Raw genomic sequence first — 1,153,433 nt, forward strand, 5'->3', positions numbered from 1 at the left:
TAATCGATCATCATCGAACTTAAACGGATGTCTTACGACGTCCGCCCCGAGCAGATGCAACGAACAAAAGATAAGAAAATACGATTAAAAAAGAAAAAAGCGGTCTTGGGCGCTGCAGTCACGGACTGTGCGGCTGGTCCCGGCGGAGGTTCGAGTCTTCTCTCGGGCATGGGTGAGTGTGTTTGTCCTTAGGATAATTTAGGTTAAGTAGTGTATAAGCTTAGGGACTGATGACCTTAGCAGTTAAGTTCCATAAGATTTCACACACATTTGAATATTTTTTTCTCTGTCAGTCAAGAAACGAGGTTGGCCTGTACGCGTTTGTGCTGTATGTGTCCATTCACATTTCCATTTCACCATCGCATCCGAAACAGTGGACCTAGGGATTTTTAGGAGTGTGAAAATCTTGCATACAGACGTATGACACAAGTGACACCCAATCACCTGACCACGTTCGAAATCCGTGAGCTCCGCCGAGCGCCCCACTCTGCTCTCTCACGATGTAGAATGACTACTGAGGTCACTGATATCGAGTACCTGGCAGTAGGTGGCAGCACAATACACCTAATATGAAAAACGTATGTTTTGAAGGGTGTCCGGATACTTTTGATCACATAGTGTAGAAATCTTGGCCACCAAATTCGACTCTTCTAAAGTCGGTGTAACACATTCGGGATAGTGTCGCGCGCCTTCTCCGCACCCACAAACTACCGGTCCATTATTTACGAAAATTTGCATATCCCGTGGGTCCAAAAGTGGAGCGACAGTATATTAAGCAATTAGTCACAAAGTTTTGACTCAATAATGTACTATCCGGCAAAGAGAACTGAATACCTTGCCAGGGCGATTGCACTGTCATATTTACGGCCGAGGCGTAAGGAAGCAAAGTAGTGTAGAAGCTAATGACCAATAAGTTGTTTGATATCGAATGTAGCCATCCGAAGTGGCCGTGCGGTTAAAGGCTCTGCAGTCTGGAACCGCAAGACCGCTACGGTCGCAGGTTCGAATCCTGCCTCGGGCATGGATGTTTGTGATGTCCTTAGGTTAGTTAGGTTTAACTAGTTCTAAGTTCTAGGGGACTAATGACCTCAGCAGTTGAATCCCATAGTGCTCAGAGCCATTTGATATCGAATGTGCCACGGCCACAAATTCATTTAGAGACAATTTCATTTCCCATCCTGGCTATTATACAATAATTGTCATTTTTATCTCGATCAGCCGAATTCGGCTGTTTGCCGTTTTCAAGTGCTTTCTTCTATCCTCGTAATTTTACATATTAACCCTTTTTGGGTGTATGCAAATGAGCATCTGTCATTGTAATGTGTAAGCGCTATCACAGTAACAACGAGGGAGAACAACTTTCCATTCTTGTCAAAGCTTTAAAATAACATTAGTGCCGTTGTGGCATACTTGCGTAAACATAAAAACTGGTAGGCCTAATGCGTCATTCATAAAATTGTTCTACCCGCCTTTATTCGACCTTTCGGTCTACAGGTTAGAACGTCTTTTCGTTTCCTTCGTTCTTGTATTTTGTTGAGATGTGAGAGCCATACTTCCTAATTTTCTTTAATTTTATCTTCTTTTTCAGAAATTTTTCCTTCCCTCCACCAGCGGCCATATTCTAATTCATCGACAATCTCGTGCATCCTTTCATGTATCTGTGGACTGTATTTGCCACGTCTCTATGTAACTATGTCGGCTGTTGTACGATGTGCTTCTCAAGCGTTATCGAGAAATCGAGTTTCAGAGTGTTACGAGTGTGGTGAATACGATACGAGGGCGCCAGCCGCCTGTGGTGGACCTCCATTCCAGGGGATGTTACCGTCGAGATTAGCTATTAATGGCACCAAATGCCCTATCAGAACCTCAGTGTACTGACATCATGTTATCGTCTGAGGCAAGTGCCACAAGTTACAGTCTTTAATATACTGAACCTAAAATTAGATATCTTTAAGTAGTTGCCAAGCCATGGAATAATTGTCGTAATCTTACTAACGTAAAAAATTCGTAAGCACCACGATTACGAGAAATCATCACACTCTCAGATGTTATTCAGGGAGATTCCGTGATGATGTTACAAACTTTCAAAGCACACGTTGAAAGGTAAATGTGTCAATTTGAGATAATGGACTCGGGTCTGGAAACAAGTGGAAATTGTTGCGATACCTCTGACAGGGAACCTGTTCGACTACGAGCTCTTTGCTTTCCCTAGTTTGGAAGGAGGTAGTATGCACCAAAACGAGGAAAAAAATCCCGTTTACATGAGCTCAACAGTGCACACGCTGAACAGATATAGACACTTACTCATCTTTACTACTGTGGAACACGTCTCGTCTACTGGACAAGGGCTCATAGCTCTTGAGGTATGCATTTTAGAGTCCATGTTTACCGAAAGTTTTTTTCTTGTTTCTGTCCAAACCACCTCCCACTAAATATGAAAGCGAAGAGACTGCAGTAGAGGCGGTACACTATCCGAGGTATTAGAACGATTTTCGCTTATAACTTTCAACGCCGTCGTTTCCGGACCAGGTACTTTACCTCATATCGATATCCTCCTTCATGATCCCTGAATGGTTGTAATATCGTCACGGAATCACTCTGTACAAAAATAAGGAAGACGCAACTTAGCTACGGCGTAAATATTTCACACATTCAATATAAATAACTGGTTCCACCTAAACTTCTTAAGTCATTCACATCTAACAGAACAACCACTTCAGTAGTTTTAGCTACAAATTAGAAACACAGAAATACCATGTGTTAAGATCTTCATATATTTTACATCTTTATATACAATGATTGCTCCATTATATTATCTATTTACGTCCATTTGAATTCTTTCCAATGCCGATCAGTATCACAGAAGTCTAAGTGAGGCGCAATGATGTTGCCCCAATATAGTACAAGCATGAACATAAATTTTTAGCATTATCAGTTTATAACATCAGTTTTCGACCAGTCTGTACAATGAATCCTAGATGCTTGCTGTATTGTCTCAGGGCTGTCTGCTGCCCTCGGTTAATGGCGGGCTCCTCAAAGCAGCGGTCCTTTCATTGGCAGCAGCAATTCAGAAATATTTTCAAACCCAATAATGTAATTAAAACACTTCAAATCAGCTTCGTCAGTGTACTAGCACCCATTACTGGCTGGCATAATTAAACCCGGGTGGTTGCTATAAGCGAACCGTCCCACTTCGAGCAGCCTCATTACCGCAGTCAGCTGAGGCGGCAAACTAGAAGTCTCCACATACTGAGTTCGATTGAAGTCATTTTCCTTACTATTAGTTCTGATCTTCCACAGAAGATCCTGTTGCCTGTCACGTCAGCGAATCACAGCTCTTCAGAAAGGAACAGTAATAGTAGTACACTACTGACCATTAAAATCGCTACACCAAGAAGAAATGCAGATGATAAACGGGTATTCATTGGAAAAATATATTATACTCGAACTGAAATGTGATTACTTTTACACGCAGTTTGGGTGCATAGATCCTGAGAAATCAGTACCCAGAACAACGACCTCTGGCCGTAATAACGGCCTTGATACGCCTGGGCATTGAGACAAACAGAGCTTGGATGGCGTGTACAGGTACAGCTGCCCATGCAGCTTCAACACGATACCACAGTTTATCGAGAGTAGTGACTGGCGTATTGTGACGAGCCAGTTTCTCGGCCACCACTGACCAGACGTTTCCAATTGGTGAGAGATATGGAGAATGTGCTGGCCAGGGCAGCAGCCGAACATTTTCTGTATCCAGCAAGGCCTGTACAGGCCCTGCAACATGCGGCCGTGCATTATCCTGCTGATTTCCAGCCGCATCAGATGGGTAAAATTCCACAGTACGACCACGTCACTTACGAAGAAGTGGAGTACGAGGTCCAAAAAGAGAATCTGATAGGCACATTCGAAAACGGCGCCACCACAACCAAAGTGACCATATCACCTTCACTAATTTGAAGACGGTTAAATCGGATCACTGCGTACAGATTTCATTTCTTTTACTGTATATTATAAGATGTGACAAGAAAGCAACCGGCATACGGCGAGTAATCCACTAGCTGACCAACAATTAACTAAATTGTTGGAACTCGTTGCGAAAAGAATTAAACTCAACACCACACCTACACTTATTATTGAAAATACAGTCGTATGCAATATCAGGCAGAGTTAGTGGACTGAGCCGGCCGAAGTGGCCGTGCGGTTAAAGGCGCTGCAGTCTGGAACCGCAAGACCGCTACGGTCGCAGGTTCGAATCCTGCCTCGGGCATGGATGTTTGTGATGTCCTTAGGTTAGTTAGGTTTAACTAGTTCTAAGTTCTAGGGGACTAATGACCTCAGCAGTTGAGTCCCATAGTGCTCAGAGCCATTTTTAGCCAGTTAGTGGACTGAAGATTTCTTAGTAGGCAGGACGCACCCTCTTAGATGGAGGGTCACCGACAGATGCAGAAGTAGCTACGGGTGTCCTCGAGTGATGTGGTTTGGGACCTTTGCTGTTCACGTTTGTATATTAATAACCCTGTAGACAATATTAATTCTTCCTGGCAGATTAAAACTGTGTGCCGGACCGAGACTCGAACTCGGGACCTTTGCCTTTCGCGAGCAAGTGCTCTACCAACTGAGCTACCCAAGCACGACTCACGTCCTGTCCTCACAGCTTTACTTCTGCCAATTCCTCGTCTCCTACCTTCCAAACTTTACAGAAGCTCTCGTGCTAACCTTGCAGAACTAGCACTCATGAAAGAAAGGATATTGTGTAGACATGGCTTAGCCACAGCCTGGGGGATGTTTCCAGAATGGGATTTTCACTTTGCAGCGGAGTGTGCGCTGATATGAAACTTCCTCGCAGATTAAAACTGTATGCCGGACCGAGACTCAAACTCGGGACCTTTGCCTTTCGCGGTCAAGTGTTGGTAGAGCACTTGCCCGCCAAAGGCAAAGGTCCCGAGTTCGAGTCTCGGTCCGGCACACAGTTTTAATCTGCCAGGAAGTTTCATATCAGCGCACACTCCGCTGCAGAGTGTATATCTCATTCTGAATATTAATTCTAACCTCATACTTTTCACAGATGACGTAGTTACGAATAACGGAGTACTGTCTGAAAAAAATTGCATAAATATTGAATCAGATTGATAGGATTTAAACGTGGTACAAAGATTGGAAATTTGCTTTTAATGTTCAGAAATTTTAAATTTTGTACATCAGAATACGAAAACAACGTAGTATATTATGACTACTATACCAGTGAGTCATGGTCGACATCGGCCAATTCTTACAAATATCTGGGTTCAACAATTTTAAGGGTTATAGAATGGAACGATCACTTAGGCTGAGTCGTGAATAAAACCGGATGCAGACGTGGGTTCTTTGGTAGAATACTTCAGAAATTTAGTCAGTCTACAAAAGAAAAAATTGGTTCAAATGGCTCTGAGCAGTATGGGACTTAACATCTATGGTCATCAGTCCCCTAGAACTTAGAACTACTTAAACCTAACTAACCTAAGGACAGCACACAACACCCAGTCATCACGAGGCAGAGAAAATCCCTGACCCCGCCGGGAATCGAACCCGGGAACCTGGGCGTGGGAAGCGTGAACGCTACCGCACGACCATGAGCTGCGGACTACGTTTTCTCACTAATATGATACTATATTTGTGAAAGACGGAGTTATATTACTAGTTTACAGTTCTGACATGGCTGTTACTCAGCAACTAGTTTTAAGACGGGATTAAACCGTCATCCAGTTGCACATAAACGACATACGTTCAACCGTTTGGCTGTTTAAACATGTGTTGGTTGATAGTTTACATTTTTAATTTCAGTTGTATACATGGGACTCAGTCTTTTGAATACTGTTACATTTTTAAGTGTTTAACGCATGTTCAACCCCCCCCCCCCCCCTTTCGCCTCCTCCCCACCCATCAGTCTTTGTGCAGCGACTGTTTTGTTTCCGTAGCCTCTGACGCCATCTGCGTCCGCACTGCAGAGCGGTCACTACTGTCTTGACTGCCGCCACTCAGTTACATTGCCGCTCGTGACCATAGTAAGTCTCTTCTCGTTTATCGAGTTTATACATTGAAATTGTCTGGATGCGATACGAGTCGACAGTTTTGTTCGTTCCACACGGTCTAGATCCGGGTTTGATTTGTGTGGGTTCCAAGCCACCCCGTTCACTTTAACTTTTCAACCTTTTCAGTTTTCTCACAGGAAACAGTGCTATCGTGTGTTATGTGTGTAAACCAAATGAACCTGATTTGTAAGGGGAAAAACCGTTTCTTACCTACGAGTCGAATACGACACGGCCTTGTGAAATGTGTCCTGACATTCCACCTTGTGGCAAGAAGGTTAAACATGGGTTACCGGTATTATTGCGCTTGTTTTTATAACTGGATGTGAATGAGGTTTAGTTGTTCTAGCGCAGATAACATTCCGATATCAGTTGTTAAATAGAATCTCTGTGAGTATTGTATTGTATTGTATTGTACTTAACTGGGGACCTAGAAACGACGGAGAGGCTTCCTCACTGCCGTAGCCCTCAGTGGTTCACAACCCCACAACAGGCTACAGCAGTCCACTCACCCTCACCGAACCCAGACCCCCCGGGAAGGTCTCACGTCTCACACCAGACGAATGTAACAAAACGGTTTGCGTGGTGAGCAGTTATGGTGTAAGAGTACGTGGAGAAAGTGTGTGCCCAGTAATCGCCGACAAAGTGTAACTGAGGCGGAATAAGAGGAACCAGCCCGCATTCGCCGAGGCAGACGGAAAACCGCCTTAAAAACCATCCACAGACTGGCCGGCACACCGGGCCGCAACACTATAATATTTTTCAGTAACCCTTTATTCTTAAATCACTGTTAAGAATTCTTTGTAATATTTTTTCTTTATAATTTTTGTACAAATAATCTAAGGGTCCGTCTTCAGTTAACGCCAAACCGGTCGTTACTTTCGATGAAAGTATTTCACAGTCAGTACGGATCGTTTCATTCGAAATGTGAAAACTGTTCCGTGTATGAATGCAGAAAATTCGTCACGAGGGACCACAGACATCTGACGAAGCGATGCTGGTTACCAGGAAGGAGCAGGACAGAATGCACACAGGGACAGCTATGTTATGCTCATCTACTCGTCCAGTGACCAAGGCTTTCCAGCAAGAACGTCATGTATGCCAGTCAGCAGGAGCCGTTCTCCCTCACAAGTCTGTTCCTAACTTCAAGCGAACTCGTAGTGAATATTTTTGTTGAACAGCGATTACCTTACGGGTACATAAGCAGCAGTAGTAAACGACTCTTTCCTCAATTTCTGGGAAAATACGCTTTGGCAGACACCATCTACGGTGATCAAAAATGCTCAGTTTTCTGTTATCTCTCGATCCCGTCAATGCTGAGTCGACGGCGCGTCATAAACTTTAGGAGTGGTTATCCCGAACGGGGGCCTAGACGAGAGATTCCAAGAATGAAAGGGACAAAGTGACATAGAAAAAAAATCTGCATTTGTACAAAGGAGAATTTTACTACTTCTCAACGTATACTCCACCTGTATTAATACAATTGTCGCAACGATGAGTTACCTTTTTGTATCTTATGCAAAGAAGTTTTCTTGTCTTGTTGTTTGAACTGCTTTCCCACAAATTCTTTGACCTCCTCATTGTTGCTGAACATTTTTCCGTGTAATGTCTTCTGGATTTAACCAAACAAATGAAAATCCGAGGGAGCCAAATCTGGACTGTAGGTAAGATGAGGTAATATCTCCCAACACCTTTTTCAAAGGTTTCATGGCCATCCGGGTGGAGTGAGGACGAGCACTGTCGTACAGTAGTATCGCGCCTTCATTTTTTTTTTTTTTGGATCAGTGAAGTTTTTCCGTCATTGTTGGCTTTTTTTTTATATCAGCATATCTGAGTAGTAGTAACTATTCTACGCTGATCTCCCAAATAATCAGAGAAGATGACAGCTGGGGCATCCCAAAAGATGGTCAAAACGCCGTTTCCCTCTGATGCTCGCGTTCTGAACTTTTTTTCGGGCAGTTGAACAGATCTGCTTCTATTCCATGATCTGTCTTTTGGACTCTGCTTCAAAATGGGGAACCCAAGCTTCATCACACGATTCAATCTTGTTTAGAAAATGGTGACTTACCTTTTCATAGTGTTTTTTAGTCTGTACACACTTTGAGTATTGTTTTCTTATGTTGTTGTGTTAACTCTTGCAAGACTGACCTGGCACTTGTTTCGCCGTGCTTTAGCTTTCTATTGATACTGTTATGAACTGCTCCAGTATTTACTGGAACTAGTTTCCTGTAAGTTCGAATCTAACACGTCGATCTTCAGAATAATGCCGTAAACGTGGGTGTCAAGTGAAGTATTTGATACACTACTGGCCATTAAAATAGGTACACCAAGAAGAAATGCAGATGATGATCGAGTATTCATTCGACAAATATATTATACTAGAACTGAAATGTGATTACATTTTCACGCAATTTGGGTGCATAGAGCCTGAGAAATCAGTACACAGAACAACCACCTCTGGTCGTAATAATGGCCTTGATACGCCTGGGCATTGCGTCAAACTGAGCTTGGATGGCGTGTAAAGGTACAGCTACTCCATGCAAATTGAACACGATACCACAGTTCATCAAGAGTAGTGATTGACGTATTGTGACGAGTCAGTTGCTCGGCCTCCATTGACCAGACGTTTTCAATTGGTGAGAGATATGGAGAATGTGCTGGCCAGGGCAGCAGTCGAACATTTTCTGTATCCAGAAAGGCCCGTACAGGACCTGCAACACGCGGTCGTGCATTATCCTGCTGAAATGTAGGTTTTCGCATAGATCGAATGAAGGGTAGAGCCAAGGTTCGTAAAACATCTGAAATGTAACGTCCACTGTTCAAAGTGCCGTCAATGCGAACAAGATGTGACCGAGACGTGTAACCAATGGCACCCCATACCATCACACCGGGTGATACACCAGTATGGCGATGACGAATACACGCTTCCAATGTGCGTTCACCGCGACGTCGCCAAACACGGATGCGACCATCATAATGCTGTAAACAGAACCTGGATTCATCCGAAAAAATGACGTTTTGCCATTCGTGCCCCCAGGTTCGTCGTTGAGTACACCATCGCAGGCACTCCTGTTTGTGATGCAGCGTCAAGGGTAACCCCAACCATGGTCTCCGAGCTGATAGTCCATGCTGCTGCAAACGTCGTCGAACTGTTCGTACATATCGTTGTTGTCTTGCAAACGTCCCCATCTGTTGACTCAGGGATCGCGACGTGGCTGCACAATCCGTTACAGCTATGCGGATAAGACGTCTGTCATCTCGACTGCTAGTGATACGAGACCGTTGGGATCCAGCATGGCGTTCCGTATTACCCTCCTGAACACACCGATTCCATATCCTGGTAACAGTCATTGGATCTCGACCAACGGGAGCAGCAACGTCGCGATACGATAAACCGCAATCACGATAGGCTACAATCCGACCTTTATCAAAGTCGGAAACGTGATGTTACGTATTTCTCCTCCTTACACGAGGCATCACGACAACGTTTCACCAGGCAACGCCGGTCAACTGCTGTTTGTGTATGAGAAATCGGTTTGAAACTTTCCTCATGTCAGCACGTTGTACGTGTCGCCACCGGCGCCAACCTTGTGTGAATGCTCTGAAAAGCTAATCATTTGCATATCACAGCATCTTCTTCCTGTCGGTTAAATTCCGCGTCTGTAGCACGTCATCTTCGTGGTGTAGCAATTTTAATGGTCAGTAGTGTATTTCAAACGGCCGGGCAGGACATTGCTCGTTAGTCACTCAGGTTCGACATTTTATGAATTGTTCCCCTCACTTACAATAAAAATTGTTTCGGTTCATATAGCTTTCACCATACTGTAAAATCATTAGAAAAAGATTTTAGGTGATTTTTCACCTGCGGAAAAAATATCGGAATACTGAACTTTGAAAGGTGGAAACTGCAAAACTTAAAGTGAATACGCCATCGTTAAATGCAGCATTGAAGTCATAAGCAAAACAGTTTTTATATGTCAGCTCTTCTCAGGTGGTCCAAGTGATACCAACCTAAAATATTGAAAGTACAAAACTACTACTAAACTACTACTACAAACAGTTTCATCAACTCGCCTCTGTAGCTATTGAACGTCCCTCGTGTCTTAGAGTCTTTACTTTTAGTTTGTACTCTGTCGTTCAACAAAATTTGAACCGAAATGTGTCTAAATGTGTGTGAAATCTTATGGGACTTAACTGCGAAGGTCATCAGTCCCTAAGCTTACACACTACTTAACCTAAATTATCCTAAGGACAAACACACACACCTATGCCCGAGGGAGAACTCGAACCTCCGCCGGGACCAGCCGCACAGTCCATGACTGCAGCGCCCTAGACCGCTCGGCTAATCCTGCGCGGCGAACCGAATTGGATGACCGCGTCTGAAGCCTGGCCCTTGTAAATGCCCTCTGCCATGCACTTCCTATTGGTATACAGAATATTGATATAGATGCAGAGGCAGACGAAACACTACGCCGTACCCTTTCCATTTGCAACCTCTCCGCCTGTTGCTAGCGCGAGCAGCCAGCGTTGCCTCTAGACGCCTGCCTTGCTGCTAATTTGACGGTGAGCCCTCCGGTTAATTACTGTGCACCACGGCGCATCGGATCGCAGCCGCGCCAGCAGGGGTCGTGTCTGAGTGGCACTGAGGGGAAGCTGACTGATGCACACCCCTGTTAATTCGTTTAATATACAGGATGTTTCTCCCGGCTTCACAAGACTACGCACTGATCAGCCCAGAACATTATTAACACCTACGTTATAGCCGGTATGTCCGCTTTTAGCCCTGATACAAGCGGCGGCTGTTCTTGGCATGGAAGCAATGAGGCCTTTGTAGGTCCCATCTGCACACACAAGCCACCTAATTCCCGTAAATTCTAAGGGGGGGGGGGAGGTGGGTGAGATCTGACGCCACTTTCAAAAACATCCTAGATGTGTCAGATCGGGTTAAGATGTAGTGAGTTGAGGGACCAGCACATCAATTGAAACTCGTCTCTGTGTTCCTCAAACCACTCCATAACACTCCTAGCCTTGTGACATGGCGCATTATCTCGTTGAAAAATACCACTGCCGTCGGGAAGCATGATCGTCATGAAGGGGTGTACGCGGTCTGCAACCAGTGTAGGATACGCCTTGGCCGTCATGATACCTCGCACGAGCTCCACTCGATCCGTGAATGCCGACGTGAATTTTTTCCATAGCATAATGCTGGTCAGGGTGGCCGAGCGGTTCTAGGCGCTACAGTCTGGAACCGCGCGACCGCTACGATCGCAGGTTCGAATCCTGCCTCGGGGATGGATGTGTGTGATGTCCTTAGGTTAGTTAGGTTTAAGTAGTTCTAAGTTCTAGGGGACTGATGACCTCAGAAGTTAAGTCCCATAGTGCTCAGAGCCATTTGAACCATAGCATAATGGAGCCGCCGCCAGCTTGTCTCCATACCGCAGAATACGTGTCAAGGAGCTGATCTCCTGGAAGACGACCGATCCGCGTCCTCCTCCCATCGACGTGTAGAAGAAGATTTCGGGATTCATCTGACGATGCAAAGCTATGACACTGCGCCAACGTCCAGTGCTGATGGTCGCGTGCCTATTTGAGTCGTGGTTGCCGATGTCGTCATTGTACATTAGTACATGCATGGATCGTCGGCTGCCGAAGTCCTGTGCTTTGTGTGTCCAGACACTTTTGTACTCTGCCCAGCATTAAAGTCTGATGTTAGTTCCGCCACAATTCGCCTGTCCTGTTTTAACAGTCAGTCCAGCCTTCGACATCCGACATCTGTAATCAGGGGTGATCCCCCAATCCAACGACATCTGGACGTGTTTTCACCTTGGTTTCGCCACGTGTAGAAGACACCGTAGTACTCCTCGAGCACCCAACAAGTCATGGAGTTACAGAAATGCTCCTGAAGAGTCTCCGGGACATCACAATATGCCCTCGGTCAAACTGAGTGCACGTCTTCCCCATTCTATGGACGGACACCACTCTCACTTATACTACAATCACTGTGCGCGTTTCTGTCTAGCAGTCATCCCTCACCACGTGACGATGCTATCGCCTGGATGGGTTTACATCGGTAGTAAGTTGTTGGTTATAATGTCCTGGTTGATCACTGTATCTTCTACATCAACGTCATTACTATCAGCATTGCGTCATAAGATTGTAATATCGATTAAGTAAGTTACCAGTAATTAAATTAGTACCAAGTTTACGAGGGTCGGTCAACAAATAATGATTCAAATGGTTCAAATGGCTCTGAGCACTATGGCACTTAACTTCTAAGGTCATCAGTCCCCTAGAACTTAGAACTAATTACGAGGTGCGGCTAGAAAAAAACCGGACTGATGCTGGAAAAAACATTTATTTACAATTATTTACAATTATTTACAATTTCATGTTATCTCCTTCAATGTACTCTCCTCCTCGGTCTCTACACCGCTCCATACGAATTTTCCACTGTTCATAGCAATGCTGCAGATCATTTTCGGTAAGTCCATACATTACTTCCGTCGCTTTTTCTTTTACTGCTTCAACAGTCTCAAATCTAGTTCCTTTCAAAGCTGACTTGACTTTAGGGAAAAGAAAAAAGTCACAGGGGGCCAAATCAGGTGAGTAGGGTGGATGATCTAAGATGGGAATGTTGTGTTTTGCCAAAAACGTCTTCACTGACAACGCACTGTGAGCTGGGGCATTGTCTTGGTGAAGGATCCATGACTTTTTTCTCCACAAATCGTTCCGTTTTCTCCGTACTCGCTCACGTAGGGTAGCCAGGACGCTAATGTAGTAATGCTGATTCACTGTTTTTCCCTCTGGTACCCAATCAATGTGCACAATCCCTTTGATGTCAAAAAAAAAAAACAATCATCATTGCCTTGAATTTCGATTTTGACATTCGTGCTTTTTTTGTCGTGGAGAACCAGGAGTGTTCCAATGCATCGATTGGCGTTTAGTTTCGGGATCGTAAGTAAAAAACCACGATTCATCGCAAGTAATAACATTTTGTAAGAAGGTGGGATCACTTTCAATGTTTTCCAGGATGTCAGAACAAATCATTCTTCGGCGTTCCTTCTGTTCAATTGTGAGACACTTTGGAACCATTTTTGAACACACTTTGTTCATGTTGAAACTTTCATGAAGAATCTGCCTAACACTTTCCTTGTCAACTCCTGTTAACTCAGACACTGCTCTGATTGTTAAACGGCGATCTTGTCGAACAAGTTTACCGATTTTTTCAATGTTTGCATCAGTTTTTGCTGACAATGGTCTGCCAGTGCGCGTGTCATCACTGGTGTCTTCGCGGCCATCTTTAAATCGTTTAAACCACTCAAAAACTTGTGTTCGCGATAAACAATCGTCGCCGTACACTTGTTGTAACATTACAAACGTTTCACTTGCAGATTTTCCTAGTTTGAAACAAAATTTGATGTTAACACGCTGTTCTTTCTGTACACTCAACATTTTCCGACGCACAGACAAAACGTCAACTACTTAAAACAGACGCCACGGGCAGACTGAGTGCAGGAGGCAGATGAAACTCGAGCAGTAGGCGGAGCGAGAGTCACGTGACAGGCCACGCGACTTTCAGCCTTATTGCATTCGTTTTATTGTTTCACCAGTTCTAGCCACACCTCGTAAACCTAACTAACCTAAGGACGTCACACACATCCATGCCCGAGGCAGGATTCGAACCTGCGACCGTAGCGGTCGCGCGGTTCCAGACTGTAGCGCCTAGAACCGCTCGGCCACTCTGGCCGGCAATAAATAATGCAAAACTTTTTTTAAAACCATTTGGTTTCATTCGGGATTCCAGTCTACCATATTATTGCCCACTCTTCTGACTACAAAATCCTATTTTTCAACATAATCTTCGTTCACGGCGACGGCCTTACCCCCACCTTAATCAGAGGGCCTGTATTCCCACATGGTATTACTCTATGGGCTGACGTCGTAGCCAAAGTTTTGCTGCATCGATAACCTCCCCATCATCTACGTACTGGTTCCCGTGCACTACATCCTTCATTGGGCCACGCAGGTGGAAGTCAAAACTTGCGGGATCCGGGCTGTCGAGTGGAGAGGGAAGAACATTCCAAAGAAGTTTTGTGAGCTCCTGTCGTGTGCGCAGACTTATGTGTGACCTTGCATCTTCATGGAGAAGAGACCGAGAAAATATTGGATACAGGCTCCCAGGCAGATTCCATTTTCCTTGACTTCCGGAAGGCCTTCGATACAGTTCCGCACTGTCGCCTGATAAAGCCAGAGCCTACGGAATATCAGATCAGCTGTGTGGCTGGATTGAAGAGTTTTTAGCAAACAGAACGCAGCATGTTGTTCTCAATGGAGAGAAGTCTACAGATGTTTAAGTAAACTCTGTCGTGCCACAGGGGAGTGTTATGGGACCATTGCTTTTCACAATATATATAAATGACCTAGTAGATAGTGTCGGAAGTTCCATGCGGCTTTTCGCGGGTGATGCTGTAGTATACAGAGAAGTTACAGCATTAGAAAATTGCAGCGAAATGCAGGAAGATCTGCAGCGGATAGGCACTTGGTGCAGGGAGTGGCAACTGACCCTTAACAAAGACAAATGTAATGCATTGCGAATACATAGAAAGAAGGATCCTTTATTGTATGCTTATATGACAGCTGAACAAACACTGGTAGCAGTTACTTCTGTAAAATATCTGGGAGTATGCGTACGGAACGATTTGAAGTGGAATGATCATATAAAATTAATTGTTGGTGAGGCGGGTGCCAGGTTGAGATTCATTGCGAGAGTCCTTAGAAAATGTACTCCATCAACAAAGGGATTGGCTTACAAAACATTTGTTCGACCTATACTTGAGTATTGCTCAACAGTGTGGGATCCGTTCTAGGTCGGGTTGAGAGAGGAGATAGAGAAGATCCAAATAAGAGCGGCACGTTTCGTCACAGGGTTATTTGGTAAGCGTGATAGCGTCACGGAGATGTTTAGCAAACTCAAGCTGCAGACTCTGCAAGAGAAGTGCTCTGCATCGCGGTGTAGTTTGCTGTCCAGGTTTCGAGAGGGTGCGTTTCTGGATGAATATATTGCTTCCCCCTACTTATACCTCCCGAGGAGATCACGAATGTAAAATTAGAGAGATTCGAGCGCGCACGGAGGCTTTCCGGCAGTTGTTCTTCCCGCGAACCTTACGCGACTGGAACAGGAAAAGGAGGTAATGACAGTGGCACGTAAAGTGCCCTCCGCCACACACCATTAGGTGGCTTGCGGTGTATAAATGTAGATGTAGATGTAGAAGAAGTTTGTTTGCATTTTTGTGACGACAAACAGTCTGAAGCCGTTTCTTCAGTATCCTGTGGGTAGCACAATACACTTTAGACATGATCATAGCGCACTGAGGGAGGACATCAAACAAAATAACCCCTTCAGAGTTCCAGCAGATCGTCGCGACGACTTTACCGGCCAAAAGTGCGGCTCTGAACTCTTTCTTCCGAAGACAGGTGGTGTTGCACTACTCCATGAATTACCGTTTCGTATCCAGTGTGAAGTGAGGAAGCCTTGTTTCATCCCATGTGGCCATGTTCAAGAAAAAATTATCAGGAACAGCATCTTCACGCGCCAAAAATTCCTCACACATTGTCCTTCGTTACTCTTTATGGTCTTCCGTTATGCGCCGAGGAACCCAGTGTGCACACACCGCCGGCCGGAGTGGCCGCGTGGTTTTAGGCGCTACAGTCTGGAACCACGCGACCACGACGGTTGCAGGTTCGAATCCTGCCTCGGGCATGGATGTGTGTGATGTCCTTAGGTTAGTTAGGTTTAAGTAGTTCTAAGTTCTCAGGTACTGATGACCTCAGAAGTTAAGTCCCATAGTGCTCAGAGCCATTTGAACCATTTTTTGTGCACACACCTTTGAGCACCCCAAATGGTGAAGGAGTGTGCCAAGACAACCACCGTCCAGTTGTGCAGCGAGGTGTTTGACTGTGATACTTCGATCACCTCGAATGGACGTGTCCACACGTTCCAACATTGCCCCTGTGTGCTGCCGGCCGGCAAGCGGGAGATCGCACAAGTTTTGCGACCATGTTGCACCGTTGTTGTTTAAAGTACTGGAGGTAGATACGTAGAGGAAGAGACGAAATAACTGCGACGATAGGGTAGGGTAGGTATGCTCCCATCCTTCATCACTACCTTCCCCACCATCCTAGGAAAATAAACAAGTCCTTTTTTCGTGACACTGTGTCCAAAGAATACAGGATGTGCAGCCGATTAGCGGTTTACGCTGTAACATGTAGCCTACATACATCAACCTCTGTACTTAAGAGATCCACATCAACTTTGACGTCAAAAAGATTTCATACTCGACACCCGTGTCGTTCAGTATGGACGGACTAAAATGCCAGTGACGGTGTGCTGCCTGCCAGAATACCATCCTGGCAATCAAATATTTTACATGTAGCTCATGTTGTACGGCAAGATATCATTTAACAAACAGCTAACAAGCAGCAGACCACCGAGCATAAAAGATTATGTCAGTGTACAGGCCGTGACAGTGAATTTGTTGAAAAATAGAGTGCCTCCCACAAAGCAGCTCGGGCTGCGAACAGAGCAGGCGTTAGCGGAGCTTGGCAAGCCTCTCTAAAGCAGAGCGCCGCCGCCGTAAAAGTTAACGAATTCCTGCGGCTGGCGGTATGCGTGAGCTGCGTCGTATCGCCAGCCTCTGTGCGTCATACTTGGCCCCGCGGCAGTTCTGCCAACAAAAGAGGAGATAAGCAGCAGGGCTCGCGACTGCTGACGTCATTAGGCATGCATTCGAAGCCCGCGAGATATACGGTACCTGCGGCTTGCTTCACCGCACGTGATCCTGCAGATGTTGCGAATGCCAGTGTTCCTCTCCAACGGGGGACGGCGTGGGGAGACTCACTGTTTCGGACTAGTTTAATAATTCCGAAAAGCTCATTTAAATACTAGCAAACTCTCGATAGTAAACGACAAAGTTAAGAACTTTAGTGAGTACATTTTCATTGACATACAGATATCGCGGAGGCCTGGGTGGAGCCGAGCGTTCGCAACGTATGGCGGACAAGACAACTATAGTCCGAGTAAAATTGCGTGATAGTTGGCACTTCACGCTCTGGAGCACCTTTTCAAATGGTTCAAATGGCTCTGAGCACTATGGGAGGTCATCAGTCCCCTAGAACTTAGAACTACTTAAACCTAACTAACCTAAGGGCATCACACACATCCATGCCCGAGTCAGGATTCGGACCTGCGACCGTAGCGGTCGCCCGCTTCCAGACTGAAGCACCTAGAACCTCTCGGCCACAACGGACGGCTTGGAGCACCTTTCCTACTGTCAGAGCGCTCATCGTCACGCCCGAACCATTCACTGTGGCCAAACTGCCACATTGATTGGTCAGTTCACTCCCAATTACTTGCTGGCTATCTTTCTTGTTGTGATTCATGGTTATGGCACTTTTATTTCGTATTTCATCACACATGGTAACCACACACACACACACACACACACACACACACACACACACACACACACAAAATGATGCTAATGAAATGCGCACGTTTCATACACACCACTAAAAAAAACACTACTGGATGTTTCTGCACGAGACGCGATTCAGCGCCACATATGCATTTATCATAATCACAGAAATCGGCTTACATTAGGTATGTTTCTCACGACATCGTATAAAGCTGATTTCTTTTATTTCTAATACTTTGCCGCGTCTTTTCCATAATTGTATTGACAGTTTTTTTAATTCCTGTCATTCTTTTTTTCGTTTGGAAGCTGCCTGTCTCGCCTATAATCTGCAACCAAGTGCCAACCAGGATGCTCATCGGTTGGTAATGTGGCAGCTACTATAGCCAGTTTGCTTCCCTGTCTCGCCTATAATCTGCAACCAAGTGCCAACCAGGCTGCTCATCGGTTGGTAATGCGGCAGCTACTATAGCCAGTTTGCTTCCCTGTCTCGCCTATAATCTGCAACCAAATGCCAACCAGGCTGCTCATCGGTTGGTAATGCGGCAGCTACTATAGCCAGTTTGCTTCCCTGTCTCGCCTATAATCTGCAACCAAGTGCCAACCAGGCTGCTCATCGGTTGGTAATGCGGCAGCTACTATAGCCAGTTTGCTTCCCTGTCTCGCCTATAATCTGCAACCAAATGCCAACCAGGCTGCTCATCGGTTGGTAATGCGGCAGCTACTATAGCCAGTTTGCTTCCCTGTCTCGCCTATAATCTGCAACCAAGTGCCAACCAGGCTGCTCATCGGTTGGTAATGCGGCAGCTACTATAGCCAGTTTGCTTCCCTGTCTCGCCTATAATCTGCAACCAAGTGCCAACCAGGCTGCTCATCGGTTGGTAATGTGGCAGCTACTATAGCCACTTTGCTTCCCTGTCTCGCCTATAATCTGCAACCAAGTGCCAACCAGGCTGCTCATCGGTTGGTAATGCAGCAGCTACTATAGCCAGTTTGCTTCCCTGTCTCGCCTATAATCTGCAACCAAGTGCCAACCAGGCTGCTCATCGGTTGGTAATGTGGCAGCTACTATAGCCAGTTTGCTTCCCTGTCTCGCCTATAATCTGCAACCAAGTGCCAACCAGGCTGCTCATCGGTTGGTAATGCGGCAGCTACTATAGCCACTTTGCTTCCCTGTCTCGCCTATAATCTGCAACCAAGTGCCAACCAAGATGCTCATCGGTTGGTATTGCGGCAGCTACTATAGCCAGTTTGCCTCAGTTACTTTCTAGGGGTTACCTTTAATCGCCGTGAACAAAGTGGTCGTGATTAATAGTTCTGGTGCAGGTTGTTGTCCGCCGTTTTCTTGGATACATTGCACATCATGACGTTGTGCTTATGTAAGAACATTAGTTTAAACTCAGGGGTACAAAACGCGTCGTCCGCCGCATTTCAAGCACTGGTCACTTAAAAATCAGCTCTCGACAAAGCATCTCGCATTTGTGACATCCACTTCCAGCACTGCTCTGCCATACACATAAACAGCATTTGTGAAGCGACCCGCCCTGTTTGTGTGTCATCTACATTGAAGAGTGAAAAGAACTAGTACACCTGCCTAATATCGTGTAGAGCCCCAACGAGCACGCAAAAGTGCCGCAACAAACAACGTGGCGTGGACTAGACTAACGTTTGAATTAGTGCTGGATGGAATTGACACAATGGATCCCCTCAGGGCTATCCATAGATGCGTAAGAGTACGAGGGGGTGGATATCTCTTCTGAACAGCACGTTGCAAGGTACCTCAGATATGTTCAATAATGTTCATGTGTGGAGAGTTTGGTGGCCAGCGGAAGTGTTTAAACTCGGGAGAGTGTTCCTGGAGCCACTCTGTAGCAATTCTTGACGTGTGGGGTGTCGCATTGTCCTTCTAGAATTGCCCAAGTCCGTCGAAATGCACGATGGACATGAATGGATGCAGGTGGTCAGACCAGATGCTTACGTACATGTCACCTGTCAGAGTCGTATCTAGACGTACCAGGGGTCCCATATCACTCCAACTGCACACGCCCCACACCATTACAGAACCCGCCACAAGCTTGAGAATTCCCCTGCTGTCACTCAGGGTCCATAGATTCATGAGGTTGTCTCCGTACCTGTACACGTACATCCGCTCTATACAATTTGAAACGAGACTCGTCCGACTAGGTAACAGGTTTCCAGTCATCAAGAGTCCAATGTCTGTGTTGACAGGCCCAGGCAAGGCGTAAAGCTTTGTGTCGTGCAGTTATCAAGGAAACACGAGTGGGCCTTCGGCTTCGAAAGCCCATATCGATGATGTTTCATTTAATGGTTCTCACGCTGACACATGTTGATGGCCCAGCATTGAAATCTGCAGCAATTTGCAAAAGGATTGCTCTTCTGTCACGTTGAACGATTCTCTTCAGTCGTCGTTGGTCCCGGTCTTGCAGGATCTTTTTCCGGTCGTAGCGAGGTCGTAGATTTGATATTTTACCAGATTCCTGATGTTCGCGGTACACTCGTGAAATGGTTATACGGCAAAGTCCCCACTTATCGCTACCTCGGGTATACTGTGTCCTATCGCTCGTGCGCTGACTATAACACCATGTTCAAACTCACTTAAATCTTGATAACCTGCCATTATAGCAGTAGTAACCGATCTAACAACTGTGTCCGAAACATTTTTTCTTATATAGGCGTTGTCGACCGCAGCGCCGTATTCTGCCTGTTTACATACATCTGTATTTGAATAAGCATGCTTGTACCAGTTTCTTTGGCGCTTCAGTGTATAGCCAAACTGCCAATTAATGATAATTTCAGATGTTAGTAAAAATTCCGAAGAAAATGAGACATCTTTATTTTTAGTCTAGAATTTGATGGAACACATTGATAAACTGCAAGCGCTTAGTGCGGGCTTTGTCATTGCGAGTGGAGCAGTGGAAAGGGGGCGATGATGCTCACAGTAGAGCAACGGGTGTTTGTTGTGGAAAGTTACGTGACAACAGAGTTGAGGAAATGGCGTGGTCAGTTGTTTGCTGAGAGGTTTAATGGTGTCAGAGTGCCAGCAAAAAGTTCTATGCAACGCTTTGTCAGAGAGGATCTGATTTCAGCAAATCAAGAAACATTTCGGAACATGTCCGAACACCAGGGCCCAAAAGTGCATAGAGCTGAATCGTGTTCACTTTCAACATCTGCTACAGTAAGGTTGGTACTGTATTTCCTCGACTGTCTTTCTTTGTAACCTGGGACTCGGTTCTGCTGGTAGCTTTATTTGCCTCATCCCGTAGTTATCAACATCGATTGAAAAGTAATTAAAAGTTTGAAGGTGTTCTAAACATAGGAGCCCGATTCTTTAGAGCACCGTTGGTTGGTGGTCACCGCTCTTCTTCTAACAAGCAAAACCGTCGTGTTGCATGTACTGTCGGCAGTAACGAAACTGAATGCTAAGCTAACTATTGAGTATTTACCGTGACAATGAACGTCTGAGAAGCACAGCTGCATCGAATATTCTGAGGTGAGTGAAAGATCTGAACCGGAGACTCTGCAGACCCCGTGAGTACCAAGGCCGCGACTTAACACACTTGTGCCACAGGTTTCAGAGTTGCAAGGTCCTCCTAAACGGACAAGGGATGCTTTCCTGAACAGATGTACCTACCAATGAAACTGACTATACTTCAAATGCACGTAAGTTAAGAATTTCTAAGAGTACATCACTCTCCGCGCAGACAGGATAAACGATGCCGCCGATGCTGTATTTATACCAGACCGCCTTACGTTCCCCAGATTGGAGGTAATATAAAGATACTAGTGAAAGCAGCCTCAAATAACTTCCAGAGTTGTAAATGCAAAAGATTATAATCATATTGTCGCAGAAGAAGCTGAGTAGCACAGTCGCCATAGTATAGTGATTATGATACTAGACTGTTGCATGGAGGGTCCTGAGTTCAAAACTCACCTGTACTGTAAAATTTTCATTTCTATATTCGGTGCGAGTACATTCTAGAAGTATCCACAAATTACAAGAATCATTGTACTGGAATGTTCTGAAGGTGTATATAAACCATATGTGTTCCGGCCAGAGGCAATTCGTTCCGCGCTCTTGTATGTGTTCGTCATTCATCTACGTACACCTTCCTCTACGTGACAAAATGAAAACTGAGTGGAAACATTAAAACTGCATAAATGGCAGATGAGAGTAACGTCCTGCGAAAGAGTTATCAAAGATTTCTCTGTAAATTACGCAGAACTGATACACGATCCAGTAACATTAATGTGATCACCACCTATGTTTGACGTCAATGTGCAGTAATCACGCATAGATGGCAAGTGGCAGCACTAGCAGTGGAGGGTATATAAAGCTTATCGGGAGGACGTGTAAAACAGTGGAGTCGTTACCGTAATGCGGAAAACGAGCGATTTATCTGACGTCCAGAAGGGCAACAACATTGGTTTTCGGGCCAAGGGTGGAAACATATCCGAAAAGCTATGTTTGTAAACTGTTCACATGCCGCCGTGGTTAAAGCATACTGTGCATGGAAAAATGGCGCTATCCAAAACCCTTAGCCGGGCAACTGTGGTGCACCATGGGCCATAGATGACAGGAGTAAACAACGGCTACAGAAATGTGTACGGGCGATTAGACGTGTAGCTGTACAGCAATGTGCTACCAACAGTGTCTCCTCAACGAACGTTCCTGCTTATGGGCGTCCGAATCAGGCGATTGGTTAATGCACCTATGCTGTCTGCAGTTCATCGACGATGTAGGATGGAATTAGCACCTGAGCATTGAAACTGGACGTCCACTGAGTGACGAAAGGTGGCCTTTTCAGGTGAATTACGTATTATGCTCCATCGGACAGATGGCCGTTGTCGTGTATGAAACAACCGAAACCAAACACCTTGCAACAATAACTGGAAGGGTCGAGATTGGAGCTGGGTGCATTACGATGTGGTGAACGTTTTCGTGGCAATCCATCAGTAATATCTTCGTTCTTAAATGCACAGTGGATCAACACAACTATGCATTTCTGCTTGGGGACAATGTCTACCCCTACAAGCAATTTCTTTTTCCTCTGCAAGATAGCATCTACCAGGAGGACAATGCAATGTGTCACGCAGCTCGCAGTGTACGTACGTGGTCCAAAGAGCAACCGGGTGAATTTATCGTACACCCTCGGCCACTCTCTGGAATTAAGCCCAATCGATAATCTGTGGGACCACTTCTATCGGGCTGTTCACGCAGTGGATTCTCAGTCGAGAGACCTTGCACAGATGACCATGGCACTTGAGTCGGCACGGTTCCACATGTCTGTCGGTATCTCCCAGAACGCCATTCACTCTCTGCTTGCACGTATCGCAGCGGCCTGCGCTCCAAATGGTGGTTTGTATTGTATTGTATTGTATTGTATGTTGACCGGGGGCCTAGAAACGACGGAGAGGCTCCGTCCCCGCCGAAGCCGCAGTGGTCCACAACCCCACGACGACCACCGCAGTCCACTTCAACCCTCCGTCGCCCCACACCGAACCATTCTTTCAAGGTTTTTGTGCGGTTCGGCCCCCGGTGGACCCTACAAGGAACGTCTCACACCAGACGAGTGTAACCCCTATGTTTGCGTGGTAGAGTAATGGTTGTGTACGCGTACGTGGAGAACTTGTTTGCGCAGCAATCGCCGACATAGTTCAGCTGAGGCAGAATAAGGGCAACCAGCCCGCATTCGCCTAGGCAGATGGAAAACCGTCTAGAAACCATCCACAAACTGGCCGGCTCACCGAACCTCGATACAAGTCCGCCAGGCAGATTCGTGCCGGGGACCAGGCGCTCCTTCCCAGTCTGGAAAGCCGTGTGTTAGACCCCACGGCTAACTGGGCGGGCAAAAGGTGGCTACTCAGGCTTTCGACAAGTGATCACATTAATTTGATTGGACAGTGTAGGTTGCACCGAACCCAAGACGAAATTACACCGCTCGACAAAAATGTGAAGCGTCCAGAAGGAGAGGAGGAAATAAAATGAAACCTCATAGACTGAGAGGATATGTGATGTTTGACAGTTACTACACAATCGAGTCAAATTCACAAAAGACTTTACAGTATGAACCAGCTTACCAGTTGTGATGTTGCATCCCTTCTGGCCTCGATATACGCACTGATTCGGTTCGGAAGTGTGCCATGAAGCCGTTGACTCCTCTTCTGAGGCAATCTGGTCCAAATTGTTATAATTCCTCTTTCGTATCTTGAATACTGTTACTGGAATGGATTTGACATCCTAGCAGTCCTACTTACGTGCTGACATGAACTGCAATCACTGCGATTCATCACTGAACACAGTGCGAAGCCACTGATCAGCAATCCATGATTCCGTGTCATAGCACCTCTCAAAACGAAGTGCTTTGTGTTGTGGTGTTAACGGCCTCCTACGGTTGTGGTCCGCAGCTCGTGATCGTGCGGTAGCGTTCTCGCTCCCCGCGCCCGGGTTCCCGAGTTCGATTCCCGGCGGGGTCAGGGATTTTCTCTGCCTCGTGATGACTGGGTGTTGCGTGATGTCCTTAGGTTAGTTAGGTTTAAGTAGTTCTAAGTTCTAGGGGACTGATGACCATAGATGTTAAGTCCCATAGTGCTCAGAGCCATTTGAACCATTTTTGAACGGTTGTGACTTCAGTTCCCTAGTAGGGCTGCTCATAGTCTCCAACCATTGGACCACTGGCACTGAATGGCACAGAATGTTGCATGTAGTCGATTACTTGTTGTCATATGGCAGGCGTAGAGGTGTAGGGATTACGATCAGCCCATGGAGGTAGTCAGATGCGGTCGACCGCAGCCTTGATGACGAAATGCTCGACCTCAAATTCACATGCATTCCAACATCGGGACACTGTCACACCAAATGTCCCACAAATCTGAATAATGCGCGATTCGACCAGTCGGACAGGTGGAGATCCGCAATGCCGCCCCTTTCATACATTGTCAGATGCTGATGAGGCCGTCCCATACTTCTACGTTGATTCTCCATCTTCAGAGTTGTCACTCAATGTCTGACGCCCTTATATACCCTACTAGATGTACGGTAGTAACAACACTACCATGGACAACAAACTGTTCTGGTGACCATTATACGTGTCAGAGAACTACAGCTCTCATCGTATGTATACCAGCCAATGTCTTTAGGGTGCTTCACTTTTTTTATCAGACTGTGCATACTAGACTTTTTGGCAACTAACAGACTCGATCCCTGTGAGGGAATTCATACAGAGAATGCGACGAGCGATCACAGTGAAGCTGTAACAACAACGGGTGTTCAGGCACAAGCCGGGATGGCTCCTTTGAAAGGGCACGGCCGACTCCTTTCGCCATCCATCCCTCATCCGATTGGACCATGACCTGGCTGTTTGGACCCCTCCCACAAATCAATCAACCAAACACACAAATCAACCAACCAACCAAGCAAGCAAGCAACAACGGGTGCTAAGCTATCAAAAGTTTGAACAGTAAGGAGAAAAGTTACATAAAAATTTACATCTTCCTCATAAAAGAGGTGAATCATGTGATTCAGGCAGAGAACTTATAGAGTAGCTGTGTCTCAAGTTCAGATTGTTAGTTGATCGAGCTTTAGAACTGTAAGTAACCTGACAGAAACATAAGATCAGGAGGATTCTTAAGAAAAAGTGTCCACTAAGAGTACAAAATAATACACATTGTACCACCATACTCGCCTCCTTATGAATAAAAGTTCCTTCCATATTTCAGATTCTTTTTCCATCTGATAAATTAAGTTTCTTGGACTTTCTCAATCCAAGTGTGCAGAGCACTTTAAGCTTCAGCATGCAATGGATTTGCTTTTGATATTTTTAATGCCAGAACATGTATTTCTAGGGCATGATGTCTATCTTCTCTGAATTCGTTGATTAAAACGGTGTGTGCACGTTACAATCTCTTAAAATATCACTGACATTTTGCAGCTTGATGCACTTTAGAGGAGGAGGATAGTGGTTATTATAGTGTGGAATAGATGCTTCAGCCTCCTTCGTATCACTGACACAATAACATACTGTTCGCTTTATTACCCACATAAAAAAGTGTATTACTTAATTAACCTTCTTATGTTAAATACCATTAAAAAGCTGGGGAGTCCCTGGCGCTTACCCTCGTAACGCCGGAGTCTGTTTAGGTTACACGAACATCCTCAGACAATGTGGGGCACGTGTAACGCCGGAAATACATATCCTCATATTTCCATCTATTGCACTGCAAATTTTTTTCCTTGTTTTGTTACCTGAAGATATAACATTTCTGTGTCTTTGTGTATTGTAATTGTTTTACTATTTGTATATATTTATGCATTTATGTCGATTTATAATTGGTTTGTTTTGAGAATATTATTTGTATTTATACGCTGGGTCTGGCCTAGGGAAAACTATGCTATCGAACGAATACATCGATAGGTCGTGTGGAGAACAAAAGTGTTTAGGATCTTTGGTAGTGTTAACTCTGCCGCGTGGAGCGCGGGCAGAGCAGAGAGAGTCTGGCTGGGGTGGTGCAGTGGAGCAGGTGTGTTGTGTGAAGCTCCCGCGAGTTGCCGCGCTTTCGGGATTTGGCAGCATGTAATTGCGCTCGACTTGCGATGATAGTTTCTGACATGGTGTCACGGACGGGAAGCATTAGCTGGCGCATATCAAGAGCCCGTTTCGTCTGGTGACCGTGTCGAGAAGAAGGCGCGCCAACATCCAGTTTCTGCAACAGCGACGGCCGACAGTGAGTGACTGTCGCCACCTCCTCGATCGACGGCTTCAAACCTTCAATCAGCCAACAAGGAAGACTGGAAGCACGTAAAGTTTTGGAACTGTATGGCAGACCTCAGCTTTTCAAACTTTTAAAATTGTTGCATCACAAAATTACAGCAACTTAGCATGAACCTTTGTTGCTCATTGTCCCAATTGCATTGCCAAGCAGGGTCCCTTCCTTTTCCGAAATGAGCCCGAGTGTCGTTGAAATTCAACCGCCAGCATCACTAGATTTCACTGCTTTAATTTCAAAGTTCAGTTAAGGTATTCATAGCTGGCTACAATATTTAGATTACACAAGCACAAATTAAGAGTGCGAGTTTTGTTACCGTATTTTAGCTTACCTGTGACTGCAGCTCAGCTTGGTACGTACTAAATTTTACTATTGTTAATTGTTCAGAATCATTTAATTCAAGTTCAAAGTTAAATCTCTTATTTCTAAATTGCGTAGATTCAAGTAGCTTTTGAAATGATTGTTGAGGTATTCCATGACTAAACGTATTTTACTGAATTTCGATGTGCTTCAGAAAGAAAGCTCACTATTAATTTCAGTCACTAAATTAACTTTCAATTTTCCGGTTTTATCAATTCTTTTTCTAAATTGAGTCAGAGTGCAGTTTCAGTTTTCACACTACACGTGTCAACCTTCAGTTGCCACGCTTCTAGTGCTAATTATATGTGTAATAACCTTTCTTTTTCAGTTACTATATTAATTGTCCATAGGACTGGCGACCGTAATTTCCCCCAAATCTCAAATATCTAATTACCGCTAGTTAATTGTTAATGTAACGACCGCACATTTACTTTCTTTATTAACTTTACCCTTTTTCAAAATTAATTTCCACCAGTTTTATTTGCATTTTTCCTTTCATTTAGATGTAACCCTTTCCTCCCTCTTTACCGACAGATTAACTTCGGTGACGATTGCTTTTCCCAAATTTCCATTAGGTACACGCGGTTTAATTTTTCACTGTCATTAAGGTCGATAAGTGAGGGGGAGGTTACACCCTATTGAGCTGTCAATGGAAACACATACTTACCAATGACGTTATAAATCACTTCCTGCAAGGCCAACCTGCAAACAGAAAGGGAAAGAAAATTGGATTTCGAGGCACCGTCAACATCAATGTGGGCAGGGTGATATTCAAAAGAAGTGTTGCGGCATGTTATGGAAGCGATTTTCGGAAAATTCGGTAAAATGACATCTGCATAATCTGAGAAGAACGTCATGCCTGTTCCTCCGAAGACGGCGATGCTACACTCCACTACCACACTCACACACACGTCACCGCAAATTTAAAATGACAACAAGAACACTACACAAACAGTCCATTTCAAATACTCCGCGCCTCCATGATGTCACATTCGAAAAAAACACAGCCAAATATTTGTAAGAACCAATATTATCAATATGATCACTAGTAGTTCCACTCTCAACAATCTGAGTTGTACTCTTGCAATCCTCCCTAATCTCTCCCTTGAAACACGTACCACATTCGAGAAATGTTAGTGAGGTTTCTGGCTATTCGCACCCTCGTAAATCACGACATATTTGGAGTAAAAATCACAATTTACACAAGATGCTAAGACAGAGAACCACAAATATGTATAGTAACGTACCACTTGCGTCCTTCGTATGGTAAACTCATGACGTCACACAGATAAAAGCCGATGAGTGGCATTGGACCGTGCTCTTGATCCCAGATCAAGCAAAATATTCGATTCTACTTTTGTGTTTTTTTGTATTTTTCTGTTCAGTTTATTCTGGAGGAATTCGTGCGTATTGAAACTTCCTGGCAGATTAAAACTGTGTGCCCGACCGAGACTCGAACTCGGGACCTTTGCCTTTCGCTGGCAAGTGCTCTACCAACTGAGCTACCGAAGCACGACTCACGCCCGGTACTCACAGCTTTACTTCTGCCAGTAAGCTGTGAGTACCGGGCGTGAGTCGTGCTTCGGTAGCTCAGTTGGTAGAGCACTTGCCAGCGAAAGGCAAAGGTCCCGAGTTCGAGTCTCGGTCGGGCACACAGTTTTAATCTGCCAGGAAGTTTCATATCAGCGCACACTCCGCTGCAGAGTGAAAATCTCATTTTCGTGCGTATTGTTTTTCGATTGTGTGATTATCTTGGAAGGATGCCTATAATCATATTTTTAGTTTGTCTGCCCCCCCCCCCCCCAAAAAAAAAACTCCTAATTCCCTTTGTTGTCCCAATAACTACATTTCAGAAGGTAACGCAAATATTTGGCTTGTTTTTATGTGTGCTTGTGGGCGTAATTATCTATTTTGTTGTTGCCATCATGAAAGATGCAAGCTGCCTATAATTAAATGTTCTCTGTCGTTGTGTTAGTAACTAGTGTAAACTACGCTGTTTATTCCATAATGACGTCATGGATCAAAGAAGACGCATTGAATCGAATTTTGCGCTGATCTCAGTAAATCTATCAACGAGGCAGTCCTGTGCAGCTCATTTAGCAAGACCACTGACCGTGAAAGGAAAAGGCCTCAGGTTCGAACGCAGTGCGATACACAGAATGTCATGTCCTTACTTGTTGTGTAAAAAGAATTTGGCAATAGGGCTTCTTATACCGAATTATCAATTTTTCCGCTCATTTCGTTTTCTCCATTGGCATTATACCGCCGCGGTTCCATTGTAAACAAATACAATCTCGGAAGAGATTACAGAAACTCCGGGAACAATTCTCTCTAATTTGCTATGAATTTCAAAACAAAGCTTTTTTTCGCGCCTGAATGAGCTGCTTCTTGCAGCCGGTGCCACAATTCAGCCGAGTTAATTATCAGGCGTTGGGGACAAAAGGCGCAGAGCGACCCTGTAGCTTTTCTCTAAAAGAAGGTGCCCTACTACTGGGACCGCTCCAGAGGCGGCAGCCAGCAAGAATAATAGAGTTTCAGCCATTGTCAATAAAAAGTCTTTGTGGCTGTAGGCACTTCCCCGGGCTATACATAAGAATTTCATTGAGGCATAGTGGGAACCATCTCTTTCTGTACGAGGTCTTTTCAAAAATTCCGGAACTTTATCCACAAAATTTTGCTACGTTTACCTTTCACTTATCGTGCATTGTCTCGTTCGACATACTGTCCTCCACAATTGATACATCGCTTACAACGCCGTTTCAACTTCCGGAAGTAGTCTTGGTACGCCTCTTGTTGGATAACGCCAAGCGCCGTCTGCGAATTTTCTTTTATCTCGTCTGTCGTTGCAAGTCTTCGTCCAGTCGAGGAGGTTGCCAATATTTTTTTATTTCAGAAGTCCGCAGGGGCCATGTCTGGAGAATTCTGTGGTTGAGGCAGCAGAGTGATTTCGTTTTTCTTTTTGTGCAATAGTCGTGCACCAACAGGGACGAATGTGCAGGTGCGCTGTCGTGGTGCAAAAGCCATGAACTGTCTATCATCATTTCAGGCAGTTTCCTTCTCACATTGGCCGGCCGAAGTGGCCGAGCGCTTCTAGGAGCTAGAGTCTGGAATCGCGCGACCGCTACGGTCGCAGGTTCGAATCCTGCCTCGGGCATGGATGTGTGTGATGTCCTTAGGTTAGTTAGATTTAAGTAGTTCTAAGTTCTAGGGGGCTGATGACCTCAGATGTTAAGTCCCATAGTGCTCAGAGCCATTTGAACCTTCTCACATTTTCCCGCAGGCGTCACAATACATCCCGATATTACCATTGGCTAACAGTTTGGCCCTGTGGCACGAATTCATCATGAACTAATCCTTCAAAGTCAAAGAAAGCTGTCAGCATGGCTTTGACATTTGACGTGACCTGACGAGATCTTATTTGGTCTTGGAGAATCTTCCCCGACCCATTGTGTAGACTGAACCTCTGTCTCAACATCATAGCGTAGGTCACGTCTCATCACCAGTTAGTTTCTCGTAAAGAACATCTCGTTCTCATCTGCGCGATTCAAAATCTCTTCATAGATTAGGAGGCGAAGTCTTTTTGGTCTTTCATGAGCCGTGGGAAGAACTTGGCGGCAACACGGTGTATTCCGAGATGCTTTATCAGAATTTCGTGACATGACCGAACTGAAATGGGTCATTCTTTTGCAATCTCTACGACAGTCAGTATTTGATCGGCACACACAACTTAGTTGATGTTCCTGACTAGAGCGTCCTGAACGAGAGTCATCTTTAAGTGCTGGTCGCGGTGGCCGAGCGGTTCTAGGCGCTTCAGTCAGGAACCGTGCGACTGCTACGGTCGCAGGTTCGAATCCTGCCTCGGGCATGGATGTGTGTGATGCCCTTAGGTTAGTTAGGTCTAAGTAGTTCCAAGTTCTAGGGGACTGATGACCTTAGATGTTAAGTCCCATAGTGCCATAGTGCTCAGTGCCATTAGAACCAATTTTTTTCAACTTCCGTCCGGCCATTTTTAAACAGTGTGAATCATTCGTAAAACCGAGTACGGCTTAAGCACTCATCACCTTAGGCTTCCTGCGTTACTTAATGTGTCTCTGTAACTGTTTTCTTTAGTTTCACGCAAAAAGTAATGCAGACGCGTTGCTCCTCTGACTCTGCCATCTCGACATTCGCAAACTGCGCGACAGAAATTTCCACACAATACAGCAATGAACAATAACAAACAGACATAAAACAGTGAAACTTTCGGAAGTTACACACTAAGCACAGGCGTGTACAGAGATGTCAACTGCATTCCGCTGCAACACACCATTGGCGCGAAATTACGAATGTTCTGCAATTATTTGAACAGATCTCGTACAGTGACGGTATTGTACGACGAAGTGAAAAGCCATACATGAAACACAACTTTTCTTTGTGCAATGTTTATCGTGTCCAGCATCAACTATGCTTGTTGCAGCCAAAACTAAGCACGCAGCACACGCAATTAGAAAACACCCAAAATACGAATGATATAAATGTAAAATTATACTTATTTTCTAAAGAACTTAAAAAAATTTAATTTGTCGCACGTTTAAATTTTAATATATCTCTTTGACCGGAAATTACTTCGTCAACTTCTGAAAATAGTCTTTCTGCCGGAACTGAAGACCCTGTGAGGCATAAATATTTCGCATTTATCTGATACAGACTGGAACTAAAGTGAGATATGTCCCTCCTGACTGTAAATCGGATATCTCCTAAAAGTCCAGCGCGTGGCATTCGTAAATATACTGACAGTTCTGGAGAGTTGTCTTCCGTGTCAAGAGTTATTCTGTTTTTATTAGCCTCCACATGTCACATAATAAGAACGAGACGAGCTTACGAAAATACACGATCGCCAACATTCACTTCTCTAAGTACTTCAAATTAAAAAACTGTAGGTACTGTTGTAATGTTGTAAATATTGCAATACTAAAAAGAAAGTAGTCTTGAGTGTTCTCTGTTATGAATCTGATGGTGATGGTGATGAGCCGGCCGCGGTGGTCTAGCGGTTCTGGCACTGCATTCCGGAACCGCGGGACTGCTACGGTCGCAGGTTCGAATCCTGCCTCGGGCATGGATGTGTGTGATGTCCTTAGGTTAGTTAGGTTTAAGTAGTTCTAAGTTATAGGGGACTTATGACCTAAGATGTTGAGTCCCATAGTGCTCAGAGCCATTTGAACCATTTGATGGTGATGATGATGATAGTAATAATATCCGATTATATCGATGTTACCGATATATCTGCTTGGTAAGTATCGATTAGTGACCACGATAAATCAATATTGGCTGTTCGACAGCCCGACCCTAATCTTGACCGCTGTGTGTGTCCCTCTGTTCCTAACAATCCCAGTTATTTTCTATTTGATTAAAATCGGGTGATTCAGCAGTTGATTCGAGGTATGATAGTGCTCCCGATGTTCGTCGAACGAGGAATACAATCTTGGAAGAAGAAAGTGTCCACAGTATACACACCATGGAGAAGTGCAACACTCGGTTCAAATAAATATCCTATTTCATGTTCGTGGTTAACTAAATGACGGGGTCCAAGTAATGGAACGAAAACACCAACGAAACATCGCAGAACTTCACCTCCGGTCTTGCACAAGCTGGGGATTAGACCCGTCGTTGGCTCGTTGGTGCACTTTACGTCTTCCATCGTTTAACTAGAGGTAGAATCGCGAGTCGCTGGGCTACACTACACGCCACCCGCCAGCTACTGTCCAGCTTCTTTGTTGTTTGGTCCTTTGTAGATGCACAGCCCTTGTGCCGCTGTGAGCAATCACCTTTTGTGAGGTACCCCACTCCAGATGTCCATTACACACAGTTGAGATGGACCTTCATTAATTGACAATAGTCATCCCTGTCAATTTCGAAAACGATTGTCGTTGATAAGGTGTTGCACTCACCTCCTTTCCCTATCAGAAGGTATATTTTTACGATCAGTGTTCTTATTTTATTCAAGGTGTTGCTGTGGGCCTCTCCATATACGATAACTCGTTGCTGCCATTCTGTGACGTCTCCACGTCGACCATTTTGTTGAGCAGGTTCCATACAGTGTCACTGTATTGACCTACATTATCCATGTTGGGTCAAATGGCCACGTCTAAAAAGATCATCACCGCACAGTTCTCCAAACTGACACGTTTCCTGAGGGGTTGATTAATATTTTGTGTGGTGAGATTATATAACTGTGTATGGCACGTAAAGACCTTCGATCTTAAAATTGCCGTTGTTCTTTGTTTTACTGATTGCAATGTAGTATACTATGCGTCACTATAAACGTGGGTTGGATTAGTGGTTGTTCTGTTGCCATCATGATAAATATAGTCATACACATACCTAGCCCAGCTACAATAGACTGGACTAGGAACGAGAGAACCTGGGATCTCTACGCTGTGACGTTCTTGACCAGTTCCGCCACATTCTACCAAATGCTCCAGTTGCAGGTGTAGCCACCTGCACATTCACGCCGGCCGGAGTGGCCGAGCGGTTAAAGGCGCTACAGTCTGGAACCGCACGACCGCTACGGTCGCAGGTTCGAATCCTGCCTCGGGCATGGATGTGTGTGATGTCCTTAGGTTAGTTAGGTTTAAGTAGTTCTAAGTTCTAGGGGACTTATGACCACAGCAGTTGAGTCCCATAGTGCTCCGAGCCATTTGAACCATTTGCACATTCACGATAACACTTATCTTTTCCTTCACTGCACCAACAGCCGCGCGGAGTAGCCACGCGGTCTAGGGCGCCTTGTCACGGTCCGTGCGACTCTTCCCGACGGAGATTCGACTCCTTCCTCGGGAATGGGTCTATGTGTTGCCCATACCGTAAGCTAGTTTAAGTTAGATTAAGAAGTGTGTAGGCTTTGGGACCGATGACCTCAACAGTTTGGTCCCATAAGACCTTACCACAGATTTACAAAACTGCATCAGTACCTCTCCGCCCAGACTTCACAATCTGTGCCAAGGCAGGCCAGATGGTTTCCTACAGAATCATACTGCTAGGGCTGGACAGTTGTTGACGCAGAATGGTGCAAAGACAAAGACAACAAATAGGTCACCTGGATTACCCGATGCAGAGGCCTTGGTCGACTACGCGATCACAAGCAGCATCCTGTCATAATAAGCCAAGCCAAGTGACTACAAGTACCAGTCGCTCGAGCGTAGCAGTATTTTGTCTCTGACTGTTGTCTACACCGAGACCTGCTCCAAGCTAGCCAACGGTCCCATTTTGGGTTTAGCTGAATCACTCACTAGCTGACAGTCCATCGTTCGCTGCTAGACTATCGCTTCCCCAGCTTGAACAGCAGCCATCAAGAGGAGTTTGGGGGGGGGGGAGTGCAGTGCGAACTTTGGTGGCGACTTCAACCTACTTCTGGGCGTCTTCAAGGGCCCATGCCTGTTGTCGGCAGCCTGCCGCTGTTGTGCTGAGCCAACCTTATGCCATCTTCGCGTTGTCGCCTGGTGAAAGCCTAGCAACCAGCCTGGTGCATTTATCGCTGGTTAACTGCCAACAAATCATCCGTTTCAGATACTGTACGAGCATGTAGATTGATAATAATGGTGTTAGTGGAGCACTTCTAATCCCATGACTGTCAAGGTGATGTTAGTATTCATCCGACGTCATATACCTTCCTGGGATTACCAAAATGCCGGCCGAAGTGGCCGTGCGGTTAAAGGCGCTGCAGTCTGGAACCGCAAGCCCGCTACGGTCGCAGGTTCGAATCCTGCCTCGGGCATGGATGTGTGTGATGTCCTTAGGTTAGTTAGATTTAAGTAGTTCTAAGTTCTAGGGGGCTGATGACCTCAGATGTTAAGTCCCATAGTGCTCAGAGCCATTTGAACCTTCTCACATTTTCCCGCAGGCGTCACAATACATCCCGATATTACCATTGGCTAACAGTTTGGCCCTGTGGCACGAATTCATCATGAACTAATCCTTCAAAGTCAAAGAAAGCTGTCAGCATGGCTTTGACATTTGACGTGACCTGACGAGATCTTATTTGGTCTTGGAGAATCTTCCCCGACCCATTGTGTAGACTGAACCTCTGTCTCAACATCATAGCGTAGGTCACGTCTCATCACCAGTTAGTTTCTCGTAAAGAACATCTCGTTCTCATCTGCGCGATTCAAAATCTCTTCATAGATTAGGAGGCGAAGTCTTTTTGGTCTTTCATGAGCCGTGGGAAGAACTTGGCGGCAACACGGTGTATTCCGAGATGCTTTATCAGAATTTCGTGACATGACCGAACTGAAATGGGTCATTCTTTTGCAATCTCTACGACAGTCAGTATTTGATCGGCACACACAACTTAGTTGATGTTCCTGACTAGAGCGTCCTGAACGAGAGTCATCTTTAAGTGCTGGTCGCGGTGGCCGAGCGGTTCTAGGCGCTTCAGTCAGGAACCGTGCGACTGCTACGGTCGCAGGTTCGAATCCTGCCTCGGGCATGGATGTGTGTGATGCCCTTAGGTTAGTTAGGTCTAAGTAGTTCCAAGTTCTAGGGGACTGATGACCTTAGATGTTAAGTCCCATAGTGCCATAGTGCTCAGTGCCATTAGAACCAATTTTTTTCAACTTCCGTCCGGCCATTTTTAAACAGTGTGAATCATTCGTAAAACCGAGTACGGCTTAAGCACTCATCACCTTAGGCTTCCTGCGTTACTTAATGTGTCTCTGTAACTGTTTTCTTTAGTTTCACGCAAAAAGTAATGCAGACGCGTTGCTCCTCTGACTCTGCCATCTCGACATTCGCAAACTGCGCGACAGAAATTTCCACACAATACAGCAATGAACAATAACAAACAGACATAAAACAGTGAAACTTTCGGAAGTTACACACTAAGCACAGGCGTGTACAGAGATGTCAACTGCATTCCGCTGCAACACACCATTGGCGCGAAATTACGAATGTTCTGCAATTATTTGAACAGATCTCGTACAGTGACGGTATTGTACGACGAAGTGAAAAGCCATACATGAAACACAACTTTTCTTTGTGCAATGTTTATCGTGTCCAGCATCAACTATGCTTGTTGCAGCCAAAACTAAGCACGCAGCACACGCAATTAGAAAACACCCAAAATACGAATGATATAAATGTAAAATTATACTTATTTTCTAAAGAACTTAAAAAAAATTTAATTTGTCGCACGTTTAAATTTTAATATATCTCTTTGACCGGAAATTACTTCGTCAACTTCTGAAAATAGTCTTTCTGCCGGAACTGAAGACCCTGTGAGGCATAAATATTTCGCATTTATCTGATACAGACTGGAACTAAAGTGAGATATGTCCCTCCTGACTGTAAATCGGATATCTCCTAAAAGTCCAGCGCGTGGCATTCGTAAATATACTGACAGTTCTGGAGAGTTGTCTTCCGTGTCAAGAGTTATTCTGTTTTTATTAGCCTCCACATGTCACATAATAAGAACGAGACGAGCTTACGAAAATACACGATCGCCAACATTCACTTCTCTAAGTACTTCAAATTAAAAAACTGTAGGTACTGTTGTAATGTTGTAAATATTGCAATACTAAAAAGAAAGTAGTCTTGAGTGTTCTCTGTTATGAATCTGATGGTGATGGTGATGAGCCGGCCGCGGTGGTCTAGCGGTTCTGGCACTGCATTCCGGAACCGCGGGACTGCTACGGTCGCAGGTTCGAATCCTGCCTCGGGCATGGATGTGTGTGATGTCCTTAGGTTAGTTAGGTTTAAGTAGTTCTAAGTTATAGGGGACTTATGACCTAAGATGTTGAGTCCCATAGTGCTCAGAGCCATTTGAACCATTTGATGGTGATGATGATGATAGTAATAATATCCGATTATATCGATGTTACCGATATATCTGCTTGGTAAGTATCGATTAGTGACCACGATAAATCAATATTGGCTGTTCGACAGCCCGACCCTAATCTTGACCGCTGTGTGTGTCCCTCTGTTCCTAACAATCCCAGTTATTTTCTATTTGATTAAAATCGGGTGATTCAGCAGTTGATTCGAGGTATGATAGTGCTCCCGATGTTCGTCGAACGAGGAATACAATCTTGGAAGAAGAAAGTGTCCACAGTATACACACCATGGAGAAGTGCAACACTCGGTTCAAATAAATATCCTATTTCATGTTCGTGGTTAACTAAATGACGGGGTCCAAGTAATGGAACGAAAACACCAACGAAACATCGCAGAACTTCACCTCCGGTCTTGCACAAGCTGGGGATTAGACCCGTCGTTGGCTCGTTGGTGCACTTTACGTCTTCCATCGTTTAACTAGAGGTAGAATCGCGAGTCGCTGGGCTACACTACACGCCACCCGCCAGCTACTGTCCAGCTTCTTTGTTGTTTGGTCCTTTGTAGATGCACAGCCCTTGTGCCGCTGTGAGCAATCACCTTTTGTGAGGTACCCCACTCCAGATGTCCATTACACACAGTTGAGATGGACCTTCATTAATTGACAATAGTCATCCCTGTCAATTTCGAAAACGATTGTCGTTGATAAGGTGTTGCACTCACCTCCTTTCCCTATCAGAAGGTATATTTTTACGATCAGTGTTCTTATTTTATTCAAGGTGTTGCTGTGGGCCTCTCCATATACGATAACTCGTTGCTGCCATTCTGTGACGTCTCCACGTCGACCATTTTGTTGAGCAGGTTCCATACAGTGTCACTGTATTGACCTACATTATCCATGTTGGGTCAAATGGCCACGTCTAAAAAGATCATCACCGCACAGTTCTCCAAACTGACACGTTTCCTGAGGGGTTGATTAATATTTTGTGTGGTGAGATTATATAACTGTGTATGGCACGTAAAGACCTTCGATCTTAAAATTGCCGTTGTTCTTTGTTTTACTGATTGCAATGTAGTATACTATGCGTCACTATAAACGTGGGTTGGATTAGTGGTTGTTCTGTTGCCATCATGATAAATATAGTCATACACATACCTAGCCCAGCTACAATAGACTGGACTAGGAACGAGAGAACCTGGGATCTCTACGCTGTGACGTTCTTGACCAGTTCCGCCACATTCTACCAAATGCTCCAGTTGCAGGTGTAGCCACCTGCACATTCACGCCGGCCGGAGTGGCCGAGCGGTTAAAGGCGCTACAGTCTGGAACCGCACGACCGCTACGGTCGCAGGTTCGAATCCTGCCTCGGGCATGGATGTGTGTGATGTCCTTAGGTTAGTTAGGTTTAAGTAGTTCTAAGTTCTAGGGGACTTATGACCACAGCAGTTGAGTCCCATAGTGCTCCGAGCCATTTGAACCATTTGCACATTCACGATAACACTTATCTTTTCCTTCACTGCACCAACAGCCGCGCGGAGTAGCCACGCGGTCTAGGGCGCCTTGTCACGGTCCGTGCGACTCTTCCCGACGGAGATTCGACTCCTTCCTCGGGAATGGGTCTATGTGTTGCCCATACCGTAAGCTAGTTTAAGTTAGATTAAGAAGTGTGTAGGCTTTGGGACCGATGACCTCAACAGTTTGGTCCCATAAGACCTTACCACAGATTTACAAAACTGCATCAGTACCTCTCCGCCCAGACTTCACAATCTGTGCCAAGGCAGGCCAGATGGTTTCCTACAGAATCATACTGCTAGGGCTGGACAGTTGTTGACGCAGAATGGTGCAAAGACAAAGACAACAAATAGGTCACCTGGATTACCCGATGCAGAGGCCTTGGTCGACTACGCGATCACAAGCAGCATCCTGTCATAATAAGCCAAGCCAAGTGACTACAAGTACCAGTCGCTCGAGCGTAGCAGTATTTTGTCTCTGACTGTTGTCTACACCGAGACCTGCTCCAAGCTAGCCAACGGTCCCATTTTGGGTTTAGCTGAATCACTCACTAGCTGACAGTCCATCGTTCGCTGCTAGACTATCGCTTCCCCAGCTTGAACAGCAGCCATCAAGAGGAGTTTGGGGGGGGGGGGGGGGGGGGGGAGTGCAGTGCGAACTTTGGTGGCGACTTCAACCTACTTCTGGGCGTCTTCAAGGGCCCATGCCTGTTGTCGGCAGCCTGCCGCTGTTGTGCTGAGCCAACCTTATGCCATCTTCGCGTTGTCGCCTGGTGAAAGCCTAGCAACCAGCCTGGTGCATTTATCGCTGGTTAACTGCCAACAAATCATCCGTTTCAGATACTGTACGAGCATGTAGATTGATAATAATGGTGTTAGTGGAGCACTTCTAATCCCATGACTGTCAAGGTGATGTTAGTATTCATCCGACGTCATATACCTTCCTGGGATTACCAAAATGCCGGCCGAAGTGGCCGTGCGGTTAAAGGCGCTGCAGTCTGGAACCGCAAGCCCGCTACGGTCGCAGGTTCGAATCCTGCCTCGGGAATGGATGTTTGTGATGTCCTTAGGTTAGTTAGGTTTAACTAGTTCTAAGTTCTAGGGTACTAATGACCTCAGCAGTTGAGTCCCATAGTGCTCAGAGCCATTTGAACCATTTTTTGATTACCAAAATGCATGTCATTGTGCCCACAACTCTAGTAGTATTACATATCAGTTGTCTTATCGAGGCTTGAATGCTATTAGCTTCATTGTTTGTAGAATTCTTCTGTTATAGAATGCCGTGTCACTAACGTAAATACTGCAGGTTTCATAAACGTTTATCGCAAGTCGACACAATTGACATCTTGCCATCCTAGAATTACGAAAAGCACCTAGGGATGGCGACAGTTCACACATTTCTGGCCTTACAAAGAGTTCGGCAACAACTGCTCCTTCCGTGAAAGGTTAGGTATTCACTTTCCTCTGGCCGCTTGCATTAGTCACCAAAAAGATACGTTTTGTGGAAAATTGTCCGTTCTGTCTCAAACGATTCTATTTAAAGGTGACATTGCCCGCTCAAACAATTACGACTCAAAAGTCATTTTGATTTACATTATTTTACTAATATATGACCAGATTCAAAGATGTATGAACAGACCACATTGTTCAATGCTGTCGCTCGTATACTATCAGTTGCATTGGTTTGAAATCACGATTTATGTTCATTTGATTTAAATGGGTTCACAAAAAGTGTGATTTTTATCAGGCCCAACGAATAGTGGCGGTTCTTTTCAGCCAATACTGGATGAGTCGGTAACGGGACATAGGAGGTTTCCGATGGGAGGAAATTGTCGCTTCCAGTATATCTCAAAACTAAGGATAGCTTCCCAATAACCTCGCTCGGAACTGCGGGACTGGAACTATTCTTTTTCTGGGAAATCTTCCTTGTTGTCCAAATTCAGTATGTGTGAAATGCTTACGTACGTTGTGAATGAGCGTATGTGTCACTGCAGGTGTCGCGTGAGCTGAGATTAAACTCCTGATTTCCACTACCTGCCGCAGATACATAATTGTCTGGAGGATTGAATCCACCGTGAGAATGCTCTTTCTACACCAACATACATTCTCCGCAAGGTAAAGTGCGGTTTGTAGCAGAGGTACCCACTAGTCATTTCCTTTCCTGTTCCACTCGCACATAGAGCGAGGGAAAAGGAACACTTTACACGACTTCGTACGAGCCCTAATTTCTCGTATCTTATTTTCGTTATCTTATTCGAAATGTATGTTGGCGGCAGTCTACTCGTTCTTCAGTCTGGCATCAAATGTCGGTTTTATAAATTTTCTCGACAGTGTCCCTCGAAAAGAACGTCGCCTTCCCTCCAGGGATTCCCATTTGAGTTACTGAAGCATCTTCCTAACACTTACGTGTTCTTCGGACCTATCGTTAACAAATCTAGCAGCCCTCCTCTGAATTGTTTCGATGTCTTCCTTCAATCAGACCTGGTACGGATCCCAAACACTCCTACAGTATTCAAGAATAGGTCCTACTATCATCCTATATGTGGCCGCTTTTACAGGTGAACCAGACTTCGCAAAAATCTTCGAATACAGCGAAGTCGACCATTAGCCTTCCCTACCACAATTCTCACATGCTCGTTCCATTTTAAATCGCTTTGCAAATTTACAACCAGATATAAAAGACGTAATTCTGTCTAGCAGGACACTACTAATGCTGCATATGAACATTACTGGATTGTTTTCCCTTCTAAAAAAATGGCTCTGAGCACTATGGGACTTAACAGCTGTGGTCATCAGTCCCCTATAACTTAGAACTACTTAAACCTAACTAACCTAAGGACATCACACACATCCATGCCCGAGGCAGGATTCGAACCTGCGACCGTAGCAGTCGCACGGTTCCGGACTGCGTGCCTAGAACCGCGAGACCACCGCGGCCGGCGTTTTCCCTTCTATCTGCATTTTTTTTCCTACATTTAGAGCTAGCTGCCATTCAACACACCAACTAGAAGTTATGTCTAAGTCATCCTGTATCCTCCTGCAGTCACTGAACAACGACGACTTCCCATACACCATAGCATCATCAGCAAACAGACGTAAATGGCTGCTCACCCTGTCCGCCCGATCGTTTATGATTACAGAACATAACAGCGGCTCTACAACACTTGCCTTAAGCATTCGTGGCTATACCCCCGTCTCTAACGAACACTCTCCATCGAGGACAACGTACTGGGCTCTGTTATTTAAGGTGTCTTCGAGCCACTCGCATATCTGAGAACCTATATAAAATGTGGTCGTACCTTAGTTAACAATCTTCAGTGCGGCACCGTGTCAAATGCTCTTCAGATATCTACAAATATGGAATCTGCCTGTTGCCATTCATCCACAGTTCGAGTATATCGTCTGAGAACAGAGCAAGGCGAGTTTCGCGCGAGCGATGCTTTCTAAAATCGTGATGATTTCTGGATAGAAGTCATTCGGTCTCAAGGAAATTTGCTATACTCGAACTCAGGATGTGTTCAAGAATTCTGAAGCAAACCGATCTTAAGGATATTGGTCTCTAATTTTACAGGTCCGTTCTTTTAACCTTATTACATCGTTAAACCATTGAACTGGTTTTCAGGTTTAGCGAGTTGCGGTAGTGCTTTAAGTCTCTGGATCCCCAACCTGCCGTCCAGATTTAAGTTTCTCATGCTTTCCCTAAGTCACTCGAAGCAAAGGCTGGAATGTTTCCTTAGAAATGGACACGCCAGATTTCGTTTTCTACCCTTCTCCAGTTTTTTCTGTGTCTTCAATGCCCCCACTGTTGGTAGGACGTAGGCCCTCATCTTCTCTCCTTGCCTTATTCCTCCAGCAGACGTGTACAATCCGAACAAGTCATCCCATTTATTTCTCTGTATTGAGTATTCTTCGACATTGGCCCCATATTTAGCAATTATGTGGCCCAGCGGTAAATCTTAAGCCATTGGGAAAAGTGCGGGTACCTGCGGCATACAAGAAGTGTAACATAATGGGTCTGCAAAATTGCAGATCAGTATCCTTAAAAATCGATTTGCTACAGAAATCTTGAGTATAATCCGAGATCTAATATAATAAGGTTCAAAGAGAGGGAATAGCTTCTCTCACAAATCAACATATATTTAGGAAGTAAAGCCCTTGCGAAACTGAGCTTGTCATTTCCTCGCACCATATCCTGCGAATCATGGATAAAGGGCAACATACGGATTCCCCATATATAGTCTTCCAGAAAGCTTTTAACATAGTGACACACTTCATAAACTTTGTGAAGAATCAAGCATTCGGGATAGGTCGTCATATTCGTGAGTGGCTCTAAGACCATCGAAGCAATGGGACACTGCCCGTTGTTATGAATGACGAATATTCATCAGAGGCAAAAGCGCCGTCACGAGTGCCACAAGAAGGTGTGATACCTCTGTATATATAAATTACTGGACGGATAGTATGAGATGCAATCAGCGATTTTTTGCTAATGACGTTCTAGTCTTCGAGAAAATGTCGTCGTTGTGTGACTGTAGGAAAACGACAGAACTTGTATTTGATGTGGTGAATAGTAGCCGCCTCTATATATGGAAAAATCTAAGATAATTAGATGAAAAGGAGAAACAGCCCTGCGTTGTTCGAATACAGTATTGGTGGTGTGCAGACTGACACTGTCACGTCAGTTAAATGTCTAGGAGCAACGTTGCAAAGCTACAGGTAATGGAACGAGCACATAAGGATGGGTACAGGGGAGGTGAATGGTTGGCTTCGGTTTATTGGAATGTTTCTAGGAAAGTATAGCTTATTTATGAAGAAGAATGCGTACTAAATAGTTGTGCGGCCCATTCTTGAGTAAAGCTCGAGTGTTTAGGATCCCACCTGGTTGGATATAAGGACCAATTCAAGGCAATTTATTGCCGTACTGCTAGATTTGTTACCGGTGAGACTGATCAACATGAGGGTGTCACGTTAATACTCCCTGAACTCATGCCATTTAGGGAAGAAGACGTTCTCCTCACGAAACGCTATTGAGTAAGTTAACAGAACAGGCATTTGCGACAGGCTGAAAAACGACCTTAGCGCCACCACCATACGACGTATAGCTATAAAATAACAGGACTATTGGCGTAGAACACTGTACTTCAAAAACATATATATTTAGTTATTGTCACCCTCAATACACACTCCTCCTATAACCAATAAACGATCCAAGCGAATTTTTCATTGGTGGAAATACTGCCGGAAGACTTACTCTGTGAGCTCCCGAATGATGACATGTGCAGTTTTTTCTTTTACTACTTCGACGTACTGGAATATTGTTCCTTTTAATGCAGATTTGCCCTTGGGGATTATATAAAAGTTACATAGTGTTAAATCAGACGAATAATGTGGGTGTTCTAAGACTGGGGCAGCCGGCCGGGGTGGCCGTGCTGTTCTAGGCGCTACAGTCTGGAACCGCGCGACCTCTACGGTCGCAGGTTCGAATCCTGCCTTGGGCATGGACGTGTGTGATTTCTTTAGCTTAGTTAGGTTTAAGTAGTTCTAAGTTCTGGGGGACTGATGACCTTAGAAGTTAAGTCCCATAGTGCTCAGAGCCATTTGAACCATTTGAAGACTGGGACGCTGTACTTCGCAAGGAAAAAAGATAAAAAGTCAACTCTTAACAGACAATGTGGTGTGAGACGGTGCGTTGTCTTGATGTAGAACCCATGACTTGTTCTTTCACATTTAGGGTCTTTTTTAAAATATTTTCGCGTAGAGCCTCAAGGTAATAATGTGGATTAATAGTTCGACCTTCCGGAACCCAGTGAAGATACACTGTTCCAGGAACATAAAAAAAAAAAAGCGATCGACATCGTTTTGAATCTTGATTTGCTCAATCGAACTGTTCTCGTTCTCGGTGAAGATAGGCCCTTCCAGGGCGTGGACTGGACCTTAGTGTCTGGATCGTAAGCGAAAATCTAAATTTGTCATGTGTTATGACCCTTTCCAAGTAATTAGGATCATTTTCAGTGGTATTCAAAGTGTCAGTGCAAACATCTTCACGAGCTCGTTTTAGTTCGATCGTGAGAATTTTCGGCTCCCACTTATATTGTTATGTAAACTTTGCCATGCGCATTCTTTGTCTGTTCCTACAGTTTCAGCAATATATCGAATACTCAACCAGCAGTCAGACCGTATCACATTACCTACTTTATATCGATGCTTTTAACCGTTTTTATGTTGAAGGGCGTCTCGGTCGTGAGTCATCTTCAAAGTCTCCTTGGCCATCTTGAAAACGCTTGAATCACTCAAAAACTTGCGTAAATAATGAACAGTCTTCCTCAAACACTTCTTATAGTAAAAGATAAATCTCGGTAGCGGATTTTCCAAGTTTCATGTTAAACTTCACGACAAATCGTTGCTCTATTGTTACACATAAGTTTCCCGCTAAAAGCAGAACAACAGCTCTTACACAAACGAAGGCTACGGTCACACTGATTCGTCTACAGATACCAGAGATGCCGCATTCGACTGATAAGACTACACATTTTACAGCTATTGGTTGTTCATCTTGGGCGCATGCGTACTTACTCTGTGACAGCACCAGTTACGTTACTTTATACTCACACCTCGTAAATCTCGCCCAAAAAGATTGCAAAGACAAGATAAAAAAAATTCGGCTCGTGAGGAAACATATAGACAGTCGTTTTGCCCTAGCTCCATTTACTATCTGAACAGGGAAGATTAAGACTAGCAGTGGAAAAAGGTACCCTCACGCACACTCCATATGATGGCTCGCGGATTATATATGCAGGTGTGATAGTGGCTGGAATGCGCCGTTGTGTTCCGCAAGTTGACCCCGGAACAAAGGCGCGGCTTGCACAGTGCTTCAGAAAGGCGCCGCCCACGCCGTCGCGTGCCCCGCTGGGCGGAGATTTTTGTAAACAGCTCGCCTGGTCAGCGGAGCCACTCCCTACAGATGGGCGGGCATCGAGCCTCCGGCCGTTGAACTCTAGGGCGGCTCGCAGCTCTGTTTTCCCAGCAGACACGAAGGTAACGCAGCGCTTCACTGCATCAGCATTTCACAAGAGTTAATCGCACACATGAACCATGGACCTTGCCGTTGGTGGGGAGGCTTGCATGCCTCAGCGATACAGATAGCCGTACCGTAGGTGCAAGCACAACGGAGGGGTATCTGTTGAGAGGCCAGACAAACGTGTGTTCCTGAAGAGGGGCAGCAGCCTTTTCAGTAGTTGCAGGGGCAACAGTCTGGATGATTGACTGATCTGGCCTCGTAACACTAACCAAAACGGCCTTGCTCTGCTGGTACTGCGAACGGCTGAAAGCAAGGGGAAACTACATCTGTAATTTTTGCCGAGGGCATGCAGCTTTACTGTGTGGTTAAATGATGATGACGTCCTCTTGGGTAAAATATTCCGGAGGTAAAATGGTCCCCCATTCGGATCTCCGGACGGGGACTACTCAGGAGGACGTCGTTATCAGGAGAAAGAAAACTACGGGTCGGAGCGTGGAATGTCAGGTCACTTAATCGGACAGGTAGGTTAGAAAATGTAGAAAGATAAACAAAAGAAAAATTCGGAGTAGGAATTAAAATTCATGGAGAATAAATAAAAACTTTGAGGTTTTTCCGATGACATTGTAATTCTGTCAGACAGCAAAGGGCTTGGAAGAGCAGCTGAACGGAATGGACAGTGTCTTGAAAGGAGGATATAAGATGAACATCAACAAAAGCAAAAAGACTATAATGGAATGTAGTCGAATTAAATCGGGTGATGCTGAGGGAATTAGACTAGGAAATGAGACACTTAAAGTAGTAAAGGAGTTTTGCTATTTGGGGAGAAAAATAACTGATGATGGTCGAAGGAGAGAGGATATAAAATGGGACCTATTGGTGGACAAAGTGCCCAAGGATGTGTCCATACTTGTGTTGGACCAATGTGCCTTCCAGAGTGACGAGATCCCCCAAGAAATTCCATGAAACCGTTACACAGACCCTAACGGTCGCTTCTCCAGTCTGGACCCTTCCGACGATTGTTGTAGGCGTGCAGTCCTAAAGCATCGACTTCTCAGCGACCAGGGCAGCGACGCGAAACCGCATCGAGAAGGCGCCGACCCGCGCGCCAATAGAAAGAGCGGGCAGCGCCACATCTGCATCTACATGGATACTCTGAAAATCACATTTAAGTGCCTGGCAGAGGGTTCATCGAACAGCCTTCACAATTCACTATTATTCCAATCTCGTATAGCGCGCGGAAAGAAAGAACACCTATATCTTTCGGTAGGAGCTCTGATTTCCCTTATTTTATCGTGGTGATCGTTCCTCCCTATGTAGGTCGGCGTCAACAAAATATTGTCGCATTCGGAGGAGAAATTCGGTGATTCGAATTTCGTGAGAAGATTCTGTTTCAACGAAAAACGCCTTTTACTTAATGATTTTCAGCCCAAATCCTGTATCAATTCCGTGACACTCTCTCCCGTATTTCGCGATAATACAAAACGTGCTGCCTTTCTTTGAACTTTTTCGATTTTATTTTAAATTCTGTGTTGAAGTTCTCGGGGATAAAATACAGGAAACGAAAGTCATGTACAACTTGTATAGTAACCAGAGAACTGTTGTGTGAGTTGAATTCTACGAAGGCACGACTTATGTTAAGACAGGAGTGCGACATGTCTGTATTATCTCTCATTTGTTATTCGGTTATACATACATTTACCAATAAAGGAAAGCAAGAGAGGGAGTTAAGATTTAACGAGGATAAGTACAACTTCCAGGTTTGCTGTTAACATGAAAATTGTGACAGCACGGAAAAGACTTGGGAGATCTGTTAAAAGAAATTGATCGTGACTTGCAAAAAGGTAACAAGATCAACATAAATGAAAGTAAAATAAGGGTAGTGGAATGTAGTCGAATGCCATCATGTGCTAATGAAAGAATTAGATTTGGGACGGAGACACAGAAAACAATAGACGAATTTCGGTACTGGATCAGAAAAATAAGTCATTCTGACGCAACTACAGAGAATTAAAAAAATGAACTGCCAATAGCAACAAAAGCTTCTCTGGAAAGAGATGTTAACATTGAATCTAAATTTAACTGTTGGTAAGTCTTGTCCGAAAGTATTCTTCTAGAGTGTCGCACTATTTAAAAGTTAAACGTGGACTGATAAGCAATGCCAACGAGAACACAGTAGAAGCTTTTGAAAAGTGGTTCTACAGAACAATGCTGATGACTGGATGTGTGTGCAAGATAACTAACGAGTAGTTACTTTTCGAATCGTGTAGAAAAGAGCTGTGTGGCACAACTAGATTTAAAGAAGATATCAACTGGTAGGACATTTCATGAGGTGTTAAGAAATAAAGGCTGATTTTCGTCATTTCAGACCTTCCGTCCAATCCATCATGTACCTTCGCTTATTTTCATAACCACTGAAATCTTTTTATGTTTTACCTGTTATATTTTGAAAGTTCATTTCTTTGATTTTCGTGTTTCTGATGAAAATGTTAATTATCCTACGTAATCGGATTTGTTTCTTTCGTCACTAACCTGCAGACAACTATATATTTAACATTACCCAAATAACGAAACTTCAATGCTAAAATTATTCTTGCGAATAAATAACTGTTTTTTCTTTGAAAATACTTTTATTTCGATTATTACTGTCGTTATAAATGTTAACTCAGACTTCTGTAATGTTATCCTACAAGCTCTTTGCACCGATGAGGTGCGCTACCTTTGTTTACTGTAGTATAACTTCGGTGTGTGTCCGAGAGATGGGAGGGGGGAGGGGAGATCGGCCACACGAAACTAAGTCTGTGACTTGCTTCCATGTTAAACGATGTGAAATTCCACTCGTTAGCTGACTACTTTCAAATACGCTTATGTGAAGAATGTTAATATTTGTAATGCATCAGTATGAGAAGAAGTATAAAACCAATCAGACTTGAAAAAAGTTTTTAATTTGAAAGTGATCATCTTTAACCAGTGTCCTTTATTATGTAAATGAAGAGCATCTTATAAAATTGTTGAGGCTTTCGTGGCCACTTGTTGACAAACTGCCTATTGGCTTCTGTCTCGGGTTCTTCGGCCGACGTTCATCTAATGATTTTTCTGACGTTTCGCCAGCACGAGTGGCTGGCATTGTCAAAGCTTCACCCTCCATTGCCGGTTCACCACCGGCAATGGAGGGTGAAGCTTTGACAATGCCAGCCACTCGTGCTGGCGAAACGTCAGAAAAATCATTAGATGAACGTCGGCCGAAGAACCCGAGACAGAAGCCAATAGGCAGTTTGTCGAAGAGCATCTTGTTATTAACAGAAGTAAGTACAAAAATATTCAACGATAATCTATCATTAACAATTTAATGTTTTCTTATGTAAACGTGGTAAGACGAAGGTCTCTGAAGAAATCGCCGGTCGCTGTGGCCGAGCGGTTCTAGGTGCTTCAGTCTGGAACCGCGCGACCGCTACGGTCGCAGGCTCGAATCCTGCCTCGGACATGGATGTGTGTGATGTCCTTAGATTAGTTATGTTAAAGTAGTTCTAAGTTAGAGGGGACTGATGACCTCAGATGTTAAGTCCCATAGTGCTCAGAGCCATTTGAACCAGCCATTTAAGTAGTTCTAAGGTCTAGGGGACTGATGGTCTCAGATGTTAAATCCCATAGTGCTCAGAGCCATTTCAACCATTTCTTCTGAAGAAATCAAATGCCGAATTTTATTCGATGATGAGCAGAACTAACAAAATCTAAGGCGAAAAATCATGAAGACATGAAGAGTAGATTTATTGACTGCTAATTGCTGCCAGAGTCAGCTTAGGCACAGCCTAACGACAATTCCATTTTCATACCTAAACATTATATTCGAATAAGCTGATGCTGGCGGAAATGTCAAGAAACTCAGTTATCTATATTTTAATATCTGCATCATTACTGAACTGAGGGAACGGGTTTGTTGGACTCTCCTTTGTGCCACAGCACATACAATAGATGACATAGACATGTCAAGCTATCAAACCATGGTTTAGCCAAATGGTACAACATCCATGTCTGTATTTCCCTGTGAGCGTAAGGAGTGAGGCAGAGAGTGCTTGGTGCACTGGAATTCTTCCTTAGGATTATCTTTAAGTTTTCTCTCGTGTTTATTACGCGAGATATAAACAGGCAGAAATAACCCATATCTGGACTAATATTGGCGCATGGACACTCAGAAACATGACAGAAACTTACTCTGTTTTGCAAAGCTCCTTTCTTGTACTGTCTCCCACTGAACTTTGTTGGGCATCTTTGATGCACTTTTTCTGTGTCTAAACACGCCCGTAACGATTCGACGGTCTCTTTTTAATCTTGCGTTTCTGTTCAACTTGGTAAGGGGAGTGAGTTTCTGAATGTGGAACCTCTGGAAGATAACAGACCCGAATCGTTTGAGGTGATGTGTTACAGAAGGAGTCTGGCAGTTTAGTGAACTGATTAAAAATGTGTAGCTGATCAGCAGAATGGCTGAGGTAAGAAATATACTATCTAATCAAAAGTATCCGAAGTTGAGAATTAGGCATTAGATGACACGAGAGATAGACTCGCCAACATAAAAGGAGGCAGGAAGTATTGTGTTGTCAGTAGAGAAACAGTAACAGCAGACTGAATCTGTCAGAAAAGGTCAGTGGTTTAGAACGTTGGCCAGTCATTGGAAAGCACCTGAACTGCCCCAATCGTCTGTAGATGTGATTGTGAAGTCGAATCCCGAAGGAACAAACACAGCTCATCCAAGACTATATGGTGACCGTCGAGTTCTGCAGAGGGTGGCTGCAAGAAATCGCATTTAACCAGCGGAAGGAATCACTTGTGGCTTGTAAAGTGCTACCAGCAGTCAACGAGTCCACCTAGAACAATGGCAGTGCGTAAGGATTTAAAAAGAATGCGGTGTCATGGGTCGTGCTGCTCCTCATAAGCCACACATTTCTTTGGTCACAACTAAGCCACGTTTGAAGTGCTGTAAGGAGTGTGTGAACAGCGGTCACATGGAGTGATCCGTCACGCTATGGACTGTGGTAGTCCGATGGAAGGGTCTGGGTTGTATGCGGAACGTTGCCTGACACCACGTGTAGTACCAGCAGTGAGGTATGAAGAAGATGACGTAACATGGTACTTTTTTCCGCGGTTTGGGTGCCGTCGCCTTTTTGGGATTTTACACCATTGTGGCTGTGTACAACTTCAACTACAGGAACGGTTCAGAGACGACGATTCTTTGTTTCATCATGACAATGCATCCTGTCACGAAGCGGCATCTGTGAGGCAATCCTGAAGTGGACTCACCTGGCCACAGTCCCGACTTGAATTCAATGGAACACCTTTGGGTTATTCAGTTATGGTACAAACGTCGAAAATTCAGATTCAGAAAGCAGCTACAGTCGCTTACTAGTGGAAAGGTACCACCAAATGCAATACCTGTACGATTATACAGAGATTATGAGAAGAAATTGTTTCCCTTCTATCAGTAGGTTATCGTAGATAGCTGGAACAACCCAGGGTATCTAGCGACTGGAAAACAGGACAGGTCGTTCCCGTTTTCAAGAAGGGCAGCAGGACGGACACATACAGTTACGGATTTGTACCGCTGACGTCATTCTGTTGTAGAATTATGGAACTTGGTTTTATGCTAAGCAGTTATGACGTTTTTGGAGAACGAATACCTCACCTGTAAAATTCAACATTGATTCCGCAAACAGAAATTCTGGGAACTTCTGCTCGCTCTGCTCTTCCATTAGATCCATAGTGCCATAGATAACGACGCTCAGGTTGGTGCCGTGTAACTTGACTTCAGGAAGGTATTTGGCACCTTCTCGCTGCTGTTTCGTGAAAAAATTATGAGCTTACCGAGTATCGGACCAGATATGCGACTGGATACAAGACTTCCTTGTAGACAGAACTCAACACTTCGCTCTCGTTGTTGTTGTTGTTGTTGTTGTTGTCTTCAGTCCAAAGACTGGTTTGATGCAGCTCTCCATGCTACTGTATCCTGTACAACCCTCTTCATCTCCGAGTATCTACTGCAGCCTACATCCTTCTGAAGCTCCGTAGTATATTCATCTCTTGGTCTCTGTCTACGATGTTTCCCCTACACTTCTCTTGGTGTCTCAGAATGTGTTCCACCAACCGATCCCTTCTGCTAGGCAGGTTGTGCCATAATTTTCTTTTCTCATCTATTCTATTCAGCACCTCCTCATTAGCTACGTGATCTATCCGCCTACTCTTAACGGAACAAAATTTTCAGATGTAAATGCAGTTTCCGGAGTACCGCAATGAAATGTGTAGGACCATTATTGTCTACAATGCATGTAAATACTCTGGTAGGAAATGTTGGAAGCATTTTAAGATGGTTCGCAGACGGCGCGGTTGTCTAGAAGAAAGTAGTAACTCCAGAAGAGAGTATCGATTTGCAAAATGACCTGCAAAGGATAGATGAATGGTGCAGGCTCTGGCAGTTGACCCTGAACGTAAATAAATGTAACATATTGCGCATACATAGGAAAAGAAAGACGCTGCTGTACCGCTACGCTATTGATGGAAAAACTGCTTGGAACAGTATCTACCGTAAAATATCTAGGAGTAACTGTCCAGAGCGATCTTAAGACCACATAAAACAAACAGCAAGAAAATCATATGCCTGAAACTCATAGGAGGAATCGTAAGGAACTGTGAGTCATCCTTGAAGAAAGTGGATGCAAGGCGCTTGTTTGAGCGGATCTTGAGTATTTTTCATCTACCTGGGATCCTTACCATGTATGACCGATAGAAAAGATCCAACGAAGAACGGCGCGCTTCTGATTGGATCTATAAGTCGGCGCGAGAGTATTATACAGGTGCTCAACCGACATTTAGTGGAATACGCTACAGGAGAGGCACTGTGCGTAACGTAGAGGTTTACTATTGAAATTTCGAGAGAGCACTTCCCGGAAAAAGTGGGACACTTCCTCCCACACACATCTAGCGAAATGACCACGACGAGAAAATTCAAGAACTTAGAGCTAATGCAGACGCTTGCCGACAATCATTTTTCCCACGCATCATTCGCGAGTGGACAGGGATGGAGAAATCAGTCAGTGGTACCAGAAGAACCCTCTCCACACATCGTTAGGTGTCTTGCGGAGTATGATGAATATGTAGATGTGTACTAAGTTTGTGTGACAATGTTGCAGATCATTTACACATGCTGTAATTTTTACACTCTCCCACACTTATACACACATCATATACAGTAACCAGATAGGTTTATTAGTACTTTCTTATTTATACTTTTGCGTATCTACTGCCGGCCGTTGTAGCTGAGCAGTTCTAGGCACTTCAGTCTGGAACCTCGCTGCTGCTACGGTCGCAGGTTCGAATCCTGCTTCGGGCATGGATGTGTCTGATGACCTTGGGTTAGTTAGGTTTGCGTAGTTCTAAGTCTAGGGGACTGATGACCTCAGATGTTAAGACCCATAGTGCTTAGAGCTATTTGAACGTATCTACTGATACTTCTGGGAAGTGTCTATAATTTATTTTTAGTCCATTTCCCATGATCTGCCTTTTGTATCATAACTGATCATTTCATTTCTTTGTTTCAGGTGAGTTCCAGAGTCCATTCTTCGTATTTTATAAGGTAAGATTAGATCTTACTGTTTAGAGTAGTGAACCTCATCTAAAAGGCACTAAGCAAAACTATTCACAATTGTTTTGATTGCATCAGATGCACTTTACAACAGTTTCCAGTGCCGACTCTTGTGAGTCACCATTCCTTGATTCCAAGTGATATGATTACCTGACGATTTACAAGGGTCGTTTATTAAGTAATGCCCCACATCTTTTTTAAGAAGCCGTTCATTTACGTAGACTAACGTCCTTGTTGGTTCTTCACATTTGATGTTTGTTCTGTGCGCTGGTGAAGTTTCTAACCGTTCTGGAAGATGTCAGAGCTGTAATACAGCGTCAAAATGGCGTCTACATACGACTCACGTTACAAGCAGTGTGCTGTTATTGAATTCTTGTGTGGATAAAAAGAAACCGCGGTGAACACCCGTAAACGTTTGTGTGCACTGTATGGCGATGCTGCAGTTGATAGGAGTACAGCTGGGCGACGGGTAAAGAAAGTTCCAGCCTCAGGAAATGCAGAAACAGAGCTCCATGATCAGCCGCGCTCGGGACGTCCTGTAACAGCCACTGCTCCAGACATGCTGAATCGTGCAGATGCCATTATTCGTTCCGACGGGCGCATCACAATTCGACATTTGGCTCTACAGTTGTCGGTCAGCAATGGAAGTGCGTCTGCAATGATAGTGAGTCTCGGATATACAAAGAGGTGCTCACGGTGGGTTCCACTAATGCATCTGAATTGTTAAAGCATTTTGAGACCGATGGAGCCTTTCTGTCACGGATCGCTAAGCGGGACGAAAGCTGGGTGCACCCTTTGCGCCGGAAAGAAAAAAGGCGTCCATGTAGTCGCACCATTCTCATTCACCACAAAAGAAGGAATTCAAGAGAACCCCCTGTGCCGGAAGAGTCATGGTGATACTCCTCTGGGACTGTGACGGCGTCATTCTCATTGATGTGATGCCAAGAGGAGCAGCCATCAATTCAGAGGCATTCGTGAAGACTGTGAATAAACTCAAGAACCGTTTCCGAAGTGCTCGATCGGACAAGAATCCATCAGAAATCTTGGTACCACAAGATAATGTACGCCCACTCACAAATCTGAGAACCCGGGTACACATCGCCAAATTGGGTTGGACATCGTTGCCTCATCCACACTACAATCCAGACCTGGCACCCTCGGACTTCCATCTCTTTCGGCCGCTTAATGATTCTCCATTGGGAACACACTTTGAAGATGAGGGGAGTGTCAGCCATGCTTTGAAAACATGGCTACGCGTAATGGGTAAGAGCTTTTACCAACTGGGAATACATGCTCTTCCACAACGTTGGCGTACGGCCATAGAACGCGATGGAGACTACGTAGAAGAATAGGACATGGACAAGACATGTTGATATATATTGTCATCAAATTCTGACTCTTAACAATTAGTATGTTCTGAGATTTAAAAAAAGTGGGGCATTACTAATAAAACTACCCTAGTGCTTTGGTAACGGCACTAGTTATGCTGATGACGTATGGGAGTGGAAACTGGTATGACGTTCGTCCAGTGTGAGGAAGACAGTTGTGAATAAAAAAAAAGTATTTTTCAAAATAGATTGCATGCTTCAGTATTGGAAAATCGAACAGTAGAAGATTAATGCGAACGAGGGCAATTCACTTCCACAGGATGTCGTAAGACTTTAGCGTCAGAATTATACAGCCAACATCCGGATCCGAAAACTGCAGTAGAAATTAGTATTTCAGATGGTCCGAGGACTTGAATAAACAATAAAATGTGGGGCACCCTTGCTTATCTATGTGTTACTAAACTGTTAAAACGGTCACCTCGTCTCCTGGCCTCAATTGCAGGTTGCCTGTATTGACTTCCAAGTGCAACAATAAGACTAATCTGCATGGTATCAGATGACTGAAAACTAATATGTGATACTATTTCAAATTTTTATCCTGATTCGAAACCTGTTTCAGTTTTTTTCCCTATAATGTACAATTTTGACGCAGTTCGATTTGAAAGACACGAGTCCATTGCTGTGCCAGTAGGTTATGCTTTTTGTTAGAAGGAAAAGTCTCATACAGCCCTGTATACTTCCAGGTGGTTACACCTGTTGATGGTAGTAGTTATTGTGTGACCTTGAAAGCGTTGTTTATCTCACAAGCTTGTATTACCGGTGATTTATTGTGATTATTCTGTACTTGTAAGACACTATTAATTAAATAGTTTGTAATTACCACAATGTCGACACACAATTTTGTGAACAACCCATATGATTTTTGTTACATTTGTGGAAATTGTACAGTGCCTAAGGAGAGAATAGTTATAACAGACTTTGTGAAAAAAAGGTTCCCGTGATTATTTTCAAATGAAACTTGGTGTCAAGGACAAGGGCCGGTGCCAGATAAAGTTTTCGCTATTGTTTTGAGAGGTTATGACTGTGAACAAAAGGTAAGAAAACATGCATGCCATTTGGGATTCCAGTGCTCAAAATGGTTCAAATGGCTCTGAGCACTATGCGACTTAACTTCTGCGGTCATGAGTCGCCTAGAACTTAGAACTAATTAAACCTAACTAACCTAAGGACATCACACACATCCATGCCCGAGGCAGGATTCGAACCTGCGACCGTAGCGGCCGCGCGGTTCCAGACTGTAGCGCCTTTAACCGCTTGGCCACCACGGCCGGCTCCAGTGCTCAGAAGGGAGCCTAAAAATCACCTTAATGACTGTTACTTCTATTTAGCTAATGTTCACAGTTGCAATTCGAAAAATAAGAAACAAATTATGTATCCTAGCATTGATTCAGCCATTAGGCCAGTTGCACATGGAGAACATCTGTTTGTTGTACTTCCTTCAGCTGTTTTAGAGAACTTGGCAGAAGATAATGATGCAGATGAAGCCGATGCAATAATTTAAGACGGTAATGATTTCTACCAGTCTGAAATCGACTTTACTCTGTTTGCTGTTCTCTCAGGATGAACTTAATGATGTACGAGATTTGAATTTGCCTAAGGAATCTGCGGAACTACCAGCTCTCTGTTGAAAAGTAAGTATCCTTTGAAACCAGGAGCACATTACTCGTGGTACAGACACAGAGAAAAAGATGGAACTAATTGCTTTTTTCGGACAGAACGAGTTCTTGGTTTACTGCAATAACATAAACGAGTTAACGCTCTTCTATGTCGATAAACATGATCCAACTCAGTAGACACTACTTATTCACTCATCTAGGAGCAGCCTGAAAGGCGTGTTACTGCATAATGGGAACGTGTGCAGCTGCGTTCCTGTGGCCTGTTCAGTTCAAACGACAGAGATGTATGAGAACACGAAGATACTCGTAACAAGTACACAGCAAGCGGGACACAAATTGCTTATCTGCAGTGACTTCAGAGTTATCGTAATACTATTAGGAGAACAAGCCGGGCTCATAAAAACTCCTTGTTATCTATGAGAATGGGACAGTTGGACAAGGCAATGGCATTGGAGGGTGAGGGTTTGGTAGAACAGAGAAATTTTTTATCCTGAAACTGAAAATATCATGCACTAACCGCTCGTACAGGAAAACAACTTGTTTCCATCACTGCAAGTGAAATTGGGATTGATGAAGCAATTTGTAAAAGCTGTACCACAGGATGGACCATGCTTTAGTTATCTTCCCAAGAAATTTCCCTTTCTCACATGATGCAAACTGAAAGCTGTAAATTTTGTTGGTCCTCAAATAAAGAAACTGATGAAGGATGAAGATTTTGATAATACAATGAAAAAGGGAGGAAAAAACGCACGGATCTTTCTCTGATCAGCTACTGAGAACTTTCTGGTGAATAATAGAGATCCTAATTAGAAGACCATTTTGGAAAAATGTAGCAGGTTTTCAAGAAGTTGCTTTGTAACATAAGTGTGAAAGTCCACTTTGTACTCTCACTTATCGACTACTTTCCGGAGAATTTGGGACATTATAGTGAAGAGCGGGGTGAAAGTTTTCACCAAAATATTAAGGAGATGGAGAGGAGGTACCAGGTGAATTGGAATGCGATTATGATGGCCGAATACTGTTGGGTTTTGAAGAGGGACGGTCATCATATACAAGGATCTACAAGGAAGTCAAAGAAGATGAAGTTTAAAAGTTAATGGAGCCCTGTTGAGTTCATGTTTTCATACAAGATAGTAACGAAATAAATTAGGGGCACTCTGTAGAGTATTTTTAAAAGTATTTTGGTTTTTAAATGTATTTTAATTAAAATATTATACCTTGTTTTGAGTAAAAACCTGACACGATAGACAAAAACAGAAGTCATTTCTACAATTAGCATAAAAATTTATTCGAGAACACCTGCTTTCAACAAATCATCCGACAGATTTAAATTCGGGGTAGTATGATTTGGTTTTCATGATTACGTACAACTACTGACCGAATCTGAAAATTCGTGTAAAAGGAAAGGGTACTAGAGCGGCGAACAGTACTCAGGATGATCCACAAGGATTATCCAAGAGACTTAGTTTGTTTTGAATTGGAGGGTTTTCGTAAGATTCTTCCAGTAAATCTCAGTTCGGTATGTCTGCTCCACGTGACTAGATTAACGGAAGGTTTTAATCACGACATCGAAAAATATCAGCTGCGACCAACTTGGCGTTGTTGCTTGTTCTTCTCTACACATTCGCCGTTGAATACGACACATTTTTCAGAATGACAGGAGACTCGGCGGAGCCCACGGTTGTAGAAGTCTGCATTTAATTTAGGCTGTTCAGGAAATCTCCTCAACATCGTTCCGGGTGTGCCTACTAGGTAGTGGATTCTTCATCTGAAAAAAAAGGAAGGTGCCATTTGTCAGGAGAATACAGGGGTTTGGGCGTCATCTTGCCCTGTAATGTCTGGATTTTCGTCTTTTTTCGGCGATGATGATTCAACTTGATTCCACTGCTTTACTGCTCCTGTACCTCTGGTAATAGTGGTTCGGAGAACTCTTCACTGGCGATAGGCGACTAAGGAAGTCATTTGTATTGGCCCGACAAAGGTGCAACATTTTTGCTGGCTGCTTCTCTGCGGCGGGCTTTTTGAACTGATGCGAGCATTCCCGGAAGCCAGCGTATGGAAGCATTTGTCATGTTCAAAACCCCGTGCAAGATGTGGAAAACTGAGCCGCAACTGATATCCACTTTTTGGTGAAATAATCTGAGCGAGACGAAAACAAGATTTCTTACAAGTTACTCAATGACTTTAGTGCCATTAATATAATCATGACAATTAAGAACAATATACTTAGTGATTTTAGGGAAAAATTTGTCCAAATTTTCATAGCCAGACGAAGAGTGGGAAATGGGTTATCAGATTGACAAACTTGAGGTCTAGTTCTGAAAAAACTGCTCAAAAGTAATCAGAGTGATCAGGAAAAACTTAATTATTGACTCGGGGGAAATTTTGCCCATTGGAAGTTTATATGAATATTGATAGCAAAACTAAAGTTTGGAAATGTACAAATGTTGCATCGAGTCGACCAGTGTGAGATCTCTCATAGCAAATTAGGTTTTTCCAGTATACTATGAATAAACTGAAGTATACCACCTGATTTACCCACGACTGAGTCTACGTAGTCATTCATATCCTTACAAAGTTTTACACTTCGGTATTGTTATGGGTCAACCGATTCCAACTGTGACTCACTGATATTGTAGTCACAGGAAACTACGCTTTTTCGTTTTGTGAAGTAGACAACTTTCCACTTATGAACGTTTGAAGCAAATGGCCAGTCCCCGCACCAGTATGAAATCTTATCAACATGCAATGGTCAGCAACTTGTGTCCCATTCCGTGTCCAGAGAAGTTGTTGGCGAAGTTTTCAGAGGGGTCAGTATTTTCCCACATCGATTTGTGTGACATTTAACTGCAGCTGCAGCTGGCCGCCACCTCTCATCGTTTTTCAGTGGTCAATACCACCTTCGGGAATTAAGAGTTTAATCGCTTGCCTTTTGGAATTTCATCTTCCCCAGGAATTCATCAATGATATTTGGGGTATTAGGAGCATTTGATTAAGGTCGACTACATCGATGACGTCTGGCTCATGAGCTCCATGCGAAAGGATCGTTTATGAAATCTGCAGGTGGTCTAGACACGTGCGTAGCAAATAGTGCCTTAGCTCTAGAGACGAGCACGTCAAAGCCATCGTCAGCCTTCCGGCGCCCAATGATCTGAAGTAGCTCCAGTCCTTTTGGGCAAGATCTCTTATTCTGAAAGATTTGTTCCTCAGGCAGCGCATTTCGCAAGAAGGGTGTCAAAAGCATGTAGTCTGCAGCCTGTCAGTGGGCTTTCCAGTCCTCAGTGTTTATGCTCTGCTCCCTCTCTGTTTCTTTTATCCTTGTTAATCCCTTAACCCTGGCCGCTCACGCTCCCGAGTATGGCATCAGTACAGTCCTGTCACATCATAACCCAGATGGCACCGAACAGCCCATCGCCTACACATCGATGACTCTTTCAGCGTTGCACTGAAACTATTCGTAGGTAGAAAAGGACGCGCTAGCTATCATTTTTAATACTAAAAGTTCAAGGATTTTTTGTATGGAGCCAAGTTCCTCCTCACCACCGACCATAAACCCCTAATGTCATTGTTTGGCCCTCGTTCCAAGCTACCGGAGAGGACAGCCACCTGATTGCGAAGGTTGGCACTCTTCCTCAGAAATCCTTGCTATTGCTTTCGTTACCAGCCCACTGTCCAGCATACTAATGCGTATTTGCCTGCGACACTCTGTCCAGTGTCAGATCGATGGAATATGGAATGCTCTTGTTTTGCCACTGTATGATACCTCCCAGCAAACACCTGCCTTGTCTGGCTTATAGAAATCACAGTAAATCTGGATCTGGATGGTCTTAACGAATATGAATCCAGTGTTAATAAATAAACCTTCTCACCGTCTTCAACGAGTCAACGCGTGCGTAAAGGTAAATATCAGATGCTTTTCTTTGATAATGTAGGAGCATGTACGTCTCTCTTTTTTTTTTCATTTTCTCGGCTCCTGCTATCTCAACAACCTCCATATTTTCGTATACTAGGTATTTCCAGTAAAAGCAATCATCAGCCACAAGAATAATACTATCGTCTATGAATCGATGAGGTTGTCTTTCTGGCTGTGACAGCTCTTTTGTTGCTTTCCAACAATAATAAAAAAAGAGCTGATGATTTGTTGCAGACAACGAGCGAGGTGGTGCAGTGGTTAAAACACCTTGCTTGCACGCGAGAACATGTCAGTTGAAATCCCCATCCGGCTTTAGATTTTCCATGGTTTTCTTAAATCGCTGAGGGCATATTCCGATTCTGTCTTCATCCATCACCAAACCAGAGCTTTTTCTCTGTCTCTAACGATTTCTTTTTCGACGGGACATTAAACTGTAGTTGTCCTTGTTGTAGATGACCAAGTTCGACAAACTTATAAAAAATCCTGCCACTTCGTACGGTGATAACAGATGGTTTTCATTTCAAAAGAAACTTCAGTAGCATTGAGTACAGCTTAATTCTTGTTCCTCGTATATTTTGCGCAATAAATGATGGGACATATAAAAGCAGCAAGACATACAGTTAGTCGATGGATTTATTGTAGCTGTTTGTTAGGCGTAATGTCCTCAGAACAACAATGAGCGCTATTGCACCATTACTGTCAGTAATGGCATCTCGTTCCATTCTCAGTACAATCCGACACGATGTCAGATACCACCAACTCTTCTGTCACTTCTCTCGCTAATATTGCAGATATTGTCTCCGCTGTGGAGGCATTAGACAACAAAGAGTACTAAATTTTAGAAAGCATTCTGGAGCACAGCGACCCGTATAAAATACTAAAAACCAGATAAAAAACAGTCTTGATCACATTTTCAGATTTTTTTTATTTGTGTGCGACTGGTTTCGGCCTCATTCCTCACACCATCTTCAGGCTTTTGACCGCCGCACTAGAGTAATAATACATATTCAGTATAGAGGGATGGCTGGACAACGTCTAAAATATAAGCTACAATAATTAAAAAGCACTACTTTACACGCATCATGGCTGCTGGTGCCGGCAGACGGAGCGAGATCCTTAGAAGTAAGGATGTCACTGCTGGGTAAGGCAGCTTTTAGTCCAAATTATATACAGTAATCTCCGCCCATCGCCGCCTTAGCGTTCCGTTCTCTGCTATGATATCTATGGTGAGTCTCTCTGCAGCAAAACTATGGATACTTGCAAGCCATTGCTATAGCAACCAAATACAGCTGTCTCTACTGCAGCGAGTACATACAAATGCCTGTATGGGGGCGGTCTGCACACAGTAGTGACTATAGCAAGCCTGCCCTTATACTTTTTTTACTTAAATGAATTATGATAGGATTAGACACGTAAAATTTTGTATATGTAATTTATGTATTTATTGTTGTATCTATTTTTTGACAAGCCAGATTAGCCGAGAGCGCTAACGCGGTGCTTCCTGGACTCGGTTAGGCACGGCGGATTAACGGCGACGGCCGGTGTACCGGCCAGCCTGGATGTGGTTTTTGGGTGGTTTTCCACATCCCCCTAGGTGAATACCGGGCTAGTCCCAACGTCCCGTCTCAGTTACACGGCTCGCCGACATCTGCACACTTTCGCACTATTCCAAGGATTACACTAATCGCAGACAGTTGGGGTACACTAATTCCTCCCAGGGCGTATGGGGTGGCGGCAGGAAGGGCATCCGGCCACCCCTTCCACTAATATTGCCACATCTGATTAACCATGCCGACTCTGCGTATCCGCAGGAACAAGGAACAAGCAAAAGAAGAAAGAAAAGATTGTTGTATCTATTTTTTACTTATAAATTCGACTAAACCAATCAATGTAGTATATCTCATGCGTCATTGGTGATCAATAATGTAATGCTGTTGGCGATGAGCGGAGGTTACAGTATTAATCTCGTCCAAAGCTACCTGATTCAGCAGTGACAGCCTTACTTCGAAGGGCTCTGAGCACTATGGGACTTAACTTCTAAGGTCATCAGTCCCCTAGAGCTTAGAACTACTTAAACCTAACTAACCTGAGGATATCACACACATCCATGTCCGAGGCAGCATTCGAACCTGCGACCGTAGCGGTCGCGCGGTTCCAGACTGTAGCGCCTAGAACCGCTCGGCCACCCAGGGTCGGCTTACTTCTAAGGATCTCGCTCCGTCTGCCGCCACCAGCAGTTATAACGGTTATAACAGCGTGCTTTTTAATTATCGTAGCTTATATCTTAGACGTTGTTGAGCATTCCCTCTGCACTGAATATGTACAGGGTGTTTCAAAAATGACCGGTATATTTGAAACGGCAATAAAAACTAAACGAGCAGCGATAGAAATACACTGTTTGTTGCAATATGCTTGGGACAACAGTACATTTTCAGGCAGACAAACTTTCGAAATTACAGTAGTTACAATTTTCAACAACAGATGGCGCTGCAAGTGATGTGAAAGATATAGAAGACAACGCAGTCTGTGGGTGCGCCATTCTGTACGTCGTCTTTCTGCTGTAAGCGTGTGCTGTTCACAACGTGCAAGTGTGCTGTAGACAACATGGTTTATTCCTTAGAACAGAGGATTTTTCTGGTTTTGGAATTCCACCGCCTAGAACACAGTGTTGTTGCAACAAGACGAAGTTTTCAACGGAGGTTTAATGTAACCAAAGGACCGAAAAGCGATACAATAAAGGATCTGTTTGAAAAATTTCAACGGACTGGGAACGTGACGGATGAACGTGCTGGAAAGGTAGGGCGACCGCGTACGGCAACCACAGAGGGCAACGCGCAGCTAGTGCAGCAGGTGATCCAACAGCGGCCTCGGGTTTCCGTTCGCCGTGTTGCAGCTGCGGTCCAAATGACGCCAACGTCCACGTATCGTCTCATGCGCCAGAGTTTACACCTCTATCCATACAAAATTCAAACGCGGCAACCCCTCAGCGCCACTACCATTGCTGCACGAGAGACATTCGCTAACGATATAGTGCACAGGATTGATGATGGCGATATGCATGTGGGCAGCATTTGGTTTACTGACGAAGCTTATTTTTACCTGGACGGCTTCGTCAATAAACAGAACTGGCGCATATGGGGAACCGAAAAGCCCCTAGTTGCAGTCCCATCGTCCCTGCATCTTCAAAAAGTACTGGTCTGGGCCGCCATTTCTTCCAAAGGAATCATTGGCCCATTTTTCAGATCAGAAATGATTACTGCATCACGCTATCTGGACATTCTTCGTGAATTTGTGGCGGTACAAACTGCCTTAGACGACACTGCGAACACCTCGTGGTTTATGCAAGATGGTGCCCGGCCACATCGCACGGCCGACGTCTTTAATTTCCTGAATGAATATTTCGATGATCGTGTGATTGCTTTGGGCTATCCGAAACATACAGGAGGCGGCGTGGATTGGCCTCCCTATTCGCCAGACATGAACCCCTGTGACTTCTTTCTGTGGGGACACTTGAAAGACCAGGTGTACCGCCAGAATCCAGAAACAATTGAACAGCTGAAGCAGTACATCTCATCTGCATGTGAAGCCATTCCGCCAGACACGTTGTCAAAGGTTTCGGGTAATTTCATTCAGAGACTACGCCATATTATTGCTACGCATGGTGGATATGTGGAAAATATCGTACTATAGAGTTTCCCAGACCGCAGCGCCATCTGTTGTTGAAAATTGTAACTACTGTAATTTCGAAAGTTTGTCTGCCTGAAAATGTACTGTTGTCCCAAGCATATTGCAACAAACGGTGTATTTCTATCGCTGCTCGTTTAGTTTTTATTGCCGTTTCAAATATACCGGTCATTTTTGAAACACCCTGTATTATTGCTGTATTGCAGCGCTCGAAACCATGAAAATAGTCTGAGGGAAGGAGGCGAAACCGGTTGCTAAGAAACAAAACACCTGAAAACGCGATCGAAACTGATTTTTATTTGACTCTTAGCAAATAGTGCGCTTCAGGAAGGTCTACCTACCAGGTTAATCCATACGCATTCTATTAGGAGCGCTCAATAAGTAATGCAACACATTTTCTGAGCCAATTTCGGTTGAAAAAACGCGGAAATTGTTATGGCACGTAGTGCAATGTTCCCGCTTCAGCTTCTATAGAAGTTACAATAGGTGGCGGTGCTATACATAGCCTTCAAAATGGTGTGTTTAACGGAGATGCGTTCCAAGCAGAGAGCTGTCTTTGAGTTTCTTTTGACGAAAAACCAGAGCGTCGCAAATATTCATAGGCGCTTGCAAAATGTGTACGGAGACCTGGCAGTGAATACATGCTCAGTGAGTCGCTGGGTGAGGCGTCTCTCATCATCGCAACAGGGCCTCGCAAACCTGTCCGAACTCTTCCATATCTCCTTCTCAACCACGAGACTGATTTCAACCAAACTTGGTACACATAACGCTTACTGCAAGGTAGCAATCGCTGTGGGCGTAAGAACCATTTACCTACCATAGCTCAAGAGGTATGACCTCATAGACACTGAGGTGTGTAATGCCACTTACTCGGACGAGAAATGAAAATCAAAAATTAGCTCCAAAATTCCCAAAGATTTCCCCAAACAAGTTCCAAATGCCATGAAAAATGAACAAGCAAAAAAATTTCCAGTTAACACTATTATTTGGATATTAACCAGTAATTGAATCAGGAATCTAATACATAGTAATTTACTAACATACGAAAGAAACTTAGGATTCCAGTAAAATCAAACGCAAAATTCAAAATCAAAGTAAATCGCAAAATCATTATAATTAAAATTCGCAAAGTAGAACTAACGTTCCCAAAGAATACTCCGTGTAAGTACTCTTTGAGATTCGTGAGTAATGGGAAGCATAATTCAATCCATCGTTACTTCGTTACGAGAGTTAGCCGAAGCAGGTCCTACTTTTCAATGCTCGTATATGTAGGCGCAATTAGATTTTTTTTTTTTTTATAATTGATTATTGCGATCTACTATGACGCAGTGAAACGATACTTTCACTTCAAATATTACGTAATTTAGAATTCAGATAGAGGAGTTGCATATATTAGACAGAAGTGACTTTTAATAAGATAACCTGAAGATAACACTATTTAGGAAGTGATCACAGAGAGACAATTTCATTCGTAATAACTAATGGACTATGGAACTTGGCGATAGCTACGAAGCATATACACTCCTGGAAATTGAAATAAGAACACCGTGAATTCATTGTCCCAGGAAGGGGAAACTTTATTGACACATTCCTGGGGTCAGATACATCACATGATCACACTGACAGAACCACAGGCACATAGACACAGCCAACAGAGCATGCACAATGTCGGCACTAGTACAGCGTATATCCACCTTTCGCAGCAATGCAGGCTGCTATTCTCCCATGGAGACGATCGTAGAGATGCTGGATGTAGTCCTGTGGAACGGCTTGCCATGCCATTTCCACCTGGCGCCTCAGTTGGACCAGCGTTCGTGCTGGACGTGCAGACCGCGTGAGACGACGCTTCATCCAGTCCCAAACATGCTCAATGGGGGACAGATCCGGAGATCTTGCTGGCCAGGGTAGTTGACTTGCACCTTCTAGAGCACGTTGGGTGGCACGGGATACATGCGGACGTGCATTGTCCTGTTGGAACAGCAAGTTCCCTTGCCGGTCTAGGAATGGTAGAACGATGGGTTCGATGACGGTTTGGATGTACCGTGCACTATTCAGTGTCCCCTCGACGATCACCAGTGGTGTACGGCCAGTGTAGGAGATCGCTCCCCACACCATGATGCCGGGTGTTGGCCCTGTGTGCCTCGGTCGTATGCAGTCCTGATTGTGGCGCTCTCCTGCACGGCGCCAAACACGCATACGACCATCATTGGCACCAAGGCAGAAGCGACTCTCATCGCTGAAGACGACACGTCTCCATTCGTCCCTCCATTCACGCCTGTCGCGACACCACTGGAGGCGGGCTGCACGATGTTGGGGCGTGAGCGGAAGACGGCCTAACGGTGTGCGGGACCGTAGTCCAGCTTCATGGAGACGGTTGCGAATGGTCCTCGCCGATACCCCAGGAGCAACAGTGTCCCTAATTTGCTGGGAAGTGGCGGTGCGGTCCCCTACGGCACTGCGTAGGATCCTACGGTCTTGGCGTGCATCCGTGCGTCGCTGCGGTCCGGTCCCAGGTCGACGGGCACGTGCACCTTCCGCCGACCACTGGCGACAACATCGATGTACTGTGGAGACCTCACGCCCCACGTGTTGAGCAATTCGGCGGTACGTCCACCCGGCCTCCCGCATGCCCACTATACGCCCTCGCTCAAAGTCCGTCAACTGCACATACGGTTCACGTCCACGCTGTCGCGGCATGCTACCAGTGTTAAAGACTGCGATGGAGCTCCGTATGCCACGGCAAACTGGCTGACACTGACGGCGGCGGTGCACAAATGCTGCGCAGCTAGCGCCATTCGACGGCCAACACCGCGGTTCCTGGTGTGTCCGCTGTGCCGTGCGTGTGATCATTGCTTGTACAGCCCTCTCGCAGTGTCCGGAGCAAGTATGGTGGGTCTGACACACCGGTGTCAATGTGTTCTTTTTTCCATTTCCAGGAGTGTAATTTATAATTCCTCCCAACACCTGGGAAAGCTTCAACCTCACGGTTCTGTTAGGAAGTGACTAATATTGTGTAATAAACCAGAATTTCGTGTCAATTCACGCATTTGTCATTCAAGTTTTAGAATATTATTTATAGAGGTAACGTGCTGCGATATTATTCGACTGAAGCGCTTGGCGCTTGTACAGAAACTCCTCGACGTTTGGAATTAATAACACTGTAACGACTGAATGTAGATACGAGATTACAACCAGTCTATAGGGAATTTGGTGTCGCTGGAACTAATTTGAACTTATGATTAATATTTAAATAGCAACTGATAAACCATAGATTATAAACGATTTAATTACGACATTTGGTGAAGTAAACACCTCACACAAGTCGCGAGTTCAGTTCATCAATGTTCTGTTTGTAACGTCGATACCGATACATAAGAAATAACAATCTCATTGCTCTAACGCTGGGTGTTAGCCAAGACCGAAGATCCGAAGGACGTTACAGGTGCTTGAAAAACTGCCGCATTATGGACGACGCTCAAATTTATAACTTCTTTTCTAATAATTCTATTCGCAACATATTTCGCAGACAGTGTCCACGTACATCCGTAAATGTACCTACACAAGTATATCATTGTACAACACAGAATTCAAGAGATAATAGTTATGAACACTGAGTTGCGTGAAAAAATTTCGCTTTTTTCGTAAGTTCATTACTACTAAGGCACTCCTACAGCCGACTTCAGGAAATCCTTGACACCTGGCAGTGCTTTTGACACCTTTGAAATGTGAAGCGTAAACGGCTTTAGAAAAAACCAATAACCATTATAGAGCTACGAAAAGGCGTTGCCATAGAGATGTTTACATAATCGTATTGTAGAGACGTGAAGAAGACGCGTCCAACGTACTTGAGCTGTCCAGTATCATCTGACAGCGAGTCTTCAGCACCAGTATGTATAATACTTTTATTATTACAATAATAATTTTCTAATAGAAAATCAGCTAAATGAATGCCGGGCAAGTCAGCTGGCTTTTAATCAATTGGGATGGTGCACTGTACGAAGTGGATGAATACTGCTATATACGAAGCAAGACTGTAGCACTGAAGAAGTTTCTAAATCTTGACAATTGAGTACTGCCAAGCGGTAACGAATGAAAAGGAATGGGGAACATTTGCAACGTGCTGCTACAGGTTAATGATGAAATCTGAGTGGGCAAATATAATAAGATTTAATTGTCATTAGAGAAATTATATGAGAGGAAGAGTTTGTTATTATTATTATTATTATTATTACTAGACGAAGGGAAATTTTGAAGGGGTAGCCATGCTTATCTTGAAATCAGAGGGGAAATTTAGGAGAAAAAGTACAGACAGTTATAGGTATTTGCACGTGAAGAAACATTTAATGCAGCATGACTTTAGTGATGCGGTGATTGTCACAGGATATAAAAAAATTCAGGGTGATTTCTACAGACATATTGCAGTATAAAGACAAAAATCAAAGAACGCTCGAAGGTCACAGCGAACTAATGGAAAAATTTACATACTCACTGAATGAGAAAATTTCATTACGAGACTCGTAGTCAAGAAATTTAAATGTGCTCTGGTTCGCACGTCTCCGTTCGCTGTCCCCGGTTTCATTAAGAACCTGACAGTGATCAACTGCTCTTCGGATTCTCGCGTCAACGCCGTACTTTTTCTGTTACGTAAGTTTTCATAATCAGAGCAGCTTCCCGAAAACAGACTGCTTCGGATTGTACCGGCCGGTCTATTGAATTTCTGATTCTCTGGCTAAAGAGACATGTAGGGTACGGCCCACAACTTACCGTTTTCTCGTCATATTTCAGTAACTAACTGAAGAAATAGTCAGCTCATGTGTTTACCACATTCTCGTTATGAGAACTGGTATGTTCGCATCACCGTGAAAACTACAGTGACGAACCGAAAAATTATGATCACTGCCCACCACGAGACTGAACGTCATGAGAAAATAAGAAACTTCCTGGAAGATTAAAACTGTGTGCCGGACCGAGACTCGAATTCAGGACCTTTGCCTTTCGCGGGCAGAAAGTAAGGACATACAGGGTGACTTACATAAAACGTAACGCCTATTTTATTTCGTTCCAGATATCGATACGATGTTTTCGGTAAATGACTGTACGCTAACGAGCATGGAATTTGGTAGGCGATGAAGTGTCTTAACGCTTTTATCGATCGAGATATTGAAGCAAGTATGAATTTTGTAAGTAGAATGGTATACTTTATTTAACGTCATCTGTATGCGTTTGGAAGGGCGAGCACAGTGATACAAAGCATTTTAATGTTGAGGTTGAAACTCTTCGCAAAAGAGTCTGAGAATTTTTTTAAAATTGAATGGCAGGTCGGCCGGAATCAGCTATTGGATTGTAAACACGCTCATGGCAAGCTAAGCCATTGTGTCAAAGCTTTCGACTGTTAACTTGTCTGCACTGCAGATCTAAACTGTGTCGTTTATCGGCTTCAACGTTCCTTGCTAATGATGCTGTTGTGTACGGGAAGGTGTCGTCGTTGAGTGACTGTAGGAGAATACAAGATGACTTGGACAGGATTTGTGACTGGCAGCTAACTCTAAATATAGATAAATGTAAATTAATGCAGATGAATAGGAAAAAGAATCCCGTAATGTTTGAATACTCCATTAGTAGTGTAACGCTTGACACAGTCACGTCGATTAAATATTTGGGCGTAAAATTGCAGAGCGATATGAAGTGGGACAAGCACGTAATGGCAGTTGTGGGGAAGGCGTATAGTCGTCTTGGGTTCATTGGTAGAATTTTGGGAAGATGTGGTTCATCTATAAAGGAGACCGCTTATAAAACACTAATACGACCTATTCTTGAATACTGCTCGAGCAGTTGGGATCCCCATAAGGTCGGATTGAGGGAGGACATAGAAGCAATTCAGAGGCGGGCTGCTAGATTTGTTACTGGTAGGTTTGATCGTCACGCGACTGTTACTGAAATGCTTCAGGAACTCGGGTGGGAGTCTCTGGAGGAAAGGAGGCGTTCTTTTCGTGAATCGCTACTGAGGAAATTTAGAGACTAGGCATACTAGTTTTATACAACGAATGGTAGCAGGAGACGCATTGCCAAGGATGTCGAATCAGCCACAGGAGTGTCATTCGCATCTTGTATCGACATAAATTCCGCCATTATTCATCTGCCACTACATCGAACACTCGGAGGACGTAAATTCAAAAGTCGTGTAGAATTCTGTTGGTCTACGTCGCTTAGGGGACGATACTAACTTTTGCCAACGAGTGCTCTTCAGCAGCGAAAGAATGTTTACGAACCACGGTATTGTAAATTTATGGAACATTACCACGCGCAGTTCAGCTAAAAAAGTACACTGGCTTAGTCAGGTATAACAACAACGATTGTGAAGCGTAAATAAATGGTGCGGCGTCATGGGAAATTTCATTTTAGGACCTCGCTTTGTCCCAGGGATGCCACTGGACATCGTAATCATAGTTCCTTACGAGATGATGATGATGATATTTGGTGTGTGGGGCGCCCAATTGCGCGTTCATCAGCGCTCGTACAAAGTGCCAATTTTTACAAAGTCCATTTTCTTTTCACAGTCCAGTCTAGTCACTCTCACAAATGATGATTAAATGATGAGGACAACCCAAACACCCAGTCCCCGGCAGAGAAAATCCCCAACCCGGCCGGGAATGGAACCCGGGACCCCGTGATACAAATGGTTCAAATGGCTCTGAGCACTATGGGACTTAACTTCTGTGGTCATCAGTCCCCTAGAACTTAGAACTACTTAAACCTAACTAACTTAAGGACATCACACACATCCATGCCCGAGGCAGGATTCGAACCTGCGATCGTAGCGGTCACGCGGTTCCAAACTGAAGCGCTTCGAACCGCACGGCCACACCGGCCGGTCCCCGTGATACAGAAGCAGCAACGCTAGCTCCTAGACCACGAGCTGCGGACATAGTTCCTTCCGAACATCCTATTGCTTTTTCTGCAAGATGCACCACTGGATAAATGACAGCGTATGTGGTTCCAAACGACGGCTATCCAGATCACTCTTGCCGTGTTGTAACGCAAATACTGGATGAAAAGTTTCCTGACCGATGGATGGGACAGAATGCTGCAGTATAATGGCTGGCCAGATCTCTTGATTTGACTTCTCTTGATTTCTTACTATGGGAAGCACCGGAAGATGCAGTTTACCATGAAGACCCATCTACGCCAGATGACATATGATGCCCAATCACGCAACCTTATACCATCCAACGTACTTTCGTCTATTAATCTCTCTCTCGAACGGTGGTTGCAAGTCTGCCTTGTAGTTGTAGTTTGACTACATACTACGTTTCGTTAAAAATTGTATTTTGTGGGCGACATGTCGTCAGTCATTCTAATTAAACTGTTTATTTTAAATTCATTCCGACTAGTTACAATTTCCAGTAGTATTTATAGACAAATCTGTCCGGAAACAATTGATGTACTTTAAGAACTATGCAGACCCCTCCAGGCAGGGACAGGTCAGGTATTATTTTTTTCCGAATCTAAGAAATCTGTATAGAAATTTCTTTTTTCTCTTGAATAGGACTGTTTATCATTATGAATTATGAATGACCGACGTTTCTGCTTCGGCTTCGACAAGTAACCAGCAACGGGGAGGGTTTAAATGGAAGACTGCCTAACGAAACTGTAGTTGGTTCCACAAAAACCTGGAAACGTGTACACATTTTAAAAGTTTTCCTAAGCGCCGTATGATTCGTCAGAAGCCGTACTTCCATATAAAAAAATCGTAGCTGACCCCGTATCTATGTCGTACAGGAAATGATGTTTTATCGCAGTAGATTAGGCCTGTATTGCTGCATATAACGATGGAACCTCACATAAGAGCGCTACTTGGCGGTGTTTAAAACATAATATCTGACTCTTGCCTCATTGCTTTCCAATTTTAACACATTTTTCTGATTCTTTTCCGAAGATTTTCAACCTCAGCCTTACCAATAATTATGTTACTGTACTCGTTCTTTCAAGCGTTTTCGTACGCCGTTAGAACAGTGCATCACTCTAAGAATTCATACTTGCTTCAGTATCTAGATCGATAAAATAATTACGACAGTTTATCGCGTGCAAAGTACATACCCCTTAGCGTACGGCCATTTGCCGGAAACCTCTTTTAGATACCTGGAACTACTCACGAAATTGTTTAGTACGTAAGTTTATAGCGTTTTTGTTTTGCGTGTTGGTATTCCGGTTGCTGTGAGTTTACATGTTGTCATTTTGTTATTTGGTGATAGTGAGTGGAGCTGTGGACATAAGAAAATGGAGTGTAAAGTGGAGGAATTGAACATTTTGGATATATTCCTCTGAGTTTAACAGGGGCACCCCACTGGACGAAGCACTGGAAAAAAAATGGCTTTCTTCTTTTAAGGAGGATCGTTGGGACATTAGAGACTCACCACATTCAGAAAGACCTTCAGGGTTTGATAAAGAGCGTTTAAAAGCATTAATCCACAATGCGTCAGTGTGCTCGAAAGCTGACAAATCGAAAGAACTGCGATCATTCCACTAGCATACAACATTTTCATTCACTGCTGAAAGTATACGGATACCGTGTGCTCTAAGCCAAAATAGAAAAGAACAGCGGGTGACTTTATGTGCATCTCTACTTGCTCGCTATCAACTGGCTAGTGAACAACACCGACTATTCCTATCCCGTATCGTCATTGGTGATGAGGAATGATGTTTTTGTGAAAACATAAGGAGAAATAAAGAATGGTTGAGATCAACAAAGCAGCAGCTTCCCGTACAAATATCTGCGAGCATCTGGTGGAACAACGACGGTGTGGTGTACTGTGGTGTACTACAAATTGCTTCCCCTATGTCTAACCATCACTGCTGACATTTATTGTCAACAACTTAGACGTCTTGCAGGCACAATCCAAGAACGACGACACGGAAGACTACGTGAAGTGATGCTGTTGACCCATTAATGCCGCAAGCATTCTGGTAGACTGACAAAAAGCATTATATAAGAGTTCGGTTGGGAAGTGATTCCGCAGCCACCATATTCACCTGATCTTGCACCCTCAGATTTTCACCTTTTCCGCTATCTATTTAACAACCTTCACGGAACTTCCTTTCTGGAAGAAAATGCATTATGAACATGACTCGATGAGTTGTTTGCGTCAATACTGCGTGTTTTTTCTGCAGTCGCGGAATCGAAAAGCTACCCTAGCGTTGGCAGACTGTTGTAAATACTGACGGAGAAAATATTACTGACGACTAAAGTCTCTCTTATGTGTATCACTGTGTTTATTATACATGTGGAAAAACGCTACAAACTTGTGCATCAATCCAGTAAAAGGAGTGTATCGTCTTACGTGACTCGCCCTGTGTATATGCGGAGCGGAGACAAATTAGTAACCGTCCGAACGATGATACGGGCCGCAAAAAGGGAAATTCACTGACATAATCTACTTTGAGGAAGGGCAGATTGTTACGGTCCTACGGCTGGGAACGAGTGTCTTGAAAATGGCGAAGACGGTCGGCTGTTAGCGAGGTACTGTCACTGGCAACTGTGGAAAATGGTTGAAGTACTGTGACGTTGACCTAGTAGATAGTGTCGGAAATTCCATGCGGCTTTTCGTGGATTGTGCTGTAGTATACAGAGAAGTTGCAGCATTAGAAAATTGCAGCAAAATGCAGGAAGATCTGCAGCGGATAGGCACTTGTTGCAGGGAGTCGCAACTAACCCTTAAAATAGACAAATGTAATGTATTGCGAATACATAGAAAGAAGGATACTTTATTTTATGATTATATGATAGCAGAACAAACACTGGTAGCAGTTACTTCTGTAAAATATGTGGGAGTGTGCGTGAGGAACGATTTTAAGTGGAATGATCATATAAAATTAATTGTTGGTAAGGCGGGTGCCAGGTTGAGATTCATTGGGAGAGTCTTTAGAAAATGTAGTCCATCAACAAAGGAGGTGGCTTACAAACCACTCGTTCGAGTATTGCTCAGCAGTGTAGGATCCGTACCAGGTCGGGTTGACAGAGGAGGTAGAGAAGATCCAAAGAAGAGCGGCGCGTTTCGTAACAGGGTTATTTGGTAAGAGTGATGGCGTTACGGAGATGTTTAGCAAACTCAAGTGGCAGACTCTGCAAGAGAGGGGTGCGTTTCTGGTTCAAATGGTTCAAATGGCTCTGAGCACTATGCGACTTAACATCGGAGGTCATCAGTCCCCTAGAACTTAGAACTACTTAAACCTAACTAACCTAAGGACATCACACACATCCATGCCCGAGGCAGGATTCGAACCTGCGACCGTAGCGGTCGCGCGGTTCCAGACTGTAGCGCCTAGAACCGCTCGGCCACCCTGGCCGGCGGTGCGTTTCTGGATGAGGTATCGAATATATTGCTTCCCCCTACTTATACCTACCGAGGAGATCACGAATGTAAAATTAGAGAGATTCGAGCGCGCACGGAGGCTTTCCGGCAGTCGTTCTTCCCGTTCTTACGCGACTGGAACAGGAAAGGGAGGTAATGCCAGTGGCACGTAAAGTGCCCTCCGCCACACACCATTGGGTGGCTTGCGGAGTATAAATGTAGATGTCCGACGTACGCGCCTCGTCACGGACATGGACGCAGACTTGCCTGACTTGAGAAGCTGGATAGGCAGGAATCATCGGCTGGATAGGCAGGGATCATCGGTAGATCTGACTACAGACTACAGTGCTTGTGCAGGCACACGTGTTTCGATACACACCGTTCAGCGCACATCGTTGAACATACGACACCTATGTTCTCCCAAGTTGATCTAACGACTTCGATTGCAGTAGACGCGGTATCATCGATTTTGGATCGTGGATCAGTGTAAATGTGGTGTCGTACAGTATCGATACCAAACCAGGCAGAACGCATCCGCAGGATGGCAGTAAACAGTGTGTTGGCCACGTCAATCCGTGGCTGGGTCGAGTACAAAGCTTGTGCTTTGCGCGCATGCAGTGCCACTACCGAGCCGGTATAACCAGATGTCGCAACGAGGCTAGCCCAGTCTTCTTGCGGATTCAGCTGTGTTTTTAGCAGTTTCCCTGTATTGTGAGAGCGTAAGACGACTAATCTCTGATTATGAACACTCTTAAACTTTATGTATCGAGCTAAGTAGCTAATTAAACTCCAATGACTCTCAGATTATGTGGTCTGTCTAAGCACTCACCTATTTACCGACACCCGTCTCTGCGGGATACAAGAGGAAATGTGTCACCTGGCTGTATGAATCATACTCCGCACCAAGGACGCAAGCCGGTGAGGGCAGTATTATGCTATGGAGGTACTCACCTGGGCTTCAGTAGGATCTGTTGTAGTAAGCGAAGGCACCATGGCTGTTGTAGCGTACGTGAACATTATTTGGACCACCTGCGTCGCATCATACTCGTTTATTTCTCTGATGGTGATGGTATCTTCCATGAGGATAATTGTCTGCGTCTCAAGACCAGAAACTGGTTACAGTGGTTTGAGGAGCAAGATAGTTAACACACGTATCTGTCTTCGCTACCAAATTCCCCTGATCTGGACACGCTGGAATGCATCTGGAATGATATCGGGCACCAGCTGCGCTCCCACAGACAAACGGCCCGTAATGTACGAGAATTTCGTGTCCTGTGCATAGACATCTGGTGCCCCACACCTTCGGAAAACTGCCCAGCACTTGTCGAATCGATGCCAGATAGAATCGCTGCTGTTTTGTGTACCAAACGTTGACCAACACACGATGAAGCAGGTGGCCGTAATGTTTTCGCTCATTAGTGCATATCAAAAATCGCTCTGAGCACTGTGGGACTTAACATCTGAGGTCATCAGTCTCCTAGAACTTAGAACTACTTAAACCTAACTAACCTAAGGACATCATACGCATCCATGCCCGAGGCAGGATGCGAACCTGCGACCGTAGCGGTCGCGCGGTTCCAGACTGAAGGGCCTAGAACCGCTCGGCCACATAGCCTGGCAGTGCATATCATGAGAAATTAATTCGTTTCTAGCAGGAGTTCTTTCTAGTTAAAACACTGAGTGAGGTGATGCTTTTGTTCAGATACTGGCCCCGTATTTGAGAGGACTTCGCTTCATGTCCCTGTGCGGACAAAATAATGGTTCTAATGGCTCTGAGCACTATGGGACTTAACATCTGAGGTCATCACTCCCCTAACTAACCTAAGGACATCACACACATCCATGCCCGAGGCAGGATTCGAACCTGCGACCGTAGCGGTCAGGCGGCTCCAGACTGTAGCGCCTAGAACCGCTCGGCCACTCCCGGCGGCCCTGTACGGAGATCCTAAATTAGATTTTCGTGATTTTCCTAAGTTTCTGAGAGCAAATTCAAGTGTAGTCTTTCTCAAATACCGTGACCGAATTCTTTGCCCATCCTCCACAGATCCGGTCATGTTGTCAGTTTCTCTGCCGTCGCCGGCTGTTACTCACTGACCCTCAATTATTTTAGCTCTCTCTACATTTCTTTTAAACGGGGGTGTAAAGTGTGTGGTCACGTCAGTGGGCACCTGACGTTAGTACTATGCTGTAAAATTCGTTTCAGATGCGTCGTTCTTTGTTTATCACCTCTTCCATCTCAGTACTAAAGTACTTTTCAGTACATTATCGTCTCTTCGTGCACTTACTTTGGCACTGAAAGCTTCAAAGTACACCGTCAGACAGAACGGTCTGGTTCAATGTCTGTCAGTCAGGTAGACAATCAAGAACAGAAAACAGAGCAAGAACAAAACTTGCAGTTCTAATAGTCACAGAGAACAAGAGGTAAATTGAAAAACACAAAGGAAATAAGAGAGTAAGTGAAGGAGTAAATGAAGGTGGTTTGGAATGCCGAGGAGATGATGTGTAAGAAGTCTAAAATGGAGGCAGAACGGAGAAAAATATAATAGAATGTTTGAACACTGTGGGTTCACTTCTTTTTTTTTCCAAAGCATCCTCACTGGTCTGTTACATATCTTTGTTGAAAGTATGTAAGTTTATCGATTCTGGGATTTCAGAAGACTGCAGCGCATAAACTACAAGAACTTCAGAAAAATGACACATGTCAGTGGATAGAGTATTTCTCAACGTTTCGATCCGTAACTCTCGCCGTGGTGTTGTTTTTGAGCATGCCAGTAGGGAGGAAGGCCATGTCAGAACATGTAGACAAAACATCCACTCTGTAATGTTGCATCGAATCAGTTCGCTCCTGCAGACAGGCAACCAAATGATCAGACTTGCAAAGTGTGCTGCGGCCGTTGCTCCTTTCCCGGTAGCTCAAGTGGCAACTTCGTTGAATTGCATTCTCGTACTGAAGTTTGCCACGTTACAAACGATGTCTATATTGAGGACCTGTTAAGAGAGTTAGAAACATGACAAAATGAGCTATACAAACTGATATAGGTCTATTTTCTGTACTTCTCGTAGTTCTCATGCAGTCATCTTCCGAAACTCCAGAAGTACTTACGAATTACACTGTAAAATAAATGTGTTTCCAGACAGGTAAGAAGAAACTTTTTGTAGCATATGTTTTGTTACGTTAAAGTGTTGTTTGATTTTACATACGATTTTTTGGGATGTTCTCATATATGAGTTTATCTGGAATTCTGTCTCGTCGTTCGGCGTACAACAAGATGAACGATATTCGGCGCTTTCGAGCGCGTTTCACGTAAACACTTCACTTCAAAGTGTGTACAACGTCCGTTTCCCACTGTCACTGTGTGATTTTTTCAGTCGTCGTTTGTTTGTATTGTGATGTCAATATGAAATTTGTTATTCGTTTGTTTGTTTTGTAGGTATGTGGCTATTGGGTGTTGTGCGGGATGCTCTCCGCAAAGCGCGAAAAATGAATGAAGAGGAATGTTTTCTCTTTCGGTTTACAGTTTAGTAATAATACCGATTTGACACTGCAGTAGCGTTCATGACACTGTGCACAGGCGGTGTAGCTGCTCACTAAAGGCAGAGGTCACGCTGCAGCACACAGTTTCAGCATCTGCCGCGCGTTCTTTCAGCATATACTAACAAAGTTAAGAAGGTCATCTCATTCTTCTAGATGATTGTTGGGGCAATCGTACGTTCTAGCCAGCGTTGTAATATAAATAGTGCTTTTTTCAAGGCAACTGCAGCTGAAGTAACCTATGTTTTAGAAATAAACCGCTTTCAGCTCCTCCTTCCTGTACCATGGGTTTAATGGTTTACTGATGAATGTGCACCTCGCGATGTTATCTGATATCACGAAACTGGTCGCGCTCCTGTGAATAATATTTCATATACAGCTGAAAGCGATTATTTATGAAACATGAACTTGTATTTTAATATATTTTATTATTCGACTTTTAAATGACGGCATTCTTTTCTATGTGGAACTGTCTTTTACTCTACTTTACAAATATTACACCTGAGAATTCAGCTTTTCCCAGTTGTGAAAACAGTTTTTGGCGTATGACATGATCATTTACCTAAGAACAAGTATTCTATTGACATTTAAAAGCGTCTAAGGCGAGAAATTCTTCTCATTACTATGTTTAATTGCCCATCTGCTACAATTAGTACTCTACCACTTACCGATAATCAGTAAGTGAAAACATGTTAACCAGAAGTATTATCAAAAACCAGTTACAAGTTAAGAACATCTTGAAACAGAGCGTATTAGAAACTAATGTTCAAGACAGGTAAAATTGTTAAGACATTTGGAAGTATCATATGTGCCATGGTAAAAGACCTCCAACTGTTTCAAGGTACAGTATGGTCCATGATCGACGGAGTAAGGCTTAACCGCACACATGTTACACAAATAGTTCTAAGGAACATAGTATTTTACTCACAATAAAATTGTATACCTGGAGAAGTAATAATATACTCAAAACAGCTATATTATACAGCAATTAAATGTGTAGACCGTGAAATATTTACAAATGTTGCTCAAAACAAAACCCCGTGTCTAACAACATCAAAAGCTGTAGAAAACGGCGGAAATTGTTTATGGCAGTGTCTAGTGCGCACTCCTTCTTGTTATTCTAATCTCAATCACTTGTGCTGTAATCTTTAAACATGAACAACGACCCTATCAGGTCGGATTGAGGGAGGACATAAAAGCAATTCAGAGGCGGGCTGCTAGATTTGTTACTGGTAGGTTTGATCATCACGCGAGTGTTACGGAAATGCTTCAGAAACTCGGGTGGGAGTCTCTAGAGGAAAGGAGGCGTTCTTTTCGTGAATCGCTACTGAGGAAATTTAGAGAACCAGCATTTGAGGCTGACTGCAGTACAGTTATACCGCCACCAACTTACATTTCGCGGAAAGACCACAAAGATAAGATAAGAAAGATTAGGGCTCGTACAGAGGCATATAGGCAGTCATTTTTCCCTCGTTCTGTTTGGGAGTGGAACAGGGAGAGAAGATGCTAGTTGTGGTACGAGGTACCCTCCACCACGTACCGTATGGTGGATTGCGGAGTATGTATGTAGATGTAGATGTTGAACAACATACATGTATTATTCTTATTTATTTTTTACACCTAGTCAAATTAAGAAAATGGTTCAAATGGCTCTGAGCACTATGAGACTTAACATCTGTGGCCATCAGCCCCCAGAACTTAGAACTACTTAAATCTAACTAACCTAAGGACATCACACACATCCTTACCCGAGGCAGGATTCGAACCTACGACCGTAGCGGTCGCGCGGTTCCAGACTGAAGCGCCTAGAATCGCTCGGAAGCAGCGGCCGACCGAGTCACATTAAAATTGGAAAGCGTTAGAGATATAAAACGCAGTTGTAGCTGCGTGGCATAATGCTAAGTTCCCGTTGAGATATTATGGAGCTCCTGTGACAGACGACAAGGCGTTGTCATATTTCTTTACAGAAAGTATTTGCAATTTATATAGAAGTCCGGACAATAAACGGACATTGCATCAATCAGATGAGACGTATACATCAATACCCCAGGCGAGATACCTACGGCAGGAAAATACAAATGAATAGATTCTCAAGGAGCATAATTTCCGTTTCCAGACCCTGTCGTTGGCCACGCATTCAGTAAAAGCGATATTATTCAAATGCGGAAACTTGCGCCCGGCGTTAATGGCACAAGTGGTGATAAATTATCCGAGCACTCTTTCATGGCCAGGAATATGGCTCACTGAGAACATAGCGCATCATAAATCGTCTTTTACATGCCACTGCACTGAGCATTGCGAAGGGAACTTCGTACTATTTTAGCGTTTTTTGTCCCCCACCACACGCATTTTCAGCGAGGTCAGAATTACTCTATATGCCATTCTACTTCCTTGACCTCTCGCCTCAGGTTAGTCCGAGCCCTTGGAGCGATATACGTCGGTGGCAGCATAATGGTAAAGTATTACAGAAATGCTTTCGCAATTCCAAAATCAGGCACGCTTGTTCCTTTGTGTGTAGCGGTATGATACTCGCGATTCTGTGATGAGTGGGAGTTGTGTGATGTCCTTAGGTTAGTTAGGTTTAAGTAGTTCTAAGTTCTAGGGGACTGATGATCTCAACAGTTAAGTCCCATATTGCTCAGAGCCATTTGAACCATACTCGCGATTCTGTGGAAGAATATCCATAGCTTGTGTGTCGTAAGTGTAAAACGGAAACCTGTTTTTCATATTTCAGCTTTTAATTTGAATGACTTTACTCAGCACTTTTCAATCCACCTTCTGTAAGGGAGTATTGCCAGCAAAAATATCTGGAATACATTGTTAGACACTTACAATTCGTTGCAATTAACACAACAAGAAAAGCAATAATGAGAATTTATGTTGAAGCAATAGGCAAGTACGGTATCGCGCTGCAGAAGGCATCTACGTCGGCTGCACACGGCTCGTCATGGTCTCTTCCATCGCTTCCGCTCTCCGTCAGGTGGCGCTACGCACACACGCCACCAGATGACGCTAAAAATCACATAACCTCACCGAGTGTGACCCTCATCGGCTGGTACATCTTTTCAGTCAGACACATTTACGGCTTCGCCGCAAGATCGATTGGCTCTACAGACATGTCAACATTAGTAAGGATCACTGCAGTGAGAACCCCACATCATTGTTGCACGACGCTGTTGAACGTTACGAATATTCAGAGGCTTACCCACTGTGGAGGCCCGTTAATGTGACCACTTGTCAAAAGCCTTAGTAACTACACTACAGGCCATTAAAATTGCTACACCACGAAGATGACGTGCAACAGACGAGAAATTTAACCGAGAGGAAGAAGATGCTGTGGTATGCAAATGATTAGCTTTCCAGAGCATTCACACAAGGTTGGCGCCGGTGGCGACACCTACAACGTGCTGACACGAGGAAAGTTTCCAACCGATCTCGCAAACACAAACAGCAGTTGACCGGTGTTGCTTGGTGAAACGTTGCCTCGTGTAAGGAGGAGAAATGCGTACCATCACGCTTCTGACTTTGATGAAGGTCGGATTGTAGCCTATCGCGATTGCGGTTTATCGTATCGCGATATTGCTGCTCGCGTTAGTCGAGGTCCAATGACTGATAGCAGAATATGGAATCGGTGGGTTCAGGAGGGTAACACGGAACGCCGGGCTGGATCCCAACGGCCTTGTATTACTAGCAGTCGAGATGACAGGCATCTTATCCGCATGGCTGTAACGGATCGTGCAGCCACGTCTCGATCCCTTAGTCAACAGATGGCGACGTTTGCAAGACAACAGTTTGCGCGAACAGTTCGACGACGTTTGCAGCAGCATGGACTATCAGCTCGGAGACCATGGCTGCGGTTACCCTTGACTCTGCATCACAGACAGGAGCGCCTGCGATGGTGTACTCAACGACGAAACTGGGTGCACGTGTGGCAAAACGTCATTTTTTCAGATGAAACCAGGTTCTGTTTACAGCATCATGATGGTCGCATCCGTGTTTGGTGACATCGCGGTGAACGCTCCTTGGAAGCGTGTATTCGTCATCGCCATACTGGCGTAGCACCCGATGTGATGGTATGGGGTGCTGTTGGTTACACGTCTCGATCACCTGTTGTTCACATTGACGGCACTTTGAACAATGGACGTTACGTTTCAGATGTGTTACGACCAGTGGCTCTACCCTTCATTCGATCCCTACGAAACCCTACAATTCAGCAGGATAATGCACGACCGCATGTTGCAGGTCCTGTACGGGCCTTTCTGTATACAGAAAATGTTCGACTGCTGCCCTCGCCAGCACATTCTTCAGATCTCTCACCAATTGAAAACGTCTGGTCAATGGTAACCGAGCAATTGGCTCGTCACAATACGCCAGTCACTACTCTTGATGAACTGTGGTATCGTGTTGAAGCTGCATGGTCAGCTGTACCTGTACACGCCATCCAAGCTCTGACTCTATGCCCGAGCGTATCAAGGCCGTTATTATGGCCAGAGGTAGTTGTTCTGGGTATTGATTTCTCAGAATCTATGCACCCAAATTGCGTGAAAATGTAATCACATGGCCGGCCGGAGTGGCCGAGCTGTTCTAGTCGCTTCAGTCTGGAACCGCGCGACCGCTACGGTCGCAGGGTCGAATCCTGCCTCGGGCATGGATGTGTGTGATGTCCTTAGTTAGTTAGGTTTAAGTAGTTCTCAGTTCTAGGGGACTGATGACCTCAGATGTCCCATAGTGCTCAGAGCCATTATTTTGTAATCACATGTCAGTTCTAGTATAATATATTTGTCCAGTGAATACCCATTTATCATCTGCATTTCTTTTTGGAGTAGCAATTTTAATGGCCAGTAGTGTATCTTCTGCAGCACGAACTGCAGCGAGATTTGCAGGAAGATAGATAGTGAGGTTGTGGAAGGTACCAACAGGAGTGAGCAACTATGCCGACTCCATTTCCTTGATCAGCCGCTCTAGTTTTCTTGTTTGACCGAACAGCCCCCCGGTCGTAGTGGTCAAACCGATTCCCTACTGGGTTTTAGAGTTTTTTCTGGTCCGTTTGGTGGCAGTACAGTAAACTCATCCTGGTGCTCTTCGAACCACACATTTACGCAGCAAGCTGTGTGACACGCTGCATCGTGCTGAGAAAAAACAAACTTTACACATAGGTGGACAGCGCCCGCCCGGCTAGCCACGCAGTGTAACGCGCTGCTTCCCGAGCGGGAAGGCGTGCCGGTCCCCAGCACGAATCCGCCCGGCGTGTTACTGTCGAGGTCCGGTGTGCCGGCCAGGCTGCGGATAGTTTTAAGGCGGTTTTCCATCTGTCTCGGCGAATGCGGACTGGTTTCCCTTGTTCTGTCTCAGTTATACTGTGTCGGCGATTGCTGCGCACACACTGTTTCCACGTATGCGTACACCATAATTACTCTACCAGTCAAAATTTGGGGCTACACTCATCTTGTATGAGACGTTCCCGAGGGCGGAGGGGGTCCACTGTGGGCTGAACTGCACAATAACCCTGGGTTCGCTGTGGGGCGGCGGTGGGGTGAGTGGACTGCTGTAGCCTGTTGTGGCGTTGGGAATTGAGGGCTACGGAGGAGACACAGCCTCCACAGCCTCTCCGTCGTTTCTAGGTCCCCATTTCAATACACTATACACAATGGGTGGACATGTTCTCCGAAGGTAGATGCATATTTATGTTGATACATCGTACTTTCTAGAATGACCAAATCATCCAGGGAGAACATGCGTCCTTGACTTTTCGGCGACTGTCGCAGCCTGTTTTGTTGTCAGACTTTTCACGCCATAGACGTCTATGGGGCATAAAACGTGATTCATCTGAAAAGGCCAACTGTGTCCACTCAGTGGACGTCCAGTTGCGGTACTGACGCTTAAATTCCAGTCTTCTTCACCAATAAACAGCAGTCAGCATGGATGCATGAACTGGGAGCCTGCTGTGGAGGTCCACACGCAGCGATGTCCGCTCAACGGTCGTTAAGGAGACACTGTTGTTAGCCCCTTGGTTCATCTGGTTGCTCAACAGTTGCACGTCTATTCGCCCATACACATCCCCACAGCCATTGTTCACTCCTGTCATCTAGGGTCCTTGTTGCCTCACAGTTGGATAGCGCCATTTTCCCATGCACCGTATACTTCAACCACGGCGGCTCGCTGACAGTTTGCAGACTCAAGCGTTTCGGAATAGCTTCCACCATTATCCCGAAGGCGAATGATTATGCCCTTTTGGTTATCACATAAAACGCTCCGTTTCCGCGATACAATAACGAATGCACCTTTTTTCCCGCGTCCCACTCCCCTCCCCGTCCCCGGACGTGCTATATATACCTTCCACTGCTAGTACTGCCAGCTGCCATCTGTGAGTGGGTCACGTTGACGTCTAACACAGGCGGTGGTCACATTAATGTGAAACAACTGTGTATAAGTGTATCAGCATTCAAGACAATATGATTCATTCAAGAACATTACTATCTCTGTACATAACGTATCATCATGGAAGAACTACAGCATTCAAAGTTATTTATAACTCAGTTACTAAGTGCACATCTCGTAAATAAGATTACAGGTAATCTGATAGTATTAACTGGCCAGCAGTACAAAAGGTATCTGCATAAGCATGATCAAAAAAGTTGCAGATAGCGTATTACATGTCTCAAAAGACACATTTAATTTTTCTCCCGTGTACAAACCATATTCCGACCTTTGGAAAAGAAGCAAATTACGACCATATTGTATTGTATTGAACTGGGGACCTAAAACGACGGAGAGGCTTCGTCCCCGCGGTTACCCTCAGTGGTTCACAACCCCACAACAGGCTACAGCAGTCCACTCACCCTCACCCCACCGCCGCCCCACACCGAACCCAGGGTTATTGTGCGGTTCGGCCCCCATTCCCCCCCCCCCGAACCCAGGGTTATTGTGTGGTTCGGCCCCCATTCCCCCCCCCCCCCCCCCCCTCCTCCCTGGGAACGTCTCACACCAGACGAGTGTAACCCCAAATGTTTGCGTGGTAGAGTAATTATGGTGTACGCGTACGTGGAGACAGTGGTTGCGCAGCAGTTGCCGATATACTGTAACTGAGGCGGAGTAAGGGGAACCGGCCTGCATTCACCGAGGCAGATTGAAAACCGCCTTAAAAACCATCCATAGGCTGGCCCGCACTCCGGACCTCGACACTAATTTGCCGGGGGTTAGACCGCGCGGCTAACCGGGCGGGCTACGACTAGATAACTGAATACTTACGCAGGTTCAATTTTCACTGCCTGACAAGAAAAATGAAGCACTCAGAAGGGGAGAAGGAACGAAATCAGTTTTCAGTGGTTAGGAAGTTTGTGACGTTATCGCAATTATTACAAAATTGAGTTAAATTTACAAATAACGTGGCAGTATGATCTCGCTTTGGACCACCCCTGGCGATGGTGTAAGCCTGATTTGGTTAGGAAGGGTATCATAAAGCCCTTTCATCCTATCCTTAGGCATGCTGGCCCACAGCTTGTGTAACTTGTCTTTGATGCCCTGGATACTTGCACTGGAATGGACTTGACGTCTGAGCAGGTCACACTCATTTTCTATCTGGGACGGGTCTAATGATATTCGTGGCCACATAGACATATCACACAGACACATTATATCGGTGGACGAGCGTATTCCTGTCGAAAAATGACACCACAATGTTGGTTCAAATGTCTCTGAGCACTATGCGACGTAACTGCTGAGGTCATCAGTCCCCTAGAACTTAGAACTACTTAAACCTAGCTAACCTAAGGACATCACAAACATCCATGCCCGAGGCAGGATTCGAACCTGCGACCGTAGCGGTCGCGCGGCCCCAGACTGTAGCGCCTAGAACCGCTCGGCCACTCCGGCCGGCACACCACAATGTTGTCCTAACGTACCGTCGTGCCGTTGGAGTCCCGGAAATTATCACTAGCCGTCATCCCAAGTCATACCGATGTCTTCCCACACCACGACAACAAGAGAAACACCGCTGTGCCTTTCCATAACAATGGAAGATTACGTCCCATCCCCACGTCGGCGTCATAACGGCCGTCGACAGGCAGCCAGGGTTCAATAAGTAAGGGAACGCTTTCTTTTCTCGGACGGTTTCGGTTGAAAAAATACAGAGTTTGTTGTCGTACATCGTGGAATATTCTCGCTTCAGCCTCTATTGTCTCATTAAGTTCTGATAGACGGTGGCGTCTTATGTAGCCTTCAAAATGGCGTCTGTAACAGAGGTCCGTCCCAAGCAGAGACTGGTCATTGGGTTTCTTTTGGCGGAGAATTCGTACGGTACGTGTTGCATTAAGAGTTCCTAAATTTATCTGGAACTCTGACCAATCTTTCTAGAGAACGCCTTGTGCCAGTTTTTCCCCCATTTTTCGGTAAACCATTCGTGTCACTGTTTGGGAATCACGACTTATATAACTGGTGGTTCAGTACTATTCGCACGTCACGTACCTCCTTTTGAATCGGAATTATTACATTCTTCTTTAACTCAGAGATTATTTCACTCGTCTCATACTTCTTACACCACAGGTGGATTACTTTTGTCTTGTCTTTCTCTCCTAAGAACCTCAATAAATCTGGGCCAATGTTATCTACCCCAGGAACTACGTTACTAGACTACTAGACATTAAAATTGCCACACCAAGAAGAAATGCAGATGATAAACGGGTATTCATTGGACAAATATATTATACTAGAACTGACATGTGATTACATTTTCACGCAATCTGGGTGCATAGATCCTGAGAAATCAGTACCCAGAACAACCACCTCTGGTCGTAATAACGGGCTTGATACGCCTGGGCATTGAGTCAAACAGAGCTTGGATGGCGTGTACAGGTACAGCTGCCCATGCAGCTTAAACACGATACCACAGTCATCAAGAGTAGTGACTGGCGTATTCTGACGAGCCAGTTACGCGGTCACCATTGACCAGACGATTTTAGTTGGTGAGAGATCTGAAGAATGTTCTGGCCAGGGCAGCAATCGAACATTTTCTGTATCCAGAAAGGCCCGTACAGGACCTGCAACATGCGGTCGTGCATTATCCTGCTGAAATTCAGGGTTTCGCAGGAATCGAACGAAGGATAGAGCCACGGGTCGTAACACATCGTAAATGTGTCGTCCACTGTTCAAAGTGCCGTCAATGCGAACAAGAGGTGACCGAGACGTGGAACAAATGGTACCCCATATCATCACACCGGGTGATACGCCAGTATGGCGATGACGAATACACGCTTCCAATGTGTTCAAAATGGTTCAAATGGCTCTGAGCACTATGGGACTCAACTGCTGTGGTCATAAGTCCCCTAGAACTTAGAACTACTTAAACCTAACTAACCTAAGGACAGCACACAACACCCAGCCATCACGAGGCAGAGAAAATCCCTGACCCCGCCGGGAATCGAACCCGGGAACCCGGGCGTGGGAAGCGAGAACGCTACCGCACGACCACGAGATGCGGACGCTTCCAATGTGTGTTCACTGCGATGTCGACAAATACGAATGCGTCCATGATGATGCTGTAAACAGAACCTGGATTCATCCGAAAAAATGTTTTGCCATTCGTGCACCTAGGTTCGTCGTTGAATACACCATCGCAGGCGATCCTGCCTGTGATGCAGCGTCGAGGGTAACCGCGGCCACGGTCTCCGAGCTGATAGTCCATGCTGCTGCGAACGTCGTCAGACTGTTCTTGCAGATGGTTGTTGTCTTGCAAACTTCCCCATCTCTTGACTCAGGGATCGAGACATGGCTGCACGATCCGTTACAGTCAGCCGGGTAAGATGCCTGTCATCTCGACTGCTAGTGATACGAGACTGTTGGGATCCAGCACGGCGTCCCGTATTACCCTCCTGAACCCACCGATTCCATATTCTGCTAACAGTCATTGGATCTCGACCAACGCGAGCAGCAATGTCGTGATACGATAAACCGCAATCGCGATAGGCTACAATCCGACCTTAATCAAACTCGGAAACGTGATGGTACGCATTCCTCCTCCTTACACGAGGCATCACAACAACGTTTCACCAGGCAACGCCGGTCAACTGCTTTCTGTGTGTGAGAAATCGGTTGGAAACTTTCCTCATGTCAGCACGTTGTAGGTGTCGCCACCGGCGCCAACCCTGTGTGAATGCTCTGAAAAGCTAATCATTTGCATATCACAGCATCTTCTTCCTGCCGGTTAAATTTCGCGTCTGTAGCGCGTCATCTTCGTGGTGTAGTAATATTAATGGCCAGTAGTGTACTTAAGTCGTTCAGTGCTCTGTCAAATCTTCTCCCAGCAACATATCACCAAATGGTTCAAATGGCTCTGAGCACTATGGGACTCAACTGCTGAGGTCATTAGTCCCCTAGAACTTAGAACTAGTTCAACCTAACTAACCTAAGGACATCACAAACATCCATGCCCGAGGCAGGATTCGAACCTGCGACCGTAGCGGTCTTGCGGTTCCAGACTGCAGCGCCTTTAACCGCACGGCCACTTCGGCCGGCTAACGTATCACCAGTGTCATCGCATCTCAACTATGAATATTTATTTATGTTTGCACAATTCTTTGGAGACTATAACTGGGCCGGCCGAAGTGGCCGTGCGGTTAAAGGCGCTGCAGTCTGGAACCGCAAGCCCGCTACGGTCGCAGGTTCGAATCCTGCCTCGGGCATGGATGTTTGTGATGTCCTTAGGTTAGTTAGGTTTAACTAGTTCTAAGTTCTAGGGGACTAATAACCTCAGCAGTTGAGTCCCATAGTGCTCAGAGCCATTTGAACCATTTTTAGACTATAACTGGGGATATCATACTCAAGGACAAGGGAGAGTGAGATAAAAGAATGGCGTAGTCTCGTGCCGGTGTAACGACTGCAAGAGTAAGATATAAGATGAACTATATGACGATCTACAAGCTGAGAGGCAGAAGCGAGGTCATTGTTCCCATAGTCTCTTCCGGCGAGCAACGCTTCCCACGCGTAGCGCTCGTCAGATATGGCTCTGGGAGTGGCTCTGAATTCCTGGCTACAGCCGACCGCAAAGGGCAGAAGTGGGAGGGACCGGCAGCGGACATTGCTATTCGGCATGCACGCCCTCCAATCCCAGCTCTGGGAGTGCGCGCTTTTAAAAGAGGTGATTGGCACAACAGCATACCTTGTCAAGTATATTCAAGCTTTAGTGACGCAGAGGTGGGCAGCTTACGTTGATATACTGGGTGGTCCATTGATAGTGACTGGGCCAAATATCTCGCGAAATAAGCTTCAAACGAAAAAACTATAAAGAACGAAACTCGTCTAGCTTGAAGGGGGAAACCGGATGGCGCTATGGTTGGCCCACTACATGGCGCTGCCATAGGTCAAAGCGATATCAACTGCGTCTTTTTAAATAGGAACACCCATTTTTATTACATATTCGTGTAGTACGTAAAGAAATATGAATGTTTTAATTGGACCACTTTTTTCGCTTTGTGATAGATGGCGCTGTAATAGTCACAACCGTAGATGTACGTGGTACCACGTAATACTCGGCAAGTGCGGTCCGTGTTTGCTTCGTGATACATTACCCGTGTTAAAATGGACCGTTTATCAATTGCAGAAAAGGTCGATATCCTATTGATGTATAGCTATTGTGATCAAAATTCCCAATGGGCGTGTGCTATGTATGCTGCTCGGTATCCTGGACGATATCATCCAAGTGTCCGGACTGTTCGCCGGAGAGTTACGTTATTTAAGGAAACAGGAAGTGTCCAGCCACATGTGAAACGTCAACGGCGACCTGCAACAAATGATGATGCCGAAGTAGGTGTTTTAGCTGCTGTCGCGGCTAATCCGCACATCAGTAGCAGAAAAACTGCGCGAGAATCGGGAATCTCAAAAACGTCGGTGTTGAGAATGCTACATCAACATCGATTGCACCCGTAGCATATTTCTATGCACCAGGAACTGCATTTCGACGACTTTCGAGGTCGTGTATAGTTCTGCCACCGGGGACAAAAGAAATTACGGGGCGATGACATATTTTTTGCACGAGTTCTATTTAGCGACGAAGCGTCATTCACCAACAGCGGTAACGTAAAGTGGCGTAATATGCACTATTGGGCAATGGAAAATACACGATGGCTGCGACAAGTGGAACATCAGCGACCTTGGCGGGTTAATGTATGATACGGCATTATGGGAGGAAGGATAATTGGCCCCCGTTTTATCGATGGCAATCTAAATGGTGCAATGTATGTTGATTTCCTACGTAATGTTCTACCGATGTTACTACAAATTGTTTGACTGCATGACAGAATGGCGATGTACTTCCAACATGATGGATGTCCGGCACATAGCTCGCTTGCGGTTGAAGCAGTATTGAACAGCATATTTCATGACAGGTGGATTGGTCGTCGGAGCACCATAACATGGCCGCACGTTCACCGGATCTGACGTCCCTAGATTTCTTTCCGTGGGGAAAGTTGAAGGGTATTTGCTATCGCGATCCACCGACAACGCCTGATAACATGCGTCAGCGCATTGTCAATGCATGTGCGAACATAACGGAAGGGGAACTACTCGCTATTGAGCGGAATGTCGTTACACGTATTGCCAAATGCATTGAGATTGACGGACAATATTTTGAGCACTTATTGCAATAATGTTGTATTTACAGGTAATCATGCGTTCTCATAAATGAAAAGTTCACAAAGGTACATGTATCACGTTGGAACAACCGAAAGAAAATGTTCAAACGTACTTACGTTCTGTATTTTAATTGAAAAAATCTACCTGTTACCAACTGTTCGTCTAAAATTGTGAGCCATATGTTTGTGAATATTACAGCGCCATCTATCACAAAGAGAAAAAAGTGGTCCAACTAAAACATTCATATTTCTCTACATACTACACGAATATGTAACAAAAAATGGGGGTTGCTATTTAAAAAAAGGTAGTTGATATCCGTTTAACCTATGGCAGCGCCATCTAACGGGCCAACCATAGCGCCACCTGGTTTCCCCCTTCAAGCAAGACAAGTTTCGCTCTTTGTAGATTTTGCGTTTGACGCTTATCTCGTGAGGTATTTCGCCCGGTCACGACCAATGGATCACCTGTATACAGGAAATAACCTTGATCATTCTGTGTCCCCACAGTTAGATAGTGTAGTCTTCATAAAAACCAGCACAGCACATTTCGGGTTCGTTTTTTACGTCACAACCGGTTTCATTCAAAATGGACGTCTTCAGGGGATTTCCAAGCGAACGAGATACAAACTGGATTAAAAATAACTAAAACCTACACAGACATTGCCTGACAGAAAAAGTGAAGCACTCAGAATTATAGGAGTAAACGGAATAGAACTTGAATAGTTGAGAGAGTACGTGATATTATTTCAGTGATTACAAAACCGAGTCAGATTTACATAGAACTTAGCGACATGGGGCCATTTATCAGTATGACGTTGCGTCCACTCTGACATGGATCTACGCACTGATTCAGTCGGGAAGGGTGTCTTAAAGCAAGCTGGCTCGTTGTAACTGGTACCTAATATCCTGGATACTAGCAGAGACAGCTGGTATCGGTAACGATCCCTCTCATGCTATATCGAGGGCAGTTCTGGAGATCATGCTGGACCGGGAGTGCCGGCCGCGGAGGCCGATATATAGTGAGTCACCTAACGTTACCGCTGGATATATTTCGTAAATCACATCAAATACTGACGAACTGATTCCACAGACCGAACGTGAGGAGAGGGACTAGTGTAATTGGTTAATACAAACCATAAAAAAATGCACGGAAGTGAGTTTTTTAACACAAACCTAGGTTTATATATATATATATATATATATATATATATATATATATATATATATATATATATATATATATATAGGGTGAGTCACCTAACGTTACCGCTGGATATATTTCAACTACTGACGAACTGATTCCACAGACCGAACGTGAGGAGAGGGACTAGTGTAATTGGTTAATACAAACCATAAAAAAATGCACGGAAGTGTGTTTTTTAACACAAACCTAGGTTTTTTTAAATGGAACCCCGTTAGTTTTGCTAGCACATCTGAACATATAAACAAATACGTAATCAGTACCGTTTGTTGCATTGTACAATGTTAATTACATCCGGAGATATTGTAACCTAAAGTTGACGCTTGAGTACCATTCCTCCGCTGTTCGATCGTGTGTATCGGAGAGCACCGAATTACGTAGGGATCCAAAGGGAGCGGTGATGGGCCTTAGGTACAGAAGAGACTGGAACAGCACATTACGTCCACATGCTAACACCTTTTTATTTGTCTTTTTCCCTGACGCACATGTACATTACCATGAGGGGTGAGGTACACGTACACACGTGGTTTCCGTTTTCAATTACGGAGTGGAATAGAGTGTGCCCCGACATGTCAGGCCAATAGATGTTCAATGTGGTAGGCATCATTTGCTTCACACAATTGCAATCTCTGGCGTAATGAATGTCGTACACGCCGCAGTACATCTGGTGTAATGTCGCCGAAGGCTGCCACAATACGTTGTTCCATATCCTCTGGGGTTGTAGGCACATCACGGTACACATTCTCCTTTAACGTACCCCACAGAAAGAAGTTCAGAGGTGTAAGGTCAGGAGAACGGGCTGGCCAATTTATGCGTCCTCCACGTCCTATGAAACGCCCATCGAACATCCTGTCAAGGGTCAGCCTAGTGTTAATTGCGGAATGTGCAGGTGCACCATCATGCTGATACCACATACGTCGACGCGTTTCCAGCGGGACATTTTCGAGCAACGTTGGCAGATCATTCTGTAGAAACGCGATGTATGTTGCAGTGCTCTCCGATACACACGATCGAACAGCGGAGGAGTGGTACTCAAGCGTCAACTTTAGGTTACAATATCTCCGGATGTAATTAACATTTTACAATGCAACAAACGGCACTGATTACGTATTTGTTTATATGTTCAGATGTGCTAACAAAACTAACATGGTTACATATTAAAAAAAAGGTTTGTGTTAAAAACATACTTCCGTGCATTTTTGTACGGTTTGTATTAAACAATTACACTAGCCCCTCTCCTCACGTTCGGTCTGTGGAATCGGTTCGTCAGTATTTGATGTGGTTTACGAAATATATCCAGCGGTAACGTTAGGTGACTCACCATGTGTATATATACACTCCTGGAAATGGAAAAAAGAACACATTGACACCGGTGTGTCAGACCCACCATACTTGCTCCGGACACTGCGAGAGGGCTGTACAAGCAATGATCACACGCACGGCACAGCGGACACACCAGGAACCGCGATGTTGGCCGTCGAATGGCGCTAGCTGCGCAGCATTTGTGCACCGCCGCCGTCAGTGTCAGCCAGTTTGCCGTGGCATACGGAGCTCCATCGCAGTCTTTAACACTGGTAGCATGCCGCGACAGCGTGGACGTGAACCGTATGCGCAGTTGACGGACTTTGAGCGAGGGCGTATAGTGGGCATGCGGGAGGCCGGGTGGACGTACCGCCGAATTGCTCAACACGTGGGGCGTGAGGTATCCACAGTACATCGATGTTGTCGCCAGTGGTCGGCGGAAGGTGCACGTGCCCGTCGACCTGGGGCCGGACCGCAGCGACGCACGGATGCACGCCAAGACCGTAGGATCCTACGCAGTGCCGTAGGGGACCGCACCGCCACTTGCCAGCAAATTAGGGACACTGTTGCTCCTGGGGTATCGGCGAGGACCATTCGCAACCGTCTCCATGAAGCTGGGCTACGGTCCCGCACACCGTTAGGCCGTCTTCCGCTCACGCCCCAACATCGTGCAGCCCGCCTCCAGTGGTGTCGCGACAGGCGTGAATGGAGGGACGAATGGAGACGTGTCGTCTTCAGCGATGAGAGTCGCTTCTGCCTTGGTGCCAATGATGGTCGTATGCGTATTTGGCGCCGTGCAGGTGAGCGCCACAATCAGGACTGCATACGACCGAGGCACACAGGGCCAACACCCGGCATCGTGGTGTGGGGAGCGATCTCCTACACTGGCCGTACACCACTGGTGATCGTCGAGGGGACACTGAATAGTGCACGGTACATCCAAACCGTCATCGAACCCATCGTTCTACCATTCCTAGACCGGCAACGGAACTTGCTGTTCCAACAGGACAATGCACGTCCGCATGTATCCCGTGCCACCCAACGTGCTCTAGAAGGTGTAAGTCAACTACCCTGGCCAGCAAGATCTCCGGATCTGTCCCCCATTGAGCATGTTTGGGACTGGATGAAGCGTCGTCTCACGCGGTCTGCACGTCCAGCACGAACGCTGGTCCAACTGAGGCGCCAGGTGGAAATGGCATGGCAAGCCGTTCCACAGGACTACATCTAGCATCTCTACGATCGTCTCCATGGGAGAATAGCAGCCTGCATTGCTGCGAAAGGTGGATATACACTGTACTAGTGCCGACATTGTGCATGCTCTGTTGCCTGTGTCTATGTGCCTGTGGTTCTGTCAGTGTGATCATGTGATGTATCTGACCCCAGGAATGTGTCAATAAAGTTTCCCCTTCCTGGGACAATGAATTCACGGTGTTCTTATTTCAATTTCCAGGAGTGTATATATATATATATATATATATATATATATATATATATATGCCTGGGAGTTGCTGTGGTGGATGAGAATTGTTCTCTTGGAAAATGCCGGCATGATACAGTCGCTTTGTACAACATTATCCTAGATTATCCTTGACAAACCGCGGCTCGCGAGCCATGCCACTCCAGCAAGTGCGACACCCTCGACCAGTGCCGTCATGGCCCCGCCACAGCCACGAACAGGACCATTATAGGTTGTCGTGTATCCGAGACCTACCTGTTCTGACGACAGAAATTCCTTATTTTTCTGTAACTCTTATAGAAACATTAATGAACCACTTAAATACACACATCAAAAAAGGTTTTGCATCACCCCGGTTCCCAGAACTCCAGGAGACAGACGCTGACTCTGGATATTGTATCACAGGCACAGTCCCTTTGACAGTTGAGAGAAGTCACTAAACCCGACCAAAGATGTAAACAACCATGCATGAGCAGCGCATATTACAGGGAGGGGATCCGATAGCCGACCAGTTTCAGTCATTCCACCAGGAAGGAGGTACACGGCTTGTGTTGTCTGTTTGTCAACTAAGCCTAGACTGTCAATACCGCGGTTCGACCGCGTCCGCATTGTTACTTTGTGCCAGGAAGGGCTCTCAAAAAGCTGGTTCAAATGCCTCTGAGCACATGGGACTTAACATCTCAGGTCATCAGTCCCCTAGAACGTAGAACTACTTAAACCTAGCTAACCTAAGGACATCACACACATCCATGCCCGAGGCAGGATTCGAACATGCAACCTTAGTGGTCGCGCGGTTCCGGACTGAAGGGCCTATGACCGCTCAAAAATTTAACATTTCTGTACACTAAAAGCAAATTTCCAATCTTCGCCCCACCTTTAAATCCTATCAGAATCTGATTCAATATTTATGCAAATTTTTCAGACAATACTTCGGACTGAAGGGCCTAGAACCGCTTCGCCACAACGGTCGGCGAAGGGCTCTGAGCAAAGGAAATGTCCAGGCGTCTCGGAGTGAACCAAAGCGATGATGTTCGGAGATGGAGGAGATACAGAGAGACAGGAACTGTCGATAACATGCCTCCCTCAGGCCGACCAAGGGCTACTACTGCAATGAATAACCGCTACCTCGGAGAAACCTGACAGCAACACCACCATCTTGAATAATGCTTTTCGTGCAGCCACAGGACGTCTTGTAACGACTCAAGCTGTGCGCAGTAGGCTGCATGATGCGCAACTTCACTCCAGACTTTCATGGCGAGGTCCATCTTTGCAAACCACGATAATACGTGACGCGGTATAGATGGGCCCAACAACATGCCGAATGGACCGCTCAGGATTGGCATCACGTTCTCTTCACCGATGAGTGTCGCATATGCCTTCACCCATAAAATCGTCGGAGACGTGATTGGAGGCAACCCGGCCAGGCTGAACGCCTTAGATACACTGTCCAACGAGTGCAGCAAGGTGTAGGTTCCTTGCTGTTTTGGGGTGGCATTATATGCGGCCGACGTACGCCGCTGGTGGTCACGCAATGCGCCGTAACGGCTGTACGATACCTGAGTGCCATCCTCCGACCGATCGTACAACCGTATCGGCAGCATATTGGCGAGGCATTCATCTTCACGGTGACAATGTATGACATTTCGAGCCCGCATCGTGCACATATTGTGAATGACTTCCTTCAGCATAACGACATCGGTCGGCTAGAATGGCCAGCATGTTTTCCAGACATGAACCCTATCGAAGATGACTGGGACAGATTGAAGAGGGCTGTTTATAGAGGACGTGACCCACGAACCAATATGAGAGATCTACGATGAATCGCCGTTGAGAAGTGGGACAGTCGGGACCAACAGTGCGTTGATGAACTTGTGGATAGTACGCCACGACGAATACAGGCATGCATCATTGCAAGAGGACGTGCTACTGGGTATTAGATGTACTGGTGTGTACAGCAATCTGGAGCACCACCTCTGAAGGTCTTGGTTTGGCGCAAATGGCTCTGAGCATTATGGGACTTAACTTCTGAGGTCATCAGTCCCCTAGAACGTAGAACTACTTAAACCTAACTAACCTAAGGACATCACACACATCCATGCCCGAGGCATGATTCGAACCTGCGACCGTAGCGGTCGCGCGGTTCCGGACTGTAGCGCCTAGAGCCGCTCGGCCACCCTGGCCGGCAGAGATTTAGGAACCAGGTTTTAAATTGTAAGACATTTCCAGGGAAAGATGTGGACTCTGACCACAATCTATTGGTTATGAACTGTAGATTAAAACTGAAGAAACTGCAAAAAGGTGGGAATTTGAGGAGATGGGACCTGGATAAACTGAAAGAACCAGAGGTTTTATAGAGCTTCAGGGAGAGCATAAGAGAACAATTGACAGTAATGAGGGAAAGAAATACAGTAGAAGAAGAATGGGAAACTTTGAGGGATGAAATAGTGAAGGCAGCAGAGGATCTAATAGAAACCCTTGGATAATAGAATAAATATTGAATTTAATTGATGAAAGGAGAAAATATAAAAATGCAGTAAATGAAGTAGGCAAAAAGGAATACAAACGTCTCAAAAATGAGATCGACAGCAAGTGCAAAATGGCTAAGCAGGGATGGCTAGAGGACAAATGTAAGGATGTAGAGGCTTATCTCACTAGGGGAAAGATAGATACTGCTTACAGGAAAATTAAAGAGCCCTTTGGAGAAAGGAGAACCACTTGCATGAATATCAAGAGCTCTGATGGAATCCCAGTTCTAAGCAAAGAAAGGAAAGCAGAAAGGTGGAAGGAGTATATAGAGGGTCTATACAAGGGCGATGTACTTGAGGACAATATTATGGAAATGGAAGAGGATGTAGATGAAGATGAAATGGGAGATACGATACTGCGTGAAGAGTTTGACAGAGCACTGAAAGACCTGAGTCGAAACAAGGCCCCAGGAGTAGACAACATTCCATTAGAACTACTGACAGCCTTGGGAGAGCCAGTCCTGACAAAACTCTACCATCTGGTGAGCAAGAGGTATGAGACAGGTGAAATACCCTCAGACTTCAAGAAGAATATAATAATTCCAATCCCAAAGAAAGCAGGTATTGACAGATGTAAAAATTACAGCACTATCAGTTTAATAAATCACAGCTGCAAAATACTAACCCGAATTCTTTACAGACGAATGGAAAAACTGATAGAAGCCGACCTCGCGGAGGATCAGTTTGGATTCCGTAGAAATATTGGAACACGTGAGGCAGTACTGACCCTACGTCTTATCTTAGAAGAAAGATTAAGGAAAGGCAAACCTACGTTTCTAGCATTTGTAGACTTAGAGAAAGCTTTTGACAATGTTGATTGGAATACGCTCTTTCAAATTCTGAAGAAGGCAGGGGTAAAATACAGGGAGCTATTTACAATTTGTACAGAAAGCAGATGGCAGTTATAAGAGTCGAGGGGTATGAAAGGGAAGCAGTGGTTGTGAAGGGAGTGAGACAGGGTTGTAGCCTATCCACGATGTTATTCAATCTGTATATTGAGCAAGCAATAAAGGAAACAAAAGAAAAGTTCGGAGTAGGTATTAAAATCCGTGGAGAAGAAATAAAAACTTTGAGGTTCGCCGATGACATTGTAATTCTGTCAGAGACAGCAAAGGACTTGGAAGAGCAGCTGAACGGAATGGACATTGTCTTGAAAGGAGGGTACAAGATGAACATCAACAAAAGCAAAACGAGGCTAATGGAACGTAGTCGAATTAAGTCGGGTGATGCTGAGGGAATTAGATTAGGAAATGAGACACTAAAGTAGTAAAGGAGTTTTGCTATTTGGGGAGCAAAATAACTGACGATGGTGGAAGTAGGGACGATATTTTTATATCCTAGCAATGGCAAGGAAAGCGTTTCTGAAGAAGAGAAATTTGTCGAGTATAGGTCTAAGTGTCAGGAAGTCGTTTCTGAAAGTATTTGTATGGAGTGTAGCCATGTATGGAAGTGAAACGTGGACGATAAATAGTTTAGACAAGAAGAGAATAGAAGCTTTCGAAATGTGGTGCTACAGAAGAATGCTGAAGATTAGATGGGTAGATCACATAACTAATCAGGAGGTATTGAATAGAATTGGGCAGAAGAGGAGCTTGTGGCACAACTTGACTAGAAGAAGGGATCGGTTGGTAGGACATGTTCTGAGACATCGAGGGATCACCAATTTAGTATTGGAGGGCAGCGTGGAGGGTAAAAATCGTAGAGGGAGACCAAGAGATGAATACACTAAGCAGATTCAGAAGGATGTAGGTTGCAGTAGGTACTGGGAGATGAAGAAGCTTCCACAGGATAGAGTAGCATGGAGAGCTGCAACAAACCAGTCTCAGGACTGAAGACCACAACAACAACAACAACAACAACAACAGGTGGAGACAATTACCCAAGAAAAGTTTTATAAATGCAGATGTTAGCCAAGCCAGCAAGTTGGTCTGTTGTATTTGACCACGAACGGCATCTGTGCAACGTCCTTAATACACTGCTGGCCACCGTAAATGCAACACCCTGAAGGAAGCATCCGAATCAAGTGAAATTTACACCATGGGTTTGCAGCGATGATTTATGCAACTGATTAGAATTTCAGCGCAGACGCACATCACGCGCGCCTGTGGCGCCACCTCATAGCGCCATTTAAGGCTTGGCGATTTCGACGAGTGTACGTTCGGCACGTGTGTTTACCTTGTGGTTGTTTTACAAGACGATCAGTTATGCCTCGTAGACAACGGCGAACATCGTTTGATCAAGTATCCGAGTTCGACAGAGGAAGGATAGTGGCTTACCGAGATTGTGGATTATCATACAGAGAAATCTCTAGTCGTGTTGGACGAAACCAAACAACTGTAATGCGGATATGTGACCGTTAGATGCAGGAGGGTACGACGGACCGACGTGGTCGATCGCATTCACCTCGGTGCACCACTGCACGTGCTGATAGGCAAATTGTGCGCATGGCAGTGACGGATCGCTCAATGACATCCCGAACCATAGCACAGCACATTTCGTCTGTAACGCATCATCCAGTGTCTGCGCGTACCATTCGACGCCGTTTACAGCAGAGTGGTCTGTCCGCAAGATGTCCATTGCTTCGTCTACCATTGACGCAGAACCACAGACGTCTCCGTCGCCAATGGTGTGATGACAGGCGGATGTGGACGGCAGAATGGAATGACGTTGTCTTTACTAACGAGGCACGCTTCTGTCTGCAGCACCACGATGGTGGATTCGAGTGTGGAGACACAGTGGAGAGAGGATGCTGGACAGCTGCATTATGCACCGCCACACTGGTCTTGCGCCGGGTATTATGGTATGGGGCGGTATTGGATATTACTCTCGCACGCCTCTAGTACGCATTGCCGGTACTTTAAATAGTCGGCGCTACATATCCGAGGTGCTGGAGCCAGTTGTCCTTCCTTACCTTCAGGGCTCGGCCACAGCCATATTACAACAGGATAATGCGCGACCACACGTGGCACGCATTGTCCAAAGGTTCTTCGTCAATAACCAGATTGAAGTGCTTCCCTGGCCGTCTCGCTCTCGGGATCTTTCGCCGATAGAAAACATGTGGTCCATGGTTGCTCAACGAGTGACCCAGATTACATCCCCAGCTGCCACACCAGATGATCTTTGGCAACGTGTGGAAGCTGCTTGGGCTACTGTACCCCAGGAACACATCCAACGTCTTTTTGACTCAATGCCGAGACGTGTGGCAGCGGTGATCTCCAACAATGGCGGCTACTCTGGCTACTGATTCTGGCAGGAACCACATGTCACAGACGTCTGTAAACGTAATCATTTGATACTTGGTCAACATGTTATCTACAAAATAAATTTTGTTGTGCTATCTCTTGTCTTTCTTGGTGTTGCATTTACGGTGGCCAGCAGTGTACGTTGCAAATCTTAGTCGTGGCCAGGACAGTATTCGTTGCCGCTGTGAGCGCATCACGTACGTCGGTGCTCAGCGCATTCGAACGTGGGCGTATTGTTGGTGCTCGTATGGCGTGTGTGAAGTCGTAAGCACAGCACGTATCATCAGGAAGCACAACACGTATCGACAGGTTGGTCACCTACTTCAGAGTGGGCGTATAGCTGAGCAAGTGCCGCACCAAGAAGTCGCAGCGATGGTCCGCCGGAGAATTGCTACCGGCGCCACATTAGTGCGGACAGTTGCAAGTCAGTTCGACTACCGAGAAGACCGCCTTCTACTTATGTACTTCGCGCTACATTATCTGCTTCTGGCGAATCCACACCAGCCCGACTATAGTGAACATTCTAGTAGGACAAGATCTGTTTACTACCTGGCCTTAACTTCTAGAATATTAGTTCAAAAATGGTTCAAATGGCTCTGAGCACTATGGGACTTGACTTCTGAGGTCATCAGTCCCCTAGAACTTCGAACTACTTAAACCTAACTAACCTAAGGACATCACACACATCCATGCCAGAGGCAGGATTCGAACCTGCGACCGCGCGGTTCCAGACTGAAGCGCCTAGAACCGCTCGTCTACACCGCCCGGCAGAATATTAGTGTTCTTGTCACTAATCATTATCTGTGTTTCAGTGTTCTCCTCGTTTTTCTTTGGTAGTGTTTTCCTCAACCCACTATAAATAAAAAAAAAAATCAAATGGCTCTGAGTACTATGGGACTTAACAGCTATGGTCATCAGTCCCCTAGAACTTAGAACTACTTAAACCTAACTAACCTAAGGACATCACACAACACCCAGCCATCACGAGGCAGAGAAAATCCCTGACCCCGCCGGGAATCGAACCCGGGAACCCGGGCGTGGGAAGCGAGAACGCTACCGCACGACCACGAGATGCGGGCCCACTATAAATAGTTGCGGTTGTATCAGGAGTACGATACCACAGTGGGCGCTTCCGTAACCAATGTAGCTGAAGTGTTTGGTATTTCAAAAAGCACCGTATCCAAAAACGTTACTGGCTAAGTCACAATGAGGGCAAAATTGTGTTATGAATGCTCGTGACATCCGTTCATTGAACAGGATTGTGACAAAAAAAAAGAAGCTGACAGCTCAAGAGTGAATTCAGAACTGAATGTCGCACTCACGAGTCATTTCAGCACCAAAACAACAGGAAGGGAGCTCCATAAGAAGTGAACTGCAGCTGATCTGGAACTTTAAAACCACTTATCAAAGATGCAAATGCGCGTAACGGGAACACGTGGTTTCGAAGCAACAAAACTTGGACTACGGAGCAATGGAAGAAAGTCATTTGGTCAGATGAGTCTTGTTTCACACTGTTTCCAACTTCTTGCCGAATTCACGTCCCAAGAGTCAAACATTGCGTGTTGCTGACTTAAGCAGTTATATTGTGGTCTAGAGGCAGCGTTCTTGATTACTAATCAAAACGTTTTCCGCCTCAGTTCCTAATCCTGCCACCGCTTAAATTTGGAATAAAAATCATCAGTAATGGCAGCCGAACACTTCCGGCTTAGGAAGTCATCCTCATTCTGCCAAAGGCTTCTTCATAAAGCGTGGAGGAGCGGGCAAAGTTTCAGAGCACTCCCTTGCCCTTGTGGTGGGAAACTGCTCCTAAAAGGCGGAAAAATCAGCAGTGATCAACAGCATGGGGCTGCAGAAGGCAATGGAAACCACTTCATTAAAGATACATAGCATGTATCCACAGAAAATGTGGGCTGCAGTTGGAAAGGTATCATGATGATCTCTGCTTTGGTTAAAGATTCCGGACTAGTCCCTCATTAGGAAACGCAGGAGAGGCTGCCAAGGGGGAGGAGGACTTGATAAAAAGCATGAATAACCAACGAAAGGATAACGCTCTCCGAGTCGGAGCGTGGAATGTGAGAAAATTGAACGTTGTAGGGAAGCTAGAAAATCTGTAAATGGAAATAATTAGGCTCAATCTTGATATAGTGAGCGTCAGTGAACTATAATGGAAAGAAGACAAATATTTCTGGTCAGACGAGTACAGGGTAAAGTCAACAGCGGTAGAAAATGGTATAACGGGAGTAAGATTTATTATGAATAGGGAGATAGGACAGACAGTGGATTGCTGTGAGCATTTGAGTAACAAGTTAGTTCTCATCTGTATCGACAGCAAACCAACAGCAACAGCAATACTTCACTTTATATGTCGACCTCACAAGCAGAAGATGGAGAGATAGAGGAAGTAAATGAGCATATTGAACGGGTAATTCAGTATGTAAAGGGAAATAAAAATATAATAGTCATGGGGGACTGAAATATGAATGCAGGGGAAAGTCTAGAAGTAAGGGTTACGGGAGAATATGGGCTTGCTAGCAGGAAAGAGAGAGGAAAAAGACGAAGTGAGTTCTGCAATACATTTTAGATGGCAATACCGAAGATTCTGTTCAAGAATCAAAAGAGGAGGAGATATAATTGGAAAATGCCGAGAGATACAGGAAGACTTCACTGAGATTACGCCATAGTCATCTAGGGACTCCGAAATCAGGTATTGGATTGTTAGGCGCACCCAGGGGCAGATAGAGATTCAGACCACAATTTGTTAATGATGAAGAGTAGGCTGAAATTCAAGCGATTAAGCAGAAAGAATCAATGCGCAAAGAAGTGGCATACGGAAGTGCTAAGGAAGGAAGAGATATCCATGAAGTTCTCTGAGGCTATAGATGCTACAATAATGAACAGCTCAACAGGTAATACAGTTGAGGAGGAATTGACATCTCCAAAAAGGACAGTCACATAAGTTGGACTCAAAAATGTAGGTACTAGGAGGATAGCTACGGAGAAACAATATATAACTGAAAAATGCTTCAGCTGATCGGCGAAAGAAGGAAGTAAAAAAAATGTTCAGGGAAACTCAGTAATATAGAAATACAAATCGCTTACGAATAAAATAGATAGGACGTGCGGGAAATTTAAAAAGAAATCATCGTCGGAAGGACTGACTAAGCATATAAAAAAGTCATAACTTTCGGTGAAATTAAAAGCAAGAGCGGTAACATTAAGAGTGAAATGGGAATTTCACTGTTAAATGCAGAGGAGAGAGCGGATAGGTGGGAAGAATAAATTGAAGGCCTCTATGACAGGGCGGACTTAACAGATGACGTGACAGAAGAAGAAACAGGACCCGTCAGGGAAGAGATATGGTATCCAGTATTAGAATCTGAATTTAGAAGAGCTTTGGACGACTTAAAACCGAGTAAGTCACAAGAGATTGATAACATTCGACCGGAATCTCTAAAATGATTGGGGCAAGTAGCAACAAAACGTATGACACTGGCAATATACCATCATATTTTCGGTAAAACATCATCCATACAATTGTCAAGGCTGCAATAGCCGACATGTGCGAGAATTATCACACAATCAGCTTAGCATCTGAAACACCGAAGTTGATGACAATATTAATGATTATATACTACAGTAAGATCCTTTATTAGATATACTTGCGATCTCCTGTCGCTATGTATGTGTTGCTATTCTGTTTATTAGTTGGTGCCCTCGTTCATGTAAAGTTTTTTTTTATCTAAAACTGGCTATGTTATTGATACCTTCTGCTACTGTCTTATGTTAGTGCTTTGTTATTTGGGCATATGTATCCGTGTCTCTCTTTGCAAGGCTGATTAGTTCCAGTGAACCAACATTTCCAGTATATATTATGATATTAGGGCTGAGTGCTGTTCCCTTGCTTGTTCCTTCTCGTATAAGCTCTCTGAATTACTGTACTGTTTAAACAAATTTGATTTACATTTTCCCAAGATTTTACTGCCACACAACCCCTAGCCACTTTCCTCTTTCACCGTATCCGGAACCGCGGGACTGCTACGGTCGCAGGTTCGAATCCTGCCTCGGGCATGGGTGTGTGTGCTGTCCTTAGGTTAGTTAGGTTTAAGTAGTTCTAAGTTCTAGGGGACTTATGACCTAAGATGTTGAGTCCCATAGTGCTCAGAGCCATTTGAACCATTTTTTTCTTCCACCGTATCCTGTGCCACAGTTTCATACTGAAGACAAACATGGTTCGTAAACATATATTCACAATCACGGGATCAGCTCGTTCCCCAGCATATATTTACTGGAACGGACTTCCATGTCTTATCGTACATTTTAACCCGTCTCTATTTTCGTTATTAATAACGTTACACGCTGCATAGTATCCTAGAGCGAAGTAAATCGGATGACCCCTTCGCACACGACTCGTTCCCATTGATATTTAACTACAGTGTCCACTTGCAACAGTATCTATCATGATCCAAGTTAATTTTGTCGCTGTTCACATTGCTACAACTTTCAAAGCTGGTGCGAAAATGTATTGTATGCTTGCGTCATCCATTAAAGATACTTCCGCAGTGACGTACCGAACGTCATGTTTTGTAGATAATAATGGCCGCAATAATTTAAACATCAACAGCAAATATATGCCGTTGGTAGCACGGGAAACTGTGTCCGTTGTGTTAATGGCCCAATATCCGTTCCATGGCTACTAAACAAACTCTAATTAGTCGTCCGCAAACGATACTACATGGAAACGGTGTACAAAATAATTACTGGCTCCATTGTACGAAGAGAAAATAAAACCTTCGTTACAAAAGAATCTTTCCACTGGTAGTTAAAAAGGGTCACTGGCCTCCCATTACAGCCAGTCGAACACTAACAGCCAATCGCGATTGCACTGAATTCTACGTTGACGGCAAAAATTATTGCTAGCTGAACAATAAATATACTGGTAAACAGGCAAGTGTGAATGACATCCATTCGACGAGAAAGACATCGTAATTAGTTTTACGCAACTAAACAAATAGAAATAGTTTTGAAAATAATATTTGATATAGTCAGTCAGTAACACAGCTTTTGGCAAAAATATTCTGTATGTAAACTGAAGGAGGTTCACTGCTATCAGCTGCAACAGGACATTAAGCGGAATTAGTGGCGACGAGCGAAAATGTAAACCGGACAGGGATTCCAACCCGGGACCTCCTGCTTACTAGGTAGGCGCGGTAACCACTACGCCATCGACCCACACTCCAATCGAACACCACCTATCTGCAGTCTCTGTCCATTACAATCCTGTTCGCTTCTCAGTGATTCCCACAAGAGGTCGGACGTATTTGTGCATTCGCACTGAAGAAAGTGGATCCATTGCCCGGCCAGGGTTATCAATTATTGATAATTGATAAGCCTGGCTGGACAATGGATCCACTTTCTTCGTGCGAATGCACAAATACTTCCGACCTCCTGCGGGAATCTCTGATTAGCGAACAGGAGTGTAATGGACAGAGACTGCGGATAGGTAGCATTCGGTGGGAGTGTGGATGGACAGTGAGGCGTACCGAGGCAGTCCATGCAGTGGCGATAATGTTGTCTCCCGGATGGCGTAGTGGTTACCGCACCTGCCTAGTAAGCAGGAGGTCCCGGGTTCGAATCCTGGTCCGGTACACATTTTCGTTCGTCGCCGCTAATTCCGCTTAATGTTCCGTTCCAGTTGATACGCCTTCAATTTACGTATAGTGTTTCACAGCTGCGGGATCTGCGTGGAGTCTGTTCTTTTGAAGGAACAGACACCATGCATTCAAATAAAAAAATATTCAGGTTCAGGTATTAAGGAAAGCAAGGAGAAACAACAATTAAGACGCAAAGATAAAAGAAAATTGTCAGAAATGAAAGGGGCACGTTCATAAAAATACGATGTACCGCAAGAAATGATGTGTTTTTCGGGTTCATCTATAGTTTCAATATGCAAACAGAGAATTCCACATACATTTGCAAAAGTACGCAAATGGGTCATGAATGTAAAGCCAGCCACAAATTATGTTCCTACTCCTACCATAACGTATAACGCTGTATTGCCACAAAGTATTTCATTTTCAACATTTTTTTCGCCAGATACACTTAGCTACAAAAGTTATTACCAGTTATTTCCAACAAATGGCTCTGAGCGCTATGGGACTTAACATCTATCGTCATCAGTCCCCTAGAACTTAGAACTACTTAAACCTAACTAACCTAAGGACATCACACACACAGAGAGAGAGAGAGAGAGAGAGAGAGAGAGAGACTGACGCAGGCTTTCGAGTTGGGCGTCACAGAAGTTGTTCCTTGATGAATCGACCAGAGGCGCTGTGCTGTGGTCCTGTTGTTTATAGATTAATCTCGCCGTCGAAGTGCCCCGAGCTGGAGGCCACGAGTCACGGAGGGAAACAGGCAGGCTCTCAAGTTGTGCGTCACCCTGGCGAGGGCGCCTGCAAGTTTGTGCAACTCGTGTAATTGGCGCTCGCCGTTCGACACCCTAGCAACGGCGTCTGGTGTACAGGCGCTTCGATAATGGGCAAGCAGCTGTTGTAAGCCTCGACAGGTGCTGGACACATTACCATAGTGGTGCCAGGTACAGCTACGTGATTCAAAAACGGTCTGCAAGGACAGTATTAATACGTAAGGTTTTAATTATCCCTCAATAAAATGAAGATACCTAATTAAACTTCCGTTTATTTGTAGGAACTTGTCTGTGGTCCTGTTGAACTTAGAAATCACGGGGCCAAACTACGGTACCAAGCCATTAGGGGAACAAACACAAAATGAGCACGAGCATGTTCGCAGATCGTGGTGTAGTGGTTAACGTTGCTGCCCCTGGATTACGGGGTGCCGGGTTCAGTTCCCGGCCGGGTCGGTGATTTACTCGGTCAGGAGACTGGACAGGGAAAAAATTGGGAATTTGTACGGGTGCTGATAAACACGCCATTGTGCGCTACTCCCAGACAATAATAACAATAATAATAATAATGTAATAATAATAAAATAAACACAGCCGTTACTGCAATTAAAGGGGAACGGCATGCAAAACTGTATGATGAGTCGTTGGAAGTGTACGGCAACAATGCACCATCATATGACACAACAATCAGATGGCGAAGACGCTTCCTCTGCGTTAGGACTAAAAAAACTAAACTCCGTCCAAACGAGCCCTCAAGCTCCAAGGTAACCGACCGACCGCCGTGTCATCCTTAGACCACAGACGTCACTGGATGTGGATATGGAGGGGCATGTGGTCACAGTCCTCTCTCGCGGCCGTTGTCAGTTTTCGTGACCGGAGGCGCTACGTTCCAGTCAAGTAGCTCCTCAATTGGCCTAACAAGGGCTGAGTGCACCGCGCTTCTCCACAGTGCTCGGCAGAACGGACGGTCACCTATACAAGTGCTAGCCAAGCCCGAAAGTGCTTTACTTCGGTGATCTGACGGCAATCGGTGTGACCACTGGAGCACGGCCGTTGGCTTCCAATGTCCTCAAAGGAGGATCCCGGAGAAAAATGTATAGTAATTGAAGGTGTTATCCATAATAATATTATAATGCGAAAGGAACTATGTCTGTCACGGTGAAATAACGGATGGAGATAGCTTGACCCCTGAAGAACAATATAGGCTACTATAGAAACTGTGTAACATAAGGTACATGTTGATTTGAAGAATATTACGCGAAATAGGGAAACATGTTCACTCTTTGAAAAAGCTATTTACACATTGACTTTTGATCTTTATCACATTTGTGAAAACGCGTTTTTGGGTTGATATGTGTAAAGTGATACAATTCAAAACATTAAATACAGTGCTTGTAAAATTCCATGCATTTAATCCATACTTCCACACTATTTGTTGCCTACTGAAACTAATGTTATTGCTCATACAGTAGCTTACTTACTCACAATCACTCGTCAGAACAAAACTACTCACATGCGAGCGCAGCTGTGGGCAACAGCTAATACAGAATGTTTATAAATAATGCTTTTCCATGCACAGTACATACATGGGGTGTTTATAGAAAACCATCCGAGAAACTGTCACGTTTTCTCTTGGAGAAGCCAGTAGATTACTTAACTTTCGTTCTACCCACGTCTGCTCTGTGTGAAATGTCAGTTGATCGCAGCTCAGTATGAGAAACCCTGATAGAAATAACTTAACAGAAATCCTCCTAATGATCTGGGCTGACTGCAAGTAGATGTCGCGTGCAGTATATAAGCATAAGAACATTATTCTCTTATCAGCTGCATCGAACAAAAAAATGGTTCAAATGGCTCTGAGCACTATGGGACTTAACATCTGAGGTCATCAGTCCCTTAGAACTTAGAACTACTTAAACCTAACTAACCTAAGGACACCACACACATCCATGCCTGAGGCAGGATTCAAACCTGCGAGTGCAGCGGTCGCGCAGTTCCAGACTGAAGCGCCTAGAACCGCTCGGCCACACCGGCCGGTTGCATTAATCTTTTTTTTGGGGGGTGGGGGAAGGGGGCAGGAGGAGGTGTAATCTCAGAAAGTGGGAAAAGGTGATGCAGAACGAATTACACTTCACTGAAAATTTACAATGGGGGACAATAACCCATGTTAAATACACAAGGTAATTCCGAATGCAATTGAAATTACAGTACCTCACTTATAGTGATTGCATGTGGAACGACAAGTTACCAGGAAGAAGCCAGAAAATGAACTTCAGAAAGGGGGTAAAAAAATAGTTACATAGGAGGGAAGATAATCCTGTATAAACTACACTCCTGGAAATTGAAATAAGAACACCGTGAATTCATTGTCTCAGTAAGGGGAAACTTTATTGACACATTCCTGGGGTCAGATACATCACATGATCACACTGACAGAACCACAGGCACATAGACACAGGCAACAGAGCATGCACAATGTCGGCACTAGTACAGTGTATATCCACCTTTCGCAGCAATGCAGGCTGCTATTCTCCCATGGAGACGATCGTAGAGATGCTGGATGTAGTCCTGTGGAACGGCTTGCCATGCCATTTCCACCTGGCGCCTCAGTTGGACCAGCGTTCGTGCTGGATGTGCAGACCGCGTGAGACGACGCTTCATCCAGTCCCAAACATGCTCAATGGGGGACAGATCCGGAGATCTTGCTGGCCAGGGTAGTTGACTTACACCTTCTAGAGCACGTTGGGTGGCACGGGATACATGTGGACGTGCATTGTCCTGTTGGAACAGCAAGTTCCCTTGCCGGTATAGGAATGGTAGAACGATGGGTTCGATGACGGTTTGTGTGTACCGTGCACTATTCAGTGTCCCCTCGACGATCACCAGTGGTGTACGGCCAGTGTAGGAGATCGCTCCCCACACCATGATGCCGGGTGTTGGCCCTGTGCGCCTCGGTCGCATGCAGTCCTGATTGTGGCGCTCACCTGCACGGCGCCAAACACGCATACGACCATCATTGGCACCAAGGCAGAAGCGACTCTCATCGCTGAAGACGACACGTCTCCATTCGTCCCTCCATTCACGCCTGTCGCGACACCACTGGAGGCGGGCTGCACGATGTTGGGGCGTGAGCGGAAGACGGCCAAACGGTGTGCGGGACCGTAGCCCAGCTTCATGGAGACGGTTGCGAATGGTCCTCGCCGATACCCCAGGAGCAACAGTGTCCCTAATTTGCTGGCAAGTGGCGGTGCGGTCCCCTACGGCACTGCGTAGGATCCTACGGTCCTGGCGTGCATTCGTGCGTCGCTGCGATCCGGTCCCAGGTCGACGGGCACGTGCACCCTCCGCCGACCACTGGCGACAACATCGATGTGCTGTGGAGACCTCACGCCCCACGTGTTGAGCAATTCGGCGGTTCGTCCACCCGGCCTCCCGCGTGCCCACTATACGCCCTCGCTCAAAGTCCGTCAACTGCACATATGGTTCACGTCCACGCTGTCGCGGCATGCTACCAGTGTTAAAGACTGCGATGGAGCTCCGTATGCCACGGCAAACTGGCTGACACTGACGGCGGTGGTGCACAAATGCTGCGCAGCTAGCGCCATTCGACGGCCAACACCGCGGGTCCTGGTGTGTCCGCTGTGCCGTGCGTGTGATCATTGCTTGTACAGCCCTCTCGCAGTGTCCGGAGCAAGTATGGTGGGTCTGACACACCGGTGTCAATGTGTTCTTTTTTCCATTTCCAGGAGTGTATTTGTCTGATCCGCACAGTTCAATAGATGAAGGAAACATTGGATTCAGCCACTACTTGGGTAAACGGAGAAACCGCAGAACCACAGTCGGAGCTTTCCCTCTAAAGGTGGTAAACTCCGTATTTGTCAGCCTGGTTATTTCTTGAAATATTACCAAAAATAGCGTTTGTTCTGCATTGCATTAAATGTTCTGCATAATGGAATAGCCTACATTTGTAATCTCATAATTTCATTGGCAGAAACATATCTCAGAGTACAAGAACAAACTTCCTGTTGCATGAACTGATTTGAAATACAATGTTGTTCCAACGTCAGTTATTGGTGAAGGCAATAAACTTGTATGAAAAATTGCAAACTGAGTATTACTCTTCACATGAGGCTCATCGCACTAAGGAGCTCAAAACTGGTGAAAACGGAGAAAAGTTTTCAAATGAAAACGTAATTTCCGAAAATATAAAGCGAAACGCCATTATCAAGCAAGTCACTAAATTTAATTTATCAAAAGAGAGGCCATTGTTGAGGGCACATGGTCGCTTCCTGTATGAACAAAGCCATGTTGGCTGTGCAAGCATTCCTCACGAAAATGAACTAAAGCAGTTCAGTAGAATGAGACAAAAGCACTCCCGACGGTTCCGAGAATGGAATGAATTAATTTTCTCGTGTTTAATCAAAATCTAGCCAGGCTAATCGAAATGAAGTCGTGTGACATTTTGTCCCGAAGGAACATCAAGTCTTATGAAGGCGGTGTCTGGAACCCGATGCCATTTGAAAATGGCCAAAAGAGGCAGTAGGCTCCGGCTTTTTTATGATTGTAGGGCGCTAATAATCTCAAAACGGCCATTGCGGGAAAGTGGAGAGCGTTATGATTCGAGGAGAAACCAACTTACTAGACTCTTCTGTGGAAGGACGTCGGTATCGAATGCATCGCACAAAATAAGAACAAACAAGGAAACCTCTGCTTCCCTCACCTGTAGATTCAAACACACGTGCTCACAGATTCTACCTGTACAGACATAATCTGTGGAAATGGAGAGGGTAAGTGAGAGGAATCTGGATGAAGCATAAAAATAATCATTAATACGAGGCATATTTACTTGACAAGGTAGGACACAGATAAGTTATCTGTCGCATTTACACAAGACTGCTAATTAACATTAACCAATCAGAAATGAAAGCTGCTTTATACCGCTACATCTCAGAACACACAAAACTGAAATGGAAAAATAAGCCTGAACAACTGTGAGCCTAAAAGTTCGTTAACCTATAAATGCCATAGACATTTTTCCAATAAATCGGCCCCCATGGAAAGCATTAAATTTGCTACACCGACAAGAGCAATTTCTCGACATTTGCTACACCTTTAATTGAGGAGAATTCTAATGGTAATCGTCTAGTGAATAAATAAAACTTATGAATATGAGGCTGAGAACGGCCTCCCTCTACCAAAGGTGGCGTACGTGAGAAACAAGTTTCTAACAAGGTCGTCGGTAGCTTCACTCTCACGTTATTAGGAAGTGAGTTGTTGTAAACTTGGAAGTGCCTGTACCCACGTGCTGCCTGGAGCACTGCAAGAGGAGAAGCGGCTTATTGCCTCTCGAGCGAAATTTCATTCTTGCTTCAGGTTGCGGTATCACGTTAAGCTGAGATGTAGGCAATACGTAACGCATTCCTTATGGCATTAGGTGTGCTACGCTATTGTCTATAAGCAAAATTTCTCCATCTCGAATTTGGTAACTCCGAAAAAATATTACCCACATCAGACAAAAAATGGTTCAAATGGCTCTGAGCACTATCTGACTTAACTTCTGAGGTCATCAGTCTCCTAGAACATAGAACTACTTAAACCTAACTAACCTAAGGACATCACACACATCAATGCCCGAGGCAGGATTCGAACCTGCGACCGTAGCGGTCGCCCGGTTCCAGACTGTAGCGCCCAGGACCGCTCGGCCACTCCGGCCGGACCACATCAGACACCAAGGGTCTGGGAAACAACGTGGCAAAACAATTCCCCAGTTTCCTGCGCACATTTACAGCCATATACAGTGCACTGGAAAACTTGAGGACGAGATACACTACTAGCCATTAAAATTGCTACACCACGAAGATCACGTGCTGTAGACGCGAAATTTAATCGACAGAAAGAAGATGCTGTGATATGCAAATGATGAGCTTTTCAGAGCATTCACACAAGGTTGGCGCCGGTGGCGACACCTACAACGAGCTGACATGAGGAAAGTTTCCAACCAATTTCTCATACACAAAGAGCAGTTGACAGGCGTTGCCTGGTGAAACGTTGTTGTGATGCCTCGTGTAAGGAGGAGAAATGCGTACCATCACGTTTCCGACTTTGATGAAGGTCGGATTGTAGCCTATCGCGATTGCGGCTTATCGTATCGCGACATTGCTGCTCGCGTTGGTCGAGATCCAATGACTGTTAGCAGAATATGGAATCGGTGGGTTCAGGAGGGTAATACGGAACGACGTGCTGGATCCCAGCGGCCTCGTATCACTAGCTTCTTCATCACGCACCATCTCTGGAAGATGCGTGCAGCGCCTGGCGTCGTTGACTGGGCACTCCTGCGCGGTCCTCTTGCCCACGGCGATGGACATCAGACAACTGAGCGGATCGCGTCACAACACCGAAATGGCGGGAACCACGGAAGCAGACCGTGGAGGTAAACAAGTCTACACCAGCGCTATAAATATGAAATCGCCATATGTTTTTAGATCGTATAAAAATGATAATTTTACTGTGTTTTTTCAGTATGTGCATATTTAATGTAACAAATGTACCAGACGCCACCTGTCGGTAATAGAGTTATAATTCATATAAATTACGTGCATTCTGCCAACCAATTTTATGTGACGCAGCATGTGAAAGTTGCTGGATTTGGACAAGTTATTCCTGTAACCGATATATCAGGTTCATTCTGGTACATTTGGTGTTGATTAGATAGGATGAAAAAGATTTGCATTCGTGAAATAGTAAATTAGTACCATTATCGATACAGAACTGAAAATGATCCTAGATGAACCGAAACCGGTCATATAAAAAAAAAGAAAATTGCAATCAAGACGGATTATAAGTAACATGGTAATTATTGTCTTTGAATAATAATGTCATTTCTGTTCGTCTGATTGCTTATTTATTGCAGTTACTTTCCGCACTATACCGTAGCAGTTCTTTCCAAGTTTCATCGAGCCGTGGCAGTAATACATCATGTGACAGTTACCTTCTTCGTTAAATTTTGGTGGTGCTCCTCAACTCCGAAGTAGTAGTACCCCTGCCTCAAAATTAAGATCTATTTATACTCCTCTGGCACGCATTTTTTTCACCAAAACCTGGTGGCACTTTGTCACTTAACGAGAGTCTTGCCCTGATGTGGTGACATCGATCCGCCCGCTTGTACCATTACCGCTGTGCGGTGCCAGTCCCCCCCCCCCCCCCCCCCCGAGCGTGGCTACCCCGTCTCGCAATCCTTCTGTGTACATGTTATTCTGACCCACATATCCCCACACTGCGGCAAACAGCCCGCTACTTCTATTGGAATACGCAAAAGGAAGATTTCTTAACACTTCTTTTTAATTTCACTACAGCTGAGTAGCAGCACTACTTTAAGTTTTGTACACTAGTATATTTATTCCTAGGTATAGTGCTTTTTTTTGAGTAATCAATCTTTTGACTGTTTTAATTCGCCATGCCACGAACTCCTGTGCCAACCTTTTCATCTCACAGGCACTTTCAACCTACGTCTTCAGTTATTTGCTGTATGTACCCCTATACAGTTTTTACTGTATGGACATTATTACCGAATGCCTTAACACGTGTCCTGTCGTCCTGCTTGTCAGTTTCCTTGCTGATTCTGTGAATAATCTCCTCCTTCTCTACCTTATCGATCCATCTAATTTTCAACGTTCTTCTGCAGCACTACATCTCTATTGCTTCTATTCTCTTCCGTTCCTGTGTTCCGACAGTCCACTTTTCACTGCCATACAATGCTGTGCTTCAAACGTACGTTCTCAGAAATTTCTTCCTGAAATTAAGGGCTGTATTTGGTACTGCTAAACTTCTTTTGGTCAGGAATGCCCTTTTTACCAGTCCTGGTCTGCTTTTTATGTCCTCTTTGCTCCATTCGTCATGGCTTATTTTGCTGCTGCGTAGCAGCATTCCTTAACTTTTTCTACTTCGTGATACCAATTCCGATGTTAAGTTTCTCGGTATTCTCATTTCTGCTACCCTCCGTCTTTTTCCGGTTTAGTCTCAACCCATATTCTGTAGCTATTACTCTGTTCATTCCATTCAACAGATACTGTAACTCGTCTTCACTTTCACTGAGGATAGCAATGCCACCAGTGAACATTAGCATTTATATTCTTTCCCTTGAATTTTAATTTCATTCTTCAACCTTTCTTCTATATCCCTCATTGCTTCTTCCATGTGTAGATGTAACAGTAGGGGGTGAACGACGACATCATGCCTGCCTTACACCGTTTTTAATACAAGTACTTCATTCTTTGTCTCCCACTCTTATTGTACCCGTTTCTCCCTATAGCTTCCAGTGTATATCGGAGTGTATGTCGTACCATATTAGCGATTTTCTTTCCTATTCCATTAAGGTACTGAGCAACGGAAGAATATCTCTCTGACTCTGTACGTGCCCTAATCTCACATACCTAATTCTCATCTTTCCTCTGCAAGATAAGCGATGGTGATAGCGTAATGGTCGCACAGAGTTCTTCGAACACAAATTTTCTAAATTCACACAACAGAGTTTCATGGGAACTATATCGTCTTTCTCCCAAGGATTCCATTGTAAGTTACCAGCACTTTCGTGTTGACTATAGCGACCTTTCATGGTTCTAGCAGTATCTTTCCGAATTTATTGAATGTCTGTTGTCATGTTCACTTGTAAAGAACTCCAAATACTGTGATTTTCATTGCATTTTTCCAGAATCCTTTAAAAAAATCTTTCGTTCGAATTCCCTAAAACTAATTTTAAGTGTTCGTTCATTTTCATATCACTACTATCGTCTCTGGAAGAGACTTCCTGTTGTTAACACCATAGTCAGCTAAAAATCTCTGATGCTACCTAAGCAGCCGTTTATGAATACTGAAAACATTACAAGTTCTATTACGCTTCCTTGGGGCACACGAGATGGTAGTTTCTGTGGTAAATTCTTCGTCCTGTACAGCATACTGCATGCTAGTAGTCAAATACCAGAAGTAATCAGAAAATAACGTAAGAAAGCCGATATTGCTGGAGTTTCGTGAGTAATACAGAAATTAGAATTAGTCCTACCCCCATGAACCATGGACCTTGCCGTTGGTGGGGAGGCTTGCGTGCCTCAGCGATACAGATGGCCGTACCGTAGGTGCAACCACAACGGAGGGGTATCTGTTGAGAGGCCAGACAGACGTGTGGTTCCTGAAGAGGGGCAGCAGCCTTTTCAGTAGTTTCAGGGGCAACAGTCTGGATGATTGACTGATCTAGCCTTGTAACACTAACCAAAACGGCCTTGCTGTGCTGGTACTGCGAACGGCTGAAAGCAAGGGGAAACTACAGCCGTAAATTTTCCCGAGGACATGACGCTTTACTGTATGATTAAATGATGATGGCGTCGTCTTGGGTAAAATATTCCGGAGGTAAAATAGTCCCCCATTCGGATCTCCGCGCGGGGACTACTCAAGGGGACGTCGTTATCAAGAGAAAGAAAACTGGCGTTCTACGGATCGGAGCGTGGAATGTCATATCCCTTAATCGGGCAGGTAGGTTAGAAAATTTAAAAAGGGAAATAGGTAGGTTAAAATTAGATATAGTGGGAATTAGTGAAGTTCGGTGGCAGGAGGAACAAGACTTTTGGTCAGGTGAATACAGGGTTATAAATAAAAAATCAAATAGGGGTAATGCAGGAGTAGATTTAATGATGAATAAAAAAATAGGAGTGCATGTAAGCTACTACAAACAGCATAGTGAACGTATTATTGTGGCCAAGGTAAACACGAAGCCCACGCCTACTACAGTAGTACAAGTTTATATGCCAACTATCTCTGCTGATGATGAAGACGTTGATGAAAGGTATGATGAGAGAAAAGAAATCATTCAGGTAGTGAAGGGAGACGAAAATTTAATAGTCATGGGTGTCTGGAATTCGAGAGTAGGAAAAGGGAGAGAAGGAAACATAGTGGGTGAATATGGATTGGGGGAGAGAAATGAAAGAGGAAGCCGTCTGGTAGAATTTTGCACAGAGCATAACTTAATCATAGCTAACACTTGGTTCAAGAATCATAAAAGAAGGTTGTATACATGGAAGAATTCTGGAGATACTAAAAGGTATCAGATAGATTATATAATGGTAAGACAGAGATTTAGGAACCAGGTTTTAAATTGTAAGACATTTCCAGGGGCAGATGTGGACTCTGACCGCAATCTATTGGTTATGAACTGTAGGTTTGAAACTGAAGAAACTGCAAAAAGGTAGGAATTTAAGGAGATGGGACCTGGGTAAACAGACTAAACCAGAGGTTGTATAGAGTTTCAGGGAGAGGATAAGGGAACAATTGACAGGAATGGGGGAAAGAAATACAGTAGAAGAAGAATGGGTAGCTCTGAAGGATGAAGTAGTGAAGGCGGCAGAGGATCAAGTAGGTAAAAAGACAAGGACTAGTAGAAATCCTTGGGTAACAAAAGAAATATTGAATTTAATTGACGAAAGGAGAAAATATAAAAATGCATTAAATGAAGCAGGCAAAAAGGAGTACAAACGTCTCAAAAATGAGATTGACAGCAAGTGCAAAATGGCTAAGCAGGCATGGCTAGAGGACAAATGTAAGGATGTAGAGGCTTATCTCACTAGGAGTAAGATAGATACTGCCTACAGGAAAATTAAAGAGACCTTTGGAGAAAGGAGAGCCACTTGTATGAATATCAAAAGCTCAGATGGAAACCCAGTTCTAAGCAAAGAAGGGAAAGCAGTAAGGTGGAAGGAGTATATTGAGGGTCTATACAAGGGTGATGTACTTAAGGACAATATTATGGAAATTGAAGAGGATGTAGATGAAGATGAAATGGGAGACACGATACTGCGTGAAGAGTTTGACACAGCACTGAAAGACCTAAGTCAAAACAAGGCCCCGGGATTAGACAACATTCCACTGGAGCTACTGACGGCCTTGGGAGAGCCAGTCCGGACAAAACTCTACCGCCTGGTGAGCAAGAGGTATGAGACAGGTGAAATATCCTCAGACTTCAAGAAGAATATAATAATTCCAATCCCAAAGAAAGCAGGTGTTGTCAGACGCGGAAATTACCGAACTATCAGTTTAATAAGTCACAGCTGCAAAATACTAACGCGAATTCTTTACAGACGAATGGAAAAACTGGTAGAAGCCGACCTCGAGGAAGATCAGTTTGGATTCCGCAGAAATATTGGAACACGTGATGCAATACTGACCCTACGACCTATCTTAGAAAATAGATTAAGGAAAGGCAAACCTACGTTTCTAGCATTTGTAGACTTAGAGAAAGCTTTCGACAATGTTGACTGGAATACTCTCTTTCAAATTCTAAAGATGTGCAGGGGTAAAATACAGGGAGCGAAAGGCTATTTACAATTTGCACAGAAACCAAATGGCAGTTATAAGAGTCGAGGGGCATGAAAGGGAAGCAGTGGTTGGGAAGGGAGTGAGATAGGGTTGTAGCCTGTCCCCGATGTTATTCAATCTGTATATTGAGCAAGCAGTAAAGGAAACAAAAGAAAAGTTCGGAGTAGGTATTAAAATCCATGGAGAAGAAATCAAAATGTTGAGGTTCGCCGATGACATTGTAATTCTGTCAGAGACAGTAAAGGACTTAGAAGAGCAGTTGAACGGAATTGACAGTGTCTTGAAAGGAGGATATAAGATGAACATAAACAAAAGCAAAACGAGGATAATTGAATGTTGTCTAATTAAGTCGGGTGATGCTGAGGGAATTAGATTAGGAAATGAGACACTTGAAGTAGTAAAGGAGTTTTGCTATTTGGGGAGCAAGATAACTGATGATGGTCGAAGTAGAAAGGATATAAAATGTAGACTGGCAATGGCAAGGAAAGCGTTTCTGAAGAAGGGAAATTTGTTAACATCGAGTATAGATTTAAGTGTCAGGAAGTCGTTTCTGAAAGTATTTGTATGGAGTGTAGCCATGTATGGAAGTGAAACATGGACGATAAATAGTTTGGACAAGAAGAGAATAGAAGCTTTCGAAATGTGATGCTATAGAAGAATGCTCAAGATTAGATGGGTAGATTACGTAACTAATGAGGAGGTATTGAATAGAATTGGGGAGAAGAGGAGTTTGTGGCACAACTTGACAAGAAGAAGGGATCAGTTTGTAGGACATGTTCTGAGGCATCAAGGGATCACAAATTTAGCGTTGCAGGGCAGCGTGGAGGGTAAAAATCTCAGAGGGAGACCAAGAGATGAATACACTAAGCAGATTCAGAAGGATGTAGGATGCAGTAAGTACTGGGAGATGAAGGAGCTTGCACAGGGTAGAGTAGCATGCATCAAACCAGTCTCAGGACTGAAGACGACAATAACAACAACAGAAATTAGTATTCTGCGGTAATTCTAATACATGCAGTTGGCGACCGTGGAGACTTTCAGTCTACGGCGCCAGTTGTAGGTATACACAAAAGTGACTCCTTTGGAAAGCAGGTCTCCCGAAGAAATCCGCTCAGGTTTTTGATTTCTGTGGGCGAAATATGCAACTGCGGTTGAAATCCATCGGTAGCTGGTAGAGCTTTTCGGAGACACTGTAATGTCTCGTCAGTCTGTCGCAGAATGATTTCGAAAATTTGTGGTCGGTGAGAGAGAACGTCACCGACGACGATCGCAGTGGCCGACCAATCATGGCACGGCAGGATCTGAATGCCACTCACGTGGAGGAGCTGAATAAGGACAACAGGAAGACCACGCTATGACATATAACTGTGGAATTGGAAATGTCATTCGGAAGTGTTCGTCACATTGTTCACGGTATTGCGTAGTACCGGAATGTTTTTTTTTTTTTTTCCCCGATGAATTCCGCGAAATCTGACCGACCAACACGAGAAGCAGTGCATGGAGTCAAGTACGTAACTTTTGCAAAGGTTCTCCATGGAAGGAAACAGTTTTCATTTCCGCATTATGAAGAATGACTTAACATGATCCACCGCTATACCCTCAGCAGCAAGTGGAGTGGAAACAGTCCTCCTCTCCAAAGACAAAGAAGTTTAAGGTGACGCTATCTCCTGCGAAGGCGATTATCATAACATTTTGTGAGAGGGCAGATGTCACACTAGTGGAGTTTCTGGAAACAGGAAGACAGTGACCACTTGCCGATGTAGCGAGATAGCTGCGCGAAGCATGCGAAAAACATTACCAGGAGTTCTCGCTGAGGGCGTCATCTTCCTTAACGACAAGGCGCGACCTCATGCAGCAAGGATACCACCTCGCTGTTGAAGCACTTTTGTTGGGACATCATGAACTACCCCCTCTATAGCCCGGGTCTCGCTTCAAGCGACGATCACCTCTTTCCTCACTTGAAGGAGCACCTAGGAGACCGACGGTTATTCAGACAAGGAGATGAAACTCTTCGCGACAATGTGGATGAAAACGTAAGGACTGGATTTTTACCTTGAGGATATATTAAGGTTCATCCCACGAAGCAACAAGTGCCTAAACCGACACGGAGACTATATCGAAAAATAACTCAATGTACTCGTAAGAACTATCAGTTGGCTTTATTACCCGCATGAAATAAAAAGTACTCGTTTCACTGCAGGCTTTGTAACCTTAGTTTCTGATCTTCCCCTCGTATTCATAGAGCCAAACACGTATTTCTAAAAATGTGATCTTATCGTGACGCCACCACAATTTTTTGGGTGTTTCAACAAAAACTAGTAGTTCGACAGCATTGGAAGGCAGTCGGAAGGCGCTCACATGCCAACATCTCGACTGCAGCATCGACAGCTGTTTCGATAGCACAAGGCAGACCAGCCCTAGCACCACAACATTGCAATCGTATACTGGAGGTATAGAGTATTTTTGATATTTATAAGACTAATGACGACTTGTAGAACCAACCAAGTTAAAAAATCTGCGTAACACCAACTGTAAAGAATTTTCTTGAAAGGAAAACGCTAGACTGCACTGTATCTTTTCCCTTCGCTGAGAGCTAGGGGGTGGTGGCACCCTCTTGCCCCGGGGTATGGAGGCACATAGGAAAACAGGACTCTCACAGAGTGAGGACACTGATTTGTTGTACCACGTGCGGCTGGAAGGAGCGGGTCAGCACAAGTAGGCAGGGCACGAGTAAAGATAACCATAACTTTCAGCCCCGAGATCGGTAGTCCAGCAGCACCAGCAGAGACGGGAGGGCTATGTCAGTCGATCAGGCACCATGGGACAGCAGGCAGCTGCTTTTAAGTCCATGCTTGCACCGCCGCACCGTCTACTAGTGCGAAGTCCTCATTCTTGGACTTGGTATTAATCTGCTGGCGGGCTGCCACCTGGCCCACTTCCGGCAGCTGCCAGAGTCCTACCCTCTAGGGCAGGAGCAAGCGACCTCGGCGCTCCGCCGCTCACCCTTCCTTACTTGTGCAGGTGCCTAAACGCTAAAAGCCGGCAACTACTGGGGCGAGATGCACCATCGGAGACTGGCACCCCCTGCAGGAAACTAGGCACTCTTCAGCACCGCTGTCACTGTCCGCGGTCGGCCGTTTCCCAGTAACGAGGCCACCCATAAACTACTGTGCTCAGCATGGTGGGGTGATTACGTCACAGCGTGGTAGCCTCCAGCTCGCCGCAGCCACACGACTCCTCTTCGCGTGCCCGAGGGGGCGTGGTCGCCGCCTCCATCGTGACGCTACTAGTGTAGATACATGAGTGCCAATAACATGTTTTAACTTTTTGACGTTGTCTGGCAGAGCTGCCAAAGGCCATTCCCGCGACCTCCAACACCACTGCGACCCAGCCTGGTCCTAGATCTCCGGACAGCTTCAGTATGTTGGTTAGCAGTCAACGATGTAGCATAGAGTAGAACGCCGTTCGGAAATCTAGTACCTGTTATGAACGAAGAAGCAAGATGTATCTAACAAGTGGTTTTTAAAAAACTTCCTGGCAGATCAAAACTGTGTGCCGGACGGAGACTCGAACTCGGGACATTTGCCTTTCGTGGGCAGGTGCTCTACCAACTGAGCTACCCAAGCACGACTGATCTGCCAGGAAGTTTCATATCAGTGCACACTCCGCTGCAGAGTGAAAATCTCATTCTGGAAACATACCCAGGCTGTGGCTAAGCCATGTCTCCGCAATATCCTTTCTTTCAGAAATGCTAGTTCTGCAAGATTCGCAGGAGAGCTTCTGTAAAGTTTGGAAGGTAGGAGACGAGGTACTGGCGGAAGTAAAGCTGTGAGGACGGGGCGTGAGTCGTGCTTGGGTAGCTCAGTTGGTAGAGCACTTGCCCGCGAAAGGCAAAGTTCCCGAATTCGAGTCTCGGTCCGGCACACAGTTTTGATCTGCCAGGAAGTTTCATATCAGCGCACACTCCGCTGAATAGTGAAAATCTCATTCTGGGAGTGGTTTTTACTAAATCTGTAGTGATTGCAGTATTGACAGCATCTTCGTCGAACGCACGCAGCTTGCCATGCGGCTCTCGGAGCTAAGCGGAAGATTGTACATTTAAACCTCTCACTAGCACGACACCAGGCGAGGTCGCTCTTCCATCGCTCGCTGTCATCGATGGGAGGCGCCACAGATACACACCTCCAGAGGACACTAAATTCTCTTGAGTTCGCCGCCTGTGAATATCACTGGCCGGCACGTCTTTTTGAGCAACCACACTCAGAGCTTTGCCCACAAATTCAATGAACTTTCAGACTCATATCAATCTTAGTACTTGCACTTAGGTGACAGAAGTCGTGGGATAGCGATTTGTTCACACACAGATGGCTGTAGTATCATGTACACAAAGTATAAAAGGTCTAAGACTTAGCGAAGCTGTCTCCACCTTCCCTCCTTTCCTCCAGGGCTCCCTCTCTCTTCTTTCTCACCATCCTTTCTTCCTCCCCCTCCCCTCTCCCACTTTTCCCACTTCCAAACCCCCCACCCCAGGCCTCCACAACTAACCTTACCCTCTCCCCTCCGTCTCCCTTCTTTTCTCCCACTGGCTTCTTCCCCCCACCCCTTCTTCCGCCCTCCTCCCCCCCTGCCTGTCCCCTACACCCAGTACCAGCCCCCCCTCCATGTCATCACGTGTGCTCAGTGTTTCTTGTGCCAAAGATCGTCACCAGTGTTTAGTGCAACGGTTCTTCGTTTCTGTGCATCAGTGCTATCTTCGGTATCCTCCTTCGTTCGAGTGTAAAACTGACGTCGTTTATGAACCCAAAGACTTCCGACGAACGCCTTCATTTTTATTCTTGTGTGTGTGTCTTCTGTTTTCAACATTCATGTATTTGTGTTTCTATGTCTCCATGTTACCTATATTTATTTTCGGTTGGCCGAAGAGCAGCATCTGTACGTCGCTGCTGGCCTACCTTTGTATAAAGGGAAAATACACTAAAGAAAAAAAAAGCGGAGGTGTCATTTGTAGTCAGGTGATTTATGCGAAAATGTTTCGGACGTGATTATGGCCGCACGACGGGAGTGAACAGACTGTGAACGCGGAGTGGTAGTTTGCGCTGGACGCATGGGACATTTCATTTCGGAAATTGTCATGGAATTCAGTATTTTGAGATGCACAGTGTCAACAGCGTGCCAAGAATGCGACATTTCAAGCTTTGTCCCTCACCATGGACAATGGAATCGCCGACGGCCTTCGCTCGATAGCTGAGACAAGCGGCGTTTGTGCAGAGTTGTCAGCGCTAAAAGATAGGCAGCACTGTGTAACTATCCGTTAGGGCAGTCCAGCGAAATTTATCAATAGGCTACATCAGCAGTTGAACGACGCGAGTGCGTTTGCTAACAACATAACTACACCTGTGGTGCATGTCCTGGACTAGTGACTACATCGATTGGACCCTACCAGGCCACGCTTTCTCGTTCGAGTCTCGATTTCAGTTTCCTACGAGCTGATAGTGGGGTTCGAGGGTGGTGCATACCCCACGAAGCCATGGTCCTAAGTTGTCTACAAGGCACTGTGCAGCCTGGTGGTGGCTCCACGATGGTGTGGGCTGCGTTTGCATGCAATGGAGTGGGTCCTCTGGACCAGCTGACCGGATCGTTGACTGGAAATGGCTTCGTTCGTCTACTTGAAGACCATCTGCAGCCATTCGTGGACTTCATGTTCCCAAAAATTTCACCGGGTCAAAATTGTTCACGATTGGTTTGAAGAACATTCTGGACAATTTGAGTTAATGATTTGGTCACCCAGATCGCCTGACATAAATCCAGTTGTACATTTATGGGATATAAGCAAGAAGTCAGCTCGTGCTCAAACTGCTGCAACGGAAACACTTTCACAGTTACGGGCGGCTTTAGAGGAAGCATGGGTCTATATTTCTGCAGGTGAAGTCGACTGACTTGTTGAGTCCACGCCACGTAGAGCTGCTCCACTACACTAGGTGAAAGAAAGTCCGGCACAATGTTAGAAGGTAACACATGACTTTTGTCACCTCAGTGTAACATGCCGTTTGGGAAATAAAACCGGTCTCATTCTGCCTCAAACAGTATAGTCAACTTGTAAGAGGTCCATGATTAAGGAATTTATTGCTAGCGCACTCGAGCAGATGTAATTTCGATGGACTGCTCACGCGCAGCCTGCAATATGTAAGCTACAATAGAATCGCAGACCAGAGAGCAGTGTCGGCAGCAGCAGTAGTAGGAGTAGCAGCTCGCAGTCACGCAGTTGGACTGGTCGTGGAGAACGATGGCGGTGCCTGACCAATGTAGTATAAAGTAAAACCAAGAATTACTTTTCATAGCCGCGGGAATATGTAATTTGTAGCAACTGATTTTGTACTATTGTTATATCAAGTCCCATGTAAATGTTTTTTTTTAATCTTCTAATAATAATCGTTCTTATAAAATTACTTTTGACAATCATTCAACTGAATTTAAAGATTTTACTAATTTATCCTATCCATGGTCATCCTGATTATCGCAAAGAAAAATCAGTTGTTTCTTTTTATGCATAACAAATCTAGCGGTCAACATTGCACTGGGCTGTGCCAGAAAAATTTCTTAATGGAGCAGATAGGTACGTGATATCCGGCGACTTAACTGAGGTAAGAATTTTCAGTTTATTCAGAATGACTTTTCAGGGCCATGACGCAGCATTGCTGACGTCTAGATTTATCAGTTTAGATTCACAGTCAGTTAATTATTGAAAGGTTATAGATGAGTCACAATTTTTTGAGAGGTTAGTCACATTATTATTCCGAGGTTACGGGATTTAAACTGTTGGGAGGTTACAATCGCTTATTGCGGCATCTCGTCAAAGATGACACACAAGGTGTAGCAAACAATAATGATTTTCAATTAAGCTGCATGACAGCCCAAGATGAAGATGCAAGTAATTTTCACAAAAGGGCTATCAGGAAGATTTATATTTTGAAAAGTGTGTCAAAATAATAAAGTTACCAGTAGCTGTGAAAGTTACTCTTATTTCTCAAAATCATTTCAAAAATACATGCACATGTTAACGTGAGCTATAAGATGTGTCTCCGTTTCGGAAATTCTGCTTATTACCAGAAGTCTGTTTTCAGTGTGAGGCAGATGCTTTTTTAAAAACATTGTAAGTAATTTAAATGTGCAGAAATCACTGTGATTCCCGTAAAATATTTTAATCCATTTCAGTAAGTGAAAATTAAAACAATATTTTTACTCTGCTCTACAGACACTGTCAAAGATGCATTTAGTGTTACGGTAAGTAAAATTGAAGTTAATCTTTTTCCACCGCCTGGATCTCAAGGAAACTATTACCTTCAGTATGACCGGTTTCGATACTCTTTGCATATCATCATCAAATTGTGTAGATCACTTGTCATGTGCGGGTAAACTGATGACGAAAAACCTGTCATAAATAATAACGATCGCGGAACTTAATTTGTATTGTGTGCTGCAAAATTTGTTTGTTTTGTTACTGATTTCGATTCACCTTTCTTTTCAGTAGTATCGCCGGAACGTAATAGTACAGGGTGGTTGTTGTTGTTGTTGTTGTTGTTGTGGTCTTCAGTCCTGAGACTGGTTTGATGCAGCTCTCCATGCTACTCTATCCTGTGCAAGCTTCTTCATCTCCCAGTACCTCCTGCAACCTACATCCTTCTGAATCATGTAGGATAAACAATAGGCACTAAACGAGTAAAGACGTGAACACTTCAACGAAGTACTTTAAGAGCACGAACAAATAAAACATTAGAGAGTGACATGAGTTTCATCTGCCAACGAGAATGATTTTAGACGAGTTAGAAATGAAACAGACATCAAAATTAAAGAAAACAATATTGTCCTGTAATAGGAATATGATCAACGAATGCCGTGGTGAAGAAAGCGTAATCATTTCCATTTCCGTTGGACGCATAATATAAAATTTTACTGTTTTTCAAAATAAGATCCCGTCTAACAGAAATTTAAAATTACTTTGATCGAATAAACTCGATATTTCTTCTTCTATGGTGCTGTTTTAACAAAAACTTGGCTCAACCTCTCAAACTACAGTTTAGTCATGGGTGCACGGAGCGCAGCTTCTACTTTATGCATTCGGTGGAGCAAGAGGATCGGAACGGGATACTAACATGACTGACGTGTTGTTCATCTGTCTCCAAATGTCCAGCAGTAGAACGTAATGATGTTGCGAGAATATTTTGACAAGTATTAGGTAGTATAATACACGCATTTTAGCGAGACTATTAAACACAGCTCTGTGTTCCTAGAAATTCAATTATCAACTAGATATGTCATTAGCGTAATGACCAGCACCACAGTCGCTAACAAAGGCTCTCGCTATTTTATCACCTAATTTCGGAGTATGAACATGTTAACGAGCAGAGAATGTAGAGCAGCACCATGTTCGTAAACAATGCGGCTCCCTAATCTATCACATATTTGGGAGCATGAAGAATGTATCGTATAAATTTCGTGACACGTTGGTATGGTTCAGTTATTCTATAACTGTTTTCCACATTTATAAAGATTAGAAGTATTTATAACTGATAACGAACTATTACTTCAATTATTGAAATTTATTCCTGAAATTAAACTTAATTGCATCAGGTATAGACGTACTACCTAAAGCGACGTACGAAAATTTATACCAGAGTGAGACCCGAATCCGCATTTCCCCTTTATCACGAGCGGCCCCCTTACCACTTAGGCTGTTACTATCAAAAAGGTGCTCCAAGCAAGTCTTCACCGCTTCATGATCACAAGCAGTCAGAATTGCAGAGTATTAACGGAGGAGTTTTGACGGAACCACCACCCCAAGAAATTTTCATTACAAGCGGGAGTGAAAAGTAGAAATTAATGTAAACAACAACAAATTTGTATCTTTGCGTGAATAACCGTCTGATGATGAACATTATTAAAAGAGGCTGGTTGCTGTCTTTTTCTATGCAACAATCAACCTGTACTCAGCAACCATTCTTAGTGTCACATTCCGTAATCTAATTCCATCAGCACCGCCTATTTCACTCGACTATATTGCTTTAGGCAATTATGTGATTACATTACGTCACTTGCTTTACTTGTGTTGATATTCATTTTATAATCTCTTTTAAAGATAGTATCCATTCCATTCAACTTCTGTTCCAAGCTCATAGCCGTATCTAATAGAATTATAATGTTATCGGTAAACCGTTAAGCTTTTATTTCTTCTTTCTGAACTCTGATTCGCTTTCCAAATTTCTCCATGGTACCCGTTACTGCATGCACAATGTACAGAACGAAAGAAATCGTGGAAAGGCTATAATCCTGTCTCAATCCTTTCTTGACAACTTCTTCCCTTTCATGTCCTTCGACCCTTATAACTGCAATGTTTGTTCTGAAGAAGTTGTAGATAATTTTTCACTCCCTGTATTTTATCCCTGCTACATTCATAATTTTCAGAGAACGTGTTAGGGGCAACATTGTGAAAAAGTTCGTGCAAATCTACAAATGCTGTGAACATAAGTTTGCCTTTGCTTAACCTATCTTAAGTCATAGGTCAGCATGGGCTCCCATGTTCCTGCATTTCTTCAAAACCCAAACTGACCTTCCCCTAGTCTGACTTCTACTAGTTTTACCATAGTTAAAAATAATTCATGTCAGTATTTTGCAGCCACTGTTATTAAAATGATGGAGCTACAATATTCACACTTGGCAGAACTTGCCTGCTTTACAATAAGGTTTACTACGTTCTTATCGAAGTCCGGGGGTATTTCGACTGTCTGTATTCCATACAATTTAGAGTAGTTTTGTCATGGCTGACTCCTCTTAGAATTTCAGTAATTATGTGGGAACGAAATCTACTCCAAGGGCCTTGTTTCGACACTGGCCCTTCAGTGCACTGTCAAACTTTTCTTGCAGTATCTGCTATATTATCTTCATATTCTTTCTCTTTTCTTTCTATAACATTGCGTTCAAGTTTCTTTTCCTTGATATAGACTCTCTATGTATTCCTTCCACCTTTCAGCGTTCTCTTCTTTGCTACGAGCTTTTTACCAGTACGAGCTAAGAGCTAAGTCACCATCGGCTGCCAAAGACACCTTCGTTGTCCACCATTGTGGCTGTATCATATTTCCGATCTGTGTTTTCTGCTATACAGGACAGCCCTACACATAAACTGAAGCGGTTCACTACTCGGAAATCCGGCGTATTCACCGATTGAAAGGATCTGCTGGCCAGTTCTACTGTTCCTTCAGCATTCAGCTACTGGAATACATATTTTCGATGGAACATGGGCGCATAAAAAAGGCAAACTGGCAGCACTGTAATAACATGTACAACAGGTATCTTCGTTCAGTAAGCTGCAGCTGTGCTGCTCATTTAGTGTAGTGAGTAGAATTTTATGTCAGAACACTCGCTTCGAGAATTCTATTTCAAGTCTAGCTTTAATTTCATTTTCTTTTTTTATTTTCTAGACTGCTTGGTATGGTATCTGGCTTCATAATCGTTGTACAGTAACTAAAGTAGCTCTGATACAAAACAAGTGCAATTGTTTCATGCGATCACAAATGAGAATACATTCGATTTCTTGTTATTCCACTATTAAAGACACATTTTGTATTTTAATGTTTATTCTGATGACTTTGACACACACACACACACACACACACACACACACACACACACACACACACACACACCGATGACTTACACACACACACACACACACACACACACACACACACACACACACAAACACACACACACACCTCCCCTCCATTTCCAGTCAGCTGTCATAGTTGTTCCCCTCTTCTTCCATTCATACCCCTCCCAGCAAAGTAAAAAAGAATGTTAACTCCTCTCCTTCTACGTATGTGCCTACTTCTTCTATGCTAGGTAGTTCCCCTGTATCCACACAAATCACACGTTCGAATCCTGCCTCGGGCATGGTTGTGTGTGATGTCATTAGGTTTATGTATTTCTAAGTTCTAGGGGACTGATGACCTTAGAAGTTAAGTCCCATAGTGCTCAGAGCCATTTTTTTCACCATTAGGGCTACCACACCGCTTCACAGGTAATTACCATACTATGTCACTATTTTTGTTAGCATCATCGCTTAACGCCTAATTATGTCTTTCAGCTGTCATTCAACTGGCTGAGTTGATAAATTTTGTAGTTATTTCTGTCCTATGACAGGTGATTAATTTTCAAAAATGGTTCAAATGGCTCTGAGCACTATGGGACTTAACTACTGTGGTCATTAGTCCCCTAGACCTTAGAACTATTTAAACCTAACTAACCGAAGGACATCACACACAGCCATGCCCGAGGCAGTATTCGAACCTGCGACCGTAGCGGTCGCTCGGTTCCAGATTGTAGCGCCTAGAACCGCTCGCCCACACCGGCCGACGATTAATTTTAAGTGATAATTAATCTTCATAAATATGATGACATATCCTACCAATAAATGTAAAACGTTTAAAAATGGATATTTCTGTAATAGTCTCCCAGGAAAAGTATATTTTACAGCATTATTAGGCCTCTAAAATTGGAAAATAATAAAAAAAACAAACATAGACCAGGCATCGGATTCTCTAACTCGAGCATTCCAACGCAAAACTCTACTCACTGCACTAACTGGGGAACACGTGTAAACTACATATAATAACGACATTTGTTGTACATATGCTTACAGTGTTGCCAAATTGTCTTTCTTTGATGTTATCTTTCTACCAAAAGGATTCACATGATGAAATTTTATTACAGCTCTGTTTGCACCAAAGGATCGGTACACGTTTGTTCACCCCATCTTCCCTGCTCGATTTCCCCCGTCTCATGCGCCGCCATGCCACACACTGTCTGCTATCGCCACACAGCAGCGTTGCTCAGATGCCGTTACCTTATTTATTTAATCTGATCTACGAGTAATTAGGGTCATCAGACCCCCCCCCCCCTTTCATCGGACCATGGCCTCACACATACAACACATCTTTTGAAACATCCCCATAGAAAAGCTAATGAATTACTGTGCTGATAAACCTCTTACGTTATTTTATTTTCAATCAGCTGATCAGAACTGAGCGTACTCAGACATTTCTCTCTTTACTTATTCCGATCAACACTAAACTGACACACAATATTTTTAGCGCAACGCAGTCTGACTTTCAATAATCCCTACGTCCGGCCGAAGTGGCCGTGCGGTTAAAGGCGCTGCAGTCTGGAACCGCAAGACCGCTACGGTCGCAGGTTCGAATCCTGCCTCGGGCATGGATGTTTGTGATGTCCTTAGGTTAGTTAGGTTTAACTAGTTCTAAGTTCTAGGGGACTAATGACCTCAGCAGTTGAGTCCCATAGTGCTCAGAGCCATTTGAACCATTTTGAAATAATCCCTACAAAAGAATGGCCCTGACTAACAACTACCTATATCTTTCACAAATCACTTACCTCACAAAAATCTTCGTTACTCAAACTACTGCAATACAGCGAGCGCCAATACTGCCAGCTAAATAAAAGATTCGAACTACTGAAGGTACTAACTACGGATAGGCATAGTTAGCAAATGAAAGATTTTGATAGAGAACAAACAATGTATTTACCTTAATAATATTCAAAAGTCATCATATATATAAAGTTCATGATATACAGTATTACAAATTTACTCTTTCTAATGGACACACGTCCAGATCGGCCGCTCTTAAAATTCTGCCATCTCTCTCCCCACATCCACCACTACTGGCGGCTCATCTCCAACTGCGCAACGCTACGCGCTGTTCACAGCCAACTGCCCAACACTACAATAGTGAATATTCCAACAATGAAAACCAACCACAGACTGCACACAGCACAGTCAGTGTTTTTCATACAGAGCGCTACATGGCGTTACCAACATAAAAACCTAAACAGCCTACCTACACTTTGACGTCATAGTTACCTAAGAAATAACAGTTTTAACATGACAGAACAGTAACATTAAAATGATCTGAATGTCTATAGGGACACTGTGAGTAAATAATACCGACTGTGACCTAATTAAGTTAATACTGGCAGTACTCTTACTGCTGTTGCTGCTGCCACTAATAATAATATTAATAATAACAGTAGTAGTAATAATAATAGTGGCAGATATAAGAAGAATATTAGATGTACAAAGTAGATGTGATATAGCGAGTTCCAGGGGGAGGAAGTCTGAGGTAACTGCACCAGTTAAGCATACTGGGAAATGAGGAAGATCTGGATGGAAAGAAAGGTTTTGCAGGGGCGCAGAATTCGTACAGGGACAACGGTAATCATTTTTGTTGCTTTACTAGATACGTCATTAACTGTCTTCTGAAGCTGGAGTGCCGGCCGGAGTGGCCGAGCGGTTCTAGGCGCTACAGTCTGGAACCGTGCGACCGCTACAGCCGCAGGTTAGAATCCTGCCTCGGGCATGGATGTGTGTGATGTTCTTAGGTTAGGTTTAAGTAGTTCTAAGTTCTAGGGGACTGATGGCCTCAGGAGTTAAATCCCATACTGCTCAGAGCCATGTTTTTGAAGCTGGAGTTGTTTTTCAGTTCCCTAATATAATACCGCAGGTTATTCTAGAGTCGGATTCCTGCAACTGAAAAGTACTTCGAGAAAGTGGCTCAACGATGGAGTGGGACGGAAACGATTTGAAACGAGAAAAAAAAACAATTTTTTCCGTTGACACTAGACATTGTAGTAAAGTGGTGATGAGCAGAATTTGTCTGGGCTAAATCCAGCTACGTATTCCAAAAACTAAACTGCACACACACACACACACACACACACACACATCCTAAATGTTTCTCCAGATGCAAACTACAAAATTTTTCAACCAAATGTTCTTTAGCCGTCAGGGGGATATCAATTAGCATGATTGCCTTCGTTGTAGCTTTGATTTTACAAAGATATGAATAGTGGTATGACATTTGTAAATGGCACCCTGTATTTTTTATTCGGTAATTCATTTTCTCTCCTAAAGACCTATTCAAAAATGTATCACAGTGTACCTTTCACTGAAACACAACGTTATTAATTACATAACACAACATTGACTTTGAGCCGGGGGCGTCACAAACTCGTCCACTTGCTGGAGTTAACGGAAAACTAATGGAAACCTAGTTAAAGACGTAACACAAGTAGACTTCGAATCTGCTGTACCATTGCCCCGGAGTAGAACATTCAAAGGTGCTCAAAGTGGTGACCCTGGACACCGATACACCGGTGCACTCGTTGAATGAAAGAATTATGTACTGCTGCCAGTGTTGCCTGCTGAAGAGAATTACAAGCAAGCACGATATGTTCCTGCATGTCCTGTTGAGTTATTGGAATATCACGATAGACAGTGTCTTTAATGCATTCACAATGAAAAAAGTCCAGAGGATTTAAATCAGGAGACCTAGCAGGGCAAGTAACTGTTCCTCCTCGACCAATCCATCTGGCAGCATACATTTGGTTCAGAACACGACGTGCACGTGAGGTACTATGTGCTGGACAACCATCGTATTGATACCACATAAGCATTCTGGTTCCTAAATCTACATCTACATCTTCATTTATACTCCGCAAGCCACCCAACGGCACTTCACCCCGAAGGGGAGGAAGTATTCGTCTGAGGAAGTTGGGATACGCTGTGCTGTTTGATGAAATAAGGGCCAGTAATTGTAGTACCAAGCATCCTAAACCAGACGTTAACTCTCCATTGGCGCTGATGCTCCACCTGTCTAAGCCAACGTGGGTCGTCGCTGGACCAATAATGCATGTTCCTTGAATTTACCTGACATTTGTTTGAGAAGGAACATTCATCGGTAAACAGAACATTGGAGAAGAAGTTCGGGTTGGCGAGGATTTGTGCTGTGACAGAACAGTACACGATTCTGGAAATCATTCCCATGAAGTTCTTGGTACATGTGTACATGGTAAGGATGGAACTGGTGACGTGTAAGAATACGATGTACACTGGTTTTAGGAATGCCAGTCTCGTGTTCAAGCTGTCGCGTGCTCACATGTGGATTCATAGCAACGAAAGCGAGAACAGTAACTTCGGCAGCTTCGTCTGTGCGAGTGATACGACGGTTCCGTTGTCGTGGGTTGAAACTCCCCGTTTCCTGAAGCGTCGCAACAAGGCGAGAAAACATCCGTCGGGAAAGTGGGTTCTTGTCAGGATATCGCTCGCTGTACAGTTCCGCTGCCTGCGTAGCATTTAGTCTACCTTCAACAACAACAACAACAACAACAACAACAATAAAAGAAACGTTATGTCGATGCAGTTTGTACAAAGGACAGCCTTTACTGAATGCCTACTCTACACAACGGTATTTGAAAGGATTAAACTACTGTACTAAATGTACATGTACATAAGAAGACAGAATTGCAATTACTGTTCTGCTAACTTACATTCCCCATAGATGTTGACGGGGTGATGGGTGTGCATTCTATTTATGTTTATATTTGTTCTCTGTCATCGTCAGCGCCGACTGAGGTTCGAGTCCTCCCTCGGGCATGGGTGTGTGTTTGTCCTTAGGATAATTTAGGTTAAGTAGTGTGTAAGCTTAGGGACTGATGACCTTAGCAGGTAAGTCTCATAGGATTTCAGACACATTTGAACATTTTGTCATCGTCAGCACGTGGATGTGTTCCATTACCCCGAGTACCTGCACTAAGCTCTGGGAGCGTCAACGTCAGTGTCGTGTTATGTAATTAATAACGTTGTGCTTCAGTGAATGGTACACTGAGATACATTTTTGAATAGGCCTTTAGAAGAGGAAATGAATTACCGAATAAAAAATACAGGCTGCTATTTAAAAAAGTCAAACCGCTGTTCACATCTTCCTAAATAAACAAAGCTACAACGAAGGCAATCATGCTGATTGATGTCCCCCTGACAACTAAAGAACATTTCCTTGAAACATTTCAAATTTGCATTGACAAATAGTTATTTACGGTGGTCAGAATAAATCCGACACCCTGTATATATATATAAGCTATGGTGTGTCCCACATAAAACCAGTACGCCTCACGTACCGGTTAATCATCTCTAGTCGAATTACTTGTTAAGTGTATTGATAGCTGGCTACGCAGCATTTTACGGGAAAGCTGTGTGTTCATGCGTCAGTTGTCGTGAGATGCTCGTGTTGTTGAGTTGCTGCAGAAGTTGGTCAGTTTGCACTAGAATAACGATTTGATAGTATAGAATGTTAAATAAGAACAGGTTCCTTTAAGAAATGTAAAGAAACGTTTCAAGCGAAATATCCTGGTAAGAAACTCACCACGACTTGCACTGTTCAAGATCTGTACAAGAAATGAATAGATGTAGGATCCGATCAGAATGGAATAGGCGATCGACAGTGAGGACCTCTGAAACTATAGACAAAATTCGTATGGACATTAAGATGTCCCCGCAAGTCGGTAAGAAAATTATCGCAGCAGCTTGGTGTATCTCGTACATCGTATCATAGTGTACATGAAATTAAAATCCTATCGTGTGATTGTGGCGCAAGAGTTGAAATCTGAGGATCACGAAAAAAAGAGTTCATTATTGTAACTGGCTGTTAATATCAACTGCTTACTTTACTTCATGTCAGATGATGCCTGGTTTCACATTTCAGGTTATGTGAACTCCCAGAATTGCAGCTGCTGGTTGCAGGACAAGCTACATATTCTGCGTGAAGAACCTCTCCACTCAAAGAAAATTGGTGTTTGGTATATATTGTTCGGCATGCACGCAATTGGCCCTATATTCTTCAATTACACCTTGAATAGTGCCAGATATCTATATATTTTGACTCTTCCAATGCATAAATAACAAATTCCGAAAAACTGTATGCAGTATTCCAACAATATGAAGCAAGATCTCCCACATCCAACCAAAGTATTGCCCACATCACCATCACCAACGTGTTCCCTGAAGACAGACTTGTCACTAGAGGCTTCTTGCCCCTAAGTCCCCGGCTTAAAATCCTGTGCTTTTTGTTTATGGGGCACACTAAAAGCGAAGTGTATGCTGACAGTTCTCACACAATAGACGAAACTAAACGAAACAAAAACAAAAATGGTTCAAATGGCTCTGAGCACTATGGGACTTAACATCTGAGGTCATCAGTCGCCTAGAACTTAGAACTACCTAAACCTAACTAACCTAAGGACATCACACACATTCATGCCCGAGGCAGGATTCGAACCTGCGACCGTAGTGGTCGCGCGATTCCAGACTGAAGCGCCTAGAACCGCTCCGCCACACCGGCCAGCTAAACGAAACATTACTAGAGATATAAACAACATCACCCCTACAAAAGTACAGCGTGTTACTGGAAGCGGCACCACAGTATATCAGCGATGTCTGGATGCCCATACGTTTTTTAACGTTGCTATTATCTGCTCATTTTAAATCAGTTCGTTGTGACTTGAACCTCGGGCATAAGTCGTATCAGTTTTATGCGGGACGCCATATATATATGATGCATCCGTGATGATAATACAAAGTTTCATGGATGATGGAGAAGGGTAAATGTATCAATTTGAGGCACGGACCCCGGTCCGGAAATGACCGAGTCGAAAGTAATAAGGGAAAATCATTCGGATGTCTGTGACAGTAGACCTTTTCTAATGCAACCTATTTGATTTCCATATTTTGGGAGGAGGTGGTGTGGACCATAAAAAGAAGAAATTGTCTAGTAAAATTGTAGAAATGTGCACACCTTTAAGAGCTATGGGCAGTTGTTCATCATTGATAATGTGAAACATGTCTTCTACTGAACAAGTACTCATGACTACTAAGGTATGCATCTTAAACGATTTTAACTAGACAGTTTTTCTATGAATCCAGCGAGAGCAGTTTTCTGTAAGGATATAGATTTAAATGCTAATTTGAAATAGGAGCAAAGCTTTGGGGAGAGAACAGAGTATTTTATCGAGTTACTTTTAAGTGCTTTGGTGCTTATCGCACCCACAACTTGACAATTAGTGACCGGAAACGTCGGCATCCTCTGGTATCTCGATAGCTGATCACAGAGCGTACCAGATATTGCGTTTACATTAGCTCCAGTGTCGAGAGTCGCCTTTGTGACCTTGCCATGAACTTCAGCTAATATTTCAGGAATCGGAACTGTTAAATAGTGCGATTCGCATCTACTTATATCCGCAGTTAATTCCTCACGTAGGTTTTCTCCTCCATTAGAGGGAAAACTGTTGAAATTGCTTCCAGAGCCCCTCGCAGCTCCTTCTACCGTTACTCCGGGGTGCTATCCGGTCGGGATTAGTTTAGCTTTGTTGACGTGTTCGAAGTGTCATCGACGATCTCTGTAATTACTGGTGGATTATTACGCCAGTCATTACTTGAATGGCCGGCCGGTGTGGCCGTGCGGTTAAAGGCACGGTCGCAGGTTCGAATCCTGCCTCGGGCATGGATGTGTGTGATGTCCTTAGGTTAGTTAGGTTTAAGTAGTTCTAAGTTCTAGGGGACTGATGACCACAGATGTTAAGTCCCATAGTGTTCAGAGCCATTACTTGAATGATTTTGCTGGTTTTGTGGGTTAGACGGGTTGCTCTCATTCCATGATGCTTGAGTTTGATCATGGTTTCCGTTACCATTGTTAGAGAACGTTTTAAATTTTCTGTCGTTGCGGCGATTTCTATTACAACGTGATTGGAAACTGCAAGCGTTGGGGTTGAATCGCTGAATATGCTCCAGTTGTTGCAAGTTATTGCTCTGCGCTTGGCCACCAGCGATGTTATTATGTTTGTTGTGGCTGCCATGCTGCCCGTTATGACAATGGAAATTCCTATTACTGCCGTGGGACGTTGCACTGTTTGAATTTCGTGCACGGAGGTCTTCTTGTAATAAATCGACTTCGTCGACGAAAGATAAAAAGTCTTCGACGTTGTCGTTGAGTGCACACATCAGTTTTTCCCTCATCTCCACAGATAACTTCGCTTTGATGATTCTCAAAATCTCCTTCTGAGGCATAAAATCGTCGCAGTATTTGTACTTATTGAGATACTTCACAAAATACTTTCCCATTTCCATTTTTGACGGAGAAAGGCTCCGGGTTGTATACCTCATTCTTTAAGCGTTCTTGGATGTCTTTCGACCAATAACTGTTGAGGAATGCCTTTTCAAATTCTTCGTAAGTGTTACATGTTTCCATGACATCGGTCCACCACAAGCTTGCTTCTGCTTGTACGTACCCGGCCACGAATCTTATCTTTCGTGCATCCGACCATGCTCTCGGAAGTACACCACAGAATGCACGAATAAAGACAATTGGGTTTACTGTTTTCTTCTCCGGCATAAAGATCTGAAACTGCCTGTATTCGAGCAACTTCTCCTCCATCAGCATCTGAGGATATACGTTTGTTGACGGAGTATTCGCAAAATTTGAGTCCGTCACAGCATGTGCACTTTCAGCATATATTCTTGGACTACCCATAACTGTTTTTGTATTAGTCGTATTCGGTATTTCATCGTTCGAGAACACAACCTGGGTGTCAGAAGCACATACTTGAACGTTCCTCATACTCTGATTGCATTTATCAACCGACTTGGCTATGTCCTCTCTCCATTTTACGAAATCAGCGCCTATGTCCTAGCGAACAAGCTTAATTTCGTTTTCTAGTTCGGTTCGATCAGTCATTCGAATATTTTTGACGGCTCGTTGCAGGTTTTTCTGAACACATTGAGATACTGTTTCCTCTGTGACATTTACACAGCCAAATGAAACTTCATCGACCTTTTCGACTAAAGAATCTACCATTGTTTGCACTCATTCCTGTCTACAGTTTATGTCTTTCACAACACTCGGTATTTGCGAAATATCATCGGAGATTCTTTTCTGTACCTGAGCTAATTTCAAGTTTGCCATTTCGGTAGCCAGATCTACCTGATGTACAGTCAATCTGTGTACTCCACTTTTGAGGTTCTGGAAATCAGCATTGGTAGGCAATGAATCTACTTTCGCTATTAGGTCTCTCACATTGTCAGAAATGTTGGACTGCTCGGCAACTAAGCTATGCTGTTTATCTGATAATTTTTCTTGAGCTTGTACTAAGCTATCTTGCTTATCTGAAAGACTCGCTTGTTCTACAGCAACTGTGTTCACAATTACTGCTACTTTCTCCTGTTAAGTGATCAGTTTAGCCTGCTCATTGGCTAAAGCGTCTTGTTTGTTAACCATGCTATCCTGCTTAGTAGGTACCTATTGTATTGTCAAACTTAACTGCTAGATACTTTGGGTTATGCTAACCATAAAGTCTTGTAAATGTATTCCCACAGAACTAGCTAGGAGTGGTGGGAACTGCAGCTGACACTTCAGCTGATACTACTTCCTCTACTGGTTGGTGGTTACTCCATCAGATTTCATCTTAGACATACTACGTGTAACCACCATTTAAATATTCACAGTACAAGAACCTATCAGATCACACTTAACGCTACGAAATAGACAAGAGTACACATATAAGTAAAAACACATCCGTTACTAATGGTATAAGAAAAGTCTTCAGGAGGAATGAGTGTAACAGAGCCAGAATGTTTACAGTTGCTTGCCTGTATTCTGTAGAGCTGACTGCAGTTTTCATTAATGGGATCAGTCAGCATATAAACTGGCCTCTCTGCATACAGATGGCCACACAACTCGCCCAGTGGAATAAATACACAAAATGTTACAGTACAGATCACATAATTACAATACATAAATTGATATTATCGTTCTTGTTTTGTCAAAGAGGTCCTGATAAGTCTGTCACCAATTTATCTAATGACCCTCCCTTGGCCACTAAAAAAATTATGCAGTATTCCTGATAAGAGCAAAAAGAACAAACAGACAAGCAGCCTCGAAACTTTCCGCTGTAAAATTTATTATTACTACTGTTCCCTACTCTTACCAGGTCCTCTTTCCTTCCTCGTATAAAATGATTTAAATAAATCCGTCCTTTTCATCAAAATTAAAATATTCAGTAGACCTTAATTACTGTCTTCTTGGCTGAAAAAGAGTAAATTATTAATTTTGCAGTAATACGTGGCGTCTCCGTAGTGTAACAGAGCGCACCCAAGTTAAAGTTCTCCTTAGCAGCCAGCGCAAGGAACAGCTTCTCAAGGTATGCGTCGTAATGCAGCGCTGGAAAATTCTTCACGCTGTTATCGAAGAGCAAGTAAGACGGATACGATTCTGAACAAATATGATAGTCTCTGTGGGACAAATTCCACAAATTTTCGCTTTTCACAAATCAGAATCCGTTCATTCCAAAAGTTCGTGATATTAAACAGAGATCGCTCAGTATTACCTACCATTCAAAATCCTAAGTCTTCTGTTTGCTTGCACTTTGTATTGTAATTACTAGGAGAGGAAAGATGAGCATAATATTCACTTCACATATGAGAAAAAATTTACATTTCAAGATAACAATTATTCTTACATAAGACGTTCTTCTCAGTGCTGAAAAATTATCGTATATATCCATCTTCTTACAAGAGTGTGTACTGCCAAAAATTAATATTTTCTTATATATCGCAGCAAGCAGTAAAGGAAACAAAAGAAAAATTCAGAGTAGGAATTAAAATCCATGGAGAAGAAATAAAAACTTTGAGTTTCGCCGATGACATTGTTAATTCTGTCAGATACAGCAAAGGACCTGGAAGAACAGCTGAACGGAATGGACAGTGTCCTCAAAGGAGTATATAAGACGAATATCAACAAAAGTAAAACGCGGACAATGGAATGTAGTCGAATTACATCGAGTGATGTAGATGTAGATTAGCAAATGAGACGCTTAAAGTAGTAAAGGAGTTTTGCTATATAGAGAGCAAAATAACTGATGATGGTCGAAGTAGAGAGGATATAAAATGTAGACTAGCAATGACAAGGAAAGCGTTTCTGAAGAAGAGAAATTTGTTAACATCGAGTATACATTTAAGTGTCAGGAAGTCGTTTCTGAAAGTATTTGTATGGAGTGTAGCCATGTATGGAAGTGAAACATAGACGATAAATAGTTTAGACAAGAAGAGAATAGAAGCTTTCGAAATGTGGTGCTACAGATGAATGCTGAAGATTAGATCGGTCGATCACGTAACTAATGAGGAGGTACTGAACAGAATTGGGGAGAAGAGAAATTTGTGGCACAACTTGACTAGAAGAAGGGATCGGTTGGTAGGACATATCTGAGGCATCAAGGGATCACCAATTTAGTACTGGAGGGCAGCGTGGAGGGTAAAAATCGTAGAGGGAGACCAAGAGATGAATATACTAAGCAGATTCAGAAGGATGTAGGTTGCAGTAGGTACTGGGAGATGAAGAAGCTTGCACAGGATAGAGTAGCCTGGAGAACTGCATCAAACTAGACTCTGGACTGAAGACCACAACAACAACAACAACATATCTCGCAGCAATGGCGGCTGTCGTTTTCTTTTTAACAATAGAAGTACACGTCCCTTGAAAATACGTCCTTTCGTAGTCATGTCTACTCTCAGGGAAAAAATCATTAGTAAAGTCATGGAATACACAATTGTGTAAAAAATCACGGAACGCTAACAAGCTAACGATATTATTTACATCGCTGCAGCCAGCCGGGGTGGCCGAGCGGTTCTAGGCGCTACAGTCTGGAACCGCGCGACCGCTACGGTCGCAGGTTCGAATCCTGCCTCGGGCATGGATGTGTGTGATGTTTTTAGGTTAGTTAGGTTTAAGTAGTTCTAAGTTCTAGGAGACTCATGACCTTAGCAGTTAAGTCCCATAATGCTCAGAGCCATTTGAACCACAACGCTGCACTCTCGCAGGCGAAAGCGATAGGTCAGATTCTGAACTGATACTGTAAGTTGATGGAAATGAAGGAGGGAACAGAGAGGAACGCTTGAATGAGGAAAAAGAGGGACTGAATTTGGTATTTGAATTAGGATCAGAAGCGGAAAAACACCAAGTCGAACCACCGGGTGAAAACGAGACTGGGGTATTATCAGACCGCTGGCCGGAGTGGCCGTGCGGTTCTAGGCGCTACAGTCTGGAACCGCGCGACCGCTACGGTCGCAGGTTCGAATACTGCCTCGGGCATGGATGTGTGTGATGTCCTTAGGTTAGTTAGGTTTAATTAGTTCTAAGTTCGAGGCGACTGATTACCTCAGAAGTTAAGTCGCATAGTGCTCAGAGCCATTTGAACCATTATTATCGGACTGAATTTAGGACAATGGACCAGATATTTTTATTCAGGCAAGCGCTAGAGAAATTTTACGAATAAGAAAAGCAATTGCATGAGTTGTATGTTGATTTTAAAAAAGCCTACCACAGCCTAAGCAGATATAAGATCCTCCAAAATATGAAGGATTTTAGAATTCCGCTAAAATTAATGGGGTTAACCTAAATGGCAATGAAAGCAACAGGTTGCAAGGTCAGAATGGGGCAAGAGATGCCCGTGAAGTTCCACGTGGGGAGGGGGCTGTGGCAGAGGGATGTGACCTCTGCACTACTCTTTAACATAGCACTAGACCAGGTAATGCGGCAAATGGCAGTAAACCCTGGAGGAACAGCATCTAACTGGCAGGTCTAGGTAGCGCTGATGATATAGCATTAACTGCAAGGAATGTCAGAGCTTGAAGGGTAATTATGTTGTATTGTAAGAAGCAGTGCGCAAGCTAGGACTGGTGCAGCATATACGTAAAACAAAGTGTATGATGATGGGAGATCTTGGTGGTGATAGAGGAGCGACTTCAATAAAAATAAGTGGAAAAGAATACCAAACAGTGGAAAAGAAAGGATACCAAGTAGACCCCGACGTTATTTTTCGTTGCAGAATACATTCAACTCCAGAAATCTTAGTAGGAATGCAAAACTATAAATGTATTTGACTGTACCAAGACGAAAGGTATATTTGGATTTGAAGGCTGGGTAATGACCACAAAAGAAGGAGGCAGGTTATTGAGTTATGAAATGAAGATCGTGACAAAAATGTTTGGGGCCATGAAAAAGGAAGGAAGTTTGACAATAGGGACAGACGCAGAACTTCAGACACTTTTTGGACGCATGAACATCGTAGTGAAAATTAAAACAAAGAAAAATGAGATGAGAGGGACATATGCAGACACTGCCATAAACTTGAAGTGTTAAGAAAGCGTTTATAGGAAACTCATAAGTGAGAAGAAGTGGAAGATCCAGAAAAAGGGTGCTTGATGATATGGAGGATGATCTCAAACAAAAAGAAGTCAAGAGTTGGAGAGGGGAAGCGATTTACAAAGAAGAATGGAGGCAGTGACAATGAGGACTGTGGCGACGACTAGTATGTGAGTAATAATTTATCCAATAGTAAAATTAATATTACCACGAGAACATAAGTTCACTAGAAGAGGCTTCTACATGTTTTCACACCATATCACTTATGTCTCGAGAAGCTATTGTTTGGTGCGTAAGTTCGTAGCGTTTTTGTTTTGCAAGTTGGTATTCCGGTTTGTTATGGGTTTATTTACCGATTGTAAGATTTTATTTGAAGTTCACTGTTGCTATTTGAGTTTACATATTGTTCAAATGCTGTAAATGGCTCTGATTACTATGGGACTTAATATCTTAGGTCATCAGTCACCTAGAACCTAGAACTACTTAAACCTAACTAACCTAAGGACATCACACACATCCATGCCCGAAGCAGGATTCGAACCTGCGACCGTAGCAGTCACGCGGTTCCAGACTGAAGCGCCTAGAACCGCTGGGCCACAGCGGCCGGCTTACATATTGTCATTTTGTTATTTGGAGATAGTGAGTGTAGCTGTGAACGCTAGAAAATGGAAAGCCATGTGGAGAAATCTGAGCATTCCTGACATATTTGAGTTCAGTAGAGGTGCGACAACATCGGAGGCAGCCAGGAACATTTGCGGCCTTGTGTGAGGAAAATGCCATTGGACAGAGCATGGCAAGGAAGCAGTTTTCTCGTTTTAAATGGGATCGTTTTGGCATTAGTGTCCCTCCGAGTTTAGGAAGATCATCGAGGTTTAATAAATACTAATCTGCAATTATCCACGTCAGTGTACTCGAGATCTGGCCAATGTGATAAACTGTGATCATTCCGCCATCGTGCGGCATTTGCATGCAATGCGGAAAGTTCAAAAATCGGATGTGTGGGTACCGCTTGTTTTAAGTCAAAATCACATAAATCAACGGATGGGTATACGTGCATCTCTGCTTGCTGGTCATCAATTGGCACGTGAAGAACATAACAGAAAGAGGAGAAAGAAATGGTTGAGCACAAGCAAAGCAGCAACTATTCATAAAGAAGATGTGCTCGCATCCACCAAAGATAATGTTATGTATGTGATGGAAGAGCGACGGTGTGATACACCGCGATTTGATTCCCTGAGATCTAACCATCACTGCTGACAATTGTCAGTAGCAGTGAAGTCTTGCAGACGCAGTCAAAGAGCAACGATCGGGAAGACTGCGTGAAGTGATGCCACCCACCATTTATACCTGATCTTGCGCCCTGAGACTTTTACCTTTCCCAATCTTTATCGAACAAGCTCCAGGGAACTTCCTTTCCGGATAAAAGTACGCTCCGAACGTGGCACGACGCGTTCTTCGCCTGAGAGCCATGTGATTTCTACAGTAGCGGAATCGAAAAGTTACCCCAGCGCTGAGAGACTGTCGTAAACAGTGAAGGAGAATGCATTATTTATCACTAAAGTCACTTTTGTTCAAATGTTCAAATGTGTGTGAAAACTCATGGGATTTAACTGCTAAGGTCATCAGTCCCTAAGCTTACACACTACTTAACCTAAATTATCCTAAGGACAAACACACACAACCATGCCTGAGGGAGGAATCGAACTCCCGCCGGGACCAGCCGCACAGTCCATGACTGCAGCGCCTAAGACCGCTCGGCTAATCCCGCGCGGCAGAGTCACTTTTATGTGTATCTGCTGTGTTTATTAAACTTATCGAAAAATGCTACGAACTTATGCACCAGCCCAGTATATGCGTTATTACATTTGAGGCTTACAGAGGCTTTTAGGAAAGTACCGCCAAGAACGACCGCTAAAGCCTGGTGCGTATTTTAACAGGAGACTATAAAACCGAGAGCAAATTTCGTATGAAATTTTGACAAACGAGTCTTAGCTGGAGAAGGATACCCTTGGAAAGGAAAGTGGAGAGCAGGGGAAATGGAAAACGATTCGCGTTTTCCATCGTTTCGTGGCTGCAGACGCTCAAGTTCCGCAGTCGCCTGTTGCGTGTGGTGAGAGCTGCCGATGAGTCTTAAAAGTTGCGCAACTCTCCTCGTCTCTTTCCAAAGGCTCTCTCGGATCGCATGCACTCCGTTACGACTGCTGCAGCTCTGCTGTTTTCGCCAGAGGGCGGCAACTTTGTTAATGAGTTGATAAGACGGCCGCGGCGCGGCGCGGCGCCACCGGCGGCCTACGTTCCAAGTTTTCCCATTAGCTGCGCCGTAGTTGCTATCGACACATCTGCGGCCTGCTCGCACACCGGGTTGCGTCCTGTTCATGCTTGTTTGTGCTGTTCCATTTGCCCCAGAAGATTGTAATCGCTCGTTTTCCGTCCTTTTTCGGTCTGTAAACGATGCACCCACTTCAATTTATACATGTTCTTCTCTCGCAGCTATCACTGCTTCGACTTGTTTTCAAAATGCAATTGTTCGTCGTATATGCTGCTGGACGTTAAAAATGTACCACAATGTACTCGCCGGGTGCAAGTCTTACGATTTGACGTCACTTCGACGACTTGCGGGACAATGAGGATGAACTGATGATCATTAGGACAACAAACACCCAGTCCCTGAGCGGAGAAAATCTCCGACGCAGCCGGGAATCGAACCCGGGCCCTTAGTATTGACATTCTGTCGCGCTGACTATTTTTTTTCTTTTTTTTAAATTTCACTTTGTTCTGTTTGGTTCGGTGCATCTGCTAGGGACGGACTTCGTAAGACACCCGTTGAAGTTCGTAGTTGATCGATTAACACTGTTCTTTTTTTATTACAGAGGGCAGCTAACCCTCTGACCGAACACCCTGAGCTACCGAGGCGGCGTCCACTCAGCTACTGGGGGCGGACTCCGTTTATTAGAACAAATTGAGGACATGGCGTACAACACAAACTTTTGGGTGCCTGTAATCACACAAAGAATTATCTCTATGAAATACCAGCCGTAACTGTCCAGTTACATACGTTGATTTTATCCGTACAGCTGTAAGAATAAAATTGTAAAACGGTCGTGTCTTCCGGTTTGTCTCTTTGAACACGTTAATCTCCAAAACTACTAGACGAATTTTTATGGAGTTTCTGCAGGTAGCTTGAGCGTAGCTTGGGGCAACGTAAAGGCTACGTATCATCAAAATGGAATACGGAACAAAAGATACAGTAATTTACATTTTAACTAAAGTCGTGGTGTCTGCTTGAACATGGTAATCTCCAAAACTACTCTCGCGTGTAACTTTAGGGTAGCTTGGGTTGACATACAGGCTTCATTACAGTAAAATCTGATCATAAGAAAGAAAGATATTGACGTTATGAAACGATCAAGCTGCAAGAATTAACTCGGTTATACTTACTCATGTTGAGAGAGAAAACGTACAATACACATCTATTAACAGAGTTGGGGAGCAAGTTGACTCAACCAGGAATCCAGCAGAATTTTGAAACTCTTTTAATGCAGCTGAAATTCAATGACACAAAATTAATTTTAATTAAGGAAAGTGGCGCAGGCGAACTAGATCTTATACTCCGAATGCCGCTTATTCCTATTTGCCATTTCACTATAACCATGAACAACTTCTGGAAGCTTATTTTATATCCTATATATAAATAAATCACATGACCCGGCATTGCATGCTGCGGGAGTGGACCTTACTGTCAGTTGCTTTTCACACAGCCGGCTCTACATGGCTCTCTCCCGTGTTAGCGAAGAAAAGCTCTTCTTTCGTGTCCCCGAACACACTGCTTTAGATGTCGTATACATAGAATCTTTACAAGTCAAAAATAAATTCCACTCGTACGAAGTCTCATGCACAGTTACACTGAAGCGACAAAGAAATCGGTATAGTAATACGTATTCAAATACAGAGATATGTAAACAGGAAGAACACGGTGGCAACGACTCTTTAAGACAACAAGAGTCTGGAGCAGTTGTTAGATCGGTTACTGTTGCTACAATGCCAGGTTATCAAACTTTAAGTGAGTTTGAACGTGGTGTTATAGTCGGCGTACGTGTGATGGGACACACCATCTCAGAGGTAGCGATGAAGTGTGGCTTCTCCCGTACGGCCATTTCACGAGTGTACTGTGAATATCCGGAATCCGGTAAAACATTAAATCTCCGACATCGTTGCTGCCGGAGAAAGATCCTGCAAGAACGGGACCAACGACGACTGAAAAGAATCATTCAACATGACAGAAGAGCAACTCTTCCGAAAATTTCTGCAGAATTGAATGCTGAGCCATCATAAAGTGTCAGCGGGCGAACCATTCAGCGGAACATTATCGATATGGGCTTTCGGAGCCGAAGGCCCACTCGTATGCCCTTGACGACTGCGCGACACAGAGCTTTACCCCTCGTCTTGGCCCGTCAACACCGACATTGGACTGTTGATGACTGGAAACATGTTGCCTGGTCGGACTAGTCTCGTTTCAAATTGTATCGAGCGGATGGACGTGTACGGGTATGGAGACAACCTCGTGAATCCTTGAACCCTGCTTGTCAGCAGGGGACTGTTCAACCTGGCTGTGGGAATGGTGTTGGACGTGTGCAGTTGCAGTGATATGGGACCCCTGATACGTCTAGATACGACTGTGACAGGTGCTACGTAAGCATATTGTCTGGTCACCTGCATCCATTCATGTCTATTGTCCATTTGAACGGACGTGGTCAATTCCAGCAGGACAATGCGACACCCCACACGTCCAAAATTGCTATAGAGTGGCTCCAGCAATACTATTCTCAGTTTAAACACTTCCGCTGGCCACCAGATTCCCCAGACGTAACCATTATTGAGCGTTTCTGGTATGCCTTGCAACGGGCTGTTCAGAAGAGGCCTCCACCGGCTCACACTCTTAAGGATTTATGGACAGCCCTTCAGGATTCATGGTTTCAGTTCCCTCCAGCACTACTTCAGACATTAGTGGAGTCCATGCCACGTCATGTTGCGGCACTTCGGCGTGCTCGTGGAGGCCCTACTCGATATTTGGCAGGTGTACCAGCTTCTTGGCTCTTCCGTGTATAAGTAAATACCACGTAAAGCCGGGTTTCTCAGATAGATTCCAATATGAAACTAAGTAAATACACCTTAATTTTTGGCGTTGTTGAGAAAAGGGAGGAAAGAAGGAAAAAATTTGACATTGATAATTTTGAAAAAAAAAATTGTTTCTTTCTAAGAATGTCAGAGCCGCCACCCAGCACAGCATTCCGGGGATTGCAGTTTCCGGGTGGCTGATGGCAATACAGTGGAGTTGTGGAACAATGGTACACGAGGCACGGAATCTGGTGGAAAAGCGAAAGTGTTGTGTACTACAAATTGCTTCCCTGAGGTGCAACCATCACTACTAATATTTATTGTCAGCAACCCAGACGTCTATCAGACGTAATCTAAGAACAGCGACCAGGAAAACTGCGTGAAGTGATACTACTCTACGATAACGCCCGCCCGCATTCTGCTACTAACGAAAACACTGTACAGAAGTTGGGTTGGGAAGTCATTCGGCACCCACGTATTTCACATGATCTTGTGTCTTCAGATTTTCACCTTTTCTGCTCTCTATTGAACAACCTTCAAGGAACTTCCTTTCTGGGTTAAATGCGCTCAGAACACGGCTGAGTATTTCTTCGCCTCAAAACAACGTGATTTCTACAGTCGCGGTATCGAAAAATTACCCCAGCGTTGACAGACGGTTGTACATAGTGAAACGTCACCTTAGAAAAATTAATGAATTACTGTGCTGATAAACCTCTTACATTATTTGATTTTCAAACAGCTGAGCAGAATTGAACGTACTCAGACATTTCGCTCTTTCTCTATTCTGATCAACACTAAACTGACACAAAATATTTTTAGCGCAACGCAATCTGACTTTTAATAATCCCTACAAAAGAATGGCCCTCACTAACAATTACCTATATCTTTCGCAAATCACTTACCTCACAAAAATCTTCGTTACTCAAACTACTGCAATACAGCGAGCGCCAATACTGCCAGCTAAATAAAAAAATGGTTCAAATGGCTCTGAGCACTATGGGACTCAACATCTTAAGTCCCCTAGAACTTAGAACTACTTAAACCTAACTAACCTAAGGACATCACACACACACCCACGCCCGAGGCAGGATTCGAACCTGCGACCGTAGCAGTCCCGCGGTTCCGGACTGCAGCGCCAGAACCGCACGGCCACCGCGGCTAAATAAAAGATTCGAACTACTGAAGGCACTAACTACTGATAGGCATAGCTAGCAGATGAAAGATTTTGATAGACAACAAACAATGTATTTACCTTAATATTGTTCAAAAGTCATAATATCTATATCAGTCCATGATATCCAATACTACAAATTTACTGTCTCTGTCCAGATCATACGCTCTCAAAACTCCGCCATCTCTCTCCCCACATCCACCACTGCTGGCGGCTCACCTCCAACTGCGCAACGCTACGCGCTGTTAACAGCCAACTGCCCAACACTACAATAGCAAATTCCAACAATGCCACCCAGCCACAGACTGCACACAGCACAGCTAGTGATTTTCATACAGAGCGCTAGGTGGCGGTGGCGTTACCAATATAAGAACCTAAACAGCCTACTTACAATAGTAACGGAGAATATATCATTGATGATTAAAGTCTCTGTTATGTGAGTCTGCTGTGTAAATTAAACGTGTTGTGCATATTAAACTTGCTGTGCATATGAAACTTAGGGAAAAAATCGCTACGAACTCGTGCACCAACGTAATACCTCCCATAAAGCTGTACTTGGCAGAACAGTAACTAACTTTGAATTGCAAGCGTCTTTCCTGACGCTTAACACTCTGTGCGTTGATCACTTCTTTAAATTTTCTACTGATAATGCTCGTATGTATAGTTTCCCAAAGGAACCCCATCCACCGTTCCCATGAGCATTAATCTGCGACTTCGGCTATCGCTGTGGCTATGCTGTAGCGAAATATGACACATAAATTGCGAAGTGATGCAACGATAACAATAGTTTCTCAAAAAATGGTCGGTTTAATTGCGTAAAACGGCTCACCTTATTGTTCATAACTCCCTGTGCAGCTATGGTCCCAAAATACTTCCATGTCACTGCTTTAAATCCATTTATATAAATTGTACCTCGCTTTATGTACATAAAATACTGATTCGTAAATACTGACACTCCTATTACACATGTACATTCACACTCCGTAAACCACTGAGAAGTATATGGCAGAGGGTACTTCACACTGTATCACTTGTTAGGGCGTTTTCCTGATCCATTCTCATATGGAGCGCTTGCAGAATGGCTAATTATGAGATTATTGTGTGAGAACTGTAATTGGTGTAAACTTGTCTTCCCGGTCCCTACAGAAGCAATACGTAGAGATCTGTAGTAGTTATATGTTCCTAGACTCCTCACTTAATGCTGATCTTTGGTACTTCCAGACTTCCACGGGGTAGCTGGCGTGTATATTCAAGCATCTACCACTAAAGGTATTTCAGCATATCCTTGACACTCTCCCTTGGTCAGGCAAACCTGTGACCATTAGTACTGCCTCCTTTTGTATATGCTCAATATCTACCTTGTTGTGATTCTCACCCGAGATTTATTTCCTCTCCCGTTGTTTATCCCCGTCCATTTGAGCAACATTCTAGGCGGTGTCGCAGTAATGAGTATCTCTCTGGCGGGAGGTAGTCTATTGTTTTCGTTGTACCTTCCAGTGAGCCAAAATCGGCCACTTTTGTTAACTATGACTGATTCAACGTGATAGTTCCCTTTCAAATTGTTACAATATTTGTGTGAGTTGACTGATTCCGTTTATGACTCTCTGATATTGTAATCATAGACTATTATGTTTCTGCGTTTTGCGAATTGCGCAGTTTTATGTAAGGAATATGTGAAGAAAGTTACCCATCTTTTCGCCACATTTAAGTGTTATGAAAATCTGAGTTAATATTTCTGCAGCTCATTTCAGATAGTACTTATTTATAGATAAACGCGTCGTCTTCAAGAAAAAGAGGTTATTGTTAATATCGTCTGTCAGGTCATCAGCATACAGCACGAGCAATAAGGGCCCAAACACACTTCCCGAAACACGCCTGAACTTACTTCTGTACCTGTCGATGACTCTCCCTCCAAGATAACATGCTGCGTCTTCACTGCCAACAAATCTTTAATCCAGATACAAATTTCGTTTGATAAGCATATGACCGTACCTGCGCAAATAAACGATGGTGTGGTACTGACTCAAATGTTGTCAGTAATTAAGAAATACATCTGTCGGACTGCCTTCATCCATGGCTTTCAGAATGTCATGCGAGAGAAGTGAGAGTGAGGTTTCGCCTTATCGATGTTTTCGGAATCCATCCTTGTTGGCCCGAAAGAGTTCATTCTGTTCGAAATATCTCGTTATCTTTGCTTATATCAGTATAAATCACTACATACCAACTGTTTAACTGCGACTCCCTGTTTCATATTTGAGTTTGAAATGTTTATCTTAAATTTTTCTCGATTCAAAAAATCGAGAAATGCGTTCCAGCCGATGTCCCTTGACCACAATGGACGACAGAAACGTAATCTTAAATGGCCAACATGATACGTTATGAGTTTGGGATATGAAAATATTTTACTCTGTCGTATCAATTTACGCATTAGAGACACACATTCATACAACAATACAAGGTTCATACAAGTAGGCATTCAAATACCTATTCACGTTTCGGTACTAAATGTTAGCAGTATATCATATATTCTCACTGCATTTGTTGTACCATAAATAAAATACTTATACGAAAACATATATCTTATTAAACATTCAAAACTAAGATACATAAAATACATTAAAATTACTGATCAGTTAGCTGGAAAATTTGGCCTATTCCTTAATGTTATATTTAAAAAACAACGACTTCGCATATTAAAATGGCAGTTTTAAGTTCGCAAAAATAAATTAATTTCATTTCTTGTTCATTTAAGCCAATCAGATTACAGCCTTTACACATACTCTGGCTTCAGACCAGACTTTACATGCGCATACTTTTTGCATGACAATCGACTTATACAACGGTGACAATTGTGTTATAAATGACAAAATTGTGGTGGTATTGAAGTGACAGAAGTACTTGATACGGGATTTGCATGTATCCAAGGTTATGTGGTATAATAGTAGTAAAAAGGGACTACTCTAAGTAATACTAGAACGTTTCTCAGGCAGCGTTGATTATCGATCATTTCTCCCTATTTCTCCTTACGGCGGGACAGCCGTTTTCATCAAATGGTTCAAATGGCTCTGAGCACTATGGGACTCAACTGCTGTGGTTATAAGTCCCCTAGAACTTAGAACTACTTAAACCTAACTAACCTAAGGACAGCACACAACACCCAGCCATCACGAGGCAGAGAAAATCCCTGACCCCGCCGGGAATCGAACCCGGGAACCCGGGCGTGGGAAGCGAGAACGCTACCGCACGACCACGAGATGCGGGCCCGTTTTCATCGCTATTATCTTGTTTCATGCAGTTCCACACATGACGATGAAATCTCTTCAAAAGCTCTTGTTTGATGTTAACATCTATGCTTGATGTTAACAAATTTCTCTTCTTCAGACACACTTTTCCTGTCATTGCAACTCTACATTTTATATCTTCCCTACTTAGGCCATAATCAGTTTTTTTACTGTCCAAATAACTAAACTCATCTCTGCTTTTAGTGTCTCGTTTCCTAATCTAATTCCCTCAGCATTACCTGATTTAATTCAACAATGTGCCATTATACTTGTTTCGCTTTTACTGCTGTTCACCTTGTATACCCCTTTAAAGACCCTTTCGATTCTGTTCAAGTCTCTGACAGAATTACAATGCCATCGTCAAACCTCAAAGTTAATATTTATTCTCCATCGATTTTAATTGCTACTCCGAATATTTCTTTGGTTTCCTTTACTACTTGAGAATGTAGAAATTGAAAAACATCGGTGATGTGCTGCAAGGGTTCTCACACCCTTCTAAACCACCAGCTTCCCTTTCATGCCCCTCGACTTCTATAAGTGCGATTTGCTTTCTGTGCAAGTTGTACATAGTCTTTCGCTCCCTATGTTTTACCAATGCTACCTTCAGAATTTCAAACCGGGTATCCCAGTCAAAACTGTAAAAAGCTTTCTTTAAGGCTGCAAATATTATAAACGTCGACTTGGCTTTCGTTAACCTACATTCTAAAAAAATTCGTAGCGATTGTATTGCCTCATTTGTTTCTACAGTTCTCAGGAATCCAGACATATTCCCCAAAAATCGACTGCTACCAGGTTTCCCACTCTCTCGGAAGGAATTCGATAGTTATAAAGGTTATAAATTATTTGCTTACATGAAAAACTTGCCGCCTTAGCGAAAACAGCGCCTGCATATAAAGGTTGTATTACAGTCAATGGCGAAAACTAACGACGGTGAAAGTGTACGATAACCTCTCAGTTAACATGCGTCCGTAAACCTGTCGTTTGCGAGATAACAGAGAGTTTACAGGCTGCCACTGAGTTCAGTATCAAATATTAGTCGTTAGTACAAATGTATTAGTACAAATATGAACTATTCGATGAAGTTCCCATAGAACTGGACTCATTTTACCTATGGCCCCTCATTGACGCATGCTGTGCATGTATGATGGGGCGCCGACACATTCTCCTGCTGATGTCATCAAACGCACCTATGTGGTCCAAGAAGGCGAGGTCAAATGGGACATGCACGCTGGCCTCCAACATCATCTGATTTCAATCCTTTAGATTTTGCTGTCTTTTTTTCATATCACAACTGAAGTTTACAGCATTCCTGTCGATACTCCTGTAGTTATGGAGCGGCGAATTGCATACTCTTGTCAAGGGTTACGAGATAATTTGGAGTATTTATTGTGGATACTGATGACTCACTCCGGACACAAGTACAATATTGCATACAAATGCGATATCGACACGGAACACCTTCTTTGACAGACTTTTGTGTAGAGGTAACTGTAATGCTAATGTGCTGATTTAATATAGCTTTTCTTATTAAGACAGGCCATTGGTGTTTGCATTTCAGAATATATTTGTAATTAGTAGGGAAATACTGCATACTGACATCAGCGGCGGGTCTTAAGCTCACTATTGCAGTCCTCGGAAATACCTTGTTTGTGGCCCTATGTTAACTGGAACGTTTTTGGTTCTGTTGTCCTACTCTTTCACTCGTAGTAGCCTTCGTCCCTAATTGTGGTATACCCTGTTTTTACTCGTTGTGATTATATTTGAGGTGGCTTGTATTAGCTGGCATAACATGTTTAACAAAGGGCGAGAGCACATTAGGCGCAAAATACCTTAGAAAAAGATTGAATTAAATTTTCTATATTGTTTAACATTTCTTCATTGTGTGCACATGGCTCGATCGTCACATAACAACAATCGCGCAAGAAGAGAAACAGAAAAATCAACACAACAAATCGGCTTCGCAAGCGACACTTTTAACTTCCATATACTCGACGACTCCACGTTGCATGTCATGTCTCACCAACCCGCATCCGCGATCCAGGAATTTGAAATAAACTACCCATTCCATTCGGCCACAACTGTAAGTATGCCATGATATTGCTGATGCGACTCCACCTCCAAAACAATACGTCCGAGCAACCAACGAAATACATTGGTACATTCCAAGACAGAAAAACGACAAACCACGAAGAATTATCCGAATCGGGCGGAAATGGATAGATGTGATGTACATGTACAGATAGACAAATGATTACAATTTCAGAAAAATTGAATGTTTTATTCACGGGAAAGAGCTTCACAAACTGAACAAGTCAATAAATCGCTGGTCATCGGCTCTCAGTATGGAGTGTGCGTCATCACTGAAGACTATTCTATTCCAGTCATTGAAATTCTAATCCGAAGACGTGTCCGGAATCGCCCCGGACAGAGGTGTGATACCAACCTGACTTGCGCCCGCCATACGGCCCGATAACCGGGAGTGATGGTCATTTTATAGCATGAGCATTTTGGTTGTCACCCGCAGAACTCTTACAGCACACCGGTAGGTCGACGATATTCCACGTCCCATTTTGCTGCGCTTCATGGAAAGCCATCCTGGGCTTACATTCAGCAAGATAATATCCGCTCCCTCACGGCGTGGGTTTCTACTCCTTGTCTTCGTGCTTTCCGAATCATACCTTCGCCAGCAACGTCACCGGATCTCTCATCTACTGAGAAAGTTTGGCGCATTATCGTCATGGCCCTTCGACCGGTTAGGGATTTTGATGGTATTATGCGCCAGTTGGACAGAATTTGGGCCGGCCGCTGTGGCCGAGCGCTTCTAGGCGCTTCTGTCCGGAACCACGCGGCTGCTACGGTCGCAGGTTGGAAGCCTACCTCGGACGTGGATGTGTGTGATGACCTTAGGTTAGTTAAGTAGTTCTAAGTCTAGGGCACTGATGACCTCAGATGTTAAGTCCCATAGTGCTTAGAGACATTTGAACAGAATTTGGAACGATATCCCTCAGGAGGACATCCAGAAACTTTGTCGATGCTAGCCCGAATCACAGCTTGCATAAGGGCCACAGGTGGACTAGCGCGTTATTGACTTGCTCAATTTGTGAAGTTTTTTCTCTTGAATAAATGATACAATTTTTCTGAAATTGTAATCAGTTGTTTGTATGTATGTGTACATCACTTCTACCGATTATACGATGTTTAAATGGAGAATAAAGTTTGTTTTTAATGACAATGATCAGTGTTCACTTGCGATAATTAGTCTTTAAACACTGATATAGTCGTAAATCGAGTGAACGATGGCTAACACATTTGTATAACATCCAGTTTGCTACTTCTTGGTGGCAACTGTAGTTGAGTCCTGAGACACTCGATGAGACGCTGTCCTGAAGTGCTACCGTGGAATATTAACTGTGAACAGAACTGTGTGTCTGCTTATATTCATGCCTGGCAGACGGATTTCAAAGCAAAACAGGCCTGAAAAATATTTCAATCACCTTAAGACAGGCAACACAACTTACATCGTCTATAGGTGGTGAACTTGATGTGAGTTGAGTTGCCTACCTTAAGGTGCTTGAAATATTTTTCAGACCTCTTTTGCTTTGCCCATCCTGTATTTGTGTGACGCAGGCAGACGCCTAATATAGTCTTCTTGCGAGAATAAATTGAACTATGTTGCACCTTACTTGCCGTAAACGTGGGATAAATTTTACTTTATTTATTATTAAACACCTTTCAACCATCCACTTTCCAAACTTATTTTATTTGGCTACCAATTTCGGCAATTTACTACGTCATGTTCAGGCCCCTGACATACATGTAGGATGATTCCACCTAGGTTCTGATCAAAACAGGGGCCAGCAATACTTGTGCTAGTAGATTTCTGCTACTGTAGCGATACCTTCAATCATCTTTTTTTTTTTTTTTCATGTAGGCTGTCACCCGTGTGCTCCAGAGGACGCAGCACATAAACTCGTCAAAGTTCTAAAGGTGTTCTAGTTCTAATATTTGAAAATGAAGAAAAAAAATTTAAAAGTTCTAAGCTACCCAATTTTCTTTCTGGGAGCAGATACAGACATGCAGTTAGGTTTTACATACACGGTACCACCTTGTGTCTGATGACACACATAGGAGCACTTTTCGACGTGCAGAATTCTTGAAGTTGCGGCGAGAGTGAAGATTGATTTCAATACGATAAAAGGCGGTGTAATCTTTCGTTGTATCCATCTGGATGCAGTGACAATTGAAATTTTTCATGAGTAGAATGAGGCTAGTCGCGATGATGTCATGAACGTGAAGAATATGCGTTGTTAGGTACGGCAGTTCAAAGATGGCCGAAAGTCGTGTGACGATGAACTAAAACAATCTCGAGTCCTACCAGTGGGTCTGACAACGTTGCCACGCGAGTGGAGAGACTTGTTTCGTAGAATCGCCTCCGTCCTGTGGGATCTGGGCAGACTGTCCTGCATGATGATCTAAAAACACGGAAAGTGTCGTCGAAATGCCACGAATGCTGATTTATGACCTCCTGGCTGCTCATATGGCATTTTACCAGTCGTCTATTACTCCTGGTGATGGGATGAATCCGAGCGGTTGTAGGCGCTACAGTCTGGAACCGCGCGACCGCTACGGTCGCAGGTTCGAATCCTGCCTCGGGCATGGATGTGTGTGTTGTCCTTAGGTTAGTTAGGTTTAAGTAGTTCTAAGTTCTAGGGGACTGATAACCACAGCAGTTAAGTCTCATAGTGCTCAGAGCCATTTGAACCATCTTTTTTATGGGATGAATGGAACGTTCTATTCATCAACTGTGACAATAGATGAGACATGGATGCCGTTTTTGTATCCTGCAACAAAACACCATTCAGCTGAGTAGAAACGCAGTCTCATTGCTACAAGAACTGTTCTGGTTAAGAGCGAGTGGTGGAAAAAAGCTGATAGTGGCCTTGTTTTGATTCAGTGGTGGTGTAATCCTTACTCATCGTATACCAACGGGCATTACAGTGACAGCTACTAGCTACCAAGATGTTCTGAAGAACAAGGTGCTACCAACGTTGCAAGTAAACTTATTGTACGTAAAAGGCTGCTTGTATGCTCTTTCAGCAAGACATTTCACCAGCCAATCTAACGAACACGACTTAGGAGTCTCTTCATGGAAACAACTTTGCAGTTGTTTCTCAAGTTTCTTACTCACCTAATCGGGCTCTTTGCGATTTTTGGCGCTTTCCGACAATGAAAGGCATAGTTCGTTAACGTACGATCACCAGTCATGCTGCTATTGCGTCAGCGATTTTCCAGTGGTCAAATGGGACCCCTAAAGATGTGTTCACAGCGGCCATTGACTAATGGCAACTGTAACGTGCAAAATGTGTACGCCTGCTGGACGATTACACTGAGAAATAAATTTTGTATCTGACAGTTTTGTAAAAAAGAAAATCGGAGACCTAAAAAGCTCAACAACTGAACAGCTGAACAACTCATGTTGTAGACTTACCTGTGCTCTGATTGGTGGGACAAGTGGGACTAAAGTCTACACTTGTTACAGAATATAGCTGGTAGCTCATAAATTGCAAATGTAAGTTAAAAATATTAACAACAGAAAAGTGACTGAAAATGTACCTTTCTCAAAGTAAAAACTGGTAAACCTTGTGTAATTTTCGGTGGAGATAAGCTAGGCATTCACCAGAATGCCTCTACAGACACGATCCGTGACTAATGCCTCAGTAACATGATCGTTGTGCGGGTGATGTAAAAATTCTAAGGTAAAACCTTAACCGTCCGCAAAAGACACACCGTGACTCTTTCATTTATTTTCTGTATGTGTACCTACATAGAATCTTCCACCCCAACTACATTTGAATGCCATTTCGCATAAATCTTTCTTGTACTGAGTTTGATTCCTCAGATAAAATGAATTTATTACAAGGGTTTGTAGCCAAAAGATTTTCTTGTCAATTTCTGTTCTCAATGCTTCTCTCTGCGCATTTTCGCCTTCGGCATTATAAATGGTACCTGCTTGTTATACCTGGCAGTAATATTAGTAAGTACGATGCTTCATTAACCGGTCCACTTCCTAATGAGCAGAGAAAACGAAAATACTTGCCGTAAACGTGGGATAAAATTTACTTTATTTATTTTCGCCAATTAAAGCTTCTCTTTAGTCAGGCGCCATCTAATTAGCAGGAGAGCAAACGAGCTACCAGTGTTGCATTTCGTGATTTGCGGATTAGCTCGGGTCTCCGATCCCTTCAGAAAAAAATCGCTGTGTTTGTGACTTCTACAAATTCTTAGTTCTCCTTTGACTGTATTCATTTCTCTTTATGTACCGTTTTGTATATAAAATTGAACTTTTCTTAATTCATTGGTCGACCATTAATAAATTATGACAACATTGCGAGCAAAATAAATATGCTGCGCCGAAAACAATAGACAATATGAAGGTAAGTAAATCGATACTAGTAGTAAAACTAAAACGGTCGTGTCTGTTTCTTCGAAAACGCTTCTCGAAAAATACCAGACGAGTTTTCACTATGTTTTCGCAAGTAACTTGACCATATCTTGGGGCTCGTATAGTCTTTATTTCATCAAAATAGGATGATGGGGAAAAAAGATATCTTGATTTGAAGTTTTATGTAAAATCGTCATGTCTGTCTGAACATGCTAATCTGTAAACTTACCAGAAAAAATTTTCATGAGGGCTAACTTGAGCATAGCTTAGAGCACCGTATAGGATTTATTTCGCCAAAATCTGATAACGAAACGAAAGATGTCATAACTGAAAGTATTAACAACGCTAATATACTGCCAATTAAGATCTTGAAATTAGTGTTAGTTCGGAATAATTGTGTTGTGCAAAAAGTAACTCTATTAAATTATCACGACTAACCCGAAAAACAAATTTAGATGGAATATGTTGTGGAGATAGCTTGAACCTTGAGGAAGAATAGAGGCTACTTTTGAAAGTGTGTCGTACAAGATGCTTATTGATTTGAAGAATATCAAAAAGAGGATAATGGAATGTAGTCGAATTAAATTGGGCGATGCTGCGGGAATCAGATTAGGAAATGAGACGCTTAAAGTAGTAAATGAGTTTTGCTATTTGGGGAGCAAAATAGCTGATGATGGTCGAAGTAGAGAGGATATAAAATGTAGACTGGCAATGACAAGGAAAGCATTTCTGAAGAAGAGAAATTTGTTAACATCGAGTATAGATTTACGTGTCAGGAAGTCGTTTCTGAAAGTATTTGTATGGAGTGTAGCCATGTATTGAAGTGAAACGTGGACGATAAATAGTTTAGACAAGAAGAGAATAGAAGCTTTCGAAATGTGGTGCTGCAGAAGAATGCTGAAGATTAGATGGGTAGATCACACAACTAATGAGGAGGTATTGAATAGAATTGGAGAGAAGTTTGTGGCACAACTTGACTAGAAGAAGGGATCGCTTCGTAGGACATGTTCTGAGGCATCAAAGGAGCACCACTTTAGTATTGGAGGGCAGCGCGGAAGGTAAAAATCGCAGAGGGAGACCAAGAGATGAATCCACTAAACAGATTCAGAAGGATGTAGGTTGCAGTAGGTACTGGGAGATGAAGAACCTAGCACAGGATAGAGTAGCATGGAGAGCTGCATCAAACTAGTCTCTGGTCTGAAGACCACAGCAACAACAACGGTTACTGGCGAGATTATTTACTCTTTGATAAAGCTACTTATTCTTTGAGTAAACCTTATCATACTTCATGCGCAGTGACATTGCGCATGCACACACAGTGCGTTGGGACAGCTTGGGAGCGGGGAAAGGAGATCACATATCACTAGCTATGCTTACAAGAACAAGCAAGCACGTGAGAGCAGCCGATAGTACTGCACATACATTAGCTTACTTACTTAACATTAATCACCATAACACAACTACAGATAGGCGTGCGCAGTTGTGGGAAATAGCATAAAAATAAAATACTATTTACTGTGTACACTACCCAGGATAATTACCATGTAGAACTCACTAGTGTTAGTACTTTGACCTCTTTCAGGACATTCATGAGAGACAAAGGCAACACAGGAAAGCTCCCTGCTCTTGATATATATATATATATATATATATATATATATATATATATATATATATATATATATACATACACTGAAGTGCCAAAGGAACTGGTTCACCTGCCTAATATCGTGTAGGGCTCCCGCGAGCACGCAGAAGTGACGCAACACGACGTGGCATGCACTACACTAATGTCTGTAGTAGTGCTGGAGGGAACTGACACCATGAATGCTGCGGGGCTGTCCATAAATCCGTAAGAGTACAAGAGGGTGGAGATCTCTTTTGAACAGCACTTTGCAAGGCATCTCAGATATGCTCAATAATGTACATGTCTCGGGACTTTTGTGGCCAGTGAAACTGTTTAACCTCCAAAGAATGTTCCTGGAACCACACTGTAGCAATTCTGTATGTGGTGTGTGGTGTCGCATTGTCGTGCTGGAATTGCCCAAGTCCGTCGGAACGCTAATAAACATGAATGGATGCAGGTGATCAGACAGGATGGTTACGTACGTGTCGCCTGTCAATGTCGAATACAGACTTATCAGGAGTCTCATTATCACTCTAACTGCACACGCCCCACACCATTATAGAGCCTCCAACAGTTTGAACAGTCCCCTGATGACATGCAGGGTCCATGGATTCATGACGTTGGCTCCATATCCGTACACGTCCATCCGCTCGATACAATTTGAAACGAGACTCGTCTGAGCGCGCATCATGTTTCCAGTCATCAACAGTTGAGGGGGCCAGGCGAGGAGTCACGCTTTGTGTCGTGCAGTCATCAAGGGTACACGATGATGTTTCGTTGAATGGTTCGCACGCTTAAACTTGTTGATGGTCCAGCACTGAAATCTACAGCAACTTGCGGAAGTGTTGCACTTCTGTCACGTTGAACGATTCTCTTCAGTCGTCGTTGATCCCGTTCTTGCAGGGACTTTTTCCGGTAGCAGCGATGTCGTATATTTGATGTTTTACTGGATTCCTGATATTCACGGTACACTCGTGAAATGATCCGGTTCTAGGCGCTTCAGTCCGGAACCACGCGGCTGCTACGGTCGAAGATTCGAATCCTGCCTCGGGCGTGGATGTTTGTGATATCCTTAGGTTAGTTAGGTTTAAGTAGTTTTAACTCTAGGGGACTGTAACCTCAGATGTTAAGTCCCATAGTTCTTAAAGCCATTTGAACCATTTGAATGCGCATGCCTGTACCAGTTTCTTTGGCGCTTCAGCGTATAAACGATCTGTCGGAACTGTTTGCTGATGATCCTGTTACGCACGGCAAATCATCATCATTTACACGCTATAGGTGAATTCAGTATGACTTACACAAAAATCTGTTTGATGCGGTCAGTGGCATCTCGCTTTAAATGTGGATAAATGTAAGTTAGTGCACATAGGCATCCTTGTAATATGCATCTTCATGTTTCGGCGGCGAATTCACCGTCTCACCTTTAGACGAGCAGTTCATCACAAGACGACTAATAGAAAGTCGTAGCCGCGCGGGATTAGCCGAGCAGTCTGAGGCGCTGCAGTCATGGACTGTGCGGCTGATCCCGGCGGAGGTTCGAGTCCTCCCTCGGGCATGGGTGAGTGTGTTTGTCCTTAGGATAATTTAGGTTAAGTAGTGTGTAAGCTTAGGGACTGATGACCTTAGCAGTTAAGTCCCATAAGATTTCACAGACATTTGAACATTTTTGAGAGACTCGTATTTACAACCAAATAGTTACTTCAAAGGCATACAGCATTTCTGATGAGAGAACTATATAGGATGATGGTTTTCAACACCAAAGGAGTTTTGGAACAAATGGGTACTCTCCACAGCAGATATGCAAGCTTGCGGGGACTTGTGCTGCTGATGAATAGGTCGGCACAAAACTAGTTATTTCGGCTCATAGCCTAATCACGATGGCTTAATTGTTTTGTTGTCTTAATGACGTTACCAGTCATTCTCTTTAATTTCATATTATTCTGTGTGTCTTGTGTATCAAAGGCCATGAAATTGCCCCCCTGGTTTTCGTTTCTTAAATGCAGGCATTTTTATTAAACTTAAAATGAACCAAATATAATTATTAATTTGATTATTTGTTTCATTCTAAAAAAAATAATTTTGTTTACAAATTGGGTACACACAGTTCGTCAATATCTGGCGAAAAGTGTCAAATAGGTGTCTAATATGTGTAATCGGGAATATTTACTAATATTGTGCTAATATATATAATCGGGTATATTGAATAACATTGTGCTCTGACCTTCACGAGACTCTGCGAACACCCTAAAAGTGCATGCTAGGTCATTTGAACGAGAACACAAAGAAAACAGAAATGTTTTCGATGATTTGAAACTTTTATTTTGATGTGTGTGGCAAGTATTCCTAACGAAAAAATGTGCGGTGCATGCACCGGATTTTATTGCAGCATGTATCCCAATCTGTAAGTGAGAGACATCGCACCTTAGAAATTCACGACTTTAATAGCCAACCTTGGCAAACTAGAGTCAAAACACGCTCAGTAGAACTTACTGTTAATACAACTACCCAAATATTTGGAAATTTTTTACTATTGAACATAGATTAAGAATTACTCGTGACACTGAAAGGGTTCTGAAGGGATGTTTATAGACTTGCCTCAGTTCTTCCCCCACAGCTTATGGAAAATTTTACCGCTTTTATTATGGTCTGGCATGCACTGAGCAACTGAATTGCCAATATGAGTACAATATGTCGGTGTTTGCCGAAACAAGGAGGGGTGCGCCATCTATACGGCATGCGGGGCGTCTCTCGGATTTACCCTATAATTTTGCAACGTAGTCACCCTGCTTTTCAATGATCTTGGTGCACGTTTTCACAAGCATTCCGATACCCTCTGAAAGACGTTTTCCGCTGTGCAGAAAACCACATATGCACCATTCCTTCACCCGTTGATTGGAGCTTATTTGACGATCTCTTAAAGCATCTTTAAGTGAGCCAAACAGACTGTAATCCTAAGGGTAAGGTCGGGACTGTATGCAGAACGCACCGAAACGTCGACACACAGCGTCTGAAGCGTCTGAGGGGTCTTGGTGGCAATATGCGGACGTACACTGGCCTTGTGAAAGCTCAGCCTGTTACGAATCATTTCATATGTAGAACTAACAAGGGAACCTCCCCATCGCACCCCCCTCAGATTTAGTTATAAGTTAGCACAGTGGATAGGCCTTGAAAAACTGAACACAGATCAATCGAGAAAACAGGAAGAAGTTGTGTGGAACTATGAAAAAATATGCAAAAATATACAATCTGAGTAGTCTATCCACAAGATAGGCAACTTCAAGGACAATACTGCAGGAGCGCCGTGGTCCCGTGGTTAGCGTGAGCAGCTGCGGAACGAGAGGTCCTAGGTTCAAATCTTGCTTCGAGCGAAAGTTTTACTTTATTTATTTTCACAAAGTTATCATCTGTACGTTCGTTCATTGACGTCTCTGTTCACTGTAATAAGTTTAGTGTCTGTGTTTTGCGACCGCACCGCAAAACCGTGCGATTAGTAGACGAAAGGACGTGCCTCTCCAATGGGAACCGAAAACATTTGATCGCAAGGTCATAGGTCAACCGATTCCTCCACAGGAAAACACGTCTGATATATTCTATACGACACTGGTGACAGAATGTGCGTCACGTGACAGGAATATGTTGTCGACCCACCTAACTTGTACACTTGGCGAATGGGTAAAAAGATTCTTCTACCTTGCCCGATTTAGGTTTTCTTGTGGATGTGATAATCACTCCCAAAAAAGTGATGAAAACATAAGAGTTTGTCACATAAACTGCAACAAATGAATGCAACAGTTTCACAGTCGCACAGTTTTCCTTGTGCTCTGTCAAAACATATGTTTTTAACGTTTTCAAAATTTCCGTGTGTAGACCGTCAAATCCTGCATATGTCCAAGCAAATCTGAACATATCCTGGAATTTTGGAGAGCGAAGTTGATTATATAAAAAGTTAAACTTTTCACTGGAGCGAAGTCTTGAACCAAGGACCTCTCATTCTGCAGCCGCTCACGGTAACCACAGGACCATGGCACTCCGTAGCTTACATACTCCTAGATGTTGCCTATGTTGGACATGAACTACTCAGTTTGTATATTTTGGTTATTTTTTTCATAGTTCCACACAACTTCTTCCTATTTTCTCGATTGATCTGTGTTCAGTTTTTCAAGGCCTATCCACCGTGCCAACTTATAACTAAATGTGAGGGGGGTGCGATAGAGAGGTTCCCTTGTAAGATTCATCTGCATTTGATATGCCACACCACCAACAGTCGTTCGTCTGTTACTCGGAATCAAGGCACAGACTTATTCTGTACTGGCATCAGTTGTATCTGCACCTGGACGCTCCGCTCTTTCCTCAGCCGTCACGCTTGCTCGAGCACTTTTGAACTACTCAAGCCACTGTTAAACACTTCGCTGTGACAAGTCGTTGTCACCGTATCGTGCTGAAAGCTTTCTATGAACTGCCACTCCTGGTAAAACAAAAAAGAAAAGGTCACGGAACGCTGTTTTCTTATGATGCAAACAGAGACAGATGCGGCCATCTTTACTTCCCAACAGTGCAAAGTGAACTGATGTAGTGATGATGCAACCTATCACAGGGAACGACAACTGTGCCACCTAGTGGCTGGTGATCGCACAAAGCCGTAGAGCCAAACTAAACACATTTAGAGCAGGTACTTATTGACTTTCCATAGTGTATAAGAATATTTGAACAGCAAGTGATCAGTTATTATGGCAGCCTGTTGAGCAGTGGCATAAATCTCCTAAGTTTACGTTATGATCGCAGACCTCGTGCACGACTTCATGTCGCACCTTAAGCTTATACGTAAGGCACTGCGGATAAAGCTTAAGGTCGCCTTAAGGAATGGAGGGGAGACATTTTTGACAGTGACTTTCCTGCCTGATGTGGGAAATCTATTGTCAAAACTTGGTCGTACCCTCAACAGGCTTAAAATGATCTTTCGCCCTCCACCGAAGATAGCAGCACTTCTGAGTTCCGTAAAGAATGATTTGATGCTTCCCGAGGGTCGGGCTGCAAGATACCCTGCAAGTGTAGCCTTTAATGCATCGAGCGGACGACTCGCAGAGAGTCCATGACTAATGCATGGAACATCGAAGGTATACCCAGCTCTTCACAGCACAATAAATCGGCTGTAGCATAGCAATGCCGCGATACCACCACCCAATGCTTTATGATCGTGCCGAAATTCTAGCGTCGACTTCATCATTCTAGGACTCAGTGGTGAAGGAAGCAGTGGAAACTGGTTTCGCGTAGAATTCCCTTTAAAAGGTTTAGCGTGGACCCAGTGCTTTCTTTGATCAACTCGCAAAGATGTCGTAAAGGCGCAAACGCATCGATATCCCAACGTGCATCAACGATCTGACTGAAGATTCAATTCATGTAATGTTCTGACAGGGAAAGTAATCTAGCTGTCTTAATAGTCATATTCAGTTCCTTGGCAGTTATAAATTTCTCTGTTCTGGGAACTCAAAACTGTACGACACTGATAATGTATTCATACAATAAGAAGAAGTTAAGTATGAGAATACCCTATGGTCAGTGACATATCATGATGCACAGTGAGCCAAATTACATAACTTAAATACATGTGCATTCCAGAAACACTCAACGAAAACCATCAGGGTTACCAATCACAAAAGAAAGGAAGGTTTTAAGGAAAAGTTAAAAGATGTTGACTGGGGCGAAGTTTACAATGAGCAAGTTCTAAATCCAACATACTTCGTAATAAGTTTGTAACCATTTTTGAAAGCAGTTTTACAAGGAAATGACGATATGCAACTTTAGGAAGTCTTCAAAGAAACCTTGAATCACTACAGGTATTAAAGTATGGTAAGAACGAAAACGCGAAATCTTCAAAATAGCCATAGCAAGCAAGGATGCCAGAGTACTTTCATAGTATAGACACTACTGTTACATTTTAAGAAATGACGTGAAAAATCATAAGTATTCATATATTGTCAAAAATCATACAATAAATTAAATTGATGTGGAATATTGTTAAAAGAGAGAATGGAAAGAAACCTTCGGAGATGGTACCGTTTCTATTAAATTAATTACTTAGTTACTTCCATATTACATAGGTCATTTGCATGATTTAATAGAACGGAAATGTTGTGCAGGACAGTCCATCTGTAGCAGATACTTTTAGATTTTTTAATGTAGGCGAGAAAATGGGTTTAAAACGTTCAAAAGTGAAAGCAAACAGTATGAGCAAAAATCAATACGAATAATATATAGTGAAATGAGAATTTGTCATACATTGTGATGTGACGTAAAAAGAATCATTATGATTTTCAAAAGTAAAACTTCCTATGTACTTTTTGAGATCTCCAATAAGACATTAAAAAGTTATGGCTCTATAATTTATTACTTCTTTACACACATAATCAGTATACAGTATTTTCCGAGAGGGATTAAATACGCCATTGTTAAGATGCCCTACAAAAAGTTAAGTTCAGAGATTTCAATAACTACCAGCGAGGCTCAATTCTCGCATAAATTTTTGGGAACTTATTAACCATATATGTGAATTATTTACTAACCATCATCACTGGATTATTGAAGAGGCAGGTCAGACACATTTTAACATTTCAGCATGGTCTTGAGAATGGCTACCAAGCCGAAATCATGACTGTAAAACAAATGTATAATTAATAGTCAAATGGCGTAAGTTTCTTTCAAAAAACCCCCAGTCAGGAAAAACAATTTATTTGTGGCTTTATTCTTAGTTAACTTGCATCGTATCAGTATGCTTTCTGTGCAGATAAATCACAAAGATAAATCAAAATGTAGACAGGAAATAATTCTCAAGATATATGTCGTCTGATCGAGTCAGTAAGCTCTAATGACGAAGCAAGGCCTAAGCAATATATGCTGCAGAAGTGACCTTTTACAGAATGGAACCCTAAAGCAGAAGTTGACCTTAACTCTGAAACAGAAGTGAGCCTCATAAAATGGCGGCTACATCTGTTATATTTTCTAATAGTTCAGCTAGTAGAACGAAACTGGCTGCGGGGAATCTTGATTTACGCGCAGAAACGTCTCTGGAATGTAACTTGACCAACATTCTAAGGTACGGAAAACGCGTGAAAATCGATCAGTATGAGAGTGTTAAGGAAATGCTCCGTGAGATCATACGAAACGCTGCTGCGGAAGTTTAGAGAGCTAACTTTTGCCGGCCGCGGTGGCCGAGCGGTTCTAGGCGCTTCAGTCCGGAACCGCGCGACCCTTACGGTCGCAGGTTCGAATCCTGCCTCGGGCATGGATGTGTGTGATGTCCTTAGGTTTAAGTAGTTCTAAGTCTAGGGGACTGATGACCTCAGATGTTAAGTCCCATAGTGCTCAGAGCCATTTGAACCATTTGAGCCATTTGAAGCTAACTTTTGCAGCAGAACCGAAATCGATTCCGCTGCCTGCTATCTTCATCTCGCGTTAGAAGAACCACGACAAAGTAAGGGAGACTGGCATTAGTACAATTAATTTTCCATGACCCCATTAGCTAGTGGAAGAAGAAAGAGGCACCCTCGACCGATCCCTGCATAGTACCGTATCTTACAGACTATGTACACTCCTGGAAATGGAAAAAAGAACACATTGACACCGGTGTGTCAGACCCACCATACTTGCTCCGGACACTGCGAGAGGGCTGTACAAGCAATGATCACACGCACGGCACAGCGGACACACCAGGAACCGCGGTGTTGGCCGTCGAATGGCGCTAGCTGCGCAGCATTTGTGCACCGCCGCCGTCAGTGTCAGCCAGTTTGCCGTGGCATACGGAGCTCCATCGCAGTCTTTAACACTGGTAGCATGCCGCGACAGCGTGGACGTGAACCGTATGTGCAGTTGACAGACTTTGAGCGAGGGCATATAGTGGGCATGCGGGAGGCCGGGTGGACGTACCGCCGAATTGCTCAACACGTGGGGCGTGAGGTCTCCACAGTACATCGATGTTGTCGTCAGTGGTCGGCGGAAGGTGCACGTGCCCGTCGACCTGGGACCGGACCGCAGCGACGCACGGATGCACGCCAAGACCGTAGGATCCTACGCAGTGCCGTAGGGGACCGCACCGCCACTTCCCAGCAAATTAGGGACACTGTTGCTCCTGGGGTATCGGCGAGGACCATTCGCAACCGTCTCCATGAAGCTGGGCTACGGTCCCGCACACCGTTAGGCCGTCTTCCGCTCACGCCCCAACATCGTGCGGCCCGCCTCCAGTGGTGTCGCGACAGGCGTGAATGGAGGGACGAATGGAGACGTGTCGTCTTCAGCGATGAGAGTCGCTTCTGCCTTGGTGCCAATGATGGTCGTATGCGTGTTTGGCGCCGTGCAGGTGAGCGCCACAATCAGGATTGCATACGACCGAGGCACACAGGGCCAACACCCGGCATCATGGTGTGGGGAGCGATCTCCTACACTGGCCGTACACCACTGGTGATCGTCGAGGGGACACTGAATAGTGCACGGTACATCCAAACCGTCATCGAACCCATCGTTCTACCATTCCTAGACCGGCAAGGGAACTTGCTGTTCCAACAGGACAATGCACGTCCGCATGTATCCCGTGCCACCCAACGTGCTCTAGAAGGTGTAAGTCAACTACCCTGGCCAGCAAGATCTCCGGATCTGTCCCCCATTGAGCATGTTTGGGACTGGATGAAGCGTCGTCTCACGCGGTCTGCACGTCCAGCACGAACGCTGGTCCAACTGAGGCGCCAGGTGGAAATGGCATGGCAAGCCGTTCCACAGGACTACATCCAGCATCTCTACGATCTTCTCCATGGGAGAATAGCAGCCTGCATTGCTGCGAAAGGTGGATATACACTGTACTAGTGCCGACATTGTGCATGCTCTGTTGCCTGTGTCTATGTGCCTGTGGTTCTGTCAGTGTGATCATGTGATGTATCTGACCCCAGGAATGTGTCAATAAAGTTTCCCCTTCCTGGGACAATGAATTCACGGTGTTCTTATTTCAATTTCCAGGAGTGTATGTAGATGGGGACGCAGAAGGAGTCCAGATGAAACAGCGTAAGTGCGCCAGTAAATTTGGATCAATTATCTGGGCTACGTGGTTTCTTTCCAGTTTGCATTGCAGTCCTAGATTCCAGGCGCGATTAAACAGCGTGAGGGTCCTTGCGCCGGAGGGAACAAGCGAGCCGGAAGTTAGTAGCAGCACGTGGCCGCGCGGCTCGCCCGTTCTGGCTGTAACGCGCCTTCGTCTCTGAGCCGGAGAGTGCTAATAAGCTGTACCGGAACCGCCACGAGCGCGCTTCACCCCAATTACCCGCAACGTACTAGCGTACCGTACTGCAGCTACGCGTGGCGCGCAAATGAGAAAAGATAGGATCACAGCCGGCACGGCCGGCGCCCCTATCTGAAATTAACTTGTGCTGCGCTTTTAATTACCATCTAGTATTGGCATCGCCGGGCTGCTAATGACACTCAAGCTGACTCGTATCGCTTTGCATGTGTCCGAGTCGTTAGGAGGAGGAAAAACTTTTCTGATTAACGTAGCCCTGCGCTTCGCAAGACGGGTCTGAAACCACATAAACAGTTCATATTTTCCGTTTTAGCTCTCACGGTGGAGCCTAATAAATTTCGAATATTTCTGCTTCGATTGGTTGAGACATGTTCCACATAAACCAAATAGGACTAACCAGAGATATTCAACGTAAAAAAGGATAGCACGAATGGTCACAGGTTAGTTTGGCCCATGGGAAAGCGTCGCTGACGTGTTGAGGAGCTTGAAGTGTCAGACGCAAACTATGTCGTTAGAATCAGATTTACCCGAGAAATCTAGGAATCTCCTGCAACCCCCTGCTTGTAGCTCTCCTAGGGATCGTGAAAAAAATATTACAGTAGATACTCTATATGATCAAAAGCATCCGGATATAATGCAGAAACGACCACTAGATGTCACGAGAAGTGGACCCGTATATAAAAGTAGGCACAGAGTATTGTGTTGCTCACCTGGATCCCCATCTCCTTACCATCCAACACAAAGCTCACAACAGACTCCGCCTCCTGAAACTCCTGTCTGGCTGGACATGGGGAATGCATCCATCCACGATCCTTCACACCCACAAATCCTTGATCCGCCCCATCATCTGTTGTGCTAGCGTTCCTTGGCATTCCGCCCCTCCCAGGTTCTATAAATCCCTCCAAATCCTCGAACGCCATGCACTCCGCGTCGCCTTCTGCATCCACCTTCCGTCCCCGATTCGCATCCTCTATGAACTCATCCCCTTCTGCTCTTCCTTGAATAGATATGCACACTACATATTGTCCGCCGACTTGATCCCCCTCACCCCCTGGTGTCTCCCTTCCTCTCCTCCTCCAGCCCGTTGCCGCGCCTTTACCATTGTGTCCCACCCTCTCTCCATCTCCACACCCTCCGCCTCCTCTCCCATCGCGACTTCCACCATCCACCCCTCCCGGATGATGAGCTTCGCCCTGACATCTACCCTTCCTACCAACTCTAACCCCACCTTCCTCCTGCCTCCTCCTCCAGGCTCCCTCTCCCCCTCCCTTCTCCTGAGTGGCTATCCCTTCCTACTCTCCCTCCCTCTCCTGTGCTCCCCTTCAGTGTCTCTGCACTCCTTCCTGCCTTGTCTTCCCACTTAGTCTCCTGCCCCACCTGTCTCCTGCCTCTTGGTGCACCCGCTGACGCCCCTACTCTTTTCATCCCGTCCCCTCCCCTGCTGCACCTTGCACTCCCCTCCTTTTCCATCCTCTCCCTCGGCAGGTCCCATCTAGCAGTTTTATTCTTCGTCGTGTGTGCTCCAAGTGGGTTTAAAGTGTGTTGTTCTGGAGTGTTTTCAATATTGTGGCCAACTTTTAACCTTTGTGTGTGACTTCAGTGTCTTTTTTGAGTTCTACGAATTGCCAACTGTGTTTTTAAACTTTATGTCGACTTTTTTAATTGTCCTCCAATGAAAGTCTCCATGTCAGTGTATTTTTACCTCCATTATCTCCCCTTTCTCTGTTTTATGTCCCCCTTTTTTATCGCCTTATTTGTAACATTTTATTCTTGTATTAGTTGTCATGTCACTCGGCTGAAGAGCGGCGGATTGTGCTGCTGACAGCCCTCCCCTGCCCATATGAAATCACAATGAAGAAACAAAATGTGTTGCCAGTAGAGGAGCAATAACAACAGAATGGGCCGCTTAGGAGAGCTCAATGACTTCAAATGTTGACTAGGCATTGGATGTCACCTGAGTAACACATCCATCTGGGACATTCCGGCGCTTTTAAAGCTGCCAGAGTTGACTCATGCTGATGTGACTGTGAAGTGGAAACGCAGAAGAACATCAGCTAAATTAAGACCAAGCACACCTTATTTACTGACGGACGGGGGCTGTCCAGCGTTATGGAGGTAAACTGCCTGTTGAGTTCTGTCATGGGTTCGTCGGCCGATGTTTATTTTCTGACGTTTTGCCAGCACGAATGGCTGGCACTGTCAAAGTTCACCTGCCATTGCTGGTGGTGGGCTCGAGTCGAGCAAGCGGCAGCAGACTATATGTACAGGGTGACAATTATTGAACTATGTGAAATAAAATCGTCATTTGCGGTAGGACGTTCAAACTGCACGGTTGGCAGTGGGGCATGATGACAATTAGAATGCGTATGCACGGTTTGATTTAGCGACAAAGCTAAGTTTCATTTGGATGGGTTCGTCAATAAGCAAAATTGGCGCATTTGGGGGGCATTTCGCAGTCGAGAAGTCTATTCACCCTCACCGAGTGACTATGTGGTGTGCAGTGTCCAGTCGTGGAATAATTGGTGCGCTATTCCTCGATGGCACGGTGACTACCGAACGGTACGTGAAGATTTTGGAAAATGATTTCATCGCCAGTATCCAAACTGACCCTGATTTCGACAAGATGTGGTACAGGCAAGACGAATCTCGACCCCATTGCAGCAGGAGAGTGTTTGATGTCCTGGAGGAGCACTTTGGGGACCGCATTCTGGCTCTGGGGTACACAGACGCCACTGGCATGGGCCTCGATTGGCCTCCATATTCTCCAGTCTGCACACATGTGACTCCTTTTTTTTGGGGGGGGGGGAGCTTTGTTAAAGACAAGATGTACAGAAATAACCCCAGAACCATCGCTGAGCTGAAAACAGCCATTCAGGAGGTCATCGACAGACTTAATGCTCCGACACTTCAGCGGATCATACAGAATTTCACTATTCGCCTGCTCCACATCATCGCCAATGATGGCAGGCGTATCGAACATGTCATAACCTAAATCCGAATATCTTTAGTGACGTGCATTTTCAACTTCTCGCGGCGTAATGAATAATCCATTAAATTTCGGGCATGCAGCCGCGCAAATAAAATTTCTTCTACTAAAATTTCGGCCGCGTATCGTCCGGCCATCTTCAGAGCGAGTTCCAAGACTGACGACAAGGTGCCAAGCGCGGCCTTATATGCTCCACCGCGGCGGTACTGCGCATGCGGGTCACAGATGCTGCGCCGCCTGTGGCGAAGGCGTACGGACATTCGATGTGGTTATCGATGTTTGATCGGCGGCGGTGACACGGTGACGACTTCTCTGCAATTTAATTACTCCAAGAGCCGGATTCCATGCTTTGTCCAAATTAAAACCATTATCTCTGTTTATTAAATTGTTGGCTAATCGAATTTCTATGGCTTCCTTGAATACAGATTCCCAAAAAGAAGAGGTGGATGTTAAAATCTTCACATCACTGTAATTCATGGAATGACCCGTATCAATACAATGTTCGGCCACAGCTGACTTGTCTGGTTGTAATAAGCGTGTGTATCTTCGGTACTCCACACACCTCTCATGAACGGTGCGTGTTGTTTGACCTATGTATGACTGCTCACAATTTCCGCAAGGAATCTGGTACACACCCAATTCCTTGCGGAAATTGTGAGCAGTCATACATAGGTCAAACAACACGCACCGTTCATGAGAGGTGTGTGGAGTACCGAAGATACACACGCTTATTACAACCAGACAAGTCAGCTGTGGCCGAACATTGTATTGATACGGGTCATTCCATGAATTACAGTGATGTGAAGATTTTAACATCCACCTCTTCTTTTTGGGAATCTGTATTCAAGGAAGCCATAGAAATTCGATTAGCCAACAATTTAATAAACAGAGATAATGGTTTTAATTTGGACAAAGCATGGAATCCGGCTCTTGGAGTAATTAAATTGCAGAGAAGTCGTCACCGTGTCACCGCCGCCGATCAAACATCGATAAGCACATCGAATGTCCGTACGCCTTCGCCACAGGCGGCGCAGCATCTGTGACCCGCATGCGCAGTACCGCCGCGGTGGAGCATATAAAGCCGCGCTTGGCACCTTGTCGTCAGTCTTGGAACTCGCTCTGAAGATGGCCGGACGATACGCGGCCGAAATATCAGTAGAAGAAATTTTATTTGCGCGGCTGCATGCCCGAAATTTAATGGATTATCTTTAGTGACGTTTACGTGTTGAATAAAGTGTGTGCACGCCTTAGTTTGTAACTAATTTACGTTTTTTTCATAGAGTTTAATAATTGTCTTCCTGTACCTGGCTCGTAAGGTACATACAACCCGCGGCCGCGATATCGATTCTAGTCCACCACCAGCAACGGAGGGTGAAGCTTTGACAATGCCAGCCATTCGTGTTGGCGAAACGTCAGAGACATCATCAAACAAATGTCGGCCGACGAACCCGAGATAGAAGCCAACAGGCAGTTCGTCGACAACTGGCCACGAAAACATTAACAAATGTGCATTTCGGGGTAAGAAATCTCATGAAATCAGCAGAAGTAATCACTCGTTTCCTTACTGCTACCGGAACTCCAGCTAGATTACAATGGCCGAGCACCTCCTCGTAAGCCACACGTTCCTGCAGTCGTACTGAGCGACACTTGAAGCGCTGTAAATACCGACACCATCTGGCAATGCATCAGTGGAAACAAAATTTTGGAGTGGTGAATCACTTTATACCCTATGGCAGTCCGATGGAAGGTTTTGGGTTTGGAGAATACCTCAAGAACGTTACCTGCCATCCTGTTTAGTGCCAACTGTACAATAAAGAGGAGGCACTGTTATAGCACATGTTTTCATGGTTAGTCCCTCTGCTGTGCTTAAGAAAATGCTAATGCGGAAGGACATGAATACACTTTACAGGATTGTGTACTGCGTACAATAGAGTAATATTTCGGAGACGATGTCTGTTTCTATCAGCTTGAAGTGCACCCTGGCGCTATGTAAGGGGCAATGCACTGTGAACAGTAACATCCATGAAATGGAATGGCCTGCCCATAGCCCAAACACGAACCCAATGGAATAGCTTTGGGCTGAGTTAGCACGTCGACGTCGAAACAGATCCCAGCGACGAACATCACTATTTCTCTGGTTTCGACTCTTTACGAAGAATGGCCTGGCATTCCTCCAAAGACATACACACACCTCGTTAAAAGCGTCACCAACAGATTTCAAGCCGTCATAAAGACGAAAGGTGGACACGCCACGTATTAATTTCTTATAATGTGTAGCCGCATACTATTGATCATACAGCCTCCGGCGAGCACAGAGATGTACGTCAATGAAACGGGAAGAAACCATAATAACTAGTGCGACGGGAAATTATTTTCTACCATGAACTTCATAGCGGTTTGGTGAGTCAGGTGTACATGCAGATGTGAGCAGACAGCTAATGGAGCGTTCCTGTCTGTCACAAAAAAAGATGAATACTGCGTGACCTTTGCGTATACATCTGGTGCCACATATCTCCGAAAACCTGCCATGGACTTGTGTAATTCATGACACGCAGAATCACCGCTGTATTGAGTTTATAAAGGTGGACCAACACCTATGTGGTGTTTTGCACCATCAGAGTAAAGTTCATACAATACAACGGCTTTATCACTGCAACATGTGCCTCGAGTTTTATAAACGTCATAGCTGAGTACATAGCATTGACCTTGTAGGTGTTTATTTCAATTCCTTTGGATCATCTCCTCCTTGCCCCTCTCTCTGTCCACATCCTGTGCCCCCTCTGCCCAAACTCTTCTCCCCCTCTCTCTGTCCAACTCCCCACCTCTCTATCCATCTCTTCCTGCTCCTCTCTCTTCTCATCTACTGCTCCCCCCTCTCTCTGGCCATCTCCTCCCCCTCTCGGCCCATCTATTCCTCTTTCCTTGCTATGTCCATTTCTTCTTCCCTCCCTCACTCGGCCCATCTCCTCCTCTTCGCTTTCTCCTTCCATCTCCTGAACTCCTCTCTCTGTGTCGTTTATTGATATAATTTTATGCACATTCTTTGGTACTTGCGAATACTGTCTGCAAAATGTGTCTCGAATACGGCTGGTAGTAGGGAAGTAAATTTAATCTTTATGCATGTCTGCTGCGGAAGTGAACAGCGAAAGTGGTAGTTATTGATAAAATCCTTTCCTTTCATCATTTTATGGGCGTATCAGCCATAAAAATTCATAAAGGTCAGAAATTATAGGCGAACTTTTGTTGCAAGTCTCTGAGTCCTCTCATCCTCAAATACTGAACGAATATGCTCACGTCGTGGCCTACACTTCTGTTTCACCCACAGTTCAACCCTTTGGCAATTTTGACGAAATAAAGTCTATTCAGTGCCCAAAGCTATACTCAAGTTACCTGTAGTAATTTTGGAGTTAGGCGCGTTCAACAAGTCAGAGACATAAAATTTTAAATCACGATATCTTTCTCTTCATGAACCGATTTCGATTAATCAAACCCGAACGATGCCCCAGACTATGCTTAAGTTACCTGTGAAAACCTAACGAAAATTCGTCTAGTGTTTTCGGCAATTAGCGTTTTCAAAGATAGACAGGCAAGACCGTTTTACAAATTTTTATTAGCATAGATAAGTCTAACCATCACCATAAGAGTGGGAGAGTAATCTGCCCATGACAATCACCTTATTCTCCTTGTCCAAGCATACAAAGATATGGCACTGAACTATCTTATATAAAGAGTGAGTGAAAAATACCTGATTAGTGGTCAAAATGTTTTTCCTGCATTTTTCCTGAGTCTGTTAATCCCTACGACGTCATGGTCCCTATAAAAACGACACCATCTGTTTCTTCCCATTTCTAGACGGATCAGAAGGTCGGATGTGGCATGGATATCGGCCGAGATCTTTGCAAGCATTTGCTTTCGTGATTTAGTGAAACTACGAGAAACTTAAGGCAGGAAGGAAACGCTTTTACTTAGAATTTATGTCCAGTTTCTAACTGCTGCCCCACCTCACTGAATTTTCGGTTTCAAGCTTGCACTTTTCCTTAGGTATTTGCATGTTCCATGGATGATAACTAAATATATATGCTGACGTATCTTAAGCGATCAATGACTTTTACTTAACTATGTTAAATATCTCTCTCTCTCTTTCTGTGTGTGTGTGTGTGTGTGTGTGTGTGTGTGTGTGTGTGTGTGTGTGGTTTTATTTCATTTTTTATAATATTTTACTTTTATTTTATTATTATATTTTATTTTATTGTAGTTTATTACACATTCAGGTCTATGGGATGCAATGATATATCACATGAAGAACATGTGGTTTTAGGATGTAATTGTCGACATCAGTGGGTAGGCAGTGAATGATTTTTATGATTCAGTGCCTCATTGCTTTCAATGACACTCTATGCCTCATTGAAAGGTAATGTACGTAATTTTCTTTTCTTCTTTTGTATATACGGACGTTACTGTTGTTTTCAGTCTGTTTGTAATATCTCTTTATATTCTACTGCACAATTCAAAAATGGTTCAAATGGCTCTGAGCACTATGGGACTCAACTGCTGAGGTCGTTAGTCCCCTAGAACTTAGAACTAGTTAAACCTAACTAACCTAAGGACATCACAAACATCCATGCCCGAGGCAGGATTCGAACCTGCGACCGTAGCGGTCTTGCGGTTCCAGACTGCAGCGCCTTTAACCGCACGGCCACTTCGGCCGGCCTACTGCACAATTCTATGAATGAATTACGTTTCCTACTTGACCATCTATATACTCGCAGAATCGATGCGCAAAGTAGTACAGTACTCTTACTATTCCATGAGCGCATAATTACTCTTTGTAATATTCTCTTTGGTGTGTTGAGAGGACTTCTAGGATCTTCTCAGTGCCGAATAGCCACATTAAACAATTGTAATTTTGCTATCGAGATTACTGGAAGAAAGAGATTGAAAATATATTGTATGCTGCTCAAGAAAATATATACTGAGCATTTACATCATAGGTGTGTAAGGAATTTCATTACATATGTATTCTTTAATTGGAAATTTGCACGCAGGTGTCGTTTCGTTAGTAATCAGAAGGGAACATCCGATGAATTGGATACGAACCTGCAATTATTAGAGCCAAGAGCTCCATTATTACATCGGATAATTAAACTCTATCAAAGCAAACTACCCGCTTGATCTGAGGTTTCCCGACTGACTACGCAACGCAAGAAAACCAAGACATTTTATTTACACAGGATTGCAGATCGCTTCGAGACTGCGGACAAGGAGAGTCATTGTCCGATTATGGTTAAACAAGTAAAACTTAATTATAACTGTCTTGAGCGACTGTGATGACTGTGATATGGCTGCTTACGAATGAGATCATTAATAAAAATACTAATAACTAACTTTCCTCCTCACCAGCAACCAGTATAAACACAATATTAATTAAAATTATATGTGATTAATTGCTGACCACAAACTTCGTAAGGGAGTAGACGTACTGCCGAGGTGTTTCCAGTGACATGACGATATCTTCGACGATATGTGATATCTTATTCTTGTTAGTGGCATAGACACAGAAGGACAGTGAGAGGGAAAGAGAGAGAGGGAGAAGGAGAGAGAGAGAGAGAGAGAGAGAGAAAGGAAGAAAATGTTCGCGTCTGATAGAGGAAGGTGGCCAGCTGTGCGGAATAGGAGAGGCCATCGTACGGTACGGTTGACCCGAAGGATGTGGACACATTGATCGATCACCGAAGTGGTGCCAGCGTTCATGACCTCTGGGCAAACTCTCGTAGCCCAGTGACCATCCGTCTAACAGTATGACGTGCTGTTCACATGAGGGGAACCATATCATACCGATTAACATGACGCCCACATTCTACATCAAAACAAGGAAAACACAGGCAGCAGTTTTTTGTAAGAAAATATAAAAAGAGAAACAAAAATAAATAAATAAACTGTAAAGGTTTCCATTACGACAGGATCCACGATATGAAAAAAGCTACATTTAGAGCTTGTCGTGTATTCATTATGTGCGACTGTGCAGTGCCAAAGATGCTCTTCGCAAACATTGCTTCACTCTACAGGTGATTGGCTTGGATTGAAGAGTTCCTAGATAACAGAACGCAGCATGTCATTCTCAATGGAGAGAAGCCTTCCGAAGTAAGAGTGATTTCAGGTGTGCCGCAGGGGAGTGTCGTAGGACCGTTGTTATTCACAATATACATAAATGACCTTGTGGATGACATCGGAAGTTTACTCAGGCTTTTTGCGGATGATGCTGTGGTAACAATGGAAAATTGTACTGAAATGCAGGAGGATCTGCAGCGAATTGACGCATGGTGCAGAGAATGGCAATTGAATCTCAATGTAGACAAGTGTAATGTGCTGCGAATACATAGAAAGAAAGACCCCTCATCATTTAGCTACAATATATCAGGTCAGCAACTGGAAGCAGTTAATTCCATATATTATCTGGGAGTACGCAATAGGAGTGATTTAAAATGGAATGATCATATAAAGTTGATCGTCGGTAAAGCAGATGCCATACTGAGATTCATTGGAAGAATCCTAAGGAAATGCATTCCGAAAACAAAGGAAGTAGGTTACAGTACGCTTGTTCCCCCACTGCTTGAATACTGGTCAGCAGTGTGGGATCCGTGCCAGATAGGGTTGATAGAAGAGATAGAGAAGATCCAACGGAGAGCAGCGTGTTTCGTTAATCGCGAAAGCATTACGGAGATGATAGATAAACTCCAGTGGAAGACTCTGCAGGAGAGACGCTCAGTAGCTCGGTACGGGCTTTTGTTGAAGTTTCGAGAACATACCTGCACCGAAGAGTCAAGCAGTATATTGCTCCCTCCTACGTATATCTCGCGAAGGAGAATAAAATCAGAGAGATTAGAGCCTACACAGAGGTATACCGACAATCCTTCTTTCCACGAACAATACGAGACTGGAATAGAAGGGAGAACCGATAGAGGTACTCAAGGTACCCTCCGCCACACACAGTCAGGTGGCTTGCGGAGTATGGATGTAGATGTAGATGTATGAACATAGAACAAAATTATTATTCACAGCGTGATAACCCTCAGATCATTTATACTAAGGCCTTCTATTAATTTCTTGCAAAAGGGCACTGGATCATGCTGGGATCGAGATGTGATTCACTGTTATTTTAAAATATCTCAATTTGTTGTTGCTAAAACTATGGCAGTTTAGTGATTAGCCTACTACTTTCTCATAGCGGTAGTTGAAACTGTAGTGTGAAAAAAAAGATTGAAATTTCACGTAAATCTTTTCGTTGGATGATTTCTTACGGTTTTAGTAATTGTTTTACTCAACAAATATATCTCTAATGGCTGCGTTCAGCTTTTGACAGTCACCTTCAGAGAATATATTCCTGGTGTACTGGTGGTTCCAACACAATAATAAAAATTTATTTGTTTCTGTCTGTAGTAGCATTTTTTTATTTTGCTGTATAAGTTAAAACCATTTTTTTTATCTTCAGAAAAGACTGGTTTGTAGAATTTCGTGATGGTTGTGTTCCCGTCAGCGATGGATTGTGAAGGTAGGCCAAAAGCGGTTGTTATTCCGAAAAACATGGCTATCGTTCGTGAGATGATTGAAGAGGCACGACATGTGAGACTCAGGTTGTTTTAGCATATCGAAGACCGCGATACGTTCGATTTTGTGTGTATCAGACTGTTAAAAAATCTGTTCGTGGTACATTCCGCACAATTCGACCGAAGCTCAAAAATAGGCTCTGGCCAAAAATGCAAAATCTATCTACAACTGCGTACCAAAAGATTAATTGTATTCATACGAGCCGGAACTAAACTGTATGGGTGTTCCAAGGTGAACAGAAGCCAACAAAAGTAGTTGTTTAAAAGAAAATAACGACTTGTTTCTCTGATTACAGTGAACACGTCTCGACTATTGCTTTAGAGGATCGTAGAATAATTGTTGAACACACTTTATTTATATAGTCCACCTAAATCGTACATTATTATATAATTGACAGTGCAATCGGTTTAGGCTAATGCCATCATCAGAGCTTTTAAATGGTTCAAATCGCTCTGAGCACTATGGGACTTAACATCTGAGGTCATCAGTCCCCTAGAACTTAGAACTACTTAAACCTAACTAACCTAAGGACACCACACATCCATGCCCGAGGCAGGATTCGAACCTGTGGCCGCAGCGGTCGCGCGGTTCCGGACTGAAGCGCCTAGAACAGCGGCCGGCTTGACCTTTTAAAATAAGGTGGAAAAACAGTACCGTAATAATAGGTTCAACTGGATGAAGGCCAAGTCCACAAGAAAAATCTAAGTGAAGCTGATATGGACAACATGGTTGATAGCCTTGAAGTAATGTTGTGAATGTAGTATCTGAATGCTACTATTAATTCAGACCAGACGTCTTCGATAGCAGAAAACTGTTTCCCTGCAATGGTTTCTTAGTTGTGGCCGGGATGCACGATTGCAAACAAACACATTTTTGGTATGGGGGCGCTGTAACAAAGACATGGCGACACAACAAGAAGCAACAAAGGACATTTATTAAGAGTACGCTGCGAAATATTACTTAACTTTGGTACAGTTTAATGTGGTGTGCTCAACGTCATAAACCCTATGCAACGAAGTGTAAATAATTTCTTCACTCTTTTTGCAGTCTGTGATACTGCCACTATAATCGACAGTAGAGATTACAGACACTATTGATACTCCAATTACTACGTGAAAAGCGACTGCTAGATCAGAAAGTACCTTCCGGTTACTGTACAGAGTACTGGCTGCAGCCACTGAACGATACTATCTGCTGAGTGTCTGTGACGCATCGTATTTTGAGTACGTCACCAGTACGAGGCAACCCAGCAAGGAATAACCAAAATCATTAATGGACACACTCAAATTATTTCTTCCCCACCACTCCACCCCTAAAACAGATACATAAAAAAACGCAACGAAGATGGCACACCGAACACAGGACGCCTCCCGCGCAAGACACCGCAATCAACCCCCCCCCCCCCCCCCCACTTCTACCCAAAAATTAAAATGAAAGACGAAAGCACCTCCCCCCAAAGTAACCAAAACGTTCCTAATCTGCTTACCATAGCAACTGGATGAAAAGAAACACGAAATAAAAAGGGAAAGCCGGCCGCGGTGGTCTCGCGGTTCTAGGCGCGCAGTCCGGAACCGTGCGACTGCTGCGGTCGCAGGTTCGAATCCTGCCTCGGGCGTGGATGTGTGTGATGTCCTTAGGTTAGCTAGGTTTAAGTAGTTCTAAGTTCTAGGGGACTAATGACCACAGCAGTTGAGTCCCATAGTACTCAGAGCCATTTGAACCATTTTTAAAAAGGGAAAAAACAAGCAAAAGCACGAAGCCTACGCATACCTAACAAAGAAGCCGTGACTTGTACATTTCACCGCCCATTCTCATAAACGTTTGTAAAGCACTGTATCATTTAGGAATGCATTTAGTTCTACAGTATTCATCCAAATGGCGCTGCAGAACTGAAACCCTTCTCTTTACTCTCCGAACAACATATTTGTATTCGTATACTCCCCGTCTTGTAAACGTTAAACTGAGTGCTACGATTTACAACCAAATGATCATAAGCCCTGTGACCCAACCCCTTGTACGAAGCAAACCCATCGGAAATTACACATGAGTCTTCATGTACCTATTTCTGTCCACCCTAAATATGACATCAGATTTCCCCCCTGTCCCGCGCCCCAAAAAATCTACTCCATAAACCAAAATCCTGACAGTTTCATGTCCCCTTTGATCCTTTCCCTTACCAAAATTTTATTCGTTAGCTTCTATTATAAGGCCAGGGCACCACAATGCCTACACAAACTACCCCAGTGGAACGAAAACCAGTCTACCAGAGTAACACACTCAACCCCTGTTTCATTCATAGGACATTTAACTGAATATTCATCACAAAAGTAAGAGGTTAGCATCATTATCACTTCTAGATGCTGCCTCGGTTTCTTTTAACAGAGCCGGCCGGTGTGGCCGAGCGGTTCTAGGCGCATCAGTCTGGAACCGCGCAACCGCTACGGTCGCAGGTTCGAATCCTGCCTCGGGCATGGATGTGTGTGATGTCCTTAGGTTAGTTAGGTTTAAGTAGTTCTAAGTTCTAGGGGACTGATGACCTCAGATGTTAAGTCCCATAGCGCTCAGAGCCAATTTAACCATATGGACCTCCATACGTTATTTTTTCTGCGTCTCCCATGCATCCATTGGATGTTATTGAGTTAGGAACCTTTGTTAAAACGATGTAACAGCCACAACTATGACACCTGAAAATTTTTACGAATGTTTGTAAAAACTTTGTATTAGATTTGTAACGAACTATTTCATCCCGCAACATATTCGCAGTAAGCGCAACTGACTCATCCGGAGTAGAAAAGATAATCAGTATTAAAGTAGCATATTCTGAAAACGGAAATACTTTCACCAACGTAATATGCCGAAAACAAATCAATATATTAAAACAAATGAGAATACGTTGAATTTTTAGTATATGCGCGTCACGAAGACATCCAGAGACTACCCTTGACATCCACTACTACAATCTGCGACATAAACAAAACTGCATCACACATTACGTCATTGGACGGAGCCGACGGGTGCAATCATAGACCATAACTGACCCGTAAATTCTGCGTAACTACCAGCATCGCTACTTACCGTGACTGCCGCGCACCAGCCAGAGAGTGAGTCCCTACCAGCCCCGCCGTCTCACAGATGCTATCACTGCCCAAAGAAGTTTCGTAAGCCACGACATCAATCGAAGAGCCGGCCTGTGGGTCGCAGTGGGTACAGTCGTTGACTAGCAACGGTCAAGTAATATAACAGTACCGTCCAAATGAATCAATGAAACAAAAGAAAAACTTAACAAAAAAATCCGTCTACTATCTTTTCAATGGCGTTTTTCATTTATTTCACATCATCAGCCAACCTTAATAAGTCAGCACTACAAAAATCATAGTTCATTATCGATCTATACAAACAAAAATTTCACTGTTCGTTTGTTCAAATCGTATGTCTCCAAAAATTCTTCACTGGTTGCTTTGAAATTTTGACCCAACGTTGCATGCGAATAAGAGCGTGTTTTGTATGACTACTAGAGCCTCATTTATGTCATAATAAAAATGATAATTGTTGGCTGAAACCTCATGTTCATTTGTTCAGATTCTTAAATCTCGGAATGCTCTTCGCCGATTCCTTTGAAATTTTAACACAACATTGCATTCGAATACGAGCGTGTTTAAGTACCGACTGAAGCACGATATGGCATATGTTAAGTACACATCAAAAAAAGGTTTGCGTCACCTCGCTTCCGAGAGTTCCGGAACCTGTATGGAAAATTGGAATAGAGATCAACATTAACATCATTTCAGCCCTTTTTATTGCCCATGATAACCACACATTGAATGTTGTACCACCACACAGCGAGACCTTCAGAGGTGGTGGTCCACATTGCTGTACACAGCGGTACCCCTAATACCCAGTAGCACGTCCTCTTGCATGCATGCCTATATCCGTCGTGGCATACCATCCACAAGTTCATCAAGGCACCGTTGGTCCAGATTGTCCCGCTACTCAACGGCGATTCGGCGTGGTTGGCGGGTCACATTGTCCATAAACAGCTCTTTACAACATATCCCAGGCATGTTCGATACGGTTCATGCCTGGAGAACATGCTGTCCACTCTAGTCGAGCGATGTCGTTATCCTGAAGGAAGTCATTCACAAGATGTGCACGATGGGGGCGCGAATTGTCATCCATGAAGACGAATGTCTCGCCAATATGCTGCCGATATGGTTGCACTATCGGTCGGAGGATGGCATTCACGTATCGTACAGCCGTTACGGCTCTTCCATGACCACCACCAGTGGCGTACGTCGGTCCCACGTAATGCCACCCCAAAACAGCTGGGAACCTCAACCTTGCTGCACTCGCTGGACAGTATGTCTAAGGCATTCAGTCTGACGGGGATGCCTCCAAACACGTCTCCGACGATTGTCTGGTTGAAGGCATACATGACACTCATCGGTGAAGAGAATGTGATGACAATCCTGAGCGGTCCATTCAGCATGTTGTTGGGCCCATCTGTACTGCGCTGCATAATTTCGTGGTTTCAAAGATGGACCTCGCCATGGACCTCGGAAGTGAAGTTGCGCATCATGCAGCCTATTTGGCACAGTTTGAGTCGTAACACTACGTCCTGTGGCTGTACGAAATGCATTATTCAACATGGTGGTCTTACTATCAGGGTTCCTCCGAGCCATAATCCGTAGGTAGCGGTCATCCACTGCAGTAGTAGACCTTGGAAGGCCTGAGCGAATCATGTCATCGACAGTTCCTGTCTTTATGTATCTCCTCCATGTCCGAACAACATTGCTTTGGTTCACTCAGAGACACCTGGACATTTCCCTTTTTGAGAGAGCCCGCAGCTCGTGGTCGTGCGGTAGCGTTCTCGCTTCCCAGGCCCGGGTTCCCGGGTTCGATTCCCGGCGGGGTCAGGGATTTTCTCTGCCTCGTGATGGCTGGGTGTTGTGTGATGTCCTTAGGTTAGTTAGGTTTATGTAGTTCTAAGTTCTAGGGGACTGATGACCATAGATGTTAAGTCCCATAGTGCTCAGAACCATTTTGAACCTTTTTGAGAGCCATCCCTGGCATAAAGTAACAATGCGGACGCGATCCAACCACGTTATTGTCCGTCTAGGTACGGTTAAAACTACAGACAGCGCGAGCCGTGTACCTCCTTCCTGGTGGAATGACTGGAACTGATCGGCTGTCGGATCCCCTCCGTCTAAGAGACGCTGCTCATGCGTGGTTGTTTAGATCTTTGGTGACATCTCTGAACAGTCAAAGTGACTGTGTCTGTGATACAATATCCACAGTCAACGTCTATCTTGAGGAGTTCTGGGAACCGGGATAATGCAAAACTTTTTGGATGTGTGTATATACCATATGGCACTCCCATAGGTATATAAAACATGCACATAATCGAATGAAACGTTGTGTCAAAATTCAAAAAAATCGATGAAGGTCTTTCGGACGTTTAAGATTCTGAACCAATTAACGTGAGGTTTTTGCAAACAACGTATTCCATATGTCGTTCCCGTAGTTACATAAAAACAAATGCTTATTCGAACACACATTGTGTCAGAATTTCGAAACAATCGTTGCAGAACTTTCAGAGATTTTAAATTTTGAACAAACGACCATTTATGCCCATAAAAATAAGAATGTAAATATTCGTTTGCTCAAATTCTAAGGGCTCCCAAAGGTCTTCATCGATTTCTTCGAAATTTCGACAGAAAGTTGCACGTTAACGCTTCTGTTTTTATACGTCTATTTTAAATTTAGGCTGTTTCTGATGCAGCAGCTAGTCCTTGTTTCACGCGAGGCATGTGGATTTGTCAGTCTTGGTCAAGCGGGTGCTTTTCTCACACATCATAAAGCCCAGGAAATCCAATCAGAAATGAGTCGGTGCAGGCTGCAGTACTTGCATTATGCGATAGCTGTCCATAGTCGTCGGTAAATATGGCATGAGAACAAAATTACTTAGTCCATCCGATATTAAGCGAGAGAAATCCGCAAACGTAAACTTTGTGCTCCTACTCAGCAAACTGAAAACAAATCTAGACAAGTTTTTCGAGTACTTCAGAATGTCAAATGGCTCTGACCACTATGGGACTTAACATCTGTGGTCATCAGTCCCCTAGAACTTAGAACTACTTAAACCTAACTAACCTAAGGACATCACACACATCCATGCCCGAGGCAGGATTCGAACCTGCGAACGTAGCGGTCACGCGGTTCCAGACTGAAGCGCCTAGAACCGCACGACCACACCGGCTGGCTACAGAATGTCTGTTAACTTATTTTATATCCTTTTGAACATGGTCAGAGGCAACATTTCTAAAACAAACATATTCATGAGTGAATGTATTACTGCAGGAGAAAAACTCTCTATAGCTTTAAGGAGATTTGGACACGTAAAAAAAAAAAAAAAAAAAAAAAAATCACTCCCATATTCTGAGAACAATTATTCTTGATCTACATTGTGGTCAGGAACAGTCTGAAGAGCGTTTAAGGGTGATACAAGGTAGCTCGAGTTGAGAAATAATTGTTTCAGAAAGACATTTGATACGTCGCGCTGTTTTCGAGTTAATTATAAGGTGTACTGCTTTGCGCCGTTTTTCCCCAACATTAAACAAATTGGTTACACATGTATCATTCAAAGTATTTCCCATCGCTGGCCACTACTTTTCTCCCATCTTTCGGGCAGTGTACGAATCCGGCGTCGAAAAAATTGTTCATCTTTTGAAGCGATCCACGAATCGATCCCATTTGTGACTTCTTCGTGAGATTGGAAGTGTTGGTCAGCCAGGCCATGCGCCATTGATCCAAACAGGTGATAGACATAGGGAGCACTGTCTGGAGAATACGGCGGGTGGGGTTGGCCTTCCCATTTTACCGTTTCCAAGTACGTTTTGACCTCTTTTGCAACGTGGGGTCGAGCGTTGCCGTTCTACAAAATCACTTTATCGTGCCTCTCGCTGTATTGCAGCCGTTTGTCTTTCAATGCTCTGCTCAAACGCATTAATTGCGTTCGATAACGAGCACCTGCGATTGTTTCAGTTGGTTTTAACACCTCATAGTATACAACGCCGAGCTGGTCCCACAAAACGCAGAGCATGATCTTGGAGCCGTGAATATTCGGTTTGGCCGTTGACGTGGAAGCATGGCCGTGATATCCCCATGATTTTTTGGGTTTAGGATTATCCTAATGAACCCATCTTTATTCACCGGTCACAATGCGATGTAGGTATCCCTTCCGTTTTTACCTCTGACTCAACTGTTGACAAACACACAAACGCCATTCAACGTCACTTGGTTTCAGCTCATACGGGACCAAGTTCCTTCTTTCTGAATATGCCCATAGCCTTGAGACATTTTGAAATGGCTTGCTGTGTCAGTCCCACTAATCGTGCCAATTCTCCTTGAGTTTGACGCGAGTCTTCACTCAGCAGTGTCTCCAATTCTGCATCTTCGAAAACATTGTCTCTTCCACCACTATGCCGGTCTAGGGCGTTAAAATCGCCGTTCTTGAAGCGTTGAAACCACTCACGACGCGTTCTTTCACTAATAGCGTCCTTACCACACGTACTTGAGATCATTCAATGAGACTCAGCCGCTGTTTTCTTCATACTGAAACAAAACAGTAACACCTGCCGCAAATGACGAGAATTAAGGTCGTAAACCGACATTTTCAATCAAGAACAACTTTATGATGCAGACACAAATCGACTTATGTGTGAATGAGGTTATGTTGTCCGAGGTCTGCGATCTGTTCCTTTCGACCGCTACTTATCGTTGTCGCCATCTATCGGCAAACGGCGGAAGCAAAGTTGTACACCTTGTAGTACTGAACTTAGTCAGGCCGACACGATCGCTAATTCAAGTGGCCCGCCAGATACAGTTAGTAGCAGTTGTTCTCATGGCGTAGATGATAGTGCACGAGACTGCTCAGCCTTTGGGTCGGGTCTGCTGCATACTACCGTCCCATGTCTAACTTCGCTCTCTTGTTCAGTTTTAGGAAATTAAACGAAGCACACTCTTGGCGACAGCGTCTCTGATAGGCCGCTTGAATCTGGGCGCGGTATGGCCTGATTGGCCAACTTCAATGCTAATTAACTCGAAAACAGCGCAACGTATCGGATTTCTTTCATGACAGTTGCAGTTTCTCACAAGGGAACCTCCCCATCGCACCCCCCTCAGATTTAGTTATAAGTTGGCACAGTGGATAGGCCTTGAAAAACTGAACACAGATCAATCGAGAAAACAGGAAGACGTTGTGTGGAACTATGAAAAAATAAGAAAAATATACAAACTGAGTAGTCCATGGGTAACATAGGCAACATTAAGAGTGACGTGAGCACGGGAGCGTCGTGGTCCCGTGGTTAGCGTGAGCAGCTGCGGAACGAGAGGTCCTTGGTTCAAGTTTTCCTTCGAGTGAATATTTTAATTTTTTATTATCAGACAATTATCAAAGTTCAGGCACTCACACATAATCAACTTCGCTCTCCGAAATTCTAGGACATGTTCAGATTTGCTTGGACATATGCAGGAGTTGACGGTCTACACACGCAAAAATTTGAAAACGTTAAAAACATATGTTTTGACAGAGCACAGACAAACCTGTGCGACTGTGAAACTGTTGCATTCATTTGTTGCAGTTTATGTGACACACTCTTATGTTTTCATCACTTTTTTGAAAATGATTATCACATCCACAAGAAAACCTAAATTGGGCAAGGTAGAAGAATCTGTTTACCCATTCGCCAAGTGTACAAGTTACGTGGGTCGACAACATATTCCTGTCACGTGACGCACATGCTGTCACCAGTGTCGTATAGAATATATCAGACGTGTTTTCCTGTGGAGGAATCGGTTGACCTATGACCTTGCGATCAAATATTTTCGGTTCCCATTGGAGAGGCACGTCCTTTTGTCTACTAATCGCACGGTTTTGCGGTGCGGTCGCAACACACAGACGCTAAACTTATTACAGTGAACAGAGACATCAATGAACGAAAGGACAGATCATAACTTTGCAAAAATAAAGTAAGTAAAATTTTCACTCGAGGGAAGACTTGAACTAAGGACCTCTCATTCCGCAGCTGCTCACGCTAACCACGAGACCACGGCGCTCCTGTGCCCATGTCATCCTTGATGTTGCCTATATTGCCCATGGACTATTCAGATTGTATATTTTGCTTATTTTTTCATAGTTCCACACAACGTCTTCCTGTTTTCTCGATTGATCTGTGTTCAGTTTTTCAAGGCCTATCCACTGTGCCAAATTATAACTAAATCTGAGGGGGGTGCGATGGGGAGGTTCCCTTGTCAGCACAACCGAGCCTACAACACCATTCCAAGATTTACAGACTGTTTCTGAGCACCCTGTATAACTCCTATGACGTTGCAGTTTCATGACAACATTGTACAGCGTTAGATAAAACATTGTTTACCTATGTCATTTTAATTATCACAACAGTTTGTATGCGAGATGAATTTTGAGTGGACATTTAGTTTCCGGTACCCGTGTCCCCTTGTCCGGGGCATTGTGAGTGTAGTGTAACTCGACCTATGGTAGGCTTCTCTCAACATCCATAGAAATATGCTGTGCCACATCTTGTAGTTTGGTGTATAACTGAGGAAGCAAGAACAATTTATTTTATCTAATCATTACATCGTTCAAGAATTACCTTCAACACTGATAGGTAGTAGACCCGCACTACAAGATGTGAGGAATAACATGTTTCTATTGGGTGTTGAGGGAAGCCTGTCACAGTCTGAATTACACTGAAGAGCCAAAGAAAGTGGTACACCTGCCGAATATCGTGTAGGGCCACCGCGAGCACGCAGAAGTGCCGCAACACGATGTGGAATGGACTCGACTAATGTCTGAAGTAGTGCTGGAGGGAACTGACACCATGAATCCTGCATCGCTATCCATCAATCCTTAGGACTACGATGGAGTGCAGATCTCTTGTGAACAGCACGTTGCAAAGCATCCCAGATATGCTCAATAATGTTAATGTCTGGGGAGTATGGTAGCCAAAGGAAGTATTTACACTCAGACGACTATCCTGGACTCACTCTATAGCAATTTTGGGTGAGGTGGCGCATTGTCCTGCTTCAATTGCACAAATCCGTCGGAATGCAGAATGGACATGAATGGATGCAGGTGATCAGACAGGATGCTTACGTACGTGGCACCTGTCAGAGACCTATCTAGACGTATCAGCGGTCCCATATTATCCAACCGCACACGCCTCACACCATTACAAAACCTCCACCACCTTGAACAGTCCCCTGCTGACATCAAGGATACACGAGTGGGCCTTCGGTTCCGAAAGCCCATGTCGGCGATGTTTTGTTGAGTGGTTCACACGCTGACACTTGTTGATGACCCAGCACTGAAACCTTCAGCAATTTGCAGAAGGGTTGCACTTCTGTCACGTTGATCGATTCTCACCAGTCTTTGTTGGTCCCATACTTGCACGATGTTTTTCCGGCCGCAGCGATGTCGGAAATTTTATGTTTTTACCTGGTTCCTGATATTCGCTGTACGCTCCTGAAATGGTCGTACTGGATAATCCCCACTTCATCGCTACCTCGAAGATGCCGTGTCCTATCGCTCGTGCGCGGCCTATTACACCACGTTCAAATTCACTTAAATCTTGATAACCTACCATTGTAGCAGTAGTAACCGATATCACAACTACTCCAGACACTTGTCTTATATAGGCGTTGCCGAGCACAGCGCGGTATTCTGCCTGTTGACATATCTCTGTATTTGAATACACATGCCTGTACCAGTTCCTTTGGCGTTTCAGTGTATATTGCACTCATGATGCCCCAGATAAGGGAACGAAAATGAAACACGCATTCAAAATATATGTCGTAGACAAACTGTTGTGATAATTAAACTGTTGTGCATAAATATTATTTATTATACTTCATTACCTAATATTATGGAGTGTTGACACGAAACCACAACTTCATTAGGATCATCAATCAAAAGTAACATGTTCCCGAAGTAAGTGCGCTTCAAGACGGTTATCCCTAAATGCCGTTACTCCTGGAATCCCGCCAAGCACTGCTAGTTTCTCAATTTACAGACAGATCATAAAAATGCAGTGCGTTTTCCCACACTTATTTCCACCGACAGTTAGCATGCAGCATGAAAAATAACGCACAACGAATGTATCCCAATGCGTTCGTGCAGTGTGAACGCAGCAGTAGAGCACACAGAGTGTGAAATCGATTCGTGCGGTAGGGATGAGAGAAACCGACCGGTTAAAACCGATACGGGTATTTTAGTTCTGAATGACCGATATTTTTCGGTATCAGTTTGGTCTCGTTTATAGATGTTTTTTAATTTTTCTAATAACCGAGTAAAAAAACTAATTTTTTAATATCTTTTTTTTAAAAGGAGTACTTTTCATTCATAAAATTTGCATTGGATTGAGATATATCGTTATTACTGAAAATGGGAAAAGTAATAAGTGTTATTTTAATAACAATACCGACATAGCATGCAAAAAAAATTAAGAAAATAGCTCATCTGCTGCCTATGTCTACGTAATATTCTTCTATTCGTTCTATTCGTTGTAGTTCATGAAAACGGTCAAATTAACACGAAAAATAGCGTTCTTTAAACTCAGTTTTCATCCTTTAGAACTGATTGTTCGTATTACCCAAATGGTGTTACGATACCCGATTACGAAGCTCTTTTTTAGAATAGCTTCAAAAAATTGGAATCGATGTGAAAATACTAGTGATTTTTTGTAGTATTCAGGTACTTATCACTGTTCGAGAAAAGCAGCGAACAATGGATGGATTAATTTTCTTTTCTTTTCCCATTTAATTCAATGCGTTCATTCTATGTATCTTGAAACTGAGTGAGTCGAAATTTTTAATCTTTGTTCGATTTCTACATTTATAACCGGAAATAATAGGAGTAAAGAACCAAAAATCGGTTATTTCAGAAGCCGGTTATTCTGAGCGGTCTTAACAGTCAGGCTAAACTAGCAGGGGAAAAACCGTTTAACCGAAAACCGATACTTTCAGCCATAACCGCCATCGCTATCGTGCGGCCAGCTCCCACCCGACAAACAGTAGTCAATATTTTTGGCATGAATTCCGCCACAAACGCGTATGAAAACAAAGATCGTGTCGGCCGTAGCCTAGACGCAATAGCAGCCAGAGAGGGCCGCAATGGCGCATGCGCGGCAAGGCGAGTTCGGCACGTCATAGCAGCCCCGGGCCGCTGCGGGACCCAATGACGTCCATGCGCCACCTGACGTCAGCTCCCTACAGCCCTTGCGGCAGATCCAGTTTTGATGCAGCTCATCGTTAAGAAACGCTCTTACAAGGGGAGGCCGCCAATTGTGAAATTCAGATTCGATTCATACTGCGCATAATAAAAGCTCATGGCCAGAGGTGTAATGTGGCAAAGCACCAAGATGCACTTCTCAGCCGTTGTCGAGAAAATCGACAGTTAAAAGAAACCGTTGCGGTGAAATACTCTCTACGATCAGTAATTTCCTACAGCGTCGTGGCGCAGCGGTAAGCGCTCGGGTTCGTAATGCGAAGGTCGCCGGATCGAATCTCGCGCCATGCAACGTTTTTTTTAGTATTTGTTTATTGTAATTCAAATATATATATATATATATATATATATATATATATATATATATATATATATATATATATACTACTCGCTCGTTACACTTGAAGGACAGATGTTGAATGGACCGAAACGAGCCGCCGCATAACAGCGTAATTGCCTGCTAACTTCTAAAGAAGGTAGATGCGGTCCCTAGCGCAACTTATAACATCGTCGAAAATCAGTGCGGACGTGAGAGCTTTGGTACACCCTGTTAAACAAACGGAAAAATGGAGGCGGTACAATTGGAGAGCGATCCGCCTTCACCAACATGCATAAGCAATTCATTTATTACAAAAAACTAATAATAAAAAAATGTTGCATGGCGCGAGATTCGATCCGGCGACCTTCGCATTACGAACCCGAGCGCTTACCGCTGCGCCACGACGCTGTAGATAATTACTGATCGTAGAGAGTATTTCACCGCAACGGTTTCTTTTAACTGTCGATTTTCTCGACAACGGCTGAGAAGTGTATCTTGGTACTTTGCCACATTACACCTCTGGCCATGAGCTTTTATTATGCGCAGTATGAATCGAATCTGAATTTCACAATTGGCGGCCTCCCCTTGTTAGAGGTGAATGCCGATGCGGTGGTGCTCCGTGCCAGATGTGTAACACATCTTCGTACGGGATTCCTGTAACAGTCTTTTCGACAAAAAAGTAAAGGGTCGAAATTCTTTTCTCGCTAAACGGTGTAAAGCACAGGAAGCTTGGGTGAGCCTCATGCTCGGTTATGATATGTGAGCACTGCGTGCCCCATATTATTAAGTTGTGGTGGCTCACTTTTCCACTAAAGGGGTAACCTTCTTTCAACGCCTGAAACGTAGTTGACCTTCGTGATTATTTTTTTATGTAAAATAAAAAGTAATACCACATCTGATGATATAGTTTCATACCATACACTTTTGCCTTTAAGAAATCAGTTTTGTATCCATATCGGAAGCTCCCTGTAACTGCGGCACCACATGAAAGGATTCCTTGCAGCTGGAACATTGGTTATCAGCGGGAATTCTCTAAGCCCTTCAATTGTATAAGTAAAAAAATAATTGCTCATAAGTCATTTTCAATATATCTTCTGTCAGCACACATAGTATAACTGAAAAATATTGACTCGTAACAAAACAGTAACGTCTTGAAACACACGTCGTTTGCTTCGCCCAAATGATCGAGACAAAAGCGTGCATCGAAAATAAACTTTTGGAAGTAACGCAAAAATGGCTACGTCCACTGACAGAGAAGTCTATTCAGAGTGCCCTCAGGAAAGCCCAATCAAAATCGTATGTGCCGTTCTCAAGCAATGTTTCATGCCAACTTAAAAATAACGGTTTCGAGAAAAACGTGTTTAAAATTTTGCATTATTTTTTTGTAATTAACTCCTTCCTTATAGATCCAAAAGAAGGTCTTCCTCCATCTTCTTCGTGGCCATGATGGACCTGCATGCTTCTTTGGCAGCAAGTGTCATCCTCTGCTCTGCTCGCTGGATACGCTTTCCGTCCACTGTGCAGAAGTTGTAGCAGGCTGTTCCGGTCTCAAGTTCGAACATGTTCCTAATTTCCATAATTCCTGTCGTTGTAAGTACATGTCGAATATTTTTTCCCGCAGTGAATGGTTTCTGTAGGCACTTTATCAGAAACGAAATTCGACAACGAAACTAGCGAACTTTGGATGAACACTGCAATAAAGTAGACATCCCAGAGAACATTTTAAGCCATAAAAATTCCATTTATTGAAATTTTCAAAGAAGGCTATCCCCTTAAACGGAACGTTGGCTCATCGCTTGAAACTAAATGCGAATAGAAATCGTTGATTCGCTTATCCACAACCTGAATGGATTCACAAAACTCTTCATGACGTTGTTTCTCACCATCATGAGGGCCTCGTACCAACTGAAGACTGTATGGTTTGAAACACAAACGTCCCCAAAAAACACGCCATATAGATACATAAGGAATGGCTAACTCTCAGCTTGAGTTACAGGTCGAATTCTCTGGATTATGTAAAAAATTGTGCTGAAAATGCCCAACGGCTTGAAGGATCATACGTGTATGACCTACGTATTTCCCGTTACTTAAGGAACCAGTATCATTGACTTGCTGGTGCCATCGTCCAATGCTTTGACGTGTTGGGGGTACAGTGCCGTATTCTTCGACGAAAACCATTTCGCAAAATTGTAACCGAATTGCACTGTTGGAATATTGAATCGAAAAGGCCTTTTGTTGCTGTTTATCGTCATCTCCACTCGACGAACATTGCGTAATTAACGATCGATCGATCGACTGATCGACCCATCGAGCTGCACTAACCTGACCTCTAGTGGCATCCACATGAACCTGCAACTTCCTATTGGCGCCAAGATAAATTTCTAGTTTCGATACAGAAGTTAAAGTTACTTTTTTGTGTTCGGAAAAGTATTTTAAAGTTTTTCAGCCCAATATCGGGCAAGTCTACTGCATCATCCTTGTCAAGGCATAGTCACCAAGTATGTATCTCGTGGGCCAGTCGGGGGAGTGCACAAAAACTTCCAACCCCTAGACTTCACCACAGTCGCATTTGATGTTTCCTTCATCTTTGAAGCCTGATTCCATTAGATTTGTTATGAATGTGTGAATTAAAAATCCTCAGTTAAGATCGCAAAAATATCCTCGTTCATATGTGTAAGGGATGATCACAAATTTTCCGTTTGAGGACGCTGCTACAGAGTAACTGCAGCCCAGCACGTCTCCGATGCGAGTATATAGCCACCGTTACGCAGGCAAAGAGCGTGGCCCTCGGATGAAACTATAGGCATGCGTATTCAAATGCAGAGATATAAAAACAAGCAGAATACGGCGCTGCGGTCGGCACCGCCTACACAAGACAAGAAGTGTCTGGAGTAGTAGGAAGATCGGTTACTGCTGCTACAATGGCGTCTTATCAAGATGTAAGTCAGTTTGAACGTGGTGCTATAGTCCGCGCACGAGCGATAGGACCCAGCATCTCCGAGATAGCGATGCAGTGGGGATTTTCCTGTACGGCCATTTCACGAGTACACCGTGAATATCAGGAATCCGGTAAAACATCAGATCTCTGACATCGGTGAAGCTGGAAAAAGGTCCTGCAAGAATGGGATCAACGACGACTGAAGAGAATCGTTCAACGTGACGGAAGTGCTACCCTTCCGCAGATTGCCGCAGATTTCAATGCTGGGCCATCAACAAGTGTCAGCGTGCGAATCATTCAACGAAACATCATCGATATCGGCTTTCGGAGCCGAAGGCCCACTTGTGTATCCTTGATAACTCCACGAAACAGAACTTTACACCTCGCCTGGATCCGTCAACACCGACATTGATGAATGGAAACATGTTACCTGGTCGGACGAGTCTCGTTTCAAATTGCACCGAGCGGATGGGCGTGTACGGGTATGGGAACAATCTCATGAATCCATGGACTCTGCATGTCAGCAGGCGACTGTTCAAGCTGGAGGAGGCTCTATAATGGTGTGGGGCGTGTGTAGTTGGAGTGATGCGGGAGCCATGATACATCTAGATACGATTCTGACAGGTGACACGTACGCAAGCGTACTGTCTGATCACCTGCATCTATTCATGCCCATTTTGCATCCCGATGGACTTGGGCAACTCCAGTAGGACAATGCGACACCCCACACGTCCAGAATTACTACAGAGTGACTGCAGGAACACTCTTCTGAGTTTAAACACTTCCGCTGGCCACCAAACTCCGCAGACATGAACAATACTGAGCATACCTGGCATGCCTTGCAACGCGCTGTTCGGATGAGATCTCCCCCCCCCCCCCCCCCTTGTACTGTTACGGATTTATAGACAGCCCTGCGAGGGTCATGGTGTCAGTTTCCTCCAGCACTACTTCAGACGTTAGTCAAGTCCATGGCTCGTCATCTTGCCCTCGGGAGCCTTACATGGTATTAGGCAGGTGTACTAGTTTCTTTGGCTCTCCAGTGTGTAACAGGCGAGAAACTACAATTTTACTAAAACTGTAGTTAAAAAATTTCGAATATTACCTGTTCCTTAAGTAATACAAAACCAGGAAATACTGAATGAGAAGGAAAGTAGGGTAAAGTCAAAACTGAAGCACTACAATGTCTTTGGATACAGAAATGTATGAACAGGAATAAGGATAAAAAACGATGTGTCCATACTATCGAATCTTAAGCCGAAGTAATACTACAACCCGAGAGTTTCGTGCCAAAACCAGCCAGTAATATATATGGCTGTGATTAAAACCAGTAAATAAATGGACAAAACTAAATTGCCGCAATTGAACCATTAGATGTTACATTAAAGCACGTTACAAAAATCGAAATTCATTAGTATTCATACTACTTTATGCTTAAGTAATTGCTGTAGAATTTAGCGTCACCTGATAACACACACGATACATGCGAACATTCAACTTGCCTAATGAACAATAAGCAATATTTCTGTTTATTTTGTAATACATGCCCCTGAAGTCAATCACATTCGAAGACCAAGATCCAGATTATGTAATAGGGTGTAACGGGTATAAGTGCAGATATTTCTTTCGTTGACTGAGGCCGGTGTACTGAACAACATTATATCAGTTTTTATGTCAACTGCACACTTATAATTATAGCTATTATAAGTCGTATGTTTTAAGTTGGGTAGAACTACCAAGTACATGTGGCAAGGGCAAGCCATTCACGCTGATTTTTCCCCTGGGCACAAGTCAGATGCTGAAGTGTGGAGGCGTGGACGCAAAACAGTTAGTCCATACTGACAGATGTAGTCCACTTAGTGGTGTAGTCACTACCGTGCAGAAAAAATGGTTGAAATGGCTCTGAACACTATGGGACTTAACTTCTGAGGTCATCAGTCCCCTAGAACTTAGAACTACTTAAACCTAAATAACCTAGGAACATCACACACACCCATGCCCGAGGCAGGATTCGAACCTGCTACCTCAGCGGTCGCGCGGTTCCAGACTGTAGCGCCTAAAACCGCTCGGCCACTCCGGCAGGCCCTACCGTGCAGAAAACATCAGCTCACAAAGTTTGTGTCTGTGGGAAAATTATTCGACGCAGAGAAAAAAAATAAAGAGAACGAAATTACTTGCACTTACACCAATTATGTCCTATACATGATACAATTGTAGCTAAGGTCTAGGTGTACATAAAAAGTGATTAACCAAGCCGGCCGGGGTGGCCGAGCGGTTCTACGCGCTACAGTCTGGAACCGCGCGACCACTACGGTCGCAGGTTCGAATGCTGCCTCGGGCGTGGATGTATGTGATGTCCTTAGATTAGTTAGGTTTAAGTAGTTCTAAGTTCTAGGAGTCTGACGACAGAAGTTAAGTCTCATAGTGCTCAGAGCCATTTGAACAATTTTTTTTTGATTAACCATCTATCTAACTTAAAGTATTAGTGCTTTATATAAGAAATTTACATAAAGTTTTAACCAGAGGTCAACGTGTCAAGTAAAAACAGCAATTATATGTGTATATTATTAAAAACCCAATAAATGATTAAACTGAATAAGTAAGTGGCACACTGGAACCATTACATGTTAACTGCAATTTTGTTTTGTCAGGCGCAACACCCTTCTGATGCGATTCCGTGTTCTCCAAAATATACTGCCCCTAGGCACCTTTTGTGAAGCAGCTCAATTCTTCAGAGGTTAAGGACTAAGCATTATCTTGCGAGATATAAGGCTGGCAGGCCAGCATGAAGGACGGTACACCGGATGGCGCTCGTTGGAAGTCTGTTCAAATTTTTCTGTATGCTCATGAGCAATCCTTCGGGATTCATGATCTGAAAATCTGCTGCTTTACATACGAGTAGCATCCCAAATTGTATGTGTTTCACGCATCCTGTTGTCAGCCTGCATGTACCATTTACGCTTGTGTAGACATTTTGGTATGAGTGGATCTGGAATATGCATATTACGCCCTAGAAATTCGAAGCGCTTATGCAGCTGTTTTTAGAACAGTTGCTCTAACTTCCTGTTTACTATTCGCTGCTTCCTTCATGATGTTGTTCCTGGCGGCAAACTTTCCTCATATCTTCTCGTAATGATATTTGTATGTCAGTGATGTCACACCCAGATATGTTGGTTTGTCTCCATGTTCCAGGTTGCTACAAATCCATGTGTCGTTCAATTTTCGGTTGCGTATTTTGCTCGAAGGTGGAAAGTATTAAATTGTGTCTTCCAAAGGTTTGGTTTCAGGGAGTTCTCTCGATAACATCCAGACATTATGTGTAATGGCTTTTCCAGTTTCCCTTCCACGTCCTCAGAGTTCTTTCCTCGTGTATTAATAGCCAGATCTTCGGTATACCAGATATGGGTAATATGGTCTGGAACTGGTTGATCATTTGTTTCTAGATTAAATGAAAGGGGGGAGGGGGGAGAGAACACAGCCCTGAGAGAGACCGTTCTTTTATCGTCACCATCGACTTATCCTCACCTCCAGCCTTACACAAAGTTGTCTGTTTTGTGAGCTGATGCAGCGCGGGATTAGCCGAGCGGTCAGAGGCGCTGCAGTCATGGGCTGTGCGGCTGGTCCCGGCGGAGGATCGAGTCCTCCCTCGGGCATGGGTGTGTGTGTTTGTCCTTAGGTTAATTTAGGTTAAGTAGTGTGTAAGCTTAGGGACTGATGACCTTAGCAGTTAAGTCCCATAAGGTTTCACACACGTTTTTGAGCTGATGGCCCTTAAATGTATTATAGAGCTTCTTCGTGCGCATTCTATGGTTGTATGTGTCATATTCAGAACAGAGCCTACCAGAAGTACTCAGAATTACATATTCTTTCTTTTCCCGAGTCTTCCTCTACGACTTCTGTAAGAGACAGGTACACGATTTTCCTTTTGTGGAATGAGCTTTTGGTCTGTGATTTATAGCATTCGTCCGTACAGCTTACACATGTGGCATAGCAACATTATTGGATGGTATTTCTTCGGATAGCTCGCATCTATCCCAGTTTTCAATAGCGCTAAAATCTTTAATTTGCTCCAGCCTGTGAGATCTTGCGTATTTGTAAGGAATTGTAAAATCCACTGTTTGGCACTAAGGCAGTGGAGTTTGATCTGTTCTACATATGTATAGTTGACTAGAGCTGGTTTCCCATTTATTGTGGAATTCAATCCCTGATTAAGTTCTTTTACGCTAGGTAGCGTTTGAATCACCTCCCATTCTTGGCTCTGTCATGTAACAATGTTTTTTTTCCAGATTTTTTTTCACATTTTTTTTTTCATTTAGTAGGAGCTGTAGTCAATTGTATTGGGCAGCTGTGTTGTGCACTATTGAACGGCGTGGTCTGACTGTTCTGTCGCGTAACAGTTATTTTCACTAATTTCCAGGCTAGTTCGCTGCTATGGATCACATCCACTCTTTCCAGGGTTTCGACTCATGTGCTTTGTCTTGACACACTGATCATATCCATTAGTTTTTCTCCTCGTAGGAGTACCTTCGAAACAGGCCTGTTAGTAAAATGATTCGCATTTTCTCACGATATTGTTCGATTCATTGGAGAGGCCTGGGATAAAATGCTCTCAACGGTGTCGTCGTATGTTTCTCCTAGACGTCTCCAGAAGAGTCTACATCTACATTGACATCTATACAGATATTCCTCAAGCTGCCGTACGGTACGTGCTGGAGAACACCCTGTACCACTACTAGTCATTTCATTTGCTGTTCCACTCGCAAATAGAGCAAGGGAAAAACGACTTTCTATATGCCTCTGTATGAGCCCTAATTTCTCGAAACTTACCTTCATGGTCCTTACGCGCAATGTACGTTGGCAGCAGTAGACTCGTTCCCCAGTCAGGCTCAAATTCCGGTTCTCTAAATCTTCTCAATAGTGTTCTCGAAAAGTATGTCGTTTCCGCTCCAGGGATTTCCATTTGAGTTCCCAAAGCATCTCCGTAACACTTATACGTTTTTCGAACCTACCGGTAGCAAATCCAGCAGCCCGCCTCTGAATTGCTTCGATGTCTTCTTTCAAACCGACCTGGTGTGGATCCCAATCACTGGTGCAGTACTCAAGAACAGGTCGCAACAGCGTTCGATATGCGGTCACCCTTACAGGTCAACCACTCTTTCCTAAAATTCTCCCAATAAACTGAAGTCGACCGTTCACCTTCCCTACCACAACTCACACATGTTCGTTCCATTCCATATCGCTTTGCAACGTTACGCCCAGATATTTAAACGACTTAACTGTGTCAAGCAGGACATTTGTAATACTGTAACCGAACATTGCTGGTTGGTTCTTCCTACTCATTCGTATTAACTTACATTTTGCCTCATTTAGAGCTACCTGCCATTCGTAACACCAACTAGAAGTTTTGTCTAAATCGTCTTGTACCTTTCTACAGTCGCTAAACTACGACACCTTGCCGTACACCACAGCATCATCAGCAAACAACCGCAGATTGCTGTCCACCCTGTAAGCCAAACCAGTTATGTATACAGAGAACAACAGCGGTCCTATCACACTTCCCCGGGACACTCCTCGTCTCTGATGAACACTCGCCGTCGAGGACGACATACTGGGTTGTATTGCTTAAGTAGTCTTTCAGTCATTCACATATCTGTGGATTTATTCGATATGCTCGAACCTTCGTTAACATTCTGCAGTGGGACAACGTGTCAAATGCTTTCTGGAAATCTAGGAAAATGGATAATAAAGAACCAGAAATACGAGGGTGATTCAAAAACTGAGACAACGAAGTGCTTATTCAGGATATCAGAAAGTTACTCAAAGCTAGTAAGGCAATAATGAAATTTACTATTTCATCCATAGTTCGCAGTATGTCACGTGAGAAAAACGCTAGCTGAGTTTCGCACGAGCGATGCTTTTTGAAACCATGCTGATTCGTGGTCGTAAGTTTCTCAGCCTCAGTCTCTACGAAGGTCTGGAAATTTTCCCGGACAAGGCGGAGAATTCTTATTCCTGCATCCAGTTTCTCGGAGTACTCTATCCATTAAGATTTTTTATGTTGAACTTTCCCCGGAATTGTATTTTTGTTGTTCTTAGTGCAACATATATTTGGATTCCAATAGACCAGTTTTGTGATTTAGGAAGAAATTCATAGCCGACCGCGGTGGTCTAGCGGTTCTAGGCGCTCAGTCCGGAACCGCGCGACTGCTACGGTCGCAGGTTCGTATCCTGCCTCGGGCATGGATGTGTGTGATGTCCTTAGGTTAGTTAGTTTTAAGTATTTCTAAGTTCTAGGGGACTGATGACCAGAGATGTTAAGTCCCATAGTGCTCAGAGCCATTTGAACCATTTTTGAAGAGATTCATATACGGTACTGAAGCAACGATATTCCACGTTTCCGCTTACAAAACAATTATCGACTTAGGCTCACGCTTCCAGACGTTGCTGTTGAACGCACATGGTAGCTTGGGGTCTAGAAGGAAGGATAAATTATTCACCTCCTCCCACTGCTCTCGCATATGCCAATTCTCATGTGTGTCTCTGTAGCCCCATGATGTACTGTTGCGGTTAAAGTCTCCTAAAAAGGTTTTTTCAGGTTTTTGACCTTTGGTGACAAATTCAGCCGGAGATTCTCTTTCTGAGGCTTGTTCACTGATATTGTAGTCATGGCGACACACTGAACAGGCATTTGTTCTGTATACGTAGTTGTTGGTAGTTCTCTTAGTGGCTGACTCAGATTTTGTGAGGATGGCGACGCCATATTCAAAGAATGGAATTTTTATAGCTAATTTCATTCCCTCTGTTTGTGAATCTACTGCCCTCTCTTTTCTGTGTGTTTCTTGGATACAGGGTATGTCCTTTTTACGTGTGCGGTAGAATTTGTTACTTATTTTTAGTGATTCCCGCTTGGTTTAGGCTTCCAATCGTCAGAGCTGGCTCCGTGAAGTGCCCTTCATTTTTGCTTTCCTGATGTTGGAAAGTTTGGTCGTTACCTTTTATTGCAAAATTTCCAGGGGACATCGGCATTATCTGGTTGATGTTTGTTAATCTATATCTGAAACACAGCACACATGATGGCTCCTCCCCTGTCACCACAAGTTTCTATCTTCTTTCATGTGGATACTACAGTCCTCGTGAATTCACATGAATCATTTTGACACTCTCTGTACTTTGACGATTTGAAGAAAATGAGTTGTAACATGGAAATGAAACGTCTGCAGAGCCATGTCGACAAGAAATATTTTGTACTTCTTCGTGTGTGGAATTTGTCCTGGAATTTTGGCTGTGTCGTTCGTTTCACCTTGTATTGAAAAGAAAGCATTAATAAACAGATTCCGTTTTTTTTTTCCTACTGTTACTACTACACACCTCCTGTTTATTCTTCTGTTGTATCTCTTGTAAAATAAACGAAGAAGCCTAATGTTTCTGCAGTTTTTGCTGCCTCCCAAAACTTAGACCCAAAAGAAATACTGCCTTTGTTGTTCCTGTCCACTTTGTTATCTTCACAGCAGCAATTAATCACATCTTGGTCACGTAGTAGGAGCCACGTCTGAGTGACAGCTTAATATACGGCGCGGCGTTTCGTGGAGACAGTGTGTGCGGCAGTTTCTTTCATGCTGCGATGCGTCAACCTGTTGACGGATGGTGTGCACGCTATTGTGTACTAGCTACTGGCTGCCTCAAGCGAAAAAATATCCTAACAAACGACCCTGGTCTTCAAAAATATTAACAGAGGAGAAAAATAACGCTCGCTAGTAAAATATGATGCCGTCTTTTAATGTCGGAATACTTGCACTTACGTATTAAAACACTTCATCATACATTTATGTCGTGTTCTATGTCAATAAATGAAGATGCAGTAAGGTCAAGGTTCCCAAACTCGTAGGTCATGCTTTTCAGTACAAACTTTTTCGCCGAAGAAAGACAGAAATATTAAGAACCAGAAATATGAGGGTTGTTCAGAAAGTGAGATAAAAAAAAAAATTTGTTCAGGAAATCAAAAAGCTACGCAGTGTTACTAAGGCACTAATTAAATTTACTATTTTTGGAGTCACCAAGATTGTCTAAGCGTTTTGTTTCTGAAGTAAACAAATCAGTATAAAACGGCATAGTCCGCAGCTCGTGGTCGTGCGGTAGCGTTCTCGCTTCCCGCGCCCGGGTTCCCGGATTCGATTCCCGGCGGGGTCAGGGATTTTCTCTTCCTCGTGATGACTGGGATGATGTGTGATGTCCTTAGGTTAGTTAGGTTTAAGTAGTTCTAAGTTCTAGGGGACTGATGACCATAGATGTTAAGTCCCATAGTGCTCAGAGCCATTTGAACCATTTTTTTTAGAAACCGGCATAAAAGAGTCAGTGCCCATGTCTGGAAGCCACCTACCAAGTTTCTGAACGTAAGCATCTGTTCCTAATTGGCACCAGCCAGCTGCTTCTTTAACGTGCCGATATGAAAATTACTTCCTGCGAAATCTAGTCTGTACGTAGGTGTTCAGATACATCAGAAACTCCAGACCAAATCATTTCGCAGTCGAGGGTGTACACGATCTGGCTTTGTCATACGATAAAGACACGTTTCGAAAGCAATCCCGGTGGTTTCCTCCGAAGTGTCTTCTCCAACCGATCCAGCGCGGCACGAAAACAGATAGCATTCACGGCTCTCCATGGACGAAGTAATCAACCAACAGCGTATCCTGCGAGTCCGATGGCACTTTGGTCATAACTACACTGCTTGAAAATTGCTAAGAAACAGACACATCGTTGGACAGGGATAATCACAGCCAATGGTGGACGACAAAAAAATAGTACATACGTAAAAGAGGTGGAGTGGTATTTAATGAAAATTGGTACAGATTTCACCAGATTGGAAAGTACAATAACGGATGAAAATAACGTTCGTGTTTGACACAGGTCAGACTGGCAACATAAAGGTCAATATGGGACTCTCAGTAAGGAATATGCCCTCCTCTGGCACTAGTGCACATTGTGCACTTGATATTCATGCTGGCTACAATACTGTTGAGAAGTCTTTGTGAGATATTGTCACACTCTTCTCTCAAGGCAGTTTTCAGTTCTGGCACTGTTCTGGCAGGGATATGCTCGTTGAGAAACGCATCTGGTAAGAGCACCCCTGGCACGCTCTATAGGGTTTAGGTTCGGGGAGTACGCATGCCATTCCATCGGTTCAGTATTTTTAGTTTCAGTGTGTCCGACACGCCAGCGGTTCTGTGTTGGTGCGCATTGTCATCCAGAAACGGAAAATCGGGACCTGTTGCACCCCTAAACAGACGAAGCAGATCCAGAATCATCACCCTGCAATACTCCTGTGCTCTGCAGTAACTCACGCGAAGATGTGCATCTGCGTTCGGCCATTGCACATAACGCCTCGAAGACCATAACGCCTAGGCCATACCGGTGACGCTGATGAACATTCTGTGGTGTATGACGTGTTCCTATCTTCCTCCACACTAACTGGTGGACAGAATCACTTGCTGCAACGAACAGAGAGCCGTCAGAGAACATCACTACGGAGCACTCTTGCTAACACCAACCAGCGTGCTCCGTATACCAACGAGCTCTTCATTGACGTTAGTATGGTTGAAGTGGGGTGCATTTAACGAGCTTCCGAGCAAACAAACCAGCCTGACTTAATCGCCACGAGATGGTTCTGGCGTAGATACGTGCATAGCTAGCGGCTTCAATGTCCGCAGCGATCTGTCTAGAAGTGAGATGTCTGCTCCTTTTTGGCATTACGGCCACCGACATGCTTTCTCATACAATTTCCACCTTCAGTGATATTTTTTAATCGCAAGACGACATTTTTGGACTCGCCCATTACTGTGATCACAGTAGTGACACAATGACCAACTTCGATCAGTCCAAGTACTCGTCCATGGTAGTAAGCACTCAAATGTTTCAGACATGTTGCCGCAGCACCGGTAACGTCGAACCAATTGGTTCAACAAAAACCTTCGTCATATGCCATACTGTATAAACTGTCGAATGCAAACATGGCGTTTGTGCGCAGGCTTCGCTTCAGTCAACAGATCCCACTCTCTGGTCGGGTGTTCCGCAGCTATTGCCAGTTGTTCCGTGGCAACTGGCAGTTGTTCCTTCGCAAGTGTGAGTTGTTCCTTAGTAATTGTCAAGCAGTGCTTCTTCGAGAATACTGTTGTTTTAACTTCTTACGAAGGGTATGGTCGGCGAGAAGGGTCGATATCCAGTGGAAAACGTCTTTCCGTTACTACAGTATCTTACACAATACTACTCTCAGTGGAAAACGTCTTTCCGTTACTACAGTATCTTACACAATACTGCTCCCACTTGCCAACGGGCCCGCAGCTCGTGGTCGTGCGGTAGCGTTCTCGCTTCCCACGCCCGGGTTCCCGGATTCGATTCCCGGCGGGGTCGGGGATTTTCTCTGCCTTGTGGTGGTTGGGTGTTGTGTGATGTCCTTAGGTTAGTTAGGTTTAAGTAGTTCTAAGTTCTAGGGGACTGATGACCATAGATGTTAAGTCCCATAGTGCTCAGAGCCATTTGAACCATTTTTTTGAACTTGCCAACGGATATTTTGACAACATGTACAATCTGTGACGATCGGTTTGAGTCAACCCTTCTACAAGACAGAGGGCTCCGTCTCGGAAGGACGTACTTGGCCGCCCTAGCCTTTTTTTCATTTCACTAATCTGCTCTGCTTTTACAAAATTCCTGGTGCCGAACTACTACCAAAACCGCACCTATTTTAGTGAATTTACTCCTATTTCGTAAAATTCCAGCAACGGCCTTGCCGCCGTGGATACACCGGTTCCCGTCAGATCACCAAAGTTAAGCGAAGTCGGGCGTGGCCGGCACTTGGATGGGTGACCATCCGGGCCGCCTTGCGCTGTTGCTATTTTTCAGGGTGCACTCAGCCTCGTGATGCCAATTGAGGAGCTACTCGACCGAACAGTAGTGGCTGCGGTCACAGAAAACCATCATAACGACCGGGAGAGCGGTACGCTGACCACACGCTCCTCCTATCCGCATCTTCAGCTGAGGATGACACGGCCGTCGGATGATCCCGATGGGCCACTTGCGGCCTGGAGTGCTCGTAAACTTCCGCTATATGGCAACGAATTGCATCTGGGATTGGTTTCTTTAAAGATAAAGGCCGTATCACATAGCGCACATCAATCAGTCAATATGTATACGTGAATGCCACCGTTTTGAAACTGTACTTCGAAGCGCAACAGAACAGCTGCCTTCCTCTACCGATGGCGCTTGAAAGCTTTGATCATCTCTTCTGCACAGATGTGTAATTCAGTTCGTACGGTATGCATACACAGATGAACATTATTGCCACTATATCTTCTGGTAAACCTTCCGGGACGTAAGGTCGTGGTCCATGAAACTCTTCAGCGCCTAACGTTTCGTCCAGAGCTGCGCTGGACATCTTCAGAGGGGTGTATCTCCTCCGGTGAGCCTTGCCGACTGACGGGTCTGACGTCTGAGAGCGACTTATATATCGTAGAAAGTGGGCGTGGTCAGAGTTACACGTGATATGCAGAGATAATCTTTGTCAGAGATAAAACTTAACTACCTATCGTAATCTCGTCACGGATAAAACTGTCTAGCAATTCTGTAGTGCTACTGTCCAAATATCACTAAGTTTCATGGTCTCTTCTTTCCGATTAAAATTATCCCTATGTTTATATATTTCAATTGCTTCTCTACAAAGCCGTGGGTAATAGTTCGTCGTCGTAGATAAAATTTTTGTTTCGGAAAGACCACGACCTTACATCCCGGAAGGTTTACCAGAAGATATGTCATCCGGTCGTGAAAGCCTTCATACTATGATTATTGCCACTACCCACCACGAGACTGCTGGCGTCGCTATCACGTGGCATCGCAAGGAAAACTTTGAGCTGTTAGCACGCTATTGTCGTGAGCTTGTGTGCAAAGTGGTTCATGGACGGTGAAACGAAGCCTCATCAGAAAGCGCAGAGGTCGGAGATTTGCCAGCTCTGTGATGCACGATAGGCAGAGGTCTGTGGCAGATCTGTCATCAAAGTGCGATACTGATGCAAACACAAATGTTTCGGAGCACACCTCTCAGCGTACATTGTTAAACATGACGATCCGCAGAAGATGACGGTACGTGTTTCCACATTGACGCAACGACATTATCAGTTACGACTCCAGTGGGCTCTGGATCATCGAGACTGGACTACGCATCAAGAGAAACGTGTCGTCCTGTCGGGTGAATGAAGTTTCTTGCTGCACAAGGTCAGTGGGCGTGTCCGGATATGCCTTTATCTAGGCTAATGGTGTCTCGCAACATGGAATATACCACCTATGTAGGCCTCTGGAGGCGTTATTACGCAATGCGAGACATGCAACTGGGCTTCCATGGGCCTGCGTTGTCAACCGAAGGCACCATGGCAGCTCTGGCCTACATGAACATTATTTCAGAACTCCTGCATCCCCCCATGCTTTATGTCTCCTCTGACGGTGATAACTCCCTCCAGAATAACTGTCCTTGTCGCAAGGCCAGAATCATGCTACAGTGGCTTGAGGAGTATGATAGAGCAATCATGTTGATGTCTTGGCAACGATATTTGACAGGTCTGAAATTGATGGAACCCATCTGCGACACTACTGTGTTTCAGCTCAGCAGCCACACTTCAACAGGAATTATGTGACATATGGTGCAATACACTGCTGGAAACTCAGCAAGGAATGCTGAGTCCATGCTGTATTGCGTTTCAAAAGTGGATTGAAACATCATCAAGGAGAGAGTCTTTTGTGTATCTGTTGCTGTTGTACCATCATCTTTCGAATCGGGCCCTTCAGCTGGTGTGTTCAGTGGTCGGGGAACCATAGAGGAGGCAGGTTGTGTGTATATTGCTGGCAGCTCGTTGTGCTATCAGACCATTTCATACCTGCCGTTACATATTACCTGTTGTTGCAATACCAGCCTCATATTCTTCAGAAGCAGCAGCCTCAAACATATTAGTGCACCTCATGTTCTGAAGATGAACTATGAGTAGATGCGCAACATGTGTGGTACATTGTGCTTTGTAGTTGGTTGTACCTCATGCTCTGCCATATCTCGACAGTCCCAGCTACAAACAGAATCAGCTGCAGCAGCGTATGTGCTTGACATTCTAGTCTTGAAAAGTGAGAGTGACTTTTTGTGCATACGTGCATGCATGCACTACTTGTCGGATCTGGATCTGTAAGGAGTGTTTCCTTATATCTACTGTTTCAGAAACAGAGGGTGCCTCAACATACTTAGTTTAAACCAACTTGACACTTGAGTGATTCGAGAGGTAGGACTGGACCTTGGCCAATCGGAGTTGCTTTTGGGCTTCATGTACTCGCTGAGTTGCCTGCCCTGCAGGCTCAAGCAACAGAGCCTTGCCAGATGACGGAGGCTTAAACAGAGGATGGCGAGGCAGACCAGGATAAAGGTCTTTTGTGCGATCGCACGAGCATGTACATGTGTACGAGTCAGCAACTCCGCTCCCCTCGCCTCCCTCCCTCCTACACACACACACACACACACACACACACACACACACAAGTTATGGTATTTTGATCGAAGTGTACTCGTGGTAGGAGATGCGCATATAGGCCTGACTGTGAGCTGCAAGGAGGGAGGGGTTCATGGAAACGACTCTTGGCATTTGTTTCTACTGGAACTGCTCACCACACTTGTTGTACCACATCGAGGGCGAAGTACACACACTTCACTCCCAGTCACTCAAAATGTTACATTTACTCTCACCTGATGCTCCACAATATCCACGGTTTCGGCACCAATCGCAGACCTAGATACAGAAACTGGTTCTGCAGAGGCGGCCGTTTCTCTAGACACAGACTGGGTTCGTAGCTCTTCCGGCTAACACTTTTTGTAACACCGCACTCTCATCGTAGATGGACATTTGAACACTGCTGTAGGTAGTTTCTGGTGTACCATGCAGCCCAAGTGGCCAAAAATATAATTTGCCATCTACCCTCGTTCCCCATCTTTTTTTCATTTTTTACCGCTTTTGCCCTCTGCCCTGTATTATTTGCTGAATGTATTCCAATTTCTGCATTATCTTACAGATTTTACCCACCACATTTCTCTGTAGGACCTTCGAGGTTAATCCCTGATGTCCTAACACATGTGTATCATCTCATTCATGCAGGTTCGAATCCTGCCTCGGGCATATATGTGTGTGATATCCTTAGGTTAGTTAGGTTTAAGTAGTTATAAGTCTAGGGGACTGATGACCTCAGATGTTAAGTCCCATAGTGCTCAGAGCCATTTGAACCATTTTTTAACCTTCTTCTTGTCACTGGGTTCCGCATGTCTCTTTCTTTGCCGATTTTGCGGAGAGCATTCTCATTCTTTATTAGTTCATCTGATTTTCAACATTATTCTGTAGCACCGCATCTCAAACGCTTACGTTCTGTTCTGTTCCGGGTTTCCCATTGTCCATGATCCACTATCATGCAACACGGTGCTCCAGATGTACATTCTCAGAAATTTTTTCCGTCAGGTTAAGGAATACGTCTGACACAATCAGACTTCTCGTTGCCTATGTTGGTCTGCTTCTTATGTACTCCTTACTTCGCCTGTCATGTGTTAATCTGCTTCCAAGATAATAGAATCCCTTAACTTCATCTACCTCGTGAGCACGAATTTTTATGTTAAGTTTCTCGCTATTCTAATTTCTGCTATTTTTCATTACTTTTTGCGTTTTTTCCGGTTTACTCTAAATCGTTATTCTGTACTTGTTGGACTGTGCATTTCATTCAACAGATCCTGTAATTGTTCTGCTCTTTCAATGAGAATAGGACTGTCTTGCACATTTAGATCTGCGTGAATAGTCTGTAATTGACACTTAAGTGGTTGGCAGAGGGTTCATCGAACCACTTCGACAGATTTCTCTACCGTTCTACTCTTTAACAGCGCGCTGGAAGGACCAATACTTAAATCTTTCTTTGCGAGCTCTGATTTCTCTTATTTTATTACAGTGATCATATCTGCGTGTCAACAAAATATTTTCGCTTTCGGAGGAGAACTTTGGAGATGGAAATTTCAAGAATAGATGTCGTCCCAACAAAGAACGACTTGCTTCTATGATTTCCTGCCCAAATCGCGTATCATATCCATGACACTCCCTCCCCTGTTTCCCAACGACAAAAAACAAGCTGCCTTTGCTAGAACTATTTTGATGTTCTCCGTGAATATTGTCTTGTAAGGATCTCATACGGTACAATAATTCTGTAGCAGAGGACGGGCAAGCGTAATGTAGCCAGTCTCTTAAGTAGACCTGTTGCAGCTTTTAAGAGTTCCGTCAGTAAAACGCAGTCTTTGGTTTGCCTTGCTCCAATTTAAACTGTTCGCAATTGTAGTTGCTAGGTATTTAGTTGAACTGACAGCGTTCAGGTTTGTGTCATTCATCAGGTAACCGAAATTTTAAGGATTAGTTTTAGTAGTGATATGGATGACCTCACACTTTGCGTTATTCAGGATCAATTGCCATTGTTCGCACTATACTAAACCATTTCGCAAATAGTTTTGATTTTCTGATGATTTTACTAAAGGGTATATGACAGCACCGTATGCAAATAATCTAAGCTGGACGCTCAGATAGTCTCAAAAATCTTTCATGTAGATTAGAAACTGTAAAGGCCCCGTAACGGTTGTTCTGGGTAGGGCAGCTAATTTTGTCATTAATATCCTTTCACAGTCAATTTTAAACGCACCCTTGAACCTTTCTTTTATTTGCGTCGTTGCTTGTTCGATGTATAGATTGAACAGTGGGGGCGACATACTGCGTTACTGCCTTACACCCTTTTTAGTTCGAGCACTTCATTCTTGGTCTTGGTTCTTGTACAGATTGTATATTACTCGTCTTACGCTGTAGCTTCTCAGAATATCTAACATCTTGCACAATTTTACATTGGCAAATGTTTTTTTCTAGGTCAACAAATGCTTAAGCATAGTTCGATTTTCCTTCAGTCTTGCTCACATTATCAAGAGCGAGGTCAAACCGCCTCTGTGGTGCCTTTACCTTCCCTAAAGCGAAACTGATCGTCATCCAACAGATCCTGAGTTTTCTTTTTCATTCTTCTGTACAATATGCTAGTCAGCAGTTTGTACGCACGAGGTATTAAGCTTACTGTGCGATAATTGTCGCACATGCAAATGTAAAAGTGTGCAAGATGTTAGATAGGTGCAACAGGTCTACCAAAGAGACTGCTTACACTACGCTTGTCCGCCCTATTCTGGAGTACTGCTGCGCGGTGTGGGATCCGCATCAAGTGGGACTGACGGATGACATCGAAAAAGTACAAAGAAAGGCAGCTCGTTTTGTATTATCGCGAAATAGGGGAGATAGTGTCACGGACATGATAATTGAATTGGTGTGGCAATCATTAAAACAAAGGCGTTTTTCGTTGCGACGGGACCTTCTCATGAAATTTCAATCACCAGTTTTCTCCTCTGATTGCCAAAACAATCTATTGGCACCCACCTACATAGGGAGAAATGATCATCACGATAAAATAAGAGAAATCAGGGCTCGCACGGAAAAATTTAAGTGCTCGTTTTTCCCGCGTGCCGTTCGAGAGTGGAACGGTAGAGAGACAGCATGAAGGTGGTTCATTGTGTTGGGTTGGCAGAAGAGCCAACACCGTGTTACTAGAGGAGGACGAAATGCACGGGTTTTAGCTCACGCAGGCTGGCGTGAGGAGGGAAGAACTACACTGACGTGAGGTCTGGAACATGACAAGGAATTAGAATTCAGAAAGTGAACGTAAGTAGTGTGATACTTAACTTAAATCCATTAATTATGAACGTCGCTCTTGACGGTACATGATTCACAATATTAATATTAATAGTAACTGAATATGGCGCCTTGCTAGGTCGTAGCAAATGACGTAGTAGCTGAAGGCTATGCTAAACTATCGTCTCTGCAAATGAGAGCGTCTGTAGTCAATGAACCGTCGATAGCAAAGTCGGCTGTACAACTGGGGCGAGTGCTAACGAGTCTTTCTAGACCAGACCTGCCGTATGGCGGCGCTCGGTCTGCAATCACTGATAGTGGCGACACGCGGGTCCGACGTACACTAACGGACCGTGGCCGATTTAAAGGCTACCACCTAGCAAGTGTGGTGTCTGGCGGTGACACCACACATTGAACCCTCTGCCGGGCACTTTAATGTGAATAGCAGAGTAATCACGTAGATGTATACTTATCTTCCGTTCTACTTACAAGGGAACCTCCCCATCGCACCCCCTTCAGATTTAGTTATAACTTAGCATAGTGGATAGGCCTTGAGAAACGGAAGACAGATCAATCGAGAAAACAGGAAGAAGTTGTGTGAAACTATGAAAAAATAAGCAAAATATACAAATTGAGTAGTCCATGCGCAAGATAGGCAACATCAGAGACAGTGTGAGCTAGGGAACGCCGTAGTCCCGTGGTTAGCGTGAGCGGCTGCGGAACGAGAGGTCCTTGGTTCAAGCCCTCCCTCGAGTGAAAAGTTTACTCTTTTTATCTTCGCAAAGTTATGATCTGTTCGTTCGTTCATTGACGTCTCTATTCACTGTAATAAGTTCAGTGTCCGTGTTTTGCGACCGCACTGCAAAACCGTGCGATTAGTAAATGAAAGGACGTGCCTCTCCATGGGAACTGAAAACATTTGATCGCAAGGTCATAGGTCAACCGGTTCCTCCACAGGAAAACACGTCTGATATATTCTATACGACACTGGTGACGGCATGTGCGTCACATGACAGGAATATGTTGTTGACCCACCTAACTTGTACACTTGGCGAATGGGTAAAAAGATTCTTCTACCTTGCCCGATTTAGGTTTTCTTGTGGATGTGATAATCACTCCCAAAAACGTGATGAAAACATAACGGACGGACAGATAATAATTGTCTGAAACTAAAAAAATAAACTTTTCACTCGAGGGAAGACTTGAACCAAGGACCTCTTGTTCCGCAGCCGCTCACGCTAAGCACGGCACCACGGCGCTCCTTAGCTCACACTGTCCTTGATGTTGCCTATCTTCCGCATGGACTACCCAGTTTGTATATTTCGCTTATTTTCTTCATAGTTCCACACAACTTCTTCCTGTTTTCTCGATTGATCTGTGTTCCGTTTTTCAAGGCCTATCCACTGTGCCAACTTATAACTAAATCTGAGGGGGGGTGCGATGGGGAGGTTCCCTTGTTAGGGGATCCGAATGCTTAGCTGAGTCCTAACATGTTTGTCTACCAAGCAGCGCTCCCGGGTCCGATCCTTGGCCGGATTAGAGATTTTCTCCACTCTTGGACTGGGTCTTGTGTTGTCCTCGTCACCATTTCATCATAACCGACACGCAAGTCGCCCAATGTGGCGCCACCTGAAATAAGACTTGCAACTCGGCGGCTGAACTTCCCCACGTATTGCCTTCCAGCCACCAGTGCCACAAGATCATTTTTTTTTTTCTACAGAGTGAGCCGTATCTCCAGCTCTAGGTGTTCGTGAGAAAGCCCTGATTCCCCGTTGCCCGCTGGCTGGCTCTGCCGGAGCCCCCTCGCCGCTGACACTCGCCGCGCTGCCTGCTGTTGCAGCCACAGCCGCAGCCGCCGTTCCGCCAGCAGCAGCTCCCGCGGCCGATGCGCCTGCCATGAGCCGGGACGAGGGCGGGGTGCGCGCGCACCGCTCGCGGCTGCTGGCGCTGTCGGAGCTGCCGCCGGCGCCCTCGGCGTCGCCGTCGCTGCCGTCGTCGGCGTCGGCGCCCGGACCGACGCCGGTGCCCGCGCCGCGCGCCGCCTCTGCCGGCAAGTCGGGCCGCCGGGCCGCCACGGCGCCGCGCCCGCTGGTCCGCGACGACCCCAGCTTCACGCCCAACATCGAGCACCTCGTGTTCCCCGACCGCCGCAACAGCAATCCCAGCGTCCAGCACAAGGTGAGCTACCCCCCTCCCCCACTGGGCTACACTCGGGTCAGACAAGTCGTGAGTCGCAGGAGAGCTTCTGTAAAGTTTGGAAGGTAGGAGGCGAGGTACTGGCAGAAGTAAAGGTGTGAGGACGGGGCGTGAGTCGTGCTTGGGTAGCTCAGTTGGTAGAGCACCTGCCCGCGAACGGCAAAGGTCCCGAGTTCGAGTCTCGGTCCGGCACACAGTATTAATCTGCCAGGAAGTTTCATATCAGCGCACACTCCGCTGCAGAGTGAAAATCTCATTCTCGTTCTTAGCTTCATTGATTTTGAAACGTGTTTGTTATTTCAGGAAGTTTCAAGTCATGAGATACCATCTAATATCGTGACGGTCCTCCATGTGCCCGCCATAGTGCAACAACTCGACGTGGCGTGGTCTCAATAAGCCGTTGGAAGTCACCGGCAGAAATACTGACCCACGCTGCCGGTCCTGCCGGTGCAGGAATTTGTGCATGACATGACCTCTCGATATAGCCCCGTAAAAGTTCGATGGCATTCACGTTGGGCGATCTGAGTGGCCAAACCATTCGCTCGAATTTTCCAGAATGTTCTTCAAACCAACCGAGAACGTACACTACTGCCCATTAATATTGCTACACCAAAAATAAATGCAGATGATAAAAGGGTATTCATTGGACAAATATATTATACTAGAACTGACATGTGATTACAAAAAATGGTTCAAATGGCTCTGAGCACTATGGGACTCAACTGCTGTAGTCATAAGTCCCCTAGAACTTAGAACTACTTAAACCTAACTAACCTAAGGACATCACACACATCCATGCCCGAGGCAGGATTCGAACCTGCGACCGTAGCAGTCGCACGGTTCCCATGTGATTACATTTTCACGCAATTTAGCTGCATAGATCCTGAGAAAGCAGTACCCAGAACAATCACCTCTGGCCGTAATAACGGCCTTGATACGCCTGGGCATTGAGTCAAACAGACCTTGGATGGAGTGTACAGGTACAGCTGCCCACGCAGCTTCAACACGATACTACAGTTTATCAAGAGTAGTGACTGGCGTATTGTGATGAGCCAGTTGTTGGGTCACCATTGACCAGACGTTTTCAATTGGTGAGAGATCTGGAGAATGTGCTGGCTACGGCAGCAGTCGAACATTTTCTGTATCCAGAAAGGCCCGAACAGGACCTGCAACATGCGGTCTTGCATTATCCTGCTCAAATTTAGGGTGTCACACGGATCGAAAGAAGGGTAGAGCCACGGGTCGTAAAACATCTGAAATGTAACGTCCACTTTTCAAAGTGCCATCAATGCGAACAAGAGGTGACCGAGACGTGTAACCAATGGCACCCCATACCATCACGCCGGGTGATGTGGCAGTATGGTGATGACGTATACACGCTTGCAATGTGCGTTCACCGCGATGTCGCCAAACATGGACGCGACCATCATGATGCTGTAAACAGAACCTGGATTCATCCCAAAAAATGACGTTTTGCCATTCGAGCACTCAGGTTCGTCGCTGAATACACCATCGCAGGCGCTCCTGTCTGTGATGCAGCGTCAAGTGTAACCGCAGCCATGGTCTCCAAGCTGATAGCCCATGCTGCTGCAAACATCGTCGAACTGTTCGTACAGATGGTTGCTGTATTGCAAACATCCCCATCTGTTGACTCAGGGATCGAGACGTGGCTGCACGATCCGTTACAGCTATGCGGATAAGATGCCTGTCATCTCGACTGTTAGTGATACGAGGCCGTTGCGATCCAGCACGGCGTTCCGTATTACCCTCCTGAACCCACTGATTGCATATTCTGCTAACAATCATTGGATCTCGACCAACGCGAGCAGCAATGTCGCGATACGATAAACCACATTCGCGATAGGCTACAATCCGACCTTTATCAAAGTCGGAGACGTGATGGTACGCATTTCTCTTCCTTTACACGAGGCATCACAACAACGTTTCACCAGGCAACGCCGGTCAACTGCTGTTTGTGTATGAGAAATCGGTTGGAAACTTTCCTCATGTCAGCACGGTGTAGGTGTTGCCACCGGCGCCATCGTTCTGTCAACGCTCTGAAAAGCTAATCATTTGTGTGGTGTCACCGCCAGACACCACACTTGCTTGGTGGTAGCTTTAAATCGGCCGCGGTCCATTAGTACATGTCGGACCCGCGTGTCGCCACTGGCAGCGATCGCAGACCGAGCGCCACCACACGGCAGGTCTCGAGAGACTTACTAGCACTCGCCCCAGTTTGTATGGACGACATTGCTAGCGACTACACGTACGAAGCCTTTCTCTCAATTGCCGAGAGACAGTTAGAATAGCCTTCAGCTAAGTCCATGGCTACGACCTAGCAAGGGCATTAACCATATCTGGAGAGAGTCTCACTTGTATTATCAAGAGAAATGCACCACAAGGAATGAAAGTTAAGTATACGAGAAGCTCCGTTCTTTTCTTTATAGCTTTCATCACGTATCCTGTTTCAGACTTAACGCCAGTCGGCGTGTGTGTACGCGTGCCTTTCGGTTACCCGTCACTGTGGACTGGCTGCCTTGTCAGTCCACTACAATTTGCATATCACACTATCTTCTTCCTGTCGTCTGTAACACGTCATCTTCGTGGTGTAGCAATTTTAATGGCCAGTAATGTATGTGGCCCGGTGACATCCATGACAATGACATCTTTGTTAGCGAACTGGAAGCCCATGAATTGCTGCCAATGGTCTAAAAATAGCCTAACATAACCACTTTGAGCCAATGATGGGTTCAGTTGGACCAGAGGATCCAGTCCATTCCTTGAAAACGCCGCCCAATCCATTATGGAGCCACCAGCAGCTTGCACAGTGCCTTGCTGGTAAATTTGGTCCAAAGCTTCGTGGGGTCTGCGTCACACTCGAACCCTATCATCAACTCTCACTAACTGAAATCGGGGCTCATCTGACCAGATCACGATTACCGAAATGGAATGTCCGATGCGTCTAGTTCCATTTGCCATTCCGCGTTCAAAGTCTGCTAATTCCAGTCGTGGCCGGCCGCTGTGGCTGTGGTTCTAGGCGCTTAAGTCCGGAACCGCGCTGCTGCTACGGTCGCAGGTTCGAATCCTGCCTCGGGCATGGATGTGTGTGATGTCCATAGGTTAGATAGGTTCAAGTGGTTCTAAGTCTATGGGACTTATGACCTCTGATGTTGAGTCCCATAGAGCTTAGAGGCATTTGAACCATTTGAATTCCAGTCGTGTGGCTATAATCAGGCCGGAAACTCTTCACGTGACTCACCTGAGTGCAAATGACAGCTACGCCAATGCGCTGCCCCATTATACTTTGTGTACTTGACACTACTGCAGTCTCTAAGTGTGCATCTCGCTGTCCCATGACTTTTGTCACCTCACTGTACTACCCGCTACTCTTCGTAAAAACTGCAAATGTGGAAAAGATACACTTAACAAAAATAAACCTTACAGCACGAATTACATATACACCGTTGACCTTCAAAATTCTATCTACCTGTCTAATACCTTTATGTCCACAATCGGAGCGCAATACAGCAGCGATTCTGCTTACAAGGGAACCTCCCCATCGCACCCCCCTCAGATTTAGTAATAAGTTGGCACAGTGGATAGGCCTTGATAAACTGAACACAGATCAGTCGAGAAAACAGGAAGAAGTAGTGTGGAACTATGAAAAAATAAGCAAAATATACAATCTGAGTAGTCCATGGGCAATATAGGCAACATCAAGGATGACATGGGCACAGGAGCGCCGTGGTCTCGTGGTTAGCGTGAGCAGCTGCGGAATGAGAGGTCCTTAGTTCAAGTCTTCCCTCGAGTGAAAATTTTACTTTCTTTCGTTTTGCATAGTTATTATCTGTCCTTCCGTTCATTGACGTCTCTGTTCACTGTAATAAGTTTAGCGTCTGTGTTTTGCGGCCGCATCGCAAAACCGTGCGATTAGTAGACGAAAGGACGTGCCTCTCCAATGGGAACCGAAAACATTTGATCGCAAAGTCATAGGTCAACCGATTCCTCCACAGGAAAACACATCTGATATATTCTTTACGGCACTGGTAACGGCATGTGCGTCACATGACAGGAATATGTTGTCGACCCACCTAACTTGTACACTTGGCGAAAGGGCAAAAAGATTCTTCTACCTTGCCCGATTTAGGTTTTCTTGTGGATGAGATAATCACTCCCAAAAAAGTGATGAAAACATAAGTGTTTGTCACATAAACTGAAAATAAAAAATTAAACTTTTCACTCGATGGAAGATTTGAACCAAGGACCTTTCGTTCGGCAGCTGCTCACGTTACCACGCGACCACGGCGCTCCTGCATTCCCAGTGTCCATGATGTTGTCTATCTTCCCATGAACTACTCAGTTTGTATATTTTGCTTATTTTTTCACAGTTCCACACAACTTCTTCCTGTTTTCTCAATTGATCTGTGTTCAGTTTTTCAAGGCCTATCCACTGTGCCAACTTATAACTAAATCTGAGGGCGGTGCGATGGGGAGGTTCCCTTGTTAGCATGAATTCGACAAGTCGTTGGTAGCCTTCCGTAAGAAAGAAAGTAGTCAGAAGAGTTAACGGCATAGAAAGCAACGACTTAACTCATCTAAACTCTCTCATTTTTCAACGTAGTCTCCCTGTACACTATTCCACATGGTACAGCGATCGTACGAAGCCTTGATCTCATCTAGAAAATTACGAGGGGGTGCTGAACATTAATACCTCCTGATTTTTATGGAGAAAATCATATTTTTTTTTACTTTCTTAGCATTCTTCATCTTTAATCTATATTTTCAGCCCTCTTCTGCTAGAGGAATCCAAATTGTAGCGGTTAATATGGCGGTGCGTAATGTAACTATGTCCTCGCTTGAGAAAGAGAGTGCTGTAATCGAGTTTCGATTTCGAAGAGTTCGTCTGCTCATAGAGCGCCCTCTCCTTCAGAATGAGAGTGACAGACCACACACTAGTGGTGCGACATCTGCAACAACCCGACGCCTTGCATTCATTGTCATCGATCATCCTCCATACAGGTCCCAACTTTGGCGCATAATATTTTAGTTTGTTTCCAAAACACTTTCGAGGACTTCACTTTGATAGCTACGATGTGGTGCAAGCATTGGTGAGATTGTGGCTCCGCCAACAGAGGCAAACAGTCTACAATGATGGAGTCAGGAAACTGCTCTTTGTTAGAGAAATTTGTTCGTCGCCAGAGTGACAACGTTGAGAAATAAATATGTTAAGATGAACAATAAACATGGAGAATGGCAGGAATGTTTGTTTTACTTAAAAAGCTCTGATATTTTTAATATAAGAAATTTGGAGATATTAATTTTTAGCACTTTCTCGCAGATTACTACAGGTCTCCAAAACACCTATCAACTTCGGCTGTCACTTCCTCATTTGAAGAGTATCTTCAACCACTGACGAAAATTTTGAGCCGGCCAGAGTGGCCGAACGGTTCTAGGCGATACAGCCTGGAACCGCACGACCGCTACGGTCGCAGGTTCGAATCCTGCCTCGGGCATGGATGTGTGTGATGTCCTTAGGTTAGTCAGGTTTAAGTAGTTCTAAGTTCTAGGGGACTCATGACCACAGCAGTTAAGTCCCATAGTGCTCAGAGCCATTTGAATCTTTTTCTGTGGTTAGCGTACAATTTTCCCGTAATTGTTTGGGCAGTGGGATGATAACCTATCAGTAGAATTCCTTGCACATCCCAGAAAACTGACGTCTCGACCTTTCCAGCCGGTCGTGTTGCCTTCGCTTCCTTTGATGCTGGCGAATCAATATGTTTCCACTGCTTTGACTGTTGTTTTGTTCTGTAACGTAGTAGTGGATCCAAGTTTCACCTGTGGTGACGAACCGGGCCAAAAAATCTTATTGGTTGCTCTGAAAACAGGTCAAATGTTGTCGGAACATTTGACCTTTTTCGATTTTGATGCGTCTCTGATCCTGGGTAGAGAATGGCGATATCTAGCGGATAATTTCTTCTGTCCAATTCCACTCTTAAGAAGTGTTCAGATGACAACTCTTCAGCTTCAACAGTCTCTCGCACTTTTAGTCGGCGATCATCCACGACCTTTCTATGGACTTCTGTAATGATTTCTGAGGTAGTGGCACATCATTGTTGACCGCTATCCCGATCATCATCTAGACTGTCTCGACCAATTTCGTTTATTTGGCAACAGTTGAATGCGAAGGGACAGACTTGCATTTCACTTTTTCGTGTCCGGAAACCAAATCATAGTGTTTCAGACCAGTATTTGATCACATCCAGAGCTTCTTTCTTGTTAAGGCATATATCATCGAGGTTGCATCTGTAGGGACAGTTTAAAAAGTCCAGCAGGTTTTCCATGTCTTGCGCAGAACCACAGTCGCGCTTGGCGTCATTCAAGTTACCATGAACCCAGTCGATCACGTTTGTTTTCATCGAGGCCACCCTCTTCTCATGCGGATCACGATCTTCCATGTTTGCCAGTTCGTTGTGGAGCCGCCAGGCACTACCTATCTGGTGGAGAGCCAGGTGGTGACTCTTCCATGGCTGTTGTTAAAAACCTTGTACGGTACCTCAGTCACCAAAAATGGGATGTCGGTTAGCGATTGTTTGTCTTAGCCTCTCTGTGAATTCTTGTGGTGTTCGTCAGGAGTTGGGACTCACAAGACCAGCAGCTGTGTAAAGTTTAGTAAGGGCTTTGGTTTCATACATCCCGTCTTTATTCAACATGTTACATTAAGGCTTATGTCGTCTTTCTTCACTTGGGCTGATGTGGTCCATACGTGGCAGGAGTATTCGGCTGTAGAGAAGTATACTGCTTGTGTGCTGGTTCATAGTATTGTGGGTTTTGCTCCCCATTTGCTGTTTACGAGTTTCTGCAAACTATTATTTATGGAGGCCATTTTCTGACGGATCTTTCCACAGTGGTATCTATATGTCAGAGATCTACCCGTAGCCACACCCAGATAGTTTGGTTAACTTGCGCGTTCGAATGTGGTATTTTTCCAGGAAACAGAGGTTTCGCTTTGCTTCCCGAGATCAAAGATGGAAAGCGATTACTTGAGTCTTCAAAGGAGTCGGTTTAAGAGACTTATTTTGATAATTTTCTGACAAGTCTCTGAGTGCTCTTCCCAGCTTCTGCTGTACGTCCCAAATTGTCCTCCCCTGAGCTGTGGTTGCCAGGTCGTCTGTTTATAAGAAATACTTAGAAGAATTATATGTTGGATGGTCGTTAGCGCATAGATTTGAAAGGGAGGTGGGGCAGGAATGCTCCCCTGGGTCAGTCCCTTTCTTTGGTTTCTTCATAGGCTCTTAGACCTATCGAGAATGATGTAAAATTTTCTATTTTGCCACAGATGTTCAAGCTGTTAATCAAGTGGTAATCTTAGATTTCTGTTTACAGTTTTTGGGAAAAAATGGTTCAAATGGCTCTGAGCACTATGGGACTTTAACTTCTGAAGTCATCAGTCCCCTAGAACTTAGAACTACTTAAACCTAACTAACCTAAGGACATCACACACATCCATGCCCGAGGCAGGATTCGAACCAGCGACCGTAGCAGCAGCGCGGTTCCGGAATGAAGCGCCTAGAACCACTCGTCCACAGCGGCTGGCTACAGTTTTTGGAAGAGGAGCCTATGGTTGACTGTATGTATGCAGAGCTGAGGTCGACCAGTGCTTTCCCTGTAATCTTTTTATTTTCATACCCTTCTCCTATGCCGGCCTGAGTGGCCGAGTGGTTCTAGGCGCTACAGGCTGGAACCGCGCGACCGCTACGTTCGCAGGTTCGAATCCTGCCTCGGGTATGGATGTGTGTGATGTACTTAGGTTAGTTAGGTTTAAGTAGCTCTAAGTTCTAGGGGACTGATGACCTCAGAAGTTAAGTCCCATAGTGCTCAGAGCCATTTTTGAACCTTCTCCTATAGCTTCTGCCAAGTAGAAAATTTGCTTGATGCTTTATTTGCCAGATCAAAAACCAGCTTGTTGAAGGATGAGGTTCAGATCGATAGAGTCTCTTATACAATTTTTATAGGTCCCAAAGGATTTATATAAGTCGTTATTTCTTTGGAGAGTCTCCCAGTGTCTTCTGAAAATCGGCATGAATTTTCTTTGGTTTCATACCTTTCTTTACGAAGTACTTAAATCATCGCTAGACTCTCGATTTTTTTTCATCTTCACAAATCACTACATGGGAACAACAACAGACGTATGTCCGCAGGACGGATCCGTATCCAGAGCGCTGATGGGTCACGTATTCACTCATAAATGATTATCTGTTGTTAGCCGGGAATCCCGCTAGGCTACCACTGACACTTAGTTTCCAAATATCCTGTAAATGACGAACAGGGGGGGGGGGGGTTCTCGGCGCTGAACTGGTGCTGGATAGCTCCCAGATGTGTTTCATCACGTTCGGATAAGGTGAATTTGATGCGTGACATATAAAAGTTAGTATACTACCATGGTACTCAAACCTATGTTGCACGAATTTGGCCTTGTGACTCGGACATTTATCCAGCTGAAAGTTGTCATTGCCGTCGGGGAATACGTCAAGCATGCAAGAATCCAGTTGGTCTGCAATAATCATTACGTAGTCTACAGCTGTCATGGTGACGTTGATTATTAGCTCACTTCCCGTGGAATCCCATGTGAATGTCTACCATAACACAATACTCTCCCCATCGGATTACGTTCATGAAATGTAGCTCGTTTCTATCAGACGTTCGCTTTCATGACGGCATATCAGCACACAAACGTGGGTCTGGTGTAATAAGAAATATGATTCATATTCAGTCATCTCGGAAGATGTCGCCTGCAGTTGGCAAAGAAGCGTCAGGAAGAATTAATGAAGACGCCTACCGTGAAAGTCTACACGTTATGATAAGATTCATCCGATTAGGCGACACGTTTACATTCATCGACGGTCCTATCTCGGGGATCCCGTAAATGACTGTTGTCTGGCATTATCAGGATATGGAAACGACTATGTCAGTTTTTTTTTTAAAATTGTCTCATGTATGGGGATGTACCAAGTTATGCAGATGGGCCGCGCCTTATAGCCGCGTGGTCTCAGGCGCCTTGCCACGGTTCGCACGGCTCACCCCGTTGGAGGTTCGAATCCTCCCTCGGGCATGTGTGTGTGTGTGTGTGTGTGTGTGTGTGTGTGTGTGTGTTTTGTCCTTAGCGTAAGTTTGTTTAAGTTAGATTAAGTAGTGTGTAAGCCTAGGGAGCGATGACCTGAGCAGATCGGTCCCATAGGAACTTACCACCACCACCTATGCAGACGATGCGATCTAGCCTTACTGCATACGTTGTCGCTATCTATTTACTATGATTAATCTGAGAATGGTTGTATGGACAGTCGATACTAGCTATCAGACTTAATGCTGTGTATTGTTTGGATCGAGACGATTAAAATTGGTAAAGTTTTCTTAAGAATTACCATGTCGTTGGGTTAATATCGGCCCACGTAAGGGTTGTCTGCTACGGATATCCACATTCAACAATGTACGCTGAACTCCGTGCTCTGAATCACTTGTGCCTGAGCCAGTACTGTGCTTTGACGTGACATCTGCCACAGATGGACGCCTATAGTGTTTTACAGTGCGGGCAAGACTCCGGCATCCACGTTACCTCACGAGGTGTGGATGTCCATCGTCTTGTAGCCTACTACTTGGTCCATCGTCCTTCAACCTCTTCCCACAGGTGTTCACGACAGTTTCACAAGAACGCCTGACAAGCTTCTCCGTTTCCGATATGTTAGTTCCCAAGCCCCGGGCCATAGCAGCAAACCTGCTTATGTCAGTGGATTTCTCCAATTGCCGACCGGGTCGTATCGTCGCTAGAATGCTTCCCCATTCGTTTTTGCTCCCCATATATACTTTCCTTACCACTTCACGCACCCGCAGTTCCTGCCAGTCTGTATTCAATCTGGTTTACGCAATGGTATAAGGTTTTTTTTTTTTTAGTTTATATACAGGGTGTATCAGAAAGAATGGCGCGAACATACACGGCATGAAATCTAAAATGCGTGCCTTAAGAGCTATGAGATGTTCTTGATTTTCAATATTGTGAAACAAATCTCTTCTACTGCAAACTCTTTGCTTTCCATATTTTGGGAAGTGCTAATATGGACCAAAAAAAGAAAAAAAGTCCAGTTAACATGTGCTCTAAAATGCATAACTTAACGGCTCGGCTTCGAGCACCTGTTCACCATCGGTACTTCGGAACACAACTCCTCTAATGAACAAGTGCTCATAACTTTTAAGGTATGCGTTTTAGAGCACTTGTTTACTGGACATTTTTTTTGTTTTGGTCCATACTACCACTTCCAAAAATATGGAAAGCAAAGAGCTTGCAGTAGAAGAGATTTGTTTCATAATATTGAAAATCAAGAATATCTCACAGCTCTTAAGGTATGCGTTTTAGAGCCCATTTTTACTTGACATTTGTGCTTCTATTATCGGGTACTTTCTGCCGTGTAAGTTCCCGCCATCCTTTCTGATACACCCTGTATACAGAGTGGTCAGTTCCATCGCAAGTATCTGGAACAATAGACATTGAAAAACGACTATCACGGGTATGAATGTAAGGAAGGGGCTCATAAAAGTAAATACTATGAGACATTGTAAAACGTACGCAAATATTATTTTCATCACAAACTTACGGTTTCTTTTTTTATGGACACCCCATGATATTTCTGACGCAATCGATAGCATGAAAAATCACAAAAATAATGGCATTTGCGCATTGCAATACGACAGTTACATGCCGAGAAATTACAAAGGGAAGTTGACGCTTGAAATAAGCAAATTGCGCCGTTGTTGCCCATCCCGAGATGCAAGCGTGGACGCTACGTTGCTCGTACTCGCGACCTGATGACGTCCTACGATGTAACACACGGTGTATTTACTGCTGTTTACACTGTTATAAATGGTTCAAATGGTTCTGAGCACTATGGGACTTAACATCTGAGGTCATCAGTCCCATAGAACTTAGAACTACTTAAACCTAACTAACCTAAGGACATCACACACATCCATGCCCGAGGCAGGATTCGAACCTGCGACCCTAGCGGTCGCGCGGTTCCAGACTGTAGCGTCTAGAACCGCTCGGCCATAATGGTCGGCCAGTGTTATGAAGTGGACTCAGAATAAGACAGATGTCCAGTCTCACGACTACCTATAACTACAATTTACCTCTCTGTTACATTCTTGGTTAGCCATTAATTATGTTTATCCCGGTCGGCGATGTTCGGTTTTTCGTCACCATTAAGTCAATTCTAGTACAGTAGTAAAGATCAGTAAAGCGTTAACGATAAAACCGTTTTCCGTATTTTTTTATTTGAATGACTGGACATCTGTGTTGTTTCCAGTCCACTTAATAACAGTGTAAATAGCAGTAAGTACAGCGTCCGTTGCATCGTAGTACGTCAATCACATCGTGATTACGAGCAACGTGCATCTCACGCTTGCACCTAGGGATGTGCAATACAGGCACGTTTCGTTTATTTCAAGCGTCGAATTCGCTTTGCGGTTTCTTGGGATTAAATTGACGTATTGCAGTGTAATCAACACCATTCGTTTTTGTGAGTTCCCATGTTATTGATTGTGTGAGAAATAATACGAGTAAATAACAAAACATAAATTTGTGTTAAAATAATAATTGCTTAAGTTTTAGTATTTACTTTCAAGAGCATTTGCCTCATATTCTTACCCGTTAAAGTCGTTTTTCAATATTTGTTGTTGTTCCAGAGATATCTACGCTGAACGTTTATGTGGGACTCACACACACACACACACACACACACACACACACACACACACACAGAGAGAGAGAGAGAGAGAGAGAGAGAGAGAGAGAGAGAGAGAGAGAGAGAGAGAGAGAAGGCGACCATGTACTTGACATCACTATGCTGTGGTCCAGGCCTGTAAATTACGCAGAGACGGGGAATGCTTGGACACGATCCAGCGAAATTACCCCACACACAGTTTATACGCAGCTCCGTCCTTCGTGGATAATTGTGCGGCACATGTCGCTGACCTACCACATTCCGAACTTGTATGACGGGCGATACGTCAACCTGAACGTACAGACGCGGGAAGCAGTATCACCTGTTATAAAACGAAAACTCTCACAGCGGGAAACGACACAATTTAAAAAAAAAAAGTATTCTAGAAAATTCAATGTTTCGTCCCCATCTGCGGAGCACATTTTCAAGGAGGACCGTTGCTTCTTCCAGCGTGCGATCCACAGCCTGGCTCGCTACTGACTGCAGCAAAGTTCCGTTTACACGTGCTCCCACGCAGTGGCGTGACGCCACATGCTTTGAAATGTCGTACGCAGATGGGGACGATACTTTGGCTTTTATAAGAAATCCATTTGACCCCGGCATAATAGCCCGGAATATTTTATTAATTGTAGCACGACCTGTCTTATGAAGAAGACGTGACACATCCCTCATCACATCTATCTCAGCGCTGACCTACAGAAACAGCTAGTGTGGAGTGAGTCATAATGGTAGACAAATCGTGTCGTGTTTATGCCCGTAATGTGTTTTCAAAATTGATAATACTTAACAACTTCTACAGATGTTATACCCTCATACATAATTCTCAGACTTATTAAATTTCAGTTTATAACATTTAAAGCAAAAATGTTAAAACCTTGTCATCTCTGGTTAAACATACAATTCAAGACCTCGGCAGTAAACAGTGGTAAGAGAAAAGTTGATTGTTTTCGAATATTTCCCAGTAAAGTTTCAATAAAACCTCATAAATAATATATTTCAGGTACAAGCACTGCAATTTTCTTTATGCAGGTAAATTATTAATTTCAATTATATCTACAGCAGCGAATTGTTTTTAATATGGCAAATTCTGCCCAAAATTTTATTCTTCAAAATTCATCAGTGGTTACTAAACATTGTTTTCTTGCAGTGAGTGTGCGTAACACGGTCAGGCTTTCACTTACTATGGTTTACTTGCTGGGCGAATTAACGAAGCTTTACTACGAAATCTCTTAAAAATTACAAATTGTTTCAGTTTTTGATACTAAGACTGGTATTAACCATTTGTACAATTATGAAGTGTAACATCTTCGCTAATTAATCTATGATTCAGCACAATTTAAAAATAATTCATTGCCGCCTCACCACAGCACGTAAACAATGTTAAGGAGAATCCTTAATATTTGTGCTATCACATTGTCACGTAAAACGTAAACTGTGATAAGGGACACAGTTTTACATTGTTTACTTGCTTAAATAAATATTAGCATTCACCTGATTAGCAAAACTTTTGAAGCGCAGTTGTGATCAGGATTTTTATGTGAGTCGCACTTATTCACACCAGATTCGTGCAAATCCTCCCTCATTAATACTACTGGCACTTACGTATTAGTCTCTTACCCCTGTTTACTTATACACATTCTGATAAAGTTTCCACCAGCGAGAACATGAAATTTCGGACGCAGCTACGATTTCTTTGTTTATTGTAGAGGTACCAACTAATGTGAATCAAGATAATCACGTGCTATGTTCTATATGCAATAATTGTGTTTCTCATTGACTGTCTGTTACCGTTGTTTGCATATGATGTCTTCAATTACAAATGAGGTTGACTGCAATAACTCCCAGTAGTTATTATTGAAAACGTAGGCTTGTTGTACACCTTAAACGCACGTTTTCCGTACGATATGCTAACAGGAACATCGACGAAGTTGAGACCAAATTCTGCTTCATACTCAAGCGCAAATGTAACTTTGGAGAATATTTCGCTAAATTTATCCGTTACTTTATCCAAGTCTCGTTTAGTGTCTGCAGACGAAAGTATACTCTCATTTACTTCGCGGCAGTAGCATGGTATTTTCTCTTTTATGATTGCGTACTTAAAAAAAAACCTACTTGTAAGTCATTAAGAATTTAACCCCAACGCAAAATAAATTAGTGGATAAATGCAGTGCATGTCTGTGTTGAAAGTGCAAAAATGGCGTGTGGTGCTACCCATCAGAAGAAAATATCTGACTTGTCTAGATTTATGATCCCTAATTACACGTAAGAGTTTGGTGGGCAGTTCCAGTTTTATGAGAACTATGTAAATTTCACGGAGATGTAGCTTAACAAGAATGAGGCAGAGTTGCTAGAAAAATGACTTAAATTTAATGCCTATTTTTACCAAGAAAGACATAAAACAAGTAATTGCCGAAGAAAAAGTACCTTGTTGCTACAGTAGCTTTGAGAGCAAACGGAGCCATGCACCAAGCACCAGACGCTCCTACCATAAAGAGAAAAATCGATTGTCGTCGACTTCTGTTCGATTTGTTATAAAAACGAAGATTTAAGTTGATGAATGTAAAGTTTCTTATCGCTGGAGCGCACATAAAAGTACACAAGCTGGGCACGTCAGTGAGACTTATTAATAACAATGAGAAAGTTTTCAATGTAGAAGTAAGTTATTTGCTCGATAAGAAACTAGAAAATGTTCGCAAATTCAACAAGAATTTTAACGTTAAGTGCAGTATCCAAGACGCAAACAAGTATGAGAGCCATGTATGTTCAATAGGACACAATATTTGCCTGATGGGATATAACTAACGCATTTTTGAATGTACCAGTTAGTAATTTAGCATAGACTTCGGCTTTTCTTACCTGTATTACATTTCATCAGTGATGCTCCATTAACCACAAGGGGCGAGGTCTCTGAAATATGGAAAGAAGTCAAAGATTTACGTTTTAAAAAGTAAAATAAATTGAAATGACTGCACATTACCGTATTTCAGTGATGATTCTAATTACAAAATAACGTAGCACATTAAAGGTAAGAGCGTCTGCGAAGATAAGGTTCAGTGGACTAGAAGGAATCGCCCAACAGAAAGTTCTTTAATTCAGCCTTAAACTTCATCACAATGCCTACATCACATTTATTGTGCTCAGTTAGACTGTTAAACAGTTATCTCCCAACCTTACGACTTTCATGTTCAGTCCACATGTGTTCGGCTAGCCTCTGTTCACGCTAGTATACGCTGGGAGCACAGCTTATTGCAAATGATCTGCCTTCAACGTAATCTATTATGCTACATACTGCCTTCAGCAGGAAAAGTATTTTTTCTTTGCTTGTAATTTTTCAGCCAAACAAAGTACGTCTGAGATGCAGAGAATTACAAAAGACATATTGCAGTACTGAATAAATCGAGAGTTCACATTTTTGTGATTCATGTTTCTTGTCGTAAGGTATTAAGATGCTCTCTAGTTTGTATTTCACCTGTCTTTTCAACAACAAGAGACGCATCTATACTTATTGGTTACATTAGAATGGTTGAAAATCTGGGTTGTAATTTGGTTTTCTTTAATCCACCCGAAAGGCCGCTTTTCCATTAATAGTAGTCAGATTTCGTTGTTTATTCATCGGTCAAATATCGTAAAAAAGAAAAGGGAGAGATATTTTCAGGGCATTCATTCCGCACTCCTAATTGATTCGCGCTCAGGTTAAATTCTGCCAAGTGGTACCTATATCGTATGTGGTATCTGGTTCCTTCCTGTACTGATGTTTACCTCCTTAACGCCTTTGTAGAATTTTTTTGGTCCTTTTGTTATATTCATGCTTTTCAATATTTTTTTTCAGAAAAGAGAAATATTAGTAGTGACAAAAGATATGAATGATTATTTATATGTTGTGGAGTAGTTGTCAGTACCCACATTTTTGTAGAGGTCTCCTGTTGATGTTCTTGAATTAACATCACATATTTCTTAGTAATACGCTTTTGTATTCAGAAAATACTGTCACTGTATGCAGGTTTTTCCAAAAAATGATTCTATAACTAGCGTTACGTGCAGTGCGGCTCATACGATTTAAGGGTGGAATCGATTGATTGAATTCGGTTTAAAAGAAGAACATTTATACATTTCTTGACCACATCGACAAAAAATACTGATACATTTGAGTAAACTACTTGCCAAAATAACTGAATTCATAAATTATCACAGCAATGAATTGTTAATAAAACTCGAATCCAATAAAAGTTAAATAAACTTAGTAACATAATAAAACAACCAAAAACAAGTTGAAATAATCCATTTCCAGTCCATTCCGAGTTTAAAAATGAAATACCTAAAAGTTACTAGAACCAAAACCACTGAAATCACGATGAACTATTTACCTGAGACTGCAAATTAATTACAATTGAAACAAATTAAAAAATGTGATTAAGAAACATCATAAAGAACAAGTCGATGAAAGCAACGTCAACAAAATCTGAATTCTTATAGACTAGAATGATGCAGACAATTGGAGCTTCCCTTGTGTAGTCCATGGGCTTCAGACACTGCATCCTCCCATAACATGTATCTTGATATTTTAACGTTAGTCTACCTCAGCGAATACAATGACATACCACTGAGTAACCTGAAACAATTCAGTATTACAAAACAGACTATATGCTTTTCTTATTTTCTTAACAAACATATTCTACGTCTGTTGTCCACGTCCAGTCATATGGCAGCATTAATCGCTATGTAGATTAGAGATTAGATTAGATTAGTACTTGTTCCATAGATCATGAATACGACACTTCGTAATGATGTGGAACGTTTCAGGTTAATAAAAGGTGTCTATACAAGATATTACATTAGACAAAATATGACATGACACTCAATAAATTTTTTTTTTTTTTTGGAGGTTGGGATATTACCCACTTACTATGTCCAAAAATTCATCTAATAAGTAGGAGGAGTTGCCATTAAGAAATTCTTTTAATTTCCTTTTAAATGCTATATAGCTACCTTTCAGACTTTTGATGCTATTAGGTAAGTGACCAAAGACTTTTGTGGCAGCATAATTTACCCCCTTCTGAGCCAAAGTTAGATTTAACCTTGAGTAGTGAAGATCATTATTTATCTTAGTGTTGTAGCCATGTACACTGCTATTACTTTTGAATTCGTTCGTACTGTTAAAAACAAATTTCATAAGTGAATATATATATTGTGAGGCTACAGTGAAGATTTCTAGCTCTTTAAATACTTCTAGGCAACTGACTATCCGCGTAATCAAATGGTTCAAATGCTCTGAGGACTGTGGGACTTAACATCTGAGTTCATCAGTCCCCTAGAACTTAGAACTACTTAAACCTAACTAACGTAAGGACATCACACACATCCATGCCCGAGGCGGGATTCGAACCTGCGACCGTAGCGGTCGCGCGGTTCCAGACTGTAGCGCCTAGAGCCTCTCGGCCACCCCGGCCGGCTCCGCTTAATCATACATCAATAAAACGAAATCTGTATCTTATACAGCAAGACAATACACTTTGGGCAGCCATCTTAACGTGCTCAGTTCAAAGACTGACCATAGGCAAGCAGGCCCATTTCTCGGCTTGTGACCACCCTTCCACCTTAACCAACACCGAGACGTCCCGTTTTTTCTCCTAGCTGTCCATACGTCCAGCAAGATAAACACTGTTTACACAAGGGGGTGCCTCCTACACGCGAAGACATCGGGGAGAATAGCCAACCATAGTGCAGCGGCGGCGTGAGGTCACGGCCGAGGGTTGCGAGTAGGTATATAAGGGACGGTCGAAGTGAACAACGATTGCAGTCAGTACCTTATGAACAAATGCTATAGTCATTGGGCTGAACAGTGAAACATTTATTTGCAAACAGTGGCGTCTAGAAGACAAAGATATTTATTATACTATTTTAATTAGTGCGCTTTATCTCGGAGCGATACAATTTGTTGGTCCGATTCCTACGAAAGTAATAAGTCTTTCCTTATTGAGCGATGAATCGTTTCCTTTGAGACAGAACATTAATAACCAAGCTGTATGTCGCTTAATTTGTGAAAGTGATAGTGATGGCGACGAAGAACTATCTCAAATTCGTAGTAGGGAATCTGATGACCAATTTAATCGTCGTTGTGCTGACTGGGCCGCATGTATTGGCGAAAAAGTACCTGTATCTACAAGAGACTTGCAGTATGGTGGACAAACAATAGTATTAAAAGGTTTGGGATGTCCAAGCTGTTTATATGACACCGCTGTAATGAAATCTGTAGCAAATACCACTTATAAATTATTTACTAGAAACGAAGAATTTGAAAGACATTTTAATTGGAGTGCTATCGCTTTTAGAAGATATGATCATTTTATGCGAATTTGTTCATTAAAAGATTAAGATTTAATAACGTGGACACGATTTGATACAATGCGTAAATTACGATATAGAATTTAAATTGTGAATGTAAATTATAAATTAATATCACTGAATCAACCACACAATTACTGTCTACACAAGGAGGTGCCTCCTACACGCGAAGACATCGGGGAGAATAGCCAACCTGGAAACCTGGGTCAGATGGTGCCACACTTGGCACATTAGTTAGTGAATCGGTATGAATGCGACAGCATGCGTACCTAGTACGTCCCAAAACGCTGCGCATGCAGGATTCTTTCGTGGGCTAGGGACCGTTTGCATGCCTAGCGGTAGGGTCATCTTAATGACATTATCCTACAGTACAGGTTCAAAGTATGAATTTTGGGCTGGATGAGACTTATGGAAGCACCATTAGCTCATGTATGGTTCCCCGAAAAACCCAAAAAAGGGTTTTTACTATATTTTCGCCCTCACCAGCAGGTCAAAACCCAGCCGACGATTCCAAGATGCATATGCCCAGAAAATAGCTGAAATTTTTACGATATATTCCTAAAATTCCGATTTGGAACAGCCTTTAAAATTTTCTTGATTTCTTTACACGTTTCCAAATCACACAGGTTCAAAGTTACCCTGCTTCTACACGTAAAATCAGGTATGATGCGAAATCTAAATAATAAATAACCACATCAAATTGCTCAAATTTAACGGTATATTCTCTAGACATTTGTCTAGAAGATCGATCTGCCTGTCTTTAAAAATCGTTACCCGTTAAATTGATAAATAATCCAAAAACTTGTTTATTGGGTACTACACCCCTGCTACCGATTCGAGACATTTATGCATAGCACATGGCTTTAATTTTTACGATGTATTCCTAACGTCCCGATCTGGAACAACCTCGAAAATTTTCTTCGTATCTTTTTTGATTTTCGAGATACAGATGTTAAAGTTACCGTACTTGTGCACGTAAAACATGCACGTAAATACCGAGTTGTGGCGTAGACGTAAAGTGATGTAGCGTGGAGAAATATGCTACAAAGTCCGGTCTGAGGTGTAAAAGTAGTTTGTGTTATTTCAGTTTCACATAAGTAAACTATCTAGATTTTACTGACCAACACATTCCTTCTTATATGAGTTACATGCGCTGCTGCAGCAGGCAAAAGACGGCAACCAGCGGAAAAACGCTCTTATCGGAGCACAAAAAATGCTAATATATTCTTCTTTATTTAAACGAATCTGACTGAAAAGTGGGATACGAGCTGCCTAATTCTGCCTCCCTCAGCACCTTTAAAAAGTTTCACAAAAATTTTGGCAACTGAACATATTCCCTTCTTTTTATGGTGAAAGAGAACAAGAGAGTGGCAGTGGCAAAGAGACGGAAAAGTAACAAATTCTGGTAGATAATAGACGGTAGCTGTGTTACAGAAAGAGCGAAGGAGACAGTGGCAGCGTGAAAGAACGAGAGAGACACATAGACAGTGGAACATAGTTGACAGTGACAGAACATTGCTAGGAAAAGAGTGAAGAAGACAGTAACGGACAAGGGGGAGGTCTTTTATCGGCGTATTACAATTTGAGATACATCACACAAATGTGCCAGTACAATTTTTAATTCATGAGATAAATGTCTGATCTTCTAGGCTCAAAATTCATGTCAATAGCTCCTCATCAAAGAGTTGATTTTTAAGTGAGAGTCAAACGCTCTATGATTTAAGAAATTCATCGTACATTGTCGCACATAGTTCAACTTGCGTAAAAGGAAATTTACTTTTGATACTATCGCTTTTAAAACCACCATTCGGAATGTTTTCCCGCGACCCGTTAGAAATAGGTTAGTTTCTGCAGTTGCCAGAGAGTGCCAGATGACAGGCGTCACTGCGCTTTCGCAGCTACGATGTCGTAGGGAGCCCGTATGTTCGTACGTATAAAACATTAAAAGATCTTACATTAGGTCATAAAAGTAACAAGACATGAGAGGATACTCCAAGAGCATCGGTATTTCGTGACCCATACTAAAATGTGCTCATTTAAAAAGCATATACACGGTGGTCCATTGATCGTGACCGGGCCGAATATCTCACGAAATAAGCGTCTCTTTTGACGCTTATTTCGTGAGAAAACTACAAAGAACGAAACTTGTCTAGCTTGATGGGGGAAACCAGATGGCGCTATGGTTGGCCCGTTAGATGGCGCTGCCATAGGTCAAACGGATATCAACTGCGTTTTTTTTAGAAATAGGAACCCCATTTTTATTACATATTCGTATAGTATGTAAAGAAATATGAATGTTTTAGTTGAACCACTTTTTTCGCTTTGTGATAGATGGCGCTGTAATAGTCACAAACATATGGCACACAATTTTAGACGAATAGTTGGTAACAGGTAGGTTTTTTAAATTAAAATACAGAACGTAGGTACGTTTGAACGTTTTATTTCGGTTGTTCCAATGTGATACTTGCACCTTTGTGAACGTATCATTTCTGAGAACGCATGCCGTTACAGCTTGATTACCTGTAAATACCACATTAACGCAAAAAATGCTCAAAATGATGTCCGTCAACCTCAATGCATTTGGCAATACCTGTAACGACATTCCTCTCAACAGCGAGTAGTTCGCCTTCCGTAATATTCGCACACGCATTGACGATGCGCTGACGCATGTTGTCAGGCGTTGTCGGTGGATCACGATAGCAAATATCCTTCAACTTTCCCCACAGAAAGAAATCCGGGGACGTCAGATCCTCTCAACGTGCGGGCCATGGTATGGTGCTTTGAGGACAAATGCACCTGTCATGAAATGTGCTATGCAATACCACTTCAACCGCACGCGAGCTATGTGCCGGACATCGATCATGTTGGAGGTACATCGCCATTCTGTCATGCAGTGAAACATCTTGTAGTAACATCGGTATAACAATACGTAGGAAATCAGCATTCACTGCACCATTTAGATTTCCATCGATAAAATGGGGGCCAGTTATTCTTTCTCCCATAATGCCGCACCATACATTAACCCGCCAAGGTCTCTGATGCTCCCCTTGTAGCAGCCATCGTAGATTTTCCGTTGCCCAATAGTGCATATTATGCCGGTTTACGTTACCGCTGTTGACGAATGATGCTTCGTCGCTAAATAGAACACGTGCAAAAAATATGTCATCGTCCCGTAATTTCGCTTGTGACCAGTGGCAGAACTGTACACGACGTTCAAAGTCGTCGCCATGCAATTCCTGGTGCATAGAAATATGGTACGGGTGCAATCGACATTGATGTAGCATCATCAACACCGACGTTTTTGAGATTCCCGACTCTCACAAAGCGTAAAAGTGGTCCAACTGAAACATTCATATTTCTTTACGTACTACACGAATATGTAATAAAAAATGGGGGTTCCTATTTTAAAAAACGCGGTTGACATCCGTTTGACCTATGGCAGCGCCATTTGGCGGGCCAACCATAGCGCCATCTGGTTTCCCCCTTCAAGCTAGACAAGTTTCGTTCTTTGTTGTTTTTTCGTTTGACGCTTATTTCGTGTGATATTCGGCCCGGTCACTATCAATGGACCACCCTGTATAAAGTGCACATTCGTATGTCCAGATTCCCAGTGAAGTAGGCCACGACCTGATATTTAGCTTTTCAATGTGTTTTTCGGGATGTAAATTTTCTTGGAGTACTAGTACTATTTTATCTCATGTTTGGTTGTTTATTATGGCATAATTCCATACGTGCTAGAAGCTGGAAACGTGCACTTGAAATGCAGCGAATAGTGTGTGGAATTAAACACTTCGTTTCAAATATATTGTCTGCCTCAGCGGAAAAGATTATTAAAACAAAATTTCTTTAGCAAACCGACAAAAATAACTTCATTGTTCTGTAAGGCAATTAATGCTTTTCTGTCAGAAAGGTGGAAATAAAATAAAATCTGAAACTAATAACACATTTTAGCATCCCGTAATTATGTGAATGTTTTTTAATTCACTTGATAGCTCCCGGCCACAGAAAACTGTTTTGTTTTCATATGACGTGAGAGCTGTAAACGAAGAGGAAACAGCAAAATCACTAAACGTAAACAGGGGTCACGTGGAGACTACCCACTGCTCTGCGCTTCAGTCCCGGACCTACGATATTTCCGAACCGAGGCAATAGTAGGTACGCCCCCCCCCCCCCCACCCCCATCTACCGCTCCCTCGATCGTTTGAGATAGGACGCCAAAAATTTTAAAAATTGAATTTTCAGAAAATTGTTCATTTTGTAGCGCACGTCTTTCTGAAGAGTCTGATGCATGAAACATATGTGTTCGAGGAACTGTAAGACATGTTATTTGGTCTTAAGTGTGCCAAAGTGTAGTGCCACAACTCCTCACACAGCATTCTCCTGTCGCACGTAACTGTATTTCACTCTGTGGAATTGAAACGTGTACATTTTGTAATGGATGCCATCAGACTATATTTAGGTCAGTGGAAATTAAAATGTGTTGTGGTATAATGACGAGAGACAGAACGTATGACAACGACATCGAGAAAGTGAGAGATAGTGATAGTGAGGAGAGACAGCAGTAGTAGAAAGAAAGGAGTGTGATAACAATAAGAGAGAGCAAGAGGGAGACAGACCCGCCAGGTTAGCCGAGCGCGCTAACGGGCTGCTTCCTGGGCTCGGCTACTCGCGCCGGCCTAAGATCGAATCCGCCCGGCGGATTAACGACGAGGGCCGGTGTGCCGGCCCGCCTGGATGTGGTTGTTAGGCGGTTTTCCACATCCCCCTAAGTGAATGCCGGGCTGGTCCCCACGTCCCGCCTCAGTTACACGGCTCGCAGACATCTGAACACTTTCGCCCTATTCCATGGATTACACTAGTCGCAGACAGTTGGGGTACACTAATTCCTTGCCGGGGGGTACAGGGTGGCGGTAGGAAGGGCATCCGGCCACCCCTTCAGCTGCCACATCCGATTAACCATGCCGATCCTGCGTATCCGCTGGAAAAACGGCACAAGCAAAAGAAAAGAAAAAGAGCAAGAGGGAGTCAGTGAGAGTTACCAAAGATTTTAGCAGTAGGACAGAGCGATGGTGACTGTGACACAGTGACTGAGAGACACAAAGAGATAATGACTGAGTTGGGTTGAATGAGTGAGTAAGAAAGGGCTACAGGGGGTTGATGTGTATAAGCGACTCCAAGCGATAGGCTAGTGGGCGTGAGCAAGTTACAGTTAGGCGAGCTTGTGGAAGTGAGAGGTGAGTTTCTTGTTAAAAAGATCGCGAATATGTTCGCATGCCAAAATTTTTGGGAAAAATTTTAAAGGTGCTGAGGAAGATAGAATGAGGCAGCTGGTAACATACTTTTCAGTCCGAGTTGCGAGCTGCGGCTGCTCAAGCTCGGAGGGAGCAGTCCCGTCGCCAGTATTACTTGCAATGGCCAGTACCCCATTCAGCGTCTCAATAAACGTACTAGCAGTACTCTAACTAGCCTCAGAAACAGGACCAATTAGAGGTATACGATATGGTCAGGAAATAGGAAGAAGTGAAAATCGTTTAATGGAGCTTGCCACAGGGCACGCTAGCGGAATTGCTCTTGAAGAAGTCGAATTTGTCAAAAACTTGAAAGAAAAAGTAATACATTTTGCAAAAATTGCAGAAACAAAGAAGAAACCATGTGAAACTAAATATGTAGACGACTGTATTATGATCTACAGTGGAGTAAGTAAGGTTGTTACCATCCACATTCATAGAAAGTGGGGAGATAAAATACTGAACTGTGAATATATAAATGATCGCATTCTACCAGTAGGAATTAAAAGTCCAAGAGGAATCCTAAGAATAATTGCAACTTATGCCCCAGGCGAAGGAAAAATTGACGAGTCCAAGGTCTTTTACAAACAATTACAAGTGATCTAAAACAGATACAAGAAAAATCTGATTTTACATATGGGTGACCTCAATGACAGAATTGGAAATATGCCACTTCCAAAAATAGTAGGCACATTTGGAGAAAATATCTGTAATCAAAACTGACAAAACTCGGATATTCCGCTGCGTTTAATCATTTAAAAATTACTAAAGGTTTCTTTAGTGTTAAAGACATACACGAATTTATATGGACAGGAAGAGGATACCGATCTATTACAGATTATGTCATAATAAATTATGGATTTTCTGGGCTGGTTGGTGGGGTTCCTGCACTTAACTTAGGATCCACTTAGCCACTAATAAATACACGAAATCCTCCGTTGCCACATTTACCTTTATTGTAATTTTAATTAACGTGGAAGCCATAAAAACACCAAACAGTGGAGGCAAAATGTACGCATCGAAAGGCTACTTAAAAAAGGAATAAAATCGCTTAAATTTGTTTCCACAAGAGGAGAATACAACGTCCCAATTCGGACCTCGCTAACACATTTTACTGACATTAAATATAACAAGATAAATAATCATACATGTGACGAGAACAAATGAATAATACTACCAATCTTTACAGATGAGAATACGTCTATATCCACGAAGATTCGCGCTCTGGCAAGGGAGATACTTAACTTCAACATACAAGGTGATTACAGTAAGCCTTAAGCCTTAATTTCACTCGACAAACGTTGTATCGATATAAGCGAGACAAATGTACTGAAAGAGGATACCCGGATGTGCCGTAGTAAAAAGGGCCACTATCAAACCCGTCAGGACGCGATCCCTGTGAACATGTCAGTTTCAGCCACCTGCAACATACACAGAGTCATTTGTAGCTTCTTAAAACAATTAACATGAAAAGGCACAACGCCCAAGACACTAATAAAATATAAACGGCTACTTCACAGAACTAGCTCCTCTTTAGACAAAGCAAACATCAGAATATTAATAACACGTAAAATACTTCTAACCTATAACAAACTATGGTACCACGTAATAGAAAATCGTCTTGAGCTCATAGAATTCTCAGTTTGACTTGCCTGTTTATAGGACTAACTACTGTACAGTGTCAGCTTAAGCAAACCCGCGAACACAAAACTGTAAATATGACAGGAATAATGATTGAAGTCACTGACAATGCTAGGCTGCCATACAGAGCAGACAATAGTAATTTACAGCGGCACACAACCGACCTTACATCTCCAATTTAGTATAATCAGAATAAACAATTTTGTGTATAATAATTAGTTACAGTACCATGACAACCTCCGAATAACACTTATTACCCAAGGTAGGTGCTGGTATCGAAAGGCACCTTTAGTAATACAGATTTCGAGTGTATTCACTTGTTGGAAGGGTTTCAGCTTTACATCCCTTTCCACATAGCTCTTTGTTTACACATTTCTAGAACTTCTGCAACTAAAGGAGGGCATATAAATGCACATATAACTGACACAGATTTAAGCAGAATAAAACAGTACCTTAGTATGGCGCCAATGGCTTCATTTGCTTTACACGTGGGATATCTTCACCATTCAGTACTTCCGAAATACATTCAACAACGCGTGAGAGCAAGACGTCGCCGTGGTATCAGCTAATTACTTCACATAATTTCCTGCACAGACACAAGGCAGACGAAGCGTTTTCACATGCAACAGCGGTGAGCTACACACATTTCCTCCGTCACGCCATAGACACATCTCAATTTCAATGGCCAGTAACAAGAACCTATACATGCCCTCGCAGCAGAAAAGCCCCAAAACAGAACAGTGCACGACCGCGATACCAAACCCGAGGTCCCATCAAGTCACTCGCTGACCCTGCCCATAGCGTACAGGCATCGTACCACAAGCCTAACGGTAAACATTAACAAGCCACCTCCGACCCTGTGAATCTCCACTCCGCTGTCTCTTTTCTCTCTCCGTTAACCATCCGACCACCGGCCTGAATCGCGGAAGGCAAAGATGGTGACCCTATAATCAATGGCAGCGATGCCATTCTAAGTGCGAGAACACTGGCGCCAGCTGCGCCCCGGCTCACAGGTTAGAGAAACCAGAGTTTATCGAAGGGTTGATATTGGATCAGATCACTTCCTATTGGTGCCAATAATCGACATCTATGCAAAATGGAGAAAACCAAAGGAAGAACGGGTTCTTAAAGTTTACATTTTAAGAGATGGCGGCATAAGATATCTCCACCGAAAGGGCGTAACAAAAACAATACCAAATTTAGAAAAGGTAGAATATTTGGAACAAGAATGGAAAAACTTAAAAACAGGCGTATCAAACATAGCTAATGAGATTCTAGGGGAGGAAAGGAAGTGCTGGAAACGTAGAGAAGTCAGAATTTCGATGCCAGGGATGGAAACAGAAATAAAAATAAAAGCTTTCAGGACCTACTTACATAATCCCATTAGTGAAAAGTATAATGAATGTAAAGAGAAAAGAAATAATGGGGAATGCATAACTCGGAAAGCGCACATAGAATCGGGGGAACGCTTTATTAGCAATATAGAGCATGATTTACATGGAAGACAAACTATCGCTTATAAATTGTTGAAATCAATCACCAGACAGGAAAATGACTATACGTACGTGTTAATAATATAGGGAAGGATGATGGATATCTCATTGTAAAAATTGTGTTATGATGATACTTAAATTCAGACGTTACCTGAACTAAATGCCGCAAAAGACATGGACGATACTAATGTGAGAAAAGTGACGGAAGCTCTAAAAGCTACACAGAATAGGAAAGCCACTGGCTTAGATGGTATTAATATGAAACTGTGGGAATACGGAGGGTTATTCCTACATCTAAGACTTCTTCACATATTTGATCAATGTTGGAGAAATAAGAAGGTACCAAAAGACCGGCTGAGAACCAAAGTAATATCTATCTTTAAACAGGGCGATAAAAATAAGTGTGGTAACTATCGAGGAATGAGCCTCCTTGATTCAGCCTAAAAATTGCATTCCAAAATCCTGAAGGCAAGACTAAAAAATATCATGAGAAGGTAATATCTGAAGAACAGACAAGTATTAGAAAAGGACGATCAACTATTGGCAATGTTTTTCTACACCTACATAGATACTCCGCAAGCCGTCTTGAGATGCATGGCGGTGGGAACCCTGTACCGCTATTAGTCGTTTTCCTTCCTGTTCCACTCGCAAATAGAGTGAGGAAAAAACGACTGTCTATATGCCTCCGTATGAGCCCTAATTTCTCGTCTCTTTGTGGTCCTTACACTGTAAAAAGCTGTAGAAAAGAGACAAGGATTCAATAGGAAAACTCCTTCTTGCTTTTGTGGATTTTGAGAAAGCGTTCGGTATTATGAATAGAGAAAAGCTATGGCGTATCATGGCTGAACTAGGTTATCCATCTCACCTGGTAATTGTTAATGTTATTAAGAGTCTATACACAAACACAAAAATCGTTATAGCTATGGGAATATAACAACAAAGGCAATAAACACAAACAAAGGAGTAGGACAAGGATGCTGTATTTCTCCAACACTTTTCAGTGTCTATATATAAATGAAGTTATCAGCAAATGGAAAATTTGAACATAAATATAGTTATTTTAGATCGTGACATTAGACTAAATGTAATTTTATATGCAGATGACCTAACTCTGATTACAGTGAATGAAGGTGACCTTCAGACGGGAGTCTGTAAACTACAGCAGACAGCCTCATATTACAACCTAACGTTGTCGGCAGATAAAAATAAAGTAATGACATTCCAGGGCAGACGACCAGTAGGTTCTAAAGTAGTCTCAGTAATAAGATCTTAGAGCAAGCAATATATTTTAAATATCTAGGATGTGACAACACTTACAAATATAATCATGACGTGGACCAAAAAGAAAATAAGTTTTCGAAGACAGTAGCAGTACCAGCCATTAATTATTAACGTGAAGCATGGGCAACTATAAAACTCCAAGGAAGTAGAATACAGGCCCAAGCAATGATATTTCTGCAGTTTGTTTAGAAATGCAACGAGACAACACGGCCATATGGATGCACTTTTAATAACTTCACTGATGTCTTGACCACACTTTAATTTTTATCGATCTTACGCGTTTCCCAACGCTTTCGCTTTATTTTGTTTAAGCTGTCATTTTATAAACATTTGTAGTCACAGTATTACAAATAGCATGGCGACATGGCGATTTACAATGTTTGTTATTCAAAGAAAACGATTGTATGATCACACAACTACAAAGATTTTATGTACGATATCTTACGTGTACCAGCTTTAATCAATTCCCCTACAACACTCTAGTAATCTATATAATTTTAATTTTCATTAAATACATACGAACTTAAATGATGGTAGTAATTTATGTGCTGAAAGCTGTAAATAAAACAGAAGATTTGTTTGTTAAGAGACAGTCCCAGCACCAATCAGCGCGCTCCTCCAATGTGTTAGAAAAAAACTGTAACGCATTGTTATGTAAAGTAACATCTTTCGTAAAACATTGTAATTTTCATATTGACTGATGAAATTGTTTTATACGTTGTAACGATGAAAATTGTGATTATAAACAGAAAAAAATTGCAGCGTGTACCGCGTACCCAGGGCCGTGTGGTGGTCTAGTCCACCTGGCTTCCAAAAGTTTCACTTGGTAGCAGTTTGCACTTGTCTCGTGCAGGAGAATGTTGACGTGATGCAATGTATCTAACGTTTCTATACGACTGACACAGCAGTGGAAGGCTAGGAAACCACTTTATAGTCGTTGTAAGATGTCTCTTGTCAATGCTGAAATGTATCATATTTACATAGCGTCATACAGCAGTTTTATGTTGTATTTTGGTACCCTTTGAAAATGACGAAGTCAAAACGCGTAACATTGATCAAAAATAAAAGTGTGCTCAGACATAAGTAAAGCTATTAAAAATGATATTTCTAAGAAGGGCGGAAGCTGGTACAAGGGAACATCAAAAAATAAATGAAGATATAAGAAAATATTTAGGCATATATGTTGTTGTTGTTGTGGTCTTCAGTCCTGAGACTTGTTTGATGCAGCTCTCCATGCTACTCTATCCTGTGCAAGCTTCTTCACCTCCCAGTACTTACTGCAACCTACATCCTTCTGAATCTGCTTAGTGTATTCATCCCTTGGTCTCCCTCTACGATTTCTACCTTCCATGCTGCCCTCCAATGCTAAATTTGTGATCCCTTGATGGCTCAGAACATGTCCTACCAACCGGTCCCTTCTTCTTGTCAAGTTGTGCCACAAACTCCTCTTCTCCCCAATTCTGTTCAATACCTCCTCATTAGCTATGTGATCTACCTATTTAATCTTCAACATTCTTCTGTAGCACCACATTACGAAAGCTTCTATTCTCTTCTTGTCCAAACTATTTATCGTTTCACTTCCATACATGGCTATGCTCCATACAAATCCATTGAGAAAAGACTTCCTGACACTTAAATCAATACTCAATGTTAACAAATTTCTCTTCTTAAGAAACGCTTTCCTTGCCATTACCAGTCTACATTTTATATCCTCTCTACTTCTACCATCATCAGTTATTTTGCTCCCCAAAATAGCAAAACTCCTTTACTACTTTAAGTGTCTCATTTCCTAATCCAACTCCCTCAGCATCACCCGACTTAATTCGACTACATTCCATTATCCTCGGTTTACTTTTTTTTATGTTCATCTTATATCCTCCTTTCAAGACTGTGTCCATTCCGTTCAACTGCTCTTCCAAGCCTTTTGCTGTCTCTGACAGAATTACAATGTCATCGGCGAGCCGGCCGAAGTGGCCGTGCGGTTAAAGGCGCTGCAGTCTGGAACCGCAAGACCACTACGGTCGCAGGTTCGAATCCTGCCTCGGGCATGGATGTTTGTGATGTCCTTAGGTTAGTTAGGTTTAACTAGTTCTAAGTTCTAAGGGACTAATGACCTCAGAAGTTGAGTCCCATAGTGCTCAGAGCCATTTGTCATCGGCGAAACTCAAAGTTTTTATTTCTTCTCCATGGATTTTAATACCTACTCCGAATTTTTCTTTTGTTTCCTCTACTGCTAGCTCAATATACAGATTGAATAACATCGGGGAGAGGCTACAACCCTGTCTCATTCCCTTCCCAACCACTGCTTCCCTTTCATTCCCCACGACTCTTATAACTGCCATCTGGTTTCTGTACAAATTGTAAATAGCGTTTCGATCCCTGTATTTTACCCCTGCCACTTTTAGAATTTGAAAGAGAGTATTCCAGTCAACATTGTCAAAAGCTTTCTCTTAGTCTACAAATGCTAGAAACGTAGGTTTGCCTTTCCTTAATCTTTCTTCTAAGATACGTCGTAGGGTCAGTATTGCCTCACGTGTTCCAAGATTTCTACGGAATCCAAACTGATCTTCCCCGAGGTCGGCTTCTACCAGTTTCTCCATTCGTCTGTAAAGAATTCGCGTTAGTATTTTGCAGCTGTGACTCATTAAACTGATAGTTCGGTATTTTTCACATCTGTCAGCACCTGCTTTCTTTGGGATTGGAATTACTATATTCTTCTTGAAGTCTGAGTGTATTTCGCCTGTCTCATAGATCTTGCTCACCAGATAGTAGAGTTTTGTCATGGCTGGCTCTCCCAAGGCCGTCAGTAGTTCTAATGGAATGTTGTCTACTTCCGGGGCCTTGTTTCGACTCAGGTCTTTCAGTGCTCTGTCGAACTCTTCACGCAGTATCGTATCTCCCATTTCATCTTCATCTACATCCTCTTCCATTTCCATAATATTGTCCTCCAGTACATCGCCCTTGTATAGACCCTCTATATACTCCTTCCACCTTTCTGCTTTCCCTTCTTTGTTTAGAGCTGGGTTTCCATCTGAGCTCTTGATATTCATACAAGTGGTTCTCCTTTCTCCAAAGGTCTCTCTAATTTTCCTGTAGGCAGTATCTATCTTACCCCTAGTGAGACAAGCCTCTACATCCTTACATTTGTCCTCTAGCCATCCCTGCTTAGCCATTTTGCACTTCCTGTTGATCTCATTTTTGAGACGTTTGTATTCCTTTTTGCCTGTTTCATTTACTGCATTTTTATATTTTCTCCTTTCATCAATTAAATTCAATATTTCTTCTGTTACCCTAGGATTTCTACTACCCCTCGTATTTTTAGCTACTTGATCCTCCGCTGCCTTCACTACTTCATCCCTCAGAGCTACCCATTCTTCATCTACTGTATTTCTTTCCCCCATTCCTGTCAATTGTTCCCTTATGCTCTCCCTGAAACTCTCTACAATCTCTGGCTTAGTCAGTTTATCCAGGTCCCATCTCCTTAAATTCCCACCTTTTTGCAATTTCTTCAGTTTTAATCTACAGTTCATATAACCAATAGGTTGTTGTCAGAGTCCACATCTGCCCCTGGAAATCTCTTACAATTTAAGACCTGGTTCCTAAATCTCTGTCTTCCCATTATATAATCTATCTGAAACCTGTCAGTATCTCCAGGATTCTTCCATGTATACAACCTTCTTTTATGATTCTTGAACCAAGTGTTAGCTATGATTAAGTTATGCTCTGTGCAGAATTCTACCAGACGGCTTTCTCTTTCATTTTTTACCCCCAATACGTATTCACCTACTCTCCCTTTTCCTACACTCGAATTCCAATCACCCATGACTATTAAATTTTCGTCTCCCTTTACTATCTGAATAATTTCTTTTATGTCATTATACATTTCATCAATATCTACATCATCTGCAGAGCTAGTTGGCATATTAACTTGTACTACTGTGGTAGGCGTGGGCTTCGTGTCTATCTTGGCTACAATAATGCGTTCACTATGCTGTTTGTAGTAGCTTACCCGCACTCCTATTTTTTTATTCATTATTAAACCTACTCCTGCATTACCCCTATTTGATTTTGTATTTATAACCCTGTATTCACCTGACCGAAAGTCTTGTTCCTCCTGCCACCAAACTTCACTAATTCCCACTATATCTAACTATAACCTATCCATTTCCCTTTTTAAATTTTCTAACCTACCTGCCCGATTAAGGGATCTGACATTCCACGCTCTGATTCGTAGACGCTAGTTTTCTTTCTCCTGATAACGACGTCCCTCTGAGTAGTCTTCGTCCGGAGATCCGAATGGGGGACTATTTTACCTCCGCATTATTTCACCCAAGAGGGTGCCATCATCATTTAACCATACAGTAAAGCTGCATGCCCTCGGGAAAAATTACGGCTGTAGTTTCCCCTTGTTTTAAGCCGTTCGCAGTACCAGCACAGCAAGGCCGTTTTGGTTATTGTTACAAGGCCAGATCAGTCAATGATCCAGACTGTTGCCCCTGCAACTACTGAAAAGGCTGCTGCCCGTCTTCAGGTACCACACGTTTGTCTGGCCTCTCAACAGATACCCCTCCGTTGTGGTTGCACCTACGGTACGGCCATCTGTATGAATGAGGCACGCAAGCGTCCCCACCAACGGCAAGGTCCATGGTTCATGGGGGGGTAGGCATATATAACATAAACGAAAAAATAAAGGGAAATTGGATAAAACGGAAGGAACTTATAGACCACATGGGCAGTGAAAGATTCCTGTTAAAGGCTCTAAATTATAAATGAACAGGAAGAAGAAATGTAGGAGGACCATTGAAGAGAAGGGTACTGTAACAGGTAGTTTGCCTTTACATGTAGAGAAGAAGAAGGTGAAGAAGAAGTAGAAGTCTTTTTAATAAACAGGAGCATATTTACATTTTTTGCGATGCGATAGGTCCATTTTACAAAGCAAAAGAAACTAGCTAGCTCGTTTTTAAACACCCAATAGCAGTAATCATTCGTACTGAAGAATCTCTGAATCAAGTCGCTTCGCTGATGCTGAAACGTGTTTGTTATTTCAGTTAAGGATATTTTTTCTGTGGTCTCGTAAATTTGACAGTTTCAACTTGTTGTAGTGAGTGTTGGTGGTGCTGTGGTGTGTCGCAGGGCCACACGCTGCCGGGTACAGGCAGCGGAAGCCGCGGCAAGGCGGGCAGCAGCAGCAGCAAAGTTGGCCGGTCGCGGCTGGCCGAGGTGTTCGCGCTCAGCCGGCATGCGCACTCCTGCAGCGCCGCCAACCCGCCCGACAAGGGCAAGCCCGCCAAGGCCTCCAGCTCCAAGAAGGGCTCCGCCGCCTCCAACGTGAGTACTCTCTCTCTCTCTCTCTCTCTCTCCCCTTCTCCCTCTCCCCCTTCTCCCTCTCTTCCTCCCTCAAGTCTATCCCCTTTCTCTCTCCCTCCCTCCCTCTCTCCAGCCATTCATCCTTCCCACAATGCTCCCCTCTCACTCAACACTCACTCCACATCCATCCACCTCTCTCTCTCTCTCTCTCTCCTCCCACAGCTCTCTGTACCTCCCTCCTACCCGCCTTTTCAACCTCTCTACATCCTTGCCACCCTCTTTAGCTCCATCCTAACGTCTCCTCCTCCCATTCTAGGATCCTATGTCCCTCCCACCATATCTCCCTCCCTCCCTCCTCCCCACCCTCTTTACCTCCCTCCCACACCTCTTCCCTCCCACCACCTACTCCCCATCAATCTCTCTGTTTGTCTCCCTTCGTCTGACTCTCTGGACCTCCTTCCTACCCTCCCTCCCAACCTCTCTACCTCCCACTCACCGTCCTTAGCGCCCTCGCTACTCCCCTCTCTTTCTCGTATTGTGGGACATAGCCTTCCTCCCATCATCTCTCCCCCCCTCCTTCCCTCCCTCCCTCCATCTGTTCCTTCCTCCTTCCTACCCTCTCTCCCTCCTCCTGATCCTCTTCACCTTCCTCCTTCCCTCCTTTGCACACTATCTCTCACCCGTCCTCTCTCTCATCTTCCCTCTCTGGCTCACTCTCCCTCTCTCTAGCATTTATCCCATCGTATGTGATCTGATGATTTCATAATGCCTAAAGAATTGTATATCGCAAAGGAATTCAATAAGTAAAAAGAGGCATTTATGAAGAAATAAGACAGTTGTAAGAGGAGTTTTGCGCTTTCATGATTTTTAGGTTGGCGTCACTGGGATGAGCTGATAACTGTCTTCTTCTTCTTCTTCTTCTTACGTTACGGCCTCTGTAGGACCATGGGTAGCCCCTTCGTGGATTGCACTTTCCTCTTCTTCTCCCAGAACCTCTTCATTCTTTCTCTTCTTCTCTCCCGCTCTTCTTCCGAGATCTTCAGTTTCCATTTCTCCTGTCGGCTCCACTGGTGACCCTCTAATCTTTTCCTGTATTCATCTCTGTCATTGATCTCCGGCATATTGGTCGGTGTATATTAGTTCCTCCAATTTTCCTTTCCTTCGACTTTGATCCCCAATTCCAACCAGGCCTTCTGAAGTTCAACAACCCACCTGGTTCCTGTCTTTCCCCTTGTCCTCCATGTTGCTTCCCACTCTCTTCGTCATTCTGTCCATACTCATCCCAACTACATGTCCAGCAAACCTTGCCCTTTTGAGTTTGATTTCCCCAGATATTGTTCTCATGTTCCGGTACAATTCCTCCCTAGGTCTTCGCATCCACATCACTCCACCTCTTTTGGGACCTAATATTTTTCGCAGTATTTTTCTCTCTTCTTTCTCTAGTTGTTCTGCCCCATTTCTTCCTAGTGTCATCGTCTCAGTAGCATAACAGAGTCAAGGTTAACGAAACTCTTACCGAATAATTTGCCTCTGTGACCGTCCTGGAGTAACGGATTCACAGCCTACGATGTCGTGTAGCAGACATAATCTATTCAGGCTGACTTTCTCCTCAGGTCGCTTCACTAAGTTAACACCAAGGTCTGGAAAGCAGGAAACACACCGGGAGCAGAACGTCGCCCAGAAGAAATTTCTCACTCGGCCACAACATAGAGTAATACGGCAATGTACCACGCATGGTCCAACACCGGTCATAATGTCACTACTCACCCCTCACACCATTGATTCGGTGAGCTTGACCGAAGCGCTCAAGTCGACGTTGCGCTGGCTGCCCCATGGGAGCGGGAAAGCGAACACGTTCTCTCTCGCCAGTTAAGAAAAGATTCACTGATACGTAATGTCGATCCCGTGATTTCGTCCGGGAATACTTTGCTAAGAACTGTAACGAATTATGTACTTAACTGGTGCACAAGTCACTCGGTAGAGCATATGTCAATCACTTACTCATATAACCGATAGTTTCATAGGGTGGAGTCACCGCTATTAGGGGTTTATTAGAACACAAAATTCCTGTATGCTAACAAGTTGCCAATTTTGACACACTACTCTTTAGCCAATAAGAACCCTTGAAACTCATTATCCAGTCGATACATTTTCGCTAATCTCAGCAACAAACTAGAAGTTAACTACTCACCTAAGAAACGAATGATTAATTTATTCTATATTGTGGCACACACTGTTCCAATACACAAATGCAAAGCACAGCCATTTAAGGAAACGTTCGGTATTTGTTCGTTAAGGGTGTTGAGCACGTATTCAACCGAAGTTCTTACGTTTCATATTAACCGAAACACACACACACACACACACACACACACACACACACACACACACACACACACTTCCTCAACGTTCTGTCCCTCCTCCACCCCTCCCCCACCCCTCTCCCAAAGAGTACAGTCACAAGCAATTTTGTTTCATTGGCATCGAAAACTCATCACTCCATACATCAACGAAGATACCTATGGTAGGGCACAAATAAATTTGGTTCCCAAAATAAAATTTTCACTTTGCAGAGGGATGTGCGCTGCTATGAAACTTACTGACAGATTAAAATTGTGTGCCGGACCGACACTCCCCCCGTCGAAGGTTCGCGTCGTCCCTCGGGTAAGGATGTGTGTGTTGTCGTTAGCGTAAGTTAGTTAGATTAAGCAGTGTGTAAGCCTAGGGACAGATGACCTCAGCTGTTTGTTGCCATAGGAACTTAACACAAATTTTCATTTTCCGAACCGAAATTCGAAGTCTGGACTTCTGCCTTTTGCTGCAAGAGTATACCGACCGAGCTCCCTAAACACGACACACGATCCGTCCTCACAGCTTTACTTCCACCAGTTCCTTGTGCCCTACCTCCCATGCTTCACAGAGAATCTCCAGCGAAACTTACAAAACTACCAATCCTGGTAGGTCTCATATTGCGAAGACTTGGGTTAGCCACAGCCTGGGGTATGTTTCCAAAACGAGAATTCCACTCTGCAGCGGAGTCTGCGCTGATATGAAACCTCCTCGCAGATTAAAACAGTGTACTGGTTCGAGACTCGAACTCGGGACCTTTGCCTTTCGTGGGCAAGAACATATGGTTCAGATTCACGTTCTCAGAAGTCCCATCATTCTGGGTGTGATTCAAAGAGAGCACAGCTAGGCAAATAGTGAGGGGCCAACTACTTGCTTCACGTAGCCACAAGTTCCGTCATTGTATGTGGTAGGCGAAGGTTGAGTGGCCTGCTACTTGCTTCCCATTGACTTCCGCTTGATGTGGCCTGAGCTTGCGTCATTTTTTGTGTTAGGCAAGGAAGGAGTAGCGTACCAGATGCTTTTCACGAGGTTTAACTTCGTTTGCCAGAAGAGGAAGCATTCTTTGTACAAGGCGAAAGATAACTGTTACACTCGATATTTAGCACAGAGTTCCATTTTGCGGAGCCAGAAGTTCTGTCACTTTTGTGCCAGGCAAAAGTTGAGTGCCCCCCTACTCACTTTCCACAGGGTTACACAGTTCCTCACTCTTTGTGTAGACATAGGTTGAGTCGTCCTCTGTTCTATTTCCACGGGGTTACAATTAACGTGGCCAGATGTTTCTCCCTCTTTATGAGAGGCAATTTCTGTGTGGCCACTATTCATCTTCCACCTAGATCCACTTCGCCTGGCCAGAAGTTCCTTATTCTTAGTGCCTAGCAAGGGCTGTGTCTCCTACTACACAATTTTCTACAGGATTTCGATTCCTGTGGCCTGAAGTTCTGTTACTTTTTGTGCTAGGCAAACGGTGGGTGGTATACTACTAGCTTTCTACAGGGTTCCATTTCACATGGTGAGAAGTTCCATCATTCATGGTGCTAGGGAAATGGTGGGTGGTCAACTACATGCTTTCCACAGAGTTTTGCACCATGTAGCCAGATGTTATGTTACCCTTTATGCTAGGCAAAGGATGAGTCGCCCCTTCACACACGCAGACGCTTCGTCATTCTTTGTGCTACGCTAATCTGGGTGGTCTACTGCTCACTTTCCACAGGACTGTAATTAATGTGGAAAGATGTTCGGTCATTCTTTGCATAAGGCCAATGGTGTGAGAAACATGTCGGTACAAAACTCCTTTATCAAGATCGTATATTTTCTTTATTGATTATCGCTTTCGGTTCATTACCTTACCTAACATGAAAATCTTCCTTGGGTATGTAAATTGACGACGTTGGTCACTAATCAAATCTTGTTACAGTGCCCATTTTGCCATACATACCTACACATAGCTACAAACGATTGGTAGCAATGATTGTTGCATCGCCCATGAGTGGTTGTCAACAAGATATCATTTCTGACACAGGTATCAGGAACAAGGAAGTACCTATATGACAGCTGTCACCCAACTGACTGAGGTGTAGCGTCATGGCTACACGAAGACTGCCTGTCAGATAAAGCTACCATCTAAATAATTTAATGCAGACATGACTCTAATAAGACAAATGATGTCAATTTAAGGAAATTATACAAATCTAAGAAATTATGTCATATCAGTACATTTGTAGTAAATGAACACTGAGATTTACTTGTTCGTTAAACAACAAAACACGGGAAGTACTGAATGTCAGAGAACTGCAACTGGAGACATGAAATTATTTTAAATAGAAAAAATATAGCAACATTAGTAAAAACACAAATTCGTAATATTGAATATTAGTACGAAATAATATCGTCTGAGGTCTCGACGACAGTTACAACCAGTTCGATCAATGGCTATGATAACCGACCAGTATGTATGTGGCTAACCAAAAGAAGTACAACTCAGCCACTGTGTTATATAATTTCGGGAGACAAGAATTTTATCAAAGTGACCTTATATTTAGCTATTTGTTGCAGAATAGAGCGTGAACTGCTGACCTGTACAACATACGTCAAAAGACAGTAGCATTACAGTTTATTATGTAATATGTTCGTGAAGTCAGTAACACTCGAAGGCCGCAATCCAGAAGTCATAAAATACGTGTATAACACGTATCTAGACTGAGGTGTAAGTGTTTCATACATTCCATACTGTGCAAGATACTACTCGAGTTTATGCCTCATATAAAAGCAATGAATAGCTAAAAATTACATATTCTTATAACCTGAGGCCTCAATGCTACGTACAAATAACATTATACATGCCCCTTAATAAAACACCAATCCGTATATAGATACATAAACGGTACTAAAAACGTTAGATGCCAGTTACAAAGTAGTCTTACGTCAGTGTATTAGATACGAAATATATGCATCTGGCACGTAGCCCTAAGGTTACGATATTATTTCGTCCTAATTTCAGTATTACGAATTTATGTTTTTTAGTTGGTAATATTGTTATATTTTTTGTATTTAAAATACTGTTCTGTCTCCGGTTGTAATTCCCTGACATTCAGTACGTCCTCTCTTTTATTATTTAACGAACAAGTAATACTCAGTGTTCACTTACTACAAATACACTGGTATGATAGAATTTCTCACATTCACATAATGTAAATTCATAAAAAATGTCATTATATTGACAGCATTTGTCTTCTTGTTTTGTATAGCACGAAGTAGGGGATAGAGTGTGTGAAAATGAGAAGTCAAAAGGAACCTATCGTTGCGGCATGATTTTTACACAAAATTTCAATAAAAAACTTTTTCCTTCGAATTCCAAACTATTTTGTTGCCTAACATCGTAATAATATAAGAGATTTTGGAGCTCACTCCTGAAGCTCTGGGTTTTCGTTTTTCACCACACTGTTCGAGAATATAACACTCCAGAAACATTCTTAACGTGGCTCCATGGATCCTCTGGAAAACTTTAACTGGTAATCATGTAGATGTAGGACTCTGCTGCTTAGTTGAAAAACTGATGCTGTCGTAACGTTTCAGGACGCTACTGTATCAGCTTTATATGAATAAAAAAAAATTCTGTTCCTGTTTCATGAAATATTTGCAGACAACTTGCGTCACTGTTTTGATAGTTCTCACGGGCTGCACACCAGCTACGTCAACTCTGATCGGCCGCTTTTCTTCGTGGAAGTCCCTGGAGGCTCTGGGAAGGACACATTATCCTCTACTACCTCATCGACCGACTCAGACCATCCTTTTATTTCCTCCCGTCTCTCCGAAAGACTTTCTTTGATCCTTTTACGGCGAAGTAAGTCACTGCAGCTCGGATTTCGTATCCTGTGGTTTCCTCATTCGGTTTTCTGCAACGGGTTGCTCTTTGAATTGAAACCAGCGAGAGAGATTGTTGTCGGATAAGAAGCCCGTTACGAACGAAATGAAGAAGAAAAGAAGCAACAGAAACGCGATCATTTCTTTTGCCAGCGGAAATCCTTGGAACTGGATCGTCACGCGACTAGCTTTGCCCGTTTGCTCTCTTTTGCCGAGTTTTACACACTTGTCATGTTTTCCCGAAAGCTTCGACTGTATATGCTGATTCTTATTCCTTTCCGGTAGTTGGAACGTCATTGGAGAAGACCGTCAGAGATTTCCATAAATTTATTTATTTATTTACAGTTTTCCATACAAGACATTATCAACATTCAGATTAGATTCAGAATTGCATTTGAACTGATAGCCAACCAATGAATGACGATCGAATATAAGTCGTTCAATATGTCATTACATGTCCAGTTTAGCAGTACTCGTGATGGCCATTCATTGTAATTCGTAATTATCAGAGGTAACAATACACTAAATTTCTTTATATGACGTACGACATACACTTACCTTCCTTTTAATCATAATCATCATCATCTTCATGGTGGATCATTTAGTCCGTTCCTTTAAAATAGGAATTCCATTGCAATCTTGCCATCTCTTCCTCAGTCACTGTAGAACAAAATACGTCTTACTGGCCTTTTATCTCCCACACATAAGAATTGTTCGTATCACTTGCTGTTTTTGATTTACTTAAAAAAACCTTTAATTCGTAACAGATGTTTTTGTTTCTTGCTGCTTCTCGAAATGTTCGTCCAGTCGTCTTTCTCCGGAATTTACTATTCAAACTCTTGTTTTTTTTTCATTTTTTTAAAATCAAATGGAATAAAGACGCCTTATACATAAACGGCAACTTGATAAATTGTATTTGTACACCCACAAAGCTAAAACTGTAACACTGTCGCCTTCCTGCTTTTCGATTCTTCAGTGACATGTAACGGTCACAAACTTCACTACACTTGTCTCTCCTTCACTAACAGCCACAAACTTTCATACACTTCTCTCGCTCTCAAACTGCGGACTTATATCGCTAAACCTCTTTTGCCTCTTCCACTGTTCATAAATAGGCCTTTCTAAGCTTAAGTTTTGAAGAAAACCGTCGCCTAATGCTATATTTGCTAATAGCATCACGAAAAATTTCAGTGCATTAAGCAGTTTCTTAACTAAAAGGAAAATATTTAAATTTAAGCATAGCTTTTTAACTCTCTGCTTCACTCATTTCCCAAAATTCGGACGGAAACAAGGTTTTCTCGCAGATTTTTAAACACTCATTTTAATGTTGGATCGACATTATTGTCTAATTGAACAGTCCAGGCCAATTTTGATGTGTTTCTAATATACTGATTGGCACATTCATAACTTGTATGCCGAACTTTCATCCCACCTCATATAACTATAAATCGTTCACATTCACTTCTACAACTAAAACGTAATGCATCTTTATTGACGTATATAATACCTCATTCGATGAAGTTGCCATTTAGAATTTAATATTCGAAACTTAGTTTCTGTTGGATTAGATCTTTTACAACGTTTTACTTACACGAGTTCGTAAGATAATAGAATCAAATTTAATAATTGAGCAATGTAAATTAAAAGAACAGCTGTAACAACAACTGTAACAAACATGGAGCTGTTAGTTACCTTTCCATGTTACTGGAATTGTAGTATATAGCTTGAATTTTCACATCTTCATCCATACGCAAGCTCAGAAACACCACTGGCTCAGAACCACTGAACAGTATCTTTCCCTCTTTGATCAGTTATTATTTTAATTTATGCCGTTAGCTAAAATAGAGATTTTTTCGCTTTACAGTTCATAAACTAATTGATATGTATACTTTTAAGCAATCTGTAACTTTCTGGTATAAATGTCATACTATTATAAAACTTTTAAAATATGGCCAACGTTACTGCAGCTTTTAAAAAGTGCCAGGGGTTTACTTTCTGTACTTTATCACTGCAATGTCAGGAAGGGCAACAATCTCCTTACAGACAATGCATAACTGTAGCGAGACTTTCAGTACTGTAGCACCACCGTCTTGCACCAAATTTAAAATGTCCTTGGTCTATATGAATCGTAAAACATTTGTCAAGGAAATTTGTAGCACAGATCATTTCTAACAATTTTCCCTCTTCACTTTTGATTCATTCTCCGATACATATCTGGCCAATCTGTAATATTTCGGCTGTCTACAGTTTATTTTGTTTTTAAATAAAAAAAACTTGTTAGAAAAACCGAGCAAACTATTGAATTTTGAAGAGCGGACCAACAAAGTAATTTTACCATTTACACCGTTAAGTACAATGCACATATATTGTAAAATAAAGAATCACTCCCAATTCACACCTAAGATAGTGAGGACCATATTTTAAACTTACTGACTGCCATGACTTCTTCAGTGATTTGGAAACAGACGAAGATCTGGAGTAGTGACATCGCAGGAGGGTCAGATGCATTACAAATATCGTTCCTTCATATCAAAATATTACTTCATGACATAGTTTCCTAAGCTGCGTACTGCATTGAAAATTTTCCTGGTTCTACTAGCAGATGTAGCATTAGCCGACAGTTGTTTCCCAGACTTAAGCGTATAAAAGCCTACTAAATAACAGTTGAATAATCAAGAGTGTTTCACAGTGATATAAGTCTGCAGTCTGAGAGAGAGAGAGACAGAGAGAGAGAGAGAGAGAGAGAGAGAGAGAGAGAGAGAGAGACAGAGAGAGAGAGAGAGAGAGAGAGGTCTGAAAGTTTGGGACTGTTAGTGTAAGAGAGAGAAGTGTGAGAAAATTTGTGGCTGTTATATGTCATTAAAGAATCTATAAATAGGATAGGATCATTTGTCCACCTTCTTAGAACATTTGAGCTGGTTCGCACAAGCCGGATAATAACGTGTTTTTTCCTATTTACAGGGTGGTTCATTGATATTGACAGGGCCAAATATCTCAAGAAATAAGAGTCAAACGAGAAAAACTACAAAGGACGGAACCTGTCTAGCTTGAAGGGGAAAACCAGATGGCGCTATGGTTGGCCCGATAGATGGAGCTGCCATAGGTCAAACGTATATCAACTGCGTTTTTTTAAATAGGAACTCCCATTTCTATTACATATTCGAGTACGTAAAGAAATATGAATGTTTTAATTGGACCACCTTTTTCGCTTTGTGATAGATGACGCTGTAATATTCACAAACATAAGGCACACATTTTTAGACGAACAGTTGGTAACAGGTAGGTTTTTTAAATTAAAATACAGAACGTAGGTAGGTTTGAATATTTTATTTCTGTTGTTCCGATGTGATACATGTACCATTGTGAAATTATCATTTCTGAGAACTCATGCTGTTACAGCGTGATTACCTGCAAATACCACATTAATGCAATAAATGCTCAAAATGATGTCCGTCAGCCTCAATGCATTTGGCAATACGTGTAACGACATTCCTCTCAACAGCGAGTAGTTCGCCATCCGTAATGTTCGCACATGCACGCATGTTGTCAGGCATTGTCGGTGGATCACGATAGCAAATATCCTTCAACTTTCCCCACAGAAAGAAATCCGGGGACGTCAGATCCGCTGAACGTGCGGGCCATGGTATGGTGCTTCGTCGACCAATCCACCTGTCTTGAAATATGCTATTCAATACCGCTTCAAACGCAGACGAGCTATGTGCCGGACATCCATCAGGTTGCAAGTACTTCGCCATTGTGTCATGCAGTGAAACATCTAGTAGCAACATCGGTAGAACATTACGTAGGAAATCAGCATACATTGCACCATTTAGATTGTCATCGATAACATGTTGGCCAATTATCCTTCCTCCCATAATGCCGCACCATACATTAACCCGCCAAGGTCGTTGATGTTTCACTTGTCGCAGCCATCGTGGATTTTCCGTTGTCCAATAGCGCATATTATGCCGGTTTACGTTACCGCTGTTGGTGAATAACGCTCCGTCGCTAAATAGAACTCGTGCAAAAAATCTGTCATCGTCCCGTGATTTTTCTTGTGCCCAGTGGCAGAACTGTACACGACGTTAAAAGACGTCACCATGCAATTCCTGGTGCATAGAAATATGGTACAGGTGCAATCGATGTTGATGTAGCATTCTCAACAACGACGTTTTTGAGATTCCCGATTCTCGCGCAATTTGCCTGCTACTGATGTGCGGATTAGCCGCGACAGCAACTAAAACACCTACTCGGGCATCATCATTTGTTGCAGGTCGTGGATGACGTTTTACATGTGGCTGAACACTTCCTGTTTCCTTAAATAACGTAACAACCCGGCGAACGGTCCGGACACTTGGACACCTGGATATCAAGCAGCATACATAGCACAGGCCCGTTGGGCATTTTGATCATAATAGCCATCCATCAACACGATATCGACCTTTTCTGCAATTGGTAAAAGGTCCATTTTAATACGGGTAATGTATCACGAAGCAAATACCGTCCGCGCTGGCGGAATGTTACATGATACCACGTACTTATAAGTTTATGACTATTACATCGCCATCTCTCACAAAGTGAAAAAAGTGATCCAACTAAAACATTCAAATTTCTTTACGTACTACACTAATATGTAATAAAAAATAGGGTTTCCTTTTTAATAAAACGCAGTTGATATCCGTTTGACCTATGGCAGGGTCATCTAGCAGGCCAACCATAGCACCATCTGGTTTCCCCTTCAATCTAGACGAGTTTCGTTCTTTGTACACTACTGGCCATTAAAATTGCTACATCACGAAGGTGACGCACTGCAGACGCGAAATTTAACCGACAGCAAGAAGATATTCTGATATGCAAATGATTAGATTTTCAGAGCATTCACACAAGGTTGGCGCCGGTGGCGACACCTACAACGTGCTGACATGAGGAAAGTTTCAAACCGATTTCTCTTACACAAACAGCAGTTGACCGGCGTTGCCTGGTGAAACGTTGTTGTGATGCCTCGGGTAAGGAGGAGTAATGCGTACCATCACGTTTCCGACTTTGATAAAGGTCGGATTGTAGCCCATTGCGATTGCGGTTTATCGTATCGCGACATTGCTGCTCGCATTGGTCGAGATCCAATGACTGTTAGCAGAATATGGAATCGATGGGTTCAGGAGGGTAATACGGAACGCCGTGCTGGATCCCAAAGGCCACGTATCACTAGCAGTCGAGATGACAGGCATCGTATCCGCATGGCTGTAACTGATCGTGCAGCCACGTCTCGATCCCTGAATCAACAGATGGGCACGTTTGCAAGACAACAACAATCTGCACGAACATTTCGACGACGTTTGCAGCAGCATGGAGTATCAGCTCGGAGACCATGGCTGCGGTTACCCTTGACGCTGCATCACAGACAGGAGCGCCTGCGATGGTGTAGTAAACGACGAACCCGGGTGCACGAATTTCAAAACGTCATTTTTCGGATGAATCCAGGTTCTGTTTACAGCATCATGATGGCGCATCCGTGTTTGGCGACATCGCAGGGTGAACGCACATTGGAAGCGTGTATTCGTCTTCGCCATACTGGCGTTATCACCCGGTGTGATGGTATGGGGTGCCAGGGTGCCATTGGTTACACGTCTCGGTCACCTCTTGTTCGCATTGACTGCACTTTAAACAGTGGACGTTACATTTCAGATGTGTTACGACCCGTGGCTCTACCCTTCATTCGATCCCTTCGAAACCCTACATTTCAGCAGGATAATGCACGACCGCATGTTGCAGGTCATGTACGGGCCTTTCTGGATACAGATGATGTTCGACGCTGCCCTGGCCAGCACATTCTCCAGATCTCTCACCAATTGAAAATGTCTGGTCAATGGTGGTCGAGCAACTGGCTCGTCACAATACGCCAGTCACTACTGTTGATGAACTGTGGTATCGTGTTGAAGCTGCATGGGCAGCTGTACCTGTACACGCCATCCAAGCTCTGTTTGGCTCAATGCCCAGGCGTATCAAGGCCGTTATTACGGCCAGAGGTGGTTGTTCTGGGTAGTGATTTTTCAAGATCTATGCAACCAAATTGCGTGAAAACGTAATCACATGTCAGTTCTAGTGTAATATATTTTTCCAATGAATACCCGTTTATCTTCTGCATTTCTTCTTGGTGTAGCAATTTTAATGGCCAGTAGTGTAGTTTTTTCGTTTGATGCTTATTTCGTATACAACTCATAAAAACGTTTTTTTTTTTCACGAAAGCGAGTGTTCAGTTTTACCATAAGAATGCATTGTCACATGAAATGGTATCCACGCATTAAGTTCTAGTAGGAATGAATTTTACGTGCTACATTTAGCTCGTTTGTAAACCACCGTATCTCAGCAACGGCTGAAGATTGTTAGTTAAAAAGTTTCAGTTTGTCTTTATTATGTACTTTAGTGCAAAGTTTGAAACGATTCGTGTAAGTTTAAACTATAGAAGTTGCGCAGTTTAAAAACCTCCCAGAAAAACGTGGTTTTTGCAAGTATTTGCACATAGAATCCAAACGGTTTACATACAAATTCTGCCATTAGCTGAGCATTAATTTTCAGCCCAATTAACATCATTTGTAAAAAGAATTAATGGATTTGCACAATTTGTCTGAGCACCAATCCGGCGCACAGTTCAAACCTTGCGTAATATACTGTAACACAGCTACATTAAGGGAGGTATTCGAAGGGCCATACAAGTGGTCGCTGGTCTGGGTTAAACCAAAAGCTTTTCACCCCATGTTCCTAGCTCAAGTAGAAACCGAGCACCAACATCTACCTCCCACCCAAACCACCATTCTGCATGCGGCCTTCTCAAACGTATTTGTTGCAGCACTTCCACACTGTAACGATACATCATATTGTAAAATATTTCCAGCGTGTCGCCTGAAGAGGGGTTCTCATTTCACTATATTGCAAAAGAAATATTCCAAAAATAGGAAGCTGATATGTTTAAATTTGGGAGCGCTAACAAGTCCAGACAATGTAATGTGTATTAAAGAGGGTATAGGATAATAAAGACTGTGATGTGACTGTTTTGACAGTGTGCTGTTTTGCGCAAATTAAATGCCAGTTTACCAAGATAGCTACTCAAAAATAACTGACAGAACTATTAAAACTCGCAACATTTATTCAAGGTACAAAACTTCAATTCGTATGAGGAGTATCAAACTGAAATAGTCGTAGACATGTCCACTAATGCTCCCTTAGACACGAAGTCAAGCAAAGTAAGTTACACATCCCAGATTCTATATTTAGTCCGGGAGTGCTGCATCCAGTCAATAAACCTCTTAGACCACAGCAGACAACTTGAAGGCTTCGCCAAGGCACCTCGATGACCACAAGTTGGGAACTCGTTGACAAATTGTGGAGGATGGCTGGACTTCTAGACTTCACTGCTGACTGAATCAGACTGCTCTACCTGATTCACCTGCAATTGCGACTCGAACATCAACGGCAGTGTTGATTCCACTGAGAGCATAAGGCTAGGTGGCCTCCTAAATATTAGCATAGTTGAAGGATACTAGTTCCGCCCAGTTTCTCTGGCGTAAGGATGCAGTGTGGCGATGTTGGTGCCTTCTAAACAAATTGGTGACTTCCACAAGCATGACCATAAACATGTTGATATCAAAATGTTGGTATCTGATGATCAGGCAACCCTGAAGACATTGTCGACTGTTGGTGGGCATAAGCCATAGCATACAGAAGAACGAACGTTCGAATTTAGCATACTACGTACAACCATACTGGAGTGGAACATTAACTAGCAGAATGGGGGAGCGTTGCAGGGAGAATACTCTGTTTGTGGAAAGTGCTTCGAAGAAACGCCAGAAAACACAATACTTAGGGTGGCATTCCAGAATTGCAACCATTGCAGTAATTAGCTCACAATGTTAACAAGAGATTGTAGTTCGCGATCATTGTTGTTAAACAAGCTCATCAAAGAAGAAGTGAGGAAAAGGTAGGAGTTGTTGAAAACATAAATGAAAGAAAAAACATTATTGTTATTCGAGCCACAGTTTACAGGTGATCGCAAAAAGCATTTGATTTGCATTAATCCATGAAATTGGAAAGATAGAGCACTACCAGTAAGAAGTTGGCAACTATCATACTCCTAATAGCTGAAAATAATGAAGGAATTGAAAAATTGTTTAAGTGGAAGAAGATATTGTTAACAAAGTACGAATAGCAGAAAAGAAAATTATGGAAGTGATACAAGTAACTATTCGAATTAAAAATTACAACTGGCTGAGCTACTGTACAAGAAATGAAGTAGTTAAACAGGATGCGGGATAGTGAAAGATGTCAATAAGAATGAATTGTAGACAGTGGACTGTAAAAGCGAAGAGAGTGTTCAGCAACGAAAGAAATCTACTTTTGTCAAACTTTTGCTTAAGTTTTGCCTAGTAAGTTGGTAGTGGATTGAAAGCAAAACTAGAAATAGTAATTACATGGTGCTCCGTTCTAGACACAGTTATAAAATTTACATAGAGTGTAGTACTGGACATATTACACGAACAAAGATCTCTGTGGAAGAATCGTACCTAAATTATGAACACAGCATTGTGGCATGGATATGTTTCCTTATACTCTCGACAGATTAATGATAATGGGACAGATATGACGGCTAAAAACTCCAAGGGATGACAAAATATGTTTTATACCTGTTATTGCTGCTGTTATGGTCTCCAGTTTGAAGACTAAATTGACGCAGGTCTCCACGCTACTCTAAGCTATGCACGCCTCTTCATTTCTTCGTAACTGTTGCAACCTATATCCATTTGAACCAGCTTATTGTATTCAAGACTTGGTCTCCCTCTATAACAGGGCTGGAAGCGTGAGCTGCCCGTCAGAATGCCCGCGGGCACGGTGGGCTTTTGTATTGCCGTGCAGACAGGATGCGCGCGCAGCTCACATTCTCTTACTCGCGAACTTTACCGATGACTGCCGATAATACACGATCGACAGCTGACGCTCGAGTTTGTAGTCAGTCAGTTGTCTTTGCTTTGTCGTAATTATCACAGTACGATAATGCAGACAACACTTACGGCACAACATAACATGTGCATAGTATCTCCAGAGGTGTAACCTCAAAAACCAATATTGTGTTACTCAAAAAAAAAAAAAAAACAAAAAAAAATGGTTCAAATGGCTCTGAGCACTACGGGACTTAACATCTGTGGTCATCAGTCCCCTAGAACTTAGAACTACTTAAGGGGCTCCGGAACGCCCTATACTTGCAATGTTAAAATAACACTTATAAATTACTCCTTTCCTCACAAAGTATTTGAGGTAGGAAGTTGAACTTTTTACAGATTATTTATTGGAATATGGGCTACAACTTAACACAGGGATTTTACAAAATTTTAGTTCAGTTATTAAAGATGATTTTTTTTCAATTGTAATGAAAATTCACAACATTTTTTTGCAATTTTTTATTTATATATTCAAAAATATACAGTTTTTTGGAAAAAGGCTGTGTTAAATTATGCAGAAGGTACTGTGTAACATTTACTGAAAGTTTGAAACAAATATGTTTGGAAGATCCTTAGAAAACATGTAATTAGTTTGAGAAAATAAAAGTTTTGGGAATCGAGCGACAAAGATTGGATTAACTTTTTAGTGCATTCCAGGTCCATAGGATGGATTATCTTCATCCTCTGCAAACTCCTCCTCCAGCTTCCTCTTGTTCCTCCTCCTGTTTACTCTTGCTTGTGTTTCTAGACTGTCTGCAGCCCGAAGGCGTTCCTTGTCTAAAGCAAGCATCGCTCGTACCATGTTAGAACTTATCTTCATTCCCATATTTCTAAATACCTTGCACCTTACAATGTTGTCATCATTGAAAGTCTAACAGCATCATACACACCAAAGTGAAGTGTTGCTATTCCAACAAATACAGTCTTGGGGATTCTCGACCATATAACACTATTTACACTTTCATTGGGGTTTTGAGTTTTTCCGTGAATACACTTTTTCAACAGTTCAGGTGCTGCTAAGTCTCTGAAAATAGGTTTTATCACCTCCATTATTGCATGAGGCAGACTATGCTTATGAGTGTACACTTCACCAGTTAGCAATCCTTTCCTATATTTACACCAACTGTCTTCTTCTTTGGGACACAAGCTATGTTGGGGATTTTCATCGTCTTTATTGTTTACAGTAATATCACATACCTTTGGCTTTCCAACATTTCTCCTTTTCTTAAAAGCCTTCAGACGATTTCTAATAACTTTACTTTTACTCATTATTATATTCCAACAAAACAGAGACTCAAGAAACAGAATTAATTACGAATATTTTCGAGATAACGACAGAGTAAATAAACATGAAACAATCGACAATCACACCAGCGATATATATTGAACCATCACAGGTTAGCCACAACACATACTTTATCTCACATCACTAAAATGTACCTGATGAACACGGACGTTAATAATAACACCATTTGACAGCAGTTTAACAGCGCCACAGTGGGTCACGCCCATGTAGAACACATTTCAAAAAAAATTTAAAATAGTTGTAGTCTTCGGAATTGAATAAATTATATATCTATTAAAAGATTCAGAAAACGCAAAAAAGTAAAAATTGAACTTTTCATGATTTTGAGCCTTTCCGGAGCCCCTTAAACCTAACTAACCTAAGGACACCACACACATCCATGCCCGAGGCAGGATTCGAACCTGCGACCGTAGCAGTCGCGCGGTACCGGACTGAGCGCCTAGAACCGCTAGACCACCGCGGCCGGCGCTACTCAAAAGTGCAATCGAATGATAAACTAGTAATAGTTATCTTACAACAATTCGTGAAGGAAAGCAAATTATTTTTGCGCTATTGAGGAGATTTTATGCGTCATCACGTCACATAAGGCTATGCATGTCAGTTATTAGGTTGTAAAAAAGCCGCGTTGTTTTCCTCTGTTCGTCAGGGATTGATACTTTATTTCTGATTTCGTTTCCCTCTGCGTCTACCTCATACGTTATGTACCACTTTTTCTGCGTGTGAATATATCGTTACAGCTTTCAGGTGACACCAGCAGAAGACAGGAAAGCGGATGAAAGTCTGCTACTCCACAGAGGCACAACATAGCGACAAATACAGAAATAAAGAATAATTTCTTCAGTGCGAAGGGCCGTGATGAATACGGGAATGCCGAAGAGCAGTACACTGCATACACTGGCAGCAATTACAAGCAGTGCGAAGCGTCCTGTTTTTCGGTTCAGAAGAAAAAATGGAGGTGGGAGGGGGGGGGGGAGTACAGGAATCAACAAAAAGAGAATTAAATACCACTCCCGTCGACATAAGTTCCTGGTAACAAATACAACACAGACATAAAGTAATAAGCTGAGAACGCATCTTTGATTATTGAAACTAACTACGTCCGAACAGGCATCGGAAGACCCAGTGGTACTCACCGACCGCCATGTCATCCTCAGGCTTTATGCTTCATCGGATACAGAGGGGCAAGTGGTCAGCACGCCGCTCTCCCGGCTGTTGTCAGTTTTCGTGACCGGAGACGCTACTTCTCAATCAAGTAGCTGCTCAATTTGATGTTTTTTTTCAATTAAACATCTATCAAATTAATACATGTAACCTTACTGAGATGTATTAAATTCGGAGCTGGCCTATTACTGACGAAAAACAAAGAAACATCTATGTCCATTACTCTACTATTGTCGTTAAATGTATTTTACAAGCATCTATATATTTGGAGTGAGATGACTTATCATCAAACCCATTGCTCCATTGAGTAACAGTAGTCCGGATATTCGATTTTGTTCACTGTTGAAAAAACACTTTCACACAAATGTGTGACCCCGATGATACTGTAGACTCGAGCATTGCTCGAGGGAAATTTTTGTAAAACATTTCAGTATTTTCTGCAGTGCGAAACCTCTATGTGACCACACGACTGCACTGAAAGTCAGTGAGCTCCAAATAAATTTCAGACGACGCGTTTTCAACGTCCATTGTAAAAGGAGTTGCAGAAACACTAAAATAAAGTTCAAATCGATTTAAGTCACTAAATCTGCTACTAATGTTTTTTAACAAAGCATCCATTACCATATCCAATTCATCAAAATATTCACTCAGTTCTTCCTTTTCAATAATTATTTCATTTATAACCGATGGTAAAGTGAGCAGATATCCTTTCTGAAAAATGGTTCAAATGGCTCTAAGCACTATGGGACTTAACATCTGAGGTCATCAGTCCCCTAGACGTGGATCTACTAAAACCTAAGTAACCTAAGGACATCATACACAACCATGCCCGAGACAGGATTCGAACCTGCGACCGTAGCAGCAGCGCGGTTCCGAACTGAAGGGCCTAGAACCGCTCGGCCACAGCGGCCGGCTGACCTTTCTGAAAGTTGCTTTATCCACAGTAGTACTTTTCTTCTAAAACCCAATGCCAGCGTCAAAAACATCGGTAATTATTTTCTGTCTACCCTGTAAATTTGTATTTAAGTTGTATTTAAGAGCCGACCGGTGTGGCCGTGCGGTTCAAAGCGCTTCAGTCTGGAACCGCGTGACTGCTACGGTCGCAGGTTCGAATCCTGCCTCGGGCATGGATGTGTGTGATGTCTTTAGGTTAGTTAGGTTTAAGTAGTTCTAAGTTCTAGGCGACTGATGACCACAGATGTTAAGTCCCATAGTGTTCAGAGCCATTTGAACCATTTGTATTTAAGACATATATGTGCTTTTGAAAGTCAGTTAGAAACACAAGATTTAATGTACATTGCAGGTAATTGAACTCTTTCTGTCCACGAGTAATACTGTGTCTTTACGGAAGTTGAAAAAACGTTCTAAAACAACACCTCGACACAGCCAGCGTACTTCAAAAAAAATCCGACCCACCGCCAAAATCACACCTCAGTTATGGCATGCAGGATTTAAACTGCCGATTGTAAAAAATCATTCAACAGCCAAGATCGCATAAAATATTTCTTTACATAAGACAACCGGTTTCAACAGGCTATGCTGTCATCTTCAGGTCTTAACATCTTTTGTTGTAATACATGTTCATTTTATGCTGAATCTCACCCACAAAGTGTCAAGTAGATAGAAATCAGCAAAAAGTTGTTTCACACTGTTTAGAACAAGTTCTTCATATGTAAACAGATGTTCCATTGTGAACCGTGTTTGTATGATATCACAAAGACCTGTGAGCAATATGTATATGGACATGGCCTATTCCACAAGGTGATTTATGTTTTTAATTATTTTCGCGATGCCAAACCTTTTATAAATGCTGCTTCTTATCCACTTGAAATATTGTCGGTGAGGTTCAGCGTAAAATGAACGTGTTTTGCAACAAATGATTCTGAAACCTGTAGATCACAGGATAGTCTGTTGAAACCGGTTGTCTTAAATAAACAAATATTTTGTGGGATCTTGGTTGTTGAGTGTTTTATTCTTTTTGATACAGTTAAAATAGATCGCCCTTCAGTATTCTCAAAATGAGAAAATTCAATTAAATTGCCGAAGTCCCAAACCGTGCGATATCAGATCATTAACGGTTTTTACAGCAACGACCATGACGCCACTTAAGTTGGCACTTTTTGCCCGCAGATTAACGCTGCGTAGGACGAATTTTATCGCTGGTGTCCGCTGATGATTATTAACTTCTTTCACCTTTTCCTTATCTAGACAACGACACCAGACGTTTGACTAACAATTGCAGTTGCTCCAGTCAACGAAGACAAAGGTCGTATTTGTCAATAATATTTTCTAAGCCAGAAAATATGTCATCGGCCGTAGTGGTATTGTGCACTGGCACTAAATCGAGGAGTTCCTCCATCAAGTTCAACAAATACTGCAAACTGAGTAACGCCCGTGACATCCGTGCTTTCTTTCAAAGCCAAAGAGAAAATCTTCAGTGTTATCTTTCAGTTGCGTTTTCACATCGTTTGCTATTTCTTCGATACGTCTTAAAACTGTTCTTCGTGAAAGAGACACTCTTTCGAAAAGAGAAAGAACCGCTGGAGACGATTGTTGCGGCAGCAACAGAACACCTTTTAACAGATTATTTACCGCTGAAGGGACGCTCTATCCTGGCTCTATTAAGAGCTATGTGATAGCTCACTCTCAATGCATTGTCGTTGTGGATGACATAGTTCTGTTCCTGTAAATACGTTACAAGGAAGAAGTAAAATAAAGGGAAAACCAAATAATGCTTTATAGGTAGTGGTAAGATTTTCAAGAAATGACTTATCTCACTCCTCTCTTTTAGCTCGAGGAATTTGATCTTCCTTTTCTCAGTGTCCAAAATTATCGCGAATTTCTCATGTAGGAGCTGAAAATGCCTCTTTACACAGCATACAAAGCAGACACGGCCGGTTTGTGTTTTAATCAGAAATGTAACCTCCCCACTGTGGGCTGAAGCGTTAGTGATTCTACCGATTTTCGTTTCGAGCATCTTAACTCCTCCTCAGCCGTTTTCCTCTCACTAATTTCGTGATACCACGAACGCCAAAGTGACTTCGACACTTACAGTCCTAATGACACGAAGTAAAGAAGCCTTCTTGCCGTGACACGCCCGTATCGAAGGCAAACGCGCTATGTTGACAGAGAGGTGGACGGGTAACTGCTGGCTGACAGCGCCCGCGGCAAACAGTATGGGCACACATGGGCGCATTTGCTCACACTTGATCTACAATTTCCACTTGCCTACACACACACACACACACACACACACACACACACGCACGCACACACACACACACACACAAGATTAAGGATTCCACGATACCTTAGGTTGCGTCATATCAACCGATCGCTTCTTTTGGTCAAATGGTTCCATCGTTCTTCCCCCCCCCCCCCCAATTCAACAATTCAAGTTAGAATCTGCCTCAGCATATCAAAAAAGTCAAAACATCCTTCGGTGAAAATAAAAGTAAGGGTGGACACATTAAGAATTCAGTGGACATTCCACTGTTAAGTTCAGAGGAGAGAGCGGATAGCTGGAAAGAGTACATTATAGGCTTCTATGAGGGTACTGGGGGGAACTTGTGACGTGATAGAAGAAGAAACAGGAGTCGATATAGAAGAGATAGAGGATCCAATATTAGAAGAGCTGTGGAAGACTTAAGATCGAATAAGGCAGAGGCGATAGATAACATTCCATCAGAATTTCGAACACGTTGGGAGAAGAGGCAACAAAATGACTATTCACATAGATGTATAGATTGTATGAGTCTGGCGATACACCATCTGACTTTCGGAAAAACATCATCCACACAATTACGATTATTGCCAAGAGCTGTCAAGTGCGAGAATTATCGCTTAATAACTCATGCATCCAAGTTGCCGACAAGAATAATATTCAGAAGAATGGAAAAGAAAAGTGAGGATGCATTAGGTGACGATCAGTTTGGCTTTAGGAAAGGTAAAGGCGCCACGGAGGCAATTCTGGCGTAGCAGTTAATAATGGAAGCAAGATTAAAGAAAAGTTAAGACACGTTCATAGGATTTGTAGGTGTTGAAAAAGCGTTCTACAATATAAAATGGTGCAAGATGTTGGAAGTTCTGAGAAAAATAGGGGTAAGCTATAAGAAGAGACGGGTAATATACTAAATTTACAAGAGCCGGGAAGAAACAATAAGAGTGGAAGACCAAGAATGGAGTAATCGGATTAAAAAGGGTGTAAGACAGGGATCTAGTCTTTCGCCCTTACTGTTCAATCCCTACACCGAAGAAGCGACAAGGGAAATAAAAGAAAGTTTTAAGAACAGGATTCAAATTCAACATGAAAGGATTTCAGTGATAAGATTCGCTCATGACATTGCTATTCTCAGTGAAAGCAAAGAAGCATTGCAGGACGTGTTGAATGGAATGATCAGTCTAATAAGTACGGAATATGAATTGAGTGTAAAAACAATGAGAAGTAGCGGAAATTACAACAGCGAGAAATTTAATATCAGGGTTGGTGAGCATGAAGTAGATGAAGTTAAGGAATTCTGCTACCTGGGCAGAAAATAATCAATAACGGACGGAACAAGGACATCAAAAACAGACTACCACTAACAAATGGTTCAAATGGCTCTGAGCACTATGGGACTTAACTGCTGTGGTTATCAGTCCCCTAGAACTTAGAACTACTTAAACCCAGCTAACCTAAGGACAGCCCGCATCTCGTGGTCGTGCGGTAGCGTTCTCGCTTCCCACGCCCGGGTTCCCGGGTTCGATTCCCGGCGGGGTCAGGGATTTTCTCTGCCTCGTGATGGCTGGGTGTTGTGTGCTGTCCTTAGGTTAGTTAGGTTTAAGTAGTTCTGAGTTCTAGGGGACTTATGACCACAGCAGTTGAGTCCCATAGTGCTCAGAGCCATTTGAACCATTTTAACCTAAGGACATCACACACATCCATGCCCGAGGCAGGATTCGAACCTGCGACCGTAGCGGCCACGCGGTTCCAGACTGTAGCGCCTAGAAACGCACAGCCACTCCGGCCGGCTACCACTAACAGAAATGGTATTCCTGACCAAGAGAAGTATACTAGTATCAATGATAGGCCTTAATTTGAGGAAGAAATTTCTGAGAATGTACGTTTGGTCACAGCATTGTATGACAGTGAAACATGGACTGTGGGAAAGCCAGAAAAGAAGAGAATCGAAGCATTTGACATGTGGTGCTACAGAAGAATGTTGAAAATTAGATGGACTGATAAGATCAGGAATGAGGAGGTTATCTGGAGAATCGGCGAGGGAAAGAATATATGGAAAACAGTGACAAGAAGAAGTGACAGGAAGGTAGGACATCTGTTAAGGCATAAGGGAATAACTTCCTTGGTACTATAGGGAGCTGTACAGCGTAAAAACTGTAGAAGACAGAAATTGGAATAAATCCAGTAAATAACTGCAGACTATTTTGCAAGTGTTAGTCTGAGATGAAATGATTGGCACAGGAGACGGTCAGAAGATTGATGACACAGAAACAAGAAAATATCTCCTTAGTTTTACGAACATTAATCTAAAGTATTAAAGACAAGACACCACAAGACAAACGATTTAATAATCAGTCATATAAATTACACTTTATGGTCTAGAATGCAACTATTCCGTAGATATACTTTCGTCTCTTAACAGCTGAGCAGTATTGACTGTCGATGACCACCTTCAGATCCTTTCAAAATGCTTCACTGTGAAGAAAATCAGAAAAAAGTTAAAAATTGAGGAAGTGTTTTCGCAGGAAAATATCATCGCCAAAATTAAACTGAAGGGTAGTTATTGAGCTTTATCTATGAAGTATGATACGAGTAAAACTCCCTTGCATCACTCTGAGGTAGAATTTTTGAAATTCTATATCTATTCCAGTATATTGTACCATTCCGTGGCTGAAAGAAACAAACGAAAATTTAAGACTTTTGACATTTCCACTTTCGAAATAGGACAGTCGCTACGTACGCTACCTAATATGTTCCCAAGCGCTAGGTTTAAAACCACGATTCTTCCGGAGCTCATACCTCGGTTTCTATTGGTGATGGAAAGATAAGGTCAAGTATTTTAGGCAGCTCTTGGGCTAGGGATCATTTGTACATCTGCATCTACATGGATACTCTGCAAATCACATTTAAGTGCCTGACACAGGGTTCATCGAACCACCTTCACAATTCTCTATTATTCCAATCTCGTATAGCGCGCGGAAAGAATGAACACCTGTATCTTTCCGTACGAGCTCTGATTTCCCTTATTTTATCTTGGTGATCGTTCCTCTCTATGTGTGTCGATGTTAACAAAATATTTTCGCATTCGGAGGAGAAAGTTGGTGATTGGAATTTCGTGAGAAGACTCCGTCGCAACGAAAAACGCCTTTCTTTTAATGATGTCCAGCACAAATCCTGTATCGTTTGTGTGACACTCTCTCCCATATTTCGCCATAATAAAAAACGTGCTGCCTATCCTTGAACTTTTTCGATGTACTCCGTCAGTCCTATCTGGTAAGGATCCCACACCGCGCAGCACTATTCTAAAAGAGGACGGACAAGCGTAGTGTAGGCAGTCTCCTTAGTAGGTCTATTACATTTTCTAAGTGTCCTGCGAATAAAACGCAGTCTCTGGGTAGCCTTCCCCACAACATTTTCTATGTGTTCCTTCCAGTTTAAATTGTTCGTTATTGTAATATCTAGGTATTTAGTTAAATTTACGGCTTTCAGATTCGACTGATTTATCGTGTAACCGAAGTTTAACGAGCTCCTTTTAGCACTCATTTGGATGATCTCACACTTATCGTTATTTAGGGGCAACTGATACTATTCGCACCATTCAGATATCTTTTCTAAATCGTATTTCAGATTTTTTTTTTTTTTTGTCTTCTGATGACTTTATTAGTCGATAAACGACAGCGTCATCTGCAAACAACCGAAGACGGCTGCTCAGATTGTCTCCAAAATCGTTTATATAGATAAGGAACAGGAAATGGCCTATAACACTAACTTGGGGAACTCCAGAAATCACTTCTGTTTTACTCGACGACTTTCCGTCAGTTACTACGAACTGTGACCTCTCTGACAGGAAATCACAAATCCAGTCACATAACTGAGACGATATTCCATGAGCACGCAATTTCACTATGAGCCACTTGTGTGGTACAGTTCCAAAAGCCTTCTGGAAATCCAGAAACACGGAATCGATCTGAAATCCCTTGTCAATAGAAATCAACACTTCATGTCAATAAAGAGATAGTTGTGTTTCACAGAAACGATGTTTCCGAGGCCCATGTTGACCGTGTGTCAATAGACCGTTTTCTTCGAGTTAATTCATAATGTTCGAACACAATATATGTTCTAAAATCCCACTGCATATCGATGTTAACGATGTGGGCCTGTAATTTAGTGGATTACTCCTACTACCTTTCTTGAATATTAGTGTGACCTGAGCAACTTTCCAGTCTTTGGGTACGGATGTTTCGTCGAGCGAACGGTTGTATATGATTGTTAAGTATCATACTCTGAAAGGTACCTTATTGGTGTACAGTCTGGACCAGAAGACAACAAAAGGATCGTCTTAGTGTCATCCTATAGTACTTGGTAAAAAATGAATGTTACACACTTCCTTCTGCTTAGGGAAATGGACCGAATCGGTTCGTTCTTTTGCATTTGGTGTGGTTTACGGTGTTGTTAAGGGGCTCGAGGAGGCACCATTAGTTCACGGGTGGTTCCTTTGAAAGCCCCAAAAAAGTTTTTTTACCAGTTTTTCGAACCAAACTAAAGACAGCGGGCCGGAGTGGCCGTGCGGTTCTAGGCGCTAAAGTCTGGAAACGAGCGACCGCTACGGTCGCAGGTTCGAATCCTGCCTCGGGCATGGATGTGTGTGATGTCCTTAGGTTAGTTAGGTTTAATTAGTTCTAAGTTCTGACTGATGACCTCAGAAGTTAAGTCGCATAGTGCTGAGAGCCATTTGAGCCAAACAAAAGACACCACGCAGTTAAAATCCGGTATGAGGTGAAAACATAGTTTATAAAGTGGTGTAACACGGAGAACAATGCTTTAAAGTGTCCCCGTTATCATCAGATGGGTTCGGAAACCACGTGTTGTAGTACTGAAGCATACAGCACGTAAAATCCTGTCTGAGGTGTAAAATTAGTTTTGCTTTATTCCAATATCACGTAAGTAAACTATCAGTTTCACTGCGGAAAGGTTCTGTTGGCATCCACCTACATAGGGAGAAATAAACATCACGATAAAATAAGAGAGATCGGGGCTCGCTCAGAAAAATTTAAGTGCTGGTTTTTCCCGCGCGCCATTCGATAGTGCAACTGTAGAGAGATAGCTTGAAGGTAGTTCATTGAACCCTCTGCCAGGCACTTCATTGTGCATAGCAGAGTAATCACGTAGATGTATATCAAAATTTTACTGACCCATAAAGTTTTTTTTCATATTAGAAACGATACGGAGGTAACCAGTGGTAAAATGCTCCTATCTGAGCACAAAAGAAAGGCGAATATACTCCTATTTAAAACACTCTGAAAATGGGGGGTACCAGCTGCCTGCTCTGCCTTCCTAAGCACCTTTAAATTTTAGGTAGTGGACAATAGTACACAGTGGTTACGGTGTAGAGAGAGCGAAGGACACAATGACAGTGTGATAGAAAGAGACGGAGACAGTGGCAGCGGAACATAGTAGATTGTGACAGAACAGTGCTGGAAAAAGACTGAAGACGACAGTGCCGGTGGGAGGGAAATAAAGAGAAGGAGAAAGTGGATGAGTACCTGTGATAATGAGAGACAGAGTCTATGACGATGACAACGAGGAAGAGAGACATAGTGACTCTGGGAAGAGACAGGGGCATTGGGAAGGAATGAATGAGATCGTAGCAGTAACAGAGTGCAATAGGGCGACAACGACAGATACAGAAGACAGTATTAGAGCGAAGCACACTGTGGCTGTGAGACAGGAGACACTAAGAGACACGAAGAGATAATAACAATGAATCGGGCTGAATGAGTGAGTGAGAATGGGCAAGTGGATGGGTATGATGGACTTACGGCGATGGATTAGTGGGTGTGATCAAGTTACAGCCGCGCGTGACTAGCCGAGCGGTCTAAGGCGCTGCAGTCATGGATTGTGCGGCAGGTCCCGGCGGAGGTTCGAGTCCTCCCTCGGGCATGGGTGTGTGTGTGTGTTTGTCCTTAGGAGAATGTAGGTTAAATAGTGTGTAAGCTTAGGGGCTGATGACTTTAGCAGTTAAGTCCCATAAGATTTCACACACTTTTGAACCTTTTTTCTTTTCTTTTTTTTTATCAAGTTACATTTATGGGGCCCATGTGAGTGAAGCTGTTTGTTAAAAAGATCGCAAATATGTTCGCATGTCATTTTTAAAGGTGCTGAAGAAAATAGAAAGAGGCAGCTGCTACCCTACTTTTTAGTGAGAGTCTTTTAAACAGAATCATATTCAGCTTATATTGTACTCCGATAGGACCATTTTCCGCTAGTAGAACGTATTAACTAAAAGAGGAACTTGATTTTCAGGAAAAATTAAGGCAGTTGTGTCAGCTTTGCATGAATTACCGCCTAGTAAGGTGCAACGCAACGCTCTCCTGAGTATTACACGTTTTCGGGAAGCAAGTTGAGAGACCAGCGGTGATGAATGTTCCCTTAAGTATTTTGTAGCAACCAGACGACGCGGTCTCAGAGACGTTAATGCAGTAAATTAAGAGATAATTTCATTTTCTCTAGCATAAACAGTGCATAAATTTGCGTGCCTTGCTCGCGACATGACTGATATGATAATTAGGCTAGTAAATAATGGAGTGGAGATAATATCATGAGGGTCCGCTTCCATCAATTTCCTCTTTAGAGGCATTTTCTCGCCTCTGAGCTCCTCATTTTAACCGTCAGGAGAAATGCTCATCTTCTTACGAAGAAGAAAGCAAGCAATTTGATTCAATTTACGCTTCCGGCTTACTTGCTCTGACTTTTCAAGCATTTGCCAGCTTTTTTTATCCTATGGGAACTCTACTGCATTCGCTTTAATGAGACACAGGAGCAGAATAGTGAAACTGCTGAGCGGTATATACACTCCTGGAAATTGAAATAAGAACACCGTGAATTCATTGTCCCAGGAAGGGGAAACTTTATTGACACATTCCTGGGGTCAGATACATCACATGATCACACTGACAGAACCACAGGCACGTAGACACAGGCAACAGAGCATGCACAATGTCGGCACTAGTACAGTGTATATCCACCTTTCGCAGCAATGCAGGCTGCTATTCTCCCATGGAGACGATCGTAGAGATGCTGGATGTAGTCCTGTGGAACGGCTTGCTATGCCATTTCCACCTGGCGCCTCAGTTGGACCAGCGTTCGTGCTGGACGTGCAGACCGCGTGAGACGACGCTTCATCCAGTCCCAAACATGCTCAATGGGGGATAGATCCGGAGATCTTGCTGGCCAGGGTAGTCGACTTACACCTTCTAGAGCACGTTGGGTGGCACGGGATACATGCGGACGTGCATTGTCCTGTTGGAACAGCAAGTTCCCTTGCCGGTCTAGGAATGGTAGAACGATGGGTTCGATGACGGTTTGGATGTACCGTGCACTATTCAGTGTCCCCTCGACGATCACCAGTGGTGTGCGGCCAGTGTAGGAGATCGCTCCCCACACCATGATGCCGGGTGTTGGCCCTGTGTGCCTCGGTCGTATGCAGTCCTGATTGTGGCGCTCACCTGCACGGCGCCAAACACGCATACGACCATCATTGGCACCAAGGCAGAAGCGACTCTCATCGCTGAAGACGACACGTCTCCATTCGTCCCTCCATTCACGCCTGTCGCGACACCACTGGAGGCGGGCTGCACGATGTTGGGGCGTGAGCGGAAGACGGCCTAACGGTGTGCGGGACCGTAGCCCAGCTTCATGGAGACGGTTGCGAATGGTCCTCGCCGATACCCCAGGAGCAACAGTGTCCCTAATTTGCTGGGAAGTGGCGGTGCGGTCCCCTACGGCACTGCGTAGGATCCTACGGTCTTGGCGTGCATCCGTGCGTCGCTGCGGTCCGGTCCCAGGTCGACGGGCACGTGCACCTTCCGCCGACCACTGGCGACAACATCGATGTACTGTGGAGACCTCACGCCCCACGTGTTGAGCAATTCGGCGGTACGTCCACCCGGCCTCCCGCATGCCCACTATACGCCCTCGCTCAAAGTCAGTCAACTGCACATACGGTTCACGTCCACGCTGTCGCGGCATGCTACCAGTGTTAAAGACTGCGATGGAGCTCCGTATGCCACGGCAAACTGGCTGACACTGACGGCGGCGGTGCACAAATGCTGCGCAGCTAGCGCCATTCGACGGCCAACACCACGGTTCCTGGTGTGTCCGCTGTGCCGTGCGTGTGATCATTGCTTGTACAGCCCTCTCGCAGTGTCCGGAGCAAGTATGGTGGGTCTGACACACCGGTGTCAATGTGTTCTTTTTTCCATTTCCAGGAGTGTATAAGGCCGGTACTTCGAAACTCTCCACAACATATACATGCATGTATGAATACAAGGTGTTTCAGAAAATGTGTTTTTCTTTGAAACATACGAAATAAGTGAGAAAAATATTCATTTAGATAGTTCACATAAGAAATATTACCCTTTTAACGAAATTATCAACATAGTTAACTTGATTATTTTCCATAGAGTTACTGCAACGATTTGTAACTTTTTTAAACAGAACGTGATTTCTTTCCAGAATGAGACTTTCACTCTGCAGCGGAGTGTGCGCTGATATGAAACTTCCTGGCAGATGAAAACTGTGTGCCCGACCGAGACTCGAACTCGGGACCTTTGCCTTTCGCGGGCAAGTGCTCTACCATCTGTTTTTTTTTTTTTTTTTACTTATTTTGTTCGATTTTGATCGTTGCATCCGCTCGGGGCGGACGTCGTAAGACATCCGTTTAAGTTCGTTGTTGATCGATTAACTCAGTTTTTATTTTTTTTGGTGAGGTCCATGTTACTTTATTACCATCTGAGCTACCGAAGCACGACTCACACCCGGTACTCACAGCTGTACTTCTGCCAGAACTTCGTCTCCTACCTTCCAAACTTTACAGAAGCTCTCAGGAGTGCTAGTTCTGCAAGGTTCGCAGGAGAGCTTCTGTAAAGTTTGGAAGGTAGGAGACGAGGTACTGGCAGAAGTAAAGCTGTGAGTACCGGGCGTGAGTCGTGCTTCGGTAGCTCAGATGCTAGAGCACTTGCCCGTGAAAGGCAAAGGTCCCGAGTTCGAGTCTCGGTCGGGCACACAGTTTTAATCTGCCAGGAAGTTTCAGAACATGATTTCCTTCTATCATGTAGTCGATGTATTTAAACCACTTCTGTACAAATACACTGCACAGTACAATTAAAGATTCACTTCCTCAAACCCCCGTAATAATCTCCCATTGCGATGCAGAAGTTTGAACTTTGACCGGAAAGTGCCTAGAACATTTTTCGGTAAGCGCCTAAAAGCGTGGCGCCCTGTGATTTCATCCTCTGGCTTGGCGACGCTTCATACAGAAAAGTGTCCACACATGCTTACAAAAGGCCAGAACTCAGAAGTTCATTTGCGGTTTAAATTGGTTTAATGATGTCACATCGGCAGGAAATTTCACCACAGTGCCAACGTGGACGTTTCACAAGATGGAAAGGTCGTCACAAACCCCTCGTAGCTACATTGAACTCCTTCTTTAGACGCCTCTTTGATGGAAGTCAAAACCGTGACACCCAGGGTTTGAAATCACACGCTATTCTTTTGCCGGGCTGAGGAAAAAATTTCAGACACACCACCGCTCAGAATCCACATTAAAAGACCTCAGGTGGTGGCGTAAAGTGCGTCAATGAAACCACCTCTTTCCTCATGATGTTTGTGCCCACACATTTCACGGTCGAAAAGGATGAGCAAATTGTTCTAGACGATCTCTGATACTGCTCATATTCCCCGGAAGATGCAAATCCTCTCTAAGGACATCGACGGGCTGGAACCCCATTCAGCGTGATCGCACCCTTTGTGGTGTAGCGTTAGTGCAAGTTTTGCTCTGGTGTACAGTTTGGAACAGCTAGGGTCCGTTCAAGAACATTCGACGAAATTTGGATATGATCCGAACCAGTAAAGGCAGCGGCGCGGATTTTCTCTTCGACAAGCAAATAATGTGTAGCTCTTCTTTTCATGGGAAGTGAATGGAAACTTGGGAATAGAAAGTGAGAGATTAATTAAAACGAAGTAATTAACAGCCTTTTTTCCTGGAGTGCGAGAGGAGTACACAAATATTTATGTAGTGCTGGATAGGTTGGATTTACGAGTCTCCTTTCATTACGAAGAAGAGTACTGCGCTTTCCTGACCAAGAAGATCGTAGCCTGGTCACAAATTTCGGTTGACAAACCATATGAATCGTACTTACGTACCGCTTAGCTATTTCATGGAGTCGAAGAATTTTCTAGGATTCTTGGAAATATCGTTTGCTAACTTACGCCGTCGGAAGCTGTTACCCACGTTACGCATAGCTCTTGCTACTGACGCACAAATCTCCGCCAGCTGATTGTTGCCTTTTGGAATTCTGTGTCATATTCTCAACCATTGAAGCCTGGTTCTCATTCAAATGGGCAAGAAACAGGCAAAGTTTCGCAACATTTTTGAGGCCATACAAAGAAATACAAGGAATTCTTCATTTGTGTGGCGATAGAGTCCGCAGTTGGTTTGTTATTCATGAGGGTTCTCCTCCCAAAAAAATTCTCCATCGCTATTCCTTCTCTACTCTTACACAGTATATAAATACACAGAAACATGCTTAAAAACAATTACACACATACAGTAATCTAATTTAAAAAAGAAAATTTCTAGGTCAAAGTAGTGTAAAGGTTATGTTGGCAACACTACAAAACACAAACATAGACACATACTTGAAGTACGAAAACAGAGTACAGTGGTGTGCATAAAAGTGTGTTGTGAGAAATGCATATTGCTGCAGAGCATATAAAAAGTAGACGGAAATTATCAGTGTCTGACACACAAAAACAACGATGTGCCCGCAGACGGCTTTTCCCGATGTAAGCTAGAAATTGGCCGAAAAATCGTAGTAAGTACAAACCAACTTATTCTTAAAAAACTGTTTTTCGATCTAAAAAGCAAATCAAGAGGTAAATAAACTTAATTACAGACCCCTGATGATGCTTTACCACAATAAAGCGAAACGCCTCTGGTGTAAAAAGCACGATTGTTTGTAGCTGCAACGACGGATCTAAAATACCCTCTTGAAATACAAGGAATCTGTTTATAGACTATGGCTGATCATACTTTGAACTTAATTTCTGATTCTCAATAAACAAAATTGCGTCCGTAATTATGGTTTAATCTTAGGCCTGCGAGTTTGAAGTATGCAAGCTGCGTGCAGTGTAGCCCCTCAGGAATTATCTGAAATCAAAAATGGATAATGTTAGCCGGTACTATATTAAATTTATGGGAGTTTATAACTAGCCACAATGAAATAACCTTAAATTTAACTATATGTTACTAAATCGAAGCCCGCATCTCGTGGTCGTGCGGTAGCGTTCTCGCTTCCCACGCCCGGGTTCCCGGGTTCGATTCCCGGCGGGGTCAGGGATTTTCTCTGCCTCGTGATGGCTGGGTGTTGTGTGCTGTCCTTAGGTTAGTTAGGTTTAAGTAGTTCTAAGTTCTAGGGGACTTATGACCACAGCAGTTGAGTCCCATAGTGCTCAGAGCCATACTAAATCGAACTCTGAGTTCGTCTTTTGTTTTTGTTTTTTCACTCTTTATAGCTTTACAAAAAATAGTTAATATTAACAAATTTCACGTATTATAGGTATAAGATCCCAAGAAATGTTTACTTTTCTGGGGTCAAAAGTAAAAGTTTATTGGTTGATCCGTTTTTATTTTATGCTGCACGCTGTTTTGAAAAATCGTTTCTTCAGAAAAACCTGTTTAAAGTTTAGGGAAAACTTTTATACGTATTTTTACTTCTGTTTGCATAAAAACTACATGCACATGCCATTACATATTTTTGATGTCACTGAACACAAATCCGAAGATAGGTTTTCAAAATTCAAACTGGCTAATCCAAAAAAATTATGTTTTAACCAATTTCGACCAATATTTCACCAAAAAAAGTTTTGGTTACTTAGGCTTTCTCTGCAATACCAGCACTGCATATCAACTCTTCTTCTAACTCGGATTGTTTCTCGAGAGCAATTCCCTCGTTCTTCTTGGCGAGGAAAACCGATCTGCCTGAGCTGAATATGCTGCGTTCGGCAGCTGCACACGTCGTACGCGTTTTCTAGGCGAATGTGTCTGCATGCATACTGCAATATAACTTATGTTACGAATGTGCGTCACGGCAAGAGAAGTTTTCTGCCTGGGACGGGCATCTCCTGCTGATAGCGTTGCACGGCGGTCATGTCACTGTCTTGAACAATGGGCTGTAGAATCTTTTATAACGCACGGAATAAAAAACCTTTTCGCCGCAACATTCCAGACGCATATATTTTTCTAAAATACAATAAAAATAGAATTTTCGGCCATTTTGAATGACAATCTGGAATTAAGTGACAGTAGACCCCACGTACACCGCTGTACAGTTCTGACAGTGCAGAAAAGACTCAGGATACGGCGATTGCACAATCAGTCCGCGTGACGTGGACGGGAGGCGGCGCGCGGTCGGTTATGAACCTCCAGCGTCCGGTCTCACCTACGCTCCTGCGAGCCGCTACTCGTACGGGCAGGACAGCTGCCAAGCAGCGCGCTGGAGGTCTTTGCCCTATGATGGTCACTGCTACATTCCTCGAGAGATAACACACTAGTTTCTAGCAGTAACAATATACCATTTTAGCTATATTAGGTGATAATAATACATTGCAGCCCCACCGTGCCGAATATTAAACGATCTAAAATCTAATGAAAATCATTGGTGAACAACGTAACCAGTTAGAAAATTATTTTTCTGCCGTAATCAGTTTTGAGCTACCTTGACAATCTGCTGGTGGCTAACATTTCAGTTACATCGATGTTCTGGTCAGCAGCATGTCGTCGGTTCCTGCACTGCACAAGAATATCTGAATATCTAGAGCCACTTTATATATTGTTTCATTAATAAAAACACGATATTGTGACTGCATTTATTTAGATATAAGGTGAAATAGTTTCATACACTTACATGTCCTTCAGTGAATGGCGATTACTTCTGCAGTGGTCCTACTGGTTATCAACATCTACATCTATATTCATACTCCGTCAGCCACCTGACGGTGTGTGGCTTAGGGTACTCTGAGTACCTCTATCGGTTCTCTCTTCTATTCCAGTTTCGTATTTATCGTGGAAAGAAAGATTGTCAATATGTTTCTGTGTGGGCTCTAATCTCTATGATTTTATCCTCATGGTCTCTTTGCGAGATATACGTAGGAGGGAGCAATATACTGCTTGACTCCTGGGTGAAGGTATGTTCTCGAAACTTCAACAAAAGCACGTACCGAGCTACTGAGCGTCTCCCTTGCAGAGTCTTCCACTAGAGTTTATCTGTCATCTCCGTAACGCTTTCGCGATTACTAAATGATCCTGTAACGAAGCGCGCTGCTCTCCATTGGATCTTCTCTATCTCTTCTATCAACCCTACCTGGTACGGATCCCACACTGCTGAGCAGTATTCAAGCATTGGGCGAACAAGCGTACTGTAACCTACTTCCTTTGTTTTCGGATTGCATTTCCTTAGGGTTCTTCCAATGAATCTCATTCTGGCATCTGCTTTACCGACGATCAACTTTATATGACCACTCCATTTTAAATCACTCCTAATGCCTACTCCCAGATAATTTATGGAATTAACTTCTTCCGGTTGCTGACCTGCTATATTGTAGCTAAATGACAATGGATCTTTCTTTCTATGTATTCGTAGCACATGTCTACATTGAGATTCAATTGCCATTCCCTGCACCATTCGTCAATTCGTTGCAGATCCTCCTGCATTTCAGTACAATTTTCCATTATTACAACCTCTCGATACACCACAGCATCATCTGCAAAAAGCCTCAGTGAACTTCCGATGTTACCCACAAGGTCATTCATATGTATTGTGAATAGCAACGGTCCTACGACACTCTCCTGCCGCCCACCTGATTTCACTCTTACTTCGGAAGACTTCTCTCCAACGGCGATTTATACGCTGTTGCGTTGCAAACAGCACACATGTTGTAAATAAATTACTGTGACACTCTTCGTAATATTCTTTATGACAGTTAGAGCGTTACTCATGTACTTTACGCTCGATCGAACGATCTTTGCAAAGCTTGTCCATTAAGCAAAGAAATAAAAATACGGCTCATTTCCTATTGAGCAGAGGTATAAACTAAGCAAAGGAGATGTGTGGGATGTGCAGTATGGAACACGTTAATAACAAAAAAATGTTTGTACGCTTACAGTGAACTTGTTACCAAAGGAATATAGGATTTTTTCTTCTTTATTTTTTTATCAGTTCGTAGTGTAAATTGTTATTAAAAGAGTTCAGATCGGGTAGTATAAATTACACAAATATGCACACAACCACACACGCTTATACACACAGCTTGAATCACGTAAAACTTGCATCACAAATACTGCGTGCGGTTGTTACAGAATAGATTTGTAGTCGGGGGCCCGTACTGTTAGCCAATAAACTGATTTTAATAATGCCCCGAAAGTGTATTATTCTGCAAACATACACTTCTTTAGTTGGAACAATGCCTATTGACATCAATAACTAAAAGTAGGATAAATTAGATTGTCAGTGGTGTTTGTTGCATGATGCTAGTGCGAGTCGTTTACGAGATACCGTATTTTGTACATGCTATTCTACCCGCGTAGTTGATAGGTACAATTTTGTTATGTTGGCTTACAGTGCGCTCGTGTGTTTCTTGAACGCATTGCGATTTGTTAGTCAGTCAGTGTGTGACTGTCCAAGCAGTAGATCGGTAGTGGGCGACGGGATTTACCAATGCAGAAAAAGTCGACATGCCCAGGTTGTATGGAGAGTGTAGGTTCAAATGGCTCTGAGCACTATGGGACTTAACATCTGTGGTCATCAGTCCCCTAGAACTTAGAACTTAGAACTACTTAGACCTAACTAACCTAAGGACATCACACACTTCTATGCCCGAGGCAGGATTCGAACCTGCGACCGCAGCGGTCACGCGGTTCCAGACTGAAGCGCCTAGAACCGCACGGCCTCACCGGCCGGCTGAGAGTGTAGGAAGGACGCAATATATCCCAATAGACGTCAACTATCTCGGCAATTATTTATCAACGTCTTTAGCCAGTTACTTGAAAGTGATATTGTAGCACCTACAGGATGTAACAGAAGGAAACAAATGACGACAGAAGAGGAGGAAACTAATTTTCTTGCTGTCATTGCAGTTGTTCCGCGCGTTAGATTCCGCGCAATGGTACGTGGAAGTGGCATAAGTCACGCAAGTGTCCTATAAATTCTCCATCAACATAGGTTCTACACTTTCTAAGTATTATGACTATCTGTTGATTGGCTAACAATACGAGCTCCTGACTACCAATTCGTTCTGTGAAAACCGAACATTAGAGGCACTTTCCATTTCCGCCATATTTGTGGCGCAAATTTTAGGTGCTTCAGCCCGTATATATGTATATATACGGTGTTAGGGGTGTAAGCGCAGATATTTCTATTGATGGCTGAGGACATTGTACTGAACAACTTCAGTATTTACTTCATTTGTAGACCAATAATTATAGCTATGACGAGCAGTATGCTTTTAGGTTGGTTAGCACTTCCAAGCAGCATGGCACAAGCAAGTCATTAAAGTTTACATTCCCATAGGCAGCACGTCAGGTGTACATGGACGTAAAATGGATTGTCTATACCGACAGGTGTAACTTACTTCGTGACTCAGTTACGACCGTGCAGACATCATCAGGTAATACAGTATGTGATGTTTGCGGGAAGACTGTTAGATGCAGAGAAAAATCAACGAACATACTGAAGTGGGTGCATATAAAGGGATGAGCTATAAAATACATATCTGTACTTACATTCCTAAAAACCTTACACAAGTGCGGATTTCACAGAATGGATTGGTAACAGGGGCTCCTATTGTTAGCCAATCAATATATTGTAATGATACTTACAAAGTGTATTTTTTGAGCAAACTACATCTACATCTACATGATTATTTCTGCTATTCACAACAAAGTGCCTGGCAGAGGGTTCAACGAACCACCTTCAACTGTCTCTCTACCGTTCCACTCTCGAACAGCACGCGGGAAAAACGAGCACTTAAATATTTCTGTGCGAGCCCTCATCTCTCTTATTTTATCGTGATGATCATTTCTCCCTGCGTAGGTGGGTGCCAACATAATGTTTTCGCAATCGGAGGAGAAAACCGGTGACTGAAATTTCATGAGAAGATCCCGTCGCAACTAAAAACGCCTTTGTTTTAATGATAGCCACTCCAGTTCACGTATCATGTCTGTGACACTATCTCCCCTATTTCGCGATAATACAAAACGAGCTGCCCTTCTTTGTACTTTTCCAGTGCCATACGTCCCACCTGATGCGGATCCCACAACGTACAGCAATACTTCAGAATAGGGCGGACAAGCGTAGTGTAAGCAGTCTCTTTAGAAGACCTGTTGCACCTTTTAAGTGTTCTACCAATGCATCACAGTCTTTGTTTTGCTCTACCCACAGTATTATCTATGTGACCGTTCCAATTTAGGTTATATGTAATTGTAATCCCTAAGTATTTAGTTGAATTTGCAGCCTTCAGATTTGTGTGACTTATCGCGTAATCGGAATTTAGCTGATTTCTTTTAGTACTCATGTGAGTAACTCCACACCTCAGGGTCAACTTCCACTTTTCGCACCATACAAATATCTTAACTAAATCATTTCGCAAGTCGTTTTGATCACTAAAAGTAGGATAAATTAAAATGACAGCGGTGTTTGTGGCAGGATTATAGCGCACGCCGCTTACGAGAGATCGTATTTTGCAGAGTGCCAACAAAGACACTTATTTATGAATTCAACCTCCATAATTGTTAGGTATAAAGTTATGATTGCATACAGTGTGCTTGTGTGTTCCTTGAGTGCACTGCGACTTTGCTCCGTCCATATATATGTTGATGATCGTTACAGTTTATAAGTTCCTTGAGGGAAGTGGTGGAGAGAAGTTTTCTTCAAACATAAATTTTTACATGCTATATTGGAGCATGTTTTGGGAAGTGTTAAAAATTAAAAGTCTCTTATTAGGCTATTCTGAGTGTGTTGATGTTTGTGTCTGTTCTTTTTCTTCTATAGAAATTGTCAGGACGTTATTATTGTAGGTAATCTTCAATTTTAGCAAAGATATTCCTGTGCAGATTGCTCACTGTTGGGGGTCCATGTTGTGTTTACTTCACGTGAACAGCCCACGGAAATTATGTAGAAATTGTTTTTTGGCTAGCTCTTGTTGCTCATTTTAAATGTAGTGGGGTGAATTGCGAGTGCGAATACAATGACAGTTGTTGAATATTCTGCGTACGAATAATGCTGGGCATTAGTATATTCTCCAAGAGATAAAAGACGCTTGATTATCTGATAGCAACAATATCTCATTCTTAAGATGCGTTTACTCCTGTACGACGCCAGGCGCATTAGCCGTTGCACGAAAAGGCAAAGATGCGCATGCACCGGTGCAAAGTAGCGCATGCCTCTGACTTGGGCGCACAGGGGTGCAGGAGCCTCGCCGCAACAGACAGGGAGACACGTGGTTCAGCTTGCGTGTGGAGCAAGCACAGCCGCACGGCGACTAGCCGCAAAGCTCTGGTGTAAACACACCTTAAGCCTTACTTAGATGACGATTACTGGGAGCATCTCCTCCGCGCGACATGCAAAACGATCTAAAATCCAACAAAAACTGTAAGGGCACTGCTACACTCTACGAGAGATAAAGTCGCTAATGTAGTAACGGTAGCTCATTTCTAGTCTTTTTAAGGTAGAGAGACTGGTAAGAACTCATTTCTAACCCATATAAAATTATCGAAAGACTACGAAAAATAGATGTGGATTCTGTTTGATGAAGGCTGATTTTTCCTTCATTCCTGGAAAGATAAAAGTGTCTCGTCTAACAGTAATAATATTCTGTTTAAAGCCTTACTGAAATCGTAATTACTAATATCAACTATCGCGCAACCAGTAGAAAACGATCGCAAATCAAAATAAAGTATATGCACTTTTTTGGCATGAGAATTGATGACTGTTTCTACATTCCTTCAGTCTATAGAATCAAGAAAGATTATTCCTACTCGTTTCTCTATTACTTCAGAGCATCTAGTAGTAACAAGTGTTGATTACTGGTAACAGCAGCATATAAAACAATCGAAGATCTAATAAAAATGTATGCAGATTGTGCATATTCGTGTATGAAACTGTAACCTACCGACCCCCTTAATCTCTTGAGGATTTTAGCAATCCACTGATTTGTGAACTAAGTAACTCGTCCTCTGTCTGGGTAAGATCACTTTCCACGAAACGTATTTCATGTAGAAAGCCAAAAAACAGCAGAAAACATGCTCAAAGACCAATAAAGCATAACGGAAAAACCTACCTCCCACGCACCAAGCATCACATCTCGCTGATACCCTCTTATAATTCTCGCAATTGCTCAGTTAACCTAGCGTGCATATCAAGAGCAGCGCAGAGTAAGTTGTAGCAGCAACGTAGTGTGCTCTGAAGGAGAAGGCTGTGACGCTTAATGTATAGTAATCATACCAAAGAAGTTTTAATCGAGAAGTTCTTACTCAAGGTCTAGTGGAGACAAATAAAGCATAGGAGCTATGGAAGGCTTAACCAGAGGCTCAGACGATTCTGTGGAGATCTGGGGTGCAAATTTCTCGACCTCCGCTATCGGGTGGAGAAATGTAGGGTCCCCCTGAATAGGTCAGGCGTGCACTACACGCCGGAAGCGGCTACAAGGGTAGCGGAGTACGTGTGGAGTGCACATGGGGGTATTTTAGGTTAGAGAATTCGCTCCCTAGGCCCGACAAGACACCTCCTGAGACGCGGCAAGGTAGGAGTAGGCAAAATGCAACAGGGAATAACAATATTAATGTGCTAATAGTAAACTGCAGGAGCGTCTATAGAAAGGTCCCAGAACTGCTCTCATTAATAAACGGTCACAACGCCCATATGGTACTAGGGACAGAAAGTTGGCTGAAACCAGACGTAAACAGTAATGAAATCCTAAACTCAGATTGGAATGTATACCGCAGAGACAGACTGGACAGTGAAGGGGGAGGCGTGTTTGTAGCGATAAGAAGTGCAATAGTATCGAAGGAAATTGACGGAGATCCGAAATGTGAAATGATTTGGGTGAAGGTCACGTTTAAAGCAGGCTCAGACATGGTAATTGGATGTCTCTATAGGCCCCCGGGCTCAGCAGCTGTTGTGGCTAAGCATCTGAAGAATAATTTGGAAAATATTTCGAGTAGATTTCCCCACCATGTTATACTTCTGGGTGGAGATTTTAATTTGCCGGATATAGACTGGGAGACTCAAATGTCTATAATGGGTGGCAGGGACAAAGAATCCAGTGAATTTTTTTAAAGTGCTTTATCTGAAAACTACCTTGAGCAGTTAAACAGAGAACCGACTCGTGGCCATAAAATACACTCCTGGAAATTGAAATAAGAACACCGTGAATTCATTGTCCCAGGAAGGGGAAACTTTATTGACACATTCCTGGGGTCAGATACATCACATGATCACACTGACAGAACCACAGGCACATAGACACAGGCAACAGAGCATGCACAATGTCGGCACTAGTACAGTGTATATCCACCTTTCGCAGCAATGCAGGCTGCTGTTCTCCCATGGAGACGATCGTAGAGATGCTGGATGTAGTCCTGTGGAACGGCTTGCCATGCCATTTCCACCTGGCGCCTCAGTTGGACCAGCGTTCATGCTGGACGTGCAGACCGCGTGAGACGACGCTTCATCCAGTCCCAAACATGCTCAATGGGGGACAGATCCGGAGATCTTGCTGGCCAGGGTAGTTGACTTACACCTTCTAGAGCACGTTGGGTGGCACGGGATACATGCGGACGTGCATTGTCCTGTAGGAACAGCAAGTTCCCTTGCCGGTCTAGGAATGGTAGAACGATGGATTCGATGACGGTTTGGATGTACCGTGCACTATTCAGTGTCCCCTCGACGATCACCAGTGGTGTACGGCCAGTGTAGGAGATCGCTCCCCACACCATGATGCCGGGTGTTGGCCCTGTGTGCCTCGGTCGTATGCAGTCCTGATTGTGGCGCTCTCCTGCACGGCGCCAAACACGCATATGACCATCATTGGCACCAAGGCAGAAGCGACTCTCATCGCTGAAGACGACACGTCTCCATTCGTCCCTCCATTCACGCCTGTCGCGACACCACTGGAGGCGGGCTGCACGATGTTGGGGCGTGAGCGGAAGACGGCCTAACGGTGTGCGGGACCGTAGCCCAGCTTCATGGAGACGGTTGCGAATGGTCCTCGACGATACCCTAGGAGCAACAGTGTCCCTAATTTGCTGGGAAGTGGCGGTGCGGTCCCCTACGGCACTGCGTAGGATCCTACGGTCTTGGCGTGCATCCGTGCGTCGCTGCGGTCCGGTCCCAGGTCGACGGGCTCGTGCACCTTCCGCCGACCACTGGCGACGACATCGATGTACTGTGGAGACCTCACGCCCCACGTGTTGAGCAATTCGGCGGTAAGTCCACCCGGCCTCCCGCATGCCCACTATACGCCCTCGCTCAAAGTCCTTCAACTGCACATACGGTTCACGTCCACGCTGTCGCGGCATGCTACCAGTGTTAAAGACTGTGATGGAGCTCCGTATGCCACGGCAAACTGGCTGACACTGACGGCGGCGGTGCACAAATGCTGCGCAGCTAGCGCCATTCGACGGCCAACACCGCGGTTCCTGGTGTGTCCGCTGTGCCGTGCGTGTGATCATTGCTTGTACAGCACTCTCGCAGTGTCCGGAGCAAGTATGGTGGGTCTGACACACCGGTGTCAATGTGTTCTTTTTTCCATTTCCAGGAGTGTATTAGACCTTCTGGTGACAAACAGATCCGAACTATTTGAAATAGTTAACGCAGAACAGGGAATCAGCGATCATAATGCGGTTACTGCATCGATGATTTCAGCCGTAAATAGAAATATTAAAAAAAGGTAGGAAGTTTTTTCTGTTTAGGAAAAGGGACAAAAAGTAGATTTCAGAGTATCTGATGGCTCAACACAAAAGTTTTGTCTCAAGTACAGATAGTGTTGAGGATCAGTGGACAAAGTTCAAAACCATCGTACAATATGCGTTAGATGAGTATGTGCCAAGCAAGATCGTAAGAGATCGAAAAGAGCCACCGTGGTACAACAACCGAGTTAGAAAACTGCTGCGGAAACAAAGGGAACTTCACAGCAAACATAAACATAGCCAAAGCCTTGCAGCCAAACAAAAATTACGCGAAGCGAAATGTAGTGTGAGGAGGGCTATGCGAGAGGCGTTCAATGAATTCAAAGTAAAGTTCTATGTACTGACTTGGCAGAAAATCCTAAGAAATTTTGGTCTTATGTCAAAGCGGTAGGTGGATCAAAACAAAATGTCCAGACACTGTGGGACCAAAATGGTACTGAAACAGAGGATGACAGACTAAAGGCCGAAATACTAAATGTCTTTTTCCAAAGCTGTTTCACAGAGGAAGACTGCAAAGTAGTTCCTTCTCTAGATTGTCGCACAGATGACAAAATGGTAGATATCGAAATAGACGACAGAGGGATAGAGAAACAATTAAAATAGCTCCAAAGAGGAAAGGCCGCTGGACCTGATGGGATACCAGTTCGATTTTACACAGAGTAGCGTAGCGTTCCGAAGGATTGGAAAAGGGCACAGGTCATCCCCGTTTTCAAGAAGGGACGTCGAACAGATGTGCAAAAAAATGGTTCAAATGGCTCTGAGCACTATGGGACTCAACTGCTGTGGTCATAAGTCCCCTAGAACTTAGAACTACTTAAACCTAACTAACCTAAGGACATAACACACACATCCATGCCCGAGGCAGGATTCGAACCTGTAGTGGTCGTGCGGTTCCAGACTGTAGCGCCTTTAACCGCTCGGCCACTCCGGCCGGCCAGATGTGCAGAACTATAGACCTATATCTCTAACGTCGATCAGTTGTAGAATTTTGAAACACGTATTATGTTCGAGTATAATGACTTTTCTGGAGACTAGAAATCTACTCTGTAGGAATCAGTATGGGTTTCGAAAAAGACGGTCGTGTGAAACCCAGCTCGCGCTATTCGTCCACGAGACACAGAGGGCCATAGACACGCGTTCACAGGTAGATGCCGTGTTTCTTGACTTCCGCAAGGCGTTCGATACAGTTCCCAACAGTCGTTTAATGAACAAATTAAGAGCATATGGACTATCAGACCAATTGTGTGATTGGATTGAGGAGTTCCTAGATAACAGAACGCAGCATGTCATTCTCAATGGAGAGAAGTCTTCCGAAGTAAGAGTGATTTCAGGTGTGCCGCAGGGGAGTGTCATAGGACCGTTGCTATTCACAATATACATAAATGACCTGGTAGATGACATCGGAAGTTCACTGAGGCTTTTTGCAGATGATGCTGTGGTGTATCGAGAGGTTGTAACAATAGAAAATTGTACTGAAATGCAGGAGGATCTGAAGCGAATTGACGAATGGTGCAGGGAATGGCAATTGAATCTCAATGTAGACAAGTGTAATGTGCTGCGAATACATAGAAAGATAGATCCCTTATCATTTAGCAACAAAATAGCAGGTCAGCAACTGGAAGCAGTTAGTTCCATAAATTATCTGGGAGTACGCATTAGGAGTGATTTAAAATGGAATGATCATATAAAGTTGATCGTCGGTAAAGCAGATGCCAGACTGAGATTCATTGGAATAATCCTAAGGAAATGCAATCCGAAAACAAAGGAAGTAGGTTACAGTACGCTTGTTCGCCCACTGCTTGAATACTGCTCAGCAGTGTGGGATCCGTACCAGATAGGGTTGATAGAAGAGATAGAGAAGATCCAACGGAGAGCAGAGCGCTTCGTTACAGGATCATTTAGTAATCACGAAAGCGTTACGGAGATGATAAACTCCAGTGGAAGACTCTGCAGGAGAGACGCTCAGTAGCTCGGTACGGGCTTTTGTCGAAGTTTCGAGAACATACCTTCACCGTAGAGTCAAGCAGTATATTGCTTCCTCCTACGTATATCTCGCGAAGAGACCATGAGGATAAAATCAGAGAGATTAGAGCCCACACAGAAGCATACCGACAATCCTTCTTTCCACGAACAATACGAGACTGGAATAGAAGGGAGAACCGATAGAGGTACTCAAAGCACCCACCGCCACACACCGTCAGGTGGCTTGCGGAGTATGGATGTAGATGTAGATGTAGAAAGTAAATGCTAAACCACATTCATGTAGTCCTAATTAATGTAAACTAGTGCTTCCATGAAACATAGCATATTTTAAAATTGTTATCTCGTGTATTTCTTTCTTTTGTCACTGTAGGAGTCAAATACAATTATGTGAAACATGCTTGGTTAGAAATGATACTAGAGAGTCATGCATAACAAGTGTATTTATCACTGTTATCAACAAGATAAACACCATTAGCCGATAAAGACGTTAGAACTGCAGTATCCTCTTGAAGAGGATGGAGGAAGCACTTCGCACTTCACGTGAAATGACGTAGGAAATAATTCATAATTTACTGACTAATTCATATAGTATAACAGATGTTCACATATGGATGCTAAAATTATTAAAATATAAAACTGAATAAAGAGACCAATAGCCTGCTGTAACTGTGTTTCTTTAAGTCGAATAGAGACTCCTACAACAGGTTTGACAACTTACATATTGCATCTTCTGGTGTACATCTGTACAGAACATTTTATCAATTAATACTTTGATTATGGGGAAATGAAGTAATCTGAGACATTTTAAATTAAGTAGTGAATAGTATAGGAAGAAAATATTATGCATCAGATTAGGCAACTAGGTGTGGATAACATATACCCCACAAAGAAAGGGACTATATGTATTTAATAAATAAGACCTGTAATTTCATACCAAAAGATGGTTACTTCCAATGCTGTGTCTTATGGTATAAGGAGTTATTACAGAATGCCGCAAAATAACAATTGGCGTGGATACGAAAAGCTCTCAGTCTTCTTAAATTGGTACAACCCATCATAACTGATGAATGAGCAGTCTACAAAACGAAGGACTGGAATTAGGAATCAGAAACTGATCCTCGACTAACAATCAGTGTAACAGTAACTAAAATGAAAAATACATGGAGACAGTCGCCAGGTAACGTCGAATAACTGCCTAAACCCGGACTGATGTGTGTTAAAATCACCAAATGTCATCCATCACTTTATCGATTATGCTGCTCTGGACCTATGTCAAGCAAAAGATAATAAAATGTCGTGTGACTAGGGTCTCCCGTCGGGTAGACCGTTCGCCGGGTACAAGTCTTTCGTTTTGACGCCACTTCGGCGACTTGCGCGTCGATGGGGATGAAATGATGAGGATGGTGACAACACCAGTCCCTGAGCGAATAAAATCTCCGACCCAGCCGGGAATCGAACCCAGGCCCTTAGAATTGACATTCTGTCGTGCTGATCACTCAGCTTCCTGGGGCAGACAGCAGAAGACAATGTCCCTCGTTAATGATATCCAGGAAAATATTGGGTCCTGGACTGACTGAATCTTAAAAATTACAATTAATGATGAAAACTAATAAAATTAATTTATTGAAATGCACTGAAAAATTATTTCTGGCATTTCTTGGAGGCTATCAATGATGGAAAGGAAAAATCTTATGCTGAAAGTCAAACTTGTCGGAGACCGAACGCTTTTGTGCGTTTGTCACAACACAGTAGTAATCGTAGCAGCTGACAGAGCAAGCTACAATGTTTCAAGTGTGTAGCTGGAGCGTGTGGCGTGACTGCCATCCGGGTATTGAGGCAGTTAAGTTAATCGACCTAACGTGGGCAACACGGAAGATAAGAGAACCGCGTTGCTAGTATTACGTAAGAGTAGAACGTGGGCGATATTAATATACTGTTACGAAGGTGAAAAACTTTTAAGAATAGCTACTTATTTCCGTAACGTTAAAACATTGTACACATCAAATTGATCAGATTATCTTCGTGTGGACATGCAGTGGAAGTAAACTCTGATATTAACATAAAAAAATCTGTAGTAAGCTAACCATCTGGTTAGATTCTGAGAGTCAAAACTGCAGTAAAAACTGACCAATAAAGCTAGGTGTCTTAATTCCATTCTGTATGAATATGGTGTCCGAAACAACATCATTGGTGATCTTGCAGCTCTCGAAGAATGAAATTACAATGAAATTCAGTACAGATGTAGTAAATAAATGCCATGTGTCTAGGGCCTCCCGTCGGGTTGACCGGTTGCCTGTTGCAAGTCTTTTTAGTTGACGCCACTTCGGCGACTTGCGTGTCGATCGGGATGAGATGATGATGAATAGGACAACACCCAGTCCCTGAGCAGAGGAATTCTCCGACCCAGCCGGGAATTGAATCCGGGCCCGTTGGTTCGACATTCCGTCGGGCTGACCACTGAGATACCCAGGGCGGACAGTACAAATGTAGTGTGTGGACAATAAGTTGGATTGGTTCAAATGGCTTTGGGCACTATGCGACTTGACTTCTGAGGTCATCAGTCGCCTAGAACTTAGAACTAATTAAACCTAACTAACCTAAGGACATCACACACATTCATGCCCGAGGTAGGATTCGAACCTGCGACCGTAGCGGTCACTCGGTTCCAGACTGTAGCGCCTAGAACCGCACGGCCACTCCGGGCGGCAATAAGTTGGAAATGTGGGTCTTACGGGGAGCGTCACGGAGATATGTCCCTGCAGTCGCACTGTCCTCTGTGCCCTCCATGGCTCTCAGTCGTGTTGCGAAGCGGACGTGCGCGGCGCTCTGTGCGGCGCTCCGCAAGCGGGCCGTTGTTTATTGGCGCGGGCAGTGGTACTGCAGTGTAAACAGATCACCTCGAACGACGGTGGCGCTTTCTTATAGAAAGGCCACGATTAAATTAACGTTCCCTGCACAGCACGCAAGACCTAATGCATACGAAGTAGAGCGTCTCCTGCGTGAAGTAATGCACGTCGATCCACAGTAATTTCTCGGTATACATCTTCGATCGTCTCCAGCACTTTACCTGAAATTTGTCGCTGAAGCAGCGTGCGAACAGCTTATTCCCCGTTCCACCGATGTATATCGTTTCCAACACTCGGACGGCAACGTGGGTGTAGTGACTGTCGATCATGTAGAACTCGGCGTTCAGAACATCCGAATCTTCGAGCTGCCGTTTGAAGTTCCGGCCACGCTTGTCGTGAACGCGCTGTGGCCTTACGGAGAAGTACTAAGTCACGTGGAAGAAGAGTGGCACACGTTCGAGACGTATCCTGTGCTGAAAGGAGTGCTTCAGATGCGAATCGAACTGCGCGAACGCATCCCATAGTACGTGACCATTGCTGGCTGTCGAGCATTCGTCATTTATGACGGTCGACCGCGGACTTGTTCAGGATGCGGGCAGGAACGGCATGTACGCTCTCAATGCTTGCAGTGACGCCTCGTCCAGATACCACGCGCAGACTCGACACCTACATCGCAACCGACACCGCTGCCTATTACATACGCTGAGGCAGCGAGGAAGATGACGGACGCGGACGTCGTTCCGTTCCAGTTACAGACCCCCGCGGGCCCGGTTTCCTTCACCACGACGACGCAGCCTCCATCGGAACCGCCGCCGTGCGTGACAGCAGCGACCACGTCTGCACTCCAGCCGTGTGAGGAAGACCACCAGAGGATCGATTCGAGCTCTGACACGGACATGCGCGAGGTGCCTACAGTTTGTAGTGATCCACAGGACGGGGACACTCGTTCCCGCAAGCATAAGTCTCCCAAGCGACGAAAGAAGAGGACGTTGTCTGCAGCAATTGCTAGCAGGGTGTACATTAGGTCCAGTAACACTTTCAGTTATTTATTGCACAAGAACCAAACATCGTACAGATATTATACATATGTCATTCTGAAGAGAAACCCGGAAACTTTTTTTTCATGTATACCACCACAGCGTAGATTGATAATTTGCCGATAGTCAGCGCTAGTCCCAAACGTGACGAGTTCAGGTGCGGAGCGAGCTTTCTGTGTGTTGCAGTTCGTCAGAAACAGGTGTGCTACAGCTGTTCAACGGATGTTTAGGACCAACTACGGTAAGAAGCCACCAACAAGAAAGGCCATTTACGATTGGCACAACAAATTCATTACGACGGGTTGCTTCTACATCTACATTTATACTCCGCAAGCCACCCAACGGTGTGTGGCGGACGGAACTTTACGTGCCACTGTCTTCACCTCCCTTTTCTGTTCCAGTATCGTATGGTTCGCGGAAAGAACGACTGCCGGAAAGCCTCCGTGCGCCCTCGAATCTCTCTAATTTTATATTCATGATCTCCTCGGAAGGTATAAGTAGGGGGAAGCAATATATTCGATACCTCATCCAGAAACGCACCCTCTCGAAACCTGGACAGCAAGCTACACCGCGATGCAGAGCGCCTCTCTTGCAGAGTCTGCCACTTTAGTTTGCTAAACATCTCCGTAACGCTATCACGCGTACGAAATAACCCTGTGACGAAACGCGCCGCTCTTCTTTGCATCTTCTCTATCTCCTCTGTCAACCCGACCTGGTACGGATCCCACACTGATGAGCAGTACTCAAGTATAGGTCGAACGAGAGTTTTGTAAGCCACATCCTTTGTTGATGGACTACATTTTCTAAGGACTCTCCCAATAAGTGTCAACCTGGCAGCCGCCTTACCAACAATTAATTTTATATGATCATTCATGCGCCCCGAAAAGAGAAACAGACGCCCCAGTGTGAGTGAAATGAATGTGGAGCGCCTACGAGAGACATTCATAAGGAGTCCAAACAAATCCGTACGTCGTGCATCCCGTGAACTCGAAATGGCTCCAATGACACTGTGGAAAGTCCTGCGACATAAGCTGTCTATGAAACCATTCAAATTGGAGCTAGTGCTGAAGCTCTATGAAGACGACAAAGACAAGCGTTTTGAATTTTGTTCGCAGTTGCACTAATAGAATGAGGATGGGGATGGCATTGTCGATCGCTTAATTTTTAGCTACGAATCCACTTTTCACACTAATGGGAAAATGAGCAGGCATAGTTGTCGAATGTGGAGTACAAAGCATCCACCCGAATGCATTGAATTTGAGCGTGATTCCCCAAAGGCAAATGTTTTTTGTGCCTTTTCACGTAGAAAACTGTACGGGCCAATCCTCTTCGCCGAGAGCACTGTTACTGGATATTCTTTCTTGGACATGTTGCAGCAATGGCCGATGCCTCAAAAGCAGTCGGACTCTCCGTTCATCTTTCAGCAGGATGGGGCTCCACAACATTTTCATCGCGAAGTTCATGGGTACCTGAACACGGAGCTGTCGCATCGATGGATCGGCTGTGCTCCAGTAGGAGACAGCTGTTTCATGAATGGCCTCCTCGATCGCCAGATCTCACTCCGTGTGACTTTTTTCTCTGGGGACACATTAAAGATCTGGTGTATGTATCACCTCTACCACGTGATGTAGCAGAGCTCTGGAAGAGAATACGGGAAGCGACTGCCACAGTCGACGATGCCATGCCTGGACGGGGTATGGCAAGAATTCGATTCCCGTATTGACATCTGCCGGGTCACTCATGGTTCGCATATCGAATGTTTGTAAAAGAAACTTTCAGAGTTGGTTGGTTCTGAGCACTATGGGACTCAACTGCCAAGGTCATTAGTCCCCTAGAACTTAGAACTAGTTAAACCTAACCAACCTAAGGACATCACAAACATCCATGCCCGAGGCAGGATTCGAACCTGCGACCGTAGCGGTCTTGCGGTTCCAGACTGCAGCGCCTTTAACCGCACGGCCACTTCGGCCGGCAAACTTTCAGAGTTTCTCTTCAAAATGCAATATGTATGACATCTGTACAATGTTTAGTTATTGTGCAATAAATAATTGAAGGTGTTCCGAGACTTTATGAACACCCCGGGCGGGTGGCAGGGACGGTGGGACGAGCGACGTGGTGCTTACTGGCTTAAACGACTGCAGGATACGTCATCGTACTCTCAAATGACCAAGGTGTATCCGATAGGTACAGTCAATGTCAACGGCATTAGTTCCACGATCAAAACCCAGTTGTTAAATAACATGATTTGGGCGGCGGACGTTGATATCGTGTTCCTTCGAGATATACGGCCTGATCTGCGCGTGAATGTTCATGGATACGCGTCTTACGTCAACCCAACTTCAGGCGGTGGTGGTGACCATACCACTACGCGATGGCATCAAACCAACGGATATTCAGTATTTGCCATCAGCGAGACGCATTGCGCTCACCATCGGCGCAGTCCGCCTTGTGAATCTGTATGCCCTGTGGTACTATGAAGTGACGAGAGCGAACACCATTGCTCCTCTGAGGCGGCTCCATTGTTTTAAGGCGCTACAGAGCACTTCGTGGTGAGCGTGGACATAACAGCGTCTTACGCCCTGAGGATCAGGTCCTCCACCACGTCCCATGTTGAGCCCTTCGTGCTATGGTCAGGGATCTCACTTTGCATGATACATGGACACTAACACACGGTGACCGACAAGGATATACCCGCTTCACCAGTCACTCGGCCAGCAGGTTGGGCAGGGTTTACGTGTGTCGGTGCTGAGCTGTGGCCCACTGCATCCACCGACCATCAGGCCCTCATCTGCGCCGTGTCTCTGAGGACGACAACAGAGTAGAGCACCTTGGACTCTCAACGTCAACATTCTCCGGGAAGAGGCTTGCCGTGTAGCCGACACTGCTACCTGGCACAAATGTGAGCGACGGCGTCATACCTATGACTCCACAACACAATGGTGGACATACTGCGCCAAACCAGCTCTTCGCCACCCTCTCATGGCGTATGGACGAGACATGGCGTTTTGGCTGCGATCGACCTCTGAGTTTTACTACACGGTCTTGCGAGAACTAGCGTCGCAACAGCCTTCGCCAGAGCGCCAAATGGCCGTCCACCGGACACAGGCACGGCTTCTGCAGATCACGGCTGACAGATTGGACGGCATGCGGGTTCGAGTGAGACTGCAAGATTCCATCCCAGAGGAAAGTCAGGGAACGGAGACTTCGTAAGAGACGACTCATCATAACAGTTGTTTCTGCGAACGAGCAACGCCCAGAGACACACCAAGCCGTATCCCGTGCCCTCACAGATTATTACCGCACTCTCTAGTAGCACATCAACGGCGTGAAAACGACATTGAGGTCGTCCTGCACGACCTGCCACCTTCGGATAGGGAGCAAGGCGACACCAATTTCTTGGAGGCCGTCACGTGGGAAGAAATGCACATGGCTCTGTCGCGGTGCGCGAGAAACAAATCCCCTGGGCCTGATGGTCTTCCACTTGAATTTTATAGCACGTTTCCTAACTGATGGGGGACGTTTGGAGGCAGATGTGCTGCGAACTCCTGGATACGGACTATCGCGTCCCCCCACCCCACCCCCCCTCCAAATCTGAATTTTTGGAGGGTATGGTCGTCCCTGTACCAAAACCAAATGGGGGGTGTGCAGACCGCAAGACTTCCGGCCGTTGACGTTAGTGATTTCGGATTACAAACTATTCGCCCGCATTTTTTGTGCTCGCCTCCTTGCTATTGCCAAAGATGCCATTCATGCCGACCAAACATGACTGGAAGGTGGCAGTCATATACACTCGGCGTTAAGTTCGTATAGAGATGTGGTGGCGCTCATGTCGGAATGCCGCTTAGAAGGCGCCCTCGTGGCATTTGACCTAAACCACCCATTTGACCGAGTTGAGCAGCATTTCATGCAGGCTGTCTTAGAGAAGATGGGACTGTCCCCAATATCAGCAGGTGTGGTTCTCCATCTCATCCACGGAGCCCCTTCCACAGTCCTGGTCAATGGCTACCGCTCGCCACTGTTGTCTACTGAGCGCTCAGTGCGACAAGGATGTCCTCTGTCAGCCTTTCTCTTCGCCGTTTCCCTCGAGCCTGCACTTCATGGTCCACAACAGCGTTTTGAGGGCATTCGCCTCCGGAATGTGCATTTTAAATGTTGTGGCTACGGAGACGATGTATTTTTCTTGGCGAGGTCGGCAGAAGATATAAGTACGGCGATCGCGTGGCATCAGCGATACGGCGAGGTGGCCAGGAGCATTATCGTCTTGCGACAGTCGCACTACATACTACTGAATATGAGTACGCCAGTGCCCATTACCAAAGTCCCGGAGATGAAGTGTTTGGGAGTGACCTTCCGTGAGAACGTGCAGCGTACAGCAGCAGATACGTATCGCAGACTACTTAATGTGATCCGCACGCAAGTTCCTCTTCATAACGTTCGAGCACTTGACTTGATCATGCGGGTACATTTTGTCAAAGTCTACCCCGCTCAAAAACTTAATCATTACGCACACATTCTCCCACTGGCCACTATGTTCGCTGCCAAGTTCCAGGCGGCCTTAGGTCATTTCGTCAGCGAGAGTAGGGTGTTCAACAACCGTTACGAGTCGCTAATGTTGCCCACACAAGCAGGCGGCATTGGAATGATAAACGTACACAACAGGGCGCCCTCTCTCTTCCTGCGGACGATGCATCGCCTACGTTCTTCGGACAAGGACACCCTCCATGGTAACTGATTCAGGAGGCGGTGCCTCAATCCCTCCGGCTGCCCATTCCTGTTGAGCATATCACGCCAGCACTGTGTAAAATTCGCACCTATCTGGTCGACATGAGTTACGTGTTGGATGTCTTACCGACTACGCGGGATCCTAAAACCAAGGACTTCTACCGCTACTTTCAACGGACGCTGCCTGCTAATGTAGTTGAACGCCGCCGTCCGGCGGTTGGCTGGAGACGGGCGCTGTGGTATGTGATAGCGACTGAAAAAATTCCCTTCCCGGCAACGTTTACATATGATACATCATGCCGAGGATCCTCTCTGCCTCAGGGCGGCCGAGCGGTTCTAGGCGCTTCAGTCTGGAACTGCGCGACCGCTACGGTCACAGGTTCGAATCCTGCCTCGGGCATGGATGTGTGTGATGCCCTTAGGTTAGTTAGGTTTAAGTAGTTCTAAGTTCTAGGGGACTGATGACCTCAGATGTTAAGTCCCATAGTGCTCAGAGCCATTTGAACAGAATTTGGAACGATATCCCTCAGGTAAAGGTACGACTGAACCGACATGCACCTTTTCACTTGTGGTACGGCTACCGACTGCTGGCTCCTCACACGACGCATGTTGGCATTGTTGCTGCGACGGACGCCTCAGTCCGTAGAGCCCACCGAACAGATCCATCCCGACGTCAGTTACTTCCCTGCTACTCGTCACAATGGTATGGCATTGTCATACTTTTTTAGTGAGAGCGTTGCAGGGTTGTTTGATTTTTGGCATTGTTTAACGAGCAACTACACGGTTTTACAGCTAATTACTTGGGGTCGTTGTTTACGCGCCCTCCAGACTATTGGGATGTGTACCGGATGTGAGAAGAGACTGAGACGTCGCACATGATGGACTGGTGAGAAACATCAACGGTAATTACGGGTGTTTCACCCTCGCTGTACGAGAACACGACCTGGACATCCCGCCGTCTGACTGCTGTAGAGATCCCGAAAAGAAGATAAAATAACAACGACAGAAAAAAGAACTACAAATAAGAACATAGCAAACAAATGAAAAACAAATAAAATTTAACAAAAGTATTATACCCCTTCATTTACCCTTTTCCTTTTTTTTTGTAATAAAACGTTCAGAGGCGTATTTAATTTTTGTTCCTGGGCGGAGCCTAAAGTGATGGCAAACAACCGTCCTAGTTAGCTTTTAGGGTAAAAGTGGCGGTGACACTAGCTTTGTTTTTGTTTCTAGGTTCGATACATTTTTGTGGGTAGTAAAAAGACAAAAAGAAAAAAAATATTAAAAAGGTGGATAGACCGCCTGCCATGCAAGCAGGGGATCCCGGCTTCGAGTCCCGGTTGGGGCACACATTTTCAACTACCCCCGTTGATGTTTATCAACGCCTGTAAGCAGCTACAATGGTCTGGATTTCACTGTAATTTCATTCTAAATTCCGTTAGGCTGTTGTACTATCAGGGGACTGACTTTATTATAGACATGTCACTGCCGTCTTTATGTACACTACTACCCATTACAATTGATACACCAAGAAGAAATACAGATCATATACGGGTATTCATTGGACAAATATATTATACTAGAACTGACATGTGATTACATTTTCACACAATTTAGGTGCATAGATCCTGAGAAATCAGTACCCAGAACAACCAACTCTGGCCGTAATAACGGCCATGATACGACTGGGCATTGGATGGCGTGTACAGGTACAACTGCCCATGCAGCTTCAACACGATACCACAGTTCATCAAGAGTAGTGATTGGCGTATTGTGACGAACCAGTTGCTCGGCCACCATTGACCAGACGTTTTCAGTTGGTGAGAGATCTGGAGAATGTACTGGCCAGGGCAGCAGTCGAACATTTTCTGCATCCAGAAAGACCCGTACAGGACCTCCAACATGCGGTGGTACATTATCCTGGTGAAATGTAGGGTTTCGCAGGGATCCAATGAAGGGTACAGCCACGGGTCGTAAAACATCTGAAATGTAACGTCCACTTTTCAAAGTGCCATCAATGCGAACAAGAGGTGACGAGACGTGTAACCAATGGCACCCCATACCATCACGCCGGGTGATGTGGCAGTATGGTGATGACGTATACACGCTTGCAATGTGCGTTCACCGCGATGTCGCAAAACATGGACGCGACCATCATGATGCTGTAAACAGAACCTGGATTCATCCCAAAAAATGACGTTTTGCCATTCGAGCACCCAGGTTCGTCGCTGAATACACCATCGCAGGCGCTCCTGTCTGTGATGCAGCGTCAAGTGTAACCGCAGCCATGGTCTCCAAGCTGATAGCCAATGCTGCTGCAAACATCGTCGAACTGTTCGTACAGATGGTTGCTGTATTGCAAACATCCCCATCTGTTGACTCAGGGATCGAGACGTGGCTGCACGATCCGTTACAGCTATGCGGATAAGATGCCTGTCATCTCGACTGTTAGTGATACGAGGCCGTTGCGATCCAGCACGGCGTTCCGTATTACCCTCCTGAACCCACTGATTGCATATTCTGCTAACAATCATTGGATCTCGACCAACGCGAGCAGCAATGTCGCGGTACGATAAACCACATTCGCGATAGGCTACAATCCGACCTTTATCAAAGTCGGAGACGTGATGGTACGCATTTCTCTTCCTTTACACGAGGCATCACAACAACGTTTCACCAGGCAACGCCGGTCAACTGCTGTTTGTGTATGAGAAATCGGTTTGAAACTTTCCTGATGTCAGCACGCTGTAGGTGTCGCCACCGGCGCCAACCTTGTGTGAATGTTCTGAAAAGCTAATCGTTTTCATATCACAGCATCTTCTTCCTATCGGTTTAATTTCGCGTCTGTAGCACGTCATCTTCGTGGTGTAGCAATTTTAATGGCCAGTAGTGTAGTAACCGCTTGTTATTGTGGAGATCTGAAATAGAATGTTATCACGCGAGATGCTACTGCGGATTTCGAACTGCTCACATTGACATGTTTTGGTAAAGCGAATTTCGGAACCGCTTCCAGTTTGCCTCATGTATTTCTGAGAACAGTCTTTACAGGTAATTGAATAGACGCGTGTGTTCTTGTATGAGTTGCTGAATGTTCCCTGTATCTGTATTTGGTGCCTACATTCTGCGGGACACAAAACGAGGGATTTACGTTATTCTATTTTAAACGTGATTCAGGAAATCTGCCGAAACGTACAGAACGCTGACTGTATGGCGATTCCAGCTCCGCTCCTCCGGAAAACTGAGCCACAGCTCGGTTATCGCGACCGCAATGCCACTTCTTCTATATTGCAGATATTCATTTCTCCTCCCAAATCCTCGTTCCTTATTCTATTTGCTTTTACGATTACGCTCCTCGCCATCGCACTCTCACCACTGCCACAGATGACTTCAGTTGCACGGCCTGGAATTGGCCGCGAATTGCGTCGTCAGCCGTGGCCGCTCCTACCGAGGCAGTTAACGTCGCCACTGGTTTGCAGGGAGTGCGCCAGCCAACGGTATCGGAGAGTCGCCTCCAGCCCTGAGTCAGCTGCTCCCGGCGCCAGGCGCGCTATTACAGGGTATGACGCCACAGCAGAGCACATGCAGCTGCTACATTACGGGCCATCCTCAGAGGCAGCGATACCACTTCTCTGCGTGTTGGGCAGTAGCTGTCCAGTAATACGAGCATAGCAAAAATTTGACTTACATTATCATTCTCACCATTACTCATAACCAGGTTCTTCATCAAAATAAAGCGCGAAACATACACTACTGGCCATTAAAATTGCCACACCACGAAAATGACGTGCTACAGACAGGAAGAAGATGCTGCGATATGCAAATGATTAGCTTTTCAGGGCATTCACACAAGATTGGCGCCGGTCGAGACACCTACAACGTGCTGAGACGAGGAAAGTTTCCAACCGATTTCTCATACACAAACAGCAGTTGACCGGCGTTACCTGGTGAAACGTTGTTGTGATGCCTCCTGTAAGGAGGAGAAATGCGTACCATCACGTCTCCGTCTTTGATAAAGGTCGGATTGTAGCCTATCGCGATTGCGGTGTGTCGTATCGCGACAATGCTGCTCGCGTTGGTCGAGATCCAATGACTGTTAGCAGAATATGGAATCGGTGGGTTCAGGAGCGTAATACCGAACACCGTGCTGGTTCCTAACGGCCTCGTATCACTAGCAGTCGAGGTGACAGGCATCTTATCCACATGGCTGTAACGGATCGTGTAGCCACGTCTCGATTCCTGAGTCAACAGATGGGGATGTTTGCAAATCAACAACCATCTGCACGAACAGATCGACGACGTTTGCAGCAGCATGGACTATCAGCTCGGAGACCATCGCTGTGGTTACCATTGACGCTGCATCGCAGACAGGAGCGCCTGTGATTGTGTGCTCAACGACGAATCTGGGTGCACGAATGGCAAAACGTCATTTTTTCGGATGAATCCACGTTCTGTTTATAGCATCACGATGGTGGAATGTCAGAAGCTTGAACATGGTAGGGAAACTAGAAAATCTGAAAAGGGAAATGCAACGGCTCAATCTAGATATAGTAGGGGTCAGTGAAGTGAAGTGGAAGGAAGACAAGGATTTCTGGTCAGATGAGTATCGGGTAATATCAACAGCAGCAGAAAATGGTATAACAGGTGTAGGATTCGTTATGAATAGGAAGGTAGGGCAGAGGGTGTGTTACTGTGAACAGTTCAGTGACCGGGTTGTTCTAATCAGAATCGACAACAGACCAACACCAACAACGATAGTTCAGGCATACATGCCGACGTCGCAAGCTGAAGATGAACAGATAGAGAAAGTGCATGAGGATATTGAAAGGGCAATGCAGTATGTAAAGGGGGACGAAAATCTAGTAGTCATGGGCGACTGGAATGCAGTTGTAGGGGAAGGAGTAGAAGAAAAGGTTACAGGAGAATATGGGCTTGGGACAAGGAATGGAAGAGGAGAAAGACTAATTGAGTTCTGTAACAAGTTTCAGCTAGTAATAGCGAATACCCTGTTCAAGAATCACAAGAGGAGGAGGTATACTTGGAAAAGGCCGGGAGATACGGGAAGATTTCAATTAGATTACATCATGGTCCGAAATCAGATACTGGATTGTAAGGCGTACCCAGGAGCAGATATAGACTCGGATCACAGTAGTGATGAAGAGTAGGCTGAAGTTCAAGACATTAGTCAGGATGAATCATTACGCAAAGAAGTGGGATACGGAAGTACTAAGGAATGACGAGATACGTTTGAAGTTCTCTAACGCTATAGATACAGCAATAAGGAATAGCGCAGTAGGCAGTACAGTTGAAGAGGAATGGACATCTCTAAAAAGGGCCATCACAGAAGTTGGGAAGGAAAACATAGGTACAAAGAAGGTAGCTGCGAAGAAACCATGGGTAACAGAAGAAATACTTCAGTTGATTGATGAAAGGAGGAAGTACAAACATGTTCCGGGAAAATCAGGAATACAGAAATACAAGTCGCTGAGGAATGAAATAAATAGGAAGTGCAGGGAAGCTAAGACGAAATGGCTGCAGGAAAAATGTGAAGACATCGAAAAAGATATGATTTTCGGTGGTAACATTAAGAGTGGTAACATTAAGAGTGCAACCGTGGTAACATTAAGAGTGCAACGGGAATTCTACTGTTAAATGCAGAGGAGAGAGCAGATAGGTGGAAAGAATACATTGAAACCCTCTATGAGGGTGAAGATTTGTCTGATGTGATAGAAGAAGAAACAGGAGTCAATTTAGAAGAGATAGGGGATCCAGTATTAGAATCGGAATTTAAAAGAGCTTTGGAGGACTTACGGTCAAATAAGGCAGAAGGGATAGATAACATTCCATCAGAATTTCTAAAATCATTGGGGGAAGTGGCAACAAAACGACTATTCACGTTGGTGTGTAGAATATATGAGTCTGGCGATATACCATCTGACTTTCGGAAAAGCATCATTCACACAATTCCGAAGACGGCAAGAGCTGACAAGTGCGAGAATTATCACACAATCAGCTTAACAGCTCATGCATCGAAGCTGCTTACAAGAATAATATACAGAAGAATGGAAAAGAAAATTGAGAATGCGCTAGGTGATGATCAGTTTGGCTTTAGGAAAAGTAAAGGGACGAGAGAGGCAATTCTGACGTTACGGCTGATAATGGAAGCAAGGCTAAAGAAAAATGAAGACACTTTCATAGGATTTATCGACCTGGAAAAAGCGTTCGACAATATAAAATGGTGCAAGCTGTTCGAGATTCTGAAAAAAATAGGGGTAAGCTATAGGGAGAGACGGGTCGTATACAATATGTACAACAACCAAGAGGGAATAATAAGAGTGGACGATCAAGAACGAAGTGCTCGTATTAAGAAGGGTGTAAGACAAGGCTGTAGCCTTTCGCCCCTACTCTTCAATCTGTACATCGAGGAAGCAATGATAGAAATAAAAGAAAGGTTCATGAGTGGAATTAAAATACAAGGTGAAAGGATATCAATGATACGATTCGCTGATGACATTGCTATCCTGAGTGAAAGTGAAGGATAATTAAATGATCTGCTGAACAGAATGAACAGTCTAATGAGTACACAGTATCGTTGGAGAGTAAATCGGAGAAAGACGAAGGTAATGAGAATTAGTAGAAATGAGAACAGCGAGAAACTTAACATCAGGATTGATGGTCACGAAGTCAATGAAGTTAAGGAATTCTGCTACCTAGGCAGTAAAATAACCAATGACGGACAGAGCAAGGAGGACATCAAAAGCAGACTAGCTATGGCAATAAAGGCATTTCTGGCCAAGAGAAGTCTACTAATATCAAATACCGGCCTCAATTTGAGGAAGAAATTTCTGAGGATGTACGTCTGGAGTACAGCATTGTATGGTAGTGAAACATGGACTGTGGGAAAACCGGAACAGAAGAGAATCAAAGCATTTGAGATGTGGTGCTATAGACGAATGTTGAAAATTAGGTGGACTGATAAGGTAAGGAATGAGGAGGTTCTACACAGAATCGGAGAGGAAAGGAACATGTGGAAAACACTGATAAGGAGAAGGGACAGGATGATAGGACATCTGCTAAGACATGAGGGAATGACTTCCATGGTACTAGAGGGAGCTGTAGAGGGCAAAAACTGTAGAGGAAGACAGTGATTGGAATACGTCAAGCAAATAATTGAGGACGTAGGTTGCAAGTGCTACTCTGAGATGGTTAGCACAGGAAAGGAATTCGTGGCGGGCCGCATCAAACCAGTCAGTTGACTGATGAGCAGGAAAAAAAAAAAAGATGGTCGCATCCGTGTTTGGCGACATCGCGGTGAAGGCACATTGGAAGCGTGTATTCGTCATCACCATACTGGCGTATCACCCGGCGTGATGTTATGGGGTGTCATTGGATACACGTCTCGGTCACCTCTTGTTCGCATTGACGGCACTTTGAATAGTGGACGTTACATTTCAGATGTTTTACGACCCGTTGCTCTACCCTTCATTCTATTCCTCCAAACCCTACATTTCAGCAGGATAATGCACGACCGCATGTTGCCGCTCCTGTACGGGCCTTTCTGGATACAGAAAATGTTCGACAGCTGCCCTGGCCAGCACATTCTCCGGGTCTCTCACCAATTGAAAACGTCTGGTCAATGGTGGCCTAGCAACTGGCTCATCACAATACGCCAGTCACTACTCTTCATGAACTGTGGTATGGTGTTGAAGCTGCATGGGCAGCTGTACCTGTACACTCCATCCAAGCTCTATTTGACTCAATGCCCTAGCGTATCAAGGCCGTTATTACGGCCAGAGGTGCTGTTCTGGGTACTGATTTCTCAGGATGTATGCACCCAAATTGCGTGAAAGTGTAATCACATGTCAGTTCTGGTATAATATATTTGTCCAATGAATACCCGTTTATCATCTGCATTTCTTGTTGGTGTAGCAATTTTAATGGCCAATAAATTATACGCCGTTAACAGGTAACAAAGGCAGCTCAGATGATTTAGTAGGTTTATTTTGTTAACCAAGTTATTAATGAGTCTTTGATCAAAGGCGCCCAGGCTCTCAGAGTAAATCACGTGGAAGGCCCGGACCGGGTTTCGGATAAACATCATTTACCATTTGTAAAACTTTCATTACGAAAGACTGCAATGTGGAAATTTCCAGTTTCACGTTAAGCAAACTGATTACAAGGTGGAAATTTCCAGTTCCACATTAAGCCAACTTTCAACATATACGTAACGGCTTTTGCCGCTTAATAAATTTAAAATAGTGTGAATCCAAAAAAACTCTTAATCAATTTAAATAGATGCCCACAGGACACTTGAATAAAACGTGAACAAGAAATAACAGAATTAAGTCTAATTTTGAAAGCTCCTGGCAGATTAAAACCTGCAACCGCTACGGTTGAAGGTTCGAATCCTGCCCCGGGCATGGATGTGTGTGATGTCCTTAGGTTAGTTAGGTTTAATTAGTTTACGTTCTAGGTGACTGATTACCTCATAAGTCGCGTAGTGCTCACAGCCATTTGAACCATTTTGGAACGGGTCGTGATTTGTGCTTGGGTAGCTCAGGTGGAGCCGGCACGATAGCTCAGCGTGTTCCGTCAGAGGCTTAGCTACCCTCTGTACTAAAAAAACTGAGTGAACGGATAAACGAAGAACCCGATCGGGAGTCATCGTGCGTCTGCCTCGACCAAACCTAACGGATAATATAGAACAAAATGAGATAAAAAATGAGATAGTAGAGCCTTTGTTCTCGAAAGGCAAAGGTCACGAGTTCCAGTCTCGGTCCGGCACACAGTTTTAATCTGCCAGGTAGTTTCATGTCAGCGCACACTCCGTTGCAAAGTGAAAATCTCATTCTGTACGTCTAATTTTGCGTTTTACATATTTGGGAAAAGGAAAAAAATCAATCACTGCCAACAGCCGGTGTGATTATTCTGATTAAAACGACCAGTTGATGTTCTAGAATGTTATACCACAATTAAAATCTACAAACGGGATCCCAACTAATACAAAACCAAGAACTTGATGGATAATCAAGGTGATTACTTACAAATGCAACCCTATGAACATGCTGCCTCTACATCTAAAATCCCCTTTCATTTAGAACTTTAGCAGTATCAGACAAAAGACTTCAAGAAAAAATTCAGCAAATTAAGAAACTGCCAATCACGGCTCTTCAAAAATTTGAACATGACGAGGGCCAGATGATAAAATGTAAGGGTTTTTAACAAACTGGGCAACGGCCGTTCCAGCTCTGCAAAACATTATATCAACAGACAGAAACTCGTAAACTAACATTAATTAAAACAAGAGATAGAATTATGTCTATTTCAAAAAAGGGAAATAAAACAGAATATTACAATTATTGCGGCAGAAGTACGTAACGAAGTTATGTAACTTAATTCCTTGCGATGTGAGGTAATGCAGAAGGCGGCTCGCTCGGCGAAGACGATGCTGCCAGCCAATACACACAGGCAGCAGGTTCACAAGAGAACTATGGGGCCAAGAGATTCGGTGTCCGCAGTTCTTGGTCTAGCGGTTAGCGTTGCTGCCTCTAAATCACTGGATCCCGGCTTCGATTCCCTGCCGGGTCGGGGATTTTCTCCGCCCGGGAACTGAGTGTTCGTGTTTCATCATCATTCGGGAAAGTTGCGCGATTGAACGTCGCAAAGAGTAGGTATTTGTACGGGCGCTGATAACCACGCCGTTGAGCGTCCCATAAAGCAAATTCATCTCAACACGTTCGCTGTCCTCTGCGTGTTCCACAACAACAGTAAGACTGGAACAAACAAATGGATCCTCTAAGTTGCGGCACCACTAGTCCGTTTCACAAGCTCCCGTAATCAGGTGTTCAGTCAGGAAAGGGTTACCGAAGACGGAATCGATAAACATTTATACAATTTTAAATACTTTTAGACTGTCAGACTTACTACCGATCATACGCATAGTAGAACCGCTTCTGAGACCTTGCAGCCCCTTGATTCTGTTCAGCACCGGAAGGCTAGACACCAGAACAGGAAACAAAAACCAAGAATATCGCTTAACCAGCTCCAAGCTCACTGGACCGACTTGCAGAACTGTGATCTGGTAACCCAAAGGCCGAAGCACCTAATGAATCAGACTCTCCTACAAGCTGCTCCCCAAATGAAACACACAGGCACCAAGATCGATAAAGCTATGCACAATCGAGAATAGTGTCGGAGAACCGCCGTATCAAGGGGCCTCGTACCGAATACTACCGGCCAACGTGACCAGACCCGATCTCCACACAGTGCATATCTCCCACCCGAGCCCCACTTAATGCTGCAAACCCCACTGCCGCCGATACCACTGCTGCGGCCCCCAGTTGGAAAGCGCTCTCTGTGGCGAGGAATCGCGTGCTCTCTGGTGCGCACGGCGGGAGATTCGAAAGAAGCCAGGCGCCACCGCTAGTTTACAACTTATGTTATTGCAGATTTGTAACGCTACTAATTTCATTCATTTCGGACTATGGTCAGTGCAACTCTTGCATCGTGTTCAAGGTTAATTCAGTTCAATACTTTTTACAGTAAACCTACCCGTGATACTTTACACTTTTCCTCCAGTACCTATCATCGCAATTTGGTGGCCTTCTCGCGTTGACTAAACGAACTCACTGTAGACTTTGCTGCTTTGTGGCTGTTGGAAGGTAATCGAATGATAAAAGAAATAGCTGTGGTGTTCATTAGATTGTTTGCTCCTAATTTCCAGTCCGCATGAATAAAAGCCTGACTTGCTAATTCAATGTTGTGTCGACTGTGATGGCATTCGACCGCATCCCTTCTAGCAGGATTTTCAGGAAGCAAAATGAAGATAAATATAAGGTAACAGGGGAATACTACAGACTAGGAGTCAGACGGATCTGACAAAAACTTGAATACAGAAATCAAAAAAAGTCTTGCATCACCTCGGTTCCGAGAATCCTGGAACCTGTACAGAAAACTGGAATAGAGATCAATATAAATCTTATTTCCACCCTTTTTATTGCTCATGAAAACCACACATTGCATGTTGTACCATTATACAGCGAGACCTTCACAGGTCGTGGTCCAGATTTCTGTACACACCGGTACCTCTGATACCCAGTATCACGTCCTCTTGCACTGATTCATGCCTGTATTCGTCGTGGCACACTATCGGCAAGTTCATCAAGGCACTGTTGGTCCAGATTAGCCCAATCCTCAACCCCGATTCGGCGTAGATCCCTCTGAGTCGTTAGTGAGTCACGTCGTCCATAAACGTACCTTTTCAATCTACCCCACACATGTTCGATAGGGTTCATGTCTCTAGAACATGCTAGCCACTCTAGTCCAGCGACGTCGTTGTCTTGAAGGAATTCATTCACAAGATGTGCACGATGGGGCCGAAAATTGTCGTCCATGAAGACGAATACCTCGCCAATATGCTGGCGATATGGTTGCACTAACGGTCGGAGTATGGTATTCACGTATCGTATAGTCGCTACGGCGCCTTCCATGACCACCGGCGGCGTACATCGGCTGCACATAATGCCACCGCAAAACAGCAGGGAACCTCCACCAGCCCGCCGCTGTGGCCTAGCGCTTGTAGGCGCTTCAGTCTGGAACCGTTCTGCTGCTCTGGGCGCAGGTTCGATTCCTGCCTCGGGCATGGTTGTGTGTGATGTCCTTAGGTTAGTTAGGTTTAAGTAGTTCTAAGTCTAGGGGACTGATGACCTTAGATGTTCCATAGTGCATAGAGCCATTGGAACCATGTTTTTGAACCTCCACTTTGCCGCACTCGTTGGACAGCGTGTCTAAGGCGTTCAGCCTGACCGAGTTGCCTCCAAGCACGTCTCCGACGATTGTCTGGTTGAAGGCACATGCGACACTAATCGGTGAAGAGAACGTAATGCCAATCCTGAGCGGTCCATTCCGCATGTTGTTGGGCGCATCTGTACCGCGCTACATGGTGTCGTGGTCGCAATGGACGTCGGGAGTGAAGTTGCGCATCATGCAACCTATTTCGCTCAGTTCGAATCGTACAACGTCCTGTGGCTGCACGAAAAGCATTATTAAACATGGTAGCGTTGCTATCAGAGGTCCTCCGAACCATAATCCGTAGGTAGCATCCACTGCAGTAGCAGCTCTTGGGCGACCTGAGCGAGGCATATCACCGACAGTTCCTGTCCCTCTGTATCTCCTCCATGTCCGAACAACATCGTTTTGGTTCACTTCGAGACGCCTGGACACTTCCCTTGTTGAGAGCCCTTCCTGGCACAAAGTAACAATGAGGACGCGATCGAATCGAGGTATTGACCGTCTAGGTAAGGTTGAACTATAGACAACACGAGCCGTGTACCTTCTTCCTGGTGGAATGACTGGCACTGATCGGCTGTCGGACCCCCACCGTCTAATAGGCGCTGCTCGTGCATTGTTGTTTACAGCTTTGGACGGGTTTAGTGACATGTCTGAACAGTCAAAGAGACTGTGTCTATGATACAATATCCACAGTCAAGGTCTATCTTCAGGAGTTCTGGGAACTGGAGTGATGCAAAAGTTTTTTTTGATGTGTGTATATTATTCCATAAACATGACGGAACCACAAATAAGGACAATCGAGTGAGAGACGTCGGTAAGGACACAGGCCGACGAGGTTTCATACGCCACCACTGCTGGAAAAGTACTTATACCTATGGGCCAAAACATTGGGACCACCTGTTTAATAGCGCATTGTTCCACTTTCCAAAAACGGTTCAGTAGAGATCCTGCTTGGCATGTATTCTACAAGTCCTTCACAGCTTTGCAGAAGTATGTGGCACCAGTTGTCTACTTATAGCTCCCTAAATTCCAACAATTTACGGGAAACGGGTTTGTGGGCACGCAGCTTGTGCCCGAGATATGTTCTAGTGGGTACAGACCAGGATCATTTGCTTGCTAAGACATCAGTATGAGTTCACTATGATGTTCTTCAAACCACTACAGCACGATTGTCACCCTGTGTCGCGGAGAGGTATCCTAATGGAAGGTGTCATCGCCTCCGCGGCGAACAAACCATAGCACGAATTTCGAACTAACGGTCCTCAAGCCTTGGGCAGAAATTTCCCATCTTTCCAATTATTTTCAATAACAAAACAGAGGTCTGGATAATTTCTCTGCCCTCATGGGACGTCAGTTCTAAGATCTAGGCGAGCCCATGATGGTTTCTGGTTGCAGGGGAAAGTTAGCTTAAAGCCTTTTTTTGAGCATTTAATTTCAATGGGTTTTGAAATGCTAACCGTGAAGGGATGCAGGTGGTCCGCAATAATATTCACGTAGTTCGCCGCTGTCGTGGTGTCTTCGAATAGTACCATAGGTCCCGCAGAATCCCAACTCAATGTACACCATGGCATGATTCTGCTTTTATCGGTCTGCATTTGTGGCGTGGTGCACGTTTCAAGCAGCCATTCGCTTGGATGAAGGCGTGTAAGGATCCAACCATCGACCTGGTGTAACAAGAAATGTGATTCATTGATCCACGGTGAAAATTCAGTGATGCTGTCTCCCCTGAAATCATAACTGACCTTTTTGTAGGGTCAGCACAGTAGCACACAAGAGTCGTGTAATGTGAAGCTCCATGTTCAACGATGTCCTTTGAACGATATGCGAACACTTTGCCTGCACCAGCATGTACTCTGTCGTCAACTCTAACACAGATCGCTGTCTACCCTGAATTGAATTGTGGGAGATCCTAGAATCTCTGCGTTTTGTGATGAGATGTGGACGTCCAGTGCCATCCGGCCTACGCGTTATTCCACCTCCTTTTAACCACTTTCCGTAGGTGCCAGCATCGTCTTACTTCAGGTCCAGCAGCGCGAGTTGGATTAGAAGTCAGAACTGAATAGAAATTTAAAGTCAGTTGAGTCGATAGTGCCATTCTAAATTGTATCAGGTGATAAAGTAAAGTGTTCAGCGATACTAACAAACAGATAAGTAGTATTTCCGTGGACACGTGTTGTTCCCAAGTTAAGTATACTATCTTGTTCAAGTTTTAATAAAGTGTTTTAATATTTTGTGTGTGTTGTTCTGCTCGACTTCCTCCAGAAGTAAAGCTGGGTTTGCTAGAACCGACTACAATGCAGTCGCGAATGTCTCAAGTGTATTTTCGTCTGGCATTATAATTTGCAAGAGGGAAATGAATTATCGTCACAACTCCTTTCTTGAAAGAGTGAATGCGAAATGAGAAGAAAGAAGGAAATAAATAACAGCCAAACGATTTACGTTGACTGAAGTCCAGCAGATGCGGCACAAATTTATTTACCGCGGAAGCAAGGAAAGCTTCATCACGCACGACTATCAAGATGCTAGTGGAAACATCACTAAGAAATCACGACCGGAAATACGAAATGTATTACCGTTCAGAGTCAGAACTAACGTGAGCTGCACGGTTCATGGCGGCTACTACCAAGTACCAGAACACGTACCAAACTCGCCGGCCGCGGTGGTCTAGCGGTTCTATGCGCTCAGTCCGGAACCGCGCGACTGCTACGGCCGCAGGTTCGAATCCTGCCTCGGGCATGGATGTGTGTGATGTCCTTAGGTTAGTTAGGTTTAAGTACTTCTAAGTTCTAGGGGACTGATGACCACAGATGTTAAGTCCCATAGTGCTCAGAGCCATTTTTTGAACGTACCAAACTCGAAAATGGCAGCAGCTAGTGTTGATCACCAAGTCTTCCGTATGAAACCTAGTGAGCTCGTGAGCGCATATCCCGTCTCTTTTGTTGATTCATACGCCGAACACAGTAAGACTCAGGGAGTAGAAAGAAGACATCGTTGCCAACCTAACTTGGCTGGTCTTTGCGATATGTTCCGACCAGTCAAGACAAGCAGCTCCGGGGGTACTGGATTGGCGGAAATTTTGTACGGTTTGGTGTTCCTCCACGGCTAACAAACCACAGTATGAATTTCGAACTAATGGTCCGCAAACCTTGGCAGAAAATTTTCATCTTGCCTATTATTTGCAGTAATAAAACCGAGGCCTCAGGAGACGTCAGTTCTATGATCTAGTCGAGCCCATGATGGCTTCTGGTTGCAGGGGAAAGTTAGCTTTAAGCCCTTTTTTGAGCATTTAATTTCAATGGGTTTTGAAATACTAATCTTAGTAACCTGTGATCTTTGTAATTTGATTGTTACTTTCAAGGCTATTCCGAATATTTAGGGGTTATAGATAGAATTTTATGTTATCACTCTCTCTTTATCAAGAGGCTGATTAAGACTGCAGTCACTGCTTTAGCACACCTTATTGTAGGTCAGAGAAAATTTTCTGCTCCACGCCACTACCAAACAAACCATTTTTTGGGGACCACTATAACTGGTCTAGTAATCTTACCCAATAAGGGTCCCAGTCTGACGAGTGAACCTTTGGCCATAGCCAAAGATCCAATTTCACATGCACTGACGAGCAAAACATTATCTGCTCTGTCCACCGCCAGACTGAATGAAGCCTGGTGGCAATTTGGGCGTACGCCTCGCTAGGGAAAGTATATCAGAGGAGCATAGAAGAAGGGGAACCATTCTAGCGACGTTACGGACCGAAATGGAGAAATCCACTGACTTTGGCAAAGGACAGATTGTCACGGATCTGGCGCTTGGGAACGAGCATCTCGGAAGGGCGAAGATGATCGGCTGTTCGCGTGCTAGTCATAAGCACCTAAGAAAAGTGGTTAAAGATGATGAATACACGAGTAGGTGACAAGAAGCTGGACGTCCACAACCCATCGAAGAATGTGGAGGTCAGATGTTTTGCCTGTTCTATAAAGCAGGGGAGGTGGCAGTCTGTGGCAGACATGACGGGAGTACAACCCTGCAGTTGTGCTGCAAGTGTTTCTGAGCACACCGTTCAGCTCACATTGTTGAAAATGGGACTTCGCAGGGAGGGGAAACTCGTACATATCCCTTCGTTGACCCAATGACGACTGCTGTGGATAACAGGTCATCGAAATTGGACCGTGAATCAATGGAAACGTGTCGCCCGGTCGTATAAGTCACCAGATCGGTGCTCCAGATACGCCATCATATAGGTGATCGACTGCTCGAAACATACACAGCACACGAACGCATGCCGATTGGGGTGGGGAGTGTTATGGTAAGGGAACATGCACCTAGGATTCAGCGCAACCTGTGGTAGTAATTGAAGCCACAATGCCAGCTGTGGACCACGTCAACGTTACTGAGGACAATGTGCGTCACTGCATGCTTTATGTTGAAACGTCCCCTTTTTGAACAATTATACACGACTGAGCTTAAACTGACACACAATATTTTTTTTTAGCGCAACGCAATCTGACTTTAAATAATCTCTACAAGAGAATGGCCCTGACTAACATTGACCTGTACTTTTCACAAATCACTTACCTCACAAAAATCTTGGTTACTCCCACTACTGCAATACAGCAAGCGCCACTACTGCCAGCTAAATAAAAGATTCAAACTATGGAAGGCACTAACTACTGATAGGGATAGTTAGCAAATGGAAGATATTAATAGAGAACAAACAATGTATTTACCTTGATATCATCATATATAAATATAGCAGTTCATGACAAATTTCAAAACTCCGCCATCTCTCTCCCCACATCCACCACTGCTGGCGGCTCACCTCCAACTGCGCAACGCTACGCGCTGTTCACAGCCAGCTGCCTAACACTACAATGGCGAGTATTACAACAATGAAAAGCAGCCACAGACTGCACACGGCACAGCCAGTGATTTTCATACAGAGGTGGCGTTACCAAAAAAACCTAAACAGCCTACTTACATAGCCCCCATGCTCCCCACAAAAAAATTTTACAAATTGGTTTGGGCAGTGGCCAATACAGATTTGAAAAAATTTTTCATAATTACAATAACAAAGAAATCAAATGCACACACTTATTGATACAATGTTGGTCAAAAGCTAAAATTTTCTCACAGTCCATAAAGACAGTCCTGATCATTCATCACTTTGCAGTGTTTTTCTCAAAGTCTGAGCAGTAAAAGAAAATGCACATGGAAGTAGTGGATTTCCATGCAATCTTGAAGAAGTAGCGTTGTCCTCCCAACGGAAAGACAGTGCTGACTCTCGACATGCAGACAGGTCATGGGCCACAACAGAGCAAACCCACAGCGCAGTCAGTCGAAGTTTTGAAGAGTATTGGTGGGTAGGTCATCACAGAGCAGACCCACTGTAGTCCTGGCAGAGATTACGGTATTGGTGGGCCACCAGAGGTGCAGACCCACTGCAGTCCTTGTAGAAATAATGGTATTGATGGATCATCAGTAGACCCACTGTAGTCCTTGTAGAGATAATGGTACTGGTGGGTCATCAAAGATGCAGACCCACTGTAGTCCTTGTAGAGATGGCCAGCAGCCATCTGTTGTGACTGTGCAGGTGCACAATCACCATTGAAGAGTCTTGCGGATAATATAGCAAGTCCATAACCACCACTTGTGCACTCACAAAGTTTTTGAATTGTCCTGAGAACCAGCAATGCTGTTATCCAGTCCCTTGCTGAATTATTAACACACGTGCAAACACTAACAGTCCCTACTTCTCACATATTGTCCATATACTATGACCAACAGAAACGTGTGCAGTGAAATGTAACTTACAAGTTAATAATATGATGAACTGGTGATAATTACAATTTTATAACATGAGAATACAATTACAAAGGTACAAAATACATCATTAAAGAACATAACAATACAGATAAATTTGTAGTAGTACAGGCTTTACAAAAGAATAGAAATAAACAGATACATCAGTGTTACAGGAATTATGACATAAGTACATACATAAAAGATCAGAATAACTTTTGAAACATCAACTTTACACATGAGCATTAAAACAAAACAGAATAAATAATGTCTAAGCATATTTACAAGGTAAATAACATATTATTAATGCCAATTATATTTGAGGATAACAGTATTGCTCATCATAGTGAATGTAGCTTAGTATTAAAAGAAGAAAAAATTCTATGAAACTACACAGAGACAGGAAGAAAACAAATACATGAAACTACACAGAGACAGGAAGAAAACAAATACACAAGGGTATACAAACATATAGTGGGAAAACACAAGGAAAGGACAGGGTTTCTTTTACTGCAGTATTTGGCAAACAAAACTTTCTTTACTTCTCGGAGATCTCCCTACTTACAATGTCTTTCCTGCGAGCAATGACGTCTTCCACGAGGATAACTGTCAGCCCAAACTCGTGCCGTGCTACAGTGATTTGAGGAGCATAATAGTGAACTCCCGTTGATGTCTCGGTAATAATACACTACTGGCCATGAAAATTGCTACACCAAGAAGAAATGCAGATGATAAACGGGTATTCATTGGACAAATATATTATACTAGAACTGACATGTGATTACATTTTCACGCAGTTTGGGTGCATACATCCTGAGAAATCAGTACCCAGAACACCACCTCTGGCCGTAATAACGGCCGTGATACGCTAGGGCATTGAGTCAAACGGAGCTAGGATGGCGTGTACAGGTGCAGCTGCCCATGCAGCTTCAACACGATACCACAGTTCAACAAGAGTAGTGACTGGCGTATTGTGACGAGCCAGTTGCTCGGCCTCCATTGACCAGACGTTTTCAGTTGGTGAGAGATCTGGAGAATGTGCTGGCCAGGGCAGCAGTCGAACATTTTCTGTATCCAGAAAGGCCCGTACAGGACGTGCAACATGCGGTCGTGGATTAACCTGTTGAAATGTAGGGATTCACAGGGACCGAATGAAGGGTAGAGCCACAGGTCGTAACACATCTGAAATGTAACGTCCACTGTTCAAAGTGCCGTCAATGCGAACAAGAGGTGACCGAGACGTATAACCAATGGCACCCCATACCATCACGCCGGGTGATACGCCAGTATGGCGATGACGAATACACGCTTCCAATGTGCGTTCACCACGATGTCGCCAAACACAGAACGTGGGTTCATCCGAAAAAATGAAGTTTTGCCATTGGTGCACCCAGGTTCGTCATTGAGTCCACCATCGCATGCGCTCCTGTCTGTGATGCAGCGTCAAGAGTAACCGCAGCCATGGTCTCCGAGCTGATAGTCCATGCTGCTGCAAACTTCGTCCAACTGTTCGTGCAGATGGTTATTGTGTTGCAAACGTCCCCATCTGTTGACTCAGGGATCGAGACGTGGCTGCACGATCCGTTACAGCCATGGAGATAAGATGCCGTTGGGATCCAGCACGGCGTTCCGTATTACCCTCCTGAACCCACCGATTCCATATTCTGCTAACAGTCATTCGGTCTCGACCAACGCGAGCAGCAATGTCGCGATACGATAAACCGAAATCGCAATAGACTACAATCCGACCTTTATCAAAGTCGGAAACGTGAGGGTACGCATTTCTCCTCCTTACACGAGGCATCATAACAACGTTTCACCAGGCAACGCCGGTCAACTGCTGTTTGTGTATGAGAAATCGGTTTGAAACTTTCCTCATGTCAACAAGTTGTAGGTGTCGCCACCGGCGCCAACCTTGTGTGAATGCTCCGAAAAGCTAATCATTTGCATATCAGAACATCTTCTTCCTGTCGGTTAAATTTCGCGTCTGTAGCACGTCATCTTCATGGTGTAGCAATTTTAATGGCCAGTAGTGTAGTTGCGTGATGAACCTGATGGAACACATCTGAGATGCTATCAGGGGCAACTTGGTGTCTACTAACCACCGGCCCGTAGGCGATATCGTTTACAGACTGTTGTCCAACAACAGAAAACTTTTCAAAAGTAATCCTTGTCGTGTACTCCGAATCACATTCTGCATCAGCTCCAACGTGGTACACTGACTCTCAGCATTCAGACTCTCTCTATCGGTGAGGGCGTGAACCACCAGTTTACCTTGCGTGTCTCAAAAAGTTGTGGTCATTTCTTTCCTCGCAAATCCCATTGTTTCTTTTTCTCTTTATATGGTGAGGATGCGATGGGTGTCGCCATCACAATGATGCTTCCTTCGCCTCAAATGTCGCACGACCCACTTATGTTTCATACCATGTGACGATACGATGTATGATTCGAACACACTCCGCCTGATACCGCGTTAGGTGCTGCACAGAAAGGTCGTTCTCTTGGCTTTCCTCACGTCAGTGAGGTACTGTGGTACCAGGTGAGAACACGTCCTCCGGTAGTCCAGTATGTTATGCTCTGTCAGTGGAGAATTTGGTTGTTGTGTAATAGGTTTAACACGAATGCGAGGAACCGATTGAATCAACTCCTCCACACGGCTCACGTTGTCACCTGAGATGGACATTATTAATCTTCTGACCTTTTCTCGTCTGCCACAACTGTTCTTCATTTATAAAACACGTGGCACCAAAAACACCTCGTTTTGTGGCATTCCACCAGCTTCGTGAACTATCTGTGATGGGAGCTGTAGTATAGCTGTGGACGCTTTCGTTAAACGCAAAAATCTTATAGCACTTCGCATTTCAATCGCCGACTACGTATATGTCAAATTTTCCAACTTTAAACTATATTTCGAAGTGTAGCAGCACAGCTGACTTCATCTACCGGAGGCGTTTGAAAGCTTCGATCTACTTGGAGACAGAATTTAATTAGCACGCTGTCTTTACATACTTAAAGGCTCTTGTTCCTTCACTTGTTGAACAACCCTTGTAGTTTAGTGGCCAAATCATAAAAGGCCCTTTGTTGTTTCTACCCCTCGGAAAACTTTATTTTATCCATCAAGGGGTTATTATTCAGAAGGTGTGTCTCTCCTACGACATCAGTAGTTGTCTACGCTGAAGCCTAAGCAACGTTTTAATGTTACCTGACTGAATGCAATGTCTTAATAATACCTCACTCCTCTACATGTAAGTGAAATGCAAAGTGCATAATTTAAGTATCATATACGGCTGAGAAATCAAGAAATATTATACGCACAGTTTGAGACCCCCAGGAATAAGATGATCTAGCTGTTCATGGAAGAAAAAAATCTGGCAACTTGAGTTGTTATATTACTGTATGGCAGTGGAAGACCTCACCGTTCGACATGTAGCAGAGACAGATTGAGTAAGACAGTGCGTTAATTGCTGCGCTGCTGAGCGCTTTACAATGAAAGCAAGATTGAAGCAAACTCAGGACACATTCATTGGATATATCGACAGAGAAAACGCGCTCGACTGTGTAAAATCGTGCAAGATGTTCGAAATTCTGAGAAAAATAGGAGTAAGCTGTAGGAAAAGACGGGTAATATATACGAGGAACAAGAGGTAACAATAAGACCCGAAGACCATGAACGAAGTGACTGGAGTTAAAGTTTGTAACATTTTTTTTTTCACTAGCTGCTTATTTTTTTATGACCCACCATCTAATTTCTTATGTTGGGTCGTATGTTGCCACTTAGCCGCTGTGACTGGGTCCGGGGTCCGGAGTGACTGAAAGTAACACCACCCCGGCTCCCGTCGCCACTCACACCGTTACATCCATTTGATACCTTTTTTGTGCAGCATTGCAAAAACTTATAACTAATTCAAAAACAAGTGAGATATTAATAAACAAAACTAAATTAAATAATTAGAAAGAAGGAAGGAAGAGAACTGAATAGAGACGAGATAGGTATACTATTGCCCGTCACCTAGTTGTGGGCGGCGGCCCGGGTCTTGGAATGACCCTCAAGACGCTGGCCATCGCTCACCATGCCTTTAACATCTACCACCCTAAAAACTAACTTAACTAGAAGAGATAAGGGTACGTTAAAGCTAGGAACTAAGACCAAAACCTCCATGTCCAGTCTGCTAAACTTTTTACGATATACAATAGAGAGGTAACTGATTTTGTGCTTGGCTCAAAGTTGCTAGTGAAAGGGTACTTGTGATAAAAATAATAAAGGTAATGACGCTAACGGTTTTTGTTGAGCCTACAAGGCTCCTAGTAGAGTACATCAGGCGCAGGCACCTCCCGGTCCCGCCGACAACACGACCTGAACGGTGGTTTTCCCCGATCTACCACAGGTATCCTTCAGGTTGGGCTCAAAAGAGAGGGACCACAATTAAGATCCTTCAATCCAGGCCGTGCGCCGTCTCTTACCAGGAGGCGTAGGTCCCTTGAAGAGGTGCCTAACTTTAAGCTGTTATTTGACACGGAGGTACTGAGTTTCTAACACAGGGATGCAGCAATATCGCACATAAAAGAAAGGTTCAAGAGTGCACTTAAAATTCAGTGTGATTGGATATCAGTGATAAGATTCGCTGATGATATTGGTGTCCTCATTAAAAGTGAAGAAGGATTACAGAAACTGTTGAATGGCATGAACAGTCTAACGATTACATGGTACGGATTGAGAATAAACCAGAAAAAGACAATGAGAATTAGCAGAAGTGAGAAGCTTAACATCATAATTGGTGATCACTAAATAGATAAAGTTAAGGAATTCTGTTGCCTTGGGTGAAAAATAACCGATGATGGACGGGTCGGCCGCTGTGGCCGAGCGGTTCTAGGAGCTTCAGTCTGGAACCGCGCGACCGCTGCAGTCGCAGGTTCGAATCATGCCTCCTGCATGGATGGCTGTGTGATGTCCTTAGGTTAGTTAGGGTTAAGTACTTCTAACTTTTAGGGGACTGATGACCTCAGATGTTAAGTCCAATAGTGCTCAGAGCCATTTTTTTGATGATGAACGAAGCATAGTCGACATAAAAAGCAGACTAGCACAGGCAAAGGGCATTCCTGGCCACGAGATGTTTACCGGTATCAAACATAGGCTTAATTTGACAAAGAAATGTTGGAGAATGTGCGTTTCGAGCACAGCACTGTATAGCAATGAATCATGGACAGTGGACAATCCAGAACAGAGGAGAATCAAACCGTCTGAGATGTCGTGATAAAGAAGAATGCTGAAAATTAGGTGGACTGATAAGAAATGAGGAGGTTCTCTGCAGAATCGACGAAGAAAGGAACACATCGAAAACACTGGCAAGAACAGGGGACAGGATGATAATTCATCTGTAAAGACAAAGTGCTACAGGGAGCTGTAGAGGATGAAAACTGTGGGGGAACACAGAGATTTGAGTACATCCAATAAAAAATTGAGGAGGTAGGGTGAAAGTGCTGCTGTGAGATGAAGAGGTTAGTGCAGGAGAGGAATTCGTAGCAAGTTGCGTCAAATCAGTCAGAAGTATGTTTACTCGAAGAAATAAAGAGAAAAAAATGGTTTTCAAATGGCTCTGAGCACTATGGGACTTAACATCTGTGGTCATCAGTCCTCTAGAACTTAGAACTACTTAAACCTAACTAACCTAAGGACATCACACACATCCATGCCCGAGGCAGGATTCGAACCTGCGACCGTAGCAGTCCCGCGGTTCCGGACTGAGCGCCTAGAACCGCTAGACCACCGCGGCCGGCTAATAAAGAGAAGAAGAAGAAAAAGAAGAAGAAGACTGAACGCTACCGAAGTGTAGACGACCAAAACGTGGAACGAGAGTGAAACGCTCTCGCTGTTAGAGCTGTGTTGTTGACCGCGGAAAGTGAACTTGAAGAGCGTCAAGGTGTCCTCTGGGCCCGGTGTGGCTGGACAGGATCGCCCACTGGTAGGTGGAAATTTCGAGACCGGATCTCCAGATGGGTCCCGCTTAATGCGGTCCAGAGAACCCAGCCAAGAAAATCAACGGCCGCTGCTTTTGAAATGGAAACTGGTCCCCGATGACGCATCCTGTAGCAGTTAAGTGAACGGCGTGTTTCGAATCTAGCAAGTAGAAATGAAGAATAATATTTCACTACATTTATGCTTCGTATCCGATTTTGGACTAACTGATGGACTGGTATCGCCTGTGTAGTATATACGTGTTAAGTGTCTCAAGGGAAGAAAATCCACCAGATTCCTAAAGAGGGGCTGAGGAGAGAAATGGGAGGGATAAGAGGAATGCATATGTAAAATTTCTCCTGGGATATCGAATTAACTTACGGGACGTTCATACGACTTACGGATTTGCAGCCGGGTGGCGGCCGCCGATATTTGAACAGGTGCACGCTCCGCCATTTTCAGACCCCAAATTCTACGAGAGAGCGCTGTGCAATGAAATTTAAAACCTAGGTACGCAGACATACATCGAAAAGCAACACACGCATTGTAAACGCTAGTGCCACCACACAACCAAATATGACCGATGTCACAGGTTATCAGTAGTGAATATTAATTATCAACAGGTAAGATAGCATTTACTTTGTCCCTCTGTTGTTTGACCAGGGGAGAGTAGGATACCAAGCATAATTTAAGTACAAACCTCCATCTCTACTTATAGGGGCACTAGCTAATTTGACCTCAACAGCTTTCTTGATAACATTATCCCAGAAGCTCGAAGTGCATTGTCAGAATCTCCATGTTGCCATATCTCACAGGATGTCCGATGCCAGGAGAATGATTTTCTGCAATAGCAGATTTGCTCGGCTGCTGTAAGTGTGTGTGACACGAATGCTCAATACACCGGTCGTCCATTGTCCTGACGGTCTCAACAATATACGAAATGCCACAATTGCAAGGGATAGGGATACACACCACCTAGCACAGAGGTCATACTTTACAGACATTAAACAAGGCCCAAATCTTAGATGGTGATCGAGAAATGCATTTCACAGCACCCTCCCGCAGAATACGACCAGTCGCGTTGGAAATGCTACCTGCGAAACGCAAAAAGGCCGCAGTATTTTCTGTCACCTCTCTATTTTCATCACTGAAAAGAGTCACGGAAAGTCGACAGCGTAACGCGTGCCTGATGCGTCTTTAACGATAACGATTCTGGCGAAAGGTGGTTTTGAGATGGGCTAACTCAGTGGATATACTTTCAAGGTCTGAGATGACGTGGGCCCAAAGTATCAAGATACAAAGTACCCCGTCACGCTGAGCCGTATGCTGACAACTATCATCCTGAAGAGACAAATCAATGAGGGTTGGCTGCCTATAAACTGTACGTTCAGTTGTTCCATCAGTCTCCGTCCTGGCTAACACATGAAGGAAGGGATGGCAGCCATCCTCTTCCACCTCCGTTGCGAAATAAATATTTGGGTGGATTGAATTTAATAAGCTGTTTAAATTCTCACTTCCACGAGGACAAAAAAACAAAAATATATATGTAAAAAGCACGCAGGATTAATGCCGACAGCTTCAGGACGTGTTCCTTTAAATCTTCCATAACTAGATTGGCAGCAATAGGTGTCAAGAGCTCCCCGCCGCAACTTCATATATCTGTTCATACAACTAGTCTTTGAATAAAAAATAAGTGCAAGTTAAGGTATCTGCGACTATAGTAATAATAAAACTGTAAAACCGTCATGTCTGTCTGTTTAAACATACCAATCTCCAAAGCTACTAGACAAATTTTCATGGGGTTTTCACAGGTGACTTGAGTATAACTTGAGGGAACATATTTTCTTTATTTTATCAAAAGTGGACGACGAATAAGATATCGTGATTCAAAGTTTTATCTAAAGCCACCGTGTCCATCTGTAGTTTCTCCTATTTTTCTCAGAATTTTCGATCTCATTACACCAATTTTAATGGGATATTCACAGATAACGTAAGCATAGCTTGAGGCAACATATACGGCTTATTTCACGAAAACCTGATCACGGAAAAAGAAGAATCATGATATAAAGTTTTATGAATGCGAAAGTATGTTTGTGTCACCTTTTTTATCACTAAACGACTGAACCGATTGTAATGAAATCTAGTGTGGAGATTGCCTGATCGTCGAGGAAGGACATAACCTATTTTAGAAAGTGTATACTACAAGATATTTATAGATTTATTGAATATTACGCAAATTAGGGAAATTATTTTCTCTTTGAAAAAACTGTTTATCCTTTGACTTTGAACTTCATCATATTTGTGAAAATGCGTTTATTGATGAATACGTTCTACATAGTAAGATTCAACATTCTGAACAAAATAATTGTTCAATCCTCAAAGTGTCTAATCCATACTTCTATACTGTAAATGATACGTGTGAAGGTAAATCTGTTACCTTTTAGCGACTAAACAGCTAAACCAGTTTCGATCGAATTAGGTATGGAGATATCTTGCACCCTGAGGAAGAACATGGGCTACTTTAGAAAGCAGAAAAAGAAACGTCGACAGTTAAAAGTGTGAAGTATGGGTTGGAACACATTTTCTTACGTCAGTGAACATAACCATGTTAATAAATTATTAAGTTCGTTGCATAATGTACACACTGTGTAATGTATAGCCACTTCAGTAACACTATGCGTAGATGCGCGCACCTGCCTACGTCCGCCTGCATACACCGCTCAACCACAACGCCTTAAGTGAGGGGGACGCATCTGTGCATCATGCTATGCTTCCCCGAGCAAACAGACACGTGAAGGCACCTGACATTATTGCACATACAATAGCTTACTTACCTACCATCACTCATCATAACAAAACTAATTCTATGCGAGCATAGCCGCGGGAAAAAGCTAGTGTAACTCAACAGTAAAAGTAACCTCAGTTAACAGTAATGAATCACAAGAACGCGAGTGAAGAAAGGCACTACATCAAAACTTACTGAAATATCAGAAACATTCAAACACAACTCCCGTAACTGGCAAAATAAATCCGCCGAGTTTTTAATGTTACGTACCGGGTGATCAAAAAGTCAGTATAAATTTGAAAACTGAATAAATCACGGAATAATGTAGATAAAATGTTCAAAAGTGTGTGAAATCTTATGGGACTTAACTGCTAAGGTCATCAGTCCCTAAGCTTATACACTACTTAACCTAAATTGTCCTAAGGACAAACACACACACCCATGCCCGAGGGAGGACTCGAGCCTCCGCCGGCACTACCCGCACAGTCCATGACTGCAGCGCTTAGACCGCTCGAATAATGTAGACAGAGAGGTACAAATTGACAAACATGCTTCGAATGACATAGCGTTTTATTAGAACCAAAAAAATACCAACGTTCAAAAGATGTCCGGCCGATGGCGCTTCATCTGATCAGAATGGCAATAATTAGTATAACAAAGTAAGACAAAGCAAAGATGATGTTCTTTACAGGAAATTCTCAATATGTCCACCATCATTCCTCAACGATAGCTGTAGTCGAGGAATAATGTTGTGAACAGCACTGTAAAGCATGTCCGGAGTTATGGTGAGGTATTGGCGTCAAATTTTGTCTTTCAGCATCCCTAGAGATGTCGGTCGATCACGATACACTTGAGACTTCAGGTAACCCCAAAGCCAATAATCGCACGGACTGAGGTCTGGGGACCTGGGAGGCCAAGCATGACGAAAGTGGCGGCTGAGCACACGATCATCACCAAACGACGCGCGCAAGAGCTCTTTCACGCGTCTAGCAATATGTTGTTTTTTTTTTTTTGTTCTAATAAAACTCCATGTCATTCCAAGCATGAGTGCCAATTTTTATCTCTATATCTACATTATTCCGTGGTTTATTAAGTTTTCAAATTTATACTGACTTTTTGATCACCCGGTATATACCAACCTACTTGCGGTCTCGACAGAGTAGCAACATATTTTGCTAGTTGGCATGTCGAAGCAACAGTGTTCCTGACAATAGGTTGAAGACTTCCTTAAGCATCTTCCGAAGACCATATAATCTAGTGGGGACAGCACAATAAGAATTAAGACTCTTATAGGCTCATGCGACAAGGAAACTTACTTGAGGAAATTTTTGGTCTTCTTCTCAACCCTTTTTGTCGGAACAGCACTGAGCCTGCGATGTGCTGAATCAGACAGAAACACTGCGTCCATTGAACGTGATCCTGATTTTCCAGCACAACTGCAGCATCAGGATCTTGCAGAGTGAACACAAAGCAGCCCTCTGCTGCTGTCATGCATACGACATGCTTTTCTCCCAGCTTCATTGGCAGCATCAGGAGGTAGTTTAAAAACAGGCTGTTCGACAAACCGGTAAAAGTTTGGACGTCAGTTCAAAGTTTAAGTTTTCTACGAACCTAAAGCTGCGTCGTCCAAAATTCTATCCGGATGATTGAACACAGAACGTCGAAATGTAATATTAGACTCCGGACCACGGAAACGTTCGAACTTAGCTGAATTCCAGGCAGTTTAGAACGAAATTCCCAATCAGACTGCGACTTAGAAGCACCCTCCAGCCACTTCCAAGAAAATTTTCGCAGCCGTCATTAAATGAAACAACAATTCATTGGAAATACAATCCAGCTCTCGGCAGATACAACAGATCCTTCCACGAACAAGAGTTAAGCCAGCGCGTTGATCGATCCGATTAGCGGCAGGGGAATTAATATGATGTACAGCTGTGGCAGACGATGGAATGACATTATGATCTTGAATCCCCAACGGAAGTAAGAGTGCACATTGCATTCTCACTGTTTTACTGCGAAGTTCAACCAACGTTTACCTCTTTAATTCTGACTAACGAGGCTATTTATAATGTCTTCATAACTCAGTTATATTAAAATACCACTTTCGATACGGACGAAGTGAACAATCGTGTTTTAGGAAAGAAACTTACGTTTTAAACTTTTAATCTTGTCAAGAGAACTTATTTTGCATATGTTTTTGGCTAGGGTCCTACTTTAGCGAAACACAATTTTGTTTTTTAACCCAAACATGTTTCACTGCAGTTGCAGCATCTTCAGTGGGCTTTTATTTTATGAAATTTTACTACACGGTGTGGTTTTCCTGATGTATTATGTTTCTACAGTGACAGTTTTGTTTCACAGTTTTTCATCTGCAACCAGTTACACGTTTTCCAGCTGTAAAACAGTGAAACAATGACAGTGACAGCTCAATATATAGTGTTTGACTATGATGAAGATGTGGAAAAAGAAAACGTTTAAGTGGTTGCAGATGACAAACTGTGAAACAAAACTGTCACTGTAGAAACATAATACATCAGGAAAACCGCACCATGTGGTAAAAAAAACTTAAAATAAAAGCCCACTTAAGATGCTGCAACTGCAGCACTAAAACTTGTTTGGGCTAAAAAAATAAAATTGTGTTTTTCTACAGGCGGACCCTGTCCAAAAACATATGTATTGTTAAAGCAAACACGGGAAAAAAGACCTTCAACCCCAAGATGATTAGAACTTATTTTATCCTTCCAAGGATACACAAATACGTGTCAAGGATGAAGATATTCCAAGGTTATGGATGGCAAAATTTGCCGCTAGAAATTGATTCTCCTAATGGCTCGTTGAAGACGAAATTGGCGAGCAAGGATGGGACAAATTTTCATGTGTCGCGACATATTTATTTAGCTGCAGACTTACTACTCCTCAACGATTTTCACCAATATCTTTGCATGTCACTACATCCGTATTGATTACGACTTAATTTCAGTTAAATTAATTTAATACTTTTGTTTCTATTGTAATCTTACTACATATACGAATCTGCTAAGCGAAATTTGTTGTGGCATTTGTATTCGGATCACTTAAGTGTCCTTTTCGAAAGAGTTTCAAGAGAGAAACAACAGAGTTTCTGAAGACGTTTACGCTTAATTGATAGATTTATAATAAATTATGGTCCAACGCGCATGCAACTCAGTAGAACTCAAGACTGTTCAGAGCACATGTCTTTCAGTCCTCCACAAAAACCCAGAATCGGTAGATTTGAACAGCCGTCTGTTGAGTCGTGGAACATCTCATACACAGTAACAGGCATTGTTCTCGTATAGAATGAATGTTTTTACAGCCTGTCGACAATGGCAGCATGACGTTTGCAGGCTGAACAAATACGTGTCAAACGTACTGACTGGAAAAAAAGAGTTGTTAACGCCTGTATTACCCGTTCGACGAGCCCTCCAATGGGCACCGGTGTGTAACGGCCATCTACCTCTCATGGTCCACAATCAATTTTTAAAAAGGTGTTCAGGAGACAAGATGTGTTAGTAATTATAATTTCAGAACTCTCGCTTCTAAATCTTTATTACGTCCTCGCTGAAGCGTACTTCTTTATTTCATCCTGTTCATTTCAAATATTGTCCCATTTTACGAGTACATTAGAAACCTTCTCATCTAGTGAAATAGAAAAGTCACTCTGAAAAGAAAGAACGTTTGTTTCTCCAGACAGTTTTAATCAAGATAGTGCAAGCAAACTTGTTTTACAACATGTTTTGGAATCTTAGATATTTTTCTACATAGTAGCCTTTCAAATTTAAACATATGACATAGCGCGCCCCATAAAGCTTCCCTATGCCTTCTGTACACTCAGTTGCTGCCAAGTTGTTCACCCAGTCGCTAGTGTCACCTTTCAGTTCGTTCTCATTTCCATAGTGCTTTCTTCCCAAGAGAATTCTTCGATTTGGGGAAAAGGTGGTTATCATTCGGGGCGGATGTTCAAAAAATTCCCACGTACCCTGCCGAACTGAGTTCCTCAGTCACTATTGGAGATCGGTTTGGTAGTTCCCGGACGCTTCACCTTAATGCCAGGTTGTAGTTCCTCCTGCATTGCGCAGTATCGTTCCCCAGTAATGGAGACACCAGGTTCCTTGAAATGAACATCTAATGGGCCCAAATAATCAAAGTACAGAGTATCAGCTGCTCAGCAATGGCCGACTCTTGAACTTCTTTCGACGAGGGGATGACGTATAACACCACTGCATTGTCGACGCTTTCGACTCCGGTTCCCAGTGGTGGCAACAGCTTTCGTCGGCTGAAACTTTGCACTCGAAGGATAACAATACGTTAGTCTGTTTGGACGTATTTGGTAATAACATTGGCATAGTTCACGCTTCAGCGTTTACCGCAAGCACTTCGGAAAGACACCAACGCCACACTAATCTTTTGCTTATATGTCGATGCATACCCGCACTAGAATCACGCTTATTTATAAATTCTGTCAATAATTGTATAAAATATTGAAAGTCGAATTTTTGTTGACCTGGAATCCATTACAAGGGAAGACGGAAGACTTCAACTGGGTGACCGTTCCAGTCATTTAATAATACAGAGTATCACGTTTACCTTTATATGATAGGGCTGCCTGCCATTTTTTAAACAGAAAATCTAAAAGCGTAATGAAAAATATACGTAAAAAACAACAAACGCTCCCGGATTGCACATCAGCATAATCACCATCAGCTGCTATTGTGTAAAGACCTCTACTAGACCTTTCCATGCGTTACTGCCTTCATTCTTTCCTTCTCATTTACCTACCGTATTTCCATTCGGTTCAAAATGGTTCAAATGGCTCTGAGCACTATAGGACTTAACATCTGTGGTCATCAGTCCCCTAGAACGTAGAACTACTTAAACCTAACTAACTTAAGGACATCACACACATCCATGCCCGAGGCAGGATTCGAACCTGCGACCGTAGCAGTCCCTCGGTTCCGGACTGAGCGCCTAGAACCACTAGACCACCGCGGCCGGCTTTCCATTTGGTCATAGTAGGCGAAGGGAGGACGACAGTGGTGTTTGACGTCCCGTCGACAACGAGGTCATTAGAGATGGTAAACAAGCTCGGATTAGGGATAGATGGGGAAGGAAATCGGCCGTGTCTTTTCACGCAAACCATCCTGGCATTTGCCTGAAAGGATTTACGAAAGTTACGGAAAACCTAAATCAGGATGGCCGGACAGGTGTTTTTGAACCGTCGTCCTCCCGAATGCAAGTCCAGTGTGCTAACCACTGCACCACCTCGCTGGGTTAGGTCACAGTATCGATATTTGATATCTCTGGGAATCACCCTAAGCCTCCTTTCACCTTGTTACATATTACATCAACTCCTAGTTTACTTTCATTGCAGTCATATTCACGCCTTGCATTCAACTCTCTTCCCTGATTCATTTGTTTGTTTCCCAATCTCCCAACACGCACCTCTGCACAGCTCACTGAGTAGCTTCTAGTTTTCGACTTGTATTTACTTTAAATGTCCTCGTCCCACTGTCGTAGTGCATACTTGTAATACATACTGTCTGTTAATTTTTGTTTTTAGGCATATCGAAAGCTTACTTTTGAAGGCACGGTATTTAATTTACCAAAATTTCCAATTTTGTTATTCTGATTATATCTTTTCCTGTCCATCCAGCCATCCTCTTCAACTTGCTACACATCCGCTTTATGTAATTGCTGAATGAGCGACGATGTGGGCTGGTTGTAGAGGCCAGACATTTAACATGGGCGTGGACTTGTAAATGGCCATGTGGACTTCCGGCACTCGTCAATAATATTGTTTTTACCCACCTTATATCTCTTTCCCTCGCGGGAAATGTATCGCATTGCCATATGTACAGTGACAGTATTTACCTTCACTGTAATAAGGATAGCATGTTTCACCTTGGCTAAATGGTTCAAATGGCTCTGAGCACTATGGGACTCAACTGCTGAGGTCATTAGTCCCCTAGAACTTAGAACTAGTTAAACCTAACTAACCTAAGCACATCACAAACATCCATGCCCGAGGCAGGATTCGAACCTGCGACCGTAGCGGTCTTGCGGTTCCAGACTGCAGCGCCTTTAACCGCACGGCCACTTCGGCCGGCATGTTTCACCTTCTATAATTTCATGGGGGAATATGTCTCATGGTTGTAGGTCTGTTGATAGCACTCACCTTGACTGTAATGAGGATCGCGCCTTGCGTCTTCTATCGTTTTGTTTCTCACGAAGGATATACCGCATTTTCGTAAGTTCTTTGATAGCATTCACATTGTCTGAATGAGGATCAATCTTGCCTCTGCTGTATTTTCTCCCTCATGGGGAGTATATCGTATGGTCGTAGATCAATTGATAGCACTAGCCTTGACTGGATGGAGGACTGTGCCTTGGGTCTTCAGTAACTTCGTCCTTCATGGGGAATATAGGGTGAACATTAATAAAACCGACACACTGCAGGGACGTTTTCCTGACTGGAAGTGGTGGAAAAAAGTGCTATGAACATGTGTTCGGAAATGTATCATTGCCACGGTAGATGGTGCTGACGAACGATAGTTTCTTTGACCACGTGCCGTGGTTTCCTTGTATGTTGCAGGCTGTGAGATTGATGCAGTGTACTGTAAGCAGCAGAATGGACCGGTATTTATGTCGGGAACAGGCCGAGATACAAATGGTCGAGAGGCAGAACGCGGTCCTCCAAATTTGGAGCCGGCCGGTGTGGCCGAGCGGTTCTAGGCGCTTCAGTCTGGAACCGTGCAACCGTTACGGTCGCAGGATCGAATCCTGCCTAGTGCGTGGATGTGTGTGTTGTCCTTAGGTTAGTTAGGTTTGAGTAGTTCTAGGGGACTGATGACCTCAGATGTTAAGTCCCATAGTGGTCAGAGCCATTTCAACCAACTGAACCAAATTTGGTTTCCAGACAGTCCGCCGCTTCCCTGCACGTTAGTCTGTCTGAAAGGACCCATGATTTCACAAACGCCCATAAAGGGCTTGAAATGTTGTGTTATGTGGTTTTTGTCTGTGAGGGAACTTGTTTTGGTACAGCCGTGCTGCCTCTCGATCGTTTCCATATGGTTGGCAGTACACAAACGCCATCTCAGCTTGTTCCTGACATGAAAAACGTACCATTGTGCTGCTTATAGTAGGTTGTGTCAATCGCGCACATTACCTTATCTTGTGAGTTTTTCGTCATTATACTGGATTTAAAATCGAGCAAGATTCCTGTAAAGCTCATCACGCTTTTCTGGAGCCTGGCTGTTTTATAAACTATCGTTGTATGACATAATTTAGAAGTGTTGATATCTACCATACTTGAACCATTCTACAATCATTAACGTGCTGTTTTTCTATGGGCAGTGTTGGCACTTAGAATAGTTGTTAAGAAATTTATGCCGCTTTCAACTCATTTAAGGGATCATCCAGCTTTCCCGTCAGCCTAACCATCGTTCTGTATGTTTTGCGGTCCGCGGATGCGCATGCGCGCTCCACATGAACCTTCTTTCCATTTCCCTACATGGCGCTTCCGCACTTCCGTACTTCCGTCTTGACGCGCCACCTGTTAGTACACATCCAGTGCAAGCGCTTGCGATGTTAAGAGCGGTCCCTTGCCATCTGGTTCTGCAGTGCTCTTCTAAGCCTTAAAATAGTTTTATGATGCATTCTTTTATACTTTTTTGGTAAATGAGGGACCGGTGCTGATTAATTTTAAATATTCCCGTAGATGATCATATACAGCCGGTTTTTGACCATTTTCTCGACATTTGGGAACCCGTTAGCTCACCAGGTACCGGTGAGTAGAACTTTGTAGTATTTTACCTAGCAGCTAGTTTGTTGGTAGGAACTTCACATTTTAGCTTTTGTCCTTTCTAGGTATCACGGTAGCGTTCTGTGTTGTTTTGAGCTATTTTGTAATTGTCTTTCGCCACATAGCGAAAAACTACTGACTATGAGCGCTGGGTCACCCCTTCTCTTTGTTGATCAAGACATGACATGTTTTCGTATGTTTACCGTAAATCTTTTCCTCTTTTATGCCTTTTTCCTTTTCTTTTTTTTTCCTTACATGAGTTCTTGTCCATTACTTTTACAGACTGCACCTGATGCAGCTATAATGAGGTGAAACCGGTCGTGCTTATAAATAAAGTAGTTACACCAGAAATAGACCATTTGTCCTCTGGGAAAACCTGCATGTTCTTCGTATAGGCAAATTAAAAACTCAGCTGATCCCACGGTCCTAGCTGATGAACTAAACCGGTATTTCACATTACTTACAACGACAATTGAACCAAGAACCAGAGGCTCACTGATCACTCCATGGGGGTAAACGTCTGTAGCCACGAAAAATTCTATCTAAAGCGTGTTACTCGCAAACCGTCAAAAATTCAGCACGCATATCATATCAGCATCTACTGGACACGATGGCATCAAAGTCCAGCTGATAAAGCTTATTATTCACCCACTATTGCCCACTATAACAGACGTCTTCAATCACTCCTTAACCTGAAGTGTTTTACCCGAGACCTGGATCCTGGGACTAGTTAAGCTATTACTTAAAAAGCCTAACGGCGCCTCGAACTAGTTATGGATGCGTGTTTGTAACATCCGTCATATGCACAGCTATCCTAGTTACGTGTAGGCAAGCGCAGATATTACCATATACTCTGTCTTCTTTATTGTCATATCAATAAACACTATCCCTCGTATCAGTCCTCAACATTAACGCTCTTGTCGGACAAAACAGCGGGCACCCGTTCCCATGAGAGCAAGATCCTTTCTGTCCCACTCTATCGTTCAGCCAGCTACTCTTAGTTGTTCTCAGTAGCAGAAACCCTACTCTGGAACAACCTCCCACATGATGTTGTTGTTGTTGTTGTTGTTGTTGTTGTGGTCTTCAGTCCAAAGACTGGTTTAATGCAACTCTCCATGCTACTCTATCCTGTGGAAGCTTCTTCATCTCCCAGTACCTACTGCAACCTACATCCTTCTAAATCTGTTTAGTGTATTCATCTCTTGGTCTCCCTTTACGATATTTACCCTCCACGCTGCCCTCCAATACTAAACTGGTGATCCCTTGATGCCTCAGAATGTGCCCTACTAACCGATCCCTTCTTCTAGTCAAGTTGAGCCACAAATTTCTCTTCTCTCCAATTCTATTCAATAACTCCTCATTAGTTATGCGATCTACCCATCTAATCTTCAGCATTCCTCTGTAGCACCACATTTCAAAAGCTTCTGTTCTCTTCTTGTCTAAACTATTTATCGTCCACGTTTCACTTCCATACATGGCTACACTCCATGCAAATACTTTCAGAAACGATTTCCTGACACTTAAATCTATACTCGATGTTAACAAATTTCTCTTCTTCTGAAACGCTTTCCTTGCCATTGCCAGTCTACATTTTATATCCTCTCTACTTCGACCATCATCAGTTATTTTGCTCCCCAAATAGCAAAACTCCTTTACTACTTTAAGTATCTCAGTTCCTAATCTAATTCCCTCGGCATCACCCGAGGCAACTCGACTACATTCCATTATCCTCGTTTTGCTTTTGTTGATGTTCATCTTATATCCTCCTTTCAAGACACTGTCCATTCCGTTCAATTGCTCTTCCAAGTCCATTGCTGTCTCTGACAGAATTACAATGTCATCGGCGAACCTCAAAGTTTTTATTTCTTCTGCATGGATTTTAATACCTACTCTGAATTTTTCTTTTGTTTCCTTTACTGCTTGCTCAATATACAAATTGAATAACATCGGGGAGAGGCTACAACCCTGTCTCACTCCCTTCCCAACCACTGCTTCCCTTTCGTGCCCCTCGACTCTTATGATTGCCATCCTGTTTCTGTACAAATTGTAAATAGCCTTTCATGTTACAGAGTTAAATAACATCTCCTGCTTAGAAGACTGGTATAATAATTGCTAATGCAACAATAAGACTATGACTGTCAATGTGCGCTCTCTTCAGCATTGAACATCCTTCTTTCCTACCTGATCTTCGTCATTGGCCAGTGTTCTTAACCGATGTAGTCCCCTTAAATTTTTTTTCCCCATGACTCCCTGTACCAGAAAAAATCTATCATTATTGTTATGAATGTCACAATTACTGTCATTGTTATTTCTTTCCTTTCTCAGACGTTATGTCTGGTTAAAAATGGAAAGTGACGCGGTCCTTGATCAAGCGAGACTTGCTTTTAACTGTACGGTGTATGTTACATTGCATTTAGGAACTTTCGGGTAATTGAACATGTATCAATAATTAGAGATTTCTTTAGTTGTATATATACATTTGGATGTAGCTGTATTGCGTTGATGTACTGGTGGATACTGTGTGGTATGACTCCTGTAGCTGATAGTATAATTGGTATAATGTCAACTTTATCCTGATGCCACATGTCCTTGACTTCCTCAGCCAGTTGGATGTTTTTTTCAAATTTTTGTCCTGTTTTCTTTTGTATATTTGTTGTATTGGGTATGGATATTTCAATTAGTTGTGTTAATTTCTTCTTTTTATTGGTGAGTATGATGTCAGGTTTGTTATGTGGTGTTGTTCTATCTGTTGTAATGGTTCTGTTCCAGTATAATTTGTATTCATCATCCTCCAATACATTTTGTGGTGCGTACCTGTATGTGGGAACGTGTTGGTTTATTAGTTTATGTTGTATGGCAAGTTGTTGACGTATTATTTTTGCTACATTGTCATGTCTTCTGGTGTATCCTGTATTTTCTAGTATTGTACATCCGCTTGTGATGTGATCTACTGTTTCTATTTGTTGGTTGCAAAGTCTGCGTTTATCTGTTGTGGTATTGGGATCTTTAATAATATGCTTGCTGTAATATCTGGTGTTTATGTTTGATCCTGTATTGCAATCATGAATCCTTCCATCTCACTGTATATATTGCCATTACTTAGCCATGTGATGGATGCGTCTTGATCGATGTGTGGCTGTGTTAGATGATACGGGTGCTTGCCATGTAGTGTTTCCTTTTTCCAATTTACTTTCTTCGTATCTGTTGATGTTATGTGATCTAAAGGGTTGTAGATGTGGTTATGAAATTGCAGTGGTGTAGCCGATGTATTTATATGAGTGATTGCTTTGTGTATTTTGCTAGTTTCTGCTCGTTCTATAAAGAGTTTCTTAAATTGTCTACCTGTCCATAATGTAGGTTTTTTATTTCGATAAATCCCCTTCGTCCTTCCTTTCTGCTTAATGTGAATCTTTCTGTTGCTGAATGTATGTGATGTATTCTATATTTGTGGCATTGTGATCGTGTAAGTGTATTGAATGCTTCTAGGTCTGTGTTACTCCATTTCACTACTCCAGATGAGTAGGTCAATATTGGTATAGCATAAGTATTTATAGCTTTTGTCTTGTTTCTTGCTGTCAATTCTGTTTTCAGTATTTTTGTTAGTTATTGTCTATATTTTTCTTTTAGCTCTTCTTTAATATTTGTTTTATCTATTCCTATTTTTGGCCGTATCCTAGATATTTATAGGCATCTGTTTTTTCCATCGCTTCTGTGCAGTCGCTGTGGTTATCCAATATGTAATCTTCTTGTTTAGTGTGTTTTCCCTTGACTTTGCTATTTTTCTTAGATTTGTCTGTTCCAGAAGCCATATTTATATCATTGCTGAATATTTCTGTTATCTTTAGTAATTGGTTGAGTTGTTGATTTGTTGCTGCCAGTAGTTTTAGATCATCCATGTATAGCAAATGTGTGATTTTGTGTGGGTATGTTCCAGTAATATTGTATCCATAATTTGTATTATTTAGCATGTTGGATAGTGGGTTCAGAGCAAGGCAGAACCAGAAAGGACTTAATGAGTCTCCTTGGTATATTCCACGTTTAATCTGTATTGGCTGTGATGTTATATTATTTGAATTTGTTTGGATATTAAGTGTGGTTTTCCAATTTTTCATTACTATTTTTAGGAACTGTATCACTTTAGGATCTACTTTGTATATTTCCAATATTTGTAGTAACCATGAGTGGGGTACACTATCAAAAGCTTTTTGATAATCAATGTATGCGTAGTGTAGCGACCATTGTTTAGTTTTAGCTTGATATGTCACCTGTACATCTATTATCAATTGCTCTTTACATCCTCGTGCTCCTTTGCAGCAGCCTTTTTGTTCTTCATTTATAATTTTGTTCTGTGTTGTATGTGTCATTAATTTCTGTGTAATGACTGAAGTTATTATTTTGTATATTGTTGGTAGGCATGTTATGGGGCGATATTTTGCTGGGTTTGCTGTGTCTGCTTGATCTTTATGTTCCAGATAAGTTATTCCTTGTGTAAGTGTATCAGGGAATGTGTATGGGTCTGCAATGTAACTGTTAAATAATTTAGTTAGATGTGAATGTGTTAAGGTGAACTTCTTTAGCCAGAAATTTGCTATTTTATCTTTTCCAGGGGCTTTCCAATTGTGCGTAGAATTAATTGCTCAGTTGACTTCATGTTGAAAAATTATCACTTCAGGCATTTGTGATATCACTTGTATGTGTCTGTTTCTGCTTGAATCCACTGTGCACGTCTGTTATATTGTACTGGGTTTGACCATATGTTGATCCAGAAGTCTTCCATGTCCGTTATGTTTGGTGGATTGTCTATTTTAATGTGTGTGTTATCTATTGTCTGGTAAAATTTCTTTTGGTTCGTGTTGAACGTTTGGTTTTGTTTCCCTCTATTTTCACTTTTTTTATATCTTCTAAGTCGTTTGGCCAATGCTTGTAGTTTCTGCTTCTTTTCATCTAATTGCTCTATCGCTTCTTGTTGTGAGATTTTACATAACCTTTTTCGTTTCTTGTCTGATATTTCATCCCTTACAAATTGTGTTAGCTGTCCAAAGTCTTTTCTCAGTTTTTCTATTCTGATCTGTAGCCTGTGTTGACATGCTGGTTTTGTGGGTTTCTTCTCTGTGTTGGTTGGTTCTGATCTCTGCCTAGTGTGTGTATTTAGTGTAGTGAGTGCTCCTATATAAACCAGTAGTTGTAACTCTTCCATAGTTGTATTTTCATTTAATTTGTTGTGTAATATTGTGTTGATAGTTGTTACTTTTGGGTTATTCGGTGGTCTATGCAAGAATGGTCTAATGTCTGTATTTGTGTCTTTGTATTCTATATATGTCAGCTGAAATTTTTCTTCTATATCTAACATGTGTGTCACTTCGTGTTCTATTTGTGTTTGTTCTGGTGGCTGTCTTAAGATTTCGTTTTCCTCTGATTGTTTAATTGATGCGTGTTGTTCTTTGTTTGTTTGCTCTGGGATGTTTGAGTCCATTACTGTATTTTCTTCTTCTTCTGATTGCACATTATTTTGTTCCTGTATTTGTTGTACTTGTTGTTTGATGTTTTCTAATTCTGACTGGGGTATCCTGTTATTTTTTATTATTACACGGATCTGATCAGCTAGTCGTTGTTCTGTTAAAAATTTTAATTCTGGGTATCTGCTAATAAATGTTGTATATACTTGTGATCTGTATCCAGTTGTGTTGGTTCCTACGTTTGTTGCTTGGTAATAACAGAACATGAGGTGTCGGTTAACTTCATCTGACCATCTAATCCTCTGTCTTTGTTTTCCTTCTAGAGTGGTTGCAGGAAGCATATCCTGTCAAACACCTCTATTTGGATTTAAATCATTTTCCGTGTGGCTAGAAGTGTCGTTACCATTGTGGACGGGCATAGGGTTCAAGCGTCGTCCCAGACCATGACAGCGCCTGTCCGAGGCTTCATTAGTTCTGTCCTGAACCAACTAATCACACTAAAAGGGGGGTTAGCCCTATTAGTGGTTTGTTCTTTTCGTCGCCTTTTACGACTGGCAGAACATACCGGAGGCCTATTCTTTTCCCGGGCCTCCACAGGGTTTGTTATTATTATTATTATTATTATTATTGATATCACCACTATCAGTGACTGCAGCTGCAACAGTACAAGTGATGCCAGTATTAAATTTGTTAGTCCATAGTATAATTTAGTCACATCGCCACTGCAGGCGCTCAGATAATCTCAATACTAGTATTAATACCGAGCTTGTTCTTTCCTTTGGTAACTATTGATCTAACACATACTGTAAGTGTGAAATCCTGGTCTTATATGAGCGAAGCCTTATAGTCCTATCTAGATGAGATTAAAAAAATAAAATAAATAGAGTCACATCTCGAAAAATGAGTGATATTTGTTTTTCATATTTTGTAAATCAGCATTCACCTCGTCTACGCCTACTTCAATTTGGGCCAGTGTGATATTCCCTGAGTTCTGTGTGTCGGGTGGGTTTGTATGTTTACCTGCTTTCTATGTGTGTAGGCTAGTATCATATGTCCTACCTTTGTGTGTGTGTATGTGTATGTGCGCGCCCGTTTATACCCTGGTCGGGGCGAAGTACATTTCTTACCTTCTTTTTGTTTTAGGAAAGAACTAGTAGATTGTCTCTTCTGTCTGTCCTATCTTAGATTTCTTGCCGTACGCTGTTAATGCATCTCTTTATTTGCATCTACATCCACGTCCGCCCCAGCAGCTAAGTGGTCAGTGCGACAGAATGTCAATCCTAAGGCCCAGGTTCGATTCTGGGCTGGGTCGGAGATTTTCTGTGCTGGATCTCCGGATCGCCGGATCTTACTCCTCTTGACTTTTTCCTCCGGTATTACATCAAGGTGTTGGTGAATGGAACCCCCGTAGAAACCTGCTTGCTAGAGTCCAAGCTGCATGTCTCCTCATACAACAGACGCCAGGGATCTTCGGGTGAGTGCGACTGAACGTCATGTGGCGTTGCCATTCATGCATTAGGACTGTCGGTCATCACTTTGAACAATTACTGTCAACTATGTTATTGTTACGTACCGTACGCTGTGTACGTCCGTAACACAACAAATGTGCAATTCCGACCACTGGTCTCAAATCTCAATAAAATCGGTTATAAATCCACTATCACCTGTTTCAGTTTGACGCAAAAGGTTTGAAACACCCTATAAATGTAAATGATCTAGCGGACGGAGTGGGCAGCTATCTGTTGTTTGTTGACGATGCTGTGATGTACGAGAAGGTGTCGCCGTTGTGTGACTGTAGGAGGATACAAAATGACTTAGTTGAAGTTTCTAGTTGGTGTGATGTTTGGCAGCTAGCTCTGAATGTAGAAAAATGTCAGTTAGTGCGGATGAGTAGGAAAAACAAACCCGTAATGTTCGGATAAGAATTAGTAATGTCCTGCTTGAAACCGTCACGTCGTTTCAATATCTGGGCGTAACGTTGCAAAGCGGTATGGAATGCAACGAGCACGTGAGGATTGTGGTACGGAAGGCGGATGGTCGTCTTCGATTCATTGGGAGAATACTGGCGACGTGAGGGTCATCCTTGAAGGATTCGGTATATAGGACTCTATTGGGATCTATCCTTGAGTATTGCTCGGGTATTTGCGATTCGTACCAGGTCGACTTAAAGGAAAACGTCGCAGAATGCAGTGGCGTTCTGCTACATCTGTCACGAGTAGATTAGAACAACACGCAATGTTACGGAGATGCTGGGAGCATTCAAATGGGCCTCCCTGGAGATAAGTCGATGTTCTTTTCGAGGTACACTACCGAGGAAATTTAAAGAGCCGGCATTTGAAGCTGACTGCAGAACGACTGTACTGCTGCTAACATGCATTTCGCGTAAGAACCACGAAGATAAGTTACAACGAATTAGGGCCCATACGAAGGCATATAGACAATCTTTTCCCCTCTCTCTGTTTGCTAATGGAACAGGAAAGGAAATGACTAGTTGTGGTAAAGGGTGCCCTCTGCCACGAACCGTACGGTGGCTTGCGGATTATATCCGTTGATGCAGAAAAGTAAATGTCGTGTGACTAGGGCCTCCCGTCGGGCAGACGGTTCGCCGGGTGCAAGTCTTTCGATTTGACGCCACGTCGGCGACTTGCGAGTCGATGGGGATGAGATTATGACGATGATGATTAGGACAACACAACACCCAGTCCCTGAGCAGAGAAAATCTCCGACCCAGGCGGGAATCCATCCCGGGTACTTGGGATTGATATTCTATCGCGCTGACCACTCAGCTACCCGGGGTGGACACGGAAGTAGTTGCGCGTGCGCAAACAAACAGACCGTCGATCCCAATCTTTGACATACCAACATAAACACCATGGTATCCGGGGGCGTTTACAGTTGGTTCCCAACTCGAGTTATGCGATACGATATCTCAGCAACCCGTGTATATTGGACCTTTTTAGCTACTATTGGCCAGTACTTTCCATGTGTGACCATCACTTCTGAGAAACCCTGTAATAGTGGTCCTTTGACACTAGTCTGGGTCATTGTTGACGATACCCCTGTGGCTGTTTCCTTTTTCGACGTGTCTTAAGCGCCCAGTATCTCCTGTGCCCTGTCACTGTGCACGTCTCTCGATGACCGCTGGCGGAGCCCTGGCCGAGCGCCCGGTAGGTGGGCCTTTGTCGCGCTGCGAGTCTGCGGGCGGACGCCGCGTGGGCCGCGGCCGTGGAGGGGGCCCCGCCAGGTTGGCTGCGCTGCGCCCGCGTCCGCCTGCCCCGGCCAGTCCTCCGCTAGACCCGGCCGCGCCGCGAACTCAGCCGCAGCCTGCGAGCTCCACCCCGCGCGTGTGCCGAGAGCGAGACTGAGTGTGTGTTGTGGTCGGCGTGTTGCAGAGCAAGTGCGTGGTGCGCGGCGGAGGGGCCGAGGCGGCGCCGCGCCGCTGGAACAGCGAGGACCACCAGCACCAGCAGCGCCTCAGCCCGTCGTCGGAGGCGTCGGCGGCGTCGGCGTCCCGCCAGCGCTCGCCCAGCCAGCAGCAGCTGCGCGACGCCGCCATGGCCACCACCAGGTCAGCACCCGCCGCACCAACACTCACACTTGTGTTCTTTCAGCCGCTGTCCTTCTTTCCGGTTACGTTTTACAGTGAGGACACTTTCAGATGACTGTCGCTTAGTTATTTATCAAATTCTACACTACTGGCCATTAAAACTGCTACACCAAGAAGAAATCCACACGATAAACGGGTATTCATTGGACAAATATATTATACTAGAACTGATATGTTATTACATTTACTCGCAATTTAGGTGCATACATCCTGAGAAATCAGTACCCAGAACAACCACCTCTAGCCGTAATAACGGCCAAGATACGCCTGGGCATTGAGTCAAACAGAGCTTGGATGGCGTGTACAGGTACAGCTGCCCACGCAGCTGCAACACGATACCACAGTTCATCAAGAGTAGTGACTGGCGTATTGTGACGAGCCAGTTGCTCGGCCACCATTGACCAGACGTTTTCAATTGGTGAGAGATCTGGAGAATGTGCTGGCCAGGGCAGCAGTCGAACATTTTCTGTATCCAGAAAGCCCCGTACAGGACCTCCAACATGCGGTCGTACATTATCCTGCTGTTATGTAGGATTTCGCAGGGATCGAATGAAGGGTAGAGCCACGGGTAGTAACACATCTGAAATTTAACATCCACTGTTCAAAAAGCGAACAAAAGGTGACCGAGACGTTTAACCAATGGCACCCCGTATCATGACGCCGGATGACACGCCAGTATGGCGATGACGAATACACGCTTCCAATGTGCGTTCACCGCGATGTCGCCAAACACGGATGCGACCATCATGATGCTGTAAACAGAACCTGGATTCATCCGAAATAATGACATTTCGACATTCGTGCACCCAGGTTCGTCGTTGAGTACACCATCTCAGGCGCTCCTGTCTGTGATGCAGAGTCAAGGGTAACTGCAGCCATGGTCTCCGAGCTGATACTCCATGGTTCAGATGGCTCTGAGCACTATGGGACTTAACTGTTGAGATCATCAGTCCCCTAGAACTTAGAACTACTTAAACCTAACTAACCTAAGGACATCACACACATCCATGCCCGAGGTAGGATTCGAACCTGCGACCGTAGCGGTCCAGACTGTAGCGCCTAGAACCGCTCGGCCACTCCGGCCGGCTCATATTCCATGCTGCTGCAAACGTCGCCGAACTGTTCGTGCAGATGGTTGACGTCTTGCAAACGTCCCCATCTGTTGACTCAAAGATCGAGACGTGGCTCCACGATCCGTTACAGCCATACGGATGAGATACCTGTCATCTCGACTGCTCGTTCTATAAAGAGGCCGTTGGGATCCAGCACGGCGTTCCGTATTACCCTCTTGAACCCACCGATTCCATATTCTGCTAACAGTCATTGCATCTCGACCAATGCGTGCATCAGTGTCGCGATACGATAAAACGCTTTCGCCATAGGCTACAATCCGACCTTTATCAAAGTCGGAAACGAGATGGTACGCATTTCTCCTGCTTACACGAGGCATCACAACAACGTTTCATCATGCAAAGCCGGTCAACTGTTGTCTGTATATGAGAAATCGGTTGGAAACTTTCCTCACGTCAGCACGTTGCAGGTGTCGCCACCGGCGCCACCCTTGTGTGAATGCTCTGAAAAGCTAAAAATTTGCATATCACAGCATCATCTTCCTGTCGCTTAAATTCCGCGTCTGTAGCACGTCATCTTCTTGGTGTAGAAATTTTAATGGCCAGTAGTGTATAAATTGACAGAAGACATTAGACTCACTTGCACGCTGAAGGGAATCTTTCAGGCCCGCATCTCGTGGTCGTGCGGTAGCGTTCTCGCTTCCCACGCCCGGGTTCCCGGGTTCGATTCCCGGCGGGGTCAGGGATTTTCTCTGCCTCGTGATGGCTGGGTGTTGTGTGATGTCCTTAGGTTAGTTAGGTTTAAGTAGTTCTAAGTTCTAGGGGACTGATGACCATAGCTGTTAAGTCCCATAGTGCTCAGAGCCATTTGAACCATTTTTTTTGAATCTTTCAGAATAGACTGTTCTATGTCATTCTGCAGCAGAAAAAGAGCCGACGGACAAATGAAACAAAACGGCCTGCCTCAAGGAAGCGTGTAGGTAGCACTGTTACACATGTGTACCAACTATACACCGCGACGTCTATGTGGGCAAACACACCAGTCACCTGGTGGTCATCACAGCTCAAGGAAAGACATTTGAAGCCATAGAAGTAAAACTCTCGAAAGCCCTGGAGAGCCTCACGACACAGAGTGTTGAGAAACTCCCGTTACAAAATTCTAGGACTGGTATACTGGAGTGAGTACATAAAATTTTGGGTAGGAACCCATGTCCGGAAACGTACCGATTCCGTTCTACAACGGTCCCAATTCAGATGTGTAACGCGTCCAGATCTGCAGAGGGAGAGAGAAAAATCACGTAGTTGCTTGTCCTGGTATGCAATAGGGTAGACAGGATGACGTGTACGCCGGCCGCTGTGGCCGCGCGGTTCTAGACGATTCAGTCCGGAACCACGCTGCCGCTACAGTCGCAGGTTCGAATCCTGCCTTGGGCATGGATATGTGTGCTGTCGTTAGGTTAGTTAGGTTTATGTTGTTTTACGTCTAGGGGACTGATGACCTCAGATGTTAAGTCCCATAGTGCTTAGAGCCATTTGAAACATTTGATGACGTGTACTACGTCAGGCGGTCACCTGATGTCTCTTAAAGTCTGTCTTGCAGCGAGACTACTGTAGAGACAGAGAAAGATCTGCTGGAACGATTTCTGGCAATAGAAAAAGAAGAGACACCAGGTGGGACGGACAGTGTGTACCAGAAAGTGCTTGGTGGATACAATGTCTGAACAGTGGTGTTGGTCACCACATCGAGCCACCGTTGTAATGCATCAGGACTGTTCTGTACATACAATATGCAGGTTTCTTTTTTGTTTTGGAGTAATGTAAACACTTAATGTTTAAGTGTAAATACAAACAAATGTGCTTCGGTGATAAAAGGATGTTTCGTTATGTTTCCTTTCGAAATGTTACCTGTTGTACTGCATACGCCTAATTCGGTTCCTCAAACGGAAGTGGATGAGTTAAACCTCTGAACTGAAACCGTTGTAGAACGGAAACTGTACGATTCTGGATATGGGTTCCTATTTAAAATATTACGTACGCACACCCCTCTATATGTCCTAGAAGTTCGTAACGGCAATTTCCGAACACCCCTTATACACGTATTTGATACGTTAGGACCATTGGGTGGTGGGGAGTCAAAGGTGCTTGCGGTTTTACTGCACATAGTTCCAAGATATTATTTATTATTAAACTTTGTCTCACCATATTATACTTGGCGGAAAGAGCGATTTTACAAACATCAGTCACGACCCAACATGATACGCATTTGCATTTGGTCACATTGATGAATAGGTTAAACAAGTTTTTGATTTTGCCAATCACAAGAAACATTTACAGCTCAGTTCTCCATGCCTTTAAAAAGCTCTTAGAGACATATTTAAACATAAATAGGAAAACATATACCAAAACAATTTCCCAAATTGTCCTCTCTAGTGCAAGAAGCACTACAAAGCTTAAAGACGGCGAAACAGCCAGCAAAACAATCAACTGGTGGCCATAAAAATAAACTTTGAATGCTGATAGCTCTCCCATATACATGGTACCATATGTAAACACTTTCGGTGCTGTAAGTGTACAAAACATTTAAAAGAAAAAAATGGGGACTTCTTGCATAACTCAATGAACTCCAAATTTGCTTACACCGCTTAAAGACGCGAGCAATGAACAATAGGAAAGCCAAACAGAAAATTAAAATAGAGGACGACGAGGAAAAATCTTGTCATCGTCAACCAAGCTCCAATTGCACTAACATTTCACTAATAAGAGTCGTGAGGTGCATTTTCTCTGGCGTTTTGGCAGGTATTTGCAATTTCATTTTCTCGTTGTGTAACTGGAATCAGTCCGAACAATTACTGTTCTTCACGTCTTTCAATTGACGTCCAATTCCAATAGAAAGAGTCTTTTTTTGTGTTTTCAAGGGACCAAACTGCTGAGGTTATCGGTCCCTAGACTTACACACTACTTAAACTAACTTTTGCTAACAACAACAACACACACCCGTGCCCGACTCGAACCTCCTGCGGGAGGGGCCGCGCAATTCATGACATGGTGCCCCAAACCGCGAGGCTAAGCGTCGGTTTGTTTCCGATTACATACAAAATGATTTTTAAATCGGAAGTTTACTCGCACTTCGATGTAGCGCTCCCAAGTTAGTCTAGTGCGACATTCACTGTAAAGATATGTATTAACAAAGACAATAAACCACAAAGAAAAAAACAGCAATCCAGCAGCGACTTAGTGCGCTGCTAGTTTACTGATAATTCTTCGAGTTTTACTGTCCCTCTTAATGTACATAGATAGAAGAAACATCGCACTAGGCTAATCTGGGACCACTCTATCTAATGGGGACATAACATTCCGCTTTAAAAATCAAGTTGTTTGTAACGGGAAACAAACCGACGATTTTCTGCGACACTGGGCGTTACGTGAAAGACATGATGAACACTATTTGTTTGAGCTGAATGCAGTAACACATCGCAAAAACGAAACTACAACTATCTGCTAAAACACCAGAGAAAATTAGCCTGACGACTCTTAGGAGAGAGAACCTGCATAGTTTAAAGAGTCACAATTCACAGTCGACGATAATGCGATCCAATACTTGATATAAATATGAGCCAAAATACCCGATAAGGACAGCTTCGTAAAAGACGCGAGGGCAAGTTAAAAGATGTCGTTCGTACACCGACGAATCACAACGCCTCAAAACTGAAAACCACAGTTACTGTCTAGAACGACGTTTAAACACTGTTATCCCACGCTTTAGGTACACGCCACGCTGCTGTACCAGCACGCAGCACTAAATAAGAAAACAGACAAATTCCCTGATGCTACTCAAGCGGGTGTAAAAATGAATGTGCGTAACGGAAAATAATAAACTCTAAAATGATGATCTGGCCCTGTCTGACTACCCCCTGAAGCAGATCTTAGGATCCCTTAATGCCCATTTTTACATATAAATTATAATGTAGACATAAATGAATGATAAAGGCAACTAATACTACTAAATGATATATATTTATTATAGATTAAAATCAACCCTTGAAGTATAATTGTTTTATATTTCCTAACTAAAATTATTAATCAATTGCTCAACTCTAAATATGACTGTCCGATCTAATACCAATAACGCGAAATCACTGACATCATCTACGTAGCAAACACTAGAAGACACTACTTGCGAAGGTGATCTACGGTGGTGTGGAACCTTAGTGGAAATAAACTAACGTGATCACAGCTGTTTAGTTTTAGAGCCCTATTAAGCCGAAGCAATTTCCAATATCACCGTATGTACTGCGTCCGCTGCGTCGGAGTGATGGTTCTCGTATTCGTCTGCGACGATGGAAGAACTCCAGCCACAAATAAACTCTTTCAAACACTAGGACGGCAGAAGGCGGTCCTCTGACAAATATTCTTTAATACTGTCTTCTCCTCGCTGCGTTCTTCAGACGAGAAACGCGAACTCCCAGCCACAAGGACGGAGTTCAGCTAAAGTTTCAACGTAAGTATATGGAGAAGAAGTGCTCTCAATTACTGAACGCTGCGTACTCAACGACGACTTCCAACCCGGAGGTGAAGTCCAGAATCGTACATGTTCGCAACAGTACCGTGCCTAACTGTTCTAACTATAAATTCTCCTGATAGCAAAGACAGCAAGTCCGTCTGTACCAACAAAGCTGATACCGAGCGACCGTCACACACGGGCGGTCAAAAACGGAAGACCTCGTCTCTCCACCGCTGCCTTCCCAGCAAGGCTCCGATCCCCATCCTCGTAATTCCGAAAACGAATCGTATTCCCGAAACCACGGAATATTCTCCCTCTCTACAGATTCTTCCGAACGCCGACCAACCATATTTTAATCTTTAGTCGTCCAGCGCGGAAAGTTTGCGAGGAAAAACCTATATTCGTACAATGGTACGCTTCTGAGTAAAAATCCTTGGAAATAACCCAGCTTGCGTGGTTTCCGACGTGCCGCTTCTTCATTCCTCTCACCTGCGTCCAACATTTGCAGAGTTCCTGGTTATCCTTCCGGTCCTGCTACAATAGCGGCCGGCCTGTCACCCTATTGTGCTCCAGAGCTCAGGTGCCACAACGTCCGTCTAGCTACTTCTTGTGTTTTAGCAGGACCAACACCTGCGTGAGCCTTCCACTCAGAGCTTGAGTTCTGCCTGCCGTTTCATCTCCACTGGCGTTCCAACCTCTACTAGTATAGGCAATCATTCATTACACCGTTCTGTTAATAAAAACACTCCGTCATCTTGTATCTAATTGGCGTTAACAATTTTTTACAAGGAGTATGCGACAATGTCAGTCTTCTTTAAATATTCATATATACGATGTACAACCTATCAAATGATACCTTATTTTGGTTGTAGTTCAGGGCAAAATATGTGGATGAGTGCTTGTAAGGCGCGAATTTATAGCCACCTTACAAAATAACCTCTCCCAGAAGAGACGCTCCGTGAACCAGAACTAATTGACCATAACTTCACTCCGACGATCACTGGCGTGATCCACCTCCGTCTCAACCACAGATAACACTAGCCACATAGCAGTCGTGGTAAGCCCATCTCATATCGATTGCAGAGACTCTGGAACTGCTAATTATTTTACGCAGAACAATCTGAAACAAGATCCAAAAAGACCCCAGTCTGCAGCTTCAGACTCCACAATAAAGAGACAAGGAGAAAGCTTAACATCAGATTTGAAGACATACTCCTGTAGCAAGAACGCCATCCCAAGTATCTGAAACTCAGATAGGGCCGTTATCCTTTCTTGCAAACAACATTTAAGAGGGAAATGTTCGTGAACTGTCTACTGGGGAAACGAACGTGTACATTATGGACAGCGCAATCCAAGATAACAAAGACTACTGCTATGACTGTATGTCTTGCAGCGGGAGGGTATGCCGGTGTGGCAAGCATCTGCTCACTCAAAGCTGGTAGATTTTTCGCGCAGTGATTCAACAAGTACTGCTACGGGATGCTAGAGACAGACACATTTGACCGCTGTTTTCCCTCTTGCAGATAGAACTCAATGAGAAATTAGAACAGCGCTGTAGAAAGCCACTAGAACATGTTGTAGTTGTTGTGGTCTTCAGTCCTGAGACTGGTTTGATGCAGCTCTCCATGCTACTCTATCCTGTGCAAGCTTCTTCATCTCCCAGTACCTACTGCAACCTACATCCTTCTGAATCTGCTTAGTGTATTCATCTCTTGGTCTCCCTCTACGATTTTTACCCTCCACGCTGCCCTCCAATACTAAATTGGTGATCCCTTGATGCCTCAACACATGTCCTGCCAACCGATCCCTTCTTCACTAGAACATAGTGACATGGATTACCCAAGTCCAACGCCCTCCATACCACAAACTTCAGTTCGCATCTTCAACTTATTTTCCCCTTCGAATATTCAATTATTTGTTCCTGGACGACAGGCGTAGCTGTGAAGGGGTTACTATATTCTTGGTGCTCATTACTACGATCATTCCTTGTGGTGGTCAGGCGTAGTCGACTGGCGAGTATTCCTGCCTTCAAGTTTCCATGCAATCCAACATTAGTCCACTGTTACATCCAAATGCCCAACAAATCTCGATGTCTAACAGAGCGGATCAAACAGAGACCCGCAATGCTTCCCCGTTCAAACACACTTGTACACGGCATCGCCGTGTCATTCACAACGATCATTTAACATGTAACGCTGTTCATACCTCTACCCTACCAAGCCTGTTAACAACACTAAACAAGATCAACCCTAACACACTCCGGTGGGTGTTCTAGCTCTCACAGAGAACTACAGCTCTAACTGCTTACGTACCGTCCGATGGTATGTACGTGTGTTCATGTGTACTGAGTTACATTGACATTAGACCATGTCTTCAGCGTGTTTTTTTTTCTTTTGCCAGGCAGTTTATTTACAGAATCTTATTAAAAGTAATCTACATCAAATAGCAACTGCGTACATGAAATATTTATGGGTTAGTGAGAACTGCTTTTAAAAATGATACTCCAATAACTGCCACAAGAAATATACAACAAAAACTGTAAGAAGTTCACCGGCAGTAAATTTATGCAGCCATACGTGTATAATTTACCTGATAAAATGAAAAATTATTTTATCACTTCACTGTAATTTGACGTCTCTAAATCTGTAACGCTGTAACGATATTAAGCATGTGGATCCATATGATATCAAGAAATTCCTTGTCCAGTATCTAGCACGTATGCCATTGCAATATTACACATGATCGATATAAACGTAGAAACACACAAACTGGTGCATCAGGGATCGACGCATTCCTTCGCATTACAATGCCGATCCACGAGAGGTAAAGTACTGCATAAACCCGAGGTGTAAACATTTTTCTTTGTTTCCAGTACTATTTTTCACACTAAAAGTTCGAGTATGAATAAAGTAGGTCAGAATCGTGCTCAGATGTGTACAGGTGTATCAAGAAAGGTTTGAGAGGCTTCATTGTTAGACAGGTTTTTGTTTGCTTCATATTTCAGTCCCGGCACCACTCTAACGCATTCTAGCATTTTGCTTTAGTATCGTTCTGCGCTTTTTCATGTGTTACCAGTATGCAGCTTACGAAACATCAAGCGGTCCTTACGAGTAAAATAGTAGAGCGCGTTCGCCATGTTTTTATTGTAAACTGTTAAATCTCTTATGAAGATTTTTGCACCATATAGAGTTTTATTTCAATTCCTATTGAACACATCAACCCATGTTTATTGCCTGTATGGATTTTCTTTTTTACAGTCGTCATGTTCTTTGGACTCAGTAACACAAGAGACGCATATTAGACAAAGTCTCGATTAGAGAATTACATCATTAGTACATTTCCTAATCTCTCTCGTTTCGAACATTTCGTGGACTCTGGTTCTGGGAGCAGCCTTTGTAAACAATTCTGCGACATCAGAAGGGACTGCAAAAAGTTTGCAAAGGCCATTGTCTGTTTTCACGCTCTGAACCACCGTGAAGTTTGGTCTCAGCACACTAACGAACATAATTTCGAATTGAAACAGGGTTTTAAAAGAATTAACTTGTGCTTTTCTGTTTTAATTCATGTCTCTAGGTTGCAGCAATTTTGATAACTGAAGAATGGAATTCTATTTTGTCACGTGATGAACTCGAATTACTTGATTAATGTTGACAACATCTTTCCGATCAAAACTACTGATTACAATCCATTAATTCACTTAGGTTGAACAGCTATAGTTAATAAAACGTCACAGTGAAGGATGTAAGAGAACGCAAGACTAGGGTTTAACGTCTCGTCGATATCGGAGTCATTAGAGATGGAGCACAAGGCAGATTGTTTCGTTAGGAATGGAAAGGAAATCTTCAGTGACCTTTCAAAGGAACCGTACCGGCATTTCTCTGGGGTGTTTTAGGGAAATAGCAGAAAACCTAAATCTGGATGGACAGAAGCGGATTTGAACTGCCGTTCTCCCGAATGCGAGTCCGGCGTGCTAAACACTGCACCAGCGAAGAATAATATTTGCGCTTCTATATTCACGGCACTCGCTGGATGGTATAGCTGTAATGATTTCTATACCAGCCACATTTAACATAAATATTATTTCATAACAATGAAGCAGTGCATGGCTATCCACGTTTCACGACATTAGCATAGTTTTCATCTGTTGTTCACTCGAGATTAATTATACATTGAGGGGCACTAGCAATATACGAATAATGATGTTATGAATTTATTGGTACCTAAGGTTACACTTACAGCAGAGTACCATCGTTTTATCATTCACTGTATTACGTGAAGACTGGAGTTTTTCGATTACAGCGGATGACTTCAGTAATTTCTCAGTCCAAATTTGGATTTTGCCATGAAAGGTAATGAACAAATAGCTCCACTGACACAAGGGAACGGCCCATCTAAGAGAGCGACCAGTTTCTTGCCCCGCAGAATAACTGTTACACAAATAGGTACCGCATAACTTGGCAGTGTACCTCCTACCTTCGACCATGGCGGCCAAGGCCGCTACGATGCAAGGCCATTACAAAGGCGGCGCCGCAGGCGATTCAACGTATGCTGGATTCAGTGAGTAGACAAAGTGCCTCAGACATCCTCCGTATTTAACAAATCCATATGGAGATATTTGCTATTTAGTTCGGCGTAGTGATGCAGTTTATGTCTTTTTAGGCATAATAACCGAACACCTGCTGCAAACAAACTTCCTTCCCATTAATTACGGTTCTCACCAAGAATATCGAGACTCCTGCAACAACGTTAGTTATTTCCAGTTGAAAGATTCCGGATTTCTCGAGCATAGTATGACTTGGTCACTACTATTTCCAGCAGATATTGATTACATTTCGGATCGTTTGAGATTCGATCATATATGTTTTGCACATGGTATGGGTGTTTATGAGAATACGTTAAATTACGCAGATTGCAGTAATACCTAACGAGACACACGCAAAACATCAGTCTGACACATAGATTGATAACTAGCTCATAAAGCAGTTCTAGATTTGCATGGTACACGAAAAGTAAGGATGTGTTAAATTTCGATCTCACGATTAACGTACCACAACTATGAATGCGTACACTTATGTGACAAAAATCTCGGGGTAGCACGAAATATCGTGTCGGACCTCCTTCCGGCCAGCGTAGTGCAGCACCTTGACATTGTATAGACTGAAAAACTCAAAACTTCGCTGGAAGTCCCCTGCAGAAATATTAATCCATGCTACCTCTATGGCCGTCCATAGTTGCGAAACTGTTGCTTACAGGTTCAGGATTTTGTGCATGAACTGACCTTTCGATTGCGTCCCGTAAATGTTTGATGGTATTCATGTCAGACGATCTGACTGGCCAGATCATTCTCTCGAACTTTCCAGGATGTTCTGCTAACCACAGCGAACAACGGTGGCCCGGTGACATGACATCGTTGTTTGGGAACATGAAGTCCATGAATGGATGCAAATGGTCTCCAGATAGCTGAAAATAACCATTTACAGTCAATGATCGCTTAATTTGGACCATAGAACCCAGTTCATTCCATGTAAACTGAGCCGACACCATTACAGAGTCACCACCACCTCGCACAGGCACTTGTTGACAACTGGGCTCCGTGGCTTCGTGACGCCTGCGCAACACTCGAACCCTACCATCAAATCTTACCAACTGAAATCGGGACTCATCTGACCAAGCCACTGTTTTCCAGCCGTCTGGGTCGAACCGATATGGTCACGAATCCAAGGGAGAGGCGCTGCAGGTGATATCGTTGAGCCGTTTTGTGGCTCACGTTGATGCGGTTGCTAGGTTGGCAGCGCTTAGTTGGTGTAGTTAAGGTTCTCGACTTCTTTTTGTGCTCATTGGCGCCATTCCGTTTGGAAGCATTGTCTGTCCTCTAGTGGCAGCAGTAGCGGTCATCGATATCTAGTAACGGTGGTACGATCTCTGGGGCGACGTTGTGGTGTTTCCGGGAGGTGAGTCGGCAGTTCGGTTGGGGACGGACGAGCAGCCAGGTCCGCGCAGCACGTGAACATGCTGAGACCGCTGGCACCACACATGCACTGCCGGATGGAAGGGCTGTAGTCTCGAGGGGTAAAGCCTCGTTGTCAATCGGGCCCAGGAAGTTTAAGTAGTGAAACCTCCACCATTGTGAGATCTCGCCATTTGCTTGCGTGTTGCTGCTCGCAGTGCCCCCCCCCCCCCCCCCCCAAGCCGAAGAGCAGCGAGTGGAGAAAGCTTGTAAGGGTGTTGCATGGCAGGCTGTGCTGAGAAACAATTGTTAACAAAACAGTTCGATACACTGCGGAGTATCCGAGTAACTTAGCGCTCAAGTTTGCCAATCAAGCCATTGCACGTGCAAATTCAGGCACTAGCATGCGCTAAAATGCCATAATGCACAGGAACCTGTCCTTGTCGGTCCACCGAGCGAGGTGTAGCAGTGGTTAGCACACTGGACTCGCATTCGGGAGGACGACGGTTCAATCCCGCGTCCGGCCATCCTGATTTAGGTTTTCCGTGATTTCCCTAAATCGCTCCAGGCAAATGCCGAGGTGGTTCCTTTGAAAGGGCACGGCCGACTTCCTTCCCCGTCCTTCCCTAATCCGATGAGACCGATGACCTCGCTGTTTGGTCTCTTTCCCCTAATAATCCAATCCAATCCAATTCTTGTCGGTCTGTGAATTAACACTTGTTGATATGTTCATCACTAGTTAAAATGTATCTTTTTCGGATGTGATGAATTCACGCTAGGTCAGTAGAGGCTCCGTTTGTTGCGTTTGAGGAAACCAAACGAAGTACACGTGTGGCGACACTATCTCTGGCAGGCTGCTTCAATTTCCGCGCGTGGGGATGTGATTGGCTACTTCATGCTAAATAACTCATAAATGATCCAGTTTTTTTGTTAACAATTATTTCTCAGTACATTCTTTTCTGCAACACCCTTACAAGCTTTCCAGACTATTTATGACCATCCTGTGTAACCCAACACTCAGACAAGCCGAGTGAAAACAGTTCTGACGAGAAAGAGTAACCTAGTCTGACGTCAGCACTGTCTGCCATCCCAAGTGCTTAAATTTATACTATATATTTAAAAACTTCTAATTTTCATAATTGATTTTCTTGTTATAGCCAGAAAACATTTTAAATCGTCTCTACTTCCTCAATCGTCTGTTATTTTCCTGACCAAATGGCAAAACTCAGCCGTTACTTTTAGTATTTAATTTCGTAACCCGATTCCCTCATCATCGCCTGATTTAATTCGACTACACGTCATTACCCTTGTTTCACTTTTGTTGATGTTCATCTTGTGATCTATTTTCAAAACTCTTTTCATTACGTTCAACAGCTGTTTCTAGATCTTGGTTGTGCCTGAGAGAATCAGAATGTCATTGGCAAACCACAAAGTTTTTATTTCTTCTCCCCTGACTTTAATTCATTTTCCATATTTTCCTTTACTGATTGCTCAGATTGAATGACGACGACGACGGGTTACAATCCTGTCTCACTCCCTTCTCAAACTCTGCTTCCTTTTCATGTCCTTCGACTCGTACAACAGCAGTCTTGTTGCTGTACAAGCTGCAAATAACCTTTCGATCATTGCATTTTATTGCTACTACCTTCAGAATTTCAAAGACTGTAGTTCAATCCACGTTGTCACCAAAGTCTACGAGAGCTACAGACTTAAGTTTGTCTATCTTTAACATATCTTCGACGTCAGCCGTATGGTCATTGCTGCTTCAAGTGTTCCTACATTTCTCCGGAATCCAAACTGTTCTCCCCAGCGTTCGGCGTCCACGAGTTTTTCCATACTTTCATAAATAATTCGTGTCACTCTTTTGAAACCATGGCTTCTTAAACTGATGTTTCAGTGGTATTCACACTTGCCAGCAGCTGCCACCCTTGGAATTGGAGTTATTACAAAATGCAACATTTTTATCGGCGCTTGTCACTTCAGCTTTCACTTCCTAGCAATTCTCAAGCTTTCTAGAAATGACGAAATGTCACTCGTGGTGGATACTTTTTGTACATAATTTATTAGGGTTCCATGCCTCAGTCGGTAAAAACGGAACCTTTATAGGCCCACTTCGTTCTCCGTCTGTCTGTTCGACGGTTAAAAAGCCTTTTTCTCAAGAACGATTAGACACATCAAGTTGAAATTTATGTCATATACCGGTACTGAAGTCTGTGGTCCCTTGGTGGCATAAAAATTTCAAGCTTAAAAGTCAATGCGACCAAAAGACGCGGCCATTTAGGACACATATTTTGCTACTCGTAAACCCAGTTACCAAAGTTATGGGTACCTCACGTTGACCTAACATCATGAAATTTGGCAAGCACAAGTAAAGGGGAAAAATCCTAAAATTGTAATATGTAATTGTATGACATGAAAAAAAATATATATATATATTTCTCCTGTCATTTATTATCAAATTCAAATGGTTCAAATGACTCTGAGCACTATGGGACTCATCTTCTGAGGTCATTAGTCCCCTAAAACTTAGAACTAGTTAAACCTAACTAACCTAAGGACATCACACATATCCATGCCCGAGGCAGGGCTCGAACCTGCGACCGTAGCAGTCGCGCGGTTCCGAACTGAGCGCCTAGAACCGCTAGACCACCGCGGCCGGCTTTCTTATCGGACGTCAAAGCCGAAATTAAAGCCATCAGTGGGCTGACTGGGTCTCGAAGTTAGTCAAATATCAGGCAGAGATGTGATTTTGTTGCTCACGTGAGACTTTTCGGAAATTATCCATCAGATATCCAGGAGCGATTACTGCACGTAGATAACTGCCCTACTCACAACCGGCCAATTTTGATTTCCAAGGAATCACACTCGACTACAAGAACAATTCACAATATGTTAATTTACGAAACGTCTTCTATACATTCTAATTCACCAAAGCTTAAATCCTCAGCCTTACTTACCTTCATATCACGAATCGAACCCCTACTTTCTCTGGAATATATTGGGACTGCGAAGTTTTAATAACTGCGAGTATTAATAACGTTGCTTGTACAGTACACCAGGGCATAACAGAATGTGAATTTGTAGCCACGAATCGTTGCTACCCACTGTCGTGGGAACTCGGAAAAAATATTTACTGTAAAATCTTTTGAATCTCCATTTCAACTCCCGATAGGTGTCTTAAATGAAAGCAAAGTTATTGTTTACTCATATAAGGTAGTGCAACTATAAAAAACAGAGTACACATCTAACACATTTATTTTGGTCGTCAAGGATTCTTTGCACAAGATAACTTATTCTATCTTCCTCTGACCCCTTCTACATACGCAAACCTGATCAGTAACCTTCCACTACTTTATTCTACCTAAAAGTCTAATTTTATAGGTCACCCAAGATCGTACTATGGCTTTCGAACCAAAATCTCCTTAAACCATACCACTATCTCTCCTTGCCCCTCATAATCCTAACACAGCTCTCGTTAGTCCACACACGAGCCTTCTTAATCACAGGCCTCCTGCGCGACTTAATGCCGCGACTTAAATTAATAGATTACATTAAATGTGCGGAAATAATTCATATTTAGAACAGAATCAGAAATAAACGTAGACAGCAACACAGTATCCTATAAGCCATTAAAACTTACGAAAGACATTAATGGTTTGTGTTAATCTATGTGCCGGCCGCGGTAGCCGAGTGGTTCTAGGCACTTCAGTCCGGAACCGCGTGACAACTACGGTCGGAGGTTCGAATCCTGTTTTGGGCATGGATGTGTGTGATGTCCTTAGGTTAGTTAGGTTTAAGTAGTTCTAAGTTCTAGGGGACTGATGACCTCAGATGCTAAGTCCCATAGTGCTCAGAGCCATTTGAACCATTTGTTACTCTATCCTGCTCATCTACAACAATGGTTTCCTTCTCTTTGTCTAGTTTACAGCCACGGCATATAATGTGGCATCCCAGGGAAAGCAAGAATTGCTGAATTCCTTTCAGCATTACGCACCATGGTAGCTGAGTCTCTATGCACGATGTACTGCCCTGCCTTACCGCGCACTTTGTTGCGCGCACCAAAGATCGTGTAAATCGTCACTAACGGAATGTGGGCTCAGAAGACATTCAGGAGCATCAAGGATGCGAATAGCTAGCTGCATACAATAACAATGGAAAAAACCTAAAAGAGTCCTGTATGCAGCAGTGTATGTCAAATGAATGTTGTTGTTGTGATTCTTGAGTTTCTCCAGGCGTATTTGATAATCAAAATATCCACGGGTGTACTGCCGGTCTACAGTGTCCAACGGGCACAATATTTCGGCGATCATACATGTCGCCATCATCAGGTGAACTGACGGACTGAGCTCCTGTGAACGTGCCGGCACGGAGATCCGTACACTATGGCTGCTCAGGTGGAACTGGGTTCGGTCGCGGCGGCGGCGGATTTAAATACCCTCCGCCCGCGGCGCGCTCACTCCGCCGTCCGCGCCCCGCACCACGGTCGCGCGGTGGAACAGATTGCGACGGCGTCTGAGATGACGTCGGTGTGATGGCTCCGTCCGCCGTGGTCGTCACAACTATACATTTGCTCGATTTACTCTTGATTAACCCAATCGCTGGTTCCCAAGCCTTGCTAAGATTATGGCCACAGTCACGATTTATGAGGTCGTCATTGGTGCGAATTTCGATGGCCTCTCTAACAACGCTGTCCCAGTATCTCGACGTCTGTACCAGAATCCTCGTGCGTTCATACTCCATAGCGTGATTTTCCGACAAACAATGTTCAGCGACCGCCGACTTGCTCGGATACATCAGTCGAGTGTGCCTCTGGTGTTCACGGCATCGATCCTCGACGGTACGCATCGTCTGACCAATATACGACTTGCCACATTGACACGGAATCTGGTACACGCCGGCCTTCCTCAAACCGAGGTCATCTTTGGCGCTCCCCACCAGTGCACGAGTTTTATTCGGAGGATGACGATGACGATGATGATGGTAATTATGATTAAGATGATGATGAATAAGACAGTACTCGTGTTTATTTAACAGAAATATAAATATTAAAAAAATTATTCACATGGCTCTGAGCACTATGGGAGTTATCATTTGAGGTCATCAGTCCTCTAGAACTTAGAACTACTTAAACCTAACTAACCAACGAACATCACACACATCCATGCCCGAGGCAGGATTCGAACCTGCGAATGTAGCGGCCTCACGGTTCCAGACTGAGCGCCTAGAACCGCTCGGCCACATCAGCCGGCGTTAAATATTAAAACGCTATGTTAACTTCATGATGAAACCTTATGCTCAACTAAAGAAATTTCTTCAGTAACTTTTTATCACCGTCTTCTGAGTGTTTTATCAACATCTACATAGATATTCCACAAGCCACCGTACGGTGCATGGCGGAGGGTGCACCGTACCACTACTAGTCATTTCCTTTCCTGTTCCATTCGCAAACAGAGTGAGGAAAAATGACTATCTATATGCCTCCGTATGACCCTAATTTCTCGTATCTTATCTTCGTGGTCTTCCAGTCAATGTCATCCTAGCATTGCTTTTCCTACAGTTAATATTTTGTAATCATTTCACTTTAGGCCTCTCCGGAAGGTTACACCTTGCTACTTTACGGTTGTTGTTATTTTCAATTGTATATTCGAACAGTAATGAGCCTCTTCACCTATTACTGCACAATAAGCTACATTTATTTGCCAGTCGCTGCAGCAGTATTCCATTTTCTGCAGGTGTTACGCATTTCATCAGCGCGACATTCAAAAGAACATAATGAAACTCTGTTTGAAATGAACGTTAGCAAAACAACACTTCTTTTGATAAAAACTGACCAGTAAACCAAAGAAAGAATGAAGTTTAATGTTTGTTGTGTGATTGTATGCCATACCTTCGCTGCAGTTTCAGTGTCCCCTTTAGACCGTATTTGTTTTTACATGAATCAGCACATAGTTTCGACACTGGCCTTTACAAGGTGAACCAGACTGCCTGACGCCCCCGGGTCCACACTGCTCAGCCAAACCAGATCTTGTGCAGACCACGTTTCGTTCAGTCTGCAGGTGTCTTTACATTAGGCTGAACTAAATCGGCTACAGCTTCGCCTGTGGTGAGGAAAAAACGAATCGGTGCAAGGTTGAAATCTTTACAAGGATCAACCGTGTTATATTTCGACTGTGCTGTGATAAGTCTAAGTTCTGTGTATTTTCTTAAATCACCTGAGTTCTTTCTTCTCCTTTTTCTGTAACTGCCTTTTCGTTGATAGGAGAGTAACCTGTAAGAATTTGGTACCTCTACATTTTTCATAGCTTGCTTAGTTTTCTTCCCGCAAACGCCTATTATTATCTAAGGAGAATATTGATTGCTATTGTTATATTCGCGGAAAAGGTGTACTGTACTCCCTGATTTTCGTGTCCAGCATCATTGCGAATGTAATTAAGGTTGGTTATGTACGTTTGATTCTTGACTTCTTCAACTGTGATTTTTGCCAATTTTATGAATATTTAGATGTTCGTCGTCATCTGCATCTACGTAGATACTCCGAGAGCAACTGTGGGAGAGAGTACCCTCGACCACTGCTGACAATTTCCTTTCCTACTCCACTCGGAATCAGAGCGAGGGGAAAGCGACTGTCTGTATGCCTCTGTGTGAGCCCTAATTTTTCGTATACTGTCTTTGTGTCATTTGTAAAATGTGGGATGGTGGCAATAAAATCGTTTTCAGTCAGCTTCTAATGCCGGTTCCTTAAATTTTCTCAGTAGTGTTCCTCGAGAAGAACGTCACCCGCCCTACGAGGATTCCCGTTTGAATTGCCGAAACATTTTCGTAACACTTTCGTGTTTTTCGAACATACCGGTAACAAATACAGCAGTCCGTCTCTGAATTGCTTTGATAGCGTCCTTTAATCAGACTTGATACGGCCCAAAACACTGGAGCAGTATTCAAGAACAGGTCGCACGAGCTTTCTATATGTCGCCTTATTTACAGATGAATCGTACTTTCCCAAAATTTTCCCAATAAATCGAAATTGACTATTCGCCTTCCCTTTCACTATCCTCACATGCTTGTTCCATTTCATATCACTTTGCAATGTTACGCCCAAGTAATTTAACAACGTGACTGTGTCAAGCAGGACTTTTTTTTTCAGTTAACCACATGTGAAACCCACCGCCTTGACAACTAAGGTGGGTTTTTAGCGTACTGAATTCAGTATATATGCAGCAAGTCATGGTCTCTTAGCCGTTGCAGCCACTCAGAAATGTTTTGTTTGCGAGTGACTGCACCGTTTCCCGTCCCTAGCCACGAGGAGGCGGACCAGGTCTTTGCTATCACATGCTGCATGCGTGGTTTAGTGTTACTTTACAAAAGTATTACAATGTTAATAATCTTTTAACAAATGTATGAAAACAAGAAAAAAAGAGCATATTGAATTAAAATCGATATCACTTTAAAAATAAAAAATTACAAATTTTGAAGGAGAAGGAAGATATGTAACGATAGATGGATAGGAGTTCTGCAGAGAAGAGTAAAGACAAAATTACTTTACATATAAAGTGAGGATTGAAATATCGAGGTAGAAATCTATTTGTAGTGGTTATGGAAAAGAGAGAGAGATCTAGAGTTATGCACAGGAATATAGAAAGTAACGGGTCCCATTTTCCCATAAAAGGTACGATAGCTCGATGATGTGAGCGTATCGTACTCATGTGTTCATGCGATGTGCAGAAAAGTTTATATAGTACTATGTATGTGCCCTACAAATGTGCTGCGCTCTATTTTATATTACGTTTTTAGCATATTATTGACATACATATTTACTAAAGGATTTACATTGGTGATATCTGCTGATGGACACACATACTACAGTTTTCCAATAATTACATCTGTTCTTACTATTTGGCTCTGTATTGCATGCCACAGCAAGGTTCTATTTTCTTTCAAGATGATTAATCACATGTCCTACTTTTATACATTGTATACCTCCTAAAAACAATGCTGACATATTAATTTTATGTTACTTTCAGGGATACAGAACACATATTAATTAGATACTACAAGGAAATACTTATCTCAGTACACAACACAATACGCAAGTAATCATAAAATACCCAGAAAGTACGCAAGAACAGGCAACATCTGTGCCTTTTGTGAGTTTTAAGTGATGGTACTTCCATATTTGCACGCACTGTCATGGGTTTATACACGTATCGTCCTATTTGATGCATATCTTTTGTGAAATTGTGAGCCCAATTAATGGGATTAAGGTTTTAAACCAAAGCAACACATGCCACACAAGCGTGATCCGACAACTGTGCAGTACAATTGTACATAATGATTTTAAATTACAACGGAATTACATGTGATAGAACTACATTGAACTGTGTAGTGTACAAAAGGCAAGCTACAATATTACCAATACACAGTTATATATATTTTATGGATCTTTGCGTTAATTCGAATAAAACTGATTTAAAAGTGTGATAACAATCGTTTCAGAACACTCTTATTAGTACTTGTTACAGAAGCTTCAAATATGCTAAATGTTCAAGGAACTTCTGGTTTTCTTACATTTGCTTGCCGTTGTTGCTTAGAAGCTGAATTAAGTACAAACACACAATTACTAAAACAAACAGACAACTTCATCTGCTTCAAAAAGGAGGCTAGGCACAGCACAAGCACTACAATATTGTCATTGGTCTACATACACCCTTGTCTCATATAATATTGTTTTAACATTTAAAGTAAGATTTTAATAAATTACTTCGTTCTGGTATTAGCCAATGCGTGTCAAGCAGGACAGGACTAATGGTGTGTTCGAGCATTACCGGTTCTTTTTTCCTACTCATTCTCATTAACTTACGTTTTCCTATACTCAGAGCTAGCTGCCATTCATTACATCAACTAGAAACCATCTAAGTTACATTGTATCTTCTTACAGTCTCACAATGACGACACCATTCCGTACAGCACAACATCATCAGCAAACAACCGCAGATTGCTGCTCAGCCTATCCAATCCTATCTCACTTTCCTGAGGCAGTCCTGACGGTACCCTTGTCCCTGGTGAACACTTGTCGTCGAGGAGAACATACTGGGATCTGTTGCTTAAGAAGTCTTCGAACCACTCACATATCTGGGAACCTATTCCACATGCTCTTGCCTTCGTTAATAGTCTGCAGTGGGGTACCGTGTCAAAAAATTTCTCGAAATCTACAAATATGGAATCTACCTGTTGCCCTTCATCCGTAGTTCACACCGTATCATCTGAGCGAAGGGCAAGATGAGTTTCGCACGAGTGGTGCTTTCTAAAACCGTGCTGCGTCGTGAAAATAAGCTCCTCGGACTCAATAACATTTATTAAATTCGAACTGAGTGTAAGTTGAAGGTTCCTGCAGCAAAACCGATGTTAGGGATATTGGTTTGTAATTCTGCGGGTCTCTTATTTTGCTCTTCTTATATACAGGAGTCCCCTACGCTGTTTTTCTGTTGCTTGGGACTTTGCGCTGGGTGAGAGATTCTCGATAAAGGTGTAACGGGCCACTGCCGTAGAGTACTCTTCATAGAACCGAATTGGGACTCCATCCGAACCTAACGACCTACTTGTTTTCAACTCTTTCAGTTGTTTCTCTACGCTACGGATGCGTATTACTATGTCGTCCACCGGAGAGTCTGTTCAATTGTAATATGACGGTATCTTTGTATGATTCTCCTGCGTGAATGATTTCTTAAACGTGAAATTTAAAAATCGGCTTTCGTTTTGCTATCTTCAACTGCCACACCACACGGGTCAATGAGTGACTGGATGGAAACCTTAGACCTACTTAGAAATTTTACGTAGGACGAGAAGTTTCTCGGGTTCTCCGGCAGGCATTTGCTAAAGTATGAGTGCTTGCTCGTAGATCTTTCCAAGGACGGACAAATCTCTACTAACCTTTGCCTGTCCCGGTCGGGGCACACATTTGCCCGTCCAGTTAGCCGAGCGGTCTACGCACGGCTTTCCGAAACGGGAAGGAGCGCCTGGTCCCCGGCACGAATCCGCCCGGCGGACTTGTGTGGAGGTATGGTGAGCCGGCCGGTCTGTGGATGGTTTTTAGGCGGTTTTCGATCTATCTCGGCGAATGCGGGCTGGTTTACCCTTATTCCGCCTCAGCTACACTATGTCGGCGATTGCTGCGCAAACAAGTTCTCCACGTACGCGTACACCAGCATTACCCTACCACGCAAACATGGAGTTACACTCGTCTGGTGTGACACGTTCCCTGGGGGGGCGGGGGCGTCCACCGGGGGCCGAACCGCACAATAACCCTGGGTTCAGTGTGGGGCGGCGGAGGGGTGGACTACGGTCGTCGTCGTGGGGTTGTGGACCACTGCGGCTGTGGCGGGACGGTGCCTCTCCGTCGTTTCTAGGTCCCCAGTTAACATACAACATATAACCTTTGCCTGTCGTTATTTGCGCATTCTCATTCGAACCGAGAGTGTAGCGGGCTTTGCTTCCTCAACCTTTTCAGATTTTCGTCGTTTAACATGGTGGGTCTTTTCCGGCCTTAATCCACTTACTAGGAACATAGTTCTCCAGCTCACAATTTACAGTCCGTTTGAACTTTGCCCATAATTCTTCAGTGTCCTGTTACTGGAACTGAGTGATTCACTGTGTAAGTGAGATGCTAACAACTGCTTATCTGCTCTTTCTAGCAAAAAACATTGTCCTTGACTTCTTGACTGATTTACTAACTTTCGTAACCATTGTTGCTATAATGACATCATGATTACTAATCGCCACCCCTACACTGTCGGTAAGGACCGGCCTGTCTCTCGCTACCAGATCTAAGATATTTCCATTGCTTGTGGGCTGCCGAACCAACTACTCAATACAGTTTTCAGAAATAATATTCAAAAGTACTTTGCATGACTATCTGTCATTCCCCCCTCCCCCCTCCCAAGGATCCATAGATGTCCTACACTATACTCGGTAGATTAAAGTACGGAATTATCTAGGTATTTACGCTTTGCTGACTGTAGACTTTCCTTCAGTTCCTCTAGAACTGTGACAGCGGTATCGTGTGGCCGGTAAAAACATCCAAAAATTAACTTGGTTTCACCTACACCTGTTATAAGCGACCAGATAACTTCATTGTCACATTCAGCTTCGGCTTCAATGGATACAATATTTTTGTGAACTGCAATGAACATATCACCTCCTACGACGTGTATCTGTTTTTCCGATATATGTCCCATGTCTCGCTAAATATCTCACAACTTCTTTCTTCAGGTTTCAGCCAGCTCTCAATCCTAAAAATAATTTGAGCGCTAGACCTTTCCTGGAGGGCACTAAATTCGGGAACTTTGTTATGGATACTTCAAGAATTTACTGGTAAAATTTTGACAGTCCAAGTGTCTTTAATCTGAACGTGGTCTGACTCCCTTTCTGCATCAACTGGATTGGTTGGTTTGGGGAAGGAGACCAAACAGCGAGGTCATCGGTCGCATCGGATTAGGGAAGGACGGGGAAGGAAGGCGGCCGTGCCCTTTGAAAGGAACCATCCCGGCATTTGCCTGGAGCGATTTAGGGAAATCACGGAAAACCTAAATCAGGATGGCCGGACGCGGGATTGAACCGTCGTCCTCCCGAATGCGAGTCCAGTGTCTAACCACTGCGCCACCTCGCTCGGTGCTGCATCAACTGGAGATTGTTCATCAGAATACTTCAAACCACCGCCTACCCTAAAGAAAAACCATCTACACTGGACAAGTACTCTGATAAGTCAGTGGCTGCTTTGTGTAGTGTACCCCTGTCCTACTAAGGGGAGCCCTAGAAATCTGCAGCCAAGACTGTCACAGAGTCGACGAAGGCTTCGGTTAAGAGCCTCCACTCGACTCGAAACCAAAGGACCCCGATCAACTCTGAGAACAATGCTGCAAATTGCTATTTCTGCTTGCTCCCCATGTGCGAGGCTAGCAGCCTTTCCCACCTCCGCCAACCAAATGTATGTGTCAGTTCGTCAAAACAATTGAATTATAATTTATCCCACGTATCAGATTTGATTACACACGTTACTAGAAGCGGCACTGAAAAAAATTTAGTAATTTACATCATTAAAGGAGGCCGAGACAAAATTCGCTGTGTTTCTTTGATCTTCTATATAGTTCGTTATTTTTATGTTGTCTGTCATTAGTTAGTTTCTTCTGTATCATTACTATTTTTATTATCTTCAAAAATGGATCTGAGCACTATGGGACCTAACTTCTGAGGTCATCAGTCCCCTAGAACTTAGAACTACTTAAACCTAACTAACCTAAGGACATCACACACATCCATGCCCGAGGCAGGATTCGAATCTGCGACCGTAGCGGTCGCGTGGTTCCAGACTGTAGCGCCTAGAACCGCTCGGCCACTCCGGCCGGCTTTGTTATCTTATTGCAGATCTTGTCCATCTATGCAATTAAATAAAAGCTGTTGCTTTTGGTGCTAGACGAGTTTTGATTCCTTTTAATAACATGTTTGTTGTATGTATATTACAAATCTCAATAACCCGCCACGTTAGCCCAGAGCGCAAAAAAACAAGAGCGCTATTGCGCTGCTTCCTGGACTCGGGTAGGCGCACCGGCCTCGGATCAAATCCTCCTGGCGGATTAACGATGGCGGGCCGGTGTGCTGGACAACCTGGATGTGGTTTTTAGGCGGTTTTCCACATCCCATTAGGTGAATACCGGGCTGGTCCCCACATCCTACCTCAGTTACACGCCTCGCAGACAGTTTAAAATTTTCACACTATTTCATGGTTTACACTAGGCGTAGACAGCTGAGGTACACACTAATTCTGTCCCAGGGGGGTGGGGGGGGGGGGGGTATGAGGTGGCGATAGGAAGGGCATCCGGCTACCCCTTAAAATTAACCTTGCCAAATCCGACCTTATCCATGCCGACCCTCCACAAAATGTGGGACAAAGGCACTAGCAAAAGAAGAAAGACGTTACAAATTTCTACTATTATATGCAGATAAGCCGTTGTTTAACATAGTCATGAAAAGCCTCGAAAATTACTTGATCGATTTGCTTCAGGTTTTTGTACAATACTGTAATGAACATTCGGAAGAAGAGGATTTAGAAGGTGATGGAGAGATATAGGAGGAGGAAAGGGGAAGAAGTGATGAACAAAGAAATGAAGGAGGTGGAGATGGAAAAAGAGAGGGGGAGAAGGAGATTGGGACGTTTATAAAATTCCCAAACATACTTAGGAATTGCGAAGACTGCCAGTTCGCTAGTTTGTTGTAAAATGTTTTTAGATATAGTAATACATTATAGTTTTCCTTTCATAGCTCAAATTTCGTGATTCCTGACAGTGAAAGGAACAAGTAAGTTCCAGTCCCTTTCTGACATTCTCTGTGGCTACAGAAACATTACACACTTATTATAAAATCAACAGTCGAGATCGGAAATATGTTTGTTTATTTACTGCTTTCGCCTAACTTTAAACGCAGTGGTTAGACACTGGACTCGCATTCGGGAGGACGACGGTTCAATCCCGCGTCCGGCCATCCTGATTTAGGTTTTCCGTGATTTCCCTAAATCACTCCAGGCAAATGCCGGGATGGTTCCTCTGAAAGGACACGGCCGACTTCCTTCCCCGTCCTTCCCTAATCCGATGAGACCGATGACCACGCTGTCTGGTCTCCTTCCCCAAACCAACCAACCAACCTAACGTTAAAGGCATCCGCTGAATTTTTGGTCCCCTATGTCAGTTGCTAGCAGCTCCTCGGTTCTCTCATGATACGACGATCGTACACGTGGTATTACAAGAAAACCGAGGCGCTGCCAGCACCAGCCATAGGGGACCAAAAATTCAGCGGATGGCTTTAACGTAAGCCGAAACCGGTAAATAAACAAACATATATGCGAACTCGACTGTTGATTTTAATCTAAATGTAGCACCAGATCACTGAACTCCATAGACAATGTTGTCTAAATTTATGAGCCTCACATATCTTGAGAGGAGGAGTATCAGCTTTACAACAGTAATTTATTATGAGCTGCTTTTTACAACTATTTGAATTTAGCATAGCAAGTGGGAGGGCCATCGCATTACATTAAATAAAGAGTAAAGTTTTTGCAACATACATGAGGTACAATCATAACGGAAATTTACAAGAATACAGCCAATATAAAGTTTGAATTGTTACAGTTTGTTGCCAGTTTTATATAAACATAAAACACGTTTCATACAGTAAAGTGCGGAAACATGAGAAGAAGATATACTTACAGACAATATGTCAATCAAACCTAAATGCACATAAAACAATTCTCCCTTGTACCCTCCCCTCACCCGATGACGTTTCGAGCTTCGCTTTTCCGGCGGTGTGAATCTCCGTGGTTCTACTGCCTGCCTTTGTCTCGCGGTCGTAGTGACACACCCAGCACTCCTCCACGATGACTAAGTGACTAAGGAGATCATCTGCACTGGCTGTTTCCGCTGCCGCCTCTATTCGGAAGGCTTTTAGAATGGGTGTGAGTAGTCGTGGAACCCATTGGGCGGCGACCTATTTCATGTTAAAAAATGCCTTGAAAAATATTGAAATCTGACCCACGACTTATTTTAAATTTTTCCTCTGTCGCTTCGATTGTGATACGCCGGTCATCAAGCACCAAGGCTTCTTAATCCGATTCTACACTGAGGAGCTGCTTGTAATTTTCTTATTTGTTATTGTCTTAGTAGGAGAAAGCCCAGCAAAGTGGCCGTGGAGGGAAAAGTAGCCACTGGGGTCCCGCGGGCTATGAGGTGCCGGCATCGCGAGTTAAAGGATTTAACTTATTGTTTCTGGAGGGCTCAGTCGCCCCATGAACTCTAATCTTTTTGCTGTGCAGCTCATTTGAGTTAAAAAGGCGTTTTGGGGAATTTAGGCATCCTGATTTCAGGTAAGTGGTCTGTGTATTTATTACGGAGAGGGAGTGTGACTTACGTCTTTTTAATGAACATGTATTGAAAGTGCCTTATCCCGACACCATAATCGTACTGTAGCTATTGAAAGCTCGGACCTGCTATTAGGGTATACACAGCTTTTACGTAAAGTCGTAAATGCGGGCAAAATGGTCGTCTCACCGGTGGCTTCTGACTATTTTCTGCAGGAGGAAAATGTAAAAGCAGCAGCCGAAAAAGGGGCTCCGCGACGATAGTTACAGAAAGTCAAGGGTGACCTAGAAGCGGCTAATAAAGAAAGAGAAGAAAAGGAAAGCAAAAAGAAGCAGAAGTGGAAAGCAGACGACGAGAAAAAAGGCAGTAAAATGAAGAGCGCGAACAGTTGGAAAAACCCACCATAAAAGAATTATTTTTGACGACAACGATTAAGAGACAGAGTGAATCTACAGCGAAGAAAAATTTTCACATTCGAGGCCAGACGAGCAGTGAATGAAGTACCAATTGTGCTCTCCCTGGGCCCACGAACTCTGTACAGTAGCTGACTTTCGTTTGCGAAAAGTGTAAATAATTTAATTCGAATCATGTTTCACAATGAAATATATTTAGTTCTTTGTTAAAACAGTTTTTAATCTCTTATTTTTTAGTTTAAAACTAAGTGGCCACTTTTCTCGTTCATCTAGGAAAAAGTAGCCATTTTCCCACTTTGTGAAAACCCATTGTTTAAAGTACTTAATTTGATCCTAAAGTGATTAAACTATTCAATAATTGCAGATTATAATCACCCATTTCCATGCAGTTTAAAAAATAGGAATACCTTAGCCTGGCCACTTTGCCGGACTTTCTCCTCCACAGGAAGCGTATGCGACTGCTAACTACTGCCTCATATGTATTGTTATCGTACAGTTCTACCAACTCAGCATGGATTGTTGTAGCAGTGTTCTCCTCCAAACGCAGAGAACGAATTAGCCGCACCGCGTCCTCCGTCCTTAACCTGGCCGACTGACCTTGGAGCAGCTGCGATGTTGCACTTTATCAATGGGCTGCTGTATTCTTTCCCCCAGCGGCATGCTGCGGTACTACGGCGTGGAAATTTCAACGTTTATCAAGACTGCAGATGTGTACCTGCAAAGAAGCTCTAACGTAACACACTGTTTCATCCGCTGAGAACTGACTTTTTAAATAGTTATTAATAATTTCATTCGGCAGGTAATGTTGCTGGCTAAACAACTCAGAACGTATCACTAAATGCCAGAGACAAAATGGATATACCGTAGTTAGAATAAGGCTGACATAGATACTTATCTTCCATGCCAAGTAAGCATATTAAATATCCCTAACCGTACAAAAGAACCTAACAGAGTTTTGATCATTTTTCCATTTCTTCATCTCAAATACGACAAACAAAATCCACAATTTTCTATAACGTTAGTTTCCAGCTCGAATTTAGATTCCAGTCCTGTTTATCACCAATGCAGTTCAAACCGAACTGAAGCATTGTAAAACAATGCTGAGCTCATCGAACGCTACCAATCAGATGTTTCACCACATTTAAAAGTATGTGTCTTATTCATAATTTTTTTGTAAAACAGAAGCATTCATTGTTGTTAATAAATTCTAATACAGTGAAAGCTATTCATTTACAACGAATTATTAACGTTTTGTAGTGTTTTTGAGAAACTGAATCATATTCTTAAGGTTCGACAGCACAACTGTTTGCATACATTGAAAAATAAGAAACGAAATAAGTGTTTAACAAGTAAAAAATTCATTTTTTTCTTTTTTCTAATTTTGCATATAAATTCATTTCAGTGTTAGTATTAAAGGTTTTTAAAGGTACCTTACGTTATTTTTTTACATTTCCTTATGAATAACTTCTTAAATATTTTTTTATTATTCCTGAAAGTGTATTCACAAGTTGTTGAACCACTGAGTGTATTTTATTTATGTGAAACTATTAATGGGACGGAAAAGCTATAAACACCCCTGTCAATGTCAGCAATTTTGTGCAGTGGTAGGAGGAAGTCTCATGAACAACATACTACACTCCTGGAAATGGAAAAAAGAACACATTGACACCGGTGTGTCAGACCCACCATACTTGCTCCGGACACTGCGAGAGGGCTGTACAAGCAATGATCACACGCACGGCACAGCGGACACACCAGGAACCGCGGTGTTGGCCGTCGAATGGCGCTAGCTGCGCAGCATTTGTGCACCGCCGCCGTCAGTGTCAGCCAGTTTGCCGTGGCATACGGAGCTCCATCGCAGTCTTTAACACTGGTAGCATGCCGCGACAGCGTGGACGTGAACCGTATGTGCAGTTGAGGGACTTTGAGCGAGGGCGTATAGTGGGCATGCGCGAGGCCGGGTGGACGTACCGCCGAATTGCTCAACACGTGGGGCGTGAGGTCTCCACAGTACATCGATGTTGTCGCCAGTGGTCGGCGGAAGGTACACGTGCCCGTCGACCAGGGACCGGACCGCAGTGACGCACGGATGCACGCCAAGACCGTAGGATCCTACGCAGTGCCGTAGGGGACCGCACCGCCACTTCCCAGCAAATTAGGGACACTGTTGCTCCTGGGGTATCGGCGAGGACCATTCGCAACCGTCTCCATGAAGCTGGGCTACGGTCCCGCACACCGTTAGGCCGTCTTCCGCTCACGCCCCAACATCGTGCAGCCCGCCTCCAGTGGTGTCGCGACAGGCGTGAATGGAGGGACGAATGGAGACGTGTCGTCTTCAGCGATGAGAGTCGCTTCTGCCTTGGTGCCAATGATGGTCGTATGCGTGTTTGGCGCCGTGCAGGTGAGCGCCACAATCAGGACTGCATACGACCGAGGCACACAGGGCCAACACCCGGCATCATGGTGTGGGGAGCGATCTCCTACACTGGCCGTACACCACTGTTGATCGTGTGAGGGGACACTGAATAGTGCACGGTACATCCAAACCGTCATCGAACCCATCGTTCTACCATTCCTAGACCGGCAAGGGAACTTGCTGTTCCAACAGGACAATGCACGTCCGCATGTATCCCGTGCCACCCAACGTGCTCTAGCAGGTGTAAGTCAACTACCCTGGCCAGCAAGATCTCCGGATCTGTCCCCCATTGAGCATGTTTGGGACTGGATGAAGCGTCGTCTCACGCGGTCTGCACGTCCAGCACGAACGCTGGTCCAACTGAGGCGCCAGGTGGAAATGGCATGGCAAGCCGTTCCACGGGACTACATCCAGCATCTCTACGATCGTCTCCATGGGAGAATAGCAGCCTGCATTGCTGCGAAAGGTGGATATACACTGTACTAGTGCCGACATTGTGCATGCTCTGTTGCCTGTGTCTATGTGCCTGTGGTTCTGTCAGTGTGATCATGTGATGTATCTGACCCCAGGAATGTGTCAATAAAGTTTCCCCTTCCTGGGACAATGAATTCACGGTGTTCTTATTTCAATTTCCAGGAGTGTATAAATCGCCACCAGTGTAGTTTGAGTGAGGGGAGGGGGGTGGGTGTGTGGTGTGTAAAGGTTACTTTTTTCCTTGAATAACTCGAAAACCGGGGCTTCTATCAAAAATATTTCCCAGTACATAATTAAACTACATAAAATTATCTAAAACAAGGGCCCTATTCATTTTTCTCTACAATGAATAGTTTCCGGGTTACAGGATATGAAAAAAATGCAAATTATTAGAAATGTTTTAATGGTATAAAATTAATGTTTACGAGGTGGATTAAGGGCATACATTAAATGTGCGTAACACATCTCAGATCTTTAGAGCCGATTAAGGAATAAATTACGTTGCGAGGCTGTAACAGGGTGGAGAGGATGGTTTGGAGGGTAGAAGTACGAAGAGAGATACGTTCCCAGATATGCCGTCATGCAATTCCCTCCTACATACCTCTGCAAACTGAAGAGTGAGCACGCCAGCCACTCTTTCTACTGTACTACGTCACAAATAGCAACTATAGAGTGTTTCACCACGTTATTCCGACTCTCCGGAGTGCGCCTTATGAATCACTGAGGACACAGGGCGCGGCCATGCCTAGGGGGTGTTTATTTTCCATAGAGAGCATTGACACTAAATGGAAAATAGATATGAGTTACTAATAATACTAACGCAAGAAACGCACATAGACAGAATCTACCTTAATTTCTGCACACTGTTCCACACTGCTACAGGGGAAATTGATTCCTGCACGGCAGCTGTAGCATTCTTTCCGGAAAGGCAACTTCACTGAACAAGAGCGCTATACCTGCCCAGCATTTACTGAGCGGTTTTCTTATGGGAGTAGACAAGTTAACTTCACTGAGCTCTTGTTTATTTGCGCAGGTATTTCTAGTTCCTTTTTTTTAATGAGTATTTACTTGCTGTTGTTAAGTGCACTATTACGTCAGAAAGTTCTACAGACGCAGTTTCCGACTCTCTACCGCATAAAAGAGCGTCTCCAAAGTGTAAAATGCTGTCAAAATATTTTCGAAAATATTGGTTTCATTGTCTCCACTATCACTGGCCGGAATACTTTTCACAGCTCGAGGGGCATCAAGCATGAACTCTCCCAACATCTGAAGAGGTCCAGAGGCTTAAATTTTGTCTCTCTCTGCAACAGAATGAGGTCACCTAGATGTTACAGAATTTCAGGTATTTCAACCTGAGTCAAGCAATGAATTACAGCAGATTACCGCTCTGGACATGAACACAATCAGTTAAAAAAATGACTCTGAGCACTATGGGACTTAACTTCTGAGGTCATCAGTCCCCTAGAACTTAGGGTCATCAGTCCCCTAGAACTTAGAATTACTCAAACCTAACTAACCTAAGGACATCATACACGTCCATGCCCGAGGCAGGATTCGAACCTACGACACGACGCGCGGTTCCAGACTGTAGCGCCTAGAAACGCTCGGCCACCCCGGCCGGCGAACACGATCAGTCCCATTCCATAAAACATCTACACGCTCTTAAGGCTACAGTCTCTCTTCTTCGGCCAGCTATTTAATCGATTCCCTTCGCCGATATACGGAGCGTTTTATGTCGTCGTGTTGTTCTTTTATGGCACGCACATTGGTCGACACTTCCCCATAATAAATTGCGGGACGTGAAAGCTCTTCCTTGTGCTTGGACCTCTTCCTCCCGAACGCGTCGTCGGGAGGAGGTAATTTTAACTAGACTCCGTATAGGGCACTGTCTTTTTAGCCATCGACATCTTTTAAGCGGCGATCCTCCCCCACTCTGTCCCCACTGCTCTCAGCTGTGGACGGTAAGACACCTTTTAATAGAGTGCCCATATTTTACTCCGTTACGCGCCCGTCTACAGCTGTCGCCTGATATATCGTCAATTTTAGCAGATGACACGCGCTCGGCCGATCGCGTTCTCGAGTTTATTAGTGCCAGTGAAATGACGTCACTCATTTGAAGTTGTTTTTGGGGACAACCAACCCCTTTCTGTAGTGGATTTTTAAGCCTTCCTTTGCTTTTAGTTTCTCCAATTTTTTGAGTTTCGTTCCCATTGCTGCTGGTTTCCATTTTCGGTTTTTTACTGTTTCCTAAGTCACGGACCGGGCGCTAATGACCATAGCAGTTTTGCGCCCTAAAACCAAAACAAAAAAAACAAAAAAAATCGACACGCTCACCTTAGAAGATATTTGTGGGTGTGTGGTAATTGTCTCCACTCAGTGCAGCCATGCCACTCTAGATCTGCGAGCTATTCCTGAATGGAATAGATTTATGCAGTCTTCCAATAGTACAGTTAATTGCGAGACAAGTGCAGTAACTTTCTGGCAATTCATTAATTCACCATCAAGTGACTACAAGACAATTACATTACTTAAAATACGCTGTCAACAACAGACAGCTGCAAGGTGCCACAGTCACCAAGCCTGTCCCTTTCCCGCCAACAATACGAAGGTCGCTGACAACATCACGATGAATGTACTTTACATACAAACTCGCTTAATAACTGCAAATAAGTACTCATTTAATAAACTGAAAATAATTCCAGTATATAAACAGGACCTCAGCAAAGTTATTTGGTTTGCTCACATATCAGAACTGGACAGGAAATGCGGGGGAGAGTTCTTCTGTAAACTGATAATCGAGCAGCGCTCTCGGCGGCGGAAATTGTTTTTCCCGGAAGAAGGCTTCATATGCCGTACACAATTACTAGGAATTAATTTCACCTCAAGCAGTTTACGACAGTGTGCAGATATTCATGTAGATTCTGTGCACCTGCGTTTCTTGCGCAAGGGTTATTAGTAACTCACATCTGTATTTCATGTAATGGTAATGCACTTTGCGGAAAACAAAGACCCCTTGAGCATGTGTAATCTTTGTGTAGGCAGTCATTTATAAGGCGTGCTGCTGAGAGTCAGTATGGCTTTGTGAAACACACTATAGTTTCTTTTTGTGATGTAGTGCTGTAGTGAGAATGGTGAATCTCCTGCTCACTCTCCAGTCTGTAACCTGCGCAGGAGGGAAATGCACACCTACAATTCGGAGACATACCTCCCCTCGGGCTCCGCTCCTCCGCCCTATTAAACATCCAGAACACTATTTTTCACTTAATATGGTTCTGCTGCACTTAGATAAGTAAGTTACACACATTTAATATTTTTTCCTAACCGACTTCATTGTAAATTTGATACCATTAAAATACTATTTTTAATAATTTGCAATTTTTCCATCCCCTGCAATGCCACAGAAAAAATGAACAGTTTTTGTGCTAAATTTAGTGTAGTTTAAACATTGTCGCTAGATTCCACAGTTTTCGCCGAGCGGTTCTAGGCGCTACAGTCTGGAACCGCGTGACCGCTACGGCCACAGGTTCGAATCCTGCCTCGGGCATGGATGTATGTGATGTCCTTAGGTTAGTTCTAGGGGACTGCTGACCTCAGAAGTTAAGTCCCATAGTCCTCAGAGTCATTTGAACCATTTTTTTCGAACGATTCAAGGAAAACATAGAAAAAGTAACGTCTTAAAGGTACCGCCCCCCGTGCACATCCCATCGGTGAGTGTGTTTATTATGCTGTTCGCGATACTCCCTCTTAACACTGTACAAAAATATTCAACTATTCCAATTTTTCTCCTAATCTACCTTCGTTGACTGGACTAAAATAACTTATGTTAACTAGTGTATACGTGTGTCCATGTATTTCAAATCCGCCCCCACGAAAGGAGCAGACGTAGCCGTTCATGAAACTGCGACGTTAGTTACTGGATGTCTAAAACTAACTCCTGTTGATAAACTGTACACCATGGTAGCATCGCGCCTCTTGACACACACGGCGAAGTAGCTGAAAAAGCTGAATGAAAGGAATTGGAGACAAATGAGCTACACCCAGTTAATGGACACTCTCCACTAAGAACTAGGCTGAACCCATCTCGAAGCAGCGGCAAACTCTGCAGATTGCTTACCAGCTGGACAAACTTACACTCGACCATGTGTGGATCACTGACCAGATTACGCATGGGCTTTAGCAAATCTAAGCACCACCTAATAAAATGGCGATGCTTATAAAGCCCAGTACAGTGTGAATGTGAAGAAGTATGTCAGTGTTTATGTTGTCCTGATTCGTGCAATGAGGAGTTTTTCAAAGCAAAAGAAAGTGCTGCAGCGGTAATTAGTTCTGGGTAAAGACTGATTTCAATTTTGAATGTATGTATAAGTATAAATTTCTTTTCCCATCGCGCGAAATTGTAAATTTACAGACTCCTATTTCGGCGCTCGTTATTCAAGTAAATACATAGAACAAGATAGACCTGAAACACTAAGAAAACATTTGATTATAGCTGTACGTTGCAAAGTGAAAGACCTTCGTCAGTAAATTAATATAAGTACAAAAAAGAAATTCCTGGGAATGTACGTTTGGAGCACAGCATGGACTGTAGGAAAACCGTAACAGAAGAGCGTCAAAGAGTTTGGGGTGCGGTACTGCAGAAGGATGATGAAAAGGTACAGAATGAGAAGATCCTCCTCAGAGTCGACAAAAATAGGTACATATGGAAAACACTGACAAAGAGAAGAGACAGGATGATACGCCATGTGTTAAAACAGCAAGGAACAAATTCCATGGTAACAGAGGGAGCTGTAGAAGGTAAAAACGGCAGAAGAAGACAGAGATTAGAATGTACAGAGATTAGAATGTATTGGAAATTTGTGGTACGTTCCTATGGGACCAAACTGCTAAGGTCATCGGTCCCTAGGCTTACACACTACTTAATCTAACTTAAACTAACTTAGGCTAAGAACAATACACACCATGCCCTATGGAGGACTCGTACCTCCGACGCGGGTAGCCGCGCGAACCATGGCAATGGTACCTCGGGCGGCCTTAGAATATATCCAACAAATAATTTGAGAACTTAGGGTGCAAGTGGTACTCTCAGATGTCGTGGTTGGCACAGGAGAGTAATTCGTGGCGAGCCGCGTCATACAAGTCAGAAGGCTGATGACTCAGTATAAAAAAACACGGTGTCGGATTGTTTACTGATCAGATTCACCAAAAGTACTTGACATTGTCAAAAAAAGTTAAACAGTTTCAGTTTTTGAAGTGATAACTGCAACTCTCATGACTGCCCTCGTATTTGTTGGAATGCAACAGCTGCATCACACTAAAAATTATTGCCTTCGTTATGAACAATAGCTTTTGCCCTTCACAGTACAAATCTTGTCCATCGCTGTCCGCTCTTGCAGAATTCTTCCGCAAGGTTGTTTCTGAGGGCACAGTGCAGGCGTCCATTAGTTCACGCGTTATGCGTCTGAAGTACTAGGCACGCCCTCCCCGAGAGTTAGAACTAGCACCGCAGCCATACCGGCGGCAATTCTGCAGGTAGACGGGCGGGCGAGGGCGTGTAAGGCGCTGGCGGGCCGCCATGAGCTCACCAGCGAGGGCGGTGTCGTCGCCTCTCTGCGATGTCAGGTCATTCTGTGGCTCGGAGGCTGTAAACGCACGTGGCACCACAGCCTCCATGCCTGTCCTGCGGTCGTCGACGAATGGGCGCTTGGGCGGTGATGGCTCGCTAGTCTTATAAACAGAGCAGTTACATCACCCTTACTGCCACTTCCTCTGGAGATGGGACGGGGGAAGCTTCTCCCATCGTCGCACCTTGTCATAAGGAACTGCAGTGAGAGAAACAGCTGGTGTCAACAGCCTCTACAGTGCTATACTTTCCCCGGAACAGAGGTCTTGTGACATATCATTTCCTGATCGTGTCCTCACGAATATTGCGGGCGGAGACAGTTACTTGAGTTTAGGAGGTGTAGGCCTTTGTTTGGTCAGGAGATGATGTGCCGGTCGTCACAAACAGGGTAGTGGTGTGGGCTGTCTATGCTGATTTTAAGGCTGGTGTTTTCCAGCACCTATTGTAAATACAGTATGAAACCCCTTATGCCGTTATGTGATAGTCAAGATCTGTTGTATACTGGCTTTCTCAGTAACAGCTCCTTTATTCCCTTAGCACCTTTTCCTCTTCCTGTACTAGTACACAGTGCAGGTAAAAGTCACCCACTTGCTGGAGTTGGCAGTAAACACTGGAAAAATTTTGTCATCGTTCACACTGTAGAGTCAACGGCCTTGCCGCAGTGGTAACACCGGTACCCGTGAGATCACCGAAGTTAAGCGCTGTCTGGTTAGGCTAGCATTTGAATGGGTGACCATCCAGTCTGCCGAACGCTGTTGGCAAGCGGGGTGCACTCAGCCCTTGTGAGGCAAACTGAGTAGCGGCTCCGGTGTCAGCTACTGACGTACAGCCAGCAGAGTGGTGTGCTGACCACATGCCCCTTGAACGGAAAGATTTAGGCGTTCCTTTTTCCACGCGCCATTTGAGAGTGGAATGGTACAGAGGTAGATTGAAAATCGTTGGATGAACCCTCTGCCAGGCAATTAAGTGTGAATTGCAGAGTAACCATGTAGATGTAGATGTAGATGCATATCCGCATCCAGTGATGCCTATGGGCTGAGGATGACAGGCCTGCCGGTCGGTACCGTTGGGCCTTCATGGCCTGTTCGGGAGGAGTTTAGTTTAGTATTTAGTTGACGAGTCTTGTACCAGGGGAAGCAAGGAGAGGATGTTGTTTGGTGGCCAGTACCCTCTTTCTACAACACAATTGCATACATATATTAACAGGATTCTTTATTTACGAGAACAGAAAGCTACTTATCTTTAAGCTATTCCATGTGTTGCAGTGCAAGCTCTTCTGTAATAGCCCACATTATCCTCACTGCTGGTGAAGTACAAGTCTCCTATGCACACTACTCTGGTCGCTACATGCTGCCTCAGACTGAGACTCTGATTGCGACTGACTGCGACTGCAGCTGACTGGGCCCTTCGGTCCTCGGCGGCGATCTAACTACTGGCGGCTGAGAGAGCATTGGCGGCACGTTGCTTGCGAGTCTGTCCTTGGCCTCTCTCCTGAGAGGCGCTCTTGATTCAGCGCCTATTATCGATCTTCGTGCAACTTCTTTGCGGACAAGTGTGCTGGCGACAGATTACGCCAGCACAGGAAACACGAGGGACATTGGCGCAATACCCTTGTGAGATGAAGAGTTTGGCACAGGAGAACAATTCGTGGTGCGACGCATCAGATCACTGAGAAGACTGGCGACTCAAAAGAAATGGGTTTGTTTACCAATCAGGTTCTCCAATATACCTGACACTGTCAAATGCAGAAAGTTAAATACATGCACCAAAAAAAGTTTTCCATCACCCCAGTTCCCAGAACTCCAGAAGATAGACATTGACTGTGGACACAGTCCCTTCGACTGTTCAGAGATGTCACTAAACCCGCGCAAAGATGTAAACAACCATGCATGAGCAGCGCCTATTAGAAGAAGAGGGTCCAGCAGCTGATCAGTTCCAGCCATTCCACCACGAAGGAGGTACACGGCTTGCGTTGTCTGTAGTTCAACCATGCCTAGATGGTCAATACCGCGGTTCGATCACACCCGCATTCTTACTTTGTGCCAGGAAGGGCTCTCAGCAAGGGAAGTGTCCAGGTGTGTTGGAGTGAACCAAAGCGATGTTGTTTGGACATGGAAGAGATACAGAGACACAGGAACTGTCGATGACATGCCTTGTTCACGCCGACCAAGGGGTACTCTGTAGTAATGACCACTACCTACGGATTATGGTTCGGATGAACTCTGACAGCAACGCCACCATGTTGAATAATGCTTTTCGTGCAGCCACAGGACGTCGTGTTAAGACTCAAACTGTGCGCAACAGACTGCATGACGCGCAACTTCACTCCAGACGTCCATGGAGAGGTCCATATTTGCAACCAAAACACTATTCAGCGCAGTAAAGATGGGTCCAACAACATGCCGAATGGACGGCTCAGCATTGGCATCATGTTCTCTTCACCTATGAGTGTCGAATATGCCTTCGACCGGACAATCGTCGGAGACGTGTTTGTAGCCAACTCGGTCAGGCTGAACGCCTTAGACACACTGTCCAGCGAGTGCAGCAAGGTGGAGATTCCATGCTGTTATGGGATGACACTACGTGCGGCCTACGTACGACAATGATGGTCATGGAAGGCGCCGTAACGGCTGTACGATACGTGAATGCCATCCACCGACCGATAGTGCAACCATATAGGCAGGTTATTGGTGAGGTATTCGTCTTCATGGACGACAATTCGCGCTCCCATCGTGCACATCTAGTGAATGACTTCCTGCAGGATAACTACATCGCTCGACTTGAATGACCAGCACGTTCGCCAGACATGAACCCTATTGTACATGCCTGGGATAGACTGAAGCCGGCCAGTGTGGCCGAGCGGTTCTAGGCGCTTCAGTCTGGCATCGCGCGACCGCTACGGTCGCAGGTTCGAAGCCTCGGACATGCTCGGACATGGATGTGTATGATGTCCTTAGCTTAGTTAGGTTTATGTAGTTCTAAGTCTATGGGACTGATGATCTCAGATGTTAAGTCCCATAGTGCTGAGAGCCATTTGAACCATTTGATATACTGAAAAGGGCTGTTTATGGACGACTTGCCCTGCCAACCACTCTGGGGGATCTACGCCGAATTGCCGTTGAGGACTGGGACAAATGGCTCTGAGCACTATGGGACTTAACATCTATGGTCATCAGTCCCCTAGAACTTAGAACTAATTAAACCTAACTAACCTAAGGACAGCACACAACACCCAGCCATCACGAGGCAGAGAAAATCCCTGACCCCGCCGGGAATCGAACCCGGGAACCCGGGCGTGGGAAGCGAGAACGCTACCGCACGACCACGAGATGCGGGCAGGACTGGGACAATCTGGACCAACAGTGCCTTGATGAACTTGTGGATAGTATGCCACGACGAATACAGGCATTCATCAATGCAAGAGGACGTGCTACTGGGTATTAGAGGTACCGGTGTGTGCAGAAGTCTGGACCACCACCTCTGAAGATCTCGCTGTATGGTGGTACAACATGCAATGTGTGGTTTTCATGAGCAATAAAAAGGGTGGAAATGATGTTTGTGTTCCGTACAGGCTCCGAAACTCTCGGAAACGATGTGATGCAAAACTTTTTTGATGTGTGTAGTTAATTTTTTTGAGGTAGTACCGCCAACTTTATGTCTGCCTTCGTATTTAGTGGAATGTAACGCCTACATACTAACATACTAAAAGATGTCGCATTTATTATGAACAATAAACACTGTGCACCACAATACCAGTCTGCCCTAGCGCCGTCCGTGGGCTCCGTTTTCTCGCACGAGGTTGTAGCTGATGACACAGTGTAGCCCTCCATTAGTGCAGGCATTGTGGATCTTAAGTACTAGGTGCGCCCTTCCCTAGTGTTAGAGAGGGAACTCCAGCCGTAGTGGCGGCAGTTCTGCAGACGGACTGGAGGGCGAGGGCCTGTAAGCGTGGGAGCACCTCCGTGAACTCATCAGAGAGAAGCGTGTCGCCGCCTCTCCACGAGGTCGTTCTGCGACCCGGAGGCTGTAAACGCCCGTGGCGCCGCCATCTCGCTGCCCGCGCTGCGGTCGTCCGAGAAGAGGCGCTTGGGCGGTGATGGCCTGCAGGTCTTATAAACAGAGCAGTTACTCCGCACTTACGGCCGGTTCCTCTGGATACGGGACAGCGGAAGCTCTTCGCACTGTCGCACCTCGTCGTAAGCAACGGAAGTGAAAGACACAAAGAAGCACACGCCACTGCGAAGCTGTACCTTTCACAGGACAGATATCTCGTAACATATCGTTTTCTGGCCCTGACTGCCGTGGCTACTGTGTAGGCCAGTTTCGGTTCCCGCTACTCTAGAGAAATACGGGGCTTAGATGGACCGGTCTTCCCTTAATCCTTAAAAATGAGTTGTGATCTGGCCTATCTATATTGATATCTAGTCCAGTGTTTCCCAACACCTGTTGTAAATAAACAATCAAGACCTCGTGTGTGGTTACGTAATACGGGGTTTCGTTACGTACTGGCTTTCTTGCTAACAGCTCCATTACTGAAACTTCCTGGAAGATTAAAAGTGTGTGCCGGACCGATACTCGAAATCGGGACCTTTGCCTTTCGCGGGCAAGTGCTCTACCATCTGAGCGACCCAAGCACAACTCACGCCCCTTCCTCACAGCTTTGCTTCTGCCAGTACCTCATCTCCTACCTTCCAAACCTTACAGAAGCTCTCCTGGTATAGCACTTGACCGCGAAACTCAAAGGTCCGAGTTCGAGTCTCGGTCCGGCACACTGTTTTAATCTGCCACGAAGTTTCATATCAGCGCACACTCCGCCGCAGAGTGAAAATCTCATTCTGGAGACATCCCCCAGGCTGTGGCTAAGCCATGTCTTCGCAATATCCTTTCTTTCAGGAGTGCTAGTTCCGCAAGGTTCGCAGGAGAGCTTCTGTAAAATTTGGAAGGTAGAGACGAGGTACTGGCAGAAGTAAAGTTGCGAGGACGGGGCGTGAGTCGTGCTTGGGTAGCTCAGATGGTAGAGCACTTGCCCGCGAAAGGCAAAGGTCCCGAGTTCGAGTCTCGGTCCGGCACACAGTTTTAATCTGCCAGGAAGTTTCATATCAGCGCACACTCCGGTGCAGAGTGAAAATCACATTCTACCTCCATTACTGTCTTAGCACCCCTTTCTTTTCTTGTAATAGTACACAGTGCTAAGTACTGCTTAGTGGAGTTGGTCGTAAAAAATGAAACCATAAGGAAAAGTCACACCAATCCGTCAGTCAATTGTCTTCAGTTGAATCTATGCGTGAGTACAGCATTTTTTATTTAAGGAGAGCTTTTACAATACACACCGCATCGTTTAAGAGTACTACAGTAGTGGATTAAAGGTATCTGTATTGTAAATAAGAAATCATTATTTCAGTTACACTTCTGCTAACTGACATTCTCCGTAGATGTAGCCCTTTTTATCTGGTGTTCGTTGATCTACGTGGTACTCAGGGAAACCTTCAACTGAAGGCTGTTGAACGACTGTCAGATGCGTATTTCCCCTTTTCTGTTATGTTTTTAACAATGTAATGTTTACATATACCTGAGGAGAGCAGTTGGAATACTCAATGAATAACGTAGAGTGCTATTTAAAAAACTTACACTGTTGTCCACACCTTCATAATGAAAGACGATCTTACTGGGTGGTGTGCCTCAGTTAGCTAAGTAACAGATGCTTCATACATTTTTTTAATTTTGCTTCTGGAAAATAAAGGTTTTGGATTGGTCAAGATAAACAGGACAATTACCATCATCAGAACAATAGAAAAATTCCTTCACAGATACCTACTTATAATAATTACATTTACTAATTTTAAAAATTGCACTTGGATGCAGGATTTTTAATCAAAATCAAATAAAAGGCCTGAAGATAACGCTGCAGGAACATAATTAAAGAATAATTCCTGTAATATAAGTTCGCACAGTGTCTCCAATTTTCTAAGGATAGTATAACCATCTTGCCCATGTAACAATTTATGTAAGCCTGCATGCTAAATGTGAAAGCTAAATTGATTGCAGTTACTTTTTATAAAACCTATACTGTCACAATTAACAAATTTGCATCTCATTGAACGATATATTTTCTTATAAAATAAGAAAAGGTGCCCATTTCTTCAATGAAAATGTCAGGTCAACTTTAGTGGATGTTTGTCATTAGCCTGAGAAAAACAAACGTTGGCAGGTGAACTTTAAGTTGTATATGCTACTGCTTTTCATTGTCTTCCATTATGTGGATGGTGTGGTGATGCAGAGAGACATGTAGAACTGGATTTTGTGGTTCAGCAGTGGTTTCCAGGCGACAGGTGTGAATGTGCTTGCAACCTGTGATCTGTGTCTACCTGAAGTGACGTTGGTTTACTGTTGTTGCGTACATCCTCAGTCAAATGTTGCTGTGCCTCGCATCAGGTCTAGTAGGAAAGTTTTCGGCAGCAGGATTATCACTCTCTTTCTACTCTTTTGTGGTCTTCTGATAATTTTCTCTGCCCGTCTCATGTGCAACTTTTCTCCAATACAATTTTTTGTTATTAACTTTCGTTGCTATTTTCCTTAATGCTTTCATTTCCCACCCTAATTGTCATTCTCCAAAGATGATAAAAATGTTCAATTTGAAGAGATCTTTCCAGTGGTACTAATTCTTTCCTATATTTAAAAAAAAAGACTGCTTAATTGTTGAATTTTTATCCACGTTAACGAATTTATCTTTCATGTGAATACTTTTGAAGCCATTGCCAGACTGCCCTCCACATCATATGTGAGTTTCAAAGTGCTACCAGTCGTCCAGCTAGCACGAGGACTGTATGTAGGGAGCTAAAAAGAATGGGGTTGCAATGCTCAACTAGCTCCTCACAAAACATAATTTCGGCAATCAGTGCTAAGCGACACGTGAGGTGGCAAGAAGAGCGACGGCATTGGGCATTGTATGACTGTAAATGAGTGATGAGTGAATCACGTTGCACCTTTAGAAATCTGATAGAAGGGTTTGGAGAAAGTCATCTTCCACCACATGGAGGAAGTTGGTTTTGTTAGAGTATGGGGTGCTCTTTGTGGTGAGGGTGCGTTCTTGTTATTTTGCTGAAGACAATACGTAATTCAGAAGAGTATGAACACATTTTACAGCATTGTATACAACAGAGGAACAATTCGAATATGATGATTGTATCAACATGAAAATGCTCCTTGTCATAAATCATCATCTGTGAGATATTGGTTTGTGGGCAATAACATTCCTGAAATGAATTAACCTGCCCAGAGCTTCGAGCTGAACCCAGCGAAACACCTTTGAGATGAGTTAGAACGTCGACCTCGCTGCAGACCCTCACAGACATTCAGACGCCTCGTCGAAAGAGTCCCCAGCATAGTTCAAGTCGCCATATAGGCGAAGTGTGGACACACCAACTAGGCGCCCGGATACTTACGATCAGCTAGGGTATCTGCACTCCGAGGGATATTACCATACATGAATTGCCATCACCAGATAGTGTTGATCCTAGCAAAGAACCCCTTAGTGCCAGGTCGCAAATGGCCTATGATGTTTACGGCATTCGACGCCCCACGTATTGTCTACCATACAACCACAATATTGTTTTCTCATGGCAACAGAGCGAGGGACTGCAGGTACTCAATGGTGAGCACAGCATGAGGCTACAGAGGGTAGTTGAACTGCTTAGTCGATGAGTAACTCCCAAGAGTGCTACAGTAATAGTGGTGCTGACAAAAAGCAGAACAATGGCAATGATAAAAGAAGCAAATAATGCATTAAATGTACAACAGTAGCTGAAGATGACATTAGGTCAGAAATGAAAAAAAGGAACTTTGAAGAGTGAGAAGGAAGTGGAAGATCATATACTGGCGTTTCTGCAAGGTGAGTCAATGGAATGAATTGTGTCATATATGCTCGACTGTGCGGGCAATGTACATGACGAATACAGTGATGACGGTAAGTACTTAAGAAGTGAAAATGACATTGAAATATGTAAGGAACTATGTAGTTCATCGTCCTTGTCGAACAGGGAACCACAAATTCCATCTCAAGCGAAACACAGAAAAGGGCAATTGTTGTCGAAGAAGCAGGTACTAAACATAATGACGTAAGCGGAAGATCATACAAAGCATGTTTAAAAACAACTATGAACAGATTTCGAATAATTTCAAAAATTGTTCAAATGGCTCTGACCACTATGGGACTTAACTTCTGACGTCATCAGTTCCCTAGAACTTACAACTACTTAAACCTAACTAACCTAAGGACATCACACACGTCCGTGCCCGAGGCAGGATTCAAACCTGCGACCGTAGCGGTCGCGCGGTTCCAGACTGTAGCGCCTAGAATATCTCGGCCACCCCGGCCGGCTTCAAATAAGTCCTCCGCAAAATTACCATGTAGTGCATAAGAGAAACTACAGATATTCAATGGAAGACAAGGGGCACTTGTTACAAAAACTGGTGTTTCCGGGTTTCGAAGATGCTCGATACAATTTACAGGATGTGTATGATCGTCACTTATGTACTTAAAATTAAACGCGACATAGATTACAGTGATTTCAAGGGAAGCAGTAGATTGTTGCATAACTTCAAACAGTGCTACAGGATTGTAAGACGCAGATAACGAAATTTCGAGCAAAGCGTCAACTTGACCATGCACTGCAAACTACAGAATCGGCACGAAAATTTGTAGATGAGATAAACAAACTTATCCCCTCATTTAGTAAGGAATTTGTTTCCAACTCAGTCGAGATTTGAAGAGGAAATGCATATGAAAGGAACCCTGGAAATTAGAGGTACCAAGAGAGTTGTATCAAGATCAACTAATATCAATGCCTTAACGTATTGGTGTACAATTACGCCCACTGTTAATCTGGATGATAAATTGGGTGGAAAATTATTTATTGTGCCGCGAGAAGTTGCAGGTGTTCCTCACACTACGATTTTTTCTCGTGTGAGTGATCTTGCAAGGGCAGTAGGGGAATATTTCCGTCACAGCAAGTAAGAGCGGGGAAATGGGAGTAACAGAACTACAACTATGGTGTGAGCACTGCTTTTGGCCAATAGTTCGTCGAAACAACTTCTTTTGCTTCATTCCCGGTGTGGGAATGAAAGTGACGCTCCCTTAGAGCAATCCATCTCTCCTAAAAAGCGTGTGACTTTGCAGTTCATACCGTCTGGAACCACTGGAGAATTTGAACCTCTGGATGCTTGTTCGGCATGTCGACTAGAGATGGGGGATCCGCTACTGAACTGATTCATAGAGTTGAATCTCTCAAAGGAGTGAACAATCAGTGATTCAGAAAAAAAGAACGGTAGCCCCAAACGTTTCCCACAGCAGAGAGAGAGAGAGAGAGAGGGAGAGAGAGAGAGAGAGAGAGAGAGAGTCGGATCAGATCACTGCACGCCACACAACACAGCCAGCGCCGACCTCTGCCCTGCTTCTGCCTTGACTGCCTACATTGTGCACTGCCCCATTGGATTTTGTGTTTCACATATGCCGTGCCGTCTCTGTGCTTCCTCTGCCACGTGCAGTGTCTGGCGCACCTTAACTTACAAGGGAACCTCCCCATCGCACCCACCTCAGATTTAGTTATAAGTTGGCACAGTGGATAGGCCTTGAAAAACTGAACACAGATCAATCGAGAAAACAGGAAATGTTGCCTATCTTGCGCATGGACTATTTAGTTTGTATATTTTGCTTATTTTTTTCATAGTTCCACACAACTTCCTGTTTTGTCGATTGATCTGTGTTCAGTTTTTCAAGGCCTATCCACTGTGCCAACTTATAACTAAATCTGAGGGGGGTGCGATGGGGAGGTTCCCTTGTTAGCATCGCATTCCGTCGGCGATCGTTTCAGTCGCACGTCCTGCCCTCTGGGCAGTTGATGCGAGCAACAGGACAGAGAGCCTCCTAGCGGAGAACATAAGATCTATTTGCAACAACCTGCTCGCAAGAGAACGGACGATTTTTCTCGGAGCGGGTGACTGGTGGCCGTTCACCACTCCCCCCACCCTCGGAACTCGCCCGCTCAACGCTCACCCCACCGTTCTCGACTCTAGCCAGAGCGTTGAGCAAAGCAACTCAGGTGTCACTCTGGTCTCTGCGGTCTTAGCTCACGCAGCAATACAGCTCGCGGCTCGACCAGCTTGACTCAGCGCCTCTGCATCGGAGTTCGTCTATACTGGATATTGTTCTTCGTAGTAATACCTGTATGTATATTACATAATTATGTATACATCATTTGTTTTTATTTTATTATTATTTGTTTAAACTGATCAGATGAGGTTCCTGACGACTCCTCTTACTATAGGATTTTTTATTATGGACACTCGAATTTACGCTTTAATTACGAGCGAACCGAGAAACGTATCGCAAAATGTGATACACCAATATTTTCCTTGTTTTATTCTGCGTAAGGCTATATGCAGCACTTTGGTCTTACAGTCAAATTTATATATTTTTTTCTTATTGTAGTACGGATTTTGCGATTTTAGGCATCTTCGGAAGGAAACGTTCACTTTAAAAATATATGGCTTGCGATGTATTTGTATGAGGTTAATGAAATTTTAATACATTATAGCCAAATACATTGTTAATGAAAATCTCAAGTTACAACATTTTCCGATCACCCAAAAAACCACGATAGTGCAAAATAAATCAATAATCAAAAACTTTGTCATATCGTGGAAATTTCAATAAACAATACAAAATTCTTACTCATTATCTGTGTTACTTCAAAATAGGATCAAATAAGATCAAAATACAGGTATACTACTGGAATAAACCAAGTTTAAAGGGCAATGTGCCTTCCATTTATTTTCTATTGTGAGTGAGTAGTGAGTAATGAAAAAGAGCTAGTTCATTTCAGGTAGTGAACAGTTCTGATCCGATCTCTGAAAAGAACAGTTTTGCCCATCTCTAATGTCGACGGGTGTATTGCTGGTTCACAGTGTCCGACAGGAACAATATTTCGTCCGCGCGTCGGCATCGACGGTCGTGGAGACTCTAGCGTCGGCGTCTCTGATGGCGTTAATGTAAGTTCTTTGTCCGCCCTGGCCGCCAGATCGTTTTGCTTGCTGAAGTCTTCTTAATTAACCTCAGTGCTGGTTCCCAAGCCTTGCTAAGAATAAAGCCACAATCTCGGTTGATGAGATCGTCCCTGGTACGGATTCTATGGCCTCTCTAACGACGGTATCCCAGTACTTGAAAATCTGCGCCAAGATCCTGGTGTGTTCGTACTCCATCGCTTGATTCTCGGACAAGCAGTGCTCTGCGACCGCTGACTTTGGTTACATCAGTCGAGGGTACTCTGGTGTTCTCTGCAACGATCTTCAACGGTGCGAACTGTCCATGTTTTCCCGCATTGACATGGTATCTGGTATACGAGGGGGGACCCAAAAATAACCGGAATTTCTTTCTAAGTAGTATATACTTTGTTTTCAAATACAACCGTAATCTCCTTCAAAGTACTCGCCATTAGCATTAATACACTTGTCAAACGTTCATTCCAGTGTTTGAAGCACCTTTTAAATTCGTCCTCTTTGAGACCTGCTAGCACTTTCATGACACTGCGTTTTCGTCTTACACATCCGCAAAACGCTTCCCTCTCAAGTCTCTTTTCATCCTCGGGAATAGGGAGAAGCCCGAGGGTGCTAAATCCGGCGAATAAGGCGTGTGGGTCAAGGTAGTCGTCTTCGATGAGGCAAAAAACTGGCGAACGCTGAGAGCCGTGTACGCGGGAGCGTTGTCGTGATGCAAGAACCACACGCCAGAAGCCCACAAAGCCGGACGTTTTTGCGACAAACTTCTGTGAAGCCGTTTCATAACCTCCTAATAGACTATTTGGCTTACTGTCTGGTTTTCAGGGACAAATTCAGAGTGTACGATCCCTTTCATGTCAAAAAACCGATCGACATCGTTTTCACATTCGATGAGCCAGGTGACTTCCATTGTGATGACTATTGTTTACTTTCTGGATCGTACCCATAGCACCATGACTTATCACCTGTAATGATTTTGTTGAAAAAATGTGGATCATCTTTGAACGCATCCTTCATTTCGAGGCAGGCTTGAACGCGACGATCCCTTTGATCTCCGGTAAGAAGCTTCGCCACGAATTTTGCTGCCTCTCTCCGCATCCCCGAATCGATAGTCAAGATGCGCTGAATTGAGCTCCAGGACAACCCGGACAAGTTCTCGAGTTGGTCGATTGTCCTGCCTCGACCTTCACTGATAAGATCACGGATTTTGTCGCTGTTGTCTTCGCTTCGAGCAGTTGAAGGTCGACCGGAACGGAGCTGATCTTCAACCATCATTTCTCCCTTTTCAAACCGAGAAAACCATTCGTACATTTGCGTTTTACTAATAGCATAGTTTTTGTAGGCTGTCTGAATCATCGGAACAGTTTCTGCTGCGTTCTTGCCGAGCAAGGAACAAAACTTCACTGCCGCACGTTGGTCATAAGAACTAGCCATTTCCTCATGTCACGTCTGCACTGTACGCACACTCAAAGAACTGCCAAAGAAACCACACATCTCACTGTGGGGTGACGCCGCGTGGCAGAATGACTCAGCAGAGCTCCTACTACAACCCTCTGGCGGGGCAACCTGCTACTACAAGTACACGATGTGCAGCATTACGATTCCGGTTACTTTTATGCCCCCTCTCGTACGTCAGCCTCCTTCAAACCGAGATCACCTCCGACACTTCCCGATAATGCTCGTGTTTTATTGGACAGGCAAAAGACAGTTTTTACTCGGTGTTTCTTCCATAAGCGTCCGATTTTTCTCGATAGTGTGCCAGTGTACGGTATAAAGGCAGTGGCTGCCTCTTCTTCCGTGACTTCTTCTGCCTCCACAGGTTGTACTGTTGTGGCGGAGCCGAGAGCGCTCCTAATCTGCCACTCTGGGTACCCGCAATACGGCTCTGAGGTGGTCCAGCTCCTCGGTCAGACACTCTACGCCTGAAATGGTGGGTGTTCTGTGTATTAGTGTTTTAATACCCCATTCCTCTGCCTGTTGGACGACATGAACCGGCAGTACGCCCGTGGACTGTTCGATCAGCAAATACGCTTGGAGAAACTGAAGAATCAAGATAGTTATTTGTTTTTTCCTTGCCTATAAAGCACTCCGTCTTCAGGCCACGAGTGACCTACCAGGACCATCCGACCGCCGTGTCATCCTCAGGGGAGGATGCGGATAGGAGGGGCGTGGAGTCAGCACACCGCTCTCCCGGGCGTTATGATGGTATTCTTGACCGAAGCCGCTACTGTTCGGTCGTGTAGCTCCTCAATTGGCATCACGAGGCTGAGTGCACCCCGAAAAATGGTAACAGCGCATGGCGGCCTGGATGGTCACCCATCCAAGTGCCGACCACGCCCGACAGCGCTTAACTTCGGTGATCTCACGAGAACCGGTGTATCCACTGCGGCAAGGCCGTTGCCGTTTTTCCGTGCCTATAAAATGTGTTATTGCTCTTTCTGTAGCTACGCCTAAAAGGCTAGCCAGTTTCGACGATGTCCATACATACATACATCCCATAGAGGATTGATCTCTGCACTTCCCGGACAATCATTTTCTGTAGGCCCCTGATGCACATGGTGAGCAGTTAGCACCTAATATTTTTCCTGTCATAATTACTAACACAACACTTTAAAATGAGCCTTATTAAAGACTCAACTTGCAATGTCGCACTCAAGAGGCTCCTTTTAAGTAGTTGAAACCATAGACTTTCTTCAAGTTTTGTTCATCCAACTGGAAAGTTTCTTCCCCTTGTCCTCCTAGGTAATCAGAATTTCACAGACAGTGATCTCTTCTTTCTTATCGCCGAGAAATTTATGAGGCTGTAATGTAGCAATGTACTAAGAGTTGTCGTCTTGGATTGAAAGCATACGTTGCCATGGAGCCGGGAGGAATGCAGATTTGGTGCTGACGCTGGCTACTGGGCTGAGAGGGCGGTGTACGTGCTTAACGCTGCGTGCAATACGTTACACATACTCGCTATAAGCCTAAAGAAGCACTATTAAATATTAACCAATGTTTTTCATAATTAGAATGCCAAGTTCTATGGATAACTTGACCATACTGTTAAAATTTCAAATCAACAATTTCAGTACTTTCGGAGATATACGTTTTTACATAAAACACATAATAACCGTGCTGGCATTGTGTAACCGACTTAGGGAATGTAATGCATTCATCTATAGTATCAGTTGAAACTACAACCAAGAGGATAGGTTCTCGTGATCTAATTTTCTGAAATTTTCTTTAGTTTCATTATGACAGATTTCTGACGTAATTAAAAATACATTGGAAAATTATTAATTCAATGTGTTTTGGCTGTGTGAGTGTTTTCGTGAGACTGAGAGAGTAAACAGAGGACATACGTAAAGAGAGAATGTGATATTTTAATAAAACTAAATATACAGGGTGTTTCAAAAATGACCGGTATATTTGAAACGGCAATAAAATGGTTCAAATGGCTCTGAGCACTATGGGACTCAACTGCTGAGGTCATTAGTCCCCTAGAACTTAGAACTAGTTAAACCTAACTAACCTAAGGACATCACACACATCCATGCCCGAGGCAGGATTCGAACCTGCGACCGTAGCGGTCTCGTGGAAACGGCAATAAAAACTAAACGAGCAGCGATAGACATACACCGTTTGTTGCAATATGCTTGGGACAACAGTACATTTTCAGGCAGACAAACTTTCGAAATTACAGTAGTTACAATTTTCAACAACAGATAGCGCTGCGGTCTGGGAAACTCTATAGTACGATATTTTCCACATATCCACCATGCGTAGCAATAATATGGCGTAGTCTCTGAATGAAATTACCCGAAACCTTTGACAACGTGTCTGGCGGAATGGCTTCACATGCAGATGAGATGTACTGCTTCAGCTGTTCAATTGTTTCTGGATTCTGGCGGTACACCTGGTCTTTCAAGTGTCCCCACAGAAAGAAGTCACAGGGGTTCATGTCTGGCGAATAGGGAGGCCAATCCACGCCGCCTCCTGTATGTTTCGGATAGCCCAAAGCAATCACACGATCATCGAAATATTCATTCAGGAAATTAAAGACGTCGGCCGAGCGATGTGGCCGGGCACCATCTTGCATAAACCACGAGGTGTTCACAGTGTCGTCTAAGGCTGTTTGTACCGCCACAAATTCACGAAGAATGTCCAGATAGCGTGATGCAGTAATCGTTTCGGATCTGAAAAATGGGCCAATGATTCCTTTGGAAGAAATGGCGGCCCAGACCAGTACTTTTTGAGGATGCAGGGACGATGGGACCGCAACATGGGGCTTTTCGGTTCCCCATATGCGCCAGTTCTGTTTATTGACGAAGCCGTCCAGGTAAAAATAAGCTTCGTCAGTAAACCAAATGCTGCCCACATGCATATCGCCGTCATCAATCCTGTGCACTATATCGTTAGCGAATGTCTCTCGTGCAGCAATGGTAGCGGCGCTGAGGGGTTGCCGCGTTTGAATTTTGTATGGATAGAGGTGTAAACTCTGGCGCATGAGACGATACGTGGACGTTGGCGTCATTTGGACCGCAGCTGCAACACGGCGAACGGAAACCCGAGGCCGCTGTTGGATCACCTGCTGCACTAGCTGCGCATTGCCCTCTGTGGTTGCCGTACGCGGTCGCCCTACCTTTCCAGCACGTTCATCCGTCACGTTCCCAGTCTGTTGAAATTTTTCAAACAGATCCTTTATTGTATCGCTTTTCGGTCCTTTGGTTACATTAAACCTCCGTTGAAAACTTCGTCTTGTTGCAACAACACTGTGTTCTAGGCGGTGGAATTCCAACACCAGAAAAATCCTCTGTTCTAAGGAATAAACCATGTTGTCTACAGCACACTTGCACGTTGTGAACAGCACACGCTTACAGCAGAAAGACGACGTACAGAATGGCGCACCCACAGACTGCGTTGTCTTCTATATCTTTCACATCACTTGCAGCGCCATCTGTTGTTGAAAATTGTAACTACTGTAATTTCGAAAGTTTGTCCGCCTGAAAATGTACTGTTGTCCCAAGCATATTGCAACAAACGGTGTATTTCTATCGCTGCTCGTTTAGTTTTTATTGCCGTTTCAAATATACCGGTCATTTTTGAAACACCCTTCATGTACGTATGAGAAGGTTGTTGTGCAATAGGGGAATTTGTGAAAGTCCGAGTGAGCTTGATTTTGTAAAAGGCAGCCAGAACGGGCATGGAGCCACAAATTGATTAGTAATTTATTTTCCGGGAAGCAATCGTATCTTGTTTTCGTTACATTTTATTTATTTTCGGAATTACGAAATTTCTAGTCTAAGTTACTTGTGGTTATCCGATTGGCTGATATTAGAAATACTGCGAGTATAGAAGTGCTCGAGATAACCTGATTGGCTCTTTAACATACTAGCCAATAGGGAATCAGCATTTCCCACGCGTTTGAGTAGGGCTTTGTGCCTCAGAACTACGAATCGATAGAGTAGCTCGGGAGCCATGTTCTGGTAAACTATCTTAAACCGCGCTGACCAAATTTGTACCAAAATGAAGCAGTTCGCGCTTTTGATAGGTTCTCGTGTCGTTGACGAAAATCGGCTACAGTATTGAGTATTTTGTGAAAGTTTGAGCGATGTAAGTGGTTTATTTTTTGAAATATTCGCATGTGAACCGTTCACGTCGTTTATAAACTCAGCGTGGCGTGTTTCCTGCATATTACGAGACATTATGGCGAGCAGTTTTTCACAAGAAGCCTACTGAACGAATAAATGTGTTAACTCGCAAATTATCGTGTTTAGGAGGTACAAAATACGGGATCGGACTAAATATCTTCTGGCTGCTTTCGGAAGTGAGCTTTAACAGAGACAATCAGTAACATTGCGTAACTGATGTCGGGATATTAAATACAGACTTAATAGACATATTCTATGTTTTATAGACAATAAACCAACTTAAAAACTCCAAACATCATCAAGGAGACGCTCACGAATACATCCTCTAAAGTCAGATTCGTGGGTGAACTATCGGAACCTTTTGAGATCAGAACAGGCGTCCGACAAGATGGTCTCTTACCCGTGCTATTTAACTGTCAGCTCGAAAAAGTTGTGAGGAAATGGAATGCAAGAACGAGAGGGGGAATAAGACTTGGCACAAAAAAACAAAGGAATCACGATTAAGTATTCAGCATTTGCGGACGACATGGCGCTGCTCGCGGAAACGTGGGAGGAAGCTAAAGAACAAGTCACCGAGTTACAAGAGCAGGCAGGGAAGACAGGACTTTCTGATGAAAGAAAGAAGATTATGACGATTACACTATATACTCCTAAGAGAAATAAAGTAGGAGCTCAAAAAATAGAGGTGGTTAGGAGTTTCAAGTGCCAAGGGGAATGGATTGAATGGAACAACCTTGAATGGAAGGCAATGGAAAAGAGAAGGACCAAAATGGAACTACCTTTCCAGAAAACCAAAAACACATACAATAAGAAAGCCCTGTCTTTGAACACCAAAACAAGGCATTATAACACAGTAATTAAGCCGGAAGTACTCTATGCAGCAGAGACACTTGTCATGAGGAGATAGGGGCAAATGGGGAAATTGGAAAACAAGAAGAGGAAAATTTAGAGGAAGATCATGTGTCCCAAATTCGAAAATAACAATCAAGTTTTTTTATAGAAATTAAGCCCTCTATGCAAAGACCCGCCAGGTTAGCCGATAGCGCTAACGCGCTGCTTCCTGGACTCGGGTAGGCGCGCCGGCCCCGGATCGAATCCGCCCGGCGGTTTAACGGCGACGGCCGGTGTGCTGGCCACCCTGGATGTGGGTTTTAGGCGGTTTTCCATATCCCTCTAGGTGAATACCGGGCTGGTCCCCACGTCCCGCCTCAGTTACACGGCTCGCAGACATCTAAACACTTTCGCACTATTCCATGAATTACACTAGTCGCAGACAGTTGGGGTACACTAATTGCGTCCCAGGGGGTACGGGGTGGCGGCAGGAAGGCCATCAGGCCACCCCTTCCATCAACATTGCCACATCCGATTAACCATGCCGACCCTGCGTATCTGCGGGAAATAAGGCACAAGCAAAAAGAAAAAGAAAAAGCCCTCTATGCAAAGTCGGACAGACTCTTGCAAACAATGAGGAAAAAGAGGATTGATTTCTATGGCCTCATACTCAGAATTAATCCCGACAGACTAACAAAACAAATCTTTGACTTCTTAGTTGGTTTGAGGAAGTGGAAAGGTATATGAGAGAACTACAGATTACCGAAGTCATGTTAAAGAACGGTACAGCCAAGACCGTGACGAAAGACAAAACTAAGAGGTATCAAGTTAAGATCAGCACCAGGAAATCTTTTCATATATCAGTGGAGGAAAGAAAGAAGCATCAGATAGATTGAAGAACTATTGGGAGAAAAAGAGAGCACAAGCATCTAAGAAGTCATGGATCTGACGTACCCCAAAGATGGGTGATTGGAAGTGAAAAAACAACCAACTTAAAGGAATTTTTAGGCATTTCTTCAAGTTACGCAAGAATCCCGAAATTTCGATAGCTGAGTAACTTTCAGATACTGCCCGTGGCCATTGCGTGGTAGGTATTTAGTCGAATTTTCGTCAACGCTGCAGTATCTACCATCGCAGAGTGAAGAGCCAGACAACCTGAAACGCATGCGAGTATATGGACAGATTTTTTTTAAGGGGGATAGGACGTCAAACGGGTCGACTTGGAGCAGGAGAGGCACTACAGGACATTTTAATTTCCACTGTCTATACTTTTACAAGTAAATTCATAAAACTTTGTCAGCATGACCAGGAAGGATTCAGGATTCACACTCGTAGCAGTGGAAGTTCAAAAACATAACAAAATAATTTTTTTACATGTGAAATTTCATCATTTTTTCACGTACTTTTGTCTGCATTTTTGCTATAGATACACTTTTCTTCGTAAGTAAGAGAGACTGTTCGATGAATTTTGCACAGCATGCAAACCATACTTACAGGTGTCTGAAAGTCTGGAATCTATTTAATTTATGAAAAAATGAATGAGCTGTTACGTTTTAAACTTTATGTTTAGAAAAAAATCAAATTTTGTAGTTAATTATATAAATTTTTACCACAGTTTTTAATAGATTTGGAAAATTCTAGAGTTTCATACACCTGTAAGTATGGTTTGTATGCTGTGCAAAATTCATCAAAGAATCTATCTTACCTGTGAAGAAAAATGTACCTATAGCAACAAATGCAGCCAATAGTAAGCGAAAAAATGATGAAATTTCACATGTAAAAAAGCACTCCGGCTTCAGACCACGAGTGGCCTACCGGGACCATCCGACCGCCGTGTCATCCTCAGTGGAGGATGCGTATAGGAGGGGCGTGGAGTCAGCACACCGCTCTCCCGGTCGTTATGGTGGTATACTTGACCGAAGCCGCTACTGTTCGGTCGAGTGCACCCCGAAAAACGACAACAGCGCATGGCGGCCTGGATGGTCACCCATGCAAGTGCCGACCACGCCCGACAGCGCTTAATTTCGGTTATCTCACGGGAACCGGTGTATTCACTGCGCCAAGGCCGTTGCCCCCAAATTTCACATGTAAAGAAATTTATTTTGTTATGTTTTTGAACTTCCACTGCTACAAGTGTGAATCCCGAATCCTTCCTGGTCATGCTGACAAAGTTTTATGAATTTATTTGTAAAAGTGTAGACAGTAGAAAATAAAATGTTCTGTTGTGCCTCTCCTGCTCCAAGTCGGCCCGTTTGACGTCCTACCCCCATTAAGGGATAGTGGGAGCACAATCCACCCCACAGCAAGGTCGTCGAAGCTTACAAAAGGATCACTTTCGGCTGAAGCCGCTACATTCGGCTAACTGCGGAGGAAAGTGGCACTGGCGACCGGCACGCCTCGGAGACGCGGTGCATCGTGCGAGGCCGGCCGAGGTTCGTGGACCCTGGCGGAGGTCACTCAGCTGTCCGCTGTGGCGAAACGGCGGCCCACGCCACGGCCAAACTGGGAGCGAGCAGGCTGGCCTGCCCACGCCGGCCGTCAGGCGTCGGGCCGCTCCCAGCGCCTGCGCGACCCGACGCGACGCGACGCTCCGCTCCGCCGTTTCCCAACGCCCGACGTCTGACGCCACACGGCAGGGCGTCCTCTCGGCAGAGACGAGTGTCATACTCGCACCGCGCTGTCAGTGACACACGTCGCACCGAGCCGCGCGTCTTGTCAGCATCAAGCCTGCGCCTTCAACCACGTGGCGACTTTCTTTTGGGACAGAAAAGGTGCGATTTTTGTGGATTTCCTGAAAAGAGGTACTACAATAAACTCTCAAAGGTATTGCCAAACTCTGCACAACCTCAGAAGAGCAATACAAAACAAGCGCAGGGGAAAGTTGGGCTCAAAGATCTTGCTGATTCACGACAACGCCCGGGCCCACACGGCAAATGCCACTCGTGAAGTTCTCGAATCTTTTAAGTGGGAGTTGTTTCCTCATCCGCCGTATAGTGCGGACCTGGCACCGAGCGACTACCACTTATTCCCAGCAATGAAGAAGTGGTTGGCTATGCAGCGTTTTGATGACGACGCACAGCTTCAAGAAGAGGTAACCATGTGGTCGAAAGGCGCAGGCGGCCGAATTTTACGACGAAGGAATTTCCAAGCTCGTCCATCGCTACGACAAGTGCCTTAATTTAAATGGCAACTATGTAGAAAAGTAGTATTTAAGTGTGGCCCTCGTATTACTACAGGAGATGCTGTTGGCCAAAACTAGAAGAAAATTTCTTTAATGATACACTAAGTAATCAAAAGTAGCCGGTGTAGCGACACTTTTTTCTATCCCGATTTCCGTACCTTGAATGAAATTAGGAATGTTAATTTATCTATACATTGACTGGTATTGAGGGGTTTTGTTTTATTCCGGCTAGTTCTTAAATTAACCCAAATGAGTCAAAAAATGGCTCTGAGCACTATGGGACTTAACTGCTGAGGTCATTAGTCCCCTAGAACTTAGAACTAGTTAAACCTAACTAACCTAAGGACATCACAAACATCCATGCCCGAGGCAGGATTCGAACCTGCGACCGTAGCGGTCTTGCGGTTCCAGACTGCAGCGCCTTTAACCGCAGGGCCACTTCGGCCGCCCCCGATGAGTCACTACACGTCTTGTCTTCCCAGTTCTGAAGGAAAACACCGTAAGTAAATTAACACTAGTGTTTTCAATAGGTTCTCGTTCACTTGTTACAGTTACTAGTCTGCAGTTTATTCTTGGTGAAAATCACGTAACCTAATTATTTATGAACCTAAATCGAAGTAAAGTTCAAGACGAATAGTCACTTTCAAATTAACACGTTATTTTATTTAACAATAATTATTAATAAATCAGTACATTCACACGATCGCATTCAAAGGGGTTCTTTGAATAAGTATCTAATCTGGAATCCCGTCAATATCGGAGATACTACACAATGTTCTGTCACTTTCGATAAAAAGATTGTTCCCCTTTAATATCCATAAACTGTCACGAACTATGAGTACTAGTCCCGTGAAGTAAAGCGTTTCCACTATTACAATACGAAGTTCGAATCTGTCCAAAAATCGTTAATTTCGTAAAATATTTAAATCTTCACACGAAGTGACGTTAAAGTCAGAGAGATTATTGATCACCTCCCCGTTTCTCTAATATAACAAAAGTTCTAATTCTGATCCGAAATTAATGCTTCCCAAAAAACAATCTCGTCGCGATTTATTCTTGCGCCCTGGTTTAATAAAGCTCCTTTTGTTGCTTCCTAAAGCTGTAACGTCCTAATTGACTGCGAACAGACTAGAGGATAAAGACTGAAGTATCATAAATGCATTGTATGTCTATTTGCACTTTAGTTAACGCTATCTTTGGTGTTCAAGACCTACGTTCTGTGACTATAATATTGATTTTCTCATATATAAGAATAACTAATAATTTAACCATTTCTATCTCCCCCCCCCCCATGCTTCCAAAATTTATGATTAAAATTCTTTTCTATTTCTATTATTTTTCTACTATAGATTTCTATTTCGTAAATTACTACTTGTGGAGGGGCTTGGGACATTTCCTGAATTTATATTTCGAGGGCATGGGAGCTAATTTTGGGAGCTATTTTGGTTTATTAACACCAAGAGGCCTTGTAGGTGTTACACCGGCCGCCCCCCCCCCCCCCACACACACACACAAACACACAAAACGTACGTTTTTCGTATTAGGTGCATTGCGTTGCCACCTACTACCAGGTACTCCATATCAGCGACCTCAGTAGGCATTAGAGACCGTGAGAGAGCAGAACGGAGCTCTCCGCGGAACTCGCGGACTTCGAACGTGGTCAGGTTATTGGGTGTCGCTTGTGTCCTGACACAAGCTTCCGTAGGTCCACTGTTTCCGATGGGATAGTGAAGTGGAAACGTGAAGGGACACGTACAGCACAAAAGCGTACAGGCCGACCTCGTCTGTTGACTGACAGAGACCGCCGACAGTTGAAGACGGTCGTATTATGTAATAGGCAGACATCTATCCAGACCATCACACGGGAATTCTAAAGTGCATTAGGATCCACTGCAGGTACTATGACAGTTAGGGGAAAGGTGACAAAACTTGTCTAAAAACAGACACACAATACTACAGGAGGTCCTATTGGTCTAAAACCAGAAGAAAATTTTATAATGATACACTATGTGATCAAAAGTATCCGGACACCCCAAAAACATACGTTTTTCATATTAGGTGCATTGTGCTGCCACCTGCTGCCAGGTACTCCATATCAGCGACCTCAGTAGTCATTAGACATCGTGAGAGAGCAGAATGGGCCCTCCGCGGAACTCACGGACTTTGAACGTGGTAAGGTGGTTGGGTGTCACTTGTGCCACACGTCTGTACGCGAGATTTCCACACTCCTGAATATCCCTAGGTCCACTGTTCCCGATGTGATAGTGAAGTGGAAACGTGAAGGGACACGTACAGCACAAAAGCGTACAGGCCGACTTCGTCTGTTGACTGACAAAGACCGCCGACAGTTGAAGAGGGTCGTAATGTGTAATAGGCAGACATCTATCCAGACCATCACACAGGAATTCCAAACTGCATCAGCAACCACAGCAAGTACTATGAAAGTTAGGTGGGAGGTGAGAAAACTTGGATTTCATGGTCGAGCGGCTGCTCATAAGCCACACATCATGCCGGTAAATGCCAAACGACGCCTCTCTTTGTGTAAGGAGCGTAAACATTGGACGATTGAAAAGTGGAAAAACGTTGTGTGGAGTGACGAATCACGGTACACAATTTGGCGGTCCGACTGCAGGGTGTGGGTATGGCGAATGCCCGATGAGCGTCATCTTCCAGCACCTGTAGTGCCAACAGTAAAATCCGGAGGCGGTGGTGTTATGGTGTACTCGTGCTTTTCATGGACGGGACTTACACCCCTTCTTGTTTTGCATGGCACTGTCACAGCACAGGCCTATATTGACGTTTGAAGCACTTTCTTGCTTCCCACTGTTGAAGAGCAATTGGGGGATAGCTATTGCATCTTTCAACACGATCGAGCATCCGTTCATAATGCACGGCCTGTGGCGGAGTGGTTATACGACAATAACATCCCTGGAATGGACTGACCTGCACAGAGTTCTGACTTGAATCCTATAAAACACCTTTGGAATGTTTTGGAACGCTGACTTCGTCCCAGGCCTCATCGACCGACATCGATATCTCTCCTCAGTGCAGCACTCTGTGAAGAATGGGCTGCCACTCCCCAAGAAAACACCAGCACCTGATTGAACGCATGCCTGCGAGAGTGCAAGCTGTCAGCAAGGCTAAGGGTGGGCCAACACCGTATTGAATTCCAACAGTACCGATGAAGGGCGCCACGAACTTGAAAGTCATTTTCAGCCAGGTATCAAGATACTTTTGATCATACAGTGTATGACTGAATTTTCTGATGTTGAGAAATCAGGAGGAAGTAAGAATGTCCTAAACCCAAGATCGCATAAATAATTTATTTATTAATAACAACCGGTTCCTGTCATCTTCATGTCATTAGCAATTTCATATGAAACCGTGTTCATTTTGAGTTGGGACCTCACGCCAAACTGTCAATGTTAGCCGCCAAAATGTAACCACTAAATCTGAGGTTCCAACTCAAAAAGGACACTTTCTACACAAAATCTTTGAAGACCTGAAGATGACATCAGTAAGTTAAGATATTATTTACGCGATCTTTGCTTTAAAAAGTTTTTGCTATACAGATTTTGTAATTTCTTCAGTTTTAATCTGTAGTTCACAGCCAACAAATTTCAGTCTGAGCCCACCTATAACCCGAGAAAATTTTTCAGTATAAAATTTTATTTCGAAATCTTTGTCTTTCCGCTATATAATCTACCTTAAAAGTACTGGTATCCTCACTCTACCACGTATACAATTTTCTTTCACGATTCTTAAACCGAACGCTGGCAATGTTTACACTATGCTCTTGTGATAATTTCACCAGATGGGTTCACCTTTCATTTCTTTCCCGTAGTCCATATTTCCTTCTCTTAGTTTTTCCTACTATGAAATACCAATCACCCATTGCAATTAACTTTTCGAGTCACAATAAATTTTCGTCTCCCTCAACTATGTGCGTAATTTCTTTTATCTCATAACACATTCTTTTCACTGTATTCAAGAACTGCGGAGTTACCAGGCATGTTCAATCGTAGTGCTGTAGTGGGTGTTGACATTTTGTCTGTTTTGGCTACGATAATGCGTTCATTAGGCTGATCATGGTAGCTTACTCGTAATCCTATTTTCTTATTCTTTTTTAGAGATACTCCAGCCTTACTTTTATTTGATTTTTTATTTATAATCATGAACTGACCAGCAGCTCTGTCCTTCACTTTAGTAGTTTCCACTACACCTAAATTAACAGTCCATTTAGCTTCTTAAACCCTCTAGCCTACCCACACCTTGTGCTGTGGAGGGTGTTGACTTTCTGTCTATCTTGGCTAATGTGTTCGTAATGCTGATCTTAGTAGCTTACCCGCATTCCTCTTTTTTATATATTATTAGAAGAGATACTCCTGCATTATTTTTAGTTGATTTTGTATTTATAACCATGAACTGAACAGTAGTTCTGTCCTTCACTTCAATAATATCAACTACGTCTAAATTAAAATATCCATATACCTTCTTAAATTCTTTAACTTCTCTACACTACTAAGGGAAACAATAACGGACACTCTGTCGCCCAAAAACCCGCTATCACCATTAAGCCACGCAGTAGAACTCGCCCTCTGAGAAACTAACTTCTGAAATTTTCCCTTGCTTTGAGCCATTGGCAGGACCAGCTCAGCAATCTCTCAAGGAGGTCTTCAACGTACTCACTTATGCATTTAATAGTGGAATTCCCATTGCACTCTTATTGTTACAGCCCTTTCTTTTAAATTGGCCAAATGTTTCTTTGACTTTCCTGTATGCTAATTCACTAATCCGACACCTTTTTTTCGATTTGTTCACTTTTTTCATGCGACAATTTCGCCTTAGCTTCCCTGCACTTCCTGTTTTTCATTCCCAAGTGACTTGTATTTCAGCATTCCTGGATTTCTCTGAACATTTTTGCACTTCCTTCTTTCGTCGATCAAATGAAATATTTCTTTTGTTCTCCATGATTCCTTCGCAGGTACTTTCTTTGTACCTACGTTTTTCCTTCCAACTTCTATGATTGCCCTTTTTAGATATGTCCATTCCTGTTCTGTTGTTATACATACTGAACTAATCATTCGCGCGGTATCTAGAGCCTCAGAGAACTCCAAGCCAGGCTCTTCATTCCTTGGTAATTCCGTATCCCTCATTTTTGCGCACTGGTTGTTCCTGACTAACCTCTTAAATTTCAGTCTACTCTTCATTGTTACTAAATTGCGATTCGAGTCTACATCTGCTCCTGGGTACGCCTTACAATTCAGTATCTGATTACGGAATCTCTGTGAGACGATGATGTTCAAATGGTTCAAATAGCTCTGAGCACTATGGGACTTAACTGCTAAGGTCATCAGTCCCCTAGAACTTAGAACTACTTAAACCTAACTAACCTAAGGACATCACGCACATCCATGCCCGAGGCAGTATTCGAACCTGCGACCGTAGCGGTCGCGCGGGTTTAGACTGTAGCGCCTAGAACCACTCGGCCACTCCGGCCGGCCGACGATGATGTAATCTAACTGGAATCTTCCCTTATCTCCTGGCCTTTTCCACGTATAACTCCTCATCTCGTGATTGTTGAACAGAGTATTCGCTACTAATAGCTGAAGTTTATTGCAGAACTGCACTAGTCTTTCTCCTCTCTCACTTCTATACCAATCCCACATTTTCCCTTTCTTCGACTCCTTCCCCTACAACTGCATTCCAGTCCCCCATGACTATTAAGTTTTCATATCCCTTTACGAACTGAATTACCCGTTCAATATTCTTATACTTTCTCTATCTCTTCACCTTCAGCTAGCGAAGTTGGCATGAATGCCTATACTTTAGTTTTCGGTGTTGGTTTGCAGTCTATTCCGATGGGGACAACCCTATCACCAAACTGCTCACAGTAACTCATTCTCTGTCCTACCTTCCTATTCACAGTGAATCCTACTCCCGTTATACCATTTTCTACTCCTTTGTTATTTTCCCATACTCGTCTGACCAGAAATCCTTTTCTTATTTTTATTTACTTCATAACCCCCACTAAATCTAGATTCAGCTTTAGTATTTCCCTTTTCAGATTTTCCAGCTCCCCTACCACGTTCAAGCGTCTGACATCCCACGCTGCGATTGGTTTTCCAATGTTTTGCTCATGGTCACCGCCCCCTTGACAGTTCCCTCCGGAAGATGCGGAATTTTTTGCCAGAGGAGAGATAATCATGACATTTTAAATGTACAGAATGATAATGGTACATTCATAACGAATTCCCTTAATTACTACCAAAGTAGCGTGCACATGTGTCTGCCCAGTTGTAATGACACAGTTTTGATTGCTTTCATCATTATGATGAACTAATTTTTCAAAAATGGTTCTACGCACTATGAGGTCATCAGTCTCCTAGAACTTAGAACTACTTAAACCTAAATAACCTAAGGGCATCACACACATACATGCCAGAAGCAGGGTTCGAACATGCGACCGTAGCAGCAGCGCGGTTCGGTACTGAAGCGCCTAGAACCGCTCGGCCACGGTTTCGGCAACTGATTTTTCTCAAGGACTAAATTTAGGTTTTGGTAACAAAGACAGGACAAAAATGTTGCTCTTCTTTACAGGCGTTGAAGTCACCAGCGACACTACACTGGAGACTGTAAGCACAAATTTAGGAAATGAAACACGAAAGGTACAAAGAAATAGTTCATCAATAAATATGTGAGAAAATAGACAAGGAGAGAAATATCTATTCTTTGTAAAGTTTTGTCTTGATGTTCTTGTGTGTATTATTGTGTTAGAAGACTTCAGTCAGTTACTGTCTTGAATGGCTTTATGAACTGAGTGGCAACAGCTTAAAGTTTCTGATCACTAGACTCGGCGCCGATGCCCTGGATTAAATTCCAAACCTCTCTGCAATGTAATGAGGGCATGTGAAACTGTTGATTGCAATTTGTCCGTCGGATGGAAACACTAATCTCGTCGTGCGCCGTGCTGTTATTCGACTAATATCTACACTCCACAGATATGCTTACTACACGACTTCCAAAAAACATTAAGAAAAGGACTACTCTGCTTGGAGGAAGGAAACTATTTCTATGTAGGCAGCTGAAACTACCCCTCGGGGACCCTCCAACAATGCTCGCTAGATGGTTCAAATGGCTCTGAGCACTATGGGACTCAACTGCTGAGGTCATTAGTCCCCTAGAACTTAGAACTAGTTAAACTTAACTAACCTAAGGACATCACAAACAACCATGCCCGTGGCAGGATTCGAACCTGCGACCGTAGCGGTCTTGCGGTTCCAGACTGCAGCGCCTTTAACCGCACGGCCACAATGCTCGCTAGTCTTCTTTTCTTTCTACCAAAGCTCGACAGAAAATTTTATTTACTTGTGCACTTACCTGACTGAGGAATGGGAGTCGATATGGAAGACATGGGGGATCCAGAATTAGAGCCAGAATTTAACAGAGTTTTAAAAGGCTGGCGGTCAAATAAGGCAGACAGGATATACAACATCCATTCGGACTGTCTGAAACCATTGGGGGAAGTGGCAACGTGACGATAATTCAAGTTGGTGTATACGATCCATGACTCTGGAGTCAGACTTCCGGAAAAATATCATTGATACAGTTTCGAAGAGCAGGGGCAGGTAAGTGCAAGAACTATAGCACAATCAGCTTAACAGCTCGTTCACCAGAGTTGCTGAAAGAATAATATACAGAAGAATTAAACAGAAAATTCTCTCGACGAAAGATTACTAACTATGGATTGGAAAACTGTACAGGACACACCAATACTGAAGAAAGGAAATGGGAGTAATCCGCTCAATTACAAACAGGCGCCACTGACGTCGGTTTGCAGTAGGAGTTCGGAACATACTCTGGGTTGGAACATTATGAATTATCTTGAAAGAAACCATCTATTGGCATATAGTCAGCACGGATTCAGAAAATATCTTACAGTATAACAGGCTCCTTATTCACACGAAGTAATGGGTGCGATCGAAAGGGGACCTGAAACTGATTACATATTTGCAGGCCTCCAGGAGTCTTTTGAAGTCGTTCCCATCAAACGGCTTCTAATCAGACTGCGTGCCTATGGAATATTGTCTCAATTTTGCGACTGGTTTCGTGATTTCCTGTCGAAAGGTCACAGTTCGTAGTAACTGACAGAAAGTCATCAAGTAAAAGAGACGTGATATCTGCTGTTCTTAATCTACATATACGATTTAAAACACATTCTGAGCAGTCATCTTAGATTGTTCGCAGATGATGCTTTCTTTTACGGTGAAGTAAATTCATCAGGAGATCAAAACCAATTGGAAAATGATTTAGACAAAATATTTAAACGGTGCTAAGAATGGCAATTATCTTAAATAACAAAAAGTGTGAAGTTAACCACATAAGTATTAAAATTAATCCGTTAAATTTCGGTTACACAATAATCACACAAGTCTAACGGCTCTCAGTTCACGTAAATACCTAGGTATTACAATTACCAACAACTAAAATTGGAATGATAAAATAATAAATGTGTGGAAGGCGAACCAAAGACTGCATTTCGTTGGCATAACACTCATAAAATGCAGTAGGTGTGCAAATGAGATTGCACACAACACAGTTGTCCGATCTCTTTTAGAATATTGCTTCACGATATGGGATCCATACCAGGTAGTATTGGCGGAGGACATCGAAAAAATTCAAAGTAGGATAGCACGGTTTGTATTATTGAGAAGTAGGGGAGAAAGTGTCATGGGTGTGACACGCGAGCTATAACGGCAGTTGTTAAAAACAGAGGCATTTTTCGCTGCAGCGAGATTTTTTCACCAAATTTCAGTCTCTAACTTTCTCCTCCGAATGCGAAAATAGGTAGAAATGACCATCGTAATAAGAGAAGAGGTTTAAGTGTTCGTTTTTCCAGAGTGCTGTTCGGGAAATGAATGGTACAGAAATAATCTTAGGGTGATTCGATGAATTCCATGACGGGCGCTTAAGTGTAGTGTGTAGAGTAATCATCTACATGTAGATCTGTTACATGAGGATCAGTTTGGGTTTCTGGAAAGTAAGAGCACGAAAGAGGCAGTTCTGTTGTAGTGACTGATAATGGAAACAACACCTAAGGAATATCAAGGTATGTTCCTACCATTTGTCGACGTGGAAAAAGCGTTCGATAATGTAAATTCGTGTAAGAAGTTCGAAGTTCTGAGAAGAATAGGAGTAAGCTATAGGGAAAGACGGGGCTCTTATTAAAAACGGTTTAAAAAAGGGCTGCAGTCTCTCACCTCTGCTGTTAAATCTAGACGTCGAAGAAGCAGTGACAGAAATAAAAGAAAGGTTCAAGAGTGGGATTAAAATTCAGGGTGGAAGAATGGCAATGGTAAGGTTCGCTGGCGACGTTGGTATCCTTAGTGAGAATGAAGAATGATTAGAGGACATACAGAATCGAATGAACAGTCTAATGAGCACAGAATACGGACTGAGAGTGAACCGAAGAAAGATGAAAGGAATGGAGGGGATCCGGAAATGAGAATAGCGAAAAATTAATACCAAAATTGGGGATCACTATGTAAAGAAAATTGAGGAATTATGCTACATTGGAAGCAAAATTACACATGAGGGACGAAGCAAAAGTGACACAGAAAGCGGCTTAGCACAGGTAAGGAAGGCATTCCTGGTTAAGAAAAGTCTGCTAGTAACAAATATTTCTGAGCATATAAGTTTGGAGTATAGTATTTTATGGTAGTAAATTGAAGCGTTTGAGATGTGCTGAACAAGAGCGTTTAAAATCAGATGGACTGAAAAGGAATGAGGAAGTTGTCCCCAGATTCGGCGAAGAGAGAAACATCAACACTGATTTGAAGAAGGGACAAGATGATAGGATATCCGTTAAGCGATCAGGGAATAGCATGGCAAGGAGATGAACATGAGGAAAACATAAAGAAGTCAAGGAATGATGCTTGAGGGAGCTGTAGGAGACAAAAGTTATGGGGGGAGGCAGCGACTGGAAAACGTCCAATAAATAATTCAGAACTTAGGGTGGAAATGCTACAGTTTGATGAAGACGTTGGCACTAGAGTGGAATTGGAGGTGGGCCGCATGAAACCAGTCAGAAGACTAGTAATTTAAAAAAATGAATTGGGCTATACTTAATTACTGCTTTAGTTTACTGTCTGTGTGTGTGTGCGTGAGAGAGAGAAAGAGAGAGAGAGAGAGTCAAAAGCCTCTTCTTGATTGGTGAACAACATGTTGCAGTTTTTTTCACAATACCGATGCGGTCATCAGTGAAAAATCGAGTGTGTTCCAGCTAGCCTGGGAAATGCTGTTTCTCTGCGTTGCCGTGGATTAGCCCAACACCAGATTTGGCGCCAAGTCTGCATGATATCGTAGTGAATAAGTTGCTGTCATCCGTTAGAGAAACGTACAAAAGATCAGTCAACAATTAGGCACCATGGTAACAATACAGAAGCAGGTCAAAAATATTAGTAAATCACCGAACCTGAACTGTTAAACGTCAAGAGGAAAAATATGCAACTTCCTACCAGTGGTTTTGGCTGCGGAGAGTAGTGGCGTTTGTCTCTCGTATTACAGAAAAGGTTCTGTCCCTGCTGAGCCGTAGCTGCGAATAAGATTTCCGTGACTTTCCATTCTATTTGTCTGTGTCATAAATGACTAGCAAAGGACTTCATTGGAAAATATATATATATATATATATATATATATATATATATATATATATATATATATATTGGGTGATCAAAAAGTCAGTATAAATTTGAAAACTGAATAAGTCACGGAATAAATTAGATAGAGAGGTACAAATTGACACACATGCTTCGAATGACATGGGGTTTTATTAGAACCAAAAAAATACAAAAGTTCAAAAAATGTCCGACAGATGGCGCTTCATCTGATCAGAATAGCAATAATTAGCATAAAAAAAGGAAGAAAAATCAAAGATGATGTTCTTTACAGGAAATGCTCAATATGACCACCACCATTCCTCAAATGGTTCAAATGGTTCAAATGGCTCTGAGCACTATGGGACTCAACTGCTGAGGTCATTAGTCCCCTAGAACTTAGAACTAGTTAAACCTAACTAACCTAAGGACATCACAAACAACCATGCCCGAGGCAGGATTCGAACCTGCGACCGTAGCGGTCTTGCGGTTCCAGACTGCAGCGCCTTTAACCGCAAGGCCACTTCGGCCGGCCACCATTCCTCAACAAGATCTGTAATCGAGGAATAATGTTGTGAACAGCACTGTAAAGCATGTCCGGAGTTATGGTTAGGCACTGGCGTCGGATGTTGTCTTTCAGCATCCCTAGAGATGTCAGTCGGTCACGATACACTTGCGACTTTAGGTAACCCCAAAGCCAATAATCGCACTGACTGAGGTCTGGGAACCTGGGAGGCCAAGAATGACGAAAGTGGCGGCTGAGCATACGATCATCACCAAACGACGCGCGAAAGAGATCTCTCACGCGTCTATCAATATGGGGTGGAGCGCCATCCTGCATAAACATCGTACGTTCCAGCAGCTGTTTATCAGCCAGGCTGGGGATGCGATTCTGTAACATATCGGCGTACCTCTCACCCGTGACGGTAGCAGTTACAAACCCAGAATCACGCATTTCCTCGAAGAAAAAAGGCCCGATAATGCTATATGTGGTAAATCCAACCCATACCGTGACTTTCTCGTCGTTTCCACGACAGTTCTAGGATTTTCGGTAGCCCAAATTCTGCAGTTGTGGGCGTTGACAGACCCTCCGAGCGTGAAATGAGCTTCGTCGGTCCACATCACGTTACTCAACCAATCGTCATCTTCCGCCATCTTTTGAAACGCCCACACCGCAAATACCCTCATCTTTACTAAATCGACAGGTAACAGTTCATGATGCAGATGTATTTTGCACGGATAGCGTCGGAGGGTACGCCTAAGTGCCAACCAAACAGTAGTGTATGGGATGCCGGTGCGACGTGCTACTGCACGAGCGCTGACTTCCCGTGCATAGACGAACCCTCTACAGTCTCCATTTCTTTGTGAACAGTCTCAGCAGCTTTACGCCTTGTGCTCGGTCGGCCACGGGGTCTATCGTCTAAACAACCCGTGGCTTCCAACTTCGAAATCATTCTCGCCACAGCTGCATTTGTCAACGGAACTTTACCCGTTCGAATCCCCTTCCTATGGCGATAGGATCGTAACGCTGAACTAGCACATTCCCCATTCTGATAATACAGCTTCACTAAAAGCTCCTTTTCTGGTAACGTCAACATGCTGCACCTGCTGGCGCATCTGATTCTCTCACTCATTACAGCTCCTTTTATACACGATTGTCATGCGCAGTCACTGACATTTTGCTGTCCAGTGCCGTCTGTCGGACATTTTGTGAACTTTGTTTTGTCTTTGGTTCTAATAAAACCCCATGTCATTCCAAGGATGTGTGTCAATTCTTACCTCTCTATCTACATTATTCGGTGGTTTATTAAGTTTCCAAATTTATACTGACTTTTTGATCACCCGGTGTATTTAAATTAAGTTCATACAATACTTGCTCCTTTATTGGTCTGAAAATCACGTGAAGCTGTTGCAGAATAAGTTGTCGTGAGGAATAATTGTTAAGAAAAAATCCGACATGTTCGCGCCATTTCCAAGTTAATTAGTAGTGAAGTAAGCCAGTCAGCCCATTAGGCACCCAAATTCAAGCGGCTTGCCTGATACGATTAGTGTCAGCTGTTCTTGTAGCGCAGATGATAATGAACGAACCTACTCAGCCTCTGGCTCGGGTTTGACCCTTTCTACCCTGCCTTGTCTACTCCCTTCGTCGGGTTTAGGAAACCAAACAAAGAACACGTTTGGCGAGACTGTCTCTGGCGGGCTGATTCAATTTGCACACGCAACTTCCTGAATGGCTAAGTTACTTGGAAACGGGGCAACATATCGAATATCTTTCTGAATAATTATCTGTCAGCACTGCCTACCTTGCAACGTTCTTACAAGCTTTTCAGACTGTTTCTCACCCCTACGAACACGTCACAAGCTTTACGACCTGATGTGTTCTGCATGCCAGTACCTTCCCCTGTAAGTGGACTACACCTGTCACTATAGACCAACCGTTTTGCGTCCACTTGTCCACACTTCAGCACTGGCCAGGGGGAAGTTAGCATTAATGGCTTCATCTTGCAACATGTACTTACAGATACTAGTTGACCTAAAAATGGTTCAAATGGCTCTGATCACTATGAGACTTAACATCTGAGGTCATCTACAACTACTTAAACCTAACTAACCTAAGCACATCACACACATCCATGCCCGAGGCAGGATTTCAACCTGCAACCGCAGCAATCGCGCGGTTCCGGACTGAAGCGCCTAGAACCGCTCGGCCACAACGGCCGGCAGCTGACCTATAAACATACAACTCCTGGTAGCTATAATTTTTAGCCTACAAATGGAATAAATGCCGATGTAAAGTTCGGTACGCAGTCACCAATGTAAATATTTGCCGTTATACCCTTTACGTTCTGTAATACCAATGACCAGCCGACCAAACCGGACATCCGTTCCTTTATCCATACGTATGATACAACCATCACAGGTCAGAACAAAAATTTCCAACGTTTGGAAAAGAAAAAAATCCGACATGTTTGCGCCGTTTCCAAGTTAATTAGTTGTGAAGTAAGCCAATCAGCCAATTAGGCACGCAAATTCAAGCGGCTTGCCAGATACAATTAGTGTCAGCTGTTCTTGTAGTGCAGATGATAATGAACTAACGGCAGCGCTCGAGAAATTAGCTGTTCATTACAACAATAATCAAGTTTGTGCTTTTCGTTTGCGCAGGAGAGACAAGGAGAGAACTTGACGTACCATGTAGTGGGTATCCTCCCTCTGGATGAGCCAACCCGAAATATCTCGGAGTCACGTACGAACGCAACCTTACCTACTAGTAACGCCGTGTTAGCAGAAGAATCAAAGTAAGCGTTCGGAGGAATAGAGGACGGAAGCTGACAAACAGCAGATGGGGAGCACAACCCACAGTCTTCGGCACGTCTGCTTTGCCTTTGTGGTTTCCCGTCGCGGAGTGTGCAGCCCTAGTCTAGCGAAACTCGACTCATGCAAAAGTGGATGCAGCCCTGAACGAAACCGGACGTATCGCTATAGGATATATTCGCCCTATTCGTATGTATGGACCTATCAGCTTATGGGTGTAGCTCCCCCAGAAATAAGGAGTTGAACGGCTGCAGGGTTGAAAAAGAAAAGCATGAGACACGTCCTAGACACACTGTGTTTCAATATATTCTTCAGTCTCTGAGACTGAAATGGAGAACCCGGTTTCTACACTGAAAAAAAAAAAAAAATCAGTCCTTTTAACACCTAATAATCGCCGTAGAACTGTGGTGGAACTCGTCCCCAGTAGGTCCAACGAGCTCTTCCGGGTTCGAAGGAGGCATTGTCTGATGCTTTCGATCACTCTTACACGACTTAGAAAGTCCTGAATAACCTATTGAAGAGCGTATCCCAGTGGGAAGAAAATTTGAAGAAATTGGTACTGAACTTAGTACTGATCAAATTAGCACTGATGAGTGATTTGAATGTGGCGAACTACACGACCCACTCCACTACATAACCCGCAGAATGTTCGATGAACCGTGTACATCAGACGACTTGCTTACAGCAGATAACAGAACTATTCCAGCTGCTATTTTCTGGATTTATTTTGGGATTCGAATACCTAAAAACAGTAGTGGACGCCATTCTAATTATCACAAGAAGTGGTACAGTATTATGCAATACCTGTATGCTTTACTGAGCTGACTTAGTTATATTAACTAAGTTTTTTAATACTGTAAAAAGTAATTTTATTTAACAATTTTCATGATTCTTATCTTATGATGTCTTGGACAAGAAAAAATAACTAAATCATTGTATTTCAATTTTAATGGCCAAAAGCGTGTATGTTGAACACCACTACACTGTGGCACCCGCCCTGCTACCTCTACTTTTGACGATGCCTCTCCATTAACAATTATGTAATCATTTCTGTTCGCTACGAAACTGTCAGTTCAATCGCATACCTATTCATATATTCGGTATGTACACATTTTATTTACTAGACGAAGGTTCGAAACACCTTCTTCATCCTCATCATTCACTTGGCGTGATCTTGAGCTAGTTCTCGGTGGAAACCCTGTACCTTGAGTTCCACAAGGACGGTATATATACAACCTTGTCTCGGTTTCTGCTGAACACGACCTTCGTTAAACTGCCTTTATCGCCATCTGGTAAATGCCTTCGTACATTTCCTTAGTGTCTGGAATGTTGAGGAAGGTGATTCCTACCGTCCAGCCGTTAAATAATAGATATTATGTCCCACCTGTGTCACAGAGAGTGACATCTCAAGGCGACCATCTTTCGCTTAGATATGCATCCAATACGGTTTTCTAAATTTCATCAAGTAAAGATGACCCCTCTCCTATTACAGGCTGCTGTCTAAGACCCCAGTCTCTCCATGAAACACACCAAGTTCAGGGACGAGCGCTGCCATAGCAAGTAACTTACGTTCCCTCGAATAAATGTGATTACATCATCATCTACTACATCTAGATGATTGTAAATAAATGCGTGATACAATTATTGTAACTTTAGTTGAACCGCATCGGCTATCTACACAGATTTACGAAAGGGCCGCTCGTCTGTCTCTGTTCTCCTTCTCAACTAAGTTCCACACGCAAAAAAGGTAATGCCTGCCTCCACCATCTTACAGAGTCTTAGTGCAACGTTCATATTGAAGTGTTGGTCTTCGACATCCCTTAAGACAGAAATAAAATGTTGGGCTGCTTTGTCGCGATGTATACCATTCTCGACGAGAGAATTGTTTTCAACTGTCTGATGATGATAATTCATGCACAAAAGTATATTGTTTCAAAGTACGCGCTTTAACGCTGAGGGTGTATGTTTGACACAGGACTTTTAACAGACCAACAGACTTCAAAGACTCATCAAGATGGCGGAGAGGCTTCAATTGATGTCTGTACTTGATACAGATAACGCCATCTCGCCTTTATTCTGTTGTGGTCAGACGAAACTACTTTCGTATAGCCGTAACTGTGGGTTCTATGGTCGCTCTGGGAGAAGGCTCATCAGGCTAAAACACATTTAATATTATTTCACTTTATTACACAAATAAAAGATTTACTTGACCCTAACACGCTTCTTTGCTACGGAACTGCTTGATAACTTGCTACTGTTGTTGATTATGTAAGAATCAATTGATGCACTAATTAACGAACTGTTCTCTTGAGGCACAATGTTCAGCATTAACAACAGCGCAGGTTCATCTGAAACTTTAACTGCTCTTTCGTCCTACATTGTGATGTTGACTGCTGTAGCTCGAATTGGGGCCAAGCTATTGCATGCTGAACACTACATAGACCTCAGTGCCAGAGCGCTGTTCTTGCTGAGAGGGCTTGGTCTTCTGTGTGTCTCCCATTGGATGTTGCAAGATTCTAGCGAGCACTCGCTAATGTCTTTGGTATCATTTCATATTGCCACCTTTGCTGTGGCACCGCGATCTCTGGACGATACCGTCTATTCTAACCTCCTTGGTTTGAAGAGGCTCCACTGCCTCGCTGGGTGTGCACTATCTTTGGGTAACTGTGCATGGGATGTGTCGCTGAACTTAGGGACTTTGGACTGCTGGAATCCGAGTGCTTTTAGCAAAAATTTTAGTCTCAGTCGATGTTGTCGCTACAGGCAACCACACTGGGCTCGGCTTTTACGTTGTAGGAACACTCTGGTGCTAGTTTTCGGACGAATGATGCGGTTCCCTGGTTCCTGTTCCATGAATTTAGGTGTATTTTCTTGGCTTTATCCGTGCATTTCCAGCATACCACTTTCGTTTCTTGCTGATCGAATTTCTTTTGAGTCACGTCTAACCACAGTAACCTCTCGCACCGTTTATTTGTTTCAAATTGTAATGAAAATCAGTATTCCTTTTTGATCAGGTACAAACATGAACCCAGGAAATAGAGAAGCTAGTTTGTGATTAACACATTCGTGAAAACCGCAGACATTCAAATACTTTCTCTAGCAACTGAAAGTAGGAGAAACGCTTTCTTCTTCTTCTTCTTCTTCTTTCGGATAACCCATTTAGAGGGTACGTTGAAACAACTTTGGCTACTCTTCATTGTATTAGATTTCCTTAGTTTCCAAATTTCGTTCATCCTTTTAGATTGTTGTTCCCTTTCTTCTTGAGTCCACTTACGTCGTATTGTTTTCTTTCTCTCCTGAAATTCTGCCTTTTGAACTGCCTTTCTGAAATGCGTTCTGTTTTCTGTTGTGTCTATCATAATTCCAGCGTTTTCCATATTCTTTTCAGTCTCTATGAGCCATGCGGGCTTGGATTTGTAGCTATTGAGTAATGTGAATATCAGCTTGGTTAGTCTGTTGTTATCCATTCTGAATATATGTCCAAAAACTGTAGTCTTCTCTTCCTCATTACATCAGTTAGTTTTTCAGTTTTCATCCTGCATTCAGCATTATCGTTTCTTTTGGCTCCCAGTATTTTCCTTTCATTGCATTATTTTTTAGGTCTTGTTAAATAGTTATCACAGTGATGACTATCTGGAAAAATAGGATGTCAATTATATTCACCCACATGGTATCACCTATGCTCTAAATAAAATTTTTCAATAATACACTATCTTTTTACCACAATTCACATTCATCTTTTCATTGTATTAAAAAATTCTTTTGTTTGAAATTGCAGGCACGTCGCTTTATATGTTTGCTTCAGTAATGGGTTCATTCATGGTACCTTAGCCCTTTACGGATTTGTTTAGATGAGAAATGTACTTGCTTTAATTGACTAAGCACTCTTATGCTGTCTTTCGTGGCATTCATAGATATCAGACAGATTTCTCTACTTCGTAATTGTTTATTAGGATTTGAAATTTCTTGGTGGTGGTGGTTAGTGTTTAACGTCCCGTCGACAACGAGGTCATTAGAGACGGAGCGCTAGCTCGGGTTAGGGAAGGATTGGGAAGGAAATCGGCCGTGCCCTTTCAAAGGAACCATCCCGGCATTTGCCTGAAACGATTTAGGGAAATCACGGAAAACCTAAATCAGGATGGCCGGAGACGGGATTGAACCGTCGTCCTCCCGAATGCGAGTCCAGTGTGCTAACCACTGCGCCACCTCGCTCGGTGAAATTTCTTGCCGAGGGTGCTTAGTTCCAGTAGACGTCAAATACATTTGCCACGCACGATTTTAGTCTACAATATGACGTTCGTTGCACGTCTATTCAACAATGGAGCAGCACTCCTGATTAAATCTTACCACTCTCTTTCCTCTAGAATCTTTCCTGTTAAATTTCCTAGTATACTGCGTTATTAGGAAATCATGTTTGAAAATTGGCTAAAAAGAGGGCAAAAATTTAACATAATGGTTCAACACAGTGGTAGGCTTTCAGTGTGTTGCCCAAGAAATTAATTGACTGCATGTGATTAAATCAAACGGTGAACAACATCGATTTGCATCCACGGCACCAGAAAAACATTGAAATACTGCAGAAACGTGAAACTGGGTGGTCTCCGTTCACAGAGGGTTCCATTAAACAACAAACAGGATTTGATTAAAGAGTTCCTTTCTCCAGCGCACTCCCGCCAAGCGTGCTTATCGGCCCTTGTGTGTTTGATTGCTTTTTGCCTCTTTTTATTTTCTTTGCAATTCCCTTTAGATAATTTGTTTTTCACGCGGATGTGATTGGAACTTTCGTAGGAGTTTTTTTGTTATTGGCTCCTTTCCCGCGGCTGCTCTAAACTCATCTTATTGTCGCTCCCGGACACCGTATTGCTGTTCGCTTTGCATTTGTTTTACCATAAAACGTGGAATATGGAGCTGCTCTTCGCTCTATTCCATTTCTTCATTTTTCCTGATCCTTGTAGAAAGGAAGTAGTACCTAGATAACAGCATGGGGACGTCAAGGGTACACCTGTGTTCGTTGAAGCCGACAACTCGAGTAGTCGGGTCTCTGTCATTCCACGTATACAACTACATACATACTCCGCAACCTACCGTACGGTGCATGGCGGAGGATACGGTACGGGGTACCACAACTAGTCATTTCCTATCCTGTTCCACTCGCAAATAGAGCGAGGGAAAAGCGACAATCTATATGACTCTTCACGAACGATAATTTCTCTCATCTTATCTTTGTGGTCCTTATGCGAAATTTACGTTGGTGGCAGTACAATTTTTCTTCAGTCAGCTTCAGTTGCCTGTTCTGTAAATTTTCTCAATAGCAATCATCTTGTGGTGCAGTTCTTCCTGTTGTACCCGTGCTTGTTACGAAAATGGGATGAGAAATTCCGCTTTATGCAAGACACCTTTCTTTGTTTTGTTTCAGCCATACATGTTTCAGCACTCTTGTGCTATCGTCAGTGGGTTCAATTTTTATTTTTGACTGTAAAAATTGAACCCACTGACGATAGCACAAAAGTGCTGAAACTTGTATGGGTGAAACAATACAAAAAAAAGTGTTTTGCATAAGGCGAAACTTCTCATCCCATTTTCTCAACAGTGTTTCTCAAACAGGACATCTCCGTTCCTCCAGGGATTCCCATTTCAGTTCCTGAAGCATTACCATAATACTTGCGTGTTCCTCGAACTTACCAGTTTAATCGTTCAGCCCGCCTCTGAAGTGCTTCGATGTCTTTCTTCAATCTGATCTGGTGCGGATTCCAAACACTCGAACAGTACTGTAGCAAGGGTCGCACTACTGCCCTGTATGCGGTCTACACACGTTACTAATATTCCGCCAATAAACCGAAGTAGACCATTCACCTTCCCTACTGCGCCGTCCGCGGTGGTCTAGCGGTTCTAGCCGCGCAGTCCGGAACCGCGCGACTGCTACGGTCGCAAGTTCGAATCCTGCCTCGGGCATGGATGTGTGTGATGTCCTTAGGTTAGTTAGGTTTAAGTAGTTCTAAGTTCTAGGGACTGATGACCACAGATGTTAAGTCCCATAGGGCTCAGAACCATTTGAACCATTTTTTTCTTCCCTACTACGACTCTCGAATGCTCGTTCCGGATCTTATCGCTTTGCAACGTTACGCCTAGATATCTAATCAACGTGACTGTGCGAACCAGCTCACTACTAATGATTTATTCGAGCTTTAATGGATTTTTCCCTCCTTATCTGCATATTTTGTCTAACTCATTTTATATCCTACCGTCACTCAGCGTCGACAGTGTCTCCGTACACCACAGGACCATCAGCCAACGGGTGGAGAATGTTGTTCACCCTCTCCACCAGATCATTATTTTTTCTCGTCAGTCTTCTGCACTGGACTGATGTGGCCCGCCACGAATTCGTCTCCTCTTCACCTAAAAAAAAAAAAAAAATGGTTCAAATGGCTCTGACCACTATGGGACTTAACATCTATGGTCATCAGTCCCCTAGAACTTAGAACTACTTAAACCTAACTAACCTAAGGACATCACACAACACCCATCCATCACGAGGCAGAGAAAATCCCTAACTCCGCCGGGAATCGGAGCCGGGAACCCGGGCGTGGGAAGCGAGAACGCTACCGCACGACCACGAGCTGCGGACTCTTCATCTCAGAGTAGCACTTCCAGCCTACGTCCTCAGTTATCTTCTGCTTGTATTTCAGTATCTGTTTATAGTTTTTAGCCTCTACAGCTCGCTCTAGCACTATGAAGGTTATTCCCTGATGTCTTCATAGCTGTCCTATCATCCTTCTTCTTGTCAGTGTTTCCCACATATCCGTTTCCTCTCCGATTCTGCGCAGAACGTCCTTATTCCTTACCTTATCAGTCCATCCAATTTTCAACAGCACCACATCTCAAATGCTTCGATTCTCTTCTGTTACGAGTTTCCCACAGTCCATGTTTCACTACCATACAGTGATGTGCTCCACACACATATTCTCAGAAATTTATTCCTCAAATTAACATCTATACGAGGTGTGGCTAGAAAAAAACCGGACTAGTACTGGTGAAACAATAAAACGAATGCAATAAGGCTGAAAGTCGCGTGGCCTGTCACGTGACTCTCGCTCCGCCTACTGCTCGAGTTTCATCTGCCTCCTGCACTCAGTCTGCCCGTGGCGTCTGTTTTAAGTAGTTGACGTTTTGTCTGTGCGTCGGAAAATGTTGACTGTACAGAAAGAACAGCGTGTTAACATCAAATTTTGTTTCAAACTAGGAAAATCTGCAAGTGAAACGTTTGTAATGTTACAACAAGTGTACGGCGATGATTGTTTATCGCGAACACAAGTGTTTGAGTGGTTTAGACGATTTAAAGATGGCCGCGAAGACACCAGTGATGACACTCGCACTGGCAGACCATTGTCAGCAAAAACTGATACAAACATTGAAAAAATCGGTAAACTTGTTCGACACTTTCCTTGTCAACTCCTGTTAACTCAGACACTGCTCTGATTGTTAAACGGCGATCTTGTCGAACAAGTGTCACTCAAGACCTGCGGTTTGGACTGTCGCACACCGACTAGCAAGCCGCAGTACACTCCAGGAACACGCAAGCACACTCTAAGCGAACATAGCAACATATTAGCTAGCAACTACGCAGATTGAATGCCACAAAAAATTGTCAGCGTGCAAACTTCGCGCAGCACGATATCCTTGTACAGGACTCGCACTAGACTGGTGCAACAAACACCGCTGACATTCTAATTTACCTTAATTTTACTTTGTTAATGTCAGGCCGGCCGGTGTGGCCGTGCGGTTCTAGGCGCTACAGTCTGGAACCGCGCGACCGCTACGGTCGCAGGTTCGAATCCTGCCTCGGGCATGGATGTGTGTGATGTCCTTAGGTTAGTTAGGTTTAAATAGTTCTAAGTTCTAGGCGACTGATGACCTCAGAAGTTAAGTCCAATAGTGCTCAGAGGCATTTGAACCATACATGGCTACAGTCTTTACAAATACTTTCAGAAACGACTCCCTGACACTTAAATCTATACTCGATGTTAACAAATTTTCAGAAACGCTCTCCTTGCCATTGCCAGTCTACATTTTATATCCTCTCTACTTCGACCATCATCAGTTATTTTGCTCCCCAAATAGCAAAACTCCTTTACTACTATAAGTGTCTCATTTCCTAATTAATTCCCTCAGCATCACCCGATTTTATGGAAATGGAAGAGGATGTAGATGAAGATGAAATGGGAGATACGATACTGCGTGAAGAGTTTGACAGAGCACTGAGAGACCTGAGTCGAAACAAGGCCCCGGGAGTAGACAACATTCCATTAGAACTACTGACGGCCTTGGGAGAGCCAGTCCTGCCAAAACTCTACCATCTGGTGAGCAAGATGTATGAGACAGGTCGAAATACCCTCAGACTTCAAGAAGAATATAATAATTCCAATCCCAAAGAAAGCAGGTGTTGACAGATGTGAAAATTACCGAACTGTCAGTTTAATAAGGCACGGCTGCAAAAAACTAACGCGAATTCTTTACAGACGAACGGAAAAACTAGTAGAAGACGACCTCGGGGAAGATCAGTTTGGATTCCCTAGAAATATCGGAACACGTGAGGCAATACTGACCCTACGACTTATCTTAGAAGAAAGATTAAGGAAAGGCAAACCTACGTTTCTAGCATTTGTTGTCTTAGAGAAAGCTTTTGACAATGTTGACTGGAATACTCTCTTTCAAATTCTAAAGGTGGCAGGGGTAAAATACAGGGAGCGAAAGGCTATTTACAATTTGTACAGAACTCAGATGGCAGTTATAAGAGTCGAGGGGTATGAAAGGGAAGCAGTGTTGGGAAGGGAGTGAGACAGGGTTGTAGCCTCTCCCCGATGTTATTCAATCTGTATATTGAGCAAGCAGTAAAGGAAACAAAAGAAAAATTCGGAGTAGGTATTAAAATCCATGGAGAAGAAATAAAAACTTTGAGGTTCGCCGATGACATTGTAGATCTGTCAGAGACAGCAAAGGACTTGGAAGAGCAGTTGAATGGAATGGACAGTGTCTTGAGAGGAGGATATAAGATGAACATCAACAAAAGCAAAACGAGGATAATGGAATGTAGTCGAATTAAGTCGGGTGATGCTGAGGGAATTAGATTAGGAAATGAGACACTTAAAGTAGTAAAGGAGTTTTGTTATTTTGGGGAGCAAAATAACTGATGATGGTCGAAGTAGAGAGGATATAAAATGTAGACTGGCAATGGCAAGGAAAGCGTTTCTGAAGAAGAGAAATTTGTTAACATCGAGTATAGATTTAAGTGTCAGGTAGTCGTTTCTGAAAGTATTTGTATAGAGTGTAGCCATGTATGGAAGTGAAACATGGACGATAAATAGTTTGGACAAGAAGAGAATAGAAGCTTTCGAAATGTGGTGCTACAGAAGTATGCTGAAGATTAGATAGGTAGATCACATAACTAATCAGGAGGTATTGAGCAGAATTGGGGAGGAGTTTGTGACACAACTTGACAAGAAAAGTGGACCGGTTGGTAGGACATGTTCTGAGGCATCAAGGGATCAAAAATTTAGCATTGGAGGGCAGCGTGGAAGGTAAAAATAGTAGAGGGAGACCAAGAGATCAATACACTAAGCAGATTGAGAAGGATGTAGGTTGCAGTAGGTACTGGGAGATGAAGAAGCTTGCACATGATAGAGTATCATGGAGAGCTGCATCAAACCAGTCTCCGGACAGAAGACCACAACAACAACACAAAATATTGGTGAAAATTTGTGAAAATTTTTAAAAGTTTTATAGAAATTTTTAAATTTTTTTATAATTTTATGTTTCATTAAGAACGATTTGCACCAGGCGACCAATTTTGGTTCTCTCGACCAAACATGTCATACGATCATTTCATTTTTAATTTTTTTTTTCAGTTCCTTACAAGGGAACCTCCCCGTCGCACCCCCCTCAGATTTAGTTATAAATTGGCAGCGTGGATAGGCCTTGAAAAACTGGACACAGATCAATCGAGAAAACAGGAAGAAGTTGTGTGGAACTATGAAAAAAATTAACAAAATATACGAACTGAGTAGTCCACGTGTAACATATGCAACTTCAAGGGTACTTTGTAGTCAGGAACGCCGTGGTCCTGTGGTTAGCGTGGGCAGCTCTGGAGGGAGAAGTCCTTCGTTCAAGTCGTCCCTCGACTGAAAATTTTAATTTTTTGTTTTCAGACAATTATTATCTGTCCGTCTGAAGCGATCATTTTTTTGGGAGTGATAGTCACATCCACAAAAAAACCTAAATCTGGCAAGGTAGAAGAATCTTTTTATCCATTCGCCAAGTGTACAAATTAGGTGGGTCGACAACATATGCCGTCAACAGTATCGTATAGAATATATCAGACGTGTTTTCCTGTGGAGGAATCGGTTGACCTATGACCTTGCGATGAAATGTTTTCAGTTCCCATTGGAGAGGTACGTCCTTTCGTCTACTAATCGCACGGTTTCGCGGTGCGGTCGCAAAACACAGACACTAAACTTATTACAGTGAACAGAGACGTCAATGAACGAACGGACAGATGATAACTTTGCGAAAATAAAGAAAGTAAATTTTTCACTCGGGGTAGGACTTGAACCATGGACCTCTCATTCCGCAGCTGCTCACGCTAACCACAGGACCACGGCGCTCCTGACTGCTAATTATCCTTGAAGTTGCACATGTTGCACGTGAACTACTCAGTTCGTATATTTTCCTAATTTTTTTCGTTGTTCCACACAACTTCTTCCTGTTTTCTCGATTGATCTGTGTTCAGTTTTTCAAGGCCTATCCACTGTGCCAACTTATAGTTAAATCTGAGGGGGGTGCGATGGGGAGGTTCCCTTGTTAGTAATGCGAGCAATGTCGTAACTTTCATCGCCTCACCCGGCAGTTGTGTAGTTATTCAGGCGGTGAGCCTTGGATCTGAGCAGTGTGTTCATTTCAGACACACGTAGATTCGCAGCGACGTTCCGCCACGTCCATTCTGCCCGAGCGCCTCGCCCTACGGCCGTTGTAGACCGGTGGCGGCCCATTACCGCCGGCTGACCGGCTACCATTGTGTGCCGTGGCCCGCGGAACAAGGAGCGTCCGAGGGGCGTTAGACACAGCTGCCTGGCGCGCACGTCGCGGATAAACAAGAATTAGCCGCCAAATTGACACCTGCGCTACGCCGCAGACACCGGCGATTCTCGCTGCCTCTGCAGCCCTACGACCTTTAGAACTTCCGACCAAATAACATTTGTGTAACGGCGCTGTTGTGTGTGTTTCGACAGATTTTCGAACGTACGATTGCTGATAACTAGACTGCGGACTTTTGGGAAACAACCTTTTCCTGAGTTAGTAGTTGCTAATAACGTTGTACTTTCTTGACTAACTAAACTCGAAACCGTTAATTTTATAGCACTTGTAGTAGGAGTAATCTACTAAATTACACGTCCATATGATTAACGTCAATATGCAGCAGGATTTTGTAACATATATTGTGTTCGAACATTATGAATTACGAAACTTCCTGGCAGATTAAAACTGTGTGCCGGACCGAGACTCGAACTCGGGACCTTTGCCTTTCGCGGGCAAGTGCTCTACCAACTGAGCTATCCAAGCACGACTAGTCTCGTTCCGGCACACAATTTTTATCTGCCAGAAAGTTTCATATCAGCGCACACAACGCTGCAGAGTGAAAAATCTCATTCTGAATTATGAATTACCTCGAAGACAACTGTCTATTAACACACACTTAACACGGATTTAGAAAGCATCATTCTTGCGAAACACAACTAGCTCATTACTCGCAAGAGGTGTTAAACACTGTCGACAAGGGATTTCAAACTGATTTCTAGATTTCCGGATGGCTTTTGAAACTGTGCGGCTTGTAGTGAAATTGCGTGCTGATGGAATATCGCCTCAGTTATGTGACTGGATTGCTGACTTCCTGTCAGAGAGATCGCAGTTCGTAGTAATTAACGGATAGTCATCGACTAAAACAGAAGTGATTTCTGGAGTTCCCTTAGGTAGTGTTCAGGCCCTTCGCTGTTCCTTATCTACATAAATGATTTGGGAGACAATCTGAGCAGCCGTCTTAAGTTGTTTACAGATGACGCTGTCGTTTATAGACTAATAAAGTCATCAGACGATCAAAACAAATTGCAAAACTATTTAGAAAAAATATCTGTATGGTGCGAAAATTGGTGGTTATAGACATTAAATAACGAAGAGTGTTAGGTTATCCACATGGTTGCTGCAAGGAATCTGTTAAACTTCGGTTACACGATAAATCAGTCAAATCTAAAGGCCGTTAATTCAACTAAATAAAAAAATATTCAAATATGTGTGAAACCTTATGAAGCTTAACTGCTAAGGTCATCAGTCCCTAAGCTTACACACTACGTAACCTAAATTATACTAAGGACAAACACACACACACCCATGCCCGAGGGAGGACTCGAACCTCCGCCGGGACCATCAACTAAATACCTCTCTGACAGAAATTTCACAGAAGTTCTCTTGCCTACCGAGCGTGACTATGAATCCTGGAAGAAAGGAGTGCACATGGCTGTAAAATGTTCTATTATCCTTCCACATTTATAATTACTTAAGCGCAATAAGGAGGCCACACCCTAACCACGAACAATACAATGAAACCGTGAAATCATCATATCTGTACTTCGCTGTTGTCATTATACATAATGGCAAGTAACGTACTCCAGAGGTTCACCAAACCGAAACCCTTCCATCGGATTGCTACAGGGTATAGCGCTATTCATCACTCCAAATCAGTCTTTTTCAGTCATCCACTGTCCAGTGGCGCCCGTTTCTACACCACCTCAATCATCATTCACTGACTACTAGAAAGTGTGTCTTATGGCGAGCTGCTCCACCATTGTGCCCCATACTTTTAACTCCCTACGCACAGTCATTGTCCTAAATGGACAACTGGTAGCACTTTGTAACTCACAAGTGATTTCTTCCGCTGATGTCATACGGTTTTTTCACAGCCGGCCTCCGCAGTTCTGGTCAGTATCTGTCCGTCATCACGAGAGGTCTCCTCAGTTTTAGGTTAGCTGTGGTTGTTTCTTCGCGTTTCCAGTTCACGTTCACATCACCAACAGTCGACTTTGTCAGCTTTAGGGGATTAGAAATGTCCGTAGCGGATTTTTTTACTCGGGTAACCATCAAATGACTAGCCTACGTCCTATGTCATTGAGCTCTGCTGACTTCAGTCTGCTCTTACTGCTTGTCTATTGACAATACACCCCGTCTCCTTTTATTCTGGCAGGTCCGCCTCTCGTGACATATAGTTGTCAATTCAGCAATCCATAGGGTTGTACTGATGCTATTGAATAAATAGTGTATACAGATAGGTGAGGAATGAATGAGGCTCATTCTAGTGATTATATGGCCCGGAAAATTGGAAAGACATGAGTGACTGTGACAAATCACAAGTTGTTATTGCCTGCTGAAAGGAAGCAATTATCTTCCAAATGGCGAAGCTGGTTGTTTACTCCCGTGACAGTGCTGTGAACTTATATGGAAGATGGAAGATTCTCTGTATGTTGTAATACATCGAAGCGCCAAAGAAACTGGCATAGGCATCCATATTCAAATACAGAAATATGTAGAGAGGGAGAATACGGCACTGCGGTCGGCAACGCCTATACAGTGGGACAATGCGCCCCCCATCCTCCCCCCCCCCCCCCAACACACACACACACATCCAGAATTGCTCCAGGAAGAGTCTTCTGAGCTTAAACACTCTCGGTGGCCATCAGACTCCCCAGACATGAACATTATTGAGCACATCTGGGGTGCCTTACAACGTGCTGTTCAGAGGAGGTCTCCACCCCCTCGTACTCTTACGGGTTTATGGACAGCCCTGCGGGATTCATGGTGTCAGTTCCCTCCAGCACTACTTCAGACATTAGTCAAGTCCCTGCCACATCATACTGCGGCACTTCTGCATGGTCGCGGGGGCCCTAAGCGATATAAGGCAGGTGTAACAGTTTCTTTGCCTCTTCAGTGTAGATCATTAAAAGGACTTCGGCTGTTCAAGATGCAAACATTTTGGCTTGGAGTATGACCAAGACTACTGGACTGCTACAGAAGACACCCTATGCCACCTTGTTTCCAGACAAGCCTTTTCCTATTTCAACAAGAAGAAAGAAGCTTCTCTACTTTGACGAGTGTTTGTTCATATGGTCGACAGTTGGCAACAATAACTGTAAAATAAAGGCTATAGGTGACTGTATGTTGTACTATAGACAATAAATTTCAATACGAGATAAAAATTAAAACAACGTCTCTTTCACATATCATTTATGTATGCAACCAGTTTCGATGTTCCGTTACACCACCTTCAGGCCCCTTGACCGACGTAAATTCGGAGTAATCGAATCTCGTCTGTAGTCATAACAGAAACCAATATTAAATAACTGCAGTCCATAGAGCTCTTTATCAAGTAGTGGGATGGTGAACATGGGGACGGATAGTGTCGTTAAGCCAGAGAGCTACGGACGCTGGTCAATATTGGCTCCTGTTATGAGTGCACACGGGATTGAATTTCTCCCAAATTAAATTCGTCAGGAGCCTAAAGATTAATAAAACACCGAAACTGGTTGCGTAAATAAATTACGCGCAAAAGAGACGTCTGCAGGTGTTCCAATTTTCATTTCTATGGAAAGTCGTTTGAGGACAGAGAAGCACGACTTGGCCACAAAGTGTTGGACGTCAAAACAGAATGTAGAAATATTTGGATTCCCAGTTCCGTAAAGCAGGATATGAGGCGATTTGTAGCAAATCTGAAGACAAGAGTATAGTCATGTCAGAGATGCAAGTATTTCGGAGCACACTGCTCATCTTACGTCGTTGAACAAGCGCTCCTGCAGCAAATGACCGCTGCGAGTTTATTAGTTGACCAAACGACATCATCTACAGTCGCATTTGAGCAAGGTATCATTGACAATGCACCTTGAATCATTGGAAACGTGTCGTCTTCTCGAATGAACACGTTTCTTGTTACACGATGTCGATGGACGTAGGGACGTGTCCATATGAACCATTAAGTTGGACGGCTGCTTGAAATATGCATGCACGTGCCGGTGGTGTGTGAGGGCAGTATTTTGGTGCGGCAGACATTCACCTGGGTTTCCATGGGACGTTTGGTAGTACTTGAGATAACAGTGACAGCTGTGGACTATGTGAACATCATTGCATGTCGCCTGCATCCTTTCACGCTTCATGTCTTCGCCAATGACGATGACAACTTCCAGCAAGATAACTATCCAGATCACAGGGTGAGAATTGTGCTACAATAGTTTTAGGAACATGATAGTGAACTAATCTTAGCAGTATAGCTATGGGCCCTCGGATGCACCGAATCCAAAGTTTGTAATTGTCACATCGAAAAGACAAGCGTGCACATGACCTTGAACACATTATGTAATCATAACCTCTCCTTCATTCACAGCATAACATTATACCCACCATTAAAACGAAAGAGCCCCGGACATCTCAGTAATTTATAGGCCATTAAACTGAAACAACCAGTCAAAATCCAAGATGGTGGAACTAACTCTTTTGTAATTGTCGATAAGCCTCCGTGTGACCTAGAATAAGTCTAATATTTACCTTCATTGTCTTTTGTCGAGATATACCCCGGGGAGAGCAATAAATTGATTGGCTCAAGTGAAGAGAAACAAATAAATCTGAAATGTAGCTGTCTTCGTTGCAAACTTCAAAAATGTTTGAAATATTTCAGATGCAAAAGTCCAAAGAACAGGAAAAAACTAATTAAATAAAAATCATTTTTTAATGTATCACATTTTTAAATTGGATTAAAAAGTATAAAATAATTTCTCTTAGCCCCATACAGCTACCCAACCCTGTACAGATAGTCACGGCAATTTCTCATTGCGAATTTTTAATAGCTATGAAAATGCTTGTAAGATTTAAAACAAAAACGTGTGGTGCATGCAGTTCGCAACTGATGTCTGAATAGTTCAACTCCTTATTAACAGCTACTGAATATGCCTCATGTGTTTTGTTTCAAATTTTACAAGTATTCTCATAGTTATTAGAGATTCACAATCTCGTATTTTCAGAATTGTGTGCATGCGTTTAGGAGAATCTGTATGGGCCAAGAAAAGCTATTTTATACCCTTTAGTCAATTTAGAAAGATAGTGTATTAAAAAATGATTTTTATTTAAATAATTTTGACATTGTTTTGACGTAAATAAAATTTAACAGACATGTGCTGGAATTTACATTTCTTTATTGCTTGATATGTAATCCAGACACAATATTTGTCTGAACGAATGTGAGAAACCTCCAAGAACAAGACTTAAATTCTCGAATAGAACTTGCTCATAATAGTATAGGTTCAGATCAAGATAGTCTTCTTCTTCCCAGTTCAGTGTAACATTGTCCACTACACTGCAATAGTCTGCAACTGCTATGAGTTTAAGTCAGTGCAAAACCGCACCTGCGCCGAAAAAAATGGCATAATTCCCATTGAACACCGTGACAACCAAACAAATTTACGTTATACCTACTGTACATATTAATAACGTCAGCTGCAGCGTTATTCTTTGTGTATGTGAAGGCTAATCTCAGGGACTGCAGCAGGGAATTTCATACAGTTTTCACGAATACATAGACTAATTTACGAGAAAGGTCTAAGTGTACATTTCATAAACATTCGTAGAAAATGGCTAACTTACGATGAATTAAAGTTCCCCTCCGCGATTTTCTGGCTGTATGTGCAGTCTAATCTCAGGAAATATTGCACGGTTTTTGATACAGGTTTCATTAATAGATAGACTGATTTACGAGATATATTTGTGTACATATTTCTTACACATTTCGTGTTAAACTGGCTGAAATATGATGAATTAAAGTCTCCTGCCGCTCTTTTCTGTCTGTATGTGAACGATAATCTCGGGAACTGAGGATTTCAGTAACAGATAGATTCATTCTCGAGGAAGGTTTGTGAATATAATGCATTACCGCTGCGCCAGACAAGCCGTCCGGTCGTAGATACTTGCTTCTACCCGTGCGAAGCTGGAGCAGGTCATCAGTTATTGATAAACCGATACTATTTTAAAAGAGATTTTTTTTTTCAAAGTGGCCGGTACTCTTGTAACCGATACAATTAGAGCTGAGGAGAGTCCATATTGAAGCGAAACCGGTCATTTTAAAAGTAAAATTAGTGCAGTCAAGACGAACCATAAATCTGTTTCAACAACAGTGATTACAGGTTTTATCTCCAAGGACATAATTCAACTTTTGCGATACTATTGTCTCAGAGCCATCAGCCGAGTAATGCTACAATAGAATGAAAGGGAGATTTAGCGGGATGCTAAATCTAAGTGCACGCGAATTCTGTAATGAACAGTAACTCTGTGCGCGAGATTTCTGGGGAAGAGAGAGTCAAGCGCCCCCTTCTTGCCCCTGCACTCTTCTACCTCCTACACCGACCCCTACATTCTCCACCGAGTGGTTGAACACTGGTTGTTGCTGATGACGCCGTGGTGTGCGGTGAGGTGTCGAAAGTGAGTGACTGTACAAATATACAAGAAGACGCAGAGGAAACTTCCTGTTGGTGTCATGAATGGCAGCTAACCCTAAACGTGGAAAAATGGAAGTTAATGCGGATGAGTAGGAAGAACAAACCTGTAATGTTCGGATACCGTTTTACTAGTGTCCTGCTTGACACAGTCAAGTGGTTTAAATGTCTGGGCGTAACGTTGCAAAGCTATGTTAGGTGGAGCAAGCATGTGAAAACTGTGGTAGGGAAGGCAAACTGTCGATTTCTGTTTACTGGGAAAATTTTAGAAAAGAGTGGTTCACCTGTAAAGGACACCGCATAAAGGACGCTGGTGCGACCTATTCTTGAGTACTGCTCGAGTGTTGGGTATCCGTACCAGGTCGGATTCAAGGAAGACATCGAAGCAATTCAGAGTGGAGCTGCTAGATGTGTTACCGGTAGCTTCGAACAACACGCACGTGTTACGGAGATCCTCCGAAAACTCAAAACGGAATCTCTGGAGGGAAGGCGACATTATTTTCGAAAAACACTATTGAGGAAATGTAGAGAACCGACATTTGAATCTCAATCCCGAACGATTCTACGGTTGCCAACATATATCGCGCGTAAGGACCACGAAGATAAGATACGAAAGATTAGGGCTGATATGTAGGCGTACAGACAGTCGTTTCTCTCTCACTCTATTAGCTAGTGGTTCAAATGGTTCAAATGGCTCTGAGCAGTATGGACTGAGCATCTGAGGTCATCAGTCCCCTAGAACTTAGAACTACTTAAACCTAACTAACCTTAGGACATCACAACATCCATGCCCGAGGCAGGATTCGAACCTGCGACCGTAGCGGTCGCGCGGTTCCGGACTGAATATTAGCTAGCGGTACAGGATACCCTACGCCACGCACCGTGTGGTGGCTTGCCAAGTATCTATGTAGATGTAAATGTAGACGTAGCTGTAGACTTGCATCGGGTAAGACGATGATTCTAATCAGTTTTACGGCCATCCAGATTTATGTGTTTCGTCATTTTCCCCAAATCACACTGGGCAAATGCAGGGGCGGTTCCTTTGAAAAGGGCATGGTCAATTTCCTTCCTCATCCTTCCGTAATCCGAGCTTATGCTCCGTCTCTTTGCCCTGTCGACGGGACGTTAAGGTCTAATCTTCCTTCCTTCCAGAATCTCACCTCTGGGATGACTTTAGTGAGGAGTAATGGTTGGGAAACACTGAGGAGTATGGCTAGGAAACATAGGTCCACCACTTCCTTGGAAACTCTATGCACATATTGGTGCGACGACGATTCGCTTCTACGTGTCTCGCTCCACACCATGTATAGGTGCCCGAATTACTATACGGTCTCGTCACACTCATGTGACCACCTATTTTCGACGTCAGTGGCAATATCTGCTCACAGACGACAGGTGGCACCACTAGCAGGGTATATAAAGCGTGTCAGGGGGAAGCGGGAAACAGTGCAGTCCTTGTCATAATGAGGAAAACTGGAAATGTGTGGTAAGTTCCAAATGGGACTAAACTAGTGAGGTCATCGGTCGCTAGGCTTACACATTACTTAATCTAACTTAAACTAACTTACGCTGAGGACAACACACACACATCCATGTCCGAAGGAAGACTCGAACCTCCGACGCGGGACAGCCGCGCGAACCATGGGAAGTCGCCCAGACCGCGCGGCTCATGAGGAAACAGAGCGATTTATCTGACCTGCAAAAGGACATGAAAGCTGCCTTTCGGTGCAAGGTTGGAAGGATTTCCGAAGCTTCCGAAGTTTTCAAACTATTCGCGTGCTACCAACATTGAAGTATACCATGAGAAACAAAATGGAGCAATCCAAAACCGGCGGCCGGCCGAAGTGGCCGAGCGGTTCTAGGCGCTACAGTCGGGAACCGCGCTACCGCTACGGTCGCAGGTTCTAATCCTGCCTCGGGCATGGATGTGTGTGATGTCCTTCGGGTAGTTAGGTTTAAGTGGTTCTAAGTTCTAGGGGACTGATGACCTCAGAAGTTAAGTCCCATAGTGCTGAGAGCCATTTGAACCAAAACCGGCGTCGAGGCAACTATGATGCACCAGGGCCATAGATGAGACGAATAAACGACGGCTGTAGATATGTGTATCGGCTAATAGAAGTACAACTGTTGACCAGCTGACTGCTCAGACGAACAGAGGGGCTACCAAAAGTGTTTCCGCAACGACCGTTCAGCAAACATTGTTGCATATGGGCCTCTGCGGCAGGCGCCTGGTTCATGCACTGATGCTGACTGGTGCTGATGAGCGACGAAGGCTGGAATATGCATTCCAGTACCACAAGTGGATGTCCACTGAGTGGCGACAGGTGGCCTTTTCAGATGAACCACGTTTTATGCTCCATTGGACATGTGGCCGTTGGCGCCTATGACCCAACAACAATCCTCAATAGGATCCAGGCCAGAGGATGGAGTGTTAGTGTCTGGCTAACGTTTTCGTGACATTCCGTGGTGATCTTGTCATTCTAGAAGACACCGTGGAGTGACACAAGTATGCTTCTATCCTTGGGGACCATCTCCACCCGTATGTGCAGTTTGTTTTTCCTCGGCAAAGTGGCTTCTACCAGCAGGTCAGTGCAGCGTGTCACACATCTCGCAGGGTAGAGACGTGGTCTAAAGGCACGAGAATGAGTTTATCATATGCCCCTCGCGACCAAACTCGCCGGATTTAAAGTAAATCGAGAATCTATGGGATCACCTCAATCAGGGTGTTGGCGCCGTTTATTCTCAGCCGCGACACCGTGCAGCCGACCACGGCAATGGAGTCGGCATGGCTCGTCCAACTTTTCGTCGCCATCTGCGGTGGATATTTTCAAGGGGGATCGTAACTTTGTTGAATGCCCGATTCACACTCTGGCTCGCTATTGATTACAGCAAACCTCCTCTTCCGCGAGCTCCCGTGGAGTGGCCTGACGTCACACTTTTAGGATTCCGTGTAGTTGTGGGGAGCTGGACGTGAGTACTACAGAAAGAACTGTCAAAAAACGACTCGAAGAGCACACGAGTAATTGCGGAAGAGGGTGAGGCGTAGCGCCGTATACCGATCCTGCCTTGGAGGCAGTTAAGTGGGAGATGTGTCTCAGAGCTGGATAGGGACAGATGGTGACGCGAGACTGGACGCGCACGTAGTTTATGTATCAGCTGATAGAGGACAGTATTGGATAGGGGACTGTGATTTAGTTTCGATTGTGCCCACTAGAGTGCACTAAAGTAATATAATTTTTTTCATAAACTGTTCTAGTATTTTAATAAAGTGTTATTATGTCTTTTTGTGTAGGTAAAATGTTATAAATGTGTTTTAGCAGTATGAATGATGCGTGAGTGTGGTTTAAGGTTAATATGAAGATAATTGTTTAACGAGTTATGTAGTGGGATTTAGTGTGGGAACATTTCGAAGAAGTATGGATGTGGACAAAGTGGATTTTTGTAAAATAGATTTGTAAAGTAAGTTTATGGTAAAGGGAAAGTTAATTCAGGTATAAATAACAATAGTAAATAACTTTATGCATAAACAAAACTTCAGCATATTAGATAATTACGTCGGTAAAAAGTTCAGTCGTTAGGTTTACTATTTTGCGATTGGTTATTGATGAAAGGCGCGGACTGACGTGGGAGAATGTAGTTTCGCTATTGGCTGTTGAGTAAACTGACCAATGGTAAAGCAATATACTTCGAGCGCCTTTCTCTGCTGGTACAGAAGACTTGGAGTATTCTAGAGAGGAGTCAGAGCCTAGCCATGAAACAGTTCTGACGTGTGTAGTAGTAGTTCCGGTGGAAATGATAGGTTGCCGGATCTAGCGGTGTTTCATACATCAAAAGTATTGTAAAGTGACGGCATAATTATTCCGATGGGTGTCTAGAAATTTCGGAATTTTTAAGTGAATTTTGTGACGAGAAAAGACATAAATTCCGCGTGGCGTATTGAGCAGGTCGGTGGCTAAAAACTGCGACTGCATTAGGTACCGACAGACTTAATATTTGGCGAGCATTCTCAATCAAAAACAATCCGTATTTTTGTAGCTATTACGTTTTCTTGAAATGCAACACCATAAACTTCCTAACGTGAGTGAAATGGATTGTGAGTGACTGTGTTAAGACTATCACGTGCTTGGCAGTGATACTTGTTCACCTAAGTTTCAGAATACATTAATTAAGGACAAAATTTCCAACCTTTCATTTCGTGTGAAAACTTTCTCCCGAAACGTAGATTAGTGACTTTAATTGCAGCCTGGTTCACGTCGAAGTACAGTAGGTTTTCCTCCGCTTCCCTACTGATGATCTGCTGAGACAATGTTCACAGGTAGGTGCAGGTTCGTCGTAAAGGGACGGAAAGAACCGCGCCGCCGCAAGGGGAGACTGGCAGATCAGCTGTTGCAGAACAAGGTTTACACCCAGGAGACCCCCACATTCGTTTTGACAGGACTCAAGTTCTGGCAGCCATAAGCGGATACCACAAAAGGCTATGCAGAGAGGACATAGAGATTGTGAAACAGCCCAGGAACTTCAGCAGAAAGGCAGAAAGGAGGAGGGCGAGAAATGGAATGAAATTTCGATTCTGGTGCTGAAGAAGATGTGTACTAGTCTTCCACCATGGGATGATAGTAACAGCGGACAACGGCAGTTGACAACGGCCAATTGCGCTCGCATATTCAAAAGATGTGACGTCACGCCACTGCAATGGAGCTCGCGGAAGCGACTTTTTGCTGTTGTCAGTAGCGAGCCAGGGTGCGGATCGGACATTCAAGGAAGCTACTACCCCGTTGAAAATGTCCTCCGCAGATGGGGACGAAACGTCGGGTTTTAAAGGGAAATACCTTTGACAACGAGCCGTCCACGGCTCGTGTTCATGCCATTTACTGTTTATCATCTTTTATACGGTACTGCCGCCTCGTTTTCTTATTACATTTACTGACGTCACTACTTCGTCCCTTACTTTCCCATGAGTGGCAGCAGCAGCGCTTATCGGTAAGTGCACTGTCGTACCACCTCTGGAACGACCGATAGTATTTCCGGATCGTCGTGTGTCTGGAAGTGAGTTGGAGACGGACCAGCAATGCAGTAGGGGGAGCAGCGGTCGGTGACGAAGGAGCGTCGGGGACGAAGCGCCAGTGAAGATGCGGACAGCCGGTACTTGCTGACTGCTGGCGACACACATGCACTGTCCGACTGAAGGAGACTGGAGCGGGAACGACCTTTGGTTGGTCGTACGGTCGGTCGTCCCGTCAGCTAACGTCTATTTGGTCCTTTGACCGTTTTCGTCTGAGGCAGTCGGTTGGTTGGAGCAGTTCATCGAGGAGGTCCCCGTCGCGCAGAGTCGGGCCGGAGCCGCTGGCGGCCTGCATGCGCGGTTGGAGTTGTGAGGCGCTTCTTGCGAGGGTTACGAAGTTCGTCGCCCACCGATCTTGGACTCTGAAGTTGAGTGCTCACTTAACCTACCATCAAGCCTCAACTGCTATTCTCTTCGTTTGACCCTAGCTGTTGCTTTCTACGAGATTCCCGCGCGCAACAATGTGTGTGCATTGAAGTCGGCTAGAATTGCAACCGTTTTCTGGATGGGGTTTAACTTAATTTAATTCACTTCTTCATTAATGAAGTGCACCAGCGGTATCTTCTCCCTCGTGGCCGTTAACGTTCCGGTTGCCTGCCCTAGGTGTTGACGTAATCTTTGGCAGTGTATTTTCCTCATCATGTTGTTGCTGTCCAGCACGGCGTGTAGTTCGACAGCTGAGGTGTGTTGGTAGCTTTGGGCGTTTATTCTGACTTGGCTGAATTGGGCACCAGCATCCAGAACGTTGTGCCATTGACGTCTTGTTGTCGTTTTGCTCGTCGGGTGGAGCAGAGCTGGTTTTGTTGGTTGGTTTGTCGGCTGGCCTTTGGTTGGGTTGCCTTCCGATTATGAGGTTGTCGGTCTGGCTGCCTGTCTCACCTAAACGTGCTTTAGTGTTACTTCCTAGACCAACCATTGGAACCTTCTGAGTGCCGCTCCTAGTGTTTTACATAGTGATTTCCTTTTAGTCTTCTCTGAGTGGCCTTCAGCCGAGTTTTTTTTCCCTGGTCTGATGCGCCCGCCACGAATTCCTTTCCTGTGCTAACCTCTACATCTCAGAGTAGCACTTGCAACCTACGTCCTCAATTATTTGCTTGACGTATTCCAATCTCTGTCTTCCGCTACAGTTTTTGCCCTCTACAGCTCCCTCTAGTACCACGGAAGTCATTTCCTCATGTCTTAGCAGATGTCCTATCATCCTGTCCCTTCTCCTTATCAGTGTTTTCCACATATTCCTTTCCTCTCCGATTCTGCGTAGAACCTCCTCATTCCTTACCTTATCAGTCCACCTAATTTTCAACATTCGTCTATAGCACCACATCTCAAATGCTTCGATTCTCTTCTGTTCCGGTTTTCCCACAGTCCATGTTTCACTACCATACAATGCTGTACTCTAGACGTACATCCTCAGAAATTTCTTCCTCAAATTAAGGCCGGTATTTGGTATTAGTAGACTTCTCTTGGCCAGAAATGCCTTTTTTGCCATAGAGAGTCTGCTTTTGATGTCCTCCTTGCTCCGTCCGTCATTGGTTATTTTACTGCCTAGGTAGCAGAATTCCTTAACTTCATTGACTTCGTGACCATCAATCCTGATGTTAAGTTTCTCGCTGTTCTCATTTCTACTACTTCTCATTACCTTCGTCTCTCTCCGATTTACTCTCGAACCATACTGTGTACTCATTAGACTGTTCATTCCGTTCAGCAGATCATTTAATTCTTCTTCACTTTCACTCAGGATAGCAATGTCATCAGCGAATCGTATCATCGATATCCTTTCACCTTGTATTTTAATTCCACTCCTGAACCTTTCTTTTATTTCCATCATTGCTTCCTCGATGTACAGATTGAAGAGTGGGGGCGAAAGGCTACAGCCTTGTCTTACACCCTTCTTAATACGAGCACTTCGTTCTTGATCGTCCACTCTTATTATTCCCTCTTGGGTGTTGTACATATTGTATATGACCCGTCTCTCCCTATAGCTTACCCCTACTTTTTTCAGAATCTCGAACAGCTTGCACCATTTTATATTATCGAACGCTTTTTCCAGGTCGACAAATCCTATGAAAGTGTCTTGATTTTTCATTAGCCTTGCTTCCATTATTAGCCGTAACGTCAGAATTGCCTCTCTCGTCCCTTTACTTTTCCTAAAGCCAAACTGATCGTCACCTAGCGCATTCTCAATTTTCTTTTCCATTCTTCTGTATATTATTCTTGTAAGCAGCTTCGATGCATGAGCTGTTAAGCTGATTGTGCGATAATTCTCGCACTTGTCAGCTCTTGCCGTCTTCGGAATTGTGTGGATGATGCTTTTCTGAAAGTCAGATGGTATGTCGCCAGACTCATATATTCTACACACCAACGTGAATAGTCGTTTTGTTGCCACTTCCCCCAATGATCTTAGAAATTCTGATGGAATATTATCTATCCCTTCTGCCTTATTTGACCGTAAGTCCTCCAAAGCTCTTTTAAATTCCGATTCTAATACTAGATCCCCTATCTCTTCTAAATCGACTCCTGTTTCTTCTTCTATCACATCAGACAAATCTTCACCCTCATAGAGGCTTTCAATGTATTCTTTCCACCTATCTGCTCTCTCCTCTGCATTTAACAGTGGAATTCCCGTTGCACTCTTAATGTTACCACCGTTGCTTTTAATGTCACCAAAGGTTGTTTTGACTTTCCTGTATGCTGAGTCTGTCCTTCCGACAATCATATCTTTTTCGATGTCTTCACATTTTTCCTGCAGCCATTTCGTCTTAGCTTCCCTGCACTTCCTATTTATTTCTTTCCTCAGCGACTTGTATTTCTGTATTCCCAATTTTCCCGGAACATGTTTGTACTTCCTCCTTTCATCAATCAACTGAAGTATTTCTTGTGTTACCCATGCTTTCTTCGCAGCTACCTTCTTTGTACCTATGTTTTCCTTCCCAACTTCTGTGATGGCCCTTTTTAGAGATGTTGGTTGGTTGGTTGGTTGTTTTGGGGAAGGAGACCAGACATCGAGGTCATCGGTCTCATCGGATTAGGGAAGGATGGGGAAGGAAGTCGGCCGTGCCCTTTGAAAGGAACCATCCCGGCATTTGCCTGAAGCGATTTAGGGAAATCACGGAAAACCTAAATCAGGATGGCCGGACGCGGGATTGAACCGTCGTCCTCCCGAATGCGAGTCCAGTGTCGAACCACTGCGCCACCTCGCTCGGTTAGAGATGTCCATTCCTCTTCAACTGTACTGCCTACTACGCTATTCCTTATTGCTGTATCTATAGCGTTAGGGAACTTCAAACGTATCTCGTCATTCCTTAGTACTTCCGTATCCCACTTCTTTGCGTATTGATTCTTCCTGACTAATGTCTTGAACTTCAGCCTACTCTTCATCACTAATATATTGTGATCCGAGTCTATATCTGCTCCTGGGTACGCCTTACAATACAGTATCTGATTTCGTAATCTCTGTCTGACCATGATGTAATCTAATTGAAATCTTCCCGTATCTCCCGGCCTTTTCCAAGTATACCTCCTCCTCTTGTGATTCTTGAACAGGGTATTCGCTATTACTAGCTGAAACTTGTTACAGAACTCAATTAGTCTTTCTCCTCTTTCATTCCTTGTCCGAAGCCCACATTCTCCTGTAACATTTTCTTCTACTCCTTTCCCTACAACTGCATACCAGTCGCCCATGACTATTAGATTTTTGTTCCCCTCTACATACTGCATTACCCTTTCAATATCCTCATACAGTTTCTCTATCTGTTCATCTTTAGCTTGCGACGTCGGCATGTATACCTGAACTGTCGTTGTCGGTGTTGGTCTGCTGTCGATTCTGATTAGAACAACCCGGTCACTGAACTGTTCACAGTAACATACCCTCTGCCCTATCTCCCTATTCATAATGAATCCTACACCTGTTATACCATTTTCTGCCGGCCGAAGTGGCCGTGCGGTTAAAGGCGCTGCAGTCTGGAACCGCAAGACCGCTACGGTCGCAGGTTCGAATCCTGCCTCGGGCATGGATGTTTGTGATGTCCTTAGGTTAGTTAGGTTTAACTAGTTCTAAGTTCTAGGGGACTAATGACCTCAGCAGTTGAGTCCCATAGTGCTCAGAGCCATTTGAACCAACCATTTTCTGCTGCTGTTGATATTACCCGATACTCATCTGACCAGAAATCCTTGTCTTCTTTCCACTTCACTTCACTGACGCCTACTATATCTAGATTGAGCCTTTGTATTTCCCTTTTCAGGTTTTCTAGTTTCCCTACCACGATCAAGCTTCTGACATTCCACGCCCCGACTCGTAGAACGTTATCCTTTCGTTGATTATTCAAGGCAGAATGAGGCTGACTTCTTATGCCGGAAGTTTTCGGCCGCCAATGCTGATTATTTATCAAAATTTAGGCAGTGGTGGGGATCGAACCCGGGACCGAAGACGTTTTGATTATGAATCAAAGACGCTATCCCCTCGACCACGGGTAATCACCTTTAGCTTATTAAAATTGTAAGCTTTGTCTTCTTTAGGCCTTAAGCCGTGAAATTGTTTTCTCCATGGTGTGAGTTTTAAACTCTCTTAAACTGAAAATTCAAGATCTTGTTCTTGCCCTTAAGTCATGACATTGTTATTTTTTTGCGTATGAGGCCTTCAGCCGAGTTTGCATGAAATGTTTTAAGCTAAGGCCCTCTGCCTTTTCAAATTGAAAGCCCTTCTTCCTAGGCTTGAAGCCGTTAAATTGTTTGGTTGTTATGCGACCTTCAGCCGGGTTTCGCCCTATTTAGAATTAACATTGAAAATCTTTGTTTTGGCCTTAAGCCGTAAAAGTGTTGAAATTCTTCCAATCTATATCCATATGTGGCATACAGCAAACCAGTGCTTAACAGTATTGGTTAAAAACAGTCTTGGTTGCAATTTTAGTTATTTATTTTTCAACGACGCGTTTCGTCTTATTTAGGCGTCTTCAGGTTATCTTTTCTAGATGGACGCCTGAGACACCAAGGTCTGCATAACGCGTTCCCGTTCACAGGAGCGAGTAACAGAGTAAGATAGGGGCTCAGGTAGTATGCATAATGCACCACAGCGTCGTGTGCCTCTCGCGTCCATCTAGAAAAGATAACCTGAAGATGCCTAAATAAGGCAAAACGTGTCGTTGAAAAATAAAAAACTAAAATTGCAACCAAGACTGTTTTTAACCAATACCGTAGCACTGTCTTGCTTAATGTCTGTCCTTCAGCCAATCTTTATTGAAGTAAAAAAAATTTTTTTTCGAAAGAAGTGAAACTTCCAGAAGAACTCCTGTACCTCAATTCCTTGCTTAGGCCTTGGGCCCTGGATTTTCGTATGTTACTTTCAGCCGTTTTAAATCGAATCAAAGGAGCTCCTTCGTTAAAACCGTTGAGAGTTTTTAATTCTTGCTTATGTTATTGTGTGTTTTAACTAATAAAACTTATATGATGAGTGTAAATGACAGCAACTTATTTTGGCCCCTTCCCACAAATACCGGGTGATCAAAAAGTCAGTATGAAAACTTAATAAACCATGGAATAATGTAGATGGAGAGGTAAAAATTGACACACATGCTTGGAATGGCATGGGATTTTATTAGAACAAAAACAAAAAAAACAACAGCGCATGACAATCGTGTATAGAGGGAGCTGTAATGAGAGAGACAATCAGATGCGCCAGCAGTTGCAGCATGTTGACGTTACTTGAAAATGCGCTTTTAGTGAAGCTGTATTATCAGAATGGGGAATGTGCTAGTTCAGCGTTACAATCCTATCGCCATAGGAAGGGGATTCGAACGGGTTTCGAAGTTGGAAGCCACGGGTTGTTTAGACGATGTACCCCGTAGTGGCCGACCGAACACAAGGCGTATTGCTGCTGAGACAGTTCAGGAAGAAATGGAGACTGTAGCGGGTTCGTCTATGCACGTGGAAGTCAGCGCTCGTGCAGTCGCACGTCGCACCGGCATTCCATATACTACTGTTTGGTTGGCACTTAGGCGTAGCCTCTGATGCTATCCGTACAAAATGCATCGGCATCAAGAATTGTTACCTGGCGATTTAGTGAAGCGGAGGGCATTTGCGGTGTGGGCGTTTCAAAACATGGCGAAAGATGACGATTGGTTGAGTAACGTGTTGTGGACCGACGAAGCTCATTTCACGCTCCGAGGGTCTGTCAACGCCCACAACTGCAGAATTTGGGCTATCTAAAATCCTAGAACTGTCGTGGAAATTCCATTGCACCACGAGAAAGTCACGGTATGGGTTGGATTTACCACATCTACCGTTATCGGGCCTTTTTTCTTTGAGGAAATGCGTGATTCTGGTTTTGTAACTGCTACCGTGACGGGTGAGAGGTACGCCGATAAGTTACAGAATCGCATCATCCCCAGCCTGGCTGATAAACACCTGTCGGAACGTACGATGTTTATGCAGGATGGCGCTCCATCCCAGATTGCTAGACGCGTGAAAGATCTCTTGCGCGCGTCGGTTGGTGATGATCATGTGCTCAGCCGCCACTTTCGTCATGCTTGGCCTTCAAGGTCCGCAGACCTCAGACCGTGCGATTATTGGCTTTGGGGTTACCTGAAGTCGCAAGTGTATCGTGATCGACCGACATCTCTAGGGATGCTGAAAGACAACTTCCGACGCCAATGCCTCACCATAACTCCGGACATGCTTTACAGTGCTGTTCACGACATTATTTCTCGACTAGAGCTATTGTTGAGGAATGATGGTGGACATATTGAGCATTTACTGTAAAGAACATCATCTTTGCTTTGTCTTACTTTGTTATGCTAATTATTGCTATTCTGATCAGATGAAGCGCCATCTGTCGGACATTTTTTGAACTTCTGTATTTTTTTGGTTCTAATAAAACCTCACATTATTCCAAGCATGTGTGTCAATTTGTACCTCTCTATCTACATTATTCCGTGATTTATTCAGTTTTCAAATTTATACTGACTTTTTGATCACCAGGTTTAACCTCACCCGCTCTGTCCTGCTACTCCAGGGATTTCAGGTATAATAGCCGGTAATATTTTATTTTCCCTTCCCGGTTGTCTAGCGCTGCAAATGGTGGTTATTCAGGCTTTTGATAGGTGGTCACATTAACCTGACTGGACCGTTGTTAGCACTGATGCGCATGCGCAAGGTAGCAAACGCTTGGCCCAGCGAGCTCGACCGACACTGAGGAGTCTCCGGCGACGGCGTGTACCGGAGACCCAGAGAGCAGCAGAAGGCAGCGATGGACGCTTTTTTGGTGCGGATCGGCCGGCTGGCCTTGGCGCCTCGCCGGCAATCACGTGCAACCATACAAGGCCGCGCCACGACGCATGAGTGTACGTGCGTGAGGCGGCGGCGCTCGCAAGAACTGGGCACGGCCGGCCGGGACGGGACTCTGGTCGACTGGTCGCGTACTCAAGGGGAGGGAGTGGGCCGGGAACAACTCGTACACAATGCACAACACAGTTAAAGTAGCACTTTCTTGAAACCCCTACTTATCTGCCGTTGCCACGCGAAAGTTTTAATTTTTGCTCAAAGGTGCCTGCAGCCTTATCCCGTAAAGCTGCAAAAGCGTGACGCATTGTGACGTCGTCCTGGGGTTCATAGACGCTTCAAACAGCAAGGTATTGACACATGCTAATAAAACACCAGAGCTCAGTAGTTCATGTGAGTTGTAAAGTACGAGGGTCACTCCAAAAGACATGCACACTATTTTTGTAAAAAAACAGTTTTCATTCTGCATATGTGGAAGTTTTACAGTGTGTAGATACATCCTACCCGTTTGTTTCCAAACTTAGTTCAACCTGTTCCCGTGAGTGGCGCCGTCACAGCCTGTCTTCAAGATGGCTGCTACACTTGACGTTCGTCAGAAGCAACGTGCTGTCATAGAGTTCCTGTGCTGTGAAAACGAGACAGTGGGGAACATCCACAAGAGGTGGAAAAAGGTGTATGGAGATGCTGCTGTCGATCACAGTACAGTTAGTCCGTGGGCAAGCAGGTTACGTGATGAAAGCGGGCACGGCAATATTGAGGATTGTCCTCACAGCCGCAGGCCTCGTACTGCAAATGGCTCTGAGCACTATGGGACTCAACTGCTGTGGTCATAAGTCCCTCGTACTGCACACACTCCAGACAATGTGCAGAGAGTTAACGAATTGGTGACTGCTGACAGACGCATCACAGTGAACGAATTGTCACGCTACGTTGAGATAGGGGAAGGAAACGTTTGCAGAATACTGAAAGTTTTGGCGTTAAAAAAAAGGTTTGCGTCAGGAGGGTTCCCAGGATGTTGGCAGTGGTTCACAAAGAAAGAAGAAAAACGGTATACAGCGAACTTTTGGAACAGTACGAGAATGGTGGAGATGAATTTCTTGGAAGAATTGTGACAGGTGATGAATAATGGCTCCATCATTTTTCACCAGAGACGAAGAGGCGATCAATGGCGTGGCATCATGCAAATTCACCCAAGAAAAAAAATTCAAAATCACACCTTCCGACGGAAAAGTTATGGCTACCGTGTTTTTCGATTCCGAAGGACTCTTGCTTGTGGACATCATGCCAAGTGGAACCACCATAAATTCTGAAGCATATGTGACGACACTGAAGAAACTTCAAGCTCGACTGAGTCGTGTTCGACCACATCGGGAAAAGCAGAATGTTTTGCTGTTGCACAACGATGCACGGCCACATGTCAGTCCAAAAACCATGGAAGCGATCACAAAACTCGGATGGACAACACTGAAACACCCGCCTTACAGTCCTGACTTGGCTCCATGTGACTATCATCTCTTTGGGAAACTGATACTCTTCGTGGAACAAGGTTTGAAGATGATGACTCCCTTGTGCACGCTGCCAAACAGTGGCTCCAACAGGTTGGTCCAGAATTTTACCGTGCGGGTATACTGGCGCTGGTTCCAAGATGGCGTAAGGCAGTTGAGAGGGATGGAAATTATGTGGAGAAATGAAAATATTGTTCCCAAAGGATGTATCTGCACACTGTAAAACATTCAAACATGTTGAATAAAATATGGATCTAAAAAAAAGTTGTGTGAATTTCTTTTGGAGTGACTCTCGTGGATTAATGACGTCATGTTGGCACCAAATTACACTACAATTCCGCTCAGTGCCACAGTGGACATTTCACATGATGGGAAGGTCATTACGTCCCCTTCTCAACCACTTTTGAGCCCATCGTTTGATGTTTCTTCGATGCGGGTCAAAACCGTAAGCCTACCTTCAGAATCACATGGTTTTCTGATGGGTGGTGTAGAAAAACATTACAAACACATCGCCGCTCAGCGACGACACAAAATGGCCTCAAGACGGGCATTAAATTGTGTTAAATTACTTGTTCCCTAGCAGCATTCATTTTCACAGTATTCGCGCTCGAAAATGACAGTTTGTAGTGCGACGTTCAACAGGAGTACGTTCTTGGGAAATTTTGCCACTTCAAAGACCCTCTTCTAAGGATATCGCAGGGCTGCAACCCCACTGAACGTTATTTCACGGAGCCTTTCTAGGCGCTTCAGTCTGGAAGCGTGCGACTGCTACGGTCGCAGGTTCGAATCCTGCCTCGGGCATGGATGTGTGTGATGTCCTTAGGTTAGTTAGGTTTAAGTAGTACTAAGTTCTAGGGGACTGATGACCTCAGGTGTTAAGTCTCATAGTGCTCAGAGCCATTTGAACCGTTATTTCACCCTTTGGAATGTAGTGTGTCAACAAATTTTGCTTTGGTATACAGCGTGGAACCATTAGGGACCGTTCGCAACTATTCGACGAAATCGAACGTAATTACAATGCAATGAACACCCTTAGCTGCTTACAGGCGTTGACATACGTCAACGGGGACAGATGAAAATGTTTGCCCCGAGTGGGACTCGAAACCGGGATCTCCTGCTTACATGGCAGACGCTCTCTCCATCTGAGCCGCCGAGGACACAGAGGATAGCGCGACTGCAGGGATTTATCTCGAACGTGATCTGAAACAGAAAAGTTTCTTTCTGCTTTTCCGTCTCTCCTTTTTCTAACACTCCTGTGGCATATGCCAGAGGGGTGCGACATTGACACTCGTGTAAATGAAATGGCAAAGGATCAATCTACCCCCCCCCCCCCCCTCAGCCCTCTTTTGCCAACACCCTTGATGCCTCTCGCGAACCATTTTTAGGCACTTAGAAATGTCCCTGTACAGAGGCACTCCTTCACCACTCCCTATCCGCATATGGGACAAGCAGGCTGTCTAAAGGATTGCCTTTCTGGCCCGTGGCTAGTGATCGGCATGTGGATTTCTCTGTGCAGAGGGATTTTTAAGGTGCCCAGCAAAGGCGCGCAGGTGACAGCGATGGTGTTTCTGAACTGAGGGCTTATAGTGGGACTCTTTACCATTTTATTCGGGTGTGTTTCAATGTCACATCCCCCTATAGACATGCCACACATTTAAAAATGTCCCTGTGCAGAAGTTCTCATTCACCAGTTCATACATGCAAGTGGGCAAGCTACCCATTCCACTATAGCGCGTGCTGGCCAAATACGAAATCAGGGGAGTGTCGAAAGGGTTGCTGTTGTGTACATAGCTCCGCGTATTCAGCGCGTACACAACTTTCCCACTAGAGCGGGCCCCTCTAAGCACAACAGCGCAGGCGCAGCGCTCGTCCGTCTGCGCACTACGAGATGGCGCTGCCACAGAGACGGATCAAATTCTGCTTCCGCCGATCCGCGTATTAATATGTAACGCAGCCAATGAGATTCCTGCTAACGTAGAACCTTTTCTCCTCGCGGATCACACTCGCGCAGTGATACATGAACGCGCGAGGTATTATAACGAGTGTACAGACCTCCGATTAGTCAGTCTGCATTAGTCTGTACCAGTCTGTACGAGTTCTACATTTGTCTGTACCAATCTATAGTCAAGTTGCAGTCTGCGCCTAATAAGATTACGATATTCCTGTACATAGCCATGAAGATAAATGTATAGACACTTTTGTCAAGTATCAGAGATATATATGAGAATAAGATTAACGTACCAAGACCAAAGGAACTTCAGATTGTCAATTGTAAATAGCATCCAGAACCAAGTTAAGTAATTTTTATGCTTGTTATTATTTTAATAAATGTGTGTGAAAATTAATCAAGTTCTGTTTAAAGTTGGTCACCGTCAATCTGCTACTCTAAGCGTGCAAGTGGCATTTCTATCGTCTGACCTAACGGCAGAAGATAAACACGCCACGATAAGACCACGAGACATATTGCTGACACTCGCCTACTTCGTTAGAGCGACAAGTCAAATAATCAGACGGTGTGTGTACTGAAGGTCTTACAGTACGCACACCACAGTTGCCTATCTGGCTGGTAGATAATGATCGATAGTTTGACATCCCTGTATAGAAACATTTTTAAGGTGCCCAGCAAAGTGTGCATGTGGCACCGATGTTGTTTCGGGACTTAAACTCTTAGTGGGACCCATTGCCATTTTATTCACGTGTGTTTCAATTTCGTAGCCCTCCACCCCCGTACATACGCCACAGGAAGGCGCAAAGAAGGAGGGATCACGTTCAGATTTCGTCGAATGGGCTTGAACGGTCCCAAATTGTTCCACCCTTTATACCAGGGCTTAACAACTGGCCGGTTTTGAGCGCGAGTACTCGGGTCTGCTCAGGCACCTGCTCGCGAGCAGGTGCAAGGTCGCGGAGTAGGGTGGGAGGGGAGGGAGGGGAAATGCGCGCGCACGGTTGAATGTGATCTCGCGTTCTTAGCAGATTTAACTAGCCATCTGAATGCGTTGAACATTTTACTACAAGGTAAAGATCTGCTAATTACTCATTTCATAGATCGAATACGAGCTTTTAAAAAGAAATTGACACTTTCGGTGAGTCAGCTGGAAACAGGAAACCTAGCTCATTTTCCTAAATTATCATCCATGCAAGATGTTCACAAAGACTGTGAACGTTATTCACATAGTTTAGTTGATCAGCGCTTTCCAGATCTGACAGCACTAGACAGTGATTTTGATCTGTTCTCTCCATATTCAGCGAATATTTAAGAGATTCGTCGTGAGCTGCAGCAGGAAATTATTGACCTGCAGTGTGACAGAGAATACATAGACAAATATCAGAACAAGAAAAACATTTTGGAATTCTACAGACACTTCCCTCAGGACAGATTTCCTCGTTTGCACAAACTGGCGGCTACAATAATATCAATGTTCGGTTCCACGTATGTTTGTGAACAACTGTTCTCTGCAATGAAATGTAACAAGACGCGCCTGAGAAACGCATTTTCTGATCGAAATTTAAACTGCACGCTGCACCTAAAATGCACAAGAACAATTACTCCGAACATAGACGCAATTGTAAAGGGCAAAAAGTACAAGATAATCGAGAATCCCACACTTCAGTGACACCTTTTATTTTGTAACAGTTCACAAATTAATGCGAATGTAGAGGCATACACTAAGCTAATAAAATTATGTGGCATGTGTACATTCTCCTTTATTTGTTTCATTTGTCACAGTAATAATTCGTGAGTGATATCCCTGCAGGTGGCCGCGGATTTACATTGACTGGCGGCAGCTGTTGTGTGCCCCACGTGACTTTCCCCACTCGCACCTTGCTGCTCACAGCTTGCTCCGCGAGCACGTATGTTGTGAAGCCCTGCTTTATACCAAAGCAGAACTTGCTGTCGCGCTGCACTGCGAAGTGGTGAAATCAAGTTCAATAGGACTGCACCGCTGTGGTGTCCTTAGAAAAGGGTTGAGTCGCCCGTGTGCTTCAAGCAGTGCCGAAGTGTGTCAAGAACTTCGTTCTTTTATACATCGCACTGCAAACTGTCTTATTCGAGCGCGAAGTGTTTCAGAATCAACGCCCCAAAGGAAGGGGTGGTTTCATTGACGCCATTTATGTACTCCCTAAGGCCTTTTCTCATCGATACTGATTGGCAATGTGTTTGAAATGTTTTTCTCAGAAAGCCATAAGAAACCCTTGTGATTTCAACGCTAGGCGTCGCGATTTTGAGATCTATCGCAGAGCTGTAGAGGAAGGGATAAAATGTGGGTAAGAGGGGGTGTGACGACTTTCCCATTGTGGGGCATGTCGAAAGTGGAGGGGGCTTGGGCGGAATTGTTGTGAAACTTGCTGCCAATGTGACACCAAATGGTTCAAATGGCTCTGAGCACTATGGGACTTAACATCTATGGTCATCAGTCCCCTAGAACTTAGAACTACTTAAACCTAACTAACCTAAGGACATCATACAACACCCAGCCATCACGAGGCAGAGAAAATCCCTGACCCCGCCGGGAATCGAACCCGGGAACCCGGGCTTGGGAAGCGAGAACGCTACCGCACGACCACGAGCTGCGGGCTGTGACACCATTAACCCACCTTACAGCTCACATGAGCTTTTGACCTCTGGCCTCTTTTTTTCACATGTGTCGACACCTTGCAGTGCTAAGCGTCACCGAACCCGTAGTGATGTCGCAGGCCGCCATACTATTGCATAATTACAGAGGAAGCTTGGAGACATCTCTGAGCCAAATTTCGAAGTTCTTGTTGGGATGACAGACAATTACGGAATTACAAAGAAGTGATCCTTTTGTTCTCACTAAGCGCGGTGGCGCAGTGGTAAGCATACTGGACTCCCATTCCGGAGGACGACGATTCAGACTCGCGTCCGGCCATCGTGACTTAGGTTTTCCATGATTTCCCCAAATCGCTCTAAGCAAATGCCGGGATGGTTCTTTTGGAAGGGCAAGACCGATTCCTTCCCCATCCTTTCTTAAGTCGATGGGACCGATGAACTCGCTGTTTGGTACCGTCCACCAAACCAACCAACCATTAGCTCTGTTGCGCAGCGCAGTTTCTGGTTGTGACACCTTGTCTAATTGTTGCTTTCTTTGACGAAAACCAGAATTTTTCTCGAAATTTACAATCTTAACATATTATTATTGGCGAATTCTCCCTAGAAATGGAAGACGTTAAGCAAATAACTCAATAATTTTTTGTTCTTCCAATAGGCTTTCATTCTTTCCGAAAACGCCTGTTTACTCTCATCCGACCACTTTGATGTGTACTGTGTTTCTTTTGGTTGCTCTGATATAACTACCCATTTGTCTTCTCTCTGTCTGAAGGTGTCTTATGTTTGCGTTATTTAGGTCCTTTCGAATTTCATCTAGCCAAGGTGGGGAATTCTTAAGCGAGGTAACATAATCTGTTATACTCTTTGTCAATCGACTTTTTGGTAGTCGGCTGAGATAACGAAAGAATTTCATTGGACTTTTCCTAATGTCAGTTTCGATGTTTCAAAACTTTTTTTTTAATTGATTATAGCCTATAACCGTCTTGTGTATGTCTTCTCCTAGAATTTTTCTGATGATACTTCTCTCTTCTTTTTTGACAAGTTGTTGTTTTCTGTTAAGGGTTAGTGTTTCACTTGCGTAGAAGATTGCTGGTTTTATAACAATATTGTAAAGTCGAATATTTGGCACTTTTGACACTGATTTTCGTTCTAGAAGTTTGGAGGCGATGGTGCTGTGAAATTTTTTCAATACCTGTCGGTTCGATGAATTCTGAAAGGTATTTAAAGTATTGGACACTGTTAATTTTACCATATTTTGTTATCAAGCTTGCAATTTCTGTTTTTGAACAAAGAAATTCAGTTTACTCAAATGAAATTTGTAAACTTACGTTTTTTGCACATTCTTTGAGTATTTCCAGCTGTTTGACTGCAGTCTGCTCTTCCTCTGTTAGTAACGCCAGGTCGTCCGCAAATGCAAGATATGATATGTACAGGTTGTTTTTGACAACGCCTAGTCGGATTGGTTATGACTATTATCACACTATTGGCCATTAAAATTGCTACACCAAGAAGAAATGCAGATGATAAACGGGTATTCATTGGACAAATATATTATACTAGAACTGTCATGTGATTACATTTTCACGCAATTTGGGTGCATAGATCCTGAGAAATTAGTACCCAGAACACCCACCTCTGGCCGTAATAACGGCCGTGATACGCCTGGGCATTGAGTCAAACAGAGCTTGGATGGCGTGTACAGGTACAGCTGCCCATGCAGCTTCAACACCATACCACAGTTCATCAAGAGTACTGACTGGCGTATTGTGACGAGCCAGTTTCTCGGCCACCGTTGACCAGACGTTTTCAATTGGTGAAAGATCTGGAGAATGTGCTGGCCAGATCAGCAGTCGAACATTTTCTGTATCCAGAAAGGCCCGTACAGAACCTGCAACATACGGTCGTGCATTATCCTGCTGAAATGTAGGGTTTCGCAGGGATCGAATGAAGGGTAGAGCCACGGGTCGTAACACATCTGAAATGTAACATCCATAGTTGAAAGTGCCGTCAATGCGAACAAGAGCTGACTGAGACGTGTAACCAATGGCAACCCATACCAACACGCCGGGTGATAGGCCAGTATGGCGATGATGAATACACGTTTACAATGTGCATTCACCGCGGTGACGTCAAACACGGATGCGACCATCATGCTGCTGTAAACAGAACCTGGATTCATCCGAAAAATGATGTTTGCCATTCGTGCAACCAGGTTCGTCGTTGAGTACACCATCGCAGGCGCTACTGTCTGTGATGCAGCGTCAAGGGTAACCGCAGCCGTGGTCTCCGAGGTGGTAGTTCATGCTGCTGCAAACGTCGTCGAACTGTTCGTGCAGATGGTTGTTGTCTTGCAAACGTCCCCATCTGTTGACTTGGGATCGAGACGCGGCTGCACGATCCATTACAGCCATGCGGATAAGATGCCTATCATCTCTACTGCTAGTGATACGAGGCCGTTGGGATCCAGCACGGCGTTCCGTATTACCCTCCTGAACCCACCGATTCCATATTCTGCTACCAGTCATTGGATCTGGACCAACGTGAGCTGCAATGTCGCGATACTATAAACCGCAATCGCGGTGGGCTACAATCCGACCTTTATCAAAGTCGGAAACGTGATGGTACGCATTTCTCCTCCTCACACGACGCATCACAACAACGTTTCACCAGGCAACGCCGGTCAACTGCTGCTTGTGTATGAGAAATCGGTTGGAAACTTTCCTCATGTCAACACGTTGTAGGTGTCGCCACTGGCGCCAACCTTGTGTGAATGCTCTGAAAAGCTAATCATTTGCATATCGCAGCATCTTCTTCTTGTCGTTTAAATTTCGCGACTGTAGCACGTCATCTTCGTGGTGTAGCAAATTTAATGGCCAGTAGTGTAATTTAAATTGATCCACCATAGTTCAATTAAACACAACCGACGGTAACCGTGCAAATATATTGATTCATTCAGTATGTCGTGTAATACTTTACATTTCTCACTGAGGACATCAATGTCATCCGCGAATCTTATGACTGATATTCTCTCCCATTCTCTACCAATCACATGAATGTTATATAGTCTTACCGTTCTCTACAGACTAAGCTTAAGCTCACTTCATAACCTGATCGCGTCAAGACAATGCTTGGGCGCAAGGCAGCTCCGTGTATTGGCGTCTGATCCTCTATTGTCCACACACACAGCGAGCGCCACAGCCGGTCGAGTGTGTTTGAGGGCTCAGGTGGCCGGCTCGAACGTCGCTGTCCACGGCTACAGAATTCCACGTTATTGTTAGCTCCGCTATCGGATTCCGCAGCAGCGGCAGCGGCAGTGGGTCCGCGCGGAATAACTAATTACGCGACGAGCGGTCGGCCGCAGGCAGCGTCCGACGCCGTCCGCTATGCGACGCCCACGCGGCTCGAGGGCCGCCATCAAGTGCCGCAGTGCGGCCCCTGGACCAGCAGGCGCGGAGTGAACGCTGAATATGAATGCCGTGAAAATAGCGAGGATAATACTACTTATTTGCTGTCAGTTATTGAGCTCATCTAAAGAAAAGAAAGCCAAGAATAAAATCCTCTTGGTTTGCAGATAGCTAAAGACAAATAAAATTCTAGATATTTATACAGCTGTTATCATAGTGCTAATAATAATAATAATACTACTAATAATAATAATAATTCACTACTGGCCATTAAAATTGCTACACCACGAAGATGACGTTCTACAGACGCGAAATTTAACCGACAGGAAGAAGATGCTGCGATATGCAAATGATTAGCTTTTCAGAGCATTCACACAAGGTTACCGCCGGTGGCGACACCTACAACGTGCTGACATGGGGAAAGTTTCCAACCGATTTCTCATACACAAGCAGCAGTTGACCGGCGTTGCCTGGTGAAACGTTGTTGTGATGCGTCGTGTGAGGAGGAGAAATGCGTACCATCACGTTTCCGACTTTGATAAAGGTCGGATTGTAGCCCACCGCGATTGCGGTTTATAGTATCGCGACATTGCTGCTCACGTTGGTCCAGATCCAATGACTGGTAGCAGAATATGGAATCGGTGGGTCCAGGAGGGTAATACGGAACGCATGGCTGGATCCCAACGGCCTCGTACCACTAGCAGTCGAGATGATAGGCATCCTACCCGCATGGCTGTAACGGATCGTGCAGCCACGTCTCGATCCCTGAGTCAACAGATGGGGACGTTTGCAAGACAACAACCATCTGCACGAACAGTTCGACGACGTTTGCAGCAGCATGGACTATCAGCTCGGAGATCATGGCTGCGGTTACCCTTGACGCTGCATCACGGACAGGAGCGCCTGCCATGGTGTACTCAACGACGAACCTGGGTGTACGAATGGCAAAATGTCATTTTTTTCGGATGAATCCAGGTTCTGTTAACAACAGTATGATGGTCGCATCCGTGTTTGGCGACATCGCGCTGAACGCACAGTGGAAGCGTGTATTCGTCATCGCCATACTGGCGTATCACTGGGCGTGATGGTATGGGGTGCCATTGGTTACACGTCTCGGTTACCTCTTGTTCGCACTTGACGGCACTCTGAACAGTGGAAGTTACATTTCAGATATGTTACGACCCGTGGCTCTACCCTTCATTCGATCCCTGCGAAACCCTACATTTCAGCAGTATAATGCACGACCCCATGTTGTAGGTCCTGTAAGGGCCTTTCTGGATACAGAAAATGTTCGACTGCTGTCCTGGCCAGCACATTCTCCAGATCTTTCACCAATTGAAAACGTCTGGTCAATGGTGGCCGAGAAACTGGCTCGTCACAATACTCCAGTCAGTATTCTTGATGAACTATGGTATCGTGTTGAAGCTGCATGGGCAGCTATACCTGTACACGCCATCCAAGCTCAGACTCAATGCGCAGGCGTATCAAGGCCGTTATTACGGCCAGAGATGGTTGTTCTGGGTACTGATTTCTCAGGATCTATGCACCCAAATTGCGTGAAAATGTAATCACATGTCAGTTCTAGTATAATATATTTGTCCAATGAATACCCGTTTATCATCTTTTTTCTTCTTGGTGTATCAATTTTAATGGCCACTAGTGTACTCTCCTGTTCTCTCACGTTTTCGTCTTTTTCAACCTATACAACTTGTACTTACTCCTTCCACTACACTTTCCACTTTACTAGCCAAATCTCAGCCTCTTACCGTATGTTATTGCTCTTGGTACATGGGTTTTATATGTCAAAATCGGTTCGACTTTATCTAAGTATTTAATGGTTCTACACTGACCACGAAACTTAAATTGATCAAGGATGCAACGGATTACGCTTTATCTCGAACCAACACATTCAATGCTACTCATTCCCATAACTAAAGATTCATTGTTTTTGTTCCATTAATGCTTTAACCAGTATCTCTTATGATATCTTTCAGACTATTCCTTACAGAGGAGTTGAAAAAAACAGTCTCCATTGAATGCGAAGAAGGGGTCGTAATTTTGTTATATCGATTTGAAGTCATATTGTTTACAAGTATTTCTTTCTCTTTCTCGGGTCCTTTGTCCCCCCCCCCCCCCCAACGCGGGGTTGGCTGTGTAAGTACGGAATTGGCAGCGTTAATTGCAGAGGGTGGCCGGATTCCCTTCCTGACGCCACCCTGAACCCCCCAGGACAGAAGTAGTGTACCCCAGCTGTCTGCGTCTAGTGTAAATCATGAAATAATGCGAACTTTTTCAAATGTCTGTGAGTCGTGTAACTGAGGCGGAACTTGGGAACCTGCCCGGTATTCACCTGGCGAGACGTGGAAAACCGCCTAAAAATTACATCCAGGCTGGCCGGCATAGCAGCCCTCCTCGTTAATCCGCCGGGCGGATTCGATCCGGGGCCGGCGCGCCTACCCGAGTCCAGAAAACAGCGCATTAGCGCTCTCGGTTACCCTGGCGGATGTATTGTTTACAAGTATCTACCTTTATTATTCTCGAGACCATTTCAAAAACTGGGTTATACAACGTGATCCTAGATTCTTGGTGTGGCAAACACATCTAGCGTTATAGCTCCAAATAATGGAAACTGTTAAGATTTCCCTTTTGGCATCCTACGTTCGAAAGAATTTTCGTCACACTAAAGAATACGGGCATGTGTTACAGTATCGTGCAGTGTATCAACATGCTACGCGACGTTCACACATGCGCAGATTGGCCTCAATATGTGCTCACACTCTCGTTTTTAAGAATCCTCCATAAACACCACGTTTATCCCACAAAAACTGTGGTTAAAAAGCAACCTCATCACAGGTTCTCTCAACTGACCAAATTTCGCCCACAAATATTCACGAAATAGAGCGCAGAGCTGATGGTCAACACTCAGCCGCAACGGTCACAACCACCACGATTGCTTCCCCTTATACCACACCACGCACGGCAGTAAACCTAGTGACAAATAACGTTGGCAAGCAATGGTTAAATGGAGCGTGCTGAAAGTACCGATTCATACTGATTGCGGAAGCCGAATTGAGAGTAAACCGAAAAAAGAGGATTAGCTGAGATGGCTGAGGTGACGTGGGCGATTAACATAAAAATAATTACAATTAAACCGTTTTATAACACTTCCCTAACTACATTGACTTATCGACGGTGATATAACTCATTTCGATACCTTTTTCTAACCGTACCAGCAAGAGCTCCCCAACAGCGTCTACACCTCAGGCAAGCCAGTCTAATACGGCAGAAAACATGGCGGACTTCCAGAGACAGTCTCATTCTTCAGACTCCAGGGATGGCAACGTCTCTATAGACTGCGACCACCTGACACTTTCTAACTCTTGATTCTGTCGATTTTTTACGAAGCTCTCAGGCAATGTATTTCCTTAGCTTTGCCAACATATTTTATTTTGGTAAAACCACCACCTTCTGACTATCTTTGGTTAGACCCTCGCCTTTTTATATCCAACATATTCAAACTTCAAGCAATCATACACTCATGGTTACATATAGACATGAGATGGGTAGTGTGACGCATTAAAATAAAACACTGATGGATCCATTCTCATATCCAAAGAGCGTATTTCAAGAGTATCGAGTGGATAAAATTGTCCTTATACCACAGAACACCACGGCAATCAATCTACACTCATGTAATATTGGCAAGCAAGTGTTAATTGGAGCTTACTGTCAGTACCAAAATGAGGGTAAACCGAAAAAAGACGAAAGTGATGAGGGATAGATGAGATGAACGATAAACTTAACATCAAAATTGGGGACGATGAAGTGGACGAAGTTAAGGAATTCCGCTATCTCGCAAGCAAAATAAGACATGACGAAAAAAGCAATGAGGACATACTGTTAAGAAGCAGATTAGCACAGTCGATGAGGCTGTTCACGGAAAAGTCAGTTAGTATGAAACATCGGCCTTAATTTGAGGAAGAAATTTCTGAGAATGTACGTCCGGAGTGCGGCATCGTACAGTAGCGAATCGTGGACTGTGGAAAAACCGGAACAGTAGAGAATCGAACCGTTTGAGGTAGGTGCTATAGAAAGATGCTTGAAAGGCGTCAAGCCGTTTCGGCTGACCACTGCTCGATTATTCTAATATGTAGATTCGATTTTTTCGCGTAATATAAAGTTATAACAGCGATTGTGAGGGGTGATTTCATTGGCTTTTTATGCTGCTATAATTATTTCTTTTGGTGAACGTTCAAGATGTTGCGTGCTGCAGTTCGTTCTTTGGACAGGACAATCAGAGTGAAGACGCACGCGTAACGGACCGTTAGCATATATAGGACGAAGTGTTCCATTATTAGCAGATGGCCTACATAGATAGAGGCAGCTGAGGTCGTAATCAGTCTTCTGACAGGTTTGATGCTGCCGGCCACGAATTCCTCTCCTGTAACAACCTTTCCGTCTGAGATTAGTACCTTCAACCCACGTCGTCAATTATTTGATGGATGTATTCCATTCTTTTTCCATACACTTCTTACCCTCCACAGATCTCTCTATTATCATTGAAGTTATTCCCCAATATCTTAATAAATGTCCTGTCACCCTGTCCCTTCTTCTTGCCACATCTTCCATATATTCTTTTCCTCGCCAATTCTGCGAAGAACCGTCTCATTCCTTACCTTATCAGTCCTCTAAATTTTCCGCTGTAGCGCCACATCTCAGATGCTTCAGTTCTCTTCAGTTCCAGTTTTCCCAATATACACGACTTACTACCATACAATGCTGTGCTCCAGACGTACATTCTTAGAAATTTCTTCCTCAAATTAAGACCTATGTTTGATGCTAGTACGCTTCTCTTGGCCAGGAAGCCCTTTGTGCCAGCTAGTATGCTTTATGTGTCCTCTTTGCTACGTCCATCATAGCTTATTATGCTTTATCTACTTCGTGTTCCCCAACTCTGATGTTAAGTTGCTCGACATTCTCATTTCTACTACTTCTCATTACTTTCGTCTTTCTTCGACTTACTCTCAGTCCATATTCTGTAGTCACTAGACTGTTCATTCCATTCAACGGAACCCGTAAGTCTTCTTCACTTTCCTGAGGATATCAGTTTCATCAGGGAATCTTATCATTGATGATGATGGTGATGACGATGATGATGATGATGTTTGGTTTGTGGGGCGCTCAACTGCGCGGTCATCAGCGCCCGTACAAATTCCCCATTTTTAAACAGTCCATTTTCTTTTCACAATCCAATCTAGTCATTGTCACAAATGATGATGATGATGAAATGATGAGGGCAACACAAACACCCAGTCCCCGGGCAGAGAAAATTCCCAACCCGGCCGGGAATCGAACCCGAGACCCCGTGATCCAGAGGCAGCAACGATAGGCCCTAGAACACGAGTTGCGGACAAACTTATCATTGATACCCTTTTACGTGAAATTTTAATCCTCCTGATGAACCTTTCCTTTCCTTTATTTCCGTCATTGTTTCTTTGATGTATAGGTTGGACAGTAGGGGCGAAAGACTGCATCCCCGTCTTACATCCTATTCAATCGGAGCATATACAGGATGTTACAAAAAGGTACGGCCAAACTTTCAGGAAACATTCCTCACACACAAAGAAAGAAAATATGTTATGTGGACATGTGTCCGGAAACGCTTACTTTCCATGTTAGAGCTCATTTTATTACTTCTCTTCAGATCACATTAATCATGGAATGGAAACACACAGCAACAGAACGTACCAGCGTGACTTCAGACACTTTGTTACAGGAAATGTTCAAAATGTTCTCCGTTAGCGAGGATACATGCATCCACCCTTCGTCGCATGGAATCCCTGATGCGCTGATGCAGCCCTGGAGAATGGCGTATTGTATCACAGCCGTCCACAATACGAGCACTAAGAGTCTCTACATTTGGTACCGGGGTTGCGTAGACAAGAGCTTTCAAACGCTCCCATAAATGAAAGTCAAGAGGGTTGAGGTCAGGAGAGCGTGGAGGCCATGGAATTGGTCCGCCTCTACCAATCCATCGGTCACTGAATCTGTTGTTGAGAAGCGTACGAACACTTTGACTGAAATGTGCAGGAGCTGCATCATGCATGAACCACATGTTGTGTCGTACTTGTAAAGGCACATGTTCTAGCAGCACAGCTAGAGTATCCCGTATGAAATCATGATAACGTGCTCCATTGAGCGTAGGTGGAAGAACATGGGGCCCAACAATGCCTGCCCAAACGTTCACAGAAAATCTGTGTTGATAACGTGACTGTACAATTGTGTGCGGATTCTCGTCAGCCCACACATGTTGATTGTGAAAATTTACAATTTGATCACGTTGGAATGAAGCCTCATCCGTAAAGAAAACATTTGCACTGAAATGAGGATTGGCACATTGTTGGATGAACCATTCTCAGAAGTGTACCCGTGGAGGCCAATCAGCTGCTCATAGTGCCTGCACACGCTGTACGTGGTACGGAAACAACTGGTTCTCCCGTAGCTCTCTCCATACAGTGACGTGGTCAACGTTGCCTTGTACAGCAGGAACTTCTCTGACGCTGACATTAGGGTTATCGTCAACTGCACGAAGAATTGCCTCGTCCATTGCAGGTGTCCTCGTCGTTCTAGGTCTTCCCCAGTCGCGAGTCATTGGCTGGAATGTTCCGTGCTCCCTAAGACGCCGATCAATTCCTTCGAACGTCTTCCTGTCGGGACACCTTCGTTCTGGAAACCTGTCTCGATACAAACGTACCGCGCCACGGCTATTGCCCCGTGCTAATCCATACATCAAATGGGCATCTGCCAAATCCGCATTTGTAAACATTGCACTGACTGCAAAACCACGTTCGTGATGAACACTAACCTGTTGATGCTACGTACTGATGTGCTTGATGCTAGTACTGTAGAGCAATGAGTCGCATGTCAACACAGGCACCGAAGTCAACTTTACCTTCCTTCAATTGGGCCAACTGGCGGTGAATCGAGGAAGTACAGTACGTACCGACGAAACTAAAATGAGTTCTTACATGGAAATTAAGCGTTTCCGGACACATGTCCACATAACATCTTTTCTTTATTTGTGTGTGAGGAATGTTTCCTGAAAGATTGGCCGTACCTTTTTGTAACATCATATATATAGGGCTATTACAAATGATTGAAGCGATTTCATAAATTCACTGTAGCTCCATTCATTGACATATGGTCACGACACACTACAGATACGTAGAAAAACTCATAAAGTTTTGTTCGGCTGAAGCCGCACTTCAGGTTTCTCCCGCCAGAGTGCTCGAGAGCGCAGTGAGACAAAATGGCGACAGGAGCCGAGAAAGCGTATGTCGTGCTTGAAATGCACTCACATCAGTCAGTCATAAAAGTGCAACGACACTTCAGGACGAAGTTCAACAAAGATCCACCAATTGCTAACTCCATTCGGCGATGGTACGCGCAGTTTAAAGCTTCTGGATGCCTCTGTAAGGGGAAATCAACGGGTCGGCCTGCAGTGAGCGAAGAAACGGTTGAACGCGTGCGGGCAAGTTTCACGCGTAGCCCGCGGAAGTCGACGAATAAAGCAAGCAGGGAGCTAAACGTACCACAGCCGACGGTTTGGAAAATCTTACGGAAAAGGCTAAAGCAGAAGCCTTTCCGTTTACAATTGCTACAAGCCCTGACACCTGATGACAAAGTCAAACGCTTTGAATTTTCGGCGCGGTTGCAACAGCTCATGGAAGAGGATGCGTTCAGTGCGAAACTTGTTTTCAGTGATGAAGCAACATTTTTTCTTAATGGTGAAGTGAACAGACACAATGTGCGAATCTGGGCGGTAGAGAATCCTCACGCATTCGTGCATCAAATTCGCAATTCACCAAAAGTTAACGTGTTTTGTGCAATCTCACGGTTTAAAGTTTACGGCCCCTTTTTCTTCTGCGAAAAAAACGTTACAGGACACGTGTATCTGGACATCCTGGAAAATCGGCTCATGCCACAACTGGAGACCGACAGCGCCGACTTCATCTTTCAACAGGATGGTGCTCCACCCCACTTCCATCATGATGTTCGGCATTTCTTAAACAGGAGATTGGAAAACCGATGGATCGGTCGTGGTGGAGATCATGATCAGCAATTCATGTCATGGCATCCACGCTCTCCCGACTTAACCCCATGCGATTTCTTGCTGTGGGGTTATGTGAAAGATTCAGTGTTTAAACCTCCTCTATCAAGAAACGTGCCAGAACTGCGAGCTCGCATCAACGATGCTTTCGAACTCATTGATGGGGACATGCTGCGCCGAGTGTGGGAGGAACTTGATTATCGGCTTGATGTCTGCCGAATCACTAAAGGGGCACATATCGAACATTTGTGAATGCCTAACATAACTTTTTGAGTTTTTGTATGTGTGTGCAAAGCATTGTGAAAATATCTCAAATAATAAAGTTATTGTAGAGCTGTGAAATCGCTTCAATCATTTGTAATATATATATATATATATATATATATATATATATATATATATATATATATATATATATCCGTTTTTCTCTATACCTTACCCCCAGTTTTTCTTGGAATTTCGAACATGCGAACTTGTTGCATCATTTTACATTGTCGGATGCTTCTTCCAGGTCGAAAAAAACCAACGAACGTGTCTTCATTTTTCTCCATCCTTACTTCCATTGCCCGCAGCTCGTGGTCGTGTGGTAGCGTTCTCGCTTCCCACACCCGGGTTCTCGGGTTCGATTCCCGGCGGGGTCAGGGATTTTCTCCGCCTCGTGATGGCTGGGTGTTGTGTGATGTCCTTAGGTTAGTTAGGTTTAAGTAGTTCTAAGTTCTAGGGGACTGATGACCGTAGATATTAAGTCCCATAGTGCTCAGAGCCATTTGAACCATTTACTTCCATTACAAACCGCTACGTCAGAACATCCTTTCTGGTGACTTTATCTTTCTTAAAGCCAAAGTGGTCGTCATCTAACAGATCCTCAGTTTTGTTTTCCATTCTTCTCTATATTAGTCTTGTCAGCAACTTGAATATATGAGCTGTTAAACTGACTGTGCGATAATTCTCGCACCTATCGGCTCTTGCTATTTTTGGAGCTGTGTGAATGATGTTTTTCGAAAGTCTGATGGTATGTCGCCAGTCTCATACCTTTTACACACCAACATATATGTCAGTTTTCAACAAAATAAAGTAGACAGTACTTTTATGGCCACTTCCTCCAGTGATTTTAGGAATTCCGATGGGATGTTATCTGTCCCCTGTGACTTATTTAGTCTTAAGTCGTCCAAAGCTCTTCAAAATAGTGAATCTATTACTGGATCCCCTATCTCTTCTCTATCGAGTCCTGTTTCTTCTTCTGTCACCAGACAAGCCCTCCCCCTCACAAAGGCCTATAATGTACTCTTTCTACCTATCCGTTGTCTCCTCTGAATATAACATTGGCATTCCCGTTTCACTCTTAATGTTACTGCCCTTGCTCTTAGTCACCCTAAAATACACGGCAACAGTCTCTACAAAATTGTAGCTTGCCAGGTGTCCCAGCAGGCTGTCGTGTGGGGACAAAGTTACTTTTTTCTCTTAATTCTTTTCGTATGGATAGAGAAAGCCGTCTAGGTGTGGGAAAAAAAGACATATTGGTGACTAAAGTGCGTCGTAACTATGACGTAGTGTTTCAGTTGAGTTTTTCTCGAATACAGGGACGGAAAGGGACTTTTTTGGATTTGGCGTTTTAGCCAGCCTGCGGCAGGGCATTTTAAACAATAAAACAGTTACGCTATCGGTGAAGAAAATGTAACTTTTTAGGGGTCGATAGACAAGCTTTTCCAGGCGGTAAATGCAGGTAGTCTTCGTTCTAACTTCTAAAAATGGCGAACTCGGGTTTCTGATGCAGTATGAAACAGTAGAGGTTTTGGCTTCGTTCTCAGCCAGAATGACAGACTCTGAAAGCAGCTCTCCAGTGCAGTGGAGTTTGATGAATTCCAGTGATCGAGTTCACAGCAGAACACTTGCAGGTGCGCCTTTGGTGGCAGCTAGCCACACCAGCAGCAATCTGCTCATGGTACATCAACGAATATTCGAACAGTTTCCCGCAGCAACAGTGCCTTACGAAGAACGGAACTGAGGGACTCGACATCAGTTGCGGTTTAGGTTTCCCGTATTCGACAGTATATTTACAAATTAAAACTGTGTGCCGGGCCGAGACTCGAACTCGGGACCTTTGCCTTCGGCGGGAAAGTGCTCTACCAACTGAGCTACCGAAGCACGACTCACGACCCATCCTCACAGCATCAATTCTGCCAGTACCTTGTCTCCTATCTTCCAAACTTCACAGAAGCTGTTCTGCGAGCCTTGCAGAACTAGCACTCTTGGAAGAAAGGATATTGCGGAGACATGGCTTAGCCACAGCCTGGGGGATGTTTCCAGAATGAGAGTTTCACTCTGCAGCGGAGTGTGCGCTGACATAAAACTTAGTGGCAGATTAAAACTGTGTGCCGGACCGAGACTCGAACTCGGGACCTTTGCTCCGCAATATCCTTTCTTTCAAGAGTGCTAGTTCTGTAAGGTTCGCAGGAGATCTTCTGTAAAATTTGGAAGGTAGGAGACGAGATACTGGCAGAAGTAAAGCTGTGAGTCGTGCTTGGGTAGCTCAGATGGTAGAGCACTTGCTCACGAAATGCAAAGGTCCCGAGTTCGTGTCTCGGTCGGGCACACAGTTTTAATCTGCCAGGAAGTTTCATATCAGCGCACATTCCGCTGCAGAGTGAAAATCTCATTCTAATATATTTACAGTTGCCTGGTTTACTTCAGTTTCTCTTTCAATCCACACAGTCACTGTTACTACTGTGTAGGCAGGTTACTGCGAATTCATTAGGAAAAGGAAATGATTTTCAGCAAATACCCATTTCCCACTAAACAACTTTGTAAAACATTCCTTGATTTATGTCCATTACATCGAAATCATTGTTTTACTGTGCATCGGGTAATTTCATGCTGTTCTTTTATAGTTTCGTTCACTTAATCTTTTGTAATATATTCGGACTTTCCTCAAATCACACTTTAAATTTGTAGTTAGCAAATCTTTCGTCATGATCATTGTTTTTGATTGACATTTTGTGAAAGCTCCACTTCTAGGGCCGCAATCTTCTAAAGTGTTAGTGTAATCTTTTATGCACGGTTAATCCACAGCTAATGGATGGACCTGTCTCACAGTTGACTCTACCACAGAGTATTTTTCATAACACGGGGATTTCACATGTTGAACATCAGGTAGTCAGAAAGATAAGGAACAAGGGTAGAAAGACAATAACTGAGGAAGGCCTCCGCAGAATCTGCGATGTAGGAAACTGTGGAGAACATTGATAAGAAGAAGAGACAGGATGGTAGGTTATGTGTTAAAACATCAGGGACGAGCTCCCATGACTTTAGAGGGAAGTGTAGAGGGTAGTAACTGTATGGGAGAAGACAGGGACTGGAACAGATCCAATAAATAATTCAGGTTATGGGTTACAAGTGCTGCTCTAAGATAAACAGGTTAACACAGAAGAGGATTTCGTGTCAGCCCGCATCATACTAGCCAGAAGTCAGACGACAAAAAAATGAAAGATTGTCGTCATGGTCGTCTGAAACGTCGAGAAGGACAGCAGATAGGAGATTTGTAATGAAGTTAGCATCAAAAATATTCACCAAGTCACGAAACTATACTACTTTGGAAGCAAAATAACGTATGGTACACGAAACAATATAACACAAAAAAGGATTCTAAATCTTACCACAAATCTCTACGGGTACGAAACATAATCCTTCACTTGATGAACTGAGACTGTACGTCTGGAGCAGAGCATTCCGTGGACGTGAGTCATGGACTGTGGGAAAACTAAAATAGAAGAGAATCGGAGTGACTAAGCTTTGCAGCATTAAAAGGGTATAACTTCAAGGAATAACTTTTTTGAGCTGAAGGGAAACGTAGAGATCAAAAACTGTTATGGAAGGCAGAGACTGGAAAGTATGAACAAATAAATTTGGAGTTTGAGTGTCGGTGCAACTCTGAGATAAAGAGGTTGGCGTGAGAGCAGCATAAAACTGTACGGAAGAGGATAACGTAAAGGTCAAAAATGGTTCAAATGGCTCTGAGCACTATGGTACTTAACTTCTGAGGTCATCAGTCCCCTAGAACTTAGAACTACTTAAACCTAACTAACCTAAGGACATCATACACATCCATGCTCGAGGCAGGATTCGAACGTGCGACAGTAGCGACCACGCGGTTCCAGACTGTAGCGCCTAAAACCGCTCGGCCACCGCGACCGGCACGTTAAGGTCGGAGCTCCGTTGTGAATGATCACTACGCGATTGGGGATGGAGCTCGACAGCTGAAGCCTATGCAGAGCAGCATATTTCGCATAATTTTTAAGCTACAGCTAGTGAGACTGCGAACGATCATGTTAGTACGATAAATAATTTTTTTTAATGGAAAGCGCTCTCTGCCTGTGCTAGTCCACTTTTTATGTTCTTGCTTCGTCCGTCGTGGGTAATTTTGCTTCCAAGGAAGTAGAATTCCTTAACTTCGTCTACTCCGCGACAGCCTATTTTGATGTTATGTTTCTTCCTGTTCTCATTTGTGCTACTCCTCACTACTTTTGTCTCAACACAATATTTACTCGTTAGATTGTTCCTCCATTCATTACATCCCGTAAACCTTCTTCACTTTCACTGTGGACAGTAATTTCATGAGCAAATCTTATCATCATATGCTTTCATCCTGAAATTGAAAGAGACAGACGTCCCAAGCCAATAATTACTCACTAGAGTAGAGAAATGATTGCGTAAACAAAGAACTAGTCAGACAATGAGCTACCAGAAAGAAAGGTCGAAAACGAAGAAGAAGTGAAAAATATAGCGAAGTAGACAGTGCCGCTTAAAATAATTACACGTAAAATGAAGAATACCTGTCATGTGTAGATCATTAGTCAGTCCCCTGATAACATTTTCGTCAGTATTACCTAAAATTAAAATATTTGTTCTCGTTCTTTTAGATCCTTCCCAAGCATTGGGAAGTAATTCTGGCTATATTTTCCTGCCTCTATTCTGTTCGTAGTGCTACAACTCTCTCAAGAAACTTTTTAATGAAATTTATGCTTCTTCGTTTGCCGCTTCCAACATAAATGCAATGGCATGCCGGCCGCGGTGGTCTAGCGGTTCTAGGCGCTCAGTCCGGAGCCGCGCGACCGCTACGGTCGCAGGTTCGAATCCTGCCTCGGGCATGGATGTGTGTGATGTCCTTAGGTTAGTTAGGTTTAAGTAGTTCTAAGTTCTAGGGGACTAATGACCACAGATGTTAAGTCCCATAATGCTCAGAGCCATTTGAAACATTTTTGCAATGGAATTACAGGCAGTCATACGTGCATGGTCGTGAGGAAATTTCCTGGACGAACAGTGCACATGGACTGAAGTGCCCTGCTATGTATTCAACAGGTAACAACGACATCGTTCGAGGTATGTAGGTCAGCAGAGGACATTCAACTGAGGTGTCCACCCCTTCGAAACAAAGAGGTGGTGAATTCGCGCAGCGCTGAGGCCGAGGATATGTTTCTGTGCCGGTGTCAGGGTATTTTGCGCGGCTCTGCTGGCACATCTGCAATGTAAATATCGTCCAGTACATCTCGAAAAATGGAAACGAAATGAGCTGGAGACCCAACGTGCATAATGCACCTGCTTCCGTTTAGTAGCAGAGGTACATCCTACAGCATTACTGTCAATCTGTTCTGAATAAAATCCTGGTAGATAACACTTGCAATTATTGCTAGATGTATGGAACTACCAGAGAGTCGCCTAGAATTCTGAAGCACTCGCAGTAATATATATAGGCTGGATCCGGGCACAAATGTTGCGCAAGTACTTGTGCGCCTGGAAGCAGACTACACTGTGGAGACAAAAGTCGTGGGATACTTCATAACACCGTCTCGAACCTCGTTTTGCCAAGCGTAGTGCAGCAACTGGACGTGGCATGGACCCAACAAGACGTTACAAGTTGTTGGCACTGCCCTGCTGAAATACTGAGCCATATTACCTCTATAGCCGTCCATAATTGCAAAAGAGTTCCCGTGCAGTATTTTGAGCACGAACTGACCTCCCGACTACGTACTGAAATATTCGATGGGATTCATGCCGCGCGACCTGGGTGGCCAGATCATTCATTCGAATCGTGGAAAATATTCTCCAAACCAATCGTGAACAGATGTGGCCCGGTGACATGGCGCATCGTCATCCATAAAAATTCTATCGTTGTTTGGTGACATGAAGTCCATGAACGGCTACAAATGGTCTCCAAGTAACCGAAGATAATAATTTGCAGATATCGATTGGCTCAGTTGCATTAGAGGACGCAGTCCATTCCATGTAAACACACCCTACTCCTTCATAGAGTCACCAACAGTTTGCACAGTGCCTTCTTGACAACTTCGGTACATGATTTCGTAGGGATTTCTCCACACCCTAACCCAACCATCTGCTCCTACGAACTGAAATAGGGGCTCATTTGACCAGGCCACGGTTTTCCATTAGTCTAGGGTCCAACCGGTATGGTCACCTGCCAATGAGAGGCGCTGCGGGCGGTGTCGTGCTGTTAGCAAAGGCACTCGCATCGGTGGTATGCTGCCATAGCCCATTAAGGCCAGATTTCGCTTCACTGTTCTTACGTCTCACACTGACTTACACAGTCTTGCTTATCTGTTGGCACTAACAAGTCTACACAAGCGCCGCTGCTCTTGGTCGATAAGCGATGGCCGTCGGCACTGCTTTGCCCGTAGTGACAGATAATGCCTGAAATTTGGTATTCTCGGCAGGTTCTTGACACGGTGGATCACGAAATACTGAATTCCCTAACGATTTCCGAAACGGAGTATCCCATGTATCTAGCTCCAATTACCGCTCCACGTTTAAAGTCGTTTAGTTCCTGTCGTGCGGCCATAATCACGTTGGAAACCTTTTCATATGTATCACCTGACGACAAATGACAGCTCCGCCAATGCAGTGCCCTACACTGCCATCTGTGTATGTACATGTCGCTACCCCATGAGTTTTGTCACCCAGAACATAGACATATAGAGGAGCTGTGAAAGTGGGACCCATGGGGAAAAAGTTACAAGAGAGCAGACTAAGGTGGTACGGACACTTAAAGAGAAAAGGGGAAGAGTATATTGGAAACAGAGCTGAAGATATAAAGATTGAAGGAGCGAGAAGGAGAGGAAGACCGAAGATCAGGTGGAAGGATAAGATATCCGGGGAACTAAGGGAGAAAGGATGGAAGAAAGAAGAGGCAATGGATAGAGTACTATGGAGGAGAAGGATCCAGAAGTACAACGCCAACCCTACGTGACGTGGGACAAGGCGACGATTAAGAAGAAGAAGAAGAAGAAGAATATAGACATCTTCTACTCTCCTATGGATTTCTGGTTTGTTAACTTAATAAAATGTATTTTCATTAACGATTCGAAAAGGAAAATTTTCGGAAATATGTGTATTAGGACTAGAGTTACCAGATTAAATTGACAACATTACGGAATATTGCCTGGCGAAAGGATTTGCTGAGGCGAGAGCTGAAAGGAAACACAATAAAACACATGGTAAACATAATGAATTATATTTATTATTGTTAGTTACTGCTTTCAGCAATTTTTTGTTACGTTTAAAATTTTGGTAAAAGTCGTTGCATGCTGCAAACTTCAAATTACAAAGAACGCATAATTCTTCTTTTACGATATGCTCACTCAATTTGTTTCTAGCGCCAGACCGTAAGTAATTCATGTGACTGAAGACTCATTCTATATAGGCAGTAGCCGGCCGCTGGTGGCCGAGCGGTTCTGGCGCTACAGTCTGGAACCGCGCGACCGCTACGGTCGCAGGTTCGAATCCTGCCTCGGGCATGGATGTGTGTGTTGTCCTTAGGTTAGTTAGGTTTAAGTAGTTCTAAGTTATAGGGGACTTATGACCTCAGCAGTTGAGTCCCATAGTGCTCAGAGCCATTTGAACCATTTTTTATATAGGCAGTTCTGCGTGGAACCGGTATTATCATTTTGATAGTTTTCTATGTTAGGCGATTCTTCTCAGCTTAAAAACGTTTTCCATAAAAACGAGTTTGTGAGGATAGAAAGTTGACTTCGTAATTGATCCACAGTCTTTTTTTTTTTTTTTTAAGTATAAGGATCTCTTCGTATAAACTACCTTTATACCTTCTTCTTCCATACCCACCAATTTTTATGCTTGTACACGTTTTTAAGTTAGATACACGTACGAAACACTGCACACAGTCAAGTAAAAACGTAACTGAGTTCAACTCTGAAGTTCAACTGATCAACCAGTGTGCGGCGCAGGCTGGCGGGTGCGGATGGCAGCAACCGAATGTAGACAAAGTAATAGATCGATAACGATCAATAAACGTCACGGATGCATTACGTGTCAGCTCACAAGAGCATGCAAAATGTTTATTCAAAAATGTTAAATGGTTCTAATGGCTCTGAGCACTATGGGACTTAACATCTGAGGTCATCAGTCCCCTAGAACTTAGAACTACTTAAACCTAACTAACCTAAGGGCATCACACACATCCATGCCCGAGGCAGGATTCGAACCTGCGACCGTAGCGGTCGCGCTGTTCCAGACTGAAGCGCCTAGATCCGCTCGGCCACTCCGGCCGGCCAAAAATGTTAAAAATGTGTGTGAATTCCTAAGGGACCAAACTGCTGAGGTCATCGGTCCCTAGACGTACACACTACTTAAACTAACGTATATTAAGAACAGCACACACACACCCCTGCCCGAGGGAGGACTCGAACTTCCGGCGGGAGGGGCCGCGCAGTCCGTGACATGGCGCCTGAAACAGCACAGCCACTCCGCGCGGCAAAATGTTTATTGACTTGAATTTTTCCAGTTAATGGCTGAGTTAGAAATATGAATGAAATTCTAATAATACTGAAGCACTCACACTTTGGTACCAAACACCGAACACGGGGTTGAAATACCGAACATCTCGTAAAAAACTTAACATCTAGAAACCCAGATCAGAAGTGTTTTATCTTGTTCGAATCTGCATGATCCATCACCGAATTTCGTAAGTAACATCTCATACACCCAATGTAATATGAGCCGTAATCGACCCACTGCAATTCGTTGGGACACATGCGATGTTGACTTTTGCATACTGGTGGCCAACGCTTTAGCGTCCAAAGTGCATTCTACCTATTCAACTATGTACAACTCGTTATTTGTCAATAGTTGGGCGTTAATGGACTCGACTGTCGTCGGTAGAACTAGTTTATTTAACCAGGAACCACATTGTCCTTATCTCCAGTCAGTCACGATAAGAACAATAGTGATAACAGCTTCCGAATTCCATTAAAATTGTTTGGGCGGAAATGGAACGGTCACAGATTTGTGGGATACGTCTGGTGCCGCACATCGTGGAGAAGACAAACAGGGGGGAACGCTCCTTTCATACGGTCCACGACGCAGGAACACATTCACTGTAGCGTTTTAGATTCTCTTACAGTATACTTTTACCCATGACAGTTTTCATTTTTAATTAGAGGCACCGTAATTCCCTATTATATAAAAACAATAAAAAATTTATTCACATTTTAGGATCTGCGTAGCGTGTTTGAAATTGCATACATTCTGTTATGACCAGACGGAACTACAACCGTCCAACCATAACTGTGGGTTCTTCGACTGTTCTGGGAGATGGCTTATTGGATCTACAACGTATGAAATATTAGTACACTTTATTACATGTCTGATAAAAAGATTTATTTGACTTGATACAATTCTTTATCCCAAGAGGGCGTTAAATATAAACGACTGTCATTGGCTATTAAAGCATCCTTTGATGCATACAGTCACAAAATCTTCTCTTGAAGTACAATGTTCAACATTCACAAAATTACATGTCCATCTGAGACATAAATAACTTTTCATTCCGACTAGATGATGATGATGATGATGATGACTGCTTCAGTTGAGGTCACGAACTGGGGCAAAACTCATACCAGTTCGGCTCTATCTTAACCTCTGTGCGAGCGCGCTGATGTGCTGAGAGAGAGATAATGTGTCTTCTTCAAACTGTCCTATTTGTAGTTGTGGACTGCAGCGAGACATCGCTGATGTCTGTGGTATCGATGTGCTTTGTCGACTTTGGTGTGACGCCGCGATATTTGGGCGATACCACGCTTCCAGTGTCTGACAATGGGTATATGAAAATAATATTGCTTGTTCATGAATGATAGAGAGGTTTTGCTCCCTCAACTCATATTATCGTCAATACACAAGGGCATCGTAGAGGAAAATTTTAAATTTCGACTGAATTTGTTTGTCATTTTACCAATTTTCCTGTGCCTTAATTTCGTGCAAGATACTCTATTGCCTACGTGAGGCAGAATACAGACCTCCAATCCAATCTCTTGTAAGCCTTGGTTGACTTTATTTTTTTTTTTTTTTTTTTTGCTTATCCGCTCCGGTTTATCTGAAACTCATGTTATTTCGCTCTATCTTGGCCATTAGGTTCGCCAGTTCTCACCCCAACTACAATGGTTGGAGCATGATGGGCAGGGCCCTCCAGTCAGCTTGGGATTTTGACGATCTAACACACCAACTGGACAGCATTTGGCACGATAACCGTCAGGAGTACATCCAACAACACAGTTAATCATAAGGGCCATATGTGGACCAACGCGTTATTCACTCACTCAATTTGTGCAACTCTTTCTCTTGAATATATAGTGTTAGAATATAGTATCAGTGATGGCTTACAAACACTTATCGCACGAGGACGGGAAAGGAAATCAGATCAGTCATTTTCAAAGGAATCAACCAGGCATTTACCTCAATACATTTGGGGAAGTCGTGGAACGGGGTTAGAGGAAAATGCGTAATCAGTGTACTATCAGAAAATCGGTGATACATGTATGTCTGGACAGTTATCATCCTCAGCAGCAGATGTGTAAGAATTATAATTTGTATTTCTCCTGTATTAGGCGTACTACAGTTTAAGACAATGATATTTTATGTATTTATGCATTTAACCTTGTCATATCAAGGCCTTCAGCCCCTTTCTTACATCGGACATGGTTTTCACACGTAAAGTAAGTTACTTAAGAAACGGCGATAATTGTAATGAAATAGCATTACGAGTAATAGAACTGAAACAGATTTGATGAATATGAAGGCAATAGGAATAACATTACTGACTAAGAAATAACGTTAATGGTAGCAATACTGCTGCCACCACTAGGAGGAAACTGGGTTCGTAGCTGCGATGAACTCTTTAAATGATTTAGTACCGCCTGCAGCTGTCATTTTTCCTTTATTGGGTGTACGGTTCTAAGACCAAAATCGTACAATCTCAACTGCAACTAAAATGAATAACCTCAACCATCCTTCTCAGTTAAATTGTGCATATATGTATGTGTAGCATATCAGTATTTAATGATTGGATTGTATACTATGTACATAATCACGGATGTTGCTGAATCATCGGCTTCATTTTTTTCCAGGTAAAAACCGAAAAGCTGTTACAACTCAAAGGGATATTAGTGCTCCTCGGGCATACACATTCACATCATTGTAAGTTCCAACGTTTCCATAAGCACTTTTAACTACTAAAGTAGTGTGTAATTGAAAACCTTAAACTAGTGTTTGGTGGATGCCCTTCGTATTTCATTATATTCCATAGCTTACATCACATAACAATCGCAAACACTATCCTAAACTCCATCAAAGCTTAATGTGTTTTTTTTCCAAGACTTTTGCTTTTCAACAAGCTAGCATAAAACGGATACTGGTGAAACAATCGTTTCTAAAACGAATTTCTTCTGAAAGTATGAGTTCTGCTACTTTCTTACTCTAGTGCTATGATCTATCTCGTACAATTTGTAAGAAGTAAGAAGCAAACTTACAGACCCACAGTTGTGACAATATGTTTTTCCACTCTTCTGTTCTGGACAGTTTTCTGCTTCCAACGTGTATTACGAATGGATTACACTGTATCGTGTAAACTGTTCCTCCTGTATTAAATTAGTTCTACAATAACATAAAATCAAGTGGACATGTAGAGCATGATATGTGGGATAACCAACAGGCACCCTGTACGGGAAGAAACCCAAACAAATATTTACTTGATGGCTTCTCTCTGACGATTGTCATACGGATGTGAGTCGTGCATTTTAAATAAGAAAAAGGAAAGATATTTTCAAAGTATAAAAATTAATTATTTTAAGAGATACGAAAGCATGTAATGGGAAAAGTAGAATAAATAATTAATTCATATAGGTGGTGAGCAGAAATAGATGAGAACACAGGAATGTGGAATAAATATATGTAGAGAATGGCTCCATGGGCGCGGTCAATGAATTTAGTTACAATAAAGCCAAACGCGGAAAGAGATATTGACAGAGCAAGTGAAGACGGGCGACAAAACAGGCAATAAATGGTCTGAAGCTAGAACTGGAGTCTTTTTAATCAACGCTGAGTAAGGGGAGGGCTATGGAAATATCGAAATGCTTTCGTGGCCAGGAGCGTTTAGCTGCGTTCTGCCGGAAAATATCGTGTACAAGATCTGACGTCGCAATTTCAGGGTGTTAGCAAGCGGGTTCAATTAGTGGAGGTCGCTTTCGAAGTAGATCTAGTTGAAACGACGAGGTTCTACATATACTCCTCCTACAGTATAAAACATTTCTGCACGTCGTTTTGCGTGAAGCAGTGCACAAGAACAGATACCTTTGCCGCCAGTGGAACGCAAAAACATGTATGTAATTAGCGACTCGTCCGCCGTCGCTTAGTAGTAGCTTTGATGAAACTTGTTACACGGTAACTACACACCTCAAGATGGAGAAATAGTTGCGCGCTAAGGGCGCTTTTTTAGGGGCAGGTAAACACCATAAAAATTTGTCCTAGAGGTGAATAAACAATAATTTATATATTTCAAACTTGTAATACTTCAGTTTTATTATTGTAATACGTTTTCTAAAGTATTTTGTAAAAACGCACCTTAACAACAACATAATATTGCTCATTGTGGTTAACAAAATTTTTGTTATCAAAATACTAGCATTAAATGTGGTCACCGCAGCTAACCATCGCCCCATCACACTATACAATTTAGACAGCTGGTGTTTCAGCTTTGGTGTAACTTTCTTTTAATTTTCGTGGTATCTCTTGAAACAGTTCTTGCTGCTCTCGGGCAGAAAGGTACTTTGTACGCTGAACACATCCACACAATTCGGACCAGGGTTTTTCTTGAACTACAAACTGCACATCTTCTAGATCAATGAGTCAATAGACCGACGTTTACTGCATTCGTGGCGAATACTCTCGTCTACGTATGGTTTGTGTGCTTGATCTCGTATGGTAAATTACACTACTGCCCATTAAAATTGCTACACCACGAAGATGACGTGCTACAGACGCGAAATTTAAACGACAGGAAGAAGATGTTGTGATATGCAAATGATTAGCTTTTCAGAGAAATCACACAAGGTTGGCGCCGGTGGTGACACCTACAACGTGCTGACCTGAGGAAAGTTTCCAACCTATTTCTCATACACAAACAGCAGTTGACCGGCGTTGCATGGTGAAACGTTGTTGTGATGCCTCGTGGAAGGAGGAGAAATGCGTACCATCACATTTCCGACTTTGATAAAGGTCGGATTGTAGCCTATCGCGATTGTGGTTTATCGCGACACTGCTGCTCGCGTTGGTCGGGATCCAATGACTGTTAGGAGAATATGGAATCGGTGGGTTCAGGAGGGTAATACGGAATGCCGTGCCGGATGCCAACGGCCTCATATCACTAGCAGTCGATATGACAGGCATCTTATCCGCATGGCTGTGACGGATTGTACAGCCACGTTTCGATCCCTGAGTCAACAGATGGGGACGTTTGCAAGACAACAACCATCTGCACGAACAGTTCGACGACGTTTGCAGCAGCATGGACCATCAGCTCGGAGACCATGGCTGCGGTTACCCTTGACGCTGCACCACAGACAGGAGCGCCTGCGATGGTGTACTCAACGACGAACCTGGGTGCACGAATGGCAAAACTTCATTTTTTCGGATGAATCCAGGTTCTGTTTACAGCATCATGATGGTCGCATCCGCGTTTGGCGACATCGCGGTGAACGCACATTGGAAGCGTGTATTTGTCATCGCCATACTGGCGTATCAACCAGCGTGATGCTATGGGGTGCCATTGGTTACATGTCTCGGTCACTTCTTTTTCGCATTGACGGCACTTTGAACAGTGGACGTTACATTTCAGATGTGTTATGACCCGTGGCTCTACCCTTCGTTCGATCCTTGCGAAACCCTAAATTTCAGCAGGATAATGCACGACCGCATGTTGCAGGTCCTGTACGGGCCTTTCTGGATACAGAAAATGTTCGACTGCTACCCTGGCCAGCACATTCTCCAGATCTCTCACCAATTAAAAACGTGTGGTCAATGGAGGCCGAGCAACTGACTCGTCACAATACGCCAGTCACTACTCTTGATGAACAGTGGTATCATATTGAAGCTGCATGGGCAACTGTACCTGTACACGCCATCCAAGCTCTGTTTGATTCAATGCCCAAGCGTATCAAGGCCGTTATTATGGCCAGAGGTGGTTGTTCTGGGTACTGATTTCTCAGGATCTATGCACCCAAATTGCGTGAAAATGTAATCACATTCAGTTCTTGCATAATATATTTGTCCATTGGATACCCGTTTATCATCTGCATTTCTTCTTGGTGTAGCAATTTTAATGGCCAGTAGTGTATTTTTGCATACAGGAGATGAAGCAGCATCCACTGAAACTATTTTTGGAGCCAACAAACTCTTTTACACTTCTCGTCGAAAGTGAATGCGGGGTCCTAGTCACCACTTTCAACACTGTCAAGGCTGTTGTCACTAGAAGGAATTTCATTAAATAATGTTCGGTAACATTCTTCATCTGTTATTCTTTTTAGGTGAGACGTAGTGGATGGAGAAGAAGGCCGGTGATTAGCGCCACTTATCACACATAAATTCGAATATGAAATGCAGAAAATTCTATTAGAATAAAAATTAACATTACATGTCGATTTACGGACGGTCGACACATAAATATAAATAATTACTACCAAAATCAGCCGTCTAAAGAACAGAGAAAAGTGCACGAGACTTCCACGAACAATACCAAAAATACCTGAAATATCACCTCGTGTACTAAGCACGTGACAAAAGCCCTACACTGATTCTCGTACCGTCTAGTGAAACTTAAATCAACAGTTAGTTAGTTAGTTGAGATAACCGAGACAAATATGTGGTTAGCGACACTGATCACTGCCCTTTCAAAGCGTTTACACATGTGGTTGGTTAATATGATGCCCGGCCTTCAAAGAGCTTAAAGGGTGGCGGTGGATTAAGATCACATGTGAAGCGATTCGATTTGCATTCACTCTTACAGATTTGCATACATGGGAAGAGTGACAACCCATAAACCTCCATCTGAGCTGCGACGAATAACTATGCGAAAGGAATTCAAGGAGCTGTTAGAGGACGATCACTTTGGATGTAGGAAAGGAAAAGGAACCAGAGAGACAATTCTGCTGTTGCATTTGATAGAGAAGATAAGACTTAATTAAAATCAAAACAATCCAGTAGGGTTTTTCATACGGAATTTCTAGTTTGCTGGTTAAGTACGCGCGTGGAAACCGAGAATTCACGGGAACGTATCCTAGATGGACTACTGACTTTTTCATTCTGCTTTTAACCTAGCCTTCGCCTCTCTAGGATGTGAAGTGTCGCCAAGCGCGGCACATGTCTCAGATTCCACGTCAACTGCAGTTTCCCTTTCCCCGATTGGATAAGCCAGGTGACAGTCACTGGAAAGACTTACATTCGGCGAGTTAGCCACAAGAAATTGTTATTACAGGATTTTTCTCCTTAGGAAAAACGTTTGGCAGTTTAAAATGGTGCAAGATGACCAGGACTTTAGGAAAATTGATGTAAGCCACAGGGAAATATGGGTAACGTAAGATTTGTACAAGAACCAACAGGGAAAATAAGAATGGATCACCACGGACGTATTATTGTAGTGTTCAGTCTATTGGTAAAAGGCTTAATAACGGATGTAGGATAAAGGTTCAGGGATGAGATTTAAGATTAGGAGGAAAGGATGTCCGTGGTAAGATCCGCTTACTACATTACTTTGTTCAGCGAAACTGAAGAAGAACTGCAGGACCTGTTGAGTGGAACGAACAGTATAATGAACTCACTCCAGGGTTTGACAGTAAAGCAAAGAAATACGACAGTAATGCAGAGTAAATGGAAATGCCGTGTGGCTAGGGCCTCCTGTCGGGTAGACCAGTCGGCTGGTGCAAGTCTTTCGAGTTGACGCCACTTCGGCGACTTGCGCATCGATGGGGATGAAATGATGATTATTAGGCCAACACAACACCCAGTCCCTGAGCGGAGAAAATGTCCGACCCAGCCGGAAATCGAACTCGGGCCGTTAGGTATGACACTCCGTCGCGCTGACCACTCAGCTTCCAGGGGCGGACAATGCAAATTAGCAGAAATGAGGTTCCGATAACTTAATAGCAAAGATGAGGACCACGAAACAGAAGGCTTGACGGCATTCTGCTGCATTGGAAGCAAAATAAATGACAGAAGATGGAATTCCCGGCCAAAGACAGTCTACTAATATCAAACATCGGCTTTAATTTGACCAAGAAATTGCTGAAAATGAGTATTTGGAACACACCGTTGTATCGGTTTGAATGATGGTCTGTTTAAAACCCTGAACAGAGATTCGTAGCATTACAGATGTCGTGCTGAGGTTCAATGGTGAAAATTGGATGGACTGACTAAGTAAGAAATGAGGTGGTTTTCTGCAGAATCAATTGGTAGAGGGACATGTGGAAAACATTGACAATAAAAAGGAATTGCGTGATAGGACACGTGTTAAGACATCAAGCGATAACTCCCATGGTACCTGAGGGAGCTGTAGGGGCCAAAAACTGAAGAGGAAGACAGTTTTTGGAAAACATCCAAAAAATAATAGAGACCGTCGGATGCAAGCTCTACTCTGATTTGAGCAAGTTGGCAACGAGAGAATTTATGGTAGGCAGCGTGAAACCAATCGGCAGAGTCTATTGTTTTGCTGCTGCCCACTGTTGCTCGTCAGTATACAGTAAGGGAAGTTCACGGGTCGTGTCTGACGCTGGAGCAAACAGAATTCAGATGTTTTAAAAAGCTGTCCACAATCCCATTTTGATAAGTATTTCATTGCAGATAACGTCTGACGTAAATAGCGGATGTGTGGTGGCACTAGTTGTTTACGGTGTGTGTTTTCTTCCTGCGTACGGCGGCGTTTGGTTTTGTGGTTGGCGTAACCCCGCTCACTGAGGATTTGACACGCAGAGCCATCACTCGTTTCACTTGTGCTTCGAAAATGACGCGGTCTTCACCTTTCGACCGACGTCGAATTCATTACTTTGATGCATTATTCTAACTTGTCTGAATTTTGATAAGTTGTCGGAAGCTCATATTTCGCAATATTGTTGCAGTTTCTTACTGAAATTTGAATTTTTAATCATGTTCTAAGTCTAGCTGTGCGTAGTACGCCGCAGTGATAGGAAGGCAAAAGTAGAACAGGAAGCGCCGTTTCTTTGAAAATAGCAAACCCCCGATTCTTTAAAAACCGAAATCGCATGTATGAAACACCCTGTCTCAAGAACCAAGTGTAGTACGGTGATATAATGTTGCATCTACATTCAGCTGTTTCTTTAGATACCGTCTGCAGAATGCGTTGCGAATAACAAATTAAAATGTCTGATGCTGCTGTTCTACAGCATGAACAGCGAAAATGTAAGCGATAAACTTTCTTCCTTTCATCATTTTGAGGGGGATGCCAGCAAGATATAGTACCGTAAAGGTTTTAAATTACGTGTATAGTTTGTTGGGAGTGTCTAAATGCTCTCTTTCTCAAATACTGAACGTATATAGTCAGAGTAATAACGCACCATGCGTTACACCGCCCCAAGCCATAGACACAGTATCTTATTGTAATACATTGTAAGATAAAAAAGGCGCATAACGAAGGCTTTACCTGATTGGGATGGAAATAGAAAGACGTGACGTACATTTAGAAGCAAAGAAATGATGATGATTGGTTTGTAGAGTGCGCAACTGGGAGGTCATCAGCGCCCGTGCTAAGTCCCAATTTGTACACAGTCCAGTTCTTTACTCCATTCGAGCGACTCTCACGAATGATGATGATGATGATGATGATGAAATGATGAGGACAACGCAAACACCCACTCCCCGTGCAGAGAAAATCCCCAACCCGGCCGGAAATCAAACCCGGAACCCCGCGATCCAGAGGCAAAAACGCTAGTCACTAGACCAGTGACTACTATTACAGAAACATTGGAAAATTTAGCCAGGACAAAGAGCTTACGAAACGGAACACGTGAGCAACGCGGTGGTCCACCTCTGGTCCTTATGCAAGCAGTTATTCGGCTGGGGATTGATTGACAGTGTTGTTGTATGTTCGGCTCGGGAATATCGTGCCAAATTGTGACCAACTGGCACGTTGGAGGGCCGTATCCACAATGTTTCAGTTGGGGAGAGATCCAGCAACATTGCTGGCCAAGGTAGGGTTTGGCAAGCACGAAGACAAGCATGCTTACCTGAGTGATAACTTGTTGGTCTACCATGCAGCGGGCCCGGGTTCGATTGTTGTCATCATCACCGACACGCAGGTTGCCCATTGTGGCATCACCTGAAGTAAGACTTCCAACCCGGCCGCCGAACTTCCCCGGTAGGAGCCTCCCGGCCAATAGTGCCAAACGATCGTCCTTTCTTCACCTTGTGCAGTCTTGCTGAAATGTAAGCCGACGATGACTTGCTATGAAGGACAATAAAAGGGGACGTAGAATATCATCGAGGTACCACTGTGCTGCAAGGTTGCCGTGAATGACAACCAAACATGTACTGCTAAGGAAGGAAATGGCATTCCAGACCACCACTCCTTGCCATTGGGTCGTATGTTGGGCGACAGTCAGGCTCATATCCCACCGCTGTCCAGGACGTCTCCAGACACATTTTCCTGCTGTGTTATTGACTGGAGTAGAATTGTCTTCAGTGGTCCACTTCAAACTGAGCCTCAATGACTAGCGAAGACGAGTCTGGAGACGCCCCAGACAGCATTGGTATACAAACCTGACTCTCGCCTGTCAAAAGAAATGACATCCAGGACTATTTTCGGGGGTGCCATTTCTTTTCATAGCAAGATCCCTTTTGTCATCCACATTATCCTTACAGCACAGCGCTACGTAGACCATATTCTACGCCCCGTTTTGTTGCCCTTCATAGCAAGCCATCCTGGGCTCACATTTCAGCAAAATAATGCCCGCCCGCACACGGCGCGAGTTTCTACTGCTTATCTTCGTACTTGCCATACCCTACCTCTTCCAGAAAGGTCGCCGGATCTCTCTCTCCAATTGAGAACATTTGGAGCATTACGGGCAGAGCCCTCAAACCAGCTCTGGCTTTTGATGATCCAGCGCACCAATTGGACATAATTTGACACTACACCATTCAGGAAGACATCCAGTAACTGTATCAGTCAATTCGAAGCCGAATAACTCGTTGTACATGGGCCAGAAACGTCGTTCAACGACGGCACAAAGCGTCAAAGTTGTTGGCGTCGGCGCCTGTAAATGTACGTATATACAGGGTGTTCGGATATTCCCGTTACGAACTTCTAACACTTGTAGAAGGGAGTCAGCGGATAATATTTTGAACTGGGACCCTTGTCCGGAAACGTATCGTCCCCGTGCTTCAAGCATTTGAAAACATGTAGGTAACGTGACCACATTTACAAGTAATTGATTAGGCGTGACCCGATACAGCACTTGCTTTACAGTTCTGCTCATCAATAGCCAAATACATTCCTAGTGTACTCATTGGGTGGTTGTCTTCAATGTGATGCAGTACGGCCTCTTCCAAATAGGGTGTGCGGCGCCTCTTTGGAGCACAACAGTCACAGCTGCTGACGCTAGGGTACTCCTTCTCGAAGCCAATGCGTAATTGTGGCGCAAAGGGTACGCGATGAAGTCGGACGTTGTAGAGAACGATCTTGATAAAGGCGATGAGCAACTCTTCCATTACTGCGAGCTTCGATATTCATAGGGATCATGTCGGTGTATTCTTCAGACAGTGTTGCTTTAATACTCACAGACCCCTGACTGACCCTCGAACCAGTTCAGAATGACATCAGCCTATCGGGCTTAACAATCTCCCACCATGACTACCCTATTGCGTACTACATAGCAAACATGTTTTCAAACGGATGTAGCACGAAAACGGTACATTTCCGGACAAGACTTCCTATTCAAAATATTATATACTGCTCTACAAGTCCTAGAAGTTTGTAATAGAGACTCTGAATTGCCTGTATAAAGGGGTGATTTCTTGATGATGTTCCAAACTTTCTAGGATGATGTAGAAGGAGGTACCGAAAATAGACGAGTCCAAAGTTATAAGCGAATGCAGTGGACTACATGTACCGGTACTGTTATTGTTAAAAATGTAGAGTAGGTAACTTTCAGAGGTGGTAGTGTGGACCAAAACAAGGGAAAAATGTCCAGTAAACATAGGCTCTAAAATACATACATCAAGAGCTATGAGCACTGATTCGATAGAGATGATGTATTTCACCGTAGCAAAGATAAAAAAGTGCTCACAGTTCCTCAGGTATACTTTTTAGAGGCCATGTTTACTGCATATTTTTTTACTTGTTTTGGTCCATACTACCACCTCGGAAAGTTGCCTGCCTTCCCTACTATCTTACCAATAATAGTAGCAGTACATGTATTCCATTGTCCGATGCGTCCAGATGGGGTTCTTGCTTGCAACTTTCGACTCGTCCGTTTCTGAACTAGATACGATTACCTGAAATTAGTACATTTATCCGTCACTATCATCCTTGAAAGTTTGTATATAAATACATCTACAGGCGCCGGCGCCTATAACTTTGACGCTCTGTAGAGCCGTTGAATGACGTTCCCGGATATGAGATTCTGTGTAAAATTTGATCTGTTATATCCCCTCTACAACCTCTAGAAGTGTGTAACATGAATTGTGCAACACCTTGTATAACTTCAATACGTTGAAGTTTCATCATCAAAAATCGGCTACAGCCGAACAGACGTCTGTCGCTTGCATGGTATATGCGGCAACGGTGCGCCTGTTTCACAACGATACCGTCTAAACACGTCGCTCACGTTCCACAACGCAGTTCTTTCTTCCTACTGCTTTGCTACAGTTTAGTGGGATCTCAAAGATCAGCGGCCGCTTGCGCCTCAAGCTGAGAAGCGTGCCAGAGGTAGTCCTAGCGCAAAAGTTGTACACAGTGTGTATCATAATTCACAGCAAAAACAACCGATCCGGTTTCCGCACTCACCAGATTTACATTTACTTTTGAAGGTCTTACGAAGAGCCCGAGGAACGGCAAGTAATGTGTGAGGAAGGGAGAGAATGGGACGGCGGGGGGAGGGGGAGGAGGGGGCCACTAATATAGCTGTTGTGTGAAAATTTGGTTTGGAAAGGGGTACGAAATACGTCGCTTTTGTGAAGAAATGTCCTCGAACCGGTCCTAGGTGACAAATACGGCAAAGAATAGCGAAATAATTGATGTCAAGTTACAGATGATGGAGCTCTGAGACGGTTTCTCCATTTCGATATTTGCTACGGTCGCAGGTTCGAATCCTGCCTCGGGCATGGATGTGTGTGATGTCCTTAGGTTAGTTAGGTTTAAGTAGTTCTAAGTTCTAGGGGACTTATGACCACAGATGTTGAGTCCCATAGTGCTCAGAGCCATTTGAGCCATTTCGATATTTCGAAGTTTTTCTTTCTTTCAAAGTGTAATTAAGAAATGCTTATCGAAACACCGAAATAGCATTGATGATATTTATGAAGATGCAGGTGACTGCAGCACATTGTGAATGCAGTCTCAGCAGATTCAAGCCTATACAAAAACTGATGAAAGAGGGCACTGAAATATTTCAGTGCCGAGAAGTGAAAATTTATGCCGAACCGGGACTCTAACTCAGATTTCCGGCTTTACGCTAGCTGTCGTCTTAACGTTTCGAGTGCCCTCACACCCCTGGTCGCGATCCAGATTGTTCTCAGCATTATGATACCTGCAAAAGGTCGGACCTGGGGAGCATCCACACTGATGGCAGAGTTCGAATGTGGCGCAGGCCTCATGAAGTCATGAACCCAAGATGTCAACAAGGTACCATGCAAGCCAGTGGTGGCTCCGTAATGGGGTGAGCTGTGGTCACATGGAATGGACTGGTTCCTCTGGTGCAGCTGAATCGACCTTTGACTCGAAATGATTAGGTTACTTGGAGACTATTTACACTCATTCACGGGCTTAATGCCGGCCGCGGTGGTCTAGCGGTTCTAGGCGCTCAGTCAGGAACCGCGCGACTGCTACGGTCGCAGGTTCGAATCCTGCCTCGGGCATGGATGTGTGTGATGTCCTTAGGTTAGTTAGGTTTAAGTAGTTCTAAGTTCTAGGGGACTTATGACCACAGATGTTGAGTCCCATAGTGCTCAGAGCCATTTGAACCATTTTGAACGGGCTTCATGTTCCCAAACAATGATACGCCATGTCACTGGGCCACAACTGTTGGCGACTGGTTTGAAGAACATTCTGGGAAATTCGAGCGAATGATCTGGCACCGAGATTGCGTGACACGAACCTCATCGAACATTTATGCGACATAATCGAGAGGTCAGTTCGTGCACAGAATCCTGCACTGGCAACGCTTCCGTAATTTTTGACGGCTGTAGAGGCAGTACGGCTCATTATCTTCCAGAGGACTTGCAACGACCTGGTGAGTCCGTGTGCGTTGAGTTGCTGCACTACGCTGGGAAAAAGGAGGCCCAAAACGATATTACTAAAAATGAATCGTGGAGTGACAGGCCTTGTTTGCGCTTAGGCACCAACGTGGCTGCTTCTTGCAGTTTTCTGCTATCACCGTCCAGCAAATCAGTCCCTGCCACAAGATGTTGGGGACGGCCTTGGTCGTCCTCCGACTGCACGTCTCACGCTCCACGCACACGGAAGGTTAACGACCGAAGGCTGCAAGTGCGCGAGATGCCTTGCGTAATTAAATACGCGGTGGGCTGTGAGACGGAAATTACAAGAGCCCTGGGAAAGTGTCTTCCCGGGAGTTCGTTCCTCTTTCCACTTTCAGCCGGCTGCCGGATTAACAGCCATCCGGTGGGAATGCCGTGAAAATAGTCACTCATTTTCTCGCTGGATTTCTCTCGTAGTTGACGTCTAGTACGGGAGGCAGTAACAGCGGAGCAACGGAAGACATGGGCAATGGGGAGCTGCTAACCATCGTGTAGGCAATTGAACTGAAGCCTGCCTACGCAGCGCTGCCCCGACGTGTTCCTGCGTAACTGGCAGGACTGCCAAAAGCCGTACCCCCGCCCCTCCGTAAAACCACCTTTCTGGAATTTTTGCTATGCAGATTTATCACTTGTATAATTTTGTTAGCAGGTTTAACAGAAGTGAAGCATTATAGAAAAATGGACTTTGAAGAAGCATACTAATGAAATGTATTGCAAACAATAAATTACGAATGAATCATTGTAGTAAATAGATTACAAATTGTATAAAGTTGAAAGTAAACCAATATGCATATCTTATTCATTATAACTGCTATAGTAAAATGGTTATAGTAAAATGTATAATAAATAACAGAGTTTGTGTCTCAGAAATTTATTATACAGTATAAGGGGTGATTAAAATGTTCAAATGTGTGTGAAATCTTATGTGACTTAATGCTAAGGTCATCAGTCCCTAAGTTACACACTTCGTAACCTAAATTATCCTAAGGACAAACACACACACACACCCATGCCCGAGGGAGGACTCGAACCTCCCCCGGGACCAGCCGCACAGTCCATGACTGCAGCACCTCATACCGCTCGGGTAATCCCGCGCGGCGGTGATTAAAAAAATTCCGTTTGAGGGAATTGATGCAGCGTATATGCAAATTAGCGCGAGTCAGATATGGGTGTATAAACACCGACATGTAAGTAAGGGATGAATGTGCACTCGTTCCTTCCGACGTGCGTGCTGTAAATGAGGAACCTGAACTATTGCGAATATCCTACCAGATGCAACCAAACATGACCAACGTGCTGTTATTCTTTTCTTGGCTGCAGAAGGACAAAGAACGGTAGATATCCATCGGAGAATGGGGCAGCATGTCTGTGGAAAACCACCGTTTTAGAATAGTGCGACTATTTCCGCCCTGGTAGTAATTAGACACGAGGCGCTAGTCGATCTCGGAAGTCAGTCAGAAGTTACGCCAGCTCAAACGGGAAACACTCGAGCACCCACCCTATCGTTCTGAACTCTCCCCATGCCATTACCGTGCCTTTCCCTTAAAAAAGGCTTTGAAGGAATGACGGCACCTGTTGAACGAGGATGACCAGAAGACTTATGGGTGCTCTTCACGCAGCAGGACACGGTGTGTTACCAAACGGCTGTCTTCTACGTAGTAAGTCGGTGGGATGATTACCTCAATGCTCATGGAGATTATTTTTGATTGACATACCGATTCTGGACTGTAAGGCCTTCAAACAGAAACTTTCTGATCTTCTCTTATAATATTTCTTTGCATTTCGTGGCTTTAAACGAAGTAAACTCGTTGATTCGTCGTTGAAGTCAAATTTAGAATGAGTCTGTTTCTAAAAGACATGGATAGCTAAATTTGTCAATCTGCTTTCACCCATACGCGACTCAAATAGTTACTGTATCATTGTTATATGTGTGTTATCTGTTCATTCCGACTTACACGACTAGTAATACATACTTGACAACTAAAAGGGGACTAATTTGACTAAATCACTGTTTTCCAGTCGTCTAGGGTCCAACCGATATGGTCATGAGCCCAGGAAAGGCCTTGCAGGCATGTTGTGCCGTTAGCAAAGGCATCTGCGTTGGTCGTCTGCTCCCATAGCCCATTAATGCCAAATTTCGCCGCAGTGTCCTAACAGATACGTTCGCCGTACATTCCACATTGATTTCTGCGGTTATTTCTCACACTGTTGCTTGTGTGTTACCACTGACAACACTCCGCGGACGCCGCCTTTCTCAGTCGTTAAGTGAAAGTTGTCGGCCACTGCGTTTTCCATTGCTAGGAGTAATGCCTAAAATTTGGTATTCTCGGTACACTGAACATCTCGGAACATTGAATTCCCTAACGATTTCCGAAATGGAATGTCGCATGCGTCAAGCTGCAACTATCATTCCGCGTTCAAAGTCTGTTACTATCCGCGGTGCGGTCATAATCACGTCGGAAACCTTTTCACACGAATCACCCGCGTACAAATGACAGCTCTGCCAATGCACTGACCTTTTATGCCTTGTGTGTGCGATACTATCGCCATCTTTATGTGTGCTTATCGCCGTCCCATGACTTTTCACTTAGCGTACATGTGCATATCGCTATCCCATGACTTTTGTCACCTCGCTGTATTTGTTCGAAGATTAGGCCTTATTTTCTTTCGATTTTTTGCTATCACCATCTCTTCGTCGGCCTTCCCACGTTCCTCCTTCCAGTAGCATTGTATTCCATTCCTACTTTCTTTGGATTACTTTTTCAGCTATTCGCCCGTTCTTCGCTTATTTCATAGTTTGTCATTTCTTGTGCCACATACACTCCTGGCCATTAAAATTGCTACACAACGAAGATGACGTGCTACAGACGCGAAATTTAACCGACAGGAAGAAGATGCTGTGATATGCAAATGATTAGCTTTTCAGAGCATTCACACAAGGTAGGCGCCGGTGGCGACACCTACAACGTGCCGACATGATGAAAGTTTCCAACCGATTTCTCATACACAAACAGCAAGTGACCGGCGTTGCCTGGTGAAACGTTGTTGTGATGCCTCGTGTAAGGAGGAAAAATGCGTACCATCACGTTTCCTACTTTGATAAAGGTCGGATTGTACCCTATCGCGATTGCGGTTTATCGTATCGCGACATTGCTGCTCGCGTTGGTCGAGATCCAATGACTGTTAGGAGAATATGGAATCGGTGGGTTCAGGAGGGTAATACGGAACGCCGTGCTGGATCCCAACGGCCTCGTATCACTAGCAGTCAAGATGACAGGCATCTTATCCGCATGGCTGTAACGGATGGTGCAGCCACGTCTCGATCCCTGAGCCAACAGGTGGGGACTTTGCAAGACAACAACCATCTGCACGAACAGTTCCACGACGTTTGCTGCAGCATGGACCATCAGCTCGGAGACCATGGCTGCGGTTACCCTTGACGCTGCATCACAGACAGGAGCGCCTGCGATGGTGTACTCGACGGCGAACCTGGGTGCACGAATGGCAAAACGTCATTTTTTCGGATGAATCCAGGTTCTGTTTACAGCATCATGATGGTCGCATCCGTGTTTGGCGACATCGCGGTGAACGCACATTGTAAACGTGTATTCGTCATCGCCATACTGGCGTATTACCCGGCGTGATGGTATGGGGTTCCATCTTGTTCGCATTGACGGCACTTTGAACAGTGGACGTTACATTTCAGATGTGTTACGACCCGTGGCTCTACCCTTCATTCTATCCCTGCGAAACCCTACATTTCAGCAGGATAATGCACTACCGCATGTTGCAGGTCCTGTACGGTTCTTTCTGGATACAGAAAGTGTTCGACGGCTGCCCTGGCCACCACATTCTCCAGATCTCTCACCATCTGAAAACGTCTGGTAAATGGTGTCCGAGCAACTGGCTCGTCACAATACGCCAGTCACTACTCTTGATGAACTGTTGTATCGTGTTGAAGCTGCATGGGCAGCTGTACCTGTACACGCCACCCGAGCTCTGTTTGACTCAATGCCCAGGCATATCAAGGCCGTTACTACGGCCAGAGGTGGTTATTGTGCGTACTGATTCCTCAGGATCTATTCACCCAAATTGCGTGAAAATGTCATCACATGTCAGTTCTAGTATAACATATTTGTCGAATGAATTTCCGTTTATCATCTGCATATCTTCTTCGTGTAGCAATTTTAATTGCCGGTAGTGTATATGTGCCACCTTTCACAAAACTAAGGAAATTCATTTATGATCTTCCAAGATTTCGTTATTCCCAGTAGTGTATATGTGCCACCTTTCATAAAACTAAGAAAATTCATTTATGATCTTCCAAGATTTCGTTATTCTTTTGATATAAATGTCCATCTTCCTATTTCCTATTCCACACAGTAGTCTCGATAGCGCCAAGGCTTTATAAAATTTCATTCTGGTTCCTCGTCTCTTTTCACCCTTCAACGTTTTTCTTACTGTACCACATATATGTTCACAGTTATTAATTTTCTTGTTTATGTCTTCCGCAAGTCCATAAGGCGAAATCCTGGACTGGCAGAAGAAGAAGAATAAGAAGAAGAAGATTTATTTTTTCTTTAACAGTTTGATGTGTTAGTATAGGACAAATACATTATAGGGATATTTACATATCAATTGAATAATTCACAGCTACAAAATACTAACCCCAGTTATCTAAAGAAGAATGTAACGGTTTGTAGGAACCGACTAGGGGGATGTTCAGTTTGGGTTCCTAAGGGCTATAGACCCACGTCAGGCAGTACTAATCCTACGGCTGATGGTAGAACATAGACAGATCTACATTTACAGCATGTGCAAATATGGAACAGAAAACGTTTTGGCAGTGTTCAGTAGAATAGACCCTTTCAAACTCCGAAGTAATCAGGGATAAAATACATGGAGAGCACCTTTATCTGCAGGTTGTAGCTAATGTTCCCACACGTCCCGATTTTCGTGAAATCTCCAGATTTTTAGGGCTGCCATCGCCCATCTCGCGTGAACTCCAGATGTCCCGCTCTTTGAACATGGGTAATGTTTCGACATATAATGCGTATTCACTTCAAAAATTGTCAAGTGCATTAAAGTTCGGTAACTAGTTTCTGAATTCGTCCATGGCGGTACCCAAGAAAATCAAAATACTTTGCGCCAGAGATCCCTATAAGCTAATGACTAAAGCGGACCTCAGCGCATGGCGGAACTGTACATCTCGAAAACACTCAACTCCTTGTCCACTATTGTTGTATCATTATCGCCACGCCTCTTTCTTCTGAAAAATATTTGAATATCTTCCCCCCACCCCCCTGCCACCAGTCTCACCCCTTTCCCCAGAACACTTGTCGCTACTTCTCTTAGTGACCCCAATAAGTTCGACAAAACAAGATGGGAACTCCGTAAACGCGGAATTGCACGGAGAGCTGGAATTTCAAAACCTCTGATCAGTGATGCAAAAACCGATAACAGGAAAACGTTGTTCCGAAGACATGAAATCTGGACTGGAGCATGAGAAGAAAGTCATGTGGTCGGATGAGTCTTGTTTCACATTGTTTCCAACTTCTGTCTGAGTTTGTGTCCCAAGGGTGAAATACGGCAGCGGTCCGGTGATAATTTGGGCAACAATACCGTGGTTTTCCAGGGGCCCCATGGTTACTCATCAATGTCGGATTACCACTAATGATTATGTGACTATTTAGGCTGGTCAGGTACATCTAGTGGTGGACTGTTTCTTTCCGAATGGTGATACTGTGTTCAGACAGCCTGCATCGACCAGGAATTGTTTTCTTGAGCTCGAGGACGAGTTATTGCATCTCCCCTGACCACCACAGTCGCCAAATCTTGATAATTTAAGTCTTTGTGGTCTACTTTGGGGAAAAGGGTTCGTGATCGCTATCTCCAGCATGAACGTGGCACCATTTTGCACGAAGAATGATATAAGATTCCCTTGAAAACCATACAGGACCTCTATTTACGAGGGTTGGAACTTCAATAGTGGCAAATATTTATCTACAGTTCGTACAAAATAGATACGTGTTTCAAAGTTTTACTGACCTTCAAAGTAGTCACCATCATTGTATATAATCCTTTGCCAGTGATATGGAAGCACTGTACGTGCTTGAGCATTGTCCTGCAAAATGATGGTCAGGTCCCGCAGAAAGTGTCATCACTTCTGTCTCTATGCTGTTCATTGTTGGAACACAACCTACGACCAGCTTAGAGACAGAAGTGATGACGCTTTCTGCAGTACCTGACCATCATTTTGCAGGGCAATACTCAAGTACGTACAGTGCAAGCTGTTACTCATTAGTTTGACTGATGCGGCTGCTAAGTGCTATACCACCTACTGCACTCCCGTGACTTTACCCCTCGTGAGTCCAAGTCGATTTATAAACTGAAGGAAACACTTCACGGCATTCGCTTCAGAACTGCTACAAATTCGTCGAGCAATAGACCGCGCCGGTCGAACTGTCAACACAACTAGCACTGCTAAGAATGTCCTACGACTTCCACATCGCTGGCAACGGATTATACACAATGCTGACGACTACTTTGAAGGTTAGTAAAACTTTGAAACGCGTATCTATTTTGTACGAGTAGTAAATAAATAGTTGCCACTACTGAAGTTCCATTCGTCGTATATGAGGGTCGTTCAGTAAGCAGTGCCCCACACATTTTTTTTAAAAAGCCATTAATAAACATAGATAAACATCCATTTTGGTGCTTCACGTTTGATGTTTGTTCAAGGCGCCGGTGAAGTATCGAACCGTTCCGGCAGATGGCAGACCCGTAGCACAGTGTCAAAATGGCGTCTACATACGAGTCACGTTACAGGCATCGTGCTGTTTGAATTCTTGTGTGCAGAAAAAGAAACCGTGGTGAACATCCATAAACGTTTGCGTGCAGTGTATGGCGATGCTGCGGTTGATAGGAGTACAGTTTCACGATAGGTAAAGAAAGTTACAGCCTCAGGAAATGCAGAAACAGAGGTCCATGATCAGCCACGATCGGGACGTTGTGTCACATCCACTGCTCCAGACATGCTGAATCATGCGGATGCCATTATTCGTACCGACCGGCGCATTACAACTGGACGTTGGCTCTACACTTGTCGGTCAGCATTGGAAGTGCGTCTGCAGTGATCGAGACTCTCGGATATTCAAATAGGTGCTCACTATGGGTTCCACGAATGCTCACAGCTGACCACAAGATGCAAAGAAAGGCTATTTCATGTAAATTGTTGGAGCGTTTTTGGGACCGACGAAGAGGCCTCTCTGTCGCAGATCGTTACGGGCGACGAAAGCTGGGTGCATCACCAGCAGTCCACGGAGTGGTATCATCCTCATTCACCACAAAAGAAGAAATTCAAGACAACCCCCTCTGCCGGAGAAGTCATGGCGGCAGTCTTCTGGGATTGTGACGGGGTCATTATCGTGGATGTGATGCCAGAAGGGTCAACCGTCAATTCTGAGGCATACGTGAAGACTGGATAACTCAAGAACGGTTTCCGACGTTTTCGATCCGACAAAAATCCAGCAGAAATCTTGCTCCAACACGATAATGCGTGCCCACACACAAGTCTGAGAACCCGGGAACACATCGCCAAATTGGGTTGGACATCATTGCGTCACCCACACGACAGTCAAGACCTGGCACACTCGGACTTCCATCTCATCTGGTCGCTTAAAGATTCACTACGGGGAACACGCTTTGAAAATGAGAGTGTCATTCATGCAGTGAACACATGGCTACGCCTACAGGACAAGAGCTTCTACCGGCAGGGAATACATGCTCTTCCACAACGATGGCGTACGGCCACAGAACGTGGTGGAGACTACGTAGAAAAGTAGGACATAGATAAGACATGTTGATGTATATTGTCACCAAATTCTGACTCTTAACAATAAATATGTTCTGAGAAAAAAAATGTGGGGCATTACTTATTGAACGATCCTCGTACCTTCCGAGACGGCTGGAAGCTATTTCGAATGCGAGTAATTTTCCTGCACAAAACTGGGCATGATAATGATTTTGGTGTTGGGTATGACAATATTTTTGTCCACCCGCTGTACTTAAATCATAGCGCGAGTTCTCTCCAACCTTTAGGAGAGCTGCTTTCGCAGATATAATCTCGACTGCTCCAACAAGTCAGATAGCAGCCGTAGTTATTTTGGAGGAGTTATTCTCCCAAATATTAGCGCAGCCAGCATCACCTTCGTGTATAGGCATTATTAACCTATAACATCCTAGTGTAGCTTAGCTACCAGGTAGAAATTACAGTTTATCGTACACGCATAAAGTTGTAGTTACGTCTGCCATTATTGTACCAACTCTATTGTCTTTGACGCAATCACATTTACTGTGCAGCATACCAATGTATCAGGTGGTTTTAATTCAGTCACCGACTCATCTCCGAGACGTGTGTACGGTTATCAATCGAAATATCGTAAGAAGAGATACTGCTGTCCCAGGTGTTCGCCGGAAAAAATGTTGGAACAACTGGTTCAGCTGGTTGACTGGCGAAAGAGTGTAACAGAAAAAAACTTAAGTGCCAGCTACTTGAAGTACTTGAAGAAATACCGCCCCCCCCCCCACGCGAGTATCAGCTTAGAAAAATGCAAGAATCTTTCTTCAGGATTGAAATTGCGAATACTCTCCAGCCCCCTGAGGCCCCTTCCCGTAAAGATCATGCAGATAACTGCTCAAAAACGTTTTTAAAGTGATTCATTAATAGTGGCCTTTTGCCTGCTTTAAATCTTACTGCATGAATCGTATTAATTTTAAAAATCCGTTTTTCATTTTTTATTAAAATGGTCTGAGGACAAATAAAGTGGCTTCTGTCAGCCGGGAGCCACTCAGGAGGACGTCGTTGTCAGGAGACAGAAAACTAGCGTTATACGGATCGGAGCATGGATTGTCAGATCCCTTAATCGAGCAGGTAGGTTAAAAAATTTAAAAACGGAAATGGATTGACTAAAGATAGATATACTGGGAACTAGTGAAGTTCGGTTGCAGGAGTAACAAGACTTCTGGTAAGGTGAATACATGGTTATAAATACAAAAGCAAATTGGGGTAATGCAGGAGTAGGTTTAATAATGAATAAAACATTTGGAGGGCCGGTAAGCTACTACGAACAGCATAGTGAACGCAGTATTGTAGCAAAGACAGACACGAAGCCCACGCCTACCACAGTAGTACAAGTTTATATGCTAACTAGCTCCGCAGATGGCGAAGAACTGAAGAAATTTATGATGAGATAAAAGAAATTATTCAGACAGTGAAGGGAGAGGAAAATTTAATAGCCATTGGGGACTGGAATTCGATAGTAGTGAAAAGGGAGAAAAGGAAAAGTAGTAGATGAATATGTAATGGGGTAAGGAATGGAAGAGGAAGCCGCCTGGTACAATTTTGCACAGAGCATAACTTAATCATAGCTAACACTTGGTTTAAGAATGACGAAAGAAGGTTGTACACTCCTGGAAATGGAAAAAAGAACACATTGACACTGGTGTGTCAGACCCACCATACTTGCTCCGGACACTGCGAGAGGGCTGTACAAGCAATGATCACACGCACGGCACAGCGGACACACCAGGAACCGCGGTGTTGGCCGTCGAATGGCGCTAGCTGCGCAGCATTTGTGCACCGCCGCCGTCAGTGTCAGCCAGTTTGCCGTGGCATACGGAGCTCCATCGCAGTCTTTAACACTGGTAGCATGCCGCGACAGCGTGGACGTGAACCGTATGTGCAGTTGACGGACTTTGAGCGAGGGCGTATAGTGGGCATGCGGGAGGCCGGGTGGACGTACCGCCGAATTGCTCAACACGTGGGGCGTGAGGTCTCCACAGTACATCGATGTTGTCGCCAGTGGTCGGCGGAAGGTGCACGTGCCCGTCGACCTGGGACCGGACCGCAGCGACGCACGGATGCACGCCAAGACCGTAGGATCCTACGCAGTGCCGTAGGGGACCGCACCGCCACGTCCCAGCAAATTAGGGACACTGTTGCTCCTGGGGTATCGGCGAGGACCATTCGCAACCGTCTCCATGAAGCTGGGCTACGGTCCCGCACACCGTTAGGCCGTCTTCCGCTCACGCCCCAACATCGTGCAGCCCGCCTCCAGTGGTGTCGCGACAGGCGTGAATGGAGGGACGAATGGAGACGTGTCGTCTTCAGCGATGAGAGTCGCTTCTGCCTTGGTGCCAATGATGGTCGTATGCGTGTTTGGCGCCGTGCAGGTGAGCGCCACAATCAGGACTGCATACGACCGAGGCACACAGGGCCAACACCCGGCATCATGGTGTGGGGAGCGATCTCCTACACTGGCCGTACACCACTGCTGATCGTCGAGGGGACACTGAATAGTGCACGGTACATCCAAACCGTCATCGAACCCATCGTTCTACCATTCCTAGATCGGCAAGGGAACTTGCTGTTCCAACAGGACAATGCACGTCCGCATGTATCCCGTGCCACCCAACGTGCTCTACAAGGTGTAAGTCAACTACCCTGGCCAGCAAGATCTCCGGATCTGTCCCCCATTGAGCATGTTTGGGACTGGATGAAGCGTCGTCTTACGCGGTCTGCACGTCCGGCACGAACGCTGGTCCAACTGAGGCGCCAGGTGGAAATGGCATGGCAAGCCGTTCCACAGGACTACATCCAGCATCTCTACGATCGTCTCCATGGGAGAATAGCAGCCTGCATTGCTGCGAAAGGTGGATATACACTGTACTAGTGCCGACATTGTGCATGCTCTGTTGCCTGTGTCTATGTGCCTGTGGTTCTGTCAGTGTGATCATGTGATGTATCTGACCCCAGGAATGTGTCAATAAAGTTTCCCCTTCCTGGGACAATGAATTCACGGTGTTCTTATTTCAATTTCCAGGAGTGTATATATCTAAGAGGTCTGTAGACACTGGAACGTTTCAGATAGATTATATAATGGTAAGACAGAGACTTAGGAACCAGGTTTTAAATTGTGAGACATTTCCAGGGGCAGATGTGGACTCTGACCACAATCTATTGATTATGAACTGTAGATTAAAACTGACGAAACTGCAAAAAGATGGGAATTTTAGGAGATGGGGCGTGGATGAACTTAAAGAACCAGAGGTTGTAGAGAGTTTCAGAGAGAGCATTAGGGGAGGATTGACAAGAGTAGGGGAAAGAAATACAGTAGAAGAAGAATGGGTTGCTTGAGAGATGAAATAGTGAAGGCAGCAGAGGATCACATTGGTAAAAAGACGAGGGCTAGTAGAAATCCTTGGGTAACAGAAGTGATAATGAATTGATGAAAGGAGAAAATATAAAAATGCAGCAAATGAAGCAGGCAAAAAGGAATACAAACGTCTCAAAAATGATATGGACAGGAAGTGCAAAATCGCTAAGCAGAGATGGCTAGAGGACAAATGTAAGGATGTAGGGGCATATATCTCTAGGGGTAAGAAACATACTACCACAAGGAAATTAAAGAGACCTTTGGAGAAAAGAGAACCGCTTGTCTGAATATCAAGAGCTCAGATGCAAAACCATTTCTAAGCAAAGAAGGCAGAAAGGTGGAAGGAGTATATAGAGGGTCTATACGTGGGGAACGTACTTGACGGCAACATTATTGAGATGGAAGAGGACGTAGATAAAGATGGAATGGGAAATATGATACAGCGTGAAGAGTTTGGCTCTGAGCACTATGGAACTTAACATCTGAGGTCACCAGTCCCCTAGAACTTAGAACTAATTAAACCTAACTAACCTAAGGACATCACACACAGCCATGCCCGAGGCAGGATTCGAACCTGCGACCATAGCGGTCGCTCGGCTCCAGACTGTATCGCCTAGAACCGCACGTCCACTCCGGCCGGCGTGAAGAGTTTGACAGAGCACTGAAAGACCTATTCGACACTAGGCACCTGGAGTATACAACATTCCTTTAGAACTACTGATAGCTTTGCGAGAGACAGCCATGACAGATCTCTACCATCTGGTGAGCAATATGTAAGAGACAGCAGAAAAACCCTAAGACTTCAAGAAGAATATAAAAATTCCAACCCCAAAGAAAGCAGGTGCTGACAGGTGGTAAAATTACCAAATTATCAGTTTACTAAGTCACGACTGCAAAATACTTACAGGAATTCTTTATAGGCCTATGGAAAACTGGTAGAAGTCGAACTCGGGGAAGATCAGTTTGGATTCCTTAGAAATATTGGAACACGTGAGGCAATACTGATTCTACGACTACCATAGAAGGAAAGGCAAAACAACGCTTTCAGCATTTGTAAACTTAAGGAAAACTTTTGTCAGTGATTGGAATACTCTCGGTGTCTAGTGTCGATTAGGTCTTTCAGTGCTCTGTCAAACTCTTCACGCTGTATCATATCTCCCATTCCATCTTTATCTACGTCTTCTTCCATCTCCATAAAGTTGCCGTCAAGGTGTGAAGGTGACAGGGGGAAAATACAGGGAGCGAAATGCTAATTACAATATTTACAGAAAACAGATGGCTGTTACGAGAGTCGAGGGGCACGAAAGGGAAGCAGTGGTCGAAAAGGGACTGAGACAGGGTTGTAGTCTCCGATGTTAGTCAATCTGTACATTGGGAAAGCATAAAGGAAACAAAAGAAAAATTTGGAGTAGGAATTAAAACCCATGGAGAAGAAATAAAACGTTTGAGGTTTGTCGACGACATTGTAATTTTGTCAGAGACAGCAAAGGACCTGGAAGAGCAGTTGAACGGAATGCACAGTATCTTGAAAGGAGCATATAAGATAAACATCAAGAAAAGCAAGACGAGGATAATGGAACGTAGTTGAATTAAATCACGTGATGCTGAAGGAATTGGTTAGGAAATGAGACACTGAAATTAGTAAATGAGTTTTGCTATTTTGGGAGCAACATATCTGATGATGGTCGAAGCAGAGAGGATATAAAATGTAGACTGGCGATGATAGGGAAAGCGTTTCTGAAGAAGTGAAATTTGTTAACATCGTGTATAGATTTAAGTGTCAGGAGGACTTTTCTGAAAGTATCTATATGGTGTGTAGCCATGTATGGAAGTGGAACGTGGACGATAAATAGTTTAGACAAGAAGAGAGTAGAAGCTTGCGAAATGTGGTACTACAAAAGAACGTTGAAAATTAAATGGGTAGATCATATAACTAATGAGAAGGTACTGAATAGTCTTGGGGAGAAGAGGAATTTCTGGCATAACTTGACAAGAAGAAGGGACCGGTTGGTAGGACATGTTCTGAGGCATGACGGGATCACCAATTTAGTATTGGAGGGCAATTTGGAGGTTAAAAATCATAGAGGGAGACCAAGAGATGAATACACTAACAGATTCAGAAAGATGTAGATTGCAGTAGGTACATGGAGATAAAGAAGCTTGCACACGCTAGAGTAGCATTGAGAGCTGCATCAAACCAGTCTCTGGACTGAAGACCACAACAATAACAACAACAACAACAAAAACTGTCAGCCAACGAAAGAACACAGCGTCGCAGTAATAACCGAAACGAAAAAGCTATGTTAAAAATGTTGGCATTGTTCAGAGGACAGGAGCGTAACAAATTCGTGACTGGCACAGCGGCGAGATCACAGGGACGCTCCGTGTGTCCTTGGAGCACACAGTGCGTGACCTCGTTAAACTCGATTCGCTATGCAGCATTTCTGAAAGGGCCGTGGCACAATTATTTATCGAGAAGGTGATTGTTAGTGCCCATGAAAGCGTCGAATGCTGTTAATTGACGACACTGACAAATTACGCTCAAATAAATAAGAGTGGTCCTGATACTTTGTATAATGCTTTTGCTGAACCGACAGAGTAAAGCAATCGCTGTTTTAATGAAGCCGACAATTGTCAATTAATTAAAAACACGCCCACAAGAATCTGTAAATATTTGACTGAGCGAATAATCAAAAAATGTAATGAGTACAGTTTGATTCAGTTAACGAAGATTGCAGGTATGTTGAACAATGTGACAATAATGACTGAACGATTATCTACAGCTGTTGTTTGGATTTTTCTATCTTAACTGTAATGCAAGTTACGTTTGTGTTACACCAAAAGCATTTCGGTTATGTTGACAAAGCATCATCAACGGCAGTACTGCAAGAACGGTATAAATAACATGTTTCCACTTTCTGTTTCTTATAGATTAAAAACTGTTTTTGCTTGTGGATGTTGTGCAAAATTTATTAAGAGCATGTGTAACATCGTTTTTACGTCTTATGGTGTAGATACGTCTTCCCCCGCTTCTAGCACAACTTCTAGTCAAAAAACTTGGACGTCCTTAGTAGGATTCCACGTCCATCTTGTTTCATTTCAGTTGATTGTCAGTGGTCACAAATGTAACTGAGTGCAGTCGGAAAATATTTAGTTGGACGCGCAGTTTGGCTCCAGGTGAAAAGTAGCCACAGAAAATGTCATTTATTATGTTGTGTATGAGCCGCCAGGTACTGCAGTGCCAAGCGCGCACTGTGACATAACAAAGCAACGCCCTGGGGCGTATCTACTTTCACAGTTTTGTCTCTGATAAATGGAATCCCTAACATTTCACTTGACATGATACAGTGTAATAATATGGCTCTGAGCACTATGGGACTCAACTACTGAGGTCATTAGTCCCCTAGAACTCAGAACTAGTTAAGCCTAACTAACCTAAGGACATCACAAACATCCATGCCCGAGGCAGGATTCGAACCTGCGACCGTAGCGGTCTTGCGGTTCCAGACTGCAGCGCCTTTAACCGCACGGCCACTTTGGCCGGCCAGTGTAATAATAATTCCCATGAAATGAGAAAGGTTGCTAAAGACCGTTTTACAAAACCTAAATCAAATACGAAAGCCATATTTAGTTCTACTTGAAAGTGTCTCTTATATTTAAACTCGGTTTCGTAAGTGTCAAGTTGGTATCTGAGAAATTTGTAAAACTTATTTTTGATATCGAAATATGTAAATCTCAGTGCAGGGCAACAGAACTACAGGAAAATTTATTTTTGAACGGCAATATGTGGAGCTTACGCTACACGATGCGAAATCCTGACTAGCCGGTACATCGAACGATCCGTTTCCGAGAAAGTAGTCCGTTTCCAATTAAATTTACGTACGCTGCCTAACTGCTAAACAAAATACTCTGTTTAAAATGTTGGCCCTGAATACTCTTTAACTTCAGTCTTGCAATCAATCACTGTACCAGAAATGTTATTGTAATTACACAGCAAATGAAAATAAAAATTACAGTATCTGACTTTCTGATAAAACTACTTGAAAATTTACAAGTCAGCATTTTACTGAAATATTTTGCCAGTATTAAGCCTCTGAACTGACACTGATATTATTTTCACTGTGCCCTACAGTGGACATGAATTTTGATGGTATTTAAATTTATTGCCGCACCTATGCGCACGGAACGTTCGTCTGCTCTGCAACTTGTTGCTATTGGGAATAATGATGTTACTGTCAAAAATCAAGTTTTCTCTTGCTGTACTTGTGATGTACGATGCAAGACGATATTGCACCAATTTTCATAAATGCCTTTCAGTATACGACTCGCGATGGATAATGCGAGTGTACAAACACAGACATGAAAGTAAATCAAAATGGGGAACTACTCTTAACGACTGATAAATGAGAAGAAAGACACTAAGTGTAACCGTGCTTCGTTAAGCCCTAACAACATTTTCACAAAGGCCTCACAACTAGAAAAGTTAACGAAATGCTTCTTAATAACTCTCCCGTGTACAGTTGCCTTCCTTGACACTTGTTTCGACTATGAGACAAGACCGTATGCTTCATTATAAAATTTCTACCGCAAATGTTCTAACAATAAGAAGCTACACAGTTACAACTACAGAAAAACTGGATTACCTTAGAAGTTGGCTACATCATTCCTCCATTAATATTATGTTATTTGCTCAGTATCTTTTCTCTAAACAAATTACTACAAAATCGTTTTTAAATAATGCTGTTTCCACTATAGAGCAGGCCAATTTCCATCCTTTTTAAACTAAGTATGTCACCAGACTTTCCAGTATACTCTGCTACTAATACTCTATACTTACTCTGAAAAGGAAAAGATAACATCTCTGACCAACATCTCTGGTTTCAAACAAGTCTTACAAAGAATCTGATTATGTCGCTATTACAGAGGTTGAGTACATTTATCAAATTCGCAAGTTCATTCACATTTATGACCAAAACTTCCTGAAAATCGTCATGGCAAAAAGAACACCCCCGTTTCATACTCACAGGTGGAATTTCGAAATTACAGAAGCCAAATACTTTTGCTTGTCCGAAATTAGATGGTACCTAAGAAAAATAATGAAAAACATTTTCACATCAGTGATTTAGTAGTTGCAGGAACAACAATCTGGATGATTGACTGATCTGTCCTTGTAACATTAACCAAAACGCCCTTGCAGTGATGGTACTGCGAACGGCTGAAAGCACGGGGAAACTACAGCCGTAATTTTTCCCGAGGACATGCAGCTTTACTGTATGATTAAATGATGATGGCGTCCTCTTGGGTAAAATATTCCGGAGGTAAAATATTACCCCATTCGGATCTCCGGGCGGAGACTACTCAGCAGGATGTCGTTATCAGGAAAAACTGGCGTTCTACGGATCGGAGCGTGGAATGACAGTTCCCTAATCGGGCAGGTAGGTTAATTTAAAAAGGGAAATGGATGGGTTAAAGTTAGATATAGTGGGAATTAGCAAAGTTCGGTGGCAGGAGGAACAAGACTTTTGGTCAGGTGAATACAGGGTTATAAATACAAAATGAAATAGGGGTAAGGCAAAAGTAGATTTAATAATGATTAAAAAGATAGGAGCTCAGGTAAGCTACTACAAACAGCATAGTGAACGCATTATTGTAGCAAAGATAGACACGAAGCCCACGCCTACCACAGTAGTGCAAGTTTATATGCCAACTAGCTCTGCAGATGACGAAGAGATTGAAGAAATGTATAATGACATAAAAGAACTTATTCAGACAAAAATTTAATAGTCATGGGTGACTGGGTTACGATATTAGGAAAAGGAAGAGAAAAGAAAGTAGTAGGTGAATATGGAATGGGGGTAAGAAATGAAAGAGGAAGCCGCCTGGTACAATTTTGCACAGAGCATAACTTAATCATAGCTAATACTTGGTTCAATAATCATAAAGGAAGGAGTTCGAGTCTCGGTCTGGGTCAAAGTTTTAATCTGCCAGGAAGTTTCATATCACCGCACACTCCGCTGCAGAGCGAAAATCTCATTCTGGATAAAGGAAGGTTGTATATGTGGACGAGGTCTGTAGGCACTGGAACGTTTCAGATAGATTATATAATGGTAAGACAGAGATTTAGGAACCAGGTTTTAAATTGGAAGGTATTTACAGGGGTAGTTGTGGACTCTGGCCATAATCTATTGGTTATGAAGTGTAGATTAAAACTGAAGAAACTGCAAAAAGATGGCTTTAAAGAGATGTGACCTGGGTAAACTGAAAGAACAAGAGGTTCTGGAGAGTTTGATAGAGAGGATAAGAGAACGATTGACAAGAGCAGGGGAAGAAGTACATTAGAAGAAGAATGGGTAGCTTTGAGACATGAAATAGAGAAGGCAACAGAGGCTCAAGTAGGTAAAAAGACTAGGGCTAGTAGAAATCATTGGGTAAAAGAAGATATATTGAATTTAATTGATGAAAGGAGAAAACATAAAAATGCAATATATAAAGCAGGCAAAAAGGAATACCAACGTCTCAAAAATGAGATCGACAGGAAGTGCATAATGGGCAAGCAGGGATTGCTAGAAGACAAATTTAAGGATGTAGAGACATATATTACTGGGGGTAACATAGACACTGCCTACAAGAAAATTAAAAGAGACCTTAGGAGAAAGGAGAACCGCTTGTATGAATATCAAGACCTCAGATGGAAAACCAGTTCTAAACAAAGAAGGGAAGGCAGGAAGGTGGAAGAAGTATATAGAGGGTCAATACAAGGGCGATGTACTTGTGGGTAATTTTATAGAAATGGAAGAGGACGTAGATGAAGATGAAATGGGAGTTACGATACTCCGTGAAGAGTTTGAAAGAGCACTGAAAGACCGAAGTCGAAACAAGGCCCCGAGAGTAGACAACATTCCATTAGAACTACTAATAACCTTGGGAGAGCCAGCCCTGACAAAACTCTACCATCTGGTGAGCAAGATGTATGAGACAGGCGAAATACTCTCAAACTTCAAGAAGAATATAATAATTCCAATTCCAAAGAAAGCAGAGGTTAACAGATGTGAAAATTACCGAACCATCAGTTTAATAAGTCACGGCTGCAAAGTACTTACACCAATTCTTTACAGACCAATGGAAAAAGTGGTTGAAGACGACCTCGGGAAAGGCAAACCAACGCTTTCAGCATTTGTAGACTTAAAAAAAGCTTTTGACAATGTTGAATGGAATACTCTCTTTCACATTGTGAAGGTGGCAGTGGTCAAATACAGGGAACGAAAGGCTATTTACAATATTTACTGAAAACAAATGGCAGTTATAAAGAGTCGAGGGGGCGCGAAAGGGAAGCAGTGGTCGAGAAGGGAGTGAGACAGTGTTGTAGCCTATGTTATTCAATCTGAATATTGAGCAAGCAGTAAAGGAAACAAAAGAAAAATTTTGAGGAGGAAATAAAATCCATGGAGAAGAAATAAAAACTGTGAGGTTTGCCAATTTTGTTGTAATTTTGTCAGAGACAGCAAAGGACCTGGAAGAACAGTTGAACAGAATCGACAGTGAAGGAGGATATAAGATGAACATCAACAAAAGCAAGACGGGGATAGTGGAATGCCGGCCGTTGTGGCCGAGCGGTTCTGGGCGCTACAGTCTGGAACCGCGCGACTGCTACAGTCGCACGTTCGAATTGTGCCTCGGGCATGGATGTGTCTGATGTCCTTAGGTTAGTTAGGTTTAAGTAGTTGTAAGTTGTAGGGGACTGATGACCTCAGAAGTTAAGTCCCATAGTGCTCAGAGCCATTTGAACCATTTTGATAATGGAATGTAGTCGAATTCAATCAGGTGATGCTGAAGGAATTGGATTAAGAAATGAGACACTGAAAGTAGTAAATGAGTTTTGCTATTTGGGGAGCAAAATAACTGATGATGGTCGAAGCAGAGAGGATGTAAAATGTAGATTGGCAATGGCAAGGAAATCGTTTCTGCAGAAGAGAAATTTGCTAACATCGAGTGTAGATTTAAGTGTCAGGAAGTCTTTTCTGAATGTATTTGTATAGAGTGTAGCTATGTATGGAAGTGAAACATGAACGATAAATGGTTTAGACAAGTAGAGAACAGAAGCTTTAGAAATGAAGAAGAATGCTGAAAATTAGATGGGTAGATGAAGTAACTAATGAGGAGATACTGAATAGAATTGGTGAGAAGAGGAATTTGTGGCACAACTTGAGTAGAAGAAGGGATCGGTTTGTAGGACACGTTTTGAGGCATCAAGGGATCATCGATTTAGTATTGGAGGGTAGCGCGCAGGGTAAAAATCGTAGAGGTAGACGAAGGCAATGAATACTGTAAACAGATTCAGAGGGATGTAGGTTGCAGTACTTACTCGGAAATGAAGAAGCTTGCACAAGATACAGTAGCAGGGACAGCTGCATCAAACCAGTCTCTGGACTGAAGACCACAACAACAACGATATAGTGTGTGGGTATTGGTTTTGCGTCTGTGTGGTGTACGTTTCTTACGTGCCATTGTCTTTTTCATTGTTTGTGCATTGGTAGTAGTATATAGAACACATTGTTATCCTGTACTGTTGCCACCAGTTACGATATTAAATGCTATCCCAGACAATCACTTCTGGTTGTCGGACTGTATGCCGGGCGAGTCAGGTTGCTATCCCAGTGCTGGCCGGAGAGTCTCCTGACATGACATCGGCCTGGAATCTCATTGACTGGAGTAGAATTGGCTTTAGTGATGTGTCCCGCTTCGAACTGCGCCTCGATAACTGGACAGGACCCGGATAGCAGTGGAGTACCAGAGTGACTCTCGCCCACCATTTGGTCCGACAAGTAGGAGTTATGTTCTTCGGTGCCGTTTGGCATCCCCGGCACTTTTACGGTACAGCGGTACGTCGACGATATTCTACGCACCGTTTTGTTGCCCCACATGGCAAGATATCCTGGTCTTACATTTCTACGAGATAATGCCCGCCCACACATGGCGAGAGTTTCTACTTTTTGTCTTCGTTTTTGCCACGCCCTAGCTTGGCCGGCAATGTCGCGGGGTCTCTCCCCAGTTGAGAGCGTTTGGAGCTTTATGGGCAGGGTTCACCTGCCAAAGGTATTTTGACGATATAACGAACCGATTGGGCAGAGGAGGGCATCCAGTTCTGTCAGTCAAATCCAAGTCGAATAATTACTTAATAAGGGGCAGGGGTGGACCAACGCATTATTGACTTGTTCAATTTGTGAAGCTCTTTCTCTTGACTAAATCATCCAGTTTTTCTGATATTGCTATCATGTTTGCCTGCACATGTACTTCCCATCTACCGATTCCGTCCTATTCGAATAATTAATTCTTTTTTTCGAGTGTATATGTAGTTTCTCACTGTAAGCCTTGACTTACTGTGTTAAACCTCTAACACAAGATTACTGAGAAGTATTTGACAGAAACTAATTTTTTTTAAAAAATTTGATAAATAACTATATAATATGGCGAAAATCAAATTTTACTTCGCCTGAAAGCCGTTAGGTAGGATGTCTGCAGGTGGGATCGTGTGATGGGCGACTGTTTCATGATGTGACGTCCCCTCTCCCCTTTTGTTGTCGCTGTTGATGTTGAGCCGCTACTGCTGCATCTCGGTCGGTGGAATGGAGACCCGACGCGCAGTGATGGTTCTCCCCGTCGGATAACGTGGAACAGCACCTGAAAATCTCTAAAGAAAATTGTTCCTCGCGTAATGTATGAAAGTCCGTTTGCGAGTCCGCACAGTCTTCTCGGCGATGCGAACTGCTGATTTTAATTGTCTGTTATGGTTTTATGATTTGCTATGCCCGGTTGGTTAGTTATTGCAGTATTGAGTGAATCATTCATCACCGGCGTCGTTTCACACCACTGAAGAAAGGAAAAATTCATTTGCGGTTCAGTATCAGTAGTAGTTGTTACGTTGCTAGGCAGAATTGTTCACAACGGCACGACGCAAATCCAGAGATAATCTATAATGATATCTTGCTTTCGTGCGTCGTAATATTATTTCGTCAAAACACTCCTTTAATTGCTCAATGTTCATCAAGTCACTCTTTCAATTAAAATGTTCACAGTTAATTAATTTTGATCATTAGCTATCACACAGTTCAATTAATAATGGAGCCAACACGTGACGAGCAATTTTTATTGTTCCTTCTTAGCAGTTACTTTATAATCATCACACCACACGCACACCGATGGATCAGATCAATTACGATTCTTTTCAGTTCGGTGATCGTGAGAATTACAACTTTTACAATCGGCATATGTGTATTATCTTCGTGTGGTCGTATTAATGTTTCCTACTCAAGGCTAATCAGGTATTGCAGTCTTCGATACTATGCCTATTCTTCGTTGTAACTGTTCACTTTGATGAAGGTTGAGTCTAACAAGAATATCTCCAATAATTAGAGTTCATTAACTTGTCGTACACTATAAGAATATCACTCCAGTTCAAGTTCTCAAGTCAGAATAACTGAGTACAAAGTCTGTATCACGCAATAGTACTTTTTTTTATAGAAACAATCTCGTAGCGCTCCATTTGTTGTACTATAGCAAACGGTGCTCTCTCACGATTTGATATCAAGCAAGCTATCAAGCGACTAACATTTCCATGATCTAGCATTGTAGACTCACTGAATTTCCTTTTTACCGCGTTTACAACTCTCTTTCACAATAAATGTTATCTCTGACCGACATATTGCCTTGGACTTAACTTTCGTCTTATTGATGTGCAGTTATTACTGAGATGTTTGATAGCTAACTAAAAATAACCTTTCTTTCTTTCTACCTTTATATCATGACATACTCAGTAATTATTGAAATTGGTGTTCATCAAAACTTTAAGGTGTTATATTATTGTAAAGTTGTCGTACCTGTCAGGATAACACTGTTCCCTAGTTTAAATTATCATGACATTCTTATTTGAGTTTTCGGGTTTCTTGGGGTGTTACAATCTGTTTAGCAATACGGATACATGTAACACTCCGTTATCTTCCCCTTGCTACTACGGTCTTCACTCACAGTGAGACAGCACATTCTCTGTTGTTACCGTGGTATTAACTCACAGGCAGACACCAAGTAGCTGAGGCAGTGACAGGTTGAATGGGTGTGTTTGCGGGCCCTTGCCTACACGATGCCACCTGAGAGACCGACCGACGTACATGTAGATAGAGGGCGGGACGCTTGCCGTCTCGTTAGGGATCTGTCGCTGTTCGCGGAGCGTAGCGACCGGGGAGCTGTAATTGGTGCTACAGCAGACCGGTGGCCCTCAGGGCCCCCGCTACTGTATAGGACACACTAGAAGGGCGAACCCCGGCGCCGGCTGACAGCTGCTACCAGCGCAGCAGCTACTTTTCGCACAAAGGGCGGCCTTTGAACCCAGACGGTAGGCTTTACAAACACCTTGTCAACCACTGTCGCCAAATGTTCGTACATCACACACACGCATAGGGCTCCACACACACACACACACACACACACACACACACACGAAATCACTCACTCATTCACTCATTTAGACACAAACAAAATATTTGTTTGTTATTTCTATTAACCAGTAACCTCACTGCCGACCCTCTCCACACCTCATATTATTTAAAGAATCGAACTTCCATGTGCGAGGGTCATTCCAAAATAAATGCACACTATTTTTGTAAAAAATACAGTTTTCATTCTGCATGTGTGAAAGTTTTACAGTGTGTAGATACATCCTTCCTGCTTGTTTTCAAACTTAGTTCAACCTCAGTGGCTGCTACACTTGACGTTCGTCAGAAGCAACGTGCTGTCATAGAATTCCTGTGCTGTGAAAACGAGACAGTGGGAAACATCCACAAGAGGGTGAAAAAGGTGTATGGAGATGCTGCTGTCGAGCGCAGCACAGTTAGTCGGTGGGCAAGCAGGTTACGTCATGAAAGCGGGCACGCCAATATTTAGGATTGTCCTCGCAGCGGCAGGCCTCGTACTGCACACACTCCAGACAATGTGCAGAGAGTTAACGAATTGGTGACTGCCGACAGACGCATCACAGAGAACGAATTGTCACGCTACGTTGGGATAGGGGAAGGAAACGTTTGCAGAATACTGAAAGTGTTGGCGTTAAAAAAGGTTTGCGTCAGGTGGGTTCCCAGGATGTTGGCAGTGGTTCACAAAGAAACAAGAAAAACGGTATACAGCTAACTTTTGGAACAGTACGAGAATGGTGGAGATGAATTTCTTGGAAGAACTGTGACAGGTGATGAAACATGGCTCCATCATTTTTGACCAAAGTCGAAGAGGCAATCAATGGAGTGGCATCATGCAATTTCACCCAAGAAAAAAAAAATCAAAACCACATCTTCTGCTGGAAAAGTTATGGCTACAGTGTTTTTCAATTCCGAAGGACTCTTGCTTGTGGACATCATGCCAAGTGGAACCACCATAAATTCTGATGCATATGTGACGACACTGAAGAAACTTAAAGCTCGACTGAGTCGTGTTCGACCACATCGGCAAAAGCAGGATGTTTTGCTGTTGCACGACAATGCGCGGCCACATGTCAGTCAAACAACCATGGAAGCGATCACAAAACTCGGATGGACAACACTGAAACACCCTCCTTACAGTTCTGACCTGGCTCCATGTACCTATCATCTCTTTGGGAATCTGAAAGAGACACTTCGTGGAACAAGGTTTGAAGATGATGACTCCCTTGTGCACGCTGCCAAACAGTGGCTCCAACAGGTATGTCCAGAATTTTACCGTGCGGGTATACAGGCGCTGGTTCCAAGATGGTGTAAGGCAGTTCAGAGGGATGGAAATTATGTGGAGGAATGAAAATATAGTTCCTAAAGGATGTATCTACACACTGCAAAACTTTCAAACATGTAGAATAAAAGATGGATTTACAAAAAAGTGTGCATTTCTTTTGGAGTGACCCTCGTATAACACAGCTTCAGACGTCTGATTACTTTACAAATTACTTCATGTGTTTAGTATTTGAAGTTATACACGTAAAATCTTTGTAATTCGATTCATAGCTTTTACTTTTCAGCAATTTCACAGATATTTTTATCTCGTTTTACCGGTTTAGACAAATTAGTCATCTTCAGAAGCCTACAATATTAGGAATATTATAAGTCATTACACCTTGCCAATGCATTTACACTGACGGAAAATCGCAACACCAAGAAGGATCATCACGATGATGATGATTTTGGTTTGTGGGGGCGCTCAACGGCCTGATTCTCAGCGCCCGTACAAATTCCCAATCATTTCACTTTCCAGTTTCTCCATTTTCCTGAATGATGAAGAAGTGATAGGACAAAACTAACATCCAGTCCCGGGTCAGAGAAGAACCCCGACCAGGGAGTTGTGCGAAACAAACGGAGGATGATGTCTATTCAGATAGCAGCCCGGTCGTAAAAGACTGGCGCTATTAGAGCCACTATGAGGATGTAAGTCAGTTTTGCCTTAAATACACGCTGTAACGGTCGTAAGCGTTAGGTACCTTTGACGTTGCACGTGGTGAGCTGATGTTTGTGAAGAATGCCTTCAAAGCGACAAGGAAGCCATTATCAACACCTCATTGAGTTTCAACGACTACGAGAAGCTAGGTGTTCCTTCAACGACATTGCAGAAAGACTTGTCAGGAATATAGCTACTGCACATGATTGTCAGAAGCGTTGGTGAAGAGATTCTACGCACGGTCGTAAGAACACTGGGCTCCAGCCGACCACGTGGCATTACCGAGAGGAAAGGACTATCATGATAATTAATTGAAACCCTCAGTTGTCGACAGGTGTTGTTGATATACCTCGATGGGGACAGCTGAAAATGTGTGCCCCGACTGGGACTCGAACCCGGGACCTCCTGCTTACATGACAGATTCTCTATCCATCTGAGCCACCGAGGACACAGATAAATAGCGCGATTGCAGGGACTTATCCCTAGCACGCTTCCCGTAAGACTCACATTCCCAACTGTCCACAATTCTACATATGTAATGTACCTAATAGATATTTGCCCATCCACTCATTACTCGCACACACTTTGGCGATTCCTGTAAGAGTTCGGGCAACCTGTGCACATACGCTACCCAACCACTGACCTTCGTCTGTGTGAATGAACACCTGAAATATCTATTAGGTACATTACGTATGTAGAATTGTGGACAGTTGGGAATGTGAGTCTAACGGGAAGAGTGCGAGGCAGTCGCGCTATTCATCTGCGTCCTCGGTCGCTCAGATAGATAGAGAATCTGCCATGTAAGCAGGAGGTCCCGGGTTCGAGTGCCGGTCGGGGCACACACATTCAGCTGTCCCCATCGAGGTATATCAACAACAACTGTCGGCAGCTGAGGGTTTCAATTAACTATCATTTATTCTAGAGAAGCTGCACGGTCATCAGTGGTAACTGTTCTTTGAAAAACAGTTACTATCTTCATATACAGGGTGTTTCAAAAATGACCGGTATATTTGAAACGGCAATAAAAACTAAACGAGCAGCGATAGAAATACACCGTTTGTTGCAATATGCTTGGGACAACAGTACATTTTCAGGCGGACAAACTTTAGAAATTACAGTAGTTACAATTTTCAACAACAGAAAAAAATGGTTCAAATGGCTCTGAGCACTATGGGACTCAACTGCTGAGATCATTAGTCCCCTAGAACTTAGAACTAGTTAAACCTACCTAACCTAAGGACATCACAAACATCCATGCCCGAGGCAGGATTCGAACCCGCGACCGTAGCGGTCTTGCGGTTCCAGACTGCAGCGCCTTTAACCGCACGGCCACTTCGGCCGGCTTCAACAACAGATGGCGCTGCAAGTGATGTGAAAGATATAGAAGACAACGCAGTCTGTGGGTGCGCCATTCTGTACGTCGTCTTTCTGCTGTAAGCGTGTGCTGTTCACAACGTGCAAGTGTGCTGTAGACAACATGGTTTATTCCTTAGAACAGAGGATTTTCTGGTGTTGGAATTCCACCGCCTAGAGCACAGTGTTGTTGCAACAAAACGAAGTTTTCAACGGAGGTTTAATGTAACCAAAGGACCGAAAAGCGATACAATAAAGGATCTGTCTGAAAAATTTCAACGGACTGGGAACGTGACGGATGAACGTGCTGGAAAGGTAGGGCGACCGCGTACGGCAACCACAGAGGGCAACGCGCAGCTAGTGTAGCAGGTGATCCAACAGCGGTCTCGGGTTTCCGTTCGCCGTGTTGCAGCTGCTGTCCAAATGACGCCAACGTCCACGTGTCGTCTCATGCGCCAGAGTTTACACCTCTATCCATACAAAATTCAAACGCGGCAACCCCTCAGCGCCGCTACCATTGCTGCACGAGAGACATTCGCTAACGATATAGTGCACAGGATTGATGACGGCGATATGCATGTGGGCAGCATTTGGTTTACTGACGAAGCTTATTTTTACCTGGACGGCTTCGTCAATAAACAGAACTGGCGCATATGGGGAACCGAAAAGCCCCATGTTGCAGTCCCATCGTCCCTGCATCCTCAAAAAGTACTGGTCTGCGCCGCCATTTCCTCCAAAGGAATCATTGGCCCATTTTTCAGATCCGAAACGATTACTGCATCACGCTATCTGGACATTCTTCGTTAATTTGTGGCGGTACAAACTGCCTTAGACGACACTGCGAACACCTCGTGGTTTATGCAAGATGGTGCCCGGCCACATCGCACGGCCGACGTCTTTAATTTCCTGAATGAATATTTCGATGATCGTGTGATTGCTTTGGGCTATCCGAAACATACAGGAGGCGGCGTGGATTGGCCTCCCTATTCGCCAGACATGAACCCCTGTGACTTCTTTCTGTGGGGACACATGAAAGACCAGGTGTACCGCCAGAATCCAGAAACAATTGAACAGCTGAAGCAGTACATCTCATCTGCATGTGAAGCCATTCCGCCCGACACGTTGTCAAAGGTTCCGGGTAATTTCATTCAGAGACTACGCCATATTATTGCTACGCATGGTGGATATGTGGAAAATATCGTACTATAGAGTTTCCCAGACCGCAGCGCCATCTGTTGTTGAAAATTGTAACTACTGTAATTTCGAAAGTTTGTCTGCCTGAAAATGTACTATTGTCCCAAGCATATTGCAACAAACGGTGTGTTTCTATCGCTGCTCGTTTAGTTTTTATTGCCGTTTCAAATATACCGGTCATTTTTGAAACACCCTGTACATTACATATGTAGAATTGTGGACAGTTGGGAATGTGAGTCTAACGGGAAGAGTGCGAGGCAGTCGCGCTATTCATCTGCGTCCTCGGTGGCTCAGATGGATAGAGAATTTGCCATGTAAGCAGGAGGTCCCGAGTTCGAGTGCCGGTCGGGGCACACACATTCAGCTGTCCCCATCGAGGTATATCAACAACAACTGTCGGCAGCTGAGGGTTTCAATTAATTATCATTTATTATAGAGAAGCTGCACGGTCATCAGTGCTAACTGTTATTTCGAAAACAGTTACTATCTTCATATATAAGGACTATCATGTTCTGCGTATGGCTCTGGCGCATCGTGCTGCATCTACAACAGCAATTTGAGCAGCAATTGGCACCACAGTGGCACAACGAACTGCTACAAATTGGTCGCCTCAGGGAGAGCTTTGAGGCAGGTGCCCTGTAGCGTGATACCCGTGACCTCAGACCTCCGCTATCTGCGACTTCAGTGCTGTCAAGTCGGGGGGCAGCCGCGCGGGGTAGCCGTGCTGTCTGGGGTGTCTTGCCACGGTTCGCGGGGCTACCTCCGTCGGAGGTTCGAGTCCTCCCTCGGGCATGGGTGTAGTTTAAGTTAGATTAAGTTGTGTGTAAGCCTAGGAGCCGATGACAGCAGTCCCATAGGAACTTATCACAAATTTCGGAGGGCAGAATGGAGGCCTGTCGTGTTTTCTGATTAAAGCTGGTTCTGCCTCGTTGCCAGTGATGTTTGTGTGTTGGTTAGAAGGAGGCCAGATGAGATCCTGCAACCAACCTTGCATGGGGGCTTAATTATAAAAAAAAAAGAATGCAAATAAATTTTACTTTTTTGATTTAGTATGTGTCTGTCCGGTTACGAAGTCTCGTAAACGGCTGGCCCTGACTAGTATTATTACGCAATCTGACTGCATAGAACAACAACAAAGAATGAAATGAAAATTTTCGTTAACACAATTAATTAATTAAGTCCCCAGCAACTATAAAACCTACGAAACCAAAGCACAAGTATAATTGTTCTGTGTGTGGAAGTGTGATTCAACGTACGCATTTGGCACGGTTCTTCTTCAATAACACAAGAAATTTTAAATATCATTTATACTGAATTAATTAAAGAAAATAGAAATGCCATAATTACGCAAGAAAACCAGAATTACACTCTAATCCAAGAACACAAGCCAGATGCTTTGTTGACTGAACCTGTAATGACGCATTATTCAGGACATTGAAATAATGAGAAAAAAAGAATGAGAGTTTTGTTACCTTCATATATATTGATGAAAAGCACTCTAATCATTACAATATCTCCATTGGAACAACATCTGCTGTATAGCCCATCAAACAACTGCATAAAACATGGAACAAGCACTCCCTACTACAACATCTCGACAAGCACTCTCCACCACGACCTCTCGACAAGCACTCCCTCCGCTACTTCTCAATAATCACTGCCCACTACGACTTCTCAACAAGAACTCACTACTGCCACATCTCGACAAGAACTGCCAGTGGAGGCGGCGGAACAATACTCTCTAGCGCGATCTCTGGTGCTGTGGCTCAGTGTAGCCACCTTTCAACCTGTCTGCATGCTAGACACACTATGCACCTACACCTGGACTTGTGGTCTGGCATACCATTTCGTCTGATAGCAGGAACACTATCGTGATCATTATTCCACGCACTCCCACTAGAAATTTGTACGTCAACCTCTTGATTGGACCAGCTGTTCTCCCATTCAGAACGGCATTCCAGGGAGCGTTTTCCAACAGAATAATGCTCGCCCACATACCGCTGTTGTAACCCATCATACTCTGTAGGCTGTCTGCATGTTGGCTTGGCCTGTCCGATTACCTGATCTGTCTCCAGTCGAGTACACATGGGACATCAACGGAGGAGAATTTCACCGTCAACCACAAACAACAATAACTGTCCCTATATCGACCGACCAACTGCAACAGGCATGTATTTGCATTCCACTAACTGACATCCCGCACCTGTACAACACAGTGCATGCCCGTTTGCATTCTATATTCTGGCTGTTACATCCGTTACTAATGTTGTAGCATTTCTCATGTGCAATAGCTTATCTTGCGTTTGCGATATTGCAGTATATTACCTAGACAAATGTATTCCAGAAAATTCATTACTCTATAGTAATTATTTTCTGGTGTTATGATTTATTTTTGTCACAGTATGTAAGAAGCGTATTACAGACATTTACCGCCTGTTCGTTTAGTAGATGTGATTATCTTCTTCACAGAATTATAGCGCCATGATATGTCCCAAAATGTGCATTTTGTATGTGATTATTGCAACACAGATTGAGAGGTCGATAATTTACAATAAATGACTCACATTTATTTATATGTCAAGCTGTTGTTCCAGCAGCAAGAAACATATGTAAGGGAACGTAAAAATTGTAACTAAATACATAAGGAAATTAATATAATACATTTGAAAAAAAGGTGGCGCACATTTACAATATCTAAAACGAATGGGCCAATTTTCACATTTTATGAGAGGTGCTACACAATCACTGCAAGCTGGTCATTCAACAAATCTTTTGAATTTAGGTAGGAATTATTATTTGTTTCAAATTCTCAAAGAGTCTCATCATCTATGTGCTAAATTTCCATATTAATGTGTCGAGCCGGCCGGAGTGGCCGAGCGGTTCTAGGCCCTACAGTCTGGAGCCGAGCGACCGCTACGGTCGCAGGTTCGAATCCTGCCTCGGGCATGGATGTGTGTGATGTCCTTAGGTTAGTTAGGTTTAATTAGTACTAACTTCTAGGCGACTGATGACCTCAGAAGTTAAGTCGCATAGTACTCAGAGCCATTCGAACCATTTGAACCAATTTGTCGAATCTTGTAAAGAGAAATAAAAATACCCGTGCAACTGACGACTGAATTTTGTTCCGAAAAAAAATCTTTATAGCTGAAAACAGAAAAACCGAATTATTTTGGCTTCATTACTTTCTGGTCATTCACTCACAGGTCAATTAAAAAGTCAAAACCAAATATATGAAGGTAGAAAAGACTTGCTAATTTGTTTAAAGTTTGCTGGAAGGCGCTAAGTGTTTTTATCAAATAATCGATGATAATAGTTTGGGTAATTTGCTGTACATTTTAAGAAAAGCTAGTCTTTCATGTGTTTAAGTGTTAAGGACGCCATACCTTGTGTCATATAATGATATAATTTTGGAGGGACATTCAGTGGCGTATGTGGATACTATATGCAAAATATGCTGCGAATTGAGTTAATAGTAACGTCATGACTCATTCTCAAGTTTTGCTGCCTTGACAGCGAAAATGTATTAAACAACAATTTTCTTTCCTCTCATCATTTTGCGTGGGGTGTTAACGAGAAAGGGTTTCTCAAATGTTTGAAATTACGTGTTACGTTTGTTGTAAGTCGGTAAGTGCTCCTGTTCTCAAATACTGGCTGAATGTAGTACAGGTAATTTGCAGGACACGAGTTACGCTACCTCAAGACAATTATACAGGTTCTTACTTGAATACTTGACTTACTGTGTCAACCTGAATCTTCCCACAACCACATCACAAACTTTACGATCTGATGTTTTCTGCGTGGTTGAAACAGCACCACTACGTAGATTACGTCTATCAGTATCATTTTGCAAACATGTGTCCATACTTCAACATCTGACCTGCTGTTCAAAATGGTTCAAATGGCTCTGAGTACTATGGGACTTCACATCTGAGGTCATCAGTCCCCTAGAACTTAGAACTACTTAAACCTAACTAACCTAAGGACATCACACATATCCATGCCCGAGGCAGGATTGGAAAGTGCGACCGTAGCTGTCGCGCGGATTAAGACTGAAGCGTCTAGAACCGCTTGGCCACACAGGCCGGCCTGACCTGCAGTCCAAGGAAAAACAACCCTTAATGGCTTGCTCTTTCGATATGTTTTTGGAGGTATTAATCAACCTAAAAAACTCACTACTCTTAATAGTTGTAAGTATTAACTTCCAAATGAAGTAGATACTGATTAATGTTCTGCAGTATACCATCTTTAGTCATCAAAGAAATATCTGCTCTTTTACCCATTACACCACATGTATACACTGAAGCGCCAAAGACACTTGTATCGGCATGCGTATTCAAATACAGAGATATGTAAACAGACAGAATACGGGGCTTCGGTCGGCAGCACCTACATAAGTCAACAAGTGTCTGGCGCATTTGGTAGATCGGTTAGTGCAGCTACATTGGCAGGTTATTGAGAATTAAGTGAGGTTGAATGTCGTGTTATAGTCGACGCACGAGCGATGGGACACATCACCACCGAGGTAGCGATGAAATGGGGACTTTCCCGTACGACCATTTCACGAGTGTACCGTGAATATCAGGAATCCGGTAAAACTTCAAATATCTGATCGCTGCGCCCGGAAAAAGATCCTGCAAGAACGGAAGATCCTGCAACTGAAGAGAATCGTTCAACGTAACAGAAGTGCAACCCTTCCGCGAATTGCTGCAGATTATAATGCAGGGCCATCAACAAGCGTCAGCGTGCGAATCATTCAACGAAACATCATCGATACGGACTTTCGGAGCCGAAGGCCCACTTGTTTACCCTTGATGACTGCACCACAAAAAGCTTGTCGCCTCGCCTGCGCCAGTCAACACCGACATTGGACTGCTGATGACTGGAAACATGTTGCCTGGTCGAACGAGTCTCGTTTCAAATTGAATCGAGCGAATGGATGTGTACGGGTGTGGAGACAACCTCACGAATCCATGTTATAAGTGGACTATTCAAGCTGGTGGAGGCTCTAATAGTCTGGGGCTTGTGCACTCCGAGTGATATGGGACCCCTGATACGTCTAGACACCACTCTGACAGGTGATACGTGCGTAAGCAACCTGCATCCATTCATGTCCGTTGCAAATTCCGATTGACTTAAGCAATTCCAGCAGGACAATGCGACACCCTACATGTCGATAATTGCTACAGAGTAGCTCCAGGAACACTCTTCTGAGTTTAAACACTTCCGCTGGCCAACGAATTCCGCAGATATTATTGAGCATATCTGGTATGTCTTGCAACGTGCTGTTCAGAGGAGATTTCCACCCCCTCGTACTCTTGCGGATTTACGGACAGCCGTGCAGGATTCATGGTGTCAGTTCCCTCCAGCACTACTTCAGACATTATTCGAGTCCATGCCACGTCGTGTTGCGGCACTTCTACGTGCTTGTGGGGGCCCTACACTAGATTAGGCAGATGTACAAATTTCTTTGGCTTTTCAGTATATATAGCTTTTACTTACAATATCAGATTTTCAATTTCGTACAACAATAAATGACGTTAATAATAATAATAATAATAATAATTTTCTGTTAAAATTTTTAACAGAACAACGACTAGCTTATCAGATTTGTGTAATAATAAAAAATAACAGGATACCCCAGTCAGAATTGGAAAACATCAAACAACAAGTACAACAAATACTGGAACAAAATAATGTGCAATCAGAAGAAGACGAAAATACAGTAATGGACTCAAACATCCCAGAGCAAACAAACAAAGAACAACACGCATCAATTAAACAGTCAGAGGAAAACGAAATCTTAAGACAGCCACCAGAACAAGCACAAATAGAACACGAAGTGACACACACATTAGATATAGAAGAAAAATTTCAGCTGACATATATAGAATACAAAGACACAAATACAGACATTAGACCATTCTTGAATAGACGGCCAAATAACCCAAAAGTCGAAACAACAATAACAACTATCAACACAATCATACACAACAAAATAAATGAAAACACAACTATGGAAGAGTTACAACTACTGGTTTATATAGGAGCACTCACTACACTAAATATACACACTAGGCAGAGATCAGAAGAAACCCACAAAACCAGCATGGCAACACAGGCAACAGATCAGAATAGAAAAACTAAGAAAAGACATCGGACAGCTAACACAATTTATAAGAAATGAAATGTCAGAAAAAAAAGAAAAAGGTTAGGTAAAATCTCACAACAAGAAGCGATAGAGCAATTAGATGAAAAGAAGCAGAAATTACAAGCATTGGCCAAACGACTTAGAAGATACAAATAAAGTGAAAATAGAAGGAAACAAAACCAAACATTCAACACAAACCAAAAGAAATTTTATCAGACAATAGATAACACACACATTAAAATAGACAACAGACATGGAACACTTCTGGAGCAACATATGGTCAAACCCAGTACAACATAACAGGCATGCACGGTGGATACAAGCAGAAACAGACACATACAAGATGATACCACAAATGCCTGAAGTGATAATTTTGCAACATGAAGTCACCCAAGCAATTAATTCTACTCACAATTGGAAAGCTCCTGGAAAAGATAAAATAGCAAATTTCTGGCTAAAGAAGTTCACCTCAACACATTCACATCTAACTAAATTATTTAACAGTTACATTGCAGACCCATACACATTCCCTGATACACTTACACAAGGAATAACTTATCTGAAACCTAAAGATCAAGCAGACACAGCAAACCCAGCTAAATATCGCCCCATAACATGCCTACCAACAATATACAAAATATTAACTTCAGTCGTTACACAGAAATTAATGACACATACAACACAGAACAAAATTATAAATGAAGAACAAAGAGGCTGTTGCAAAGGAGCACAAGGATGTAAAGAGCAATTGATAATAGATGCAGAGGTGACATATCAAGCTAAAACCAAACAAAGGTCGCTACACTACGCATACATTGATTACCAAAAAGCTTTAGATAGTGTACCCCACTCATGGTTACTACAAATATTGAAAATATACAAAGTAGATCCTAAATTGATACAGTTCCTAAACATAGTAATGAAAAATTGGAAAACCACACTTAATATCCAAACAAATTCAAATAACATCACATCACAGCCAATACAGATTAAGCGTGGAATATACCAAGGAGACTCAATAAGTCCTTTCTGGTTCTGCCTTGCTCTGAACCCACTATCCAACATGTTAAATAATACAGATTATGGATACAATATTACTGGAACATACCCACACAAAATCACACATTTTCTATACATGGATGAGCTAAAACTACTGGCAGCAACAAATCAACAACTCAACCAATTACTAAAGATAACAGAAGTATTCAGCAATGATATAAATATGGCTTTTGGAACAGACAAATGTAAGAAAAATAGCGTAGTCAAGGGAAAACACACTAAACAAGAAGATTACATATTGGATGACCACAGCGACTGCATAGAAGCGATGGAAAAAACAGATGCCTATAAATATCTAGGATACAGACTAAAAATAGGAATAGATAATACAAATATTAAAGAATAACTAAAAGAAAAATATAGACAAAGACTAACAAAAATACTGAAAACAGAATTGACAGCAAGAAACAAGACAAAAGCTATAAATACTTATGCTATACCAATATTGACCTACTCATTTGGAGTAGTGAAATGGAGTAACACAGACCTAGAAGCACTCAGTACACTTACACGATCACAATGCCACAAATATAGAATACATCACATACATTCAGCAACAGAAAGATTCACATTAAGCAGAAAGGAAGGAGGAAGGGGATTTATCGACATAAAAAACCTACATTATGGACAGGTAGACAATTTAAGAAAATTCTTTGTAGAACGAGCAGAAACTAGCAAAATATACAAAGCAATCACCCATATAAATACATCGGCTACACCACTGCAATTTCATAACCACTTCTACAACCCTTTAGATCACATAACATCAACAGATACGAAGAAAGTAAATTGGAAAAAGAAAACACTACATGGCAAGCACCCGTATCATCTAACACAGCCACACATTGATCAAGACGCATCCAACGCATGGCTAAGAAAAGGCAATATATACAGTGAGACGGAAGGATTCATGATTGCAATACAGGATCAAACAATAAACACCAGATATTAAAGCAAGCATATTATTAAAGATCCCAATACCACAACAGATAAATGCAGACTTTGCAAACAACAAATAGAAACAGTAGATCACATCACAAGCGGATGTACAATACTAGCAAATACAGAATACCCCAGAAGACATGACAATGTAGCAAAAATAATACATCAACAGCTTGCCTTACAACATAAACTTATAAAACAACATGTTCCCACATACAAGTATGCAACACAAAATGTACTGGAGAATGATGAATACAAATTATACTGGAACAGAACCATTATAACAGATAAAACAACACCACATAACAAACCTGACATCATACTCACCAATAAAAAGAAGAAATTAACACAACTAATCGAAATATCCATACCCAATACAACAAATATACAAAAGAAAACAGGAGAAAAAATTGAAAAATACATCCAACTGGCTGAGGAAGTCAAGGACATGCGGCATCAGGATAAAGTTGACATTATACCAATTATACGATCAACTACAGGAGTCATACCACACAATATCCACCAGTACATCAATGCAATACAGCTACATCCAAACTTATATATACAACTACAGAAATCCGTAATTATTGATACATGTTCAATTACCCGAAAGTTCCTAAATGCAATATAACATATACCGTACAGTTAAAAGGAAGTCACGCTTGATCAAGGTCCGCGTCACTTTCCATTTTTGACCAGACATAACGTCTGAGAAAAGAAAGAAATAATAATAATAATGAAGAGCATTAAGTATGACAATAACACTGATTAGCTTGCACATTTGAAGCCATGTTAGTATCACCACAAACGAGCGCGTAATAGAGAAGGAGAAGAGTGAAATGATATTGGCAGTAGCTGTTAAGACGGAACAGACTTCTTATAGAGGACGGTGTAGAGAGGAGGGAGGAAAAATTGGTGGAAAGGTGACGCATTAGTTATCTTTCGAATTTTAAAGAGGCGCTTAATTTCTCTACACTTCGGGGAAGCTTGTTCCAAAGTCGGCTTCCTGGTAAAATGTGTTTTTGAGAAGACGATTGTGTTATATAGTGGCTGAGAGGATTTTACTTTGTTGAATACGAGTGTTTTTACTGTGCTGTTCAGATAGCAGTGGAAGAGTTTTCGATAAATAACAGGGATCGCAGTGATTGAGAAGACGACAGAGCAAACGCAGGGTACTGTTGTCCCTATGCTCATCGGCAAGTAGCCATGATAATTGCCCGTAGGCAGGGCTGATGTCGTCGAGGATCTATCCTCATACATATATCGCACTGAAATATTCAACGCCAGTCCCGGCCCATTTAAGTACTCATGCCAATATCCTTGGAGAACAAGATAGTCACAGTCAAGTACGGAGAGTATTAGTGATTCTACGACTTTTTAAGTTCGAGAGGAAATAATTTGTGTGTACATTTATGTGGTGAACGAAATGGCGGTGACACACCCCTACAGAATGCAGTTGTGTGTTCAGTCTCAATCTAGGTTTGAGAGTGGAAGAGTTTTTCTGTTCCAAGGGATAATAAGTCTTTTGTAAGCGACTGAAACTGGTTGCGTTTTCTGTCTTTTCATCCACTCTGACAGGGGAAGTTTGGTCATTATTCATAGGATGAATGATTTTGTGCAGCTTTGTTGGACTTGCACTTGGATGTAGGTGAAGGTTGTCAGTGTATAAGTGATATTTGAAATGGCAGAGTTCTTATAGTGAGAGAGAACAGCTATATCGTCGAGACAACGTGTACCAATCCTCAGCGACCACTCTCGTAAATCACGGTTGCTAACTTTTACGAGAAGGTCTGTGGAAGATGCGGCGGCTCAAGTTGCAACTTCCTCGCGTGGCAGAAGTTTCAAGCTATTATCCAAGGCTTAACACCAGACGGTTCATTCTCACGGGGAGCAGAGACGCCGCCTTTCTCAAGGCGTAAAATTTAATTACCTCACCGCGCTCTTGCTGATCTGCACTGTTGGCTTCCATTCGCCTCTTAATATTAACAAGAAATCACCACAGATATAGTGATACACATTTATTACGTCACAACCAATTTCGTTCCAAATGACTTCATCATGTTACCTGCAGCTAAGCAAAAGAAAAATTGGGATGAAAGCCATAGTAACTTACACCTATAAATGATATGCTACTCACAGTGCCTATAGAGTTCATAGGAAATCACAGAGTTGTGCAGTTCTTGTGACTTACCTTAATCAACTATAAAAAAAAATTTGGAAGATGACGACGCAGCTTTGAGTAAGCACATTTGTTCCTTTTTATTGCGCATAACTGTTTCGTTTTCACATTCGTTTGTACGCTGTTTTGCAAATTAATTGAACAATAGTGTGGTATATTTTACACTTGATATTATTTCTGTAATTAAGGTTATTGACTTTATTTGCAATAATTAGAGTTGTAAAATTTCCGCCCCCGGTAGCTGAGTGGTCAGCGTGACGGAATGTCAATCCAAAGGGCCCGGATTCGATTCCCGGCTGGGTCTGAGATTTTCTCCGCTCAGGGACTTCCATTTTTCCGTAAGCTACCGTAGATTACCATAAGTTTGCGTAGACTACAGTACTTCTTCTTGTAGCCTTGGGTAGTTAAGGTAGTACCCACGTTACGGGTGCTGCTTACCAACTCGGTATTACTACTCAAACTGAATCTTTAATTATTTTTTTTAGTAAACACTGATCTACATACTTTTCCCTGACAAAGACAACTCAAACTAAACCTATTCATTTATTACCCACTATGTACAAGACCAACGCAATCTGAGTGCTATGTATTGACAATATGACTTCCTATAATTAACACAAAAGAATAGCCCTGAATTGCAAGAAATCCTAACAATAATAAAAATCCAAAAACAATATGAAATTAAAGAAATATGAAACTACCTCCGACTCTGCTAATTGCCTAAACTCATATCAATCACGAATCCCGATATTGGAAACCCCATTGTTTTTCATAAGTCACTTACCTCACAGAAAATCTTAATAACTCGAACTACAGTAATTACAGGAAGTAGTAACAACGGCTAGCTAAATAAAAAGATTCTAACTACTACAGACTAACTACTAGGAACACATAGCAAAAGGAAAGATTTTGTTGAAGAGAAAACAATGTAATTAGAAAATTTCATCTTATTCATGTGACATCCAGTTCCAAAAATTATATAGTCGTCAATAACTCCACTACCAAACACCATCAACAACATCCAACATCATACATTTCATTGCATATTCTCATATAAACACGTCATTTCTTCTCACATTGCATTGCGTGTCCTACCAACACAGGGTCTCCACTGACAATACCATGTCCATACACTTCCCTATCCACTCGCTACTAGTCCGAAGAAGAGTGTTCCTGAGCCCGCATCTCGTGGTCGTGCGGTAGCGTTCTCGCTTCCCACGCCCGGGTTCCCGGGTTCGATTCCCGGCGGGGTCAGGGATTTTCTCTGCCTCGTGATGGCTGGGTGTTGTGTGCTGTCCTTAGGTTAGTTAGGTTTAAGTAGTTCTAAGTTCTAGGGGACTGATGACCATAGATGTTAAGTCCCATAGTGCTCAGAGCCATTTGAACCAAGAGTGTTCCTGGAGCCTCTGTGTAGCAATTCTAGACATGTGGTGTGTCGCATTGTCCTGCTAGAACTGCCTAAGTCCGACGGAATGCACAGGAAAGCACAATGGACATGATTGGATGCAGGTGATCAGACAGCATTTTTACGTATGTGTCACCTGTCAGAATCGTATCTAGATGTATCAGTGGTCCCATATAACTCCAACCACACACGTTCCCCACACCATTACAAAGCCTCCGCGAGCCAGAGCAGTCCCCTGCTGACATGTAGGGTCCACGCAGTCATGAAGTTGTCTCCGTACCAGTACACGTCCATCCGCTCGATACAATTTGAAACGAGACTCGTCCGACCAGGCAACACGTTTGCAGTCATCAACAGTCCAATGTCAGAGTTGACGGGCGTAGGCGAGGCGCAAAGCTTTGTGTCGTGCAGTCACCAAGGGTACACGAGCGGGCCTTCGGCTCCGAAATCCCACATCGATGTTTTTTGTTGAATGGTTCGCACGATGACACTTTTTGATGGCCGAGCATTTAAATCTGCAGCAGTTTGCGAAAGGGTAGCACTTCTGTCACGTTGAACGAATCTCTTCAGTCGTTGGTCCCGTTCTTGCGTGAACTTTTTCCGGCCGAAGTGATGTCGGAGAATTGAAGTTTTACCGGATTCCTGATATTGACGGTACACTCGTGTAATGGTCGTACGGGAAAATCCCCACTTCATCTCTACCTCGGAGATGCTGTACCACATCGTTCGTTTGCCAGCTGTAACACCACGTTCAGACTCACTTAAATCTTGATAAGCTGCCACTGTAGCAGCAGTAATCGATCTAACAACTGCGCCAGACTTATGTTGTCTTATATAGGTGTTTCAACCGCAGCGCCGTATTCTGCCTGTTTACATATCTCTGCACTTGAATACGCATGCCTATGTCAGTTTCTTTGGCGCTTTAGTATACTACCGTCGACAGGTAACTATACACCAAGATGCACACAACTCTCTACCAAACTACCCACATATATTTCTTAATAAATTCTTATACAAAACACAAACAGTTGGTTATTCACCTAGAACAAATAAAAAGAAGAATTCTCAGGAGAATTGTGTCAATAAGTGAGTCATGCTCGCGGGCCAGTTTAAACAAAGCACTTCAGTAATAATACAATTAATCACGCTCACAGAGTATACTAAACATGTGGAAGTGCTTTCGGCCACAGCGCACATACTCGCACTCCTGTGTGGCCATCAATAAACAACTTGCCACTCGACAGCCACAAATTTGCGCGCAGAATGAAAAGCACTCAGGTAGTGCTCAATTTGACTTGCAGAGGATCCTTCCTTCGCCTCCACTGGAATCGCTGTCCATCCGACCAGGAAAAGACACCATCCACTCTACTAGGCTGTTGTGTCCATGCAGTGGTGACACCCCGTACAGACTGTATTGACGACCGGTTGGCAGAACCACATCACGTCACATTCTCGAGACCCTCGCTCACGGCTCTGCCCAGAACCTTCTCACTTGTCTCCATGCGGCAACTGACCCCTACCGCTATATACCCAGCCCACCGTACGGACTCAGCGACTACTGCAGACAATACGGCCGGTGGCCAAGTGCCGCAGGCTTATCCACTACGACGACAGCGCAGGGCTCCGAAAGCTGTTCTGTTGCTGGCTCCCCTTTCTGCAGATGAGTAACGACTCCGCCGACCGTCCTTGCCACCAGCTCGGCTACGGTGGCAGTCCCCACAGTCACGTGCCCGCGCTGTTCGCTCTTCAGCGGCCCCAGCATGACACTCGGCCCAAAATGATTCTTCTGAGGCGGAGAATACACTTGTGCCTTTCGATACGGCTCAAAACACGTTTTATTTTCCTAGATGCTCTAATTGCCTCTTTACAGATTCCATCGTTACTAATAAGGTTACTCACAAGGGAACCTCCCCATCACACCCCCCTCAGATTTAGATATAAGTTGGCACACTGGATAGGCCTTGAAAAACTGAACACAGATCAATCGAGAAAACAGGAAGAAGTTGTGTGGAACTATGAAAAAATAAGCAAAATATGCAAACTGAGTAGTCCATGCGTAAGATAGGCAACTTCAAGGCTAACCTAATCTCAGGAACACCGTGGTCCCGTGGTTAGCGTGAGCAGCTGCGGAACAAGAGGTCCTCGGTTCAATTCTTACCTCCATTGAAAATTTTAATTTCGCAAAGTTATGATCTGTCCATTCGTTCATTAACGTCTCTGTTCACTGTAATAAGTTTATTGTCTGTGTTTTGCGACCGCACCGGTGAACCGTGCGATTACTAGACGAAAGGACGTGCCTCTCCAATGGGAACCGAAAACATTTTATCGCAAGGTCATAGGTCAACCGATTCCTCCACAGGAAAACGCGTCTGATATATTCTATACGACACTGGTGACGGCATGTGCGCCACAGGAATATGTTGTCGACCCACCTTGTACACTTGGCGAATGGGTAAAAAGATTCTTCTACCTTGTCCGATTTAAGTTTTCTTGTGGATGTGATAATCACTCCCAAAAAAGTGATGAAAACATAAGAGTTTGTCACATAAACTGAAAAAAAATTAAACTTTTCACTGGAGAGAAGACTTGAACCAAGGACCTCTCGCTCCGCAGCTGCTCACGCTAACCACGGGACCACGGCGCTCCTGAGCTTACATTAGCCTTGATGTTGCCTATCTGGCACATGGACTTCTCAGTTTGTATATTTTGCTTATTTTTTCGTAGTTCCACACAACTTCTTCCTGTTTTCTCGATTGATCTGTGTTCAGTATTTCAAGGCGTATCCACTGTGCCAACTTATAACTAAATCTGAGGGGGGTGCGATGGGGAGGTTCCCTTGTTAGTAGTCATATTACCTTACGAAACCACATTTTGATAAGGTGATCTTGTTACGCGTGTAATTCGTAATAACAATTACTGAGGAAAAAAGAAAGTCGCCTGCAGTCGACCTGTAAGGAGCACACAAGGACACCTCCTCGCCAACGATGATGCACAACTTTGAAGATGGCGTGAGCATTTTGTGGAGGTGCTAAATAGAGATGATAGTGGAGAGTCTCAACAAGCGAGAGAACCTGAAGATGAAGGTGATCTTGAAAGCAGGTTACCTTCCATTAGGAACGTGGTTGCACTCGACGACTGTGGTATGACTTTCAAATGATAAAGGACAGCAATCAGTCGTCCTTTTCTTGCAGGTTTTATTCGGCGAATCTAGATTTCGGCTAGCACCTAGCCATTAGCAGTGCACCATTTCATCATATCAATTCAGTACATCAGTCTCCTGTTGTTCGGTCTTCTGTCACAGTTCCTGCAAGACTACTTTCAAGCCTTGAAAGAACTGTGACAGAAGCCCGAACAACAGGCGACTGACGTACTAGAACATGCAATGATGCGACGAAATGGTGCATTGGTAATGGCTACGTACTAGCCGAAATCTAGGTTTGCCGAATAAAACCTGCAAGAAAAGGACGACTGATTGCTGTGCTCTATCACTTGAAAATTATCTTGAAATAGTAGAAAATACGATTAGTTCGGAGCCGCAAAGGATGAGATAAAGACAACAATCAAGCAGCTAAAGATGGAAAGATCTCAGGCGCAGATAACATTGCACCAGAACTCCTGATCACTGACCCAGGCAGCCACCTATCTTCTCCATCCTCCTCTGATAAAGATCTGTAACTTGGAGAACGTGCCACGGAAGTGGAGAGAGGGACTCCTCGTCAAACTTTCCAGAAAAAGAGACGTCATCAACTGCCATAACTGGAAAGGAATCACCTTGCTTATAATTCCAATCAAGGTGCTGGCTCGAATAATCGTTAGTAGAATCAAGGTGCAAGTTCAGTTGCATATAACCACACGAACAGCACCGTAGATCATTATCAGATCAGTACAGCTGACTTCAAAGATCGATTAACTCAGCTTTAATCCAAAAATTGTGCAAGGCTAAATCAGTCAGACGTTACAGTAAGACACATACCGTGATGTTCATACTTGCGATAGATCTGACGCTAGCACTTGCTCAAAAAAATACTTGCACCTCGATACCACGCAGTCACGCATTAACGACATATGTAACACGCTCCGTATCACTGTTCAGTTCCCGTCATTGGCCAGACTGACTACGGTAAAAAAAAGAAATAACATAAATACAAATTAGCTCCCCTTGATGCATGGCGCTGACGCTGTCGACAACTCTGCCATATACCTGTTGTCTTCGGCGATACACTAGTACAGCTTACAGCTGTCTTCCTCGTACTGGTGTCATCCTACCCAACCATCATATTATTGCACTTGGCCTCCCGTCACCGGTATCGGAAACATGCCATGAAATTCTGTTAAGTAAATTAAAATACTATGGCATCACTGGTAGTGCAGCAAAGTGGTTTCAGTCATATCTCACTAATAGGCAATAAAGGGTGTCATTACGTAATACTTCAGCAGTAGGCAATCAGTCATCATCTGACTGGGAAGAAATTACAAGTGGTGTTCCCCAAGGTTTCATACTAGGTCCACTACTTTTTTTGTGCATATTTAATGACCTGTCGTCTGTTACATTACCAGATGCCAAGTTTGTCTTATTTGCGGATGATGCAAACATTGCAATAAATAGTAAATCAAATATAAATTTAGAAAGGGCAGCTAATCGAATTTTTACTAACATTAATAGCCGGCCGGGGTGGCCGAGCGGTTCCTGGCGCTACCGTCTGGAACCGCGCGTCCGCTACGGTCGCAGGTTCGAATCCTGCATCGGGCATGGATGTGTGTGATGTCCTTATGTTAGTTAGGTTTAAGTAGTTCTAAGTTCTAGGGGACTGATGACCGCAGAAGTTAAGTCTCATAGTGCACAGAGCCATTTGAACTAACATTAATAAGTGGTTCATAGCCAATTCACTGCCATTAAACTTTGAAAAGACCCATTATATGCAGTTCAGAACTTCCAAGAGATTTCCTTCTAGTGTGTGTATAAATTATGATGACATGGAAATAAGAGAAGTTGAGAGTGTAAAATTCTTGGGATTACAACTTGATAATAACTTCAGTTGGGAGCGACATACTGACGAACTGCTAAAGCGCCTAAACAAGTCTGTGTTTGCAATGCGAATGATGTCAGACACAGGAGATATAAATATAAAAAAACTGTCATATTTTGCATATTTTCACTCCATTATGTCATATGGTATCATATCGTGGGGTAACTCCACAAATCGAGAAAAATGTTTTAGAGTACAGAAGCGTATAATAAGAGTAATGTGTAGTGTAAATCCAAGAACATCATGTCGAAACCTATTCAAAGAATTGGGCATACTAACCACAGCTTCTGAGTATATTTGTTCCTTAATGAAATTTGTTGTAAATAATACATCTCTTTTTCCATCTAACTGTTCGGTACACAGTATCAATACTAGGAATAAGAACAATATACATAAAGATTTAAAATCACTTACTCTTGCCCATATAGGAGTCCAGTATTCAGCAACGCTTATTTTCAATAAGTCACCAGCAACCATTAAGAGTTTAGTTTCAGACAAGACACAATTTAAACATAATTTAAAAGAATTTTTGGTGGTCAACTCCTTCTATCCCATCCATGAATTTCTCAATAAGTGCGGTAGACCATTTTAATGAAAATTTATTATACTTTAATATTTGACAATACTTCGTTGTAACAGCCAAGTAACTACCTACTGTGTGAATGATGGATGTATGGAAAGCAGATGTAAGTCTTCAGTCTGTAAATAGTGGGAGATTAATTTTAAATCTTGTACATAATTTGACTCTTCTTAACTGAGGATCTTTAAAATGAGTAATTTACTTTAATTTTTGACAATACTTCGTTGTAATAGCCAAGTAACTAGCTACTGTGTGAATGATGGATTTAATGTAAGCAGATGTAAGTATAAAACCTGTAAATATTAGAAGTTCAATTTTAATTCACGTACATAATTTTACTGTTTATTGACTGAGGATCATTAAAATTAATGTCCGCCCCCGGTAGCTGAATAGTCAGCGTGACAGGTTGTCAATCCTCTGGCCCAGGTTCGATTCCCGGCTGGGTCGGCGAATTTTCTTCGCCCAGAGACTGGGTGTTGTGCTGTTCTCATCATCATCCTATCATCCTCATCGACTGCAGATCGCCGAAGTGGCGTCAAATTGAAAGACCGGCACCGAGCGAACGGTCTGCCCGACGGGGGGCCCTAGCCATACGATTAATCAAATAAAATGAAAATCAAGCTTTTCTAATTTAATTTTTGTAATGTGTTTGTCTGTCATGTTCCACACCGAGGAGAATCCCCTCTTTTGTGGGTCTATGGAATGAATAATTAATCTAATCTAATCTAATAATAGTAAACAAAACGACGTCAATCTTTTTTGGCTGTCATATACATTGTGAAAGTGCGAATGGTTTCCCTCCAAAGTTGTCTAGTCGTTAAAACCACGGAGCACATTCTGATCGGCTTCAACAGCACAGGTAAGGACACGAACCGGCAACAACGCCCTCACCCCGAGGTGCAATAACATTGTGGTCGACTAGTATCCGTGGTTACTGTCCACCGAATTGTTGCCGGACACACGGCCATCGCCAGCTGATCATGCTCACTTCCCTGTCAATCTCGGCAACCGTCCGGCTCTGCTCCTTGGCGATAGGTGGCGTCAAGGCACCAGAAATAAACAAGCATCTTGATAGCGCGCTCTGGCGAAGGCGACTAATCAGGCTATTTTTAGGCAAAACTTAGTAATTTTGTAGTTTATAAACACATTAGGTAATTAAGGGAAAGGAGGGTATAAGATTATGAGGGTATAAGGTGAACATCAACAAAAGCAAAACGAGGATAATGGAATGTAGCCGAATTAAGTCGGGTGATGGTGAGGGAATTAGATTAGGAAATGAGACACTTAAAGTAGTAAAGGAGTTTTGCTATTTGGGGAGCAAAATTACTGATGATGGTCGAAGTAGGGAGGATATAAAATGTAGACTGGCAATGGCAAGGAAAGCGTTCCTGTAGAAGAGGAATTTGTTAACATCGAGTATTGATTTAAGTGTCAGGAAGTCGTTTCTCAAAGTATATATGGAGTGTAGCCATGTATGGAAGTGAAACATGGACGATAAATACTTTGGACAAGAAGAGAATATAAGCTTTTGAAATGTGGTGCTAGAGAAGAATGCTGAAGATTAGATGGGTAGATCACATAACTAATGAGGAGGTATTGAACAGAATTGGGGAGGAGTTTGTGGCACAACTTGACTAGAAGAAGGGATCGGTTGGTAGGACATGTACTGAGGCATCAAGGGATCACAAATTTAGTACTGGAGGGCAGCGTGGAGGGTAAACATCGTAGAGGGAGACCAAGAGATGAATACACTAAGCAGATTCAGAAGGATGTAGGTTGCAGTAGATACTGGGAGATGAAGAAGCTTGCACAGGATAGAGTGGCATGGAGAGCTGCATCAAACCAGTCTCAGGACTGAAGACCACAACAACAACAAAAAGTAATTAAGTAGTTGACTAAATTGCTGGAGAACTGGAAGCTATGTAAAAACTAAATAATAAACCGTACAGATGTTTGCAAGAAAGATTAAAACGGTGAACTAATTTCTGTGTTATACGCAACCAGCGTGCTCTCAAAAAGCGTTGAGAATTCACTAACTGTCTGTGTTGATTCTTCAGAGTACGCCATAAGAAACAAAACGTGCAGATAACATTCATTATTCCTTTTGAAAGGACTTCTGTGTTATTTGTGTAACGTGTTAATTTTAATCCTCAGTAAACAAAAGAAAAACAGAACTTTAGCCGGTAAACAGCTCTCTTAAAGTGTAGACTTCGTCTTAATTGGAAGGCCGATGACGGCCCCCATTTTACGGCGAAAGAGTGTCTTTCCTGTACAAGAAGTGCAAACTTTTAGCAAGCCGTGTCTTAGTTGTTGGAACCGAAACGGTAAACATACTGAATAAAGTTCGCTACTGGCAGCTGTTGTTTACTTGCTTCGGCCAAGCGCTCCCCCTGTAATGGAACGCACCGCAACTTAACACGATCATTGTTTCACGTCTTTAAAAGAGAAAAGCAGCTGAGAAATAAAACAGTCTGTCTTCATTAGGGGGAACTGCTGCGAAATAAAGAAAACACACACACACACACACACACAGAGAGAGAGAGAGAGAGAGAGAGAGAGAGAGACGGGCTATTCAGTATTGTGCAGTAAATTAAGGTGTACACAAGTACGCGTGACGGGCATAATCATCGGAGTACACTATAAATAAGCTTCCCAGTCTTTTGAATCACTGCAGAACGTAACGAAAGTGCTCACAGCTGCCGAAGCACTTTTTTTTCCAAGTAGTCATCTGACTGGTTTGTGTGGGCCGCCACCAACTGCACTCTCACTGTTGCACCATACAGACTCAGTTATTTCCGGGATATATTCCAGTCTGTCCTTCCCTCTACAGTTTCCACAAGTACCACGGAAGCTATTCTTTGTCGTCTAAACACGTGCTCTATCACCCTATCCCTTCTTCTCATAAACGTTTCCCATACGTTTCTCTCTTCATCGATTGTACAGAGAATCTCCTCATTTCTTATTCTATCAGTCCACCCAGTTTCCATACGCCACACTTCAAACGCTTCGATCTTATTTTTCTTTTCGTTTTTTCCCACAGTCAGAGATTAATTCCATGCATTGCCGCACTCCAAACGTACATTCTCACAAATTACTTCCTTAAATTGCGGCTGGCGTTGAACGCTGGTGGACTTCTGTTAGCCAGGAATGCCCTCTTTCCTGTGCACTATGATGCCAAATAAAAGTTTCCTGAAACGTAGGGAATGACGGGGTACAATATAACTTTGTAAATATCGATTACAGAACGGAGTATTACTTGAAAATCACCTGTCTCAAACGTGAATGGCAATGACCTCGTCGTCTACGGGACATTAAATCGGAGTCTTCCTTCTTTCCTAGTCCAACAGTCCAGGAAGCGCTTTCGAAAATCTCATAAAATGTACTGCCTACAGCCCACAGCCCTTCTCGTGACAGAACCAAAGCAAAATTCGCAGTAGCACACTGCTCTTAAGACTACGAGCAAATCAACGATTAGGTACGTAGGTAGCTTATTCGATTGTTGTTGGTTGTTCTGGTCTTCAGTCCTGAGACTGGTTTGATGCACTCTCCATGCTACTCTACCCTGTGCAAGCTTCTTCATCTTCCAGTACCTACTGCAGCCTACATACTTCTTAATCTGCTTAGTGTATTCATCTCTTGGTCTCCCTCTACGATTTTTACCCTCCACGCTGCCATCCAGTACTAAATTTGTGATCCCTTGATGCCTCAGAACAAAAAAAAAAAATGGTTCAAATGGCTCTGAGCACTATGGGACTTAACATCTGTGGTCATCAGTCCCCTAGAACTTAGAACTACTTAAACCTAACTAACCTAAGGACATCACACACATCCATGCCCGAGGCAGGATTCGAACATGCGACCGTAGCAGTCGCGCGGTTCCGGACTGAGCGCCTAGAACCGCTAGACCACCACGGCCGGCGTCCAAGCCTCAGAACATGTCCTACCAACGGATCCCTTCTTCTCGATAAGTAAGCCATATCTGTGTGTCCAATGATCCCATACGCCTTCATAGAGCAGTATTTTTTGACAAGGAATCGGCAAGTCCTGTAAGGGATCCCATCCAGAAAGGCCTTGCCAAGTCTGATACTTATACCAAAGGGCCTGAGCTGGTATTTGCTTTTCCCACTAGAAAATTTACTTGGTTATCCGAATTCACAGGGTCACACATTCAACAGTGGTGTTCAACAGTTTGTCAGCCTTCCGTGACTATTATGCCATGATCGCATGAATTTCTTATTGAAATCCAAAGTTCCGTCTTCAGAGGATATCTTCAAGAGGAGCTTGTACCTTCCATCACAGATTAAGTACCTGTCGTCTCGTCCAATCGAATCACAGGGTCCCACTTATATAGTACCCTAACTCTGTCCATAAAACAAAAACTTTCGCAAAATTCCTTCTCTGTTTCGTAAAATAAAACATTGTCCGTTTACTCCGTGTATTGAGTAATTGCGGTTCGCAATGATATGACCTTGTAATAAAAGGACGGGGTTTTCGTTTTTAATTTTTACTGGATATGACCTTTTCATCTGTGACTTCACAAGTGCACTGATAATTCAATTTCTGTGCCATTTACGTGCGACTCAGTACGCACTGTTAATGTACAAGGGATGGTTAATAAATAATGGAAAACATTTTCTGCTCCTACAATTTCGGTTAAAAAAAAGCGGAAGTTGTTGTGGAGTATTTCTGCTTCAGTCCCTATAGTTTCAAGTAGTTACGATAAGTGGTGGAACTATACATAGCCTTCCAAACATCTGTAACGGATGTGCGTTCCAAGCAGAGAGTCGTTACTGAGTTTCTTCTGATGCAAAATCCGCTTGCGGAATGTCTACGGAGAGCTGGCAGTGAACAAAAGCGCGGTGAGTCGTTGGGCGAGGCTTCTGTCATCATCACAACCAAGTAGCCCATGTCTGTCCGACCTCCAGCTTGCCGGCCGGCCGCAAACAGCTGAGAGTCCTGTATGCTGGAACGTGCGGACACTCTCATTCGAGGTGATCGACGGATCACATTCAAACACCTCACTGCTCAACTGGACGTCTCTGTTGGTAGCTCTGACACACTCGTCCATCAGTTGGGATATTCAAAAATTTGTGCCCACTGGCTTCCTCGACGCCTAACAGAAGAATATAGGGAGCGGAATTTCTTGCGCGTTACGAGGCTGATCGTGACAATTTTTGACGAACAGCATCACAAACGATGTAGTATGGATTCATCACTTTGAACCAGAAACAAAACGGCTGCCCATGGGGTGGCGCCGCACCATTTCTCCTAAATGTACATTTAGTATTCGTATGTTTGCTTCTGAAAGCCCTGTGTCATATATTGATATTCATGACATCCTCTAGAGATTATTTCAGTAATGATAAATGTAATGTGGTTGCTAAAAATGTAAATGTCGTGTGATTAGGAACTCTCGTCGTGTAGACCGTTCGCCGGGTGCAAGTCTTTCGATTTGACGCCACTTCGGTGACTTGCGCGTCGATGGGGATGAAAGGATGATGATTAGGGCAACACGACACCCAGTCCCTGAACGGAGAAAATCTCCGACCCAGCCGGGAATCGAACCCGGGCCCTTAGGATAGACATTCTGTCGCGCTGACCACTTATCCGTGAAGATGGTCCAAGACGAAAACCGGTTGATATCTGGGATTAAAATAAAAACGGCTGCTGGTCAAACATTCATATTATACAATGTTTATTATATTCGAACTGAGAATATTTTAAGGGATTCAGAAAGAAGCTAGGGATATTGATCTATGAATTTGCCGGTCCGTTCTTGTACCTTTCTTATAAACTGGAGTCACCTGCGGTTTTTTTTTTTTTTTTTTTTTTTTTTTTCGCTCACCAGTCGTTTGGGACCTGGCGCTTGGGGGAGGGATTCACGATGAATGCAAACTAGGTAAGGGCCAATGCCTCTTTGTAAAATAGAACTGGGATTCCATCGCAACCTGGTGATTTATTTGTTTTTAAATCTTGCAGTCGTTCCTCTATGCCAAGTATGGTTACTACTCTGTCGTCCATACGGGAGTCAGTCCGATGGTCAAATGACGTTATGTTTGTACGATTCTCCTGTGTGAACAATTTCTTGAACGTGAAATTTAAAACTTCACCTTTCGTTTTCCTATCTTCAGCTGTCACACCAAACTGATCAACAAGGGACTGAATGGAAGCCTCAGACCTGCTTAGTGATTTTAAGTGCGACCAGAATTTTCTCGGGTTCTCTGCCAGATCTTCTGCTAAGGTGTGACGGTGGTAGTAGTTGTACGCTTCGCTTATCGTTATTTATGCATTCCTTTCTTAACTAAGAGTTCAAAAGCCTCTGCTTCCTCAGCATCCATCGAATTTCGTTATTAAATGGAGGTGCGCCTTTATCCACTTAATAGGCACGAAACTCTCCAGACTACGATTTACAGTCTGTTTACACTTTCCACATAATTCCTCCACATCCATCTACTGGAACTAACTGATGCCAGTTCAGTGTCTAAGTGAGACGATAGTAATTGCTTATCTGCTCTTCCTAGCAGAAACACTCTCTTAACCTTCTTGACTAATTTATAAACTTCCATAATCGTAGTTACTATAGTGACAGCATGATCGCTAATCCTCGTTTCTATACTGACATTGTCGATAAAGTCCGGCCTATTTGTAGCTACAAGGTCTAAGATATTTCCATTGCGTGTGGGCTCCGGAGCTAGCTGTTCAAGACAATTTTGAGAAAACGTGTTCAAAGTATTTTGCATGACTGTCTGTCTGTACCCCCCGTAATGAATCCATAGACATCCCAGTTTATACTCGGCGTGTTAAAATCGCCTACAACAAGTACTGCAAGGTCTGGGTATTTATGCGCTATCATCCGCAGACTATCTTTGAATGACCCTAGAACTGTCGCAGCAGAATCGGATAGCCGGTAAAAACACCCAACAATTAATTTGGTTTCACCTACACCTGCTACGCAGGACTCAATAGAGACAACATTTTTATCAGCTGCAGTGAACACTTCCCCTCCTATGGCCTCTAATCTGTGTTTCCGATTTGCGTTTCACGACTCACTAACTATATCAGAGCTTTCCACTTCGGGTTTCAGCCAGCTCTCGGTCCCAAGAATAATTCGAGAGCGAGAAATTTCCTGGAGGGCAATAAATTCGGGAACTTTATTACGAATACTTCAACAGTTTACTCATAAAATTGTGACAGTCGAAGTGTCTTTATTCTGAATGCCGTTTGACTTCCTTTGCTGCATATCGACTGGCGAGTGTTCATCAGAGCGCCTCAGACTACAACCTAGCCTAAAAAACCCTCATGTGTACTCCAGAAGTATCTGCTACCCAGGTACCTGCTTCCTTTGTGCAGTGCACCCCTGACCTATGAAGGGGAGTTCTGCAAATCCCCACACGACAACACAGGACTAGAAATCTGCAGCCAAGAACGCAACGTAGTCGACGAAGCCTTTCGTTGAGACCCTACACTCGGCTACAAACCAAAGGACCCCGATCAACTCAGGGAATGACACTGCAAATTACGAGCTATGCTTGCACCCCGCGCTCGAGGCCAGCAGTCTTCGCCACCAACTCCTCCAGCCGTGCATACGAACTGAGCATCGCCTCAGGCGTCGTTGGTACCGACTGTACCCTGCATGCACGACAGCCATAGGCAACGCCGCCTCCACGTCTCGGATGAGGACCCCCGACACACATACCAGGTCCATATTGGCTTTCTTTCCAGCCCTCAACGCTAGCTACCTAAGAGGCTCCATAGCGCGCTCCCAGTAGCTTGTAAACCTCTCCCCCATTGTGCCTGCCCGGACCCTGCTGAAGCAGCGGCCATCTGTCCACTCATAGGGTGAACGTACGAGACAAGCGACCAGACTCCACATTGGCCCTCCGCCCCCAGCGACGAAAACGCGTTACTACCCGCTACTCACCCAGCTGTGAGGGCGGATTCACCGCGTCGGGTGCTCTAGGAGGTGCCTCGAAAGCAGTGACCATGGTCAAACCAAGTGACACCTGAGGTGTCGCATGCGACGTGCCAGATTCTCAGCCACCGCTACACTCGGAGGCAGCAGCGTGGAGGTGACTGATCGTAGTCAAAAGTGCATTAACTGTGGCCAGCTCCTCCTGCGTCCGCACACAGCAAGCATACATCCTAGCCATCCTAGTAAGAAGTGAGCTATAAAGCAGACAATCCTAGAGATGCTACCCTCATGGTGTGTCATCAATGGACGCTGATGCATTAATAAGCAACGTAGCTGGCTGTTCAGTGTTCAACTACTGCGCTACAGACAGAATGAATTCACACTTACAAAAACGCGAGATTAAATCTCTTAAGCAAAGAAACACATACGAAATTTAATAAATATACTACGAGGAAAAAACAGAAAAAGACACAAATTTCACTTGCCGCTCTGTAGACGTGTATCAGCCGAGAGCTGACGTCTTACTGCATTTGGTATTGTCGGTACGCTCTTGACACCGTGGATCGCGGAATACTGTCTCTTAAGCAGAGACACACATACGAAATTTAACAAATATACTACGAGGAAAAAACAGAAAAAGGCACACATTTCACTTTCCGCTCTGTAGACGTGTATCGGCCGAGAGCTGGCGTCTTACTCCATTTTGTATTGTCGGTACGCTCTTGACACTGTGGATCGCGGAATACTGAATTCCCTAACGATTTCCGAAATAGATGTCCCATGTGTCTTGCTTCAGTTACCATTTCGCATTCAAATCTTGTTAATTTCCGTCGCCGGCCGCTGTGGCCGAGCGGTTCTAGGCACTTCAGTCCGGAATCGGGCTGCTGCTACGGTGGCAGGTTCGAATCGTGACTCGGGCATGGATGTGTGTGATATCCTTAGGTTAGTTAGGTTTAAGTAGTTCTACGTCTAGGGAACTGATGACCTCAGATGTTAAGTCCCATAGTGCTTAGAGCCATTTTAATTCCCGTCGTGCGGCCATAATCACGTCGGTAATCTTTTCACTTGACTCACCTGGCCACAAATGACAGCTTCGCCAACGCACTGCCCTTTTATACCTCGCGATACTACCACCACCAGTACTCGTATACGTGCTTATCGCTGTGCCATGACTTTAGTTACCTCAATGTATATCGAAGTCAGTAATGCACATACTTCTGCAGTTTCATATAGTCGTAGGCAAAGATGTTTATACAATGATATTGTCCAATTTATGTATAATGTGTTGAGTATCATCCGGTGGAGTTGGAATTTGGTTAAAACCTTAAGAAACATTTATTATGAGAGTGTGCGTCATACTCCAGTGGCTTCGCCCGTTTTTGGGTCAGAGGCGAAGAAAAAATCTTGGTGATTAAAAATGACACGGTAATATCTTATTCCGAAAGGCACAGAAATGTAAAAGTCGTAGCAATGGAATTTCTGAACTACGAGGGGCGTTTGAAAAGTCCGTGCAAAAATAAAAACTACTTACGTGTTTGGAGTAAATCTCTTTTATTTTTCAACATAGTCTCCTTTTAGACTTATACACTTCGTCCAAAGCTGTTCTAATTTGTTGATCCCTTCTGAATAACAGGAATTGTCCAAGTCTGCAAAATAGCTATTCGTTGCTGCGATCACCTCCTTGTTTGAATAATATCTTTGTCCTGCCAGCCATTTCTTCAAATTGAGGAACAAACAGTAGTCCGAGGGAGCCAAGTCTGGAGAATAGGGCGGATGTGAAACGAGTTGGAATCATATTTCCATTAATTTTGCGACCACAAGTGCTGAGGTGTGTGCTGGTGCACTGCCGTGATGGAAAAGGACTTATTTGCGGTCCAATCACCGGCGTTTTTCTTGCAGCTCGGTTTTTAAACGGTCCAGTAACGATGAATAATATGTACCTGCAGTAGTTTTACCCTTTCCCAAATAGTCGATGAGGGTTATCCCTTGCGAATCCCAAAAGACAGTCGCCATAACCTTTCCGGCCGAAGGAATGGTCTTCGCCTTTTTTTGTGCATATTCTCCTTTGGTAACCCATTGTTTAGATTGTTCTTTGGTCTCAAGAGTATGGTAATGTATCCATGTTTCATCCACAATGACGAAACGACGCTTAAAGTCCTGCAGATTCTTCCTGAACAGCTGTAAACCATCCTTGCAACACTTCACACGATTCTGTTTTTGGTCAAGCGTGAGTAATTGCGGAACTCATCTTGCGGATAGCTTTCTCACGTCCAAATGTTTACGCAAAATATTATTTGCCCGTTCATTTGAGATGCTCACAGCACTAGCAATCTCACGCACCTTAACTCTTATGTCATCCATCACCATATCATGGATTTTATCAATGATTTCTACAATCGTAACATCCACAGGGCAGCAACACTTGCGCCAATATGGCATTTTGAAACCACGTATAAATGGTTCTCATCGAAGGTGCACAGTCACTGTAATGTATATAAAGCTTCTCTTTAGTCTCCTGAGGCGTTTTGCCTTTCATAAAGTAATGTTTAATCACCACACAAAATTGTTTTTGTCCATTTTTTGACAATCACTCGACTTCCTTGATTCACACGATTGCCAAACACAAATATGGCTTAAACTTGGTGTGCGTTCTTTACAAAGATGAGCCAACTAAACATGACCTCGATACGCGTCGGTGGTGCCATCTCTTGGACTTTTCATGTACTTTTCAAACGCTTCTCGTACCATTATGGTGTCCTTCGATTAACGTCTTGTGGAAAGCTGTGCAGTAGACCGATGTTATACGCTGCAAGCACCGTGTTTACAGTATGGTATCATTTTAGACAAGGTGACGGTATTTGAGGGCTGTATCATCCGTGGCCGGCGAAAATTGATATTGTTCTATGCTAGATGAGGTAGATGATTATTGGTATATTACGTGCTTTGTTCACTTGTGAAGTCGTAATAGGGTAAATAGCAGTTAGTACAACGAACTAGGAACCGGCATAGCTAATATACAATGTCCTGCCGTGTTCAGACATGTGCTTGGACATAATTCGTTAACATTATTATGCTTCTACGAGACACAAGTGCTAGTCAGAATCGAGCGTCACGACAAATAACAAAACACTATCAACTATAACAGTTTGCTCAGGCTGTGATGTACTGCTACGCTCCAGTAGGGTGATCACATTTGGTAACCACTGTGCGCAAGCGTCTACTGTAGTTTACACGTCTTTCTCCATTCTAAAGCTATTTATCCTGTTTTCGAGATAACCGTACTGAACGATATAACAGAAAAGTGAGGTTACAAAATTATTTTGTGCGTGGGTGTTTAAGATCTACCCTCCCATCATCACATGAACTGTGCAGCTTACGGCAAGATAGGAAGAATGAATCGATTGTTGGTGTTAATAACGGTCATCCTCCCTTACCTTCTCAGCATTACTGCAGATGACGTGTCACTGAGCACATTTGTTCTGTGCATGCAGTACACGTGAGGCGCCTAGTTGTTTCCACTGCACTCTGTGGAATACGAAGGTTCTGTTATAGTTCAGTAACCTGCTGTCTTCAAGTTGATGTCCCCAGCGCAGAAAACAGCACGCAGGTCGTAGGTTCTGTATCTTGAGGCTGAAACTGACTTTTAGCGAGGTTCTGTTCTGAAATAATGTATCACTTCTTCGGGATGCCACTCCCGTATTTTAATATAGCCGCACGAGAAGACTAAATGATCTTAATACAACACCTTCTGATACAGCAAAGTACATGATCAAACACAATGTTTACGAAAATGTATCTTTACACTATTTGTGGCACATGACTGTGCCTCGTGACTACCGGAGTCAATCTTTTAATACTGAATACTGGCAAACACATCCTGCCACAGACAACATGACTGTACATCTCGACTGCCTAATTCAGATTGACGAACAGCCCGAACACTTCGCGCTCCATACCAGAAAAGGCGTGACCCGAACGCTTCCGAAGTGCTTCGTCTGCAATTTCGTCAGTCTTTTGTTTTTGATTTAAATTGTTTTTAATAATCCTAAAATGACTGATTCATAGTCAGATGTTGGGAGATATTTATATTAAAAAGTGAAGTCATTCCAATGAATAGTTTAACTAATAATAATAACTATACTTTAACGTTTTGGCGCCCTTGCTCCGAACACAGCAGCCAATCACAGAGCAGTAGCATTATGCAGGCGGTCTTTCTCACGGGAATGGTACCGGATCTAACATCTGTCGCAGATATCCCACACCACATTTCGTCATCTATATACTTCTTGCATCTCCACTGCTCTGGGAACAGCTTCTTGGAGCCTAATATGATGGCTGACTAAGCCAGAAATATTACAAGCTGAGAGGAGAAGCAGAGGTCGAAACATTCTGTTCCGCGGCTATGCCGAAGACGTGGCTCGCTTTTGCCGGTACAGTCCCAGTTTTCACATAGACGCCATTGCGACCCAAGAAAATCGTCCGTGACACATAACTGTCCATTATATGTACTAGCAATTGCGAATATGGAGAAGTATCAGCTTAGAATGGAATGACGATAATAAAAATCTGTGTCGGACTGGACTAGAATCCGGATTTCTCGCATATCGCGAGCGATCACCTTACCATTAGACTATCCGTGCACGACCCACAGCCAGACTCCATATGTCGTTAATCATGCGTCTATAACTTTACTCGTACATCCCTTATTCACGTTCCCGTACAGGTGAGACGTTTTACTTGCAAGCCGCGAGTCAGGTGTCGGCGGATAAATACATGCATGCATGTCCAAAGGAACTTCGTGACACACTTCGGAATAACGCAGGCACTGCGATATCTTATTTATACGCCGCCACCGAGCAAGCGACTTTCACGTGAAATGACCCACCCGTACGGGAATAAGCATAATGTATGTGAGAGTACAGGATGTAGACGCATGATTGACGTCGTATGGAACTTGGGTCTGCCCGTAGGTCGCGCACAGATAGCCAAATGGTACGGCGATCGCTCGCGATAAGCAAGAAATTTGGGTTCGAGTCCCGGCGCGGCACAGAGTTTGACTGTCGTCTAGCTGATAGTTGTCCATATTCGCAATTGCGAAGACATCTAACGTAACGGCTGTAGCAGCAGCAATGCTTGTTCCTTTCGACAAGTATGTCCAAAGAAACTTTGCATCGTAGTTCAGAATAACACAGCCACTGCAATACTGCATAATTGTCAAGGTTCTTAAACCGAGACATAAAATGCCTGTAATAATATTTCTCCTTTAATTAAGTTTTTTTAACAAAAAAAATCTTTATTAATCAAAAGCAATATTATACAATCTAACCCACCACCTAAAAACATTAGTGGGTCGAAATTAGACACAATATTACATTAGCAGCATTTACTACATATTCTATATTCTACTGTTTTCTTAGCCACAGGAAGTTAGTTGTATCTATCTATATGATCTATGGGTATCTTTATAATTGTTAGTCAATAATGCCATCAACTCTAACCTACTCTACTACTAACAACTACATCCTGCAGCGTTACAGGTGTGCCAGTATATAATATAAATCTACTGTTTCATGGCCATGCCCACCGAGCTAATCCCATTGGACGTGCCCCTGGCACTGGGCTGGCCTTACCGCAATCGCTGCAGGTTTAAGAAAAGGAATTTCCTACGATCTACTTCTACAAAGAATAATAATAATAATAATTTTTTATCAGTCATAGTTGGTGTGCTGTAGTCTCTAGTCGGTGTGGTCGAACCCTCCCCCTGGTCCTGGATGCGTCGGATCCCGATCGTCATTGACGGTCGGCCAGTACACACCCTGGCGGTATGGGATGGTGCGTGATGTCAAGTTTTAGTTTTATATTTACTCGATCTCCCTTCTATATTCCCTTAGCACCTTGGCGGATACCTCGCTAGCCAGTTTGTCGATGATGGTGAAAGTGGTAGGGTCTCGAATAAGTTGAAAAGTATCTGTGTTAGGCAATGAATTCCGTAAATCAGCTGCAACGTCGTCGAAAAGCGGACACTCGTAGACTACATGATCCGGTGTGACGATTTCGGCACCACAGTCACAGGATGGTGTCGCTCTTTTCCCAAACCGGCATAGATATGCCGGGTACGGGCCATGCCCAGTGAGGAAGTGCAGCAGTCCCTTACTTGGCTGGAAATGTTTCAGCCTTAATCTTTCCTGAACGTTTGGTAATAATTGGTGAGTCCTTCTTCCTGTTTCATCCCCATCCCAGATTTCTTGCCAAAGTTCTATTCCCCTTCTTTTAATTGTTATTTTGTCCCCCACTCTGACCCCTTAATTTAATTAAGTATTTGTGGAAAACAAGCTTCCTAGACGTAGGACGTTATAGAAATATACGAGGGTCGTCCACAAAGTGAGTTCTGATTCTATTTCTATCCGTGGCTGCGCTACGATCGCAGTTCAGAGCATGCGCGGCAGTTACTACAACTCGAGGAGAAGACATGTATATCATTTTTAGATCGCTGGTGCCGACGTGTGCTTTGTAGTGCTTCTTTATAATGACAGCCGTAATTGGAAATGCCACCGCGTGTGAAATCAGATCTGTGATTCGTTTTCTAAATGCAAAGAAAGTTAAGCCAAAGGAAATTCATCGGAAAATCTGCGAGGTTTGCAGACAAAATGCTGTGAGTGATTCAATGGTTAGACGATGGGTCAGGCTGTTCAATGAAGGACGTGATCAAGTGGCCGGCCTCACACGGCGAATGTGGCCAAACAACTCTTACGGGAATTTCACTGGGATGCTTTTGATCATCCTCCGTGCAGCCCTGACCTCGCTGCTAGCGACTTTCGTCTCTTCTTACATCTAAAATCTGTCCTTGGTGGTCAACACTTAAACGGTGATGACGAACTGAAAGGACATGTTACCACATGGTTGAATACACAGGTGGCTACCTTCTATGAATAAAGCATACAAAAACTTGTGCCACACTATGACAAGTGCCTACAAAATTTCGGAAGCTACGTAGAAATGTAGTTTAACAGTTGTAGATTTTTGTACAATAAACATTTTTTCTGTATCTGTACACGTTTGTTTCATATAACCAAACGGAGCTTACTTTGTGGACATACCTCGTGTATTTTGACAGTACATATGCCTACCATGTTTGGTTTAATTAGTTGTATGCCTAAACAAAGAGATGTGTTGAAAAGAAAGTCAGGTATTACCTACCCTCACCTGTAACTTGCCAACCTTAACTTAATGGCCACCGGGACAAGTAAAACCAGATTCAAAGGATGTATAAAGGAGCATCACTTAAAGCATTTTTCCCAATGGAACTGCGATCCTAAGGAACTTAAATTTGTCAAGAATGTGAGCGATGCAGCGTTGTTAGCTGTGCTTCTGAAATATTGTCTGGCATGTATCCGTGCTTGCCCTAACAATCTAGAGTCAAACGAAATCTTAGATTTTGGTATGAAACGTATAACTTATATCTCATTACTGATTAGTAATATTACATAGTTTTTAGGTTTAACAAATTGTACCTAAGTACTTAGTAACTGAAAAAACACTGCAGAAAACATAATATGCTAGTACAGGAAAAATATACATCTTTTTTATTTCTGAAGAAAAGTACTTTATTTATGTGCAGTATACCTACATTTTCCTTTCCAATTCACAAAATGAAGATATATTCTTGCTATTGTTTTAGCAGCTGCTGCATCGCCATAAGCCTATTATCGATTTCAAAACATCACGATAACTGAAAAAGATGATGATGATGTTTGGTTTGTTGGGCGCGCAACTGCGCGGTTATCAGGGCCTGTACATATTCCCAACCTTTGCTCAGTCCAGTCTCACCACTTTCATGAATGATCATGAAATCATAAGGACAATACAAACACTCTATCATCTCGAGGCAAGTGGAAAATCCCTGACCCGGCAGGGAACCGAACCCGGGACCCCGTGCTCAGGATGCGAGAACGCGACCGCGAGACGACGGGCTGCGTACAACCGTAAAAGAAGGATAAGCGTAAGTTGGTTAATTTATTTTCATTTAAACGTTGTGACTGCCTACCCTTACTGTCTCACAGTCGTCATTTAACCTAACTGAGGGAAGTCGTAGCGCCATCTGTCTAAGAATCGTGTAAACACAGTTCAGCGTGTAATCGCGTTTTAACTGTTTTTGCATCTATTTTTCTGTCTTGGAGTTGGGAACTATCACTGCATTTGCGTAGACGAAAGTCGTAAACCACTTAAAAGCCACAACCAGGCTGGCCAAGCCAAGGATCCTTAATATCCTCCCGTTCCCCCTAAGATTTTTTCAGGGTTGGCCAACTGTCTGTCTGGTCAGGCAGCGTACTGTGCGTTACGTTTTGCGAGTAGTTAAGTGAAGAACCACAGGCCTGCATAACACAGACGTAAATTTTCCGTCGGTGTGGAGCAGCGTACAGGGTTTAGAACACTTACATTTGGGTAACAACAACAAATGACAGCATCTTTCAAACAGTCGAGCGAAGGCTGACTGGCTGTCGAAACGCGTGGCTTAAGTGTGAAGTTCGCACAGCCTTTCTCTCTGCCTGCCCGTTTTTTTGGTTCTTTCGATCCTTCCCGCCAGCTTTGCGCGCGGAGTGCCTCAAAATGGATATGGAAATGCACAACTGGGCCAGTGCGCTCCGTGTTTCCGGCACATTTCCTTTCAATCATCCTCATCTCGCATGCAAATCGGGCTGGCAGCCCGCCCGCGCTCAGCAAGAGCTGCCGCCAGAACGCTCTGCCGTCGAGTTTAACGGTCGCCGTTGCCGCTCAGGTCGCACTCTAGCATCGCTGCCGGCTCTATGAACCGTCGCATCAGGAACGATATTTCTCCAACAGTCGGGGACACAATAGCACTGTGCAGTTTGAGCTTACTTAAAAGTGGGTTGAAAGGAGCTTTTATGTTAGTCTGATTTTGCTTCGCAACTGTGTGATACGCTCTGCGCTACGACAATCCTTGTACACACTAGTATACAAAGTCTAGGGATATTTTTATCTAGACGGTGTCTATAGACAATAGAGTAATTCTATATATTGACAGTTGAGAGACATTTCTTGTTTATAGACATGATTTTACAACAAAATCTCAGTAGTTTTTGCTCCTGTTTGATATAGGAGGCATGGGATAGTTCTTAGCTTATGTTGCACAACGCTTCGTAGTGTGGACGTCTTGGGTGACTTAAAAAAAAGCACTCTGTCTTCAGGCTGAGTACTGCTACGGTCGCAGGTTCGAATCCTGCCTCGGGCATGGATGTGTGTGATGTCCTTAGGTTAGTTAGGTTTAAGTAGTTCTAAGTTCTAGGGGACTGATGACCATAGATGTTAAGTCCCATAGTGCTCAGAGCCATTTGAACCATTTTTTCAGGCTGAGTGCACCCCGAAAAATGGCTGGATGGTCACCCATCCAAGTGCCGGTCACACCCGACAGCGCTTAACTTCGGTGATCTCACGGGAACCGGTGTATCCACTTATTTTTTTTATTGATCCAATCACTCAGTTTTTTTTATTACATAGGGCAGCTAACCCTCTGACCGAACACGCTGAGCTACCGTGCCGACTCCACTGAGGCAAAGCCGTTGCCTCTTGGTTGACATGGCCTCTAATTATTCTCTTTGAGCCATAGCAAAAGCTTCATCGGTTTTTTATTATTTTTGTTTTTCTTGTTAAAAAAATAAATAATCAAGGTGTGGCCAACGGACAAAGTGCACCAACTGGTGAAGATTTTCACGTGGCACAATGTTTGTGGGAATACAAAAATCACAACAAGAAGTAGTTAGTTATCGAAGAACCGGCCAAAAAATACTGAAGTACCAGTGAGTGATAGAGTGATACTGAAAAAAAAAAAAAAAACATGGTTCTTCTGTTTTCAAAGCCGAAAGCAAGGCATATCCGAAAAGAGTTCACGTTTCCACCAATTTCTTCTCTTTCGATTTCATTCACTATCCATTATTGTTACTGCACAAGTTGTGAACCCAATAAGGTCACCATATTTAGCAAATATCAAGGAACATGGCATTCAAATGTGTAGACAAGACAAAGTATGTAGATTCACTATTCACAGTGTCCAGTTAATGGCTGTAGAGAGTCCCTCTGCAGTGTTTATAGACAGTCACTCAATTTAGTTTACAAGTGTGTACTTGCATGTTGTTATCACGAAATCTGCGTTTCGTCCCTGAGCAAACTGTGATACTCAGCTCACATGAACTCCACAGCTTTTATCTGAAACACCTGAACACCGCAGCCTACCCATAACTGCCCTCTTATTACCTGTACCCAACTAAGCCACTAACAATGAAGACGTTAAACCTACAGCACGCGTCTGCTCGAAACGGAAGTAACTCGATGCGGCAGACACCATATTTGCTTTGGAATATTTAGCTGTTTATAACTTGAAATAGGTCGCCTCAGGGTAATGGCGCATTTTCACAAACACGCCGCGTTTATCAGTGAATGTCAGTTCATGGCGCACCAACTGTACACATCAAAAAACGTTTTGCATCGCCCCGGTTCCCAGAACTCCTGAAGACAGAATGCTTCGGCAAGGCGGTACGTGCAGTATTCACTAAGAAATTGGGATTAGCACAGCGTCCGATTCCACACGTCCGCACTGATCCAGGATATCATATTCCGAATTAACAATATACTTTACACTAGTTACTAAAAGCCGGCCGAAGTGGCCGTGCGGTTAAAGGCGCTGCAGTCTGGAACCGCAAGACCGCTACGGTCGCAGGTTCGAATCCTGCCTCGGGCATGGATGTTTGTGATGTCCTTAGGTTAGTTAGGTTTAACTAGTTCTAAGTTCTAGGGGACTAATGACCTCAGCAGTTGAGTCCCATAGTGCTCAGAGCCATTTAGTTACTAAAACAACCACAGATAATATTTAATAACAGACGGCTTACATGGTTCAAGGAGGCGATCAGAAAGTAGACCATTACAACTGCAAACAAACATAAGAATCACCCGAAATATTTCATTCACCTCATGAAATGAGATTAACGGGACAATTACGGGAATTAGGGGACTTTGGGTGGCGACAAACAAAATATGGTACAATAAGACTAACTTCATTCCAAGAGGACCACGTAATCGAAAAATAGTGCATGCCGATTCCTCCAGATTAAAGTGAAAGAAAGTACAAGAAAGAAACAACTGGAATCGAATATTTCACATGCCCTGTAGCTCAAACGAAGACGGCGATACAGAGAACACCTGACACAACCATAAAAACCAGTAGGTCGATTTTCATTAGAACTATATAGCTCAAACTCATATATCGACACTGAAACCACCTCCCCACCACCACCACCACCACCACCACCACCAACGCCACCCAAATAAAAGTAGCGAAACACAAATTTGAAAACCATTATTTCCTCACCCTCAAAAAAGGTTCCACATTCTAAAACAGCCAAATAATTGTGATACATAAGAATATAAATGTAATTTATCAGTGACTTCCTTTGAGTTACGTAAGTTAAGTGAAATTTGCAGTGCTGGTTATTACGGTATTCTCATCGGATGACTGGTATTGTTGTATTCGTTTGAACTGTATAGGTCAAGTGAAATATTTTATTTCAACTGTGTGTGTTTTTGTATGTTCTTCGGTTTGTTCTGGAGGAAGTCGTGCACGGTATAATTGTAGTATGTGGTTGTCTTGGGATGACGTTGGTCTTAGTAGTATTTTTAGTTTGTCCCTGTTCAAATCCCCCCTAATGCCCGCGATTGTCCCGTAAGCTTCATTTCATTAAGTGTCTGAAATATTTCGTGTGTCTCTTATGTTTGTTTGTGGCCGCGCGGGATTAGCCGAGGAGTCTAGACGCTGCAGTAATGGACTGTGCGGCTGGTCGCGGCGGAGGTTCGTGTCCTCCCTCGGGCATGGGTGTGTGTGTTTGTCCTTAGGATAATTTAGGTTACGTAGTGTGTAAGCTTAGGGACTGATGACCTTAGGAGTTAAGTCCCATAAGATTTCGCACACATTTGAACATTTTGAACATGTTTTTTATGTCCAAAATGGTCTACCTTGTGGACGATTATAAATATAATACTTATCGTTCACTCGCAACAATATAAGCTATGCTTTTATGTTCCTGCCCAAACTCATCCTTGGAAATTATGCCACGTAGTGGAAGAAACACTCAAATATTTCTGACAACCAGACTGTAAGTATGATCGCTACTCCTTTCTCTAGCAACAATTTCTGCTGTGCTCTCAGGTTCCTTCCTAACCACACCCCCGTAAACCACGACATATTTGGAATAAACAGCATAGTGTACACCAATTACTAAGACAGCCACGGATAGCGCTTAATACCAAGTCCCATATATCCTTCACATTGTGAAATCATGATGTCACACATTACGTCACTGGTCAAAAGAGACGGGTGGTATCGGATCGTGCATTTCGCCCACGAAATTATCAATCTAAAAATGTCTGTAAAACTCCAGTGTGGAGTACCTGATAGCAGCACCGTTGACAGCTTCACCCGCGAATAGGAAGCGACAGCCGTAACATTCACTGAAAGCCACAGCTGCCTAACATTAGTGACGTTCCCACAGGAACGTAATCAAAAGAACGTGACTTCGGCGGTTGTGGCAGACGCCCTGTCAACAGCCGCGTGAGGCCCACTTCGTCACGGACCTCCGTATGGACCACAGTTTATATTTCCCTGGGCGTCAGAACGCCGAGGTGCTCTGCCTAGATATCCCAGTAGCGCTGCTCCTTCCCCTGGAACATCGCGAAAGCAGGCGGGCGATCTGCTTACGTAATACGGTATTAATTATTCCTGCCAGGGTGCAGGTTAGCAACCGCTAATGAACGGGACCTACACAAATTGAGGAGGAGCAGATTGGATATTGCGGTCTCTAAGATGAGATTAATACCAAGAGGTTATAACGAACCGGAATTAGGCGGACCTTTGTGCACTAGGAGATTACCATACTACGCCTGTTTGGTGGAATTTTCGATTTCATTCTTTTGTCAACTATGTTTCACCTATAACTGCGAGTCTGAAGTATAAAAAGGGATCTATACATTGTATGGAAATATTTATTTAAATTTATCTCATTTCCAAGTTTTTCTGTGATTCTTTGGAACACTGCTTGTATCTGTGATTTTAGAGAGTTTGATTATCCTGTATATACGTTTTTTTTTCATTTGATCATAAGTGGCACATATTTCGCACTTCACGCTAATTTGGTTCCGAAATTTTCTTATACCATTTTATTACCTAATAAACCAGAAACAGTTGTAATTTTTCAAAAGCAAGCTCTAGTTTTCTTTTAAAAAATGCGAACTGTTTATTGTTTTGGCAATGTAACATCTCCGTAAATTTACAAGAACTTCATTTCAAAGTGATGTATAGCAATATGTGATTATTTTTGTCTTCACAAATTTTGGTAACATCAAGAGCGTGTTTTCTTTGTAATTGTTCACTCAAGTATGCAGAAAAGGAGGCAAAAATGTTAATTTGACCAAGTAACGGTTCTGGGATAGTCTAGAGCGTCAAGCCATAATACATCGTTTGTCATATAAACCAAAAGTTCGTGAGGTTTTGTTTCGAGCTTGGGGATAACAGTCTATGTCTCGTTGCTGCGTAGTAAGGTAGTTTTGTACGAGGGTTGCCCAGAAAGTAATGCACCGCATTTTTCTTCAATAATTCTTCATTGAACGTAGTGAGAATTACACACACGAAAGAATGGTGTTTTATCTGCACACCCTATTTGTCTACGTAATCTCCATCCCGTTCTATGGCCTTCCTCCAGCGCGAAACAAGGGCGTGTATGCCCTGTCGGTGCCAATCCTTGTCCTGGTGCCGAAGCCAGTGCTTCCCTGTGTGAATCACTTCCTCATCCTATTCAAAATGTCTTTCACGAATGGTATCCTTTAATGTTCCAAGCAAGTGGAAGCCCGAGGGTGCTAGGTCAGGGCTGTAGGGTGGATTGGGAACACTGCCAATCCTGTTTTGCGACGTGTTCAGCAGTCCTCAGACTTGCGTAAAGTAGAGATGGGTCGTTCGCGAACTAACGGGTCCTAAGGAACGGTTCACCAAAATGAACGGAACGAGAGAGGAACGAATTCTAAGGAACGGTCTTTCATAGTTCACTTCGGTCTCGGCTTTCTGCTTACAGTTCCCGGGAACGGGAAACGGTCGGTCTCGTTCCCGCAACGGCACGTCGCCGGTCTCGTTCCAGCCTCGGTCCCGTTCCCGCCTGTCTCGGTCTCGGTCTCCCTCGGCCGGACTCGTCCTTCTTCGCGTGGCCACTCGTCGCGGTTCCACTGCCGACTGCTTCTAGTTAGTTCAGTATCGAGTTGTTCGTTTCGTTCGATGTGCACGCCCATTCTAGATCTGTTTAAAACTTTTTTGAACTCTGAACTTCTGGCTCTTTTCGTTTTCTATTTAGCGTCCACGACCGGTAATTAAAATATATTTTATAATTATGTAAATTACATAAATATTACGTGTTATTTAATATATACATCTTTTCAGGTAAAAAAGAAGACGTATCAGCTTACTTCACTATTTCCATAAACAGCAGAAGAAATACTTGTAAAAAGGCAAGATTTTTTGTTATTACACATGCAAAGGACGTCGGCACGGCCCGCACGAAGGAAATTTTCCGTTGTTTTTTGATACAAGGTAAAAGAGCATATTCATTGTGTAGGGAAGCAGCCTACTCACGCCGTAGTAAATTCACGTCAGTCTTTCCATTGTGTGCCAGCCAGTCCGCTGTAACTAGCTCTGACGTCATAAATGTTGCGCAATACTTTAAAAATCAAGTAAATAACCTAAAATGTTTCTAGTATGTCAGGAGTAATACTAAATTAATATGTGTTGAATATCAGTTCGATAGCTTTAACCATTTTCGAAATTTGGACGTTTTTCTGTAAAAATCATTGGCGCAACAGAAAAGAGCTAGAGACATAAAAATTTATATTTAGATTCCTTTTTCGTAATTATTTAATAGAAACAGTCTTCTGGATCTCACAAATTAAGATTTTAGTTGAAATTCATGATTTTCTGGTTTTGTCTTAAAAATTAAGGAAGCAAGATAGATTAAGTAGGCTAATAAATAAGGATAGGATGTTTTTATTTAAGTACAATGGAGATCCGCTATAACCATAAAGATGTGAGAGGTTTCAACTCAATAACTGTAAAACTATAGCGATAGCGTATCTCCAAAGGGCAAGTTCAGAGCTCGTCTACTGCGTGTAATGTAATTAAATTAATTCTCTCGCCCAAAATATTTTACTTAGCCATGTCAGACTTTTCTTATGATTACTTACCTGTGTGCTCATTGCACATTTAAATTGAGAGCTTCATCGGCCATCAGCAAAAGAAGCTATGATTTATTCAATAACTTAAAGTGGTGCATTACTAGCCCAGCGGCTAGTTGGGAGAGCCGATTTGATCAGGCGTTCCCTTCGCCGTCCGCACCGCGGCTTTATATATAGGAACGCTGTGCGAGAGAGTAAGGCCCCAGTTCTCTCCAGACGCTGAATAGCACACCATCTGTGTCGGGAGTCGCGTCGCGTCGGTATCATTGCTATAAACAGCCTCGGATGCCGTATTAAGTTACTCGGGATACGCGTAACCATGAAATCATTTTCGAGTGAAGTGTTAATTCTGGGATGAATTTAACTATCTATCGTCAGTTTGCGTATGTCGTATTTTCACGTGCCGCCGCAGGACAGACATTCTACCATTATTTAGCGTGGCGTTTGATGAACATTATCATCAAATTATGGCGAGCATTCACTTAAACATTTAATTTGGACAGTTATAGTTGCATCAGCGCATTAGACTCTGAACTGCTCTGTTAGTTAGATTGTGTGGATTCTTTTTTTTTTTATCTGTGACTTTCAGAATATACTGAACTATTTTTAGAAAATCGTTTTTGATTATGAATCCCAGACAATCTCCTAATTCCTCAGAGCTATAAGCTGCAGCTATAAGTGTGTTTCTCAGATGAAGTGGGCACTAGGAATTCTAATTACAGGCTTCACGTTTTGCTAATCACTTTCTGGTTGCCAATATTGTAGTTAGAGAGCCAGTGTTGAGAACGGCAAAACAACAGCATAAATAATAGGAACACTTATATAACAATCAATTCCACCCGCCGCCCCGCATATGGTTCATCGGCCGTGAAGTGTTTCAACATTCAAACATTTATACAACAGTAAAAATTCCACCAGCCGCCCCACAATTGTTATGGAAGGCAGACCGCCTTACAACCGCTTAGTAATCGAGTGTATGGTATCACATTTTGTAAAGAGAATATGGTAACTCCTACGAAATTGTTTCAGTGGAACAGGGTGGCGCACGAAAATCGGCCACGAGTCCTAGACTGCTCATTGTCGCTTACCGATCGCCATCTATTCTTTCGAAGTTGTTTCCATTAGCTTATTTGTTATTTCTTCACTGCCTAGTTATTACATGTTTATCTGTTCTGCTCATAGAGGTCAACAAATCGTGCGTAATTGGTGAGCAAGCTGTATTCGTGGCCGGTTTTTCGTCCGCCACCTTATATTAATTCACGGCGATCAGCCACGTAACGCTGTAGGTGGCTAAACGACATGTTTCGCAGAATCACGAAAATTACAAGTGTCTGGGAATTCTGTTATGAATAAAAACTCTGTACTCCAGGGGAGAGGTAAGTGCCCCCTCTTGGCGCTTTCCATCTTTAGTCACCTATGCTACTAATTTTCAGTTTTTCATAAGAACCATATACCAAGCACGATGAACGGTGAACGAGTAAAAATGACCGTTTCCCAAAATAGAGCGATCACCAGTGAACCAGTTCTCAAGGATGAACCAGTTTGCCCATCTCTAGTGTAGTGTTGCAGCAAAACATCTCCTGGGTTGCTGTGGCAACGAAGTCGCCGGAAGCTAATCTTGAGTTATGTTAATGTGTTGCCATGTGCATCTGAATTAATGGTACCTCCTCTTGACATCACATTAATGAGAATCACACCTTCACAGTCCCAGAACACGGCGATCATGACCTTACCGGCGGAAGGAGTTGCTTTGATTCCTTTATTCTGTGGGGAGTGGGAATGGCGTCATCCCGTCGACTTTCGTTTTGTTTCGGGCTGAAAATGGTGTGCCCAGGTTTCATCACCTATTACAGTCCGGGACAAGAAGGCCTTCCCTCTGCTTCAAAACGTTGCAGCAAATCAAGATGAATGTTTTTTTCTATGCGATCTGTGATCCACCGTTAGACATCGCAGGATCCATCTTGCACACACTTTTGAATATCCGAGAGTGCAGTTAATTGCATCCACACTTCCTTTGCTATTGAGCGCCAGTTGTCGTAATGCGTCTGTCCTCGCGAATTATTGCTACGTGCCAGGTGTGACAGCCGTGGTCGGTCTCCCCGACCTCTGAAAACCGTAGAGCTCCGCCGAAACGCCTTATGATGACCTCACCCTCCGTGCCCAGCAACATACTGTACTTCTGTCGACAGCAGATGCTCCATAGACTTTGCACAAGCGTTTGTGAATCTTCCCCGCCGTTTCTTCCTCTGCAGTGAGAAATTCAATGACGGCACTTTGCTTGTGACGTACATCACCTACAGACGACATTTTGAAACTATCCTGCAGCTACGCTGCAGATAGCGTGAAGTGATGGAAACTTGGCGCGCTCACTCTTGAGACTTCAAGTAATACACACGTAACGTTTCGCATTCGTAGCATTGTTTGCGGCTGAGCAAAAAAAAGTGCGGTGCTTTACTTTCTAGGCAAACCTCGTACTACAAACAGATTGTGCACCATGTAAGACTTTCGCATAGGGAGCTGTGATTTTCAACTGAAATTACACTGCTGGCCACCGTAAATGCAACACCAAGAAAGACAAGAGGTAGCACAACAAAATTTATTTTGTAGATAACATGTTGACCAAGTATCAAATGATTACGTTTACAGACGTCTGTGACATGTGGTTCCTGCCAGAATCAGTAGCCAGAGTAGCCGCCATTGTTGGAGATCACCGCTGCCACACGTCTCGGCATTGAGTCAAAGAGACGTTGGATGTGTGCCTGGGGTACAGCAGCCCAAGCAGCTTCCACACGTTGCCAAAGATCATCTGGTGTGGCAGCTGGGGATGTAATCTGGGTCACTCGTTGAGCAACCGTGGACCACATGTTTTCTATCGGCGAAAGATCCGGAGAGCGAGCCGGCCAGGGAAGCACTTCAATCTGGTTATTGACGAAGAACCTTTGGACAATGCGTGCCACGTGTGGTCGCGCATTATCCTGTTGAAATATGGCTGTGGCCGAGCCCTGAAGGTAAGGAAGGACAACTGGCTCCAGCACCTCGGATATGTAGCGCCGGCTATTTAAAGTACCGGCAATGCGTACTAGAGGCGTGCGAGAGTAATATCCAATACCGCCCCATCCCATAATACCCGGTGCAAGACCAGTGTGGCGGTGCATAATGCAGCTGTCCAGCATCCTCTCTCCACGGTGTCTCCACACTCGAATCCGACCATCGTGGTGCTGCAGACAGAAGCGTGCCTCGTCAGTAAAGACAACGTCATTCCATTCTGCCGTCCACATCCGTCTGTCATCACACCATTGGCGACGGAGACGTCTGTGGTTCTGCGTCAATGGTAGACGAAGCAATGGACGTCTTGCGGACAGACCACTCTGCTGTAAACGGCGTCGAATGGTACGCGCAGACACTGGATGATGCGTTACAGACGCAATGTGCCGTGCTATGGTTCGGGATGTCACTGAGCGATCCGTCACTGCCATGCGCACAATTTGCCTATCAGCACGTGCAGTGGTGCACCGAGGTGAATGCGATCTACCACGTCGGTCCGTCGTACCCTCCTGCATCCAACGGTCACATATCCGCATTACAGTTGTTTGGTTTCGTCCAACACGACTAGCGATTTCTCTGTCTGATAATCCACAATCTCGGTAAGCCACTATCCTTCCTCTGTCGAACTCGGATACTTGATCAAACGATGTTCGCTGTTGTCTACGAGGCATAACTGATCGTCTTGTGAAACAACCACAAGGTAAACACACGTGCCGAACGTACACTCGTCGAAATCGCCAAGCCTTAAATGGCGCTATGAGGTGGCGCCACAGGCGCGCGTGATGTGCGTCTGTGCTGAAATTCTAATCAGTTGCATATCTCATCGCTGCAAACCCATGGTGTAAATTTCACTTGATTCGGATGCTTCCTTCAGGGTGTTGCATTTACGGTGGCCAGCCGTGTATATTTGAAATTTCGGCCTGAAATCTCACTGACTGGAGTAGAATTGTCTACAGTGAAGAGTCCGAAGTGCGATGACCAGCGAAAATGTGTCTGAAGACGGCCTGGCCGGTTCTCGTCTGTAGCACCCTAAAAGCACAGAGGTACGTCGACGGTATTCTACGCCCCGTTTTGGTGCCCTTTATGGCAAGTCATCCTGTGCCTGCATTTCAGCAAAATAATGGCCGCCCGCACTAGGCGAGAGTTTCTACTGCTTGTCTTCGTGCATGCAAGACCCTACCTTTGCCAGCAAGGTCACCGGATCTTTCACCAATTGAGAACGTTTGGAGCATTAGGGGCATGACCATCAAACCAGCTCCGGATTTTGACGATCTAACGCGCCAGTGGGACAGAATCTGGCATGATATCCCTCAGGAGGACGTCCAGTAACTCTATGAATCAATTCCAAGCCGAATAACTACTTGCAGAACCAGGGGTGGACCAACGCTCAGTTTGTGGAACTCTTTCTCTTGAATAATTTGTTTGTTCCTACATGAACATCCCATCTACCGATTTCCATCCCATTCGGAGAATTATTTGATATTTCATCTTTTCTTTTGTCTTAGTGTGTAATTCAGTAACAATTGACGGGTTCAAATTTATCGAAAATCTGTCTAGGGTAGATGGGAAAAGGGTGACAAAAGATATTTTTAAAATACTTTATAGAGACGAAAAATTTATGACGAATGGTTGAGGGAGCTGAGAAAGGTTCTTGAACGGGCTGGGTTTAAAGAGGTAGGAGGGGCAAATTAGAGGCCAATGATCTACTGCTATAAAGGTTTTCATGACGAACAGAAACTGAACAGGGGTGGAGAGAGGAAACAATGCAAATATTTTGGGCTGCCACGAAGGTTTTCATTAATTTAATGTTGTTACTTAGCGTGGTCGTCATGGGTCCTTATGGAATTTTAAAACATACAGTGCGTGGCAGCAGTCCCGTAACCGGTTGCAAGAAGCACCAGCTAACGTGATGAATTCGAGTCTACGTCTGTTCTTATCTTACATCTCATGCTGTCGACCGCGCAGGAGATGAACCGTACTGGATGGGCCCATACATCAACAAGTCCTCAGTGGCTAGCTGCGAAATATCGCCACTTCATCGACTTGGTGGCCCATAAATATGTAATGCAGCGTAGAAGTCAGTAACCCAATTAAATAGGACATTCAGCTCATCCCGCTGCTTGCAGCAACGGTCGTTTGCTGCACTCCGGAGAGTTGCTGATTTATAGCTATGCATTTCTTGTGCCAGTTCCAAATTGAATCTGCAGTCGTATGATTTATACTATTCTCCAGAGATATCTGTCCTTCAGAAATGGTAAAATACGCTTCATAGAACACGTGTGGATGATAAATGTTATATCCCGGGTGAAACTCTTCATACATAGAAAAGATTTTCTTTATTTTTCTGCTCCTTGAACTTGATATGAATTCAGATTTTTGTTATACGGTACTGTGTACCGTTCAGTTTATGGATCATTGTATGAAACATACATACTTACACGAACCTGTAACCTGTATTATGTTTGCCGGTTTGCTATAGCTGTATGGGCATCCGCAGAAAGTGTTGCAAGAGGGGATAAAATTATGAAATCACTATTTTCTGTGAATTTTGAAAGGTGTCGTGCCCCAGAAGCAAAATTGACAAGATGTGTAGTACCTAAAACGATTGATAGTTATCCAGTTAGTATTTTAAAGACAGATTACTTTGATTCCGAGACGGTATGCATATTCAGTCGCATATGTAACGTAGACCTTGAGTATGGATGTCATCATCTTGGTTCAATGACATAAAATTTCGTTCTCATTTGGTTAAAGACAGGATATCCAAAGAATTATGAAATAAATATAGGAAATATTTACAGAAAATTTATTGAGAGCTCCGTTATGTGATACGAAACGAAAATTAAACATTTGGAACATAGAAAAAAGACAAGTGAGATAAAGTTGTTGAATGGCGACAAAAATAGTCAATATGAATACTCCTCGAAGTGGAACAACAGGTTGTGAAATTCGAAAAAACGCTTTTTAGATTTGATGTCATTTACAACACTTTTTTTGCTTCCAAAACATCTTTCATCACGTTAGCGGATTCGTTTCATCAAATTAACTCTTACTGTTTCAAAAAATGGCTCTGAGCACTATGCGACTCAACTGCTGAGGTCATTAGTCCCCTAGAACTTAGAACTACTTAAACCTAACTAACCTAAGGACATCACAAACATCCATGCCCGAGGCAGGATTCGAACCTGCGACCGTAGCGGTCTTGCGGTTCCAGACTTCAGCGCCTTTAACCGCACGGCCACTTCGGCCGGCTTCTTTCTGTTTGTTAATATCGTCTGTAATAACTAAAATTGAACAAATTGTGTTTCGAAAAGTACATTTTTGGTTTGGTTATATCAAGTGTATCCTATTACCTGTAACCGACGAGCTGAACGTGATAAATCTTAAAAAAGTACCCTCAAACTGACAGGTAGAATCCACTCTCAACAACTTAGGACTGAAAGAAGTCAACACTCGTCCCTCCATAGAGTCGCATTATTGCACAGCCGTACCCACTGAACTTGAATTCGTAGCTCTATGAACGCTTGTGGTGCTGTGTTACAAGTCACAGAGTTGAGAAGATTCCTATTCCTAAGGAGGACATCTTTTCGACCTTGAAATTCAATACTTTTTTCCTCTCTCCTAGCGTATAAAATGAAATTCTCTGTTTCTACCGATGTGTTATACACTAAAACAAGTACAGACGGTTGTGTTCCTCAGAGCCTACTGTAACGGCTGTGCCATGTAAAACTCAATGCAGAATTTACGGGTCACCAAAGTTCGTCTTGGTCCGCAGACAAACGATAAAGGGCTATTGAGATTCCGCTATAACGCAAGGGGGTGGGGGGGGGGGGGGCATCCTTGTTGAAGTTGGGGACGGACGACAGGCATTTATACTGTTGTCTTGCTTTATGCTGTACTGATATCCATTCTTCGATACATTGGATCGGTCCCTTTTCTATAGCACGAAATGGAGGAAGAGACAGAAAAGAATGTTGACACTGTATCAGTATTGTTCTTTAAAAGCTCGCAGAAAAGCGCCGAAACCGCCACGGCACCAAAGAACCAACGTAACTTCTCGTGAACAGTGTCCATAGACAGATAGTCATTGGTGAGTCACAGAATTTCCCGTAGTGCCCAGTAATGTTGACTCTGCAGTTTAATGCAGCCGCAGAAAATTACTGCTGGAAATTCCAGAGAATTTGGTATTGAATTAAAAGCCTATTCCCAGATACCAGGAGGGGGCAACTGCCCCATCTTGCGGACTCCTATGAATAGCTGCCAACACTCGTACTCCTTGTTACAATGTTGCAATGTTGAAATTGTAGATGATCCAACCTACCAAGCCATAGCTACTCACAGAGCTTTTGTGTACTGGTTTTCAATCACATGGAAATAACAGGGAAAGGAATAAATCAGTAGTTCTTATTTTATATACCTTCTAGCCATGAATGCCATAGAAAAACTTAGACTCCATGACCCGCTTCTCTATTACAAAATACAGATCCGAATTAAATTGTAGATAATGCATTTGTGGTATTTCTTGAGAGATGTATAAGAGGCAGTAAAATGAAAACGACACAGATGGAAAAAATTATGTAAACTATTTATTATTTTAAATGTAAACTGTTAACACATCTATCTCAATGTGAGATAAGACGGTCAATGCCTTCATGCAAAAATTTTTGCGGTTACTTACGGAACCAGACGTGCAGATCTGTCGCCGATGCCAATCGACAGCAACGAATGTCTTTCTTCAGGGCTCCAAAACAATGGAAATCGATGAGGAGATCCAGACTGCGTGCAGGATGTGTAAGGGCTTCCCAGCGAAACTTCCGCAGCACACTCGAAACAAACTTGGCAACATGAGTCCATCAACAAACGTGAATCATTTGGGATTACTTTGGGGAGGATATTAGGATGGTCAATACACAGGTTGAAGCAAAAAGATTCGGTCAATTTTCAGGACATATTGCTCATACACAGAATAAGAAAACATCTTATATGGAGACGACGGCTCGTTACATCTTCTTTTCCTGGTGGTACTCCGTATCTTCAAACGGCCAGCATGTCAAGCTGAATTTGGAAATATTAGTGATAGATGATGGCCAGATTACTTTACTGTTAGGTGTCGAATGTACACATAAATGAAATCGATATACGTATTTTTTTTATCTTAGAACCATGTTTCAGTGTCGTCAATCATCCAGCAGAAACGCGCACTGTCTAACCAGGAACCGCCAGATCCATTCACTAAGTGACAGTATCAGTGGGAGGGCACAGCCGCATCGACAACGAAGAAATGTATGCATTCAGGTATCTCCATCTCGACGTTGCCTGCATCCAGGAAACAGCATTCCAAAGGAAACACAAATCGACTTTGCTCTAAGTGGAATTTCGTTATCCATATACACTCCTGGAAATTGAAATAAGAACACCGTGAATTCATTGTCCCAGGAAGGGGAAACTTTATTGACACATTCCTGGGGTCAGATACATCACATGATCACACTGACAGAACCACAGGCACATACACACAGGCAACAGAGCATGCACAATGTCGGCACTAGTACAGTGTATATCCACCTTTCGCAGCAATGCAGGTTGCTATTCTCCCATGGAGACGATCGTAGAGATGCTGGATGTAGTCCTGTGGAACGGCTTGCCATGCCATTTCCACCTGGCGCCTCAGTTGGACCAGCGTTCGTGCTGGACGTGCAGACCGCGTGAGACGACGCTTCATCCAGTCCCAAACATGCTCAATGGGGGACAGATCCGGAGATCTTGCTGGCCAGGGTAGTTGACTTACACCTTCTAGAGCACGTTGGGTGGCACGGGATACATGCGGACGTGCATTGTCCTGTTGAAACAGCAAGTTCCCTTGCCGGTCTAGGAATGGTAGAACGATGGGTTCGATGACGGTTTGGATGTACCGTGCACTATTCAGTGTCCCCTCGACGATCACCAGTGGTGTACGGCCAGTGTAGGAGATCGCTCCCCACACCATGATGCCGGGTGTTGGCCCTGTGTGCCTCGGTCGTATGCAGTCCTGATTGTGGCGCTCACCTGCACGGCGCCAAACACGCATACGACCATCATTGGCACCAAGGCAGAAGCGACTCTCGTCGCTGAAGACGACACGTCTCCATTCGTCCCTCCATTCACGCCTGTCGCGACACCACTGGAGGCGGGCTGCACGATGTTGGGGCGTGAGCGGAAGACGGCCTAACGGTGTGCGGGACCGTAGCCCAGCTTCATGGAGACGGTTGCGAATGGTCCTCGCCGATACCCCAGGAGCAACAGTGTCCCTAATTTGCTGGGAAGTGGCGGTGCGGTCCCCTACGGCACTGCGTAGGATCCTACGGTCTTGGCGTGCATCCGTGCGTCGCTGCGGTCCGGTCCCAGGTCGACGGGCACGTGCACCTTCCGCCGACCACTGGCGACAACATCGATGTACTGTGGAGACCTCACGCCCCACGTGTTGAGCAATTCGGCGGTACGTCCACCCGGCCTCCCGCATGCCCACTATACGCCCTCGCTCAAAGTCCGTCAACTGCACATACGGTTCACGTCCACGCTGTCGCGGCATGCTACCAGTGTTAAAGACTGCGATGGAGCTCCGTATGCCACGGCAAACTGGCTGACACTGACGGCGGCGGTGCACAAATGCTGCGCAGCTAGCGCCATTCGACGGCCAACACCGCGGTTCCTGGTGTGTCCGCTGTGCCGTGCGTGTGATCATTGCTTGTACAGCCCTCTCGCAGTGTCCGGAGCAAGTATGGTGGGTCTGACACACAGGTGTCAATGTGTTCTTTTTTCCATTTCCAGGAGTGTATTTGGAAACAGAGCTTGCGTCGTAAATCAGTACTGGCCGGAAAAGAAACTGCCAGACGGCTTCGTGCAAAGGGGCGAACTCCCATGTACAAGACAGATTCAAATGTCTTGTTACTTAAAAAATGTGTTAGTACGATCATTTTAGGTTAGGCTTCACTGTAACTGTTATTGACATCGAATGAAACAAGTTAACTGTTACCAGTCACTGTTTATCTCGACGACGCGTTTCGAAGATTTAAGCCTCCATCATCAGGTGAATTTACATTTCTTAGTGTGTGTGTGTGTGTGTGTGTGTGTGTGTGTGTGTGTGTGTGTGTGTGTGTGTGTGTGTGTGTGTGTGTGCGCGTGTGTGTTGCGTTACGATTTTTCGAGGAACTTTTGGCACTGTCTCCAGCGGGCACTATTGTTTATTTATTTACGAAATACAGAAATCAAAATAAGTTTTGCATCCCCTCGGTTCCAAGAGTCCCCGGAACATGTACAGAAAATTGGAATAGAGATCAACGTAGACATCAAATGGTTCAAATGGCTCTGAGCACTATGGGACTTAACATCTTAGGTCATCAGTCCCCTAGACGTAGAACTACTTAAACCTAACTAAGGACATCACACACCCATGCCCGAGGCAGGATTCGAACCTGCGACCGTAGCGATCACTCGGTTCCAGACTGAAGCGCCTAGAACCGCACGGCCACACCGGCCGGCACATAGACATCATTTCCGCACTTTTTATTGCTCATGAAAACCACACATTGCATGCTGTATCACCATACAGCGAGACATTCACAGGTGGCGGTGCAGATTTCTGTACACTCCAGTACCTCTAATACTCAGTAGCACATCCTCATGCATTGATGCATGCCTGTATTCGACGTGGAGTACTATCCACAAGTTCATCAAGGCACTGCATGTCCAGATTGTCCAACTCCTCAACGGCGAGTCGGCGTAGATCCCTCAGAGTGGTTGGTGGGTCACGTCGTCAAGAAACAGCCCTTTTCAATCTATTCCAGGGATGTTCGATAGGATTCATGTGTGGAGAACATGCTGGCCATTCTAGTCGAGCAATATCGTTATCCTGAAGGATGTCATTCGAAAGATGTGCACGATGGGGGCGCGAATTGTCGTCCATGAAGACGAGTACCTCCCCAATATGCTGCCGATATGGTACACTATCGGTCGGAGGATGGCATTCACGTATCGTACAGCCGTTACGGCCCCACATAATGCCACCTCAAAACAGCAGGCCACCACCACCTTGCTGCACTCGCTGGACAGCGTGCCTAGGGCGATCAGCCTGACGGGGTTGCCTCCAAACACGTCTACGAAGATTGTCTGGGTGAAGGCATATGCGACACTCATCGGTGAAGGGAACGTGATGCCAATCCTGAGCGGTCCATTCGGCATGTTGTTAGGGCCATCTACATGGTGTCGTGGCTGCAATAATGGACCTCGCCATGGACGTCTTGAATGAAGTTGCGCATCATGAAGCCTATTGCGCACTGTTTGAATCGTAACGCGACGTCCTGTGGCTGCACGAAAAGGATTATTCAACATGTTGGCGTTGCTGTCAGGATTCCCCCGAACCATAATCCGTAGGTAACGGTCATCCACTGCAGTAGTAGCCCTTGGGTGGCCGGAGCGAAGCATGTCATCGACAGTTCCTTTCTCTCTACATCTCCTCCGTGTCCGAACAACATCGCTTTGGTTCAAGACGCCAGGACACTTCCCTTGTTGAGAACCCTTCCAGGCACAAAGTAACACTGCGGACGCGATCGAACCGCGGTATTGACCGTCTAGGCATGGTTGAACTACAGGAAACACAAGCCGTGTACCTCCTTTCTGGTGGAATAAATGGAGCTGAACGGACCCCCTCCGTCTAATAGGCGCTGCTGATGCATGGTTGTTTACATCCTTTGGCGGTTTTAGTGTCATCTCTGAACAGTCAAAGGGACTGTGTCTGTGATTCAATATCCACAGTCCACGTCTGTCTTCAGGGGTTATGGTTCAAATGGCTCTGAGCGCTATGGGACTTAACTGCTGAGGTCATCAGTCCCCTAGAACTTAGAACTACTTAAACCTAACTAACCTAAGGACAGCACACAACACCCAGTCATCACGAGGCAGAGAAAATCCCTGACCCCGCCGGGAATCGAACCCGGGAACCCGGGCGCGGGAAGAGAGAACGCTACCGCACGACCACGAGCTGCGGACTTCAGGGGTTATGGGAACTGGGGTGATGCAAAACTTTTTTTGACGTGTGTGTGACATTATACAGGTGATGTGTTACACTGGGAGACAGTGCCACGAGTTCCAACAAAAATCGTAGCACAACACACACGTATGTAATACTAACGAATTTAATGCCACCTCTCTCTCTCTCTGTCTGTCTGTCTCTCTCTCTTTCTCTCTCTCTCTCTCTCTCTCTCTCTCTCTCTCTCTCTCTCTCTCTCTCTCTTGAAGTGCACATCGATAACTTACGAAGTCAAAATGACATGCGCACCTGTTAATGAATAGATTAGGCAGCATTTTAACTTTTTAAAATCTATCAATATTTATGAAAATAAGGTAAAGTCAATCGTATGACATGACTGTCAGGGAGACCAAGAGGGGAAGGTTAAGGTACTTCAGTTGTAAACGTGCTTTTTTTCTTTTTTAAAAAAAATCCTTCGCGCCCATAGGCACCTTTTTTCGCGGAGTGTACGTATTGTATGTGATTTAAGGGTAACTGTTAAGTGTAGATGACTGTAGTGGGTGTGGGGGTAGTGTGGTGTGATGTATGTATTGGATAATGGTTCAAAAATGGTTCAAATGGCTCTGAGCACTATGGGACTTAACTGCTGAGGTCATCAGTCCCCTAGAACTTAGAACTACTTAAACCTAACTAACCTAAGGACATCACACACATCCATGCCCGAGGCAGGATTCGAGCCTGCGTCCGTAGCGGTCGCTCAGTTCCAGACTGTAGCGCCTAGAACCGCTCGGCTACTCCGGCCGGCAGTAGCTCTTCAATTGGCCTCACAGAGGCTGAGAACATTCCGCTTACCAGCGGCTTTCGGCAGACCGAGATGGTCACCCAACAAGAGCTAGCCATGACCGACACTACTTAACTTCGGTGATCTGACGGGAATCAGTTTTAACACTGCCTCAAGGCCATTGACAGGTTATAGTACAAGGTGATCTTTTATGCCTTTCAGAAATGTTTTCTTGTGTTCCTTTATTTTTGTTTTAAATTAAGTGAAAAATACTGAAAATGAAATTGCCATTTTAGCGGTGTACTACTATCGATATGTGTTTTAAAACAACGAATGGCGAACCACGGGAAGTGGAAGAGCGTCATATACAGTATGGCAGGACACGAGTTGGCGGTAAAGACAGTGCCTAGAAAATAACCAACCTGGTGAAATAGCGAGCGGGGAAAGCCTGCAGCAAATGGAATCCACCAGAACACTGTGCCGCGTGTATAACTCGCAGCTCGCTTCCCTGTTACTGGCGACCGCCTCCTGCAATAACCTCGCGAGTGCAGCTGATGGCATCGAGCGAAGTGCCTCGCGATCTCCGGCGCCCGCTCGCTCGCTCGTTGCGCCGGATCTGAAATATCCACGCTCCGCCCGCATACCGGCCGACAATCGTGAGCGCCTCGTCTGTACACGCTGTCGGGTTTCCGACGCTGCAATCTCGTTTCCGCTGCTTCTCCGCTCCCTCTGGTACGAGGCGAGTGCGTCAGCGTACACGGTATGGCAGCGTCTGATGCAACAACGTTGCCTCTATACCTGACCTTAATTGGGGAAGTGTTATCGGTGCAGGTTTTTTTGCACGAATTGATCTCACGATTATGTCCCATAAGGTCAAACCTTTTTCTCCAATTGTGCAGAATGTTATAAGTCCGTACGCTTTTACGTCTGGATAAAATAATTCAGAGTATTGGGCCACGTCATTGTAACTACTAAAACAGCAGGATCATCCTGAAGGAGACCGCAGCAAGTCGATCGAAACGTCGGTAGTTTAACTGTTTTAGTAGTTACAATGACGCGTCTCAATACCCACAATTACACTACTGGCCATTAAAATTGCTACACCAAGACGAAATGCAGATGATAAACAGGTATTCATTGGACAAATATATAATACTAGAACTGACATGTAATTACATTTTCACTCAATTTGGGTGCATAGATCCTGAGAAATCAGTACCCAGAACAACCAACTCTGGCCGTAATAACGGCCGTGGTACGCCTGGGCATTGAGTCAAACAGAGCTTGGATGGCGTGTACAGGTACAGCTGCTCATGCAGCTTCAACACGATACCACAGTTCATCAAGAGTAGTGACTGGCGTATTGTGACGAGCCAGTTACTCGACCACCATTGACCAGACGTTTTCAATTGGTGAGAGGTCTGGAGAATATGCTGGCCAGGGCAGCAGTGGAACATTTCCTGTATCAAGAAAGGCCCGTACAGGACCTGCAACATGCGGCCGTGCGTTATCCTGCTGAAATGTAGGATTTCGCAGGGATCGAATGAAAGGTAGAGTCACGGGTCGTAACACATCTGAAATGTAACGTCCACTGTTCAAAGTGCTGTCAATGCGAACAAGAGGTGACCGAGACGTGTAACCAATGGCACCCCATACCATCACGCCGAGTGATACGCCAGTATGGCGATGACGAATACACGCTTCCAATTTGCGTTCACCGCAATGTCGCCAAACACGGATGCGACCATCATTATGCTGTAAACAGAACCTGGATTCATCCGAAAAAATTACGTTTAGCCATTCGTGCACCCAGGTTCGTCGTTGAGTACACCATCGCAGGCGCTCCTGTCTGTGATGCAGCGTCAGGGGTCACCGCGGACATGGTCTCCGAGCTGATAGTCCATGCTGCTGCAAACTTCGTCGAACTGTTCGTGCAGGTGGTTGTTGTCCTGCAAACGTCCCCATCTGTTGACTCAGGGACGAGACGTGATTGCACGATCCGTTACAGCCATGCGGATAAGATGCCTGTCATCTCGACTGTTAGTGATACGAGGCGGTTGGGATCCAGCACGGTGTTCCGGAACCCACCGAACCACATTCTGCTAACAGTCATTGGATCTCGACCAACGCGAGCAGCAATGTCGCGATACGATAAACCGCAATCGCGATAGGCTATAATACGACCTTTATCAAAGTCGGAAACGTGATGGTACGCATTTCTCCTCCTTACCCGTGGTCTAGGGGTAGCGTCTTTGATTCATAATCAAAACGTCTTCGGTCCCGGGTTCGATCCCCGCCACTGCCTAAATTTTGATAAATAATCAACATTGGCGGCCGAGGACTTCTGGCATAAGAAGTCAGCCTCATTCTGCCGACGACCTTGTCAAAGAGGGCGGAGGAGCGGATAGAGGTTGAGGGCACTCTCTTGTCCTACGGGTGGGAAATTGCCCCTAAAGGCGGAAGCATCAGCAATGATCAACGACATGAGGATGCAGAAGGCAATGGAAACCACTGCATTAAAGACACGTAACGTGTATCCACAGGACATGTGGCCTGTATTTGAAGAAGTGTCATGATGATCTCTCCATTGGCAAAAGATTCCGGAATAGTCCCCCATTCGGATCTCCGGGAGGGGACTGCCAAGTGGGAGGTTACCATAAGAAAAAGATTGAATAATCAACGAAAGGATAACGTTCTACGAGTCGGGGCGTGGAATGTCAGAAGCTTGAACGTGGTAGGGAAACTAGAAAATCTGAAAAGGGAAATGCAAAGGCTCAATCTAGATATAGTAGGGGTCACTGAAGTGAAGTGGAAGGAAGACAAGGATTTCTGGTCAGATGAGTATCGGGTAATATCAACAGCAGCAGAAAATGGTATAACAGGTGTAGGATTCGTTATGAATAGGAAGGTAGGGCAGAGGGTATGTTACTATGAACAGTTCAGTGACTGGGTTGTTCTAATCAGAATCGACAGCAGACCAACACCGACAACGATAGTTCAGGTATACATGCCGACGTCGCAAGCTGAAGATGAACAGATAGAGAAAGTGTATGAGGATATTGAAAGGGTAATGCAGTATTTAAAGGGGGACGAAAATCTAATAGTCATGGGCGACTGGAATGCAGTTGTAGGGGAAGGAGTAGAAGAAAAGGTTACAGGAGAATGTGGGCTTGGGAAAAGGAATGAAAGAGGAGAAAGACTAATTGAGTTCTGTAACAAGTTTCAGCTAGTAATAGCGAATACCCTGTTCAAGAATCACAAGAGGAGGAGGTATACTTGGAAAAGGCCGGGAGATACGGGAAGATTTCAATTAGATTACGTCATGGTCAGACAGAGATTCCGAAATCAGATACTGGATTGTAAGGCGTACCCAGGAGCAGATATAGACTCAGATGAAGAGTAGGCTGAAGTTCAAGACATTAGTCAGGAAGAATCAATACGCAAAGAAGTGGGATAAGGAAGTACTAAGGAATGACGAGATACGTTTGACGTTCTCTAACGCTATAGATACAGCTATAAGAAATAGCGCAATAGGCAGTACAGTTGAAGAGGAATGGACATCTCTAAAAAGGGCCATCACAGAAGTTGGGAAGGAAAACATAGGTACAAAGAAGATAGCTGCGAAGAAACCATGGGTAACAGAAGAAATACTTGAGTTGATTGATGAAAGGAGGAAGTACAAACATGTTCCGGGAAAATCAGGAATACAGAAATACAAGTCGCTGAGGAATGAAATAAAAAGGAAGTGCAGGGAAGCTAAGACGAAATGGCTGCAGGAAAAATGTGAAGACATCGAAAAAGATATGATTGTCGGAAGGACAGACTCAGCATACAGGAAAGTCAAAACAACCTTTGGTGACATTAAAAGCAACGGTGGTAACATTAAGAGTGCAACGGGAATTGCACTGTTAAATGCAGAGGAGAGAGCAGATAGGTGGAAAGAATACATTGAAAGCCTCTATGAGGGTGAAGATTTGTCTGATGTGATAGAAGAAGAAACAGGAGTCGATTTAGAAGAGATAGGGGATCCAGTATTAGAAACGTAATTTAAATGAGCTTTGGAGGACTTAACGGTCAAATAAGGCAGAAGGTATAGATAACATTCCATCAGAATTTCTAAAATCATTGGGGGAAGCGGCAAAAAAAAAAAAAAAAAAAAAAAAAACGACTATTCACGTTGGTGTGTGGAATATATGAGTCTGGCGATATACCATCTGACTTTCGGAAAAGCATCATCCACACAATTCCGAAGACGGCAAGAGCTGACAAGTGCGAGCATTATCGCACAATCAGCCTAACAGCTCATGCATCGTAGCTGCTTACAAGAATAATATACAGAAGAATGGAAAAGAATATTGAGAATGCGCTAGGTGACGATCAGTTTGGCTTTAGGAAAAGTAAAGGGACGAGAGAGGCAATTCTGACGTTACGGCTAATAATGGAAGCAAGGCTAAAGAAAAATCAAGACACTTTCATAGGATTTGTCGACCTGGAAAAAGCGTTCGACAATATAAAATGGTGCAAGCTGTTCGAGATTCTGAAAAAAGTAGGGGTAAGCTATAGGGAGAGACGGGTCATATACAATATGTACAACAACCAAGATGGAATAATAAGAGTGGACGATCAAGAACGAACTGCTCGTATTAAGAAGGGTGTAAGACAAGGCTGTAGCCTTTCGCCCCTACTCTTCAATCTGTACATCGAGGAAGCAATGATGGAAATAAAAGAAAGGTTCACGAGTGGAATTAAAATACAAGGTGAAAGGATATCAATGATACGATTCGCTGATGATATTGCTATCCTGAGTGAAAGTGAAGAAGAATTAAATGATCTGCTGGACGGAATGAACAGTCTAATGAGTACACAGTATCGTTTGAGAGTAAATCGGAGAAAGACGAAGGTAATGAGAAGTAGTAGAAATGAGAACAGCGAGAAACTTAACATCAGGATTGATGGTCACGAAGTCAATGAAGTTAAGGAATTCTGCTACCTAGGCAGTAAAATAACCAATGACGGACGGAGCAAGGAGGACATCAAAAGCAGACTCGCTATGGCAAAAAAGGCATTTCTGGCCAAGAGAAGTCTACTAATATCAAATACCGGCCTTAATTTGAGGAAGAAATTTCTGAGGATGTACGTCTGGAGTACAGCATTGTATGGTAGTGAAACATGGACTGTGGGAAAACCGGAACAGAAGAGAATCGAAGCATTTGAGATGTGGTGCTATAGACAAATGTTGAAAATTAGGTGGACTGATAAGGTAAGGAATGAGGAGGTTCTACCCAGAATCGGAGAGGAAAGGAATATGTGGAAAACACTGATAAGGAGAAGGGACAGGATGATAGGACATCTGCTAAGACATGAGGAAATGACTTCCGTGTTGCTAGAGGGAGCTGTAGAGTGCAAAAAGTGAAGAGAAAGACAGAGATTGGAATACGTCAAGCAAATAATTGAGGACGTAGGTTGCAAGTGCTACTCTGAGATGAGGAGGTTAGCACAGGAAAGGAATTCGTGGCGGGCCGCATCAAACCAGTCAGTAGACTGATGACAAAAAAAAAAAAAAAAAAACACGGGGCGTCACAACAACGTTTCACCATCGCCAGGCAACGCCGTTCAACTGCTGTTTGTGTATGAGAAATCGGTTGGAAATTTTCCTCATGTCAGCACGTTGTAGGTGTCGCCACCGGCGCCAACCTTGTGTGAATGCTCTGAAAAGCTAATCATTTGCATATCACAGCTTCTTCTTCCTGTCGGTTAAATTTCGCGTCTGTAGCATGTCATCTTCGTGGCGTAGAAATTGTAATGGCCAGTAGTGTATTTATCCAAAATGTCTAGAATGTTCTTCAAACTATTCGCGAACAACAGTCGCCTAGTGACATGGCACGTAGTCATCCATAAAAATTCCGTCGCTTTTGGGAACATGACGTCCATGGATGGCTCCAATTGGTCTCCAGCATGCTGAACGTCCAGAAGTCTCAGTCCATTCCATCTAAACACAGCCCACACCATTATGGAGCCACCACCAGCTTGCACAGTACCTTGTTGACAACTTGAGCCCATGGCTACGACGGGGCTGCGCCACACTCGAACCCTACCATCAGCTCTTACCAACTGAAATAGAAACACATCTAACTAGGCCACCGTTTTCCAATTGTCTAGGGTCCAACTGATATGGACAGGACTCCAGGAAAGGCACTGCAGGCAATGTTGTGCTGTTAGCAAAGGTACGTCCGTCGGTGTTGGACGTGGTGCAAGGTCAGACACTGTGTATCGGGTTAACACAAAGAAACATCGCATGTGTCTTCAAATGTACTTCTTGATAGAGTACATAAAAGTGAAAAGTACAGTTAAGGGGCATTCAGAATAATTTTAAAAAGCCATTTGGGATCATCTGAGTACATAATGCTAAAGTGAACTTCGATGTCCACTAAATTTTGTCATTACGATTTGTGTCCCTTTTTTTCCCAGTTCCTTTTTAAACTCTCTAAAAAATGTTCCGTTTTTTGGTAAAAATTAAGTGGACCCTCCGACGTTCTTTCTTCCAATCATTGCCAAAACATTTTTTTTTGCAATCCTATATCCCATTTTTACCATCGCATAACCTTCTTGAAATTCTGTCGCACAAAACTCCGATCATCAACTGTTCACTAGATACAACTTAAGTTAGTAATGATACGTCCCTACTACACTAGTAAATAAGAATAATTATTACTTCTCTTTTGGAACTGAATTTTTATTATTGTGTTTATAATAATAACAAAAAAATCAGTTGCAAAAGACAAATGATCTTTACCCTCATCTACATAATAAACATTGTTAAAGGGGCAACTGGTGAAGAAAGGTTGAAAATAAACACTACGTGATCAAAAGTACCCGGACACCCCCCAAAACATACGTTTTTCGTATTAGGTGCATTGTGCTGCCGCCTACTGCCAGGTACTCCGTATCAGCGACGTCAGTAGTCATTAGACATCGTGAGAGAACAGAATGGGGCGCTCCGTGGTACTCACGGACTTCGAACGTGGTCAGGTGATTGGGTGTCACTTGTGTCATACGTCTGTACGCCAGATTTCTACACTCCTAAACATCCCCGGGTCCATTGTTTCCGATGAGATAGTGAAGAGGAAACGTGAAGGGGCACGTACAGCACAAAATCGTACAGGCCGACATCGTCTGTTGACTGACATAGACCGAAGACACTTGAAGAGGGTCGTAATGTTGTAATGTGTAGCCGGCCGGTGTGTCCGAGCGGTTCTCGGCGCTTCAGTCTGGAACCGCGCGACCGCTAAGGTCGCAGGTTCGAATCCTGCCTCGGGGATGGATGTGTGTGATGTCCTTTGGTTAGTTAGGTTTAAGTAGTTCTCAGTTCTAGGGGACTGATGACCTCAGACGTTACGTCCCATAGTGCTCAGAGCAATTTGAACCATTTGTAATGTGTAATAGGCAGACATCTATCCAAATCATCACACAGGAATTCCAGAGTGCATCAGGATCCACTGCAAGTACTATGACAGTTAGGCGGGAGGTGAGAAAATTTGAATTTCATGGTCGAGCGGCTGCTCATAGGCCACACATCATCACGCTGGTAAACGCCAAACGACGCCTCGCTTGGTGTAAGGAGCGTAAACATTGAACATTTGAACAGTGGAAAAACGTTGTGTGGAGTGACGAATCACGGTACACAATTTGGCGATCCGATGGCAGGGTGTGGGTATGGCGAATGACCAGTGAATGTCATCTGGCAGTGCGTGTAGTGCCAACAGTAAAATTGAGAGGCGGTGGTGTAATGGTGTGGTCGTGTTTTTCATGAATGGGCTTGGCTCTGAGCACTATGGTTCAAAATGGCTCTGAGCACTATGGGACTTAACATCTGAGGTCATCAGTCCACTAGAACTCAGAACTACTTAAACCTAACCTACCTAAGGACATCACACACATCCATGCCCGAGGCAGGATTCGAACCTGCGACCGTAGCGGTCGCGCGGTTCCAGACTGTACCGCCTAGAACCGCTCGGCCACTCCGGCCGGCATGGATGGGCTTGCACGCCTTGTTGTATGGCGTGGCACTATCACAGCAGAAGCCTACATTCATGTTTTATGCACCTTCTTGCTTCCCACTGTTGAAGAGCAATTCGGGAATGGCGACTGCATCTTTCAACACGGTCGAGCACTTGTTCATAATGCACGGAGTGTGGCGGAGTGGTTACACGACAAAAAAAATGGCTCTGAGCTCTTTGGGACTTAACATCTATGGTTACCAGTCCCCGAGAACTTAGACCTACTTAAACCTAACTACAATACCCAGCCATCACGAGGCAGAGAAAATCCCTGACCCCGCCGGGAATCGAACCCGGGAACCCTGGCGCGGGAAGCGAGAACGCTACCGCACGACCACGAGCTACGGACAAGGTTACACGACAGTAACATCCCTGTAATGGACTGGCCTGCACAGGGTCTTGACCTGAATCCTATAGAACACCTTTGGTATGTTTTGGAACGCCGTGCCAGGCCTCATCGACCGACATCGATCCCTCTCCTCAGTGCGGCACTCAGTGAAGAAGGGGCTGCCATTCCCGAAGAAACTTTCCAGCACCTGATTGAACATATGCTTGCGAGAGTGGAAGGTATCGTCAAGGCTAAGGGTGGGCCAACACCATATTGAATTCCAGCATTACCGATGGAGGGCGCCACGAACTTGTAAGTCATATTCCGTCAGGTGTACGGATGCTTTTGATCACATATTGTATAATGTGTTTGTAAAAGGACTTTACAACTTTGAAAATTGATACAGGCTTATTCACATGATTGACGGACTTGGTTGTGGTGTGATTTTTTAACAAAGTATATAAAGTTTTTTATGTTATAGGTAATCAGTTTAAATGCTATTTCCTGTGATTATGTGGTACACATCCCATATGGAGTCGATTTCTTGCCGAATTCACTGCAGCATGTCAGGCATATCGTGTTCAGTCGCGACACAGATTCTTGCTCTGATCTCTACTAGAGAAGCCAGTTAGGATGATAGAAACACTGTATCCGTGATGAATTCTCACAAGGAAAATCAAGAAATGACGTGTCTGGTGATAGTGGGGCTATGCAATCGGCACTCCGCGATCGGTCCATTTACCAGGAAAGCGGTTATAGAGGAAATCCCAGACGTAGGTGCGCCATCTTGCATGGAGTGTACACTGTCTCCTTGGTCAGCCTCGTCAATTAGCTGGATTAAAAACTGTTCCAGCTTATGTACGAGGGCAGTTCAATAAGTAATGCAACACATTTTTTTTCTGAAACAGGGGTTGTTTTATTCAGCATTGAAATACACCAGGTTATTCCCCAATCTTTTAGCTACACAACACTATTTTTCAACGTAATCTCCATTCAATGCTACGGCCTTACGCCACCTTGAAATGAGGACCTGTATGCCTGCACGGTACCATTCCACTGGTCGATGTCGGAGCCAACGTCGTACTGCATCAATAACTTCTTCATCATCCGCGTAGTGCGTCCCACGGATTGCGTCCTTCGTTGGGCCAAACATATGGAAATCCGACGGTGCGAGATCGGGGCTGTAGGGTGCATGAGGAAGAACAGTCCACTGAAGTTTTGTGAGCTCCTCTCGGGTGCGAAGACTTGTGTGAAGTCTTGCGTTATCATGAAGAAGGAGAAGTTCGTTCTGATTTTTGTGCCTACGAACACGCTGAAGTCGTTTCTTCAATTTCTGAAGAGTGGTACAATACACTTCAGAGTTGATCGTTTGACCATGGGGAAGGACATCGAACAGAATAACCCCTTCAGCGTCCCAGAAGACTGTAACCATGACTTTACCGGCTGAGGGTATGGCTTTAAACTTTTTCTTGGTAGGGGAGTGGGTGTGGCGCTACTCCATTGATTGCCGTTTTGTTTCAGGTTCGAAGTGATGAACCCATGTTTCATCGCCTGTAACAATCTTTGACAAGAAATTGTCACCCTCAGCCACATGATGAGCAAGCAATTCCGCACAGATGGTTCTCCTTTGCTCTTTATGGTGTTCGGTTAGACAACGAGGGACCCAGCGGGAACAAACCTTTGAATATCCCAACTGGTGAACAATTGTGACAACACTACCAACAGAGATGTCAAGTTGAGCACTGAGTTGTTTGATGGTGATCCGTCGATCATCTCGAACGAGTGTGTTCGCACGCTCCGCCATTGCAGGAGTCACAGCTGTGCACGGCCGGCCCGCACGCGGGAGATCAGACAGTCTTGGTTGACCTTGCGGCGATGATGACACACGCTTTGCCCAACGACTCACCGTGCTTTTGTCCACTGCCAGATCACCGTAGACATTCTGAAAGCGCCTATGAATATCTGAGATGCCCTGGTTTTCCGCCAAAAGAAACTCGATCACTGCCCGTTGTTTGCAACGCACATCCGTTACAGACGCCATTTTAACAGCTCCATACAGCGCTGCCACCTGTCGGAAGTCAATGAAACTATACGAGACGAAGCGAGAATGTTTGAAAATATTCCACAAGAAATTTCCGGTTTTTTCAACCAAAATTGGCCGAGAAAAAAAATGTGTTGCATTACTTATTGAACTGCCCTCGTAAATACACAATTTTCGTCTCTTGGAAAAAGTAAAGGCTATACGCCTTATTATTCCTCAATGTGCAAAAAACATTAACCACGAGCATATTCCACTGCTCCAGTAGCTACAGTTGTATCAGTGAACTTAACAACTCAAGTGAAAAGTCGACTGATCACGAAAGATAATGTTTTCAGTGACATCCAATCAATGTAACATTTCCTCACAGAGGTACTCACGGGAAAGTCTATTATTGTGTTTAGTGCTTGAACCATCGTTAATTTGTACAGTTTGAGATGCAAATGCCTTCTTAACACAGGCCATACCGTCAGATATGCAACATCCAGCTCGTGATACTGACGCCGGGTCGAGTTTTAGAGACAGTTAACAAAGCTTTGCCTCATCTGCTCTGCGGCGTCGTCAGACACACACTTTCGAACTGAGGATTTTTATGGCTTACCAATCATCTATTTCCAACTTACGTTACTATGGTAGATCTTTACTACACTCGGTATGAAAATTACGTTGCACATTTGTGCCAGACTTTGATTCTTCTAACCAAAACATACAACGAGCTCACTCAGGGTCAGTGAATGCAACTATCTTTGCTAGAACTGTTGCTAGCGCTTACAGCGGTGTGATTCTGTACTCACGCATTCTGTAAGACAGAACTCGATATATTTTTCCAAAAAATTACGACAGGAATAAGTTTGTAAGAATTTTCAAAACTGTATAGTCGTTTTAGAAACACCCTGTATAACACTTCAGAGAAAGTGGAATGCTATGTTTTATTAAAAAAATTAAATAAAGCACGATCATTTTTCTTTCATTTTAAGTCAGTAATCTTTTACTTAAAATCTTCAGTGAACAACCATCCCCTTTAATAATTACTAAAACACATATGCATTTTATCATTTTAATGTTTTTTAAACTATGCTTGTATCTTACGTATTAAAATGGATGTTGATATGTCTGTTTGGGATCAATAGACTTCGACACCGTTTGACCGATTACCATGAAAGTTGGACATATACGTATTTTTTCATGTAGAAGGTTTTTATGTAGCCCACCTTGTTGTATCTCGCCACCAGACGGCGCCGCGCCACATTGAATTTTGTACTGTACAACCGATCGTCATGACAATTGGTATACATAGGTACTTGAGTACAAAGAATGTTTTCGCACTGTACATTTTGCTGAACTCGCGTCTAGATGGTGCTGCAGCATATCAACTTCTATACCATTCAATCGATGACAAAAACGGTATTGACTTCTCAGTCCTAAATAATATCAAATAGTGATTATGACTATGATTAGTAATTGGTGATTGGATTTGAGATGGAATATAATTTTCATTCCAAAGATTCCCACCGATTTGCCCTTCACTTTCAAACTACTACAGATTTCTGAGAGTTTTGCTTTCGTGATGACAATCATCAAAGCTCAAGGACAGCAACTGTTCATTGCCGGATTAAATTTAGAAAATACTTGTTTTACTCATGGTCAACTATATTTTGCTCTCTCGAGAGTAAGGACTCCAAAAACTCTGTACACTTGAACAGAAAATAAGAAAACCAAAAATATTGTTTATCTACTCGCGTTACGCTAAATGATAGCATTACATTAAATTATTTTGAGTTGGTTCAGTTATATAGCGAATGGCACAGTTCTACATGCTGTTCATTCACGAGATTTATTAATAAAAAATTTATGTAGCTCATCAATTTATAGCAATAAAAGTAATGGAATCTCATAAGGACGAACTATTACTTTTAGACATTGTTCTACAACGAATATGAATTCTAGATTATATACACATCATTCTTTTATCTATGCAGGGGTAAATATATGCACAGCAAGGACGTCTGCCTGGTTTTGGTAGTATTTTATAAATTTTATTAGTTTCTCCATGTTTGGATGACGCTGCTAATTCGGCAACTGATGTTCAATTAATGAAATGCCTCTCCTATTTTTTTAAGAGCTTTATTAAGTTCACACGACTGGTTTCTGTATTTGGCCATTATCAAGTGCATCTGAAAGTTATACTCTAGAGAAGCAACGTCAAACGTCCTAGACTGATGAGCGCCAATGTACACCACTGGCCATTAAAATTGCTACACCAAGAAGAAATGCAGATGATAAAGAGGTATTCATTGGACAAATATATTTTACTATAACTGACATTACATTTTCACGCAATTTGGGTGCATAGATCGTGAGAAATCAGTACCCAGAACAATCACCTCTGGCAGGAATAATGGCCTTGATGCGCTGTCTGTGATGCAGCGTCAAGGGTAACCGCAGCCATGGTCTCCGAGCTGATAGTCCATGCTGCTGCAAACGTCGTCGAACTGTTCGTGCAGATGGTTGTTGTCTTGCAAACGTCTCCATCTGATGACTCGGGGATCGAGACGTGGCTGCACGATCCGTTGCAGCCATAGGGATAAGATGCCTGTCATACCGACCGCTAGTGATACAAGGCCGTTGGGATCCAGCTCGGCGTTCCGTATTACCCTCCTGAGCCCACCGATTCCATATTGTGCTAACAGTCATTGGATCTCGACCAACGCGAGCAGCTATGTCGCGATACGATAAACCGCAATCGCGATAGGCTACAATCCGACCTTTATCAAAGTCGGAAACGTGATGCTACGCATTTCTCCTCCTTCCACGAGGCATCACAACAACGTTTCTCCAGTCAACGCCGGTCAACTGCTGTTTCTGTATGAGAAATCGGTCGGAAACTTTCCTCATGTGAGCACGTTGTAGGTGTCGCCACCGGCGCCAACCTTGTGTGAATACTATGGAAAGATAATCATTTGCATATCACAGTATCTTCTTCCTCTCGGTTAAATTTCGCGTCTGTAGCAGGTGATCTTCGTGGTGTAGCAATTTTAATGGCCAGTAGTGTACCACTTAAAGTTCTCTGCTCCCGTCACAGGTGAAGGAATAAAACAGCAATAAAGGGAAAAAAACCTATGTGGGCATGCTCTTAGCGACAGTGAGTACAGACTCTGCACATTTGGAGCAAACCATCGACTTTCTTCTGAAGAAATACACAAACACGCATCAGGTATTCGTATTTTAATATCTGGGATGTATTCTCCTGGAAATAAACGGGTAAGTGTCAAATCGCCTGTTACTTATCAAGGTTTTCAGGAGGTGTTTGTTGGCTTTAAGGTAAATGCCGAAATTTAAGCAGACCCCCAACCCCTTTTCTCTCCTCTGATAATCTTTATTGTGATCGTCTCTGCCCCGCTACAATCTCACCTGCTATTTGTCTCTCGACTCACCTGTGGATCGGATGTCGAACAGGTGGGCCTACATGTGACGTATTTTTAGAAAAGTCTGTGTCCGGAAACGTCATAAACGTAGCGAAGCATTGTGTAGAAAAGCAGTTACACACTGATCGACAGTCTCTGTCTGGCGGCGACTCGCTCTCCTTTAATCCAAACATGACGTACGGAAAACGGAAATATGAGAAATCCGGACGAATAAAGCCGTTGACGTTTTGGACGTGACAGCGAACAGAGGTCAGAGGGGGCGCAGGAAGATGATAAACGGGCTGCTAGTGAAGGCGGAGGAAGCCCTGGGGAGGGGCGCGTCATCTGTTTTGCAGGGCAGAGCAGTAAAATACGCAGAGTCGGAGAGAATAAAAGCTGGCTCTACCAGCAGGTGGGAGGCACAGCTGCTGTCTGTAGGCGAAACAAGGTGTGTCCCAGGCTGTGCGTAAGGTCAGAGTGAAATACACGTTTTCTTCGGCGTAAGAAATTGCATATTGCTGGCAATACATTCCGGCTATGTTGCTCGGCAACGTTTACAATGGCTCTGAGCACTATGGGACTTAACATCTGTGGTCATCAGTCCCCTAGAACTTAGAACTACTTAAATCTAACTAACCTAAGGACATCACACACATCCATGCCCGAGGCAGGATTCGAACCTGCGACCGTAGCAAATAACGATAACACATTCATGTGAATATTATACAGAGTCTCCCATATACGTTGTGTTAAACTCCGAGGGGTTGTAGAGGGTGTCTTGAGGAACAAATCGAGGACAGGAAACTGTTTCAGGAAACGTCATCCAACGCCGTCACACGCCACTGAAGTTATAGCCGCCAGCGCCTGTCACTAGGCCACCCCTTCGACAGCAAACGTGACTTCTACGTTGACGGACCGTAGGCGGAACGCCTCGCAGTGTTGTTTGTTAGTCAGTGATCACGACTCACTGCTGTGATCCCCATTGGAGAAGATGGAGGCAGCTGCTGCGTAGAAAGGCCTTGTCTCCTATGAATGTGATGCTCTGTTCCCTCGGTGGATGACGGTTTCGGTCACGGTTTTCCAGATACCATTTATTTTTTGTGTGTACTCCGGAAAACATTGGAAATTGTATAGGGTTCCACAGATGCAACAGAGCATGGCTTTCATAGGAGCCAAAGCATTTCTACGCAGCAGCTAGCTCCATCTTCTCCACTGGCGATCGTGGCAATCAGTTGCTATCACTTAATAACAAATAACATTGCGAGACTTTCCGTCTATGAGAATGAGATTTTCACTCTGCAGTGGAGTGTGCACTGATATGAAACTTCCTGGCAGTTTAAAACCGTGTGCCGGACCGGGACTCGAACTCGGGACCTTTGTCTTTTGCAGGCAAGTGCTCTACCATCTGAGGTACCCAAGCATCACTCAAGCTTTACTTCCGCCAGTGCCTCGGCCCGGCACACAGTTTTAATCTGCCAGGAAGTTTCATTTCTGTCTATGATCCATCATCGTACAAAGTCACGTTTTCTGCCGAAGGGTTGCCCTAGTAGCAGGGGCAGACGTCTATAACTTGAGCGGTGTGTAGCGTCGTTGGATGACGTTTCCTGAAACAGGTTTCTATCCTCGATTTCTTCCTCAAGACAGCTTCTACAATCCCTCGAAGTTAGACACAACTATTCTGGAACGCCGTGTACTATAATTCTACTATGTTTCTACAATGAGAGAGTTACCAATTTCATAAAAGCGATAAATCTACAACCAGAGTTACGGAATATGAAAAGTAATTCAATCTGAGACATTAATAAAAACGAAAGGACGGTTGGAAAGTTGCCGCCCATGAACACAGAAACACATATAGTGCAGCTTTAAAAGAGTTAAGTAATCTTAACCTATGTGGTATACAATTGCGTCCCTTTTAAAGTAGCAATCTCTGTACATACTACTTAGCATGTTCCGTTGCTCCAGCTGAACATGTTTGTATCACATTTATGAAATACATGGGTCTCTCGTTATCCCACTTGTTAACTAGAAATCGAATGTGTCTGTGTACTTGCCAGCTTTCGAAGTGAAGCGAAATAATGTTGCTTCACCGCTCCATTATGTGATTTGGCACTGCACCACTGGGGGCAAGAAAAAGAGGAGAAAAACTGAGAGCGAGAGGGAAGCATTCACTGTCTAGGGCAGAGGCAGCTATGACCCGGCCATGCAAAATATTCTCCCCCAGTCCACACCGCAGTATTGCAGTGGATTTCTGCCACATTGTAGCACTGTTGACGGCTGCAGTCATAAATTGCAGGAAATATGACCTGTGTAAACGCACGTAAGCAAGGTCCCAACACTGTCTATGGCTGCCAGGAGCTCAGGGCTGAAGAAAACATCCGATTATTGCAGGTCTGCACTGACAACGCTCAGCCAGGCCGCAGTAAAAGCAAATTCAAATGAAGTACCTCAGATACTCGGCTTTGCACCAGAAAGATGAAAAAATATCGCTCAGAAAAATTAACCCAAAGACCGGAACCCGCGTACTCGCTCGCCCTCAGCGTCTACACTGGTGGTATCCCGACTACGTATACGTCAGTAGCACTATCGCAGATAAAACTGTATGACTATGCCATCTCTTGACGTCGGATGGTGACGCCCTCCCCCCCCCCCCCCCCCCGGCCCAGAGGTATCCACCCCAAGCACAACCACAATGAGACTAGAAATTTGCAGAACCCACCATACTTCACTTGACAAATCTACCGCCAAGTCTCTTCAGTTATTAGAGAGGTGATTGCTAAACACTAGAAAAAAAAGAAAAAAATCTTTGTCAGGTAAGGTTGCTGACTGACGATTAAGATCTTTGTCGGGAAGTGAGGAATATGAAGAAATTAGAAAGTACGAACTGTCGTCAAGGAAAGAAAGCTGCTAAATTTTGCCGTATATAATCCACTTATTGTTTATCAAACCATTCAAAATCGAAGGAAGGAGTACGTACAGTTTCAGAGTTTGTCGTAACAGAACTGCTACAAACTCATAATGCAGTGTATGACTTTGTTTCGAAGGTTGCTTCAATACACAATTCACTGTAAGTGCATTTTATGTGATCATGTATGTTCTAAATGTAACAAAAGTCTTTTGTAACGACTTGTGAAAACTTTGACAAATATTTGCTGCACTGGAGAATTTTAAACAAAACGCTACTTTCCTGTACCATCCGTTCGAGTTAACTACTGCCAGCAGGCTGTACGTGAGCTCGGTAACTACCCACATGTGGGGCTCATTGGGACAGTTACCAAACGGAATTAACCTGCTAGGCCATATCGCCTTGGTCCGGAGGTATTGTGTGTACCTGCTAATGTAAAGGTCCCCAATCTCCCCAAGCAACTGCTTGCATTCTGAATCAATACGCAGCACCACCACCACCACAACGACCTATTATTCAACAAATCGAACTCCCATGTATGTAACAGCTTCAAATGTCTCGGCAACATCGCTCCGTTTTAAGAAATGCTAGCTTTCCGGATCTCAATGTTTGTAACGTCATATCTCCTGAACCGAGGCCTACGAGAAAGGCAGGCCGCGACACGTACATCACAAAGGTAGGCCTGCATTCGCTCTCTCGTTCGCTCGACTCAGCAGACAAACTAAGTTTCTACACCTGTTAACTCGTAACTAGGTGTGTACGTTGAAAGGTCTGTTGGATTCCTTTCATGTTAATTTCTTAAATCTGTTGTCATTTACGGCATAAATTCCTCTTCTAAATTTACTGTGGTGTTTCTGACTATCTGGGAGGAGACTGAGCAATGAAACGTGTTACTTTTACACATTAACAAGAACGATCTGTCACACTACTACACTTTAAAACACAGTTTATATGTAATTCATGTCACACAGTCTCATACGGAACCTACATCCGCTTTCTTTTATATACTGTATATGATAAGATACTGTCATCCCCCTTCCCTTCTGTGTGAGAGGATGAATCAGTAGATGTATTTCTAGTTGCATGCTTGATGGTAGCAGACAAGCCTGTCTGCTAGAGAACAGTAGGACCAACGTCGGAACAGGTAGCTACGCTTTCTAGAAGCAAAGAGGTTTCTATTCTTAGTGTGGTCCTGTCCGTCCCTTGTCATGTTGGTATAGGGAGCTGCCTCTCTGGTCACTTCCGTTTGTATTTGTGAAGCACGCTCGGTAGGAGCCCAGCAGGTCAGTCTGTCCACGGCGAGCGTCTGAAGTGCTAAGATCTCCGGCTAAGCGCGTGGCTGGCTCTGAGCACTATGGGACTCAACTGCTGAGGTCATTAGTCCCCTAGAACTTAGAACTAGTTAAACCTAACTAACCTAAGGACATCACAAACATCCATGCCCGAGGCAGGATTCGAACCTGCGACCGTAGCGGTCTTGCGGTTCCAGACTGCAGCGCCTTTAACCGCACGGCCACTTCGGCCGGCTAAGCGCGTGTCTGCTAAGTCCGTAGGACAATGGATTTCTTAAGTTCAGCCTAACTGAAAATTTAATCACCTTTATTTCAGGTGTAGATCTAAAATATCTAATGTTATCTTAAATTGCAACGCAGTGTAATTCGAGTGTGAAGTTCAGAATATCTTCCGGTAGTTGCTTTGTCACTACTTTGTGAGTAAAGTTGAACCACGTGTTGATCAGTAACTCTAACTAAGATCATCAATCTTAAATGTGAATGTGCGTGAGATTATAACGTCTCGTCTTGACAATATTTTTCAATATAGGAACTTTTCTTTATGTTCAACCCACGTGGGGTGTACTTTGTGAGACCAGTACCACTTGCTTATACAATTGTTTGACCCATCAGGTTAATAGTAAGACGACAGTAACCAGTTCGAGGTTTTTCTTTTGTAAATTGCGTTTCGATGTAATTTTATTTTAATTATCAAAATCATTGTGGCGTTACACTCTTTGTGTATACCAAGTGGGCCAGAGATTTTCTCTTCCTCGTGATGACTGGGTGTTGTGTGCTGTCCTTAGGTTAGTTAGGTTTAAGTAGTTTTAAGTTCTAGGGGACTGATGACTATAGATGTTAAGTCCCATAGTGCTCAGAGCCATTTGAACCATTTTGTAAACCAAGTTGACCACGTGAAGCATGTGGTGTAAGCATCAAAGTAGCCCTCAGCTATTCTTTTCGGGAAGATTTCACAGAGAGTTAGTATGAATTTAGTATACCAGTGTGTGGTAATTACATGATGGACAGGATTGCGCTACGAACGTAACTTCTTTGGGTAAAAATTGAATCGGTTGGTTGTGGTTAATTTCCTCTTGCATATGTTTCAACGTTCTTCGTGTGTTATTTTATGAACGCAGTGTTGTATGCAGTCTCCCAATCTTGGTTCCATATTTGATGTGTTCCGTAAGATTACAAACTCACATTTTCACAATCCTAAATAAGGCACCAGTTTAGTTATGAATCAAGTTTGATATGCTGAAATTTTAACGGAACAATCATCAATGTTAAAATAAATGTCCAAATATAAACTGATTTATTTCTTTTTATTTAAATTCTCTTATATATATATATATATATATATATATATATATATATATATATATATATATATATCACCGGTTGTCGTATGACTATTAAAAGATTATAATTAATGTTAGTCTGGTTGGGAATTTGGTAAGCTAGACTGGATACCTGGTGAAACAGTTGCGCAGTAATGCAAGGTTAACTTCCTCAGATAGCTCACAGCTTTTAACCCACTTTTATGGTATTGTCTATCAGCACCGCTTTCAGAACAAATTAAAGCAACAACATTACAACGTACAAACGAAAATAGCATCTTCTACTGGAATCCGCTATTACGGAGTCTTTCTGTTACTCGTCCTACAGAGATCGGAAGTCCATAGGCCTACTGGTAATTTGTCACAGGTGTACTGGGGTATAATAAAATTGAAATCATGCCAAAATGGTTATCAGTTGCATAAGGCACCACTTCCTGTATGAAATTAGGACTGTTAAGCAGAAGAGACTAAATGCTATAAACAAGCCGTTATACCATTTACATCGAGTAGTGCTAATCAGCGAGACTTCGTAACAGCAGATGCAATTGTCGTTAGTACGTACGCGCCCAGCGGCGAGTTCACAGGTTTAAAAACGCATTTCGTCTGCTGAACGAGCGAGCGAGTTCAGGCCTACCTTCGTGACGTACGCGCCACCGCCTGTCTTTCTCGTGTGCCTCGGCCTGAATGATACGTAGTACAGTCATATAACAATCATACTATTTCGTAGGTCTACTCAGTGGTACATTTGGATACTGTCTGCAAAATATGTTGCGTATACAGTAATAAAGAAGCAATAAATTAAAACGCAATGCCTAACGCTCAAGTTTTATTGCATGAACAGCGAATATGTAGTTAGTGATAATCTTTATTCCGTTATTTCTGGAGACTGCCAGGAACAGTAGGTTTCGAAAAGGGTTATGCTGTCTGTAAATTTTGTTGAAGTCCCTAAATCTTATTATTCTCAAATACGGGAGTCCTACTAATTTGTGCACTGTGAATTCCGCTGCTTAAAACAAATACACAGATTCTCACTTTAATATCTGACTGACTGTGTCAAAACTACACTCCTGGAAATGGAAAAAAGAACACATTGACACCGGTGTGTCAGACCCACCATACTTGCTCCGGACACTGCGAGAGGGCTGTACAAGCAATGATCACACGCACGGCACAGCGGACACACCAGGAACCGCGGTGTTGGCCGTCGAATGGCGCTAGCTGCGCAGCATTTGTGCACCGCCGCCGTCAGTGTCAGCCAGTTTGCCGTGGCATACGGAGCTCCATCGCAGTCTTTAACACTGGTAGCATGCCGCGACAGCGTGGACGTGAACCGTATGTGCAGTTGACGGACTTTGAGCGAGGGCGTATAGTGGGCATGCGGGAGGCCGGGTGGACGTACCGCCGAATTGCTCAACACGTGGGGCGTGAGGTCTCCACAGTACATCGATGTTGTCGCCAGTGGTCGGCGGAAGGTGCACGTGCCCGTCGACCTGGGACCGGACCGCAGCGACGCACGGATGCTCGCCAAGACCGTAGGATCCTACGCAGTGCCGTAGGGGACCGCACCGCCACTTCCCAGCAAATTAGGGACACTGTTGCTCCTGGGGTATCGGCGAGGACCATTCGCAACCGTCTCCATGAAGCTGGGCTACGGTCCCGCACACCGTTAGGCCGTCTTCCGCTCACGCCCCAACATCGTGCAGCCCGCCTCCAGTGGTGTCGCGACAGGCGTGAATGGAGGGACGAATGGAGACGTGTCGTCTTCAGCGATGAGAGTCGCTTCTGCCTTGGTGCCAATGATGGTCGTATGCGTGTTTGGCGCCGTGCAGGTGAGCGCCACAATCAGGACTGCATACGACCGAGGCACACAGGGCCAACACCCGGCATCATGGTGTGGGGAGCGATCTCCTACACTGGCCGTACACCACTGGTGATCGTCGAGGGGACACTGAATAGTGCACGGTACATCCAAACCGTCATCGAACCCATCGTTCTACCATTCCTAGACCGGCAAGGGAACTTGCTGTTCCAACAGGACAATGCACGTCCGCATGTATCCCGTGCCACCCAACGTGCTCTAGAAGGTGTAAGTCAACTACCCTGGCCAGCAAGATCTCCGGATCTGTCCCCCATTGAGCATGTTTGGGACTGGATGAAGCGTCGTCTCACGCGGTCTGCTGCAAGTCCAGCACGAACGCTGGTCCAACTGAGGCGCCAGGTGGAAATGGCATGGCAAGCCGTTCCACAGGACTACATCCAGCATCTCTACGATCGTCTCCATGGGAGAATAGCAGCCTGCATTGCTGCGAAAGGTGGATATACACTGTACTAGTGCCGACATTGTGCATGCTCTGTTGCCTGTGTCTATGTGCCTGTGGTTCTGTCAGTGTGATCATGTGATGTATCTGACCCCAGGAATGTGTCAATAAAGTTTCCCCTTCCTGGGACAATGAATTCACGGTGTTCTTATTTCAATTTCCAGGAGTGAATGACTTAAGATTCTACCTCCTATTGAGTATATTATGATGGAATTTGAAATTTTTAAATTCGATCAGTTATTATACAAAATGTTGAAAATCAAAATTTTTTGTGGTCCCTGGAAGCGTTTAGATAGGCAACCAGCATGTGGAACCGGATACCCGGTATCTGGATGGGCCTTTCCGCCGTTTTGTATAATAAAAGCTTATATGACCCACGCCAGCAAAAGATTTCTGGAATGAAGGTGAGTACACAAACTTGAACTGAGAGGCTGACGGGCCAACCGTGAGCACGTTGTTCAGAAATGTATGTATTCCTCACTCGCGAGCACCTCGTGAACTCAGGAGACACACGTCCCCGAACGCGGAGATGAAGGAACTACAGAGCACGTTGTCTTCCACTGCGCTATCTCTATCACCTCTAGACAGAATATTCCGTATGAATCCGGAAATGTGGTTTATAATTAACGACCTAATTAACAGACTTATCTACATATATTACGAAAATCTATGTATTTTCTTACGGATATGAGTTCCACATCTACCTGCCAGGTTAGCCGAAAGCGCTAATGTACTGCTTCCTAGACTCTGGTAGGCGCGCCGGCTCCGGATTGAATCCGCCCGGCGGATTAAGTACGAGGGCCAGTGTGTCGACCAGCCTGGATGTGGATTTTAGACGGTTTTCCACATTCCCCTATGTGAATACCGGGCTGGTTCCCATGTACCGCCTCAGTTACACGACTCGCGGACATCTGAACACATTTTCACAGTATCCACAGATTACACTACATGCAGACAGCTGACATACACTAATTCTGTCAAGGGGGTACGGGGTGGTGGCAGGAAGGGCATTCGGCCACCCCTTAACATTAACCTTGTCAAATCCGTTCTTAATCATGCAGACCCTCCTTAACCGCGGGTTACAGGCACAAGCGAAAGTCCTTTCAAAGGGCACGGCCGACTTCCTTCCCCGTCTTTCCCTATTCCGATGAGACCGATGACCTCGCTGTCTGGTCTCCTTCCCCAAACAACCCAAAACCCACAAGCGAAAGAAGAAGAAGGAGATGTGCTCCACATCTCTTCCTAAACCACCGGATCGATTCCAACTAAATTTTGTGCAAATATCACTTACTGTCTGGAAAGAATAGCTTTAGGTGTAAGAAGCACGTACCTATCAAACGGATGGAGGTGATAAAGAAGTGAAGCCCTCGTCACAACGAATATCCAGAATTCATTCACCCAGTGTCTGACAACTAGAGAACTCACTGACTTGAAACCAACTTTACACATCATTTTAAACCTATCTAAGACTTTTTCTAGCTGGCAACCTCCACACAATGATGAAAGGAAGATTTTTTATCGATTGCCAAATTATCGTTGTTTCTGCAGTAAAACTGCCGCTTCAGGCATGACGTTTTAGTTTATTACTACTAACTATTCGCAGCTGATTTTGCAGACATTATTCATATATACCACTGAATTTATCTGCAAAATTATATCGTTGTAAGACACATGTGCAGCGCTGCAGGTAAAAAACTCCTCCTATACCCCCGAATCAACCAAACTTCTTACACATACTACTTACTATCTGGAAAGAAATACTGTGGGGGTAAGACTCAGCAAGCTTCTGATGGCGTAGGGTGACAACGTGGAGAGAGGAGAGAGAAGTGGATAGGGAGACATGGACAGACCGAGATGGGAAAGTAGGAGATGGACACAGACAGTAGGGGAGGGAGAGAGAGAGAGAGAGAGGGGGGGGAGAGAGAGAGAGAGAGAGAGAGAGAAAGTGAGAGAAGGAGATGAACAGAGAAAGTAAGAGGAGGAGATAGACAGAGAGAAGGGAGACGAGCAGAGGGAGAGAGAAGGTAAGGAGGAGAAGATGGACAGATGGTGAAGGAGGAGATGAATTTAGATGAGGTGTGAGGAGGAGATAAATGAAAGGAACTAACTCCTGAGATTGACCTTCAGAGGGGTGGGGAGAGGGACAGTGTGGAAGAAGCAGATGGACAGTGGGAGGAGGAGGAGGAAATGGATAGAGGGGTGATGGGGAGGGGGAGATGGACTGAGAGACGCGGAAGGAGGAGGCCGACTAGCAGAAGACTGCAATAAATACACACCCGAGCAACACCAAATACTCACATACGAGTGGAATATAAGAACAGCTACAGCAAAATAGATAGTAGTATACTACAATCCGTGTGAGTGAAGAGGAAGCGTCAGGTATTGAAAGTGAAACGTTCAACGACGACATTACTCTTATGGAACTCATAGTCCCAGGCTTATGATTCCACGTCCTCGTCCAACACTGAACGACCGAAAAACAAGTGCTGTTGCCACGTACGGTGCAGGTCAAATACTGTGGGTCAGATAGCTACCAGCATTAGATTAGTATTATAGATGCAATAACAGCAACAATGCGGCATTAATTCTGTTGTAACATCCCCGTAATGTTTAGAAATTTCTATTGTATGAACTGCAGATACGATGCATTTTTAAAGCTGTTTCGAATGGTAACTACAGCTGACAAGAGGGGGTAAGGAAAATATGGAGTGGAAAGAAAAATGAACTAACCAGAAATGACGCGCAAATGTTAGAGACAAGGGAACATCTTCAATCTCTAGAAACCATCGGAAACATTTCCGTCGCCGCGGAACAGCGCTATGTCACTATTCGAGTTCAGCGGAGCAAACCACTAGCCGGCCACACAACTAATGGGTCAGTGGCGGAAGAAATCGTTGCGAGTCTATTATCGGAAGTCGGAAACCGATACCGCATGGTCGAGACAGCGGTTTCACGAGATAGTGCTGCGACCACACGTACAGCCCGGGGATACTCGTAGAGAAATGTCGGACACGTACTTACAGCTCTCCGGTTTGGCACAGGTTTGGCCTTAATGCCTCAACTTAAGCAGAATGTAAATTACTCGGAAGTGATGACAGGTGTCAGGTTGAGAACCGTCGCAGCAGCTCTGACAGTCAGTGGAATTTCTGCTGAAATCTCTTCACACGTGTTGAGCACAATAACCTACAAGTTGTTGCGATCGGAAAATCCATGAGACGAATCTGTCGTAGGTTCATATCAAAATATTGCTCAATTGAGTCCACGTCAGCTGATTCAAATGACCAAATCATGCATTTATTCTTCAGAACATTCTTAAAATAATCACAATTGATCTGTGCCTGTGATACAGAGCACTACGGCTCTGAAGAAAAATCAGTATCCTTTCTTTCAGGAGTGCAAGTTCTGCAAGGTTCGTAAGAGAGCTTCAGTAAAGTTTCGAAGGTAGGTGACGAGGTACTGGCAGAAGTAAAGCTGTGAGGACGGGGCGTGAGCCGTGCTTGGGTTGCTCAAATGGTAGAGCCCTTCCCCGCTAAAGGCAAAAGTCCCGTGTTCGAGTCTCGGTCCGGCACACAATTTTAATCTTCCAAGAAGTTTCAAGCATAAAATGCTTGAACTGGTTTGTATCCAACAACTGAAGATAACTCTTTGCACTTACTGAGTGATTAAGTTTCATTAGAGGAGTCAGTCCCTGCCACGAAAATATGCCACCACAGACAGTTTGTTGCTGAAAAGTTCCTCGTCGAGGAATTAAGGTTTATCCTAACTGCGATCCGCTACACACTTGAAACGAACCACTAACTCGTACCAACTGAAGTACTGATTCACTGGACCAATCCTTTTGTTTAGGGTATATGTGTAAGGTGGTTATGTAATTTTGATTTTTGTATGTAAACGATGTACACGTTGGAGAGAGAGGGAAAGCTACGTTACTTTTAAAAAATCTTTGGTCTTTTCGTGGCACAGTCTGTGTCTCTGCGCAGTCTGAGACATTCTTAGTTGAAGTATGATAGGTGACGGACGTATTCGGTAGTGCTGTGTTGACTTGTGATGGTATCTGTTAGATGAAGAAAGATTGGTTGTAAAGAAGAGCAAGGATAAGTAAGACGATCACATCAGAAAGCGATGAGAATATACATTTTGAGTAATGGTATTATTGTTGAAAAGAAGACGTTTGAGGTAATATTGCAGCGCTGCGCAGCTAGGAATGATTACTGTCAGCTAGTTTACTTGCTCAGCGATGAGAAAAAGACCACCTCACTTTCCTGAGACGTGGATTAACATGTTAACTGATTAAGCTGTTTGGTTTTTATAGAAATTCTCTGTTAACGTTGTACCCTCTTTAAATCATTTAGACTTTGTTAAGCATAGTATTGTTCAGACCAGTGTTACGTGTGAAGATCACGTGAAGTTTTGATCTGTCTTTTTTGAATACATACTTCATTCTAAAATCGTTGTCTTGAAATATCATTTCAAAGGAATAGTTACTCCCCCCACCTCACTGTTTATCACTACACATTAACAAATGCAATAGAAGTCTAGCTTAGCCGGTACCTGCTTGCTGTTTGCTGTTACACTTTCGAGAAATCTGCAACAATGTTGTCAAGACGCGAGGTAAGTGGAAACTTCGATTAGGGCTAGATAATTGTTTTACTTCAGTTACGCATTGAATATAAAGACAAGCTACATTCAGATCAGTTACAGTTCAGTTCAAATTACGTTCTGTTTAGTCAAAGGTTAGATACGTGTTTAAGTTTTATAACAGTTTGTGGGGACCTAGTTTTGGTAATAGGTACACTTTTGCAGAGTGGTAGGTAAAGCTGAGCTAAATTTCAAACAGGTACAAATAGAGTGGGGAGATTACATTGTTCCTCTTAAAAATCGTGCCACGGACGTCAGAATGACAGATATCGAAGTAAGTGACCATGGGATATCAAAGCAACTGAAATCACTTACCAAAGGAAAGCCCACTGAGGATGGAAGGATACCAGTACGATTCTATATACAGTATGCGAGAGAACTTGTCCCTCTCTAGCAGGAGTATCCCGTAAGTCGCTATTAAGTAGCAAACAGCGCTTTGCATTCCCGTTTTCAACAAGGGTAGTCGAACAGAGGCACAAAACCATAAGCCTGTTTCTCTGACGTCAGTCTACTGTAGAATTTTGAAGCATGTTTTATGCTATCACATTATAATATTTCTGGAGGCCGAAAATCTCATCTATATGAACCAACATGGGTTCCGAAAACAACGATCGTGTGAAACCCAGCTTGCTCTGTTCGTCCGCGAGAACTAGAACAGCGGTAAATACTGGCGTCCATATTGATGCCGTAGTCCTTGACTTCCGGAAGACGATCGGTACAGTTCAACACTGCCGCCTAATGAACAAAATACCCGTGTGCGGAATATCAGAACAACTGCGTTAATATATGTCTCTCTCACCCGGAGAGAAAACTTCAGATTCAAAAATAAAAGGAGTGTTAGAAGACCATTACTTTTACAGCACACATAAATAGCGTTGTGGATAACGTCGGCAGTTCCGTGAAGCTTTTCACCCATGATGCTGTTGTATGCTGAGAAGTGACAGTGCTATGAGACTGTAGTGAAGTGCAGTAAGACCTGCCGAGATTCGGCACTTGTTGCTGTGATTGGCACTTGACCGAAAACGTAAATAAATGTAGAGTATTGCGTATAAATATGGTGAAAAATCCATTACTGCATGATTACATAATTGTGGAACCATAACTAGAAGCAGTAAAATCCATTAAATATCTGGGGGTATGTATATGGAAGCCCGCCCGGCTAGCCGCGCAGTCTAACGCCCTGCTTCCCGAGCGGGAAGGCGTGCCGGTCCCCGGCACGAATCTGCCTGGTGGATTAGTGTCGAGGCCAGCCTGTGGATGGTTTTCAAGGCGGTTTTCCATCTGTCTCGGTGAATGCGGGCTGGTTTCCCTTATTCCGCCTCAGTTAAACTACACTCCTGGAAATGGAAAAAAGAACACATTGACACCGGTGTGTCAGACCCACCATACTTGCTCCGGACACTGCGAGAGGGCTGTACAAGCAATGATCACACGCACGGCACAGCGGACACACCAGGAACCGCGGTGTTGGCCGTCGAATGGCGCTAGCTGTGCAGCATTTGTGCACCGCCGCCGTCAGTGTCAGCCAGTTTGCCGTGGCATACGGAGCTCCATCGCAGTCTTTAACACTGGTAGCATGCCGCGACAGCGTGGACGTGAACCGTATGTGCAGTTGACGGACTTTGAGCGAGGGCGTATAGTGGGCATGCGGGAGGCCGGGTGGACGTACCGCCGAATTGCTCAACACGGGGGGCGTGAGGTCTCCACAGTACATCGATGTTGTCGCCAGTGGTCGGCGGAAGGTGCACGTGCCCGTCGACCTGGGACCGGACCGCAGCGACGCACGGATGCACGCCAAGACCGTAGGATCCTACGCAGTGCCGTAGGGGACCGCACCGCCACTTCCCAGCAAATTAGGGACACTGTTGCTCCTGGGGTATCGGCGAGGACCATTCGCAACCGTCTCCATGAAGCTGGGCTACGGTCCCGCACACCGTTAGGCCGTCTTCCGCTCACGCCCCAACATCGTGCAGCCCGCCTCCAGTGGTGTCGCGACAGGCGTGAATGGAGGGACGAATGGAGACGTGTCGTCTTCAGCGATGAGAGTCGCTTCTGCCTTGGTGCCAATGATGGTCGTATGCGTGTTTGGCGCCGTGCAGGTGAGCGCCACAATCAGGACTGCATACGACCGAGGCACACAGGGCCAACACCCGGCAGCATGGTGTGGGGAGCGATCTCCTACACTGGCCGTACACCACTGGTGATCGTCGAGGGGACACTGAATAGTGCACGGTACATCCAAACCGTCATCGAACCCATCGTTCTACCATTCCTAGACCGGCAAGGGAACTTGCTGTTCCAACAGGACAATGCACGTCCGCATGTATCCCGTGCCACTCAACGTGCTCTAGAAGGTGTAAGTCAACTACCCTGGCCAGCAAGATCTCCGGATCTGTCCCCCATTGAGCATGTTTGGGACTGGATGAAGCGTCGTCTCACGCGGTCTGCACGTCCAGCACGAACGCTGGTCCAACTGAGGCGCCAGGTGGAAATGGCATGGCAAGCCGTTCCACAGGACTACATCCAGCATCTCTACGATCGTCTCCATGGGAGAATAGCAGCCTGCATTGCTGCGAAAGGTGGATATACACTGTACTAGTGCCGACATTGTGCGTGCTCTGTTGCCTGTGTCTATGTGCCTGTGGTTCTGTCAGTGTGATCATGTGATGTATCTGACCCCAGGAATGTGTCAATAAAGTTTCCCCTTCCTGGGACAATGAATTCACGGTGTTCTTATTTCAATTTCCAGGAGTGTATGTCGGCGATTGCTCCACAAACAGTCTTCACGTACCCGTACACCAAAATTACTCCACCACGCAAACATCTGGGGCTACACTCGTATGGCATGAGACATTACCGGGTGTCCACTGGGGGCCGAACAGTACAATAACCCTGGGTTCGGTGTGGGGCGGCGGTGGCGTGGGTGGACTACGTTGGCCTGTTGTGGGGTTGTGAACCAGAGGGCTACGTCGGGACGAAGGCTCTCCGTCGTTTCTAGGACCCCGGTTCAACACACAATGTATGTGGAACTAATCCGAGGTATGGCAGAAATCAATGTGTGATTGATAGGATAAATTCTCGGCAATGTATTACAAACTCAAGGGAGGTACCTTACAAAACCCTCGTTCGATCTGTACCTGGATGCGTACCAGACAAGACTGATAGAAACCATGGAGAAGATCCGAAGAAGAGCGGCGCGTTTCGTTATAGGTTCATTTAGTAAGCACGAAAGTCTTACGGAGATGCTCAGCCACTACCAGTGGCAGACGATGAGAGAGAGGTATTCTGCATCACGGTGTGGTTTGCTGTTAATGTTGTGGGGGCATATGTTCCTACAAGAGTCAACCAATATCTTACTTAGTTTCTCCTGTGTATATCTTTCGAAAAGACCGTGAAAGCTAAGTTGGACAGACTGGAGCTCACACTGAGGCTTACCATCAGTGGGTCTTCTTGCAAACTATTTACTGGTGGAACAGGGAAAAAAAGGGGGGGGGGAGGAGTGGTGCACAAAGTACTCCACCACACACCGTAAGACGGTTTTCTTAGATATACACACATCAAAAAAGGTTTTGCATCACCCTGGTTCCCAGAACTCCTGAAGATATACGTTAACTGTGGATATTGTATCACAGACACAGTCCCTTTGACAGTTCATAGATGTCACTAAACCCGCCTAAAGATGTAAACAGCCTTGCGTGAGCAGCGCGTATTAGACGGATGGGGTCCGACTGCCAATCTGTTCCAGTCATTCCACCGGGAAGGAGGTACACGGCTCGTGTCGTCTGTAATTCAACCATGCCTAGACGGTCAATACCGCGGTTCGATCGCGTCCGCATTGTTACTTTGTGCCAGGAAGGGCTCTCAACAAGGGGAGTGTCCTGGCGTCTCGGAATGAAATAAAGCGATGTTGTTCGGACATGGAGGAGATAGAGAGACAAGGACTGTCGACGACATGCCTCGCTCAGACCGCTCAAGGGCTACTACTGCAGTGGATGACCACTACCTACGGATTATGACTCGGAGGAACCCTGACAGCAACGCCACTATGTTGAATAATGCTTTTCGTGTAGCCACAGGATGTCGTGTTACGACTCAAACAGTGCGCAATAGGCTTCATGATGCGCATATTCACTCCTGAGGTCCATGGTGAGGTCCATCTTTGCAACCACGACACCATGCAACGCGGTCCAACAACACGCTGAATGGGCCGCTCAGGATTGGCATCGCGTTCCCTTCACCGACGAGTGTCGCATATGCCCTCAACCAGACAATTGTCGGTGACATGTTTGGAGGCAACTCGGTCAGGCTGAACGCCTTAGACACAGTGTCCAGCCAGTGCAGCAAGGTGGAGGTTCCCTGCTGTTTTAGGGTGGCATTATGTTGGGCCGACGTACGCAGCTGGTGGTCATGGAAGGCGCCGTAAAGGCTCTATGATACATGAATGCCATCCTCCGACCGATAGTGCATCCATATCGGCAGCATATTGGCGAGGCATTTGTCTCCATCGACGACAATTCGCGCCTCCATCGTGCACATCTTTTGAATGACTTCCTTCAGGATAACGACATCGCTCGACTAGAATGGCCAGCATGTTCTCCAGACATGAATCCTATAGAACATGCCTAAAATAGATTGAAAAGGGCTGTTTGTGGATGACATGACCCAGCAACCACTCTGGGGGATCTACGCCGAATCGCCGTTGAGGAGTGGGACAATCTTGACCAATAGTGCCTTGATGTACTTATGGAGAGTATGCCACGACGAATACAGGCATGTATCAATGCAAGAGGACGTGCTTCTGGGTATTAGATGTACCGGTGTGTACAGCAATCTGGGCCACCACCTGTGAAGGTCTCGCTGTATGGTGGTACAACATGCAATGTGTGGTTCATGAGCAATAAAAAGGGCGGAGACGGTGTTTATGTTGATCTCTGTTCCAATTTTCTGTACAAATACCGTTACTCTCGGAACAGAGGTGATGCAAAACACTTTTTGATGTGTGTAGTTGCCGGCCGAAGTGGCCGTGCGGTTAAAGGCGCTGCAGTCTGGAACCGCAAGACCGCTACGGTCGCAGGTTCGAATCCTGCCTCGGGCATGGATGTTTGTGATGTCCTTAGGTTAGTTAGGTTTAACTAGTTCTAAGTTCTAGGGGACTAATGACCTCAGCAGTTGAGTCCCATAGTGCTCGGAGCCATTTGAACAATTTTTTGTGTGTAGTTGTTCACTCACCCTAAACAGCGCTGGCTCAAAAAACGTTCAATTACCAAGCCACTCTCTTCCAACTTTCCATCATCAGATGTAGGGCATTAGTAGCTGTATGGCCCCACATTGTTTATTCAGCCTTCCAATCGGAAATGTTTTTGTTATTTAAATTGTGTAAGCGGTGAGTAGCTAAAAGTTAACGGGACCAACGACGACTGAAGAGAATCGTTCAACGTGACAGAAGTGCGACCCTTTCGCAAATTACTGCAGATTTCAATGCTGGGTCATCAGAAAGTGACAGAATGCGAACCGTTCAACGAAACATCATACAGATGGGCTTTCGGAGCGGAAGGTCCACTCGTGTACCCTTGATGACTGCACGACACTGCCTTGTCTGTGCCCCTCGGCACTGACGTTGGACTGTTGATGACTGGAAACATGTTGCCTGGTCGGACGAGTCTCGTTTCAAATTGTATCGAGCGGATAGACGTGTACGGATATGGAGACAACCTGATGAAACCATGAAGACGCTGCATGTTAGCTGGGGAGTGTTCAAGCTGGTGGAGACTCTGTGATGGTGTGGGGCGTGTGCAGTTGGCATGATATGGGGCCCCTGATACTTCTACATACGACTCTGACAGGTGACACGTACGTGAGCAACCTGTCTGATCATCTGCATCCATTCATGTCCATTGTGCATGCCGTCGGACTTGGGCAATTCTGGCGGGACAGTGCGACACACCACATGTCCAGAATTGCTACACTGTGGCTGCAGGAGCACTCTTCTGAGTTTAAACACTTCCACTGGCCACCAAGCTCCCCAGACATGAATATTATTGAGCGTATCTGCGGTGCCTTGCAACGTGCTGTTCAGAAGAGATCACCACCCTCTAGTACTCTTACGGATTTATGGACAGCCCAGCAGGATTCATGGTGTTAATTCCCTCCAGCACTATTTCAGACATTAGTCGAGTCCAATCCAAGTCGTGTTGCTCCACGTCTGCGTCCTCGCGGGAGCCCTACACGATGTTGAGCAGGTGTGTCAGTTTCTTGGCTCTTCACCGTAGGTTGGTCAGTACCTCCAAGCACTTACGGCAAGAACAAACTATTAAAGCTTATTTTCCACTGGAAACTATGTCAGGAAATGAAGTGTGGATGGACAGACACAAAACGGTTTACCTATAGTGTCAGGGGTAGTCCACTTAGTGGTGCAGTACAACCGTGCAGAAAACATCAGTTCGTAAAGTTTGTAACGTGTTTGTGGGAAGACTATTCGACGCTGAGAAAAGACAACACCACACTGATGTGTGTACTTATTCCCGCTACAGCCTGTATGTGCTACAGGAGAAACGATTCGTTTGACATGTGGCATTACAGAAGTGTTGTGTATACTACTGTGCTATTGAGTTAAGAATCGTCAAGCAAAGTAATACACTGACGAACCAAAACATTACTCACTGTTGCACCTACAGCAATCAAAACAGCACTGTGGATCGAACAATTCATGGTAGATTTGTGGGGGTAACCAGATGTCTACGCACAGGTCATGCAATTCAAGTAAATTACGGGCCATGGTTTGTGGGCTTCAAGCGGCCCTACAGTAGCGTCCCAGATGTGTTCTCTCGGGTTTGCATCACGCAGATTTTCTGGGCAAGACATAACACTGAGTCCACTCTCATCTTCCAGTCGGCCTTCCTCTTTCACCAGTGACCGTTCTGGAAAATACCTTCGCAGTCGATGATGACATCAAGTGTAAAGCGACAGAAGTGGTCCGCAGTAATGTTCATGCTTTCCACAGCTTTAATTGTACCTGCGGTCACTACCATAGGCCCCTTGGAAGCCCAAGTTTATCTCTAAAGGGTGACGACGGTCAAAGAGCAAATACAAAACTGTGGGTAACAACTATTGTTGATGGCGAGGAGCCATAATCGATATGCCACTATTCTGAAATGTATTTCTGAAGTTTATCGTAGATCCTAGGACTGAAACCGATACTCTGTTTTACGTAAAGAATATAATCTTTAAAATTTACGTAGCAGCGCAGAATATAGATTAGGAACCTAATCCCACTGCCTTTAATTTTATTCTCATGGATGACATTGAGACAGTAAATAACAAGAGGAATAACAAAACTCTCAGAATCATTATATAGAATTCAAGTGTCCAGTGGAATCAAAAGTTGCTATAATAGCGAATAATTGCTTTCACTGACTCATTCATGCCTACGTTTTCTCAGTCAGACAATGTTTGAAACTAGGACTAGCAAGGTAAAACATTTTTCCACAAATTGTCAAATTGGAAGTCGAAGAGCAAGTTAGGTAAATTACGATGGCAACAAACATTTCTCAAGTAGACTGAATACTGTAGGCATCCAACGCTTTTATTGTGTGTTACATGCGCAGTATGTAAACTGGCAACGCCACCAACACAGAATACCACTAAGCTATGAAATAACTGTAGCAAAACAAAGCATCCTCGTTGTCCATGTGATGGATAAGACGACTAATTCACAACATAAATGTCAACGTAAAAAACAATTTCTGTTGGAATGTGCTTCCTGGACCAAATAACATACATTTCTTACGTCTTCAGTGCGAATCATGTAGTAAATGTAATTTAAAAGACATAAAAATATCCAGTACATTTATTAACGTAATTATGAACCACTCAAGAACATAAATCGACGGTCACATAGTTGTCAAACGTATTCTACGCTGTTGCCATTGTCCATTAGACTAGCAGCAGGAAGAAAACGTTCGCACAGCTGATGTGCCAAGATTGCAAGCACTGGCGAAGCTCGCGCTTCAAAGACGCCACAGCATCGTCTGCCACCACTTCTTGGGAAACGAAAAACCTCAAGTATAAGCCAATGTGTTGTATTCGCATATTTGTAACTATGGCTTGGTGCTAAAGTGTGGTTATGGATAGTTCGAATGCTCAGATTGCGAATCAAACTTCATAAATAAAGACAACGGGAAATGAATTAGGCGTCCTTCCTCTTCCGTAACATCAAATATATTTTAGTTACTCTATCTTAAATGAATTGCGCAGAAAATCATTCACCAGAAGTGAATAACTTTTTAGGAACACCAGATGATATTAACAGCTTGCCGGCGGGGGTTAGCCGTGCGTTCAACGACGACATATCGCGGACCGCGCGGCTGCTTGCGGCGTCGGTTCGAATCCTTCCCCGTGCATGGATGTGTGTTAGGTTAAGTAGGTTTAAGCAGTTCTAGTTCTAGGGGACTGATGACCTAAGCACTTTGGTCGCATAGTTCTTCGAGCCATTTTTTGACCTTTCGCGTAAATTTTCTTTACATAAACGGCCGTATCTTTAGATTGCGTTGACATAGAAGCTCACTTTTTTACACCACCAAGGGACCGTATACCGCAGGAAGTGTAATACATTTCCGCTTATTATGTCTACCCGTACTCGAGGAAAACGGGTTTTAAGGGGTGGGTAGACAGATAGACGTTCAAGAAAGTGAGGGTAGTAGGGTTCCAGTTTTACCAATTTAGGTGACGAAATCCTAACAACGAAAATAGCTTCGACAGTTACTGAAGATGAGTGCTGCTCTTTATTCGAAATGTTCTAGTTGCAGTCGATACATCAGCATATTAATCGTAGCTACGCTTTCGATCTAAATCACGTTTACAGGAATGCAAATAAAATCCATTTGCCTATACACGTGGTATTTCAGATCCCAGTATTAATGCCACCGCGTTTTAGAAGTGCGAGCATTGCCATTGCTAGTTGGCTCAAGCAACACTTCGGCAAATGGACGTTCTCGGGCTGTGCCGAGTCTAATGGAGAATTCGAAACATTGTAGAATACGTCTGGCAGCTATGTAGCCGTTTATTTCCTGGGGTGGTGCAGAATTATCCTACTAAATTTATTCGCTAATAACAGTATTTTGTTATTTCGACAAAGATCCCGAATAATTGTCACAAAAGCGCTGACATAAAGGTAGAAAATTCATGTTTTTGAGTCCAGAGAGCTCTATGCAACAGAAACTGCGTATCATTTTGCCATTTTCATTGCGAAATTGCCGGCTTATTCATGTCTGGGGTAATAATAGAGGGCTGTTTGCCTGGGTTGTCTGCTAGCGTAGTGAAAAGTGTAGGCTACTGCAAGAGAAGTCTGGTTTGTTTCCGGTTCTAATCTCGATGTTGGCAGATAGACTATCAGTGAAGCAATTTTAAGAAATTCTTGCACCCCCAATACATTTTATGGGTACCTTTATACTGTACCGGCGCCCTGTGGATGTCAATATGAAACTTCTGTAGAATTTCACACTTGCTACTGCCTACTTTTTCCGCTTCTGTTAGTAACTGAATTGACTAAAGTGTGGTAATGAATGATTCTTAACTGAATTTCGTTATGAATCTTCACACATTGCTAAATTTGTACACTTTCATGGTAGGTCAGCAACGGTAGTTCAGTATGACTGGTCCGAACGTTGACACAGACCGTTTCGCGGCCGAATGCCCATAATATTTTGCTAATTCGTAACGACCTGGGATACTTTGTCTTACTAAAACAGTTATGTTATCGCGATAAGCTGAAATTCATTTTTATTAGCACAGTTCATACTAATTAGCGTTTCTTCTTTCATTTACATCTTATATTTACGTGTTGTGTTTAACACACTAATCAGCATTAACATAGTCATACACATCATTGAAAACAGTCTGACAAAGTACGGATAGTATTTCAATTTCACGCTTGTGCATAGTATATTGGTAGCACTTCGTCGCCTTGCCTATTATGCTGTGTAGCAGACTTTAAAAGCTGTGCGGATCAGCATAACGAAAAGGCGAGGGGTCTCGCTCGTTTTGTCCACGACTGTACCTTTCTTTCGCGAAGTATGAGAGCTGCGTGCGTAAGACCATCATTTAAGTGTAGATGACTATAATGGGTGTGTCTGTGGCGTGATGTCGAGTACCTATTTGAGATGTTTAGAGAAGGGAGAGGGTGAAACCCAATGCTGGCACATAGTCTGCTCTTCCCGAAAACCACTGAGGGAAGTACCGAGCTAACGTCCCCATCCGACGAAAAGATAACCATCAACAGCGTCGCATGATTTCGCTTCATGAGACACTGCAGAGAGGTTTGGAATTCAGTCGAAGAAATTGACTCAAAGACTGGTGATCACCTACTTTGCGCTACTATCTCTCCTGTCCTCTCTGCCTTAAAGACAAAGGGAAAATGTCAACAGCGCGTGGTGTACCCGGACGGTTAACGATCCAAGTGTTTAACTTCGGTAATCTGATTCGAACCGGTGTATCAACCTTGGCACGTCTGCTGTCAGTGTGCAACGAACTTATGGAGCAGTGCGAGAATTTTGGAGATTTTTAATATAAAATGGGTTTCTGGAACTTTCCCATACAGCTATCTTAACAAAGGAAGACACGACATTGTGTTTCAACAGTTCAGGCCGTTCATTAGGGCCAAGCCGTACGTTGTTACAGAGTTACATAGACTAAAGACTTTTCATGTGTTGCCATGCAGGTGAATTTCGTATCACTTATGGCAGTACGAAGATAAGAGCAACACAACGCCCAGTCCTCGAGCAGAGGAAATCTCCGATCAGGAAGGGAATCGAACCCCGGCCTCTTCGGTTTGCAGTCTGCAGTTCTGAGCAAGCAGCTACCGAGGCGGACTTTGGAGATGATTTTCTTTCCGGAACTGCGACGGTAAGCTGGAGGAGGAGGATTTGAAGATGATGAATCCCTTGCGAAGGGGCTCAAACGTGCTGGTGCCGACTGCTGCGAGGCACGTATTCGCTCCTTAGTTCAACGACGGCTCAAGGCAGTTGAAAGGGACGAAGATTATGTGGAACAATGACATTTTGTCTCTCAAGAATGTAACAACTACTGTAAAAATATCACCGGTGGAGAAATATATTGGATATTTAAAACAACACTGGGCATTTCTTCTGGAGTTCCAACGGCCTTGCCGCAGTGGTAACACCAGTTCCCATTAGATTACCAAGTTAAGTGTTGTCGGGCTGGGCCAGCACTTGAATGGTCGACGGTGCGGGTTCGTCGAATGCTGTTGGCAAACGGGGTGCACTCACCCATAGTGAGGCCAATTGAGGACTTGCTTGGCTGAGAAGTAGCGGCTCTGATCACGAAAAATAAACAACGGCCGTGAGAGCGGTGTACTGACCACATGCCTCTCCATAACCTGTACCAGTGACACCTATAGGGTGAAGATGACACGGTGGACGTTCGGCACCGTTGGGCCTTCTGTGGCCTGTTCGGGCGGAGTTTCGGAGAGTTTATTTCTTTTGGAGTGAATCTCGACGAGGAGGGAAGTGTAGAGGGTAAAAATTGTACATGTATTGTAAACTACTGGCCAAAAAATTGCTACACCACGAAGATGACGTGCTACAGACGCGAAATTTAACCGACAGGAAGACGATGCTGTGATATGCAAATGATTAGCTTTTCAGAACATTCACAGAAAGTTGGCGCCGGTGGCGACACCTACAACGTGCTGACATGAGGAAAGTTTCCAACCGATTTCTCATACACAAACAGCAATTGACCGGCGTTGCCTGGTGAAACGCTGTTGTGATGACTCGTGTAAGGAGGAGAAATACGTACCATCACGTTTCCGGCTTTGATAAAGTTCGGATTGTAGACTATCGCGATTGCGGTTTGTCATATCACGACACTGCTGCTCGCGCTGGTCGAGGTCCAATGACTGTTAGCAGAACATGGAATCGGTGGTTTCAGGAGGGTAATACGGAACGCCGTGCTGGATCCCAACGGCCTCGTATCACTAGCAGTCGAGATAACAGGCGTATTATCCGCACGGCTGTAACGGATCGTGCAGCCACGTCTCGATCCCTGAGTCAACGGATGGGGACGTTTGCAAGACAACAACCATCTGCACGGACAGTTCGACGACGTGTGCAGCAGCATGGACTATCAGCTCGGAGACCATGGCTGCGGTTACCCTTGACGCCGCTTCACACACAGGAGCGCCTGCGATGTTGTACTCAACGACTAACCTGGGTGCACGAATGGCAAAACGTCATTTTTTCCGATGAATCCAGCTTCTGTTTACAGCATCATGATGGCCGCATCCGTGTTTGGCGACACACTGGGAGCGTGTATTCGTCATCGCCATACTGGCGTATCACCCGGCGTGATTGGTTAGTCGTCTCGGTCACCTCTTGTTCGCATTGACGGCACTTTGAACAGTGGACGTTACGTTTCAGATGTGTTACAACCCGTGGCTCTACCCTTCATTCGATCCCTGCGAAACCCTACATTTCAGCAGCATAATGCACGACCGCATGTTGCAGGTCCTATACGGGTCTTTCTGGATACAGAAAGTGTTCGACTCCTGCCCTGGCCAGCACATTCTCCAGATCTCTCACCAATTGCAAAAGGTCTGGTCAATAGCGGCTGAGCAACTGGCTCGTCACAATACGCCAGTCACTACTTTTGATGAACGGTGGTACAGTGCTGAAGCTGCATGGGCAGCTGTACCTGTACACACTGTCCAAGCTCTGTTTGACTCAATGCCCAAGCGTATCAAGGCCGTTATTACGGCCAGAGGTGGTTGTTCTGGGTACTGATTTGTCAGGATCTATGCACCCAAATTGCGTGAAAATGTAATCACATGTCAGTTCTAGTATAATATATTTGTCCAATGAATACCCCTTTATCATCTGCATTTCTTCTTGGTGTAGCAATTTTAATCACCAGTAGTGTATTATGACGTTGTTTGTAGGTGGGATGAATGGACTGGCACAAGACAGGAGTCATAGCGAGTTGCATCAAATCAGTCAAGAAAAACAAATCGGAAATGAGCAAACTTCCTGTAACGTAGCCCTGACCCTGTTCGGCAATCGAGGCTGCGTATGCCGGAGAGCAGCCCTTCACGAGATTCGTAACGGAACGCGCGCGCCGCCCCCTCGGCGGGGTGTGTTTACACAGCGGCGCGCCGCCGGCGGCCGGCGCTTCAGCTGATGGGCTGGCGCCGGGACCTTGACTGGGGATGGCCGCGTGACGTCAGAGGGTGATCCCGGCCCGTGGGAACGTCCGGCCGCCACTGCAGCCGGAATCGATATGGACGCGCGTGCGCTGCGCTGCAGCTGCGGGATCCGGGCGCTCATTTAGGCTCGTCTGCGGCCAGCACGTGCCGTCGGCTCAGCTGTCACTGTGCACGCGTCGACAACGGCACCTCTCTGAAATAGGATGCGCGTTGAGTTAGTAATTTTCGTTGAAAAAAACGGCGATTTTGTTGTGGGACGTCGTGGAATATTTTGCTTCAGCCCTATGGATTCATGAAGTTCTGATTGGTGGTGACGCTATACGTAGCCTTCAAAATGACGTCTGTAATGGAAATGCGTTCGAAGCAGAGGGCTGTTTTTTTTTTTTTTTCATAGGCGCTTGCAAAATGTCTATTGATACGTGGTAGTGAACAAAAGCCTGTCCGATCTCCCGCTTGCTGGCCGGCCGCACACAGCTGTGACTCCTGCAACGTTAGAACGTGCGGACACTCTCACTCGAGGTGATCGCGACGGACCACAATCGAAAACCTAGCTGTTCACCTGGACGTCTCTGCTGGTAGTGCTGACACACTTGTCCACCAGTTGGGGTACTCAGAGATGAGTGTTTCCCTAATAGAAAACCATAAAGAGCAACGAAGGAGTGTTTGCGCAGAATTGGTTGCGCCTTAGAGGTTGATAGTGACAATTTTTTTCGGACGTCGTCACAGACAGGGATACAATTTCCATTTTACACAGAGTACGCGAAGGAACTTGCCTGCCTTCTTGCAGCGGTGTACCATAGGTCTCTACAAGAGCGTAGCGTTCCAAAAGAATTAAAAAAGGGCACAGGTCATCCCCGTTTTCAAGAAGGGACGTCGAACAGATGTGGAGAACTATAGACCTATATCTCTAACGTCGATCAGTTGTAGAATTTTGGAACATGTATTATGTTCCAGTATAGTGACTTTTCTAGCGACTAGAAATCTACTCTGTAGGAATCAGCATGGGTTTCGAAAAAGACGATCGTGTGAAACCCAGCTCGCGCTATTCGTCCACGAGACTCAGAGGACCATAGACACGCGTTCCCAGGTAGATGCCGTGTTTCTTGACTTCCGCAAGGCATTCGATACAGTTCCCCATAGTGGTATAATGAACAAAGTAAGAGCATATAGACTATCAGACCAATTGTGTGATTGGATTGAAGAGTTCCTAGATAACAGAACGCAGCATGTCATTCTCAATGGAGAGAAGTCTCTCTAAGTAAGAGTGGTTTCAGGTGTGCCGCAGGGGAGTGTCGTAGGACCGTTGCTATTCACAATGTATATAAATGACCTTGTGGATAACATCGGAAGTTCACTGAGGCTTTTTGCGGATGATGCTGTGGTATATCGAGAGGTTGTAACAATGGAAAATTGTACTGAAATGCAGGAGGATCTGCAGCGAATTGACGCATGGTGCAGGGAATGGCAATTGAATCTCAATGTAGACAAGTGTAATGTACTGCGAATACATAGAAAGATCCCTTATCATTTAGCTACAATATAGCAGGTCAGCAAATGGAAACAGTTAATTCCATAAATTATCTGGGAGTGCGCATTAGGAGTGAATTAAAATGGAATGATCATATAAAGTTGATCGTTGGTAAAGCAGATGACAGACTGAGATTCATTGGAAGAATCCTAAGGAAATGCAATCCCAAAAAAAAAGGAAGCAGGTTACAGTACACTTGTTCGCCCACTGCTTGAATACTGCTCAGCAGTGTGCGATCCGTACCAGATAGGGTTGACAGAAGAGATAGAGGAGATCCAACGGAGAGCAGCGCGCTTCGTTACAGGATCATTTAGTAATCGCGAAAGTGTTACGGAGATGATAGATAAACTCCAGTGGAAGACCCTGCAAGAGAGACGCTCAGTAGCTCGGTTCGAGAACATACCTTCACCGAGGAGTCAAGCAGTATATTGCACGCTCCTACGTATATTTCGCGAAGAGACCATGAGAATAAAGTCAGAGAGATTAGAGCCCACACAAAGGCATACCGACAATCCTTCTTTCCACGAACAATACGAGACTGGAGAACCGATAGAGGTACTCAAGGTACCCTCCGCCACACACCGTCAGGTGGCTTGCGGAGTATGGATGTAGATGTAGAACATGGGTTCATCACTTCGAACCAGAAACAAAACGGCAGTCCATCGAGTGTCATCACACTACCTCACCCTGAGACGGTAAAGTCATGACGACGGCCATCTGGGACTCTGAAGGGGTTGTTCTGTTTCATGTCGTTCCTCATGGTGCAACGATCAACTCTGAAGTGTATTTTGCCGTCTTCAGGCAACCGAAGAAACGACTTCAGTAGGTTCGTCGCCACAAATATGCAAACGAACTTCTGCTTCCCCATGAAAATGCAAGACCTTACTCAAGTCTGCACACTGGAGAGGATCTCGCAAAACTTCAGTCGACTGAAGCTTCTCACTCATCCTACAACCCGGATCTCGCACCTTCTAGCTTCTATCGGTTTGGCCTGACGAAGAACGTGCTCTGCGGGAAGCAGTACAGGGATGATGGGGAGGCTATTGATGCAGTAAGACGCTGGTTCCGACGTCGACCATTAGAGGGGTACCATGCGTGCATACAGTGCCTCCCCACAACGTGACGTAAGACCATCGAATTGAGCAGATATTACTTTGGAACATAGGGTTCTGTAGCTAGAAGAGTAGGGAATAACATGGTGTATTGGAATCCTGAATAAAATCAACCTGCTTTCGGAGAAAGGCGTGTTGCATTGCTTATTGAAGATCCCTCGTAACTGCTGTCTCAAATAAAGGCATGCACACTCAGTACCTAAAGGTGCGTTTACATCTACATCTACATTCATCTACATTCATACTCCGCAAGCCACCCAACGGTGTGTGGCGGAGGGCACTTTACGTGCCACTGTCATTACCTCCCTTTCCTGTTCCAGTCGCGTATGGTTCGCAGGAAGAACGACTGTCTGAAAGCCTCCGTGCGCGCTCTAATCTCTCTAATTTTACATTCGTGATCTCCTCGGGAGGTATAAGTAGAGGGAAGCAATATACTCGATACCTCATCCAGAAACGCACCCTCTCGAAACCTGGCGAGCAAGCTACACCGCGATGCAGAGCGCCTCTCTTGCAGAGTCTGCCACTTGAGTTTATTAAACATCTCCGTAACGCTATCACGGTTACCAAATAACCCTGTGACGAAACGCGCCGCTCTTCTTTGGATCTTCTCTATCTCCTCCGTCAACCCGATCTGGTACGGATCCCACACTGATGAGCAATACTCAAGTATAGGTCGAACGAGTGTTTTGTAAGCCACCTCCTTTGTTGCTGGACTACATTTTCTAAGCACTCTCCCAATGAATCTCAACCTGGTACCCGCCTTACCAACAATTAATTTTATATGATCATTCCACTTCAAATCGTTACGCACGCATACTCCCAGATATTTTACAGAAGTAACTGCTACCAGTGTTTGTTCCGCTATCATATAATCATACAATAAAGGATCCTTCTTTCTATGTATTCGCAATACATTACATTTGTCTATGTTAAGGGACAGTTGCCACTCCCTGCACCAAGTGCCTATCCGCTGCAGATCTTCCTGCATTTCGCTACAATTTTCTAATGCTGCAACTTCTCTGTATACTACAGCATCATCCGCGAAAAGTCGCATGGAACTTCCGACACTATCTACTAGGTCATTTATATATATTGTGAAAAGCAATGGTCCCATAACACTCCCCTGTGGCACGCCAGAGGTTATCTTAACGTCTGTAGACGTCTCTCCATTGATAACAACATCTGTACGCCTTGCACTTAGTCGCCATTCGACTTTGTTTACCTCAAACCTGGTTTACAGCAGGACGGACACAAGCGAACTAGCAGCAGGGGACATTTTTGAGCTGTGTGCGGCTCGCGTTCTTGCCGTTCATTACTTGGCGTCTTGTAATAGTGGTAGTGGCGTCTCGCTTCCTTCTTGTGTTAATGACACCACTGAGTTTGCTAGTGTTGTTTGTCCACGAGTGGCAGCAGCAGCGGTTATCGATAGCCAGTACTGTGGCACTATCTTTGATGCGACCGCTGGTATTACCGGGTCGTCGTGTGTGTGATGCAAGGGGCTACGGACGGAGCAGAGAGGAGGTCTGCAGCGCGAGGACAGGCCGGGACCGCTGGCGGTCTGCAAGCACTGTCCGATCGAGAGGCTTTAGCCGACAACCGAACCCAGGATGATTGAAGTTGAATGAACCTTATCCAGTAGTGAAAACACTATTTGAATTCCCGCTGTTTGCGTGTTGCTCATCCCGGGTCAGTGAGACTAACGGCAACAATTGGAGTCCGTCAGGTTGGTGGAAGCGATTAGCCACCTTCTACTGCTTGATGTTAGTTGAAATTTGGTGTTGTTATAGGTGAGGTGCAACCAGCGGTATCTTCCGGCCTAGTGGCCGCTAACGCCCCAGTTACCTACCCTGGAGGTTAGCGTAATTAGCGGCAGTGTACTATTCCTCTTCTTGCCGATGCTGTCCGGCATGGCGGGTAATTTGACAGCTTCCTTGATTGGGGTAAGGATAATTTTTTTCCTTGTCTACCTCGGTTATAGTGGTTCCTTCTGCCTTTTGGTGTGTTAAACTCCAGATTCTGGAGATGCAGTGCCATCTGTCACTTCGCCCTCGCCTGAATTATTCCATTGTTGCACTGGTTATCTGGCGTTAGGTAGATTTGATAAGAGGGTTGATCGGCGTTTAAATCGTCTCTAGTTTGAGTTGCCCTCAATAGGTTAACATTACTCTTGGCTACCAGTCTCACCACTTGCACCGCTGTAGTGACCTTCCTCAGGTCCGTCTCTGGATCACTCCGTCTTCCTTGGTCAAGCTGTCATAATTGTTTAAAATTTACCTTAATGTTTTAACGTGTAATTGCCTTCCTCATTTGTAATTCAGGCCTTCAGCCGTTAATTGTAACATTGCTTGTGGCCTTCAGCTGACAATTTTGAATTCTTTCTTAATAAGGCCTTCAGCCATTACTATATGTTGTTACTCTTTTCTGATTGTTTAAGAAGAAAATATCTTAGTATTTGTTAACGTGTAACTGTTTTCCTCACTTGTAATTCAGGCCTTCAACTGGTGAGTATTCTGAAGTTGTTATGGCCTTCAGCTGACAATTTTGAATTCTTTCTTAGTAAGGCCTTCGGCCATCAGTGTAGTAAATTCCTTTAAAATGACTGTTGAACTGATTGGGCCCCGTCCACACCTTTTCCTGCTTTCCCTAAGTACCACAACTCAGTTTTGTCGGCAGGGTTCTCTCAATCACTATCAGCGGAGACCTGAAACTACGGCCGATGACTCCCCACAACACGACGCCAAGTGTAACATCACTGACTTTCTGCAAAACATTTTAAGAATGGAACCTCTCCAGAGACTGCCGCCACACTCGCCGACTATGGTCATCCGGGATAGTGCGTTACCGCGATTCATCACTGAGTACCTTGTGACGCAGTTCATCAGCATTCAACAGCTGTTTGTGTTGTGATGTTAACGGCATCCTATGTGTAGCACAGGAATTCCCTTGTCCGGCTGCTGCTACTCTCAAAATAATGATGCGGGATGACACAGAATGTTGTAGAGAGACCGTCACTTGTTCTCGGATGGCAGCCTCGGATTTGAAGGGGTTCCGATTCGCTTGGCCCACTATACGGCGATTCTCCTTTACGGTGGTCAGACCACTAGAACCTCTACGACAAGTATCCCAGACCTTATGTTCCCATGCAGTCCAACATCGTACCTCTATCATATCCGAATGCCTGTAAAATCTTGATCCTGTATGATTGTAGAAGCCAGCAGGATGCTGGACCGAAATGAGGCCCTTTTCGAAATCTCCTTCTGCTAATAAGGCTTTCTCGGACGACTACGTGGCATCTTCTTGTCCAACAGTGAGCCATGCTCCGGCTCGCGTTTACGCCGTTGACATGTTGGCGTCGTGTATTCAGATTGTGACTCCTCGTTTTCTCAGTGCGTTCACTGGCGCCACTACGTTTCTTCGCTTTGTCTGTCCGCGAGTGGCAGCAGCGGCGTTTATCGATAGCGAGTACAGTGGTACTGTCTTTGGAGCGACCTCTAGTATTTCCGGGTCGTCGTGTGTCGGAGTTCAGTTGAGTTGGGACGGACGACCAGTGAGGTCCGCACAGCCCCAGGACTCGCCGGGACAGCTGGCAATACATGCACTACCCCGGGAGGACGACGGTTCAATCCCGCGTCCGGCCATCCTGATTTAGGTTTTCCGTGATTTCCCTAAATCGCTCCAGGCAAATGCCGGGATGGTTCCTTTGAAAGGGCAATGCCGACTTCCTTCCCCATCCTTCCCTAATCCGATGAGAACGATGACCTCTCCTTCCCCAAACAACTAAACAACTCAACTCACCATGCAGTACCCGATGGAAGGATGTGGTTGCGAGAGCGCACGACCATGCCAAGGACCGGATTCAGCTAGTTTAAGTTGAATGGATTGTTAAATCCGAGTAGTGAGTAGTGGCGATTCATGCTGGGACATTTGCCTTGCCTGACTTGATTGAGAGCGACCGTTGATTGGTCGTTCGGTCGGTCGTCTCAACGGACGACGTGTATTTGGACTTCCGACGGCTTCTGGGTTCTTTGTTTTTGTGTCGACTTCTAATTCGTCTTTTTGCTCACAGTGACTGGTTTTAGTATTGTTTGAGTCGTTTGTTGAATTTTTTTCGCGGATCCGTGTGTATCTAGTGTGGTTTTGAATGAGCAGTCATTTAACGCTGTCTGCATACTGGATTCGTGGAGGCAACTTGTTATTATCTCGGATTATTCTTGCGTTTGAACATGTCCTCTTGTATAACGTTTGTCGTTTTACAAAGTCGCCGGCCGGTGTGGCCGTGCGGTTCTAGGCGCTTCAGTTTGGAAACGTGTGACCGCTACGGTCGCAGGTTCGAATCCTGCCTCGGGCATGGATGTATGTGATGTCCTTAGGTTAGTTGGGTTTAAGTAGTTCTAAGTTCTAGGGGACTGATGACCTCAGATGTTGAGTCCCATAGTGCTAAGAGGCAGTTGAACCAGCCAGTTTACAATGTCAAGGGTGTAGTCCGCCCATCTGCCTGGCATGGGTTATTCTATCGTGTATTGGGCATCGGACGGTGGTTAACACACTGGACTCGCGTTCGAGTGGACGACAGTTCAAACCCTCGTCCGGCCATCCTGATTTAGGTTTTCCGTGATTTCCCTAGATCGCTTTAGGCAATTACCGGGATAGAGCCCTTGAAAGGGTAAATCAACCAACCAACCAAACGCTGAAATTGTGTAGTGGCTGGAATACAAGAACGGAAACATTTAGAGACAAAATAAGTTCTTGAAAATGGAATGATGAAAACAGCTGTGTTCTTATTTTTGTGTTAATATTAAATATTTGCATGTTTTGTGTAAGATCTGCTGTAACTTCTGAACGACTACCAAGAAGTCATGTAACATATCACGCTGTCTGAAGTTATATTTTAGAAAAAGTTGCTGCTAGCCCCGTAATCGAACTCTCGAACTCGAGTCTTCTACCACAAAACTTTACTTGCTGCATTAACTGGGCAGCACAGCTACATTTCACTAAGTGAAATCACTCGTCTTACTTACGATTGGGGTTTGCCAAATTTCCTTTTCACTTGCGTCCAGTTTTAAGGGATGTAGGACGTCAAACCGGCCGACTTGGAGCAGGAGAGACACCACAGGACATTTTAATTTCCACTGTCTATACTTTTACAAATAAATTCATAAAACTTTGAAAGCATGATCAGGAAGGATTCAGGATTCATACTCATAGCAGTGGAAGTTCAAAAACGTAACAAAATACATTTTTTTACATGTGAAATTTCATCATTTTTTCACTTACTACTGGCTGCATTTGTTTCTATAGGTACACTTTTCTTCCTAAGTAAGAGAGATTCTTCGATGAATTTTGCACAGCATACAAACTATAGTTACATGTGTATGATACTCTAGAGTTTATTTAATTTATGAAAAAATGAATGAACTGTTACATTTTAAACTTCATGTTTAGAAAAAACTCAAATTTTATGGTTAATTACCTCAATTTTTACCACAGTTTTTAATATATTTGGAAAATTCTAGACTTTCATACACCTGTAAGTACTGCTTGTATGCTGTGCAAAATTCATCGAAGAATCTCTCTTACTTTGGAAGAAAAGTGTATCTACAGAAACAAATGCAGCCAGTAGTAAGTGAAAAAATGATGAAATTTCACATGTAAGAAAAAGGTATTTTGCTATGTTTTTGAACTTCCACTGCTATGAGTGTGAGTCCTCAGTGCTTCCTGATCATGCTGACAAAGTTTTATGAATTTATTTGTAAAAGTATAGACAGTAGAAATTAAAATGTCCTGTGGTGCCTCTCCTGCTCCAAGTCGGCCCGTTTGACGTCCTACCCCCCCTAAACGAAAATATGCACGGTACAAAATTTGATAGATTATTGTACAGTTAGTATGCAAGCAATCCCGCTGCGGTGTCCCAGCGCGAATTTTGGTTCACCCTGTGTACAGCCAGTACCACCTTTATTGGGATGCGCTGAAGTGCCAGTCATTTGCATATCGAAGCAATTTCACGTATGTTCTTGGTGTTGCAGTTCTACATGACAGCACTGTAACTCCTACTTTCACTAAATTTATTTGTTTTTATTTCGCGAATGGGTCACTTAGTACTACTTAAAATCAACACTAGCTGGCCATTGTTTTAGGCCGACATTCTGTAGTGCTTAGAGAGTGATTTTTTTTCGTTGCTGCGACCATGTCTGCTGTTTGTTTCTTCGCTGTCCTTTCTCGAAACTCCGTGCTTGTAAAATTTCCTGACTTCTTCCGGTCCTTTAGATCTGATGATCCCACTTCATCAAGGTTTTTGTGCGTTTTGTTGTATCATTTCGTTCTAGTAAACGCATTGTTTAAAGATTGTGTAAATCTAATTGAGAAACTGTTTGGGAACATTCTTTCGATTTCTGTCCCCGATGAGAGGGACACTTCACATGAACGTCGTAAATGAAATGTTTTAGGGATTTGGGTGTAGATTTCTGCATTCGTTTTTGGATGACGTATTCCACATTTTATTCTTCTTTGTCCTAAGAATGCTGAAATGGAGTAGTGGCCACAACCAGAAGAGGTGGGTTCCTCTCAAAATGGAAGAAGTAGGATTTTCGAACATATTCTATGTTCCAGCGCATCGCAGGTACGATGTATTGACACAACTAGCACGGAGTCAGAATATTTCGTTCTTGTGAAACAGAACTGGTCCTTTATTCACACAAATAATAAGTGATGTTCACAGGAAATCTCAAGTTAATTCCATGTTTCTAGATCTGCGCAGAAGAGGCAACAAATTTTATGCCTTTCGAGTATTGTCTCCGTTGTGCGACTTTATTCGTGATTTCCTCTTAGAAAGGTCACAGACGTACATATTGACGCAAAGTAATCTAGTAAAACCGAAGTGACATCAGGTCTTCCCCAGGGAAGTGTTACAGGCGCTCTGCTGTTCTTAATCTATATAAGCGTCCAGTAAAGTCATGAGAAGGTGAAACCGATTTTCAAAATGATATATACAAGATGTCTGCCTGGTGCAAAAAGTGGCAACTAACACCAAATCACAAAAAGGGTGAGGTCCACCAATAAAATTCCGTTACATTTCGGTTACACGATAAATTACACACATTTAAATGTTACAGATACAGCAAAATACCTAGCGATTACCGTTGCAAAAAGCTTAAATTCGTACTATCGCATAGAAAATGCCATGGGAAACAAAGTCTGCATCTAACTGGCAGAACACTTAGAAGATGCAAGAAGACACCAAAAGAGACTAGCTAGCTACGCTACGCTTGTCCGTCCTCTTCTGGAGTACCTGTGCCTTGTATGAATCCTTACCATGGGATTCAGGGAGATATCGGAAAAGTTGTAAGATGCACAGCTCGTTTTCTGCTATCGCTAAATAGTAGTGGAGTGTTTCGGATATGATATTATTGCTGGGATGGCAATCATTAGAACTAAGGCGTGTTTCGTTGTCGCGAGATTTTTCACAAGATGTTATTGTTTACTCACACCAACATAGAGAGAATGACCATCGCAGTAAAATGAGAGAAACCAGAACTTGCAATGAAATATTTAGATTCTCATTTTTTTCCCACGTAGTATTCGAGAGCGGAACGGCCAAGAAATAGTTTGTAAGTGTTTGTATGAGTCCTCTGCCAAACACCAAAGTATGAATTGCACAGTAACCAAGTAATTTTGGAAAAGTATATGTTTATTTTGTTTAATGTCATGCGATGATAACACATAAAAAGGTTTATTAAGTAAATAGTGTTACTGGAGTTAAATGAAAGAAACTGTTCTCCACTGTTATAATCGGGCGCCCTCTGAAGCAGTCGGCGGCTCCTAAATCTAATTACAGGGAAGAACCTGTTCTTTTTTCCGATTACCAACGCTCTAGAGGCGGTGGAGGAGACAACAGTCGTAGAAATTTAATTAAGAGGAGCACAGGTTGCGCGCGCCGAGGTGGACCGGAAGCCAGCAGTGAGGTCTTTCTTTGCCTGTGAAAAAAACTTCGTTCGTGCCTCAACGCCGTGCACATTAAAAGAAGCGAATTCATTAACATTTACACAAAAAATCGAGGTAACTATAATATAAACCGCTTCAATAAAATAAAAAAGTATGTTTTTTCTTCGATTCAAAGGCAACGCTTCATTTTATACCAAATAAATTAAGAAAAGATGGCACAGATTCCCCACGAATTAGGTCACACAACTGTTGTAGAAGCAACGAAGAAAGTATGCCAAAATTAGCCCGCTCGGTTGGCCGTGCGGTCTAACGCACGGCTTTCCGGGCGGGAAGGAGCGCCTGGTCCCCGAATCCGCCCGGCGGAATTGTGTCGAGGTCCGGTGAACCGGTCGGTCAGTGGATGGTTTTTAGGCGGTTTTACATCTCCCTCGGTTCCCCTTATTCTGCCTCAGTTACACTATGTCGGCGATTGCTGTGCAAACAAGTTCTCCACGTACGCGTACACCACCATTACTCTACCACGCAAACATAGGGGTTACACTCGTCTGGCGTGAGACGTTCTCGTTCCCTGGGGGCGGGGGGGGGGGGGGGGGGGGGGGGGGGGGAGGTCCACCGGGGGCCGAACCGCGCAGTAACCCTGGGTTCGGTGTAGGGCGGCGGAGAGATGAAGTGGACTGCGGTAGTCGTCGTGGGTTTGTGGACCACTGTGGCTGCGGCGGGGACGGAGCCTCTCCCGGTTAACAAATGGTTCAAATGGCTCTGAGAACTATGGGACTTAACATCTTAGGTCATCAGTCCCCTAGAACTTAGAACTACTTAAATGTAACTAACCTAAGGACATCACACACATCCATGCCCGAGGCAGGATTCGAACCTGCGACCGTAGCAGTCCCGCGGTTCCGGACTGCAGCGCCTAGAACCGCACGGCCACCACGGCCGGCCCCGGTTAACATACAATACATACAATATAATGCCAAAATTAAAAGAACACAAAATCTCCAAGACTGGCGATGTTTTACTGAAGCTCGAAACTTAGCGCGGACTTCAGTGAGAGATTCTCTTAGCAGCTTCCACAACTTAACTGTGTCTCAAAATCTGACAGAAAATCCAAAGATATTCTGGTCGTCTGTAAAGAACACCAGCGGGAAGACACAATCAATACCTTCACTGCATGCTAAAAATTTAATCTCCGCCCGAACAGTCCATGAAGGCCCAACGGTTCCGACCGGCCGCCGCGCCATCCTCACCCACAGGCGTCACTGGATGCGGATATGGAGGGGCATGTGGTCAGCACACCGCACTTCCGGCCATACGTGAGTTTACGAGACGGGAGCAGCTATTTCTCAATTAGGGAGCTCCTCAGTTTGCCTCACAAGGGCTGAGTACACGCCGGTTGCCAATACCGTTCGGCAGACTGGATGGTCACCCGTCCAGGTGCTAGCACCACACGACAGGCTTAACTTCGGTTATCTGACGAGAACCAGTGTAACCACTACGGCTCACTGCATCCTACCGGTGGTAATATTAATTATGACATCTCCACTAAAGCGGAGTTATTAAACATACACTACTGGCTATTACAATTCCTACACCAAGAAGAAATGCAGATGATAAACGGGTATTCATTGTACAAATATATTATACTAGAACTGACATGTGATTACATTTTCACGCAATTTGGGTGCATAGATTCTGAGGAATCAGAACCCAGAACAACCACCACTGGCCGTAGTAACGGCCTTGATACGCTTGGGCATTGAGTCAAACAGAGCTTGGATGGCGTGTACAGGTACAGCTGCCCATGCAGGTTCAACACGATACCACACTTCATCAAGAGTAGTGACTGGCGTATTGTGACGAGCCAGTTGCTCGGCCACCATTGACCAGACGTTTTCAATTGGTGAGAGATCTGGAGAATGTGCTGGCCAGGGCAGCATTATCCTGCTGAAATGTAGGGTTTTGCAGAGATCGAATGAAGGGTAGACCCACGGGTCGTAACACATCTGAGCTGTAACGTCCACTGTTCAGATTGCAGTCAAAACGAACAATAGGTAACCGAGACGTGTAACCAATGGCACCACATACCATCACGCCGTGTGATACGCCAGTATGGCGATGGTGAATACACGCTTCAAATGTGCGTTCACCGCGATGTCGCAAAACACGGATGCGACCATCATGATGCTGTAAACAGAACGTGGATTCATCCGAAAAAGTGACGTTTTGCCATTCGTGCACCCAAGTTCGTTGTTGAGTACACCATCGCAGGTGCTCCTGTCTGTGATGCAGCGTCAAGGGTAACCGCAGCCATGGTCTCCGAGCTGATAGTCCATGCTGCTGCAAACGTCGTCGAACTGTTCGTGCAGATGGTTCTTGTCTTGAAACCGTCCCCAGCTATTGACTCAGGGATCGAGACGTGGCTGCACCATCCGTTACAGCCATGCGGATAAGATGGTCATCTCGACTGCTAGTGATACGAGGCCGTTGGGATCCAGCACGGCGTACCATATTACCCTCCTGAACCCACCTATTCCATATTCTGCTAACAGTCATTGGATCTCGACCAACCTGACCATCAATGTCGCGATACGATAAACCGCAATCGCTATAGGGTACAATCCGACCTTTATCAAAGTCGGAAACGTGATGGTACGCATTTCTCCTCCTTACACGAGGCATCACAACAACGTTTCACCAGGCAACGCCGGTCAACTGCTGTTTTTGTATGAGAAATCGGTTGGAAACTTTCCTCGTGTCAGCACGTCGTAGCTGTCGCCACCGGCGCCAACCTTGTGTGAATGCTCTGAAAAGCTAATCATTTGCATATCACAACATCTTCTTCCTGTCGGTTAAATTTCGCGTCTATAGCACGTCATCTTCGTGGTGTAGCAGTTTTAATGGCCAGTGGTGTAGTTTTACGAAATTCCGTCACCAAAGATGACGGAATAAATCTTCCAGTTCGAATTGAGAACAACCGTCAACATAAGCAACTAAGAAATATATATCCTCGGCTTCGGAAAGCAGTTTAAAGCACTTAATAAAGCTAAGTCATTCGGTCCAAATACATACCAATAAACTTCCTTTCAGAGAATACTGTCATATGCAACCGCTCGCTCAACGAAAGATCCGCACTAAAAGACTGGAAACTCGCACAGGTCACACCAACACTCAAGAAATGAAATACGAATCATCCTCTGAATTACACACCCTTATCACTGACGTCGATTTGCAGTAGGATTTTGAACGTATACTGTATTCGAACGTTATGAATTTCCTAGAAGGGACATGTCTATTGACGCAGTCGGCACGGATTCAGAAAATATCGTTCTTGTGAAACACAACTAACTCATTATTCTTACGAAGTAATGAACGCTATCGTCAGGGGATCTCAGGATGATTCCATATTTCTATATTTCCAGAAGGCTTTTGATACCGTTTCTCATAAAACACTGCTTTCCTGTTAGAAACGTCACAGTTCGTAATAACTGTCATCGAATAAAACGGAAGTAGTATCTGGCGTTCCGCATGGAAGTCTTATTGGACCTCTGCCGTTCCTTTACTGCATAAAGGATTTAGGAGACGGTCTGAGTAGTCCTCATAGATTGTTTGCCGATGATGCTGTCATTTACCGTTTTGTAAAGTCACAGATGATAAATAACAATCGCAAAGTCACTTAGACACGATGTCTGTATGGTGCCGAAAGTGACAATTGACTTTAAACCATCCAGAGTAGTACTAAAAGGACTCCACTAAATTTCGGTCACACAATAAATCACACAAATCTAAAGGCTGTAAATTCAACTAAATACTGAGCGATTGTAATTACGAAGAACTTAAACTGGAACGATCACGCAGATAATGTTGTCCGGAAGCCAAACAAAAGTCTGCAGTTTACAAAATGCAACAAATCTACTAAAGCGACAGCTTACATCACGCTTGTCCGCATTCTACTGGAGTGTTGCTGTGTAATGTGGGATCGGCATCAGATAGGACTGACGGAGGACATCAAGGAACGACAGTTCGTTTTGTAAAATCGCGAAACAGGTGAGAGAGCGCCATGGATATGATATATGATTTGGGGCGGTAATCATTAAAACAAAGGCATATCTTGCTGCGGCAAGATCTTCTCATGATATTTCGTCCACAGCCTTAGAGTGCGATTTTTTTTTCTCACCTACGGAGGGAGCAATGATCATAGTTGTAAAATATAAGAAAATAGAGCTCACACAGAAAGATTTAAGTGTTCGTTTTTCGCTTGCACTGTTGGAGAGTGGAACGTCAGAGAAACAGTGTGAGGGGGGTTCGATGAACATTCTGCCAGACCATTGATTGCGAATTGCAGAGTAATCGTGTTGATGTATACCTTCATTTCCTGAGATACTGAAACTGTTGTAATGGATCCGGGTAGTCAAAGTCCGTTTCCACGCTCTCGATCGACGGTATATTAATCATACTACCTGACAAATAATGACGATCTTTTCCTGTGATAAAATTTTAAATACAGGTGTCGTGGATAGAGATGAACTGGTCTACGCAGTTCCACTGTTCCAAATTCAGTTTAGAAGATAACGAACTTATATTTCGTTAGTATATTCGTTGTATGAAAACTGATCGTCAGCTGCAAATAATTAAACTACAAGCCACTATGCGCAAAACGGGACACTATACACGACAACTACAGGTCCTACGTGCATGACTCGTAAATTAATTCAGTTAGGAAATCGTAGGAAACGCCGATCATATGTGGAATCTACAGGGTGGTCCATCGGTCGTGACCGGGCCAAATATCTCACGAAATGGGTCAAACGAAAAAACTACAAACAACGAAACTTGTCTAGCTTGAAGAGGGAAACCAGATGGCGCTATGGTTGGCACGCTAGATAGCGCCGCCATAGGTCAAACGGACCCATATGTTTTATTACATATTCGTGTAGTACTGAAAGAAATATGAATGTTTTCGTTGGACCACTTTTTTCGCTTTGTGATAGACGGCGCTGTAATAGTAACAAACATGTGGCTCACAATTTTAGACGAACAGTTAGTAAGAGGTAGGTTTTTTTTAATTAAAATACAGAACGTAGGTACGTTTAAACGTTTTATTTCGGTTGTTCCAATGTGATACACGTACCTTTGTGAACTTATCATTTCTGAGAACGCATGCTGTTACAGCCTGATTACTTGTAAATATCACATTAATGCAATAATTGCTTAAAATGATGTCCGTCAACCTCAATGCATTTGGCAATACGTGTAACGACATTCCTCTCAACAGCGAGTAGTTCGCCTTCCATAATGTTCGCACATGCATTGACAATGCGCTGACGCATGTTGTCAGGCGTTGTCGGTGGGTCACGATAGGAAATATCCTTCAACTTTCTCCACAGAAAGAAAACCGGGGACGTCAGATCCGGTGAAAGTGCGGGCCATGGTATGGTGCTTCGATGACCAATCCACCTGTCATGAAATATGCTATTCAACACCGCTTCAACCGCACGCGAGCTATGTGCCGGACATCACTCATGCTGGAAGTACATCACCATTCTGTCATACAGTGAAACCTCTTGTAGTAACATCGGTAGACATTATGTAGGAAATCAGCATACAGTGCACCATTTAGATTGCCATCGATAAAATGGGGGCCATTACCCTTCCTCCCATAATGCAGCACCATACATTAACCCCCCCCCCCCCCCCCCCAAGGTCGCTGGTCTTCCACTTGTCGCAGCCATCGTGGATTTTCCGTTGCGCAATAGTGCATATTATGCCGGTTTACGTTACCGCTGTTGCTGAATGATGCTTCGTCGGTAAATAGAACGCTTGCAAAAAATCTGTCATCGTCCCGTAATTTCTCCTCTGCCCAGTGGCAGAACTGTACACGACGTTCAGAGTCGTCGCCATGCAATTCCTGGTGCATAGAAATATCGTACGGGTGAAATCGTTGTTGATGTAGCATTCTCAACACCGACGTTTTTGAGATTCCCGATTGTCGCGCAGTTTGTCTGCTACTGATGTGCGGATTAGCGCGGTAGCAGCTAAAACATCTGCTGGGGCATCATCATTTGTTGCAGATCGTGGTTGACGTTTCACATGTGGCTGAACACTTCCTGTTTCCTTAAATAACGTAACTATCCGACGAACGGTCCGGACACTTGGATGATGTCGTCCAGGATACCGAGCAGCATACATAGCACACGACCGTTGGGCATTTTGATCACAATAGCCATACACCAACAAGATATCGACTTTTTCCGCAGTTGGTAAACGGTCCATTTTAACACTGGTAATGTATCACGAAGCAAATACCGTCCGCACTGGCGGAATGTTGCGTGATACCACGTACTTATACGTTTGTGACTATTACAGCGCCATCTATCACTAAGCGAAAAAAGTGGTCCAACTAAAACATTCATATTTCTTTACGTACTACACGAATATGTAATAAAAATGGGTGTTCCTATTTTAAAAAACGCAGTAGATATACGTTTCACCTATGGTAGCGCCATCTAGCGGGCCAATCATAGCGCCATCAGGTTTCGTTCTTTGTAGTGTTTTCGTTTGATGCTTATTTCGTGAGATATTTGGCCCGGTCACTATCAATGGACCATTCTGTACCAATATGCGACAACGCCCATCAATGACCCACGAATGAATACTACGAACGGATCGAACAAAGGTAGCACTCAACATTTTCAAACGACGACCCATCGTTTCTGAGGACCAAAATGAAAGAATAAATCAATAATAACTACGAAATTTCGTATCAAATACGACGGGGATATAGGATCACTACATTCTAAAAGTTCCAGTTTTTAAGTAAATTACCATGAAATACATTTCTGATTTCCTTATGGCACTCGCACTCGGAAGGACGACGGTTCAAAGCTGCGTCCGGCCATCCTGATTTAGGTTTCCCGTGGTTCCCCTAAATCTCTTCGGCGGCCGGAGTGGCCAAGCGGTTCTAGGCGCTACAGTCTGGAACCGCGCGACCGCTACGGTCGCAGGTTGGAATCCTGCCTCGGGCATGGATGTGTATGATGTCCTTCGGTTAGTTAGGTTTAAGTGATTCTAAGTGTTGTGGTTGGCAAGAGAGCCAACACCGTTTTACTAAAGGAGGCCGAAATGCACGCGTTTTAGCTCACGCAGGCTGGCGTGAGGTCTGGAACATAACAAGGAAATTAGAATTTATAAAAACGGACGTAGCTGGTGGAATACTTAACTTTAATCCATTAATGATGAACGTCGGTCTTGACGGTACATGATTCACAATATCAATAGTAACTGATAATGGCGCCTTGCTAGGTCGTAGCAAATGACGTAGCTGAAGGCTATGCTAAACTATCGTCTCGGCAAATGAGAACGTAAGTAGGCAGTGAACCATCGCTAGTAAAGTCGGCTGTACAACTGGGGCGAGTGCTAGGAAGTCTCTCTAGACCTGCCGTGTGGCGGCGCTCGGTCTGCTATCACTGATAGTGGCGACACGCTGGTCCTACGTATAGTAACGGACCGCGGCCGATTTAAAGGCTACCACCTAGCAAGTGTAGTGTCTGGCGGTGACACCACACTAAGTTCTAGGGGACTGATGACCTCAGTCCCATAGTGCTCAGAGCCATTTGAACCATTTGAACCTAAATCTCTTCAGGCAAATGCCGGGATGGTTCCTTTGAAAGAGCACGACCGTCAACCTTCCCTAATCTGATGGGACCGATGACCTCGCTGTTTGGTCCCCTTCCCCAATTCAACTTAACAACCAACATTATGGCACTGTAATTTTAATCTACACTCCTGGAAATGGAAAAAAGAACACATTGACACCGGTGTGTCAGACCCACCATACTTGCTCCGGACACTGCGAGAGGGCTGTACAAGCAATGATCACACGCACGGCACAGCGGACACACCAGGAACCGCGGTGTTGGCCGTCGAATGGCGCTAGCTGCGCAGCATTTGTGCACCGCCGCCGTCAGTGTCAGCCAGTTTGCCGTGGCATACGGAGCTCCATCGCAGTCTTTAATACTGGTAGCATGCCGCGACAGCGTGGACGTGAACCGTATGTGCAGTTGACGGACTTTGAGCGAGGGCGTATAGTGGGCATGCGGGAGGCCGGGTGGATGTACCGCCGAATTGCTCAACACGTGGGGCGTGAGGTCTCCACAGTACATCGATGTTGTCGCCAGTGGTCGGCGGAAGGTGCACGTGCCCGTCGACCTGGGACCGGACCGCAGCGACGCACGGATGCACGCCAAGACCGTAGGATCCTACGCAGTGCCGTAGGGGACCGCACCGCCACTTCCCAGCAAATTAGGGACACTGTTGCTCCTGGGGTATCGGCGAGGACCATTCGCAACCGTCTCCATGAAGCTGGGCTACGGTCCCGCACACCGTTAGGCCGTCTTCCGCTCACGCCCCAACATCGTGCAGCCCGCCTCCAGTGGTGTCGCGACAGGCGTGAATGGAGGGACGAATGGAGACGTGTCGTCTTCAGAGATGAGAGTCGCTTCTGCCTTGGTGCCAATGATGGTCGTATGCGTGTTTGGCGCCGTGCAGGTGAGCGCCACAATCAGGACTGCATACGACCGAGGCACACAGGGCCAACACCCGGCATCATGGTGTGGGGAGCGATCTCCTACACTGGCCGTACACCACTGGTGATCGTCGAGGGGACACTGAATACTGCACGGTACATCCAAACCGTCATCGAACCCATCGTTCTACCATTCCTAGACCGGCAAGGGAACTTGCTGTTCCAACAGGACAATGCACGTCCGCATGTATCCCGTGCCACCCAACGTGCTCTAGAAGGTGTAAGTCAACTACCCTGGCCAGCAAGATCTCCGGATCTGTCCCCCATTGAGCATGTTTGGGACTGGATGAAGCGTCGTCTCACGCGGTCTGCACGTCCAGCACGAACGCTGGTCCAACTGAGGCGCCAGGTGGAAATGGCATGGCAAGCCGTTCCACAAGACTACATCCAGCATCTCTACGATCGTCTCCATGGGAGAATAGCAGCCGGCATTGCTGCGAAAGGTGGATATACACTGTACTAGTGCCGACATTGTGCATGCTCTGTTGCCTGTGTGTATGTGCCTGTGGTTCTGTCAGTGTGATCATGTGATGTATCTGACCCCAGGAATGTGTCAATAAAGTTTCCCCTTCCTGGGACAATGAATTCACGGTGTTCTTATTTCAATTTCCAGGAGTGTATATAAATAGTGACTTCGACTGCAGACTTCGATAGTTCGTTGTGATGTATACAGAAAATTATCTGATGTACTCGTATGCCTCCTACAAGAGAGCAAGCTGCAAACCTCCAACACTCTTGCATCCCGCAGGTAGCCGTGGTACAGGCGTCGTATGCCGCAAAAGGCACAAGATCCAGCAAGTCGACCACCGATCCGCCTTCGTTTCGCATGGTGGTAAATGTTTGGGACAACAACACGCCGACCTGTTGTCCACGGAGTCTCTGCCAGCCGCCATAAGAGGCGCCAGATCCGCTGCTAGCAGAGCGAGCTTCCCCGCTCACGAAGCTGTGATCGGAGGCACTACTTTTCTACACGATGTCACGTGCCCGCTGGTAGACTGCACAATATCCATGCGCAGCCACTGTATTTAGGCCTCACCTGGAAGAGACATGTTGATGCAGCCTGGCGGAAATCGTCTCAACGACTGAGTCAGCTGTACCCACTCTCTAACGACAGATTGTCGCTCCCTGAAACAGACGGACTACATCTGCACAGAGCGTGTGTGCGCCCGATAATGGTCTACGCATGCAAGGTCTGGAGAAATGCAGCTAAATCACGTATCGACCGACTGCAGAAGCTGCAAGATAAAGCGCTCCGACGGATTTACCATGTCTCACGAGATTTCCCTGCCAAGTATCTCCACGAAGCGGCAGAGGAACCACTCTTCATCGACAGATTTCGCATAATTGCAGCGAAATTCTATGACAAGACTTGAGTTTCTGACAACCCACTCCTAAACCAGCTTGGACAAACCAACTACGACCGGGACTGCCACAAAAGGCCGGTGGCACTCCTTCTAGTATGATAAAAGAAAAAGAAATAAGTTAAATATATTTCAATTTTTTCAATTTTAATCTGATAGTTATGTATATATTGTGTTTCATACTAGAATGTCGTGTTTCCAGTTGGGCACAGCCTTGCCACAGGAAACACGGAAGCGGTCGAAGACGTCCGTCTTCTGGTCGGCTCCTGATCGTTGTCAGAAGGAGGCTAGTTTTTGATTACGCAAAGGCTTCTATTATTTGGAAAAGAACAACCCGGATTTCTTTACTATTCAGTATGAATTTTATAATTACCTGAGGGACCTTTAACAATGAACAATAAGAAAATTGCATTTGTAAATGAAATACTTAATAAGTGGGGCAGCTGTGAGTTGTATAGAAGACAAGCTGCGGCGTTCTGTCTACGACCAGGATGCCGCAGTATTCTCTGCTGTAGTAAAGGCTGTTTGACATTTATAAAAATAATATGACATGGAGATAAAAAAAAATAAAGTAAAAGAATAGAATAAGAAATCTGGTAAACACTAAATATGTTCAAATATTTCTCACAAGCAATTAGGGCTTATTTATAAACAGTATAACCTACATAAGTAATTTTCTGACTGTATGATGCGATCCGATTTCAGCCTGTCCTGTGATAACTTCTTGGTTCACGTTTTTGTCACAAATTACAATCATTACTTTTCTCCTTCCTTAGAGACAATTCTTGCACCGTTCAACACCTTCATAACAATAACTTGCCGTTTTACAGTATCGAACATAAATTACTTGAATTTTATTAATCAATAAATGTTGTCTGCACGCTGGCAAGACCGCTCACATTTATGGCTTAAAGACGACCTTCTTTGCGCTTTCACATTACATGAAGAAGTACGACAAAATCTGAAGATCTACAAAGTTTTTTTTACCGCCATATTTTTTATTTAGATTGAAGCAGAACGCTCAGTTCAGCTTCTGTTAAAATGTTTCTTTGACTGCGCAATCGATGTATTAGCGTTCGCGCTAGATGCGCATCTTTACAGTTACGTAAATTATGTAAAATGAATGTCTTTCAAAGAATAGGTATCATCGAATAAGTTGATCATTTAATACACAGCTAGGTGAATGCCTTTCCAAGGGTACTCACAGCTTTCATACGACGGAAAGCCCAATAACATTACATCCTCCACCTCTAAAGGGTACGAGACAACGTGAAGAGGACACTGTCTATGCAATCACCAACCGTGAAGACACATCAAAAATAGAATCACTTGAAGAAAACGACCGCGAATCAGGAGGCGAAACCAACAACTGGTTAATATTACACTCACAAAGGGACGACGACACCCACAGAAGAGGCTTGTGCGAAATGACACTTCAGTTTTAGTTATCGAATAAGTCTTACTTTCGAGTCCTCTAGACCAGGCGCCGACCGCATTAGTGGTCCGTTCTGTGTTAAACTTGTAATCCCTACCGAGTTTAGGGTAATGACTTTCCCTTCTTTAGACTTTGGCCTTACATCAACTAAGTGCATGTGGCCTCCGTTTGCAAAGACTGTGGCTACTAGTGTTGTTAACTCCAAAACAATCCAAGTGAATCTGTACTTGAACCTGTTTGTCACTCGCGTTGGCCTTCAGCCACTTAATCATTGTCTTCAAAGTACCAAACGCACTTTCATTTGCATATAACTTAAAACTCCACCAGGGAGACTTACACTCCTGGAAATGGAAAAAAGAACACATTGACACCGGTGTGTCAGACCCACCATACTTGCTCCGGACACTGCGAGAGGGCTGTACAAGCAATGATCACACGCACGGCACAGCGGACACACCAGGAACCGCGGTGTTGGTCGTCGAATGGCGCTAGCTGCGCAGCATTTGTGCACCGCCGCCGTCAGTGTCAGCCAGTTTGCCGTGGCATACGGAGCTCCATCGCAGTCTTTAACACTAGTAGCATGCCGCGACAGCGTGGACGTGAACCGTATGTGCAGTTGACGGACTTTGAGCGAGGGCGTATAGTGGGCATGCGGGAGGCCGGGTGGACGTACCGCCGAATTGCTCAACACGTGGGGCGTGAGGTCTCCACAGTACATCGATGTTGTCGCCAGTGGTCGGCGGAAGGTGCACGTGCCCGTCGACCTGGGACCGGACCGCAGCGACGCACGGATGCACGCCAAGACCGTAGGATCCTACGCAGTGCCGTAGGGGACCGCACCGCCACTTCCCAGCAAATTAGGGACACTGTTGCTCCTGGGGTATCGGCGAGGACCATTCGCAACCGTCTCCATGAAGCTGGGCTACGGTCCCGCACACCGTTAGGCCGTCTTCCGCTCACGCCCCAACATCGTGCAGCCCGCCTCCAGTGGTGTCGCGACAGGCGTGAATGGAGGGACGAATGGAGACGTGTCGATTTCAGCGATGAGAGTCGCTTCTGCCGTGGTGCCAATGATGGTCGTATGCGTGTTTGGCGCCGTGCAGGTGAGCGCCACAATCAGGACTGCATACGACCGAGGCACACAGGGCCAACACCCGGCATCATGGTGTGGGGAGCGATCTCCTACACTGGCCGTACACCACTGGTGATCGTCGAGGGGACACTGAATACTGCACGGTACATCCAAACCGTCATCGAACCCATCGTTCTACCATTCCTAGACCGGCAAGGGAACTTGCTGTTCCAACAGGACAATGCACGTCCGCATGTATCCCGTGCCACCCAACGTGCTCTAGAAGGTGTAAGTCAACTACCCTGGCCAGCAAGATCTCCGGATCTGTCCCCCATTGAGCATGTTTGACTGGATGAAGCGTCGTCTCACGCGGTCTGCACGTCCAGCACGAACGCCTGTCCAACTGAGGCGCCAGGTGGAAATGGCATGGCAAGCCGTTCCACAGGACTACATCCAGCATCTCTACGATCGTCTCCATGGGAGAATAGCAGCCTGCATTGCTGCGAAAGGTGGATATACACTGTACTAGTGCCGACATTGTGCATGCTCTGTTGCCTGTGTGTATGTGCCTGTGGTTCTGTCAGTGTGATCATGTGATGTATCTGACCTCAGGAATGTGTCAATAAAGTTTCCCCTTCCTGGGACAATGAATTCACGGTGTTCTTATTTCAATTTCCAGGAGTGTATGTTTCTTGACCACTTAATAAACTTCATTTTTCTCACTGCGCCTTTATTGTCACGAACATAACAGTACATGTTTATTGCTACAAACTGAATCCTGGATTGTGAAAAAGTCTAGCTAATATCATTGTTTTGAGGTACTGCAGCTAGTATGCTTCTACTTCAAGCACAGCAGCATCGTAGAATATCCTCCGTTTGCAAATTAGTGACGTGGTGTTGCCTTCAGCTAATACCTTCACTGAAAAAATTTTTTTCGTTGTGAGCAGTGACAAAAATGGGAAAAAATCTCTTTTCTCTATAGCTTGAAACTTTCTAAACAGGTCAACTTCGTAGGTATGATTCTCCTATTGTAGCTGAATGAACGTTATGCAACTATTACGTTTTACTTGTAAACTGTATAACTTTCAAATTCTGGTTACAAATCCTGAACTGGAATAAGATGAGCTACCGTCCTTAGTCCGCAGTTCGTGGTCTTGCGGTAGCATTCTCGCTTCCCGCGCACTGGGTCCCGGGTTCGATTCCAGGCGGGGTCAGGGATTTTTCCTGCCTCCAGATGACTGGTTGTTGTTGTGTCGTCTTCATCATCATTATTCATTCCCATTACGGTCGGAGGAAGGCAATGGAAAACCACCTCCGCTAGGACGTTGCCTAGTACGGCGGGGCGGGTTTCCTGCATCGTCCCCCTACCTCTCCTTGGAGTATGGGACCTCATCATCATCATCACCGTCCTTATAAACTCGAGCATATCTGTGGAAATTACTTTTGACATGTGTTACCAATTAATCTAAATTATATCTGACTATTTGTCAATGGGATTGAATATAAAGAATGTTTATCAGTAACACTCAGAATAGCTTTGTCAAGAAACAGTCACACACCATGGTTAAATATAACATTCTGAAATCTGTGCCCTGTTAGAGAAACGCATCTACTGAATTGATGCCAAGTTCTGCAAATAAATGTTGTTCCAAATTTTCTCTCAGAAGGTTCGTTAAGGCCCTACAGTTTTTTCTTGCCTTGTAACACACAACTCAGCTCTACTCTGTCGGCACACGGCAAGAACTACATGCAGGCCGTTGTGGCCAAGCGGTTCTAGGCGCTTCATTCCGGAACCGCGCTGCTGCTACGGTGGCAGGTTCGAATCCTGCCTCGGGCATGGATGTGTGTGATGTCCTTAGGTTAGTTAGGTTTAACTAGTTCTAAGTTCTAGGGGACTAATGACCTCAGCAGTTGAGTCCCATAGTGCTCAGAGCCATTTTTGAACCTCAGATGTTAAGTCCCATAGTGCTTAGAGCCAAGAACTGCGTGTTCCTGAAATAAATCACTGCACGGCAAACTGCCTTAATTTACTTATTTTATTAGCCTGTTTCCCTAAACTAAACTTCTTTTTTCTTCCCGAAAATATGATTCGTTGCGTACACAGCAGCGCAAGGCGCGATATTACTGGTTTTACCAACTATGCATTTTACTTAATGTGTGAATATGAAATATTTATAAAGGATGAAAGGAAGTTATTCCGCATTTAAACTGAATCCTTTCAGTGAGAGAGAAAATAAACTTTAACTAGCATGACCAATACCTTTTGCTCAGCTTTATCATGCACCATAAAAATTTATTTTTAAACACAGTACTCAAATTACTTAAAATTTATTCATTGCAAATTGTATAGGTTAATTGCTGTCTTTAGCAACTGTCATCTTCAGTGGTCAGGTTTTTTTGTTGTCTATTCCAGTCTTCTTCTTCCACGTGTACCTGTTGTGTATTTCCACACATCACTTTCACTGCGCTTAACACATTTACACGTCTGTGTTGAAAAGTATATTGATGACTGTCGCTCCTTTTATTACTCCAGAATTCGAGCAATGATCCAGAATTTTTTTTTATTTATTTATTTATTTATTTATTTATTATTTATTTTATTTTATTTTATTTTTATTTATTTTTTTTAGTGCAAGATATTACTTTTCTGATGAAATGGCGAACAATTTTTATAGATATTTTACTTATTTATAAACAGTGGAAGGGTAAAGAAAGACAAAATGGAAATAATAATGGTCAAGAAGACAGCGAAAAACGCTTGCCGTATTTACTGTAACCATTTTGTTTTTTCGTGACACTTAGGCGCCGTCTACTGTGTCATTGTAACGTAATTCATTACAACAGAGATTCGACAATATGTACAAGTGCAATAAAAAACGAGCGGAAAATGTTTTTGGCTGTCACTTCTTATCCCGTTACAGGGAAAGTCGTAAATTAAGTGGAATCTGAACTGTAATACTGTAGCGAAGAAGCACAATGTCATTGCTCTTCACATTTTATAGCCAACTTCAGTTACTGGTACTGTATAGTAAAATGTCTGAAAAACGCACACACCAAGTTTCACGGCACCTTTGAAGATGCAGCGAAGTAATAACACTCAAAAGAAGCTAAGCGCAATACCGGCTAAAATGCACCGCGCAAGGTCACAGGACTAGAGCTGCAGGAGATAAGGACAGAATTCTCTTTCGGCGCATCCGAATGCCCACTCCATTGGTATTGACTTTGAAATTGTTTCCCATTACAGAATAGAGTGCGTCGACTGTGAAGCTTCATATGTGGCCATACTGGTAGGAGATTTCGAAACACATTCGGTGATCATTTGCTTAACAAGTATGGACAAATTAAACAGAATTCGGGCTTCGCAGACTACCTAAAATCTAGCGGGCATCGCTCCCAGACGTTGAGCAATTTACGTGTACTCCATACCGCCAGCAAAGGGAAAAGGCTAAATCTTTTATAGGAAACTGAACTCCGGCACAGGGGAAAGTGTATTTTATTGAATGATCAATTGCTAAGCAGAAACCGGTTGTATTATGATACTATGGTACCCACTATTCCAACCCACCAATAGCTTTTCTAGTGAATATGACGCTACCTTTCCCTATCTTTTAACTGGTTTTATCGCTCAGACTAATGTTTTAGAGTCGTTTTAGATTTTCTGCTTGACAGGTCTTACAAATTTTACACCTTACGGGTATCTTTTTACCTGTACTATTTTGTGTTTTTGCACCTACCTTATTAATATTCTTGCGGTAAATACAATTTTAATAATTCACTGTTCTACCTAATTTGTTCTCCGCTCATCTTCTTTAGTTAGACAATCGCTTTTGGTAAAGACGTTGGTCAGCCAGCGCTATCTTCCTTTAATTTCTGCTACTACGGTCGTATAATCTTGCATCTACGGCTCTATGTCTTTGAGGCCAAATCGTTCGCGAACACAGTACCTACTATCTGTCAGCTGTACGTTACTCTCCATGTGGTGTACCCCGGAGTGCGCTTGGCTCCGTGTTAGTAAGATTTCTTAAATTTTTCCTGGTTGGTCATAGTTATCCTGTCCAGCCGATACTGTAGTTATTCTTGGTACTGTATTTCTGGTTCCAGATTCCGTAATGCTTTTATTCATCCCATGACGAAAGGATGATGGTTTGCTTATAAAATTTTACCTTAATGCCATATGTGGGCATTAATGGACGAATGTTGGTTTTCCACATTAATTTTTACGTGAGTTTACAGTTATGTTTGATTGTAGAGACGACTGCGCGGTCTGGAACTTTGTCTCTTTTGTATTTTTACACACCGAAGCGCAAACAAAACTAGTGTAGGCGTGCGTATTCAAATACAGGGGTATGTAAACAGTCATAATATGGCGCATCGGTCGGCAACGCGTATGTAAGACAAGTGTTTGGCACAGTTGTTAGATCTGCTACAATGGCAGGCTATCAAGATTAGAGTGAGTTTGAATGTAGTATTTTAGTCGGCACACGAGTGATGGGACACAGCATCTCCGAGGTAGCGATGAAGTGGCGATTTTCCTGTACGACCATTCTAGAGCATACCGTGAATATCAGGAATCCGGTAAAACATAAAATCTCCGACATCGCTGCGGCGGGAAAAGCATCCTGCAAGAACGGGACCAACGACGACTGAAGAGAATCGTTCAACGTGACAGAAGTGCAACCCTGCCTCAAACTGCTGCAGATTTCAATGCTCGGCCATCAACAAAAGTCAGAGTGCGGACCGTTCAACGAAACATCATCGATATGAGCTTTTGGAGCCGAAGACCCAGTCGCGTACCCTTGACGACTGTTAATACACAAAGCTATGCGCCTCGCCTAAGACCGTCAACACCGACATTGGCATGTTTATGACCGGAAACATATTGCCTGGTCGGACGAGTCTCGTTTCAAATAGTATCGAGCGGATGGACGTGTACGAGTTATGGAGACAGCCTCATGAATCTATGGACCCTGCATGTCAAAAAACGGCTCTGAGCACTATGGGACTTAAGATCTGAAGTCATCAGTCCCCCAGAACTTAGAACTACTTAAACCTAACTAACCTCGGGACATCACACGCATCCATGCCCGAGGCAGGATTCGAACCTGCATGTCAGCATTGGACTGACCAAGCTGAGGAGACTGTAATGGTGAAGGGCGTGTGCAGGTAGAGTGATATGGGGTCTCTGATACCTCTGACAGGTGACACGTACGTAAGCATTCTGTCTGATCACCTGCATCCATTCATGTCCGTTGTGCATTCCGACGGACTTGGGCAATTCCAGCAGGACAATGCGATACCCTCCGATGTCCAGAATTGCTACAGAGTGACTCCAGGAACACTATTCTGAGTTTAAACACTTGCGCTGGCCACCAAACTTACTGAGCGTATCTCGGATGTCTTGCAACGCTCTACCACCTCGTACCCTTACGGATTTACGGACAGGCTTGCAGGATGTATGGTGTTAATTCCCTCCAGCACTACTTCAGATATTCGTCGAGTCCATGCCGCGTCGCATTTTGGCACTTCTGTGTGCTCGCGGGGGACCTACACGATATTAGGCAGGTGTACCAGTTTCTTTGGCTCTTCAGTGTATTAATTCCACTTTAATCTGTGTATGCCTCGCTACTGTCATTCTTCATCCCTAGGCCAATGTGATGATGCCCGAAAATAAAAAAGATTTTGCAACCGAGAGTGTCTTACTTCAAGATATTTATAGCGTATGGATGTAGCCAGAGAGAGCGAGATTACTCATTTGCTTTCAAGACCGGCCGGCGCCCCATACGCCCAGCATGCAACGTGCTGGGCCCATAACCCATAGGTCCGTGGATCTTAACCACGCTCTGCTACCATTTGGAATGTGTGTTCTTATAGGACAACTATCCAAGAATTTCCACCCAATAATATCCAAACAGCAGACTCTGTGCACAATTTATTAAACTGCCAATACTAAACTCTTTTAAGTAACAACAAATTCATCTAAATTACAGAACTTAACAAATGGTTAAAAGAATGAGCTGTAAAAACAATAACGGCGGCTTGCCACCATAAAATCAAAGGACCTTTTACAATATTGCTTTTAGAGTTAACCCAAGAGACAAAATCCAATAATAAGTTAACTTGGCAGTACAACTTTTACTCCACAGACCAAGATCCAATAATAAGTTAACTTGGCACCAAACGTTCAGGAAACATTCCTCACACACAAATAAAGAAAAGATGTTATGTGGACATGTGTCCGGAAAGGCTTAATTTCCATGTTAGAGCTCATTTTAGTTTCGTCAGTATGTACTGTACTTCCTCGATTCGCCGCCAGTTGGCCCAATTGAAGGAAGGTAATGTTGACTTCGATGCTTGTGTTGACATGCGACTCATTGCTCTACAGTACTAGCATCAAGCACATCAGTACGTAGCATCAACAGGTTAGTGTTCATCACGAACGTGGTTTTGCAGTCAGTCCAATGTTTACAAATGCGGAGTTGGCAGATGCCCATTTGATGTATGGATTAGCACGGGGCAATAGCCGTGGCGCGGTACGTTCGTATCGAGACAGATTTCCAGAACGAAGGTGTCCCGACAGGAAGACGTTCGAAGCAATTGATCGGCGTCTTAGGGAGCACGGAACATTCCAGCCTATGACCCGCGACTGGGGAAGACTTAGAACGACGAGGACACCTGCAATAGACGAGGCAATTCTTCTTGCAGTTGACGATAACCCTAATGTCAGCGTCAGAGAAGTTGCTGCTGTACAAGGTAACGCTGACCACGTCACTGTATGGAGAGTGCTACGGGAGAACCAGTTGTTTCCGTACCATGTACAGCGTGTGCAGGCACTATCAGCAGCTGATTGGCCTCCACGGGTACACTTCTGCGAATGATTTATCCGACAATGTGTCAATCCTCATGTCAGTGCAAATGTTCTCTTTACGGATGACGCTTCATTCCAACGTGATCAAATTGTAAATTTTCACAATCAACATGTGTGGGCTGACCAGAATCCGCACGCAATTGTGCAATCACGTCATCAACACAGATTTTCTGCGAACGTTTGGGCAGGCATTGTTGGTGATGTTGCATGGGGGCTTAATTATATATTTAATGCAAATATTTTTAATTTTAGTCGCTGTCTGTCCGATTACGCAGTCTCGTAACCGGTTGGCCCTGACTGGTATTTGTACGCAATCTGACTGCATAGAATAACAACAAAGAATGAAAGAAAATTTCCGTTAACACAATTAATTAATTAAGTCCCCAGCAACTATGAAAGCTACGAAACAACAAGGCACAAGAGTAACTGTTCTGTGTGTGGAAGTGTGATTCAACGTACACATCTGGCACGGTTCTTCCTCAATAAGACCAGATATTTTAAACACCATTTATACTAACGTAATTTAAAAAAATAAACAGAAATACTATAATTGCACATAGAAACCAGAAATACAGTCTAATACAAGAACACGAGCCAGATGCTTTGTTGACTGAACCTGTGACCAAGAGGCATTATTGTTTAAGACACTGAAATAATGAAAAAAAAAGGAATTTTTTACCTTCATATATATTGACGATAAGCACACTCTGATCATTACAGCATCCCCAATCCAACAATATCTGGTGTCTAGCCAATCAAAATAATATGACAACATCTGAACAAGCACTCTCCATGGGAACTTCTCAACAACGACTCACCACTGCTACATCTCAACAAGCACTGCCTACTGCTACTTCTCAATAAGCACTCTCCACGACGACTTCTCGACAAGAACTGCCAGTGGAGGCGGCTGAATAATACTCTTTTGCGCAATCTCTGGCGCTGTGGCTCAGTGTAGCCACCTTTCATATGCCCCTCCTCCACGGGCCAGAATTTGATGGTATTTTTGCCAGCATTGGTGGTGAAAATACCACCAAATTCGTCCAAAAAACACAAACAAAAATAAAAGATAATATTAATAATTAAATATCACATAACTAGCTAAAATTTTTCCTTTGCACTGACCCTTCAATAACCTAATATATAAAATACAGTAAGGAATACAAATGCTTTCATACATGTGATTTTACATAATAGTTTACACAAGTACCATTCAATCAATGGCACCAGCAATGTCAAATAGGTGTAGGTAAGAGTCTCATAACATTTCACAAACAGTAAATACACAAAAAAATCAGTTTATACAAATATTCACATAAAATGCTTTCCATAGTTCAATAAACAAGTAGTTGACAGTTCCAGCAGTAGCACCCAGCAATGGTCAACAGGCGCAGACACCAACGAGTGACATTATTTCAGTAGAAACAGTTCCATCAGTGGCACCCAGCAATGTTAAACAGGTGTAGACAGCAAGAAGTAACATCATTTCAGTAGAAACAGTTCTAACAGTGGCACCCAGTAATGATGAGCAGGTGCAGACAGCAACAAGCGACACCATTTCAGTAGAAGCAGTTCCATCAGTTGCACCCAGCAATGTTGAGCAGGTGCAGACAGCAACAAGTGGCATCTCATCACTGGTTGAGCAGTTCCAACAGTGGCACCCAGCAATGTTGAGCAGGTGCAAACAGCAACAAGTGACATCATTTCAGTAGAAGCAGTTCCAGCAGTGGCACCCAGCAATGTTGAACAGATGCAGACACCAACAAGTGACATCATTTCAGCAGAAGCAGTCCATCAGTGGCACCCAGTAATGTTGAGCAGGTGCAGACACCAACAAGTGACATCATTTCAGTAGAAGCAGTTCCATTAGTGACACCCAGTAATGTTGACAGGTGCAGACAGCAACAAGTGACATCATTTCAGAATAAGCAGTTCCATCACTGGCACCCAGTAATGTTGAACAGGTGCAGGTAACAGTCCATAATATTCACTATCACTAATCAGACAGTTCATCAAAGTTTATCAGCAGAAATTAAACATTTCCAAGTGGCACCCAGCAATGTTGAATAGGTGCAAGCACGAACAACAGTTTGAAGGCACACACAATTGCTTTTACAAAATAATTATCAATGTTCTTACACTAAACATACAAAATATAATAAACACACAATTGATATCAGATAATTGTCATATTAACTATTACAATACACAAATAACAGTAAACCTATAATATTTGTGGGTGTCAGTGCAAGCCACAACAAACAAGTAAAATAATATTTAGGAGATAGATCGGTACCAATTATTTGGGATTAGGAAAGGAAAACACACAAAACACACTCACTCATCTTTCATCCACATTAATTACTACTGTGTAATTGAATAGTGTTAACTGTGTAAATGCAATTCTGTCAAAGATCTGATGTTCAACATGTGTATCAAGTAGTTGTGGTAACAGTGTATAACAGTCAATAATAGTTAGTCAACGTCGTAGTCATCATGTCAAGACCAATGTTTGCCAAGCCAAATCAAAATGTACGGTTTCTGAACAACTGTCAGTGTGCCAAGATATGCAAATGCTTCCTCTCTCCAAAAAAAAAGTACATACTGCTTAGTGATTTAACAAAGTGTGTGTGTAGACAATCTTCCTTCTACTTGAGTGTTCTAGTCTGCCATCTTCATCCTCCTTGTTCCATATAAACCAACAAAAAAAATATGCTCCTCACTTACTTTACCTCTTATCCACCAAAACTCCAATAATCATCAGCATCACATAATCTCAATACTTCAATAATACCTCTTACGTCGATACATATAAACCTTATCATTAATATCATTTACCTTACCTCTTGTCCACCAAAACACCAATAATCATCAACTTCACACAATCTCAATACCTCAATAATACCTCTTCAATACGTCAATACATATAAACCTTATCACCAATATCATTTCCCTTCCATAACGACTCTTTCCTCTAGTCAGTCTCCTCGAACAAGTACAGATAAAATCCTAGTGCAAACTCCAATTCATCATCCCATGCAATCCGAAGACACAATGTCCACACACAACCTCTGTGTAGTCCACCTGAGCCAAATCTTCTACTCATTATGAATTATAAGATACATTTTGGTTACCTTGTCCATCATAAAATAAAAGAAATGCATACATGACCTCTAACAGCCTTCAGTTTGAATAACTTTCAGTAAGTAGGTGCGAGTACGTAGTATGAAAGATCACATAAGACTTTGAGTGAATAAATCGTAATATTTCACAGTGTGTACACCACTTCAAGAATCATGGCAAAACAGAAGCAAACATGTGGAGTATTTCTTGTGTCAAGTGTCACTTGCTATTTCAATTGCTCACGAAGAATGCAGTGTAATAACTGTCAATGGTCTAAACCTAGTGTTGGTATTTCATGTCGTTAGCTTCCTTTCTATTAGCATAAATTTATACGGCTTCCATAAAACGTCCAGCTCATGTGACTTCAATGAAGTTTCTTGTACTAATGTCGTTCGTCGAATTACAGCAGTTCATTTTCTTATCTTAAAAATATAAGGCACTGAGCGTAAGCAAAACATGCAATAGCGAGTAAATATACCAGTAGAGAACAGAATGTCAAGCACAATCCCTACAACGAGGCTCTGCCAAGCAAACAATCTATAATTAATACCATAGTGTGACCTAAACTCTATGTTTGTACACAGTATATCAGCATTTCTATATACCAAATTAAAGAGTAGTTATGACAACAAAACAGAAATGTGTAAATATGCAATCCATACGCAAAGCAGCAATTATGTATCTTACATAATAAACAGGTCATTACCATCATATCAGCATAAGCAAATAAATGTTCATATGTACTCTTAATAAGTAAACATGAAGGCGCAAGCAGATAAATCACGAAGTGTAACCTACATACATAACCACATCAGCACAATTAATCAGGTGACAATTATAATTTAAATAAATAAGCACAGCAGGCACATAATAAAAAAAAGTGACATCAGTGAAAAAGCATAGCAGCCAAGCGATGCATAATATACACAAGTAACAACCCTCTTAATTAATCAATCATTGTCAAAATCAGCAAATGTTCGCAAGCACGTCGCTTCACAAGTAAATTCGTAGAACATAAAATTTAGCACAAAGTATGAATCACGTAATCGGGAGCAGCAAATTACGTCTAAGGTACGTGCCTAAGTGGAAATATGTTACCTGAAAAATAAACTCAATTAATAGTTACCTTTTTAGTTTATTAGTTTCTTCTTCGAAATTACATTCTTCCTGAAAATTTTCTCCATAGCAAGTCCTCTTAACGTCGGAGATACACAGAATTTACCTGAAGTTCTTAATTGTTTTATACAACCGTATCCTGAAAAATACTGAACGTTAATAACATAATTTATCAAGTCACTATAGCTTTATACTGAATTTAATCAGAGAAATTAGACTGTGTATTTGTTTACGGCTCTCAGTGCATTCGCACTGAGCGCTCGATCAGCTGTAGGTACGCGTGACGTAGGAAGTAATTGTTTGCGGTCAACGACTGCCTTGTACGCCGCGCAGACTTGACTGTTGCTTTGAGTATGTGCCGCCGCCGGAACACGGAGCGGTATCCTTGCATTATCTGCGTGTTTACATGTAACTGTTAGTCTCTCAAAAGTATGTCATTTCACAAAAATTTTAACGTTCGATATATGATGTATTCCTTTAGAGCGTCGAGATTTAAGAGTTTCTACTTCGACAGTGTTATCATGAATAATTTTGCGAACTCTATATGGACCGTTATAAAGCAGAAAAAATTTGCGACACAAGCCTTTTCCTTTATGAGACAAACGATGAGACTTAATTAACACCTTTTGACCAACTGACAAGATTTTTAAACGACCAGGACGTTTAGCTGATTTCTCTCTTCCAGCAGCCGCAGATGCAATATTTCGTAGAGCCAGGTTGACAACTTCAGAATGCCGCAGTTTCCGTGAAGGCGGAAAAGGAACGATTTCAGAAATGCGATTTGTCGGTGCTTTATTTTTTAATATCAATATAGGTGGTAAAGAAGTTGAATCATTAGGGAGTTCATTCAGAATGTTTTGAAAAATATGAAGATACCGATCACACGTTCTGTGATTCTGATGACAATAAAGTCGACACAATTTATTGATTTCCTTCATCCATCTCTCTGAAGCGTTAGATTGAGGGAGAAAAAGTGAAATGAAAATTGGTTTAATCTTACGACGCCGTAGAGTACGAAGCCAAATTTCAGAGCGAAACTGTGATCCATTATCTGATATAACCTTATCAACATGATCCACTTCTTTAAGAAAATGTTTGATGAAAGCATTAGACACTGAACGAGCTGTTGCTTTGCGTAAAGGTGTAAAACACACATATTTTGATGTCAATTCCACTGCTACCAAAATGTACGCAAAACTATTAGTAGAACGAACCACTGGATCGAACAAATCGACTGCAGCCATCTCCTTTAATTTCGCTGGAATGATAGGAAACAACGGTGCTCTGTGAGAAATCGTTGGCGGCTTAGCCTTTTGACATAATTTGCATTTGGCAACAACAGATCGAATACGTTTTTCCATATTACTGAAGTAGCAATTTTCTCGTAATTTATGAAATCATTTTCTGGGACCAAAGTGCGCATAACTGAAATGTATATACCAAATCAATTTATTAACCCACTCATCAGGAATGCAAACTAACCAAACAGAGTTGTCGACCGATTTTCGTTTAAAAAGAATATTATTGCGAACTAAATAATACTGTCTAATCGCTACGCTTTCCTTTCTCCTCCACTTCTCCTTAATGTCCTTCCTGATTGGATCCGTATTTTGCTCCTTAGCGATGTCCTGGAGCGAAGACGAAATAAAATTCTCAAACGCAACACCTTGAATATACATCAAACAATAATTGTTTTCTTTGCAGTCCTCCTCAGCACTTTGTTTCAAACCCATAGGTGCACGTGCTAAAGCATCAGCAATAATATTTGAAGAACCCTGTATGTCAACAATACTAAAATCAAATTCCTGTAGATACAGCGCCCATCGTGACAATCTTCCATGTGTTAATTTTGTTGACATAAGAAATTCCAGAGCTCGATGATCGGTGTAAACCTTAGTATGTCTCCCATACAAAAATGTCCGGAATTTTGTGAAAGCCCATACAACAGCCAAGGCTTCAAGTTCCGTAATCGAATAATTCTTTTCTGATTTAGAGAGAACACGACTTCCAAATGCAATAGTTTTCTGTACTACAACGCCGTTTTCTTATATCTCTTGAAGTAAATGTGCACCTAGGCCCTTGTATGATGAGTCTGTCGCCAAACAAAAATCTGTAGTTAAATCCGGATGTGAAAGAAGTGGAGCAGCAACTAAAGCATCTCGAAGTTGTTCAAATTCTGACTGAGCTTCCTCATCCCAACACCAATTAGAATTCTTTCCAGACAGTTCACACAAACGAGGTGTGGCCAAATCGTCCAATTTAACAAAGCGTCTAAGAAAATTACAGACACCAAGGAAACTACGAACATCACGTTTTGTAGTAGGAACAGCATAATTACGAATAGCATCTAGTTTCTCTGGATCAGGAAGAATACCTTCTGTAGAAATAATATGACCAAGAAATTTCACCTGAGAACGACCAAATTCAGATTTTTCCAAGTTCACTGTAATGCTAACTCTTGCAAAAATACGTAGTAATGAATCCAAAATTTTGTTGTGCTCACTCCAAGAACGTTTAGCAATAAGAATATCGTCAACATATGAAGTAATATTGTCACGAAGATAAACAGGTAAAATTTCGTTTAAACTACGAATGAATGCTGCTGAAGATACAGTAAGTCCAAACGGTAATTTCCGAAATCTCTTTTGGGTAAATTAGTCATATCCGGTTACTTTTTACCGACTATCTAGATAAATTTATAGTTGAAGAGTAGTTTCGATAGATACAAAGAATAGTAAAAGAGTAGGCAGCAGTGCTGAAAACTAAAAGGGAAATAGCACCACTACAGCTCAGGGCCCTGTGCACGCTACGGCACATATTCTCTTAGTGTAGTGAATCCCCTGAGGACTTAAATAGCCGGACATAAATTCCAGTTTGTGACTTAATGGTCAATTTGGTGGAAGTGCGTACATAAATTGATCTAACCATGAACACGGATGTATGTCGTTCTTAGAGTTGCGAAAGATCTTAAATTTCCGAACAGTTAAGAAGTGTTTATAGTCAAAGTTTTCTCCTCGTGGCGACAAAGACCTACCGCGTCTGTCCCAGTCCGAATGTCGATTATTGTCAAGTTCGCGCACCTGGCGCTCTCTTGTTGCATCCCGTAAATGAAACAAATTATTTTCTTCAAACCCCTCTGCTGTCTGTGATTCTAAATTTCTTCTGCTGTCTTTTCCTACAATTTCGCCTTCAATTTGTTTGACTTTTGCTTTTGTAATGCCTCAAATTCCCTTTTAACGCGTTCATTAAATTTTCACTGATTTTCAACATGCTTATTTATGTTCTGGTACTCTTCGGTTTCTGCAAATGGCAATGGAGCTGTATCATCTGAATCTCTGTCCCCATTTAAACTAAGACTTGTCAATTTATCGGAAATCTCCTCAACTCTTTCCGATAAGTCACCTATTTTTTCTTTCTGTTTATTTACGTCTTCCGTAAGTGTGGCGACTCGGGTTTCAGTATTAACACATTTAGTAGTTAACTGTTCATACTGTTGTGTTAGGTTATTTAATCTGTCATTTGGTACGGATTCCTCGATTCTTTCAAATATTTCTTCCTTATCGTGTGCACGTTGCAAATTTAACTCTGAAAATTTTTGTACTATCACGCGATCTCTTTCTTCCTGTTCTCTATCCTGTTCCTTTTTCTATTGAAATTAATCTATTATTGTGAGCATTCAAAATCGGTTGTACTTCTTCTCTAATTTCTTTCTTTAATTCATCTTTCCTTCCCCCATGAACCATGGACCTTGCCGTTGGTGGGGAGGCTTGCGTGCCTCAGCGATACAGATGGCCATACCGTAGGTGCAACCACAACGGAGGGGTATCTGTTGAGAGGCCAGACAAACATGTGGTTCCAGAAGAGGGGCAGCAGCCTTTTCAGTAGTTGCAGGGGCAACAGTCTGGATGATTGACTGATCTGGCCTTGTAACATTAACCAAAATGGCCTTGCTGTGCTGGTACTGCGAACGGCTGAAAGCAAGGGGAAACTACAGCCATAATTTTTCCCGAGGACATGCAGCTTTACTGTATGATTAAATGATGATGGCGTCCTCTTGGGTAAAATATTCCGGAGGTAAAATAGTCCCCCATTCGGATCTCCGGGTGGGAACTACTCAAGAGGACGTCGTTATCAGGAGAAAGAAAACTGGCATTCTACAGATCGGAGCGTGGAATGTCAGATCCCTTAATCGGAAAGGTAGGTTAGAAAATTTAAAAAGGGAAATGGATAGGTTAAAGATAGATATAGTGGGAATTAGTGAAGTTCGGTGGCAGGAGGAACAAGACTTTTGGTCATGTGATTACAGGGTTATAAATACAAAATCAAATAGGGGTAATGCAGGAGTAGGTTTAATAATGAATAAAAAAATAGGAGTGCGGGTTAGCTACTACAAACAGCATAGTGAACGCATTATTGTGGCCAAGATAGACACAAAGCCCATGCCTACTACAGTAGTAAAAGTTTATATGCCAACTAGCTCTGCAGATGATGAAGAAATTGATGAAATGTATGACGAGATAAAAGAAATTATTCAGGTAGTGAAGGGAGACGAAAATTTAATAGTCATGGGTGACTGGAATTCGTCAGTAGGAAAAGGGAGAGAAGGAAACATAGTAGGTGAATATGGATTGGGGGGGAAGAAATAAAAGAGGAAGCCGCCTTGTAGAATTTTGCACAGAGCATAACTTAATCATAGCTAACACTTGGTTCAAGAATCATAAAAGAAGGTTGTATACCTGGAAGAATCCTGGAGATACTAATAGGTATCAGATAGATGATATAATGGTAAGACAGAGATTTAGGAACCAGGTTTTAAATTGTAAGACATTTCCAGGGGCAGATGTGGATTCTGACCACAATCTACTGGTTATGAACTGCAGATTGAAACTGAAGAAACTGCAAAAAGGTGGGAATTTAAGGAGATGGGACCTGGATAAACTGAAAGAACCAGAGGTTGTAGAGAGTTTCAGGGAGAGCATAAGGGAACAATTGACAGGAATGGGGGAAAGAAATACAGTAGAAGAAGAATGGGTAGCTCTGAGGGATGAAGTAGTGAAGGCAGCAGAGGATCAAGTAGGTAAAAAGACGAGGGCTAATAGAAAATATAAAAATGCAGTAAATGAAGCAGGCAAAAGGGAATACAAACGTCTCAAAAATGAGATCGACAGAAAGCGCAAAATGGCTAAGCAGGGATGGCTAGAGGACAAAAGTAAGGATGTAGAGGCTTGTCTCACTAGGGGCAAGATAGATACTGCCTACAGGAAAATTAAAGAGACCTTTGGAGAGAAGAAAACCACTTGTATGAATATCAAGAGCTCAGATGGCAACCCAGTTCTAAGCAAAGAAGGGAAGGCAGGAAGGTGGAAGGAGTATATAGAGGGTTTATACAAGGGCGATGTACTTGAGGACAATATTACGGAAATGGAGGAGGATGTAGATGAAGATGAAATGGGAGGTAAGATACTGCGTGAAGAGTTTGACAGAGCACTGAAAGACCTGAGTCGAAACAATGCCCCGGGATTAGACAACATTCCATTAGAACTACTGATGGCCTTGGGAGAGCCAGTCATGACAAAACTCTACCATCTGGTGAGCAAGATGTATGAGACAGGCGAAATACCCACAGACTTCAAGAAGAATATAATAATTCCAATACCAAAGAAAGCAGGTGTTGACAGATGTGAAAATTACCGAACTATCAGTTTAATAAGTCACAGCTGCAAAATACTAACGCGAATTCTTTACAGACGAATGGAAAAACTGGTAGAAGCGGACCTCGGGGAAGATCAGTTTGGATTCCGTAGAAATGTTGGAACACGTGAGGCAATACTAACCTTACGACTTATCTTAAAAGAAAGATTAAGAAAAGGCAAACCTACGTTTCTAGCATTTGTAGACTTAGAGAAAGCTTTTGACAACGTTAACTGGAATACTCTCTTTCAAATTCTGAAGGTGGTAGGGGTAAAATACAGGGAGCGAAAGGCTATTTACAATTTGTACAGAAACCAGATGGCAGTTATAAGAGTCGAGGGGCATGAAATGGAAGCAGTGGTTGAGAAAGGAGTGAGACAGGGTTGTAGCCTCTCCCCGATGTTATTCAATCTGTATATTGAGCAAGCAGTAAAGGAAACAAAAGAAAAATTCGGAGTAGGTATTAAAATTCATGGAGAAGAAGTAAAAACTTTGAGGTTCGCCGATGACATTGTAATTCTGTCAGAGACAGCAAAGGACTTGGAAGAGCAGTTGAACGGAATGGACAGTGTCTTGAAAGGAGGATATAAGATGAACATCAACAAAAGCAAAACGAGGATAATGGAATGTAGTCAAATTAAATCGGGTGATGCTGAGGGGATTAGATTAGGAAATGAGACACTTAAAGTAGTAAAGGAGTTTTGCTATTTAGGGAGTAAAATAACTGATGATGGTCGAAGTAGAGAGGTTATAAAATGTAGACTGGCAATGGCAAGGAAATCGTTTCTGAAGAAGAGAAATTTGTTAACATCGAGTATAGATTTAAGTGTCAGGAAGTCGTTTCTGAAAGTATTTGTATGGAATGTAGCCATGTATGGAAGTGAAACATGGACGATAACCAGTTTGGACAAGAAGAGAATAGAAGCTTTCGAAATGTGGTGCTACAGAAGAATGCTGAAGATAAGGTGGGTAGATCACGTAACTAATGAGGAGGTATTGAATAGGATTGGGGAGAAGAGAAGTTTGTCGCACAACTTGACTAGAAGAAGGGATCGGTTGGTAGGACATGTTTTGAGGCATCAAGGGATCACAAATTTAGCATTGGAGGGCAGCGTGGAGGGATAAAATCGTAGAGGGAGACCAAGAGATCAATACACTAAGCAGATTCAGAAGGCTGGGAGATGAAGAAGCTTGCACAGGATAGAGTAGCATGGAGAGCTGCATCAAACCAGTCTCAGGACTGAAGACCACAACAACAACAACAATTCATCTTTCATGTTTTTGAAACATGTCCCTATTCGTGAATCTAACCGTGTTTCCATTGTTTCCATCTCTGTTTCTAAACGTGTTGCCACTGTTTTTAATTCAGATCCTAACCATGTTTCCATTGTTCCCATATCAGTTTTAATGGTTCCTATCTCTGTTTTAATTGTTCCTATTTGTGATCCTACTGTTTTTAATTCAGATCCCAACTGTGATCCCAGATTTAATATTGCACCCATCAACTGCTCCACATTGACTGGTTCGAAATTCCTTTCGCCCCTAACATTTCCCGCAAAACCAGCTTCTTTCGTCATAGCTGTAAAGCTATCTTTGTTCGATACTATTCTAAAATCTTCTGTCGTTAATCTCGTATTCTAACATTTCCCGCAAAACCAGCTTCTTTCGTCATAGCTGTAAAGCTATCTTTGTTCGATACTATTCCAAAATCTTCTGTCGTTAATCTCGTATTCTGATCATTTTTTGATTGTGAAAAATTTTGAACTGTTTCCGGACTATTTTCCCGACTTATTAAATTGTTTTCCACTTCATTATTCATCATCCTGTTCTCCTGTGTTGGCGAGTTCACCATGTCAACAATTTCGTTGTTCTGACTATCCATCATTTTTGCCTTTTTCATCGATCGCGCAATCATTTACAAAACATACAAAACTCGTCACTATACGAAAATTACACACAATGAGACTTTATCTCCAACAATGCCATTCACAGGAAATGTTTCCCGACAAACACGCCTAACGAACAATTAAAACCTTCACAATTGCACAAAATTGCCAGACCTGTATACAAGACATCAAAAATTAAATTCTGCCAATATACCATTAAAAGAATGACAAGACAACTATAAATGTTCAGTTACCAAATCTACACATGCAATATAGACTAAAATTACTAAACTACAAATTACTTCAACAATACTACTATCTTCTGTTTTTACTATCAGAAGAATTCCAAGGGACGATCCGAAGCAGCGGTCGCCACGTGCATGGGGGCTTAATTATATATTTAATGCAAATATTTTTAATTATAGTCGCTGTCTGTCCGATTACGCAGTCTCGTAACCGGTTGGCCCTGACTGGTATTTGTACGCAATCTGACTGCATAGAATAACAACAAAGAATGAAAGAAAATTTCCGTTAACACAATTAATTAATTAAGTCCCCAGCAACTATGAAAGCTACGAAACAACAAGGCACAAGAGTAACTGTTCTGTGTGTGGAAGTGTGATTCAACGTACACATCTGGCACGGTTCTTCCTCAATAAGACCAGATATTTTAAACACCATTTATACTAACGTAATTAAAAAAATAAACAGAAATACTATAATTGCACATAGAAACCAGAAATACAGTCTAATACAAGAACACGAGCCAGATGCTTTGTTGACTGAACCTGTGACCAAGAGGCATTATTGTTTAAGACACTGAAATAATGAAAAAAAGGAATTTTTTACCTTCATATATATTGACGAAAAGCACACTCTGATCATTACAGCATCCCCAATCCAACAATATCTGGTATCTAGCCCATCAAAATAATATGACAACATCTGAACAAGCACTCTCCATGGGAACTTCTCAACAACGACTCACCACTGCTACATCTCAACAAGCACTGCCTACTGCTACTTCTCAATAAGCACTCTCCACGACGACTTATCGACAAGAACTGCCTGTGGAGGCGGCTGAATAATACTCTTTGGTGCAATCTCTGGCGCTGTGGCTCAGTGTAGCCACTTTTCAATGTCTTGATTGGGCCCCATGTTCTTCCACCTACGCTCAATGGAGAACGTTATCATGATTTCATACGGGATACTCTACCTGTGCTGCTACAACATGTGCCTTTACAAGTACGACACAACATGTGGTTCATGCACGATGGAGCTCCTGCACATTTCAGTCGAAGTGTTCGTACGCTTCTCAACAACAGATTCAGTGACCGATGGATTGGTAGAGGCGGACCAATTCCATGGCCTCCACGCTCTCCTGACCTCAACCTTCTTGAGTTTCATTTATGGGGGCATTTGAAAGCTCTTGTCTACGCAACCCCGGTACCAAATGTAGAGACTCTTCGTGCTCGTATTGTGGACGGCTGTGATACAATACGCCATTCTCCAGGGCTGCATCAGCGCATCAGGGATTCCATGCAACGGAGGGTGGATGCATGTATCCTCGCTAACGGAGGACATTTTGAACATTTCCTGTAACAAAGTGTTTGAAGTCACGCTGGTACGTTCTGTTGCTGTGTGTTTCCATTCCATGATTAATGTGGTTTGAAGAGAAGTAATAAAATGAGTTTTAACATGAAAAGTAAGCGTTTCCGGACACATGTCCACGTAACATATTTTCTTTCTTTGTGTGTGAGGAACGTTTCCGGAAAGTCTGGCCGTACCTTTTTGTAACACCCTGTATAAAAAAAACTTTAAGATAGATAATGACACTTGGCACTATAAAATCAAAGGAACGCAACACACAACCAGTAAATATAATAACAAAATAATAACTTTATACAACCAAAGGGCAAGGGCAACTCCCAACGGAATCACAGACGAGCAAGCTGTCAACACTTCGGAGCCTTCCCATTAGAAACGGACCACGAAATAAACCGCTGAGAGCTCCCCGACATGTCTCCCACAACTGCCCACCACTTACGCACCTTGGTTATGTTCTGTAACACACGACAGATAATATCAACACAAGATAAAATTCAGAAATTCAGTATAACATCCCGACAGCACATGATAACCACGGCGCCGTTAACTCGGGCGCTCTTAACAAGTGCCCGAAGCCAACACACACAAATCTTACTCGCTTCTTAAAACAAAACATTAAAATCCAAGCGCACATGAATAGTCAAACCACAGTCTTAGAAGTGCCTTAACGACACTAAACGCGACTATTCCGCCAAGTTAATAATAACACAGTTATACCACTAAATGCTGTTACACAAACCAAATTGACGAGATCGTGTTGTTCCGGTCCCAGAAGACCACATATACCAAGCAGCAGTAATTCGCTATGCATATACTGTCCAAAACCGCCTTTCTTAGACAGACTTTACCTAACAAATGCCAAATATACCATACATAAACGCAACTCCGGGCAGGTAACAGGAGCCACATACGTGAATTTCTTCAAAAAGGAACAAACAGGCGGCACCAAGGGTAACGTTGAGCAGGCTCGGTGGGCAACGACTCACTCAGCGAGATAACCAAAGATACTCCAGTTGAGCAAATAAATCAGTACCCACAAATATCGTAACGTGCCACACACTCACAGCAACAACGCCGTCCCACATCAGAATGAAGTTCAGGAACCTCTGCTGGAGCTTCCAGCGGAAGATCTGACGAGCCAACCGAGCCCACACCCTAACCTGGCAGACGACTCCAAAATTCAGCAACTAGTTGTCTCCGGGCCAGAGTATCACAGGACCCCACCGAACCTCCACATCAGACAGGCAGGCAGAACTAGAGAGCCAGTATAGCAAGAGAGCGGCCATAGGTGAAGTCGCCCGTGATTGGTTGATTAGCTTTGGCAGTAAATTGGCGCCAAACGTCTCTCGCGCTTCCTATGTTCGCGGTGCTTTTGAGTTGAAGTTCAGAGAACGGTAGCGTTCTCGCTTCCCACGCCCGGGTTCCCGGGTTCGATTCCCAGGGATTTTCTCTGCCTCGTGATGACTGGGTGTTGTGTGATGTCCTTAGGTTAGTTAGGTTTAAGTAGTTCTAAGTTCTAGGGGACTGATGACCATAGATGTTAAGTCCCATAGTGCTCAGAGCCATTTGAACCATTTTTGAAGTTCAGAGAACTTTTGGAAACGATTAGAAGGTATTTGAATTATTGAGAGACTTGTTATGCGTTGTGCATGCATGTTCGATTTAGTTGTATATCGTTTTTACACTCCTGGAAATTGAAATAAGAACACCGTGAATTCATTGTCCCAGGAAGGGGAAACTTTATTGACACATTCCTGGGGTCAGATACATCACATGATCACACTGACAGAACCACAGGCACATAGACACAGGCAACAGAGCATGCACAATGTCGGCACTAGTACAGTGTATATCCACCTTTCGCAGCAATGCAGGCTGCTATTCTCCCATGGAGACGATCGTAGAGATGCTGGATGTAGTCCTGTGGAACGGCTTGCCATGCCATTTCCACCTGGCGCCTCAGTTGGACCAGCGTTCGTGCTGGACGTGCAGACCGCGTGAGACGACGCTTCATCCAGTCCCAAACATGCTCAATGGGGGACAGATCCGGAGATCTTGCTGGCCAGGGTAGTTGACTTACACTTTCTAGAGCACGTTGGGTGGCACGGGATACATGCGGACGTGCATTGTCCTGTTGGAACAGCAAGTTCCCTTGCCGGTCTAGGAATGGTAGAACGATGGGTTCGATGACGGTTTGGATGTACCGTGCAGTATTCAGTGTCCCCTCGACGATCACCGGTGGTGTACGGCCAGTGTAGGAGATCGCTCCCCACACCATGATGCCGGGTGTTGGCCCTGTGTGCCTCGGTCGTATGCAGTCCTGATTGTGGCGCTCACCTGCACGGCGCCAAACACGCATACGACCATCATTGGCACCAAGGCAGAAGCGACTCTCATCGCTGAAGACGACACGTCTCCATTCGTCCCTCCATTCACGCCTGTCGCGGCACCACTGGAGGCGGGCCGCACGATGTTGGGGCGTGAGCGGAAGACGGCCTAACGGTGTGCAGGACCGTAGCCCAGCTTCATGGAGACGGTTGCGAATGGTCCTCGCCGATACCCCAGGAGCAACAGTGTCCCTAATTTGCTGGGAAGTGGCGGTGCGGTCCCCTACGGCACTGCGTAGGATCCTACGGTCTTGGCGTGCATCCGTGCGTCGCTGCGGTCCGGTCCCAGGTCGACGGGCACGTGCACCTTCCGCCGACCACTGGCGACAACATCGATGTACTGTGGAGACCTCACGCCTCACGTGTTGAGCAATTCGGCGGTACGTCCACCCGGCCTCCCGCATGCCCACTATACGCCCTCGCTCAAAGTCCGTCAACTGCACATACGCTTCACGTCCACGCTGTCGCGGCATGCTACCAGTGTTAAAGACTGCGATGGAGCTCCGTATGCCACGGCAAACTGGCTGACACTGACGGCGGCGGTGCACAAATGCTGCGCAGCTAGCGCCATTCGACGGCCAACACCGCGGTTCCTGGTGTGTCCGCTGTGCCGTGCGTGTGATCATTGCTTGTACAGCCCTCTCGCAGTGTCCGGAGCAAGTATGGTGGGTCTGACACACCGGTGTCAATGTGTTCTTTTTTCCATTTCCAGGAGTGTAGTACGTAATTAGCTTTTGCGATCTTAAATACGGGTTGAAATAATGAAGCGTTTTGTGATGAAGTCGGTAGGCCTACATGTTTGAAGTAGACACGTTAGTAATTGTACAGTATTGTTGTTGACATCTGTAATTCGTTCTGCAGACGTTCGTAAACGATGCCAGGTTGTGCTGCATTTGGTTGTTCCAATAGAGGCGAAGGTGAATTTCGCGTGTTAGCAGTTCCACGCAATGAAGAAAGAAGAAACCAGTGGACAGTCGCAGTCAACAGGGCTGACATAAATCAAACAGAAGCCTTGTGGAAACCAACGAAGTACTCTTATCTATGCGAAGTAAGTCGTTTTTGCTTTTTACTACATATAAAACAACTTGCAATATACATAGTTAAATTTGAAAACAGACCTGTAAATTGGCTGTGTGAAAATTATTATAACACATTATTCTTATAAACAAAAGCATTTAACGATTGATTTCGCCATATTGTCTTGTGCTTTTGATTCGGTGAGTGTGTACTCCACTACTCCACTACTGGCCATTCAAAGGCCCAGCCCGCAGTTTGGCACAAAAATGGCCGCCGTATCGTCCGGTTGGCCACTCTCTCCCTATACAGGTTCTCTAGGCAGAACAAGTACGCCAACTCTAATTAATCACCACCGCATGGCCAGCACAGCGGCGAGTCGCCTCCGCCCCAGGCCACTCTGCTCATATTGCGAGGCACAACAACCTTAGCGCTAGTCACCAGCAGGTCAGGCAGAGCGAACTTCACGTTCCGTGCAATACCCGGAAAACTTGCCTCTCGCTTTCCGCCGGCCACCGCAAACACACGCCAGCGACGTAGTAGCAAATCACCACCGGAGCGCCACCCGCACCAGAACAGCGAACTATAATCGATTATAGCGCGCGCTCTAAACAAGATCATAGGATAACGGCGCGCGCTATATCAACGGAGGCACGACACACTTGCTGTGATTCCGTCGTCTCCGATGCCGTATAAAGCTGTCCGCACTGTCAGAAGGAGCTATTGATGTATTCAGATTAGACGCTTACAACATACTCGCCAGCATAGTTATTGTTAGCGACTTACGCCGCCAGCTTGGACTATGTTTGGCTGGGTCTCTCATAGCTGAAGAACGGCCGTGGGATTTACACACAGACTTGTGCTTTAGTCACGGACTTTCGGTATTTCACAGTTTGCAAAACCGCAGTCAGCCAGGACTTTGTGTTGAACACCTATCTCTTGTAACTAGTAGGATTTTTCCCAAAAAAATTGACGGAAGTGTCAAAAATGTTCAGATGTGTGTGAAATCTTATGGGACTTAACTGCTAAGGTCATCAGTCCCTAATCTTACTCACTACTTAATCTAAATTATCCTAAGGACAATCACACACACCCATGCCCGAGGGAGGACTCGAACCTCCGCCGGGACCAGCCGCACAGTCCATGACTGCAGCGCCCTAGATTGCTCGGCTAATCCCGCGCACGGAAGTGTCGTTCCAGCAACAGAAACGTGCACGCGCTTGAGCTTTGTGAGAAACTTCATATGAAAACTTGCTGGTCGTGTGTGTGAGAGAGTGTGGCATATGTGTAAGAGCGTAGCGGGCAATTGGCTGCCGCTGACCCCCACCCACGCACAAGACAGGGCCCGTGGTCTGCGGTGCGCCGGCCGAATGAAGCGCAGTTAATGAAGCGCTACCCAGGCCGGGCGATCCGTTCCGGTCGGCATCCGATAGCGGCGCCTCTAGCGGCAGTCGGGCCTCATTAGACTGCACTTCCTGTGGAACATCCGGCTCAACTTCTACTATCGACTCTGCCCCGCCCTCAATTAATCCGGAACCGATACGCGTCGCTCCACGGCTGCACGACTAGTTTGGCCCACCACTTAAATCCGGCGGACATATTTCGTACTAAGTCTCTTCTGCGGCTTAGAAGTTTATCTTACAACTTCCATATCACACCGCTGGGTCTAATTGTTTCAGTTCAGTTTGGCTTTTTTAGCGTTAAACAGTTAATTAAAGGGAGAGCAAGATCATACTTTGACTCAATCGTTTCGTTTATAAAACAACTTTTCTCGCTACTAGTCGGGATTTCACGTTTTTTTTCTTTTTTTTATTTCTTTCTCGAAGGGTTTCGGGGATTCATATCCCGCCGGCCGCTGTGGCCGGCTATCATTTACTGTCAGCAACTGAGACATCTTGCAGACGCAGTCGAAGAACAGTGGTCAGGAATACTGCTGAAGTGATACTACTCTACGATAACGCCCGCTTGCATTCTGCTAGATAAACAAAAAACACTGTACAGGAGTTGGGTTGGTAAGTCATTCCGCACCGACCTGATTCACCATATCTTGCGTCCTCAGATTTTCGCCTTTCCAGGTCTCTATCGAGCAACTTACAAGGAACTTCCTCTCCGAATGAAAATGCGCTCCGAACCTGGCTCGACGAGCTCTTCGCCTCAAAACCACGTGGTTTCTAAAACCGCGGAATCGTAAAGTTACCGCATCGTTGTCAGGCTGTTGAAAATAGCGCAGTAGAATGTATTATTGATGACAAAAGTCCCTGTTACGTGCATTGTCGTGTTTATGAAACTTTTGGAAAAATCCTACGAACTTACGCACCAACCCCTTACATTCTGCAGACATTTAAAGTGTCGGGGCTTATTTATAAGTACCTGTGAGAATATTCTACGATTTTTCATTCACATACCCAGCTTTCAGGCTCTTTTCAGCGGCACAGATAATAACCTATACTTCACTTTTAAAGAAAAATACGAGTCGTAGACCTTGCCGTGGAGGGCGGCCAGGACAGCTGAAAGCGAGGGGAATCTATATGTGGCGCCATACTGAGTCTACGACTTATCTTCGAAAATGGTTGAATGAAGGCGAAGCAACATTTATAGTATCTTCAGATTTACAGAAATCTTTTCACAATATTCACTGGAATACACTGTTTGAAATTTTGAATGTATCAGGGAAGAAATGCAGGCAGTGGAAAGTTATCTACAGCTTGCAGGCTACACCAACGAGACTACAGCTATAAAAGTGGAAGGATATGAGCGGGAAGCAGTACTTGAGAACGGATCAGAACAAAGTAGTAACACATTCCCTATGCTATTCAGTCTGCACATTCATCTAGCTGTGAAATAAATTTGGGGAGATAATTACAGTTCACAGAGAAGAATTAAAATTTCGAGATTTGCTGAAAACATTGTACTTCTGTTAGAGCCGGCAAAGAACTTAGAAGAGCAGCTGAACGGAACAGATAGCGTCTTGAAAAGCTGCTGTAAGATGAACATCAACAAAAGTAAAACGAGGACCTTGGAAAGTAGTCGACTCAGGCGATGCCGACAGAACTAGGTTAGAAAATGATACGCTAAAAGTAGCGGAGATGAATTTTGCTATCCGTTCAGCGAAATAACTGACGGTAGCCGCAGTAGAGAGGATATAAAATGCAGGCTGGTAGTAGCTAGAAAAGATCTTCTGTAAAAGAGAAATTTTTTAGCATCGAATGTAAATTTTAGAGTTAGGAACCATTTTCTTAAGGTAACTGTGCGGAGCGCAGCTTTGAACGAAAGTGAACCATGGAGATACGCTATTCAGACTAGAACGAAATGGAAGCTTATGTAATGTAGACCTACAGAAGAATGTTGAAAAATTTGGTGCTTAGATGGAAAATAAAGTGAGGAGATACTGAATCGAATAAGGGAAAATAGAATTTTGTGACACAAATCGACTAAAAGAAGAGAATTTGATAGACACGTTGTGAGGCATCAAGGAATCGTCAATTTGCTAATGGAGGAAAGAGTTCAGCATAATAATTGTAGAGGGAGACCAAGGCTTGAATACAGTAAGCGGGTTCGAACGGATGTAATAGTTGTGGTGGTTATGCAAAGGTGAAGAGCATTCCACAAGGTAGACTAGCGTGGAGGGCTGCATCAAATCAGTATCATATTGAACTCCATAACAAAAACATTTAAAAAATGTCAGCGTCGTAATTCGGCAGCTATAACCATTAGAACGTACTTGCGTGCGTCAGGAACCTCGCCAAAAAAAAAAAAAAAAAAAAGGTTCAAATGGCTTTGAGCACTATGGGACTTACCATCTGAGGTCATCAGTCCTCTAGAACTTAGAACTACTTAAACCTAACTAACCTAAGGACATCACACACATCCATGCCCGAGGCAGGATTCGAATTTGCGACCGTAGCAGTCACGCGGTTCCGGACTGAGCGCCTAGAACCGCTAGACCACCGCGGCCGGCGAACCTCGCCACATTCTCCCCTATAACGCAAACCTCACGTTGGTGTCTTTACTCATTCTGAATATAAGCTGACGGAAAAAAATCGCAGCATCAAAAATTAATTAATGTAGAGTAATGAAATTTCGGGAATACATTTGCCAAGATAGCATACAGGATCACAGCTTAATGTAAGCGCGAGAAAAGCTATTGCAAATGTGAAATGCTTGTACATTAGTAACCGGTGTAATCGCCAAAATGTTGAATCCAATGTGCATGCATTGTGTTGTACAGGTACCGGATGTCAGTTTGTGGGATGCCCGTCGCACTTGGTCGGTCAGTACAGGCTAATGCTCGTTGTGAATGATGGTAGAGTCTGCCGGCGGTTGTGGCCGAGCGGTTCTAGGCGCTTCAGTCTGGAAACGCGCGACCGCTACGGTCGCAGGTTCGAATCCTGCCTCGGGCATGGTGTGTGTGATGTCTTTAGGTTAGTTAGGTTTACGTAGTTCTAATTTCTAGGGGACTGATGACCTCAGATGTTAAGTCCCATAGTGCTTAGAGCCATTTGAACCATTTGATGCTACAGTCTTCGTCCGATGACGTCTTATACGTGCTCAATGGGAGGCAGATCGGGTGCTCGGGAAGGCCAAACCAACACGTCGACGCTCCGTGCAGCATATTGGGTTACAACAGCGGTATGTTGGCGAGCGTTATCTTGTTGGAAAACGCGCTCTGGAATGATGTTCATGAATGGCAGCACAACACATAGAAACACCAGACTGACGAACAAATTTGCCGTCAGGTTGCGTGAGATAACCATGAGAGTGCTCCTGCTCTCATCCGAATTGGCACTCCAGACCGTGACTCTAGGTGTTGGTCAAGCGTGTACAGCACGCAAAGAGGTTGGTTCCAGGACCTCAACTGCCCTCCTTTTAACCAACACACAGTCATCACTGGCACCCAGGCAGAACCAGCTTTCATCAGAAAACACAACAGACATCCACCCTGCCCTCCAATGACCTCTCGCTTAACACCACTGAAATCGCAGATGGAGGTGATTTGGGGTCAGTGGAATGCACGCTACAAGGTGTCTCGGGGCCGATTTATAACAGTTTCTTGTATAGTTGTGGTGCCAGCTGCTGCTCACAATGCTGGTGTGGATGCAGTATGATGCGACAGAGCCACACACCGAACACGATCGTCTTTCCTCTCGGTAACGGCACGTGGCCGACTGGTGACCGCTCATCTTGCGATCACTGCTACCAGAAAATCATGTACAGTAGGTAAGTTCCTCTTAAGTCATCCTGCAATATCGCACAGGTAACATCCAGCTTCTTGTTCAAACTCATTAAGGTGTTGATAATAGCCTCTTTGTCACCTTAAAAGCATTCTTGCCTAACATCAACTCACCATGTTCAATCTCAAACGTAATTAACTCTCACGACAATTACAAGGCAAAGCAAACCTGATTTGCATAAAAATATTGGCACAACTACCGCCACTCTTGTGCGACTGGTATGAAATCTGATTAGACGTCAGCTTTCAGATGTAGAAACTCGTCTACCAACTTTCGCACAACTCCGTCTAGGTGTTTAGAATTTAAGGGACTTGAAGGAGACGGGGTTGTAGGCTGGAAACGATGTAACAGTACATAGTAAATTATATTCTGCAGAAATACCTGTTCCTTACAAAATTTTCTATTTACTGCTTTCTTGAGTTCAGTTTCCTCTTCACGACGACGTCGTACCGGAAACACAACCTCTGTTCATAAAAGTAGGAAGTACAGGACGGCCCTAAGGTACACTATTGGCCATTAATATTGCTACACCACGAAGATGACGTGCTACAGACGCGAAATTTAACCGATACGAAGAAGATGCTGTGATATGCAAATGAGTAGCTTTTCAGAACATCGCCGGTGGCGATACCTACAACGTGCTGACATGGGGAAAGTTTCCAACCGATTTCTCATACACAAACAGCAGTTACCGGCGTTGCCTGGTGAAACGTTGTTGTGATGCCTCGTGTAAGGAGGAGAAATGCGTACCATCACGTTTCCGGCTTTCATTAAGGTCGGATTGTAGCCTATCGCGATTGCGGTTTGTCGTATCGCGTTGGTCGAGATCCAGTGACTGTTAGCAGAATATGGAATCGGCGGGTTCAAGAGGGTAATACGGAACGCCGTGCTGGATCCCAACGGCCTCGTATCACTAGCAGTCTAGATGACACGCATCTTGTCCGCATGGCTGTAACGGATCGTGCAGCCACGTCTCGATCCCTGAGTCAACAGATGGGGACGTTTGCAAGACAACAACCATCTGCACGAACAGTTCGACGACGTTTGCAGCAGCATGGACTATCAGCTCGGAAACCATGGCTGCGGCTACCCTTGACGCTGCATCACAGACAGGAGCGCCGGCGATGGTGTACTCAACGACGAACCTGGGTGCACGAATGGCAAAACATCATTTTTTCGGATGAAGCCAGGTTCTGTTTACAGCATCATGATGGTCGCATCCGTGTTTGGCGACATCGCGGTGAACGCACAATGGAATACTGGCGTGATGGTATGGGGTGCCATTGGTTACACGTCTCGGTCACCTCTTGTTCGCATTGACGGCACTTTGAACAGTAGACGTTACATTTCAGATGTTCTGCGACCCGCGGCTCTACCCTTCATTCGATCCCTTCGAAACCCTACATTTCACCAGGATAATGCACGACCGCATGTTGCAGGTCCTGTACATGCCTTTCTGAATACAGAAAATGTTAGACTGCTGTCCTGGCCAGCACATTCTCCAGATGTCTCACCAACTGAAAACGTCTGGTCAATGGTTGCCAACCAACTGGCTCGTCACAATACGCTAGTCACTACTCCTGATGAAATGTGGTATCGTCTAAGCTGCATGGGCAGCTGTACCTGTACACGCCATCCAAGCTCTGTTTGGCTCAATGCCCACCCGTATCAAGGCCGTTATTACGGCCAGAGGTGGTTGTTCTTGGTACTGATTTCTCAGGATCTATGCACCCAAATTGCGTGAAAATGTAATCACATGTCAGTTCTAGTATAATATGTTTGTCCAATGAATACCCGTTTATCATCTGCATTTATTCTTGGTGTAGCAATTTCAATGCCAGTAGTATATTAATAAAGAAAAACGTCTATATATTTAAGAGCTAACTGTGGTTTAAATTACCCTTGTTCCAAATAAGTCTGCTGATGTGCAGCTGCCAAAACTATTACATTTGGAAAGACTTTTTGTGAAATGACGTATGGTTGGAGATGATTATATGGAATCGACGGAGCGTATTAGTTACACAATTACAGTGGGATGATGTAGAAATACATGCGACACAAAATATGCCAAAGGACGAAGAAAATTGGAACCACATATGAAATCGCAGTTCTTCGAATAGAGGCTGGAAAACACATACAAACAGGAGTGCTAAGTACACTGATTTTCCTCTGTCTACATGTCTCCCTCATAACTCGTTTGGCTTTGCAGAACACAGGAATTAATCATTATTCTGATACCGCTTCGTAATTGGACGTTCTCATGTTTGTCGGGGCAAAAGTGCTGCTCTAACGTTTGTTTGTGTTTGGTCGTCGGAGAGTTTGAAAAGCGAGACAATTATAAACACGTCCAATTAGAGAATAATTGCACAGTTACAAAACATTTGCAGAACATATAAAATATTTCTTCTTATTATTCCTCGTTTATTTAATGATTATGTCAACAACAGTTAACCTCTGTGCACTATATATGTGTACACTTGGTTATATACTCGCATGATTTTGCCTGTCCCCTTGTTCTGTTTGCGTGTCCTCTTGGGAGCGTCGGAAGTGACTTTGTTACTGTTTGAATAGCACTAGAATATATGTTAATAAAACGTCAACTTTCAGAGTGCGACGGAAAGAAAATAATCCAAAAACATCTAACAACATACTGCGTTTCTGCTGTATTACTTGAGACCTTGTAATACGCATGTCCCGTGCGATGTACAGTTACGACTCAAAAAAAAAAAGCAAAAATTAAAATCTACGAAGGAATTACCCGAACGGGAAATCATTAGATGTGATACACATGCACAGACAAACAAATAACGACAATTTTAGAAAACTTGGATGTTTTATTCAAGACAAAGAGCTTCACAAATTAAGCAGGGCAATAATGCATTGGTCTAACTTTGGTCCTTATGCAAGCTGTTATTCTCCTTATCATTGACTGATAGAGTTGTTGAATGTCCTCTTGAGGGTCATCGTGCCGAATTCTATCCAATTGGCGCGTTACATCGTCAAAATCGAGAGCTAGTTGGATGGCCCTGCCCATAATGCTTCGAACCTTCTCAACTGGTTAGAGATCCACCATCCTTGCCGGCCAAGGTAGGGTTTGGCTAGCAGGAAGGCAACAACATACTGCGTTTCTGCTGTATTACTTGAGACCTTGCTCCCTCCAGTACCATGAAAGTTATTCCCTGATGTCTTAACAGATGTCGTATCACTCTGTCCCTTCTCCTTCTCAGTGTTTTCCACATATTCCTTTCCTCTCTGTTTGTGCCCACAGCCTCCTCATTGGTTCAAATGGTTCTGAGCACTATGCGACTTAACCTCTGAGGTCATCAGTCCCCTAGAACTTTGAACTAATTAAGCCTAACTAACCTAAGAACATCACACACATCCATGCCCGAGGAGGATTCGAACCTCCGACCGTAGCGTTCGTCCGGCTCCAGACTGTAGCGCCTAGAAACGCACGGCCAGCCTCCTCATTCCTCGCCTTATCATTCCACCTAATTTTCAACGTTCGTCTATAGCAGCACATGTCAGATCCTTCGGGACTTTTATGTTCCGGTTTCCCCACAGTCCTTGTTTCATTTCCATATAGCGCTGTGCTCCAGAACTACATTCTCGGACATTTCTTCCTCAAATTAAGGCCTATGTTTAATACTAGTAAACTTCTCGTGGCCAGGAATGCCCTTTCTGACAATGCTAGTCTGCTTTTGATGTCCTCCTTGCTCCGTCCGTCACTGGTTATTTTGTTGCCTAAGTAGCATGTACTTCGTGTTCACCAATCCTGACGTTAAATTTCTCGCAGTTCTCATTTCTGCTACTTCTCATTACCTTCGTCATTCTTGGATTTATCTTCAGTTCATATTCCGTACTCATTAGACAGTTCATTCCATCCAGTAGATATGTAATTCTTCTTTACTTTCGCACAGGACAGCAATGTCATCTGCGAATCGTATCATTGATATCCTTCCACCTTGCATTTTAATTCCAGTCCTCAACCTTTGTTTTAACTCCACCATTGCTTCTTCGATGTACAGATTGAACAGTGGGTGGGAGGGGGGACGGGGGGCTACATCCCTGTCTTTACACTCTCTTTAATCCGAGCACTTCGTTCTTTCTCGTCCACACATACTATACCCTCTTGGCTCTTCTGTATATTGTATATTGCCTGCCTCTCCACATCACTTACCCCAATTTTTCTCAGAATTTCGAACACTTTGCACCATTTTAAATTATCGAACACTTTTTCCAGGTCGACAAATCCTATGAAAGTGTCTTGATTTTTCCTTAGTCTTGCTTCCATTATCAACAGCAACGTCAGAACTGCCTCTCTGGTGCCTTCACCTTTCCTAAAGCCAAACTGATCATCATCTAACACGTCCTCAATTTTTTTCCATTCTTCTATTTATTATTCTTATAAGCAACTTGGATTGATGAGCTGTTAAGCTGATTGTAGGATAATTCTCGCACTTGTCGACTCTTCCAGTCTTCACAATTGTGTGTGCGATATTTTTCCGAAAGTCAGATGGTGTGTCGCTGGACTCATAGATTCTACACAGCAACGTGAATAGTCGTTTTGTTGTTGCCACTTCGAGCAAAATTCTAAAAATTCTAGAAATTCTGATGAAGTGTTATCTGTCCCTTCCGCCTTATTTGATCTTAAGCACACCGAAGCTCTCTTAAATTTTGATTCTAATACTGAATCCCCTATCTCTTCTACATCTAGTCCCGTTTCTTCTTCTATCACATCTGACAAATCTTCCCCCTCATAGAGGTCTTCAATGTACTCTTTCTACCTATCCGCTCTTTCTGCATTTAACGTTGGAATTCCTGTTGCACTCTTAATGTTACCACCCCTGCTTTTAACTTCACCGAAAGTTGTTTTGACTTTCGTGTGCTGAGACAGTCCTTCTGACAATCATTTCTTTTTCGGTTTTTTTTCACATTTTTCATGCACCCATTTCGCCTTAGCTTCCCTTCATTTGATTTGAATTTCTGTATTCCTGAATTTCCCTGTGCATTTTTGTACCTCTTTCATCCATTAACTGAAGTATTTCTCCTGTTACCCATAGTTTCTTCGCAGTTTTCTTTATACCTATGTTTTCCTTTCCAGCTTCTGTGGCTGTCTTTTTTTAGAGATTTCCATTCCTCTTTAACCGAACTGCCTACTGAAGTATTCGTCATCGCAGTCTCTATGGCTTCAGAGAACTTCAAGCGTATCTCTTCATTCCTTCACCTCTGTAGCCAACTTCTTCCAATATTGGTTCTCCCTGACTGCTCTCTTAAACTTCAGCCTACTCTTCATCACTACTACATTTTGATCTGAGTCTACATCTCCTCATGGTTACGCCTTACAATCCAGTATCTGATTTCGGAATCTCTGTCTGACCATGATGTAATCTAACTGAAGTCTTCCCCTACTAACCGGCCTTTTCCAGGTATACCCTCTCCTCTTGTGATTCTTGAACAGGGTATTCACTATTACTAGTTGAAATTTATCACAGAACTCAATTAGCGTTTCTCCTCTTTCATTCATTATCCCAAACCCATATTCTCCTGTAACCTTTTCTTCCACTCCTTTCCCTACAAATGTATTGCAGTCCCCCTTTACGTACTGTATTGCCCTTTCATTATCCTCAGATACTGTCTCTGTCTCTTCATCTTCAGCTTGCGACGTCGGCATGCATACCTAAACTATCGTTGCCGGTGTTGGTATGCTGTCGATTCTGATACAAACAACTCTATCACAGACCTGTTCACAGTAATACACCCTCTGCCCTACCTTCCTATTCATAACGAATCCAACTCCCGTTGTACTGTTTTCCACTGCTGTTTATATTATCCTATACTCATCTGAACAGAAATCCTTGTCTTTTTTTCCTACCGGTAGCTGCTCGCCTCTGAACTGCTTCGATGTCTTCCTTTAATTCAACATGGTGGGGATCCCAGACAAGCCGGCCGCTGTGACCGAGCGGTTCTAAGCGCTTCAGTCCGGAACCGCGCTGCTGCTACGGTCGCAGGTTCGCATCCTGCCTCGGGCATGGACGTGTATGATGTCCTTAGGTTACGTTAAGTAGTTCTAAGTCTATTGGACTGATGACCTCAGATCTTAAGTCCCATAGTGCTTAGAGCCATTTGAACCATTTTGGTCCCAGACACTCGAGCAGTACTCAAAATTGGGTCGCACTACTGTTTTATACACTGTCTACTTAATAGATGTCCTACACTTTACTAAAATTCTCCCAATAAATCGAACATTAGCTTTCCCTACTACCGCACTTACATGCTCGTTCCGTTTCAAATCACTTTGCAGCTGCACACATGGATGTTTAAGCGAAGTGACTGTGTCAAGCGGCACACTACCAATGTTGCATTCGAACATTAATGACAGTTTTTTCCACTCATCTGAATTAACATACATTTTTCTTCGTTTATAGCAAGCTACCATTAATCACACCAACTATTAATTGTGTCATTTAATCATTTATCCTCCACTCAACGAAGACACATTCTCGTATACCAAAGTGTCGTCAGCAAACAGCCGCGGACTGCTGCTTACTCCGTCCATCATCATTTGAGTTTATTGAGAACAAGAGCGTTCCTATCGCACTTCCTTGGGACACTTCTGACGATACCCTTGTGTCTGAACCGCGCGACTGCTACGGTCGCAGGTTCGAAACCTGCCTCGGGCATTTTTGTGACACACAAAAACACAACTTCACTTATGACGCTCTCAGAAATCACATGATGGCTGTAGAAGTTGAAATTCGGGCTGAGCATGTGGAAAGGATGAACACACCGGTCTACACTTAGAGGACAATACAGCATTCCCTGATCGCTCGTAATGTTGTCAGTCGCCCTACTTTTCTTGCACACCTCGTAACTCTAATGAACTCTGGTGGCCGATCTACCTCTCACAGACAAGAGTTACAACTTCAGTCATTTACATTCCTGCCGATGGCGTGTGTGTGTGTGTGTGTGTGTGTGTGTGTGTGTGTGTGTGTGTGCACGACGAAGCTACATTTGCAACCGACTATGTGTTCTGGGTGCTTCACTCTTTTTATCAGGCGGCCTATGTTTTCTTCACAATTACTCAATACCTGTTTCATGCATACGATGCTACAATATATCGCGAAGCCTAAAGACACCTTTGTATTACGACGATATTGCGGGTCAGAATTTACGATACGCGCGCATCGCTTCCGTTAAGTGAGCATAAATTGCCTCGTTGCCTCACATCCGAACAGTTCCCGCTCTATCCTTGTGAGATAATAAGGCATTCCCTTGGCCCGAACACAATGCAGTTTTAGAGCTACGAAAGAAGCAAAATGAGGCCCATTGTTTCCCTCGAGTATTTCCTTCCCTTAGCCCTTTCTTCGCCTTCTCGGCTCCGTCTTTTTTTAAAGGTGACTGCCGATTATACTCCATCGGCGAGCCGGGAGAAAGAAACCAGACGATAATGTCTGCCTATCTTCATCTTTCCAAAAGTGGTCTCTTTGTTACCTGTTACCCTAGCGTACAAATCTAAGTGACAGGCAGAAGAGTAAAAGAATTTCTCGGGAAACTGCGGTTATTACTCGCGAAAAATGGAGATCATTTGTATCTTGTTAAACCATTGCAATTTGGGAGAGTGAAATTCTTTTCATTTTAAGCTACATTCAAAATTTAATGTGCCATTTCGACGCCACCTCTCTTCCAGATACCAGGATAGAAATCACTGTCTTATTTCTAAGTTCCACTGCGGCGGAAGCTTCGAGTTTGATCGCCACTGAAAAAGTTCGTTCCGTTAGTCTGCGTCTGAAGTTGCGAGTTCTTTGGCAAGTGAAGGCAATAGAATTAGTGGTGTCATTGATGTAATGTCACATTTACTCTGGTGGCTTCGCTTCGCAAATAGTGGACTGTGGTACTGGATTCATATCTCGGGGATGCGCTGTAAAGAGCATTGCCTGCTTCGCAGCTATGTATGTATTATTTACAGCTTTCATCAAGGACCTCCTTGTATGTACACATCTTGTTTTCTTTCCACTTTATATATTCCCTTACTAATGCATGTAACCATCGAATAACACAACGTTAAATAGTGAAAAGCCGGCCGAAGTGGCCGTGCGGTTAAAGGCACTGCAGTCTGGAACCGCAAGACCGGTACGGTCGCAGGTTCGAATCCTGCCTCGGGCATGGATGTTTGTGATGTCCTTAGGTTAGTTAGGTTTACCTAGTTCTAAGTTCTAGGGGACTAATGACCTCAGAAGTTGAGTCCCATAGTGCTCAGAGCCATTTGAACCAGCCAAATAGTGAAAAGTTTTCATAATTTTCGATTGTTCTGCTGAGAAAATTGCGTTTCTGCACCCAATGACGGAAGGGAACCTCGTTGGCGCTACAAACCATCCAACATTATTACAGAATCACTTATTACTTATGCTTTCAGTGACACCCTTGAATTTTTTTTTTTTTTTTTTTTGATATGTTACAATACAGCATCACCGGTCAATTGCGGTCTAACAGTGTTAGTGAGGCAGTAAATTTATCCACAGGGCACTGACTTCGTTACTGCAATTTACATTAGTACAAAGTCACTTATTACTTATGCTTTCAGTGACATCCTTGAATTTTTTTGTGATATGTTACAATACAGCATCACCGGTCCACAGGACACTGACTGCGTCACTGCAATTCACATTACTACAAAATCACTTACTACTTATGCTTTCAGAGACACCCTTGAAATGGTTTTTTGTTTTGTGATATGTTACAATTCGGCATCACTGGTCAATTGAGGTTTAACTGTGTTAGTGAGATAGTATATTTATTCACAGGAAAGTCACTTATTACTTACGCTTTCAGTGACATCCTTCAATTTTCTTGTGGTATGTTACAATACAGCATCACCGGTCCACAGCGCACTGCCTGCGTCACTGCAATTCACATTACTACAAAATCACTTACTACTTATGGTTTCAGTGACACCCTTGAAATAAATTTTTGTTTTGGGATATGATACAATACAGCATCACCGGTCAATTAAGGTTTCACTGTGCTAGTGGGATAATATATTTACTCATAGGGTACTGACTGTGATGCTGCAATGCACTGTGAATGTGGGGCAATGCAACTTGCAGACATATGTCAGGGTCACCAACTAAATAAAGCAACTTCAATGTGATTTCGCCTGCGAGAATCCTTTTAAAATTATTTGTTTCATTAAATACGAAGGGTAAATTTTTAATCCGTATATTGATTCAAAATATAAGTTCTTGTTAGATGTTGGATGAACACGTGACAGTTACTTTTGGCTCGCTTCTGCTGTTCGTGTTTTTCTGTTATCAACAATGTCGGCCAATATGTTGCGCCTACCTCGTAACGTATGAAGAAGGCGAGTGATGTCGTAACCTTAGAAGGTGTAACTAAAAAGGTGACTCGCCTTTATTAAACATAACGTAATTCTAAACTTGTCGCTGAAGCTAAATAAGTGATGGGTCGACGTAACACAGCAGTTTATCGACATCCAATAGTATATGTAGAACAGTTTATGGTAGAATGTTCAGACGAAAGGCACACAGACCCTAATTTCATTCACGTAACAGCACATACTGTGTTTATATCCAAGCGAATGGGCGATTGTTTACTGATTTTTAACGACCAACTGAAGGTACTAGGCTCTCACACTGTCTTTATTTATATTTTCCTCCTTCCACAACAGTATCAACATAAAATATTTTCCAATTTTTTTTCTGAATAATTGTAGCGCGCGCTGTTGCAGTCTTTTTTAAGTCGACCTCCACCAGTCCGCGTATATTTTACGTATGTTTCCACACCGACAAATAATTAATGAAGTGTTTTACTATAGCTCGCTTTCCGCACATCCTGTCAGCAACCAGGCCAACAAACGCGATTATTCTCCTCTATGCCATTAGCTGTCCTTCAGATATTATCGTTCCCCGTTCATCTGATTTTACATTCATTTTGATTTCTCTGGGCATAGTACTTATACAATAGCAACTATACATGTGCAGTACTTTATACAGTGTGAAATGATAACTGTTTACAAAGTACCACACAGCTGTAGGTGAAGACGAGACGAACAAATTGATATAGATACTTGCAGTTCAAGCCTCAAGTCGGCCTAAGCTACAGTGTATGCGCGACATGACAATTCATTCCAGTTTGTTACTAAAATCGTGCCTGAATATTTTCATTTCCAAACTGTGAAATTGCTATTTATGTAAATGTTTCCTCAAAATGTTGTGAATTTTCCCAGCATACAAAAGTAGCAATGAAATCATTTTGTTCCTCTGCCCTTCTTACTCTTGATGCCATCGTGCTCGTAAGGATGAAGTTTAGATGGAATTGTAAAGGGAAGTTTTGCATAAGGCTTTTATCTTTCAATACACTCATGAGAAAGTTTAAATTAATAATATTAATGAAATACCCAATTAAACCAGTGGCGTCCGAGAGTGAGAGCATAAAATCTTGCGTGGTGTGCGTGCGATGAAGTTTAGGTGTCTTTCATAGGCCAAGGTTCTTTCCAAGCTGGATGGATTGCAAGAGTCCTTCCAAATTACTCGTGTAGTGTCTAGGAAGCCTGCCTGGCGTGCATATCAATAACTTAACAAAAATCAAAATGTCATGCCCATCTTACAATATTACAAACGAAAATGCCACCTCTCGTACTATAGAAATCTTACAACTGCAGTAATTTTCATCGGTGATACGTCGGCGGTGCAGTGAACGGAGTACGAGTGGACAACTGTTACATCCTTAGGCCCAGGTGCCCTCAGTCTGTCACTAGCCCGCCCGTTCATACTATACTGTGTTTAGCACGAGATCTCGACCGAAGCAGTCACTGGGAGTGTCCTACAACAGTGGCATTTTAAGCAGTGTGGCGCACAGCAACCTTTCGGCGTGTGGCCGTGTCTACTGGCCATCGACGGTACAAAGGCTCCGATCCATTCAACGAGGAGCACCCTCTGACACCAGGCCTGCGGATGGAGCGCTCTAAATTCAAACAGGCGGTACAGGTAGTCCACTCTCGAAAGTCGCTATCACATTCGTCGCTAGGTTACAACGAAAGATACACCGACGCCCCAAAACATTATGACCACCCGTTTAACAGCGTGTTGTTCCACTTTTCAAACACTGTATAACAAAGATTCTGCTTGGCATGGATTCTATAACTCCTCGACAGAAATCCTAAAGTAAGTGGGACCAGGTGTCTACGCTTAGGTCCAGAAATTCCCGTGTTTTACGGGCACGCAGCTGGCGCCCGAAGTGTGTTCTAGTGGATACAGATCAGGTACATTTTCTGACCAAGACGATATGTGAGTTCACTATAATGCCCCTAAAGCCACTGTAGCACGATTCTGACCTTGCAACATGCAAAATTATCTTGCTGGAATACGTCATCACTGGATGGGGGGAAACGTCAAGCGTGAAGCGAAGCAGGTTTTTGTTGTGTGTTCGAATCCTGCCTCGGGCATGGATGTGTGTGATGTCCTTAGGTTGGTTAGGTTTAAGTAGTTCTAAGTTCTAGGGGACTGAAGACCACAGCAGTTAAGTCCCATAGTGCTCAGAGCCATTTGAACCATTTTGTGTGTTACTAGGGCCTCCTGTCGGGTAGACCGTTCACCGGGTGCAAGGGTTTCGATTTGACGCCACATCGGCGACTTGCGCGTCGATAGGGATGAAATGATGATGATTAGGACAATACAACTCCCAGTCCCTGAGCGGAGAAAATCTCCGACCCAGCCGGGAATCGAGCCCGGACCCTTAGGATTGACATTCTGTGGCGCTGACCACTCAGCTACCGGGGGCGGAGAGCGAAGCAGGTGGTCCGCAATAATGGTAACGTAGTTCACCGTGTCATGATGCCTTCGATTACCATCACAGATCCCATGGAAGCCCAACTCAATGTACGCCGTACGCCACAGACCTGCATCTGTGGCGCGGTGCATGTTTCGTGCAGACATTAGCCTGGATGACGGAGTGTAAAGACCCAACCTGGTGTAACAATAAACGCGATTAATTCGACAGGTGACACGTATCTATTGATCCACGGTGAAAAGTCAGTGATGCTGTGCCCACTGTAACTGTAACTGGCGATATCGTTGGGTCAACACGGGAACACGCAGGGGTCGTGACATCCTGAACTCCATGTTCAACATTGGCCTTTGAACGGTGTGCTCCGAAACACTTGTGCCTGCGTCAGCATTGTAATCTGTCGTCAGGTCGCTGCCTATCCTGGATTACACAGTGGGGGTTCCTCCGACCTCTTCGTTTTCTTATGAGACGTGGTCGGCCATTACCATCCAGTCTACTCGTTATTTCACCATCTTTCAGTCACTTTCCATAGATGCTCACTATTGTGGTACGAAAACAGATGAGCTCCGCCGTTTCAGAGATGCTCGCTTCCAGTCCCACCGCCACAACAATGTGCACTTTGTCAAAACCGCTTACATTCTTTCTGTAATGCGTCTCTTGCCCTTCCGCAGCACAACAAAGACACATTCAGCCTCGCGGTGAAATTAAAAAAGACGTGCTAAGATATCTCAATAATTTTGTTTTTACATGAAAGCCTGTACTTTAAACTACGCACTGACGCCATTACAGTCTGATTCTTCCTTGTTTACGTTGTTTACTGACTGTTTAAGATGCCTCTGATACTCGTGAATCCCGCCGACTGTGAAGTACGGGCTGTTATAAGATTTCTTAGTGCTAAAAGCCTAAAAGCGATCGATATTCATCGTGATATCTGTGCAGTTTACGGAGAAAACATTATGAATGATGGAATGGTAAGAAAGTGGGTGAGAGCATTTAAAGATGGCCGCACATATGTGCATGATGAACAACGGAGTGGGCGTCCTTCGGTCGTTAATGAAAGTTTGGTGCAAGAAGTGGACAATAAGGTGAGAGAAGACAAGCGCTTTACGATTTCCTCCTTGCGGGATGACTTTCCTAATGTTTTTCGTAGTGTTTCGTATGGCATTGTGACCGAACACTTGAATTACCGAAAATTGTGCGCACGTTGGGTACCGAAAATGTTGACGGATGTGCACAAAACCAAACGTTTAGACAGTGCCTTGACTTTCCTTGAGCGGTACTACAACGAGGGTGATGACTTCTTAAGCCAAATTGTGACGGGCGCTGAAACGTGGGTGGCCTATGTCACACCATAATCAAAGCAACAGTCCATGGAAGTTGAGCAAGGGCATCGTTTTGTTGCAAGACAATGCCCGTCCGCATGTGGCGAATCAGACCAAAGATCTCATCACATCTTTTCGATGGGAAACTCTAGATCATCCTCCGCAAGGCCCCGATCTTGCACCCAGGGACTACCATCTGTTCCTACACATGAAGAAACACCTGGGCGGTCAGCGTCTTCAAGATGATGACGAAGTCAAAACAGTGGTGATGCAGTGGTTAACAAGTCAGGCGGCAGACTTCTATGAGGAGGGTATTCAAAAACTGGTACAACGTTATGACAAGTGCCTCAATATTGACGGAAATTATGTAGAAAAGTAGATTAAGGTACAGGCTTTCATGTAAAAATTAAATTATTGAGATATCTTTTTTAATTTCAAAACGGTACTTAGTTAAAAAAAACACGCGTCGTATTTTGGCTCATCAGTCTATAACAGGGGGAAACCCTCAATCGATATTAACCTCTGAACTGATAAAAGGCTCACATACAAGCAGTGGATTCAGCTGATACGTTTAAAATGCTTCAAGAGATGAAATTTTCTAACGGTTAGAACTATCTATGGGACCCTGACTGGAAATCTTAACATCGGCTTTTGCAGGCCATGCTCTTACTAGACCAGCTATCTAGACATGATTACTGACCCGCCCTCGCACCTTTGGTTTTCCATTATATCTCTCCAATTAGGCAAGCATCAGTAAAGCTTTCTTTCCGGGAGTGGCGGACCAGCAACGTATACTATAGAGCCGATCGTTTCACCCTTCAGATTCGCTCGTAAACTCTCCCCACAGTGGTCGCATATTGCCAAGCACTAGGTGTAGTGGCCGGCCGTCGTGGCCGAGCGGTTCTAGGCGCTTCAGTCCGGAACCACGCGACTGCTACGTTCGCAGGTTCGAATCCTGCCTCGGGCAGGATGTCCCTAGGTTAGTTAGGTTTAAGTAGTTCTAAGTTCCAGGGGACTGATGACCTCAGATGTTAAGTCCCATAGTGCTCAGAGCCATTTTGAACTGGCAAGCACAAGGTGTAGTGGCGCGCGAGCCAGAAGGATCGCTAGTTCTCACTGTACTCTTATCACTCGTAAGACACGGAGACACTGTAGTTCCGTTTGTTACACCATTGTAGCAGAGTTAACAGGCGGGACGTAGATTCCACGGGACATACTGAGAATATACAGGGGTAATTTCACCTGCGTTAATTTTAAGCTACCAGTTGTTTAATTTTATTACGAATTTCCGTCATTCAGTGTCAGATGAATGAGATGCCGAAGCCAATATTATCGGATTTTTCTTAAATTTTCTTTGTTCCTTTTACAATCACTCGAAATGAGACTCCTGAGTTTTTTTTTTTTTTACAACTCTTATAAATTCTGAACGGTGGTATGCTAAAATTATGAAAACTGATGAGTTTCTTCGATCATAGTCTTTAAGTCATCTCGCTTCGACACGGAGGTTCGGGAATATTATCAGATATCGCGTTAAAATGAAAGGCAAATCAGAAGCTGGAACGTAAAATGAAGTTTGATAACGAATTTAGAAAACCGTTTCTTTTGATTCCATTGAAAATTTTCAGTAATATTTCTTATTTACCGAGGCAGCTGTCCACCAAATTTCAGCTTGGAACCATCATGGGAATAATCAGCCAGTTTTTTAGCATTACATTGTTTCTTCTCCCCAAGTTTCGAAAAATTTGCTTCATTATTTTAAGAATGGTAAGCGAACGAGTTACAGAGCTGTACTAGACAGGAAAAATGTTGATCTTACTATCCGTCATTTCAGATACTGACTGAAAACGATACTTCTCGTTTTGTTGGCTACTTTCACTGCCAAAGAGATGTACGCAAAGCATTACTTATATTTATTTATTTACTTAACTTGATCTGATTACGGCAATCAGGTCCTCTCTTCCAATGGACCGGGATTTTACACATACAGTAGCTTTTTACGTCATAGTTACCTAAAACATAACGATTTTCATATAAAAAATAGTATTAAAAATGATTTGAGTGTCTTCAGTGACAGTGTAAGTAAGTAGTAAGGACCACATATTAATAAAGTTAATACTGGCGATACCTCTACTACTACTACTACTGCTGCTGCCACTAATAATTACGATAATAATAATAATAATAATAATAATAATAGTGAAAGATATAAAAGAATTTTATAGATGTATAAAATAGATGGTTTCTGATATAGCGAGTTATGGGGTAAGAAACTTTAAGGAGACTGCACCATCTAAGAATATAGAGAAACGAGGAAGATATGGTTGGAACGAAGGACGAGCAAGGGTAACGAGTACTTACAGGGCCAATGATAATCAAAAAACTATTAAATGTGTGTGAAATCTTATAGGACTTAACTGCTAAGGTCATCAGTCCCTAAGCTTACACACTACTTAACCTAAATTATCCTAAGGACAAACACACAGACACCCATGCCCGAGGGAGGACTCGAACCACCGCCGGGACCTGCCGCACAGTCCATGACTGCAGCGCCCCAGACCGCACGGCTAATCCCGCGCGGCAATGATAATCATTATTGTTGCTTACTACATGTGTCATTAACTGTCCTTTGAAGCCGGACATGTTATTCACCTCTCTAATATACTGCGGGATGTTATCCTAGAGTCGGGTTATTGCTACTGAGAAGAATTTCGAGAAAGTGGCTGAATGATGGAGTGGAACAGAAAATTTTGCTCTGATGGGAATGTGTGTTTCTGCCATGTTGTTCAGACAAGACAGTTAATATCGAGGAGAAATAGGAAGGACAGTGTACACTGATAAGACAGTAGAGAAGACAGAGGGTATGGAAATGTCTGTGCTAGTCTTCACGAAGCCAGGAAAGCTGAGTACATGATGATGAGATATGATCAAAGACATAATAGACACAGCCATACGTAACCAGTGCCAGGCGTCATTAGCTTTCCTGAGAAATACCTTGCAGGATAACATCTCTATAATCAATCATTGGAAGTATAAGTATTTGTACAAGTTTATTTTTCAGGTGGCTCCTGGAGAGATGCTGATGCCTCCTTGCACACTGCAGTTACATACTCAGTCCAATTTAGATTTTCATCTATTATTACTCATAGACTCTTCGCCAAGGAAGAGAATTTGATATTTGTCCGCTTTAGGGTTAAAGACGGTAGGGATTCACGATATTTCGGGCTAATGAGCCTAGAATGACCAACTAGTACCACTCGGGTTTTGGGTGGGTCGGTACTGAGATTCTCGATAGCTTTCTTCAGGTTTACTTGTTTTGCACTTAAATACAACTGGAGGTCATCAACGTACATGTGGTAGTTGCACTGGGACAAAACTGATGACACGTCATCGACATACAATGAAAAGAGCGTAGGACCTAATACCAAAACTTGGGGGACTCCTGATGCTACCTGCCCCCATTGTGACTTTATGGTGCCGGACATGATTCACTGCTGGGGAGACGCAAGGTACAAGCGAAATATGGCTGAGCTGAACTGCTTTAGGAGTTAGAGAATTTGTTTTTCCAGTTTAATTTCTCACCAATGCTGACAGTCAAAAATTTTGAAGTTTTCATTTCCTTTTGTTACACCTATCGTTGGTATAGTACCTCTGGATGTGCGGATCTGAATATGTTGCGTTCTTCGTACGCTGAAAGTGGGAATTAATTGCAGAAAACGACTTAATAATACTTTAGAAACATTAATTACTATTTCTTCTCCAGCTGTATGTATGTTTGGATTCATTACAATATTAGTATCGCCTGCAAAAAGCACTAATTCTGTGTGCTGTTTGTAGTGTATTAAACAGAAGGTATTGTAAATATGTGAGAAACAGTTCCATATACATAGAGGGAAAAATAAAAATAACTTAAATGAACAGATTTAGGAGACATACTCGTAAACAGCTTTTTTTTTCATTTTGTAGATCTGTTGTCATATCATGTCTGTGGTTAACGATTGTAATTATATTTATACTGTTGACACTGTATACACAGCAATGCACAAGTAGAGGTGTGGATTATCTTTCATCACTAGCGAGGGTGTCTTTCAGTGGTTGTTTATACCCACGAAGACCTCAGTCGCGCTTTACATGTATCTATACCAGGGTGTGTGTTTCTTGGAAGAACACGGACGATGCCCGCGACAGTTACTGCCGTGAAACAGCATACATTCACTGACTCCATAAGACTATTTTATTTTATTTTATCTTACCGACTGGACGAATGATAGTGAAGCACATTTTAAGAAGAGGCGCTAACAAGGGAAGTGAGAACAAGTTTTGAATATTTTTATTTTTTTTTTATTTGTATCCAGTTATAAGATACTTGTAACGTAATTCTGATGATGAGGATTTGTTCCTTCGTAAGGCGTCAGTTCTAGTGCTTTTCTTTGTAAAAGGTGCTTGAAACTACTGTTTAACAGGGAGCTTAACAACCACGACCTTAATCATAAATAAAATCAAAGACAATGCAGCTTTGACGCATAGGTGATGCATGTTATTACTCACAATGAATAGTAGATAGCTGATGTAAGAAGGGGGATGGAACTACGGAGCTAATGAGAGCTGTAAACGTTTTGTATTTAGGCCAAAGCTTCGTGTTAAACGAAAATCTTTTACCACTCACCCTTCACAGTGTACTCAATTGTTCCACAACGTGGTTATATAATTCACTGGAGACATAAAGTCTGTAAATGAGTCCGCAATCATTTTCTCGCATTTTATCTTTACATTTTTACATGCCCATCTTCAGCTGAAGATGGCAGCAGCCGAAACCGGTAATAAAGTGTAAGAAATCTGTCTGATCAAGACGGATTTGTAAAAATAAAATGGTATGTAAGCAGACACAAAGATAGCTTCGACTGGGATGCGGATACATTACCGCACGAATGACGAACACTGTCTTTGGAGAGTTCTATGTATCGCGTCCTGTGCGTATGTCTCTGCGAGATTCGAAGTGCTCTCAATTGCAATCCTATTTTTCTCTTTAACACATATACATGTTTCGATTACGTTTCACCATCGCCAGGGGGCTCATTTTATTTTCTGTTGAATAACAAGTAAAGAATGTTATTTATATCTATAACAGTGTTATCAGCATACACTCCAAGACAAAAGAGATACTCACCACGAAGGAATTATCCAAACTGGATGGAAGTGGGTAGATATGGTGTAAATGTACAAAAAGGAATGATTATAATATCACAAAAACTGGATGATTTATATGAAGAAAAACACTTCACAAATTTTGCAAGTCAATAATCCCTTGGTACACCTGCTGGTCGAAATGCAAACAGTTATCCGGGTCGTATTGATTGATAGAGTTTTTGGGTCTCGTCCTAAGGGATACTGTTACAGATTCGCCCAGATGGTGCGTTAGATAGTCAAAATCCCGAGCTGGTGAGGGCCATGCCGATGTTGCTCCAAACGTTCTCAACTGGAGAGAGATCCGGCGAACGTGCTGGTCAAATTAAAGTTTTTCATGCACGTAGAAGAGTATGTAAGCTCAGGTTGGCCTGCTACGAAGGGCAACAAGACGGATCATCACTCTTGGTTGTCGGGCCGTGTGGTGAACAAAAGTCAGGATGGTATCCCACCGCTATTGGGGCGTTCAAAATGGTTCAAATGGCTCTGAGCACTATGGGACTTAACATCTGAGGTCGTCAGTCCCCTAGAACTTAGAACTACTTAAACCTAACTAACCTAAGAACATCACACACAACGATGCCCGAGGCAGGATTCGAACTTGCGACCGTGGCAGCAACGCGGTTCCGGACTGAAGCGCCTAGAAATGCACGGCCACAGCGGCCGGCTGTCCGGGGCGTCTCCATCCAAGTCTTCACCCTGGCATCTCATTGAGTGGAGCAGAATTGTCTTCAGTGATGAGTCACACTTCAAACTGAGCCCCGATGAGTGGCGAAGAGGTGTCTGGAGATGCCTCGGACAGTGGCGGGATACCACAATGACTGTCGCTCGTCATTCAGTCGGAGCATCAGGAGTATTGGTCTGAGTTGACGTTTCCGTTCGTAGCAGGACCCCTTTGACTCTCACCCGCGGCACTCTTACAGCACAGAGGAACGTCGACCATATTGTACGCCCCATTCTGTTCCCCTTTGTGGCAAGCCATCCAGAGATTACATTTCAGCAAGACAAGGCGCGCCCGCACACGGCGAGAGTGTCTCCTGATTGTCATCGTGCTTGCCAAACCCTTCCTTGACCAACAATGTCACCGGATCTCTCCCCAATTGAGAATGTTTGGAGCATTAAAAAGCAGGGACCTCTAACCAGTTCGAGATTTTCACGATCAAACGCGTCAATTGGATAGAATTTGGCACTATATCCCTGAAGAGAATATCCAACAACTGTGTCAATGCCAATCCGAATAACAGTTTGTATAAGGGCCAGAGGTGGACCACTGCGCTGCTAATTTGTTCTATTAGTGAAGGTCTTTCTCTTGAATAAACCATACATTTTTTTCTGGATTTGTGATCATTAGTCTGTCTGTATATATATGACACATCTACCGATTTTTTTTTCGTGGTGTGTATTATGACACGAAGGCCATTAAGTCATGTGGTGTTCACTGGCAAAGTAAGTGTCCGTGTAATCGGAACCTGGCAAATACGACTACTGAAGATTTGCTGTCGGAGATGCTTATCCCTAACCGAGAATGATCCTTACTAATTTGCTTCTATGTAACTCCTCTCTTAGTACATAGGTCATAGGTGGATTACAAGCGCCAAGATGTCATCTGTAATGGCCGGACTGTCTCACTCAGAGACAACTATGCAAGTATTTTTCCTATGAAAGTGCAACTGCCAGTTATTCGTTTCATTACGTTCACAAGATTACTTTCAGAGGCACATTCCATGTGCGCATGGAATGTATCCCGCTTATGCTTTGTTGGTTTTAGATGCAGTGATAGGATTTTATGAAGACCACTCATCGACTGATCGTTATTGCCCCATGACGTGAAGGATTAAACGTAAAGCTGTGTGCTTCATAAATAACGCTAAATTAGACGCACTGTTAGTCCGCAATTGTGTTGGTGCGGATTATTCATGGCTAGTAACAAATAAACCATGTATTAATTAATAATCAGTGGTGCAAAATAGGGCACGTAATTATTGCATTTTGGTATCTATCTGGTGTACGTTTGAATAATAATTGCAGACTATGACATTGAAGGCTTTTGTCGTTTTATGGAGGTTAACACACACCACGTCGATTTGTATAGGTTGTATTTTTCCGTCGGTTGCTGCAATTACCGCGAGAGGTAAGTAGCGAACAAATTTTGGACTATCTCCGATCTCTACGGTCAGGTAACCTTCAGCGTAGACGGTGAAACTTTAGCCGAACACTCGGCTCGATACACGCCGGAGGGAGAAATTTTTAGACTCAGCGTTTCGCTACCAAGGGTTGTGAGAGGATGGGGGGGGGGGGGGGAGGGGGTCTAGAGTGAGGTGGGAAGTAACTTCGCTCTGAGTCCGATTCGTTAAGTCATTTGACCGTGGTATCGCCTACATAAGGATTTAAGAAGCCAGGCTGTCAGTTCAGAATATTGCCGATTCGAAATTGAAAACACATACAGCTTACAGCCGAGAATGGCTGTCACAACTCACTCGGCTACAATATCTTTGATATGGAATTACTAAAGAATAAAAGGATTAAAGTTGCTACTAATCTTTCACAGAACTAAATATTTACGATGTTTGACCACTCGATTACGTAATTTTGCATCATGTCTGCTGATGCAAATATTAACTGCTATTCCTGAATTCAACATGTCTGAACCACTCTGTTCAATAATTCTAACAAAACATCCACACACACTATAAAAATGGATGTATATGTACAGTATGTATCTCCCTTCAAACCATTGGTTCAATTAAACGTGATACACCGCCTGGAAATCATCGCAGTGGGTGTAGGTACCACCTAGCTCTCAAAAGGAGGCATGGGGATCGTGGGTGGGTGATAAAAAAGCAGTATACCCCACAAAGTGCGAATACCCATACTTTAATTATCCAGTACTTGAGAGTGAGAGCTATTAGAGACTTGAAATAAACTTTACACCTAATTTCAAAACTTTATCAAACTTTTTCTCTCTGACAACCCCTACAAAATGATGAAAGAAAAAAAGTTTATCGCTTACTATATTTTTGCTCTTTATGAAGTAAAATTGTCCTTCTTTATTATTAACTCTATTAGCAACACATTTCGCAGAGAGTACACACGTATGCTGCTGAATGTACCTAGAAAAATACATCATTGTACGACATATAGTTCAGGAGATATACTGTCATAATCGCTGAGATGCATGAAAACCTGCCGCATCATGCGTGACATTTTAGTTTATTACGTCTTTACTACTAACTCTATTCGCAACGCGTTTCGCACGTAGTATCCAAATATACCACTGAATGTACCAGCAAATTTGTATTATTGTACAGCGCTTAGTACAGGTGATACGACGTCATCAAAATTGAACTGCGTGAAAACGAAACTGCAAGGCAAATTTTGCTGAAAATACATGTGAAATATGAGTGCAACTACGTGTGAAAGATCTTAAATGTATGTGAAATAGTTTGATATATGTATATGTGGGGAAAGCTACAGATAAAAAGCACACTTAAATCCCTAAGACGATTTCAACCAAATTTGTTGCACATATTAGTTACAATCTGGAAAAAATACTATGAGGGTAAGAACTACGAGACTCCTATTGGATTGAGCATGATAACGCGAATTGGAGAAAGAGAAAGGCGTGGAGGAGATGGACTGACAGAGAGGGAAGAAGAGTAGATGGGCACAGATTGGGTGGAGGAGGAGATAGAGAGAGGGTGAGGGGGATATAGACAGAGAGACAGAAGAGAGGAGGGGATGGATATGGGAAGGAGCACAGGGGATGAAAGGGGAGGGGCGGGAGGAGCAGTTTGACAGAGAGAGGAGGCAGTAGGACAAGAGAGGGGTAGGAGGAAATGAATAGAGAGTGGGGGGATGGAGGAACTGGACAGAGAGAGGGGGCAGAGGAGATGGTCAGAGAGGGGTTGGGGTATGATATGGCCAGAGAGAGGAAGAAGGAGGAGGTGGTCTAACAGAAGACTGAAATAAATACATACCTGGACTACCCAGGATACTCAGCTAGTTGTTAATAAAATAAAACTTACTGTGATTAATGTAACACTGAAATGCCTTTTAATGCGGAAATACATTGACACCACAGCAGGCAACATTGACCTACACATTTATTCTTTAAATTAATCAGTTTAATTTTATGTACAGCTGTCAGTGTTGTTTACGTGACTATATTTCTTTCGTAAAACAGACAACAAACCACCTTCACTCACAAATAAATGGGTTTTATTTCAATTTCCAGTCCTGTGGACTCATCTTCAGGTACTAGGTCTGTGTACAGTGGTTTTCGAATTTGAGTTACTACTGGTCCTTTTAATATAAAACTAAGTCGCAAAAGAAAAATTACTGTTTCCAGTTGTGTTTACGTACTATTTAGGCGCAATATGAGTAGACATATTTAAATACATATACGCACCCTTTGTCTCAGATCACATTTGTAAACAAAATTCAGATAAGTCGAAGATTACACATATTGTTATTTATATGATGATATAAAAATCTCAATTGCAAGACAATTTGTACGAAATTCCGATATGCCCTTATCTTATGAAAAGGCTGGAACTATGAAATATTTCTTTTAATAAGAAAAATATACTTAAAGTTATTGAAAAAGCTATGTTTCTTTATTTAGCATGTTTTCAGAAAATTTTTCTCTCTGTAACAATATCCGTAATTGTTACGGCAGTCTGTGCGTGAAGGTGGTTTGGTTTCTATTTTATGAAAAATCGGATCAGGAAATAAAAAAGTTCGAACTACTGAAACACTATGAATTAACTTTTGAAACAAAGCTGAAATACAGCACACCAAGTTATCAACGCACAGTAACAATGTAGAAGTATAAGTACATTTTTCGAAGCAGCAAAATTTTATATAATTCCATTAAGTTCTGTTACATATGTATGACATTCGGTTATGCCAGTAGAAATCTTGGAATCAGGAACCTATCCCAGGAAATAATAACATCCGCCGGTAATGTACTCTACGATACGCAATCTACATTGATAAGAAACACTATATTCTAGAGAAATTACTTAAAGTTTGAAAGAATAAGTCAAGTTAAAGTTAGAAACCCCGTATAATACTCCCTAGAACTAAAGGATCACTTTTTTCGAAACACCGTGATTGTCTCCCATTGCGACGTATGAATTTGAAATTTAGCCCAAAATTGTCTACAACCTTCCTGTGTTGTGGTGCGAAAGAGGGACGCCTTGCGATGCCACCCCGGACTCGGCGACGCTTCAGACGATAAGGTTTCGACGTAAGCGAAAAAACGCCATAGCTCAGAGGTTCATCCGAAGTGTAAGGTGGGTTAATGGTCTCATGTTAACACCAAATTGTGTCACCATTCTGCCCGACGCTACCGTAGACTTGTCACGCATTTGGAAGGTCGTCACACCCCCTCTTACCAACCATTCAACGCTTCTTTTGACGACTCTGCGATGGAGCTCAGAATCGCGACACTCCGCGTTGAAATCGCACAATGTTCTTATAGACGGCCGTGGAAAACATTTCAGACACATCGCCGTTCAGAATGTTCAAATGTGTGTGAAATCTTATGGGACTTAACTGCTAAGGTCATCAGTCCCTAAGCTTACACACTACTTAACCTAAATTATCCTAAGGACAAACACAGACACCCATGTCCGAGGGAGGACTCGAACCTCCGCCGGGACCAGCCGCACAGCGCTCAGAACTCAACGTTGTACACACTTTATGACAGAACACGTGGTATGTCACTATAATGTCTGGACTTTTTTATGCGTGTTGAATAGTCCTTATGTGATACAGTGTTTTAAGCATTGTATGATGTAACTCCCACTGCCCGGTTTCATGAATCTTAGGATGTCATATATATTGCCGAAACTACTAATCCAGTAATTGTGTTAACATAGCTGTCTTGGCGAATAAATTGATTTTCAAACGCAGGTTAGAAATAGAATTATGGATCGCCTCCTGCATTGAATTATGATGTTAGATAACCATAAACAAGTTTTTTCTTAAAAAGGTGCGCAAATACTCGGACTGTACTCATCCAGTGTTGGATGACTCATTTGTAAAGTAATTAGTCACTTGAAGCTGTGTTATACATTGATCCTCGATTCTTTAAAGAAATGGAAGAGTGGGAGAGGCGGGGTTTACTGGTTGCTAAATACGAGTGAATCTTAAAATGCAATAGCTTTTGTGCAGTCAACTAATATATGTGAACGAACTTATTCCATGACAGTTAACAAATCAAAACATAGGAACCGCTTGACCAAGGACAGTTTAGAATTAATTTTGAGCTTGTGTACGACAAAACAGAGTCTTAACATTTTTCGAAAGTCCTTCGCTCTGGTTTATCAATGAAAGGACATCTCCTGTCATCATCAGTTATTTTTGCGCCCAGACATCAAAATTCATGTATACTTATAGTATCTCATTTCCTAATTTAAATCCCTCAGCATCACCTAACTGAAAACAAATACACACTGTTAGCTTCTTTTTCGACTTTTGTTGATTTTCGTCTGATATCTGATAACTTCTTTTGAAGACATTATCCATTCCGTTCAGATGACCTTCCAAGTCATACAGCGTCACTGGTAAACCGTAAATATTGTATTTCTGGTCTTTATTTCGGCTTGGTTCCGTTTACTGGTTGCTCAGTGTACAGCTTGAATAACATGGGAATAGGCTACAGCTCTGTCTCTCCATTTTCGTCTCCTGTTGCCAAACATGGCCTACGACTCTTATCATTGCAGTCTGGTTTCTGTACAAGTTCTAGGTAATCTATCACTCCCTGTATTTTATTCTATCTATTTTCAAAATTTCGAAGTTTGTACTTGACTCAATATCGCAAAAAAAAGAAGACCGAACTAGGCTTCAAGGCCCAGCTGTACCGACCGGTCGTCGTGTTATTGGATTTGAGGCGTAAATGCGGAGGTGCATGTGGTCAGCAAACCGCTGTCCCGGTCGTTGTCAGTTTTCGTGACCGGTGTTGCTACCTCTCAATCAAATAGCTCCTCAACTGGCCTCACACGGGCTGAGTGCTTCCGCTTGCTAACAGCGCTTGGCAGACTGGACGGTGACCCATCCAAGTGCTAGCCAAGCCCGACAGCGCTTAACTTCGGTGGTCTGACGGGAACCCGTGTTACCACTGCAGCAAAGCCGTTGGCCTATATTGTCAAAAGCTTTCTCTATATCGGTAAATGTTACAAACTATGGTTTACCGTTTATTGGTCTACTAAATGGTTCAGGCAAAGCGATGGAAAGATCCGAAGAACATCTTTGTAAAAGTTCAGATACCAATCGATGTGAGGACAGTAATAGATCAGTCAAATCTTTAATAAATTATTGAATGTAAAAGGTAAAAGACACATTGATTTAGCATGTTCATAGCACCGGCAAACACGCGTAGCTGCTCTTTATTTATAACAATGGCACATTAAAAGTCCCAGGCGTGAATCAACATCTCACGTCGTTCTATACACACTGTCACTGACGTGACTCCCTGACTAATTCCTTTATACGTTTAAATTGAAACTGTAAACTGAACTGTGCATTTGCACCTCTACTGCTATACAAGCACAAGTGGTTGTTTTTTTAACGTTGCTACCAAATTCTCGAAAAGTTATTGACCGATTTACTTCAGATTTTATAAGACACTCTAATAAACTTTCAGACAGACAGAGACTACATGTTTGTTAAATGTTAGTGGTATATTAATATTTATATAAAATCTATAGTACTATATAAAGGCAAGTCGTTTTTTAACTTTCTTACCAAAAACCTCGAAAAGTAGTTGACTGATTGGCTTCAATGCTCTAAGAAACGTTCAAACGGACATAAAAAGGGGAAACGTTGGAAGAAACTATCTACAAAAGTTCTTGACCTAATTATTTGAAAATTTTACACGGTACTCTAAAAATGGCTCGGAGCACTATGGGACTTAACATCTGAGGTCATCAGTCCCCTAGAACGTAGAACTACTTAACCCTAACTAACCTACGGACATCACACACATCCATGCCCGAGTCAGGATTCGAACCTGCGACCGTAGCGGTCGCGCGGTTCCAGACTGAAGCGCCTAGACACGGTACACTAATAAATGTTTAGGCCGGCGTAGGCTACCATTTTTTTAAAACAAGAATATACAGATTTTCTGTTACAACAGACTACGAGAAGGGAAATTCTGTGTAGTTAAAATGCGCAGTTTCGTTTTGTTTGTTGCAGACAGTTTTAACTACAATAGCGAAGCATTTAAACCTTTAGACTGTTTCTCCCACACATATTCTTTCTCTTTACTTATAATTTTAAAGAAAAATTGTTTACACAAGTATGTGCTGTTTTGTTTTTCTTTTCTGGTTGTCGGTTTGCAAAGAAAATAGGAAAGTTTTGTTGATGACTTATCTGCAGACGATTAGAGTACTACTCGTTTACGGAATCTGAACGGTCCGAAACTTCGTAAATCGACCCGTTTTCAGATCGAAACTAATGGAAATATTGTCAGTTAAGCTACTATCCTCACACATCCACCAGCAGAAATAACAAATTACAAGCAGCAGGTATTTTCTGTGATTTGTCAAAGGCATTTGATTGTGTGAACCACAACATCCTTTTAAATAAATTAGAATTTATGGTTTCACGGGCAGCACTGCAAAATGGTTCAAGTCATACCTCGCTAACAGGAAACAAAGGGTGTCAGTGCAAGGGACTAGTGAATTAAGTCATCATCAGAATGGGAATAAATTACATGTGGTGTCCCACAAGGATCCATTTTAGGGCCATTGCTCTTTCTTGTGTACATTAATGATCTCTCATCAGTTACACTGCCAGAAGCAGAGTTCGTTTTGTTTGCAGATGACACAAGTATTTCAATAAAAAGTATGTCGACTGTAGTTCTAGAAAGTTCTGCTAATGATATTTTCATGGACTTTAATAAATGGTTTAAAGCCAACTCACTGACATTAAACTTCCAAAAGACTAATTATATGCAATTCAAAACCTATAAGAGGTTTCCACCCAGCATATGCATTAAGTATGAAGAAGAGCAGATAGAAGAGGTTGACAGTCTTACATTCCTTGGATTACAACTTGATAATAAATTCAGTTGGGAGGAGCACACCACAGAACTGCAGAAACGCCTTTAACAAATCTGTGTTTGCAATTCGAGTGTTAGCAGGCATAGGCGACATAAAAATGAAAAAGCTTGCGTGCTTTGCCTACCTTCACTCCATAATGTCACATGGTATAATATTTTGGGGTAACTCTTCAAGTCAAACAAAAGTTTTCAGAGTCCAAAAGCGTGTAATACGTATTATTTGTGGAGTAAATTCACGGACGTCCTATAAAAACCTCTTCAAATAACTGGGTATACTAACTACTGCCTCTCAGTATATTTACTCCTTAATGAAATTTGTCCTAAATAATATATCTCTTTTTCCAACAAACAGCTCAGTTCATACATACAATACCAGGAACAAAAATGATCTGCACAAGGACTTAAAAGCACTTACTTTAGTTCAGAAAGGGGTCCACTACCCAGGAACACTCATCTTCAATAATCTGTCAGCAAACATAAAAAATTTAGTTACAAATAAAGATCAGTTTAAAAGAAGCCTGAAAGACTTACTATTGGTCAACTCCTTCTACTTCATTGACGAATTTTTTAATAGAAACAAATGATGTATATACTCATACTATTAGTATTGTTATTTCAGCTTAAAAAAATGACATGTTCCACATCCACGAGGATTTCCTCAGTACGCATCTATGGAACGAAAAACTAATCTAATCTAATCTAATCTAGGTCTCTCATACCCCATGTACCAATGATCCCAAACGGTATAACCATTCGTTTTAATGTACTTCAGTTCCAATCAACGATTCGTTGCCAATAGCAGTAAAACAAGCTCAAGGTCAGAGAGAGGGGAGGGAGAAGGTGGACAGAATGTGAAAGGAAATGGGTATAGAGAGGGGGAAGGAGGAGATGGACAGAGTAAAGAGCTGATGAGCAGAGAGAACGCGAGGAAGAGAAGATGGAAAAAGAGATAAGGGAAGAGTCGATGGATAGAGAGAGAGAGAGGGGGGGGGGGTGAAAAAAGAGATTAGGACGAATACCCATTTCCCATATACATTTAGCAATTGCGGTCCATTGCCAGACTCGCTATATGGTTGCTATATCACTGTGCTTCGAGCGGCCCCCTTTGGTTCAATTTGAGCTGAAGTTATAACGTCAGTCTGTACACAGAAATACCAAAGAAACTGGTATAGGCATGCATATTCAAATACAGAGAGATGTAAACGTGCAGAATACTGCGCTGTGGTCGGCAACGCCTATATAAGACAACGAGGGTCTGGCACAGATGTTAGATCGGTTACTGCTGCTGCAATGGCAGGTTATCACGATTTAAGTGAGTTTGACTGTGGTGTTACAGTCGACGCACGAGCGATGGGACACAGCATCTCCGAGGTAGCGGTGACTTTGAGATTTTCCCATACGACCATTTCACGGGTGTACCGTGAATAACAGGAATCCGGTAAAACATCAAATCTGCGACATCGCTGCGGCCAGAAATAGACCCTACAAGAACGGGCCAAACAACGACTCAAGATAATCGTTCAACGTGACAGAAGTGCAACCCTTCCGCAAATTTCTGTAGATTTCAATGCTGGGCCATCAACAAGTGTCAGTTTGCTAACCATTCACAGAAACATCATCGATATGGGCTTTCGGAGCCGAAGGCCCACTCGTGTACTCTTGATGACTGCACAGCACAAAGCTTTACGCCTCGCCTGGGCCCGTCAACACTGACGTTCGGCTGTTGATGACTGGAAACATGTCGCCTGGTCGGACGAGTCTTGTTTCAAATTGAATCGAGATGATGGACGTGTATGGGTGTGGAGGCAACCTCATGAGTCCATGGACCCTGCATGTCATCAGGAGACTGCTCAAGCTGGTGGGGGCTCTGCAATAGTGTGCGGAGTGTGCGGTTGGAGTGATATGGGACCTCTGATACGTCTAGATACGACTCTGTCAAGTGACACGTACGTAAGCATCCTGTCTGATCACCTGCATTCATTTATGTGCGTTGTTTATTCCGACATACTTGGGCAATTCCAGCAGGACAATACGACATCCCACACGTCCAGAATTGCTACAGAGGGGCTTCAGAAACACTCTTCTGAGTTTAAACACTTCCGCTGGCCACCAAACTCCCCAGATATGACCATTATTGAGCATATATGGGATGCCCTCCAACGTGCTGTTCAGAATAGATCTCCACTCCCTCGTACTCTTATGGATTTATGGACAGCCCTGCAGGATTCATGGCGTCAGTTCCCTCCAGCATTACTTCTGACATAGTCGAGTCCATGCCATGTCGAGTTGCGGCACTTACGCGTGCATGCGGGGGCCCTACACGACATTATGCAGGTGTACCAGTTTCTTTGGCTTTTCAGTGTATGTTCTGGCATATGGCGACTGCAGAATGAATAACAACCTGTACTGCTGTAGTGTGATTTGTAGTGCTGTACCAACCTGAGGTTAAGTAATTCAGAGGATTGAGCTTATATTAAAGTAGTCGTACGCCAAAGTTGCTTTGCACAAACAAACAAATTGTTAAAATCTGAACGTGTGGACTTATATTTTACTTAGTTCCTACGAGTAGGGGCGTACTGGCACTCGCTGCAGCCTATTTACAATTGTTTCCCCTCTGAACACATTGCGTGAAATTTCGTTTCGTGACTCCCAAGTGAAAGCATTTCACTCTAAAGTAAAATATTTCTCAACTGCGAAGAATTACAATAGAATAATAACGGGCGTCAGAAGGCGAACGAGAACGAACTTGTTGGTGGTTTTCAGGAAACATCCACTTTGCACCTTTGTAAAGATACTGCTGATATATGGAATGTTGTCACGCAACAGCCGTGGAACGAGTTGCAGCAACACGCGAATAGCAGATGCCTGTTTTGGTTATTGGGGTAGATGGCGTGCGAGACGCCTTGCCACGGCTTTCCGATCGGATCTCAAGAACTGCTGTCTCCAAGTATGTCACCGTCCATAGAATGGATCGCAGAAAGTTTTTACCACATGAGTCACAGTTACCGCCTTCGTCTACTATTACACGCAGGGGTTCCGTATTTGCTTTCACAAAGTATGTGCATTGTATTACTGTTCGGCCTGTGCTTCTCTTTCTCTCGCAGTATTCTAGCTCCTGTTCTGTTCACATATTGCTTCTGCCTCGTTATTAATTGAGGTATGCAGAATATATTAGCGCATGCAACATAAATCTTCACACTATGTTACTTCATAGGTTTGGGCTTCATCTTACGAAGGATTAGGCGTTTAAATTTGTCGTGTTGAAGTAAATTAACTTTGAACGTATGTACCTCGGAAACATATATCAAGAAAACTTTCAATTTTGTTCGAGATGGGGATCCTAGCAGCACATCATGTTGTTGTTGTTGAGTCAAGTACAAACTTCGAAATTTTGAAAGCAGATAGAATCAAGTACAGGGAGTGATAGATTACCTAGAACTTGTACAGAAACTAGATCATTTGCTCTGCATCGCCGTCTTAGAATCCAAGTCTCGGTTTTGGTATTCAAAATAAATATTTTTGGGGTGTTTCTCGATAAAGTACAAATAATTCTGAAAACGGGAATATGGCACTTGGTGCACCGTAGACCTCATCTAATTCTAAAAGAACCTGCCGATTTGCTCCATTTCCTAAGCTGGAGGAGGTGTGTAAAACTCAAACCTTGATCCTGTACTGTAGAGTAGTTTCCGTTAGATTATCCTTGTGTTGCTTATACAAATGGTACCTAGCCCAACAGCTATGCAAAAAAATTGACCCTATCTCTCTATCGGCAATAGAACCCGAGGTACAAGCCCAGTAAAAATTCTGCTTTCATGAGCGGCGTTTAAGAACATTTTGGTAGCGCTTGCTATTCCATGCGTACCGATTTGAGTGTTAAGAAGTTGAAAAATCATATAACCAGTTGCAAGTAAAGGCTTATTGGCCCTCGACCATGGTTTCGATATTTGTAAAAATGTCTTCTTCAGAAGTAGTGGCCTTATTACATTACATGATTGCGAAATAGATCAGATGAAGCCATCAGGTAATGTAATAAGGCATCTCTCTCTCTCTCTCTCTCTCTCTCTGTAGAAGATATTTTTACAAATAGCGAAACGACAGTCAGAGGCTATTAAGCCTTTACTTGCAAGCGGTTGGCTGATTTTTTAACCTCTTCAGATTTACACAGTTGCTGCTTGGCAACCATGTTTAAGATTTTGATTTGAATGTTTTTTTTTTTTTGTGAAAAGGTCGTGGTATACCAGGTGTGAACGTCCAGCAGCACGTGCAGCGTCAAAATCAACACTCCAGTTTACCGTTCCACCATACTGCTGCTTGTTTTCATAAGTATCCCACAAGTATCACGCAAATAGGGAATAACTGTGTCCCAAAGGCACGTAAGCTGTGCTGGAACTCAAGTGACTAGCACCCAAGAGGACAGACGTATAATGACATCGCGTCAGCACGGGGACCATTGTTACAACTTCTATAGTACACTTTGACAAGAATTCGCCGTATGCGGTTGTATAACACTTAATAATAGTGTTTTGCGGTGTCTGAGTCAGCACATATGTTTAAGCTGTGTTTAAAAAATTATGCGCCCCCGCGCATGAAAACACCACTGCCTCATTCCATTGTTTCATTACCTTTACGCAAAAATAATGTAGTTACATTGTGTCTGTTCTTCTTTGTCCTGAGTCTATGTAACAAGTAATTTCATGGTCCTAATACAGCCATTTTGTGACAAAGTAATTTTAATTATTAAACAATTGACACTATCTATCACCAATAGAACCCGAGATACGAACCCCGTAAAAATCCTGCTTTCATGAACGGCGTTTTAGAACATTTTGGTAGCGCTTACTATCGCATGCGTATCGATTTGAGTGTTAAGAGGTTGAAAAATCAGCCAACCAGTTGCAAGTAAAGGCTTATTAGCCCTCGACCATGGTTTCTATGTTTGTAAAAATATCTTCTTCACAAGTAGTGGCCCTATTACATCACATGATTGCACAATAGATCAGGTGAAGCCACCATGTCATGTGAATAAGATATTTTCACGAATATCGAAACCATGGTCAAGAGCTAATAAGCCTTTACTTGCAACTGGTTGGTGGAGATGGGCAAACTCTTTCATCCTAGGAATCTAGTTCACTGGTGATCGCTCTTTTTTGGGAACCGTTCATTTTTACTCGTTCATCGTTCATTTGTGCGTCATATATTGTTTTTACGAAAAATTGAAAATTACCAGCGTAGGTGACTGAAGATGGAAGGCCCCGAGTGCAGACTGCTCGCCAATTACGCACGATTTGTTGATCGCTACGAGTTAAATAGATAAACATGCAATAATTAGGCAGTAAAGAAACAACAAATAAGCTAATAACAACAACTTCGAAACAATAGATGACGATTCGTGGACGATCGTACGCCAGCCTGTACCACTGAAATAATTTTGTAGGAGTTATCATATTCTCTATACAAAATGTGACACCACACACTCGATTATAGAGCGCGGGCTTCATTCGGTTGCAAGTCGTTCTGTCTTCCACAACAATGAACATTCCATTTTACCTCGGATCAAAAAAAGACGAAAAATTGCCACTCCTGTGTAACATGCCGACTTCCTTTGCATGTGTAATAAAAAAAACTTGCCTTTTTGTTGTTATGTCTTCTGCCTTTTATCGAAATAGCGAAGTAAGCTGATATGCCCTTTTGTTACCTGAAAAGATGTATGTATTACATATCACGTAATTTTTATGTAATTTACGTAATTGTAAAATACATTTTAATTACCGGTCGTGGACGCTGAATAGAATATGAAAAGAAACAAAGTTCAAAGTAGGTTTGGAACTGATAAAGAATTGGAATGCACAGCGAACTAAACGAACAACAACTCGATATTGAACTACCTAGGAGCAGCCGGCAGTGGAACTGAGACGAGTGGCCACGCGAAGAAGGACGAGTCCGGCCGAGGGAGACCGTGATCGAGACCGAGACAGACGGGAACGGCCCCGAGACTGGAACGAGACCGGCCGTTTCCCGTTCCCGGGAACTGTAAGTAGAAAGCCGTGACCGAAGTGAACTACGAAAGACCGTTCCTTGTAATTCGTTCCACGCTCCTTCCGTTCATCTTGCTGAACCGTGACCCGTTAGTACGCGAACGACCCATCTCTACTGGTTGGCTGATTTTTCAACCTCCGGACACTCAAATCAGTACGTATAAGAGAAAAAAATCGAAAAATACAGATACATTCATTCTGGTTAGAACTGCTTTCTAGGAATTAATTTGGTAATTAGAAATTTTCTGACTACTCACCATCTACGTTTTCCTTCAAGCATTTGTGAGTGAATTAGGAATGCTGTAGCAGTCAGCTCATGGTCTAGTCCAGCGCGACGTGCAACTTCTGATCAAAGTTTTAAATTCTACTACAGGCTTAACTATTTTTACAGTGTCCAAACATTGCGGACCATTAGCTGAAAACGACAGATATCCGTAACACTACCGTAAACATTCCACCAGCAGTTAATGTTCCGTGTGAGATCTTCAAGCTCAATAATGACTCACCACTTGCATCGTAACATTTCATTTCAGCGAAAATAGCATCTAAAATAGTATACGAAAGGTACACTCAAATTGGGAACATATTTTTCTTTAAGGAGTAATAATAACACACTTATGTTCCGAAAAAACATAACATCTTGAACGACTACAGATATGGCGTCCATATTCACAGGACATGTACATTACATTAGTATGTTCTGCAGAAATGATTAGCATTTCAGTCATCTCGGTTCAGCATGAATCATGTTGCCTCTTCGCGCGCAGGGCCCGCCATGGGCTCTGATAACTTTTTCCGTGCGTGATGGCATCGACGCGTATAAAGCGTGAAAGGCGTCCTGTGGTATAGCCATTCACCTGGTTGCAAAGTTCATCTGTGGTGTGTTGGCACTGGGTCACAGCGCTGCACCTATCGTTTCACCGTACCTCACACGTTTTCTACTGGCGACAAGCCTAGTGATCTGGTGGGACAAGGAAAATGACTGACGTCTTTGTGATCAAGAAGGCACGTGTGCGTGCAGCAGCTTGTGGTAGTGCATTGCCCTGTTGAAAAATGGCGTCTGTGGTGTTGTGCAGAAAGGGTATGGTTACGGGTTGCAGGATGTCATTTACGTAGGTCACACTGGTCACAGTGCCCTGCACACGCACCAACTGTGATTTGTGGTTGTACCCGATAGCACCCCACACCTTCAGGTCTTGAATTGGCGTTGTATATCTTGTGCGAATGAAATCATTGTGATGCAGCTCCACTGTCTGCGTTGAACCAAAATGCGGCCATCATTTTCAAACAAACAGCATCTGTATTCGTCCGGGAACACTATCTGATGCTATTCCTGGACCCCAGCGACGTCGTTCCATACATTATTTCCGTCTAGCTCGTTTCTAAAAGTTCGTCAAAGGTAGGCGGGGAAGTGGACGATGCACAAGTAACCCATGCTGTAATAAACGGCGACGGACCGTCACCCTCGATAGTGTACAGTGCGTTACACGGTTCAACTGTTGCCCCAGAGCGAAGAGGAGGCAGAGGAGGCAGATCTGTCCTGCAATGCGATTCGGATAAGGTGTCAATCATCTCGGCGCGGTCTGGGTGGTGCCACCTGACCCATCCCGCCGTGTTCTTCAGCCTTCCGTCAACTATTCTGGACACCCCCGTTGCACTGCCGAAACACTTCGTCCCACACGAGCAGCAATTTTCCGGACGAATGCATCACATTCCCTCATGCCAATAATGCGCCCTCTTTCAAACTCGCTGATTTGACAACACCGTTCGCGCATACGTCTGCGAGGCATTCTGCACGTCTGTTCAAGTCGTACTGTCCCGTTACCTTCGGTTTATAGTAATAACGAGAACAGCAGGTACATTTTACCGGTAGGTGGTGGTGCGCCACAATATCGATACTGGCCTCGAACCGACGGACCGATAACGTACAAATGCAAACCATTTCTGCAGAACATACTAATATACGTATCCTGTGAATATGAACTTCCTATCTCTTGTCTGTCAAGGTGTTCTGATTTTGCTGAACATGAGTTTAATATCAGTTTTCTTTAAAAAAAAAAAATCTCACACTGTCTCTTCGAACAAGTCAGTTCAGACATACATCTTATCGGAGAGAGCCACAATGCAATGGTGCCCCCTACGACTACACTGATCGCAGGAGTGACACCACGTCGTTGATTCAGGTGAGATCTGCGTACATCATCGCGGTGCGCGTATTTGTACTTGGAGACTCCGAGCATAAGGAACGTTGCAAAGTTTCTATCCGGCATTGTCATACGGATCTACCAACTCGCGTGGTATGGGGTACCATAGAGTACAGAAGAAGAGCAATTTGGTCAGCAATAGTTACGTTTGTCACACACACTCTAATACAAAAAAAGACGCACCACAAAGGAATTACCTGAATGGGAGGGAAATCGGTGGATGTAATGTACACGTACAGACTAACAAATGATTACAATTTCAGGAAGAATTAGAGCCGGCCGCTGTGGCCGAGTGGTTCTAGGTGCTTCAGTCCGGAACCGTGCTACTGATACGGTCGCAGGTTTGGATCCTGTCTCGGGCATGGATGTGTGTGATGTCCTTAAGTTAGTTAGGTTTAAGTAGTTCTAAGTCTAGGGAACTGATGACCTCAGATGTCAAGTCCCATAGCGCTTAGAGCCATTTCAAACATTTTATTGCAGATTCATGCTGTAGGATAAGAAGAGAAAAGATATTGAAAATTAGTAACAAAATCATGCCAATGGCGGATGAGTGCCAAGTTAAAACGTTGCATATCTACCACAAAAATCTGAAAAATGGAATTAGCAGTACAATTATTTTAATAGTAATACGACGACTGGTATTTTAAAAACATATTTGAACACATTTTCAATAAAAATAGTTGACTATATTAGAAATCGACAGCAGACCAACACCGACAACGATAGTTTGGGTATACATGCCGACGTCGCAAGCTGAAGATGAACAGATAGAGAAAGTGTATGAGGATATTGAAAGGGTTATGCAGAATGTAAAGGGGGACGAAAATCTAATAGTCATGAGCGACTGGAATGCAGTTGTAGGGGAAGGAGTAGAAGAAAAGGTTACAGGAGAATATGGACTTGGGACGAGAAATGAAAGAGGAGAAAGACTAATTGAGTTCTGTAACAAGTTTCAGCTAGTAATAGCGAATACCCTGTTCAAGAATCACAAGAGGAGGAGGTATACTTGGAAAAGGCCGGGAGATACGGGAAGATTTCAATTAGATTACATCATGGTCAGACACAGATTCCGAAATCAGATACTGGATTGTAAGGCGTACCCAGGGGCAGATATAGACTCAGATCACAATATAGTAGTGATGAAGAGTAGGCTGAAGTTCAAGACGTTAGTCAGGAAGAATCAATACGCAAAGAAGTGGGATACGGAAGTACTAAGGAATGACGAGATACGTTTGAAGTTCTCTAAAGCTATAGATACAGCAATAAGAAATAGCGCAGTAGGCAGTACAGTTGAAGAGGAATGGACATCACTGAAGAGGGCCATCACAGAAATTGGGAAGGAAAACATAGGTACAAAGAAGGTAGCTGCGAAGAAACCATGGGTAACACAAGAAATACTTCAGATGATTGATGAAAGGAGGAAGTACAAACATGTTCCGGGAAAATTAGGAATACAGAAATACAAGTCGCTGAGGAATGAAATAAATAGGAAGTGCAGGGAAGCTAAGACGAAATGGCTGCAGGAAAAATGTGAAGACATCGAAAAAGATATGATTGTCGGAAGGACAGACTCACCATACAGGAAAGTCAAAACAACCTTTGGTGACATTAAAAGCAACGGCGGTAACATTAAGAGTGCAACGGGAATTCCACTGTTAAATGCGGAGGAAAGAGCAGATAGGTGGAAAGAATACATTGAAAACCCCTATGAGGGTGAAGATTTGTCTGATGTGATAGAAGAAGAAACAGGAGATAGGGGATCCGGTATTAGAATCGGAATTTAAAAGAGCTTTGGAGGACTTGCGGTCAAAAAAGGCAGAAGGGATAGATAACATTCCATCAGAATTTCTAAAATCATTGGGGGAAGTGGCAACAAAACGACTATTCACGTTGGTGTGTAGAATATATGAGTCTGGCGACATACCGTCTGACTTTCGGAAAAGCATCATCCACACAATTCCGAAGACGGCAAGAGCTGACAAGTGCGAGAATTATCGCACAATCAGCTTAACAGCTCATGCATCGAAGCTGCTTACAAGAATAATATACAGAAGAATGGAAAAGAAAATTGAGAATGCGCTAGGTGACGATCAGTTTGGCTTTAGGAAAAGTAAAGGGACGAGAGAGGCAATTCTGATGTTACGGCTAATAATGGAAGCAAGGCTAAAGAAAAATCAAGACACTTTCATAGGATTTGTCGACCTGGAAAAAGCGTTCGACAATATAAAATAGTGCAAGCTGTTCGAGATTCTGAAAAAAGTAGGGGTAAGCTATAGGGAGAGACGGGTCATATACAATATGTACAACAACCAAGAGGGAATAATAAGAGTGGACGATCAAGAACGAAGTGCTCGTATTAAGAAGGGTGTAGGACAAGGCTGTAGCCTTTCGCCCCTGCTCTTCAATCTGTACATCGAGGAAGCAATGATGGAAATAAAAGAAAGGTTCAGGAGTGGAATTAAAATACAAGGTGAAAGGATATCAATGATACGATTCGCTGATGACATTGCTATCCTGAGTGAAAGTGAAGAAGAATTAAATGATCTGCTGAACGGAATGAACAGTCTAATGAGTACACAGTATGGTTTGAGAGTAAATCGGAGAAAGACGAAGGTAATGAGAAGTAGTAGAAATGAGAACAGCGAGAAACTTAACATCATGATTGATGGTCACGAAGTCAATGAAGTTAAGGAATTCTGCTACCTAGGCAGTAAAATAACCAATGACGGACGGAGCAAGGAGGACATCAAAAGCAGACTCGCTATGGCAAAAAAGGCATTTCTGGCCAAGAGAAGTCTACTAATATCAAATACCGGCCTTAATTTGAGGAAGAAATTTCTGAGGATGTACGTCTGGAGTACAGCATTGTATGGTAGTGAAACATGAACTGTGGGAAAACCGGAACAGAAGAGAATCGAAGCATTTGAGATGTGGTGCTATAGACGAATGTTGAAAATTGGGTGGACTGATAAGGTAAGGAATGAGGAGGTTCTACGCAGAATCGGAGAGGAAAGGAATATGTGGAAAACACTAATAAGGAGAAGCGACAGGACGATAGGACATCTGCTAATACATGAGGGAATGACTTCCATGGTACTAGAGGGAATTGTAGAGGGCAAAAACTGTAGAGGAAGACAGAGATTGGAATACGTCAAGCAAATAATTGAGGACGTAGGTTGCAAGTGCTACTCTGAGATGAAGAGGTTAGCACAGGAGAGGAATTCGTGGCGGGCCGCATCAAACCAGTCAGTAGACTGATGACAAAAAAAAAAAAAAAAAAAAAAATTAGAAATTATTCAGAGCTACAGAAAAAGATGCTTATGTGGCAATATCAAGATGGTAAAAGACAAAACGAACAGCACGAATCTCCTAGTTGCCTTGAAGAAACTGAAGACAGCGTTCTTTTTTTTCAGGTGGTATAAATATATTTTTTTTGGGGAATGGATTCTTTGGTTCTCAGTCAATATATGAATTACATGCGTCTTTCCAAAAGCATACACAAAATTTTACATACAAAAAAACTTATGGGGAAGGGGTCTAACACTACCTAATATCTGACTGCTCTCTAGGGTAATTGTCTCAGAAAGATACAATACCTCTCCATGTTTGGAGACAGCCCTTTCTCCGTAACTGTGAACTAAACTGATGAATAACTACTCCAATTGCTAAAAAATCTTTATTTTAATCCGCGGCTGGTTTCAGCTTTTCTATTGAACGCATATTCTATTACAATCTGAAAATTGTGCTACGTTAAAGCAACATCTGAAAATTGTGCTACGTTAAAGCAACGAGGTGTAAAATAAAGGAACAGTTAGCTTATAGAAGTTCATTCACCAGTTACGTACAGTGTCGTATATACTCGAACTAGTTCTAGTTAGTACACTTTAAGCTCATTTGCGTAGTTGCTGTTGAGGTTAGAGGTTATTTGGTGGACTTTTTATTCATCAGTTAAGAACTTCCCCCTAAAACATCAGTAGTGACGGATCGGTAGAGTCACGGCCCGTCATTAGTTGTTGCTTACGTTAGAAGTTCAGTAGTGGCAGGGGGTTGGGGAGGGGCAGCACTGCGTGTTCTCCTAATAGGATGTTGTTTATGTTTATGTTTACAGTGTAAACAGTTTTCTCCACAGCAGGCGCAGGCGGCGCTAAACGGCTGACAAAAACAGAGTGCTTTCACCCGGAACAAGCACGCCACTACATTGGTCAGGAGTCCGATACTGCACAAATTTTAACAGTACTATGTGTTGCGAACAATATAGGTCAGTGCTTAATTTGCGTTAAAAGGTCCTTATGTGGGGTCGTACAGTGCCCCCATGCGTAGGTTTTCTCCGTCCAACCTGGCGATCTTTACTGTTCCATTCAGAATGAATAATGTAATTTAAAACTAACTATACATTTTCACATTCTTGCGATCTTTCGGACTAGGTAAAGCGTTGGATAATGAAAATTTGTGCAAGATGTTCAAAGTTCTCAGGAAAATAGAGGTAAGCTATAGGGAAAGGCGGGTAATATGCAACATGTATGAAGGCGTGCTGAAAAGAATTTGGGCCGCAAGACCGCTACGGTCGCAGGTTCGAATCCTGCCTCGGGCATGGATGTTTGTGATGTCCTTAGGTTAGTTAGGTTTAACTAGTTCTAAGTTCTAGGGGACTAATGACCTCAGAAGTCGAGTCCCATAGTGCTCAGAGTGATTTGAACCATTTTTTGAAAAGAATTGCCTCCGAATTTTTATGTGAAAACTGATAAAGCTTTTTAAGTAAAACAAACTTTATTAACACTCTAAATCTTTATGCTTCTTGCCTACATATTTAATTCTCAACATAGTCACCCTTGCGACGAACACTTTCTCCCGCCGAGAGACCAGTTTGTTGATACCGTCTCTGTAGACTATTTGACTTCGTTGACGGTGTCACATCCTCACCTCTGTTTGCCGCTTCATCACTATCAAAGCGAAGTCCCCGGAGGTGATGTTTAAGTTTTGGAAGCAGATGAAAATCGGTTGGGTCAAGACGGGACTGTGTAGAGGATGATCGGTAACAGTGAATCCAAGGAGTCGGATTGTTGGAGATGTCGCAGCGCTTGTGTGTGGCCTGGCATTGACATGCTGAAGGAGAGTGAATGTGGTCGAACTCTTTGAATTCGAAACAGCAAGCGGCTTCTCACGCACCAACATAGTTATGTTACACAGCACATTGTTACACTCTAGATGGAGAATGTTAATACTTTTTGTTTTAGTGAAAAAAGCTTTAAGAGATTTCACATAAAAATTGCGGAAGCATTGCTTTTCAGTACGCCCTTGTACAAAAACAAAAACAATAGGGAAAAATAAGAACGGAAGACCCATAACGTAGTGGTCGGAAAAAAGTGTGTAAGACGAGAATGTAGTGTTTCGACCCTACATTACTGGCCATTAAAATTGCTACACCACGAAGATGACGCGCTACAGAAGCGAAATTCAACCGACAGGAAGAAGATGCTGTGATATGCAAATGATTAGCTTTTCAGAGCATTCACACAAGGCTGGCGCTGGTGGCGACACCTACAACGTGCTGACGTTAGGAAAGTTTCCAACCGATTTCTCATGCACAAACAGCAGTTGGCCGGCGTTGCCTGGTGAAACGTTGTTGTGATGCCTCGTGTAAGGAGGAGAAATGCGTACCATTACGTTTCCGACTTTGATAAAGGTCGGATTGTAGCCTATCGCGATTGCGGTTCATCGTATCGCGACATTGCTGCTCGCGTTGGTCGAGATCCAATGATTGTTAGCAGAATATGGAATCGGTGGTTTCAGGAGGGTAATACGGAACGCCGTGCTGGATCCCGACGGCCTCGTACCACTAGCAGTCGAGATGACAGGCATCTTATCCGCATGACTGTAACGGATCGTACAGCCACGTCTCGATCCCTGAGTCAAGAGGTGGGGACGTTTGCAAGACAACAACAATCTGCACGAACAGTTCGACAACGTTTGCAGCAGCATGCACTATCAGCTCGGAGACCATGGCTGCGGTCACCCTTGACGCGGCATCACAGACAGGAGCGCCTGCGATGGTGTACTCAACGACGTACCTGGGTGCACGAATGGCTAAACGTCATTTTTTCGGATGAATCCAGATTCTGTTTACAGCATCATGATGGTCGCATCCGTGTTTGGCGACATCACGGTGAACGAGGATTGGAAGCGTGTATTCGTCATCGCCATACTGGCGTATCACCCGGCGTGATGGTATGGGGTGCCACTGGTTACACGTCTCGGTCACGTCTTGTTCGCATTGACGGCACTTGGAACAGTGGCTCTACCCTTCATTCGAATTCTGCGAAACCCTACATTTCAGTAGGATAATGCACGACCGCATGTTGCAGGTCCTGCACGGGCCTTTCTGGATATAGAAAATGTTCGAGTGCTGCCCTGGCCAGCACATTCTCCAGATCTCGCACCAATTGAAAACGTCTGGTCAACGGTGGCCGAGCAACTGGCTCGTCACAATACGCCAGTCACTACTCTTGATGAACTGTGGTATCGTGTTGAAGCTGCATGGGCAGCTGTAGCTGTATACGCTATCCAAGCTCTGTTTGACTCAATGTCCAGACTTCATCAAGGCCGTTATTACGGCCAGAGGTGGTTGTTCTGCGTACTGATTTCTCAGCATCTATGCACCCAAATTGCGCGAGAATGTGTTCACATGTCAGTTCTAGTATAATATATTTGTGTAATGAATACCCATTTATCATCTGCATTTCTTCTTGGTGTAGCAATTTTAATGGCCAGTAGCATACTTTTCAATCTATACATCGATGAAGCAATGACGATAAAATAAACCAGGAGTGGGATTAAAATTCAGGGTGAAAGGATATCTATGATTAGATTCGCTGATGATATATACATCCTCATTGAAAGTGAGGAAGAATTGCAGAACGTGTTAAAAAAATGTAGTGGGACTAGGGCCACCCGTCTGGTAGACCGTTGACCGGGTCCAAGTCTTTCGATTTAACGCCACTTCGGCGACTTCGATGGGGATGAAATGATGATGATTAGGACAACACCCAGTCCGTGAGCGGAGAAAATCTCCAACCCAGCCGGGAATCGAACCCAGACTCTTAGGATTGACATTCTGTCGCTATGACCACTCAGCTACCGGGGCGGACGCAGAACGTGTTGAATGGAATGAACAGTCTTGTGGGCCACTGTGGACTGAGAGCAAAGGGAAGAAGTACGAAAATAATGAGAAGTAGCAGAAATAAGATTAGTGGAAAAATTATGAAAAATAGAGAGAGACCAAGGAAGAGGTAAAGATCTGACTAAACAGACAAAGAGGCCATTCCTGGACAGAAAAAGTCTACTGGTATCAAATATCGTATCTGATTTCAGGAAGAAATTTCCGAGAATATACGTTTGTAGCACAGCATTGTATGGTAGTGAGACATGAACTGTAGAAGAAGCGGAAAAGAGATAATAAAACTGGCATGTGGATGCTCTGCGCAGATTCAGCGAAGAAAGGAACATATGGGGAACACTGACAGAAGGGATAGGATGACAGACATGTGCTAGGAGTTTAGGGAATTCCTAGTCCCCGCGTCATTGCCTTTAGGTGCGGAACTCACTGTAAGGGGATGCTTTGCTTTTTCTCGGCACAGTACACGATTCTCTGCCTGACTCAATTGCAGACCGTGTTGAATTCTAATTTCAATGGCTTTGTTGATCACACAGTTTCCGATGGATCAAGGATGTCTAAATATCTTGGCTTTACTGTAATCTATAGAGCGGCCAGTTTTCATATGTTCGGCCACGACTGATTTGCTGGTCTAGGGTAATTTATCGTACCGTCAACATTCACATCATCTCTCCGCTATCGAATGTACAGATCCCCAATTTCTGCCTTGCGACACTGGCAAGAGATTTGGTAGCCTCTTGATTTGCTAAGCTTTAGGTCATCCTCCCCCCCCCCCCCCACATGAAACATGGACCTTGCCGTTGGTGGGAAGGCTTGCGCGCCTCAGCAATACAGATAGCCGTACCGTCGGTGCAAACACAACAGAGGGGTATCTGTAGAGAGGCCAGACAAACGTGTGGTTCCTGAAGAGCGGCAGCATCCTTTTCAGTAGTTGCAGGGGCAACAATCTGCATGATTGACTGATCTGGCCTTGTAACATTAACCAAAAACGGCCTTGCTGTGCTGGTACTGCGAACGGCTGAAAGCAAGGAGAAACTATAGCCGTAATTTTTCCCGAGGGCATGCAGCTTTACTGTATGGTTGAATGATGATGGCGTCCTCTTGGGTAAAATATTCCGGAGGTAAAATAGTCCCCCATTCGGATCTCCGGGCGGGGACTACTCAAGAGGACGTCGTTATCAGGATAAAGAAAACTGGCGCTCTACGGATCGGAGGGTGGAATGACAGATCCCTTAATCGGGCAGGTAGGTTAGAAAATTTAAAAAGGGAAATGGATATGTTGAAGTTAGATATAGTGGGAATTAGTGAAGTTCGGTGGCAGGAGGAACAAGACTTTTGGTCAGGTGAATACAGGGTTATAAATACAAAATCGAATAGGGGTAATGCAGGAGTAGGTTTAGTAATGAATAAAAAATAGAGGAGTGCGGGTAAGCTACTACAAACAGCATAGTGAACGCATTATTGTGGCCAAGATAGACACAAAGCCCACGCCTACTACAGTAATACAAGTTTATATGCCAACTAGCTCTGCAGATGACGAAGAAATTGAAGAAATGTGTTATCAAATAAAAGAAATTATTCAGATAGTGAATGGAAACGAAAATTTAATAGTCATGGTTGACTGGAACTCGATAGTAAAAAAAGGAAGAGAAGGGAACGTAGTAGATGAGTATGGAATGGGAGTAAGGAATGAAATAGGAAGCCGCCTGGTAGAATTTTGCGTAGAGCGTAAGTTAATCATACCTAACACTTGGTTTAAGAATCATGAAAGAAGGTTGTATACATGTATGAAGCCTGGAGACACTGTAGATTAAAACTGAAGAAACTGCAAAAAGGTGGGAAATTGAGGAGATGGGACCTGGATAAACTGAAAGAACCACAGGTTGTAGAGAGCTTCAGAGAGAGCATTAGGGAAAGATTGACAAGAATGGGGGAAAGAAATACAGTAGAAGAAGAATGGGTAGCTTTGAGAGACGAAGTAGTGAAGGTAGCAGAGGATCAAGTAGGTAAAAAGACGAGGGTAATAGAAATCCTTGGGTAACACAAGAGATATTGAATTTAATTGATGAAAGAAGAAAATACAAAAATGCAGTAAATGTAGCAGGCAAAAAGAAATACAAACGTCTCAAAAATGAGATCGACAGGAAGTGCAAAATGGATAAGCAAGAATGGCTAGAGGACAAACGTAAGGATGTAGAGGCGCATATCACTAGCGGTAAGATAGATACTGCCTACAGGAAAATTAAAGGGACCTTTGGAGAAAAGAGAACGACTTGCATGAATATCAAGAGCTCTGATGGAAACCCAGTACTAAGCAAAGAAGGGAAAGCTATATGTGAAACCTTCCCGTTTCCTCTATATCTCTTTTTTTTTGTTACGCAACCTTCCCTTCTACAATAACCTATGAAATCTTCCCTTAGGATTTCTATCTCTTGCTCAATAATAACAAATGAAATCTTCCCTTTGAAATTAATTCTCTTTCTCAATCTTCGCATACAAATTTAAATGCTGCTTATTAAAAGTGATTTTATGATTATTTCGACGAAACACAGAATGTGTCGTCGTCGTGGCCCTCAGTCGTTACCTGCAATAACCCAAAACTGTTCCTTACCTTTTTTACTGTTACTGGATCGCCATCTGACTGCTACATCGAACTGCGACATGAATATACATACTCTGTTTTTTACTATACTGTATTAGCTGCTGGTGGGCTGTCATAATAAGAGGCTGTATTTATTACCAAAACTGACTTATTCTTTAATAGCAAAGTTGACGTTATTCTTTAACTAATTTGGCTGAAATTACGTAATTCATAGTTAAACTTTTTCTGACAACAATAAATTTTTTTCAGAGTTTTACGTTGATGGGATGGATTACAATCAGTAATGCAATATTGCTGGCAAAAATTAATTATATTCTGAATGAAAAGATTTCACAAACGTTCAAATGGGATTTACTTTTTACAATAATCTTACAACTAGCATTGCGCAAACATACCTCCAGTAGTCTTGAGTTTCTCAAAAAAATTCAATAGTATTAGTTCCTCTTATGATAACAGTTAACTGATGTCTCTGTACATACGTTTGTAATCTCTTGTAAATCATAGGAAGGCTGGCAGGCACACCGCTCCTCTCAACCTCTCGCTGCTACCGACTCGCTTCACATCTCGCTTACTACTGACTTCCTACGATCGCTTAAGTGCGGTCTCTCCCGCCAACAATGCTTTCTGGTGCCGACAATCCCTGCTACCAATACAAAATGTATCAATGCGCGGTCTTTCCCGCTCTTTTCTTAAAATATATCCATACGCAGTCTCTCCCGCCCTTTTTAAAATAACATCCTGCCAACAATGCTTTGGTGCAGACATTCCGTGCTACCACAATTACTTCCAACAGACAAATATTAATTATTCCTACATAATCCTATTAATAAAAAATAAACATCTTTCATAAATTGTGGTTTGACAATACACAATAGAAATATACACGTCTTACATACGGATAGATTGCAATGTCGCGTTCAGCAGTAATGAAGCGGTGCTAACAATGTGCACAAGGCCGCACATACTTAAGTGATTTTCAAGAAGGAGGAAAGCCATTGACGTCGACCATAGGCGACATTGTTTAAACAATCGAGAAACTCATTTTCAGCCATCGCAGATTTTACGACGATGTCGACGTACACACAGCGTTTGACGAATGGCTCGATGACTAAGGAGCAGATTCATATCGTCGATGATTCAACTATTAGTAGAATGTTCCGACCGTTGTTTAAAGGGACTAGATGACTATGTATAAAACAATTTATCTCTTTCACTTTGATGTGTAGTACAGCAATCAATAAAACTTACTTCGCTAGCCACATTGATATGTAACTTAATATCGTGTTTTGCAAACTGATTTTGTCATACAAGAATTACATTTGCTTAAGATTCCTCTAATGTATCTCCGCCTGGCATCTGCTGCCCCTTCAGTGTGTTTATGTGGTCGTTCCAAGTTAACCCCCAGATATTTTACGGTACTTATTGATTCCAGTAATTTATTGCCATCGTTTAATGAAACAGGAACGGGTCTTTCCGCCTATTTATGTGTAATACTGTAGGGTAATTTTATACATCTACTGAAACGCCAAAAAAGAAAGAAACTGGTATAGGCATACGCATTCAAATACAGAGATGCGTAAACAGGCAGAATACGGTGATGAGTTCGGCAGTGCCAATATAAGACAACAAGTGTCTGGCGCAGTTGTTAGATCGGCTACTGCTGCTACAATGGCAGGTTATCAAGATTTAAGTGAGTCTGAACGTGGTGTTATACTCAGCGCACGAGCGATGGGACACAGCATCTCCGAGGTAGCGGTAAAGGGGATTTTACCGTACGATCATTTCACGATTGTACCGTGAATGTCAGGAATCGGGTAAAACATCAAATCTCCGACACCGCTGCGGCCGGAAAAAGATCCTGCAGGAACGGGACCAACGACTACTGAACAGAATCGTTCAGTGTGGCAGAAGTGCAACCCTTCCGCAAATTGCTGCAGATTTCAGTGTTGGGCCGTCAACAAGTGTCAGCGTGCGAACCATTCAACGAAACATCATCGCTATGGGCTTTCGGAGCCGAAGGCCCACTTGTTTACCCTTGATGTCTGCACGACAAAAAGCTTTACGCCTCGCCTGCATCAGTCAACACAGACATTGGACTGTTGATGACTGGATACATGTTACTTTACTTTTTCGTATCCGGAAACTACAATTTGTTTGCCCAGTATTGGGCAATGTCCAATGCTTCTCCTTTAGCCAGCCATAGATCGTCGAGCGTGCATCTGTGGGGGCAGGCAGGGCATTGTAGGAGACGTTACATGTCCCGTCGAGTGCCGCAGTCGCATTTGTGCCATTTTCGTCCAACAAACCCCATTTGATCAGATTAGATTTCACAGGAGCCACCCCAGTTCTGATGCGGTTAAGCATTCTCCAGGTTTTCCAATCACCAGAAACGCCGCTTGGTGGGTCCTCTCTTAGTGGATAGTAGATGGGGGGGTTCATCTAAGGTGCAACTTAGGAAACGGCGTCTGGATTCGAGTCTGCTGGGGCCACACTCTAGCCCAAATATTGAGTGACGGGCATCAAAGGTTTGTTTTAGCTTCTCGGTATGTTCATGGGCTTTCCTACGTGAGTCAGGGTTTGTGAAACCTGCGACCCTGTGAAGATTTTCTATGGGTGTTGGTTTCATGCAGCCTGTCACTATCCTGCATGTTTCATTCAAGCTAATATCTAACTTTTTTGCGTGGGCGGATCTGCACCATACCGGGCAGGCATATTCGGCAGTTGAGAAGCACAAAGCTTGGGCTGAAGTTCTGACCACGGTAGGTTTGGCACCCCATTTGCTATTGGGCAGCTTTCTTATTAGGGAATTTCGTGCTTCTACTTTTTTGCGTGTTTTTTCTCAATGATACTTGTCTGTCAATGTTCTGTCCAGCACGACGCCAAGATAGGTGGGAGTATCTGTGTGTTCTAGTAATGTCCCATCCCAGGTAACATTGTGCCTGTACTTTGCCTGCCTCGAGTTCAGATGGAATGCGCTCACTTGAGTTTTGGTGGGATTGGGTTTTAGAGAATTCTTTTTGTAGTAGGTTGACATTGTAGAAAGGGCGGGTTCTAGTTTCTCCTCGATGGCTTCAAACCTGTTGCCTTGAACTGTTATTGCCAGGTCGTCTGCATATACAAAAGTTTTGGTTTTGTCTGGAGTTGGTTGGTCATTTGTATATATGTTGAATAGGATTGGCGCCAACACGCTCCCTTGGGCGAGCCCATTTTTCTGTTTCCGCCATCGACTCTTTTTCCCCTCAAGCATTACGAAGAACTGTATATTTTGGAGCAGGGTTTCGATTATCTTGACTAAGTGGTAGTCTTTCAGGGTCTCGTAGATTTTATGCAGTAGTGTCCGGTGATCTACTGTATCATAGGCGGAACTTAGGTCGACTAGTGGCAGCCCAGTGATTAGTTTATTCTCAAACCCATCCTCGGTATGTTCTGTCAATGCCAGAATTTGACTGGTACAAGACTTTCCAGGTCTAAAACCTGCCTGGTATGGAATTAGCTTCGAGTCAACGATCTTCTCTATTCTGTTGAGGATCAATCTTTCATAGAGCTTAAACAGGTGGCAGAGAAGGGTTATGGGTCGATAGCTCTTCGGAGACTCTAGGTTCTTCCCAGGTTTAAGGAGAGCCACCACTTTTGACTTCCTCAACAGTTTCGGGATTTGAAAGGTTTCACGGCACTCGTTAAAAAGTCCAAGTATACAGTCCCTGGCGCCAAGGCCGAAGTTTTTAATCTGTTCCATGTAAATATAATCAAACCCAGCGGCTTTCCATTTCTTCATGGTATTTATGCCATTGTTCGACTCTCTCATGGTAAATGGTCTCTGGAAGTTGGTGTTTTTTGGTGGCAGTAGGCGTGTGATTTTAGTTTTCTGACGTTTGGAGTTGAACTTGCCGTTTAGAAGGAGTTGGTTGGCCACCTGGTTTGGAGTTACGTTGGCCGAGGCCTTGCTTAGCCATGGGTCACCATCCAGTTTCTTAATCAGGTTCCAGGCTATTTTGCTACTGTGGGACATATCCATTCTTTCTAGGGTTGCTATCTACTTCTTCTCGCGTGCCTCGCTGAGGGCTGACATCAAAGCTGTGCCACAGGTGATGGTTTCGTCGCTGAATGGGTCTTCCGCGAAACAATACTTGATACTTCTCCAGGATGTCCTTTGAGGCATTTGAGAGCCATGGGATATAGTGTTGTCTGCAGCCCCTAGGAATATAGCGACTAGATACCTTTCGCAAAGTCTCAACAAAGATAATTATTTGGTGTTGGGGTCATACTGGCTAATTCCTCATCCAGCGCTTGGGAATATTCTGACCACCTAGCCTTTTTAAAGTTGAATCTCTTACGGAAAGGTATTGTTGAGTAGACGTGGATTCCAATAGGTCGATGTTGTGTCTTTGGGAGTGCATCATATACTCTTTTGCAGCAGGTGTCGTAGATGCTCCGGCTGTCGAAGCAAATATCGGGATTGTAACCTCGCTTCCAAATTTTGCTGTTGAAGGAGCAGGGGAGCTTGGGGTCGTGGAGAAGTGAGAGGTTATTTGCTCAGCCCATTGTTCTAGCAGCTGACCATTGGCGTCTGTCTCGTCGTAGCCCCAGGTGGTACTGTGGCTGTTAAAGTCGCCCACAACGAAGTGTGTCCTTTGGTTGTTGAAGCTTTCTGGCGTTGAAATGTGTAAGTTCTGGCCGGGGGGGGTTATATGCGGAGCATATTGTAAATGATCCACTCTCTATGGCTAACACTTCAATGTTGTTGGTGGTTGTCTTACTCGTGGAAGAGAGCATCATCTCGGGTCTGGTAAATATTACGCTCCCATACCTTCTGTGAGGTGCTCCTACTGCCGAGCGCATTCCTTTGATATTGGGTCTGTTTGCTGTTTCATCTCTATGCGTTTCCTGCAGGCACAGTATGTCCCATTTTTCTGATTGGCATAGTTGCGATATTACATCCTCTTTATTCTTGGTGATTCCCTCGACGTTCAGGCTGACGATCGTCAGGGTTGGCCCTGAAGAGGACCTGTTTTTGTTTTTGGCTTCTGATTGCATTGCTTTCCGATGGTGGAAGGTTTGGCCGTTGTTCGATTGGGCAACGTTTGCGGTGAGTGCCGGCACTTTGCTTTCTTCTATGTAGCATGTGAGTAAAATGCACACGTGGAGGCACCTTCCTTGCTCCCCTGGAAACATGTTGCCTGGTCGAACGAGTCTCGAATCGAGCGAATGGGTGTGTACGGGTGTGGAGACAACCTCATGAATCCATGGACCCTGCGTATAAGCTGTTGACTTTTCGAGCTGGTAAAGGTGTGTGCAATTGGCGTCTAGAAACGATTCTTACAATGTGAGACATTAACTTTTCCCGGAGAATTGAATGTTCAAATAACTTACGGGTTTGCTGTCGGGTGACGTCGTCGACCACCGCCAATATTTCGACAGGAGCACACCCTGCCATTCTCAAGGCACAAATGCACATTTCTTGCTCCTTGCATTTGTGCCTTGAGAATGGCAGGGTGTGCTCCTGTCGAAATATTGGCGGTGGTTGACGACGTCACCCGGCAGCAAACCCGTAAGTTATTTGAACGATTCTTACGGGTGACACGTGCGAAAGCATCCTGTCTGCTCACGTGCATCCATTCATGTCCATTGTGCATTCCGACGGACTTAAGCAATTCCAGGAGGTATATATACACCGAAGGTATATATACATAATGTGTGCGTGTAAATGTGAATGAATGATCTGTGTGTAGGGTAAATCTAACGTGATGTATGAAATTGTCTTTTAAATTGATAATGGTTAATTATTTTTATCACAGATCTTCTTACAATCTTCCAAGCCGTAAAAATGTTAACACAGACTTATTACACCCAACACTCCGGTGTGCTAAACAATTCATTATAATTATTTCCTTTTATTGCAGTTACGTTATTGTGTAGATACTTTGTTTCAAGCCAAAGCAAAAACAACATATGAACATGATCTCTTTTGTTCTCTGGGCTTGAAACTTTAGGATTTATATGTACGTATATTTATTAGTAGCAAACTGGTTTGTTAACTTTAATTACATGAAGCAGATTTAGTTACAGCTTTCTCTGTAATGGCGCCAACGTTAAAAATAACGTACTCGATATCTGTGGCCCAGTACGGAAAAATTTCAATCAGAAAATGAAAATTATGACTGAGAAATTTAATCCTTTCATAAATGCATAAATTGAATAAATTATCTGAATAATATCTGGACTGGAAGAGACGTAATTACCAAAAATAGTTGTGCCTACCGTAATGGCGGACAACAATAGTGTAAGATCGTAATTAATAAAACGTTTAATTACTGCAGGAAAAGAAACAGTTCTTCTATAAATAAAAGATGGTTTCAATAGTACAAATAACATTTTGTATTCTAAAAACGTCTTAGATAAATTAACAATTATTACGGTTATTACAGATCTCTTAACATGGAACTTAGGAAGAGTGCGTTTTTCTAAATCAGCGGTACTACTCGAACAGGTACAATACCTTCTATTTTATCTGACAAATGAAAATTAACAGAGTATATATTGTGTTTTTTAATCATTGTCTACACAGATAATAAACCGTGATTATTGTCTTTGTCCTTTTCACTCGATGCACTTCACATGAAAAATATGTCAATGCTTTTCACATATTACAGAAAAGTATTAAGTCTTTTTTTTAAAGTATATTCACAGGGGATAATACGCCAGGAGACGGCACAATACGTTACATATAAGTTCATTGAGGGTCGCCTACCAGTCTCTGCAAAAAGTACCTATTCTATGTAGATATAGCTGCATTTCATTACAGTTTCGTAGCGCTGCGAGTTACTAATATATAATGGCAACGTCTATCAACAGTCTTGGAGAGCTGCAGACGTTATTCGCCAGATAATTCACATGAGTATCGTGACTAGCAGCGGAAATATAACATTGCCTTGGACTAGTTCCGATGTTACTTTCGCATCAGATGATTTCGATCCATTACGAACGACGTCTTCTTTTCTACGTTAAACAGAAATTTGTAAATCCTGTTACAATACTGGTTCCACGTCCGTTATCGTACGCTCCTGTTCTCTTCACTAAGCGATTATTTGAAACGCGTCTGCTATTCGCGCCGACTTATTTCCTAAATGCCTCAGTCCACTATTCTTTGGAAAGTATCGTATTTCTGACAGGTTTCACAACCTAGCTGCCTATCACAGAATCTCTGAGTAATAACGCATGGTGTGTCTCACGGAGATGACTTTGAGTGCAAGAGCCAACCAGATGCCTTGCGCGAATTTCAGTTAGGAGAAAATGTAGCCGGCACAGAACGCCATTCTGGGCTAAGTTTTGGTAACGACGGACACTACTATGCCGTTTCATCATGCTGCTGCACATATTTGTGTGAGATTGTTACATGCTCTTGGTTTAGCTCGCATGCTTCACATACGTTTCTGGCGGGACGTATTGTTTTTCGAGTCATGTTCGTGCGGAATAAATTATCGCGTTCCGTTTTTGTTTAAATTCTACATCTATATCATCTACACTCCGCAAGCCACCCAACGGTGTGTGGCGGAGGGCACTTTACGTGCCACTGTCATTACCTCCCTTTCCTGTTCCTGTCGCGTATGGTTCGCGGGAAGAACGATTGCCGGAAAAACTCCGTGCGCGCTCGAATCTCTCTAATTTTACATTCGTGATCTCCTCGGGAGGTACAAGTAGGGGGAAGCAATATATTCGATACCTCATCCAGAAACGCACCCTCTCGAAACCTGGCCAGCAAGCTACACCTCGATGCAGAGCGCATCTCTTGCAGAGTCTGCCACATGAGTTTGCTAAACATCTCCGTAACGCTATCACGCTTACCAAATAACCATGTGACGAAACGCTCCGCTCTTCTTTCGATCTTCTCTATCTTCTCCGTCAACCCGACCTGGTACGGATCCCACACTGATGAGAAATACTCAAGTATAGGTCGAACGAGTGTTTTGTAAGCAACCTCCTTTGTTGATGGACTACATTTTCTAAGGACTCTCCCGAGTTCGAGCCCCGGTCCGAGACACAGATTTAATGTTCCAGCGCACGCTCCACTGCAGAGTGAAAACTTCATCCTTCATCAAATGGAATACCGTATTTCTTTGTACCAGGTTCGGAAACATTGTCCCACTTGGATAACAATATCCAGTTATGCTCCTCACATCTGTGAGCACCCATGACAATCTCTCCCCCCCCCCTCTCTCTATCTCTATCCCTCTCTCTCTCTCTCTCTCTCTCTCTCTCTCTCTCTCTCTCTCTCTCTCTCGCTTTGAAGTATTAGTAAGCAGACTGCTTTAATAATTCTCTTTGCTCGTGTTGCGAAACTAGTCTGATGGCTGGCACGCAGTGTGAGCTAGTTTGTAATAGTAGCTATTGGGTCTCCTATCCCCTATCCTTAAATACAGTACTTGAATACTGGATCACATTTACTCAAAGTAGCAGTATTCGTCTATTCATTATGTTCGAATCCCTTTGCTGGAGCATGAAACTACATAGCTTTGCATTTTTACGACCGTTGCTGTGATTATTATGACCCATTTAACGGCTCTTTTGCTTCAAAAAATACACACGCTCTGTCCCATTATGCCTTATTCTTTTGTATACGTAAAATTTTCAAACCGGCCGCGGTGGCCGAGCGATTCTAGGCGCTTCAGTCTGGAACCGCGCGACCGCTACTGTCGCAGGTTCGAATCCTGTCTCGAGCATGGATGTGTGTGATGTCCTTAGGTTAGTTATGTTTCAGTATTTCTAAGTCTAGGGGACTGATGACGACAGATGTCAAGTCCGATAGCGCTCAGAGCCATTTGAACCATTTTTTTGAAAATTTTCAACTCCACGGTAAATACCTGTGTTGCAGCTGTCGGTGAATGCAGTTTCTATCGGCAGCCAAAGTCTTTAGATCAGTCTTCTACGTAATTTCGTCGATAATCGTTATGATACAAAAGTTAATTTTCTTGGACATATAATTTCAGATCGCAGAAGTGCCAAAGGCATTGGCACTGAACCCATCTTCTTCCATAAGATGGAACTCATTGCATGACAGGCATCTTATCCGCATGGCTGTAACGGATCGTGCAGCCACGTCTCGATCCCTGAGTCAACAGATGGCGACGTTTGCAAGACCACAACCATCTGCACGAACAGTTCGACGACGTTTGCAGCAGCATGGACTATCAGCTCGGAGACCAAGGCTGTGGTTATCCTTGACACTGCATCACAGACAGGAGCGCCTGCGATGGTGTACTCAACGACGAACCTGGGTGCACGAATGGCAAAACGTCATTCTTTCGGATGAATCCAGGTTCTATTTACAGCATCATGATGGTCGCATCCGAGTTTGGCGACGTCGCGGTAAACGCGCATTGGAAGCGTGTATTTTTCATCGCCATACTGGCGTATCACCCGGCGTGATGGTGTGGGGTTCCATTGGTTACACGTCTCGGTCATCTCTTGTTCGCATTGACGGCACTTTGAACAGTGGACGTTACGTTCCAGATGTGTTACGACCCGTGTCTCTACCCTTCATTCGATCCCAGCGAAACCCTACATTTCAGCAGGATAATGCACGACCGCATGTTGCAAGTCCTGCACGGGCCTTTCTGGATGCAGAAAATGTTCGACTGCTGCCTTGGCCATCACCTTCTCCAGATCTCTCACCAACTGAAAACGTCTGGTCAATAGTGGCCGAGCAACTGTCTCGTCACAATACGCCAACGAACTGTGGTATCGTGTTGAAGCTGCATGGGCAGCTGTACCCGTAGACGCCATCCAAGCTCTATTTGACTCAATGCCCAGGCGTATCAAGGCCGTTATTACGGCCAGAGGTGGTTGTTCTGGGTACTCAGTTCTCAGGATCTACGCACCCAAATTGCGTGACAATGTAATCACATGTCAGTTCTAGTACAATATATTTGTCCAATGAATACCCGTTTATCATCTGCATTTCTTCTTGGTGTAGCAATTTTAGTGTCCAGTAGTGTATTCCTGGCCACAGGGGGACCACAGAATCACTTAGACAGTCCATAGAGACCTGGACCGTGTTTGGAAGAGCATTGCCCTGTTGACAAATGGCACCACTGTACTGTCGCATGACAGCTAACCCATGAGGACCAAGGATGTCCGTGACGCACCGCTGCGCTGTTTAGAGTTCCCTCAGTTACCGAAAATCGTGACCTCTAGACGTATTTGAACTCTCCCCTGCGCTGTAATACCAGGAGTAACACTGCTGTAGCTTGCCAAAACATTGCAAAAATGGGAATTCTTCCAGATTCCTACCATATTCGCCGACGACGGTCATACAGTTAGTGCAGAACCAAAGTTCATCGATGAACACAATCAGCAGTCCATGCTTCCCAGTCGCGGCACCAGTCCAAAAGCAGTCATTTGTTTTAAGGTGTTAATGGTAGCCTAAGCATGGGACAGTAATTCTCTAGTCTAGCTGCTGATAGTCTGCGACCAATGATGCCGGACGACACAAAATGTTACAGGGAACCAGTTATTCGTTCTCGGAAGGCAGGGGCAGATGTACTTGGTGCGTAATACGGCTATCCTCCTTTGTCGTGCTCAGACGTGGTCGACTGGAACCTTGGCGAAGAGTATGTTTACCTTCAAGTTCCCATCCATTCCATCACATACGAATACCACACAAATCTGGATAATGCACAGCTCGACTACCCAGCTAAATGGAGATCCACAGTGAGGGCCCTTTCTATGTTAGGTGCCGACAACGCTTTCTCACTCAAGTACTCTTCATCTTCGTGTCCTTCACTCTGATCATTCAACGTTCGACTCTCTTGACGTCCATTACATACTCTACCAGGCCTGGCATCAATATCAAACACGAATAGCCATTATGCACTCTGGTGGCTGTTCTAGTTGTGACAGAGAATCGTGTGTACGTGTACGGAGTACATAAAACTCCTTCCGAACAGACCTCGGAAAACCCAACGTTACGGACCGACCCCCGTGTCATTCTCAGCCTATATGGTTGTTAGATGCGGACTTGGAGGGGCATGTGGTCAGCACACCGCTCTACCGGCGGTTGTAGCGGAGCCGCTACTTCTTGGTCAAGTAGCTCCTCCATTGGCTTCCCAAAGGCTGAGTGCAGCCCGCTTGCCAACAGCGTTCGACAGACGCAGACGGTCACCCATACAAGTGCTAGCCAAACCCGAGAGCGCTTAACTTCGGTGATCGGACGGGAACCGGTGTTACCACTGCGGCAAGGCCTTTGGCGTATGAAGTAGAGGATGACCCAAAAGTCCATTAACATTTGAAAATGCACTAATTGACAGAATAATGTAGGCAGAGATGTCAGAACTTGACACACATGTCTGAAATGACATGAGAGTGTATTGAAATCAAAGACGAGTGCAAAAACCGGCCAACGTATGCCGCTGGACAGCCGGGTGCTGCTTGTCAAATTGTCAGCGTGTTGGGTGAGAGGCTCTCCGATATGGTGCAGAATCGCATCAGCTCTAGCTTGGATGATAAACACCTGCTGGAAGATACAAATTTTATGCAGGTTGGCGCTCCACCCCATATTAGAACACGCGTGAAGGATGTCTTGCGCACATCGTTTGGCGAGTATCGCATGCTGAGCCGACGTTTCCGTCACGCTCACCCTCCGAAGTCCCCATACCTCAGTCCGTGTGATTATTGGTTGTGGGGATACCTGAGACCACAAGTCTATCGCGATCGTCCGACGTCATTAGAGATGCAAAACGACAACATCCTACACCAATATCTCACGATACCTACTGATAAGCTGTATAGTGCTGTTCACAACATTGTCCATCGGCTACAGATATTGTTGATTTGTTGATAAATGACGGCCAACATTTCCTATAAGTAACTTAGTCTTTGATAAAAACTAATTGTAATGCAAATTGTTGCTTTTGTGTCATAGTTTCAGCAAAATCCCATGTCATTTCAAGCATGTTTGTCAATTTGTACCTTTCTACCTACATTATTCCGTAAAATGTTGAGTTGTCAAATGTTAATGGACTTTTGGGTCACCCTGTGCACTGACAACCGACCATGTCTTCTGGCTGAATCACTCTTTTTGCCAGTCAGTGTATTTCTTTCATAATCCGAGCAGTGTTCTTTGGTGAAAGTGTGTTTCCAACGCTTTGGTCATTGATAAGGTTACCTGTTCGTATTGCAAGTTCCTGACGCTCTTCACCCCACCTAAAGATTTCTTTTCCATTCCTTTTATTTCTGTGCCATTTCTGTCCTACTGACAGGCCTCCTGAAGATCGCTTTCAACCAAACGGGCCGCGTGGGATTAGCCGAGCGGTCAAAGGCGCTGCAGTCATGGACTGTGCGGCTGATCCCGGCGGAGGTTCGAGTCCTCCCTCGGGCATGGGTGTGTGTGTTTGTCCTTAGGATAATTTAGGTTAAGTAGTGTGTAAGCTTAGGGACTGATGACCTTAGCAGTTAAGTCCCATAAGATTTCACACACACGTCAACCAAACGTTAATTCGTTACGTTTTGTCAGGATTGACTGAGACGCATTTCCATAAACTACAGGTTCATTGTGTATCAGCGACCCGTGCGCTCATTGTTCTCGCAAAACGATGATGTCAACACCGCATACAGACTTTGACTAATATTAATGAGCTGATTCGCAGCGACGTGCATTCAGGTACGAAACTCATAAATATCAAACACACTTTCACATCGGAATATTCATTATTCTGCTTGCGGGTGCAAAAATTTGTGAATGAGGTACGAGTCTGACTGTATTGATTCACTGTCGAGTACATTCCGTTTGCAAATTTGCACTTCGTTATAAGAGTTGTAGTAGTATCATCACATAGCGATAACGTCAGAGGCTCGCCTTCAACCACACCACACTCAGTTTGCATTGGCAAGAACAATTTTCAGTATTTATTCAGCATCGCATGGACAGCCGACCGGTTAGTAGCTACAAACTAGTTCAAATGAAAATGAGTGGTGAATTTATCCATTATATCGTTACCAGAATGGAAAATGCTCGTATCTTAGGACAATAAAAGGTGAATGCGTCCTGGGCAGAATTAGTGATGTAAAAGAAAGAAACTGGTTTTTCTGCTTACCTAGCAGCTTCAAAGACATTTAAATCAAATCGTCTTGACATATTCATGATTTTTTACTTGTTAGTTTTAGTACCTACCTCATGTAATGTAATGCATAGTGTCAGGTAAAGTAACGTGTTACGTGATGTCATGTCGTATAACATGAAACATGCCATCATGTCATCCAACACTGCATTTGTTATTTCGTGCAATATTGTGAGTGTGTGGGTTTTATTTTGTCAAGTTGCGCAATGTACTGATCCGACAAGAACCCTTTGGCACCTGCAAGAAACAATTTCCACCTCACACTACTACAGAAGTCAGACAGACGCTCCTAATGTACCAACAAGAACTACTTGAAAAACATTCAGCAACAAATATCTTCTGGAGTCGTCCGCTCTAAGGAAAATACACAAAAATATTCTATATATTTTTACGTACCTAATGGGATACTTGGGTATGGGAGTAATGCTAGTTAGTGTAAGAAAAACATTAAACGAACGAAAAATATTATTTATTGCAAAAAAATTCTGAGAAATGAAGTGAAACTTTTTCTTATAAAATAATAAATTTCCAGATTCTTTTGGGAACAGTAGACTGCCTCTTATGAATAGGAATGCTATTGTTTTACAAAGTATGGAAAGGTTCTTTTCTCCCTTTTCTTTAAGAATGTTATTTACTTGTCAGAATGGCTGAGAGCCACGCCTACACAACTTGAATAACTTTTCTAGGTACGGTCAAGGCTGTGGCGTGAGAAATGTAATGGAGTGTACTGTTATGGAGGACAGATGAGGCTCGCATACGCTGTAGCTCGCAATACCGTGAGCTGCGACGACTGCTGCCTGCGTCGCTCGCTGCTGACAAATAACTATCTCTTTCTATTTGGATTGACCTTCGCCAATCAAACTCTCTCTACGCCTTGATGAAGTCAAGGACTCCTATCCGCCCCTAGTCTAACTATTGGCGTGGTACACTGGTCAGATAACCAGTCCACCATGATGCCACTCAATATTCGCTTGCAGGCGTTTAACTAGTACTCTGTCCGTGTTCACACCACACAATAAGTGTGGCGGCCAACACATTGAACAATGCTTAATCGCGAGAGACTCAATATAGAGTATCACTCCGATTCGCTAACAACAGAGGTGCTCTCCCAGTGAAGTACTGAGGAGAGACTTTGTTCCTCGCTCTTTGCGTACATTTACGACCGCACTCGCTCTCGTTACGTGTTCCCCCTCCAAGAGCGACAATGGAATAGCTCCTTTTTCTGGAAAAATTTCAAGGGTATATCATTCGCTGTCTTCCCTCACTCCTCTGGCTCTTTGTATCAGAAATATTCCGCCCATCAGCGTTGCTCTTTTAAATGGAAGAATGACGTTTCGTTTAAGTCGACCAATGCAGAAATACGTAGCATCTCCGTTAGGCATATACCGTCCTCCTGTGAGAACTCCGTAACTATGCAGTTGGTCCATCAAAAAATGCATATACTGGGCGCTCCCACACAATTTTCTTTTAAGTCGAACAGGGGGGGGGGGGGGGGGGTCGTTATCCCTTCGCTCTGGCAAAAGCTGTGCTGTCTCTAGGCGGTAACTCCAGCTGAAGTAGGTGTGTTGACTCACCCCTCTGAAGGGACGGGCCTCCCAGTGGGCTGATTGCCTCTTTAGAACGAAAATTCCTGCGGCCGTCATGTTGTGTACGCCAGCCTCGACTTTTTCAACCTCAGTGAGCACTGCGATTTACTTACTAGATTTGCATATCGCTTACATGAATTCATACAAAATTGACTCTACCTTATCGAGTTTGGGTTCAAATGAAGCGTCTTGATGTGCAGAATACGATTGTGAGGACGGAATATGTAAGCAATGAAGGTCAGGAGACCACACCACCTTACAATATGACACGTGTCTTTAATGTTCAGGATGCATCCTTCCCCACTCTGGGATACTTCCTATTATAGATGCCCTCCCCCCCCCCCCCCCCCATCACTGTCGGATACTTCCTTTTGTAAACCATCGACGCCAATTTTGTAAAGACTTCGTCGCTACTGCTGTGGAGGCCGAGTTTGTGAGTTCGTGAAACGGCTTCTGGCGCAGTATACTGTTAAGACAATTTCTCCCTGCCACTATTACACAGCTGTGCCCCAGGGTCAGGTACCAGGATAGGAGAACGTATGCTCTGAAACACCCCAACAAATTAGTAACAAAGTCACACAAATGAGTTTACTTATCTTTGTGTCTTGACGAATAAGAAGTCTGCATCGCTACTTGTAATACAGTACAAAAAAGGCCCTCAGTGGGTACGTGCAAATAATCTTAGATTAACTTCAGAGTACATCGCAAATGCAATTACAACAACTGTCTGCTCACTTCTAAGAGTTCACTATACGACGTTCCCTGTGTAAGTCAGTCTTGGACGGTGATCTATAACCAAGTGGACGAGAGCTGCTCTTCCATCTTCCGAGTAGGTTTCTCCGCTGTCCGGTCACTGGCAGATTGTACTCGGCCGGCAACTGGCCGAGGCGAAGTCGATATCTTCATCCTCAGCGCTGGTGGAACTCGAGCAAGTGGCGAGTCTCTATGGCACTGGCAACAGCTCGCACCTTTGCGCCTGTGATTCTTTTGGCCTGGTTGTGTCTTGTGCGGACGACACAGCGCTTCCCGTTGTAGATACATCCCACTCTCTAGAAACACATAAATTTGTTTCTGTTTGTTCTTACATCCCTCACCATAAACGTAATGGGATGGCTCTAGGGGAGCTCACTGCGGTGGACTGCACTGGGGAAGTAGGATCAACTGGCAGAAAGGCGCGAATATGTCATGTGCTTTTATTTGAATCTCTCTGAAGCTTCCAGATAAATCAAAAAGCTAGTTCCCTTCTTTTACATCTCCAATTCTGTCCAGGACATATTCGTCTTTTTTGTGCTAAGACAGGAGCATTTCTCCATTCCGGTTTCCCAACTTTTCTCCTACCATGGTTCTGACTAAACACTGCCATAGGTTGGTAACCGATGTAGATTTTTGTTGATTCCGGCGACGACAGAACCGGTATAGGTTATTTTATTACCTTTCGAACTATGTTTCTTATATCATGAGTAGTTATGCAGTACTGTTTGAAGCTCAGATAACGATCACATCACACATCATCCTGTGTCAGGTTACCCAGTTGTGTTCCTCGGCGCACCCACTCACTATCCCCTGAGGAACCACCGGGAATTCGGGAATTGATCAATGTCACCCAGAGGAACTACCCAGGCAAATGTGCTAGTTATTTTCAATGTCCTATCGTCATGTAACTTAAAAATGGCGACAACCTCCTCCCCTCTGGTCAATGAGGATCTTGCACCCGCTCCATATCTTCATCTCTTATAACTGGGGCACTTGCGTTGGAGGGGTTACGCTGCAGCAGGACAGCTCAGTGAGAGGATGTGTCTATTGACACGAGCAGAGACATCAATCAGGCAGACATGTAAAGCACTCTCATTTTTACTTATTTTCAATATTTATGCCGTTTCCCCAATTTTATATATTTTCCACAGCTTTCCTGTTTTATAACTTGAGACACACTGGAAGATATGGTGATGATGTAAGAGTTGTCTGTATGTTTATCACAAATTACATCATTCTAGGTCTATTTGTTAATATCATTTTAGTACTACGTTACACCATCAGAGACCTCACCCAGGCAGAAGCGTAATCACTCTCAGTTTCATGTATTTTTTCATATTTTTCTCAATTTTACGTATTTTTTACTTATCTTCGTGTTTTTACCGGGTTTTCCGCAATTTTCGTATTTTATCCAATTACGCAAGGCTGTTCAAGACGTCGCGTCGAATTCGTGATGCTCAGGCAACCATATTGCTGTAACTTCCTGAATTAAAGTCACTAATACTGAACCATACGTCCCCGACTCGATCTTTTAAAACTGGGACACTCCGGAGCTGGACACCTTAGGGACAGGGCGAGTAAGTTCGTTAATAACAAATTACGTCACTTGAAATATGTTTAACATTTCGAACAACCAGCAGAAGTCTCACGCAGGTAGATATGTAAGTGATAGTGGGAAGGAAATTCCAAGACATAGGTTGAAATATCAAATACTCATACGCACGTAGATTACGAGGAGCTCCTCCCCTGTATTCGTCGGATAATGCCGATACGGCATGGAACTCCTCGCACAATGGTGGCCGTCAGATCGTGGACGGGATAGAGATACGTGTATGTGTAACACTACGCCAGACCTTCTCCCAAGGCGTGGTAGAGAAATTTGAATAATGTATGTATGATTATCTCTGGCCTAGTAGCTGTCACAACTGACACACAGTCGTTCAGGGATAGAGCGTCCCACTACAGCGTAACCTGTTGTAACTTGTCGACGCGTTTGCAGATAGACGCTGCTAACAGTTTAAGTGCCGAGAATGCCCCTCCCCGCCCCCCAACCTCTCTCTCTCTCTCTCTCTCTCTCTCTCTCTCTCTCTCTCTCTCTCCACCATCACCTAAAGAAACCAGTCATAAGTCGCAGACGCTTACATGATCGCCATAGGAAATCTGTGGATTCCTTTGTAGATACCCGTTGTTAACAGTTTAAGCGTCACATACATCCCTCAAAATACCCCTTTCGTTCTGGATGTATCATGAACATACACCCCCTCCTCCCTCCAACCGCCATTCTTTTGAAACAATCGTGGGTGACCCCTTTTCACAGTCAGGGCCTGTATTTGAATACGCAAGCCTAAACCAGTTTCTTTGACTCTTCAGTGTAGATCTACATCAACACCAGTACTCCGCACGCCACCTGACGGCGTGTGGCGGAGTGTACTTCTGTACCACTAACTGTATCCCCCTTCCCCGTTCCACTCGCAAACGAGGAAGCCTCTCTATTAGCTCTAATATCTCGAATTTTGTCATCGTGGTCATTTCGCAAGATGTATGTGTGTGGAAGTAATATGTTGCCTGACTCTTCTCTGAAAGTATTCAAAAGAAATTCTAGTAGTAAAACTCCTGTCTTGTAGCGTAGGAGTTTGTTGAGCACCTCTGGAACGCTCACGCTCCGAATAAACAATCCCGTGACGAAACATGCCACTCTTCTTTGGATCTTCTCTGTCTTCTATCAAGCCTACCTTGTAATGGTCCCAGATTGGTGAACACTGTTCAAGAATCGGTCGAACAAGGGCATTGTAAGAAAATTTTTCGTGGATGAATCACATTTCCTTTCAGATTCTTCGTACGAATCTCAGTCTGGACACTCCTTTAACAGCTGTTTGTTTATGTGGTCATTCCACTTCAGATCGCTTTGTGCAATTACTCGTAGATATTTTATGGTATGCACTGTTTCCAGCAATTTCTCATCAAGTTGTGTAATACTGGATTTCTTTTTCTATCTACGCGCAACGTATTATATTTGTCTTCGTTCTGCGTCAACTGTCAGAGACTGGACTATTCCTCAATCTTTGTGGGTTATTTTGCAAATCGATGCTGTCTCATGGTGATCATCTGTGAACAGTCTTAAAGCGCTTCCGACGATTTCTATTATATCATTCATATACATTGTAAAGAGGAATGGCCCTATCACACTTCATTGGGGTACTCCGGAAATTACCTCTACAACTGAGATTTTGTTCCTTTAAGAGCGATATGTTGTTGTGTTCTATTTCCAAAGAAGTACTGCATCCAATCTTTTTACTGCTACCTTTTCGGAAACAAAAGTTTCTTCCCTTATGTTCTCTTACATTATACGAAACTGTCTATAATTCAATATTCTCATCACCATTTTTGCAGCATGATAGATAGTGCTTTCTGTACTGTATATTGTACATTTTTTGATAATCGTTTTTTTGGGACTGGAAGTCTTCTGGCCATGTACTATTTTCGTATATCTCCATTTGACAAAGCTGTAATTTCTGCTATGCCTTTTTCAGCCATACACTGAAATAACAGAATATTGAAAAACGTTTTAAACTTTATACAGTTCATGGATCAAAACTGAATAGAATTGCAAATGAATGTAGTGTATAGTAAGAACTCTGGCACCGTATTTAGATGAATCAAATGGTATTGGCACATTTAAAACTCATGCTCGTGGCCAAGGCGGCGTCCGAATCTGTTACATCTGACTTATAATACAGTGACACGACATTCAGACCTCGGAGATCGGATGGAAGTACATGCTTCGAGAGGTTCTCGTAGTAATCACTCGGCATGATTGGTGTTCTTCACCAAGCCATTTTACCCGGACAGTAAACAATCGTTCCCCATCATACTCCCCGTGCCAATCTCGCTGAATGAACTTGGCTATCGGCAGCTGTTTCTCGCTCGCACTGAAGCAACACTGGCGCTCAGCGTCCGTTAACAATTATTGGGTACCTCGTTCCTGGCGACGATCATTTATCTGAGTTGATGGAAACGAGGTTTCCCATTGGCTGGCCTGACGTAGTCGCGCCTGTGTGCTGATTGGTTTCCGGGCGATTACACACGTACGAGTCGCCTCATAAATCTGATGCTCGACTTTTATTGCCTCGAAACGTAACGTTAAATGTACCGTATTGTAACAAGACCCCTCATCCTCCATTTATAGCTCATTAGGCACGTACAACAATAATATGAGAAAGATAGTGCATGCCAGCACACACACATTGACAGCGAAGTCATTTATTTTTTTATTTACTTGTTACAGAAGCGTTGTAACTTACCAATTCGTGATTCTTTGCTTGCAGTCGATATTTACTCTCCAAACGGAAATACATTTGAACTTATACTTTTCTCCACATGAGTATTACACAGAGGAAAATTACAAATCGAAGTATTAAGGTGTACTATCGGACAGGCTCATTGAACATAAAGAAATGAAAATGAGGGCAAAATTACCATGTCAGATGGCCTTTTGTGAAAGGGTAGCAATGTACCATGTACCAGGTCGTTAAAATTGAAGTTCAGCTACTCACAGAGATCCAGTGTGGGCTGCAACTCTCGTGTGGAAGCGGAACTTGGTAGACACGTTATTGTGTTAATTCGGAACTGATTTAAAACTGGAAAAAATTTAGTTCCAATTTTGGCCACTAGGTGCAAATCTGGTGCTGTACAGCATCTCATATATACCTCTAGTGCTCATATCGACCAAGCTGTCTAAGTAGCGTTTAATAATACACTACTGGCCATTAAAATTGCTACACCAAGAAGAAATGCAGATGATAAACGGATATTCATTGGACAAAATATTATACTAGAACTGACAAGTGATTACATTTTCACGCAATTTGGGTGCATAGATCCTGAGAAATCAGTACCCAGGACAACCACCTCTGGCCGTAATAACGGCCTTGATACGCCTGGGCACTGAGTCAAACAGACCTTGGATGGCTTGTACAGGTACAGCTGCACATGCAGCCTCAACACGATACCATTGTTCATCAAGAGTAGTGACTGGCGTATTGTGACGAGACAGTTGCTCGGCCACCATTGACCAGACGTTTTCAGTTGGTGAGAGATCTGGAGAATGTGCTGGCCAGGGCAGCATTCGAACATTTTCTGTATCCAGAAAGGCCGGTACAGCACCTGCAACATACGGTCGTGCATTATCCTGCTGAAATGTAGGGTTTCACAGGGATCTAATGAAGGATAGAGCCACGGGTCGTAACACATCTGAAATGTAACGTCCACAGTTCAAAAAGTGCCGTCAGTGCGAACAAGAGATGACCGAGACGTGTAACCAATGGCACCCCATACCATCACGCCGGGTGATACGGCAGTATGGCGATGACGAATACATGCTTCCAATGTGCGTTCACCGCAATGTCGACAAACACGGATGCGACCATCATGATGCTTCAAACGGAACCTGGATTCATCCGAAAAAATGACGTTTTGCCATTCGTGCGCCCAGGTTCGCCGTTGAGTACACCATGGTAGGCGCTCCTGTCTGTGATGCGGCGTAAAGGGTAACCGCAGCCACGGTCTCCGAGCTGATAGTCCATGCTGCTTCAAACGTCGCCGAACTGTTCTTGAAGATGGTTGTTGTCTTTCAAACGCCCCGATCTGTTGACTCAGGGATCGAGACGTGGCTGCACGATCCGTTACAGCCATGCGAATAAGATGCCTGTCGTCTCGACTGCTAGTGATACGAGGCCGTTGGGATCCAGCACGGCGTTCCGTATTACCCTCCTGAACCCACCTATTCCATATTCTGCTAACAGTCATGGTATCTAGACCAATGCGAGCAGCAATGTCGCGATACGATAAACCGCAATCGCGATAGGCTACAATCCGACCTTTACCAAAGTCGGAAACGTGAGGGTACGCATTTCTCCTCCTTACACTCGGCATCACAACAATGTTTCACCAGGCAACGCCGGTCAACTGCTCTTTGTGTATGAGAAATCGGTTGGAAACTTTCCTTATGTCAGCACGTAGTAGGTGTCGCTACCGGCGCCAACGTTGTGTGAATGCTCTGAAAAGCTATTCATTTGCATATCACAGCATCTTCTTCCTGTCGGTTAAATTTGCGTGTGTAGCACGTCATCTTCGTGGTGTAGCAATTTTAATGGCCTGTAGTGTATTAGTAACAAAACTGTAACAGTCTCGATAGCTTCCTCCCAGACCAGGGCAGAGAAGCAGCGGCCCATGTGCCGTACCACCAGCGCTGCCACTGTCGTGACAGCACTGTTCATGCAGTGCTACGCGGGTGACCAATCATCCTTTCCCAGTCAAATCATGTGAGGTCTACTTACAGTGGTGCTGGGCGGCCGCTCCCTCCTCCTGTTACTGGCCACAAACAGCGGCAGACAGATCCTAAATCCTGACATGCAAGAGAAGTGTTCTGTTAAAGAGTTGCCTATTTATGGCTCATGTGCCCAACTCTGAATAAATCACTTGTGTGTTACGTATTCTTATGACCCTCTAAATTGCCTTTCGGTCCTCACGCCCAACCGCCTCGGTTGGTTGTTGTGTACTGCAGTAACGGCGGGTCTTCTGCTTTAGGTGTCCCACAGCTTAGCTGTGTGGTAACGTGCTTGCCCCCCATGCACTGGGCCCGGGTTCCATTCCCGGCCTGGCTGGAAATTTTCTTCGCTCGTGGACTGGGTGTTATGTTGTCCTCATCATCATTTCATTCTCACCACCAACACGCAAGTCGCCCAATGTGGCGTCGACTGAAATAAGACTTGCACTCGGCGGCCAAACTTCCCCGGGTGCGGACTCCAGGCCAACAATGCTCATTTCATTTCAGTTTTCTACTTCGGTACATTTTCCAGACTTAAGCGTCTTCTGTAATAGTATACTCTCTATAAGGGAATGAAAATAAAGCAAAGCATGCTAACTTGAAATATCTTTCTACTGGTTGACTTTAACCTCATGAAAAGTACTAAATGACAGAGAATCTTACCTAAAATTCTTTGCATAAGATTCAACCATATTCATAGTTGAACATTTGGTCTGCGTGTAGTTAGCGTAGTAACTTTCTCTTCTTGAGAGCAGAATACTGAAATTCTCTACTGTACTTTGGAAAAGGCTTGCTGGAGAACCTAGTTGGCTGTTCCTTGACGAACCTTCAACTCCTCTGCGAAAGTTGAAAACTCATGTAAAGTCATTACACTTTCGCTATAAACCGATCGGAATCCGTCGGTTTACTGTTACAGAGTAATTAATGAAAATTAGATCGTAGGTCCTCCAGTAAATTTTATTAACACAGTCAGAAAAGAAGAACAGTCTTCTTCCAAATAAAAGTGTCCATGCCTGCAGGTCTGTGCTACCAGTCCAGTTTGCGTTAATCCAGGCCATGTATAGGACGCCGTAGTACTTCGTGATAAGGAATCTAGGTTTCTAAGAAGATAATCAACTTTTTGCATATAAATCACCTTGTATTCTTCACACAACATTTTCCCTAAATAAATTCGAACAAATTCTGGCAATGATTTTTTAGTATTAATGGCTTAAACTTTCTTGAGTACAAAATTTCCGCAGTAGCAGCGTACAACAATGCCTCGATTTTACAAAGACTCTCCAACAAATCGAGTCAATTCACCGACGCGCAAAAGAAAGTGACTGCTGCATTCCAGTATGCTGTGAACGTTGGTAAATCACATAATAATGTTGGGAGTTTAAGATCGCTCAGCATAGTCGTAGGCCAAGCGCGTGTTTCAAAATTTCAAAATGTACACAATCAACAATAGACTCGGTGTAGTAACACATGGACACTCATTCAACTTCTACGCGCTTTACACGTATGCAGCATTTTGATTGTTGGCTAGTTCAATGTTCCCGTCGAACGATGTTTTTCCGGAAACAAATTAATATAGCCCCAATTCCCCGGCTCCGACGAAAGTTTTCGGGAGGTTTTCCTTAGTTGCAAGGCGTATGCAGGAAGAGATAAGCTCCTCCAGTTTGCTCCCAACATGGAACCCCCAGCTGTCCCACTATCAACTTGTCTGATAATTGGTTGAATAGAACCGCCACTCTTCAGTAGGCTGGATTTCGAACGGCTTGCTCCACTCCAAGGAATGGAAATAAAAGAATTAAACGTTGACATTTCTCTCATATCGAGGCAAAAATCCATTGAAAACAAAGATGTTACAGCTTTTCATGACAGTTATGGGTCGTTGACGCGCTCGTCTTACTATTTTGTTATTCCGCTCTTAAGTGATAGCATTTACTTACTGTGTACTTCGGTTTATCTCTGTAATTACTTTTTTTCCGAAATGTGAAAAATGATCCAAGACACAACATGGTCACGTATTTAGCATCAAACACTCTACTGATATGACATTAGCTAGAAGTCAGTGGGACACAGGCACCTACCTCCAGTATTTAAATAATTAAATATTATGAGTTTAGATCAACCAGTGCGGAGATACGAAATCACGGGAACAACTGAAATAGCGCATCGTTTCACAGCAATTTGCATTTATTGTAACACTTGATAACAGACCAAGAAAATGTCATGTGTTGCTCTTGAAAGATAATAGCACTAGAACAGTAATAAACACCTGATTCAGTTTTCTGCACTTTAGTTAAAGTTCAACACATTGACTAGAACATTAAAATGAGTAACAGGAAAGTGCATCGTCCACAACACCTTACGGCAACAGTTAACTCCCAAACCTCCAATAAGTTTCTTTCTTCACGATATGACATTAAGTACAGCTCAATAGTAATAAAACAATTTTAAGCACAATTAAAAACTGGTGGAAAAACAATAAGTTGGAAATTGACAAATCTATACTCAAAGGAGTCGCACTCCATCTAAACAGCCCAAAAATGTCAGCTTAATGGCTACCTAGAGTAACAAATTAAGAATAGCATGCTTATAGATTGATTAGAATAAAGGAATAAATAACGCATGCACGGTTTCTGACAGCCGACAAACTGTGTTGGGCTATTGAGCAGTGATTAATTTAAAATAGCCACAACATACGCTACCCAGATTAGCGGGGCATTTAAAGGCAAGCGTCGAGCAAGGACCCTGGTCATAAGGTAATCAAAACTAGCAGGATTCCCTTACACGGCCGACGTGCCAACACATCCGTTCAGACCCCAGAATCAACTAGCGCAACACAAATCATCGACACATTTCAGACGATATTTTACAACAACATACCTTTGTTTACCACAAGCCTTAATTAGTTAACAGATTAGGCTCTGTTATTGAAGCCACACAAATGAGGTAGCAAGTTAAAGTGTACAATTCTACTTTGCCATTTAACACGCGTCGTGACGAGGAAAAGGAAGAATCCAGCTAATTAACTCAAAGTCACTACTTGTACTTGGATCCAGTATTTGACGATGTGCTCAAAATCAACAGACAAAGATGAGAGTCAAGTTTACACTAGCAAACAGCACACGCAGGACACGAGCATAAGGTGAACATTAAATAAACTGCTCCTTGTTCAGTCATTTACACACCGACGAAACAAATAAACTTCGCCGAATTACTGTAGACGCCTGAACGCAAAGTTGCTTGCAGATAACGCAAAGTAATGGTCAAAAGGTCTTACTTCAAGTCCTACGACATCCGTAGGACAGGAGTTTCAATGAACAACCAGGCCCTATCCCCTTCGATCCACCTGCGACCAAGACGGTAACACTGGCTGCTATCACGGCCTTAACGATGCATCACACCTGACACGAGTTACGCCAAACATTAACAAAACGGCGCGGCCTCCTGTGCACTCCCAGACGTCCGCAATTAGAGTTCCTCCTCTAGACCGACGCTCTCTCGCAAACACGGCAGGCAGCCGACCGCAGCAGCGCCACAGCGCCCTCTGGCTATGGTAAGGAAACAACAGAGCGCAAAGCGGGAATTTCAAAAGGATCGCGCAACAAACAAGGAGGAAACGCAGAGAACCAACCGTGACAATTCGTCACGGTTCAGTCAGTATGTGCAGCCCCTGTAAGTAATTCATTTTAATAAAACGTTATTATTGTATTCGGCTCTGTCATTATCCGTTAATTAGCGTGTTATTCTCATATTAAATGAAAAGTGGCATGCAAATTGGGTTGCCGCTTTTCAAGCCTTCTTCGTACACCTCCCGTAGACACCACGAGCATGGAGTAAGACAAGCGGTCTGTTACTCAATACTCGGACGCAACATGACAGAAAGGCCCTGATATTGGATATGGGTACTAACGACACTCCCCCAGGGACCATTCAGTTGCTCGCATAGGATTTAAGTACACTGCACAAAATATTCGTCACACTCTTAAAAGAACACACTGTCCGTTTTGAAGCGCTGTAGTCACTCCAGAACTACACTACTGGCCATTAAAATTGCTACACCACGAAGATGACGTGCTACAGACGCGAAATTTAACCGACAGGAAGAAGATGCTGTGATATGCAAATGATAAGCTTTTCAGAGCATTCACACAAGGTTGGCGCCGGCGGCGACACCTACAACGTGCTGACATGAGGAAAGTTTCCAACCGATTTCTCATACACAAACAGCAGTTGACTGTCGTTGCCTGGTGTAACGTTGTTGTGATGCCTCGTGTAAGGAGGAGAAATGCGTACCCTCACGTTTCGACTTTGATAAAGGTCGGATTGTAGCCTATCGCGATTGCGGTTTATCTTATCGCGACACTGCTGCTCGCGTTGGTCGAGATCCATTGACTGTTAGCAGAATATGGAATCGGTGGGTTCAGGAGGGTAATATGGAACACCGTGCTGGATCCCAACGGCCTCGTATCACTAGCAGTCGAGATGCCAGGCATCTCATCCGCATGGCTGTAAAGGATCGTGCAGCCACGTCTCGATCCCTGAGTCAACAGACGGGGACGTTTGAAAGACAACAACCGTCTGCACGAACAGTTCGACGACGTTTGCAGCAGCATGGACTATCAGATCGGAGACCATGGCTGCGGTTACCCTTCACGCTGCATCACAGACAGAAGTGCCTGCGATGGTGTGCTCAACGACGAACTTGGGCGCACGAATGGCAAAACGTCATTTTTTCGATTGAATCCAGGTTCTGTTTACAGCATCATGATGGTCGCATCCGTGTTTGGAGACATCGCGGTGAACGCACATTGGAAGCGTGTGTTCTTCATCGCCATACTGGCGTATCACCCATCACCCGACGTGATGGTATGGGGTGACATTGGTTACACGTCTCGGTCACCTCTTGTTCGCAATGACGGCACTTTTAACAGTGGACGTTACATTTCAGATGTGTTAGGCCCGTGGCTCTACACTTCATTCGATCCCTGCGAAACCCTACATTTCAGCAGGATAATGCACGACCGCATGTTGCAGGTCCTGTACGGGCCTTTCTGGATACATAAAATGTTCGACTGCGGACCTGGCCAGCACATTCTCCAGATGTCTCACCAACTGAAAACGTCTGGTCAATGGTGGCCGAGCAACTGTCTCGTCAGAATACGCCAGTCACTACTGTTGGTGAACTGTGGTATCGTGTTGAAGCTGCATGGGCAGCTGTACCTGTACACGCCATCCAAGGTCTGTTTGACTCAATGCCCAGGCGTATGAAGGCTGTTATTACGGCCAGAGGTGGTTGTTCTGGGTACTGATTCCTCAGGATCTATGCACCAAAATGCAAATGTAATCACATGTCAGTTCTAGTATAATATATTTGCCCAATGAATACCCGTTTATCATCTGCATTTCCTCTTGGTGCAGCAATTTTAATGGCCAGTAGTGTAGTATCAGGTGGTCATGTGACATCATATCATTGAAAAAAGTCGTTGCAGTGAAGTCGAGTTGTAATGTAAGGAGATAGCAAAATTTTGAATGAACAAAGTAGCTATAGGAAGGGACTGTAGCCCAAAATAGTGAATCCTAAATTACGAATTATTAATGCAATGAACGGTCTGAAGAAATAAGAAGATACAACAATAAATAAACAAATAAATAAATAAAATCCTTCCCCTCCCCCCCTCCCAACGTCGGACTTGCAGTAGGGGAAGGTGGTGTGCCTTGTGGTAGGGAATCTAAAAAACGCTGATTGGCTCAATTGAAAATCGTGCATTGAAGCCTAATGAGGACTCTAGCCCGCTAAAATTGCTGGGCAGAAACTCAGTACTGTCTGACATCTGGTAGAGCAATCTGCTCCACGAGATCAGCTGAGTACAGCAAAAGCTGAGTAGAAATTTCACGGAAGTACAGTGGCTCACATGCGAGTATCTGGGATTAGAAGTCTACGGTCTGCTGCTATTTATTTACCTGTTAACATTTCCATCAATACGTGGTAATAAATTCAAGTACAGTAATTTTCCATTGCCTCATAGTACTACAATATCACAATAACTTGTATGTATGTCCTGCCAGTTGATAATAAATAGAAAGTTGATTCGCATTTCTGACTTAGACATAAGGAATAGGAGAAAAAACTTCTTTTCTGCGTTTTAAAACCTAGTGACTACCCTCTTATGCAACATTTCATTTACTTTTGTCAGGTTCCACAGTTACGAGTTGACTTGCAACAGCACCTTAGTTAAACTTTAATGTAACAAACTGTGGGTAACTGTTGAAGTGAAACAGAGGTTCTAAGCGAAAAAACGAGCTCGTACTGCGAAAGCTAATACATAACAATCCTCAAAATTGATGTACAGTGTACATGTGACTATCGGTTGTATGGAAGATACGTAGATGAGAAGATTTGCCAGAATGCTATAAAAAAGAGCTATCGTGTTTGAACGTGCCTGTAACCACAACGTGAATAAACCTGCCAAATTTTTAAGTGTCTCAGCGTGGATTATACAACGTGACTACAAAGAATGCTGTACTGTTTGCAGCCACGTAAAATGCTGTAACAACAATGGTAGTAAAAGGATACTAGTCTATCAGGCCCGGAGAAGAGTGTTATGCCTATCAGTAACAATCAGTTTGAAACCACACAGAAATCATTGCTGTTAGTGAATAACGGTTAATCCAAGCCAGTTTTCCAGCAAACGTTGCTAAGGTATTCGCCTGTAATACACATTTGGAGGCGGCTGCGTCGCAAAAGGCCATTGCGCACAACTTCGTTGGGCCAGTCAGCACGAAGCTGGTCTCCAGTTGCCTGGAGGCTGTAGTGCTGTCTCCGGAAGTTTGGACCTTTTTAAATGATGCAAGATACAGTCTGGAACCGCGCGACCGCTACGGTCGCAAGTTCGAATCCTGCCTCGGGCATGGATGTGTGTGATGTCCTTTGGTTAGTTAGGTTTAAGTAGTTCTAAGTTCTAGGGAACTGATGACCTCAGATGTTAAGTCCCATAGTGCTCAGAGCCATTTGAACCATTTTTTGAAATGATGCAAGAGTGCCGACGACCCAATGAGCCGTTTAACAGGCAGTGTGTGGAAGCTGTAGTTCAGGCCTATTCTGTCTTTTGCACCATGACTTGCGTCCACTCATTCAGGTTACCATGGACATGAACCACAGCTTTCATTTCAACATCGTCGGTGACCAAGTCTTGCCCCTCCTTCTACATCCTCATGAAGATTGTTCTGTCGATACTCTCGTCTTCCAAACAACAAAGGATATGTTCGCAGGGTTGCACGCATAGAAGCACTCCGTCTTCAGGCCACAAGTGGCCCATCGGGACCATCCGACCGCCATGTCATCCTCAATGAGGATGGGTATAGGAGGGGCGTGTGGTCAGCACACTCTTCTCACGGTCGTTACGATGGTTTTCTTTGACCGGAGCCGCCACTATTCGGTCGAGTAGCTCGTCAATTGGCATCACGAGGCTGAGTGCACCCAGAAAAATGGCAGCAGTGCATGGCGGCCTGGATGGTCACCCATCCAAGTGACGGCCGCGCCCGACAGCTCTCATCTTCTGTCATCTGACGGGAACCGGTGTATCCACTGCGGCAAGGTCGTTGCCTGCGCGCATAGAGGGATTCCATAAAACTGTGGATACACTCCTAGAAATGCATGCTTGAACATAAATGCAGATTTTAGCAAGCCTGCGGATTGCGCTGTTGTAGTGGGTAAGAAACGGCACCCGGCAATGTCCTCATTACGTTGCAAGTGTAAATCGTTGTCAAAACTGTGTTTAGTTGTGAGCGCATTATGTCGAATGTAAGTGAATACGAACGTGGGTAAATTGTTGAGCTCGTACGGTGCGTGCTTTCGTATCCAAAGTAGCTCAAGTGTTTCTGAAGGCACCGTATCGAAGACTTATATCGCTTGCAGGGAAAGCGGAAAAACATTATCTTCTAAGTCACAACGTGTTCGTTGGGTGATAGTGACAGACGGTCTTTGAAGAGTATTGTGACAAAAAGGGTGGAAACAGCTGCAAAAAAGGGTCACTGCAGAATTGACCTTCGTATTCGAGAGCCAAATCAGCTCCAAAACAACACGAAGGAAGCTCCATAAGCAGGGAATTTCAGGGCGTGCTGGGATTCCAAAACTAGTCATCAGTGATGCAAATGCCCGTAACAGGAAACATAAAACCAGGACTAAGGAGCAATGGAGGAAAGTCATATGGTTGGATGAATCTCGTGTCATACTATTTCCAACTTCTACCCAAGTTTACGTCCCAAGAGTAAACATGGTTTGGTGATGATTTGTGCAGCCATATCGTGGGTTTCATGGGCCACAACGGCACTCTGCAAGATCGCATTACTGCCAACGATTGTGTGAGCATTCCGGCTGATCAGGTCCATGCCATACATAATGTTTGTTCTCCAATGGTGATGCAGTATTCCAAGACAAGGCCCCTGTCACACAGCTCCCATCATTCAGGAATGGTTTTGTAAGCACAAGGAAGAAACGTCGCATCTCTTCGGGCCAACACTGTCACCAGATTTTACACTCCTGGAAATGGAAAAAAGAACACATTGACACCGGTGTGTCAGACCCACCATACTTGCTCCGGACACTGCGAGAGGGCTGTACAAGCAATGATCACACACACGGCACAGCGGACACACCAGGAACCGCGGTGTTGGCCGTCGAATGGCGCTAGCTGCGCAGCATTTGTGCACCGCCGCCATCAGTGTCAGCCAGTTTGCCGTGGCATACGGAGCTCCATCGCAGTCTTTAACACTGGTAGCATGCCGCGACAGCGTGGACGTGAACCGTATGTGCAGTTGACGGACTTTGAGCGAGGGCGTATAGTGGGCATGCGGGAGGCCGGGTGGACGTACCGCCGAATTGCTCAACACGTGGGGCGTGAGGTCTCCACAGTACATCGATGTTGTCGCCAGTGGTCGGCGGAAGGTGCACGTGCCCGTCGACCTGGGACCGGACCGCAGCGACGCACGGATGCACGCCAAGACCGTAGGATCCTACGCAGTGCCGTAGGGGACCGCACCGCCACTTCCCAGCAGATTAGGGACACTGTTGCTCCTGGGGTATCGGCGAGGACCATTCTCAACCGTCTCCATGAAGCTGGGCTACGGTCCCGCACACCGTTAGGCCGTCTTCCGCTCACGCCCCAACATCGTGCAGCCCGCCTCCAGTGGTGTCGCGACAGGCGTGAATGGAGGGACGAATGGAGACGTGTCGTCTTCAGCGATGAGAGTCGCTTCTGCCTTGGTGCCAATGATGGTCGTATGCGTGATTGGCGCCGTGCAGGTGAGCGCCACAATCAGGACTGCATACGACCGAGGCACACAGGGCCAACACCCGGCATCATGGTGTGGGAAGCGATCTCCTACACTGGCCGTACACCACTGGTGATCGTCGAGGGGACACTGAATAGTGCACGGTACATCCAAACCGTCATCGAACCCATCGTTCTACCATTCCTAGACCGGCAAGGGAACTTGCTGTTCCAACAGGACAATGCACGTCCGCATGTATCCCGTGCCACCCAACGTGCTCTAGAAGGTGTAAGTCAACTACCCTGGCCAGCACGATCTCTCCAACTGAGGCGCCAGGTGGAAATGGCATGGCAAGCCGTTCCACAGGACTACATCCAGCATCTCTACGATCGTCTCCATGGGAGAATAGCAGCCTGCATTGCTGCGAAAGGTGGATTACACTGTACTAGTGCCGAAATTGTGCATGCTCTGTTGCCTGTGTCTATGTGCCTGTGGTTCTGTCAGTGTGATCATGTGATGTATCTGACCCCAGGAATGTGTCAATAAAGTTTCCCCTTCCTGGGACAATGAATTCACGGTGTTCTTATTTCAATTTCCAGGAGTGTAGTATTATTGAGCCGTTTTGGAAGACTTGGGAGAGAATGCGTGACCACTATTCACCCCGATCATTGTTACCTGAAGTTGCCACTATTTTGAAAGATGAATGGTACAAAATTCCATTGGAAACCAATAGAACCTGCGTTTGTCTATTCCGAACAACTGCAAGCTATTTTGATAGGCAATAGGTTTCGTGCTCCGATTTAGGCTTGGTAATGTGTCGTGTTTTTGGTGTTTCCGTCTTTATGTTCTCCATCAGTATGTTGCTGCTTAGACGAACACGGTTGGAACAGCTGTTCAAACATTGCAGTCAACATCCCCACATTTGTTACCTCTGTGCGGTCTAATCGTCAATAGGGGGCTGCAGCTGGTTATCGCATAATTCAAAAACTTGTGTATCCTCTTTCTCGCCGAATTGAACACATAATCAAGGATAGATGTGAGGTAGCAAGGTATTCGCGCGATGTCTCCTGGGAGTGAACAATTCTTTTTTTTACTTGGGGAGGGGGGGGGGGGGGAGGGCGGGAGCGTTCTTACGTAGATTTATGTGGAGATGATTAAATACTGTTTCCATATAGGTCTTCGGTAAACACTAACCGTTAATGTGACGCAAAAACAGTTACTTATTTCCAAAATATACTGCAATGTTCAACTTTACTCTGTCGAGTGTAAACGCAGTGTGAGTTACTGGCACCGCAGGAACAGAGATAGTGTTGTCAGGCAACCGCAACTCATCATATACGGCCATTCATGTTTCCAGTCTCTCTCCCTCCATTCTTTACTCTCTCTCTCTCTCTCTCTCTCTCTCTCTCTCTCTCTCTCTATCTATCTATCACTCCCCTCTCTTCCCTCTCGCCCCTCTCTCCCTTCTCTCCCTCCCCTCTTTCCCTCCCTCCCTCTCTCTCTCTCTCTGTCTCTGTCGCCCTCCACATACGACAGTACGGTTTTTTTTCCAATACGGTGTATGGCCGTCTGCCGTTGATTACTCTATTCAGTTTTCCAAACTGCGCCTCATCAGCAGGAGCTTCTAGAAACGTTCTGTGGTTAGCCTTTGTTGAGAAAAGTGAGTGTCCTTTTTAATAGACTGTGATCAGTGATATTCACACCATTTTATCGAGTATCGTGCATCAAGGGCGTTGCGTAAATCATTAAATAAATTTCGAAACTGTTATGTTGTGGCATTATTTCTCGGTACTCCATCGTAAAACTCTCTGAAAATTCATTTTTTGGGTCTTAAGAAGGCAACCCAAGAAACATCGTGTGCTCTAGGTATGAATGATGTAAGCTGGATTGCCTCTCTTAAGGTGGATAAAATATTTTTTGAGTCAGTTTCATTATGCATATCATGTACAGTAATATGTCCATGTGTTTCGTAGGCTAGTGTAAGTCTTCCAACTGGCACCACATAGGTGACTTCAGTCCCTAGCCTCTCCCAGTTATCTAACTGGGCAACAAGGACCTACTGTTTAACATGGAATCCACATCACATGTCGCTCCGGGCGACTCTGTACGTCGTTTACAGCTGAAGGGTAGATCAGAGGTAGAGTGCAGTATTCTTTGATCCGAATGGAATTCAATCCCGCGACCTTCCGGTTCACAGACCTGCACTTTATCACTAGACGAACAGGTCCGACCGCCCACCACTCCCAGAGGTTCTCCCAAGAGGAGAACGAAATGGATGAGCGATCGTGGCTTGATTGTAAAAGAGAACATTTGGTTTTTATTGTTTGGAAGTCATAGGAGAAAACATCAGTGACTTGGCTTGACCGGCCCTGAAAGATTTCTGCGTTATGCCGTATTGTATGCTACACTTTAGCAAAAACGATTCTGAGGCCTCAGAGTGTTACACCCTTCACACACGTAAAAGTAATTATATCAGTTCCATCAAAGTGGCTACGATTAACATAACAATTGAGTGACTGTTAACAGTTGAAATTCACACTACTTATTGTGAAATCAAATACATACAAAACTGAGAAGCGATGTCAGGTACAATATTTGACGATAATCACTCTGAATTAAATTCCTAAGCCTGTTGAGAGACAGCCGGCCGGGGTGGCCGAGCGGTTCTCTGCGCTACAGTCTGGAACCGCGAGACCGCTGCGGTCGCAGGTTCGAATCCTGCCTCGGGCATTGATGTGTGTGATGTCCTTAGGCTAGTTAGGTTTAAGTAGTTCTAAGTTCTAGGGGACTGATGACCTCAGCAGTTAAATCCCATAGTGTTCAGAGCCTTTTTTTTTTTTTTTTTTTTTTTTTTTTTTTTTTTTTAGACTCTTTCAAGTAATTCTTCTAAGCCATATCGGAAAGCGATGCAGTAGTGGACGAATGGCATCAGGTTGTCATTTGACACTAGTCGCAACTACAAGGGAGGTCGTTGGCTGCGGAAGTAGGGCCGCTGATTGATTTTTGAGACTCTTTCAAGTAATTCTTCTAAGCCATATCGGAAAGCGATGCAGTAGTGGACGAATGGCATGAGGTTGTCATTTGACACTAGTCGCAACTACAAGGGAGGTCGTTGGCTGCGGAAGTAGGGCCGCTGATTGACACACTAGTCGAGTTTGCTTGTCATGTCGTGGAGCCCACATACATACCCGGCGGCGGAATGATACCGAGTAACGCTAATTTTCCATCCATGTGGTAGGTGACTCCAAGAATTGTGGCAGTGGCAATGGTACTACCCAATGTAGGCAAGGCTGGAACTGAAACTTCAGCCATGCGTCGTCTCGCCGTTTAACGCCTGTTGAGCAGGCAACCCAAATGACACCACTATACTGCGTGGAACCTATGTTCCCCGTGAAATACAGCGTGGCCCAGAATGACATTCTGTTTTCGACATTTGGCTGCTGTCGACGACCGGATGACTCAATTGACGCGTTCGGCAGGTTGGAGACTATATGGTAACCATAGCGCAAAGCTGTAATGCCTTACTACAATCGCAAGAGTACCCCAAAATTCGGATTCCTCGTTTTGGATGAGAAAACAAAAACAGCGAAAACCAACAACTGGTTAGTAAAGGTAAAAAGACTCCAAGAAAGTGATGGTCGGGATATATTTCTCGCTAATGCGGAATATGACAATTTAAAATCAGACAAAATCTACAAGGGCGTTCTTGTAGAGTGCACTGGAACCATCGTTTTCAGTTTCCACCGACGAAGTAAGTAAAGTTACGGTATCGGAAGCTGGGCTCTGACTGCGAACAGTGCGAGTTCATAAGTGACCTTCCGAGAAACGAATGTAAGCGATTCCAAGGTCCTTGACACGACACGTTGAAACTCTGTAACTCGCGAATGACAAATTACAGACTAACCGAATAAAATAGAACTAAAGAAACATAACCCGCCGTATGCAGATATTTAAGAATATTGACTAGTTTTTACGATGGGCAACCCGACATATTTGGTAAGTGCAATAAAAGTTAAATATGGAAACATTTTCCGATAAAGATAGTACTGGACGCTGAAGGCACAGCAACAATTTTTTGCTTAGTAGAGGGCGTAGTCAGGTACTGAGGGAAGCAAATGAGCATTTCGGTCCCTGTTAAGATATTACAGCAATGTGTTAAATAGTTACCATATTTTAAGTAGCTTGGAAAGAAGATGGTAATATTCAGATGAAACAAGGAAAAAAATTAATTAGGATTACATGCCTAATGGACATATTAAAGCATATTGAGATTGCTAAATCGAGATCACGAGTACAAGTAGAAATTAAAGCAACCAGAGACGTCGTGGAGATAGAGCCAACTAATATCACTAGATATAGGGACGAACGGAAGTTCGAAAATGAGACTGAATCGTGATTGCAATTCTTTACTTATTCGTTAGCTTTTTTTGCGTGTGACCTGCACGCAAGGAGATCAAACAATCCGCAGTTCACAACTATATTTGCACACATCAAAAAAGCCTCGCATCACCCCGGTAACGTTAACTGTGGGTGCTGTATCACAGACACAGTCCCTTTGGCTGTTCAGATATGTAGCTAAACTCGCCCAAAGCTGTAAACAACCATGCTTGAGCAGCGCCTATTAGACGGAGGGGATCCGCCAGCCGACCAGTTCCAGTCATTTCACCAGGAAGGAGGTACAGGGCTCGTGTTGTCTGAAGTTCAACCATGCCTAGACGATCAATAGCGCGGTTCGATCGCGTCCGCATTGTTACTTTGTGTCAGGAAGGGCTCTCAACAAGGGAAGTGTCCAGGAGTCTCGGAGTGAAACAAAACGATGTTGTTCGGACATGGAGGAGATACAGAGAGACAGCAACTGTCGATGACATTTCTCGCACAGGCCGCCCAAGGGCTACTAGTGCAGTGGATGACCGCTACCTACGGATTATGGCTCGGAGGAACCCTGACAGCAACGCCACCATATTGAATAATGCTTTTCGTGCAGCCACAGGAAGTCGTGTTATTACTCAAACTGTGCTCAATAGGCTGCATGATGCCCAACTTCATTCCCGACGTCCATGGCGAGGTCCATCTTTGCAACCACAACACCATGCAGCGCTGTACAGATGGGTCCAACATACCAAATGGGCCACTCAGGATTGGCATCACGTTCTCTTCACCGACAAGTGTCACATATACCTTCAACCAGACACTCGTCAGAGAGATGTTTGGAGGCAAACCAGTCAGGCTGAACGCCTGAGAGACGCTGTCCAACGAGTGCAGCAAGGTGGAGGTTCCCTGCTGTTTTGGGGTGGCATTATGTGGGGCCGACGTACGCCGCTGGTGGTCATGGAAGGCGCCGTAACGGCGGTACGATACGTGAAAGCCATCCTCCGACAGACAGTGCAGCCATATCGGCAGCATATTGGCGAGGCATTCGTCTTCACGGACGAGAATTCGCGCCCCCATCGTGCACTTTTGTGAATGGCTTCCTTCAGGATAACGACATCGCTCGACTAGAGTGACCAGCATGTTCGCTATACATCAACCCTATCGAACGTGCCTGAGATAGATTGAAATGGCTGTTTATGGACGTCATGACCCACCAACCACTGAGGAACCTACGCCCAGTTGCCGGTGAGAAGCGGGACAATCTGGACCATCAATGCCTTGATAAACTTGTGAATAGTAAGCCACGACGAATACTGGCATGCATCAATGCAAGAGGACGTGCTACTTTGTGTTAGAGTTACCGGTGTCTACAGCAATCTGGAACACTAGTTCTGAAGACCTCGCTGTGTGGTGGTACAATATGCAATGTGTGGTTTCCATGAGCAAAAAAAAAAGGGCGGAAATGATGTTTATGTTGATCTCTATTCCAATTTTCTGTACAGGTTCCGGAACTCTCAGAACTGAATTGATGCAAAACTTCTTTTGACAGCGACATATAAATGTGTCAGCTCATTTTAGGTTTACATGGCCTAATAGCCATAACATCTTCACTTGATAATGGCCTAAGGCCGAAATTGCAATTGTGAAATAAAGAAAGTGTTACAGTCACTGGTGTAAATATGATGCCTTTTATAAAGTTCTACATGACCGTGAGTCCCAGGTATAAAAAGTTTTTTTGATGTGTGTATTATTAAAAACTATAGTAAAAGGACACTAATAAAGCTAAAACACGTCGTGGATGGCAGGACCAGCGAAAACTCGAGCAGAGAGAGAGAGAGAGATTTTTCGTCACGTATGTAAACTGCTCAAGCAGAGCACAAAACAGTTGATCAGTCTTCAAACAATGATCACGGGGTATGAGAGTGAGGCGCCTTATCTTCTCATGGTCGGTGGTCTCATAGTGAAGATGAAGGCGCACGAGACAGCTCAGTCTTTGGCTCGGGTTTGATCCTTCCTAGCAGCCCATGTCCAAGTTGTGAATCGCTCTCTTGTTCGGCTTTAGGAGAGCAAACGTTTGGTGTGACCGTGTCTGCCTGACGACTTGAATCTGCGCGCGCAACCGCCTGATAGGCTAACTCCAGTGCTGATTAACTCGGAAAAGGCGCAACGTACCGAATTATTTAAGTACAACCTGCCCTGTAACACCCTTACAAGTTTTTAAGGCTGTTCTTGACCACCATGTATAGTCTATTAGAGATCAAATTGGCGTGATACAGGTTAAATCACTTTTATTCATCATAAAAAATCTCGAATATCAAAGGCAACGCATTTACCACTTACAGCTACCTTGAATGTGAACAACGGAAGTAGTTTTTTCATATATTTTTACATTTATTCAGCATAATACATACATATTCGCACTTGCTTGCTTTCAAGAAAATTCCTTGTGGGTTTTCTGTTTAATTAAAAGAAACACAAAGCCTATGCTTATTCACTCCTTACTAGTCTAATGGAAGTATCTAATGAATTTAGTGCCTTTCTCATGTCCCCAGTTGGACCTCTTAGTGATTCGGCCAATCATATTACTTTTCGCATTTGCGCTATCGGTCTTTTATTCCCAGAACCGTCTATAATATCTGTATTCTTCTGTCAGCGATACTATAATCTCTTCAGACTTATCGCACATGCAACTGACGTCAATTACACAAGTAAACAGAAATAGCAGAAGAAATTTTGTGTACTATTGGCCCGAACGTTCTCTGATGATTGACGAAAAGACCGACAACCAGCTGGACATGAGGGAACGCTAGCAAATAAGAACCGAACACGGCAGATTGCTGTTCGCTCGGGCTCACCAACCGTTTGTGCCAAAGAAAATTCTCGATCACTGATGTTCTTTTTTTTTCGCTCTACCGTAGCAGACTTCACGCCCCATACATTTCAATTTCCACATTCGTTAACTGAACAACACATGTAGTATAAGAAAGAAAATACCATTACGTTCGTCTGGACTGTGTTCCAGTATGGCTGCGAAAGCTGTACGCTGTTGAAGATAAGGACGCGCCCATAAGTGGTGGAAATGTGGCCCTGGAGAATACTGAGAAGGACCAGATGGAAATAAAGAAAAACTGGTGCACGCGTTTTTATAGAAATTTCGTGGAGGCACCTCATAGCGACTGTCCAAAACAGAAATCCAAACACTTTGAGTTCTAACAAATAACTTCCAATCGCATTAACGTGTCCACCTGTCAAAAGCCTGCATAACCAGCTCTTGAAACGCATACTACTCCGACACGTCCAAAGGGAGAGTCAATGAGGTTCTGGGTGGCACCGACAGGGGTGTGGAACCATGCGGATTCTCGCGCCGTGGCCGGTGGAGCTGTGTTTCCCGACTGAGTATCCGTAGCGCGAACAGCGCGATATAGGTAGTCCCACAGATTCTTTATTGTGCTGAAATCCAGGGAGCTTGATGGCCAGGGGAATTCGGTAAACTCATATTGCTGCTCTTCGAACCACGCACGCACACTGAGGGCTGAGTGCCACGTTGCTTTGCCCTGCGAGTAGATACCAGCGTGCTGTGGGTAAACGAACTGCATATAGCACGTTAATGCGCGATAACAATGGAGATACTATCGAAGACAGTGCTACCAAAGCAGATTTACTAAACACAGCCTTCCGAAATGCCTTCACAAAAGAAGACGAAGTAAATATTCCAGCATTCGAATCGAGAACAGCTGCCAACATCAGTAACGTAGAAGTAAATATCCTCGGAGTAGTGAAGCAACGCAAATCACTTAATAAAAGCAAGTCTTCTGGCCCAGACTGTATACCAGTTAGGTTCCTTTCGGAGTATGCTGATGCATTAGCTCCATATTTAACAACCATATACAGTACTGGCCGTTAAAATTGCTGCACCAAGAAGAAATGCAGATGATAAACGGGTATTCATTGGACAAATGTATTATACTAGAACTGACATGTGATTACATTTTCACGCAATTTGGGTGCATCGATCCTGAGAAATCAGTACCCAGAACAACCACCTCTGGCCGTAATAACGGCCTTGATACGCCTGGGCATTGAGTCAAACAGAGCTTGGATGGCGCATACAGGTACACCTGCCCATGCAGCTTCAACACGATACCACAGTTCATCAAGAGTAGTGACTGGCGTATTGTGACGAGCCAGTTGCTCGGCCACCATTGACCAGACGTTTTCAATTGGTGAGAGATCTGGAGAATGTGCTGGCCCGTACAGGATCTGCAACGTGCGATCGTACATTATCCTGATAAAATGTAGGGTTTCGCAGGGATCGAATGAAGGGTAGAGCCGCGGGTCACAAAACATCTGAAATGTAATGTCCACTGTTCAAAGTGCCGTCAATGCGAACAAGAGGTGACCGAGACGTGTAACCAATGGTACCCCATACCATCACGCCAGTATTCCATTGTGCGTTCACCGCGATGTCGCCAAACACGGATGCGACCATCATGATGATGTAAACAGAACCTGGATTCATCCGAAAAAATGACGTTTTGCCATTCGTGTACACAGGTTCGTCGTTGAGTACACCATCGCAGGCGCTCCTGTCTGTGATGCAGCGTTAAGGGTAACCGCAGCCATGGTCTCCAAGCTGATAGTCCATGCTGCTGCAAACGTTGTCGAATTGTTCGTGCAGATGGTGTTTGTCTTGCAAACGTCCCCATCTGTTGACTCAGGGATCGAGACGTGTCAGCACGATCCGTTACAGTCATGCGGATAAGATGCCTGTCATCTCGACTGCTAGTGATACGAGGCCATTGGGATCCAGCTCGGTGTTCCGTATTACCCTCCTGAACCCACCAATTCCATATTGTGCTATAGCGATAGGCTACAATCCGACCTTTATCAGAGTCGGAAACGTGATGGTACGCACTTCTCCTCCTTACACGAGGCATCACAACAACGTTTTCACCAGGCAACGCCGGTCTACTGCTGTTTGTGTATGAGAAATCGGTTGGAAACTTTCCTCATGTCAGCACGTTGTAGGTGTCGCCACCGGCGCCAACCTTGTGTGAATGATCTGAGAAGCTAATCATTTGCATATCACAGCATCTTCTTCCTGTCGATTAAATTTCTCGTCTGTAGCACATCTTCGTGGTGTAGCAATTTTAATGGCCAGTAGTGTACAACCGTTCGCTCGACGAAAGATCCGTACCCAAACACTGGAAAGTTGCACTGGTCACACCAATATTCAAGAAAGGTAGTAGGAGTAATGCACTAAATTACAGGCCCATATCGTTAACGTCGATATGCAGCTGGATTTTAGAACATATATTGTGTTCGAACATTATGAATTACCTCGAAGAAAACTGTCTTTTGACACACAGTCAACATGGGTTTAGAAAACATCGTTCCTGTAAAGCACAACTAGCTCTTTACTCGTATGAAGTGCTGAGTGCTATTGACAAGGGATTTCAGATCGATTCCGTATTCCTGGATTTCCGGAAGGCTTTTGACACGGTACCACACAAGCGGCTCGTAGTGAAATTGCCTGCTTTTGGAATATCGTCTCAGTTATGTGACTGGATTTGCAATTTCCTGTCAGAGAGGTCACACTTCGTAGTAATTGACGGAAAGTCACCGAGTAAAACAGAAGTGATTTCAGGCGCTCCCCAAGGAAGTGTTACAGGCCCCTTGCTGTTCTTTATCTATATAAACGATTTGGGAGACAATCTGAGCAGCCGTCTTCCGTTGTTTGCAGATGACGCTGTCGTTTATCGAATAATAAAATCATCAGAAGATCAAAACAAACTGCAAAATGATTTAGAAAAAATATCTGATGGTGCGAAAAGAGGCAGTTGACCCTAAATAACGAAAAGTGTGAGGTCATCTCTATGAGTGCTAAAAGGAACTCGTTAAACTTCGGTTACACGATAAATTAGTCTAATCTAAAATCCGTAAATTCAACTAAATACCTAGGTATTCCAATTACGAACAACTTAAATTGGAAAGAACACACAGAAAATGTTGTGGGGAAGGCTAACCAAAGGCTGCGTTTTATTGGCAGGACTCTTAGAAAATGTAACAGATCTACTAAGGAGACTGCCTACACTACGCTTGTCCGTCCTCTTTTAGAATACTGCTGCGCGGTGTAGGATCGTTACCAGATAGGACTGACGGAGTACATCGAAAAAGTTCAAACAAAGGCAACACGTTTTGTATTATCGCGAAATATGGGAGAGAGTTTCACAGAAATGATACAGGATTTGGGCTGGAAATCATTAAAACAAAGGCGTTTTTCGTTGCGACGGAAATTCCAATCACCAACTTTCTCCTCCGAATGCGAAAATATTTTGTTGACATCGACTTATATAGGGCGGAACTATCACCACGATAAAATAAGGGAAATCAGAGCTCGTACAGAAAGATATATGTGTTCAATCCTCCCGCGCGCTATACGAGATTGGAATCATAGAGAATTGTGAAGGTGGTTCGATGAACCCTCTGCCAGACACTTAAATGTGATTTGCAGAGTATCCATGTAGATTTAGATAAGAAGGATAACATTTAGTGGAAAAAATAAGGACAGGCAGAAAAAGAAAACCTTAGATATATGGATGTATTAAAATATCAAAATTGCCAAGAAATAAATAGTACAACACAAAATAAATGCGAAGGGACTGTTAGAGCTTAACTTGTCGTCGACAGTAAGATCATTAGATACGGTACAAAAGCCCGGATTGGGGAAGTTCAGGGGAGTAAATTGTCCGTGTGCTTTCCAAAGGAACCAATCCGGGATTCGCCTTAAACAGTTTAAGGAAATCAAGGAAAATCTAAATATTTATGGCCGGAGGATGCTTCGAAGCGCCCGTCTTCTGACTGCGAGTCGAGAAGAGCGTGGTTACAGCTGAAAAATGCAGTCCTTAGACATTCGCAGCGTTTAAATGATTACATTTAATTTGTCCCTGAAACAACAAAAAATGCATTCAAGCATATTTTATTTTGGCGTTGTATTGGGTAGCATAATCTACTTGGGGAGCTATCGATCCACAATGTTTCGTATTCGGCTTTAAGATATGGGTAAACAGATTCTAAATGTAACTGAAATATTCGTTGGTATTTGCGAAGCAAATGTAAGAGCGTGTCTCAGTGTCTCATTTAGATGAAGTTGTTGTATAAATTTATGTCATATTTGATGAAGCTGTGGAATATATGTCTGCCATTATTCGTATCGCTATCCTAAATTGATTTTATTCAGCCACCAACTTCATTCTATGGGAAAGTTTTAAGACAGTGATTACGTATTACGTTATACACATGACCGTTCAAAGAAAGAGAGAATAAGATTCTAAAATTGCCATTTGAGTATAAAAGAGTCGGTCAGTTTGAAATCGTGCCGTACAACAGGAGTGAAATTTGAGAGGAAGTATACAAATTATCTCAAATGATTGAGCACTTTTAAAAGTAGATTACTATTATACGTAAAGGGTAAGAAGAAAATAATATATGTGATGTACATCTTTTTATTTTGTTCATCCGTATATGGATGCCACTCTTTCGATTAAAAGATCTGAAAATATATCGCCATATGATCAAATCTACGATATGTAACGAGTTACTAAATGTGGTTAGAATTATTCACAAAAGTTTGTCCGTATTCCAGTAACTGCCATTGTAAAACAGAAAAATGAAATACAAGAAAGTCAGAACGAACTGACAAAAAAAATTGTGTTGCATATCAACAAAAATAACGAAAATTCCCGATAACTGTTCCTCAATCTGAAGAAACTTTAGAAAACGATTATTCAACTTTGATGACATCTGTAACACTTTGTTTGCTTGAAAAATTTCTGATTGAATAATTGTGTTTTTTTTTCAAGCTTTCGATTTTTTCAGATTCACTAGTACAACTGAAGTTGAAGAAAATGTGTTTTGAAAGAAATGTTGTTTGGACTGGTTAGATAAAGCGGCCATTGTACTACGAGACTGATGTACGAAATTTCTCAAAATCACACCTAAACTGGCCGACAGAATTACTTTTAACAGCGTAAGACTTTTCCAAAGCAGCCATCGTCTCTTCCGTTTTTCAAATTATTGTGCAGCCATTCCAAACGGGCTGCAGATCTCATAGCCATATGTGGCGTTATTTTGAACCCACAGAGTTTGGGAAGGTTCCTCTTCCTGAGCAGGACATTTTTCCAACCTTGAAACCGAACGACGTGGCTCAGTGGCTATCACACTAGACTCGCATTCGGGAGGACGACGGATCAAACCCGTCTCCGGCCATCTTTATTTAGGTTTTCCGTGATTTCCCTACATCGTTTCAGGCAAATGTCGGGATGGTTCCTTTGAAAGGGCACGGCCAATTTCCCTCCAAATCCTTCCCTATTCCGAGCTTGTGCTCCGTGTCTAATGACCTCGTTGTCTACGGGACGTTAAACGCTAATTTCCTCCTCCTCCTCCAACCTTGAAATTTCACCCCTGTTGGTCTCACCTGCCACAGAAAATGTTCTTTTCCTTTTTCTAGTTATATATTTAGCTTCACAGATTATCTATGGATGTACAGACATATAAAATGGCTCTATTCTTCAAAGCTCTTTACAACAGTGATTTTAGGTATACTGAAGCGGCGAGTGAAATTTTGTACCAAGGCCAGGAATTGAAGCCGGGTCTCCTGCTTATTAGGCAGGTGCTTTAGCCAGTAAGCCACCTTGACAAAGCGGGTCACACATCTGCACGGATTACCCTGGCACGCCTCCCTCCATTCCACGTATACACGAACAGAATTGCCGAGGCTCTCAATGTACTGGAATAGCACCTCAGAATCGAACGTAAATGGGGGATCCAGCCTGAAACGAATGAAATGACACAATTTCAGAGACTTTACTGGTTCCATACAGTTATGATTTTATGTGTATAGACTGAAGTGGAGAGTGAAAATTTGTTAAAGTACCTGCACCTGGATTTGAGGCTGGATCTTGCATTTACGTTCGATTGGGGGTGCTGTTACAGAACATGGAGAGCCTCAGCAGCCCTGTTCGCGTCTAAGAGGAATTTAAAGTTGACTGGGGTGGCAGTGAGGATTTTTATCGAGGAGTGAGGCGTACCAGGGTAATCGGGCAGTTTTGCTAACCTCTGTGCCAAGATTGCTTAGTGGCTAACGCGCCTTCCTCGTAAGCAGGAGACCCGGGTTCCAGTCCTGGCCTTACTACATGTCTTCACTCGCTGCTTCAGTCTATATACATAAAATCACGTCTGTATGTAACCAGTAGTCTGAAATTGAATCATTTCATTTGTATAAGTCCCTTTACAATAACTGTGTCAAATACAATTGAATGTCCAGAGACATTCGGTTGTGTGTCAGAGGGAATGATCTAATGGGAAATGGAGACGGATGCCCGCACGTATACTGTTGTGTTTACGTTGTACTGAGAATGGGCATCGAAATCTGCGCGCCATGACGTTAGACAAGTCCCTTTCTGCAGTTCCGGAAGGGCTACAGGCCTACGAGAAAGTGACGGAGAAAAGATTGTGGACACTGTTTCAACACTGCTCTATAAAGGTTTGTCATCGCGTCGCCTAAACTGCATCACGGAATTGGTATAATTTCCCATGAACAGTGCGACAGCCAAAATTCCCCAGACATATAGCGAGTGCTATAACCTCTGAATTTCCCGGCGTGCTCGGAAGTGGTAAATGTGCAGCGTGATTGAGTCGCAAACTTTACTAGTAATTCGTGAAAGTTCTGTTAAAAAACACTTGCACGTATATTCCAAAATGGGACAAGTGTCCCCTCCTATCCTCTCTTTGGGCACCTATGTTTATACAGTGTGGTCAAAAACAGTGTGAAAACTTGTGAGTATGTTGCAGGATAGGTTGTGGTAAGAAATAACAGTTAATAATCCGATACTTTGCTCCGTTTCCGCCTTAACTGCCACTAAAGCGAGCCAGTGAGGCCCGCCTGAGACGGTGTTGCCAAAAGTGGTCTACGTTTGGCTTCCTGGAACCGAACAAGAGAGCGATACAAAAATCGGACATTGGACAGTAAGGATCGAACCTGAGCCTAAGGCATATCACTCTCGTGCGCTATCGTCTTCGCTTTGAGATCAACTGACACCAATTATACCTGGCGGGCCGCTTGAATTTGCGCCCGCAGTGGCCTGATTTGCCAACGTCACTGCTAATTAACTGGGAAACGGCGCAACGCATCGAATTTTTTTCGTAACTATTATTTCTTAGCACCTACTCTGCAACATCCTTACAGCCTTTCATACTGTTTCTGTCCACCTTGTACATACTCCTGTTCTAATACAAATACTAATCATCTCTGCCTTCCCTCATATTTTTCATTACCGTTAATAATAAAATAATGTTATCTTTCAATTGAATAAACAAGATTACTGTTACCAGTCATGATTTTTCTTCCGCTACACGTTTCAGGGATTTAAACCACCATCATGAAGTGAATTTATGTCAGTTTCTAAGACATGTATGCGTTTTCGGTAGGCTGTGGCACTGTCTCCAATAGCCAGAGTCTCTATTTTCTCACGTATTAATCACATGCAACGCCTGATGCACTTTGTAAACACTGAAGTGTGCAAAGTGAGGGTGGTGTAAGACGATAAAACACAACTCATTAATTGACATAAATGGAAGTTTACACTACCCGATGAATCTGCATCAGCGACGCGCCGGCGGTAATATGGCAGATTTCGTCCACGAGTCAATGCCGTTAGGCCTACACTAGCGTGGGTCTACCGTGTATGCACCGGATGGCCCAACCGAAAGCAAAATTTTCTACAGCGCTAGCAGAGTTACGGCGCTTCTGGCTCAAGACGTTATAGGCAACTTCCCAAGTATCGAGTACGAACTACTAACCTAAGGTCATCACACACATCCATACCCGGGGCAGGATTCGAACCTGCGACCGTAGCAGCAGCGCGGTTCTGGAGTGAAGCGCCTAGAACCGCTCGGCCACCAAGGATCGAGTACGAAGAGACTCTCAAAATAAATATGACGTAAATCAGTCGTCAGTGCGAGTGCGTTCGCAATTATCTTCTCTGTGTTCCTAAAGACGGCTCGCGACTGTCTCCATTTCTAGTGGAGCAGCGTGATATGTGAGGGGCCTACTTGTGTCTTGCCGCGTCAATGCAAAACACAAGATCGCTAAAATGTCCAACAATCTGGCGTCTTCTTGTGATGTCTTTGTACAAGTATAGTAGTAGTTAGTAGCTTTCGCTGTAAGACTTTAATGGAATTATCAAGAAATAGTCTTAGGATCTGTCTTAGTGAAATAATAAGTTCTGAAGCTACTTTTTTACTACACACATTGCTTCAAACAAAATAGAAACCGACACAATGATGTGGCCTAATAATATGTACAGGAATCACACACAAAGTTAGTAACCAGTAATTCAAAATAAAATTATCTCTGACTTTTAAACAGAGTAGCAAATTTTGTTAATATTTCACAAATCAAATTACGCTTTCCTATATACTCCGCTTTCCTTGCTGAGTCGCAATAGTAGTTGTACACTGCAATCCATCTGACCTAGCCGTTCGGCTTCACCAACAACTGTGGTCCACAGTTTGCAGCTCAAGTATCTGGCGAGTAATTCCGTATTTCAGCTATTTCTTATTACTCAAACGTTTTCTGAGCATTAATAATAAAGTGATGTTTCGACTCAATATTACCTCAATATTAAGATGTACTCCACTGATATTATAAATAAAATCTAAATGTCAATTTAGTAATCACAGACCCACATAGATCCAGTAGCGTTGGTTCAAATGGTTCAAATGGCTCTGAGCACTATGGGACTTAACATCTATGGTCATCAGTCCCCTAGAACTTAGAACTACTTAAACCTAACTAACCTAAGAACAGCACACAACAGCCAGTCATCACGAGGCAGAGAAAATCCCTGACCCCGCCGGGAATCGAACCCGGGAACCCGGGCGTGGGAAGCGAGAACGCTATCGCACGTCCACGAGCTGCGGACAGTAGGGTTGGTTGTGTGGGTGGAAAAGTTTGGTAACCTGTGAACCTCTGACATGTAGGCTGCCTGGCAAGACAGGTATGTTGTGCTTCTTGTACTGGAATACATTCCAGAGGCTAGACATACAGATGGACACAGCTGAGCAGAGGCAGTGAGAGGAGGAGATCGACAGATATGAGAGAAGGAGTGGACAGATGTGAGAGGATGAGATGGACAGAGGGAGAGTAGGGAGAAGGAAATGGATATAGATAGCGTCAGGTGAAGATGTACAGAGATACAGAGGATTTCTATATGCCACACACATACGCAGGCAAAGCCATATGTAAATGTGTGGTAATTAGTAAAAGCAAATATGAGTTTTGGCACAAAAAGGGCAGTAGGAGTAATCCGCTGAATTACAGGCCTATATCACTAACGACGATTTGCAGTAGGGTTTTAGAACATATACTGTATTCGAACATTATGAAGTACCTCGAAGAAAACGATTTATTGACACATAGTCAGCACGGATTCAGAAAATATCGTTCTTGTGAAACACAACTAGCTCTTGAAACTCATGAAGTAATAAGTGCTTTCGACAGGGGATTCCATATTTTTAGATTTCCAGAAGGCTGTCGACACCGTTCCTCACAAGCGTCTTCTAACCAAACTGCGTGCCTACGGAGTATCGCCTCAGCAGTGCGACTGGATTTGTGATTTCCTGTCAGAAATGTCGCAGTACGTAGTAATAGACGGAAAGTCATCGAGTAAACCAGAACTGATATCTGGGTTTCCCAAAGGAAGTGTTATAGGCCCTCTATTATTCCTGATCCATATTAATGACATAGGAGACAATCTGAGTAGCCGTTTTAGATTGTTTGCAGATGATGCTGTCATTTACCGTCTTCTAAAGTCAACAGATGATCAAAACGACTTGCAAAATGGTTTAGATAATATATCTGTATGGTACGAAAAGTAGCAATTGACCCTGAATACAGAGAAAATGGCTTGGTTCAAATGGCTCTGAGCACTATGGGACTCAACTGCTAAGGTCATTAGTCCCCTAGAACTTAGGACTAGTTAAACCTAACTAACCTAAGGCCATCACAAACATCCATGCCCGAGGCAGGATTCGAACCTGCGCCCGTAGCGGTCTTGCGGTTCCAGACTGCAGCGCATTTAACCGCACGGCCACTTCGGCCGGCTGAATACAGAGAAGTGTGAAGTTATTCATGTTGTTGTTGTTGTGGTCTTCAGTCCTGAGACTGGTTTGATGCAGCTCTCCATGCTACTCTATCCTGTGCAAGCTTCTTCATCTCCCAGTACCTACTGCAACCTACATCCTTCTGAATCTGCTTAGTGTATTCATCTCTTGGTCTCCCTCTACGATTTTTACCCTCCACGCTGCCCTCCAATGCTAAATTTGTGATCCCTTGATGCCTCAAAACATGTCCTACCAACCGATCCCTTCTTCTAGTCAAGTTGTGCCACAAACTTCTCTTCTCCCCAATCCTATTCAATACCTCCTCATTACTTACGTCATCTACCCACCTTATCTTCAGCATTCTTCTGTAGCACCACATTTCGAAAGCTTCTATTCTCTTCTTGTCCAAGCCGGTTATCGTCCATGTTTCACTTCCATACATGGCTACACTCCATACAAATTCTTTCAGAAACGACTTCCTGACACTTAAATCTATACTCGATGTTAACAAATTTCTCTTCTTCAGAAACGATTTCCTTGCCATTGCCAGTCTACATTTTATATCCTCTCTACTTCGACCATCATCAGTTATTTTGCTCCCCAAATAGCAAAACTCCTTTACTACTTTAAGTGTCTCATTTCCTAATCTAATCCCCTCAGCATCACCCGATTTAATTTGACTACATTCCATTATCCTCGTTTTGCTTTTGTTGATGTTCATCTTATATCCTCCTTTCAAGACACTGTCCATTCCGTTCAACAGCTCTTCCAAGTCCTTTGCTGTCTCTGACAGAATTACAATGTCATCGGCGAACCTCAAAGTTTTTACTTCTTCTCCATGAATTTTAATACCTACTCCGAATTTTTCTTTTGTTTTCTTTACTGCTTGCTCAATATACAGATTGAATAACATCGGGGAGAGGCTACAACCCTGTCTCACTCCTTTCCCAACCACTGCTTCCCTTTCATGCCCCTCGACTCTTATAACTGCAATCTGGTTTCTGTACAAATTGTAAATAGCCTTTCGCTCCCTGTATTTTACCCCTGCCACCTTCAGAATTTGAAAGAGAGTATTCCAGTTAACGTTGTCAAAAGCTTTCTCTAAGTCTACAAACGCTAGAAACGTAGGTTTGCCTTTCCTTAATCTTTCTTCTAAGATAAGTCGTAAGGTTAGTATTGCCTCACGTGTTCCAACATTTCTACGGAATCCAAACTGATCTTCCCCGAGGTCCGCTTCTACCAGTTTTACCATTCGTCTGTAAAGAATTCGCGTTAGTATTTTGCAGCTGTGACTTATTAAACTGATAGTTCGGTAATTTTCACATCTGTCAACACCTGCTTTCTTTGGGATTGGAATTATTATATTCTTCTTGAAGTCTGTGGGTATTTAGCCTGTCTCATACATCTTGCTCACTAGATGGTAGAGTTTTGTCATGACTGGCTCTCCCAACGCCATCCGTAGTTCTAATGGAATGTTGTCTACTCCCGGGGCCTTGTTTCGATTCAGGTCTTTCAGTGCTCTGTCAAACTCTTCACGCAGTATCGTATCTCCCATTTCATCTTCATCTACATCCTCTTCCATTTCCATAATATTGTCCTCAAGTACATCGCCCTTGTATAAACCCTCTATATACTCCTTCCACCTTTCTGCCTTCCCTTCTTTGCTTAGAACTGGGTTGCCATCTGAGCTCTTGATATTCATACAAGTGGTTCTCTTCTCTCCAAAGGTCTCTTTAATTTTCCTGTAGGCAGTATCTATCTTACCCCTAGTGAGACAAGCCTCTACATCCTTACATTTGTCCTCTAGCCATCCCTGATTAGCCATTTTGCACTTCCTGTCGATCTCATTTTTGAGACGTTTGTATTCCTTTTTGCCTGCTTCATTTACTGCATTTTTATATTTTCTCCTTTCATCAATTAAATTCAATATTTCTTCTGTTACCCAAGGATTTCTATTAGCCCTCGTCTTTTTACCTACTTGATCCTCTGCTGCCTTCACTACTTCATCCCTCAGAGCTACCCATTCTTCTTCTACTGTATTTCTTTCCCCCATTCCTGTCAATTGTTCCCTTATGCTCTCCCTGAAACTCTCTACAACATCTGGTTCTTTCAGTTTATCCAGGTACCATCTCCTTAAATTCCCACCTTTTTGCAGTTTCTTCAGTTTCAATCTGCAGTTCATAACCAATAGATTGTGGTCAGAATCCACATCTGCCCCTGGAAATGTCTTACAATTTAAAACCTGGTTCCTAAATCTCTGTCTTACCATTATATAATCTATCTGATACCTTTTAGTATCTCCAGGATTCTTCCAGGTATACAGCCTTCTTTTATGATTCTTGAACCAAGTGTTAGCTATGATTAAGTTATGCTCTGTGCAAAATTCTACAAGGCGGCATCCTCTTTCATTTCTTCCCCCCAATCCATATTCACCTACTATGTTTCCTTCTCTCCCTTTTCCTACTGACGAATTCCAGTCACCCATGACTATTAAATTTTCGTCTCCCTTCACTACCTGAATAATTTCTTTTATCTCGTCATACATTTCATCAATTTCTTCATCATCTGCAGAGCTAGTTGGCATATAAACTTGTACTACTGTAGTAGGCATGGGCTTTGTGTCTATCTTGGCCACAATAATGCGTTCACTATGCTGTTTGTAGTAGCTAACCCGCACTCCTATTTTTGTATTCATTATTAAACCTACTCCTGCATTACCCCTATTTGATTTTGTATTTATAACCCTGTATTCACCTGACCAAAAGTCTTGTTCCTCCTGCCACCGAACTTCACTAATTCCCACTATATCTAACTGTAACCTATCCATTTCCCTTTTTAAATTTTCTAACCTACCTGGTGGATTAAGGGATCTGACATTCCACGCTCCGATCCGGAGAATGCCAGTTTTCTTTCTCCTGATAACGACGTCCACTTGAGTAGTCCCCGCCCGGAGATCCGAATGGGGGACTATTTTACCTCCGGAATATTTTACCCAAGAGGACGCCATCATCATTTAATCATACAGTGAAGCTGCATGTCCTCGGGAAAAATTACGGCTGTAGTTTCCCCTTGCTTTCAGCCGTTCGCAGTACCAGTACAGCAAGGCCGTTTTGGTTAATGTTACAAGGCCAGTACAGTCAATCATCCAGACTGTTGCCCCTGCAACTACTGAAAAGGCTGCTGCCCCTCTTCAGGAACCACATGTTTGTCTGGCCTCTCAACAGATACCCCTCCGTTGTGGTTGCACCTACGGTACGGCCATCTGTATCGCTGAGGCACACAAGCCTCCCCACCAACGGCAAGGTCCATGGTTCATGAGTACTAAAAGAAAATAGCTAAATTTCGATTCCGCGATAAGTCACACAAATCTGAGGGCTGTAAATTCAACTAAATACTTGGGGATTATACTTACAAATAACCTAAATTGGAACGATCATATAGATAACATTGTGGGTAGAGCAAACCAAAGACAGATTCATTGGCAGAACACTTACAAGATGCAACAGGTCTACCAAAGAGACTGCTTACACTACGCTTGTCCGCCCTATTCTGGAGTAATGCTGTGCGGTGTGGGATCCATATCAGGTGGGACTGACGGATGACATCGAAAAAGTACAAAGAAGGGCAGCTCCTTTTGTATTATCGTAAAATAGGGGAAATAGTGTCACAGACATGATACGTGAATTGGAGTGTCAATCATTAAAACAAAGGCGTTTTTCGTTGCGACAGGATCTTCTTATGAAATTTCAATCACCAATTTTCTCCTCCGATTGCGAAAAGATTCTGTTGGCACCCGCTCACATAGGGAGAAATGATCATCACGATAAAATAAGAGAAATCAGGGCTCACACAGAAAAATTTAAGTGCTCGTTTTTCCCGCGTCTCGTTCGAGAGTGGAACGGTAGAGAGACAGCTTGAAGGTGGTTCATTGAATCCTCTGCCAGGCACTTTATTGTGAATAGCAGAGTTACCACGTAGATGTAGGCCCGAAATAATCCTTATATCTTTAATTGCAACAGCCAATCATCCTACAATCCGATACAGTTGGCGCAATTTCCAACGATACTAGCATGTATCGTTCCTACCTCATTCCAGTTCGACAACTTGCTTCAGCTACTGCACCTTCGCCCAAATGAGATGCGAAAAGCGGGAAAAGCTTTCGTGTCTCCGAGAACCCGAGCTGTTATACAAGGTGACAGCAGTGTTCTTTACTTGCCTGTTGGTGTGTGTGTGCAGGGGCCCGAACGTGTCGATCCTGCACCTGCGCAACGCGGCGGACCCGTGGGACTGCCCGTCGCCGCAGCAGCAGCAGAAGCAGGGCCCACCTCCGCAGGATTCGGCGCCGCCCCCGCCGCCGGCGTCGTTCGCGCGCACCACGCCGCGGTCCTCCGGGTCCGCTTCGGCGACCGCCAACTCCGGGGGAGGCGGCGGCGGCGTGTCTGCACAGCTCAAGCCCACTTACTCGACGCTGCCGCGGCGCGAGTCCTCGCTGCTGTCGGGCGTGACCGCCGTCTCCACCACCGTGACCGTCGCCAACAGCTCCGGCAGCTGCAGCAGGGAGCTGTCGCCGGTGCGCTGGTGCGACCGCGAGGTCGACGGCGTTTACCTAGGCCGCTCTGGCTGGGTCCAGGTGCGTACTCTCTTCTCTTAAGTCTAATTCACACAACGCATTACGTTGCAAAGACTCTTCTTTTATTACTATCCCTCGTTTCACGCGAAGCCCATTTCGCTGCACACATGAACTTACAAAATGATGCTGAAATCTGGGTTTGCAGGACAGAGCGGATGAGGTTGTGGAAAGGGGCCAAGATCAGTTATTGATAGTTACACAAGAACACACAACTTAATTCTTCGAAAACTAATGCACAGTTTTCTCTTTAAAACAACAAGATCAATCCACGGCTGAGGGCCCAAGTAACTTCCCAATAATAAAGTTTAAATAATTCCTTTTAAAACACAAGGATTTAGACAAACGGCTGAAGGCCGTACTTAAGTAAAATTGAAATATCTTCTTGGCTGAAGGCCTAAATAATATTTCATATCAGCAAAGGAAATTCTTTAAAAGGCAACCATTTAGAAATCTCGGCTAAAAGCCATATTAAGGAAAATTTAAATTAATTGGTTCAAAATGGCTCTGAGCACTATGGGACTCAACTGCTGTGGTCATAATTCCCCTAGAACTTAGAACTACTTAAACCTAACTAACCTAAGGACAGCACACAACACCCAGCCATCACGAGGCAGAGAAAATCCCTGACCCCGCCGGGAATCGAACCCGGGAACCCGGGCGTGGGAAGCGAGAACGCTACCGCACGACCACGAGATGCGGGCTTAAATTAATTCCTCGGTTGTAAGCCCAATAGTTTTTCAACATAAGAAAACCATCTTAAGAAAATTTGAAATATCTTGACCTCTGAAGGCCCAAACAATTATTCAAAATAATTAAAGACTAACCTTAAGATAAGCATTTACAGAGTATGTCCTTAGGTTAGTTAGATTTAAGTAGTTCTATGTTCTAGGGGACTGATGACCACAGCAGTTAAGTCCAATAGCGCTCAGAGCCATTTGAACCATTTTGCTAAGACCTGACACAGTACTTGTGACAAAAGAAAATCACAATCACAAAGAAGAGAACAGTGTGGTGCTCATTACAGTTCCAAGGGTCGGCCTGGGAAGGAAACACTAACAGTTTGGGTGAGACAGGCAGCCAAGTGTAACACTAAATAATCGGGCTGGCAGCACAACCTAGGGATGGCTGAAGAACCAACCAACAACCTAATCAGTTCCCTTCCACCGACCAGTGGCACGACAACCAAAAATATCAGCGAGGACGAGGATCGCAGCAGGACTATGTCTTAATAACTGGCGTCTAAACACAGTCAAATCACAATAACCACTCAAAGAAAAAGGGAGAACAACATCAAGCTGTCTAACTACACGCGGTACCGGACAGCATCATCACGGCGACGAAAAGCACACTTCCAAACACTACGCTAATGATCTCACAGGGGAGACTTCCTCGCTGCTCTGTCCCAACCGACCGACTGCAGATCCCAGTACGCAGACAGCATTAACATAACTGCTCGGTCGAAATTACACAAGCTAGACACAGTTCCACTAAAGCACTTCCACTAGAACTCGAACAATCGTAAACGCAATCACTGTGGAACAACAAGAACGAATGAAAAGTCGACACACACACAGAGAACCCGAAGCGGTAGGCGACCAAATATACGTCGTCCGGTGAGTTACCGACCGAACGACCAACCAACGGTCGTTCCCTCTACAGTCTCCTTCCGTCGGACAGTGCATGTGTGTCGCCAGCGGTCAGCGGTCGGCGAGTACTGGCTGCCCGGACCTCACTGGCGCTCCTTTCCAACTGAACTCCAGACACACGACGACCCGGAAATACTGACGGTCGCTCCAGAGATAGTACGACAGTGCACTTATCGGTAAGCGCTGCTGCTGCTGCTGCTGCCACTCACGGGCAAGCAAACCAGCAACCTAGTGACGCCAGTAAATCGAATTAAAAGAAAACAAGGCGACAGAAGCCTAAAAACAAGATGACGCGCAATAAATGGCATGACCGCGAGCCGCGCACGGCTCAACTTCCCCTTCCCCCCCCCCTCAAACATCAACCTATGGGCCACATTCCAAAATGAAATTGACCGGCAGCCCCTTAAGGAAACAAAAGACAATGGCCATGAAAACCCCCAAGCAAAACACTTGCTATGACCCATCCATGCAGAGGCATGGTCATTGGCCACCCAACACCTGAGCACCGGAAAAGGGACCGACCGGAGTGCCGCAAGATAACCAATTCAAAACCCATTGCTCAGATACAAATTGGACTTTGTAATGGTACTTGAATTACGTAACCACTACGGCACCTCACCTCGACCTCTCGATACCAGCAATATTCTACTGTGTTTCTGTAAGAAAGTTAACATATTTCTGTGACAACATTCAGATTTGATTTCATTAATGTAGAGGTACTTCGATACATCGATATGTATATATTGCAATGATATTATTCTTATGTGTATTCTTTCTTTTGTCACTATGATCTTTGACGTACTTGTAACTATGATTTTTGGGCGCGTAAGCGGTGATTAGAGAGTCAAGCTTTGGTCGTCATGTTAAAAAGACGCAAATTGTAGTCAGTTTATGCAATGTGAACTTTAATAGTGAGGAACATATTCTCAAGTATGTTTTATATTGTGAAGTGATGTTTTGGAACGAGTTACGTGATATTGCAACAAAAGTAATAAAAAAGAATTGTAACTTAAATTCGGAGTGCTGATTACTTTTTTACATCACCATTGTCCTAACTTGAAAAGTTTAATCTTCAAGAATGGTTTATGAAACACATCTATAAAACTTTTGAATATCGTAGAATAACACCTAGGCCTCTATGCATCCGAGCTTGGAATCATCACTACCTAGATTTTCGACGATTGAGCCATGAGTTCACAACGAGACCAGCGTAGGAAACACGAAAAGATGAGTGCCTAGTTTATCCATTATTTCAAGAAATGACTTTATTAACTGTGCTCTAATGACACCTGCCACATAATATAACTTTTTTGTTGCCCGAAAGTGCAATATTTAGCAGAGTGAGCAACACTACAATCATAATTAATTTTTGACCTTTGTTATGGTAGGGTTGTTAGAACTTCATTACAAAAAATTAAACAATTTCACACGGTAATTAATGGACAAAAGTCATGGAATAGCGATATCACGTATACAGATGGCCGTACTATCGCGAGCGCAAGCCATAGAAGGGCAGTGAATTGGCGGAGAGGTCGTTTGTACTCGATTCATGTCAAAAGATTTCCGACGTGATTATGGCAGGACAAAGGAAATCAACAGAATTTGAAATCGGAATGGTAGTTCTAGCTAGAATTATGGGACATTCCATTTCGGAAATCGTAAGGGAATTCAGTATTCCGCGATTCACAGTGTCAGGGGAGCGCCGCGAATACCAAATTTCAGGCATTGCCTCTCACGACAGACAACGCAGTCGGCGACGGCCTTCATTTAACTAACGAGAGCAGTGGTTTCTTCGTAGAGTTGTCAGTGCTGAGAGATGTGTATCACGGAGTGAAACAACTGCAGAAATCAATGTGGGACCTACGACGAATGTATCCGTCAGGACAGTGCGGCAAAATTTGGCGTAGTGGGCTATGACAGCAGACGACCGACGAACGTGCCTTTGTTAACATCATAACATCGCTTGGAGCGCCTCTCCTACGCCCGTGACAGTGTCCGTTGGCCCCTAGATGATTGGAAAACCGTAGTCTGAACAGACGAGTCCCGATTCCGTTGCTAATATCTGATGGTAGGGTTCGAGTGTGATGCAGATTTCTCGAAGCCAACGGACTCAAGTTGTCAACAAGGCACTGTGCTAGCTGTACGTGGCTCCACAATGATGTAGGCTGTGTTTACGTACTTCGAGACCTTTTTCAGCCACTCGTGAATGTCGTGTTCGGAAAAAAACGATGGAATTTTTATCGATGACTGTGCGACGTGTCACCAGGCCACAATTGTTAGGGATTGGTTTGAAGAACATTCTGGACAGTTCCAGCGAATGATTTGGCCACCCAGATCGCCGGCCATGAATCCCATCGCACATTTATGGAACACAGTCGCGATATCAGTTCGTACACAAAATCCTGCAGCGGAAGCACTTACACAGTTATGGAAGGCTATAGAGGTAGCATGGATCAGTGTTTCTGCAGTGGACTTCCAGCGAATTGTTAAGTCCATGCCATGTCGGGTTGCTGCACTATGCCGGGCAAAAGGTGGTCCAGCATGATATTACGAGATATCCAATGATTTTTGTCACCCCGATGTACTATTGAAATACACTGTGCAACACAATTAAAGGTCATTGTTTTGAAACCTCCTTATCGTTTCTAACTGTTAGGCAGAAGATTGAAATGGGGTTCAAAGGTGCCTACGACCTTCCTCTGCAATGGCGTAAATGCATTTGTGTCCTGGGACGTCACCCTAGGACTTGCGACACTTCAAACAGCAAGGTGCCGACTACTCATACACTACTGGCCATTAAAATTGCTACACCAAGAAGAAATGAAGATGATAAACGGTTATTCATTGGACAAATATATTATACTAGAACTGACATGTGATTACATTTTCACGAAATTTGGGTGCATCGATCCTGAGAAATCAGTACCAAGAACAACCACCTCTGGCCGTAATAACGGCCTTGATACGCCTGGGCATTGAGTCAAACAGAGCTTGGATGGCGTGTACAGGTACAGCTGCCCATGCAGCTTCCCACAGTTCATCAAGAGTAGTGCCTGGCGTATTGTGACGAGCCAGCTGCTCGGCCACCATTGACCAGGCGTTTTCAATTGGTGAGAGATCTGGAGAATGTGCTGGCCAGGGCAGTAATCGGACATTATCTGTATCCAGAAACGCCCGCACAGGACCTGCAACATGCGGTCGTGCTTTATTCTGCTGAAATGTAGGGTTTCGCAGGGATCGAATGAAGGGTAGAGCCACGGGTCGTGACACATCTGAAATGTGGCGTCCACTGTTCAAAGTGCCGTCAATGCGAACAAGAGATGACCGAGACGTGTAACCAATGGCACCCCGTACCATCACGCCGGATGATACGCCAGTATGGCGATGACGAATACACGCTTCCAATGTGCGATGTCGCCAAACACGGATGCGACCATCATGATGCTGTAAACAGAACCTGGATTCATCCGAAAAAATGACGTTTTGCCATTCGTGCACCCAGGTTCGTCGTTCAGTACATCATCGCAGGCGCTCCTGTCTCTGATGCAGCGTCAAGGGTAACCGCAGCCATGGTCTCCGAGCTGATAGTCCATTCTGCTGCAAACGTCGTCAAACTGTTCGTGCAGATGCTTGTTGTCTTGCAAACGTCCCCTTCTGTTGACTTAGGCATCGAGACGTAGCTGCACGATCCGTTACGGCCACGCGGATAAGCCATTGGTTGTCAACAACTGTACGCGAGCTGACACGGGCCGCCGGTAAGTCGTAGCGACACAGGGATGGGAAAAACGGCCGGCTAAAACCGATGCCGGCATTTCAGTTCTGAATATCCGTATTTTTTCGAAATTCGTTTGTTCTAGGTTGTAACAGGTGTTTTTTATTTTTTGTTTATAACCGAGTAAAAAGACCGAAATATCCATAAGTCATAGCAGCAGCGCAAATTTTTTCGTTTTTAAGTAAACTTTCTTCAAAAATGCATGATTAACTCTATGCTGTGTTACAAAACATTTATTCACAACCGGTTTCAATCAAGGATCGTCTCAGTGGTTAGCACACTGGACTCGCATTCGGGAGGACGACGGTTCAAACCCGCTTCCGCCCATCCTGATGTAGGTTTTCCGTGATTTTCTTAAATCGCTTAAGGCAAAAAGCTGGGCTGGCTCCTTCGAAAGGCCACGGGCGCCTTTCTCCCCCATCCTTTCCTAATCTGAACTTGAACCCCGTCTGTAATGACCTCGTTGTCGACAGGACGTTAAATACTAATCTTCATCAAGGACGTTTTTCACTGTGCTAGCACGAAAATATAAACAAAATGAAAACTATGTATCTCAAAACACATTACATTTTCATGATAGTTATTAATCGGAAAAATTAAGTGTACCTACGAAAAATATCTGTTCTAACAGCTTCACAAGCCATGCATGCTATTTAAGCAGGAAAGTATACGCCACTGCTGACTTCAAAACATGAGAAATGTGATGCACAACGCCCACAATACAGGCTAAATCAAGCAGAAAACAATGTTGGAAACATGAGAACCTGTGAGAGCAATAAGTTCCTAGCGTCATTTCTGAGGCCAGTAGGCTAACACACAACAGTTCATCATTAATATAAGTCACATTGTCCTATAAAAATGTCACTGCGTGTTAAAATGTCATATGATTGAAAGAAACCACCCATTTAGTGAAAACTACCACATGTGAAAATATGTATAAACACGTACAGCATTAGATAATATAACAGTCACGTGATGCTATTGTAACGTCACATGATATTATAATGTCACATGATAAAAACTGACCTACCATTTGGTAGGAACTACTAAATATGGAAATACACATTGACACGTAATGTTGAACAGCTATGCGACACAATCCAACTACTACGAACCATTCATACTAGCACCAGCAAATCCATAACAGAGATTCGAGGATGCAAATAGTGTAACCAAATGAGGAACGGCATATTGCATACAGTATTATGTAACATAATGCTCACACGATACAATTAAACTACCCAGTTATATTACAGTGTCACATAATAACAATAAACCAACCATTTGGTGATAACCGCAACATAAGAAAAATAAACATAGACATCTAATGTTGAAACATTTTAAGAGACAATACCATTAAAAACAAACAGCAGGAAACTAAATAACAGCCAAAAGGATTCCAACGTCAAGTTTATATTAGAAGTTCGAGGATACACGCAGTGTAACCACTTGAGAAACCAAGGCTAAACTCTCTTCTAATTGCATCACACAAAACTGTAGCTATTCATTTTATTACAATATTTGTTACCCTACTATCAATCACTAAACAGTTTTATTGAACGAGTTTTCCAGTAATCACACCCTGACATATGCCCAAAATACCTTAAATTATCCAAGAGTATTACTATGAAAAATCTAAGAAATCTATGATCACAGATGTGTGCATATTTTCCGATAGTTAAATACATTCCAAGTATATCGATGCTGTTAAAGCCTGAATTTCTTATTTTTTATCTTTTAAAAAAGGAGTTACTTTTACTTGTGAAATCTGGATTCGTTAGAAATACCGTGTTATTATAGAAAATGGGAAAAGCAGTCAGTGCTAGTTTAATAAAAATGCCGACAGAATCTAGTTACAAACATTTGGCATAAGAATTTTTACAGCGCTGCCGAGACAATAATGCTGCTGTTACTAAGTATCGTGCCTTAAATAACGCGTGTCCGAGCAGTGTGCAAGACTTAGCTCCATGTGGTATATACGGTAGTTTCTCGGTCTCTTCGCCAGAAAACCACTGTATTGCAGAATGGTACCGAACATAGTGTGGAAGTATTTTTACGAAGTTACGTGGCAGTGAAGCACAATGCTTCATTTCCTTTAAGAGATTGATCTGACAATTGTATGAAATAATAAAAGAAGAAGAAAGCTATAGTAACTAATACATTAAAAAATTCGTTCACAGCTTACAATAAAAATATAAAATAGCTGCTCTGCTAACTGTGTCCACAAAATACGCCCTTATCTGCTTGCAGCTCTTGATCACGGACAATTTAATACGTAAAACAGAGTTCTTCAATCATAATTTTCACCCTTTAGTACTGACTATTCGTAATACTGAAATAATGATATGATCCCGGATTACAACATGAGTTTTGAGCAGAATTTCAAAAAAATTAGAGTCAATACGACAATAATAATGACTTTTTTAGTATTCAACCAATTATCACTTTTCGAGAAAAGCAGCGAACGGTGAGTGGACTAAGCTTTCGTTATTTCAGGGACCAGTTCTTTTGTGCGGTTTTAACTGTCAGGTTAAACTGACGTGAAAAAAAGAGATATAACCGAAAAGTAGTGGTTTCAGCGATAACCACCATCCCTACGTTACGAAGAGCGCCTGTCCTCTGGTGAAACGCTAAAGAGGCAGTTGCTTAGCTACGGCCAAACAGGTTATGTCGCGCTTTCGATTACATATCGAACTAGTGCAATGGTCAAGTATGGCTCGACTATACAACAAAAGCCACAATTTCTTTTAATTTAAAGTCCAGCTGTATTTGATGGTCAGAAATCTGAAAAGCTTGTATGGGTGTTGCAGGGTAGTTTGTGTTGAGGAATAATTGTTAAAAAAATCGATTAGCATTGACATTGGCGAATAAGGCTGTTGCGCATGCAAATTCAAGCTACGCCATACTTGTAGTTCGTTTGTTTCCTAAAACCAAACAAAGAAGCGATACAGAAATGGGACATGGGACGGCAGTAAGGATCGAACCCGATCCAAAGGCTGAGCAGTTTCGTGCGCTATCATCTACGCTATGAAAACAACTGTCGCCAATTGAACCTGAGACGTCACATGAATTTGCGTGCGCAATGGCTTGATCGGATAGGTTCAATGTTAATTAACTCGGGAACGGTGCAAACGTATAGTTTTTTTTTCTGAGCATTTATCTCTCAGCCACACTACTCTGCAACAGTCTGAGAAGCTTTTCAGACCACCCTGTCTACAGGGTGCAGACGATAACTGAAATCTGGTTTCGCAGGACAGAGTGGATCAGGTTGTGGAAAGGCGCCAAGATCACTTACTGTTAGTTACACAAGAACACACAACTTTATTCCTTGAAAACTAATGCACAGTTTTCTCCTTGAGACAACAAGGATCAGTCTACGGCTGAGGGCCCAAGTCTTTTTTTTTTTTTTTTTTTTTTTTTTTTTTTGTCATCAGTCTACTGACTGGTTTGATGCGGCCCGCCACGAATTCCTTTCCTGTGCTAACTGCTAACCTCTTCATCTCAGAGTAGCACTTGCAATCTACGTCCTCAATTATTTGCTTGACGTATTCCAATCTCTGTCTTCCTCTACAGTTTTTGCCCTCTACAGCTCCCTCTAGTACCATGGAAGTCATTCCCCCATGTCTTAGCAGATGTCCTATCATCCTGTCCCTTCTCCTTATCAGTGTTTCCCACATATTCCTTTCGTCTCCGATTCTGCGTGAACCTCCACATTCCTACATTCGTCTATAGCACCACATCTCAAATGCTTCGATTCTCTTCTGTTCCGGTTTTCCCACAGTCCATGTTTCACTACCATACATTGCTGTACTCCAGACGTACATCCTCAGAAATTTCTTCCTCAAATTAAGGCCGGTATTTGATATTAGTAGACTTCTCTTGGCCAGAATTGCCTTTTTTGCCATTGCGAGTCTGCTTTTGATGTCCTCCTTGCTCCGTCCGTCATTGGTTATTTTACTGCCTAGGTAGCAGAATTCCTTATCTTCATTGACTTCGTGACCATCAATCATGATGTTAAGTTTCTCGCTGTTCTCATTTCTACTACTTCTCATTACCTTTGTCTTTCTCCGATTTACTCTCAAACTATACAGTGTACTCATTAGACTGTTCATTCCGTTCAGCAGATCATTTAACTCTTCTTCACTTTCACTCAGGATAGCAATGTCATCAGCGAATCGTATCATTGATATCCTTTCACCTTGTATTTTAATTCCACTCCTGAACCTTTCTTTTATTTCCATCATTGCTTCCTCGATGTATAGATTGAAGAGTAGGGGCGAAAGGCTACAGCCTTGTCTTACACCCTTCTTAATACGAGCACTTCGTTCGTGATCGTCCACTCTTAATATTCCCTTTTGGGTGTTGTACATATTGTATATGACCCGTCTCTCCCTATAGCTTACCCCTACTTTTTTTCAGAATCTCGAACAGCTTGCACCATTTTATATTGTCGAACGCTTTTTCCAGGTCGACAAATCCTATGAAAGTGTCTTGATTTTTCTTTAGCCTTGCTTCCATTATTAGCCGTAACGTCAGAATTGCCTCTCTCGTCCCTTTACTTTTCCTAAAGCCAAACTGATCGTCACCCAGCGCATTCTCAATTTTCTTTTCCGTTCTTCTGTATATTGTTCTTGTAAGCAGCTTCGATGCATGAGCTGTTAAGCTGATTGTGCGATAATTCTCGCACTTGTCAGCTCTTGCCGTCTTCGGAATTGTGTGGATGATGCTTTTCCGAAAGTCAGATGGTATGTCGCCAGACTCATATATTCTACACACCAACGTGAATAGTCGTTTTGTTGCCACTTCCCCCAATGATTTTAGAAATTCTGATGGAATGTTATCTATCCCTTCTGCCTTATTTGACCGTAAGTCCTCCAAAGCTCTTTTAAATTCCGATTCTAATACTGGATCCCCTATCTCTTCTAAATCGACTCCTGTTTCTTCTTCCATCACATCAGACACATCTTCACCCTCATAGAGGCTTTCAATGTATTCTTTCCACCTATCTGCTCTCTCCTCTGCATTTAACAGTGGAATTTCCGTTGCACTCTTAATGTTACCACCGTTGCTTTTAATGTCACCAAAGGTTGTTTTGACTTTCCTGTATGCTGAGTCTGTCCTTCCGACAATCATATCTTTTTCGATGTCTTCACATTTTTCCTGCAGCCATTTCTTCTTAGCTTCCCTGCACTTCCTATTTATTTCATTCCTCAGCGACTTGTACTTCTGTATTCTTGATTTTCCCGGTACATGTTTGTACTTCCTCCTTTCATCAATCAACTGAAGTATTTCTTGTGTTACCCATGCTTTCTTCGCAGCTACCTTCTTTGTACCTATGTTTTCCTTCCCAATTTCTGTGATGGCCCTTTTTAGAGATGTCCATTCCTCTTCAACTGTACTGCCTACTGCGCTATTCCTTATTGCTGTATCTATAGCGTTAGAGAACTTCAAACGTATCTCGTCATTCCTTAGTACTTCCGTATCCCACTTCTTTGCGTATTGATTCTTCCTGACTAATGTCTTGAACTTCAGCCTACTCTTCATCACTACTATATTGTGATCTGAGTCTATATCTGCTCCTGGGTACGCCTTACAATCCAGTATCTGTTTTCGGAATCTCTGTCTGACCATGATGTAATCTAATTGAAATCTTCCCGTATCTCCCGGCCTTTTCCAAGTATACCACCTCCTCTTGTGATTCTTGAACAGGGTATTCGCTATTACTAGCTGAAACTTGTTACAGAACTCAATTAGTCTTTCTCCTCTTTCATTCCTTGTCCCAAGCCCATATTCTCCTGTAACCTTTTCTTCTACTCCTTCCCCTACAACTGCATTCCAGTCAAAAATATGGTTCAAATGGCTCTGAGCACTATGGGACTCAACTGCTGTGGCCATAAGTCCCCTAGAACTTAGAACTACTTAAACCTAACTAACCTAAGGACAGCACACAACACCCAGCCATCACGAGGCAGAGAAAATCCCTGACCCCGCCGGGAATCGAACCCGGGAACCCGGGCGTGGGAAGCGAGAACGCTACCGCACGACCACGAGATGCGGGCGCATTCCAGTCGCCCATGACTATTAGATTTTCGTCCCCCTTTACATACTGCATTACCCTTTCAATATCCTCATACACTTTCTCTATCTGTTCATCTTCAGCTTGCGACGTCGGCATGTATACCTGAACTATCGTTGTCGGTGTTGGTCTGCTGTCGATTCTGATTAGAACAACCCGGTCACTTAACTGTTCACAGTAATACACCCTCTGCCCTACCTTCCTATTCATAACGAATCCTACACCTGTTATACCATTTTCTGCTGCTGTTGATATTACCCGATACTCATCTGACCAGAAATCCTTGTCTTCCTTCCACTTCACTTCACTGACCCCTACTATATCTAGATTGAGCCTTTGCATTTCCCTTTTCAGATTTTCTAGTTTCCCTACCACGTTCAAGCTTCTGACATTCCACGCCCCGACTCGTAGAACGTTATCCTTTCGTTGATTATTCAATCTTTTTCTCATAGTAACCTCCCCCTCGGCAGTCCCCTCCCGGAGATTCGAATGGGGGACTATTCCGGAATCTTTTCCAATGAAGAGATCATCATGAAACTTCTTCAAATACAGGCCACATGTCCTGTGGATACACGTTACGTGTCTTTAATGCAGCGGTTTCCATTGCCTTCTGCATCCTCATGTCGTTGATCATTGCTGATTCTTCCGCCTTTAGGGGCAATTTCCCACCCCTAGGACAAGAGAGTGCCCCGAACCTCTATCCGCTCCTCCGTCCTCTTTGACAAGGCCGTTGGCAGAATGAGGCTGACTTCTTATGCCGGAAGTCTGCTGATTATTTATCAAAATTTAGGCAGTGGCGTGGATCGACCCCGGGACCGAAGACGTTTTGATTATGAATCAAAGACGCTACCGCCAGACCACGGGTCTTCTCAATAATAAAGTTTAAATAATTCATTTTAAAGCCCAAGGATTTAGAGAAACGGCTGAAGGCCTTACATACGTAAAATTAAAATATCTTCTCGGCTAAAGGCCCAAATAAAATTTCAGATCAGCAAAGGAAATTCTTAAAAGGTAATAATTCACAAATTTCGGCTAAAAGCCATATTAAGGAAAATTTAAATTAATTCCTCAGCTGAAAGCCCAATAATATTTCAACATAATAAAAGGGAACCTTTAAGGACAAACATTTACACAGTACAACAGAAAACCATCTTAAGAAAACTTGAAACACCTTGACAGCTGAAGGCCCAAACAATTAATCAAAATATTTAAAGACAAACCGTAAGATAAACATTTACACAGTACAGCTGAAGGCGATTTTAAGATTTCAAGATAATTAAAGAGAAACCTTACAGACCGAAATTTACACATTACAAGCTAAAAGCCACAGATTTTAAAACAAGCGCGGCTAAAGGCCTAAATACATAGGAAACAAGAATTTTAAATAAAACACGGCTGAAAGCCTAATCTTAAAATACTTCACAAAAGGTTCAGCTGAAGGCCATACACTTAACATAGAACAAACAAAATTAATACATGGCTGAAGGCCTGGCACAGTACTTGCGACAAAAGAAAATCACAAACAGTAGAACAGTGGTGCTCAGAAGTGTTGAAAGGGTCGGCCTGGTGAGGAAACTCTAACAACAGTTTAGGTGAGACAGGTAGGCAAGCGTAACACTAAATAACTGGGTGGCAGCAAGACCTAGGGACGGCTGAAGAACCAACCAACAACCCAATCAATTCCCTTCCACCCGACCAACGACACAACAACCAAAAATATCAGCGAGGCCGATGATCGCAGCAGGAATTTGTCTTAATAATTGGCGTCTAATCACAGTCAAGGCACAATAACCACTCAAATAAAAAGGGAGACCAACATCAAGCTGTCAAACTACACGCTGTGCTGGACAGCATCAACACGGAGAGGAAAACACACTGTAAGAAAACTATGCCAATGACCAGGGCAGGTAACCGGAACGTTAACGGCCACAAGGCAGAAGATACCGCTGGTGCACTTCACTAATAAATCATAATCATTTCAAAAGTTAATCACCATACAGGAAGACGGCTACAAAATTTTGCCGACACCAGCACACCATCGTGTTGCTGCTTGCGGGAACAGCCCAGGAAGCAACAACCAGTAATCGACGAAGAGATGTCACAGCAGTTGAGGTTTCATAACAGGTTCACTTATTACTCAACTCCAGTATGCAGGTTCGGTGGGCGACGAACTTTGCCGCTCTCACAGCTAGTGCCACACTACTCCGACCGCGTGTGCACGCCGCCAGCAGCCCCGGCCTGATCACACGCCACAGGACTTCCTCGCTGCTCTGTCGCAACCGACCAACTGCCTCACACACACCACGACACGGAAATACAGCGGCCACACCAAAGAAGGGGCAGCAGTACTAGTATCGATAAACGCTGCTGCTGCCACTGACAGAGGCAAGAGAGCAACTCGTTAAGGTAGTAACTGAGGGAACAATAAGACGCCACTCGATGATGACAAAAAGCCAAAAAAGAAAAACGGCATCAGCGCCAGCCGACCACGGCTCAATAACTTTACGATGCATGACAGAAGTGCAGAACAAGTCGTGACGAAGAATTTCGTATCAGACGTGTGTGGTCTGTCAAGCCGGAAAACCACCTGAAATTGGCCTACAGAAGCCACCTAAGCTAAAGGGCGCGATGTTGAACATACGTTCTCCCTCTTGTGACACTGACTTCCGTCTACATTAGTAAGTTAACCTCTTCTTTAAGGGTAATGAAAAAGAAAGACTTCTGAACAAAACTACGTTTCCAATTTGGTCAAAACTTAACCCTTACCGGTACAGTAGCCTGACAAGGTCATACAAAGAAAACGATTCAGTTGGTGATTGCACGTTGTAAAATTCACAAAATTGGCGGGTAGAATGTACACAAACGACAATTTTTGATAGCATAGACAGCCAGAAACTTTTGCTCCGTCTATATGGGTAATTGCCTATTGGCTTCTGTCTCGGGTTCTTCGGCCGACGTTCATCTAATGATTTTTCTGACGTTTCGCCAGCACGAGTGGCTGGCATTGTCAAAGCTTCACCCTCCATTGCCGGTGGTGAACTGGAGCCGAGCTCGCGGGCGCAGACTATATGTACCTGGCGCGCCAACGTCCGAGGGCTTCTCCGCGGTCATTTCCGGTGCGGTTCTTCTCTTGCTACCTGCGACGGTCGTTCGCTGCAGTACGGGAAGCCAGGATCCGTTGACCTTAAGGCTTTCCTCTTTCTTGTTCAAACTGTTCGCGTGTTTTTGTATTTCTACAGCTTCTCTGAACAAGCGCGTGTGATAGTGGTTCTCTACAGCCAGAACTTCCGTGTCGGCGAATTTTATTACGTGGTCGGTCTCATTCAGTGCGTGTTCTGCCACGGCCGATTTCTCCACCTGCCCCAACCTGCAATGTCGCTTATGCTCCTTGATCCTGGTGTTAATGGATCGTCCAGTCATCCCGACATAAACTTTTCCGCATGTGCATGGTATGCGGTATATTCCCGACATTGAAAGTGGGTCTCTTTTCTCCTTCGCCGATCTAAGACACTCTTTGATCTTCCTTGTCGGTTTGAAGATCGTCTTTACGCCATGTTTGCGCAATATACGGCCGATTCTGTCGGTCACTCTGGGAATGTATGGCAGAAAGGCCGTACCCGACATTTCTTTTTCTGGTTCCTTACTTCGCCGAGTGTTTAGCTCTGTTACACTTCTAATGTAATTTGTGGAGTACCCATTGCTCCTCAGAACAGTTTCCAGGTGTTGCATTTCCCGTTTGAGGTGTTGCGGCTCACATATTGCGCAAACATGGCGTAAAGACGATCTTCAAACCGTTGGCGCGCCAGGTACATGTAGTCTGCGCCCGCGAGCTCGGCTCCAGTTCACCACCGGCAATGGAGGGTGAAGCTTTGACAATGCCAGCCACTCGTGCTGGCGAAACGTCAGAAAAATCATTAGATGAACGTCGGCCGAAGAACCCGAGACAGAAGCCAATAGGCAGTTTGTCAACAAGTGGCCACGAAAGCCTCAACAATTTTGTATATGGGTAATACCAATGGACACAGTGCAGCAGGAAAATCGTCTTCTCTTTTAAGGAGGATCGTTTTGACAATAGTGACCTCCGTGGTTTGATGAAGATCGTTTAAACGTATTAATCCACAATGATCCACTTCAGTGTATCCGAGAACCGGCAAATGTGATAAACTCTGGTCATTCCAGTACTGTGCGACATTGGCATGCAGTGGCGGAATGTTTAAAAATCGGGTGTATGCTCTAAGCCAAAATCACAAATATCAGCGGGTGACCATCTTTGCATCTCTGTTTGCTCTTCTTCAACTGGCTCGTGAACAACACCGACCATTCCTATTCCGTATCGTTAGTGGTGACGAGAAATGATGTCTTTGTGCTAACATACCGAAAAGAAACGAATGGTTCAACCTAAATAAAGCAGCAGCTACCCGTACAATGTCCTGCGAGAATTCATAAAAGATAATGATATGCATCTTGCATCATGTGACGTACTACGAATTGCTTTCCTGAGGTGTAACCATCACCGCTGAGACGTCTTGCAGACGCAGTCCAACAACAACGACTAGCAAGAATGCGTTAAGTGGTGCTACTCCACGACAACGCTCACCCGCAATTTGCTAGACTGACAAATATACTATACACGCGTTGGGTTGTATAGTCATTCCCGCACCCACCTTATTCTCGTGATATTGCACCTTCTCTGCTCTCTATTGAACAACGTTCAAAGAACTTCCTTTCCCGATGAAAAACACGCTCCGAACACAGCTTGGTGAGTTCGTCGCCACAAAACCAAGTGATGTCATAGCCCAAAAGTTAGTCATCATTGAGAGGCTGTTTTTAATGAAAGAGACTATACAGGGTGTTTCAGTAGTTTTACCTCTGTAACATACAAACTAATAGATGACGGGAAAATTTATTGCGGTAGGTCAACATAAGGAACGTTACACTTTCTTTGAAATTACACTACCGGCCACTAAAATTGCTACACCAAGCAGATGACGTGCTACAGACACGAAATTTAACCGACAGGAAGAAGATGCTGTGCTATGCAAGTGATTACCTTTTCAGAGCACTCACACAAGGCTGGCGCCGGCGGCGATTCCTACAACGTGCTGACATAAGGAAAGTTACCAACCGATTTCTCACACACGAACAGCAGTTGACCGGCGTTGCCTGGTGAAGCATTGTTGTGATGCCTCGTGCAACGAGGAGAAACACGTTCCATCACGTTTCCGACTTTGATAAAGGTCGGATTGTAGCCTATCGCGATTGCGGTTTATCGTATCGCGACATTGCTGCTCGCGTTGGTCTAGATCCAATGACTGTTAGCAGAATATGGAATCGGTGGGTTCACGAGGGTAATACGGAACGCCGTGCTGGATCCCAACGGCCTCGTATCACTAGCAGTCGAGATGACAGGCATCTTATTCGCATGGCTGTAACAGATCGTGCAGCCACGTCTCGATCCCTGAGTCAACAGATGGGGACGTTTGCAAGACAACAACCATCTGTACGAACAGTTCGACGACGTTTGCAGCAGCACGGACTATTAGCTCGGAGACCATGGCTGCGGTGGTGTACTCAACGACGAACCTGGGTGCACGAATGGCAAAATGTCATTTTTTTCGGATGAATCCAGGTTCTGTTTAAAACATCATGATGGTCGCATCCGTATTTGGCGACATCGCGGTGAACGCACATTGGAAGTGTGTATTCGTCATCGCCATACTGGCATATCATCCGGCGTGATGGTATGGGGTGCCATTGGTTACACCTCTCGGTCACCTCTTGTTCGCATTGCCGGCACTTTGAACAGTGGACGTTACATTTCAGATGTGTTACGCTCCGTGGCTCTACCCCTCATTCGATCCCTGTGAAACCCCACATTTCAGCAGGATAATGCACGACCGCATATTGCAGGTCCTGAACGGGACTTTCTGGATACAGAAAATATTCGACTGCTGCCCTGGCCGGCACATTCTCCAGATCTCTCACCAATTGAAAACGTCTGGTCAATGGTGGCGGAGCAACTGCGTAGGCCCAGCTCCGCCGATGAAGTTGTTGAGTTATTACGATAGTAGGACCCAATTGCGGTTTACAATACCCGTCAGGATAGCCGAGAGGGCTAACGCGCCGCTTCCTGGACTCGGGTAGGCGCGCCGGTCCCGGTTCGAATCCTCCCGGACGGATTAACGACGACGGCCGCTGTGCCAGCCAGCCTGGATGTGGTTTTTAGGAGGTTTTCCACATCCTGCTAGGTGAATACCAGGCTTTTCCCCACGTCCCGCCTCAGTTACACGACCTGATGACATTTCAAACACATTCACACTTTTTCACGATTTACACTAGATGCAGACTGCTGGGGTACACTAATTTCCGTCCCGGGGGGTATGGGGTGGCGGCAGGAAGGGCATCCGGCCACCCCTTAAAAATTAATTCACCGTGCCCAATCCGTCCTTAACCCTACCGACGCTGCGCACAATGCGGGAATAAGGCAGTAGAAAAAAGAAAAAAAGAAAAAAGGAAAGAATTGCTGTTTACAATGTGTGCACCAACGCCATCAACCTCACGTCGATGCTTGATTGGTTGGTTGGTTGGTTGGTTTTGGGGAAGGAGACCAGACAGCGAGGTCATCGGTCTCATCGGATTAGGGAAGGACGGGGAAGGAAGTCGGCCGTGCCCTTTGAAAGGAACCATCCCGGCATTTGCCTGGAGCGATTTAGGGAAATCACGGAAAACCTAAATCAGGATGGCCGGACGCGGGATTGAACCGTCGTCCTCCCGAATGCGAGTCCAGTGTCTAACCACTGCGCCACCTCGCTCGGTGACTCGATGCTTGAGTACAGACGCTTCTACTAGGTGTGATCCCATCTTGTCAATTGGCGTGTCGTGAACGTTCCTTCCTTCAGACTGCATATGTCCCTTGAGCACGCTCATGGCAAAATCCCAGGCCTTACATTGTTGGAAACAGCTGTTATTAGCTCATAGTGTGATCATATCCCTCCATATTCCTTCAAAAAGCTGTCCGAGAGCCTACTGGCTTGTTTTAACAATTAGGTGCCACTGTAATTCAGGCCAGTGCTCTGCAAATCTTTCCTCCATAGTCTGGATTGTCTCTCAAATTTGCGGTGTGGGCTAACTTGTCCCGTAAAATATTTCGTATACGTTAAGATAGACAACGCAAGTTTCGTCATTAGCACCCTGGACAGCTGATGTAAGCTGGGTTGCCTATCTTAAGCTGCGTGAAATATTTTCCAGACCAGTTTTCCTTTGTCCATCCTTTACATTTTCCCATATCGGCACAGGATATGGTAGACTCCTATGTCGTCCTTAACAGACGTCAGAAAAGCTTTAAACTCGGGCGACTGGAGAAACAGACACTTGGCGTATTGCCGGAGTAATTTCCCAATTTTTGCTGATGTGTTACCGACGGACAGGATAAAAGTAGTCGTAACAGGTTTCTCTTCCTCCTCAGCGCATAGTGTTCTGGACCCCCAAGATGTTATGGCGACATGGAGCAAGTGGTAGGTACACTACTGGCCGTTAAAATTGCTACACCAAGAAGAAATGCAGATGATAAACGGGTATTCATTGGACAGATATATTATGCTGGAACTGACATGTGATTACATTTTGCCGAGCGGGATTAGCCGAGCAGTCTTAGGCGCTGCAGTCATGGACTGTGCGGCTCGTCCCTGCGGAGGTTCGAGTTCTCCCTCGGGCATTGGCGTGTGTGTTTGTCCTTAGGATAATTTAGGTTAAGTAGTGTGTAAGTTTAGGGACTGGTGACCTTAGCGGTTAAGTCCCATAAGATCTCATACACATTTGAACATTTTTTGATTACATTTTCACACAGTTTGGGTGTATAGATTTTGAGAAATCAGTACCAAGAACAACCACCTATGGCCGTAATTACGGCCTTCGTACGCCTGCGTATTCAGTCAAACAGAGTTTGGATGGCGTGTACAGGTACAGCTGCCCATGCAGCTTCAACACGATACCACTGTTCATTAAGAGTAGTGACTGGCGTATTGTGACGGGCCAGTTGCTCCGCCACCATTGACCAGACGTATTCAGTTGGTGAGGGATCTGGAGAATGTGCTGGCCAGGGCAGCATTTTCTGTATCCAGAAAGGCCCGTACAGGACCTGCAACATGCGGTCGTACATTATCCTGCTGAACTGTAGGGTCTCACAGGGATCGAATGAAGGGTAGAGCCACGGGTCGTAACACATCTCCAGTGTAACGTCCATTGTTCAAAGTGCCGTCAATGCGAACAAGAGGTGAGCGAGACGTGTAACCAATGGCACCCCATACCATCACGCCGGGTCATACGCCAGTATGGCTGTTTGTGTCTTCCAAACGTCCCCATCTGCTGACTCAGGGATCGAGACGTGGCTGCACGATCCGTTACAGCCATGCGAATAAGATGCCTGTCATCTCGCCTGCTAGTGATACGACGCCGTTGGGGTCCAGCACGGCGTTCCGTATTACCCTCCTGAACCCACCGATTCCATATTCTGCTAACAGTCATTGCATCTCGACCAACGCGAGCAGCAATGTCGCGATACGATAAACCGCAATCGGGATAGGCTACAGTCCGACCTTTATCAAAGTGGGAAACGTGATGGTACGCATTTCTCCTCCTTGCTCGAGGCATCACAACAACGTTTCACCAGGCAACGCCGGTCAACTGCTGTTTGTGTATGAGAAATCGGTTGGAAACTTTCCTCATGTCAGCACGTTGTAGGTGTCGCCACCGGCGCCAACCTTGTGTGAATGCTCTGTAAAGCTAATCACTTGCATATAACAGCATCTTCTTCCTGTCGGTTAAATCTCGCGTCTGTAACACGTCATCTTCGTGGTGTAGCAATTTTAATGGCCAGTAGTGTAGTTGAAACCATTTTTCTACAGACTGTCTGTAGGTGCGGCAACACAGCTGCTCCGCTGTTTTGGAAATTTCGCGACTCCTTTGCACTAACTGTACTGAGGACGCCTTCTCGCTGAGAGGGGACATAGCAGCTGCAGGCATCCAAGCATAATTTTGTGTGCGTTGGTTTACAGTAGATGCTGCGTTACGGTGTGCCATCTGCTCTTCTCTTGACTATCATGTCCAGGGACGTTATTTTCTTTTATCTCTATCGATATGGCACCCAGCTGAAGACAATCATCAGGACCATCTGAAGATGGCCAGAAGACAATTTGCCGAAACATCGCGTCACTCTGACGACGCCACTCCTGCTGAATATCCAGAACATTTCAAAACAGTTTATAAATATAACATAACACAATATAAAACGTGCTTTGTAGAGCAGCAGAGGAATGTTCCCTGTTCATAGCACGCAGAGAGCGCGGCTGTCTGAGCGGCAGCAAGCGCGCGTGCCAGCTACACGGTTCCGAAACCGCAGACAGCCACCTGCCTGCCTGCTAAATTGCGTTTCTCTGAACGCGCAAAAAAATTCCTCCCACTGCTAGACAGCCTGTCCCCTCTGAAACAATAATGCGAATATTTTTGTGGTCAGAGCCGTTGGTGGAATATGTTCTGTATTAATACTGCCAGACATTGCACTCACCGTCGAGCACAGCGCATTCCATTCCAGTTTTGTCACAGTTAACGAACGGAATCTGGGCGAGAAACAACTTTGGACTCTGGGTCAAGCGATGAGTTTTACTGCTTTTTTAAATATTTGAAAATTTACACGTATTTTCTGTGGGACGCAATAATGATTTTCAGAATGAGATTTTCACTCTGCAGCGGAGTGCACGGTGATATGAAACTTCCTGGCAGATTAAAACTGTGTGCCGGACCGAGACTCGAACTCGGGACCTTTGCCTTTCACGGACAATTGCTCTACCACCTTTTTTAATTTTTTTATTTACTTTTTTATTTTTATTTATTTTTTTTTCAAAGAGAACAAACACCTATTAAATGAGCAAAAGTTGCAGGTAATGAGAAAACAAATAAAAACCTCTTGTGTATGAAAATAAAAGACGACGTTCTTCATAAAATAACACAATATCCCTTGAAAACATAAAACATAAATAGGTAGCTATATTTCCGCAACATCTTTTTTTTTCGTTAACGTAAATGAGTTTTAATATTTTTTTGTGGGGTCTGAAATTTAAAAACCTCTCTCACACCGGCCTGATTTAGCTTCACTGATCAGGATAGTAAAAAACATGCGTATATTAAGGGAATTTTCATTCACAAAGCAGGCTTATCACATTCACACAGTTCAATACTGTTCTATGCTGATTAAATTGAGCTTAACTTAAATTCCATAAGGCAGTGAAGCAATTTCGAAGACTCGGTGCGACGAAAATTGTCAGTCGATCTCCTGAAAACATTTGTAATAATTATTAACTTTCGGTGATCACATGGGGAAGACCGGAGATCTGCTGGTAAGACCGTGTTAGCCCATTTATTGAAAGTAATAAACTGGATATTTTGAGCGTGCAACACAGCGTAGTAAGCAGACACTGTCAATAATAATCAGTTAACTAATACGCGAACACACTTACTTTAGTTTAGTTCATGTATTAAATTCCTTCTCATACAGAATCTCATCAAGATGGCGACTAGCTCAACAATACCTACATATACATCTTCATTCTTTCACGGCTAATCGGCAAGATCTGAATCATTCTTTTCATAAGAGAAAACATAGATAGCAGAGAAGCTATTCCATGGAGTAAATGCACGCTCCAAGGAATAATAGGGCTTGAAACTACTAGGCATTGATAATCATCGTATATTAAAGTTTAGGAATCGGTACGATAAGAAGAGATATTGCGAGATACGTACTGAGTTATATAATTTATAAAATTTCTGAAAATATCGCGGAGAGACCGCTGCAAGAGACATTACAGAGTATACAGTCTCACCATCAGCAGCATCTGTTATTTTTTGGGGGAGCACAGGAAAAGAAAACAAATAGGCTGCAAAGAGAGCTGTGAGTGAAAAGGATAAGCATGTGTAAGGAAAAAAAAAGAAAAAAGAAATCTCCTGGAAGAAGTGCTAGCTCTGCAAGGTTCGAAGGAGAGCTTCTGTAAAGTTTGGAAGGTAGGAGACGAGGTACTGGCAGAAGTAAAGCTGTGAGGACCGGGAGTGGGTCGTGCTGGGGTAGCTCAGTTAATAGAGCACTTGACCGCGAAAGGCAAAGGTCCCGAGTTCGAGTCTCGGTCCGGCGCACAGTTTTAATCTGCCAGGAAGTTTCAATAATGATTTTGTTTACTTATGATCAGATGGAAGACAAAGACAGATTTTAAAAATCGTATCTCTTCTACTCGACAAAGCATAGTTCAAAATAAAATATGATATACAAAGTATGTCCTAGTTCGGATAGGACCTTGGCGGCGAAAAAGAAATCATGGATTATGTTCACAAAATCACTGTATTCATTCAAAATAGTCTCCTCCTTGTAACGTAGCAACTACGTTACTTAGTACTGTATAAATATACCCATTCTATTTTGCAATTTTATTTAAAGGCTTAAATAATAATAATGTAAGGGCTTCACCCAGATTTAAACCAAAGTTATTCACGCCAACCATAAGGTGACGTGAATTAATATACTTTTGTTATTAAACAAAGTAACTGTATATGAGAGTATGCAGAAGGCAGTGGGCAGGCATACGTCGAATGATCAGTATAGAAGGCTCTGAGTCACCCGAGTGGGAAGACGCACTGGTTGATGTGGCCGGATGTAGATGGGTGTACCAGTTGCGCGAGAAAATGGTAGGTTTCTAGTACCTTCTATAACAATTTCAGCGTAGTAATACCCTTCCGGCCATAGTTGTTTTTGCATCCTAAAACACCACAAACCAACAACAATACCCTTCCGGTATCAGAAAGTAGGTGGCATTGTGAATGCTGAGGGGAACGCCCCTGTAGAACTAAGATGGCGTTATTGTGAGATATCGGCATCGAGAGAAAATATTTCCAGTTATTCTTAACCCTTCAGGTTAAGAAAAAAGTATTTCAAATGTAGTCTGAAGCACGTGATTGAGGACAGGGGGTAAGAAAACGATCTCCTCTCTTATATGCTATTTTCTTTCATTACCTTAGAAAATGAGTAACAACGTGATTAATAATCGACGCGGAGGTACGAATGAAGGGGAGGCGAGCGCTAGTTCTGACGTTGGCGCTTTCGCTCTGTAGAGTTACTCTGTGTCCTTTATGGGGGACAGACCCGTATCTAACCGCTCCAATGAAATGCTAACTTTATTCGGTCAGTAAGTACTTTTACAGTACAAATGGCTTTCTAGGCACTGTCAGAGTGTCTGGAACAGAACTTGAGTAGCGGCAGGCTATTCCGCAATTTAATACACCAGTAAACGCGTACGTGAGGCAGTGATTTTGATTCTGTGACACGAAGCCTCATTGGGACCGTGACGAACTTTAGAACAACGGTAGAACTGCGTATCACAATCAAGATGCAGTCTCATTGTAATGGGAAAGTGATTTCTTTTATGCCTCGGAGCTGGTGTGAATTTCCGAAAAGCCTTCAGAGTTTTACTGTATGCCAGATTCATTGTGTGAGATAGTAATATTCAGGCGAGCGAGTGTTTGTTGTTGCTGCATCATTAGAAGTCCTGTGTGGTAGTGCAAAATTAACTGTTTAACTCTGAGTGAACCCGGTATCTAAATTCTATGTACGTAAAGAGAAGACAGGTTGTTCTAGGAGCGGCTAACGAATATTGCATTGCTCTGAAGGACAGAGATTGATTAATTGTGAAGATAATTTATGAACATAAATGAGAGGTGTCATCATACGGCGCCTAAGGGAAGACGCTAGCCTGATACTCTGTCATTTGTGTTCTCGGAATAACTACAGGTGCCAAACATTACTGTAATAGGAATGCCTTGCAGTTGTAATATGTGCTTTATTGGAGGACACTGCGCCTCTGAATTATATTTTATCAATCAAGGTACGTTCGTCTTCTAATTTGCTGCAACACCTTTTTTCATTACAATATTACTTTGTTGATTTGTTGCTTGCCAAGATTGCTTACAGTGAGTAGCATTGAGAGCGGGAGAGCAGGACTATTTTTGAATGCCAAACATCTTCGAGAAATATAAAGGTAGTGGTTTGGGGTGCTTACGACAGGTAACAAATGTTAGGTGGACGTTGGCCCGCTGCGCGAGCGATTTGATACAATCTACACTCCTGGAAATTGAAATAAGAACACCGTGAATTCATTGTCCCAGGAAGGGGAAACTTTATTGACACATTCCTGGGGTCAGATACATCACATGATCACACTGACAGAACCACAGGCACATAGACACAGGCAACAGAGCATGCACAATGTCGGCACTAGTAGAGTGTATATCCACCTTTCGCAGCAATGCAGGCTGCTATTCTCCCATGGAGACGATCGTAGAGATGCTGGATGTAGTCCTGTGGAACGGCTTGCCATGCCATTTCCACCTGGCGCCTCAGTTGGACCAGCTTTCGTGCTGGACGTGCAGACCGCGTGAGACGACGCTTCATCCAGTCCCAAACATGCTCAATGGGGGACAGATCCGGAGATCTTGCTGGCCAGGGTAGTTGACTTACACCTTCTAGAGCACGTTGGGTGGCACGGGATACATGCGGACGTGCATTGTCCTGTTGGAATAGCAAGTTCCCTTGCCGGTCTAGGAATGGTAGAACGATGGGTTCGATGACGGTTTGGATGTACCGTGCACTATTCAGTGTCCCCTCGACGATCACCAGTGGTGTACGGCCAGTGTAGGAGGTCGCTCCCCACACCATGATGCCGGGTGTTGGCCCTGTGTGCCTCGGTCGTATGCAGTCCTGATTGTGGCGCTCACCTGCACGGCGCCAAACACGCATACGACCATCATTGGCACCAAGGCAGAAGCGACTCTCATCGCTGAAGACGACACGTCTCCATTCGTCCCTCCATTCACGCCTGTCGCGACACCACTGGAGGCGGGCTGCACGATGTTGGGGCGTGAGCGGAAGACGGCCTAACGGTGTGCGGGACCGTAGCCCAGCTTCATGGAGACGGTTGCGAATGGTCCTCGCCGATACCCCAGGAGCAACAGTGTCCCTAATTTGCTGGGAAGTGGCGGTGCGGTCCCCTACGGCACTGCGTAGGATCCTACGGTCTTGGCGTGCATCCGTGCGTCGCTGCGGTCCGGTCCCAGGTCGACGGGCACGTGCACCTTCCGCCGACCACTGGCGACAACATCGATGTACTGTGGAGACCTCACGCCCCACGTGTTGAGCAATTCGGCGGTACGTCCACCCGGCCTCCCGCATGCCCACTATACGCCCTCGCTCAAAGTCCGTCAACTGCACATACGGTTCACGTCCACGCTGTCGCGGCATGCTACCAGTGTTAAAGACTGCGTTGGAGCTCCGTATGCCACGGCAAACTGGCTGACACTGACGGCGGCGGTGCACAAATGCTGCGCAGCTAGCGCCATTCGACGGCCAACACCGGGGTTCCTGGTGTGTCCGCTGTGCCGTGCGTGTGATCATTGCTTGTACAGCCCTCTCGCAGTGTCCGGAGCAAGTATGGTGGGTCTGACACACCGGTGTCAATGTGTTCTTTTTTCCATTTCCAGGAGTGTATGTGGCACGAAGGCTCTCAAGTGGCTAACCAATGGCACCGATACATTAATAATAGTATGCAATTCGTGCTATATCATATTCCAGCAATCGGTTTAATCATAATGATAATCAGGTGGAATAAATCTCAGAGCAATAAACTGCTCCACCGACCCTTCAGCTTCTACCCTAAATCAACACACATCTAAAATCGTTTTGAAATTGTTTGGAAACAGACTCTGTAGTCCATTTTTTGAATTGCATTCACTACAGGAGTACGATTTTCTTGGATGTCCTCATTTGCACCATAATTGTGTCCTTTGTTGTCAACTTCAATTCTGGGAACAACAAGAAGTTGGCTGGGACCAAATCCGTCGAGTACGGCGGGTGATCGAGAACTATGATCCATTTGCTGACCAAAAACTCACGAACAGTCTTCATTTTGTGGGTTGACTCATTGTCGTCAGGGAGCGACCAGGAACCTGCGTCTCACTATTCGGGTCGGTTTCGATAGATTCTCGGCCACAAAGGCTGGTGGACTCAAAAAACTTCACGTTGCCTCTCTGCTCCACCGCCATTTTCCGACAAGTGTCAGGCATATTCTGTTACGTTCGTGGTCAGAACGCCTGCTGCAGTGGCCGGCCGGAGTGGCCGAGCGGTTCTGGGCGCTTCAGTCTGGAACCACGCGACCGCTACGGTCACAGGTTCGAATCCTGCCTCGGGCATGGATGTGTGTGATGTCCTTATGTTAGTTAGGTTTAAGTAGTTCTAAGTTCTATGGGACTGATGACCTCAGATGTTAAGTCCCATAGTGCTCAGAGCCATTTGAACCATTTTGCTGCAGTGAAGCTAGATCTTTGAACCTCCACACAACTGTTGTTGAAACTTCGGGGATCGTAACACCACAGCTCACAATGAGATAGCATTGCAGTTTGGAATTTCGCACAAGTAGTCCTAAGCTAACTGAGACACACTGTGTATAGCGGGTGGATCAGAATATGGCACGTGCAATGTACATATCATGCGCTGTCACATTAACTATGTGGCTTCTTCTCACATTCCTAGTGAGTTAAAAATAAGAAAAAATTTTCTTTGTAACAATAATCCAACTTCTACGTCTTCATCCATACCGTGCAAACCACCGTGTAGTGCATGGCAGAATGTACTTCTCATTGCACAGGTTATTAAGGTTTCTTCACGTTCCAGTGGGGTTCAAGCACGATGGAATCCTCAGTGGGTCCTGTAGTTACTGTGACCTTGTCCTCACGATCCCTACGGGATCGTTAAGTAGAGGGTTGTAGCATATTCCCCGATTCACCATTGAGACCTAGTTCTTGAAACTTACTAAGTAGTTTCCCTCGATCTTGAAGCGCCTGAGCCGGCCGAAGTGGCCGTGTGCTTAAAGGCGCTGCAGTCTGGAACCGCAAGACCGCTACGGTCGCAGGTTCGAATCCTGCCTCGGGCATGGCTGTTTGTGATGTCCTTAGGTTAGTTAGGTTTAACTAGTTCTAAGTTCTAGGGGACTAATGACCTCAGCAGTTGAACCATTTTTTGAAGCGCCTGCCAGTTCAGCTTCTTCAACACCTCCGTGACATTCTCTTATGGGTCAAACAAACCTGTGGCCATTAGTGCTGGCCTTCTCTGTATACGTTGAATATCTCCTGTTAGTCCTGTTTAGTAAGGTCCTACACACTAAAGCAACATTTTTCAATGGATAACACCACCGTTTTGTAAGCAGTCTGCCTTGTAGACCAATAGCATTTCCCTACTATTCTACCAACGAACTTGTCTACAACTGATCTTATGTAATCGTTCCATTTCATATCCCTAAAAATTTTTACGCCTAGGTACGTACTTACACGAGTTTACCAATTGCAGCTGTGACCCGTTCATAGTATAATCATAGAATATTACGTTGTTTTCGTATTGTGAGGGCACAATTTAACATTTCTGAACACATAAAGCAAATGGTGAGTCTTTTCACCACTTATCAAGACACCACTGAAGCTTTTTTCAGATAGTACCTCATTATAGAGTAACTACGTCACCTGCAAAGTGTCTGAAGACACTAGAACATTGTTCTCAAGGTCATCAGTATACAGGCTGATTATAATTAAACTTTCAAAACGCTGTAGAAATAACACCACTGGTCAGAATGACGTCAAATTGCAACGGAATAATTCCGGAGAAGGGAAAAAACGTATGGAAGAAGAAAAATAAATAGTTAGAAAATGTAGCAATAGATGGCACTGTAGGCAACATAATTTAGTAGTGGGAGATTACAACTGACAAATGAATCATACAACAATGCCTAAGGTGTACGTTTGACGTTAAACAAACTGTACTACTCAGTGTGTTTGAGTGTACCGGTGTGATACTGTTAGTTACTAAGCCCATCCACCACGGCAAGGTCATATAACATCGGATGGGAAAAATCGATTTTAATTGTCCTGAGGCCTAAACCAGCATAAAAAGCATCACTCACATCGGTTTTTAATTGTCATGAGGTCAAAAACCGCATAAAAAGCATAAACCAAAATCAGATCAGGTAATTAATTTCCGTGTGACTGGCGCAAACCATGTTCAGTATGCTATTCAACAAGCTGAAATCGAGAAACAGCATGTTCCACAACTGATCGAAATGTTTCCGGGACCACGTTCAGAATGTGTTGCGCAGTGCGAGCCTTCAATGCAGCTAAGTTTGCAATCGGAGCACTGAAGACATCATCTTTCAGACAGCCCCACAGCCAGAAGACACTCGGATTAAGATCAGGTGATCGGGACGGACAGGCTGTAGGGAAATGGTGGCTGATAATTCTAGCATTTCCGAAATGGCGCTTCAGCAGCTTCTTAAGTGGATTTGCAATGTGCGGAGATGCGCCATTTTGGATAAAAATGATCCCATCCACACATCCACGCTGCTGGAGAGCTGGAATGACGTGGTTGCGCAAAAACACTCACAGCGCTTACCAGTGACGGCACAGCTAATGGGACCGGGAGCAACTATCTCCTCGAAAAAATATGGCCCTATGATAAATGATGCCGTAAACCTGCACCACACTGTGACCTTTTCGGGATGAAGTGGTACTGGTTGATTAGAATGTGGACTTTCCGTTGTCCATGTTCCACATCTGTCTATTGACAAATCGTGGCAGATGGGAGTGGACTTCGTCAGTCCACAAAATCTTCCACTGCCCATCATTGTCCACTTCCATGCTAGCAAGAAATTATAAAGCAAAGGTTTCTCTTGCTGACAGAGCAACAGGAAGCAAAATGTGTAATTTTGAATGGGTAGTAAAGTACCGTGCTCACGGGTATGTCCAACGTTCGGGCAATTCCCCGTGCACTACACGTTTGCATACCACCACTCTTCTCCTCCTGCATTACTTTGACCACTGCTTCCACTGACGTCGAATCAATTCGCTTCCTCCCTCTACCAGGTTGCACACCAAAAATCCCATCTTTCGAATTTCCGAATCATTTTCTCCAGACCCACGGCAGTCAACCGACCAACGGCTTTTTCTAAACTTATGAGTGTACGGAACTTCTGCCGAGCGATGTGTGCACAGTCATAATTCTTGTAATACAGCTTTACAAGCACAGCGCGACCCTGCATTGAGACAGTCACGCCGAACGTCGCAGACGCGAATGGAGGAAAAGCCGTGTACCCGGCGTGTTGCCGGCCGGTTTGGACGAGCGGTTCTAGGCGCTTCTGTCTGGAACCGCGCAACCACTACGGTCGCAGGTTCGAATACTGTCTGGGGCATGGATGTGTGTGATGTCCTTAGGTTAGGTTTAAGTGGTTCTAAGTTCTAGGGGACTGATGACCTCAGATATTAAGTCCCATAGTGCTCACAGCCATTTGAACCATTTGAACCCGGCGTGTTTATTCCAACTTCAATGGGTCGTGCGCATGACAGGTGCTTTCATCTACGTATTCTGACACATACAGTGCCATCTATTGATCAATTCACAGTATTTTTTTCATCTGCCATACGCTCCCGATAATATTCCGTTGCAATTTGACGTCATTCTGAGGAGTGGTGTTATTTCTACAGCTATTTCAGCTGTATCTCGGCACCACTGACACTAACATCTATTCACTCATCTTTGATTTGGTGCGAGAATTAAATAGGAACAATACTCCTGGATAATCCTGAATATCACTGAGTTATTGTCAGTTGCTGAAACTTGAGTATTATAAAATTGTAATAAGTAAGATATATAGGGCAGATCAAAGAAATGTGTACATACTTTGGTAAGGATGAGCTTACCTATATCAGCAGTAATACAATGAATCAAAGTGAAATAATTACTGTAAGTGTTCAAACAGCAAACCAGCAACCTCCAGAAACTTCTGAGCACGATGCTGTACATTCATGATCACATCTCGCAGAGCAGCTACATGAATTGGTTGACAAGCCGTTTCAGTTTCATGGCGTTGTTCTGCTAGTGTGGTTGGTTTCCTGCCGTACACTACGTTTTTGAAGGTGCCCCACAGCTAAAAATCATGTGACGTCAAATCAGGAGAACGTGCGGGTACTCAATGCATCCCCGTCGTTCAATCCAACGACCCGGCATATTGCTAGCCAGATAGGCGTGCATCGGTATGAAAGTGGGACAGAGCGCCATCTTATTGGAAGCAAAAGGTTCGTCACCAAACAAAGCACGAATGGTTGGTCAAATTAGAGGCCAGAATCTCCAGATAACTCATGTTACTAACCAACCGTACCTTCTGTAAATAAAGGTCCCCTTGGTGATAATCCGAAACAGACATAAAGTCCTGGTGCATTGACCGCTCGCTCGACATAAACATGAGGATTTCGCCAGTGCACACTTGTGCCTGTTTACTGTGCCATTTAATTTAAATTGTGCCTCATCGGAGCACACCACATGGCAAACAAAATTAGTATCATGTTCAACCTGCACAAGGAACCATTTACTAAACTGGCTTCTTCTGTCTTGATCGTCTTCATACACCGCGTGTAGTAATTGAGCAATCTAAACTTTCCATTTCACTGTGTGCAAAATACGACTTATGCTTACCCTACTCATGCCTGTTTCACAAGCACGTTGCACGTTGTCGTGCTGATTTCAGTGGTGGGCGTGCGAATACATCTAACACCACAGCGGAAGATTCTTCCGTTGCTGCAGTGCGTTGGCGCCCTGAACTTCCCTTATGCATATCCATAATTGTTCCAGCAGTTTGGAACTTATTGCAAAGCCGAGCGATGCTTATGCATGTTGGTGGTTCAGTTATGTATTTCTGCCTCCAGTCCCGTTGCACTTCACTGATGTTTTCGAACTTCCAATAATATTTGAGACTGCTTTTTCGATTGTCGAATGTCGGTCGTGTTTGCCCCATGGCCTCACTTTGTACACGGACATCGGCGTGTCACAACGCTACTGCTATCTTTTATTTGAGACTAGACTAGACTCCGGTCGGCTATGGATGCCGATATGGAGGGGCATGTGGTCAGCACACCGCTCTACCGACCATATCTCAGTTTACAAGACCGGAGGCGCTACTTCTCAATCAAGTAGCTCCTCAGTTTGCCTCACAAGGGCTGAGTGCATCTCGCTTGCCAACAGCGCTCGGCAGACCGAATGGTCACCCATCCAAGTGCTAGCCAGCCCAACAGCGCTTAACTTTGGTGATCTGACGGGAACCGGTGTTACCCACTGCGGCAAGGTCGTTGTTTCCATGTCTTATTTACCAAGGAAAAATGACCAAACAACCGTATGTTTTCAGTTGTTGTTTTATTTACAAAAACAGTTTCGATTTCTCATTAATGCCATTTCAGGCCCTTGTGGTTAAAAACAACGAATATACACGTAGCATACGGCATGATTTTCATACACCTTTAAGTATGGTTTGTATGCTGTGCAAAATTCATAGAACCATCTCTCTTACTTATGAAGAAAAGTGTACCTATAGCAACAAATGCAGCCATTAGTAAGTGAAAAAAATGATGAAATTTCACGTGTAAAAAATATTACTTCTTTATGTTTTCGAACTTCCACTGGTATGGGAGTGAATTATGAATCCTTCCTGGTGATGCTGAGAAAGTTTTATGAATTTATTTGTAAAAGTATAAACACTGGAAATTAAAATGTCCTGTGATGCCTCTCCTGCTCCAAGTCGGCCCTTTTGACGTCCTACACCCCTTAACCGAGAAGAGTCCCCCTAAACTCTCAGTTGACTTTGTAATTACTCATACAAACGACCTATTTAAAGTATAATTAAATCCTTCCAAATGGGAAATGACGTATAGCAAACTGTTGTCATTTCAAACTGTATGGTTTGTATAGCCAATTTCAAAGTGTGTGTACATTTTTTTGATCTACCATGTACTTTAACAGGATGGAGTATTCATAACCAAATAAGTGACATAAAAATTATAAGTGACAATGCATAATGGCTTTTCACATTAGGAGAGAGTAGCATCATAACAGAAGTAAGAGCAAGATTTAAACATTAAAACAACCAGAACAAGTGCCACATGCGTATGTACGGAGGCACATCGTAGAACGCTATGTCGACAATTGGCGATACTCTTGTACTTTTTCCAGCAGCAGGATGTCTTGTTTACGTTCCTTGTCATTTGCATGGTAATAGCACTGCAGGCTTAGCGGAGCGTGTTCGGTGAAACGAGGACTCAGGGTACAGGTAGGCTGTGACGTAATGAGCTGGTAGTTTCCAGCAATACTGTGCGCAGATTTCTGATTGGGTGCAAATTTCACTGGAAGCAGTGTTCATCTATCCGTGTACTCTACAGGCCGGCTCCCTGACTGCCCGCACGTCACCCGTTTGCCCACCGCTGCCTGCAGGCATCTGACCTGGCTGGTTTCATTCTCTGTAGGCACTGATATACGACGCTGGCCGCAGTATCCGAGCATCAGGCTGGAGCGTTATGCAGTAATCGCAGACCGCCTATTGATCCACGCACATTGCCGGAGGCAACACTTGGCATCGTTTGGGAAACACACTGTAAATGTGAATCAAATTTCTGACACATAGTCATTAAATCCAAAATTGCGCACAATGATTCTATTATTCCAGTTGATGTTATTGTTTCGGTTTATCAAATAGTTCCCCATACCTGTGGCTTGTTAGTTATACTCATCACATCAGTATAAATGGAGTACAGGAGACAGCAATTCCTCTCTTTAAAAAGATAAAGTAAATATACAAATTATTAGGTTATCAGTAACCATCTCCCCCCACCCTCGAGTTTTTAAAGAATCGAACTCTCATGCATAAAACGCATAGTTTTCCAGGTAACACAATGTTCTTGACATTATATATCCTGAGCTACACTCATGCTCATAAATTAAGGATAATGCTGATACATGGTGAACCAAAGCTCTGGTGGGCGGTTTGCGGGTTTAAATCACCTTGGGATATGACCATGGGGTGCTTTTGAGCTGTGGTCGTCGCACGGTGGCGCTGGCAGCAGTCCACATACACAGAGGTGTGTTGGTGAATGTCAGAGTACGGCGCAGCGAGTAAGAGTGCAGGCGCTTCAGACGTGCTAATGGTGACTGTGTGATGAAAATGGCTCAAAGAACACATATGGATCACGTTATGTGGGGTAGAATACTAGGGCGACTGGAGGCTGGTCAAACACAGCAGGTCGTAGCACGGGCCCTCCGTGTGCCACAAAGTGTGATCTCAAGATTATGGCAACGATTCCAGCAGACAGGAAACATGTGCAGGCGCTACAGTACGGGACATTGACAGTGTACAACACCACAAGAAGACCGATATCTCACCATCAGTGCCCGCAGACGGGTACTGCCGGTAGCCTTGCTCGGGACCTTACCGCAACCACTGGAACGGTTGTCTCCAGACACACAGTCTACAGATGACTGAACAGACATGGTTTATTCGCTCGGAGACCTGCAAGGTGCATTCCACTCACCTTTGGTCACAGGAGAGCCCGTAAAGCCTGGTATCAAGAACACAGTACATGGTCATTGAAACAGTGGCCCCAGGTTATGTTCACAGATGACTCAAGGTATAGTCTGAACAGTGATTCTCGACGGGTTTTCATCTGGCATGAACCAAAAACCATATACCAGCCTCTTAATGTCCTTGAAAGTGACCTGTATGGAGGTCGTGGTTTGATGGTGTGGGGTGGGATTATGATTGGTGCACTTACACCCCTGCATGTCTTTGACAGAAGAACTGTAACAGGTCAGGTGTATGTGGATGTCATTTTGCACCAGTATGTCCGCCTTTTCAGGGGTGCAGTGGGTCCCACCTTTCTCCTGATGGATGATAACGCACGGCCCCACAGAGCTGCCATCGTGGAGGAGTACCCTGAAACAAAGGATATCAGGCGAATGGAGTGGCCTGCCTGTTCTCCAGACCTAAACCCTATCGAGCACGTCTGAGATGCTCTCGGTCGACGTATCGCTGCACGTCTTCAAACCCCTACAACACTTCAGGAGCTCCGACAGGCACTGGTGCAAGAATGGCAGGTTACACCCCAGCAGTTGCTCGACCACCTGATCCAGAGTATGCCAACCCGTTGTGCGGCCTGTGTACGTGTGCATGGTGATCATATCCCATATTGATGTCGGGGAACATGCGGGGGAAACAGTGGCGTTTTGTAGCACATGTGTTTCGGGACGGTTTTCTCAGCTTATCACCAATACCGTGGACTTACAGATCTGGGTCGTGTGTGTTCCCTATGTGCCTATGCTATTAGCACCAGTTTTGTTTAGTTCCGCTTTGTGTGGCACCACATTCTGCAATTACCCTTAATTTATTAGCATGAGTGTATGTCTTGTTCAGTGATATAACTTTACAGGTTAATTCAGTGTCATATGTGGATACTATCTGCTGCAAAATGTGCGTTAATAAATTGAAGCACAGTTTTCGATGCAGCGAAAATCTAGTAGGCCTATGCGACAAGCATATTTTCTTTCATTGTTTTGTGGATAGCGTCAGAAAGATAAACTTTTGAAACCGTTTGAAATTACGTGTAAGGTTTGGTGGAAGTCGATAGAACACTCATTCTCAAGTACTGGATGAATAAAATCCGGGTAATTTTCACTCTGTGAGTTACAACGCCTCAAGATACATACAAAATGTCTCACTACAATAATTGATTTATTGTGTTAAACATTTAAGGGAAGATTATAGCTCTTAAAGAGTAGATTAGGACATCATCTTAAATTTTTAAATTCGGCAGACTCACAAAAAATCCTAAAAATCTAATTTTTGCTACCCCTGGAAACAGTTATATAGGCAACCTGCAGTGGGGCTGGCTGACTGGATGACAGTATCAGCCATTTTGTACAAGGGTTTGCTGAAACGTAAAGCCTCCGAATTTTTTACGACAAAACTCTTAAAACTTTTTTTTTAATGAGACGGAAGTTATTGACAATGAACATATTTATTCTACAAATCTAGATATCTGCAGCCCTCTGCTGCAAGAGGCCTCAGAATTGTAGCGCGTAACATGGCGATGTGTAACGTAAGTACGTCCGTACGACAGAACCAGAGTTTTGTAATCGAGTTTAAATTCGAAGAATTTGTCCACACATGAAGCACTCAATGCCAGACCACGCACCAGCGCTGCGATATCTGTAACATCTGACGCCGTGGGTTCAATGACACCGATCATGCTCCATACACTCCCGGCTTGGCTCCATCCGATTTTCATCTGTTTCCGAAGCATAAGGAACAACTTCGAGGATTTCATTTGATAGTGAGATGAGGTTGTGTCTCCGTCAACAAAGTCAAACATTCCATAGTAACGATATCAACGGACTGGTCTCTCGCTGGAAGTGCTGTTTTTGACGCCAGGGAGACAAAGTTGAGCAATAAACGTGTGTTTTGTTTAGAAAGCTTTTTCAGCTGCTGAGAATTCTTCCGGGTTGTATGACCGTGGTCCATGGAATTCTTCTATACCTGACGTTTCGTCCAAGGCTGCGTTGGACATCTTTGGAGGTTCTCTTGGTTGTGCTGAGTCTAGCCGACTGACGAGTCGGACGTCGAAGAGCGGCCTACATACCGTGGAAAGTGGGCGTGGTCTGGATTATACGTGATAGCAGAGATAAACCTTGTCAAAGATAAAATATAAGTATCGATCGTAGTACGTCAAAGATAAAACTTCTCATCGATTCCGTAGCACCACTGTCCATATATCGCTGAGTTTCATGGCTTCTTCTTTTCTGTTAAATTATCCCCATGTTTATATATTTCGATGGCTTCTCTATATCGCCATGGATAATAGTTCGTCACAGTAAATAAAACTTCAGTTTCCGAAAGTTTCACTACGTGATCACCTGACTGAAGAACATATTCTGCCACGGCTGATTTGTCTGTTTTCCCTAGTCGCAAAGACTTTTATGTTCCTTCAACTGTGTATTCACACTTCTATTTGTAGTTCCAATGTAGACCTTACCACACGGAATCTTGTATACACCACTTGCAGACAGAGGGGGACGTTTATCCTTAACGGAACGAAGTGCTTGACCTATTTTCTTAGTTGGTCTGAAAGTCGGTCGAACGTCATCTTTCCTTAAAATCTTGCCGATTTGATCCGTTACTTTTGTGGTGACGGGTAGAGAAACCGTGTTCTTCCATCGCTAGGAGGTATTACTTTCCAGCAAGCCTTAGTCAAATAGACTGCCAATTGGAGGAATGAATGGGTGGCACAAACGAGAGTGGACGTGTATAAAAATTAAATATAGCCTGCCGTTGTAGTACCGAACTTTAATCGACCAATGAAGTGTAACAATTGGAAAATGCTATTACAACTAGTCGTCTCACTAAAATGTCTCCCATTAAGCGCGACATCAATGACAAGAAGACGGTTCGAGACAAAACCGAATAAAGACGAAAGCAAAGAGGAGCAGCAGAAATGAGATTAGTGATAAACGTATTATGAATATTGGTGTGCACGAAGTATTTCTGCTACCCTGGAAGCCAAATAATACACCACGGACGAAGCAAGGAGGACATAAAAAGGAGACCAGCACAGGCAAAGGGGGCATCTCAGGCCAAAAGAATTTCAGTAGCGCGAAACACAGATTTTAACAAAATCTGCTGAATGAGATTTTCACTCTGCAGCGGAGTGTGCCCTGATATGAAACTTCCTGGCAGATTAAAACTGTGTGCTGGACCGAGACTCGAACTTGGGACCTTTGCCTTTCACGGGCAAGTGCTCTACCAGCTGAGCTACCCAAGCGCGACTCACGACCAGTCCTCACAGCTTCAATTCTGCCAGTACCTCGTCTCCTACCTTCCGAACTTCACAGAAGCTCTCCTGCAGAACTTGCAGAATTAGCACTCCTGGAAGAAAGGATATTGTGTAGACATGGCTTAGCCACAGTCTGGGGGATGTTTCCAGAATGAGATTTTCACTCTGCAGCGGAGTGTGCGCTGATATGAAACTTCCTGGCTTGGGTAGCTCAGATGGTAGAGCACTTGCCCGCGAAAGGCAAAGGTCCCGAGTTCGAGTCTCGGTCCGGCACACAGTTTTAATATGCCAGGAAGTTTCAAAATCTGCTGAGTTCGCAAGTGACGCCAGTTGAAATGAAGCACTCGAGCGTTCGATGGCTGTCCTCGCCGTCATCGTCACCAGTAAAAATCGCTAACTGGTGGAAGTAGCACCAGTTCCAAGTGCCGAAACGACTCGTGCGCGGCAGGTAAGTTGGGCGGCTCGTAGCAGCGCCGGTCCGTCGCGGGACCGAGTGACGTCAGGTGGCGGGAGAAGCCTGCACCACGTTTGAAACTGCGGGTCCCGCCTCCCTATAAGCGTCAAGCATCCTCCTTTGCTGTCTTTCGATACGCAGAGCTGGTCCTCATGCCGTATTGAGTTTCCCTGTTAGAATCGTTGCTGTTCATTCTAATCTCAGCTGTCTCCTTTATAACGGAATGGCAATGTGCTGATGCATAAGCGAAGACTCACGCCTTTTCAGGTAGTACTTTGTATCCATTTCCAGGCAATGCTCGTCTATGGTCGAGTTATCAAGCTCCCTTTGTTTAATATGCCGCTTGTGCTCGGTATATAGTTTGATCTATATACATGCTGCTACGTCCGCCAGGAACGTCATACACATTGGGGCTACGAAGACTACTTCGTCCTTAACAGGGTGCAGCATATCTCAGGGTGGCCAGAAATACTGGTCTCATTCCACGTCTCTACAGCACGCGTCGTAACTTGCTGCTCGTTGCCCCACAGCATGGAAGGAAATCTGCCGGCTTGGCCTTCCCTGCCGTTTCACAAGGCGTCCTTCATCGGTGGTATATAAAAATACACTAATGGCCATTAAAATTGATTTGATAAAGGTGGGATTGTAGCCTATCTCGATTGCGGTTTATCGTTTCGCGACATTGCTGCTCACGTTGGTCGAGATCGAATGAGTGTTAGCAGAATATGGAATCGATGGGTTCAGGAGGGTAATACGGAACGCCGTGCTGGATCCCAACGGCCTGGTATCACTAGCAGCCGAGATGACAGGCATCTTACCAGCATGGCTGTAACGGATCGTGCAGCCACGTCTCGATCCCTGAGTCAACAGATGGGGACGTTTGCAAGACAACAACCATCTGCACGAACAGTTCGACGACGTTTGCAGCAGCATGAACTATCAGCTCGGAGACCATGGCTCCGGTCACCCTTGACGCTGCATCACAGACGTGAGCGCCTGCGATGGTGTACTCAACGACGAACATGGGCGCACGAGAGGCAAAACGTAATTTTTTCGGATGAATCCAGGTTCTGTTTACAGCATCATGATGGTCGCATCCGTGTTTGGCGACATCGCGGTGAACGCACATTGGAAGCGTGTATTCGTCATCGTCATACTGGCGTATCACCCGGCATGATGGTATGGAGAGCCATTGGTTACACGTCTCGGTCACCTCTTGTTCGCATTGCCGGCACTTTGAACAGTGGACGTTACATTTCAGACGTGTTACGACCCGTGGCTCTACCCTTCATTCGGTCCTTGCGAAACCCTACATTTCAGCAGGATAATGCGCGACCGCATGTTGTATGTCCTGTACGGGCCTTTCTGGATACAGAAAATGTTCGACAGCGGCACTGGCCAGCACGTTCTCCAGATCACACACCAATGGAAAACGTCTGGTCAATGGTGGCCGAGCGACCGGCTCATCACAATACGCCAGTCACTACTCTTGATGAACCGTGGTATCGTGTTGGAGCTGCATGGGCAGCTGTACCTGTACACGCCATGCAAGCTCTGTTTGACTCAATGCCCAGGCGTATCAAGGGCGTTATTACGGCCAGAGGTGGTTGTTGTGGGTACTGATTTCTCGGGATCTATGCACCCAAATTGCGTGAAAATGTACACATGTCAGTTCTAGTATAATATATTTGTCCAATGAATACCCGTTTATCATTTGCATTTCTTCTCGGTGTAGCAATTTTAATGGCCAGTAGTGTACAAATTTAAGGTTTACACTAGGCTCACCCTTGTAGTAACTCCCGAACGTTGTGATATCAAACGCCTCGTTAGCGTGATGCTGGCGCAACTCAGAAGAGGGAATGAAGGGAGTGGTGTGTCGGCAGGTGCAGCAGCGCTCGCTGGACGAGAGCCGGCGCGCGGGCTACGGCGCGGGCCTGCCCCCGGTGCCCGCGGCGGCCACCACGGTGGCGGCGGTGCCGGCCGTCGCGACGCTGCCCCGCCGCCCCACGGTGCGGCTGGCCGACTACCACTGCAACAGCGAGCCGGGCAAGTGCCCCGTGAGGCCCGCCTACCTGCCGCTCGCCGCCGGCTTCCAGCCCCCCGCGCCGCCCTCGCCGCCCTCGCCGCCCCCGCACCGCCAGGACGGCGCCGGACCCGCGCTGCCCATGTCGCCCCCCTCCATCACGCCCATCATCTCGCCTCCGCCTGCCTTCCAGGTAAGCCCAGTACTTACACACATAATGAGTGTAGCGAGCTCCTAACCTCGAAACGATCTGAATGCATTAATATTTTTTCCCCTTGAACTTTAATTCCATTCTTGAACCTTTCTTCTATTTCCCTCGTTGCTTCTTCGATGTGTGGATGGAACAGTTGGAGATGAACAACGACATCATCCATGCATTACACCACTTTTATAATGCGAGTAGCCGGCCATTCTGACCGAGCGGTTCTGGGCGCTTCAGTCCGGAATCGCGCTGGTGCTACTGTCGCAGGTTCGAATCCTGCCTCGGGCTTGGATGTGTGTGATGTCCTTAGGTTACTTAGGTTTAAGCAGTTCTAAGTCTAGGGGACTGATGACAGTCCCACAGTGCTTGGAGCCATTTGAACCTCCATGTTTACTTGCAGGAAATTTTTTGGAAATGTTTGCACGCTCAGTTAGAGACATTAGTGACAGAAAGGGAAGCTGTAAATACTGCCTGTTTCAAAATTAAAAATCGTGAATTGATGCAATCTGCTCCTGTTTCCCCAGCGTGTAAAAATTTAACAGGACATAGAGAATGCGCCACTGGACAATTTGAGGTAGGGAACCTGGTGTCGGAGAAGTCACCTTAAGGAGATACAGTCATGGACTGTGCGGCTGGTCCCGGCGGAGGTTCGAGTCCTCCTTCGGGGATGGGTGTGTGTGTTTGTCCTTAGGATAATTTAGGTTAAGTAGTGTGTAAGCTTAGGGACTAATGACCTTAGCAGTTAAGTCGCATAAGATTTCACTCACATTTGAACATTTCTTTTAACGAGATATGGAAGTAAATTTGTCAACCGATTCGTCTAGCATTTCTGTTTTCCAGCTTGTTTACAAGTACCATTGGTGCACGTATCTTGCTGCTTATTTCTATGTACATTCTTCATTTCCTGCAAGTAGCCGCGCGGGGTAGCCACGCGGTCTAGAGCGCTTTGTCACGGTCCGCGTCGTTCCTCCCGTCGGAGGTTCGAATCCTCCCTCGGGCATGTATATGTGCGTGTGTGTGTGTGTGTGTGTGTGTGTGTGTGTGTGTGTGTGTGTGTGCGTGTGCGTGTGTGTGTGTTGTCCTTAGTTTAAGTTAGATTAAGTAGTGCGTAAGCTGAGGGACCTATGACCTCAACAGTTTTGTCCCATAAGAACTTACCACAAATTTCCAAAAATTTTCCTGCAAGTAAACGTGGAAGTTCAAATGGCTCCAAGCACTATGGGACTTAACATCTGAGGACATCAGTTCCTTAGATTTAGAACTACTTAAACCTAACTAACCTAAGGACATAACCCACATCCGTGCCCGACACAGGATTCGAACTTGCGACCCTGGCGATATGGCGGTTCCAGGCTGAAGCGCCTAGAACCGCTCGTTCACACCTTCCGGTTAAACATGGAGGCCGAGCCTGATTACTAGGAAGTCATGATAAGGTTTTGTTTACTTTACTTGTCCATAAGGCGGCTCTGTTGTATCGCATTTACATTGTACCATGTGAGAACGTGCTATGAATCAACGACAGACCCATTCATTACTCAGGGCTATTCGGAGACGTACAGTACAACACGATCGAGTAGTATCTGTACAGTTTCGCAGAACTCGTGTACTTTATTTATTACCTTTAAAGAAATACTCCCACCACCCATGAACCATGGACCTTGCCTTTGGTGGGGAGGCTTGCATGCCTCAGCGATAGAGACAGCCGTACCGTAGGAGGAAGTCGCCTGGTAAAATTTGCACAGAGTATAACTTAATCATCGCTAACACTTGGTTCAATAATCATGAAAGGAGGCTGTATACATGGCAGAAGCCAAGCCAGGAGATAATGAAAGGTTTCAGATAGATTATATAATGGTAAGGCAGAGATTTAGGAACCTAGTTTTAAATTGTAAGACATTTCCATCGGCAGATGTGGACTTTGACCACAATCTATTGGTTATGAACTGTAGATTAAAACTGAAGAAACTGCAAAAAGGTGGTAATTTAAGGAGATGGGACCTGGATAAAGAGACAGAACCAGAGGTTGTAGAGAGTTTCAGGGAGAGCATTACAGAACGATTGACAAGAATAGGGGAAAGAAATACAGTAGAAGAAGAATGGGTAGCTTTGAGAGATGAAATAGTGAAGGCAGCAGAGGATCAAGTAGGTAAAAAGACGAGGACTAATAGACATCCTTGGGTAACAAGAAATATTGAATTTAACTGATGAAAGGATGGTTCAAATGGCTCTGAGCACTGTGCGACTTAACTTCTAAGGTCATCATTCGCCTAGAACTTAGAACTAATTAAACCTAACTAACCTAAGGACATCACACACATCCATTCCCGAGGCAGGATTCGAACCTGCGACCGTAGCGGTCGCTCAGTTCCAGACTGTAGCGCCTAGAACCGCGCGGCCACGCCAGCCGGCTGAATGAAAGGAGAAAATACAAAAATGCCGTAAATGTAACAGGCAAAAAGGAATACAATCGTCTCAAAAATGAGATCGACAGGAAGTGCGAAATGGCTAAGCAGCCATGGCTAGAGGACAAATGTAAGGATGTAGAGGCGTATATCAGTAGTGGTAAGACAGATAGTGCCTACTGGCAAATTAAAGAGACCTTTGGAGAAAAGAGAACCGCTTGCATGAATATCAAGAGCTCAAATGTAAACACAGTTCTAAGCAAAGAAGGGAAAGCAGATAGGTGGAAGGAGTATGTAGAGGGTCTATAAAAGCGCGATTTACTTGAGGACTGTATTATGGAAATGGAAGAGGATGTAGATGAAGATGAAATGGGAGATATGATACAGCGTAAAGAGTTTGACAGAGCACTGAAAGGCCTCAGACGAAACAAGGCCCCGGGAGTAGACAACATTCCATTAGAACTACTGATAGCCTTGGGAGAGCCAGCCCTGACGAAACTCTACCATCTGGTGAGCAAGATGTATGAGACACGCGAAATACCCTCAGACTTCAAGAAGAATATAACAATTCCAATCCCAAAGAAAGCAGGTGTCAACACATGTGAAAATTATCGAGCTATCAGTTTAATAAACCACGGCTGCAAATTACGAATTCTTTACAGACGAATGGAAAAACTTGTAGAAGCCGACCTCGGGGAAGATCAGTTTGGATTCCGTAGAAATGTTGCAACAAGTGAGGCAATACTGACCCTACGACTTACGTTAGAAAATAGGTTAAGGAAAGGCAAACCTACGTTTCTGTAATTATAGACTTAGAGAAAGCTTTTGACAATGTTAACTGGAATACTCTCTTTCAAATTCTGAAGGTGGCAGGGGTAAAATACAGGGAGCGAAGGGCTATCTACAATTTGTACATAAACCAGATGGCAGTTATAAGAGTAGAGGGCCATGAAAGGGAAGCAGTGGTTGGCAAGGGAGTGAGACAGGGTTTTAGCCTCTCCCCTATGTTATTCAATCTGAATATTGAGCAAGCAGTAAAGGAAACAAAAGAAAAATTTGGAGTAGGAATTAAAATCCATGGAGAAGAAATAAAAACTTTGATGTTCGCCGATGACATTGTAATTCTATCAGACACAGCAAAGAACTTGGAAGAGCAGTTGAACGGAATGGGCAGTGTCTTGAAAGGAGGATATAAGATGAACATCAACAAAAACAAAACGAGGATAATGGAATGTAGTCGAATTAAGTCGGGCGATGCTGAGGGAATTAGGTTAGGAAATGAGACACTTAAAGTAGTAAAGGAGTTTTGCTATTTGGGGAGCAAAATAACTGATGATGGTCGAAGTAGAGAGGATATAAAATGTAGACTGGCAATGGCAAGGAAAGCGTTTCTGAAGAAGAGAAATTTGTTAACATCGAGTGTAGATTTAAGTGTCAGGAAGTTGCTTCTGAAAGTATTTGTATGGAGTGTAGCCATGTATGGAAGTGAAACATGGTTGATAAATAGTTTGGACAAGAAGAGAATAGAAGCTTTCGAAATGTGGTGCTACAGAAGAATGCTGAAGATTAGATGGATAGATCACATAACTAATGAGGAGGTATTGAATAGAATTGGGGAGAAGAGGAGTTTGTGGCATAACTTGACTAGAAGAAGGGATCGCTTGGTAGAACATATTCTGTGGCGTCAAGGGATCACCAATTTAGTATTTGAGGGCAGTGTGGAGGGTAAAAATCGTAGAGGGAGACCAGGAGATGAATACACTAAACAGATTCCGAAGGATGTAGGTTGCAGTAAGTACTGGGAGATAAAGAAGCTTGCAGAGGATAGAATAGCATGGAGAGCTGTATCAAAACATTCTCTGGACTGAAGACCACAACAAAAACTAAGAAATACTGTGGGGGTAAGAACCACCAACTTCCTATTGATTTGGGAGTGATAACTTGGAGAGAGAAGTGGGCGAGGAGGAGATGAAGAAACGGAGAGGGGGAAGGAGCAGATGTACACAGATATGGGAGAGGAGAAGATAAACAGAGAGCAGTGGAAGAGGAGTGGGGACGGGAACGTTGGCAGAGAGATAGGGAGGAAGAGAGGGACTGAAAGAGGGGAAGATGGTAATAGACAGGGAGAGGGGAGAAGGAGAGGGAAAGCAGGAGTTGGGTACAGAAAGAGGGAAGAAGCAGGACAAAGAGGGGTATAAGGGATAGAAGGAGATCTAAGGAGGAAATGGTCTAGTAGAAGACTGAAATAAAGTCACTGACGGAAAAAAATTCGCAACACCAAAAACATTAATGTCGAGTAATGACATATCGGGAACACATTTGTCTAGGTAGCATATTTAAGTGATTAACATTACAAGAAATCAAGTCAGTGCAAACGCGAGATAAGCCATTGTAAATCTGAAGTGCTGGTACATTAATAATCGGTGTAGCCGCTAGAATGTTGAAAGCAAGCAAGCAGACATGCACACATTGGGTTGCACATGTGCCGGATATCAGTTTGTGTGATGGAGTTCCATACCTATTGCACTTGATCGGTCAATACAGGGACAGTTAATGCTGGTCGTGGATGAGAATGGAGTTGTCGTCCTACGATGTCCCATATGTGTTCGATTAGGGACGGATCTGGTGGCCGAGCAGGCCAAGCCAACATGTAGACACACTGCAGAGCATTTTCGGCTACAACAGCGGTATACGAGCGTTATCCTGTTGGAAAACATGCACTGGAATGCTGTTAATGAATGACAGACTGAAGCACAAATTCGCAGTCGTGGTGCATGGGATAACCACGAGAGTGTTCTTGCTGTCATACGAAGTCGCACCCCAGACCATAACTCCAGATGTAGGCCGAGTGTGTCTACCATGCAGACAGGTCAGTTGCAGGCCCTCAACTGGCCTCCTTCTAACCAACACACAACCATCACTGACACCGAGGAAGAACCAGTTTTCATCAGAAAAGACAAACATCGACCCTGCCCTTCAACAACTCTCGCTTGACACCACTGAAGCCGCAAATGGCGGTGGTTTGAGAACAGTGGAATGCACGCTACAGGGCATCTGACTCGGAAACTGTCCTTGAAGTAACCGATTTGAAACAGTTCGTTATGTGACTGAATTGGCAACTGCTGCTCAGTCATACGCCGTAAAACGATTATCATCACGATAAAATAAGAGAAATCAGGGCTCGCACAGAAAAATTTAAGTGCTCGTTTTTCCCGTATGCAGTTCGAGAGTGGAATGGTAGAGAGACAGCTTGAAGGTGGTACACTGAACCCTCTTCCAGGCACGTTATTGCGAACAGCAGAGTAACCACGTGGATGTAAATGTCTTCCCTCTCGGTAGTACCACGTGGCCGTACAGAGTCCGGTCTATTTGGGACTGTTCGTTCCTATGACCACTGCTGATAGCAATCATGTACAGTGGCTACATTCCTGCCAAGTCTTTATGTAATATCGTAGAAGGAACACCCAGTTTCTCGTAACCCTATTACCTGTTCTCGTTGAAACTCAGTGCGGTTTTGATAATGGCGCCCAATCTCAAAGATAATTAACGCTCATGGACCGTTACAGCGTATATTCAAAGCAAACATGATTTGCATCCTCTTAGTGGCGCAACTAGCACCACCTTTATCCGAATGTTGCGAAATTTGAACAGACTTCATCTTTAACATGTAGAAACACGCCTGCCAACTTTCGTTTACGTCGCGCAACTCCTTAGTGTTGCGATGTTTCCGTCGGTGTACATACCCGTGCAAAGCCGTGTGCTCAACTAGTTCAGCAATAAAACTACAGCCACATCTCAACCTACACTACTGTCCATTACAATTGCTACACCATGAAGATGACGTGTTACACACTCGAAATTTAACCGACAAGAAGAAGATGCTGTGATATGCAAATGATTAGCCTTTCAGAGCATTCACATAAGGTTGGCACCGGTGGCGACACCTACAACGTCCTGACATGAGGAAAGTTTTCAACCGATGTCTCATACGCAAACAGCAGTTGGCCGGGGTTAGCTGGTGAAACATTGTTCTGATGCATCGTGTAAGGAGGAGAAATGCGTACCATCACGTTTCAGACTTTGATAAAAGTCGGATTGTAGCCTATCGCGATTGCGGTTTATCGTATCGCGATATTGCTGCTCGCGTTGGTCGAGATCCAATGACTGTTAGCACACTATGGAATCGGTGGTTTCAGGAGAGTAATACGGAACACCGTGCTGGATCCCAACGGCCTCGTATCACTAGCAGTCGAGATGACAGGCATCTTATCCGCATGGCTGTAACGGATCGTGCAGCCACGTCTCGATCCCTGAGTCAACAGATGGGGACGTTTGCAAGACAACAACCATCTGCACGAACAGTTCGACGACATATGCAGCAGCATGGACTATCAGCTCGGAGACCATGGCTGTTACCCTAGACGCTGCATCATAGACAGGAGCGCGTGCGATGGTGTACTCAACGACGAACCTGGGTGCACGATTAGCAAAACGTCGTTTTTTTCGGATGAATCCAGGTTCTGTTTACAGCATCATGATGGTCGCATACGTGTTTGGCGACATCGCGGTTAACGCACACTGGAAGTGTGTGTTCGTCATCGCCATATTGGCGTATCACCCGGCGTGATGGTATGGGGTGCCAGTGGTTACACGTCTCGGGCACCTCTTGTTCGCATTGACGGCACTTTGAACAGTGGACGTTACATTTCAGATGTGTTACGACCCGTGACTCTACCCTTCATTCGATTCCTGCGAAACTCTACATTTCAGTACGATAATGCATGACCGCATGTTGCAGGTCCTGTACGGGCCTTTCTCGATACAGAAAATGTTCGACTGCTGCCATGGCCAGCACATCCTCCAGATCTCCCACCAATTGAAAACGTCTGGTCAATGGTGGCCGAGCAGCTGGCTCGTCACAATACGCCAGTCACCACTGTTGATGAACCGTGGTATCGAGTTGAAGCTGCATGGGCAGCTGCACCTGTACACGCCATCCAAGCTCTGTTTGACTCAATGCCCAGGCGTATCAAGGCCGTTATTATGGCCAGAGGTAGTTGTTCTAGGCACTTATTTCTCAGGATCTATGCACCCAAATTGGGTGAATTTGTAATCACATGTCAGTTCTAGTATAATATATTGGTCCAATGAATACCCGTTTATCATCTGCATTTCTTCGCCGGCCGAAGTGGCCGTGCGGTTAAAAGCGCTGCAGTCTGGAACCGCAAGACCGCTACGGTCGCAGGTTCGAATCCTGCCTCGGGCATGGATGTTTGTGATGTCCTTAGGTTAGTTAGGTTTAACTAGTTCTAAGTTCTAGGGGACTAATGACCTCAGCAGTTGAGTCCCATAGTGCTCAGAGCCATTTGAACCTTTTTTTTTTTTTTTGCATTTCTTCTTGGCGTAGCAATTTTAATGGCCAGTAGTGTAAATAAACGTACGGTCTCTCCTTCGCCGAGTTTAGACCAATATGAGGGTAGAGGCTGACTTTGGCGGTGCTGGCGTGAAGTGGGGCTTAGTAATTTTTGGTCCAATGAGCTAACTTTCGTCAATACGCGCTGGTGGGGTACTGAATGTGAGTAAAGGTTTTTTCAAGTTAGGACAGTAGAACTGTGCTGATTATCGTCGCTCGTCACCTGGTGCAGTACCTCGATTCCGCTTCAGTAGGCACAAAGGCGCAACTACTGGTGCTCGCTGTCCGCTCGCCGATAAGTCCGACGCACTGTGCCGCTAAATTCGGCTGCGGGCGGCGCGTGCGCTCTCGCGCAATCAGCTCTCGGTCAGCAGACACCTGAATGCCCGCAGCCGCTGCGCGCCATCATCGCAATCATTGCCAGCAGTGGGCTCGCGAGTTCGTGGCGCGGTTGCAGAGTTAGCCGCCACTCCGAACAATACCGCCGCCCACGAACTCGCCCGCCTGCCAACCACCGACAACGCTTAAGCGACCGGTTGCGGCCAGTATTCCAACTCCAGCCGCGCGGACGGAGAGTGACTTTGCGCATATCGGCAAAATGGACCGGAAGACCTGCTCGTATAGCTTAGCGCGCAGTGATGAATTGGTAGCCGTTCCAGAGCTGTTAACGACGCAAGATTCTGACAATATACACTACTGGCCATTAAAAATGCTACACCGAGAAGAAATGCAGATGATTAACGGGTATACATTGAAGAAATATATTATACTAGAACTGACATGTGATTACATTTTCACGCAATTTGGGTGCATAGATCCTGAGAAATCAGTACCCAGATCAACCATCTCTGGCCGTGATAACGGCCTTGATACGCCTGCGCATTGAGTCTGAGCTTGGATGGCGTGTACAGGTATAGCTGCCCATGCAGCTTCAACACGATACTACAGTTCATCAAGAGTAGTGACTGACGTATTGCGACGAGCCAGTTGCTCAACCACCATTGACCAGATGTTTTCAGTTGGTGAGAGATGTGGAGAATGTGCTGGCCATTGCAGCAGTCGAACATTTTCCGTATCCAGAAACGCCCGTACAGGACCTGCAACACGCATAACCCTGCTGAAATGTAGGGTTTCGCAAGGATCGAATGAAGGGTAGAGCCACGGGTCGTATCACATCTGAAATGTAATGTCAACTGTTCAAAGTGCCGTCAATCCGAACAAGAGGTAACCGAGACGCGTAACCAATGGCACCCTATACCATGACGCCGGGTGATACGCCATTATGGCGATAACGAATACACGCTTCCAATGTGCGTTAACCGCGATGTCGCCAAACACGTATGCGACCATCATGATGCTGTAAACAGAAGCTGGATTCATCCGAAAAAATGACGTTTTGCCATTGGTGCACCCAGGTTCGTTGTTCAGTACACCAACGCAGGCGCTCCTGTCTGTGATGCAGCGTCAGGAGGTTCAGGAGGGTAATACGGAACGCCGTGCTGGATCCCAACGGCCTTATATCACTAGCAGTCGAAATGACAGGCAACTTATCCGCATGGCTGTAACGGATCATGCAGCCACGTCTCGATCCCTGAGTCAACAGATGGGGACGTTTGCAAGACAACAACCATCTGCACGAACAGATCGACAACGTTTGCAGCAGCATGGACTGTCAGCTCGGAGACCATGGCTGCGGTTACCCTTGACGCTGCATCACAGACAGGAGCGCTTGCGTTGGTGTACTCAACGACGAACCTGGGTGCACCAATGGCAAAACGTCATTTTTTCGTATAAATCCAAGTTCTGTTTACAGCATCATAATGGTCGCATCCGTGTTTGGCGAAATCGCTGTGAACGCACATTGGAAGCGTGTATTCGTCATCGCCATACTGGCGTAGCACCTGGCGTGATGGTATGGTGTGCCATTGGTTACACGTCTCGGTCACCTCTTGTTCGCATTGACGGCATTTTGAACAGTGGACGTTACATTTCAGATGTGTTACGGCCCGTGGCTCTACCCTTCATTCGATCCCTGCGAAACCCTACATTTCAGCAGGGTAATGCACGACTGCATGTTGCAGGTCCTGTACGGGCCAGCACATTCTCCAGATCTCTCACCAATCGAAAACGTCTGGTCAATGGGGGCAGAGCAACTGGCTCGTCACAATACGCCAGTGACTACTCTTGATGAACTGTGGTATCGTGTTGAAGCTGCATGGGCAGCTATACCTGTACACGCCATCCAAGCTCTGTTTGACTAAGTGCCCAGGCGTATCAAGGCCGTTATTACGACCAGAGGTGGTTGTTCTGGGTACTGATTTCTCAGGATCTATGCACCCAAACTGCTTGAAAATGTAATCACATGTCAGTTGTAGTATACTATATTTGTCCAATGAATACCCGCTTATCATCTGCATTTCTTCTTGTTGTAGCAATTTTAATGGCCAGTAGTGTATTTGAGTTTACGTATTGTCGTTTTGTCATCTGGAGATAGTGACATGAGCTGGCACGATAGGAAATGGAGTGCCAAACGGATGAACTGGAACATTTCCGATATATTCTCCAGTTTGAATTCAATAGAGGGGTGACAGCGGCGCAGGCAGCCAGAAACGTTCGCAAGGCGTATAAGGATAATGCCATTGGACAGAGCACGACAAGAAAATGGTTTTCTCGTTGTAAGGAGGCTCGTTTTGATATTAGTGAGTCTCCATTTTCGGGAAGCCCTTCGGGATTTTATGAAGACCGTTTAAACGCACAACCTATGTCAGTGCACTCGAGAACTGGCAGATGTGATAACTGTGATCATTCCGCTATCGTGTGACATCTGCATCTAATCGGGAAGGTTCGAAATTCGGGTTTATGGGTATCGCATGCTCTAAACGAAAATCACAAAAATCGTCCGGTGGCATTTGAGCATCTTTGCTTGCTGGTCATCAGTTGGCTCGTTGACAACACCGACCATTCCTATCCTGTATCGCCACTGGTGACGAGAAATGGTGTCTTTGTGCTCACATGTGGAAAAGAAAGGAACGGCTGAGCCCAAAGAAAGTAGGAACTCCCTGCACAAAGACCTGCGCATACCCACAAAAGATAATGTTATGCATCTGATGAAACAGCGGCTGTGTGGCGTGTTACGAAATGCTTCTCTGAGGTGTAACCATCACTGCTGACATTTGCTGTCAACAACTGTGACGTCTTCCAGATGCACTCCAAGGAAAACGACCAGGAAGACTGCGTGAAGTGATGCTACTCCACGGTAACGGCCTCTTGTCCTGCTAGACTGACAAAAAGCATTATACAGGAATTGGCTTGGGAAGCCATCCGCACCCACCTTTTACTGATATTACATCTTCAGATTTCCACCTTTTCCGCCTCTATCGAACAATCTTCAACGAACTTGCTTCCGGGAAGGAAATGCTCTCCGAATATGGGTCGACGAGTTCTTTGTCTCAAAACCACGCGATTTCTACAGTCGCAGAATGGAAAAGTTATCCGAATGTTGGAATACTGTTGTAAATAGAAAAAGGAGAACGTATTGTTGATCACTAAAGCCTCTGTTATATGGATGTGTTGTGTTTAATTATCTTATGGGAAAACGCAACGAACTTACGCACCAACGCAATAATAATAAACCAGAAACTACCTCACGTTCTTTCCATTGTTAACAAACACTGCACGAGTATAGTGTGGGTAATTTGCACTCCGTTATTAGAAAAGCTAGTTTTTCATTCAGTTCAGTCTATATGATATCACATCTCCTGAACTGTGTGTCGTGGATACTGTCTGAAAAATGTGTTGCGATTAGATTTAGTCGCAAAGAAGTACTGAACCTATAGCGTCGTGAGTGATATTAAAGCTTTATTGCTTGAAGAGCGAAAATGTAGTAAGCTATAAGTGTCTCTCCTTTCATTATTTTGGGGGCGGGGAGAGTGTATCATCGAAAAAAGTTTCGAAAATGTTTGTAAAGTTTGTTGGAACACACTAAGTGGGTAATTTGTACTCATTGGGTTAGGCACGCTTATATATAGTTTCAAACATTAATACTTGACTTATTGTGTTAAACGTAAGATTATACCGCTTAATGAGTAGATTCCGACAGCACTTTAAATTTTGAATTCGGCCAATTATTACCCGAAATACTGAAAATCAAGTTTTTATTGACCCAAGAAGCTGTCAGATTGCCAACCTGCATTTATGTTCTAGGTTAGCGATTTCGTAATATACAGGTTGTCGCAAAAGTGTTGCGATAAATTTCGAAGGTTTGTAGAGGGTGTCTTGAGGAACAAAATCGAAGAGGGGAATCCGTTTCCAGAAGCGTCATCCAACGACGCTACAGAGTGTGGAAGTTAGTGGTGCCGGTGTCTGCCACTGGGCAACCCCATCGCCAGCAAATGTGGATTTGTACGCTGACCAACCCTAGGCGGAAGGCCTCGCAATACTGTTTGTTACTGAGTGATCACGACTGCTTGCCACGATCGCCGGTGGAGAAGATTGAGCTAGCTGCTGCGTAGAAAAACGGTGTCGCCTACGAATACTATGTTCTGTTTCTTCTGTGGATGATGGTTTTGGACACGGGTTCCCATCCGCAGTTTGTCTTTCTCTTGCAACTGTCTAAAATCTCCATTGTTTTTAGTATACAGCAGAAAAATAACCTGCAGATGGCAACCTGTGTACGAAACAGTCATCCGCTGAGGCAACAGCGTATCGCATTCTTAGGACACACAGCCTTTCTACGCAGCAGGTAGCTCCATGTTCTCCATTGGCGATCGTGGCAAGGAGTCGCGATCACTGAATGACAAACAACACTGCGAGGCGCTCCACGTATGGTCCGTCATCGTACAAAGTCACGTTTGCTACGGAAGGGCTTGCCTAATGGCAGGCGCCGGTGCCTATAACTTCGACGTTCTGTATTCTCGTTGGATGACGTTCCTGGACACGGGTTCCTATCCTCGACTTGTTCCTCAAGACACCCTCTACAACCCCCACGAATTTTGTCGTAATATTTATGGGACACGCTATAGATGGACCTGGAGGCCAACATGCAACTGTTCCTGGACAGAGAGACCGTTTTAGTAGTCTTGCTTGTACAGATCTTTTCTCAACGTGGAAGGTCCGCAATGGAACACTAGAAATGTGACTGTAACATATTATTTAACGCACACCAAAAATTGTTCATCCCAAAGTAAATTAATGGTACTTGCTATCCGATCAATCGGACAAAAAACGTGATTACTCATACAGTCCTCACGCATATTTCAGTGTGCTCTCGCTACTCAACTCACCTGCTATTACAGCAGCAACCATGCCGGCGACCGCCGCCTGAAATAAACAGTAGCGGCGTGCTTGCATGTTTGCACTGGGACGTGCAGTGCACGCTTCCCTTCTACCCAACAGTAACACGCACCACATTGTCTCGAGACAAAGTAAATTACTGACTCTGTGAATATAAAATTAAAAACGTAAGGAAATGCAAATACTACGTGACTCCGTACAAATTCGTACCTTCTTCCACTTCCTAATTTGCAATGCAGTAAGCGCTTACAATAATAGGTAAAATTAAATGTAAACTTAAACAGGAAACCACCCAACCCCTTAAACCATTGTGCTACATTTATTGATCATTTACACTACCATCGCACCAGACGGCTTACTGGCAGTTCCTGCTCTTAAACCGCAGGGATACCTCAGAATTAAGGAAGTTATATTCTGCAGGGAGCACCTGTTGTGGAATCCTACACCTACGACGCACGTCAGCACTCAGTTTGGGCCACATGTGAGCTAGTGCTGTCGTCCACAGTGGCAGTCGGGTCAACCAGTACGACTTAATTGATCCACCACACCACTTCCCGGCAGCATGCTCTTGCATGGGTCACCTACAAATTCAAAAAATGGTTCAGATGGCTCTGAGCACTATGGGACTTAACTTCTGAGGTCATCAGTCCCCTAGAACTTAGAACTACTTAAACCTAACTAACCTAAGGACATCACACACATCCAAGCCCGAGGCAGGATTCGAACCTGCGACCGTAGCGGTCGCGCGGTCCCAGACTGTAGCGCCTAGAACCGCTCGGCCACTCCGGCCGGCACCTACAAATTCTCCCTCATTAATTTTACTGGTTGTGCTACAAGTGGACAAACATCCACTGCTTCTATTCGTCCTCTGTGTTGGAGTTAACTCCGACGCTGGTGAATCATCTGTGGTGTTCACTACTCTTACTGTATTCATTTCAGTAGTCTCACGTAAAATCAGGCTTTCTACACGACGTGAGACTGCGGAGAACATGAATTTATAATATGCCTTGCCAACGTAGCACGTTGTACATTGTCCAAACAACTAGGGCAGTGGACATCAGCTCACCAGATACGAGGTGTGGCTAGAAAAAAACCGGACTAGTACTGGTGAAACAATAAAACGAATGCAATAAGGCTGAAAGTCGCGTGGACTGTCACGTGACTCTCGCTCCGCCTACTGCTCGAGTTTCATCTGCCTCCTGCACTCAGTCTGCCCGTGGCGTCTGTTTTAAGTAGTTGACGTTTTGTCTGTGCGTCGGAAAATGTTGAGTGTACAGAAAGAACAGCGTGTTAACATCAAATTTTGTTTCAAACTAGGAAAATCTGCAAGTGAAACGTTTGTAGTGTTACAACAAGTGTACGGCGAGGATTGTTTATCGCGAACACAAGTGTTTGAGAGGTTTAAAAGATTTAAAGATGGCCGCGAAGACACCAGTGATGACACTCGCACTGGCAGACCATTGTCAGCAAAAACTGATGCAAACATTGAAAAAATCGGTAAACTTGTTCCTTGTCAACTCCTGTTAACTCAGACACTGCTCTGATTGTTAAACGGCGATCTTGTCGAACAAGTTTACCGATTTTTTCAATGTTTGCATCAGTTTTTGCTGACAATGGTCTGCCAGTGCGAGTGTCATCACTGGTGTCTTCGCGGCCATCTTTAAGTCTTTTAAACCACTCAAACACTTGTGTTCGCGATAAACAATCATCGCCGTACACTTGTTGTAACATTACAAACGTTTCACTTGCAGATTTTCCTAGTTTGAAACAAAATTTGATGTTAACACGCTGTTCTTTCTGTACACTCAACATTTTCCGACGCACAGACAAAACTTCAACTACTTAAAACAGACGCCACGGGCAGACTGAGTGCAGGAGGCAGATGAAACTCGAGCAGTAGGCGGAGCGAGAGTCACGTGACAGGCCACGCGACTTTCAGCCTTATTGCATTCGTTTTATTGTTTCACCAGTACTAGTCCGGTTTTTTTCTAGCCACACCTCGTACAGATAGGCAACTAAATCAGCCATTGCCGAGCACTGTCTGGAACTCAGTCCATGAACTATGATAAAACAGACGGACAGACAGGCGCTTCGTGCCGAAAAGGGAACGCCTAAGGACGTAGTTAGCGGGAGCGCACAGCAGATGGAACACCAGGAACCGACGACGGAGAAGGAATAGAATGGGTGTAAATTCTCATTTATTGTTCCGTCTCAACTGCACGTTATTAATTAGATTACATGTTTCGATCACATTGGATCACCTTCAGACCTAAGTAGCTGCGTCAGGAACCCGTCTTGTGTACTCATAACCGTTTAACGGAGTACTCTGACATGTGGTTCTGGGTAGACGAAACTGGTTGCTGACGCAGATACTTAGATCTGAACATGATCCAGTGTGATCGAAACATGTAATCTAATTCAAAACGTGTAACATAGGGGGCAACGGCCTTGCCGCATTGGATACATCGGTTCCCGTGAGATCACCGAAGTTAAGCGCTGTTGCCATTTTTCGGGGTTCACTCAGCCTCGTGATGCCAATTGAGGAGCTACTCGACCGAATAGTAGCGGTTTCGGTCAAGAATACCATCATAACGACCGGGAGAGCGGTGTGCTGACCCCACACCCCTCCTATCCTCATCCTCCTCTGACGATGACACGGTGGTCGGATAGTCTCGGCAGGCCACTCGTTGCCTGAAGACTGAGTGGATAACATAGGCCGAATAATAAATCAGAACTGTCTCAATTATCTAAACAGTTGCTGAATATCTCAAGACAATTATGGCGACAGTAGTGATTTTAGCTCTAGTTCGTTTGTGATTTCCTGACCAGTAATTTCTCTCGCCTTAGGAAGATACCGTTTGCTATGCCTATAAAGATACCGCGATATCCGTTGACCTAGTATAATCAAACGTCCCTCCATCGGTGTTTCCCGAGGCTCCTTACCAGCACACTCCTCTATGTACGCCTAAGAAGTGACTTACGACTGTATTGCAGGGTGCCCAGACGCTGGCTGCAAACCTTATTGTTGCAGTGAAGAATGCGTCATCATATCTAAACAGTTGCAATAGGATGCTAACGTCACGACGCCCAGTATTTCCAATTTTCACATAGCTTTACCAGTTTTCTGATATGTCTGAGAGACATGCATGTCAAAGTTACCCCTGTCATACAAGTGTACGCCTAAATACTTACAGATCTCAGTGCATCGCACCAGAGCTCCACTAGTTCTCAGAGAAGGATTCCGAGACCATGTAGGTAGTCTTATTTGTTGTGATTTCCAATTTAATATCTGAGAACCACTTTCACACACGCTTTCATTTTCAGCCTGGCTATTGAGTTTCCTGCAACCATAACCTGAAACCTGGGCATTTTTGTACAGAGTTGTTAGCAATGGCTCAATGCTAAGGTCCCGAAAATTTTCCCCAGTTAGCTCTCTGTGGATAACTGCTTCACTGAATACTGTGCCCCACGCCAGACTGCGCTCTTCGCACTGATCTACGGAGCTCTGGGACAAAGATTTTGGGACTGGTGGTTGTCGTAAACGGGTAAACCGTGCGAGCCATCACAGACCTGACGCTGCAGTAGTCCACAGTTCTGAGAGAAAAGTTAAGGCGTCGTCTACGGTCTGTCTTTCTGAAGCAGAATTTACTCTGAGGCAGTGTGTCTTCCTGTGGGACTATGGTCTGAAGCACGACAAGCGCTCCTGTACAAAGTGCTACGAAGACAGAGTGATCTGTAGCTCTTAGGAACAATTGGATCACTATCTATGCTCTTCTGAATTATCAAATCCTATGCTGACTTTGAGACTGCTTAAATTCTTCATTGTCTTAGTGATTCAATAAGCAGATATGTGAGGAATGGAACAGTTTTGTTGATATTCTCAGCGCTTCGTTGTGAATGTAATCTGGACCAGGAGCTTTCCGTTCTACAGCGAAGCAATAGCAAATCCAGATTCTTGTTTTGCAAATACTGGGACGGCTTCGTATGGGCCACACATTCTTTCTCGTGCCTCTCTTTGATGATCGTCACCATTTTCGATGCTATGTCCCAGAAAAAGCGAATTCAGCAGGTATACAGCGAAGTCTCTCCACTCTTTAGTAATAGGTCTCGTCATGTTTACGCAATGTAGATAGCACGATTGGTGATTTTACTTTATCTATCTCTATTGTGTAGCCAGCGTCCTTGCCACAGTGGTGACACCGGTTCCCTCAGTTCACCGAAGTTAAGCACTTTTGGTCTTGGCTAGCACTTGACTGGGTCACCGTCCTGGTCTGCCGAGTACTGTTTCAAGCGGGGTGCACTCAGCCCCCGTGAGGCCGGTTGAGGAGCTACTTGATTGAGAAGTAGCAGCACAAGTCACGAAAACTGACAACGGTCGGGAGAGCACTGTGCTGACCACGTGCCCCTCCCTATCCGCATCCGGTATCGCCTAATGGCTGAGGATGACACGGCGGCTGGTCGGTACCGCTGGGACTTCAGGGCCTGTTCGGACGGTGTTTGTTTACCTCCACTGTATAAGGAATAACCATTTGCCTGTTGCTAGTTGCCTTTTGAAGGTCTTGTTTCCTGTGCCTTGTCTTCATGAAGTCTGTACAACAATAGTGCAGCCTGTCTCCCCTAAAAGCCTAAAGCTTTTTGGTAAAATCTGCACAGTTACTGTTCTTACATGGGCATAGCAACAACGCCATTGAGAAGAGAGTAGACAGTTTATTATTAAGTGTTCCTTTCGTTTCCCTGCCTCGATTTTGCCTATTACAGGATTATTCATAAATACTTTTGGAGTTACAGAAGATGACTGAGCACAAATCAGGAAACATACAAAAAAAAGTCACATATCAGTGAATAGAGAGTCTCTCCAAGTTTCGATGCGTAAGAAGTGTTGTGGCACAGTTGGAGAACGCACGACCAGACATTAGGCGTGTGGAATCATGTAGATAAATTGTGCTCTCCGTACTGTATGATCGATTCAGCTCACGCCTGCAGAGTGGCAACCCAACAAGCCTTCCCGGGCAGCAGCAGCGACTTAAATGAATTGCACGTACATAATATCAGAAGCGGTGCCCGTAATGAGCACGCGTAAATTGAGTTGAAAACGTGGAGAGGCATTCAGTACATTGACATGTGTTTGGTTTTTGGTCAAATGTTTGAGTGGATCGGAAATAAAACTCCCTAGAAATTACACACAAGATTTTTGTCCAAATTTCTATAGTCAAAGAAAGAGTGGGGAATGGACAAACGGGATATCAAATAGACTACCATGAGGTCTACTTCTGCAAAAATATGCTTAATTGCTTCAAAGTAATCAGAGTCGTGTAGTCGTGTAGTTGTCGTGGAGTCTTCTTCTGAGAATTTGGAGCTACTTACGAATAATTCTGTACAGCCCCTATGGCTAGCATGAAATAAGTAGAATTCATCAATCAATCAAAATGACAGTCACAATCGCGTTATTTATTTTGTTGCCAACCGGTTTCAACCCGCGATGGGGTCATCTTCAGGGCAATTTACACCATTTGGTCGCTCGCTGGAGTTGTCACCCTGCACAGTCATGTCGAAACATGTAGATAAAATGTTCTCTCCGTTCTGTTGCACCGATTTAGCTCACGCCTGCAGACTGCCCACTGCACAGGCAGGGTGACAACTCCAGCGAGCGAGCAAATGGTGTAAATGGCCCTAAAGATGACCCCATCGCGGGTTGAAACCCGTTTTGATTGATTGATTATAAGTAAACCAATCGCTGCTATCTCCAAGCAACTATGTTGTCTAAAAAAAAGTAGAATTCGTGTCCAGCAGACCAATTTCACCGTGATGTGGTTGGTAAGCAGAGTTGACAGGTAGTGCGGTGTGTGTGCCGGCAGGACACGACGCAGCGCTACCAGACGGCGCCTAGGCTGCGCAGCGGGGGCGGCGGCAGCAGCAAGACGCCGTTCCTGCCGCGCAGCAACGCGCTCGTCGTGGAGAACGAGATGGCGAGCCCGCCGCCGTCGCCGCCGCCCCCGCAGCTGCCGCTGCCGCTGCCCTCCGGCTGGAGCACGCTGCCCGCGGGGGTGGGCCTGCGCGCGCGCCGCCTCACGCCTTCGCCCGTGGGGACGCCGGCGGGGGCGGGGGCGGCGGCGGCGCGCCTGCCGCAGACCAAGTCTCTGGAGGACACGAGCGCGTCGGCGGCGGCGGCCGGCCCGCAGCGGCGCTCGCAGTTCCACCAGAAGCGCGACTCCTCGTCCACCAGCTCGTCCTCGTCCTTCGGCTTCCGCAGCCTCGACTCGTGCGCCGGCGCGCTGGGCGGCGCGCGCGCCATGCCGCGCCTCTCCGAGACAGACTCCTCCGTCGGCGGCTACGAGGACGGCGACGAGCTGGACGACCGGCGCGACTCTTCGCTCAACCTCAGCAGCTTCTCCTCCTCCGTCACCGTCGTCAACTCGTCGCCCGAGACGCCGTCGCTCAAGGAGCGCGGCAGCGTAGGCGGTGGGAGTGGGGGCTCAACTGGCGGCGGCTCCGCGCTGGCCAACGGACCGCCCACGCCGCCGCCGCCGCTGTCGGAGACCAGGGTCTCTCCCAGGGGCAGGTCCCACAACCACCGCTCGCACCCGCTGCGCAGGTAAGGCCAGCCTCCCATTCCGACACATCCCACATGCTCTACACACTAGAGGTTTCCAGAAAGTAGGTAATGCAACAACTTTTTTTTTATATAATTGGAAGGAGAAACAGCCTTGGTCCTATTTTTTTGTTTTATTATCCGCAAAATCGATTTTGGGTCACTTTGTGACCATCCTGAGTCCTGTAATATACAATTAAAATTGTTAGGCACTGGTATTAACAAGCTTAGAGCGATCACATAATTGTATCTTACGGCACTGAGGATGGTCACTAAGTGACCGAAAATCGATTTTGCGGATAATAAAACAAAAAAATACGACCAAGGCTGTTTCTCCTTCCAATTATATCCATTACCTGGTCGTGATGCACAGAACACTCCATGGAGTCGCCAATCAATAACTTTTTTTTTTTTTAAGAAGGTCGGATTGATTCAGGATTACAATACACCATGTTATTCCCACTCTTTTGGCTGCAAAACCCTATTTTTCAACGATCGCCGTTCGATGCGACTGTCTTGCCCCACCTTAAGGGAGGTAGGACGTCAAACGGGCCGACTTGGAGCAGGAGAGGCACCACACGACATTTTAATTTCTACTGTCTATACTTTTACAAATAAATTCATAAAACTTTGAAAGCATGATCAGGAAGGATTCAGGATTCATACTCATAGCTTGAACTGACAGCCTTGAGAATTGTACTATTTATCGATTACTCGATAAATAGTACAATTCTCAAGGCTGTCAATTCAACTAAGTACCTGGGTGTTAAAATTACGAACCACTTCAGTTGGAAAGACCACTTAGATAATATTGTGGGGAAGGCGAGCCAAAGGTTGCATTTCATTGGCAGGACACTTAGAAGATGCAAAAAGTCCACTAAAGAGACAGCTTACACTACACTCGTTCGTCCTCTGTTAGAATATTGCTGCGCGGTGTGGGATTCTTACCAGGTGGGCTTGATGGAGGACATCGAAAGGGTGCAGAAAAGGGCAGCTCGTTTTGTATTATCACGTAATAGGGGAGAGAGTGTGGCAGATATGATACGCGAGTTGGAATGGAAGTCATTAAAGCAAAGACGTTTTTCGTCGCGGCGAGATCTATTTACGAAATTTCAGTCACCAACTTTCTCTTCCGAATGCGAAAATATTTTGTTGAGCCCAACCTTCATAGGTAGGAATGATCATCAAAATAAAATAAGATAAATCAGAGCTCGAACAGAAAGGTTTAGGTGTCCGTTTTTGCCGCGCGCTGTTCGGGAGTGGAATGGTAGGGAGATAGTATGATTGTGGTTCGATGAACCCTCTGCCAAGCACTTAAATGTGAATTGGAGAGTAATCATGTAGATGTAGACGTAGATGGAGATAGCAGTGGAAGCTCAAAAACGTAACAAAATACATTTTTTTACATGTGAATTTTCATCATTTTTTCACTTACTACTGGCTGCATTTGTTGCTATAGGTACACTTTTCTTCCTAAGTAAGAGACATTCTTCGATGAATTTTGCGCAGCATACAAACTATAGCTACATGTGTATGAAACTCTAGAGTTTATTTAATTTATGAAAAAATGAATGAACTGTTACATTTTAAACTTCAAGTTTAGAAGAAACTAAAATTTTATAGTTAATTATCTCAATTTTTACCACAGTTTTTAATAGATTTGGAAAATTCTAGAGTTTCATACACCTGTAAGTACTGCTTGTATGCTGTGAAAAATTCATCGAAGAATCTCTCTTACTTAGGAAGAAAAGTGTACCTACAGAAACAAATGCAGCCAGTAGTAAGTGAAAAAATGATGAAATTCACATGTTAAAAAAGGGATTTTTGCTACTTTTTTGAACTTCCACTGCTATGAGTGTGAGTCCTCAATCCTCGCTGGTCATTCTGACAAAGTTTTATGAATTTATTTGTAAAAGTATAGACACAGGAAATTAAAATGTCCTGTGGTGCCTCTCTTGCTCCAAGTCGGCCCGTTTGACGTCCTACCCCCCTTAATGGGAGGCACTGTATGCCTGAATGTTACATACAACTCCACCAGTCGACTTCAGAGCCAATGTCTTGCTGCATCAATACTCTCCCCTTCATCCAGGTACTGCTACCCGCAGAATGTATCCCTCATTGGGACAAACAGATGGAAGGTGCGAGGTCTGGGCTGTGCGATGGATGAGGAAGAACAGTCTAATGAAGTTTTGTCAGCCCCTGTTTGATGCCAGACATATGTGAGGCATTGCGTTGTCTTTGAGCAGATGAAGTTCATCACAATCCCCTACTTTTTAGGAGGGGCATACAGTAAGTAATGCGCCAAATTGTTTTCTGGAAGCAAGTTGGCTCTATTCAACATCCCAATACGCCATATCATTCCCATCTCTTTTGGCAACAAAACCCTATTTAGAACATAATCTCCTTTGAACGCGACGGCCTTATTCCACATTATTGAGAGGGCCTACATGCCCACATGGTACCACTCTACTGGTCGACTTCGAAGCCAACGTCTTGCTGCAGCAGTATCCTTCCCATTACCCACGCACTGCTTCCAGCAAAGAGCGTACTTCATTGGGCCAAACAGAGAGAAGTCTGAAGGAGTGCGATCCGAGCTGTAAGGTGGATGAGGTAGAACAGTCCAATGATATTTTATAAGCTTCCCTCGGGTGCGCAGCCTAGTGTGAGGCCTTGCGTTGTCATGGAGGAGGGTAAGTTGCATTGTTGTGGCGACGAACACGCTGAATTTGTTTCTTCAATTCCCTGGGGATAGCACAACACACATCATAGTTGATCGTTGCACCATGAAGGAGGACATCAAACAGTATAACCCCTCCACGGTCTCGGAAGACCGTCGCCATGACTTCGTTGAGAGTGAGGTTTTGAACTTTCTCTTCGGAGGAGTGGCGACGTGGCACCACTGCATAGACTGCCGATTTGTTTCCGATTCGAAGTGATGAACTCAAGTTTTATTGCTTGTGACGATGTTCGACGAAAATTGTCACAATCAGCCTTGTAACGCGTAAGCAATTGCCTTCAGATTTCGAGCACTCTCTGACTCTGACTGTGAAGCTGATTAGATTCTCTTATTGTCTTTGGTGTCGAGTGTGTCAGCAATGCGAAAGAGATGTCCAGTTAAGCAGCTAGGTGTTTGATTGTGATCTGTCTATCACCTCCAATGAGAGTGTCCGCACGTTCAAACGTGGCAGGAGCCACAGCTGAGTCCGGCCGGCTGGCATGCGGGAGATCGGACCTTGTTGCGATGATGACAAACGTCTCGCCAACGACTCATCGTGCTTTTGTTCACTGCCTGGTCTTCGAAGACTTTCTGCAAGCGCCTATGAATATCAACGATGTTATGGTTTTCCGCCAAAAGAAACCCAAGACAGCTCTCTGCTTGGAACGGAATTCCGTTACACACTCATTTTAAAAGCTATGTATAGCACTGCCACCTATCGAAACTTCAATAAACGACAGGGGGCTGAAGCGAGAATATTGCACTATGGCTGTCTAAAATGTGACATATTGCAATCGAAATTGGCTGAGAAAAAATTTGCATTACTTGCTGAACGCTCCTTGTATGTTCCGATCGGTCGCGAAATGGGAACCACAGTGAAACTCCTATGAAGCCTTCCACAGATGTGTTGGGCAGTGTCTCTAGTATTTCCGTCGATCGCTTCACGTTGCACTTCTCAGTTCGGAGCGCACAATACCTAGAAAATAGTGTATTCTTCCAAGTATGGCTGCCCACCAAGAAATTACGCCTGATTTCATCCAACGCTACATGACGTAACTGTCATCGTCTTCGTGACAATTCTCGGCCGCGCACTCGTTTTCGATGGTAAGTGTCTGGTCACCTTCCTTACAGCTCAGACTTGGTTCCCTCTGATTTTCATATCTGCTGACATGAGCCGCTGACTATGAAGACAGTATTACGGCACAGACAGAGAGCAGCAGATGAGCGTAAAGAATTGGCTGAATGGTGGAAAACACAGCTGCTTACTATGGCGATGGTACTGAAAAGTTGTTCAAAGCTACAACAAATGTGTAAATCAGAGCGGTGGTAGAAGTTGCAAATGAAGCATTTCCGACTTTAACTGCGTTTTCCATTTCGCGACTGGTCGGAACTTACTTTCTAGACAACCCTCGTTTGAGGGTCGGTGTTCGTTTGTTTCTTTTTTGGTTTTTTTATCTTTTTTTAAATTCTGATAGGATATAAATCAAAAAGAAATGTATATAAACAGAGGCACGTGCCCAAAACCAGACCCCAATTTTCTTTTTTATTTATTTTTAAAATAGAAAGTATTAAACCATTGTGTTTTTTAAGGATGTAATATTTACTTTTCTAATGTTGTGCACCATTTGCATTTCCCTCTTAGAAAATACGATCAAAACTTTTCATTAGAAGAAGTATATTTTAAAAGCCTTGCTCCTAGCAAGTTCGAAAAAAGCTGCCAAAATCGGACCCCTTGTGAAAATAATCAAAATAGCACTAAACAAAGTCGGGAAAAGATATGAAATCTGAAGAAACAATCTTGTTGTATTGTTCATAATTTTACGTAAAGTACTGCATAGTAACAAATTTATACATATCATCGTTGGGATATTTATTGTGAGCACATTGTTTCATCTTACTTGGGGAAGATTTTTGATTCCTACTCCACTTCGCGTCGTGTCCGTTCCTTCTGTAATCTGTGCAGCATCAACTTACTAACCTTACAAGTTTTGCTTGCAATACTGCAAACTGTTTCATCAGCGTTAACACACCATCCTCCCTCCAATCGTCAACAAATTTAATGGCGCCAACAACACGACGCCGTAGCTGGCCGCGAAGGCATTTTGTGCACACTTGAAAGCTTCCTTCTCGTCCGTCGTGTCGGAGCTGTTGTAACATCCGGTGAAACCTCATCGTGATTGGGGTCAGAACCCACGAACTCGTAGCGCAGTGCGGTGTGACATATTGCTCTGTTGACTCCACCGGAAACGGTTGCTCGCGGACTGGATAATTTCTAAGCCCTGCTACACCTAGGCTAAATGCTAAAGAGGGCCACCAACCTCTCTTAGACCAGCGACACAGGGTTAAAACAACCACTATTCAGTGCCATGAAGCCATCTGACCACCTGCAAAAGCTCCCAAGTCCGACCACTAGATTGGAGTCTATATACACAAATGTTCTCTGCATACATAAATGATTTGGCGGGCAGGGTGTGCAGCAACCTGCTGTTGTTTGCTGCTGATGCTGTGGTGTACGGTAAGGTATCGAAGTTGAGTGACAGTAGGAAGATGCAAGATGATTTAGACCAAATTTCTAGTTAGTGTAATGAATGGCAGCCAGCTCTAAATGTGAAAAAATGTAAGATAATGCGGATGAGTAGGAAGAACAAACCTGTAGCGTTCGGATACAGTATCATTAGTGTCCTGCTTGACACAGTCCAGTCGTTTAAATGTTTGGGCATAACGTCGCAAAGCGGTATGAAATGGACCGAGCGTGTGAGGACCGTGGTAGGGAAGGCGGATAGTCGACTTTGGTTTATTGGGAGAATTTTAGGAAAGAGTGGTTCACCTGTAAAGGAGGCCGCATATAGGACGCTGGTGCGACCTATTCTTGAGTACATCTCGAGTATCTGGGATCCACACCATGTCGGACTGAAAGAAGACAGTTCAGAGGCGGGCTGCTAGATTTGTTAGCGGTAGGTTCGAACAACACCAAAGTGTAAAGGAGCTGCTTCAGGAACTCGAATGGGTATCTCTGGATGGAAGCCGACATTCTTTCGAGAAACACTATTGAGAAAATTGAGAGAACCAGTATTTGAAGCTGACTGCCGAACGATTCTACCGCCGCCATCAAACATTGCCCGTAGGGAGCACGAAGATAAGATACGACAAATTAGGGCTCATACAGAGGCATACAGACTGTATTTTTTCCCTCTCTCTGTTTGCGAATGGAAGCGGAGAGGATATGAGTAGTAGGGGTACAGGGTACCCTCCACCACGCACCGTACGGTGACTTGCGGAGTATGTATGTAGATGTAGATGTAAAACAAGCACCTTAATCATTAACCACGCCGTAACCAACCGGTTTCACGCATCTCTTCTGTAAACAACACTGGAAAAATGTTTAGTCAAAGAGGGTAAGAGCATAAATGAGAACTTCACAGTTCAAATTTCCATTGCAATACAACACACTTTAGTCTCTTCTAATGTCCGAGGCCAAGTATGTCGTCACACAACTTCTTCGAACTAGCCATTTGCTCCACGCTCTTTTAGCCGGCCTCTTTCTAAAGAGTCCGTGTACGCTAAACAACAACAGCACACTCGATAGACTAGCAAGGGTCGCAAGTTCAGTCTTTACTAAGGATTACTTGAAAGTGCCGTGTCAAGGGGAGGTTTACTATCTTTGCCGGAAAAAAGCGTGTTCTATGAGAATTTTTTTCTCGGGATGTGTTATAGATGTCAATTTCAAATTTGTTCAAAATGTTTATTGATATTTCCTCTACAAACTGGAATAATTTAGACCGAAAATGTCGAAGACAAAAGGCGGAAGTGCCGTCGGAACGAAACAACAAAAAAATGGTTCAAATGGCTCTGAGCACTATGGGACTCAACTGCTGTGGTCGTAAGTCCCCTAGAACTTAGAACTACTTAAACCTAACTAACCTAAGGACAGCACACAACACCCAGCCATCACGAGGCAGAGAAAATCCCTGACCCCGCCGGGACTCGAACCCGGGAACCCGGGCGTGGGAAGCGAGAACGCTACCGCACGACCACGAGGAACGAAACAACATTTGGATGTAGACCTCCACGCGCGGTATGTCACAGGTCAGCCGGCTCGTCTGAAATCAAAACTGAGTAGACGTTAACGAAGTATATAAGATTCTTTAGGAGTTGTACCTTGCTTAAGTTATTTGGACCATAGCAAACAAAATGTCGGCCATTAAAAAATAGGGTTTTTTCCATCGATTTTTCGACTTCTTCAGCCTAGTAAAAATAATTATAGTTGATGAATCGGAATAAAAGTGGTACAACTCCTAGACAATTTAGTTATCTTCGTCGGAGCAATGAATCATGCCAGTCGGTTCAGTAGATTTGAAGTTACCATACCGCGCGATAGAAAAAAAAGTCATTTCGAGAAAACACGTTTGAAGTTTTGATTACATATAAATGCAATATTGTGCAACTTACATTCCAACTGCTATACTGGGTCCATAAACTAGTCCTTCCTCTTCCTCATAGAGGGTGTTCTGCTCGATCTTGGCCATTCTGCGCTGCTTCAGAGCCGCTCGTACGGCCGGTGACAAGCGGTTTTCGGCCGCTTGAATCCGGTGGTCGTCCGAAAGCTTGGCGAATTGCGTCGAATAGAGTCCCAGGGTGAGGTCCATCGTTGTCATGGTCTTCGGAATTGCTGAATACCCTTCGTTGAAGCTGCTCACCGCCAGGAAAGTCGCAATCTCCACAGTCTTCGCAACAGAATGCACATGCTTGGGGGCTAACTTCCAAACACACGCGTTCAAACTTTCACATGAATTTTGGGTGTTTCCTTCCAAGCACCAGTACAATAACTCATTCTCGGAAAGAAAAAAGTTAGTGCAGGTGCATTTTTTTGTTCAACCGCAAATAACCAACATTTCCATTCCGTATTTGGAAAAACCGTTTCAGGGGTGGATTCTAAACACTTTCATGGATCCAAAAATGTAATTTCAACAAATCGATTTTTTTAAACGAAAGATACTAAACCTTCCCTTAATAGTTGTGACAGCAAAAATATTATCTGCCAATGACTCACTACGACCGCGGGACTGCTACGGTCGCAGGTTCGAATCCTGCCTCGGGCATGGGTGTGTGTGATGTCCTTAGGTTAGTTAGGTTTAAGTAGTTCTAAGTTCTAGGGGACTTATGACCTAAGATGTTGAGTCCCATAGTGCTCAGAGCCATTTGAACCATTTGACTCACTACGTGCATCAGGAGGGCGACAGAAAATGAGTGTTCGGAAGGTGTGTGTGTGTGTGTGTGTGTGAGAGAGAGAGAGAGAGAGAGAGAGAGAGAGAGAGAGAGAGAGAGAGAATTCCTAAGGGACCAAACTGCTGAGGTCATCGGTCCCTAGACTAAGACACTACTTAAACTAACTTACGCTAAGGACAACACTCACACACATGCCCGAGGGAGGACTCGAACCTCCGGCGGGAGAGGCAGCGCAATTCGTGACTTGGCGCCTCTAACCGCGAGGCCACACCGCACTCCGCCCGGCTGTCCGGGAGGGGGGGGGGGGGGGCGCAGACAATGTTTTGTGAGATCAGCGCATCACACTTCACAAAATTAACATCGCTGACATTCAAGAAATGTTCAAAACAACCCATTACTTGCACCGTTAACACAGTATGAAAAATGGCGCGTCACAGTGATCACAAAGCTGCTGGCCAAACGCAATGCTCCTATCTTAGTTCTCTTACGCCCATTCTCCCACTCTTGCTTGCTGTGACGTATATAGTCGCTATTGCCCTTGCAATATCACGCACAAAAGAAAGAATTGGAGGGGGCAGAGTACCCCCAACTTCTCGCGCAACAGTAAATAACTTTCCATCCAATTTACCGTAAACATTAACTGTTGGCATAACTGTATACGAATGTGTTATGGTGTTGACATTAGTTGCTCTTCATAAAAATCTCTTGGCTCCTTTCGTATTCATTTCCTCTTGAAATCCTCATTGGTCGGAGTTGAAAATAAATTCCTTACTGTACGATGGTATAAGTTTCTTTATATAATCTAAAAATTTTCTGGGTGATTCCATAATCAAGTAGACGCATTGTTTTAAATTTCGTTATCTTACGTCTTCCACTTCTGTAGCACCATTTGAAGTTATGCAACCATCCGCTGCTTCTGTTGATATCGCTGTAATCTATGTCGCCCGTAATCTGATGTGTATAACGTAGTAGTTCACTATTATGCACATCCTGTAAATTGTATCGAGCATCCCCGAACGCGCAATCACAGGTTTTTATAACAAGTGAGCCTTGTCCTCCCTTGAATACCTGTAGTGTTTCTTACGCAGAACACAGTTATATTGCTGCGGACTTAGTCGAAATCTGTTCATAATTTTTTTTAATGCTGAGGATGATCCTCCATGTACATTGTCCTTGGACAACGATTGTCCTTTACTGCATTTCACTGGAGACGGAATTTGTGACTCCCTGTCCGACAAGGATGATGAACTACATGGCTCGACATCTGTTCCGGTCCTACTTTCCCTTATTAAGCAAGTATCGTCATCATTGTACTTCTTAAGTACACTGTCCGCACAGTTGAGCGTATACGACCACATATTCGATTGCAGAAACGTCAATATTTCATCTGCCACTTCTTTCTTTCTTTCTTTCTTTTGCTTGTGCCTTTTTTCCCGCGGATACGCAGGGTCGGCATGATGAATCGGATGTGGCAATGTCAGTTGAAGGGGTGGACGGATGCCCTTCCTGCCGCCACCCCATACCCCACGGGAAGGAATCAGTGTACCCCAACTGTCTGCGTCGAGTGTAATCCATGGAATAGTGCGAAAGTGTTCAGATGTCTGCGAGCCATGTAACTGAGGCGGGACGTGGGGACCAGTCCGGTATTCACCTAGGGGGATGTGGAAAACCGCCTAAAACCACATCCAGGCTGGCGGATTCGATCCGGGGCCGGCGCGCCTACCCGAGTCCAGAAAGCAGCGCGTTAGCGCTCTCGGCTACCCTGGCGGGTCTCATCTGCCACTTCTTTCTCACTGCGAAATTCCTTGGGTAGCTTTCTGACGAAAAGTCAGCTACAGAAAAAGTTGTTGTAGATACAACGCAATTGCTCTGATTTTTACCAATACCACTTGAACTGTAGCACTGTTAAGAGTTACTAGTCGACTAAGCAGTTCATTTACGCTCCGTAACCTCACACTGTGCTCCATTGTTGCCATTAGCAGCTGATATTGTTGTTGCGTCGTAGACAATATGTGGGGCGTCGAATGTCACTTACTTAATTGGCCTTTCTGCGACCTCGCGTTCAAGGGGTTCCTTGTAAGACGTTTGACAAGCGCACAAGAGGGAATGGACTTTCGAGCACTTTCTGAACCTTCCATACCCGAAAAAAACTTTACTGGACACTGACTAAAAACTTCCGAAATACGCATCCACAGTATATGTGCTCCAGTGGGCTCCAGCATCCCTCCTGCACCTTACCACTTCCACCGACCAACTCCTCGATTTCCCAAGCTGCCCACATTTCCACGACATTATTTTCACTTCGGCTAATCAGCCTCCCGAAATTAGTCACTGCGACTGGCCACCTCCTGCTTACGCTCTGAGTATTTCTGTTAAGTGCCGCTGCCTGCCAACACTGTCCGAATTTTATGACAGTAAACTAATATAGTATAATATAATAACAGTACTTTCTCAAAGGGTACTAGGAAACGCCAGCCATTCTGTGGGAATAACACTCGGCTCTCAGATCTCCTAGTCGGTCCAGGCCAGCACTCTTTAGCCGGATTAGGGGAAAGCCAGCCCTTTACCCGCAGGTTAGTGAATAGCCGCAGCCCTCACGGGCACTGGAAAGCCGTTGCTGTCGCTCCCAAAAGTGGTCAGAACTTCCCAACGGTCACGGTCCGTAAATGATCAATTACACACTCTCGCAACGCAGTTGTGGCTAGACACATTACAACTTGAATAGCATAACTTCGTAACTAGCTGATTGCAAGGAGGGGTACCGTGTTGCGGGCCTGCACTCAGCTACGATACACAGAGCTCTGCATCACCTACAGTACAGGCAACACAGTGCGCACGTGGAGCTCGAGAACGAACTGCGATAGGCAGGGGCCCCACTCTTTGCAGAAGACTCGCCGAACACCACTCGCAAAGTTTCCCTATCGGGATATACACTGAAGAGCCAAAGAAACTGCTACACCTGCCTAATATCGCGTAGGGTCCCCGCGATCACGCAGAAGCGCCGCAACAAGACGTGGCATGGACTGACCTAACGTCTGAAATAGTGCTGCAGGGCTGTCCATAAATTTGTAAGAATACGATGGGGTCGACATCTCTTCTGAACAGCACGTTGCAATGCATCCCAGATATGCTCAATAATGTTCGTGCCTGGGGGGCTTGGTGGCCAGCGGAAGTGTTTAAACTCAGAAGAGGTTTCCGGGAGCCATTCTGTAGGATTTATGGAACTGTGGAATGTCGCATTGTCCCGCTGGAATTGCCCAAGTCCGTTAGAATTCACAATGGACATGAATGGATGCAGGTGATCAGACAGGATGCTTATGTACTTTCATCTGTCAGAGTCGTATCTAGACGTATCAGGGGTCCCAGATCACTACAACTGCACACGCCCCACACCATTACACAGTCTCCACCGCCAGCCGGAGTGGCTGAGCGCTTCTAGGCGCTACAGTTTGGAACCGCGCGACAGCTACGGTCGCAGGTTCGAATCCTGCCTCGGGCATGGATGTGTGTGATGTCCTTAGGTTAGTTAGGTTTAAGTAGTTCTAAGTTCTAGGGGGCTGATGACAGCAGTTAAGTCCCATAGTGCTCAGAGCCATTTGAACAATTTGAACAGCCTCCACCAGCTTGAACAGTCCCTTGCTAACATGCAGGTTCCTTGGATTCATGATGTTGTCTCCATACCCGTACATGTCTATCCGCTCGATACAATTTGAAACGAGACTCGTCCGACCAGGTAACATGTTTCCAGTCGTCAACAGTCCGACGTCGGTGCTGACGGACCCAGGCGAGACGTAAGACTTTGTGTCGTGCCGTCATCAAGGTACTCTAGTGGGCCTTCAGCTCCCAAAGCCCATATCAATGACGTTTCGTTGAATGGTTCGCACGCTGACACTTGTTGATGGCCCACCAATGAAATCTGCAGCAATTTGCGGAAGGGTTGCACTTCTGCCACGTTGAACGATTGTCTTCAGTCGTCGTTGGTCCCGTTCTTGCTGGATCTTTTTCCGGCAGCAGCGATGTCGGAGATTTGATGTTTTACCCGATTCCTGATATTAACGGTACACTCGTGGAATGGTCATGGGTAAAGACACCACTTGGTCGCTACCTCCCGTAATCGTGCGGCGACTGTAGCACCACGTTGAAACTCACTCAAATCTTGAATACCTGACATTGTAGGAGCAGTAATAGGTCTAACAACACGAATAGTGATTCATCAGCAAGGAATCGCATGTCGAGATGGAATTCCAAAACCATTCATTAGTGACGCAAATACGCATAACAGGAAAACATCCTGCCGTAAACATAAAACGTGGACTATGGATCAATGGAAGAATGAGTCACATTTTACACTTTCTACAAATACTGGTCGAGTTTAAATCCCAAGAGTGCAACATGGCGGGGGTTCGAAGATGATTTGTGGTGCCATATCGTAGTATTCCAAGGGAACCGTATTTATTCATCTAGGTCACATTACTGCCAAGGATTATGAGACCGCTTTGGCTGATCCGGTCTGATATCATAGTATTCCAAGGACACCATAGCTATTCATGTAGGTCACATTACTGCCAAGGATTATGAAACCGTTTTGGGGGATCCGGTCTGATATCGTAGTATTCCAAGGGCACCATGGTTATTCATCTAGGTCACATTACTGCCAAGGATTAAGAGTCCGTGTTGGCTGATCCGGTCTGATATCGTAGTATTCCAAGGGCACCATAGTTATTCATCTAGGTCACATTACTGCCAAGGATTAAGAGACCGTTTTGGCTGATCCGGTCTGATATCGTAGTATTCCAAGGGCACCATAGTTATTCATTTGGTCACATTACTGCCAAGGATTAAGGGACCGTTTTGGCTGATCCGGTCTGATATCGTAGTATTCCAAGGGCACCATAGTTATTCATCGAGGTCACATTACTGCCAAGGATTAAGAGTCCGTTTTGGCTGATCTGGTCTGATATCGTAGTATTCCAAGGGCACCATAGTTATTCATCTAGGTCACATTACTGCCAAGGATTAAGAGTCCGTTTTGGATGATCCGGTCTGATATCGTAGTATTCCAAGGGCACCATAGTTATTCATCTAGGTCACATTACTGCCAAGGATTAAGAGTCCGTTTTGGCTGATCCGGTCTGATATCGTAGTATACCAAGGACACCATAGCTATTCATGTAGGTCACATTACTGCCAAGGATTATGAAACCGTTTTGGGTGATCCGGTCTGATATCGTAGTATTCCAAGGGCACCATAGTTATTCATCTAGGTCACATTACTGCCAAGGATTAAGGGACCGTTTTGGCTGATTCGGTCTGATATCGTAGTATTCCAAGGGCACCATAGTTATTCATCTAGGTCACATTACTGCCAAGGATTAAGGGACCATTTTGGCTGATCCGGTCTGATATCGTAGTATTCCAAGGGCACCATAGTTATTATCTAGGTCACATTACTGCCAAGGATTAAGAGTCCGTTTTGGCAGATCCGGTCTGATATCGTAATATTCCAAGGGCACCATAGTTATTCATCTAGGTCACATTACTGCCAAGGATTAAGGGTCCGTTTTGGCTGATCCGGTCTGATATCGTAGTATTCCAAGGGCACCATAGTTATTCATCTAGGTCAAATTACTACCAAGGATTAAGGGACCGTTTTGGCTGATCCGGTCTGATATCGTAGTTTTCCAAGGGCACCATAGTTATTCATCTAGGTCACATTACTGCCAAGGATTAAGGGACCGTTTTGGCTGATCCGGTCTGATATCGTAGTATTCCAAGGGCACCATAGTTATTCATCTAGGTCACATTACTGCCAAGGATTAAGAGTCCGTTTTGGCTTATCCGGTCTGATATCGTAGTATTCCAAGGGCACCATAGTTATTCATCTAGGTCACATTACTGCCAAGGATTAAGAGTCCGTTTTGGCTGATCCGGTCTGATATCGTAGTATTCCAAGGGCACCATAGTTATTCATCTAGGTCACATTACTGCCAAGGATTAAGAGTCCATTATGGTTGATCCGGTCTGATATCGTAGTATTCCAAGGGCACCATAGTTATTCATCTAGGTCACATTACTGCCAAGGATTAAGGGACTGTTTTGGCGGATCCGGTCTGATATCGTAGTATTCCAAGGGTACCATAGTTATTCACCTAGGTCACATTACTGCCAAGGATTAAGAGTCCGTTTTGGCTGATCCGGTCGGATATCGTTGTATTCCGAGGGCACCATAGTTATTCATCTAGGTCACATTACTGCCAAGGATTAAGGGACCGTTTTGGCTGATCCGGTCTTATATCGTAGTATTCCAAGGGCACCATAGTTATTCATCTAGGTCACATTACTGCCAAGGATTAAGAGTCCGTTTTGGCTGATCCGGTCTGATATCGTACTATTCCAAGGGCACCATAGTTATTCATCTAAGTCACATTACTGCCAAGGATTGAGAGTCCGTTTTGGCTTATCCGGTCTGATATCGTAGTATTCCAAGGGCACCATAGTTATTCATCTAAGTCACATTACTGCCAAGGATTAAGAGTCCGTTTTGGCTGATCCGGTCTGATATCGTAGTATTCCACGGGCACCATAGTTATTCATCTAGGTCACATTACTGCCAAGGATTAAGGGACTGTTTTGGCTGATCCGGTCTGATATCGTAGTATTCCAAGGGCACCATAGCTATTCATGTAGGTCACATTACTGCCAAGGATTAAGAGATCGTTTTGGCTGATCCGGTCTGATATCATAGTATACCAAGGGCACCATAGTTATTCATCTAGGACACATTACTGCCAAGGATTAAGAGTCCGTTTTGGCTAATCCGGTCTGATATCGTAGTATTCCAAGGGCACCATAGTTATTCATCTAGGTCACATTACTGCCAAGGATTAAGGGACCGTTTTGGGTGATCCGGTCTGATATCGTTGTATTCCAAGGGCACCATGGTTATTCACCTAGGTCACATTACTGCCAAGGATTAAGAGTCCGTTTTGGCTGATCCGGTCTGATATCGTAGTATTCCAAGGACACCATAGCTATTCATGTAGGTCACATTACTGCCAAGGATTACGATACCAATTTGGCTGATCCGGTCTGTCACTTGGTGCTATGTTTGTTCCCCATTCGTGATGCGTGTTGCAAGACGACAGGACCCGTGTGCCCACAGCTCGCATCGTCCATGGCTGCTTTTATGAACACGAGGATGAATTGTCGCATGTCTCCTGGCCACCACAGTCGCCACCTCTCAATATTATTTGGCGTTTGTGCTCTGCTTTGGAAGGAAGGGTGGTAGACTGCTGTCCACATCCGTGATTGATTGCTGGACTTGCCACTATTTTGCAGGCTGTTGCTAAGCCATGACTCCGCAATATGCTTTCTTCCAGGAGTGCTTGTTCTGCAAGGTTCGCAGGAGAGCTTCTGCGAAGTTTAGAAGGTAGGAGACGAGGTACTGGCGGAATTAAAGCTGTGAGGACGGGGCGTGAGTCGTCCTTGGGAGGCTCAGTTGGTAGAGCACTTGCCCGCGAAAGGCAAAGGTCCCGAGTTCGAGTCTCGGTCCGGCACACTGTTTTAATCTACCAGGAAGTTTCTTTATCTCATTGTCGAGTAGCACTAGCAGCCTAAGTCCTCAACTATTTGGTGGATATATTCCAGTCTCTGTCTTCAGTTTTTACCCTCTACATCTGCCTCTAGTGCCATAGAGGTTATTCGCTGAGGTCTTAACCATCTTGTCCCTTCTTCTCGTCATTATTTTCCGTATATTACTTCCCTCGCCAATTCTCCAGAGAACCTCCTTATTATTTACCTTCTCAGACCACCTAATTTTCAACGTTCTTCTGTAGCACAACATCTCAAATGATACGATTCTCTTCTTTTCCGGTTTTCCCACAGTCCGTGTCTAACATTCTGCGTGGTGTCTGTTTGTTCTATATCGTGTCTCCCTACCACTTTCGCGCAACGACGCTCTGAGCGTGTTTTATAGGGAATTGACTAGTTTGAACCTGGGACCTGTTGCTGGTGAGGAGACGCCAGACCACACATGACATGTAGAATTCAGAAGAGTTCAGTGAGACTAGCGATGATATAACCAAATACTTAATGATTTCAGCGTCAGCTCCACTGCACTCCCTGTAAAAGAATCTTAATACTAACTAAATTTAGCGGAAGGGGTTCAAGGCTTTCCTATTTTTAGTTAGCTGGTAAAATAACGTCGAAAAAGCAGTTATGTTTACCATTGGAAATTTTATTCTACTCACAAAACATCGTTTATAAATTGCACTATTGATAAAAGGAAATGTTTTAATACAGGATGGTAAAAACCAACTGCGTTCAACAAAAATGTGAACGAATATTCCCTGAATGGGTTTCCAAGTTCTACAATGGATCGAAGGATGACCTATGCCATATCACATCTATAATCTAGGTTTAAATTAAGTTTCACAAAAGAGAAAACTATCAAAATGGTCTACAGTGACCCTCAATTATCTTTAATTACTTATCTAACTTGTCGTAAATTACAGTGGCTGATGTGGCTTCTCAATAATTATATAACAGAAAAATCACCGTGTTTCAGATATTTACTTCAAGTGGCAAATGTGAACACCATGAGCTTTAATTGACGATCGACACTAGTATTACGCAAAAAGGGGGTGTAACAGATGAGACTTCTGCAGTTCTGAGTGAAGCTTTATGCGCTGTTATGCAGCATCGCGTGCGTTCATTACCTTGTCGGTGTTCGTCAGGGGGCGGCGGATAGCACAGCTCCGCTCACCTCGCCGTCTCAGAAGCAACCCTCTCCTAACTTCTCCTTACTACAATTTACCGAAGTTGGTTTAAAAAAACTATCTGGCTGTGTTTTCATCTGACCAATCAGGGTCTCAATGTTAACCTTAAGCTCCGCCTACAAAAATTATGTCTATCCAATGAGAAACGTTATACTTTTCGTGGTGGGGCAATGTTTTTTAAAGTTTGCAACATAAGAGAGACGCGAAAAAGTCTCACGCTAAAACTTGCAGCTGGTGTGGTCCTTTAGTGTTATCGTAAGATCTATATTGATCTTCTGGAGGGCTCTATCTTTTAACATGGGCTGGGGGGGGGGGGTGGTCGTAATGTAACAGAGACGCGAAAAAGTCTCATGCTAAAACTTGCGGGTGGTGTGGTCCTAGCGGTTAGCTGGCGATGTGGGTGTCCATCCGTCCCTTATCGTAGGGCCTTCCAGCTTAACACGGTTCTGCTCTCGGCTTCTGTTCTCGTTTCTCCCCTCGGAACTGCGTCTGTCTCACGGTGGGAAGGTATGACATGCATTTAGGCATTCTTGTGTTAGTCTGTGGTATTCCATTTGCTCACTCGTTACTCATATTACTTTGGTTAATTTAATGTCACGATTTATTCGGAGCTATGTGACATACTACTGGATCTGCTTATCATGTCAGGGTTTTCATGGAAGGTATTGGATTTGCCTGACACCTTACACGTGTTTTACTACCATAAAATGCTGTGCTCCAATCCTACATTCTCTGAAATTTCTTCCTCAAATTAAGGCCTATGTTTGATACTAGTAGACTTCTCTTGGCCAGGAATGCACTTCTTGTCAGTGCTAGTCTGTTTTTTACGTCCTTCTTGCTCCGTCCGTCAAGGGTTACTTTGCTGCCTAGGTAACAGAATTTCTTAATTTCATTTAGTTCGTGACCATCAATCCTGATGTTGTCATTTGTGCTATTCGTCATTACTTTCGTCTTTCTTCAATTTACTCTCAATTCATATTCATTAGATCTTTCATTCCATTCAGCAGAACCTGTAATTCTTCTTCAGTTTCAGTGCGGATATCGGTGTCATCAGCGAATCTTATCATTGATCTCCTTGAATTTTAATTCCACTCCTGAACCTTCCTTTTATTTCCGCCATTGCTTCTTTGATACGTAGATTGAACAATAGGGTCGAAATATTTGTCTTTCGAGAAGTTCGTTTTTGGTCTTCCACTCTTATTGTTCCATGTTGGCTCTTGTATATATTGTATATTACCCGTCTTTCCCCATGGCTTACCCTTATTTCTCTCAGAATTTCCTACCATCTGGCGCCATTTGACATCGTTGAACCCTTCTTCCAGGGCAACAGATCCTATGAACATGTCTTTATTTTCCTTTATTCTTACTTGCATTATCAACCACAACGTCAGAGTTGCCTCTCTTGCGCATTTACCGTTCCTAAAACCAAACTGATCGTCAACTAACATATCCTCAATTTTCTTTTCCATTCTTCTGCATATTATTCTTGTCAGCAGCTTGGATGCATGAGCTGTGTAGCTGATTGTGCGATAACTCTCGCATCTGTCGGCACTTGCAATCTTCGCAATTTTGTGGATGATGTTTCTCCGAAAGTCAGATGGTATATCGCTAGACTCATACATCCAACACACGAACGTGAATACTCGTTTGGTTGCCACTTCCCCCCCCCCCCCCCCCCATGACAATGATTTTAGAAATTCTGGTGGAATGTTACCTATCTCTTCTGTCTTGCCGATCTTAAGACCTCCAAAGGTAAAAATTATGCCATCCAATTTATGCAGGGTGCTACAGCAATTAGTTTCGAATTGTTCCAGAATAAAAACAGTCTTGTTTGCGAAATTATTTAATATCACTGATGTGTGTCACCCTTTTGAGGCATCATCAGATTGTGTAAATGTGGTTGGATGTATAATCCGTCCTCCATCAAGCCATATAAGATGGAAAATGAACGCAACAGATTACATACCCAGTTACCGTTGCGTCCAATTCCCATTTTATACGGCTTGATGACGGACGGGTTTTATATCCAGCTAGATATACACAATGTGATAGCGCCTCAAAGGGTGAACCGTGTCGCTTATATTAAGTAATTTCGCAACCAAGGTTGTTTTTATTGTGAAATCTTTCAAACCTCTTTTAAATTCTGAATCTAATACTGGGTCCCCTACCTCATCCATGCCGACTCTTAATTCTTCTTCACGTCATCCGAAAAGTCTTCTCCCTCATAGACGTCTTCGGCGTACCTTTTTTCACCAATCCGCTCTCCCCGCTGCATTTAACAGTGGAGTTCCCAATACACTCTTAATGTTACGACCCTTGCTTTTAATTTCACTGAATGCTGTTTTGATTTTTCTGTTGGCTGCGCCAGTCCTTACGACAATCCTTTATTTTTCGATTTATTCACATTTTTCATGCAGTTATTTCGCAGAAGATTCCCTGCACTTCCTATTTATTTTGTTTCTATGCTATTATAGAAAGAAAAAAGGATCTACCCCTAAGAGGGTGATGCTGGGGATAGAACATCTTTTTCTTACATCAATAAACATGAACCACGTTAAGAAATTTGCCTATCTGCACGCACGTACTATTCGTTTGCAATGCTGTAATGCTGCTGGTGCTGATTTGCGTTCTGGCAAAAGGGTGGGGGGGGGGGGGAGGGAGGAGGATGTCGAACAGAGAAGTGAATGCAGCTGACGCTATCGCACTTACTCATCAGCACTCATAATAGCGATTCATCTTACGTCCAAAAGTGCAAGATCATTGGCTTTCGAGCAAAGGGTAGAAGCATTTAAGAATCGGCTAAGTTTGTAAACCGTTCACGTACTGATGTAAAAAAAATGGCTCTGAGCACTATGGGACTTGACATCGGGGGTCATGAGTCCCCTAGAACTTAGAACTACTTAAACCTAACTAACCTAAGGACATCACACACATCCATGCCCGAGGCAGGATTCGAACCCGCGACCGTAGCAGTCGCGGCCGGCTACCGCTGTAGTTAAAGTATACTGTGCATGGCAAAATGGCTCTATCTAAAGCCGGCATCGAGGCAATTGTAGTCCACCATGGGCCATAGATGGGGTGAACGTCGGCTGCAGAGATGTGTACGGACGAGTAGAGGTGCAGCTGTTGAGCAACTGGCCAGGTGAACCAAGCGGCTAACAACAGCGCCTCCTCAGCGACCGTTTAGGGAAACATTTAATTATAAAATCTATAAGATCACCAATTATACACGGACGTCCCATTACGTCCAATGCTCGGGTGTTTGCCAATATCGGAGAGCCCTGGCAGTAGAGACGATATGTAAGGGAAAAATGAATTGAAGTTTGTGTTGCTGAGGGAATTCAGCTCAGGTAGTTCGTGCAGCAATGCTGTCCATCGTACTGCGGTGGTGAAACATCATCGGGCCCGGTTAGTACTTGGATGAGTGACCGCCTGGGAACACCGGGTGCTGTTGGCTCCCTCTCAAAATAGCCGGCACGGTAGCTCAGCGTGTTCGGTCAGAGAACCGGTTGGCCTCTGTAATAAAAAACTGAGTGGAAGGATAAAAAAAAATGTTAGCATTTCTGCCTAGCCAGCAAGAAGACCCGGGTTCCATTCCCGAACGCAGCACAAATTTCAATTCATTTCGTGTGCTTCGATCATTATCGTTCAGCGAACGTTGCTCCGTATGGGCCTTTGCAACAGGCGCCCGGTTCATATCCCCTTACCGACTTTTGTTCATCGGTGACAAAGGCAGGAATTCGCACGCCAGTACCGCAGTTAGACGTCCAATGAGTGGCGGCGGGTTGCGTTTCCAGACGAATCAAGTTTTATGCTCCGTCGAACAGCAACAATCGCCGGAAGGCTCCAGGCCGCAGGAGGCAGTGTTGTGGTCTGGCAAATGTTTTCGTGACATTCCCTGGGTGATTTCACCATTCTGGTTGGCACAATGGATCAACACAAGTACGCATCTAATATCGGGGGCTGTCTTGACCACTACAAGGAGGTTATTTTTTCTCGGCACCATGGCATCTACTGGCAGGACAACGCAACGTGTCACTCAGCTCGCAGTGTTCGTGCGTCGTTGGAAAAGCACCAGGATGAGTTTACCATACATCTACATCTACATGGACACTCTGCTGATCACATTCAAGTGCCTGGCAGAGGGTTCATGGAACCACCTTCTAGGTATTTAGCTGAATTTACGGCTTTTAGATTAGACTGATTTATCGTGTAACCGAACTTCCTTTTAGCACTCGTGTGGATGACCTCACACTTTTGGTTGTTTAGAGTCAACTGCCACTTTTCTCACCATTCAGATATCTTTTCTAAATCGATTTGTAGTTTGTTTTGATCTTCTGATGACTTTATTAGTCGATAAACGACAGCGTCATTTGCAAACAACCGAAGATGGCTGCTCAGATTGTCTCCCAAATCGTTTATATAGATAAGGAACAGCAAAGGGCCTATAACACTACCTTGGGGAACGTCAGAAATCACTTCTGTTTTACTCGATGACTTTCCGTCAATTACTACGAACTGTCACCTCTCTGACAGGAAATCACATATCCAGTCACATAACTGAGACGATGATCCATGAGCACGCAATTTCACTACGAATCGCTTGAGTGATACAGTGTCGAAAGCCTTCCGGAAATCCAGAAATTCGGAATCGATCTGTAGTCCCCTGTCAATAGCACTGAACACTGCATGTGAATAAAGAGCTAGTTGTGTATCACAGGAACTATGCTTTCTAAACCCATGTTGACTATGTGTCAATAGACCGTTTTCTTCGAGGTAATTCATAATGTTCGAACACAATATATGTTCTAAAATCCTGCTGCATATGTGCGTCAACTACATGGGCCTGTAATTTAGTGGATTACTCCTACTACCTTTCTTGAATATTGGTGTGACCTGTGCAACTTTCCTGTCTTCGGGTACGGATCTTTCGTCGAGCGAACGGTTGTATATGATTGTTAAGTATGGACCTTATGCATCAGCATACTACGAAAGGAACCTAATTGGTATATAGTCTGGACCAGAAGACTTGCTTTTATTAAGTGATTTAAGTTGCTTCGATACTCCGAGGATATTTACTTCTACGTTACTCATGTTGGCGGCTGTTCTCATTGAAATTCTGGAATATTTACTTCATCTTCTATTGTGAAGACATTTCGGAAGGCTGTGTTTAGTAACTCTGCTCTGGCAGCACTGTCTTCGATAGTATCTCCATTGCTATCGCGCAGAGAGGACAAAATGGTTCAAATGGCTCTGAGAACTATGCGACTTTACTTCTGAGGTCATCAGTCGCCTAGAACTTAGAACTAATTATACCTAACTAACCTAAAGACATCACACACATACATGCCCGAGGTAGGATTCGAACCTGCGACCGTAGCGGTCGCTCGACTCCAGACTGTAGCGCCTAAAACCGCTCGGCCACTCCGGCCGGCGCAGAGAAGACACTGATTGTTTCTTGCCGCTAACGTACTTCACATACGACCAGAATCACTTCGGATTTTCTGCCAGGTTTCGAGACAAAGTTTCGCTGTGGAAACTGTTATAGGCATCTCGCATTGAAGTCCGCGCTAAATTTCGAGCTTCTGTAAAGGATCGCCAATCTTGGGGATTTTGCGTCTGTTTAAATTTGGCTTGTTTGTTTCATTGTTTCTGCAACAGTGTTCTAACCCGTTTCGTGTACCAAGGAGGATCAGCTCCGTCGTTTGTTAATTTGTTTGGTATAAATCTCTCAATTGCTGCCGATACTATTTCTTTGAATTTTAGCCACATCTGGTGTACACTTACATTATTAATTTGGAATGAGTGGCGATTGTATCTTAGAAAGGCGTCAAGTGAATTTTTATCTGCTCTTTTGAATAGGTATATTTTTCGCTTATTTTTCGAGGATTTGGGCATTACAATATTCAATCCCGCTACGACAACCATACTCCCCTGGCTACCAAACTCCCTGGATTTAACCCAAACCGGAATCTCTTGGACCACCTCGATCAGTCTCTCCGCACCATGGATCAGCAACTGACAAACCTACCGCAGCTGGCCACGGCTCTGAAGTCGGCATGGCTCCATAATACTTTCGAAGCTTTCCAGAACCTCATTGATACTCTTCTTGCACGTGTCGCACCGGTAGATACAGTGAGCATTAATCGTCACGACACGGCAATTACGTGCGAAATTGCTTTGCTCAAGTGCAACGGGTGACAGAGTGTCAGCAATAACCTCACGTCTTCTACTGATCTCATAACTGGTTGCACAGAGAAAGGGCAGGCCATTCAGTCTTGCTGCGCTAGGTGAAATTAACACCGGAGTAACACACTTTGAGTGCCAAATGTTTTTATTAACCAAATGAGCATCATATCCGAAATTGTTTCTAATACGCTTTTACAGTGAGAATTATATGCACTTTGCTCGGTTCCAAATATATCCGAGCACTTTCTCTAAAAAGTGAGGTCAATCATTCAGCGAAAGATTAGAGACAAGTCAAAATTCTACGACAGCTCACCTTGAAGGATTCTCAACTGGTATTGCTAATTTTACGCAGCCTCAAACATCGTGCTGCTTTGTGTCTGTTCTCAGCCGGTCGTAATCGTTCTAATTACACCTCTGTTTTGTGAAACTAAGGGAAAATTCGTGACGAGCCGCACCAGACTATTCAGAAGTCTGAAAAAAAACCCTGAAGTGGTTCAAAAGGGTAAGGGAATTTTTCCATTTATCTTTCAAGAGGATGCCAACGCGTTTCGCATTTATAATCACAAGCACGGATACAGCACATTTCGCTTCATCGCCTTTCCCGCCAGTCATCTATATCTACCCTCATTCTCCACCCAGCCTATCCCCGAGGTTACTCGATATGTATTTTGAGCAAGCAGTAAAGAAAACATAAGAAAAATTTGGAGTAGGAATTAAAATCCAGGAGGAAGAAATAAAAACCTTGAGGTTTGACGATGACATTGTAATTCCGTCTGAGACGTCGAAGTACTTGGAAGGTTGAACAGAATGGACAATGTGTTGACAGGAGGATATACGATGAACATGAACAAAAGCAAAACAAGGATAACGGAATGTAGCCGAATTTAATCAGGTGATGCTGAGGCAATTAGACCAGGAAATGACACCCTTAAATTAGCAGATGAGATTTGCTATTTGGGCAGCAAAATAACTGATGATGGTCAAAGGAGAGAGGCTATAGAACGTAGACTGGCGATGACAAAAAAAGTGTTTCGGAAGAAGATAAATTTGTTAACATCCAGTACGGATTTAAGTGTCAGGGAGTCTTTTCTGAAAGTATTCGTATGGAGTGTAGCCTTGTATGGAAGTGAAACATGGACGACAAACAAACAAAAAATGGCCGGAGGACGATAAACAGTTTAGACAAGAAGAGAATAGAAGCTTTTGAAACGTGGGGTTACAGAAGAATGCTGAAGATTAGATGGGTAGATCACATAACTAATGAGGAAATACTGAATACAAATGGGGAGAAGAGGAATTTGTGGCACAGTCTGACTAGGAGAAGGGATCGGTTGGTAGGACACATTCTGAGGCATCAAGGGATCACCAATATACAGTAGTATTGGAGGGTAGCGTGAATGGTGGAAATCGTAGAGGGAGGCCAAGAGACGAATGCGCTAAGCAGATTCAGAAGGACGTAGGTCGCAGTAATTATTCGGAGATGAAGAGGCTTTCACAGGATAGAGTAGCATGGAGAGCTCCAGCAAACCAGTCTTTTGACTGAAAACCACATCAAATACAACTCTATCCAGCCACTAGCGTCGCTTCTCACATCGCAGCTACGCATCGCCCCCTGTCATTCTGAACTGCTTAGGTCCGGGAAACGCTTTCCCAAGATCACTGACTGTTCCTTCTGTCTGGTGTCGGCCAAAGTCCATTAACAAAAACTGTCCAAAATTCCCTTGACTAGTCTAGCCAGGGTAGCTGATTATGCCGAGCTTATCTGTTTACTTGTTACTCACGTAAACCCTCAGTATTCCGCAGGCATCGGCCCATGACGGTTCTCGCCGAGATGTATCAGGACCGTTCCGGTACGACTTTGAAATCACAAGTCTTAATTTACATGTGCATCTTTTTACTGTTCCTTTATTCATTTTAACTTTGTGCTACGTTCCCTTTTTGGTGCTTTTCACTATGTCCTTTATTTCACCATGATTACTATTTAATTTCCCTTTCATCGGTGGGACCCACCTTTTTTTTATTTTACAGTTTTATTGTTCTTTTTAGAGTTGGCTTCCTTTTGTGGCCATCTTCTTCGCTGTGGCTGTTTTGACTTGTGACTTTCGTAACTATTTTGACAATTATTGCAACTTTAATGTGAATGCCAGAACGTCGAATGCGCCCAGTGTTCGTCACTAAATGATTTGACAAAAAGTAAGTTGGATTCTGTAATTAAATTTGCTTCTGTCATCTGCGTCTTTGGTGTATAATGTTGTATTCTTCTGCCTAGGTTCTTGCCACTCTAAATTTTTTTAATAATTTTATAATTTTTTATAATTATAAACGGTGTCGTAGCAGGCGGAGAGGTGATACTCCGACGTGGCGCGTCCCAGGTGGCGGATAGGGGGGGTCCTCACCGGTTTACCGGCGGACTTGAGCGAAATAAAATAGCTCTCGCGGACCAAACACTAAACAACCTCTACGGCTAACAACCGTAGTTGTAACTCGGAGCTTGCTCCATACAAGGTTGACTACCTTTGAAAGTCAAACATGGAAGGAAATCTTTCAAGGAATAATCCACCGCTTGGCAATAACCAAGGAAGACTGCACTCGGATACGGTGGGCAGTCACCTGAAAGATAACTTGGATGAGTCGGAGCATCTGAAAATACCCAAAACGGACAGACGACCAAAACTCAAGACAGGACAAATAAACTACATTGCGACACACAATATAAATTCCCTCATACAACCAGGCAAACTCAAAATTCTGACGGATGAAATGGATCGCAAGGGGATTCTCATAACCGGACTTCAAGAAATGAGAAATACTGATCAGGAGCCGATAGAATCACAAGGATATAGGATTTATAAGGGAATACCAGGGAAAAGAGTCATGAAACAGTGTCCACAATTTGGAACAGGATTCGTGGTGAGTCTGAAAATAATAGAGTCCATAATAGAATTTAAAGCACAACCTCCCAGGCTCTCAACATTAACTCTAAAAGCTGCAAATAAAATGTACACAATAATAAATGCCCATGCCCCGACAAATGATAAAAATAATAAAAAAGAACACAGAGAAGAGGTAGAAAAATTTTGGGAGCTCTTAGATCAAACGACGAATAACATTAATAAAAATCACATCAAAATTTTAATTGGAGACTTGAATGCCCAGTTAGGAAGGGAAAAGAGATATAGAGACATAATAGGGAAATGGACAGCACAAAGAAGAACAAACAAAAATGGCATAAGACTAGTGAAATTTTGCAGAAACCATGACATTATCTCAAAGTCGACGTATTTTAAGAGAAGACCAAGTAAACTAAAAACTTGGAAACATCCAGACTGGAAAAAAGGAGAATGGCAACTGGACCATGTCTGCATGGATAAGAATTACCACAAGGAAATTTACAATGTGAAAGTACTGAGAGGGACAGATACCGGATCAGATCATTACATGATAAAGATTAAAATTAAATTAACCCCATTAGCAAAGAAAAAATCCCACCAGAAGAAGAAGAGAACCTATGACCCTCATAAACTGATACAAAATGAGGATTATGAAGCACAAACCAGGGATATAAAAATAACAGATGATCTGGAAGAAATAATTCCCAAATTGAAACAAATAGCTGAACTAGTTGCCCCTATAAATCCAAGGAAAAAACACCAGTGGTGGAACGATGAATGTGATGAAGCAGTGTTAGATCGACACCAAGCCTGGTTAAGGCATCAAAATTAAAAAACAGAAAAATCATATTTGGAACTCACAAAACAAAGGAAGACAACACAAAAAATAATAAGGAGAGTTAAACGTCAGTACCAAAAAGATATACTTCTAATGATAGAAACAAATATTGAAAAAACAAACTCAAGAGACTATTACAAAATATTTGGCAGACAATTACAAAGGTATGATCCTCCAACATTAATGTTAAAAGATAAAGATAATAACCTAGCCCATAGCAATAGTAAAAATACAGAAATTCTAGCAGAAACATTTAACAAGTTACTAAATTGTGAAGATCCCCCAGAACTTCTTCAGATAAACACAGAAACCCCAATTAAAACACCAGCAGAAAATATAAATCCACCTACAATTAATGAGGTCTACAGAGCTTTGAAAGAACTCAAAAACTACAAAGCAAGTGGAGAAGATCAAACGTTTGCTGAACTTTGGAAATATGCAGCAGAACCAGTAAAGATAGCATTACACCAATGCATAGTAAAATTCTGGAATGAAGAGAAATTACCAGAAAATTGGACTACTGCTATAATACATCCATTACATAAGAAAGGAGAAAAATCAAATCCAGACAACTATAGAGGAATTTCCCTTTTGGACTGCATGTATAAGATCATGTCAAGAATACTATACAACCGCTGTAAAGATCAACTAGAACTGGAACTGGGAGAATATCAAGGAGGATTTAGACCCTGGAGAAGCTGCCCAGAACAGATAATCACCTTGAAGTTAGTTATGGATGTCTACAAAAGAAGGCAAAAACAACTAGTCATAACCTTTGTAGATTTCAAAAAGGCGTATGATTGCATCCATAGATCTTCAATGATGAAAATATTAAGGAATTTTGGACTTCATCCTAAATTAATAAAAATGATACAGTTAACCTTAACAAACAACAAATCCAAAGTAAAATTTAGAGGAGAAATATCTGAACCATTTACGATCAAAACAGGGTTGAGACAGGGAGATTGTTTATCACCATTGCTATTCAATTGTGCTCTTGAATATGTAATGAGAGAAAGGTACAAGGAAAATCCTATGAATATTAAAATTGGAACCAAGAAAGATAAAATAAACCTAAATTGCTTGGGATTTGCTGATGACCTAGCATTACTAGCTAATAATATTCAGGAAGCCACGAAACAAATAACAAGCTTACAAAATATAGCACAAAAATTAGGACTCCAGATATCATTTGAAAAGACTGAAATAATGGTAACGGATCCACTTGTAATAGATCACATCACAGTGAACAATAGGGAAATTAAAATAGTGAAACAATTTAAATACCTGGGTGAAATTATAACACATAAATTGGACGAGAAACCTGCATGGCGAGCAAGAACTAATAAAATGATAAAAGCTCAAAAACTAACATGGTCTACGTATAATAAAAAATGTCTATCAATTAAAACAAAATTAAAACATTACAAGACGGTGGTTCAACCAGAGGTTACATACGGAAGTGAAACTCTTTTTAAAGTCACCCAGAAAAACAGAATTGACAAAATTTTAAAAAGTAGAGAGAAGAATTGCTAGAACATGCTTAAATAAGAAATATCAAAAAGCTGGGCAATGGCGGATGGTTCCAAATGAAGTGGTATACAGAGAACTGGAGCCCATCACTGATACTATACGAAAGAAAAGGATCTCTTTTTGTGGTCACGTTCTGAGGACACCAGAAACCAGATTATCAAGGAAAATTATTGAGAAACTCTGGAATTTGAAACAACAAGGAGGATGGCTTAAGGAAATAAGAGAGGATATGGAAGAACTGGAAATAACTCTGGATGATTTGCAGAACAAGAAATAAGATTTCAACCAAAAATTGACAAACGACATACAATGAAAAGGAACGACGAAAAGCATCGGAACGAATGAAGAGATACTGGGCCACTCGGAAGGGGAAAATACCAAAGAAGAGGACCAGAAATAATTGACTGAAGTGGTCCAATGAGGCCGTAAAAGCAGAAGAAGAAGAAGAAGAATTCTGCATGTGATATTCCCCTTTATTTAGATGTGCCTCAAGACGAAACTCTAACGTTGTTGAAATGGTAGTGCTACTAAAGGGCCATGCAGTAGCTGTTCGCGGTTTCTTTTTCAAAAATGCATACCTTCAGCTGCGGATTCCCATATTATAAAGTTTGCAATGGAATAAGACAATTTTGTTTTCATAAACGATATTTAAAATGGTGAAAATTTCATAGCATAATTTTTAGATGAATGAATTATTACATACACTTATTATTTTCTTTGCACTTCCTCTCATCTGGTCAGAGGTTAGAGGTCGCCCTGTGACTTAAGTAACAAAACATCCTCACGTCACGATCTTTCTATTTTGAAGTTCTCAGATTTCACTAGCTAACTGCTGTAGAACACCTCTGCTGGTCTGCGAAGAACTGTAGATTTTTTATTGCAAGAACAAGAACTGCTTGCTATTTCCATCGTAACACTGTTCGCTTGGTGTGTCTGCTTATTTGTATATAAGTGATGCCAGCCTGACGAGTGTTCCTACCTTCTCTCTCTCTCTCTCTCTCTCTCTCTCTCTCTCTCCCAAAACGCGCGCGCGCGTTTGTGTGTGTGTGTGTGTGTGTGTGTGTGTGTGTGTGTGTGTGTGTACGTATCTGATCCAGTGTGAGTGCATGCATGTGATTAGGTGTGCGTTTATTTGAACTGCAAAGATGTCAACATTAGATTAAGACATTGGAAGAGTGAGGTTATGGCATACGTGGAGGGGTTTCAGAAAGCTGGATGAAGATCGAATAGCTTTAAGGAAGTGGGTAAAGAGTTCCGCGTTTTCGACGATTAGGGTACTAGTTTAGTGGTTATTTGGAACCAACAGACTTGTGAACCATCGAGAATGTTTCACGTTTTGAATTTTAATCATGCGATGTACGAGTCGTTTGAAAGTGGCTTCATAACCAAAATGAGCGGCAGTGAAAGTAAAATAAAGGCTCATTTTAATTCATTTAGTGGCGGGCTGTTTGGCAGAATATTTAACGTTTAGAAAATTTTTGTTGACTGTGGACTCGACTGCAACTAAAACATTGTTTCGGAATGGTGGTGCAATTTTTTTACCGCATCACTGAAGTGCGGAAGTATGTCCAAGTTTTAGCACACTTCAGCTGCCGCATCGTACCTCAGAGAGGAAGACTGGACGTAAGTGCGGCGAAAAGAAGGGGAGAGGAAACGAAAAAAGACTGCTACAGAATAAGCGCTGAGCAGTGGCTTGTCGGCATTGGCGCTGGTGTGACGTTGTGTGCAAGCAGCAAAGACGGGCGCGGATTTTCGCTGGGGAGAATCGACGGCGTAAAAAAAATATATAAAAAGAAAGAACAGGCGGAGCGCTGCCCAATTCCACGCACTGCGGATGTGTCTCTACAATCACAAGGAAGGGGATCGGGCTAGGAGAAGTTCTTTCTGAAGCGCCGGCCTTTTTGTAGCCAACACGACGCAATACTGTTGACCGCGCTGTGTGAGAGCGATAGCCGGAAACTAATAACCGTTAGAATACACAGGGTGTTTGCTTTAACTTGAATAACCAAATATCTCGAAAATGATGTGTCTTACGAAGAAAATGTTCTAGGTAAAAAGTTAATATCTGCCTGTGCTATAACCACTCCTCCCGCATTGGTAGAGTCAACTTTGTGTTTTCAAATGGGAACCCCACCATTTTTATTGCATATTCTGATCCTGTGCCAAGAAATACGTATGGTTTACTCAAACCATTGTTCGCTATTAGTCGTAGATGGCGCTGTAACCGACAAATATTAAGTGCGCCTGTTTTTGCAATAAAGAGTTGACACATTTGATAGCATGAGTGTGTATGTAAGTGATGACAAGCTCTTCATTTTGTATTTTGCTGATGATCAAGTCATTTTCTCAGGGGATGAGGTTGACGTAAACTACCTGGTTAAGAAGTTGCACGGAGGATATCAGAAATGGAATGGTTCAAATGGCTCTGAGCGCTATGGGACATAACATCTGAGGTCATCAGTCCCCTAGAACTTAGAACTACTTTAACCTAACTAACCTAAGGACATCACACACATCCATGCCCGAGGCAGGATTTGAACCTGCGACCGTAGCGGTCGTGCGGTTCCAGACGGAAGCGCCTGGAACCACTCGGCCACACCGGCCGGCTCAGAAATGGAGTTTAACCATTAATTTACAGCAAACGAAATATTTGTCTACTGAAGAAGTGAGTCAACGCCTGACTTTAGAATTTTAGGTAATAAGCTTTTGTGGTCTCTTGCAAATATATGATTATTAATAAAGATGGGTCCAGTTAAGCTGAAGTTGAGAAACGCATTGGCCAAGGTAGACAAACAAGCGAACAATTAGATGGAGTATTATCGAGAGAGAGACACTAGATTGTGACCATTACAGCAATGTAAAACTTCTACTTCAACTCTGCTTTGGTTAGTTACCTGAATCGAGCTTATCACAGTATGCGGGACTGTCATGTTGTCGGAACGACTGGGTAAGATGTCCCTCTAATCCGGTCTCATCAGGAGACAGAAGTGGACAAAAACATAGAAGAAGGCCGGCCGAAGTGGCCGTGCGGTTAAAGGCGCTGCAGTCTGGAACCGCAAGACCGCTACGGTCGCACGTTAGAATCCTGCCTCGGGCATGGATGTTTGTGATGTCCTTAGGTTAGTTAGGTTTAACTAGTTCTAAGTTCTAGGGGACTAATGACCTCAGCAGTTGAGTCCCATAGTGCTCAGAGCCATTTGAACCATAGAAGAAGTAGTAGGTTAAGTGCAGAGGGGAAAACGTGCCACAGTAATTGTCAGCTTTCTAGTTTAATTTTGGTATTCGGAGAATGTGATAGTATTTCCAATCGATGTGTGGCACTTTATATTTGTACTCTGGACATTTCTCAAACAGTAGTCTTCAGCGGCCTATCTGTTACGCCACAGAGGTTCTGAGTACAAGCATTATGACCTTTTGTTATCGGTAGCGTTGTAGTTGCAGTAGCATTGCCGGCCGCGGTGGCCGAACGGTTCTAGCCGCTTCACTCCGGAACTGCGCGACTGCTACGGTCGCAGGTTCGCATCCTGCCTCGGGCATGGATGTGTGTGATGTCCTTAGGTTAGTTAGGTTTAAGTAGTTCTAAGTTCTAGGGGACTGATGACCTTAGAAGTTAAATCCCATAGTGCTCAGAGCCATTAGAACCATTTGCAGTAGCATTCTGTGAGAAGTAAGTGAGTGAGTCAGGTGTTGGTCACACTGCTGAGGGGTCCGGAAATAACTTGCAGAGCGCAGAGATAAAGACCCACAGGATGTTGAATTTTGGAAATACGATTGTTGAAGATTAATTTGAGAAGTGTGAAGATTTTAATATTGCCGCTGCTTTGCCTGTGTGCTTATAATTTCGCTGTCGAGTCGAAACATTATGACGAACTGCTTAATAGCTTGTTTGTCCGTCTTTGGCACGAAATGCATCACTGATTCTGATCAGTGATCCGACAGTTTGTTGGTAGGTTTGTGGAGATATGTGGCATTAGATGTCTACGCACAGGTTATGTAATTCGCGTTATAACGAGCCGTTGATTTGCGTGCGCGGTGATGGCGAAGATAGCGACCTGAATAGGTTCCATAGAATTTACATTAGCCGAATATGGTTGCCGCAACATTAACGTGAGTTCACCATAACGCTCCTCAAATCACTGCAGCACCGTTCTGGCTTCGAGACACAGACAGTTACACTGCTGAAAGGTGACATCGGCTTCGGTGAAGACATCAAGCTGTCAGAGTGTCGTCGATTACTACCACAGGTTCCATGAAACCGCAGGACAATGTCTCCCATACCACAATACTGCTTCCACCAGCCTGCATCCGTTGCACGCAGCACGTTTCGAGCCGCCGTTCACCTCGATGGCGTCGTTTGTGGAGACGACCATCGATGTAGTGTAGCAAAAAAGTGATACACACGAAGAGCCGACACGCTTCCATTGATCGACGGTCGAATCCCGGTGGTTCCGTGCCCACTGCAGTCGTAACTGTCGATGACGTTGGGTCAACGTATGAACATGTAGGAGTGGTTTGCTGTGGAGCTCCATACTCAACGATGTACGACGAACAGTGTGCTCCGAAACACTCGTGCGTCCACCAGCAGAGATGCCACAGTCTGTCCTTTACAGAGCAGACAATCCAACGAACCTCGTGTTCTGTGAAGAGTCGTGGACATCCAACCATTTAGCACCTAGTGGTAATTTCACTGTCCTCTTTCCGTAGTTGCTCACGACAGTAGCACGTGGACATTCGACAACTTTCGTCGCATTCGAGAACGGCGTTCAACGTCGCAGTGGGCAGAGGAAATAATGTTTTGGCTGAGCAGTGTGTGATGCTTCCCCCATGAACCATGGACCTTGCCGTTGGTGGGGAGGCTTGCGTGCCTCAGCGATACAGATGGCCGTACCGTAGGTGCAACCACAACGAAGGGGTATCTGTTGAGAGGCCAGACAAACGTGTGGTTCCTGAATAGGGGCAGCAGCCTTTTCAGTAGTTGCAAGGACAACAGTCTGGATGATTGACTGATCTGGCCTTGTAACATTAACCAAAACGGCCTTGCTGTGCTGGTACTGCGAACGGCTGAAAGCAATGGGAAACTACAGCCGTAATTTTTCCCGAGGGCATGCAGCTTTACTGTATGGTTAAATGATGATGGCGTCCTCTTGGGTAAAATATTCCGGAGGTAAAATAGTCCCCCATTCGGATCTCCGGGCGGGGACTACTCAAGAGGACGTCGTTATCAGGAGAAAGAAAACTGGCATTCTACGGATCGGAGCGTGGGATGTCAGATCCCTTAATCGGGCAGGTAGGTTAGAAAATTTAAAAAGGGAAATGGATAGGTTAAAGTTAGATATAGTGGGAATTAGTGAAGTTCAGTGGCAGGAGGAACAAGACTTTTGGTCAGGTGATTACAGGGTTATAAATACAAAATCAAATAGGGGTAATGCAGCAGTAGGTTTAATAATGAATAAAAAATAGGAATGCGGGTTAGCTACTACAAACAGCATAGTGAACGCATTATTGTGGCCAAGATAGACACAAAGCCCATGCCTACTACAGTAGCACAAGTTTATATGCCAACTAGCTCTGCAAATGATGAAGAAATTGATGAAATGTATGACGAGATAAAAGAAATTATTCAGGTAGTGAAGGGAGACGAAAATTTAATAGTCATGGGTGACTGGAATTCGTCAGTAGGAAAAGGGAGAGAAGGAAACATAGTAGGTGAATATGGATTGGGGGGAAGAAATGAAAGAGGAAGCCACATTGTAGAATTTTGCACAGAGCAGAACTTAATCATAGCTAACACTTGGTTCAAGAATCATAAAAGAAGGTTGTATACCTGGAAGAATCCTGGAGATACTAAAAGGTATCAGATAGATTATATAATGGTAAGACAGAGATTTAGGAACCAGGTTTTAAATTGTAAGACATTTCCAGGGGCAGATGTGGATTCTGACCACAATCTATTGGTTATAAACTGCAGATTGAAACTGAAGAAACTGCAAAAAGGTGGGAATTTAAGGAGATGGGACCTGGATAAACTGAAAGAACCAGAGGTTGTAAAGAGTTTCAGGGAGAGCATAAGGGAACAATTGACAGGAATGGGGGAAAGAAATACAGTAGAAGAAGAATGGGTAGCTCTGAGGGATGAAGTAGTGAAGGCAGCAGAGGATCAAGTAGGTAAAAAGACGAGGGCTAATAGAAATTCTTGGGTAACAGAAGAAATATTGAATTTAATTGATGAAAGGAGAAAATATAAAAATGCAGTAAATGAAGCAGGCAAAAAGGAATACAAACGTCTCAAAAATGAGATCGACAGGAAGTGCAAAATGGCTAAGCAGGGATGGCTAGAGGACAAATGTAAGGATGTAGAGGCTTGTCTCACTAGGGGTAAGATAGATACTGCCTACAGGAAAATTAAAGAGACCTTTGGAGAGAAGAGAACCACTTGTAAGAATATCAAGAGCTCAGATGGCAACCCAGTTCTAAGCAAAGAAGGGAAGGCAGAAAGGTGGAAGGAGTATATAGAGGGTTTATACAAGGGCGATGTACTTGAGGACAATATTATGGAAATGGAAGAGGATGTAGATGAAGATGAAATGGGAGATAAGATACTGCGTGAAGAGTTTGACAGAGCACTGAAAGACCTGAGTCGAAACAAGGCCCCGGGAGTAGACAACATTCCATTAGAACTAGTGATGGCCTTGGGAGAGCCAGTCATGACAAAACTCTACCATCTGGTGAGCAAGATGTATGAGACAGGCGAAATACCCACAGACTTCAAGAAGAATATAATAATTCCAATACCAAAGAAAGCAGGTGTTGACAGATGTGAAAATTACCGAACTGTCAGTTTAATAAGTCACAGCTGCAAAATACTAACGCGAATTCTTTACAGACGAATGGAAAAACTGGTAGAAGCCGACCTCGGGGAAGATCAGTTTGGATTCCGTAGAAATGTTGAAACACGTGAGGCAATACTAACCTTACGACTAATCTTAGAAGAAAGATTAAGAAAAGGCAAACTGGAATACTCTCTTTCAAATTCTGAATGTGGCAGGGGTAAAATACAAGGAGCGAAAGGCTATTTACAATTTGTACAGAAACCAGATGGCAGTTATAAGAGTCGAGGGGCATGAAAGGGAAGCAGTGGTTGGGAAAGGAGTGAGACAGGGTTGTAGCCTCTCCCCGATGTTATTCAATCTGTATATTGAGCAAGCAGTAAAGGAAACAAAAGAAAAATTCGGAGTAGGTATTAAAATTCAAGGAGAAGAAGTAAAAACTTTGAGGTTCGCCGATGACATTGTAATTCTGTCAGAGACAGCAAAGGACTTGGAAGAGCTGTTGAACGGAATGGAGAGTGTCTTGAAAGGAGGATATAAGATGAACATCAACAAAAGCAAAACGAGGATAATGGAATGTAGTCAAATTAAATCGGGTGATGCTGAGGGGATTAGATTAGGAAATGAGACACTTAAAGTAGTAAAGGAGTTTTGCTATTTAGGGAGCAAAATAACTGATGATGGTCGAAGTAGAGAGGATATAAAATGTAGACTGGCAATAGCAAGGAAATCGTTTCTGAAGGAGAGAAATTTGTTAACATCGAGTATAGATTTAAGTGTCAGGAAGTCGTTTGTGAAAATATTTGTATGGAGTGTAGCCATGTATGGAAGTGAAACATGGACGATAACCAGTTTGGACAAGAAGAGAATAGAAGCTTTCGAAATGTGGTGCTACAGAAGAATGCTGAAGATAAGGTGGGTAGATCACGTAACTAATGAGGAGGTATTGAATAGGATTGGGGAGAAGAGAAGTTTGTGGCACAACTTGACTAGAAGAAGGGCTCGGTTGGTAGGAGATGTTTTGAGGCATCAAGGGATCACAAATTTAGCATTGGAGGGCAGCGTGGAGGGTAAAAATCGTAGAGGGAGACCAAGAGATCAATACACTAAGCAGATTCAGAAGGATGTAGGTTGCAGTAGGTACTGGGAGATGAAGAAGCTTGCACAGGATAGAGTAGCATGGAGAGCTGCATCAAACCAGTCTCAGGACTGAAGACCACAACAACAACAACAACAGTGTGTGATGTGTGCACAAACTGAAAGTTTTAGTGGAATTTTTCTTTATTGGTTTAGGTTAGTTAGTTTCATCGTCCAGTAAAGTTGTATCAGTCCAAATGGCTTGCACTCAGACGTTGTACATTTACCACTCCTTGATACTGATTAATATCAAGGCAGAGTAATATTTGTGAAATAAAGCGGTGATTTTTCTAAAGATGACTGTAGTTGTTAAGGTATCAGATTTTCGATAAAGTTTTTGAATGCTAACCTATTTTACTATCTATTCTATCGCTTGCGACTTGTCCTGCAGTTACGCGGGGTCAGCCATCGTTAATCAGATTTGGCATGTTAATGTTTAAGGGGTGGCCGGATGCCCTTCCTGCCGCCACCCCGTACCCCTGGGACGGAATTAGTGTACCCCAACTGTCTGCGTCTAGTGTAATTTCTATATAACGTTGATTTTAGACAACAGAGTTATTCGGCTGCCTCCATGACTTCACTACCGACATGACAGATTCAAGACCTTTGTTTTCGCATTGTATGTCTGCTCTGCTGTTTCCCTCAAATAAGCGTATTATAATAAGTGAATTAGTTAATGAACAATTGTCATTGTTGCCCTTAAATAACAGCACGTTATTTTTTGTTTCCTATTGCTGGCGATGCTTTCAATTCTCTATAAATATTTTTATTTTTTTAATAATGCACATTCTTATTATACAGGGTGATTCAAAAAGAATACCACAACTTTAAAAATGTGTATTTAATGAAAGAAACATAATATAACCTTCTGTTATACATCATTACAAAGAGTATTTAAAAAGGTTTTTTTTTCACTCAAAAACAAGTTCAGAGATGTTCAATATGGCCCCCTCCAGACACTCGAGCAATATCAACCCGATACTCCAACTCGTTCCACACTCTCTGTAGCATATCAGGCGTAACAGTTTGGATAGCTGCTGTTATTTCTCGTTTCAAATCATCAATGGTGGCTGGGAGAGGTGGCCGAAACACCATATCCTTAACATACCCCCATAAGAAAAAATCGCAGGGGGTAAGATCAGGGCTTCTTGGAGGCCAGTGATGAAGTGCTCTGTCACGGGCTGCCTGGCGGCCGATCCATCGCCTCGGGTAGTTGACGCTCAGGTAGTTACGGACAGATAAGTGCCAATGTGGTGGCGCTCCATCCTGCTGAAATATGAATTGTTGTGCTTCTTGTTCGAGCTGAGGGAACAGCCAATTCTCTAACATCTCCAGATACTGTAGACCAGTTACAGTAGCACCTTCAAAGAAAAAGGGACCAAAAACTTTATTGGCTGAAATGGCACAGAAAACGTTCACCTTAGGCGAGTCACGTCCATACTGAGTTGTTTCCCGCGGATTCTCAGTGCCCCATATACAGACATTGTGACGGTTGACTTTCCCGTTAGTGTGGAAAGTTGCTTCATCACTAAACACAATCTTTGAAACGAAAGATTCATCTGTTTCCATTTCAGCAAGGATAAAATCACAGAAATCGATTCTTTTTATCTTATCAGCTGCAGACAGTGCTTGGGCCAATTTCAGACGATAGGGTTTCATAACTAACCTTTTTCGTAGGACTCTCCATACAGTTGATTGTGGAATTTGCAGCTCTCTGCTAGCTCTGCGAGTCGATTTTCCTGGGCTGCGAACAAATGCTTGCTGGATGCGTGCTACATTTTCATAACTCGTTCTCGGCCGTCCAGAACTTTTCCCTTTGCACAAACACCCATCCTCTGTAAACTGTCTATACCAACGTTTAATACACCACCTATCAGGAGGTTTAACACCATACTTCGTTCGAAATGCACGCTGAACAACTGTTGTCGATTCACTTCTGCCGTACTCAATAACACAAAAAGCTTTCTGTTGAGCGGTCGCCATCTTAGCATCAACTGATGCTGACGCCTAGTCAACAGCGCCTCAAGCGAATAAATGTACAACTAAATGAAACTTTATAGCTCCCTTAATTCGCCGATAGATAGTGCTTAGCTCTGCCTTTTGTCGTTGCAGAGTTTTAAATTCCTAAAGTTGTGGTATTCTTTTTGAATCACCCTGTATTACTATCCAGGAAAACTTAAATTTCTTATAATTAATGAATTTCATCACAGTGTAACATGTGTTGGACTGTGACGATAACAACTTTGATGTAGCTTCCAGTTCGCGGAACTGGAGGCTGTTTAGGGGAGGACCTTACACTACGGATAGGCGTGGAAGGGGCTGAATGGGTGGGACTTGTTCCGGGTGAAATCCTAGCGCTAAGGGCACGTGGAGTGGTTACTGCTCATTCCAATCGTCGTCCCCTCAGATACTGCCACGAGCCACAACCGGTCGGCCTCGTCCTTGACTGCTGGTGGAGGCTCTCCGTTGGCTCAGCTTCACTATAGCAACTATCTTTTATCTTGGCGGCTCGCGCATGCCCGCCCAGACGCGGGAGATTGCTGCGTTGCCAGTTGTTCGCGCCAAGAGAAGCAGCGCCATAGTATAGTTCGCAAACTTACGTTTAGCGGGGAGCGCGCAGTTTATGAAGTAAAGCCACCACGGCCGCATTAACCCTTTCGCTGCTACAGAGACGTGCTCCCCGCATTCCGCGATGTGCCCGATTTTGTCATCATTGCACTGGTCGCCTGTGCAGACACATGGTGTTTCGACTGCTTTGACACAAATTATCATTCGATTTCACAAAAACTATTTGCCCCAAAAATTTGATTTTTACACATCTTCTTGACTGATACCTTCCCCCCGTAAATGACTTAATTTTGTTTCGATGTTCAACGCAGTTATTGTGCAGCATTAGATGTAGTAAACCATTGCACGAAATTTTCAGAGTTTGCAGAGGTAAAAGTCCACAGCGTATACTTTCCGTATGGTCGATTTTAGTTGCCACTAGAAATTTCAAAACATTACATTCAAACGAATAAAATTCATTAAGTAAGACACTTCGATATTGTATTTAAATAAAGAAAATACTGAGCACCAATGAAGGTTTGAACTCACAACCTTTTGTTTATCAGTCATTCACGTTATCCATTACGCTAACGCGTCTCGTCATTCAGTACATCTCCCGGAGGACTTTAAACTACCACGCAAAATACCGACAAACACACTTGGTATGATTATGAATTACTCACGTTTCGTCGAAGTACAATAGGAAATAAACAATTACCGCTGTTCTTTATTGCGAAAAAGTGGTTAGTGAGAATGATACAAACACCTTTCCTTGCTATCGCCTGAATTAGGAGGCCTATTGCTTGTTTGGTTTAATTAATTGATAGAATATGAAACAATTGGTATAAATAATGCTTTTTCCAAACTTTCTATAAAAGAAAGTCTGCTATCAAGACATTGCTTTTCTTCAATTTATTTATGACAGAACGTTTCTAAAACTGAAGACACTCGTCCGTGCTCTGCACTGCAGTTGAGCTCCGGCAACGTCGTTCTCTGTTCATTGGCTGACTGTGTTTTGTGACGTCAGATGCGCAGAACGAACCTAAACTCGGCTGCCGTCATAAATGACGCGCACTTTACCCGCCGATGAGTCCCCATTTGTCCTTCAAGAAGGCAGTGAGGTATTCCATAATTTTTCCGTACTGTTTTAGCAGCACACAGTTGGCTTTCGCAGCATTCACTGTGAAGATGGCCTCGTGTGATGCCCTCAGTGCTGCCATATCAGTTGCAAGCACCTCTCTCTCATTCTGTATGGTGATGCTGAGCGACGTGATTGTCATCTTGTTCTACTGGGATGCGCTTCTCATTCCTTCCTTGCTGCACCTTCTCGGCGGCTGACTGCAGTGCCCGCCTTTTCGCTTGCGGCAGCTAACCCATCCCTCCCCTCCAACCTTCGACTCACCGCTTCCCCCTCCCTTTCCCCGCACACTGATAACTGCCACTGGCCGTATATTCCGGAGATTCGCAGTCGGCGGAAGCTGATGTAGTCTGTTCGACTTTTGGTTGTGCTGTCTTGGGCGCCCCGTCTGCTGGCGTCTTCTCCTTCGACGGCCTTTCTTTTTCGTGGTGGTCTTCTCGTGTGCGGTTCGTCTAAAGCCAGAGAAGACCGGGCAGCCCCACAAGAAATACGGGCCCCGCAGCGAACATCAAACTGGCCGGCTTGTCCACCACACGTCGTGAACTCTCGGCTCCGTGCAGGGCCCACGGGAAATCAGTATGTAATTAAAAGGTACCCACAAGAGGTCTTAATTTTTTCGTGTGCTATCGAAATCTTTGAACCGTGATTTATTTTCAAAGAATATTCTTAAGCATTTATTTTATTTACTAGCGATTTATCAAGAACATTAACACATTTAATCACACTATGTAAGCATGGAAGTAGTTGCCAGGGAGTAACTGATGAAATCATAACCAAATTCCTTTTAACAAATGGGAATTTTATGCACTTTAATAGTGCCTAAAAGCATTTTTTAAAGAAACAGATTTAAAATTGAAATAAGAAAGCACCCTCTAAATATCAAAGTTACAATTTGTACAGAGGGAGAAAGAAACAAGTTTTGACTGTATGAGCTTTCGGGCAGAGAACCTTGCCGCTCCCTTTTGACACGGCCGTAGTTACGACCGCTCACAACACCCTGTGAAAGACTACACTGGTGCAAATCTGCAACACACCAGATTACTTTAAACTAAGAGTTTTAACAATTTACACAAGCACACAAACTATGCACCCCCCTGTAGGAGGGATGGAAATGGTACAAAACACTAACAATTAAAATATTAACCTTGCCACCGATGCTGCAACTTGATCTTAACTTCTAAGAAAAGTCTTATGGTGAAAGGGTGGCAACATAAATATACTAAAATGATCATTTAAATAAAAGCCCATGAAATATAAAATTCTACAAGGGTGGCCAAACAATAGTTAAGATGCTCTACAGTACACAGATACCACCTCTCAAGATCATAGGCAATAATATCAAAGCTTGCAAAGATCAAAACATATTTCAGGTATTAGGCCGTTACATTCTCCAAGCAATAAATTCGTTAACAAACCAAATCCGACAAACATGACAGAGGCAGCTACTACCGTACGGTAGATTGATAGAGAGATTACCGAACAACCCGAACCGCAGGTTGCTCTAACCCGCCCCTACTCCACAAGGGAAAAACGGACCACCCAATTTATAAACAACCATCTTCCCGCGGGTGGGCAAACGGAGAAGAATGGTGGGACGACCCCAAAGCATAACGGCTGGTGACCTCATCAAGAAAACAAGTAGAATTTAACAAGAGTAAATCAAACAACATATCACCAATCACTTAACTTCTAATAAACTGCGATTTCTCGAGAAGAGAAAGCACCCCCAAATCGCTCACCCGAACCGTCCGCTGCCAGTCGCTTCAACGGACGCAGGAAGACGCGCCGATCTCCCGTCTCACGGCGTTGCAGTTCGCACCGGCCAGACTGATGTCGTGGGTTGACTCCTGTTGCTCTCGTGTCGACCGCGAAGTCACTACCCCTCGCTATACGCCGCGGCCCGCTGAACTCACGTGGCGACCTCACATGCGCCGACGCTCAAGACGGACAAGTCATCTTGTGTCTCAGTGCGCCACCGACCAACCGATCGATCCAACCGCCAATGACCATTGCCTGAGCAAACTCGAGCAGACTGGCGGCCTAACGCGCAGACTCAGATGCAGGATCTAAGCCCCGGCCGGGCGACCACTCGTGGCGGAGTGGAAAGACTCATTTTGCCGGCTTTGAAGGTTGATCCGAACGACAGACATACTAGCACTCCGAACGACAGACAGACGCTAACTGCCTAACAAATTCGGACGAGCGACTGACCCAGACTGAACGCCTGGCGAGCTCATAGTTGCCCTTAAATGCACGTGAGCAGGCTACCTTTCCCCTTTCCCACCAGAGGGAGACACAATAGCTGCGATTGCCACAGCGGCGCCACCGCCAGGAACGGAGGGCGACTGCTTCACACTACGCGCTGCGGCGCGCTCTTCAAAACAGCAATTTTTACCACGGCTCAATCGTGCATGCATTTAAGCGCACAGTCAAGAACTATTAAACTCATCTGAAATAGTTACTCGTACGCCGCCTGAGACGGCTTCTGGCACTCGTGAAGACCTGTAGTATCACATGCTGTGACATACGCTCCAGGACCTATCTTTCTCTTGGGTCTCGGCCCACCGAAGAGAGCGCATGTCGGAGTCTCTTCTTTTCTTGTGTCTCGTGCACGCTCTAGCACTAGACGCAACTTAGGGCCCTGCGGCAAAATTTACCCACATGACCCTCTTTATGGCATCTGAAGCACTGGGGCTCAGGGTACAGCCTGGAGTCTGAGCTTCGATCGAGAACCTAAGAGCTTCCACAGCACGAAGGTGGCGCACGGCTGCGACAAACAGCGAGGGCGTCTTATAGCTAGACTGCAGCATCCCCGAAACCAACAAGTAGCAGCCCTGCTTTGACTGCCGCTTCCTCAGATCCAAGGCAGCCCATGGTGGAGGAGCGAGTTGTACATGTACATCTACATTTACATAAGTATTCCGCAGTCCGCCGCATGGTGCATGGGAGAGCGTACCCTGAACCAATAATAGTCATTTCCTTTCCTATTCCACTCGCAAATAAAGAGAGGGGAAAACGATTGTTTGTATGCCTACGTACAAACCCTCTCATCATATCGTATCTCGAAAAGAAAGTCGGGTTTCCTCCAAGGATCTCAGTTTGAGTTCCAGAAGCATCACCGCAACACCAGCGTTTGTTCGAACCTACTAGTAACAAATCTAGCAGCCCGCCGCGGAACTGCTTCGACGTCTTCTCTCAATCCAACCTGGTACGGATGCCAAACAATCGAGCAGTACTCAAGAATGGATCGCACTAGTGTCCTAAATGCTGTATCCTTTACTCATGAACCACATTTCACTAAAATTCTTCCAATAAACCGATGCTGACCTTTCGCCATCCGTACTGGAATCGTTACATGCTCGTTCCATTTCTTATCGCTTTGAAACAATACGTCTAGATATTTAATCGACGTGAGTGTGTGAAACGGCACACTAATAATGCTGTACTCGAACATTACAGCATTGTTTTTCGTGCTCGTGTGCATCAACATACATTTCTCTACATTTAGAGCAATCTGCCAATTGTCACGCAAACTGGAGACTTTGTCTGAGTCATCTTTGTATCAGCCTACTGCCACTCCACGAGACACCTTCCAGTACACCACAGCGTCATCAGGACACAGTTGCAGACTGCTGCTTACCCTGTCCTCCAGGCCACCTCCGTAAATAGAAGACATCAGCGGTGCTGTCGCACATCCCTGGAGCACTCCTCACGATAGCCTTGTCTCTGATGACACTGGTCATCGAGGACAACGTACTTGGTTCTATTACTTTAGAAGTTTTCGAGCCACTCACAAAAATGGTTCAAATGGTTCTGAGCACTATGGGACTTAACATCTGTGGTCATCAGTCCCCTAGAACTTAGAACTATTTAAACCTCTAACCTAAGGACATCACACACATCCATGCCCGAGGCAGGATTCGAACCAGACTGTAGCGCCTAGAACCGCTCGGTCACCCACACCGGAGTCTGTGCGATGGGCAAAGTCTTTGATCACAATATCAATTCTTTAGACGATGACCTATGCCATTATGACGATTCCATTACGGCCTATCACTATAGGACATGCTGTAGAAAAGATCTGAGGATGGTCATTACTGAGTGAAACCGGTCATCGTCAAAAGAATTGATTTTGTGATCAAAGACTGGAATAAAAGAACATTTGACAGTATTGGATCACTGTTCACGTACGCGACTATGTCGCAGCTGGTGAATAGTGCGTTGGGTGCTCTTGTCGAAATGTTGTGCTGGCGTCTTCTTCTTCTTATCGGACGTCTCCACCATGTGGGTGACCACAGCGCTCTTGAGTGCCCTGTAGTCGGCCATGATCGAAGCTTGCAGTTCGATCGTGTCATCAGAGTCAACACGCTCGATGGCTGCTTCGTGCTTGCAGCATCTAGCTATGTCATCGTACACCAATGAATTGGATGTACAGAGGAGGGACATTGATAAACTCGCTGAGTTGCACGACCGAAGCCCCTTCACTGGGTTAGCTTTCTTATGTGTGCCAAGTCTGCGGCGCGAAAACACAACAAATATGCTCACGTCGTGAGAACGACATAACTACAATTTTGCTTTCCGCTGAACGCCACAGCACAAGCACACCTTCTCAGTTCTCCGCCAGTTCAAGCACCGGGGCGCGTAACACCAAAGATGTGCTCGCTTCGCCTGCCCGTTATTGTCATTGGAGACGCGGATTTTGAAGGTATTGCTACCGTTTGACACTCAGGAAAGATTAAAACGGAAGGCATACGCCACCAGCTCAAAGTTTTCGATCATCTATCAGAATTACGGATTCGTAGTGAAAAGAAGGATTTCGTTTGGAATAATCTATCATACCGCCGTTCCTACAATAAAACACGTATGAACGTGTAAAGATTAACTTCAAAATGGTTCAAATGGCTCTGAGCACTATGGGACTTAACATCTGAGGTCATCAGTCCCCTACACTTAGAACTACTTAAACCTAACTAACTTAAGGACAGCACACATATCCATGCCCGAGGCAGGATTCGAACCTGCGGCCGTAGCAGCAGCGAGGTTCCGGACTGAAGCGCCTAGAACCGCTCGGCCACAGCGGCCGGCTAAAGTGCCTCTGTTACTTATCTCTGTGGTTGTTCGCAGTGGCTGGGGATGATGAATATCCACAACACTGACGTGCCTTTAGCTAAGACGGTTCCATTCGAATAGGTCTCATTTCAACAATCAGTTCACGTTACTTTACGATATATTGTATGTATCTTGCAGCGTGTTTGTATACCTGATCAAGTTCATACCGTACTACCTCCTAATGGGAAGGAAGCGGGTGACTGGAATTGAAAAACGAGTTGCAGTTGTAGCCCTGTGTCAGAAAGGCCATTTTAGTAGAACAATAGCAGGGAAACTTCGCCTAGCCCAATCCATAGTGGTGTATACACTGCAGCTGATCAAACAAATTTGTGCCACAGCAAGTGTCTCACTATCTGGAAGACCCCGAGCAATGTCACAAAGGGACCATCAGTTCAACTGTTACAAACTGAACGTCGGAGGACTTGTACAGCACCTGAAATTTGCGAGGAAGTAAATAGAATGAGAGTACCCGCAGGTTTAAAGGGGTGCATAGCGGTCAAGAAACCTATATTATGCAAATAAAGTAAGGTGAAAAGACTGCGGTGGCCACAGAAATATAAAAACTGGAGCGTGCAGCAATGGTCAAGGCGTTATTCACGGACGAATCTAAGTCGGAAGTATTTGGAAGCCATAGTCGAATGTTTGTTCATCGACTTCGTCGAGAATATACGAAGTGTCAGTGTGTGCCGCCAATGGTGAACCATGATGAATGATACGTCATGGTTTGGGGATCTTTCTGTGGGTGATAAAGTTGGTGGAGGAGGAGGAGGAGGAGGAGGAAGAGGAAGAGATTAGCGTTTAAGGCCCCGATGACAAGGCGTCATTAGAGACGGCGAACAAGATCGGATCAGTGGATGACAGAGAAGGAAAACGGCCGTGCCCTTTCAAAGGAATCATCCCAGCATTGACTTAGGGAAGTTTGTTCTGCAGCAGGGTAATGATCCCATGCTTATACACTGAACGAGAAATGTCAGGAACTGAAGAATATGGTTTAGCCAATTTCGTCTCCTGACTTAAACCACATTGGACTCTTACGGGATGAGCTTGACAGGGAGATCAGAAAATTTCTGTCACCTAATGCTGAAGAACAATGGAATAAACCACAGATGTATTGGACTGCAATATCTACGAGAACACTACAAAATCTTATCTCCAGAATTCCAAGAGTTTGTGCAGCTGTTCCGAGGACAAAGGGTGGACACTTTGAAGAGGCTAAAATCTAAACCAGAGATCGGCAACAGGAAGGTCGAACCTCGGACAGCCAAATATTCTTAAATACAGTCCGACGTCCAACTAAGTATCCCGGCGCCTCGTTCGCACTAGGCTAGTAATTTACACTGAAAGAAGTAGTGGACAGCTTGATGCATTTGATTAATTTTATGAGATCTCATTCTTCTCTTAAACACCGAAAGTTCAAGAAGTTTCTTTCAGATTGTGATGTAGTGTATTCTGATTTATTGCAGTACAACAATGTTGGTAGGTTAAGTGAAGGTCAAGTTGTTGAACGTTTCTGGCTAATAAAGGAAGAAGTAACCTCCTTCTTGAAAATCTTGGATACGCAGGGAGCAAAGAAGCACTTGGAGTTCATGACAAACGAGCGCAACATGCTATCTGTGGCTCTTCTGAAGGATATTCTGAAATATTTAAATGCGCTCGATATAGAGTTACAAGGGAATGGGAAATTAATATGTGATCTAATACAAAGCGTGTCTGCTTTCCGTCGTAAGCTGGATATTTTTGAAAAAGATATTGCAAGGCAGGAATTTATTCATTTCCCAACAATTCTTGAGTATAAAAAAGAGCTCTGAAGAAGACATTGCAGTGTTTGTAAGATTTCTGTCCTACGTAAGGGACGGATTTGCTACAAGACTTCAAAACTTTGCAGAAATTGGAAAGCTGTCTCAATTCATAAAATTTCGACTAATGACCACAGCAGTTGAGTCCCATAGTGCTCAGAGCCATCATAAAATTTCCTTATGAAGTTGACGCATCGGCAGAATGGACTGATGTGGCTGCTACGTTGTTCAGCGTTTCAAAGTCTTCACTTCAAGTGGAGATAATCGACTTGCAAGAAGATATTTCTTTGCATATCTATAAAACTGTATCCACTGAAGAATTTTGGGGTAAACATGTTTCAGAAAAATATGAAAATTGTAAGGAAGCGGCTATCAACCTGGCCATTGTTTGGTTCGTCATATATATGCGAATCGTCGTTCTCGAAAATGAATTTTTCGAAGAACACATATCTGTTAAGTTTGACGGACGCCCACCTCGAAGACATACTTTGCATTTGCTGTACCCCTCGTACACCGAACTTTAAAAAACTGGCTCAAGACCGTCGATGTAATTTCTCACATTGAATATATTACAATATTAACTGAGAACTACTTGTTTTACTTGGTTTACCCTTTTTTAGAAACTAACTCGACTTGAAAACAAAATACAAAACAGTACCTTTTAATTATTAGTTTTTCTGGACGTCCATAACAAATTTTACACCGAATCCGTACCCTACTGAAAACTACTTGCCGACCCCTGATCTAAACCATATTTCGTTGTACATGATGACTTTTTTTGTTGGTTTGTTTAGTTTGTACGATGTGTTTGCACACTGAAATAAAGTAGGTAGTGTTTATTATGGGTGTACATAAGAGAATATACCTATTCACCACTGTAATGGAAAAAAACGAACAAAACCTCTTGAGACGGTATGGGCTGTGTGCCGATTGGGTAAGAAAAATACCCTAAGAAGATGATCCAATGAATCCCAGCAAACAGAAGAAGACGACACCCACAAACAAAATGGGAAGAGAAAATTAGAAGAGCTGTGTCAGAGAGGATTTTGCAGCCGACAGATTAGAAAAATGAGATTCTGTAAGCTAGAATGCGACAGAGAATATCATTTTTATTAAATGTCAATAAAAATTAATGTTTCACGATCAGCAGTTTGAGAGTTCTTTCGACGGACCTACAGCACTGGACCATGGCTTAGGACTGAGGCATCCTTTGGTAACTTCGTAAAGTGCGCCAGTGCCTCCTACCTGACGATGCTCTCAAATCCAACAGCGATTGCGCAGACGATGTAGGTACGCTTATAGAAATGGGGCTGGGAGGGTGGCTTTATAGCCTGGCGTTCCTCAAGCCCGGCCGTAATCGGACGCTAGCGAGAGGGAACGATCCGTCGATTCTGGCTCATTAGGCCCTAAGTGCCCGGAGTGTTGGGCGGAGGCGGTCGTGCCCTGCTTGTCGAACGGCGGCAGAACAATTGCATCGGGCGCAGCAGCAGCCCCGGAGCTCCTATAAGCTCCGCTCCTCGGGTCGGCGTGGGCCGCCAGTTTAATAACGCCCGCTGCTCGGCCCTACCGAACCAACACCACCGCCCTACCCCACCCCCCTGACACTACCCACACTGCCCCACTATACTGCTGAGGCTCTATCAACAAAGAGCCAGCCAGCTCCTGCGGAAATGCTCCGGGCTCAGCTTGCGAGGAGCAGAGCCAGCTATAGTTCAATTCTTTTATCTTGGCGGCTCGCGCATGCCCGCCCAGACGCTGGAGATTGCTGCGTTGCCAGTTGCACACGACGCACGCGCCAATAGAAGCAGCGCCATAATATAGCATAGTTCGCAAGCTTACGTGTAGGGGGGAGCGCGCAGTTCATGAAATAAAGCCACCACGGTCGCATTAACCCTTTCGGTGCTACAAAGGCGTGCTCCCTGCATTCCGCGCTGTGGGCGATTTTGTCACTGCACTGCTCGCTTGTGCAGACACATTGTGTTCCGACCGCTTTGACACTCTTTATCATTCGATTCCACAAAAACTATTTGGCTCAAAAATTAGATTTTTACCTATCTTCTTGACTGATACCTTCCCCCCATAAATGACTTAATTTTGTTTCGATGTTCAACGCAGTTATTATGCAGCATTAAATATAGTAAACCTCTGCACGAAATTTTGAAGAGTTTGCAGAGGTAAAAGTCCATAGAGTATACTTTCCGTATGGTCGATTTTAGTTGCCACAATGGTTCAAATGGTTCAAATGGCTCTGAGCACTATGGGACTCAACATCTTAGGTCATAAGTCCCCTAGAACTTAGAACTACTTAAACCTAACTAACCTAAGGACATCACACACACCCATGCCCGAGGCAGGATTCGAACCTGCGACCGTAGCAGTCCCGCGGTTCCGGACTGCAGCGCCAGAGTTGCCACAATGTTGAGAATGAAATGTGGACAAGATACCTACATATTTCATTTAATTTAAGTACCACATAAGTGTCGTATGTAATATTGAGAAATATTCCACCTTTCGCGACTGTAACAGAAGTTTTACTTACACTGGGCACGTTTGGCTTTATTTTAAAGCACTTCAATCAATCAAAAGGAAGTAGACAAAATACGTTAAACAAAACTGTGGACTTACAAAAACATTAGGACTTGAATATACCGTCTGTCAGTGAAGTGCTCAGAGCTATGTCAAATATAATTTATTTGCTAAAACACTGATGAGCCAACACAAACGTTGAATATTGTGCTACCGCAGCACAAAACTACGAAAGGTGACTTGGCAATGGAGGACACAAAATACAGTCCTCTTATGATGCTTCAAAAGAGAGAAACGCGTCTGGTCTAAATAAGTCGCTTATTACAGTTGCAGAAGAGGGATATATTTCAATACCATTGGTAAAACTGCGACTATGGAACAAAAACAAGAAATAGAACATGAATACCATTGTGTATGTGCCATACCTTTCACCGATGGAAGTGCTTTAAAATAAAGCCAAACGCGCCGTGTGTATATAAAACTTTTATTACAGTCGCGAAAGACGGAAAATTTCTCAATATTACATACGACACCTATGTGGTACTTAAATTAAATGAGATATTGTTATACAGTAAATATTGTATGAAATTTAGGTATCTTGTCCACATTTCATTCTCAACATTGTGGCAACTAAAATCGACCATACGGAAAGTATACGCTATGGACTTCTACCTCTGCAAACTCTTCAAAATTTCGTGCAATGGTTTACTACATTTAATGCTGCACATCAAAACAAAATTAAGTCATTTATGGGGGGAAGGTATCAGGCAAGAAGACGTGTAAAAATCCAATTTTTTGGCCAAATAGTTTTTGTGAAATCGAATGATAAGTGTGTCAAAGCAGTGGGAACACCATGTGTCTGCACAGGCGAGAAGCGCAGTGATGACAAAATCGCGTACAGCGCGGAATGCGGGGAGCACGTGACTGCAGCAGCGAAAAAGTTAATGAAGAGGCAAAGCACTAGAAATTTCATTCAAACGAATAAAATTCGTGAAGTAAGGCACTCCAATATTGTTTTTAAATAAAGAAAATATTAAGCACCACACAAGGTTTGAACTCATAACCTTTACCTAGGCAGCCGAACACACTAACCGTTACGCTACCTCAGCTCCTCAAATATTGAAACTCCATAAGGACTCTAACACCTTACGCAACTACTTATAAACACTGTTGTTATGACTATGAATTACTCACGCTTCGTCGAAGTACAATAGGAAATAAACAATTACCGCTGTTCTTTATTGCGAAAAAGCAGTTCGTGAGATTGAAACAAACACCTTTCCTTGCTATCGCCTGAATTAGGAGTCTTATTGCTTGTTTGGTTTAATTAATTAATAGAATATGAAGCAATTGGTATAAAGAATGCTTTTTCCAAACTTTCTGTAAAAGAAAATCTGCTATCAAGACATTGCATTTGTTCTATTACTTTATTTATGACTGAACGTTTCTAAAACTGAAGACACTCGTCCGTGGTCGGCACTGCTGTCGAGATCTGGCAACGTAGTTCTCTGTTCATTGGCTGACTGCGTTTTGTGACGTCAGATGCGCAGAACGAACCTAAACTCGGCCGCCAAGATATATGACGCGCACTTTAGCATTGTGCGACCCACGTCTCCTCTATGACCACGTTAACTCCGCTTACAGATAATAACGGTGATGTCAGATTTTGTTTATTCAAACCAAAAGCTCTTTTATGTGATACATCTGTTGTTTATCAGTAGCGGTGCTCCAGCCGTACGTCTATACAACGAAAATTAATGCTACACTGACTAAAGTGGAAAGTGGTACGCCATGAAGAAACAGTCCAATGCTTAAATTAATTTCAGGGTTGCAGCTGGCGGTCGTGAAATACGAGGAGGGTTTGAAAAGTCCGTGCAGAGTCCGAGAGACTGCACCACCGGCGCGTATCGAGGTCATGTTTAGTTAGTCGCATCTTTGGAAAGAACGCACACCAAGTATCAGCCATATTGGTCTATCTGTTTGTGTTTGGCATTCGTGCGAGTCAAAAAAGTCGAGTGATTGTCAAAAAATGGACGAAAAAGAATTTCGTGTGGTGATTTAACATTACTTTATGAAAGGCAAAACTCCTCAGTAGACTAGAGAGAAGCTTGCTAAACATTACGGTGACACTGCATCTTCGAACAGAACAGTTTATAAAGGGTTTCAAAACTTTCGGAGTGGCCATATGGGCAGTAGTGTTGCTGAACGTTCTGGACGCCCTGTGGAGGTTACGACTCCAGAAATCATTGATAAAATTCACGATATGGTGATGGATGACAGAAGTGTAAAGGTGCGTGAGATTGCTAGTGCTGTGGGCATCTCGAATGAATGGGTACATAATATTTTGCATAAACATTTTGACATGATAAAGCTATCCACAAGATGGGTTCCACGATTGCTCACGCTTGACCAAAGACGGAATCGTGTGAAGTGTTCAGGAGGAATCAAAAAATGGTTCAAATGGCTCTGAACACTAAGGGACTTAACTTCTCAGGACATCAGTCCCCTATAACTTAGAACTACGTAAACATAATTAAACTAAGGACATCACACACTTTCATGCCCGAGACAGGATTCGAACCTGCGACCGTAGCGGTCGCGTGGTTCCAGACTGCAGAACCTAGAGCCGCTCGGCCACTCCGGCCGGCCAGGAAGAATCCGCAGGACTTTAAGCGTCGTTTCGTCACTGTGGATGAAACGTGGATACATTACTATACTTCTGAGAGCAAACAACGATCTAAACAATGGGTTACCAAGAGAGAATCTGCACCATAAGAGGAGAAGACCATTCCTTCGGCCGGAAAGGTTATAGCGACTGTCTTTTGGAATTCGCAAGGGATAATCCTCATCGACTATCTGGAAAAGGGTAAAACTATTACAGCTACATATTATTCACCGTTATTGGACCGTTTCAAAACTGACCTACAAGAAAACGCCGGCGATTGAAACCGTAAAAGAGTCCTTTTCCATCTCGACAATGCACCAGCACACACCCCAGCAGTTGTGGTCGCAAAATTAATGGAAATATGATTCCAACACGTTTCACATCCTCCCTATTCTCCAGACGTGGCTCCCTCGGACTACTGTTTGTTCCCCAATTTGAAGAAATGGCTGGCAGGACCAAGATTTTATCTAAACGAGAAGGTGATTGCAGCAACTAATAGCTATTTTGCAGATTTGGACAATTCCTATTATTCGGAAGGGATCAACAAATTAGAACAGCTTGTACGAAGTGTATATGTCTAAGAGGGGACTATGTCGAAAAATAAAAAAGGTTTACCCCAAACATGTAAGTAGTTTTTATTTTTGCACAGACTTTTCAAACGGCCCTCGCACACTCCACGATATTTCGACTCGGAACCTGCCCAAAAAATGGTTCAAATGGCTCTGAGCACAATGGGACTTAACTTCTGAGGTCATCAGTCTCCTAGAACTGAGAACTACTTAAACCTAACTAACCTAAGGGCATCACACACATCCATGCACGAGGCAGGATTCGAACCTGCTACCGTAGTGGTCACGTGGCTCCAGACTATAGCGCCTAGAACCGCTCTGCCACTCCGGCCGGCGAATCTGCCAGTTATCCTCAATTGGGCAGTCGAACATTGACAAAAATTCTTCCCATTCCGCGCAATGTGTATTCGTCGGACACAGTGAGTGAGCTTTAAACACTTGCACTCATAGATCACACAATCTAAGTTCGAGACAGCTAGCCCGATGAGTTCCCCAACTAGAGATTGTGTTCAGGGAAAATAAGAAGTGTGTTCAAAAAGTAACGCTGCCTATTTTTTTTCTGGGCCAATTTCGGTAGAAAATATGCTAATTTGTGGTGGGACATAGTGGAATATTCCCACTTCAATTCCTATAGTTTCATGAACTTCCGATAGTTGGCGACGTTATACAAGCCTTCAAAAGAAATGTGTGTGAGATCTTATGGGACTTAACTGCTAAGGTCATCAGTCCCTAAGCTTACACACTACTTAACCTAAATTATCCTAAGGACAAACACACACACACACACCCATGCCCGAGGACGACTCGAACCTCCGCCGGGACCAGCCGAACAGTCCGTGACTGCAGCGCCTTAAACCGATCGGCTAATCCCGAGCGGCATACAAGTCTTCAAATGGCGTCTGTAGCAGAGAGCTATCATTGAGTTTCTTTTGGATGAAATCAGAGCATCTCAGATATTGGTAGGCGGTTTAAAAATGTCTACGGACAGCTGGCAGTGAACAAAAGCTCGGTGATTTGGTGGGCGAGGCGTGTGTCATCATCACAACAATGTCTGATGTCACGTGTGCCAGCCGGCCATACACAGTTATGACTCCTGCGATGTTGGAACATGTGCAACCTCGCTTTGAGGTGACCGACGGATCTCAAACACCTCGCTGCACAACTGGACGTCTCTGTTGGTAGTGCTGACACACTCTTCTACCAGTTGCGATACTCAATGGCGTGTGCCCGTTGGGTTTCTCGCCGACGAACAGAAGACCATGAAGAGCAACGAAGGACCGACCATCTGTGCGAAATTAACTGCGCGTTACTAGGCTGATAGTGACAGCATTTTGTCGAACATCGTCACAGGTGGTGAAACATGGCTTCATCACTTCTAATACGAAACAAAACCGCAATCAACGGAGTGGCGCCACATCACCTCTCCTTCGAAGAAAAAGTTCAAAGCCGGACACTCAGCCGATAAAGTCATGGTGACGGTCTTCTGGGACTCTGAAGGGTTTGTTCTTGAACTGTGGATTTACTTTCAGAATCTTTTCTTAAAGAATTTACTTTACTTACTAGCGATTCATCAAGAACATTAACATACTGTATTTAATAACACTATGTGAGAGTGGAAGTAGTTGCCAGTGGGTAACTGATGAAAACATATTAAATTTCAACAAATGGAAATTTTATTCCTAAAAACCCTTTCTTTAAAAAAAAACAGATTTAAAAATTATAATCAGAAAGCACCCTCTAAATATCAAGTTACAATTTTTTCAGAGACAGAAATATCTCTTTTTTTTTTTTGAAGCTTGCTGCTCCCTTTTAACACGGCCGTAGTCACGACCGCTCACAACAACCTCCGAAAGACTACACTGGTGGAAATCTGCAACATACCAGATTACTTTAAACTAAAAATTTTAACAACTCACACAAACACATTAAACTATGCACCCCACAGGATGGATGGGAATGGTACAAAACACTCACATTAAAAAAAATTACTTGCCACCGGAAGAGCAACTTGTTTTTAAAAGAAAACTCTTACGGTGGAAGGGTGGCAACTTTATATACTAAAATGACCATTTAAATAAAAACCCATGAAATGCAGTCTTACATAAAATGTACAAACATGCTCAACATTACACATATACCGCCTCTCAAGATGATAGGCAAGATAAAAACATATTTCAGGAATTCGGCCTTTACACCTTAAGCAATAAATTCGTTAACAGCGAATCCGACAAACATGACAGAGGCAGCTATTAACGTGTGGAAGACCGACAGACAGACAGACACTAACTGCCTAACAAATGCGGACGAGAGACATACGAGCAAGCTGGGGACGAGAGACTGAACAAGAACACAAGTAGAATTTAACAAACATATCTCCAATCACTTAACTTCTAATAAACTGCGATGTCTGGTGAAGACCTGGCTAGCACCCCCAAAACGCTCTCCCGAACCGTCCGCTGCAAGCCGCTTCAACGGACGCAGGAAGGCGCGCCGATCTCCCGTCTCACGGCGTCGCAGTTCGCGCCGGCCAGACCAATGTCGTGGGTTGACTCCTGTTGCTCTCTTGTCGACCGCGAAGTCACTACCCCTCGCTATACGCCGCGGCCCACTGGACTCACGTGGCGACCTCACATGCGCCGACGCTCAAGACGGACGAGTCATCTTGTGTCTCAGTGCGCGACCGACCAACCGATCGACCCAACCGCCAATGACCATTGAGCAAACTCAAGCAGACTGGTGGCCTAACACATACTAGCACTCCGGACGACAGACAGACACTGACTGCCCCACACTGACCCGGCTGACCAGCTGACCAGACTCCCGCCTAGCGAGCTCATTACGCCCCTTAAATGCACGTGAACAGGCTACCTTTCCCACCAGAGAGAGACACCAAAGCTGCGCTACCCACAGCGGCGCCGCCGTCAGAAACGGAGGGCGACTGCTTCTCACTACGCGCTGCGGCGCGTTCTTCAAAACAGCAGTTTTTACCACGGTTCAGTTCTGTTTGATGTCATCCCTCATGGTGCAACTTTGAAGTTCATTGTGGTACTCTCAGGAAATTGAAGGAACGACTTCAGCGTGTTCGTCACCACAAAAATGTAAACGAACTTCTACTTTTCCATGGTAACACGATACCTCACACTAGTCGGCGCGCACGAGAGGAGCTAACAAAACCTCATCAAGCTGTTCTTCTTCATCTACCCGACAGTCAGGATTTCGCACCTTCCGACTTCCATCTGTTTCGTCCAATGAACGATGCAATCCACAGGAGGCAATACGTGGATGATGGAGAGGCTACTGATGCAGCAAGGCGTTGGCTCCGACGTCGGCTTGTAGAGCAATACCATCTACATCTACATCGATACTCTGCAAATCACATTTAAGTGCCTGGCAGAGGGTTCATTGAACCACCTTCACAGTTCTCTATTATTCCAATCTTGTATAGCGCGTTGGAAGAATGAACACCTATATCGTTCCGTACGAGCTCTTATTTCCCTTATGTTCTCTTTGTGATCGTTCCTCCCTATGTAAGTCTGTGTCAACAAAATATTTTCGCATTCGGGGGAGAAAGTTGGTGATTGGAATTTCCTGAGAAGATCCCGTCGCAACGAAAAACGCCTTTCTTTTAATGATGCCCATCCCATCTCCTGTTCATTTCTGTGACACTCTCTCCCATATTTCGCTATAATACAAAACGTGCTGCTTTTCTCTGAACTTTTTCGATGTACCCTGTCACTCCTACCTGGTAAGGATTCCACACCGCGCAGCAGTATTCTAAAAGAGGACGGGCAGGCGTAGTGTAGGCAGTCTCCTTATTAGGTCTGTTACATTTTCTAAGTGTCAATGAAACGCCCATGAAATGCAGTCTTTGGTTAGCATTCCCCACAACATTTTCTATGTGTTCCTTCCAATTTAAATTGTTCGTATTTGTAATACGTAGGTCTGTAGTTGAATTTACCGCTGATTTATCGTCTAACCGAAGTTTAACGAGTTCCTTTTAGCACTCACGTGGATGATCTCACACTTTTCGTTATTTAAGGTCAGCTGCCACTTTTCGCACCATTCCGATATTTCTTCTAAATCGTTTTTCAGTTTGTTTTGATCTTCTGATGAGTTTATTAGACGATAAACAACAACGTCATCAGCAAACAACCGAAGACGGCTGCTCAGATTGTCTCCCAAATCGTTTATATAGATAAGGAACAGCAAAGGGCCTATAACACTACCTTGGGGAACGCCAGAAATCACTTCTGTTTTACTCGATGACTTTCCGTCAATAACAACGAACTGTGACCCCTCTGACAGGAAATCACAGATCCAGTCACATAACTGAGACGCTATTCCATAAGCACGCAATTTCGCTATCAGCCGCTTGTGTGGTACAGTGTCAAAAGCCTTCCGGAAATCCAGAAATACGGAATCGATCTGAAATCTCCTCTCAATAGCACTCAGCACTTCATGTGAATAAAGAGCTAGATGTGTTTCACAAGAACGATGTTTTCTAAATCCGTGTTGACTGTGTGTCAATTTTCCATGCGGGCATACAGGTTCTCCCAGTAAGGTGGCGTAAAGCCGTCGCATTGAATGGAGATTGTGTTGAAAAACAGGGTTTTGAAGCCAAAAGAGTGGGAACTGACACGGTATGTTGGAATCCTGCAAAAAACTAACCTACTTCCACAAAATGTGTTTCGTTACTTACTGAACGCCCTTCGTGGATAAGTTACGTAGAAGATTAACACTGTTAGGTAAAACAAAGGACCAGGAAGTGGATACAGAGGTGAGCACGCAGGCAAAATCTGTTCGAGACAGCCAGATTCCTCAAGAAACTTCATGTGAAAGTGATTTTCAGCGACATCTCTAAGCTTGCGGGTCTTTTCGGATCGATGAGGAACGATTTTTTTATTGCGAAAGGCTGGAATTTTCAAAATACCTTGTCAATATTGTAAGACCACGTGCATCGTTTAATAATGCTGTACCGAATACCATCTTGGATATACAGCGATTTGTGGTTCCATGTTGAGGGATAGTCCTTCTGAATGTAACCAGAACGCTTAAATCGAGGAACTTTGAAAACGTCATTTTACGTGGATACTTTTTGCCCATTAGTAATACACCTAGGCTTTGGGAAGTGGAATATACAAAAAATCACTTATAATTGTGGGAAATTTTACATAGGCCAGTCTGGCAGGGCAATTTCCACCCGTCCGAAGAAAAACCATACAAGTAACAGACTTAAAAAAGTAGGCTCTCTTTTTGCAGATCGTCAGCTTAAAGAATATCACAGTACCAAGATGCAGTCGACCGGTGTGGCCAAGTGATTCTAGGCGCTCCAGTCTGGAACCGCGCGACCGCTACGGTCGCAGGTTCGAATCCTTCCTCAGGCATGGTGTGTGTGATGTCCTTAGGTTAGTTAGGTTTCAGTAGTTCTCTAAGTTCTAGGGGACTGATGACCTCAGATGTTAAGTTCCTTAGTGCTCAGCGCCATTTGAACCATTTGAACTAAGGTGCAGTCTGAAGTCTTACATAACACTGACAATTGGAGCGAGATGAATTACGTCGAAATAATGGAAATTAATAAACGTAACGACCACTTTCCCAAGCTTTGTACTGAATGATCAGACACTTACTCGCCACACCTAATTGCTGACACTGCCAATAATGCCACACCGGCCAGTTTGCAAACTACACATCCTAGTCGTATGTCCAATTCTTCCTACAGGGTGTTTAAAAAATGACCGGTATATTTGAAACGGCAATAAAAACTAAACGAGCAGTGATAGAAATACACCGTTTGTTGCAATATGCTTGGGACAACAGTACATTTTCAGGCGGACGAACTTTCGAAATTACAGTAGTTACAATTTTCAACAACAGATGTCGCTGCAAGTGATGTGAAAGATATAGAAGACAACGCCGTCTGTGGGTGCGCCATTCTGTACGTCGTCTTTCTGCTGTAAGCGTGTGCTGTTCACAACGTGCAAGTGTGCTGTAGACAACATGGTTTATTCCTTAGAACAGAGGATTTTTCTGGTGTTGGAATTCCACCGCCTAGAACACAGTGTTGTTGCAACAAGACGAAGTTTTCAACGGAGGTTTAATGTAACCAAAGAACCGAAAAGCGATACAATAAAGGATCTGTTTGAAAAATTTCAACGGACTGGGAACGTGACGGATGAACGTGCTGGAAAGGTAGGGCGACCGCGTACGGCAACCACAGAGGGCAACGCGCAGCTAGTGCAGCAGGTGATCCAACAGCGGCCTCGGGTTTCCGTTCGCTGTGTTGCAGCTGCGGTCCAAATGACGCCAACGTCCACGTATCGTCTCATGCGCCAGAGTTTACACCTCTATCCATACAAAATTCAAACGCGGCAACCCCTCAGCGCCGCTACCATTGCTGCACGAGAGACATTCGCTAACGATATAGTGCAGAGGATTGATGACGGCGATATGCATGTGGGCAGCATTTGGTTTACTGACGAAGCTTATTTTTACCTGGACGGCTTCGTCAATAAACAGAACTGGCGCATATGGGGAACCGAAAAGCCCCATGTTGCAGTCCCATCGTCCCTGCATCCTCAAAAAGTACTGGTCTGGGCCGCCATTTCTTCCAAAGGAATCATTGGCCCATTTTTCAGATCCGAAACGATTACTGCATCACGCTATCTGGACATTCTTCGTGAATTTGTGGCAGTACAAACTGCCTTAGACAACACTGCGAACACCTCGTGGTTTATGCAAGATGGTGCCCGGACACATCGCACGGCCGACGTCTTTAACTTCCTGAATGAATATTTCGATGATCGTATGATTGCTTTGGGCTATCCGAAACATACAGGAGGCGGCGTGGATTGGCCTCCCTATTCGCCAGACATGAACCCCTGTGACTTCTTTCTGTGGGGACACTTGAAAGACCGGGTGTACCGCCAGAATCCAGAAACAATTGAACAGCTGAAGCAGTACATCTCATCTGCATGTGAAGCCATTCCGCCAGACACGTTGTCAAAGGTTTCGGGTAATTTCATTCAGAGACAACGCCATATTATTGCTACGCATGGTGGATATGTGGAAAATATCGTACTATAGAGTTTCCCAGACCGCAGCGCCATCTGTTGTTGAAAATTGTAACTACTGTAATTTCGAAAGATTGTCTGCCTGAAAATGTACTGTTGTCCCAAGCATATTGCAACAAACTGTGTATTTCTATCGCTGCTCGTTTAGTTTTTATTGCCGTTTCAAATATACCGGTCATTTTTGAAACACCCTGTATATGTCAGTTGCTATATTTTCACTTTGCCTGTTACATATTCCGTGTAATTATAGTCGTTTCATTTATTTGTATATTCTGACATTTAATATTTTACCGGTTTGTAATAGTGGATCAGCGGAGGACGAGATTATTTTGTTCTGTCACGCCCTTGGAATATGCAACCATATTTTTCTTCTCAAAACTATTATTGCAATGTGTCAAGTAGTTTATTATTCAGTGTGTCACATATTTTATCCAAGCTAAATAGTTTTACACTGCATTGTGCTGAAAATCAAACATTAACATCTGAAACTTTCAAAACCAACTGAGATACTGTTCAGATACATCTAGTTTCAAATCTTTTACTCCATTAAAATTGGCGATGACATAAGAGCCGAAAAGTAATTTACAAAAAATAAATGTTGTAGAATACTACATCAGTGTCATGTACTTATTCATTAGTAACAAAAGTAATGTAGCTGTTCAAAATAAATGTCCATCACACCCATTGAAGTTAGTTCACCGGTACGGTTCACAATACAGAATTACTTTAAGTGTCTACTTGGCTCCACTCTCCACAGAGAGAATCCAAACCTCGCCGTAAAATTTTGAAAGTACAGCACGTCGCTGCATGGCAAAAAATGTTACGAGTCCATGATCTCGTAACTGTCTGTTGATCAGAGAATCGGCCTACGCGGACTCGACGTAGCTTCACTGCGGACTAACTCTTGTGCTCAAATTCCTCCGCCTTATATATGGAACTAAGGAAGATACGGATTTAACATGCCGTCGACAGCACTGTCATTAGAGATGGAATATACAGAGTAACCCAGAAGTCCTTTAACATTTGAAAGTGCACTAATTTACACAATAGAGGTGAAAACCGACACTTTCTTTCTTTCTTTGTTTCGCTTACGCCATAGTCCCGCAGCGATCGCAGGGTCGGCGTGGTTACAACGGATTTGGCAGTGTTAGTGTTAGGGATGGCCGGATGCCCTTCCTGCCGCCACCCCGTACCCCCCAGGACGGAGTCAGTCTACCCCAACTGTCGGCGTCTAGTGTAAATCGTGAAATAGTGCGGACACGTTTCAAATGTCTGCGACGCGTGTAACTGAGGCGGAACGTGGGGACCAGCCCGGTATTCACCCAGTTGGATGTGTATAACCGCCTAAAAACCACATCCAGGCTGGCTAGCACACCGGCCCTCGTCGTTAATCCGCCGAGCGGATTCGATCCGGGGTCGGCGCGACTACCCGAGTCCAGGAAGCAGCGCGTTAGCGCTCTGGCTACCCTGGCGGGTAGGTAAAAACCGACACTCACGCCTGAAATGACGCGTCGTTTTATTGAAACGAAAAATGAGTTCAAAAAGTGGCCAACAGATGCCGCTGGACAGCAACACGTCAGTACACCGCGTGAAAGTCGTGCATAAAATGAGCTGTAGTGAGAGAGGGAGTCAGATCAACCCTGGCCTGGATGATGGAAACCGGAAGGTACGATTTTGTTGCACGGTAGCGCTCCACCTCATACTGCGACACGTGTGAAAGATCGCTTGCGTAAATCTTTTGGTGAGGAACTGACGATTGTTAGCTGAACGGCCACGTCCGTCATGCTTTGCCTCCCAGGTTCCCAGACCTCAGTCCTTGTGATTACTGGTTGTGCGGTTACCTGTAGCCGCAACTCTCCTGCTATCGAGCGACCTCAATAGGGATGCTAAAAGACAACATCCGACAGCAGTTTCTGACCATTCCTTCCGATATGCTATACGGTGCTGTTCACAACACTGTCGCTCGACTCGATGATTGAAGGCTCATATGTTGGGCATTTGTTATAAAGAATATCGTCCTTGTTAAAATTCAGTTGTCAGGCTAAGTATTGCTTTTTTATCGCATGACGTGCCATTTGTTGGCCATTTTGTGCATATTTTTTCGTTTCACTTAAATTCCACGTAATTTCAACCACGGGTGTCAATTTTTACGTCTTTACATACATTATTTCGTGAAGTATTTAATTTTCAAATGTCAGTAGACTTTCAATCACCCTGTTTAACGGGAGCGGATCGCATACAAAACGCTCGTTGATTTTTACTCTTGCATAGACCTCTTAACAATGGTCAGACGTTCGACTGATGGGGCTTTCAAACTCTTTCAGCTATCAAATTGTGGCATCTACTAAGTCCCTGAATTTTTCCTTAAAAGGAAATCAGTTGGCCGGCCGCGGTGGTCTCGCGGTTCTAGGCGCGCAGTCCGGAACCGTGCGACCGCTACGGTCGCAGGTTCGAATCCTGCCTCGGGCATGGATGTGTGTGATGTCCTTAGGTTAGTTGGGTTTAAGTAGTTCTAAGTTCTAGGGGACTTATGACCACAGCAGTTGAGTCCCATAGTGCTCAGAGCCGAAATCAGTTGCTTGCTCTCTGCGAAGCATATGTTTCTGTATATAAAAGTGTGCCCATGACATTTTTATAACAAACAAAATTTTGTTTTTATTACTTACAGGAGACCCTTTAAAAATTCCTACACCCAGCGTTATTGGAACGACCTCAAACGTGTCACAGGGTCCTCATCTGAACTGCTTTACACGATGTAATTAATAATTTAGACTCCCAACCCAAATTGATAGGACTACTAGATCACATCCAGTGACAGGATTAAAATCGGAAATTACAACTCTTGCTACAAAACGGTACCAACCCCATGAATATAAAAGTGTACCTGGACCTCATACCAAATTTAATGTTTGTAACTTTTAATCCAGAGCCGATCTCAATTTAAATGAAGTAACACAATAGTAACTCCCGAGCTATGGCTAAAACATCGCGAAACTCCGGTTCTTGCGGTATTTAGACATCCTGGACACAACCCCGCAGTCTAGACAAATCATACAGCGACACAATTTAGACAATCGGAAAACATTTTAACAACACTGACCTCGCTAATAACAGCTTGCTGCTCGTCTGTGGCGGCCGGATGGTCCGTACTAATGACTAAATAGACCTCATAGCCCCACAACTACAAAGAGATTCATAGACGTCCCGTTTCTTTTTACGTGAAATTTTACTTACTACGATCGAAACTGACAGAGCAATGTACTTAACACTAATGCCGTAATGGATCGTAATGTACGTCCAAACATTTAGTTTCCAACTTTTATCCGTTGTCTAAGAGGCGTTAAGTTCGAATCTATCATTTTACATTGCTTTTAGTGACGACAGAATCTCCGAAAAATGACTCTGAGCACTATGGGACTTAACTTCTGAGGTCATCAGTCCCATAGAACTTAGAACTGCTTAAACCTAACTAACCTAAGGACATCACACACATCCATGCCCGAGGCAGGATTCGAACCTGCTACCGTAGCGGTCGCGCGGTTCCAGACTGAAACGCCTAGAACCGGTCGGCCACACAGGCCGGCCAGAATCTCCGATATTTTGAGCAGTAGCCAATACCTTTAAACCTCAGATTCTTTGAAGAATCGTACTCCCGTATATAAAATACACTCCTGGAAATGGAAAAAAGAACACATTGACACCGGTGTGTCAGACCCACCATACTTGCTCCGGACACTGCGAGAGGGCTGTACAAGCAATGATCACACGCACGGCACAGCGGACACACCAGGAACCGCGGTGTTGGCCGTCGAATGGCGCTAGCTGCGCAGCATCTGTGCACCGCCTCCGGAAGTGTCAGCCAGTTTGCCGTGGCATACGGAGCTCCGCGACAGCGTGGACGTGAACCGTATGTGCAGTTGACGGACTTTGAGCGAGGGCGTATAGTGGGCATGCGGGAGGCCGGGTGGACGTACCGCCGAATTGCTCAACACGTGGGGCGTGAGGTCTCCACAGTACATAGATGTTGTCGCCAGTGGTCGGCGGAAGGTGCACGTGCCCGTCGACCTGGGACCGGACCGCAGCGACGCACGGATGCACGCCAAGACCGTAGGATCCTACGCAGTGCCGTAGGGGACCGCACCGCCACTTCCCAGCAAATTAGGGACACTGTTGCTCCTGGGGTATCGGCGAGGACCATTCGCAACCGTCTCCATGAAGCTGGGCTACGGTCCCGCACACCGTTAGGCCGTCTTCCGCTCACGCCCCAACATCGTGCAGCCCGCCTCCAGTGGTGTCGCGACAGGCGTGAATGGAGGGACGAATGGAGACGTGTCGTCTTCAGCGATGAGAGTCGCTTCTGCCTTGGTGCCAATGATGGTCGTATGCGTGTTTGGCGCCGTGCAGGTGAGCGCCACAATCAGGACTGCATACGACCGAGGCACACAGGGCCAACACCCGGCATCATGGTGTGGGGAGCGATCTCCTACACTGGCCGTACACCACTGGTGATCGTCGAGGGGACACTGAATAGTGCACGGTACATCCAAACCGTCATCGAACCCATCGTTCGACCATTCCTAGACCGGCAAGGGAACTTGCTGTTCCAACAGGACAATGCACGTCCGCATGTGTCCCGTGCCACCCAACGTGCTCTAGAAGGTGTAAGTCAACTACCCTGGCAAGCAAGATCTCCGGATCTGTCCCCCATTGAGCATGTTTGGGACTGGATGAAGCGTCGTCTCACGCGGTCTGCACGTCCAGCACGAACGCTGGTCCAACTGAGGCGCCAGGTGGAAATGGCATGGCAAGCCGTTCCACAGGACTACATCCAGCATCTCTACGATCGTCTCCATGGGAGAATAGCAGCCTGCATTGCTGCGAAAGGTGGATATACACTGTACTAGTGCCGACATTGTGCATGCTCTGTTGCCTGTGTCTATGTGCCTGTGGTTCTGTCAGTGTGATCATGTGATGTATCTGACCCCAGGAATGTGTCAATAAAGTTTCCCCTTCCTGGGACAATGAATTCACGGTGTTCTTATTTCAATTTCCAGGAGTGTAGCTTCAAACGTCTGATATAAGTTAATATGTTAAATAATATTTGAGTTTAAGTAGGTAAGCGAGAAAAAAATTAGAAAACGTTCGAAATTATGTTTAAAGTTGGAAGTTTTTAAGTTTTCCTTTTCAAAAATGATGGATGAATATGGCCTGGGTAAGCTGCACGCTCTGAGCTATGCTGTCGCAGTTTCTAACTCTAATGCTTGTCTTATTGCGTTAAACATCTACGGTAAGATTGTAGCATTTAATCATTAGATTATAACAGCATTTTGAATTTTTTTAATTAGGTCGTGGCCGAGCGGCTCTAGGCGTTACAGTCTGGAACCGCGAGAACGCTACGGTCGCAGGTTCAAATCCTGCCTCGGGCATGGATGTGTGTGATGTCCTTAGGTTAGTTAGGTTTAAGTAGTTCTAAGTTCTAGGGGACTTACGACCTCAGCAGTTGAGTCCCATAGTGCTCAGAGCCATTTGAACCATTCAAGCCGTGCTGCTATTGCCTCAGCGATTTTCCAGTGGTCAAAACAGACTCCTAAAGAAGCCTTCGCCGCTGCCATGGAATCATGGCGTCAGCGTTGTGAAAAATGTGTACGTCTGCAGGGCGATTACGTCGGGAAGTAACGCCAATTTCATCGATTTCGGGTGAGTAGTTAATTAGAAAAAAAATTGGATGCCTTAGAACTTGAATGCACCTCGTACCTGCACGAAAAAAGATTCCATGAGAAGCTCTTTGAAGCATCACTTAATAGAAAAAATGACGGTCAGGAGTTATTAGAAATCGTCTTAACGAGATTAATATTAAAGACCAACGAACATTGCAGGAAGATACACTTAGAGCAAAGATTCTAGAATCCCAGTTCGAGAGGAAATGAGCAAAGGAAACAGGAGTAATTTAGTCTCAGAGTCGGAAACAAGCTATTTTGATAGAATTAAAGAAACACGGTTAACCTGGATTCCAATCAACAATAGGTTTCCACGTGGAATATAGATGAGTCCAAGTGAAAAAAGGAAGACACCTCTGCGCAATATAAAAACTCGTATATCGTCGCTTAAAAGGTAGGATTTGCGTTCGTAAACGCAGATTAGCTGCAGCACGTGTATATACAAAACACTTCGGTTGAGTGAATTTGACTAATGCGCAGTCTCCTTCATCGCAGACATTTACTTGCAATTCTGAACACTTGCTGAGCGAACGTACTTCATCGTATCTGAAGCGAAGTTTTATTCCCGGAAAGAGGGCTTTGGAAGTTGCTGGTGGCAACGTATCCAGTCCGGGCGTGCTGGCGTTTTAATTACGACGGAAATAATTAGAAGGGGGCAACGACCCCCAGAGCCATCTTGCGAAATTTAAATAAAAAAACGCGCCGCTGCGCAACGCGGCAATGAAACCTGCGAAATATTACGTGGAGCACCACGGCATTTAACGTGTAACAATGTGTGCAGGAATGTAGCGTGCGGAATTGAAACTGTCTCGTGAAATATTTTACATTTTTTTCGCACCCACAAGAGGCGCATCTGGACCAGTTTCTGCCTTCACTTGTTCTAGACACGATAGACAGTTGCATCTTACAGTGAGTATTTCAAAATTATCGAAACACGTAAATGAAAAAAAATTACTGTCGTCAAGGTATACTTCACTTCTTGAAACTTGGTGAATTTGCTTTCACAGAATAACTACTTTCTATGTTTAAACGTCTGCTAATCCAGGTGTATTAGCTTTTCTGTTACCGTCTGCCGTGTATCAAACAAACCTGTCATCTATTGCGCCACCCTTCTCTGTTGTGTTGTTGTTGTGGTCTTCAAGACGGGTTTCATGCAGCTCTCCATGCTACTCTATCTTGTGCAACCCTCTTCAGCTCCGAATGAATACTGCATGGTATAGCCTTCTGAATCTGCTTACTCCCGCTACAATTTTTACCCCTCACACTTGTCTTCAGTACTTAACTGGTGATACCTTTTGTCTCAGAATCAACCGATTCCTTCTTTTAGTCGCGTTGTGCTCCAAAGTCTCGCCTTCTCAATTCTACTCAGCACCTCGTCATTAGTTGTATGATCTTCCCAATATTCTTCTGTAGCACCGCGAAAGCTTCTATTCTCTTCCTGTCTAAACCGTTTATCGCCATATTTCACATCCACACATGGCTACACTCCAGACAAATACCTTCAGAAAAGACTTCCTAACACTTAAGTCTGAATTCAACTTTAGCTAATTTCTCTTCTTCAGCAACGCTTTTCTTCCCTTGTTGCCAGTCAACATTTTATATACTTTCTACTTCGGCCATCATCACTTTTTCTGCCCTCATCTACTAAAAAATGGTTCAAATGGCTCTGAGCACTATGGGACTTACATCTTAGGTCATCAGTCCGCTAGAACTTAGAACTACTTAAACCTAACTAACCTAAGGACATCACACACATCCATGCCCGAGGCAGGATTCGAACCTGCGACCGTAGCAGTCCCGCGGTTCCGGACTGCAGCGCCTAGAACCGCACGGCCACCACGGCCGGCTCATCTACTACTTTAAGTGTCTCGTTTCTTAATCAGATTAACTTAGCGTCACCTGATTTAATTCGAGTAAATTCCATTATCATTGATGTTCATCTTATATGCTCCTTTCAAGACACTGTACTTTCAGTTCAGCTGCTCTTACAAGTCCTTTGCTGTCTCTGACAAAATTACAATTTCATCGGCAAACCTCAAATTTTTCATTTATTCTCCCTGAACTTTAATTCCTATTCCTGTTTTTTTGTTTTGTTTCCTTTACCGCTTCCTCAGTGTACAGACTGAATAACAAGTGGGATAGGTTAGAACGCTGTCTCACACCCTTCTCAACCATTGTTTCCTTTTCATGTCCCTCAACCCTTATAAAGGCCGTTAGGTTTCTGTACAAGTTGTAAATAGCCTTTCGCTCCCTGTATTTTACTCCTCCTGCCTTTAGAATTCCAAAGAGAGTATTCCAGGCAACGTTGTCAAACTCTCCCTCTAAGTCTACAAATGCAATAAACATAGGTTTGTCTTACCTCATCCTATCTTCTAAGATAAATCGTAGGGTCAGTATAGACTCGCGTGTTCCAACATTTATCCGGAATTCAAACTGATCTTCCCTGAGGTCGGCTTCCACCAGTTTCTCCATTCTTCTGTGAGGAATTCTTATTAGTATTTTGCAACCATGAATTATGAAACTGATTGTTCGGTAATTTTCACACGTGTCACCAGCTGGTTTCTCTAAAATTGGAAGTATTACATACTCTTTGGAGTACGATGGTACTTTGCCTGTCTCACAAATCTTGCACCCCAGACAGAAGTGTTCTGTCATGACTGGCTCATCCAAGGCTATCAATAGTTTTGACAGAATGTCGTCTACTCCACGGTCTTGTTTCGACTTAGGTCTTTCAGTGCTCTGTCAAATTCTTCTCGCAGTATCATATCTCCTATCTCATCTTCTTTTATGTACTCTTCCATTTCTACAATATTGCCTTCTGGTTCATCTCCCTTGTATAGACCCTCTATATACCCGTTCCAACTTCCAGTTTTCTCTTCTTTGCTTAGTTTTTCATCTGCGCTCTTCATATTCATACAGATGCTTCTCTTTTTTCCAAAACTCTCTTTTATTTTCCTGCAGGTGTATCTATTTTTCCGCTAGTGAAATATGCTTCTAAATCCTTACATTTGTCCTCCATCTATTCCGGATATGCCGTTTTGCACTTCCTGTCAGTATCATTTGTTAGACGTTTGTATTCCCTTTCACCTCCTTCATTCGCTGCATTTTTATATATTTTTCTTTTCATTAGTTAAATTCAATATCTCCTATGTTATTCAAGGATTTCTACTAGGCCATGTCTTTTTCCTATCTGATCCTCTGTTGCCTTCACTGTTTCATCTCTTAAAGCTACCCATTTGTCTTCCACTTTATTCCTTTCCGCTGTTATTGTCAACCTTTCCTAGTGCTTCCTCTTCCCAACAACCTCTGTTTCTTTCCATTTATCAATGTCACATCTCCTTAATTCCTACATATTTGGAATTTCTCCAGTTTTAATCTACAGTGCACACCAAATAATTGTGGTCGGAGTCCTCATCTGGCCATGGAAATGTCTTACATTTTAAAATTCGAAATTTCTATCTTAGCTTTATATAATCAGTTTGAAACCTTCTGGTGTCGCCGGTTCGTTAACGTAGACAGCCTTCTTTAATGATTCTTAAACCAAGTGTTAGCGATGATTAAATTACTCTCTGTGCAAAATTCTATCAGGCAGCTTCCTCAGTCATCCCTTTCCCCCAATCCATATTCACCTGTTATTTCTCTTTCTATTCCTTTTCCTAATATCGAGTTCTAAACCCCCATCACAATTAAATTTTCGTTCCCCTTAACTCTCTGGATAATTTCATTTTTATCATCAAATATTTGCTCTATTTCTTCGTCATCTGCGAAGCTAGGTGGCATATAAACTTGTACTACTGTAGCAGTTGTATGCTTCGTGTCACTCTTGACTACTATAATTCGTTCACTATGCTGTTCATAATTGCTTACCCGCATTCCTATTTTCTTATTTGTTATTAAATTCACTCCTGCATTACCCCTATGTGAATTTGTATTTATAATCCTGTATTCACCTGACCAGAAGTACTATTCCTTCTGCCACCGAACTCCACTAATTCCCTCTACATGTAACCTCAACCTATTCATTTTTTTTTAAATTTCCAACGTACCTGCGTGATTAAGGCATCTAACTTTCTACACTCCTATCCGTAAAACGCCAATTTTGTTTCTTCTGATGACGACATCCACCCCAGAGATCCAAATGGAGAATTATTTTACCTCAGTAAAATTTTACCCAAGAGGATGTCATCATCATTTGACCATACAGTAGAACTGCACGCCCTCGGGATAAAAATGGCTCTAAGCACTATGGGACTTAACATCTGAGGTCATCAGTCCTCTAGACGTAGAACTACTTAAACCTAACTAACCTAAGGACATCACACACATCCATGCCCGAGACAGGATTCGAACCTGCGACCGTAGCGGTCGCGCGGTTCCAGACTGTAGCACCAGAACCGCTCGGCCACCAGCGGCCGGCTACAAGACACAGACACTGTATACACACAGATATTGTAACGCTCAGTAATGTATCCATGCCTCGACGGCCTAAAATGACGATATAATATTTGTATCCCTGTGCGGGCATCACGAACTGCGCGAGCATAAGGGTTGTGGCTGTGTGACATATGGAGGGTTGGATCTGTCCTGGAGGCGTGTTCAGGTAGCCGAAGTTGTTAAAGTGAACGCTTGTGATAAGCGCGAAATGCGGTTCGAGTCCCGGTCCGGCACAAATTTTAATGTGTCTCTCACAGTTAACGTCAACGCAGAATGCGGATCTGTTTCGTAATGCGAGAAAAAGCCGGCAAACAACATCCAGGCTGGCCGGCATGCCGACACTCGTATTCAATACGCCGGGCGGATTCTAACCGGTGACAGCACGGCTTCACGAATCCCCGAAGGCCGGCCGTTGTGGTCGAGCGGCTCTAGGCGCTTCAGTCCGGAACCGCGCTGGTGCTACGCTCGCAGGTTTGGATCCTGCCTCTGGCATGGATGTGTGTGATGACCTTAGGTTAGTTAGGTTTAAGTAGTTCTAAGTCTAGGGGACTGATGACCTCAGATGTTAAGTCCCATAGTGCTCGGAGCCATTTGAACCATTTTTTTTAATAGTAGTTTTGTTGCCACTCTCCCCCCCCCCCCTCCCCCCCCACCCAGTGATTTTAGAAATTCTGATGGAACGATCCTACTTCCGCCAACATAAATCTCGCGTGAAGACCACGAAGATAAGATACGAGAAAGTAAGGCTGACACGGATATGGTCAATCGTTTTTCGCTAGCTGTATTTGCGAATGGAACAGGAAAGGAGTAATAAAGAATGTAATATACGCCGTAGTACCGTACGCACTGCTCATGCTTTAGTAACACAAGACAGAGACGATATACCCACTGTGTACATAGGCTCCCTAGACTCAAACTTACTGTATCGTCGCTGGTTTGCACGTGGTACTTCTTTGCAGCACAACTACGTTAATGATAGGCTATAATTTCGGATTAAGTGCCCCATGTTTTGTTCCGTTATTAGTGATTCGTATGTAGATTTCTTCTTTGTAATACTTGAATGTAAGTGTAACTTCTTTAAAAATTCTTCTTTTTTGTAATACATTGAACGAACGCCTCATCTGTGAAAGCATACAAATCTGGAGTTAACGTGTAGCGTATAGTAACTGCAAGTGGTGTACGAACTCTGTATTATTGTTAGCAAAAACTATATATGAACTGATTGGGCAACGCAACTCCCAAACCAATAAAGAAATACAATCACTACAAAATATATTCAGCCCCTTAGGTTCTGAAGCCTCTGGGCCTGTTCAAAACTGGTAACTCTGGTCCCTGCGCACATAACAAATAAATAAAATTCTCGTACCTCTAAAGCAGCAACGGTGGATCGCGATATATTCCGGTCTCTCACGAAGAATAATAAAATACACTAGCTACAGCCTCAGCGGTGTGCAATGCTGGCCGTATTACTTTGAAATGTACATGAAATTATTCTGGCTGAGAAATGAAAAACATTAAGAAAAATTCAATGTTTTTGAAAAACGTATTACCTGGACAGGGAGGCGATACTGATTTGGGTGGATTACTAACAGTGACCTTTTCAATAGTGAAATTGAATTCTAAGTTAAGTTTGGCTTCCCAAAACAATTCAAATTACATTACTCAGAATAATTACATCCTTTTTACTGACTGAGTCACAAGCAATGTGATTTGTACAGCATGTATTATCTATGTTGTTGTTGTGGTCTTCAGTCCTGAGACTGGTTTGATGCAGCTCTCCATGTTGCTCTATCCTGTGCAAGCTTATTCATCTCCCAGTACCTACTGCAGCCTACATCCTTCTGGATCTGCTTAGTGTATTCATCTCTTGGTCTCCCTCTTCGATTTTTACCCTCCACGCTGCCCTCCAACACTAAACTGGTGATTCCTCATGTCTCAGAACATGTTCTACCAACCGGTCCCTTCTTCTAGTCGTGCCACAAGTTCCTCTTCTCCCCAATTCAATACCCCCTCATTAGTTATGTGATCTACCCATCTAATCTTCAGCATTCTTATGTAGCACCACATTTCGAAAGCTTCTATTCTCTTCTTGTTGGTTAGCACACTGGACTCGCATTCGGGAGGACTACGGTTCAATCCCGCGTCCGGCCATCCTGATTTAGGTTTTCCGTGATTTCCCTAACTCGCTCCAGGCTAATGCCGGAATGGTTCCTTTGAAAGGGCACGGCCGACGTCCTTCCCTAATCCGATGAGACCGACGACCTCGCAGTTTGGTCTCTTCCCGCAAACAACCCAACCCAACCCTCTCTTCTTGTCTAAACTATTTATTGTCCACGTTTCACTTCCATACATGTCTACACTCCATACAAATACTTTCAGAAACGACTTAGTGACACTTAAATCTATACTCGATGTTAACAAATTTCTCTTCTTCAGAAACGCTTTCCTTTCCATTGCCAGTCTACATTTTATATCCTCTCTACTTCGACCATCATCAGTTATTTTGCTCCCCAAATAGCAAACCTCCTTTACTACTTTAAGTGTCTCATTTCCTAATCTAATTCCCGCAGCATCACCCGACTTTATTCGACTACATTCCATTATCCTCGTTTTGCTTTTGTTGATGTTCATCCTATACTCTCCTTTCAAGACACTGTCCATTCCGTTCAGCTGCTCTTCCACGTCCTGTGCTGTCTCTGACAGAATTACAGTGTCATTGGCGAACCTCAAAGTTTTTATTTCTTCTCCATGGATTTTAATACCTACTCCGAACTTTTCTTTTGTTTCCTTTACTGCTTGCTCAATATACAGATTGAATAACATCGGAGACAGGCTGCAACCCTGTCTCACTCCCTTCCCAAACACTGCTACCTTTTCATACCCCTCGACTATTATAACTGCCATCTGCTTTCTGTACAAATTGTAAATAGCCTTTCGCTCCCTGTATTTTACCCCTGCCACCTTCAGAATTTGAAAGAGAGTATTCCAATCAACATTGTCAAAAGCTTTCTCTAAGTCTACAAATGCTAGAAACGTAGGTTTGTCTTTCCTTAATCTTTCTTCTAACCTCACTAAAAAAGCATAAAGACAAGTCATCAAATTAAGTATACCTGTATTAAGAAATCTTAGAAACCTTACAAAAGGGATACATCTGACTAGCCTTTAAATGAAATCTGTTTACATACATTCTGGGGTTACTCAACTATTGCCAGTTATCAGCCAACTCATCTACACTAACGCACTGGCAAAACGAAAGTCATAAATATTTAACATATTTACCTTGCCTGCGAAAAGACTTCTGCTCAAACATTTGTATTTCCAATAATACTTATACTCGTAATTCCTACATTATAACCTCACACTTAGTGGCTTCACAGAGCACACCACAAAAACAGCCTACTCCGTCCTCTTTCGCTCACAAACAGCTACCCACAGCTGTGCTCCAAGCACGCTCTCACTCCAGCACTACGCCGGCCGCGGTGGTCTAGCGGTTCTGGCGCTGCAGTCCGGAACCGCGGGACTGCTACGGTCGCAGGTTCGAATCCTGCCTCGGGCATGGGTGTGTGTGATGTCCTTAGGTTAGTTAGGTTTAAGTAGTTCTAAGTTCTAGGGGACTTAGGACCTAAGATGTTGAGTCCCATAGTGCTCAGAGCCATTTGAACCATTTGAACTCCAGCACTACAATCTCAGACCAGAAACAGTATCTTTGGCTCTGCGGTCGTGCACAGCCAGCGATTCGCTTTATAGAGCCCATCAGAGATATACATCGTTTATAGTATAATAGTTTCATTTTAGAATGAGATTTTCACTCTGCAGCGGAGTGTGCGCTGATATGAAACTTCCTGGCAGATTAAAACTGTGTGCTCGACCGAGACGCGAACTCGGGATCTTTGACTTTCGCGGGCAAGGTAGGAGATGAGACACTGGCAGAAGTAAAGCTGTGAGTACCGGGCGTGAGTCGTGCGTCGGTAGCTCAAATGGTAGAGCACTTGCCCGCGAGAGGCAAAGGTCCCGAGTTCGAGTCCCGGTCGGGCACACAGTTTTAATCTGCCAGGAAGTTTCAGTTTCATTTTAGTTTACATTAGTATCATTACAATATTCGGGTGCCACATATAAGTGTACCCCACCAGACTCCTTTCAATACTAGCAAACCATTGCGTCCTTTTCTTTGATGTGTCTGTCGTTTTAAGGAGCCTTTGCCGTGTCCGTAAATGGCTATGTTAACATAATTATTTGCACAGAATATTGTACAACATGCAACTGTCAGTTTTGCTAATGGTGGAAAGATTGTGCTATACAACTGACCTCTGGCGTAAGGATTTTCTGTGTTCGGTATCTGTCTGTTGATTCTGTGCAGCAGGAGAAAGAACAAACATAACATGCGCTGTGAAAATAAAGTGATCCGCTGGGGTTGTAGTTTTCTGTTGGTCTCGCGGGAGCAACTCCATTGAACGCACCGATTTAATAACTGCAAGCCGCTTCGCTAACCGGAAAGAGATAACTCGGAAAGTACTGTTGTGGGGGTAATTCACGAACTATACCGTCTATCATATCCAGTTTTGAGTGTGCGATCAGCCAAGACCCTATAAAAAGAAATTTAAAAAAACACAGCTCCGCTAATGGTGTACGCCGACATGTACATCCCTGTTTTTCATTACGATCTATCTGCAAACTATTTCTAGTAAATGGATTCACTTTCGGTTATTAAGCGGCGAAATAAAATTTCTCACATTCACGGAAATTAAGAAATGATGGAAATGTTGTTTTATGTCGATGGTGTCGCGATCAAACGAGTGCTTGCTGCAGTCGATGAAATACAACACACCAAAACACTTCGTGTACATTGTTTCAGAATTGACAAGTGAAATAAAAGGAAACACGTTTCTGTGTGACGAAAGGCTGTCCTGTGCAGCAGTTCTCCGCTGTAGGTCCTTGGAAGATGTACCTCAGAAGGCATCAACTGCGTCACCTCTAACAGTTGCACAAAATTCAGAATGAAAATACCACTATGCAGTAGGTCAGACTTACACACGGCCAATCGCTTCGACTCATATTTTGCAGGTCTCTTCTGTACAACCTGAAATGAAGGATTCTAAGATATTTTGGCTCAATACTCCAGTGTTTTTGAGAAACGCAATCGTAAAGTTCATGACACGCAGTCTACTCGGAATTGGCAGGATCCATTCCTATAATTCGAGGAAAGAAACTTTTACGACTGCTGCTTTTGCTCCTATAACATATACGCCGTCCATTAAAAGCGTCGCTGGTGCAGAGATATCTGGCTGGGGAGCAAAGCGCTTGCGTTCTATTTTCAAATACATTCCGAAGTATTTTTATTTGTATGCTTTCCGTATTGAAATTGGTAGGAACAGAATAATTAATAAGGTAAGTAAATCATTGATGATATGACAAGTACCATCTGTGTAGTTGTTCGAGGGATAGTGAGGACATGTAACAGAGTGAGTAAAAGAGCCATTGTAAACCATTCAGGATTAAAATTTTAATTATGTTGTAGAATAATAGCCGCTGCCAGTCACATTAAAAGATGATTTTATTTAACATACCACCGGTTTCGGTCTTTTGCCCATCTTCTGATGCCGGCCGGAGTGGCCGTGCGGTTCTAGGCGCTACAGTCTGGAATCGGGCGACCGCTACGGTCGCAGGTTCGAATCCTGCCTCGGGCATGGATGTGTGTGATGTCCTTAGGTTAGTGAGGTTTAATTAGTTCTAAGTTCTAGGCGACTGATGACCTGAGAAGTTAAGTCGCATAGTGCTCAGAGCCATTTGAACAACCTTCTGATGGTTTACATTTCTTTACGCGTTTACATACTGAGTGTTGAAGGTAACTGATTAAATAAAAAATAAATAATGTGATGAAGACTAAAGTGACACAGCTGAAACAACTGCAAGTAGCTAAGCGACGTGTGCTGAAAAATATTATAGAACTTTAGAACTTACGTACATGGTTCCCACTTTTTTTTTACAATTTTCCACTCAGCGATATATTTCACGTGAAATGGCACCTTCGACGAACAGCTGAAACGTGTCGCCATGGCAGTCATATTAGTCCAGTACTGGCAAATTTCTTCATGGAGCATTTTGAAGCAAAGGTGCTGGTCGTGTCACCTTGTAAACCTAAGCTCTGGTACAGATACGTCGATGATACCTTCGTTTTGTCAAATTATGGGGGAACAGCCCCATCTCAACATAAAATTTACCATGAAGGTAGAAAAGGAGAAACGGCTATCCTTTCTAGGTGTGCTGGTCACGAGGGATGGTGAAAATCTGGGACACAGTATGTATTGAAAACCGACACACACGGACCGATACCTGCGCAAGCTGTGAAGTCACCACCCGAACCGGAAAAGAGGGCACGATTAACACGCCAGTAACGCGACCTAGACAAATACACTACTGGCCATTAAAATTGCTACACCACGAAGATGACGTGCTACAGACGCGAAATTTAACCGACAGGAAGAAGATTCTGTGATGTGCAAATGGTTACCATTTCAGAGCATTCAGACAAGGTTGACGCCGGCGGCGACACCTACAACGTGCTGACATGAGGAAAGTTTCCAACCCATTTCTCATACACAAACAGCAGTTGACCGGCGTCCAAATGGCTCTGAGCACTATGGGACTTAACATCTGTGGTCATCAGTCCCCTAGAACTTAGAACTACTTAAACCTAACTAACCTAAGGACATCACACACATCCATGCCCGAGGCAGGATTCGAACCTGCGACCGTAGCAGTTGCACGGCTTCGGACTGAGCGGTTAGAGCCGCGAGACCACCGCGGCCGGCTGAAATGTTGTTGTGTAAGGAGGAGAAATGCGTACAATCACGTTTCCGACTTTGATAAAGGTCGGATTGTAGCCCATCGGGATTGCGGTTTATCGTATCGCGACATTGCTGCTCGCGTTGGTCGAAATCCAATGATTGTTAGCAGAATATGGAATCGGTGGGTTCCGGAGGGTAATACGGAACGCCGTGCTGGATCCCAACGGCCTCTTATCACTAGCAGTCGAGATGATAGACATGTTATCCGCATGGCTGTAACGGATCGTGCAGCCACGTCTCGATCCCTGAGTCAACAGATGGCGATGTTTGCAAGACAACAACCATCTGCACGAACAGTTCGACGACATTTGCAACAGCATGGACTATCAGCTCAGAGACCATGGCTGCGGTTACCCTTGACGCTGCATCACAGACAGGAGCACCTGCGATGATATACGACGAACCTGCCCAGTCAGTCACAATACGCCAGTCACTACTCTTGATGAACTGTGGTATCATGTTGAAGCTGCATGGGCAGCTGTACCTGTACACGCCATCCAAGCTCTGTTTGACTCAATGCCCAGGCGTATCGAGGCCGTTATTACGGTCAGAGGCGGTTGTTCTGGGTACTGATTTCTCAGGATCTATGCACCCAAATTGCGTGAAAATGTAATCACATGTCAGTTCTAGTATAATACATTTGTCCAATGAATACCCGTTTATCATCTGCATTTCTTCTTGGTGTAGCAATTTAAATGTCCAGCAGTCTAGCATAGACAAAATAGCTGATCTGCTGCCTGTGTTTACATAATATACCAGAGTTCTTGAACCTCAGCTTTTAGTCATTGGGCCTGACTATTGGTAATGCACAAATAGCGCTGTGATCCCCTATTACAACGTGATTTTTGAGCAGAGTTACAAAAAATTCTAATCAGTAAGAGAATAGTGGTGATTTTGTAGTATTTCGAGAAAAGCAGCGAAGGGGAACGGACTTCCTTTTGTTTTCCTGTGTAATTTAATATTTGAATTCTGTGTATCCTGAAACTGAGACAATTTCTTTTTCAATTTTTGTTCGATTTCTCCATTTATTACAGGAAATAAGACGAAAGACCGAAAGCCAGTTATTTCTGATAAAGGTTATTTCGAACGGTTTTAAACAATCAGGTTAAACTGGCGTGGACGAAAACGATATAAACGAAAATCGATTGTTTCACAATAACCGCCATCCCTAAGTCTTACTACGCGTGCAACTCAATGTGTCGATCGCCATTGTTGGTTCACTTTGTATAGCCACGCCTCGAGTTATTTCACAGTGTATCGTTCAGCCGCGGCAGGTGCAGATGCAGCGTGTGTCGGCAGGTCCCCTGGTTCGGACGGCAGCAAGAAGCAGCTGGCGTCCAACGACTCGTCGTCCTCCTCCTCGTCGAGCAGCATCAGCAGCAGCAGCAGCTGCGGAGGCGGCGGCGGCGGCGGCGGAGGAGGGCGGTACCGGCGCCAGGGCGGGGGCGGCGGCGCGCCCAAGCCGGGCACGGTGTCGGCGCACGTGTACCACACGTGGGACGGCCGCAACCGCGTGCGCCGTTCCCGCTCCCTGCAGCTGCCCGAAACCAAGTCGCCGTCGCCGGGACACGCGGGCCCGCAGCCGCCGCCGCCGCCGCCGGGGTCTCAACCCGGCACCGTCAACACCACGCCCCCTGCCCCGGTAAGTCCCCTGTCGCAACTAGAGCTCCGCAAGCAGTCACACTCTTTACATCTTGCTGTGTCTTGTTTCAGTTATTGCCAGTTTCGCAAACTTTCTCAGGTAAATGTTCGACGTGGGTTGTACTGGAACGCTGTTTGACAATATGTAATTATGAACTGGAACTACCCAGCTCATTTGCACACAGAAAAGAACATCTACTTCAAAACATGTTTTTTGACAGCATCTGGCATCCAACCTCAATAAATCATCAAATGTAAATCACTGAGATTTATTTGATTTATATATTGACGAGATAGGAAGAGGAAAGCTGAAACATATTTAGGAATTAAAATAGGATACAACATACCATTATATACGAGGGTCACTCCAAAAGAAATGCGCACTATTTTTTTTAAAAATCCATCTTTTATTCTACATGTTTGAAAGTTTTACAATGTGTAGATACATCCTTGAGGAACAATATTTTCATTTCTGCACATAATTTCCATCCCTCTCAACTGCCTTACTCCATTTTGGAACCAGCGCCTGTATACACGTACGGTAAAATTCCCGGCGAACCTGTTGGAGTCACTGTTTGGCAGCGTGCACAAATGAGTCATCATCTTCAAACCTTGTTCCACGAAGAGAGTCTTTCAGTTTCCCAAAGAGGTGATAATCACATAGGGCGGGTCAGGACTATAAGGCGGGTGTTTCATTGCTGTCCATCCGAGTTTTGTGATCGCTTCCATGGTTTTTTTACTGACATGGGGCTGTGCATTGTCGTGCAACAGCAAAACATCCTGCTTTTGCCGATGTGGTCGAACACGACTCAGTCGAGCTTGAAGTTTCTTCAGTGTCGTCACATATGCATCAGAATTTATGGTGGTTCCACTTCGCATGATGTCCACAAGCAAGAGTCTTTCGGAATCGCAAAACACGGTAGCCATAACTTTTCTAGCAGAGGGTGTGGTTTTGAATTTTTTTTTCTTGGGTGAATTTGTATGATGCCACTCCATTGATTGCCTCTTCGTCTCTTGTGAAAAATGATGGAGCCATGTTTCATCACCCGTCACAATTCTTCCAAGGAATTCATCTCCACCATTCTCGTACTGTTCCAAAAGTTCGCTGCATACCGTTTTTCTTGTTTCTTTGTGAGCCACTGTCAACATCCCGGGAACCCACCTGGCACAAACCTTTTTTAACGCCAACACTTTCAGTATTCTGCAAACACTTCCTTCCCCTATCCTAACGTAGCGTGACAATTCGTTCTCTGTGATGCGTCTGTCAGCAGTCACCAATTCGTTAACTCTCTGCACATTGTCTGGAGTGTGTGCAGTACGAGGCCTGCCGCTGCGAGAACAATCCTAAATATTGCCGTGCCCACTTTCATCACGTAACCTGCTTGCCCACCGACTAACTGTACTGCGATCGACAGCAGCATCTCCATACACCTTTTTCAACCTCTTGTGGTTGTTTCCCACTGTCTCGTTTTCACAGCACAAGAATTCTATGACAGCACGTTGCTTCTGACGAACGTCAAGTGTAGCAGCCATCTTGAAGACATACTGTGGCGGCGCCACTCACGGGAACAGATTGAACTAAGTTTCAAAACAAGCGGGAAGGATGTATCTACACACTGTAAAACTTTCAGACATGCAGAATGAAAACTGTATTTTTTACAAAAATAGTGTGCATTTCTTTTGGAGGGACCCTCGTACTCTATTATAGCTGACGACCACATGATGTTACAGAAAACAGAAGATAATTTACAAAGACCGAAACCAATATCTACGTCTACATCTACACGATTAGTCTGCTATGCACAACAAAGTGCCTGGCAGAGGGTTCAATGAACGACCTTCAAGCTGTCTCTCTACCGTTCCACTCTCGAATGGCGCGCGGGAAAAACGAGCACTTAAATTTTTCTGCGCGAGCCCTGATTTCTCTTATTTTATCGTGATGATCATTTCTCCCTATGTGAGTGGGTGCCAACAGAATGTTTTCGCAATCGGAGGAAAAAACTAGTTATTGAAATTTCACGAGAAGAGCCCGTCGCAACTAAAAACGCCTTTGTTTTAATGATTGCCACTCCAATTCACGTATAGTGTCTGTGACACTATCTCACATATTTCGTGATAATACAAAACGAGCTGCCCCTCTTTCTACTTTTTCGATGTCATCCGTCAGTCCCACCTGATACGGATCCCATACCGCACAGCAATACTCCAGAACAGGGTGGACAAGCGTGGTGTAACCAGTCTCCTTAGTAGACCTGTTGCACCTTCTAAGTGTTCTGCTAATGAATCGCAGTCTTCGGTTTGCTCTACCCACAACATTATCTATGTGATCGTTCCAATTTAGGTTATTTGTAATTGTGATCCCTAAGTATTTAGTTGAAGTTACAGCCTTCAGATTTGAGTGACTTATCGCGTAATCGAAATTTAACGGATTTCTTTTAGTACTTATGTGAATAACTTCACACTTTTCTTTATTCAGAGTCAATTGCCACTTTTCGGACCATACAGATATCATATGTAAATTATACATGTAAATCATAATATATAATTTAAGTATACATTGTGATTCTTATTAGCGTTTAAAAACTTCGGAAGCTACGTAGATGACCCTGAGAAAAGTAATTTGATATAAGAGACATGGGGCCGCAAATGTCCGGAAATATATCAAAATGACAAACGTTGAACATGCGGCGTCGGATCCATAATATGGAGGGTACTTTTGAGCGCGTGCATGAAGGGATGACTGAGGCAGTACTTGCATTCAAGCAAACCGTGCAAATTTCGAATGCCTTTCAAAATGTGATCTGTTGTAAACGTAGAAGGTGCAGAATTATTGTTCTCGCTGTAACCAAGCAAAAGCTGTTCTTATTTTCTGTTTCTTTCTTACTGTCCCTTTTTTTATTTTGTTACAGACGTTATTTAGTAAAGGAAACATACGTCTTTTAGTGGTAAAGACGCAGTTCGGAAGCTTATTTACTTCTGACGCAGTGTGACAGGATTTGGTTTTGCTGCACTTAGTAATAAACCAACGGACACCGCGAGACTGGTATATATTATTAATATATCAATACCTCAATGAAAACAAGCAACTGTTTCACACAGTTAAAAAAGTCTGCCTGCCAGACGCAAGACTCGAACCCTGAGCTCCACCTGCTAAAGTGGCGCATATAGGCCTGGAGCCACACCGATGTGAATACTTGACTCGTGTTGGGATAAACTGGGCGACAGACCGAGAGCCCCAAGTGCTGCACGTGTGAAGAGCTATGTCATCTGGTGACGTCACATATGTTCAGCAGCTCTCATCCACTTCTGGAGTACTTCCGATACTTGCTGTCCCATGTGTGTTACATTAAATGACTTGTCTCAGCGTCATGTACGTCACTTCGGAGGCTTTTAGATGTTAATAAGAATCAACCTGCGTTGAACTGGCCTCCATAATCCAGTCAGATCTAATATAATAATAAATAAATTTTAGAACCAGTATCCTGCTTCAGTTATGTAGGATGTGATATCAGTTTTAACTGTGGCAAAGACATTGAGAAGAAGGTTAATAAATTTCAAGTTATTTCCGAAATAACTGGTAGAACATTGGGAAGAGAAACTAGAAAGAAAACTCAAATGATATTCTATAAAATTATGGCTGTACGTATCCTGATTTGTGGTTCCGAATCGTGGGAAATAATAAAAAAAGAAAAATTGCTTATACAGGCGGCAGAGATGAAGTTCATGACATATGTAAGGGGCTGTAACAGAATAGATACAACAAGGAATGAGACAATAAGATAAGATTTAAAAATCTTCTCCGTTAATAATAAGATAGTAGAGAACAGAGTGAAATCAATGGATTCTGAAGACAGAAAGATAGGAAAGAGGGTGCAAAAGAAAAATGATGAATTACCAGTTGACTGGTAAGAACTAGATGCACCTCATAAGAGGCAGATGGACTGTCGTATTTCTTGGTTTATTCTTCTGGTAGGGGATAGTGTACCTAGGAATATACGACATTTTCTTGTCGGTGTTTCAATCAAGTGAACGATTTTAGAATCACATGAAGAAATGCGCTGCTGACACCGCCATACGCACTTTCAAGTATTTTTTGTTGTTTTTGTTGTTGTGAGAAATGAGGTTATGTTTCGTGTAGCGTTGGTAAATACTACGAGTTCTCCATATTCAAGTATTGTGTAATATGTTAAACCTGTATTGAGGATACCGTTAATTTTTCAGTTACAGAGTTTTGTGGTACGTAAGATTGAGTATGTTTTTAAAATTTTGGATGGTTTAACTATACTTACTCGGTCGAGCACAACTTGAAAAGTTACTTGACAACTGTAACTTGAAAAGATAGGTGTTGTGCCATGGAACATGTAATACTTGCAAATAAACTGGGTTTCTTTAATGTCTCAACACGCTGCCCTGTTTTGAAAATGGAAATTTGTGTTAGTTGGCAAAAGTTACTATTTAAAAATGTTTTTAACTTATAACTGGATTTCAGTAATATTTCTTCACTTCATATCAGCGACGGTAGTTCATGAAAATAAATTATTCTTAATCGATCACTCCTATTTCATTGTATACTACACTCCTGGAAATGGAAAAAAGAACACATTGACACCGGTGTGTCAGACCCACCATACTTGCTCCGGACACTGCGAGAGGGCTGTACAAGCAATGATCACACGCACGGCACAGCGGACACACCAGTAACCGCGGTGTTGGCCGTCGAATGGCGCTAGCTGCGCAGCATTTGTGCACCGCCGCCGTCAGTGTCAGCCAGTTTGCCGTGGCATACGGAGCTCCATCGCAGTCTTTAACACTGGTAGCATGCCGCGACAGCGTGGACGTGAACCGTATGTGCAGTTGAAGGACTTTGAGCGAGGGCGTATAGTGGGCATGCGGGAGGCCGGGTGGACGTACCGCCGAATTGCTCAACACGTGGGGCGTGAGGTCTCCACAGTACATCGATGTTGTCGCCAGTGGTCGGCGGAAGGTGCACGTGCCCGTCGACCTGGGACCGTACCGCAGCGACGCACGGATGCACGCCAAGACCGTAGGATCCTACGCAGTGCCGTAGGGGACCGCGCCGCCACTTCCCAGCAAATTAGTGACACTGTTGCTCCTGGGGTATCGGCGAGGACCATTCGCAACCGTCTCCATGAAGCTGGGCTACGGTCCCGCACACCGTTAGACCGTCTTCCGCTCACGCCCCAACATCGTGTAGCCCGCCTCCAGTGGTGTCGCGACAGGCGTGAATGGAGGGACGAATGGAGACGTGTCGTCTTCAGCGATGAGAGTCGCTTCTGCCTCGGTGCCAATGATGGTCGTATGCGTGTTTGGCGCCGTGCAGGTGAGCGCCACAATCAGGACTGCATACGACCGAGGCACACAGGGCCAACACCCGGCATCATGGTGTGGGGAGCGATCTCCTACACTGGCCGTACACCACTGGTGATCGTCGAGGGGACACTGAATAGTGCACGGTACATCCAAACCGTCATCGAACCCATCGTTCTACTATTCCTAGACCGGCAAGGGAACTTGCTGTTCCAACAGGACAATGCACGTCCGCATGTATCCCGTGCCACCCAACGTGCTCTAGAAGGTGGAAGTCAACTACCCTGGCCAGCAAGATCTCCGGATCTGTCCCCCATTGAGCATGTTTGGGACTGGATGAAGCGTCGTCTCACGCGGTCTGCACGTCCAGCACGAACGCTGGTCCAACTGAAGCGCCAGGTGGAAATGGCATGGCAAGCCGTTCCACAGGACTACATCCAGCATCTCTACGATCGTCTCCATGGGAGAATAGCAGCCTGCATTGCTGCGAAAGGTGGATATACACTGTACTAGTGCCGACATTGTGCATGCTCTGTTGCCTGTGTCTATGTGCCTGTGGTTCTGTCAGTGTGATCATGTGATGTATCTGACCCCAGGAATGTGTCAATAAAGTTTCCCCTTCCTGGGACAATGAATTCACGGTGTTCTTATTTCAATTTCCAGGAGTGTATTTACTAAAGTTACTAACTGCTTAATATTTTTTTAGAAATACTAGCATAAACACATGTCAAAATGTGGTGCAGATTGAAGTTTGTGAAATGACTGTATGAATGTCTTCCGCATATAGTCCATCCCCTAGATAAATACTTTGTAACATACATCTATGGCAGCAAAACTGAGACGTATGCATCCCATATGCTTAAATATGTCTTTTTCAATTTGTACTAAGTTCACTCAATAGACCAGAAATTGCTTCATTATGCACTTCGCAACAATAAACTTAATATTAGTGCCAGTGGTCAGACACGAAGTACTGCAGCCTGAACTCTTGCAATTTCTGCCATTTCAGAAGTAAGGAGTCCAGCAATCAAGTGACCTACAGACAGTAGGACTAAGTACTGTAAACTTTAATTTGGTGAAAAAAAAATGTTGCTGGGTAGAGTAGTAGTACGAAGGCAGCATGTTTTTGTAACACGTGTCTATCTTCATTTACGATAGTTAGCTTTCTTTACTGAAAAGAAGTTCTAAGTAGCACTCGCGATGCATCGAGAATTCCGTCATGATTCTATAAAAAAATGTTATTAGAAATAAGCTGCATCAGTTGCCTGATTGGCTTATCATTCGTCCTTTTATAAAACATCTGCAAAAACTGTAATAAACCAGAGATGGCGTAACTGCCAGAAGTGTAAAATTTGTTTGGAAAGTTGGTATCGGTCTATAAATGCTGGTCTGTTGTTTGAACACTGTGGCTGATGCGGTAGGGTGTTCTTCTACCTATCGCCTTTTCCTTCCAGACAAGACGTTACGTTCACCTGCTGATCTGCGGCCTCTGGACCGTAAAGGCGTCGGACTACTTCTCTCTACATGTGTTTCGTCGCCTAATTGATAGCTTCATTTAATGACAAAGGGACAGCGTGAAAGTTACAGACATTATAGGCAGTAAATATGATTAAAATTGCAGTAAAAACCATGAATGTGAGAAAGCCGTATCACAAGTTTTATAACATGCACCCAAAAATCTGTGTGATTTGGATAAAAGCGACGTGGCTGTAGTACAAAGAATTAAATGAAGAAAATACATCGAAAGACACTGAAGTTGAACGAGGTTGCTTCCAGTCCCTAGAGAGCAAGTAATGGTTGAACAGGAGAACGATAAGATGCTAGCCATGAGATCCGTATGACACAAACAGAAGCAGGAGCTGAACGACAAAATTTCTCAGACTGATGTGAGGTCGCCGTACCTGGTACTCGTTGTACGAGCAGTGTAATTGCTCGGTAGCGACCAACGTGACTGATGCAAGTTTACGAACGCGAATAATGCTGATCTACAAAGATGGCGCTAAGGCACGGCCGCTCCCAAGATAATGAGACACAACACTTCAGTAACAAAATAGCGGTGCCTCCCACAACACTACTGTACGTGTGGTGAAGGCGTCGAGATCAGCAACTGAGTGGGCCAGCCACTGTGGCCGAGCGGTTCCAGGCGCTTCAGTCTGGAACCGCGCGACCGCTTCGGTCGCCGGTTCGACTTCTGCTTAGGGCATGGATGTGTTTTATGTCCTTTCATCATCAGTTATCTGCTACATTATCAAGTCCTTTGCCTCTCCATTTTCTGCGATCCATTGCTTCCTTCTTAAGGCTGCTGTATGTTGTACCGTCCATCATGTCATCCAGTATCTGGAATCTCTTCCTTCCTCGCTTCCTTTTCCCTTCTACATAACCTTCTAAAACTGATTTTATCAGTCCGTCACTCTTTCTTAATATATGCCCAATCCAATTTCTTTTTCTTTTCTTTATTACATCTAGTAACTGTCTTTCCTCTCCCACTCTTCTCAATACCTCTTCATTTTTTTCTTTGTCCATCCAACTTGTTCTTTCCATATTCCGCCATGTCCAGATCTCAAAAGCCTCCAGCCTTTCTCTGTCTTTTTTCCTCATAGTCCATGTTTCAGCGCCATATAGAAGAACACTCCATACAAGACATTTTATAAGTCTCTTTCTGAGTTCTCTGTCCAGACCGCTGCAGAAGATTCTCCTTTTCTTATAAAACGCCTCTTTTGCCATTGCTATCCTTGTTTTAATTTCTGTGGTGCACTTCCAGTCGGTGTCTATCCTGCTTCCAAGATACTTAAAATTTTGCACCGGTTTCAGTGTTTCTCCAGTCAGCATAATTTTTATTTCCTTATTTCCTCCTAGTGCCAATACTTTTGTTTTATTTGTGTTAATTTTCATTCCATATTTTTTCCGTTAGTTGCAATGGTGTCCACCAAATCCTGTAATTCTTTTTCCCCTGTGGCTAGAAGGACCATGTCATCAGCAAATCTCAAATACCCTACTCTTCTTCCTCCAATTTCTACTCCTTTGTCATCTAACGAGCATTGGTCAATCATATTTTCCAAGTAGAGGTTGAAAAGAGTAGGTGATAAACAGCATCCTTGTCTTACTCCTTTTCCTAGTCTGATCCAGTTTGTACTTTCTCCTCTCACTTTAACTGAAACTTTTTGATTAAAATATAATGAATTTATAAGTCTTCTGGTTTTCCAGTCCACTCTATTTTCCCTCATTATAGTCGCCAGCTTGTTCCAAACCACATTATCAAATGCCTTTTCTAGATCGATGAAGCACATATATAGGTCTCTTCCTTTTTCAATAAACCTTTCTCCCAAGATTCGTAGGCGCCCTATTGCATCTCTCGTGCCAGTATTCCGTCTAAAGTCAAACTGCTCCTCGCCAAGATTCTCCTCCATTACTTTTTCAAGTCTTTTATTAATTATTCTTAACATCACTTTGGCTACATGTGAAATGAGGCTGATTGTCCTGTGCTCGCTGCATTTCTTGGTTCCTTGTTTTTTTCGGTAATGGAATTATTACTGTTGTCAGAAAGTCCTCAGGCCATTCCCCACTGTCATATATTTTATTACATAACCTCAATATTTCCCTTATTCCATCATGGTTCAAGCATTTTAGTATTTCCCCCGGTATTGTATCTGTACCTACTGCTTTGCCATTTTTCATTGCAGCTATGGCAGACTTTACTTCTTCCATTATGATGGTCGGTCCTTTCTCGTCATCACTTACACTGTTGTGTGATTCAAGTTCCAGAGTTTCTGGTTTGCTGTTTGTGTCATATAGCTCTTTTATAAATTCTTCCCATCTCTGGAGGACATCGTCACGATCTTTGTACACTACCTCTTCGTCTTTACTCAAAATTTCCATAGTAGCACTTCCTGCTCTGTTTTGTTCCCATGTCATAGTCTTTACTCTGTTGTATAGTAAGTCGTATCTTCCCTTCCTGTCCAGTTCTTCAATTTCATCACATTCCTCTTTTAGCCATTTTTTCTTAGTCTGCTCTGTTTCTCTTCGCAGCTCATTGTTTAACCTCCGGTATATCTTTCTTGCATCTTCAGTGTTCTTGTTTTTCAATTTTCTTCTCTCCTCCATCTTGGAAATCATTTCATGTGTGACCCATGGTTTTTTTTACCTTTTCCCTTTTACATATCCTATATTTTGCTGTCCTGCTTTAATGATTCCTTCTTTCAGCATATTCCAGTACTCGTTGGCATTATCAGGTGCTTCTTTGTCTCGTAATGTGTTTAGAAAGTCCTGAGACAGAATTTCTGTAATTTGTTCTTTGTTGGATCTTATTTCTCTAAATCCCACTTCTTCACCATGGTCGCCTTCTTCAGTTTTTTCATTCTTATTTCTATTTCTGCCATAAGTAAGTTGTGGTCACTATTAATATCTGCACCTGGTATTGTGTGCACCTTCTTGATTCCATTCCTGTATCTTTCTTCTACCAGTATAAAATCGATTTGGTTTCTGTATTTATCCCCTGGTGATTTCCAAGTGTAGAGCCTCCTCTTGTGGTTCTCGAACCATGTGTTTGCCGCTATCAGCTGCCTTTCCCTGCAGAAGTCAGTTAACCATTCACCTCTGTCATTTCTCTTTCCAAGACCATGACTGCCTACTATGTTTCCCTCTTTCTCTTCTCCCACAATGGCGTTCCAGTCTCCCATTACTATTTTGCAGCATTTTTTTTATTTTCGTCCATTATTCTCTCAGTTACATTGTACGTTTCCTCTACAATTTGGTCATCATGTTCTGAAGTTGGCATATATACCTGGACAATCAGTAAATCCTTTTGTGCTCCTTTCAGCCTTACACCAATAACCCGATCATTTGCATAGTCTACATATTCCACACATTTAGCCAATTCATTTGTCATAATCATTCCTACTCCATTAATTCCTTTTACTTCTCCTCCTGAGTGGTAGAATACATATTCATCTGACTGCAACTCCCCATGTCCATTCCATCTTACCTCAGCAACTCCTACGAGGTCCATATGATTCTTTTCCATCTCTCTTTTAAGGTTTTCTAGTTTTCCTGCTTGTAGCAGAGTTCTGACATTCCAGGTACCAATTCTCGTTTTGATTTTTTGCCTCCTTCCAAGTTGTCCCCCCCCCCTCCCCCCCCCCCCCCCCCCCCGGAGATCCGAATGGGGGACTATTTTACCTCCGGACACTGATTTAACATGAGAGGAAGCCATTTTTTGTGCATAAAATGGAGACTGCATTATGCAGGGAAGATAACCTGCGGTGGTATTCCGTTGCCTTCCGCAGTTCTGGAGGCCGCCCCTAACATGGGATACAGACGCCTTTTGCAGCCGCCCGCTCCGGGTCAGACGCTGCATGAGAGGTATAGGTTGGAAAATGAAAGACCCCTAGCGCTCGAAACCTAATAGCGTCAGGGTCGGAAAAGAACAAGAGCTGGCAGAGGGTGGCCAGTTAGGAAAGATAAAAGTGAGGAGCCTGACATAAGTAAGTGGAAGCAATGCCAGGACTCAGCTTGGGGCCCCGTGGTCGCCAGCCACGTATCACTAGGTGTGACTCCCTGAGGGATTTATGTTCTTTAGTTAGGTTTAAGTAGTTCTAAGTTCTAGAGGACTGATGACCTCAGATGTTAAGTCCCATAGTGCTCCGAGCCATTTTGAACCAGCAACTGAGTGGGAATGAAGCGTGGCTCTCGGCGCTATTTGTAAATTCGGGCACCGCACCAAACTGTGGGTCCGCAGTTCAGAAGCAGATCCCAGCGGCCAACATGACAGTGGATTCGTGATTTCCAGTCAGAAAGGTCACAGTTCGTAGTAATAGACGCAAAGTCATCGAGTAAAACAGAAGTAATACCCGGCGTTCCCCAGGGAAGTGTTATAGCCCCTCTATTGTTCCTGATCTATATTAACGACGTAGGAGACAAATGGGTCAAATGGCTCTGAGCACTATGGGACTCAACAGCTGAGGTCATCAGTCGCCTAGAACTTAGAACTACTTAAACCTAACTAACCTAAGGACATCACACACATTCATGCCCGAGGCAGGATTCGAACCTGCGACCGTAGCGGTCTCGCGGTTCCAGACTGAAGCACCTAGAACAGCTCATCCACTCCGGTCGGCTCATAGGAGATAATCTGAGTAGCTGTCTTGGATTATTTGCAGAGGATGCTGTCATTTACCGTCGTGTAAAGTCATCAAATGATCAAAACGACTTACAAAATGATTTAGATAAGATATCTGTATGGTGCGAAAAGTGGCAATTGACCCTGAATAAAAAAAAAGTGTGAAGTTATTCATATGAGCACTAAAAGAAATCAGCTAAATTTCGATTACGCCATAAGTCACATAAATCTGAGGGCTGTAAATTCAACTAAATACTTAGGGATTACAATTACAAATAACCTAAACTGGAACGATCACATAGATAACATTGTGGGTAGAGCAAACCAAAGACTGCGATTCATTGGCAGAACACTTAGAAGATCCAACAGGTCTACCAAAGAGTCTACGCTTTTCCGCCCTATTCTGGAGTATTGCTGTGTGGAGTGGGATCCGTATCAGGTGGGACTGACGGATGATATCGAAAAAGTACAAAGAAGGGCAGCTCGTTTTGTATCATCGCTAAATAGGGGAGATAGTGTCACAGACATGATACGTGAATTGGTGTGGCAATCATTAAAATATAGGCTTTTTTCGTTGCGACGGAATCTTGTCATGAAATTTCAATCACTAGTTTTCTCCTCGGACTGCGAAAACATTCTGTTGGCACCCACCTAAAAGGGAGAAATGATCATGATGATAAAATAAGAGAAATCAGGGCTCGTACAGTAAAATTTAAGTGCTCGTTTTTTCCGCGTGCCGTTCGAGAGTGGAACGGTAGAGAGACATCATGAAGGTGGTTCATTGAACCCTCTGCCAGGCACTTTATTGTGAATAGCAGAGTAATCACGTAGATGTAGATGTAGTTGTATATTGATACTCGTTGTCTGGGGAAAACTACATAAAATAACCGTCTTATATTTATGATTTGTTAATTAAAGAGTCGTCCAATCTCAGATTATTATCAGTGAGTTCGAAATGTTTCTCGCAACTGGAAACTCTAGGTGGAGTTATCAAATTAGCAATATTTGAATTTTGTTGTTTGTAATAGGAACTGGCCAGTACAGCCGCTATGGCCGGGCTCTGGGAGTTGTAGGTCTTAAAAAGTCTCTGCGTTACAAGAAACTTTACACAATTCTTAAATAAGTCCTTGTATTTTATATTTCTAATTTTCTGTTTCCTGAGCTCCTTTCCGTTCTAATTAAAAACTTTAGGACCGTAGTGCAGCGTTATCTTATAAAATACTTAAAATACTAGAATAAACTGTTATTTCTGGAGCGTTGCGGAGGCCGGCTCCTTTGTTTGCATCTGTTTTTTAAATATCTAACGCAATCCAGTGATATTACCATACGACCTGCCTGCAGACACCGGAGTACCAGTACTTCCTGGTGAAGAACTACCGCGACAAGCCGTCGACTACGCAGTACTACCACCAGGCCACGAGCGACCAGCACCGCGTGCTCGTCAAGCTGCCGCAGGAGTCGTCCAGGAGGCAGTACATGCAGCACACACGTGAGTATCTTGTTACACAGTTTCCCATCCCGTAAAGAGAAATTATTGAACATGGCCATTTCCAGATACTTTTGTCTATATAGGACACAAGGCTATCGCATCCTCGGAGTAATACACACTGACCAGCCAAAACATTATAACCACTGCCCACCGCGACGTTGGATGTAAGCGGAGAAGACACGAATGGGGGACCAACCTGGGGAAGTTATGGGCTACAGATGGGTAAATGCAGTGAGATAAGCGACTTCGACAAAGGGCAGATTGTTATTAGGCAGAGCCTGTGAATGAGTATCTCGAAAACGGCGAAGCTAGTCGAGTGTTCACGTGCTACTGTCGTGAGCATCTATGGAAAGAGATAGAAGGAAAGTGGAACTAGCACTGGCGCTAAATGGTTGGACGTCAACGACTCTTCACAGAACGTGGGGTCAGCAGGCTTGTCTGCTCTGTAAATGGTACAGACAGTGGTCTGTGTCTTCCCTGCCAAAAGAGCACAATGCTGGTGCACCCAAAAGTGTTTCGCAGCACACGGTTCGTCGTACATTGTTGAACAAGGAGCTCCGCAGCAGACGGCCCCTACGTGGTCACATGTTGACCCAACACCATTGTCAGTTACGATTGCACTGGGCACGGGACCAATGGTATTCGACCGTCTATAAATGAAACGTGTTGGCGCTTCGGCTGAATCACAGGTGAATGATCGTCTACACAAACACCGACATCGAGGTGAACGGCGGGTCGAAAAGTGCAGCGCGCCACGGACGCAGGCTGGTGGGAGCAGTATTAAGCTACGGAAGACACTCCTGCGCTTGCATGACACGCTGACAGCTGAGAACCTCCTGCATCCCTTCATGGTTCAAATGGCTCGGAGCACTATGGGACTCAACTGCTGAGGTCATTAGTCCCCTAGAACTTAGAACTAGTTAAACCTAACTAACCTAAGGACATCACAAACATCCATGCCCGAGGCAGGATTCGAACCCGCGACCGTAGCGGTCTTGCGGTTCCAGACTGCAGCGCCTTTAACCGCACGGCCACTTCGGCCGGCATCCCTTCATGCTTGATGTCTTCACCGAAGGCGGTGTCATCTTTCAGCAGTATACTTGTCCGTTTCTGGCAGCCAGAAACATTCTACGGTGGTTTGAGGAGCGTTATAGTGAACTCACGTTGATGTCTCGGCGAGCAAATGCGCCAGATGTAAATCCTATAGAACCCATCTGGGTCGCTATCGGGCGCCATCATCGCATACGCAAATCAGCGGCCCGTTATTTACGGGAATTACATGACCTGCGAGTAGACATCAAATGCCACATACAGCTACCTCCACAAACCTACCAACAAATTGTCGAATCCCTGACAGGTTGAATCACTGGTGTAATGGTTCCATGACGGACAAACAGACTATTAAGCCGGTGCTCATGGTGTTTTAGTTCGTCAGTGTAAACAGTCTGGCCGATAATGATGGGAAGGGTTGTACCGCTTGAAGATCTGCCACGTAGAGTGGTTCGACAAAAATGTGGAAACACGGCTAGAAATGCGTTTGACAGACTGGAGAAAACAACAGCAGTCGAACGCGAAATCCGACGTTTTTACAGCAGATCTAAATTTCAACTTTTACATAGTCATCTTCTGTGCATGTGACAACAGGAGACATTAGTCCAAAGTGTCGCATATGTCCTGTATGTTCTACATCAACCAGTATTGTATAATACGTGAGACTTTGGACTAATATTTCGTGTTCTTATATGCACTGAAGATTGCTATGTAATGGTTGAAATCTAGATCTGCTATAGTAAAACGACGGATTTCGCTATTGATTGCTGCTCTGTTCTCCAATTTCTATATTCAACGAGCGCTGAACACAATTTGATCATATGGATTTCAATCTAATAAACGTAGATCTTAGTCAAGCATGCAGGTTGCGCTGTTGTATTTGACCATGAACGGCACCTGCACAATGTCGTCAGTACGGTCGTAGGTTCGAATCCTGCCGCGGGCGTGGATGTGTGTGATGTCCTTAGGTTAGTTAGGTTTAAGTAGTTCTAAGTTCTAGGGGACTGATGACCTCAGAAGTTAAGTCCCATAGTGCTCAGAGCCGTTAATGTCTTCAATACGTTGTAAGTATCAATCGTGGCCAGAAAAGTGTTCTGTGTAGTTGTGAGTGCATTATGTGGGAGCTAAGGGAATTCGAACCTCATGGCGCTCGTATAATGGATTCTTCCGTAAGCAAGGTAGCCAGAGTGCGTGGCGTTTCAAGAGGTACCGTATCGAAGATTTATACCGTATACAGGGGAAGAGGAAAAACAGCATTCACCAAGTCACGATTCAGACCAAACTTCGTGTAGAGTGATCGTGACAGAAGGTCTTTGAAAAGTATTGTGACGAAAAATAAGAGGACGTCAGTTGAAGAAGTCACTGCAGAACTGAAAGTCGTACCAAAACAACACTAAGGGAGCTCCATGAACACGGACTAGCAGAGCCAGCTGAAATTCCGAAATCGCAGATCGGTGATGCAAATGTCCGCAAGAGAAAACAGTGGTGCCGAAACCATGAACCTGAATTATGGGGCAATGGAAGAAAGTCATTTGGTAGGATGAGTCGTATTGCACACTGTGTCCAACTTCTGTACGAGTTCACATTCCAAGAGTGAAACACAGCGGGGGTTCAATGATGATTTGGGCAGCCATATTGTTGCAGCGTATGAATCCAATTGGTACTCTGTACGGTAGTGTTACTGCCAAGGATTATGTGATTATTTTGGCTGACCAGGCCCATGCCATGGTACAAAGTTTGTTCCACATGGCTGGCGCCGTCTTCCAATACGATGTGGCCCGTTATCACACAGCACAAATCGTCCAAGTCTGATTTTTCTCAGCACGTGAATCAGTCGTCGCATCTCCCCTGGCCAGCATAGTCACTAAATCTCATTTATTGAGCTATTCTGGTCTACAATGGAAAGAAGTGTGCGTGATCACTACCCACCTCCATCGTAGTTACCTGAATTTGCTGCTGTTTTGCAAGAAGAGTGGTATGCACACAGGACCTGTGTTTATCCAATACGAGACAACTGGATGCTCTTCTGTATACAAACTGTTTTCGTAAACGTGTTAGGGATACTAATGCGTTGTGTTTTTTGGTGTTCCCATATTTTTGTCCTCCCTTGTACATGACTTACTACTTGGATAAGTGCTCTGTTAGGGTAAGGCAATGCTGGTTCTCTCCATTATGGGGGGACGGTGGAGGTGCCATTGAAATGTCAAAAGAAAAAAAATAATCAAAAAAGGGCTGTATTAATGTCGAATGACTTGTGCCGCGCGGGATTAGCCGAGCGGTCTCAGGCGCTGCAGTCATGGACTATTCGGCTCGTCCCGGCGGAGGTTCGAGTCCTCCCTCGGGCATGGGTGTGTGTGTGTTTGTCCTTAGGATAATTTAGGTTAAGTAGTGTGTAAGCTTAGGGACTGATGACCTTAGCAGTTAAGTCTCATAAGATTTCACTTTTTTTTTTTGACTGACTTGCTAAGATTCCGACTCCCAGGGAACAGACTGTGGAAACGGGACGACGGGTATACAATTCTAGTGCGCATGGAATATATATATATATATATATATATATATATATATATATATATATATATATATATATACTCCTGGAAATGGAAAAAAGAACACATTGACACCGGTGTGTCAGACCCACCATACTTGCTCCGGACAGTGCGAGAGGGCTGTACAAGCAATGATCATACGCACGGCACAGCGGACACACCAGGAACCGCGGTGTTGGCCGTCGAATGGCGCTAGCTGCGCAGCATTTGTGCACCGCCGCCGTCAGTGTCAGCCAGTTTGTCGTGGCATACCGAGCTCCATCGCAGTCTTTAACACTGGTAGCATGCCGCGACAGCGTGGACGTGAACCGTATGTGCAGTTGACGGACTTTGAGCGAGGGCGTATAGTGGGCATGCGGGAGGCCGGGTGGACGTACCGCCGTATTGCTCAACACGTGGGGCGTGAGGTCTCCACAGTACATCGATGTTGTCGCCAGTGGTCGGCGGAAGGTGCACGTGCGCGTCAACCTGGGACCGGACCGCAGCGGCGCACGGATGCACGCCAAGACCGTAGGATCCTACGCAGTGCCGTAGGGGACCGCACCGCCACTTCTCAGCAAATTAGGGACACTGTTGCTCCTGGGGTATCGGCGAGGACCATTCGCAACCGTCTCCATGAAGCTGGGCTACGGTCCCGCACACCGTTAGGTCGTCTTCCGCTCACGTCCCAACATCGTGCAGCCCGCCTCCAGTGGTGTCGCGACAGGCGTGAATGGAGGGACGAATGGAGACGTGTCGTCTTCAGCGATGAGAGTCGCTTCTGCCTTGGTGCCAATGATGGTCGTATGCGTGTTTGGCGCCGTGCAGGTGAGCGCCACAATCAGGACTGCATACGACCGAGGCACACAGGGCCAACACCCGGCATCATGGTGTGGGGAGCGATCTCCTACACTGGCCGTACACCACTGGTGATCGTCGAGGGGACACTGAATAGTGCACGGTACATCCAAACCGTCATCGAACCCATCGTTCTACCATTCCTAGACCGGCAAGGGAACTTGCTGTTCCAACAGGACAATGCACGTCCGCATGTATCCCGTGCCACCCAACGTGCTCTAGAAGGTGTAAGTCAACTACCCTGGCCAGCAAGATCTCCGGATCTGTCCCCCATGGAGCATGTTTGGGACTGGATGAAGCGTCGTCTCACGCGGTCTGCACGTCCAGCACGAACGCTGGTCCAACTGAGGCGCCAGGTGGAAATGGCATGGCAAGCCGTTCCACAGGACTACATCCAGCATCTCTACGATCGTCTCCATGGGAGAATAGCAGCCTGCATTGCTGCGAAAGGTGGATATACTCTGTACTAGTGCCGACATTGTGCATGCTCTGTTGCCTGTGTCTATGTGCCTGTGGTTCTGTCAGTGTGATCATGTGATGTATCTGACCCCAGGAATGTGTCAATAAAGTTTCCCCTTCCTGGGACAATGAATTCACGGTGTTCTTATTTCAATTTCCAGGAGTATATATATATATATATATATATATATATATATATATATATATATATATATATATATATATATATATATATATATATCGCGAGTTTATAAGATGACATTGAAACGTCCCCATAGAAAAATTTGTGAATTACTGTGGTGATAAACCTCTATGTTACTGTACTGGTTAACCTCTACGTTATTTGCCCGCATCTCGTGGTCGTGCGGTAGCGTTCTCGCTTCCCACGCCCGGGTTCCCGGGTTCGATTCCCGGCGGGGTCAGGGATTTTCTCTGCCTCGTGATGGCTGGGTGTTGTGTGATGTCCTTAGGTTAGTTAGGTTTAAGTAGTTCTAAGTTCTAGGAGACTGATGACCATAGATGTTAAGTCCCATAGTGCTCAGAGCCATTTGAACCATTTGAGCCTCTACGTTATTTGATTTTCGAACGGCTGAGCAAAACTGAACGTACTCAGACATTACTCTCTTTACTTATTCTGATCAACATTAAACTGACACTCAATATTTTTAGCGCAACGCAATCTGACTTTCAAAAATCCCTACAAAAGAATGGCCCTGACTAGCAATAACCAACACCTTTCATGAATCACTTACCTCACAAAAATCTTCGTTACTCGAACTACTGCAATACAGCGAGCGCCACTACTGCCAGCTAAATAAAAGATTCTAACTACTGAAGTCACTAACTACTGATAGGCATAGTTAGCAAATGAAAGATTTTGATAGACAACAAACAGTGTATTTACCTTAATAGTGTTCAAAAGTCATAAAATATATCAGTTCATGATATCCAGTATTACAAATTTACTCTTTCTGGCGGACACACGTCCAGATCGTCCGCTCTTAAAATTCTGCCATCTCTCTCCCCACATCTACCACTGCTGGCGCCTCACCTCCAACTGCGCAAAGCTATGCGCTGTTCACATCCAACTGCCCAACACTACAATAGCGAATATTTCAACAATGCCAATCAGCCACAGACTGCACACAGCACAGTGAGTGATTTTTATACAGAGTGCTACGTGGTGTTACCAACATAAAAACCTAAGCAGCCTACTTACAACATGACCGGTTTCGATCAATAGTATTCTGTGCTTTTCTGGAAATTCCCACATACTATTTCTTATCGATCACACTTCCCATAGCCCCACTTAACCCTCCTGCTCAGAACTGTGCATTTCAGTAATTTGTTCTCACAATAAAACTGTCATCATTGTATATGTTTCAAAAGAGAGTAAACAGCATCTTGTAACTTCTTAGAGCTGTACTCTACAGACTATAAAATTTTTCAGTGATGGCGATTTCCCTTTATAGGCTCTATCTATCAGTGTAGTGTGATCAGATGATTATGACCTTGGCGGCCGTTACTAAGAGATCACAACTTTTTTTCTTTGAGTCAATAGTCTTCAGACTGGTTTGATGCGGCCCGCCACGAATTCCTCTCCTGTGCTAAACTTTTATCTCAGACAGTGAGTGTATTCCAGTCTCTGTCTTCCTCTACAGCTTTTACACGCTAGAGCTCCCTCTAGTACAATGGAAGTTATTCCTTGATGCCTAAACAGCTGTCCTACCATCCTCTCCCCTCTTCTTGTCAGTGTTTTCCATATATTCCTTTCTCGGCGATTGTGTAGAGAATCTCCTCATTCCTTATTTTATCAAACCACCTAATTTTAAACAGTCTTCTGCAGCAGCATTTCTCAAATGCTTAGATTCTCTCCTGTTCCGGTTTTCCCACAGTCTGTGTTTCACTGCCATACAATGCTGTATAACAAACGTACGTTCTCGGACATTTGTTCCTCATATTACGGCCTATTTTTGATGCTAGTAGACTTCCCTGGCCAGGAATACCCTTGTTTCCAGAGCTTGTCTGCCTTTTATTTCTTCCTCACTCCGTCCATCATGAGTTCTTTTCCTGCCTTGGAAGCAGAATTCCGTAACTTTCTCCATTTCGTGGACCCCAATTGTGCTGTTAAGTTTCTTGCTGTTCTCAATTCTGATGCTTCTCATTACTTTCGTTTTTCTTCGATTTGCTCTCAATCCGTATTCTGTAGTCATTACACTGTACATTCCATTTACCACTTTCTGTAATTCTTCTTCACTTTCAATGAGGATAGCAACGTCAGTATCCTTTCACCTTAAATTTTAATCCCACTTTTCAGCCATTCTTTTATTTCGATCACTGCTTTTTCGATATACCGAGTCAATTGTAGCAGCGAAACTGAAATTACTTTCTTGTATAAGCGCATTTGACACTTGACTTATAAAACTTCCTGGCAGATTAAAACTGTGTGCCGGACCGAGACCCGAACTCGGGACCTTTGCCTTTCGCGGGCAAGTGCTCTACCAACTGAGCTACCCAAGCACGACTCACGCTCCGTCCTCACAGATTCATTTCTGCCAGTATCTCGTCTCCTACCTTCGAAACTTGCCCGCGAAAGGCAAAGGTCCCGAGTTCGAGTCTCGGTCCGGCACACAGATTTAATCTGTCAGGAAGTTTCATATCAGCGCACACTCCGCTGCAGAGTGAAAATCTCATTATTGAAACTTGACCTATAGTTGTTTATAATTACATCTCTGAAACTTACTGACAAAGAAAACTATGAGCCAGGGCTGAACTAGAAGCCATAAACTTACCTTTGGATAGCTCAGTCTGTAACAGGATTTCCCACGAAAGGCAAGATTCCTGGTTCGAGTCCCGGTGCGATACAAGGTTGTAATCTGCTGTCAGGAATTTTCAAAACACAACATACTTCACTGCAGAGTGACAGATTCATTCTAGAATTTTATTTTCATTGACGCCACGGTAATAATGATGCTGTGTAAGGTGCTGTATTACACTGCCTGTCAAAAGAAGTAAACACCCAAGAGACATGCTTGGATATCAACGTCACTTCGCACATGTACACACCATACGCCGATATGTGAATGATTAGCGTTGCAATTCTCTGTGACATGTAGAACAGCCACCAGAGTGCATTGCTGTTGCTTGTCTCTAGTATTGTTACGAGGTCTGGTACGCTATATATATATATGAGGCATGAACAGCATCAGACGTTAAGTCAAACGTGCCAATTGGACAGAAACTGGCACGATATCCCTCATGACGACATCCAATAAATGAGTCAATGCCAAACCCAATAACTGCTTGCATAAGGGCCACGGCTGGACCAACGTCTTACTGTCTTTCTCAGTTTGTGAACCTCTTTCTTTTGAATAAATTACCCAAATTTTCTGAAACTGTAATCGTCTGTTTGTCTATTCATGTACATCATGTATATCACATCTACTAATTCCCGTGTCATTCAGTTAATTCCCTCGTTGTGCTTCGGTTTCTTTTTTCTTAGAGCGTAAATGGCATGTCACAGAACTGTTCCATGTAACAGCATAAATACGACGCCACCGAACGGGAACAACCGTCAGAATAATCCCCATCGTTCTGAGGAAAGAAGAAACCACGACGTTCGGATTCTAATTAATAACTAGACAAAATAATCTGTTTTGGTATGTAATTCTAAGCTTAAATGCACTACTAGTACACTTTTAACATCGGCGATTGTACATCATGTGTAGTCGATCTACTTACTAGAAAAATGCATAGTACGGGGATTTCAATGTTTCCGCTTGCAGAGGAATTTCAATAAAGGCCACTTAACTAGACATTCAGTTGTTGCGACGGTCTCTTTTTTCTTTCCGCTTCTGTCAAGACCAAATACGAGCGACTGCGTAACAGAATGCGGCTCGAGCCCGGAGGAAACGACAATAAAAATGCCGCAGGTTTTAATTAAACCTTCTGCCCTGTCGTTCTGAGCGACAAGTGTATAGCGCCGCGTCGAATACTGTGGCACTGGCGAGGTCAGAAAACGGCTGCCCGGTGCATATCGCGAGGTATCAACACAGCTGCCGTTGACAGAATTTCAGAGGGAGAAGCAAAACCTCGAAATTGAACAGATCGTTTTTTATTTTTTTACAGACGACAGTAGCCGTAGACTGTCTCGTCTCTTTCCGCCTTTTAAGTGAACTATTGCAATCTCATATTTTGCCGAACCTGTACTACTGCGATGTAATCCAACACGGTACAACTAATGAAAAACTCTAGACTGTTGTTAGAACTAGTCAGGAATGCATGTATGCGCTACTTATTCAACATGTTGCAATGTTGGACCTTATACGTGTTTCATACACGCAGTTAGCAGGCTGACTGCCATACGCAATGTGTACTTTGCCGTATCCTCAGTACACACGTACCACAATAGCTCATATCAGAGATCAAGTATTTGTCATCTTAACATAATCTCAAGGTCTCTCTAGTCTAACGCTTTAGCTCTGCTCATCTATAAAACAAAATCGCCGGCAAACTCTTTCTCTGACGGAAGAAGTTGCGCACGACTCAAGGCTGGATTTAAGAAAAAGCTGGAGTCCTTATTTTTGTCAACCTCACAACTTTTCCCGAAAAATATTGAGATATACGGCCAGTTCTCTCCGTCAACCAGAAAAGAAAACCATCGCATCTTCTCCTTCTCCCACTGGCGCTCCTCTATTTCTCGTTTCTCAATCAGTCGCGCCACTATATTTCTTTCTCTTCTTCTCCCTCCCCTCCCCCTTTTCAATACTTGCGTTCTATAAGATTCTTACTTCTGTTCCTCTTCTGTCACGATCATTGCTGCCAGCGACTTGAGTTCATATGGATGTGCTCGTAATTTTTGTCTTTATTTGTCTAGTTTTCACGAACTGTTGTAAACTGTGTTTATTTTTCTACAACAGCTGTTTGGTTGGTGCATAATACATAGCGACTCTCCACAAGTTTAATAAACACAGTAGATACATTTTAACTGAATCGACTGTGGGTTCTTGTTGAAACATTGTCAATTAACTAAACGAACACTGTTTTTTGCCATGTTGCCCAAATTTCAGTATCGTTACTGTACAACTTAGGTTCCGGGTTATTAGCCGACTTTCACGTACATTACTGGTTCCAAAGATGGTAAGGCAAAGATAAAAATGATTATAAGGCAAAGACATACATCTCAACTTCTTAATGTATCGATCACTGGCTTAACGCAGAAAGTACTTCAATGACCGTTTTTTGACAAATTACATATGGAATTATACAATTCAGCAATTACACTAACATGACTAAACATTCCTAGGAATAAAGTTAGTCGTCAGCCTAGAACTTTTTATCTACTGATGGACTGAGATCCAAAGTTTTATTTTCTATCCTGGAGACGAGCCAACCCAGTTCCATTATTCAACTCTTTTAGATGCTACCACAACTCCGGAATAGAAGTAAAGCTTTCGGCCTCAGTCCCTCAGCAGATAAAAAGTCCTAGGCTGATGCCTAACTTTATTCCTAGAAATATTTAGTCAAGTTAGTGTAATTGCTGAATTGTATAATTTCATACGTAATTTCTCAAGAAAATAGTCATTGAACTAATTTTACATCGAGCCAAGGATCGGTCCATTAAGAAGTTGAGATGTCAGTCTTTGCCTTTTCATCATGTTTATCTCTCCGTCATCGTCTCTGGAATCAGTAATGTACTTGAAAATGGGCTTATAACCCGGTAGCTAGACTGTGTAGTAACCATAACAAAATTTGTGAAACAAGGCAAAAACAGTGTTTGTTTAGTTAATCAACATCAGATACATCTAACAGAGACTTTAATAATCAATAATATATTCTCCTCCATTATTTACAAGTCAGCCAATGATGGAGGTAACGCTTCGATTCCGCGACCGTAGATATCACGTGTTTTTGAGGTGAAGAACTCGTCGAGGCATGTTCGGGGCGCATTTTCACCCGGGAAGGAAGTTCCTCGAAGGTAAATGTAAATGTCGTGTGACTAGAGCGTCCCGTCGGGTAGACCGCCAGGTGCAAGTCTTTCGATGTGACGCCACTTCGGCGACTTGCGTGTCGATTGGGATGAATTTATGATGATTAGGGCAACGCAACACCCAGTCCCTGAGCGGAGAAAATCTCCGACCCAGCCGGGAATCGAACCCGGGCCCTTAGGATTGACATTCTGTCTTGCTGACCACTCAGCTACCGGGTGCGGACTCCTTGAAGGTTATTCAATAGAGAGCGGAAAAGGTGAAAATCTGAGAGAAAATGAATAAGGTGGTTGCGGAATGACTTCCCAACCCAATTCCTGTATTGTGTTTTTTGTCAGTCTAGCAGGTTTCAGGCGGGCGTTTTCGTGGAGTAGCGTGATTTCACGCAGTCGTCCTGGTCGTTTTTCTTGGATTACGTCTGCAAGACGTCTCAGTTGTTGACAATAAATGCCAGCAGTGATGGTTGCACCTCGTTTCAGCAATTCGTAGAACACTATACCTTGCTGTTCACTTTCGTGTATGCGCGCTAGTTATTTGTACGGGGAGTTGCTGCTTTGCTTGGGCTCAACAACTCCTTTTTCCCCTTGTGTTATAATCAAGACACCATTTCTTGTCACCAGTAACGATACAATTTAGAACTGGTCGGTATTGTTCACTAGCCAATGGACGACGAACAGCAGAGGTACACATGTGGCCACCCACTCATTTTTCTAGCCAATGGACGACGAACAGCAGAGGTACACATGTGGCCACCCACTCATTTTTCTGGTTTTGGCTTACAGCATGCGGTACTCACACACTCGAATTTCGAACCTTCCCCACTGGATGCAAATGTCGCACAGTGGTGGAATAATCACAGTTCATTACATTTGCCAGTTCTCGAGCACACTGACTTGCATCACTGCGGATTAATGCGTTTAAACGCTCTTCATCAAACCCCGAAGGTCTTCCAGAACTTGGAGAGTCACTCATGTCAAAATGATCCTCCTTAAAAAGAGAAAACGAATTTCTTGCAGCGCTGTGTCCAATGGCATTATCACCATACACAGTGCAAATGTTTCTGGCTGGATCCGTTCCTGTCACCCCTCTTCTGAACTCAAACAGAAGAATATGTCGGAAACGTTCCTATTTCTCCACTTGACACTCCATTTTCTCGTACCCACAGCTCCACTCACTATCTCCAAATGACAAAATGACATTACGTAAACTCAAACAGCAACTGTGAACTACATATAAAAATGACAATCGATATATATACCTTTAGCAACCGGAATATCAACGTGCAAAACTAAAATGCTAAGAACTTATGCACCAAATTATCTGTGTTATACGTATTTTTGAGTAGTTGAACCATACTGAATGTAGGAATTTTTATAGCACGTTGAGCTATTATGAGAACTTAACGTAAAGTATGTAGAATACCTGATTAAGAGTAAGAGAGCGCCTGACGGCCTTCATCTTTTTGGGATGAATAAATAAATAAACCCAAGGTTCCTCCTTTTAGATCATGATGGCACATTGTCATCTCCTTATACAGATTAGAGAAAATTATTCGAAGAGAGTGACTCGCCCTTCTCCAGTTTTCAATCTGACAATTCGATTGCAACAGATTTCTGTTCCATTTTCTGTAGTCTTGTAATAATCTGTTCGGTTAAGCGTAGATTTGACGGCTTACGTTTTTAAATTCGCTACTGTAGCCACCAATACAATTTGTAACAACCTTCCGACGCAGTGTAACAAACCTACGAGTGTTGTCATATCTTGATGATGATCCCTTCGTCTTTATCATCATCGTCGTCATAATTATGAACTGTTTGGGACAAGCCGATGGCGTCCGTTTATGCACCACAGTTTCCACTGATAGAATCCACCTCAGTCCTTTATGTTTCCTAACTATCGACCTATTTTGCGGAACTGTGTAGCTTTTCAGACAGTTTGTAAACAATTTTTCATATTCCTTTATTCCGCAGTTCTACAGTTCACAAAATTACTGAACTTTCGCAATGGCACGTTGCTTATTTAGTATTATGTTTTCTGTTTGTTTATTTTCACCATTTGTTACCATATTAATACCCAGTGAGAAGTGATTGACAATTCCTTTTTTTAACGTAGGCCTCTGTTACATATAAGCTGTCATTCTTATTTAGAGTCTGCGTTTTAGCCATCTCTGTTAAGCATCCCATTGCATTTATATTGGAAGTACGACATGGTCTTGAAAACCTGGGTTCACGGTCGTCAAATATATACCGGTACATAAAGTCTATTAGAGGGCTGTGTCTAGTTAAAATCCGTTCACACACGGACTGTAGCGAAATTCGTATACACTTCCTGCACTAGATGACATTTGTTGCTCATTGACAGGTCAACGTAATCGCTGCCAGCTGTTGTTAGCGTGTACCCTTTGCACCCTTAGGAGTAACTTTCATACTCCTGAGCTTAGTTGAAGTGTACCCTGAATGAAACTCTTCCCTCTGTACCCTGTTCTAAAATAATGTCAAATCTCATATTAAAAAAATCATGTTAGATTATGAACTATATTTTGTTCATACAACGCGTCTGCAAACCGCTCTGGGTGAAATCAGTTGGAACGCGTAGAGCGTGACCAGCTGTCTCATGCTTTTGGCCACTTCATAATACAATAAATCATTTTATTATGTCCTACTGGAGGAAGAATATGGTTTTAGAAAAGGACGATACTACAGTGACAGTATTAGAATAACAAGGCAGTTAACAGAAAAGAGACGAGAACATGATCTGAAGATTAGATAAAGTGAATAGTCCTGTGAAATATACAGGAAAGGGGAGGTTACGCTAAAACTTTATTACAGGTAAAAAAAGGTTTATATTTAAATAACGAAATTTTAATTAATTCAGGTAAAGGGAGAACAGGACCAATAGCAATTAACAGAGGAATACGACAAGGGTGCAGTGTCTCACTTCCTTTTGTCTTTATTCAATACGTATATACATTGACGGCCTTGTTAGATAATGGGACCAAGACGTTAAGCCAGATGCATAATTAATCGTAGCAATACCAACACATTTTCAGTAGCGTGGAATACCAACCGAGGGGGAGGGATTTACTTTGTGATCACCCTAAAAAAATCAAGAAAAAAATTCGTTAACTGTTGTTGACCTTTGCTCCCAACAACATGCTTCTTAAAGAGATATTTACGTGTAACAGGGTCTACTACTAAGACTTAAATTTTTGGTTTTGGTATAACTGAAAAATTTAAACATTTATAGAGACTAGTACAAAAGTCATCAACAAATTAACATTTTTTTCAAAATTTTAAAATGTGAATTACCTGACCAGATTACAATATTGGCAACAGGTCAGTATAAAGTAACCTTCCACACCGTTGGTACTGTAAGGTTTATTACCTAGAAACACACATTTAAATACTGTACTCTTTGCCCATGACCATATAATTCTGCAAAAGTCAGGATGGTTTAGAATTTGCTGTGTCACTTGAACTCAATAGGGAAACTCTACAACTGAAAATATCAGATAGTAAAACCAAAGTTACGACTTTTAAAGGAAAATAACCAGTATGTTTTAAAATAATACTAAAAGGAAAATCAGTTGAATCGGTATCTAACTTTTAGTTTTTAAGTTGTGACAGTTGTTATGAATCCGATAACGACATAATAGGTGGCACTACCGGTGCAGAACATTAGCCAAAAAAAAAACAGGAAAGACCCAAAGACAAAAGGGTACAAAGTAATGGTAACACCTATGCTCACATATGGAATTGAGACATGGACAGTAACTGCGGAAGATCGAAGAAGAATATAGTCTGCTGAAATGAAATTTTCAAGAAAGTAAAAGGACGTACTCCGATAGATCAAATAATGAATTCATAAATATGGAAAAACTTAAATATTTATGGCAATAATGAAAAATATAGAATACAGGATAACAAAATGGAAGAAACATATTGAAGAAATGGAAGGTGTGAGAATAATGAGACATTCAGTAGACTATAGACCTAAAGGAAAGTAACATACAGGAAGAAGAAGGAAAAAGTGACTTTTGTGAAGATGGAGCAGATTAAGATGATGATGATGTGATAAAGATTTGTCGGTCTTCCAGTATCTCACTTTCTGTTACAGGACACTATTTTAAAATAGGGAGTTTCGTATCTTCAGACAGTGTTTCCTTCTGTCTATAATATCTGTCGTCCTATCATTTTGCTTGTGTCAGTTTAAAAATGTGTCGGAAGAGCTGGCACGATATAACACCAGAGCAGTGCTACAGGCAATACAAAAAAGGTACTAAACGGAATATTGGTCCACCTCCGAGATGGCAGTAACGGGCAACGTAGTTCGTAGTCAGAAGCTTCGAAAATTGTGAATGCCCACGACGGCTAAGATACCAACGGGCTGCACCACGTTTACTAGAAAATAGTAAGAAGTGACATACCTGTTGTAACTTCCTTTGCACGTTTAGTGGTTCTTTAGTGGATACAGGGGCGAGGAACAGATGCGATTTTCCGGACAGAGAATTCAAATATTAACTTATTCTACATCTAACATCAAATAGTAAAAGTAATACAAAACTTTCTTTGCTGTGGTTGCAGCGTTAGTTGCCAAAAGTAGATTTGAATGCTGAACTATATACAAATACAAAAGTTTAAATTCGGCCAGTCTTGAATACAATTACTATTCCGTAGATGACGAGCCCTGACCGTCATGGAAGTCCGTAAATGTTAAGAAATGTCAGACACACAAAATGGACTCTGCACATCGATGTTTGAACTTAAGTAGACCTTCCGCTGGAGCTCCGGAGAAGGGATGCTTGCTCATCATTGGCAGAGGCGTGGGCGTTCGTGGCAGCGCACTCGTGCCACGGTGGCGGGTGTAGGAAAGGCGGAGGCGTAACTGGCGGCTCGCGTGTTTTAAAGTGCGGCCAACCAGATGGCCACCGATGCCACATACCATAATAACCAACTATGTATAGTTAATGACGAAAAAATCGATTTCCATGTGTATTTGTTACCGAGCGTAGAAGCTACGAGTTACGGTTAACGCGGGGAAATGCGTGATACACACTTTACTGTCTTACAATACATTTCCTCATTTCTTCAAGTACAGTACAGTCTCGCTAACCTGTAGCCAAAGGGACCGATAAATCCAGAGTTCATTCTAAAAAAAAATCTTGTTAAATGAAAAACACAATTTAACACTTATACATGTACATTGATACAGTAATGTGTAATATATTGCAGTATCAATCATTTTACATTAATGTGGACTTATAACATTACAAAGCGACCGTAAAAGTACAAGCACTCTCAAATTACACAATTTCCTTGGAAAAAGTTCAAGCATGGTTTGCTGACGTTCACGGGAACGAAAATATCTTGTAATCTTACAAGCAATTGTAACTATAGCGTTCGTAAATCCAGCAGTGACGTTGGATGTTGAATCAAATCGTTCTAAACTGTCCAACGCTGTAAGCATCTCCTGACGCGTGGGTGGAATAGTATTTGTCTTCTCCTCCTCTTTACTTTCTTATGATAACCCTTCTTGTACCTCGGTCACAGATTTTGGCACATCATATTCAACAGAAGCACATACGGCAACACCGTCGTCTGCAGTATCGAATTTCTCAAAACTAGTCCTAGGATCCCCAACATCTTGCAGAATTGCCCGTTCCTCAGGTGAATTCGCATCGTCTAATTCGTGGACATCTGCAGTGTTGCTATGTCTCAAGTCTCTGTTAAAGCATTTCTGTATATGATGTGTCGACACGGCGTTCCAGGCCGCAAATGGCTTTTTATTGCGTCAAGCTGATTCCAATTTGGGGTTGCAGTGGTGTTTTCAGCAGCACCAATTGCTTGCGATAAGCTCTCTTAGTGAGAGAAATAATGCCTTGGTCCAAGGTCTGAAGGCGGCTTGTCGCGTTTGGTGGAAAAGACTGAACCTTTATGCTGGTTAGGTTCAGATCCTGTACGTTATGTGCAGTACAACTGTCCAATGTAAGAAGAACGTGTCTGTTTTGTGCAACCATTCGACTGTTGAAACGAAGAAGCCACTTGCGAAATGATGTGCCGTCGAGCCAAGCTTTCTTATGGTGAGAGAGGATGCAAGATGAAGTGTCCGTATTTACGTTTTCGGAACAACGTGGTTTCTCGGACTTAAAATTCACCCAGGGACGAAACTTCTCACTGTCGTCCACATTACATACAGGGGCAACAGTCACGCGTTGTTTGCTGCATGTTCCCCGTGACACTTATCACCTTTTATCCCCAGGATGTGATTTGGAAAAAGTTTGTAGAAAAGTCCAGTTTCACCTGTATTGAACACATCACACGATACATTTTTTTCTCTCACTTGGTCGAATCACACTTTCTTCGTCAACTTTATTTGCTTCGCCATAACATTGTACAGATGTAATTGAATGTCTTTTCTGGACCCAGTCTGCAGCCAACCAGCTGAACAGCTGATGTCTTCGATGCCTGTATTTCTGGTAGTCTCATTTGCTTTTGACTGAATCATAGGACCACTTAAATATATGTTAGATGCACGCATATGACTGAACCATTCTAGCAGTAACGTCTCGAAGTCTTCATACTTCGCCGTACGAAGTCGTTTAAATTTGTTTCCTGAACCTGCTGCAACATCTTTCATGGTTTTTAAAATGAATACAAACGGTCTCCACCATAAGAAACCTTTAGTGTTTGGTTATCGGTTTCGGTCATTTGCTGACCATCTTCAGACCTCATACTGAAGTGACACCTAAAGCATATAATGATGTACCCAACTTTAGTTGTTATGTTGATGGTTACTTGGTGAATGTCTTCTAGGGTATCTGACACATAATACAATTGTCTTACTTGCACGCCAGTATTTTGTGACAACTGGTCGCTGCCGCAACTTTGAAATCATCTCTTGTGGACCGTGCACATCGACACCTCCACGCCGCTTCGATGGTAAATAACGGCGTCAGTCAAGCAGTATATCCACTGCCACTATGATCTAGGAGCAACACGCAATACTTGGCATGCATTTCTACATGTTGACCTTCATGCCAGTACGTATCTGACATACATCCACATTCGCAGCTCTGAAATCTTCTGCTGGATGACTCATGTCGATATGACCACGCCGTCTCCATGGAAACCATTAGCGCCACTTAAGAACCATGTTTGCTGAAAATACAATCTACGAGTCCTCATAATCGATTATGACTGGTTATCTCTTTTATATATATATATATTGACGAAATGCTGTTTGTAGTGGTTACGTCATATAAGGCGCCTGTTTGTGCATTTATTATTAGCTTTCGTGTAATCATTCTGTATGTTGTAATATTGTTGCATTAATTTGTTATGAAAGCGGTGCTGATGTTCAAGACCATAAAAGTGGGTTAAAAGTTGTGAGCTGCCTGGGGAAGTTAACCTTGCATTACTGAGCAAATATTTCACCAGGTATCCAGTCTAGCTTACCAAATTCCCAACCAGACTAACATTAATTATAATCTTTTAATCGTCATACGACAACCGGTGATATATATATATATATATATATATATATATATATATATATATATATATATATATATATATATATATATATATATATATATATAAAGAGAATTTAAGTAAAAAGAAATAAATCAGTTTATATTTGGAAATTTATTTTAATATTGATCATTGAAATTTCAGCATATTAAACTTGATTCATAACTAAACTGGTGCCTTATTTAGGATTGTGAAAATGTGAGTTTGTAATCTTACGGAACACATCAAATATGGAGCCAAGATTGGGAGACTGCATACAACACTGCATTCATAAAATAACACACGAAGAACGTTGAAACATATGTAAGAGGAAATTAACCACAACCAACCGATTCAATTTTCACCCAAAGAAGTTACGTTCGTAGCGCAATCCTGTTCGTCATGTAACTACCACACACTGGTATACTAAATTCATACTAACTCTCTGTGAAATCTTCCCGAAAAGAATAGCTGAGGGCTACTTTGATGATTACACCACATGCTTCACGTGGTCAACTTGGTTTACACAAAGAGTGTAACTCCACAATAATTTTGATAATGAAAATAAATTAGATAGAAAAGCAATTTACAAAAGAAAAACCTCGAACTGGTTACTATCGTCTTACTATTAACCTGATGGGTCAAACAATTGTATAAGCACGTGGTACTGGTCTCACAAAGTACACCCCACGTGGGTTGAACATAAAGAAAAGTTACTATACTGAAAAATATTGTCAAGACGAGACGTTATAATCTCACGCACATACGCATTTAATATTGATGATCTTAGTTAGAGTTACTGATCAACACGTGGTTCCACTTTACTCACAAAGTAGTGACAAAGCAACTACCGGAATATATTCTGAACTTCACACTCGAATTACACTGCGTTGCAATTTAAGATAACATTAGATATTTTAGAGCTAAACCTGAAGTAAAGGTGATTAAATTTTCAGTTAGGCTGAACTTAAGAAATCCATTGTCCTACGGACTTAGCAGAGACGCGCTTAGTCGGATATCTTACCACTTCAGACGCTCGCCGCGGACAGACTGACCTGGGCCCCTACCGAGCGTGCTTAACAGATACAAATGGAAGTGACCAGAGAGGCAGCTTCTTACACCAACATGACAAGAGACGGACAGGACCATACTAAGAATAGAAACCTCTCTGCTTTTAGAAAGCGTAGCTACCTGTTCCGACGTTGGTCCTACTGTTCTCTAGCAGACAGGCTTGTCTGCTACCATCAAGCATGCAACTATAAATACATTTGCTCATTCATCCTCTCACACAGAAGGGAAGGGGGATGACAGTATCTTATCATATACAGTATATAAAAGAAAGCGGATGTAGGTTCCGTATGAGACTGTGTGACATGAATTACATATAAACTTTGTTTTAAAGTGTAGTAGTGTGACAGATCGTTCTTGTTTATGTGTAAAACTAACACGTTCCACTGCTCAGTCTCCTCCCAGATAGTCAGAAACACCACAGTAAATTTAGAAGAGGAATTTATGCCGTAAATGACAACATAGTTAAGAAATTAACATGAAAGGAATCCAACAGAGACCTTTCAATGTGTCTTCCTGTAACAACTGTTTTACGTTCTATATCCCTGACTGGCTATCACTGATATAATTCGGTGTGCAGCGGGCGGAGTACCGACTGTTTAAGCAGCAACTGCATTGCTCTCCTTAGCAGTTGGCGTTCGTGGAGTTCGTAACGCCTTCTCCGTTCACGGCCATTGCCTACCAACTTAGGTATAATTTCTTCTTTTATTATTTTTTGTATGAGACATATTTTAGATGTTACCACTATTAGCACACATCCCTCTTACCTAGTCTGTGTTCATAATTCGGTATGAGGTCTGCAGATGGTCAGTAACTGACCGAAACTGTAACCACAAAATTAAAGGTTTGTTGCGGTTGAGACTGTTTATATTCATCTTAAAGTATTAAGAGTAACCACTGTTCTCCACAAAAAAGTTCTCAAAATGACTTTTTAATTATTTTTTTTCTCCATTCTGAATTATCGTAGATAGATTTGGGATTCCAACCTGTTCATTGCTGTTTTCTCTGTTCGATAGTCCACCTCATCTAGAATCTTAAGCTTTACCTGTCCACTTAGAGCTTTCTATTTCCTCTTTGCCATATTTCGCGTGCGGCCATTTGCGCATTTTTATTCAATACCTAAACTCGATTTGTCTAAGACTAAAAGAACAGCTGGCATCGAACACTTTTGTAAATGTTAATGCACAAGTTATTGAATTTATTTCAGTGTACCATACACGCTTATTGATGAGGTGATAATTACGGTTGCCGACCTACAATACATTAGAAACGGGTCAACGCCGGCCGGAGTGGCTGAGTGGTTCTAGGCGCTACAGTCTGGAACCGCGCGACCGCTACGGTCGCAGGTTCAAATCTTGCCTCGGGCATGGATGTGGTTAGTTAGGTTTAAGTAGTTCTAAGTTCTAGGGGACTGATAACCTCAGAAGTTAAGTCCCATAGTGCTCAGAGCCATTTTTGAGCCAAACGGGTCAACAATGGGTAGTTACCTTTGTAGCTACAGTTCATTCATCATTCATTTCGGAACAAGATTAGTACTTAAAAATTCTGTGAGATCGGAAATGTGTGTTACAATGAAATTTAATTACGTTAGGGACTGGAAAAGAGTTCGTAATTCATCTTAAGCGAAATTTGTGTTAAACAATAAAATTTCCCATAAGAACTAACGTGTTTGAGCTGGGACCAATATTTTTTTCGTGTTCGCCAGCGTTTTTTTCGCGTTCGTCTAAAGCGAGTTCGAGCTAACGAAGCTATACTGTATACTTATGAGCGAAAACATTATGAGCACTGCCCACCGCGAGGTTGTATGCCACCTGGTAGCGCTGAGGTCACGTGACGCAGAGAGGAAAACACGTGAACGGAGAAGAGACGAATGGGGAACCACTGTAGCTACGATAAGTGGCAGAAATGCGGAAAACCGCCGACTTAAGCGACTTTGACAAAAACCAGATTATTGTGGCCCCGTGCCCGGGAGAGAGAATTTCGGAAACGGCGGGTCTGGTCAGCCGTCGTAAGCATCTATGGAATATGGCTAAAGAATGCTGAAACTACGAGGAGGAGACAAAAAGTTGAACGTCCATACCTCTTCTCAGAACATGGAGATCGGAGGCTTTCCCGCTCTCCAAAGCAGGATAGGCGGCGGTCTGTGGCAGATCTGACGACAGCGTACAGTGCTGGCGCAGACACAAGTGTTTTGGAGCACACCGTCCTCCGCACAGTGCTGAACGTGGTGTTCCGCAGGAGAGGAACCCTACATGTTCCCAGATTGACCCAACTATATCGTCAGTTCTGATTACAGTGCGCACTGGATCATTGAGACTGAACCGCGTATCAATGGAATCTTGTCGCCTGGTTGGATGAATCCCATTTATTGCTAAAACAGGTCAATGATCATGTCCAGATACGCCGTCATCCAGGTGAACAGCTGCTCTAAGTATGCAGCGCGCCACGGACATGGGCCGGTGGGAGCAGTATTATGTTAAGGGGGACATTCGCCTCGGCTTTCATGGGAGCTGCTCTGGTGGTTTATGTCCGTGCAGTGGATGGGCACTGTCCTGTTCCAATTTCAGTCTCTCCTTGTTGGCAGCCACTGTTCTGCGTATCCATGGTGGTGCTATTCCAGCCGGGCAATAGAGCTTATCAGTTGGGGTAGGTCTTAAGCAACCTGTGATCAACCTGCAGGTTTCGTTGAGAGCAATGTCTACTTGTCTGGCATGACCTGTACCAGATTGGAGAAGTATATTCAGCAGCAGTAAAGCACAGATCGCGAAAGAGTTTCCTGAGAACATCCGAGAAGCTCACCATTTCACCAGAGAAGGCAAGACTTGAGTTATGGAAGAAGTCGACGCCTCACCTGCAGACGCCAGAAGCTGAAGAACTACCACCTGGACACAACGAGAGCTGGCTGGTGTGGAAATCTTTAAACAGATTACGATGGGGAGTTGGACGATCCAGAGACAACCTGAAGCGATGGGGCTTCATAACAGAAGATACGTCCTGTGATTGTGGACAAGAACAAACCACAAGCCACATGCTCCAGTGCCTTTTGTGCCCTACATCCTGCGCGAAGATTGACCTCCTGCAAGCCACTCCAAGTGCCTTGGAGGTTGCAAAGTACTGGGCACATGTAATATAAATACAATTTGTGTATATATATATATATATATATATATATATATATATATATATATATATATATATGTACATATTTATTGATGTGTATGGCTACTGCAAATTTGTATGTTTCTGATTCGAGAATAATAATTGGAGCTGCGGTAGTAATGGAAGGCACCTTGACAGTTGTGGACAACGTGAACATTGTTAGGGACCACCTGTAACCCCTTATGCTTGATGTCTTCTTCAACAGTGATGGCATCCTCCAGCAAGATAACTGTCCGTGTCACAAGGCCACAACTGTGCTGCAACGGCTTGAGGAGCACGATAGTGAACTCTGGTTGATGTCTTGTCCATCAAATTCGTCTTATCCGAATCCGGTGAAACCCAACTGGGACGGTATCGGGCGCAGCTCTGCAGCCACAAACTAACTGCTGTGACCTGTACGTAGATATCAGGTGCCAGAAGCCTCTGGAAAATTATGAAGTACTTGTCGAATGCACGGCAAGAAGAATCGTAGCTCAACTGCATTCGAGAAGTGGACCAATACTCCTCGGACATGTCCGAAAGAACAGATACCATCTTAGTAAATATATATAGTTTAGGCTCATCGGCCACTTGACCATCTTCTTCTTCTGTGCGAATGCACAAACAGTGCCCGAACTCTTAGGGAATCGGCAACGCGCCGCGAGTAATGTATAATGGGCGGGGGCACTAGAATGTAGTGCGGGACAGTACGTTGAGAAGTGGGTTTCGCGGGAGGCGTGTCAGAGATAAATCCCTGCAGTCGCACTATCCTCTGTGTTCTCGGTGGCTCAGATGGATAGAGCGTCTGCCATGTAAGCAGGAGATCCCGGGTTCGAGTCCCGGTCGGGGCACACATTTTCATCTGTCCCCATTGGCGTATGTCAACGCCTGTAAGCAGCTAAGGGTGTTAATTTCATTGTAATTTTATTAGTATTTGCTCGAAAATTTCTCTTTTTTAATTGCAGGTAAGGCACAGTCTGAGGACTGCCGCTACGACGACTGGGAGGCGGTGGCGGAGGAGGCCCGCGCGGTCACGGAGTACCTGTACGGGACGCGGAGCCGCGCCGCGGCCAGGGCCCTGCTGGCTCAGCGCTACCACTCTTCCGACCAGCCGGAGGAGCCGGCGCGCCGCAAGGACAACGGCCGCCCCTTCAACGTGTTCGTGGTGCGCAAGACGAACCCGCATAACCACCACGACGGCTCGCACCTCCACCACCACCAGCAGGTGCCGGCGCCGCCCCCGCAGTACGTGCAGCGGCCGCGGCGCAGCCTGCAGCGCGGCGTCACCACGCCCACCTCGGCGGCCGACGCCAACCCGTGCAACCCGGACACGTGCGACTTCTGGCCGCACTGCGCGCACCGCGACTCGCTCTACCCGCCCACCAAATCGTCGACGCCGTCGCCGTCCTCGTCGGCCGGCAAGCTGCCGCCGTCCGCGGGCGGCAACGGAGGGCTGTCGATGCGCGCCTCGCAGAGCTACCCGTCCTCTTCCGCCTCCTCGGCCGCGTCCAGGAGTCGCAACGGCGCCGGACGACGGGCGCACCACGACGCTCCCGACGAGAAGGCGGCGTCGGCCGGGTCGGCGCCTCCCGCGTCGCGGCGCTCCAACGGGTCGGGCGCCCGCTCGTCGCCGCCGTCGCTGGACCGGCTGGAGGAGTACGACGCTCTGACGCGCAAGATCCAGAGCGTGCTGGACGGCGCCGCGGCGGCTACGGCCGCGCTGGCCGGCGACGCCGGCGACGACCTCAAGCGGTTCGGCAAGTGGCGCGCCAGCAACGGGCTCGACAAGCAGCAGCACCGCCGCTCGGCGCTGCTCGGCGAGCGGCCCAAGACCGTGGACGCGGTCGGGCCGCCGACCCCGCCGCAGCACTCGCCGCAGCAGCAGCAGAAGGCGCTCAAGGCGCTGCGCGGCAACGGCGGGCTCTCCCTGGACCTGGACGCGCTGCCGCTGGAGCACCACCAGCGCGGCAGCACCAAGACGTCGCCCGTGTCGGTGCCCGGCGCCAGCCGGTCGCCGTCCAACAAGGGCGGCGGCGACTCCTCCTCGTCGTCCGCGTCGTCCTCGTCGAGCGACGTGTGGGTGACGACGTCGGACCGCACTGTGACCAAGTCCCCGCGCACGCACAAGAGCTCGGGCGCGTCCACGCCGCTGGGCAGCGCCGGCAGCGGTTCGGCCGGCTCGCGCGGCCGCTTTCTCGGCTCGGGCTCCGCCGGCAGTGGCAGCGCCGAGCGCGAAGCCCCCGTGTCGCGGCCGGGCAGCGCGCCCACGCAGGCCCACCACCGCGCCGCCGGCCACTACGACGACGACGACGAGGACGACGACGGCGGCCCGCAGAGGACGCTGGACGCCCAGCAGCGGTCGCTGTCGCTGCCCAAGTCCTTCCTCTCCGAGCGCTACGGGCTCAAGCCGGCCAAGCACAGGTAAGCCTGCTTCGTCTCCACCACTCTGTTTTTCCGCCGTCATTGTCCAGTTTTGCAGCTCTACCAGCACCTGCTTCTTCTATCTATCTATATCCGAATCACGCTGCAGCTACTGCCGGGTCTGGGTGCTGATGAGTCCTCTCCACTTGGCTCGGTCCTCCCACCACTTTTCTTCCTCCACTTGCTGCCAGGTCACACCTCTCCTTTCTACAGGTATTCTCACTTCCATTTTCCACCGTGTTCTTGGGCGTCCTCTAGGTCTTTTCCCATCCGTCTTTAGTTCTTCCATAATTTTGCGGTGTCTCTGCCCATGCATCCTCTTAACATACCATCTTAACCAACTGGACTAAAAAAAAAAAATAACCTGCTTCTTATTTTTCTTAAATATTAGAACAAATAAGCCATCGGTCACAAATATTAAGTCAAAACTGACCAGGTTTCGACGCTACTATACTTACGTGACAAGCTCTTGATTTAAGGAGTCTTAATTTTTACATATGGACAAACAGACCGTTGACGACACATGTCATGTGGAGACAGCTTTACTGAGTGATTTCTAATGTGAAGTTTGTAAGCACTACTTGTCCTATGCTGGTATATACCATGTCGTTTGTCACATTCCTACACTTGCTGTAGAGGGTTTCTTTCTGACACGTAATATTGGCCATGGCGTTCTCATTACAAGTTATGTTATCGGATTTTATGCAGGATCGTCCACCTGACGAATACGCGTTTAAATCCACCATAAACATGCTAAATGTTATTTGAAAATCACCATTTATTGCAAATGGTTGGCTGTCTATTATACCTGCAGCTCTTACTAACAGAATCGGGACTCATATGAAAGTCGACGGTTTTCCAGTAGTCTAGCGTCCAACCGATACGGTCACAAGCCCAGGAGAGGCGCTGCAAGCGATGTCGTGCTGTAAGCAAAAAGATATTCGCGTCGGTCGTCCGCTGCCGTAGACCACTAACTCCAATTTTCGCCGCACTGTCCTAACGATACGACCGTACTACCTCCCACGTTTATTTCTACGTGTATTTCAGGCAATGTTGCTTGTCTGTTACCACTGCCTAATCTACGCAAATATCACTGCTCTCAGCCGGCCGGTGTGGCCGAGTGGTTCTAGGCGCTTTAGTCTGGAACCGCGTGATCGCTAAAGTCGCAGGTTCGACTCCTGCCTCGGGCATGGTTGTGTGTGATGTCCTTAGGTTAGTTAGGTTTAAGTAGTTCTAAGTTCTAGGGGACTGATGACCTCAGATGTTAAGTCCCATAGTGCTCAGAGCCATTTGAACCATCACTGCTCTCGACCGTTAAATGAAGGACATCGACCACTGTTTTGTCCATGGTCATAGGTAATGCCTGAAATTTGGTATTCTCGGAACACTTTTGACATTGAAAATCTCGGAAAACTGAATTCCCTTACGATTTCCGAAATGGATGCCCCATGCGTCTAGCTCCAAATGCCATTACGCGTTGAAAGTCTGTTAATTAGCGTCGGCGGCCGTATTCACCTCGGACACTTTTTCACATGAATTACCTGAGTACAAATGACAGCTCCGTAAATGCACTGTCCTTTTATGCCTTGTGTGCATATAATTACCGCCATCTGTATATGTGCGTATGGCCATGATTTTTTGTGACCTCAGTGTATAAATCAACACAGCTTTGTGGAATATTTCAGACATACATGGTACCGTAAGGGTTGTGATGGACGATAAATTTATCAAACGGAGAAATAAACATTTAAGTTACTTTTCCGCAAGTGGACCTTATGCTGATCCATAATGACTTCGCCGTTGAGGAAATGAATATGTTCCTTTCCTTTTGTACAGACTCCAGGTAAGAATAATGCTGAGTGAAGAATACTCTGATGGATCTCCTATCGCAGTATCCTTGCTGGCAAACAAGTCTTGCAGTGAACTAGAGCCTAGCATGTGCTCTAAGCTCTATTGCCTTCACATAGACTCAGTTACGAAGTTTTTCAGTATTTATACCGTGAAACAGATAAAGCATCAGAAAAAGCAAAAGCATAATAGTAGGGGAAGAAAAAGTATAGAAAATTACGTGTGCAGACGATCAAGCAGTCGTAGCGGCATCAAAGGAAGTAGTAAAATGTATGACAACTCTGCTTCAGCCGTTTCTTCCCCACCATTTGAGGCTTTAATGAAACAAATTGCTTACACATGTATCATCCAAAGTATTTTCCATCGTTGGCCACTACTTTCTCCCATCTTTCAGGGCAGTTTACGAATCCCGCGTCGAAAAAATTGTTCATCTTCTGAAGCGATCGACGAATCGATCCGATTTGTGACTTCTTCATGAGATAGATCTAAACAGGGGATAGACTGAGGGAGCAATGTCTGGAGAATACAGCGGGTGGGGTAGGACTTCCCATTCTAACGTTTCCAAGTACGTTTTGACCTCTTTTGCAACGTGGGGTCGAGCATTGTCGTGCTGCAAAATCACTTTATCGTGCCTCTCGCTGTATTGCGGCTGTTTGTCTTTTAATGCTCTGCTCAAACGCATTAATAGCATTCGATAACGAGCACCTGTGATTGTTTCCCTTGGTTTTAACACCTCATAGTACACGACGCCGAGCTGGTCCCACCAAATGCAGAGCATGATCTTGGAGCCGTGAATATACGGTTTGGCCGTCGATGTGGAAGCATGGCCGGAATATCTCCATGATTTATCGTAATGAACCCATTTTTCGTCCCCAGTCACAATGCGATGCAGAAATCCCTTCCGTTTTTGCCTCTGAAGCAACTGTTCACAAACACACAAACACCGTCTCTTGGTTTCAGCTTACACGGGACCCAAGTTCCTTCTTTCTCAATCATGCCCATAGGCTTGAGACGTTTTGAAATGGCTTGCTGTGTCACTCCCACTAATCGTGCCATTTCTTCTTGAGTTTGACGCGAGTCTTCACTCAGCAATGTCTCCAATTCTGCATCTTCGAGCCGGCCGCGGTGGTCTCGCGGTTCTAGGCGCGCAGTCCGGAACCGTGGGACTGCTACGGTCGCAGGTTCGAATCCTGCCTCGGGCATGGATGTGTGTGATGTCCTTAGGTTAGTTAGGTTTAAGTAGTTCTAAGTTCTAGGGGACTGATAACCACAGCAGTTGAGTCCCATAGTGCTCAGAGCCATTTGAACCATTTTTTTGCATCTTCGAAAACATTCTCTCTTCCACCACTATGCCGGTCTACGACGTTAAAAACACCGTTCCTGAAGCACTGAAACCTCTCACGGCACGTTCTTTCACTAATAGCGTCCTTACCATACGTACTTGAGAGCATTCGATGAGACTCAGCCGCTGTTTTCTTCATATTCAAACGAAACAGTAACACCTCCCGCAAATGACGAGAATGAGGTTCGTAAACTGACATTTTCAATCAAGAACAACTTTGTGATGCAGACACAAATCGACTAATGTTTGAATGCGGTTATGTTGACAGAGGTCCAAGCCAACTGGCTGACGTCAGCGATCTGTTTCTTTCCACCGCTACTTACCGTTATCGCCACCTATCGGCAAACGGCGGAAGCGAAGTTGTACACCTTGTATAAGAGAGGAAAGAGTGAATGAGGATAAATTTAGGAAAGACCGAAGTGTTCATCATAAGCAAACATCAAGGTGTCGTCAACGTATCACTGGAAAGGAAGACCATCGAATAATTATAAATTTTAGGTACAGCGCAGATAGCCACGCTCGTTTGTACGCCGCTACCGGGATAAGGGGCGGAGGGTTGGCCCTGTATCCAAACCATTGAACAGATTAACAATGACCTACAGTGTGACGGCCAGCCTGTATGACGTTTAAAGGGGGCTTCCCCATCCGACTAACTCAGTGTTATTCCACCTGGTCTCTACCGACCACTAGTGGGCGTTTCAGCTTTCAGGTTTGACAGCAACCTGTAGGAATTTTAAAAACATTTTCATTGTGTTTTTAAAATTTTTTTGCATAAAGCATTTGGAAAGTAAGTATGCGTTAACTTTCAGTAACTCACTTCATAAATTTTATAAAGCAAACTAACTACTTTATCAATTACCATTACTATGGAACTGGTAGGTGGTGAGGAAACTTTACTACTAACAGAGATACAAAGGTAGACGATAGATAAAAAAAGTCTAGATGAATATTTTTCTCAATCCACAGGTCCTCATCCCATCTCAGCTACACGGTTCGCAAACAAGCATGTTCACATGGGTAACACAAGGTGCAGTCAGGTAGGGTACAGATTCTCCGTCATGGGGAAAAGGGGGGATGGGATGACGGCGGGAAGGGCATTCAGCCGCCCTCTACTACTTTGCCAAATCCAGATTAACATGATGACCCCGATAACATTCGGGGCGAAGGCCAGGAAAAAAGGAGACTTGGGAAGTTTGATGACAGGAAATAGAAACTGTATGAGCCAAATAACAAGTTGAATATCCATGAGTAAAAGGGTTTAAGCAGACGTCAAAGCAGCTGTCACACAGTCATCATCATACATTCAAGGTTTAAGACACTGGAGAGCAACAGACACATTGGATTTAATACACTGCACATAAACAAAAAATTATGGTAGAATCATATTAGAAGCTGACCTGCAAAAGGCGATATGTCCTCAGCAACCGGTGGTGACTAGATGTTCCAGGAGATGATGTATCTGTTCGTGCAATAAAAAAGATGTGGTTTACAACCTCTTCTTAACTACAGTCGCAGAACGAGGACGCGACCAGACCAGTACGATGTAGGTGCTTCCTGTAACAGCCATGGTGGAATGTGATTGGCGTTACAGTGTTCGTGAGTCTTCTGGAGCATAGATCTCTCTCATGCCAGATGTTAGGATTCAGCACTAGAGTCATTTGAGTATAGTTTGTTTTATTTGGAATTATCTTGCGAGTCCGTCTTCAACTTCTCTCTGATTATTAATTTGATAACGTTTAAAAGATCTGTAGCTTGTAATTGCAAGTGTCCCCTCGCTCCGCCATAATCGGCTAGTATGAACTGTTTAATTGCCGGGTATGCAACTATGCTTTTGCCCAGCACATGCGAACTTACTGATTCGTATTCGTGGTCTGTAACATCTGATTCATGTTGTCACATGCTACTGGACTGCTGGATCTTCCGCTATGCAGATGTCTTAATAGTTCCAGGGACGATCTGGAATCAGGAAGGATAACTAACTTATAGCGCACGTGCTTCTCGGCGGAATGGAGAGCTCGCAGTATAGCCAAAATCTCGGCTGCCATAATCGTGAATTCCTTAGAGAGCTTGAATTCCATTCCAGTATGACAGCTGCTATCCCAGAAAGCACAACCGCATCCATCTTCATTCTTCGAAGTGTCGATGTAGATGAATCTTGATGTTTGGAGAGATACTCCGTCAAAATGCAGTTATCTGAATAACCACAGCCGAAGTACAGGTCAAATACAAGTTGTGGTTCGAATACAATGGTACGGTAGTCTGCTTCAAAGCAGAATAATCGTTCAGCAGACACGATTAGTTTGAGAAATAGACCAGTATACATGCATGCTGCAGCAAGGGGAAGAACACTTTTATTGAGGCAGTATCTGGAGGTATAGCACAACCCCTTAAGTTACAAACGTCTTGTAATATCGGGTAGTTATAATTAAAGTGCATCTACTCACAGAGGTCCAGCGTCAGCTGTAATTATCTTATGGCAGCGGAACTTGGTACACATTCTAATGCGTTAACGCAGCACCGATTTACGTTGCAAGAGAATCAGTTCAAATTTTGGGCATCAGGAGCAAATCTGGCGATATGAATGCAAGAAAATCGTACAGAAATGTTTTCATATGTAATGAATAAGGATCGGGACTTGAGCAGGAAATGTCAAACAAGTAAGAATCAACATTACGCCTTTCTCACTTGTTTGACCTTTACTGCTCACGTCCCGTTCTTAATCCATTAACAGAAAGGGATAATGTTGATTTTGTTACTAACGGCCGCTGTCACAATTTGTTCAATATGAGCACCGGAGACGACGACAAGATTCTGCAGCGCCACATTTCCACCTGGTGATCAAAACTGGAACTAATATTTCTCCGGCGTAAATCGGTTCCTCATTGACGCATTAGCATATTTGCCATGTTTCTCTGCCATACGGTAATTACAGCCCACATTGGACCTCCGTGAGTACGTGCACATTAAATACAACCATGCAGAATCTGGTCTTATTCTACCTGCGACCGTTTGCATAAAAATTTCGCACTCAGCAATTCACGACGTAGGCATACCTGAGGCTCATTTACTTATACTCGACAAAAGTTTTATGTGGAATGTAGTGGATGCAAGTGAATCATGGTCATTCAAACATAAAGGAAATATAATTGAATGCTTTTTGTATGTAGTAGTTAAGAAAAATACTTAAACTGAAATGAGGTGACAGGATGAGGAATGCAGTGCTTCTTGGCTGAGATTAGCGGCAATGATGGAACATGGAAGGAAGAATTGTGAAGATGAGAAGAAGCCTAAGAAGATATCTTTAAATTCTGGATAACATGACAAAAAATTAAGGGACTGGGACAGAATGCCAAAGAAGAAGACGCAGGAAAAGAAGAAGAAGAAGAGGAGGAAAAAGATGCAAAAACTCACATCACATTGGACGATCTCTCCTAAATAATTCACTAAAAAATAGGCTCAAATCCACATTTCCACTCCGCAAGCCATCTTATGGCGTGTAGCAGAGGATACTTCCGCTATCTCTAATTCTTCCTGCCGTCCCTCCTCCCCTCTTTTACTGTTCCATTCGTGAATAATGAGCTGCAAGTACTTCAGTCGATATGAATCCGTATCAGCTTGAATCATTGTTATTTTCACGGTACGTAGATGGTAGATTGCAACATGTTGCGTAACTCCTCTTCACTAACAGCACTGATTTAGCTTACATCATCCCCTCGTGAATAGATTTACGTTGCCAAAGAAAAAAATATAAAATAGCTTTTGTGTTAGACAGCTTTAAAAATAGACTATTAAACTAACTGATTAGGGCTGATACGGTGTTAATACAGACCCCGTCCACCGGGGATATTGCGACGCTTTGTTATTATTAACAGATAATAACCGCTATTTCAAAAGCAATTACATCATTAATTGCTATGGGACACGGCGTTTGTTTGACAGCTATGTGGCGTAGTTCGATATTATTAACCGCCTCTGACGGGATTTTTGCAAACTATATTTATTGGTGACGTAATTTTGTCTTGTTTAACGCTACACTCTACTGTACTCAGGATGCAAATGTTAGCTTACACCCTTTTCGGGAGTCAACTTACGATCATGAAATGTCAACAGATAAGGAAGAAAAATTCTCTATTTTGAATCCACTGAAGAGTACATTATGTATTAAAGTCGGCCAACAAGGTAAGAAAACCGCTGATTTGAAACTGAACTATGTCGTTAAAGCTTATCCATTATAAAATGGTTCAAATGTCTCTGAGCATATGGGACTTAATCAGTCCCCTAGAACTTAGAAATACTTAAACCTAACTAACCTAAGGACATCACATACATCCATGCCCGAGGCAGGATTCGAACCTACGGTCGTAGCGGTCTCGCAGTTCCTGACTGAAGCGCCTAGAACCGCTCGGTCACAACAGCCGCCCATTAATTATAGATACTTTATAGATATTTTAAAATCCCTGACTGTTAATTGAATGTAAATACATAAAACTGCAACTAGTCACTTTTTTGAGTAGTTATTTATCATTCCATTGAAGTATGTAGTGTTTTCTTATACAGTGTTGTGACACCTTGACAGTACACTGTTGTTACAGGATGACAGTTATTGAACTATATGCAATAAAATCGTCATAGCTTCCGAATTGTTTGTGTTTGGACGTACAACTGCATGGTTGGACGTAGGGCAGTGTCGTCGTAACTGCCGTCTGCTTCACGTCTGCTGTGCAGCGAGCTACGTTAATTTAAGTATTAACTCTATTTTTCTTACTTGTCCTTCTTACGTATGTTTTTGCTTTTAGGAAGCTTTAATCGTCGAGTGCTAGTAATAGTGTTCCATAGATTTAGTGTTTGTTTTGAATACAGTCAGAGAGAGTCCCTTTAGTCAGCCATAGTGCCAGTAGTGCTAATGTTTGTTTTCAATACAGTCCAGAGACAGGTAGTGCTATTTTCATTGTTTTCTACAAGAAGTGTCTAGTAACCACAGTTTCGCCAACTATCAGCCGTCTTTAGTTAATTAGCAGTCTAGTTAAAAGTTGATTAACTCTCTACAGTAAATTGATTTCTTAGGATGGATAGGATGTGTGACTGCCGTGTACGGACGTAGGAGGAGCTGGCCACTGTTCGCGAACAGCTGAGCGTGTTGATGGCCGCGGTCAGCTGTCTTCAGGCTGCTGCTTCCGAGTGTAGCGGCAGTGGGGAGTCTGAAGCGTCGCATGGTACACCCCAGGTGTTACCTGCTTCACCCACTGTCCCTGCTGTCGTGACATCTTCGCGGGTGCCGGGCGCGGTTGGGCCACCCTCTCCCCAAGGGGAGTGGAGGGTTCAGCTGCGTTCGCGGCGCACGAGGCGGAGGGTCAATGTGGAGGCTGGCCGTGTGGCATCGCCCGCTTTGCCTGTGAGTGGACATGTGGCCGCTCCTTCATCAAGGTACGAGCAGGCACACGGGGGGGGGGGGGGGGGGGTTATTAATGATTGGGAGCTCCAATGTTAGGCGGGTGATGGAGCCCCTTAGGGAAATAGCGGAAAAGTCGGGGAAGAAGGCCAGTGTTCACTCTGTCTGCTTGCCGGGGGGTCTCATCCGAGATGTGGAAGAGGCCCTGCCGGTGGCGATAGAGAGCACTGGGTGCACCCGACTGCAAATTGTTGCTCATGTCGGCACCAATGACTCCTGCCGTCTGGGTTCAGAGGTCATCCTCAGATTGTACAGGCGGCTGGTGGTGTTGTTGAAGGCGGAAAGCCTCGCTCGCGGGGTGGAATCTGAGCTAACTATTTGTAGTATCGTTCCCAGAACCGATAGTGGTCCTCTGGTTTGGAGCCGAGTAGAAGGCTTAAACCAGAGGCTCAGACGATTCTGCGGAGATCTGGGGTGCATATTTCTCGACCTCCGCTATCGGGTGGAGATATGTAGGGTCCCCCTGAATAGGTCAGGCGTGCACTACACGCAGGAAGCGGCTACGAGGGTAGCGGAGTACGTGTGGAGTGCACATGTGGGTTTTTTAGGTTAGCAAATTCCGTCCCTAGGCCCGACAAGACGCCTCCTGAGACGCGACAAGGTAGGAGTAAGCAAAATGCAACAGGGAATTACATTATTAATGTGGTAATAGTAAACTGCAGGAGCGTCTATAGAAAGGTCCAGAACTGCTCTCATTAATAAACGGTCACAATGCCCACGTAGTACTAGGGACAGAAAGTTGGCTGAAACCAGATGTAAACAGTAATGAAATTCTAAACTCAGGTTGGAATGTATACCGCAGAGACAGGCTGGACAGTGAAGGGGGAGGCGTGTTTATAGCGATACGAAGTGCAATAGTATCGAAGGAAATTGACGGAGATCCGAAATGTGAAATAATTTGGATGAAGGTCACGGTTAAAGCAGGCTCAGACATGGTAATTGGATGTCTATATAGGCCCCCTGGCTCAGCAGCTCTTGTGGCTAAGCAAAAATGGTTCAAATGGCTCTGAGCACTATGCGACTTAACTTCTGAGGTCATCAGTCGCCTATAACTTAGAACTAATTAAACCTAACTAACCTAAGGACATCACACACATCCATGCCCGAGGCAGGATTCGAACCAGCGACCGTAGCGGTCGCTCGGCTACAGACAGTAGCGCCTAGAACAGCACGGCCACTCCGGCCGGCGTGGCTGAGCACCTGAAGAATAATTTGGAAAATATTTCGAGTAGATTTCCCCACCATGTTATAGTTCTGGGTGGAGATTTTAATTTGCCGGATATAGACTGGGAGACTCAAACGTTCATAACGGGTGGCAGGGACAAAGAATCCAGTGAAATTTTTTTAAGTGCTTTATCTGAAAACTACCTTGAGCAGTTACAGAGAGAACCTACTCGTGGCGATAACATATTAGACCTTCTGGTGACAAACAGACTCGAACTATTTGAAACAGTTGACGCAGAACAGGGAATCAGTGATCATAAAGCGGTTACCGTATCGATGATTTCAGCCGTAAATAGATATATTAAAAAAGGTAGGAAGATTTTTCTGTTTAGGAAAAGTGACAAAAACCAGATTTCGGAGTACCTGACGGCTCAACACAAAAGTTTTTTTTTTTTAAGTACAGTTAGTGTTGAGGATCAGTGGCCAAAGTTCAAAACCATCGTACAATATGCGTTAGATGAGTATGCGCCAAGCAAGATCGTAAGAGATGGAAAAGAGCCACCGTGGTACAACAACCACGTTAGAAAACTGCTGCGGAAGCAAAGGAAACTTCACAGCAAACATAAACATAGCCAAAGCCTTGCAGACAAACAAAAATTACGCGGAGCGAAATGTAATGTGAGAAGGGCCATACGTGAGGCGTTCAATGAATTCGAAAGTAAAGTTCTATGTACTGACTTGGCAGAAAAGCTTAAGAAATTTTGGTCTTTTGTCAAAGCGGTAGGAGGATCAAAACAAAATGTCCAGACAGACTGTTACCAAAATGGTACTGAAACAGAGGATGACATACTAAAGGCCGAAATATTAAATGTCCTTTTCCAAGGCTGTTTCACAGAGGAAGATTGCATTGTAGTTCCTTCTCTAGATTGTCGCACATATGACAAAATGGCAGATATCTAAATAGACGACAGAGGGATAGACAAACAATTGAAATCGCTCAAAAGAGGAACGCCCGCTGTACCTGATGGGATACCAGTTCGATTTTACACAGAGTACGCGAAGGAACTTGCCCCCCTTCTTGCAGCGGTGTACCGTAGGTCTCTAGAAGAGCGTAGCGTTCCAAAAGAATTAAAAAAGTGCACAGGTCATCCCCGTTTTCAAGAAGGGACGTCAAACAGATGTGCAGAACTGTAAACCTATATCTCTAACGTCGATCAGTTGTAGAATTTTGGAAAACGTATTATGTTCGAGTATAATGACTTTTCTGGAAACTAGAAATCTACTCTGTAGGAATCAGCATGGACTTCGAAAAAGACGAGACGAGACGAGACTCAGAGGGCCATAGACACGGGTTCCCAGGTAGATGGCGTATTTCTTGACTTCCGCAAGGCGTTCGATACAGTTCCCCACATTCGTTTAATGAACAAAGTAAGAGCATATGGACTATCAGACCAATTGTGTGATTGTATTGAAGAGTTCCTACATAACAGAACGCAGCACGTCATTCTCAATGGAGAGAAGTCTTCCGAAGTAAGAGTGATTTCAGGTGTGCCGCAGGGGAGTGTCTTAGGACCGTTGCTATTCACAATATGCATAAATGACCTTGTGGATGACATCGGAAGTTCACTGAGGCTTTTTGCGGATGATGCTGTGCTATATCGAGAGGTTTTAACAATGGAAAATTGTACAGAAATGCAGGAGGATCTGCAGCGAATTGACGCATGCTGCAGGGAATGGCAATTGAATGTCAATGTAGACAAGTGTAATGTGCTGCGAATACATAGAAAGAAAGATCCCATATCGTTTAGCTACAATATAGCAGGTCAGCAACTGGAAACAGTTAATTGCATAAATTATCTGGGAGTACGCATTAGGAGTGATTTCAAATGGAGTGATCATATAAAGTTGATCGTCGGTAAAGCAGATGCCAGACTTTGATTCATTGGAAGAATCCTAAGGAAATGCAATCCGAAAACAAAGGACGAAGGTTACAAAAAAATGGTTCAAATGGCTCTGAGCGCTATGGGCCTTAACAGCTGTGGTCATCAGTCCCCTAGAACTTAGAACTACTTAAACCTAACTAACCTAAGGACATCACACACATCCATGCCCGAGGCAGGATTCGAACCTGCGACCGTAGCAGTCGCGCGGTCCCGGACTGCGCGCCTAGAACCGCGAGACCACCGCGGCCGGCAACGAAGGTTACAGTACGCTTGTTCGCCCACTGCTTGAATACTGCTCAGCAGTGTGGGATACGTACGTACCAGATAGGGTTGATAGAAGAGATAGAGAAGATCCAACGGAGAGCAGCGCGCTTCGTTACAGGATCATTTAGTTATCGCGAAAGCGTTACGGAGATCATAGATAAACTCCAGTGGAAGACTCTGCAGGAGAGATTCTCAGTAATTCGGTACGGGCTTTTGTTGAAGTTTCGAGAACATACCTTCACCGAGGAGTCAAGCAGTATATTACTCCCTCCTACGTATATCTCGCGAAGAGACCATGAGGATAAAATCAGAGAGATTAGAGCGCACACAGAGGCATACTGACAATCCTTTCCATGAACAATACGAGACTGGAATAGAAGGGAGAACCGATAGAGGTACTCAAGGTACCCTCCGCCACACACCGACAGGTGGCTTGCGGAGCATGGATGTAGATGTAGATCGGAATTAGTATACGCATTATGGTTTGGTTTAGCGACGAATTCCTCTTTCATTTGAATGGGTTCGTCAGTATGTAAACTGGCGCTTTTGGGGGAATGAGAATCCGTATTTCGCAATCGAGAAATCTCTCCACCCTGTGAGGTGTGCAATGTCCAATCACGGAATAATCGGTGCGGTATTTGTTGATGGCAGGGTGACTACCGAACTGTACGTGAACGTTAAAATAGATGATTTCACCTCCATTATCCAAAGTGACCCTGATTTCGACAAGATGTGGTTCATGCAAGACGAAGCTCGACCCCATCGAAGTGTCTGATGTCCTGGAGGAGCACTTTAGGGACCGCATTCTCGCTCTGGGGTACCTAGAGGTCACTGGCATGGGCCTCGATTGGTCGCCATATTCTCCGGATCTGAAGACATGCGACTCCTTTTTGTGGGGCTATATGAAAGACAAGGTGTAAACAGCAATAACCCCAAAACCATTGCTGAGCTGAAAACAGCCATTCAGGAGGTCATCTACAGCATCGATGTTCCGACACTTCAGCGCGTCAGGCAGAATTTCGCTATTCGTCTGCTCGACATCATCGCCGATGATGTAAGGCATATCGAACATCTCGTACCCTAAATCTGAATATCTGTAGTGACTTTTACATGTTGAATAAAGTGTGCACGCCGTAGTCTGTAATTCACGTTTTTCTCATATAGTTAAATAATTGCCGGCCGCTGGTGGCCGAGCGGTTCTAGGCGCTTCAGTCCGGAACCGCGCGATCGCTACGGTCGCAGGTTCGAATCCTGCCTCGGGCATGGATGTGTGTGATGTCGTTAAGTTAGTTAGGTTTAAGTAGTTCTAAGTTCCAGGGGACTGATGACCTCAGATGTCAAGTCCCATAGTGCTCACTGCCATTTGAAGTTAAATAATTGTCACCCCGTACTAACAGCACACTTACTAGTCTGTGGAATATAATATGTACGAAACGAACAAACAAATTATAGTGAAGCTCTTATTAACCCGGAAGTTGGTTTGGACAGCACGGTGCTAACCTAAGAATGATTCTTTTGAAGTTGGTTTGCCATGGCATTCGGCAACCCGTGAACCGACTCACACAGACTATTATGTCAGAAAATTTGGGTTTCGAATATACCATTAGAAAACTATCCGAAACGAATCCGAAAAGCAGAAAATATTTCACAAGTAGTCGTTGTTTCAGAATGTTGTCAAAAAGGTCTGCATTTACATCCATACAAAGTCACTGTTTTGGATGAGTTACATATCTCCAGACTAAACCGCACGGGTCCAGTTTAGGTGGCATTTTGTGGCCAATGTGTTGTCAGGACATTCGGATACTACGCTCTTCATTTCTTAAAGACGACACCTTTGTAGACCTGTCCGAGGAGGAGGAGGAGATTAGTGTTTAACGTCCGTCGACATCGATGTCATTAGAGACAGAGCACAAGCTCGGATTAGGGAGGGATGGGGAAGGATGTCAGCCGTGCCCTTTCAAAGAAACCATCGCGGAATTTGCCTGAAGTGATTTAGGGAAATCACGGAAAACCTAAATCAGGATGACAGTACGGGTTGTGAACCATCTTCCTTCCGAATGCGAGTCCAGTATGCTAAACACAGCAACTGTCGTGGTAAATGCACTCATAGAACACACTCCGGTATGCATCACACAATCTACACCAGTACGTCGAACAGCCGTTGCATAATCTTAATATTGGTGTTGTTCAGCTTCGGGGCCAGTTTTACTTTGGCTTCACATATTCAGACACGCTGCTGAAGTTCATTTGTTCATTATCTTACATCGTTCATACTTTTTTGGATGTCGTAATTGGATCAGCCAACTGTTCAGAGAAACAATCACTATTACTCAACCGGTTTAACATTGAGATAGAGCAGCATCAGATTACCTGAAGATCTGGCGTTCGTAACAGCGCTACAAAGAATCGAAATGTTCAGACAATGGGTCAACAATGTCAGTACCAGTAACAATGTAATTAACAATGAATAATGTACAGTTAATGGAAGTTAGCTCCTCATGCTGCTTACAATAAATTGTACGTCGTTTAGTGCTACTTAGGCTGTCATTACATATATACAGGGAGTCTCATCGAACTCTGCCACCTCAAATGTCTCTGGAACAAAAACGGTTTTCACTATCAGGGCCTTAGGAAGCCAAACACTGCGAAATTTTAAAACGTAAACAAATACGATTTTCAACATAAGCTTCTGTATATTTAAATGGACACCTCCTATTATTTCGCATGAAATCAACAGCATGAAAAATGACAAAAATAATGGCGTTGGGTGCATCCCAATACGTCATTTACATGCCGAGAAATTGCGAAGCGAAGTTGACGCTTGAAATAAATGAAGCACACAGCTAGCGCACGTCCTGAGACTCAAGCGTACACCTCACGCTGCCTGTGTCAGGGGCTCACACAATGGAAAGCTATGCACAATCCACAAAAATAAACAAGTAGCACGTCCAACGCAAAGCTACGTTTTTCAAATTGTAAATGTAAGTTTATTCTAGCGAAATGACAACTAGAGCTACAATTAGAGATAACACACTTGAATTCACTTTGCTAAACAAATTTACTAGTGCCCTGTCGCCCACAGAAACTGTATTGTTGTGCATTACATCCAACATAGGAAATACACCCACAACTTGACCAATGAAACAATGAAACTGTGTCACATCAACATATGTTCGAAATGCGCTCCGTTTGCATCAATACAGGTTTGCAAACGGGTAATGACAGACTGTTGCACAGATTGTAGAGTTTCTACAGATATTGCCGTACTCGCCGCAGTAATACTATGTTGCATATCCTCTACCGTCGTTCGGGGTTCTTGAGACACTCTGTCTCTCACTGTTCCCCAGAGAAAGAAGTCTAATGGCGTCAGTCGGATGACCGTGCTGGCCATCTCACAGTACCTTCCCGCCCCATCCACCTATTTGGAAATGTCGCATCTAGAACGTTTCTGCCGACTTTTGCATTGTGTGCGGGACATCCATCATGTCGAAACCACATTGATAGACGAGTTTCCAATCATAGATCATCCGTGAGGAGCGCTAGTGTGTGTTGAAGAAATGATGCATATCGCTGTCAAATGTTCCACGGTAAAAATAGGGACCTACAATACAGATAGCAATGACACCGCAACAAACATTGACACTGCACTGTCGTTGATGAGCAACTTGGCGAATCCAGTGGGGATTTTGCACGGACCAGTAGTGCATGTTCCGCAGATTCACACTACCATGACTTGTACACTGCTGGCCACCGTAAATGCAACACCCTGAAGGAAGCATCCGAATCAAGTGAAATTTACACCATAAGTTTGCAGCGATGAGATATGCAACTGATTAGAATTTCAGCGCAGACGCACATCACGCGCGCCTGTGGCGCCACCTCATAGCGCCATTTAAGGCTTGGCGATTTCGACGAGTGTACGTTCGGACGTGTGTTTACCTTGTGGTTGTTTCACAAGACGATCAGTTATGCCTCGTAGACAACAGCGAACATCTTTTGATCAAGTATCCGAGTTCGACAGAGGAAGGATAGTGTCTTACCGAGATTGTGGATTATCATACAGAGAAATCGCTAGTCGTGTTGGACGAAACCAAACAACTGTAATGCGGATATGTGACCGTTGGATGCAAGAGGGTACGACGGACCAACGTGGTCGATCGCATCCACCTCGGTGCACCACTGCACGTGCTGATAGGCAAATTGTGCACATGGCAGTGACGGATCGTTCAGTGACATCCCGAACCATAGCACAGCACATTGCGTCTGTAACGCATCATCCAGTGTCTACGCGTACCATTCGACGCCGTTTACGGCAGAGTGGTCTGTCCACAAGACGTCCATTGCTTCGTCTACCATTGACGCAGAACCACAGACGTCTCCGTCGCCAATGGTGTGATGACAGACGGATGTGGACGGCAGAATGGAATGACGTTGTCTTTACTGACGAGGCACGCTTCTGTCTGCAGCACCACGATGGATTCGAGTGTGGAGACACCGTGGAGAGAGGATGCTGGACAGCTGCATTATGCACCGCCACACTGGTCTTGCACCGGGTGTTATGGTATGGGGCGGTATTGGATATTACTCTCGCACGCCTCTAGTACGCATTGCCGGTACTTTAAATAGCCGGCGATACATATCCGAGGTGCTGGAGCCAGTTGTCCTTCCGTACCTTCAGAGCTCGGCCACAGCCATATTTCAACAGGATAATGCGCGACCACACGTGGCACGCATTGTCCAAAGGTTCTTCGTCAATAACCAGATTGAAATTCTTCCCTGGCCGGCTCGCTCTCCGGATCTTTCGCCGATAGAAAACATGTGGTCCATGGTTGCTCAACGAGTGACCCAGATTACATCCCCAGCTGCCACACCAGACGATCTTTGGCAACGTGTGGAAGCTGCTTGGGCTGCTGTACCCCAGGAACACATCCAACGTCTCTTTGACTCAATGCCGAGACGTGTGGCAGCGGTGATCTCCAACAATGGCGGCAACTCTGGCTACTGATTCTGGCAGGAACCACATGTCACAGACGTCTGTAAACGTAATCATTTGATACTTGGTCAACATGTTATCTACAAAATAAATTTTGTTGTGCTACCTCTTGTCTTTCTTGGTGTTGCATTTACGGTGGCCAGCAGTGTAAATGAAGCCTCGTACGTAAACAACGTATTGCTTAGGAATACTGGATTACCTTGCAACTCCCGAAGTTCAAAACGACAGAACGCAACGCGGGATTCACAATCATTCACGTACTGTTCTTGGTGCAGTGAGATATGGAACGGATGAAACCGATGCCGATGCAAGATTCTGCACACACTACTGTGGCTTATTCCTACACCTCGTGCAATTTTTCGTATATCCACCTGAGTATTGTGGGCTACAGCAGCCAGAACAGCAATTTCGTTTCAATTGCCAGTCGACGTTTTGTGGGAGCCCAACTTCCTGTTTCAGTTAAGTACCTTGCAGATGTTGCCAATGGTTCCACGTGACGGACACCGCCGTTCAGCATACAGTGTCACAGCTGCGGTTGCATTTCTGTGACATTCGCCACAAATTAAAATAATGTCTAGCTTTTTTTTCATTACTGAAGGACGGCATATCAACTAGATGACGGCAAATGTAACAATCCACAAGAAAACAGGTTTTAATGTGGCAACGTATGTGAATTACGTTACGGTATGAGAGCAGTTCAGCAGACCAGATTAGGAGACACTTGTACACTGAAGGTAGAGCGTGACGTGGTGGTATTGGTATGTTTACGGCAGGATACAGGCGTCAGTGCAGGCAAACCCTGCTCTGAGCACAGTACTACATGCATTACGTCAGAAACTGTGACGCCGTTGCTATCCTTTACAAGCCACATATTTCAGAACTCATGAAGTTTAGAAACGTGAAACCAAGTGTGTTAACTCTAATTGTACCTCTAGTTGTCATTTCGCAACAATAAACATTATCCGCAGGACATCCATCGTTCTGATACCGCATTATTTGACACACTATAAGGGGTGGACCAGTTCAAGTAAGGTACCGCTCATGAAGGGGCTAAACTATCGCCCTTTAGGAATGCAATCAATGAAATATGGGCCAATGATGTGTTGTCATACAATACCACACCATACATTAACACTCTACTGACGTAGTACGTCAATCACATCCCGATTATGGCAGCGTGAGGTGCACGCTTGAGTCTCAGGACGTGCGCTACTGTAAACTTCATTTATTTCAAGCGTCAACTTCGCTTCATGCTATTGATTTCATACGAAAAAATAGGGGGTGTACATTTAAAAATACACACGTTTGTGTTGAAAATAGTATTTGTTTACGCTTTAAAATTACGCATAGTGTTTGGTTTCCTAAGCCCCTGCGTACGTCCATGCTGGTGAAAGCAGTTTTGAATATCTATTGTTGTTCCAGTGATATTTGAGGTGGCAGAGTTAGGTGAGAGAGAGAGAGAGAGAGAGAGAGAGAGAGAGTGTGTCCTTAGTGTTATCAGGCTATTGTCTCCGGTGTTTCAGCAGATATTTGTAATTTCGCTTTTGCAATGTGTAGCTGGAGTCAGCCCAAACAAATACTGTTCGTCACATGTTTCGCGCGTCACCCAGCGTAAACAGAAAGTGTCTGTTCGCTTCTGTTTAGAGACAAAATGATTTTTAAAGCGGAATTTTACGAGCGCATTCCATAGAGCGGCCCAAAATTAATCTGCTGCGACATTCGTTTTATCGATATGTACTAATGGGTACAATGAAAGTCGAAGACTGACGAGTACTCCAGCAGCAACTGAGCAGCGTGGCTTAAAGGTGATAGCTGTCGACGCGGGCCAGGGTCGTGCTCTCTCTGCTGGGGTACTTGTTATTCTTCATGTTAACACAACGATAAAACGAACATCGCAGCCGACTAATCCTGGCCCGCTCCTTCGAATGGGCACGCTGTTTTGTTTGTAACAGGAAACAAACCGACAGTTTCCTTCGGCACTGGCTCTCATGAAACGTGATGAGCACAGTTTGTATGGGCTGGACTCAAGCCGCTCATTACAAAAACGAAACTGCAAATATCTGCTGAAACACGAGAGAAAATACCCTTGATGACGTTCTGGAGAGACACCCAGTACGTATAAACACGTTACGATATTATGTACATATGTGCGTGTGTTTTGTGTGCCTGTAGATATGTTAGTGGAGAAAAGGTGAGAGGACCAACGACAAAGAAAGTGCAGACTGAATATAAATGTTTATCTGTGCAATTTATCCATTCTGAGCGCCAGAAACAAAATTTCGTAGCATTAGCGTCGCCTTACCACTTACAGAGGATGACATGATTGTACTGTGTAAGTCACGAAAAGAAGACACGAAAGCGACGCCAGGACACTAAGCAATGCATAAGATAATGAATGACGCTAAGGTGTAGTACAAGACGATGTGTCACGTGTGTATGTTAACGAGCGTAGTAAGCGGAACTCTCATGAAGCGCGTCTTATTTCGTTGTCGTTAAGCTAACACAGAGGTTCCAAGATTGGTGCAGAGAATGGAGTTGAACTTAATGTATATCAATGTAGCGTACTGTGTGCAAAGTAGCGAGGAGATCCTTTACTGTTCTATTACGCTGTTGGCGGTAAATTGCTAGAAACAGCAGGCTAGCAACAGTAAAATATATTGGAGTATCTGCCAGGAGCAGTTCAAAGCGGAATGACCCCATAAAACAAATTTAGGGATTGCAGGTATTTTCCTAAATCGCTGGAGGCAGATGCTGGAAGAGCACAGACGATATCCTTCCCCAAGTCTGAGACAATGCGAGCTTGTACTCCGTCTCTAATGACAGTGATGTCGACGGAACGTCAATCTTCCTTCTTCCCTCTCAAGGGAAAGCAGACGCGAGGATGAGATCTTCTGGAAGAATTGTAAAGAAAGAAGTGGTTTACAAAAACAGTCCTTCGATCGATTCCTGAGCATTGCTCATTTGTTTGGGATGCTTATTAATACAGACAAGAGAGACGTCATGCATAGGAACAGTCTTACTGTTCAAATGACAAAAACGTATTTTCTAAGAAGAGTTGGTTAATATATCACTGTTTCTCCAAAATTCAAAAGAAAGGGAGATCCCGTCGACGACGAGATAATGAGGGACTAAACACAAAGGACCGGTAAAGAAGTCAGCCATGTCCTTTTAGAGAAACAATCCCGACATTAACCTTAAGGGGACCTGGCCGTGAGAGAATTTTCTATGATTCACTACACTAACGTTGGTACACTTTTCTCAAAAACTGTTTGTTCGAAACAAATCAAATTTGAAACATTCATGCCACACTTTCTTCAAAGTGTATTACTTATACTCCAGTAGCATTGTTATCACGCAAGAAATTCCAAAAAAAGATGTACAACTTAAAACACTGGTATTTAAAACAATAATATCTAAATACTAGTCAAATTTTTTATCCGACTGGCATAATTCTAGCACATTTTAATGAAAGTTATGTAATTAATCTCTGTAGCAAGTTTCATTGATATAGGTATATTAGTTTCAGAGAAAATTGTACCTAAACTCAAAAATTCCACAGTTCTGGAAAATGCCTTTAATGTTTTTGATGCGATCTTTTCAACCTACATTCAAAATTAAAACTCTTCAGGTCCACAGCAGTCATTGTTTCGGGTTTCTGTATCCTCCAGCTTGATTTGGAGGCCCTCTTTGGTCATTTGTAGTGTCCTTTTCCCGGCCTCCCGCACTCTCAGCTGGTCACTTGTTGGAATCACATCCCCCATGTTCACTGCAGGGTCTCTGCCCATACCTCTGAAAACTTTCAGCTTGCTCACTGACCCATCAGTGAAATACAGCACTGCGTTCGTGGTACCTGTGCTCACACTTTCGTTGGGATTTTGAGTTCTCTATGGATGCATTTAGCAAGTATCCATTTGTTAGCTAAGTCTCTATAGATTGGTTTTATAACATGTGTTATGGACATTGGTAGAGGATGGTTATGTCCATTAGCAGCTACATTATCTCATTGAAACTTACACAATGACTCGGGGTCCTTTGGACAGAGAGAATGACAGGGGTCCTCTGTTACCTTTAAAGTTACTCCTACTTATTCTTCCCATATTTACGATATGCTTGGATAAAATATAACAATAAAATTACTTCCTAAAATCAAACCGAGCGAGGTGGCGCTTCCAGCTATCCTGATTTAGGTTTTCTGTGTTTTCCCGAAATCGCTTCAGCAAATACCGGGATGGTTCCCTTGAAGGGCACGGCCAACTACCTTCCCGATCCTTCCCTAATCCAATGGAACCGATGACCTCGCTGTTTGGTCCCTTCCCCCAAATCAATCAACCAACCTAAAATCAAGCACTATTTGAAATCACTATTTTTATTTTTATTTTTTTTTTGAGTCATCAGTCTTCTGCCTGGTTTGATGTGGCCCACCGCTTCATCTTAGACTAGCACGTGCAACTTATGTCCTCAATTATTTGCCGGGAGTATTCCAATCTCTATCTTCCCCTACAAATTTGGCCCTCTACAGCTCCCTCTAGAGACATGGAAGTCATTCCCTGTTGTCCTATCGCCCTTTCCCTTCATCTTGTCAATGTTTTCCACGTATTTCTTTCCTCTCCGATTGTGCGCAGGACCTCCTCATTCCTTACCTTAACAATCCACATAATTTTCAACATTCGTCTGTAGCACCACATCCCAGATGCTTCGATATTCTTCTGGTCTGGTTTTCGCAAAGTCTATGTTTCACTGTCATACAAAGCTGTTCTCAAAACCTACGTTCTCAGAAATTTCTTCCTCAAATTAAGGCCTATGTTTGATACTAGTAGACTTCTCTTGGCCAGGAATACCCTTTCTGCCATTGCTAGTCTGCTTTTACTGTCCTCATTCCTCCGCCCGTCATTGGTTATTTTACTGCCTAGGTAGTAGAATTCCTTAACTTCATCCACTTGGTGACCATCGATCCTGCTGTTAAGTTTCTCACTGTTCTCATTTCTGCTACTTGTCATTTTTTTATCGTCTTCCTTGTATTTACTCTCAGTCAATATTCTGTACTCATTAGACTGTTCATTCCATTCAGCAGATCATGTAATTCTCCTTTTCTTCACTCAGAATAGCAACATCAGTGAGTCATATCATTCATGCCCTTTCACCTTGAATGTTAATTCCACTTCTGCACCTTTCAAATCAATATGACGAGTGAAACAAAAGCAGAATACTGAACTGGTGTTCTGCTGTACCTACACTTGTGTACACACGGCCTCTTCCTCCCGTGGTGGTACATTGGAGTTTCGGGGGTATAGTGCCAGAGGACTCACTTTCCTCCCCTTATTTCTACTCACAATAATTTTTACGGAGCAAATTATTTGGTATAGGCGTTTATTGTAATAAACTTTACAACGTGCACAGGCAGCGCGCCAACTGCGGCTCCTGGCTTAGCTGAGAGACATACACGCCCGTCCGCTACGGGGTCTCGAAGCTACCTTACAACGGCGCTAATATTAACTGCGAGCACAAAAGACCACTTCTGCAGGTAGGCTGCAAGGTCTCCAGACAGGGAGGAGACCACACTGGACAGTCTGACCTGCCCAGTTCGGAAGCGGCCACTAGATGACAGTTGGAGTGAGTTGCAGAGTCCAAACAACTTGCACAACACATATTGCGAAGCAGTGCTCAAATAAAAAAATACAATAAAGACTAAGAAAGTATGCTGCAACAGAGATAAACACAACTCAATTGACAGCACACAGAAGGGCGCGGGTCAGTTTTTAGAAAAGGATTTTTTTCCTAGTAATATGCACAAGATTAGATATACAAAAACCAAATATAATTTGTTCAGGAGGAACTGGAGAGTAATTTAATACAATAACAAAAATTCGTTATTTCAGCGGTTTTTGAATTCCTGTTTCCTTTAAGCGATTTAGGAGAATCACAGGAAATCTAAACCTGCACTATTGGCCATTAAAATTGCTACACCACGAAGATGACGTGCTACAGACGCGAAATTTAACCGACAGGACGGAGATGCTTTGAGATGCAAATGATTAGCTTTTCAGAGCATTCAAACAAAGTTGACGCCAGTGGCGACACCTACAACGTGCTGACATGAGGAAAGTTTCCAACCGATTTCTCATACACAAACAGCAGCTGACCGGCGTTCGCCGGTGAACCGTTGTTGCGACGACTCGTGTAAGGAGGAGAAATGCGTACCATCACGTTACCGACTTTGATAAAGTACAGATTGTAGCGTATCGCGATTGCGGTTTACCGTATTGCGACATTGCTGCTTGCATTAGTCGAGATCCAATAACTGTTAGCAGAATATGGAATCGGTGGGTTCAGGAGGGTAATACGGAACGCCGTGCTGGATCCCAACGGCCTCGTATCACTAGCAGTCGAGATGACAGACATGTTATCCGCATGGCTGTAACGGATCGTGCAGCCACGTCTCGATCCCTGAGTCAAAAGATGGGGACGTTTGCAAGACGACAACCATCTGCACGAACAGTTCGACGACGTTTGCAGCAACATAATCAGCTCGGAGACCATGGCTGCGGTTACCCTTGACGCTGCATCACAGACAGGAGCGCCTGCTATGGTGTACTCAACGACGAACCTGGGTGCACGAATGGCAAACGTCGTTTTTTCGGATGAATCCAGGTTCTGTTTACAGCATCATGATGGTCGCATCCGTGTTTCGCGACATCGTGGTGAACCCACGTTGCAAGCGTGTATTCGTCATCGCCATACTGGCATATCACCCGGGCGTGATGGTATTGGGTGCCGTTGGTTACACGTCTCGGTCACCTCTTGTTCGCATTGACGGCACTTTGAACAGTGGACGTTACATTTCAGATGTGTGACGACCCGTGGCTGTTCCTTTCATTCGTAACGTGCGAAACCCTACATTTCAGCAGGATAATGCACGACCGCATGTTGCAGGTCCTGTACGGGCCTTTCTGGATACAGAAAATGTTCGACTGCTGCCCTGGCCTGCACATTCTTCAGATCTCTCACCAACTGAAAACGTATGGTCAATGGTGGCCGAGCAACTGGCTCGTTACAGTACGCCAGTCACTACTCTTGATGAACTGTGGTATGGTGTTGAAGCTGCATGGGCAGCTGTACCTGTACACGCCATCCAAACTCTGTTTGACTCAATGCCGAGGCGTATCAATGCCGTTATTACTGCCAGAGGTGGTTGTTCTGGGTACTGATTTCTCAGGATCTATGTACCCAAATTGCGTGAAAATGTAATCACATGTCAATTCTAGTATAATATACTTGTCCAATGAATACCCTTTTATCATCTGCATTTCTTCTTGGTGTAGCCAAGAAATGGCCAGTAGTGTAGATACTGGGCCAGGATTTGAGCTCCTCTCCTCCTAAATATGAGTCCGGGGTCTTACCAGTGGTCACTTCCACTCGGTCCCAGATACGTCTCGCAAAATTATCGCAGCGGGGAATACAGAGAAATAAAAGCTTCCCACGAATCATTCATCAATGCAACAGAGTAATGGATTTTTGGGGGTGGGAGGGGGGGGGGGGGCGGGGATGAAACAGTGAAAAATAATTCCCACAGAAATATCCCATTTTCTACATTGCTTCGAGCGCCACTTCTCAACTGCGTAAGACCAACTCCTTCCTAGCGACCGAGTTGCAGGACCTCAGATATAAATGATGTAAGTTGTCCTTGGTTCTTAAGAATAATATAAGAGAATCTGCCAGTGCGCCGAGTATGTTGGAAATCTCAATTTTATTCCAAAAGCGTCTGGTTGAGCGTGTTCGCAGTTCGATTTACAGCCTGACACAAATTTTCATTAATCACGATAAATTAAATCTGTTTGCTCTGTGACGGCCGGTGTGGCCGAGCGGTTCTAGGCGCTTCAGTCTGGAACCGCGCGACCGCTACGGTCGCAGGTTCGAATCCTGCCTCGGGCATGGATGTGTGTGATGTCCTTAGGTTAGTTAGGTTTAAGTAGTTCTAAGTTCTAGGGGACTGATTACCTCAGAAGTTAAGTCCCATAGTGCTCAGAGCCATTTGAACCATTTTTTTGTTCTGTAATGAGCAGCAAAATGCGATTTTATTTCACCAAACGCAAGTCTTCAGGCTTCAGCAGGTTGGGCTGACTTCAGTCATTTCGAAGAACTTAATCGGCTATGGAGTTATCGAGGGTTCAGGATACAGCACGCACAGGCATGCGCTGCCCCAGTGGCTCATTTCACTAGGAGGAGACTAGCATTATGTCTTCTGGAAGAGGAGACGGGCTGCAGAGGAAACGGAAGAGTAGCAGCCGATCGACTACTCTTCAATGGAAGTGACTGTGGAGCGAGAACCAGAGAGGAATGAGAGGACCCACCTCCCTTCCCCTCTGGTTGGAGTGGGAGGAGCAAGAACAGTGGGTGAGGCTCGGATTCGATTTCAGCAAAAGGGAATGGTGGAGGGGGGGGGGTGTTGGGTGGGGGGGGGGGGCAGACTGCAATCTCCAGACAATCGGCCACCGAGGATCAAAGGCGAGCAATGCGGTCACTCGCTGCGGGTGATGAGCCAACCGCAGCGGTGGCTAAAGCCGCTTCCCAGCCGCTCGTTACCAAGCGGTTCTCTTTCTCAATCAAAGGCGTTTGCTGAACCTCTCACACACATGTGTCCGTTGAATAAGAAGAGGGTTCCTTCCGAGTGCACGGCTCCTACGAAAGAATATTTTTATAGCCTTGACGTTCCTGCAGAAAGTGATGCTGCGGTGCTCATGTTAGCCTGCAGTGGAAATGAATAAGTTTATATGAATAGCCTGGTAAAGCCGGATAATTTCCTAAGCTTCTTTTCCGACCTATCTGTCATGTTGCGCAGTTTAATAGTAGGCCAGCACTGCAGGCAAATTGATGTTAATGACAATAATTAATAATGAACAATTTTACACTCGTATGCGGTATTTTCAATGAACAAATGGGAGGATGAAGTGTGCCAGCAGCAATAGTGTAAACTACCTCCTATCTTATCAAGGGATATCAGATCGATTCCGTATTTCTGGATTTCCGGAAGGCTTTTAACACTGTATCACACAAGCGGCTCGCAGTGAAATTGCGTGCTTATGGAATATCGTCTCAGTTATCTGACTGGATTTGTGATTTCCTGTCAGAGAGTTCACAGTTCGTAATAAATGACGGAAAGTCATCGAGTAAAACAGAAGTGATTTCTGGGGTTCCCCAAGGTAGTGTTATAGGGCCTTTGCTGTTCTTTATGAGTATAAACGATTTTGGAGACAATCTGAGGAGCTGTCTTCGGCTGTTTGCAGATGACGCTGTCGTTTATCGACTAATAAAATCATCAGAAGATCAAAACAAACTGCAAAACGATTTAGAAAAGATATCTGAATGGTGCGAATATTGCCAGTTGACCCTAAATAACGAGAAGTGTGAGGTCATCCACATGGGCGCTAAAAGGAACTCGTTAAACTTCTGTTACACGATAAATTCAACTAAATACCTAGGTATTACAATTACGAACAACTTAAATTGGAAGGGACACATAGAAAATGCTGTGGGGAAGGCAAACCAAAGACTGCTTTTTATTGGCAGAACACTTAGAAAATGTAACAGACCTATTAAGGAGACTGCCTACACTACGCTTGTCCGTCCTCTTCTAGAATACTGTTGCGCGCTGTGGGATCCTTACCAGATAGGAGTACATCGAAGAAGTTCAGAGAAAGGCAGTACGTTTGTATTATCGCGAAGTATGGGACAGAGTGTCACAGAAATGATACAGGATTTGGGCTGGAAATCGTTAAAGACGTTTTTCGTTGCGACGGAATCTTCTCATTAAATTCCAATTATCAACTTTCTCCTCCGAATGCGAAAATATTTTGTTGATGCCGAGCTACATCGGGAGGAAAGATCAGCACTATAAAATAAGGGAAATCAGAGCTCGTACGGAAAGATATAGGTGTTCATTCTTTCCGCGCGCTATACGAGATTGGAATAATAGAGAACTGTGAAAGTGGTTCGATGATCCCTCTGCCAGGCGCTTTAATGTGATTGCAGGGTATCCATGCAGATGTAGATATAGATGTAGTACTTTTACTTGTGTACTCTTGCAAGTTTCTGATAATTATTCATGCCCTGATATATACGAGGATTGTCCATAAAGAAAGTTCCAATCGGCCACAGTGAAAATCAGAAACTTTCCAACTTTCCGCTGTCTTAGACATATGTCGTAGCATTGTACCAGCTTTCCAATACCCTCGCCATACGAGGCAGCTGTCTGTGCTTTCCGCCAATTCTCTAAGCTGGTCTACCGTTTGGTGCCAAGATGTTGTCTTCATAACCTGCAGCTCATGTGAGCAGAGATGAACCTCACAGGGAGCTACTTGCGAGCAGTATGGTGGGTGATCAAACACTTCATATCGAAAATAATGCAGGAGCGTCTTCACAGCTCCTGCAGCGTGCGGCCGAGGATTGTCATGAAGAAGGAAATACATGACAGTTACGTAATGTGGGGTTGCATGAATTCAGGCGAAATCTCTCGGGAGGCAGCCATACTAGGCGGGATATATTATTCTTTTGGCATCATTACGTGCGCACTGTGCTCTCAGAACTGCGTCATCCACGGGCATACTGGAGACACTGCACAACCCATCTGTGCAAAGCTTCATCGGATTTTCGCTGTGGATTCCATTTCGCGACCGATCGGGACTTACTTTCTGGACATCCCTCGTACCTCCAAGTAGAAGTAACAGTTCTAAAGGATGACACGACCTGACTCGAATAGCGATGTGGCGAGCAATATAACGCAGAAACCGCAAAAACGTGGGGAAAGCCTTTCAGTGCTAATGCCTCTCTGAAAATTATTCATGAATTGGGAACTACACTCCTGGAAATTTAAATAAGAACACCGTGAATTCATTGTCCCAGGAAGGGGAAACTTTATTGACACATTCCTGGGGTCAGATACATCACATGATCACACTGACAGAACCACAGGCACATAGACACAGGCAACAGAGCATGCACAATGTCGGCACTAGTGCAGTGTATATCCACCTTTCGCAGCAATGCAGGCTGCTATTCTCCCATGGAGACGATCGTAGAGATGCTGGATGTAGTCCTGTGGAACGGCTTGCCATGCCATTTCCACCTGGCGCCTCAGTTGGACCAGCGTTCGTGCTGGACGTGCAGACCGCGTGAGACGACGCTTCATCCAGTAACAAACATGCTCAATGGGGGACAGATCCGGAGATCTTGCTGGCCAGGGTAGTTGACTTACACCTTCTAGAGCACGTTGGGTGGCACGGGATACATGCGGACGTGCATTGTCCTGTTGGAACAGCAAGTTCCCTTGCCGGTCTAGGAATGGTAGAACGATGGGTTCGATGACGGTTTGGATGTACCGTGCACTATTCAGTGTCCCCTCGACGATCACCAGTGGTGTACGGCCAGTGTAGGAGATCGCTCCCCACACCATGATGCCGGGTGTTGGCCCTGTGTGCCTCGGTCGTATGCAGTCCTGATTGTGGCGCTCACCTGCACGGCGCCAAACACGCATACGACCATCATTGGCACCAAGGCAGAAGCGACTCTCATCGCTGAAGACGACACGTCTCCATTGGTCCCTCCATTCACGCCTGTCGCGACACCACTGGAGGCGGGCTGCACGATGTTGGGGCGTGAGCGGAAGACGGCCTAACGGTGTGCGGGACCGTAGCCCAGCTTCATGGAGACGGTTGCGAATGGTCCTCGCCGATACCCCAGGAGCAACAGTGTCCCTAATTTGCTGGGAAGTGGCGGTGCGGTCCCCTACGGCACTGCGTAGGATCCTACGGTCTTGGCGTGCATCCGTGCGTCGCTGCGGTCCGGTCCCAGGTCGACGGGCACGTGCACCTTCCGCCGACCACTGGCGACAACATCGATGTACTGTGGAGACCTCACGCCCCACGTGTTGAGCAATTCGGCGGTACGTCCACCCGGCCTCCCGCATGACCACTATACGCCCTCGCTCAAAGTCCGTCAACTGCACATACGGTTCACGTCCACGCTGTCGCGGCATGCTACCAGTGTTAAAGACTGCGATGGAGCTCCGTATGCCACGGCAAACTGGCTGACACTGACGGCGGCGGTGCACAAATGCTGCGCAGCTAGCGCCATTCGACGCCCAACACCGCGGTTCCTGGTGTGTCCGCTGTGTCGTGCGTGTGATCATTGCTTGTACAGCCCTCTCGCAGTGTCCGGAGCAAGTATGGTGGGTCTGACACACCGGTGTCAATGTGTTCTTTTTTCCATTTCCAGGAGTGTACATTATTGGCCATTAAAATTGCTACACCAAGAAGAAATGCAGATGATAAACGGGTATTCATTGGGCAAATATATTATACTAGAACTGACATGTGATTACATTTTCACGCAATTTGGGTGCATAGATCCTGAGAAATCAGTACCCAGAACAACCGCCTCTGGCCGTAATAACGGCCTTGATACGATACTGGCTGGCCAATGTGGCCGAGCGGTTCTAGGCGCTTCAGTCCGGAACCGCGCGACCGCTACGGTCGCAGGTTCGAATCCTACCTCGGGTGGTGATGTATGTGATGTCCTTAGTTTAGTTAGGTTTAAGTAGTTTTAAGTTCTAGGGGACTGATGACCTCAGATGTAAAGTCCCATAGTGCTCAGAGCCATTTGAACCATTTTTGATACGATACTGTTTTTGACAGTGCTGCCAATACAAACACGTAATTTAACTTTTATGACACAGCGATCCACAGCCATATAAAAGATTACCGTTAGATCTTGAAGTAATGCACGTAAAAAATTTAACATTTTCAACTGATGTAGATTATATTTTAAAAAACCAAATAAAACTCTTCCCATGTGAGTTTATAAGTTAATATATATCATTTTATTCGAAAAATTGCAAATTTTATAATGAGATAAAAATTCGAAAATGTGAAGCAAAAATTTTTCCGTTCTAACTAACTTAATACCAGTAATCATGAAGATACCTTAAATTTCACATGAACTTTTGATTGTTTGGCTGATTTCGAGGAAGAGACCAAACGGCGAAGTTATCGGTCCCATCGGTTTAGAGAAGGATGGGGAAAGAAGTCGGCCGTGAACTTTCAAATGAACGATCCCATCATTTGCCTGAAGCGATTTAGGGAAATCACGGAAAACCTAAAGCAGGATGGCCGGATGCGGGTTTGAACCGCCGTCATCCCAGTGTGCTAACGACTGCGCGACCTCGCTCGGTATGGACTTCTGAACTATGGCCATCTTTTTCGCATGTGTCGACACCTTGCTCTTCGAAGAATCGCCGATCCATAGGTTGACGTCGCAGGGCGCTATGATTTTGCACCATTATAGTGGAAGTTTGTGGACACCTTTGATCCAAACCTCAAACTTGTGCGTCGAAAAGGGAGAACATTGCGGGGTTTAGAAATAGTGACCCTTTAATTGTGTTGTGCAGTGTAGGTGATCGCTATCCTCACTTGTACAAAGAAAAAAAAATCTCAATCAGGTTGCAGACGTTATGCGAAAATGAGATTCCTCGAGTTTGAAATGAGGCATCCCATCAGCTCTTCGTGTTCTGAGTTGACCGCATAACCGACAGAAAGACCTGGGAAGTTTACAGTGATGTCCAATGGCCGGTTTCCGGAGTTTATCGTCTGGCTGGTTACTGAATGTTCCTTTGAGGCTTATGAATGCGTCCAGGTGGACACGTCACAAAGATAGCCGCTAGCTAACGCAGCACCGCTCCTCTGCTCACACAACGGCTGTGAAGCAAACAGCAGAGTTGGAAATGACCCGGCTATAATCGCGCTAGCTTCTACCCTAGAGCAATATCACATGCTTGTTCGTGCAAACTTCTATAGCTTCAAGTTACGCAAGGGACGAAATGTGTTCGTGCTCTATCTCTGTATCTCCGACGTGACAAGTACGATTTAAATATAGTTACTTTACTTTACATGTGTCTAGAGCTTTGTCGACCATACGCCTCCTCTGCGAGCCTCTTCCATTGCTTTCCGTGGAGTGCACTGTTTGTCCATTTGGTGTTTATCCTAGCTGTGTCCTCCCAGATGTTATCTTGCCACCTAATTCTGTGTCATCCTCTTCCTCTCATTTTACGTCTATAGTAATACTCCTCTGCGCCATAAAAGTACAATTCACACTTTTCACGTGGTGGAGCTGGTTTTGATTGTTAGTGACAGCGCCAGTTTAAATTGATCATTGAAATGGAATCAGATGAAATTATTTGCCTCACGCTGTGAGCACAAGAGATTCATTTATTTAGCTGTCAACATTACGATAGAATTTCGTTAGTATATGTACAGGGTCGATCGCAATTAATAAAAAAAACTGACGCAGGTGAAGGTACACGATATTAGAATCTATAACGTCCCAGTAAGCATAGGTCAGCGAACGAGTCTCGATAGCTGGGTGGTCAGCGCGGCGGAATGCGATGCAAAGAGGCCCGGGACTGGGTGTTGTGTTGTCTTCATCATCATCATCATCATCATCTCATCCTCAGCGACGCGTAAGTCACCGAAGTGGCGCCAAGTCAAAAGACTTGCACCAGGCGACTGGTCTACCTGACGGGAGCCCCTAGTCGCAAGACATTTCATTTCATTTCAACGAACAAGCCTTTACGAGGTAATTGTGGATGTGAGCCGCCACCGATTTCATGATTAAATATTGTCCTGGTTAGCATAAATTTATGTGAAGTATGAAGTGTTCGATTAAATCCCCTCTAGACTCCAATTTCATCGACGCACTACCGCATGTTTCCCAACATTGGCTAATGTGGTACAAGCATGATGGGGTACGAACACACTTTACTGCTGATGTAAGATAACATCTAACGCATCAATATGGTGTAAGGAGTATAGGTGGAGCATGACCTGACTTCAGTCATCCGTGTTCCCTGTCTGACGTCCTCGAAAGAAGCGCAGAGGATTCCAGCTGATGCGGTTGAAGAACTTGAGCAGTGAATTGTACAGTCCTGTCAAAATTTGAAAAATTTACATCACCACAGAGACTAGTACATCTAAATGCGAGGACGACGAGTGGTATACATTCGTTAAAAGATACTAGTGCACGGAAAATTGTGAGTAACGGGTTGCAGCGATGTTGTATTTCTTGCTAAGGTAGGCCTTGGGTAAAATTTGAAACCAATTAAATGGAGATTCCATAGAAAAATTTATATTACCAATATATTAATGAAAACCAGGACGCAGGCCACTGATCACATATTTGCAGTTACAGGGTGGTTGTAATTAAACTTTCGCTGCTTGATAGGGCTTCCGTGAAAAACGAGTCACCGTAGATCATTGAAACCTTCTGGAAAAATGTTTAAGGACATGTGGGCACAAAGAGCCAAGAAGCCTTTGAAAAAAATACATTTTAATTTCCACATGAGAAGGTAAAATTTGTTAATTAGTTGCACTGTTCACATTCCAGGTCACTAACTTTGCTCATTGTGACGACAAACTGCATCCACGACAGCCTGTAACCACACTAGAGATTGCTCTATTGCTGCCCGAGACATCTGACGTCAGATGTTGGCTACCTCCCTCGCTGTGCTCGTCTTCACGTTCCGACGTGTACGATTATCCCGTAGATAAACCTTGCCCTTCACGTCGAAATCACACGGGTTCAAATTTGGGGATCAGTTTTGAAAGATCCACCATTGATTCGGTTTTCTCCAGATGCGTCGCGAAGTAACAGAGTAACCTCACGAGCAGTGTAAGATGGAGCACCATCGTGCATCAAAACAGCTGAGTCAAAAGCACCTCTCTCCTGCAATGCAAGGTTCACATGCTGGCGAATCAGATCGTAGTAACATGTGCGGTGCAATCTGCATGTCTTTGAACCTTTCGGTCTGAGTTTCTCGTGCACTGCTTGAAGATCGCACATTACGTACATCATTCTCAGCCGTGGCAACAGAAACTACTTCAACAATTTGTGGAGCAATTGCCCGTTGGCTTCTCCATAACGCAATTCCAAAATCGTCAGTCAATTCGAACTCCCTAATCATGTTCAACGTACACTATGTGATCAAAAGTATCAGGACACCTGGCTGAAAAGACTTACTAATTTGTGACGCACTCCATCGGTAAGGCTGGAATTCAGTATGGTGTTGGCCCACCCTTAGCCTTGATGACAGCTTCCACTCTCGCAGCCATATATTCTATCAGAAACTGGAAGGTTTCTTGGGGAATGGCAGTCCATTCTTCAAGTAATGCTGCACTGAGGAGAGGTATCGATGTCGGTTCTATAGGATTCAGGACTCTGTGCAGGCCAGTCCATTACAGGGATGTTATTGTCGTGTTACCACTCCGACACAGGCCGTGCATTATGAACAGATGATGGATCGCGTTGAAAGATGCAATCGCCACCCCCGAATTGCTCCTTAACAGTGGGAAGCAAGATGGTGCTTAAAACATCAATGAACACTACTCGCCAGTAAAACTGCTACACCAAGAAGAAATGCAGATGATAAACGGGTATTCATTGGACAAATATATTATACTAGAATTGACATGTGATTACATTTTCACGCAATTTGGGTGCATAGATCCTCAGAAATCAGTACTCAGAACAACCACCTCTGGCCCTAATAACGGCCTTGATACGCCTGGGCATTGAGTCAAACAGAGCGTGGATGCCGTGTACAGGTACAGCTGCCCATGCAGCTTCAACACCATACCACAGTTCATCAAGAGTAGTGACTGGCGTATTGTGACTAGCCAGTTGCTCGGCCACCATTGACCAGACTTTTCAATTGGTGAGAAATCTGGAGAATGTGCTGGCCAGGGCAGCAGTCGAACATTTTCTGTATCCAGAAAGGCCCGTACTGGACCTGCAACATGCAGTCGTGATTTTCCTGCTGAAATATAGGGTTTCGCAGAGAACGAGTGAGGGGTAGAGCCGCGGGTCGCAACACATCTGAAATGTAACGTCCACTGTCCAAAGTGCCGTCAATGCGAACAAGAGGTGACCGAGACGTGTGACCAATAGCACCCAATACCATCACGCCGAGTGATACGCCGGTATGGCGACGACGAATACACGCTTCCAATGTGCGTTCACCGCGATGTCGCCAAACACGGATGCAACCATCATGATATTGTAAACAAAACCTGGATTCATCCGAAAAAATGACGTTTTGCCATTCGTACACCCAGGTTCGTCGTTGGGTACACCATCGCAGGCGCTTCTGTCTGTGATGCAACGTCAAGGGTAACCGCAGCCACGGTCTCCGAGCTGATAGTCCATGCTGCTCCAAACATCGTCGAACTGTTCGTGCAAATGGTTGGCGTCTTGCAAACGTCTCTATCTGTTGACTCAGGGATCGAGACGTGTCTGCAGGATCCTTTACAGCCATGCGGATAAGGTGCCTGTCATCTCGACTGCTAGTGATACGAGGCCGTTGGGATCCAGCACGGCGTTCCATATTACCCTCCTGAACCCACCGCTTCCACATTCTGCTGTCAGTCATTGGATCTCGACCAACGCGAGCAGCAATATCGCGATACGATAAACCGCAATCGCTATAGGCTATAATCCGACCTTTATCAAAGTCGGAAACGTGATGGCACGCGTTTCTCCTCCTTGGATTCTTTGGTGTGACGTCATAAGCGCGTGACTGCGTGTGAGATCGCTCTCTAAGTTTTCATCTATTTTTAGGTTTCAGATATATATTTTAACGGTTTTTCTGATAACATTTACTATATAAGTGACTTATTAGTGGTTCCTTCATTCACCTCTGCATTTCTTGTGTTGTGACCTGATATTTGTGAGTGTTTCGTATCGAGCAACTTAACCTCTTACCCGTGTTTACATTCGGCGCTGACCAGTTGTAGGTGTAGCGGCGCATCGAAAGCTAAGTACTAATTAATTGTTTGTGTATAGTAGTTTATTTAGGAACTTTAGTAGTCTTCAAGTGTTCGTGGTGTTTTCTGGTGAAATAACTTGAGAAGAAATTTTTGCGAACTGCTTTCAGTTTCGTTACTGTCATTAGACGTTTGATTTTCTTTCTGTGTTAGTATTTTGTTATATTCTCATTTGTTGTTGATTTATACTGTCAATAATAGTAGTTACTGTAGTATAGAGCAAGTTTGTGATTATTGTAGTCAGTTTTTAACATCTTCTTGTTCTAGTAGCGGAACTTAGATAAAGTTGTTTTCTTGTTTCAATAACTGTAAAATTTTACCATGAGTGAGAAGTGTGGGCTTTGCCGTAGGTTCGTGAGTAGTGGATTGCGGTGTGAGACTTGTTCGAAGTATTTTCACTGGGGGGAATGCAGTGGGGAAGCCAGTGGGCATTCTGGTGAGATCCTCTCCTGGAACTGCAGGTTATGCAGCAAGAGTAAGTTGATAGAGGAGCAGGAGCGTAAGATCTGTGCCCTTCAGGTGCAGTTGAAAAACGCACAGGAGGAGCTAGATAGGATGAGGAGGGAGAAGGGGGTTGGGGAATGGGAGCTGGCTGTTGGCAAGAGATCTGCTAGCAGAAGGAGATTTTCAGATACTTTTACTATTGGTGTTTGTAATAGATATGACCAACTGTCAGAGTCTAGTGGAGAGGAATCTCTAGTAGCTGTAGATGTAGGAAGTATGCAGCAGACCTCAGCAGTTACGGTGGCTAGGACAGTTGCAAAGTCTAAGAGAAAGAAGAAGGTTCTGCTGTTAGGTAGTTCTCATGGTAGAGGTGTAGGCCAGCAGTTGCAGGAAGTTTTGGGGAGTGAGTACCAGGTCACCAGCATTGTGAAGCGTAATGCAGGATTGGCTCAGGTGACTTTTAACATAGGGGGGTTATGTAGGGATTTTACTAAAGAGGATCAGGTAGTGATTGTGGGTGGGGCTGGTAATAGTATTGATAGGGACAGGGAGTATGACATAGATGGTGACCTGGAAAAGATAGCCACTCAGACTGGCAACACGAATGTGCATTTCGTGGAACTGTTTCAGCGTCACGATCGGCCTCATCTTAATACAGCTGTCAGGTGTAATAACATGAGACTTGGGGGTGCGCTGATGACAGAAGGCATGAGTCACATTTCAGTGGTGTCGGTGGAGTCTATCAGCAGGACAGGTTTCACTAGACATGGCCTGCACCTCAACAGGTATGGGAAGGGGAGGTTGGCAAAACTTATAGGTGACAGCATAGGTGGGGGTGGTGGGATCACTCATGGGAAAATTCCGGTAGTTGTGGGTGTTAAGCTGTACCTTTTTTAGATTGAAGTCAGCTGATAGGTATTCCTGATTAAGGGAAGTCTCTCTAACAAAGAAACCACTTTCTACAAAGCTTGGGTATCCGATTAATGAGGGAATTAGTATATTTCATCAAAATATACAAGGTATTAGAGATAACGTTAGTGAACTGCTTATAGATGTTGACTCTGAAATTATTGGTATATCTGAACACTTCTTAAATAAGGAGATAATTCAGAGGCTTCCTTTACCAGGATACAGGTTGGCTGGCAGCTTTTCTAGGAGCTCTTTGCGGTGTGGGGGAGTAGCCATGTATGTGAAAAACGGTATCCCATTTGAGTCAATTGGTGTTTCAAAGTACTGCACTGAAAAGGTGTTTGAATGTTGTGCAGGTGTGGTTAAATTTAGTGGAGCTAAACTTCTTACTGTTGTTATTTATAGATCCCCAGACTCCGATTTCACTACATTTTTGCTAAAGCTAGAGGAGGTTCTTGGTTCACTTTATAGGAAATACAAAAAGTTAGTTATATGTGGTGACTTCAATATTAATTGTATAAGTGATTGTGCAAGGAAAAGGTTGCTGGTAGACCTCCTTAATTCATATAATCTTATGCAAACCGTATTCTTTCCAACGAGAGTGCAAGGGAACAGTAGAACAACCATAGACAATATTTTTGTTCATTCGTCATTACTAGAAGGGCATTCTGTTAGCAAAAAGGTGAATGGCCTTTCAGATCATGATGCACAAATTTTAAGTCTAAAAGATTTTTGTGCTGCAACACATGTTAAATATAGTTACCAACTTTTTAGGAAAGCTGATCCAGTTGCTGTACAGACTTTTGTAAACCTTATCAAGGAACAAGAGTGGCAAGATGTTTATAGTGCTGATACAGTAGACGATAAATATAATGCTTTCCTCAAGACTTTTCTCGTGCTCTTTGAAAGTTGCTTTCCGTTAGAACGTTCAAAACAGGGTACTAGCACAAACAGGCAGCCTGGGTGGCTGACTAAAGGGATAAGAATATCTTGTAGAACAAAGTGGCAATTATATCAAAACGTTAGAAACAGTCAAAATCTAAATGCAGCAGCCCATTACAAACAGTATTGTAAGGTGCTTCAAAAAGTTATCAGGAAAGCAAAAAGTATGTGGTATGCAGACAGAATAGCTAAGTCTCAGGATAAAATTAAAACCATATGGTCAGTCGTAAAGGAAGTGGCTGGTCTGCAGAGACAGGTCGAGAATATAGAATCAGTGCGTAGTGGGGATGTCCATGCTACTGATAAGTCGCATATATGTACAGTATTTAATAATCACTTTCTGAATATAGCAGGTGAACTAAATACACTCCTGGAAACGGAAAAAAGAACACATTGACACCGGTGTGTCAGACCCACCATACTTGCTCCGGACACTGCGAGAGGGCTGTACAAGCAATGATCACACGCACGGCACAGCGGACACACCAGGAACCGCGGTGTTGGGCGTCGAATGGCGCTAGCTGCGCAGCATTTGTGCACCGCCGCCGTCAGTGTCAGCCAGTTTGCCGTGGCATACGGAGCTCTATCGCAGTCTTTAACACTGGTAGCATGCCGCGACAGCGTGGACGTGAACCGTATGTGCAGTTGACGGACTTTGAGCGAGGGTGTATAGTGGGCATGCGGGAGGCCGGGTGGACGTACCGCCGAATTGCTCAACACGTGGGGCGTGAGGTCTCCACAGTACATCGATGTTGTCGCCAGTGGTCGGCGGAAGGTGCACGTGCCCGTCGACCTGGGACCGGACCGCAGCGACGCACGGATGCACGCCAAGACCGTAGGATCCTACGCAGTGCCGTAGGGGACCGCACCGCCACTTCCCAGCAAATTAGGGACACTGTTGCTCCTGGGGTATCGCCGAGGACCATTCGCAACCGTCTCCATGAAGCTGGGCTACGGTCCCGCACACCGTTAGGCCGTCTTCCGCTCACGCCCCAACATCGTGCAGCCCGCCTCCAGTGGTGTCGCGACAGGCGTGAATGGAGGGACGAATGGAGACGTGTCGTCTTCAGCGATGAGAGACGCTTCTGCCTTGGTGCCAATGATGGTCGTATGCGTGTTTGGCGCCGTGCAGGTGAGCGCCACAATCAGGACTGCATACGACCGGGGCACACAGGGCCAACACCCGGCATCATGGTGTGGGGAGCGATCTCCTACACTGGCCGTACACCACTGGTGATCGTCGAGGGGACACTGAATAGTGCACGGTACATCCAAACCGTCATCGAACCCATCGTTCTACCATTCCTAGACCGGCAAGGGAACTTGCTGTTCCAACATGATAATGCACGTCCGCATGTATCCCGTGCCACCCAACGTGCTCTAGAAGGTGTAAGTCAACTACCCTGGCCAGCAAGATCTCCGGATCTGTCCCCCATTGAGCATGTTTGGGACTGGATGAAGCGTCGTCTCACGCGGTCTGCACGTCCAGCACGAACGCTGGTCCAACTGAGGCGCCAGGTGGAAATGGCATGGCAAGCCGTTCCACAGGACTACATCCAGCATCTCTACGATCGTCTCCATGGGAGAATAGCAGCCTGCATTGCTGCGAAAGGTGGATATACACTGTACTAGTACCGACATTGTGCATGCTCTGTTGCCTGTGTCTATGTGCCTGTGGTTCTGTCAGTGTGATCATGTGATGTATCTGACCCCAGGAATGTGACAATAAAGTTTCCCCTTCCTGGGACAATGAATTCACGGTGTTCTTATTTCAATTTCCATGAGTGTAGAAACCTAGTCCCAACAGGGAATCATATAGCGCTCTTAGAAAAAAGTGTTCCGAGACTGTTACCTGAAGTGCTCCTCCATGATACTGACAAGAGGGAGATTGAGTTAATAATTAAATCACTAAAGACCAAGAACTCTCATGGATATGACGGGGTATCTAGCAGAATACTGAAGTATTGTTCCACGTATGTTAGCCCAGTACTTAGCCATATCTGTAACTTTTCCCTTAGGAGTGGTCGGTTTCCTGACCGATTAAAGTACTCGGTAGTGAAGCCACTTTATAAAAAGGGAGACAGGGATAATGTTGACAATTATAGACCCATTTCTATGCCATCGGTGTTTGCTAAAGTTATCGAGAGGGTTGTATATACAAGGTTACTGCAGCATTTAAATTCACATAATTTGCTGTCAAATGTACAGTTTGGTTTTAGAAATGGCTTAACAACTGAAAATGCTATAGTCTCTTTTCTCTGTGAGGTTTTGGACGGATTAAATAAAAAGTTGCGAACCTTAGGTGTTTTCTTTGATTCAACGAAGGCTTTTGACTGTGTTGACCACAAAATATTACTGCAGAAGTTGGAACATTATGGAGTAAGGGGAGTAGCTTACAATTGGTTCGCCTCCTACTTTAAGAACAGAAAGCAGAAGGTAATCCTCCGCAATATTGAGAGTGGTAATGATGTTCAGTCCCAATGGGGCACTGTTAAATGGGGCGTTCCCCAAGGGTCGGTGCTGGGGCCACTGCTGTTTCTTATTTATATAAATGATATGCCTTCTAGTATTACCGGTGATTCAAAAATATTTCTGTTTGCTGATGACACCAGCTTGGTAGTGAAGGATCTTGTGTGTAATATTGAAACATTATCAAATAATGTAGTTCATGAAATAAGTTCGTGGCTTGTGGAAAATAATTTGATACTAAATCACGGTAAGACTCAGTTTTTACAGTTTCTGACTCACAATTCAACAAGAACTGATATTTTAATCAGACAGAATGGGCATGTTATAAGCGAGACGGAACAGTTCAAGTTCCTAGGCGTACGGATAGATAGTAAGCTGTTGTGGAAAGCCCATGTTCAGGATCTTGTTCAAAAACTAAATGCCGCTTTATTTACCATTAGAGCAGTATCTGAAATAAGTGACATTTCAACGCGAAAAGTAGTCTACTTCGCATATTTTCATACGCTTATGTCATATGGTATTATTTTTTGGGGTAATTCTACTGATTCAAAAAGGGTATTTCTGGCTCAAAAACGGGCTGTTCGAGCTATGTGTGGTGTAAGTTCGAAAACCTCTTGTCGACCCCTATTCAATAGTCTGGGAATTTTGACATTGCCCTCACAGTATGTATTTTCTTTAATGTCGTTTGTTGTTAGCAATATTAGCTTATTCCCAAGACTTAGCAGCTTTCACTCAGTTAATACTAGGCAGAAATCAAATCTGCATGTGGAATGCACTTCCTTGACTCTTGTGCAGAAAGGAGTGCAGTATTCTGCTGCATCCATTTTCAATAAGCTACCACAAGAACTCAAAAATCTTAGCAGTAGCCCAAACACTTTTAAGTCTAAACTGAAGAGTTTCCTCATGGCTCACTCCTTCTATTCTGTCGAGGAGCTCCTGGAAGAGCTAAAAAATTAAGCAAATTCCAGTGTTACATTATTGATTTTCTTTATTTAAACTAACGACTTGTCGCCCGAATATGTTTCTTATATTTCATTTTATCTGTTTCTACAATCGTGTTATAATTTCATGTATTGACTCGTTCCATGACCATGGAGACTTCTCCTTAATGTGGTCCCACGGAACAATAAATAAATAAATAAATAAAAAATAAATAAATGAGGTATCACAACAACGTTTCACCAAGCAACGCCGGTCAATTGTTGTTTGTGTATGAGAAATCGATTGGAAACTTTCCTCATGTCAGCACATTGTAGGTGTCGCCACCGGCACCAACCCTCTGTGAATGCTCTGAAAAGCTAATCATTTGCATATCATAGAATCTTCTTCCTGTCGGTTAAATTTCGCGTATGTAGAACGTCATGTTCGTGGTGTAGCAATTTTAATGGCCAGTAGTGTATATACATCTGTTGTGTTTATAGAAAAACGCTACGAACTTACCCACCAAGTCAATGTTACGCGCACATACATTTCCCTAAACAAACTGTGTGTTTAGTATTTCAGATACTGCCAACTGCCGCTGAAGTGCGCAGCGCTAGCATATCACGATGAGGGTCATGTTTCATGAGACGTAGCAGGTGTTTTCTCAGCGTCCGCCGTGCTTCGCGATGAAAAACGCGTCTCTTGTGAAGAAGGCTTCAGGCGTGGCTCAACGAACAGTCGTCGAAAGGCCCGTAAGAGATGTCTTCTGGAAGCCATAGCTCCGAACCTCTGCTACGTGGAACTACGTAGCTCACAGTTCAAGGCGCAATTAAACTAGCTGCTACCTGTTCATAAACAACACTCGATACCAACAGTTCCAAAAGCGAAGGCTGACGTTATTTATTTCCATGTGGGAAATATTCTGTTTGAATCCTGATAATTTACGTTCTGTAATCCATTTTTGAGAGATATACTTTAACTAGCTGAGAACTCGGCGTTGCCCATGTATGTATCTGTTCCAGTCTTCTATTAGTTCATCTCCACTACCCCGCTCTCTGTCCATCTCGTCTTTCACCTGCTCTCTGTCCATCACCTCTTGCTCCCCCTCCCTGATCCCTGTTCATCTCTCCGCCTTCCACTCTATGTGCATTTCCTCCTCTCCCCTCTATCTGATCATCTCCTCTTCTTCCGTTTCGCTGTCCATTTCCCCCTTCCTGTCTCCCTCTCTCTCTCTCTCTCTCGCTGCATATCCCCTGCCGTTCTCTCTCCACGTTATCACTCTCACCACAATAGATCGCTGGTGGTTCTTACGTCCACAGTGTTTCTTTCCACATGGTAACTAATACGTGTACCAAATTTGCTTGAAATCTTTTCAGTGCTTTAGGATAAGATTCTTACCCGTGGCTTTGCCTGCATGCGTACATGTTAAACATATTTCAGCTACATTTCACAAGTATTTGTACACACATTTCTTCTGTATAACTAGCGAATTTCACCCTGTAATTTCATTTTCACAGCTCATTGTTTATGATGTCGTATATTCTGAACTACGTGCTGCACAACGATAGAATTTTGCAAATACATCCAGTGGTATATGTCGCTACTGTCTACAAAATGATCTGCGAATGGGATTAGTAGCAACGAAGTAGTAGATTAAAACTTTTTGCATGATGTGGCAGTTTTTCACGCATCTCGGTGTTTATGATTTCGTATCTCCTGAACTACCTTTCGTAAAATGATTCAGTGGTATATTTGAATACCGTCTGCAATATGTATCCTGAAAACTGTTAGTGGTAAGGAAGTAATAAATTAAAAGGTCATGCTTCATGTAGCAGTTTTACTGCATGAAAAGCGAAACTGTAACAAGCGACAAACATTTTCGCTTTCATCTTTTGTGGGAGATACCAGCGAAAAATGTTTCTTAACGGTTTGAAATTATGGTCATGTTTCTCCCAAGTCTCTAAGCGCTCTTACTCTCAAATATTTGATGACTAAAGGATGTCTCTTCGTGCGACGTGGGCTGTACTACTTTTTCAATCACACCCGTATCCCTTCAATAGGTAGATGGTTCTTACCCCCACAGTGCTTTTTCCCAGGCAGTAAGTGATATGTGTACGAAATTTGGTTGAAATCGGTCCAATGGTTTAGGAGGAAATGTGTAACATACATACACACACACACACACACACACACACACACACACACACATACATATATAAGGTGGTCTATTGATAGTGACCGGGCCAAATATCTGACGAAATAACCCGCTAGATGGCGCTGCCATAGATCAAACGGATATCAACTGCGTTTTTTTTTAAAACGGAACCCCCAATTTTTATTACATATTCGTGTAGTACGTAAAGAAATATGAATGTTTTAGTTGGACCACTTTTTTCGCTTTGTGATAGATGGCGCTGTAATAGTCATAAACGTATAAGTACGTGGTATCACGTAACATTCCGCCAATGCGGACGGTATTTGCTTCGAGATACATTACCCGTGTTAAAATGGGCCGTTTAATACTTTCGGAAAAAGGTCGATATCGTGGTGATGTTTGGATATTGTGATCAAAATGCAAAACGGGCGTCTGCTATGTATGCTGCTCGGTATCCTGGACGACATCATCCGAGTGTCCGCACCGTTCGCCGGATAGTAACGTTATTTAAGGAAACAGGAAGTGTTCAGCCACATGTGAAACGTCAACCACGACCTGCAACAAATGTTGATGCCCAAGTAGGTGTTTTAGCTGCTGTCGCGGCTAATCCGCACATCAGTAGCAGACAAATTGCGCGAGAATCGGGAATGTCAGAAACGTCGGTGTTCAGAATGCTACATCAACATCGATTGCACCCGTACCATATTTGTATGCACCAGGAATTGCATGGTCACGACTTTGAACGTCGTGTACAGTTCTTCCACTGAGCACAAGAGAAATTACGGGACGATGAAAGATTTTTTGCGCTCTTTCTATTCAGCGACGAAGCGTCGTTCACCAACAGCGGTAACGTAAATCGGCATAATATGCACTTCTGGGCAACGGAAAATCCACGAAGGCTGCGACAAGTAGAACATCAGCGACCTTAGCGGGTTCATGTATGGTGCGGCATTATGGGAGGAAGGATAACTGGCCTCCATTTTATCGATGGCAATCTAAATCGTGCGATGTATGCTGATTTCCTACGTAATGTTCTACCGATGTTACTACAAGATGTTTCACTGCATGATAGAAAGGCGATGTACTTCCAACATGATGGATGTCCGGCGCAAAGCTCGCGCGGTTGAAGCGGTATTGACAACGCCTGTCAACATGCGTCAGTGCACTGTCAATGCATGTGCGAACATAATGGAAGGCGAACTACTCGTTGTTGAGAGGAATGTCGTTACACGAATTGCCAAATGCATTGAGGTTGACGGACATCATTTTGAGCATTTATTGCATTAATGTGGTATTTACAGGTAATCACGCTGTAACAGAATCCGTTCTCAGAAATGATAAGTTCACAAAGGTACATGTATCACAATGGAACAACCGAAATAAAATATTCAAACGTACCTAAGTTCTGTATTTTAATTTAGAAAACCTACCTGTTACCAACTGTTCGTTTAAAATTGTGAGCCATATGTTTGTGACTATTACAGCGTCATCTATCACAAAGCGAAAAAAGTGTTCCGACTAAAACATTCATATTTCTTTACGTACTATACGAATATGTAATAAAAAAATGGGGGTTCCTATTTTTAAAAAAGCAGTTGATATCCATTTGACCTATGGCATCGCCATCTAGCGGGCCAACCATAGCGCCATCTGGTTTCCACCTTCAACCTAGACAGGTTTCGTTCTTTGTAGTTTTTTCGTTTGACGCTTATTTCGTGAGATATTTGGCCAGGTCACGATCAACGGACCACCCTATATATATATATATATATATATATATATATATATATATATATATATATATATATATATTGTGTTACAAAAAGGTACGGTCAAACTTTCAGGAAACATTCCTCATACACAAAGGAAGAAAATGTGTGATGTGGGCATGTGTCCGGAAACGCTTACTTTCCATGTTAGAGCTCATTTTATTACTTCTCTTCAAATCACATTAATCATGGAATGGAAACACACAGCAACAGAACGTACCAGCATGACTTCAAACACTTTGGTACAGGAAATGTTCAAAATGTCCTCCGTTAGCGAGGATACATGCATCCACCCTCCGTCGCATGGAATCCCTGATGCAGCCCTGGAGAATGGCGTCCACAATACGAGCACGAAGAATCTCTACATTTGGTACCGGGGTTGCGTCGACAAGAGCTTTCAAATGCCCCCATAAATGAAAGTCAAGAGGGTTGAGGTCAGGAGAGCGTGGAGGCCATGGAATTGGTCCGCCTCTACCAATCCATCGGTCACCGAATCTGTTGTTGAGAAGCGTACGAATACTTCGTCTGAAATGTGCAGGAGCTCCATCGTGCATGAACCACATGTTGTGTCGTACTTGTAAAGGCACATGTTCTAGCAGCACAGGTAGAGTATCCCATATGAAATCATGATAACGTGCTCCATTGAGCGTAGGTGGAAGAAACTAAAATGAGCTCTAACATGGAAATTAAGCGTTTCCGTACACATGTCCACACACATTTGTGTGTTAGGAATGTTTCCTGAAAGTTTGGCCGTACCTTTTTGTAGCACAAGTTTTAGCTAGCAGGCAGGGGACAAACCTGGCGCTGCAAGTTCTTCAGCGCCCAGTTGCTCTGGCTCCAGAACGCAGACTGCTGCGCGGAATTTCGCGGCTGGCCGGCTTCGCCCTCAGTCGCGGCTGCCGAGCCGGTACAGCGTGATATTTACGAGCCCCCGGGGAACTTTTAATGGCCGTACGTCGCTGGTTTTTCTTGCGCCCGTTGACACCGGCAGCTGCTCGCGTCACTGCAGCGGCGATAAAAATCGCGGCTTCCCCTTTGCTGGTCCCTCGGGACGCTGCCCAGCAGATAAGCCGCTCATCTCCGAGAGGGCTGTGGAGAGGTAGGGAGTTCTGCTACAGGAACTCGAAGGGCGCGCGTGTATTGCGATAGGGTGATACCAGTCCCTCTGGGTTCACGTTTACAAAATTGGAGTTGAACTACTATGCTACGTCTACACTCCGCAAGTCATCGTATAGTGTGTGGTGGTAGGCAGTTGCAGTTCCGTTGTCGCTTCACCCCTTTCCTGTTCCAGGCGAGAACAGTTCGCGGGAGCAGTGATTGCAGATAAGCCTCCGTGTGAGCTCGAAGTCCCCACCCAGTAACCCTGTCAACTCCGTTTCATTGAGGGGTTTGATACAGTTATCTGAATTCAAAAAACACAATTTTCAAAATTGTTCGATCCTTTAGCTTTATATACGTGAAAATTACAATATAAAATTTTTATTGGTTGCAGAGGTGTAGAAAAATATGCACGGTTGGAAAAACATTGCAACGCCAAAGAAAAATTAACGTAGAGTAATGAAATTTCATGGAGAAGAAATAAAAACTTTGAGGTTCGCCGATGACATTGTAATTCTGACAGAGACAGCAAAGGACTTGGAAGAGCAGTTGAATGGAATGGACAGTGTCTTGAAAGGAGGATATAAGATGAACATCAACAAAAGCAAAACAAGGATAATGGAATGTAGTCTAATTAAGTCGGGTGATGCTGAGGGAATTAGATTAGGAAATGAGACACTTAAAGTAGTAAAGGAGTTTTGCTATTTGGGGAGCAAAATAACTGATGATGGTCGAAGTACAGAGGATATAAAATGTAGACTGGCAATGGCAAGGAAAGCGTTTCTGAAGAAGAGAAATTTGTTAACATCGAGTATAGATTTAAGTGTCAGGAAGTCATTTCTGAAAGTATTTGTATGGAGTGTAGCCATGTATGGAAGTGAAACATGGACGATAAATAGTTTGGACAAGAAGAGAATAGAAGCTTTCGAAATGTGGTGCTACAGAAGAATGCTGAAGATTAGATGGGTAGATCACATAACTAATGAGGAAGTATTGAATAGGATTGGGGAGAAGAGAAGTTTGTGGCACAACTTGATCAGACGAAGGGATCGGTTGGTAGTACATGTTCTGAGGCATCAAGGGATCACCAATTTAGTATTAGTGGGCAGCGTGGAGGGTAAAAATCGTAGAGGGAGACCAAGAGATGAATACACTAAGCAGATTCAGAAGGATGTAGGTTGCAGTAGGTACTGGGAGATGAAGAAGCTTGCACAGGATAGAGTAGCATGGAGAGCTGCGTCAAACCAGTCTCAGGACTGAAGACCACAACAACAACAACAATGAAATTTCTGGAATACGATTGTGTATGTAAGAGATTTAAGTGATTAACATTGCAAGTTCACATTTTAAAGTAAGCGCGATTTACCCCATAGCGAGTGTGAAATACTGGTGTACCAAAAACCGATATAACGGCCAGAATAATCAAAGCAAGCATGAAAATATTCATTCATTGTGAAACTTCCTGGTAGATTGAAACTGTGTGCCGGACCGAGACTCGAAATCGGGACCTTTGCCTTTCGCGGGCAAGTGCTCTACCAACTGAGCTACCCAATCACGACTCATGCCCCGTCCTCACAGCTTTACTTCCGCCAGTACCTCGTCTCCTACCTTCCAAACCTTACAGAAGCTCTCCTGCGAACCATGCAGGACTAGCACTCCTGAAAGAAAGGATATTGAGGAAACATTGCTTAGCCACAGCCTAGGGGATGTTTCCAGAATGAGATATTCACTCTGCAGCGGAGTGTGCGCTGATATGAAACTTCCTGGCAGATTAAAACTGCATGGTTCGCAGGAGAGCTTCTGTACAGTGTGGAAGGTAGGAGACGAGGTACTGGCGGAAGTAAAGCTGTGAGGACGGGGCGTGAGTCGTGCTTGGGTAGCTCAGTTGGTAGAGCACTTGCCCGTGAAAGGCAAAGGTCCCGAGTTCGAGACTCGGTCCGGCACACAGTTTTAATCTGCCAGGAAATTTCATATCAGCGCACACTCCGCTGCAGAGTGAAAATCTCATTATGCATTCATTGTGTTGTACAGATGCCGAATGTCAGTTTGTGAGTTCTATGTTCGTTGCTTTTGATTGCTCAATACATGGACGGTTAATGCTGGTTGTGGGGACGCTGTTGTCGTCCGATGATGTCCCATATGTGCTCTAATGAAGAATGACGCGGTGATCGAGCTTCCAAGGCAACATGTCTACACTCTATATAGCACGTTCGTTTACAAACGCGGTATGTAAGCGAGCATTATCCTTTTGGAAAGCACCCCCTGGAATGCTGTTTATGAATGTCAGCACAACGGGTCGAATCATCAGATTGCACACGCATTTGCAGTCAGGGTGCGTGGGATAACCACGGGAGTGCTCCTGCTGTCATACGAAATCGCACGCCAAGCCCTAATTCCAGGTGTAGATCCATTGTGACTAGCACAAAGACAGGTTGGCCTAATTCTATCCACCACACATCCCAGACTGGGACCGAGGCAGAGAATGAACTATCAGAAAACAAAACAGACCTCCAAACTGCCCTCTAATGAGCTCTTGGTTGACACCAATTAAGTCGCAAACGGCAGTGTTTTGGAGTCTGTGGAATGCATGTTATAGGGCGTCTGAGTCGGAGCTGTCCTTGAAGTAACCGATTCGTAACGGTTCACTGTGGTGCCAACTGCTACTCAAATAGCTTCTGCAGATGCAGTTCAATGCGCCTTAGCCATACAACGAACATTATGGTCTTTCCTCTAAATAGTGCAACGTGGCCGTCCGGAGTCCAGTCTTCTTGCAATCGTAGATTCTCGTACCATCGCCGCCAGTAACCGTGTACAATGGCTAGGTACCTTCCTGCCAAGTCATGCTGCAGTATCAGAGCAGGAACATCCGGTTTCTCGTATTCCTATTAGACGACCTCGTTCAAAGTCAGCGAGATACTGATGAAGGTGTATTTGTCGCCTTAAACGCGTTCTTGACTAATATCAGCTCACCACGTTCAGTCTCAAAGTTAACTAACGGTCACAACTGTTTCAGAGTGTACAGAGGGGTCCAAAAAATGTGTACACTGTTTAAAAGTCCATAACTGGCAAACTAATTGAGAGAGTTGTGTCATCTTTGGTAGTGTAATAGTTTGTAGTTCCGGCAATCGCCACACAAGCGTTGTATTGCTTTGTTTTCTTTTGTCAGATGACAGTCGCCAGACAGTCAGTGTTTTGTTCTTAGTTGCACCCAGTTACTCCAGTAAACATGTCTGGCGCAAGGCTTACATTCTGTGAAAGGAAGTCAGTTTTGAAGTGGTATTTTAAGTACAAATACATTAATGAGGTTCAACGGCAATGGCGAAATGAGTATCAAACAGAGCCACCGACACGTTTAACGATTCGTCGCATTCGAGACAAATTTGAAGCCGAAGCCTGTGCTAAAGACGTACACAAACAACGATCTGGACGACCTGTAACAGTAACAAGTCCAGCTAACTGCCGTCGTGTGTTACAACAATTCACTCCCTCACCACAGAAGTCTGTGAGACAGTGTGCCCGTGAAACTGGAGTGAGTCGCTCAAGTGTTCGGCGAGTTTTGAAGACAGCAAAGTGGAAGTGTTGCATCCCACGATTGCTACATGCAGTGAACGAGGACGACCCAGATCGTAGAATGGAGTACTGCGAGTGGTTTACTAACATGGTGCGCAACGATGAAGAGTTTGCAGAGATGGTTCAAAATGGTTCAAATGGCTCTGAGCACTATGGGACTTAACTTCTAAGGTCATCAGTCCCCGAGAGCTTAGAACTACTTAAACCTAACTAACCTAAGGACATCACACACATCCATGCCCGAGGCAGGATTCGAACCTGCGACCGTAGCGGTCGCGCGGTTCCATACTGTAGCGCCCAGAACCGCTCGGCCAACCAGGCCGCCGTTTGCAGAGATGATTGTGTGGTCTGATGAGGCACAGTTCAAACTGAGTGGTACAATAAATAGCCACAATTGCATCTCCTGGGCCGCCGAAAATCCGAACGTCCATGTAGACAAAGCCGTGAATTTGCCAGGAGTAAATGCGTGGTGTGGGTTGTCTTACCGGGGCTTGATTGGGCCATTCTTCTTTGACGGCACAGTTCCCGGTGAGGTGTACCTGCAGAAGCTTCTGACATCCATTTTACCTGCCATCCGAGATTTGTATGGAGATGGAAGAGTTTACTTTCAACAAGATGGTGCCCCAGCCCACTAACAAAATCGTGTTATGGCGTATCTCGACGAAAATCTACCAGGAAGATGGACAGGCCGTAGAGCTGCTGTGGAGTATCCACCACGTTCCCCAGACCTAACCCCTCTGGACTTTCACCTGTGGGGAACACTAAAGGACGTCGTTTATCGACAAAGGCCACGCACATTGGATGAACTTCCAGAATCCATCGTACATTCATGTGCAAATATCCAACTGAACACGTTGCAGTCAGTAGCTCGTGCTGCAGTTCGGCGGCATCGTTTGTGTGTGGATGTTAATGGTGACCATTTCGAACACCTACAGTGATATCTTTCGGTTGGACTTTAAGCTACACAGTTACCAAAAATGAGACAACTCCGTCTGTTATTTTGCAAGTTATGGACTTTTAAACAGTGGATACATTTTTTTTGACCCCTCTGTATTTAAAGCAAACCTGATTTGCTTCTTCACAATGGCGCTACTAGCGCCAGTCTTATGCGACTGACCGGAAAATTAAATAGACATCATCTGTCTGACGTAGACACACGCCTACCAACATAAGTTTATGTCGAACAACTCCTCCTTGGTGTTACAACATTTTTCCGTCAGTGTATATGTTGGTGCGCGTGTGTCATTCGAACATTCCACGCCCACTTCATACATTAGTACCTAACTGTTAGTTTCCTGAATCAGCTTTACTCTGCCGTTTATTTCTCATACTTCTGTGCCGCAGAACGGAATTGTAAATTTCTCATATGAGCTAGACGTAGTTCAGTCCTTCAGCTGTTCGCCTTACAACATTTAGTTCCTTGAATTGTGTTCTGTTAGTGAGTCTGTGAGATGACGGAGTTGAGAGGTGGACATGTCACTCAAATTCATTTAAAAAATTCGTATTATTTAGGCTTATACACTCAACCACTACCACCACCCCCTCTCTAATTACCACAGTTCCTATCAAGCAAAAGACAATTTATGGAGGAAATTATGATATTACCCTGTTTGTGGTCAATTTAAGAGTTGCGCTTCAAATGGTTCAAATGGCTCTGAGCACTGTGGGACTTAACATCTTCGGTCATCAGTACCCTAGACTTAGAACTACTTAAACGTAACTAACCTAGGGACATCACACACATCCATGCCCGAGGCAGGATTCGAACCTGCGACCGTAGCGATCACGCGGCTCCAGACTGAATTGCCTAGAACCGCTCGGCCACAACGGCCGGCAAGAGTTGCGCCTGCGACACAGTTCTGTTTACGATAATCAATAGCTGACCACTCATATCTGGAAAAGGGCGGTGATAACAAAGGTGAAATTCAACAAAGTGATTTACTGCGAGAATTCTTAAATTATTACAAGACACAAATATTAAATGGAATATAAAAAAGTACAATGTAACGTAGGTAATGATATGTTGGCTGAATTCGCATACAGGAACGGGATCATCTATTGCGTTATGGAGCTTTACGGACTTTATGAGTTATAGTACGCCTTAACGCATTACCCCTGACTATTACGAACAATACTGATCAGGAATGAGAGCCCTCGACACAGATTACACATGCAAGCCGTGGCTGTGTATGGCGACAAGGCGACAGCACAAGCTGGGAGCGGTCAAATTAATTAGACACGTCGCTACAATGCCTGTGCTGCAAATACATTACCACCTGCAAGACTGACCGGTCGCCGACAGTTCAGAACACAAAGATGATGATGCAGGTGCTATCAGTGGCGGTCTGCGCGCGTGGATAAAGACCCGACCGAAACAGAGCAAGCGCGAAATGACAAACAATACCGAGTGTTGTCACCCAGTGGTAAAAGAGAAATTCTGCCCGAACCACCATGACAGTAATATTTCTGACTCTTGTGACCACCTTCACTCTGGCTGACCAGAAGTGAACAACTCTTAATGTTCATTGTAGCGGTCCAGAAGCAAAGCACCACCGATCTCTCCGACAGTCCAGAAGCGAAATCCCTCAACTCCTCACTTCGTCTTCGCACCGAAAGATTAGTTCCTTGTCTCCACTGTGTAGGAGGAATATCTCCAGGCGTGGAAGGACACAGAAGCAGCTGGCAATTATACTCTCAGATACTGCCGCTGATTTCCATTACAATAAATTTTCCTCCTATAACGGGCCGTCCTGTCAAATTCGGAGTGCGCTCTTCTGCATCAGACGGCCGGGGTGGCCGATCGGTTCTAGGCGCTACAGTCTGGAACCACGCGATCGCTATGGTCGCAGGTTCGAATCCTGCCTCGGGCATGGATGTGTTTGATGTCCTTAGGTTAGTTAGGTTTAAGTAGTTCTAAGTTCTAGGGGACTGATGACCTCAGAAGTTAAGTCCCATAGAAGTTAAGTCCCATAGTGCTCAGAGCCACTGTCCAAGTCCCTCACACCCTTCTCGCCTCACTACAAAAGAACAAAATGCCGGCATCCCCGTCGGTGCGACGAGTAGGCCATACTCTGCCCTTGTCACTCAGGTAGCCCTGCCGCCACACATCATCCCATGCCTAATAAAGGGCGCCAGCCCTATCACCCAGTTTCTGTCGGAAGAATATCAAAGCTCTCATTCTAGATTTCATTAATCCAACGACCTTAATTGGCCGTCGCCACTCGGGAACGTAATGAGAAAAAGTTGGACGAAGGCAAATAATGGAAGGCGTCAAGCCACGAGAGCTTGTCTTTCAAGTCTACAGATAAATTTCTCCAGCTGTTTTAGCAAGATTTATGAGATTATTATTTTTTTATTTAGACATGGAAAAACTCACAGAACCATGTAAAGCGAAAAATTCCATATTTTCGTGGAAACAGACATGTAACCTGCAGGGAGATGCTAATAATTGTAACCACACACCAAGTCCTTTTGTGAAAAAAGTAAAAACCTATTCCTGTGGAACCTACAGCAAATACAAGAATTCGATTTGTTATACACTGAAGAGCTAAAGAGACTGATACACCTGACTAATATCGTGTAGGGGCCCCGCGTGCACGCAGAAGTGCCGCAACACGGCGTGGCATGGGATCGACTAATGCTGGATGAAACTGACACCATGAATCAGTGTCTGGTTTCGCATTGCCCTGCTGGAATTGCCCAAGTCCGTCGGAATGCACAATGGACATGAATGGATGCAGGTAATCAGACAGGATGGCTACGTAAGTGTCACCTGTCAGAGTCGTTTCTAGACGTAGCAGGGGTCCAACTGCACACGCCCCACACCATTATAGTGCCTCGACAAGCTTAAAAAGTCCCCTGCTGACTTAAAGGTACCATGGATTCATGATTCGTGGATTCTCCATACCTGTACACGTCCATCAGCTCGATACAATCTGAAACGACAGTCTTCTCAGGCAACATGATTTTCCAGTCATCAACAGTCCAATGTCGGTGTCGACGGGCCCAGGCGAGGCGTAAATCTTTATGTAGTATACTCATCAAGAGTACACGTGTGAACCTTCGGCTCCGAAAGCCCATATTAATGATGTTTCTTTGAATGGTTTGCACGCTGACACTTGATGGCCCAGCATTGAAATCTGCAGAAATCTGCGGAAGGGTAGCACTCCTGTCACGTTGAACGATTCTCTTCAGTCGTCGTTGAACCCTTTTTTGCAGGATCTCTTTCCGGCCGCAGTGATGTCGGAGATTTGATGTTTTATCGGATTCCTGATATTCACGGTACACTCGTGAAATAGTCGTACGGGAAAATCCCCACTTCATCGCTGCCTCGGAGATGCTGTGTCCCATCGCTCGTGCACCGACTATAAGACCGCGTTCAAACTCACCTAAATCTTGATAATCTGGCTTTATGGCAGCGGTAATCGATCTAACAGCTGCGCCACACATTTTTTGTCTGACACAGGCGCTGCCGACCTTAGCGCAGTATTCTGCCTGTTTACGTATCTCCGTATTTGAATACGCATGGCTATACCAGTTTCTCTGGCGCTTCAGTTTATGTATTTCATATTTAAGGTAGTAAAAATTTGTGTTGGCGGATTCACTCAGAATGCTAACGAGTAATTCCATCCCAGAAGGTCCAAGGCCGAGAATTCTCAGTACAGAGCAGGCCGACGGACACTATATTTGAAGCTGTGTTTTTTTGCACAGTCAGTGGTGCGAGTAAAACTACAAATACTATAGGAAGAAGTTGGGAAAAGAGTATTGTCATTGGGGGTTAAAAATTTTTAGAGTGAAATCCCATGAAGAGCCGACGCTGGGAGCGCAGTATCTTCATGTCAGACTAGGGAGCGACTTCACACTTCTTGTGCAGTGTACTCACTCGACTTCAGACTCCACATCACATCACACGCAGGGCGCGTGGACGGTCATGGACTTGTAAAGAGGCGAGGATGATATCTGCAGTTAGAGAGGTAAAGTCGGTAATCTGGTGACCTCCACATGCACCTCTGCAGTCATCACGTCTGCTCACACTTGTAAGACTCTACAGCAGCGGATTAGGTCACAATGAGACTAGAGCTTCGCTAGACTCAAGAAAATCCACGCAGATTCACCGTAACTGATTTCACAGGCATAGTGCACATGTCATTTGTCTTCTTTCTCTCCATCATGCAGTCAGTTTTCATGTGGCTTCCTGGTAGATTAAAACTGTGTGCCGGACCGAGACTCGAACTCGGGACCTTTGCCTTTCGCGGTTCGTAGAAGAGCTTCTGTGAAGTTTGGAAGGTAGGAGAAGAGGAAGGTAGGAGACGAGGTACCGGCAGAACTGAAGCTGTGAGGACGGGTCGTGAGTCGTGCTTGGGTAGCTCATTTGGTAGAGCACTTGCCTGCTGAAGACAAAGGTCCCGAGTTCGAACCTCGGTCCGGCACACAGTTTTAATCTACCAGAAAGTTTCATATCAGCGCACACTCCGCTGCAGAGAGAAAATCTCGTTCTCGAGTTTTCATGTGACTCTGTTATGCTTAATGATCTGTCAAGAAGTGGGTTATTTTTGTTGTACATATCCTTATGAGATGGCCTTACCAGCCCCTTAGCGTACTTCCTTTTGTGACGTTCTTGAAGTGTGTGTAAGGAAGTGCTGTAATGTTTCCTATTAATCTGTACACACACAAGAACTGGATCTTAGAGATTGGGCCGAAATATTTTGCCTGATCGGATGAATCACGTATGCAGAAGTTCGTTTGCACATGTCGTGTCCAGACATGCTATTAACCACATGAATCACTGCTAAAAACATGAAAGGGCATAGGACTACGGAGCAGTACTGCGCTAGAGGAGACTTTCACCTGGGCCTCCATAACAGCTGTGAACTATGTGAGTAATATTTTGGACAATCTGTATCCGCTCATGCTTAATGCACTACCCAATGGCCGGGCTCTAAAATACATACCTTGAGAGCTATGTGAGCACTCCGCCTTCAGGCTACAAGTGGTCCATCGGGACCATCCGACCGCCGTGTCATCCTCATTGAGGATGTGTATAGGAGGGGCGTATGGTCAACGCACTGCTCTCCCGGTCATTATGATGGTTTTCTTTGACCGGAGACGCTACTATTCGGTCGAATAACTCCTCAATTGGCATCACGTTGCTGAGTGCACCCCGAAAAATGTCAACAACGTATGGCGGCCTGGATGGTCACCCATCCAAGTGCCGGCCACGCCCGACACCGCTTAACTTCAGTGATCTCACGGAAACCGGTGTATCCACTGCGGCAAGGCCGTTGCCTTGAGAGCTATGTGCACTTGGTTAAATTCGCTACTGTGAGACACAATCTCTTCTTCTGAAACCTCTTTGCATTCTATATTTCGAGGTGGCAGTACGGACCAAAAGAAGGAAAAAATACCTTGTAACAGTCTTAAAGTGTATACTTGAAGAGCTATGAGCACTTGTTCATCTTTCCTACTCATAAAAACATCTTTTCCACTAAACAAGCGTCAAAGCTCTTTAGGTATGCACTTAAGAGCCCACGTTTAGTGGACTTTTTTCTTGGTTTGATGCCGATTACTTCCTTCCAAAATATGGAAAGCAACGATCTTACAGTAGAAAACATGAGTTTCAAAATATTAAAGATCAACAAGTGCTTCTAGCTCTTAATTTGATTTGATCCATATTTTGACGTATGAGAGTTTGTAAGTGGAGATCTGGTTCACCAATATCGGGTGTCGCTCCTTCCTCCCTGATGTTCCGGCAGATATTTCAGTTCCGTAATTGCAATGTGTAGTTGGAGTCAGTTGCTCATTATGTCTTTCATACGACGCCCACAGTCAACGGAAAGCGGTGGTTTGTTTCCCATTAGAAAGAAAATGATTTTTAAAACGGAATTTTACGGGCCCATTCAATAGAGCGGTCCCAAATTAGTCTAGTGCGATGTCAGTTTTATCGATATGTATAAGCAGGGACCGTAAGACACGAAGATTAACCAGTTCCCCCAGCAGCGACTGGATAGCGCTGCTGCATGGCGGTAGCAATTCGCGCGAGCTGGGGCGCTCAGAGCTCGGACAGACGTATCAGGCTCAGCGAATGATGAAGCAGTGGTTATGCTGTCCCTCCCTCTACTTACCATTCCAACCCCCCCCCACCAAACTCTCATACCTAAACAGCAATTACTGTTCCGTTGGAAAACTGTGTTAAAAGTGCGTTCATTATTTTGTCGTCGCACGCGGAATTGTGTTAGTAGCTAATGTATATATCATTGCGCTGGAGCACGGTGGCAGTAATGAAATACATCACGGCTGGGATGACAGCCCGTTGACAGGGGAGCGGCATCCCGTGAGAGGGCTGTAATTACGTTGATTCATTATAACTCGCCCGTGTCAGCTACAGACGTTTAATAAACGGCGCTGCTGCGAGAGCACCTCTGTAATTTCGCAGCTATCCGTCGGCTCATAACGGCTACTCATTTATTTTTACTGTGAGCACAGAGGTCTCCCACTTGGCAGTGACATAGCTGTTAGTTAGAAAAGAGTTAAGTCAAGGAAACCTTGCAGTTTGTTGGCAATGATTTCGCATGGCGTGCTCTTCGATTAATAGGCCACCTTTTGATGAGACATTCCAGTGCGATAAAACCCTACCACTCCTATTACGAATCCTACTGCCCGTTGATGCATACTCTTAACAGAAAGATATACTACTGGCCATTAAAATTGCTACACCACAAAGATGACATGCTACAGACGCGAAATTTAACCTACAGGAAGAAGATGCTGTGATATGCAAATGATTAGCTTTTCAGAGCATTCACATAACGTTGGCGCTGGTGGCGACACCTACAACGTGCTCACATGAGGAAAGTTTCCGACCGATTTCTCATATACAAACAGCAGTTGACCGGTGTTGCCTGGTGAAACGTTGTTATGATGCCACGTGTAAGGAGGAGAAATGCGTACCATCACGTTTCCAAGGTCGGATTGTAGCCTACCGCGATTGCGGTTTATCGTATCGCGACATTGCTGCTCGCGTTGGTCGAGATCCAATGACTGTTAATAGAATATGGGATCGGTGGCTTCAGGAGGGTAAAACGGAACGCCGTGATGGATCCCAAAGCCGTCGTATCACTAGCAGTCAAGATGACAGCCATCTGATCCGCATGGCTGTAACGGATCGTGCAGCCACGTCTCGATCCCTGAGTCAGCAGATGGGGACGATTGCAACACAACAACCATCTCCACGAACAGTTCGACGACGTTTGTAGCAGCATGGGCTATCACCTCGGAGACCATGGCTGCGGTTACCCTTGACGCTGCATCACAGACAGGAGCGCCTGCGATGGTGTACTCAACGACGAACCTGGGTGCACGAATGGCAAAAGGTAATTTTTTTCGGATGAATCCAGGTTCTGTTTACATTTCAGATGTGTTACGACCCGTGGCTCTACCCTTCTTTCGATCCCTGCGAAAGCCTACATTTCAGCGGGATAATGCACGACCTCATGTTGCAGGTCCTGTACGGGCCTTTCTGGATACAGAAAATGTTCGACTGCTGCCCTAACCAGCACATTCTCCAGATCTCTCACCAATTGAAAACGCCTGGTCAATGGTTGCCGAGCAACTGGCTCGTCACAATACGCCAGTCACTACTCTTGACGAACTGTGCTATCGTGTTGACGCTGCATGGGCAGCTGTACCTGTACACGTCATTCAAACTCTGTTTGACTCAATGCCCAGGCGTATCAAGGCCGTTATTACGGCCAGAGGTGGTTGTTATGGGTACTGATTTCTAAGGGTCTGTGCACCCAAATTGCGTGAAAATGTAATCACATGTCAGTTCTAGTATATTTGTCTAATGAATACCCGTTTATCATCTGCATTGCGTCTTGGTGTAGCAGTTTTAATGGCCAGTAGTTTATTTGTATGAAACGCATTTTATTGTATGTGTATTCCACTAGAGATGCAATTTAATATGTATAATACTCTATTTTATTTTATTTTTCCTCTACTAGTTTCGTGAATAAATCGCTAACAGGCAATGGGGAGATTATTGTACCTGGGGGGTAGTGTACCTAGCATATGTTTCAAGATATGTACATTCGGAAAGTAAAGTCTGATCGGACGCGAAATGGAAACCACTGTGAAATTAAAAATATTTTATTTGAAACTGTTCTTCTCTACATAGTCGCCGCTCAGACTTTGACATTTGTCGTAGCGTTGTACCAACTCCCCAGTGCCCTAGTCATAGCAAGCAGCCGCCTGTGCTTTGCACGAAATCTCAGTCAGCTCGCTGTCTGTGCCAAAATGCTGTTTATGTGAACAGAAACAAAACTCAGTGGGAGCCAATTATGGGCTTATTTTTGGTAATCAAACACTTTCCATCGAAAACGTTGCGGGAGCGTCTTCATTGCCCCTGCAGACTGCGGGCGAGAATTGTCATTAAGAAGGAAACGCATGACATTCATGCGAAATCTCTCACCAGACCCTCACACTTGGCTGGAGACACATTTTTCTCGACATCTTTATGTGCTCAGTGTGCGCTCAAAACTGAAAACAGCGACGCGACGCCATCGACAGGCTTACTAGAGACGCTGCCCAACATATCTGTGCAAAATTTCTGAAGATTTTCACTGTCGTTTCAATTTCGCAATTGATCGGGCCTTACTTTCCGAATGACCCTGATACATATAATTCCTTTATTTGAAGATGAGAGTGGCATCCACAGTCACATAGGATCTGTACGTCACCATGCTCGAAAACTTTGTTGAGGGATAAGTGCAGAGTTCTTCACAAATTACTAACAACAGCAGGTTTCAGTAAGACTGATCAGCGTCAGATACACCACGACTATCGTTGGATGCTGAACGCCACTTCTTTGGCAGTCGTAAAATTTCGAGAAATGGTGGTATTCCAATAGCGTCTGGGATCCCCTGACTCGTCAGCGTACGATTATTTCTTCTGGGGTTAACTTAAAACCAAAGTGTAACGTAGTCGATTTGCTACAACAAAAGAATTGAAAATAAGATTTGAGGAGAAATAGACGAAATTCCTGCAGAAACGGTAATTCGGACAATGCATAAGTTATCTAAGAGACAGGAGGAATGCCTACGCAAAAGTGGAGCTTACATGTAAGGTGTCATCTTCAAGAAACAAATTCATTTTACGTATTTTTAAATGCCATTTTTACATTAAAATGAGTTACATAAATGTATGTAATTTTTTAAGACCAATATCTATTTTCAATTTTTGTTATATATATTTTCTGTGGACAGAATAATCCAATGACACATTCTTACACTAATACACAGTTAGTTACCTGTAAGACTGTAGCTGTCAAGATCACCTAGTCCTAACACAAATATGAAGTATACAAGTGAAAAATGAAGAGGTAAAATAAGCAAAAGTGTGAAACAACAGTGCCTGTGTTATTAAGAAGCGCGATGCAGTGTTCCGTCGGACATACATGCATAGGAAGTCTGGTTTTGACCACAATTCGGGCTCGGATAGCCGAAGCGCTTAACACAACGCTCGCGAAAAGAGGGAAATCCGAGTTAGGGTCCCGGTCCAGCACATATTTTCATTGTCGTGTTTCCAGTATACAGCCGGAGGTGGTTCATAGTTCAGTTGCCAATACCTTTTATTTATAAGTAAAAGTACAAAGAAACGAGATAGAAAATCGTATAACCATACTTGGGAAAATTTTCTAAAAAATTACACACTTCACGATATTGTGCAGAGAAAACACTAATGATTCAAATAGACGAAATTATAAAATACGACCAGCAAAGATACTGAAAATGTTCGTTATCGGACAAACAAATTGAAAATTTAGTACAAGCTGGAAAGAAGATAGAGTTTGAAAGGAAGCACTAGGCAAGAGTTTGACTGTAACAGGACAAAGGAATACAGCAAACACGACTGGATCGATTTGAGTAACGAAATAGTGAAGGCAGCAGAAGATCAAATAGGCAAAAATAGCCAGTAGAAGACGATATATTGAATTTAACTGACGAAAGGAAAAAACGCAGTTAAAAAAGGGGTCATAATGTTTTGAGTTATTAGTGTGCTAGCATCCCAGCCCGGCTTTGCACGGGTAGTACTAAATGTCTCCCGCCAGACGACTTGTCTCGCACAATCCAAACATCGTTGCCGGGTTACTGCGTGGAGTTTTCATTAAAATTCAGATAACAAGGTCAGGTGACTCAATATTAACTTAAAATCTATACGTATGTATAATTTAATGTCCCCTACCGCGTTTTTGTGTCTGTATGTGGTAACTAATCTCAGGAAATACTGTAGGTTTTCACTAATAAAGAGACAGATCCACGAGATAGATGCTGCCCGTGCGTACCCAAGGGGATACGCTAGTTCTACTGTAACTTAAACGATGTAAGCACGCACTCTGGTAAGTTTCTCAGAAGGCACGACTTAAATCACACTACTGGCCATTAAAATTGCTGCACTACGATGATGACGTGCTACAGACGCGAAATTTAACCGACAGGAAGAAGTTGCTGTGATATGCAAATGATTAGCTTTTCAGAGCATTCAGACAAGGTTGGCGCCGGCGGCGACACCTACATCGTGCTGACACGAAGAAAGTTTCCAACCGATTTCTCATACATAAACAGCAGTTGACCGGCGTTGCCTGGTGAAACGTTGTTGTGATGCCTCGTGTAAGGAGGAGATATGCGTACCATAACATTTCCGACTTTGATAAAGATCGGATTGTAGCCTATAGCGATTACAGTTTATCGTATCACACCATTGCTGCTCGCGTTGGTGGAGATCCAATGACTGTTAGCGGAACATGGAATCGGTGGGTTCACGAGGGTAATACGGAACGCCGTGCTGGATCCCAACGGCCTCGTATCACTAGCAGTCGAGATGACAGGCATCTTATCCGCATGGCTGTAACGGATCGTGCAGCCACGTCTCGATCTCTGAATCAACAGATGGGGACGTTTGCAACACAACAACCATCTGCACGAACAGTTCGACGACGTTTGCTGCAGCATGGACTATCTGCTAAGAGACCATGACTGCGGTTACTCTTGACGCTGCATCACAGACAGGAGCGCCTGCTACGGTGTACTCAACGACGAACCTGGGTGCGCGAATGGCAAAACGTCATTTTTTCGGATGAATCCAGGTTCTGTTTACAGCATCATGATGGTCGCATCCGTGTTTGGCGACATCGCGGTGAACGCACATTGGAAGCGTGTATTCGTCATCGCCATACTGGCATATCACCCGGCGTGATGGTGTGGAGTGCCATTGGTTACACGTCTTGGTCACGTCTTGTCAAAATGACGACACTTTGAACAGTGGACGTTACATTTCAGATGTGTTACGACCCGTGGCTCTACCCTTCATTCGATCCCTGCGAAACCCTACATTTCAGCAGGATAATGCACGACCGCATGTTGCAGGTCCTGGACGGGCCATTCTGGATACAGAAAATGTTCGACTGCTGTCCTGGCCAGCACATTCTCCAGGTATCTCTCAAATTGAAAACGCCTGGTCAATGGTTGCCGAGCAACTGGCTCGTCACAATACGCCAGTCACTAATCTTGATGAACTGTGTGGTATCGTGTTGAAGCTGCATGGGCAGTTGTACCTGCACACGCCATCCAAGCTCTGTCTGACTCAATGCCCAGGCGTATCAAGGCCGTTATTATGGCCAGAGGTGGTTGTTCTGGGTACTGATTTCTCAGGATCTATACCCCCAAATTGCGTGAAAATGTAATCACATGTCCATTCTAGTAAAATATATTTGTCCAATGAATACCCGTTTATCATCTGCATTTCTTCTTGGTGTAGCAATTTTAATGGCCAGTAGTGTACAAACATCATCTTAGTTCAGCCACATTGCACGAAATATTATTAAATTATATACACAAACCTCCCTCTTGAATCAATCTATCTACGGGGGTCCTTCAGTAGGTAATGAGACACCTTTTTTGGTTTTATTCAGGATTCCAATACGCGATATTACTCACCAGTCTTTTGGCTGAAAAACCCTATTTTTGGACATAATCTCCTTTCCATGCGAAGGGCTTACGCTACCTAAATGGAAGGGCTTGTATGCTCACATGGTGCCACTCCACTGGTCGCCTTTGGAGCCAACATCTTGCTGCATCAGTAAGCTCCGCATCATCCACCAACTGCTTCCCACGAAGTTCATCCTTCGTTGGGACAAACAGACGAAAATCGGAAGTTGCGAGATCCGAGCTGTAGGATGGATGAGGAAGAACAGTCCAATGAAGTTTTGTGAGCTCCTCTCTCTTGCGCAGACTTATGTGGTACCTTGCGTTGTGATGGAGAAGGTGAAGTTATTTTGCATTTTTGTGGCAACGATCACGTTCAACTCGTTTATTTGATTTCCTGAGTGTAGCGCAACACACTTCGAGTTGAAATTTGCACCGTGATGGAGGACACCAAACAGAACCTAACCTAACCTAACCTAACCCAACCTAACCTAACCTAACCTAACCTAACCTAACCTAACCTAACCCCCTTCACAGTACCAGAAACCCCATCGCCACGACTTTCCCTCTTGAGGGTGCGGCTATGAACATTTTCTTCGGTGGATATGGTGTGGCGCCATTCCATGGATTGCTGTTTTGTTTCCAGTTCATAGTGGTGAACCTATGTTTCATCACCTATGACGAGGTTGGAAAAAAAATTGTCACATCAGCCTCGTAACGCGCAAGCAGTTCCGAGGAGCATGTTCAAGCATTTCGGGAGCACTCGCGGAAGATCGGACAGTTTCTCGCGAACTTGTTCCGATGGCGAGAAACTCCTCGCTCAACGACTCACCGTGCTTTTGTTTACTGCCTGGTCTCCGTAGACACTCTACAAGCGCCTATTAATACTTGCACTGATCTGGTTTTGCGTCACAAGATATTCAATTACAGCTCTCTGCTTGGTACGCATCTCTCTTACAGACGCCAATTTGAAGGTTACATATAGCGCTGCCACCTTTCGGAACTTTACGATATTATAGCGGCTGAAGTGGGAATATACCGAAATATCTCACAATAAACTCCATATCTTTTCAACAGAAGTTGGCGGAGAAAAATTTGTTCAATTATTTACAGTACGCCCGTCGTGTTAGCGAAAATTGTATCAAAATCCCTACAGCAGTTGCTGAGATTACCCTTCATACACAGACAGAAAAACGCGGAGGGGGATTTTAATTTATGATATGTAATATTTACGCAAAGATAACTCTGTGTGGTTAGGATGCTACTCACGTATCCGAGGCTTATTCGTTCCTTAGGAACGTTCCACTGCAGCTCTTCCACGCGGCACCCTTGTCTTATTAACAGTCCCCTCATCGGGCTGAGACATTCGCACCTTTAGTATCAATTAACACGGTCGGATTACGAGTAAAGAGTCGTTCCACAGCGGAAAACGGAAGATTTGTACATTTGCAGCCCCAAGTGCTCTGTGCATTCTTGATTCCAGTCCTCCACTCGTATATTATGTTAATTTAATACACTACAGGCCATTAAAATTGCTACACCAACAAGAAATGCAGATGATAAACAGGTATTCATTGGACAAATATATTATACTAGAACTGACATGCGATTACATTTTCACGCAGTTTGGGTGCATAGATCCTGAGAAATCAGTACCCAGAACAACCACCTCTGGCCTGGGCATTGAGTCAAACAGAGATTGGATGGCGTGTACGGGTGCCCATGCAGCTTCAACACGATACGACAGTTCATCAAGAGTAGTGACTGGCGCATTGTGACGAGCCAGTTGCTCGGCCACCATTGACCAGACGTTTTCAGTTCGTGAGGGATCTGGAGAATGTGCTGGCCAGGGCAGCAGTCGAACATTTTCTGTATCCAGAAAGGCCAGTACAGGACCACCAACATGCGGTCGTGCATTATCCTGCTGAAATGTAGAGTTTCGCAGGGATCGAATGAAGGGTAGAGCCACGGGTCGTAACACATCTGAAATGTAACGTCCACTGTTCAAAAAGTGCCATCAATGCGAACAAGAGGTGACCGAGGTGTAATCAATGGCCCCTCATACCATCACGCCGGGTGATACGCCAGTATGGCGACGACCAATACCCGCTTCCAATGTGTGTTCACCGCGATGTCGCCAAACATGGATTCGACCATCATGATGCTGTAAACAGAACCTGGATTCATCCGAAAAATGACGTTTTGCCATTCGCGCACCCAGGTTCGTCGTTGAGCACACCATCGCAGGCGCTATAGTCTGTGATGCAGCGTCAAGGGTAACAGCAGCCATGGTCTCCGAGCTGATAGTCCATGCTGCTGCAAACGTCGTCGAACTGTTCGTGCAGATGGTTGCTGTCTTGCAAACGTCGCCATCTGTTGACTCAGGGATCGAGACGTGGCTGCACGATCCGTTACAGCCATGCGGATAAGATGGCTGTCATCTCGACTGCTAGTGATACGAGGCCGTTGGGCTCCAGCACGGCGTTCCGTATTACCCTCCTGAACCCGCCGATTCCATATTCTGCTAACAGTCATTGGATCTCGACGAACACGAGCAGCAATGTCTCGATACGATAAACTGCAATCGTGAAAGGCTACAATCCGACCTCAATCAAAGTCGGAAACGTGATGGAACGCATTTGTCTTCCTTACCCGAGGCATCGCAACGTTTCTCCAGGAAACGCCGGTCAACTGCTTTTTGTGTATGAGAAATCAGTTGGAAACTTTCCTCATGTCAGCACGTTGTAGGTGTCGCCTCCGGCGCCAACCTTGTGTGAATGCTCTGAAAAGCTATTCATTTGCATATCACAGCATCTTCTTCAAAAATGGTTCAAATGGCTCTGAGCACCATGCGACTTAACTTCCCAGGTCATCAGTCGCCTTGAACTTAGAACTAATTAAACCTAACTAACCTAAGGACATCACACACATCCATGCCTGAGGCAGGATTCGAACCTGTGACCGTTGCGGTCGCTCGGTTGCAGACTGTAGCGCCTAGTACCGCACGGCCACTCCGGCCGGCGCATCTTCTTCCTGTCGGTTAAATTTCGCATCTGTAGCACATCTTCTTCGTGGTGTAGCAATTTTAATGGCTATTAGTGTAGCCTAAACAAATGTCGGGTTGGTCCTTCGAAAGTGCACGGCCTCTTTCCTTCTCTGTGCTTCTCTAATCCGAGCTTGTGTTCCCTTTCTAATGACGTCGTTGTCGACTGGACGTTAAACACTAATCTCCTCCTCCACCTCTATGAATTGCTTCTCGGTGTCCTTCACAATGACCACTCAACATCTGACGCTGTTCTGGTAGTAACACTAAAGAGGAATAACACTAATGCTCTATGGAGGCCTTTCTGTCACAGGAAACTGCGACTCTATCACATACATTCCCAGCGATGTATTCTGGGTGCTTCGCTTTTTTTACCGGCAGTTTATCTTGCAAAGAGAGATTGGCAGTACTTATGCATTTTCCAGCGACTGCAGATTTTATTGTCACATCGCTACAAGACCATGAATTTATACATTCAAACTTGTCAGATGTGCCTACAAACAGTTGACTGAAAAGATTAACTCTCCCACACATTTCTTTACTTATTAATGTAGGGAATCCCCCACTGTTGACAGTTTTCACTTTTCTTTATTAAACAATGATACGCCACTAGAATCAGCTTAGCGTTCAGAAGACATTTCGTCGCTCCACCTGTCGGACATGTACGCACCTTCACACAACACATTCCCCGTTGGCGCAGTATTTCGCTTCAGCGAGCGAATGACAGTTTTAATTGATTTCCACTGGATGAAGCTTTTCCTAACGGAATCAGCGCTCGCTCGCCGACCATGGCGTAACCGCGTTATAACGCACAATAGATTACCGTGATTAGTTCGTTAGCCGGGCCGTGAATCGGACGCGAATTGTGCTTTTGGGTCTGACGTTCGGTCGTCAGTTTCGCCTCGACCAACCAAGTAACGCGATTTTCCGCTTCTGTGGACGACCAGTCGTCATGCCGTCGTCCTGAAGGGGGAGACGCCGTTGTAGTTCTGTGTTAACCGGCACCGATATGCGCAGGCTCCCGATCTGTGATCGGTTGACGATGTTATCTGCGGGAATTGGCGAATATGTAATTGGGCAATAGCCCGCCTGTTTGAAAGATCTACCATGTTGAGCTGCCATGGTTATTATCGGCATGCGGACTGAGCACAGGAACACAGCGAATCACTAACAGGAGTCTAAATAGACACACAAGTGTCTTGGCTTATCCGTAGATACTTCACTGCCTCTGAGAAAACGATATTCAAAGTTTACGATATACTTTATAATGCAATTTAGTAAGTAAGGAGTTCAACCTAAGTTGTGGCACAGTGGTTGGCATCGCAGCTTTACACTTTCGCGCCCCGAGTTCGAAACCCGATTATTATTATTATTATTATTATTATTCTTTTTCATTTATCTACCCATGTCTATAAAAAATAATTCCACAATGTTTTCCAGTGTATACTGAAATCACTTTGTTCTTATTCCTCTGCTGACTGCACGGTGAATGAGTTAAAAGGAAAAAAGACTTACTCGCTAAATTGCATTATAAGGTAAATCGAAAACTTCAAATATCGTCTTCTCAGAGACGGATAAGCCGGGACACATGTGTGCTTATTTTTACTCCCATTCCACGGAGCGAAGTTTTTGGTTCAAATGGTTCAAATGGTTCAAATGGCTCTGAGCACTATGCGACTTAACTTCGGAGGTCATCAGTCGCCTAGAACTTAGAACTAATTAAACTTAACTAACCCAAGGACATCACACACATCCATGCCCGAGGCAGGATTCGAACCTCCGACCGTAGCGGTCGCTCGGCTCCAGACTGTAGCGGCTAGAACCGCTCGGCCACTCTGGCCGGCCGAAGGTTTTGGGAAATCGGGTTATGGGACTAGTCATGTTCTCCTTGTTAGTGATTCGCTGTATTCCTGTGCTCAGACCGCGTGCTCGTAATTACTAGGGTGACACACATGGCAACTTGTAAGTAGGCTGTTTAGGTTTTTATGTTGGTAACGCCATGTAGCGCTCTATATGAAAATCACTGACTGTGCTGTGTGCAGTCTGTGACTGGTGTGCATTGTTGGAATTTGCTATTGTGGTGTTGGGCAGTTGGATTAGAACAGCGCGTAGCGTTGCGCAGTTTGAGGTGAGCCGCCAGCAGTGTTGGACGTGGGGAGAGAGATGGCAGAATTTCGAGAGCGGACGATCTGGACGTGTGTCCATCAGAAACAGTAAATTTGTAATACTGTATATCATGAACTGATATATATATGATGATTTTTGAATATTATTAAGGTAAATACATTGTTTGTTCTCTATTAAAATCTTTCATTTGCTAACTATGCCTATCAGTAGTTAGTGACTTCAGTAGTTAGAATCTTTTATTTAGCTGGCAGTAGTGGCGCTCGCTGTATTGCAGTAGTTCGAGTAACGAAGATTTTTGTGAGGTAAGTGATTCATGGAAGGTATAGGTTATTGCTAGTCAGGGCCATTCTTTTGTAGGAATTTTTGAAAGTCAGATTGCGTTGCGCTAAAAATATTGTGTGTCAGTTTAGTGTTGATCAGAATAGGTAAAGAGCGATATGTCTGAGTACGTTCAGTTCCGCTCAGCTGTTTGAAAATCAAATAATATAAGAGGTTTATCAGCACAGTAATTCATTAATTTTTCTAAGGGGACGTTTCAAAGTCAACATGGTAGAATTTTCAAACAGGCGGGCTATTGTCCAACTGCGTACCCACCAATCCGATCGGTTTTATACGGATTTCTTCACGCGAACAGCGTCAGATTGTAAGCAGTGCTGCTTATTGATCATTCAGCTTCGTGGTAGGCCAACATGATGCAATTTGTCGTTAAAACTGAAGATTGTAAGTAGCGTAACATTCACATCCGACCGCACTTGTCTAGCTCTTTTCGGTCTTGCCAACCCAGAATCCCTCCAGTGGGACTACTGAGCCGTAGTTTCGAAATTTATTTTTGTAAACCAATGTTGCACTGCGTGTTGTGACATATTTCAGTTGTTCTGTACCGTTGTTCACTAGCGACTCCTGAGAAGCTTGCATTTCCCGCTTATTTCGTTCGAAATTCCATAATTTCGGAATAAATTTTGCCGTCGCTCCTTTCATGCACAAATCAACCGAAATCATTGTTTTCATATGCCAACATAGTCAGCGACTTCACCGATTGTGATAGGGTGGCCGTACATAATCATTCCTTTTACTTCGAGTTCTTGGCTATTGTGTTAAAGCATCCAGAGCGCTCGTCACCTCCATTTTCACGACCTTCTTTGAATTGATTATATGGCTTGTTAACCCTTTTATTTTTTTTTACTCATAGCAGACTAAGGAAAAGCAATATTTAACGCTCCTACAACTTTGCAGCCCAAATTTAATAAAAATTCGTTAATTCATTTTTACACTAAACAAATAATCACCGACACCTAGAACCAAACTGCATGTAATCTTTTGGACAACTGACAACAGGCTAAATATCTGATGTGTTTAACATCCGTCGGGTAAGTCCGGGAGAGTTGGGCCGTCGTTTTCCTTCAGCATAAAATCTGTGTGTTTCGTAATTTTTTCTGATTTCTAGCAGCATGTTCGTACCCAGTGTCATAACTTCAGTACAGTATATTGTTGAGGCACTGCCGCTTAAAATACAAGAGATGTGATAAGATGGAAACATACGTAAGTGGTTTAAAATGGCTATACATGAAGAAAAGAGTGAATTAAATTTTCACATTTTTGCTTGGATTATTTTGCAATGAATACAGAATTACACTATTAAATACTTTAGCCCCAAGAAATTTATTATAAATCTTGACTCAACACTGGTTTTTCTACTGGGTTGTTGGTTTCGGTCAAGCATTAGCCTGTCTTTCTCACCACAGCAATTACACTTATTACCAAATGTTGACCATTGTGAGTAGGCTACACTCTGAATCCAATCGTAATTTTTAATACTTTCGCGACAAATTTCACTACAGCCAATACATTCATTCTATCCTATTTCATCACAGTTATTTTCATAATCTTCTACAATGTCTGTAACTGACGAACACGGTGAGCCATTTGCAATAGTTTTTTTTTTTTTATTGAGCTTCTTCACTTTGTTTTTCTCTTCACTAGTATTTCCCTTTTGTGATCGTTTTGTGGCTTCTCTATGTTTCCTTTCTTTTCTTATCACTCTTTTCATTTAGAGTTTCAATATTTTCAGCTTTGGATAGAGTTGCAGCCTTCACCTTAAAATTCATGGTTTTTATCAAAATATGGAGCAGAAGATATCTCTTCGAAAAGTTTTGCCGGTGTTGGCTTAGGAATAGTCAGTTTTGAGATGGAAATCTTGAAAGTTTTAGGTTTAGCAGAAGTGGAGTTGAAGTTCCGCCAGTGAAGGAATTTTACTTGTGGAGCATCTGTTCTTTTGATGTGCTTGGTCTTTTGATGAGTTTTGAAGTGGCTGATTGGACTGTGTACAAGATTCTACTCTCGCATTTATTGGCACAGTCACATCTTCCGACAGATAGGTATAGTCTGCGACGGCGCCCATCTTCAGTGGGCTCATTGCACACGCCTTGAAGCTAAATTTAATCATGCTCCATCTCTCTCACATTAAAACAAGTATTCTTTCTCTCCCAAATAACATTGGTCCATCTCTTCCGGTTGTCTGGGAGAGACGTATCACCCCGATTCCTGTCTGCAAACAGTGAACTCGGTGACTATTTTAGGTTAGTTTCATGCCTACAAATTCTTCAAGCTCGCAATAAAAAAAACTGCTTCAATACTGCGCAAACCAAGCCTTAACGCTAAAATCATGTAACTATACGATAAAACGTTTTGGCTTACCAGGATAGAAAATGTGAATTTTATCCAGAAGTAACACGAAAATGGCAGCAACACTTCTGTACCACGTTTGTTCACTTAAGAGCTTCCTCGCTCGCCAGTGACGCATTTGTGAATTACGCCACTGGTGCGTCTTACCCGTGGCCGATCTCTCCCGGACTTCCCCTAAATACACTTCAGACATGCTTACCAACACAACGAAAAAAATCGCCCTAATTTAACTAACACAATAGGGGAGATTTCGAAATTCCCACTTCAGGTTGAACACAACTCGTACTTTCTACTACAAGAAACTCATTTGCTAAAACGTCTAAAGACGATTCGCACATGATAATCTACAGACTTCTCTCCGCGTTAGGGAGCAGGAAATTTCGCAGCCCTCAGGGAGGATCAAAACGAGTTACGCATGAGAAGTGTGAAATCTACGGCAGAGATCCCACTGCAAACAAACGTGAATGCTGTCGAAAAGCAAACACGCGTTTTAAAATTAGGAAAGCACACTGTCGGAGTGGAATTAGCGCAGTGCTTGTTCTTATGTTTTTTTGCGCTTGCTTGGAAAACAGAGGAAGAAACGCAGGTACGCTGTGGATTTCTTCACTTTCTATCTGCGTTTTTACTCGCTACGAAAATATTTTCTGAGGAAATAAAAACCCGGTTGCAGAAAGCTTCACGAGTTGAGCAGTTCGTCTTGTGTGCAGAATGCTTCCAGCAAACATTGCGTCCCGGCTTATACGACAGTGGACTACGTGCGTATTTGCAGTTTTTACTTCTCCGTTGCCGAACTTTGCCTTCGTTGCTTTAGGCCCTGGATTCTATTCCCGGTATCTCCTCAGATTCCTTCTGAGAGAGAGAGAAGTCCGGAGTGAGGTTTACTCAGCCTCGTAAAGAGTTGCTTAGATGAAGAAGCAGTGGCATCATCAGGATCCATCTTTTGGCAATTACGGCTCGAGGGATAGGCGACATGCTCTGATCAAATGTCCCAAGATCACAAATCACTCCTTGTACTGCCTTGTAGGCAGCACTCAACCAGTCGGATCAATCCGTGATTAGTACTTGGCTCGGTAGCGACACGTACAGGTGTTGGGCAAAAATGTTGTAACACCGAGAGAAACTCATGCTCGAACATAAATGTAGGTGCTAGCCAACAATGCGGCACCTGTTTCATGTCCTCAATACGTTGCAAGTGTCACCCGTGGTCAGAGCGGTAAATGGAAATGAGCGTATGGCTTTGTTGGCCGGGAAACCCCATGCGGCGGAGTTCGGCCACCGTATTGAAAGTCCTTTTTAGTTGACGCCACTTCTGCGACTTGCGGGTCAATGACGATGATGATGGACGCACAACACCCAGTTCCCTGCCGGGAATCGAACCCGGGCCCCCTGCGTGATAGGCGGAAACGCTACCGCTACGCTACGGAGGCGGACAGTCAGAGCGGTGTTCTGCGTAGTTGTGAGTGCATTATGTCGGAGATACGGTGAATTTGAACGTGGGCTCGTGGTGCTCGTATGGTGGCTAAATTCCGTAACCAAAGGAGCGCAAGTGTTTGGTGTTTCAAGAGGAACCGATCCAAGATTTATACTGAAATCAGGGAAAGTGGAAAAATATCATCTGTAAGTTATAACACGGATGAAATTGTGTGTTGAGTGTTCGTGATGAACGGTCATTGAAAGTATTGTGACGAAAAGTAAGAGGACGACAGCTGCAAAAATCACCCCAGAACTGAATTTAGCTCACACAGACTCCATTAGCACCAAAATAAGTAGTAGTAGTAGTAGTAGTTTTATTTATCCCTAGGTCTCTTTGACAACGATATTGGACACGTCTTGATATTACTGTAGTGTCGGCAGACTTGCCAACACTACGCACACTAATTGAAAGAGGCGGCCAAGATGCACGCGCTAACTCACGAAGGATGGAGTGAGGTCTGAAACAGGAGACTTAATGAATGCTATAAAGAAAATACGTAGCTTTGGAATATACTTAACTATTAATCAGTCCTTGTATACATCGTTCTTGATGAGACATCTGGAGATTGTGGCGATACAAATGAGACTCGTAAGATACATGCTCTGTGACAATTGGCGCCTTGCTAAGTCGTAGCCATTAACTTAGCTGAAGGCTATTCTGTCTCTCGGCAAATGAGAGCAAAGGCTTCGTCCGTATAGTCGCTAGCAACGTCGTCGTACAACTGGGGCGAGTTCTCGTACGTCTCTCGAGACCTGCCGTGTGGTGGCGCTCGGTCTGCGATCACACAGTGGCGACACGCGGGTCCGACATGTACTAATGGACCGCGGCCGATTTAAGCTACCACCTAGCAAGTGTGGTGTCTGGCAGTGACACCACAATTACAATTTAAGAATAACAAAAATAAAGTAATTCATATATACAGATATACAGATAAAACATTCATATTTCTTTACGTACTACTCGAATATGTAATAAAACATGGGGGTTCCTATTTAAAAAACGCAGTTGATATTCGTTTGACCTATGGCAGCGCGATCTAGCAGGCCAGCCATAGCGCCATCTGATTTCCCCTTCAAGCTAGACGAGTTTCGTTCTTTGTAGTTTTTTCGTTTGATGCTTATTTCGTGAGATATTTGGCCCGGACACGATCAGTGGACCACCCTGTACACAGACATTTGCAGACTTACAGGTCTAGAATGACAAGGTTGGGGCAGCTAGTCAGCAATGGCCTCCTAGCAGGAACCCTCCCGGCATTTGCCTGAAATAATTTAGGGAAACGACGTAAACCCTAAAACAGGATGCTTGATGAAGATTGGAGCCTCCACCCTCCAGAATACAAGGGCACTCTATTTGAAACAGAGCTACCTCATTCTGTTTACCTCTAGTGTACAACTTAGTTATTTAATAATGATAAAAGGCTAATGCTACACTGTTCATACATATCTCACTCCCAGTCACTGCACACGCTGTACACATACTGTTTCGTAGCACTACATACAATATCAGCTGACCTCGATGACCATTTTGTGCATCTTTGGAAGATCGTCTTCTCTATGTCCACGTCAGTGTGGAGCATACCTATTTATTGTTCGGCAGTTTCATATCACGGCTTTACTATGGAATCCAGAAATTAATACAATATATTTAGGTGTTTTAGAGATGTTCTCAATTTTACTAATGACAGATATGGCCTATATGACCAGATATGCTTTACCGACGATGACTTGTATTTCATACCAAACTGGTGTCTTTTGACGTCGTTTGTCTTTTAGTGCTCGGCTCAGATGTAGCAATTGCTCTCGAATATGATCTCCTATGATTGTATCCATCAGTTTCAGAAGGTCGAAAACCTCCTCTCTTCCACCTCCATGCCCATCTTCGATGTCAAAATCACCGTTTTCGAAGTGCTCAAAACATTCTCTTCACGTTCATTCACTAATAGGTGCCTCATCAAAGGTCTTACCCAGCATTTTATGATCCTCAGCCGCAGATTTCATCATGTTAAAACAGAAAATTAAAACTTCTCGCAAATGACGAGAATTTGGCTCGTAAGTTGGCGTATTCAATAGAGAATAACTTTATGATGCAATCACAAATCGACTAATATTCTGATGGCGTTTTTTTTACAAATTTCTAAGCTTGTTGTATGACACTTACACCTACCACTTCCACCACCACCTGCTGCTGCTGCCATCTATTGCTAAACGACTGAAGCGATGTTGTAGACCTAATAAGCACAAAAATATACTTGCATAAAATATAATAAAAGAACATGTTAATGAAGCGTAATAAAGAAACAAGTCATTAACATTCGAATTAGACCAGAGGTGCCCTTTATAGCCGACTTCTGATTTTATTTTAATTTATTTCAAAACATTAAGATCATGAAATCAGCTATAAATTCGTTGCAACAAGAGTAATTTGATCCAGCATCAAACAATATCTCTGCTCTTCCTTGAATTATGAGCAAAGACATCACGTCATAATTTGCTTTTCATTAATATTAGAAGTAATTAATTTCTCTCTCAAGGAAAACAAATTAAATTCGCTCAAGCCGAAGTTAGTGAGTAGCTTCGTCTTGTGTAGTTACTTTTAAAATATCGTTACTGAATAAATTATCTACACCGCCTAATCTAAAACGGAAGATACAGGTAATGACTATTAAAACTGGAAATAGTTTTATATCGGTCCGCAAAACCACACCGGCTTCAGCTAGTAGAATTACAGTGGCCACGTTTAACTTTAGGTTCTGCGGGATAGTAAAGGATAGGAACTGACGTAAAGAAGGTTTGCTGAACCCTTATAGTAATCATGATTTCAGTCAGAAGTTATATTCATCAGAACAAAGGCATCAGGCCAGACAAGATAATGAAAGAATAATGAACGACTCATTGTCGTGCAATACGTAGTATATATAGTAAAACATAAAACAAACCTGGAGTCCTCGCTCGATACTGTATGCTTATTCTTAGACAGACATGACCTTTACATGCATTATTAGCACTGTAAGCTACATTTATTTTCTTAGTAGGTACTTAAAATGATTTTAAGAATGAGGATCTTTCTTATATTATTCAAGGATTCTAAAAGAGGCGCCACACTTTATGGGGACTTGGGCATAACGTAGTTACGTATAGCAAGTATGGTTCCCAAGAGCATCACTAGTAATTACAGCAACGAATGACGATCGATATATTCAGATTTCGAGTCGAAGATATAGAAGTATGGCTTACAATTTTTGACTCGGAACGTAATCATAATTACATACAAAATAAACATATCATATACATTAGATACAACAGGAACAGTAGCAATGGTTCTAACAATATAAAGCAATTCCCAGAGAACAGTAAAGCAAAAATTGTAAACCATACTTTTGTATCGTTGACTTGAAAGCGGAACATATCGATTTTCTTACTATGGTTACCCGGGCGTCCTTTTGAGCCATCTCAGATCTACATACGTTACGCACCTCTCCATGGAGGGCAAGTTGGGTGTAGTTCGAATGTTAATGGTTTGTTTCTTTATTATTCTTCATTTACATGTTGTTTTATTATATTTTATGCAAGCTTATTCTTATATTTACATAGCTGTAGTTGTGGTCTAAATATTTCATTCCACAGTTTCATTTTTACTGATTTTATTCGTATTTCACGGCAACTGTCTACCACTGACGTAATGCTGGAGACGGTGGGGAGAGCACTCGCTATTTATGCGACGGCAAGCTGTACGTCACGCAGCAATTTCTGTGCACACCGACCTAGGGCGGTTACTGTTCCATACCGCCCGCTTCAGCAGTCAGCAACCGTATCGCTTCTTCGGCTTATACTGTAGTTATATCATTTTTTACAGTTGTGTTTATCTTCATGTTTCCTCTACTAAGGTCTGAGAATGATCAATCAATGCTCGAAATTTGTTATAGTTTAAAAAATAAAATGTTTTATGCGAACTAGTCTGTTTGTATTGTATTGTTGATGATAATGACTTCTGACATTTCCAGAAACTATGTTTGAAAAAATTACAAATTTCTATTTTTTTCCACAGTTATTCGATCCAATCATCTAATTTGCAACATTCTTCTGTAGACTACATATAAAAAGCTTCTGTTCTCTTCTTTTCTGAATTGTTTATCGTACGCATTTCACTGCGGCACAAGGCTACATTTAATAAAAACGCCTTCACAAAAGATCTCCTAGCTCTTTTAGTGCCTCATTTCCTAATCTATTGCTATAAAAGTTTCTAGCATGATTGGTAAGGTCACCGTGGCCTCGGGTCTTTCTATATTTCACCGGAAACCAAAGTGATTTTCCAGAGGCCGGCTTGTGCCACTTTTCCCACCCGTCTTACATTGTTATTGAAATCTGAGTGTATTACCCCGGACTCATATCTTTCTACATCTCTACATCTACGTCTTTCACGCAAGGTGGATTAGTTTTGTCGTGGCAAGCTTTCCCAAGGATCTCGACAGTTCTGAAGGAAAGTCGTCTACTCCAAGCGACGCCTTTCGATTTCGTTGTTTGAGATCTCTGGCAAATTCTTCTCGCTGTATCGTATCTCCCATCCCATCTCGATTTATTATTCTCATATCTTCTAGTTTATTTCCGTTCTATACGAACTGGGAAATCTACAGAGTTGGAGGACCTCTAAACGCGGAGCACAGAATGAAACAATATTATGAAAAGGATAGTTGCTGCTCACCATATAGAGGAGATGGTGGGTCCGCAGATAGGCACAACAAAAACACTGTCAAAACAATCTTTCGGCCAAGAAGACCTTTGTCAAAAACGCAAACGCAACTCACAAAGCCTGTGGTTTTATATATATATATATATATATATATATATATATATATATATATATATATATATATATATGTGTGTGTGTGTGTGTGTGTGTGTGTGTGTGTGTGTGTGTGTGTGTGTGTGTGTTGTCTATTTTCCACAAAGGCCATGTTGGCCGAAAGATTGCTATGTGACAATATTTTTGTTGTGCCTATCCTTTGTATGGTGAGTAATATTGTTACATTCTGTCCTGGATTTTCCATCGATTGAACGCAGAATGAAGTATGATGTGATACAGATAATTACTCGTGTCTCGCTACTGGCTGATACTAATGTAATTAAAGACATATAAAATGTGGAATCCCGTTTTACCTCATATTACAAGACAACGATCTGTGACTCAGTTGGCAGAATGTATTGACTCACATACTCCGTAGTGATTTATTGTTTCTGCCACTTTTCACCACTGAGACGCTGTATCTTTGAGTTATGGGGCAACAACGACAATTTCTCTCGCAGGCGCGTTGGTTCTCCGATGACTAGAAAATAGCCGCCGTTGACGACAAGATGCATGTGATGCGTTTTATATTAACCATAGATCGATTGCTGTGGGTAATAATTCAATAGTTATGGATTGTGTGAGCACAATATCAACCATAGAGCAATTGCTGTGGGTAATAATTAGTTTATTAGTTATGGATTGTGTGGAAGAATTTTTCATTTTGGCGCTCGACGTTACGATTGAAGTACGACACTGCCCCAGTAATACACTTTCAATTCTCCGCCTCCATTCAATGAACGGCCAGAATCAGTTCAATTAAATTTGCAGCTACCGATTTCCTTTACGTATGAAATGCACAGTAATTATAATATAAAATAAAACAATGGTTTCTTGGGATTACGGTCCAACGTCACGTGCGAACCATTCGCCGTTGCCAAATTGCAACAACGTTTAGTTCACTACCAGTTCCTTGTGCAGCTTTCCTATTGATGTGTTTTGATACTGAAACCTCGGGGATGTGTTTTGATACTGAATCCTCGACCTGGCCCTTTTATTTCGCATTTCATCACACGTGGTAGCCACATCAAATACAACACACACAAAACGATGCTAACGGAATAGACACGGCACTAATCAAACATTAATGGACCTTTCCAGACGACGCGATTCGTCGTCATATATACGGAATCGGATTACATTAGATAAGCTTCCACAACATTGAGTGAAGCCGAATTTTTGAAGGCTGTCAACTAATCGTTACAACTGGGACGTCTGAGTCGTCAGTGCAATAACCTTTTGTAGTTTAATGGCATAATTTAGTAAACCCTGACTTAACGGCAGTGGTGGATACATATGGGGGAGTTCCCCCCCACCCCTTACTGGGTCGCCCCCATCGCCGCCCCCACACCCCCATCAGTCGGCTCGACTGAATCGAGCTATCGAGTAGTTGTACTTTCCTATGTAGCAAGCGCGTCCGCGTTTTCGTATTTTATCGGTTTCTGTCTGGCGCCTTATATAGCTAACACATACCTACGACAAAAGTCGCGGCCATTCTAGTGATCTCGATACGTTATTCTGTCTGGCATTTGTTCGAGAAAAGTCGCGAATATTCTACTGTTTTCTTGTACAGAGAACCTTCGATACGTAGCGTTATAAACACGGACTATTCACCGAGTAGGAAGCTCGTTTAAAAATGGTTCAAATGGCTCTGAGCACTATGGGACTTAACATCTGAGGTCATCAGTCCCCTAGAACTTAGAACTACTTAAACCTAACTAACCTAAGGACATCACACACATCCATGCCCGAGGCAGGATTCGAACCTGCAACCGTGGCGGTCGCGCGGTTCCAGACTGAAGCGCCTAGAACCGCTCGACCACACCGGCCGGCAAGATCGTTTACATTCTGAAGCAGAAATATTAAGACTGAAGAATGAATAAGTAAAACGTCCTAGTTGTAGCAAGTGCAAGAGTGAAGATCAGTCAAGAATGAAAGTGATCAGTTGATTGAGAAGTATTAATAATAGTAATTCATGGTAATTTCTCAGTAAAACTGTTTTTACGATACTCGTAACAATACTTTTACTAATAACGTAACAATACGTAACGTATTGATGCGTATATGTCCGATAATAGTGACATTCGAGAAGATTTCTAAAACGCATTGTTACTATATAGGCCCTCTATCGAATGCACTAGAAAGGGGCGGAATCGAAAATAGAAGTTCCACACGCCTAAATTGCCAGATGACGTCATCATTGGAAACTCGTCCTTATATTATTCGTCGTAAGATACATATCGTAAGGTACATATTGGCTTGTCGCTTTCACAGTAGGTATTTGTTCACACTCCATAAAAGTCTGAAAGCGAACATTCTGGCAGCGAATGTTCTCGAAACAACCGAGCCACATACATAAGGGAAGCAGAGTCGCCGACAGGTAGTCAGTTTGAAAGCTACAATCGTAGCGATAACTTGGAAGTGATGAAAACTGAACAACTGCGATTATTGGCTGTTATCACGGACTTCAGTCAGTGTAGTGCTTAGCGATTTTAAAAATACGAAGAGTGTGACCGTGTGTGTTTTCGTGCTAAGAGTACTAGTGTTGCATTTTTTCAGTGCGAATACAGTGTTTATTCGAGAATAATTGGCAACTAATTTACCTACGTCGTAACAATACAGTAAACTGGATCGTTATGTAACAATAAAAAGAAAAGTAGAAACATCTGAAGATTCCGGTCACCATTCAGCCTCAAAAACACCACCAGATGTACAGGCAGAGCCCAACATTCGTCGAAACTTCCACAACAAAGTTCATCGAGCGATTCTTTTAATCGCACGGATATTGGCAATTATTTGGATGTATTAGCGTCAGGAAATATTAGAAGCTTGTGTTTTATATTAACACAAGCCTCTCACAGCGCCAAGGAAACTTCAAAAAGGTTATATCTTTCCTACTTCTTAGTACAACAAGAGGGGACGGGTTAAACGCAGTCAAACGCTCGATAGCCGGCCGCCGTGACCGATCGGTTCTAGGCGCTACAGTCTTGAACCGCGCGACCGCTACGGTCGCAGGTTCGAATCCTGCCTCCGGCATGGGTGTGTGTGATGTCCTTAGGTTAGTTAAGTTTAAGTAGTTCTAAGTTCTAGGGGACTGATGACCTCAGATGTTAAGTCCCATAATGCTCCGAGCCATTTGAACCAAAATGCTCGATAATCACTTTGAACAGTATCTATGGCTGGTGTTCTCACAAGTTAACCCGGCGTGAGTGAGGTCAGGTATGACATATCCACGGTGTTTTGAAGCGCTGATAATTGAATATCATTGTCGCCACACAGATCGTGCTGTCACAATAGCTTGAGTTAAGGGAGAGGGGGTCAAAATGCAGTGTTGAGTTTGTTGCTGCGCCAGCGTCAGAGGGTGATACACGTGTGCAAAGATGGCTAGGGTACGTCACACCCGACCTCGTAGTTGGTGTTACAGCTCTGAGCTGTCAGCAAGTTTATGAAATATATATTTTAGTATTCTTTGATTACTTTGTAGATTTTATATTTCTCAAGATGTCTTATGAATAAAATGAACGTCGGCTACAGGAAATACTACAAGTAGTTTTAGAAAACTGTTCAAATGCTAGACCGAAGAAGAGATTGACAAAGTTTCTCAAAGAAGTGAAGAAAGTGATTCGGAGCAAGAGAGTATTTTGGATGATTCGGAAGAGCCAATATCAGCGGCTCCTAGTCAGTCACCTGAGGGACGTGGGATTTTTTATACGTCCAAAGATGGTAGAAAATGGATGATCGATTGTCCTACGCAAAATGTTCGTATTAGTTCAGAGAATATTATTAGCAATTCTGCAGGCGTAAATGGTGCTGTAAAACATGCCAAAACAGAGATTGAATGTTGGAGTCTTTTATAAGAAACAGTATGTCGAATACTATACTTACACACTCAAATAATCAAATAAGGAATATCAGGGGAAAATATCCAGAAAATAAAGAGCAACACCACATGAACGATGCGACTTTGGAGGATTTGAAGCCTTTTATGGAACCTTTGTATACAGCGGGCCTAAACCGCTCAAATAGACAAAACTTCGACGATTTGTGGCGTACAGATGTTACTGTAGTCGCACTCTTTCGGACTACAGTGTCACTGCAGAGGTTTTACTTTCTCCAAAATCGTTTAAGATTCGATGATAAGAACACCTGGGACGAAAGGAAATAGACTGACAATCTGGCTGCTACAAGAGATATTTTTGATAATTTTGATGAAAATATTCAACAACACTATATGCTGTCTGAAAACCTTACTATTGATGAGATGCTATCATCTTTCCGAGAGAGATGTCCTTTCAGTGATACATGCCAAACAAAGCAGCCAAATACGGCATAAAAACATAAACTCTTGTAGATGCGAAGACATTTGTATCCTGAAACAGGAAGTATACTCTGGAAAACAACCACCCGGACCTTATCAGCTTAGTAATAAGGCATATGATATTGTAAACCATTTAGTGGAGCAAATAACTAAAATAAATAGGAATTTGCCGTTCGATAATTGGTTTACTAGTTATCTCCTTATGATCCATCTCTTGAAAGAACATTCATTGACTTCTGTCGGCACAGTTCATAAAAACAAGACAAGTGTACCTGAGATTTTAAAAAAGGAAAATTTGGGTTCCAGAGTGACGTTACATTGGTGCCCTACGTGCCTAAAAACATAAACTTGTGCTGGTTACGTCAACATTACACCATTATAAAAACATAGACCAGTCGACAGGTGACGAAAGAAAACCGGAAATGATTACTTATTACAATGCAACTAAAGCTAGTGTCGATGTCGCAGATGAACTGATTGTCACTAATGATGTTGCCCGCAACAGCAAACGTTTCCCTATGACCATTTTTTGTCGTATACTCAATATGGCTACCATAAATGCCATCACAGTCTACAGAGAAAATAACAAATGTGACAAAACACGCATCAATCGCCGAGATTTCATTCGTAATTTGGGTTTGAATCTGACAAATGGCAGTCTTCGCATGAGACAAGAAAACGTACGTCTTCCAAGGGAAATTCGAATGAGGATTGCTGATCATCTGGGAGAAACTCCATCGCCAGTTCCAATAATAAATAAATAAATAAATAAAATGACTGGTTAATATGTCAGGTGTGGTGACTGTACTGGAAAAAAAAACAGGAAAACAAAACGTTGTTCCGAGTGAGAGAAGCCAATATCTATGGAGCACGTGATACTTATGTGCGGAGAATGTGCTGATTTGCAGGTGGAATGTTGGTGCTGAGCTAATTGATCTTCTGTTTTATAATTAGAAGATAATATCATTATATTAGTCAATCAAAGAAACTAATGTTTTTCGAATTTTGAATGAAAAAATGTTAAACTTCTGAAACTTGTACTTTTTCTGAGAAACACTTCATTATTTCACCCAGAAGAAAGGTTTTATATTTTAAACATAGTATCTTTCTTACTCATCTTCTTTAAAAGACACAATTATTTATATCCCAGGTAAACTTAATACACGATTACAGTATCAAAAACTCGTCATCAGAGTTTCGGATATCTCATACCCACTTCATAGCTGGTGCAACAATTTCTCACCTCATTCACGCCAGGTTAGAAAGGGACTTCTTTGCATTAACTGTTCAATTTTTGTGAATAATAAAATGGTTGGAGGAAAGAAATCCATTATCGCCAAGAAACTTGTCACTGAACCACTAACAACGTTTGCTAAACTTACTGGTAAAGATGGTGACCTTGAAAAGCACTCTCAGCTAAAGTACCACGTTGAGGCGTCAACAGATGCAAAATTATTTTTGGCGACAACCGCGAACTTGAGGTCATAAATCAATTATCAAGACAGAGAATGGAAAACATTCGGGTAAATAGAGACCATCTTTTACCTATAATAAAAACAATCATATTCCATGGAAAGCAAAATCTTCCTCTGCAGGGAATAGAGATCATTGGAGTCTATTACAAAACGAAAAGGATCGTGGAAGTATAGTGAGGAACGAGGGAAACTTTAGAGCTCTTCAAAGGTTTAGAATTGACGCTGGAGATTTGCAACTAAAGCATCACCTTGAGACCACTTAAGCGTACGCCACAAGTATAACACGTATAACGAATTATTTCATGCTGTAAAACAGTGATGTTATCAAGAATACTGGAGGAAATCAAAGATTATCGTTATTACAGCATAATCTTCGATGAGACTACGGACACACCGCACTTCGCCCAACTGAGTTTAGCTACGAGATATGTTGATGGCGACGGCAAATTACACGAAAGATGTTTGGGTTTCGTTGACGTCCATAAAGACAATGATTGTAGTGGAAACATTGACAACGAACTTCAGGAGAGTCAAGTTCAAGAGCGTAGCGTCACCGGTGAAGTATTAGGTACTACTATTCTGCGGAGAATGGAAAGCCTTTCTCTGTCACTGGAGAACTGTGTGGCTATAGGCTGTGACGGTTGCTCAGTTAATATGTCAGAATTGAAAGGAGCTGTGGCTACACTGAAAAGAATGCTATCAACGCGCAAGTAGTACCGTGTCGAAGTCATCAGCTTAACGTCGCTGTCTCTCGCAGTTGCAAAGTTACAAGTGTGAGAAACTCACTTGGTAATATTGAAAAAGTAGTATCGTTCTTTACAGCGTCTAGCAAGCGGTTCGCAGCATTGAAGAGTCACCTAAAATACTCGCTGTGGTCACATTGTAAAACGAGATAAGTTGAGCGACATGATGCTGTTATTCAATTCGCAGATGATCTCGGAACATTTTGCAAAGTTCTTAAAGAAATACAGTGCTGGAGGGATAGAGCAACGGCTGCCAAAGCCAATATTCTCCTTCGAGCTCTCTCTAATTGCGAGATTATCATTACTCTGTTTACAATGAGTGACATTATGAGCATTACATATCCAGTCAGCAAAATCTTACAAGACCCTAGCTTGGACGTCGCGATGGCAAAAGTAAATTAGATTCGACGCTCAGGGTGTACGATAGCATGAGAGCTAATGCCGATAGCAACTTTGGTCATATTGTTGAAGAGGCGAAGGCAGTTACGGAAGAGTCAAACGTGGAGATTAGTGTCCCTCGTCTTACAGGCAGACAAAGATACAGGGAAAACTGCGATCATAATGATAATGCTATGACATATTGGAAAAGAACTGTTTTTATTCCAACACTGAACCATCTTAGGACTGGCACGAGAGAACGTTTTGCTGAAGAAAATATTTATCATTTAAAATTCAACTTACTTTTGGCCTCACAACAACTGAAACATGACGGTAATGATCTGGCACATAAATTGAATCAGTGCTTAACTGAACTACCGTTCTATGAAGAAGAATCACTCTTTGTGATTAAAAAGAGACAAATGGGAGAGATTATTCAGTACAAGCAAACGAGCATAAACGCTCTTAATGTTGGAGATTCTGTTATGTAAGTGTTGTTTGTTTGTCCTAGATCTGACTATCCTACTTTTCACACGCTGTACAAAATATTTGCTTCTCTACCTGCATCTATTTCTACAGTAGAAAAAAAGAGTTTCAACATTGCGGCGTACAAAGACATGCCTAAGGTCGACAATAAAGAAGGATCGACATATTGGCTTAGCTCTGTTGAACACTCACTCTGATATTGATTGTCCTATTCACGATGTAATTAACCAATTTGCCAGGAAGAATAGGCGCATGGAATTCATCATTTAAGGAAGAGAACCACAGTTGTAACTTTTTTTATATCATAAGATGGCATTGTCTTGCTTATGTGTGTAATCATTTGAAATAAAACTTTCTTAAACTTTGCATGTGACTTGATTACTTTTTACTAGGGTAAAAGTAAAGGTAGCTCTAGATATCTTTAGCACCCCCTCCTTGTTTTTCTGTATGCGCCACTGCTTGTCGGAGGTTCAAATCTCGACGAATACAGCAACATTTATTGTTTTTACAAATCTAATCAAAAGGCCCTATCCTTTTTCTAAATTAATTGTTTTAATGTATTTTTTTATTTCTAACACTTTGCTGGCCGTTTTCATCATCGTATTGACTTTGTTTATTTCATCTTATTTTTCTTCCTATCATTCGTTTTTCGTTTGGAATCTGCTAGTGTCGCCCATGTCTGCAACCATGTCTCTTTGGTTCATAACGCAACATCAAGTGTAGCCAGTTAAATGATAGTTGAAGTATAGCGAGTTAAAGGACAGTTACAGGTAACCTATGACAGCGAGAAATTACAGTTTGCTTATACGGTTAAACTGAAATTTTGCTGCGTAAGATGGCGGCGGAAACAAAGATATTATGAAATTTTTCTTTTTTTAGTTTGCTCGTGGATGTTAACTTTAAACGCCGTGAACAAAGCGATCGGGATTTTAGTTCTGTCTCAGATTGTTGATCGCTGGTTTGTCGGGTACATTTTAGGACACGAGTATAAATTCAGGCCTACAAAACCCGTCGTCTGGTGGAGCTCATTCATTGGTCACTTAAAATCAACTGTCTACAGAGCATCTCCCATTTCCCTCATATCTCGCGGCGGCAGCTGCCAATACTGCTCCGCGTTACACATTAACAACATTTGTGAAGCGACGCCCCGAGTTTGTGCGTCGTCCATAACCGAGCGGCAGCCGGCAGTGGATGTGGCAACTCTGTAGCGGCAACTATCAAGTAATTTTAATCGGCCTATAGGCATTTTAATGCACCATGAATTATAATAGTAGAAGTAACTGTGAAACATGAATTGCAATATCTTCTGGGGTTTACGTAACAACAGCAACTAATAAAAAAATCAGAATAACAATTCAGTTCAGTTCTCGAATTTTCGCTCATCCCGTGATCTAGTGACTAGAGGGCTGCTGGTGTGGGTGGGGGGAGGGGCCAAAATCCCGGAAGGCGGCTCTACTTGCTATTGACTAATAATATCGTAATGAGGCATGGCCTATCCTTGCTGTGGAACCCTATTTTATCTCATATTAAAGGATAACGATCTATGACTCTCATTCTCCCTACTGTTATCGTTTCTGTCAGGTTTCTCCGCTGAGGCGCTGTACTTTGGGTTACGGAGCAGCAGCAACCGTTTCTCTCGCAGGCACGTTGGTACTTCGTGACCTATAAAAATTCGCTGTCATTTATTACAGCTGTATATGGGGCGTTCATTAGTCTCACAACGAATCGCTTCTCGGCCCTTAGGCTGTGAAGCACCCCGCGGTTGGAGCGGTCCGTTGTGCTCTGTCGCGTTTCGTGGTCGTGGTCGTTTTCGTAAAGCCGTGAATGGGGTGTCCATTAGTCTCAAAACGAATCGCTGAAGCACCCCACGCTCTGTCGCGTTTCGTGGTCGCTTTCGTACAGCCTTGAATGGGGTTCATTAGTCTCACAACGAATCGCTTCTCGGCCCTTAGGCTGAGAAGCACCCCGCGGTTGGAGCGGTCCGTTGTGCTCTGTCGCGTTTCGTGGTCGTGGTCGTTCATTAGTCTCACAACGAATCGCTTCTCGGCCCTTAGGCTGACGAATCGCTTCTCGGCCCTTAGGCTGAGAAGCACCCCGCGGTTGGAGCGGTCCGTTGTGCTCTGTCGCGTTTCGTGGTCGTGGTCGTTCATTAGTCTCACAACGAATCGCTTCTCGGCCCTTAGGCTGAGAAGCACCCCGCGGTTGGAGAGGTCCGTTGTGCTCTGTCGCGTTTCGTGGTCGTGGTCATTCATTAGTCTCACAACGAATCGCTTCTCGGCCCTTAGGCTGAGAAGCACCCCGCGGTTGGGGAGGTCCGTTGTGCTCTGTCGCGTTTCGTGGTCGTGGTCGTTTTCGTACAGCCGTGAATGGGGTTCATTAGTCTCACATCGAATCGCTTCTCGGCCCTTAGGCTGAGAAGCACCCCGCGGTTGGAGCGGTCCGTTGTGCTCTGTCGCGTTTCGTGGTCGTGGTCGTGGTCGTTTTCGTAAAGCCGTGAATGGGGTGTCCATTAGTCTCAGAACGAATCGCTTCTCGGCCTTTTGGCTAAGAAGGACCCCGCGGTCGGAGCGGTCCGTTGTGCTCTGTAGCGGATCGCGTTTCGTGGTCGTGGTCGTTTTCGTTTGTTCTTGGTTTTTCCAGCGTTGATATTTTTGCGGTGAATATGTCGATCCGGTCGAACAGTATTCAATGCGTATTCGACAGAGCAGCGAGACGGTCAACGGCCTTTGAAATACAGGAATGGATATTTGGTGATCTGAAAGTACCGGAAAATGACGTCGACACCTTTCAACTGGATTTTGTCTTATTCTCGTTATTCGTGAAATTTCTCGACCAAGAGAAATACGAAAAGTGTGGCCTGGCACTCGCGGGCGAACATCCGTTCCGCTACTTCGATGGAACAGTCGGAACAGTGCATATAGTGCCATCTGGCTTTGGGATACGGACTGTGCGGGTATTTAACGTACGCCCTGAGTGCCCCAATGAAGTAATCGGCCGTGTCCTGTCGCGGTATGGCAAGGTGCCTAGCATCACGAATGAAAAATGGGGCAGTGCCTACCATTTCCAGGGCAACAGCGGAGTCCGTAGTGTTCGTATGGACCTCCGCCAGCACATACCGTCATACTTAAATATTGCCAGTACAAGGGCACAGGTTACCTATATAGGGCAACCACAGACATGCTCCCTCTGTCAATCTAAGGAGCATCTACGCATGGAATGCCCGCGCAGGCGCCCTGTGCAACTGCCGCGGGAACGCACTGAAGGTGACAACCTTGTGCCTCTTCTCAGCGAGATAGTGGCGGGTGCTGCCCACCGAACCGCTGAGAGAACTGACGACTCCACCCCGGGTCCGTCAGGAGAGGTGAAAACCGTACCTACTGCATCTGTTGACAGCCCTATTGAGATTGTCTCGGACCAGACGCCCGTAGTGGCAGTACCGCCGGCGGCGCCTAGTGCGCCTGCTGTGGTCAGTGATGTTGCCACTGTTGAACAGATGGAGGTAGTTCTTCCTGCTCCACCCCCACCGGCAGATGACCATGTGGACGCTAAGTCCCCCCGGCGTCGTCACAGGCGCAAGAAGGCGAGCCAAGAACAGCAGGCGGAGGAGGAGGGCGTGATACATCCCCCTCCTGAGAGCAGCAGTGAGGCTGAATCTCAGGCCTCATCAGTTACACGCTCTGTTTCCGCTGACCGCTCGGACGGTATGCGGAAAACTGCTCGCCAATTAGAAGCACTCATTAGTTCATCACGAGATCGGGGAGCAGTCTCCGCAAAACGTAAAAATGAACAGGGTAGCGAACAGCCGCTGCAGCGCACTCGCACCCTCTCACATACTGCTGCGACTGAGCCGTCTGCGCCGCCTGGTTCGGACTATCCCGCCGATGGGGGAAGACTGAACTGGGCTGACGACGAAATGCGTGATTGAGTGGGCTCGTTCCCACATGAGCTGTCTGGTATTTGTGTTTAACATCCGGGGTGAAGTAGCAGGGTTACAGTTTCGATATTTACGCACCTGCTTACATACGACCATGACCTCATCTGACGTTACTTTCTCTGTGTTGCTTTCTTATGCCTGCAATTGACCGTCAGCCGGGAGCCCTCTCCCTTTTAACAGTAAATATCAACTCCATCTCCAACCCAGTAAAACTACGCTCTCTGAAGGACTTTCTGCGCCTTAGTGCATTTGATGTGGTTTTTCTCCAGGAGGTTTGTGCCCCCTTTCTCTCTGACCTGGTTGGTTATGAGGCACTATATAACATCGACCCTGACGCCAGGCGGGGCACTGCTTTGCTATACAGATCAGAGTTAACTCCATCCGATGTTACAAAACTATCCAATGGTCGCGTTCTTGCGTGTATCATTCGGGATGTTCTTTGTATTAACATCTACGAGGTGTGGCTAGAAAAAAACCGGACTAGTACTGGTGAAACAATAAAACGAATGCAATAAGGCTGAAAGTCGCGTGGCCTGTCACGTGACTCTCGCTCCGCCTACTGCTCGAGTTTCATCTGCCTCCTGCACTCAGTCTGCCCGTGGCGTCTGTTTTAAGTAGTTGACGTTTTGTCTGTGCGTCGGAAAATGTTGAGTGTACAGAAAGAACAGCGTGTTAACATCAAATTTTGTTTCAAACTAGGAAAATCTGCAAGTGAAACGTTTGTAATGTTACAACAAGTGTACGGCGATGATTGTTTATCGCGAACACAAGTGTTTGAGTGGTTTAAACGATTTAAAGATGGCCGCGAAGACACCAGTGATGACACTCGCACTGGCAGACCATTGTCAGCAAAAACTGATGCAAACATTGAAAAAATCGGTAAACTTGTTCGACAAGATCGCCGTTTAACAATCAGAGCAGTGTCTGAGTTCACCAGTACTAGTCCGGTTTTTTCCTAGCCACACCTCGTATGCTCCTTCAGGGGCTAATCACAGGCATGACAGATCAACACTTTTTACGTCAGATATCACCACTTTCTTGACAGCTCGTCGTCTTATAGTGTTTGGCGGAGATTTTAACTGTGTGGTAGCCGATGCTGATCGGGTCCCAACTCCCATGAGGTGTGAAGCACTCGCTTCACTCCTCCAGGCGGCTAACCTTAATGATACGTGGCGCCACTTTAATCCCGCCTACACACAATTTACTCACATCTACCCCACTGGAGCAAGCCGTATTGACCGTGTTTATGTCTCTGCTGATTTGCCTGCCCTTTGTGCCGTCCAAGTCATTCCTGTGGCCTTTAGTGACCACTGTGCATACTCTTGCTCCTTGCATATCACGGGCCCAACCCCGGTTCCTCGGGGCACCTATTGGAAGATGAATACACTTCATCTCCCAACGCCCGAACTACGCACTCTTGTCACGAAAACATGGCGGGATTGCATCGCTACTGCATCGAAGTACCCTACCACTGTAGTTTGGTGGCTCCGCTGTGCGAAGCCGCGGCTGCGACGTGTTATCCAGCAACATAGTCGCGAAGTCGTAACTGGAAGCGTAGCACATTAGACTTCTATCAACAATGTCTAAACGATGCACTAACCCTTCCTGCTGACAGGTATGACCAGCTACGCATGCGCCTCAACAAAATTAAAGCGACAATCCTTCGCTTCTCTCGGGAGAAGGCCGAGGGGATGGTGGTGAGGTGCCGCTCCGCATCCCTGATTGAGGGCGAGAGGCCATCCATCTATCACCTTGCCTCTGAAAGGAATCGTGCAAAGAAGAACACCATTCAACGCCTTAAAACAGACGATGGTATGCGCCTCACAGACCATCGTGAAGTTCTCAAACACCTAACAGACCATTATATGCATCTCTTCCAGGAAGTTGCGGTAGACGTCGCCGCCCAACGAGCACTTATCGGTGGGGTCCCAACTTCATTGGATCATCGAGACAGCGACGGCTTAACCGAGCCACTCACACTCGCTGACCTCACATCTGTCCTCCGTGCCTGTCCGGGACAAAAATCACCTGGCCCCGACGGTCTCCCTTATGAATTCTACCAGCAATTTTGGGACCTGTTAGGAGACCGCTTCTGCAAAATGTGCGAGGAGATTTTTGCTGGTTGCGAACTACCCGCCGAATTTCTAACTGGACGTATTCCCTTATTCCAAAGGTCACAGGTCACTGTCGAGCTAAAGACGTGCGTCCTATCACCGTTCTTAACACTGATTATAAGTTGGTGGCAAAGGCGTGGCCTCTCGTCTTAAACAGGTAATGAATCAGGTACTTTGCCCCACTCAATCATGTGGCGTTTCGAATCGAACTATCTTCACCGCCGCCTCTATATACCGTGATGCTGTCTTACTCACCGCCGACACTCGAACCCCGGCTGCAATTCTTTCCCTAGATTTCGCCGGTGCCTTTGACAGGGTCTCCCACCCTTACCTGCTGGCCGTTATGTCGCGGATGGGTTTTGGGGAGCGCTTCATAAGAATCATCCGGCACTTCTTGGATGGAGCAAATTCCACAATCGTTGTGAACGGCTGCCGATCACCTCCAATTCCCATCAGACGATCAGTTCGACAAGGGTGTCCCTTGTCAATGTATTTGTTCGCTTTAGCGCTGGACCCCATGCGCGTGACATCGGACGGATGGTCGATGGTGTCGCTCTCCCAGGCGCCACCTTCCGCAGAGCGGCATACGCGGATGATGTCGGTGTGTTCGTCGCAAACGCTAGGGACATCGATTCAGTTCGCCGAGTTCTTAACGTTTATGAACGAGCATCCGGTGCCATGTTAAATTCCAACAAAACGGTGCTGATCCCGCTAGGACCACGATCATTGACCATCGAACGCCCATGGTACCGAGTTGTGGGGGAACAACGTATCTTGGGCCTCGAGTTGACTGCCTGTCCGCAACGCATGTTAACACTCACGTGGAGGAGGCTTCTCACGCGCATCAGAGGACTTTGCGTTAGTCACGCTGATCGACGACTCGACCTCCATCAACGAATCCAACTGATTAATACTTACATCCTATCACGGGCATGGTATGTAGCACAACTCCTTACCCTACCGAAACAAACCGGCAGAGCCATCTCACAAACAGTATATTGGCTCTTGTGGCGGCATGCACTGTTCAAAGTTGATGCACAGACTTGTACATTACCAAAGGTCGATGGTGGCCTTGGACTCATTGACTTTCCCCGCAAATGTGTGGCCCTCCTGATCAACCGTATCGCCACTTTGCATGAAACTGACCGAGGTGGGACAACAGCGGTTCTTTTCGACCGTTATCGCCCACAATCTGCGCGTGCACCAGTATGTTTGACACATATTCCGTTCCGGATGACGACAGTCAAGGACTACTACCTCAATCACAGCTACGTCCTAACAGTGGCCACTGACAAGGCACGCACGTCGAAGCGCCTTTACCAGGCACTTCGAGGCCAGCCCACACGACATAAAGTAGAGGACAGACGACCGTCGGTCATCTGGCACCAAGCTTGGGCTAATGTCAACAACCCAGCCCTCCCCACGGAAGTTTCAGCGCTATGGTATCGTGTCGTAAACAATTTAATACCCACTAATCATCGCCTGGCGGCCATCCGCCTACGGCCCTCGGCTGCTTGCGGCCGATGTGGTGACGTAGACACCAGAGAGCATCGTCTCTTATGCCCTCACGTCACAGAAGTGTGGGACCTTGCACGTGTGCTATTAGCGCTGATCGGTGGGACGACACCAGACAATGTGTCAATCGACTGGTTCCTTACCCCTGATATTCAGACCAACCCCCGAACACGACGTAACGCAATGGTGTGGCTCTTGGGCCACACCATTTTCACGATCTATGACCTTTCCCTCACCGATGCTGTCTCTTTCATAGACTACCTGTGGAGCCAGCATCGCCTGGCGGAATCTGACCGGAAATATACCGTTACTTTTGCAAGATTTCTGAAAGTTGCAATGGTTCATTATTATCAAAAGGTGTTCCCGGTTGGCTAAGGCACCCCGTCCAGGAATTGCCTCGGTTTACCCCTGGATCCTTGTCACTCGGACTTTCAAACTACCCTTGACTTGCCTATACCCAAGATTTGACATTGGCCTTCTGGGCATCACTAGAGTAGACGTTTCTATGCTACTGATAATATGGCAATTGGTAACATGGGAATTGTGTGAACCTTGTATGAAAAATTATTGGAAAATTAGAAAACACGTAATCTATCTTAGAGGATTATTACTTCGTTAATTCTATGGGCGATGGGATTATCTCGCCAGTTACGTTTTCATTTGTGTGTGCTGCCGTCCCCGTTTTTAATTTGTCTTCATTTCTGTCTTTATTTATTTCTTCCTTTTTAGTTTCTAAACTCATCACTTGCTTCACACCTGCAGAGAGAGGTGTATTTCTGAGTAGTATGTCGTCGCCCCCTGAGGCATAGCAGAGTATGCCTCCGCTTTTATTTTCGGTTTATGGCAATAAGTCTTGCTACTAAAAGCACCATGCTTTACGTGCTGCGTCGACACTAGAGGATGGCGGCATTTTTGGAGAAGAAAAGGTAGGTCTATAGGGGGGGAAGGAGGCCCATTTTAAAATAAAAAAAATTGCATTTTTGCGAAGCGGTGTTCCTTGTTTGATCTTGTTTCGATACTGATCGAGGAATCGAATTGCGTTCTTGTAAAGCGGTGTTCCTTGCTTGATCATGTTTCAGTAACAGTATTGGGCATGAAACTAAACAAATTCTCATTTATAACAACTTGTCTACTTATTACTCACCCACAGTCAAATAAGATATTCTACTTGATTCGGAATCAAGTAATGTTTCTTGGACAAAGTTTGCTCCTTTGTCACCACCTTTACCTTAAAAGGAGCGTAAATGCTTATATACCCATACATCCACACATACACGTACCTCATAGGAACACTTTATTACAAATTTGTTTGAATATAACAAATGAGTTAGTAAGATCGAAGGATTTAATTCTACTTCCTCATGCGTTTCACCAAATTGTCAAATTTTAAGCAGAGCCACCATACCTTGTTCTTGTGTCTTGTAGATTCTTGCGTATCCCCTTCACCAACTCGGTGTAGGTCAAGTGATTGTTCGGGCATGCTCGATACTGTATCGAGTTCTGCTGCGGCGTATCGGGAAATGCCGAGACCGTTCGAGCGCGAGTACCGTTCGCTCAACCCTGCTCCCCAGCCTTAAATTACAAATAGTCTCCTTCACCTTGTCCCGACCAATATTTTTACGAGATTTTCATTGGTTTTCCATTAAATGCAAGAATTGGCAAATGGCTGAAAACAACCGGCACTCAGTAACGGTCCAATTATAAAACAGCCCGCTCACCTTGGAGTGAACAAAAAGTTTAAGAAAATCTGTTAAGTCACTGCCAAGTAAAATAGTTCCAGGAAACTAGGAACATGAATATAAAGTACTGCTAAAGTATAGAACAGAAGGTAACTGAAAAAAACGCGCATGAGACGAACAGAAATGCTATTCTTATTCAAAGACAATAATCACAATGACGTCACTGCGATTTGTGACGGTGCCCTGGACATTACAAAAGGCGGGACATGGTTGTTAGTAAGGTGTGCTATCACTACAGACACCAATGAAACCTATTTAAAGTGCTCCTATGCTGGCTACAAGACTGAAAAGAAGTTCTTGTGGCATAAGTTTTCCATTCCTCTAACAGTCCGGTTAACCAGTGCTAGAAGGTCGTTGGCGCATGTCAACGTCTCCTCACTGCATTCCATACGTGCTGGAAGAGATTTTAGGCAGGCCAGCCCATTCGCTGAATGCCCTCTCGTTTCAAGAGCTCCTCCAATTGCACTGTTTCATTTGTTCTCACATTCTCATGGAGTCAGTTCAAAGTGGAGTCAGAACCTAATGCGCCCCGAAAGGCGCGCATGGGAACGCATACAGTGTCACCATAAGTCTGGCCGGTGAAGGTACCGTATTCGAAGATTTAGAGCTCAGTACACTCATGCATCATTATTCCTCCCCACACTATAACACTTGCACTGCCAAAACTATCATGTTCGATAGTGCTGGACGTATTCTCACAGGGCGAAAGGTGGGAACTCGTATGTCACCCGAGGATATCGTCCAACATGATCGTTTTGGTGGTCCAGGTGTTATGGTACCGGGAGACTTGATGAGGCGTAGACGTATTGATCTGCAAATTTTCGAACATGGTACTTTGGCAATGTTGACGGGAATACTCTCTTTCAAATTCTGAAAGTGGCAGGGGTAAAATACAGGGAGCGAAAGGCTATTTACAATTTGTACAAAAACCAGATGGCAGTTTTAAGAGTCGAGGGGCATGAAAGGGAAGCAGTGGTTGAGAATGGAGTGAGACAGGGTTGTAGCCTCTCCCCGATGCTATTCAATCTGTATATTGAGCAAGCAGTAAAGGAAACAAAAGAAAAATTCGGAGTAGGTATTAAAATCCATGGAGAAGAAATAAAAACTTTGAGGTTCGCCGATGACATTGTAATTCTGTCAGAGACAGCAAAGGACTTGGAAGAGCAGCTGAACGGAATGGACAGTGTCTTGAAAAGAGGATATAAGATGAACATCAACAAAAGCAAAACGAGGATAATGGAATGTAGTCGAATTAAGTCGGGTGATGCTGATGGAATTAGATTAGGAAATGAGACACTTAAAGTAGTAAAGGAGTTTTGCTATTTGGGGAGAAAAATAACTGAATTATGGTCGAAGTAGAGACGATATTAAATGTAGAGTGGCAATGGCAAGGAAAGCGTTTCTGAAGAAGATAAATTTGTTAACATCGAGTATAGATTTAAGTGTCAGGAAGTTGTTTCTGAAAGTATTTGTATGGAGTGTAGCCATGTATGGAAGTGAAACATGTACGATAAATAGTTTGGACCAGAAGAGAGTAGAAGCTTTCGAAATGTGGTGCTACAGAAGAATGCTGAATATAAGATGGGTAGATCACATAACTAATGATGTATTGAATAGAATTAGGGAGAAGAGGAGTTTGTTGCACAACCTGACAAAAAGAAGGGACCGGTTAGTAGGACATGTTGTGAGACATCAAGGGATCACAAATTTAGCTTTGGAGGGCAGCGTGGAGGGTAAAAATCGTAGAGGGAGATCAAGCGATGAATACACTAAGCAGATTCAGGAGGATGTAGGTTGCAGTAAGTACTGGGAGATGAAGAAGCTTGCACAGGATAGGGTAGCATGGAGAGCTACATCAAACCAGTCTCAGGACTGAAGACCACAACAACAACAACAACAACAACATTCACCAGTCAATGATGTTGTGACAATGTTCTCCTTCCGAATGCGCGTCCTCTCAAGAGCGCATTTGGTCCTGACTTCCTTTTTATGGATAACACTGCGCGACCGCATCGAATATGCCAAGTGCAGGAGCTCTTGGAACGAAGTGATATTCGGCGAATGGTCTGCCAACAACCGTCCAGAAGTTGTCACAAAATGGACTCGCATTCGGGAGGACGACGGTTCAATCCCGCGTCCGGCCATCCTGATTTAAGTTTTCCGTGATTTCCCTAAATCGCTTCAGGCAAATCCTTCCCTAATCCAATGAGACTGATGATCTCGCTGTTTGGTCTCTACCACAACATCAACCAACCAACACCACAAAAACTCCTTACCAACCTCGTGCAGCATGGGATCACGTTTGAGCATGCATTGCCGTCCGTAGTCACCATACACCGTATTAAGAACAATGCCCCGCCTTTTGTACCGCTCAAGGTCCATCATAACTCGCGTTGACTTCATTTTAATTATATCTCTGAGTAAAAGAAATGTTGTGGAGAGCCCGCATCTCGTGGTCGTGCGGTAGCGTTCTCGCTTCACACGCCCGGGTTCCCGGGTTCGATTCCCGGCGGGGTCAGGGATTTTCTCTGCCTCGTGATGGCTGGGTGTTGTGTGCTGTCCTTAGGTTAGTTAGGTTTAAGTAGTTCTAAGTTCTAGGGGACTGATGACCATAGATGTTAAGTCCCATAGTGCTCAGAGCCTTTGTTGTGGAGAGAGCGAACCAAAGACTGCGATTTATTGGCAGAACACCTAGAGAATACAACAGGTGTATTAAAGAGACTGGTTTCATACGCTTGTCCGCCCTCTTCTGGAGAACTGCTGTCCAGCGTAGGATTCGCATCAGATAGGACTGACAAAGGATATCGAAAAATTTCAAAGAAAGGCAGCTGGTTGCTATTATCGTGAAGTAGGGGAGTGAGTGCCACGGATATCATACACGAATTGGGGTGGTAGTCATTAAAACAAATACGTTTTACCGCTGCGGCAGGACCTTCGCATGAAATTTCAATCACCAGCGTTCTCCTCAGAATGTGAAAATATTTTTTTGGCGCCCACCTTCATAGGAAGAAATGATAATCATAACGAAATAAGAGATATCAGAGCTCTTACTGAAAGATTTAGGTGTTCGTTCTTCCCATGTGCTGTTCGAGAGTGTAACAGTACGTAAGTAACTTAAAGGTGGTTCGATGAACCTCCTGCCAGGCACTTAATTGTGAGTTGTTGACTGATCATGTAGATGTAGATGTATTAATTACGTTCGTCTCTTTGCGTTGAAACCTCCCCTTAGAAAAATTATAAATTACTGTGATTTTTACGTTACGTTATTTGATTTTCAAAGAGCTGAGCACAACTGAACGAACTCAGACATTTCTCTCTTTACGTATTCTGATGATCACTAAACTGACACACAATATTTTTAGCGCAACGCAATCTGACTTCCAAAAATCCCTACAAAAGAATGGCACTGACTAACAATAACCTATACCTTTCATGAATAACTTACCTCACAAAAATCTTCGTTACTCGAACTACTGCAACACAGCGAGCGCCAATACTGTCAGCTAAATAAAAGATTCTAAGTACTGATAGACATAGTTCGCAAATGGAAGATTCTGATAGAGAACAAACAATGTATTTACCTTAATAGTGTTCAAAAGTCACATATATATATATATATATATATATATATATATATATATATATATATATATATATATATATATATATATATATCAGTTCATGACATCCAGTCTTATAAATTTACTGTCTCTGATGGACACACGTCCAGATCATCCGCTCTCAAAACTCCGCCATCTCTCTCCCCACATCCACCACTGCTGGCGGCTCACCTCCAACTGCGCAACGCTACGCGCTGTTAACAGCCAACTGCCCGACACTACAATAGCAATATTGCAACAATGCAGACCAGGCACAGACTTCACACAGCACAGTCAGTAATTTTCATATAGAGCGCGAAGTGGCGTTACCAACATAAAAACCTAAACAGGATACTTACAGCGTATTTCTTTCAGTTACCGTCTGACTATACTATGGCACTTCTTCCTATGTATGGCCAAGTTTCGTCGAAATATGTTAGTTAGCAGTGACACATCATGCAAAAGTTACTTTCGTCCTTTTTTTTGCACACCAGTGCAGTTCCAGTGTCCCAACCGACTAAAGTTTTCGGGAGATCATCTTTGATCAGGCAAATTCCTTACCTGAAAATCTCCACCCACGCAGTATCAGTTGGCGTTCGCTCTGCCATACTCCCAGCCAGCTCATATATTTTGCTGAGAAGAACAATGTTAGCGCGCCCTGCTCTCACGAGCTGGAAATATAGGATGCAAAAATAAATAAGTAATGTTCCGGCGATATTTATCAAACACCAACGGCCGTGCCTCAGTGGTAACACCGGTTCCCGTCACATCACTGAAGTTAAGCGCTATCGAGCTTGGCTAGCACTTTGACGGGCCTGCCGAGCGCTATACATAAGCGGAGTGCACTCATCCCTACTGAAACCAATTGAGGAGCTACTTGACTGAGGAGAAGCAGCTCCGCTCACGAAAACTGACAACGGCTGGGACAGCGGTGTGCTGACCGCTTACCCTTCCATATGTGCTCAGTAGCCTGATGCTATTCTCACCATTGTCCTGCCACCTGTTGCCATTAGCAGCCAATATTGTGGTTGCATGATAGACGATATGTGGGGCGTAGAATGCCGTAAACACCGTAGGCCTTCTACGACCTCTTACTCAAACGATTCCTTGTCAGACATGTGAGTACTGCGCTATCGGTGAGAGAAGCAGGAAACAAAGATGAGAGCGAGAGGGAAGCATTTACAGACAAGGACAGAGATAGATATTGCCCTACAATACGAAATATGTTTATTTATTTATTTGTTTAACCTAACCTGATTAGAGTCATCAGGCCCTCTCTTACATCAGACCAGGGATTCACACATACGTTTATCTATTACATCATAGTTACCTAAGAAACAACAGTTTTAATATGATTAATATTAAAACGATTTGTATGTCTGACCTGGCAGTGTGAGTAAATTATACTGACGATGAGTAACGAAGTTCATACTGGCAGTACTTGTGCTACTGCAGCTGCTGCCACTTATATTGATAGTAATAATGATGATAGTAATAATAATAATAATAACAATAAAAGTGGCAACAATTCTGACATTAATAACAAAAATGATAGCTGTAGATATATTCTCTATGTCTGGTCGACAACCGTGGTAACCCGTGGATAATACGTCGTACAGCTATCTGCAGCTATCAAAGGCTTTTGATTGTGTAAATCATGGAATACTTCTAGATAAGCTCAAGTACTGTGGTATGAATGGGACAGTGCTCAAATGGTTTAAATCATACCTAACTGGAAGAGCGCAGAAAGTTAAAATAAACAGTTCACATAATATGCAAAAAACTGGTGATTTCTCAAACTAGGGAACAATCAAGAATGGGGTGCCGCAAGGTTCGGTCTTGGGTCCTCTGCTGTTCTTAATATATATTAATGACTTGCCATTCTGTATTCACGAAGATGCAAAGCTGATACTTTTTGCCAATAATACAAGTATAGCTATCACACCCGACAGACAAGAAGTAACTGGTGAAATTGTAAACGATGTTTTTCAGAAAATCATTACGTGGTTCTCTGCAAATGGGCTCTCATTAAACTTTGACAAAACACAGTATATACAGTTCCACACAGTAAATGGAATGACCCCAATAATAAATATAGACTTCGATCAGAAATCGGTAGCTAAGGTAGAATATTCAAAATTTCTGGGTGTATGCATTGGTGAGGGGTTGAAATGGAAAAACACACTGAGGATCTGCTGAAACGTTTGAGTTCAGCTACTTATGCTATTAGGGTCATTGCAAATTTTGGCGATATACATCTGAGTAAATTAGCTTACCACGCCTATTATCATTCTCTGCTCTCGTATGGCACCATATTCTGGGGTAACTCATCATTGAGTAAAAGAGTGTTCATTGCACAAAAGCGTGTAATCAGAATAATTGGTAGAGCTCATCCAAGATCATCCTGCAGACACTTATTTAAAGAACTACAAATCTTCACTGTAGCCTCACAATATATATATTCACTTATGAAATTTGTTATTAGCAATCCGAACGAATTCAAAAGTAATAGCAGTGTACAGGGCTACAACACTAGGAGAAAGGATGATCTTCACTACTCAAGGTTAAATCTAACTTTGGCTCAGAAGGGGGTAAATTATGCTGCCACAAAAGTCTTTGGTCACTTACCTAATAGCATCAAAAGTCTGACAGATATACATATAGCATTTAAAAGGAAATTAAAAGAATTTCTTAATGGCAACTCCTTCTATTCATTAGATGAATTTTTGGATATAGTAAGTGGCTAATTTCCCAAACTAAAAAAAAAAAAAAATTGAGTGTCATGTAATATTTTGCCTAATGTAATAGCTTGTATAGACACCTTTTATTAACCTGACACGTTCCACATCATTGCGAAGTGTCGTATTCATGATCTATGGAACAAGTACTAATCTAATCTAATCTAATCTAGTCTTCATCAGTAATCTTGCCCGACCATTGGGCATAATTGCAGTGTGTTGCAGCCAAGTAACGGCAATGTTGACGGCAACCCTATTGTGGCCAAATATTGCCCTTAAATGTGCCCCACGTTAATGTCTTATGGCTTAACAGGCCGACCCGTTGTGTGGGACAGTGGCAGGAGTGGCTGCTATGAATTTGGACCACCCCATCCCTCGCCCGTCTTCCGCTCCCAGGCAATAGCAGAGGCGGCGCGCCTGCCGGTTATGCAGCCCGCACGACAAGCGGTTCCGCCGCACGCAGGGCGGTAATTAGCGCTGTCCCGTGACACCCCCTCCCCTAACCCCTACCACGTACCCACTACTCCCTACCCCCACGCCCCACCAGCAGCTTGCACGCTACCGCGGCTAACCTTGCGGAATTGCAGGCTTCGCCTCATTTCCTCGCTATGGTTCCGTTCAGGCGTTAGACCTGTATAGTAACACTGAAAAAGTTGCTATAAAGCTCAGTTTATTCACTTGTGTATTATCTTCTGCAAAATAAAACTGAACAAGTAACAGTAGGACTCGCAGATTGATGGTTCCGTACAAACTTAATTATGTAGTTGATAGTTCATCTACAGCAGTTGTTCCCAGCTTGGGTGTAATTACCCCCTGAGGGGCAATCTGTAATTTTGTGAAGGATACAAACGAAAGGGTCCAGTTGTGTATTTGCTCTTATAGCGGACTTTAAAGAACGTATTTAGCATTAATAGCGCAACGCACTACTTAGAAAGGATGTGGTGAATTCCCTAACCAGGTCATCGTCCTAAATTATTTATTAAGTAATTAATTTGTTTGACAGTACGGCAAGAGAAAGGCGTTATGGAAAGCGGAGCACAGGTGAATAGAATTTAGCTGTAACAGTGTATCTAAATGTGGATAATGGATTAAATGAATGTGCATGCATGGAGAATAAAAATAAAAAATTCAAACGGTGATACAACAATTTTTTGCCGCAGAAAAGGTGTCTTGAAAATAAATTTTAAGAGCATATTGTTACATTTTAGGAGATGATGATCGGTTTATGTAGTTGGACGTAAGAAAATTTGCTTTAGACATTGCAGGAAGAAACGGGTGGCCCAATAGAGTCATTGCAGAAGAAGCAAAGAGTGGATAAAGGTGTCCCTCTAAAAATATCATCGAATATAAGGAAACTATGACTTCAAGTCATAGCAAAGAAAGGAGACTGTTAGCTGACGAGTAGCTTGTGTGGAAAACAAACTAACGGAAGCAAATGAGAATAAATCTAGAGCTACACCTTCACCTGTTACAGGAAGTGTTTTGAAGACTCTGTGGGAAAGCTATCACAGAAACTCATTACTAAAAGAAAGGAATGGTATTACTGCTTGTATGAGGAACATCGAATGGAAAAGACTACTCAGATATTGAAATGAAAAATGTGGGATGATGGAAAGTGTGCAGGAGTGGGGAAAGATATGAAGAAAGCTATCCTGCAACGCTTCCAAATAGCGATCGAGAACTAAAATATGGAATATTTCCTTAAATACAGACTAGTTAATATCTTCAAGCTCAGGGACATAATTTACAAGGGTGGTACAATTTATGCACCCACTGGTACAAACGAGGAAAATAGGTTCCTAGTCTGTACACTTTGCAGATGTTCAGAAAATTAAGTGAAATGTGTTTATTTTTCTCAGTTCTTCCGTTCTTTATATCAGATACAAAGGACAACATCCTGCAGTTGAGGATGGCATTGTTCAAACAATTTTATAGCTTACTGTTTAGGCTACATTTAAAGAAATCTGAAAAGTGGAACAATTTAGGCATCTCTCCCCAAAGTCTTAATTACAATCACTTACTCTAGTTCACCTTTTCAAATGATCTTTGTTCATGAACGAGCCAGTATTACGATAAGAACTTATTCTGGAGACGACAGGCTGGAGCTGTTATGCAGGCGGGCAACCAAACAGCAATGTCCAGTAGTTGAGCGGAATATGACTACTGCCTCTCTCTTTGCTCAATCAGATACTACTGAGTCATCCATGAAATTTCTCCAGATCGTTCCCATGAAAACTTCTTATTGACGCTTCTCCTGAGAAAACTTCTTACTGCTTCCTGCTGTAGTGCACTTCTTATTATGATTATTGTATAGCCTGCATCTTTAGTTTTATACTTTTCTGTGTGTAATGCTTCGCTATGCTTCTGTAATTGCGTAAATTTTCAAAAACATAGGACAAGCTGGGTGCAATAATTAATTATGGAACACGAGAAAAAAAAACTATCAGCGATACCACTGACAGCTTCCTCAACAACAACCAAAATTTGAAATGGTTAATTTTCGAGTGTTGCACCTGTATACAGTAATTAATGCAACTTCAGGATATCTGTAAAAATTACAAATCATCACTGGTCTCTAATTACAACACGCAATATTTTGTCCTTACCTCAACGCTGCTCTGCTGTGACAAATACCTAAAAGAAATCACCTAACGACATATACCTGAAAGACATTGCGCTGCTTGTGTGCTTAAAATTAGTGTCGCTGCTTGTAAAAACTCAATGTGCTCATAAAGAATGCAGCTAGCTGACCACGCAACAGTGCAATGCGCGCAGCAATGCGTGTGAGCTAATTTCACTCACAAGCATTATGATAAAACGTGACGGCACAGATTAAATAATTTATAAAGTTGTTTTAAACTTAAGTTATTTTGGGACACAAAATCCACAAACAATTTCAGTTACATTTATATCAAAACTTACGGTCTTCTTTAGCCGTTGTCACAAACAAATGAAACGGATACAAACGGTAACCAAACAGAAGTCAGTACATGATTTACACAAGAGTTACTCCACACTTTTTTGAAATGCGTTTGAAACGGGTGAAGGATAATCTAGCAGCTCTCTGAACACAGGATTAATAATTTTGAAATGGAGATCAGGGAACAGACTGTCGATCAGAATATTGACCTTCACGTAAGAATAATTCGCGAAATGAATAGTGATGTCAAAACAGTTTGTGCGTGTATTGCAATCAGCGCTCGCAGCAAATACCAGTACATAAATTCCGATGAATGTTACGTCCTTCCGACTGTAGAGAGACACAGGGAAGCACGGCAGAAATAACCTACCACCGGCCATGACTTCAGGACTGCCTGACAAGACGATAGTGACGTCATCTGCACTACCCCCAACATAAACTCTGATTACCGAAGAAGTGTATATCATCATTGTGTTCAGGTACAGAACCATCAAGATTATGAAATTCATGGCCACTTCTCATCATACACCCATCTTTTTCACCCTCATATAAAATTTTGTTGCGTCGTTTTAATTCTTCTTGAAACACGTTGTTAATCGTGTTTCACTGCAAGATACACACATCAAAAAAAGTTTTGCATCACCTTGGTTCAGAGAGTTCCGGAACCTGTACAGAAAATTGGAATAGAGGTCAACATAAACATCATTTCCGACCTTTTTATTGCTCATGAAAGCCACACATTGTCTGTTGTACCACCATACAGCGAGACCTTTAGAGTTGGTGGTCCAGACTGCTGTACACACCGGTACCTCTAATACCAAGTAGCACGTCCTCTTGCGTTGGTGCATGCCTGTATTCGTCGTGGAATACTATCCACAAGTGCATCAAGGCACTGTTGGTCCAGATTTCCCAACTCCTCAACGGAGATTCGGTGTAGTTCCCTCAGAGTGGTTGGTGGGTCACGTCGACCATAAACAGCTCTTTTCAATCTATCCCAGGCATAATGAGAATTTCACTCTGCAGCGGAGTGTGCGCTGATATGAAACTTCCTGGCAGATTAAAACTGTGTGCCCGACCGAGACCCGAACTCGGGACCTTTACCTTTCGCGGGCAAGTGCTCTACCAACTGAGCTACCGAAGCACGACTCACGCCCGGTACCCACAGCTTTACTTCTGCCAGTATCTCGTCTCCTACCTTCCAAACTTTACAGAAGTTCTCCTGCGAAACTTGCAGAACTAGCACTCCTGAAAGAAAGGATATAGCGGAGACATGGCTTAGCCACAGCCTGGGGGATGTTTCCAGAACTGGAAACATCCCCCAGGCTGTGGCTAAGCCATGTCTCCGCTATATCCTTTCTTTCAGGAGTGCTAGTTCTGCAAGTTTCGCAGGAGAACTTCTGTAAAGTTTGGAAGGTAGGAGACGAGATACTGGCAGAAGTAAAGCTGTGGGTACCGGGCGTGAGTCGTGCTTCGGTAGCTCAGTTGGTAGAGCACTTGCCCGCGAAAGGCAAAGGTCCCGAGTTCGAGTCTCGGTCGGGCACACAGTTTTAATCTGCCAGGAAGTTTCATATCCCAGGCATGTTCGATAGCGTCTGGAACATGCTGGCCACTCTAGTCGAGCGATGAGGTTATCCTGAAGGAAGTCATCTACAAGATGTGCACGATTGGGGGCGCGAATTGTCGTCCGTGAAGACGAATGCCTCGCCAATATGCTGCCGTTATGGTTGCACTAATAGTCGGAGGATGGCACTCACGTATTATATAGCCGTTACGGAGCCTTCCATGACCACCAGCGGCGTTCGTCCACATAATTCCACCCTAAAATAGCAGGAAAACTCCACCTTGCTGCATTCGCTGGACAGTGTGTCTAAGGCGTTCAACATGACCGGATTGCCTCCAAACACGTCTCCGACGATTGTCTGGTGTGAAGGCATATGCGACACTCTTCGGTGAAGAGAACGTGATACCAATCCTGAGCGGTCCATTCGGCATCTGTACGCTCTGCATGATGTCGTGGTTGCAAAGTTGGACCTCGCCATGGACGACGGGAGTGAAGTTACGCATCATGCAGCCAGTTGTGCACAGTTTGAGTCGTAACACGACGTCCTGTGGCTTCACGAAAATATTCAACATGGTGGCGCTGCTGCCAGCGTTCCTCCGAGCCATAATCTGTAGGTAGCGGTCATCCACTGCAGTAGTAGCCCTTGGGTGGCCTGAGCGAGGCATATCATCGACAGTTCCTGTCTCTCTGTATCTCCTCCATGTCCGAACAACATCGCTTTGGTTCACTCCGAGGTTCCTGGACATTTCCCTTGTTGAGAGCCCTTCCTGAGACAAAGTAAGAATGCGGACGCGATCGAACCGCGGTATTGGCCGTCTAGGCATGGTTAAACTACAGACAACACGAGGCGTGTACCTCTTGATCGGCTGTCGCACCCCCTCCGTCTAACAGGCGCTGCTCGTGCATGGTTGTTTACATCTTTGGGCGGGTTCAGTGACATCACTGAACAGTCACTAAACAGTCAAAGGAACTGTGTCTGTAATACAATATCAACAATCAACGTCTGTCTTCAGAAGTTCTCAGCACCTGGGTAATGCAAAACAGTTTTTGATGTGTGTATATGTTAGTTCTTACAATCTGTTTAAATTCTTTGCTCTTTTTGGCTAGAAAATTTGCATTTTCATTACAATCTAAGCCCGTTGTGAGATGACATACACTTAACCGTAACTGTCTTGTTTTCCTTTGTCTTCATTTTCTTTGACTGGAAGGGTTTTTGGATCTTCAATGTTTACAAATACTGATATTGTTGCTCTGGGATCACATAGTATGGCTGCATTGTCGCATGCGTGTAAAAAGTTGTTTGACTGATTTATTGCAATTCTGTTGGCTTCATCTTCCAAAGTTTGCGTTGTGGTTGTGAAGTTTTATCAAAAGAGACAGTTTTACTCTATATTCCTAGGTTAATGTTTCGATGTTTTACCATTTATGGTCCATCTGCGTAGATGTGGAGCTACTGATCTTCTGGGCATCTCAGCTTTATTGTTTCCAGTGGTGAAGTTCCCGTTATTAATTTATCTGTTATACTTGTATTACCCCCCCCCCCCCCCATGAACCATGGACCTTGCTGTTGGTGGGGAGGCTTGCGTGCCTCAGCGATACAGATGGCCGTACCGTAGGTGCAACCACAACGGAGGGGTATCTGTTGAGAGGCCAGACAAACATGTGGTTCCTGAAGAGGGGCAGCAGCCTTTTCAGTAGTTGCAGGGGCAACAGTCTGGATGATTGACTGATCTGGCCTTGTAACATTAACCAAAACGGCCTTGCTGTGCTGGTACTGCGAACAGCAGAAAACAAGGGGAAACTACAGCCGTAATTTTTCCCGAGGACATGCAGCTTTGCTGTATGATTAAATGATGATGGCGTCCTCTTGGGTAAAATATTCCGGAGGTAAAATAGTCCCCCATTCGGATCTCCGGGCGGGGACTACTCAGGAGGACGTCGTTATCAGGAGAAAGAATACTGGCGTTCTACGGATCGGAGCGTGGAATGTCAGATCCCTGAATCGGGCAGGTAGGTTACAAAATTTAAAAAGGGAAATGGATAGGTTAAAGTTAGATATAGTGGGAATTAGTGAAGTTCGGTGGCAGGAGGAACAAGACTTTTGGTCAGGTGAATACAGGGTTATAAATACAAAATCAAATAGGGGTAATGCAGGAGTAGGTTTAATAATGAATAAAAAAATAGGAGTGCGGGTTAGCTACTACAAACAGCATAGTGAACGCATTATTGTGGCCAAGATAGACACAAAGCCTATGCCTACTACAGTAGTACAAGTTTATATGCCAACTAGCTCTGAGGATCATGAAGAAATTGATGAAATGTATGACGAGATAAAAGAAATTATTCAGGTAGTGAAGGGAGCGAAAATTTAATAGTAATGGGCGACTGGAATTCGTCAGTAGGAAAAGGGAGAGAAGGAAACATAGTAGGTGAATATGGATTGGGGGGAAGAAATGAAAGAGGAAGCCGCCTTGTAGAATTTTGCACAGAGCATAACTTAATCATAGCTAACACTTGGTTCAAGAATCATAAAAGAACGTTGTATACCTGGAAGAATCCTGGAGATACTAAAAGGTATCAGATAGATTATATAATGGTAAGACAAAGATTTAGGAACCAGGTTTTAAATTGTAAGACATTTCCAGGGGCAGATGTGGATTCTGACCACAATCTGTTGGTTATGACCTGCAGATTGAAACTGAAGAAACTGCGAAAAGGTGGGAATTTAAGGAGATGGGACCTGGATAAACTGACTAAACCAGAGGTTGTACAGAGTTTCAGGGAGAGCATAAGGGGACAATTGACAGGAATGGGGGAAAGAAATACAGTAGAAGAAGAATGGGTAGCTTTGAGGGATGAAGTAGTGAAGGCAGCAGAGGATCAAGTAGGTAAAAAGACGAGGGCTAATAGAAATCCTTGGGTAACAGAAGAAATATTGAATTTAATTGATGAAAGGAGAAAATATAAAAATGCAGTAAATGAAGCAGGCAAAAAGGAATACAAACGTCTCAAAAATGAGATCGACAGGAAGTGCAAAATGGCTAAGCAGGGATGGCTAGAGGACAAATGTAAGGATGTAGAGGCTTGTCTCACTAGGGATAAGATAGATACTGCCTACAGGAAAATTAAAGAGACCTTTGGAGAGAAGAGAACCACTTGTATGAATATCAAGAGCTCAGATGGCAACCCAGTTCTAATCAAAGAAGGGAAGGCAGAAGGGTGGAAGGAGTATATAGAGGGTTTATACAAGGGCGATGTACTTGAGGACAATATTATGGAAATGGAAGAGGATGTAGATGAAGATGAAATGGGAGATAAGATACTGCGTGAAGAGTTTGACACAGCACTGAAAGACCTGAGTCGAAACAAGGCCCTGGGAGTAGACAACATTCCATTAGAACTACTGATGGCCTTGGGAGAGCCAGTCATGACAAAACTCTACCATCTGGTGAGCAAGATGTATGAGACAGGCGAAATACCCACAGACTTCAAGAAGAATATAATAATTCCAATCCCAAAGAAAGCAGGTGTTGACAGATGAGAAAATTACCGAACTATCAGTTTAATAAGTCACAGCTGCAAAATACTAACGCGAATTCTTTACAGACGAATGGAAAAACTGGTAGAAGCGGACCTTGGGGAAGATCAGTTTGGATTCCGTAGAAATGTTGGAACACGTGAGGCAATACTAACCTTACGACGTATCTTAGAAGAAAGATTAAAAATGCAAACCTACGTTTCTAGCATTTGTAGACTTAGAGAAAGCTTTTGACAACGTTAACTGGAATACTCTCTTTCAAATTCTGAAGGTGGCAGGGGTAAAATACAAGGAGCGAAAGGCTATTTACAATTTGTACAGAATCCAGATGGGAGTTATAAGAGTCGAGGGGCATGAAAGGGAAGCAGTGGTTGGGAAAGGAGTGAGACAGGGTTGTAGCCTCTCCCCGATGTTATTCAATCTGTATATTGAGCAAGCAGTAAAGGAAACAAAAGAAAAATTCGGAGTAGGTTTTAAAATTCATGGAAAGAAATAAAAACTTTGAGGTTCGCCGATGACATTGTAATTCTGTCAGAGACAGCAAAGGACTTGGAAGAGCACTTGAACGGAATGGACAGTCTCTCGAAAGGAGGATATAAGATGAACATCAACAAAAGCAAAACGAGGATAATGGAATGTAGTCAAATTAAATCGGGTGATGCTGAGGGGATTAGATTAGGAAATGAGACACTTAAAGTAGTAAAGGAGTTTTGCTATTTAGGGAGTAAAATAACTGATGATGGTCGAAGTAGAGAGGATATAAAATGTAGACTGGCAATGGCAAGGAAATCGTTTCTGAAGAAGAGAAATTTGTTAACATCGAGTATAGATTTAAGTGTCAGGAAGTCGTTTCTGAAAGTATTTGTATGGAGTGTAGCCATGTATGGAAGTGAAACATGGACGTTAACCAGTTTGGACAAGAAGAGAATAGAAGCTTTCGAAATGTGGTGCTACAGAAGAATGCTGAAGATAAGGTGGGTAGATCACATAACTAATGAGGAGGTATTGAATAGGATTGGGGAGAAGAGAAGTTTGTGGCACAACTTGACTAGAAGAAGGGATCGGTTGGTAGGACATGTTTTGAGGCATCAAGGGATCACAAATTTAGCATTGGAGGGCAGCGTGGAGGGTAAAAATCGTAGAGGGAGACCAAGAGATCAATACACTAAGCAGATTCAGAAGTATGTAGTTTGCAGTAGGTACTGGGAGATGAAGAAGCTTGCACAGGATAGAGTAGCATGGAGAGCTGCATCAAACCAGTCTCAGGACTGAAGACCACAACAACAACAAAGACATAAAATAGCCCAGACACAAAATAATTTTCAAAGTTTTATACACGGCCCCATAAATATTTATTACGCTCTCTTATATAACATTATGGTATATTTACGCATTTTGGGGCTGAAAGGTTTATTGATTCTGTAAAATAGGCCTATTTCGGCATTAGTGCCTTTTTCTAATACAACCTGCACTTAACGTAAATAGTATATATATCTTCTACTTGATGGTAGTTTAGATCGAAGACGTTTGACACTTAAACTTTCATCTAATACATATTAGTTCTCTGTGTGGTCGTTGTTTGCTGTCTTCGTCTACTGTAAAACTTTATTTATTTAACATTATTCTGACAAATGGGTAGAAATTTGACAGCTATTTTATGTACTTCAAGCATAGTGTATGTTTACATTCATGTATATTTATTATAATGATGTTTAGATTGTTGTCCATAGTTATGTGTGCAATCTTTGCGTTTCGATCCCATATGGCTTACTGTTTTTGAAGGTCAACAAAATTTTCTTGATAGTGTTTGTGTTTTAGGTGTGTTTGTCCATCTAAATTACTTAGTGGTTAACTTTCCACGTGTGCATAAATTTCAGTTTCCTCTAAAATATTCATGGTGATCCAATTATTACACAAAATGACAAGCAACTCAAATTTATATAGACATGGAAAATCAACTGCTAAGAATTTTAAATGAATAAACAGACCTAAAGTAGAACACTACATAGAAAATTTTATTGCCCTTCTAAAACGAGAAACCATATAGAATCAAAACCGAACGATTACACACGCAACAACTATAGACGACAACCTAAACATCACCTTCGGTAAATGTAAATAAAGATCTTTGAAGGATGAACAGCTGTCAAACATCAAACCAGTTGTCAAAATTGTGTCAGGTAAATAAAGTTTCTTAGATAAAAAGTGCAAACAATGACCACACAAAGATGTAATATGTGGATATGTCACGAAACCCTAGATGTAAACATAACAGTTATTTTATCCATGTTGGATCTTGTGAACTCTGAGGCCTTTAATGATAGTTGGTGAATAACGCAACCAGTCACAAATTATTTTTAACAATTACCGCAGATTTTATCTCGTACAGACTGGCAGAAGCCTCAGTATAAGATACCGAGAACACATGGATGACTTTAGGCTAAAAAATTTAAATAAAACCGCAATAGCCACTCACATGAACCAATATGGACATTCTGTTTCCAACATTATGACAGCTTACAGATATTACATGCCACAAACGAATAGAAGGAAAACTGACCTCTTCCAGGAACTAAAATGCATATTGGGCCGTTATCAGAAATCAACCACAAATTGCATCCCTAACAGTCACACTACTGCAGTTTAAGATAGCAGTCTATAATTTTGTAAATATAAATTAACATGGTGAATAGATGTTTTGCTCTCATCCCACCCTCCAACTTTTTAATTTTGTAGTTCTTGAAATTAACTTATGAACTGCAGTGATAATCAAATATATGTACATATAAATTTGTATACATATATGTAGCTTCATAATAAGCAGTCGGTTGGCTTTGAAATATTTCTTCAATAATTTCCAGTGACAGTAAAAAAATACTCCTAAAACAATTTTTCCTGCTGTCTTTTAATAATAACTTTATGTTTAAAGAGCAAACATTTTTCTGTTATTAACATGTTACATTTTGCACACCACACACATTATCTTTGCTCTATTTACATCCTTGATCAATATTTAATGAATGATATCTGTGTATCTTTGGTTAGTGATAATCTTTGCACTATAAAGTAAAAATTTATTTACAATATTTATTTTATTTATTTTATTTGTTTCATTTATTTATTTTATTTATTTACAATATGTATGATGTGATGGTATTCAAGAACATATACATCGAGATGAAAAAGTGCATGAACCACAACAAAACAAATCGCCATCTACGAGAGAATGCATATAAGTTATGTATATAAGTATCACGTTAAAGAAAAGAAAAATATATCGCTTACAAGACGCTTATGTGGTTTTAATCACATCACTAGGCCATTCAAAAAGTGTTCCTGACGGTTTAAATCGTTTGTTTTTCCTGTCTAGGTCTGAGGCCCTCTGGACGTCTGTGCAAGTTACTAAATCAGCATTTATAGGGTCAACAAAAATTTAATTTTGTGGATGCAATACCAGTTCTGCACAAATATCATTTTTAATTTCGTGCCTAATCAGTTTGCGTTGAAATCCAATTTGCATTCTTTTAATGGACCGCTTACGCAGAATATTGCTTTGATTTCTATTTATCAGGTTAATCTCACATTTAATGCAATTTAATGAGTTTGCGCTGGCATGTAGACCGGTTCAATAAATGCGAATATTTGTTTACGTTGGACATTTATTTGCGACGAGTACTGTATGCTTTGACGAACAGTCAGTCCGTTTCCCAGGAATGAGTATGTTAGGTGAGAACGAACTAACATAAAATACCCAGCCAAGAATCATTCGACAGAAACAAGAAACGTATGCAACAGTTCCACAAAGACGATCTAGTTTGTAGGGATAGAAAAATAATTTTAACTAAGAAGATTGTCGAAAATATCCTAGCGTTCCCTGCAGTCATCGCTGCAAATTATTTTGCCTCAGAGATCTTCAATCTAAACAGTTGAAAAGGTATCCATCTTCCAGTGCGTATTAAAAGAAGAGTTATGGTAGTCTCGCTTAGAGAAATAAGTGATTTTAATTGTAAGTAAGGAAGTATTTTTGCTAGTTCCAAAACAGCTCCTACTCCACAAGCATCGAAAACATTTTAAATGAAAAAGGTGAAACCCAATTACAACTTTCGATATAAATATCTTTGATCTCAAAGACAGTGAGAAGAATTCGTCATTTGGGAATGGAACATGCCAGCGCCTTTTCTACAGATAACTTTCTTAGACTCACAAAAATACCGTTTACTCGATAATTCTCACTTATCACAGCATAACTGCAAAATATACTGAAGTATCAGGTACTTTTTCAATGAATAAATCAATTTTCGCTTATTAAGTGGAAAATGAAAAATCCTGTCAGGAAATAATTTGACCGAACTACTGAAATAATTCCTCATGTAGAGGTGAAAAAATACTTTTATTGTCTCAAAGAAAAAATATGTTCCTGAACTAACTAGATAATTCCCAACCACAGCGGTCAAATGTTCTAAGTTTTCAGACCGTTCACTAAACAATTTCCACAATATTTCGTATTAATTGTCAGTACTTAACGTAACCTTGCACACGTAAGTATTTTCCTCTATGAAGCAACAGTAAATTGTTACAGCTCATGCAAAACATTAAGCAAACAGATAAAAAAAAGATACAAATCATATCCTGTCCTAACACCAACTTACGGTAATATGGTTATCAAATAAGAAGAAGAAGGTGCTACAAAAGTCTGCTCTGAAACACTATTTTCTACAGTCGATGTTTAAAATCTTGCTACAACTTTTAAAAACTGATTTCAATACTCTACAATATTAATGGTCTTTGCCTTTCATCTCGTGCGCCACTTTTAAATTTCGCGGTGTCTATCTATTTACACTGCATGATACCTTCCTTCACTAGTGATTTAATAGTTATTCCAAGTGGCAGTACAATTCTCCGTCAGCTGGGCTTATTTACTCACGACGTTTGTATGTAAATAAACAGAAAACACAGTTTCGTTAGTATGTTCTTCTCTATGCCGGCACTACGGTTTAGTGTTTTATATCTACTAGAAAAAAGTCTCTGGGATGTACATGACTTAGAGGATCGATTAGCATTAAAATAAAACCAGTTTGGAGAAAGAAACTAAGGAAGGCAGATAAAAAGACAAATATCATGCCCGAAAGTAAAATGTAACCATACCTGTTTCGCATTATGCACTGGATTCTCTGTTACAAATACAAACAGGGAATGCATGCAACACACAACTTGAAAACACTGATCGCGTGTTTGAAAATCAAGGTCTTCAGATGCTCGGCAAAAGCACAATTTCTTACGAAATTTATTATTAATAACTTTATAAATTGTAGTGCATAGTGCATTACAGCAAAAAATTTACATTTATAAGATTAGTAAAAAATTTTGCCATGTGATGCATGGAGGGTTTCTTCCGTTATGTGAATGGCCTCTTGACACTTTGGAAAGCTTAATTCTTAACAACTTTCCTCCTCCTCCTCCTCCTCCTTATTCTTCTTCTTCTTCTTCTTCTTCTTCTTCTTCTTCTTCTTCCTTTTTCGCTTCTTCATCTTCGTCCTCTTCATTTTAGTTACGGTTGTGTGATCATTGTGATTAGTCAGTTGTCAATTAATTCTGCACAGTTCTCATGGAATCTTTCTGTTTCATGTGCTAATTGTATATAAAAGCAATAATCGTGTATAACGGCTGATCGATTGTGAATTATGTAAGTAACCGTGTGTCTGATCATCCAAAGTGCAGTTTGTTTCTGGATCGCGCGTATTGGATCTTCTGCGGCCTCATCATTTCCATTATGTCAGTGCAGTTTGGAGTTATGCGAGCTACGATTGGGAATTTCCTCGTATCTGCTCCAAACGGCTCCTCGTGGAATATGTCATTACAGACGGAGCAGTTGCTCGAATTTGATAGGGAATGAAATCGGCCGACTGCTTTTCAAAGGAATTTTCCCTGCAGTTACGCAATTTAGGGAAACCACGCAACAACAAAAAGTGAATGGCCTGACGGGAATTTGAAGCTCCTCCCTCCGGAATGGGAGACCAGTGTCTTATCATTGCCGCATCTCGCTCACTAATTCCATAAATTCTATTACAGATCATGTCTTTCTTTCTAGGACGGGGGTGTCATCAGTGTCCTGACAACCTCTTCATCTCAGGGCACCAAATCTCCTCGGTTGTTCGATGTATTCCAATCTCTGCATTATCCTGCAGTTTTTTCCGTCTACGACTCCCTCTAGCATTGGGTTGGGGCATAAATATGTAGCGTTTTTAACAGAGACTTTAATCATCAATAATATATTCTCCTTCACTATTTACAACAGTCTGCCAACGCTGGGGAAGCTTTTCGGTTCTGCGATTGTAGAAATAACGTAGTTTTAAGGCAAATACCTCGTCGAGCCATGTTCAGAACGCATTTTCACCCGGAAAGGAAATTCATTGAAAGTTGTTCGATAGAGAGCGAGAAAAGTGAAAAACTAAATAAAGTGGGTGCGGAATGACTTCCCAAACCAGCTCCTGCATAGCGTTTCTTGTCAGTCTAGCAGAATGCTGGTGGGCTTTATCGTCGAGTACAATCACTTCACGTAGTCTTCCTGGTTGTTATTCTTTAACTGACTCTGCAAGACGCCCTGGTCCTTGTGGCCGAGCGGTTCTAGACGCTTCAGTCTGGAACCGCGCGACCGCTACGGTCGCAGGTTCGAATCCTCCCTCGGGCATGGATGTGTGTGACGTCCTTAGGTTAGTTAGGTTTAAGTTGTTCTAAGTCCCATAGTGCTCAGAGACATTGTCCTACGTTTTCCTGCTTTCCTGAAGAAAATTAGCTTTCTTTGATATATAAACTACCGTAAAAGTCATCCTTTTACAAATTTTAAAATCATTCAAGTCCTGCCAGCGTAATTCATGACGAAATAACCCGCGAGCGAATAGTCAGATATCATTATCCTACGGTCTGAATATTATGGGAAGCGACAACGTTGCCATCATTTGTTGGATTGATAAACTGACTGTCTAGGATATGTACACAAACATCCGACATTTTTCCAGTGAACTATTTCGTCAATTTTAAAATCATTTGTAAATATATCACCTATTTTTGTCTTGTGTATACACAAATCTTTTGGTTGAAGAGTGCGGTAATTAATTACCACCTCGGCTGGATTAAAGGAGTTTATATAAGCTTTTCCTGAGTTCCAACGAAATCTATAAAACTGCCGTTTAGGAACATGACACTCATTGAAGCTATGCCAGTACACTGAAGAATAAATACATCAGTGCTACAACTTTCCTTTGGACTTCAACAGCGCAGAGAAAAGTTATTGTGAATGTATAAAATAGGTTTGGAGAGTAATAAGGGACAATAAATAGCACAGCACGTGACAGCGAGTAAATATAAACCTCTTTTGTCGCGGCTGTTGCGTAAATGCTATGAGATACGTTATCAGAGTATTTCAGTCGTGTCACCGAGGGCGGCAATGCGATGAATTACGGGTGCCGCGCGACAAATATAGAACGTACCTATTTAGAACAATAATTTCATTATCTGCCGGCAAAAAACTTCCCCTCACTGTTCCGAGAGAGCAGAGGCAGTACGTTGCATACGTAAACGCGCCCGTATTTAGCCGAAACGGTTCGTTAACGGAGCGCCAGGGTTACGCCAATGAGAGACCCGTTGCGACTATCCGTTCCCGTCACCGGCGCCCGGATTTCAGCAGTTTGCTACCACCAGAGCGAACTGTTAATTTCAAAGCTCGCCACCAGGTCGCCGCGCCACTGGCGATTCGCTGCCAATCTGCATAATTTATTCACGGCCGTCCAGCCTACTGCACTGAGGACAAAAGGAAATGGTGCGCCGTTGCCATGGGAACAAACTATTTTGAATGTTGGTCGCGCTTGGGAAACGTGACGTGAAGCCTTGCAGCAGGGCAGACATCACCCTACCTCATCCCCTAACCTCACCATGACCCCTCCTCCCCCCGCTCCCCCGTCCACAGCTCATCCCATAATTCTTGCTCTAAATCTGCTGTTAATAGGACCTAGGACCAAATATTGAACTTCGTTACCTATGGTTATCTGTTGCATATGCTACCCTACATTAATCAAGTTATTGAACATAACACAGCTTCTTGTTCTCAATGGAGAGACGTCTACAAACGTTAAAGTAACCTCTGGCGTGCCACAGGGGAGTGTTATGGGACCATTGCTTTTCACAATATGTATAAATGACCTAGTAGATAGTGTCGGAAGTTCCATGCGGCTTTTCGCGGATGTTGCTGTAGTATACAGAAAAGTTGCAGCATTAGAAAATTGCAGCGAAATGCAGGAAGATCTGCAGCGGATAGGCACTTGGTGCAGGGAGTGGCAACTGTCCCTTAACATAGACAAATGTAATGTACTACGAATACATAGAAAGAAGGATCCTTTATTGTATGATTATATGATAGCAGAACAAACACTGGAAGCAGTTACTTCTGTAAAATATCTGGGAGTATGCGTGCGGAACGATTTGAAGTGGAATGATCGTATAAAATTAATTGTTGGTAATGCGGGTACCAGGCTGAGATTCATTGGGAGAGTCCTTAGAAAATGTAGTCCATCAACAAAGGAGGTGGCTTACAAAACACTCGTTCGACCTATACTTGAGAATTGCTCATGAGTGTGGGATCCGTACCAAGTCGGGTTGACGGAGGAGATACAGAAGATCCAAAGAAGAGCGGCGCGTTTCGTCACAGGGTTATTTGGTAAGCGTGATAGCGTTACGGAGACGTTTAGCAAACTCAAGTGGCAGACTCTGCAAGAGAGGCGCTCTGCATCCCGGTGTGGCTTGCTATACAGGTTTCGAGAGGGTGCTTTCTGATTGAGGTATCGAATATATTGCTTCCCCCTACTTATACCTCCCGAGGAGATCACGAATGTAAAATTAGAGAGATTCGAGCGCGCACGGAGGCTTTCCGGCAGTCGTTCTTCCTGCGAACCATACGCGACTGGAACAGGAAAGGGAGGTAATTACACCGAGCTTGCGGGGTATAAATGTAGATTTAGATGCACATGATATTAAAACTATCGTCCTCTGTAATTAATGTATATACACTTGGTGATACAAAAAGAAATAATAGATTTCACTTGTTTGTTGCAGACAAACTAAAAAAAAAAATAGAAACATGTTGCGCAGATCAGTGCTGGATGGAGGAAGGTACAAAGTTTTGATGCAGCTCCACTGCTGTTTGTAGCAACATGGCGACTACACCGCAAAACACATTTTCTTTGTTGGTATTTGCACGAAGTTAATCCATTGTTCAAGTGTAAAGTGCATTACGCAGCCGATTCACAATGCAACAACCTCTCCACAAGCAGATGTACGACTGGCATATTAAATTCTTGGAAGTTGGTTGCTTATGCAAAGGGAAGAGCACTGGTCGGCCACGCAATGTCGGAGGTATCCAAGATGCGATCACACGAAGCCCATGGATATCCACAAGACGGGCAGGCTAGGAACTTCAGCTTCCTCAAACAACGGTATGTAGTGTTCTGAAATGGCGCCTGCGTAAGAAGCCTTACAAGCTGCACTTACTGCAGCAATTGCGTTCCGCCGCTACAACAGAAGGTACGAATTTTGCATTTCAATTCTCCAGGGTATGGTGTTGTTGTTGGTGTGGTCTTCAGTCCAGAGACTGGTTTGATGCAGCTCTCCATGCTACTCTACCCTGTGCAAGCTGATTCATCTTCCAGTACCTACCGCAACCTACATTCTTCTGAATCTGCTTAGTGTATTCATCTCTTGGTCTCCCTCTCCGATTTTTACCCTCCACACTGCCCTCCAATACTAAATTGGTGAGCCCTTGATGCCTCAGAAGATGTCCTACCAACCGAACCCTTCTTCGAGTCAAGTTATGCCACAAATTTCTCTTCTCCCCAATTGTATTCAGTACCTCCTCATTAGTTATGAGATCTACCCATCTAATCTTCAGCACACTTCTGTAGCACGATATTTCGAAAGCTTCTATTCTCTTCTTGTCTAAACTATTTATCGTCCACGTTTCACTTCCATACATGGCTACACTCCATACAAATACTTTCAGAAACGACTTCCTGACATTTAAATCTATTCTCGATGTTAACAAATTTCTCTTCTTCAGAAATTCTTTCCTCGCCATTGCCAGTCAACATTTTATATCCTCTCTACTTCGACCATCATCAGTTATTTTGCTCCCCAAATAGCAAAACTCCTTTACTACTTTAAGTGTCTCATTTACTAATCTAATTCCCTCAGCGTCACCCGATTTAATTCGACTTCATTCCATTATCCTCGTTTTGCTTTTGTTGATGTTCATCTTATATCCTCCTTTCAAGACACTATCCATTCCGTTCAACTGCTCTTCCACGTCCTTTGCTGTCTCTGACAGAATTACAATGTCATCGACGAACCTCAAAGTTTTTATTTCTTCTCCATGGATTTTAATACCTACTCCGAATTTTTCTTTTGTTTTCTTTAATGCTTGCTCAATATACAGATTGAATAACATCGGGGAGAGGCTACAACCCTGTCTCGCTCCCTTCCCAATTTTCACATCTGTCAACCCCTGCTTTCTTTGGGATTGGAATTATTATATTCTTCTTGAGGGTACTTGGCCTGTCTCATACATCTTGCTCACCAGATGGTAGAGTTTTGTCAGTGCTGGCTCTCCCAAGGCTATCAGTAGTTCTAATGGAATGTTGTCTACTTCCGGGGTCTTGTTTCGACTCAGGTCTTTCAGTGCTGTGCCAAACTCTTCACGCAATATCGTATCTCCCATTTCATCTTCATCTACGTCCTATCCATTTCCATAATATTGTCTGCAAGTACATCGCCCGGTCTTGCATATGACCGCAAAAAGCTCCTGGGTTATGCACGCGCCCTGACCGCCGTTCATCGGCGACGAAGGCTTGAAACTGCACACCAATACAGCGACTGGATGTCAACTGAGTGGGGATGAGTGACTTTTTCAGGTGAATCACGTTTTACGCTCCATCGGGCAGATGGCCGTTGCCATGTACGGCGAGAAACGTCTGAAATTAAGAATGGCATTCCCTGGGTGATCTCTTCATTCTTGGAGGCACAGTGGATCAACACAAGTATGCATTTATTCTTGGGCATCATCTCCGCCCGTAGATGCAGTTCTTTCTCCCTCATCACCTTGGCATCTACCATCAGGGCAGTTCAATGTGTCACACATCTTGCAGTGTACCTGCATATTTCGAAGAGCGCCAGGAGAAGTTTACCGTACTACAAAATTGTTGAGGCTTTCGTGGCCACTTGTTGACAAACTGCCTATTGGCTTCTGTCTCGAGTTCTTCGGCCGACGTTCATCTAATAATGGCATTGTCAAAGCTTCGCCCTCCATTGCCGATGGTGAACTGGAGCCGAGATCGCGGCCGCAAACTATATGTACCTGGCGCGCCAACGTCCGAGGGCTTCTCCGCGGTCATTTCCGGTGCGGTTCTCCTCTCGCTACCTGCGACGGTCGTTCGCTGCAGTGCGGGAAGCCAGGATCCGTTTATCTAAAGGCTTTCCTCTTTCTTGTTGAAACTGTTCGCGTGTTTTTGTATTTCTACAGCTTCTCTGAACAAGCGCGTGTGATAGTGCTTCTCTTCAGCCAGAACTTCCGTGTCGGCGAATTTTATTACGTGGTCGCTCTCATTCAGTGCGTGCTCTGCCACGGCCGATTTCTCCACCTGCCCCACTCTGCAATGTCGCTTATGCTCTTTGATCCTGGTGTTAATTGATCGTCCAGTCATTCCGACATAAACTTTTTCGCATGTGCATGGTATACGATATATTCCCGACATTGCAAGTGGGTCTCTTTTCTCCTTCGCCGATCTAAGACACACTTTGATCTTCCTTGTCGGTTTGAAAATCGTCTTTACGCCGTGTTTGCGCAATATACGTCCGATTCTGTCGGTCACTCTGGGAATGTATGGCAGAAAGGCCGTACCCGACATTTCTTTTTCTTTTTCTTTTTCTGGTTCCTTACTTCGCTGAGTGTTTGGCTCTGTTACAGCATCACTCACAGGAGCATGCAGAACGAACTCGAGCGCTGCACCGAGATAAGAAGAAAAAAGTTTGAATTATGCCTTAAGCAGACCGACAAGGCGATTCCCGACATGTCACACACGTTGGTCAACCTCACTGAACGACAATTGACCGAAGAGGAAGTGTCTGTTCTTCAAAAAGGAGGGAATTTCGCTATCATCCCGAGAACTATTCCTATGGAAGACATCATTGCCAACACCGAAGCAGCCATTCGGACCCTTCCTTGTGAAAGGTCAGAGGAAATAAGCACTGAAACAGCCAGGATACTGCGCCGAGCAAAACCACCGTCTAGCAGCCTGAAGAAAGAAGAGGTACAAGCCATTATGAATCTCAACGCCGACAAGAGTATATTGGTACTGCCTGCCGGTATGGGGAATGCGACCGTCGTAATGAAGACCGAAGATTATGAGCAATAGATCCCAGACCTATTAGATCCGACGACGTACCGAAAACTAAGCGCAGATCCGACGCAGCGTATCACACGGGATACGAATCGATTAATCAAGGCGTCTTCTCTGCCGGCGGACATACAGAGAAACCTGCGCAATACAGAAGCCCTACCACCTCGGTTGTATGGATTACCCAAGATCCATAAGAACAACGTTCCACTGAGACCGATCGTTAGCGCTCCTGGCTCACCAACATATAAACTGGCGAAACACTTGGCCTCTCTGCTCCTGCGACACGTGGAGAAGACCGACACATACATTAAGGACTCAGGACATTTCACTGAGAAGCTGAAGAAACTGAAACTTGCGCCAAACGACACCCTGGTCAGTTTTGATGTTGTTTCGTTATTTACGAAAGTGCCACTCAGTGACGCTCTGGAGCGCAACGATTCCATTTTCCCGCAAGACATCAAAAAGCTCTTCCATGCATGTCTCACCACGAGCTATTTCACGTGGAATGGCGATTTCTATGAACAGCTGGAAGGCGTTGCCATAGGTAGTCCTCTTAGCCCAGTGGTGGCCAACTTCTTCATGGAACAATTCGAAGCACAGGCACTGGACTTGGCGACTTGCAAACCTAAGGTGTCGTACAGGTACGTCGATGATACTTTCGTGGTGTGGAGCCATGGTGAAGAACAGCTCGGTGACTTCCTAAGACACTTGAACAGCCTCCATGCCAACATAACATTTACCATGGAAGTAGAAAAGGACAAGAAACTGCCATTTCTAGATGTGCTGGTCACAAGGGACGGTGAAAACCTGGGACAGAGCGTGTATCGAAAACCGACACACACGGACCGATACCTGCACAAACTGACAAACCACCACCCGAGCCAGAAAAGAGGCATGATTAGTACGCTCGTAACGAGAACAGGACGAATATGTCAGCCGCAACACCTCAAACGAGAAATGCAACACATGGAAACTCTCCTGAGGAGCAAAGGGCACTCCACAAATTATATTAGAAGTGTAACAGAGCCCAACACTCGGCGAAGTAAGGAACCAGAAAAACAAATAACGAGTACGGCCTTTCTTCCATACATTCCCAGAGTGACCGACAGAATTGGACGTATATTCCGCAAAGACGGCGTAAAGACGATTTTCAAAGCGACAAGGAAGATCAAAGAGTGTCTTAGATCGGCGAAGGAGAAAAGAGACCCACTTGCAATGTCTGGAATATACCGTATACCATGCACATGTGGAAAAGTTTATGTCGGAATGACTGGACGATCAATTAACACCAGGATCAAAGAGCATAAGCGACATTGCAGAGTGGGGCAGGTGGAGAAATCGGTTCAAAAATGGTTCAAATGGCTCTGAGCACTATGGGACTTAACATCTGAGGTCGTCAGTCCCCTACAACTTAGAACTACTTAAACCTAACTAAACTAAGGCCATCACGCACATCCATGCCCGACGCAGGATTCGAACCTACGACCGTAGCGGTCGCGCAGTTCCAGACTGAAGCGCCTAGAGCCGCTCGGCCACCCAGGCCGTCGGAGAAATCGGCCGTGGCAGATCACGCACTGAATGAGACCGACCACGTAATAAAATTCGCCGACACGGAAGTTCTGGCTGTAGAGAAGCACTATCACACACGTTTGTTCAGAGAAGCTGTAGAAATACAAAAACACGCGAACAGAGTCTACAAGAAAGAGGAAAGCCTTAAGGTAAACGGATCCTGGCTTCCCGTACTGCAGCGAACGACCGTCGCAGGTAGGAAGAGGAGAACCGCACCGGAAATGACCGCGGAAAAGCCCTCGGACGTTGGCGCGCCAGGTACATATAATCTGCGGCCGCGAGCTCGGCTCCAGTTCACCACCGGCAATGGAGGGTGAAGCTTTGACAATGCCAGCCACTCGTGCTGGTGAAACGCCAGAAAAATCTTTACCGTACTCCTTGCCATCAAACACTCGGGGTTTAAACCCAATCTGTAGGACCACCTCGATCGGGCTTCTCGCGCCAAGGATCTTCAACCGAGGGACCTAGCGCAGCTGGCCAAGGCACCTGAACTAGCATGGCTCCACCTCCCTGTCGACACCTTCCAGAAAATAACTCGCTTCCTGCACGTCTTACAGCTGCCCTCTCTGCAAAAGGTGGTTATTCCGGCTTTTGACAGCTTGTCACTTTAATTTGGCTGGGCAGTGTAATACTAACGCAGAAATGAAGGAACAACCATTTTTATCATCGTACATTTAAAGAGGGTTTTTTTTGCCTTTAAATGTTTACTCCCTTGCCCCGCTCTGGCCGGCCGCGGTGGCCGTGCGGTTCTGGCGCTGCAGTCTGGAACCGCGGGACTGCTACGGTCGCAGGTTCGAATCCTGCCTCGGGCATGGGTGTGTGTGATGTCTTTAGGTTAGTTAGGTTTAAGTAGTTCTAAGTTCTAGGGGACTTATGACCTAAGATGTTGAGTCCCATAGTGCTCAGAGCCATTTGACCCATTTTTAGCCCCGCTCTGAACACATGTTTTCCTGTCTATTGTCAGGATTGACAAGCACCTCTGACCGTAATAACGGCCTTGATACGCCTGGGCATTGACTCAAACAGGTACAGCTGCCCATGCAGCTTCATCACGATACCACAGTTCATCAAGAGTAGTGACTGGCGTATTGCGACGAGCCAGTTGCTCGGCCACCATTGACCAGACGTTTGCAATTGGTTAGAGATCTGGAGAATGTGCTGGGCAGGGCAGCAGTCGAACATTTTCTGTATCCAGAAAGGCCCGTTCAGGACTGCAACATGCGGTCGTGCATTATCCTGCTGAAATGAAGTGTTTCGCAGGGATCGAATGAAGAGTAGAGCCACAGGTCGTAACACGTCTGAAATGTAACGTTCACTGTTCAAAGTGTCGTCAGTGCGAACAAGAGGTGACCGAGAAGTGTAACCAATGGCACCCCATACCATCACGCAGCGGGAGGACGACGGTTCAATCTCGCGTCCGGCCATCCTGATTTAGGTTTTCCGTGATTTCCCTAAATCGCTCCAGGCAAATTCCGGGATGGTTCCTCTGAAAGGGCACGGCCGACTTCCTTCCCTAATCCGATGAGACCGATGACCACGCTGTTTGGTCTCTTCCCCCAAATACCAACCAACCAACCAACCATCACGCAGGGTGATACGCCAGTACAGCGATGACGAATACACGCTTCCAATGTGCGTTTACCGCGATGTCGCCAAACACGGATACGAGCATCATGATGCTGTAAACAGAACCTGGATTCATCCGAATAAATGACGTTTTGCCATTCGTGCACCCAGGTTCGTCGTCGAGTACACCATCGCAGGCGCTCCTGTCTGTGATGCAGCGTCAAGGCTAACCGCAGCCATGGTCGCCGAGCTGCTGCAAATGTCATCGAACTGTTCGTGCAGATGGTTGCAAACGTCCCTATCCGTTGACTCGGGGATCGAGACGTGACTGCACGATCCGTTACAGCCATGCGGATCAGATGCCTGTCATCTCGACTGCTAGTGATACGAGGCCTTTGGGATCCAGCACGGCGTTCCGTAATACCCTCCTAAACCCACCGATTCCATATTCTGCTAACAATCATTGGATCTCGACCAACGCGAGCAGCAATGTCGCAGTACGATAAACCGCAATCGCCATAGGCTACAATCCGACCTTTATCAAAGTCGGAAACGTGATGGTACGCATTTCTCCTCCTTGCACGAGGCATCACAACAAAGTTTCCCCAGGCAAAGCCGGTCAACTGCTGTTTGGGTATGAGAAATCGGTTGGAAACTTTCCTCATGCCAGTACGTTTTAGGTGTCGCCACCGGCGCCAATCTTGTGTGAATGCTCTGAAAAGCTGATCATTTGCATATCACAGCATCTTCTTCCTGTCGGTTAAATTTCGCGTCTGTAGCACGTCATCATCGTGGTGTAGCAATTTTAATGGCCAGTAGTGTAATAATGGTAGAGTTTTTACAGTTGGCGGACCTGACGTTTGATGATGCCGTGCGCAGTGTGTAAGTAATCTACGTTAGTGCATGCAAAGCGTTCTTGTGTTATAGACATAGTTATCTTCTGTATCATATGGGCTGTGTGACGAAACACCGATCAGGCAAATAAGTACTTCTGAAGTGCAGCATTACGTTCGTTATCCGAATGATTCCTGTATGCTCGAATACCATATTAATACTTGAGTCAGTCATGTCGATTAAAAATCCAGGCGTAATGTTACGGAATGACATGAAGTTGTACGAGCACATAAGGCTATAAGGACAGTGTTGTAAGGAAGGCGAGAGCAGTCGAGTGCAGTTTCTTACTTATGAAAGTTGCGGAAAAGTGTAGTGCAACTGTAGAGAAGAGCGTACAGAACCCAGATACTGTGGAAACGAAGAAGCTGCTGTCGTTTGTTAGCAGAAGCACTGCAACGCCCAAGATAAATGGCGATGAAGTTTTTCCGCCCGTAGCGGGCTGTTCGCAAACATTCTCTCCACGCTGTTCCATAAATCAGCAAAACTCCATGACGTGATAACGGTGATATACGCTGCAGTAGATGCATGCGCGTTCTGTCGCAACAGTGTCTGCGGTCTACACGTACGCTCGTCTATCGTGAGTGGAATGGAACTACATATCTATACACGCGCGCAAAAGTTCCGAGAGTTGAAGTGAACCTTGTAAAGGACTGCAGCTCTGAGAGGTAAACAAGTATAGTGTATCGTCATCATCATGATTCTCAGTCATTTGGTACACACCGCTGGATAAACGCCGCCAATAGATTTTCTCATGCTTTACCATCTACACACACTATTAGTGCAGGTTTTCTAATGTCGTCTACACACTTTTCATTACGTCACTGTATTATTTCTGGGAATCCAGCAAGGTACTTCTTTCGTTCATCTACCATCTACTGAGTGGGCAAAACATATAAGGAGCAGTCAATTTAGAACAAACGGATTTAAAGAGTAGGTAAAGTGTTTATTATTTCAAAAATAGCTGCCATAACTGCCAATACATTTGTCCCATTGTACGACAAGACGGTCAGTGTGTAAAGTGGGCATGCCTTTTTTTTATTTTTGTAAGTTATCGGTGTGCACGTCAGAGAGAGAGCAAATTACGCAACTCATACACAATCTTTGGTCTTGTTGTGTCGCAGTCTTTGTCTCTGCGCAGTTTGATACGTTCTTAGTTGAAGTATGGTAGGTGATGGAGGTATTCAGTAGAACCGTGGTGACTTGTGACTATAACTGTTAGACGAGAGATTTATTGCAAAGAACGGCAAGGATGAATATGATGTATATATTGGAAGACGAAAGAAATATAAGTTTTGAATAATGTCATTATTTTTGAAGAGAAGTAGTTCGACGTAATAACGCCGCACTGCACAGCTAATTTGTCTAAATGATTATTGTCAGCTAGTTAACGTACTCAGAGCTAAGAGAAAAGGCCACTCCACTTCCCTGAGTCATGCATTAACATGTCAACTGAGTAGGCAGTTTGGTTTTTATAGAGATTCTCTGTTAACATTGTACCCTTTTCAGATCATTGTTCACTTCGTTAAACGCGGCACTGTTCAGACCAGTGTTATGTGTGAAGATCACACGAAATTTTACTCTGTCTTTTTGAACACATTCTTCATTCTGAAATCGTTGTCTTGGAATATTATTTCATAGGAATAGTTACTCTCCCTACACCACTGTTTAAAGAACGTTTATCACTACGCATTACCACATCGCATCATATGGTATGCAACAGTTTGAATATTGTTCGGAAATTTTGCTTGAAAACATAGACATCTAGCTTATCCGCCACCTGCTTTCTGTTTGCCGATGTACTTTCGAGAAACCCGGAACAACGTTGTCAGGACGCGAGATAAGAAAAAATTTTAATTGTGATCAGATAATAGTTTTACTTCAGTTGAGCATTTAATATAAAGACAAGTTGTATTCAGACCAGTTACAGTTGAGTTCAAATGCGGCTCTGTTCAGTCAAAGGTTAGCATTTTAAGTTGGATAACAGTTTGTAGATACATAGTTTTGGTAAAACGTATGCTTTTTATAGTGTGAGAGGTAAATTTGGGCTCAGTTTCAAAGTTACTCTACTGACGATTATCTGCACTAGAGTCAAATATTACAGCGTTGCCACGAAAGAGAAGGCGAATATATTATATTCCATTAAGGCGTATTCCCAGTTTGTTTTTCCAATTGAACGATTACAAAACCTGCTCCAGAACCGCTGAAAATAGTTTCGCTGGTATGAATTCCTTTGCCTTATTCCTTACTATCCTGATCTAGTCTAATGGCTGCTAATACCGATCGAAGTAAATATAACGCATAAATAATAAAAAATCCTTATTTCGTTTGAATGTCGGTATCATATTTATGTTCGGGCTTGTGCGTATTCCCTGTTCAGATTAGCATGATGAATGGGACTGAAACAATTTATTTTTTTTTTAAATTCGGGGCTCTGTGTATTCCCTGTTCAGATTAGTGTGATAAATGGAACTGAAACAATTTTTTAAAATTATCAAAAGGCCAGTAGTACTGAAACCTCTTCTAGGAAATCTATTCCCCTCGAAACCCATTATTCATTTTAATATACTACATATAATTTTTTATAAATACAGATACCCTTTTAAGTCTGAAGATTTGGTCTTTTATATGACAATTCACAGTTTTTTGTGTCGTTACAGTAGGGTGAAAAATGCTTTAATAGAATTTTTTGTTTTTTGTTTGATTTTATTTTTATTTTTTATTTTTATTTTTTTCAAAAAATGGCTTGAGACTTACGTCAAATTTTAAAGGTCTAGTCACTGACAAACTTTTTTTTTCTATCATTGGCACATAAAAACACATTAGGAACACTGGAAATGAGGTACTGATTCTGTATTGTAAATAGCATAGTTGTACATCTTCCGCGACTAAAAATAAAATCTGGATATAAGCTCCAAGATTTTGGGTTCGATTTTCATTTGAAAGGGAAAATCCCTTCTTTGCTCTGAAAAGAGTTGGAAGTTTCTTTTGTTATCAGTGCTATCTTCGCCTTCTCTAGAATAAGAGGAAGAAGCTTGAAACTTCCTGACAGATTAAAACTGTGTGCCGCACCGAGACTCAAACTCGGGACCTTTGCCTTTCGCGGGCAAGTGATCTACCATCTGAGCTACCCAAGCACGACTCACAACCCGTCCTCACAACCTCAGTTCTGCCAGTACCTCGTCTCCTACCTCCCAAACTTCACAGAACTGAGGCTGTGAGGACAGGTGGTGAGTCGTGCTTGGGTAGCTCAGATGGTAGAGCATTTGCCCGCGAAAGGCAAAGGTTCCGAAATGTTCCTACAAGAATTTAAATAGTTTGTGCTTCTGAACAATTATTAACATAATCAACTTACAATGAAATGGTTAAAAATTATGGATACTGGATTATCAGAGAAAAGACTCAAAATCAAGCACGGAATGACCACTTTCCAGCTGCATGCAACCAAATTGCGCGAATACTGCGTGCGCTGAGATTCAAACCGCTCTTGAACCACCCATAATACATCCGTTAAAGATCTGCGACGTGGTAACAACGTAGCAAACTAAGAACGGAAGGACCTTTTGAACTAATCTAAATTAAATCCTATAGAATTACACGGTATAACTAATGCTAATCAAATGCTCGTAATACATAATTACTTCCAGTTTGAAAACAAGTTTTATAGTCAGCCTGATGGGCTAGCTATGGTTTCACCTCTTAGTCCTATACTATCTAAATGTTCATGGTCAATTTCGAACAAATTTTCGCACAAAAAGATATATTGAATTGCAAAATAAAGTGCTGGTTCAGATATATGTATGATGTACTGTGTTTGTGAATTGATACCACTAGGCAATTAGATATATTAATATAGCATTTAAAATCACAAAATAAAATTCCCTTTATATATTAGCAGTTATTTTGGATTTACAGAAAAAACGAAGATACTTCCTAGCATCTACACAAGTTCATACATGCAGCTTTTCATTCGATGGTTCATCGCCTCATATCTTTCCCTTTATCTGAATGAGCGTATCTGTCGGAACTACAGACAATCAAACATATTGCTTCCAACAATTACTGCAGCTCTGCTCTGATGATAATATACTACGTAAAAAGAAAATGCGTATAATTACACAAGTTGCAAATCCCTGTACAAAATCCCATACACTGGCAACGTTTCGGACAGATTGCAACCTTTGACACAGAGTGATGTATATAACATCACTTGCAATCAGTGTTTATATCGACCAATCAGGCAGAGCTGTGGCAGTAAGGCTGCGCAAACATGAGGGAAACTGCAGATTAAGTAAGAAATTTTTGAGAATGTACGTTTGTAGCACAACACTGTATAGTAGTGGAACACGGGCTGTGGGAAACAGGAACAGAAGAGAATCGAAGCATTCGAGCTGTGGTGCGACAGACGAATGTTGAAAATTAGGTGGACTGATAAGGTTCTGCACAGAATCGGAGAGGAAAGGAATATGCAGAAGACACTGGCAAGGAGAAGGGACAGGATGATACGACATCTGTTAAGACATCAGCGAATGACATCCATGGTACTAGAGGGAGCTGCAGATGGCAAAAACTGTAGAGGAAGACAGAGATTGGAATACCCCCAGGAATTAATGTAGGTTGGTTCTAAGTACTACTCTGAAGAGGTTGGTTCAGGAGAGGAAGCCGTGGGCGGGCCGCATCAAACCAGTTGAAGACTGATGACACAAAAAAAATAATAGTAAAATAGATTCAACCTGTGCTGATCATATTTTAGCAGAAAACCATTCATATGATGCAGTATGTGAAGTTTAACAACCTGTTACGAAAAACAGAAAGATGACCCTACTGGAAATACTGGAAATCAACATACGCATGACACACAGTGCCAGGATAGTATCAAATGGTCAGACTCAAATTTCCATTGCCCCACTGTTAAATTAAGTTTTCGTTACAAGTACTAGATTCATACTACAAATTCATCTTACGTCTCGTTAGTTGCTAAATGTATCTCCACATAAGAACATCGTTTACCTCTCTTTTTTAGTTAATGTAATTATTTTTACGTGACAAAAAATTAATGTTTTCCTTTGTGAACTGTAATTTTTGTATATTCTGTACAAATAGTTTCTGTGCAAGTCGTACATCATGTTTATGTGTGTTTGCAACATTCAGATGTCACCTGAAGTACCCTGAGAAGGCAAAAGATGGTTCGTGACCAAATAAATATAGTTTTGCGCCAAGCACCAAAAGAGATCTCAGTTTATGTTATAAATGGGATATTGTAGCTCCATCAGCCCTCAGAAGATAGAGAATATTATTTGATCTGTCTTTTAAATGGGACTCACATGTCCCACCAGGTCATAAAGGATTAACAGCCGAAATGCCAGTCTGGTGTAATGGATTCCGGCATGGTAGCTCAGCGTTTCCGGTCAGAAGGTTCGCTGCCCTATGCGATAAATATATGTAAAAAAACTGAGTAAATGGATCAACAATGAACTTGAACGGGTGTAATGAGACGTCCACCGCGAACAAATGCAACGAACAAAGTGAGATTAAAAAAGGAAAGCGGCTAGCACATCAGGTTCCTTTCTGAATATGCAGACACAATAGCGCCTTTCTTAACAATCATATACAACCGCTCACTTGACGAAAGGTCCGTTCCTAAAGACTGGAAAGTAGCACAGGTCACACCAACATTCAAGAAAGGAAATAGGATTAACCCATTGAATTACAGACCCATATCACTGACCTCAATTTGCAGTAGGATTTTGGAGCATATACTGTACACGAACATTATGAATCACCTTGAAGAAAATTACTTATTGATACATAACCAACACGGATTCAGAAAATATCGATCTTGTGCAACACAGTTAGCTCTTTATTCCTATGAAGTAATGAGTGCTGTCGACAAGGGATCTCAGATCGATTCCATATTCCTAGATTTCCAGAAGGCTTCTGATACCGTTCCTCACAAGAATCAAATTGCGTGCACATGGAGTATCGTCTCAGTTGTGTGTTGGATTCGTGATTTCCTCTCAGAGAGGTCACAGTTCGTAGTGATAGACGGTAAATCATCGAGTAGAACAGAAGTGATATCTGGCGTTCCGCAAGGTAGTGTCATAGGCCCTCTGCTGTTCCCGATTTACATAAATGATCTGGGTGATAATCTGAGCAGCCCCCTTAGATAGTTTGCAGATGACGCTGTGATTTACCGTCTAGTAAAAACATCAGATGATCAATTCCAATTACAAAATGATCTAGAGAGAATTTCTGTATGGTGTGAAAAGTGGCAGTTGACATTAAACAAAGAAAAGTACGAGGTTATTCTCATGGGTACTAAAATAAATCCGATAAATTTTGGGTATACGATAAATCACACAAATCTAAGGGCTGTCAATTCGACTAAATACCTAGGAGTTACAATTACGAGCAACTTAAACTGGAAAGACCACATAGACAATACTATGGGGAAGGCGAAACAAAGACTGCGCTTTGTTGGCAGAACACCTAGAAGATGCGACAAACCCACTAAAGAGACAGCCTACTTTACACTTGTCCGTCCTCTGCTGGAATATTGCTGCGCGGTGTTGGATCCTTACCAGGTAGGATTGATGGAGGACATCGAAAAAGTGCAAGGAAGGGCAGCTCGTTTCGTGTAATCGCGCGATATGGGTGAGAGTGTCACTGATATGGTACGCGAGTTGGGGTGGCAGTCACTGAAGTGGGTATCGAAAGTTGCCACTTCTTCTTGAACTAACAAGTATTCATACAGGAAAGTGAGGACTGTTCAACCCTGTTGCGCATATATACTGCTAAACAGAAGATACGGTTTATGGATAGCGTGGTCTGGCTTTTGACCAGTAATAAGCAGATGGAAAATCTTCCGTAACGTGCAAAATGGGAGAAAGTTGAAACTTCCTGGCAGATTAAAACTGTGTGCCCGACCGAGACTCGAACTCGGGACCTTTGCCTTTCGCGGGCAAGTTCTCTACAAAAGCACGACTCATGCCCGGTCCTCACAGCTTGACTTCTGCCAGTAAAGCTGTGAGGACCGGGCGTGCGTCGTGCTTCGGTAGCTCAGTGGTAGAGCACTTGCCCGCGAAAGGCAAAGGTCCCGAGTTCGAGTCTCGGTCGGGCACACAGTTTTAATCCGCCCGGAAGTTTCATATCAGCGCACACTCCGCTGCAAAGTGAAAATCTCATTCTGGGAGAAATTTATTTCTCGCAATATCATTTGCACGCTGAATATGCATAGGAAACTGTAAATTCCACGCAGCACGAACACGAAGTATGATAACGTACACCTTACAGGTCCAACTATATCCAGTAACGTACCTTATTATCAATCACCTGTCACCGCTTAATAAGCTGAGAGCATAATTTCTACTGACAAAAGATAGTAAGTGAAAATCTGACGTCTCCACAGTCCGATTATGTCCGAATATAGTGTCATTATCATACTTACCTTGACTGGACAGCGTCACAGACATGATATGCGAGTTGAAGTTGCAATCATTAAAGCAAAGGCTTTTTCGTTGCTGCGAAACCTTTTCACAAAATTGCAATCACCGATTTCCTTTTTCTGAGTGCGAAAGAAATTTGTTACACAGGGAGAAATGATCATCGTAATAAAATAAGAGAAATTAGAGCTCGCACGGAAAGATTTCGGTGTTCGTTTCTCCCGCGCGCTGTTTGAGAGTGGAACGGAAGAGAAATAATCTGAAAGTGGTTCTGGGAACCCCCTGTCAGGCGCATCAGTGTGAATGTCAGAGTAGACAGCTAGACGAATTGCTGAAAATCACTTTTAAAAAGTTCAAGGTGACATACGTGTGCAGTGTGACCCCTAAGCAAAATGCACCGTATATTCAAGAGATATGTTATCCCATTGAATGAGGTTTTGAAATTCCAATATCTAAGCGATTACACGTTGTAGAATTGGAAAATTAGGAGAAATAGCGTAAGGTAATGAATTTCCATGATAAATTAAATTGAAATCCAATATAACTGAGAAAGAAGTTAAATTTATAATTGGTCCCTCGTGGCTTTGAATACAAATTCGGAATGTACTATCTTTAGCTCCCTGCAGTGCAGACCTGAGCACCACGCCTCGTAATTAACGTTCCCCAGTACATAAAACATCATTTAAAATTGAAAGCTTAAGTCACTAGAAATAACAGACGCCATTATTAAGTAGATTCTGGTCTTCACGTGTTACAGAGCAAATACGAGGATGAACAAAGACCCACATTTAGCTCGGGAGATTTCCACATGTAAAGCAAATCGGATAGTGACGTCTCTTTCAGAGCCTAGTAAAATTATGAAGCTCATTCGTATGAAAGCAACTACAATGCGCGCAGTTATAAGCATCTCTCTTATAAGCATCTCTCTATTTACATTCTGGTCAAATACTTCCATCTTATACACAAGACAATTGCCTTCATTACTACTTGTTGCAACTCTCTGCCCAGGCGGAAGATGAAACTAAAATGTTGAATCCTTTGTGGTTCAAACAACATGCTGGAGCGAACGAATTTATACGCACCTTGTATTTCCGTTGGCCACCTCCGATGAAAGCCGCTAAGGCCACCTAAAGGCAGGGGCGACCACGCCGCGCAACACTGCATGCATGCACGATGTGAGGCCAGAGACTCGGCCTCTTTCGGTTTTGTTCGGTTCTTCTCGGAAGTATTCGGCACAGCGTGACATTTCATTTACCAGTCCTACGCAACATTTTTCGGTCGGTACGACATTCTTCACTTAGGCGGAATCGTGATATCAGTGTTGTTTACCTTACGCTATTTGTTCATGCCGTAGAGGAAGTTCACATCTCCAGTAGCTAGAGAGGCAGACTAGCGATGAACACCAGAAGCCGGTAAAAATGTCTGAATGACAGAAGAAATAGATAAGAATTCTACACTACTAGCCATTAAAATCGCTACACCAAGAAGAAATGCAGATGATAAACGGGTATTCATTGGACAAATATATTATACTAGAACTGAGGTGTGATTACATTTTCACGCAATTTGGGTGCATAGATCCTGAGAAATCAGTACCCACAACTATCACCACTGGCCGTAATAACAGTCTTGATATGCCTGGGCATTGAGTCAAACAGAGCTTGGATGGCGTGTACAGGTACAGCTGCCCAGGCAGCTGCAACACGATACCATAGTTCATCAAGAGTAGTGACTGGCGTATTGTGACGAGCCAGCTGCTCGGCCACCATTGACCAGACGTTTTCAATTGGTGAGAGATCTGGAGAATGTGCTGGTCAGGGCAGCAGTCGAACATGTTCAGTATCCAGAAAGGCCCGTATAAGACCTGCGCCAGCCTTGTGTGAATGCTCTGAAAAGCTAATATTTGCACATCACAGCATCTTCTTCATGTCGGTTAAATTTCGCGTCTGTAGCACGTCATCTTCGTAGTGTAGCAATTTTAATGGCCAGTAGTGTAGATTTAGTGGTTCAATCACGACCCGTTTCAGGTGATCATAAGCTAATCTTCAATCGTACAAAACTGCGAAATGGAAATGAAGAAACTACAATAAGAGATGGTATACCACTTAACACTTGTTTGTTATAATAAGTGAGGATCCACTGCCCAACTGTGAACGTGAAGTTGATAACGTCGAGTTAGAATGAAACATGGATGAGGCACCTGGCAGTGAAGTTCTCTAACGTAGTTCGTTGATATACCCGTAGCATTTTCCACTTTTTTTTCATTTGACTGTTCACTTTTTTTTAAAGTCATTTTGTTGATTATCTGGTGCGACACCTGTGTTTGATTCTGATTAACCCGACCATATCAACTTCATATTTACAGTTGGGTAGTGAAATCTCAATATTACTACAAGTAAGAAGTGTTAACTGATATGCAATCCCTTATTCTAGTTTCTTCATTTCTCTTTCTCAGTCTTGTACATCTGAAGATGGGCTTGTAATCTCCCGAAAACGGTCGCTATAGAACCAATAAAACTATTAACAATTGAAGTGGTTTATTATCTGATTCTACCGTGAAGTTCAGCTGTGGATGTCCTTTGAAATGAATCTTATTCCGTCTATAAGTTTTTCACACCAATGTACTTCGACGGCAGCAAGTCTTCAGTCAAGCATCCTATCGAGGAATGATGGACGGATAAGAAATTTGAAACTGTCGATGCGGAGCGATGAAAGGAAAGGGGCTAATCCGTGGCGGGAGATGTGACGGCAGACATCGACAGCAGCCGAACAAACCGGAAATTATTTCTCGTCGCCCGGAGGGAAGCCCGCCGCCCTGAGAGGTATTCGGCTTTGCTTTTTATTCCCCGCCTGCAGCAAGCGGGAGAGACCTTCGCTGAACCATCAGCCATCCATCAAGGCCGCGCCCCGCATCGACAGCCTGTGGCCATCTCTCCGGGGATTCCCCCAGCCTGCGGCCGCCGCGACCTGCGAAGCGTTTTTATTGGCTGCGAGGCGGCGGCGACGTGGTACCAAAGAGCGGATCGACGGGAGCTCGCGCTCCAGTGTAAAGTTTCGCCTCTCGTGCACGGGCTCTTCAGTTTTCCCACGCAGTTTTCATATGCAGGGTACGAGGGAAATTTTTTTTCCAACCTCCACTCGGTCGTCGCAATAATAACTGTGTGTGTGTGTGTGTGTGTGTGTGTGTGTGTGTGTGTGTGTGTGTGTCTGTGTCTGTGTCTGTGTCTGTGTGTGTATGTGTGTGTGTGTGTGAGGTTGGGCGGGGGTGGGGGGGATACTTTAGCCCACCCTTGAAAACACTGTAACCTAGCCGGTTACTTTACATTTCAAAATTTTGAATACAATATTTGTTGTTTTTAATGAATTATTCTACGAGACTTTATATCTATTCACTTAACTTAACTAAAAATTTAAGTCTCTGTAGCAAATGTCACTTTCCCAACTTATTCAGTATTTTGAGGTTCAGGGACTTAATTACACATCAATAACTCTTTGATAAATATTTTCAGAGTAAACGTCAACCTCAATGAACGAAATCTGCAATTTAAATTTTTTTGTGGTGTTCATGATGTAGGTAGTACATCTTACTGAAAGTGCACTGATATTGCTAAGAGTGTGCTAAAATATATTTTCGGGTTGTGTACCCAACTGAAGTATGTTTTAATATAATTAAACAACAATTATCGAATTTTGTTTCTTTTTTAAATTTTTTTCGGGTTCTGAATTCTTCAGAAATCACAGTTTCTTTGTCAACAGTGAGCTTAGGGAACTGTATGGTAATTTTTATCAGAATTTGTCCCTTGCGCTACGCGATTTTCTTTTTAAATGCCTCCCAGCCAAATCAGAAATAATTTTTTTCTCACCTTGCAGTATCCTTCTGTGGGCAGTGTGCGTCAAGTCAACTTACAATTCGAGGTCTGCAGTCTATTCCAGGGGTTCTACTTTTCTCCTGCTTTGCTTTTCCCTTCAGAAATTAAAAAAAAAATAAAACAGTGGGTTTTAAACCAGAAAATTCTTCCATGAATGCCCCTTGACTTAACCAAAGTACTTTGCGGTAATATCTAAATTACCCATACTCTTCATTCAGTTCCAACGAAAATTGTTGCATCTGACAGTGGAGTAATACGTGCGACTTCAGAATATTCGATATTCATACCACCAATTTCATAACGTACTACACGCCTGCAAATATCACGGAATGCTTCTTGATGTACAGAATAATAAATCTTGTACAAATCATCTGTCGATAGATGTAATTTTTTGCTCTTTCATCATCAAGTAAATCTTTAAGTTCTTTCTGAGTGGTCTTGTGATGTCGTTCCATAGCAAATTTGCGGTATCCGCCGATTATGTGACAGGATAATAGATATTACACTACTGACCATTAAAATTGCTACACCACGAAGATGACGTGCTACAGACACGAAATTTAACCGACGGGAAGAAGATGCTGTGATATGCAAATGATTAGCTTTTCAGAGCATTCACACAAGGTTGGCGCCGGTGGCGACACCTACAACCTGCTGACATGACGAAAGTTTCCAACCGATTTCTCATACACAAACAGCAGTTGACCGGTGTCGCCTGGTGACACGTTGTTATTATGCCTCGTGTAAGGAGGAGAAATGCGTACCACCACGTTTCCGACTTTGATAAAGGTCGGATAGTAGCCTATCGCGATTGCAGTTTATCGTATCGCGACATTGCTGCTCGTGTTGGTCGAAATCCAATGACTGTCAGCAGAATATGGAATCGGTGGGTTCAGGAGGGTAATAAGGAACGCCGTGCTGGATCCCAACGGACTCGTATCACTAGCAGTCGAGGTGACTAGCAGCTCATTCTTATGGCTGTAACGGATCGTGCAGTCACGTCTCGATCCCTGAATCAACAGATGGGGACGTTTGCAAGACAACAACCAGCTGCACGAACAGTTCGACGACGTTTGCAGCAGCATGGACTATCGGATCGGAGACCATGGCTGCGGTTACCCTTGACGCTGCATCACAGACAGGAGCGCCTGCGATGGTGTACTGAACGAAGAACCTGGGTGCACGAAGGGCAAAACGTCATTTTTTCGGATGAATCCAGGTTCTGTTTACAGCATCATGATGGTCACATCCGTGTTTGGCGACATCGCAGTGAACGCACATTGGAAGCTTGTATTCGTCATCGCCATACTGGCGTATCACCTGGCGTGAAGGTATGGGGTGCCATTGGTTACACGTCTCGGTCACCTCTTGTTCGCATTGACGGCACTTTGAACAGTGGACGTTACATTTCAGATGTGTGACGACCCGTGGCTCTACCCTTCATTCGATCCCTGCGAAACCCTACATTTCAGCAGGATAATGCACGACCGCATGTTGCAGGTCCTGTACGGGCCTTTCTGGATACAGAAAATGTTCGACTTTGACCTGGCCAGCACATTCTCCAGATGTCTCACCAATTGAAAACGTCTGGTCAATGGTGGCCGAGCAACTGGCTCGTCACAATACGCCAGTCACTCACTACTCTTGGTGAACTGTGGTATCATGTTGAAGCTGCATGGGCAGCTGTACCTGTACACGCTATTCAAGCTCTGTTTGACTCAGTGCCCAGGCGTATCAAGGCCGTTATTACGGCCAGAGGTGGTTGTCTTGGGTACTGATTTGTCAGGATCTATGCACCCAAATTGCGTGAAAATGTAATTACATGTCAGTTCTAGTGCAATATATTTGTCCAATGAATACCCGTTTATCATCTGTATATTTTCTTGGTGTAGCAATTTTAATGGCGAGTAGTGTATTTTTCCCAGTATATTAATTTATCGATACCAAAATAACAGTATCGACTGCCGATATTTTTATTTCATGTAATATTTTTTGCAATTTTCGGTAAATATTTGAAATTGTTCTTTTGAAATTACTTTCACTGTGTGAAGAAGTCTTACTACTTTTTGTGCTTTCATCACGTCCAGTCTTTCTCTTTGACTATGTGAAGAATGTATAGGTGGCACAAAGAAGAAGTCCGATTGCATTGGGGGGATGGGGGACGGGGGGCGTTGTCAATGGAACAAGAAGATTTCCGATGTGAAGAAATAGCACACCAAATGCGTTAAAAAACAATTTTTAATGAAACTATTGTGCTATATCTTCACATCGGCATTCTTCAAAAACAGTTGCTGAATATGATGATCAAAAATCTATAGATTGGTCTCTGCGGTGGACGGAGATGTGTGAGGGGAAATGCTGACTTAATCGGCGCTCGGCTCTACCAACAGGAACTTCAACCTTTAAGTTCACCACGCAGTTTTGACACTACAAGTGCTAGGTCGCTGGCGTTGGCAGAAATGAAAAAACAGCGAAGTCCACATGAAGTGTTCCAGACAAATCCAGTATGTCTCTGTATGTCCATCTTTTTAGCGATGGTCGCGAGACTAGGCTGTTCGATTGATGATGTCAAACGAAACACCTTTCAGTCCTCAATTTTCAACCTTATTTTATTAGTCATCCACTGTCGGCGCTTTATTACGCCTTGTTCGGGCCCCTGAAGTAGTCACTGTAGCAAGTAGATATCTACTAAGACCAGTATTGCTGCGCCTGCTTCAATCACAAGTGAGGTAGATTATTCCTACACGTCGGCCAGGGGCCTGAAGATGGCGTAATAAAGCACCGAAACTGGTTTGCCACTAAAATAAGGGACCGAGCGAGGTGGCGCAGTGGTTAGCACACTGGACTCGCATTCGGGAGGACGACGGTTCAATCCCGTCTCCAGCCATCCTGATTTAGGTTTTCCGTGATTTCCCTAAATCGTTTCAGGCAAATGCCGGGATGGTTCCTTTGAAAGGGCACGGCCGATTTCCTTCCCAATCCTTCCCTAACCCGAGCTTGCGCTCCGTCTCTAATGACGTCGTTGTCGACGGGACGTTAAACACTAACCACCACCACTAAAATAAGGTTGAAAATTGAGGACTGAAAGGTGTTCAATTTTCTTCATAAATCCAATTTGTGATGAAACCGAACGACGGACCCAACGAACACCTTTCATTGTGCCGCTTATTATGCAGGTACTATTGTTAGCTAAGTGGTTATTGCCAAGCGGGACCGTTCACCGTCTTCCTTTCAGTTCTTGCTGCAAGGGATCAGTCTGCTAGCTTCTTTATGAACAGAATAGTTAACAATAAATGAATCCTTAAATACACAACTCTAAAACCGAAGCCGATATTTTTATAGGCAGGATCGTCGACGTTTCTCTGTCGATATACCTATATATCGATACTCATTTCTACATAATGAGAGCCGATAACACGATTCTAAATATCGATATATTGCATTCCCGATATTTTTAGAATAATCACGAGTCCTGTTGTCCGTCGCGCAGGTGGAAGAATGGAGCACCCTACAACACGAACTCATTACGAACCATGTGGCCGGCATAGGAGCACGTTGAAGAGCATGGACTGCCGTCCCTGCTGATCACACATCTTATTAAGATCTATGTGCCGCCTTTTGTATTCTGCATCGGATCAGCATAAATCGCGGTGACTTCATTGTAATTATTTTATTTGAATAAAAGTGTCATTTCTTTTCATCTCGTTGCGTATTTCTCTCAGTTACCTTCTGTACTGTACTGTACTGTACTGTATTGTATTATACACTCCTGGAAATTGAAATAAGAACACCGTGAATTCATTGTCCCAGGAAGGGGAAACTTTATTGACACATTCCTGGGGTCAGATACATCACATGATCACAATGACAGAACCACAGGCACATAGACACAGGCAACAGAGCATGCACAATGTCGGCACTAGTACAGTGTATATCCACCTTTCGCAGCAATGCAGGCTGCTATTCTCCCATGGAGACGATCGTAGAGATGCTGGATGTAGTCCTGTGGAACGGCTTGCCATGCCATTTCCACCTGGCGCCTCAGTTGGACCAGCGTTCGTGCTGGACGTGCAGACCGCGTGAGACGACGCTTCATCCAGTCCCAAACATGCTCAATGGGGGACAGATCCGGAGATCTTGCTGGCCAGGGTAGTTGACTTACACCTTCTAGAGCACGTTGGGTGGCACGGGATACATGCGGACGTGCATTGTCCTGTTGGAACAGCAAGTTCCCTTGCCGGTCTAGGAATGGTAGAACGATGGGTTCGATGACGGTTTGGATGTACCGTGCCCTATTCAGTGTCCCCTCGACGATCACCAGTGGTGTACGGCCAGTGTAGGAGATCGCTCCCCACACCATGATGCCGGGTGTTGGCCCTGTGTGCCTCGGTCGTATGCAGTCCTGATTGTGGCGCTCACCTGCACGGCGCCAAACACGCATACGACCATCATTGGCACCAAGGCAGAAGCGACTCTCATCGCTGAAGACGACACGTCTCCATTCGTCCCTCCATTCACGCCTGTCGCGACACCACTGGAGGCGGGCTGCACGATGTTGGGGCGTGAGCGGAAGACGGCCTAACGGTGTGCGGGACCGTAGCCCAGCTTCATGGAGACGGTTGCGAATGGTCCTCGCCGATACCCCAGGAGCAACAGTGTCCCTAATTTGCTGGGAAGTGGCGGTGCGGTCCCCTACGGCACTGCGTAGGATCCTACGGTCTTGGCGTGCATCCGTGCGTCGCTGCGGTCCGGTCCCAGGTCGACGGGCACGTGCACCTTCCGCCGACCACTGGCGACAACATCGATGTACTGTGGAGACCTCACGCCCCACGTGTTGAGCAATTCGGCGGTACGTCCACCCGGCCTCCCGCATGCCCACTATACGCCCTCGCTCAAAGTCCGTCAACTGCACATACGGTTCACGTCCACGCTGTCGCGGCATGCTACCAGTGTTAAAGACTGCGATGGAGCTCCGTATGCCACGGCAAACTGGCTGACACTGACGGCGGCGGTGCACAAATGCTTCGCAGCTAGCGCCATTCGACGGCCAACACCGCGGTTCCTGGTGTGTCCGCTGTGCCGTGCGTGTGATCATTGCTTGTACAGCCCTCTCGCAGTGTCCGGAGCAAGTATGGTGGGTCTGACACACCGGTGTCAATGTGTTCTTTTTTCCATTTCCAGGAGTGTACTTTAGTAGTTCTTTTTATGTTCCAAGTTTCCCTGACACGTGTTACTTGACAGTGACACATCATGCAGACGTTACTTTCGTCCTGAAGTTCTGCACACCAGTGTAAAATACACACATCAAAAAAAGTATGGCATCACCCCGGTTTCCGAGAACTCCTGAAGATAGACGTTGACTGTTGATATTGTATCACAGACACAGTCCCTTTGACTGTTCAGAGATGTCACTATACCCGCTGAAAGATGTAAATAACCTTGCATGAGCGGCGTTTATTAGATGGAGGGGCACCGACAGTCGATCAGTTTCAGTCATTCCACCAGGAAGGAGTTACACGGTTCGTGTTGTCTGTAGTTCAACCATGCCTAGATGGTCAATCATGTCCGCATTGTTAATTTGTGCCAGGAAGGGCTCTCAACAAGGGAAGTGACCAGGCATCTCGGAGTGAACCAACGCGATGTCGTACGGACATGGAGGAGATGCAGAGAGACAGGAACTGTCGATGACATGCCTCGCTCAGGCCGCCCAAGGGCTACTACTGCAGTGGATGACCACTATCTACGGATTATGGCTCGGAGGAACCCTGACAGCAACGCCACCATGTTCAATACTGCTTTTCGTACAGCCACAGGACGTCGTGTTGTCGTTATGACTCAAACTGCTCGCAGTAGGCTGTATAATGCGCAACTTCACTCCCGATGTACATGGCCAAGGTCCCTCTTTGCAACCACGACACCATGCAGCGTGGTACTGATGGGCCCAACAACATGCCCAATGGAGCGCTCTGGATTGGCATAACATTCTCTTCTCCGACGAGTGTCGCATACGCTTCAACCAGACAATCGTCGGAGACGTATTTGGAGGTAACCCGGCCAGGCTGAACGCCTTAGACACACTGACCAGCGACTGCAGCATGGGGGAGATTCCCTGCTGTTTCGAGGTGTATTATGTGGGACCGACGTACGCCGCTGGTGGTCATGGAATGCGCCATAACTGCTGAACGATACGTGAGTGCCATCCTCCGACCGATAGTGCAACCATAACGGCAGCATATTGGCGAGGCGTTCGTCTTCATGGACGACATTTCGCGCCCCATCGTGCACATCTTGTGAATGACTTCCTTCAGGATAACGACATCGCTTGACTGGGGTGGCCAGCATGTTCTCCAGACAGAAACCCTACCGAACATGCGTGGGATCGGTTGAAAAGGGCCGTTTATGGACGACGTGACCCAACAACGACTCTGAGGGATCTTCGCCGAATCGCCGTTGAGGAGTTGGGAAATCTGGACCAACAGTGCCTTGATGCACTTGTTGATAGTATTCCACGACGAATACAGGCATGCATCAACGCAAGAGGACGTTCTACTGGGTGTTAGAGGAAACGGTGTGTACTGCAATCTGGACCACCACCAAAAAATGGTTCGAATGGCTCTGACCACTATGGGACTTAATACCTGAGGTCATCAGTCCCCTAGAACTTAGAACTACCTAATCCTAACTAACCTAAGGACATCACACGCATCCATGCCCGAGGCAGGATTCGAACCTGCGACCGTAGCGGTCGCTTCGTTCCAGACTGAAGTGCGTAAAACCGCTCGGCCACAGCGGCCGGCTGGACTGCCACCTCTGAAGGTCTCACTGTATGGTGGTACAACATGCAGTGTATGGTTTTCATGAGCAATAAAAAGGACGGAAATGATGTTTATGATGATCTCTATCCCAATTTTCTGTACAGGTTCCTGGACTCTCGGAACCGAGGTGATTCAAAACTTCTTTCGATGTATGTACGAATTAAGAGTTTGCGCGTATTCCATCCTCATCAGTTTAACGCAGCCAGAAAAGATGTAAGTCAAATCAATAGCGACATTTGTAATCCTGAGTTTTAAGAATGACAGTGGAAGCGCTTTTTCATTACGTGGTACCTCAACATTTAGAAAAAAAATGTTCAAATGTGTGTGAAATCTTATGGGACTTAACTGCTAAGGTCATCAGTCCCTAAGCTTACACACTACTTAACCTAAATTATCCTAAGGACAAACACACACACCCATGCCCGAGGGAGGACTCGAACCTCCGCCGGGATCAGCTGCACAGCCCATGACTGCAGCCCCTAGACCGTTTTTTTTTTTTTCGATACAGTTCTTTGCATTTGGTCGCGTCGGACGTCACAAGACATCCGTTCAAATTGATTGTTGGTTCCTTGACTGAGTTTTTTTATTACAGAGAGCACGCAGCCGTCTGACCGAACACGCTGAGCTACCGTGCCGGCTAGACCGCTCGGCTATTCCAGCGCGGCCAACATTTAGAGCCCATAGCCTTGTTTTCAGATGAAACCAAAAACAACAGTTAAATTAAAGTGTTGTGACTTTAGGCTCTTCCAGTGTATGATTGCTTTGAAATTTTTTCGCGTATTCAGCTGTGTGCGATTGACCAAAATGACGGCATAGTTCGGCAAACTTTCGGACAGTCCTGGTGACAGACTGCCTTCACCTGGCCGCCGTCTCGTACAGGGTGATTTTGCGAAATGGGCACAATTTCTATTTGCTGTGTTGAATCAAAGCTTGTTCTAAATGTGGAAAACATACGTTAATACAGATGAGTAGGAAAATATTATTTCAATGTTCGAATACATTATTAATGGTGTCCTGCTTGAGACACTCATGTTGACTAAATACACATGCGTACTTTGCAAAGTGACATGAAATGGAACGAGCAAGTACGGTAGAAGTAGGGAAGACGAATGGTCAGCCTCAGTTTCTTGAGAGAATTCTAGGAAAGTAAAACAGATCCATAAAGGTAGTCCGCGTGCAGAACACTTGTGCGACCCATTCTTGAGTGAAGCTCGAGTGTGCGGGATCCTATACCAGGTCGCTTTAAAGGAAGACATCGAAAGCGTTCAGGCATATGCTGCTACATTTGTTACTGGTAGGTTCAATCGACACGCGAGTGTTACCGAAATGATAGGTGAACTTAAATGGGAACCCCCGGAGGGAAAAAGACGTATTTTTGAGAAACACTGTTGAGAAAATTTAGCGAACCGATATTTGCAACAGACAGCAGAACGAGCCTTACACCATCTGTAAGGACCTCAAAGACAAGGTAAGGGAAATCAGGAATCGTACGGAAGCAAATAGACTGTCGTTTTTCCATTCCTTGATTTGTGGTAAAATGCAGCGCAACATGTACTTGGGTCTTTTTTTTCTAAGAACAGCCCGGAAAATAGTCTTGAGCTGAGTAAATAAACAACGTTTTCTAAGACAGCTGGTAAATTTCACATTGTCTATTCGTCCCTAAGCCAGCCGTTGTGGCTGAGCGGTTCTAGGCGCTTCAGTCCGGAACCTCGCTGCTGCTACGGTCGCAGGTTCGAATCCTGCCTCGGGCATGGATGTGTGTGATGTCCTTAGGGAGTTAGGTTTAAGTAGTTCTACGTTCTAGGGGACTGATGACCTCAGATGTTAAGCCCCATAGTGGTTAGAGCGATTTGAACCATTTTGAACTTGTCCTTAAATGATTAGTCGTCGACGTCAAGGCATCGTTCTCCTCGGTTTGGTTCAGCCTCATGGTCTGTGTCCAGAACGCCAACCATACGTATACATTTTTTCCATTTCTAGAAATTAATCAAAATCTGCCTATATTTCTAAGGTGCTATTGTTTTATGTGATATATTTGACTAAGAACTGTCGAATGCGGCACAACGAATCTGCATTACATACTATGCTGTGTCGCCGATAATCCAAATTATTAATTGTTTTCTCGCACGTGGATATAGCAGACTGTGGAGGAGGTTTATTTCCTTTACACTGACGCCCTTCAGGGCCGAGCAACCTATAGCTTATATCTTGTCCAGTCACATTTGTGTGCCTATCTACCAGAAGTCAGAATAACCACCTTTTGCACCGCGGACGGCTGCGAAACGTACCAGAAGAGAGTCAATGAGTTTCAGGATGCTACCAATGCCAGTACCGTAGCCAGCTGCGCTAGGCGCTAGGTGCACAGTTTGTTCAAGGTGGTCCCACAGATTCTCGATTGGGTTCAAATGGTTCAAATGCCTCTAAGCACTATGGGACTTAACATCAGTCCCCTAGACTTAGAACCACTTAAACGTAACTAACCTAAGGACTTCGCACATATCCATGCCCAGGGCAGGATTCGAACCTGCGACCGTAGCAGCAGAACGGTTCCGAACTGAAGCGCCTAGAACCGCTCGGCCACAACGGCCGGCTGGGCTTAAATTCGGGGAGCTTGGTGGCCAGGGGAGTACGGTAAACCCATCCTGGTACTCATCAAACCAAGCACGTACACTGCGAGCTGTGTGACACATTGCATTGTCCTGCTGGTAGAGGCCATCGTAACAAGAAAAAACAAACTCCATGTAGCGCCGTACATGGTCCCTAAGGATCGATGCATACTTGTGTTGATCTATTATGCCTTTTTGAATGAAGAGATCACCGAGTAAATGCCATGAAAACATTCCCAGACCACAACGCTCCTCCCTCCCTCTTGGACACCTCCGGTAATTGATGCAGGATATTTGCTTACAGACGTCCATCTGCCCGATGGAGCATAAAACGTGATTCATCTGAGAAGGTCGCCTGTCGCCACTCAGTAGACCATCCTGTTGTGGTGCTGGAGTGAAAATTCCATCCTTCCTCGAGGACGAACAGCAGTGAGCATAGATGCATGAACCAGTCGCCTGTCGCGGACCCCATACGCAGCAACGTTCGCTGAGCGATCGTTGAGGAAATAGTCATGTTAGTCCGTTGGTTTATCTGGGCGGTCAGTTGCTCAACAGTTGCACGTCTGTACACATCTCCGCAGCCGCCGTTCACCCCTGTCATCTATGGCCCGTGGCGTACCACAGTTCCCTTGGTGTTGGTTTTCGATAGCGCCATTCTGCCATGAACAGTATACTTTAACCACAGCAACACGCCAACAGTTTACTAACATAGAAATGCTTCTACCCTTGGCCCGAAAGCCAATGTTCAAATGTGTGTGAAATCTTATGGCACTTAACTGCTGAGGTCATCAGTCCCTAAGCTTACACACTACTTAACCTAAATTATCCTAAGGACAAACACACACACCCATGCCCAAGGGAGGAACCTCCGCCAGGACCAGCCGGAAAGCCAATGCTCATGCCCTTTGGAAGTCAGATAAATAGCTCAGTTTACACATTACGACAGCAACCGCAGTGTCCTCATCGTCGCCCCTCTTTCTCCCCTGTCCCCTCCCCAACATGCTTCATATACCCTCCAGTGCTAGTGCTGCCTCCTGCTATCTGTGAGTGGTTATTGCACGTTGACGTCGAACATACGTAGTGGTCACATTAATACGACTGGACCGTGTATTTTGTCCGGTGAACTTATTCCGAAAACATCAGTCGCCTTTATTGACCTCTCAGCAGCTTACGACATTGTGTGGAGGGAAGGCATCATGTACAAAATTCTTCTAGTAATTCCTTGCAAATATATAGCACGATTAATACACAGCATGCTCAATGATAGGGTGTTCCAAATAAGTATGGACACTGACTACAGCTCCATCAAAAAACTAAAGAATGGCTTACCACAAGGATCAGTGCTCGCACCACTGCTGTTCAACTTCTACATTGAAGACCTGCCGGAAACACAATCAAGAAAGTTCGGGTGTGCTGACGACTGGGCCCTCGCTACAAGATGTAACACAATTGAAGCATCTGAGGATATCGTAACGAAAGACCTGAAGATAATGGGTGAATATTTCTGTAAGTGGACACTTCAACCAAATGCTTCCAAAACAGAGGTTAGTTGCTTCCACCTCAACAACAAACTCGCTGGAAAGGAACTCAATATTCCATTTGAAAACACCGTTCTCAGGCATAATAAAACTCCGAAGTACTTGGGCATGACGCTGGACAGACCACTATCTTTTAAAGAGCACCTAACAAACACTGCCGAAAAACTAAAGACAAGAAACAACATTATTCAAAAGCTCTGTGGTGCTACCTGGGGAGCAGCGGCCTCCACTCTCCGCACCTCTGCTTTAGCAGTTGTATTCTCGGCTGCCGAATACTGTGCTCCGATCTGGCTAAACAGCCCACATGTAAAAAAGGTGGATGCCCAGTTGCATAACACTCTAAGGACGATTTCTGGAGTAATTAAACCCACTCCAACGCAACGGCTCCAAATATTAAGCCACATCCCGCCGCCACACCTGCGACGTACTGACGCCCTTATACGTGAATACAAAAACATCATGGGAAATCGAAGCCTGCCAATCCAGCAAGACATTGAGGCTGCAAACACTAATAGGCTTCGATCTAGGAACACACCAACAAGAACAGCAAGGAACTGTGTACAAGAAGGTTTCAGTATCACAAACGCATGGTCTGAGAAATGGAATGCATGGCAAAATCGTAACATGCCTTGCATCACACAAAAACCACCTGGTTTTGACCTGCCACGCAAAACGTAGTCCACTCTAAATAGGATTAGAACTCGTCATGGCAGATGTGCTTACTCGCTGTATAAATGAGGTAAAATACCATCCCCTCAGTGTGACTGCGGAGAAAGTCAGACCATCTGGTACATTGTTGAAGAGTGTTCCAGAGAGCCTATAATGGGAGCCCCGACGCCTTCCTGTTCGTAACTCCAGAGTCGATATATTACATTAATAGACATGATGTTTGTTTGTAATCCCTAAACTTTGTTATATTAGTAATGTTTGTTTGTACTTATTAACGTTTGTTTTATTAGTGGTTTGTCTGTTTCTTTCTTATGTGTCTGTATAGCCATACGATAAATAAATAATAAAATAAAAAAAATTGCACATTCATTGCCGTGTGTAATTCTGTGGATCCACATAACCGTATCCTCGTATCTCACGTGCAGATGTAAACAAAACCTTCGTTCCATTTTGTGAAGTTGGTATCACATTTTTATAGTGAGCTACAGGTGAGACCTGACTAGAAAAGGAAGACTGCTATTATGAACATTCCTCTAAATAGCATTTCTCTCCATTATTAACAGATGTGTAGTTATGGGCAGCACGTGAGTCTCTCTGCTAGGTTAGCGATATTGTTACTAGTAATCAGATCTATTATTCCATTTACAAGATTTACTTTGGTTTCTTTGAGCCTTATATCTGCGTCCGTTTGTCACCTAGCACCAAATAAATGGCATGGTTGTTACATTTACGAGACAGTAGTATCAGATGAGATTAACTAGCAAATAAAGTAATATTGGTGGTTAGCTTATTGCTTAAATCGTTCAAGATGCTATGACTGTACTACATGACACGATACAGAAGCATATTATACTATTAAATATCATACGGTTATACTATTTCAATACGTCTTACACAGGGTTATTCAGAAGTACCTTCAGTGTTTCACAAGACGACTACACAAAGACATTTAGGAAACAGACATACATCAGTGGATAGAACATCTCTCCAAGTTTCTAGCTCACCGTACAGGCTCACATAACGGGTGCTCGATATGGGTACCATCTGTAACACGGCAGATGCCGCTACATGAATGCAAACGTGTGCATATGTATCGACAACAGCCCGATTAGGAAATCTGTTCATTGGGTTGGCTATCTGCAGTCGTGAACTAATTCAGTGCGACAGCAGGGAGCAGATGATTTGGGCATGTTGCGGAACGCTTGTCCCCTAGTGCAACTACGACACGACGCGTATTACGAATCTAAACTTGGAGAGACGTTGTGTCCACTGGTATGTGTTATTTACCTATACATTTTGTAGTTTGTCCACAGTCTTCCTATGAAACCTCAGAGATACTTGTGAATACCCCTATATATGATGTACTGAAATAGTAAAAACCATATGACATTTACTACTTGAATACATTTTGTGTGTCGTGTCATGTTAAATAATTTTAATCGTAAGTATAAGGATGTAAGATTAAACCACTGTACAAAAGAACGCGTTGTGGCCAAATGAAGGTAACCACCAGTTCTTTACTTCTTTGTTAAAATACTCTGAGTTGACTGTCTCGTAAAAGTAATAATTGTATCGTCCATGCACTGCTACATAATAAACTGAAGCAAATGTAACTCTCAGAAAGTCAATGAAGCACCTTAAAATGTAATTGTGGCTCCGAGACGCTTTGGACTTGAACAAAAAAATATAATATTGTGAAACAAACAGACCAGTCAAAAAATCCCCAAATCAATATTTCGCTTCAACTTAATTCATATCTGCTAGAGAGGCTTTCTCTTGTTTGGCCCAATCAAATCAGCGTGGATGAGACGCCTCCATACATTGACGCTGAAAGTGTGCTGAAATCCACGTCTATGTGGTGTAGGAGGTTTACTTGTTCCAAACATCGAAAATGATAATGCTGTAAAATTAAATCGATTATCTTTTCCATGTTGTTGTTGTGGTCCAGTACTGAGACTGGTTTGATGCAGCTCTCCATGCTACTCTATCCTGTGCAAGCTTCTTCATCTCCCAGTACCTACTACAGCCTACATCCTCCTGAATCTGCTTAGTGTATTCATAGCTTGGTCTCCCTCTACGATTTTTACCCTCCACGCTGCCCTCCAATGCTAAATTTGTGATCCCTTGATGTCTCGGAACATGTTCTACTAACCGGTCCCTTCTTTTTGTCAGGTTGTGCCACAAACTCCTCTTCTCCCTAATTCAGTACTTCATCATTAGTTATGTGATCTACCCATCTTATCTTCAGCATTCTTCTGTAGCACCACATTTCGAAAGCTTCTACTCTCTTCTGGTCCAAACTATTTATCGTACATGTTTCACTTCCATACATGGCTACACTCCATACAAATACTTTCAGAAACAACTTCCTGACACTTAAATCTGTACTCGATGTTAACAAATTTCTCTTGTTCAGAAACGCTTTCCTTGCCATTGCCACTCTACATTTTATATCGTCTCTACTTCGAGCATCATCAGCTATTTTGCTCCCCAAATAGCAAAACTCCTTTACTATTTTAAGTGTATCATTTCCTAATCTAATCCCCTCAGCATCACCCGACTTAATTCGACTTCATTCCATTATCCTCGTTTTGATTTTGTTGGTGTTCATCTTATACCCTCCTTTCAAGACACTGTCCATTCCGTTCAACTGCTCTTCCAAGTCCTTTGCTGTCTCTGACAGAATTACAATGTCATCGGCGAACCTCACAGTTTTTATTTCTTCTCCATCGATTTTAATACCTACTCCGAATTTTTATTTTGTTTCCTTTACTGCTTGCTCAATATACAGATTGAACAACATTGGGGAGAGGCTACAACCCTGTCTCACTCCCTTTCCAACCACTACTTCCCTTTCATGTCCCTCGACTCTTATAACTGCCATCTGCTTTCTGTACTAATTGTAAATAGCCTTTCGCCCCCTGTATTTTACCCCTGCCACCTTCAGAATTTGAAAGAGAGTATTCCAATCAACATTGTCAAAAGCTTTCTCTAAGTCTACAAATGGTATGAACGTAGGTTTACCTTTCCTTATCTATTTTCTAAGATAAGTCGTAGGGTTAGTATTGCCTCACATGTTCCAACATTTCTACGGAATCCAAACTGATCTTCCCCGAGGTCGGCTTCTATCAGTTTTTCCATTCGTCTGTAAAGAATTCGCGTTAGTATTTTGCAGCTGTGACTTATTAAACTGATAGTTTGGTAATTTTCACATCTGTCAACACCTGCTTTCTTTGGGATTGCAATTATTATATTCTTCTTGAAGTCTGAGGGTATTTCGCCTGTCTCATACATCTTGCTCACCAGATGGTAGAGTTTTGTCAGGACTGGCTCTCCCATGGCTGTCAGTAGTTCTAATGGAATGTTGTCTACTCCAGGGGCCTTGTTTCAACTCAGGTTTTTCAGTGCTCTGTCAAACTCTTCACGTAGTATCATATCTCCCATTTCATCTTCACCTACATCCATTTCCATTTCCATAATATTGTCTTTAAGTACATCGCCCTTGTATAGACCCTCTATATACTCCTTTCACCTTTCTGCTTTCCCTTCTTTGCTTAGAACTGGATTTCCATATGAGCTCTTGATATTCATTTAAGTGGTTCTCCTTTCTCCAAAGGTCTCTTTAATTTTCCTATAGGCAGTATCTAATCTTACCCCTAGTGAGATAAGCCTCTACATCCTTACATTTGTCCTCTAGCCATCCCTGCTTTGTTTTCCATATAATATGTAAGCCGATCGTTTCCGGACACATTTTGGTGTTTTAAAAGTTATCCAATAAGTCCTCTTCATTGCTGAATTTTTTGGGATCTGTTTTAACTTCATTTGCACCCTTTCTGGTTGTTTACCGGACGCCGGAGCGAGGAACAGCTGCGGTTTGCAGGACAGAGAATTCGGATACTAATTTATTCTACATCTAATATCGAATTACTAAAAGTAATACATAACTTTTCAGCTGTTGTTGCAGCGTCTGTTGCTAACAGCAGATTTGAATGCTGAAATATACACAGATACAAAGGTTTACAATTCAGTCAGCTGTCAATATAATGACTATTCCGCAGATGACGAGCCCTGATCGATATGAAAGTCTGTAAATGTTAAGAAATGGCAAACACGTAAAATTGGCCATGTGCATCGATGTCTGAAATTAAGTAGACCCACCGCTGGAGCTCCGGAGATGGGGTGCTTGCATATCTTTGGCAGCGGCGTGGGCGTTCGTGGCAGCGCCCTTATGACGCAGTGGCGGCTGTAGGAAACGCGGCGGCGTGACTGGCGGAGCGTATATCTTACGTGCGGCCGACCGGATGTCAGCCGATACCGCAGGATCCTTGTTGGACCCGTCTGGATGAGGCTTTTAGGCGGTTTCCCACATCCGACTAGTTGAATACCTGTCAGGTACCTACTTCCCGTGTCAGATACACGATTCGTAGACTTTCAGAAGACGTTATCGCACTTTCACATGGACAATACTTAACACAGGATGTCAAATCAAACAACATTCAGCCCTCTAATTTACAAGTTATTATATCTTATTTGGCTACTAGTTTCGGTGATTTATGCCATCATCAACCATCATCTGCCGACGGCAGTGATCGCTGTATAAAGCATGAAGCCCCAACAGTACTGAGCGGCCGCCGTGTCATCCTCAGCTCATAGGCGTCGCTGGATGCGGATATGGAGGGGCATGTGGTCAGCACACCGCTCTCCCGGCCGTATGTCAGTTTACGAGACCGGAGCCGCTACTTCTCAATCAAGTAGTTCCTCAGTTTGCCTCACAAGGGCTGAGTGCACCCCGCTTGCCGACAGCGCTCGGCAGACCGGATGGTCACCCATACCAGTGCTATCCCAGCCAGACAGTGCTTAACTTCGTTGATCTGACGGGAACCGGTGTTACCACTGCGGGAAGGCCGTTTTCCGCAGAAATCTACAGATACTAGTATTTCAACACTGGCTCCTATTTTGACCGGAACCGACGTTGAAATCTTCCTACACGTCCGTCAGGGGGCCTGAAGATGACGAAATAAATCGCCGAAACTGGTAGCCAAAATGAAATAACAGTTTGGAAATTAGACAGCTGAAAGGTGTTTGATTTGACATCCTGTACCGAAGAGCCGAGTCCCGCAATCATCTTTGAAAAGGTGAACGTACAGATACTTAACGCAGGTAGTTGAGTTGTGCAAGTCTTTCTTCTTGAGGAGCGGGAGAGGGGGAATGTGGGGAGGGAGTGGGGTAGGGCATCAGGCCATCCTCTACCACTAACTTTGGGAAATCCAATAATTAAGATTCGAGGCCGTCAAGGAACGGAATGAACGGCAAAAAAAAAAAAAAAAAAAAAAAAGTAGGATAGAAAGTGCCTTCTCCCAGTCGTCTGTCGCTGTAACTAATAATTAGATTGAAACAGGGGTTGATAACCATACAGGAGAGATGATCAACGGCTGCAGCTCCCCAACAGAAAGGCTTTACAACACTGCCGGTCAGGATGATAGTGAGTCTTTGTCGCGAGTGACACGGCGTGCTTCCTTTGATTCTTTATTTCAACAAAAAAAGAAGTATTTTATGTGATTTTAGTTTTGAATACAATTTAATATTGTATAGTATGTCAAATCTGCGCCTTTTTCCTATAAGTTACACTACGTGTAGTTACGGAAACTTACATTTCAGGGCTGTGCAGGTGTAGCTGCATAGCGTTATGTTTTCCCTCGTGCCCCATGTTTGATAACGAGCTATGGTTGTTTCTCGCTGCCTATTGGGATGGTCTCTCTGGGATGGTTATTCACTGGGATGATTAGCCACCCGTAAAACTTTATTTTTTGGTTTTTACAGGAATTCATTTTTTTACAGATACTAAGTACGTTCCCATGATTTGTTCCACTAGAGTCATATGGAGAGAAGAAGAACTTAAAATTGCTATTAATGAAGCGAAAATAAGATGGTTATTCGATCAGAAAAGCTTCCGTAGAGCTTAACATTCCAAGGAAAACCTTACAGCGAAAAATAAAAACTGGTTCTGATTCAAAAGCTGCATTGAGTCCATGTTCCTCTTTGGATTTAGGCAATGAATAACGACTCGCTCACCATATAAAAAAAAGTAAGCCCGCGGATTTCCTTTCACAAGGGGCAGCCTACGGTGTTTAGCTTATAATTTTGCAATGCAGCTTCACCTAAAACATAAATTTAATATTGAAAAAAAAATCAGGTAACGTGTGGTCACAGCTTTTCTTGTCTAGACATTGGGATATGTGTGTGCGTAGATATGAAATAATTTTCTCTACATAACGTACCTACAACAAGAAGTTTAATAAAGCATTTTAAGATTATTATATACTCTTTTAGTACGATTTCCTCAATGTTTTTAAAGTGTTTTGTCAGTTGACCATGTAACCCTTTCGTGTCTGGGCTTCTAACCTAGATATACGGATGAAACTGTCAAGCGTTACATAGCTCAAAAACAACTCGTCATTCGTTGTGACTTTGTGAACCAAGCCTTATTTTTTTTCATGAATATTTAAAGCAATATCTACAAATTTTCTAGTTTCTTTGTGTATTACGGTTTGAGATTCGCTTCTGATAAAGATCGTGGCTATCTACCCATGTTTCACTCTAATTGCTGAAAGTTATTAATATTAATGAAAGCAATAAAAATTTTTAGTACACCTCGTGTGATCTGGCGACGCCTGGCCTCACCACACCTGTCTACTGTATATAGGATCAGAAGCTTTCCACTTTGGAAGGAAAAATTTTTTGCTCGTTTAGTTACTGACGACTGCGATGTCGACCTCAAAAGTAATGAACGATGCTATATGAAATTGTGGAAACAATTGAACTGTGATGCTCCAGAAGAATACTGAAGACTAGGTAGATAGATCAAGTAACCAATGAGGAGGTAGTTAATTGAACTGGGGAAAGAATGAATTTATGACATAGCTTGCCTAAAAGAAAGGATCGGTTGATAGAAAACATCCGGAGGCATAAAGGAATAGTCTACTTTGTAATGGAGGAAGGTTGTTCTTTGGGCGGGGGGGGGGGGGGGGGGGGCGAGAGTAAAAATTTCAGAGTAAATCAAGGCATAAATACAGTAAGTAGATTCAAACAGATGTTTGTTGCAGCAGCCACGCAGAGATGAAGAGGCTTGCACTGGATAGACTACCGTGGAGACTTGCGTCAAACTAGTCTTCGGACTGAAGACCACAACGACAACACAGTGCTGGTGTCATCGCGTCATCCATGAGGACGTTGTAAAACAGTAGCCTCAAATGTGTGCCTGGTTTTCATAGGTAGACGTACAGAGAAACAAGTTTTGCTGTGCGCTGTGGATTTCAAACACACACATATACTCAGTTCAGAATTACCTTAGGACTGGCAACTACAACGGAAGCCTAGCGGGATGTACGAACCTCACTCCGCCAATCACATGTACATGTAACCGCAACAATAAACCGAAGTTGCCAACCGTTCAACCTACTGCCACAACTCTTTCTGCTTGCATTGTGAGCTGGAGGCAGCTTGCCGTCCTCTTATGATCGTTGCGCCCTGTGATTTTGATTTTTTTTTCTTTTTACTGTTACTGGAGTTATTATCCCGTTTGTTCTTAATGTTATCTGTTGTGTCGTGTTGAACAATCTCAGAAGCAGTTCGTTGAAAGTTATGAGTGGAAATATTTCCCGCCGTTCTGTTAGCCAGGGGATTGCCGTGCGAGGAAGTCGAGAGAAACGGTTTGTGGATTACATGACTACTTTGTGCGAGGAAGTCGAGAGAAACGGTTTGTGGATTACATGACTACTTTGTTTTTGTGTATACAGACAAGCGGCGAGTGAAAATTTGTATCAAGGCCGGGGATCGAACCCAGGACTCCTGCTTACTAGGCAGGTGTGTTAGCCACTTAGTCCCTTGGCACAGCGGTTCACACAACTGCACGTATTACCTTGGCACGCCTCTCTCCAAATTCTCACTTCCACGCCAGTCTACTTTAAATTCCCCCTTACACACGAACAGAATTGCCCAGTCTCTCCATGTTCTGGAATAGCGCTTCGGCATCGAACGTAAATGAGGGATTCAGCCTGAAACCCAGGTGCAGGAACGTATACAAATGGAATGACAAAATTTCAGAGACTTTGCTGATCACACGCAGCTCTCTCTCTCTCTCTCTCTCTCTCTCTCTCTATATATATATATATATATATATATATATATATATATGAAACAAAACGGCACGGATTACCCTGGCACGTCTCCCTCTTCGATCCTTTGCGACTGAAAAACTTAATCCTGCTGTTCTTCGTTAACAATGTAATCGGCACAACTGCTGCAGTTCGCAACATGAATACAAACGGTATTGTGAAGACTGGCAAGAGAATGCTAGAGAAATAAAATGAAGCTCGAATAACATCGAAACAAAAAACTCTTCGGAAAAAAGCCTTGTGTGGATAAGAGCATTACCAAGAGAGAGAGAGAGAGAGAGAGAGAGAGAGAGAGACAGAGAGAGAGAGAAGCGGTGAGTGAAAACTTTTACCAAGGCCTCGAATCGAACCTGGGTGTTCTGATTACTAGGCAGGTGTGTTAGCCACTAAGCCACCTTGGCACAGCAGTTAACACAACGGCACGGATTACCCTGGCACGTCTCCCTCTTCGATCCTTTGCGACTGAAAAACTTAATCCTGCTGTTCTTCGTTAACAATGTAATCGGCACAACTGCTGCAGTTCGCAACATGAATACAAACGGTATTGTGAAGACTGGCAAGAGAATGCTAGAGAAATAAAATGAAGCTCGAATAACATCGAAACAAAAAACTCTTCGGAAAAAAGCCTTGTGTGGATAAGAGCATTACCAAGAGAGAGAGAGAGAGAGAGAGAGAGAGAGAAGCGGTGAGTGAAAACTTTTACCAAGGCCTCGAATCGAACCTGGGTGTTCTGATTACTAGGCAGGTGTGTTAGCCACTAAGCCACCTTGGCACAGCAGTTAACACAACGGCACGGATTACCCTGGCACGTCTCCCTCTTCGATCCTTTGCGACTGAAAAACTTAATCCTGCTGTTCTTCGTTAACAATGTAATCGACACAACTGCTGCAGTTCGCAACATGAATACAAACGGTATTGTGAAGACTGGCAAGAGAAGGCTAGAGAAATAAAATGAAGCTCGAATAACATCGAAACAAAAAACTCTTCGGAAAAAAGCCTTGTGTGGATAAGAGCATTACAAATATAGACACATCTGCTGAGGATCCAAATCGTCGTCATGTTTACGATCATTATCGCAGAAAGGGAGATCCGACAATCAGTAAGTTGTGTCACCCTTAAGGAATCAGGTCATCTTCGAGGCAGTCGCACACAGTTTTTTTTTCATTTCATTAAATGACAACAGTGATAATTACAGTGATACTTCAGACAACTTGACAGCGAAGAGAACGATGACAGTGGAGTTTCTTTATCATCACCATAGAAGTTAAATATATGCGCATTCATCTGCGTGTCTGAAGTGCGCAATTTACAGTGGTAAGTAGCTACATAACATAATTATATTTTCGTAAGTTTTGACATTTTAATAAGAAGGCCTTGTCACGAACTAACTTAAAATGAAGTTGCCCTGAAAAATTCAGTCGAAATCACAAAATGAATTCTCCTGTTTACAGTATAACTGCTACAATGCTGAAGTAATGTTTTCTTGCACCGCTTTTCTTCTTGCTCCCGATAATGATTGACGTACAAGGGATAGGTAAAATAATGTAAACACCTGTAATTACTTGGGACTGGTTTATTATTAAGGCGCTGGACCCCCATTTGCCCTTAATACAGCTGCGATTCTTCTTGGAATTCTGGCATATAATGATTGTGTAGTCTCTAGTTGAATGTTATGCCACCCTTCGATCAGAACCTCTTCTAATTCCTGTAGTGAAGAGGGAGACGGAAAGCTGCTTCGGAGCTTGCGCTCTAATACCTCCCACAAGGGTCGATAATGTTCAAGTCCGGAGACTATGCTGGCCAGGGAAGACTCTGCAGTTCAGTTGCGAGCTACTCATACCACGATTGTACTGGCTGTGTGGATGCATGCATTATCGTCCTGGAATATGGCATCATTGCTGGGGAACAACATTTGAATCGTGGGGTTCACCTAATAACCGAAAATGTTCACATAATCGTTGGCTGTGTAACACGGCCTTTGAGCGTAAAGATGGGATCAGCAGAATACTATGATATAGCTGCTCACACCATCACACTTCCACCTCCAGGCTTAACCGCTGGAATCAAGTAATCAGGATGTATGCTTCTTTTGGCGTTCTCCAAACGTAAACTCGGCCCGATGTTGGAAATAACGAAAACGTTGATTCGTCGGACGATATGATGTGTTTCCACTGATCATCCGTCCAGGATTTATGCCCCGACACCATGTTTTACGCTTCTTTGCGTTGGTTGTCGCCACTAATGGTTTCGGTATAGCAGATCGTCCACGAATATCCGCTTTATCAAGTTCTCGGCGGATAGTGTCGATTGATTCGGGGTCTCGAAGATGGCTATTGAGCTCTGCAGTCACTTCACCCGCCGTACTTTCGTGTTGTTTCGACACAATTCATGTTAGCGTTCGACGATCTCTGTCATTTAGTTTTCATTAATGCCCAGTATTACATTTACACGATGATGTCTTTCCATGTTTTCTGTAGGCTGTCATGACTGTTGATACAGTTACTCTTAAAGCATTCAATAAGTTGGCTGTCTTGGTTACTGATGCTCCAGCTAATCGGGTCCCCACAATCTGTCTTCTTTGGAACTGTGTTAAGTCTTTCACTGCACGTCGACCTCGGCCTCTGAATGCAAATACGAAGTGTGCACTACTCGTAAACAACCTGCACGGATGTCTAGTCCGTACTGAACACGCACAGTCCAACGCGACAGGTGCCTTACCTGCGTTGTTGACCGTCAAACACAACTGTCCCATTATTACCACTGTTCACATTATTTTGCCTGTCCCCTGTATGTAAGGTGTTTTCTCACCGCGATAAATACGTGTAGATCTTATATCTTGTGATGTTATAAATAAGTAATCACTCCGTCTTGAGGCCACGAGTGGCCCACCGGGACCATCCGACCGCCGTGTCATCCTCATGGAGGATTCGGGCAGGAGGGGCGTGGGGTCAGCACACCGCTGTCCCGGTCGTTATGATGGTATTCTTGACCGAAGCCGCTACTACTCGGTCGAGTAGCTCCTCAATTGGCATCACGAGGCTGAGTGCACCCCGAATAAATAAGTAAGGGAATCGAAAAATTAGTAACAGGTTGATTGTAAACCTATATATCCGTTTCTTGTAACAAAACCGTACGGGTGGCCACTTAATACCTGCTGCGCTAGTGGAGCGTCGTGCGTCATATTTAACTGGAATTATCTCGTGTTAGAAAACACTGCAGAATTCCGGTTTGGAGCAGGAGAAATTTTGATGGACTGTTAAGATTTCATTCGCTTACTGTGGTCACCTAACTTCAATAACAAAAAAAGTTTACCGCCCGTTGAAAATTCGGTAACGTCGTTAGAAAAAGTATTTTCGTAAACTGTTCGTACATCGTCTTAATAATTATTTACTGGAAATAAAATCAAAATGGAAACATAGTGCAGTTGTTCCCGAACACTTTCATGCAAGTTCGATGTTTATAAATGGAGTTGTCTGCGAGTCGTCTGACCGAGCTGAATGAAAACTGAGATTTCGCATGTGCGCCTCTACGCTCTCCTGAAAAACTGTCAACCCCAAAGTAATTATGCAGATTAGAACCCCAGTAGATATCTAATTGGCGGCTACTTGTAAATTTTTCCTAGGTAGGAACGATGTTGATAAACTCTTAAGTCCTCAGCAAAGTTTTTGTTTTACTTTTTTCTTCTAATCGTTACAAGTTTTACCCCAGCGATCTGCTATAATCCGATTAAACGTGGCTGGGCGTTAACATCCATCGGTGAGCAAATGCTGCGATCTATGCGGAGGTGATACAGCAGCATAGGCAACCTGTATACGTGGAGGCCTTGCCCCGTAAACCTTGTAATAAGAGCGCCAAGGAAAGCTCTCCATTGTGTGCAGAACGTGACGGGAATAATTACGTCGCATGTGTGCTGACTCACACGAGTACCTAGCCATCTTAGCTCATAGCACGAACTCCGTACCTCTTAAAAAATAACCTGTAGCCAACGTTACGGACTGCTCTACCATATTTGATTTTCTCATACCTATAGGATTTTAAGATCAGGTGTGAGACATCAATTTCTTAAACCTAATATCAATTCCCTAAGACTGTACAAAGGAATTCAAAAGAAAATATTTGAAAAAAGCTTTGAAAATTAGATTTCCGCCCGCCCTTAATTACAAAAAAAAAACAAAAAAAAACACAGTTGCTGACGCAACAAAAGAGTTTAGCGAATAAGTCTAGAGATCATAAAGTCGTTGACTGAAATCTCGATTGTAGCAAGATTTTCCTTACGCTTCTTTAAATGCTGTTTTTAACTACGAATGGAAATGTTATTTAACAAATATGAAGTCATGAAAATAACATTTTTCCATTTGTAACAATTACTTATGCGATAGAAAATTAAATTATGTATTTGTTCGCCTACGCGTTCTGTTCGCCGACATTTGCGCATAGATGACAATATTGTAGTATCCGATACATGTCGTACTTCGTTACAGGAAGGGAATACGGTTTCGGATAAGATACATGCACATGAGGTGCGGATGGCATTTCTATTATCCACACAGACATCTAAATCATAATCTTCCTTTGACGGATTAGGCTGCTGCCCGTTACGAACTCGCATTCAAAATCATTCCAATCCTTTTCGAAATCTTTCAACGTCTCTTTCCCCATACGGTTTGTAGTTCGGAATCTTCTGGGAAATTCTACGACCTGGTTATCTCGTGAGATGATGTCTGTAATTTTCACGATGCTTTTGAATTTCTTTCACTCGTATTGAAAATATATAATTCTACGCCAGTCTCTTCGTTTCTAATCACATCCCCTCTTGTGCAGCCCTTTCTTCTCCTCTGGAACCTTATTTCTGCTGTTATTTTCTTTTTTTCTTATTAACCATCTTCCACTTTCATAGAATGAAATAATAACTGCCTTCGCTCTATACCATTTCATTGCGGTATCTTTTTGTACTTTAAGGCCGAATGTTATGCTAATAATACCACAGACATCTTGGAACTGGTGTATTTTATTTTCAATAGCAGAGGTAGAATCAAATATCACCATGTAAATAAGAAATTCTATATGCTTGTTCTAAAACTGAATTACCTAAAACAATTTTTGATCTGACTGGATACTTTCCTTGCAGTGCCATCCTTTTCGTTTTATTTTTAAGATTTTTTAAACTGTAGTGCTTGGATATTTCGTTCAACTGGTATACTGATCTTCAGAGATCATCTTCAGTCTTTTGAGTAACAGCGATATTATCCGGAAACAGAATCACTTTCACCTACTCATCATTCATTCCTTTGTTTGCATTTTCGTTTACCAAGAACGAAGTCAACATCAATATTACATACGAGGGCGTACTGAAAAGCAATGCCTCGGTATTTTTATTGTGTTCTCAGTATCGGTTGAGGTATTACATTTCCTGCGTGTTGCTCGGTCGACTTTTTCGCTTCGCTGACGCAAGCTGCCACCTTCTGCCTCTAGAAGGACGCTAATTGTGACGTGTAACATGGCGGTGTTTACCGTATGTACCTCTGTCGGTGCGTGAGAAACAGCGCGCTGTAATCGAATTTCTAACCGCAGAAAACGTGCCTCCAACTGAAATCCGTAGAAAAATAAAATCTGTGTACGATGCTATGACCACTGTACCGACATCAGTAATGTGCGGCCTCGGGTTCTTCCAGTGGAGCGATGCAGGCAGAGATGAGGGCTTGCCTCCGTCAGTAAAGTTAAATATTCTACAGTGATATTATGAACAACATGGTCTCTCGTTGGGAGAAATATGTTCTTCGTCAGGGTAACTATATTGAGAAATAAATATTGAAAGGTCTCTATTGGATTCCTTTCATGTTAATTTCTTAAATATGTTGTCATTTACGGCATAAATTCCTCTTTTAAATTTACTGTGGTGTTTCTGACTATCCGGGAGGAGACTGAGCAGTGGAACATGTTACTTTTACACATAAACAAGAAAGATCTGTCACACTACAACACTTTAGAACACAGTTTATATGCAATTCATGTCACACAGTCTCATACGGAACCTACATCCGTTTTCTTTTATATACTGTATATGATAAGATACTGTCATCCCCCTTCCCTTCTGTGTGAGAGGATGAATGAGCAAATGTATTTCTAGTTGCATGCTTGACGGTAGCAGACAAGCCTGTCTGCTAGAGAACAGTAGGACCAACGTCGGAACAGGTAGCTACGCTTTCTAAAAGCAGAGAGGTTTCTATTCTTAGTGGTGGTGGTTAGTGTTTAACGTCCCGTCGACAACGAGGTCATTAGAGCTCGGGTTAGGGAAGGATTGGGAAGGAAATCGGCCGTGCCCTTTCAAAGGAACCATCCCGGCATTTGCCTGAAACGATTTAGGGAAATCACGGAAAACCTAAATCAGGATGGCCGGAGACGGGATTGAACCGTCGTCCTCCCGAATGCGAGTCCAGTGTGCTAACCACTGCGCCACCTCACTCGGTTTCTATTCTTAGTATGGTCCTGTCCGTCCCTTGTCATGTTGGTATAGGAAGCTGTCTCTCTGGCCACTTCCGTTTCTATTTGGGAGGCTCTCCTCAGGAGGGACCCACGGCAGTCTGTCCGCGGCGAGCGTCTGAAGTGGTAAGACCTCCGGCTAAGCGCGTCTCTGCTAAGTCCGTAGGACAATGGATTTCTTAAGTTCAGCCTAACTGAAAATTTAATCACCTTTATTTCAGGTTTGGATCTAAAATATCTAATGTTATCTTAAATTGCAACGCAGTGTATTTCAAGTGTGAAGTTCAGAATATTTTCCAGTAGTTGCTTTGTCACTACTTTGTGAGTAAAGTGGAACCACGTGTTGATCAGTAACTCTAACTAAGATCATCAATCTTAAATGCGAATGTGCGTGAGATTATAATGTCTCGTCTTGTCAATATTTTTCAATATAGCAACTTTTCTTTATGTTCAACCCACGTGGGGTGTACTTTGTGAGACCAGTACCACGTGCTTATACATTTGTTTGACCCATCAGGTTAATAGTAAGACGATAGTAACCAGTTCGAGGTTTTTCTTTTGTAAATTGCGTTTCGATGTAATTTATTTTAATTATCAAAATTATTGTGGAGTTACACTCTTTGTGTAAACCAAGTTGACCACCTGAAGCATGTGGTGTAAGCATCAAAGTAGCCCTCAGCTATTCTTTTCGGGAAGATTTCACAGAGAGTTAGTATGAATTTAGTATACCAGTGTGTGGTAATTTCATGACGGACAGGATTGCGCTACGAACGTAACTTCTTTGGGTGAAAATTGAATCGGTTGGTTGTGGTTAATTTCCTCTTGCATATGTTTCAACGTTCTTCGCGTGTTATTTTATGAATGCAGTGTTGTATGTAGTCTCTCAATCTTGGTTCCCTATTGGATGTGTTCCGTAAGATTACAAACTCACATTTTCACAATGCTAAATAAGGCACCAGTTTAGTTATGAATCAAGTTTGATATGCTGAAATTTTAACGGAACAATCATCAATGTTAAAATAAATGTCCAAATATAAACTGATTTATTTCTTTATATATATATATATATATATATATATATATATATATATATATATATATATATATATATACACTCCTGGAAATTGAAATAAGAACACCGTGAATTCATTGTCCCAGGAAGGGGAAACTTTATTGACACATTCCTGGGGTCAGATACATCACATGATCACACTGACAGAACCACAGGCACATAGACACAGGCAACAGAGCATGCACAATGTCGGCACTAGTACAGTGTATATCCACCTTTCGCAGCAATGCAGGCTGCTATTCTCCCATGAAGACGATCGTAGAGATGCTGGATGTATTCCTGTGGAACGGCTTGCCATGCCATTTCCACCTGGCGCCTCAGTTGGACCAGCGTTCGTGCTGGACGTGCAGAGCGCGTGAGACGACGCTTCATCCAGTCCCAAACATGCTCAATGGGGGACAGATCCGGAGATCTTGCTGGCCAGGGTAGTTGACTTACACCTTCTAGAGCACGTTGGGTGGCACGGGATACATGCGGACGTGCATTGTCCTGTTGGAACAGCAAGTTCCCTTGCCGGTCTAGGAATGGTGGAACGATGGGTTCGATGACGGTTTGGATGTACCGTGCACTATTCAGTGTCCCCTCGACGATCACCAGTGGTGTACGGCCAGTGTAGGAGATCGCTCCCCACACCATGATGCCGGGTGTTGGCCCTGTGTGCCTCGGTCGTATGCAGTCCTGATTGTGGCGCTCACCTGCACGGCGCCAAACACGCATACGACCATCATTGGCACCAAGGCAGAAGCGACTCTCATCGCTGAAGACGACACGTCTCCATTCGTCCCTCCATTCACGCCTGTCGCGACACCACTGGAGGCGGGCTGCACGATGTTGGGGCGTGAGCGGAAGACGGCCTAACGGTGTGCGGGACCGTAGCCCAGCTTCATGGAGACGGTTGCGAATGGTCCTCGCCGATACCCCAGGAGCAACAGTGTCCCTAATTTGCTGGGAAGTGGCGGTGCGGTCCCCTACGGCACTGCGTAGGATCCTACGGTCTTGGCGTGCATCCGTGCGTCGCTGCGGTCCGGTCCCAGGTCGACGGGCACGTGCACCTTCCGCCGACCACTGGCGACAACATCGATGTACTGTGGAGACCTCACGCCCTACGTGTTGAGCAATTCGGCGGTACGTCCACCCGGCCTCCCGCATGCCCACTATACGCCGTCAACTGCACATACGGTTCACGTCCACGCTGTCGCGGCATGCTACCAGTGTTAAAGACTGCGATGGAGCTCCGTATGCCACGGCAAACTGGCTGACACTGACGGCGGCGGTGCACAAATGCTGCGCAGCTAGCGCCATTCGACGGCCAACACCGCGGTTCCTGGTGTGTCCGCTGTGCCGTGGGTGTGATCATTGCTTGTACAGCCCTCTCGCAGTGTCCGGAGCAAGTATGGTGGGTCTGACACACCGGTGTCAATGTGTTCTTTTTTCCATTTCCAGAAGTGTATATATATATATCACCAGTTATCGTAAGATGAGTACTAAAAGATTATAATTAATGTTAGTCTGGTTGGGAATTTGGTAAGCTAGACTGGATACCTGGTGAAACAGTTGCGCAGTAATGCAAGGTTAACTTCCTCAGACAGCTCACAGCTTTTAACCCGCTTTTATGGTCTTGAATATCAGCACTCCGATTTCAGAACAAATTAAAGCAACAACATTACAATATGTGTACATAGGATATTAATAAAGATCGTTTATTTACAAAGCTTTAAGGATTTTCGTATAAAAAATTCGGAGTTATTACTTTTCAGCACGCCCTCGTAAGACCTCTAGGTCCTCCAAAGGAAATAAGGAGGTTACTTGTATACATTATGAAATTGAGATATACTAAGCTATAAATACGAGATTATATTGCGACCGCCTGCTGTGGCCAGTATGGATGTGCGTTCCTTCGGCGTGAGGAGTTGGGGAGACGTCACTCTAACTCCTCCTAGAATGTTTTGACAGGAAGTCATTGTGCAGGGACCGAGAACGCCCAAGCTCCTTAGCAAACTTAGTTAACCATGTCTCTGGGGCTGTATGGTGCAGAGTCACGAAGCTGTCAGTTCCGTGTGATCCTATCTCGACTGCTTAATCCTTTCGCAAGGACGCTGAAACCTGCCTCAAAGTTAACATCGCAGTCGGGTGCGTCTGCTGACCTGCATGTGATTATTTCCATTTGCGTTTGCGTATCAGACGTCCTTTCCATGCAAATATTACATGAGAGGGCTTACTGAACAGTAATGTCGGGGAATATTTTATTCTGTTCTCAATCTAGAATGAGATATTGCATGTCATGCATATTATTCAGTCGACTACGTAAACATAGAATCAGGGCTCGCGCGAAGGCTTATAGACCGTTGTTTTCCCTACGCTCTGTTTGCGAGTGGAACGGGAAAAGAAATGACTACTAGTGGTACAAAGTACCCTCCACCATCCACCATACAGTGGCTTGAGGAGCATGTATGTAGATGTAGATGTAAAAGAGATAAGATAGATATGCAGCCGTAATGAGCGGCACAGTTGTTGGCGTCTGACGTGCGCTGTGTAGCGTATTTCTCCGCTTTCTTGCTCCACACGCGGATTCCGTGCTGGAAGAACGAATGTCGGTAAGATTCCGTACGAGATCGAATTTGACTGTTCTTATCATTCCTGCACCTACAGCTCATCGTGTGTGGCGCATGGTACTTTCCGTACCGCTTTTTTCTGCTTTGACGTGAATTTTGCCTTCAACGGCTACTCTATACAATCGTCAACAATTACGAAAAATAATATGACATTGAAAACACTTCCTAATGTTCCGCAAATCATATTCATTTGGTCACGAACCGGTGTTTGGTTTCTTAAGCGATCGTCAGTTGACAACTGAATGTTGCGAACACTGATAAAGTGACGTGTGACTTAACACAGATATTAGTCATATTGAAGATACAAAAATGATAACGTGTAGAGTGTTTCCACAGGAAAGTATTATATCTTTTTATGTCACGCAGAAATAGTTACATAACTAACAAATGAAACAATTTTTTTATGTGGGGACATATTTAACCTCTGATAAAAAGCAAGGCTGAAATTACAGTTTCAATATATTATTTATGTGTACATTAAGCCAAAACGCTGCTTTGTGTAGCAGTTGTTATTATTTTGACTTTATTTTCAGTGGCTATTGGCCTATTTCGGCTCAAAGGCCATTTTCAAGCACTCTGGAACATATAGTACGGTATTTAGATCATATATCTGTGGTTTTTCGTGATAAATTGTACATTTGGCGTAAGACTTACTTCCATATTACGTCGTTGACGCTCTTGCTGTCGGATATCTTACTTGGTGTGTTTTTAAGCAAAACACAGGCGAAATTATAAATCAACAAGATCTTAACGATACTGACCAACAAAGAAAAATTCCGCTGCTGAGACATCACTTAGCGAGTAATTTATAATTTCGTCTGTGCTTTGCTTAAAGACGCACCAACTAAGATATCTGACAAAAAGAGGGTCGACCAGGTACTATGGAAGTAAGTCTTACGCCAAATGTACAAAATAATTATTTATCACGAAAAATTACAGATATACGATCTACATACCGTACTATATGTTGCAGAGTGCTTGAACATGGCCTTTTTAGCCGAAATAAGCCTGTAGCCAATGGAAATAAAGTCACAATAATAACAACTGCTACACAAAGCAGCGTTTTGGCTTAATGTACACATAATGTCCTTACGAGACATATATAACGCTGTAGGCCCAGAAGAATTTAAAATCTATTATTTGTAACTAAATTTTAATTAGATAGAAGTAAAATTAAATTCTTGCTATCAGTTATTCTCGCAATTCCAGATGATCGTATTGTGGCAAAGAGCGAACCACAAAATCATTAATTGTCCCTCCGACTAACCGACAATCTTTTATCGCCCTTTCTCGTGGCTGTACGATCCAGTTAAACAGTGACGCCAAAACAGTACGGGCATGTTTTCCGCAGACAGTACCAGCCACGGGATACCCCTGTGAGCGGCTGAAGAAACCCAGGCTCGAGCAAGACAGAGCAGCTAGCCTTGGGCATGATTTCAACCTTGGATTTTGAACAAAACGACCGACTGCACAGAGCACTCTGCTTTTCGTAGCCACCCTAACTGTGCTCGTTTACACATTTTTGGGCAGGCTGCTCAATTACGTTAGATTCCCAGACGCTGACTTTCAACTGCAAAGCTAGATTTACACGTGGGAGTTTTTCGCTCTTAGCGATCTTTTTGCGAGTAACACGTGTCGTGTAAACAGCGCCGATGGTCAGCTCGCCGACAGTGTCAGAGAGTGGGACAAGATCCCAGATAATAGAGACGGCAACGTGCATCTCGCGAGATCTGCCCGCCATAACTCTCAGACAAGAAAAACTATACCGGAGAGCTGAGGGTACTCGGAGAGTGTTGAGCGGCCATATTGCGCCCCACATTTGTGCCGTATTCTGCAGTCTGTGCGCTAACACATCTTGGCAATAAATTTTGTCGTATTCATGCACACGGTAAGTAAAACTACAGTCGAAACTGCCTGTTTTGAGGCGTAATATGTGGCCGCTCCATATTTGTGCTGTATTTTGCAGTCTGTGCGCTAGCACGTCTTGGCAATAAATTTTGTCGTATTCATGCACACGGTAAGTAAAACAACTATCGAAACTGCCTGTTTTGAGGCGTAATATGTGGCCGCCCCATATTTGTGCTGTATTTTGCAGTCTGTGCGCTAGCACATCTTGGCAATAAATTTTGACGTATTCATGCACACGGTAAGTAAAACTACTATCGAAACTGTTTTGAGGCGTAATATGTGACAGTCGCATGTTTCTGAGGGAAGAAATCGTCAGTTTTAATTCGTCAACGAGTAGCACGAGAAGTTAGACTTTTTCAAATGTTCTGGTTCTAAATTGGAAAAAAATATTACGTGGCAAATAAAGTATAAAAACATCATAGACATATTAAACACAACACTTGTTGTTGCGGTCTTCAGTCCTGCGACTGGTTTGATGCAGCTCTCCACGCTACTCTATCCTGTGCAAGCTTCTTCATCTCCCAGTACCTACTGCAGCCTACATCCTTCTGAATCTGCTTAGTGTATTCATCTCTTGGTCTCCCTCTACGATTTTTACCTTCCACGCTGCCCTCCAATGCTAAACTTGTGATCCCTTGATACCTCAGAACATGTCCTACTACCAACCGGTCCCTTCTTCTAGTCAAGTTGTGCCACAAACTCCTCCCCAATTCTATTCAATACCTCCTCATTAGTTATATGATCTATCCATCTAATCTTCAGCATTCTTCTGTAGCACCACATTTCGAAAGCTTCTATTCTCTTCTTGTCCAAACTATTTATCGTCCATGTATCACTTCCATACATGGCAATAATCCATACAAATACTTTCAGAAAAGACTTCCTGACACTTAAATCTATACTCGATGTTAACAAATTTCTCTTCTTCAGAAACGCTTTCCTTGTCATTGCCAGTCTACATTTTATATCCTCTCTACTTCGACCATCATCAGTTATTTTGCTCCCCAAATAGCAAAACTCCTTTACTACTTTAAGTGTCTCATTTACTAATCTAATTCCCTCAGCATCACCCAATTTAATTCGACTACATTCCATTATCCTCGTTTTGCTTTTGTTGATGTTCATCTTATATCCTACTTTCAAGACACTATCCATTCCGATCAACTGCTCTTCCAAGCCCTTTGCTGTCGCTGACAGCATTACAATGTAATCGGCGAACCTCAAAGTTTTTATTTCTTCTCCATGGATTTTAATACCTACTCGAATTTTTCTTTTGTTTCCTTTACTGCTTGCTCAATATACAGATTGAATAACATCTGGAAGAGGCGACAACCCTGTCTCACTCGCTTCCCAATCGCTGCTTCCCTCTCATGCCCCTCTACTCTTATAACTGCCATCTGGTTTCTGTACAAATTGTAAATAGCCTTTCGTTCCCTGTATTTTACCCCTGCCACATTTAGAATTTGAAAGAGAGGATTCCAGTCAACATTGTCAAAAGCTTTCTCTAAGACTATAAATGCTAGAAACGTAGGTTCGCCTTTCCTTAATCTTTCTGTATTGCCTCACGTGTTCCAATATTTCTACGAAATCCAAATTGATCTTCCCCGAGGTCAGCTTCTACCAGTTTTTCCATTCGTCTGTAAAGAATTCGCGTTATTATTTTGCAGCTGTGACTTATTAAACTGATAGTTCGGTAATTTTCACATCTGTCAACGTCTGCTTTCTTTGGGATTGGAATTATTATATTCTTCTTGAAGTCTGAGGTTATTTCGCCTGTCTCATACATCTTGTTCACCAGATGGTAGCGTTTTGTGAGGACTGGCTCTCCCAAGGCCGTCAGTAGTTCTAATGGAATGTTGTCTACTCCCGGGGCCTTGTTTCTACTCAAGTCTTTCAGTGCTTTGTCAAACTTTTCACCCAGTATCGTTTCTCCCATTTCATCTTCATCTACATCCTCATCCATTTCCATAATATTATCCTCAAGTACATCACCCTTGTATAGACCCTCTATATACTCCTTCCACCTTTCTGCTTTCCCTTCTTTGCTTAGAACTGGGTTTCCATCTGAGCTCTTGATATTCATACAAGTGGTTCTCTTTTCTCCAAAAGTCTCTTTAATTTTCCTGTAGGCAGTATCTATCTTACCCCTAGTGAGATAAGCCTCTACATCCTTACATTTGTCCTCTAGCCATCCCTGCTTAGCCATTTTGCACTTCCTGTCGATCTCATTTTAGAGACGTTTGTATTCCTTTTTGCCTGATTCATTTGCTGCATTTTTATATTTTCTCCTTTCATCAATTAAATTCAATATTTCTTCTGTTACCCAAGGATTTCTACTAGCCCTCGTCTATTTACCTATTTGATCCTCTGCTGCCTTAACTACTTCATCCCTCAGAGCTACCCATTCTTCTTCTACTATATTTCTTTCCCCCATTCCTGTCAATTGTTCCCTTATGCTCTCCCTGAAACTGTCTACAACCTCTGGTTTAGTCAGTTTATCCAGATCCCATCTCCTCAAATTCCCACCTTTTGCAGTTTCTTCAGTTTTAATCTACAATTTAAAACCTGGTTCCTAAATCTCTGTCTTACCATGATATAATCTATATGAGACCTTCGAGTATCTCCAGGCTTCTTCCATGTATACAACCTTCTTTTATGATTCTTGAACCAAGTGTTAGCTATGACAGAACTAACGAACAAAAATAAAAAAGGTCGTCACTGAAGAGATTCGATCACATATAATCTCGAATCCGACACAAAATAACCTGGAAAAGTTTCTAGAAGATAGAAAGGTAACCTCCTAAACAATCAGAACCGAAAAGAGACTGTATGAAAGACTATCCCTTCAACAAATACGGGTGTACTTCACTCAAAACAAATCCAGTGACTATTACCAATCTTTCAAAAAGACCTGAAAGGTTAAGAACCACCCAGTGTAAATTTTCGTGACAAATCAGGGAAAGTAGGTACAAATGACCAAGAAAAGTACAACATTTTAGCATACTATTTCGGAGACCTTCTCAACTGTAAAGAGCCTCCAGAGAAACCGGAATTCAAAACTCCAGAAGAAATCCCTGCAGAATGACATCTACCAACTTTAAATGAAGTCCGGCAAGCTATAAAATTCCTCAAGAACAGCAAATCTTCTGGTGAAGATGGTATCACAGCTGAACTTTTGAAAGTAGGCGAGGAAAAAGTAGCACTTCACCTCGGTACAGTTACTAAGGAAATATGGAGAACCGAAAAGATCTCAGAAGTTTGGAGGACGGCACTTATACATCCACTACAAAAAAGGGTGACAGATCAGATGTGAACAATTACAGGGGGATTTCCCTTCTATCCGTTCCGTACAAGGTCCTTTCCAAGATATTACTAAATAGGATTGAACCAGTTCTCGGTGCACAAATAGGAGAATACCAGGGTGGATTTAAGAAGGGAGGAGCTGTTCGGAGAAAATTATTAACCTTAAAAACATAATTAGAACACGTGCTGGTCAGCCACATGTTACGACATTTATTGATTTTAGAAAAGCGTATGACTCCATAGACAGAGAAACCCTCATTAGAACTCTGGAGGAGTTTGGAATTGACAGAAAAACTAGAGAGATAGTAAAGCAAACACTGACAGATACCATGTCCAAAGTCAAATTTCGAGGCAAGATTTCTGAACCTTTTAAAATCCATACAGGTTTGAGAGAAGGCGATGGACTCTTCCCAATCCTATTCAACATCACCTTGGAAAAGATTATGAGGGAGACAGTGGAGGAATACACACAACAAAAAGTAAAGGGAATTTATTTTGGAGGATCAGTTAAAGGCTTTACGATACACGCACTAGCTTTTGCAGATGATATTGCTCTCCTAACCACAAATATAGCAGATGCAATTAAAGAAATAGAAATCTTAGCAAAGCATGCAGCTAAATTTGGTTTACAGACATCACAAGAAAAAAATAATTCATGTCTAACAAATAAAAGGAAATCAAAGAATTGCAGACAATTATTGGATGTATCTAAAGGGCCAAACACTTTAAATGTTTGGGTGAAACAATAACAGATAGTGGTATAGAAAAAGAAGCTGTCAATCTTCGAGTAGCTGAACTTAGGAGGGCACACATTTTAACACAGAAACTGTACAACAAAAAATGCCTATTTCGAAATGCAAAGTTATTACACTGCAATACAGTGACGAGAACAGAAGTTCAGTATGCAGCAGAAACACTCTCCCTCAAGAACAAAGGACTAACAGATGAGCTCGAGAAGAAGGAAAGAGTAATTCTGAGGAAGATTCTTGGTGGACACAAAAAAATTGGTGGAAAATGGGCAAAGATGAGCAATGAGGAGATCTACCAATTTATTAGATCAGTCACAAGGCAAATGAGAAAGAGAAGGCTGATGTTCTTTCGTCATATGGTGAGAATGGATCATGGCAGATTAACGAAGAAAATCTTCAACATAATTCAACAGAGGAAAACACCCAACTCTTGGTTGCAAGGAATAAAGAAAGACCTCAGTGAACTTGGACTTACAGAAATGTACACAATCAATAGGGACCAATACAGAAAGGCAATAACTGAATTCGAGGTTTTTTAGGAGGCTCCAAAACCGAAGACCAATAGGAAACTAACAGCTGATCATCTGGAAAAAATGGCAGCAAGCAGAAGAGCAGCCCGAGAGAAGAGAAAGAAAAAAGTGAACATGAAATAAAATTTGTAACGCGGTACTTAGTTGGGCAATTCGTATATATATATATATATATATATATATATATATATATATATATATATATATATATATATATCATCCGTCCCAAAGCTTACACACTACTTAATATAACATAAACTAACTTAACACTAGGGTCAACACACACACACCCATGTCCGAGAGAGGACTCGAACCTCAGACGGGGCAGCCACTCGATCCGTGACTGACTGATTTTGGTGTGTTCTTTCGAACCCCTGCAACGTTCTCGCTGATTGCAGTGCCATCTACCAAGAACAGAAAAAAATGTTTCATATCAACTTTAAGTATTCTGTGGCGCAGAATCCCAATCTGCAATAAAAAGGGGGGTTCTCATTAGAAAAGAAAAAGCGGAGCCCCATGGAGGTGGGGGAATGTTAGGGGTCGCCAGTTTTAGCACAGACAGATGTCCCCCTTCAAGAATTTGTTCATTCTGAACGTATTTTTCGTACCGTGCGTATTATCAGAGACATTTAACTTTTTCAAATAAAAATACCCTGTATATACGCCAATGATTCAAACCATTATGACTACTTGTTTAATGGCGTGTTGTTCCACTTTTGAAACACATTACAGCAGAGATTCTGCTTGTTATGAATTCTACAAATCTTGACAGGATTCCAGAAGTATGTATCACCATATGTCTACGCACAAGTCGAGCAATTTCCGCAAAGTACGGGATGGTAGTTTGCTGGCATGCAGCTGGCGCCCCATATGTGTCCCAGATCAGGCACATTTGCTGGCCAGGACATCAATTTGTGTTTCCTATGATGCCCCTCAAATCACTCTATCACGATTGCGACATTATCCTGCTGAAAGATGTCATCACAGTAGGAGGAGACTTCAAAAGTGAAGGGATGCAGTTGGTCCGCAATAATGATCATGTAGTTAACTGCTGCCATGATGCCTTCGATTACCACTACATATCTCAAGGAAGCCCAATTTAATGTACCTCACAGCATAATTCTGCCCTCACCGGCCTGCATCTGTGGCTTGGTGCATGTTTCGTGCAGCCACTCGCCTGGACGACGGCGTGTAAGGACTCAACCATCGACCTGGTGTAACAGAAAATGAGTTTCATTCGACAGGCCACACGTTTCTATTGATCCACGGTGAAAACTCACTGATATTTTGCCCAATGCAGTCATAACTGACGATTTCGTTGGTTCAGCACAGGAACACGTAAGTGTCGTGTGATGTGGAGCTCCGGGTTCAACAATGGCCTTCGGACAGTGTGCCCCGAAACACTTGTGCCTGTACCAGCATTATTACTCTGTCGTCAGACCAATTTCTTCTTGATACCAATAGAGGGTCGAAAGCCGAATATGGCGGGTATATGCTAAATGAAGCATTTCCGAATGTACATATATTTGAACGTTTTTGGTTCAAATGGTTCAAATGGCTCTGAGCACTATGGGACTCAACTTCTGTGGTTATAAGTCCCCTAGAACTTAGAACTACTTAAACCTAACTAACCTAAGGACATCACACACATCCATGCCCGAGGCAGGATTCGAACCTGCGACCGTAGCGGTCGTGCGGTTCCAGACTGTAGCGCCCTTAACCGCGCGGCCACTACGGCCGGCGCTGAACGTTTTTATTTTCTCTGATTTATGGAACCACTCGTATTTTTCTGAAGGTCTCCTCTTCAACACCCAGTATGATAATATAATCAATAAACAGCACGTCATATAGAATTGTAGATACAGCTATATTACTTGAGGTTAAACGGCAATTTTCCAAGTTCCGAACCTATTACTTTCAAACATAACTTTAGTTGTTTCTCTACGTCAAGTAATCTAGATTATAAAACTACCTTGCATGATTTCTTGAATTGTGGATATTCTGGTAAATTTCTGCTGTGGAGATATTAAAAACTGCAGTCATTTTAGCCAACAAACTTTTCTTCTTATCTCAGTTACTGTAGTCCAGTAACTGCACATTCCATGAGCTGGCCGGCCGGGGTGGCCGTGCGGTTCTAGGCGCTACAGTCTGGAACCGCGTGACCGCTACGGTCGCAGGTTCGAATCCTGCCTCGGACGTGGATGTGTGTGATGTCCTTAGGTTAGTTAGGTTTAAGTAGTTCTGAGTTCTAGGGGACTGATGACCTTAGAAGTTAAGTCCCATACTGCTCAGAGCCATTTGAACCATTTGAACCATGAGCTGGCCGTTCCTCGTACAGACTAAATAAGTGCACAACTTCGGGTTGAGTCCTCTTCCTGGCAGCTTGCTTCACTATGTTTTTTGGCAACACATCCCTGACATTCACAGTGCGTATCCATCGCGACGGTAGTTTCAACTGTTCCGGAAATGAGGAATATACTCGTGTATATATATATATATATATATATATATATATATATATATATATATATATATATATAACCTCAGCAGTTTGGTCCCATAGGACTTACCACAAATTTCCAAATTTTCCAAATCAGTCAACCGAGTGGTTAGATTCTTGGGGACTCAGCGAAATCAAGCATCCTGATGGTGTGTGGACTTATCAATATCAACCCTGAAGGGAGCAGAAAACTACGTTACGTTAGAAGTAGCATATTTACAGCCCTTTAAATGTCTAAAAGTAAGAGTTTCACTGTACAAACAAAATTTGCGAAACTAAATAAAATTTTAACAACAATTACTGGTTGAAACAAATTTTTTTTATTGAAAATGTAATGAAGACTTAAAAGAGTCGGTTCTTAAGGGGACATCGTACGTCGTATGCCGCCAATGTTAAATTATCGAATTTTGTGACCCATTAACTTGGAAACATTAGAAGACACGAATTTATAATTTTCCATAATTATTGGATTGACCTTTCTAGATACATTGAACTAGAATTATTACTAAAATTGTATTGTGGGGCATGTCATCTTTTTTTTCAAACACTCAATTTTTGACAGAATTTTGTAAATAAATGAACATAAAAAGAAAACAACTCAGGGTATTTTAATTATTGTAGTTTCATTTGCGTTGAATCTCACACTTGGCATGTTATGAAAATTTCCTGTCTCTACCATCAGTACTTTTTTAGAAAACGGGTCATTTATTGCAAAAAATGTAGTTCAGAGATACTGAGGTTTAAAACTTTTTTTTGTTACAAATTCTTATACAGACACATTTCTGCGTCTTTTATGCACTAGAATTGCCTGGCCCATAGTCGGTGTCTTCTTCAGTGTCACAACAGCCCAGCGCTTGCCGCCTCCTTTTCTCTCTTGCTTCTCTTGTCGTTTGCTGAGCAGCTAACTCTGCTTCACGTACACGAAGCTCATCCAGTTCCCGCAGTCCTTTAGCTGTGTTCTGTTCAAATCTTACCCCTAACTTCTTCAGAACCTTAAGTCTTTCATAGTTCCCACCATTACAAGTTATTACAGCACCAGACACTGCTAACTTTAGAGTCATAAGACCAACAAATACATTTTTAGGCACACGGCACCACACAACATTATTGAAGGACTCATTCACATTCTAGGTCTTCCCATGTAAACACTTCCTTAGTAGCTCAGGATTTCCATATGTCTGTAAATAGTTCTGATTGTCATAGTATCATTACTTTTACCACTGTCACCCGTTTCTAAAGCTACTTTCATTTTCAGGGCTCTGGGGGGCGTGGTCACTTCAGAAACATTATCGTGGTTTCCTCCACTGCTAGCACACGCGTTTTCAAGTACTTCAGAAGAAGGTGCAGGTCTCACACATCTGTTACCCGCAAATTAGCGTTTCTTGACGTTACTTTTACACTTAGTCATTTTATTTACGTATAAAAAGCAATAGAAGTTAGCTTACTACAAAAATAGCCGATAATCACACTACTTTCAACGAAAACTAGTATCAGAAACAAAGGACTGATTTGTTTATTCGTAATGCCAACCTCTGAGACATAGCAGTAGGCACAAAACAAAGCAATTCACAACCTTCTAGACTGTGTAGTTCTCAAGATATGACAGTGACACGTCAACATTCAAAACATTATCTGAGGGTCTCACAATTGTCTGATTTTGATGTGTTATATACCAAAATGTTCACGAAAGTACAAAGCACATTATGGAGTAGAAAACAGAAAATGTCAAATTTCAACGAATTTCACGTACAATGGCAGAAACCGGAACAATTGAATTTTGTCGAATGCAGTGCCGTCTACATGAAAGGAAAAATTAGCTTTTCGTAAACTACAGGTATTTTTCGATGAAGAATCCGAATCTGCAATAAAAATGCTGGGCTCCCATTTAAAAATGCTAAGTTGATCCCCGCATGGCAGGAGAGGGGAGTTAGGAGGTGGCCAGTTTTAGCATTGCAGATGCCTGAAAATATTAACGTATCATCTGGAAATTTTTTTCGTATGATGTATTTTTTGAAGCTATTTATCTATCGCAAATTAAAAGAAAAAGAGTTTCTCCCGGCGTCTACAGTGTTCAAATAACTTACTTTTTATTCGGTTAGCAGATAATCGGCGTTGCGATTGGAAGCCCGTAGTCATCTATTACTGCAAATCTGATTATGAAACACTTCCAGGAACGTGCCCTGGAGTCAGCAGCTTTTAAACTTCCGTGTTTTTTTTCAGGTATGTAATTTTTTTATTTATTTTTTTTTTTTTACATTACGGCAGTGAGAGTTTGCACGAGTTTTTAGTACACCTTAATTCAATACAACCGAATATTTATTTAAGAAAATGGCTCTCACCACTATGGGACTTAACATCTGAGGTCATAAGTCCCCTAGAACTTAGAACTACTTAAACCTAACTAACCTAAGGACATCACACACATCCATGCCCGAGGCAGGATTCGAACCTGCGACCGTAGCAGCAGCGCGGTTCCGGACTGAAGCGTCTAGAACCGGTTGGCCACTCCGGCCGGCTATATATTTCACGATGGAAGTGGAAAAGGATGCCTGCCTTCCCTTCCTTGACGTTTTGCTCATGAGGAACGTCGATGGTATTTTGGGGCACGATGTTTATACGAAGCCTACTCACAGTGGCTTCTATCTACAGGCTTATAGTTATCAGCATACAGCTCAGCGTGAAGGAGTAGTTCATACTTCGGTTCACAGGACCCATGTCATTTCAGACCCGAGAATTTGTCAGCCGAGTTAACCCATTTTGAGGACACCTTTCGTCGGAATGTAAATAGTGGAAGACAGATCAGACATACGCTCCGCTGTTGACCAACCGTGCACCAGATGAGTGATGATAATACCGAGCTGGCACCAAGATCTACGGCCCTTCAGCCTCACGCAGGGGACATTTCCTGGAAGGCTGGTCGTATTTTGCGGAAATATGATGTGAAATGTGTTTTCCGGCCTCCATCTAAGATTAGGGTCCTTTTAGGTTCTGTTAAGGATTATCTTTGTTTGCGTGAGGCGGGTATGTATCGTATTCCTTGCAGTTCTGGTTTATGTCATATACTGGTAAAACTATCAGGAACTTAGAAGGCTGGTGTACTGAGCATAAGTGTCACACACGTTTACAACAGCGAGCAAATCCGCTGTGACAGAGCACTGTCTTGGCACCGGTCACGCTATAGAATAAAACAACACGGAGATTCTGCACTTCCAGCTATTGTGATTATGTTATTAAGGAATACGTTGAAAATAGATTAACTAGTAACCTTGTCAATAGAGCCGGCCTGTGTGGCCGTGCGGTTCCAGGCGCTTCAGTCTGGAACCGCGTGACCGCTACGGTCGCAGGTTCGAATCCTGCCTCGGGCATGGATGTGTGTGATGTCCTTAGGTTAGTTAGGTTTAAGTAGTTCTAAGTTCTAGGGGACTGATGACCTCAGATGTTAAGTCCCATAGTGCCCAGAGCCATTTTTAGAGTACCGTGTTGTTAAAAAATTTACCAAAAAAATAGAGATGGAGGTTTTTACTTAAGTTCTACCTGGAATACTCCTCTCTCCATCGTCAAAAAACAGATGGTCAGAGTTAATGCTGTCTCGCGCGTTGCGTAGTAGTTTTCACCATCGATAACTTCTGGTGTCGGTCATCTTTGGTTTATGTGGTGGCTCTCGTGTTTACAGTGTGTGTGTGTGTGTGTGTGCGTGCGTGCGTGCGTGCGTGCGTGCGTGTGCATGTGTTATCTTTCCGGAATTACTCTGCATACCGAGGTTTAAATGTCCTTGGACAGCGCTGTCCTGCTGCAGTGTTTGCCATGAAAATGACAGGGTGGTTTGTTGCCGAAATATCAGCGTTTGTCGACGACGTCTGCCGGCTGCATACCCGTATATTATTTGACCCTGTATATATATTGCCAGCCCAACATTGATTAACGCTCCAAGCTACAGACTTGTCGAAGCTACAGTACCGCACAGAACTCAGCGCCGTTTCGCTTCCCCAGCCCAGTTTGACCGTAGAAAAGCGGTGCCCATTCAACAGTCGCAGTTCTGCATTGCCTGAACACAGGAGTGGAAACACTGCACGATGCTCCACGTACAGTGCAAAGGGCCCCGGCGAGTTGGCCCCAACAGCAGCGTGGTGTGTGCTCTCGCAGGGTCTGAGTAATACACGATCTGGCCGCCGCGTCACGGCGCTGGGTCGTCGGTCGGTTATAAACAAGCAGCCTTCGAGTTGCTGCTTACGTTGGGTGGCGCACCGCGGGAAATAAAACTGGAGGTCCAATGACCGAAGCTATGGCTCCCGTCTCCAGCTACTGCGCCGCCAATGGTCTCCCTGGGACAGGAATTGTCTGACGCCGTGTCCTCAGGAAATACGACTTCAATACACCAGCATCCACCAGCGACATCACAGTTCCTGCTGTTTCAACACCGCAGCGTAGTCTGCTGCAGATGCTGCGCCACTCCCTTTTCCCGAGCCGAGAAAAACAGCCTGTAGAGGGGTAACATATGTTTAATATAGAATAAGAATTATGATACAAGTTTGATATTTTTCACAGGCACTAACTAATAACAGATGTGAATGTTTGGAAGCCGTACGGGATGACCTATTGTCATAACCTGTTCTGTGTCATACACCAAAAACTTTTTAGTAGTAGTAAAATTCCGAATTGTAGGAGCACGAAAGGCATTACTAGTTCGCTAGGCAATTCTGTCAGGGTAGGGTGAGACTTTCTGAATCATGGGCCTATGTGGATGACATAAGAAAGTATTCTACTGCTCAGCCCGTGTGCTCACCTCGGATGCCATTATCTTACAGGACTGTTGCTACACATATCGCGCACAGATTGTAAGAAGCTTTTTCCAAATATATTTAATCCAAACAGCAGTCATCCAGAAAGAAATATAACAGATAAGACAGGCTTGTAACAGTCCACCATGTTATACTAACTCTGTTTAAGATAAGGTCTGTTGCTGAAATACATGAATGCTAGTCATACGCCGGCCGTGGTGGCCGAGCCGTTCTAGGCGCTACAGTCTGGAACCGCGCGACCGCTACGGTCGCAGGTTCGAATCCTGCCTCGAGCATGGATGTGTGTGATGTCCTTGGGTTAGTTAGGTTTAAGTAGTTCTAAGTTCTAGGGGACTGATGACCTCAGAAGTTAAGTCCCATGGTGCTCAGAGCCATTTGCTAGTCATACATATTTCCGCTATCAGTTGTTCGGTATTCACCAGGTCAGTCAACAGACGACTAGCGAATCTGTTATAAACTTGAAGAAGTGCTTAAATATAAAAAATTAAGGGAATTGGGCTATGTGAGTCAGCCTTCGTGGGGATTTCTGAATCGGAATATAATATGTATTATTTCTTCTTTATTTAAACTATTTGAGTGTACAGGAATTTTCATCTTCAGTCCCAACAAAATACCATCACAAAAATTCCGGAATGATCAGTCCTACTTTATTACCACAAAATCAGAAGTAAACCCAGGTCCTGCAACTCCCTCTAATGCTTCAAGAAGTTTAGAAAGTCAGAGATTATCATGATTTTCTTCTGTTTTGCCAGCCCCAGGGAAAACCACCGGTAGGACACGTGCGAGGAGAAAGGGAGAGGGAAAAACTCAGTTTACCATCTGACTTCACCAGTTCATCTCAATCTTACAAGAGGAAAGACAAAACTTCATTTTGAAAAGAAAGAAGGTCAAGAGTTGCAGAAATGCGCTGGTTGTTCAAGACAAACCGTCAAATCCATAAGTGAATTCACCTTTATCACCACCTGAAGCTGAGTCGGAGAATAAAACATACCTGGTGATTTTTACAACATCAAATGTTATGAATCTAGATCTATGAATAAAGGGAAATGGAATTTCTGTGGGTACTGCTGGTCGTAACCAATCCCGCTGTGGGAAATGCATGCAACAGTTACTAGAACAGTTAAAAGGGTAATCTTCCAAATTATGCATAATTTTGTAGTAGTTTCAAGAGATTTTACGATTAAAATAGCCTCACAAATTTTCAATTTTTCCGTTGTTTCAATATTTTAGATTTTTCTGTTCACAATGAAGAAGACTAAATCTCGAAGCGATGTACCTTTATCATCAAAAACTAATGACTATGGACTATTAACCGTTACAAATTAAGAGGCGTAGTAAAATGTTTACTACCCTTTTGGCGCCCAAGAAGTTGAAATGATTCGCTTATACCCCCCATGTCTCTTCTACGACTTCTCTTAGAAGATAGGCCAACGAAAGGAGAGACTACATTTTCAGCTTTTGTAGACGTAGAGAAAGCCTTTGACAATGCTGATTGGAATACACTCTTTGAAATTGTGAAGATAGCAGGAGTCATACACAGGGAGCGATCGGGTTATTTCGAACTTTTACAAAATCGAGACGGCAGTTATGAAGAATTGAAGGACATGGAAGGGAAGCAGTAGTTGAGAAGGAAGTGAGACATAATTGTAGAATGTTGCCGATGTTATTCAATCTGTACAGTGAGCAAGCAATAAAGGAAACCAAAGGAAAGTCTAGAGGAACACTCAAATTTGAAGGAGAATAATTAAAACTTTCGAGGTATGCCGATGACACTGTAGTTCTCTCAGAGACGGTAAAGGACTTGGGTGGAAGGTGGATATCAACAGAAGCAGAAGAATGGTAATGGAATGTGTCGAAGTAAATCAGGAAATGCTGATGGAATTAGATTAGGAAACGAGACAGTTGAAATAGTAGATGAGTTTTGCTATTTGGACAGTAAAATAACTGATGATGGCCGAAGTAGAGAGAATGTAAAATGTAGACTGGCAGTGGCAAGAAAAGCATTTGCGAGGAAGAGAAATTTGTTAACACTAAATATAGACATAAGTGTTAGGAAGTCTTTTCTGAAGGTTTTTGTCTGGAGTGTATCCTTGAATGGAAGGCTGTGAAACTTGGATGATGAGTAATTCAGACAAGAAGATGAAAGAAGTTCTTGAAATGCGGTGCAACTGAAGAATGCTGAAGATTAAATGGATAGATTGAGTTACTAATGAGGAGGTATTGTATCGAAATGGAGATAAAAGAAACTCATGGCACAACTTGAATAAACGAAGGGATCGGTTGGTAGCACACGTCCTGCGTCATAAATTAATCATCAGTTTGGCAATGGAGAAAAGTGTAGGAGGTAAACATTGTGAAGGAAGCCTAAGACATTAGTACAGTAAAAAGGTTCAAAAAGATGTGCGTTGAAGCAGTTACGTAGCGATGATGAGTCTTGCATATGATAGACTGTCGTGGAGGGCTGCATCAAACCAATCTTCTGACTGAACAGCACACAACAACAACAGTAACCTACTTATATCAAACTATGAACTTTATCGTCCAAGTCTAGTCAGATTTGAGATAATTTATCTCAGTCCGCGAGAGTAAGACGGGGAAGTATCGGATCTGTATTTCGGGTGGGCTGTTAAGTCACATCCACTGGTCCAGCAATGAAGTAAGTAGGTGACCAATAAGCGGCTTTTGTGCATGATACGCTTCCGAACAGAAATACTAGAGACAAACATTTGTTTCACTAGTCTCGTGGTGATCGTAAAGTATACGAAATTGAAGTAATCGGTCTTCACTTTCATCCCCTTAACACCGAGGACGTTCCCTCCAGCTTTTCCTATCCTGTTGTTACAATTCTAATTATCGAACCTGTACTTGGACCAGTGATACCACATAATATTTTCAGAGATAACATTACTAAGGCATGCTGAAAATAATGCCTCTGAATTTTTTATTTGGAAACTCTTAAAGTGTTGTAAATAAAACAAACTTTATTAACATTCGACATCTTTATTCTTCACGTCTACATATTTATTTCTCAACATAGTCACTCCCTCGCAACAAGCCATCAGTTTGTTCATACCGTGAGCATAGAATGTATGACTTCGCCGACGGAGCCACAACCACACCTCTGCTTTTACCGCTTCATCACTACCAAAGCGAAGTCCTGCAAGTGTTCTTTAAGTTTTGGAAACAGATGAAAATCGGATGGGGGCAAGTGGGGACTGTATGAAAGATGATCCGCGACGGATTGTTGCACATATCGCAGTACTCGTGTGTGGTAGGGCATTGTCGTATGAAAAGAGAGGGTGCGTGGACGAACTCTTCTGCGGTTAGAAACCCGATTGCAGCACGCTGTTCGTCGCGCACAGACATGGGTTATACACCGCCACGTTACACGCTAAAATTTGGAGCCCTCTAGCGACACAGAGCTACAATTTGAGTCAGGGAAGCGGACAAGTCGACCGAGTAATATGGATGACATGTAATGCCGCACTCGATATTGAGAACAGAATAAAAAATTCAGAGGCATTGCTTTTCAGCATGTCCTCGTACACGTACAAAAATGGTTATATTCAGTACAAAATCAGAAGTATACATTAATAGTAACAAAATACGAAATACGAACAAAACATGTGAGCCGTGGCTAGCTCATGTTATGCGTTGGATTAAACCTTGGTTGCTATTCTGTGTTAGTCTCCCGGGGTTATCGCTATTATGCTTTTATCCTCTGTCTCCGCGAGTGGCAGCAGCGGTGTGTATCGATATTCGCACCTTGTCCCATCTTTGCCCTGGCGCTTATAGTTTCTGGCTGTGCTGTGTGCGATCAGTTGATCGGTTGGCGTGGAGCAGCGAGGAAATCTCCGCGGTTCTTAGTTTGGCCGGGGCTGCTGGCGGCTTCTTTGCGCGGTCGAAGTGTGTGGTGCTGTTCCCATGGCTACAAGGTCCGTGGCTCACCATTCATGAACACGAGAATTGAGTTTTGGCTTAATCTATCAGCAAGTCACGACTGTTCACATCGTGTCGTTTGGAGTTCGTTGTCGGTTGTTGGGACCAACCCTTGAGCAACAACGTGTGTTTTCAAGTTGGCAAATTTTAGCCACCCTCCAGTGGAGTTTAACTGTACTTGGTTATTTTGAATTGAAGTGCACCAGCGGAATCTTCTGCCTTGTGGCCGTTAACGTTCCGGTTACCTGCCCTGGCCGTTGACGTAAATTCAGGCAATGTAGTTTCCTCATCGTGTTGTCGCTGTCCAGTATGGTGCGCAGTTTTACAGCTCAGTGTATAATTGGTTGTGGGCGCCAATACTTTCTACATTGTTCCATTGAGCTCCCTGTTGTGTGCTGGTTGGGTGGAGCAGAAGTTATCTTGTCGGTAGATCCATTGACTGTGTGTCGTTTGGGTTGTCGTCGGATCGAGAATGGTTGGGTCGACTGCCTGTCTCACCTAAGCGAGCGTTAGTGTTTGAATTCCAGGCCGACCCTCGGAAACTTCTGAGCACCGTTGGATGTACTGCCTTTTCTTATTTGTTCTTGTTGTTTGTATGGCTTCTAGCCGATTTTTAAATTAAGGCTGTTTTGCCCTTAAGGCGTAATATTGTTTTGGCCTTCAGCCTAATTTAAAGAACTGTTTTAAGGTAAGTCCTTCTGGCCTTTTAAAAATTTATTTTGGTCTGAGTCTTAAGTGATGGGTCTTAAGCCGATTTTTTTAAAATTAAAGTTGTTTTGCTCTTAAGGTGTGAGATTGTTTGGCCCTTGAGCCTAATTGAAAAAAATTATTTAAGATAAGGCCTTCTACCTTTTAAATTTCTGATTTTGGTTTGAGTATTAAGCTATTGGCTTTCAATCGCTTTTAAATTAAAGTGGTCTTGCCCTTAAGGCATGAGATTGTGTGGCGCATTCAGCCGGTAAATTAATGCTGTGTTTTTTTTTTTAATTTTCTTGGCTCTTGTAATGTTTGGTCAAATAAATAAAGTTGTATGTTCGAGTGTAACTGACAGCCGCTTATTTTGGCCCCTTTCCACATTTTAAACTACCTGTCCAGTCCTGCAGGTTTAGCAGGGCGTCTCAACATGAATGAAATAAAAAATTGGTGTTACAACGTTAAAAACCATTCCCATAAGTTACGTACTGCTAAACCTGTAATATGATGAAATCGTGAATTTTCTCCATTCTGGAAATTTCGAATGGTTGAACTCGAGAAACGAAATGTCAGTAGCAGTGTGTGCTCCAAAAATTTAATGATTCACCAGTTCAACTGCGGAATTTCTCCAGTTCACACCAGAAATATATTTAGTTTAAAAAATCTAAACAAGTCATTACTATTTTATATTGTGCCTTGGTAGGAGAAGCTGTCCTCCTCCGTCTTGTAGCTAACGACGTTTTGTTACGACAGACATCTCCGTTACACCAGCTCGGAATATAAAAGCAGTTGTTCCGACAACTCCTTTAAAGCCCTAAGCCGGGCCTCAGCTGAAATCTTGCGCGGAAAGTGGCATTACAAGAGTCGTCGTATTCTCTCTTGTCTGGATAATACTCCTAAAGAATGTTTTACTGCAGTAACTCAAGGCGAAACTCGCGTTTATGGCTGTAATCCAAGAAAATACGCAGCTGTTCTCTTGCGAAGTAGCAGTGGAAAGTTATTATAAAAAATATGCAGTGAGCATCCGCCAAAGTAATGAAAGCATGATGAATGTCGTTTTATTTATTATATTTCATTAAATACATTGTAATGCACGACCTACATCTCTATGGTACTATACGTCATCTTTGTTCATTGACCATAGTTATAAACACAGATAAAGAATTGTCATAACAGCGTGATCCTGATGCCTTACATGACTAACACAGAAATTAATGAACAATGTATTCCAAATTAAAAGAACTGCTTTGTTACTATAAACCAAAATTACTCACGTCACAGAAACCTGTAACAATAGGCTATTTTCTTTCATAAATATATGACAACCGATAGTCACGATCAAGTTTCATCAGAGATTCGTGACATATTTCATGCAAGGCGAAATTGCAGTAAAACATTAAAATACAAAGTCGATTTTAAACTTTATTACTTTCTGCACCGTTCAACTTACATTATTCTGTGTTTTTAGTTTTCTAACCATTTGCATAGCGAGACATTTTGCTTCGATGGAGAAAAGGTAGTGACATGGTTCTTTTTAGCATATGTTTATCACAGCAACAAAATCACAATTACTGCAGGTTACAGCAACCACCTTCATATCACTGAAGACAATAAAATATTTAGCTGTCAATTGGGATTTTATCTAAAGAAAAGCTGATAGTAAAATTGAAACATCAAAAATCAAACATTATAAAAATGAATCTGTTATACTATATTACTCATAAGGCAGTTAAGTAAGTTACTGCGTAAGATGTAGTACATGAATCTCTAGGTAATAACTCATATAGTCCTCCCTGTAGTCTTGGTTAAGCAAGTTTTGCCAACATCACAACAAAATTTCACATACATGTGTTGCTCTACAAGCTTTTATTTCGCGTTGACACTAATCCGACGAGCAGCTTTGTGCGTGGTCACTTCAGCGGCTGTACCTCACTTACTATACAGGGTGGTCCATTGATCGTGACCGGGCCAAATATCTCACGAAATAAGCGTCAAACGAAAAAGCTACAAAGAACGAGACTTGTCTAGTTTGAAGGGGCAAACCAGATGGCGCTATGGTTGGCCCGCTAGATGGCGCTGCCATAGGTCAAACGGATATCAGCTGCGTTTTTTTTTAAATAGGAACCCCCATTTTTCATTACATATTCGTGTAGTACGTAAAGCAATATGAATGTTTTAGTTGGACGACTTTTTTCGCTTTGTGGAAAATGGTGCTGCAATAGTCACAAACATATGGCTCACAATTTTAGACGAACACTTGGTAACAGGTAGATTTTTTAAATTAAAATACAGAACGTAGGTACTTTTGAACATTTAATTTCGGTTGTTCCAATGTGATACATGTACCTTTGTGAACTTATCATTTCTGAGAACGATTGCTGTTACAGCGTGATTACGTGTAAATACCACATTAATGCAATAAATGCTCAAAATGATGTCCGTCAACCTTAATTCATTTGGCAATACGTGTAACGATATTCCTCTCATCAGCGAGTAGTTCGCCTTCCGTAATGTTCGCACAAGAATTGATAATGCGCTGATGCATGACGTCAGGCGTTGTCGGTGGATCACGATAGCAAATATCCTTCAACTTTCCCCACAGAAAGAAATCCGGGGACGTCAGATCCGGTGAAGGTGCGGGCCATGGTATGGTGCTTCGACGACCAATCCACCTGTCATGAAATATGCTATTCAATACCGCTACAACTGCACGCGAGCTACGTGCCGGACATCTATCATGTCGGAAGTACATCGCCATTCTGTCATGCAGTGAAACATCTTGTAATAACATCGGTAGAACATTACGTAGGAAATCAGCATACATTGCACCATTTAGATTGCCATCGATGAAATGGGGGCCAATTATCCTTCCTCCCATTATGCCGCACCATACATAAACCAGTCAATGACGCTGATGTTCCACTTGTCGCTGCTATCGTGGATTTTCCGTTGCCCAATAGTGCATATTATGCCGGTTTACGTTACTGCTGTTGGTGAATGACGCTTCGTCGCTAAATAGAACGCGAGCAAAAAATATGTAATCGTCACGTAATTTCTCTTGTGTCCAGTGGCAGAACTGTACAAGACGTTCAAAGTCGTCGCAATGCAATTCCTGGTTCATAGTAATATGGTACGGGTGCAATCGATGTTGATGTAGCATTCTCAACACCGACGTTTTTGAGATTCCCGATTCTCGCGCAATTTGTCTGCTACTGATGTGCGGATTAGCCGCGACAGCAGCTAAAACACCTACTTGAGCATCATCATTTGTTGCAGGTCGTGTTTGACGTTTCACATGTGGCTGAACACTTCCTCTTTCCTTAAATAACGTAACTATCCGGCGAACGGTCCGGACACTTGGATGATTTCGTCCAGGATACCGAGCAGCACACACAGCACACGCCCTTTGGGCATTTTGATCACAATAGCCATACATCAACACGATATCGACATTTTCCGCAATTGGTAAACGGTCCATTTTAACACGGGTAATGTATCACGAATCAAATACCGTCCGCACTGGCGGAATGTTACGTGATACCACGTACTTATACGTTTGTGACTATTACAGCGCCATCTATCACAAAGCGAAAAAAGTGTTCCAACTAAAACATTCATATTTCTTTACGTACTACACGAATATGCAATAAAAAATGGGGGTTCCTATTTAAAAAATCGCAGTTGATATCCTTTTGACCTATGGCTGCGCCATCTAGCGGGCCAACCATACCGGAATCTGGTTTCCCTCTTCAAGCTAGACAAGTTTCGTACTTTGTAGTTTTTTCGTTTGATGCTTATTTTGTGAGATATTTGGCCCGGTCACTATCAACGAACCACCCTGTATAGTTGGGATATCGAAGGCGACATATCAAATGCAAATATCGGTATAATGACGTGAGCCACGTGATATTTTTAATGATGTTAGGGTGTAGCCGATATATCATCAACATCGATTACAATCGAATAATATTATTATTGCCATCATCATCTAATCAGTAATAGAGAGAAGTATACTGTTTTTAATATGGGAATATTTACGATATAAGAACGCTATCTACAGGTTTTTACTTTGAAGTTGTTAGAGAAATTTTGACTGTTGTCAGTGGTATATTTTCGTAACCTTCTCTCACTCGAAAGTAGGGTTGGCAGAAATAATGCAAACGTGGAAGCTACTTTAGACGCCGAAGACACTTCTCCAGAATTATCAGCATATTTGGGAATACGCCTCCTTCCCTGAGAGGTTAGAAGATAACTCATTCACAATCTGGCGGGAAATATCTCAACCTAGTTCCGCTGCACAGCGAGGTGACAAAAGTCATGCGACACCTCCTAATCCTGCCAGACCTCCTTATGCTCAGCGTAGTGTAGCATCTGGACGTGGCATGGACTCAGCAAGTCGTTGGAAGTCCTCTGCAACAATTCTCAGCATGCTGCGTCTTTAGCCGTCTGTAATTTGGATGCAGGATTTTGTGCACGAACTGACCACTCGATTATGTCCCATTAATGTTCGGTGGGACTCATGTCGGGTGATTTAGGTGGCCAAATCACGCGCTCAAATTGTCCAGAATGTTCTTCAAATACATCGCGAGCAACTGTGGCCCAATGACATGGCGCACTGTCATCCACAAAAACTCCATCGTTGTCTGGGAACATGAAGACCACGAATGGCTGCAAATGGTCTCCAAGAAGCCGAACACGTCAATGACCGATTCAGTTGGGCCAGAGGACTCAGTCCATTCCACGTAAACACAGCCCACACCATTATGTGAAACGTCCACTTAGAAAAATTATAGATGACTGTGCTTAAACTGACACACAATATTGTTAGCGCAACGCAATGTGACTTTCAAAAATCCCTACAAAAGAATGGCCCTGACGAACAATAACCTATACCTTTCATGAATCACTTACCTCACAAAAATCTTCGTTACTCGAACTACTGCAATACAGCGAGCGCCACTACTGCCAGCTAAATAAAAGATTCTAACTACTGAAGGCACTAACTACTGATAGGCATAGCAAATGAAAGATTTTGATAGAGAACAAACAATGTATTTACCTTAATAGTGTTCAAAAGCCATAATATATATATATATATATATATATATATATATATATATATATATCAGTTCATGATATCCAGTATTACTGTGGTGTCACCGCCAGACACCACACTTGCTAGGTGGTAGCTTTTAAATCGGCCGCGGTCCGCTAGTATACGACGGACCCGCGTGTCGCCACTGTCAGTAATTGCCATCCGAGCGCCGCCACACGGCAGGTCTAGAGACTTACTAGCACTCGCCCCAGTTGTACAGCCGACGTTGCTAGGAAAGGTTCACTGAGAATTACGCTCTCATTTGCCGAGACGATAGTTAGCATAGCCTTCAGCTAAGTCAATTGCTACGACCTAGCAAGGCGCCATTACAGTATAGTGCATTTATCTAAAAAGTATAACTTGTATCGTCAAGAGCGATGTACACCAATGATGGATTAAAGTTAAGTATTCCAGAAGTTACGTACTTTTCTTTATAGCATTCATTACGTATCCTGTTTCAGACCTCACGCCAGCCTGCGTGAGCTTATAGCGTGCATTTCGGCTTCCTCAAACAACACGGTGTTGGCACTTCTGCCGACACATCAATTACAAATTTACTCTCTCTGATGGACACACGTCCAGATCACCCGCTCTCAAAACTCCGCCATCTCTCTCCCCACATCCACCACTGCTGGCGGCTCACCTCCAACTGCGCAACACTACGCGCTGTTAACAGCCAACTGCCCAACACTACAATAGCAAATATTGCAACAATGCCGAGCAGCCTCAGACTGCACACAGCACAGTCAGTGATTTTCATACGGCGCTACGTGGCGTTACCAACATAAAAACCTAAACAGCCTACTTACATATGGAGCACCTAACAACTTGAACAGTCGCTTGTTGACACCTGGGTCCATGGCTTCGTGCGGTCCGCACCACACTTGCACCCTACCGTCAGCTCTTACGAACGGAAATCGGGACTCATCTGACCAGGCCACCGTTTTCCAGTCTTCTAGGGTCCAGTCTTTATGGTCACGAGCCCAGGCGAGGAGCTGCAGGCGATGGCGTGCTTTCAGTAAAGGCACTAGCGTCGGTCGTCAGCAGCCATAGCCACACTACCCTAACTGAAATATTCTTCGCACGTCCTATATTGATTTCTGTGGTTATTTCGAGCAGTGTTGCTTGTCCGTTAGCACTGACAATTCTCCGCAAAACACCTCGGCTCTCGGTTGTTAATCCAAGCCCGTAAGGCACTGTGTTGTCCCTATTGAGAAGTAGTGCCTGAAATCTGGTATTCTCGGCACACTTTTGACACTGTGGATCTCGTAGTATTCAATTCCCTAACGATTTTTTGAAATGAAGTGCCCCATACGTTTAGCTCCAACTACTGTTCCGCATTCAGAGTCTGTCAACTCCCGTCGTGCGGCCATAATCATGTCGGAAACCTTTTCACATGAGTCAGCTGAATACAAATCGTCAACGGGCTGCCCGTTTATACCTTCTGTACGTGATTTTACCACCATCTGTATATATGCATACCGCTGTTCCGTGACTTTTGTCGCCCCAGCGCATATCAGATAGCCAAAAATTATTTGTATGATGTAGGGACTTCAATCGCAGCTGCTGAAGTGATTTCTGTCCAGAGAAGTAGAGTAAAAGCAGAACACGATAACCAACTATTTTTTTAAGTTCTTTAGGAAATATGTTTTCGAACATGGTTTTCCCATTTATATTATGTGTGTTTTGAATGATTTTTTTGTCTATTTTTCTTATGCTGAAGTATTACATTTCATTTTTTTTTTTCGAAGACTTCAGCATGTACACTCCTGGAAATTGAAATAAGAACACCGTGAATTCATTGTCCCAGGAAGGGGAAACTTTATTGACACATTCCTGGGGTCAGATACATCACATGATCACACTGACAGAACCACAGGCACATAGACACAGGCAACAGAGCATGCACAACGTCGGCACTAGTACAGTGTATATCCACCTTTCGCAGCAATGCAGGCTGCTATTCTCCCATGGAGACGATCGTAGAGATGCTGGATTTAGTCCTGTGGAACGGCTTGCCATGCCATTTCCACCTGGCGCCTCAGTTGGACCAGCGTTCGTGCCGGACGTGCAGACCGCGTGAGACGACGCTTCATCCAGTCCCAAACATGCTCAATGGGGGACAGATCCGGAGATCTTGCTGGCCAGGGTAGTTGACTTACACCTTCTAGAGCACGTTGCGTGGCACGGGATACATGCGGACGTGCATTGTCCTGTTGGAACAGCAAGTTCCCTTGCCGGTCTAGGAATGGTAGAACGATGGGTTCGATGACGGTTTGGATGTACCGTGCACTATTCAGTGTCCCCTCGACGATCACCAGTGGTGTACGGCCAGTGTAGGAGATCGCTCCCCACACCATGATGCCGGGTGTTGGCCCTGTGTGCCTCGGTCGTATGCAGTCCTGATTGTGGCGCTCACCTGCACGGCGCCAAACACGCATACGACCATCATTGGCACCAAGGCAGAAGCGACTCTCATCGCTGAAGACGACACGTCTCCATTCGTCCCTCCATTCACGCCTGTCGCGACACCACTGGAGGCGGGCTGCACGATGTTGGGGCGTGAGCGGAAGACGGCCTAACGGTGTGCGGGACCGTAGCCCAGCTTCATGGAGACGGTTGCGAATGGTCCTCGCCGATACCCCAGGAGCAACAGTGTCCCTAATTTGCTGGGAAGTGGCGGTGCGGTCCCCTACGGCACTGCGTAGGATCCTACGGTCTTGGCGTGCATCCGTGCGTCGCTGCGGTCCGGTCCCAGGTCGACGGGCACGTGCACCTTCCGCCGACCACTGGCGACAACATCGATGTACTGTGGAGACCTCACGCCCCACGTGTTGAGCAATTCGGCGGTACGTCCACCCGGCCTCCCGCATGCCCACTATACGCCCTCGCTCAAAGTCCGTCAACTGCACATACGGTTCACGTCCACGCTGTCGCGGCATGCTACCAGTGTTAAAGACTGCGATGGAGCTCCGTATGCCACGGCAAACTGGCTGACACTGACGGCGGCGGTGCACAAATGCTGCGCAGCTAGCGCCATTCGACGGCCAACACCGCGGTTCCTGGTGTGTCCGCTGTGCCGTGCGTGTGATCATTGCTTGTACAGCCCTCTCGCAGTGTCCGGAGCAAGTATGGTGGGTCTGACACACCGGTGTCAATGTGTTCTTTTTTTCATTTCCAGGAGTGTATATGTAACATAATGTATAATAATATTTCGTTTTCCTCAGTTTTTTTTATTAATCCATAAAACCCATTCCTCACCAGTTTTAAACAGCACGCGCAATCATAACTAAGCAATATTTTAAAACTAAATTTTTGCCTCCAGTATATCCGGGTACATCGAATATCGATATAGCTTACAAGCGGTCAAAGCGAAACGCGGTAAACGGCAATTTGTTGTATAAACCTGCTACTCGTGGGCCCTATAGCCGCAGCATGCTCCCTGTGCCAATTGGCGCGTTATTTCAAAAGTTCGGTTTCTTTTTGAACACATCTCGTACATTCATTTGAACCTGCTAACTATGATCAATCCTTGGTCTCTCTCTACAGTATTTACTCACATATTTCTCTCCGTTACCAAATTAACTATTCCTTCATGCGGCTGAGTGAATCCTATAAATCATTTACATTTTTAGTCACGTTGTACCCAAAGCTCTTTTTACCTCAACTCGATGAGTGCCTCTTCATTAGTTACTCAGCCTGCCTATCCAATCTTCAACATTCTTCTGTAACAGCACATTTCGAATCTTTAATTCTCTTCTTTTGTGTAGTGTTTATTGACCATGTTTCACTTCCATGTAAGGCTACACTCGGGGCAAATACTTTCAGAAAAGATGTTCTGGTACCTAAATTTATGCTTGGCGTTAGCAAAATTCTCTGAATTAATTGTTATTTCTACTTGGTATTTTATATCCTCTTTATTCCTGCTCTCCAAATACATACCTATGCGTCTACTACTCTTAGTGTCTCACTCTGTACTCTAATTCCGTCACCATCGCCTGATTAGATTGAACTATACTCCATCAAAAAAAAAAAATGGGTCAAATGGCTCTGAGCACTATGGGACTCAACATCTTAGGTCATAAGTCCCCTAGAACTTAGAACTACTTAAACCTAACTAACATAAGGACATCACACACACCCATGCCCGAGGCAGGATTCGAACCTGCGACCGTAGCAGTCCCGCGGTTCAGGACTGCAGCGCCAGAACCGCTAGACCACCGCGGTCGGCTATACTCCATCCAACATATTGTACTTTTGTTGGTGTTGAGCTTATAGCCCCTCATCACTTTCCATTCCCTTAAAATGGGATACCCAGTCCTTTACCGTCTGCGACAGAATTGCGTACGATGTCATCGACAAACCGAGTACTTGATGTCTAATCCCTTTTACAAATATCCATTTCCTGTACTTTGCTGCTTACTCAGAATACAGACTCAGTAACATGGGTGGGTAGGCTACAAACCTATCTCAATCACTTCGCAATTGCAGCTTCGCTTTAATGGCTATCGACTATTATGCGCCGGCCAGGGTGGCCGAGCGGTTCTAGGCGCTACAGTCTGGAACCGCGCGACCACTACGATCGCAGGTTCGAATCCTGCCTCGGGCATGGATGTGTGTGATGTCCTCAGGTTAGTTAGGTTTAAGTAGTTCTAAGTTCTAGGGGACTGATGACCTCAGAAGTGCTCCGAGCCATTTGAACCATTTGACTATTATGCCTGCACTCTAGGTTCTGCTCATGTTATGAATAACCTTCCACTCCCTATACTGTATCCTTTCCAAAGAGTTTAGTCCAGTCAACATTGCCAAAAGGTTTCTTTAAATCTTCAGCGGTTATAAACTTAGCTAAGTCTTTCGTGGTTATATATTCTAAGATAAATGGTAGGATTAGTACCGCGTGGGGGGTTTGCTACATTTCTCCGGAATCCAAACTGACTTTCCTGAGGTTGGCTGCTACCAGTTTTTTCCATTACTCTATAAATAATTCGTGTCAGTATTTTGCAGTCATGACTGTTTAAACTGATAGTTTGGTAATATTCATACTTATCAGGACCTGCCTTTATTGGAATTCTCGATTCATTAAATAATCGAAGTCTCGTGTGTAAAAGAGTTCCACTTTAATAAAAGTTACTTTTTCAAGCAACTCGTTGGTTATGACGTCATATTTTCCGAACTATGTGTCATATAGTGATACAATTTTGCGCATAGATGTAGCAGTAAAGAAGTAATATATTAATAGGTGACGCCTGGTACTGAAGTTTTACTTCGTGGACAGTGAACATGTAGTAAACGATAATTTTTTTTCTTTCATGCGTTTGTAGGGGTCTCTAAGAGGAAAAGTTTCGAAAAGGTTTGAACTTATGTGTAAAGTTTGTTGCAAGTCACTAAGTGCCCTCATTCTCAGATACTGTATGAATATAGTCTGAGTATGTGCGTGCTGTGGGTTATGCTGCTTCAATACATGTACGCATTTTCTACCTGTAATACTTATCTTTTTGTGTTACATGTTTAAATAAGATTATACCTCTTAAAAAGTAGATTATGAAACATTTTAATGTTTGAAATCTGGTCAGTAATTAGATATATATGAAATACTGCATATACAATTTTTGTTGCCCCTGGAAGATAGGCAACATGCAACTGCGAATGAGTGACCCGGTGACCAAATAGCCATTTAGTAATATGGATCCGCCCTCCAGGAAAGATCCGTACCCAAAGATTGGAAGATTGCACAGATCACACCAATATTCAATGAGGTAGAGGAAATAATCCACTAAATTATAGGCTCACATCGTTAACGTCGATAGGCAGCAGGATTCTGGAACATATATTGTGTTCGAACATTATGGATTACCTCGAAGAGAACGGTCCATCGAACACAGTCAACACGGATTTAGAAAGCATCAGTCTTGTGAAACACAACTAGCTCTTTACTCACACATAGTGTTGAGTGCTATTAACAAGGGATTTCAAATTGATACCGTATTTCTAGATTTCCAGAAGGCCTCTGACACTGTAGCCTACCTCACAAACGGCTTGTAATCAAATTACGTGCTTATGGAATATTGTCTCAGTTATGGGACTTGATCCGTGATTTCCTCTCACAGAGGTCACAGTTCGTAGGAATTCACGGAAAGCCATCGAGTAAAAGTGATTTCTGGCTTTCCCAAAGGTAGTGTTACAGGCCCTCAGCCGTTTCTTACCTACGTATATAAATGATATAGGAGACAATCTCAGCAGCCGTCTTGGGTTTCTTGCAGATGATGTTGCAGTCTGTAGTGTAGTTAAGTCATCAGAAGATAAAGACAAATTGCAAAACGATTTATAAGAGATATATGTATTGTGCGAAAATTGACAATTGACCCTAAATACTGAAAAATGCGAGGTGTCATCCACAGGAGTGCAAAAAAGAATCCGTTAAACTTCGGTTACGCGAAAAATCAGTCAAATCTAAAGGCCGTAAATTCAACTAAATACCTAGGAATTACCATTACGAACATCTTAAAGTGGAAAGAACACATAGAAGATGTTGTGGGGAAGGCGAACCAAAGACTGGAACTTATTGACAGAACACTTACAAGGTGCAAAAGATCTACTAAAGAGACTGCCTACACTACGCTTGTCCGTCCTCTTTTGGAGTACTGCTGCGCGGTTTGGGATTGTTACCAAACAGCATTAATGGAGTACATCGAAAAAGTTCAAAGATGAGCAACACGTTTTGTAAAATCAAGAAATGGGGGAAAGATGTCATTGACTTGATACAGGTTTTGGGATCGACATCATTAAAACAAAGGCGTTTTTCGTTGCGGCGGAATCTTCTCACGGAAATTCAATCACTATTTTCTTCTGCGAGTGCGAAAATATTTTGTTGACGCCGACCTACGTAGGGAGAAACCATAATCACAATAAAATAAGGGAAAGATACAGTTGTTCGTTTTTACCATGCGCTGTACGAGGTTGGAATAATAGAGGAGTACTGTGAAGGTGGTTCGATAAACCCTCTGCCAGGCACTTAAGTCTGATTTGCAGAGCATCTATTTAGATGTTGATGTATACTTGTAGTATTAAAAAATCTTATGTATTGTATAAGTCAAACACTTCCGTTATTTGTCTTACTGAAATCAATTGTTTCTCTCTCTCTCTCCTTCTAGGTAAGGCGACAACACCGCCGATTTCAAGCCGAAACTGTTATGGTGTACGGTAAGCTACCATTGCACAACTTTTCTAAGGACCATATTTCTCTCTGACACACTAAAACACCAACAGGCGCCAATATTTTTAATTTCAGGGAGGTCATAAGAAAAATCTTTGACTCATTGAAGGCTGTAATATGCAAAAAGCTGAAACTTGCCAAAAAGTGGATGCTCACTGCTAATTAGTACCATATTTTATGGTATGAGAGTTATTGGAAGAACTTGAATTTCTCTTCTATACAACGTATTTATTGAGACAAAACACGAAAAAGAACCAATGTCTGACCTCTTAATAAAAGTGTAACTGAAAGCTGGTATGAATTGCTAGATGGTATATAAAAATTACATTTGGAATTGATTAAAATTTTCTACCAGCGTTCTTTGATGACTTAGAAGCTGCAATTGAACTATAAAATTAAAGATGTAAATAAATTTTGGAGAACATTGTGAGAGGAAACGATAATTACACCAAGATATCTAGTACCTTTTAGAAAAAGTAAACTGTGTAGCAATCAGTACCGTGTGCTATGCACCATTTAGGCCGTTTAGAAATATGGATTACATTCCACTTAAGGTCCGAGGGTATTTCGCAGGCTCTTACATAGTACAGTAGTTGTTACCTGAGGCTGTACTTGCATATCAGTAGTTTTGCTGCGATGGGTCATGGTGAGTAAGTAAGCTACTGTACGTGCAATAACATCAGCCGCCCTAACGTGTCTGCCTAGTTCCGGTAAGCATAGCTCGTGATGTGCGCCCCGCTCCCCCCCCCCCCCCCCCAGCTATCCCTGCTATCCCAATATCCCAACACACAATGCGTCGGCTGCGCAGAGACGATGTCAACCAGTGTGTACAGACGGAAATGCGCAGGAGCGCACGACGATGCGTCGTGCTATTGAAATAGCTATACATTATTCATCGTGCACGGTGTGGAAAAAATAGTGTGAAAGTGTGGACTGAACACCTTGAAAATTTATAAACATTGCATTCACTACTTTGAGTCACATGACATAGCACTTACCAACCAATAAAAGCATTCTCACAAAAGTTTTGAAGATCAAAGGTCAAAGATTTATAAATTATAGAGTGCAGCAATCAGTCGTCCTTTTTAGATTTTATTATGCAAATCCAGATTTCGGCTAGTAGCTAGCCATTCTCAATGCGCTATTTTTTATTCTCAGAGTATTTAAGTCCCTATTGTTCGGGCGTCAGTCACAGTTCTTTGAATACTACAAAGTCAAAGAGTAAATAGCCTTTTCAAAGAGTAAATACTTTCCCCGAATTCGCGTGATATTCTTCAAATATATATGTATCTTGTACTATACACTTTCTAAAATAACCTTTGTCTTTCCTCAGGTTTCAGGTAATCTGTATCGAACTCAGTTCAACGGGTTAGTCGTGAAAACTTAGCAGAAAGAGTTACTTTCGTATTTATAATATAAGAATGGATAAAATTATCTATGACTATCTTTTTTTCCGTTATACGATTTTGATGAAATTGAGCCTGTACAGTGCCCCAAGCTATGCTCAAGTTATCTGCGAAAATCTCATAAAAATTCGTCCCATACGGACGACATAGTAATAAGCATCCTTGGCGCAGGGATACAGTTCAAACATCTCAAAGAAATCCTAAAGTCCAGATGGAATTACAGTTCATTTTTACAAAGCGTACTCTATAGCACTGAATACTTGCCTAGCTTGTATTTATCGTGGATCTCTTGCCCAGTACAAAGTCCAAAGCGACTGGAAGAAAGCGCAGGTGACCGAAGTATACAAGAAGGGTAAAGGAACGGACTCGTAAAATTACGGACCAATATCCCTAAATTTGCGGCAGAATCCTTGAACATATTCGCATTTCGAATATATTAAAGTTTCATGAAACTGAGGAGCTTATGTCCACGAATCAGCATGGTTTTAGAAAGCATCGTTCGTGCGAAACTCAGCTTGCCCTTTTCTTATATCATACAGTGCGAACTATGGATGAAGGGCAACAGGCAGTTTTTATATTTCTAGATTTCAGAAAAGCATTTGACTCGGTGCCCCATTGCAGCCTACTAAACGAAGGTACGAGCATACAGAATACGTTCACAGATAAGTGAGTGGCTCGAAGACTTCTTAAGTAATAGAACTCAGTATGTTGTCCTCGACGGCGAGTGTTCATCGGAGACAAGGGAATCGTCAGGAGTGCCCCAGCGAAGTGTGACAGGACCGCTTTTGTTCTTTGTATACGTAAATGATTTGGCGGACAGGGTGGGCTGCAATCTGCGGTTGTTTGCTGATGATGCTGCAGTGTAAGGTGAGATGGCGAAGTTGAGTGACTGTAGGAACATACGAGGTGTGGCTAGAAAAAAACCGGACTAGTACTGGTGAAACAATAAAACGAATGCAATAAGGCTGAAAGTCGCGTGGCCTGTCACGTGACTCTCGCTCCGCCTACTGCTCGAGTTTCATCTGCCTCCTGCACTCAAACTGCCCGTGGCGTCTAAGTAGTTGACGTTTTGTCTGTGCGTCGGAAAATGTTGAGTGTACAGAAAGAACAGCGTGTTAACATCAAATTTTGTTTCAAACTAGGAAAATCTGCAAGTGAAACGTTTGTAATGTTACAACAAGTGTACGGCGATGATTGTTTATCGCGAACACAAGTGTTTGAGTGGTTTAAACGATTTAAAGATGGCCGCGAAGACACCGGTGATGACACTCGCACTGGCGGACCATTGTCAGCAAAAACTGATGCAAACATTGAAAAAATCGGTAAACTTGTTCGACAAGATCGCCGTTTAACAATCAGAGCAGTGTCTGAGTTAACTGGAGTTGACAAGGAAAGTGTTAGGCAGATTCTTCATGAAAGTTTCAACATGAACAAAGTGTGTTCAAAAATGGTTCCAAAGTGTCTCACAATTGAACAGAAGGAACGCCGAAGAATGATTTGTTCTGACATCCTGGAAAACATTGAAAGTGATCCCACCTTCTTACAAAATGTTATTACTTGCGATGAATCGTGGTTTTTTACTTACGATCCCGAAACTAAACGCCAATCGATGCATTGGAAAACTCCTGGTTCTCCACGACAAAAAAAAGCACGAATGTCACAATCGAAATTCAAGGCAATGATGATTTTTTTTGACATCAAAGGGATTGTGCACATTGATTGGGTACCAGAGGGACAAACAGTGAATCAGCATTACTACATTAGCGTCCTGGCTACCCTACGTGAGCGAGTACGGAGAAAACGGAACGATTTGTGAAGAAAGAAGTCATGGATCCTTCACCAAGACAATGCCCCAGCTCACAGTGCGTTGTCAGTGAAGACTTTTTTGGCAAAACACAACATTCCCATCTTAGATCATCCACCCTACTCACCTGATTTGGCCCCCTGTGACTTTTTTCTTTTCCCTAAAGTCAAGTCAGCTTTGAAAGGAACTAGATTTGAGACTGTTGAAGCAGTAAAAGAAAAAGCGACGGAAGTAATGTATGGACTTACCGAAAATGATCTGCAGCATTGCTATGAACAGTGGAAAATTCGTATGGAGCGGTGTAGAGACCGAGGAGGAGAGTACATTGAAGGAGATAACATGAAATTGTAAATAATTGTAAATAAATGTTTTTTTCCAGCATCAGTCTGGTTTTTTTCTAGCCGCACCTCGTACAAGATGAAATTTCTAGTTGGTGTGATGAGTGGTAGCTAACTCTAACTGTGAAAAATGTAAGTTAATGAGGATGAGTAGGTAGAACAAACCTATAATGATAGGGTACCGTATTAGTAGTGTCCTCCGTGGCACAGTAAAGTCGTTTAAATATCGGCAAAGCGATATGAGGTGGAATGAGCTTATGAGAAGTGTGGTAGGGACGGCGAATGGTCGATTTCGGTTGGCTGGGAGAATTTTAGGAAAGAGTGGTTCACCTGTAAATCAGACCGCGTATAGGACGAAGGTGCGACCTATTCTTGAGCACTGTTCGTTGTTTGGGATCCGTGCTAGGTCGGAGTGAAGGAAGACATCGAAGCAATTCAGAGGCGAGGTGCTAAATTTGTTACCGGTAGGTTCGAGCAACACGTAAGTTTTACGGAGATGCTTCGGGAACTCAAATGGAAATCCGTGGAAGGAAGCCGACTTTCTTTTCGAGAAACACTATTGACAAAATTTAGAGAACCGGCATTTGAAGCTGACTGCCGAAGGATTCTACTGCCGCCAACATACATTGCACGTAAGGAACGAGCAACTATGGGTCATACGGAATGCATATGAACAGTCGTTTTTCCCTCGTTCTATGTGGGAGTGGAACAGGAAAGGCTCTAAGCACTATGGGACTTAACATCTGAGGTCATCAGTACCCTAGACTTCGAATTGCTTGAACCTAACTAACTTAAGGACATAACACAAGTCCGTGCCCGAGGCAGGATTCGAACCTGCGACCGTAGCAGCAGCGCGGTTCCGGACTGAAGCGCCTAGAACAGCTCGGCTACAGTGGCCGGCACAGGAAAGGAAATGACTAGTAGTGATACAGGACTCCCTCCGCCGCTTGCTCAGTATCTATAAAGATGTAGACGTAGATTAGCGTGTTCAAACAGATAGGATGACTTTAGATGAAACTTTAAATCACCATCTTTTTTCCCCTGATCCCGTTTTGATGAAATGTAGCGTATACTGTGCATCAAAATATGCTCAAGTTACTTGCGAAAGCCCAATGAGGCAGCGCGGGTTAGCCGCGCTGTCTAGGGGCGTCTTGCACGGTCCGCGCGGCTCCCCCCGTCGGAGGTTCGAGTCCTCCCTCGGGCATGGCTGTGTGTGTTGTCCTTAGCGTAAGTTCAAGTAGTGTGTAAGCCTAGGGACCGATGACCTCAGTCGTTTGGTCCGATATGAACTTACCACAAATATTTAAAAAAAAAACAGTGAGAATTCGTCTAGTAGTTTTGGAGAAGCATGTTCAAACACACAGGGCAGTATAGAAGATAACAGCTGCAACAGTTTTGTCATGGCATGTTCTCCCAATGACTTCAGTCATGCAAGTGCTTGCTTCATGCAAGTGCCTTGTTGCGATTTTGATCGTTCAATCCTTTGTCAAAATCTTTTCGCAGTGTCGTGCACACCATCCTGTTCCCATCCGCATTCTCTTCCTTTTCCTAGTTTCTTTCCTTTTGATAGTCCTTCAGCACACTTTTGCAGTAAAACAGAATCATGTAAATAAAAGTAAGATCTGTAAGTCAGCATGTCATTTGAAATACAACTCGGGAATTTTTACATGGTATTCGGAAATTTCCGTTACAATCTTCTAGGACTTGAAGAGGGGAGTGAGTAGAGAAAATTTTGAATTGGAACCCATGTCCGGAAACTTACCGTTTCCGTGCTACCACCATTTGAAAACATGTCGGAAATCGACCACTTTTACAAGTAACTGATCACTCGTGTCCCAGTATATCACCTATTTTACAGTTCCACTCTTTAATAACCAATGAAATTGCTCGTGTACACGATGACGGGTTCTCTTCAACGCGATGCAGTACGGCCTCTTCCAAATTGGGTACGTGGCGTCTCCTTGGCGCACCGCAGTCACGCCTACTGACTGCGAAGTACCCTATCTCGAAGCGATTGCGTAATTGTGGCGAAGAAGGTATGCAGTGGAGTCGGACATTATGGAGAACGATATTCCATTACAGTGAGCTTCGCCTTTCAGAGGGATCATGACTTTGAGGTCTGCAAACGTGTATTTAACCATGTTGCTCTAACAGTCACAGACACGTGAATGAGACTTGAACCACGTCGTAGAGGTAGAACAGACGTCAAATGACATCAGGCTATCCAGCGTAATCACCCCTCTCCCCCCCCCCCCCCACCATGACTATCCTGTTGCATACCTACCTAGCAAACAAGTTTTCAAACTGCTGTAGCACGGAAACAATACTTTTATTGGCATAGGTTCCTATTCAAAATATTATGTACTCACTCACCTCTACATGTCCTGGTAATTCGTAATGGGAGTTCCGAACACCCTATATAATCTGCCCTCGTAAAATTTCACCATTTAGATGAAAGGCACTTGTCAACCGGCCTTCTGATTCAGAAATAACACGGGAAACACAGGTCTCGTCTCTTGCGATGGTGTGCCAAGTAAACTTTTGATTTGAGCGGGGTTGAAATCACACTTGAGCATCTACCCCTTTGCCGTCCGAAGTGGCCGAGCGGTTCTAGGCGCTACAGTCTAGAACCGCGCGACCGCAGGTTCGAATCCTGCCTCGGGCATGGATGTGTGAGATGTCCTTAGGTTAGTTAGGTTTAAGTAGTTCTAAGTCTAGGGGACTGATGACCTCGGAAGTTAAGTCCCATAGTGCTCAGAGCCATTTGAAGCATTCGAGCCATCTACCCCTTTAGGTGTCCCGTGCTCGCTTCAGTAGTGAACACCTTGCAGGGCTCTAGATGGAAGCCAACTGGTACGATGAGGTCATGTGTTCCTCTACCGCTGAAGTATGTTATGGCAACGAAGTGGTGTATGTGTGCTAGTCGATTGTGCGGAAATAAGGTCGACATGGACACGTTAGAGACTGACACAAAGGCACTATCGTGTTTGTGTGTCCCCAAAGTATTTGATTTGTTAATGTGCCCACGCGCACGTCCAACGTGTCTTCAAGGGAAGGTGTAGCACTCGCAGCCTGGTAACAAGGCTTAACAATTGTGCTCGTAAACCAATCGTAACCGATAGGTACAGGGACAACTCTCTCACCTTGTCAATGGCGAACGGTTCCAAACTGGTGCAGTCAGCGAATGCAGGTCCACCTCAACAAGTTTCCGAGCGTACAGTGCGAAGCGCATAAAATACTTTTTAAAGCGGAATTTTACTCGCCCATTCGGTGAATCGGTCAGAAATTAGTCTAGTGCGATATTCTTTTTATAGACGTGTAATACCTGGGACAGTAAAATACTAAGAATCAGTTCTCGAGCACCGACCCGCGTGCCGTCCTGCACTCGCTTATATGCACTGGAGCGCCAAATAAATAGGTATAGGCAAGCGTATTCAGTAAACGGAAAGAATACGGCGCTGCGGTCGGTAAAGCCTATATAAGACAACAAGTGCCTGGCGCAGTTGTTAGATCTGTTACTGCTGCTACAATAGCAGGTTACCAACATTTAAGTGAGTTTAAACGTGGTGTTAAAGCCGGCGCACGAGCGATAGGATATAGCATCTCCGAGGTAGCGATGAACTGGGGGTTTTCGCGTACGACCATTTCACGAGTGTACTGTGGATATCAGAAATCCAGTAAAACATCAAATCTCCGACATCGCTGTGTCCGGGAAAAGATCCTGTAAGAACGGGAACGACAACGACTGAGGAGAATCGTTCAACATGACTGAAGTGCAACCCTTCTGCAAACTGCTGCAGATTTAAGTACTGTGCCATCAAGAAGTGTCAGCGTGTGAACCATTCAACGAAACATCATCGATATGGGCTTTCGGAACGGAAGGCCTACTCTTCTACCCTTGATGACTGCACGACGCAAAGGTTTACGCCTCGACTGGGCCCCGTCAACACCGACATTGTACTGTTGATGACTGGAAACATGTTGCCTGGTCGGACGAGTCTCATTTCAAACTGTATCGACCGGATGGACGTGTACAGGTATTGAGACAGCCTAATGAATCCATGGACCCTGCATGTCAGCAGGGGACTGTTCAAGCTGGTAGAGGTGGTGTAATGGTGTGGGGCGTGTGCAGTTGTATTGATATGGGACCCCTGATACGTCCAGATACGACTCTGACAGGTGATACGTACGTAGGCATCCTGTATGGTCACCTGCATCCATTAATGTTCATTGTGCATTTGGGCTATTCCAGAAGGACAATGCGACACCACACACGTCCAGGATTGCTACAGAGTGGCTCTAGGAACACCCTTCTGAGTTTAAACACTTGCGCTAGCCACCAAATTCCCCAGACATGAACATTATTGGACATATTTGGGATGCCTTGCAATGTGCTGCTCAGAAGAGATCTCCACCCCTTCGTACTCTTACGGATTTATGGACAGCCCTGCAGGAATCATGATGTTAGTTCCCTCCAGCACTACTTCAGACATAAGTCGAGTCCATGCCACGTCGTGTTGCGGCATTTCTGCGTGCTCACTGGGGACCTACACGATATTAGGCAGGTGTACCAGTTTCTTTGGGTCCTCAGTGTATATGCACGACAGTCTGAAAAGCTTGTAAGGGTGTTGCAGGGTAGGTTGTGCTGAGAAATAATTGTTCAGAGAAATATTCAATACGTTGGGCCGTTTCCGAGTTAATTAGTATTGAAGTTAGTAGATCAGGCCGTTGCGCGCGGAAATTCTAGCAGCCCTCAGGTACATTTAGTTTCAGTTGTAGTTGTAGATGATGGCGCACGATAGCGTTCAGCTTTTGGCTCAGGTTCGTTCCTTACTGGCTCCCCGTGTTCAATCTTCACAACGCTCTCGAGTTCGGTTTTAGGAAACCAAGCGAAGAACATGTTTGGTGACACCGTCTCCGGTGAGCAGCTTGAATTTCCGCGCACATCGGCCTGAGTGGCTAACATTAGCAGCATGGACCGAACCGCGAAAATCTATCCAGTAAACATGGAGTTCAGAATGCATACTTTAAGAGCTATGAGCACTTCTTCATCTTCGCTAGTGTGAAACACATCTGTTCTACTGAACAAGTGCAAGTAGCTCTTAAGGTATGCATTTTAGAGCCCATGTTAACTCAGCTTTTTGATGTAAGAAACCTGTCCCTAAAGCTTTGCGTAAAATTCCGCTCAATAATCATTTTATTTGTAACGGGAAACAAATCCACGCTCTCTGTCGAGACTGAGCGTCATGTGAAAGATATGATCAGCAGTATTTGCCTGGCCTGACTGCAATTACACATTTCAAAAAAGACATTGCAAGTATCGGCCGAAATACCAGCGGAAATGCGCATGTCCCCTCTTAGATGGGACACTATATGGGACACATTCGACCTCTCGACGAATGTGCAGAATTGTTGTTCCACATCTTTCAAACATAACATGTTCGGTGAAGTCTGTAACTGAACGTTAGTAAAGCCAATAACATCCCACTACTGCAGACCACCATGCTATCGAGAGATAAGTGCACCCACTCTCCACTTCGTAACAGTTTAGCTTTTGCTAGCGAGTCATAAAACGAGGCAACACAAGGGAAAAGGAACAACAAGCAGATAATATTCCTTTGTGCTTTTGGCTGCTGAGGCAAGAAAAAAGCGAAGTCTCCGAATAAAGTAAAGGCGCCCGAACGGAGCAAATTCGTTGAATGGTCGCGATGAGAAATGTGTCAGGAACACGAACACGAGCGGAAAGGCAGAAAGAGAGGCAATAAAAGCTGTTAGACAAAGGAACGCGCAGTGGACAGGGTATTCTCTCGGCAAATGGATTGCCCGGAGAATGGTCTGGGGCTATGAAGAGGGTAGCGCCATGTAACGACGCATATTTCCCCGCAGTTAGAAGTTGCAGCGCCGCTGCTTCCGTTATCCTATCACAATAAAAAATATTTATGCTTTTATTTACTTCATCGCAGTTTTACCGCTGCAAAAATGGCACCTCGGCACCTTGTATCTTAATGACATCAGTAGGAAAAACTACCTCAATTCACTCGTGTAATGTCCCCAGGACCATTTCAGAATTCCGCTTATGACCAGCAATGACGTTATATTACATAGACGTTCATTTCCACCACTAAATTAGATATTTACTTGAAGCAATACGTCTTCAATTCCAGTTTTTCGTAAGACATAGGAAATCCAGACAGAACTGCTCTGTCCCGATTCATTACGATATTACACACATCAAAAAAAGTTTTGCATCACCACGGTTCCGAGAGTTCCGGAACCTGTGCAGAAAATTGAAATAGAGATCAACATAAACATAATTTCTGCTCTTTTTATTGCTCATGAAAACTACACAACGCGTGTGCTGTACACACCGGTACCTCTAATACCCAGTAGCCCGTCCTCTTGCATTGACGTATGCCTGTATTCGTCGTGGCATACTATCCACAAGTTCATCAAGGCACTGTTGGTCCAGATTGTCCCACTCCTCAACGGCGATTCGGCGTAGCCCCTCAGAGCGGTTAGTGAGTCAAGTCGTCCATGAGCAGCCCTCTTCGATCTATCCCAGGCATGTTCGATTGGGTTCATGTCTGGAGAACATGCTGACCACTCTAGTCGAGCGATGTCATTATCCTGAAAGAAGTCATTCACTAGATGTGCACGATGGGAGCGCGAATTGTCGTCCCTCAAGACGAATGCCTCATCAGTATGCTACCGATGTAGTATACTATCGGTCGGAGGATGGTATTCACGTATCATACAGTCATTACGGGGCCTTCCTTGACCACCAGCGGCGTACGTCGGCCCCACGTAGTGCCATCCCAAAACAGCAGGGAATCTCCACCTTGATGCACTCGCTGGACAGTGTGTCTAAGGCGTTCAGCCTGACCGGGTTACCTCCAAACACGTCTCCGACGATTGCTTGGTTGAAGGCATATGCTACACTCGTCGGTTAAGAGAACGTGATGCCAATCCTGAGCTGTCCATCCGGCATGTTGCTGGGCCCATCTGTACCGCGCCGCATGGTGTCGTGTTTGTAAAGATGGACTTCACCGTGGACGTCGGGAATGAAGTTGCGCGTCATACAGCCTACTGCGCACAGTTTGCGCCGTAACACGACGTCCTGTGGCTGCACGAACAGCATTATTCAACATGGTGACGTTGCCGTCGGCGTTCCTCCGAGCCATAGTCAGTAGGTAGCGGTCATCCACTGCACTAGTAGCCCTTGGGCGGCCTGAGCGGGGCATGCCATCGACAGTTCCTGTCTCTCTGTATCTCCTCCATGTCCGAACAAGATCGCTTTGGTTCACTCCGAGACACCCGGACTCTTCCCTTGTTGAGGGGCATTCCTGGCACAAAGTAACAATTCGGACGCGATCGGACCGCGGTATTGACCGTCTAGGCAAGATTCAACTACAGACAACACGAGCCGTGTACCTCCTTCCTGGTGGAAAGCCTGTAACTGATCGGCTGTCGGACGCCCTCCGTCTAATAGGCGCTGCTCATGCATTGTTGTTTACATCTTTGGGCGGGTTTAGTGATATCTCTGAATGGGCAACGGGACTGTGTCTGTAATGCAATAATCATAGTCAACGTCTATGTTCAGGAGTTCTGGGAACTGAGGTGATGCAAAAGTTTTTTGGAAGGCAGGTACTTCCAAAATAACCATCCCATACTAAAAGGGTACATCTCTCAAGCGACACTCACAGGCTCAGTACTATTTACACAATAATAGTATATTGTAAGGATGTGCGAGGCGATGATCGGCACAATGTTACTGCGCAGTATCCATGTCCGAGAACCGTCAGGTAGAATTTTGCCTTCATAGCGAACATGTCGGAGCTCGATGACGTGGAACTCGCCTGCGTTGTAATTGATTTGCTTGTCTCGCAAAACACAAGCAAATATTACGCATAATGTGCGAAATAAGTCTGAAAAGCTTCCAGCGAACATTTTGATAGAACAGGGGCTCATCCTCGGCAACACAGATGCGTGAACCACAACAACTAATTACAAATTAACCAAGTAAGCTGGGTAATTTATAGGGTAAATTTGCTGCCTTCCATCTGTTTCTGTACTGTAACAACTGCTGAAAACTACATGAAACAATTATTTACTAATCAAAAGATTTGTGAGAAGATGTATGTGCGAAGTGTACAGCTACCACTGTCATATATTAACAACAGTGCTGACCGAGAACCAGAGAAAATTGTGGTCTTACGTAAAATTGTTAAGCGGGTCTAAGGCTACCATCCAGTCACTCGTTGAGCAAAATGGTGAGACAGTTGAAGACGGCAAAACGAAAGCCGAAGATTTAAATTTCGCGTTTAAGAAATCGTTCACGTAGGAGGACAGTGTAAATATACCGTCGTTCGACCATCGAACAGACCATCATACGGCAACATAGTAATAAGCATTCCTAGCGTAGAGGAACAAATGAAAGCGTTGAAAATAAGTTTCCAGGCCCAGATAGAGCCGCAATTCAGTTTTACAAAGAGTATGGCAACGGCTCCTTACTTAGCTTGCATTTATCGCGAATCTCTCGCCCACCGTGGAGTCCCAAGCAAATGGAAAGAAGACCAGGCGACTTCTCTATGCAAGAAGGTTAAAAGAAGGAACCCGCTAAATTACAATTCAATATCCTTAACATCGGTTTGCTGCAGAATTTTTGAACATATTCTCAGTTCCAATATAACAAATTTCCGTGAGACCGAGAAGCGTATGTCCACGAATCAACATGGTTTTAGAAAAACATCGGTAGTTTTTACCCTTTTCTCACATGGTATATTGCGAATTATGAATGAAAGGCAACAGGCAGATTCCACATTTCTAGATTACCGAAAAGCATTTGACACGGTGCTCCACTGCAGGCTGTTAACTAAGATACGAGCATTTGGAATATGTTCCGAGAAATGGTGGGACTCGAAGACGTCTTCAGTAATACAACCCAGTATGCTCTCCTCGACGGCGTGTGTTCATCAGAGACGAGGATATCGTCAGGGGCCCCACACGGAAGTGTGATAGGACCGCTGTTGTTGTCTATATGCATAAATGGACTGCCGGACGGGGTGGGCTGCAACTGCGGATGTTTGCTGATGATGTGGTGTACGGGAAAGTGTCCAAGTGTGATGAATGGCAGTTGGCTGTAAATGCAGAAAAATGTAAATTAATGCGAATGAGTAGGAAAAACAAATCCGTAATGTTCGGATACAGCGTTAGTAGAGTGCTGCCTGAAACAGTCACGTCGTTTAAATATCTGGGCGTAACGTTGCAAAGCAAAATGAAATGAAACGGGCGTGTGAGGAATGCGGTAGTTAAGGCGAATGGTCGACTTTGGTTTATTGGGAGAGTTTCGAGGAAAGTGTGGCTCATCTGTAAAGGAGACCGCATATAGGACGCCGGTGCGACACATTCTTAAGTACTACTCGAGTACTTAGGATCCCCAACAGTTGGGATTAAAGGAAGGCATCTACGCAATTCAGAGGCGGACTTCTAGATTAGTTACCGGTAGGTTCTAGCAACACGCAGGTGTTACGAAGTTGCTACGGTAACTCAAATGGAAATCCCTCGAGAGGAGGTGACGCTCTTTTTGAGATACATTATCTGACGCTAACTGCAGGACGACCCTACGACCACCAACATACATTTCGCGTAAGGACCAGGAAGATAAGATACGAGAAACTAGGTCTCATAGGCAGGCATAGAAACAGTCGTTTTCCCTCGTTCTATTTGCGAGTGAAACAGAAAAGGAAATGAGTAGTAGTGATGCAGGGTACCCACCGCCACGCATCATACCGTGGCTTGAGGAGAATGTATGTAGATGTAGATTACTGACTGAAAACTTATATCTGTGCTGCGACAATTACTGTCAGAAGAATTAGCTCACTGTACCGCTGATCTGATGTTATTCGTCAATTCTGAGAACCGCTACAAGTAAAATAAACATGAACATGACACCATGATCATCAGATTCTTCTGCTGCGGTGTACAACGAAATGTCTGGCATTTCCTGATATATCAGGAATTTCATCTCTCGTAGTACCCCATGATGTTTCCATATACATCTTCCACTCCCCTTCCTTGTTGTTGTTGTTGTCTTCAGTCCTGAGACTGGTTTGATACAGCTCTCCATGCTACTCTACCGTCTGCAAGCTTCTTCAACTCCAGTACCTACTGCAACCTACATCCTTCTGAATCTGCTTAGTGTATTCATCTCTTGGTCTCCCTCTACGATTTTTACCCTACACGCTGCCCTCCAATACTGAATTGGTGATCCCTTGATGCCTCAGAACATGTCCCACCAACCGATCCCTTCTTCTAGTCAAGTTGTGCCACAAATTTCTCTCCTCCCCAATTCTATTCAGTACCTCCTCATTAGTTATGAGATCTACCCATCTAATCTTCGTCATTCTTCTGTAACACGATATTTCGAAAGCTTATATTCTCTTCTTGTCTAAACTATTTATCGTCCATGTTTCACTTCCATACCTGGCTACACTCCATACAAATACTTGCAGAAACGACTTCCTGACGCTTAAATCTATACTCGATGTTAACAAATTTCTCTTCTTCAGAAACGATTTCCTTGCCATTGCCAGTCTACATTTTATATCCTCTCTACTTCGACCATCATCAGTTATTTTGCTCCCCAAACAGCAAAGCTCCTTTACTACTTTAAGTGTCTCATTTCCGTATCTAATTCCCTCAGCATCACCCAATTTAATTCGACTACATTCCATTATCCTCGTTTTGCTTTTGTTGATGTTCATCTTATAACCTTCTTTCAAGAAAATGTCCTTTCCGTTCAACTTCTCTTCCAGGTCCTTTGCTGTTTCTGACAGAATTACAGTGTCATCCGCGAACCTTATATTTTGTCATTTAATTTTTCAGCTTGCATGGGGGCTTAATTAAATGAAATGCAAATAATTTTAATTTCTGCTTTGTTTTAGTAGCTGTCTGTCCGATTACGAAGTCTCGTAACGGTTGGCCCTGACTGTTATTATTACGCTATCTGACTGCTTAGAACAACAACAAAGAATGAAATGGAAATTTTCATTAACACAATTAATTAATTAAGTCCCCAGCAACTATAAAACCAACGCAACAACAAGCACAAGAGTAACTGTTCTGTGTGTGGGAGTGTGACTCAACGTACGCATCTGGCACGGTTCTTCTTCAACAACACAACAATTTTTAAATAACATTATACTGAATTAATTAAAGAAAATACAAATACCATAATTACTCAAGAGAACCACAATTACACTCTAATCCAAGAACACAAGCCAGATGCTTTGTTGACTGAACCTGTAATGACACATTATTTAAAACATGGAAATAATGAAAAATAAATCAAGTTTCGTTACCTTCATATATTGACCAAAATCACTCTCATAATTACAATATATCTCCACACCGCCTCGCTATTACCACATCAGAACAAGAACCTTTCAGTATCACATCTCAGCAAGCACTCCCTACTAGCACATCTGAACACCAACTGACTACTACGAGTCCTGGACAAGCACTGCGCACTACGACATCTCAATAATCACAGCCCGTGGAGGCGGCGGAACAATGCTCTCTAGCGATCTCTGGCGCTGTGGCTCAGTGTAGCCACCTTTCATATGCCCTTCCTCCACGGCTAGAATTTGATGGTATTTTTGCCAGCATTGGTGGTGAAAATACCACCAAATTCGTCAAAAAAATACAGACAAAAATAAAAGATAATATTAATACGTAAATATCATATAACTAGATAAAATTTTGGCTTTGCACTGACCTTTCAATAACCTATTATATAGAATACAGTAAGCAATACAAATTCTTTCATACATGTGACTTTACATAATAGTTTACACAAGTATTATGTGGTTAAACAATTCAATCAATAGCGTCAGCAATGACGAATATGTGCAGGTAAGAGTCTCATAACTTTTCACAACCAGTAATACACAAAAAATCAGTTTATACAAATATTCACATAAACGCTTTCCATAGCCCAAGAAACAAGTAGTTGACAGTTCCAGCAGTAGCACCCAGCAATGGTCAACAGGTGCAAAAACCAACAAGTGAAATTTTTTTCAGTAGAAACAGTCCATCAGTGGCACCCAGTAATGTTGAATAGGTGCAGACACCAACAAGTAACACCATTTCAGTAGAAGCAGTCCATTAGTAGCACCAGCAATGTTGATCAGGTGCACACAGCAACAGGTGACTTCATTTCAGTAGAAGCAATCCATCAGTGGCACCCAGCAATGTTGAGCGGGTGCAGACACCAACAAGTAACACCATTTCAGTAGAAGCAGTCCATTAGTGGCACCAGCAATGTTGATCAGGTGCACACAGCAACAGGTGACTTCATTTCAGTAGAAGCAATCCATCAGTGGCACCCAGCAATGTTGAGCAGGTGCAGACATCAACAGGTGACATTTTTTCAGTAGAAGCAGTCCATCAGTGGTACCAGCAATGTTGAGCAGATGCACACAGCAACAGGTGACATCTTTTCAGTAGAAGCAGTCCATCAGTGGCACCCAGCAATGTTGATCAGGTGCACACAGCAACAGGTGACTTCATTTCAGTAGAAGCAGTCCATCAGTGGCACCCAGAAATGTTGAGTAGGTACACACAGCAACAAGTCACATTTCTCAGCAGAAGCAGTTCCATAAAATACACTGTCACTGATCACACTGTTCATCAGAGTTTATAAGCAGAAATTAAACATGTCCTAGTGGCACCAATATTGTAGAAAAGGTACAAGTAACAGTCCATATTTTTTTTTACAATCACTGATCACACAGTTCATCAGCAGAAATTAAACATATCCTTGTAGCACCAATCATGTAGAAAAGGTGCAAGTAACAGTCCATACTATTCACCATAACTACTGAGACAGTTCAGTCATGAACAATAGTTTGAATGCACATACAATTTCTTTAACAAAATATAATCAATGCTCTTACACTAAACATACAAATCATAATAAACACACAAATGATATCAGTTAATTGTCACATTAACTATTACAGTACACAATAACAGTTAACCTATAATATTTATGGGTGTCAGTGCAAGCCACAACAAACAAGTGAAATAATATTTAGGAGATAGGTTGGGATCACTTCTCTGGGATTATAAAAGGAAAACACACAAAACACACTCACTCATCTTTCATCCACATTAGTGCTACTGTGTAATTGAATAGTGTTAACTGTGTAAATGCAATTCTGTCAAAATTTTATGTTCATCATGTGTATCAAGTAGTAGTGGCAGCAATGTATAACAGTCAATAATAGTTCGTCAACGTCATAGTCATCATGTCAAGACCAATGTTTGCCAAGCCAGATCAAAATGTACTGTTGCTGAACAACTGTCAGTGAGCCAAGATATGCAAATACTTCCTCTCTTCAAAAAAAAAGTGTATACTGCTTATTGATTTAACAAAGTGTGTGTGTAGGCAATCTTCTTTCTACTTGAGTGTTCTAGTCTGCCATCTTCATCCTCCTTGTTCCATATGGACCAACAAAAAAAAAAAAAAATATGCTCCTCACTTACTTTACCTCTTATCCACCAAAACTCCAATAATCATCACTTAATCTTAATACTTCAATAATACCTCATTTACCTTACCTCTTGTCCACGAAACTCGAATAATCATCAACTTCACATAATCTCAATACCTCAATAATACGTCGATACATATAAACCTCAGCACCAATATCATTTCACTTCCATAACAACTCTTTCCTCTAGTCAGTCTCCTCGAACAAGTACAGACAAAATCCTAGTGCAACTTCAATTCATCATCCCATACAATCCGAAGACACAGTGTCCACACACAACCTCTGTGTAATCCATCTGACCCAAATTTTCTACTCATTATAAATTATAAGATACATTTTGGTTCCTTGTCCATCATTAAATAAAAGAAATGCATACATGACCTCTAACAGACTTTAGTTCGAATAACTCTCAGTGATTAAGTACGATTACGGAGTGTGAATGATCATAATATTTCACAGTGTGTACACCACTTCAAGAATCAAAGCAGAAGCAAACATGTGGAGTATTTTTTGTGTCAAATGTCACTTCCTATTTCAATTGCTCACGAAAAATGCAGTGTAATACTGTCAATGGTCTAAACCTAGTTTTGGTATGTCATGTCGTTAGCTTCCTTCCTATTAGCATAAATTTATACAGCTTCCATAAAACCTCAGCTCATGTGACTTCTATGACTTTCTTGTACTAATGTCGTTCGTCGAATTATAGCAGTTCATTTTCTTATCTTAAAAATATAAGGCACTGAGCGTAAGCAAAACAAGCAATAGCGAGTAAATATACCAGTAGAGAACAGAATGTCAACAAGTGGATGCAGCACAATCCCTACAACGAGGCTCTGCCAAGCGAACAATCTACAATTAATATCATAGTGTGACCTAAACTCTATGTACGTACACAGTATATCAGCATTTCTATATTCTAAATTGAAGAGTAGTTATGACAACAGAACAGAAACGTGTAAATATGCAATCCATACGCACAGCAGCAAACATGCCCTACACAATAAACAGGTCATTAGCATCACATCGACATAAGCAAATAAATGTTCATATGTAATCTTAATAAGTACCCATGAAGGCGCAAGCAGATAAATCACAAAGTATAACTTACATATCTAACCACATCAGCACAATTAATCAGGTGACAATTATAATTTAAATAAATAAGCACAGCAGGCACATAATTAAAAAATATGACATCAGTGAAAAAGCATAGCAGCCAAGCGATGCATAATATACACAAGTAATAACACTGTTCATTAATCAATAATTGTCAAAATCAGCAAATGTACACAAGCACGTCGCTTCACAAGTAAATTCATAGAACATGAAATTTAGCACAAAGTATGAATCACGTAATCGCGAGCAGCAAATTACGTCTAAAGTACGTACCTAAGTGGAATTATGTTACCTGAAAAATAAACTCAATTAACCGTTACCTTTTTTTGTTTATTACTTTCTTCTTCGAAATGACCTTCTTCCTGAAAATTTTCTCCAAAGCAAGTCGTCTTAACGTCGGACACGCACAGAATTTACCTGAAGGTCTTAAATATTTTACACAACCGTATCCTGAAAAATACTGAACGTTAATAACATAATTTATGAAGTCATCATAGCTTTATACAGAATTTATTCGGAGAAATTAGACTGTGTATTTGTTTACGTCTGTCAGTGCATTCGCACTGAGCGCTCGATCAGCTGTAGGCGCGTGACGTAGGAAGCGATTGTTTGCGGTCAACGACTGCCTTGTGCGGCGCGCCGACTTGACTGTTGCTTTGAGTATGTGCCGCCGCCAAAACACAGCGCGGTATCCTTGTACTCTCTTCGTGTTTACATGTAGCTGTTGGTTTCTCAAAAGTATGTCATTCCACAAAAATTTTTACGTTCGATATATGATGTATTCCCTTAGAGCGCCGAGATTTAAGAGTTTCTACTTCAACAGTGTTATCATGAATAATTTTGCGAACTCTAAATGGACCGTTATAAAGCAGAAAAAATTTGCGACACAATCCCTTTCCTTTGTGAGACAAACGATGAGACTTAATTAATACCTTCTGACCAACTGACAAAGTTTTTAAACGACCAGGACGTTTAGCTGATTTCTCTCTTCTTGCAGCCGCAGACGCAATATTTCGTAGGGCCAGGTTCACAACTTCAGAATGCCGCAGTTTTCGTGAAGGCGGAAAAGGAACGATTTCAGAAATGCGATTTGTTGGTGCTTTATTTTTTAATATCAGTGTAGGCGGTAAAGAAGTTGAATCATTAGGGAGTTCATTCAGAATATTTTGAAAAATATGAAGATACTGATCCCACGTTCTGTGATTCTGATGACAATAAAGACGACACAATTTATTGATTTCCTTCATCCATCTCTCTGAAGGATTAGATTGAGGGTGAAAAAGTGAAATGAAAATTGGTTTAATTTTACGACGCCGTAGAGTACGAAGCCAAATTTTAGAGCGAAACTGTGATCCATTATCTGGTATAACCTTATCAACATGACCCACTTCTTTAAGAAAATGTTTGATGAAAGCATTAGATACTGAACGAGCTGTTGCCTTGCGTAAAGGTGTAAAACACACGTATTTTGATGTCAATTCCACTGCTACAAAAATGTACGCAAAACCATTAGTAGAACGAACCACTGGACCGAACAAATCGACTGCAGCCGTGTCCTTTAATTTCGCTGGAATGATGGGAAACAACGGTGCTCTGTGAGAAAGAGTTGGCGGCTTAGCCTTTTGACATAATTTGCATTTGGCAAGAACAGATCGAATGCGTTTTTCCATATTACTGAAGTAGCAATTTTCTCGTAATTTATGAAAGCATTTTCTGGGACCTAAGTGTGCATAACTGAAATGTGTAAACGAGGTGTGGCCAAATCATCCAATCTAACAAAGCGTCTAAGAAAATTACAGACACCAAGGAAACTACGAACATCACGTTTTGTGGTAGGAACGGCATAATTACGAATTGCGTCTAGCTTCTCTGGATCGGGAAGAATACCTTCTGTAGAAATAATGTGACCGAGAAATTTCACCTGTGAACGGCCAAATTCTGATTTTTCCAAGTTCACTGTCATGCCAACTCGTGCAAAAATACGTAATAATGAATCCAAAATTTTGTTGTGCTCACTCCAAGAACGTTTAGCAATAAGAATGTCGTCAACATAAGAAGTAATATTGTCACGAAGATAAACAGGTAAAATTTCATTTAAGCTACGAATGAATGCTGCAGAAAATATAGTAAATCAAAATGGTAATTTCCGAAACTGGTAACAGTTACCAAAGGCTAAAAAGGCAGTATATTTTCTACAATCAGGGTGAAGTTCTATTTGCCAAAAACTTGCGCGCATATCAATCGTGGATAAAACTTTAATTCCATGGAAATATTGAAGAAGTTCATCTAAATTTTGTGGACGGTCAGTTTCAGGAATAATAATATTATTTATCTGTCTGGAATCCAGAACCAAACGAATTGACCCATCCTTTTTAAGAACAACGTGTAATGGGCTGGTATAAGGGCTGACTGCTGGCTCAATAATGCCCTGATCTAACATGTATTGAAGTTCATTCTTAACCTTGGTTCTGTAAGCCAAAGGAATAGCGTACGTTTTCCCGCGAAATGGTGTGTGTTCTTTTACTTTAAATAAATATTGTAAGCCTTGTATAGTTCCTGTGTGATGACTAAACACTGTAGCATGTGAAGTCAAAATATGGTGCAGCTCTTCTCTTGCAACGTCATCTGGCACTTCAGCTTTTTTAACCTTTTCATTAATTAATTCTTCGCTACTAATTATATCCTCCATCGCGTCTCTGTATCTATTGTCATTGTCATGAATAAACACACTGTCGTCATAATGCTCAACGAAAGCATCAGAAGTAAGAAACCTTAAACATTTTGTATCTGATTCAGATCTTGCTAAACACTCGAAAAATTTCAAACATTTCGGCATTCCGGCAACAGTCAAATTCACACTTCCTTCTTTAAAGTTCAAAATTGCCTTATGTGTGTTAAGAAACTCCATACCTAATATAATCTGTGTACTGAGTAATGGAACAATAATAAAATTAGCCGAAAATTCGTATCCTTGACAAATGAAATTTAGGTTGGTCTGTTGTTTAACTTCCACACCTTTTCCAGAAATCGCTCCTCGAATTGTAGTTTTAGAAATAGGTAACACAGGACAGGCAATAGTTCTTTCACATATACGAAAAACTGATTCACTAATGACGTTCAATGGGCTCCCAGAATCTAAAACTGCAGTGAACTTATTCTTACCCACACATACTTCAATAACAGGATGTAAAAATGCGTCTACATTATTTTCCTTCTCATCTAGCAAAATGTCTCTCATGTCTTCCAGGCGTACGTAGTGTAAAGTCGTAGTGTCATTACTTTCTGAACCGTCTATATTGCTGCCAGAAGCCGAAGCTGCTAGTCATTGTCGATTGTTTGCGTCACGTCTTTGATTATTCCCGACATTTCGCGGATCAATTTCTACTATTTCCACTTGTCTCTCTGAATTTCTGTCACGCGGAGGATGCCAATTAGGTCCTTCCTGTCTGTTAGATGCAAATTCTTGGTTGTGTCTGTCATTAAAATTTCTGTTTTCCTGTCTGTCTGCATAACTACTTCTTGTATAATTTCGACTGTCACTTCTGAAATTATTGTTAGACCTACTACCCTGGTTATTTCTGTAGTAAGAGTTTCTATTATTGTATGAATAATTTCTGTCTTGATGATACCGATTACTGTTTCCGTATGATTGATCATTCCGGTAAGAATTACCGTTATTATAATTGTCTGTGTAATCTCTGTTAGAACGTCTGTTATTGTCATAAGGCTGGTATCTATTGTCCTGTCTGTTACGTCTGTCATTCTCAAAGTTACCCATATAACGTCCGTTCCGATCACTATCCCTTTTCTCTGAAAATGTATTGTAATTACTGCTACTGAAAAAATTACAAGAAGTCCCGTCGTCGTTGTCATACTCAAGTTCTTGTAGCAAAGTCTTAAAAGTCTCAATGTCGTCTTTACATCTTCCGGCTAAAGCAATTTGTCTTATGGATTGTGGCAGCTTAGTTAAACAAATGCGAATTAATTCAGTCGGGCTGTAAGGGTTGGAAAGGAACTGATTCTTTCGAATCATGTCTTCAAAATATTCTGCTGGCGTGCGGAATTCAGACTGTTTGAAATTACGCTGCATAATAAGACTGTGTTTGACTCTGTCTTGCGTGTTTTCGGACCAATATGCCGATAGAAATGCATGATAAAAATCATTCAGATTATTACAATCTCTAATGAGTGCACGCATCCGCGTCGCCGGTTCGTTTTCTAAATATCCACACATAAATTCCAGTTTGTGACTTAGTGGCCAATTTGGTGGGAGTGCATACATAAATTGATCTAACCATGCACATGGATGTATGTCATTCTTAGAATTGCGGAAGATCTTAAATTTCCGAACAGTCAAAAAGTGTTTATAGTCAAAGTTTTCTCCTCGTGGCGACAAAGACCTACCGCGTCTGTCCCAGTTTGAATGTCGATTATTGTCAAGTTCGCGCGCCTGGCGCTCTCTTGTTGCATCCCGTAAATGAAACAAATTATTTTCTTCAAACCCCTCTGCTATCTGTGATTCCAAATTTCTTTTGCTGTCTTTTCCTACAATTTCCCCTTCAATTTGTTTGACTTGCTTTCGTAATGCCTCAACTTCCCTTTTAACACGTTCATTAAATTTTCCCTGATTTTCAACATGCTTGCTTATGTTCTGGTACTCTTCGGTTTCTGCAAATGGTAATGGAGCTGTATCATCTGAATCTCTATCCCCATTTAAACTAAGACTTGTCAATTTATCTGAAATCTCCTCAACTCTTTCCGATAAGTCACCTATTTTTTCTTTCTGTTTACCTACGTCTTCCGTAAGTGTCACGACTCGGGTTTCAGTGTTGACACATTTGGTAGTTAACTGTTCATATTGTTGTGTTAGGTTATTTATTCTGTCATTTGGTACTGATTCCTCGATTCTCTCAAATATTTCTTTCTTATCGTGTGCACGTTGTAAATTTAACTCTGAAAATTTCTGTACTATCACGCGATCTCTTTCTTCCTGTTCTCTATCCTGTTCCCTTTGTCTAATCTCTACTGCAATTAATCTATTATTGTGAGCATTCAAAACCGGTTGTACTTCCTCTCTAATCTCTTTCTTTAATTCATGCTTCATGTTTTTGAAACATGTCCCTATTCGCGAATCTAACCGTGTTTCCATTGTTTTTAATTCAGATCCTAACAGTGATCCCAGTGAGTCAAAACGTGTTTCCATTGTTCCTATATCAGTTTTAATTTCAGATCGCAAAGTTCCCATCTCTGTTTTAAATTCAGATCCTAACCGTGTTTCCATTGTTCCCATCCGTGTTTCCATTGCTCCCATTTGTGATCCCAGATTTAATATTGCACCCATCAACTGCTCCATAATAGCCGGTTCGAAATTCTTTTCGCCCCTAACATTTCCCGCGAAACCAACTTCTTTCGTCATGGCTGTAAAGCTATCTGTGTTCGATACTATTTCAGAATCTTCTATCGTTAATCTCGGATTCTGTGAATTTTCTGATTGAGAAAAATTTTGAAATGGTTCCGGACTATTTTCCCGACTTATTACATTGTTTTCAACTCCATTATTCATCATACTGTTGTCCTGTGTTGGCGAGTTCGCCATGTTAACAATTTCGTCATTCTCACTATCCATCATTTTTGCCTTTTTCATCGACCGCGTAATCATTTACAAAACATACAAAACTCGTCACTATATGAAAATTACACACAATGACACTTTATCTCCAACAATACCATTCACACGAATTGTTTCCCTCAAACACGATTAATCGAACAATTGAAATAATCGCACTAATTGTCAAATCCGTAGACAAGACAAAAAATCAAATTCAGAGAAAAAATATCATTATAAGAATGACAATTACCAAATCTACACATGCAAAACAGACTATAATTACTAAACTACAAATTACTACAACAATGCTACTGTCTACTATTTTTACAATCAGAAGATTCCAAGGGACGATCCGAAGCAGTGGTCGCCACGTGCATGGGGGCTTAATTAAATGAAATGCAAATAATTTTAATTTCTGCTTTGTTTTAGTAGCTGTCTGTCCGATTACGAAGTCTCGTAACGGTTGGCCCTGACTGTTATTATTACGCTATCTGACTGCTTAGAACAACAACAAAGAATGAAATGGAAATTTTCATTAACACAATTAATTAATTAAGTCCCCAGCAACTATAAAACCAACGCAACAACAAGCACAAGAGTAACTGTTCTGTGTGTGGGAGTGTGACTCAACGTACGCATCTGGCACGGTTCTTCTTCAACAACACAACAATTTTTAAATAACATTATACTGAATTAATTAAAGAAAATACAAATACCATAATTACTCAAGAGAACCACAATTACACTCTAATCCAAGAACACAAGCCAGATGCTTTGTTGACTGAACCTGTAATGACACATTATTTAAAACATGGAAATAATGAAAAATAAATCAAGTTTCGTTACCTTCATATATTGACCAAAATCACTCTCATAATTACAATATATCTCCACACCGCCTCGCTATTACCACATCAGAACAAGAACCTTTCAGTATCACATCTCAGCAAGCACTCCCTACTAGCACATCTGAACACCAACTGACTACTACGAGTCCTGGACAAGCACTGCGCACTACGACATCTCAATAATCACAGCCCGTGGAGGCGGCGGAACAATGCTCTCTAGCGATCTCTGGCGCTGTGGCTCAGTGTAGCCACCTTTCAAGCTCTTTCCACGATATCCATTCGGAGTGAACTTAATTTCTCTTGGTTTCGGCAAGAACTGCCTTGTAATGCGCAATATCACCCTTACGCAGCGAGCGTTAGTACTTTTTTTTTATCTGTTGCGATAACCGTCGATATCGATCTCAGACGGTCAGTATTATTGCGGAATACACAGAAATGCGCAGTAAATATTCAACGCATCGGGGCCCCTTTACATGCATGCGCATGCAAACTTGGCGTATGGATAAAAGTTTTCATTTACTTTGTACAGATATTCAGTGTGATCACCGGACGCACGACGGTGGTCGAACTCGTCCCACACTTTTCCAAGTTCGTCTGAAGTTATCGCGTTCACTGCTGTCGGTATGGCGGGTGATCAGTTCACACTAAGGTGTTGTGAGGAGACGTACACTGCATAACAATTTCTTAGAGGCAACTGACACTTGCTAACGATCAACCGACAATTGCTACGGAACACCCGACCAGTGACAGTTAAAGGAAATGTAGGGGCCGGGATCTGTTAACTGCACCGAAACCTGTACACAAATGGTCTGTATGCGTTCGGTAGTTCATGCTATTCGGTGTTTGGCGAAAGCCATTGTGGAACTGGTTAGTGAAACATTCCGCACGGTAGGGAAACATGTCTGCAAAATATTTAAGTGCTTACTATCGCGGACGAGCAGTTGGACGGTCACAGTGTCACTACTGTGGCCACAGTAATGGGCGATTAAAACAGGCGTTGAAGATGGAAATGCCACACGAAAGCATGATGGTGGTTGTAGATGGACCACCACACTCCAAGACGGTCGATACGTAGCGCTAGTGTCGAAGAGAAACAAACATCTCACTCGTAGGCAGATTGCTGCAGACCTTCCAAACGCTGCCGGTACACGTGTCTCTGCGAGAAATATTTCGTGACAATTAAATCAGGCTGGTATGTATGCTCGGGAGCCGGTTAAATTGCAGACCCGTGTGGCCGAGCGGTTCTAGCCGCTTCAGCGCAGAACCGCGCGACTGCTATGGTCGCAGGTTCGAATCCTGCTTCGAGCATGGGTGTGTGTGATATCCTTAGGTTAGTTAGGTTTAAGTAGTTCTGAGTCCTAGGAGACTGATGACCTCAGATGTTGTCCCAGACGGCCGCGGTGGTCTAGCTGTTCTAGGCGCCCAGTCCGGAACCGCGCGACTGCTACGGTCGCAGGTTCGAATCCTGCCTCGAGCATGGATGTGTGTGATGTCCTTAGGTTAGTTAGGTTTAAGTAGTTCTAAGTTCTAGGGGACTGATGACCACAGATGTTAAGTCCCATAGTGCTCAGAGCTGGGGCCGCCAGCTCCTAGCAGCCAGTCGTTGACTCACCTCCGAAGATGTTCTCCGTAGTTGAGAACGAAACGTCAGGGAGAAGAAGTTTTACAGATCGACCACGGCAACTTAGCCCGGAAGTGTTTATTGATGAAGACGCCGGCCGTGAAAGCCTACATGGAATGATTGCTTAGCGTTGTCAGGGGCAACGCGCTAAACGGAGGCGGCGTCGTGCAGGATGGCAGCTTGTAGGTCTTCAGGCGTTTCGCATCCAGCCAGGACATTAACAGTTTGATGAACTGCTCCACCAAGGTGCTCTCGTGGTTATCATAGTTTGCGCGCTGGTTGGTGGTCCACAGTTCTGTAAGGGACGATGGTAGCCGGAAGTATATCCTGGCCTCCTAACAAGAGAAGGCCAAGGCAACGGTATCTGCTCACAGGTAAAGCCATCAGGGCGCACGAACGTGTCTCTCCAGAATATGTTGGTTCAAATGGCTCTGAGCACTATGGGACTTAATATCTGAGGTCATCAGTCCCCTAGAGCTTAGAACTACTTAAACCTAATTAACCTAAGCACATCACACACATCCATGCCCGAGGCAGGATTCGAACCTGCGACCGTAGCAGTCGCGTGGCTCCGGACTGCAGCGCCTAGAACCGCTCGGCCATCACGGCCGGCCCCAGAATGTGTGTGGCTGGGTGCAGATGGATCACCCTTGATTGATCCCCAGTGGGACGATGGTCAAAAGCGCACAAGTCTTCACACCAATGGAAGCAACGATGGCATCAATGGCAGTCCAGGGCATGGCTGTGGCTGTGCCCACTGTCATCTATCATCCTCCTTACAGGCCTGATTTTCATCTGTTTCCATAACTTAAACAACGGGTTGGCTGGCTCGTATAGTATCACATCAAGGAACAGCTTCGACACGGATTCGTTGTAACTCACAGTCATACTGTGCTTCATAATCCAAGTGTTTATGTCGGTTAGCTCGCGAGCTCACGCCTGTGACGTTACTGAGCCATAACGATGAGCGAATTTGCCCCATGTTCTAGGCTTTTCAGCGTTGTATACCACACTGTGTGGATTCCCAACTGTTGCTTTCAGATCTTCATCTTGGAGCTTTTTGCAACGTCTAGATGGTGTGGAGGCACTCTTGCAAGTGTGTTACGTGGTCCTACTTCACCTTGCTCGTATTGCGAAATGTCTTTAGAAAAGGTCAGCTTAGGACTACCGTAAAAAGGTTAATAACAATGTTCTTACCCATACAGATTCAGTTTTAAAAATTTGGCTCTCAAAAGAATTTTCAGTCATTGTACTCTTGATATTTAGCTCTGTTGACTAATGAGTCTGCCGAACACTGACCTAACATATTACCGGAAATTATCAAACAGATAGTCTGTGAAATATGAGGGCGTGCGGAAAAGTAATAGAATGATTTTATTATTCTGTTCTCATTATCGGCTGAGATATTACAATCTCATGCATATTACACGGTTGACTTGCCGCTTCGCTAGAGCAAGTTGCAGCCCTCTGCGGCTAGAGGGCTCCGAACTGCAGCGTGTAATATGGCGTCATGTAATGTAACTATGTTGGTGCATGAGAAAGAGCACGCTGTAGTCGAGTTTCGAATTTCAAGAGCTCATCCACACACGGAGCACGCCCTCCTTCAGTATGACAATGCCAGACCACACACGAGCGCTGCGACTTCTACAACAATCCGATGCCATGGGTTAACTGTCATCGATCATCCTCCTAAGAGTCTCGATTTCACCCCACCCGATTTTCATCGGTTTGCAAAACTTAAACAACATCCTCGAGAACTTCACTTTGATAGTAATGAAGCGTCAAGAGAAGAGATGAAGTTGTGGCTCCGTCAGCAAGTCAAACACTCTACAATGACAGTATCACTGGTCTCTCGTTGCGAGAAACTTGTTCGTCACCAGGATAACAGTTGAGAAATAAATATGTTGACATGAAGAATTACGACGCAGAACGTTAGTAAAGTTTGTTTTATTTAAAAAGACTTTAAGATGTCCCACAGAAAAAAATCAAAGACAGTACTTTTCAGCAAGAGCCTCGTAGAGTGCTCACTCAGACAAATCAGTCACTTCCAACACTCAGTTATGGTCACGACTCGCATAACGCACCATGTGGAATTTAGTTTCTCTAAAAGTTGTTGTTCACACAAGTCCGGAATTCCTAAAATCAGTTTTATCGTTGGCCTGCTAACACTCTAACGCTCTCCGCCATCTCTGTAAAGCCATAATTCCACAGAATTAAAACGTATTTTCACAGTTCCAAGTAAACAGGTCCGATCGTGACGATGGCTGAGCTCAGAAAGTGCTTCTAGACTCCACAAAGCAATTCTTCTAGCCCAAAAAAAAAAAAAATACACTCCAATTTCCTCTCTTCTGAATGGCTGCGATAAATTATAGCTAATCACCTATCAGTACGAAACCATGCTATCCTGTATCTTTTAATCTGG

General features: G+C 43.8%; 1 protein-coding gene, 2 non-coding genes and 3 pseudogenes across 3 annotated transcripts; 3 read left to right on the forward strand and 3 right to left on the reverse strand.

Annotated features, from left to right (window-relative positions):
• The first annotated feature begins 105,045 nt into the window (after window positions 1–105,045).
• Trnat-agu (transfer RNA threonine (anticodon AGU)) lies at window positions 105,046–105,118 on the forward strand. Its single transcript has one exon. It is a non-coding gene; the product is annotated as a tRNA-Thr (tRNA).
• A 100,048-nt stretch (window positions 105,119–205,166) lies between these two features.
• LOC126238070 (5S ribosomal RNA) lies at window positions 205,167–205,284 on the forward strand (annotated as a pseudogene).
• Window positions 205,285–341,923: 136,639 nt separating this feature from the next.
• LOC126235490 (uncharacterized) lies at window positions 341,924–928,902 on the forward strand. Its single transcript, XM_049944210.1, has 9 exons — window positions 341,924–342,133; window positions 752,723–753,116; window positions 792,721–793,053; window positions 812,025–812,761; window positions 890,608–890,699; window positions 890,742–890,950; window positions 903,734–903,881; window positions 927,443–928,749; window positions 928,792–928,902. The coding sequence occupies exons 1-9, from the start codon at window positions 342,120–342,122 to the stop codon at window positions 928,900–928,902; spliced, it is 3,345 nt and encodes a 1,114-aa protein (XP_049800167.1). The 5' UTR covers window positions 341,924–342,119.
• LOC126237907 (5S ribosomal RNA) lies at window positions 390,847–390,964 on the reverse strand (annotated as a pseudogene).
• Window positions 423,714–423,788, reverse strand: Trnas-cga (transfer RNA serine (anticodon CGA)). Its single transcript has one exon. It is a non-coding gene; the product is annotated as a tRNA-Ser (tRNA).
• Window positions 711,037–711,155, reverse strand: LOC126238017 (5S ribosomal RNA; annotated as a pseudogene).
• Window positions 928,903–1,153,433: the final 224,531 nt, after the last annotated feature.

Source organism: Schistocerca nitens, chromosome 2 (genome assembly GCF_023898315.1).
Source record: "Schistocerca nitens isolate TAMUIC-IGC-003100 chromosome 2, iqSchNite1.1, whole genome shotgun sequence".
Lineage (NCBI taxonomy): Eukaryota > Metazoa > Arthropoda > Insecta > Orthoptera > Acrididae > Schistocerca > Schistocerca nitens.

Bases quoted from the DNA above. Each gene is read 5' to 3' on its own strand.
- LOC126235490 (XM_049944210.1), top strand. The intron at 793,054-812,024 runs GTAAGCCCAGTA...GTGTGCCGGCAG, and splicing joins CGCCTCCGCCTGCCTTCCAG to GACACGACGCAGCGCTACCA. The intron at 812,762-890,607 runs GTAAGGCCAGCC...GTGTGTCGGCAG, and splicing joins CGCTCGCACCCGCTGCGCAG to GTCCCCTGGTTCGGACGGCA.